At 36.5% G+C, this 1,095,971-nt stretch overlaps 7 protein-coding genes and 2 long non-coding RNA genes across 12 annotated transcripts; 5 read left to right on the forward strand and 4 right to left on the reverse strand.

Moving 5' to 3' along the window:
• The first annotated feature begins 8,633 nt into the window (after positions 1–8,633).
• On the forward strand, positions 8,634–78,486 carry Ssb-c31a (single stranded-binding protein c31A). The gene is made up of 4 exons (XM_081748550.1): positions 8,634–8,709; positions 37,655–37,737; positions 74,800–74,983; positions 77,844–78,486. Exons 2-4 carry the CDS (start codon positions 37,669–37,671, stop codon positions 77,921–77,923), a joined length of 333 nt encoding a protein of 110 aa, XP_081604676.1. The 5' UTR covers positions 8,634–8,709; positions 37,655–37,668; the 3' UTR covers positions 77,924–78,486.
• Positions 78,487–111,073: 32,587 nt separating this feature from the next.
• On the forward strand, positions 111,074–124,329 carry LOC145678432 (uncharacterized). The gene is made up of 4 exons (XM_081748551.1): positions 111,074–111,222; positions 118,544–118,785; positions 120,598–120,769; positions 124,176–124,329. Exons 2-4 carry the CDS (start codon positions 118,591–118,593, stop codon positions 124,235–124,237), a joined length of 429 nt encoding a protein of 142 aa, XP_081604677.1. The 5' UTR covers positions 111,074–111,222; positions 118,544–118,590; the 3' UTR covers positions 124,238–124,329.
• A 40,424-nt stretch (positions 124,330–164,753) lies between these two features.
• Positions 164,754–178,892, forward strand: LOC145678433 (uncharacterized). Its single transcript, XM_081748552.1, has 2 exons — positions 164,754–164,951; positions 174,818–178,892. The coding sequence occupies exons 1-2, from the start codon at positions 164,879–164,881 to the stop codon at positions 178,750–178,752; spliced, it is 4,008 nt and encodes a 1,335-aa protein (XP_081604678.1). The 5' UTR covers positions 164,754–164,878; the 3' UTR covers positions 178,753–178,892.
• Positions 178,893–235,205: 56,313 nt separating this feature from the next.
• Positions 235,206–386,117, reverse strand: LOC145678434 (uncharacterized). 4 transcript variants are annotated; one of them, XM_081748555.1, is made up of 5 exons: positions 386,099–386,117; positions 287,899–288,642; positions 274,181–274,355; positions 263,328–263,498; positions 235,206–245,533 (listed from the first exon to the last, which is right to left on the reverse strand). In XM_081748555.1, the coding sequence occupies exons 2-5, from the start codon at positions 288,525–288,527 to the stop codon at positions 245,423–245,425; spliced, it is 1,086 nt and encodes a 361-aa protein (XP_081604681.1). In that variant the 5' UTR covers positions 288,528–288,642; positions 386,099–386,117; the 3' UTR covers positions 235,206–245,422. The 4 variants fall into 4 exon arrangements, with proteins under 4 accessions (XP_081604681.1, XP_081604680.1, XP_081604679.1 ...); XM_081748554.1 differs by lacking the exon at positions 386,099–386,117 and adding an exon at positions 385,697–385,772; XM_081748553.1 differs by lacking the exon at positions 386,099–386,117 and adding an exon at positions 299,833–299,985.
• On the forward strand, positions 352,046–730,542 carry LOC145679387 (putative chitinase 10). Its single transcript, XM_081749970.1, has 13 exons — positions 352,046–352,099; positions 394,457–394,572; positions 401,693–401,863; positions 457,338–457,438; positions 521,020–521,151; positions 601,748–601,875; positions 606,680–606,969; positions 616,012–616,652; positions 618,833–618,960; positions 648,876–648,993; positions 709,908–710,030; positions 721,643–721,783; positions 730,133–730,542. Exons 2-13 carry the CDS (start codon positions 394,458–394,460, stop codon positions 730,436–730,438), a joined length of 2,394 nt encoding a protein of 797 aa, XP_081606096.1. The 5' UTR covers positions 352,046–352,099; position 394,457; the 3' UTR covers positions 730,439–730,542.
• On the forward strand, positions 474,586–483,237 carry LOC145678435 (uncharacterized). Its single transcript, XR_014130392.1, has 3 exons — positions 474,586–474,818; positions 478,365–478,498; positions 483,014–483,237. It is a non-coding gene; the product is annotated as an uncharacterized LOC145678435 (long non-coding RNA).
• Positions 569,269–582,310, reverse strand: LOC145678436 (uncharacterized). Its single transcript, XR_014130393.1, has 3 exons — positions 582,199–582,310; positions 574,137–574,275; positions 569,269–569,416 (listed from the first exon to the last, which is right to left on the reverse strand). It is a non-coding gene; the product is annotated as an uncharacterized LOC145678436 (long non-coding RNA).
• On the reverse strand, positions 713,309–713,923 carry LOC145678926 (uncharacterized). Its single transcript, XM_081749535.1, has one exon. The coding sequence runs from the start codon at positions 713,921–713,923 to the stop codon at positions 713,309–713,311; it is 615 nt and encodes a 204-aa protein (XP_081605661.1).
• A 4,206-nt stretch (positions 730,543–734,748) lies between the features above and the next one.
• Positions 734,749–868,751, reverse strand: PIG-K (Phosphatidylinositol glycan anchor biosynthesis class K). The gene is made up of 9 exons (XM_081748557.1): positions 868,689–868,751; positions 868,489–868,654; positions 851,986–852,122; positions 815,044–815,179; positions 769,700–769,908; positions 767,103–767,220; positions 754,641–754,751; positions 736,585–736,772; positions 734,749–735,294 (listed from the first exon to the last, which is right to left on the reverse strand). Exons 2-9 carry the CDS (start codon positions 868,552–868,554, stop codon positions 735,201–735,203), a joined length of 1,059 nt encoding a protein of 352 aa, XP_081604683.1. The 5' UTR covers positions 868,555–868,654; positions 868,689–868,751; the 3' UTR covers positions 734,749–735,200.
• Between the last annotated feature and the right edge of the window lie 227,220 nt (positions 868,752–1,095,971).

A 1,095,971-nucleotide genomic window follows, 5' to 3' on the forward strand; every position in this document is an offset into this window, starting at 1 on the left:
CTTTGGAGTAAAAGACCTTGTTTAATTTGGGCTGAGACTTCTACCCTATGAAGACTGAAAATATGTGAAAAAAAAAGAAATAGAACTCATTATTCTGAAGGACAGAGATTTTAAGAAACAGATAGTTAAATGTTACATGTCACTTTGTAAAAATTATTGTATTGCCACATACTGTTGGACTATTGACATAGGATTGCAGGGGAATTGTGCTCTCCTTTTGAGTAAAGGACCACTTTTTTAATTGGCGTGCGACTTGTTACGCATTTTATTAAGGACCTTGCCACATAGAAGGAGAGAAAGAGTGACCCTTTTTACCTGAGTTTCAAAGGGGAAAAAGACTGAATGAATTGTGTACGTAATGCAACTTTCCCTTTTTGCTTTTGGAAGAAGTCTTCAAACAAGATTTCTTTAAGGTATTTTATGCATAAATGATTTTATCCTTTTAAAAACTAGATTATTGAATTAATTATTTATGAATATTAATGAGATGGTAATGAATATTAATGAGGTGGTAAAGAAAGGGTTAGAAAGAATGATTTTTTGTGTTTTGCGTATATTTTAGAGGTATATTGGGATATATGTAATATAGAGCAGTACATATTGTACATAAATGTATCAGAAATTGGGGAGGAAATGGGCGCAACTCTAAGAAACGTATTTTATGTATTGATGTGGTATTTTTAGTAGCTAATATGGGATTTTAGCATAGAATATCATCTTTTGGATACTGTATGGGTCTAATGGTGTACGAAGCTTAGACGAATGACAAATTACATGTATATATGAATATATGATTAGTTTGTAAGTGGGTACATGTATGTGTAGCTGATATGGGATTTTAGCATAGAATATCATCTTTTGGATGTTGTATGGGTCTAATGGTGTACGAAGCTTAGACGAATGACAAATTACATGTATATATGAATATGAGATTAGTTTGTAAGTGGGTACATGTATGTGTAGCTGATATGGGATTTTAACATAGAATATCATCTTTTGGATACTGTATGGGTCTAATGGTGTACGAAGCTTAGACGAATGACAAATTACATGTATATATGAATATATGATTAGTTTGTAAGTGGGTACATGTATGTATGTATATTGGTTCTGATATCGGGACAGGAATATATGTATCATATTGTAGACATATTATCTTTTGTTTTCATGTAAGTGTTTTAAGCATGTGTTGTTGGTTGCGTGGCTTTAGGGGCTATGACAGTATGGATAGCTTGTACCTCTTGGTTGTATTGTATTAATATTGGATTGTAGCCTTATTTTATCGTAATGTAGAGTTGTATATCTTGTTAAGGTGATATGCTAGGTGAATGGAAACGCCTGAACTGATTGTATTATATTAATATTGGATTATATTGTAGGCTTATATTGTGACTCCTTATGTATATAAGTGTTTTAGATTACCTTGAATAGCATGTTAGGATGTATATATTGTGATTTTTACGTACGTAGATGCTTGTTAGACATGTCCTAGTGGTATTTGAAGCACAAAGGATATTACTAGGGTATAAGCCATTTACTTATAGACATATTTTCACTACAGTATTGTAATGACATTTATTGGTACCTTTACTTACTTCTAAGATGCTTGTTTACCTTGTAGAAGACATTTTAAAACGAATAGCAAATGATTGAGTTAAATTAACGAAAAGGAATAATTTGTTTGTTGAAAACAGTGGCGTACGCAGAATATGATGATTATGCGGGTGGCTTATTGAGAATAAATTGAGATTGTAAGTGAATATGTAAATGCTTTTGAGTGATTAGTTTTTTTAAACTATTTAGCGTTACTTTAAAGATATGTGTGCCATTTGAAAGGGGAAAAAATTAGGTTTGAGTATGATATACGCCTATGTAAAGCTACATTATACTGTTATGGTGACTACTGGAAAACACATGCAAATTATAGAAATTTTAAAACGTTGATACTTACCTAAGACAAGATGTCTTCTTTGATGTTTGAAGCACATATGGAAACTGTATAGAAATAACTAAAATATGGCGGGAAGAAAACACGGCAAGCGACAAAATATTTTTGTCGGTAAACGTATGAGGCATTGCCGTTTGTACAAATAACACTAGGGCGATAAGTTTTGATGTTAAGCGGAGAAATGCCTGTATAATACTGACATTTGTTGCTATATAGATGGCGCTGATGGAAAAAGACTAAGATTTTTGCGTATAATAACTTTGAATGCTCATAAATCGTAAACTATTGACCGTAGGACAAAATGGACTAGAGAAATCGATTTGTCAGGTCAAAAACTATATAGAAAGTCACCCTACATGATAAACTTGAACAATTTTTATTTTTTTCGAATTATTACAAGGGATCATCAAAAAGTATTTTTTTTATTTTTGGCTTTTTACGGCAAACTATTGGTCGTAGAAAGTAAAGAAAGATATTTTCTTGAAGCTTAGGACCTGAGGATCACTACGATATCAGTTAGAACATTGTAACTTTAAAATAATTTTAAATGATCATATTTCGTAAACTATTGATCGTATGACAAAATGGACAACAGAAATCGATTTATCAGGTCAAAATCTATATAGAAAGACACCCTACATGATAAACTTGAAAATTTTTATTTTTTTCGAATTAATACAAGGGGTGTTCAAAAAGTATTTTTTTTATTTTTGGCTTTTTACGGCAAACTATTGGTCGTAAAAAAACAAAAGAAAGATATTTTCTTGAAGCCTAGGACCTAAGGAACACTACGATATCAGTTAGAACGTTGTAACTTTAAAATAAATTTAAATGATCATAAATCGTAAACTAGTGATCGTAGGACAAAATGGACTACAGAAATGGATTTATCAGGTCAAAATCTATATTGAAAGACACCCTACATGATAAACTTGGACAATTTTTATTTTTTTCGAATTATTACAAGGTGTTCAAAAAGTATTTTTTATTTTCGGCTTTTTACGGCAAACTATTGGTCGTAGAAAGTAAAGAAAGATATTTTCTTGAAGCTTAGGACCTAAGGAACACTACGATATCAGTTAGAACAATGTAACTTTAAAATAAAAATTTAATGAAATTCCATAAACAATATGGCGTTGATTTTTTGAAACTTTGGAAATATGCTTATTAAAGGATATATTTTTAGATCAATAGATAAAATAATTGATATTACTAAAATAAACACCATTTTTGCGCCTTTTTACCGCTATAGGTGCGCACCACGTGGTATTTGCGTCCGGAAAAAGGTTCTTGCGACGCGGGACGCGTAAAATATTGCCGCCCGGAAACTGCGCGGGGTATTGCCGGTTATAAAAAGAAACAACACTCGGTAACTTGCTATGGTACATGTACACAAACGCACAGTGTTATACACACTAATGTTAATGTTGTGTGCACAGACGGCGCTGTTTAAAGAAACAAACATGGGAAAATCACTGAACATGGGTCGTTTGTTATAAAGAATAATAGAAGTATACAGTACATTGTAGGAAAAATTTTAAATAAAAGAAAGAGAATAATAAAAGAGAAACCTTGCAGCTGTATGCTTTAAAGAATAATAATAAAAGAGAAACCTTGGAAAAATCACTGAACAAGGATCGTTTGTTATAAAGAATAATAGAAGTATACAATACATTGTAGGAAAAATTTTAAATAAAAGAAAGAGAATAATAAAAGAGAAACCTTGCACCTGTATACTTTAAAATAATAAGAGAGAAACCTTTGGAAACTTGTTAAAGAATACTACATTGTTATAAAGAAAAGAAAAGAATAATAGTTTATGTAGATGTCATGGGAAGCTGTATTGTACAATAGATGAAATGTTTATGAGAAGACTTTTAACCGGTGGCCGATGCCGGAAACGCGAACGTGGCGCGGGAAGGGGCTGGCCGCGAATTTCTGGGCGCGAACGGTAAAAGAAATGTGGGGGCGGATGGTAATAAACTTGAAAATGAAGTAAAAGAGAGGATGATATAGAATTTTAAAAGAAGGCAATAGTATTTACCTTGAACGTATATATGAAATAATTTTGGGATTTTTTTGTTAGTGTAAAGAAAAGTTTTTATGTTTTTGTATTTTGTTATTGACATGTTTAAATATTGTTTGAAAAGGAATAGGTGACTTGTATGAACTTGATGGTATTGGTGGACGCCATCTTGTTTGTTTGAACTGCTTAAATACGGGAGTTTTGGAAAATGTTGTATGTATTTTAGCTATGGCTGCTATACAGAAAGAAGATTTTGTGTACGCGGATGAAGAGACGTTGTTTTCTCCGCCGTGTGTGGAGAATAACCCGAAGACCGAGAATAGCGATTTATCGGTAAACGGCAGAGCAGACTCTCCAGACAGTGTAAAAACTATTTATTTATCATCTTCAGATGATGATATTGATATTGAAGAAGATGAAGAATTTGTGCCAGGATCACCATCATTATTATCACGAACAGTACGATTTTGTAGATCACATTGTACGTGTGGAAATTTTAAAGTGGACAGGAAGTGCATTTTAAATGCTATAAAAACTGGGAAACAAATAAAATTTTAATTTGTAGTGGATGTTTTGAAAGTGTTGACAATCAAATGGCCGACGAATCTTTATTTATGACTGAAGAAGAACTGATGGAACGAGCCATATCAACTTTAATAGAAATAGAAATTGAAGAATTCTTTTATACATATGCCAAATCGCATATAATAGGCATATGTACCCAGGAGATGTTTTACGAATTGTATTATGATTTGATTGAAGAAAGGGATAAGACATTTTTAACTGAAGTGATTGATATTTTTAGAATGAAAGACAGAAAACATGTGTGAACTGATTTACAGATGTAAAGTGAACTTTGTGTTTGTGTTTGTGTAAATAGTGTAAAGACACACAAAAAGTGAAACAACAATTTATACTTGAAACTTTTGACTATGTATGTATGCATATTACGTATTTCGAAAATAATTTTTGTGTATCATGTAGTGAAGAACATATTAGTGAAGTTTGTGTTTTAAAAACTATAAGTGCATACTTACGTTTTAATAATATTTCTTGTGAAGAATGTTTGGTGCATCTTGAACATGAATGTTTATTTTGATCATGATATTGGAACTTTTGCTGTAGAACATTTATACAACAACATAAGTGTTATTGATTTATTTGAAGTGTTTGAAGAACATTATAGTGAAATTTGAAGTATAAACTTTATACGCAAAGCGTGTGGACACTGAATTTGTTGCTCCGTTTTTTTTTGTTAGAAGGTAAACAAAATTTTACCATGTGTTAATGAATACATTATTGACATAGAAGGTTTTAAGATTTTAAATCATGAATTTATTACACGTGAATTTTGTTTAACTGCGTGTGATGATACAGTAAATTTGCATTGTTTAATAAAATCACCAATAGAATACAATGTACTTCCGTTAGGTTGTGAAAAACAAATTGAATGGTTAACATTAAACTTACATGGATTAACTTGGAATGATAAATGTGGTTATACTGTATCACACATACGTTACCTTATATATCAACTTTGTAAATAACATGTAACATTGTATTGTAAAAGTGCAGAAAAAACAATTTGATTAAAAATATTTTTGTAATAACTAAAATTTTTATAACATTGAATGTATTGTATGCAAACAAGAAATAATAATAACTACACTAGTTAACAAATTTAAACTTTTTGTTTGTTACTTGAGAAAAATCACCTGATCTTAAAGGAACTTTTCAAATATGCACTCGGTTTCTCTCCATCACGTACAGTTTTCCCGTAACAGAGATTTTCGGGAAATTCCCTCAAAAATTTCCCTTTTTCAGATATTTTATTCTCCTATCTCCTGTCCCCTTACATATAGTAACATAGAAACTATACCTAAGTATACCTTGATTTATATTTATTAAACCCTAAAAGTGTCGTAAAAATCGCTTTGTTCTTTCTAGAGAAATAAATATATTTGTATGTATACTGTGTGCACTATTTATTGCACCTGATAGTAATGCTTTCAGATCTCCTGAGTTGGGGTAAAAACGATTTGCTTTATTACTACAAACACAGACATAAAAATGAATATTTACAATAGTCAACAACACACTTGTATTGCTCTCTGTAAATTAGAAACGTGTATAAAAATAGAATGTACTTCCAACGTATATTTTTTTAAACGTACAGTATATGTATATCTTAATATATATATATATACAATTCTCCAAGTTTTTTCGTTTTGTTCATGAAATGGTTATCAATATTTGTTATCAAATGTAACAGAATGCAAAAGAAAGAAAGAATGGAATACAGATTCATTGTTGACAACAATGAACTAATGCAGTCTGAATTTTCCACTACGGCATCGTTTCCCCCATCCCCCCGCGCATTTCTTTCTTTCTTGTGTTCTTGACACCTCGTGAGGGAGTTTTGTACATTTTTATATTGACGTGTGGTTTAACACTACTTCACTTTCAAAGTTGTCTTTGCTGCTAAGAGTGCTTTTATGTTTGATCTTAACGGCATTATACCCAACTAAGACCAAAAGTTTAGTTTGTGATCAGTACAATGGCGTCAAGAGGACGGCGTTCGTGTGTTAACTCACCAAATAGTTTTTGTTATGTGTGTGGCCAGTTTGTAGTTAAAGGACAGTGTAGATCCATTACGCCATCGGTGAAACTAGCATATTATATATATTTCGGATGTCATGTGGGAGATCAGGACAAAACTTGGGCACCCAACATAATTTGTGCGTCGTGCTACGTCACTTTACTTGCATGGGCCAAAGGGAAACGGAGGTTCATGAAATTTGCTGTACCAATGGTGTGGAGAGAACCCACCAACCATCTGGATGATTGTTATTTTTGTCTCACAGTAGTTAAGGGACATTCTAAAAAAAAAGCAAATACACAATAAGTTATCCCAACGTTAAATCCGCAATTAGACCTATTCCGCACGGGGATGAACTTCCACCTCCCGAGCCCCCTACCAACTCGGAAGAGATATGGCCAAAAGACTCTGATGATGATCATGACCTTGATGAACCATCGACATCAACATGTACATCCAAGGATCCAACGTTCATCCCTGACTGTGTTCGCGAGCTACATTTCATCCGGCAATGTGAACTTAATGACCTAGTCCGTGATTTGCACCTGACAAAACAAGAGGCGGAACTTCTGGGATCAAGGCTCCAGCAGTGGAACTTATTGGATGCAGAAACGAACATATCAGTGTACAGGAAAAGGCATGTTCAATTTTCAAGCTATTTCTCAATGCAAGATAATGTGTGCGTATGTACGGATATAAATGGGTTGATGGCGGAGCTAGGAATTCCTTACGTTCCAGAAGAATGGAGGTTATTTATCGACGCGTCAAAGGTCAGCCTTAAAGCTGTCCTTTTATATAATGGAAATAAAAAACCTTCTATACCACTTGCGCACTCAGTGAAGATTAAGAAATCCTATGACACCATGTCAACTTTGCTAAATCTTATAAATTACAAGGACCATTGTTGGCAAATATGTTGTGATCTCAAGGTAGTTGGTATTTTATTAGGACTGCAGTGCGGTTACACGAAGTACCAATGTTTTTTATGTTTATGGGATAGCCGAGCTGATGACAAACATTATGAAGTGAAGGAATGGGAACCTAGAGTGAATTACGTACCTGGAGAATGCAACGTCAAATACGCTCCTTTGGTAGATCCTAATAAGATATTACTACCGCCACTTCATATCAAGTTAGGACTTATGAAAAACTTTGTCAAATCCATGGACACATCTGGTGAAGGTTTCAAGTATTTGCGAGATAAGTTCCCTAACCTGAGTGATGCTAAGATTTCAGCGGGAGTGTTTATTGGTCCCCAAATTAGGAAATTAATGCTTGATGATAGCTTTGACAGCAAGTTAAACAGTGCTGAGCTAGCTACCTGGACAGCATTTAAGTGTGTTGTGCGCAACTTTCTGGGCAATAACAAAGCTGAGAGTTACACAGAAATCGTACAGGACATGATACAGAAATACAAAGAGTTGGGTTGTAGGATGTCTTTAAAAATCCACTTTTTGCACTCCCACCTAAGCTTCTTTCCTGCTAACCTAGGTGCTCTCAGCGACGAACAGGGGGAAAGATTCCACCAAGATATAATGGCAATGGAGAAAAGGTACCAGGGACGATGGGATCCTTCAATGATGGGGGACTATTGTTGGGGTCTTGTTAGAGAATGCAACATTTCTTACAAAAGAAGGAAGTAGTGTACGTTTTTGTAACCCAATGGAAGTTTCATATATTGTGATAGTTTTGATTGTCTTTTCATGACCTTTTGGTACATTTGTATTATTGTTTATTGTAAATTGTCACACTTGTAAATTATATTGTATTATATTTTATATATGTGTTTGTGGTAATAAAGCAAAATGTTTTATCTCAAAAGAGATCTAAAAGCATTACTGTAAGGTGCAATAAACAGTACACACAGTATACATACAAACATATTTATTTCTCTAGAAAGAATAAAGCGATAATTACGAAACTTGGAGGGTTTGTTAAATATGAATCAAAGTATACTTAGGTATAATTTCTATGTTAGTATATGCAAGGGGACAAGATCTTGGGGTATAAAATAAACGAAAAGGGAAATTTTTGAGGGATTTTCCCGAAAATCCCTCTGTTACGGGAAAATCGTACGTGATGGAGAAAAACCGAGTGCATATTCGAATTCAGCGCAAAAAGTTCCTTTAAGAACAGGTATTTCCTTTTATGTAACAAAACCTTTGTTAACTAGTGTAATCCATGTTGTCACAATTCATTGTTCCAACTTTTGCTCTGCTCTTTTCCGCGAATTTTTTTGAAGGCTGCTGCAGATAGTGGCCCAGTTTCTTAAGAATTGACAGCTGTGGTAAAATCCTGGTGTAAAATCCTGTATGTGTTGTAGAGTTTGGGTATCTGGCAATCCTGCTTGATAGGCATAATCTTGTATTACCGGTATTCAGTGGTTTAAATTGACAGACGATTTGTACAGGAAATTAATAGTGTGAGTATAAAATAAGAAATCATTAACTGGTTTTCATATTTATTTATGCTTACCGAATTATTTTCTTACAGAAATGCATTGTGCAGAAATTAGTTCCTTTTTCTTTCTTTTAAGGAGTTATATGTGGACAGTTTATTTTTTTGTTTTTTCATTTAATTTAGCCGGTATGGGCTCTGAGATTCGTTTCTGTTGCTTATAAACGAGAAAATTACAACTGACTTGATACACTAACAGTACAAGATGGATGTATTTAAATCAATTCTCAAGGTTTTTGTCTGGAAGAATAATGGTTAAACTCGCATTGTATCTCACAGAACACGCGATTACAATGATTTCACATTAACTTGGTAATTCTTAGATGCAGCTTAATGGTTAACTTTGTTGGCTTATTTTTAACAGTAAACAATTACGGTTTATGAAAAACTTAATTCCATTTTCGGCTTGTGCGTGCCTTTATGTGCACGTGGCTCTAGTTTTGACTCCGTACACAGCCTAGGTGCCGAAAAGACGCCGAATTTGGCTAATCTGCAGATGGCGCCCCTAAACTGGACCCACATGAACCTGTTTTCAGTGTTGTATTGCTGTTTATTTATTATTTTAGGCATATATTCCGAAGTTGGGCGTCCGCTTTCGTATCAAGCACACAAACGATCAAATTATCCATATATTTCCTGTAAATTTTAAAAATTTCGCTGGAAACGGACGCCCAACTTTGGAATTTTCCGAAGTTGGGCGTCCGCTTTCGTCAAGTTTTTTCACTGTTATCTCCTTTCCACACTTTCTGCAATTTGTTATTAGGTTCTTTAATCCGTGCTCTTCACAAACTTTTAAAAGATTTTGCTCGTTATCAATGTATTCCTTCACAAATGTTAAAACTGCTAGTTCATTGCCCTTGTACATTCGCTATGTTGGTAACATAAATGCTCGTTTCTTTCCCACAATGCAACTGTTCGGTTACCTTGCGCCAAGTAGTTCCCTCCGCTCGCCATATAGTCCCATGTTTATAACCGCTTATATATAACAAATTGACAGATTTTTCGAGAGACTTATATATTATCAAGCACACAAACGATCAAATTATCCATATATTTCCTGTAAATTTTAAAAATTTCGCTGGAAACGGACGCCCAACTTTGGAATTTAACCCTTATTTTAATATACCTTACGTAGAATCATTCCTCTTTCATTTCCGTCGTCCATTCATAACTGAAAATCGCAAATACTTCTTACTTTCATGCTTTCTTTGCTCTTTGCGAGATACGTATTCGTCTGTATTGTATTCGGAAAATCAGGGGAAGTTTCTAGAACACAGGCCCTCCTATATAGATTAGCAGCTACGTTAGTTCCTTTCTGCGCCAAAGTTGAATATTTAGTTCACATAGTATTGCTAGGGTGGCCAATTAAAAAAAAAGTACCCCTTCTAAGTTCCCAATGATACTGGTCTAAGGGCGAAGTCTCTTTGTTCGGAAATGTACTATCGTGAACAAAAGTGCATTACCACCTGTATTCTGCATATCGTTAATACATTCACTAAACTGAAATCGGCATTGGTCATTTTATTGTATTTACCAGTAACTACCACTTCTTTAACCCTTGGATGCATGACATGAATTGTACTATAATTTCCATATCATGGGTCTTTTTTGACCCATACACAATTTCAATTGTATAGGTTTATTTATTATGTTTAAAACATTTTATTCATATTTTCTCATTAATTCAATGCTTTTTAATAGAGTTCTTTATTTATAATACATTTTATTTTTTTATTTCAAGGCGTATTATTATATATTACAACATGAAAATGCGTTTGTTTGACTATACACTAACAAGTATTGTATCAAGTTACAGAGAAAAAATAAATATTGTTGACTAATGTAGTTATCAGCGCGAAGTTTTTTACATCCAGCATCTTACAATTCACAATTTTTTTTTTCTGAAATCAGTTTCAAAGTATTTATATTGAAAGCCCTTCTTTTCAATATTTGCAGTCTTCACAAACAACTAAAGCAAATGAATGTTCACTACATCCACATGTTTCAACTTTATGCAAATTTTGGAAGACTTCCTGTTTTTGTTTGTGGAACATTTCTAGCACCTCTTCCTTTTCTTACTGACCGTTCCATTCTACACAAGCAACAAATAAAACTGAATATTCACTACACACACACACTTTTCACACTTCATGCTTTCTGTTTTTGAAGATTTTCTGTCTTTGTGTGACATTTCTCGCACCTCTTCCCCTTCTTACTTGCCGTTGCAGTCTTCACAAACAACAAATGTAACTGAATGCTCAAAAAACACATACTTTTCACACTGCATGCAATGTCAGCCCTTCCTCTTCTTATTTACCGTTGTTGGTTGAGGTCCTTTTTTGACATTGCATATGACTGCAGTCTTTTCCATTGCATCCAAACCATGTTTCTGAATTGGAGGTGTATTCTTTCCGATTATAATGTATGGTTTGGCAAGTTCATCACACAAGTCTGTGAGAAATTATCTCTGATACGTCACGTTCTTGTAGGGTAGTGCAGCAAATAAAATATAGGCGTTCAGAGGTCCAACATCTAACATATTGAACCGAATAACCATAGGCCATCTACGAGTTTGTCGTTTGACAGTGTAGGTATTGACCATTTTGTCTATATTATCGACCCCTGATTTTGTGATATTATAATTAGTAGAGAATTATTTCGGGTTTCCGAATAGCATTGAAAGAATCGATCTGAGAATGGTGATGCATTGTACTTAGTACAATCACGCACTTGATCATCTTAGGTACGTAGCTTGGGAGTGTAATGATATTGAAGAATGCGAAAAGAGATTATCGCACTTCCCGATCTTTGTTAGGATTCAAAATTGGTGCACATTACTGGATGTAGTTCCTGTTTTGTCTGTCCAGTCTTTACGGTTGTGAACAATACCAGAATCTTCATCTTCTGATGTTTCTTCAGACGTCACGCTACTACGCATATTCCAACACTTTTGCCACTATGGTATTCAATATCTTCTGGATCATCTGAAACAGCTTTCTTCATCACTATCTAAAGCACAGTCACTTTTATAAGGAACAGCTTGAATCTCTTTCTCCCCCAAATAAGCCATTGTCTTACACTTCAATTTGATTCAATCCTAAAGCAGTATAACATCACACATGTTATTTTCACCACCACGACACAAGTTTCAGATTTATCTATCAGTTGCCGGCAAACGAATTGCACAATATATCAGCCTAAATTAGTTCATGTTGAGAGATGCTTATAGTTGCTAAGGAAAAAGTACAAAAAGAAAATACTTCATAGAACTTATTGAGAATGTATTGCAGATTGTAATTATTGGAGAAAATAGCTGAAAGTTTATTTTTCAAAGAACAAAGGGTAGGAAAACATTTAAAATGCAAACAAATCATTGTATTTTAGTACACTAAGTTTTTGTAGACAGTTTAGAAAACTCACAAGAAGCAATTGTAACTAAGCCATCAAAAAGATTAGTCTGTTCAGAATATATATTTCCATAAAGAAATCCAATTCAAAGTAGAAGACTAGTAATACTACTACTAATATTATTACATTTTAGTAAAACACTAATTTGTTATAGTAAAGGACTACTCTAATACTAATGTAAGGATTAGTGTCAGTATTATATACTAATACTAATATATAATACTAATCTAAACTAAAATATACCACGGGTCAGAAATGACCCATGATATGTATACTACGTATATAACTATATATAATAAAATGTAAAATATACATGCAAACCAAAAAACTCAAATACATTTTTTATGTAGTAAACAAACCAATAGAAGATGTCACGGAGAGAAACTACTGTGCAACAAATATTACAGGCAAAAAGTATACATAAATTACTGCTGGGTCATTTTCGACCCATGTTCTGCGTTCTAGGGCTAAAATTATCGGAATAGACGAAGAAAAGTATATTAATCATTACGTAAAAATTTTGGATTTGGAAAATTAAATTTATTCTTTAAACTTGTACTTCAACTACCGGTACAGGAAATTGCTTTAAGAAGTCCTTTTTCACTCTCAATAAATGTGTAAAATTCCTTATAAATAAATTTCAAATTTTCCCTGATACAGTCCCTGTCATCTTTTTAAAATTACCTAAACAGTATGATAGTGAAAGATGACAGTTTGGATTTACAGAATGAAAGCTACTTCGTAAATCTATACTTCGAACTAGATGAAATTGCTTCGAACTACATACAAATTTGAAAAAAGAACGGTCGTAAAGGGGCTGGTAAGAATTTTGTCCGGTCACCGGTTTTAATCAAAAGGGTTGGCAAAAACCATGGTTTTTATTTTTAAAAAAAAAAACTTTTTGTTTTAAACCTTTTTTTTTTTTTTGTTTTTGTTTAAACCAGTTTTTGTTTAAATAATTTGCTCTCTGTATTTATATCACATATGAACAGAAATAAGTTTCTTTCGCCTTGATGTTATTATGCCACAACCGGGTTATGCTGGAAAGGGTCACATAAGCTTGAAGCGGAATCCAAACCGCTTCTCGGCTTACATCCGAGAGGAATTGTCCTCCATTTGAACTCGAAACCGGGATTAATTGGCCACAAATGCGATACGTCTACCGATTCACTCACGAAGTACTCCTGATAAAAATACGTTGCACTGATCTTTACATGTTAATATAATTGTCAGGAATCATTTCAGAACGACAAAAAGATAAACAGCTGCACAAGTGAAACAATTACATATGGACAGTCCATACAGAGTTACATATGGACAGTTTCAAAATATTGCAGAGTACAGAACTAATTTAGTCGAAGTTAAAGGAATACGACGACTTAATTTGCGGATCACTAGGAAAAGTAAATAAAGATACGAATTATTTGAGTCCACTTTCGCTCTGACCCATTTATACATAAATATATACCAAAGATACTTCTGATTTCAATAAATGCCTTTCGCGGGTCCCCCCCCCCCCCCAAAAAAAAAACGTACGGCATTTCGGTGTATTTTATCAATAGTAAACATCAATAGAACTAAATAATATTTAGAATTTTTCTTTGATTGCACTTGCATAACCATATTAACAAACTACAAAAAAATCACACAAGAAACATTCATAAACTTATATAAAAGTTGCTTTTGTAGTATAATCTGTGAGTAATGAATGGGGAATTTAAGTCCGAATATAATACGAATAATATATGGGAGTGAAACGTGATAGCCCACAAATGTGTTCATCAAGATTTTACGAACACTTACACTTTTACGATTTTTTTTTTATTTTTATTTTATTTTATTTATTTATTTATTTTTTTTTTTTTGGATTGACTTAAACTAGTTGGTATTTTTGAAAAAGACACCTTGTTTAAACCACCTTTGTTTAAACAAGCCAACTCTGCTAAGTATTGCTGAGCGAGCGTTAGCGAGTAAAGGCGGGCTAGAGCCCTGCATGTCACGTTATTTTCTGTCTTTATTAAAGCTCAATGGAAAGGGGGACATATGTTCTAGAACCTTACCGAAAATTAGTACCTTCGCACTTTCAAATCTTGCAAACTACTCACTATTCAGAAATAACGAAAACAATGAATTCTTACCTTACGTTTCGAACGTTAAGAGTGCACTTTGAGCACAACTGATTTTGTCATAGGATACGGCATTGTTTTCATAAGGTAAGGTAGGGATAAGTAGAGTAGAGTTAGGGAAGTTTTGACCCATGTTATTAAAAAATAAGATTGTAATTTCTCTTATTGCTATTTATTGTGAATCGGTTCCTGTGAACATTATGCTCAAATTGCACTTTTGCCTTTCCAACTAGCACTATTAACACCCTACTATAGTATTACGTGAATAAAGTATTAGGAAGGGATTGGGGACGTAGTCCTATATCAAACACATGTTCCAAAACATTAAAAATTACAAAACGTGTGAAAATACTTCTTTTCTATACTAGGTTGCCACACAAGGGGATTTTTATGTTCATGAAATATGAACTTCTCTTAGCAGGAAATGTAGTCTTACTGCTTAAGAAACTATTTCTTCTTACATTATTGGTTGCAGATTGGCCTTAGGGAAACTGAGTACAACTACAGCATGTTCACACATGGCATAAATACCAGTGCATAAACCACGTATTAACTTAAAACATAACCAACTTGTGTTAGCTGATTATTGGAAAGTACGTATGTTATTAACCAACTTAAGGCAGGATTGCAGCAAGGGGGCCTGAGTGGTAGCAAGAGGGTGTGTCTGTAGGAAGCAGACGCGTCAGCGCCGTTGTGTATATGCATAAACAAGGAAAGTGGAAAAACACTTGATACGTATAACAAATCATATGACTTGCGTATGGCGCAGCTTTCTGTCACTTCTATGAATACTTTGTACACTGTCTGTATAGAGGTTGTTCAGTGTACATTTGGCCAATTTCGACTTACCTAAAAATTTAGAAGAATCCATGGCGCCAGGTCCGTAAGTGCTCGATGTGTTTCCCTCGGTTCCTAACAATAGCCCGACAGCGTAATTTCCACTGTAATAGGCTTCTCTGAAGAACTGGGAGGGGAATCTTGTCCCACTCCCTTTGCACAGGTTTCCAAAGTCCTTCCACAGTTGTCATACGCAGTTTTCCCAAAGCCCGCTTCAGCAATCCAAATAGGACTTACATCTGGAGATTTAACAGGTACCTCATTGAAAGGTATCACTTGTATACCACTTGCCTCCTCCATGTCCCTGTAGAATGCGAGGGACGATCGTGAGGTATGTGATGAGGCCTTGTCCATGTGAATGCGCACCTGATTGGTGTCATTTTCGTATATCGTTGGAATCTCATGCTCGTAGATCGACCGCATGATCTGCTCCTGAAAATGCTGCGAATTTATTTTACAGTTCTTCGCCACCCTACGAATCTTCAGTTTACCTCGGTAACAGTAGCCAGTAACGATCATAAACGCTTTTGGGAAGGATTCTTTACAGACACGGACCCACCTTCTGAAGTTCTTAGCGCCTTTCTCTCGGTACATGATGGCTCTCGGTTTGCCGCAGTCGAAAAGGTAAATCCATGCTTCATGGAGCGTTACGACGTACATCCACCTTTGTTTTGTCAGATGCCGTTCGTACAGCTTCCGGGCGTTACACTTTCGTTCCTTTGGGTGGGCATCTGTGAGAAGATGGCCGCGAGCTTTCATGACTTTTTCCAGCTTGAGTTGGTGGTGTAACGTCCGGCTCACAGTCCCCAAAGACACGTCAAGACGATTAGCCATACATCTTTCTGTTTGCATTGCCATTTTGCGAAGTTTCCTCTGCATAGTGGAGGTGGCCTTGGTGCATTCCCGCTTCCTAGGCAACTTCGTTGGTGATCCAAATGGTGGAGCTTCGTAGCCCTTGTACTTTTTAATAACATTTTTTATTCCACTTAAACTAATGTTGCAACCATTCTTCTTGCACTGTTTTCTGACAGAAACATTAAAGTGGGCGTCATAAAGAGCCGCAACATAGCCTTTCCAAAACCGGCTTAGTTTGGGCGGCATTTTGGTCACAGAGAGGAAACCCACACACTTGGAAACAAATTTAAGACAATACTCAACAATGGTCCTGTTTTGTGCGTTATTGTCGTCCGCGCGGAAAAACAACTCCGTTCCCAGAAAGCCACTGCACAACACTGCAGAACGCCACGAGCCAGGTCGGGTGAGTCCATTCTGCCCGGGAGGGGGAAGGAACGAAATCGGCCAAACGTAGGCTGAACAACCTCTGTACATAGCACTTCATTTCCTCTTGTCTTATGCAGTACTACACGGTTAAGAACACATTTTTCATATTGTATTTCTTAGACATGTACTGATACATCGATATCTGTATTGGCGAATGGACACGGATTTTTACTGATACATTTTCCGAACTATTTTCAATTTGTTTAGTATTAACAGTGACACTTATATTTCATCGGTTTCTTTTAGACTTAAAATTGATCTAACTTATTATGAATTGTACAATCGATTTCTTTATGCATGTGTACGCCTTTGATTTGCACTACCCGTAATCAACTGATATTTTTAGTCGCTCGATGCCAAAATAGTGAAGAAATGCCAAAGGTCCTCAGTCATGATCATGGGCGCCCGAATAAAATTTTCTAGGGAGGCCCATTCCATGGTTACTATATTACGTCTGGTATTTAATATACATGGTTTGCTATATTACGTATACATTTTCGTGAGTCAGGAGGGGTCCCATCCTGCCCTCTTCCTTTGGGCGCCCATGGTCAGGATAGCAGACCCGTAATTTTAATCCCAAACGAGAAAGAGATTTCGATTGAGAAGAAAATGCTGTGGTAGACACCCACAAGACGCTCACTTTGTCATTATTCTCTCCTACTTACTGGTTAAAAACAGTTAGTTTTAAAGTTAACAGTCCCTAAATAGTTTTATCGTTTTCGACTTCGCTTAAATGACCTTCTTATTTTTTTTATTTTATTATTATTTTTTTTTTTTTATGGTATACGGAGCAACACACCTGGTTCAGAATGCATAAATTTGTAAACAATAAAAATTTGTAACGGTAGTATCCATTTGCACTGGATGTCAGTAATAGAGACCAGTAAGTACAATATAACTATCAAAATAAATTATCATTCATTTTATGTGAGCTGGATTAAATTTAGAGGAAATATATATTTTGTGTAGAACCTAATATGAAAATCTTTCTTTTTTTATGTCTTTGTATGCCAAATTTTGGCCTTACATCTAATATACTCTATTACAATGTAGATCATTTCATTATTCTGAAAATTTCTAATAATATACCTAGGTATAAGAAATGTGTCTAAAAGTATCGGTATCGGTGAAAAAGTGGTATCGATACATCTCTAGTATTTCTACTTTATTATACATGTAGAGTTTAAGATCCCGATATAGGTCTATTATAATCACTTTACAATTCTATTAATAAGACAGTGGGTTTGAAACACTGCCATATTACGCTCTATTGCCTAATAAATGCTTCAATACGTAAATTCATATAGTCCAGCATTCAGCTTCGTTTTTTTCCTTAATCACCCTACGAACAAGTCAGTGTTCCGATTATGGATGATATAAATATTTGAACTGTCATGGAAAAGAACCACAGTGAACGGAAAAATGTTCCTATAGTTGCGTCTACTATCGATGCCATAAATAGAAATTCGGTGCAAATTTACAATAAAGTTCCATACCTATGTTCATTGCATAGAAACTTCACTGAGTGTTGTTCCTGTAAATGTGAGCCAGAACCATCCTAATCTAATCTACTAGATTCTTCAAATATTGTTCATGATAAAAGAAATTCAATATAAAGGTTAGTTTTGCAGTTATTCATTAATTTGTATTGGTTTCCTTACTCCTGAATATTTTTATTACAAGTTTACTCGTATTTCGAGATTTTGTTTTCTCTTAATTGACAGTGAGTTAACAATACTCTTCTGTGATGATTCATAGTTTTAAAGCATTCTAGTTGGTTGGTTGGTGATGTATTATCAGATGTGTCCATGTTTTCTGTGCGCGTTACCCGGTCGCTGGGTACGGTGGCACTTTATTTTTTTCTTTCTTTTTTTTTTTGTTTGTTTGTTTGTTTATTTATTTAAGGTCGGTGTTATAATTTTGTGAGTCATTTTTAAGTTCTTGTTATTTTGCTTATACATGAGTTGGAATTAGTTATTGGGATATCGAAATAGTGGTATTTTAATTGTATTTTTGGAAGAACAGTAGGAAAAATTACATCATTGCTATGCATTCCGCCTGTTTGGAATTAGTTTGTTTCTTTTTTATAGATATCTTTCCATTCTACTTTCAGAAATATAACTAAATCATCACTCTTTTACTATTCGGATAACCCTCTGAAATTTTATTTGTTTTAGTGACATACCAAATAACGAACTTTTCCCAATCTTCTTTTCGTACAGATCCCGCCAGAAATAGATACAAGACTTCGCCGTTGAAATTGCTACAACGAGTTGTTTTATCAGGTGCATGCAACCAGGTTACATCCTCGAGTGATTATTTACGTCTGGTTTTCAGTTACCCCATTTCCTTATGCCTTGTCCAAAGCAAGACTGTCAACTCATTGCTGCTGTAATGTAATATACTCCTTCCATTCGAAAAGAAATTCACCAATTGCAATTTTTGAATCGAGAGTTATGGTGAACTACATGAAAAATGATTTCGTCGCATTTAGAAAAACATTCTGAACGAAGTAGCTAGGTTTGTTTTCAAAAAGACTGTATTGCCCGGATTATAAAATCGAGAAAAAACATGTTTCAAACTATAGTACTAACAGGGTTGGGAAAAACCCAGTTAAAAAAAAACAGAAGTTCTGAGTTAATAGTACTAATGGAACTTGAAAATATTTAATTTTACGTGCATAACGGATTTCTAAAAAAATTTAATGAATATTTCTGTTACCACTATTACTGCCTTTACGATGGGGAATTGGGAAGTTCATGGCCTGACTGGGAAGGAAACAATTATTTTGTGTTTGTATACATTAGCTGCGTTGCTATATCCGTTGGTAGTCATTGCGTAAAATTCCATTTCTTGGTATCAGGTGAGGAGTTTTAGGGTGGAAGTGACGGAAATTTTTGGCATGGAGAAAATCGAGCCGTCATTACATACCTGCATAAAAAGGGCTTAACACCGCAGGAAATTCATATGAACATGGTAGAGATACTAGGAGACTTCACGCCCTCGTATTTCATGCTGAATAAGTGGGTAGCTGAATTTAAGTGTGGCAGAAACAGCATCGAAGATAACCCCCACAGTAACAGACCTTCTGCGTCGACACTACAGAAAATGTCAATAAAATTTGTGACGTGATTTTTGAATTATCACAGAATCAAAGTCCGAAAAATAGCCGAGACTAGGTATTTTCTATGAGCAAGTACTAGACATTATCGTAAACGAATTAGGATTTTCTAAGGTATCAATGACATGAGTACCCAAGTTGCATTCAGTTGAACACAAACGCCATCGACTGACTCTTTCCTGTGATTGTTTGAAACTGTTTGAAAGTGATCTGAAGGATTTTATTGGCAGATTTGTGACTATGGGCGAGACATGGGTAGACCATTATACACCGGAATCAAAACAATAATCGAAGCAATGGAAATGATCTTTTCTAAACGAAAGTCTTTTCTAAACTGACGAGGAGATTAACCTTGTAACAGAACAAACTCGGCATTATCCTTTTCATAATATATAGAAAAACAAGAGAAAATTCATAAAATAGTGATTAACATAATTTGTAACGCGTTTTAATAAATTTAAGACCCAGGCTAACACAGCGACAGAAGACAAATTATCATAGACAATGGTGATACAAGGTGTCTATCGGTTACGAAAGTCACGAAAAAGTCACGAAATAAGAAAACGGTCATGGAAGTCACGAAAAAGTCACGAAATTTAGCTTTTGGGTCACGATTTTTTAAACTGTACAAATGTAAGTACAGATTGGAAAATTTTGTTCTATAAAACGTCAAAATTCACCACCAAAAATGTCTATGATTGGGTTTAGACGCTACCAAATCGCAACCAAAGTACGTTTCTATCGCATGGATGAAAATTCGACCTAATTCGCACCCAAATTCGCTCTTCAAAATGTTAGAAAATTTTATGATTTGGTAAAGAAAAGGTCACGAAATTTCATTTTGGAATTTTAGTAGACACCCTGTGATAACATAATGAAATAGACGATGAGCTTTTAACAATTTAATGAAATAAATTAAAAGACAATTAATTTAGTTCATGTTTATATTTCGAGCACTGACAGTGAATATTCTAAATTTTATTGAAATAACATTTTTGTCATTATGAGTCATGCTGTCAATTTATTTGCTGGAACACTAGGTGGAGAAACAGCGAGAAGGAAAAGGGGAATCTGCAATCTGGGAATTTTGCGCTAAATATCGCGCGTATTTGAATACTGCTCATGCTGCTTCTCGTCGGAAAAGAGCTGTAGTGACATGTGCACAGCACGTGAAGAAATGGTTTGTGTATCGTGATATTTTCTCAGTTAATATTAAAACTGGAAGTGGTAGTAGATTTCTACCACTTCGGTTGTATTAGTGAGATTAGATTGAAGACAGAATATGTTCTTGGGACACCTCATTGATTCAGAAAATAGCTTCTTACTATCTGTGATCGCTTTTACTTTATAGCGATGACTGTTAAACCGGAAGTTGACAATTTTCTGCCACAGGAAATCGCTTTTTGCTCTCTATTACGGGTTTTAATTCTATAGCGAACAACGTTAAATCCGAAAGTGGTTTATATCTGAAACTTGTGGTTTCAATAGGCGTAAGACAGTCAGTTCCTATTCTTTGGATTCTAAATCGATTTTTAAATAAAACTCTTTTTGATAGTAAATAAATAAATAAATTTCTTATCATTTTTGGTCTTTGTAGATCAATACTGAAAACGAAAGTTGTAATGGACTTCACTGCTTCCGGTTTTGTATACTCTTTAAATGCTTAATCGATAGCAGAAAACCTCTTCTCCATATGCATATGTTACCGATTTTGGTTTATAGTGATCAACCTAAAAACCGGTAATTGTTCATGTTATTACTTAGGTAATCGAAAGCGATTCCTAACTTTTGACTCACTACTTATTGAACAAACTAAGTGGTGATCTATCAAGTAATCCTTAAGATGTTTTCGTCTTGCGGACGGACGGACATGCGGACTGTGTAAATATATAACGGAGTTTTGATAAACCAATCTCCTTAACAAAATTTGTTCCTAATTGTAATACTTTCGCGTACAAAATAAATTTGTTCCCTGTTCCTATCCTCCTGAAGATTCATAAAATTCTAGACGGGGGGAGGGAGGTGAGTTAACCGTGCAAGGGATGAAATTCATCATCTTAGAGCACACATTTTTGTCAAGGTGAAGTCCCTAGTATTCCCCCGTCAATACGCACACTGGGAAGAATAAATGCTTTAACCCATTTTAGTAATATGTTAGTAGCACCTTTGTAACTTTAAAAAATGAAAAGTTAGTTAGATTATCTACAGTATTTCCTTGTTTGTGAAATCCTCGGATACAAATGGTGATCCCGTTAGTGGCTTACTAAAGTATGACTTCTGTTGAAGAAAGAAGGAAGGAAATTAATCCGAAAGTAAGAAAGAGTAAACTAAGAAGAGCAGAAAAGTTAATTAAAACAATAAATAAAAGCACCTAGTGGAACTCAAACCCGGTTCAAAAGATTTGAATTCCAATAGAAAGGAGGAATTAAACATGTACGACTATTGAAACACATTGTAGAACTACCTTTCAGTTGTATTGATAGGGATGGAACTCCATAAAATGCTCTTTGGTTTTTCACGATTTTCTTTAGGTTAAAAAGCGTGGGTGTTTTCTTTAAACAAAGTTTTCTGCATTTGCCAAGGTACTATTTTGCTCTGAAACTAAATGACATTAAGTAATGAGAAAGGATCTAGATATTTCAAACAGCAAACAAGAAGATGTGTTCGGAAGGCTTCACTACTCATTCTTTCTTATGACTTCCCTTCTACAACCTCGAGCGTGCTGTTGCCAAACCCATAATTTTAAGAGATTTAGAAACAGGGTTGGTTGGTTTAAACCAAGGTGGTTTAAATCATTTTTTATACCTTGGTTTAAACCATCTGGTTTTTTCATAAAAACCAAATGGTTTAAACCAAAAACAAAAAATGTTCGTAAAAGTGTAAGGGTTCGTAAAATCTTGATGAACACAAATTTGTGGGTTATCACGTTTCACTCCCGTATATTATTCGTATTATATTCAGATCTAAATTCCCCATTCAGTACTCAAAGAGATTGATACAAGAGCAACTTTTGTTCTTTTTATAAGTTTATGAATGTTTCTTTTGTGTTTTTTTATAGTTATTATTGTTATGCAATTGCAGTCAAAGAAAAATTCTAAATATTGTTTCGTTTTGATAATGTTTGTTGGTAAAATACATCGAAGTGCCGTACTTTTGGGGGGGGGGGGGCACCACGACAAGCATTTAATCAGAAGTATCTTTATAATCTATTTATGTATAAATGGGTCAGAACCAAAATGGACTTAAATAATTCGTATTTTTATTCACTTTTCTTACTGATATTCAAATTAAGTAGTTGCATTTCTTTAATTTGGACTAATAAGAGTCGTAGTAAACTAACTTGGACTAAATTAGTTATTCTGTACTCTGCGGTATTTTGAAATTGTCCACATGTAATTCTGTATAATGGTTTCACTTGTGCAACTGTTTATCTTTTTGTCCTTCTGAAATGACTTGACGATTATATTAACAAGTATGTAAAAATTAGTACAACGTATTTTTACCAGGAGTCCTTCGTGAGTGACTCGGCAGACGTATCGCCGGTTAATCCCGGTTTCGAGTTCAGATGGAGGACAATTTCTCTTGGATGTAAGCCAAGAAGCGGTTTGGATTTCGCTTTAAGCTTATGTAACCCCTTCCAGCATAACCCGGTTGTTGTATAATAACACCAAGGCGAAACAAACTTATTTCTGTCCATATGTGATATAAACACATAGAGCAAATTATTTAAACCAAAAAAAAAAAAAAGGTTTAAACCAAAAAAAAAAAAATTTTTTTTCAATAAAAACCATGGTTTTTGCCAAACCCTGATTAGAAAAATTCAGACGTCCAATTATATATTGGAGAAATATGCATACACTACAAAACCAATCGCTCTCATGAAATTCTCGTGTGTATAAAAATCTACTCTGATGTCGCGCCAACCAGTCTGTATATTTTGCTGTAGCTTTGCATTAAAAAACATTCATTATTAAATTTGTTGATGGTTGAACTCCAGTGAGTCAGAAACTATAATAAATAGAGTTTGATTGTCTAGTATTCCTATGATTGGAAGGGCCTTATCTAAAAATCTTCGATTTATATATGAGAAAATAATGAAGTTTATTTTCTAAGAATAAAATATTTACAATGTGAAGCTAACATTAAGTTTTGAAAGGAAGCTGAATAGAAGAATTTATCATTTACATCAGTTCTTTCAGACGGGTACGTTTGTTATACTGTGAAATAGCAAGAAGTTAAACTTGGAAGCATTTTACTAGACTTCCACAAAAGGTGAAATATGTAAATATCGCAAGATTAAAATAAAGAACAAAAGTAGCACAAGTGTATTATGGAAACATTTAAAAGCACAGCATCTTACTATATCAGTGAATCCGGATAAAGTTTTTGACGAATTTTAGATATTCAGATTTATCACAATTTCAGGTGTAGGCTTGGATACGAATCAAGGTCTGCGATCTGGATTTCGGATCCAGATCCGAGATCCTGATCTAGGTCCGCAATTCGAGATCCGGCTCTCGTTGGATCTGGTATTTCCGGATCTGAAAATTTTTGGCCATTCCTAGTTTGAAACAATTTCCGTGATCGTGTATTATTATTATTATTATTATTATTATTATTATTATTATTATTATTATTATTATTATTATTATTATTTTATTGAGGTATAATCGTCCAAAAGCCTTACGAACGTAAAATGGAAAGCACATTTCGGTCAGAAATATGGTCAAGCTCTAAATATTACAGATATGCGGAGGCAGAAGGTGATAAAATAGAAATTGGAATAGCTGGCCTCTGGCGAACATAATATCTGTCGTTATTGAAGCGAGATTTAACAGTTCACTTACATTCAATTCTCCGAGGCGTAGTTTAAAATAACGACTTATCTACTGTTGTGACTCGATGTGTGTATTCGACTTCGCATATTTTGTTTCGATGATTGGAGTTGAGTATACCTTTTCAGCACGAAGTCTGTATTAGATGAAGACCTACAGTTTAGGTAGAACCCAAACCCCGTAATGGGTACAGATTTCAAGGCTATCATGCCAAGAATTAAACCCAGAACTTCGTACAACAAAGATGGATACCCTAGCTACTATGCCAGTGGGAAGGCGTGACTGAGATTACATTATTATTATTATTATTATTTAGTAACGTCTCACGATTATATCCCAAGAAAGAGTGAGCCTTCTACATAACATTTAAACGTATTTTGTATTCCTTCGCGTTTAAGATAAAATCCAAATCAATATGTATATGTACTGTATTTCATAATTGGGGCCGCGGTGGCTCAGTCGTAGAGCGTTCACCTCTGGTGCATGGGGTCCCGGGTTCAAACACTGCGTTCACCAAGTGAACTTTGTAGTGGACAAACACTGTGTGCGTGGGTTTCCTTGGGTTCTCCCGTTTCCTCCCACTTTCTTCATTCCGCCATTTCATTGATTCCTCATCATCACAATCTCCTTTAGCCTAGCCGGCATAACCGAGAGACGTAAAACTGAAAAATTTCATTTCATTTCATTTTTGCATTTCATAATTTAAAATGTTTAAAGTATATGTCATTTGCTTAATTTTTTTTCCATTATTATATTTCTAGAAAAACATGCTTTTATTTAATTACAGTTCTCACTCATAAGTTTCATAGTACACTTTCGGATCAAAGGATAGAAAAAAAAGTAACTTTTTTTGTGATAATAGACTTGGAAAGTTTTAAATTGGAATGTAAAACCATTCTTTTTTTTAAAAAAATTCCGTAGTTGTGGAAACACTAATATAGCACGTTTTTTCGTTCGTTAGCAACAAAATCGGCTATTTTTCATTTGGTGTATGGTTTTAGTTGTCTCAACAGTGACATCGAGAGAAAGTGCTAAGCGGGGTTGGCTGGTTTAAACCAGCTGGTTTTTTTCACAATAATAATAATAATAATAATAATAATAATAATAATAATAATAATAATAATAATAAATAATAAACCAGAAAACGAAAAATGTTCGTAAAAGTAATCGTTTGTAAAATCTTGATGAACACACATTTGTGGGTTAACAAGATTTTACACGTTATCACATTTCACTTCTGTATATTATTCGTATTATATTCAGACCTAAATTCCTTATTCATTACTCAGAAATATTATACTACAAAAGCAACTTTTTTTTTTATAAGTTTATGAATGTTTGTTTTGTGATTTCTTGTAGTTTATTATTATTTTTATGTAATTAGAATCAAAGAAAAATTCTAAATATTCTTTCGTTTCAATAATGTTTAATGATAAAATACATAGAAATGCCGTACTTTGTGTGTGTGTGGGGGGGGAGGTCATACAGACCCCACGAAAGGCATTTAGTGAAATGAGAAGTATCTTTGATATCTATTTATGTATAAATGAGTCTGAGCCAAAGTGGACTTAATTCGTATCTTTATTCACTTTTCTTACTGATATGCAAATTAAGTCGTTGTATTTCTTTAATTTGGACTAATAAAAGTCGTTGTTAACTAACTTGAACTAAATTAGTTATTCTGTACTCTGCGGTATTTTGAAATTGTCCATATGTAATTCTGTATAATGGTTTCACTTGTGCAACTGTTTATCTTTTTGTCCTGAAATGACTTGACGATTATATTAACAAATATGTAAAAATCAGTACAACGTATTTTTATCAGGATTCCTTCGTGAGTGAGTCGGCAAACGTATCGCATTTGTGGCCAATTAGTCCTGGTTCCGATTTCAAATGGAGGACAATTTTTCTCGGATGTAACTCGAGAAGCGGTTTTTATTCCACTTTAAGCTTATGTGACCCCTTCCAGCATAACCCGGTTGTTGCATAATAACATCAAGGCGAAACAAACTTTTTTCTGTCCATATATGATATTAATACATAGAGCAAATTATTTAAACCAAAAAACCTGGTTTAAACCAAATAAACCGTTTTTTTTTTACTAAAAACCATGGTTTTTGCCAACCCTTGTGCTAAGTAATTTGGTAGTCTTTGAGGTAGACGATTCCTTTGGCATGAAGCGTTTTTTTTTCTTCTTCTTTCTTCGGTGAATAACATCGTTCTGTGATAGTTCAAGTAGATATACTGTGAGTAAATCTTGCTATTTGTCAAAATCGGGTTCCATGTTTTCTTCATTTATTTTATATATAGTGCAGGAATTATGCGAAAAAATCATACAAGCAAGGAACTTCGCACAGTTGTAATACTTGACCTCCTTATCAACATACTGAAAGTTCCCTAAGATTGACCTTCGGCCGCCATATTGAAAAATGGCCACCTATTTTCAGTTTTTCGCTGATAACTCCATAATGAGCAGAGATAGCGTAAATTATAAAGAGTGATGATATGTAGAGAATGGAAAAACACACATTTTGGTGTATAACACACTTTATTCGTCTATCTTTATTCGTTCAGGAAATGTGAAGTTTTAAGTGATGGGAACTGTTATTTTGTGCAAATAGTATGGTTTCTCTGGCAGAATTCGATCACAATAGTTTGCGTACTTACTCAAATTGTACATTGAAATGATTTCAGTACTCTTAAACTGAAACGGAAGAACAAAGTTACCCCTTTGGCTTCAATGAATGCAGAAATAAAAATCTAAGACAATAATCTAGTTATCAATTTCCATAGATTTATCTATGTCGTAAAAGGAACTGGACAATTGAAAGATTACTTCCGATATGACTTTTCCCCAAAACCACCTTCATTATTTGATAATATCTCAATGAGAAAGGGCATTACTTACGAAAAGTAATTAGCAATTAAAAATGATTAACGAAAAGTAATTAGAAAACTTTTTGGAGTTATGTTGTTTCAGTTTGCGGCTCACACAAAACCAGAGTTCCTCAACTCTAGACTAATTCATAACTAAAGGGAAAGGCCAGACCAGTAGGGGCTCCCCGGTAAAAGTTAGGGGGGCCCGATCCAACCATATCATAGTTCATTTGCAAGCCTATCGTGAAAGTTTTAGGGGGCAGTAAAAATTTAGGAGTGCCGGCTCTCTTGGCCCCCTTGGATACGGGCCTGGGATAGGCCATCTAAGAGGAACTTAACGTAGAGCAAAACTCGTGCAACGATCTGACGGACAGCTATGTCTAATAAGTGCAATGGAAGAGTTCTCTAAAGAACATTCTTGCCACACGACTGGAACCAAGACATACTTATTTTGTAGGTTCTTAAGAGAATGTTTTGCATATATCTGTTTCAATTGTGTCATAATGCTTTTATGGATAATAGATTTAGCTGAGGACATTATTATTATTCTTATGTATAAAGTCATATGTAGGAAGGTGAGAAAACTTGCGATTGTTGGACATGTCATAACATCAAAATACCACTAGACTAGAGTTCACATTGTTCCCTTCGTTGGCATCTTGCAAGTATACTTTTATCTCAAGTCCAACTACCGGCTTACATTTTATGACAAAATGAGGAAGAAAGTGACTGGAGCTTTTGTAAGTGCCGGTCTCAGCATTTGTCTGATGTGAAAAAGGAAAACAGGAAGAGTTTGGGTATTTGGAGACCCGTATTTAGATAAGTGCTATTCTGTGTTCGAGCAAGGGATGGCAGAATTTAGGGGGCGGCAAAATTTTGGATTTTTTAAAAAAGATTCGCAATAAAGTAATATTTAAGACTAGCAAACCGCACAAGCGCGAGAAATATAGTAATGTGTTTAATTACGGTAGTTACTAATTAGCTAACTTATCTGTTCATTTTTTAAAAAATCATCCCCTTCTCCCCCCCCCCCCAACCCCAAGGGAGAACATGAACACTGATATCGTTAAACTCAGCGATCTCGAAAACTATGAATTCAACACTAATATCTGTCGTTTTGGATTACTTTTAAAATCTCGCCCCCCCCCCCTCCCTGGGGAGTGGAGTATGACCTTGAAGTTGAATTGGATTAAAACTGTCACTTATTAATCTCAGCGACTCTAAAAACTGTGAATTCAATTCTAATATTGGTCGGGTTTTTTTTTTTTTGGGGGGGGGGTTATTGAAAGCACAGGGGCGAACAACATATAAATTTGGGCCTGGGTATTTGGCATTCAACATAGAAGCGAGATCTCGGTCAAATGAAACGAAACGAAAACGTTGTAGTCAGTGCTCTTAATTTTTCTCTATCGTAGACGTACTTTCTGTATGAGCCGCAAATAAAAACGAACAAAAAATAAAAATAAATTTACTAGACTGTTTTGAGAAAAACTTTATCGGGATCTTGTCGGTTTATTTTATTGGAAAGAACTCACTAATCGATCGACTGAAAAAAAAAAAAATGATAGGCATGTAGGTCCCATAGGATATATCCGGCCTTTACAGAAATTTTGCTGTAGGTCCCGCAGCGGTTCTCTTATTGAAAAGAAGTACTCTACCAGGAACATACCTAGGGGTGGGTCCTCGAGTCTAAACTCCCTGAAATCTCGAATTTTCTGCAAATTTTGCCTAGGGCGATTTTACAAAGTTTAATACAATTTGTCCTTATATTGAATTTGGTCTCCCCTGGAGAAGATTTTGATCCCTTACCTCTGAAATTAATTCCTGTGTACGTCCCTGGATAGGATGAATCACATGGATGATGTTACCAGGAAAGAGCAGAAACTTCGAATATTCTTGCTTTTATCCTGCTGATTTCGATAAATTTTTCATAAATTGCTGTTTATTTTGGCTTCAGTGAGGCTAACTGGGCAAGCTCATACTTTCGGGAAGCTCGAATTGGCAGTGAAACGAGAAACAAATCACTTGAAATAGATGGTTAATCATTGTAGTCTACTTGTAGCTCTGATGTTGCCTCTACTTCTATGTCGGTCTTTTGAATAGTTCTAGATTAAAAATTAAATCGTATATTTGCGACTTAACATATGATAGATATTTTTGATCGACACGTGCAGGAAAACAAAATTGCATTATGCGTTCAGTAATAATGTCGTTTAAGAATTTCCACCCCTGTCTGCGACAGAAATCCAGTGAAAATGAGTCAGACATAAAGGGAATTCGTGAGGACCTAGGGCGGGCCGTCAGGTTTCTATGACCAGGGCTGTACAAGTAAAAGATAAAATCCGAAAGAAGCCGATATTTCCTACTACAAGCGGGGAGAGGGATATTAGAAGGCTAGGGCATAACTTTTGAAAACTATAATAAACGAGCAAATTAATGGCCTGTCTGTTGGTTTAAATAGTTGGCAGATCGTTATAAAAACTTGATATTCTAAAACGAAAAATACAAAAAAACTCGAAACTTCCCACTCAAGGGGATGAATACAGTGAAACCTCCGTTAACGGACCCCTCTCAATAACGGACACCTCTATAATACGGACAGATTTTTTTGACCCGGCAAAAATATATGTTCTCTTACGGACGCGGACAGTCCTTTTTTTACCCCCAAACGTTTCAATAACCTCTTCATAACGAACAGGAATTATTCTCGGTTCTGCGATATATGACAGTAGACAGAAAAGTCTTTTCCCCACAAGTGTATCTATCATCAAACAGAACAACCTCAAGCTAAACTTGAAATGCTTCTTTTTTTCTGCCCGCAATAAACTGCTTTCTGATGGAAATCCTAGAAAATCTTCAATAAGCACTAACACTCATGCAGTGTTAGTCGTATGGTCAAGAATTCTATGGGGATTTTCTCTTCCCTAATGAATTTAGTCCTTTTTCCTCTGGGCCTTGCATCTTTCTAGACAGTTTCACAGATAACAAAAGAAACCTTCATTATTTTGCAATTACATTTTTCAACGAGCAATGTTTTCTCTTACTTTTTGGAAAAGCAAATTTTTTCTTTTGTACAAATTGGTGTGCCAAACAGTTGAACAATTAAAGAAATTTGCCATTAATCGCGGTGAAACAGAAGTTCTCCAATTGATCCAACAGTTGCAAGCAAATTTCGAACAGAAACTAGTGTCCGTAGGATGTACACGGCAGACAATTACTGCAGACTTTTTCCCAAGAAATTTGGTGAGTTTCTTCTCCACACTTTCAGTATTTAATAACAGGATTGGCTGGTTTAAACCATGGTTTAAACAAAACAAAACAAAACAACAACAACAAAAAAAAAAAAAAAAAAAAAAAAAAACGAAAAGTGTCCGTAAAAGTGTAACTATTCGTAAAATCTTGATGAACACACATTTCTGGGTGATCACGTTTCGTCCCATATATTATTCGTACTATATTCAGACCTAAATTCCCCATTCTTTACTGAAAGAGATTATATTACTAAAGCAACTTTTTTATGTAGCTTTATGGATATTTCTTTTGTGATTTTTTTATAGTTTGTTAACACTAGAAGGACCAAGCCGTCATTTTGACGGCACCACGTAAAACAATTTTCTATATCTCATATATTTCTTTGAGTTATGCCACCATACTTTAGGACTTTTATTATTTTAAGGAAAGGTTTCATATAGCACATAAACATTGTATGTCTATTTTAAATAAATATATATTTTTGTTGTATACCCCTAGAAGGACCAAACCGTCAATTTGACTGCCTCATTTAAAAATCTATATTTTGTTGTTGATGTGGACTGTTTTATAGGTTGTACGCTATATGGTAATAATAAATGTAATATTTCTGTTAGAAACAATAAATTTTGAAATATTTTACATTATTTTTCCTTGAGTGAAAATGAATTTCGCTTGGAAGAACAACAGGGAGATCGCTTCGATGAAGTCAGCAGTAGTAGCTAAAATGCAGTGTCGGAAACTACTTTTTCGGATAAGAGGATGGAAACAGATACAGAAGTTTCCAGAATTGTTCAATCAAATGTCTTTATAGCAGGTCATGGGACACGTTGGAGTAAAATGGACAGACAGAACGATGCTGGGTGTACTGCCTCACACGATGTCCTTCGCGAGAAACCTGTTTGTTGTATTATGCGTTAAATCATATTGAAGATGGTGATTTTGGTAGTGCTTTTCGCTTGTTCATAGACAAGACAATGTTCAGAAACATTTTGAAATGAACCGTTATTGAAGCTCAGACAGCGTCAAGATTCTCTTTGGCCACTGTCAATTGCAGAACACTTTCCTTTTTAGCAATATTGATATTTCGTGCAGCTTCAGATATACCTGTAAAGGAACTATAGAACGTAAGCTGTGGACCAGTGTTTTACAGAAAGAATATGGAAAGAAAGATATTTCTTGAAATAATGAAGTATCTTCGATTTGATGAAAAGTGCCCTAGCTCTTCAAGGCTGAAAGCAAACAAGCTTGCTTTGGTATCGTCTGTGTAGAACTTATTCATTGAGAATTGTATCAGACACTATAAAACCCACGACAGTGTTTGTATGGATGAACAGTTATTCTCTAGTAAGATGGCATGCAAATACATATATTTGGTCTAGGAATTAATTCGTGCGGGTGGACAAGAGATGGCGCAACGAACGGAGCGTCCCACAGTTCCGTGTATCCACACGTGTTGCAAACCCCTGTCGTCGCGTATCGTTCGTAGTATAGGGCAGTGGATTAAAGCGTCAACAACACCAGTTTGTAGTTAAGTGAACATGGCGCAATTTGTGCCTGATAAAGTGTTTTTGCGGGGTGTCCTGCTGCATTACTTTAACATGCAGAAAAGTGCGACTGAAAGTCATCGTATTTTGGTGGAAGTGTATGGTGACCATGCTCTAGCTGAGCGAACGTGTCAGAAGTGGTTTGCACGGTTTAGAAGTGGTGATTTCGGCTTGGCAGACCAAGAGCGAGCTGGACAGCCAAAAAAATTTCAAGACGAAGAATTGACAGCATTGCTCGAGCAGGATTCGTGTCAAACGCAGGAACAACTTGCAGCAGCATTAGGCGTTGATCAAACAACAGTCTCCAAACGCTTGAAAGCCATGGGAATGATTCAAAAGATGTCACATTAGATTCCACATGAATTGAAAGACAGAGACGTTGAAAGACGAAAAACCATTTGGGAATTGCTGCTTCAACGACAGAGCAGAAAGGGGTTTCTGCATCGAATTATTATGGGTGATGAGAAGTGGACCCACTACGAGAACCCTAAACGAAAAAAGGCCTGGGTGAAACCAGGTGAACCAGGTCCATCACAACCAAAACGAGATATTCACTGTGCAAAGGTTATGCTGTGCATATGGTGGGATATGAAAGGTGTGGTGTACTATGAGCTGCTGCAACCGGGTGAAACTATGAATGGAGAACGTTATCGACGACAATTAATGCGTTTGAAGCAAGCTCTGGCCAGAACACGACCAGAATGGGAGAACAGACATGATAAACTTATTGTTCAACATGATAACGCTCGCCCACATGTCGCAAAACCGGTCAAAACCTATTTAGAAAATGTCGGATGGGAAGTTTTACCCCACCCGCCGTATTCACCAGACGTTGCTCCTTCGGACTACTACTTGTTCGATTGCATGAACGACGATTTGATTGGACAGCGGTTTACTTCTTCAGAAGATATCGAAACATGGGTCTCTGACTGGATCGCTTCCAAGGATGAGGACTTCTTTCGCCACGGAATCCGTACATTGCCTGACAGATGGGCGAAAGTGGTGGCTAGCGATGGACAATATTTTTCTTAAGGTATTTATGTATTTTGTGTTTGTACTACAGCTTCAATGTGTGCGTACCAACCGCACGAATTAATTCCTAGACCAAATAATATGACAAACAAGCCTGATAAATTTGGATTTAAATGTGGCTGCTTGCAGTTGTAAAGTCACGGTATCAACTAAAAGGCATTCCCTACCTGGGAACGACTAAGAACGACGTCGGGACTTACAGTTAGGCGAATATATTGTTCTGAAGATGATGGATTCTTTTCTCAACAGAGGACTAAATGTTACATGCGATAACTTTTCTTAGAAGTTAAAAATTAGTCGAATCTTTGAAAAAGAAACAGTTGACCTTGATTGGTAGTATCCGTCCAAGCAGAAGAGAACTTCCCAAAATGTGCTTGAATCAGAAATAAAATAATATGTTCACTACAAACGTTTATGGATATCAATCAGAAAATCCACTCACAGTACACAAGTGTAAACGCGAGAAAAGTGTTTCTCTTTTGAGTTAAGTGCATACAAGTTGAAATAAAAATGTATTGAAAATGTAAATTAACCTTCATGTAATAAAAAGTTTGAAATAAATATAATGATTTTGGTGTATTATACACTGGGTCTCTGCTAAAGAAAAATAGCCCAGCCAATGTCTACAGGGCAGGTAGTGTGATCACGTGATCAGTAGAAAAGGATTTCATACGTAGGAACGTAGGTATTATTCCTCTATTTTAATTTTTCATGTCACTGTCCTCTGAACAAACTTCTGATATTAATATTATATTTAATGTAGTGACGGGATTTAGTGGATCACCCTGTATTATATCACAAGAAAAACTTACATAAAACATAAGATAGTCGATTAAACTTATTAAATTAAAGCTAAAATAAGAGAAATATAGAGAAAAATGATATATATCTCTTACAATTAAATAGCCGTCAAAATGACGGCTCGGTACTTCTAGGGAGGTAAAAATGTTGGTCCTTCTAGTGTTAATATTGTTATGCAACCAAAGGAAAATTATAAACATTGTTTCGTTTTAATAATGTTTACTATTGATAAAATACATCGAAATGCCGTACTTTTTTGGGGAGGGGGTCATACAAACCCCACGAGAGGCAATTATTGAAATAACAAGAATCTTTTTGTAACTATTTATGTGTAAATGGGTCAGAGCCAAAGTGGACTCAAGTAATTTGTATCTTTATTCACTTTTCTTACTGATATGCAAAGTCGTTATACTTCTTTAACTTGGACTAATAAAAGTCGTAGTGAACTGACTTGGACTAAATTAGTTCTTCTGTACTCTGTAGTACTTGTCCATATGTAGAAATTTTCCATAGTAGAAATTGTCCATATGTAATTCTGTATAATGGATCCACTTATGCAATTGTTTGTCTTTTTGTCCTTCTGTACTAATGACTCTTGACGATTATATTAACAAATATGTACAGATCAGTCAACGTATTTCTACCAGGAGTCCTTCGTGAGTGAATCGGCAGACGTATCGCATTGGCCAATTAGTCCCGGTTTCGAGTTCAAATGGAGGACAATTTTTCTTGGATGTAAGCCGAGAAGCGGTTTGGATTCCGCTTAAGCTTATGTGACCCCTTTCAACATAAACCCGTTGTTGCATACTAACAGTAAGGCGAAACAAGCTTACTTTTGTCCATATGTGATATAAATACATAGAGCAAATTATTTAAACCAAAAAGACCTGGTTTAAAAAAAAAGTTTAAACCAAAAAAAAAAACTTTTTTTTTGTTTTTTTTTTTTTCAATAAAAACCATGGTTTTTGCCAACCCTGTTTAATAATAATAATGCATACTTTTTAAAGCTATTTTTTACTTTTAGTATAGGCGGTATGTGAATTAATGGATTTTTACAGGGTGATGACATGTTCTTAAGAAAACTACCATACACGCATTATCATTTGCAGTATACGAACATATTAACACATTCCCCAACAATAATAATAATTAACAGAAATGCATTTCTCCTTCATCCGTCCCAGTAATTCAAATACGTACTAAATAGAGTATTTTCATATTGAATTTTACGTATTTACGTTCATACATAATGTATTTACTCTATATTACTGCATACAATTACCGTTGAGAGAAATTAAATTTTTGTAACCTCTCTGTAACGGACATCTCGCAGTAACGGACAAAAATTCCCTTCCCCTTGGTTATTCAGAGGTTTCACTGTATTAGGGGGCAACGGTAAAACTACATATTAACATATTACTTAAGAAAATGATAATACACTCACAAACTGATGGTGCATTTGGCGGTTTAGATAGTAGGTAATCATCGTAAAGGCTTTTCAGAAAGGTTTGATATCCCTCCCAAAATAATATAAGAAATAGGACCAAGTTATTGTACATTTGTCACTTTATTCGGCAACACTAAGTTCTATTGAAATCCGAAAATCAAAAAGTGAAGTTTGCGACTTAGTGCAGAGAACAATTGGGCAAGTAATAGCCTCACGTGACGATACTTGATAGAACAGCTGTGAACAATTCCTACACAGTACCACCTCGTAAGGCTTTTACTTGCCACATTAGTCTCAGCTCGAAAGTTGCAAATTTCGTTTTCCGATGTTGAGATTTCAAGAGAACTTTGCATCGTTTTAGACCACTCTTCTTTTTCTGGGGTTACGAGGTGATAAATTTGCGAGAACATGGCTCTGTTTTTTACTTTTATGTTTTTGTGGGATTATAAGTACAAATACATTATAAAAATGCACTTAGAAATAGAGAAAGAGAGATAAATGTATTAAACTTTTGAATTAGACATATTCTCTCTGGCTGGAGCGTTTATTATTATTATTATTATTATCATCTTCACTAGTAGATGCTGAAATACCTCACTGCAGAATTAGGTTATGAGAAAGGAAGACACCTGACCAATTCAAGCTAAGACTCTTTCAGAAGTCAGTGCTTCTAAAACAGTCGCGAAAGAAAGACATCAGGGCAGGATTCACACTGACCTTGAAAATCAGGGAAATGCTTATCATATATTCCTAGTCATGGGAAATAGCTATATTTCACAGAAGAGTCAGGGAAAACACAATCAGATTTCACGAACGTATTCAGAGAATTCGTATTTGTATTATTGAAGTGATGTTACAAGCATTACAGCTGCTCACAGAAGATACGAAGAAACCTCAAAGAATCAATGTAGATTCTGAAAGAAGTTGATAAAAAGATTATAGGAATATTATCATTTTTAGAAATAAAAAAGCTGGAGGAACACTAAAAGGTGTCAAAGCTTCAGGCGCGTAGTAGTTAACGCATCGGCACAGTATGCCGGAGATCCCATAAAAAAATAAGGAAACAAACCCATAAGCTAGAATGTTATACTTGATCAATGCAGAGGTGTATACCTACTTTTGGGTCACTATATATATATATATATATATATGTGTGTGTGTGTGTGTGTGTGTGTGTTGTGTCTATGTTTGAGTGTATTGAGACTGCAGAGATATTGCGTTAGTGTATACAGTAGACTCACGAGTATTTGGCCTAATGTGGCGAAAGAGCAAGCCGGATAAAAGAAAAGGCGAATACGGCGGGATTCTATGAACTCATTTCTTTATGAACATTAAGCATACCCAAGAACAATTTACGAATACAGTACTGTACAGTTATAATCAGGAACAGCTGCAAGCGTAGTGTATTGAGGTCCGTTACACACTGACGAAACAAGGAACAGAACGCAGCTTTTTTCCTGTCACAACTTGTATTTTGCAGACGATACGTAACAGACGCCCGCTTCCAATGCCTTGGCAATGTTGCCAATGCAACGCGTTGCCTTCCTCAGTTAGTTACGATAAAAGAAACCTAGGCCGGATACTCGGGAGTCAACTGTAATTATTTTTTGGTACTAATTTTTTTATCTATTCTAAATATAGGAAGTTCGACTCATAATAAGTGTTTATTGTAAGGAATTAAACTTATATTAAAAATGTATATAAAGAAGAATGTTGGACAGCTATGGAAATGGCGGAAGAGGATTAAAAAAAACATCTAAACATAGCCATAAATGATAGTGTTCAGTGTTCGCAGTGTCACGATTAAGGGAAAATTTACTTAAGATTAGTCGTGGAAATGCAGTGAAATCAATATCAGAATTTCAATGTGAACCCTGTTTATCCGTCAAAACTTTATTATATTATAAGCTTGTAGTATCACCTTCGCTTCAGTAAAATGTGTACGTTGAGGCGTTGGATTAGAATTAAAAGGTTTCTTATATTATGAAAGCTATATATATAAAAGGTGGTGTGCAACGTGAAGTGCCTTGGTGTGTTCTGCAACTATCTCATTCTTATTTCAGATACTTTCGTTAAGATGCCAAAAAACAGAGGAAAGAAAGCTAGCTCTGATTCTGAATATACATCTGATTCCGGGCCAGAAGATGTAAGTTTAAATGTAAAATTATTTCTCAAACTCAGTACAGTAAAGTAAGTTTAGTTGTCATTTCTTTTTTCTATCATTTTAGAACGTTGTACAATGGCTAAAATTGAAAAATCTGCACAACTGATTGCATTTTTCTTGTACGTGATAGCCTAAAAAATTGTGTAAATACTTTATTACGCTGTACTTGTGTATAACTAAACTTATGATTTTTTTATCTATTGTGTTTCAAATAAACCTGTGACGTAGCATATCCCAAAATTCAGTATTTAAACTTGAACTTGGGCCGCAGTGGCTCAGTGGTAGAGCGTTCACCTCTGGTGCACGGGGTCCCGGGTTCAAACCCTGCTCCCGCCAAGTGAACTTTGAGGTGGACAAACACCGTGTGCGTGGGTTTCCTCGGGGTTCTCCCGTTTCCTCCCATTTCCTTCATTCCACCATTTCATTCATTTCTCATAATCACCGTCTCCTTTAGCCTAACCGGCATAACCGTGGGACGTAAAACTCAAAAATTTCATTTCATTTTTAAACTTGTGAATTAATTGATCGAATGTTTACAAATATTTCGATATTTATTGTAATGATCATGAGGATTTTTCTAAATAATATGCTCAAGTTCTCTATTATTTTAGAATGAGGCTATGGGGTCATTTCAAATTTCTAAATAAAAATAGTAACAAGTGATATCTCAAAAAATAGTAACAAGTGATATCTCACAGAAATTTTTTCAACCTTGATTCAGTCTTCACAAGAATGGAGCAACAGTATGTGTTCACCTATTAATTTTAAATCGTGATGACAGTTACATGTAACGAATGTGAGGTTGTTTACAAAGGTGACTAGGGGGAAAGAATATAGTTACTGGCTAATCACCAAAATAAAAAAATAACTACTTACAAAATGTATGTAATGGATGGAAAAAACTGAAAACCAATTTTACTACTACTGCAACGCAGAAACTTTTTGGTACTGTGATCAATATTAAATTCTGAAGAATATAATTTGTGTAGTTTCATATTTACAATAAGATTCGAAGAGAAGTAAATGTTTTGCTAGGCTAAGAGCCTCGTGTTTTACATGTTGCTGCATTATCACTCTACACAGTCTCTCTCATACCAGGATTTTCACGTGATAGCTGCTCTCGACACCTTTCGAGTTGTATATATATAATATAACTTAAAGTAACAAACGTCGGGAGGTGATTCCTGAAACCGAGATAAGCAAGAAACATCCTATGAAATATAGCATATTGGACATATTGACAGTTAGCGAGGGCCGAAAGAGTGGTTACAGTAAGTTCGAAGTGATAGATATTGACGTGCAGAGATACCAACGTACGTTCGTTCACCATGAACAGCAATGCATGCATGACAACGCCAGATCATGGATTAGCGAACCTGTTCTAAGATACCTGGGTCATGGCGAACAGTTGCACAGGCGTTATGGATACGCTGTTCCAAGTCGTTGAGAACATTGACAAAAGGAGCATACACCACACTTTTCATGTATCTCTACATAAAAATCCAGTGGATTCAGATCCGGAGACTGGGCATGCCAATACATTGGGGCCCCCATGTCCAACCCACTGGCGGATATTCTCACGAAAGTGAGCAGGAGCCCTATCATGCATGCACTGTATATTGCAGCAAACGATAGGGAAACATTTTCCAGTAATTCTGGCAGTGTATCCTGCAGGAAGGTCAAATACTGTGCTCCATTCACTCTTCGGGGTAGCGTAGCATGTATGGGTCGATCAGTTGATTGTGGACAATATCACACCATGTTTTAGTGTTGATGAGTGACAGCTGAGCCATGGGAATATTCATCTGCCCACGTGTGTGTGTGTTAAAAACTGTTAGCGCATGTTGATGATACCATCCCTTCCAAACGTGGGCTCGTCAGTGAACAGTACGATGCCTGAAACAGCATGATGGCCATGGCTAATTATCCACAGCTTTTAACACACGTTCGTCCATAATAGGTGTTCGTACATGATGGGGTCCACCATCGTCCACATGGGCAAGCACTACGGCGCCTGTTCCATATACGCGCCAATATTGCTGCAGACATCCTTATGATATTTGGCATCTGTCAGGAAAACGCTCCTGATAGAGTCGTTCTGCTTCACGCCTATTGCCATCTGTAGAACCGTACATGAATAGCATGTCGGCTTGTTCGCGGTTTGAATAACTACCCATATTTTAGCCGAGTACTTCAACTAGGCCTGTTCAACGCTCGCAGCACCATCACCACACGCCTGTACTGTAACCACCTGTGTGTGTATGTGAACCAAGTACCGACGTATTGAACATGAGCGCCACCTCTAGACTTTCTAGACCGCTATCGCTAAGTTTATTGGTTTACGAAATCTACCACGTCGAACTTACTACTCCCAGCAAATGCCTATTTTTTTTCAAAGTAAAGGCCTGTTTCTAGACAAGACAAGAATGCTGATAGGCGAGGGGAAGTGGATTCTTTACGACGCTCTGATGTGAAAGAACTTAACTAAAAATAACTATTCTGTTCTTCAGATATTAAATACACGATTGCACTTCGTCATGTATATATATATATATATATATATATATATATATATATACACACTACCGCTCAAAATTTTTCGAACACCCGGGAATTTTTTAAGCATTTAAATGTAATCCTATTATTTTGTCATGAAAACTTGACCACCTTGCATCAGATGTGCTTCTGCTAAAGCATAGGATTTGACGACAGTTTGAATTGAGGTATGAGAGGTACTGCAGATGATATGTCAATTTATAATTCTTAAAATTGAAACCAAAAGAGAGAGTTTGATGTATGTATGTATGTATGTACGTATTGCATAGTATAAACAACAATGTGGAAGGTGAGGCAAGATTATTTGAAAAGCGTAGACATAGGGGGTCAATGCAGTGACAAAAATTTGAAAGAGAAAGTAGTTTTCCAAATTTTGCAGTTATCTATGCCTTATAGATATGCTGGCCTTAAAAGAGCTAAAAACGCCATTCTTTGACAGATGTTTACGATGGTCAATATACATCCTTCTCTGCTCAATTGTCGCTCAGTAGAAGTGTTTATGTAATGCTCGTCGTTACTATTTCAACGAGCAACAGTGGAGCATACGAAACCATCGTAAGCACTTCTCAGAGTATGGTATTTGTGGTGTTTTAAACGTTAGCATATCAACAAGCTATAAAGAGCTGCAAAATTTGGAAAACTACTTTCTCTTTCAAATTTTTGTCGCTACTCTGACCCTCTGTGTCTACACTTTCCAAACAAAACTAATATCTTGCCTTACTTCCACACTTTTGTTTATACTATGCAATATCTATATCAAATTGTCTTTTTTGGTTTCAATTTTAAGAATTATGGTTTGACATATCATCTGCAGTATCTCTCAGACCTCGATTCAACTGTCGTCAAATTTCATGCTATAGGTAGGAGTACCTCTCATGCAGGGCGGTAAAGTTCTTGTGCCAAAGTAATAGAATCACAATAGATGCTTACAAAAATCTGGGGTGTTCGAAAACTTTCGAGTGGTAATATATATACAGTGTGACAGTTGCATCATTACCATTTTTATTTAATGTTTAAATAAATCTTTTAAATTCAATTTTGCGTATAATTATGGACATTAGTGAATATAATTTTTATTTTTATTTTTGTTTGTTTAAAGAGGAAAAGAACATTCTCTTTATTTTCCCTTACTATCCGAGAAGTAAGATGTTTTATTTTTTTTCTGTATACCTGTCCGTGCGGCGAGGACAGTTGAAAGACCCTTCCATTGTCTCTCAATACCACTGCCTAAGCCACATACGTAGACCACACACAGCAGAGTTCCCGGCGTGAACGCAAGAAAGAAGAACAAAACAGCTTTTAGCATCTTTTTGTGAAATTGAGAAAAATAATAAAGTCCTAACACGTTGAATAGAATCCAAGTAGAAATATAATCTCTGCGAATTTGTCAAAATCACAGCATAGACCATATGTCGCCACTCAGAACCAAGATAAAATTTTAACATAGAACTGTGAAATGGTCCAAAACCACGCACGAGACGACTAGGTGCCAAATCAACTCTCATAAAAATTTTCGATATAACATGTGAAATTTGAAGGAAGCACGTACGTTAGAGAAACGACGCCCGAACACCGTAACTAGGCGGAGACCAAGAGAATCAAAATTTAGGACACCAAAATAACTTAACGAATAAGAGAGCAGAGACGAAATCGAAGACACCGTTAGAGGCGTATCCAAAAAGTTCGGCAGGCTAAAAATTCAAAACTCCAAGTCAGTCGTAAAATAATTCTTCACCGGGAAACAGCGTACCACCGCAACACAAAAACATACCCGGAACTTACACACACACTACAGTCATAATCAAAAGTTAAGTTCACAATAACAATGTGCGGCTAAACTCACCGAAGCCGAGTGTACGAAATTACAATCTTTCCTTAGCATAGTAACCTACACATTTATCTTCTTCAAAATATATGTATATATATAAACATATATATATATAAACTTTGTAACGCTGCTAATATATATATATATATATATATATATATAGATCGCGAAACGCCTACAAACATTGTTTTTTTTGAGTGACAGAGTTTCGTACTTATAAACGTAATCACGAGCTATTACAGACAATTAGAATAACCTACATACGCACCGAAAGCACTTGAACTAGTTTTAATCATACATAATCAGTTTTGAAGTATTATACACAATGCTTAAAAACAATAAACACTGTTTATCCGTGTAACACTACACTTTTAACACCGAGAGTGATGTTGGTGCAGTGAGACGTCTGAAAGTGCTTTTAGTGAGAGTGCATCCTATCAGAAATGGACCAACAGAAGCCCCACCTTGATGGATCAGGAGACGCCCAAGAGCGACGCCCCTTCCAGTTTGAGAGGAGGACGCAGCGGGAATCGAAGAGAGGAACTCCGAATCCAGGACACTTCTCACGAAAGAAGGAAGCCAGTAAACGCAGGGACATCTGTATGTGTGTTGTGAGCTTGGTGGTGAGAGCAGTGTGTACGACGAAAGGTAGGACCCATCCAAATTATTTTTTGTTGATTCCAAAAGGGAAATTTTCGTCATTGAATAAAATGCAAGACGTTCGCGATATAAAGTCGGAACTATTTGAAAACTGTTAATGTGTTTACACCGCGTTTAGAAAAGATTTTCCAACTCGAACTGTAATTGCTAAACAATTAGATTTTTTTTTTTTTTGAGCAAGGCTTATTAAAAATAGAGATACTTTTTACAATGATACTTATATATATATATATATATTCTGTGACTTTAGTGAATATGTCGTTGTTTTTATTAAGGAGATAGTAGTTTAGGCCATCACTCTATTTGTCACTTAGATTTTTTTGATAACATATAAAGAAAGTTAATTTAAAAGTAGATCGAATGGCAGGTTGTAGACCTTTAACGATGAAAGAAGTATTTACTTTAACATATGGAAATTTGTATGAAGTAAAAATGCATCATCTGCGCTATGTACATGTAATATGAGAACTTTAAGATAATTTTGAACAAGACATAATAGATATTCCTAGAAAATATATTCAAGACATTGCTTTAATTGTCCAAAGATTATAGTGTTTGTAAAGTAATTTTGCATAGAAGTGAACGTACTAAATGAGTCTATTTCGATCTATATACTAGTAAAACTCTAATAAATAATATTGTAATGAGTCATCAAATATATGTTACGTAAGAGAACTAAAGGATTAATTAGTAACTATGATGTATATGCGACTAGTCTCGCAATTAATCATTTTCTTGGTTGGAGATACGTAATCCATAAATAAAGCGGAACCGACATTAGTACAGTCAGGTAGAATACGGATGAAAAATACGAAGTAGGCTAAGTAAAGCCGCAATTATTACGTCAGTCTGATCCTCTAACAATCGAGCGATCAGACGTTTATGCGCATAAACTAGACGAACAAACTAGAGGAATACATGAAAATGTCCGGCCGTATACCAATCCTATTAATGATAAAGAGAAAAATCACGAAAAACTCAATATATTCAGATTAAAAATCTCGAGAGACGTCTTGACATTTATTATTAATATTCATATGTTACTTGATTTTTATGTATGTATGCATGTATTTACTTATGATTTTATATATATATATATATATATCTATATATGTTTGTGTCTATTAATTTTCTACTTGTGTTAATATGAGTATATATATGTAGCCTTTATGCATAACGAAATGGTAATGCTACGCTCATTGATTTTATGTATTTGATAGTGTATGCTTGTTAGGTAAATCTCAAAGTGCATATTTAGTGCACTTATTCTCATTCTCAGTTATTAATTTAAATAATTAGAAATGGTTAGCAGTCAGGCAGTAGGTTTATTTAACTCCTTTGGATCATTCTATGTTTCTTTCATACTTCCCACAAATCTCAAATCAAAGTCATGACTTGTTTCTCAATTTATTTTATTTTAGTTCAAGTTACTTCAACTCATTTTCACTTACTTCAACTAGTTTAACTCATTTTAAATCATTTCAATACTTAGTTTTCACCCGAATAAAATATAGGTTATTATATTCAAAATTCCGTCTAGCTATGTAATATCTTAATCTCGTAAATATTAAAAAGGTTATAGTCAAAACAAATCAGCTAATCAACGTAAACTATATACTTAGCATGCGATGTCAAATAATTAGGTATTTTTCAAATGCAAAATTGTAATTTAACCAGTTTGGTATGATATCTATGTAAATCAGGAAAGCTATATATATATAAAATGTAAACAAGGTAAGATTGCATCTAGCACTGGTTATAAACATCAATTCCACAGATTGTTTATTATTATCAGGTTAATGATAACAATTCATTCACTACATAGTTCAATGTAATTTACTTAAATTGATTTTTTTTTTTTGTGTTAAGGCCTTATTCTGAACATTTGTTGTCAGAAAACCCAAAATTCAATATTAACCTTCAGCTTGCTTAATTTTTTTTTAGAAAACATTTTTTTGTTATTGTTTTCATTTGCTCATTAAAACTTTTATTACATTGTTAATCAAATTCGTAAGCTTTTTCTTTCATAAACAAGTTGTATCCCTAACCTTAAGCATAACATTGGTTTCCAAAGGATCTGTTAGGCAAATTAGGCAATATAAGCATTTCTCGATTCTAGTGGGGATTAGACTGATTTTCAGAATTTTCAACTAAATTCTAAATTCTAGATATTCGTTTATTTTCTGGTTTTATTCTTATTACTACTATTATTGTTCAGTCCACTTGGAAAGTGAGAGTCAGTCTAGTTCGTTCACACAAACCAAACATTAGAGCAAAATTCTCTTTCAGCGTTGCAGCATGTGAATTCAGGATACGTATGCGAATAAAATCAAGTTTCATTTGCTTACACGGTTTTAGAGGGATCTTGTTTCCCTAAAGCCCTGGGACACCGCGGGGAGATAGGATTTCCTAACCGTGAGATCAATCCTTATCGAGTCACAAACCATTTTAGTTCGGGGAACGAAGACTTTAACGGTGGTGCAAGGGAATAAATAGGGACAGACGGAATGTGAACCCAAAACCCGCTGTCTATTTTTTTTTATTTTTATCACTACAAAACCTGGCGCTACCAGCGATCACCACCGGGATCTTTCTCTTTTCATTTTTCAAATTTTACAAATATGGCGCATCCGAACAGGAACACGATAATAAATTTTCGAACTCGATAATTTACGGTCAGACCCGATAATTAATTTTTAAACCCGATAATTAACTTTCAGATTCGATAATTTATTTTTAGATGCGATAATTAATCGTCAGACACGATAATTACTCGATAATTACTTTACAGTCTCGACGAATACGCTTCAAAGAACTCCATTATTTTAAGAACTCGATTACATTGTTAACCTCAAAAAAAAAAAAAAAAAGTAACTACTTGCTAAGATTATCATCAGCTACATAATGAGCCTTGGAATCGAACTAAATTCAACGCAAGTTGAACAGTACTTCTAGGAACGATCAACGTTCTTTTCCCCTCCAATTTCATTTCTTTTTCAGCCAGAAGAATGTAAGTTACGTTTACGTTGAGCTAGCAATAGAGGATATTCAGTTTGCAGAATTTATTTGTATTGAAAATGGGTGATTGAACAAGGAAAAGAAGAAAAAGAAGAAAAATAAGGTAACCAGGTGAGGAAAATAGAAATAGGATAATAACTACAAGTTGCTAAAATCAACTCGAACCTGCTACCATTCATGTATTTGTAAGATATCCATTCATATATTTACATAGAAATAACTTTTCTTTTATTAGTTCATATTTAAGGTGTGCATATATTAGTTTATCATTTGAATTTTCAGTATGTATAGGATTAAGTTAGAAATGTATCAACACCAATGTAGGTTAAATATAGCATTTAGTAAATTTTAAGATAAGATGATTTAAGGTGTGAATTACTATGCTTTGGAATTATTGCAAAAGATCGTACACTCAGGCTTATTTTATGAATAATAAATAAATAAAATCAACTTGTTGTGTGTGTATAATTATAAACGACGAAACTTAACATTTCATTAGTATATTGCAAGAATACTGTTTTTAAAAATTAATTTAGTAATTAACAAATACTTTTTATTCGTTAATGTGTGTGCAAAAATAATTCGGCGCAAAAGCTGTGTATTTTTAGTTTCAGATGCCAAGACTGCGGGCACAGACAGAAGAAATAAGGACCAAGATGCTGACGGGAGAGCAACAGATTTGTCCAGATTGCGGCAGAGATGTCTGGGAGCAAGAAATAACCCCATCATCTTCCCATCTGGAATGTGTTACATGCGGCGTCCTAAACACAACAGTGGCGTCTACTGAGGAAAGGCGATCTCAGTCATCAGAAGAAACGCCAAGGAAAGTGCAGCCAGACGAGTCTACCAGAACTCCCGCAAACAACGATGTGTTAGCCATGTTCCGGACACTAATGGAAAAGTTCGAAGAACAAAAAGAACTAAAAGAAGAACTTAACAAGAAGTTAGATGAGCACAAAGAAGAAATAAAAGAAGTTAACAAGAAGTTAGACGGACAAAAAGAAGACCAAAAGGAAGAATCAAGAAAACTACGAGAAGAAATAAAAGAAGTAAACAAGAAGCTTGACGAAAACATCCAAGAAATGAGAAGAGAACGAGAAGAGCGCAGAGGGAAGCAGGAGACAGATGAGATTCGAGAAGAACCACTTCACGAGGAAAATATGCAAGACGCTGAGGTTATTCCAGAACGAGAACAGCACAGTCAAATAGTAGAAAGGAGCGAACCGGAAGAAGTGGTACTGGAGGAACCCCCATCAGAAGAAATTGTGCAAGATACACACCAGGAGGCCAAACAGACTGACCCACCTGCAGAGATAAGTACAAGTGTTTCCAACGCTGTGAACGCTCCGAAATCCAAGATTAAACGCAAACTGCGTGGAAGAATGGTCCCTGGGAAGACAAGGATACAGCCAATACGGCACAAGGATGCAAGAATGAAATGTTTCCACGACAAACGTCCAGGATGGCAACGCCGCCATACCTTTTGCAGGAGGAATAATCACCAGAAGCCATGGAGAAAATGGGCAGAAGACTCCAGAAATGTAGAAGGAAAAGGAATACTTGAAGTCGAAGACCAAGATTCATGGATAAATTACAACGGCCAGAGAAGTCCATGTGACCGACAAGAGATTCACAGTCAAGTCAGACCAAATGAAACACAAGAGATGAGCGATGATAACTGGGAGAACGAAGCAAATCCGCCATGTATTACCGCTCAGGATGAAGGTACCAGGAGAGGAGAACACAAGTTAGACGCACGATGTAAAGATGGCCGAGACGATACAATGATTGTCCCTATCAAAGTGGTGAGAACTCAAGAAGTGAGTAATGACAATTGGAGGTACCCAGGAGATAAAGAGGAAAACCCCGAAAATGACAAGAATGGTATCTGCATTGTTACCGTTCGCCCGGCTATGACATTTGTTTACTAAAAATTGACTTGCAACGGTCCAGGTTCGAGTCAAGGTCACGTGACAGCTTGCTAGAAAACAACCTCAAATACACAATGGCATGAAAACAAATGGAAGCCCAGAAATAGAATGATTGCATGCAAGAAGTAAAGAAGAAGAATTGCAAGAAGATCATGCAAGAAAAGAAGAATTGAAAACTGAAATATCAGCGCGGAGAAGAAAACTTAGCAGAAAACTGATTAAAGAAATATAAGTGAATTTTGTATATGGCACAGCGCATTTGAATGTAACTGCATCTCTTATCCAAGTGGCTAACCCTAGAACATAAACATAAAGAATAAGAAGATGAATTATATGGACGCATAATGCCCAGAAGTGAAATTGTTTACCAGCGTATTTACTTTAACTTTATTTCAGATACCGGATGTGAGACAAACCAAATTACAGAGGAAGATTGGAAAAAGATATTCGCCAATGTGCGCAACCCAGCATTAAAACCGGCCCAGGAGATATAATTTTTGTTATGCACGAGGAAGTGCCTATATACAGAGCAATCGGTAGAGAAGGATTCCCGATTTGAGCTCTCTGAAGTGGAGTTTTGCGTTTAGAGCAGAGACTCAACGCACCCCTTCCCCTTGGTGATGATACCTGCGAAAACGCGCCGAGCCAAAGAATAGTGAGCTACGAGCTGCGAGCAGATGACAATTCCACCAAGATGTTTGCAAGTTCCCACAATTGAATGGTTGCGACATGGAACTTTGCCTTAATCATTTTACTCTCCTTATATTTTAAAGTTGTGTTACTGAAGAAGAATCATGGCCGAAGAATAAAAGCAGAAGTGCGAGCAGTGGCTTTGCCCTCGCACATGGAGGAATTGAAGCTCCATGCCACCCTCTGTAACCAATGCTCTCTTTCCCGATGATATAAGACGCTGAAGATTATATAATACTGTTGTTTTGTTGTTTTGTTACCTAGGGCAGCCAGAACTTTGGAAGAAGAATAAGAAATCGTATCCCGCGCAGATAAAATAAAGAAGAACTCCAAGAGACAAGAATGATGTCATATGTTATTTAAAGCATGCCTCATAAGCTTGTGTCCAGCAGCTTGAACTGACCACAAACTCGACACCTGAGACCTATCATCCACTAGCAGATCAGAGCACACGAGGTAAAAACCATTCGGGTTCGGATTTTTATGTACTTCAACTTTTCTATGAACTTCAAAATTAGGGATAGAATTTTCATGTTCTTCAGAATATTTTTGTGAACTTTGAAATTTCTGATTAGGGTTCGGATTTTTATGTAATGTTCAATTTGCACCTAGAATTCATGATGCAATGTCAATCACAAAGTTTCTCTTAGGATGGAGATCTGCTTCAACTAAGTTGCATCATCTGCTCCATCTTAGGAGGGGGATAACTGTGACAGTTGCATCATTACCATTTTTATTTAATGTTTAAATAAATCTTTTAAATTCAATTTTGCGTATAATTATGGACATTAGTGAATATAATTTTTATTTTTATTTTTGTTTGTTTAAAGAGGAAAAGAACATTCTCTTTATTTTCCCTTACTATCCGAGAAGTAAGATGTTTTTTTTTTCTGTATACCTGTCCGTGCGGCGAGGACAGTTGAAAGACCCTTCCATTGTCTCTCAATACCACTGCCTAAGCCACATACGTAGACCACACACAGCAGAGTTCCCGGCGTGAACGCAAGAAAGAAGAACAAAACAGCTTTTAGCATCTTTTTGTGAAATTGAGAAAAATAATAAAGTCCTAACACGTTGAATAGAATCCAAGTAGAAATATAATCTCTGCGAATTTGTCAAAATCACAGCATAGACCATATGTCGCCACTCAGAACCAAGATAAAATTTTAACATAGAACTGTGAAATGGTCCAAAACCACGCACGAGACGACTAGGTGCCAAATCAACTCTCATAAAAATTTTCGATATAACATGTGAAATTTGAAGGAAGCACGTACGTTAGAGAAACGACGCCCGAACACCGTAACTAGGCGGAGACCAAGAGAATCAAAATTTAGGACACCAAAATAACTTAACGAATAAGAGAGCAGAGACGAAATCGAAGACACCGTTAGAGGCGTATCCAAAAAGTTCGGCAGGCTAAAAATTCAAAACTCCAAGTCAGTCGTAAAATAATTCTTCACCGGGAAACAGCGTACCACCGCAACACAAAAACATACCCGGAACTTACACACACACTACAGTCATAATCAAAAGTTAAGTTCACAATAACAATGTGCGGCTAAACTCACCGAAGCCGAGTGTACGAAATTACAATCTTTCCTTAGCATAGTAACCTACACATTTATCTTCTTCAAAATATATGTATATATATAAACATATATATATAAACTTTGTAACGCTGCTAATATATATATATATATATATATATATAGATCGCGAAACGCCTACAAACATTGTTTTTTTTGAGTGACAGAGTTTCGTACTTATAAACGTAATCACGAGCTATTACAGACAATTAGAATAACCTACATACGCACCGAAAGCACTTGAACTAGTTTTAATCATACATAATCAGTTTTGAAGTATTATACACAATGCTTAAAAACAATAAACACTGTTTATCCGTGTAACACTACACTTTTAACACCGAGAGTGATGTTGGTGCAGTGAGACGTCTGAAAGTGCTTTTAGTGAGAGTGCATCCTATCAGAAATGGACCAACAGAAGCCCCACCTTGATGGATCAGGAGACGCCCAAGAGCGACGCCCCTTCCAGTTTGAGAGGAGGACGCAGCGGGAATCGAAGAGAGGAACTCCGAATCCAGGACACTTCTCACGAAAGAAGGAAGCCAGTAAACGCAGGGACATCTGTATGTGTGTTGTGAGCTTGGTGGTGAGAGCAGTGTGTACGACGAAAGGTAGGACCCATCCAAATTATTTTTTGTTGATTCCAAAAGGGAAATTTTCGTCATTGAATAAAATGCAAGACGTTCGCGATATAAAGTCGGAACTATTTGAAAACTGTTAATGTGTTTACACCGCGTTTAGAAAAGATTTTCCAACTCGAACTGTAATTGCTAAACAATTAGATTTTTTTTTTGAGCAAGGCTTATTAAAAATAGAGATACTTTTTACAATGATACTTATATATATATATATATATTCTGTGACTTTAGTGAATATGTCGTTGTTTTTATTAAGGAGATAGTAGTTTAGGCCATCACTCTATTTGTCACTTAGATTTTTTTGATAACATATAAAGAAAGTTAATTTAAAAGTAGATCGAATGGCAGGTTGTAGACCTTTAACGATGAAAGAAGTATTTACTTTAACATATGGAAATTTGTATGAAGTAAAAATGCATCATCTGCGCTATGTACATGTAATATGAGAACTTTAAGATAATTTTGAACAAGACATAATAGATATTCCTAGAAAATATATTCAAGACATTGCTTTAATTGTCCAAAGATTATAGTGTTTGTAAAGTAATTTTGCATAGAAGTGAACGTACTAAATGAGTCTATTTCGATCTATATACTAGTAAAACTCTAATAAATAATATTGTAATGAGTCATCAAATATATGTTACGTAAGAGAACTAAAGGATTAATTAGTAACTATGATGTATATGCGACTAGTCTCGCAATTAATCATTTTCTTGGTTGGAGATACGTAATCCATAAATAAAGCGGAACCGACATTAGTACAGTCAGGTAGAATACGGATGAAAAATACGAAGTAGGCTAAGTAAAGCCGCAATTATTACGTCAGTCTGATCCTCTAACAATCGAGCGATCAGACGTTTATGCGCATAAACTAGACGAACAAACTAGAGGAATACATGAAAATGTCCGGCCGTATACCAATCCTATTAATGATAAAGAGAAAAATCACGAAAAACTCAATATATTCAGATTAAAAATCTCGAGAGACGTCTTGACATTTATTATTAATATTCATATGTTACTTGATTTTTATGTATGTATGCATGTATTTACTTATGATTTTATATATATATATATATCTATATATGTTTGTGTCTATTAATTTTCTACTTGTGTTAATATGAGTATATATATGTAGCCTTTATGCATAACGAAATGGTAATGCTACGCTCATTGATTTTATGTATTTGATAGTGTATGCTTGTTAGGTAAATCTCAAAGTGCATATTTAGTGCACTTATTCTCATTCTCAGTTATTAATTTAAATAATTAGAAATGGTTAGCAGTCAGGCAGTAGGTTTATTTAACTCCTTTGGATCATTCTATGTTTCTTTCATACTTCCCACAAATCTCAAATCAAAGTCATGACTTGTTTCTCAATTTATTTTATTTTAGTTCAAGTTACTTCAACTCATTTTCACTTACTTCAACTAGTTTAACTCATTTTAAATCATTTCAATACTTAGTTTTCACCCGAATAAAATATAGGTTATTATATTCAAAATTCCGTCTAGCTATGTAATATCTTAATCTCGTAAATATTAAAAAGGTTATAGTCAAAACAAATCAGCTAATCAACGTAAACTATATACTTAGCATGCGATGTCAAATAATTAGGTATTTTTCAAATGCAAAATTGTAATTTAACCAGTTTGGTATGATATCTATGTAAATCAGGAAAGCTATATATATATAAAATGTAAACAAGGTAAGATTGCATCTAGCACTGGTTATAAACATCAATTCCACAGATTGTTTATTATTATCAGGTTAATGATAACAATTCATTCACTACATAGTTCAATGTAATTTACTTAAATTGATTTTTTTTTTTGTGTTAAGGCCTTATTCTGAACATTTGTTGTCAGAAAACCCAAAATTCAATATTAACCTTCAGCTTGCTTAATTTTTTTTTAGAAAACATTTTTTTGTTATTGTTTTCATTTGCTCATTAAAACTTTTATTACATTGTTAATCAAATTCGTAAGCTTTTTCTTTCATAAACAAGTTGTATCCCTAACCTTAAGCATAACATTGGTTTCCAAAGGATCTGTTAGGCAAATTAGGCAATATAAGCATTTCTCGATTCTAGTGGGGATTAGACTGATTTTCAGAATTTTCAACTAAATTCTAAATTCTAGATATTCGTTTATTTTCTGGTTTTATTCTTATTACTACTATTATTGTTCAGTCTACTTGGAAAGTGAGAGTCAGTCTAGTTCGTTCACACAAACCAAACATTAGAGCAAAATTCTCTTTCAGCGTTGCAGCATGTGAATTCAGGATACGTATGCGAATAAAATCAAGTTTCATTTGCTTACACGGTTTTAGAGGGATCTTGTTTCCCTAAAGCCCTGGGACACCGCGGGGAGATAGGATTTCCTAACCGTGAGATCAATCCTTATCGAGTCACAAACCATTTTAGTTCGGGGAACGAAGACTTTAACGGTGGTGCAAGGGAATAAATAGGGACAGACGGAATGTGAACCCAAAACCCGCTGTCTATTTTTTTTATTTTTATCACTACAAAACCTGGCGCTACCAGCGATCACCACCGGGATCTTTCTCTTTTCATTTTTCAAATTTTACAACAGGGTGGTAAGAAACTATTTGAACAAACTTCAGGAGCTGATCCCTGACACCGAAACAAGCAAAAAAGTCCGGTGGAGCTTTGCTCAGTGAGGGATAGTTTCATTGATATAAGGTGCCGAAAGTAATCTCTACGTTCCTTTGGAGAATCTCTCACACATATCTTGCGGAGGTTTGAAGCATACAGTTTTCAATTGAGCAGGTATGACTTCGAGTATCATGTTCCAAACCGCACTCTCTACGTTGCGTTGTTTCTGAATTACAGCCCTCTGAAGTTCATTTTTCCCACGCTTTCGGCACCTTATATCGCTGAAACTATCCCTCAGTAACCAAAGTTCCAGAGAACTTTTTTGCTTGTTTCGGTGTCAGGAATCAGCTCCCGAAGTTTCTTACCATCCTGTATATATCAGGGTGGATTGATTTAAATCAAGATTTAAATCACTTGATTTTTTAAAATAAAAATCGTTGATTTAAATCAAAGACCGAAATAAATTAAGGAGAAAATAAGTAAAATCTAATTTCTGTTCTGTTATTTCGATTATGGAGGTTAATAATCATAATACAATGAGACTCAAATGTGTAGCATAGTATGAAAACAAGTGTCATGCAGAGGATGATGAGGGAAAAATCTCGTTTTGAACTTGTAACGGAGCAATCCTGCTTTCTTCTCGTTGTAACATTGGGTTTGGGTTTTTAAATAGTTAATTATTCCAACGGGGAAATGATCATCGACATTTAAGACAAAAATTCTTTTGTGAGCGTGTCTGTTCCCAGATAATAGGGCGTATTTAGAGGGGTCCTATTCCTTTCCGAAAATTTTTTAAGATTTTAAAATAGGCGAAATTGATGTATTTGATGCCGCAAGTTAGTTTCGATTTTTTAAATATAGGCCCTACCAAATATCAGTAACTTTTGTCAAAAAAAAAAAAAAAATGTCATTTTGATAAACGCTGCTGTACTTTTTCCTTAATGCTTAACCTTTTAAATTATATCATCTAATTTTAGGTGATAGGGTAGAATCATTATTGGATTAAAAAAGTACCAATAAAGCTTTTTACTTAGTTTCTCTTTTCAAGACTGGAGGCATTGTAGAACACGTTACATATGCTTTCACGTCTTTCTGCATCGAGACATAGTGTATGATGATGTAATAAATTTAAAAATATCTTTTGTTGTGCCTATTATTATTATTATTATTATTATTATTATTATTATTATTACTATTATTATTATTATTTGGCAGGCTTATATTTTGCATTCAGAAGACTGAAATTTTGAACATTCGTTGCCCTTAGTATTTTTCAGATTTCTGCGTGAAAACAGGGGAATCCAGAGGGGCAAAAAAGTTAAAAATAAAATATTATTTTTAACATAAAATTGCCCGCCCCAGATGGAAACATACAAATGATACCGTTTGAAAGGCTGTTCTATTTTGAAGAGAATGATGTACGTACTATGATCTAGAATAAAGAGGGATGTCTCAGGAAATTGTTACCTGAGATCCTGTTTTATACGGGAATCTGGGGTATTTGAGCGGGCTAATTTTTGCACCTAAAAGATTGAAATTTTGCACATTTATTCAGTGCACCCCTTAGTATTTTAAGATTTGTTTCAGATCTCTGCTTTAAAATAGAGAGGTCCAGAGGGGTGAAAAGTAAAAAAAAAAAATAAATAAATAAATAAATAAAATAAAAATAATAACAATAAAAGTATTTTTTAACAGAAAATCCTTTTTTGTGTGATTTTCCCGCCTCCAAATACACGATGAAGGCATTTGGATGATACCTTTTGAAAATCTGTTTATTCTGAAGAGAATAATGTACAAATCATGATCCTAGGATAAACAGGGATGCCTGAGGAAAGTTTTATATTACATTCGGGTCATCTGAGGCATTGTGGGGATGTTCTCAGCTCATTAAGTATCTTCCCCCCTCTAACTATTCAAGAAAGAAGCTTGAAGTTTTGTACACACATTTAGTACATCCCTTAGTATTTCCCAGTTGATTTTGAGATTGTGCGTTAACACAGGGAAGTCCAGAGGGGATCATTTAAAAAAAGAATCAGAAAAATCCCGATTTCTCTCAAAATTTCCCGCTTCAGGGACATGATAGAAAAATGTGAATATTACCATTTCAAAGGCTGTTCTATTCTGAAGAGAATGAGGTATGAACCATGATCCTAAGATAAATAGGGATGATGCTGTAGCTGCTTGACTGAAAGTCTATAATTTATCCCCGCCCCCCAAGAGAAAAAAAGGCATAATTTAAAAGGATTAAGAAACATTGTTTGAAATTGATACGAGTATCACTACGAAAGTTTTGAGATACGCATTGCTATGGCACAGTATTTGAATTCCAACAATTGCGTTCGGTAGTGGTATCCAGAGCGAAGAAGCGAAGCAAGTTTCAACTCGCCTCGCTTATCGGCATGGCCGTATCGCCTTCACTTGTTTGTTGATGTGAGCAGTATTCGGCTGTCTAGAATGGAGCTCGAAAGGGGACATTTTCGGGCAATGGTCCTTTACGATTTCAAAAGTGGTTTGAACGAGACACAAACTCTTGAACGTTTGCAGGGGACATTTCTGGACCTTGCTCCTTCCCGTGCTACAATTTTTCGGTGGTTTGGTGAATTCAGAAGAGGCCGGACATCGCTTAAAGATGAAGAGAGAGCTGGACGTCCGGCAACAGCTGTGTCAGATGAAAGCATTGCCGCTGTAGAACAAATGATTCGAGAAAATCCTCAAACAACTTTCAAGGACATTGAATCTGCAGTGAACATTGGATCGCCAGCAGTAACAAAAATTCTTCATGATCATCTTCGGCTCAGGAAGGTTTCATCTCGTTGGGTGCCTCACACTTTGACTGAACAGCAGAAGCGCACGCGTGTGGAATGGTGTGAAGAAATGCTTGCAAGGTTTGATGGAGGCAATTCTCGACGTGTCTCTGACATTGTTACTGCTGATGAGACTTGGATCTATCAATTTGACCCTGAAAATAAACGCCAGTCTACAGTTTGGATCTTTCCAAACGAAAATCCACTCACGAAAGTGAAGCGACCGCGAAGTGTGGAGAAGAAGATGGTCGCAACTTTCTTCTCCAAATCTGGCCATGTTGCAACTGTTCCACTTCAAGAACAAAGGATTGTTCTGCTCAGTGGTACACCACTGTTTGTCTAACAAAAGTGTTCCAGAAGCTTCGGGAACGGCGTCCAAGAACTGGATTGCATGGGATCCTGCTTCATGACAACGCGTCCGCACACACGGCCAACATCACAATTCAGTTTTTAGAATCTACGGAGGTCAAACTTATGACTCATCTCCCGTATAGCCCTGACTTGGCCCCGTGTGATTTTTTCTGTTCCCCAATATCAAATATCGTATGCGTAGGAAGAGATTTTGCAGCCCTGAAGAAGCTGTAGTGGCTTACGAGAATGAATTTTCAACACTTGAAGAAAAAGACTGGCAACACTGCTTCCAAAAGTGGTTTTCGAGGATGCAAAAGTGTGTACAGTGTAATGGTGAATACTTTGAGAAAATGTAAGTGTTAAATTGATTTTAAGTATGTAAGTTATTTCACATCTCAAAACTTTCGTAGTGACCCTCGTATAGGTTAACGATTGGGGATTAATTGAAAATTCAACCCCAATACTTTCACTTAAACCGCTAATTAGCATTTAATACTAATTCATAATGCGTTTTTTTCAGTTCGCGACTTGTAATATACGAGGAGAAAGATTTGATTTAAACTAAGAAAGAAACGATTTAAATAAAGAAAATCAACAAAAATTATTTTAAAAAAAATAGATTTTTGCACCCTGGTATATATATAAAGAGAGAGAGAGATGTCTTAATTCACTCTATATATTAATTCTCCTCATGGATATCCCACTGCGCTATTGTGGCGACTACACTCAATTTTCATTTATAAAATTTAAAAATAAAACCGTTCCAGGGGTAAAATTCACTCTCTTGTAAACAGCTCAAGTCTGATGTCAGCGAGACTGAAACTCAACCCTGTGTTGCGAATGAGGAAGGGACAAATATTGCGACTCTTGGAGTCCGATATCTTGTCATTAAAGAAAAGAATGCGAGTCCTTATTGTACGAGTGCTGAATTAGCAGTCCGAGTAATATTTACATCCTCTCCACTTTTGTTATGAACAAAGTTGTTATCTCCGCAGCTGGACAAATTAAAAACCGCCGAAAGCTGCGAAATGACACCCTATTAGTTGAAATGCTAGTTGAGAAACAAATTACAAATCATCTTAAAATTTGGTAACACTGGACCGTTTTCCGTATCAGTAGAACCTCACCGTCTACTGAATGTCAGTCGGGGATTGATTTCATATGGGGATCTCCTAAACTGAAAAGAAAAGAAAATCCGAGTTAGCTCACCAATATGTACACCTTAGCTTGCATTAAAGTTAAGAAGTCAAGTGAATTGGTTGCTGCTGAGTGTTTTTTTTTTTTTTTCTTTCAGCTTTCCTACTATTTTGAAATTGGTGTAAGCTGGATATGATCGCTTAAAAGTGCATCTCTATATTCTGATTCCTCAGCACTGCTTTAAATGTCAGCAGTTTGGACACATCAGTACTTCGTGTAATGCAACTGCCGCTATTTGTGCTAATTGTGTCCAGGAAAGCTATGTGTGGAGCCGAGTGTACCGACTTAGGCCCTGTTGCGTTAATTGTGTGGGTCATCACCTTGCTTGATCTAGGGACCTGAACTTTCCAAAAACACATATGAATCCGGTAACTCACGGTAGTTGAAAAGATTTCTACTATTGATGGAAAACGTAGCATTTGGGAAAGTGTTCCAACCCAGCTATCTATTGCGTTTGCATCGTGTTCAAGCTTTCAGGAGGTCTATTTCAACTCAGGCTTTGACATTTCCACCCAAACATTGTTTACTAAATGTAATAGTAGAACCAAAAATTCAGTCGCTGCCTCATATTGTTGCTCACAATCAATCTCCGTGCGTTATTCCTAGTAGTGCTCTAAAACGCCACCTCGTCACTCACCATTCATTGCAGGTATCATGTTAAGGCCGCGCATGCGTCGTCACCTAAACGACCCCTTTTTTTAAGGAAACCGAAATCTCTATCAGTTCGAAAGACACCTTCTTTGAAATCTGGTATGATCGAAGAGAAACCGATGGGTAGTGAGTGGGCGCTATTTGCATCGGGAGGCAATGTTCTCTCAAACGTTAATCTTGCCAGAAAGGGATATTCTTGAATGGAGTGGTAACAACTTTGGCAGCCACGTTAAGGAATTAAAGTAACTTATTTCTGATCATTACCTGCAGTTGTATGTTTCAAGAAACTCATTTTCGGCCTACACAGTCATTTCTTTAATTCGTTACGATATATAGATGCGATAAACACACTGATCGCGCTGCTATCGGCGTAGCCATCGCTGTACTCCGTGATTTTCATTTGTTCCCGTTATATTAACGTACTCAAGGTTGAAACAGTTGCGGTGTGCGCTTTCTTCCCTCTCCAAATCACCATCTATTCATATGTGTTTCTCGTGTTGAAGCCTTTTCAACAGCCGATATGATTCAGCTTTACACCTTTACAATCAACTTGAACCACTTGTGTTGATTTTCGCGGATCTGAATACGTACCAACGCTCATGGAGCTCTATTGCAGGCTTTCCAATGCTCCTATATTTTCTATTTTTCCTATATATTTGCGTCTCTTCCTATAAACGCATATATTTCCTATATTTTAACGAAACCACCTATATTTTTGTGGCGTTGCTACTTCTACTTGTAAAAGTAACAAGGAAATAAGGTGTGGGTGGTTAGAGGACCTTTTATCTCCACAGTAGAGTGGCTGAATGGAGACTCTTTTTTTTATTTCGTTCTTTCGTGCTTGTTGTCTAAAGATGATTACACCAAACAATATACAGTTAGCGAGTCTTGCCCAGTCAGTATTGGATTTAGAAACCCTTTTCTTTCTGCGTCATGTTCGAAGCCGATGTTAACTTTGTCTTCTGTGTGCAAACACATCGCGAAACAACTTCCAGGACTGCATAAGTACTTTCTGGAGAATCTGCCAGCACAAGATAAAGCATGTCATGAATATAATCGTTACAGAAGGATTAAACAATTTCTGAAAGACAAATTGTTTGAAGCCAAAAACTGCATTTCATCATACATCAGTTATGTTTTGATAAATTTTTGTGTTTCTTTCAACGCAAAGTCCCGCTAATTCATTTACGGCTCAGAGCTAGCTGCTCCTGCTATTGAGGTTTGTGAAGCCAGGTGTGTTGGGGGAGAAGGAGGGTACTGATTTATCTGCGCGGCAACCTGAAATTGGAGTGAAAGCGCAAACTGTATAGCTAACTGCTCAGAGCTACAAAAGAGGGAATTTAGGGAGGATGTGAGGCGATTCTACATTTGTGTGGTTTCGAAACTGCTTGAGAAATGACCAATATCGAAACAATTGATAAAGTTCTTCTCGGGCAATCAGCCAGGTGAAAACTGGTGGATAGGCCAACGTTTCGAGAGCTGTCATCGTTCTCATCATCAGGGCAATTATGTAGAGATCAGCGGATATAAGTAATATATACTCTGGGCTGGCGAAATGCTGGTTCCGGTTCCTGATTGGCTGAAAATGCTGGTTCCTGATTGGCTGATTCAATCTGAAAACTGGAGCAGCCTGATTGGCTGAGGGTTATCTGGATGTTTCTGTGTCGTTTTCTTTGCTGTGGTACTGATGACCGGGTTCCACAGGGGGCTGAGTTGAAATCCAGTGTCTCTATTAACGTTGTTCGGTTCATGAACTATGGCAAGAGATTCGGCTACTATCCTGGTCCAGTAATTGATGCTCTTGGTAATGATGGATGTGTCCTTAAATAAAACTTTATGGCCTTCTGTTAAACTGTGTTCAGCTAAACCTGATTTTTCTGGATGGAATAATCTAATGTAATTTTCATGTTCTCTGCAACGTTGTTCAATGGTGCGTCCTGTTTGTCCTATATAAGCCTTTCCGCATTCACAGGGTATACGATACACGCCTGGTGTCTTTAAGCCCAAGTCATGTTTGATCGGGCGAAGTAAGTTTCTGATTTTTGGTGGCGGCTTGTGTATGGTCTTAATGTTGTGTTTTTTCAGAATCCGGGAGATCTTTCCAGAAAGTTGTCCAGTGTATGGTAAAACTGCTATACTCAATGGTTCTTCAGTTTCTTCTTTGGATTTCCTAGAATTTCTTAATAAACAACATAGTAACATCAAGTTCACAATGGAGATTGAAAAGGACGGATGCTTGCCATTCCTGGACATTCTCATCGGCCGGAAGCCCGATGGTAGTCTCGGCCATAGCGTCTACAGGAAACCTACTCACACTGACCTCTATCTCAATGGCAACAGTTTTCATCATAAGTCACAGCGAAACACCGTCATCAGCACACTAGCACATAGAGCGAAAGATATCTCAGACGAAGAATCCCTCCTTCGGGAATTGGATCATCTCAAGAAGACGCTACTCAGAATAATTACAAGAAGCATGATATCAGTTTGGCCCTGAAAAGGACCTTTTCTGAACAGAGGAAATCCAAAGAAGAAACTGAAGAACCATTGAGTATAGCAGTTTTACCATACACTGGACAACTTTCTGGAAAGATCTCCCGGATTCTGAAAAAACACAACATTAAGACCATGCACAAGCCGCCACCAAAAATCAGAAACTTACTTCGCCCGATCAAAGATGACTTGGGCTTAAAGACACCAGGCGTGTATCGTATACCCTGTGAATGCGGAAAGGCTTATATAGGACAAACAGGACGCACCATTGAACAACGTTGCAGAGAACATGAAAATTACATTAGATTATTCCATCCAGAAAAATCAGGTTTAGCTGAACACAGTTTAACAGAAGGCCATAAAGTTTTATTTAAGGACACATCCATCATTACCAAGAGCATCAATTACTGGACCAGGATAGTAGCCGAATCTCTTGCCATAGTTCATGAACCGAACAACGTTAATAGAGACACTGGATTTCAACTCAGCCCCCTGTGGAACCCGGTCATCAGTACCACAGCAAAGAAAACGACACAGAAACATCCAGATAACCCTCAGCCAATCAGGCTGCTCCAGTTTTCAGATTGAATCAGCCAATCAGGAACCAGCATTTTCAGCCAATCAGGAACCGGAACCAGCATTTCGCCAGCCCAGAGTATATATTACTTATATCCGCTGATCTCTACATAATTGCCCTGATGATGAGAACGATGACAGCTCTCGAAACGTTGGCCTATCCACCAGTTTTCACCTGGCTGATTGCCCGAGAAGAACTTTATCATATACGCCGCCAGGAAAGCTTCAAATCTTACATCAAAACCATTGTTGAAGTACCTGTAGTGTCCCTCTACATCCACTATTCAGAAAGATTACTTGCACGGAATTTGGCAAAAGAAATGAAGCATGTATTTGCAAATTATAAGAACATCAATGTCTTCATGGACGAGTGGAAACTCTATTTTGTGGAGCTACTTATCTAAGATTCTTGGTTTATGCAAAAATCCTAAGTGTGGTGATGTCTGATACTTGTCCGTGGATCAATATTGGGCAAGAGTATGTGATAGAAGAAATTCATGTGGAACAATTAAATATCTAGTAATGTCTCAAGTGGTCAAAGCTTACCTGTCAGTATTTCATGATAGTGCTGATGTGGAACGTGGTCTCCCAGAGAACAGACATATTTTAGGAAGTGATCGATCCCATCTTATATAAAGACTCTGAGGACTGTAAAGGACAGTATTAGAATACAAAGCAGTGAATGGATGCTATGCAGATCACCTGGAGAAAGTATAAAGATTACTGAGAAGAGTACAGATGCAAAGAGGCCGCAGTGACAAAGATTTCCAGAGAAGAAAGTGCGTTAAGAAATGCGAAGCAAGAAGCTATATCAAAGGTAGTTTCAGAATGAATCATCTCTGAAGAAATTAAATGAAATGGACGAAACAGTACAGAAGGAAATGGAAGTAACTACTAGACTGATGATTGATGCTTAGACAAGATTATCTTCTGCGCTGTCGAAAAAGGACATGGCTGACGTTAGTATTGCCCAGAGAATGATCCAGACTGCATCCTTGAAGATGAAGAAGCACAGAAAATTCAAGACGAGCAGAACAAAGAGAATCGGAAAATGGCAAATAAGCATATTCAGGCACTGAAGAAAATGAAAGTGTAACTGATACTTTTGCTGATGGATATATTTCCATAGATGCACTAAGTTCTGTGTGCAATTGTGTATTTAGATACTTAACAAACCAACACTTTGTATCATATGTTTTGCGATTTTTTAAAATGAATTGTGTATTGATTTTTACAACTTACGTATATTGTTTGGAAAAAAAAAAAAGATAGAAATGATAAAATTTTGCCAGTGATGAACTTATTCACATCTTGGAGACGTATACTTACACTTATTTTTTGATGCAGATCCTTTTTATACTTTCCTTATAGTCGTTGCTTAGTACGGGTGAAGTACGTAAGAAAACACTAAGAAACTCGTATAAAATTTCGCAACGAGATAATTACCCATTTAGTTATATTTAGAGTGGAATGTATGTTCATATAACAATTGGTATAATTTTCATGTGATTTTTTTTTTTTTTTATTTCTACCTATTGAATAATTGAAATGTTCCTTTTTCACAGCTTCACAAAACCTCCTATATTTTTTCGTTGTGATTTCCTATATATTTTTCCATTAGCATTGGAAAACTATTGTAATTGAGGATCGTGGCCGTCAAATAACGAAATCCCTTGACTGAGTCCTACTCACCTTTCTACTGGATCAGGTAAATACTCGTCAAATAACCTCTCCCTGTGTGGTGCTACTCTTGCGGATTCCTTTACGTGGAGAGTGCTTTCAGATCTCTGGCAGTGATAATGAGCTTCTTACAAAAACGTCTCATATTCCATGCTTCAACCTGAAACGTGGTTATTGGCCAACATTTCTGGAGCTCTGAATTTCTTCGGTTTGATTTTCCTGTGTGTGTGTGGACCTATATGAGTAGACTTATCGACACTGCCCATGGTTTCATCCCAGAATGCGGAGTTGACCGTCGACGACGACGTGTTTTACGGTAGTTTGTGAAAATCTGTGTAGCTTTCTTGGCTCGTTGCCTTGCTGTTGCCGCTTTTGATCGGAGTCCGACTACTGAGAATCGTAAAATAGTTTCGCATCCTTCGTGCCTGTACTAGACACCAGATAAGATCTTCGAAGCACCGACGTTGGAAAGATTTACGTTACGTCTTTCAGTAGTCGAACTCCTGTGAATATTTTTTTAAGTCAAATTCTCTCCATTAACGGCCACTATTCTACTTCTAGTGTACGTACTTTATCAGCAAATGGGGTCCTGGGGACTAACCCCACAGAGATAGCTAACAATTTGGACCGACATTTTCTTCTATCTCTGACTCTGCGCCGCACTATTCGGTCGAGTTTAATCGCTTTCGTAATTATACAGAAAGGAATACTTTAAATTTCTGTAGCGCTAATTCAGACGATGATAATGTTCCATTCACAGATTTTGAGTTTGTCTTTTGCCTTACGTTAGTCATCCAATACTGCTCCAGGATTTATCATATATATTATGATATGATGTGCAGAGTCTCACATGATAGTTCACATTATTGTAGCTGTTCAATCGCATCTGGAAGGAAGAGATTTCTTCCTATTGGCCTGGGGCTCTGATTCCTTCAGCCTACTGCGCTCATGAGTTGTGTCTGTAAGCTGTTTGTGCGTATGGTGAACAAGTGACTGATCTGATATTTAAAGTCAGCCTTTCTCTTGAGTAAATTTCGGTGTGACTTTCGCTCTTTCCGATCCACTACCGACAGGCTTGATAATCTCAAAAGTCAGATTCAAGAAGCCTTCCATGGTCAGCATCTTGTTGCAATATTTTTCGATTTAGAAAGGACTTACGATACAACTTGGTGTATTTGTGGCCACATGGCATAAACAACTTCCTGGATGAACATTATTTTAAGGTGTGTATGGGTTCAAGTCAGCTGATATCTGCTGATAAACTGTGGCCCAAAAGGCAGATTTCTCAGTGTCTCACTGTTTTGTTGCGGATCCTGGTTCCTATCTCAGGTCTGTTCTATCTTGAGATCTTATTTGCTTCGGTTCAAGAAACCTTCACTGTATCACTCGACAATGTAATCTTGTTGTTCACAGGTACCGACTTAGGTTCTCTAACGTTGTGTGAGTGTGCAGTTTGCTTGATCTAGGGACTGTTGAACTTTGAAACAGGCTTCCGGTTTTCTTGCTTAAATACTGAGTGCACTGCGAAGCCTTCTTGCTTTGTTGATCCAGACTTGTATCTTAGTTTCCTCACGTTTCATTCGTTGACCCAGTCTGGTTTCTTGGTTTTACTTTCGATAGTCGATTAACATGGACCTCAAATTCGTAATCTACGCCCCTTCTTGCTGAAAGCACTTAACACTGTATACCACCTGGGATTTAGGCTAGCTATTGGTACTTTCCGGACTAACCCTGTTACTAGCCTTTATGTAGAAGGAAACTGACCATCTTATCCTATCGTTACGAGATTCTCCTAAACTATACATACCCTGTGCGTTGCATTTCCGACCACCCGTGTAGCTTTGTTGTGCAAGGTGGCAGATTTACTAGCGGTATACAGCACTCCTCAGCCCCGACGCCCATGATACGTTTATGCTTACGAGTGTCCCACCAGAGACGAATTTGTGACTGCATATTTGTGCTCTTTGCAGTTGTTGACTGCTAAGACTCGACCTTCGGATGTCTTCACATAGCTACGAATAACAGCACAGAAATACCCAGAAGTTTCAGCAAGAGTACAGAGCGTTACTAGAATAGTCCCTGATTTTAATATGTATACGGACGGATCCAAAGAAGATAATTCCGTTAACTGTGCCTTCGTCACGGGTGAGGACAGCTCGGAATTTAGTCTGCATCGCGTTGTCTTTAGTATTTACTGCTGAACTAACAGCAGTTAAGCTTACCCTCGATCATACGGTTCCGCTTTCGCTACTCGTGTCACGACTCACGAAGCGTTATTTAAAGCGTGCAAAATGTCTTTAGCAAGTACATTCTTGTGTAAGGCATTCTAGTGAGACCTGATCAACTACAGCAACAGGGCTGTTCCATCGTTTTCTGCTGGTGTGCCGGGACATGTCGGTATTCGAGGATACGAGCGTGCCGACAGCAGCCAATAACGCCGCTTTGGCAAACGTTGCAGTGGAGCACTCTCCCATTCTCCGATCTCAGCGGCAATTTCTTCCAACGGATGCGCTCTCACTGGCAAGTGGAATGGAACCTAACCAACGAAAATAGGCTCCACTCAGTAGAACCTTTTCTAGGCAATTGGCGTCGCGCGTGCTAGCCGCCGAGATAAAGTAATCCTGACGTTTGCGAATCGAACGTTCACACATTTTTGCTTAGTGCGTTCCCCTAACCGTCCGTATTGTGGAGACTATCGTCCCACTGAGTATTCGGCACATTGTAGTAGAATCTCCAGAATAGTCAGACCTCAGAAAACATTTAGGACCGTCTAAAATCTTAATTAGGTTTTGGGTGATAGTGTTGTTATTAGTGACCGTATTCTCACTTTTATTCGTAAGATTGAATAGGTAACGTTCTCTTAAGGTTTTCCTTTTATGTGTTATTCCTTTTAGAGTTATTTTCGTATTATATACCCTTTCAAGACCTTTGTTCTCATTATTAAAGTTCTTTAATCTCTTAATTTATAGAACTTCTGGAAGTTCTAAAGAAAGTTGGGTTGGAATGGAAAGATCGAAGACTCATAAAAACCTTATATATGAACCAACTAGTAAGTGTTAGAATAGAGGAGGTAATGACAGAGGAGAGTGCAACTGGAAGGGGAGTTCGACAGGGATGCTGTCTCCACCTACATTATTTAATATATATCTAGAAGAGATAGTTAAAAAGACTCTAAAAAATAAAGACGGAATTTCAGTAGGAGTTAGAATGATTAGGTGTATACGGTTTGCAGATGATATGGCGCTTATTGCAGAATCTGAAAAGAAAATCAATAGAATGTTAGAAAGACAAAAGCCATGATGATTGGAACGAAGGGATAGATGTCGAAGTAGGAGGGGAGAAGGGACGAAGTAGGAGGGGAGAAAATAGAACAGGTGACTAGTTTTCGATATCTGGGTAGTATTATTAGTAGTGATACGTAATGTGAACGTGAAATAAAAGCAAGGATAGGAATGACGAAAAAAGCCTTTAGGAGGAAGAAAGTATTATTTTGTGGGACCTTGAATAAAGAGCTGAGAAAAAGACAAATAAAATGCTTCGTGTCGAGCGCTGTACTGTATGGGTCAGAAACATAAACATTAAACGAAAATGATGAGAAACAACTGAAAGCTTTTGAAATGTGGATGTGGAGAAAAATGGAGCGACGCTAAAACGACCGGAACATCTCAAAATAATGGGCTATTTTTGGGCTAATTAGTTGCTTTAAACCCAATTTTTGGGCTCCTACTGTTTAGCGGGAAATCGGAATCAAAGTGGGCGAGTCTAGCTTGACATCAACCTAGAACCCCCGTACTGTTACAATGGTCCGATCGAAAGAACTCAAATGTCGGAATTATGGGTTATTTGTGTCTTAATTAGTTGCTCTAATGTCGATTTTTGTTCTTCTATCGTTAACAAGAAATCTCATGCAAAATTGGTATTGATTTTAGATAACGTGGAATGATAATTTCAAAGTTGCAGTGAGAAAACATCGGAGTTTATTAACTGAAAATTGATTTATTGGCATTCTCCGCAAATGTAAACACACACACACACACACACACATATATATATATATATATATATATATATATATATATGTCTATTACCAAATCCATGAATTCAATTTTCACATGTTTATGTTCGTTATGTTTGGAAGTAAGTAGTGTATATATAGAATTTATATAGTGAAATATCATATTATTATTTAAATAAATTTTTTTGTTTAAAGGAAATGCCTCTTCACCGTTGCTGGGGGAGGCAGTAGCACAGTGGTAGAGTGTTTACTTCTTGTGTATGTGATCCCTGGTTCGATCCCAGCTCGCGCTAAGTGGTCTTTGTGGTTGACAAATACCGTGTGTTTGGGTTTTATCGGGCTTCTCCCGTTTCATCCCGTTCCCTCCCACTATTGGTCCACCATGAGTCTGTAGTTAGCCTATCGAAATCGTAGTCCGATACGACCTCCTGAATTAAAGTTCTTTAAGTATATAATAACAATGTTCTTGCAAATCACTAATATATTGTTGAAAATGTTCTTTCCACTCAGAAATTCATTTACTGCATAAAAGTTATACGATTCAACAATACTTAATCGTTGGTGATTTATTGCGACCAGTTTTAATTTTTGTAAGAATAAAGTATCTCGTTGTGTATTATATTGCACTTATTTACTGATATACTTCTATGTATTTCTATGCAAATTACTTCTTAATACAATAGATACTAAGTTTACAGTTCATACTTTCAAATAATGAAATATACACAATCAAAGCTTTTTTGTATGTACAAAAATTATACAATACATGTAAAAAAAATTGTAAAAACAAGTTGTAAATAAAGGCAAAATGCAAGCTTTAAAACAGCCCACGTTTATAAATAGTTTATAAATTTTCTATATAACGTTGGTAATTTTTATAATGTATGTTAAATGGATGACTTATAATTATTTTTGTATATCTCTTTTATCAAACCAATGAAGAGGATATACGAGAATCAAAGGTTATTCGAATTTTATCCTAGCTCCTCATTACCACAATATAAGTACAGATTTACGTAATCAGTTTCAAAAAATGTACTTCTATTAGTCCATAAGTAGCCCATAATTCTGGCGTTTGATTTTTTTCGATCGGACCATTGTAACCGTGTGGGGGGGTTCTAGCTTGATGTCAAGCTAGACTCGCCCATTTTGATTCCGATTTTCCGCTAAACAACAGGAGCCCAAAAATTGGGATTAGAGCTACTAATAAGCCCATAAATAGCCCACTATTTTGAGATGTTCCGATCGTTTTAGTTTTGGTGGTTGGTCTAACTTGAAACGGTTAACAAAAGATCTTGGAGCATGGAAGCTTCTCAGTTGCAGCAAGTGACCTGAAAATAACGGCAGAATACCTATGATGATGATACACAAATACATACATACGGTATATGTATTTGATTTGATTGGTTTGATCACCCATGGTTTGATCACAAACAAGATCACTAATTTCTATATAATAGAATATGTTCCATCTCCTTATGGTGCAACTAAACATTATTCTTAGTTTAAAAAATATATAAATATACGTTTATATATAAATACATGAATGTAACAATGGAATATTGTATTGTCATCCGACTTCTGTCTCTGTGCTAAATTTCAGCATTATATGGCGTAGGAGAATGAGTTAAATTAACGTTGAAATATTTGATCTCTCGATTGAACAAGTGTGAGTTAGAAAAAAAAGACGTAAAACAATGTGAACATTTGTTCCTGGATAAGAATGAGGAACGATTGAAAAAAATATGTATTTTCTAAGTCTGTTCGATGTCTATGAGTGATTTGGCCAAATAGTGTAAGTCCCGATGCCTTATGTTACTCTCTCTTCACGTGTTCAAGCTTGGGTCTTTCTAGCACTTGCTTGTCTTATAGATCAGCTCTTTAAACGCCTGCCGAATCGTACAATGTAACCACACATTTTAATTCCTGACGAAACAAAAAATCCGTTTTGGTCGGCAAACAGGATCGCAGAAGAAGAGGGAAAGACAGACAGATCCTGAGTTCTGCTGCTCTGCTGATGTACTCAACGTGAGCGACATGGAACGAATTTCTTACGCTTCTCACCCATACATATATAAAAGAATGATATTGATATATCCTCAGTAGTTTCGAATCATTATTTGTTTACCTGCTCATATTCAAATTATTATGAGAAATAAAAATAAAAGCACTTTCTTAGTGAACTTAGAATTTCTGAATTTAATAACGCCTGTTGTGTTTACGTAGCGTTTTTTCTTTTTTGAAAGCATTTAGGGAACGAATAAATATGCTTGAACTTCATTTTAAATTGATTTACCGCTGAAATGTTCCTTTGAAAGCAAACATTCGAAGTAACGTGTTACACTTATAATTAAAATAATTATAGTCCATTCTAAACTAGAAGCAAATTGACGTTTGGAGAAGCACGTGGTACGTTCTTGCCACTTCGTGCGCATCCCGGTTAGTTCTCGGGCTAGAACTGTCTTGTGAGTCAACGAAAAAGGAAATCTCTAAATATTGATTTGTTTGGATGGATGAAAAGATATGTTTGTCGTCCCAGTTTCTGCATGTTGGGAAGGGGGAGGGCTGTGTGTGTGTGTGTGTGTTTATGTGACAGAGAGAGAGAGAGAAATTAAATCTTGCTTGTGATTGTAAAGAAAGTATTCTTTTTAATTTTTTTTTTTAACAGTAGAACATTTTTTAAATGCTTATGAGGAAAAAATAAATGAAAAATATAAACAAATCATGAGGATAAAAACAACTTACAAAACACTTCTGAATGTCCGGATTCATCTGAAATTTGGGGCTGGTAGAAATATGCATTTGTTAGAAATTTGTCAACAAATATTTACAAATAAATGATCTTTAGTTTTTTAGTTTTCTATGTTGTTTCTCTAGCAGATGCTAAAAGCTATAACTGCGTACTGTAGTCACACCAATATAACGGAAACAGGGTTCTACAATAATTACGTTTTTACCATTAAGCAAATTTGCACTATACACACAATCTGCATGCATCATACTCTAACTTTCTATGCTCACAGATCTCGTGTCTAATCACCCTTCTTTTCATGATATATTTCCTACACTCAATTTGAAACGATAGGTGACAGCACTCTTTCAATGTAGATGTGTGCTAGTGATCTGTTTCACCCCGTTCTACGGTACTATACTGACTAAACGTAAGAAACAAGTATTTCTGCAATGAGTATCCAAATTCGTCACACGTTTACTTACTTTTCTCTTCTTGCCTGGAGTTTCTAATTTTGAAGACCCGGATTGATTTTCTTCATTTTCGAATTTCTTGCCAATTTTCACGATGGTACATTTATTTACTTTTACAACAGCGGCAGTCCTGTCAAGCACCTTATTTACAGGGATAATCGGTCCTCCATTGTCCCTTTCCTGTTCGAAATAGTCTCGAACCGAGCAAATAATTTCCCTTGATTGTCCTTTAATAGGAATACCTTTCCCTAAAACGTTCTTTCTTTCAGAAGAATGTGTTCTCTGCCGTTTTGCAGGGAGAATGTCCTCCATTTCACTGGACATTATTTAAAATAGCCTATATATTCGTTATATACACAAATATAAATATATATACACAAACACACACCACCACACGATATATACAACAAAATATCTCACATATACAAATATATTTACAGAATTGTACACAAAGATAAAACTCGAATGCACAAGAATAATCTAGAAATCACTCCCACACACAAGGAAACGAAACACTAAAAATATCTTCTTTCTTTCTGAAAACACGTGTTTACTAGCGGCAACATTGGAATGTTTAAGGTCTGTTGCCAAGGAAACCCTCCACCCACTGTTGGTAAAAGGGCGTTTATGATTCGACCCTCGCTGAGTGACCGCAATAACTGTGTGACGTAGACTCCTTTCTTCAAAACAAACTTGCACGTGTTTTTGAGCTGTCAATTTGCTTCTTGTTTAGAATGGACTTTACGAAACACTAGTAAGTAGAGCATAGTAAACCAGAGATGTTCACCCTCGCGAGGGTGGCCCTCTCGAGGGCATCCTCACCCTCAAGTTCCCTCGCCCACAGTGACGCGAGGGCGAGGGTGCTCGAGGGCGAGGACAAGCTTCGATGGCGAGGGTGAGGGTGCGCGAGGGCGAGAACAAGCTTCGATGGCGAGGATGAGGGTGCGCGAGGGCGAGGACAAGTTTTGGCCGCGAGGGCGAGGACAAGCTTCGATGGCGAGAGTGAGGGTGCGCGAGGGCGAGGAAAAGCTTCGACGAAGAGGGCGAGGGTGCGCGAGGGCGAGGACAAGTTTCGGCAGCGAGGGCGATGGTGCGCGAGGGCGAGGACAAGCTTCGATGGCGAGGGTGAGGGTGCGCGAGGGCGAGGACAAGTTTCGGCAGCGACGGTGAGGATACGAGAGGGCGAGGACAAGCTTCGATGGCGGGAGTGAGGGTGCGCGAGGGCGAGGAAAAGCTTTCCTAAGTCAGAATTTTTAAACTATCCAATATCTTCAAGTCAATAATTGTCTGTTTTGCATTATTACTTTTCAACCACAGAGCAAAATAATTCAGTCACTCTACTCCTGTTTTCATGATGTATTTCAGCGTGTAACAAATTGTTGCGAGGTCCTGGGCAAAAAAAGTTTGTGATCGCCCTTTCAGTTTTTAATTGCTAATTATAATAAAATTTCTGGAAATTAATTAATCTACACATTTAATTATTTGTGCTAAAGAAAACAAAGGTTTATTCTCTTACGAGTACTTTCCCGTTCCACCATTTCTTTCATCATTCACTTGCAATTTCATCCATCTCCTTTAGCAGTTACATAACTCTGAGGCGCTAAACTAAAGATTTCATCTTTTCTTTCATTACTACAATCTTAAAGTTTGCACGTATTAAAGTTTGCACGACATTATTAATTGTTGAATTGGTGGATTTATAAAAGTCAGTGCTAAATCATTTTAGGCTCGATAATCTTTCCCAGGCCCCTGGAGGCGCTAAGCTCTGAGCGTGCCATTTAGGGAGAAACGGTGGCTCAGCGATAGAGAAATTACCTTTGTTCGAAGGGTCGCATGTTCGATTCCCGTCCAAGTAAGTTCGTGGTGGAGGACCTCGTGTTCGTGGGTTTTCTGGGGATTCTCCAGTTTCCTACCACATTCTCATTCAACTTTTTTTTTCATCATTCACTTCTGTTTCCTTTAGCATTTAGCTTGCATAATCGTGGGATCTTAAACTAAAGATTTCATTTTTCATTTGCCTGTACGTATTTGTAGTGTAAGGAATCCTTGAAACAACGTTTGAAAGATATCATTTCATAATTGTGGGAATTACTGAAAATAAAATTTCCAACAATGATAGCTGCCAAAAATGAACCAAGACCAAAGTGATAAAGTGCACAAATTGGCCCCTAGGGTAGTTTCTTAAGACAAAGTTTCATATTTATGGCAATTATTGAAAAAAATTAAAATTTTTAACATTCTTAAGGTAGGACAAATGTATCTCGATTAGTGGTAAATATTAACAATATTTGACCATCGAAATTAACCTTACAAGCACATTGACACATTCCAGTTTATATTTTAAAGTACCAATTAACTTAGATTCACATTCAAATCAATGAAGTCATTCATGTTATAGGTTAGAGTGGGTATATATTTCCGAGTGATAATTCAACAATAGTATTCTGAAGTATTATATTTGTTTCCTGACGGAGTTTCAAAATTAAGCTCTTTAGATCTTTCCCTTTGAATTTGTTCAAATTCCTCAGTTACGCTACATACTGTCAAATTCTGACAGATTGTCCGCGGCAGTCACTCTACCGCCACTCATCAAACCTTGATTTCACCCTCACCCTCATAAGAGCTGCCCTTGTGTGGCTGAATACTTATGCTTGCATCGTAGTTCAAGGAACATTTTGAAGTAAAGGCATTATATACTGTTGATAAATGATGTAAACGTCACTATCGACCGAGATCTCCATTGTAACAATTGTTCCATTTTAGGTGTTCCACAGTAAGTTATACAATGATATGTTTAGTTTCCTTTCTTTAGGACGTATGTTAAGCAAGGGCGGATCCAGGACGGACTTCTGGTGGGGGTGGTGGGTTGTAATACTGCTACTTAGAGCTACTTTTAAGAGCTCCAAACTCTGGGATGCGTTTTATTTGTATATATAAAATAAAGAAGTTTCATCTTCTGGGGGGAAGCGATCGCCCCGATCGCCCCCCTGGATCCGCCACTGACGATAAGGAAATAATTCAACAAATAGGTTGAATAATTGATGCTCTGATCCTCACGAAGGAGGCCCTCTCGAGGCCTCCTCACCCTCAATTACCCTCGCCCTCAATCATATGAGGGCGAGGGTGCGCGAGGACGAGGACAAGCTTCGATGGCGAGGGTGAGGGTGCAAGAGGGCGAGGAAAAGCTTCGACGGCGAGGGCGAGGGTGCGCGAGGGCGAGGACAAGCTTCAATGGCGAGGGTGAGGGTGCGCGAGGGCGAGGACAAGCTTCGATGGCGAGGGTGAAGGTGCGCGAGGACGAGGACAAGTTTTGACAGCGAGGGTGAGGGCGCGCGAGGGCGATGGACAATTCCATTCGCGAGGGCGAGGGCGAACGAGGGCGAGGGCCAACTGCTACTGCGAGGGCGAGGGTGAGTGAGGTCGAAGTAAAATGAACATCTATGTAGTAAACTATCAAATTATGAAGGGTAAGTTTAGTGCGGACAACACTCACGTAGATTCAGTAAATCCGGTCCCCACTATAGTTGCAGAATTGCCTGCATATTTTGAAGTTTTCTCGTTGATTATTGGATAGAAACACACGTGACTCAGACTATACTTTAAAGACTCGGTCTACTGTCTTGGTACTGAAAATGAAGAGTCTAGCGAATTTGCACATTTCCTTCACAAATGGTCGAAATTTGGTAAATTTTAGTGGGCAATCTTTGTTCTTCTCAAACACATTAGTATTCTGTGAAACTTCTTAAGTTCCCTTGCTGTTGGTGTCCTTAATATTACCAACGTATACCGGTGACTACTTCACCGTATGTACTACGTTAGTTTGGTGTCCAAAAAATCAATATTGGGATTTATTGGTGATTATCTTTTCTTGTTGTCAGGTAATTTGTGCCGTGTTTTTCCTTCTATAGTACTTGTTCGCTAACTTATATATTCCATCATATAGTTATTTTCTATATTCCTGTTTGTGTTTACCGTTGATTTTCTCGAGGTACTCACGTTTCCTCCCACAGTATTATTCCACTGATTCCTCCATCGTCAGTCACTTGCCTTAATGATCAGTCTCCTTTAGCTTAAAGAGCATATTCGTGAGGTGTTAAACTGAAAGATTTCATTTCGTTTTCTGAAGTTTTTCCAGTTTTCTTGTAAATTGTTTACTGTCCATTTCTTTCTTCTGTGTTGCTTTAGCCTTATCCTCTACCCTTTGCCTAAACCTTTAGTGAACATGTCCTCGTGCAAGATGTGGGCCGGAACATTATCAACGTTTGGGAAAATGAGGTGTTAATAAAGTAGTCAAGAATGCCATATTAATAGATATTACACCTGAGCACTGTTCGGTCAACATCCGTATTGTGAATTTATATTTGCTTGACAGTTGTTAAGAGTCTTATTTTCATCTACATTTTTATTTTGGCAATATTTTTAACAGGAATATGAGCCATTCGTTTTCTCTTGTCGGGGACAAATAGCCTCGCCTTTGACGTCTCCATTAAACACTTCAATCAATAATCAATTTGTGTTTCTAATTTGATATTATATGTTGCAGAGGAAACCTCCACCATCTAAAAAATCCAAACCATCATCAAGTTCCCGTTCAAAGGAGGATGATGAGCCCACATGGCAGTTGGAGAAAAAACGCTTTGTAAAAGTTAGAGAGTTTAAAGGAAAAATTTATGTTGATATCCGAGAATATTATGAAGCAGATGGAGATTTAAAACCTGGGAAAAAAGGTAAACCAACTTTTATTCATACTGACAAGCAGAGTTATAAAATTACATTCCTTTGTTGCTTAATATCGCTTAATTGCTTAATTAATTATATCCTCCATTTCATATATATATATATATATATATATATATATATATATATATATATAGGGCGATCAATTAGCGTGCATAGTATGATACTAAACGGCGTGACAAACATCTTGGCATTTGAAGGGAGCGCTCCAAATTCCCTTTAAATGCTGCTAGCAAATGAGAGGCCAGCGGTATTGCCACGTTTATTTTCTACACATCCACGTCTGTCCCCTGCCACTTGATCGCGCTGTAGTTTGTCTGCTTTGCATAGCCACACCCCTTTACGACTTGGCAACGTCGTGCCAGAGCTTGCGTTTCATTCGTTTAGCTGAAATGCCAAGATGTTTGTCACAGGCTTTATATACTTTAATTTCTCTATCGACTATAATATAGACATATTTTGGCGATACTTAAATTTTTTTATATTATTTTTGGTAATATATAAATTTATATTTTATAGTTTGTTTGAGAAAGAAGTAAAAGGCGGAAAACATTTCTCGTAGTAAAAATTTACACTATGTAAATGACATTGTAATAATTGTTGTAGTCATCAATTTATGTAGATGTTACGTATGCTAACTAAGGTTCTGAGTAATTTCTTACGTATGATGTGAAGTAGTCAAATTTCACATATTTTATCAATATTGCATATTTTTAGCAGTTTTCCATCTGTTAAATTTTCCGAAATCTTGGAGAAATTCAACGTCTTTCAGCGTCTCAAATTTTTCGGTGTCACCTCTAGTAAGCAGAATTTTACATATAAAATGTCCAAATTTTTCCGGTTTAATTAGTTGGAGCAGAGAGTGTAGAAAGAGACGATTTAGGTATGGCAGATAGAAAGTTGCTGGTGAAAACACTGTTATTCGTTTCCAAAACTCCAGGAAGCTGTTATCTTTAACTCATCGCAAGGTTCGTGAAATTTGGACTGTTTACTGTGCTTCTTCTCTCATACTCAGATAGTGAAAAATGTGTTAAAATTGTGACAGAATCCACTGGAAAAGTGTACGAACAGGACAACAGAAATGGCTATATTAGAGCAACATTGCAATCTTTCATGTCTAAATTAGACCGGAAACCCGATTTCAAGATGATACTCTTGACTGATAACGGTGAAACAGCATAATGTAACATGCTCCGAATGGTTAGGTAAATCATGAGTGGAACTCAAATTGCAGCCATATCCACGTAGTAAGAAGTGGGTGATTTAGCAAAAATCGATTTTGCGAAATTGATGCAAACTAATGTTTTCATATCATAGGGACAAAGGAGTAAAAATAAATATATAAAAAATAGCCTTGTGAATATTCATAATAGAAAAATGCGTCCACTTATAATGCGGTTAAAAATTAATTTTTCACTAATTTTAGGCCATATGGTGAAAATCTAAATATATCACTGTAATTTAAAGAAAATATTTTTACCATTAATAAGCAGCGAAAATAAAATGATTTCATGCTATTACAAGCCAAGAAACTTACTAACTTGAAATAATTGATTTTTTTAAACATTTTAATTAAACTTTAGGCCCTTTCCACGAACTCAGGATAAAAAAACAGGAATATTTTTCCCTTTATTAGATTGCAAATATGCAACATATCCGCACTATTAGAATTCGATATTCGAAAATTAACTTTTTTCGACCCAGTTTATATATATACAGGGTTTTCATAAGTCTGGACGGATTTAATTTGCTTATAATTTTCATAAAAATGCTCATAATGAAATCAAATAAAGTGCAAACCGTAGCGGAATGGGTTAAATTTTTAGTTGGCAACACTGTTAGATAAGCGGCAACTCTGAACACGTTGAGAGAGGGAGAGGGAGGGCAAGGGTCAGTTTCTTTTTTGAAGAGGAGACCGTGAATGGAGATTCGTACCTGGATATGTTGCAGAAATACCTCATTCCGGAACTGGAGGCACGTGGAATCCAGAACGACATCGTGTTCCAACAGGACGGGGCACCCCTTCACTATGCAATCAAGGTGAGACAGTTCCTTGACGAGAAATTCCCTAACCGATTGATTGGCCGCGGTGGCCCGACCGCTTGGCCGCCAAGATCACCCGACCTTACCCCCTGCGACTTCTGGCTTTGGGGTCATGTGAAAACGGAAGTTTATGCAAAGAAGCCAAGTGGTTTGGAGAACTTAAAGGACAAAATCAGGGCGTCTGTGGCTGGCATTTCGGATCAAACACGGCGGAACGCTGTGAGTGGATTCCAGCGCCGCCTACGCGAATGTGTGGACGTAAATGGCGCCCAGTTGGAGGTGTGGCGGTGAATGAACTGAGTTGGTGCAGATTACAGGTAAAAATTTAATCCTTCCGCTACCGTTTGCACTTTATTTGATTTCAATATGAGCATTTTTATGTAAATTATAAGCGAATTAAATCCGTCCATACTTTATGAAAACCCTGTATATATGTATATATATATATATATATATATATATATATATATATATATATATATATATAACGTTGTTTTAAGAACATCCTTACAAGTATGCTTGCGCTCTTCGTTGAATATGAATCCGTTCATTTTTAAGTGTAGAAACTTATTTGAAGACTAAATATGAGTAAATACGTTCTTTCCTTCTGCTTTGCGTACATAGCCTTCTCCAAATCACAAATTAGTACCTAATTCAGGAAAATTTTATGCATTTTCAAACAAAGATTTGTATTCTCCCTCCCACCCCCTTGGTATGTGTGTGGAGGGGAAATTAAGTGCTTTTTCTGTAGAAAATAATAATCTTTGTATTCTCTTACATACAACAAATTACTTTCTTCTGTTTTAGGAATAAGCTTATCAGCTCAGCAGTTCCACAAGTTGAAGGATATCATGCCTGAAATTGAACAAGCATTAAAGGAAAAGTGAAGTTCTTACATAAATGTTGATTCTTTTCTGTTTTTAAGTGTGTACGTGTGTAAAATGTGTAATAATTGTTAATTGAACCTTTTTTAATACCTTAAAAATAAGAAATAATAAAAGTAATAGAAAAGAGCATAATCATATCTTGAATTGCTATAAAAAAAGTAAGGTTTTGCCTCGTGGTTAAAAATATTTTTTACGTAGCCTTGATACAAAAAATAATCAGTCAGTGGAAATTTCCAAGGACATAATTAATAGTTCTTTTACAAGTTTGAAGAAGCAACAGAAACAGAAAAACCTTAGTTGTTCTTCCGTTAATTTTTTTATTGATCTTAAAAAATTAGGATGAAAAACGACATTGTGTACTGCAATTTGTAATTCAATATTGAAATGAGATATTTCTGTATACAGAGTAAGAATCCTTACTGCAATTTGTAATTCAATATTGAAATGAGATATTTCTATATACAGAGTAAGAATCCTTTGTGCCAGTAATTATTTGTGTGTGGCTATTTTGTATTGGTACTGGTGTTTTCTTGGAACGTGTAATAAAGCGTTTTGTATTATTATTACTGTTATCATTATTATTTCAAATCCTAAACTTGATCTTTGATGCACATTCGAAAACCAAAAACACTTTGTTTTCCTTTTTTATAATGTAATGATAAAAAATATAAATATTTTGTGTACGGCCAATGATAAGGTGTCTATATCAGTAATCCGCAAATATGCACCAAAACTTTGTCCAAGTGAGAAGTGGAAGCGTACTGGACGCTAGGCGTCAGTGAGGATGGCGTTGCCAATCAACTGAAAGAAAAGTATAAATTTACTATGAAAAATAACATTAGTCAACAGCATTTTTGTCTCAAGGAATGGGAATAGTGTTCTAAGCTGAGTAGTGTGTGTTAAATTCAAAAATAAAATCAGGTTTTGCCTATCGGGCTAGGCTTTCTTGTAAAATGCTACCACCTCCCTATTGAAATCTAAATTCTTCGAAAACGCTGCATGTAGGTTATTCTGCTGCGTCTCAGTTTAAGTAATTTGCAGTCGAAACAAAAGGAAGTAAGTCGATGTGTGTGCAAGGAATTCAGATACATGCCCCTGAGGCTACAAACACTTTCAAGGAAATGTGTGACGTTTGGCAACATTGCTGTTGAGTCATGCCCGAATATGAAGAATCGCATTGTGATTGCATCGCAGCATTGTGAATTCTGGTAGCGTGGAAACTGATTGCATGTTGTTCTAGGTTCGTTTGTGTGTTGTGTTCATTCAGAAGAAACGTCTCGTACATGTCTAAATTAGTCCTAATTCTTATTATATCTGTGGTAAGGTAACTTCGAAATCTCGAAAACAATTGACTCTTGTTGAGAAATGCTACGAACTTTGTCGGGTGTAAAGATGGCGTCCAAGACAAAAATTGCCCCCTCGTCCTCCTCTCTCATATGCTGTTTGACGTTGTGTTAGACTTCTGACGAACTGAATAAAAGGTTGAGAACACGCATCGTTCGCTTTTCCCATGATTTGGAGGGAACCGATGAATCACAAGATCGACTTATTTTTTTCTTTTTTTTTTAAACAAAAATACCTGGAATCACATCGAAAACAAAGAATAATTTGTAATATTCTAATGTATCATTTACTATGAGATCTCTATACCGCAGTGAGAAATTGTCGGTGCCAGAGCGTCCAGAAAATGTGACCGTGAATGAAAATAATGCAGAATGTGGAGGAGCTACTCATTCCGGCCCAACATTTGAAGTGTCCTCTGAACCAAAGATTTCACACATTTTGACACAAAAGGATCTCAGTGATCTTGTTCGCGATTGAAAGGATGGAAATGCTTTTTCCAGGTGAATGTTTTTTCGTGACCGCCAACTGCTGTTCTGAATATTTCTTGAAGGAATGTGACAGTTTTTTTCGTTACAATATCGAATCCGTTTTGGAGACTTGCGCATATGTACTGAGTAAATGGGTGGCGTATATTCATAGATTCCAGTAAAGTTAATCTCAAAGCCGTACTTCCCCATAATGGGAACAAATTTCCTGCTGTTCCGATTGCTCACGCAGGTAACGTTAGGGAAACTTAGGAGACCTTTAAACTTCTAGAACTTATCTACTATGAAAAATAGAAATTAAATTTATGTGGAGATCTAAAGGCAATTGCAACTCTGCTTGGAATGCAGTTGAGATATACAAAGTACTGCTGCTTTCTATGCGAATTGGGCAGCAGTGGCAGAAAAAAAAACTAAAAAAAAAGTCTGCTCGCAATGAACTGTTGCTTGGATATAAAAATGGGATGAACATTCCTTTTGTTGACACTAAAAATGTATATCTCCATTGCACACCAAATTGGGTCTTATCAAAAACTTAAAGCATAGATTAAACATCACATGTTCATGTATTTGCGACAGAAGTGTCCAAAAATTAGTGATGCTAAAATAAGTAATTAATGAATAATGACCTCAAGTTAAGTAATTAATGAATGATGAAAATTTCGTTGACTTGTTGGGTGATGCTGAAAAAAACGGCATGGAGGTCCTCTGCAAGAACTTTTTAGGCAAGTATAAAGCAGAGAATTACCACGATATTTTATATGAACTCTTGAGGTCCTACCATCGTATGGGATGTAACATGTTACTTAAACTGCGTTTTCTGAACGATCATTTGGACATTTGGTGCAATTAGTGACTAGCGTGGTGAACGCTTTCATCAGGATATTAAAATGAAGAAGCGTTTTCAAGGCAAGTGGACTGTAGCATGATTACGACCAGATGTTTCTGAGGCAAACTTCCGCAGGATATCGGGAAGAAAACGTTATGTTTTTTTAAAGTTTTATTTACTTCTACGTTGCTCATTGCTTTAATTTTGCAGTTTAACCTCCTGTCCAGCACCTAGGCTATACGAGATAAAACTTCTAAACCTGGGTTCCGAATTATGCGGTTTAGCAGTATTCAATAAATTCACATATTCCGAACGAGGATCATATCTGCGAGTTCCAACACCAGAAGTGAGCGTACTAACCAAGGACGTTACCACTTCCCCTTTGTGTACTAATACCGATTTTTATATATTTTACTTCAGGAACTACTGTTATGAGACCATGTCCAATAATAAATACATATATGTATTTATATGAGCTGTAATACCCGTAGACAAAAACTATTTTCACATGACAGCTGAGACCGATGGGAATTAGATCTGGATTCAGGGAGAAATTATCTTAGAAACAGTTTGTTTCGATCTCAACAAATTATTTATTTATTTATTTTTTATAGTGTAATGTGACCTGAATGAGGTTAGTAGCCATTCAACATATTTCCCTCGAAGTTAAATGTATTTGTGACACCGTTCGTGGGAACATATTTAGGCATTCCAGGAAAATCTTAATTACGCCTGAAACCACTGCCCTGAAATTGTTTCCTTCAAGTGTTCTTTAAGACTTGGAAATAGGTGGAAGTCATTGGTGTTATCCGGTGTATAAGGTGAATATTGCATAATTATAAAATTCAGATCACTCAGTTCTAGCATTGTGGTGGCGGTTTCATGTCTAGCTGCGTTGTCTTGAAACGACACTCCCTTCGGCAACTGTTTTTTGGACAGACTCCTGCTTCACTTTGTATGATGCCATGCCATCAGGATTTCTTATGCCATCACTTATGCCATCAGGATTTCTTCGGTGGCGGAGAATCGGAATGTTCCCATTCCCCCTACTGCTTTTTCGTATCGAATTCTTTATATATAAAAAAAATCAGGTCAGCCTTTGTGAATGGTCTTTCAAAAGAACTTTTATATCATATTCAGAATGGCCGTGGAAACAATTATACATTCATGTTTCTGGTCTGCATTGAGGCATTTAGGAACCAATTTGGCCAAAACCATTTTCATCTCCAATAAGATATGGATATGTAGCCTACCCGTTCTCGTGACATTTTCAGTCTCTCTGCCATGCTGTTAATTGATACCCTGTTTTCAAGTATATTATATTATGCACAGTGCCCACATTCTCAAAAAGTGTCACCCACAGGCCTGCCTAGACATTCCGTATTCTTGTTTAGATGTTTTGTCTGAGATTAAGACACCCGTCTCTTTACCATCGCATATGATGACCAGTGTCTTCTAGTATTTTTGCTTGAAATCCATGTTGGCTTCCACCTTCAATTTAGACCTAAGGAAAAAAAAAAAGAGCTTGAAATTTGTCATATACGCTACTGAAATATCCTAATAATAACAACATTAATTAAATTTGTTAAACATACCGAAGAAGTAAAGCTGAAAACTTATCACACTTTCCCTAGTAGCATCTCAGTTGCAATAGTACTTTATGTTCACCATATGTTGTGTTCTAGCGCGTTATTGCAAATTTTATGCATAAGCCAGCAATGTCTCAAATACAGTCCTCCACCGTATTGACGTATGGACAGTGGCTACCCACGGTATCCAGAAAAAAGTCAGTCTGGTAAAAATATCAACAGTTTGCCGCTTAGTGTATATAAGAGAACCCTGTATCTCTTGTGCAATGCATCCATCGTACCAAATTTGAGCGTCTCGAGGGAAGATAATGATACCACATTTTCTAACTTTCGAGTAAACTGGAGAAGAAAATTCAACATTCTCATGCAGTTTAATGGCATGTATTAATCAAGTTTTCTCTGTCATCTGCAGGTACATTTCCGAAATTTAACGACCTACATGATGTTCTGTGGTTTAATTCAAACTCATTCCACGTAATAATTCTATTTCACCGGAAGTGGCGCATACCAAAGTCTTCCCCTAGCCACTCTTATAGAGGGTGTTTCTGTGACTTGGACAGATTGTCTCAAAATAGTGATAAAGGATTACAAAAAGAGCAATTTGAGAATATAAATAGGTATCCAAAAGGGGGCCGCTGTGTGGTAGAGCTTTATCTATAGTGCATGGGACCTTGGTTCGATCCCAGCTCGCGCCAAATGAACTTTGTTGGGGACAAACACCGTGCACAGTGGGTCACATAAAATTCTTAAGGTATAAAATCTGAGATAGGCAACCCAACTAACGCCTGCTCTAATATTAATTACGTGTGGTAGTAACTAGCACAGCAGCGTGAAGTTGCCTCCAACTGGTAAAAGCACAAATCGAAAAGCGTGTTTTTGTGCAGAAGTGGAGCAAAACGCTGATTGACGGAATGACAAAAGGGAGTTTTTGGATACTTGTACTCACAGTAAACAGCACAATACCAGAAACAAATATACGGACACCAGAGGCGCCGATGGGAAGATAACAGTCAGGGGACTTAAATAATTTTATAATTAACTCAGATGAGGGATTCCGTGTGCGTGGGTTTTCTCGGGGTTCTCCCGTTTCCTCCCACTTTCTTCATTCCACTATTTCATTCATTTCTCATCTTCACCGTCTCCCTTAGCCTAACCGGCATAATCGTGGGACGTAAAACTCAAAGATTTCATTTTCAAATGAAGGATTATAAACAAGTTAACTTACTTCAAATGACTTGATGCGTATCAAATAATATACGGATAGATTATGGGGTATATATAGTAGGTTATTTTTTTTTAAGTAAACACAAAGCCTTGCGCTGAGTTTTGAAAATATTAACAGTAGTCCTACCTGCAAATCAATTGAACTATGGATCGGTCATTCGGGGAAAGAACCCAGCCTCCAATGAAAATTTGGGGGTCTATCTGGGCCTGAGCTCCTTAGTTCCGGCGCCACTGATTGATACGTAATAATATTTAGAAAGAAGAACTTGTCCGATTTCATTATTCGTTAAGTGACTGAAAATGCTAAATATTGGTACGCAGTAATTTATTTGTAAATATTAAAAATGCAAAATTCGATAAAACACAAACGAATTGGAGAATTTATCCGTACTAAGCGTATTTCACCTTAGGTTGCAAATATAACTCAAGAGTTCCTGATTTGTATAATATTTGTGAACATTTACACATTGAGACATAAGGAGAAAAGGGGAGAATATAGTGTCAGAAACAATTTTAAAATGCACGAAATTAGCGGATAATATCAAATATAGTACCATTAACAGAATTAACTCTGTAACTCGTTTTCTCCATTTTCCTTCCTTTAATTTCAGGATTACATCATCACTGAATTTCTCCACGGGAGATTATCTTCGTTTATCAGCATCCAACTGGAGCTCAACCTTGTAAATGAAACATTTTAAAAAGTGTAAAGGTCGAGGGGAAGAATCGAATTCGGGCCGGGAAATTGGTAAACCATAACGCTAAGCATTCACCTAAAGCGTTACTTACTCTGGCTCGCCTAAATAAAGAACCTTTTCTGTTCGCTCAAAACAGTAGCTTGCTTATAGTCAAATTGATTGGTAAAATATAGGAATATGTAATTGAGGATGGGGAGGACATTATATCATTGTATTCACTAAATTATCTACATTACAGATTTTGTAAAAACAAAATACAAAACTCATTTATTTTAAATCAAATACAACGCGTATATTATCCCTTTAATTGGCAAAACGTGAACAAGTTAAAAATTTCAAAGGGCCTGTGAACAATCCATCAAGTGGCTGGGACAACAACAACCGACAGTCGATTTATTGACATTTGTCGTGATACCTTGGGAACAGCTCCACCGAGAACAAGCAAACTTTGCAAGCCATAGTAGATACATGATAGCTTTAAAAGGAATTGTCTGCACCTGCTTAGAACTGAGCGTAATGCGCAAATAATTGTGCGCATACGCATATCTCGAAAACATGAAGACTGCGATATATTTTCCTCTTAGTTTGAACTACATGAACTGTCGGTTTTCGTGTCGTCTCGTAGAACATTACGAGACAACACTCGGGATACAATGAAGGGAAAAGCTGCTAAATGCGAGTCGAGACCCGAACAAGCCTTAGAAAGTACCTTTGCTTTATACAACTGGGTAGTATTGCTACGACACGAGACGGGATATTGGGGCTGTCGCATCTCGTCTCCTTACAACACTGTCGCGTGTTTCATTTCGTAAATAATACACCGGTCTCGTCGTGACGGTTTTGCTCGTTTTCGAGACAAAAGGTGCTCGTCTCGTAACAACACTGCTTAATGTGACTGCACATCTGTTTATAACGGAGATAGTCAACATCAATATCAGAAATGAAAGATTTAGTGAGTACACAACGCGACTTGAGGTGTGCTTGCGCGGTCACACTATCGAGTTATGTGCAATGATGCAAGTAGACGTTTACTTCAGTTATCGTTTGCAACTGAACGAGTTCGTTTCAATCATTTCTAGCGGAGCTTTGAGGAAGTGGTGGATTCAGATGTCGTCTGTGACCTTGACAGGACAAACCTTCACAATATTTGTGACGTTTGTGCTATGTGTAACAAACTATTTCGGAACATGACGATATAAAAAAACAAACTGTGAAACAGTTTAAAGTGACTGAAAGAGTACGTGAGAGACTGAAAATATTCAATGCAGATGCATTTTATGGCTGCGAGATGTGTTATAAGAATTACCGCGGAATCCACGAGTTAGTGACGGATGCTTCGACTTTGAAGTCAGCAAAGCACAATCTTCCACTGCTGTTCAGAACGCGACGTCTGAGCTGAGCAATGACAGAGGCAGTACAGGTTCGGAGTCAGTAGCCAATAACGTTGAAGAGTTTCACATTCCATCTTCATCGCCCTCAAAGATAGAGCCTTTGGTTACTTTTGATGTAATTAATGTGTTATGTCTACGGAACGATATTGCTTTATTTGCAAGTCGAAGACACAACGAAATCGCGTGACGTTTGCTGCACGGCAACATGCATTTTAAGAACTTCGAATTTATATTCCAAAGAATAACCGCTGCTGTTCAACTCATTATCTGAACAATCGAATTCACATCGACAGCTTGACATCGAATATTATATCGACCACAGTCACAATTCCAGTCTCTGATTATACATTGCTTAACAGTACACCACAGCAAGTAAATGTGTGGAGTTGTCAATTATGGCAAAGGTGGCTTAGAATCTGTTACGTGATAGCGAGTACTACCATCTCACAGGTGTATCGAAACAAAACTTTCATGAACTTCTAGGGAAACTGAACTCGTTGAAGCTGAGAAACATATTACGAGAAGCAGCACTATTCAGTTACCTCTGTAAAATGAGAACAGATCTTAGTTACCGTCAATTGGTGCATGTCCTTGGTCTTCCTACGTCAGTTCACCTTTCCCGTATTTTCACCTTAGTTCAAAAGGCATTGAATTCAGACATTGCCCCTAATTATCTTGGATGTGCAGTTTTGGATCGTGCGAAGATTTGCAATGAAATAACATCTGACGTGGCGAAGCAATTATTAGAAACAACTGATGAGATAATTTTAAATGCAGATGGAACTGCTTATCACCAAAAGAGTTAGAATTACAGTTATTTAAAAGATTGGTTTGCACTGCATAAGCACGCACATCTTTGCAAACCCTTTAATTTAACGACAACTACCGACTATATTGTTGATATGAATGATCCTTTCACAGCGAAGCAAAGTGCTGCAGATATTTTGAGAAATATTTTGTCCTCAGATGATGAGATCAACAACGATATGTTGACATGCAACGACAGTTTAGTTCTGGACAGAGGATTTCGAAATGTGAAGGAGACTCTTCAAACTCGCGGTATTCGAGTTTTAATGCCAGCCTTTAAGAACAGTCAGCTGTCTTGTAAAGATGCGAATTCATCGGAATTGTCACAAAGCTACGATGGACAGTGGAAGTCATTCACGGGGTGCTCAAAATAAATTTCAAGATATTGCAGACATCGTACGACAACAAAGGCGTACATAGAGTAAGAAATTACTTTCGACATACTGCTGTCATTCATAGCATGCTTGAAACACGCATACTTTCTGATCAAGGGAAATCAACCGCAATAGTTGAGACAATGAAGTCGGTCATGGTTGAGGAAAACCCATTATTTGAATACCTTAAAGAGAACAATCTATTGACAGCACGATCTAGTTACAGGATTTTACGTGACACAGACTTTCCGGTTTTCTCAATCGAAGGCCTTCAAATATTTACTACCGGTACCTCGCTCAGGCTATCTGCTATTTAGCTACACACATCCAAAATGGTGTCGTCCGTATAAATGGCTTCCAATTTCAACGTGGTCTCTTTCGTGTCAAGATACATTCTCGTTTCCGATCAAACAAAACATACACAGTTTTCATTAAGTACGGTGCCATAAAACCGGGTTTAAGCGATAGAAGGACCGTGTAATTGTGTAAATGGACTTCACACACTTGGATGTTGTTCGCATGTGGCTACTGTTATTTACTATTTCAGTCACGCTAGATATGAATCTGTATTAGCGAAGCCAGCAAAATCTCCTCATTGTTTACTTTAACGCCACCAATAGTAGCTGAAGATAGTGAGGGCGATGGTAATAAACAGTACGTATCCGTTTCCATTAACAAACATATTTCTCGCCTGCGACCAGGAAACATTCCATCCGGTTTCAACATTTCCAATGACCGTGAACGGAGGTTACCTTGGGTTACCGACCGCCTACGTCCACGACTGACACTTTGCAGTTACTTTCAATAGTGTTGCCACGAGATGAGCCCTTTTTATGTCTTGTCTCGTCTCGACAACGGGCAAACATTTTGAGACGAGACCAGTCTATTATTTACGAGACGAGACACGCGACAGTGTTGTAAAAAGACGAGATGCGACAGCCCCAACATCCCGTCTCGTCTCGTAGCAATACTACCCAGTTGTATAAAGCAAAGGCTAATTTAAGAAATCAGCGACGGTAGTTACTCAGGCTTGTTTGGATCTCGACTAGCATATAGTCGGTTTTTCCTTCATTTTATCACAAGTTTTGTCTCGTAATGTTCTACGAGACAACACGAAAACCGACACCAGGCACAGGCTTCAAGACCAAGACACGAGACTACACCAGCCTACACTTTTTGCGACGAGATGAGACAACCCCAAAGGTCTCGTCTCATGGTCACACTACCTATATATAGGTAACCGTATGGTCTACGATTTTGGCAAGTTTCTTTGAAGCATAGATGCCTACATTACACTGATGTGTTCCAATAGACCGCGACTGATAGTTTATCCTTACGCTCTCATAATACTATGTTACTGTTGTGCAACATTGATGACTTACAGTACTGGTAAGAATGGTTCTTGAGATCCTCTTTCCAGCTTACCCAACATACGACGAGCGCACTACGCTTGCGCGAGTACACAGGCACCCTTCTGTCAGCAATAGTACTAACTCAGGGATTGTAACACCATGTTCCATCGGGGAGGGATGAAAATGGTACTGATAAAATACTGATAACAGTCGTTAAGCACGGTCGGAGATATTCACCGAGGAAAATCTCATAGCTTCGTGATGGATAGGAATCACGTTCCCGGGCCTTGAAATCATCACTAGTTCGATCAACGCCGAAAATAAAAGTAGAGGATCTAATATCACAATAGTACCTGAACCATTGCTCACTGCTTTCCAGAGGTGTGTGTTCCACACTGGATTGAACCTGATATTACGTGTACTGGAACTATGTTCAGCATTCTGCTATAAAAAGAGAGCTTGATTGTTTAAATAAAGCTGTAGCAGGTTTTAAATTGTTTGCTGTGTATAAAGAAAGAATCTATTGCATATTTTAACATCGATTTTTTAAAATGTAAGTGTGTGCGTATACTTCTTGTATGATACTCCTTGAAAAATTCATAATCATAGTTCATTTTCGTTACCAGTACGTTATTTTCGTTTTTATATAATACTGTGCTCAGTTGGTGCGGATATGTTCCTTTTCGAAAAATGAAGAGAGTGTTCGCTTTCATTTTTATATGCAAAACGAGACACAACCGTAGGCGGCGCCACAGTGGGTGCAGGTGCACCCACATTAACTTCGATTTTCAGATTTCCTACAATAATCTTTTCTATTTTGTATATTTATTGTTACCTAGGTTTGGATATATTTTAGTGACTTCTTAAGTCTCTCATAAGTTACTTCCTATCATACAGTGTTTTTCTAATTTTTTAAAAGTAAAACTTAGGGATTATTTTTGAGATCTTAAGGCTCACTAGTGCAGAGCGTTCTGGCAACAATGTTAGGATGGGTTGTCTCTTCCCAGCCTGTACTCACATTACCAAAATCCTGGCGCCGCCTATGGACATAACTGAAAACCAGTGATATAATGCTAAAATTTTAGGTGAGTATATGCTCCATCCTTTGTTACACACTTATATATACACACAGCTAATATATATATATACAGATATATATAGGGTGCTTCATAATTCCTATTACAGCGCTTGAGGATTGAAACTAGACACGAAAACAAGCAAAAAAAAGTTTATTACACTGGAGTCGAAAGTGGCGCCCTTTTCGAATTATGAGTGCGGGAAAGTGCAGAAAATTCAACTTTGAACATTAGTAGCTCAAAGACTAATAGTGTTAGAAGAAGCTGTAGTATGGTGAATTTCAGGGAAGATCATACTTGTATTTTCGAAAAACGCCACATTCAAAATATTCGGGAAATTACGCAAGACTTAATTAAACCTTGCTCCATTTAATCCACAATTATCTATGAGACGACTTAATTTGTGAAATTCTGTATCTACTTTCTCCATACTCTTGAACTTTTTATTTCCTGACAACACAGGTGTGGTTTCCTCTGAAATTCACCACAACGCTTCCTCCAACACTTATTACTCTTTGCAATATTAAGGTTCGAACAAGCAGGATATGTATATGCAGTAACAAAAATAAAAATATGGCTAGAGAGCTACATTTTGGGGAATAGTTATTGAACCATTTAACCTATCAACCAGAGACTAAGAAAAAGATTACTTAGAGTATCATAGGTTAATTGGAGATCTTATTTAACCTCTGCGTTAAGCAGGTCAGGTTGTAGAAATGATTGTACTTCCAGTTCGAGGCCAAGTTATGGCTGAATTAAGCCCTGATGCCAACTCCGAAGTTAGTCTGGTAGTATCGATATACCCACCTAAAACTTTAGTCCAATAATTTCTTTCGAGTCGAGGCTCAAGTTTCCCGCAGGAGGAATTCAAAAAGAAAAAAAAAATCACAAACGACAATTTTACCGAGCGAAGTAGCTCAACTGCTAGAGCATTCGCCTCGTATTCTGGAGGTCGTGGATTCGATTCCCACTGTCGACTATCCTGACTGTGGTTTTCCACAGTCCTACGAGGCCAATTCCGGGATAGTACCTACTAAACAGGTCATGGCCAATACCTTCGTAGATCTTTCCATTGTTATTATTGTTTTTAGGTATTCAGTATAAAATGGCTTCTTAGCTGTATCTGGTGATTGTTAAATAAATGAAATGAAATAAAATAAAGCAAATACACAGCCTGGAAAAAAGAAAAATAGAAAAAGACAAAAAATGCTCTTCTTTCCTAAAAGAAATAAAGTTGTAAACTAAAAAATGGGAGCTTTTGCACCTTTCAAATTCAAATTTGAATTTTTAACTTTTTAGAAATTAAAACCGAGGAAGCAAATAAGAAAACCCACAAGTCTAGCTCTTCTAGGTAGATTACAATTTCCGTGATCAGACATTTTCTTAGATATTGAAAGGTGTTCCATCACTGCTTATTAAATTATTAAACTTTGAGCACACTGTCAGACAAAAGGATTTGTAAAGGACGCTCTCCGAACTTATAAGCTGATGTACTATTCCCGCATTCACTTAATCTGTCAAATAAAAGCTTGGAAAGAACATTGAAGATGACCGGCTATCATTTTTTTTAAATAGAATTACCGCACAGCTGTTTCCAGCTAAATTTAAACTTGGGCCGTTCACACAGGTGTAAATTTCTATAATAATAATAGTAATAAATCGGTGAAGATGGTGTGGAAACCCCTTTGTAGATCAGCCATCTTGACAGATTTTTCTTCATTCACACCATGCAAATATCAGAATAGTGCCTAACTTATAGGCCTCACTTAGTCTCTTTGCAATGTTTTTAGCGAAGGACCTTATCACTCTGACCTCTTCACCATCAAGCCGGAGATGCCACATCTTTTTCTGAAGTAAAGCTGGCAAATTAAGTTGTTCTTTGGATTTTTCTTCCCTACTTCTCAATATCTTAGCTTTTACATTTTCGTCAACGAAATTTACACAGCTATTGCGTCTTTTTCTTTTTAACCAATTTTCTAACACCTTGAACATCTTGCAAATTGCGAAGCAACTTTTAATTCGTCACCTCAAGAAGAAAGTTTAAACACTATAGCCCAGTAAATAAAGGGCGAAAACTGAGGCTGAACTCAAATAATTTATAAAAAGCTGAAAATTTCAGGAATGGTTTTTCAAGTTATATAGAATAACATACTTAAAAATCACGCAAAATTGTATGTGTGAGTCATCCTCAATATGGCGGACAAAGATGGCGTCAGTTGATATGATTATAGTTCGGAATTTTGAACGTAGTTCAGAAACAAAAAGTCGTAGATGATTTGTGTAAAATTATTTAAACTCCAAAAGCATCTAACGTCAATTATAAGTGTAAAATATTTGAATACAATCACCTTTAAGAAATTTACATAGACCTAATATTCAAAAATGTAGGAATTTTTGCCCTTATCCTGTCAAATTGTGCAAAAATTTCCTAATCGTTTGAAAAATAGATTTTATACGTTTCAGTTATTTTAGTCAGCTATTTACTATCTACAATATAAAAGAAAGCTCGTTCAAGCCGGATAAAAATTCACTGAGATGTTTAGTTTTGAAGCAGTTGAGTTTTAAACAATGTAATGAAGCTCTTGCAATGATGAAAGAATGGTCGATAGATTTCTATGCCACAAATTTTATATATTTATCCTTTCCAAAACATTAAGGAGGCTTATTACAAATATAAGTAAGAACTTTTCTGTTAATTTCTTAGTTGCAATTACTGGACTTTTCTGTTAATTTCTTAGTTGCAATTACTATCTTTCTTCTCAGATTCTGAGCTGAAACTGTGAATGTGCTTTATTTTCAAGTGTGCAACTCTTACAGTCATTGTTTGTTTCTAATATAATGGCATAACTGTATAGTGGTAGAAAAAAGTGTATCAATAGTGTATTATATTATGTGTGTGTGTTTGGTTGTGTTGAAATTTCCGTGAATGTGAATATTTTTCTGCGATCAAGTTCAGTTTTCTTGTGTTTCGGCTTGTCTCCTAGTCATTACAGAGATCCTAACGGGGTCATTAGGCGGAAACAGTGACGACGCCAGCTTTAAGTTCTTAGGGGGCAAAGGAGGGGCAGATACATTTTCAGGGGGCGGCTATTTGCCATGCCAAATATGACATATTTATTACGTTTGACTTATTTTACATTACATTGTGTAATTTCGTTGCTGTTTTTATATTAGACCTATGTGATTATAAATTAAACTTATTTCAGGTAAAATTTGTAACTAACAAATAAGTAACGTCTGCATATGAAATATTTTCAATGAAACTTTTGAAATCTAAACATAAATTGAATTACTTTCGCGTATGCAACGAGTAACGCATTCGTCCAGTACTATATGCTACGTATCTCTCTCTCTCTCTCTCTTTCTCTCTCTCTCTCTCTCTCTCTCTCTCTCTCTCTCTCTCTCTCTCTATATATATATATATATATATATATATATATATATATATATATATATATATATATATATATATACAGGGTGGGCCATTTTAATTAATCCACGGAAATATCTGAAAAATGATAAAACATAGAAGAAATTTTTGAACTACACGTTATATATTGCTAAGGGGGAAAACCAATTCCGCCAAAAGTTCCCCTCCACGCCCCCCCTAAATGGGGGTAACAGGGGGTAACTTTGAAATGTCAAATGGGAACATGGGTCGAGTAATACCTCGTTCGAAAGGTCTTGGAAAACTAAGTAACGCTGTGCCAAAAGATGTTTCATGTTGTGCACTAGTTTCAAAATGGCCGCCATGATATGGTTCGGAAACTCCAGTACCCGTAGTATGAAAACCATGGAAGGTAAATGAATGGAACAAAATTGAAATACGTAAATATCATAGGGCATATCGAATGATGTAATCCCTGAGATCCCAGTGGCCTCCCTGAAGGGGTCTTGTGGGCTAACTTCAAAATTTCAATGTCCGACCGGACAACGGTTCGGGCGTACGCTTGACCTCCCCAATGCTGTTTGGAAGGCAGACTTCATGCATAGAGAATTGGTGCACTAAGTTAACGCGGATGGCCACAGTTACATTTTGATTAACTATTAGCATTCATGTCATATTGTGAGTTTGAGGGACGAAACGGTGTGTGCGTATATCCCCGAAATGCTTTCTGAATAACCAGCACGCATTGCATAAAAGTTTCTCTTTTTTTAGTCACTACAGCGTCATCCTTACAAACAAATGTTTCAACCACACCATACCTATTTGTAAGGTTAGCCTTAATTTACGAATTAAAGTAGAGTTCTCGTTTGAACTTTCTCTTTACTTTCCACCCCACTCACATACAGAGCGCAGGGAGAGATTATTTTGCAGGACTTGGATTTCTCTCTATACATTATGGCAATTTTACTCTAATATTTTTATCTCTGTCGTATTATTCTCGAGCCTTGGAACGCCTCCGTGGTTTTCCTACTTAATTTTTGTTATTTTCATTTATGTCTCACCGTATTCATACTATGGGCACTAGACGTTTTCTTAGACACAGTCACCATGTCTTTGCGATCATTTTGAAAACGGCGTCTCATGTCGAAAATTTTCTTACAGAAGCTGTTTGATATTAATTTGTCTATGTAACGTGATGTTACTCGCTTCAAGCTGCTATTTGAAATTTTCAAGTTGGCTCCGGATACCTTTCAGTTGGCCCTTGGAGTCACCCCGACAACACCTCTCGATGTGCCTTACGTCAGTTAGCTACTCCAGTTTTTCTTTTGTTGATTTATCTCCAATCGCTTTCATACTACGGGTACTAAACCTTTTCTCTAACACGGATACTATGTTTCGGCGGCGTTTTGAGAACACTGCCATTTCACATCAATCGTTTTCTCCTGCAATATGTTAGGTTTTGCAAGATTTATCGAACGAGGTACCACTCGACTCATGTTACTATTTGAAATTTTGAAGGTAGCCCCCAAGACCCCTTTAGGGAGGCCACTGGGATCACAGGGACCACACCGTTCGATATGCCCTATGATATTTACGTATTTCAATTTTGTTCCATTCATTTACCTTCCATGGTTTTCACACTACGTGTACTGGAGTTTCCGAACCATATTATGGCGGCCATTTTGAAACCGGTGCACAATATGGAACATCTTTTGGTACAGCGTTACTTAGTTTTCAAAGACCTTTCGAACAAGGTATTACTCGACCCATGTTCCCATTTGACATTTCAAAGTTACCCCCCGTTACCCCCATTTAGGGGGGGCGAGGAGGGGTACTTTTGGCGGAATTGGGTTTCCCCCTTAGCAATATATAACGTGTACTTGAAACATTTCTTCTATGTTTTATCATTTTTCAGATATTTCCGTGGATTAATTAAAATGGCCCACCCTGTATATATATCGAGAGAGAGAGAGAGAATTTACAAGGAGTTGCTGAAAATGTCCTAGTCCAATCCAGAAGGAGTGTAGGTACTAGGTAGAAAAATGAAACCGTAGTTTAGAAAAAACATATCTCTGTATGTACAAATACAAATTTGCATATTAATAATGAAATTCTTATTGTTTCTCAGGCCTCTGAAGTGACATGTGTACCCAAGCAGCGAATTTCACGAACATCCAGATCCTAACTGTTATAACATTTTTGTTCCACCAAGGAAAGTCACCGATGTAAATTTTTTAGGAAATCAGTGAAACACCGCGGGACTCTACTCCGTTATATACAGTGGTGAAGAAGTAAGTGGCTTAGTATCAACGTGGCGATTTCTCAACAAACTATGCTTTACACCCAGGATGATTAAAAGCAATGACTCTTCCCGAAATCATGGATGCAATTTGTGACATTATTCTTGAAAATTGCAGCATTTCATCCAGTGGTGGATATAGCCCGGGGCCGGAGGGCCTAGGCCACCCCAGTTTTTGAGTGACAAAAATAATTTAAGCTATTGTTTATATAGTTTTTAAAGTGTATAGTAAACTCACGATATACATATTATAGTCTGAGGTCTGGCTGCACCCCGCTTTCTCAGTTTTTACCTACTCAGCAAAACTTGTGTCAGAGATTCTGGGCATTTCTTTGGAAATCATCGGTACCATAATTCAGAATGGCTTGGGTATGCTCAAGTTCTCGACATAATGGGTTCCCAAAATATCTGTCAGGAGAAGAAAAGAGTGACGGCATTAAGAGAAGTCTTCTTTCAATTTGACCGTAATGCTGATCAATTTCGCTCACGAATAGTAACCATAGATGAAATATGGTTGTACCGCTATGATCCTGAATCGAAACAACAGTCAATGGAGTAGTAGCGCTCATTTCTCCAAAGCCCCAAGCAGTTCAAGACACAGAAGTAGGTTGAGAAACTGTTTGCAACATTCTTCTGGGATAAGTATGGAGTCGTACTCATAGACTACCTCCGCAAATCGCAACAGTCAAATATTTAATCCAGAATCTCTACATTACTTACAAAACTGAAAGAAAAATTCAAAGTTCAACGCCGCGGAAAATGAAAAGAAAGGAATTCTGTTTTTTCAGGAGAATACATCTGTCCATCAAGCCCCTGCGAACACAACTGACATTGCATAATCTAGGATTTCAATGTCTAGATCATCATTATTATTCCTCAAATTTAGCTCCGTCTAACTATTACATGTACTTATTTCCCAAACTTAAATAACACTTGAAAGAATGTCATTTTAGATCTGATAGGGATAGCGCTACGAACAGTGGTGCGGGGAAATCTTCAGATTTTTAAACTTTTCTGCAAAAACTGGAGCACTGCACAAGGTAGTATATTGACTCTCGGGGAAAGTGTAGAAGAAGTAAAACTTTACCATTCCACGTGCACTCCTTCTGGGTTGGGCTACGAATTTTTCAGCAGTTCCTAGTCAATATGGTAGACGTCACGTCAGTACTTTGAAACAAAATAAGTAAGGGAGCAATAGTGCAAGCCAATTACTAACTAAAGATCAGCACTCTGACAATACGTTTTATTGGGAATCAATTTAATTCCATAAATTTATTATTATCATTTGCAGGAAGGGAAAACACAACTCTTTTTATCCCCTTCAAAAAATTAAGCCCTGGTAGTTGCAAACTAAGCTGTTATAAGCACATCCTCTGAATACTGAAAGCCGAGAATAATGTTTCAGAAAAAATAAGTGTAGAACCTTTAAATAAAACAAATATGAAACTGAAAACTTCAAACCTGGATAAATACAAACAAGTTACGTAACTGGTTATACCTTTCTTTTGTTTCCAATCGAAGTTGATCCAATGAGAAGAAAACAAGTCGACCAAATCTACTATTGCTCGCTAGGCACAATAATTAAAAATCATAAGAAGTATAACTAAAATTTACCTCAAAAGGCGCTAAATTAGAAAACAGAAATATGCGTGCATACCCAGACGCTCAAAGAAGAAAGCTTGAGGACTTATCTGCCACATAGTACAGTAAATGCATGGAAACTACAGTAGACTACAATTTGACAATGAGATTGGTTATGATACTGATATAAAATACTACATGTAGAATGTTTAAAGATTGTAGGAGTCTGGGGGGGAAGTCTAGGTGGCAGTCAGGGGGGCAGAAGTAGCTACTAGGGGGGCACTTGCCCCCTTGCCCCCCTCTGGCGTCGTCACTGAATAGGACCAAGGGACTAAATCGCTTATGCTCTTCGACTTTCCGGGAGGAGCAGAGGTGACGGGGTTCAAATAACTAGACAATATAAGACGAGAAAACATGTTTAATCTTGTTTCTACATCTGGTAGGCGTCCAAGACTATGAGCATAGTAACAGCGGGTTCCCACAACCAAAATTTTCCCACAGGGTCCTGGTGGTAGCCCTAAAAGGCTATGAGCATAACAACTGAAGGCCTGTTGAAACTTGCCTTCGAATTCTAGGAAAACAAGATAATTTTTAGCTGACCCAGCCGTTTATCCAGCCTCTATTCTAGTATGGGCACATTAATGAACCCCTTTAAATTTTTGGGAGGGATACCTTGGCCCACCTCTTAAATTTTAGAAATAGTCCAATTTAAACATTTGGTATCATAGTACTGGACCCTAATATATATCACTATAAATTTGGGTGGTCCATTTTGTTCCCTTTTAGGGGTACAAAATTGCCAAAATATAAACGTAAGGAATACGTAGTACCACGTGTTTGGTTTTGACCTAAGTTATCCCCTTTAATGAGGTCCTATTACCTTATATGGTTATATGGTCATGTATAGGGGTTCATTTCCTGTCATAAGACATGGGTATATTGATGCACCCTTCTTAAAATTTGGGAGAGGTTCATTGACCCACACCTTCAATTTTGGAAATTGTCCAATTTAAGCATTTACAGGACCTCAATATGTATCATGATAAATTTCGGTGGTCCTTTCAAGCGTACAAAATAACCAAATTTTAGTTCAACCACGTGTTAGGTTATTGACTCTATTCATCTTCTTTGATAAGGTTATAAGGTATGGACGGGTATCCCCTTTCAATTTGGTAGGACCCTTAGGGTGTCAAATGCTAGTACGGTCACGTAATCGATGATTTGGTTTTGATGAGCGAGTCTTTGATACGACGACGGGTCCCTGGTCAATATTCTCTGTGAGTTAGGTGGAAACTTTGAACAAGATTCATGGCATTTAAACTTTTTTCAACTTTCAAACTAAAAAAAAAATTCAAACCAAAATTTTCAAAACAAAAAATTGAAACGAAAACTTTTAAACAAAAATCTTCAAACTAAAAAATTCAAAATAAAAAGATTGAAACAAGATTTTGAAACGAAAAATTTTCAAACAAAAATTTTGAAACGAAAAATATTTCAAACTAAATAATTTTCAAAACAAAAAGGTTTTAAGCAATATTTTTGAAACAAAAAAAATTCAAACTAAAAATTTTAAACAAAATTTTGACCAAAAAATTTTCAAACAAAATTTTGAAACAAAAATTTCAAACAAATAAATTTCAAACGAAAACTTTTTCAAATAGAATTTAAAATCAATCTGTGATCAACTTTCACGGTTAACCGTTAAACTTTATTCGTTTTTTAACTATTCGATTAACAAATAAACGTTTTTCAACTATTTGATTAACAAATAAAGGGTTTTCAACTATTCGATTAACAAATAAACGGCTTTCAACTATTCGATAAACAGATAGTGAAAATGATGAATGGTCATGCCTACTCAAGATCATTGAGAGGTCACTTCTTGACTCTGCTTGCTCTTTACATGCAGTTAGAAAGACATTTACAAGCCACTGAGGAGATGACAAAATCTAAGATCTATGCAAAATCTAAGACAAAATCTAAGATCATTTCTATGCAAAATGTGCCCATTACTATATTCATCAGATGGAAGCCTTGGAGGCAACTATGGAACCAGAGGATTACAATAAATTAACAACCCAAGGATACTTCACAATTCGCAGAAAAGAGGCTTTCTGGAGCGGAGTTCCAACTGATATGATTATGGAACAATCCTTAATGAAGTCCATGAAAATTTCTGTTGGATTAACTCAAGGTCGGGGATTATCAGACTCTACGATAGCAAGATGGATCCTTCATTCCAAGATTTGCTGGTATGTGTCATTTTTAGTCCACACCATTGCGTGAAGAAACAATCTTTCATCTACAACATACGTAATATCTTCTGGTGTTCAAACACAAGACATCAGTGACTCGACGATATTTACCATAGTTGATTTGGCATTCTTGCGCATGGAGACGTTATCAAAGAAAGAAGGGGCATTGACGCTAATTCATAGTTCAAATACGAAGATTTTCACTTCGCTTAATTACAGCTGCGATTCTGCTGTAATTACAGGAGCGTCAAAAGCAAAGAAGAGCTGCAACGAGTTTATAACAATCGGCTCTTCTTTGCTTTTGACGCTCTTGTAGGTGGCCGAGATAAGGATAACTATTTTCTTTCTTTCTCGCTTTACAGATCCGTAGAATCATCCAATCATTCTCTGAACTAATGTTTCCCCAACACTCCTCGCTTGATCGCAATTTGTTTTCTTGTCTGCACCTAGGCATGTAGCAGTGTTCTTGAGTAATTCCTTTTGAGCTAAGTTTTCGAAAAGGTCGTGAACAGACAACCATTCTGAGAATTTCTTCAAGTCTTTATCATCACGATATGAACTGGAGGACCTTAGCTTAACGTGCCGCTCAGATAACACGTACTGTTTCCCACAAAAGTCCTCTAGAACTTTTGTTACGGTAACAGTACTTCCAGACACGAGTCGTTGACACATTGACATTTTGATCGGCATATTGGGTTCAATACGTCAACGTCCGCGAAATTTCAAACCAATAGATGTGTAGTGTTCATACACATATCAATCTGCAAAACATTAAGTCAATCTGCCCATGGGAAGTGGATGAGAGGTTGCTTGCAAAAGTCGATTGGCATGACCTTCGGGCGGCCATATTGGATTTATCCTTTGCTGTCGGCCCGGCATATTTAACCAGTATTCCTTCGTGGCCCTCCTCTATCTAAATATATGCGCAGTTTCCGGATCTCCGATTCTTGGGAACCTTTACTTGTAAGACATATCAGGTATAGCAAGAAAGTCGTTAGAAAGCTGTCTTCACATTTCAACTGGCCACTTTGCCCCCTACTAGCGCGGCAACTGCGCAGCATTCACTTCGAGTGTACCTCCAAGCCCAGGAGTAGAATGGTCGAAGCATGAACCCAACCGAATGGGGTTTATGTGTTAAAGAGGATGTGCGAATTCCAGTACCCACAGAACTACCACCAGCTCCAGCCAAAGTACTAAGCTTACTTACCTGAAGGTGCAAATGACTACAAGAAAGGATTGTGAACGAGTAACATGTGTGTATAAAAGCTTATCTCAAGTGTTCAAAGTTTTGTGCATTCTGGCAAGGAAGTTCCTGTGCCAATGGCCAATCGGAAGACGAATCTGATTAAATGATGACGAACATCAGCTCCAGAAAACCCATATATGTCAATGACAATGGCTTTGCTGATGCAATCGGTAATGTAATTAATGAACTCTTATAATTTCATCTTTTTTAATCTGTTTCAAAATTAAAAATCTCAGTTCATTTTTGTACGGTCTGAATGAGCTTTTCTTTAAATTATAGACAATGAATACGTTATTAAAAATATTAAAATCTTTAACGTCTATTTCTGTATCCATAAGAGTATAAAAGAGTATTTACATAAACTACCAGAGTAAGGGCTAAAATCCACACATTTTTGAAGTTTAAATGGATGTAAATTCTTTAAAAATTCTTGGATTCAATTTTTTTACACTTGCAATTGAAATTAAATATTTCTAGAGTTCAAATAATTTTACACAAGTGATCTGCGTCTTTTCGTTTCTGAACTACGCCCAAAATTGCGAACTATAATCATATCGACTGGCCGCCATCTTTGTCCGCTATTTTGAGTATGACGCACACATGCGATTTTCCGCGATTTTTAGTATGTTACTTCACATAACGTGAAAAACAAATCCTGAAAGTTTCAGCTTTTTATAAATTATTTGAGCTCACAACCCTTTATTTACTGGGCTACTACTAAGCAACTGAAGTTCGGCTAGTACAAGTAACGGCTCTACTGAAATATTCAAAGATTGCTGTGACACGCTCATATGCTAGGTCTTTCCTGACTTTTGTTTTCCACTTCCTGTTAACAAATTTTGTTCAAATATTTTTTATCTGAACTAAAACGAAACAACAAAGAAAAGTGTTTAGTTTTACCCCATCCTTTTTAGGATCAAAAGATCCAATTATTTCAGGCAAAAATTTTCTTGTAGGCCTTATATCTCGAAAACTACATATAGTGTAGCCAAACCAAAACCAACAGTTTACTCAGTATGATGTGCTTATTCCGTAAAAAAAAAAAAAAAAAAAAAAATGAAAACTCGATTTAGGGGCCGTTCAAAAATTTTGTGGCCCCTAATCCACAAAATTCAATATATTTCATTAAATCAAGCATTTTCTTGTGCGTCTTATTTGTGGAGAACTACATATAGTGTAGCCAAACCAATACTAATTTTCCTCAGTATGATGTGCTTATTCCGTAAAAACCGAAATACAGTACATGAAAAGTAGTTTTTTAAAAATTAAGTCAGTATACTATGAATCGAATGTAGCGTATACCCACGTACTTCCTAAATTTTTGGTGGCTATACGATAGTTTCCAAAACTTACAGGTGGGTATACGCCGTATACCTGCGTATATCCTCATTTACATCCCTGCTGAACACATAAACCAATGGTACGTAAATAGCATACCTAGGTGGCGATCACTAATGTTTCTTAAGAGACGAGAAAAAAAGGTTGCCTCGTCTCCATCCTCGGAAAGCTCTTCTCGTCTCGTCCCGCAGGCCTTCGTGTGACGGTTGTCATTGCTAAGGAAAAAATTGATTCTGCTACTTTTATGTTAATTGTTCGTCGAATGCTAAAACTGCGCTGGATCTGAAGCACAAAGAAAGGAGAAACAAACAGGGTCAGTGGAATTTACCTGAAAGTATTACTTCCTTGCTCACAACTGAGAAGTATTGAGGTATGGTACCTCCTTCAGGAAATGGGATCTGGGAACCAAAAATCCTGCCTTTATACAAAACACTTATTTTGTAATAGTAACAAAAACAAAATGTGAACAATGCTCTATGATAGTAGTTGATGTAATCGTGGCACTAAATGTTGGTGTTGGAATAGGCTTATCACGCAACTACAGTTGTAACTTTTAACGTATGAGTTCGAAACATTACTAAAACTCGGGGAGGGAAGGGAAGCTGTCTGCTGGGTCGGTTCTCAAGAATTCTTCTCTGTAATACTTGATATCACTACGACCCGAATATGGCGACTTTTAACGTTGACTATATGACTTCTACACAGATGTAATGGAAATGTATGACTGAGAAGCCAGACAGAGTGCCGGAACTAGAGCGGGGTATCCGGGGGCAGACCAACCCAACATCTTCTCACCTCAGTTGCTTGCAAACGCTCACCTTTGAGTCTAGTTTTTTCTTGCATTATCTTATACTCGTCATGTAGTTCAAACTAAGGAAGAGAAAAATATATGGCAGTCTTCACGTTTTCGAGATATGCGCATGCGCACAATTATTTGCGCATCATGCGCAGTTCTAAGCAGGTGCAGAAAATTCGCATTAACTTCGTTTTAAAGCTATCATGTATCTACTATGGCTTGCAAAGTTTGCTTGTTCTCGGTGGAGCTGTTCCCGAGATATCACGACAAATGTCGTGTTTAGTGAATCGACTGTATCTCACTGTCAGAAACTACAGCCTTTTTTCGACAAATTCGTGCTAGTTACGTTAGTTTTGCAAGGTGTCCTATTAATTTACCAAGTTTAATCAAAATCGGTTGTTGTGGCCCAGCCACTTCATGGATGTGTCACAGACTCTTTAAAATTTTTAACTTGTTCACGTTTTGCCAATTAAAGGGATAATATACGCGCTGTATTTGATTTAAAATAAAGGAGATTTGTATTTTGTTTTTAAAAAATCTGTAATGTGGATAATTTAGTGAATACAACGATATAATGCCCTCCGCGTCCTCAATTACATATTCCTATGTTTTACCAATCAATTTGACTATAAGCAAGCTACTGTTTTGAGCGAACAGAAAAGGTTGTTTATTTAGGCGAGCCAGAGTAAGTAACGCTTTAGGTGAATGCTTAGCGTTATGGTTTACCAATTTCCCGGCCCGAATTCTATTCTCCCCCTCGACCGTTACACCTTTCAAAATGTTTCGAGATACAGAGTGTTCACATGTCGAGTCCTTACAATGGCTCACTATGGGAAAGTAAATGGAAATGTCCAATAATACAGAAATAATTCAATCAAGTGGAATTATCTCTCTGCAAAATACATTTACACTTACATAAAGAATGAAACTAATCAACATTTGAGCTTATTGGGTTGACAATGTTGCCAAATTGATACAAGTGTTATGTCTCCAAATAACAGTAAACGTCCACACTTTAGCATATGATTGCTGAGATCAGAACGTTCCTAAATATGAGGCACTGTCTTCCGAAGTTTATGTGTGGCATAAATGAACGTTGCGTCCTCCATCGAATACCTTTCTCAGTTACTTATCTTTGAAAACAATCAGTAGTTGTGATCTATGAACCGTTGTGAGCCGTTAATTGACTTCACACTTGGATGCCTTGTCTTTCGAAAATGAAGCGGAAACTGTCCCATGTTTAGGAACATTTTTATATCAGCACTCATATGCTAACGCGTGGATGTCTAGTGCTATTTGAAAACATATCACTTTGTACGAGGTTGGCACCACTGACAACCCAATGACCGCAAATGCAGATTAGTGTCAATTTCTGTGTTAGTGTAAATGTATTTGCACAGGCATAATTCCATTTGATAGTATTGTTCCTGCAATATTGAACATTTCCATTCACTTTCCCATAGTGAGCCACTGTAGGGATGTAGTTTGTGATTATATATTTCTGATGCTACCACACAATTACACACTGATTGCGTTCGTACTTACAGAAAGATATACTGTATATGGAATACACACACCATATGAATACTGTATATATTTCTTGCTATATATCTGATAATACGAAACAACTGAACACTGATTACTTTCTTACATGCACAGGAGTAGTAAGCTCCCCACTTGGCCTAACTTTTGGCGTCCCCCTAGTGGCGCCGGCACTCCACCAAAATTTTGCGCTCGTGGCGCCCGGGCGCCCAGGTCAATAATGCAGGGGTACCTAGGATCACATCATGGCAGGGGTACCTTGGCCCACCCCTAAATTTTGACAGGGGTACATAGGACCACCCCCTTAAATTTTGAAAATTGCCAAATCTAAAAATTGGGTATTTTAGCTTAGGACTAAGGTATGTACCTCTATTAGTATTGGGGGTCCATCTCGTTCCCTTTCATGGGTAAAAAATTGCCAAAAAGTTAAAATTCGGAGATTTTTGACCTAATTTATCCCCTTTGATGAAGTTTAATTACCCTATATGATTATATGGGCGTATACAGGGCTCCATTTCCTTTTATAAGACAACGGTATATTGATGCATCCCTTTAAATTTTTGGGAGGGGTACCTTGGCCCACCCCTTCAATTTTGGAAATTGCCCAATTTAAACATTTCGTATTATAGTATAGGGCCCCTGTATTTTAGTGTAGTATAGTATAGCGTAGATCACTATAAATTTTGGGTGGTCCACCTCGTTCCCTTTTTGGGGTAGACAATTGCCAAAGATAAACGTAAGCCAAACGTTGTGTCACGTGTTTGGTTTTTGGCCCATTTTATTCCCTTTGATGAGGTCCTTTTACCTTATATGGTTATATGGGCGTATACAGGGGTCCATTCCGTATCATAAAACATAGGTATACTGATGCACCCCTTTAAATTTTTGAGAGGGGTACATTGACCCACCCCTTAAATTTTGGAAATTGTCCAATTTAAGCATTTGGTATCATAGAACAGGACCTCAATATGTATCATGATAAATTTGGATGGTCCACCTCGTTCCATTTCATGGGTAAAAAATTGCCAAATTTTAGTACAACCACGTGTTCGGTTATTGACTCAATTTATCCTCTTTGATGAGATCATATAGGGTTATAAGGTATGGACTGGTATTCCCTTTCAATTTGGTAGAACCCTTTGGGTGTCAAATGCTAGTACGGTCACGTGATCGATGATTTGGTTTTCATTCGCGAGTCTTTGATATGTCGACGGGTCCCTTGTCAATGTTCTCTGTGAGTTAGGTGGAAATTTTGAACAAGATTTGTGGCATTTAAAATGTTTTCAACTTCCAAACTAAAAATTCAAACCACAATTTTCAAAACAAAAAAATTGAAAACTTTTAAACAAAAATCTTCAAAGTAAAAATTCATAATAAAATTTTCAAAACAAAAAATTTCAAACAAAAATTTTGAACGGAAAATTTTTCAAACTAAATATTTCAAACAAAATTTCAAACAAAAAATTTTCAAGCTAAAAATTTTAAACAAAAAATTCAAAGAAAAATTTTGAAATAGAAATTTCAAAACAGAAAATTTGAAACGAAAATTTGAAAAAAATTTCAAAGAATTTTCAAAACAGAAAATTTGAAAATATTTTTAAAACGAATTTTTTCCAAAAAAATTTTGAAACAAAATTTTCAAATGGAAAAATTAAAACAAAATTTTGAAACAAAAAATTTTCAAACAAAATTTTGAAACAGAAATTTCAAAACAAAAAAAATCCAAACAAAATTTTCGTGGGAATTATTTCAAATAGAATTTAAGATCAAACAGTGATCAACTTTCACGGCTAACCGTTAAACTTTATCAGGTTTTTAACTATTCGATTACCAAATAAACTGTTTTCAACTACACGATTAACAAATAAACGGCTTTCAACTATTCGATAAACAGATAAACGATTTTCCGTTTCTCGCCATTATTTGTCAGTGAGTGCAAGAAGTTACAAATTAAAGCAAAAAATTTGAAGTCACTTTAAATACGCATCATATTTGAAACAAAGTGTTAGTGTTCATCATGGATACACAGTGGAAACATCCATTTACATGTATTCTCGCAGGACCTAGTGGGTATGGAAAAACGTATTTTGTGAAGAGGTTACTGTCACATCTCCCAACCATTATCAATACGAAATTTCGTAATATATATTGGTATTATGCAAAATGGCAAGACGTGTATGAACCAATGCTGGTTCCAGTAGAATTTCACGAAGGACTTCCACGAATGAAAGATTTTCAGCCTCAAGATGGACCACATTTGATTATTATTGATGACCACATGCGAGAAGTGAATAGTGATATTGTTGATATGTTCATGAAAGGATCGCATCATCGAAATATTAGTGTGATTTTTATAACAAAATGTATTTCATCAAAGTAAAGCAAATAGAAATATGAGTTTAAATTGTTCGTATTTGGTGTTGTTTAAAAATCCACGTGACAAGTCACAAATCAAGCATATGAGTTTTCAAATCATGCCTGAGCATCCACTGTTTGTACAAGAAAGTTATGCATACGCAACAAGAAATCCACATGGCTATATACTGATGGATCTTAAACAAGATACACCCGATGAAATGCGATTTCGTACAAATATTTTTCCCGACGATTTGCATTATTACGTTTACGTACCAACAAAACGTGTTTCAATTATTGTGCATGTGGAAAGGATGACTTAATCTGTCACGATATCTCCTACACTGAAACACGCTGATTTGCTACGTGCTCTGCGAGATTGCGTAAAGCTATTATTGCAAATGCAGAGGCTTCATTAATTCATAGTATTTGTGAATGTTGTTATAATGTCTTCGAAGGCAATGCTCCACTGACTAGTGCGCAGAAGGCAAGATTAAAGCGTTACAAGAACACGCTCCGCTATCTCGTGGACAATACAAAATCATTGGATAAAAAGAAGAAACATTTAGACGTACAACAAGGAGTATTCTCACCTGCACTACTTTCAACTATTGTAGGAAGTGTGTTATCCAGTATTTTGTTTAAACAATAAACATGGAACATAGCAAGAAGATGGTTTTAGTGCCACCAGAAATGCTTCAACGTGTGCATGCATCATCATCCCGTGTGAGTGAAAAACGAGAATTTAATCTCGATCGTGAAATCAATGTATATTGAATATATCGGATCCAAGTGATGAAGAAAAATAGAATCAGTCCAATAGAATATTACAGAAATATATTTATGTTATATGTAAATAAGAAGAACCAATATCACTTACAATTACATCAATGAAACCTGATGGTGACGTTCCGATGTTGATGATAGTACGAAGCAAGAAATTTTAGCCGCAATACCACAAATGTATCGAAAGCCGAACTACTATTCCGTCGTTTAAAACAAGATGACGCAATTACGTGGATCATAAAGAAACAGTGTTCCTTAACGATAATAAACTACATGGATCCAATATTGTAGATTTAATGTGCGATGTGACTCGACCGAGGAAACATACTAATCCTCAAGGTTGGGAATTGTTTTGCAACTACCTTGCATCGTCAAACACACCTCAAGAATTGATTGGTAATCCACGAAGATTAAACTATATTGTCAAGCATAATAGTACAACAGCATCTGAAGGATCTGCATCACCAAAACCTGCACCTGAATTATTTTCTTCCGGAGAAGAAGAAGATGATGATGATGATGTTTTAGAAGTCCGACCAAAAAGAAAACGTATCATTCCACAATGGTCAACGTACAAACCATGAACAAAAAGTTGAAATCCATTTATTATAATCCAGCACATCCTGCATCGTTTTCTACTGTAAAGAAATTATGGCAAGCCACAGGAAAATCTATACCTCCAGCCAAAATAAAACTTTGGTTAAACAAACAACCTACCTACACGTTACATCGTCCTGTACGTCGTCGTTCCGTAGAGATTTTTATCTTGTTAACAATATTGATGATCAATGGGAATGTGATTTAAATGATTTACAATCACTTCAAATCTATAATGACAATTACCGCTATATTCTTACAGTGATTGATGTGTTTAGTCGGTGCGGGTGGGCTGTACCACTAAAATCAAAAAGTGCCGAGGATATAGTGAATGCATTTGAAATGATTTCCCAAGACAAGAAACCAATTGTGCTACGAAGTGATCAAGGAACTGAATTTACCAACAAAAAGTACAAAAGTTTCTCAGGAAACACAACGAGCAAAATGTTACAACAAAGGATCCAGATATTAAAGCCAGCATTGCAGAAAGATTTAGTCAGACATTGAAACATCGTATGTGGAAATACTTTACCAAATATCAAACATACAATTACATCAAAGTATTGCCTTTACTTGTAAAAGCATACAATGAAAGTCGACATTCCAGTATTAAAATGGAACCTGCACAAGTTTCTCAGGACAATTTACTGGAGGTGTGGCATTACTTATACGACAAAAACTACAACGTTGAAAAGAAGATACGGATTTATCTGTTGGTGATACTGTTCGTATTAATAAAACAAAACGTATCTTTGACAAAGGTTACCTCGAGAAATGGATTTGGGAAATATTTAGAGTAAAGGCCATTGTACCAAGAAACCCACCAATATATCGACTAGATGATTTAAATCATCAACTCATCGATGATGTTTTCTACAGAGAAGAATTACAACCAGTACAACTCCCTACGACGTTCCTCATCGATAAAATATTACGTAGAAGAACAAAAGGTCACAGAAAGGATTATCTCGTCCAATGGAAAGGATATTCTACCTCATTCAATTCGTGGATCTCTGCAACTTCATTGAAGAAGAAGAAGAATGGAACCTGATCAAGATTTTCACGTTACACTCTCCAGTAATAGTTCCATGGATTATTTCCCAGAAAATACATTGACTTCATATATTACGAAATTACAACGACGTGTAGAGTTTCGCCAGAAATGGGATGTGCCAGATTTTGTTCCATTCATTTATCTTCCATGGTTTTCACACTACGGGTACTGAAGTTTCCGAACCATATTATGGCGGCCATTTTGAAACCGGTGCACAATATGGAACATCTTTTGGTACAGCGTTACTTAGTTTTCCAAGACCTTTCGAACGAGGTATTACTCGACCCATGTTCCCATTTGACATTTCAAAGTTACCCCCAGTTACCCCCATTTAGGGGGGCGGGGAGGGGTACTTTTGGCGGAATTTGGTTTCCCCCTTAGCAATATATAACCTGTACTTGAAACATTTCTTCTATGTTTTATCATTTTTCAGATATTTCCGTGGATTAATTAAAATGGCCCACCCTATATATATATATATATATATATATATACTACCGGTCAAAAGTATTGCATCACCCATGGAAATGCTGTAAATACGTACAAGGTATACTGATTTTCATGAAAATATGTTATACATAAATTTTCGTTAAGTCATTCTGAAACGTTTCTAAATTTGTCACCAGTAAACTAACTTCTCGCGATCAAAAATTAGTTCAAAATGTGGCGAGACCCCACCCTCACAGCAAAAAGAAAAGTTCTTGACAAGCAGGAAGATAATATGCTTTTAGCTGGTATAATTATTAACATGAATACTTGTTTACATACAACATAAAATGTCATTGTAAGTACGAAACCAGCTGCAATTGTGCCTAGTTTTCTTTTCTGTTTGCCTTTCAGGGACCAGTGGTCATCAAGAGTTGTCAGCTAAAATATACTAAATAAGTGATTGTTTGTCCGACACATATGAACAGTATGGCTCAAGTTCGTAAACTTAGTAAAGAACAAGGTGCTGTTATTGTGGAATTGTACACGTTAAAGTTTTCTACGTGACAGATCGCTAGAAGAGTGAACATACATCAATCTACAGTTGTTCGCACTATTCAACGTTTCAACGAAACTCTGTCAAATGTTAATCGTCAATGACCTGAAAGACCGCGAATATCGTCAAAGAATGAAGATCAGTTTATTGTGGTCACAAGCATACCTCAACGAACACTAACTGCCCCAGAAAGTCGAGAAAAACTTAATGCTACCCGAGAAACAGTCGTATCTGTTAAAATACTGAAACGCCGACTTCGAAAACACGGTTTATCAAGGGGATGCATTGCAACAACAACAACAAAAAAACTTTTGAGTAAACAAAACAAACGTAAACGATTGCAATGGGCTAAAGAATATAAGAATTGGTCAGTACAACAGTAGTATAAAGTGCTCTTTAGTGACGAAAGTAAATTCGAAATTTTTGGAACTAAACGCAGAAAGTTTGTTCGTCGACTTCGTGGAGAACGCATGCTCGAACAATGCATTACTCCAAGTGTCAAATATGGTGGTGGGTCTGTCATGGTATGGGTTCTATCGCGGGTGAAAATGTTGGTGATTTAGTTAAAATTGAGAGAACAATGAAAAAAGATTATCATCGCATTATGGAGAGACAGTGGCAAAAGGCTTGTTGGTCAGGGATTTATTTTTCAACAAGACAATGATCCCAAACACACGTTTCATTTGTGTAAGTCGTACTTAGGAAAGAAAGAAAGAAAGACGAAAAGAATTGATAAACATGCGATGGCCACCGGAAGGCACAGACTTAAATCTGATCGAGCTATTGTGGGATGAGTTAGACAGAAACGTTCGAAAACGTCGACCAGTTAATAAAACAAAGTTGTAGGTACATTCAGAAACGTGTTGAAATGGACTTAAAGCCCAAACATTACGGAAATTACTCGCGAGGATGCCTAAGTTGTGTGCTGCTGTATTGAGAGCTATTGGTGGATATTTTGATAAATCCCAAATTTGAATGATTTCGTTTCACATTCTGACTCTTCTGTTTTGGTTTTGTGTTATCCTTTGCTGTTTTGTTTCGCAAATATAAAATTGTTCTATTTGTGTTCATAATTATGTGCATTCATTTCGTTTTCTACTGATACCGGTGGTGATGCAAAACTTTTGGCCGGTAGTGTATATATATATATATATATATATATATATATATATATATATATATAGATAGATAGATAGATAGATAGATAGATAGATAGATAGATAGATAGATAGATAGAAAGAGAGAGAGAGAGACAAGAATAGATATGGTTGTATTTTCCATAGAGCCGCAGTGGCTTAGTGGTAGAGCGTTCACCTCTAGTGCATGAGGTCCTTGGTTCGATCCGAGTTTTCACAAAGTCAGATTTGTGGTGGAGAAACACTGTGTGTGCGTGAGTTTTCTCAGGGTTCCCCTGTTTCCTCCCACTTTCTTCGTTCCACAATTTTCATTCATTCCTCATCATCATCGTCTCCTCTACCAAACTGACACACAATGGGACGTTGCACTTTAAAAAATAATTTTATTTTATTGAAAAAATACAATAATTCATAATCTGCATCTTTATAAAGCATCTTGAACAATCATATAGATGTATACCCTAATAGCATGTTGGTTTGCAGCAAGTCTTTCATTATATTTGATTTTAACTTGCTAGACTTTCCGTGCACTGTACACCTGCTGCAGGCTTTTTGAAAGAGTTACCCGCAAATGTCGTAATTTGATTTTCACTTGCTAGATTTTACTTACCTCGGAGGCTTGCTGGAGATTTGTAGCAAGTGTATCAGTTCTAGTTTCTACCAACAGGTGGCACAAAAGTCTAATTTTAGAAATTTCGCGCCAGGTCGCCATTTGTACAGGTGCTAAGGTAGAAGCAAAGGTCGTATATAGGTAGAAGTGGATAATTAAGATAATTACGTAAGTATCCAGATGTAGAGATAATTTATATTTTAAACGTGTATTGTTTGACTAAGTTGTTGAGAAAAATATACTGAGTGTATGTTCGTATGCAGTAAATGTTTACTTGCATTATACCCTTGTGTACGGGAAGGTTCTAGATTACTGGTTTGTAAATGGCATTCAAAATTAATCAGTTTCTACAGCACAATATGTCTTTATATACGTAAAAACACACACACATATCTTAATTATCTGATATGAGCCGTAATTCCTACTGTCTATTTTCAGTTGTTACTATGAAGTGGACAATCAGGACAAAATAAAAAAATTCAAAATAACTTATCACTGGTCCATCTCTATCATTATTCGATGTTACTATATATTGGTTAATAAAACCAATGTAAAAATATATTTTGTAACATTGGCTATATTTTGTAACTTGTGTATTTAATATGTACTCGAACTCATGTTTAAATACTGTGCTACTGCAAGTGAAGATTTGCTGTGAAGTTTACTTGCATTATACCCTTGTGTACGGGAAGGTTCTAGATTACTGGTCCCCCATGTAGATTAGTAGCTGGGTAGGTTTTAAAGTTTATACATTTAGCTTATACAGTATTGCCGAGCGAGCGTTAGCGAGTGAAGGCGGGTTAGAGCCCCGCAGGGCACGTTGTTTTCTGTCTTTATTACTGCTCAATGGGAAGGGGGACCAGTAATCTAGAACCTTGCCCTTGTGTACATTGATAGTTAATTGAATACTTATGTAATTGTAGCTTTTTGATCCTGATTTCCACTTCATTAAAATCGAGAACGAGGGAAAGATACCGATGGTAATTGCAAATAATGGCTTAACTTTAATTATTCCCCTCCACTATCAAAAAATCGAAATACTTAATTCACAGGGCCTACTCAATTCACACAGTATTGCCGAGCGAACGAAGGTGGGTTAGTAGCCCCGCAACGCTCCTTGTGTTCTTGAAATTCATTACCGTGGTGGTAGTAGTAGTAGTAGTAAGAACTCGAAATTACCATTCCTTACCTCATTTCTCCTACAAATTTTGCAGATGTCTTGTCAAAATGGAGGGGAGTAACTAAAGTTAATGCAAAATAATGGAGAAGTCTAGGAACGCCCCTCCAGTTTCACTGTGCAAAAAGCTGCGGCATTACTCGAGCAGACGGCTCTACCAAATTTTCACACATTTATTGCGTTTTCCGATTTCTTCTTGCAGAGGATGCACTAAATGAGGAGCTAATGCATAAACCACGAACTAATTTGTGCTAGGTGGCCACTAAAAGCACGAATGCTATCTAACCGAGTCAGGGCAGGAACGGAGCAGGGGGCCCGAGCGGAGCGAGGGGTGCGTCCGTAGGGAGCAGGCGCGTCAGCGACGGGGGCATACGCATAAACAAGGATAGTGGAAAAATACATAAGACATCCGAAATAATTTTCACCTTCAAAAACACTTAAATAATTGTAATAACTCTTACTTTCAAAGTGGCTTCACTGGTTTCCCGGGTACAAATGGCCCGCTGCGAGGAGAAATTCGTTTGTTTTGAATTTTTACTTCTTTTCCACACGTCACATAGTTGATTTTACGTTTTAACACACCATGACGCTGCAAAAACTTTATAATATGACACTTCTTATCACCCAAACGACATAAGTGTATTAACCGCCTGCCCGGAACACCGACATATATTGCCACAAAAGTGCCGAAGCCACCCTTCCCCATCCTGCATGCTCTGGGGCGAGGAGCAAGGTTCTAGAACACTCTCCCTCTCCATTGAGTTGTAATAAACGTAGAAGCAGCGTGCCCTGCGGGGCTTCAAACGCGCTTTCATTCGCTCGGCAATAGTGCGTGTGGATTAAGTATTGATTTGTTGTACAGAAAGCAGCGAATCTGACTCACATGAGAGGACCAGTGTTCTAAAACCTTCCCCGAACTAAGCTAACTGAAGCTCGTAATTTGTTTGGGAACCATGGATCCGCTTCCAAATTACCCAATCGAGTCACCATAGGAAACCGGGAAAGGGGGCATGTGTTAATTTTAGTCAAAGTTTTGAGAAAATTACCGTGCGAAATGGAGAATTTGTCGTTTGTATGCTTGATAATACGTGAAGATGTATTTGTTTCATAAGTGATGATGGAATTACTTAGCGGAATGTTACAGCATCGTTGGATTGTGGGAAGTTTCCGAGCGGTACGTGCTAATATTTAAGAACGACACCGCGTTTGTTAAATCGAACAGATATTGAAGGAGGTCCAGCAAAAGGTGAACTATTTGTATTTTCCAAAATACAGGGTAAATAATCATAGTGAGTTTTTTTTAGCTACAATAACTCTTATCACATCTGTTTACACAGCACATTTAAATAAATAAATAATATGGTATGTATTAGCAGGGTTTGAAAAAACCCGGCCCGGGCTTTTTTGAAAAAGCCCAACCCACCTGGGCCCATATGGGTTTTTCGGGTTTAATTGGGGTTTTTCAGGTTTTTTCGAAATATTTCAATGTCTTTGGGCTAAAAGTGTTAAAATGTGATTTATATTTGAAGATTGTCATTGTCACAACTTGCAACAATTTTCTACTCACTGCTCTTTTGAAACAATTGCCGTCATTTTGAAATTTTACATTAGATTCCCGAGAAAATCTGTACAGCAAATTTAGCGTAACTCGTGCTTTTACTGTCGAAATTTCAACTTAAAAGACTGAAAATTGCGCTTTGTACCGTGGATACTCGCTGTTTTGAAAAAATGGCCGCCATTTTGATATTTTACGTTGGTATACCGCCAAATCTATGCAGGAAATTTAGTGTGTCTCGTGCTTGTACTCTGAAAATTTTAACTTAAAAGGCCGGAAGTTGTACCCTGTAGTGTGTGTGGTAGAGGCAGTGAAACGAGTTCAGTTGCTTTTGTTTAACGTCCCTTTCAGCAGCGAGGCTATATGAGACGGAACCTAGTGATTAACATGGAATCCGAACCACATGAGCTCCCTCCGGGAACCAAACCTGGGTCTCCCACGCCGAAGACGCGTACACTAACCGCTTAGTCATGAAGGAGCTCGGCAGACAAACGAACAAATATACATCAAGTCATCCAGAAGCCTGACTGACGTTTGCCAAATATGAATACCAAAAGGGGTCTATTAATTTAAAACAAAGATACAATTCATGTTATATGAAATAAATAAATGTTTCAAAATGTTTTATATGAAATTAACATCTTCCAGCGTAAATGAACTTCCCATGTTTTCTCCATGAGAATACTGACACCTCAGATCCCCCCTCAACTTTCCAACACAGTGCAATGAACTGTAGTCTGGTTATGAACAAAAGTATAATAGGCCGCCGTGGCTCAGTGGTAGAGCGTTCACCTCTGGTGCATGGGGTCCCTAGTTCGATCCCAGCTCGCGCCAAGTGAGCTTTGTGGTGGACAAACACCTTGTGCGTGGGTTTTTTAGGAATCTCACGTTTCCTCCCACTTTCTTCATTCCGTCATTTCATTCATTTCTCATCATCACCGTCACCTTGAGCATAGCAGGCATAACCGTGAGACTAAAACTAAAAGATTCAATTTAATTTTTTTTTTTGCAAGAATATAATAAGCGAAAGTTCACTAAGCACCAGCTGCTTTTCTCTCTTCGTACCCTGCAATTAATTGTGCGGACTGAAGATGCCTAAAAACTTAAGATGTGCTATAAAAATGCTTTATAGGAAAACAATATGCAAATTATTTAAATCAGTGGTACAATCTGCCTTCAATATTCTTCGCGCGTTTAGCAATATTTATTTACATGGCTGTATTTGCCAAAATTACGTTCGTCAATTTAATCTGATGAAAAGCTGATTTTTCTCCTTGTGTCGTGTGTAATTGTCAGGACCAGATTTACATTTTTCTAAGACCTGGACCAAAGCAGAATTCTGTACCCTAGCCTCTGAAAAAGATTATAATTCTTGTTAACTTATCTAATGTGTTGCCGGAGAAAAGGTTAGTCATCTTCCCTGTGTTTGTAAATGTAGAAACAGTCAAAGCCATCTTTTTTTTTCTTTTTCTTTTTTTTTAATGTTCCGGAAATTATCCGAGTTTCCATAAAATGCAATGGAAAAAGTAGCATTGCAAATTTCACTTGCTATCAAGTCGGATTTCGCTCGCTATCAGGGTGGTGTAATAACTTCCTCGAAACTGTTACCTGCAACAGCCCACTGTTCATTCACTAATTACAGGATTTCCAGCCAGTCAGATTTTTTAAAATTTTTTTTTAACTTTTCGAATAAGCTGATATTGATAGCAGAAATGGAACGGAGTTAAAATACGGAACATTTCCCTGTCACGACTAAATTTACGGGGACGCGGTACACTCGGGCCCAAAAACGGGACAACCCCGTTTTTTACGGGACGTATGGCAGGCTTAAGCGTAAAATAAACAGTTTTATTGTTGAAATATTCATTTCCGATCCTTCTGCGTTTAATTTCCCGAGCACTTCTTTCACGGCGTTGAACTCAGCACTTGAAATAGTAAGCGGTACATAGTCTTCGAAACCCCGAGCATTGAGCTTCTTAAATTTGACAAGAATTTTTACGCTATTGCTGGTGTTGATTCTACAGAATGATTATTTGAAGAGTAGCAACAAATGACTGAACTAAACTGTTATTGTTGGAGAACCAAATTTTAGTTGAAGAAACTTGTGTTTTACATCAAAAGTAAGAAATGTTTAAGTTTTAAGTAAAGAATAAGTTTTACTAATGTATTTACATGTGTACTAATAGTACCGGCACCTATGACCTTAAACCCGTCAAACGTATGAGTGATAATGTCCCTCGGGGTCGCCAAGTCGACGAGCATACTATTCACGGAAAATATTTTCGAAAGTACAAAATCGCTTATTTTACTTCAAATAGGCTATAAGCATAACCCATACATTAATTTGTTGTATAACTATCTCAAGCTAAGGTAAGTTTTAAAAAAAACCTTTAGTGCATTCAAAACTTTATAAAGGTCTTATGTTGAATGTTATTGTATACCTTAACATGAAAGCCTCTAATTCGCCCAAGGAAAGTCTAAAATCTGATGAAAATCACTTACAATGTGATCACCTTAGTTGTACCAACAATATACTAACAAATAGGTCAAAAACCCAGGTGGGTTTTAAAGTGGGTTTTTTCAGGTGGGCCCAACCCGAAAAAACCCACCGGGTTTTTTCGGGCTGCGCCCACTTGCGCAAACCCTGTGTATTAGTTACAAGTTTTCATCTATTTTGTCGCATAGGGTGACCCTGTCTTTCCGCCATCAATTCGATGGCATTCTTGATATGAACATACTGTTTGACAGTGACATAATCTGACGCGTTCAAGTAGTTCGGCAAGCATCGTATCGTTTGACACAGAATGGCATTCTAATATGCGCTTGTGGTTTTACAATTTATTAATATTTTATATATTTTTTTAAAAAAAAGCTTTACTTTCATTTGAAAAGAATTAAAGGAAGTCTGAAACAAATACCTTATAACCCTCTATACTAGCATCTATCCAGGACGCGGAGCCGCCTCCGCATAAACCCATCTTTTTTAAAGTTAATTTTGTGGACTGTCTCATCAGACCCTTACAGGCTTATGGGATATAATACTGCCATATTCTTCTCTGAGTACGGGGCCGCGGTGGCTCAGCGATAATGTTCACCTCTTGTGCGTGGGGTCTGGTTCTATTCCAGCTTGCGTTAAGTGGGCTTTGTGGTGAACAAACACCATGTGTAAGGGTTTTCTCTTGGTTCTCCCATTTCCTCCCACTTTCTTCATTTCACCATTTCATTCTTATCATCACCGTCTCCCTTAGCCTCGGAGAAAAGTTTTGGGACGTTAAACTCAATATTTAATTTCATTCTCTGAGTACAGGAGTCTTTGCTTAAATACTTCGGGTACTGAAGTACCATTTTTTTGTTGATATCTGAAAGTTAATAATCGAAACAACTTGCGCAACGTTATGCGAGAATTGGTACTATTGAACTGTAGCATTTTCTTCAATACTAGTGTCGACAGCTTTTTTTTTTTTTTTTTTTTTTTTTTTTTTTTTTTTTAAGGGAAACGGAACAGTAGAATACATTATCTGCCATTAATCGATTTGTTACTTTCATTCTTATTAAAAGTTCGTTTCATTCGCATTTAAAGTTATATAGCCTGATCTCTTTCATTATTACTACTACTCAGCTGATGATGTAGGGATAGTGTGTGTGGTTCCCAAGCATCGTTCGGTAGGTTGAGCGTGGGCACCAAGCTTGCTCCGGGCAGCCGTCTTGACTGAAGTTTTCCTAGTTTCTCAGTGCCACCAGGCGAATGCCGAAATAGTACCTTTTAGCCTATAAGGCCATGGCTGCTGCATTTCAAGATCCTTGTCCTTCCCCTTTCCCTAAGGAGTGTATGCGTAAAGGACTAGAGAAATTGTATTCAATTTATTATTACTATCTCAATTATTTATATATTGGAACCAGAGGGGACGTGGGAAAAAATTGTCGGAGCTGATCTTTGATTTGTAATCTTTAGTTGGGCCGAATGACTTCTTGATATGTCTTCAAGTTCCCAGGTGTGGCAAAACCAAGATGTCAACTAAATCTAATATGGCCGTCACTCTGTCACTCAGGTTTAGTGTTTCTCTCTGTAACTTGGAGATTTAAAGCACATACATTGGCTAAATCTCAACAGAACACATTACATATTATGCTGGGTCAACCAAAGAACGTTTGTTTGTTTTTCGTATAGTGTAAAAATTGAACTGTTAACATTGTGTTGGGGAATTCTGCTGGACTTCAGTTGGTCGAATTCTGAAGGGCCCTATTGTGTTTGCCTGGCTACAGTATCTTTATTAGCTATTGTCACTCGGATGGTTAAGCCATTTTCCTGTCAGTTCCATTAAAATAGGCGTGGTAAAAATGTGGGTGAATAAGAGCCATAATGTTTTTTTCTCGTAATAACGGTTAACCTTCCGATTTTGATATGCCAAATCCCTGTAGGTGCAAAGTATTTTTTTAAGGAGTGTAAGTTACGTGATGCGCAGCCAATCGATTCACTTCTCAACCACATAACTTCCACTCTATAAAAAGTTGTATACATTCTCTTTATTGTTAGTTCCCTTTTTTCTCTACGTAATTACATTCACCAAGCTTTTTGTTGCTGGTGTAACTTTTATTGTAAACTAAGATTATTCTATATATACAGTATATATATACCTTAGAAATCTAAAAAGGAACAGGGTATTGGTAGCTCATATAATTTCACGGAATGTATACGCTTTGTGAACGTTACAATTTATTCAACTTTACACTGACGTAAATGAAATTACCTGTTGCAGGACATGAATCGTTTTCGAATCGACAGTGGAGTATTCTACAACAGTGGATGATAGATTTATCAAACAGTGTAAACAATCTGGATAAAAAGGTGAATAATATTCTAGGCAGTAAGGCTGTATCAGAAGAAGACGAGAATGACGACCATTTTGCTTCTTTGGGCGTGCTACCGTTGAAAACATTGGAAGACTTCCATAAGTTTGAACAACAGTTGAAGGACAACTCTAAACTCAGATTGAAATTGGTAAGCAACATTTTTCTTTGAATGTAGCTGTGTATATTATATTGTAGTTGGAGTTTATTCTGAGATCCTAATTCTACAGGTATTCACCTGTTCATCGATATGTCAGGCGTTGCTTTTTATTTTATATTTATAGGTTATACCTTTCTAGCTTGTAGTGAATGCTACTTTCTTTGATCTATGTTTTTTTATTCACTGATAGAAGTCATGGGGAACCTCCCCGATATTTCGTTCTCTCATACAGTCTGGAACTACTTGGCACATACATTATGTGCTTCTCATCTAATGCTGTGTGGTAAACCGTATTCCTCAAAGTACTGTTTACGTGGGCCTGTTCGAACCAGTTGCCCATGGTGGCTCAGTAGTAGAGTGCTCACTTCTAGTTTCAAGGATCCGTGTTCCACCCCTGCCAACATCGTGCTCGTGGGATTTATCGGGGCTTTCCCATTTCCTTCTACTTTCTCATTCCACCATTTCTTTCATCCATCCTTTGTCGTCTCCTTCACCCTAAGCTCGCACAACCATGGGGAGCTAAACTAAATATTTTGTTTCATTTCGCTTAATTTCTTTTTGAAGCAATGTTAGCCTTAAACAGTCGACGGAATCGATTGAAAGTTAATTTTAAAAGGTGTGGAGCGTTGGGTAATCATTCGCTAGGTTGTGAGTTCTAATTACTTTTATTGTCATCCTGATTTTTTTAAAAGTTTTTTATAGTTCCACGTAGACATTTCCGAAGTGCATCACTGAGAAGAGACGGGGGCTTAGTAAACCCAAGATTTTTTTGAGTTCGACAGTTTCCACTATAGCTTGAAAAACAGAAGGGCAAAGATTGGCACGTGGGAATTGTCCAATCAAATTTATTAGTGCCTAATACATTATGGAATACTTCTATCTTTCTTTTGTAGATGCTAGTGATAACATGAGCAACAAGCACCATATTGTTGACATAAGTATTGTATATTATTATGATGATGATGATTGTTTGAAAGTTTGCTCATGTCATGTAAGCTGCGTACTAGATTTTTACGAATAGAATTGGATCATGCTTATTTTTAGGCAAATACGATATTTTATTTCTGTAAATACTTTTAGTTTACTAGAAAAGTGAAAAGATAACTAATAGTTGAAACCTCTGTATAGTCTTTCTTAAACAGGTTAATGATCTAGCTTCTTCTGTTGCATGCTTGCAAAACCTGCAGAAGCTTATTCGGAAATAATTTCTCTATTGAAAATTTTTATTACATTACCGAGCTCCAGTTCCTTTACTGTTGCTTGAAAAGGGCAAGGAACTATCTCCGATTTTCAGTTTCTGCTGATGGCCTTCACTCGTAGTGATTTTATTTGTGCACCGAAAAAGAGAGAGCTTATATACCAGATGGCTCTACGAATAGATGGCAGAAACCTCTCTGTTTTTTTTTTTTTTTTAACTTGGTTCAAAATTTCAGAGAAGGAAGCTCATAACCATGTAAAGGGTTCTATTTATTTTCCATATTCTCCATTGTTAAAATCAGTTGACTGATTCGTGATTAGCAAATAATTCAACAGTGAAATTGTTGCAGGAATGAACAAAATAGAAAATCACAATACGCCACGCATTAAATCCTTTATGTGGATAGGAACAGCCTTCTCTGCAAGCTTATACTCTCTAGGTTTAAATTTGTAATATCCACTTTTCTTTAATGTGAGTGGGAAAAACACGTTTTAGAGGAAAAAGATAGTTCTTAATAAGACAACTTTAGTCTCTTACATGTAATATGTAACCTTGTAATTGCTTATTGTGAAAAATAGAAGCATTAAATATCTGCATTTTTTCAGGTTCAAATGTTAATCAGTACTGGTGGTCGTGATGAGAAGACGCTCATCTATAATATGCTCCGACGCCTCTTACATGATGAATTGGCCCAGATGTCCACGTTAAGTGGGAGATCGACGAAGAAATTGGATAAGAAAGCTTTCATTGGGACACAAATTGGGAATATTGTATTACGTAAGTACTTTATATAAAATTTTCTTTATACTGATACCTATAAATCTCACTGCTCCGATCGGACTACCTGATGAGGTTTCCCTTTATGTCTTTAGTTCCAGCAGACGAATGATGGGATGGTAGATTCTGGTACTCTGCCTGTCCACATCCTTCCCTTCCCTTATCCCGGCCTGAGCCTTAGATACCCAAGAGGTATAAATACATTCTTTCAAGTTTAGTTTGTGAATATGTCTAAGATTTTAAAAGGTGAGGGCAGTAAGCTATAAATAATATGCATTTTAAAATTTTTGAAAGATTTTGCAACTTTGTTATGCTATCACCCACATCGTATATTGCACCAAGACACCAACATGGCAATTCTTCATTAAGATGTCAGGTAGGTGTTGCTGAAAGAAACTGAAATAATTGCTGGGAGTAAATTAACTTTGGAACATCGGTGATTCTTGACGCTACATTCGAATTATTGAATTAGGCAGCTGTTTAGCGTGATTTTATTTTAAATAAATATTGAAATAGTTGTCATGACTTATGACTTAACCCTCGTATTAAAAGAGGTTCCATAAAAATATTAAATGTAGTTTTAAAATATTTATATAGGATTGCGCTTTACTCACCAGAAGGAAGACATTTTTCAGTTTTACCTATATATTGTCTGTTTACCAGAAATGTGGAAATATCTGCAAATTTGTGTAGCTATCAATATCGGGCCTGATATTTTAGTCGTAATTTTTAACAAGTGACAAACCTGTAAGACGAGTCCGAGTTTCTTTCAACAAAATGTGTCGTTGGAAGTTTAAATTTTTCCTATTCCTTTTTGTTACTTTATACGTAGGACGACCTTTGGCTCTTAGAAGTTGTCTGTTGCCGTTTAAATAAGTTTTCGGGGCCAATTTACTGCTGAAATATTCGCTTGTCGCCTGCGGTGACGTTAGGGTTGGGAATTGCTTTCTCCCATGTACAACAATGATCCGGTAACTTACCTTGATTCGAGGCTTTGTTTGCCTTTAGAGGCGCGTCAATATTGTCACTAACGAAGACGTAAACACATCCGCTTCTAACTCGAAAATACGAATTTGAGAGAAAAATCTATATATATATATATAAAAAAGGTCCGATTATCGAAATTCAAGAAAAAACTTGCGAGTTTTTCTCGCTTTTAGAATTTCAAATTTGATCTTTCTTTGAAAGATAGAATCGTGGGAAGCGCTCTCATATAAATCAAATGATAAATCTTTATATACTAATGATAGTGCTCTCCATGCTTTTCCCTTCGAAAGTTTTTTTTAATTTTTATTTTATTTTTAAACTTGTTTTGCATAGTTGTTTGTAAGAATTTAGATTTTAATTCTCACAGCCAATAGAACTACATATTGTATGAATAAATTTTATATTTTTTTTTTCGCGCTATAGTTTACAGTTTGTAAACTGCAGCAATGTCCGTGGTGTTTACCTTGTATTTTTCATTTAAAATGAGAAAAACAAAGGGATGGAATTAACTCCATGTCCAAGCTGCTTTGTACAATATGAATAAATAATTCCAGATCTTTCTGTCCTTACGAAAAAATGTGAATATATTGATGTAGTCTTGTTCATAAAACTTCGTCCTTACCAGTGTCTTGCATTGCTGTGTATACTCAAATACAATTTTTTAAAATTAATTATTTCTGTTTTGAGATGCGTGTAAGAAAGTGTACATTAGTACTACTGATGAGAAAGTGAAAGAAAACAGGCGATTGGCTGCACCAAGCTAAAACTAGGTTGACTAGGCTGTAAGTAGTATGCAATTTTATAATTTATGGGTTTGTAAATGAAAACTAGATTTTGGGTTTCGTAAAAGGAAACTAGACTGGATATTTAATAGATTTCTTAATCGCGTCAGCGACTGATAGATCCCTGTATTATAACGCAAATGCCACCTATAATGCAGCCCTTTATTACACACTTAAAGAAATCTTTAATAATTGTCAAATATCATATAAGGGTAATACGTACTTCTGCTTTGTAGTAAAAGTTATGCGTTTCGCTTCTTTAAGCTGATTCGTTGAATGGCTCGAGGGCTGATTAGATACGCAGTAAATCTGTTTAAAATATTGTCGGTTTTGTCCTCGAGTGTACCAGCTAGATTCAGAAGGATGAAGTCGGAGTGTAGTACTGAAGTACAAGATGGTCATACAGGTGTCTTATTTAGAATTGAATTTAGAAACAAAAGTAACAAGCAGGACCTCTTTTATCAATTTGTAAGAATGAAACGGAAACACACTTGAGAATAGGTGATTGTTTGAAGACAAAGAATATAGTAAGCTGACTGGACATTCATGAAGTTACGTTTAGGTTTCTTAAACTGAACATTTCAAGAATACAAGACTCGGAGAAGAAACAATAGGTGACGAAGATAACACGCGACAGTGTTGTCCACCACAAAGAAATTATTAAAATCCCTGAAAAGGACACACAGGGGCTCATTCTGGTTCATTTTGCTCACTCTGACTCATTCTGTTCATTCGCGCTTATTTCCCTCAGTCGGATTCGGATTCTTAAGATCTCAGTCTCTACACCAAACTACAGTCTCTCCATATCCATTTATAACCTGTAGCAGTACAGTAAACAACTCTATTGAACCGAGTACCTCAAGGAGCGAATTCAACGTCTTTACCGCCGATGCAATGGAACAGCAGACGTAGAAGATACAAAAGATGACAGTGTTTATTAACCCTCAAGAAACCTAAACTGTGTACTGAATGTCTCATTCCTTTAAACAATTACACGTTCTAAGTCTCAGTTATTAGAAATAATAATCACAGTCTTTATCACTCACTTCTCAAACGAATCACCAGAATTTAGAGAAAAAATATCTAGCCAGAGAAAGAAAAAAGGTTTAGTTTGTATATAATATATTAGATTCGGGATAGCGTTGATAGATACTACTTATATAAGATTTAACCCTATAATACCCAGAGTGTGATATCATAGAATCAAAAAATATGCTTTCAAGTACTTCTGGGAGGACAAAATGACAAGAAGTTCAGCAATAATCCAGTAGGTGGTGTTGAGCGTACTGTTACAGATGTGTCACAGTGGGCATTAGCAGCAAAACACCATTGTATTCAATATAAAGAAGTAAAAATCCCAATGTTACATATATGTAACGCGGGGTATTATAGGGTTAAGGTAAAACGCTGAGATAGTGATGAAGATATTGCACAAGCTGCGTGGGTGGACAATATATCGTAGTAGGCAGTATTTCTAGTAGAACACTCGAAATATAAAAGTAAACTCCAGTGGACACCTTGATTACAGACATTGTGGAATTAATAAAGCGAAAACTACTTTAAAATTAATTTAATGAAATATGTAATGAATTTATAATATAAGAAATTGACGGTTTGCATTTCCTTTTATATTTCAGTAAGGAGAAGCAGCAAAAAGAGGAAGCAGCTGCAGTTGGTGGGGAACAAGTGGAAGAATTAACGTAGTACTTTGAAAAGCAAATTTTGTATTACATATTTAGCCCATGGACGAAAAAAAAAGTTAACTAACAAGGGCAAAATATAATTAATGAAACTAAATTAAGTGTTGTTCATTTATATTATTTAGAATACTTTCCTTATAATATTGAAGTATTAATTTCTTTTATGTTTTTATTTAATTTCCTTTAGAATATGAACACGAGCCTATAAAAGTCGAAATATTTTTAAATAGACATGAAAAGAGCTAAAATCACCGGGAAGCATTCCAGTTTTCACCCTCCGACGTGTGCTGTTAAGTTAAAAAAAGTATCTCTTGCTGTAACGTGTCTAGGGTGAGATTTTTCAACATCAAAGGTATAAAAAAAGGGGGGCATTCTAGAGTCTTATTGATGCATCCATTCTCAGAAGATCAAGGTTTATGCACTAGCGTTTAGTTGTAGTTTTGTCTAGGAATTCCATGTGGTTGGATTATAACTGCTATAATCAGGAAGCTAACACACATGTTAAAACTGTTTTAACGAACCACAATGCAGATACAAATAATAACTTGATTTTTCACGGTTACAGCAAAAGAATTTTTAGATTATTTTGTCACATTTTGCTGTTGCAGAATTTTAGGCCATACTGTCATTTTCTTTCATATCAATTGGATTCTTGTATGAGTGTAAGTTTGCATGCAGTATCTTCTGCAAGCGTTTCACTTCCATAAGTCATGTGTAAGTCAGCAGGCAGTGGCGAGATGAGCATTAATCTTCGCGGCCTAGACTTTCCATTGTAAAAGAAAAATGCATGTTTTATTATTTCTTTTACAAGTACATCACTTGGTCTCGCCAAGTGGTATATTTGTATTATAGCAAAATAATGCACTTTTCTTCTGCAATGAAAGTGCAAGCTGTACTCGCTAATGCATCCTTCAATGTGCTATCACTAGCAGAAGACTTGCAGAGGAAGTAAAGTGCTTGCTGCAGGCTTGCTATGCTAAGTTCCGCACACTTGCAGTAGACTTGCAATGTAAGTATATACCTGCAGAAGACTTACTACACTCACTTGATGAAAACCTGCTGTAGCCTTGCAATGTAAGTATATACTTGCAGAAGACTTACTACAAACTTGCTGTAGACTTGTTAGGGACTTGCAGTGCAAGTCGTATCCTTGCAGAGACTTGCTTATAACCTACACAAACTTGCTGCCAACTTGTTGTGCACTTGCAGTGCAAGTGACATACTTGCTGAGACTTGCGTCAAACCTGGACTAGCTTGCTGGCAACTTGCTGCGCACTTGCAGTGCAAGTAGAAACTTGCTTTCCAAACTTACCATACATTTGCACTGCAGGCGTGCTGCAAGTTCGAAGAGCGTCAACTAGGAAGTTTGCATTAAACTTGCATCAAACTTGCAGACTTGCATCACAAGTCTGCTGCAAGTTTGCCAGACTTGAATTGCAAATCTGCTGCAAGTTTGTTGCAAGTCATTTTTGCTATCTGGGTAATGGTTAAAATTGAATTAAATCGCAATTTCAGTAATCTGCAATATTTTAGATTTCTCATTTGTTTACTTCAAATGTTTAGTTATTTTATACTTTATAGCATTAATATTAGCTGCTATTATCTATAGCTTTGGCGTTGGAGACCCTGGTTCAATTACGGCGGGAGTTCATGTGGTTCGGATTCCATGTTAATCAGTCGGCCCCATCTCATATAGCCTCGCTGCTAAAAAGGATGCTAAACTCAAAATCAACTCAACTAAACAATTATTTATACATTGAATTTAGATAGGAAATCGGCATTGTTGTCATAAGAGCAAGTTTATGAAAATGAAATGTATAATAATGTTTTTTTATAAAATAGAGTTTGCGTAATGTTGTTATGCCCAACTAGGGTTGCAATAGTGGACAGTTCAAACTGTCAATCCCATCATTCTAATTATTTCGCTTCAATGTTTGTTTCATGTTCCAAAGTGGTGCCCGAAATGTATTGATATACCAGATGGAAGCAAGCAAATAGTAGCCGCTCAGACGGTAAAGTCATGGGCTACTAACGTGGGAGTCGGTGTACGAATCACGCTGCGGTCATAATTTTTCATAGTCGGGATTCAATTGCGGCGAAGCATATTTTCACTTTTGCTGGAGCATTTAAATCTCTTCTATTTCTAGTATTAGCTTCAATTTCTATCAGTTGTTCCAACAGCTCATAAAACAGTATTTTTTTATTTGTTAACAGCCAGGATCCACGTCTTATTTCGATATATGTTGTTTGACTTAAAGTGAGCACTGCACAACTGTTTAGTACTCTGTTCCACTTTTCTTCAGGCAATTTCTACACGTTAACAGACAATATTGTACTGATCTTGTAAGTGGCTATGGGCCTAAGACAAACTCAAGATGTTAAAAGAAATGTTTTTAACATAACATACTGTTCTGTGAGTACTAGTTCAGCAGAGGTTTCGATTTATGTTTACTTGCTATGTTTCTGCTCTCTTTAGAAATGACAGCTTTTTGTTTTAGCCCGTATAAAGAAATTAATTCGTTCCATTACTGTTTTTTTAACGTTCAATGTTCTTGACAAAAATACCATTTTCCAGTAAAGCTAACCAATCTTCTGTTTTACAGAAAATGCAAGTTTTACTTTCCTGTTGAAATTTTAATCCTTTTCCAGTGCTATATGTCCTAATCAGTGCTTCACTTGTAGAGTGGAAGGAGAATTTACGTAATTACTGTTTTCTCAGGGTGGGAAGAGTAGATCCACCCCTGTAGAAACTTAAGAATTCTCATAAGCATTATCAATTAGGCAATATTCCTTCTACAATATTGCAACTATAGTTTGCATCTCAAGTAATATGTAACATAATGATGATGATGATGATGATAATAATAATAATATTATTATTATTATTATTTTAGTATCATACTTGAAGAGATTTTTATATGATACATGTATTCATGAAAATAGTCACTACTTGTTACGTACTCAGTTGGTCTTCCATTCCCGGCGGGAGCTCATGTGGTTCGGATTCAACGTTAATCAGTAGGTTCTGTCTCATATAACCTCGCTGCTAAAAGGGACGTTAAACTCTAGAAAGAAATGAAATCTTTAAGTTTTACGTCACACGTTTATGTCAGCTAGGCTAAACGAAACAGTGATGTTGAGAAATAAATGAAAAGGAGGATTGAAGAGATTGGGAGAACCCCGAGAAAACCCACGCATAGGGTGTTTGTCAACCACAAGTTCACTTGGCGCGAGCTGAGATCGAATGCACCAGAGGTGATCGCTCTACCATTGAGCCACTGCGACCTGGTTTAAACTCTATAAGTCTAATATGTAAAATTACTTAAGTGTAACACTTCGATTTTGATAAAATTTAGCAAGTAGATACTACACATAAACGGGTACGTGTTTTTTTTATTTTCTGCGGAAAAACGGTTTTAGGGGCAGATGTCCCCACCCAAAATGTTGAAAGTTGACGTCCGAAAGGCAAGAAGAAATGGACTGAAGTGAATGAAATTGTTCAGAGATATTGTAGACGTAAAATAAGGGAAAACGTGCTTCGCATTTTCCTGGAAAAAACGGTTGGATCTCGCACGGGCCCCTCCAACCCTAACAGCACAACTACATAGCAGGCATATGCCTATCATATTCCCTCAGGTACATGGAAATGTGTCCAGTTTGTGCCTTATGTACCTAGGAGAGAAATCACATGGAAGGCAAGTGATAGTCGCAGTCTATGTCCGCTCCTAGGCATATGTCTGACATGTACCTGGGGAACTTACCTAGTACGTTTTAGGTATGTTCTTCCCCTACCGTAAGCGAAAATTACTCCCCCAAAATATGTTAAATGGCCTTTATGCGTAATTTGTTTACATTAAGGTGTCTAAAACACTTAAAAGAGGTAAAAAAAGTGCTCGGGGGGGCTTGAACAACCAACCCTTTGATCACTAGGCGCGTGCTCTTCCAATTTGGCCAAGGAGGCGATGAAGAAAACGTTTGTAGAGGAATAAATCCTTAAGGTCTTTTTAATTTGGCTAATCAGAGTGCTCTTGTAACCCTGTATATTCGACGATAACCGTTTGAAATCAAATAAAATATGTTCGCCATGTAATTTTATAACAAAATGACGCGCATGTCTTTACTTTATTTCACGGTTCTTCCATATTCACTTTCAGATGATCGGCGACAGTTGGCATCTAAAAAATACAATTCTTTATCCCTAACTACGTAAATAATTAACTGTTCACGTATGTATGAAAGATTCATCTTAATTTTTATTCATCAGTTATGTCATTTCTTTCTTCTAAATTCATCTCCCAAATTTGATGCATTGGTTGCATCCTTTTTCTAAGCGATTGTGTACTAGAAGGACAGAATGTGGAGCAGAAAGCGCCAGCGGTGCTTGAAGTCCCTGGTTCGATCCCAGCTCTCGCCGTGTGGACTTTGTGGTAGGCAAACACCGTGCTCGTGGGTTTTCTCGGGTTATCCAGTTTCCTCCCACTTTCGTCATTCCACCATTTCATTCATTTCTCATAATCACCGTCTCCTTTAGCTTAACCGGCATAGCCGTGGGACGTAAAACTGAAAGATTTCATTTTCAGAAAGCGCGAGAAACCGTTGCATGTTACTGTGCATGAACAAATGCAAACAACTGAACGTCATTCGTGCGTCGCTGCAGATATCAATTATGTGTCATAAGTATCTGAAAAAGTATGCACCTAAGGGAAGTACCTCGTACATGAATGTCCCAAGTACGACATAAAACAAATGACTATCATAGTGGGAAGCTGAGCCAAGTATATAAATGCTATATTTGTTGTACATAGTCTCAAATATCAATTAGGTGTAACAAGCACCTAAAACTTTAGGTAGCTGAAGTACATACTTCGCACATGAATACCATATATACCAAGTGTTGGGTACCTAAAAAGTAGCTGGGACACCTAAATGGCAAATGCGTAGCACATTTGGTGCTGTTAGGGAAACCTTTGATTACGAAGTATCAAGTACTAATAACAGTTTGTCAGAAGTGCTTAAAGAACATGAAGATTTTCAACGAAATTTTTTATAGGGAAAATACACAAAAAATAAACGGATACGGGTTTTTTATTCTCTGCGGAGAAACAGTTTTATGGGCAAAAGCACCCACTCAAAAGTTTGATATTTGACGCCCGAAAAGCAAGAGTGGACCAAAGTAAATGAAATTATGTACAGATATTATAGACGTATAGGTGATTCTAATTTTCCTGAAAATAATAATAATAATAATAATAATAATAATAATAATAATAATAATAAACAGTTAGGTGGACCGAAGAGTTGGGTGGCGGAAAGAGTGGACCGAAGCAAATGAAATTGTGTGCAGATACTATATATGTAAAATACGGCCTTTCGTGTTCAACATGTGTCCTCATCCGATTTCTTCAAATTTGGCACATCAGCAGTAAGCACAAACAGTATAGTGTATTTTATAGTATTTCGGGAGGCGCCTTTAACCCTTACAATGTTTTTCCGCATAAAGAGAAAGACGTGTCGATTTATTTCCTGTTTACTTTTGATGTGTCAAATTTGAAGCAAATCGGATGCGGACACTTGAGAAACACGAGAGGCCTTTCTTAACATATGCATTAGCTACACACAATTTCGTTTGCTTCGGTCCACTCCTTCCTCTGCTACTACGGTAAAATTTACTCTTTTCGGAGGGGGCCTTGGCTCCCAAAACAGTATTGAGGCCAAGACTCCCACTGAATTGCACTTTTGATATTTCGTAATCAACGGTTTAGAAGGTCTGTAACCCGCCCAACTTTTTTTTTCTTTTTTTTTTTTTAAAAAAAGGAAGAAACGAAACAGTATTCCCTCATTTCGCGTCTACAATATCTGTCCACAGTTTCATTGACTTTGGTCCACTTCTTCTTGCCTTTCAGCCGTCAACTTTCAAAATTTTGGGTGGGGGTTTTTGCCCCTAAAATTGTTTTCCGACATAAAATTAAAACAAACATATTCATTTACTTTTTGCGTATTGTCACTACACAAAATTTCGTTGCAATTGTTCATGTCCTTAAGGCATTTCCGACATACTGTTATTACCACATTTGATATTTCGTGATGAAAGGTTTGGAGGGGCCCATACTCAACCCAACCTTTTATTATTAGTGTTGCCACGAGACGAGACGAGACGAGACTTCAGGCTGTCTCGTCTCGTCTCGTGCAAAGCTTGTCTCGTCTCGAAAAAATGTGCTCGTCCCGTCTCGTGTCTCGTCTCGAGATGTTCTGTCCCGTCTCGTCTCGTCTCGTCTCGTTTTGTCTCGTTTTGTCTCGTCTTGTCTCGTAAAAATATAGCAGCATACCATGGGAACGAAAGTAAAATGTAGCAGGCTGCACCATGCTAATCAAGATACAACTAACAAGGGAAGAGAGGGAGATTATATATCGAAGTGGAAGATGGTTTATATACCAATCGAAAGCACTAATGACGCCTATTACAAAACTGTAATAAAAATTTTCCGAATGCATATACTGTGCGAGTTATATGAATATACAGGGTGTCCAGAAAATCCATTTCCACCCCTTGAAATCGCAAACGATGAGACAGATGCCAAAACTGGAAAACACGTTCTTGATCATTATAAAAGTACAATGTATCAAAGCAAACATTGTTGTCCCAGGGCCACCCGCAGAGTCCCAGGCGGGATCCAACTCAAAAATTACAAAAGGTAAGGGGGTCAAGTAGTATATCGTTCGAAACTTCTTGGGAAATGAAAGAAGACGAACAAGTCCCAACTCTCTAAAATTACCCTGTGCAAAATGGCGGCCGGTCAAACTGTCAGCAGAAACGTCATTGTAGAGTCTATGGCCACCCTCCAAAGAAAGAAAAAAACTGAAACGGTAAGACAGATGTCAAAAAAGAAAAAGATGTGTGTCATCTTTTCAAAAATACAATGATTGAAAGTAAAAATGTTTGTCCCAGGGTCCTCCACAAGGTTCCAGACGGGGTCCTACTCAAAATGTTCAAATGGCAAATATGGTCAAATAAAGCTGTTGAGAAATAAAAGAACACGGAACAAGTCTCGATCCTCTAAAATTACCCTGTGTAAAATGGCGGTCAAAATGTACATCTTCATTTCGATTTTCTGAGCACGTTCACTTTCCATTTTGCAATCGACACTTGTATTCATTCTGAGACATTTGTACGTATTTACTCTTCCTGGTGCAAGGAATTCTTTCGTTTGAATCATTGTATAATTGATAAACCAGATAACGAGCATAAGTACCACTGTTGTGCAGTCATAAACATAAATAAGTAGAGGTAAGGGTCTTTACTTCTGATGGCTCCAACCTCTACTTATTTATGTTTGTGGAAGTACATTATATGTTAACTAGTCAGTTCTATACTTAAAGATGTCAAATGTTGTCGTTTCTTTTCTTTATGTCTTAATTTGCTTTTATTTTATTATTTTTTTTCTTTATTTAGATATTATTGGGCTCAAAGAGCAGAATCTCACAGTAGGAGCATTTCCTTTCTTTCCGTTGAGTACAAGAATTAAAGTGAAAATAAACTAAAACCCGGTTACAGAAAGAACAACTAAAATGCAAGATGTTTGCACAGTATTATCGTAGAGCGTCCATACTTGTTCTATCTGCTTTCATTTAATAACAGCTTTAAACGATGTGCTACTTGACCTCCCTTGCCATTTGAACAATTTGAACATGACCCCCCTGGGACATTGTGGAGAACCCTGAGACAAATATTTTTACTTCCAATCATTGTACTTTTGAAATGATGACACACATGTTTCCCTCTTTTGACATCTGCCTCACCGTTTCAGGATTTTTTGGGGGGTGGCCATCGACTTTACAATTACGTTTTTGCTGACAGTTTGATCGGCCGCCATTTTGCACAAGGTAATTTTAGAGTATTGAGACTTGTTCCGTCTTCTTTCATTTCCCAAGAAGTTTCGAACGATATACTACTTGACCCCCTTACCTTTTGTAATTTTTGAGTTGGACCCCGCCCAGTACACTGCGGGTGGCCTTGTGACAAGAATTTTTGCTTTGATACGTTGTACTTTTAAAATGATCAAACACATGTTTTCCAGTTTTGGCATCTGTCTTATCGTTTGCGATTTCAAGGGGTGGTAACGGCTTATCTGGACACTCTATATATCCATATAACTCGCATAGTATATGCATTCGGAAAATTTTTATTACAGTTTTGTAATAGGCGTCATTAGTGCTTTCGATTGGTATATAAACCATCTTCCACTTCGATATATAATCTCCCTCTCTTCCCTTGTAAGTTACAAGTATTACCCAGAACACACAAGACAAGAAATGTCACGGTAGCTACACCGTGAAGCCTTCACCTCTGGTGTATGTGGTAGTCGGTTCGATCTCGGTTAATGCCATGTGAGCTTTGTGGTGGACAAACATTGAATGTGTGTGGGGACCGCGGTGGCTCAGTGGTAGAGCGTTCACCTCTGGTGCTTCGGGTCTCGGGTTCGATCCCAGCCCCGCCAAGTGAACTTTGTGGTGGACAAACACCGTGTGCGTGGGTTTTCTTGGGGTTCTCCCGTTTCCTCCCACTTTCTTCATTCCACCATTTAATTCATTACTCATCATCACTGTCTCCTTTAGCCTAACCGGCATAACCGTGGGACGTAAAACTCAAAGATTTCATTTCATTTCATTTCATTTTTTGAATGTGTGTGTTTTCTCGAAGTTGTCTAGTATCCTACCACTTTCTTCATTCCACTAATTTTCCCATTATCATCCATTCGGCCAAAGTTACCTAAAGGTCTTAAAAATAAATTCAAATAAGCTCACAAGGCAAGGATAAATAGTTTACAAGATAATATATCTCTGCTGTTAGTTGTCTGAGGCTTCTCGACCCTGGCTTCTTTTTATTACATTCTAAAACATTGAAATTTGTTTCGCCAGTTTCAATACACGAATATACAGTAAATTGCTCATAGGTACGTTGAAGATGAAGACACTAATGTTAAATAATGTTTACACGACAAGCAAAGTTCGATGTAAAGGTGTCATCATCCCCGACACTATCGTATACTATCAGCCCACTTGCTTTATAGTGTCTGTATATATATATATATATATATATATATATATATATATATATATATATATATATATATATATATATATATATATCGGGTGTTGCAAAATAAGTGTTACAACTCTTGGAAGGTGACTCCTGCCACTGAGACAAGAAAAAAAGTTCTCTTGAACTTTCGGCTATCGAACATAGTTTCAGATCTACAAGGTGCCGAAAGCGTGGGAAAATGACTTTCGGACGCCAATAGTTCGGAAACTATCCAACATAAAGAGGGCGGGTAAAAAATTTACTGAAGGAGTCAGACCTGTTCTATTAAATTTTGCATGTTTCACAATTCTACCATGCACGCGCAAGGGATTCCCCAAAGGAACGTAGGGAGTCCCGGATAATCTGCCAAGTGAAACTTGGTATAAATTGAGATGAATTGATAGGCTTTCTACCAGGTAACAATAATTCGTTAGTATTAAGTCGATATCTGGAACAAATGCAAAATGGCGGACACCTTCATGCCCGTTGTGTGTGGTTGCATAATCGCCAGGTACGGATTCCGGCCAACAGTGACGTTCTGAGTATTAAGTGTAATGAATTTGTACTCAAATGCTCTAGAAGAACTTCTGGAGTGTCGGTAGAGCATAACAGATGAAGCAGGGTGATTCACATGTGTGGAAACACTTAACGAAAAATGCCCAGAAATGCACTCATACTCAGTAAACGTGAGTTCAAATCGTCGGAAATGTAAGGATTAAGGTCAAGAACATGAAAGCCATTGCCAATTCACCAATAATATTCCCTCAAACCGATGCAATATGATGTGCACGGTTGCATACCAATAAGGATGCAACAACTGAAGCCAAGTTAAAATTGTGCAATTGGACTCACTAAGAAACTGGGTAAACTAAATGAATGTCACTAGTGGAATCGCATGATCGATATTGAAATGTGGCAAATGTGTGTGTTGATATCAACATGTAGCTAATGGACAAATGTCAACATGTCCCACTACTGCTGGGACACCGTTCCACGTGCGAAAAATAGGAAAATAACTACTCGGGTCTTGAATCTGAGGCCGTGGGCTACCAGTAGGATTGGAAACTGCGACCACGCGAGCAAAAGCGAGCGCTCTAGCCCTGAGGTTCGAAGGGGCCTCACTTTCTCTATATTCATTTCTTTTAGGAGTACCCACTTTGTTTGGCAAGCGCTCTTCTACACCCTCCCGACATGCTTGCGTGTTTCATTTTGTTACTCCTACCGCACAGTTGTAAACAATCACAGCTTTAAGACGTTTCTTCCTATTTCTCATGTCATTTTATTTTCCATATGTATGGTGTTCCAGCTGTAGTGTTAAATGTGCCAAATCGGTTCATTTTCGTCTTTGTCTTGGCATGTGCACGTGTGTAAAATACAAATTTCTGGAGGTATTTTCCTATATTTCGAGTACGTCATATGTTCCAGAAGACGTGGGACATGATACAAGTTTGTTATTTTCACGCTCTATCAGAATTTGAACCATGCATTAAGAGATTTCTTTTCATATGTGTCGACTGTGGGACAATGTCCGGAACAAAGAGGGACATTGATACAATCGTGTTCTAGTTACGTTCTACCAAAAGGTGCACCAGATGTAATAGCAGAATGTATAATGTTATTTTCCTAGTTTTCGCACGTGAGACGGTGTTCCAGCAGTAGTGCGACATGTTGACATTTGTTCATTAGCAACATGTTGATATCAACACACACATTTGCCACATTTCAATATTGATCATGCGATCCCACTAGTGACATTCATTTAGTTTACCCAGTTTCTTAGTGAGTTCAATTGTACAATTTTAACTTGGCCTCAGTTGTTGCATCCTTATTGGTATGCAACCGTGCACATCATATTGCATCGGTTTGAGGGAATATTATTGATGAATTGGCAATGGCTTTCATGTTCTTGACGCTAATCCTTACATTTCCGACGATTTGAACTCACGTTTACTGAGTACGAGTGCATTTCTGGGCATTTTTGGCGATTATGCAACCACACACAACGGGCATGAAGGTGTCCGCCATTTTGTATTTGTTCCAGATATCGACTTAATACTAACGAATTATTGTTACCTGGTAGAAAGCCTATCAATTCATCTCAATTTATACCAAGTTTCACTTGGCAGATTATCCGGGACTCCCTACGTTCCTTTGGGGAATCCCTTGCGCGTGCATGGTAGAATTGTGAAACATGCAAAATTTAATAGAGCAGGTCTGATTTCTTCAGTGAATTTTTTACCCGCTCTCTTTATGTTGGATAGTTTCCGAACTATTGAAGTCATTTTCCCACGCTTTCGGCACCCTGTAGATCTGAAGCTATGTCCCATAGCCGAAAGTTCAAGAGAACTTTTTTTCTTGCCTCAGTGGCAGGAGTCACCTCCCAAGAGTTGTAACACTTATTTTGCAACACCCGATATATATATACAGGGTGGGCCATTTTAATTAATCCACGGAAATATCTGAAAAATGATAAAACATAGAAGAAATGTTTCAAGTACACGTCATATATTTCTAAGGGGGAAAACCAATTCCGCCAAAAGTACCCCTCCCCACCCCCCCTAAATGGGGGTAACGGGGGGTAACTTTGAAATGTCAAATGGGAACATGGGTCGAGTAATACCTCGTTCGAAAGGTCTTGGAAAACTAAGTAACGCTGTACCAAAATATGTTCCATATTGTGCACCGGTTTCAAAATGGCCGCCATAATATAGTTCGGAAACTCCAGTACCCGTAGTGTGAAAACCATGGAAGGTAAATGAATGGAACAAAATTGAAATATGTAAATATCATAGGGCATATCAAATTATTTAATTCCTGTGATCCCAGTGGCCTCCATAAAGGGGTTTTGGGGACTAACTTCAAAATTTCAAATAGTAACATGAGTCGAGTGGTACCTCGTTCGATAAATCTTGCAAAATCTAACATATTGAAGGAGGAAACGATTGATGTGAAATGGCAGTGTTCTCAAAAGGCCGCCGAAACATAGTATCCGTGTCAGAGAAAAGGTTTAGTACCCGTAGTATGAAAGCGATTGGAGATAAATCAACAAAAGAAAAACTGGAGTAGCTAACTGACGTAAGGCACATCGAGAGGTGTTGTCGGGGTGACTCCAAGGGCCAACTGAAAGGTATCCGGGGCCAACTTGAAAATTTCAAATAGCAGCTTGAAGCGAGTAACATCACGTTACATAGACAAATTAATATCAAACAGCTTCTGTAAGAAAATTTTCGACATGAGACACCGTTTTCAAAATGATCGCAAAGACATGGTGACTGTGTCTAAGAAAACGTCTAGTGCCCATAGTATGAATACGGTTAGACATAAATGAAAATAACGAAAATTAAATAGGAAAACCACGGAGGCGTTCCAAGGCTCGAGAATAATACAACAGAGATAAGAATATTAGAGTAAAATTGCCATAATGTATAGAGAGAAATCCAAGTCCTGCAAAATAATCTCTCCCTGCGCTCTGTATGTGAGTGGGGTGGAAAGTAAAGTGAAAATTCAAACGAGAACTCTACTTTAATTCGTAAATTAAGGCTAACCTTACAAATAGGTATGGTGTGATTGAAACATTTGTTTGTAAGGATGACGCTGTAGTGACTAAAAAATTAGAAACTTTTATGCAATGCTTGCTGGTTATTCAGAAAGCATTTCGGGGATATACGTACACACCGTTTCGTCCCTCAAGCTTACAATATGACATGAATGCTAATAGTTAATCAAAATGTAACTGTGGCCATCCGCGTTAACTTAGTGCACCAATTCTCTATGCATGAAGTCTGCCTTCCAAACAGCATTGGGTAGGTCAAGCGTACGCCCGAACCGTTGTCCGGTCGGACATTGAAATTTTGAAGTTAGCCCACAAGACCGCTTCAGAGAGGCCACTGGGATCACAGGGATTAAATCATTTGATATGCCCTATGATATTTACGTATTTCAATTTTGTTCCATTCATTTACCTTCCATGGTTTTCATACTACGGGTACTGGAGTTTCCGAACCATATCATGGCGGCCATTTTGAAACTGGTGCACAATATCAAACATCTTTTGGTACAGCGTTACTTAGTTTTCCAAGACCTTTCGAACGAGGTATTACTCGACCCATGTTCCCATTTGACATTTCAAAGTTACCCCCCGTTACCCCCATTTAAGGGGGGCGAGGAGGGGTACTTTTGGCGGAATTGGTTTTCCCCCTTAGCAATATATAACGTGTACTTCAAAAATTTCTTCTATGTTTTATCATTTTTCATATATTTCCATGGATTAATTAAAATGGCCCACCCTGTATATATATATATATATATATATATATATATATATATATACAGAGAGAGAGAGAGAGAGAGAGAGATGGAAAGATATATAGATAAATAGAGAGATAGATATGTGTGTACACTTTGATTTCATATATTCCAGCCTTTAGGTTTCACAGTGTTAACCCATAACAATCCAAAAACTACTTTTCATTTTAGCATATATAGATTTGTTGCAATTATTTTTTTTTAAAAAAAGCTCGGAACCAAATAATTTTATTGAGTAATGGAAAGTATTTGATTTAAATTTTATATGTTACTGCACACTAAGCTCTACTTAAAGTGCCATAGTAATGGGAGCTGAACGACACATCGGACGAAAGAATGCTTGGGGCCAGTCTTCACCTCTATGGTTCAAATCTGTTACCATAACCGCGGGGTGTGTGCTACTATGTGATGCTTGCCCCGTTTGTGTAACAAACTCATGACAGTACACTCAGATTAGCTAATGTCTAAAAAAAAAAAAAAAAAAAAAAAGTTGATTTTTGGGTGGCAATTTTGGATTAAAGTTCCTTATATTGTCGGGATCTATTCTCAATCATACAACGAACATCTTCATACCAAGCCTAGCGGTCTGCGGCGATAGACCATCGGCTTGAAGGCCCCGGGTTGACTCCCGGAAGGGTCATGTGTATGGATTTTAACATTTGTTTTTTCGTACTGTGTCAGGGGGGGATCGTACTTGATAAAAGGATTTCAGTCTGAAAAAATGGAGAGAATATCCTCCCCGGGATACTTTCATGGGAGTAAGGAATTAGTAAAAATATAGGATATACATTTTATAGCAGGTTTAAAAATATGGTTTGGGCATCCTATTTCATTTCTGTTAATTATATTCTTCAATGGTCGAATTTTGATCATTCTTATGATATTTTCTGCTTTCAACGGAGTTCCATGAATATTATACCAAATGTTCTTTACACTTATCAAGTTCGAGAGGTTTTATGGGCCTGTAAGAAACAATTTCTGAAGATAATTCAGGTCCTAATGAATATTATTCACTAGGAAAGGGAAGTATTCCCCTCCTCTGAACATGGAAGCAGAGGGCAATTTCGCACTCTGGTCAGATCAAACATTTCCGCGTAACAAAACGAAGGTCCCCCTGTAAAACTTGTGTTATTATTAGTATCATAAATTTGCTGAAAGCAAACAATTTGAAGGGTTCGTCGATAATATCTTTGCTTCCTTTGTTGTCCGCCCGCCTTCCAAACGAAGAGGTGAATTTTACAACATGACTGCTGTATAATAAGCGAGCGATTGGTAAAATGGTAAAAGTGTGTTTTTATGTGTGTGTGTGTGTGAGAGAGAGAGAGAGAAGACAAAATTTTAGTTGCAAGATGACATACTTCAATTGCCGTTTTCGGTTCATATAGCAAAAGAATACCGCCACCAGAGAATAAAGACAAGTGTAGACCTTACCCAGTTTTCAAATTGAATAGATGGTAGTGGTAGTTCGGTTTCTTGACCTTGTAAAAATCTTCCCTGTCTTTGAGTTTGTTTGTCATCATTCCAGCCAGAAATAAAAAAAAAAGAGAATTCCTCAGTTTACAGCCAGGGGAATTGGGGACAAGACATTAAGGATTATATTTCTGGAAGCTCATGTATCACGATTGTTTCATTCAATAGACAGAGGACACTTTTCTATGAAGGCTTTTCAACATGTTATCTCACAAATGGGATTTTCCTTTTGCAATCTATATGACCACTGGCAATTTCAATCTTGGCCATTCCCGCCAGCGTTTTCATTTTCGAGACACGAGACAAGACGAGACATTTCACGAGATGTCCCGTCTCGTCTCGTGTCTCGTCTCGTTTTCTAGACGGGACAAGTAGTCTGTCTCGTCTCGTGTCTCGTCTAAGAGGGTTCTGTCCCGTCTCGTGTCTCGTCTCGTTTACGAGACGAGACGAGACGAAACACGAAAAATGTCTCGTCTCGTGGCAACACTATTTATTATTATTATTATTATTATTATTATTATTATTATTATTATTATTATTATTATTATTATTATATTTTTTTATTATTTATTTATTTTTTTTTTTTAGAAAATACGAAATACGTATTTCCTCATTTTACGTCTACAATATCTGTGCACAATTTCATTCACTTTGGTACACTTCTTGCCTTTCGGGCGTCAACTTTCAAAATGTAGGGTGAGGACTTTGCCCCCTAAAACTGTTGTTCCGTAGAAAGTAAAATCACGTGTTTGTTTATGTGTAGTTTCTACCTGCTAAATTTTATCAAAATCGGAGTTTTACACTTGAGAAGTGTTACCGTACATGAAAGTCAATTGGTCTTCCTCCTCTAGAAAATTTCCAGTAAAATATCTCCCTCTATAATAAACTATATGCGCTTTCACATCCTTAGACCGGATTTACTTCCAGATTCAAGCTCAGATGTCTGCCACCAAAGACGAGGATGCTAATAATTAAAAAAAAAAATCATTCGACATAGTTGCTCCTTGGCCTTATATTTGCTTTGAAACTTCTACACCTGTACGAGTATATTCTTTTATTACAACACATTAGAAAAATAATTTTAAAGATGCACTCCCGAAGCCCGATTCAAACAAACAACAGTCATAGCGCGTGTTTTTTATCCGAAATCTTGTATCGGTACGGTTATATGAGGATATCAGTTGAGTTGATTTTGAGTTTAACGTCCCTTTCCGCAGCGAGACTATTTTTAAGAAGTGAAAAAAATTAGAAAACCTATCACTGATTGTTAGTATTGCGATTTAAATCCATATTGAGAAGTAGGAATTTTGTATTTAGAAACATTTTGTAAATTGACAAAATTATGAATTACACTTGCAATTTTATATGAAAAACACTATATGTGTGTGTATCTTCATAGTCCCGGAACGATTAATTATTTCGCGAAATATACAGATCAGGAAAACAAAAACAACATGTTAAATAGTTTTGGAAAGGTTATCCAATGATACCAAACGCAAACTCTATCCCTACCTCCTTCGGGGATACGTGGGGTAACTTTAAAATTTTAAATATGAACCCACACTTCTTATTGCACATTTGGATTCTTCAGAAAAAATATCAATGATTTGACCCAGAATTGAAGACAGGCCGTTCACAGATGGCGCTTGAACCGATACACAGAAAGCGAGCAAGAAAACGTTATGAAAATAACAGTTATCAGTCCCGTAGTCTGTGGTCAGATGGTTAGCGTACTGGGGTTCGAGCTCAGAGGTCTTGAGTTCGATTACCCGCGCAAGGCAACTTCTTTATTTGTTTTCTCAAATAATAATTTTTTACATTTTAGCTTCAATTAGTACTTTATTCAAGTTACACACAATACCAATTTCGATAACTGTTTTGCAAACTAACTTTATGAAGTGGAACTTAGTAATAGGGTTATTATGATTAGAGGTCATAGGGTTATTTACAACAAAACAAACCATTTTTATTGCAATTTGTATTTTCTTGCAGATTAATAAATTATGGATAAACATTATTTTTATCGAAATTAAAATGAATGAACTGATTATTTGAGTACAAAAAAATACACATAAAAATGTTACTTTACGCAGGAATTGAAATTAGGATCTCTGATTTCGCAGGCCAGTACGCTAACCGTATGACCACACAGGCCTGCCAAACCACATTTTAATAACGTTTTGGTTCCCCTCCTTTGATTATGTAAGTGCTTATTCACGTGTTCCCCTTCCCGACACAAAATCCAAATACGCCGCTGTATATTGATGTCACTAGATATATTATGGTTACCACAGTCGTTGTGTAAAAATGTTCTTGGCGCTTCGTGTCTTTATCGGTGGACAGTGTGCGAATTACAAGGGGGATAAGGGAAAATCCCCTTTGGTAATGCTGGATGTATGCTATAACCAGGGGCGTCATTTCAGACCATAATAGCATGGGAAACTATAACAGTTGTAGCCAAAGGCGTCATTTAGGGGAGCAAGAGGGGACAATTACCTCTCAAGAGTTTAAGGAATACATATACTTTAATCGATTGTCTATTTATATACTAGTACAAAACAAGAAAGTCTTATGTCGGTGGTGCTCTTTCTCCCCTAAATGATGCCTCTGGTTGTAGTATATATATATCCAGAATTACCAAAGGGGATTTCCCCCTCATATCCCTTGTAATTCGCACTGTTCACGAAGCATCAAGAACATTTTTTTTGCACGACGACTGTGGTAACCATAATATATCTAGAGATATCAATATACAGTGGCGTATTTAGGATTTTGTTTTGGTTAGGGGCCATGCACAACACGTGAATAAGCACTTACTTTTTCCTTTTGGGTGCCTACAAATTTTAATGAAATTGTGCATATACGAAATTTATTTCGGAGGCTTGAGCCCGATAGCCACCCCCTAAATACGCCACCGTCAATATAATTACGGATACAACTGATTTGAACATTTTTATTGTTGTATGCATTATAAACATATGGTGAATTAATATTTTACTTGTAGTTACAAATGACTACTTTATTGGTTACAACAAGAAAAATGACATGAATGGGACATTTTGCGCGTGAGGTGTAGATACTCCTCACTCTGCCACTTAATAAGTTAACGCGTTCTATCATATATGCGGAGAGTCAGAAACTTTAAGATGGGTTTTCTGGCTATTGCAGTTTATAATCTTGACACATTAAATGTGCAGTCCTACCTCGCGAAAGGTAGCCCCAAAGTTCATTTACCAAAGTCTGCTTTCCCCTTTCAGTAACTTGGTTCTTACTTGGTTATACACGTTTTACAGTTATTTCCAGTAGCCTTGAACGATAGCGACACACGAACAGACACACTGAGAACATTTAAATTCCAAAATTTCTCACATTGGGAATCGAACCCGAGACCCCGTCCACCAGAGACGCACGTGCTAGCCACTAGATCACATAGGCAAGTTATAAAGCCAGCGTGTTTTAATAGTTCTACTAGAAATGCTCGAGATATGCACTTGAAATATATTGAGTGATTTATTGGAGGAGGCAAAAGACTTTATATTGAATCCTTTTTCTTGTTTCGCTTTTATTGTGTTTATTTGTATTTTTCTCACAGTACATGAAATAGCAATTACATTTTTGGCTACAGTATCCAGAAATACTATTTTAATTGATCATAAAACAGAAATCTGTCTGTGAAGTAATATGGGATAATGTGTGATATTCTATTTTCATGCCGAGTTTCTTTGTAGCTAAGCGGTTAGCGCATACACGCATACACGCATTACGGGAATTTGACGTAAGTGACCTGGTTCGATTCCCGATGTGAGCTCATGTCATTCAGATTCCACGCTAATCAGTAGGTAAACGTCTCATATAGCCTCACTGCAGAAAGGGACGTTAAACTCAAAATCAACTCAACGTTACTTTTATGCCATCAATAGAAGCAAGGGTAGACGATACTATCCTGCTAAAACATGTATTTATTTCTCCGGCAAATATTACAAAACATCGGACTATTTGCGGCATTAATTACTAAAGCTTTAAGAAGCTTTATGAACATTAAGTCGCTTCAAACGTTCAAATCGCTTTATAAAAATCCAGATTATGAACTACAATAACTTTTTACGTTGTAAGTAAAAATACAAGCATATATTGTTTTTTATTTCTCTCACATTCTCTTTCCCTCTCACACTCTCTCTCTTTCTCTACATATACACTATATATTGCAATAGGTATCAGGAACATGAATAATTTTCATTTTGGACGTGTGGTTTAAAGTTGGTATTCAAACCAGAAATATGTTCCCATTATAACAATGTTAACGTTTCTCATTTTAGCGTCTTCGTATATAAATTATGGACATTGTGAATAAATTGTGAATAAATTTGACTGAGCTTTGAAACGTGGCGAAACGAGTTGATTTTGTTTTTTCAAGCACTTCAAAACAAAACTTTGTGTTTAAAGAAAGGTTTCCATATATTGAAAAAAGCCTTCCTAGACATTCAGATTAATGGCCGAGCGCCTTGACCACTGAACCACGATTACTACGCGTTAATTGATTTGTCTTTTGTTTCTTTACGTGTATAATATACGCGCCGTATTTAATAAAAAATAAAGGAGTTTTTTAATCTGTAATGTTGAGAATTTAGTGAATACAATAATATAATGCCCTCCGCGTCCTCAATTACATATTCCTATGTTTTACCAATCAATTTGACTATAAACAAGCTACTGTTTTGAGCGAACAGAAAAGGTTCTTTATTTAGGTGAGCCAGACTAAGTAACGCTTTAGATGAATGATTAGCGTTATTGTTTGCCAATTTCCCGGCCCTGATTCGATTCTCCCCCTTGACCTTTACACTTTTTAAAATGTTTCATTTATAAGGCTGAGCTCCAGTTGGATGCTGCTAAACGAAGATAATATCCAGTTTAAATTCAGTCATGATATAATCCTGAAAATAAATCAAGGGAAATGAATGGAGAAATCGAGTTACAGAGTTAATTCTGTTAATGGTTCTATATTTGATATTATCCGTTAATTTCGTACATTTTTAAATTGTTTTTATTGACACTATATTCTCCCCTTTCCTCCTTGTGTCTCAATGTGTAAATTTTCACAAATATTATACAAATCAGGAACATTGAATTATATTTGCAACCTAAGGGGAAATACGCTTAATACGGATAAGTTCTCCAATTCGTTTGTGTGTTATCGAATTTTGCATTTTTAATATTTACAAATAAATTACTGTATACCAATATTTAGCATTTTCAAAAGTCATTTAACGAATAATGAAATCGGACAAGTTCTTCTTTCGAAGTAGTATTACATATCAATCAATGGCGCCGGAACCAAGGAGCTCAGGCCCAGTTAGAACCCCAAAATTTTCGTTGGAGGTTGGGCTTTCTCCCAAATGATCGATCCATAGTTTAATTAATTTGCAGGTAGGACTACTGTTAATATTTTCAAAACTCAACGGAAGGCTTTGTGTTTACTAAAAAAAATAACCTACTACATATACCGCATAATCTATCCGTATATTATTTGATATGCACATATATATAGTCATTTAAAGTAAGTTAACTTGTTTATAATCCCTCATTTGAATTAATTATAAGATTATTTAAGTCCCCTGACTGATACCTTCTCATCGGCGCCTCTGATGTCCGTATATTTTTTTCTGGTATTGTGCTGTTTACTATGAGTACACGTATCCAAAGACTCCCTTTTGTGATTTCATCAGCCAGCGTTTTGCCTCACTCCTGCACGAAAACACACTTTACGATTTGTTCTTTTAACAGTTGAAGGCAACTTCATGCTGCTGTTCTAGCTACTCTACCAGGCGTAATTAATCTTGGAGCGGACGTCAGTGGGGTTGCCTATCTAACGAATTTTGTACCTCAAGAATTTATGTGGTCCACTGTACATGGGTTTTCTCGGGGTTCTCCCATTTCCTCCTACTCTTCATTCCACGATTTCATTCATGTCATTTTTCAAGTATCCAAAAGTGCATCATTTCGGAGATATACACCACCGAAAATTTGTCGCAACGGGACAAAAGTGGCCATAACTCGAGAATGAAATGTGGTATTCCAGCCAAAGGATATATATGTATTATTTGTACCTGAGATTTCATTATTGTAGAAATTGATTTGAAGCAGTAGAAGCGCAAGGATAGACCCAAAAGGAAAGTATAATATTTCGTACATCTGAAACAAAAAATGAGAAATCATTAATTGTGCAAGTACGCAATGAAGTTGTTTGGGTTAGAAAGAAGTACAGTATCTGAATCAGATTAGGAAAAACAGTTCTGCGAAAGCATGTGCTAGGATTTGGAATTAAACTTTGTCCGTGGGAAATATTGATAAGGATGGGTGGGTAATAACGAAAGAACCAATCTGCGTTACAGGCCCTTGACTGGAAATATCTCATCTGAGCATGGCCCGCCGAAAAGTGACTTGAGTACACAATAATTGAATGTAAAATGTCGGAATCTGGTACAATCCGCAGCAAGAAACCTGCAAGCTGCAACATTATATGTAAGTTTATTGTGAAAGTACGACTGACGGCCCAGGGAATCAACATAACGTCTAAGTGGCACGAATCACGCCAGGAGAAACCTCGGCGTCCTCCCCTGCACACTTATTTTGGAGCAAAAGATTTCGTCGTTTCACAATAAACTTACATGCTCATGTTGCAGGTTTTTCGCTGCGGACTGTACAACCAAAGGAAATACGTATGAAGCTGTTGTAGCTCTCACGTAACCAAAAGTACGGTTCTCTTGTCTCGTCTCTAATACTCGTCTCTCAGGTTTCTTTGTAATCTTATCACGATTCACATAGCTGTTTCTCGTCTTAAGGAGGTTCCGAACCAAAGATGTGCACTTTTACGTACACGTAGCAGCATGTACGTAGCTCATAGTACTTCCACTAAGGGCATGATGCTTTGGTCGCACACTACGTAACTATCATCCCTTGTGTGCCAATTGTGAGTGGCTCGCAGAAGGCTGTCTTGCAGTTTTGTTGTGGAATGGCGTCAATTAGCGTGGCTGTGTTGCAATAGGCATCTACGCAACTTGAGTGATATACGCAGTCCGATGCTCTTGGTTTACGTATAGAATTGTTGTATAACAGGGTAGAAAGTGTTACGTTCAACAGAAGAGGGTTGTGTCCAGATATTCACGGTCGTGTAAAAGTGTAGACCTTGGTGTTTAAGTAAAATTGATTGTGTTAATCTGTACGTGCCTGCCCAATGGCAGGTCACCCTATCCATGAGCTGACAGATATGAACCTCATTTATGTACAGGCAAGGGAAAAGTACAGAGGCGAGACGTTTATATACTTACCGTCACCCTCAAAGGAAAATAACTTTTCCCGTATTTTTCCACGCCTCCATATTCGCCTTCGAGAGATAGGGTCTCGTCAATTTTCCCTACGTGAAATCGGAGGAAATCACACCATGTCGACAGTTAAATTTTAAGACAGCGTACTGGGAATGATCAGAGACTGTCTTGAAACTAGCAGTAGCAGTAGCCACGTGTAGGGCGTAAACCTCCACATGGGTCAATCCATCTGAAGTGGTCCAAAGATGGTGAAAACGGTTGCTCGACCGTCTCTGAAAATTATAAAAATTTGAGTGTAACGAACCTTGTGGATGAGAAGGTCAATAACATGATTCACGTTGTCGTATGTATAAGTGTTCCTGAATGGCGGCCATCTTTTTGGTGGAGTGCCAATTTTTGCATTTGCAAACGTTTACGAAAACTACAGTTGCTCAGGACCTACGAATCACACGAACACCAAACAAAAACGAATGTTTAGAGGAGAGACTGAGGTACACGAGGAATATAAACTCTTGCTTCAAATAAATATGCAGGGTTGCAAACAAATAGATGAAATCAGCAGAAAAACTACAGAAAATTACACTTTTAAAGGGACTATATTTTGAAATAGCATAAAGTGGGGGTTCATAAGTTTTGAGCAGAATAATATTGCATGTGGAAAGTCTGCAATAATATTCACAGGTATGATACTACTGGCACCGTAGATTTATGTGGGTCCGAAAAGTGACGTTCGTGATTTCGGTGCCATTTTTGGGGCGTAATATTTCAGGAGGGCAAGTGCTAAAACTTGCTGCTTACGCCACAAAGTAATTCTATATGTAAATAAACTATTGCAAAAAACTCATGACTGATATTACATAGAGAAAAAAGTGATGACATGGTAAAAACGCGAAGAAAGCACGTGGCCATGACCCGGAAATTTTAAATATTTGGATATGTTTCATGCTAGATCTCAAAAACTACGCATGGTGCAGCAATTATTCCCGTTTTTGTATGTGTTCAGTTGTGCAAAAGCTTGCGAGTGGAGTTGGGTTCACCTTTCTAGCTCCATCATCATTGCCACGTGTATATGGTGAGGGGATCAGCTCCCCCTTTCACCCACGACACCGATCGTCGAACTGGACCGCGGTATTAAGTGACTTAATGTATCAGCAAATTGTAATTAAAATGTAATACCAGTTACGGAAATTAATATGTTCACAAGGTTACGTTACATCTAATCTAAGTATATACAACATAAACTGACACAAAATAAAGAAATACTTCCGGTTGACGTGGAAAGTTGGATTTAGAATGATTGTAGCTTTCAAGTACTAACCCACAGAAAAATTGCCAAAGTTAATATTTTTAATTTTTAGGGGGTCTAAAGGGGAAAGAAGAAATTATCCATGTTATTTAAATGGTCTGTTTTTTTGGACTTATAATCTCATATTTTAGGTACTTGGAATAAAAATTTGAAATTCGATATGGTTGTGCGTTTTCGTTAGCGTTACCTAAGTAAATCACCCAAAATAAAAATTTTCAACCGTAGAGAGATTTTATGGGGAACTGAAAAATCTTCCCAATTTTATTTATGGGACATCTTCTACACCCCAAAATGTTTAGATACTTCCGGCGGAATTAGAATGATGAAATTTGGCGTGAATGTAGACTTCTGAGACTACTACAGGAAAATTGTCAAAAGTGAATATTTTTAGTTTTTAAGAGGTCTAAAGGGGGAGTGTGAAGTAATTCCGATGTTATTTAAATGGTTGTTCCCTTGTGATACAAAACCTTGTCTTTTAGATAGTTGAAATACGAAAACAAATTTGAAATTTGATAGAATTGTAGGTTTTAGAGATTCGAGGCCATAGGCCGAGCAAACGCTGGGATCTGGAGGCGGAGTTCCCAGCCATCTAAAGGCTAGTCTATCCTATATAACGCAACCTTGTGAACATATTAACTTCCGTAATTGAGATTGCATTTCAATGATACATTGACTTAATACCGCGGTTCAGTTCGACGATGGGTATCGTGGGTGCAAGGGGGAGCTAATTCCCTTACCATATAGACGTGGCAAAATGATGATAGAGCTAGAAATATGGAACAAACGCCACTCGCAAGCTTTTGCACAACTGAACACAAACAAAAGCGGGCCTAATTGCTGCACCATGCGTAGTTTTTGAGATCTAGCATGAAACATATCAAAATATTTATTTTTTTCCGGCCTACGACCATCGTCACGCACGTGCTTTCTTTGCGCTTTTACCATGTCATCACTTTTTTCTCCATGTAATATCAGTCATGAGTTTTTTGCAGTAGTTTATTCATATACAGAATTCCTTTGTGGCGTAAGCAGCAAGTTTTAGCACTTTGCCCTCCTGAGATATTACGCACCAAAAATGGCATCAAAATCACAAACTTCACTTTTCTGACCCCCATAAATCTACGGTGCCAATAGTACCATAGCTGTGGATATTTCTGCCACCTGTTTACATGCAACATTATTCAGCATAAAACTTATGAACCCCGCACTTTATGCCATTCCAATATAGCCCCTCTAAAAGTGTAATTGTCTCTAGTTTTCCTGGTGATTTCATATATTTGTTTGCAACCCTGCATATTTATTTAGAAGCAAGAGTTTATATTCTTCGTGTACCTCAGTCTCTCCTCTAAACATTCGTTTTTATTTGATGTTCGTGTGATTCGTAGGTCCTGAGCAACTGTAGTTTTCGTAAACGCTTGCAAATGCAAAAATTGGCACTCCACCAACAACAAAGATGGCCGCCATTCAGGAACACATACGACAACGTATCAAAAGAAACTGGAGCTTCTGTAAAAAAGAAAGAAAGAAAGAACTAAGTTCAATCAACGAAGCATTCGAAGCAATATTCTTTATTCCAGATTCGAACGCACAAAAGGCCGCATCATGCCAAAATTTAGCATACCGTTGAGCAGTAAATTACAAATATACGTCCGTGAATTTGGCGCAGATACGTTTACTACCGATGGCGCAGTTTTGTTGTGTAAAGTTTGTGGCAGAGCAATTAATCATGACAAGAAATACTTTGTATCTCAGCATCTGAGTATTGCTAAACATAAAGATGCTGCTTTGAAACTGACGGGAATTGTTCTTGATTTCAAAAGCTATGTGTTCATCCAATAGACAATCACAATTTTCTTTTGACCTATGCAAGGCTTTCATGGCAGCGGGAATACCTTTCTGGAGGCTGGAAAACAAAACACTAAAGAATTTCCTGAAAAAATACACGAAGGAAGTTGTACCGTCAGAATCTACTCTAAGGAAAACATATTTAAATGCTTGCTATGAACAGACTCTGCAAAAGATTCGTGACGAAGTTTGTGGGGATAAGATTTGGATTTCGATAGGTGAGACAACAGATGCTACAGGAAGATACCTAGCCAACGTCATCATTGGACCCATGGAAACATCCTCATCTTTGTCATTTCTTCTGACTGTAGAAGAGCTCGAAAAGACTAATGGCTCATCTATAGCTCAGTCATTCACAAATTCGCTTGTTCTGATCTGGCCAGAAGAAACACAACACAATGATGTCCTCCTTTTCATTACAGATGCTGCTCTGTACATGAAGAAAGCTGCGCGGGCATTGAAAGTGCTGTTTCCCAATATGATTCATATCACATGTTCACGGCATACATAGAATCGCTGAAGAGATAAGAATGTTGTACCCTAAAGTAGACAAGTTAATTTTAAACACCAAAAAATAATTCTGAAATCTCCTTCCCGATGTCTGATTTTTAAGGAAGTAGCGCTCGAGCTTCCTCTTCCTCCACAGCCGATTATCACGAGGTGGGGGACCTGAATTTCAGGTACAGTGTACTATGGAAACAACCTGGAAACGATCCGTGCTGTGATGGAACAATTATCAGAAGAGGATGCTGCTTCAATTTCCGAGGTGAAAAAACTTGTGTGCTGTTCGGATCTCAGCAGTGATCTTGCATTCATTTCAGTGCATTATGGTAATTTGCCAGAGACTATTAAGAAACTACAGAAAAGAGGTGAAACCCTTCCAACATCCTTACAGATCTTTCAGGAAAAAGTTAACCACCTAGGAAAAGTGCCAGGGGAAAAGGGACTGGCTGTTTATGAAAAGTGCAAACGTTGTGGCAGCTAACGAGAACTTTCAAAAAATGTTGAAATTTTGTGATGTTCTTAACGGTGAAAAGTGATCTTGAAATGAGTCCATCTACAATAGCTTAATTTATATACGCCCCAGTTACTTCAGCTGAAGTGGAAAGATCAAGAAAGGCGACCAACTTACAGAAAATAAGTGTGATTCGTGTATTTTTAGAATAAAATTCTAGTATTACTTGATTGTAAAATTTTAATAAGCAATGACACGACAACTACTTTTAACATTAGCAAATATTTTCTGTATCTACCTTTCGAAAAAAGCGAATCAGTTATTATAATCACAAATTTATTCAATTGGTTCATTCTAGACGTATATCTTTTATTCTTTTTGGCACATATGCGCATTCTAATTTTGTAGTTAACTACCTCTTGTTAATGAGCTACAAGTGTTTCCCTCGGAGCAAAAGATGATTTGAGAAAATCTTACGGGAATTTATATCTCAAAACCTCCGCTACTTTCGACAAGCCGTCAGGTGGCAATAATTGACAATTGAGATGGTTAGCTTTAACTTTGAGAATTTTCCGGAATTACTGAAGCTCCCCACTGATGATAGGAACCGATATAGCTAATGCCTTTACCAAAACAGACAAGGTAAACAAATACGTACAACCATTTCCTGAATTCCTGTAAGTGATTTTTCTTATTCACATCTTCCTTCACCACCCCTCTATCAGGGTAGTGTTCTGGTCATTAACCTTCAAGAACAAATCGTGGGAATCCATGCATCTTTGTCTCCAATCACAAATACAGAACATCTGCCTCATATGGGAATACGGAATAGTTAAGAAAAAATAACAAAACAGTATTTTGCGTGACCAACATACGCAGGTAAAGGTATCATTATCAACATAGGGTAAACATTGCTTCAATGGGCCAACTTCCAAGATAGACAAGGGGCCAACTTACAGAGTAGTAAGTAACGAATGTCTTTTGGAAAAATGCAGGTTCAAGACGAACCAGGCCAAGATAAGCAGGCGACTAACTTAGAGAGGTGACCAAGTTGACAGTTTTAATGTACTAGTAAACTACGCCTCTGTTGATTATAATCACGTGCGTAACTTTCTTGTATTGGATAGTGCATGCCAATTGGATAGTTAACCAATACTAGCAAAGAATACATGGAATAGAAAAATCATCACTTTTCTTCTTTCAATTTTATTCCTTTTTTTTTTTTTTTTTTTTTGAGACTTTTAAAAGATGCCAAAAGTGACCTATCTCTTGACTATATTCATTTTGGTAAGATGCAGGTCCACTTTAATTTCTGCGTGGGCCGTCCGTAATGGTTGATAGTAAAATGTTGGAAAATCATATACCTAGGTATTACCATATCAAATTACTCTTAGAAAATGGATTCTCTGCTATATCTACTATATCTCTTTTTCTTGATACAAACAATTAATAGTTTCCCTTGAGACATGCAGATCTAATGATAATAATCATGAAGTGGCTAGTATGTCGGTTCTAAGTAGTTTTAATGAACCTTACTAGCTTCGGACTAAAGTTGATGTTTCCAATTGATTAAACAGCTAGTTGGTGAAAGAATTTCGTCGCCAAGTAATTCGAACACATGCCAGTTGTGATCTGATTTCCGTTAAGAGTTAGCCAATCCATGATCAATGATTTTCGTTTTTAGTTAACTTGCGATTACTATGGAAATCTTATCTAGCCTTATCCAGCCTTATACCGAATTTTCTTACTACCATTTACTGCTTGTATTACACATAGATCTGTTCGTTTTGCTGCATGCATCATTAGTGTTTTTCCTTCGGGAAACTGTTGGGCTGTTAGTGAATTAAAGTACTGATCAAAAACTGTATTTGAGGATAGCCTAACAATCGAATTAATCTGGATTGGTTTCACCGTAACCAAGGGCGCAGATCCTGGGGGACCGGGCGGACCGGGCCCCCCAAAGCTCATGTGGCCCCCTATTGTATTTACGAATATACTATACTTGGCATAATTTGAATGCAATTTGTTTTAAAATCCTCATATATATACTTCTGCATCTGAATGCTCCCCCCTCCCAATTTACAGAGAAATCGGCGCCCTTGACCGTAACACATTCTAATAATCCTTATCAATATCTTTGTCAGGAATTTAGGGTTCACTTTCTGATTGCGTTTCCTATTCACTGAGCTATCTAGGAAGTCGGAAAATAAAAGTGCGGTTATGGGATTTGGAATATCAGGAGATTTAGTTTGGGCTTCCATCGAAGACAATTCTGTTGTCAAACGTTACTTAAGTCTGGTAAAATTAACTGCGGGTGACTTTTCCGGGATTGCCACTTTGTTTCAGTACCTGAGTTTGATCCTAATTTCTCCGGAGGAGATAGGTGTCTTTCTGTCGGTTCTGTATTCTTCTGATAGATCTTCAGAAGGAGCCGGAACTAATTTGCTGAAATAAAATCTTTCGGGCAAATATTCGCCCGTGGTTTGGAGCCTAATCCCGCAATGGGAATATGAACTTTCCCAGCAGGATTAATCACCATTAATGTGGGCAAAGGAACACTGGTATCACGCTTCAATCTAGAAGATAGGTAAGAGTCCCATGAATATATATATTGCAGAGGCATATCACATTGTAATAGTTTAGCATGTCCCACAAAAATGCCAACTCAGGAACAGAAAAAGAATCCGCGTGAACTGATTTGCCTTGGTTATTCCTTATGTCCAAGAATATCATCCCAACCGTAATCAGTGGGAGATTACGGGGTTTGGGACTTTCAGGCTGAAGCCCATCCAAATTTCATGATTTCTTTTTTTAAAAAAGAAAATCTAATGTTAGTCAATCATATGCGTATAAGCTTAAAGCTCCCTTCCCCCGAAAAAAAAACGAAGCCTCTGTGAGTGAAGCCCCTCTCAAACTATTTTTCTGGATCCATCACTGTTCATAATTTATTTTCCAACAAGAAATTCATTCCGCATATACCTAAATTTTGAATGCAGGAGGTTCCAGTAGTAATAATTGCTTATCTAAGGGGTATTTTGGACCGGTGCAAAGTAACCCCGAGTAGAGGCTGAATCCGCCTTCTCCCAGTTTTACGTTTTTCTTGACTTTAAAATGTCACATTTCAATTATTGCATCAAAGTCCCATTATACACAGTAGTATTCTATGAAACTGACTTAACTTGGACAGAAATTCTCGTAGATAATATCTTCTAAATTTTGGCGGCCTTTACAGTGACAGCTTTCCATACGTCTACAACAACAAACCCTTCGGTAATTAGAACTGTTAACCGCCAACATTATAGCTAAAATACAGTTAGGTGTTCTATCTTACGGTGATAGTTGAAACCTTCTTTACAGTTCATAGTTTTACCGACAGAGGACTGTGAAATTCTTTTCATATTACCCTGATATGCAAAGTAATCTCGTCTTACGGTACAGAAAAGGTTCAGTAACGTCTTTTTGTAACATGAACGCTTAAGAAGTTATAGCTGTGAAAACCTGGAAATAGGTAGTATACTGTTGAGCAAAACAGAAAAACACTCTCTAAAATGATTTTAACAGCACTTTCTGGACAACGTGTATTTATTTTTATGGATAATGAGTTTCTGCTGAACAAGAATTTGAATGTTTCCAAGTCGAATTTCTGCTTTTGGTCAAAATCGAACATGGCGGCCAACATTGTTGATGCATAAATTTGTTTTTGAAAATTGTCGCATGATATATTTCCTAAGTTTTCGGCATAATGAGACTCATTTGTGTCTCCTACTTACAAGCCCTAATGTCATACAAATCCAAAAGAAGTGAAATTGTTGTCGACCTAAATATGATAAATTGTACTTTATTTTGTAGCTGTGAGGCTCAATAAAGAGATTAAAAGTCAACCACTTAACGCATATTTCTTTCTTTCTGTTTTTCTTTATCCTTTTACTCCCTTTCAAATTGCTGCCGCAATAACTATCAAACAATTCGACTGACAAAATAATAAATTATATATTTTTTCTTTTAGTTTAATTTAATATCTTCAAATGGTATACGAAAACACTTTAATATTCCCCGTAGCTTTAGGGAAAATTTGGGGAATTTAGGCTAGGGATGTATCGGCTCCTGTTTAAGGGAAGAGAAATCAGAGGAGAATTAAATATACCGTCAAAGATGTATTCAGCTCATTCCCAGAATTATTGCCTTTATAATTTTTCGTAAATTAAGTCTTTTGGGAGCCATCTTGAGTTTCTGAGCACTTCTGATGTCAGAGTCAAAATTTAAGCTAAAGCAGTGGCGAAGCGTAATCCCACAAGTAGGATAGGCCGGACAAATTAATAATACAAGTAACATTTAATGTATCAAAATGTTTAAAATTACAGTCAGAATTCTAATTCCTTATTGAGTTAAAAAACCTACCAAATATATTTATTTTAAAGAACTTTCTTAGGTGTATTTCTAACACTGTTTAGAGTTGAATTTATGTGCATGTATGCATCGTTTTTGTTCTTGTTGTTGTTTAATTTAACAAGAAAGAATGAATATATAAGTGAACGGAAAGTAATTTATTTTATTATTATTATTATTTCCCATTTAGCTCCACTACAAATATTTTAAATTGCAGTTCATACTTTCTTCTGTCTGGGGGATCAAACCCTGCTGCCGCCAAGTGAACTTTGTGATGAACAAACACCGTGTGCGTGGGTTTCCTCGGGGTTCTCCTGTTTCCTCCCACTTTCTTCATTACACCATTTTCATTCATTTCTCATCATCACCGACTTCTTTAGCCTAGCCGGCATAACGTGGGACGTAAAACTCAAAAATTTCATTTCATTTTTTTCTTCTGTCTGGGATTTTCAGGGCGTTGACGGGAATTTCCTGCATATTTGAAAATCGAGGGAGAGACAAAGAAAGTATCAAATTTCTTGGATAAGCGTTTGCTACTTGCATCTCTCACTTTAAAGTAAGTTCAATACTGCATTTAATTAATGCATCACTTGATAACGACTTCACTAAGAATGTTAATGCTCAGAAGGAACTTTATTTGAATCAACGTAAGATATTTAATATTGTATTCTATGAAGTGGCATATTTATGGGGTTGGCTTACGGGCGTAAGCACCCATCGCAATTTTATCGCAACTTTTTATTGTTTATATATATATATATATATATATATATATATATATATATATATATATATATATATATAGGGGAAGGTGGGGCGGGACGGGGTATTTAACATAAATGGCTATGTAACGGTAACAAAAATGACAAGAGAATACTGAAAATGAAGTTAATATATTATTTGAAGTTTTAGGCATAAATAGCACCAGTAGTTGGTTGATATGTGTGCAAACCTAAGGATGCACACGTGTTTATCGAAAGTAATGTTTTTTCGCATGGACGTGAACACACGGGGCACAATGGGATACCCTGAATTATGGCTGGCAGTACTTCCAACCGTAAACTTCTTCGTCGTCGTCACTATCTACACTTGCACAGAATTATGTGACCAAAGTTTGCACAGCATACGCGCAATAAACCCCTCATTAGATTGGGAATACCACCCACCACAATAAAGGCATGTAGCGTCCTCTGATGAGCTAGCGCTCAATTTCTTCATCCTTGTTGCTACTGTTAGCACTCTTGCATACTCAAGTGCGTGATCTGACTTCTTCGCCAGCTTCTCCTTGCCCTGCTGCTTCCTTTTCTTTCTGCCATCTTTTGCTTCCTTTTCCTTGGCTCTTGTTTGTAATGCTGCTTTATACGGCGATGATGTCAAAATTGCTGTTTTTCATCGTCTTTTGATCAGTCTCCTGCCACCAGTGTTAACTCTGGGGAAAGGTAAAATATCCTTCAGTGACATGTGTAGTAATGTTGTCACGTGGGGAATGTCTGTTCCTGTGGTTGGCGTCGAAGGTCCTGGAATCGGTTCGTCAAGAGGTCTACTTTCTGAAACCGTAGTCACATCTGGGATTGTGATTCTGTGGATGACGACGAAGGCCCTAGTTTCGATGCTGCAAGGGAACAACTTCCTGGAACAGTTTGTTTGTAGACATTTCTCGCTGGTCTGGGTTTCTTCTTTTTGGTTGCAATGTGATATCAGTAGCCCCTTTCGTCCCTACCCCATTCCGGCCCGATACACATGTTGGTGCTTCATATGGTGTCAGCGGTAACTACGTGGGAAAGATTACATACTATAGTCACTAAAACATACAACTATGATAATCTGAAACTATAATTACGACTTCAGCATTCTATGCATTCTTATTTGACTTATCTTGAGCTTTGTTTCTGTTGATGTTGCTACAAGCGTAGAAAAACAGAGCGCAAACCCTTGAATGATTAGCAGGTGACACTCGCCTTCTCCAACGCTAACGCTACTTGCTTCACACACTGGTAGGGAGTCGACATTTAGTTTCCCGCTGTTTCCGCAAGGCTGCAGCACCATAGCGAGGAAATAGGAGGGGTACCCCAATCCACCCAGCTACCCCGTTCTGCCCCGCCTTTCCCTATATATATATATATATATATATATATATATATATATATATATATATATATATATATATATATATATATATATATATATATATATATAGTGTTTGAAGTGGAAAGAAAGCAGAGGCGGTATGTTTTATTACGATTTTGAGTCGACATACCGCGGCTATCTAAATGTTGAAATACAGTGAGGGTATGTCGTCTAGAAGATTGCATTTCTATTTACATAATGACTCAAAACCATGAGAGAACTTTCGTATTTACGGGTGGGTCATGGTGAGGCTTTGTCCCCGCCCCCAACTTTCTGTGAATAACAAAAAAATCCCCGTATGTTATATTATACAGAATTACACACAAAAATGCTGTGTGTAAATTTTTAAACAATTTCCCGCGGGTGAACTCCCGGACTCCTGACTCGACTGAGGTATTCCAGATGCCCGGAAGGATGTTATTAAATTATTAGAAAGACACAAAAATATGTTTTAATTGAAGTATATAAGCTCCATCAAATTCATATTCTTGACACACCACACTGAACAAACACTAAAGCAAAACAGATTTTCTTGATTGCATAAACTATATTAGTTTTTCTTGTAAATATCGAACTCAGTTATGTATTTATTTACCATCGTAGACACAAAAGAAGTCCCGACGAACTCACAACAATACTTTTCGATTTCAGTTTAAACATGTAGCCTCAATACACTGCCTTTTGTTTGGATTGGGCCTATGACTGATTTCTTTCTGTCATGTGATCCTTGTCGACAACCAACACGTAGTGATGCCAATTTGGCCTATTTTTTTGGCTAAAACTAGCATATTTGGAGAGGCACTTAGCCATACAAATCTACAAAATGCTTATAGCCTTAAATATAGCTTATTTTATGAAACTCTTTTGCCATTTTTGGCCCTTTTTTTATTAGCTGGTAAGTAAATTCCCAATATACTTTTCTTTCTTTGAAAATAAATTATAAACTTAGAAAATCAGACTATGTGTCATTATATATATTTGTATTAATTAATTTCTTAAGACAGAAGGCATTTTATTACGCAACAAACCCTTTCTTTAAAATTCTTCTTTAATCTCCCCACTTCACAAATTTACAGCTACTTAACAATACTTGTCAATTTAGAAAGAATTTTACGCTTTCGTAACGGCTCCGTTAGCTACTTTTTAATTATTTCAATTTCGCATTTCATTACAGGAATGAGAATTTTCTAACTTTGGTTCTTCAAGCCATATAGATTGTTTTAGTTTATTAAAGAAAACAATTGGGGGGACTAATAATAAATTTTAGTTTATGACTTCAAAGAATTCATGGTATCACACTTGGAAATGGAAATTAAACTTCCAAACTAGTTTATTTTCTGTAATTTGTGAACACAATAATGAAGTTTCATTATTCTTTGTTCTCTGCTTACGGGTAGTGAGTAACAGCCTGTTATATCTTCCAGTTTCTTTTGAATGTGTTGCAGGTGAGAATGTTTTTTTAAGTTTGTCTGTTTTTATTTAAAATCTTGTGAATCGTAAATAATAATTGTGCGTCTGAATGTTATAAACTTTTATTTCTAGTTAATTTGGATATTGTGGATTTCTTTGTGTAAATAAAAAAACGCCGCTTCATTATCAAGAGGTTTCGTAAACAGTGGCTCGTGAAAAATGAATTCAATGATTGATTGGATCCTGGAAATTCCTTCAGATCCAACAAAAGCCCGATGTAGGTTTTGCAAGTGCGACGCAAAGGCGACGATATTGATGACTTATCTCTCTAGCTGCGACGATATTGATGACTTATTTCAATCCGACTGATAATTATGGCCGTTGACTTTCACAAATCAGGTGAGTTGTTGATAAATTTTATTGTAATTTAAAGTCATATATGTTACTTGTAAGTCTTCAGTAAATAAAATTCAGCATTTCAAATTTTACTATAACTCGCTTATAATACTACGCACAAAAAAGGGGTTTAAAATCTACAAAATCTGGGTTATCGGTTATAAGTCCAAAATTGAGCTATTTTTCGCGTAAAAATGCTTATTTCTGAAGGTCATCTAGCCTTTTTTCTTGAGAGTTTGTTGGCAACACTGCCAACACGAGTTCTTGCATAGGAGCAAGGGGTGAATTGTTTGTAGACACCATTTTAAAAACGAAAGATAGGAAAAACATAACAAAAACGTTGGTGTTTCCAACTTCGAAATTATTTCTACATAAGAAATAAAATCTTTGACGTGCAAAGCAATTCATCAATTACTGTGTATAAAAATGGATTTATTAAAGGTATATTAGCATCTACTTTCCAGTGACGGTATGTCTTGATCACTGAAAAACCAGAGGCGGTGTCTTCATCAATGGGAAACCAGAGGCGGTATGTCTTCATCAATGGGGAACCAGAGGTGGTATGGCATACCACCGCATACCGTCTCACTTCGACCACTGTATATACACCCTGTTTCAAAAAGAATTTACGTATTTCGAACGTATACATTTATTAAACTTTAAGACATACGAATATGAAATTTTACACACATATTTACGAACCTCTGAAGTTCAAATTGCAGTTCAAAGTTCAAATTACAGATGTTCAATATGTGCTCCATCAGCGACACGAACAATATCACATCGAAACTCAAATTCCTCCCATACTTGGGCAAGCATGTCCTGCATCGCTGATGTTATGGCAGTACGGACCCGGTTCTTCAACTCTTCCAGGTTCTGTGGCAGTGGTGGTACATACCATGGTGGTAAACGTTGCCTTTAACAAAACCCCACAGCAAGAAGTAACAATCCGGTGACCGTGGAGGCCAGCTCCTTGACGACCAATCCAACAATTCAGTAGAGTTTCATTCAGAGATTCACACACTTGGCGACTATAGTGAGGGGGTGCCCCGTCTTGTTGAAAAATTGTCTTTGTGCAGCCTCGGAAACAACCAGTTTTGTAACATAGCGAGATACTGCTGACTGTTAACCGTGTTTCCATTAAAGAAGAATGGGCCGTAAACAGATGATCGGGATATGGCACAAAACACATTGACTTTGGGCGAATGTTCAATGACTGCATGTGGGTTCTGTAGGCCCCAAATTCGAACATTTTGTTTGTTTACCAAACCACTAACACGGAAAGTCGCTTCATCACTGAACAAAATGCGTTGTGCAAAAGTGTTATCATTGTCAATAGCATCCAGAATCTCGTTACAAAATGTCATTAGTTTGCGTTTGTCATCAGGACGCAGAGCTTGTAACAGCTGTAACTTGTACGGCTTCATAACCAAACGACGTCTCAAAACACGCCAAATTGTTATTGTCGGCACTTGCATCTTGACTGGCACGACGAGTTGAATTTGAAGGACTACGTTGGAAAGCAGTTTGAATTCGTGCAACATTTTCTTCAGGAACACGAGGGCGGCCAGGACTCTTTCCTTTACATACACATCCTGTATCTACAAACTCTCGATAGCATCTGCGAATATTCCACCCATTCGGAGGATCAATTTGATACCTCAACCTGAAACGTCTTTGCACTGTAATCACGGAATTGCACTTCGCAAACTCGACAACATAAAATGATTTCTGCTGCGGAGTAGCCATTTTAAAAATATAACGGTTACCAAGCAAAACAGAAGACAACTAACATCTAGCAGCTATTAATATAAACTAGAGTATGTATTCGTTTCTCCAATAGCTGAACCGAGGCGGAGCGATTGATAGTTTGGACAAAATAATTCTTCGTAATATGTATATTCTTTTTGAAACTGGGTGTATATATTCCTATTATAGAATATTCACATTTCCAGAAATAAAGTTAGCAAAACCACTTCCGAAATAAGCAAAGCCCCCCGAAACAAAATCCTATCTGCCCCACTGATTCTATGAAATGGTAAACAACTAAAATTACACACAAATAATATTATTTTATCCTGACCGTAGCGTTTGGTAAATTTATACATATGTTTAATGTATCAGACTTATATTCTACAAGCTATTATGAACCAGGCGCCATGTAGGAAAAATACAACTACTCTGAATAACTCCTGAGAGTATATGCCTAAATTAAACAAGTTATTACTAGTAGAAATGCATAATTCTACACAACAACTTCTTACTCCGTGTAAGATGCCTTCAATGCTAAAACTAAACTCCCAGAGGCGATCCTTCTCACCTTCCCAACAATGCGTGCAACCCCCAGCGATAACAGCTTCGCTTCCTGAACAGCATAGCCCGCAAACCTGTCTAATCTCTTTCCAGCCTTAGAAAAAAGTGGACGTAAACAAACCCACCTGACTACCAATGGATCGATGACCAGTGATTGGTTGTTGGCACTAATATCCTACGGCAATATAATTCCTATTAAAATAATAATTTCAAATGAAAATATCCGAATTTATCGTGTATTTTTGTGATAATAAACGCAATATATATATCACATTTAACAACAGATGTAGCTTTATTTCAACCTCACCCTTCTTGAACATATAGTATTTACTGCGCATGCGTATGCGTTCGCGCGCCGACCCCACTCATTTGAAATTGTAGAATGCAGAGTTTTCCATGGCGAAAAAGTGTTACAATAATCCACCTTCTTCTCGTGTTATAAAACACAAAAGAGAACAACAGGAACAGAGGCAATCTCATTTATATAACGATTTAAGAAAATATGTATTTCCAACATAACAGTAGTCAGTGTCAGTGCGTTAATTATATACCAACCAACAGAGCCTTACACTTTGGAAATTATGGGACGAAAATAAGCTAGCAGATCTTGCTGTTCACGTCTCTTGCTGCCGAAGCAAGTGTGAGCCGCGGAGTAATATATTTCGCTTTGTTTACATCTACTTTGTTCTAAGGCTGGAAAGACTTTAGAGAGCTGGTGAGGCTCAGACGAAAGGGACTCCAAGTGCTTCCAACCTACTATTTTGTTGCCGAAAAAAAAACGATTTTGAAGTATTTACTTATTTTATAAGAAACCAAAGATAAAGAAAATATACGGTAGAAAACAGGGTAGGCCTGGCCTCAGAGCCTCATAGTACGCTTCGCTACTGAGCTGAAGCAATGATATTCTTCACCCTGAAAACATGCGAAACGATATCTCACACTCTAATATACAGCGCTTTTATTTCCCGTCAGATTTGTTCACCATTTGGTTTTCGTGGTGTGTGAGCGACTTCCGGTAGCTAGATTGTAATTCGGAGGTCACACATAGATTTCTGAACTCATAAAACCTAGGAAGTCATTTATCACGTGCCAATATTCGTAGTAATTTTCGAAGACAAATTAATACAACCATCATGTTGTGCGCCATCTTGGATTCCAGCCACAAGAAAACGACATCCTACTTGGAAACATTCAAATTCATGTTCAACAGAACCTCATTATCCATTAAAAAAGAAAGAAAAACGTATTGCCCAAATGTCATTTAAAAAAAAATGTCGTTAAAATAATTTTAGAGTCCTCAAAGTTCACTAGTATACTATTCACTTCCAAATTTTTACCATTAAAATTCCTTAACCGTTCGTGGCACGAAAAACGTTACTGAGTCCTTTTTATACCCTAATTCAAGATATTTCAAATGGTGTATTAAAACATCACAGTTAATAATGGAGATATGATTATTTAAATGGACCTATCTCTGGATATAGAGGATATTTTGATAATGTTACTAAGGGATACATAATCTGCAATCAAGTGTTTTCCAAAATTTTATTGTTGTTTGACATACAGTGAGCAAAATAAGTATTCGTCCGGCCAGAACTTAAATGTTTGTACGCATATAATTTGCATTCAACTCAATAGTAACAGCAAGAACGAAACAGATATTTCATCACACTACATTTAAATATACCAAACATAGAAATGAAGTTATTTCATATTCAAAGCATACGAAAAAGTAGAAATAAAATGAACTAAACATATTCACGCCAAAAAGTATTCGTCTACTAAGAAATACTATTCATCTGCAATACCTTGGGTTGTTGTGCCCCAACTTTTAATGCTTTGTGGGTTCTTCTTTCCGCCGCATGACCTCCTGCAACCTCCTTGGCATTGATAACTAGATTTTCTGTTGTTACGCTGGTAATTTTCCTCCATTTTGTCAACACTGTGTTTTAAAGATCAGTCTTATTTTAAATATTGTGTTTTCGTATGATTGTTTCCAGAGAGTGCCATTGATACTCAATTAGATTTATGTCCGGTGATTTTGGAAGGGTTTCCATCCACTTCGAGGTATTGTATAAGAGCCACAGCTTCGTATTCAGCGCAGTGTGTTTAGGGTAGTTATCTTGGATCAATATGTAATCACCTGCTAGGCCCATTTGCTCAACGCTTGTGAGATGTGTTTTCAGGATGTTGATGTATGCTGTGTGATCCATTATTCTTACAATGAAACAATTTTCCAACCCCGTACGCACTTATGCACCCCACACAAGTACTGAGCCGCCCCTATACTTCACTGTAGCTGTAAAATTATTTTCCTTAAGTTCACAATTCTTCTTCCTTTATACCAGAACTCGTCCATCTGATTGAAACAAATGATATGTGCCTTCATCAGTGAAAAAAAAAAAAAAATCCTAGAAGTTGAATATCTCGTTCCAGTCTGACGTATACTCCTGGCCCTTCTTTCTGTTGTTTTTTTCTGATATATGGATTTCTGTGGCCTGTTTGGGCTCCATATCCAGCTTCATGGAGGACGTTTCTCACGGTTTGGACTGACACTTTCTTTGGAGACTCTAATTCGAGCTCCGCAGCTATGAGTGGTGCACTCACTTCGAATTCTCCTTAACTTTACGTGCGATAAGACGTCTATCTTGCTGCGTTAGTTTTGATGGACGCTCAGATCTCGACAGATTCTTGTATTTTTTTGTCTTTTTAAACTTATATATGAGGCCTTCAATGCTGGTAATAGGCCGACCAATCATAGGGGTCTAACACTGGTCTCACTAAACGATTTACTCTGACCAAACAATCGTATCATCATTCGTCTTTCCTCTTCACTTGTTTCTTTTGATTTCCGACCCATTTCGTCTTCACCTGGTTACTTTGTGTTTGTTGTTGACTCCAATAGCAGCACATATACACTCTTTGACTACAGTTCACCAATTGACACAAGCGTTTGCAGCTATAATACCCAAAGACACGCATTACGAAAAGTGTGTTGCTTCAGCTATAGATACAAGACGAATACTTTTTTGGCAATAAATGTGACGTCTCTCTTCTATATTGTAACCTGTAGAAAACGAAAGACAAAGTTTCACTTGTTTCTTCCTTTATTTTATGCTGGGAAATATAGACAAACCTATGAGCATATTATTGTGCGATAGAGTTTTCTTTCCTTTAATATATGAAACGATTTATATTGTGTGCGCTTTGAGACGAATACTTTTTTTGCTCACTGTATATCACCGTGCAAGATATACTGGTGTGGAAAGTGAAATATTCTTACGTTAACTCCACGAACTATAGTGATAAAATCGTATATCATTTACTTGTGCAAACGCGTTGAAGACTCTCATTCACTCTATGCGCCATTCACTAGTCGAAATCCACTGTATACGTGTCTTACACATAAATAGATAATAAATAAACTTTAATATTGTATCCCCCTTCTTCACTTCATTCATGTCATTCCATAATAGTCACCTTTTATTTTTTTGATATACTCACTTTTCCTTATACTCTAGACAGATTTTTTTAAAAAAAGTTTGATGTCAAGTAAGACGTGGAAACAAACCTACAACAATTGTGTTTAAACAATAATAACTCACCTGGAAACTGGTGAGAAAAGCGATCCTAGCAAAATGGTATAATTTTTATTTTTATTTATTTATTTTTTTTAAAGGAAGTAATATCAAGATTTCACAATAAGGGGGAAAATGGATAAATAACATGCGGTGCTTGGTTTTACTATTGGTTCTTACATTCAACCTTGTAATAGGAACTTCATATAGAAAATTATCAGGTATTTCTTAGTATGCTGTATTATTACTTACCATACGATAGTAGATATTGAAATGTAAAAATCAATATATATTAGCCGTAATTATTGTGGTTCCTAGTTTGTTTCTGGTTAGATTGGTTGCCTTGGACCAGTGACGACGCCAAAGGGAAGCAAGGGCTCTAGGTCCTCCTCGGAGATAAACTCTTCCCTTCAGACAGGTTTTATTCTACCTAGGTAATGTAAGTCAAGCAATAAAACGCTATCCTTTTCAGCATACAAGAAAGTTACTGCCCCTCTCCAAAAATATCTATGCCGCTACACTTGCCCCCAAAATATAAAGCTGGCACAGTAATTGTTTAGGATAAAAATGTACATAGTATTTTGAATTATATATACCGGTATATATATATATATATATATATATATATATATATATATATATATATATATATATATATATATATATATATATATATATATATAAATTCAAAATACTATGTAAATTTTTATCCTAAACATATATATATATATATATATATATATATATAGAGAGAGAGAGAGAGAGAGAGAGAAGGAGTGATACATATATCGCAGCTAATATTGCACGTAGAGCCTTCAAACAAAAAATTGCATTACCAAATCGTATGTGTAAGTTAGAATGCAATAAAAATAGTAGCGAGACCAGTGTTGTCTCGTGAATACCTCCAACGGGGAGCAACTTCAAAATGTGAAATAGAAAGTGGTATAACTGTTGAAATCGTTCGAAAGGACATTAAATGTCATGCAACTTTTAGAGGACAAACTTTGTCATATCCTTTCCCATTTAGCCGCTAGAGGTGTTGTTGCAGACTTTATCTGACTACCCGTTGCAGGCCTTTATCTCAGCTAATAATGCACATAGAGCCGTCAAACAAACAATTGAACTACCAAATCGTATGTGTAGAATTCAATAAACATAGTAGCGACACCAGTGGCGTATCGTGAATATCTCCAAGGGGGGCAGCTTCAAAATTTGACATGGAAACAGGGGTTGGTTGTGCCTGCATTGAAAGAAGCGCACAATGGGAGAAACGTCGAGAGAAAACATGTTGGCATATATCTGCCTCGTTGGCAGCAACACGGACGCATTACTAGGTGAAAGTCAGATGGTGCGAGGGTGTCCCCAGTCACACCAGGCGAATGCCGGGAGGGTACGTGCAAACCATGCCCTAGCATTTAGGCAAGGCGCAAAGATATTTTCTTCTCTGTGTACGACTTGGAGGAGCGGACCATAATATCCCTTCAGGCGAGAACTGTGTCAACCAATATTGCAGGGGGAAAGATGGTGGAGAATTTCCAGTTCCAAAGCGCTGTTTTGGAAAAGTCGCTTTTGTTGGTAGACTTGCTTGCAAAAGATCTGCAAACATATACTCGCTTTTTCACGTACCTTTGCACCTTTCAAAAACAAACCGCGTAACTCAATTTGTATCACTCCGCGCACGAGTATTCAGTGATTGGTGCAGGAGAAAATGCTTCGTCTGTTTCCCGCAATATTTCTGCTTCTGCACGTGCATGTAATCATTCACTGGTAACCTTCCTGCCTGCATGGCCATCATCAAATATAGCGCGCGCTCTGCGTATTTGTCAGTGGTTGTAGCTGTTTTCCTGTTAAATTTAAATTTTTGTGTAAGATGTCAATCCACATATAGAGATGTGCTTTTAATTGAAACTAAAATGTTCTTAGTGTGATTTAAAAATACAATAATTGCTACCTAGGTTGAACAAGTGGAATTTCTCGGGGATTATTTTCTTATGGAAGAATAATGGTCATTTGGCTCATTGTCAGTGTTGCTCACTTCTGATTATATTTCGTTTTTTTTTTAAATCGTAGTCAGACTGTTTAGTCAGTTTCAGTTAACTGGGCTGCGAATGTCCATTATGTTACCCAAAAGAAAAACTGAGCCCTTGTACTAAATGTCTATTTAATATATTAAATGCATTATACTTCGGATAATTGGATATAAGAATATGTAGGCCAATTATTTTAAAGATAAGTAAGAAAGAAAGATAAAAGCTATTTCACCAATTCGAAGTAGCGTAACGTCTGATGTTAATTCTGTATATTATAATCAGGGGTAAAAGTGGATCTGAAAAGGTAGGGGGACGGTAGCAAGCGGCATGACCGCCGTCCCCCGCCTATCCTTGCCCATTTTAAGTTTTTAGGAACTGGGGGACGCCGTACATATTTTTCCGAGGTCGGGGATGGCGTTCTTCCGCGTTCCCCCACACTTTTACCCCTGGTTATAATTCGCATATCGATTAAAAGAAACGATCGGGTTTAACTCTTAACATACCCTCTAGGGACCCCAGAGAGTGATATTTGGTGATACTGCTGCAACTATAAGAATCAATTTATTCTCGATTTTTATGTGTGTCCTGCATCCGTTTGGGATATACTATCTATTACATAATTAGATCAACGATGCGTTCGTTAAAAAAAATACAAAAAACAAAACATACTTGAAAATCTAAAAGCTCCATTGTTAAACTTGTATTTCAGATTTACGAACACAAAAGTATAAAATTGTACGAAAAACTGAATATTGTTAAAGTAAACATAATATTTGATGTCAACAATGCTCATTTAAATTAGGTAAGCTTTTAGACATAAAAAAACAATAATAATAATAATAATAATAATAATAATAATAATAATAATAATAATAATAATAATAATAATAATAATAATAATAATAATAATAATAATTTCAATACTATGTTGAGAAATTAAAATAATACTTGGGGTCGCCAGAAGACCCCCGCTTTGTAAACAACGTTGACGAGTTAAGCTTGGTACGGTAAGGATTAAATGAACATTTAAGAGTCGCAAGAATGATTGTTCGTTTTCAGGAGTAACAAAATATCTGAAAAAATCTTCAAGGGATACTAAAATTGTAATATATTCAATAAATAAACTCTTTCGCTTTTTTTTAATGAACAATTATTTGATCCACATGTTCTCTTGCCTCTACTTGAGAGTTACGTAGTGATCCGAAACAGTCTTGAAATGGACAGGAGTAAAGAGCATATGTTTTAGTAGATCTGCTAGTCAAGCTAATAAACATAGTAAGACAACAGAGACTAGAGAACATAGTAAGATCCAATAGCTGTGATTCTAATTTTCCATGTTATCCCTTGACGCTATGGGCAGGCTAAATAAAATTTAGTAGTGATAAATTGAATATTTTGAACCATTAATGCGAACTCCCTGATATCAAAGGACGAGGATTTATCGTCAACCACGATTAGCCATGATTTGCAGTTACAGGGAAAATTTAAGAGATTGTTCAGCCTGGCTTCCAGGCATGGACATCCGTAGGACTTTTTCAAGGGGGTAAAATACTGATTCCAGTGGAGGACAAAAGACCGACACACAAACTCAGTCGTGAATACACAATATTTTGATACACGAGGGCACATAATACATCAAGTAAAACAACAGTTATTTACGCGCGTATGCTTTTTAACTACAGTAAATAATCTATAATACCAGATACTATAGTATTTGATATGAATATATTAAGTGTTACAACATTTAAGTAAGCAAATTAGTATGTCTTGACATGCATTTCCAAAAACCTTTTAAAACAAAGGGAGGCAACATCCCCTTTCCCCCTTCCCCATTGCGGGTAGCCATGCTTCCTAGTGTTCTGTGTCTATATTTATATGCTACTTCAAAGATTCAGGAGAAAGAAAATGCATCTTGGTAATCTATCAGAAGTCTATGCCATTTCATTTTTAATCTCCCACTCTTCGGTTTGTTTCTTAACTTGTTAGCTCGAGCTTTTCTATAAACATTTTAGTCTGTTAGTTGGCAACATTTACACACTGTCGTCTGCATTGTTTACAAGGACTGCAAAGCTTCGTGAAAAAGCGATTAGATTCCTATGAGGCACTATAAGGATTCTCGCACCTCGTAACCCCCGCAGTAGCCCAGCTGGAGAGTTTGTCAAACTCCCAAGCAGAAAGCTGTTAGCCAGCCCCGTTTCAAACGCTTTAAGGAAAGACGATGTTGACAATAAAACGAAAAGTGAATTAGCATAAATAAAAAATAAAAATATCGGAAGGAGGTTTTTACAAACATGCAAACATTAAGAGAAACCGCCACTGATATATATATATAGGCCTATATATCGAGAGAGAGAGAGAGAGAGTAGATGAATAGGTAGATAGATAGATATAACCCTCTTAGGAAACAAACCATACAAGGTAGACGAAAACAAATTTTTTACTGGATACCATAAGTGACAAGTAGAGACCTATACAGGATCCTAATACAAGGTGGTGTTAGGAAATTAGGTAGCACTGCGAATATCTTGGAAACGAATTATCCACAGCAATGAATCGACACTTGAGCGGTATGTATGCGATTCCAATGATCCCAGTTCTCATTCTTGATATCTGAGCATTTGAAATTAAGAAATAAATGCTTTATACATTGCTCTGAGATATCATACGTTTAACACTGTAGCTACAAGACTTCTAAAACAAAGGTAGTTAAACTAAAATTTACTGTTATGTATGAGTATAACAAACAGTTTTGCGGACTTGAAATATTTTAAGAAGCGGTTCTAGCGAACCAGCTGAATAGCACCACTGTCTACAATACAATTTAGTCTGTGTTGAGAAAGTATTTAATCAACCAATGAAACGATATCAAGATTATTATTATTATTATTATTATTATTATTATTATTATTATTATTATTATTATTATTATTATTATTATTATTATTATTATTATTATTTTGTTAGTAGGTTCAGAATCCCATTCCATCTTCTTTAATCCTCAAGTCAAACCAGGAATAATAAAAATCACCGTTTTTGGTTTCAACAATGATCATCACAGAATGGAAACATTAATAGATAGTTAGAAGCTGATTTTTGAAGTAAATTGAGCGTCTCAAGAGAAGACAGTATCTTCACCCGTTACTCTGCTAAGGCTGGAAGTAGTCGAAATTACCACTATTTTGGCTTTAATGTTGATCCCTATAAAACAAAACTGGCAACAGCTAGCGATAAACTATTTGTTGCAATCGATTCAGGTTCTTCAGGAAAGATTCCATCTTACCCTGTAACTCTCTACTACGACTGAAAGGAATAGAAATTAACTCTTGTCTTTTCCTTGTCTTTCGGTGCAAATTGAGGGTTCCAATAAAACTAGGTATATTATTTCGACCTTTATTCCTGTGTGCCAAGCGGATGTACTGAAGATTTACGGCTTCCGGTTTCAAAACTGAACACAACAGCGCAAGAGGTTAAAAGATAAAGAGAAGCGCTTCTTCAACATCGAATCAGTACCTTGAGAATTTGTATTCTCTGACTTCCACTATTGCAAGCGGAAGTGGTTCAAATATAACACAATTGTGATTTCCGTATTGATCACGATAAAATATAATGAGTAATGACTTTCTGGTGTCAAGTCAGCGTCGGAAGAATACTGTAAATATCATTTCCACCTTTATCCCCCTTCTGAAACTGAAACTTGTGGAAACTATGATTTCCGATTTCATCGCCTACCAGCTTAGTGTAAGATGGTAATAGCGAGAATCAGGTTTATAATATGGATTCAGTAAAGCAAGGATAGTTTATTTTCTTTAAAGGGCATAGTAATTTTTTCTGTCATATTTACTGATTATATCTACCTCCGGTGCTTGGGGTCCCTGGTTCGATCCCAGCTCGCGCTGTGTGGACTTTGTGGTGGACAAACACCGTGCTCGTTGGTTTTCTTGGGGTTCTCCCGTTTCCTACCACTTTCTTCATTCCACCATTTCACTCATTTCTCATTATCACCGTCTCCTTTAGTCTAACCGGCATAACCGTGGAACGTTAAACTTAAAGATTTCATTTCATTTTGATTATATCTATTTCTTGAAGGTAAAATCGTCAAAGATGTGATTAAAGTAAGTTCCAGCATAGAAATTATTTCACAATACGTATTTGTAAAACAAAACTATTTACATCATGAAATTTAGACAATAAAGCTGTAAATACTAGGAAAAAGGAAACCTCGTATTCATTCGTCTACTGAGTATCTTGCCATTGGTAGATTAAAAGTATGAATATCTCTCTATATAAATACAGATTTTCTTGAACTTCTATTTCTTGGGTGTGTAAAGTGTGATTTCATTCACTTCGTACTATAATCAGGAGATAATCTGGAGATTGCCAGTTAGTTGACAGTCTAATATTTAAGTAATCTTCATTGAATAACAGTTGAAAGAAAGGTAAGAAGAAGAAGAAGCTGAAATAGTTCGGTTGATTTCAATAGACATTGCGTAGAAAGTACAAGTAATTAATATAATAACCAGCATAGAACTACACATGACAAGCCACGAAATAAGGGATTCGGAGCAACCACCAATCAGATAAACTATTCTGTAGTAAGGATCAATAATAATAATAATAATAATAATAATAATAATAATAATAATAATAATAATAATAATAATAATAATAATAATAATAATAATAATAGTTTCATTCAAAATTTCAAGCAAAGATCTTGTATAGTCTATTCCATATGGTTAATTATAAAGGTAATCAAGAAAGTTCTGTCGTTTTCTCACACACCACCTTCGAACATCGATGTCACCTAAGAACTACCTGGAACATCAAAAATAGTCCCCATCTGCATCTGCATCGACAACCTTCTGCCTATATTCTGGAAAGCCATGGATTCCATCGCGATAGAACTTGGAGGGCCGTAAAGCGAAGAAGGTATCAAGTGCATTTTGTACCTCTGCTAGGGATTTGAATGGCGTTCTCTAAGGTGATTGTCCAAGGAATGGAACAGGCAATAATCGAACAGTGCAATGTCCGGGGAGTATGGCGGATGCAATATTGTTTCCCATCCAAGGCGTAGAATGGTGTTCCGGGCAAGGGCGCCGATTTCTCTGTAAACTTGGGGGGACCCATTCAGATGCAGAAGGAATATATGAGGATTTTAAGACAATTTGCATTCAAAGTATGCCAAATATTGTATATTCTTAAATAGAATAAGGGGGCTCACATTAACTTTGGGGAGACCCGGGCCCCCTCGGCCCCCCAGAATCGGCACCCTTAGTTCCAGGTTATCCTAGCCACGTGGAGCTTAGTGTTGTTCTATAACAGGAAGACCCCTTTGCAATTCAGAAGTGCTTTTTTCTTGAACACGGATCAACTCTGAGAGTACACAGTTGCATTGATGCTCTAACCAGCTGGTAACAGTTCCCGATGCATGATGTCACGAGGAGTCCATCAAACACACAGGAGGACCTTCTTCTGGTGCAGTGCTGGTTTCGGCTGTTTTGGAACCGGTTCATGGGATGCTAATCAATAATGACGGCGCCGCACAGTGCGTCGACCAATGGACAAAAATTAGAAAAGAAACAATTTTCTTCGGACTTACAAATAGCACAGAATGAAGCACAAATGATTCAAAAGACAGAAATCCCTAGCCACGAAATGATGACAACCTGTCAGCCAACAGAGGGCGCGCGCAAAGTTATCACATTAGACCGACCCGAGTCGAGATGACACTCTTGCAGATAACTATTAGCATGCAAACTACTATATTAGACCGACCTGAGTCAATTTCTACATAGTGATCGCACTGGTGTTTCAGACCAAAGCGAAAGTTGAGACTTTTTGTCACTAGTGTGAAGTTATAGCACAAGTACGTTCTTTCCTTTACGACGAACGATTGGTAATCATTTTTTCACTGGTATATTTGGAATATCTCAAAAAAGCCTAAACATGTCTTGAGATCTCTGCAGAAATATCTTCCTTCAATGATTTCCTTTGGATTCAGCAATAGTGTATGTGCAAGTGTCCGCAATATTGCCAGTAATTAGTGAAATTGCGAAAGAAGACGCCATGAAAAACAAGGACATTTTTGAAAGATGGATAACAACCACCAGTGCTAGTCGGAAGAAAGCGGAATCTATGCAGGCTATTTGTAGTCGTTATAAACTTGAATACGCCACGGAAGGTGTTACAACAGTTTAGAGAAATTTAGTAAGTTATTAATATGACCTTGAGCAATAAAACTGGAGAATGTCACACAGAGTTTGGTCGGTTTTCCTAGCTAAAAATAAAGAGTGGTTTGATCGTGCATGTACACTTCCGGACTATGTCTCAACAGTGATAAGTGCTCGGTATCACACTAACGTGAAGACCGATGTAGCTTGATGTACTCACGGTAGAACCAGTAAACAGTCCGCAGAGTGTTCAGTAAAAACAAAGAAAAGGCGCTTAGATCCTCTTGTACCGACTAAATCGGCAGAGGAGCTTGCCTTTGCTGCCAAAGAAGCAGCAGCGAAATTAAATAAACCAAGAAATGACGAATAGTCCAAAGGATTGTCGGTTATGCGAAAGAAGCTTTAGAAGTCTCTATAAAGTCTTCCGTCACACTAGGCTACACTTTATACGGAAAACTTCTCCCTTCAATACTTATTTAGAACTGATGAAGCATATGCTTATTCTATCTGACTCTATTGTCCCCTCCAAGATACAGATTCACGCAAAGAAAAGGAGGACAGATACGGATCTGGAAAACTGATGCTGTCCAGCTTCATAATTCTGTCGCTATGGAATTTGATAACTTAGACAGTGATGGTACTGACTGATCTAAAAAAAGAAGAAAAAAAGAAAGAAAGAAAAAACTCTAGAACTGTTTCAGTCATTTCATGCACTGCTTTTCATTATATTTTAGTGTTGTGTAGTTTTGAGTTATATGGGTTGGTGTTTACGAGTGCCGTAAACAGTAAGGGCCTTATGCAGAGTCGTTGTGACGTATGTTTAGCGTCATACTAAAGGCTTTACTAGTGCAGGAAACATATGTTAGTCGAACTCTTTAGTATGACACTAATCACGCGTCAGAACTACTCTGCATAAAATCTTATATGTCTAACATAGTTTTTTGACGTCCCTGAACGGGATATTATTTTCTATATAAGTACAGTTGTCAAGTTCGATAACTTCAAGAACAACTTTGCTTCAGTCTAAGTGATCAAAGAACGCCTTGTGACACAATAAACATGTGATAAAAGCTTCAGTATTATTTGTTTTATTTTTGTCCATTACTCCCATATGCTCGACGCACTGTGCGCCGTGGAGCTTCACACAGGACCCACTTCTCATCATATGTCAACACCCTGTCCAGAAATGGCTGCTTGCTCAGACAAGACAGCAAAGAAACACAGGTGTCTGCTCGCGTTGCCTTCTGGCCCGAAGTCAAATCATGTGGGACCCATCGACCCAATTTGTAGTGCTTCCCAAGTTGATGGAGGTGCTGCCCAATGGTTTCCCCACTTACACTGAATTGTGATTCCAATTACTTACATGTCTGGCCATTGTTCGCCTCAATTTCTGCCTGAAAATCTTGATTTTGTATATGTGTTGGTCTTCTGATACGTAGTGCGTCTTCGAGTGTTCCGTCACCGTCCTTAAACTTGTTAAAACACGCCTTCACTGTCCGCGTAGGCACGACATCGTCACCAAAGGCCTGGCACATCTTCCGTCTCGCTGCAGCAGCGTTTGACCCCAGTTTGAACTCCTATAGCATACACGCCCGTATGACGCTCTGTTTAGGTCCCATGTTCACTCTGTCCTTACGCAAGTTCACGGTGTAACTGAACTGCTACAATCATGTAGTATGTTGGAAATACCCACACCTACAACTGACCTTCTCCTTATATCCATTCACATTCAAGTCACGATGTGAGGGTCAATTGAACACAGTCCTCCACAAAAAGCTACAGAACTTTCTTGGTTACTTTTATACCTAGGTATACCTGTACAAGTTTTGTACATCAGTGTAGTTTGTACACAATCGTATATCAGAATATTTTCTATTTTCATTACAGAAAAAGGCACAGAATTTTCTGGTACTAGCGGACAGGAGGAAACTTTTGATGATTCAAATGATATATATGTGTCCACTGACAGCATCAAGGAGTATGATGACGACGACGACGATAATTACAATGATAATGAATACAATGAGCCTCCTAACACTGTAGCTCCAATAACGGTAAGTTCTGTCCCCGGTGGAACCTTGTTAGTTGTAGTCGTTGTATTTGGCTATTTGGTATGGGAACAGTCTAGAAGCCAGAAGAAAATTTCCACTAAAATAAATCAATATGAAACAGAAATACATGAAACTAAAAAGAAAAGTAACCGAATGGTTCATGAATTACGTTGCTTGGAAGCTGAATTGTGGCAATATGAGACGAAGCTTGATGCTGTGCAGAAGGAACTTGACGAGAGCAAAATGCGAGAAAAAAGGTTAGTATCAATATTGAAACAAAGAGAAGATTCAGAGAACATGTTAAAGGAAAAACTAGAAATCCAAGATAAATCTTTTACTATGTTGCAGAACAAGGAAAGACAAAACAAAATAGAGCTTGAAGAAATGGAATCACGGTTGTCAGCAATTGAATCTGAACTGAAAGCTACAAAACGTGATTGTAGTCATCTACAGAATAACCTTGCGTCAGTAACATGGGAAAAAAGATTGCTCGAAGATAAATTGAAACATGAAGATGAATTAACAAAGAAAACACAAGAAACAATAAAAGAATTAGAGCAAAACTTGAAACTTATGAAGGAAAAAGTGGAAGAGCAAACGGAAAGCAAAGAATGTATAGAAAAAAGATATCGAGAAGTAATCGAAATGGAGCAAGAAAAAATAAAAGCACTTATGCAAAATTGTGAACAAGCAGAAAATACAATAAAGCAACTAAACGACAATATAGCAGAAATTACAAATTCTAAATTAGCTATTGAGAAACAGTTACTTGTTATACAGAAGGAAAGGGAACAAACCAAAAAAGAACTAGAGAAACGTCAAGAGGAACTCAGAAAAATGAATCAAAATTTACAATATAATCAAGAAAATATCAAAAAACTGAATGTATTAATTGAGCAAGGCAATAGGGAAAAGATAGATCTTACAAACAAGCTGGCAACTTCTAAAACAGAGAAATCATTATATTGTAAGAAGTTACAGGTTCTTGAGAAAGAAATGGACGAGCTCAGAAGAAAAAACTCAGAGACAAACATAGAAAGAAACAGAATTCAGAAACTTTTGGATACAGCTCTGAGGGAAAAGAGATGTGCTGAGACACGAATGAATTCACTGTTGAAATACTCAAAAATGCTCAAAGATGAACTAGAAAAGTACAAACGACTTCAGAAAGGAAAAAATCACGAAGGGAATAGAAAATTGAACGTTCAGTCAAAGAATCCAAGCACATCAGACAAAGAAACAAACATTTCTTTTGGAATTTCTCATAGCAGACCAGTTCCATTAAAATCTAAACACAAATTAAACTTATCTGATGTACCAAACAAGAAAACAAGGAAAATATGGCAGAAATCAAAAATATGCCGGAGTCCTCTTGGGGGATATAACAAAAGTTCCTCCAAAGGCAACGTAATGATGTCTCCTAAGAAAGCGAATTCGATTAAAACTCATGAACCAATGATGAACGTATCAGCCGATTGCAAATCCTTTTATGCAAACGACACAAGAAGTAACTTAACGAACACTTTGAATAAGCAGAGCGAAAAGGTTATTCTTCAAAAAACTGGTTCTACACTAATCTTGTACGAAAACAAAAACAGAGATGACTTTCAGCGTACTAACAGTAGATTACTTCTATCAGGTATACAGATGTCAGATTTTGAGCTTCACAAAATAAGAAATATGCGCTCTATGACTCAACAACATGCTTACAACTTGGATGAATATATTCAACAACAGACTATCAACACGGACATTAAGCATTGCCAGAGAGAAAACACGCTTACGAAGAAACAAAATCAATCAGCAATAAATACTTACACAACATCATATAAAACTTTTGAAACGAAACTAAATAAGACAGATACGAATATTGTCCAACAAGAAGTAAAGAAAATTTCTTCTGATAAAAACAATAGCTGTTTGGTCAAGAATCAAACAAAAGTACAACATAACTCAGAAAATGAAATACCAGTGAATAATCAGAAATGTTTAAAAATTGATAAATGTAAAAGTATGATATGCTTAAAGGAAACTGAAATTCAACAAACCGATTACTATCATATAACTGGTAGTTACAACACGATTACTCAGGGCAAACTACGCGAATCAATTTCAAGTAAGGATACCAAACAGGATGATTTAGACGGCCAAGATGTGACTAATGTAATTTCATTACTAACTAAACATATTAACCTGGGAACTTCGGCACCTAAAGATCCCAATACTCAATTAAATCTAGCTTCTACTCTCAAAGATTCACGAGAGGTTAATGACAAAGGCCGGAAAGATAGTACAAATTCATTCAATTCTTTAAATAAAGATATAAAAAGGAATGTCAGTTCAAATCAATGGAGCATATTTTCTTTCACATCAGAATCAATCTGTAATAACGAAAGTCGACTGATGGATAATTTCGAAACTTTAAAATTAGAAACACATCTTAGTGAAAGTGGAGTAACTGATACATCTTACGAGACTGCTACTTCAAATGAGGATATAGGTGAGGAGGAAGCCAAAATAAAAAATAGTTGTATTTGGAGTTCTCATCTAGGAGAATGTAGAAGTATCCCTATTATATGCACGGTCTGCAGTCAAAGATTTAATAATACAATCTCAAAACCTAGTTCTAATGTCCTTCAACAAGACTTTCGGGAATTGGGAGAAGAAAATAAAAGTGAAGAACCATCTGGTTCAAATGTATTTTGCAGAGGAAATAAAAACAAACAAGAGGATAAAAGTTCAAAGAAATCACGGAGCAGGTCAGGTTCTTCATCACAGCGAAAGATGTCCAAGTCGCCCAAAATACCCAATGCAGATAAAGACATCAGCGCATCTACTAACAGTAAATTTAATTCTACAAACCTAAACAAAACTTACTTGTCAGAAAAGAGAGGAATGTTCCCAATCGAGAAATACAGAAACTACATTTCTTCTCTTCCAGAAAGCAATCTTAAAAATAAAACTTTCAAAATTTACGACGAAAATTCGAGAGAATTTAACACGAATCAATGTGAATGTTTTAATATACACTATGGCCTAAACAAAAATTTTGCACTTCCCACCAAAATGGTAATAGTTGAGCTAAAATATATTCAAGAAGCACTATTGCACACCAGATTAAGACAAGAGGATTTCTTTAACTTAACTACTGTCAATATACATCATACTTTACAAAACGCTGTTGAGAATTATAGCAGTTATAATCAAAGTGAACAAGAAATGAGATATTTACATTATCTATTTCCATATTTTGGTAAGAGAAGATGGAATTCAGAATTGAATGAAATAGAAAATGTAGATTACGGGTGTTCTTATATCTTGCATCTTGACAAGCAGCTACCTTATTTCAAGCATGAAGTACCTTTCCTGAAAAAATCAATAAGCAAAAGAAATATGCTAGTAACTCATAATAGTGCTAATCATATAAATCAATTGCTGTTATTAGTATCTGGGGAATGGAAGATTACACTTCCATTTTCAAACTTCACATGTGACTGCAATACAAATATGATAATTTCGAAATTTCTTCAACTACTTAATAAGAAAGATGAAAATAACTCTTACCAAGAAGAGGAATACAATAATACTAAACCGGAGGCAACAAAATTTAGTATTCACAATTTACATGAATATGCGAATTATTATTTAACATTAGGAAATCACAATTGGAACACGAGATTAATTGCTGACTTCTTGACTTCACAATTAATGAAAATTTCGTTCGTTTGGTCACTTCTACCACGTCCTACCAACCTTCTGCATACAAATTAGGATTGCTTAAACATATAAATTTACATAATAGAAACTACAAGATTATTTTAAATAAAGATTGCTTATCATGTTAATACAGAATTGATTACAAACATTAAAACAAATCAATCAGTTATAATTTTATACTAAATGTATTTTCCTTTCTTAGAGACTGTTATATATTAGCCGTTGTAAATAAAAAATGTACTATTTTTAATTTTCAATGTAAAGAACAGAAACTTATTAGTGATAACGATGTTATAGTAGCTGCAGAACAGTTTTTTACAGACCGGGAGAAATACTCTTGGGGGAGGAGATGCAGAAGCTGGAACAACGGTGTGCCAAATGTGTTAACCTTCTGGGAGAGTACATTGAATAGCCTAAAACTTTCGTGTCTGTAGTCAGAAGCCTTCTGAGTGGGACCTAGAATTTATCAACTCCTTTCGTACGCATACCTACAAGTATTAGTAATTAATAATTAGTACTTCTTAAATTAAGAAATGACAATTATATCCTAAATAACCTTAGCTTAGAAAACATACAAACATTCTACAAAACAATATAAGTACAGTATTCTTATAATTAAATTCAATAATAAATAAAAAAATAAATAAGTTTTTCTTGGCTATTTCACCTTTAGCATTACGAACATTTTTATAAACATAATAGACCTGGCTTTTCACGTCAGTAGTGCAATATGTTGATCCTTTGGGTCTGTTTCGGTATCTCCTCCTCTTTATTCCGAACAATTGAAAGCTTGAGGTTAGAGAAATTTTGAATCTATGGATTTTCTTTTTAACATTTCCAAAACTGCAGAATTCCAAGTAATTGTCTTGGTTAAAAATGGCTTAAATACTTTTGATATTTTACCTTCTTTACAGTCGAAGGCAGGTAATGTATACGAATTGCTAACTGTTCCTTTACTTCTCGACCTGTCTGTTTCACTTCTTTCTTTTGTCTTCTGGTGGGAATGAACTCTACTTTAAAATACATATCCTTCATTGCAATGTCCAACAGTTACTTCGGCCATGAAAAGGAGTACTTGTAATATACTGTAGCTAAATAAGACAAAATAATTATCCCAGAGTTCGTTTCGATGCACTGCTCAGAGTTATTAAGGAGATATTGGGCTGTTCTCAAGATGTCCTTTCCTTTTCCTTTCCTGTGGTGGTATTCCAAACGAATGACATGTTTGCTTTTCTATTAAATCGTTCCCGATTTCCGCTTCCTTTGGAATTGGGTGGTGGTTGTAATGTGCTAAATGCTATGAGATGTGAAAAATGTTTGCATTTTTCGACATAAACTGTGTGGGATTGTCCGTTACCAAATAAGCGGGTTAAGTACAAGATGAAAATAATAATTTTCCAATATACTAATATTTTCTTGCGAATTAGCATTTCTTAATGCAATAAAAACAACGAAACGAGAGAAAACATTGCTATGATTCACTGCTAACCAATCATCCTATGACATCTCGAGTTTCTCATGAGAACACTCGGCCTCTAAGTAATAGGTGTGTTTAGTTATCGTTTTTAAGCTACATTTATTATGGTCACAAGCTAAATATTCTTTCATACATTTGACTACATGTTCCTTCTGTTTGGGCCATATGAATAACGATTTAATAAAAGTTAAATTCTTTTTAGTTCCGAAGTCCCCTGTACTGTGGATGTTATTTATTGAAGTAGAGCTAGATTTTTTTTCTTGGATTGCCAATATCCAATTTCGAAATTTAGGATGTCGAAAATAAAGATTTCTGTGTATGCTATCATCCTAGTTTCCATTATTATATTTTTCTCTCAATGATATGCAATAAGGATCGGGCACTTATTTTCTCGCAAATTCCTTTTCCTGAAGAATATGAACGTCGGCAGAACATAAAAAATTAATGTAATGATATTTTATGTCCTTAGGACTTGGCGAGGTGCATGTGCTAAGAGTATTCGCTATTATTTTAAGGAAGCTCGAAAATGAATTATTTCTATATCGAAGGTTACAGTTTATAACGATGCGGAAATTTTCCGTAGAGAAAGCATGGATAATTGCCATGCTATCACAATGCAGTGTAACGTTTCTGTCTAGTATAAAGCTTGAAAACTGCACGCAAAGAGGATGGATTGTAGCTCCAGTGAATAGATGTTCAATGAAAATTCATGGAACTTTATCCACCAGATCACGTGAGTTATGACGTTTGAGTAATCTTCATCAGAAGGAAACTGTGCCAGGAACCCAGCTAAATTCCATAACAAAGTTCACTGTGAATATAGAAGGGGTATTGGATATTGTGTTGTGACTTAGTGGAAAGTGGATGGATCATTGACAATTTTTCAAGTTGAGAAAAGCATTTGTGTCTTTTTTTAAATAAAAAATCATGAAGTAGAGAGTGAGGAAACCAAAGTCAGGACTGTGACGACGACAACATGATGATATACATATGTATTTTTTTTCTCAAATTTCGCTTGGATTTTGAGCTGGTAAAATACTTGGCTGCTTCATTGAGCTTACAAGGGACATCACCCAATTGTCCGGCTCCGATTTCAATGATTTTTTTCTTCTGATAGAGGACATGTATGCATTATTTGTGATGACAAAATTTTTTGCCGTCGTGCATGTTTTCTATTTTATATATATATATATAATTTTTAAAAGTTGTGATGTGGTATTTGAGATTACTACAGAAGTCCCTTACTACCCTTTGTAAACGGAGTGTTAATTAAAGAACAACCACATAGATACATATAAGTCCTAGGGGGAAGTCGTATGGTAGGTATGACCGTGACGGCAGCCATCTTGAATTAAAGTGAAGTTTTGAAAAATGAAAACCATAGCATGTGACACCTCATTTTAATAGCAAATTTTCCCAAAAAGCCAATGGTATGCTCATTTTTGTTCTATAGTTAACCAGTATTAATTTAGGACTGCTTCTAATGTGCACCAAAGTCCATTATTCGATCTTTCAAATTGGCAACACTCCTAATTTTCACCGCATGTTTTAAGATTCCAACGACCACTGGATATTTTAAGAGTTGTGATTTGTCAGTTCATGAATAGTGTTGGGATAAGCATACAGCAATCTTTCTGAATTTTGAAGACTTGTAATGTAATTATTTATTTCAAACCAGAATATATGAGAAGCATATAGATCTGTGTGACGTAAAGAACTACAAATGAAATTATAACAAATTGTTGTTATATGAACACAAAATTATCAGGAAATGTAGCCTACATGTTGCGCAAACGACGAACAATAAAATATTTTTAATAAATACAACTTTAAAGAAACAGCAGCAATGATAGAAAATATCAAAGAGGCATAATATGACTATTCCCAACACGCTGTTTGTACCCAGAACATAATATGAAAACTGGTAATTTGTTTATAAAGATGTGTTACTTAATCGAGTTCCCAATCAAAACGGATTATAAATTTTACAAATATGAACTTTCGACAACAATCGCTAGAAAACTAATGACATTTTTGCCTGACTAGCTACAAAATTGCCCTAGAAAATAAATAAATAAATAAATAAACAATAAAGGAATAAATATAAAACAAAACAAAAGACCATTGATTTACACAACAATCATATTTCGATTTCCTTTGTGAAATGAATTTTCATTTGATTTCTCGTCTCATATACTATCCATTACAAGCTACATATTCGGTATTACGTGAATGCAAAGTTGGAGTTGTTTCGTTCTGCGATGATTCATGTCAGTAAACGAGTTTCTGGAGGCAGGTATAGGAAATAAATAATTACATTGCAAGTCTTCATAATTCAGATAGATTGCTGGATGCTTATTCCAACACTATTCATGAACTGACAAATCACAACTCTTAAAAAATGTAATAAATTTAGAAAACATGAGCCCATGCAACAATTGCAAAGTGCCAGTTGGAATCTTAAAACATGCGGTGAAAATTATGAGTGTTGCCAATTTGAAAGATCGAATAATGGACGTTTGGCGCACTTTAGAAGCAGTCCTAAATTAATACTGGTTAAATATAGAACAAAAATAAGCATACCATTGCCTTTTTTGGGAAAATTTGCTATTAAAATGAAGTGTCACATGCTATGGTTTTCATTTTCAAAACTTTACTTTAATTCAAAATGGCGGATTTCAAGATGGCTGCCGTCAAGGTTACCCTTATCGTACCACTTTCCTCTAGGCATAACATGTATTACCAAAGCTTTTGTCCACTTATTATCATTAATATGTGGGTTAGAAGCGGAGGTAAGGGACTTGAGCACATAGTAAGTATAAACAATTAATATGCCTGTAACTTTTCCCTAAATGAGTGTATCTTAAAACTAACTTCCCTACTGTCTTCCTAATTAAATTCTAGCCCGAAATTATGTATCATATTACCCTATTCCCATTTAAAAAACTTGACCTTAATTCAAAATGGCAGATTTCGAGATGGCTGCCGTCAAGGTCATACCTACCATACGACTTCCCCTAGGCCTTATATGTATCTACGTGATTGTTCTTACATTAACACTCCGTTTACAAAGGATAGTAAGGGACTTCTGCAGTAATCTCTAATACCACATCAAAACTTCTAAAAATTATATATATATATAAAAATAGAAAACATGTACGATGGCAAAATTTTTTGTCATCACAAATAATATATACATGTCCTCTATCAGAAAAAAATTCATTGAAATCGGAGCCGGACAATTGGGTGATGTCCCTTGTTAGAATCTAGTTTAACTAAATCTCCTGAAACGATGTGGGATGTGGCGTAAAAAGGAAAGTATAAAACAACAAATGACACTTGTGAAATTTGAGTGTGAAGTTAATGGCTTCAAAAATTTTGAGAAATGGTCTCTGAGTCTATGAAATGGTCTGAAATATCTTAGAAAGATTATAAATGTCATCGAGATATGTTGTTACGAAGGAGTTAGTGCTAGAATTGACAAAGTGATCCATCACACTTTGGAACATCGCCCTGAACTTTACAGGCTCATAACAAGGCGCTTCAGACTATACCTTCTATTCGTATGTACGAAGTTAAGGGATTTATAGGAAGAAGGATGAATGATAATTCCATAATACGATTGTATTAAATCGACGAATGAAAAAAAAAAAAACGTTGGAGCCAGCAATTCTCATTATGTGGTCCTGTATTGGTTCCGCCTAAACCCTAGGGCCATGACTTTCATTGAGGACTCTGAGGTCTAGAATTTGCCTTGTACTCCATACGCAATGAATTGAATTATAATAAGAGATTGAATCTCGGCAGGGATCACCGGCATCAACCTGGTCTCCATCTCAGTTTCAAATTCACATTGCATTACTTGTGACACAGAATATAAAATTTCCATCACTATCTTGTTATCTGCCTAAGATAATCTTATAGGGCTCAGTCTTTATAAGATGTAGATATACAGAAAATTAATGTTTGCTTTTTTGCAAGTATTTGTTTCCCTTATCTCGGAAGAAAAGTCATTGCGGGAATTTATAGAATTTCGAATTTCGGGCTCAGAAACGGGATTAAGAGCCTCATCATTTTGATCAAGTCAGGAGAACTTTAAGCTACAGATTTAACGTACAATACGTCAGGTTGCCATTAATTAATTACTGTGTTTAATTCGTCGGTTAACCTATCTAGCTCACATCTTGGCTGCTTTTCAGCTCGCAGAACTATTTTTACTGGGCTAATATCCGTTGAACCGCAATTTGTAAATCGAAACATTTTTTTACTATATTCGTATGAATATTTTCTTAAAATATCAATACAACGCATAAAAATCCTAATTCTTTTACCCAAAGAGAGGATGTTTCTATGTATGTTCATGAAGGAAACAAATCCTACATATTTTATTATGAGCATGATTATAACCTTACTATCATCAGTGTTCTGCTACGTTGACAGGTCCTTACAGCAAACCCATCTTTCTCCATTTATTTCTATTTTCTGCGTTCGTTTTTGTTAAGGCATCAGAATTTTCGATCTTCACATCGTCCAGGAGCTGACACCTTCTTCTTGCTCCCTTTCTCCTTCCAGAAACTAATCCTTCCAAAGTATCTCTTATACAGTAAGGAAGTTCATCCTTAGGTAGTGTCCTTACCATTTTATTTTGCTATCAACTTCAGTATTCTTCTTTCTTCACTCTTCTCAGTACTTTTAATTTTTATTTTCTCTTTCCAGGTGATTTTTCAATCGTTATCCGTATTTACATCTCGAATCTTATTACAATTGATATAATTATAATTCTAGTAAAACATGTGTGGAAGAACAGTAATATGAGTATGAATATCCAGCATTACATTATAATACTAGTTGAAAGACTTAGAGTCCGTTTTCATAGCCACTTTTCCCAGAGTTGGCATTAAAGAAATGTGTCTGGACAATTATTTGTGTGATTAATCTGAACAAATCACATTCAAGTGTATCGCCTTGCGTTGCAGTGTACGTCAATGAAAAACAACAAAGATATTACTTAGATCGTCTTGTCATGGACATTCCAAAGATAAAAATAATTTTATCGAAAAATAGTAAAATATGTTTTACAAATAATCAATGTTATCAAAAGGAAGAATCCACGGTATGCGTTAATTTTTTATTTTATATTATTCGCAATCATCTGAAAAATGCTTAAAAATCTTTATCAAGAAAAATTTGAAAAAGAACGATAAAATTGTTTATAAACACGTAAACAAATCTAAAAAATCAATTTTTGATTAATTTTTTATTTACATTTTTATTTTATTATAATTTTGAATATTTTGTATTAGGAATTCATGCATTTTATTTACAATTCATACAAACAACCGAAAGAAAAATAATTATAATCTAGATAATACAGGTCGTTTATATTTTCAAAAATTATTTAATTGTTGAACATTACGATGTGCACATCCGGATTTCTTCACAATATTACTATGAAAAGATGAATATTCATTAAATGTATTTCCACATAATTCGTTTAATGGAGAACAATCTTTTGTTTCTAACTCAATAGCATTATCTAATGCGAATATTATCTGAATCAATAGGGACTTCTGTAACCCTTTCCCATAAAATGTTCAATTCTTTACACATAAATGACATACAAGGTTACGTATGTGCGATACATTATATCTGTTTTATTAACTCCAATTTATTCTATGTAAATGAAAAGTTAACCAAACAATTTGTTTTTGAGAATCTGATGATAATATATTTTATTTGTGATTTCACCGAAAATGGAAGTTTATTGTAGCATCGCATCAATTAAAATTCGCGAATTATAAAATCGTTATCGAAGATTTTAAAAATCCTGAATATCAATAATGTACTGATTTACATATTGTAAAATTTGATATGAACCTTGTATGAAAATAATATAATTTGTTCAACAAATTCTGTATTTTTACAAGATCACAAGTTTTACACATTAAGTTTATGAATGAGATTTCAGTATGTACTTGTCAAAACACTTCAAACAGTTCAACAAGAATTTTATCAATGAATAGATACTTTATTGTTCCAGCATTATGATGAGAACACTCATTTAGAATATTTAAACTTTCACATATCACAATGAATTGGATTATTACGTAAGGATACATTTATAGTTTTATTACGCAACTCACATTAATATATTCATCACTACATAGACCACATGAAACATACCACTAAGAAAGAAGTTAGACATACCATTTAAAATGCATTTTTAAAATGGTATATCTAACTTCTTTTTGTCTTTTCTTAATAAGATTTGCACTAATTCCGGGGAATAGTCCACATCACTTGGTAATTCTCAATAAGCTTAATAAAATTTCACAGATTTGCATGTATACAATCATGATAAGCACCTTGCCTACAACCATCACATATTAATGGTTTATCGAAATTCCGGTTTTCAATTGTTTTCTTCACACATTTCGGGTCCACATTAGTCGAGCAACAGTTACAACTTATCCGACAAAGTATTGTCGGGGATTCCGGCGGTGTTTCTGAACGTATATTATAATCCAAGGTTTCATCTTCCAAGGATGCGTATATTCATTTTTCATCTAATGCGATTCACGGTTAACAACAGTTTTATTAGCACCAACTTTCAGTTCATTCTCAAAACAACCCATGATGTGTCTATATATAAAATTTTGCTAAAATTTTTATTAAAACATTTTTGAACGAAACAACTTTCACACTCGCAAGGCATTTACGTGTATGGTATTCACCATCGACAATATCAAGTGAGATTATCATCCTATGAAAGTTATACTGTATAAGTTTCACCACTGCGAGACGGTTATATCCAGGATTTGGTTATTCCGGCCATACCAAGGTCGTTGTGATGCAGGTTGTAACACGTTTCACCACCGCAAGGTATCATTGCCAAGCTTGTTCCAAGCACGCAAAAACTCAGCCAGTTCAGTGAGTCAATAAGATGCAGACGTGCAATCACAACGCTCCTCCTCTTCGTGAAACCAAATATACAATATTTCAAGAGTGGGTCGGAAAATTATTCGAATTTAGGGTTAAGTGTTCACACTTTCTTTTCTACTCACTAGTATTCAAATTATACTGATATTATGTACGTAGGTACAAGGTGTATACCGAAATTACTTGCCATTTTCTTTACCAACTAATTACCTACGTCAGATAAATTGGTCTACTCATCCCAAGATAAGGTGATATATTATAGGTACCTTCTACTACTGTATTGTATTGTTTGTATTTAGTATGTTTGATGTACAGGTGTGAGCAAAGTGAATGACACGTCTCTTTAATTTCGGGTTTTTTGAAAGTTTCTTCGCTTTCTTTATATGTTCGAAGTTTTGGAAGGTTTCCACAGCAAGAAAGAAAAATGACAAACATGTTTTCAATATTTGTGTTCAATATTATTTTAATATAAGGAAATCACAAGCTAAAAACCTTAATTTGGCCGAAACTACGAAAATTACCAACTCTGTTGAAAAGGGTATTTTCCTAGACCGAGAAGGAATTCTGTAGTTCAACGTGGAACTGAGACTTCTACGTCACTGACAGTGAGAACAATGTGGATTCATATTCACAAACATAACATTTAACCAAATATTTCTAACACTTCTTATATCTATGCAGACATAAGAAATTCAGATATAACATACACACTCCATATAAATAAAGAAAATAGTGGAAAGTAGCTATCAAAAGAGACGAAGTGGAACACGATCATAATGAAAACTTTATCTCTTAGAAGAACAGACTTTTAACCTCTAAGAAGTCGGTAGAACAGTTAGTCCGCACGAGAACGTGAAATCAATTAAAAAAATTAGGTGAAGGCAGTTTGAGCTCTGCCCATAGAACTTTTTTTTAATATTATAATTGTTTTTTGCATGTGAAAAATAAACTATTACATGTGTTTAAAACTCATCACGATATCAAGGTAAGAAAAATGCCATTCTTCACCTGTATTGCTATTCTTCATTTCTGTTTGCAAAGGTTTTGTAATTTTTTTTCTGTATGATCATTGGTGCATAAAGAAAGCTTTCCAGTAAATTTTGTCACTTAAAAGCAATAATTTAGGGAATTTTATAATCAATTTTCACATTACTTATCGTCCCAAAAATTATAAGCTTGTCTCGTCTCGTGGCATCACTATTTAATTAAATGCATTATAGAACTTTCTTCTTTATCTACGCGTTTTATAACAGACTTCCTTAAAATGTTTAAGTTTCGATGTAAATAATGATCGAGGTGAAAGTTTTATAATGCATTCAATTAAATAGTGACTCTTCGAGACGAGACGGTCATAATTTTCGAGACGAGACAACATTTTTCATGAGACAAGTCGAGATTTTAAATTGCCTCGTCTCTTATCGTAGCAACACTAATGATACCACGGGACAAGATATATCTCTTGTATCTCTCGATAACGAGCGGAGACATCGAGACGAGGCAAACAAAAAATGTTCAATACGAGACGCCATTTTCACGACACCAGACGAGATAACCTACAATCTCATCACGTCTCGTGTAGTGGGAACACTATTAAATGAGTTAACTTTGCCTTAGAAAAAGTATCAGTAACCGTCGAAAACACATAATTAAATGAACAAGTAGTGGATTACTGATGCATATTACATTTCAAACACTTGAATGTAGTTATTCAGTATAACAATTACAGAAATTTTACTTTAAGGTAGAAACCTGTGTATTATTATTATTATTATTATTATTATTATTATTATTATTATTATTATTATTATTATTATTATTATTATTTGAATTCTATGAGCAACAGCAATGAAATATATTAAATTTAGTATATGATTTATATGAAGAAATTAACAAATATGTTTCTAATCTACAAAATGATATTCCTAAGAGTGTAAAAAAGTCTTCTTTTTTTATAAATAACAGTACTTGCCTACACTGTGCTTCAGTCGAATGTATTACTGATGTTCACGTTAATCAATGGAATGTGTTGTTTCGAAAGACTCCTTTGGTTCAAAATTGGCATCATGCAAGAACCATGTGTTTCGTTTTATCTACGTATTCTACTACCTCTGATTCTTAAGCTGATTTAGCGTTTGTCGATGAATATTTTCGTAAGTCGTGGGAAACTGAGCTATTATTATATAAAGAAAACGAAAATTTCTACCTTGATAGGGACTCAAACCTATGTCCGTGAGATTACAAGCGTCATGTCTTAGCCCCCTCCGCTATTCTGATCTATCAACGGTTCACACAAATTGTGAATAATTGGATAGTTCTTTTGCCTTGTGGGAAATCATTTGAAGGGCCAGGGGGAAGAACGCTTTCAGTCCAAAAAAATCGATATCTCCAACACCAATTTTCTAATTTGCTGTAAAAATAAGTTTTTCTTTACATATATACAATATTTACCATGATATAAACTCACAACTATTTTTCTAACAATGTAATTACAATGGTTATTTAATGAATACCTTGTTTTTTTTTCCTCTCCTGAAAAAAATCATTAAATGGACTGAAAGCGTTCTTCCCCCTGACCCTTCATTTGAAAATACAATTAGCTTTCGTTGATGTCAATACTTGGATTGAATGTGAAAGCTTTCATACACAATGAAGAGTTTCCTAACTGGTAAAGAATACTTTCATGTTTTAGTTGATGTCTCTTTCTTTTCTATTTTTATTTTCTTTCATTTTCCAAATACATTTATTTTTTAAATCTTTTTTAATTTATCGTATGACTTAAGAACATTAAATGTTCATCGTCACAGAACACATCTAGTGAAACGTATCTGACTTAAAAGCTACTCATTTTGGAATGATTATACAGGCTGGACCAAAAATAGGTAGACACCCCTGCATTGATCAAATATAACATTCTAGCTTACAGGTTTATTTGCTCCGGCTGTTCCGAGCTTAAGATATATAAGTCTACCTGATGCATAACAATAAGAAATTATATAAAAAGCAACGTGTTTATCAGTACGGGACTGTATACCTACTTTTGGGCCACCCTGTACTTTATCCCCTCATGAAATACAGTATCTGACGTATCTTTCTGTCAATATCTGCGAAGAAAGCGTATGGTCGGTTTCCGTATGAACCCAAAGTAAAATTTCACACATCATGACCCATCTCATACAGTTTCACTGTTGCAATGACATACTACTACATGAAAATAAAATAAATTTATTTATGTGTATGCCTCCCATACGAATAACGTCTGGAAAACAAAACATAACGGCGAATTCAAGGCAAGAGCCAATTCTTGCCCTTATTAATGTAGGCTACAGAATCTCAGAAGTAGCAATAAGTGTTGGGGTCAACCCAAGAAGAGCTCAACGGTGGATAAAGCGGTACCGAGAAACTGGAAAAAATGCTAAACGCCTCGACTGTAGGAGGAAACGTGTAACAAAAAAAAAAAAAAAAAAAAAAAAAAAAAAAAAAAAAAAAAAAAAAAAGATAATTCATTTCAAAATGAGTAACTTTTAAGTAGAATATGTTTCACTAGAGGTTCCAGGGGATTCTCAATTCAGCCTTTCTGTTCTCATTTTCCCAGGATACTTTGTGGTCGGTGACGTCACGTGGAGGTATCACCAAGGATGCTATAAAATAAAATAGACTGCCCATATCATAAAATTGTGAACTCATACGCCACGGCCATACTTATCCTATGATTGGTGATTTTCTTACCTGTGAAAGGTTATTTCGGGTAATTTCTTCTCACTTCTATTTGTACACCCATACGTGCAGCATGTAACCATTGTATAATATATTGAGCTCCCTCGTGGCTAAGCGGTTAGCGTACGCGCCTTTGGCGTAGGAAACCCGGGTTCAATTCCCGGCGGGAGCTCATGTGGTTCGGATTCCACGTTAATCAGTAGGTCCACGTCTCATATAGCCTCGCTGCTGAAAGGGACGCTAAACTAAATATCGACTCATTGTATAATATAAATCTGAGCAACGACTTAAAATAAACGACAGACACACTACATGTCTACATATGAAGATGGCAATGTTTTGAGCAAACGTATATGGCGGTCATTCAGTTACCTAATAGGATGAAGATACATATGGGCAGACCCTCTATTTTATTACGTCCTTGAGTATTACGAGGTATCGTTCAAGAGAACAAGTGAAATAGTGCATACACAAAAGTTCCTTCACAAGACGTCACGTCAGGGGGTCAATCAGAACGCTAAACGCGAACTGGGGCTACCTGTTATTTTATATATCTTGAGAGGTTCTGCTTCTGAGATGATGTTCTTAAGTCATACGGTAAATTCAAACAATATAAATTAACTGTATTTGGAAAAAGAAAGGAAATAAAAATACAAAGGAAAGAGACATTAATAAATACGAAAGAATTTTTGTTTTACTAGTTAGGAAACTGTTCATTGTGCATTAATACATTTCATAAAGTATTGAGAGCAACAAAAGTAAATTGTTTGTATTTTCAATGAACTGTTGACAGTGGCGGAGCCAAGGGAGGGCCTGGGGGGCCAGTCCCCCTTGCTCAAATTCTTGGTCCCCTAGTGGCACCCCTACACAGAGTGATACTGCTATAGGTCGACAAACGGTGAGTTGATAGTGGCCGCAAGTGTAACTACCAAACATCTCTCAACAACAGAGTTACCAACTGCAGAATACCGTGTGTTGCAACAGTCTGCGTTCCGAGTAAAAAGCTCCAGGTTCGTCTTTGTTTGTAGTACAGCAAGATCTAATTTATTGAAATCTGTAAGGTGCAAGCACAGCCCTCACCATCTGAATGCTCCTTTTAATATGTGTCTCTTACCTGGTTATCTTCTTTGTTTTCGACAAAGAACCAGAAAAAAAAGGCAAATTCAGTCGGCATTCTCATTCGCTTCGATTGTGAAAGTCATACTAAAATAAGAGATGCTTACTTACAAATAGCATGTAAGTAAAATATTACACTGCAGTAAAATATTACACTTGTGTTCGACGAAAGAATTCTTCGTACACTATCGTAAGTAATTAATTTCCATTGATTATGGCGACATAGAACAATCCACTAAATAATTTGGTATTATTATTATTATTATTAATATCGAGCCGTCTTGTTTAATATACAGTAAAAGAAGAGAGCAGAAGTTTTCATTATTTCTGTCATTCTCTCTGTTGTTCGTATCCCAATCGTTCCAGAAAATTAAGATACTGAATACTACCAACACCTACTATTTGCTACTGATACTGGTTCTCCTTCCCAACTACCTTCTGGTCTTGTCTCTAGTACGTCTAGGGCCGTTGGCAACTCTGTAGAAACCTTCTGCTGCGATGTTAACAAGCGATTCTAGCGATCTCCAAGGAAAACGAAGTCAGCGCTTGGTGGACCTATACTACTAACTAAAGCCTGGGGAAATAAGGCTAACAAAAATCAGTGATTTTTTTTAAATACATATGTCGTTGAGAAGTATTTTCTTTTAAACGGTTTTAACTGTAGCTTAATCCCAAAACTGCTACTACTATAGAAATTCCGAAGTATATCACAGGGCCAGTGTTACAATCTCCTGATGACTAACCATCAGGTAAGATACCAAGATGATACAACTTGGTCGCTGCAGTAATACTCCCGTAACCAGATTGTATCATCCCGTTATCGAATGTTTAGTAATAATCAGATATATATCAGGAGTAAGTGCGACTGGTCCACAGATATTCCATTCTGTAAGTTCAGTCAGTGAATACCCATTTTTATCACAGATTTATATTTGTTCTTCGTCTAAATATGCATTTCAGAGAAAATTAAGAATTTCTGAAAAAATTACATTGTATGAATTATGCAGAACAGTAAATCATTGGTGATTTGAATTTTCAACAGGACATACTAATTAATGCCCCTCCTTCAAATCTAATCTCAAAACTAACAATATTAATTTAGCATCGATGACAGGATAGTAGAATAAAGTTATTTCAATACATTTGAATTTATTTTAAGGCTTTGAAACATCCGAGACTCAGAGGGTAGAAATGAGGGAAATGAGTCAATAGGGCCATAAAAATTTCGCTAGTGACACTGAGGAAGAATCTTGGTAAACTCCTCAGTCGAAATGTTTATTCACGAGGGATCGATCACACCATCTTCCGAATCTTAAGCTAATGTTCTACCGCTGAGTTTGGCCATTAGGTGTGGGTGTGAAGTGTTTGTGTATTTCAATTCACGTCAAATTCTAAAAACTAGTGAAGGCAAACAAACGAAGGAAAAAAAAGGGCACTATATTTTTGCTGTAAGGAGTCCCAATTGTAATATCTGTTCTAACACTGATATTAGGGAAAGAAAACACGTTTCTTCCTTTTGCTTCAAAGAGAGTTCACTTCATCATTTTAACAAAGTAAAGGCAAATTCATTACTCAGTTTTAGAGCACAAGGGTAAAAGTAACCAAAAAATAATTGAACTACGGCCAGATCAAAACAAAATGCTGCAACCGGGGCAGTTGGGCTGTAGATGAAGGGAATGCTAATCGCAAAATTTGCCCTGGGCACCAAATGTCTATTTTCGTCACTGATTAAGCTACCATATCTTTAGAGCGTGAAATCGGAACATTTTACTGAAATATTAAGAATACATGATAATTATTGGCAGTTTACTTTAAAGTGAAACTTAAGCTTCAGGAGCAAGTCTTAAAATTTATAGTGGGCTGGGAAGGCAAATCAGTGTCCTGTTAGAGTTCAGTTCCTGTTTCTGCGCTACGTTTGTCTCTTAAAAGCATTTGTCGTCCTCCCATCACTTTTTACTTTATTATTATTAACAATAATACAGTTTATCTACAAAACAAGTATTTATATTATTATGCGAAACCAAATCTGGAACTTGTGATATTTATTCACTTCCATCAATCCATCCGGAAAATTAGTGTGATCTCTGTACGAAATAGTATGTTTTCGGGCTCCTAAGATTTGACATAACTGCTGCCATGCTCTAACCTTGAGTTTCACCTTATCTCAAGTAGATGCAGACATGTCGGAAGGTTTGATTCTTATAGATTCACTAGTTCAAACGCTGTCGAATTTGGGGTCTGGAGAATATGACTCTCAACGAACAGCATTCGAACAAATTTATGAAGAATGTTTGGAGAAGTAGTAAGCCCCCCGTATATTGAGCCGAATCAGCAAAATTTTTTGTGACGTCATAGGACAAAGGTCAATGACCTTGGCCCGGAGTTAATGACCTAGGGGTACTTAGGACCACCCCCTCTAAATTTTGGGAGGGGTACCTTGGCCCACCCCCTAACTTTTGGCAGGGACACCTAGGATCATCCCCCTTAAATTTTGGAAATTGCCAAATCTAAAAATTGGGTATGGTAGCCTAGAACCAGGATATGTACCTCTATTGGTATTGGGGTCCATCTCGTTCCCTTTCATGAGTGAAAATTGCCAAAAATTCAAATTTCGTTTTTTTTAAAACCTAATTTATCCCCTTTGATGAGGTTTAATTATCTTATATAGTTATATGGGCGTATACAGGGGTCCATTCCCTTTCATAAGACATGGGTACACTAATGCACCCCTTTAAAATTTTGGGAGGGGTACCTTGGCCCACCCCTTAAATTTTGGAAATTGCCAAATCTAAAAATTTGGTATGGTAGCCTAGAACCATAGTATGTACCTCTATTATCATTGGTGGGTCTACCTCGTTCTCTTTCATGGGTAAAAAATTGCTAAAAATTTAAATTTCGGATTGTTTTGACCTAATTTATCCCCTTTCATGAGGGGTTATTACCTTATATGGTTATATGGGAGTGAAGAGAGGTTTATTTCCTTTCATAAGACATGGGCACATTAATGCACCCCTTTAAATTTTTGGGAGGGGTACCTTGTCCCACCCTTTAAATTTTAGAAATTGTCCAATTTAAACATTTGGTATCATAGTATTGGACCCTAATATATATCACTATAAATTTGGGTGGTCCATTTTGTCCCCTTTTAGGGGTACAAAATTGCCAAAATATAAACGTAAGGAATACGTAGTACCACGTGTTTGGTTTTGACCTAAGTTATCCCCTTTGATGAGGTCCTATTACCTTATGTGGTTATATGGTAATGTATAGGGGTTTATTTCCTATCATAAGACATGGGTATATTGATGCACACTTCTTAAAATTTGGGAGGGGTACATTGACCCACACCTTCAATTTTGGAAATTGTTCAATTTAAGCATTTACAGGACCTCAATATGTATCATGATAAATTTCGGTGGTCCTTTCAAGCGTACAAAACAACCAAATTTTAGTTCAACCATGTGTTCGGTTATTGACTCAATTCATCCTCTTTGATAAGGTTATAAGATATGGACTGGTATCCCCTTTCAATTTGGTAGGACCCTTAGGGTGTCAAATGCTAGTACGGTCACGTAATCGATTATTTGGTTTTGATGAGCAAGTCTTTGATACGACGACGGGTCCCTGGTGAATATTCTCTGTGAGTTAGGTGGAAACTGAACAAGATTCATGGCATTTAAAGGTTTTTCAACTTTCAAACTAAAAAAATCAAACCAAAATTTTCAAAACAAAAAATTGAAACGAAAACTTTTAAACAAAAATCTTCAAACTAAAAAATTCAAAATAAAAAGAATTGAAACAAGATTTTGAAACGAAAATTTTGAAACGAAAAAATTTCAAACTAAAGAATTTTCAAAACAAAAAAGTTTGAAGCAATATTTTTGAAACGAAAAAAATTGCAAACTAAAAATTTTAAACAAAATTTTGACCAAAAAATTTTCAAACAAAATTTTGAAACAAAAATTTCAAACAAATAAATTTCAAACGAAAAATTTTTCAAATAGAATTTAAAATCAAACTGATCAGCTTTCACGGTTAACCGTTAAACTTGATCCGTTTTTTAACTATTCGATTAACAAATAAACGGTTTTCAACTATTCGATTAACAAATAAAGGGTTTTCAACTATTCGATTAACAAATAAACGGTTTTCAACTATTCGATTAACAAATAAAGGGTTTTCAACTATTCGATTAACAAATAAACGGTTTTGAAGAATTCGATAAACAGATAAACGATTTTTTCGTTTCTCATCAACATTTACCAGTGAGTGCAAGAATTTAAAAACAAACAAAAAATTGAAGTCACTTTAAATATGCATCATATTTGAAACAAAGTGTTAGTGTTCATCATGGATACACGGTGGAAACATCCATTTATCTGTATTGTCGCAGGACCTAGTGGGTGTGGAAAAACGTATTTTGTGAAGCGATTACTGTCACATCTCCCAACCATGATCAATACGAAATTTCGTAAGATATACTGGTATTGTGCAGAATGGCAAGACGTGTATGCAACAATGCCGGTTCCAGTAGAATTTCACGAAGGACTTCCACGAATGAAAGATTTTCAACCTCAAGATGGACCACATTTGATTATTATTGATGACCATATGCGAGAAGTGAATAGTGATATTGTTGATATGTTCACGAAAGGATCGCATCATCGAAATATTAGTGTGATTTTTATAACAAAATGTATTTCATCAAAGTAAAGCAAATAGAAATATTAGTTTAAATTGTTCGTATTTGGCGTTGTTTAAAAATCCACGTGACAAGTCACAAATCAAGCATATGAGATATCAAATCATGCCTGAGCATCCACTGTTACCACAAGAAAGTTATGCAGACGCAACATGAAAGCCACATTGCTATTTACTGATGGATCTTAAACAAGATACAACCGATGAAATGCGATTTCGTACAAATATTTTTCTCGACGATTTGCATCATTATGTTTACGTACCAACAAAACATGTTTAAATTATTGTGCATGTGAAAAGGATGACTTACACTGTCACGATGTCTCCTACACTGAAACACAATGATCTGCTACGTGCTCTGCACAAAGCTAAACCGAGATTCCGTAAAGATATTATTGCCAATGCAGACGCTTCATTAATTCATAGTATTTGTGAATGTTGTTATAATGTCTTGAAAGGCAATGTTCAACTGACAAGTGCGCAGAAGGCAAGATTAAAGTGTTACAAGAACACGCTCCGCTATCTCGTGGACAATACAAAATCATTGGATAAAAGGAAAAAAACATTTAGCCGTACAACAAGGAGTATTCTCAGCTGCACTACTTTCACCTATTGTAGGAAGTGTGTTATCCAGTATTTTGTTTAAACAATAAACATTATGGAACATAGCAAGAAGATGGTTTTAGTGCCACCAGAAATGCTTCAACGAATGCATGCATCATCATCCCGTGTGCGTGAAAATCGAGAATCTAATCTCGATCGTGAAATGCAATCTATATTGAATACATCGTATCCAAGTGATGAAGAAAAATAGAATCAGTCCAATAGAATATTACAGAAATATATTTACGTTATACGTAAACAAGAAGAACCAATACCACTTACAATTACATCAATGAAACCTGATGGTGACGTTCCTAATGTTGACGATAGCACCAAGCAAGAAATTTTAGACGCAATACCACAAATGTATCGTAAGAAAGCCGAATTACTATTCCGTCGTTTAAAACAATATGACGCAATTACGTGGCATCATAAAGGAACAGTGTACATTAACGATAATAAACTACATGGATCCAATATTGTAGATTTAATGTGTGATGTGACTCGACCGAGGAAACATTCTAATCCTCAAGGCTGGGAATTGTTTTGCAACTACCTTGCATCGTCAAACACACCTCAAGAATTGATTGGTTATCCAGGAAGATTAAACTATATTGTCAAGTATAATAGTACAACAGCATCTGCATCACCAAAACCTGTACCAGAATTATTTTCTTCCGGAGAAGAAGAAGAAGATGATGATGATGTTTTAGAAGTCCGACCAAAAAGAAAACGTATCATTCCACAATGGTCAACGTACAAACCATGAACTAAAAGTTGAAATCCATTTATTACAATCCAGCACATTTTGCATCGTTTTCTACTGCAAAGAAATTATGGCAAGCCACAGGAAAATCTATACCTCTAGCCAAAATAAAACTTTCGTTAAACAAACAACCTACCTACACGTTACATCGTCCTGTTTCCGTAGAGATTTTTATCTTGTCAACAATATTGATGATAAATGGGAATGTGATTTAAATGATTTACAATCACTTCAAAACTGTAATGGCAATTACCGCTATATTCTTACAGTGATTGATGTGTTTAGTCGGTACGGGTGGGCTGTACCACTAAAATCAAAAAGTGCCAAGGATATAGTGAATGCATTTGAAATGATTTTCCAGGACAGGAAACCAATTATGCTACGTAATGATCAAGGAACTGAATTTACCAACAAGACAGTACAAAAGTTTCTTAGGAGACACATCGTGCAACATGTTACAACAAAGGATCCAGATATTAAAGCCAGCATCGCAGAAAGATTTAATCAGACCAGTGTGCGAATTAGATAATCTATATTGGGGGGGATAAAATTAGGCCAAAGGACATAGTCTGAAGGTTCAAATTTCAAAACGAGACAATAAATGCCTTACCCCCATATATATATATATATATATATATATATATATATATATATATATATATATATATATATATATATATATATATATATGTGTGTGTGTGTGTGTGTGTGACATCTGTAATAAATAAGAGATTTATTAATTTAATAAATCTACCGACAATAACTATGCACATATATATTGTCTGACATACACACACCCCACTAAACCTTCCTGAACGTGTTTTAATGTTGTACTCACTCTTGTCCCCGTAGCTCTCTAAGGTTTATTAATTAATAATTTGGCTCGAGCGATAGCCATGATCACAAGCATATGTTAATTTTCCCACTCATATTGAAAGCTTCCACTTTGCATCAATACATACAGGTTGCGAAAAGAAACCTACTTCAGTCTTGTAAAAAACACTAAAATTATCAGTTAAACCGGACATTTTTTTAAAAAGAAAATCTAGATATTAGCCTATCAAATAAGAAATGGATTGTTGCTGGTCCCGATTTCTCACATCAAGGTCAAATCGAAGGCCAAATATTTAAAATCTCTCAATTCAAATTTCGAGCTTGTGCTTCTACTTCCCGCTAAAGCTGTGCTCATCACGACTTTTTTTCTCCAAATATCGATTCCGTGATGGGCACGGAAAGTCAACACTTAAAAATTACTTTACTGTTAGGTTGAAGATGAGTTGATTCACTATGGGCTACGTTATTCAAATAAAGTAAAACATTGCACTGAAGTTTTTCAGACAACATTAATTGCGTGGACAGCAAACTGTACAGCGTAAAGATGGAAAAATGAAGGGTTAACTTTTAAAAAAACCCGCTCCAGTTGAAATGCTTATACAGATACGGACAATGACACGGAGAACCAGTCGTATTAACAAATGCTGAAACAAATCTTGAATTATTCGCTTATTCACTTAAAAATCACCTTCATTAACATGTCTGCTCACTAGGAGCGTATCCCTCAGCGTGTACGTTAACATATACTTACGAGAGAATACCTATGTCTCAGATTTTGAGTACAGTTTCAAAAGTTTATTTCCGTAAACTGTAAAAGCAGTGATTACTATGCTAATTATCACAAATTAAATGCAACTTTTGAGTTTCATACACACAACCTACTAGGGAATGAAGACCATGTGCTAACAAAGAGTACACTGGAAAATGAAATAACATGTTATAACAAAAATTAAAATAAGATGATAATCGATACAAATATAGAGGATGAATATGACATATCCGAACTTCGCCAAGTATGGTAGAAGAAGCTATTTGTTTACTTCTTCTTGGCCAACCGCTAAGAACATTTATAAATCTATATGTGGCTTTGTTATACGCAATTAGTATATTCAAATTCACAAACGATGACGAACTGAAGGGTACGAAGGTACAGTTGCAAGTAACAACCGTAGTCATAATAACATAGTTCTACTAAACAACGTTGAAAATAGTGGGTAATTAGGTGGTAAGTAGAAATGACCAAAACTGAACAGTTTACATCGATCATTTCGAAATACAGCTAGAAGATTAAATTTACAAGAAATAACAAAAATCAGTGAAATTTGGAGTTATACTAAGCATAGTTTGAGGGGGAAAGCGAGCATCCCCGGTGGGGATACTTCAGCTGACTTCTTTGGGGGGGGGGCAGCAAAATGTGATTGAGGGGGCAAATCCCCCTCATCCCCCCGGTAATTCGCACCCTGAATCAGACATTGAAACATTGTATGTGGAAATACTTTACCAAATATCAAACATATAATTACATCAAAGTATTGCCTTTACTTGTAAAAGCATACGATGAAAGTCGACACTCCAGTATTAACCCTTAAGGGATCCGGGGTTTTGGGGGTATTTTTTAGACTTTCAGTCAAGCAGCTACTGCATCGTCACTATTTATCCTAGGATCATTGTTCATACATCATTCTCTTCAGAGTGAAGCTGGCTTTCAAATGGTACCACTTCCATGCCCATATCATATACCAGAAGAGGGAAAATTGATGTCAAAGGGAAAATTTTGGAGGGAATATTTTTCAAATTTTGGGCTCCTCTGGAGCGGCCCTGTGTCAACGTAGAGATCTCAAAAAATATCTGATAAATAGTACTTGGTATACTGAATGTGTGTGCCAAATTTCAAGATTCTAACTTGAATACTAAGGGCGGGAGAAATTTTATCAAGAATCCCCGCAATGCCCCAAATTACCGCAAAACACCATGATCTCAGGTAAAAAATTTCCTGAGACATCCCTAATTACCCTAGGGTCATGTTTCGCCCATCATTCTCTTCAGAATAGAATTGCCTTTCAGACGGTATGACTCACGTGTCTTCATCATGTATCTAAGGCGAGAAAATCCCAAAGATAGGGATTTTTTGGTTTAAATATCCCTTTTTTCAACTTTTGCTCCTCTGAACCCCCCTTTTTTAACGCAGAGATCTGAAAAATCTGATAAATACTACTAGGTGGACTGAATTTATGCACAATTTCAACCTTCTAGGTGCAAAAGTAAACCCGGCAAAAAAAAAAAAAAAAAAAAAATATACCAACAATGTTCCATATCCCCCTATACAGAAGTATATTTTGATAAAAATTCCCTGAGACATCCCTAATTATCCTCGGGTCATGTTTCGCCCATCATTCTCTTCAGAATACAACTGCCTTTCGGATGGTACAACTGTCGTGTCTCCATCATGTATCTAAGGCGAGAAAATCCCGAAGAAAGGGATTTTTTGGTCTAAATATCCTTTTTTCAACTTTTTGCCCCTCTGTACCCCCTGTTTTAATGCAGAGATCTGAAAAAAATCTGATAAATACTACTAGGTGGGCTGAATGTTTATGCACAATTTCAACCTTCTAGGTGCAAAAGTAAGCCCGCCAAAAAAATATACCGACAATGTTCCATATTCCCCTATACAGAAGTATATTTTGATAAAAATTCTCTGAGACATCTCTAATTATCCTCGGGTCATGTTTCGCCCATCATTCTCTTCAGAATAGAACTGCCTCTCAGACGGTACGACTCACGTGTCTCCATCATGTATCTAAGGCGTGAAAATCCCGAAGAAAGGCATTTTTTGGTAAAAATATCCCTTTTTTCAACTTTTGCCCCTCTGGATCCACCCCTGTTTTAACGCAGAAATCTGAAAAAATCTGGTAAATACTACTCGGTGGACTGAATGTTTGTGCAAAATTTCAATCTTCTACGTGCAAAAATAAGCCCGCCAGAAATAATGAACATAGGCTTAATAAGAGAAAAAATATTTTTTTTAAATTATGACGCCATCACCTCCTATGTCTGGACGCAGGAAGGTGTGAAACCATACGTTAGGTATTCTACAATGCCTCTGGACTTGAAAAAAAAAACCGGATGAAAAAGCTCAAATAGAAGAGTTGTAACGCAATGTACCATGAAACACCCGTATGGTACAAATTGTACCATCGGATCCCTTAAGGGTTAAAATGGTACCTGCAAACGTTTCTCAAGACAATTTTCTGGAGGTGTGGCATAACTTATACGACAAAAAACTACAACGTTCAAAACAAGATACGGATTTATCTGTTGGTGATACTGTTCGTATTAGTAAAACAAAACGTATCTTTGACAAGGGTTACCTCGAAAACTGGACTTGGGAAATATTTAGAGTAAAAGCCATTGTACAAAGAAATCCACCAATGTACCGACTAGAAGATTTAAATCATCAACTCATCGATGGTATTTTCTACAGAGAAGAATTACAACCAGTACGCTCCCTTTGACGTTCCTCATCGATAAAATATTACGTACAAGAACAAAGGTCGCAGAAAGGAGTATCTCGTCCAGTGTAAAGATATCCTACCTCATTCAATTCGTGGATCTCTGCAACTTCATTGAAGAAGAAGAAGAATGGAACCTGATCAAGATTTTCACGTTACACTTCCCAGTAATAGTTCCATGGATTATTTCCCAGAAAATACATTGACTTCATATATTACGAAATTACAATGACGTGTAGAGTTTCGCCAGAAATGGGATGTGGCAATTGTAGAGATTCATTATCCACATTCTTTACTGAACATTAACAGTGAAAACAATAAAATATATTACAAATCATCAAGCAGTAATGGTCAGGAACCGTGGAAGGTTGTAACGATCCCTGTACGCTATTATAACAATATACGGGGTCTTATTAATACACATCATTAAAAAACCAATTTATTTATATCTCATGATGCAACTAATAATGTATGCCTCATAAGACATCCCAATAAGGAAATCCATACTTCTGTACAATTCTCACCAATTGTTAGTTTAATGCTTGGATTTGAACCGAAAAGTGATTTAAAAGATATGCAAAAGGGACAATATACACCGGATGTACGATTAGGTTTACCATCACAAATGTACGTCTGCTGTGACATTATTGAATTTGTCATTGTTGGAGATACAATGGTACCTTTGCTACGAATTGTCAACATGGATCCTGTGAATCATACTTTTGGAAGTCATGCAGTACAAATCTCTAATCCTGCACATTATGTTCCGGTGGAAAAATGAATTTTGAGCAAATACAAATCGATATAAGGGATAGCACAGGTCATCGTATGCCATTCACCTTTGGAACGGTGTGTACAAAACTACATTTCCGTCGTCGTCGTCATGACTGATCCGCATTTCCAATGCTACCAAAAACAAGCGTTATCCGGTATCGGCAACGTCTATGTGGGAAGTCCCTATCAAGCAGGACATGGTATTGGAAGTTTCCTTGGTGTTTCTTTCGTTCAGTGTTACCACTTGTGAAGCAAGGATCTAAAACTGTAGGAAAAGAATTATTAAAATCAGGTGCCGATATGATTAGTGATGTTGTGATCTCGAATCAACCGCTGGAAAAATCGTTTCATCAACATATGCAAGAGGCAAAATCAAATTTACAAGAAAAAGCTAAAAATACAGATGGTGATCAGAAAAATGGAAACACCTGTAGTTGGCAACGCGTCAGATGTATGGGTTGGCAGTGGCGTCGTGGCGCCCGCAGCACCGGATCGCTGGTAGTGGTGTGTTAGGTCGGTCTCCATACTACGACAGGCGCAGTGGAACAGCAGTGTCCAGTGGCTGCAGCAGACAGAGGTAGTGTAAAATGGGAGACATATCAGATTTTCAAAGAGGGCAAATTGTTGGTGCGCGGTTATGTGGAGTGAGTGTGACGGCAGTGGCTACTGTGTTAGGTGTGTCGCGTGGGACAGTGTCGAAGGTGATGACGGCCTACACAACACACGGGAAAACCACATCGTGGAAGCGGAACAGTGGGCGGAAGAAAATCATGAGTGACAGGTCACGCCGGATATTAAAGCGCATTGTCACGCAGAACCGTCGTGCCACTGCAGAGCAAGTGACGGAGGAACTCAATCGGCATCTCCCGCACCTTGTTTCGACAATCACAGTCCGCCGCGAATTACATGACATGAACTTACGGGGTCGTGTTGCACGGGTCAAACCGCTCATCAGGGACCATAATGCTTTCGCACGCCGCAAATGGTGCTGTGACCATGCAACTTGGACCGTTGAGGACTGGAAACGCGTGATATGGTCGGATGAGTCATCCTTCACCCTATTCCCAACCACGGGCCGTGTTTATGTGTGCAGAACGCCCTAAGAAGCTTATGATCTTCAGTGTCTCCGCCCAACTGTGAAACATGGCGGCGGCTCGGTGATGCTGTGGGCCACCATATCATGGTTTTCATTGGGTCCTGTGGTCACACTTAGCGGACGAATCACTGCCAACGATTATGTCGCAATTTTAGGAGACCACTTGCATCCTATGGTCCGGATGTTGTTCCCAGACAATGACGCCATCTTCCAGGATGATAATGCACCCATTCACGCAGCTGGCGTTGTTGCAGCGTGGTTTGAGGAACATCAGGATGAAGTTCAACATCTCCCCTGGCCCGCCCAATCCCCAGATCTCAACATAATTGAACATCTGTGGTCCGTCTTGGAAACACGACTCCGGCGACGATTTCCACCTCCATCCTCTCTCACAGAACTGCCCGATGCCCTGTATGAGGAATGGTGTAAAATTCCACTTGCTACCATTCACCACCTCTATGCCTCCATCCCACGTCGCATCAAGGCTGTTCTGAAGGCGAAAGGTGGCCCGACACCGTATTAATCTGGTAAGTTGCAATTTCGTTCAGGTGTTTCCATTTTTCTGATCACCATCTGTAAGTTGAAAACTATGCTGGGAAGTGGATATCATAAAAGAAAATGGGACGACTGCTCTCAGTTTGAGGTTGACCTTCCAACGAACAACAACATCATCAATCCTACGAAGAGACGTAAATTATCACATAAGAAGAAGAAAAGATCATTGGTATCGTCACCAGATATTTTTGATTAATTCAACGATGGCTTTGTTGCATCATCAATCCTGTGAATGTGTAAAAAGTGAATTCGACATTTTTTCAACGTTACCCACGCAAACCAGTGTTCTGGACAATCGTATTATTGGCTACAAACCAATTGGTTCAATAGCTGAAAATTCACCAATAGAATTTGTAGTGAGTGGTAGCAGTGATGAATATATTGATTTGCCACAAACCTTATTGTACATCCAAGCACAAATTGTGAAATCAGATGGTTCCTCCTTCACCGAAACGGATAAACCAATTGCACCTGTCAATGATTTTCTAAATGCTATGTTTAGTGAAGTACAAATCTACTTGAACAATAAACTGATTTCATTTCCGTCACATAATCATCCATATGGTTCGTACCTGAAAAAACTGCTCAATTATAGTGATGAAGCTAAAAATACATATTTACAAACAGCAATGTGGTCATATGAACGCAACCACCAGTGAGAACAAAGGATTTCAACAACGCTATGAACTGACAAAACAAAGTATGAAATTCGATATGATTGGACATCTCCATTGTGACATTTTTAATCAACATAAATTTTTAATTCATGGAGTGGAATTACGTGTGAAACTTATTCCTGCGAAACCAAACTTTTGTCTCATGGCCAGTGAAAGTGGTGTCAATGCAAAAATATAATATTCTAGATGCATCGTTGCAGGGGAAAAAAGTCAGCATTAGCCCTAGTGTCAAATTGGCACACAATAAAATTTTACAATCTACACCGGCAAAGTATCCTCTGACAAGGGTTCAAATGAAATCATTTACCATCACGAAGGATATACAATCCAAAACTATTGATAACCTGTTTATGGGAACATTGCCAAATCATATTATTATAGAATTTACATCGAATAAAGCATCCAGTGGAACTATTACCAGCAATCCATTTGAAATTCAACATCTAAACATTAATTTCTTTACATTGTACGTGGATGGAAAAGCTGTACCTTCAAAACCATCGCAACCCAGCATTGAAGAGAATCTCTACATTTCATCGTACCACACATTATTCTCAGGCTTTGGCATACATTTTACCAATATTGGAAATACAATTTCAAGAACCGACTACAAGAATGGATATACACTGTTTGTATTTGACCTAACTCCCGATTCTTCTGCTGGAGATTGTCACTATTGGAACTTATAACGACATGGAGCCATCCGATTGGAAGTTCATTTCCAAGAGAAATTAGCAGCACCTGCAAACTGTATTGTGTATGGGGAGATTTCCTCACTACTAGAGATCGACCACCAGCGCAACATTATCCTGGACTTTTATATTACAAGGTACGTATATGTTATGTATCATTTCCATTCACGATGTTGAATACATTACAATTAACTAGTCCTTTAAACGGTAGTCCATTATTTAGAAATCATTTTACCGGGGTATTTGCAAGCGATGAGTAGCCCTCACGGATTTTTCTTCCTCTGGCAATCATTGTGAATACAGATCCATCCACAAAATTAGGAAGCCATTGGATTGCAATTTACATTGATAATCGCGGTGTTGGATAATATTTTGACAGCTATGACCTTCCTCCTTATGTGCCACAGCATGTTGCATTCTTAAAACTTCATTGTATGTATTATAAATATAATAATAGTCAAATGCAAAGTCTTGGTTCATCCGTATGTGGCTATTATGCTTATTTTTATTTGTGCTGTAAAGCCCCGGGAAAATCGCTGCGTGAAATTCAATACTTGTTCACAACAGTACCCTCGGTTAATAATCGTAGACTACTGCAATACACATTCCAGGTAATTTTATCAAATTTATCATTGAGAGTGTATTTCTTTTATCATCATCTATTTCTATACTAATCATATTTTTTTCCTCGTTCTTTTTACAGAATTCACAATACGAAGTTTTGCAAACCAGTGCTATGCTGCAAAACATGGAAACAAATCACAGTCAAGAAGAGGAGGAGGTCTAATGAAGAAACCCAACTCAATATAAAAACATTGTCAAACCCCAACATTTTTCGTTCCATCAATATGGTACATACAATGTTATCAGATTCAAAGTAATGTTCTCTGCGATATAAGACGAGAACTCTGGTCTTAAATCTTGTTCAAAGTTTCCACCTAACTCTCAGAGAATATTGACCAGGGACCCGTCGTCGTATCAAAGACTCGCGCATCAAAACTAAATCATCGATCACGTGACCGTACTAGCATTTGACACCCTAAGGTTACTACGAAATTGAAAGAGGATACCCGTCCATACCATATAACCTTATCAAAGAGGATAAATTGAGTCAATAACCGAACACGTGGTTGTACTAAAATTTGGTTATTTTGTACGCATGAAAGAACCACCGAAATTTATCATGATACATATTGAGGTTCTGTAAATGCTTAAATTGGGCAATTTCCAAAATTGAAGGTGTGGGTCAATGTACCCCTCCCAAAAATTTAAAGGGGTGCATTAATGTGCCCATGTCTTATGAAAGGAAATAGATACCCTGTACACTCCCATATAACCATATAAGGTAATAACCCCTCATGAAAGGGGATAAATTAGGTCAAAACCCTCCGAAATTTAAATTTTTGGCAATTTTTTACCCATGAAAGAGAACGAGGTAGACCCACCAATACTAATAGAGGCACATACTATTGTTCTAGGCTACCATACCAAATTTTTAGATTTGACAATTTCCAAAATTTAAGGGATGGGCCAAGGTACACCTCCCAAAATTTTAAAGGGGTGCATTAGTGTACCCATGTCTTATGAAAGGGAATGGACCCCTGTATACGCCCATATAACTATATAAGGTAATTAAACCTCATCAAAGGGGATAAATTAGGTTAAAAAAAAACGAAATTTGAATTTTTTTCAATTTTCACCCATGAAAGGGAACGAGATGGACCCCAATACCAATAGAGGTACATACCCTGGTTCTAAGCTACCATACCCAATTTTTAGATTTGGCAATTTCCAAAATTTAAGGGGGATGATCCTAGGTGCCCCTGCCAAAATTTAGGGGGCGGGCCAAGGTACCCCTCCCAAAATTTAGAGGGGGTGGTCCTAAGTACCCCTAGGTCATTGACCCCGGGCCAAGGTCATTGACCTTTGAACTATGACGTCACAAAAAATTTTGCTGACGGCTCAATATACGGGGGGTGGGGTTACTACTGGAGATATACAAAGACAATGGTCTTCAAATTCCAGAGCCGGAAACAGATAGAATATAGGGGTTCCTCGTGGAAACGAACTAGACATTCGCCATCAAAATATCACAAATTCATTTTGGATTAATCTTTTCCATCATTGCAGGCACAAAACGAATTGTCCAAAGATATATACTAAGAGACATTTTTCTGTCTAAAATTGATAAGGCCATCAAAGAGACCGAAAGACGCATTGGATAATATAGCAAAATCATTAGATCAATCATCACTCTACATCCAAAAAGTGAAATCTTTCTAAATTACAGCATTGTGGAGCCTACGACCCAGTATTACGGAAGTGATCTGGAAATATTCAAATGTGAACTCAAAATCCTCCCCAAAACAATTAGGTTGTATGAAGACGAGAGAGAGAGAGAAAAAAAGTTAATTCCTTGATGTATTTGGTTGATCTCTGCGTCTACAAAAATGCATTCCTAGAAACCTACAAGCTAGATATAATCTCTGTGACTATATCAGTTTCTAGTGCTGCATGCGAAACGCCATTTTCATGTTTGAAAACATTAAAGACATATATGCAATAAAAAGGAAGGTTGAAAACCTTAGGATTATTTTATATTGAAGAAAATTGCTAAATTGTTAAATCTTGAAGCAGTTGTTGATAAGTTTGCTGCTGCCCACAAGAATAGAAAAATTTTCTTTTAAGTAGAGGCATGAACCTATAAGTTCCTGTATCTGTAAAAGTGTATTTCTCTGCTTCAACTTAAATCAACCAGCCCCACATATTTTAAACGCAGTGATTAAATAACTACTTATATTAGAAATCAATTGTATTAATGTATCCTAGTTGTTTGAGACAGTTATGTATATAATGTATATACATATACATATATATATATATATATATATATATATATATATATATATATATATATATATATATATATATATATATATATATATATATATATATATATATATATATATATAGGGGAGAGGTGGGTAATGGCGATCACAGTACAAGCTTAATAAACACATAGTTCCATAGGCAGTTCTTTGTTTTCTTTTTCTTTTTTATTAATTATTATTATTATTATTATTATTATTATTATTAAGGTAAACGTGCCTGAATTCGACAGGCACCCGAATTCGACATACCTGTGCTTAAATGTTGTGAAATAAGCGTAAGATGTCATCCCTGTGATCGTGATGTAGAAGTGGCAACATTATGGGAGTGTCTTTTCTCGTGTCAAAAGTGCGGTTACAGTAGATGAATCATACGCATGGAGAAAAGAAGTACATTGTTGTGTGTATGATACACTCTTCGAGAGAAAACACATAATCTTAAGAAAATCATAAGACGGCAGGTTATTTTCGTAAGACTTTTATTAAAGTTAGGTTTGCTTCAAGCAAGTAGTGGTAGTTTAATGTTGTAAAGGAGTTTCAATCAGTGCGTTTTGTTTTCTTCTGTGAGGACAAAGGTTGTGATGTAACATGAACGGGAGGTTGTCGAAAACACAACCCTTTATTTGTAACGTGAACCGGATTTCGACAAGGTTGTCGAATTCATGCTCAGTAGTGCCAATATAATTTTAACTGAATATCTAAATGCACAAGTATGTTCAAAGTCTTTCATAAAGCTATTTGTTGCATAATTCTCCGATAGTTGTAACCTCAGTTCGACATGGAATGTCGAAATCAGGTTCCAGCATGTCGAATTGAGGATCATCGAAGTAACTACTCAGTTCAGAAAATTTAAGTTGTGTTCTTTTGCCCGTCTGATAATGTCTGCATAATAATAAAACAATATTTGAAGCTGAGAAGATATTACTACTAATAATAATGCCGACTTAATGTTTTACATGGATATAATTGAAGGTGTCGAATTCAGATATCGCAACTGTCGAAACCAGGTGAAGTGTGTCGAATTCGGGTTCCATTGGCGAGTTCCAGTTTCATAAAAAATTTTAACATTAGCATTTGAGCCTTGAAGTGACTTTTGGTATTAGTAGAGACTGTACAATTCAAGGAAAAAAATGAGCAAACACCGACCAATATTATGGCCACAATAGGCAATTGATTTTGAAAAAGGTCCTTAACCTGTCGAAATCCGGTGCGTTTACCATATTATTATTATTATTATTATTATTATTATTATTATTATTATTATTATTATTATTATTATTATTATTATTATTATTATTATTATTATTATTTTGCTAAACTGCGCCTTCGAAAGACTGAGAAACGTCAACTGAATGTTTTATTGACGTTTTTTAAAGACACGTCACAGATACACTGGATCAAAAAAGTTTCCGTACAGATGTTTTCATTTTATGTATTGTAATATAGCTTAAAAAGTACAGAAGGGAAACGACAATTTCTACAAGTTTTCTATAAAGAACTCCATAATAAACATATTCATAAGAAAATAAAACATTTGGAATATATAATTCAGAAGAAAATCAAATACACACGAAATACTGACCATATTACGAATCAGAAAGTTTCCATACACATAAAGAAATGCACATAAATAAGAACACCACGTTGCGTTTCGACTGCAGTTAATGATCAGTTGGTCCTCCTTTGGCCTTAAGTACTTCTCGCATTCGTTTCTGCATATAGTGACCAATTTTGATGTAGTTGCAGGGGAGATGTTCCTCTATTCTTCATATCATGCATTTTTCAATTGGTCCTTGTTTATAATATTGTGTTTCCTGATGCTTCTCTCTAATTCATTCCACAGATCCTCAATAGGATTACAGTCAGGAGATTGTGTAGGAGTATGAAGTTGTTTGGGCACTTATACAGCAACCACTCTTTCACTTTTCGTGCAGTATGTTTAGGGTCGTTATCTTGCTGGAATATAAAGGAGGCTCCCATATTCAGTCTCTTTGCACTGTCGTAGAGATTTTGTTTCAGAATGTTCAGGTAAACATGTTGGTCCATTGTACCTTCGACAAAATACCAATTTCCAACTCCAGCTCAACCCCTAAACGAGTACACAACACCTCCATCCTTCACAGTAAGACACAGATACTTCGGTTTCATGTGCGTGGTTGGGTTCCTCCGCACACTAACTCTTCCATCAGATCCATGAATGTTGAACTTGCTCTCATCACCAAATAAAACAGAGTTATTGCCTTGTCCACGTGAGCTTTTGCGAACTCTATACGTTTCTTGGCGTTTACTTTACTAACATATAGTTTCTTTCTGCCTACGCGAACGTTGTAGCTCGCTTTTCTGATGACAGTACGGACTGTTTCAAGAACCACTTGTACACCAATATCAATTTCAAGCATAGTAGCTAGTTTTGGAGCATTTGTTTTGGGTTCATTTCTAATAGTTCTTAAAATAACATGTTTATGATTATCCTTCAGCTTTGTTGGATGGCCACTACGGTCAATCTTCACAACTATTTGTTCCAATATGTCTATTTAGAATGCATTGTACTGTAGAATGTGATTTCTTTACTGTCTCTACTATGTTTCTAAGAGACTTGCCTTCTTGTCTTAATTTTACTATTAGCTCACGTATCGGAATTTACATTTCCGTTTTGACGCGTCGTTTTACTGTCTCTATAGATCTCCCTTGCCCAAAGTTAACTGCAGTAGTACTTTAACACTAGTACAGCACGCTACTGCCATTTGTAACCACTATAAACACTGTTTGATGTGTGTTTTGCTTCCTTCGTTTGTATATTTGTACTGTGTACGGAAACTTTTTTGATATCCATTTCCATCAACTTAACTTAAATCGTCAGTTATACTATTGATACAATCAGTGCCATCACTATAATGTGTACACATTACAAGTAGATACTAACAAATTCAGCTAATGTAATTGCGTTTTATTATTTATTTATTTTAAGATGATATAACATTTTGAAATTACTAATCACTGGAGTACGGAAACTTATTTGACCCACTGTATATCCACGTGGTGAGTCCACAGCAATTTAGTCAGCATGCACCCAGGATCCACAAAGGTTACACCGATACCAAAGTTTCAGTGTTTGACTCAAATAGGCGTATTACTTATCTTAGGTCTAACCTCATTTATAATTTGTGGCTGGAGAAGTATTCTAAAAGTTTGTTCAGAATGACGATCACCATGATGGTAAACCGATCACGTTGATCGGCATTCCCAACATTGCGCCATTTTGAAAATTGAGCTGGTTATACTGTAAAACGTAGTTTATTTGAAATATAACTATGTGTCGTGCATTAGACGTAAATATAACTTTTTATGAATCTTAGTAACTTTAAGATCTTACAAATTAAAATTGAGTTGAAATATGCAGATCCTTATAAGAAAATTAACAAAAACAAGTTTTAGCACGCTGTAGACTTCAGTCTTCTCTGACATCTTCCTCGACAATACACAAGAAACCTTGCTACAAGAGGCAGATGACAGCACTAGTTTGACTTCTCCTCGGGTCACGCAAGAGGGCTAAATAGGCTGATCGCCATTCCCTTCCTCTGCCCTATATATATATATATATATATATATATATATATATATATATATATATATATATATATATATATATATATATATATATATGTGTGTGTGTGTGTGTGTGTGTGTGTGCGAATAATATAAATTTTTCATTCATTGGAGATGGCCCCCTCAAAATTTTGTTGGGTCCTTCATAGCCCCCCCCCCTGAAAAAAATTCTAGCTAAACTACTGACTGTTGATAGGTGAAGAGAATACCAAAGGAGTTTAAGGCATAACGCTTGTAATCTCACGGACATAGGTTCGAGTCCCTATCAAAGTAGAAATTTTCGTTTTCTTTATATAATGGCTCAGTTTTCTACGACTATTCATCGACAAGCCCAAAATCAGCTAAAGTATCGGAGGTGATAAAATACGTAGATAAAACGAAACATGATTGTTTTATAACGTCAGTCTTTAACCAAACGAATCTTTGGAAACAACACTTTCCATTGCTTCTATGAACATCAGTAATACATTTGACTGATGCAGAGTGTGGGTAATTACTGTTTTCCTAAACAATTTATTTTCTTTACGCTCTTAGGAATATAATTTTGTTGAATAGAAACATATTTGTTAATTTTTTCATATAAACAATATAGCTACTAATTTTCATATCTTTCGCTGCTGGTGTTCATAGATTTGAAAGAAAACCAGTTGAGAATACTCGAAGAGCATTGCCAGAACGAACTTAAAAAAATGGATCAAAAAACGTATTTCATTAAATGGGTTCGGATTTGATCACTAACAATGTATTCTAATGCCTTTGAAAGAGCAAGTAAAATACTAATTGGCCGAAAATCATTAATACTTGTGATTTACTTGTTTTGGGAAACGCTAGGACTTCAGCTGTTTTCCAAGCAGATGGAAAAGTGCCGCTCATAAGAGAACGGTTGAAAATATTAGTGATGGGATTTAGTATAAAAGGCAAAAATTTTTTAGTAAATTTAATACTAATTTGGTCAGCTCCAGTAGCATTTGATTTTATTCTATTGATGGCCTTCATGACTATTAGAGGACTGACACATTCAAAGGAAAAAAGTTTTCAGTACATTCTGGACTCTCATCATATGTAATTTTAGAATCTGCATTACTTAAAAATTTAATGTCACAAAACTTATTAAGATCATCTGCAGTAAATTTATTGTTAGCCATATTTTGTTTCCTACTGCTCTTGATCCCTAATATATTTAACTTTTTCCACAAAATTTTCGAGTTAGAAGTGCTGTTCGCTAGGTTCGAGGCAAATTCCATTTTGGCTTTCCTAATTAAGTGTGTACATCTATTTCGTAAGATTTTATATTTTTTAAAACACTCGTCAGCTTGTACTGGATTATCTTTACGAGATTTCGTGTATTGTCTATAAGAGGAATCGCGTTTAGCAATTAAATTTAGAATTCCTTTAGTTATCCACGGGGAAGAAGGTCGCGATACTTTGTGTTTAATGAGTGGAGCAGGCTTATCAAGTAGTGTTAATATCGCGGTATTAAAGAAATTAAGTTGTTCGTCTATAGACGAAGAATTGTAGATTACGTGTCAAGGAATATTTGCCGCATCAAAGAAAAGGTCAGCTTCATTTATTTTATTTAAGTTTCTGTACGAAATAAGTTTTCACTGTCTCTTCGGAGTATGTATAGAGTAGCAGGCGAACACTAGATCGTGGTAAGATATACCTGGGATTGGTAATTGCCCATAGTGAGCAATTCTGCGGATTATTAGTTAAGATGAGATCGAGTAGTGAATGTGATGTAGCAGTATGGAAAGTAGGATTTAGAGCACACATTGTCAGGTTAAGGCCAGATAAAACATCACGAAATGTTTTACTCTCACTGTTCGATTTCAGCATGTTAAAATTAAAATCACCGAGAACTAGACAATTTTTATAAAAGGGCAAGTGTTGCAATATTTCATCTTCGAAATTTTTAAAATTTGCTTTTGGCGGTCTGTACACCGAACAGATGAGAACTTTTTTATTCCAGAAACTACATTCAATGATAATGTACTCAGTACAGAAGCTGTATTCCTGTGGTGACATAGCCATAATTTTCGTATCAACGTCATCCCTCACATAGACACCAACTCCACCAGCGCCTTTTTACGTTCTGTCATTTCTTATGAACTGATAACCCGGTAACTCATACAGGCTACTATTTAAATTTGGCTTTGCTCACGTTTCGGATACTAAAATCAGGTGCAGACTATTTTGCGGGAGAACAATAATTTGAAATTCATAGAAAGAGCTTAGAAGGGACTGTGCGTTTAGGTGAATGGACATTTAGAGTTGTCCCCGCTGCTGGTTTACCCAGTTCTGTTTGCAGTAAATGTGCCGTCGGGGCCGAAGGGGGAAGAAGGGAAGGGGAGAGAGAGGGTGGAAAGTGATCTTCAGTCCCGTTAGGGGAGGAATAGGTACGAAATATTTTTGTGGGAGTTGAAGTCGGTGTTGCTATCTCTGGTAGTTTTTCTATTTGAGGCATGCTAAAATTTAAGTCTGTTAACAGTCAAGGAAAAAGAAGATACATATAAAAAAAAACTCATTATGTAGGCTACATAAAAATGAAGAAACATATCAAAGAGACTTGCCAAGAACTGGATGGTCTTCGAAATGAGATATGGTTAAGGAATTCACTACTTATTTACTTAAAGTTTTCCTAAGGCAAAGTTCCATAATTTAATAGTGTTGCCATGAGATGAGACGAGACGAGAGTGTAGGCTGTCTCGTTTGGTCTTGCAAACATCGTCTCGTCTCGAAAATTATGTCTGTCTCGTCTCGAAGTCTCCGCTCGTTTTCAAGACGATACCCGAGAAATATATTGTCACGTAGCATCACTTGTGTTGTCATGAGACGAGACAAGTTTAAAGTCTCGTCTCGTCCCATGAAAATACTGTCTTGTCTCGAAAATTATGACTGTCTCGTGTCGAAGTATCACTACTTTATCAAATGCATTATAAGAACGTTCAGCTCAATAATGTTTACAGAAAAAATAAACATTTAATAGGGAAGTCTGATATGAAACAGTTAGGCCTAGATAGAGAGGAATATTCTGTAATGCATTTAATTAAATAGTGATGCCACGAGACGAGTCAATCATATAAGTTACGAGACGATAAGTAACGTGAAAATTAATTATCAAGTTCCCTAAATTACTACTTTTAACAAATATAATTTACTGAAAAGCATTCTTTATGCACCAATAAGCATACAGAAAGTAATTCCGAAATCTTTGCAAACAAAACTGAAGAATAGTAATACAAGTGCAACAATGGCATTTTTCTTACTTTGACATCGTGCTGAGTTTTAACCATATGTAGTAGTTTATTTTTTTCTCACATACAAAAAACAAAAAATAAACAATTACAAAAAAGTTTCGCCCACGGGGCTAGAACCACCTTCACTCGCATTCATTGATTGATTTCATGTTCGCGCACTAACCAACTGCGTTACTGATTTCTTACACATTGTACGCCTTTTCTACTAAAAGGCATAAATTTCATTATGATCATGTTCCACTTCGCCCCTTTTGATAGTTACTTTCCACTGTTTTCTTTATTTATATGGAATCTGCATGTTATATCTGTATTTCTTATATCTGCATGAATGTAAGAAATGCTGGGAATATTTGATTAAATGCTTTGTTTGTGGATATGAATCCACATTGGATGAAATGCATCAAGATGAGTAAGTACTAGTGAGTACGAGGGTCACTACAAAAGTTTTGAGATACGCATTGCTGTGGCACAGTATTTGAATTCCAACAATTGCGTTCGGTAGTGGTATCCAGAGCGAAGAAGCGAAGCAAGTTTCAACTCGTCTCGCTTATCGGCGTGGCCGTATAGCCTTCACTTGTTCGTTGATGTGAGCAGTATTCGGCTGTCTAGAATGGAGCTCGAAAGGGAACATTTTCGTGCAATGATCCTTTACGATTTCAAAAGTGATTTGAACGAGACACAAAGCCTTGACCGTTTACAGGGGACATTTCGGGACCTTGCTCCTTCCCGTGCTAGAATTTTTCGGTGGTTTGGTGAATTCAGAAGAGGCCGGACATCGCTTAAAGATGAGGAGAGAGCTGGACGTCTGGCAACAGTTGTGTCAGATGAAAACATTGCCGCTGTGGAACAAATGATTCGAGAAAATCCTCGAACAACTTTCAAAGACATTAAATTTACAGTGAACATTGGATCGCCAGCAGTATCAAAAATTCTTCATGATAATCTTCGGCTCAGGAAGGTTTAATCTCGTTGGGTGCCTCACACTTTGACTGAACAGCAGAAGCGCATGCGTGTGGAATGGTGTGAAGAAATGCTTCCAAGATTTGATGGAGGCAATTTTCGACGCGTCTCTGACATTGTTATTGGTGATGAGACTTGGATCTATCAATTTGACCCTGAAAATAAACGCCAGTCTACAGTTTGCATCTTTCCGGACGAAAATCCACCCACGAAAGTGAAGCGACCGCGAAGTGTGGGGAAGAAGATGGTCGCAACTTTCTTCTCCAAATCTGGCCATGTTGCATCTGTTCCACTTGAAGAACAAAGGGCTGTTACTGCTCAGTGGTACACCACAGTTTGCCTAACAAAAGTGTTCCAGAAGCTTCGGGAACGTCCAAGAACTGGATTGCGTGGGATCTTTCTTCATCATGACAACGCGTCCGCACACACGGCCAACATCACAATTCAGTTTTTAGAATCTACAGAGGTCAAACTTATGACTCATCCGCCGTATACCCTTGACCTGACGCCGTGTGATTTTTTCTGTTCCCCAGGATCAAAGATCGCATGCGTGGGAAGAGATTTTGCAGCCCCGAAGAAGCTGTAGTGGCTTACGAGAATGAACTTTCAACACTTGAAGAAAAAGACTGGCAACTGCTTCCAAAAGTGGTTTTCGAGGATGCAAAAGTGTGTACAGTGTAATGGTGAATACTTTGAGAAAATGTAAGTGTTAAATTGATTTTAAGCAGTGTTGGGTAAGTTACTTGTAAAAATGTAACGCGTTACAAGTTACTTTACTTTCTCTTAAAATGTAACGCGTTAGTAACGCGTTACTTGCCCCAAAAAAGTAACTGTTACTTTACTTCGAAAGTAACGCGTTACTTTTAGGTCCGAAATTTTAAAAATGTGAAAAAAATTATGACTTCAATTTTCCGTACTACCATTACTACCGCTATTATTATTATTATTATTATTATTGCACGTTCTGAATCGCTATATGTAAATGCAAGGACAAATTTTTACTTGATATATGAACATTTTCATATAATGTAACATTGATAAAATGCCATACTGCGTTACTCGTAGGGATGGACATGAGCGAGTTTTCTTTGACCCTCGATTCGACTAGAAACAAACATCTTTGAGCTCGATCCGAGAACTCGACTCGAAAAATTTCCTCCAACTCGAGAACTCGACTCGAGCAAAATCCGCTGTGTAGTTTCGAGTACATTCTTTAAGTATATTACATAGACAGTATAATTATTATCAATGACACTACTACTACTACAGCTTATATTATTTGTTGTAGACAAATGCAATTTGTTATTATTACTTAATACATAATACAACTTATATTATTATTATTATTATTATTATTATTATTATTATTATTATTATTATTACAACACTGTATATAAAGAGAAAGATAGGTGGTTTGTATTTGAATACTAAAAAACTAGTTGATTGCCAACCTCGGTAGTCGTGAAGTTTAGGAGTCAAGGACATTGTTCACGAGCTTCTGAGTTTGGGTTGAGGGTCTAGGTTGAGTATTCGGGCTCAAGCCAAACACTGTTAAAAGTAAAAGGGCACTGGCCAAATATCTTCAAAACTGCTCGGCCCGGATTTAGAATTGTCAACGACTCGAGCAGCTCGGCTCACAGCTCATTCACTACCGACCCGAACCAAAAAGTAAGCGGAGCCAACAGCTCACCCAACCGACTCGGCAAGAGCTCTCGGCTCAGTTGAGCCGAACCGACCACATGGCTCATCCTCACCAAGCCAACTCGAGCCGATGGTTCACCCCAAGTGAGCCGGCTCGAGCCATCTTCTCAGTTGAGCCGAGCAGAGCTGAGCTTGTTTTAAAAAATCTCTTGTGGTCTCGCTATCGAGACGATACGAGATGCGAGCCGTGTCCCCTCTCGTAAGCAACACTAAAAATATTCCATATTACTGTTTAGCTTACATTTCTCATGGCTTTCGTTTTCCAGTGTAATCAGACCATGATTTCAAGACGACTTAAAACGAACGAGCCATTTATCAAACTCGACTGGACTCGAAACTCGACGCGAAAAACTGGATCGGCTCGGAACTCGACTCGAGGATATTACCCTTGACTTGACTCGAAACTCGACTTCAATTCGAGTCAAATCGAGTTTTAGCTTGACTCGTGCTCATCCCTATACGTTAGAAAAAATGGTTGCTTATTATTATTCTGTTAAACTAATTATATAATAATAACAATGTTACTATGTAAAATTAAAAATAAAGAGTATACTGTAGAGAAACATTACACTACTCTATAATCAACGGGACTCTAGGACAAGCAAACTGATCTGAAAGAACTCGAATATTACATACCATCAGCAAACTATTTTCTAGTAATAAAGTAGGCCTGCTCATCAGAACACAGTTTATTCATATTAACACCTTACTGTAAATCGTTAATTATGCCACCCTAGTTGTTGATAAATATTTTCCGCGGGGTACTTCAGACACTTTACTTTTAAATTCTGTCCACCATCATTCTTAGCTCCTAAGAAAAAAGTATTCTTTCAAATGTTCGAACGGTAAGATACTTTAGTTTTCCATCTTTATAAAAAAACAACACCAATCAAAGTAAAATAGTTGCACTCCTAGTTCACTCACTGAATGTATTGATTTGGAGCTGTCAAAATCTACAACAAAATCTTCCAGGTGCTTGCAATCAGTACACGTGATTTCCCTAAGGTGTCTTCATCTTCAAAAAACAGCTAGTGGCACTACGAACTTATCTGTTTCTCTGTGTGTCTGTGACTGTCGGTCACTGACATACGTAGTTCATGCTCGATTGTTTCATTCTGAGAAATTCATTTACAGGAAAGAAACATTTGTTTCCGAAAAAAAAATACATATATTGTAGTTACTCATCCGAAATGTAACGCGAAAAAAGTAACGCAAAGTAGGTACGTTACTTAAAAATTTGTAACGCGTTACCGTTACAGTTACTTTTGAAAAAAGGTAACGCGTTACTAGGAAACGTTACTTAAAAAGTAACGCGTTACTTGCGTTACGTTACTTCCCAACACTGATTTTAAGTATGTAAGTTATTTCACATCTCAAAACTTTCGTAGTGATCCTCGTATAATCTCACCTCTCGAACGAGGTTAATCTACAAGTGAATTCTTTCTCATAATTCGTATGCATAAAAAGAAGGAATAGCAAATGAGGTTGTTCTCACTGTGGCATGCAGTTCTGTCCCATGTGAACTCGGCTTTGATGACGTTTCATACAGAAATGACGTAATGAAAGCGCGGATATTTATTTCCTTTCCTTCTCTAAATCTTGAATTCACAGGTATGCAGTGAGTGGAAATATATTACAAAATTAAAATCAGTACCGTTGTTTATCCAGCACAAAAGCAAGCAAGATGTTTGTTTTCTGTTGGAGTAGAGATTAAACTACGGCTACTTTAGTTTGAGTATTCCAGCGATATAAAATAGTTACAACCAACTCCTCAGCAGTATAGAGACGTAACTCTGCTTCAAGTTTGAGGAGCCAATTAACACTGGACTAGCGTCAAATACCCGCTTCACTGGGTTAAAATAATAATAATAATAAAAAAAAATAGTTATATGTTCCATTGGTCAGTTACTTTTAACTATTACTTAATCGCTGTCTGATATCGCTTATTTCCGATCATTTTTATCTATCTCCCCCTAACTGTCCTGCAAGTAGTGGATCTGAATTTGGATATAAACGGTATCAGAAGTGCCACTGTTCATCTCAGCGAACCCAAATCTATGGATCCGGTTCTAATGTCGGTCATTTTCGATTATTTTATATATCCCCCTCCTCTTCTTCTATGTTGCGGGGCATGGTATGGGAAGTGTCACTGTTCATCTCAGCGACCCCGAAAATGATGGATTCGACACTGATACTGGTTATTTTCAATTATTTTTATACATCTTCTTCCTCTCCCTCCCAAACGTTGTGAGTCTTAAGGTTGGTTTAAAGGGGCAAGTTTTGCCGATAGATTTCAATACAGTCTTCGTATCTCTCATGTATTTTTTACCTTTCACGAAAATTCACGATTTCTCTTACAAATTTCAACCTACTGACTTCAAAGGTTTAGAGAAGGAACTTCATAACCTATAGAAGGCAACAATCCGTGCCGATTTTTTATTTATAATTTTCTTCATTGTTGAAGTGACTTGTTCGTTGAAATGGATATCCAAACTTTTAACAATGGAACTGTTTCAACAATGATAAAAATTTGGTAAACAAACACCGTGCTCGTGGGTTTTCTCGGGGTTCTCCCGTTTCCTCCCACTTTCTTCATTCCACCATTTCACTTATCTCTCATCATCACCGTCTCCTTTAGCCTAACCGGCATAACTGTGGGACGTAAAACTTAAAGATTTCATTTCATTTTTTCAATGATAAAAATTCTCAATAAAAATTTGGCACGAGTTGGTGCCTTCGATAGGTTATGAAGTTCCTTCTCTAAAAATTTGAAATCTCTAGATTGAAATTTGTAAGAGAAATTGTACATTTTCGTAAAAGGTAAAAAATACATGAGAGAGATACGAAGACTGTAGTGACATCTATCGGCGAAACTTGTCCCTTTACACCAACCTTAATTTGGATTTAAACGGGATCGGAAGTGTCACTACTTATCTCAACGACACCGAAAACTTGGATTGGGCACTAATATTGGTCATTTTTTAATAATTTTTATGTATCTACCTCTCTCACAAGTTTCGGTGCTGAATTTGGATGTAAACGGGATCGCAAGTATCACTGTTCAACTCAGTGAGCCCGAAAGCTGCAGATTCGATACTAATGTCGGCCATTTTCGATCATTTTTAAATATCTCCTCCTTCCTTAAGTCACACCATCAAAGTGATATGATAAAACCATCTCAGCTCTGAATCTCATCTAAATTTAGAATTTGATCGAAATCGGTCGGGTGGTTCGAGAGATTAAGAGTATGAACATAGTTACTTTTAATGTTATATATACAAACATAAAAAGGGAATAGTTTTGCATTTGTGATGGGGAAACAAAACAGAAGTGCTAGCTCATGCAACGATGTTAGGGGTTTCTGTAGATTTAAAAAAATTGGCTGTCTCTGTTTCCCCAAAACATCTAAAATAGAAGAGGTTAAAGAACATGAGTCAAAGTTTTAAAATAAGCAGAAAAAAATTTGGGTTAGCTCCAAATCTAAAATGTTGAAATGTGGAAATCGGAAGTGCACGGGCCATCGGTGATCCTTAAATGGTGTCCTCTACGATTGCTAAAGAACAAGAAGTAGCTCTTCCCTACATCATCATGTATTCATTTATTATATTTATTTTTAGTATGTTTTATATTTATTGTATTTATTTATCGTTAAGAGTGCAATGTGATAAGTTTTGCCGTTCTAGGCACTGTGGTGTTTCTCCAGCTTTAATTATACTGCAACAAACGTTGTACAGTACTAACAAGGAAACTCATGAAGGTAAGAAATTTCTCATACATAGATAAAATTAAGAAAAGTAACAAGAACAGTAAGACAAGTTGCTCTTCTATTAATATATTCATTCCCATGTTCAGTTGGTTTCTTGATAAGAATGTGTGTGCAGTACATTACCCCTATAGCGTTGGGAAACGTATTTTTTTTTTACGCCATACATGAAGCGCTGCAGCGTTTGAGGAGAATTTTAGCCATTGTTCAGCTCTTCTTTTAAGGTTTGCCACATCTTCCCATTTAGTTCTTGATACTGTGGACAGATGAACGCCAACATCTTCTGCAACACCAGTTTAAAAGTCAGGGTCCCAACATAACGCAAGAAAACTCTTCTCATTATTCAGAGTCCCACCTCTGGTTTCCAATAAATCCTCAAGCAAATGCTGTGTTATCCACTGTACATTTTGGTTTTGAAATCTATATAGACGTTCATAGTCATACACATCAGAGTCTCTCCGAATTTTGTACACTTTTCTTCTTGGACAGGGGTGTAGCCAGCAGTTTTGTGTAGGAGGGGCCCGTCGTTTTTTAGGGGGGGCCAGCTACAATGTACAAAGCAAAAAAAAGTGTTGCTGCTAGTGTTTCTGAGGCCTTAAAAAAAAAGAAAATTTTGGTTTCCTTCTGGAAAACTAAAAACACTATTTTAGCTTATTATTATTATTATTAATATTATTATTATTATTATTATTATTATTATTATTAATAATAATAATAATAATAATAATAATAATAATATTAACCCACAAACGCCCAAGACCAGTTCTATTCGTTAGCAATTGCATTGAACAATACCGTGTTACATCGAAAACCTGAGAAGAAAACTAAACGAAATTCGTACAACAAGAGAACGGGTAGTGTGCCTGAAGTGGAACAACGGGGGTTTGGCTAAATGAATGATAAAGCCCATGTAACGTAGTGAAAAATAAACTGGGTCACTGGTGGCACAAGGGGCGTTTGTGGGTCAATATTCTCCATAAATTATATTCAAGATAGTTTTTATTATGATTAATCAAGAACTACTGCCCGGGACCAAACGCTATACTTTTGTGCATAACTATAAAGGTAACCAAGAAAGTTCTGTCACTTTCGTGGAGGTCTGTGTTCAATTGGACCTCACACCGTGAGTTGAATGCGAGTGGAGATAAGGCGAACGTCAGTTGTTGGTGTTGGTATATCGAACATATTACCTGGTTGTCGCAATTCAGATACACTGTGAACTTGCGTAAAGACAGAGGGAACATGGGAGATCCACACAGCGTCATAAGAGCATGTATGCTGAACGAGTTCAAATGGAGGTGAAACGCCGCTGTAGCGGAACAGAAGATATGCCAGGCCTTTGGTGAGGGTGTCGTGACGACGCGGACAGTGCAGCGATGGTTTAACAAGTTTAAGGACGATGACGAAACACCCGAAAACACCACATGCCAGAAGACCAACACATGTACAAAAAGGAACTGGAACTACAATTCAGTGTGTGGAGAAACCATTCAGCAGCACATCCATCAACTTGGGAAGCACTACAAGTTGGGTCGATGGGTCCCACGTGTTTTGACTCCGGGCCAGAAGGCAACGCGGCAGACGCCTGTGTTTATTTACTGTTTCGGAGCCATTTCTGGACAGGGCGTTGGCATGTGATAAAAAGTGGGTCCTATACGAAGCTCCACGGCGCCGTAGCCATTGGTTAGCATCCCATGAACCGATTTCAAAACAGCCGAAACCAGCACTGTACCAGAAGAAGGTCCTTCTGTGTGTTTGGTGCATCGTGCATTGGGAACTGCTACCAGCTGGTCAGAGTATCAGTGCAACTGTGTAGTGTCAGCAGTTGAGCTGTGCTCAAGAAAAAACTCAAAAGTCTGGAGTCTCAAAAGTCAAAACTCAAAATTCATCACTTCTGAATTGCAAATGGGTCCTCGTTTACGGGACAACGCTAAGTCCCGCGTGGCTAGGATGACTCAGGGCACCATTATCCGCCTTGGATGGGAAACAATATTGCAACCAGTATATTCTCCGGGTGTTACACCGTCTGATTATCACCTGTTCCATTCTTTGGACAGTCATCTTAGAGGATGCCAGTTCAAATCCCTAGTAAAAGTCCAAAATGCACCTGATACCTTTTTCGTTTCACGGCCCACCAAGTTCTGCCGCGATGGATTCCATGGCCTTCCAGAACGTTTTCAGAAGGTCGTCGATGCTGATGCGGACTATTTTTGATCTTCCAGGTTAGGTGACATATCGATGTTCGAAGGTGGTGGGTGAAAAAGCAACAAAACTTTTCTTGGTTACCTTTATATTTCAATTTAAGACCTTGTATACAGAGCCTATCTACACAAGAGTGATTTTCTTTGAAATTTCACTTAATTTCTTTACGGTTTCCTGACAAAAATATTTATTATTCGTGACTAAAAAAAAACATAAATATTTTATTATACTGAGTAGAAATAAAAGAGAGCGAATGAAATCCAAATTGAATAAAATCATTGTTTCTCACCAAATTTTCTATCCTCTATGTCTTTTAAAACACTTGTTAAAGCATATAAAAATAAACTGTACTTACAAATCAGTTTAGTACCTTTGTTTTATGGCTGTATTTATAGTACCTTGTTAAAACGTTTGTCTTCAAACTGTCCAATATAAATGGTAGTAAATTGTGTAATCTGCTGTCACAAAAAAGTATCCCATTTTTCGATCGTATAAGGAAGAGATACTATACTATTATTCTTCGATCGATATGGAAAAACAATATTTGTCCATACTATTTTACCGTAAATTATTAATTGTCAATAAACTTTGTTACTTTTAAATGAATGAAGTGAGATAATTTTACTATGATGTTTTAAAAGATGGTCATTTGGGGGGGGGCAGGAAACCATTTGGGGGGGCCTGGCCCCGATAGGCCCCCCCTTGGCTACACCCCTGTTCTTGACTCCACATGCATAAATTCAGCCATTTCGATCCACTCTCTCACACTGTGAGACAAGCGAAACAGGTACATAGGTAGTTCAAAAAATTTGTAGATTAATCTCAGCTAGTTGATATTATACTTTACTTTATGCATACGAAAAGTGAGAAATCACAGTTTGATTCATAAGTTCCGAGTATTTACTCAGGTACCTGAGATTAAACTGAAATGAAGTCACGTTGCCTCGTTTTTTATGCATACAACTTTGAGATTAATCTCAAAATCTTGAGCAAAGAGTAAGATCACACTTTTATGCATATGACCCATTGTTCTCATTCTCAGTGACGTAGAGGTCTCAGTTCTACATCGAACTACAGAATTCCCTCTCGGTCTAGGAAAATTACCCTTTTCAACAGAGTTGGTAATTTTCGTAATTTCGGCCAAAGTTTTTTTTTTGCATCTAATTGCTTTATTTTAAAATAAAGGTAATATTAAACACAAAGATTGAAAACATGTTTGTCATTAACCTTTCCCGCTGTGGAAACCTTCCGAAACTTCGAATATATAAAAAAAACGGAGGAAATATTTTCTTTAAAAAAAAAAAAAAAAAAAAAAAAAAAAAAAAAAAAAACGATAGATTAAAGAGACGTGTCATTAATTTTGCTCACACTTGTACCTAGGTATTCAATGTAAGTGATTACTGAACTTTTTTCCAAACAATCCCGTCGTATCGAAAAGTATTTTTATTTAGCATGATTGTGTGATCTACCGCAGTGCAAAAGCGAGAAACATTTATGTTTAATATAAACAAAATCCCCAATTATGTGAACCATTGGAACGGAACAGTCTCCATATGATTATTTGAGCTGCATTGTCTGGAACATTTCTGTTCGACTCATATTTCTTTGATGGTGCTGATTACCACGTAATGTAAGTTTGATGTTAAAAAGACTTGTTTCCCCATGAATTACAAGCTCCAAAACTTATCAGTCGAGTATGGTATCAGCAAGATGGAGCATTGGCATATAATTCGCTTTTCATGAGGGAATTATATTAATGAAGTGTTTCCCAACAGTTTCATTGGCCAGGGTTCTCCACAGATACCAACACCTCTCAGAAGCACGGATCTTCAATCGTGCGACAGCTTGTTGAGGTGAAAATTCGAACAGAAGGTTGCAAGTACTTGTTACCGCACAACTGACGAACTTAGAGAATCTGTTCGAAATGCATTCGCTATCAAATCAACAATACTGCGGAGAATTTCATACCGTACCTGGAGGCAAATAACTGTTAAGAAAATGATGTATAAACATACACTATAAGTATATACCTCCTCAGGTAATCTGTATCTTCTGTAACCATACGCTTAGTCATTTCAGATCCATCAATATCCATATTCGAAACATACATAGGGGCTAATAATATTTTTAGCTCTCTCTATACTTCCCAAATAAGTGTAAATAAAGAAATACAATTATATATGAATAAAGTTTATCATATAAATGTCACAAATTTGAAACTTCTAACTATAATAATATATATGTTTCGATGTGAAGGAAACTTTTTTTTTCTTTGACATTGCTCCGAGAAGATAGGGTGGAACAACTTGCTGTTATGTTTTCAGTTATATATGGATCAAAGATATTGATAACTACCGTCAGTTGAAGGAAGCTTGCCGATAGGACTCTTGTTGTCAGGCTTGTAATTAATCCATTAAAAAGTAACGATTAAATTAATCAGTTAGAAGTTCTGTTAATATTTAATAATCGTTAAAAAAATAGCAACGATTAAGAAATCAGTCATTTGTTTTTTCATCAGAATCCATATGAAATATTCTGAGTTTTATGGTATTTAATTGTATTCCTTATTAGATATCAGTTTGGTTGAAAACAGTAACTTTGCATAATACAGAGGTTGTTCAGTCTACATTTGGCCAATTTCGACTTACCTAAAAATTTAGAAGAATCCATGAAGCCAGGTCCGTAAGTGCTCGATGTGTTTCCCTTGGTTCCTAACAATAGCCCGACAGCGTAATTTCCACTGTAATAGGCTTCTCTGAAGAACTGGGAGGGGAATCTTGTCCCATTCCCTTTGCACATCTTTCCAAAGTTCTTCCACAGTTGTCACACGCCGTTTTCCCAAAGCCCGCTTCAGCAATCCAAATCCACAATAGTCCATAGGACTTGCATCTGGAGATTTAACAGGTACCTCATTGAAAGGTATCACCTGTATACTACTTGCCTCCTCCATCTCCCTGTAGAATGCGAGGGACGATCGTGAGGTATTTGATAAGGCCCTTGTCCATGTGAATGCGCACCAGATTGGCATCATTTCCGTACATTGTTGGAATCTCATGCTCGTAGATCGGCCGCATGATCTACTCCTGAAAATACTGCGAATTTATTTTGCAGTTCTTCGCCACCCTACGAATCTTCAGTTTACCTCGGTAACAGTAGCCAGTAACGACCATGAACCCTTTTGGGAAGGATTCTTTACAGACACGGACCCACCTTCTGAAGTTCTTGGCGCCTTTCTCTCGGTACATGATGGCTCTCGGTTTACCGCAGTCGGAAAGGTAAATCCATGCTTCATCGAGCGTTACGACGTACATCCACCTTTGTTTTGCCAGATGCCGTTCGTACAGCTTCCGGACGTTACACTTTCGTTCCTTTTGGTGAGAAGATGGCCGCGAGCTTTCATGACTTTTTCCAACTTGAGTTGATGGTGTAACGTCCAGTTCACAGTCCCCAAAGACACGTCAAGACGATTAGCCATACATCTTTCTGTTTGCATTGCCATTTTACGAAGTTTCCTCTGCATGGTGTGGAGGTGACCTTGGTGCATTCCCGCTTCCTAGGCAACTTCGTTGGTGATCCAAATGGTGGAGCTTCGTTGCCCTTGTACTTTTTAATAACATTTTTTATTCCACTTAAACTGATGTTGCAACCATTCTCCTTGCACTGTTTTTTAATTACAGAAACACTAAAGTGGGCGTCATAAAGCCGCAACATAGCCTTCCCAAACCCGGCTTAGCTTGGGCGGAATTTTGGCCACAGAGCGGAAACCCACACACTTGCAAACAAATTTAACACAACACTCACAACAATGGTCGTTTTGTGCCTTATTGTCGTCTACGCGGAAAAACAACTCCGTTCCCAGGAAGCCACTGCATAACACTGCAGGACGCCACGAGTCAGGTCGGGTGAGTCCATTCTGCCCGGGAGAGGAAAGGAACGAAATCGGCCAAACGTAGGCTGAACAACCTCTGTAGTAGACCAATGTTTTCGTGGCCCCGCGTAGTGTAGTCGCTAACGCTCTCGCCTTCGGTGCGAGCGGTCCCGGGTTCGATTCCGAGTGGGGCTACACGGTTGAAAAATGTAAAACGCTTTGTCAGGCCAGCCACCCGGAATGAGGTTTTTCTCATTCACACCAGGCAAATGCCGGGGTGGTACCAAACTTATAGGTCCCATGCCACTTCCTTCCTTCCCTTTCCCCGGATTGTGTGCTCGCCAAGGGACGTCATCCCTCAAAAACGTGAAAGGCTAAATGGCCTTAGATGCCGAAAGCCCAGAAATCTAATTCCTAAATTCTAGACCAATGTTTTCATGTTCTTAACTTTAACCATTAAATTTTACACATGGGGGCGTGTGGCTCAGTGGTAGAGCGTTCACCTCCGATGCTTGGGGTCCCTGGTTCGATCCCAGCTCGCGCCGTGTGGACTTTATGGTGGACAAACACCGTGCTCATTGGTTTTCTCGGGGTTCTCCCGTTTCCTTCCACTTTCTTCATTCCACCATTTCATTCATTACTCATCATCACCGTCTCCTTTAGCCTAACCGCCATATGCGTGGGACGTAAAACAAAGATTTCATTTCATTTTTATTTAAATTTTACATAAACTTTCACAACTCAAAGTGAATTTACTGGCCAGTGTGATACAACATGATATTTGTCAAGGTTTGGATGTCCATTTTATGTGCTACTACCGCAGAAAAATTTTTCCTGTTGAGGGTATCAGCAGCTTTGCCTTGTACTTTCATTGTATCATAGGTTCTGTTCTTCAACAACCGGGTGAGAAGACAACCCGCACGACAACTGCCACTGATCTTCTGATAAGGGATTCTGCAATCAATGGGCAATTGTTTAAGTCTTACTCCAATGAATGAAAGTGCTTTAACACCCACTCTACTAGGGCTGTTCCGATAATCGAGTAATCGATAACAATTCGATAAAATTTCAAAGCCGTTTCGTCGATAAAGAATTTTAATTTTATCGAATTATCGAACTTTCGAGACTCGAAATGTTCGATACTCCCGAAATATTCGAGACTCTCGAAATGTTCAAGAATTCCCGAAATATTCAAGACTTTCGAAATGTTGGAGGCTCCCGAAATGTTCGGGACTCTCGAAGTGTTCGAGGCACTCAAAATGTAAGAAACATTAGACAACTTCGAGACACTCGAACTGTTCGAGAGTCTCGAATTGTTTGAAAGCAGCAAATACAGAAATAATTATATCAATATGATCGCATTTGTCGAGTTGCTTGAATATTTTGAAAAGTTCAGATTATCGGAGTGTTCGGAAGAAACAATGTATTTGAGGTTATCGTAGTTGTATATAATATGTATTACATATATACAGGGTGTTCATTTTAAAACTTCTCTCAATTGGCAATGAAGTGAAGGAAAAGTTTTTTCCTCACAGATCTGTACAAGAGAAAGAGGAAGAGAAAACATGTATCACCCGAATGGAATTGGAATCCAAGACACCATAGTCTACTAATAGTCACTTTGCGGATTGCGCCAATAACGGGGCAGGCAGAAAAATAATTTTACATTTGCTTTCGAGGGTTTAATTTAAAAGTTCTGTATAGAGACAGCTACTGATATAGGTAGAGGTAAGGAAATTCGATAAGGCTGAAGACTTATCGAACTTCCATTTCGAAAATTTACTATCCGGCAGTCGAATGCCTTCGAGTATTTGAGATTGTCGTGAAACAAACCTTGAGAATTTTGGGTGCGAAGCTCCCTATTACAGGCCGCCCTTCCTGTCTGTTTGTATGTGGCATTCGACGATACCTTTCGAACGGATTATCCGATTTTGATGAAACTCATTTTAAAATGTTTTCGTTTGCTTTCACCAGACACCTATTGTTTTGTTTGCCATACGGCAAAGGGAATTTTTCCGAATTCAAGTATTTGTTCTTACTTTGACCGTAGGTGTGTGAAAGCTACGATAACTTTCGAATGAATTGTCTGATTTTAAAGAGGATTGGTCTAAATGCGTATGTCAGATATCTGTTGCTCTTGATTGTTACTTTACGACATTTGATTTTATACATAAGATGCTGTGCGGCTCTGGGGCATTACCAACAGGGGGGATGCGGCTCTGGGGCATCACATTCATCTACGACTGAGATCAAGAAAGTTTGGAGAATTAACTCCATACTCCCTATATGCCCTCATGGCACGGTGCTATGCACAAGGGAGAACATTACATATGACAGAACAGAGACTAAAGGAAAATGAAATCCTCCAGTTTAATGACCTACTATTATGTCTGTTAGGCTAAGGGAGAAGGATGATTAAGGCAAGTGAATGATGATGGTATAATTGGTGGAATAAGAATGTGGGAGTAAACGGGAGTACGCCGAGAAAACCCACGGACACGATGTTGTCCACCACAAACTTACTTGGTCGGGGATCGAACCAGGGAGGGACAAAAGGGATGAAGGGGAAAAAGGAGAAAAACATACATGCTCTGACACATTTCAATGGCTCTGATTCAATTTCCATATCAAATTAAAATAACTTCCGACCACTTCTTAAGGAAAAAAAGAAAAACATTATTTCCTCAAGAGTTCTCTCAGCTGCTTCGTATATTGTAGCAAACAGACTTTCAAAGAAAGATGGTCGTGCAGTTACTTGCTTTGCAGTTGTTGAAAGAAATATTATCTCTCCTGTCGTGTCCTGCATACAATAGACTACTTATCACTGTTTCTTTCTTTTGCGAAAAAGAAGCCAATGTCTTTGAAACCGATTGCGATTACATTGGACTTCGGTTGTAATCAAATTTTTCTATGGGAAACAAGGTTATATTGCTAATTCAAGCTGAAACGGTGCTGGAAAGTTACTATAGTGAAAATGTAAGCGAAAAGATCATATGACAGGGGCGGATCCAGGACCGACTTATGGGGGGGGGCAGTGGGTTGTCATAATGCTACTTTTAAGGGCTCCAAACTTTGGGATGGGTTTTATTTATATATATAAAATAAGAAAGTTTCCTCTTCTGAGGGGGGGAATTGCCCCGATCCCCCTCCCCCTGGATCCGCCCCTGTCATATAGGATATTTGGATCATTCTGAAACTTGAATATTTGAATAGGGCACATACTAGTTCCTAAATAAAATCTTGACCCGACTACGGTAGATCCTATAGTATTGAGGCTATGGACCTATAAAGTTCATTTATTCATGTTTTCGGCAGCCTAACTCCAAAAGGAAGCATTTGTGCACCCAGTTTGGTCTATACTTTTTGTTTTATCTTGGTCTCAGGATAGGGTTGCCATATTTTGAAATTAGAAAAGCGGGGGATTCTAAACCATAAGTACTGATGTGAACTTGTGTATTACAGATACTGACGATCCTTCTGACCATTCTTTTTAGTGATTTCTTTGTTAAGTGACACTTCCAATGCACTTTTTTAACAAAACTAAAGTAAAGCAAATTTAGTTTTTGCCTTTAATGTTTTATTAAGTTCAACAAATGTGACTCTCGAATTGTAAAGTATTAAGTAAGTATTACAGTAAGATATCTCTAATAAGGATATCTGTAAGACAAGTTTTCAAAAAAAAAAAAAAAAAAAAAAAAGGCAAACGATATATGGCAAATGTTCATACGGTTTTCTCTCTAAGAAATACAAAATAATTTCTAAACTTTTATCGTAAGAAAGCTAAAACATATTTAGGAGTCTTGATCCATCTCATAAAATTTTAAATCATTTTCAAAGATTGCTACTTGAAATCATACTAACATACGAAATTACCATAGTTTTACAATATATGAAATACAGTATACACATTTTAAAAGAAAAAAAAAATACTAATAATGAATCTAATCTAAACAAAATGCTAAGGATACCGTAGTTCAATTTGCAATCATTTCTGAATATATAAAGACTAGTTGAACATATAGATTACGTAACAACATAGACTTGTTCAGTTGAACTGGACAGAACGTTATCAAAGAAATACGCACCCATGAGCTCATACATTAGTATTCATGGGTTGAACCAAAATGTGTATGACTATGCCAATTTTTTTTTTTTTTTTTTTTACATTTTTCATTCCCTTTAACTTTCTTTAAAAAATCTCGAATGCATAAAATCTTATCATAAGATTCTACGCATGATACGTCTTTCATATTGTACAAAACCAACGTTCATCTAGTTTCTGTCATCTGTCCACTGATTGAGATTGACACAGAAATGTAGCGGTTTACGTTGAATATAACAACACTTTATCAACAAAGTCGTCTTAGATTTTTCTCCAATTCAAAAAAGGGGGTGTTTTTTGTAATTAAGAGATGATTACGCGGGGGACGAATATAAGACCTGAAAATCTGGTGGTATCCTCTAAAATCAGGTAATATGGCAACCCTATGTCAGGAATTGCCTCTAAAACGTTGGCGGTGTTGTTTTGAAATACTCTGTATAAATTAATGCACCACGTTATTCTGAATTGATGCAAAACTCTTACGTTTTTAAAGGCTACATTATTCGTCCAGGAAGCAATCTGCCTCCACCAAACGACGCTTCTGGATCCGCTAGTGTATGGATTCATCATAATGTACAAACCGACTGTATAGAACATATGCTACACTGTCGAAGAAATAGATTTATTTACATTTTTCATCTTCATTAAACTTAGTGATGATTTCAAGGTTTCCCCCGGGTAAGTTTACCATACGTCTTAGATTCAAGTCTGGTCCGGAAAATTGTCTGAGATTAACTAATGCCCGAAATTTTAGGGAAAATGGAAGACCGGAAAATTTCGCTGTTTGGTCAAGTGCTTGGCTTGCAATTCTGTCTTGTGTTGATATTTATGATAAAATCAATAGCGATAAGGTGTTCTTCGCAACAATACTTTACTCAGGAAAATAATTAAGACAATAATATAAAAATATATTTTAAGTATAGAAAATGAGCATAAGCATCTTTGGAACTTAAGGTTAGACTTTTCTTAATTTCTCAATAAACACACACTATTCTTAAAAATATCCAGAAATTATGGTAATCCTATCCCGGGGGATTTCGAATACACGGAGGGTGAAAGTAGCAAAAATACTGGTAAGCCATGGTGAACATGATTTTGAGATGTGTTTGTGGGGGGAATATTCCTCCTGAACAACCCCCTGAAATCACCACTGATTTGACTAACATTTATTTTACTGAAAGGCTAAAGGGGGAGTTTGAGCCCAAAGGATCATCATATCTGATTGCGGCAATGTGTGAACTAGTTGTCATTAAGAGAAAGCAAACACGACAGAAGATAACACATTTGGCTTAAAAATAAAATTTTGCTACATTTTAGCAACACCGTACGTGATTTAATATGGTTGAGGTGTTGGGCGTATACTATATCGTATGAAGAACAACTTACCCTATTTGTACGTTTAAGACCGTATGTCTGGCAACACTGATACTATAGCTGTCAGCAAATAACAAACAAGAGATAAAATTCAGGAAGAAATTGAACTTTCTCTCTCTCTGTGTGTGTGTGTGTTGGGGGGGGGGGGGGTCGAAAAAGCAATCCCTTTCTGTACGCTTTCCTTTCTCCTCACAAATACAACTTCGCAATAACTTATCACATGAAAAAAGTTGTTTGACTAGTTTGGCTGCAAGAAGGAATCATTGGAGAGGTGAAGGCACCGAACTTTTGATAATACCCGAAACTTCGATAATACTCGAAATGTCGATAATACCCGAAACTTCGATAATTTCAAATACTCGAACGGTTTCGAGTAACCGATGATAACTCGATAAATTTTCACTCCCGAAGTTCGATAGGTCCTCAGCCTTATCAAACACCCCTACACTCTATTAGTTTATGTTGAGAAATGACAAATGTCTCGTTCGAAAAATAAAATTTCCAGGAGATATGGGAAAATTGAGATAATTTTGGTATGGACTTCGTATTATTAAAAATGTTTAGTGCAGGAAGCATAAACTTGAGTAGGTTATATACCATTTCATGAGAATTCAGTCATTAAAAATCAGAATACTTTTAATTTGATATTTTATTACAAAATTATAAAAGTTACAATGTAATTAACATATTGCATCAACTTCACTTGCACATATTAAAAAAAAAAATATATGATCAAGGATCTCATACTGTATGTACGAATAAAAGTTGACACATTTCAGCTCCCTCAATCCTATTGTCTTAAAAAATTAAGGAATTTCATATTCTATATACCATTAAATCGAGAAGTAAAACCGAAACACATTCATAGAACCACACATTAGAACCAACTTCTGATTATCCATACTAATGATAGCAGGATAAGTGCATTAATAGTAAGTACACTGAATATACATTTTCCTTACATCATACAAAATAAGTACTGGTACATATTTGGAATCATTTTAATGCACTTAACCTACGAATCAGGAAAGTAGTCACTAGACGAGGATTTTAAATGTGAAAACTTGCAGAGCGAAGAACACGGAATAGAAATAGCTTTCTCATATTAGTTGAATCCACCCGGTAGATGGCATTAATGTCACGTGAGCTATTTACCCAACGACAATACAATTCTCTAGACAATAGATAAAAGCGTGTGCGAAAAGTGAGAATAGAAGTGCAACTGTGCTGTAGGCTGCAGCAAATGCACCTTTTTACTTTTCGTATATTTTATTCAATGGAAAAAACACATGGAATAAAATTGGCATAGAGGCCTTGAAACACTTTAGTGAAAAAAAAAAAAAAATATCAAAGCATCATTCTGATAATCAAATGAGTTTCGTTCTGTGCTGATATAAGAGCAAAGATATATGATGGTTATAGGATGCCTGTATGCAGATTTGAACAACTTGACAATTACAATATACTTATATTGTCATGTATTACTGATGCAATTAAGTTTTGTAGGAAATTTGAAAAAAAAAAGTTTCGGTTTTACGTCCTACTAATATGCCACTACGCTTAAAGAAACAGTGATGAGAATAAATGAAATGAAGGAAGTTGGAGAACCGTTACACACGATGTTTGTCCACCACAAAACCCATTTAGTGCGAACTAGAATCGAGTGAGGGACCTCACGCACCAGAGGTGAACATTTTACCGTTAGCCACCGCAGCCCCTATATTATGGAAATTTGAATTGGCTATGGGTGACGTGATGAGACAAATGACTTAAGGATTCTTTAATTACATTGCAGTCCTTGACAATGCTTAAAGACGATTGGAAAGAACAACCACCTATAAAGATACCAAATAAATAAATAAATAAAACTAACTTCTGAATGGGATTTTGCTTTATTGCATAAAGTATGTTGTATCCAAAATAGGTAAGGTGCTGAATCAACAGATAATTAATTCAAAACTTAGCAATCATTAATTTTGAGATATCAAATCCAGAAGAAAGTATTTGAAAGATTCTGAGGTTATTTCGAAGTGTCCAACAGCATGGTTGGTGGCTTAGCAACAACACTTCGAGAGCAATCAAATAAATGAGAGTAGACAAAACCCCAGAGAAACTGTATGCCAAGTATGCGACAGAGTATCAATAAGTACGAATAAGATAGTAGAGAACAGTGCCTGATAAAAATAAGGACCCCAATCTAAATTACATTCATTGTACGCACATCACGGAAACTTCATTCAAGTCAAGACTAAGTCTTACTCGTGCAATAGCTATTATTCAGCATTAACGAGACATAATGTTTTTTGATTTCCAAAACAATTATTTTACAAAATGTGCTAGATATTGTCCAACCTACAATAGGATACGGCCTTTAATCAAAGTGCTTATTGAAACCTACCTCGAGTTAGATACTAAGTACCGTAGAATGAGGTGATACCGATCATGCGGGGTGAAACTGATCATTTGCACGTACCTACATTGAGACAGTGCTGTCATCTATAGTTTCAAGTCGAGCGTAGGGCAGATATCATGAGAAGAAGGGTGATTAGATACAAGATCTGTGAGCATAGAAAGTCAGAGCATGATGCATGCAGATTGTGTGTATAGTGCAAATTTGTTTAGTGGTAAAAACGTAATTGTGGAACCCTGTTTTCGTTATATTGGTGTGACTACAGTACGTAGTTTATAGCTTTTGGTAGGAGACTTTATCGTAGCAAGGTAAAAGAACTTGCTTCGTGTAAGTTTGCATAAGAGTACCAAAACTAGTGTAGTGACGGTGGGTTGCTTTATAAATTTATGCCAAGTTTAGGGGTGAAACCGATCATGCCGAGAAAGTGTTTGAAACAAGTTGCTCAGCATGCTCGGCGTAATTATAATGTAAAACAACTTGAGGACAAAATGTGCGAGGTACAGAAGGGTGGAATAAGTATCCGAAAGGCAGCAGAAAAGTATAACGTCCCATATACAACGTTTTTGTGACAACGCTAAGTACAGCAAGAAATATGGTAGTTAAACAGTTCTCACTGAGGAGGAGGAGATGCATCTTGTTAAAGGGCTATTATGTGCTAAATGCCGTGTAAAATTCCCTGTGAGCAAAACCCACACACGTTACTTTATTCGACAAGCGACGCAAGTCCTTAAGTTCAACAGATAAGAGGTAAAGTTCCTTCGTAAAAAATAAAAAAAAGGTTATATTTGTGTACTCGGATATTCCTGATGTACCTGATTGATCTTCAACAGATTATCATGATTGAAACTGAAAAATAGGTGTATCGACGAGCTGTCGAATTTTTAGGTCTCCATGTTCAAGGTGTGGAATAACTGTGACATTGAGCGTTCTATTTTCCACCACTGTACGTCCCTATTTTTTGTAGTGTGTTCTGTACTCTGACATTTACTAATAATATATTTTTGAAATGTTTCTTCATGCTTTGTATCACCTCCCGCTCAGTCTTATACCGATCATCCGCAGCAATACATGAGTGATCGGAATCACCCCCGCCCCTCCTCTATGCGGGGTGATACCGATCAATAATTCGTATTTAATATCTCATGCCGTAACGTAATACCACACGTCATCTTTTAGCATCTGCTAGAGAAACAACATAGAAAATTAATACCTATTTTTCAATATTGTGATTGAATATTTTTGTTGGCTTTCCCACAAAAAAGTTCAAATATTGATCGGTATCACCCCATTCTACGGTATGTTCCAAAACTTATTTCAAAGTTTTCAGCCATTTTCCCGTGATGCGATCACAAACAACAGACATCACTTTCAATGCAGGGGGAAAATAACAGAAAATGCATTCTTCTTTTTAAAATGGGTATTATTAAAAACGCTGGGACATATATCCGCTCATTTTTAATTAGGAGTTTTATATACTAAGTTTCATCTCCCTAACTTCAGGGATTTATATGGTAATCAATTCTGGGCAATTTCTCTCTCTTAATATACGTATTCAGGAAATATCTCTATTAGTCACTGCTCTCATAACAAAAGGAGTTTTCCGTCCAAATCTCACTTTCCTATATATTAATAGGGCCTGAATTTCCAGTAATCACTTTCTCTCCTGCATTTCATCATACATGTTGCCCCCCACCCCTTTCCAGGAAAAGTTTCAAAAATGATGAAATACGCGTTTCCTTCATTTTTAACTAGGATTTTTTTAAATACCTCCGACTTGAGCGAATACTTACATTTTCTCAACAAATAATGGGAAATCTTAATATTATAGAAATTGCCTCCTTTGATCTTTTTAGAAGTGGGATTTTCGCTGTCGTTGAAACACATATTTATTTTTATTTAAAAGTTTATATACCGAATTTCAAATCTTCAACTTACGCGTATCCTTACAATGGAAAATTTAATAACCAAAGGGAATTTTGATTTTATAAAAAGTGCCGTAACTTTTCCATTAGAAGCCGATTTCAATATGATTGAAATTACTCTTTTTTCTAACTTCGTTCCGGAATTATCAGAAACGCTGAAGTACTTATATTTTTAGTTAAAAGTCTATATACACCGAGTTTCAGATCTCTAACTTAAGCTGGTCCTAACATTAGGCACCTTCTGATTAAAGAAGATTCTTTTTTATGAATGTCCTTTTTTCTCCTTTTTGAAGCGGAATTTCTTAAAACGCTTATACGGATTCATTAGATACACTATTCTCTCCAAATTTCATGTTTATGTTTATAATAGTTTGGCCTCGGAATGATGCGTCATCCACTTTTACCCTTTTATATTAGAGTATATACTGTCAAATTTTAAGTATGTAGTTACATTTCTTTATACTTCCGTATGAGTCATAGTGAGTATAGTTCCTCGCTCAATCACCAGTGGGAGCACAAAATTCTTTGTGTTGTTCTATCATTATAATGCAATTACAGACTACCTGGATCAGGAAAATAACTCAAAGAAAGCAAGAAATACTGGCGCTGGGAGTCAAAGAGCTGCTACTCGTTAACATAGGCCACTTGACCGGCAACAGCTCTTCGTGTGCTACAGCCACAAAGTTTAATTTAGATATTTTTCAATGAAGCTAATAATATATTCTCATCTTAAATTTTATAATTTTGGTAGGCAATTCTTCATAAAAGTTAACTTTTTAACGATACCTTATTAAGAAGTACATAACCATATTTTAACAGAAATATATAAAGTAATGGTTTCTTAAATATGTTTAAAATTTGAATTAAAGTTTCGTTTCAAAACTATTTATTTTGTCCGATAGATAAGCAAGTATCTCAATAAAGATTTATTCTATTTATGCAGTGTAAAACTTGTAACAGCAAGAATAAGAGAATTGTAATTCTTCTTCTTTACTTTTCCTAGCCCTTTACGTTTCCACAGCAACTTTTTTTTTTTTTTTTTTTTGTTTCTTCAGTAATGGTTTGCTTCGCTCTTTTTCCTATCTTTTAACGATGTAAACTGACATGATTTTGGATACTTTCTTTCTTAGGTTGGCAATATTGTATCCCCACTTTTGCGTTTCCACCGTTATACTTATTACTTATTACATGAGCCGCCTCGCAGTAGCGGCTCATATAACTTCCCTTAGGAACCGTAACTGCTTCATTGATTATGTAGCTAAGTTACCAGTTGTGTTTGTACCTAGCTGATTCATGTTCAATATAGTATTAAAAGTTAACTATTGGTTATTTTATTTTTTATTTCAGAAGCGGAAACTTGCCTGTGCAATCTGATTGTCGATCTGTAAAAGTGAAGTATATCTTGACTGTAGCTACTGCAGAATGTTTGTCAAACAGAAAGAGACGAATAGTTGTTACAGCATTATTAATAAAATTTCAAAGAATGTATTAATGACGTATTTCAAATCTTTCCGTCCTATATCATGAGACATACGCCAACATTATGAGGTCAAAAAATAAACAGAACTCTTATTGACTGACATATCGTAAAGCTTCTTCCATGTATACTGTACGAAAAACGACACATCCTCTCCTCTCTGGTCTAAATCTGAACGCATTACGACGGTTCGGATTTCACCTTAAACTGTAGGTCCAAGTCTTATATAGTTTCGGTGCTGAAAAGGAACGCTAAAATTAAATAAATAAACAACGGAATATCGCAATGAAATTGGCAAATAGTAAAAAATACCGTAGTAATACACGATCGCTGCAAAATGGAGCTTTCCCTTTTTATAAAACGTAAAAGCAAATGTGTAATAAACAACTATTCTGCTGAGGATGCTTTCTTACACGATATTTACCCAGATAAGATTGTTAAATGTCAATCTATTATGGAGCATTATTTTGAACTAAAACGTACGACAGAATAAATGTCTTCTTGCAATTATAAATTTACGACGAAATCAACCTATGTGATAACCAGACAAGCAACCTATGATAGAAAGAATCCGAAAATTTACTTAATTCATTGAAATCCCATTCCTTTGTTAGAGAAAGCAGCTATGGAGCAATGGACAGTGTGTTTCTATGGTATACAAGTCACAGTATTTGTAAGATGGCATAGGCGAGACTTGAAGAAAAAGTATAATCAAAACATGGATGGCTTAATTTACTATAGCGTTGAAAATAAATTTGACAACTGGTCTCTGCCATACTTCAAACCACTGGATTGTCAAAAATAAAGATCTCTCTTTATTTGACACTGCATGACATTCAAAGATGTGAGTGTACATTTATTGTAGCTCCTTAAATTTCTTCAGACTACTCGAAATTGAAGGGGAAATATTGTGATTGGGAGAGATGTGCAACTGCCACTACTTTTACAATTTATCCAATTGAAAGTAGTTTCGGAGTTACAGGAATTACAAATTAATGCAGAGACTGTTCTGTTCTCACTACTGTGAAAATTGACGTTCGCACCACAGGATAGAGTAAAAGCTTCGACGAAACCTTGCAACATACTCGCTGTTATTTTTTTTTTTTTAAACTAAAACGCTAACTTTAAGTAAATATGTCACTGACTAATCGATTTGTATATACATCCTTCGTAAGTAGCAAGGGTATTATATAGGACGAGACCTGCAGTTCGAAGTGGAATCTAAACCACTGTAGTGCACTCGATACTCTCACACTGGACATTGAACTCGGCGCCAAATGCACGCGCACTAAAACGATCGATTTTAAATTATCATCAGTATTAATCTTATGGTTCGTGATTCCACGTTAATAGACTCACAACAAAATAACATATTAAGTTCTAGGAGTCATCTTAATGCTAATTATTTAGCAGTTTTCAGATATCAGGACACTATTGATCAAAAAGTATACTAAAGTAGCATTAGGATAGTGAAAGGTTAACGCAAAAAGTATTCAGTCCAGATGTTTATCTTCATTTTGTAACGGCAAAAGAGTAGAGGAAAGAGATAAATTTATTTCCTACTAGGACACTCTGAAGATAACATAGACACAGATTCTAATAGTGAAGAAATATTTTTTTTTAAATAATTATATTCCAATGTTTACTTCTATATGTATGTGGTCTCTATACTTCTATAACAGATCATTCAGCTAATACGTAAATACTTTTCTGTCCGACATTACTGTGACTAACAGGCGAAACCAAATTATGCAAACGGATTGCTTCACTGAGAAATCATACTAATACCTGTTAATGTGTTATGTCAATATCCAAAGTTTTGCATTGCTTACATTTCTTGGTTATATAACATATTTTTTAAAGACTAAAAATTTCAGAATTCACCATGCAAGTTTGTGGTACTTACACAACTGACCAGGCTTCCTTCTGTGATTTAAGTTTTTTTTTTTTTTTCTATTTGGTAACTTACTTTCTAATATATTAAGTTAGAAACTAAACATTTCAACAAAAGAAAAAATATATATTTCACAGATACACTAACACTCTGGTAAGCATAAACGGAACGAGGACGAAATCGAATATAAAGTACTGCGCGCGTAGTCATAAAGAATTTTAAATACTTTGCTGAAATGCGTTAATAGATTGCTCCTCTAATATATATTCACTCCATTAACCCCTTCCTCTCTGCTTATCTCTTCTAACAACAAACATGTCAACAATAGGAAAATGAAGTCAAATCAACTATCTTTATTATGAGAAAGTAACAGACGACGGACGGACGGTATATATATTTGTTTCTCCTTGAAAGAAAGAAACCACCTATACCTAAATAATTACAAGAGATGTATCACACAAAAACAAATAGAACAAACACACATACAAATACTTAACCCAAATTAGCGCATTATAATTTGTTACAAGTGAATGAAATTTTAGAATTTCGATTATAATTACACAATTGACATGTAAAAGGTCAGGAGTACAAAGATTTTTTAAAAAATCTACTTTCATTGTTATTGCAATGAGCATACTTATTAACTAAAACTTATTTAGTTCTATACTCAATACTTCTATTTAGTTTCATCTATAAATAATACTTCTACTCTACATCTCTTCCTTGATTTATTCTTTTTTATATTTTTAGAGAGAAGAATTTATTGTTCTCTTTTAATTGTTAATGATTATCTTCTTCAAAAATCAGTTTATTTCAATTGGATTTCTGTGGTTACCAGTCATAACACAGTATAAGAACATAATCTTAAGTCAGGACACAATATTATTTTGGTTGATTCATTTATATCACTTTCATAATCAAAATCGGTTACATTTCAATAATGAACACTATATATAATTACAATAATAGATATAATTAAAATCCCATCATATTTCAAAGGAATCATGTCACTTAAGTGAAATTTAGCTACGCTTGCAGCTTTAGTTTCAGAAAAGTGCGATGTACCAAACATGCAACAAGCCTCGCACGTTTTATTGCATCAACAAAATCCCTCGAATTGTTAGTACTAATTCACTTATAGTCAATCCTATAGTATAAAAATGTATACACTTTACATACTAGATTTCGGGCACAATATACAAGACAATTTTTTAAGAACAAGGATAATAAACCATTGGTAATTTAAAAAAAATTAAAATCAGTGTAAATTTCAACACTTCGAAATATTACAATAAATTCAAAAGCATTATGACATTCGTATCGGAAGAAAAATATGTTGTAATATTAAATCGACTGAAAACCAAGCGATTACAAAACTCAAAATCAGCGATTACATTATACGCATTTGCGACTGTACGCTATTTCTCTTCCTCCCATTCTTATTTCAAAACTAGCATTATAATAATTGCTGTGAAAATTGACGTTCGAACCACAGGATAGAGTAAAAGCTTCGACGAAACTTTGCAACATGCTCGCTGTTAAATATCATTTTTTACAAATCAAAACGCACGATTCATTGCTGTTTCACGGTATAGTAATTTACGATGCAGTGCTGTTTCGACAAATAATTAACTTCTCTAACAAGAATTAACTATAAATGTTTGACTCTCGATTGAAGTAATTATTGTACTTCTTGAAACAGCTGTAGTTATTATTCCACAGTACATAAATATGTGGAATTCCGAACTTATTTACTATCAAGGTTCAAATCAACGGGTCCGGGATTTTTTCCCTCTCGTCAAAGAATTTATTCTTTGCCAGGGAAATATTTCCCCCATTTCATACACATTACTGTGTAAAATGTTCTTGGACATATGTCTGGAAAAGTCCCCCCACCCCTCGTAAAACAAGTTGACTCGAACCGTGTTTACTGCAACTTTAAAATATTCAAAAATATATAACCATAGCTGATTTAAAGTGACAAAACAATACTAATGCAGAGTAGAAAAATTTAATAGCGCAATATTTGTTTAATAACAAGTGCAAAAATTATTGGTTTTCGTAACTGAAGAGGCACTTTACTTACACGAATCATTTCGTTGGCAGTGAATGGTTTTCTTCCTTGTTTACAATATTTTCATGACCAGTGCTTACTAACACACATTCAGGATTTTCTGTTTTCTGTGTGTGTGATTTCCTATAACAATGAAGAAGTCGTACTTTCTATCTATAAATGTGGGCATTAGGAATGTTTTATCCAGTGGTGAATTCTATTTATATTTGTTTTTATTAGGAATTTAGCAATTCAAATAGCACGTATAAGTTCAAACAACAATGCACAAACTTATTTAACTGTAATTTCAACGCTAATGAAAGGAAGTTGGTTCATGCACCTTAAGCACATTTTTTTAACATTATATTGTAAAGAGAATTGAATTAAAATTAGGACTTCAATACAATTAGAAATGTACGAATTATGGTAGCTTTTCTTGCGAAATTTTTCTTTCGACGTACCTTATATGTCTACGCGCACTGAGCTTTTAAAATACAGCATCAATTGTTTCTCTAATGTTAGCGGCAGCAAAATGATGTTAACTTACAGCAGTCGTACAGTTGTATTCATATGTTTTCATGGATGATAATCTAAGCAATTTACAATCTACATCAACATAAATAATATCTAGCTCCCACACTAAATTATTATTTAAAATAATGCAGTCTTTATAGATGTTATAACCGGAGGAGTATGATATCACACAAAGTAATTATATATCACTTACGACTTAAAGAAAGAAAAATACAACACGATATATTATTTTTATGAAGGATATATGCAATTAGTAGCATTTAGTTCGAGTCTTCCACCAAATGACTAGTGAACAACAGAAAATTATATTTAACTAAGGAACACAAAAACTTATTTATCAACGTGACTACAAAACATGAAATAGATCAAACTTATTAGAAAATTATACATAATTCTCTTATATGTACACAAGTACTTGCTGATTGAATTATTAAAACATTGTTTCAGTATTATTTCTTCAACAAGCTTAGCACAAAAAACTTAAATATAAAACATATATCCACACAATACAAAAACATTTAATAACTAAAGTCAAATTTTCACTTCTATTTTACACTGCTGAGATATTTACGTACATATACATTTTTAAAAAATCCTAAATTAATATAGTTATACGTAAGATAAATATATCTATTATGTTCTCTGAAAACTGTTCTATGTACTGTACACACACGCACAGACACATGTCCATGAAACAAAACTTTTTTTTTATCACGATGTATAGCACCCTTTCCAAGGGCAAAATAGTATTATCAACTATCTATACGAAAAATACAAAAAAAGGGCTATATATATTACAAGAAAATTGGAAGGCATTACTGGATATAAAAGGCGGAAGACTGCGTAAATCGTAGATCTTCCGTTCTCACTCATTTCATTGAATAATGTCTCACTACTGACTCTCATGCTCGTAATTAACAGCCGGAAATTATCAGAAACGTCATCAATTTCAATGTGGAAGTTAACGTTACTATATCTTGAAGTTAACTTTCCTGTATCTTAGTAGCATGAAAGTTTCGTCGTGTGCCTTTATGTCAACATTTTTGTATATTATATTGAGTATTAAACTTCCATGGGAACTTCTCCAAACCTGTTCACAAAATTTAGTGATATAGCATATGTAAATGAGTTTGGTTTCGACATCGTCGTAAAGACGGGAAAATTATTTCTCAGTATGTGCTTAAGAAGAATGAACTTCAGGTAAAACCTTCACTGTTATTCAAACAATCGTCTCTAATGAGCCACTGCCACACATAAAATCTATCTGAGATTTTTTTTTATATACACAGTCATTGCTACTATTCCAATGATACAAAAACCTATTACAGCCACTTTGTACAATGTATTTATTGAATGGTTCAGCACAGCCCCCTGAAAATATTTAAGAAAAATACAATTAAAAACATGTCATATGTGAATGAATGAGTGAGAGTGAATGAGAGAAAAATAAGAATTGTGGACAGTTACCAACCCAACAGAGAGTTGTATTCTTTCAAATGGCATATTCCAAATCTACACATTACACGAAAACTTACATCATCCCATGTATCATTCATTGTTACAAACCAACAATGCTACAATATCACAAACATCTAATTTGGAAGTCTCTGTAATACTAATAAAGTAACTAAGATGGAGAGGACAATATACATTCACATTACTTTAGTATCCAATACTATGATCATAAAATTGTTAGTATTTTCTATGTATTGTCGCGTTGACGTATTGGCGGCGGGACGTTAGACTTGTGTTGATCGTGCTCCCAGGAAAATCACAGTATTTTATAGAAAGCAGAACGAGATTTTCATGTAAACCTACAACTCTTTGTGTATAGTATGTGGGTGATGTGCTTCCAAATTCGTGAGTTCTAAATATTATAAGTGAAGACATTTGTCTTGATAAATATATTTCGAAAGCATGGCTGCACAGAAGAAAGTCAGCAGTCCATCTTGTCTCCCGGAGAAGCCCTCTCACGGCGAACTGGCAAAACAAATTTGTGCGGAGGTAAAATCAGTGATACAATCCCCTGAAGTATTGAAAATCATGGTGGACAATATCATTGAAACTATGACAAGTCTTGTAGTTCAACGTATTGAAGACCTTTTGAAATTCAATACAGAAGTGGTGCATAACTTTGAAGAGAAGCTGAAGAAAAAGGAAGATACTATCAACGATCTTTCTGCAGAAATTTCTAATCTTCACGAGAGTAGTTCATCTAAAACAATATTCACTAACAAATAGTGTACGCATTTTTGGTGTACCACACAAGGCAGATGAACATACTACAGAATCAGTGATCTCACTGTTCAGGGAAAAAATGGGTGTTGAAGTTACACCAAGTGAAGTGTGTCGCAGCCATCGTGTTGGTCCCCATACCTCAGGCAAACTTAGATCTATCATAGTTAAATTCACGAATTATCAGACCAGGGCCAAGGTGTTTGCAAATAAGAACAAACTGAAAGGAACGAAAATAACAATTCGTGAAGACCTGTGTTCTCAGCGCTTGCAGCTCTACAAAGCAGCATCAGCTCGGTTTGGCTATAAGAACACTTGGACTTACGATGGACAACATACGGGTGCAATCCTGGTAGCACGTTTCTGTGAATAATTATGAACACTTTCTTGCAATATGTTTCTATTCAACTTACTTTTTTATTTGTTGCTAGTTTCGTGAATTATTTTTATAGTTCAGTGTATTTAACATATCTATCAATAACTATTTCAATTTGTATTTGTACTCCACTTCAAATTGCAAAGCTAGGGATGTCTAAGTTACATATATTTATCTTGTGCAGTGCCTACAACATTCTCCTCATGTGTCGGATATCTTGTGTGTGTAGTTGTGTTGTTTATGTATCCAATATCGGCAACAGACGCATTGTTCTGTCTGTGTGTGTGTGTGTGTGTGTTCATGCTATTATTTTGCTATTATGTCGGTTTTTCGTCTTGTTTTTGCTTTTGATGAACATTCTGGTAAGTAGAACTATTGTCTATCTTGTACGTATGTATAGGGAAGGGATTCTTGTAAACATTTCCGGTATATTACATTATATTGCATCTGGTTATCTTCTCAGGATAGGACAGTGAATGACACATTCGCAGACTCAAATATGACAACCTTGATTTCTAACTTTTTCAGTGGGCCTGACACTTCCACCTGCATAGAAAGTGACAATGACCTTCCTCCCTCCCCTTTGGAAACTACCTCCCATGACCAGAGACCAGAATTTCCCGAAGGGAACTTCAACGCTATTCATTTCAACGTGCAAAGCCTTCTTTCAACTTTCGTGGAAATTGAAAACATTGTATCCTCTTTTAAACATGTGCATGCAATACTTATTTCTGAATCTTGGCTACAGGATTCCCTCTCAAACAACCTCGTTCATTTATCAGGTTTCCATCTCTTTACAAATAGAAAGGGTAAATGCGGCGGGGATGTGGCAATATACTTACAAGACAACTTCCATGTCAAACTTCTGTCTCAGTCAGCTGGTGTATACGAGGATCACTACGAAAGTTTCGAGATACGCATTGTTGTGGCACAGTATTTGAATTCCAACAATTGCGTTCGGTAGTGGAATCCAGAGCAAAAAAGCGTAGCAAGTTTCAACTCGCCTCGATTATCGGCGTGGCCGTATCGCCTTCACTTGTTTGTTGATGTGTATTCGGCTGTCTAGAATGGAGCTCGAAAGTGAATATTTTCGGGCAATGATTCTTTACGATTTCAAAAGTAGTTTGAACGAGACACAAAGCCTTGACCGTATGTAGGGGGCATTTGGGGACCTTGCCCCTTCCCGTGCTACAATTTTTCGGTGGTTTGGTGAATTCAGAAGAGGCCGGGCATCGCTTAAAGATGAAGAGAGAGCTGGACGTCCGGCAACAGCTGTGTCAGATGAAAACATTGCCGCTGTGGAACAAATGATTCGCGAAAATCCTCGAACAACTTTCAAGTACACTGAATCTACAGTGAACACTGGATCGCCAGCAGTATCAAAAATTCTTCATGATCATCTTCGGCTCAGGAAGGTTTCATCTCGTTGGGTGCCTCACACTTTGACTGAACAGCAGAAGCGCATGCGTTTGGAATGGTGTGAAGAAATGCTTCCAAGATTTGATGGAGGCAATTTTCGACGCGTATCTAACATTGTTACTGGTGATGAGACTTGGCTCTATCAAACTGACCCTGAAAATAAACGCCAGTCTACAGTTTGCATCTTTCCAGACGAAAATCCACCCACGAAAGTGAAGCGACCGCGAAGTGTGGGGAAGAAGATGGTCGCAACTTTCTTCTCCAAATCTGGCCATGTTGCAACTGTTCCACTTGAAGGACTCTTTCTGCTCAGTGGTACACCACTGTTTGCCTAACAAGAGTGATCCAGAACTTTCGGGAACGGCGTCCAAGAATTGGATTGCGTGGGATCCTGCTTCATCATAACGCGTCCGTACACACGGCCTACATCACAATTCAGTTTTTAGAATCTACGGAGGTCAAACTTATGACTCTTCCACCGTATAGCCCTGACCTGGCCCCGTGTGATTTTTTCTGTTCCCCAGGATCAAAGATCGCATACATGGGAAAAGATTTTGCAGCCCTGAAGAAGCTGTAGTTGCTTACGAAAATGAACTTTCAACACTTGAAGAAAGACCGGCAACACTGTTTCCAAAAGTGGTTTTTGAGGATGCAAAAGTGTGTACAGTGTAATGGTGAATACTTTGAGAAAGTGTAAGTGTTAAATTAATTTTAAGTATGTAAGTTATTTCACATCTCAAAACTTTCGTAGTGACCCTCGTATAACAGTAGTTCAGAATATATTATACTCGAAGTCACTGTAGGTCACCAGACACTGCTTTTGAGTGCTGTGTATCGTCCCCCCGTACATCTTTCACAAACTTTGTTGACGATATTGCAGAACATTTATCCAATTACCAGTATTCCATAGTAATGGGTGATACAAATTGGGATCTTTTAACAACGAAGGACGAAGTCTTGCAATATCGGGATACGATCTCGGGCCTTAACCTTGCTATCTGTCTTCTTGGTCCAACCCATCACATAAGGAACTCACAATCATGGATAGATGTGATACTGGTATCCAAGGAAGATCATCTAATTAGCCACGGTCAAATCCACATGCCCGGCATCTCGTACCATGATATGTTATCGTATATATATATCGTACAAACTTCGAGTTCCGCAATATAAAGCTAAATTCACATCATACAGAGACTTTAGGTACATGAATGAAGTAGACCTGAACATCGACGCTGTCTACTTGCCGTGGCACTCAATAAACTGCCTCCCTACAGTTGACGAGCAGGTAAATACTCTAAATTTTTTAATAATAAATTTGTATGATAGACACACCCTTGTAGTTAAGAAACGCATTTCGCGACCTCCATCACCATGGTTAACCGATGAATTACGTTCGTTAATGGCGCGGAGAGATAAAGCTTATAGAGCATACAGGAGACATGTTAAAAATAGTGATAGTTAAAGATAGCACAATAAATCCCAATACAAAATTCGAGAACTATAGAATATTAAGAAACCATTGCACTCAAGAAGTAAGGAAGGCAAAACGGCGCTTTGCCTATGAAATACTTGAATTCGAAAATAATGGAGCAGTTCTTTGGAAACGGCTAAAAGTATTAGGTGTTGGGAGACACATAGCCAAGAACGCAGTTAACTATACGCCAGATGAATTGAATACTTTTTTATGTCAAAGCTGTATGATACCAGCCTCCATGAAACTTCAAACAATGAATAATATTGTAGCTTCGGAAATTAACTCTCTGTTCTCGTTTTCTCACGTACAGCCTGCACATGCATTAAAAGCGATCCAAAGAATTAAATCTCAAGCCACTGGTACAAATGAAATTTCAATAACCATGATCAGGAAAATCCTACCGCATGTACTTAATCCTATCACTGACATATTGAATTACTCTCTTGGCACAGGTACTTTTCCCGCAGTATGGAAACTCGCTAAGGTCCGCCCACTTCCAAAAAAGAACCACGCTGACAATATCGCAGACTGTCTTCCCGTGCTTTCAAAAGTTTTTGAATTATTGTAAATGATCAAATCCGGGAATACTTAACAACAAATAATTTATTGGATACCTTTCAATCTGGTTTTCGAAGTAATCATAGCACATGCACTGCACTAGTAAACGTAACGGATGATATAAGATGGGCTATTGATAACAGAAAACTGACGCTCCTGACTCTACTTGACTATAGTAAGGCATTTCAAATGATTGATTTTGACATATTACTTCAGAAATGATCATTATTGTTTAATTTTTCTGAATCAGTGATTAAATGGTTTCATTCTTACCTCCACGAACGTAAACAAAGGGTAGTGATAAATCAGGATCACATATCGACATGGCATTGTATCAACAGTGAAGTGCCGCAGGGTAGCGTACTAGGTCCCCTTCTCTTTGCCCTTTACATTAATGACCTCCCTAAAATTCTCACATATTGTAAATACCATATTTACGCTGATGATTTTCAGTTATATGCTTCTTTTTTCCAACAAGATATTAATAATGCGACTGAGAAAATAAATACCGAGTTAAACAAAATCAGCGACTGGTCTACGGCTCACGGGTTAAAAATAAGTGCAACCAAATCGCAGTGCATCTTAATTGGCTTCCCAAGAATTCTTTCTTTTATTAATATCTATTAGCTCCCAAATATGAAATTGTCCAATACTGTTATTCCATTCTCTACAACCAGGGTTGGCTGTTTAAATCAAAAAACGAAAAATGTTCGTAAAAGTGTAAGTATTCGTAAAAATCGTAATTAATACGAATACATATTTGTGGGTTATCATGTTTCACTCCCGTAAGTTATTCGTATTATATTCAGATCTACATTCCTCATTCGTTACTCAAAGAGATTATACTACAAAAGCAACTTTCGTTTTTTTTAATAAGTTTATGAATGTTTCTTTTGTGATTTGTTATAGTTTGTTATTATTGTTATGCAGTTGCAATCAAAGAAAAATTCTAAATATTGTTTTGTTTTACTATTGATAAAAAAAACCATCGAAATGCAGTACTTTTTTTTTTGGGGGGGGGGCATACAAACCCCACGAGAGAGATTTATTGAAATCAGAAGTATCTTTGGTATTTATCCATGTATAAATGGGTCAGAGCCAAAGTGGACTAAAATAATTCGTATCTTTATTCACTTTTCTTAGTAATATGCAAATTAAGTCGTCGTATTTCTTTAACTTGGACTAATAAAAGTCGTAGTGAACTTACTTGGACTAAATTAGTTCTTCTGTACTCTGCAGTATTTTGAAATTCACTATAATGGTTTCACTTGTGCAGCTGTTTTATCTTTTTGTCCTTCTCAAATGACTCTTGACAATTATATTAACAAGTATGTAAAGATGAGTACAACGTATTTTTATCAAGAGTCCTTCGTGAGTCGGCAGACATATCGCATTTGTGGCCAATTAGTTCCGGTTTCGAGTTCAAATGGAGGACAATTTCTCTCGGATGTAAGCCGAGAAGCGGTTTGGATTCCGCTTTAAGCGTATGTGGCCTCTTCCAGCATAACCCGGTTGTTGCATAATAACACCAAGACGAAACAAACTTATTTCTATCGATATGTGATATAAATACATAAAGCAAATTATTTAAACCAAAAAATCCTGGGTTAAACCAAAAAAACCGTTTTTTTTTGTTTGTTTTTTTCAATAAAAACCATGGCTTTTGCCAACCCTGTCTACAACTGTCAAAAATTTGGGAGTCATACTAAATTAAAATCTCTCCGGGTCAGATCAAATAAATGGAGTTTGTACGAGAGCATTTGGTGCCCTGCATACGTTAAATCGACTAAGAAATTTCTTACCAATGTCTCTGAAGATCAAATTTGTCAAGGCACTGGTGTTTCCACATCTTGACTATTGCGACTCAGTCTATTCTGATCTAACCGAAAATCAATCAAAGCGCTTGCAAAGAGTGCAAAATGCCTGCATTAGATTTATTTTCAATTTAACTTACAGGGAACATCTCACATCAATTTATAAAAAAACTATCATGGCTGACGTTAGTTGAAAGAAGAAATTTACATAATATTACCTTATTGTACAAAATACTTACTACGTCAGAACCATCGTACCTAGCACGTAGATTATCAGACTTTCATGCTAGAAGCACAAGATAATTTCTTGCTCTCCATACCCAGTCACAATTCTGATTCATACTCAAAATCCTTCACAGTAATTACTACACGCCTCTGGAACAGTTTACCTCAATTAATACACAACGTTTCCACAGTTCCCAAATTTAAAAAATCTCTAAATTCCCTTCTCTTAAGTAAAAATAAGGATACTGGTAGCACATGAGGCATCTTCGTTTTACCAGATTATTAATAACCCATATATGAACACACAACCAATAGGTAACCTATGTTAATTTGTACAGCTTATATATTCATACTTCTAGTACCGCTATATGCAATATGCAATTTCGGTTTCTCCATGTTATTTTGCTTTCTCTATTGTATATTATTTTCAATTTTTGTTTTGAAGTGTTTAACTATTTCTTCTACTTAAGTAGTATATTCTTTTTTATGTGGTTCAATACTTTTCTTTTGTAATTGTTAGTATTTTCTATGTATTGGTGCTTTTTTTTTTTTTTTTTTTTTTTAAAAAAAAAAAGTGTATGCACGTGGTTAAGTGCTCGGAGAAGGCTGCAAAGCCTTAACTTCGCCACGTAAAAGAAGTCATAAATAAATAAATAAACAATTAAATAAATAAATAAATAAATAAAATGACACATTTCAAATAAACAGGAACACAGTTACGTGAGACTGACAATTTAACTTTTTTTTGGAAGCTTTTATTTCGAGAAAGCGCTTAGAAAAATTTCACACCTAAGGACTTACATGGTTTGCAATCGACGAAAAAAAATCATAATACCACCTACACCAAGCTGATGTATCAAATCGTTCCGGAGGTATGTAAAACATGAGTTGGGATTACTTAATGGCATAATAGGATACAAATTAACAATAAATATATATACATACTTTTTGTTCTTTTCTACTAAGGTTAGAGCGCAGCTATGTCTCTCGTCGGCTATTATTACCATAGTATGTGGAACATACAAAGGTAACGCAGAGTAACATACCTTTTTATCTTTTGTTCTTTAAGAAGAGAATGCACGTAAAAAATAGTTTTAATGACACTGATTTTCCGTTGAAGTTTAGTAGGACAAATCATAATTGTTTTGGAGTGCGAAACAGCTAACAACTGCAAATTTGGAAATTACTGTTTTAGCTTGGAGTAAAGATGTTAAAATAAGATTGGAGCACAGATAAATTTTTTGTCCACTCAAAGTTTTATACGTTATATAAAAGAATAAAGCAGAAAAAGAAAAATTATTATAAAGTGTGTTAATACGATTTACGTATTTGTCGGTATTTCTGGAGTGAATGGAAGAAGTGAAACGTGGTTTTCAACAAGAAATATTAATAACATTGACTCAAGGAAACATTTAACAAAATATTCTGCGCAACTGAATAATACTGAAATATATATATAATTCTACTAGCAATGTAATTTCTTCCTTTAAAAAATCACTCACGATGATGGTTAAGGGGTCACTGCAACTCAGCATCGGAACGCTGTTTTAACATTCAGATATTTCAGTAAGTACAAAAGGAAGTTTACTTATGAGTAGAGACTTGTTCCCTGCTTACAATAATGTATTTATAGAAAGTGTTTAAAATGATTGTTGCATGCATTTCTTTGCTTCTATAACATTACAGCAACAGCTTGTAGTTGTAATTACAAGTTCTCGCAATTACCTAATTTTAAACAGTGTTGCAGTGATACCCATCTAATCTTTTTTCTTTTTCTTTTTTTCTTTTTAATATTAAATTTTCAATTGCTTGTAACTCAGTTTCTATTTATTTGCAATGCGTCTTTCGTAATCATAGAATTGGACACTAAAGTACTAAGCGCAAGACAAAAAGCAAGGAGCCATTTAAAAAAAAAAAAAAAAAAAAAGACAGAATTGGCAATAATGATGAAGCTCACGTGCGGAAAAGCATGCTCAAATATTCTGTACCTGCATCAGAGGTATAATTATCAGTGAGAAGTTGCGTACTTGCGAGTAGCAGTAAGTTGAAATGACTGCCGTTATATACATACATATATACATACATATATACATATATATATATATGTTAGGGATGGCCAATTCCGGAATTTTTACTTTCCGGAATCCGGAAAGTAAAATCGGAAAATTCCGGAATTCGGAAAAATACCGGATTTCAGAAAAATTCCGGAATTCAGAAAAATTCCGGAATTCGGAAAAAATCCGGAATTCGGGAAAATTCCGGATTTCGGAATAATTCCGGATTTCGGAAAAAATCCGGAATTCGGAAAAATTCCGTATTTCGGAAAGAATCCGGAATTCAGAAAAATTCCGGAATTCGGAAAAATTATTTTTTCTTTTTGTAATCCTAAGAATTTTGTTCAAATGCAAACGAACAAATTTCCTTTTTGTAATCCTAAGAATGTATGATGCAAGTTAAGCTGAAACTTACATCCTAAAGTATACACTACTCAATCTTCCCATGGTTAATGAGATGTAGTCCAAAAGTACGATGTATTCCTAATATTTAATTTTTGTTTTAGTGTGATATTGTCCAGAGGTAAGACATATATCACACTGAGATAAACAACTTGACATAATGAAGATGTTATCATACGTAGTTTTCCAGAAAATCGTGAGAAACGATTTTTTATGAAGTTAAAATATGCGTCGCTTGTTGCCAGTGTGATGCAATTGATAACTTTTATGCTGGAATAGTCTTATTATTATTATTATTATTATTAATCGTTTATGTACTGTAAAAGAAAAATATGAACCGTTAAGTAGTAGATTTTATCTGTTGTTTTTTGATATTTTCTAACAGTAATAACAAATTGTTTGTAAATACGCAATGATTATCAAGGACAATGGCATATTAATGTAAGGACTACTCTGCAGACTAGCAATAAACAATAAACAATAACAGATAAACAATAGTCCCAAAAAAAAAGTAACTAACTTGGGCACGTCAGAATGTTCGCGAGAATATAGGGACGCATTGAGACTAGCAAAAACCGTGGTATTATTATTACTCAAAGAGCCGTACGATGGAGGCATTAACGTTAATGTTAATGGCACCAATGAGCACTTACTTGCTCTAACGGTTAACCTCATTTTTGAGATGATTCTTAGAAGTGGGCGTGTTGGCATGCAGTTGGAGTACTAACGATTTGCGTCACTATCGAACACTAACGTAGCACTAGCGACGTTTAAAGTCGAAATTGGAGTCTGACATAAGTGGCTTGTCAACTTCACGGACATTATATTTTCCTTGAATGAAAGAATTTTGCGCCCGGGAAATTTGCGCCCTACCACAAAAAGAGGGGGAAATGCACCGGCTATACACCCTCCATTCCAAAAGAAACCGAACGTTTTAAAAAAACAAAAAAGCAATGTACATTTTGGAACAAATCATTTTTATTAATCAATGTATTCCCCTTCTGCATCGATATACATGTTTGCACGCTCCAACAAGTTGTCAAACGACTTCTCCATGTCCTTTATTGGAATGGTCTTTAGGACGGCGGTCGTCGCCTTCTCAATGGCATCAATCGATGCGTGCCACTTTCCTTTCATCGCCAAATGCAGTTTCGGGAACAGATAGAAATCGCACGGAGCGAGATCTGGTGAATAGGGCGGATGATACAACCGAATAATGTGATTTTTGACCAAAAATTCAGTTACAAGTCGCGAACGATGTGATGGTGCATTATCGTCCAAAAGAGTCCAACTGCCGATTTCGCGATATTCGGGCCGAATACGACGAATTCTTGCCAGCAAACGGTTCATGACGCCCAAGTAAAACTCTCCAGTGACTGTCTGGCCGGGCTGAACAAATTCTTTGTGGATAATTCCTTTTGAATCGTAAAAACAAATCAGCATCACCTTAACTTTTGACTTCACCAAGCGACTTTTTTTGGGTGTTCCTTCATCCGGCGCTCTCCATTCAGCACTTTGCCGCTTTGTTTCGGGCTCATATTTAAAACACCACGTCTCGTCACCAGTTACAATCGATTTCAAGAAGTTTCGATCCTGCCGAGCACTTTTAACGATGCCTTTGCAATGCGCAATTCGATCAACTTTTTGGTCTTTGGTGAGTTTGTGTGGTACAAACCGCGAATTAACCTTCTTAAGGCCCAAAACTTCGGTCAAAATGCGGTATGCGGTTGTTTGAGGAATGCCTAATTCCATTTCAATAACTTTCATCGACGATTTTTTGTTATGTTTGATGAATTCACGCACTTTCTCGATGTTTTCTTCCGATAATCCGATTCTGGGACGGCCTGATCTTTCGTCATCATCCAGCGTCTCTCTACCCGATTTGAATCGCCTGAACCATTCGTAAACTTGCGTACGGGATAGACACTCATCACCATATGCATTTTGTAGCATTTGGTGCGTTTCACTAAAAGTTTTACCCAGTTTAACACAAAACTCAATTGCAGCTCGTTGTTTGAAACTCATTTTCCGACCGATGTACACAACACACTGACAGTTGAAATGCAATAACTTTGTTGCCGTGAATCCAAATGTCATGACATTTATACCAGTTGTCAATGAGGGACTACGCCATCTACCGGTAAAATATTACAACAGATGGCACTAGTGGTACTATTTGTTTTCAAAAGTTCGGTTTCTTTTGGAATGAAGGGTGTATATTTGCACTGGGATGTTAGCGCCCTACAATTCAACTTATTATTGTATTGTGTAAAGTAACTTCTACTCGCACTTGAACTAGGCTTGCCTCTCATCGTCTCAGTGAGTTACTCCATCCGTTATAATATTCCGAACAAATGAAAAAAATACAATTTTAGTTCACTAAAGGGCAATCCATACAAATACAATTTTTCATTATACTACAAAATTTACAATAAAAGTATAAATGACTGATATATAATTATTTATTAATTTAATCAAAGAGTATAATTTAATCTACAAAAGGCTGTTTGGCTCTACCCAGATATCTCTGTTCACAATCCTTGCGAGTTGTTTGGCTTTTCAGGACACAAAATATAGAAAAGAAAATGTACAGTGAATGTAAAATCAGTTCAGTAATATTATCAAGAAAACTATGTACAGTGTGTTTACTTGCTGGAATTACACTTCAAACACACAATTGCGTTCAGTCGTTCTTTCAGGAAAAATGTTCCGGGGGGCACATTTAGTATTCCGGAGGGGGGTCACTGCTGGTACTATTCTATTTATTATTATATTATAGACGTATTATTTTGGTCTCCTCCGAGGGGGCACTCTGAGAGCTCTGGGGAGGCCAGTGTTCCCCCAAAATCATCTCTGGAAGAAGCAGTGATTGCGTTGATCCGTTGTGTTCTTTTGGCTTATATTGAAGTTTATTCTCCCCTTATATAGCCACAATGAAAATAAATCACAAATGGCATGGTTGTGGGGGGAGGATTGTTTATGCTGTAATGTCAGCCCCTCCGAGCAAATGCGTAAGCTCCAATAGGTTCTTTTATTTCGCAGGGCTCAAACTTCCCGGTGGAGGTACATCGCAGGCGCAATTTTCCCTGTTCTTGAGGTAGGGCGCAAATTTCCCAGACGCAAAATTCTCGACACCGTTCGAATGACCTCGGAAGACGATATCTTTTTCAATACTTTTTTTTATATTCTTTTGCTCGAGATTTCTTCATAGCTTCTTATTAAAATACTTACTAATATATCCTCATTTTATTGTCCTAACCAATCAATATGGGTATGTTGTCAGTAAAATATTTAGATTGATCGAGCCTCTGGTGTGTAACCACAGTATTTCATATCATGCCCCCATTAGAAATCTTGGATAAACGAACCAATATATGTTGCCAATAAAATAGTTTAGAATGATTGAGCCCCTGGTAAATAACCACAGTATTTCGTGACAGACCCCCCCCCTCCTTCCTATTACCATATTCTAGCTACGTGCCTGGCTCAGCTAATTCTCTACATTCTTTACCAAGCACACATTTTCTAAAGCGGAAAATGCTCTCTAAATACCTAAGCTCATTATTTTCAGCAGATGCACAAACTGGGTAACATTCTATCTACATGAATGTTATATATGTCGATTACTGGAAACCGCTTCTCGCTATCTATTACCATATTTACTATATAATGATTAACGTTAAAACCGGAAATGGTGGTTTGTACCGCTTCCGGTTTGAATATTACATTCATCAGGGAACTCGATTCTTAACTATTGACTCTGTACATCATGGCCAAAATTGATTGGTAATCCATCAGATAGTTCTTGAGACTGTTTGTTTCACTGACGGACAGAATGAATATATGGCTATAGAGTTTTGATAAACTAAATTCGTTAATGAGTGATGATGGAACAAATATAAGAAAGAGAACCAAGAGTACCACCGGGAAAATTTTCGAACACAAAATTAGCCATCGAAAACCCACATGTCCTGGGTTAGAATACCATAGATGAAAACTCTACCACTGAGTCATCAATCAACCGCTTATTAGTTTTGTTAATTATTATATTAATATAAATTAATGAATGCCTGCTTATGTTAATTATTGAACAATTACATAATGATAAAGGATTTAGTATTCTTCGGGATGAGTTTGAAAAGGCTATATCCGAGATTAGGAATGGAAAGGCAACAGGAATAGATAACATACCAATAGAATTCATTAAAAATATAGGAGACAAGGGAAAGAAAGAATTGTGGCGACTATGCAATGAAATATATGAAACAGGAGAATGGCCAAGAGACTTTCTAAAAACGATCATGATACCGATGGCTAAGAAATCGAACCCAAAGAGATGTGAGGATTATAGAACTATTAGTCTCATATCTCATGCAGCTAAAATTCTGCTCCGAATACTGAACAGAAGGTTATATGAAAGAACAAATAAAGAGGTTGAGGAGGAGCAGGTCGGGCTCAGAAGAGGCAAGGGCACAAGAGATGCAATTGGATTATTAAGGGCGATCGGTGAAAGATTTATAGAAAAAGGGAAAGAGGTGTATGTTATATTTATTGATCTTGAAAAGGCTTTTGACCGCGTGAATTGGGAATTGTTGTTGGGAGTTCTAACGAAGATAGGGTTGGAATGGAAAGATAGAAGACTAATAAGAAACTTATACATGAACCAACAAGTAAGTGTTAGGATAGGGGAAGAACTGACGGAAGAGAGTGCAATTGGAAGGGGAGTTCGACAAGGATGCTGCCTCTCGCCAACACTATTTAATGTCTATCTAGAAGAGATAGTGAAAAAGAGCCTACATGATGATGATGGCATTTCGGTAGGAGGTAGAATGATTAGATGTATAAGATTTGCAGACGATATGGCGCTTGTTGCAGAATCTGAAAAGAAAATCAATAAAATGTTACAAAAAATTAGAAAGGGCTTTGAAGAATATGGGATGAAAATAAATGTTAGAAAGACAAAAGCCATGGTGATTGGAACGAAGGGGTCTGTGTCAAATATAAAAGTAGGAGAGGAGAAAATAGAACAAGTGAATAGTTTTCGATACCTGGGTAGAATTCTTAGTAATGACATGAAATGCGAACGTGAAATAAAAGCAAGGGTAGGAATGGCGAAAGAAGCCTTTAAAAGAAAGAAAAGTCTGTTTTGTGGGACCTTGAACAAAGGGTTAAGAAAAAGACTCATAAAATGCTTCGTGTGGAGTGTTGTACTGTATGGGGCGGAAACGTGGACATTACGTAAAGGTGACGAAAATCGACTGGAAGCCTTCGAAATGTGGGTGTGGAGAAGAATGGAAAGAATTAGTTGGGTCGAGCGGAAAACGAATGAGAGAGTGTTAGAAATGGTGGGTGAGAAAAGAGCACTTCTAGATATTATTAGGAAGAGGAAGAGAAACTGGTTGGGACATTGCCTAAGAAGAGATTGTATCATGAGGGACATCCTAGAGGGTATGGTGGCGGGAAAGAGAGGGAGGGGGCGAAGGAGACTACAATTAATGGATGATATTAAAACAGAAAGATCATACGCGAAGACGAAAAGGTTAGCAGAGGACCGTGGAGCATGAAAGGTTCTCAGCTGCGGCAAGTGACCTGCCAATAAAGGCAGAATACCTATTATGATGATGATGATGAATATTTTGTATATTGTTATTTTATAATTTAATATGTTTATGTATTTTTTATGTATGTTTTTTAATATATTGGATATATCCTGCTACTTTTAAGAGCTCCAAACTTATTATGGATGGGTTTATTTATATATAAAATAAGAAAGTTTCTTCTTGGGGGGGACGATCGCCCCGATCGCCCCCCTCTGGATCCGCCCCTGACTCTATAATACCTTGAAACAGCTTCGCACACCTCCCCAATCCCCAGACATGAACCCCATAGAACATCTATGATCTGTTCTGGAGACAAGAATCAGAAGGCACAGCTTGTCTACTAAAGAAGGCCTAAGAAAAGCTATTCAAGAAGAATGGGACATAATCAGTCCCGAAACTACAGAACTACGAACTACTACAGGTGAAATCAATGCCACGAAGACTACAGACAATCATTAACGCACAGGGTAATCCCACAAAATATTAAATAACGTAATATACTTTATAAGCATTAATTCAAGCAGAAGTGTACGGTGACTTTTTGCGTTTACAAAAAAGGAATTCTCTCTTTCTTCTGAACAAAACAGTGATTGTGTTTGTTTGGCCTTTCTCTTGTATATAGAAATAAAATGTATGAATGTGTAGTCTTAATTCTGGTTATATATATATATTTTCCACCTCCCGTTCTCATGCTAGCTGTTTTCAATACAAAGTATGCACGGTGTACGAACACTTTCTGCGCTCACTGTAGGTATGTTGACAATAAGCGAATGTTATTAGAATATTTGTTGAGATTTATTTTCCTTCACTGCCTTTCGCCTGGTTAAAAAGTAGTTTGCAGTGCTTTGGAGCAGCTGCAGGTGGGAACGCGATAATGTTTGAGACATACTGGCGACTTTTTTGTGTGTGAAAATAAGACCTTTCTCATAAAGTAGTAAATAACTGCAGCAGCAATTGTCTACGTAAATGATAAAGACATATCCAACTACAAGAAATTAATACAGTATATATAGCCTATTCATTATTGTGTTTACTTTTAACAGCTACTAGCTAAGGATGGGCAATTCCAGAATTTTTACTTTCCGGAATCCGGAAAGTAAAATCGGAAAAATTCAGATTTTTTCTAAATTCCGGATTTTTTCCGAATGTCGGAATTTTTCCGAAATCCGGATTTTTTCTGAATTCCGGAATTTTTCCGAATTCCGGATTTTTTCTGAATTCCGGAATTTTTCCGAAATTCGGAATTTTTCTGAATTCCGGAATTTTTCCGAAATTCGGAATTTTTCTGAATTCCGGAATTTTTCCGAATTCCGGAATTTTTCTGAATTCCGGAAAGTAAATTTTCCGATTCCGGAAAACAAAATTTCCGGAATCCGGATTCCGGAAAATTTTGGCCATCCCTAATATATATATATATATATATATAATCCTGCCAAACGAAAGGTGAAGTCTGAGGTTCGATTTCTCAACACAAGACGACAGACTGTACCTGATATCACAACGAATATGTATTGCCAAATACTGCCTTATCTGCGACGCACCATCCAAAACAGGGGAAGAGGAATGTTACGGTTTGAAATTCTGATTGAAGACGTCTGTACATGCTCACAATTCGAAAATTCTGATGGGAAAGCTTGACTAACTTTTTTCTTTGTTTTTTAAATTGTTACTTCCCCTGAAAAAGTTGTTGACTTCGCAACATTTCAGTGGTAGTGAAGTTCTAAAGATACAATTCTTGACTGGCTGAAGTCGCACGTGACAACTTCCTACACAGAGGGTCTACAAAAGTTTATGCCACTCTACCAAAAATTCTTAAAGTTTCGTGGTGACTATGTAGAAAACTAGCCAAGGTATGTACTTGTACAGAACGAACAATATTTCTTTCTATGCAAGGGTAAGTCATAAATCTTGCATTATTCTCGTAAATATACAGCAAATGAAAGCAGGTTAACATTCAAGGGAAAGTATAACTGGACTGTCTGGAGCCACCTTCCTGCAGGTTCCTCGATGCGTCGACACCACGTCTTGTCCTTAGACAAAGTCAGTCACTGCTGTTTCTATCTCTTGTTGGCAGGATTTGAAAAAACCTGGGCTTGTTGCCGCAACGTTATACCTGAGTTCGAACATAAAAAGTGACGATCAACGTATCAGATGTTCTTGAGCACTCATCGTTATTGCTACTAAGAGCTGACTGAAGATACTAATGAAGTTCTGCCCAAAGTGTCAGTCTGCTTGTCACACTACCTTTTCGGATAATTTGACTTTGTATTTACGGTCGATCACAGCGTATACACGCGTCTGCTGTTTAGGTTCTGGATATTGTAATACTTACGAATAACCCTTTTAATTTCTTTGCAATAATCAAACAGACTCTTCTTTTGACATGAGCCTTGTACTTCGGATGTGTATTGTCCCATTCCTCTCAGTTACGTTATTACAGTTGCAGAGACCTCCAGAATTGGATGTTTGTGATATTGCAGGGTCCTTAGCTTGCATTATTTAACAATAAATGTGATATTTTAAGTTTTCATTTAACATGTACGTCTGAAATATGTAATAATCTGTTGTCAGTTGAGAAAACATAACTTTATGTTGGCTTGGCAACACTTAATCTGATTGTATTACAGACTATGTCAAACAACTGCATCGTACGAAATTTATTTTTATTTATTTATTTATTTTTTTTAAAGTTTAAAACTTTCAAGACGTTTCAGGATAAATGGTACACTTATATATTTACACAGACATCACATGCTCACCTAACATCAGCATTATGTCCTTCGGAAAATTTCCCGTATCACTCATGTCGTGTCACTGACAACTCTTCAAGCCTCGGCGGGTCACATGCATCAAAACAATATAATAATTATGCAAAATGTGTGAAGACTATTCTATTCACTACTTTAAACTGACTTACTTAATTCAAATTTCTTGGTGTCTACAATTCGCTTCACAATCTTTCTACATATTTTACTGAAACTACGAAACAAGCATTTCAAACTTACCCAACCTCCATTTTCTTGTACCCAAGCAGCGAGTTTACTCATGATAAAACTTAGACTCCACTCAATCAATTTATGAAAGACATCTCCTATTTTCTTCCTTAGGGCAATAATTGCTACATCACTGCAGAAAAAGAATAGGAGCACAACTCGCTCCCATGTTACACCTCCCTCCTGCAATATAAATATTATTAGTGAAGTATACTTCGTTTATCTTATCGAAGACAAATTACAGAAATGCATTAGTTACCTTTAAATATTTGAAGCAGATACAACAAAGCAATTCAATATTTAAGTAAGGAAGCAGAAATGATATAATAAACAGTATCAAATTTTACTTTACAGGTACATACAATATCCTGTTTTGTTGTGAACTGGAAAGGGAAGTTTTTAACCACTTAAACCAACTGAATTCTAGTGTGCACTAGTATTCTAATATCACTCTTTACTGTAATGAAATTATGGGGAAAAAGATAGAAAAAAAATTATAAATATAATGTTTGAAAGATTATATACAACGAGGAATTTCGAAGTTCAAGGAGACGTTCACATTTTCGTTTTATTTTGTATAATAGTACCTTATCCGGTAATGGGCAAGTGAATCCTGCATCAATGCAAACAACTTCTTGATTCAATTTTAATTTGTTATCTTATTCTGCTCAGCACCAAACTGTCTTAATATCAGCAGATGAATTCTGTTAATTTGTATTTTAATCTAATTTGTCTCCATTACAGAATCTGAATTCTGTCACGTATTCGGTGTAATTCTGTAAAGCAATCACTGCGGTCATTAAAAACCAGGGTGTATACAAATTCCAGCTAATTTAGGTTTCATATAAAAGACCTTATTCTGCTCAGCACCAAACTGTCTTAATATCAGCAGATGAATTATGTTAATTTGTATTTTAATCTAATTTGTCTCAATTACAGAATCTGAATTTTGTCACGTATTCGGTGTAATTCTGTAAAGTAATCACTGCGGTCATTAAAAACCAGGGAGTATACAAATTCCAGCTAATTTAGGTTTCATATAAAAGACCTTCAAAACATGTAGAAATGCAAATTGTTGCATATAAAAAGAACAGGCTTTCAATTGAAAGATCACAATCTTCCTCTCAGTTTTCAAGCAAATTTCACAGCTCCAGAGTAACGACGTATAAGTTTCTGCGAAGTAACCACCTGGATACAATATATAAGTATCGAAAGAAGGCCCGCTGCCTGCAAAGCATCTGCAACAGGTAAAGTATGACATTCAAAAGAAATAACTATCTCTTTGCAAACCACACGATTTTGGAAAGTTATCTACAGTGACATAGCCCTCCCGACAGAAGTCTCTAAATTGGCATGGCTCTTCCGACAAACGACTAATCATGTGGAACGCTAATGGATGAACTTTTGTGTCATTAAAACAATATCGAATTACTAACCTACTAGTTGAACCTGCGCTCTCTACACAGCGCATCATTCGCATATGAGCATAAACCTCCTACTCATTCCTCACAACATCTGTACATGTTCCTTTACAGAACAAGTGAAAGACGTCTTGATTTAAAAAAGGCAAGGGGTATTATAAAGGGGAGATTTTTTCGATTATTATTTCTCAATATCTCGCACCGTTTGCAAGATTTGAGCCTACTTCCGGTTGGAGTTTCTAATTCACGTATGACCAGTGTTTTCTTTCTTCTTGCATGCAATATGTAATAAGCAAATACATTACATACACAATTAATTATAATGTGATATATATATATATATATATATATATATATATATATATATATATATATATATATATATATATATATATATATGGTGTTCATTGTGCAAAACACTCCAAAAATAAAGATTAATCTTAGACTGGAGAAATGGTTATTCTTCCTTTTTCATTATTATTTGGCCATGAAGCAAACGCCTGAGATATATACATACCTCTATATACAACAATATGGTGTTGGAATGTATAATGCGTAGGATGTGGTGCTTTTTTCTTAAATTTCAACACTTCCAGTGTACCCGTAAAAATGTAATAAAGAAATAATGGTCATGTTTTTTTTAAATATTCAATTAGAACTGGACAATCTACACAAAATTTGCAATCGATCAGTGAAAAAGTCATCTTTCTAGAGCCTGTAGTTTCCGAGATCTCATTGTCGAAAGGATTGGCCCACAAACTTATAGTTTTAAAAAACCCCAAAGATAGCAGCATAATTCATTTGCATTGATTTTGGAGAAGAATTATTAAAATACAAAGGCTTTGAACAATAAACATTTTAAGAAATAAACCTTGTGAAAAAGTTCTATTTAAATAATTTATTAAAAGTATACATAGTTTAAAATATTTGTCTTTTTTAAACGTGAAATTACAAATAACCATAAATCAAAGATTTGAAATCAAAAGCTAGAGGTTGGAGCTGAGGCGCTTTAATTGAAATTGTAGCATTTTAATAGATAGATAATAATTTTCACGTTTCCTTTTATTTCGAACCAACACCATGACTGTCGTTCTCACTCACTATGAACTAACACATTTCTCTACATTATTTATCTCAAACTACCGCCTATCTCTGTCATTTTTATTTATTCTGTACTAATCGCATCCTTCATGTGTACTTTCAACGATCGTTTCCCATCCTAAAGAAAAAAATCTAAATCAGGTCAATACTCTGCATTTTCATAATAGATTTATCTTGCTAGAATCATAGTTTCGCTGCACACACACTTACAGAGCTTCATCTTACTTTCCACTTGACAAAACTGGGTTGAAATATACTCTATATTTGGCATGGGTAGGGATGTACTGATATATCGGTACCGATGATATCGGTTACTTTTGGGAGTATCGGTATCGGCAAATGGACACCGATATTTACCGACACATTTTCCGAACTATTTTCAATTAGTTTAACGAGACATTTATCTTGCAATGGAATGCATTCCAAGAAATAATGATCCTCTATCGTGGTGGAAACAACATGCAAATAGTTTTCCTTTACTTTTACAACTTGAGAAGTAATATTTCAGTGCCCCCCATCATCAGTTCAAAGTGGACGTCTCTTTAGTATTGGAGGACATATATACGAGAATTTAAGAAGTAGAATGAAATCTGAAACAGCTGAAGTACTTATGTTTCTTCATTGTGATTTGCGTTTACTGAATTTCAACTACTAGAAAATAGAGTTAGTGTAACAAGTGATGGCAAAGCAGTAAATCATGTTCAAATATTTCGAAACTATATTTAAGCGAAAGTATCGGTATCGGTATCGGTATTGGAAATCGGTGAAAAAGTGGTATCGGTACATTCCTAGTGTTGAACCAGGTGTTGCTGTCTATATCATTACCCTAGTGCTGAACCAGGTGTTGCTGTCTATATCATTAAAAAAGATAAGAGGGTTAATTTTAGAACTAATTGTTTTTAGCCAGTGAAAATTTTCTACAAGATATTTTCAACAGTTGATGTATTGTTATAAACTAATTCTTAACCTTCAGTTCGCTTTTCGGAATTCATATTTTTTACAAAAGGATTGTTAATCACATCAAGGAAATCTGTAATACATCCGTCTCGCATAAAAACTATATAATTCAAAAATGACATACGAAAAACCTGATGAGAACTTTCTTCCAATTCTGAAAGTAATGTTATTGTACAATTATATTTTTTTTTGTAAATGCAGTGTTACAAGCCACTGGATTGTAATTGTATGACTTTGAAAAATTAACGTAACAAAATAAAAAGAAGTAAATTCTATATTCTATTCAAATTTGGAAAAAGTTAGTAAAAATAAAAACTAAACAAGTCTACTTCAAAAGTTCCATTCATTTGCAGTAGTTTCGAAATATTTGAACACGATTTAGAACTTTGCCACCACTTGTTACACTAACTCTATTTTCTGGTAGTTGAAATTCAATAAACGCAAATCACAATGATGAAACATAATTGCTTCAGCTGTTTCAGGTTTCATTCTGCTTCTTAAATTATCGTATATATGTCCTCGAACGCTAAAGAGACGTTCACTTTCAACTGATGATAGTGGAGCACTGAAATATTTCTTCACAAGTTGTACAAGTAAAGGAAAACTTTTAAAATAAAATAAAAAACTAAGTTTTACGTCCCACGTTTATGCAGGTTAGGCTAAAGGAGATAGTGATGATGGAAAATGAATGAAATGGTGGAGTGAAGAAAGTGGGAGGAAACGGAAGAACTCCGAGAAAACCCATGAGCACGGTGTTTGTCCACCACAAAGTCCACACGGCGCGAGCTGGGATCGAACCAGGGACCCCAAGCACCAGAGGTGAACGCTCTACCACTGAGCCACCGCGCCCCCGGAAAACTATGCATGTTGTTTCTACCACGATAGATCATCATTTCTTGGAATGCACTGCATTGCAAGATAAATGTCTCGTTAAACTAATTGAAAATAGTTCGGAAAATGTATCGGTAAATATTGGTGTCCATTTGCCGATACCGATACTCCCAAAAGTGGCCGATATTACCGTTACCGATATATCAGTACATCCGTATTCAGCACGCATAACTTTGTAAATAATAGAAATTTGTAACGGTATTATCCGTTTGCATTATACGTATGTAGTAGAGACTAGTAAATACAATGTAACTATCGAAATACATTATCTCACTAAATATCAATCACAGACTCTTAGAATTAAGTTTACACTATGTAAGTATTTGCTGCTTTTTAGTTCATTTTATGTGAGATGGATTAAGTTTAGAGGAAATATATATTTTGTGTGAAATCTAATATGAAATTGTGCTTTTTGTCTTTGTATGTCAAATTTTAGCCTCACGCTATTACAATGTTGATCATTTTATTATTCTGAGAATTCCTGATAATATATAAGAAATGTGTCCAAAAGTATCGGTACATCCCTAGGCAAGGGTTGGCGTCGCGTAAGTTTGTATTTATCAACGAAGTAATGTCTTTTACAGTTTTAAGAGGGTGAAGTATTGCTGTAAGCGGAAACCGGAAATGTTTTACCTCCAATATCTAGATTATTTTCATCAAACACGATATATTAGCCTTCTTTTGAGGGAAGATTATATTCAATTTATATTTTAAGATAATCTAGCAAGGTCCGTTTTCGGCCATTTATCATAAATAGTACAACTATGATGACTTCTTAGAGCCAAGTGCAAAAGGCTCGTGAATAAGTTTCAGAGTAAAACACGTACGCTTTAAATAAAAAGGGAAAGATTTCACTAAAACTTCTGCTATTCACATTAAAACTTATCTGAGATATTTTCCTTAACTTCATTACACTAAATCTTAACGAAGTCACACACTAACACAACTATCACAACATATGGGTTACAGTATGATTACAAGGCCACTACATCACAGAACAGTTTCAATTTTCACTAACCAAAACGTTTCCGGTTACAATTCTTATTATAAGATTCCATCTAACAACGGCTGAAAAGTATCATTCCTTTCTTTCTGGGTCGTTAACCACTAAAAACAAAATAAACACAACAGTTATGAAGCAAAATAGTCTCTTTTCTTCTACCAAAAATTAATTTACGTTAAGTAGCTTTCAACAAAAAACACAGTAGTCCTAATAAATTTCAAGGAAATTGTTTTAGTCTACATGCATTTGATATTGTTTTCCTTATCTAATATTGAAAGACGGACAAATAAAATAAATAAAAATGAGGGGAAACACATTAAAACCTAATAAAATGTTTTGTAATCACACGATACAATAACATTACAATGTTATTTTCTCTTGTGAAATGTTACCTTACAGATCTCAGACACCTGCGGAACTGATATGCAGCCACAAAGCTCCAAGTCCTGTCGCATCAGGATGATGCCTTGTCATCTCAAGCGCCAGTTGCCATCCATAATCAGAGAGAGATACAATGCAATGTCGTCTGTTTCCCTGCAATCGTGCTCTAGCTTCTGTTCTTCCTATTCCAGTTCATGGAGACTGTATCTAGCGTCTGCTCCTCTGTTCTTATTTTCCATTACATCATCAACAACCATTCAAAAGTCCCGAGCTCGTGTCAGCACTGGATCATCATCTAACAGCAACATAGGTTGCTACAATCTTCCAGGAGTTCCCGGTTCCAGTTCTAGCTCTTCTGCTCAACTGCCTCAGTTGTCTATTTATCAAGAAGGTCACGGGTTCCTATCTAGAATTCAGACATTTCATCAGAGCTTCAGCCTTGTCTCCCGTTAACAAGATGTTCACTGAAGACTCCAAGCTGTTCTTCACAAACTATCAAAGATCCTTGGTATAACAAACAAGAATATCATTTCGTCACAGCTCCCAGTGTACATCATTCATCAAAATAGGTCTCAATCACGTATCCAGACGAAAGCACTCAACAGAAAGCAATACAAGTTAATACTATTAACAGCATCTCTGAGCCAAAGTGATAGCCAAGATGCTCAACAACACCAGTTGCACCTCACTGCAGATTCGCTTATATTCCTACGTACTCATCGTCTTACTGAGTCTTCATTTGTAGTCCTTTCAGACAAGAAGGGATATTGTTTATTCATTTAGTGTCTACAAAGATCAATACGATCAGTGAATGAAATTATAACACCCCTACATGCTACAGGCGAACTTAGCTTAGGGTAAATGAAATCCACAAATGGTGGATAGTGGGAAAGGCCTCCAGTATAGGGATCCATTGCGTATAACCAATAAACAGCCCTCGACCAGAACGACAGCGAAATCAGAGCGTGTCGAGGCTACGGTGACGCCGAAACCTCACCTAAAACACATAAACCCGTATTCACGCTGTGATATGGTAAGCATGTGCCACCATCAAATAAGCACAGCTCCTCAACATAAAAGGGTCGAAAACTCAGGCGCAACGGTACCCACAGAGAGCGGCACCCTAGTCGGCGTCTGTATCCTCATGTTAAGGGCAGCCATAAAACCCCTGGTAGTAGGTATAAAATGCAGCCAGCCACCTGTCAATAATGGAGACAATTTCAAGAAAAGCTAGCATTAAAAAGCCGCTACTTGAAGAGCGTCAGGGCACTTCTGGAGCCACCAATGGATATGACAATAAGCGAAACGGTGGTAGTCGGGCGCTGAACAGGCGGTCCTCAGCCGGCAAGATTCCGAACAGCCAAGATCTAGGAAGCACCAAACAGCAACAAGCTTCACTTACTGCAAGTGTTTTAACGGTTAATGAACCAAGAATGACCAAAGTGGGCAATGGAAAATAAGATCAAATGGTCTATAGATATGAATAAAGATGTCATATGTTGCTTTCCAAGTACAGAACTAGAAACCAACATGACAGACTACAGGAAACGTACGAACCAGCTATTCCTTGAAGTCTACAAAGAATTATTCACAGAAGTTAGCAAGTAAAACCTGGTAGAAAGAAACAGAACAATCTCAACAACAACCTGCTCACAGAAGTAGAAATAAACAAAATTCGAAAAGAAATCAATGGCGAAAATGATTAAGAAAATGGTCCACATAACGTAAGATTAACGACATCTGAGAACCCGACAACAGACGACACAGACTCATAGTTTAACGAAACAACAAAAAAGGATATACAAGACACCAAATTTATGAAGGATATTCACGCAGAATGCTGTGCTCTTTACAACAAATATATCCATATGAACACGAATGAAAAATCTCCACTAAGGGAATAATAATAAAAAAAAAAAATATTGACGAGAGATTCAATAAAGCTATTCACTAAGCACTCAGATTATACCAAACTATACCAATGAATGTGAAAATCCAAAACGATTTCACTATGTCACCTACTGTGATACAGTTACAGTGATGAACGTAACGCAGATAAAGAAATATAGAAAAACTGGAGAAGCCAGTTAGTACAAATACTACAAAAGAAGCCCACGCACACAAGACACCCAAATGATAAACTCGGCTTGAAAAACGAATAAACTCGTTAATGACAAAAATCGGCCAGCTGACAATACGAAAAAGGAAATAAATCAATCAACTTGAAGAAAAAAAGTTAACGCAATTAAATCATCACAAACAGGGACATAACTGATTCCACAATCACGTAAGTTATGGATAAACTCACACAGCAATTACCTGTATACACAAGAAGGTTACGCAGGTACAAGAAAATGACTACTCGAAAGAAACAGAATAATGATTTTCAACAAAACCCAAAATAGTTCCACCGGAAACTCAGGAACAAGAACCCGTGGTCATGGACTATCAAAACTTTAAGATACATCTTTTTATCCACTATAAACATACAAAATAACATATTCACAAGTATTCTGGAAATATTCAAAAGGTGAACTTCGACGGCTAAACTTTAGCAAGTGATTGACATTAAAGACACCGGTAAAACAACAGGTGGGTCTTTGGTCCTCCTATCAGCAGCAACTCAAGTAGTTCAGAATAATAACACTATGCAACACTTTAAAAAAAGAAAATTTTGTCCTTCGGTTGCTATTGTTGATTCCTTAGCCATATTCATTAAACATTTACGAAAATGTGCATAATTCTCATAAAACTTCGCTTTTGTAAGTTTAACATCGATTTGTTTGAAAAAACATAACGCTATGAAATATACTAGACATTGCATTTAAATTTGGTAGTAAGTTCCTCAACACCCCTATTATAACATCAAAAGAGTAGGCTACTTAAATACTTAACTTGGGTACATAGATATCAGGGGCGCCCGAAGAATTTTTTTAAGGGGGCCATCTCCATGGCTGTTATATTACATTTGATATTTCTGGTATTTAATATACATGGTTTGCTGTATTACGTATACATTGTCGTGAGTCAGGGGGACCCTCTCTGCCCCCTTCGTGCGACCATGATAGATATCCATGTGTACCTGTGTATACCTTAGAAATGTGTCCTTTTCCTGCATTTTCGTTTATGCGTATCATCATTTTCATGAATTAGCCCCCAGATGTAGTTCCTCATCATGTTCTCGTTATATTGTTCTTGGTAACCGCGTTCGAAAGTCATAATGTCTTGGTGAAATCGCTCACCGTGTTCCTCTGTACCCATATTTTCCTTAAAACTGTCCAGATGAGAGGCAAGAACATGTAACTTAAGTGACATCCTCCAACATGTTTCGCCATGGTTTGTCACCATGTTCATAATTTCCACATAATTTTCAGCTTTGTAATTTCCTAAGTAACACTGAACAAACTACCACACAGCTGCTCCAGGCTTCTTTTTCAATCTCAGTTAACAACGTGAAGACCTGAGTGGACTGGACTATCATAATCATTTGCGGTCCTACAAACACTCCAGCCTCCATCTTAGCATGAGATAGCTGCAGAAACATGTCTTGTAAAAACTTGAATGTGTCAGAATCTCTATCCAAAGCTTTCACAAATTGCTTGATAATGCCAAGTTTAATGTGTAGAGGTGGTAACAATGCCATTGCAGGATCCCACAAGTGGCTCGTATTTTACGTTATGTGTCCTCACAGTGTTTTATTCCCGTTGTGCCTCGGCATCACTACTGTCTCACAAACAAAGGTAACACGAGAATTTGGTAAAACCGCCCTGCAAACCCATGAGTAAGGCAATAATTTTGAAGTTCCTTATTACTTGCAACCCATATTTTGTATATTCTAAATTGTCCAATAAGGTCTTCAAGCTGTTAGTCTTCCTTCATAGAGACGGAATGAATCACAGGAATAGACAGGTGCTGATTCCCATTGTGCAAATGCACAACCTTGAGACTTCCATACGAACTGTCTATAAACGAACGCCACTCTTTCAGAATGCAGGGTATCTTTAAAGCATAAACACTTATAACCACAATCCAGCTTTCATACAAAAAATTTGGAAAACTGTTCGTGCCGTCTCCTTTCTGCTGTTGCGTTTACTGATTTATCAACTATGTTCCAACCTACCATCTTTACTCAGACTTAAATCTCGAATAAGATCATTTAAATCTGGTTAGGATAGTAGGGTTGTCTATTAGTAGTTCATATCTGCAATGTTTAATAAGAAAGGCATGCTATGACACAATTGCAGCATAATAGGATATTCTTTTGTTATAAATACACAAGGTGGCTCAAAAGTAGATATAAAGTACCGTAGTGATCAGCTCATTGCATTTTATATCATTTCTTATTGTTATCCAACAGGTAGACTTAGCTTCTTTATTTGTTCTTAATGTGTTTCTACTTACATCTTAAGTTCGGAAGAGCCGAAGCAAATACACCCGTAGACTAGAATGTTACACTTGATCATTGCAATACGTACTTTTGGGCCACCCTGTATATACACGTACCTTTAAATCCTTACAAATAGGCTTAAAACACACTGCCCAATGCATGTTGATTCTATCGCGAATCTCTCCGTGTTTGCAGGTTCTTCAATCGAATTTAAATGCAACTTAACGCAACAAACATTTTAAGATGCGCATATAAATTAATTAATATAGGACAAATTCCATATTTTCGATGCTACTACTTACATAAGCGAAGTTTCGTGGAAAAAATACACCATTTCTAGTCACTTTCAAAGTCACAATACAGGAAATCACTATTATAAGACAAGGACAAAATGAGTGTTGCATAGTGTAATAATAATAATAATAATAATAATAATAATAATAATAATAATAATAATAATAATAATAATAATAATAATAATAATAATAATAATAATAAAAGGCCCATCCATTCTTTTAGAACTAGCGGTCGTTGGTAGTCTCCTGGTGGAGTTTAGCCTTAAAACTTCACAAATATGAACAGATCATCCATAGCTTGAAGGATAAAGTAGAAAAATCGAACAGGAATATCACTGTTCGATTAAGAGAATATACACATCATTTATACTTCACTGATTTCTTTTTTTTTTTTTTTTTTTTTGAAACTAATACAAAAAAGAGCATACCTCAAATAAACCCACTAGTATATCCGTAAAGCTCGAAACATTTAAACTTTCCAACTGTAATATTTCTGCCCTTCGTCGCACTTGTTGCCGTTGCTCTGATTCAGCAAATGCATCCGCAAGATGACGGAGCTCACGACCAATCGTTCTCAGATCGTTATGCGAAGGCAAGATTCGTCTGAAGGAAAAAAAGTAATGAATGAATACGTCGGACTTAACTTTTCAGAATACACCCAAAATGCAACTATCTTTTAGTTATACAGAGGTTGTTCAGCCTACGTTTGGCCGATTTCGTTCCTTCCCCCTCCCGGGCAGAATGGACTCACCCGATCTGGCTTGCGGCGTCCTGCAGTGTTATGCAGTGGCTTCCTGGGAACTGAGTTGTTTTTCCGCGCGGACGACAATAACGCACAAAACAGGACCATTGTTGTGAGTGTTGTGTTAAATTTGTTTACAAGTGTGTGGGTTTCCGCTCTGTGGCCAAAATTCCGCCCAAGCTAAGCCAGGTTTGGGAAGGCTATGTTGCGGACTCCCACTTTAGTGTTTCTGTCATTAGAAAACAGTACAAGAAGAATGGTTGCAACATCAGTTTAAGTGGAATAAAAATTGTTATTAAAAAGTACAAGGGCAACGAAGCTCCACCATTTGGATCACCAACGAAGTTGCCTAGGAAGCGGGAATGCACCAAAGCCACCTTCACCATGCAGAGGAAACTTCGTAAAATGGTAATGCAAACAGAAAGGTGTATGGCTAATCGTCTTGACGTGTTTTTGGGGACTGTGAACTGGACGTTACACCATCAACTCAAGTTGGAAAAAGTCATGAAAGTTCGCGGCCATCTTCTCACCAAAAGGAACGAAAGTGTAACGCCCGGAAGCTGCACGAACAGCATCTGGCAAAACAAAGGTGGATGCACGTCGTAATGCTCGATGAAGCATGGATTTACCTTTCCGACTGCGGTAAACCGAGAGCCATCATGTACCGAGAGAAAGGCGCCAAGAACTTTAGAAGGTGGGTCCGTGTCTGTAAAGAATTTTTCCCTAAAGGGTTCAAGGTCGTTACTGGCTACTGTTACCGAGGTAAACTGAAGATTCGTAGGGTGGCGAAGAACTGCAAAATAAATTCGCAGTATTTTCAGGAGCAGATCATGCGGCCGATCTACGAGCATGAGATTCCAATAGTGTACGGAAATGATGCCAATCTGGTGCGCATTCACATGAACAAGGCCTCAGCACATACCTCACGATCGTCCCTCGCATTCTACAGGGATATGGAGGAGGCAAGTGGTATACAGGTGATACCTTTCAATGAGGTACCTGTTAAATCTCCAGATGCAAGTCCTATGGACTATTGTGGATGGACTTTGGAAAGCTGTGCAAAGGGAATGGGACAAGATTCCCCTCCCAGTTCTTCAGAGAAGCCTATTACAGTAGAAATTACGCTGTTGGGCTATTGTTAGGAACCAAGGGAAACACATCGAGCACTTACAGACCTGGCGCCATGGATTCTTCTAAATTTTTAGGTAAGTCGAAATTGACCAAATATAGACTGAACAACCTCTGTATATTAACAGAATACCCTTCTTTGCAGAGAATAAGGTTAATGAAATAAATATATACAGACATAAAATAGCGAATATTGTTACCTGTGTCGTGTGATTATTATTTTCCTGCTATATAATTTACTAACTACCTTATTTGCTTATTCATGTGGTCCTCAGAATTACTCCCTGAATTGGTGTTTACATCACTTTTGTTCTTCCTTTTTCTTCTTCTTCTTCTTCTTGTGTTCAGTATTCTTGTTTACCGGAAACAAGAAGAAGAAAGAAAAAATGATTTAAGCAGCAGCTCAAGAAGTAATCCAGAGGACTACATAAATAAACAAACCCTGGGGTTTGTTAAATATATAGTTAGAAAAGAATAAACCTTGACGCACCACACAGGCAAGAATACTAGATATATTACATAAATTAATGAGTTAACATACATACACTAGTATACAGCTAGTTATTAAAATTGTAGAAACACCTGAAAAAATGTAACTTACATTCATATGGCGTTGGGCCACCTTTCGCCCTCAGATCACCTCTGATGTAACGTGTAATGGAGTCATAGGGGTCGTGAATGGTAGCAAATGGGATATTACACTATTCCACGCGCAGTACCTCACGTAGTTCCGTGAGAGAAGATGAGGCGGAAATTTGCGCCAGATTTGTGTCTTCAAAACGGACTGCGGATGTTCAATTATATTCAAGTCCGGTGATTACACTGCACAACGGAAGTGTTCAACTTTATCCTGATGTTCCTCAAACCACGCCACAATAGCTCAATCTGTGTTAACAGGCACATCATCATCATCCTGGAGTAGGGCGGTTATTGCCCGGACACATCTGGACCATATATATTAATCGTCCTCCACCATTTCCCTGGCCATTCAACGCTCTTCTTTTCATTTTTTTGCAGCAGAGTACAAGCTTACTTATTGTAAATACAAGGGTTGTTGAAGGTTGATCAGGATTTTCGTACGCAATTAATCGATGAAGAGCCGGATCATGATGAAACTTGCGGGTGACGTAATGTATTCCTTCTCAAGTAACTAGCGCCCAGCATGACGTATTTGGAGTATGCGCAGCAGTTGCAGCGAACATGGCGGCAAGCAGTGTGCCTGTGGCTGTGGAGCAGCGGTGTGTAATGAAATTTCTTGTGAAGGAGAAAGTTAAACCAGCTGAAATTTTCAGAAGATTGCAAGCACAGTATGGTGATCAAACGATGTCACGGACAAGAGTGTACGAATGGTGTGAACAGTTTCGCGAAGGAAGGAAGCTGGTGACAAATGAAGCACATGGACACATTCGCCCGACTGCAATCACACCGGTGAATGTCGCACGTTTTGAGCAAATGATTCTTAAGAACCGGGGAGTAACAGTCCGGGATATTGCTGAAGAGGTGAATATCAGTGTCGGGGTATTGAGACAATCATTCACGACCACTTACGCTTCCACAAAATCTGGTTAAGGTGGATTCCTCGCCAGCTGACATTTGATCAGAAGTGAACACGCATGACGGTCTGTGAACAGCTTCTGAATCGGTTCCGAGCTGAAGGTGATGAATTGTTGCAATCTATCATCACGTGTGATGAAACATGGTTGCACAACTCAACCCCAGAGACCAAAAGCAGCATGGAGTGCCGGCATAAAGGTTCCTCGCCGCCCGAGAAAAGCAAAACGCAGCCGTCCGCTGGAAAGATCATGGCAAGTGTCTTCTGGGACATAAAGGGCGTTATCCATGTGGATTTTCTGGACAAAGGGAACACAACTAATGCTCAGTATTACTCCACATTGTTAAGTGGTGCTGTACGAAAGTCCACTCGCAAGAAAAGACCTGGAATGTTGTCTGGAAATGTCACTCTTCTCCATGACAATGCCCACCCTCACACGGCCAATGTGACAACAACTCTGGCCGAAATGCGCTGGGAAGTTCTGCCCCATCCCCGCTACAGTCTAGATTTAGCCCCCAGTGATTATCATTTGTTTGCACCCCTTAAAGACCATCTGGGAGGGAAGAAAATCACGACAGATGAAGCACTGCGGAACGATGTCCTCCAGTGGCTACAACAACAACCAAGCTCTTTCTACGCTAGAGGAATCAGGGAGCTGCCACAACGATGGCAACGGTGCCTCGACGTGCACGAAGAATACTTTGAAAAGCTGACATAGTTTGGAGCTTCTTGTGCTATCTGTTTCCTCTGAAGAAATAAAAGTCCCAGTCAACCTTGAATGACCCTTGTAATTTTTATGAGTCAAACTTCCTATATTTTTAATAAGATAAAATATTCAAACAATAATTATACAATTACCTAGTACCTCAGCATTCTAAATAGATTCAAACAATATGTATCATAATTCGACCTAAAGTTATTATCTTTTTACAGCTCTTTTATCTTCTTTTTGAATGTGAACTGATTCTTGGAAGTGTTCTTAATACCTTCTGTGAGCAACTCTAATGCTTGTTATACCACTTGAATAATAGGAACTCTCTCAGCACTTTCATGAAATCTGATTGAATTTTAGCTGATTTTTCTGTGAAATGTTGCAATTTTGTTGGTTCTGGGATATTTTGAAGCATTTCCATTACCTTCCCCTAACATTCAAGGTAAGTGTGAATCCCGTAATTGAAGTTTAACAACCCTTTTCACCTCAAAACTATATAAGGTAGGAACTACTGTTTAAAGTGAGATCCGAACCACTATTCGTGTTTTTATCCAAGGTACGTACTCCATAGAGGGAGCTGAACTCTGAATCACACGAAGAAAAGAATGTTATATGCTATTTAAGGTTCTTTTTCATAACCAAGGACATAGAAACAGGGATCTGCTGAAAACTTAGCGTAGGATCCACGACAGAAGAGTTCCCAATGGAAATCGAACATATTTCTCGTGAAATGGATGGAAACACTAACATGCAAACGTCCATTACCTGACTTCCAAGAACAAGCTACATATCAATATTAAATAAAGATCAAGAATAAAAGGAAAATAATACTTTTAGATACCGTATATTACGACAAATCTAGTGGACATTTGTGGTCCACTACATCTAAAAAGCTTTTAATACAGATTTTTATCTAAAGGCGGATTCCTATTAGCACCTGACCGAAAAAACGCGGTACTGCATAACATTATTACATAAGGCGAGAATGTTACCAGATTCTAATCACCTCTTATAAACAAAATCAGGGTTGGCAAAAACCGTGAAAAAAAAACCCGGGTTCTTTGTTTAAACAAGCTTTTTTTTGGGGGGGGGGGGGGTAAATAATTTTATCTATTTATATCACATATGGACAGAAATAAGTTTGTTTCGCCTTGGTGTTATGCAACAAACGGGTTATGCTGGAAGGGGTCACATAAGCTTAAAGCGGATTCCAAATTGTTTCTCGGCTTACATCCGAGAGAAACTGTCCTCTATTTTAACTCGAAACCGGAACTAATTGGCCAGAAACGCGATACGTCTACCGACTCACTCACGAAAAACTCCTGATAAAAATACGTTGTACTGATCTTCACATACTTGTTAATATAATTGTCAAGAGTCATTTCAGAAGGACAAAAAGATAAATAGTTGTACAAGTGAAACCATTATACAGAATTACATGGACAATTTCAAAATACTACACAGTACAGAAGAACTAATTTAGTCTAAGTTAGTTCACTACGACTTTTATTAGTCCAAACTTAATTTGCGTATCAGTAAGAAAAGTGAATAAAGATACGAATTGTTTGAGTCCACTTTTGCTCTGACCCATTTATACATAAAGAGATACCAAAGATACTTCTGATTTCAATAAATGTCTCTCGTGGGGTTTGTATGACCCCCTCTAAAAAAAGTACGGCATTTCGATGTATTTCATCAATAGTAAACATTATTAAAACGAAACAATATTTAGAATTTTTCTTTGATTGCAACTGCATAACAATAATAACAACCTGTAAAAATTCACAAAAAAAAAAAAAAAAAAAAAAAAATCATAAACTTATATAAAAAACAAAAGTTGCTGGTTGCTTTTGTAGTATAATCTACCTGAGTAATGAATGGGGAATTTAGGTCTGAATATAATACGAATAATATACAGGAGTGAAACGTGGTAACCCACAAATGTGTGTTCAAGATTTTGCGAACACATACACTTTTACAAACATTTTTCGTTTTTTGGTTTAAATCAAGGTTTAAACCAACCAACCCTGAACAAAATATAAGAAAAAGAAAAAGTAAGGACAATTTAAAATCTATTTTCCAGCAAAATGGTTTTAACCAAGCAGTTATCAATAAAGTAAAACTCAAACATAGCAATAATACACGAAATTTAAAAAAAAAAAAAAAAAAAAAAAAATCGAAAGAACAAGAATAAAAGCAATTCCTTATTGCCTTCATTTACAAGAACATTTATATTAGCATAGATTCCGTGCCGAATAAATCCGATTTACCTGCAGCTTCACAAAAATCTAATAAACGATGCTGGTAAAAACTCAAAAACCCCAGGTGTTTATTCAGTTCCATGTGGTGTTGGTGTTACAAATATTGGATAAAAGGAGCTTACAATTCAGATCGATTGAAGGCCACTATAAGTTATATGCGCTTGAATCAGACACAAATATTACTATAGAGTTCACTGGAACAAATCAGAATTATTTATATTACATGTATGCATCATAATCAAATACAGAATTATCCTTGCCCTTATCCCTTAAGAAAATAATAATAATAATAAGAAATTAAATTAAAAAAGACATCATTTCGAACATACATTCATCCTTGGGTTTTGAAAAAATTAAAGGGAACACCACAATGGATCCATCCCATAGGAAGATAATTCTACTGAATTTAATTTCCACAAAGACTTTGTCTTCACGTTTTTCTATGATATCGATATGTTATCTGGTTTCAGAATTGATAACACACCTTCTACATTCCAACAACAAATCAAATTGACCCCTGTCCAAGTTGAATACCAGATTCTTGAATTACCGTACAAAGGTGAGTCGTGCAACATTCCCACAACGCAAACAACAGGCGCATGTTACACGCCATGATCGACCGTAAGTGGCATAAGAGGTAGTGTGACAAACGGACTATTTAACAAGTAGGCCGACATCATCAGTCAGATTTTAGTGGGAATGACGATGAGTGACCAACAACGTCTGATACGTGAAGTATTACGTATGAGTTCGAATTCGGGTATAATAACGCTGCGGCAGCAACCCATAACATCATGAGAAAGGGGAAGGTGCAGTGAATCACAGCACAGCAACTCGTAGGTTCGAGAAATTTCGTGCAGGTAGTAAATATATCGAAAATCAGCAACGTCCAGCCGCCCAAGGGTAACAGATTCTGAGGTCATATGATGGCCATTGAAAATATATCCACCAGCACACGACGATTGTCAAACCAACTCGGCATGTCCCAGTCCACTGTAGTGTGTGACCTCCATTAAAGCTTCGCATTGCGACACCCCAGTTCAGGCCAAAAGGAGACTGGATGTGACGACAACTGCTGGGAAATTCACGTGAGGCACGTTTTCTGAAACAGACTGTAACATGTGACGAAATATGGTTGACTTTCCGAAATCTGGATGTGGAAAAACACTGGCTGAGCATTGTCCAATTTTCAGAACTGGTCGTCGAACAGGGCAGTTTCGAGCATAAAGTCATGCTTTGTGTGTGGTGGAACTACGAGAGGACAATTCACTTCAATTTCGTTCCTAACAGTCGTACCATCAATGTTGGCAATTCTTTCGAATAGTTAAAGCGGATAAATGCTAAACTACGTAAAAAATATCCTGCATTGGCCAACCAAAAGCACATTTCGTTGTAATAGGACAATGCACAACCACATTCGGTTTAAAAAACGTGGGAAAAAAAATTTAGAAACTTGATGGCATCAAACTGATGCCACATCCAGCACATAGTCCCTGCGGATTACTACCTGTTTCGGTCCTTAGCGCACTTCCTTAAATCAAGATGCTTCTTCAACCAGCAGAGGTGAAAATAGCAGTGATTGATTTTATGCCTCTCAGGACAAGACGTATCGACGTGGAATCGAGGAACTGGCAGGAAGTGGCTGCAGACAGTCCAACACGAGAAGTTTATATTTTAAATGTGTTTTAAAGGTTGCGATAATCCGAAGTCCATAAAATGACTTTTGTAATTCGTTAAAGGTTTGGCCTGGTTTTACGACCATATTTAAGCTGACTGATGAAATTACTGGAGATTATCAGTGCGAATTTAGACGAAATCGATCAACTATCGACCAAATAGTTACCATTCGACAAATACTCAAAAAAAAAAAAAAAAAAAAAAAAAATTACAATACCCCGGTACATCAACTATTTATTGATTTTAGAAAGGCTTACGACTCGGTTAGGAGAGAAGCATTATACAACATTCTTATAGAATTTGAATACGTAAAAAGCTAATTAGATTAATTAAGATATGTTTAAATGAATCCCAAAGTAAAGTCCGGGTAGGAAAATTTTTGTCCATGAGCTTTCACGTCGAGAATGGCCTGAAACAAGGAGATGCGTTGTCGTCATTATTGTTCAACTTTGTTCTGGAATACGCTATAAAGAAAATCAAAGATAGCAACCAGGGCCTAGAGTTGAATGGGGTTCACCAGGTTATGGCATATGCTGATGTAAATTTAATAGAGGATGATAGGAGAACAATAGAAAGAAATGCAGAGATCTTATTAAACGCTTGCAGGGACATGGGTTTAGAAGAAATTGCAGAGAAAACTAAATACATGCAAGTATTAGTCGGGACTGTAATACGGTAAATTATGGGTATGTTAAAATATCGAATAATACTTTTGATCAAGTGGATACTTTCAAATATTTAGGATCAATATTAACAGACGAAAACAACATTCATGAAGAAATTAAATGTCGACTAAAAGCAGGGAATTCGTGTTATTATTTAGTTCAAAACTCTTGTCGTCGCGAATTCTGTCGAGGAATTTGAAGCTTAAAATATATAAAACGATAATCATGCCTGCTGTTTTGTATGGGTGCGAAACGTGGTCGCTTACTCGGAAGGAAGAGCACAAACTGAAAGTATTTGAGAACAAGATCCTGAGACGAATATTCGAACCCAAGAGAAACGGGAATGGGGAATGGCGGAAACTTCATAACGAGGAACTACATAATTTATATGGTTTACCCATCATTGTTAGGTCCTCAAGTCTAGGAGGCTCAGGTGGGCAGGTCATACAGCCAGGATGAAGAAAGTAGGAACGCTTTCAAAATCTTAACTTGAAGACCAACCGGGAAACGACTATTAGGAAGACCTAGGCGCAGATGGGAGGACAATATTAAGCTGGATCTCGCAGAAATAGGAATACAAGGTAGAAACTGGATTGAATTGGATAAGGATAGAAGTCAGTGGAGAGCTTTTGTGCACGCGGCATTGAACCTTCGGGATCCATAGACCATAGAGTTAGTTTAAGCTATTTTGAATACATTTTTCCTTAATTACTCATGAGTTGAAAGTTCGGTAAACCAATCTAGATTCCATTTCTATTTGGTTTCTCTACTTTACGGGATATTACGGTTTCTAGTTTCCGCTAACTATTTCTTAAGAAACAATGGAGAAACCATTTTTGCTCTGATTTCAAAAAAGATACTTTATCTTTTATTTTGCATTTCTTTTTCACTGTGCTCTGATACATAGTAAATCCTGTAAGAAAATTTTAAGTGGGGTGAATTAAATAGATTTCCACTAATTTTATTTTCTTTCCTTTCCTCCTTCAAAAACTCAAAGACGAACCCCGTGTAAATTCGAAACGCGACAGTTTTCTGCAGAAATATACACTGATTAGTGCAAAAACTTTGTATTTGACAAAATTAGGCTATAACTGAAAATTCATTGGTTATCAGTGGATCCACAAATGTGTATAAATCATTAAGAAAAGAAACAGTAGAAATAACGCTAGTCGACAAAAAGAAGAAAAAAAGTATTTTTTCTCTGGTACACGGAAGAAAATACCTGATTATAATAGAACTTTTCACGTAGAATTCGAATCTGCAATCAGTTTTTCCCTATCACTCTCAGTTTTCCCGTGACAGATGAATTTTCGGGAAATTTCCCCTAATTTTTTTTTCCATTTTCATATCTGTAGCTCGGATACCCTTAGGTATATAAACACACAAATTATATTGTATGTTAGCTTGATTTATACTTAGTAAGCCCTCTAAGTTTCATAAGAATCGTATTATTCTTTCTAGAAAAATAAACAAATTTATATAAAAATTTGCTATGTGTACTGTTCATTTTACCATATTCATTAGTGCAGATAAAATCACATATAACTTCCACGAAAATTACAATATAAGCACGGTTTATACCTCATTGGATTTGAAATAAAACATATTTTCAATTATGTATACACCGTGTCATCATTTTTTGTATGAGGGAATTTCTAGATGGATTTTGTGGGGAATTCCCTCCAAAAAGTAGTTTATAAGATTTTTTTTTTTTTTTTAACTTGCTATTTGTATATAGTGATACAGAAACAGGAACTGCACTAAAACATAATTTTATGTCTACTTAATAAACAATACAAAAGAAGTGAGTGGTATCTTTTTAATAAATGAACTTACTTATCTTAACTAAAATATTTTAATTGTCGACTTTCTTCTGTGTTTGGCTTCTGGAACATCTCTTTTGAGTGTCCAAAAGTAATCAGCTAGCATTTGTGAACTCTACTGTCCCTGGTATCTCTTCTCCATGGAGGAAATGACCTGATGAAAACGTTCCCCATGCTCCTCACTAACAGCACCACTGTTTTCAGAAAAGAAATCCAGGTGGAAGTCTAGAAAGTGAACTTTAAGGGACATGTTGCAACCCATTTCTTTGAATGATTACAGGAAATCACTCACAATTTCACGGTAATTTGGGGCTATCTGGTTTCCTAAAAAAATCTCTGTTAAACATTTAAATGAACACCAAGCTGCTTTCTCAACCGGAGTTACGAGATCCTCAAATTTTTGGTCACGAATCAAACATCTTATTTGGGGGCCTACAAAAATCCCTTCCATGATTTTAGCGTCACTAACCCGAGGAAATTTTTCCTTGAGGTAACAAAATCCTTCATTACTTTTGTCCATTCCCTTAACAAAGTTTTTGAAGAGCCCAACTTTATGTGAAGAGGAGGTAGAATTATCTTATCAGGGATCACCAGTGAGGAATAAACAACGTTCTTCTGTCCAGGAGTAAATACACGCTTTGGCCACTCCTTCTTGACGTAATGTTCCGCTTTGTTCCTGCTGTCCCATTCGCAGAGGAAACAACAATATTTCGTATAACCAAGCTACAAACCCATTACCAAAGAAGTAACTTTTAAATCACAGCAAACGGTCCACTTGTATTTCTCATACTGAATTCTTTCTAACACTATTTTGATATTTTCATAGGTTTCCTTCATATTAGTTGCATAAGCCAAAGGTACTGAAGGAAATTTGTTGCCATTGTGCAAAAGGACAGCCTTCAAACTACTTTTGGAAGAGTCAATAAACAATCTCCACTCTGTACTTATATGTGCATGTCCGAGTGTATCCATCACAGCACAGACATTATTATAATATACTAAATCATTTTCTTGAGAATAGTAGTTTTGAAACTCTGTATGACGGTTTCGAAAAATACACCCTTTAGTGTCACGATGGAGCAGATTCCAGCCTTTAAGTCTAAAAGCAAGAAGTTCTGCCTGTATCTTGGAGAGTTTTAAATCCCGTACGAGGTCATTTAGTTCACCATGAGTTATCAGATGGGGATCCAATGTAGATGTGCTTCCTACATAAGTAGGATCATCTTCTTCATTTGGAACTTCAGTAGTTGCCTCAAGTACGTATTCCTCATTTACCGTAAGATGAGCAGAAGGTACTGGTACAGGTAATTCTACACTGTCTGGAACTGGCCTAATTGCTAATGGCAAATTAGGGTACTGTACTGTGTGCTTAGATTTACTGGTTATACCTTTTATCTGTGTCATACAAAAGTAGCAGTCTGAAGAATGATCTTTTGGTTACTTCCAGATCATCGGTACTGCGAAGTTCATGTTTCGTTCACCATTTGCCCACCCAGTTAGACGTTTCACGCAAGTACCAACAAATGTAGTGAGGAGCCCAATTCTTATCTTGGTTTCCTACACAGCAACCAAAATATAACTGACAACACTTCCTCACAAGTGGAGTAAAACACCGACGTTGCGATTTAAATATCAGTTCCCCACATACATAACAGAAATTGTCCGGGCGATTTACACACTTCCTCGGCATCTTGTATCCTGTAAGGTATCACACACAAATCTACACTCTCCATCAATCATGAAGCAGCACAAACGTAATCTAACTCAGTACATCACCACACAACACAATCTATTCAAACTCTACAATGCATAAACACTTCAACTTACACGCGGCCACATCTAAAACATGTCCAGCTTGGACCGTCACTCAACGCTACTAACAGTCATCAGGCTACGTGAGTCATCAATTTTTTTATGCATTGTTGCCAGATCAAAATATTAAAAAGTGACTTATTTTCCACAGAAAGCATGCGTGTATTTGAGTATCCATCTATGTGCCGAGAATAATACGTCAACGTTAGGTTTTTGTGTTTGGTAAGTCTTGCATAGTATATTCTTTATTACATATAAATAGACACAATAGTTTATATCTCTAGACAGAATAATGCAATTCACATGAAATTAACATTATTTATTAAGTAGTCATAAAACTATGTTTTAGTGCAATTCCTGTTTCTGTATCACTTTATACAAATAGCACGTTGAAACAAAAAAAAAATCTTAAGAACTACTTTTTGGAGGGAATTCCCCACAAAATCCCTCATACAAAAATGGCGACATGGTGTACACATCATTGAAAATATGTTTTATTGGAAATCCAATGAGGTATAAGCCGTGCTTATATTGTAATTTTCGTGAAAGTTATATGTGATTTTATCTGCACTAATGAATATAGTAAAATAAACAGTACACATAGCATATTTTTATATAAATATGTTTAGAGGGTTTAGTAAGTATAAATCAAGCTAACATACAATACAATTTGTGTGTTTATACACCTAAGAGTATCCGAGCTACAGGTAAAAAATTGTAAAAAACGAAAATCCCTCTGTCACGGGGAAACTGAGGGTGAGGAGGAAAACTGATTGCAGATTCGAATTCTACGTATAAAGTTCGGTTAGAATCAGGTATTTTCATTTCTGTGCCAAAATCTTGTTGACTAAGTAAAATTACTGAACAATAAAAATGAAGAAAAGTGCTCCAATTGAATGAGATTGGAAAGGTATAATATAATAAGTGGAATGTTAATTGTCATTAGCTATTTCACTTTTTGAATTAATCCTAAAGCTGAAACACTGTTAAAAATATAATTGTCACAATTTAAGCTTAAAATTGTAATGATACAGCAGTTGCTCAACAATATTTTACACCAGTTGATCTCTGAATATGAAGCACATGAATATACAAAAACAATTTCTTTCACTATAAATATCTTCGTAGATTTTACGTTGAATTTAACGAGAGTAAACTCAGCCCTCATTCATTATCGATTTCAACCCCAAAGTGAGGATGAATCGACGTTTCGAAGATAATAAAAGCATAATTTTGTTACTGAATATTTTTAGGAAGGATGTATTTTTTTTATGGCGAATTCACCATTTTCCCCACTAATTTCAATGCTAAACAATGGGCTTGTCTTAAATGACTCACATAAAACATATGCTGCTTTATAAAATTGCTTTTGTTCTATTTGACCAATTTAAACCTCAAGTAATGGCACTGATTACAGGGGGGTCTTCGAGAAAATACACAGCATACTGCATCAAAGTCGAATAACTTTTGCGAACTTACATTAGAAAATAGTTTTATTTTACATTATTTTTATGTGCAAATTTGCAACATGTGATTAACTTCATCTCCTTTTCAACTCTGTTATTTACAGATTTCAACCCCAAACAATAGGTTAGTTTCCTAAAGTTGACGAAGGCACAGCCAAGTTTGAACAAAATTGAATGAATTTAATGCGGACAAAAGAATGTCACCTGGGCCAAATATTACTTAGGCGAATCGAATCAATTAAGAAATTAGCTGTATGTAAAATATCTTGGTACACATTATAATACTCATGACTATCATAAATATTTACCTTAAAGGAGAGACCTCTCTCCTGGTAGAAACTGCGTCTGGTGTCAAACAGCTAGGTGTCTGCAACTGTCGACGCTGCATTTCATCCCTCAGGAAATTTAGAAACAGATCCCGACTTTCGGTCGCAACGTCTCCATCTACAAATGTTTGGTATTCACGAGGATAAAACTGGAAATGGTTATGATTACTTGAATCTGTCCAATCCAATCTTGGAGACTCGGGCATTTGCAAGTTACTTCTGGACCTACGTCGCTCAGCTAAAGTAGCTTCACCAGATGAATGTCGCCTACGCCGAACCACGCCTGTATCTGACGAAGAGAAACTCTGTCGTCTAATGGCATCGTTGGAAATAGAACTAGTGATGACTGTGCTTGGAATTGTATCCTGTAGTTGCTGTCCCTCAAGTGTTCCATTCGATAGCTGTGAAGTATCTCCACCTACGGGACCTTCCACGTACAAGTCTCTCTGCGTTGCCTCAGCTGAAGGCACTTGAATAACACCTGGGGATTCTGTACCATTCATACGCTGTGAAGATGAACTTGCTGTTTGTGGAAGTTGATAAGTTTCTGAGTTGGGAGATATGGCTCCCTCTATACTAGATGTGCATCCACCATTAATAACACGCACCATTTTTTTTTTTTTTATTACATAAACAGAAACTGCAAGAAGAATGTATCCACCTTCTTTACACTGCTGGTCAGGAAAAGCCTGTGTAACCACCTATGATGTTGTCGAATTGCTAAACCTAAAATAAAAGGAAAAAATGAATTTCAAAGCAATGTTCAAAAATTAATTCCCACATGCATCCAAGCATTACAAAAAAAAATGTAATAAATCCATTGTTAGGTTTTATAAAATATAAAACAGACCTGTAAAAGAATAGACAACATGAACGAACTGTTTTTAATTAAGAAGCCTATCTCGACGTAATAGAAATCTTCATAGAAAATACAGATTATACAAAAATGAACCGCACTACGACAGATGCCAAGTTAATAGGTTTAACTGTACATATCGAACCAATAAAAGTGTTACAAAAAGTTTAATTACTAACAACCTCTTGCGCCGTGTGCTTATGCATTTAGAAACATATGTCTCGATCAACTACTTCTCCTGCTATTTAATCCAGCTCGCCTCCCTCCTCCTCCTCTCCTTGTCTAAAGTAGTCTGTGTGACGTTTTATACTCTCCGTTCAGACGGAAAAAAACAGGAACAGTGTTTACAAGCTTTATAGCTCTAAAACAGTCTCTTTTATTCGTTTGTTCTGAAATGCCTCTTTAGAGCTTGAATATATATATATATATATATATATATATATATATATATAAATAAAGTCTCAAAATGTTTCCATGGCTTCATAAACATCTTTATTTACATTCCTTTCCTTCTTCGAAAACTGGATATTACATCAAGCTAGGAAGATGCTCCACGTGAAGTCTATGGAAATTGTCAATCATGGCAGTAGGTTTTGTGCTGCCCAAACTCTCTACTGCGGGTGCAGAGCTTTAGAAACTACTGACAGAAATGAGTGTTAGTCAATTATTAATTCCATTTTTTTTTTCCAGTAAATGCAAGCAAATATCCCAGAGGCGTCATGTGGGCAGGACAGGATGGTGTAATTCCCCCTTCTCTTGAGTGTGATAAACACATATTGTTAAAATGTATAGTAAAACACTAATATAAAAGTGAAGCTCTTATGTCGGTGGAGAATACCCCCCCCCCCCAACAAAATCTAAAATGACGCTGCTTTTAGCTATAAACCTATAGAGTTACGATAGCACATTGCTAGAACGCTTATATTTGACTTCAAGAGTCGAAGGTTTGATTCCAAGCCATATGGGTTCATAGTGATGATTTACGGATGCAAGTTTCGAACATCGATTGAACATTGGAACGTTTGAACATCGATGGGCAAAATGTGTTGACTTGTCAGGGAATTATGTTGAAAAGTAATATCATCTATAAACTCTGCACAATGGTAATCTAAACTAACCCAACCTAATTTAATCTTACGTGTGTTTTATAACCTGGCAGGGTTAACCGAATTCATGACCAAAAAAAATCTTGTAAAAGCGCAGCAAAGTTTCTCCAACCAAAATGTTTTGATTAACTACACAAATGTGTGCGTATCTATGTCATACTCCTAACTTACTCGCCTACTTCGCTTTTACCGGTTCCCACACTTCACAGTAGCTTACGCAACAAATCCCCTCTTTTACAGCATACGTACTCAAAAGCGAAGTCGCTAACAGGAAACGAGACTGTAAAATGTCAGGAAAATTTTTGCGGGAAAGTCTGCACTTGTAGCCATAATATGTATACAAAGTAATATTGCACTTTATATAGTAATAATCAAGTCAACATTAACCCCACTCATAGAAAATGAGTATTGAGGAACCAGATGATAATTAACTCCAGTTAACGGGTTAAGTGTTGTATCGCTGGACCAATTTTAGGAAATTTACTGGGTCAATTGGAGAATTTATTTTGGTTTGTGAGGAAGAGAGAATGAAAGTCAAGTAAGGGGAATAGTTAAAGTTAAGAAAGTGGTTGCTGTTGTTGGTTGTTTTTGATGTAAGTGGTACTGTATGTGAAGATGGAAGGGACTACCTGGCGGAAAAGTACACTCATGAGTCGGAGTGGTAGTCGCGGGAAACACAGTGTGGAAATGGCGCATATATTTCTACACGAGTGTACAGGATTTTCTACTCGGCACTGGAAAAGTTGAATTTGTTTTGAAACTCTAAGCTGACCTAATCCAATTTGGTACATTTTGGTACTTTATCTTGGATGGCATTTAGTATCTCCCCCAAATCTACACATAAGGTAAGTGTTTTATGCCATATACAACGTTTCGCGCTATCCTAGCGTGTGAGTATACCCACTGTTACTGATGCGCCTGCTTCCTATGGACGCACCCCTTTGCTACCACTCGGTCCCCCCTGCTGAGCTCCTGTCCTAATTGGTTAAATAGTATCCGTGCCTTTTAGTGGGCACCTAGCACAAGTTGGTTAGTGTCTTTTGTACAATAGTTCTTATCGCGTACGTACACTGAAGTTCTCTTAAAGTGAATCTGCAGAGACGATCGCAAGTCCATACCCTCATCGAGGCTCTGGAGCGGGTACTTGAGAGCCAGAGTCATTACTAATTGATTTGGGGGAGAAATTAAATAATACCCGTTTTTTTTCGACTTCCTAAAAGTTAGACCTCTCTGTTTCGAAAGTCTAACCTAATATAGTAAATTTCTTAATTATTTTTAATTTTTTCTTATTTTCTTTTTTAATTATTATTATTTTTCGAGTGGTTCGGCGATGCCCGGAAAGGTTCTAGAACACAAGTCCCCCTTTAAAAAACAAATGAAATATATTATACGTACCTTGTTTTGGTTCCGTTTCGTTTCTTATTCTTTTCATTCAGTTTTTTGGACTTTTTTCCGTTTAAATATATTACCCGTCTTAGGAAACTAAGAAACCTAAACGTCAATCTTTCAACAGTGCAGGGTCATGTTTGTTTACTTAAACCCACTAGTCCTATGTAGGTCCATTGTTTTATCATAATGTGATTATGTGTTAATTAATTACAATTTTAGATAAACGAAATTTTCTTGTTATTTCTTTGGGATTAACTGCTGTATCGCCGGAACAGTTTTAGAAAATTGACCAGATGAACTGGATAATTTATTTCGATTTGCGAGCAAAAGCTAGTAAAAGTCAGGTGAGAGGAATAGCTGAAATTAAGAAAGTATTTGTTGCTGTTAGTTGTTTTTGATGTTGTAAGCGGCACTATATATGGAAGCGGAAGGAAATATTTGGCGAAGAGGTAGAGCAGGTGAGTAAATGACAAGATTGTGACATATCGTGTTTGAGTTTTATCGAGTTATACAAAAATAAGGACTGTCAGTTGTTGAAATCGTGTGAAAGGCATGGTCTACTAAACAGGCAAATAGTCTATCGTAAGTGTGGAAATAAATGGAAACTACGGAAAATAAAAGATTCATCTAACCAAACCTAATCGAATCTAACCTAATTAGTACATTTTGATACTTTTTGGATGACATTTAATATCTCCTCCAAAGTTGTGCAACACATAAGCCATGCACTTTATGACATAGTTTCCTTTGTACTATGCTCGTTTATGCGCATACTCACTGCCGCTGAGGCGGCTGTTTCATAGGAACGTACCCTCTCGCTATCGCTTGGGCTTCCCTGCTGCGCTCCTGCCCTGACTCGGATAGGTAGCACTCGTGCCTTTCAGTGGCCACCTAGAACAAGCTGATTCGTGCTTTATGTACTAGTTTTTATGTCATATGTTTACACCGTATTTCGAACACCGTAGTGATCTTGTGTGTGTTGTGCTTCCCGTCACAACCTAGTATTTTGGGGTAGGAAATAAATAATATTCCTCTTTTCTTCAATTTTCGTGTGATCCGGCGATACAGCAGTAATGCCTTTCTTTGATTTTACGTGCATAAATAATATTTTAATTTGCTTTTTATATTACTTGAAATTCCATTCAGTTTCGTTTCAGTCTTCGGTGTCGATGTTGAATTGTTCATTGGCGCCAATGATGATAAGCTATATGATTGTATTGTGTGAATCTGTCAAAACTATTTATACATTGCGATATATTGCTTTATACCTCGAGCATTCTGTGTACATTTTATAGTTTCTTTTAGTGTTCTACTTCTTGATTTTACTGTGTTTATATGCGTGTTTAGGTCATGTGAATTTACATTTTTTTTTTTTGAGTATGTTTATTACAAGGGGTCCAGAAGCACGCAGAAAACAACAAATTTACAGGAGAAATGAATGATGCAAGTACTTAGACCTAACATAACGTAACCTAACCTAAGCTAACCTGAACTAACCTAATATTAGCAGAAATAAGCGAAATTCTATCATTTTTTGGAAAATTATGCGGGACCCCTACACTAATTTAACATAAACTAAACCAACCTAACCTACTTTAAACTAACCGACAGTGAACAGAAATTACCATTTTTTTTTTCCCACACAGTGTTTTTCAAGATTATCTGTTCCCAATGGGTAAATTGTTTTGCTTTGTCTGATGTTACTGAAGTTCCTGGTAACTTTAGTTTTTTAGGGTAAGTTGGCAAATTACGACAAAATAAATTATTTGCAAGTATTAATTCCTATACCAGAACATGCCGCAATCTGCGATGTGATCGCAGAAAATTTGCCACGCCTGTGCACAAAAATTGTCAGAGGAGAAAAACTAGCCAACAGAAAAGTATAAAAATGCTTGCTATGTGTAGATGTCTTAAATGGACGGACTGCTCGGAAAAAATATAGTTTGAACTGTTTTTTTACTCGCGTAAAGCGTATTTTTAAGAATCACAAGTGTTTCTTCTGCAGAAAATTTTTACAGAATTCGTGCAGAAAACTTTTGACTTACATCGCAGAAAGACAAAGTTCTGCTATCAGGGCCACAGGTTTGATCCCCGGTGGAAACACGCAGTTGAACAAGTGTAGCAGCTTATTTTAGATCAACCATCCTGAGTGAGGTTTTCTTTATTCACAGCAGGCAAATGCCAGAGTGTAATCTCAAACATAATGGTCTCAGGCCACTACCTTCATTCCCCATTACGTTCTTTCCAATTCCTTGGGCGTTGTGATCGCCGATGGATGTCATCTCTCTTACGTGACAGGCTAACATGGCTATAGATCCTGAAAACCCAGAAATCTAATCCTATGAAATGAAATGAAATTTTGAGTTTTACGTCCCACGGTTATGCCGGTTAAGCTAAAGGAGATGGTGATAATGAGTAATGAATGAAATGGTGGAATGAAGAAAGTGGGAGGAAACGGGAGAACCCCGAGAAAACCCACGCACACGCTGTTTGTCCACCACAAAGTTCACTTGGCGGGAGCAGGGTTTGAACCCGAGACCCCTAGCACCAGAGGTGAACGCTCTACCACTGAGCCACCGCGGCCCCTAAATCTAATCCTATTTCTTAAACTGCAGGTCCAAGTGTCATGTTTATTCATACAAAGATTAAAGTAGCTTCCTAATTACCTTAGTATTTTCTAATTTGTAATCCTGTATTAGAAGTTGTGCTAAATGGTTTGGGTTTTAGCGTCTCTTGCAGCACTGAGGTTATGAGACATGGGCCTGCAATTTAATGTGGGATCCAAACCAAATGAGCTCCCTTCGGAAATCGAACCCGGGCCTCCCGCGCCGAAGAAACATACGCTAACCATATAGTCACATGGAAACTCTTGTACGAAATTATTTAAAGGGTTATACCCACAAACAGGTGAATTACTCCGTTCTTGTTCCAGAGTTGATCAGGAGTTGCAATTGGTCCTTTAGAAGGTAAACCATTTAGTCACATGACTGCGCAGACACCTAGTGAAAAAATGTGAACTACCACCAATCTCTTTCAGCCAAAGATGTCGCACCAAAGGCACAAACAGTTCCAGCAAATGACTGAGGCACAAACAGTTCCAGAAAGTGACTGAACCTATAAGAACTCATTCAGGTCACTGTCCGAGTCAAAGTAAAGGCTTGGCGTCATATGTGTGTTGCAGTACGTAAGCTCTGAAAATGTCCTCGGCGTTTGTTAGAATATATGGGTTGAACTTAACCTTGTACTCAGAGACGTTTGGTGAAGTTGAATGTGGATTGTCTTTTGTAGTTGATGTTACGTGTGATTTGCTGAAGGATCGACTTCCAATCTTAACTCAAAAGTTTAAACTAAGATCGTAGAAAACAAAATATTAGCCTGATTTTTTTTTTTTTTTTTTTTTTTTTTTTTTTTAATATCTATATTTCAAGTGCTTCGTGGGAGAAATTTTCGTTAGGGCGTAGGAAAATTTTCCTCTTGGTATCATGACATCGTATTGAAAGACATAGCATGTATCATAGAAGATAAGATTCTTTAAAAAAATACTAGAAACAGGTTTAATTTAGGTGTTAGATCAATAACCAAATTATTCTGTTAAGAAACGCTATGGTAAAATATATATCACTGTTGTTACAAAACTTGACGAAAAGTTCCTGGGGTAATAAAAGCCCCTTACTACGCCATTAAGTAAACTGTAAAGTTGGGTTTCTTCTTGTTAATTGAGCATTTGCTTTAATGGTAATAGTCCCCATAGTAGAACATGCCGCGATCTGTGATATGATCGCAGAAAATTTGCCGCGCCTGTGTAGAAAATTGCCAGAGGAAAAAAATTGTAGCCAACAGAAAGGTGTAAAAACATACCTGCTATGTGTAGATGTCTTAAATGCACGGACGACTCACATAAGTATAGTTTGAACTGTTATTTACATCGCATAAAGCGTATTTTTAAGAATCACAAGTGTTTCTTCTGCAGAAAATTTTTTACTTATAAACAGGATGGATTGATTTAAATTAATCTGATTTAAATCACTTGATTTTCTTAATAAAAATCGTTGATTTACATCGAATTCCGAAATAAATTAATTTAAAATGGAAATAAGTAAAATCCCGTTTCTGTTCTGTTATTTCGATTATGGAAGTTAAAACCATAATACAATGAGACTCAAATGTACAGTATAATATGAAAACAGGTGTCATGCAAAGGATAATTAGGGAAAATCCCGTTTTGAACAGGTAAAGGAGCAATCCTGCTTTCTTCTTTTCGTAACATTGGGTTTGGGTTTTAAAATCGTTAACTATTCCAACGGGGAAATCACCATCGATTAAGACAAAAATTCTTTTTTGTGCGTGTCTCTTTGTTTGTTCCCAGATAATAGGGTGTATTTATAGGGGTCCTATTCCCTCTCCAATTTTTTTTTTTTTTTTTTTTTTCATTTTATAACTTTAGGAGAAATTTATGTATTTCATGCTGCAAGCTAGTTCTGAGTTTTTAAAAATAGCCCCCTGGCAAATATCAGCAACTTTTGTGAAAAAGGTGTCATTTTGATAAACGTTGCGGTACTTTTTCCTTAATGCTTAACCTTTTAAATTATATCACCTATTTTTAGGGGATAGGGCAGAATCTTCATTATTCGATTAAAAAAGTACCAATGCGGCTTTTTACTTCGTTTTCTTCAAGACTGGAGGCATTTTAGAACATGTTACATATGCTTTCACGCCTTTCTGCGTTGAGGCATAGTGTGTGATGACGTCATAAATTTAAAAAGATATTTTTTGTTATGCGTTATTATTTTCTGGCGGGTTACATTTTGCATTCAGAAGACTGAAATTTTGCACACTCGTTCAGTGCACCCCTTAATAATTTTCAGATGTTTTCAGATCTCTGCGTGGAAACAGCGGGATCCAGAGGGGTAAAAATGCTTTTAAAAAAGGATATTTTTAACAAAAAATTAGCTTTTCTCGTGATTTTCCCGCCTCAGTTGGAAACATATGAATGGTACCGTTTGAAAGGCTGTTCTATTCTGAAGAAAATGCTGTACGTACTATGCTCCTATGATAAATAGGAATGTCTGAGGAAACTTATCTGAGATCCTGTTTTATACGGGAATCTGGGGAATATTTTTCGCGGGCTTACTTTTTCACCCACAAGATCGAAATTTTGCACATTTACTCAGTGCACCCTTCGGTAATTTTTATATTTGTTTCAGATCTCTGCCTTAAAACGAGGAAAGGGGTCCACAGAGGTAAAAAAAAAAAAAAAAAAAAAAAAGAGAGAGACACTTCCAACAGAAAATTCCTTTTTTCGTGATTTACCCGCCCCAGATACATGATGGAGACATTTGAAGGGCATCTTTTGAAAATTTGTTTTATTCTGAAGAGAATAATGTACAAATCATGATCCTAGAATAAATAGGGATGTTTGAGGAAATTTTTATATTACATCCGGGTCATCTGCGACATTGTGGGAATGTTCTTAGCTCATTATTTAATAGTTTCCTCACCCTTACTACTCAAGATAGAAGCATGAAATTTTGTACACACATTTAGTACACCCCTTAGTATTTCCCAGCTGATTCTGATATGTGCGTTAACACAGGGCAATCCAGAGGGGATCAAAATCTATATATATAAAAGAGAACGTACAAATCCTTTGTGAACTCATCACGCTAATACGGCTGAACCGATTTCTTTCATTTTTGGGGGGTTGTTAGGATTTGGACCCTAGATGGTTTTTATCATATCACTTTAATTTTTAATTACCAGTGTCTTGAGATAATGGACCATTCAAGTCTCCATAGTTCATCATAGGTAAAAATAAACGTATGTATATGCAACCCGCATGACCACGTGACTCGGCGGGTTAACATAAATGACAGGCGATGCAATTTGAAAGCGAAAAAGTAAAAATTATCTAAGTAACAAAGTTTATTGCGTTCCGGGGTGACCGCAGCGAAGCGGGGTGAACGCTGCTAGTTAAAAAAAAAATAAATAAATAAATAAATAAATAAAATAAAATAAAAAAATGCCGATTACTCTTAAAATTCCCCGCTTCAGGGACATGATAGTAAAATGTGAATGTTACCGCTTCAAAAGCTGTTCTATTCTAAAAAGAGTGATGTATGTACCATGATCCTAAGATAAATAGGGATGATGATGTAGCTGCTTGACTGAAAGTCTATGATTAACCTTTAAAAAGAGCCATAATTTAAAAGGGTTAAGAAACATTGTTTGGGATAGATATAGGTTAACGATTGTTGATAATTCAAAATTCAACCCCAATACCTTCACTTAAATAGCACAATTAGCATTTAATACTAATTCCTAATGCTTTTTCTTCAGTTTGCGATTTGTATTATACGAGGACAAAGATTTGATTTAAATAAAAAAAATCGATTTAAATAAAAAGAAAATGAATTGTTTTTAAAAAATCATGATTTTTTTCCACCCTGCTTATAAAAGCTCATCGCAGAAAGACAAAGTTCTGCCATCGGGGTATTAATTAACAAAAACTCCACTTACATTGAAGGATTTCTTGTCCGGGGTAGTTTGGGGGCTCTTCAACCACTGTCATTTTATAATGTAGATAATTGCAAGAAATCATTTGGGCATTTATTCCGAAGTTGGGCGTCCGCTTTCGCCACGTTTTTTTGCTGTTATCTCCTTCGCACACTTTCTGCAATTTGTTATTAGGTTCATTAATCCGTGCTCTTCAGAAACTTTTAAAAGGTTTTGCTCGTTATCAACGTATTGCTTCATAAATGTTAAAATTGTTAGTTCATTGCCCTTGTACATTCGCCATGTTGATAACATAAATGCTCGTTTCTTTCCCACAATGCAACTGTTCGGTTACCTTGCGCCAAGTAGTTCCCTCCGCTCGCCGTATAGTCCCATGTTTATAACCGCTTATATATAACAAACCTTGGTTTGAACCAGCTGTCTTTTTTTTTTTTCAAAAAAACCAACTGGTTTAAACCAAAAAAAAACGAAAAACGTTCGTAAAAGTATAACTATTCCTAAAATCTTGATCAACACACACTTGTGGGTTACCACGTTTCTCTCCCATATATTATTCGTATTATATTCAGACCTACATTCCCCATTCATTACTCAAAGAGATTATATTACAAAAGCAACCTCCTTTTTATGTAACTTTATGGATGTTTCTGTTGTGATTTTTTTTAATAGTTTGTTATTATTGTTATGCAACCAAAGGAAAATTCTCAACATTGTTTCGTTTTGATAATGTTTACTATCGATAAAATACATCAAAATGCTGTACTGTTTTGGGAGGGGGTCATACAAACCCCACGAAAGGCAATTATTGAAATCACAAGAATCTTTGGTAACTATTTACGTATAAATGGGTGAGAGCCAAAGTAGACTCAAATAATTCGCATCTTTAATTATTTTTCTTACTGATATACAAAGTAAGTCGTCATATTTCTTTAACTTAGACTAATAAAAGTCGTAGTGTACTGACTTGGACTAAATTAGTTCTTCTGTACTCTGTAGTACTTTGAAGTTGTCTATATGTAATTCTGTATAATGGTTCCACTTGTGCAGTTGTTTACCTTTTGGTCCTGAAGTGACTGTTGACAATTATATTAACAAATATGTAAAGACCAGTCTAACATATTTTTATCAGGAATCCTTCGTGAGTGAGTCGGCACACGTATTGCATTTGTGGCCAATTAGTCCCGGTTTCGAGTTCAAATGGAGGACAATTTCTCTTGGATGTAAGCCGAGATGCTGTTTGGATTCCCCTTTAAGCTTATGTGACTCTTTCCATCATAACCCGGTTGTTGCATACTAACACCAAGGCGAAACAAGCTTATTTCTGTCTATATGTGATATAAATACATAGAGCAAATTAAGCCAAAAAAAAAAAAAAAGGTTTAAACAAAAAAAATGGGTTTAAACCAAAAAACCTGTTTTTTTTCGTTTTTTTCAATAAAAAACATGGTTTTTGCCAACCCTGTAACAAATAAACACATTTTTTTAGGCTCTTATATATTATCAATCACACAAACGATCAAATTATTCATATCTTTCCTGTAAATTTTAAACATTTCGCTGGAAACAGACGCCCAACTTTGGAACTTAACCCATCATTTGTTCCAAGTGGCATTTTGGTTAGTTGCTTGAAATAGTTTACTTTGTCGTAATTGACCTAACTTGGCCCCCTGGTGCTGGACTTGTGTTCTAAAAACCTAATGCTCCAGTTAACCTTAACGAATTTGTTTGTAGCTGTCATCTGTTCGCTGGGGTATTCTCAATCGGAAGGACTATTGCAAACCTTCGATCTCTTTATTTATTGACAATACTTCTATATTTTTGCCGATGTATTATAAGCGAACTCTTACCTATAAAACTTTCTTCACGTGCTTCAATCTCCAAAAGTTGCAATTTCTTTATCCTTTACTATAAAATAGTATCTTGACGACACTAAGTTCCTTCCTGTCATTTTCCTTGCACTAATAGAAATCTTTAACATAGTTACTTAAAGAAAAAAATACTCATCAAATTTCATATGAACAGAAATTACATTTTTAATTTAATAATACTTACTTTGGTGCTTTTTCCGATAAAATTTAATTCTCAACATTAATGATAATAATGCTTCAAAAAACAACTTTTGTCCTCGTCCTTCTCGTACCTCTGACTGTACACTGTTCAGTGTTGCCACAACGTTCGTAAGAGATTACTATCGTTTTACTCAGAAAATAATTGTACATTTGTTTCCAGTTGGAATATCGATTATCACATGTTTTTACAATAGCATTAATACTAATTTATTTTTTTGGGTATGGACTTTTGGGTCTCGGATAGAAGAAGGGTAGATTTCACAACAGTACTTAATGAGATTTAACAACAATTCAAGATGTATTACTACACAAAAGTAGGTAGGGACCCGAATCAGATTCGGGACTACAATGGGATATCTAATTTCATTTTTTTAAAATAAAAATTTTGAAATGAGTCCCTAAAATACTGTACAGAACGCTACAGATATCTGTTTACCGGAAACAGTTACTCGGTGCGTCTCACGCTTATCGAAATATGGGGAAATAAAGAAAAACACCACACAGGTATGGTGTTTGCGTACTAGATTGTAAAACCACCAGCGTATCTTCCCCTTGGGCAGGGGCGACATTTCAGACTTCGCTTGGGGGGGGGGGGGCAAGAGCACCACCGACATAAGACTTTCATGTTTTGTACTAGTATATTAGTATACAATTAATTAAAGTATATGTGTTCCTCAAACTCTTGGGGGGGAAATTGCCCCTCCTGCCCCCCCTAAATGACGCCTCTGCCCTTGAGTGCTCTACTTCAATTGCTTGGGGTCCAGTACATTTGTACTTGTGAAAACGCCTGGACTAATGTAACCCAACTTACATGAATGCTTTCTCGGCAATGACAGCAGTTGGTACCATTGAGCCAGGTGTTTATGCAGGTAAAAGTGTAGAATAGGTAACTCACGAAACAGTACTCCATTCAAAAACGAATCTTTATGTTCCGGATTATTTTGTCCAATGAACAACTGTTGCTGCAGTGTATTTTTTTTTTTTTTTTTTTTTTTTTTTTTTTTTTTTAAGAAATCGCTACTGGGTATCCAGGCACAAAAGGGCCTTTGACACAGCACAGAGATTTTTTAAAGTGAATTTTTGTATAATGTACACTTTTGAAATAATGACATACCAAATGACGTATTTGATAGTCTTTTGCTAACCGTTTCATTTCCTATTCAACACATCGCCATCAATGAAGGAGTGGACATTTTCTTTTTTACATTTTGGCTCACATCCACCTTTAAGCCGGTACTTAAAGATAAAACCGTACTGAACTATCATAATTGGATATTTTCCTTTATTTATTTATTTATTTATTTATTTTTATATCCTTATTTTTAAGTTGGACATAGACAGGACAAGGACAAAAAGAAACGCTATTGGTACAGATGGAGAGGATACAAAACACACGATACAAGACACATACTACTCAACAAGAAGATAACAATAAGTGAGCTTACACATTTCCCTAACGAAATCATTTTATGTGTATACGTGTGTGTGTATACAGAGCAATACTAAATATTACTACTAATACTTTATTTTTTTAAACCCGAGACAGCCCAAGGGGTGCCTCGGAGGCACTCTGGTCAACTTTTAATGTCATTATTCTTAAGATATTTCGTCCCGTGTCCTGCGCTCTAGAATTCTTCTATCTCTTTGAAATACACCCTCTGATTGCGTTTCCTAAGCATTTTTTTTACTTTACCTCAGGAAAAATGGGGTTATTTTTCATACTCACGTAAAGGCCCAAAGGGTGTCTCTGAGGCTGCTATTGAAGTATGTACTTTTCTAATTATTTGATACTGTTCATTTTTTATTACCATTGACAAATGATTTCATAGTAAAGTACTGACTAGCCTTTCCTATTAATGACGGAAAATACAAATGGTCGCGGTGGGTTCAGGTAGCTTGTATATCCAGCAGGGAGTCTCAGAGGCACCCTTTGGGCCTTTTAAGGGTAAAATTAGCATGGGCTTTCTCGGGTTGAGAAACAATGTAATCAAAAAATTATCTTAATGGTTTAAATCTAATCATGATTTAATTCATAGCATGTAAGCCTTTTTGTTAATGGTTCCACTTCTGCTATATTTTTTACTCTTTTAAATCTCAATCTGTTTCACATTGTTTGGTTCCTCTCCTCTCATTCCTAGTCTCTGTTATTCCACTTGAAACTGGTTAATTTCTAGTGTTATTTTTACACTGCAATTTTAACCTGTCCCATATTATTTGGTTTCTTACTTGTATTAAAGTATTTTAGGCTATTTGTTAGTGGTTATACTCTTGCTATTGTTTTCACACTTTAAAGCTGAACCTGTTTCACACTGTTTGGTTTCTCACGTGCTTTAAAGTGTGTTATCCCAGTTGTTATTAGTTACACTCCTGCTAATATTTTCACACTCTACATCTGAATGTGTTCTGCATTCTTTGGTTTCTTATATGTTTATAATGTAATTGAGTAAGTTGCTTATCTAGTTACCATAGTCTTAAAACCTGCACTACTGTCACGGCAATTGATACATGATCTACTATCACCGAATAAAGGGCACCGAATATATATATAGTCATGGAGAAGTTAATAGCAATTACGCGTTTATAACGATTTCAAAGAAGTTTCTATCTAAATATGAACAAACATGCAATGATATATTATCAAATTAAATGAAATTTTATGTAGAATCCAAATCTACTCACAGTAGTTACATATCTTTACAACAATTGATGATATTCTAAAAATGTGTGGGAAAGGAAACACAAATCCGTCATGGTAAATGTTCATTTAATGGATGACTCGATGTTGTTTTCAGTGAGGTCCGTGCTCCATAAGGTAATGCACGTACAAACGTGCAGTATAGTTTCTGCTTTCTTATTTGTTGTGTAGTTGCCCTGGGTTACGAATTGTGTTGTTCTAGTAGTGTTACTTTTACTGACAAATTTGAAAGTGATAGTTTTCCCATAAATATTGATTTACCGTTTATAAATTATTGATATCGGACATCGACAGGGGTAAAACGTGACATTACACCACAGAAAGTAACTAGAATTAAAACATTAGGTGAGTGTAGCAAAACTAATGCTGAAACAGCAACTGCATAAAAGTAGAGTGGGTATGCAGCTGAGCAAGATTTGGGAAGCAGGGTGCATAAAAAGTGGAAGAATTGGCAAATGTGGTAAAAAAAATTAAATCCTCGCCTAGACAGAACAGTGCACTGCGACAGTTGTGTCTTGCAAACAGGTTTGAGTCATCAGTAAATCTTGCTAGAAGTTGGATGGAAACATCTGGTGTGGACGTTTGTCCGCAAACAGTGATAAACAGGTTAGAACCAATGGGTTTGCGTTCACATAGAGCTGTCAGGAAGTCATATCTTATACCGGAACAATGTAGAAGGCACGTAGAGTGGGCGAAAATTCACAAGGATTTGACAAGTGACCGGTGGCCCAAAGTTCTGTTTAGTGATCAGACGAAAATAGACATTTATGGCAATAATTCACTTGCTAGAGTTTATCGCATGACTATTGAAGCACTTAATTTTGCGTGTACTGTAAAAACTTTCAGGTACTCTACCAGTGTAATGATTTGGGGATGTTTTTCTTTTAGTAGAATTCGTAAAATTCACATTTGTAATGATGTTGTTAATGCACAAACTTATATTCTTGAAACGACAATGACATCTAGAAATTTATTCCACGATGGTTCCTTTATTTTTCAAGATGATTCTGCCCCTGTCATCGTGCCAGAGTTATAAAAGACTATATGCTGTCCTTACGTCATGTTACCCAGCTTCCATGGCCTGTCAATTCTCACGACTTAAACCCACTTGAAAATTTATGGAGAGTTTTGAAGGATAAGGTTAGTGCAAGACATCCCAGAACGAAAGTGAGTTAATTCAAGCAATAAACGACGTCTGACAACACTGTATTTCAATAGAGAAACTACAAAACTCAGCAAACTCAATGCCACGACGATACAAAGACGTTATTACTAAGCGTGGAAATCCAATTAAGTATTAGCTTGAGCCAAATTCAATTGAGTACGCTTCATTTAACTTCACTTACTTTCACTTCACTTAACTGATGTCATATTTTGTTGAATATCATGAATTGTTGTAACGATATATAACTTCTGTGAGTAGATTTGGACTCTATATAAAATTTCCTTTAATTTGATGTAAAGGATGCGGCAGAAATAGTTAGACGATATAAATTGAACATAGAAAACATAGCCCGATAAATAACGTGCTCATTGTTGTTTTGTTTTGTAAAGTGGTTCAAAGCATTGTGTATACGACCCGCTCGGGAGAGTAATACTCCCGGAAGCACATTTTACCGCGCGCTACTCTAGGCAGCTGTTTTACGCGCTATCCTAGCCAGTTGTTTTAAGTTGGTCACAAAATTTATATTATGAAGTACAAGGGGAACAATACGAGCCCTATATCATGGAGTACAAGGGCATAAGTACTACAACTACTTGTCTGCACAAAAGTAATTAAATCACTTTTTAAAGTATTATTTTCATATTATTTTAGTTTAATAAGTGTTATAAAATGTAAAAAAAATGTAAAAAAACTTTCTTCGGGCCGGGTTTGAACTCACGCCAAAGCACTAGCTCACTCGGCCACGAAGGCCGACATCAGCAAGCGTTTGATTTATGCTATTTTAATGCAACGTGGCAAGAAGTGGATAACGCCAACCAATCAGAACTGTGTTTCTCGTTTCTACTTCCGGGAGCATTACTCTCCTGAGCTAGTCCTTTGTGTATGCATGTAGGTTTGTTCGACTGTTCGGTGCGCATGCGCAGTATTGGAAGAATTACGTAAGCCCATTGTATATAGACTGGAATAGTGGTGACGTCATTTCCACTCCGTTACCATGGCGATCGCCATTTTGTTTTCTATACAAACGTGAGTGTGTAAATGAGGTGTTGAATAAATAATGGCTGTGAAATTATTTAGAATTTTTAAATACTTTGAGAACAAAGTAAAGTTGGTGGAAAAAGGCGAAAATGCTCTTGAATCAAATCACGTGTCTTCCGTAATGTATGATGGTGAATTTATATATTTAAAAGGCAGAGTGGAGGCAAACATGAAGAACTGAAGTTGAGGTAAGTTTGTATCCATTATTTGTTAATATAAATGCCTCGATGTATTGCACAGAAGGGGAACAAACCTTGTGTAAAGATCGTGTTGATTTGTCTGTATCATGTAATATTACAATTGTGTGTTCTGATCGAATCATATTTGCTCATTTATTTTGCCTTAGTAATTTTACGTTTACGATTAAGAATTTTATGTTGCCTACAGAGTATCGAAAATCTTTAGTAAAGAATTCTAGGACATTGCTTGTTCCATTTCTGCTCAATTACATTAATGCTTACAATCAAATACATAACATATCACCATTTATGCGTTGTTTCTCAGCCTTCGCTTGTGTTTGTATAGAAAATAAAATGGCGATCACCATGGCAACGAAAAGGATGTGAGCACATTTTCTGCTATCGAGAGAAAAAATTACCCAGAATTCTTGCGCGACGTGACGTCATGTGGAAGAGAGCACGAAACAAACACATTGTAGGGAGGGAATACAGTAAGCGTTGTCGATGCGTGAAATTTATAAAGAATGGGTAATTATTGAGACAAAAATGAATAAAAATAACTTTGTTGTTGCTCAATGTCCGAATTGAGAAAGGAAGACTCCATGTATAACATAGTACTCCTTTCCTAAAATGTTGTTGGTACAACGACAGTGAGTTTCTCGGTGTAAACGCGCAGACAGAATCGATATAAACAAGGCTAATGTTTATTCTATTCATTTCTTACCGAAAGATTGAGTCACTTATAACATGAACTTCATAAGCTACCTGTAAGAAAAAAAAGTTCCACCCTCATGCAATTTCTTCTCTGCATATATTGAATTGGTATGGAATTGTTAAGAACGAACAGAAGTAAAAGGTTAAGAGAAAATAATTTATTTTTCAAACATATGAAGTTGAAGAACTTGAAAGAAATTTAAATAACTAGAGTCATGGATGCAGATCCTGTAGGACGAGCAAAAATGTTAGAAAAGAGGATTTGCCCATTTTGTCCCCACAACTCGGTGAAGCCCCCCCCCCCCAAAAAAAAATCGAGACAAACCTGATTGGCTGCTTGCTCTCTTTTCCGTCAGTAATACTCGCTCAAAACTAGGTTTTCCGTATGCCAACATGTAGTGTTCATTGCGTTTATTCTTATTTAAATATTCACTTTAACGTTTAAAATGGTTACATGTGCAGCTTATGGATTCGTGTTCGTTACCTTCAATGGGACTCGCGTTTTTATTTCCGTTGAAGCTCGTGGTCATTTGGGCTAGGACTCATCCTCCAATAAGGATCAGACTCAGGGTGGGATCCAGGATTTTCTGAGCGGGGGTGCACCAATAATTACCAAACTAACCAATCACACTGAAACTCTTCAACGTGACATGTGACAATATTCTTTACTCTTGACAACGCTGATACATAGAACGAAGGAGGGGAGTATTTTAAAGAAGGTCGCATGTTTTCTGTCCTACTTGACAAATGTTATATTGTTTTACTTGGTGAATCCTTTTCTTTCAACCTTTAGAAAATCGACTTAATGTATTGCTTTTGCAAAGCTCTGCTTTCTCTTAAGCTCCAAACGGAAAAATAATTGGCAGAAAGTTTCGGAAAGTGTTGCTATTTTCACTGCTAGCTTCAATTTTAGATAGTGTAGATAGTGTATATTTACAACGAAGGGGTGCACGTGCACCGGTGCACCCCCTAAATCCGGCCCTGATCACACTCACTAGACTGCTGGGAGCTCGTGCTTACTAATTTCATTGGGGTGGAGGCGCGGTGGCTCAGTGGTAGAGCGTTCACCTCCGGTGCTTGGGGTCCCTGGTTCGATCCCAGCTCGCGCCGTGTGGACTTTGTGATGGACAAACACCGTGCTCGTGGGCTTCTCCGGGTTCTTCCGGTTATTCCCACTTTCTTCATTCCACATTTCATTCATTTCTAATAATCACCGTCTCCTTTAGCCTAACCGGCATAACCGTAAGACGTAAAACTTACAATTTCATTTCATTTTCGTTTTCATTTCATTGGGGTACATGTTCATTGAGTTTGGGCTCACTACACTCAATAAAGCTCGGGTTACTAATCTGAATTAGAGTAAGGGTCACTACCATTAATGACCTCGTGCTCAATAAAGTCAGTGGGGCTTGCAATGAGTTCATTACTTTCAGTGGGGAAAGCGTTCACTATTCTCGTTAAGGCTCGCTCTTACTCAAACTCGGGCTCATGCCCTTCAATGAGGCTCGCGTTTACTCGGTCTCGGTCTCACATCTTTCAATAAGGCCCACTCTCACTAGGCTCCTTGGAGATCGCGAACCCTGATCTACTTCGAGCGAGCACGCGATTAGTTAGGTTCGGGGTCACTAATCTTAATTAGACTCTTGCTCAATCGCGCGCACTATCTTCCGTCAACTGGGCTCGAGCTCACTCATCAATGGGGCTCAAACTCACTGACACCAGTGTGTATTAATGTGGGCTCGGGTTCCGTATCTTCAGTGGGATTCGCGCTATTTATTCTCGTTGAGGTTTGAGTTTTCTTGGTCTAGGACTCATATTCTTTAATGAGGTTCGAACTCACTAGGCTCCTTGGAACTCGCGCTCTCTAGTCTCCTTCGGTCACGCACTTGCTTGGATTCTGGCACATTAATCTGGATTGGACTCGTGCTAACTTGTGTTGGCTCACTTCCGTTAGCTGAGCTCGATCTCAGTGCCATCAATATAACTCGAGCTCACTGATACCAGCGCGATTTTCACTAATGTGGACTCGGGTTCATTACCTTTAGTGTGCTCGTGCTCATTATTCTCGCTGAAGCTCGTGCTTATTTGGCCCCGGGCTCATCTTTCAATAAGGCTTGCACTAACTAGGTTCCTTGGAGCTCGTGCTCTTGATCTCTTTCGGGCAAGCGCTTACTTGGGCTCAAACTTCAACACTCAGTGGATTCGAGCTGACTGGTGTTAGTAGGGCTTGCACCCATTTTTGCTTGGGCTCACATCCTTCATTCAAACTCGTGCTTAGTCAGGTTCTGGCTCAGATCCTTTAATGAGACTTGCAGTTATTAGCCTCCTGGCACTCGTGCTTACGAATTTTGTTCGGGCACATTTTCCGCGATCTAAACCCAAAATATAGTAGAGACACGTAAAAACAAGAACATTTATTTGAGCAATCTCAACGTAAAAAAATAAAGCCCAAACAATGAAGAAACAGTGCAAGGAAAAACAATCAATGCGTTCCGGGTTCTGTGACTTCTGAGGGCTGCATTTAGAATTATCACTAACATTTCCTATCAATATTCATAAAACAACAACAATGAGTGGATAATAACATTAATATAAATTTATTATAATATAGCAATTTACCCTGCGTATTTGTAGTGTTAAAATTAGTAATATTTTTGTCTCTATGTAGTTTCAACAATCAAATGAAGGTAGAATATGCTCGGAGTATACAAAAAGTATATGCTAAAAGCAGAAGACGCGATTTCCTCTCTTCCGCGTGACGTCACACTTCCAGCGACCAATGCCAGTTCGAATCGCATATTTAGTAGCCCCTGACGTAAGCCTTCCGTCAGTAGCCATGGAGCATTGGTCGGACGAACATTGCGCTTTCGCAGTAGAGTGTTTCTTCAAGAACAAAGACTGCAACAATTTCGCAGCGGACAAGTTCCGACACGATAAACTATTCTTAATTGGGTGAAAAAGTTCCGAGCATCGGCTTCTGCAAGATCAAAGAAATCCCCAGGTCGTCGACGTTCAGTGAGAACACCAGGCAACATAGAGAGGGTTCGAGAAGCATTAATTAGAAGTCCAAGGCGTTCAGCTCGTTGGCATGCTGTGTCACTTGGCATGTCAGATAGGAGTGTGCGGCGAATATTACACCAGGACCTACACAACCACCCATTCGAAATTCAGATGATTTACAAGTTGCTCCCTGAGGATTTTAATGCTCGCATACAATTCTGGAATACGCTGTTGCAAATGATTAATGAGAACCCAAACTTTCTACAGAGGTTAATCATGTCCGACGAGGCGGCGCATTTTCACATTGATGGGTGTGTAAATAAGCAGGATTTCCGTTACTGGGCACTCAGAAATCCAAGATTCTTGCATGAAGTGCCCCTTCATAGCCCTAAAGTAACAGTATGGTGTGGTGTTTATTTTGATGGGATTATTGGAGCATACTTTCTCAACGACGAGGATGGTAACAGTGTAACTGTCACGTGTGCTCGATATGTGGACATGCTCGAAAACTTTTTACTCCCAGAACTGCGACGGCGTCGTTTTAGACAGATGTGATTCCAACAAGACGGGGCCACGTCACACACAGCAATTGCATCGATCAACATTCTTGGGAGGATGTTTCCAGGACGGGTTATCTCTCGTCGCGACAATGTTCCTTGGTCTGCACGCTCGCCCGACCTATCGACATGTGACTTCTTCCTATGGGATTACTTGAAGCAACAAGTGTATGCAATAAACCTGCAACATTGCAGGATTTGCGTGAATCCATTCAACATGCAATCCACCAAACTCCTCTGGACATGGTTCAACGAGCTGTGAGTGCTGTGAGGCGACGGGCAGAGATCTGTTTGAATAATCATGGTGTACACCTCACTGGCATAATTTTCAAGACGTAGTTACCATATGTAATGCTTTTGTACGTACATTCTGGACATATAAAACTCTTGTTCATGAAAGGTCATTAAAATATTTGATTTGCAAAAAACATCGTCTAACTATTTCTGCCGCACCCTATATATATCATTGTATGTTTGTGCACATTTAGGTAGAAACTTCTTTGAAATGCTTATAAATGCGTAAAATTCCAAAGGGTTGCTATTAATTTTTCCATGATTATACAGGGTGTCTACTGGTCATGAAAGTCATGAAAGTCATGAAAAAGTCATATATTTTGTTTAGTGGTCATGAAAGTCATGAAAAAGTCCTTTATTTACCCAACTGGTCATGAAAATCTGAAATCTCAGAGTATATTTTTATACTTCATACTTTTATACCTCATACTGCATGTACTGAAACAGTTGTATCAGGTCAGTAATTGTGAGAAATTCCCCCACCAGTTAGTGCTGGCTAACTGGTACTTTACTGTCTTCCTAGCTGCTCCCCATTTCATCTTCTAGTCTCTGTAATATAGTAACAACTTTTTACTGTCCAACTTTGTGATCTGCTATTTCTTTACTTCTAAGAAATGTAAATTGTGTACTTTTGGGCCTTTAGACTTATGCAAATAATATTATTCGTTTGAGTTTGCAGATTTTAAATTTGATTATCTATTTTTTTAAAACGAATTTCTTTTATAATTTGTTTTGTCTTTGGGCAGTTCTCTGAGTGCTTAATTTTAGACAAATTTCTGCTAGATGGATAATTATACTCAGAATTAAAACTTCAAATACAGTATAGAGTGATTAACTGGTAAGAGCAGTTTAGTTACTGGTAAGAGTATTTAGGTAAGTGCTATTCTGTGCTCGAGCACAAGGCGGCAGAATTTTAGATTTTTTCTTTAAGATTCACAATAAGTGATATTTAAGACTAGCAACCCGCATAGTTCCGATGCACCACTGATGGTAGGAGTTTATTATTACTAATGGTAAATTTTTATCGCCATGGTCATGAAAATTTGAACAAAAAGGTCATGAAAAGTCATGAAAAAGTCATGAATTTACTTTCTGGTATTCCAGTAGACACCCTGTTATATATATTATTGAAAAAGTAAGTAAGTATATTATTCACACTTCGTAACAAACCATTGGTTCAAGGATATTTTGTTGACATTGGTGGCAACACTACGGACGTTTATCTGCAGCTCGTGGCTTAATGATATCTACACGGCAGTTGTAGTTTGCTTGCTAATCAGTTGTGAACATGTCTCAGCACCTCCAGATGGCATTCAAATTAGAAGAGCGGATAGTGATTCATTTTTGTGGCAAAAAGCGTAACCGTATACAAATTTATTTACAGGTGCACGAAGTGAATGGTGAAAATGCAATATTAAGACAAGCCATCGCGAAGTAGTGCAATAAGCTTGAGAACAGAAATACAGATATTGACGGCGCTTACCGTAAGGCAAGACCATCATAAACTGACAAATACTGGCGTTGCTCGAGTGAATGAACTTGTTTTGAAAATTGTGATTTCCATGTGTGAAGGGCCTGCGTGCTTCACTCTGGGAAGCCTCTTTTGTAAATACTGAGAGAGTGATATGTACGGTTGAAGGCCGACACAATTTGCACAAGAAAATCATATGCAAATGGGAAAATATATTAAATTACTATGTAATAAAATAAAGAATTTAAATAAATACGGTAGAGCAAATGATACATTAATTAACTGCAACAAAATGAAGTTATCTTAAGTTAATAGTATGCTATGAGATTCTAGATTTCAGGCGCTATGTGGTTTTACTTCAGGTCTGGTGTACCAATAATTAGTGTTGTAAATAGAAAAAAACGGTTCGTATTTTTTCAGAAATTTACGTTTTTCTAGAAAAAAAACATTGCCTCTCGTTTTTTTCTAAATTTCGTTTTTTTAAATAGTCATTTGTAATGCATCTTACGTCTATTTAAGTATGAAATATTTTTGTGTAGGTGTAATTACCGTAAAATGCAACATAAATTATACGCTACATACTGATACGCTACAAATATTTTACAATTTACATGAATACTATACTTATTAACAATTCGGGTTTCAGCAGTTTTCATCAATATCAACTAAGAAATAAAAGTAGAAATGAAATTTTGTTTTTTCGTGAAAGCAGGCCTTTAATAAGTACAAAAATAATGTCACGAACAGTATCCAATAACTTGTCTAAAGGTAAAAACTAATACTAATTTGCCTAATAGTATTTTTCTAAATGTCATATATAAATAATTTGTCGACTAGATATAAATGATATGCAGAGCCGGCTCTACCATATATGCAGCACGTGCATTTGCGTGGAGCGGCAAGCTTGGATGGTCCGGCAAAATCTGTCATAAGTATATTATTTAAATTAAATATTTCTTGTTGGAAACAGACTTCATGATGATGGTAGTTACATTTACTAAGCTGACATTCTATTTGAATACTACATTCATAAATTATGTTTAGGTTGCATTAGTTTAAGGCCACATGGACAATGCTAAAGCAAATGGTCGAATAAATCCGAGCACAAATTGCTTGATTGTTGTTAAATGCAAGAATTCAATTCTCGAATAGTAGTGAATATCTGTTCCATTTAGTAAGTTATCAGTTTTGATATGAAACTAGTCTTATTTTTGTCAGAAACAAGTTCCTTATCATAGAAGAAAGAAACAAGTTTTTTTAAAAAAATGTTAGATGTAGAAGAAAAATTAAGAAATAAAGATAAAAGAGCTAGTTGCACAGGAATTGCAAACTGATACATTGAGATTAAAGCTCGATAGTGAATTCCATAAAAAGGATTACCATCTTTCCTCTGCAGGTGTGTTTGCTTTATCTTTCACTAACAAAATAGATTAATATTTAAAGAAAAAAACAGACACAACGGGATTGCATTTTTAGTAAGTGTTTAAGCCTTTCTGAGTGCAACTGCACTTACCCTCACCTTTGTTGTTCATGCTGGAGTAGCATACTTAAAATCATGACTTTTAAGATTTGTTCTTTCTGGAGAAAGGGGGAGGCGGCAAATTATGCCATTGCACGAGGCGACAAATTGACTAGGACCGGCCCTGATGATATGTATATAAAAGACATGAATATAGGATGACTCAATTTGAAGTAATGCAGGGTGTTTCAAAATTAATATTAGGGTTTTGAAACTTTGTAGTATCTATTACAATTAACTTACAATTATAAATATTATATCAAATGAAAGAGCAACTCAAACAGTTTTGTACGCACGCATGTACATGCATTGTTTCTTCTGTCTGCCGTTAGAAAGAGCAAGTGGCAAAGATGGAGACTAGACAGCAGAAAGCTTTTTGTGTTTTAATAAAGACTGAATCTGTACAGTACAACCGTCTGTGTGAAGAATATTAAGGAGAAGCTTGCAATTACGTCTTTATCGATTGCACTTGCTACAGGTCTAAAGCCTACAGACTACGGTTTACGTGCCAATTTCGCAAGTGAAATTTTCCTGCATAACAATGAAGATTTTGTGGATAGTGTCGCCTTCAGTAATAAATCGACCTTTCATCTAAGAGCTAATGTGAACACTCATAATGTTTGCATCTGGCCATCAGCAAATCCTCAGGAGATAATACAGTTAAAATGAGACTCCCCTAAATTGAATGTGTTTTCTGCCATATGGCGGAAAGTTTATGGGCCTTTCTCGCCTATCGACTATATGTGTGCCGTGTGGAGAATGAATCTCACATTGAACACTTGTAGCAAAGACTGTTTAAGGTGCTCTTTTACTTGATGCATTGCTTATAATTGTACGTAAAATGTAATAAATACTACGAAGACTTAAAACCCCGATATTCATTTTGAAACACCCTGCATTTCTCAGCAACAGTGTTGGAACTAAGATGTAAAAAGGAGAGAAAATTTTCAATATAAAGTTATTGTTTACAACAACGATATTATTATTAGTCCATACTATAACTACAACAACACGAGTTAGTAGTCAATAATGTAATCAAATGTATACTCCGTGGCCCAGGTGGCCAAAGTGGCACCCACGGTTGTGTCACTTGTTTAATCCGCTCCTGTGTGGACACTAATTAAGATATTGCGATATTATTCTTGCAAAATATGGCAGGATAATAGTTTGTCATATTAATTTCTTATCCTTTTTGTGTCGAATTTTCTTCTCAAATTTCACCACTGGCAAAAATTCGAGAATTTTGTAATTTCGAATTTCCTTTACTTTTTTCCCCTGTAGCTTCCTTCGTTGTAGAAAGACATCCTTAAGACTTGCCAGGTAGATACCTCGGATGGATACCTAACTGTTGACATCAATTGGACGTGCCTGCGTGCAGTGTTGCCAATTAGGGAAATTAAAATTCTCCTATATATGGGCAAAAAATAGAAATTTTTGTTTATAAATCCGTAACTATACGTCCGAGTGCAATTCAACTTACGCCAATCGAACATTTGTCCTTACTTAACAAACGCAAGTACAGATTGTTACAATGGGGTAATTAGGGGGCGCACGTAAAATTCGTATTTAGGTTCTAACCCTTGATTTTTCTAGTTTTTCCCTACTTTTCTGTTTACCGTAATATATTTTTGGTAATTAGAAACTTTATTTCTTAAATATCGTCATAATACTTGTAGGATATAATAGTGGTGTACGAATGTTTAATTTAAGATAGTTTGCGTATGTCTAGTAGCAGTGTTGCCAGCTACAGAAAATTTTAATTCCAGATTTTAGGGAGAAATTTTGGAAAAATTATGTTTTGTCTGTTACTTCCCTCTTGTTGGGTATATCGGAACAAACGTACCAGTTTCTAACAGCCTCATCCTTAGCCTACACAACGCACCACAAAAAGTTTCACTAGAATAATTAGGAGAAGTACAGTTGAGGTTTATAATACACCATTTTCTGGAAATTGTAAGAGATTGGTGAATTTCTGAGGTAGAATGAGATTTTTTTAAAATTTTATGCTTACTTTGTTATATATCGCCATGATACTTGTAGGATATATTCTTGGAGTACTACGGTTTATTTTCAGATAGTTTTTGTCTGTCTGATGGCAGCGTGTCCAGCCAAAACAATTAATTCCCGCTATTAGGTGAAAAATTTGGAAAATTTCCCTTTTTCCCTCTATTATTACCTTCTTACTGGCTACATTGGAACAAACGTATGACTACCTGAAAGCTTCCTCTTTGCCCTACAGAACGCACCATAAAAAGTTTCAATAGGATAATTAGAGAAGCTGTAGCCCCAGCATATTTAATTTTTGCTTTTGAGGCGTAAAAAGTGTCAAAATGTCATGTGTATGACAGAATTTTTTCTTTCCCTCTTTGAATCGAAGCCAGCGACTTTAGGATTTCACTGTACCTTGTCAACACACCAAAGATTTGTTTAGGTGACTTGAACCCATATAGCAGCAGTGGTGCTAGATACAAAAAAATTGAAACTGGGTTAGGGAATTTTTTGTAAATTTTCATCTCTAGATTTCCCTCAATAATTTCCCACCCGTTGGCAATAATGCAATGCAACTTACACCAAAAAATAGCCACTTCTATTTTCTAAAAAACAAGGCCTTCACCATATCAATCAAATTAATGGTTTTTGAGCAATAAGTCACTAACTGGAAATGTAGGTAAACGCCTAAAATGACCTGGGACCGAAAGGAAAAATCACACAATTTTGCTCGTATAGGTTCAAAGAAACAAACAATTTGTAAGTTACGAGGGCTTCGACTCAAGTTCTGTTGATTATTTCAATAATCTGCAACATAAATCAATAAATAATAGTTGCCAGAAAAAAAATACATTTGAAAAAAAACATGAAAAAGAACGATGTTTTTTATTAAAAAACTTCACAGAAAAAAACCGTTTTTTACAACACTACTAATAATACCACTCACATAACTATCACGTATGATAGCTGTAATCATGCCCAGATGGCTTCCTGCATCTCAAGGCATCTGGAAAGAAATAATATTGCATAAATCGTTGTCACATACCTGAGAGGAACTCCTGGTGAAGAATGTAACACAACTTCCATGGGAACAGAAGATTTTAATATTTTCACTTACGCAAAAATGTGATACACATGTATATACAAAAATATTAATTTTCACATCGCCATCGCAATCACGCTTGCATAACTGGCCATTAGAAAGCACGAATTGTTGGTTGCTACTTTCTACTTTCTCCGACCACTTTTTGTTAATTAACTTTGTCTTAATCTCTCCATACACTGGATCTGACGACTGCATCTCTGGCAGGATAGCAATCAATTTTCTCAATTCCCTAGGAATCTCAGTTAGGATGGTCATCAATGATTCGTTTAACAGTAACTTTTCTTCTCGTCAAATTCCTTTCCAGTGTTGGGCAGATACCCTGACAAGTAGTCACTTAAATTGTCCTTCGACTTCACGTACTCGAATTCGAATTCTAACATGCTCAACGCGAACACCCTCTCAGAAGCCTTTGTGAAGTAAGTCGACATAACAGCAAGAACCTAAAAGATTGATGGTCTGAACGAATTTTGAATCTGTTTGAATTTGTTCACGCCATCTATCAACGCTGCCAATTCCTTTTCTGTAATTCCGTAATGGCGCTCCGCTGAATTAAATATTCTCGGCGTCATAGCTATTATCCTAATATTGCATCATCGTCAATCTGATATAAATGTGATGAAAACATACATCGTATGCGTCACATTCTAAGACCAATTGTTTGTTAGGAACTGGTTTCTTCAGTACTAGTTTTTCCTAAAATACTTCGCGAATGCGATTTTATGCTTCTTCATGGCATGGAAGGCATTGAAATTTTACCCCCTTTTCAAAAGTTGGATAAGCGGAAAGGATATTTCTGAATATTGAGTGTAGAAAATCTTATAGAATTGACAATAGCCAATAAAATTACGTAACTCGTACGTTCCTCGGTCTTCTAAAGGTCATTACTTTCTTCATTTTCTCCAGACACTTCGCAATGCCTTCAGGAGAAAACTCATACCCTAGGATGCTTATGCGTTGTCTCACAAACTCTCACTTCTTCAATCTAAGTGTTAAACATCCTGCGCGCAATTTTTCCAAAAGTACATCATGTGCTCATCAAATATGTAACTAGCAATTTCGATATCTACGTAGTGGCCGCAGAACTCCCTACATTCATCGCCTAGCATGAATTCAATTGCTCTTACGCACGATGCAAGAGTGTTTTGTCCCTAACGGCAAGTTAACGAAAATGAAAGAAATGCCTTCGTGGAGAAATCCCAAGTACTGTTGTCTATCTTCATGCACTTTAATTTGAAGGAAACTTTCAACGCTGTCCACGGAGGAAAAGTAGCGTCTATCGCACAGATCTTTTAGCGTACTCGGCGCTGGGATTGGCTGATACATCTCACTCCTAGTAATCTCTCCCAATCTTCTCACGTCGAGACAAATGCGGACCTTCTCGTTTTCTTCAGTACCACGACCAGTGGAGTCGTGTAAGGGAACTTCTTCACTATCCCCCAAGCTAGCCATCTGTTTATGGTATTAGTCACCTGAACTTTGTGCTTCATTGCATAAGGAACATTTGTGTTTTATGAGTCTGTCATCTATGACCTCGATGGGTGTTCATAATTACATCCGGGCTTCAAATAAAAAAATTCCCTGTGTTTTTTAGGACATCAAAAAGCTGTTGTTTCTCATCCCTACTCAAATCGGTATACTCTTCTATATGTTCTCTTATTTCACCTGATGTAGCCTGGGTACAAATCTTTTTCCATTCTTAGGCGAATATACTACATTTGCCAGTTCAGCCGTGGTTGGGAATTTCGCATCATCCACCCGGATGCGCAGTGTTGTGTCTCTCTCACGACATTCTTCTGCATTCAACAACTTCAGCTGAACATTCATATGGAGTCCTCTATCCGACATGCACAAACTACTTATACTAGAAAACTCATTATTTCTATTAACTATTTCTTCCTCGAACTCCCAGGATAATTTTCTTATAATTAAGTCATTTTCTTCTATCTCAATGTCCCGAGAAGCAAACTCTATCTTATATGGATGATTCAATTGTAACACACCCTAGTTGTTGTTAAGGGCGGCTCTACTTTTCGCAAAGAATTGCGAACTAATTATCAAATCTCGGCTAAGCCCTTTTACTATGATCTCAACAGTATAAAATGATTTTCCATGTATTTCAACCTCCAACATCACCTGACCGAGAATCGAAGCGACAGATCTTCCAAATGCTGAACTAACTCTGATGTTGGTAGATTTTATGAATGCTGGTGGAGGGTCACAACACCGAATTTATTTCCATAACTCTGAGATGAAAGCGCTCATGGTCGCTCCGCTGTCAACAAGTGCCAAATTGAATTTCCAAACAACAATACTTCCACTTCCAGAAGGATAATCAAATTATTAGTGGGCATCTTATCTGTGCTCTCATCTAACAAGTCTCGAAATAGAAACTTTTCTTATCTAATTTTATTTCTTTTCGATTTCTCAACATTAAACAAATTTCTTGTTGACGAACGTCGGTGTTATCTCCACACAAAAAAATTTGTTTCGCTACAATTTCTCTACATTCACTACAGTTAAGTAGCTTTTTATTTCCTTCAATTTCTTTTACATTTGTTTCACAATTTTCATCATGATTATTATAACTAATTTCTAAATTACGCACGCTCCCAGGATTTAATTTCGCAGGCTCAGACAGAATATTCAGAAAACACTCTTTCATCTTGCCCCTGCAAGCATGCGAAAAATTTTCAGTTTCTTGAAGCGCTCGGACTATTTGGCCTTGATCTGTTTTGAGTTTGTTGTCCTCTTGGTATTTGGCCTGCCCTCTGTTCTTGTGCATCCAACACATTGATTTCCTGTGAGTAGCTGCCATTATCCCTGTGGCTACCCACGTTTCTTCTACCTCTTTGTCCACGCCTATTACCTGCGGTCGAGCCATGAGACCCCGCGTTTTCTCGAGACTCCCCAAACGTCTTCGAGCTGATTTTCTTGACCTATTTCGGTCCTGACTCGAATCAACTGCTCCCTCCAGTGGATTTCTGTCTGTCGTAGGTTGTTTTCTAACTGACCTACAGATCCTTCCACTCCATCAAACCGAGTTAATAATTCTCCCACACTATCCCTCACACTTTCTACTTGCGTTGTTACTTCTGTAATATTGTCACCTACCCTGACTACGTTGTCTCGTAAGTGACCGACTTCTTGATCTACCTTCGCTAAACCGGCACCTAAAGTGTCAGTAACTTCGACAAGTTTGTGGAACTAACCTCAAGCTGCCGAACTCGTTCATCAGTATCCTGAATCGAGTTCTTTACCTCCTGACACGTCATTATTAGTCTCTGGTTCAGGTTCTCTGCTATAGTATCTAACCTTGAATTGAGTTCCTGTATGTTATTGCTAAGCTTGTGACAAACGTTTACCGTGATCTCACGCTCTGTAATCTATAACCTTTCTAATAACACCTGGCTTGCCACTTTTTGTTTCTTTTCCTGTTCGTCTAGTTTCCCAGAAATTTCTTTCATTGCCTGCATCGACTTTTCTTGCCTTTCAGACATTTCTTTCAGCATAGAAGACAATGACGTAAGACACGGATCCATCGTTGTAACGCTGACTTGAGACAAGGGTCCGGGAACCGATTCAGTGACTCGCTCGCTTACTAGTTTATTACTTGTGACGTTACCTATACCCTCAGCTGGTACACTTTCTCCCGCATCTTCAGTGTCTTGAACAACAACTTCCGGTTCTATTATTTCATCTTGTGTATAATTTTCCATTTCGTTCCCTAATTCTTCTAATTGGTTAAAATTATCTTGATTAAAATCCTCCATTTTCCTATGTTGACTATGTGCAAACCATCTAATGTTCTAGATCTCTACTAATACTTAATTAAATATTATCCCTCTTCAATATTCAAATTCTGACATAAATACACATACAGAATAAATCAACATATGCAAATAGACACTTTAAATTTTCTTGAACTAACGCGAACATAAAATATTATATAATCGAAACACACGCACAGCCTTACTTCAAATGACACAATTGTTGTGTGTGATATTATTGGTACCTTGAGGCTCTTGTAAACACATTTCTAACTTAGATAAATCAAAAGGAACTCTGAATGTACTACTATGAGCAAAATAAATGACGCGTCTCTTTATTTTGAAGTTTTCCCAAAATATCTCCGTTTTCTTTATATGTTCGAAATTTTGGAAGGTTTCCCCAGCAGGAAATGTTAATAACAAACTCGTTTTTAATATTTGTGTTAGATATTAGCTTAAAATAAATAAATTAGAAGCGAAAAACATTAAATCGACCGAAATTACGGGAATTACCAACTCTGCTAAAGTGGGAATTTTTCAAGAACGCGAGGGAATTCTGCAGTTCAAAACGAAGCAACGACATCTATGTCATTGAGAGAAATGTGGATTAAATTTACAAACGAAACTTTTAAAGAAACATTTCTAATATGTCTTATTACGTGCATTATCTGCAAACTCCAAATATATGAATCTATACTAAGTATTAACGTATAGATAGAGCATATAGTGGAAATTGCCTATGGAAAAGGATGAATTGGTAGCACGATCGTAATGAAAAATCATCTTTACCGTAGAACATGTTCAATTTGCCTTAGAAAACAAATAGCTCAGTTAGTTAAAGTAACGAGTCTGTATGCCGGGGTAGCTGGTTCGAACTCCACAGAGGGGCAGTTGTCATTTTTATCACTGTGGTTATTTTATTTATTTTTTATGTGGGAAAGAATCAAATTGTAACATATGTGTAAAACTCATGACAATACCAAAAAAAGAAAAAAAATGTCGCACTTGCATTAGTGTCCCTAATTTTGTTTGCAAACAGTTTCGTGTTTATTTTCCCTGTGCTCACTGCTCACAATATGCTCGCTGGTGCTGGTGCATAATGAATGTTTCCCAGTAAACGCTAATTCTAATTTGGAGATTTTTATAAAGTTTCACAATGTTTATCATTAAATAATCTTCTATCTACTTGTTTGGACACTTTGATACCAGATTTCCCTATTAAATGTTTAATTTTCCGTAGATGTTTCATTACGGAAAAATTTTACAGTGTATTTGTCTTGAATTGAAGTTGTTTTGAATTTATCCCATGAGGTAATCAGTGGTGCCCACCCCCCCTCATGTCCATGACGCACCCCCCTCAATTGTCTATCCGTAGGTGTTCTTCCATGAAAAAAAATATTTTCGATTAATTTTTACACCTCCTCAAACATATTTATATAGATTTTTAACCCCCCCCCAAATATTTCAATGACGCAGTTTGCGTCATAGCCCCCCTTGTGGGCACCCCTGAGGTAATTAGCCCGAAGGAGGAGAACTGAAGTAACTGATATTCTACGTAAAAGCAACCAATTTTAGATTGATGACGCTTCTTACCTTCAGCACATAATCTTTACGTTAGAGAGTCAGAGAGAAAAATCCTTTTTTTCCTCCCCTTTGACCACTCATCTTAAAGCTCTACATGTAATGATTCGTGTCACATAATTTCGTCTCTCCAAAGACATTCATATAATCATAATAATAATAATAATAATAATAATAATAATAATAATAATAATAATAATAATAATAATAATAATAATAATAATAATAATAATAATAATAATAATAATATTCCTGAATATGCCACCCTTACATAATGTAGTAACCTTAGACATCTTAGTTTAAAGTGCTTTCTTTAGTAATAATTTGAGCAACCACGTAACAAAATTTAAACTGTCCAATTCCCGGTGGGTTACTGTTGAACGATAAACGTGGTTCGGATTTCACTATAATCAGTATCCACATCTCCTTTGGCCATTAAGGCATAATCGTGGAACGCTAAACTCAAGCAAAGATACAAACAATTCTTACTCCCCCTCCACTCTTTATTCTACATGCCATCTCTCCATTTGTCGATACAGTCCCCTTAGTGCTATGAAACTCTCTTCTTCCATGGTGAAATGGAAAAAGATTATGTAATTGTCGCTACTTTACAAGAATATAAACCAAAAAAGTCAGTAGGAAACACATTATAAAATTTACTTTTTGAGGCTCGTTTTGGCGTCCCTCTGACTCTGGCGCTTCGGGCAGTCGCCCGGGTTGCCCGGCCCAAGGTCCGACCTTGAAAGTATGGACGCACAACTAAGGGCTGCGGACGTGAGATTAACCTTCATGTTATGACACTGGTGTTTGAAATGTTCAGTAACTGATCGGTTAGTGAAATAATTTCGACGGTTACTGATATTTAAAGTTTAGCTAAGACAAAGTTACCTAACCAAATACATTTGATATCGCGATGTTACAATTTGATTTCTCCTCACATAAAAAAGAGAAAAAAAAACAATAGTAATAAAAACTCTTACTCCTATTAGGCTCGAACTAACAACCTAATTCGTACAGACTAGTTGCTCTGACCAACTGAGTTTCGATTTCTTACGCGAAAGAAGTCTGTTATATAACGAGGCATGCTTTTCATTATGATCGTGCTGTTAATTTATTCTTTCGGTAGGTAATTTCCACACTTTGCTTTACCTATATAAATAAATGTATGGATTCATATATTAAGTGTCTTTGGGTAATGTGTGTAATAATTTCACGACAAATATACTTGCTTAAATGTATTGTATGCTATGATTTGCCCTGATTGTGTGTTCATATGGTGGTTGGAAAACACACGTCAAAACTGTTCGAAGTAATACAAACACAGCTTAAGAACAGGGACTGAACTTAATCATCACTCAATTGACCTTGAGGGCAAAAACCACCAAAGGGTAGCTATAAACGAAAGTTCAGCATGCATTTCTGTGGAGCTCTGTTCAGTATCACGGTTCTCTGGCAAACACGTTTGTTCTTAGGAGTATATATTACAAACCTAACCTTTCGATAGAGCGCATTGGCAGAGAACCAAAGTAAAGACATTCTTGCCCTGGTTAAGTTGGGGTACCACCATGCGCACTAAAAAATATCGCGTCTCCTTGAAGTGATACTTTATCGAAAATAACTCGTTTTCCTTTATATATTCGAAGTTTCTGAGGGTTTCAAAATGAGGAAACATTACTGACAAACAAGGACGCATTTAGGGGTTGGTTCAGGGGGTCCGGACCCCCTCTGAAATCCCAACTTTTCTGTAAGTTTAACCTAATTTTGGGGGTTATTTTTTAAAAAAATATTATAATTTAACCTAATATTGAAGTCGGATCCCCCCAGATAATTTTGGACCCCTCTCGAAATAAATTCCTGCATACGTGCCTGCTGACAAATATATTTTCAATATATTCGTTAAATAATAAAGTAAAATAACTAAATTAGGAGCAAAAAGCTTCAACACTGTCCAACTTTTGTCCACTGCCAATATTGTTAGAAGGGATATTAATAGCAAACACTCCTAGCCAATGCTGAACCTTGGAACTTCATCCCGAACACAAGCATATTTTCGAAACACACTAAGGCCTAGCCAGAAAGCATTGTAAGCGAGTTACGTTTGGCAACATCGCACGGAAACAAATGAATGCTGAATTGCATTGTAACCCGTTCCTACTACTACTATTTTTACTACTAACTTTGCTATGGATCTGTATAGTACAAGGGCAAACTTATTTTAATGAAAGAAGTTTAATGAAAATTAAAAAAAAATAATTGTTAAATCACTTTTTGAAAATTATTTTAAATCTTTTTTTAACGAAATAAGTGTTATAAACTTTTTTAAAAATAATAAAAATAATTCTCCTTAGGAAGGATTTGAACCCACGCCAAAATCAATCTTTCTTACTAGCATGCTGCGCTAGCTCTCTCAGCTACGAGAGCCGACAGCATTTAAGCATTTAACGTTTACTTTGTGCTATATTCACGTCATGACTCGTGATGTCACCAACAGGATCACGATATAGACGTCATTATTTTTCCTACATTGCAGAGTCCCCCGAGATTTGATCATTGTCTACTCGGACTGGAATTGCCATTTGGAACAAACACTTGAATATGAAGCCAAAAATTGCTTTAAAATAGACGAAAACTTCGAAAGTTTTAAGAATTTTAATATTTTTGCCTTTTCCCATAAGGGGGTCATAGCCTATACACCGAAAAGCCCCCCGAGATTTGATCATTGACCACTCGGACTGAAATTCCCATTTGAAACCAAAACTTTAATATGAAGTAAAAAATTAAACTTTTACATCAATTTGAACTGACTGGGTTCCGGTTAACCACACTATTATGTTTAGTTTAGTTAAGTGGTAATTTGTGACAGCTTCACATCATCAAAAGAATCCTTCACTTCACCGCTTCCCCAGTGGTAGAGCGTTCACCTCTGATGCATGGGGTCCCGGGTTCAAACCCTGCTCCCGCCAAGTGAACTTTGTGGTGGACAAACACCATGTGCGTGGGTTTTCTCGGGGTTCTCCCGTTTCCTCCCACTTTCTTCATTCCACCATTTCATTCATTTCTCATAATCACCGTCTCCTTTAACCTAACCGGACTAACCGTGGGTCGTAAAACTCAAAGATTTCATTTTTTCATTTCACCGCTTCCCCCCCTCAGGAATCCGTGCTGGATCAGCCACTAGAGTCAATAGACACTTTTCCTATTCTTTTTGTCACCCTTGGTTGTGTAGGAGCTCCCTCGAACAAACAAAGAAGCGGTAATATTACAATCAAGTTGAGCTATGTATTAGGCATCTCTTTAGTTACCTACCCCTAACTGCACAGGGTTATCTTCGGTAGAATTAAAAATGCTACGTGATATTCCAATCATGAAGGGGGAGAGGGTGATATAAATATATATCTTATTCATTTTGTCTGCCGTGCTTATCAGAAATTACGTAACGTTGTCTCTGTTTGTCAGTAACGTTGTCCTTGTCTGTTGGGAGGGTACTGAAATGAGAGGGGCAAAAAAACGTCGTGCCGCCTCCCAAATGGTTGCTCAAGTTATTACAAAAGAAAGCATTTTAAACTAAGATGTCTAAGGTTACTAAATTAGGTAAGTATGGCATATTCAGGATGATTATTATTATTATTATTATTATTATTATTATTATTATTATTATTATTATTATTATTATTATTATTATTATTATTATTATTATTATTATATGAATGTCTTTGGAGCACCGAAATTGTGTAAGACGAACCATGGTATGTAGAGGTTTAAGATGGATGGTTATAGGGGAGGAAAAAAACAGGATTTTTCTCCATCTGACTCTAACGTAAAGATTATGTGCTGAAGGTAAGAAGCATCATCATTCTACAATAGGTTGCTTTTACGTAGAATATCAGCTACTTCAGTTCTCCTCCTTCGGGCTACTTACCTCATGTGCTAAATTCAAAACAATTTCAATTTAAAACAAATACATTGTAAAACTTTTCCGTAATTAAGCATCTAGGGAAAATTAAACATTTAATAGGGAAATCTGTTATCAAAATGTCCAAACAAGTAGATAGAAGATTATTTAATGATAAACATTGTGAAACTTTATAAAATTCTCCAAATTACAATTAACGTTTACTGGTAAACATTCGTTATACACCAGCGAGCATATTGTGAGCAGTGAGCACAGGGAAAATAATTACGAAACTGTTTGCAAACAAAAATTAGGGACACTAATGCAAGTGCGACATTTTTTCTTTTTTGGTATTGTCATGAGTTTTACACATATGTTACAATTTGATTCTTTCCCACATAAAAAATGAATAAAATAACCATAATAATAAAATTGACAATTGCACTTCTATGGGGTTCGAACCAACTACCTCCAGCATACAGACTCGTTACTTTAACTAACTGAGCTATTTGTTTTCTTACAACTGAATCTGTTCTACGGTAAAAGTGATTTTTCATTACGATCGTGCTACCAATTCGTCCTTTTCCATAGGTAATTTCAACTATTTGCTCTATCTATACGTTAATACTTGGCATAGATTCATATATTTGAAGTTTGCAGATAATGCACGTAATAGGACATATTAGAAATGTTTCTTTAAAAGTTTCGTTTGTAGATTTAATCCACATTTCTCTCAATGACATAGATGTCATTGCTTCGTGCTGAACTGCAGAATTCCCTCGCGTTCTTGAAAAATTCCCACTTTAGCAGAGTTGGTAATTCTCGTAATTTCAGTCGATTTAATGTTCTTTGCTTCTAATTTATTTATTTTAAGCTAATATCTAACACAAATATTTAAAACGGGCTTGTTATTAACGTTTCCTGCTGGGGAAACCTTCCGAAATTTCGAACATATAAAGAAAACGGAGACATTTTCAAAAAACTTCAAAATAAAGAGACGCGTCATTTATTTTGCTCATAGTAGTACTTTAAAATTTAGACTTAGCCTCAACTTTCACTCAACCCAGATCTCAAGCAAAACGAAACAAACTGGGATGACTCAACAAACTTTTGAAAAAGTAATTTTCTACACTAACTAGTTTTCTTTGCAGACTCTAATAATCTTATTCAAAATTTAGTACCTGAAGTGTTAGTAGCCCTACATAGGAAAGCCACATTTGTGAAGGGCCTGCGTCCTTCATTCTCGGAAACCTGTTTTGTAAATGGTGAGAGAGTGATATGTACGGTTGAAGGCCGACACAATTTGCGTAAGAAAATCATATGCAAATGAGAAATTATATTAAATTACTACGCAAATAAAATTAGGGATGCGCACGAGTCGAGATTTAAGCCTGTCTCACCTCGTCTCGAGAAAATGTCTCGACTCGAAAATGTTTCTGTCTCGACTCGACTCGAATTCGAGACGAGACGTCTCGAAATTCGAATCTAGACAAAATATACCAGTTAAAATATATGCACACATCAGTCAAAACATTATGACTACCTACCTAATTGTCAGTGACCTTTGGTACGGATAACAATGAGGACGCGTCTTGGCATGGACGCAATGATCCTTTAAAGGTCACTGGAGAGAGTTGGCACAACATGCGTACACACAGGTCACTTGATTCCCGTAAATTCAGGGGAGGGGGCGATGCGTTCTGATGTCATGTTCAATCACATCACATCTGTGTTCGATTGGGTTCAGATCCGGCGAGTTGGGCGGCCAGCACATCACTTGGAACTTGCCCCTGTGTTCCTCGAACCACTCCATCACAATTCGGCCTTGTGATATGGTGCATTATCTTTTCGAAAAATGCCACTACTGTTGGGAAACATGGTCGTCATGAGGGTGTGTGCGTAGTCTGCAAACAGTGTGCGATACGCCTCGGCCGTCATGGTGCCTTGCTCGAGCTCCACTACACACATGGATGCTCATGTGAATGTTAACCGGAGCATAATTAAGCCGCCACTCATCCAGCTCCGGTTGTCTCCGTCCCGCAGTACAGATGTCAAGGAGTTGTTCCCTTGGAACACGACGGATACGCACACTCCCATCCTTATAATGAAGAAGGTATCGGGATTCATCAGAAATTGCAACACTCTCCCACTGTGCCAAGGTTTAGTGACGATGGTCATGTGTTCACTTCAGTCGTAGTTGCCAATGTCATGGTGTTATCATTCGCACATGGATGGGACATAGGCTTCGGGTGCCCATCGTTAGGGATGTTCGTTGCACCGTGGATTCAGACACACTTGTACTTTGCCCAGTAATAAAGTCTGATGTTAGTTCTGTCTCAGTTCGCTGCCTGGCCTGTTTTACCAGTCTGCCCAGCCTATGACGTCCGACATCTGTAATAAGGTGGGACGCCTAACCCCTAGACGTTTGGATTTCGTTTCCCCTTGGTTTCGACACTTCTTGAAGACACTCACCACAGCACTTCTCTAACACCCGACAAGTCCAGCAGTTTCCGAAATTCTCCTGCCGAGTCTCCGGGCCGTTACAACCTGTCCTTGGTCAATCTCAGATAGATCAGGCGCCTTCCCCATTCTACACACGACCAGCACTCTGACTGATACTACATGCGCCACACGTATGTTTGACTAGCAGGCATTCCTCGGCAGATGACACAGATATCGCCTGGACAGGTTTATATCGATAGTAGGTAGGTAGTTAAAATGTTCTGGCTGATCAGTACATAATAAATAAATTTAAAATGTTGGAAATTTTGAACATTCTGATTAATTTGCAGGAAATTTCACAAATTATAACTAGAAGCAACTGACGTGGACAAGACAACGGTTAGTTGATGAGGCAATCTTTTTTTCTGGTTTTTGAGGTGTGAGCTTTGACCATACCCTGTGAAATTTTGCTGTTTGGTGTTCATCAGTCGCGCTTCCATTTTTGCCCTAATTGTTTCAGTTCATGATAATTAACAATACTTTGCGCAGTTCGAATGCATGTTCACGTTTTCATTCAATCCAATTCAAGTCGCTTCAGGTACTATATAGTTGTATTTGTTTACGAAGAATTAATTGCATATTAGAAATACACCCCAACAAAATTTCTGCTTGCTCATCTGCTCAGTATTCAAGGTTTTAATTACAACCTGAATTGTTAAAATGCGAACGTAACTTGCATTAGATATCTAAGCAGTACCTATGGATAATTCAAGCACATGCTAATTAAGGTCTTTCTAGCAAGCACTTCACCTGTACATAAACCTTACGCATAGAAGTAGGAAAAAAGATGGAAAGAAAAAAGTAAAAATGCTAATTTTGCCACCGTCACTCACTCAAGCTCATGCTCTCTATCCTCAATGGAGCTTGCGTTCGCTAATCTCAATGAGGATCACACTAGTAAAAATTCTCACTAATTCGAGCTTGAGCTTGATATTCACTGTGAAATTTCCTTTAGCTCGATCTCGTAATGCCACACGTCCTTTCCTGTTTTTACGTTTGTCTTACCATTTTCGATTTATATGGGTGGCCGTGGACTTTTCAATTTTTTTTTTTTTTTTTTTTTTTTTTTTTTTTTTTTTTACATTTTGACTCGCCGCCATTTTTCACAGGGTTGTCGTAGAGAGCAGAGACTTGCTCCATTTTCCTTCATTTTACAACAGCGTTCAAATCATGTGCTACATAACCCCCTTGCCATTTGAAACTTTTGAGTTGGACCCCGTCTGGGACCCTGCGGGGAACCCTGGTGGCAAACTTTTTTACCCCAAAAAAGTGTGTCCTTGAAAATGATGGGATACGTGTTCACCGAGTTTTCCATTTACCCAACCGTTTCCGAACAAATGACTCTGTTCAAACTATTCTACCTGGTAATTTTTTGTAGCTTTTACATTACAAACCAGAGTTCCTCCTTGGCTAAGCGGTTAGCGTACGCGCCCTTGGCGCGGGAGACCCGGATTCGATTCCCGGCGGGAGCTCATGTGTTTCGGATTCCACGTTAATCAGTAGGTCCACGTCTCATATAGCCTCGCTGCTGAAAGGGACGCTAAACTGAAATTCAACTCAACTCAACATTACAAACCAGTTGAGAATGCTCCAAAAGCATTGCCAGAACGAACTTAAAAAGAATGGAGATATTGAGCGGGAAGGATAACTGTCATTGTTCCTAGATGTAAAAGTAAATCTTTTTATCCGCACCTTCTTCTCTTTCTCGCAAAAATTAGCAAAATATCATCTCTCTATGACCCACAGTTCTCGAGATATGGCTGCTTAAATATCTAGAAATTCGAACTTTTTGGCCAATATCTGAGGAACGATGGCCAGTTGGCCAGTAGACAGTTAATCAATGATCACCGGTTACTATTTGGTACCAAAATATTTACCATTCCCTTAGGAATTGATCGACATCAATATCATCTCTCTACAACTTATGGTTCCCGAACTATGGCTCGGTTAATATGTAGAAATTGGCCATTCTTGGGCAATATCACGGGAATGGTAAGTCATAGAGAGATGATATTAGTTGTAATCAATCCCTAATAAAATGTTAAACGTTTTCGTACTGATATTAATTGGTGGCCACTGGTCAACTGGCCATTTTGGTACCAAAATGTTTACCATCCTTTTAGATATTGATCAACACCAATATGATCACTCTATGACTTACGGTTCCCGAGATATGGGTCCTTCAATTTCTGGAAATTGGCCATTTTTGGCCAATATCTCGGGAACGGTAAGAGTGACGCAAAAATATTTAATTACTTTCTCTGATAGCTTTTGATGCTCTATCGAATGAAGTGTTCAAAATTGAAAAAATCGGAAATAACAGACAGACGGACAGACAGACAGACACACATAGATAATTCAGTAACGAACTTTCTAAAGTTCGTTGAATATGTTGTAACTCACGATATCCCGCCCAATGGCACGTATAATTTCGGGATACGTCTAGTTATAACATCAAACACAATTGTCTCTCGAGTTGCAATATCTCGAATTGTTTTCTTGGTAGATATTTCTGGTAAACACGATAATATATTGTAATACACGGAAATTGTAGTCTAAGATACATGATAACGAAAATATGGCATTTTAGACAAACATACTAATATGCAAATGTTACACTGGAAAACAAAATCGTTGGAAAATCGCAAAGAACAACATGACATTCATGTTCAGAGTCATACCTCATTATTTAATTTTAATGATTACTTCATTATTTAATTCTGTGAAACTGTTAGCCATTATGAAACTTATGACGCAACTTGGTGACTCAACTGCTTGTGAAGCATTGCTTTAAATTGTTGCGTTCACACCAGGTAACTGCAGTTGCCGCCACTAAAACGATTGCCGTCACCGACCGCTCTCGCGCAACTGTCTCGAGCAGTGTTGCCAGACACGGCAAGCAAAATTACACACACCTTCCGTCCAAATTGCACAATTTTACACGCAAGCTGGAAGACAGTGCACACAACATTACACAATACATAACTATCTATCTATATGTATATTATGTGTGATGCAGGGGCTGATCCAGGCCCGACTTCTGGGGGGGCGGTGAGTTGTCATACTGCTACTTTTAAGGGCTCCAAACTTTGGGATAGGTTTTATTTATATATATAAAATAAAAAAGTTTTCTCTTCTGGGGGGGGGGGCGAACGCCCCGATCGCCCCTGGATCCGCCCCCGGGTGTGATGACGACCATACCTATACGTACACTCATGTCTAAAATGATTGTCGCATATCTATAACAGGCTTGTTGTGCAAATATACTGTATTTGGATAATGATATCGCAGGATACATTTAACACACTTACTATGTGTACAATCGGCAGAAACATGTATGTGGTAAATTACATGTCAAAAGATCTGTAAATAAGAACAATATAACGAAAAAAACTTTTCTTGTCCATTTAGCAACGTTTTGATGTACTCATTCTAATTTTCGAATTTATAATTTTTTTCTATGAAATTTAGCACAAATAAACATTTCCCGATTATACACATAGTAACAGTACTAGAAGTACCTTGCGAGTTTATTATCCAATTATATTCGCACCACACGACCGTTATAGATATGCGACAATCATTTTGGACATGAGTGTACATTGACAACCATTGTTCAAGGATTCAGCGTTTGATTTATTATTATTATTATTATTATTATTATTATTATTATTATTATTATTATTATTATTATTATTATTATTGTTGTTGTTGTTGTTGTTGTTGTAAAACCGCCACTTTCCCGCCCATTGTCACTTTCAATTTACTTTCAACCATGCACGCCGACTACGTGGGTGCTCCAGGGCTCCGGCACCCACATAAATAATCTTGTGGGTGCGCCGCACCCACAAGATTTTTTGCTTGAACCCGGGTTTGAACAAGTTTTTCTTGCATTTAAATCAGTCGTGTTACCGACTAAGCTAGGGCAGCCACAATTTATCATTATAGTACTGATATATTTTACTTTCTTACAGCACAGGCCTTTATAACAATGTTCATAAAATATTTTAACTAAAAGCAAATCAATCAAACATCGAGGCTTCCCTGAAAACATATAGGCTAGTATGACCCGCCATTGATATGGACCCACATAAATCTTGGAAAGTCTGCGCTATTGCTTTCAACGTACTTAATGCTTTTAATTGGACATCGGCCACTCTGTCGTTCATCTGTCTGCAAAATGGCATTTTCTTCACAAGTGGTGAGAAGACAAGATTTCTTACCATCTCCGTCTCATGTTTTGACCAACATCGAGGGTAAAGCGTCTTTGCTTGGGGATGTCATGACACCCGCCTCTGAAAAACAAGAAGTGAGGTACCAAGGAAGGAAGATAGGTTTTATCATACTGTAGAGAAAATAACAAGAGATTAACAATAATAACAAATAACTCGTTATTTTCTCTATGGTTTTATTGCGCTGGCCTGGAGTCAGGCGTTGGAGCTCGTAGTTTTTAGAAGGCAATTTTCAGGAAAAAAAATGGTGGAAATAATGAATATTTGAATGAAAGGAACTTCGTAAAAATCATCAATGATCAAAATTTTGAATTGTGCCAAATTACACACAAAATGCACATAGATTGGCATTACACACAAAATGCACAAACAGGTCAAAATTGCACACATCTTGTGCAATTGCACACACATTGGCAACGCTGGTCTCGAGCAACTCTGTGTCCGCCATTTGAGGAAAATTGGTCGTCGAAGCTAAATAGAATTTTAACGTTGTACTTGCACTAGGCAGTAGCGAAGAAGCGGGTAATTATGGTACACCGCACTTCCCTCACAACCCTCCTGTGCATGTGCTCCTCAACACATTGTCACAATATAAATCTAGATAAATTTCAACAATCCGATCATTTTATTCCTTTTAATGAAATTTTTAGTGTTGGAATATTCAAACTATTATGGACGAAAATTCAAAACTGATTTCTTTCATTATTGCGCCAACGCATGTTGTAAAACTCAAACTCATCATTCTCTGTAACAATTTCAAACAATAAGAAAAGATTGTGAATTTGTAGTAATTAAAGTCTTTCTTCACAGCATATGTAAAATGAAAATTTATTAAAATTTATACTAAAACGAAATAAAGGTATGCATAAAATAACTTTTTCATTATTATTTTCTATTGTGTTAAAAATTTACCCCATCGGGGAGGGGTAGAAAACCCACGATTAGGGCAGGTACGAAAAGATTAACTGTGCATGTTTCGTCCGGTCAGTACTTTTTTTTTTTTTTTTTTTTTTAGCATATACATACATTGGAATCAAGATACGCTGGCAACATTGTGCGATGACGGTCACTGCAGTGTTCCCGTACGAAGGCTACAGTTTAAAGCAATGCTTTTCCTCGAGTGACGGACACTGAGAGTTCCTCGAGATCTGTGACGGCAACCGTTTTAGTGTCGGCAACTGCAGTTACCTCGTATGAACGCAACAATTTAAAGCAATGCTTCACAAGCAGTTGAGTTACCAAGTTGCATCACTCAGTGACTGCATATGAAGGCTCAGTAACTTTTCTACCAAAAACCATTTGTCTGGAATGGTGTTTCGGAGACAATAAAATAAAGAAAATATACTAGGCAGAGAGAGAGAGAGAGAGAGAGAGCAGGGAAGAGGGAGTGTACCAATTATCCCTTCCTCTAAACTTTCCTTCGCCTTTTACAAGAAAATGACGGTGCATTTTTTAAGTTCCATTTTCTGCCTAGTCCTTCTAGAAAGCGAGGAAGGGCTGGGGGATGTGAGAAAAAAACCAGTAGGATTTCAGATCAAGTTTATCTCTTGTTTGCCTTGGTTGCTAAAAACATTGTTTCTCTGTAAACTAGGTATTCCTCATGCTCCAATGCAAAAAGCCATTCTGTTACATAGACATTTTTGCATGCTATAAGCATATATCTGAAATAAAACATAGAATATTCTGAATATGCTCTTAAGCACTAATATATGCATTAACCTTTGAAATATGCATTTATATGTACTATAAAACTTCAAATTCGAGCTGTATTATTGTTGTTAGAAACCCCTACCAAGTTTAACAGAGATGCATATAAACAAATAAAATGCATTTGCATAAAAATCTGATGTCTACTCATTACCAACCTTGTAAGTAGCATGGAAGCACAGTGCAGACCATGCATCATTTTCTGTGGTAATCACAGAACCTTGTAAGGGCCACTTAGTACCTTCTGTAATGTCTGAGGAGGCATCATGAATCGCAGTGGTTTCAGCGTTGACTTTGAATAAAAGTGTCATTTTTTTTCTAATCATGTGTTTCTTTGTATTGCTTCCTGTATTATACTTTCTATGTATTGTTCAAGTTCCACCAATCTATGCCACTTCGGGCATACGAAACTTACTTTCGCAAGTGACATAGCACGCGGAATTTACTTTTGTCCCAAGAGTTGCACAACAGTGTATACCTAGGTACACTTATGTCCAAAATGATTGTCGCATATCTATAACCGTCTTCTTATAAAAATATAATTTGATAATGATTTTGCAGGGTACTTTTAACACTGATACTATGTGTATACTCGGAAAATGTGTATTTGTGGTAAATTTCATAGGAAAAGAATTATAAATACGAAAATTAGAGTGAGTAAAACAAAATGTTAAACGGACAAGAAAATTTTATTTTCGTTTTATTGTTCTTATTTACTGCTCGTTTGACATGAAATTTCAATAACATATTTATAGACATGCGACAATAATGTTGGACACAAGTGTACATATACTAGCAGAAGTGTCCAAGTTACGTGAAGAAGAGTAAAGTTTAATGAATAAAATCCTAGAAATTTCAGTGTTATATGAAATAACTTCTTTCCTCCTTTAGAAACGGGAAAGCTAGAATACGTGTTTGCTCATTCTTATTGAGGATCTTATAATCAATAATTCACGTCTCTGACTTAAGTGAATCCTCACATTCAACATTATGTGCTTATAAGATCTGAAGTTAGAGCAGTATAGGAATTATTGTTTCTTACTTCATGAGCAAGGTATTTGCATCCTGAATTTCACACCTCCAACCATAACTTAAAACAGGGGACAGAAAGATAATTTTGGGCGGCTAACTCGAAATGAAATCTTTCAGTATTACTTCACGTCGCACGATTTTGCCCTGTAAGCTAAAGAAAACACTGACGTTGAGAATGAATGAAATGGTGGAATGAAGTAAGTGGGAGGAAACTAGAGAATCACGAGAAAGTCCACATACACGGTGTTTCTGTGCCACAAATCCCACTTGGCACCAGCTGGGATCGAATCAGAGTCCTCACACACCAAGGGTGAAAGCTGTGCTACTGAATCACAGCGGATCCAGGGCTAGGTTGAGTCCACTTTACGTTCATAGTTTCGTAGTACATAAATATTAGGTCTACGATTATGAAGCATTCGAAATGTCATAAACAATTAGCTCGATTTGATTGTGAACTTATATTAATAGTTTTTGTAAATTTAAAACTGATTACAAAATGAATCCATAATTTTATTAGGTGAATATAAAATATACTCCCAGCACAAAACAAAACTATCTGGAATTGTCATGAAAAGAAAAAAAAGGGAAATAGCGTTGCAACCAGAAGAGTAAAGTGAGGAGTGTATTTATCTGACAGTGAACTGCTTTAATGCCAAGTGGTCTAATTCAAAATTTAAATTTTCCAAGAGTAAAAGTTGAAGTTCAATATTTCATGAACAATCCACATTTCTTTTATGTTGTGAACCAAAACCATAACTGTTGTATGTAGTTTATTGTTTCATTGAGGTTTTAAAAAACTCCTTTTAAAAATTACCTATCTATAGAAGTGAAAGATACCTCTACTAGTTCTTGGCATCCAAGCAGTCCATTTATTGTAATATACTATGTAAAATAGTCTCGTATCATAATATGTGATGTACAATAAATGTTACATTATATACTATCCGTAACACGTGATTGGAGAAGTGAATAATAAAGAAGTTATGTAGCCCTATTGCGTTCGTGGAAATAAATACACAATAGTTATAACTATGCTAAATTACTATAGACTGCCAATTGCTCATTCAGAGAATTTATGATGTTCACTTTATTGCAATGGTTTTATACAAACTAGATATAGGCTACGGATAATAGTTTTATACAGTGATTTATTTGTGGATTTTGTAGAAGGGGGAATATTTGTGCAAGATCATGTTCTGTATAACAGAACAACTTTAAAGTGGGGTTGGGACAACATTATTTTTAAACCTACCTACTCTGAAATTATGATACTAGTTTGATAGGAGACCCCCAAGTTCATCATTTTTTAAACTTTTTCAAAAACAATTTTATGATGAATACGGATAGGTACGTTAGATAAGATTTAGTTAGATTACATGCGTTTGGATAGATTAGATTGCATGCGTTAGTTACTTTACTACTTTTTGTCCTAATGCTGAGGACAAGTGTAGAGCATCCAGTAAAAACCCTATAATTGCATTGCAATCTGCACACCTTGTCATAACAAGTGTCACATTCCGACGTAAAACGATTTTGCTATGACAAGTAATTCTTTAGTCTGTTTTAATTTGGTCCTTAAAGACCAAATTCCCCGCCCGAACAATAAATACAACAAAAGGTAAGAGTCTATTTTGGGCAGAACAGTGATAGGTGTACATATACTTGAGCCTAATTTTATTAAATAGAAGGGGAAAGACGCTACTAAATGTCATTCCTCATTATCATAAATAAGTTTTAGTACTATTTTGCTCCTTGTACTTAATAAAATTAGATTCAGGGGTGTGTGCACCTATTAATGTTCTGCTGAAAGTAAACTCCTGGCCAACAAAACATACTGGCATTAAAATATATCCAGAATTGAACAAAGACAGGGTTAAGGTGAAGCATGATTTACGGCATTATCTAAAACTGTCTTTAGAAATTAACAATACTTTCACACCGCACCTCACTTTAGAATAGTGTAGCAATACGAGGTTATTTTACATCGGATACCGCCTTTTTCCCAGTTGGTTTGTTGGTAGTAGCATGATGTCATGATGTTCATTTTTTTATCCAGCTGATGACATACTTTTCTGCATTGAACGAGGTAATATTTGGTCCACTAACGTTTATGAAAAGAATACATTCGAGGGTTTTTACAGATAAATGGTTTCTAGTATCAGTATGCTGGAAGTTAAAGCTGGAAGAGCCTCTCTCACACTCTGCAGAAGAAACTGGAAGAACACTGATTTTCATGTTAAGATTTCGTAGATTTGGGCCAATATTAGGTTTCATCTTATGCTCTCGAAATTCCTGCAGAATTTTGGCTGAATCATTAGAGGAAAATTTTAATTCTTTTATTTTATTTTCGAAATTTGCATTACTTCTTTGTCGCCGTTCAACTTTCCTGCAGACATTTCTTCTCGCCAATTGGATTGTAGCAAAACCTCGGCCCCACTGAATGTTTCGAGCGTATGTTATCTGCTAGACCCTTGCAATCTTATTTTCTGATACTTCACAAGAGAATTGTCTAAGTGTTTTGCCAGTGAGACTCCACAAAACTGACCAGTTTCTTCAAACTGACGTAATTGTTCCATGGATATGCATCCTTTTTCTTTCAACGCTTCCAGAAAATTTACAGTTTTTCAATTTTGCTTATTACCTGTACAAGGGATGCAGACCTTTCTTGTAGAAACAGGCTAAGGATATGTTGAGGTTCCAGCGCATCTCAGATCATGGATATTTCATAAACAAAATCCCGCTTAGTGAGTTTTATGTACAGATCTGAAAATATTGCACGCTGCTGAAAGCTTCTCTGCAAATTTGTAAAGCTTCTTGAAAGTGTTCAACTAGCGCAGAGTAGGACTTCCGCAATGCTTCTACTGAACGGTATGAAAAGCAGGGACGGCGCTAAGGGTGGGCGGGGGTGGGCAACCGCCCACCCGATGGATGGCCTCGCCCACCCAACCGCCCACCCCAACAGAACAGGGGTGTCATTAAAGGGGGACAGGAGGGGGCAATTGCCCCCCGCAAGATTTTGAGGAATACATATACTTTATCGATTGTCTACTAATATACTAGTGCAAACTGTGAAAGTCTTATGTTGTTGGTGTTCTTGCCCCTTCAAGCGAAGTCTGAAATGACACCCCTGCAACAGAAGAAGAAGAATAAAGGTGACCAGTGCCGGATTTCGGTTTGATGGGGCCCTAAGCTATTGAAGATAATGGGGCCAATTTATTTCTAGCATTCTTTTTCAGAGACAAAATTTCACCTTTTCTGTTTGAATATAGCTATGCTATATGGTAATTTATGGACCTAATACATATCTATTAAGTAAATACGTTTTCGTGTATATTTCGTTAACTTACTGTTTTGAATACATTACAGAAAAACTGTAAAATTTGTAAAATTAGCGGTACTTTAATTTGGTACCAATAAAGTCCCTTGCCGATCTTTTTGCACCAACTATGATCCACGCTCCACGCCATGCTTCTACAATATGTGGAGACCGCATCATTTCTCATTTCAAGTTGTTTCTATTCGGTTTGGTAAAGTTTGAAACGTTTCCAGGGATCCGTGTAAGTAAATACAGTCTAAATATCATCCAGTGTGAGCTTTTTCCAGGTCAGGTTACTGGAGTAACTCAAAATGGAATGCAACCCTCGAAGATTACACAAGGTGAAATACGACACAAATTCGCTGGAACCAGAGGCGAACTTAGAAGGTTTAAACTGGAGAAGGGGCAACTAAAACCCAGATTATGATAGATATATCGTGAGTTTACTCTAAACTTTCAAAAATATGTAAGTAATGGCTTCAATTATTTTTGTCACTCAAAAAACTGGGATCGTAGACCTCTCCGCACCTGGATCCGCCCCTGCCTTTAGTGATCCATTATCGCACTCTATAGATCATTATATGAGCTCCTCCGTGGCTAAGCGGTTAGCGTACGCACCTTTGGCGTGGGAGACCCGGGTTCGATTCCCGGTGGGAGCTCATGTGGTTTGGATTCCACGTTAATCAGTAGGTCCCGTCTCAGTAGCCTCGCTGCTGAAAGGGACGTTAAACTCAAAATCAACTCAACTCTATAGATCGCTATGAAAATCAGTGCCAAGTTCTGAAAGTTATGAAAATACTTCTGCAAACTACTTTTCATACTTACGTACAGCGAAATAAAATAGCTATAATTTCGCGATGTAAAGATTATTGCCGCTTAGGGCTGTAATTCCTTTATATTTTACTATTATTTCGCGAGCTTGTCGTTTTATGCCTTCTTCTTAAGCATTCACTGTTACCAGACTCAATTTCTTGTCGAATTCCAAATAGTACAAGAAAGGGTAGCACTAGAGTTCTATCCGCATACAAGATACTGTATCACTTATGCTGTGAAGTCTTATTAAAGTAGCTAAGTGTAATGGCTGGAAATCAGGGTCCCGATTACAAATGGGGCTCTGAAACAAAATCCCCATTACAAGCGGAGCTGGGAAACGAGGGTTCCATTATAAGCGGGACTGGGCAACAGAAATCCCATTGCAGGCGCGTTTGAAAAAAGGGCCCTATTACTTGCTTCATGAGAGCTTAATACATAACAGTACAGAACACCGTTGTTGTATGTGCGTTTTATCTTATTTGCTTTTTCTTATTATTTGGAAATGACATTACAGCCACTTTTTCTTTAAAATTTTTGGGGCCCCCAAGAGAGCTATAGCTTGTTTAGCTTATACGCAAATCCGGCACTGAAGGTGACATCCTGTACTTCACAAGCAATAGGTATTACTTTCGATTGTAATGTAATAGGTTCTATGACTCTGTTTAACTCTGCAATGGACAATGATTTTAAGACAGATACTTGTAGTAATATAATGGATGCCAAAAGTCGTGATTAATGAATTGAAGTTTAACACACACGCACAATCGTGCTATTGAAACGCCAGTGTTTGTATGTGCTGCACTGAAAAAAAAAAAAAGTGCTTTCTAAAAAGCCAACTAAATAATGGACAGAGCTGGCCAGTATTATCTATTGTCTCATTTTGAGAAAGAGAGGGAGGACAATAGTGCTTTGTGTCAAGGGCGCCGATCCTGGGGGTCCAAGGGGGCCCGGGCTCCCCCAAAGCCCATGTGCGCCCCCGCATTTTATTTATGAATATACAATATTTGGCATAATTTGAATTCAATTTGTCTTAAAATCCTCATGCATGCCTTCTGCATCTGAATGCCCCCCCCCCCCCAATTTACAGAGAAATCGGCGCCCTTGCTTTGTGTTGGCGCGATAGCTTCTCATAAGAGGGTTCCAACTTGCAATTGTTTACAGCAATGTACAGGGACGGCGCCAGGAACGCTTGATGGGGTGGGCGGAAAGAGGCGGACCTAGTTGCTGGGTGGGCGGACAACGAAAATGAGAACTGGGCAATGTAGACATTTTTTTTTTTTTACAATAATTAAATTTCAATTTTTATACTCTTTAGTTAGCTAAGGCTCAGACCGAAATAGGGGAGAAACAAGGATGTGGAAAACAGCTGTGTTGGCCTTATAGAAGATGCCATTCCAGCATTCACCTGGTAAGACTGAAGAAATGCAGGACTTAGGATGGGCTGCGGGAGTTCGTGGCAATATGCTCGACCTACCGAATTCCGCGTGGCACACACACTACCTCTACTTTCAGCTTTTTAAATAATAATAACGGTGTGTTCTGTGTAGTCGAAGAAGTTCAAGACTGCTTTAACTCCTCTCCCTCCAAGAATGCACATGAATGCATAGAAATAAAAGAAGGATCAAACAACGCAGACTAACAGATAATACTCTACTTTTCGTTAATAACATAAAATACACAATAAGTAGGTAAAGTAAAACAAGGATAAAATAGGCTGTTGCAAACATTTTTATCTTTGAAGTATTTATTACAAGAAAGCAAGAGACAAAAAATATAAATGAGTAACTTCAGAAGCAATGCTGTCGTCTTCGCTCTCTCCAACATCTAGTTCATTTTTACTTTCCTCGAAATCGAACACTTCAAATTGCGAATCCTGGTTGTCACATGTATTTGTATTTTTTTGTCTTTTTCCCCATTGAAGAAGAAGGATTATCACTAACATCAACGGATTGAAAATCGCGCTTCTTTGAACACGAGAAAGACACCCAGCCTGAGAAGAAATCGCTAATTTTTTTCGACATATTAGCTGAACAAGCACCGACCGCCAAGACTTCTGAATGCAACAGAGATCAACTCAACAATGCTATAATAAGGGTTTTTACAAATCTGTTTAATGCCACACGGGTAAGACATGTGGTACATTGCTGTAAACAATTGCAAGTTGGAACTCTCTTATAAGAAGCTATCGCGCCAACACAAAGCAAGGGCGCCGATTTCCCTGTAAATGGGGGGGGGGGGGGCATTCAGATGCAGAAGGCATGCATGAGGATTTGAAGACAAATTGAATTCAAATTATACCAAATATTGTATATTCATAAATAAAATGCGGGGACGGATTTGGGGGAGCCCGGGCCCCCTTGGGCCCCCAGGATCGCGCCCTTGACACAAAGCACTACTCTCCTCCCTCTCTTTCTCAAAATGAGACAATAGATAATACTGGCCAGCTCTGTCCATTATTTAGTTGGCTTTTTAGAAAGCACTTTTTTTTTTCAGTGCAGCACATACAAACACTGGCGTTTCAATAGCACGATTGTGCGTGTGTGTTAAACTTCAATTCATTAATCACGACTTTTGGCATCATTATATTACTACAAGTATCTGTCTTAAAATCATTGTCCATTGCAGAGTTAAACAGAGTCATAGAACCTATTACATTACAATCGAAAGTAATACCTATTGCTTGTGAAGTACAGGATGTCACCTTCAGTGCCGGATTTGCGTATAAGCTAAACAAGCTATAGCTCTCTTGGGGGCCCCAAAAATTTTAAAGAAAAAGTGGCTGTAATGTCATTTCCAAATAATAAGAAAAAGCAAATAAGATAAAACGCACATACAACAACGGTGTTCTGTACTGTTATGTATTAAGTTCTCATGAAGCAAGTAATAGGGCCTTGTTTTCCAACCCGCCTGCAATGGGATTTATGTTGCCCAGCCCCGCTTATAATGGAACCCTCGTTTCCCAGCTCTGCTTGTAATGGGTATTTTGTTTCAGAGTCCCATTTGTAATCGGGACCCTGATTTCCAGCCATTACACTTAGCTACTTTGATAAGACTTCACAACATAAGTGATACAGTATCTTGTATGCGGATAGAACTCTAGTGCTACCCTTTCTTGTACTATTTGGAATTCGACAAGAAATTGAGTCTGGTAACAGTGAATGCTTAAGAAGAAGGCATGAAACGACAAGCTCGCGAAATAATAGTAAAATATAAAGGAATTACAGCCCTAAGCGGCAATAATCTTTACATCGCGAAATTATAGCTATTTTATTTCGCTGTACGTAAGTATGAAAAGTAGTTTGCAGAAGTATTTTCATAACTTTCAGAACTTGGCACTGATTTTCATAGTGATCTATAGAGTTGAGTTGATTTTGAGTTTAACGTCTCTTTCAGCAGCGAGGCTACATGAGACGGGACCTACTGATTAACGTGGAATCCGAACCACATGAGCTCCCACCGGGAATCGAACCCGGGTCTCCCATGCCAAAGGTGCGTACGCTAACCGCTTAGCCACGGAGGAGCTCATATAGTGATCTATAGAGTGCAATAATGGATCACTAAAAGCAGGGGCGGATCCAGGGGGCGATCGCCTCCCAGAATTGAATGTTTTTATTTTAAAAATAAAACATCCTAAGAATTTTCACCTTTGTATTATAAACGTAAAATAAAACCTATTGACTTCGAACGACAGCCCCCCTAAACATTCAGAATGGATCCGCCCCTGACTAAAGGAAAGAATAGGAGCACGAATCGTAGTGATTTCATCCATTCGTTCTAGGCATATGAGTCGTTCGTTTGTATATATTAACAGTATTTTATGTATTGTTACGTTCAGAACTGCCCGAATTTACCTTGTGTAAGTTAGTATGCAAGGCTAAATCCATTAGGTTATCGGCACTAGTTACTACCAGTGGCGTATTTACGATTTTGTTTCGGGAGGGGCTTTGCTAACTTTCGGGGGGGGGCTTTGCCTGGAAATGTGAAAATTCTGCAAGATATTTCATTTACTTTATATACTAAGTGATTTCGGGGGGGCTTAAACCCGGAAGCCACCCCCTAAATACGCCACTGGTTACTACATAGCAAGGCAAGGTACCAACATCTTTTCACGTCGCAGTAAAAAGATGCTACCTACATTTATAGGTCTTATAATAATTTTAGTGCAACAGTTAGGTTTTTTAACGACTGTTTTATGATTTTCAGCCAGAGACGTATCTAGCCAGGGGCCGGAGAGGTCTACGATCCCAGTTTTTTAAGTGACAAAAATAATTGAAGCCATTACTTACATATTTTTGAAAGTTTAGAGTAAACTCACGATATATCTATCATAATCTGGGTTTTAGTTGCCCCTTCTCCAGTTTTAACCTTCTAAGTTCGCCTCTGGATCCAGCGAATTGGTGTCGTATTACACCTTGTGTAATCTTCGAGGGTTGCATTCTATTTTGAGTTACTCCAGTAACCTGACCTCGAAAAAGCTCACACGATTAGTTGAGCTTCCGGCAGTAATTACCAACACTGGATGATATTTAGACTGTATTTACTTACACGGATCCCTGGAAACGTTTCAAACATTACCCAACTGAATAGAAACAACTTGAAATGAGAAATGATGCGGTCTCCACATATTGTAGAAGCATGGCGTGGAGCGTGGATCATAGTTGGTGCAAAAAGATCGGCAAGGGACTTTATTGGTACCAAATTAAAGTACCGCTAATTTTACAAATTTTACAGTTTTTCTGTAATGTATTCAAAACAGTAAGTTAAGTTAACGAAATATACACGAAAACGTATTTACTTAATAGATATGTATTAGGTCCATAAAATACCATATAGCATATATTCAAACAGAAAAGGAGAAATTTTGTCGCTGAAAAAGAATGCTAGAAATAAATTAGCCCCATTATCTTCAATAGCTTAGGGCCCCATCAAACCTAAATCCAGCACTGGTCACCTTTATTATTCTCCTTCTGTTGCAGGGGTGTCATTTCAGACTTCGCTTGAAGGGGGAAGAACACCAACAACATAAGACTTTCACAGTTTGCATTAGTATATTAGTAGACAATCGATAAAGTATATGTATTCCTCAAAATCTTGCGGGGGGAAATTGCCCCCTCCTGCCCCCCTTAATGACACCCCTGTTCTGTTGGGGTGGGCGGATGGGTGGGCGAGGCCATCCATCGGGTGGGCGATTGCCCACCCCCGCCCACCCTTAGCGCCGTCCCTGGCAATGTACCACATGTCTTACCCGTGTGGCATTAAACAGATTTGTAAAAACCCTTATTATAGCATTGTTGAGTTGATCTCTGTTGCGTTCAGAAGTCTTGGCGGTCGGTGCTTGTTCAGCTAATATGTCGAAAAAATTTAGCGACTTCTTCTCAGGCTCGGTGTCTTTCTCGTGTTCAAAGAAGCGCGATTTTCAATCCGTTAATGTTAGTGATAATCCTTCTTCTTCAATGGGGAAAAAGACAAAAAATACAAATACATGTGAAAACCAGGATTCGCAATTTGAAGTGTTCGATTTCGAGGAAAGTGAAAATGAACTAGATTTTGGAGAGAGCGAAGACGACAGCATTGCTTCTGAAGTTACTCATTTATATTTTTTGCCTCTTGCTTTCTTGTAATAAATACTTCAAAGATAAAAATGTTGGCAACAGCCTATTTTATCCTTGTTTTACTTTACCTACTTATTGTGTATTTTATGTTATTAACGAAAAGTAGATTATTATCTGTTAGTCTGCGTTGTTTGAACCTTCTTTTATTTCTATGCATTCATGTGCATTCTTGGAGGGAGAGGAGTTAAAGCAGTCTTGAACTTCTTCGACCACACAGAACACACCGTTATTATTATTTAAAACGCTGAAAGTAGAGGTAGTGTGTGTGCCACGCGGAATTCGGTAGGTCGAGCATATTGCCACGAACTCCCGCAGCCCATCCTAAGTCCTGCATTTCTTCAGTCTTACCAGGTGAATGCTGGAATGGCACCTTCTATAAGGCCAACACAGATGTTCCACATCCTTGTTTCTCCCCTATTTCGGTCTGAGCCTTAGCTAACTAAAGAGTATAAAAATTGAAATTTAATTATTGTTAAAAAAAAAAAAAAAATGTCTACATTGCCCAGTTCTCATTTTCGTTGTCCGCCCACCCAGCAACTAGGTCCGCCTCTTTCCGCCCACCCCATCAAGCGTTCCTGGCGCCGTCCCTGATGAAAAGCCTAACCACCGTGCATCAAAAACTTCAGTAATATTATAGAACAGAATACTTAGTTCTCCTGATATTAATTCGATTTCTCTCCTGTTCTTCGGGGACATTGAGTAAACACTGTGCAATCGCTCTACAAGGCTTTGAAAATGAACCATACCTGAAATCGTATTTACAACGTTGTGAACAGCCAGTTCAAGCTTATGACTAAGCAGTGAAACATAATAAATTGGTGTCTAATTCTCACTGGAGTAAAGAAACAGCACCATTTGTTTCTCCTTGCTTGTTATTTGCGCCATCGATACAAACTGCTATAAGTCTTCCCCGTAATATCATTTTGCAAAGATTCATACTTTCACATATTTTAACTATGGAATCACAAACCTCTCTGCCTGTTGTTACCTACAACTCAAATGAACCTAAAAAACATTGCTACACACCTGATTAAGTACAATACGAATATACACAATGAGAACATATTTATGAGACACAGTGGAGAATTCGTCAATCATTAGCGCGAAGGGTTCATTGGAATTCGCAAGATACTGGGTCATTTTTCGTTCATTTCTGTAGCTACAAAGTCAATAATATTTGAACACGTAACATTAGAGTAGAGAACTTGTTCGAGGTTCATTCCATTTATTTCTTAGTATTTAATAAGAATGCACGGTAAACGACAGATGATTTTGCACAAGAACATAGGCAGTTCTAAATATCACAGTTGTCTTTTTAACATGAATTTCATTCACAATTAACACGAAAGCCTCTTACTTTGTGTACCGGAATTACTTGCCTTTTAGTCGTCAGGAGATTTTTCTTTATTAAAATATAGTCTAATATCCATTTCCTTGTTCTTTTCAAGGTGCTTGTCAACGAAGAAACTACCAATTCACAACTGCAGTGACTGCTCACTGATAACTGAAAATGTTTTATTATTATTATTATTATTATTATTATTATTATTATTATTATTATTATTATTATTATTATTATTATTATTATTATTATTATTGTGCTACTCAGATAAAGTATGATAATCAGTGGATCAGCTGCAAGATTTTTCTTCGGGAAACAATTCTATAAACAAGACCAGCATAGCTCGGGACAATAAATATACAAAAAAAGTAAAGAATTGTTGCTAAAATATGGAGTTGAATTATTGTACTTTAAAACAGATTGAATAGGGTAAGAAAGGTGTAAAATATCTTCCCAGGCTACGAAGATCGAATTAAACCTAGTGACAGGGAAACCAAAACTTAGAAGGGGGGAAATTCCCAGGCTTCCCTGGCTACAAATAAATCCCTGCTTTTATACAAACTAGATAATCAAATATTATTATTATATTTGAAGTACAATCAAATATCACGGCATTAATTATTAGTTTCAATTAACTGAATTGAGCTGAAAATTAAATCTTGATCTCGAAAGATTAACTATTAAATTTGTGCGTTCTGTACCTTTCTAAAGTAACAAATGCTGGAATTGGTTTCAAGGCTGTTTCTGAGTGAATACTTTCTTCAAAATAATATTAAAATTTATAGAAAAAATTTCAAGACATTCAACTCGAGTCGAGATTTTTATGAGCAGCCTCGACTGCACTCGTGTCTCGACTCAAAAATTCGAGTCGAGAAATACGTTTGTCTCGACTCGTCTCGAATTTTACAAAGAGTGTCTCGACTCGTGCGCATCCCTAAATAAAATAAAGAATTTAAATAAATGCGGTAGAGCAAATGATAAATTAATTAACTGGACAAAATGAAGTTACTTTAAGTTAATAGCATGCTATGAGACTCTAAATTTCAGGTACTATGTGGTTTTATTTCAGGTCTGGTGTACCAATAATACCACTCACACAACTATCACGTGTGATAGCGGTAATCATGCCCTGATGGCTTTCTGCATCTTCAGGCAGCTGGAAAGAAAATACATAAATCTTTGTCTCATACCTGAGAGGAACTCCTGGTGAAGAATGTAACACAACTTCCATGGGAACAGAAGATTTTAATATTTTCACACATGCAAAAGTGTGATACAGTTGTATATACAAAAAATATTAATTTTTACACATTTTCAATATTTATATAGTCCTTTCTGAGAATTTTAAAATGTTCGTGCACTCTTCTTTTAAATTTCAGTGACGCAATTTCCAGTCTCCCTCTGGCTTTCAAATCTTCACTGCAGTTGGTCCCAGCAAGTATGATGCTCCCCGAAGGTCTCATTTCTTCCCCATAATGAGACAACCGCCTGGTTGATTTAATTTCTAATAGACCCCGAAGTTCTAAAAGAAACTACTGCAACCTTGTCACCTTATTGCACATAATAAGTCCTTTTAGCAGTAAGAGACTTGTCCTTTAGTTTGGGAATGTGGTAACGATCCCAATTTTATGCTGCTGGGCATGTCTTCTCCTTGAATGAATTTCAGAAGCTCGCGAAATTCCGATCTATCGCGATCCAGCCAGGTGTACATTGGCTATATTTCGTCTAGCCTTTATAAGAGAGAGAAAGATGACACTGAGTACGATAACGAAACGGAATCACTGTCATGAATGTTCTCGGTGTTGACCACCTACACACAATGTTCCGTGACTATTTCGTTACGGTGAAAATTTTACTTTTATAATAAAATAAATGGTTTGTGTTTCACGAAATTTCTATATACTTTGTAAGTGTTACAGTTTTAGCACACCAGCTACTAACACTGACAAAATCTTATATCGAAGCAAAAGTTAATTTGTCACAGTGTTTTCCACCAATGCACAGTACATGCCGACTCTTTACTCGCAGATTTCGGTCTCGACCGCTTCATGACTAAGAACCAATTACCCTTCAATGCTGATTATCTTCTGATCCAGGGCTACTCTGGATCGTGATGAAGACAGTGGGAGGCCTGGTGAAACAGTAAGACTACTGTGCAGTAGATGGGAAAATGTAAGGTGAATCGAGATGAGTGAAAATCGGCAACGAGGGGAAGATCAATGCTGTCAGGTGGCAATGAGTAATGATACAGTGAGAAAAGCAGAGACAACGGTGTATGGCGAAGGAGTTCTTGTTTCGGGAAAGTGGCGTCGGCGTGCATGGTGTCAAAAAGTAAGGGGTCGTGGTTCTGAAAGCGTTGAGAAATATAGCGTAGGCGGAGTGTTTCAAGGTGGTATAGAATATGTGGAAACGGAGTACGGTCATACAGATCTCGAGTAGGGCTGGGAAGACGGATACGAAAGGCAAGTCGGAGTGCGTGGCGTTCTAGAATTTGGAGGCGTTTATAGAAAGAAGAGGGAGCATCGATCCAAGCTGTAAAGCCGTAGGTAAGGACTGGTCGGAGGAAAGATTTGTACGTATTAAGAAGAGTGACAGCAGAAAGACCCCAAGTAGTGCCTGGAAGGCGGCGAAGAAGGTTAAGGCGTGAGTAACCCTTGGCACAGATATACTTGAGGTATGGAGTCCATTTAAGATATTGGTCGAAAGTAATGCCTAAATAAGTGACTGTTTTGCTGATGGTGACAGGAGTATGGAATATACGGTTATGGAGATTGGTAGGATTGCGATGAACACGGGAGCGCTTTCCAGGTGGTAAGAAGATAATCGCGTGCGTTTTAGCGTCATTGATGGTAAGACGCCACTTCTGACACCAAGAAAGAAAGGAATCTATTGCAGGTTGGAGAAAAGAATTAATGCGTTGAATCGTATTTCCTGTGGCTAAAAAGGCAGTGTCGTCGGCATATTGAAAGAGGGTAGCGTTCGGAAAAGTGTAGGAAAGTCTGCGACATATAGAAGGTAGAGAAGAGGGGATAGGGCTGATCCTTGGGGGACTCCGGAATTAAGGAAGATAGGATAGGAAAGGTGATTATTAATTGATATATAGCTAAGTCTGCAGGAGAGAAATTGATAGATGAGGGGAATATAACAGTAGGGCAGGTGAAAAGAGAAAAGTTTATAGAGGAGGCCAAGATGCCAGACTTTATCAAAAGCTTTCTCGAGGTCAAATAAGATGAGGCAGGAAGGTTTGGATGTGTTAAACTGATTAGTGATGAAAGTAGTAAGGCGGAGGAGTTGATCGGAGATTCTAAAGGAAGGACGAAAACCTGCTTGATGGAGAGGGAGTAAATTATATCCTGAAAGATGGATGTGAAGGCGAGTCACGAGGGTACGTTCGAGAATCTTGCTAAACACAAGGATGAGTTGGATAGGGCGGTATGAAGAGACAGATTGTGGGGGTTTGCAAAGGTTTGAGAAACATTAAGGTAGTAGAAGTTTTCCAAAGTAGAGGATAGAAGCCAGTGCGAAGAATGAAAGTAAAAATGGCAGAGAGAAGATAAAGCAAGACATAGAGACCTTCCTTCAGCTGCCATCAGCTGGATAAAAAAATGAACATCATGACATCATGCTACTACCAACAAACCAACTGGGAAAAAGGTGGTATCCGATGTAAAACAACCTCGTATTGCTACACTATTCTAAAGTGAGGTACGGTGTGAAAGTATTCTAAAAACAGTGTTAGATAATTTCTAAAAACAGTGTTAGATAATGCCGTAAATCATGCTTCAGCTTAACCCTGTCTTTGTTCAATTCTGGATATATTTTAATGCCAGTATCGCTTTTGCGGGAACAAAATTATCGTAACTTTCAGAGTAGTGTCAAGTTGTTTCTTAACGTGCGGCAATGCCCCTAAATGCCCCTATTTTAAAAGAATCCAATCTTTCTTTCAGCCACAGATACTATTAATTTAAAATGCGTAAGGGTTATTTTAATGCGTAAGGGTAATGAAACATCTGCATTATTCCTCCATTTTAAATATTCAATTTACCTTAGCAAAAGGTAGAATTACAATGAAATTCAGCTTAAAATATTTTTTTAGTCTAATTTAGCAATAGAAGAACATTTTTGTTTAGTTCAACGGTTCACGTTTATGCACCGAGGCTAAAGGAGACGGGGAGATGAAAGATAATGGAAAAAATGAAGAAAGTAGGAAGAAACGAGAGAACATTGAGAAAACTCACGCTCATGGTGTTCGTCTACCATAAAGTCCAGGGACTTCACGCACCAGAGATAGAAGTAACAAACAAACCATTATATGTTTTGTAAAGATTCATAATTTTAAAGATTCTTTTCTTAGGGTTTGTGTGTTTATTTTGGTTACTAATTGCAGAGTTACTTGCTGAAGGACTTTACAAAAAAAAAAAAAAAAAAAAAAAAAGCCTTCACCAGTTTTCTTTACAAAAATATCATTTTAAGAGTCGAGTTTAAAAAACAAAGAAAAGTAAGTCGTTCTATGCGCAGCAAAATTTATTCAGATTTTGGTTTATTTTTTTACAGGTTGTATACTTGTAATACTGGCACTTAATGTAAATAATGTAATTTTACTTTGTTTCCTGACATATAGTTCAATCTTAACTTCCTATGCTGAGGTCCTTCGTGGCTAAACGATTAGCGTACGCGCCTTTGTCTGGTAGACCCGGGTTCGATTCCCGGCGGGAGCTCATGTGGCTCGAGTTCCATGTTAATCAGTAGGTCCACGTCTCATATAGCCTCGCTGCTGAAAGGGACGTTAAACTCAAAATCAACTGAACTTCCTATGCAAAAGACAGGTCGGGTGAATTACATGTTATACTAGAGAAGAAAAACAGAATGTTTCCAAATATTCTTGCTTTTTCACTGCGTAATTCACTTATATATATATATATATATATATATATATATATATATATATATATATATATATATATATATATCTGGATAGATAGATAGATAGTATAAATTACTCATTAGTTTTAGCTCCAAAGAAGGTAAGTGGACAAAGGTATATTTTGGGGACACTCAAATTGGCAGTGAAACAAGTAGCAAATCTCGTAAAGCAGATGGTGAATCATTGTAGTCTGTTTGTAGTTACGATATTTTCCCTCTTCCGTCACTTATTTAATAATTTAGATTAAACATATAAATAATGTATCACGTTTGCGACTTAAATGTACCGGAATATTCTGCATATTTTGTTTGTCTACAACGAACTTGTCATGTAACTGCAATATTATCATTTAATTTTCACCCCTGACTGTGGCAAAAATGCAGGGAAAATAGAGCCAGACCTAATGGGAATTCGTAAGGATCTAGGGTCATTTTTTCGGACTTAGTCTCTGGAAGGCGGTCCAAGTTTTTGTGGCCAGAACTGTACCGAGTTTCGTCTTCCTAAGTTGAGAGGATCGTGAAATTCTGAATTTACCGCTTAAATTTTGACTCCCTACTCCCCCAATAGGATACGCATTTCAATCAAAGTAACATAATAAAAACGTAAATTGGGCGATGTTAATGATATATACCAAAAATCATAAAAATGGGTGCAATGTTCTAGAAGTTCGCGGACAAATATACTTTCATTTATTTTTATATAAATAAAAGGAAGAAGATACCTGCTTGCTCCCATAAAACAGGAATTTTGAAAAACGTATGGGCACGGGTACGTTTATTTTGAAGAAAGAATTTATATACCAAGTCTCAGCTTTCCAAGTTGGCACTATCGTCAGATACTTAATTTTTCACATAAAATTTGACATCCGCTCAAACTTTCGATACGTATTTTACCTAATCAAAGTCAGATAATAAGATCAAAGCCAGACAGGGGTCAAGTGAGGTACCGGTACCAAAAGTCATCAAAATCGGCTCAGCAGTATAGGAAGAATTCGAGGTTAAAAATGGTTACACTCACTTTTATATAGATAGATAGATAATTAACAAAATCCTTTGAGCTAAATTCGAGAAAGTCGCAAATATTTTTTTTTTCATTCTTCAGACGCCTCTGGGAAAATCATATAAAAATTCTTAAGTTTAAAATTTGGTCTCGATACGTCGAACGATATGGCCTCTAGGCGAGTGAACATATTTACGTCGATACGAAGAACGAACAGACAGACAGATATGTCAAATATCCGTTTTTTGGTCTTGAATCGTGTAAATCCATTGAAATCTCGAAATCAATTGTTTCACTATGATTGTACACCGTCGCTCGAAAGTAATAAAAGAAATAATAATTTAAATTATTTTCCCATATAATATATATATATATATATATATATATATATATATATAAAGCGCATATCTCGCAAGTTGTGAAAGTACGGAATGAAGCAATGAAGCATAGTAAAATTAAAATATAAGAAACCTAATCTCTTGTTGATCCAGCATTTCTTATTGTATTTGCCAGTCAGCACTTCTTCTTTATTTCTACGTCATTATGTAGGCCGTGATTCTGAATTCAGAGAAATATGAAAATGAGAGATGACAATTGCAAATAACTCGTTGCTTAAAACAAATAATGAGAGGAATATCATGGATAAACTGCCATAAAATTTATTATTCTCTTGATGTTTTACACGCGTTTTGTTTGAAAAGTTGATAACTATAAAAGGATATACACCATGCTCCTCTTCCTATCTCGTCTTGTCTCAAGATCTTTGCAAGACAATCCATAGAAGGGTTCTTGTCATTATCTTCAGGTAAAGCTGTTTTTTTTTTTTTTTTTTTTTTGCTTTAATTATAAATGTTTAAAGAGTGGGACTCACTCTGAGTTCTCAACGTGAATAATGTTTATATCTTACCATAATGTTCACAGGCAATGCATATTATATAATATAGTACACATGTTTTAAATACATGTATACTGTGCAGTAATCAAAATAATGGAAACGGCTAAACAAAATACTATTTACTGATTATTACGGCTTTTGACCATTTTCAGCCTAATCAATTTCATATCTGTCTCGGAATTAAGACTTATAATTCATGAATTCTTTCAAGAGGAAAAATGGATCATTCTTTATGCACTTCAGCACTCCGTTGCGTCAGCAATGGAGAAAGGAATCTGTATCAGACTCGCTGTTCTAAAACTAACGATTATTGTTCAATAATACGAAAGTCGAGCTAAATGTTGAAGTTCATCCTGACTACACGGGGAAAAGAAAACGTATGTAGAGCACGTAAGAACGTATGTTATATGCTTAAATCTTGTAGTTTGTGGACTTAACATACAACCCTCTGTAATATACTGCAGCAAATGTACATTTGAAACGTATGTTCTATACGTACTTCCCGTATAAGTGTTCCAAATAAGTGTACTTTAGGTACGAAAGAAAGAACTATATATAGCCGGAAAGGAAGATGGTATATAACACATACCTGACTTATCTAACATACGCCCGCGGTGGCTCAGTGGTAGAGCGTTCACCTCTGGTGCATGGGTCCTTGAGTCGATCCTAGCTCACGCCCAGTGACCTTTGCGGTGGACAAAAATCGGGTGCGTAAGTTTTCTCGGGGTTCTCCCGTTTCCATCCACTTTCTTCATTCCACCATTTCCTTCATTTCTCATCATCACCATCTCCTTTAGTCTAACCGTCATAACCGTGGGACGAGAAACTGTAAAATTTCATTTCATTTTTATGTAACATACGTATACGTATGTAATATATGGAAGACTGTTAGATGTCAGACATCCTGCAGCGGCATGATTAGGGTTGGTACCGAGACCGAGACGGAATTTTATATACCGAGACGAGACCGAGACGGACTTTTACATACCATGACGAGAACGAGACCGAGACAGACCTCTATAAATCAAGACGTTAGTCAGTCTCGAAAGTCTCGGCCTCGTCTCGAATATTGATAGCTATTTTGCCTTTACTCAAAATTTGTTTCGGTGCCGTATGAGATAATATGGGAACGATTGACTGATGTACAGTGGCGTATTTAGGGGGTAGGTATCGGGCTCAAGCCCCTCCCGAAACAAAATCCACTGCTGTTGTATATAATCCTCTCTCTCTCTCTCTCTCTCTCTCTCTCTCTCTCTCTCTCTATATATATATATATATATATATATATATATATATATATATATATATATATATATATATATATATATATCTTCAGTGTATACCTGAGCGTTAAGAGGTGATATAGCTCCTACAGCCCTTCCCTTGGATTCGCGCATATATATATATATATATAATATTAAAAAATGTTGAAATTCTGTACCATGTTGTGGGAAATATTGAAGGGAAAATTCTTCTAGATAATCTTCAATACCACTAGATAAACAAGCAGTGTTGCCAACGCAAAATAAAATTGTATTTTCTCAAATTGCACTATGTAAGGTATTACCTATTTCTAATTTAGATATTAAATAAAACCACAATACGACATACGTTATTCAGTGTAATAAAGGACAATACAGTAGGGATGGTATCGAGACGAGACAAGACGAGACTTTGTATAGTCTCGGTCTCGTCTCGGTTGATAAGTAGCGATCTCGGTCTCGATCTCGTCTCGAGTCAAAAATCGCCGTCTCGGTCTCGGTCAACAGATGCTTGTCTCGATCTCAGTCTCGGTCTCGAAGGCCAAGTCTCGGTCTCATCTCGAGTCTCGTCTCGAAAGTCTCGAAATAAATAGTATGAATTAAAATTGTGAAAATATTATTATCGTACAGTCTGTCGTTTCCGCTTCTTACTTTTTGCCTTCATTCTTGGCTTAGAATTATGGTATGATGTACCTCTTCGTAGCTAATTTGCTAGCGCTAATGCTTTCCATGTGTGTGTTCCAGGTTCAATCATCAGTGGGTATAACATACTTGGGATAAAACCCTAAGTCTTACGTTAGACTATTTGAAAAAGCGTTACCCTCTGTAGCGAACGCGGCCAAGGTGGCTATTCAGTAATTTTACTTTCACCAGAGTTGTAAATTATATTGTCAGCCAGTCAGGGTTTCCAGGTCTTTTTGCCAGGTCCAGGTGTGTAATAGCAGAGTTCTAATACTCTGTACAAACCATCTTCCAAGCAGCTGTTTCTTGCTACAATCCCTTTCCCTGGCAACACGTCTTACCTTTTTTCCTTCCTTTTGAAATATTTTATTAAACAGCAGGCGGTCTCTTGTTCCGAAATGCACCAAATACGCTCGAGCTGACGTTTTCTCCGCGTTTTTATTGCTTTCGCGTTTGTGATTAGCCACCTACATTTAAATACATGGTCAACGTATTCTAAGCGTACCCATGAGCAATAAATACGCTTTGCGATCGCCTCAAATAGGCGGATACTAATAGTAACTCATATTTCACTTTCAGCAATAGACTTTGTCTCAAATAGTCTCTGTACTGCCTATACAATTAAACTCTATTAAATTAACTCCAGTACTATACAGTAGTTTATATCCTTCCTCTGAATCAGAATTGTTCAATACCTCTTAACGGATAACGCAACACATAACAGCACGAATGTATTTAATCGCACCGAAATTGGAATTTTACAATTTCTCAGTTATTATCAAAAACATTCTGCTTTGATTGCCATTTTAAAAACAGAATACAACGTTCATTATCTTAACAAATAGAGTAAATTATTACTACCATATATTTTGTTTCAAATTGATCAAATGCTTTATTACCGTTTCACATCTCAGTGTTTAATTGACACTTTAAAACAGGCACTTCCTTAACCTTATGGTGGGAGCTACGGCACTCATCTTTGCTATCTGTGGTCTCGAGTTGGATCACCAAACAAGTTAGATTCAAAGTCCGATGTTTCGTATAGTTCGCGTCTCACTTTAAGTACATTCTGTTTCTTATACAAGTTTATAAGGTCGTAATGTATTATATAAGGATATATCCAGTGCCATAACATAGATTAAGCTTATTCCTGAGTTCTCAGCGGTGCATGTGATCTTTATTCGAGAAAACTAATCATGCGTTCATTACGCTGAAATTTTATATCAAGGGAAGGGCTATAGGGGCTATATCCCCCCTTAATTCTTAGGTATACACTGAATAAAATGAGCTTCAATCCTGCTTTACATTGGATAAAGAGGCAAAGTATGGTTTAGCCCCTCCCTTGATCATATCCTGGATCATATATATATATCTATATCTATATCTATCTATCTATCTATCTATCTATATATATATATATATATATATATATATATATATATATATATATATATATATATAGAGAGAGAGAGAGAGAGAGAGCAACGAAAAAATGATTACAAATTTATTTCGGGAGGGGCTTGAGCCCGATACTTACCCCCTAAATACGCCACTGTACATCAGTCAACCGTTCCCATATTATCTCATACAGCAACGAAACAAATTTTGAGTAAAGGCAAAATAACTATCAATATTCGAGACGAGACCGAGACTTTCGAGACTGACCAAGGTCTCGTCTCGATTTATAGAGGTCTGTCTCGGTCTCGGTCTCGTCTCGGTATCTAAAAGTCTGTCTCGGTCTCGGTTCTAAAAGTCCGTCTCGGTCTCGGTACCATCCCTACAATATAGTATCACTAACATCAACAGTTTGGAGATCTCTAATAACTCAAATGGTATAAATGGTGCAATGGGCATCATTGGTATCTTAGCGTCAAATACTATGATCATAGTATAATTTTTTTCGAATGAATGAAGGAACAAAGTTACAAGAAGTGGAAAATTTAACTTTCTTTAAAAAGCTTTACTTCGAAAACGTGCTGACATATCACGTTTTACCATGTAAACGCTTCCAAAAGACTTAAGTGATCATAATATCATTTACAACAATTGTTATTTCAAATCGTTTCAGAGATACCATAACACATGGATAGTGATTAATATACTGCTTAAAATAATGTATTTGTCTTAAATTTTTATAATGATTGTTGCTTTAGTTTCCTTCTATAATATTACGACAATAGTTTTTGGTGGTTTTAATTACAAGTCAGTTCCATTATTTTAAGCAGTGTTGCCAACTTAAACAAATTGCTAAAATTTACTCTAAATATAGTAGTCTAGTAGCTTAGCAGCATAAAAGGGCCGAATTGTGCAAAATGTGATACCAACATGCCACTTTCAGGGATGATAGGCGTATTAATAAGAAGTAAATCCTGATATAGAACCACCTCGGCGGGGGTCTTGTTTTAGGTATATGACGTCATCAATATGGCCGCCAACGAACTTCGACTTAACTGAGTTTAAAAATGTATAACTCCATTACCATTCAAGGTAGAAACTTCGTTTCTCCTTTATTTTGCAGACAATCAATTGTACCTCTATTGTCATTATAAATACTTGCCTTATATTGCCACCATTTTTAAATATGGCGTCTCAAACTAGAAAAATGTTTATTTTCAAAATGATTTTCTATGTTTTATAGCAAATAACTTTGAAACTGCTATGATTATGGAAAAATACTTTGAAACAATCGTCAAAGGTTATTTCAATAGCTTTCGAACGCGACCAGAATCATTGATGTATCTCTACAAATAACTGAGATAGTCAATATTTTGTGGGACTAAATGTCGAACTTTCGTGAATAATGTTCGAATGTATCCGTAGATGTAGTTATATGGCATTTGTAGTTCCATTGGCCCTTTGATAATATGAACATAGTACCGCTACCAGTATGTTCCTTTAAACGTGGAGAATAGCAAATCACAAGTGTTTATCTTCTGTCGGTGTTAAAAACCCTTTATAACGTCATAAATCCAAGATGGCCGACGCGGTTTATCTCCAATACGAGAAGTGGAAATTTCTCGCCACAGAAAAATAATAGAAACATGCAATAACCACCAATCTCTTTCTTTTGATGTGAAGAATCTTGACATAACATGTGATTGGCTCCCCTTTGTGTTTAGATGCTAGTATATGACGTCATAAACACAGTATGGCGCCATGGCTTACATATGGATTATGAAAATTATTTATTTCTCGCATTAGAGACGTGCGATATAACGATAGAAACGTGCAACAACCACCAATAACTTTTTTCATATGTAGAATCATAAAGTAACATAAGTTATTGTCTTTTCTTTGAGGCGAAAGGCGAGTATATGACGTCATAAACCCAAGATTACCGTCGACTCTTAAATATGAATGAAGAAAACTATGCCTTTCTCACCTAAGAAAGGTGATAGAAACGTGCAAAACCACTGTTTTTACTCCTTAAATAAGTTGGATCATGAAGTAACACAAAGGTATATCGTGTCTCCGCCCAGAGCTCCTCCGTGGCTAAGCGGTTAGCGTACGCGCCTTTCGCGTGGGAGGCCCGGGTTCAATTCCCGGCGGGAGCTCATGTGGTTCGGATTCCACGTTAATCAGTAGGTCCACGTCTCATATAGCCTCGCTGCTGAACGGGACGTTAAACTCAAAATCAACTCAACTCATCGTGTCTCCGCCCAAAGGTTAGTATTTGTCTTGTTTAAGTGTGTGACATCGTTATAGAAAGTAGCCGCTGTAGGTATTTTGAATATTCTATTATGCATAAACTGAAAAACTAACAAAGCTGAAATTATTCATTATTCAAAAATAAATTTGAGATATATTCTCTTTAATACTAATTGTCCGAAAGTGAATAGTTTTCATGTTGTTAAACAAAGTATTATGCGCTATATGAAAGTATAAGGCTTGCACTAGTATTTGCGCTATGTGGAAATTCCAAGGAATACGGGAACTGTGCATTTCGAAAGACATATTTTACGTTTAAAACATTTTTAATCCGTCCATTGAGAATATAATTGTCTGAAAATTATGCTTTTCATATTATTTTACAAAATAGCTCGAGGCACAAGGTGTCATATTTTCAAACCATCGCCCAGCTGAGTTTGATATTTTTGGAGTTTGTATTAAAATGTTTATGAAACAGACTCAATGTATAAATTTAACAGTATATCAGCGAGAGAGAAATTTACAACACAATAAACAGTTATATAATTAAATATGTTAAGAATTTAAAAGATAAAATATTAGTGATATAGTATGACTATTAACTTAAAATCTGAAACGTACTTCAGAGAACTAGGGGAAGTAATTTTTGTTAATCACATTTCTAATTTAAACAAGATCAACTCACAACAAAATGATCTTCTTGATCACACTGTCCATCGCAGGTACACAGTAGAGTGCACACTAACCTCAAGTTTTGACACTTGCAAGAATGTTGACAAAGAGTCTTGCAACCACAGCGAATAAGTTCTCTACAGTGCGCAGAAACTTCTGGAAGTAAGGACCACAGAGGATAATAACCACGATCCACCTTCTTCCAACTCCTTTACAAATTTCGGGTATTATGGGTACTTTCTGGAGAGCTTGAGACCAGTAATACCCGGCCTGTAGGGCAGCTCGCAGTGTTGAAATAAGGCTGCCTCTGTAGGTGGGATTTCTTCGTAAGAACAATTCTTTTTCGTCATTAATCTTTGTCGACAGTCGTTAACATTTAGTAAAGAGCTAGAGCGATCGTACAGGTGTACGGTGAAGCATTGAAGAGCTGCAAAGTCCTGAGCTGAAATTTCAGCAGGAGTAACTGAAAGTTTGATAAATGTGTCCGTTATTTCAGGGAATGCTTGCCACACCTGTCAAGCTGTCTTCTTGCCATAACCACCAAAAGCGGACACTGTGTCACACCCTGTAAATGCGTGCCAAAAGAGCAGGGCTTTTGAGTGAGACTTTCCTAGGCTTGTTACAATTTCATGGACAGGAATATATCTCCTATTTTTACCAGTCCCATATTCAATCCAGAAGTGTGATACATTGAGTTCAAAGAATAAAGCAATGACAATAACAAAATCAGAATCGACAGTTTTAATTGAAATATTCTTATGTCCGTGGTTGCTGGTATGCAATGCATGCAAAAATATGCGTGTGTCTGGCTCTTCTTATTTGCAGGGCTTGTTACGTCCATATTAGAGTTTGCTGATACGGTATCATCACATGCACACACAATCTCTCTCTCTTACCATCAGAATCACTTATGCTCTGTAAGTATTTACACAGAAGTCGAAATAAATCAGTTTTGTTTTCAGAATTATTCAAAAACAATGCCCATTTTTGGGGAGTCAATGTGGAGTCTTTCACAAGTATTCTTAGTCCTTTTCCTCTTTGGTCTCGTTCTTCTTTTTTCAGACTGTCGGGATCATAATTGTCAAAGACTATGTCCATTCTGACGACATCACTCGCAAACTTTTCTAAAAATGGTTGAAATGTGTTAGTGTAATACATAGAAAACGTCTGTCCCGGACTAGGCTTCAGCATGTGAGCTAATACTGGCCCATCAAACATAATACACGATACATCGTATTGTAATGTTCCAAGTGGTTCTAAGCAAGAAATAACATCTAATTTTGTTCCCTTGCGCAATTGACTATTTGAAAAGAGTGACGGAGGATACGAAAGGTTTTCGTGAGCAAAGAGATCTTTGATGTTTTCACCTCGTCTTTGATAAGCTATGTATAAGCGAGAAAACAAGCTACAGTCACTCTTTAAAATTGGCTCCTTGAGTCCTTTCTTCGTTCCTTCTTTTTGTGATGTGTGAAAAAGCGAAAGTTTATTTCTTTCAATCGGTTCTCTTAAAGGCGTCTGGCATTCGATGAGCCGTTTCCGAATAAATGTTTTGTACTGTTGCTTTCCCAATTCTTCTGATTTGAAGACAGACTCATCTGCTTTCTCATCTATAACAACATATGTTGCAACGCATATTAGGGCACCATTTTCTTGAGCAAATGGATTTCTGTCATCATTTTCACATGCATTTATTAAAGCTTTCACATGTTTTTTGAACCTAGAGGAAAAAGCGTCTGTATCTTCATGATGACTGTGATAATCTGAATCGTCACTTATTCCTGCCTCTTTCTCAAATTCGGTTAGTAATCCTGCAATCTCTGGTCCCGAAACCATCCAACTCAGAAGAGCACTTTCATTATAAAATAAACCGATGGCACCTCCTTCACATTTTAGATCCTTATTATTTCGTTCATGTAACTGGTCATGGGACATGTACGAATATTTACTATTTGTCTTTCTTCCCACAAAAGTACCTTTCTGAAATTCATCATACACTTGTGGGTTTCGTACACTCAATTCTCCCAAAGACTTTACGAATACTGACATCCAACGGGAATTAATTGATATGATCCAGGGCAAACATCCAGGGACAAATCTGATCCAATGCACTACAATAGGAGAAAAATTTCGCCGATCGAATACTGTCCAGCAAATAAACAAGAAGTGATTCAAGATTCATGGCCGTGTACCAAAATTTGAATTGGGCCGAGAAAAGTAAATCATATAATATTATGCATAACACATATTTAAGAGTCGACGGTAATCTTGGGTTTATGACGTCATATACTCGCCTTTCGCCTCAAAGAAAAGACAATAACTTATGTTACTTTATGATTCTACATATGAAAAAAGTTATTGGTGGTTGTTGCACGTTTCTATCGTTATATCGCACGTCTCTAATGCGAGAAATAAATAATTTTCATAATCCGTATGTAAGCCATGGCGCCATACTGTGTTTATGACGTCATATACTAGCATCTAAACACAAAGGGGAGCCAATCACATGTTATGTCAAGATTCTTCACATCAAAAGAAAGAGATTGGTGGTTATTGCATGTTTCTATTATTTTTCTGTGGCGAGAAATTCCCACTTCTCGTATCGGAGATAAACCGCGGCGGCCATCTTGAATTTATGACGTTATAAAGGGTTTTTAACACCGACAAAAGATAAACACTTGTGATTTGCTATTCTCCACGTTTAAAGGAACATACTGGTAGCGGTACTATGTTCATATTAACAAAGGGCCAATGGAACTGCAAATGTCATATAACTACATCTACGGATACATTCGAACATTATTCACGAAAGTTCGACATTTAGTCCTACAAAATATTGATTATCTCAGTTATTTGTAGAGATACATCAATGATTCTGGTCGCGTTTGAAAGCTATTGAAATAACCTTTGACGATTGTTTCAAAGTATTTTTCCATAATCATAGCAGTTTCAAAGTTATTTGCTATAAAACATAGGAAATCGTTTTGAAAATAAACATTTTTCTAGTTTGAGACGCCATATTTAAAAATGGTGGCAATATAAGGCAAGTATTTATAATGACAATAGAGGTACAATTGATTGTCTGCAAAATAAAGGAGAAACGAAGTTTCTACCTTGAATGGTAATGGAGTTAAACATTTTAAAACTCAGTTAAGTCGAAGTTCGTTGGCGGCCATATTGATGACGTCATATACCTAAAACAAGACCCCCGCCGAGGTGGTTCTATATCAGGATTTACTTCTTATTAATAGGCCTATCATCCCTGAAAGTGGCATGTTGGTATCACATTTTGCATGATCCAGTCACTAAGCTACTACTACACTATAGTGCAAATAACGTAGCTAAAGTGCAAAATATTTTAAAATTACTCGTAATTTGTTTTATGGTGCAAGAATGTTTTTAAAAGACGACGCTTTTCATAGTCTTTATAATGTTAATGTCAAAATTTTGGTTCCAGCAATACATGTAAATGTAAATTGTAAATGAAATTAAACGTAACTGATAACTTTACAGTAACACTAGTTGTTCCCCTAAGCCTTAGGCCTGGTGTACACAAAACCATGCTTAATTAAAAGTTCTAATTACACCCTAGTTATATTTCACTTGTTTTAGTTTGACCACCGACCACCTGAAACTCGATCCATACCATATAGCTATACGCAATTATTCAAGGACTTACAGTTAGTAATACACATTGTATTGATTTTTGGTTTGGTTTGTTTTAGTTTAACGTCCCATGATTATGATAGGGCGTCTAAAGAAGACGTGGGGCTAATGATTATAATGGAATCCGAACCACTTCGGTCGTTCAACTGTATCCCCACCAGAAATCGAATTCGGAACTACGCGAATTGAAGTCAAGGATGCTAGCCGCTAAACCAAATGGAGGTCCTCATATTGTGTTGATTTAAATCATTGAGTCAGTGTTGTCAGATTCGAAGATCAAAAACTAGTGTGTCTGTGCTCCAAAAGTAGCGGATTTGAACTCTTTGTAGGCCAAATATATACAGAAGAAATGAATTATTTGGCAACTAATGACTGATACTAATGGGCTGGAAAATGTGCTGGACATATTGCACGAAATTATGATCGATGGACAATTCTAGACAGGATACCACGGGATAAAAGAAGCCTAGGAAACGTCCTTATACAAGAAGGTTTGACGAAATCAAGAACAACTGGGAAGTAATCTGAAAATGAATTGCTCAAGATAGTTGTGGAGAAGACTTGGAAAGACCTTTATCCAGCAGTGGATTGATAATGGTTGATTATGATTATGGCTATGATTTTATTATAACTGGACCTCAGAGGTAAACTAAACCAAGTCATAATTTCCTAATCTTACAGGAGAAGCGAAAAACCGGTTCCTTAAGTGAGACACATAATACTGTATTTCAAACTATACTAAGTAGTTACAAAGTAATAGAATGCTTTTAGACTTACATTATTACACTACTAGAAAGAACATAGTCTATTGAAAAAAAGTATTATTAACTCAATTTCGACCTAAAAATGACTTAGGATAGTCTACCTCTAAAGTTCATATATATAGTAGGGTAAAAGCGGATCTAAAATTAAACGAAATTCGTACGGCGAAAAAAAAAATATTTTTGATATTTCATATTGCAGCAAAACTACGAAAATTGATACGAAAGAAAATTAGAAAGTTAAGAATCACTTGTTTTGCCGGGACAGAGAAAATAGATACATACAGGGTTTGTCCGGAAAGTAATAGGACTGAGTCGATTTAAAAAATATATTGAGCCAATCGTTACAATTCTTTAAAAGCTTTCAAAATGGGCTCCTTCTGCGTCGATGCAGCGCTGCTAGCGCGATTTTCAAGCATTGAAGGCGTCACGGAAGTCATTCTCCGGAATAGCCCTGAGAGCCGCGGTGCAAGCTGCTTGGATCCCCTCTGTCGTCTCAAAATGCTTGCCTTTCATCGGGCGTTTCAGGCGAGGAAACAAAAAAGAAGTCCGGGGGGCCACATCTGGGCTGTAGGGCGGCTGCGGAAGCGTTGGGATGCCGCCCTTGGTCAGGTAGCTGTTCACAAGAAATGCGATGTGAGCCGGGGCGTTGTCGTGGTGCAGCTTCCAGTCGGCTCCGATGTCTGGTCGGACCCGATTGACCCTTCGTTTGAGTCTCTTGAGCACTTCCATGTAAAACTTGGCGTTGACGGTTTGTCCAGGAGGAACAAATTCATGGTGGACGATGCCTTTGATGTAAAAAAAAAAGACAATGAGCATCGTTTTCACTTTGGATTTGCTCATTCTTCCCTTTTTTGGGCGAGGAGACGCCGGCGTGTGCCACTCGGAAGATTGCCTCTTTGTCTCGGGATCATACTCAAAGATCCATGATTCGTCACCTGTGATTACGATATTCAAAATTTGGGGGTCACTTTCACACATGTTCAAATTTTCTTGGCACAATTCCACTCGCCGCAATTTCTGGTTTTCAGTGAGCACTTTTGGGACAATCTTCGCGCACACCTTGCGCATGTTCAAATGCTCCGTCACAATTTCATGAACCACAGTTTTTGGTAAATTTAACATCTGGGCAATTAAACGAATACTTAGTCGACGGTCTGAGTTCAAAACTTCGCGCACACGAGTCACAATGTCGGTGTTTGTCGAAGTCGAAGATCTTCCAGCACGGTCTTCATCGGCGACCTCTTCCCGGCCCTCCGAAAAGGCCTTGTGCCACCGAAACACACCATTTCTTGCTAAAGCATCATCTGGGTAAGCCTGCTTGATCATATCAAAAGTCTCTGTCGCAGATTTACCGAGTTTAACACAGAATTTAATCGCGTACCTCTGCTCTAACGAACGCTGCATTTTCGACTTGCACCACTCACAGAAACACGTCGCGCGAAAAAGCCTGTCCTGACTCTCCGTGTGCTCGGAGACAACTGACCAGCCGCTCGTTCGTTAGCTAGGAACGCCCTCTACTGGATCCAGTCGGTGCGCGCACGATCCGAAGTACAGTCATGGCGGAATAAAATCAGTCCTATTACTTCCCGGACAAACCCTGTATAGCTCGAATTACCTATATACTTATATAATATGTATGTCTATGTTTCACAAGTAATTTTCAATCAATAAAAAATTTCAACGTAATGAATGGACGATTAGTTTTCTCTAATAAAGATCACATGTACCGCTGAGAGCTCGGGAATAAGCTTAATCTATGTTACGCACTAGATATATGCTTATGTAATACATTACGATTTTATGAAGTTGCATAAGGAACAGAATGTACTTAAAGTGAGACGCGAACTATACGAAACATCGGACTTTGAATCTAACTTGTTTGGTGATCCAACCTGAGACCACAGATAGCAAAGATGGGTGCCGTAGCTTCCACCACAAGGTTAAGGAAGTGCCTGTTTTAAAGTGTTAATTAAACACTGAGATGTAAAACGGTAATAAATCAGTTGACCAATTTGAAACAAAATATATTGTAGTAATAATTTACTCTATTTGTTAAGATAATGAACGTTATATTCTGTTTTTAAAATCACAGTCAAAGTAGAATGTATTGGATAATAAGTGAGAAATTGTAAAATTTCAATTTCGGTACTATTAAATACATTCGTACTGTTATGTGTTGCGTTATCCGTTAGGAGGTTTTGAACAATTCTGATTCAAATGAAGGAAATAAACTACTGTATAGTACTGGAGTTAATTTAATAGAGTTTAATTGTATAGGCAGTACTGATGCTATTTGAGACAAAGTCTATTCCTGAAAGAGAAATGTGGGTCACTATTAGGGTTTTATCCCAGGTATGTTATACCCACTGATGATTGAACCTGGAACACACGCATGGAAAGCATTAGCGCTAGCAAATTAGCTTCGAAGAGGTACATCATACCATAATTCTAAGTCAAGAATGAAGGCAAAAGATAAGAAGCGGAAACGACAGACTATACGACAATAATACTTTCACAATTTTAATTTCACACTATTTATTTCGAGACTTTCGAGACGAAACCGAAACTTGGCCTTCGAGACCGAGATCGAGACAAGTACAGTGAAACCTCCCTTAACGGACACACCTCAATAACGGACACCTCTATAATATGGACATTTTTTTCTGTCTCGGCAAAAGTATATGTTCTGTTACGGAACAAAACCCTCCGTTTTACGGACACTCTCAGATACGGACGCGGACAGTCTTTTTTTCTCCCCAAACGTTTCAGTAACTTCTTCGTAACGGACAGGAATTATTCTCGGTTCTACAATATATTACAGTAGACAGAAAAATCTTTTCCTCTCAATGTATCTATCATGAGTCTAAACCTGGTGAACCATCAAACAGAACAGCTTCAAGCTGAACTAAAAATTCCTTTTTTCTGCCCGCAGTGAACTGCATTCAGGTGGAAATCCTAGAAAAAATTCAATAAACAATAACACTCGTTCCGGGTCAGTCGTATGACCAATAATTCTATGCGAAAGGTCTTCCCTTCCCTAACCAATTGTCCTTTTTCCTCTGGGCCTTTGTTTGTTTTACAATAACATTTTCAACGAGCAATGTTTCCTTTCTTACTTTTTTTTTTTTTGGGGGGGGGGTCAACATTTTATCTTTTACTTATGAACTGGAACAAGTCTGAGTTCGACCTTTCCCGGGTTCCTCTTTTACTTTCTCTAAGAGGATATTCTTTGTGATGTGGGCTGGGTCAATAAACATATGCAGTCCCAATAACTTTGCTTTTCATCCATTCCATCAACGAAGATACCGCACCAGATACCCGCACACACACACATTTAACATAGTTCTTCCGCAACCGTACTGAGGATTCTCAGAGGACACTTGCTAATCAGTTTTATTACACTAGTTAACAAATTTAAACTTTTTGTTTGTTACATGAGAAAAATCACCTGATCTTAAAGGAACTTTTTGCGCTGAATTCGAATATGCACTCGGTTTCTCTCCATCATGTACAGTTTTCCCGTAACAGAGGGATTTTCGGGAAATTCCCTCAAAAATTTCCCTTTTTCAGATATTTTATTCCCCTGGCTCCTGCCCCCTTACACATAGTAACATAGAAATTATACCTAAGTATACCTTGATTTATATTTAATAAACCCTAAAAGTTTCGTAAAAATCGCTTTGTTCTTTCTAGAGAAATAAATATATTTGTATGTATACTGTGTGCACTGTTTATTGCACCTGATAGTAATGCTTTCAGATCTCCTGAGTTGGGGTAAAAACGATTTGCTTTATTACTACAAACACAGACATAAAAATGAATATTTACAATAGTCAACAACACACTTGTATTGCTCTCTGTAAATACTTCCAACGTATATTTTTTTAAACGTACAGTATATGTATATCTTAATACATATATATACAATTCTCCAAGTTTTTCGTTTTGTTCATGAAATGGTTATCAATATTTGTTATCAAATGTAACAGAATGCAAAAGAAAGAAAGAATGGAATACAGACTCATTGTTGACAACAATGAACTAATGCAGTCTGAATTTTCCACTACGGTATCGTTTCCCCCCTCCCCCCGCGCATTTCTTTCTTTCTTGTGTTCTTGACACCTGGTGAGGGAGTTTTGTACATTTTTATATTGACGTGTGGTTTAACACTACTTCACTTTCAAAGTTGTCTTTGCTGCTAAGAGTGCTTTCATGTTTGATCTTAACGGCATTATACCCAACTAAGACCAGAAGTTTAGTTTGTGATCAGTACAATGGCGTCAAGAGGACGGCGTTCGTGTGTTAACTCACCAAATAGTTTTTGTTATGTGTGTGGCCAGTTTGTAGTTAAAGGACAGTGTAGATCCATTACGCCATCGGTGAAACTAGCATATTATATATATTTCGGATGTCGTGTGGGAGATCAGGACAAAACTTGGGCACCCAACATAATTTGTGCGTCGTGCTACGTCACTTTACTTGCATGGGCCAAAGGGAAACGGAGGTTCATGAAATTTGCTGTACCAATGGTGTGGAGAGAACCCACCAACCATCTGGATGATTCTTATTGTTGTCTCACAGTAGTTAAGGGACATTCTAAAAAAAGCAAATACACAATAAGTTATCCCAACGTTAAATCCGCAATTAGACCTATTCCGCACGGGGATGAACTTCCACTTCCCGAGCCCCCTAACAACTGGAAAGAGATATGGCCAAAAGACTCTGATGATGATCATGACCTTGATGAACCATCGACATCAACATGTACATCCAAGGATCCAACGTTCATCCCTGACTGTGTTCGCGAGCCACATTTCATCCGGCAATGTGAACTTAATGACCTAGTCCGTGATTTGCACCTGACAAAACAAGAGGCGGAACTTCTGGGATCAAGGCTCCAGCAGTGGAACTTATTGGATGCAGAAACGAACATATCAGTGTACAGGAAAAGGCATGTTCAATTTTCAAGCTATTTCTCAATGCAAGATAATGTGTGCGTATGTACGGATATAAATGGATTGATGGCGGAGCTAGGAATTCCTTACGTTCCAGAAAAATGGAGGTTATTTATCGACGCGTCAAAGGTCAGCCTTAAAGCTGTCCTTTTACATAATGGAAATAAAAAACCTTCTATACCACTTGCGCACTCAGTGAAGATTAAGGAATCCTATGACACCATGTCAACTTTGCTAAATCTTATAAATTACAAGGACCATTGTTGGCAAATATGTTGTGATCTCAAAGTAGTTGGTATTTTATTAGGACTGCAGTGCGGTTACACGAAGTACCAATGTTTTTTTATGTTTATGGGATAGCCGAGCTGATGACAAACATTATGAAGTGAAGGAATGGGAACCTAGAGTGAATTACGTACCTGGAGAATGCAACGTCAAATACGCTCCTTTGGTAGATCCTAATAAGATATTACTACCGCCACTTCATATCAAGTTAGGACTTATGAAAAACTTTGTCAAAGCCATGGACACATCTGGTGAAGGTTTCAAGTATTTGCGAGATAAGTTCCCTAACCTGAGTGATGCTAAGATTTCAGCGGGAGTGTTTATTGGTCCCCAAATTAGGAAATTAATGCTTGATGATAGCTTTGACAGCAAGTTAAACAGTGCTGAGCTAGCTGCCTGGACAGCATTTAAGTGTGTTGTGCGCAACTTTCTGGGCAATAACAAAGCTGAGAGTTACACAGACATCGTACAGGACATGATACAGAAATACAAAGAGTTGGGTTGTAGGATGTCTTTAAAAATCCACTTTTTGCACTCCCACCTCAGCTTCTTTCCTGCTAACCTAGGTGCTCTCAGCGACGAACAGGGGGAAAGATTCCACCAAGATATAATGGCAATGGAGAAAAGGTACCAGGGACGATGGGATCCTTCAATGATGGGGGACTATTGTTGGGGTCTTGTTAGAGAATGCAACATTTCTTACAAAAGAAGGAAGTAGTGTACGTTTTTGTAACCCAATGGAAGTTTCATATATTGTGATAGTTTTGATTGTCTTTTCATGACCTTTTGGTACATTTGTATTATTGTTTATTGTAAATTGTCACACTTGTAAATTATATTGTATTATATTTTATATATGTGTTTGTGGTAATAAAGCAAAACGTTTTACCTCAACTTAAGAGATCTGAAAGCATTACTATAAGGTGCAATAAACAGTACACACAGTATACATACAAACATATTTATTTCTCTAGAAAGAATAAAGCGATTATTACGAAACTTGGAGGGTTTGTTAAATATGAATCAAAGTATACTTAGGTATAATTTCTATGTTAGTATATGCAAGGGGACAAGATCTTGGGGTGTAAAATAAACGAAAAGGGAAATTTTTGAGGGATTTTCCCGAAAATCCCTCTGTTACGGGAAAATCGTACGTGATGGAGAAAAACCGAGTGCATATTCGAATTCAGCGCAAAACGTTCCTTTAAGAACAGGTATTTCCTTTTATGTAACAAAACCTTTGTTAACTAGTGTTATCCTTATGCATTTTTCGCTGAACAAACGAATTTAGCCGGTTAGTTGGTTCCCAACGCATCTTTTGAAAAGGTTCTGAGAATTTGAAATAAATGAAAAACGCTTTCCCTCCCGCTTTCCCCTCCCATGTATATTTTGCAATATATGACTATATTAACACATCCCCAGCAATAATAATATTTAACAGAAATGAATTTCTCCTTCATCCCTCCCAGTAATTCAAATACGTACTACATAGAGTATTTTCATATTGAATTTTACGTATTTACGCTCATATATAATATATTTACTGTATATTACTGCATACAATTATTGTTGTGAGAAGTTAAATTTCAGTAACTTCTCTGTAACGGACAAAAATTCTTGTCCTATTGGTGTCCGTCATTCAGAGGTTTCACTGTATATGTTAACCGAGACGAGACCGAGACTGTACAAAGCCTCGTTTCGTCTCGTCTCGATATCATCCCTTGGCATGATGTAACATCTAAGCGGGAAAAGGGCAGTATGTATATTGCATATGGATATATAAAGGTAACCAAGAAAGTTCTGTCGCTTTTTGTGGAGGTCTGTGTTCAATTGGCCCTCACGCCGTGAGTTAAATGCCAATGGAGGTAAGGCGAAGGTCAGTTGTTGGTGTGGGCATATCCAACATACTACCTGGTTGTGGGAGTTCAGTTACAGCGTGAATTTGTGTAAGGATAGAGTGAACATGGGACCTCCGCAGAGCGTCATAAGGGCGTGTATGCTACACGAGTTCAAACTGGGGTCAAATGCCACTGCAGTGGGGCGGAAAATATGTCAGGACTTTGGTAAGGATGTCGCGACTACGCGGACAGTGCAGTAGTGGTTTAACAAGTTTATGGACGGTGACGAAACACTCGAAGACGCGCCACACACGTGTCGGAAGACCAACACATGTACAAAATGAAGATCGTCAGGCAGCAATTGGGACGAACAGTGGCCAGACATATGATGAACTGGTACTACAATTCAGTGTGAGTGGAGAAACCATTCGGCAGCATCTCCATCAACTTGGGAAGCACTACAAGTTGAGTCGATGGGTCCCACATAATTTGACTGTGGGCCAGAAGGCAACGCGAGTAGACATCTGTGTTTCTTTGCTGTCTCGTCTGAAGAAGGAGCCATTTCTGGACAAGATATTGATATGTGATGAGAGGTGGGTCCTGTACAAAGCTCCACAGCGCCGTCATCATTGGTTAGCATCCCACGAACAGTTCCAAAACAATCAAAATCAGCATTGCACCAGAAGAAGGTCCACCTTGTGTGTTTGGTGGACTGCTTGCGGCATCGTGCATCGGGAACTGCTACCAGCTGGTCAGAGCATCAATGCAACTGCGTACTGTCAGTAGTTGAGCCGCATTCAAGAAAAACTTAAAACTCTGGAGCTGGCACTACGTGGCTAGGATGACCCGGGATACCATTCTAGGCCTTGGATGGGAAACACTATTGCATTCGCGGTACTCCCCTGATATTGCACCGTCCGATTATCACCTGTTCCATTCCTTGAACAATCACGTTAGAAGACGCCAGTTCAAATCCCTAGTAAAGGTGCAAAATGCACTTGATATATTCTTTGCTTCATGGTCCACCAAATTCTACCGCGATGAAATTCAAGGCTTTCGAGAACGTTGGAAGAATGTCGTCGATGCTGATGGGGGAATTTTTGATCTTCCAGGTACGTCTTAGGTAACATATCGATTGTCGAATGTGTGGGTGAAAAAGCGACAGAACTTTTTTGGTTACGTTTATAGTATGCTTCATACACATTTCCGTAGTAAACATAAAAATCCCGTATATTTGTACAGTATATCACTGTGAGATAGCGGATTTTTCTCAGTATAAAATTGCAAGGGTTCGATGAAAAATGCTCTATTTTTAAGAAAAATGAAGTTTTTCATGGCTTTTTTCTTTTCTCCTTTTTCTTCCTTTTTTGCATTTTTTAACATTTCAACTTTAATGAAGATAAGAGTAAGTTTCAACTTTCTTTCCCATTATGATACGAAAAATCATTTAATTATTAATAACGAAGAACAATTGAGAAATTCAATAATCAAGGATATAATCAATCATTAGATAGGAAAGAAAATCGCAAATCAGTGCACGGAATGACTTTTCTGGTTCGAATGAATTGTTTGTAGAGCAACAGGTACCTGAAAAAAAAAGTGAAAATTTAATATTGTTTGCAATAACTGTTCTGAAAATGTAGTAGTTAGACTTAGAGGAACAAAATTTTAATTTTATTTATGCCTCAACAAAAATTTCAGTTAGTAACAATTTTGGACCTAAAGATACATTTTATGTAGGAAGCTACGCGGATGATGAGTGTCGATTGAGGCTGTTCAAATTCCATGGGTAGAAGGCTAAAAACGCTATAAGCAAATTTCCTTCTTCATTTATATAGACACACGATATTACACTAAAGAACGAATAAGTTCTGTAAATAATGAACTTTTACTATTGTTAACCCTTAACATACCAAGTTGTTAACGTTACTTTCAAGATGGCGTCTTGGCAGGACCACATGGTTTTTATTCTTTCTCAATTCTTTATTGTGGTAGATTACTCAAATTGTATTTTTAGTGTTTCTGAAATTATATTTCAGCACATTAAACTTCCATTTTTCATTTTTTCATGTTTACGGCAGCCTATAACTCCGAAAGGAAGCATTTGTGCACCCAGTTGGTCTATACTTTTTGTCTTAACTTGGTGTCAGGAATCGGCTCCCAAACGTTGTCGGCGTTTTTTTGAAACACCCTATATATACCGGGTGATTTAATAAGAATGTACCAGGCCCATATCGCAGCTAATACTGCACGTAGAGCCTTCAAACAAAAAATAGTAGCGAGATCAGTAGCGTCTCGCGAATACTTCCAACGGGGGGCAATTTCAAAATTTGAAATGGAAAATGGTATAACTGTTGGAATCGTTCGAAAGGACATTAAATGTCATGCAACTTTTAGAGGACAAACTTTGTCATATCCTTTCCCATTTAGCCGCTAGAGGCGTTGTTGCAGACTTGTATCTGAATACCCGTAGCAGGCCCTTATCTCAGCTAATAATGCACTTTAAGCCGCCAAACAAACAATATGAACTACAGTATGTGTAGAATGCAATAGAAATAGTAGCGACACCAGTGGCGTATCGTGAATATCTCCAACGGGGGTCACCTGCAAAATTTGACATGGAAACAGAGGTTGGTCGTGCCTCCATTGAAACAAGCGCACAATGGGAGGAGAAACGGCGAGAGAAAACACCCTCGCACCATCTGACTTTCACCTAATAATGCGACCGTGTTGCTGCCAACGAGGAAGAAATATGCCAAGGTGTTTCCTCTCGACGTTTCTCCCATTGATAAAATGTACAGTAACATTGAGTATGCTGACATGCACTTTATGTACGGCAAAGCAAACGGGATATGCGGTAGAGGCCGCTAGGTTATATCGCGAGACTTTCCCTACGAGACAGCAACCAGAAAGAAGAACATTCATCAGAATACATCAGCGGCTAGTAGAACATGGAAACTTTACACATTGTCCCAGGCCGGGAAGGCCAAGGACAGTACGCACCCCTGAATTAGAAGATTGCGTGCTACAGGCAGTGGACGAAAACCCAGGAATGAGCACAAGAAATGTGGGACTTGCCGAACGCGTATCCAATGCTCTAGTATGGTACATTCTTCATGAACAGCAGTGTACCCATATCTTCTGCAATGTGTCCAACCTCTGACCCCCACAGACTTTCCGGCAAGAATGCAGTTTTGTAAGTGGCTTCGCTGACAAATTACTGGCAATTCTCATTTCACTGATGACGTCCTATTACTGATGAAGCACAATTCACTCGGGATGGCATTGTCAATTTTCACAATTCTCATGTATGGGCCCCTGCGAATCCACATACAATAGTGGAGGTAGGACATCAGTGTAGGTTTTCCCTTAATGTGTGGGTAGGACTCTTAGGTGATCAGCTCGTAGGACCATTCTTTCTTTCTAATGCATTAACTGGGATCTCATATTTGCGATTTCTCCAACACGATTTGCCACTTCTACTCGAAGATATACCTCTCGATAGGCGTCAGCGACTGTGGTTTATGCATGATGGAGCGCTAGCACATTTCCTTAACCGTGTCAGAACATTTACATGCCCAATTCGGACGGAAGTGGATAAGACGTGGGGGTCCTATTACTTGGCCACCGCGCTCCCCGGACTTAAATCCTTTAGGTTTCTTTCTCTGAGGCCATGTGAAATCGCAAGTTTATTCTGCTCCTGTTGCAACATTAGAAGACCTTCGAGAAAGGGTGGAACAATGTTGCGGACATATTCAACAGGATTCCGACATGTTATCACGAGTACGTGGATCTTTGTTAAGACGAGTACGAGCATGCATTCGCATGAATGGACGACACTTCCAACATTTACTTTAATGATAGAGGTAAGTTAATTTCTCATGCATCTCTTCTGTGGTTACACATCTGGGTATTTACTGTTTACCTTATGATTAATACCGTACACATTACGAACATGACGATTTCTGTTTGTTGATATGGTCAAACACGACATGTCCATAATTTTTTGCTTGTTGTAATACACTTACGCGTTCAACATGCGGAATATTTCAGATTCACCTCCCACATACTCGAATGTTGTCATGCATTTCCCATTGCAATCCAGTTTGCGGATATTCGTTACGTTAACTGGTTAGCGCATAATGCTTCATCAGTGCCTCGCATACCGTTTGATTTACCTAAGTGCTGCCACACTTATACGTATGCATTAGTTGTCGGAATTCTTCCTGGAGCCATTTACAACGTACATCACTACACTTCGATTGCCTCTTTTTTCCTGCTGGTTATGCAACCACACACGGCACGTAAACATTGGGTGATATCAATAAAACGGAGAAGTTACTCATTATTCCCAATTTTGTAGTAGTTACTCGCATTGGTATCAATAAAAAGAGAACTGAGCACTAGTCGTCTCGGCTGACCTCGGAGAAGCTCCGCCCTTTTGAAGTAACCACACCTCTATTCTCGAGCCGAGTAACTACTCCGCGTTTGATATCAATAAAATTCAAAGACTCCTCTGTGATGCTAGTAACTTCTCCAAATTTGTGGAGCAAGCTAAATAGGTGACTCCGTGCGAAATATGGCAGAGTATATGATTCTTTTGCTATGTAGAAAACCTTATAAACTGCACAGAAAAGTTGCAAATGGAGATTATAAAAAATATTGGGTGATATCAATAAAAATAAGTAACTACTCCTGAGAAGTCCTGCTCGAGAATCGGAGTAACTACGCCTGGAGTAATCTCCTCCCTCAATTTCGTATCAATAAAACAAGCCACTACTCAGGTCTAGTCTGCTCCAGATTTATGAACGTTTACTCGCGCTTCCTCTGCACGTAGCACTGAGTCGTATCAATAAAAGAAGTGATTATTCATTTCTCCCATTCATCGCGCAGTCATTTCGTTGTTTTTAACCTATGGCGTAGTATCTTAAAAGCCATGAAACGGGCAAGTAGCAACGATAGCTTCAACCAAAGTGCATTTGTGGATATTTTAAAAGAGTTTCCAATGGTACATTCAAAGTCACAGCTACCAGAAAGTAAACGAAGGAAAGCCGAAACTTTGAAGGTAATTACAGTGAAATGCAACGAAATATCAAATACATCTACGACTGAGACACAAATTCAAAAGAGAATCTTTAATATTCGAGCGAGAATAAAACAAAAATAAAAAAGAAGAAAAAATAAAAAAAAAGGAAAGAAGAAAGTAATACTGAAACCATGGGAATGAACCTATTTGAGCTGATGGATGTTGATTGGAATCCAGCAATATCAAGATTAACACAAGCACATATCACGTGTTGTCCAAGGTCTTTGTAGATTGTTTGGCTTTAAGAACGAAATCAGACACTTGGCTCCTTTGTTTTCTTTTTTAAAAAAGTCCAGCCACCCACGTCATAAATCACGTCCATCTGATTGCATTTTCCACACCATACGTGTCCCCTTTCGCCTTGACATAAACAAAATACATTCTTATGTATACACCCTTTCTATCAACGTTGAGTTGAGTTGATTATTAGTTTAACGTCCTTTTCAGTAGCGTGCCTATATGAGACAGAACCCACTGATTAACGTGGAATCCAAACCACATGAGCTCCTGCCGGGAATCGAACGCGGGTCTCCTATGCCAAAGGCATATACGCTAACCGCTTAGCCACGAAATAGCTCTTCCTATTAACGTATTACTCTCCAAAATACTAGGTTTCTTTAATGCCACTTGTATATAGTCAAGTGCTCCGATAGCACCCGGAAATGTATATTGTTCTTGCCACTCTGCCTTTGCTGTTTGTATATTACGCACACTTCCGAAAACAATCCATTTTCAGGTAGTCATAGATAGTACTTTGAGCCACACCAGAATCCCCTGACATTCCGACCTGGAATCCCGGATCGCTCACGTAACGCAAGAAAACCAAGGGCACCGATTTCTCTGTAAATTTGGGGGGAAAGGGCATTCAGATGCAGAAGGTATATATATCGGGATTTTAAGACAAATTGCACTCTAATTATGCCAAATATTGTATATTCATAAATACAATAGGGGCCCACATGAGCTTAGGGGGGCCCGGGCCCTCACAGGATCGGCGCCCTTGAAGAAAACCCTTTTCATCATTACGTAGTCCACCACCCCGAATTTCGGTTGATTCTCCTTAAAAAATGTTGTGCTAATCACTACATTTTCTTTCATAAACTTATAATGCTTTTTGTAATCTCCATTTCCAACATTTCTATGCAGTTTATAAATTTTTCTACGTAGTAAAACAATCATATACTCTGCCATATTTCGCACGGAGTCACCTATTTAGCTTGCTCCACAAATTTGGAGAAGTTACTAGCATCACAGAGGAGTCTTTGAATTTTATTGATATCAAACGCGGAGTAGTTACTCGGCTCGAGAATAGAGGTGTGGTTACTTCAAAAGGGCGAGGCTTCTCCGAGGTCAGCCGAGACGACTAGTGCTCAGTTCTCTTTTTATTGATACCAATGCGAGTAACTACTTCAAAATTGGGCGTAATGAGTAACTTCTCCGTTTTATTGATATCACCCATTATAGGTTCATGAAAGAAAATGTAGAGTGGTTAGCACTTTTTTCTTGTTACGAAAATCAACCGAAATTTGGAGTGGTGCACTACGTAATGACGAAAAAATGCGGGTTTTCCTGCGTTACGTCAGTGATCCGGGATTCGAGATCGGAATGTCAGGGGATTCTGGTGTGGCTCAAAGTACTGTATCTATGACTACTACAAGTGTAATGGATGCGATTATTGCGAAATCTGAAAATTGATTGTTTCCGAAAGTGCGAGTATATGCAAACAGCAAAGGCAGAGTGGCAAGAACAATATATATTTCCGGGTGCGATCGGAGCACTTGACTATACACACGTGGCAATAAAGAAACCTAGTATTTTGGAGACGAATACGATAATAGGAAGAGCTCATTTGTGGCTAAGCGGTCAGCGTACATACCTTTGGCATGAGAAACCATCGTTCGATTCCCGGCGGAAGCTCATGTGATTCAGATTCCACGTTAATCAGTGGGTCCCGTCTCATATAGCCTCGCTACTGAAAAGGACGTTAAACTCAAAATCAACTCAACTCAACGTTGATAGGAAGGGTGTATACATGAGAATGTATGTTGTTTATGTCAAGACGAAAGGGGACACGTATGGTGTGGAAAATGCAATTAGATGGACGTGCTTTATGACGTGAGTGACTGGACTTATTTTTTAAAAAAGAAGCAAAGGAGCCAAAAAATCTACAAAGACCTCGGATAACACGTGATATGCGCTTGTCGTGTTAATCTTGATATTGCTGGATTCGAATCAACATCCATCAGCTTCAATAGGTTCGTTCTCATGATTTCAGTGTTACTTTCTTGTTTCCCTTTTATTCTTTTTGTTTTATTCTCGCACGAATATTAGATTCTCTTTTGGATTTGTGTCAGTCGTATTTGATATTTCGTTGCATTTCACCGTAATTGCGTTCAAAGCTTCGGTTTTTCTTCGTTTACTTTCTGGTAGCTGTGACTTTGAAAGCACCACTGGAAACTCTTTTATAATCCATAAATGCACTTTGATTGAAATTGTCATTGCTACTCGCCTCTTTCATGGCGTTTAGGATACTACGCCATAGATTAAAAACAATGAAATGACCGCGCGACGGATGGGAGAAATGAGTAATCACTTCTTTTATTGATAAGACTCACTGCCACGGGCAGAGGAAACGATAGTGAACGTTCATTAATCTGGAGCAGTCTAGATCTGAGTAGTGGCTTATTTTATTGATACAAAATTAAGGGAGGAGATTACTCCAGGTGTAGTTACTCCGATTCTCGAGCAGGACTTCTCAGGAGTAGTTACTTATTTTTATTGATATCACCCATTGTCCGCCATTTTGTATATTTTCGAGCTTTCGACCTGGTACCACGACTTATGCATTACTGGTGGATAGACTCGCCCTCGATGTTCATCTCGAGCCCCCTTTCCTTGGACAATTTTCGGGAATCCCTCCGTTTCTTTGGGGAATCCCTTGCGCGCGCGTTGCAGAGTTATCAACCATGCATTTCTGCAAAGAGCAGGTCTGACTTCGATAGTCATTCATTGGACTCTGTCCGATTCATACTTTTTGAGATATTCGTCTCTAAACTTCATTTTCCCACACTTTCGACAGCCCCTATCTCCGTTGCGAAGCGTTCGCGGACACAGTTACTAAGACTTTTTGTTAGTTTTGGCGTGTACTATCTACGGTTTAATTTATGACCATTACTTATTAATATATATACAGTATCGTACTGGAACTGTCAGAGCTACGCGGAGATGGAAACTTAGAGGGGCACCTCATGTACAAATTTATGTAAATATTTTTTGGCTTTTAAAATGGCATATTAACTTATTCACAGCATTAAGCATACACAGTTACACACAAAACGACTAGGACGAACTACCGTAAATGTTGCATAGCACAGAATAATAATATAATTACAGCCAACAAAAATGTGTAGGATGGATAAATTAGCATACTCTATCTATTCCAATACAAACATAAGTAAAAAAAAAAAAAAATACCATCAGGTACAATTGCATGACTATATTAAATTTCACTGCATGAGTAATCGTTTAAGATCTCTTGAGGTTTTTGCTATTTCGCTTCCAATAACATCGTAATCTACATGAAAATTCTGACATATTCAGTAATTTTCCAGTAGACTTTGCCCCAAAAGGGATCTTAGTTTTGATTTAATGATCTTCAACTTAAAAAATAAACATTCACAAGTTACCAGGTTAGTTCGAAGAACCATATCATATTTGTACACACCAGTGTTGGGAAGTAACGTAACGCAAGTAACGCGTTACTTTTTAAGTAACGTTTCCTAGTAACGCGTTACATTTTTACCAAAGTAACTGTAACGGTAACGCGTTACAAATTTTTAAGTAACGTACCTAGTTTGCGTTACTTTTTTCGCGTTACATTTCGGATGAGTAACTACAATATCGGAAACAAACGTCTCTTTTCTGTAAGTGAATTTTTCGGAATGGAGCAATGGAGCATGAACGATGTCAATGACCGACAGTCAGTCACCGGCACTTGAAGAATCAGGTAAGATCATAGTACCACTTGCTGTTTTTGGAAGATGAGGACAGCCTCAGGGAAATCACGTGTTGATTGCAATCACCTGGAAAGTTTTGTCATAGAATTTGACAGCTCCAATCCATTCACTGAGTGAACTACGAGTGCAATTGTACCGATAGTCTATTTTACTTTGATTGGTGTTTTTATAAAGATAGAGAACGAAAATATTTTACCGTTCGAACATGTGCCCCGGCGGGAAATTTTGTCAATAACTAGGGTGCCATAATAACGATTTACAGTAAGGGGTTAATATGAATAAACTGTGTTCTGATGAGCAGGCCTACTTTATTACTAGAAAATAGTTTGTTGATAGTTTGTAATATTGGAGTTCTTTCAGATCAGTTTGCGGATCCTAGAGTCCCGTGGATTATAGAGTTTGGAACAACTAGATTTAAAAAGCATGTATCGATTTTAGAATTACTGACAAGTTTTGATTCACCTTCAGTTAATGTGTTCTCATTTTATTAGTTGTAGGGTAATGTTTCTCAATATTCTGTATTTTCAATATTACATAACAACATTGTTATTATTCTTTTACATACATAAATGTTGTTTCACACATGGAAATCCAAATGACAGAACAAGAATGTGAATACATAATTTCGAAATATTATATCATTAAGTTTTTTTTTTCAATATAATGTTTATATGAATGTAACAATCAGATCAATGTGAAAACATCAAATAATATAATTGTGGTATTTAGAAACAATGGATAACAATATAATATATATGTAAAATTTCTCTGAACGTTTATATATTATTTTTATTATTCTATTGTTCGCTTGTTTCTGTTGTGCTAGAGAAGAAACACCTCCTCCAGTTCCCTTCCAGGCGGCAACGTACCAAGAACTGACGAAACGTTGCCACGTTGGACCGCAATGGATATACGTTGGAATAAGAAGGGTGCTGAACGAACATCTCCAGAAACGATAGATATGCGTCTGCCTACCTCTCTGATAAAATCAAGGCTTCTAGAACCCCACGCTCCACTGGACTCGATAGCTATTGGAGCATATACAAATTTATCGAGGAGATTATTGTATTTCCTTTCCTTTTCTGCCTCTCTACGTCTAGCAACTTCTCCAGCATTCACAACGGTCAATGGCAGGCTTGAATAGGCGAATGTGTCTGAACATGTAAAATCCCACACTAGAGATTTGCCTCTCATCCAAGGTATTAATGTCATGCCATCAGGTCGTTTACCATCGGAACGACAACAGCCTAACGGTTCACGAATCGAAGGAATTCCTGCCGTCGTGAGGGCTCTCGAAATCACATTTCTTATTTAAACAAGATCAGCTCACAACAAAATGATCTTCTTGATCACACTGTCCATTGCAGGTACACAGTAGAGTGCACGATCTAACTTTTGAGCCGAAGCAGAAGTCCACCCAGGTAGTGATGTTGACTGGTTTAGTTCGGTTCACCTGAGGAGCAGCTCGAGCCGGTTCGGTTGAGATGAGGCACCGACTCGGTTCAGGTGAGCCATCGGCTCGAGCCGGCTCGGTTGGGTTGGCTGTTGGCTCGGTTCGATAGTGAAAGAGTTGTGAGCCGAGCCGTTGAGATCCCGAGCCGAGCAGGTTTGAACATGTTTAACCGACGCAGTCTAACTTTTAACGATTTTTAGTTCGAGCCTGGATATTTGCTCCTCCGGAACTGAAACCCAGAACCTCGAGAACCTCGTGAACGATGTCCTTTCCTCCTTGGCTTTACCTTTTCCGAGGTCAGCAGTCAACTAGTTTTTAGTATTCAGACACAAACCGCCTATCATTCATGTTTATACACGCTGGTGTTGTTATAATAATAATAATAATAATAATAATAATAATAATAATAATAATAATAATAATAATAATAATAATAATAATAATAATTACAATAGTAATAATAACAATTTCTAGTAATAGTAAGTATTATTGATAATAATTATATTGTCTATGTAGAATACTTGAAGAAAGTACTTGAAACTACACACAACTGGAAACTCGAGTGGAGTTGGAGGAAATTTTTCGAGCGGAGTTCTCGAGTCGAGCTCAATGATGTCTGTTTCGAGTCGAGTCGAGTTTCAATGAAAACTTGCTCGAACTCGCTCGTGCCCATCCCTGTAGGGGGTATTTATGTACGGCCGAGAGAGGGAGGATGAAATTCGTTTTAAATTTTTCATCAATTTTTTCATCAGATTTTGGAGGCCATTCCTCCCCGTTTGTGGTACATCCACAAAAATTAGTATGTGAAGCAATGAAGTAGTCCCCTGCATAATAGTAACCTGTATATGTACTTATGTTCATAGAGGAAGAGGGGGTCAAATTTCGCTAACATACATTTAGTTTCAGAACGGTTCCATGTAAGGCAAGATATATTTTACTGAAGTGGTCTAGAAGCATAATTCTCGTTCATACACATGATGTGTGCAGCAAAAATGATTTGCATATGGACGTGGTACTGTCGTGGGGGAGGGGAGAGAATGTCTAGTTCAATGAATGTTTTTCTGTGTATTTTTTAAAAATCCTTCCTACATAAAACTAATTAATTGCGCAATGGCCACCATTTCTTATATTATTGTCACAAGTACGTGGCCTACACATTAGCATCATTTTGTCAGCGCAGGTGACTGCAAGAGTTGCCAGGGCCCCGCAAAGTCAATATTTTCATATTTTTAAATGATTTTTATGTCTGTTCGTTTCTACAAATACGGCGGGAATTTCACGAATGTTACCTCGTAGTAATCTGTAGTCTATAAGCTATCCAACGGTGTATAAATCATGACTCTGTGATAATTAGGGGGGTCATCCAGGGCCGGCGAGAGGGGAGGGCAGGAGGGGCCAGAGCCCTGGGGCCCACGGCTCCAAAGGGGGCCCGGCGGCCGAGGATAAAGAATTACTAAATGTTGTATATTTTTTACTCAGTTTGCTTCCAATCAGTGCGCTCTTTGTGTAACAATTTTTGTGTACTGTGGTCTTGCAAAGAAATGACAGGTGACCAGATCCAAGAACAAGCAGCTGCACTAATTCAGCGATAGCCAAAAGATTTAGGAGATGATCTTTCTGATGAACTGCATAGCCTGAAATTGATATATTCGGCCAATTTTGGTGAGAAAACGCTTTCACCATGGGATCTCCTAAATAACATCACAACTTTGAATCTAGAAACTTTATTTCCAAATCTGACAGTGGCCCTTCGTATATTCGCCACAATCCCTGCTACCGTTGTTAGTGCAGAGCGTTCTTTCTCTCTGTTAAATAGAGTAAAAAATGTTTTACTCTCTACAATGTGTCAACACAGATTATCAAGCTTAGGCTTGTTGGCAGTGGAGACAGAACTTAAGTGATCAAACTGGATTCTATCATTGATGAATTCGCCCTTAAAAAAAAAAAAAAAAAAAAAAAAAAAAAAAAAAAAAGCCAGAAAGGGAATTTTGCTGTAACTATACGTAGAAAAGGATACATTGTAACTGTAACAGTTGTCTAGTAGTAATACATATAATAAATTTCTCCTACAGACAATTACTATTAATATCACATTATTAATCACACTATAGTTAATTTGAGCAATATTTCATTGAAGGAACTAAATTAGGCCTAATGCCTCATGTCTCTAGTTAAGGAAGACTAGCTGCATAGCTTACTTCTATATAATTATTTATAGCAACAATTTGTGCAAAGATATGCATAGTACAGGGTAGGTTGGATGGTTGGAACATTTACTTTCTCATCTTTTATTAACTATTTAATACTTTCTATTTGTATTTCCTTCACAATTAGTTTGTTTTGAGCATTTGATTGAGCATTAGGGGAGAACTTTTGCTATTACAAATATATAAGTTACTTTTTTTCCTATATTTTGATATCATTGTATATAAATATATATATATATATATATATATATATATATATATATATATATATATATATATATATATATATATATATATATTATTCAGTTTAGTTTTGAAGCCTTCAAAAATCTTAGAACCAACAAGTATACGGTCTAAACAAAATCATAAATAGTGAATTAATGAAGTTTTTTTTCCAGCGAACAGTGAACATAGGTTCAGAGTTCTTATATTCAGTTATTTGGAGATATAGCAATACTGTTTAACATGTAAATTAAACGCATTAATGGTCTAATAAAGAGTTCAAAATAAGTTTTAATGTTCATTTTAGACTCATTTCATACACGTGGAAGTGCGTAAAAAGTCATAAGGAAACATGTAAGGGGCCCGGGATTGCTCAGCCCCGGGGCCCGCGATCGCTCTCGCCGGCCCTGGGGTCATCAAAGCCCCGACCGTGAGAGTCTACCATTTTGTCAACCTGGCAGGCGTCTAAAGGTTAATTGTGTTATTATGCCGTAGACACTAATCATTGTTAGCCATCCATGTTGCAGATAGAGATGTATCTTGAGAACTGTTTAGTTAAAAAATGTCATTTGCTGCTTGTAGGCTAGTCACTGCTCTTTTCTATGAGTTGTATTGTATTTGTCGGAGTATTTCTTCTAGCTTATGATGTGAGAACTGTTCATTATTATAGAAATGATAGTGACCAAAAAATATTCAAGTTTTGAATTTGTGAATTTGGATCTTAGAATAGTATATAGTGTGTTTAACCTCATATATTCTTGGAAATCAAGAAATGTTCAAATACTTCACTTGAATTTCTGTTGGTTTAGTTCTACGCACATTGATGTACAGAATTTCGTTCAGTAATTGCTGTTATAATCAGAATATAACTCTGCTTGTAATTTACTTCGTGCACAAATCCTGCGGAGGATGGGTTTGTTTGTTAGAAAATTAAATTAGCTTCTTCAATCTGATATTTTAGTTGTTTTAAACATGTCCAACCACCATCGAAAAAAAAAAACACGTTTAAAACAATTTGTTTAAAACGTTTAAAACAAACTGAATAAAACAACAGCCCTCGTTTAAAAAATGTTTTAAACACTTGTTTTAAACATAACCCTGTTACACTGGAAAGTGAAAACCATGAGAAATGTAAGCTAGGCAGTAATATGGAATACTTTTAGTATTGCTCACGAGAGGGGACACTGCTCGCATCTCTTCTCGTCTCAATATAGAGACCACAAGAGATTTTTTTTATAACAAGCTCAGCTCGGTTCGGATCAACTGAGCCGATGGCTCGAGCCGTCTCGCTTCTGGTGAACCATTTGCTCGAGCTGGATTGGTTGGGATGAGCCATTTGCTCGGTTCGGCTCATCTGAGCCGAAGGCTCTAGCCGACTCGGTTGGGTGAACTGTTGACTCGGCTCACTTCTCGGTTCGGGTCGATAGTGAATGAGCTGCTCAAGTGGTTGACCATTCTAAACCTGGGCCGAGCAGTTTTGATGATATTTGGCCAGTGTCCTATAACTTTTAACAATGTGTGGCTCGAGCCCGAATACTCAACCTAGACCCTCAACCTAAATCCAGAAGCTCGTGAACAATGTCCTTGACTCCTAGACTTCACGACTACCGAGGTTGGCAATCAACTAGCTTTTTAGTATTCAAATACAAACCGCCTATCTTTCATGTTTATACACAGTGTTGTTATAATAATAATAATAATAATAATAATAATAATAATAATAATAATAATAATAATAATAATAATAATAATAATAATAATAGTTGTAGTTGTAGTAGTAGTAGTATCATTGATAACCTATATGGTCTATGTAGGATACTTGAAGAGAATACTTGAAACTACACACCAGATTTGGCTCGATTCCACTTGAAACTTGACCCGAATTCGAGTCAAGTTGGAGGAAATTTTTCGAACCGAGTTCTCGAGTCGAGCTCAAAGATGTCTGTTTCTTGTCGAATCGAGTTTCAAAGAAAACTCGCCCATCCTAGAGTGACCAGATTCTAACAAATGAAAAGTAGGACACAAGTATAATAGTATATGGTAGTTTACTGCGTCGGCAATACGCATATCCTTATTTCATTTAATGTTAACCTTAAGTTAATCAACATTTTTTAAAAAAGAAGAAGCACTGAATTAAAGTATTCCAGGAATTCAACACAACTCCAAATGCTTTGATGAATGACAAAATGGTTTATTTTATGAACATACAGTAAAACTTCGTGTTGAGCTAAAAAAAAAAAAAATCGAAGCGTGGTATTATTTTAAGAAATGAGAGAAAATTTAGACCGGCACAAGGGGACTTCTATAGGTACTTAACTTGATCATCAAAGTTGAAAAATGAACTTTTCCTACCTTACCGATATCTCAACAAGCCCTTCTCAGTAAAAGCAATGTATTGTAAAAAAAAAAAAAAAAAAAAAAAAAAAAAAAAACTCGTAAACTTTTGCTCTAGCTGCTTTGCTCTCTTTGTACCACATGTGCACTGCATATAACATTTTAAGGCAAGTCTTTACTTTAGGCACCCGCAGATAAATAACCGATTCATCTGAACCGGTTCCCGCAGTTACAGTTACAGTTTCCAAGAACGAAAGACAGAAAACAACGTGCCCTGCAAGGCTCTAACCCACCTTCACTCCCTGACGCTCGCTCGGCAATACTCTACTATGTAGTGACAGGTTATCACTGCCTTACCCAAAGTAAAGAGTTACCTATTTTAAATTAGAATATAAATAGATATTGGGGTATTGAGCATTACCTTCAATATAAAATCCAAATATCCTGTCCCTCTAGCAAAATTTTAAACGTTAAATTTACACACTGTTTTCCTTCTTTCAGTTCAGACGATACGCTGATCTAGTCAAAAGAGCGACTGTTAACATTTTAACTATAATAAACTTATAAATTCATAACTACTGAAAATTCAGCCAGACGGAATAGGAAGATGTTTTTAGATATGTTAAACGTAATTTACGCATAATTTGGATATTAAAATTTTGAAGAAAATTTTATCAAAAATATTTCCATTTTTATCTACACACCTATGACTACTAAAGTCAATTACATTAATGATAAGAAAAACACTATATATAAAGCACACACTATTCTTGCCATAACTAACATCTACTTTCCTACTGGAGAAGACGCAGGCGCCGCTTACATTGAGTATCGACGCTAACAACATTACAACAGTCAAATAATGCAACGAGAGAATGAGCCATACAGCAGTCACAATGCGGCTTGTGGTAGTACTAGATTAGACCGAGTCACCGAGTTGTTAAATATCATCTAGGATATCTGGCAGTGCTGCACTGGCACCCGCAGCAAAGAGAGAACGGTGACGACACCTTATAGCCTTTAAATAATCAACGCAGACCTGCAATAACTCTGTTATATGCTATTTATTATAAAGACAATAATGGAAATTTTAACTAAAATTGTCTTCACTTCAATACAACTATTTTATTGTGACATAAAGGGCGCTATAAGACGGTAGGCGTAGGCGGAGATCTCCGCCTCGCCACCCTGTCCAGTCCGACACTGTATCTATCTACCTATATATATATATATATATATATATATATATATATATATATATATATATATATATATATATATATATATATATATAAACCCGTTGTTAAAAAAATAGAATAACACCACTGGGGACGTTAAACTAAAAATAAATAAGTTAAATAAAAGTGAAAGCTTTAGGAAAAGTTTTGCTCTTTTAAAGACTTCGTTCTTCTCCTGCTTCTCTGATGCTGCTCTGATAGAATGTAGCTAGCTGAAAATGCAAGCTCTTCAAATTAACGGAATAAAATTTAGGCATTTTTAACAAACATCCAATATTTCCACTGGTGTTATTATATTTTTTAACAACCGGTTCTAACAACAACAATACACACATATATATATAGTGGCGGATCCAAGGGGAGGCTATAGGGGTTATAGACCCCCTTGACGCTCAGATATACACTGGATAAAATGGGCTTCAATCCTGCTTTACACTGGATAAAACGGCAAAATATGGTTCAGACCCTCCCTTGACCATATCCTGGATCCGCCCCTGTATATATATATATTAGTGGTGGACACAAAAAAGGTTTTTCAGGAAAACCGAAACTGCTTTAGGAAATAAAAAACGATTTTTCACCGAAACCGGTTTTTCACCGAAACCGGTTCGGTTTTCCACCGGATCCGGTTTCGTTTTTTTCCAAATCGTTTCCGTTTTTTTTTTTTCCAAAATTAATTCTATTTCTGACTAGAATAGTGTGTCGTCGTTCTCTGGGAAACGATTCCATTTGCACAGAAATAGTTTTATGTGCTTTCCAAAAATGGGGCACATAAACCACCAGGGGAAGGAGGAAACCGGAACCGGTTTCGATGAAAACCGAAACGGTTTTTGGAGAAAACCGCAATGTCGGTTTTTCGGTTTTTACGGAGCCCGGTTTTTATAAAAACGGCTTTTCCCATCCCTAATATATAGATGATATAGATAGATAGATAGATAGAGATAGATAGATAGATAGATAGATAGATAGATAGATAGATAGATAGATAGATAGATAGATAGATAGATAGATAGATAGATAACAGAGAGGGAGATAGTAGATAGTAGATAGACAAAAGCTAACTTTTTACTGGATACCACAAGTGACAAGTAGCAATATACAGAGCATGTTAATATTACAAGGTGATATGACGAATTGGAAACGAATTATCTAAGATAGATGGTTGTCAAAAAGTATTGGAAAGACCTTAATTCAGCACTTGATCAACAATTATTGATAAAGTATGTACCCGTTTCAAATATAAATAAACCTCACCACTACACTCATGTAATCCCAGTTCTCATTCTTGATATCTGAGCATTTGAGATTAAGAAATAAACGCTTATTCCTTAAACACAAACAAACTATTTGCTGAGCAAAACAATATATATGCACATTAAAAACTACATATATGTGACAGTTTCACCAACTAACACTTTCGCTTCATCAAAATATGTTGTTTTGCTCAGCAAATAGTTTGTTTGTGTTTAATTATATACAACGCAAAGCTTCTGTTTTTTCCTTATTCTTAAAAGATCGTATGTTTAACGTGTAGCTGTAAGAATTTGTAAAAACAAAGATAGTTAAACTAAAATTTACTGTTTCTGGGTATAAGTGGGTAAAATTACTGTTATGTCTGAGTATAATAAACGGTTCGAAATATTTTAACAACCGGTTCTACCGGTGTGAATCGGCTGAATAGCATCACTGAATACTTCCATTTCAGGTGTTTGCTTGGCGTAGTTGGAGAGGGGGCAATATTCCCCACCGACATTAACAGAATTTCAGGTTTTTGATTAGTAAAAAGGTATTATTATACGATTGATTAAAGTGTATCACAAACTCTGGGAAGAATGCCTTGCCTTTACAGCCCCTGGGGGCGCGGTGGCTCAGTGGTAGAGCGTTCACCTCTGGTGCTTGGGGTCCCGGGTTCGATCCCAGCCTCCGCCAAGTGAACTTTGTGGTGGACAAACACCGTGCTCGTGGGTTTTCTCGGGGTTCTCCCGTTTCCTCCCACTTTCTTCATTCCACCATTTCACTCATCTCTCATAATCACCGTCTCCTTTAGCCTAACCGGCATAGCCGTGGGACGTAAAACTTAAAGATTTCATTTCATTTTTTTTTTTACAGCCCCAAGTGAGGCATTTGCCAACACTGTTTTCTTTTAGAGCCGCGGAATTGTAGTCGACAAAACACCTACTTACCAATCATCGACCCGGGTTCGATATAGGTGGAGATGGAATTCTTTGTTCTGTTCTACCTTCGTCATAATGCAGCTCAGAGGTTATCCAGCCAGGGCAAACCTGGAAGGTATGCCTAAATGCTGCTGAAGTACGGTGCTCACTACATTACTTCCTGTAAGTGCTGACGTAACGAAAGTATGAAGCATTAGGTTTCTTCAATCCGCCGATGAGCCACATCGACCCGCTCCAAATGTTGACATATCTTTGCCGTCACCCGGTACACATATTTTATTGTTTCATGAGAAGCTTTCCCACGAAATATTAAAATATTTGTTCAAACTCATATTTTAAGCCCTTTTGTATCTTTTTCTAACCATTTTTATATTGGATTCCCATTATTGAATCTTTGCCATTCTCTCTCTCGTTCTCTCTCTCTCTCTGGTAAATATTTACAAAGATCCTGTCCGTATTTCACTTAAAGAAAAATATTTCAGTGCTAATATTTTATGATACAACCTGACTAATGGATCAAATTAACAATTTGAACTAGCAAGTTTTATGCGGTAGCCACTACTTCTTATCTAAGTATATTTTATACATTCTGTGTAGCATTGCATATCATTTTGTTTTTATTACTATTTTATCTTAGCAAGTTAATATTTTTTTATATATTTTACTAGCTGAAATGCCCGTTCTTCACACGAGAACATTTGGTTTAAGGATACTATTATATCGTTTCGCTTAGGATGCACATTTCAACGAAAGCGTAATGATAAAAATCCGTGAGATATTTTCTTTTGGTATAAATTGTGAAACATCGCACCCTTAGAATAATCCCTTTAATCAAAGTAACAAGATAAGAACTCGGCTTGAAGTGCGTACTATGTTCCAAAAATGATTTCAAACCGCTCAGCCGTTTTCCCATGAGTCCAAAAACTATGAATTCGACACTAATCGCGATGATTTTTGACACTTTGTTTATCATCCTTCTCACCCCCTTCCTCATGCGATGTTACTTAGATTTAAATGGAATCCGGGAAGTCACTATTCATCTCAGTTACCGAAAACTATGGATTCGACACTAATATCAGTCATTTTTTTTTATTATTTTTAAATGCCTTGTTTCTTATCCCACGCCTAGAGCTGCGATGTGTCTTACAGCAAATGCATCTGGACTTGCGTGAAACATCTTCAAAGTGTTGCATGCCGATTTCAACGAAATTTTACAGGTAGATACAAGACATAAGATAAAGTGACCCGTATTGTTTCATTTCTGTGGAAAAACGTTTTTTCAAAAAAGCTCGAAATCTCCAAAAAGACACGAACAATTTGCAGAAAAAGGTGTATATAGATACTAGATAGAAAATTAAGGAACATGAGTTTTATCTTTTGTGTGAGAAAACGGTTGCAGGGGAAGCAACGGCCCCCATTGAAATATATCCAAATAATAAGACAAAGGTCAAACTCGACAAAAGGACACAAGCGATTCCGGGAAGTTATGCATGCAGATACTAGAGGTGAAAGTAAGAAATACGTATTCCTTTGGTAAAATGGTTTGAAGGGGCCTATGATCCTTCCGAAGTATTTTCAAAAAAGCTCGAAATCTCCAAAAGGACACAAACAGTTTGCAGAAAAAGGCGTATACACATAGACCCACTACTAGATAAAAAATTAAGAAACACGTTATTTTTTTGTTTTGTGAGAAAATGGTTACAGGGGGAGCAACGGCTCCCATTCAAATATCTCCAAATAATCGACACAAAGGCCAAAATCGACAAAAGGGCGCAAGCGATTCCGGGAAGCTATGCATGCAGATACTAGATCTGAAAATAAGAAGTACTTTTCGCTCTGCGGAAAACCGGTTTGAAGGGGTCTAAACCCCTTCCGAAGTATTTTCGAAAAAGCTCGAAATCTCTAAAAGGACACAAACAATTGTAGAAAAAATGAGTATGTACATACTAGATATACAAGTAAGACACACGTATTTGTTATTTGCTGCGGAAAAACGGTTGCAGGGGAGCCACATCCTCACCAACTGGCTCCAAATACGTAGTTCAGAAAGGCCACAATCGACGAAAGATCACAAACAATTCCAATGAAAGTATGAATGTACATGTTAGACGTGAAATGAAGAAATACATATTGCAAGTACTATCCGCCACTTTATAACACAGACCAACAGTTTCATAAGCACAATATCTTACGCAACAAATGTGTCACAATAAAAGGTAATGATATTCTACAAAGAAATGTTGTAAACAAAGTGATCTCTTACACCAATCACAACGAATTACAGCAACCTCTCCACAAATGTCACATGTCGAGATGTGATTCGTGGCAAAGGAGAACTCTGCTGGAGTCTGAAATTGTGGCAGCTTGTCTGTTGTATAGCTAATGTGATACCACGCGTATTTGATGACATATTTGTATCTTGGAGAGGAGAACTGATTATGTGTCAAAGATTGTGTGGTAGTTTGATTATGTTATTTCGTAGATGCAAATTAATATCAGACTATTGCAAGATAATAGTGTCTGAAAAGCGTTGCACAAATGCCTCCCACAAGTGAGAAAGTACACATCTAGTGGTTGCAGCTTCGAAATTAAACCTTGAGGTATTGTAAGTAGCACAGTATGTTTTTCTTTCGGTTCAATGGCGCGTAGAGTATTTTCACAATGCCCACTGCAAGCGTCCAATAGACGAACTGTTTGACGCTGTGTTGTAGGAAAATACACGTGCTCTAATCATCGACGGAAATGTTCCTTTGTAAGTTTTTTCCTGATTTTGAGGCGACAAGATATACGTTAAGGGAGAGAAACACAGCGTCGTGCGCGCATGGGCCGAACTCAGCTGTTGGTTCCTTCAGAAAACGTGTAATGGTGCCAATAAGGCGCCATCGGCGAAGATGATTGGTTGTGTTGTATAACTGGCGTTCTCGCACTCACGGATTGGACCACTGTTTCCATTTTCTTTATTCCTTGAACAACCAAGGTTGCTGCTAGTATTTCTACTTGGAAATCACTTTGATCGGAGCTGTACACATTACCTAGGCTGAATTGGATAATATGGTGTTTTACATTGTCAATAAAGACAGTTACGATTCTCAATATGTCCTCTTTATCTCCAGATGCATGGGTCGTAGATATAAATTTCGTCACCTTCTGCGATACGATTTTGTGTATTGTTTTAAACTCCCACAGCCAGGTATGTGACACCTTAAATGATGGAAGGTGAAATCTATTGCTGGTCTGCAGAGCCCATCATCATAGATCGACATCGTACACTGGAAAGTATGCTTCGCGAGCGTTTTGGAATTACCGAAGAACGTATTGAGATACCTTCGACATCTTATCCTTTCGTGTTCCTCCATCAGTAACTTGGTTTTCCCAGCGTTCTAGCTGCTCCCTTGAGGTTACCATTCTGAACTTCGCTCGTACGCATCGAAGGGATAGCGGCCTCTTAATACCACTTCTCCAGTAGGTGACAGCCATTTGTTTGTACGAAAACGTGATGTCTGCTGGACCATGTACGGTTGTGACGCCACCGCACTCTTCTACGTCGTCATCCACAGAATATTGGGGGTATCCTTTTCCCTGTCCCTATCGTCCTTTGCAAATACTAATGTTAATGGTTTTTCTGTGTGCAACGTAGGCCTAATCATATCGTCCATTCAGTCTTCCAACAATCATTGCAATACTTGTGTTATTTCTCTTTCCTGTGCTGTTCACCCTGGGCGCTGTATTACTTCAAAAGCAACAAACAGTAAGTGCACAATGTTAGCTGGATTCATGGTGACTTTTTCTTCTTGAACACGCTGACGGGACTACGAATTTATATAATACATATGTGAATGTGTGTGTGTGTTGCAATGTATATACTGTGCACTTCACAATCATATATTGTGTACACATGATAGATATTGATATATTTTTTATACGTGCAACTCATTTACTTAAAGTGTTCTTTTGTAGCATTCATGTATCATTCTCACAAATAAGCAAGTTGTTGCTCACGCCAAGAGCAAGTTACAGATGATTGCACACATAGATATCGGTCAAATGTTTTGCAGTCATAGATAAAGTTACTATTGCTCGAACTTATCATATGCTGCGATGAGAAATACCACATGGTATGCTTGCTATTGCAAGATAACAATTATACACATTTCATAATAGGCCTACATTTTGATATCTTCTGATGTCGGCCACGTGACAATTACTTTGTAATTATATGCATTCAACTTTAGGAATGGTTCTTCAAAATACACATCTCTCGCATGGTTTGTTCAGTAAATGACACTTTAACAGCTTCCTGTCTGTCAGATGGAAGATACTCTTATGTTGTTTCAGAGGTTGCTTCTATTACGTGTAGTTTCTCTATGAGTAGGACATATACATTGGCCCGTAATACGGAGATAAACTCGTCCCCAGAAATATACGTATGTTGTGTATTCCAAGCCCGTTCGGGATAACATTTGCATTATCAAGGTAATAAGTATTTACAGTATAACGTGCATATAGTTAGCCCTACATTCATTTGCAAAAGTCATTGGAAGTTTGGGAGTGGTCAGTACCATAGGAACCTTCTTCCACGTATACTCCCTCTTTGCAAATATTCCCAAATATGTCGCACATTTTCGTAAAGCCTTAGGCCCTTCAACATGATTTTCCGCAGACTAGAAGGCATGCGTATTTCGTACTTTTACATCTAGTATCTGCATGCATATTTCCAATGAATTGCATATGCCCTTTTGTCGAACTTGGCTTTGCCATATTATTTAGAGATATTTGAATGAGTGATACCTCGCTCTATACATCTTGGAAAAGAAACAACATTCGTTAGAAACAAATGTTGATATGGGGAACCATTTTCAAAATGGATGCCAACAATGAGTGCTGTTTCATGTAAACTTCTACGTAGTGATAAAATGACATCGTATTCTACGAATGTAGTAAAGCCACTTGGTTCAAATGTCAACAAGGTCGCATTCAGAGGGGATGAGGAATGTTAAGTTGAACCCCTCCTCCTAAAATGTGAAAAGCAGTGACTTCAAATGAACATTTTATGTTTATCACTGTTGCCATATCTTGTAATCAGACTTTAGGTGCATTGTGTTTTGCTACGATTCATAAAATACTAGGAAATATTTCAATGAAAATTCCATGTCATATCACAAAGTAGTAAATGCAGCATGACTTTCAGTGGTTCATTCTCGTTGAGTGTCGTTCAAAGGATACCTCATCTTGGTTGTCCTATTGCCTAGCTTTTTCTAAGCATGATTTGAAATAGAAGTCGAAAAGAGGATGCATCTAGTGTAGTGATGTGTGAACTGAGAACCTCCTCATTTTGAAGTTGGTTATAATGATAAGTGTGTATTTTGTTAGTCATGCCAAATACCAGTACATATTCTTCAAGAAAGGTGATTTCATTATTACAAAGGTGACTTCATTTTGAGAAAAGAAAACTACATTAATCCTCTTCTGTAATCGAACCATCTGTAAAGTTTTTGAAATAAACCATTTGAAAGTTATCGCAGAATATATATTTCACATGGTTTTCGTGGAAAATAACTATTATTTTTTAGTCGTTACTTTCTAGCAACAATTATAAATTAAAATGAAATCCTCCAAATCTTAACAGATTAAGTTAAAATTTAACATATTTTTAACTGACTAATTTAATAGTTATTTTTAACGGATTAATTTCAATCCTGGTGTAATTGAATATGGGCATTTTCGAAACTGTTCAAGTGAATATTTCTTCTTTTCTAATTTTCATTTCAGAATGCTGTCCACAATGATAACCATTTCTTGTTACGTAATATGTTTGTCCATTCCCTCATTTGTGATGTCAAGTCTGCAAGTAAGAACTGGTCTCAGCAAAACTGCTGCACCTGCAAGTAAGTTTTAAATATAGAAAATACATCATTATGAAATGGAAATTACATTCTCAGACTATGTCGTATTCGCTTACGCGTTTTGAGAGTTCATGCGAAAAGAGAATATATTAAATATTACCGTACGTATTCGTTATCAAACAAACCTAATTTTCGTCGTCATAATTCTATCGTCAACAACAATAACACGTCTATCTTACTTTTAACGTAAACTATTAAAACCTGTGGTACCGCTTATCAAACACTACAAAATTATTCTTCTATGGAGTCGAACTGCTGCCCTTCGGATGGATAGTCTGTTGTCTTACAATTAGAAACCAACAACTTCATTCTTCTAAGGCGTTGGATCAAAATACTTTTACATCCTCTGCGTCGTCAAAATTATCAATTTCCTTATTGTCTTGCTGTCTCGCGTGTTTCTTTTGTTTAAGGCGACTGAAGATGTCTGGTGCATGATTTTGACTTTTTATATCGAAATGATAATTGGCCAGAAATATTTTGTAATGTGTAAATTTACTTACTTTGTCTGCTTGAGTAAGTCCAGATGTTAGACATTTTGTATCTATAAATAACTTAAATTTTCTATTGAGCCAAAAAATAGTGACATTTTCTTACAAGGCAGGACACCCAGGTGTAACACGCCCATTATGATAATATTGCATTGAAGAGCTCCTCGTGGCTAAGCGGTTAGCGTACGCGCCTTTGGCGTAGGAGACCCGGGTTCGATTCCCGGCGGGAGCTCATGTGGTTCGGATTCCACGTTAATCAGTAGGTCCACGTCTCATATAGCCTCGCTGCTGAAAGGGACGCTAAACTAAAATCAACTCAATATTGCATTGAAAGGGTCATAGGGGCATAAAAATGGGGTCAAAATGAGATTATGTGGAATATAGCGAGAACGAGAAGATATATCGGAAAAGGTAAGATGTACGAAATACTACCCATACTCGACGCAAGGCAATGAAGTAGAACACACGCATGCGAAGAAAGCAGAACATCCGGAAATGGACCAATCATGTGTACAACATTGTCGCAATGTGTTACGGAAATGAGCAAAAAGGGTGGTAAGGAGCCGGAAGAAAGAAGAGACGAAAACAGAAAATACATTTTTTTTTGCTTTGGATGCATATGTTGCCCGTATGCGAAAGAGACGCAGATTCATCTCAATGCACGAAGATGGGATGGATTAAGGATGCAAACGCCGTTCATAAAGACAGCCAGTGAGGTAGTACTGTGCAGTGGGTTGCATATATCTCGTAATGGAAACAACGATGATATGGATATTGGAAACGAAACTGTGTGGAAGCAGTAGTAACACAAAAACAAAAACGTTACTATTACTGTTATGTTGTACGCGGATTTTCGAAGTGATACAATGTTGATACTCATGCGTGGTACTGATGTTAGTGTTACTGTGTATCATAAGTGTGTGAACCACTTGCTATTACATTCTACTGTGCTATGCATTTTTGTTCCCATTACGCGATACATGCAACCCACTGCGCAGTACTGCATCCTTAATCCATCCCATCTTCGTGCATTGAGATGAATCAGCGTCTCTGTCACATACGGGCAACATATGCACTCAAAGCAAATAACACGTATTTTCTGTTTCTTCTTTCTTCCTGCTCCTTACCACACTTTTCGCTCATGTCCGTAACACATTGCAACAATGTTGTACACGTGATCGGTCCATTTCCGGGTGTCCTGCTTTCTTCGCATGAGTGTGTTCTACTTCATTGCCTTGCATCGACTATGGGTAGTATTTCGTACGTTTAACCTTTTTCGATATCTCTTCTCATTCTTGCTATATTTCATATAATCTCATTTTGACCCCATTTTTATGCCCCTATTTGACCCTCTCAATGCGCTTTTTGGCCGATATAAAAAAATACGTGTCGCTTCTTTTTCGATGTTTTCTTTGTCTGTGCAATCTTATCACAATCGGCGTGTTACACCGAGGTACCCTGCCTTGTTAATAAGTAAATGATTGCGTAAAGTTCACGTTGCCAAATTGAAGCTTTTCTTTCCGTTTTAGTTAGTGGACGGCTACAGTAGGAAGCTAACTTTTCCTGTTTGGATTTAGGGTCAAAATTGCCCTATTTGTATGCTTGATACATCACTATATGCGCGAATTTCTAGTCTAGGGTCAAAGTGACGGAACAATGGAGCATTAATTATTACTAGTTTTAGTTTTTTGAGGAGTTAATCATGATTTGAATATTATTGTTCAAGAAGTTGTTCAAGAAGTTGTTCAAATAATTCGATTTTTTCTCAGAAGTTTTTTTATGTGGTCGCACAAATATGAGCATAGATCCAGAAAGCTTTTCAAAGTACGTTTTGTAGTTGGTTTCTTGAACTCTAATTTTGTTAGCTATTATTGGTCAAATTTTGATGTTTTCCAGATAGCCTAAATCCAAGTACGTTCAATTCACTCTGTAATAAATGTGTTTCCTTAGGGTTTGCGCGAAATTCGAGTTTTTTTTAGTTTTTCAAAGAGAAGTTCTAAATCTGAAAGCTGTTCCTTCCAGTTTCTTCAGCCTACTTCCAAGTCATCAGCAAACGAAGTTATACGTGCTGGCATTTCTTCTAGAAGCATATGGGTCGCGATGGAAAGAATTTGTGCCGACGTCTTGTGATTCATAACAGCGTAGAAATTGGTACGATTCTCTGGAATGGTTTACTTCAAAGGTCATGTATATGTCGCTTTTGGAATGAAACAATGCCTGGAGGTATGATTGTTTGATATCGATACAGGAAATAAAAAAATCTCATTTAACCTCAGTGCATGTAGTTCAACCTCAGTGGATTGAAAAGAGGTGTTAAGGTACTTCGTAAATAAATTGCATGTCTGGGGGTTTAAGATCAAATGAAATACTGATGTTTGGCTTGTTAACTACAAGTAAAGAAAAAGAAAATGAACTATCCCTCGTCTCTTGAATGATATTTGCATCTAATACTTGTCTAATTTATTATCTATTTGTGGGCAGACAGTGAGTAGTATATGTGGTGACCTTTGGTATAAATTGGCCGCCTTGTCAATGCGTGTAGCCTCTAAAATAACGAATATCTTCAGGTGAATAAGAAAAATGAAATGAAATGAAATCTTTGAGTTTTACGTCCCACGGTTATGTCGGTTAGGCTAAAGGAGACGGTGATGATGAGTAATGAATGAAATGGTGGAATGAAGAAAGTGGGAGGAAACGGGAGAACCCCGAGAAAACCCACGCACACAGTGTTTGTCCACCACAAAGTTCACTTGGCGGGGGCTGGGATCGAACCCGGGACCCCAAGCACCAGAGGTGAACGCTCTACCACTGAGCTACGGCGGCCCCTTCAGGCGAATGAGAGAATACTACATCTCTATATTCATACAATAGGTTATGTACAGCAGTTTTTTGATGCTATGGCAAATCCAGGTTAATAACAAAGAGTATAATATCTAATGCTTTGGTTGTCTTTAATATATCCTGAATTTAGTGTTATGTCCTAAACGGAGTTTGGTGTACGTCGATTTTCGTCATCTGTTCCCACTCAGGTAGAGATTAATCTCTTGTAAGTTATATCCTACATAGACTATTGACATATTTTTCGCTAAGGTTACATGTCACGATGATTGATTTGAGACTAATTGAGTGATTGAGTCATTGCTTCGAATCCCTATTTGTCCGATAATGTTTGTAACGGTGATACAATAAAAAATGCGTTGCCAAGAAAGAAATGTGTTCTCGTAGGTATGCGATTTTACGATTCGTAAATACGTCCACTGATAGGTGATGACGTATGGAACTAACAGCTTTCTGTAATAATTCTTCCAGTCTAGCGTCTTTTATTGAAAAAAAAACTGGTTTCCGTGGTTTCCGACATACGGATACGGTATTACTTTGTAAGCCAAATTTGGTCTGACGGCCCTTGTGCAGCTCTTCTCCGAATAATGGTAGAAAGTCATTATGTTAATAAATTCTAACCCCTCTTCACCCTTCTTTTTTCTATATTGTGAGTCCTCATTGCATTTTGTGCAACTAACAGAAAGAGTTTGTTATTTGGTTGGTAATCCTGATAATATTTGATGAATTATTTGTTGTAGATTGGCTAGAGTTAAAAGGCTTGGGAGGAATTTGTGATGAATGTGCCTGCTGGGGGAAGGTTGGTGTTTGATTTTGAGGAACACCTAGCGGAGGTGCAGAGGGAAGCATTTGAGTATGTTGAATTTCCTAATAATTGTGTAGATTTTGGTAATTTTTAAATTAGGAAGTTAGTTATTGATGGTATGGTTTGGTTGTTATTTATACGTAGGTAAAGAGGACCTAGTAACTGCAAGTGAATGCAATTCACTAATAGGCAAGTGCTACAAGGTTGTCCATAAAGGAAATCACTTGTGACAACTCCACATAATCTCTTTTTCTTCTCTCTCTCTCTCTCATGAGATCTTGTGCAGCCTCTAATGAATAAAGCTGATTCTGTAGAGAATGGACGGTTTGAAAGGTCTCTAATGCGATTTTCTGCATAAAATTCGGCTTTAATCTTAAAAATAGATAATGAATTTTCTGTTTCTCGGTCTTTCCGGCATTAACCGTCTTATGCTTTTAATTTTCATAAAAAAATAAGCATCTATAGGTCCATTCTCGCCTTGTTTCATTTAATAAATTTCGAATTTCCCACTGTAAGTCGGTAATTTAGAACGACTAGGATTTATTAATTTTCTCCTTAGTTGTTCATATATAAGTTTATCCAATTGATTTTGAGTTTTTAATTGGAGAACTAAATCTGAAGCAACATCCTGTAAATACATGGAAAGCAATTATTTCTTTCTTTCTGCTGTCCAAGACCGAAATAACGCCAAGTCATCAAAGAACATAAAGAAACGACCAGGATCTTCCGGAATATTTAGTCAAATGCAGAATGTTAGTCTAGAACTCTCTTCGACCATATTTATTGTGTTTTCTGTATAAATGTTTTTGCCTGACCTAGGCTGTGGTACGTATTAAGTTTCTACAGTTAATTATTTAAGAGAAAAACACAGACTTTTGTACGTATCTAGTATTTCTAAATCCAGTTAATGAAAACAGTGTCCGGCAGGAAAGTGTCCAAATCAATCAGTCCGGATTGAGTCCGACGCTTCTCCCATGTAAATTTACCTTGTTAAGGTAAAAGGTAGAGCAATTTACACACAGCATTCGGTTTTCTCCCACAACCTTTTATTATAAAAGTTTCTGTTTTAAAACAATATAACATAGAATTACTGTAAGTGTGGCCCTAAGACCAATACAAAGTCCACTAAGTAGTAGGGTAAACCGGTGTCTCAAGACAGGCAGCCAAGGGAACGATTCCCACAAAGCTCCAGGCAAACTCTCAGTGCTCCAGGCAAGTAAAAAAGATTGGAACCAGGTAAGTTAGGCGGAAAGGAAAACCACAAACTTTCACGAAAGCTAGATGTTTGCGGTTACGAATCTCTAAGAGCTCCACGAAAGCTAAGAGAGGGATTGAGTTCCTTCAAAGCTTCAGGCAAGCTGAGTGGGCAGTATGCCTCAAAGCTCCAGGCAAGATAATAGGCTTGGGTTAGGTTAGATCTCTCAAAGCTCCAGGTAAGCTAAGAGAGGGAGTTAACCCGAAAAAGAATGATGTTGATTAAAGTGATGCATGTAGTCTTATTCCCTCCTCTTACCAACGATGGCACTGATATTCCTCTTCTATCACATGATCAAAGTGGTGACGAGGATTCCTGTTGTCTGCTTGATGTAGGAACTTGTAGTAGAAGAGCACGTGGTTTTGTTAACAAATAAATATGACATGTTGATGTTTACAAATATAAACCACGTATAACATAGTATAATATTTACATTGAACTTTAATAAAATCATACTTTACATTACCGCCTGCTGCTATGTTCCTTTTACAGAAGTAGTCATTTGAATCAGATTTAAATGATATTTTAAAAAGTCACTGCTGCACTGCAAAGAAACCGACAAAAATTAAGGAGAGAGTAAATCTCAAACAACTCTGTCGTCAATAACAGGCTATGAGCACTAGGAACCTTTCTTGCTATAGACCCTCCGACGAATCAAATGAAGAAATATTAAAGAAACGGTTTGCTGTTCTTTGTAGAAAGGGGACATAGACAAAGGACTCAGAACTCAGGACTAGAATTGGAGGCAAATCGAGATCAAAATGATCACTTTGGAAACTACTGCTTTGAAAACCCCCATGAAGAGTCTGAAATATGCTGCAAAATCTACTTGCAGAATAAACATACTTGAACATTTCATGTACATTTTGAGAAAAAATAAAAATAATAAAAAATATCTTTTTAACGGTTAACAAATTTTTCAACGATTATCAACTAAAAATTAACACCTGCAAAATTTAATTTATTAAATTAACAATTAATGAAATAACGCACAACTTTGTTCCGAGTCGAGACAGTCTCATTTTTGGATTACTCTATGGGCAACTTGGAAAAATGCTAAAAATTTGTCACGTTTCAAGTTAATAAGTTCATTTTTGCATAAATAAGATATGAAATAGGATTATGTAGGTCATCAGTTGAAGATTACACTTACTGTAAAGTATATAACTTTTATTCTCAAAAATTGCGGAAGTATATTTCACCATAATTGTGAATTAGTCATGGATTGCGTGATATAATGTACAAAATTCTATGAAAATAGGTAGTAAGTATGGAGAGTAAAGTGGTTGAGTGATAGGAAGGTCATATAATATATAGTGTAAAAAGCCAGGTTTGATCTCTGGAATGTAAGCTGGGATAAAAAATAACGTGTCAGTGGGTTTTCCCGAAGTTTTCACATTTTTATTATTATCTTAGTCCACAATCCTTCATTCATAATTTACTTACATTATTAATTTGTCTCTTTAACCTACAAGACAGTAAAGTTGAATGTTAAGGATTTATTGTAAATTCAAGATTGGACAATAAATATAATATATAACAATAGATAGGTCCAAAATTATTATTAGTTAGTACTAAAACTCGTTAGAAGTAATAATATGATATACAACGCATATTTTTATTAGTGCAATTTCTATTTCTTAAATTTAAGCTTTAAAGAAGAAATATTAAATTATTTTTAGAGAATAAAAGGGTTTTATGATTTCTTCATTTTAGAAAAAGTCGTTTGCTACCATGCAAGTTGGGCGACATACCGTAACGGGAATGGCAAGTTTCAAATTGAGAACATCGACCCAAACCTATGCACACATGTCATTTACAGTTTTGTTGGAATCAATGCTGATGGAACAATACGAATTCTAGATGAATATAATGAGATTACGCAAGGTAAGTCAGATAATTTTCCTTCACAGTAACCACAAAATGTGAGATAATCATTACGAAGTGAGCATTATCATGTTGTAATGCTTGAAATTAAGGGTATAATATGAGTTTAAAAAACTTAAGGAATTATTAATTTTAGAAACAATGGTACTGAATCCGGTTCCCTGCTGAATCAAACTCCCTCGTTCATATATTAAAATTACATCCCGCGGCTAAATTTAAATGAATTAACACATTTAAAATAAACAACATATTTAAGGATAATTTTTCATAATTACATAAATCAATTTTCTTTGAAAAAAATATGAATTTTGTTTGATAAAATATAAACTGAATGCAAAGGTACGGAAGTTGGCTGAATGACAAATATTAAATTATTAACATGACTTAATTACTATTATATTCAGGTAAAGTTAGCAAATTCTTCATTGTTTATGAAAATAAGATAATAGTATTTTCCTGCTTTTCTCTCCACTCATGTTTATTCACTAGTGGTGGAAAAGTTTTAGCGTTGAACAGCATAAATGTATATACGTATATTTATCTTACTCTACTGACAGCAACTACTCAGGCATTTGAAGTAGCTGTATCCTTGATAATAGTAGAGGTCCAAGTTTTAGTTTTCCGTGTCAACAAGACTTAACAATGCGAGTAAAACTGCTACACATAACCGTTTCAACAAAACCTAAGCTTAATCCAGCAATGAACAACTGCACTTTTTGGATGTTTCGCTATGAAAATTTGACAAAATTAATATGCACACATTGCTGCCAACTACTCTTTTAGAATATTTATTAACTTAAACAACCAACCGCCAACTTCAATGTATCAGAAATCAGTAACTCAAAACTATTGTTTTACTTTTCCCAATTATTTTCTGGGCTGTACACACCCTCTTTAATCACTTACATAGTATTGGTTTCTCACTATAGTAAAATCGTAACTATAATATTGAATAATCAGTTTCCTCTGCTTCCACCTGCCTATTTTGCTCATCCTACAACCCTTATTGGGTAGAGCCTTAAATTTAGTTAATATTTGGTAGGGTGGTTTTCTAAAGGGCAACGCCAATCTAACCTAGTGGCTGAAACCAGAACTTCAAGTTTTGTGCATGTATTTTTAGAGTTTTTGTGCATAATATTTCGTCGAATAGCCTCACGAACATGCCAAGCAAAGTAATCTGACATTTCAACCCCAATCAGACAGGAATTGTTACCTTCCAATACCTCCAATGAAATACAAACTTTAACTCACAGTGCTCCCTCCATCGGTCAGTGATTTGTTTCGAGAAAATCACCCGAAGAGTACTCACCGCCATGGATAAACTACCACTTTTAGATTTTACCCAGAAAAGTTAATTATACTACAGTATAATGTTATTAATGCAATATTGGTATATAACATAAAGAAAATCGTTAGAGCCGTTTCCGAGAAAATAGTGTTTTTTTTTTTTTTTTTATCTTTCAGTAAACTTTCCTTATTTTTGAGGTAGAAAGAATATTCTAGAAGCTCTTTTAGAAAACTTTAAGTTTACTGTAAACTTTCGTGTGGATTCGTTAAATGATATGATATCTAGAATGAAAGTATTAGATTGAGACGGACGAATGAATATTTAAACCCACTTTTTCGGTATATAGAGGCCATGAAGCATGTAACTCCGTTGAAATATCGAATTCGATATTTTTCCTTATCGAAGTCTTTTCTTCTGTTTTACAATAGGCACATCCTCTTTCAGTCTCGTCCTTGAAGGAAATTATGTTTATAATTGTGATCTTGCCTTGGTCAGAGAAACAACTGGAAGAAGCTCAATTAGGTATTTTTTTTAACTTCATCTCCATGTCCCTATCCCATATAGTGTTACGGTGCTCAGTCTTTTTTGAGTTAGTGTTTTCCAGTGTTTATTCAAGGAGCCGATCCTCCACATCAGCGCAATTTCTCCAGCTTATCTTTTTACATCCACCAAGGGCGTGTAATATCCTTTACACGTACCGAATATCTATGCGCTCAACAACAACAGTCAGTGTCATAATCTAATATGTGACCCGAAGGGAACTACGACACCATCACCTCCAAGGGACATCGCTGATTCACGAAGATTTGATGTGAAAGAAGCCGCACATCTTTGATGCTATTCGGTCCGATTGATCACTCCTTTTTTAGTGCATCAACTTCACAGCGAAAACCTTTTTCAGTGCTCTACAGGCTTACCAGGCCTATTTCGTCTTTTGGTTGAAATGTTAGGTATAAATTGGGTTACATCTGTCCATGCCGTTATAATAGCAGTTAAACTACTGGACCCGACCTAATGGAGTTATAGCAGTCGGGTGGAGATACTTTTACTGCTGACTATACAAAAATTTTCTGTCGCCTGAACAAGTCATATTTCGTAATTGTGAAATATGCGAGTAAAGTGAGTGTACGTGTCAATAATAAAATAGCTGTTTTTAGCTCCGTAAAAGTAAAATATGTTAGTGCAATTTAAAGTGTTAAAGAATATTTAAAGGCTAAGTAAGCAAGTGAAGTGTTCATTGAATTTGAAATATATATATATATATATATATATATATATATATATATATATATATATATATGTATAACGAAAGCCGTAACCTAGTGAAATTAAATAGTGCTAATTTCTTTAACAAAGTCAAAATTGTGATAATTTGTGTGTTTATAACACAGCGTAGTGTGTTTGACATAAATGTAATTGTGTTTAAGAATAACATTTGAAGTTTTTGTATGAATACTTCTGTAATTCTCAATTAATTCAAGGTAACAAATAACTTGTGTTAAAAAGTAAAAGCATTTTAAAGTCGCAAAAGTGAAACATAAATATAGCAGAAATTTTTGTCTTAAAAAGGATTGAGAATTATTGAGACACGGTTTATTTTGTTCATTTTAAATGATCAATTCCAAAACATTTATAAAAAGTAATTCAAGTGCTTAATTCTGCAATTTGTGAAAGTAATTACAATTGTTTACTTCTAAAAATGGGACCTTAAGTTGAAGATTTCCATTAATTTTGCACTTCATCTCTAATTTGTATAGTGTTCCCTTGTAATTCGTGCCCATTTGAATTAAATTTGAAGCGTAATTAATTGTTTAGCTGTGAATTTAAATAAGTTTAATAATAAAATAAATTAACTCCGAAGTTAGCAAAATTAAGTAGTGAAGGAGTAATATTTTTTTAGTATATTTTTAGTATATATATATATATATATATATATATATATATATATATATATATATATATATATATAAGCACCCCGGACAAAAAATTAGTCATCCCCGCGCGAGAGCAAGGCTGCGTCTGCAAACAGGTACAGATGGCGTATTGGTTTAATCACATGGCCAAACGTGCCTACACTGCCTCGAGGCGATCAGAGGGCGTTACTGTGGAGTAACACAGAACCGATCGAAACGGTGTGTGTGCGGCAAGATGGGGAAGAGCGCGGACGTAACGGATTGGCAAAAAGGAGCAATCGTGTTTGGCCGTGTCCATGGCCACTCAGTGATGGAAGTTGCCCGATTTGTTGGAGTTTCCAGGCGAACTGTTCAACGTGTCTACAAGCAGTGGTGTAACAAACGTGGCCATGAAACACGACGTCAGAACTGTGGTCGGAAAAAGATCCTCACAGATCGAGCCCGAAGACGGGTTGCCAGGTTTGTAAATCGAAATCGCTTCCAAACCCGCCAGGAATTACTGCAGTCCGTGAATGTAGGCCCAGTCCAACCTGGCAGCGAGAGAACATTACGACGGGAACTGTATGCAATGAACATATGGAGTCGGGTACTTCCCAAAAGGCTACTGCTCACACATGCACATTAAGTTGCTCGTCTGCCAATAATCATCAATCATGGACAGTAGCAGACTGGCGCCGTGTCATATGGTCTGACGAATCACGATTTTGCCTGTATTCGAATGACGCCCGGCGTCGCATCCACCGACGGCCACATGAAGCATTTCACCCGCAGTGTGCGGAAGGTCAGGTGCAGGCCGGGGCTGGGTGTGTCGTGTTCTGGGGGTATTTTTCATACTATGGGGTGGGCCCACTCATTGAGGTGTCCACGAACACGAACCAGCACGTTTATTTGAACATCCTGGGCGAGCAGGTGTTGCCCTTCAGTCACTTTCTTCGCGATAACTTTGCTATAGACACCCCTATTTTTCAAGACGACAACAGCAGGGTTCACAGAGCTGGACCCATATGTGACTGGTTTGAGGAACACACTTGTACCCTATCACACCTCGAATGGCCCGCAAAATCGACGGACCTCAACCCAATTGAGCATCTGTGGGACCCGTTGGAAGAGCGGGTGAGACGTCGACATCAGCATCCCGACGTTTGGTGGAATTGCGTGATTTTATCCTCCGAGAGTGGCTTCGACTGGATGTGATGGCCTTGCAGACCCTCGTGGAATCCCTTCCCGACTGCATCCAGGCGGTTATCCATGCCAGGGGCGGCGCTACAAGGTATTAACGTAAGTACTAAGGGGGTAATTAATTTTTTTGTCCGGGGTGCTTATATATATCTCACGAGTCTTGGTCAATTTGGGATTAGGAGAATTACCAGAGAAAGATTTTGTGGTAATAATTACTTCTCAAATTCTTGAAAATTTTCTCGGGCTATCACCCAGATGAAAGTACTGACTTTCGACGTTTCGAATAAAGACATTGAATTTGTATTCAGGGATTGTGAAGAAGAGACCGAAGATATCTGGACATGTATATACGGTATATATATATATATATATATATATATATATATATATATATATGTGTGTGTGTGTGTGTGTGTGTGTGTGTAGATAGATAGATACTGATTACGTACATTGGAGCTAGAAATGGGGACTTGTGATTGGCCTAGGGGAATCTTGGTTGGCTGTTATTGTGGATATAAGATGTGCCTTTGCTGAACGCCCGTTTTATTGTTTCGGAAAGGGTTTGAACACCCACGACTAAGTTAAAACCCATTGTCTCTATTAAGATCCTTGCTTTCAGGTGAGATGACTATGGTTCCTTTTATTACTCTGTCTCAAAAATATTATATTTGGCTACTATGGTAGTATTTGTAAAACTTACTGCCTCCCAGCTCTTCTGGTCCTGACGTTTCAACGATTTAGTGTTGACTGGAAGTTTGTGAATAACTCTTATATGACTGGCAAGTATTCTGTTGAGTTTGCTAGAGGTATTATCGATGAATATGATAGTAGAGAGAGAATCCTCACTCTTGACTTTTTTGATCACTTTGTGTTGGGAAGTGACAACCCTTTTTACGGTCATGTTGATATCTGTATTACAATAGCTATTATCTTGTAGCGTCGAATGAAGATGATTGAATTCCTTATATAAACTTTCCTGATGACTTACGGAGACTACTCTATGGACCTAGGTGTTGAGCACTGTAAGACGTTGTGACTTGCGACAAGAGCTGCTTGCATTGAGATAAAGATCCATGTATGTCGGCTTCCTCTATACGCTGTGTCTTAATGTTTCGTCAGTTTTACGGCGAACAAGAGTATCAAGATAAGGGAGGCATCTATCCCACTCCAATTCCATGGTGAATTTAATCTGAGGGTGATGACTGTTGGGAAATTACAGAAAATCCTATAGTGTTAAGGATCCAGATATCACAAGTATCAGTAACGTACCTGAAGAAGGCTTAAGAACTGCCACATTAAGAGCTTCAGTTCAAAGTATTCCATGTAGAGCTTGGCAATGGCTGGAGAGAGAGGAAACTCCATGGCTATTCCATCTGTTTGTTCATAGTAACGTCCATCATACGAAAAGCACGTGGAGGTCAGTGTATGGTGAAATAGAACAGTTAGTTCCGGGATGAAGTGATTTCGTATCAGCTGTGTCATATCCTTGACAGAAACTCTTGTGAATAGAGAAACTATGTCAAAACTGACCAGGAATTCGTTTGGATTCACTTTAAGGTTCTTAAGACTCTTAACAAAATCCGAGAAGTTTTTAATGTGAAGTTTACAGCTTCCAACTGACTGATTTAAAGTTGATGTGAGGTACTTTGCGAGGTGATATATTGGCCTCCCTAGGTGCTGACAATAGGCCTCAAGAGGTACACCATAGAGTCCAGGTGGTTGGCTTCCGTATGCAGACCTTAGGGAAGTTCAGACTTCCTCACAAATAGGTTGGTTTTCCTCTCCATGGTTAATGTCGAATCTTTGGTTAGTTTCTTGTAGGCTGGCTAGTAAGTGAGCTAATTTCTTTCTATAAACTTGCGTAGGCAGTAGGACGGTGGCATTACCTAGTCAGCAGGCGGTATAATTATGTCCGGGTTATCACGAAGCAACTTAAGAACAGCGCGTTCTGCTTTAGTTATGTTTGATTTTGGTATAATGGCCCTAGAAAAAGCCTGTTTGGTTTCCACTCGCATCTCGTCACTCAAAGTCGGTGGCAGGTGGCTGACGACTCATTCAACTTCGGCGGTGATATATTCGGTGGCGATGGACTTTGGTGTAGATGCGAAGTTAAGTCCTTTTCTAGTCACGGATTTAATTTAATTTGATTTTTAATTTAGCATCCCTTTCCGAATCGAGGCTATGTGAGACGCGGACCTGCAGCTTAACGTAGAATCCGAACCACATGAGCTCCTGCCGGAAATCGAACCCGGGTCTCTCACACCAAAGGCACGTGAACTAACCGCTTAACCACGAGAGAGCTCTCTTCAGCACGGAAGCAGTTGTGTTGTACACCCAGCCACAAAAGTTTCTCACCCATAAGCGCTCTAAGCCCATTACTTGGGATCCAGGTAATTTGCAGTTTTGAGAACGCCTAGACAGATGCAACCCAACTTACACTAACTTTACACGGCACTGACAGCAGTTGGTGGACCTGATCCAGGTGTTTATTAAGGTAAAATTGTAAAGTAGGTGACTAACGAAACAGTTCTCCATTCTAAGATAAATCTGTATGGTTCGGATCGTGTTTTTCAAAGAACACCATATATTAATTTCAATATTGCTGCGTATGTAATGTATTATTTCTTTATATACTGTATGTTTACAGAAATATAAATACTGACCATGCATTTATCAGGAAATGCTGGAAAGTAGCTGAAAATATCAAATCTAGAACAACTGCTGGAAATAACTTTGTAAATGATTACCTCCATTGAGAGATCTTCGCCAATTCTCCTCATTCCAATATCATTTTCTTTCTGGAGAAGAGATGATCTTTCTTGTCACACTGAGTATATATTGAAATTGAAACATTTAAAAAAGTTTCAACCTGGCCGGGATTCGAACCCGAGTCCGCCGCACAGAAGTTCAATACTCTAACCACTCACCTACCGCGTTACTTCAACTTTTATCTAAACTTTTAGCTAGTTAAAATCGTTGCATGTAAGACTATATAAGAAGACGTTCGTTATGAGTGTCACAATGACTTACTCGAGATTTTCTTGGGGGGCGCGGTGGCTCAGTGGTAGAGCGTTCACCTCTGGTGCTTGGGGTCCCGGGTTCGATCCCAGCCCCCGCCAAGTGAACTTTGTGGTGGACAAACACCGTGCTCGTGGGTTTTCTCGGGGTTCTCCCGTTTCCTCCCACTTTCTTCATTCCACCATTTCACTCATCTCTCATTATCACCGTCTCCTTTAGCCTAACCGGCATAACCGTGGGACGTAAAACTTAAAGATTTCATTTCATTTCATTTCGAGATTTTCTTCTTTAACGCAAAAACAAGTTATATAGAAATTCGTCAATGAGCAAAATATCACGAAACGTTCTTCAAGTTGAGACTACCTCATCGTTTTTAACTGCTCCCGATTTACATTACTACTATTCTTCCTCATCGTAACTTCTAATTTCCAAAGAGGAAAAGCCGACAGCATTTCCGCCGATCCAAGGAGGTTCAATATTCGCGCGCTACCGTAGCCAGCTGTTTCAAGTTGGTCATGTAAAATGTACAGAAAAAATTGAGGAAGAGAACAGAACCTAACCAAGCCCTGCGCGGCTTCTAACCCGTTCCTACTACTACTACTATTACTATTATTATTATTATTATTATTATTATTATTATTATTATTATTATTATTATTATTATTATTATTATTATTATTATTGTTATTAATATTATTATTAATATTATTATTACTTTTACTATGGATCCATATAGTAAAACTGCAAGCTTATTTTAATGAAAAAGTGTTATGAAAATGTAAAAAATCCTTGGAGTAGGGTTCAAACCCACGCCAAAAGCTATTTTGATTACTAGAGTGTTGCCCTGGTACGCTCGGCCACGAAAGCTGACAGCAGTTGCCTTCATTTCCACTATATGTAGGTCATGACTCTTGATGTCTTATCTGTATCGGCCAATAAGATCAGAAGATATCTGAAATTTTTGGAATCCGCGAAAATGCAAGCCGGCAGACAGGCACGTAGCCAGGATTTCGTAATAGCGGGGATCCGTGATGAAATATTGAGGTTATCACATCAGGGGCTGGGGCATTCTAAACTATTTTACTGGTAAAATATTTTGGTTCGTGTAGCCAGGATTTTGTAATGAGGGAACCTGACATGAAATATTGTGGTTACTCACAAAAGGCCCGATCAATCTAAACTGTTTTACTGACAACGTACCCATATTAGTTTCTTAGGACAATAAATTGAGGATATGTTAATAAGTGTTTTAGTAACAAACTATGAAGAAATCTCGAGTAAAAGGATATAAAAAAATGAAAAAGATATAGTCTTCCGAGGTCTTTCGAACTCGGTTCTTCTTGTCTTTTCTTCTTTTTCTTGTCTTCGTTTAATGCCCTTAAGGATAGCAACAAGATCTCTTTCGGCAGTGAAAACATCCTGTCGCGAAATGGATTAGTGTTGCCAAGAAATTGAAAATTTCTTTAACAAGTGTCACCGGAAGCTATATGGCAGGCTCATATTATTGGGGATTATTGGTATTTCTTAAGTTCTACCTGAGACTCTATCTGATCGTCATTTGCAGTCCATAGGATTAGCATGGAGCTAGATGCAATTCAGAATGCTCCGTTACAATAAAATCCATTTTTAACTTGATTCTCCCCTGTATCCCCCACAAAAAGCTCCTCATAAGAAAGAGTAACCAAACGCTTGCTGTACCTTTATATTTTTAACACTGGTTCTTCTTTTTCTCGTTTCTTTTTGTTTCATCTTTCCTTAATGTTTTTTCATTTCTGGTCTCGAAGGGGGTACGGACCCCGGGACCCACCCCTGGCTACGTGCCTGCAGCAGACATTATTTTCGCATTCTTTGAATTGCATCAGCACGTGTAGAAAAAGAAAGTTCTATTCTTAACTTCCGTAACTACAAGTTTATTCTTTTAACTTTGTATGAGGAATTTGTGGTAGATTGGCAAATTATGAAACACGTATGGCAGAGACACGGGTTTGAATCCCATCGTGGCAGCACCGTAACTTACGCCCCCTAGAAAAAGTCGTTTTCCTAATTCTTCGGCCCCCTCTTTCCACACTTCTCTTACTCTTTATGGGTCCCCGGAGGTCTGCTGGGTCGTTAGTTACGCTTTTGGACCAGTTCCATACACGACAAATTGATTAAGGGGACAATATTGACAAATCTGACAATATATATACGAGTATGTATTATTTAGGACTCCTAATAGTAGACATCTTTTACTGAAATGGGCCCGGTAATTGTATGAATTTAGATGACAACTGTCGTCGATCGTTAGAAAGTGAGTCTGGAAGAACTATGAAATAAAGTAAATAGACACGCGTCATTTTGTTATAAAATTACATGCCGAACGCATTTTATCTTATCCCAAACAGTTATCGTTTCATATATACGGTTAAAAGAGCACTCTCATTGACCAAATTAAAACGATCTCAACGATTTATCCCTTTACAAGCGACGTTTCTTTCATCACTTCCGTGGCGAAGTTGGAAGGACACCTGCCGAGTAATCAAAAGGTTGGTGGTTCGAGTCCCCTCTGGGATATTTTTTAGTGTTTTCAGACTTACCTTAATGTAAAAAAAAAATCACACATACATGTGATTTAACATATTTTGGGGGAATAATTTCATTGACGTTTTGTCGCGTCAGAAGATGCTGTCTAGAATGCAGTGAGCAAAGAGGGTCGGTAGGTCAGAATGCGTCATAGTGAGTGGTGGGCCACGTGGGTGGTGCGTCGCAGTAGGTCACGGTGGATGATGGGTCGTAATAAGTCGCATGCTGTTGATCCACTGACCCACGCCAGCTCAGGATTTGACACCACATAGAAAATGGGAGACCAAAAATTGCATTTCACCATATTTTATTGTTATACTTCAAGCAAGGGAAGAACGCGCGAATAGTGTTCGTGATTTTTACTGTCCTCCATGTTTCTGTGTTTTTGTCCCTCTTCTTAAAGAGTTAGTGGAAAAACTGTAAAAGTGAGTAAAACACTTAAAAATAGGAAAAAAGGTACTGAGGAAGATTCGTTAAATTAATTAACTTTAAAAAATAATCCAGTGAACAGAAACACCAGATTCCAATCAATATAAGTATCTGCCCAATGCCGTGCTGTGAAAAATCAGGGTCCGAGGCGAGAGCATACGGCAGCGCCTCCGTAGATATGAGTTGTCAATTTAAACTTCTCTGGACTATACTTTCTGCATAATACTTTACTACTTTATCACGACTGAAATCAGAATGTTTCAACATTATTACACTGGAATCGAAAAAATGTGTAATTACTGAATTCACCACAGCTTCACTTTTTCCTTCTCCCAGAAGTGATGTCTTAGAGCAGTGGCTTAAGCGTTAGTTTCGTAATGTTGTGGACGCGAGTTCGATTCCGGGTGTGGCAATTCAGTAAATGTTTTCAATCTACAAAACTGATACTACTGACGTATACTAACATGAAAAATATTCAATTTCTCTGGGTCTAAGAGTTGAGACAACTTCCTTTACACGTGAAATGCCAACAACACAAAATTACGTCATCTATATCAACCTTCGTAACTGTCTGGCAAGTAACGTGTTTGGACAAGAATTTATGAACACATAAGGGCTAAATACGTCCTTGCTGCTGTAGTATGGGCCAAAAATGAGTTCCAAGGAATCGTTCGTAGCTGAGCCCAAATTACAAATAGTGATCGAACTTACAATAGGGATCGCTAGTCACGAGAATGATCATATTTAAGATATCACCTCACCTTTCTACTTAGAAGAAGGGCGAAGCAAAATGCATTACTGTTATCAGATAACAAATCTTTAAATTCCATTTCTTGTTGTCATAAAATGATCTGTAAACCCATAAACGTATATTATTGCGTTCATGTGTAAATCTAAGATAAATCTGACATACTCTATATCTTTTCTGTTCCTATGAATACCTTCGACTATGTTACTTTTTCTTTCCGTTGTGGTAATAATAATAATAATAATAATAATAATAATAATAATAATAATAATAATAAATAAAGGAATAACATAATTACAATACCAAATACACAAACATTATCATCCCATTCAGAAAAAAATAGTAATTACCACGACGGGATTTGAACCCAAGTAGTTGAAATGGGAGTTTCCTGCTTTCACAATTTTATTAAACAAATCACCCCAACCGGAGTATTGCTCGCCACTGACATCTGATGTCCTTCCGACGTATTTCAAACACCACAGGAACACGAACACAGAAATACTGAGGACAATTAAAATTCGACCTTGCTCTTCAGAGGAATTCGAACCCCTAGTGGATTGCGCCCCAAGATCAGAAGTCGAACGCACAAGATCACTCGGCTAGTGCCACCGGTTCAATTTGCCACAAACTCCTCATATGAATATAAGAAAATAAACTAGTAGTTATGGAACATAAACATAGAATTGTATATTTCTACACGTGTTGATACAATTCAAAGAATGTGAAAACAATTTCTGTCGTCTTTTCTTCTTTGGAAATTAGAAGTTATGGTAAAGAGGAAATGTAATGTAAATCGGGACTATCCCTGCAACCGATGACCAGCGTCGTAACTTAGGTTCTTTTGTGGAGGGCAAGCATTAATAAGCTTATTTGGGCCCCCTAAGAAAGTTGATTTTCTAATTATTGGGCCCCCTCTCTCCAACTTTCTCTTAATCTTTATGGACCCCCGGAGCCTGTGGGCCCTCCCGCAAGGCAAGGTCTGCGGTTCCGTTAATTACTCTTTGGGCCCATTCCATACATGCCAAAATTATTAAGGGGAGAATATTGAGAATATAAGTCTCTCAATGGAGGCAATCATTTACAAAGTTATTTCCAGCAGTTGTTTAGATACTCAGCAATATTGAGATTAACATATGATGTTCATTGGACAACACACTCTGAACCAGAGAGATTGATCTCAGAATGGAGAAATGTTTCGTGCGTCATCTACTCACAATTTTACTTCCATACAGACTTGACTCAGTGGTACCAACTGCTGTCAGTGCCGAGAAAAGTTACGTGTAAGTTGGGTTGCATCTTTCTAGGCGTTTTCACAACTGCAAAAGACCTGGACCCCAAGTAATGGAATTAGAGCACTTAGGGGGAGATACTTTTGTGGCTGGGTGTACAGCTGTTTATCTGTTAGGTTATCGATATGCTTGTTATTTTTGGATATCGGTACTTTAGTTTTCTTGGTGTGCAGACGTGAGATTTTCTTTGCTTGATTGGAAGATAGCTTATGTTGGAATAGGTCGGTATTACTTATGGTAAGTGCACCCACCCATTTCCAATCAGATGGCGCCAGAATCGAAGTAACTTCCGGATGAGCAAGCAGGAGAGAGCTCTCAATCATCCAATTGCCGACGAGTGAATCAATCCTTTCCCTCGCTATAGCTGGCTGGCGATGTGTCGGGATCCACCAACTTCGTTTTTATCTACACTCTCCGGCAATCACACGGATCCTGTTGTTTGTCTTTCAATTTGTAGTTAGAAGTGTAGTATTTGCGAATTGAATGCACTTTGGAAACCTTGATATCAAATTAACAGGAATAAATGTTTCAACAAATTAAAAAGATGTGTGAATTAGAAAAAATACTAATAATAAAACTAAACTGAATCCTCTTGCGAATCTTTGTTCAGAATTTAGAATTTGTAATATGAATTTAGAGGAAGGCTGTCGGTTTAAAGTATTCAAGTTGTCAATATCTTAAAGGTTAGCAGTTTAATTCTATTTTATTTGAGATTTGGAATAACCATCCAGATAATATAATAAACTTGAACAAATTTGTTTTAAAATATATTTCAACTCTGAAATAGTAATTTCTCTTGTATCTAAATTTATGTATTATATGCTGTTTCATAGCCCATTAAAGAACTTGGAATTCATTTTTTTCAATTTTTACCTGAAAAGCATTCATCTAATTTTGGAATGTGTGAAGTAGAATATGAGTGATATCTTGTCGAACTTTGAAATATTTTTTGGAATGTTTTCGGGACAATTCTGGTTTTGTCACCGACCCATCCTCCCAAATTATAAGCTCAGTCTTCAGACACTATGTAGTCGCATTGGGAGTTATTTTGAGACACGATACTGAAGTCTGTGTGATAGGTTCAAAATTTTTATGAAAAATAAAATATCTCATGTTTTTTGTCATCATACTTCCATTCAAATGCATGTCCTAAGAATGATTCAAATATTTTCCATAAATCATTTCTCTCTGTGCGAATAACGAGTATTTCACCTACTCTATTGAATAAAAATGGAACTAATCTTGTTTGTGATCGAATCATAGTGGGCTGAACCGATTGAAATTACTTTTTGTATATATTTATTACCTACCTTGAACTATATTTTTATGATGTAACTTTGATTAAAATGGATCCAAAATGGGAGCAGACGGTCAGAATGTATGCGAGAATCTCACGAACTCCTCAAGCTAAAACATGAAAATAAATATATAAACTCGTTATTAAAAATAAGCGGATACTTGTCCCACCCTTTTTTAAAATATTCGTTTTAAGGTTGGCAAGGGAGCATTTTATGTGTTCATTATATAGAAAAGGATGTACGTATGTGTTTGAGTTCAAGCGAAAATCTGTAACGCCTGGAGCAATTTCCCAAATTTGGTACACATATGACTGACAATCTAGAAAGAAATGCTGTAAGAGTAAGGTACTTCTAGCACCATTCTTATTCCGAGGGTTAGGAAGGACAACATGGAAAGATATTTTTTAAAAAATGGCCGCTATTAGTGTCGAATAAATAGTTTTGGAGATTCTAGAGATGAATAGTGACATTCTTGATGCCGCTCTGAAGATAAGATATCTGTTTAACCCATACGGTGCACAGTGGTCCAGATACCCCTAAAACTGGCTAAAACCCATTTCTCTGAGAAGACTGGGTACATCATATATGTTTCGGTTTCTGATAGTTTTGAACAATACAAACGATATGTACAAAGCAAATTACTGCATTCTGTAATACACTGAGATGAAGAAACAAAAGAAATATAAAGAACACCAAAGTGAACATTTTAACATAATACGTGCACAATTAGCATAGTTCATTCTGACTAGCTTTCCGCTTGGGTTGCAGGTTGTGATGAGGTTTACAGTAAATTTGAAACGGCAGTGGGCAGAGCTTTCCTCAAACTCCAATCAAAATCCTCTAGACGAAGAGTTGACATGAGTAGGTCCGACCTGGTGAGAAGTCACAGCATCATGTCCATCATTGTGTTCTCTCTTGAACTCGCTCGTGCATGATGTTCCGGTACTGCCTGATATTTCTACGCCTGGCTCCTTTCGTCTCCTCTGGCGTTTGGCCAATGGGCAAAAGAGCCGACGAAATGATGCTTCGCCCGTGTATCAGAATTTTATGTAACGAAGTAAGCATATGGTACCAAGGGTAGAGATTGAGGTACAAGTCACGTATTTCAGTGGCCAACGTCTCAAATTTGTCGGGATCTATTTCCAGGACACATAAAAGGATTTAAACAAGAAGAACACATTTCTCGACTAAGTGTCTTTTGATTCCGGTTATTGCAGATATTAGTTCCGAATTTTGGAAAAAGAGGCTAGCGTGTTACCATCGTTGGAAGTTCCACTTCCACCTTGTCTCGGCTCTTCTACTCTTGGAAGTCCCAGTTTCGTCCTTAACTGTTCTGGCACAAATTTCCGCTTTGCGTCTGCTAATGGTTTGTTTTCTTTCCGGATCTGCCATTGTTAGAAGTCCAATCTGTATGATACATGTAAAAGCCACTCCATGAAACGTATCCATGCATGAAGGGTTGACAACCCAAACAGAAATGTTTCTGGATTCTCGTGTTTGACATTGCTGATACTTCTCATTTATATAGGTATGACTCCGCAGACATAGCACTTCTGTGCTGACGTATTAGGCCTACTAGGCCAGTACACACTTTAGCGTCAACCATAGTTAACTGCAACAAATGCTGGACATGACACTGTTTGCTGTTACTGTGAGATTCAAATTCTGCACTTGTTGCTGAATGTGGCGCACTTCCTGTGATACTAAGTCTGTTGTTTCTTCTTGAACTGGATTCTAATTAGTCTACATAATCTTACAGAAGATGATCGTAAATTTTGCCACACGATGACCTTCCTCTTGTCTGACACATAGTAGAGCTGTAGTGGTACCATAGAAGTAAAGATGATGTCCGTATCTTGAAATCCTGCTTCATGAGCTCTCTGTTTGTATTGTGCTTCGCAAGTAGTTCCATCAGACTCCCACTTCGATACTAACGTCAGCTAGTTCCAATATTTCTTCGGCACGTGTTCAAAGAGGGGTTATTGCACCTCGAAAATGCGGCTTGTATGATTTAGGAGATCTTGAAGTGATACCTCAGCAGCCGATTCGGTAATACTAGTGTTTGCCAGGTAACATCGTTTCTTTGCCCTAGAACACTGTTGTAAGAGGGGTGTATATCTTGCTGCAGCATCCTTGCTTCGTTTCGTAACAGGTGGTAGTGACGTTCAGTTAGGTCGGCTTCCAATAATAAGGCAAAAGCATCGTCAGGATGTACTTTGGCGTCAGAGGTTGCTTCTGGGCCATCTTCCAGGCCTGTCGGATCTTCTTTCCTCTCGTTGATGTCTTCCCCATTTCCTTCGTCAGATATGCCTTATAATGGCCTCCTTCTCCGAATTTCATGCCTGCGGCATAACTGAGTATTCAATCACTCCATGAAGCACGTAGATCATCTTTCTTCCTATGTTTTGAGTGTGTGCTGCTACTTGTAAATGTCGTCAACGGTCTCCCGCCTACCAAGGTCGAAGGTGTTGAGCTAGCTGACACCGACAAGTCGGTTTGGAAAACAATCTCATGATCGAGCCATTCCTGGTTTTCCTCCTCAATCCATTAATAATTCCGGTTACACTTGTGTAATCTGTCGAAAATTTGGTGGTATACATGAAGCAATTGGAGAATCCCTTCTTTTGTTAATGATGCTGATATTTCGCGCTCAAGTAATATAGTCAAACATAATTTATTTTTTTGCGTGATTGCTGCCTTTTATATGCTGAATCACCGAAAAAGGCTTCTTCTCATAGTTTGATATGACATCGTCTACGAGAAAGAGAAAATAAACCAACTAAGTGTGCAGCGGTACACATTGGTTTACACATAATTCTTACTCAACCAGCAACTTGTCTAGCTGTAACAAAATAGGGCAAAATCGGGAAAAATTTGCTTCTTGTCTCCTTACGAGGACGTATTGAGCTTTCGCTGAAAAGGAAATCCTAATTTGAAACTGCTTGAAGCGCACTAAAACTTTAATGGAACTAAAAGGAACCATAAAAATATGTGAAGTTCCAAATCTCTTCGATTTTACCATATTCTGTCACGTTTATGCAATAATCAACCACATCTAACATCATGTCTGGAAAGAACAATATACAAAGTTATACAAAATGCCACATAACTTTTTCTCGAGAACATAAGTCTGGTTCTACATAGCTATGAATATTATAAATGCTTTCGTATAAAGACAACTTATCACCACAGTCAGCAAAAGCTTTCTTCAGACTTCATTCTCGGACTTCCGTGGGTAGAACCCTCCTCATCCCACGTTGTTGTGAATAGAGTGATCCTCTATCTTTCAACCCATATCAGTTTGGACTGTGCTACAAACTTCATTTTCTCGGTTTTGGCCAGGTTTTAGGGATGTCTGGACCACTGTGTGGTGGTGGGAACGAGATGACATATATGAAAATAGTCGGAAACAACCGATATTAGTGTCGAATTCATAGTTTTTGGAGTTGCTTAAATGAATAGGAACAGTACCAATGCTTTCTGAAGTCCAAGTTCAGCCACCATTTGGTAAAACATCCCTAGGATCCCTACGAGAAGGAAGAGAGATGATATGTTAAGATAACTGTAAACGACCGACATTAGTGTCGACACCCCTAGAGGTTGAGCGGGAGTGACACGCAGAACTAACTAAAAAATGACATTAGTGTCAATCCATAGTTTTCAAGGTCGCCGAAATTAATGTGACATTCTAAATGCTGTTTAAGTTTGCTCCTCATTCTAATGGGATTGAGAAGGGGGGAAAATAAAATATCCAAAGGTTCGAAATTATTGAGAATCCCTAGTTTTCGGTATCGCAAAGCTGATTGATGACAGTGGCGATGATATTTAAGCCTAAGTTCAGGCAAGAGTAGAGATGTTAGATGGACCAGAAATTGACTAGGGCAACACTGAATGCGCTGCTCATACATATATGTATGGATATATGTTAGTCTATGTGTGTATTTTCCAGCATAATTCTGCAACATTGCAGCAATTTCAACCAAACTTGGTGCACACATGACTTAAAATCTAGAAAACATATTGTCGAGGTAAGAGACGTATATATCTAGTAAGGATAGTAGTGCGAAGGAATAATATGTAAAAATAATCAAAAATAACCAATATTAGTGTCGAATATATAGTTTTCGAGATCGGTGAAATGAATAATGACAACCCAGATGTCGTTTAAGTCCAAGTTCAACCACCAGTGTGTTAAAACACACCTTAGGGGTGGGAAGACGGTCACGTGTTTTGGGAACGCTGAGATGAATAGTGACACTGTCGTTTACGTTTAAGTCCAAGTTCAGCACCTATCGGCATGTAGATCGAGAAGAAGTTAAAATGTCCAGAATGACTGAGATTAGTGTCGAATTCATAGTTTCTGGGATCGGGAAAACGGCTGACCGTTTGAAGTGACTTTTGGAACACAGTACCCATCTCGCGCTGCAATTTTATTATGTCACTTTGGAAAAAGGGGTATTCTGGGGGATAAAGTATGCCAAAAGTAGACTATCTTATGTATTGTATTATTACAATTTCATTAAAATACTTATTCTAATGGAGAAGGGGATTTAAATATTTTCCATAATCTTATTCTTCCTGTGCGAAGAATGTCATTGCAGCTAGACAGAAATAAAAAGCGTACCTCATTAGGTTGTGATAAAACTGCATATCGACACATCAAGGAAGCTCCTTTCTTTATTGCACAAAAACAATCTCATTTATATACCACATAAGTTCGCTTCTAGAGTCGCACATTATCCCATAGTCCGGAAATTATCAAAAGTTCTTATGTATCTAAAACCGAATAAGAACTAAATACTGCCATAGTTATGGTAGTTCAAGTAATGCGTAGTAAAATAAAATATGGCTAGGAAAATATTGCACATAGGACAATGAAATACCTTTGTAATGGCTCGCTATGCCTAAAGAAGAGTAGAGACATAAAATACGAGAGAGTAATAATAGAGTAATAATGGTAGAGTTATAAAATAAAACATTATATCGTAATATTTTCTTATGTAGAGTAATGAATGCGAGATTTACGTTTTGGTTCCATCACCTTCTTATTACAAAATCACTATGATACAGAATTTCCTTTAACAAAATTAAGTCCGATGAAGTATTTTTGTTCCTTTCTGTAAATCTTCCTCATCATTCGAAAAGCAAGACAGGTTAGCAGTGAGTGTTTTGTGTAAAAGGACTCCAGGCTAACACACAGTGTGAGAAAGATAAGAGTTTCTAGTCCCAGGCAGCTTGTGAGAAGGATAGGAGTTTTCATGTCTATTCAGCTTGTGAGAATGTAACATCTATAGGGCCTATACAGTTCGTTATATTATAATTTCTGGAACTAATTAAAGCGTAGTTTACCCACTAAATGTTCAATGATAACATTCAAAATAAAATATATTTAAACTGATGTATTTTCCGAAGATTTTCTGCATTTACCTTTTTATTTTTCACAAAATTCCTTTTTAAAATTGAGAATACAACCATTATTAATGGCTTCTTTACATATTATATCAGAATTGTGTAGCAAAACATGTTTATGCATGTCTGGCCACAAAACTTAACAAGTTAAACGTTCAGGTCTGTCAATAAAGAAAAATGATATCATACGATACATACAGTTTTCCTTTGTCCATATGAACCTATACATATTTATAAATGTTATTGTTATATAAATTGGCTTCCGAACAAATGGGAATTGTTAATTTGATTGCTTTATAGAAATTAAGAAAGGATCTTGGATCATAATAAGATTGATAATACTATTGACATAACGTACGTTTACTTTACAAATGGCCTTCATACAAAAAAATATAATTATATAACATTCACGTTTCATTTATATTTTATAATTATTCCTCATTTTATATTATTCATATTCATATATTCATTATATATTTAATTATAAATAATCATATATTCATACACATGAAGACGTATTAAGAAATTGCGTTTAACACTGAAAAGCATTAATCGGTCCATTAATGTGTTTCCTATTTTAATCAATATATAGGGTGTTTCAAAACAACACCGACAACGTTTTGGAGGTGATTCCTGACACCAAGATAAGACGAAAAGTACAGACCAACCTGGGTGCACAAATGCTTCCTTTCGGAGTTATAGGCTGCCAAAAACGTGATAAAATGAACTTTAACTATTCATAGCTCCAAAACTATGAGATCTACCGTAGTCGGCCCAATACTTCACTTAGGAACTAATATGTAACCTATCCAATAATCCATGTTTCAGAATCCTAAGGTACTCATGCAACAATTTTTATAGAGGGGATTGGCTACGGGCATATAATTTGAAGTACTCACTAACTACTTCTGGGAAAACAGTTGAGGAAGTATCGCAGGATTATGAAACATGGATATTTGGATAGAGTACATACTAGTTCTTAAGTGAAGTCTCACCTGACTACGATAGGTCCCATAATTTTGGAGCTATGACTTTTAAAGTTCATTTTTTTATGTTTTTGGCAGCCTATAACTCCGAAAGTAAGCATTTGTGCACCCAGGTTGGTCTATACTTTTTGTATTATTTTAGTGTCAAGAATCATCTCCCAATTTGGTCGGTGTTGTTTTGAAACACCCTGTATATACAATAGCTCTACATTGTATCCAATTTATGTTAACAGATATTTTCGTCCGAGTGCATTGAGTATACAGCTTAATAACGATTTAAACTCATGAACTTTTCTCGTTAACAACAAACAATTTGATATTTCTTTAACACAAAAATGAAAAATTTAATTAACAAAAAATGCATATAACATACAATGATAACTATAAATTGAAACATACTATCGTACGTTTACACAAATAAAAACTTAAGAATACTTTCATTTTCGAATTAATTAATTAAATGATTAAACGTATTTTTATAAAAAAAATTATTATTATTTATTTGTAATGAACGAAGAACTTTATTTTGTTAGCAATAGATTTAATATTCAATAAAATCATGTAGCGTTTCAAAATAACTACGAATTAGAATACACTTACGTGTATCAACACAATTTTAATACTTTATATATAATCTCAATCAAGGGTTTAAAGTAACTTTCTGAGAATATATACATTTATTTTTGATTACTATGAAAATAGGTTATACACGCGCATTTTATACATTTTACGCCAACTACATCTAACATTTAATATTGGCATTAAATAATTGTACTATCAAGAATAAACAAAATTTGAAAGAAAACGAAAAAAAATAAAAAAATAAACGAAGAAGAGTGAGAGAGTAGAGGAGTAGCTAAAATTATTTTTTTTACGAGGGCGATTACGAAACATCAACTACTAATTGAAATTATGATTATTTTCCTATAAAGTAAATTTCAATAAACTTTTTTATTATTGTTCGTCCCTCAACGCATACTCATCTCATGGTTAATTATCCCATATAGGACTTCCGAAGAAACTCATCGAAACAACTTATTGACCGTGCCAATAGCGACTACTCTCAGTCATGACTCCGTTTTCTTTCATTCAGAAATAGGAAAAGAAAGAGAAGAAAGTAGAAGGGTAAAAGAAGGAGGTAGGAAAAGGGAGGGAAAAGAAAGAAGACAAGTAGGGTATTTTAATAAGAAACAGATTACTGGATAATTCCGGAAATATAGTAAGAAGTCGGGAAAGTCGTTGAAAGATGAATCATTTTAAGTGTTAATAACGACTAATCAATTTTTGAATGTTTCGGAATAGACACATGTTCCTACATACCACCCCGACCTAGCTCCAGGCACCACGCTCGTGAGGTTGCCCAGACCTAAACCAGGAAAGGAGAAAATCGAATTTATTCCTTGTAATGTTATTCCAAACGATGATTGATAACCATCCAGCATCTGGACTCTGTTCTCTGGGATCGACCACACATATGAATTAGCCAAAAAAAAAATCAAAGTTATAAACTCAATATAAATTTATGTATCGTATCAATAAGAGTTTCAACTTTCTGGAAGAAAGAGGTCGTATTTAGGCTCATCCTGCTATTTTCGTCTCACTCCTAGAGCCGGTTTAAACCGTTAATAGCGGTCCTTCATGACCTAGGTTATTTACCTTAACACATATATTAAAACATGACACATATATTATAAACGTTAATATGACAACTGATATTACTAAAATTACTTAAATTAAATCTATCATGCATTCACTCGCTCACTCACTCAGGACAGTGTATATATGTTTAAAGGAAACCAACTAGCTACAAAGGTACAAATAATTTATTACATTCATAGTGAAAAGGAAAAGACAAAAAAATAATTATAAAGAAAATATTAAAAGCACAAGTTCTTGGTTATATATCAATAGAATACATAGATTTATACTTTAGTAAGTCTTCATATATTTGATCATATTGACAAATGGAAAGAAGAAAAAATAATTACATATATTATATCTTAGGGATGCTAAAGCGAAATTATGATTTGCGACATACGCAAAAAAAAGACACTTATTTTACTTTTTTAAAAAAAATGGACAAAGAAGAAAAAAAGAAAAAAACTTTTGGGTGTAATAGAACTTATGAGTCTCTACCTCATATTGAGAAATAGAATAATAATTCTGAGCGTTCAAATCACAAATCACGCACTACTCGTAGTGTCCAAAACATTTTGCTCCATTTAACTTAGTTTCTGTTTATATATATATATATATATATATATATATATATATATATATATATATATATATATATATATATATATATATATATATATATATATATAACTATTGGTTTATAAAAACCATTCATCAACTACATTTAGTTTGTGACTCTATTAGCAGTTTATATCTGCACTCGCATACTGCAACGTTTATACCCATCTAGGGATTTTGAAAATCATATTCCGCCCGAGGATGTTTCTCCTCTTAGTCAGTCCATTTACAACTTTATTAATCGGATAGTTTCGAGTTACTTGTTCATCACTGGGACACGTCATGAGACCTTTCATTTATCCAGGATCCCTTTTGTATATATATATATATATATATATATATATATATATATATATATATATATATATATATATATATATATATATTGTTCGGATTTAAGATGATCTTCCACAGGTGTAAGGATTGTAATGATTTAAATTAAGGAATACACTGGTCAAGTCATAGGATACATATGCAGGTGAGAGGGATTTAAGGCACATTTTCCACAATAGTTTTAGGTTGGTCGCTCAGGGATAATATTCATTATGATGTGGATTACATTTAGACCTGCCATTACTTCTTAATACATGCCATTAAATAATGATTACATAGGTTATTATTTACATCTATTCAGAAGAAAGGAAAATTATTTGAGTGCACGGCGGTATTCTTGACAAAAAATCTATATTATTATATTCGTCGGAAACTTACTTGTAAACTATAGCAACCAATACACGTTTGGGGGGGCAGACACGAGCGCTCTTACATATATCCATATAATCCATTTAATATTATACTTTTACTTTAACATCATATTCACATACTAAGCACATGTACATTTCGACGTATTCATTTATCTATCTATCTATATATATATATTTAATAAATGCGCACACGTTTAAATTAATAACCCCAACAATAATTTCTGAAAAGGTTGCAAACATTGTACAGGAAAAACAAATGACTTCCGACATTACATATGAAAAAAAATTGATTTTTTTACCTGATACCACGCGTCTATAAATTTTAACTTTCATATAGTCAATTCGTGCATAAATAGTAAAAAAAAACTTTGTGAGGCAGGCACGTAACACAGAACATTCCTAAAGATATAAATAGATAAACCAAAATACAATTTCTGGGCCCAGGTTAACTATGAGATAAACGAAAACCAAAAACCAAAAGTGACCAATGGATTAAAAAAAACTTAGAGGGACGACGGTGAAAGAACGTAATTGAAGTGTCGTCAGATATGAAGTCGTTATTCATTTTGGCAATAGGTCAAAATGTGATGGAGGGTCCAATCACTATCTACTTTATCCATGAATCGTGTCTAGCAACGTCTCAGCTGGTAATTTTAGATCAGAGTTGTACGTGAAATAAATTGTAAGCGACAAGTTCAAAATCTGGGGGGGGGCAGGTTGAAAATTTAAAAAAAACTTGAAGAATGAAGACAGAGAGAGAGATAGAGAAGAAGGAAGACGAAGAATAGGGGCGCCAAAGACTTAAGTGAGAAATAACTAACACTATAAAGATAGAAGTCGAATTTCACTCTCAACAAATCCATAGCCAAAATATTCTTAATATGCCAAAAAGGTGGTCTACTCAAATACGTAGACTCAAGAGGGACACCTGGTGCCAAGAAGCAAGTCCGTGTCTTGTAAATAATAACTTCACAAGTTATTGCTTGTAAAATTATTATTTAGTAACCGTATCCGGCCCAAACCAACAGGCGAAAGGGAGAAAGGGGGGAGGGAAAGATGTCATTGCCCTAAATTTTGAAATTTCTAAAACAATAAAAAAAAATATCCGACTTCTCCGAAAACTGAGAAAGGATCTAGAGGAAAGTACGAAAATTAGACCGAAGGCAATGAAATAAGAGAGACCCTAATTATGGATTTGTCAAAAATAAAAAAAAAATTAAATAAACTGAATTTTGGATCGGTGATTTCTATTGCCAAACTTCACCGATAGCTCCCCTTCGCAGAATGCGCTAAATTCTGAGGCATCGATTAATTTCCATCACTATCTAGTTTGAAAACTGAGAAAAGAAAACGAAAATATTCAAGAGGGAGGGGTCGATGCCCGGGTACGGGAAATAAGTTTCAATAACTAATTGTTTTGATTCTGTAACCCTGTCAGAGCTGTCGCCTCCATGAATACTGTAAGCTAGCCCGAGTAGGTAACGTGAAGAAAAAAAAAATCTCACGGAGCAGGATATTCTATTTTAAAACCGACCAGAAAATATAATTCACTACAGCCCCGTTGTGTAACAACTATTGTCTTTCCATAATTGATTATTAAATATGTCCAGTCAGCGATTATATGATGCTACAAATATTATTAAACGAAATTATTATGAACGAATACGACTGCAATAACATATTAAGATATTAAGCACTAACATAGTCCGGCAATATCTCACCCACATGTTCGCAGGATGCTCCGGTGTAGGGGCCAGAACCCGAGATGTTGATAGCTACACATAATCCTTAAATGTATATATTTTCTTTTACCGAAACGTGACTAATCATAAACTGGGCTTATATATATATATATATATATATATATATATATATATATATATATATATATATATATATATATATATATATATATATATATATATGGGTGTCCTCTCATTCATTTCGTTTCACAATATATTCATACTATCATTTTATTCATTCATTACGACGTCGTATTTCATAAACACCCTATTTCTTTAACTACACCCAGACTATATGCACACTTCGTCATATACTTCTAAATCTATAAATCATTGCCAACATTTCATGTTCCGGCCACCACACAAAACATCCCTCGGACTCAAGACCCTTACCACGCAAACAATACTATGTTATACTTCGTAGCTTCATGTATATATATATATATATATATATATATATATATATATATATATATATATATATATATATATATATGTTCACAGAAAGTAGAGTTCTCCACGATATTATTTAATTTTTTATGAAATTCTGACAACAATGAAATTATTCTGCAGCCACGGAGGAAAAAAAAGATGAACATTTAATATAATTTCAAAGCAAAAAACTAGCATCATATCTCCCGACTTCTGTTAAGAATTTACGTATTGTTTATTTACTTAAATATTTCGATTTCTAGACTAAGTAGAATGTTGTAATTTTCGAAAAATATTAGTTTTGAATCACTTAACCTAACTGTATATGCATATGGGCTGGGAATTATATTTTCTAGGTTTTATTTCGAAAAGAAAGGTCAATTCCATGGGAACTAAATCACTAAAAGCATCGACATAAGAATGACGGTTAGTACTGAAATTTTGATACTAGGGGGCTAGCGACGATATGATCAACCCTTGAACCACTGAATGTGACCTTGTACACGGAATTTTGATACTATGACACTCTCATTTTCTAATATTACTATAGATCGATATATTGCGTTTAGCTATTGATCGAATACGAAAATGTGAATAGTAAATGATACACTGTCCGTACTTCATTATTTCACACACTCTTCCATCACTTAACTACAATTGCTACTAATGATACTACATTACAAACACATACATGCCACATCCATAACTACAAACTACATTAATACATGTTGTACTAATAAATATACACCAACAACATTCAGATTTTACCATTTTTTAAAATCGGCTCTATGAAAGGTAACGAAAGGAACGGAAACAGAGCCAGTTGGCCCTTGTATACGCCAGTAGTAGAAAATGGATCGATCTGGATCAGTTTTAATCAACTCACAAGCCCCTGGGAAAATGACCACCGTGCACCGTGAGCCCACGGCCTTTTACGACCTCCATTTTAGGGGTGAATTCGTTCCCTTTTACGAGCACTTTTAAGGGGGTGTATTCGTTCTCTTTTACGAGCACATTTTAGGGGGTGAACTCATTCCCTTTTATGAACACTTTATCAACCCTTATTTTAATATAGCAGAAATTACGAACACAAAGAAGAGAAGATAACACATAGCAGAACAGATAACAGATAAGAATATGAAACATAGAAGGGGTGTATTCGTTCTCTTTTCCAACCCCTATTTCAACATGACAGAGACTACGAAACATGGCGGACATAGCACAGGGGGTGTATTCATTTTCTCCACCCCTAATTGAACATAGCAGAACTAGTAAAAGAGTATGACTTATTTTTCAACCTTAATTGAAGACAGCAGAGAATAGATAATATTCAACCTCTAATGGAACATAGCAGTGAATACATAAAACATAGAAGAAGTTACATAAGACTACGGGGGTGTATTCCACCCGTATTTGACCATAATGAACATAGCAGAGAATGGGGGTGTATTCGTTTTGGATTCCACCCTTATTTGAACTTCGTTACCTCTTACGAGCATATTTTAGGGGTGTACTCGTTTTAATGTAACATAGCAGTGGGCCTATTTTTCCACCCTTCTTTGAGCATAGTCCATTTTTAGGGGTGAACTCGTTTTCAACCCCTATTTTGAACAGAAGTGACATACGAATACGTAACATAGCAGGGTGAACTCGTTCCCTTTTCAACATAGCAGAGAATAGAAGTGTACTCGTTTCCAACCGAACATTATTTTCTTTTACGGGGGTAGGAACACCCCCAACCCTCCTCCTTTCTCATCCAGGGCTTGGGACCGGCAATGGCGGAGTTTAAAAAAATAACATCATCATACTCTCATAAATGAATAAAGCATAATATCATTAGCATCAATATTAGTGAGTGAGAATTTGTTTAAAAAATCCTGCATCGAATAACCAGATGCACGACATGCTAGATATAGGAAACAGTAATGTCCACAAAATTGAGATAAATCACCTTGAATACGTCTATTATTCCATGTATAATACAGACAGTTTCGTTTTAAAAACCTTATATGATGTTGTATATAGGGAGGTATACCATAGCTATCGAAATACTCTCCCACACACATATTAGATATATAAACAGCAACCCAATGTTCACCAGGCTTATCACTAGAATCAGTGTTTATAATTATGGCGGCTGGAAATGTATGAATAAACAAAGGTAACTCATCAGCAGCATATACACCAATAAAATGATCTTTAGGTAAATTTTGTTGTAATGCTTCATAAAGCTCAATTGTATTTAACATTTTCTTCTTTAATTAATATATATTTTTCTCTGGAAATCAATTTCTAATTCTGAAGAGAATTCACCATAAATAATTGTTGTTACAGGAGATGGCAGTGCTTCTTTAAAATGAACCTCTAAACGTACACTTCCTTGCCGTTGCGGACTAGTATGAAATGCAGCACTTGCGCTTGAATCAGGAGTTAAATCAAACACCAGTAGAGTATAACCATTAGGATATTCAGCGAGTGAAATATTATTACCTTGATTAGAATAATAAATACCTGAACCTGTAAATAACGTAGAATATCCTTGTACATATAGCTTATTATCAAAATCTGGTTGTAAAGGTTTGAAGGGCATTGGATTTCCATCAACATACAATGTAAAAAATGACATACTAAAATGTTGAAAATTGAATGGATTTGTTTGATAATTACCATTAAAAGCAGTATTAGTAACAAAACCAATAATAATACGTTTAGGCACTAGGCCTGAAAATAGATCTGGAAGTGTACTATCCATAATTCCTTGTGGCAGAGTTTCTGTCTTCACCTGCACTTTTGTTATAGGATATTTTACTCTAAATTTAGGATTTTGTAATACTTTATTTTGTGCTATTTTAACTGCTGGTGATACATCAACCTTTTTCACAAGCAATGTTGCATCTGTAATTACAACTTTTCCATCAGCATCTGCGTCACCCATTAGACAAAATGTAGGTTTAGCTGGAATTAGTTTAATACGCAATTGTACACCATTCAGTAAAAATTTCTCCTGATTAAATATATCAGCATGAATATAGCCCAATAGTTCAAATGACTGACTTAAAGCAGTGAGAAGAAAACGTTGTTTAAATCCTACATTAGCATCGGCCACACTGTCCATATGCCCTGCAGTATCTTTAAACCACATTGATGTTTGAAGATGCGTTGATTTAGCTTCAGCATTATAGTTTAGTAGTTTTTCAATATACGATCGATATGGATATGTATGTGAAGAGTAGGAAATAAGTTGATTATTTAAATATAATTGCAATTCACTGAACATTGCATTGAGAAAATCATTTACAGGGCCGATTTTCTTATCGGCAGAAGTTAAATTAGAACCATCTGATTTAGTAATTTTACCTTTAACATATAACATTGTGTGCGGTAAGTCAATATAGTCATCCCCATGACCGGGGACTACAAATTCTATTGGTGCATTATCAGCTATTGAAGCCACAGGTTTATATGGAACTATTTTATTACCTATAATACTGGTTTGAGTGGGTAAACCAGCAAATAAATCTAATTCTGATTTCATACACTCACACTGCATTTTTGTCTTTTTCTTACTATTAATATCCACACATGGTAAAATTTATAATACCATATTACGTCTACGAAAATGTAATTTTACACATACACTGCCATATTGGAAAGGAAGTGGATTACCTGTACTATCTCTTAAATCAATAATAATTTGATCAAATTGTTTACGTTGCACGGTGACATAATGAGGATTATCAAAAATATGTACATTATTAATACCATGCTCTGTAATATTTGTATTTATAATACGTAACAATGGAGCTACGGTGTCACCCACCATTTGTGGTTCTACAATATCACTGTAAATATACATAAGTGTAGGTAGCGCTTTTTGTAAATCAGGTGGATAACGAGCATGATGAACAACTGCAATATCTTCTTGTTGAATATGATCAAAACCTAGTATTCTGGCTAGTTCAGGAGATAGGCGTACTTGTATATGCTTCTCTTGATCTTTTATTACTCTATTAACTTCAATTCGTTTCACTGATGCTTTGACTTTTAACTGTAAATTTAATATATCACTTTTATGATTAATTTGAGATAGAATATCATCAACATGATAATAGTGGCCTGGTAAGATTTGAGTTATGTTCCAGTTTTTTGTATTCATGAGACGGTAATAAATATTATTTGTATATTTGGAAACATTCTGAAATGAACTTGTATAATGCACTTCAACAACAGCTGTTTCCCACACTCCTTTCTCCAGTACAATAGGTTGATATAATTTAGTAGTATAACAAGCAAGAGTATTTTGAGGAAAATATTTCATAGAACTATTGCTAGGAAGTTTGAGATAAAAACTATCACTTTGCTCCATAATTAATCAATCAAAAATATCTTTAGATCTTTTTATCCGTTTCACACCAGCACCACTAAAATGAACTTTCTTTCTTTTTCTTCTTCCAGATCCTTCCAACACCTGATTTAATTTATTTTGAGCTTTATTTTTTAAATTTGTTTTAGCTTCTTGCCATCGATCATGCAAAGACTCTTCAATAGGTCTATTATTATCTAGTACATCTCCTGCTACATTAATTCCTGTACGTATCAATTCTTTACCAACAGTTTTTGCACCTTGTTTTAATAAAGGAAATACAGTACGAAATAAACCTCCTAGAAAACTACCAATGCCATACCCTTCTTGATATGGTGTACCTCTATACACGTTATAATTACCTCCTGCTTGATATATGTAGTAATTGAGGTAGGGCTCATTCATCTTTCTTTCTATATACTTAAAAATAACAATAGATTACAATAGAATATTATTATTATTATTGCTTATAAGTACACCATTTGCGTTTACGGGGTGGAGGACCATCTTCTTCTTCGTCTTCTTCGTCTTCTGTTAGTTTTCTAATATAATCTATTCGTTGAGGATTACCAATGTACTCTAAGGGTATATTGGCTTTTGCTAATAATGTAGCAAAAGGTTTCCAGCCAGCAACTGAAATATTTTTCTTACGACATCTAACAAAATCGGATATCAAATCCACTATATTTGCACCTGGAATTAATTTATTATTAATATTCACATTTCCATTATCGTCCCATTGAATATTTGGATTTTGTTTCAATTTACGTAATAAAGGTCTCGCTTTACGTTTACAAATTTCAGGGAGAGTAGATATTATTTCATCATCCTCCTCCTCGTCCTCCTCGTCCTCATCCTCTTCTTCCTCCGTAGTAGTGGTAGTTGCTGTTGTTGTAACTGCTGCCGGTTTTTGAATAATATTTAAATATTTTTGTAAGACTTCTCTATATTTTGTCCATTTTTCGTCTGCATTTAAACTTTTATTATTTAAAATTTCTTTCATTTCATCATCAAGATTAGATATCGTTTGATAATGATGTAATTTTTCTGGTGAGATTAAAATAAGTTTTTGTGCGTTTTGCATAATTATTTAATTAAACTAGATAGTATACCTCCAATAATAGGTGCAAGCAAAGCAGTAAGAAAACCACCTTTTTGTATAATTATTCGTTTTTTCTTTTGTTTTAATGACGGACCATTTTTCACCAAATATCTCAGTTCCTTTTTATATTTTTTTAGCTTATTTATCTCTGTTTTATTTAATGGAACATTTCCCTGTAATACGTTATAGGAACATTCACAAATAGAGCGAATTAAATCAGGATCTGCATTTTGTAAAATTGCCTTACGTGCTTTCGGTTTTGACTTTGCTAAAAGTTTTAACATGTGTGCACTTTCCTTACTAATCATTTTTTACGGCTATTAAAGCATAAATAGTTGTTAGAATATAAACCATATTACAATTATTATTTTTTTACAGGTACATAAACAAAATTAAAAGAATCTGTTGGAAAGATATTTGTTCGAACTCGCTGCTCATCAGGAGTATTTTGTTTTAAATCAAAGAGTAAATAACCATGTGCAATTCGAGTTGCATCTTGATATGCTTCTTGAATAAATTTTGTATTACCTGGATACAATTGTCGTGCGAGATAATTAATTTGAGCTTGGTCTCTAGGATTTTTAAAACAAACAATATAATGACAATTTAACGAAATATCCCGCATTCCTTTTTGTTGATGGAAGATATTCTGTGTGATAAATATTACACTTATATTTCTATGATGGCTACCCTTAGTAAATATATCTACAATCCGATGGTCACACTCACGCATTAAATCATCTATAATGACAAGATGTGGACCCTCGTGTGCTTGAAATTCATTATTTTGAGGTAAACCTTCTTTAAACGTACAGTTTGAAATAGTATCATACAACGGTTGCCATTCACCATAACACCATACAATATTTTTAAATAACTTACTATAATGATCAAGAAATGTTTTAACAAAATATGATTTTCCACAACCTGTAGGACCTGCTACCATACATGTAAAAGGAATTTTCCATTCCATCTCTATTACAGATATATTGCATTTATTTTAAATAGCGTTTTTAAATATTTTGCTTTCTTTTCTCCTTTACATAAAAAAACAGCGTTTGTGGAAGAACAAATTTGATTTAATATACTTTTTACTTGTGATACTGATAGACCTCGTGATGATGATGACAATTTAACTAAGCAACAAAAATTTACAGTGTTGCTAGAATTTAAAATACTTGTGACGACATGCTTCATCTATAAATTCTTGACTTCTCTTTTTTTACAATATAGTATGTTTTAAATCAATCCAAGAATTTTCACTTTTTGGCAGACCTAACCATTTCACATAGGCCTTATTATTTTTCTTTCGCAAAACTTTTTCAATTAAATATGTGTTTGGAAATTTCGTTAATTGTAATTCGTGTCCGTAAAATCTTCCTTCAATAGGTTTATTATTTGAGTCTACTAAGTGATATGTCGGAGGATTAGTGAAGAAAACTTTAGCAATTCGAAAAATTTCTGTACTCCAATTGCGTGTAAAACCTCTATCAAAACCAGGACGCTTAAGTTTACTAATTCTTACATATTCACCTATCTTAAATTTATTTTTTCTTTTTATCACAGAAAACTTTTTGCAATAGATGTTTGTCAATAGATGTTTTTCATTTTCTTTTTTAACAGCGTCGATAGGTTTCATTTTAATAGTGGAATGAATAGTATTATTATAATTATGTAGTAATTCCGGCAGAATGCCAATCCATTTATAATTTCCCTGCAGTGTAAATTGTCTCCACATTAAATTACGTAACGATCTATTAAATTTTTCAATAATACTTGCTTTCACATCACTGTACGTGGAATAATGTTTAATGTTATTTTGGGTCATCGTCGTCTGAAACTCTGAATTATAAAATTCTCGACCCCTGTCAGTTTGTAAAAATTTAGGGCTTTTGTTTGCTTCTCTCAGTACTGTTATAAATGCTTGTGTAATTTCTTTCCCAGTTTTATTTTTCACAGGAATAGCCCAAGCATATTTAGAGAATGTATCTATCACAGTTAATAAATATTTGTAATTTCGATTAATTTTTGCTAGACCTTTCAATTTTCCACTATTCATTTCAACTAAATCAGCTTGCCATAAATCATGAATCCCTTTCGTTATAACAGGTATTCGAGGATAGTTTCGTCTTGCACTTTTATGTAATTCTGCAACTATTTGTTCTCGAACTGATTGTGACATTTTTTTTAATACTAATATATCCAAAAAAAATTATATCGTATTTACAATATACAAATCGTACATTTTACATCTTTATTATTATTATACCCCCAAGCAACAGTGTGTATATTACAATTTAAAATTTTTCTTTTGTCATCATACGGATCTAATGCTAATTTTCTTACCTGATTTGTTGTTAAATTATGGTATTTACTTTTAATTTCAAATTGTGTTTTATAGATCGTTTCGTTTTTAAATATACATGATTTATAATCGTCAAACGTAATTTGTTCTTTAACTATATTTTTCTTGATCCCTTTACATTTTTTCAATTCTTTATTTTCACCAGTTTTTATAGCATAATTTTTTGCTCGTAACCCAACATATTCAATCATAGGAACTCCACCTAATTCGTCTTTCATTTTACCCAAAACGTGTTTATTTTTTGTGCTATATAAAGAATTATTTTCAGGATAATTTGAGGTGTCAAAATACTCATTCATATCTTTTATATCGTTATAAATATTGTTAGTTTTAATTTGGTAAATGAAAGAGTCAGTATCCATATATGCAATTCTAATTTTATCTCCATATCGCGGTTTCATTATATTATAATGGAATTCATACATTGCTAATTTTGATAATTCTAAAACTGTCGCTCCTACGTAAATTGGTTTATTTAGGGTTACCGATTTTTTTACCATATGAAACAATGCCAAATTATCAGCCAATTTTACCCAATTTTCAAACTGATTTTGCGCTACTAATTTTTTACACTTTTTTTCATTGTTAATTAATTTTATATCAATTCGTTTTCGTACATTCTCCATTGTCTTTCCGTATACAGAATTATTTAATAACTTATAGAAATCTTTTTCAAATTCAATTGTAGCATTTGCACGGCGTTGAGTATTTTCTTGAATATAAGATGCAAGCCATTTAGATTGACGAAACCATAATATTTTATGTACTTTTACCAATATTAAACCTTGTTTTAGATAAAATTGTAATACTCTATAATGCAAGATATAATTCGATTTCGATTTAAGTGTCAATAGTAATTTTGAGTATTTACCATTCGGTGGAACTTCATTAGTTGGAGCACACGGAAAATCAGAATGGTATTCGTGTAAATCAGTTGGATACTCTAAATCCACTTCTAGAAAAAATCCCCATTCACTATCCGTGGGCCAATTGATAATTTTATGTTTGTCTTGCCAATTGTCAATTTTATCCTCCCACCGAAAACCACCATATGGTAAATAGTCAATCATTGATAGTCCGTACAGATTGTTCATGTCAATATACAGTAAATAAGATTTTTCTTTTTCCGCATCAAAATCATGTACGTAAGGATTATTAGCTTTGGCATATCTTAACACAGCTTGAGTAATACCTCCGCGAATCGATTTTTCTACAAACATATACATATTGATATCTGATAAAAGTTCAAGTTCAATTTTTGTTCTATATAACATGGCTTGCCATGCCAACCCAGGTGCAGTAAAACAATTAATCGGATCAATACAAAAAGCATTTAAACATGTCTTTCTAAAATTCTCCAACACATCTGCTGTGAGAAGTACATCACATTTTAAATATAGATCGTGGTAGTCCCCTAAATTTTCACATTTAAACACACGCCAAATCAGTTTTGCATATTGATAATCAGTCTCGGAAATTTGTGTTCCATTCAATTTGCTACTAAACGCCTCTCTTCCAGGAAATTCAGTTTCTTTAAATGTATTTAAATTTATGTATTCATAAAAATAAATTCCCTTACGAAGAATTAAAGGAAACTTTTCATCAGAAAAATATTGCTTTGTATAGACAAATTGCTCAGGTTTTAATTTTGACACCAAATTTTCGAGACTATACGGTAGGAATTTAAATAAGTCTACAAAACGTAACTCGATAGGTCTACCATTAAAATTAAAGTGCTTAGAGAATGTTATGTATTTCTCAGTGCTTTCAGCAATTACAAAAATATTTCCAGGGGTGCAACCTAATTCTTTCACAAATAAATGTGCATCATACCCAGACAAATTATGGAAGAAGACAGGGATAAAATTACTTTGACGCTTAATTTGTAAATTACACTTGTTGCATACCGTGGCGATATATTGACCAGTTAAATGGTTATGATGTTTAACTTTTCTATTGTTACTCGTATATTTACTATCACAAACTGAGCATTCAGTGGATAGGTTAAACTCCTGTAACTGAGAACTATTTAATGGTATTAATGGTTTTTCTTGATCTAATATGTTTATGATTTTTCTTAATTCATTCTCCATAGCAGACATAAACTTCGTCGATACATTTTCTCCCCGATAAATAACTAAATCTGATTTCATATAGTTGTTACTCCAACATACAATATAACCAAAACTGCATGGTATATGTTGGTGAATTTGTATTGTATGAGATCCACTTTGTTTATTTATAGGTTTTAATAAACTTTCCATATCTGCAATTATTATCACATCATTCTGTAATAACAATTTCAATTTTCGAAATTTTAAAACTTCTCCTTGTTTCGGCATGTTACTTTTGGTTGGAGTGTGTTCTTTACATAATTTGTCATGTTCATCTAATTTTGATTTGTTATAAAAAGATACTAAACATCGTCTACAAATAAATGTTTGATGACTACCTAACTGATGTCTGACTAAACCATTTAAATTTGTAATTAAACAATAATGAGAGTTTAAATATAATAAATCAATATGTTTAAATACACCTGCATTTTCGCTTATACGTAACGGGAAAATAGTTTCATGATCATAGTTAATGCCATATATATTAATGGAAATTTGTTCCTTAGGAAATATGAAATTATACATATGTTCAAATTTGCTTATGTGTTCTACTTCGACGGGAAACTTTATATTGGTTTTTTCAAATAATGGTAATAAAGTATTACTATATTGTATGTAATTATTCACACGATTTGTATTTTCTTTTACTGGATATAAAGCAGCTAGAATACTATACATAAAACTTCTATTATCGTTATTTTGAATATTTAAAACACATTTTGTGGATAAAATCCATTGAGGCAATTTTACATAAGTTTTCTCTTTATGACTCTTCAATAACGCATTGATATTTTTTATTAGACAATAATGACTGTTGCAATTTTCTTCACAATACAGTAAATCAATATGTTTAAATACACCTGCATTTTCGCTTATACGTAACGGGAAAATAGTTTCATTATCATAGTTAATGCCATATATATTAATGGAAATTTGTTCCTTAGGAAATACAGAATTATACATATGTTCAAATTTGCTTATGTGTTCTACTTCGACGGGAAACTTTATATTGGTTTTTTCAAATAATGGTAATAAAGTATTACTATATTGTATGTAATTATTCACACGATTTGTATTTTCTTTTACTGGATATAAAGCAGCTAGAATGCAGTACATAAAACATCTATTATCATTATTTTGAATATTTAAAACACATTTCTTTTTGGATAAAATCCATTGAGGTAATTTTATAAAAGAAGAAGCGGAAAGCGGATCATATTTACTGATTTTAATTTCTAAGTGATGGTTTGGTTCAGAACATAAAGACCACCCTGATTTCTTAATTGCCCTATTTTCTTGTTCAACTAAAATTTTATTAAATAGTTTTTCAATTATAGAATTCAAATCTGTACTCGGCAAAATAATTTCGTTACCACTATTTACAAAGAATCTACATGTTTCTAAATCTACTGGTTTTACAAAAGTTGTAGCCAAAGAAAAATTTACTTTAAATGCAGAATTATCTTGTTCCTGTTTTAATATATCTAAACAGTCTTTTCTTTTATTCTTTAAAAAACATCCACTATCCTCATTTAAATCATTATCACATTTTAAAATAATTTTTTTTAAATTATTATTAAATAGAGTATCAGAATTGATAATATTTGATTTGACCTTTTTTGTTGCCATTTTTTTTAAACTAACTCTTCAAAGTTACTATAATAATTTTGAACTGAGTTTTTATAATATAATATTAATAGTATTATTATAAAATGTCTTACTTACAAAAGAAAACAAAACCACACTATTAATAAACCACACTAATAATATAAACGCACACACAAAAAATATCTGAACTTTACGCTTCACACGGTAAACATGAAGTGATTACAAAAAACATGTCGGTCAGTCTTTTATACCTGTCTGACAGGATTACGTCATATTGCGCAATAGTATGAGTCATCCTCGGGAATTCCCCTCTTTTTTTATACCTTTGTGATTGATTACATTACGTTCAGGGATTCCTATCGTTGAATGACAAGTTATTCTCTGTTAAAGAGAAAACTAGGTCAATGTTTTTTCAAATCCGGATAAATGACGTAATGAGAATTATCTACATATGGCGGAAGTTATTATGTAACTGATAACAAAACACGGAAGTTTCGCATTCTTTAAATAATCATCTCTGCTATGTTCAAATATAGGTTAAAACAAGTTCACTCCTTAAAAGAATCTTTGCTATAGGGTTCGAATGTATTATCTGTTATGTTCAAATAATGGTTGAAAAATGAGAACGAGTACACCCTCCCTCCGTAGCTATGTATTATCTGTTGTGCTGTGTGTTCATAGTCTCAGTGTATTCTCTGTTATGTTAAAATAAGGGTTGGAAAAGGGAACGAGTTCACCCCCTAAAAGACCATGGGCTCAAATAGGGTTGGAAGGGTGGAACAAGTCTTATGTATCTGCTGTGTGTTCACCTCTGCTATGTCATGTTGAAATAGGGGTTGAAAACGAGTTCACCCTAAAAATGGACTATGCTCAAATAAGGGTGGAAAAATAGGCCCCCTGCTATGTTACATTAAAACGAGTACACTTCTATTCTCTGCTATGTTAAAATAAGGGTTGGAAAAGGGAACGAGTTCACCCCTAAAAATGGAGGCCTGCTATGTTAAAATAAGCCATGCTCTTTTATTAGCTGTGCTATGTGCAATGTTAAAATAAGGGTTGAAAAAGGGAACGAGTTCAATTTGCTCTTCTGTATGTTCGTTATGTTACGTAGTCTGATGTACTGCTGTTTGTTCATAGGGGTTGGAAAATGGAATGAGTTCACCCCTTTAAATGTGCTCGTAAAAGAGAACGAATACACCCCTAGAATGGTATGATATTCGTACTCAGCATGGTCGAAAACCCCCATATGCCTAGTTTCATCCAAATCGGTTCAAAGAGCGTATCCAATCGCTATGTTACATAGGTATTCATTGTCTTAAAATAGGGGTTGGACAAGAGAACGAGTCCACCCTTAAAATGGAGGATGTTGTGTGTTACGTACTCTCAGTGTAATTTCTGCTATGTTCAATTAGAGGTGGAGAAAATGAATACACCCCCTGTGCTATGTCCGCCATGTTTCGTAGTCTCTGTCATGTTGAAATAGGGGTTGGAAAAGAGAACGAATACACCCTTGCTATGTTTCATATTCTTATCTGTTCTGCTGTGTGTTACGTAGTGTTATGTGTTATCTTCTCTTCTTTGTGTTCGTAATTTCTGCTTTATTAAAATAAGGGTTGATAAAGGGAATGAGTTCACCCCCTAAAAATGGGCTCGTAAAAGAGAACGAATACACCCCCTTAAAAGTGCTCGTAAAAGGGAACGAATTCACCCCTAAAATGGAGGTCGTAAAAGGCCGTGGGCTCACGGTGCACGGTGGTCATTTTCCCAGGGGCTTGTGAGTTGATTAAAACTGATCCAGATCGATCCATTTTCTACTACTTACGCCAATTCACATTCTTTAAACTGTTTAATCAATGCCCCCGAGGGGACATATCAAAGTATTGACTAACAATAGGACCCCTGCCCTGAAGGGGCAGGAACCCGGAGAAAACTATATGTTCAACTCATCCCGCTGGAAGCTGTACTCCCAAGTCAGGAGTAAAATAGGAGCCCTTACTGTAAATTTACACGAGCATTATTCTACCTATCTTAACAACGCCAAAATTGAATACCGCCATATATGTTTAAAGAAAAAAAAGAATCACTCGCTACCTACATAAGCAAATCTATATATGGACAGGTCTTATAACCCTAAATTAGCAGGAAAATTGGAAGGTGAAATTATCAGGGGAAACACTAATCTTCAGAACCGGTTTTAGGAAAACGGAAATCACACTACTTCTGAATCCTGTCCATAGCGATCGGTAGATGAAATCATGGCGTCACTAACTTGCACTTCCTATTTCAACCTTTTCAGTCCAGTTTTGTTCTGAAATTTAATAATTCATGGCTCCTTGAGACTTCCAGCGATTTTACACGTTAATAAAATCCAAATGTTACCTGAATTTTGATGTTTACTACTGCAGGAAACCAACTATTTTCGAAGCAAACAAACTGATGTCTTCGACAAAAATTCTAGGAAGGGAATGGAAATAATCGCGCTCTAACATCATAGCGTGGGTGAATCCTCCAATCAAAACAAAGCATTTTTGGCGGTGGGGCTTTGAAACGAATAAAATTTGGTAAAATCTGGATTAAACTAGATTTCAGAAGGACATAGGTATCTAAAAGAGAGGTGAAGGGTGGTCCAGAAAATTCTGCCGAATTTTAGATTGGTTATTTATTCCAAAATTTCCGTCCAATGGTGGACCTATATTTTCAGATAGCACTGACACCGTAAGACTTGTAATCATCCATTTACATATCCATATACAAGACTTATAACTAATTTAATATATAAATAAAGATATCGATTCCCAAAACTATAATTCCTAATGAAGTTTTACAGTTTTCCATGTTAATTTGAAATAAAATAACAGACAAAATTTACGAATTATATGAACAGCCAGAAATTTTTTGTTAAACGTCAAGTACAGTCGGTGCAAAAAATTTCGGGCACCCTCCTATTAAAAACATCATCACATTAGACTGTAATGGTATATTACAAATTTTACAGCAACCAGGTACTTTTGAAAAGACCTTTGTATGTTTATGAAGAATTTCTGTAAATTTTAAGGCAAATCTTTTGTGGTCATCATTCAAGGAATTTACAATTTCATTTACATTGTCAATAAATATTTTATTTTCATTTTCTGTTAATCCATGACTATTCGCCGATTTAATATTCTTTATCTCTAATAGCTGACATTGACAAGAGAAATTATCTGGCTGGTCGCAAGTCCAGACTATTAACAGATAAAGTTTTATTTTCAAAATCTAGAACAACACGGAGTTGCGTAAGAAAATCTAAGCCAATTAATAGATTCTCATTCAAATCCCTAATAACTAATAGGGCACAGATATATCATAATGTTGTAAGGTAATGACAACTCGGCTCTTACCCATTACTGTCTTTTTGTGTTTACCAGTATAATCTACTAAAATTAAATTATCAACTTTGTAAGATTGGGCTAGTTATATCTTTAATAAGTTTTTGCCAAAAAGAATACGACAATAAGAATACTGGAGCAGCAGTGTCAATCAAAGCTTGAATGGGAATGTATTCTAACGCTAAGACTGTTTTTAAAAACACCAAGTCAATATCAGGTACATAAGAGTCATTTATATCATCTAATACCCGATACTAGCATAATTTACAGTCCTAAAGATAGTTACGAGGGCTAGTCAAGAAAGACTTGGACTGATTTTTTTTCTAGGCAATTTATTATTACTCAGCAACAGGCACATGATCCTTTTCAAAGTAGTCCCCGCCCATTTGAATGCACTTTTTCATTCGAGTCTTCCAGTCCTCAAACACGTGTCGCAGGCAATTCTTTGAGAGGTCCTTCAAAACCGCCTCCGATTCCTTCAGAACCTCGGAATTATCGGAGAAGCGGCGTCCACGCAGTCTGGATTTTAGGGCAGGGAATAGAAAAAAGTCGCATGGTGCGGTAGGCGTCTCCACCATCCTCAAACCTTTGCAACAGCTCCCTGCAAGTCTCCACTCGAACGGCCTTCTGCTCTGGTGTCAGGAGTCGCGGAATCCATCGCGCACACACTCGGCTCATGTGGAGGTGGTCATGCAAAATTTTGAAGGCATTGCCATGAGATATGCGTAGTGCGGCTGCCAGATCGTCGATACTGATGCGGCGATCTTCTCTAACAATGACTGCTGCCGTGTTAATGTTCACCTCAGTAACAGCTGACGCTGATACACCTGGTCCACCAGCTTTCGTGATTGTCATTCGGCCCTCTTTAAACTCTTTGAACCACCAGAACACGGTACTTCGTGGCAGAGCGTCATCTTTGTAGGCTGCTCTCAACATTCCTAGAGTTTCTGTTGCACGATAGCAGAACCGTATAGCTGCAAATTGTTCATCTCGTAATGACTCATTTCTTCTACAGGTGACTTCTAGAGGCGGCGCAGAACATCACCTGCAATAAAAAGTCGTGGTTACCAAACATGCAATGATTCCTTAACAACATTTTATATATATGCACAGCAAGACCCACCCTACTTGTATGCCAAACTATGAAGCTCCAGCGTTAACAGAACTGCCGGGAAAAAAATCAGTCCAAGTCTTTCTTGACTTGCCCTCGTACCTTTCCAGAAATGTTAATACTATTTATTACCATTAATACTGTTATTGTCACAATAATACACGTGTATAAATTAGCAGCTGGCGTGGTTTCAACCATGCCACGCCAGCAACACTTAGTTCAAAGTATTACTGTTAAATAATTCAAGGACATTAGATTCAATAGCCATTTTTTGAGTACGTTCTTATGAAGTATTTCTCTCATTATTTGCTTTATTTTTACGTGCACTGTTTTGAAAATTTTCATTACCTGTAAAACTATTATGAAAATTGGCATTATGAGGGTAATTAGGCCTATTATACGTATTTTTTATTTGTAGTTTGGTTGTTCCTGTTATCATTCCGCACAAATCTAATTTATTTCTTGTATTGCAATCGGTATTCTTCTTGATGTTAACAGTGTGAATAGCCGTCTGATTAGGTCAGGATTTATTACTGTTATTCTGTATCATTATTTGAGTTTCGTAATTCTGTATTATCACAAGTAAATCACTAAAATTAACACATTGGAATGAAATTAAGATCTGTTGTAATCTCACACTCTTATCGATGTTTTTACCTGGTATGCACAGTTCTTGTTAAAAAGGATTTAGAATTTTTAAGTCATTATAAGCTGATATTACAAAATCAGTTACACTTTTGTCAACCTTTGGATAAAAAACCTATTTCTGAAAAGCGCATCTCGATTTGCTAACAATTGTAATTTGTTTCTTATACCTTTGTACCAAGCAGAACAAGGAGGCAATAAAATGATTCTAAGAAATTGTGACTTAGGTATTTCAATTAATTCACACTCTTCCTCAAAATTTTCCAAGAAAACGGTTGCTGCTCAATCATCTGACCTGACACTAAATTTAATCATGGATCTAGCATCGCTAAATTTTAAATGAAAGTTAGGAAACCTTACTTTACTATATTTCACGTGAGTTGGAATTTCCTTCTGCACATAGAGATGAGGATTCACATTTTCTATCAATCTTCCGTCCTCTCCCTCATTTTTCGAATTAGAAGCGGATTCATTAGTTGTATGTGTATAAACAGGGGGATGATCATCTTCATGTAGCTGACTCGCAGGTGCTTGAGGTGTCAAATCTGCTTTACTGATCATTGGGATGTTTCTACCTTCATACGTTTCAAGTTTTTCTTTGAGAGCTAGCACATCTTCTTGGAGCTCCCTTATTTGGCTTTAATTTTCGTTGGCTTGCATTTGCACTACATTGATTGAACCTTGAATAACCTCAAACCTTTGAAGTATCAATTCTATTTTAGTATCAGTTCGCTCTAAGTTCGTATTTAATTGTTCCGTTACTTGCTGGGTTATTTGTTCATTGCAGGCATCCGCTCGTTTTGTCACTTGCCGGGTTATGTGTTCAATCCGGGCATCCACTCATTCTGTCGCTTGCTGGGTCATGTGTTCAATCCGGGCATCCACTCGTTCTGTGACTTGCTGGGTCATGTATTAAATCCGGACATAATTTTGTTCCAAATTTTGGTTCACTGATTGCCCTAATTGACGAACCATTTCAGCCAAATTAGACATTGTCTCTGTTGATGACGTATTAATTTCTTCAATTCGTTTACAAAAATTATCACCATTATTTGGTACATTCATTATGACAGGTTTATACACCTTTTTTATTTCGAAGTAACATATATTACGTTTTCGATTATAAATATGAGACTGGTGCACTTAACATCCACCTAGTCTCAAAATTCCCGTGAGTTCGGTACCATTTAATATATAATATCTATATATTATCCCAAAGTTCCTTATATTATAATTTCTGGAACTAATTAAAGCGTAGTTTACTCACTAAATGTTCAATGATAACACTCAAGATAAAATATATTTAAACTGATGTATTTTCCACTAATTATCTGCATTTATCTCTTTATTTTTCATAAAATTCCTTCTTTACAATTGAGAATGCGTCCACTAGTAATGGCTTCTTAACATATTATACCACAACTGTGTAGAAGAATATGTTTATACATGCCTGCCCACTAAACTTAACAAGTTAAATGTTCAGGTCTGGCCAAAAAAGAAAAATGATATCATACAATAAGGACTGTTGTCCATATCAACATATACATATTTATAAATGTTATCATTATAAGAAAGATAAAGAGTCTGCAGGCCCAGACAGCCTGTGAGAAGGGTAAGAGTCACCATGCCCAAGCAGCCTGTGAATGAGGTGAGAAGTTTCTCAAGGTAAAACCAACCAAGAACGGTCAATCCTACGCATACTAACCTCGAGGTGTTTTTCTTTTAAATGCAAATTTATTCCCAAGTAACGCCTTCTCTGGGGTCATGAACATTCATTTACTTGTTCGAATTGAAAATGGGTATCAGGATTTATTATATTTATTTTCGTTAGGTTTACATGAGAAGGTGATTTAAGCATGGCATGTTACATAAATAATGAAGTGAAGTACAGGTTACAACACAAGGACGTAAGATGTTAGTTGCGACGAGGGTGTTTATCTTCTTCTCTGGGACTACTCAGAGCAAGTTCAGACAAATGGAACCTAGAGACCTGCACGGGCCGAATTTTTCGGCCCGAGCCCAATCCAGCCCGAACGTACCTAGGCCCGGCCCAGCCCGGGCCCGAAATGTTTTGGAGATTTTCGGCCCGAGCCCGGCCCGGCCCGATAAGTTTTTTAAAATTTTTGGCCCAAGCCCGGCCCGGGCCCGATAAATTTTAAAAGTTTTTGGCCTGACCCCGACCCGATATTTTTTAAAAAAAATTAGCTCGAGCCCCAAGCTTTCTCAAAATTTAGTACTAAATTTGACCTAACCTCAGAAACATTTTCTAAACTCTGGTTCACAACCTGACGCTTGCCTCCCGAATGGTACCATTGCCTCCTAGAACTTTGCATGTCATCGAGAGAACAAAAACTTCATTCCCTGTAACAAAAATCTAACTTAATTGATTTTTAGCATAAAGTGAAGATGGCAATATTGTTTAGCGACAGGCAAAACTTTCCCACCCCTTGTCATATTTTGAGTTCAGTGAAGGTCAAGGTCAGAGCTCAATTTACTGCGCAATACCTGCAATCCAACGTTTGGCTTTATTCCAATTATCATTTATCGAAAGTCAATAATTATTAAAGAATTGCAATTGATCGGCCCCAGCCCAGCCCGACCTGAAGAGAAATCAGTGTCGGCCAGCCCAAGCCCGGCCCGGCCCAAATAAATAACAGTGTCGGCCCGCCCAGGCCCGGCCCGACCCAAAGAAATAACACAGTCGGCCCGCCCAAGCCCGGCCCGCGGGCCGGTCCCGGCCCGTGCAGGTCTCTACTGGAACCCTGTCAGTTAAAGACAAAGCGGTGCATTAATGAAGCTACGTGCAATGGATTAACGGATGGCGACAATAAAGGCGACGATGGGAGTTATAGTGAGCAGTGGCCTGACCACTTTCGGGGATAGCTACATGTTCTATTTGTGAATACGCGTAACGTGATAGAGCTGGAGTCTGGTCTAAAAGTTCATGAAGATCCGGTTGAGAGTCTGATTTTCGACATTGCATGTAACGAGAGTGAAAACCGTAGAGATGAGGTAAGAGGGTTGGGATAGTTGTGCGACAGTAGACCTTTAGAGCTAGAGTGTTTGGTGATTTAATTCATGACATTCCAGGACCTGTAATTTGTCATAAAACTTTCGTCGAGTTGATAACCAGGCGTCATGTACATGTGTAAAAGCAGAACGAACAAAACTTTATATGCATGAAGAATAAGTTTAGTGATAAAACCCCAGTTAGTGCCTTTCAAACTGCACAGTAAGTTGATCCGACGGCGAATATTAGCTTGTAAATTGGAGAGGTGGGCGTTCCAAGAGAGATGTTTGTCGAAAGTGACATCAAGATACTTCAAACTAATGGCAGTGATGAGACCAGTAAGCTGAGACTCAAACGTTTTGGGTTTTGAGTTTGACAATATTTGTTACGTTTAAGTCCAAAGAAAGTCATTTGACTTTTAGCTAAATTTAATTCCATTTGAGATACCAACTGACGAATTTATCAATTGCTGGTTGCAATCCTGCATTTATTTGGTCCATTAAGGAATATAGAGCAAGGTATCGCCACCAAAACGATATCCACAAATGGGTGGTTGCGCTACTGACATATAGGCAATGTATAGCATGTAAACTAATAGTGATAAAGCAGAACCTTGCGGCACTCTCGTTCATAGGATAAAGTGGTATAATTGTGCCTAATTTATTTGTACGAAAGCTGAGAGGTTGTGAAGAAAATTTGCTATAAAGCGAACGTACGATAATGGTAGAATACCGAGTAGTATGAACGGAAGTCCTTGGTGCCAGACTGTGTAAAATGCACGCTCCATATCAAAGGAAATAAGGACAGACGGCAATCGTTTATTAAAATGGTTAACAAGATAGCTCGGTAATTTTAACTGTTGACTAGTAGTGAAAAATGACAGCCTAAAGCCTGCTTGTGTTGAGGGGAAATGAAACTGAACAAGGAGGTAAGAATGAAGCCGCTTTACCAGAATTCGTGCTGTTTACATTGGTAAGACTGATTGGCCGATAGGAGCCAATGTTAGTTAAATTTTTATGAGATTTTATGAAAACGATAATTTTGACAAGCTTCCATAAAGTAGGATAAAAGCCGGTAATGAGTCTAGCCGTATATAACATAACAAGAATAACATGAAAAGCTGTCGGCGCCTGGTGAAGTATAGTAAGTGATAGTATCGGTCTCAGGAAATGTATTTCGAGCATATGTTTGGCTTCGCCTTTAGATGAGTGAAAAATAATAGAAGAAAAATAAGACCACCCAGAAACTATTATGCAACAATATAGTAATAAAATCGCAACTGTGTGCATTCAGCTAGGTAAATGAGATTAACAAAATTAATGATTAATCAATCATTGGCATACACAGGGAGCTGACTCGGCTCAAGCCTTTCCACTTTAGTACAGTAATATTGAAATGGATTCTACTTTCATGCAGTATGTTCCATTTGTAATTTCCGTTGTTAAAACATATATATATTAGGGTGGTATTTATTTCTCGAATGGAGTCGCTTTACCAGAGTTCGCATCCAGAGTCTAATCCTCGTAAAATGGTTCCATATCAAACGAAAGTAACCCATGAGAAAAAATAGCCCACTTGAATAATATTAAATGATGTCCCAAGCGATCTGAAGTTTTTGATGTAATTACAGTATAAAATATTAGGCAAAAGTACGTATGTACCTTGTATGTTTGGAACGGCTAGAGGGAGTAATACCTGGATAGAGATAACGGAATTAGAAACGCATCTACTACTGTATAATACCACCGTGGCAGCCATCTTAGATTTAGATTCAAAATTTTTAATAGGAAGGTCATATAGGGGGTCATATGATACATTGTTTCATGGTAGCTTTTCATCACAAACTCAAATTTGACGTTATTTCCAACTTATCATTTAGCAGTTGTTATTTCCATATTTGTTTATTAACTAATAATATTGTATTTTCAAACTTTCAAGATACTTTTGCCTTAGGTTGCATACTGAAAATGCATTCAAAACTTGAGTCAATTGGAGCATCATTTAATATCGTTCAATTGAGCAAACCTTTCTCATGGGTTACTTTGGTCTGATGTGGAACGATTTTAAGGGGATATGACTCAAAGAAACTTGAAAGTCTAAAAATTAGGACCATTCTAATATGTATAAGTTGTAACATCGGGAATCACAAATGGAACACACTCATGAAAGCAAAACCATTTCGATATTACAGTACTAAAATGGAGAAGCTTGAGCCGAGTCAGTCCCCTGTTTTAGAACTGGAAAAACTTGATTGTGTTCATGTGAATCACTTGAACACGCTCAAATATTTCCAGTTCTATAAAACATACCGATCCGACAGTTCTCGGTTTTCCGGGATTTGCTGTAAATAGACACGAGCCTGTTAGGAACTGGAGGACTCGTTTAATTTGGTCAAACAAAATATAAATAGTTAATTTAAGAAAATATTGATACGTGGTGGACATGAAGGTTGCTGTAACAGTTCAGGTATGCTGGACATGCTAACAGTTCAGGTATGCACAATTTTTCGTGATTTCTGGTTTTATGCTGGTTCTAAATTCAGAATTGAACTCTATATAACTTCATACTGTATTTGATTCAGAAATAAAACATCATAAATATCACTTTGTGTGAGAGAAACATAGAGCATACACACATTAGATTAGAATGACAGATACACTAGGAGCATTAAAAGTTTTTAAACAATTTCTCGAAATCAAGAACTGCTTTAAAATAATTTTTCGCTGAAGCAGTTTGATATTTCTGCAACTGAAAAACTTTACCAATCTACAATAGAGCTTTCACAAGTTCAATATTTTCCAAAGCGACTTTGTTTCAGGGTCAGAAAACTGTTTGCCACACCGTTTAGGTCCACTTTGCGACACTTTTCATTTCTAATACTTAGCAATGCTAGCATTTAACCTACACTGGAATCATGACATTCCGTAAATATGTTTTGATTAATTTCAGTCTTGTAAACTACCTCGCTGCAGTAGCTAATGTTGCCGGTAAAGTTAAGTACAGCTGAAGGGAAGTACATAACCAGGTAGACTACTTGCTAAGAAGATATTTTCAACAAAGCAGAGTAGTTGCTGAAACAGTTCATAAATCTAATCTATAATGTCGGCAACAGTAATAATATTTAGTGTGTTACTTCAGGTGGTGATGGCATCCTCTACTAAATACATTATTAAAAACTTATTCAACTTAATTCACTTTTACGATTTAGGGCCCCCCTAATAGCTTGTCGCTCCCCGCATTGTGGGGTCTACGTGTCCGTTATTTACGCCACTGCACCTATGGACAGGAAAATCTGTCACTAAGCAATAACTACCTACGACAAAAATACTGAAGTAGAAGAATGCGATTTGAAAATATATTTGGAGATAGGAAAACTTGATATTAGAAACTCTCTTGTGGAATAATCCCCATTAGAGAATGAAAAAAGAAAGGGAATGAAAGAGGTTTCTAAAGTAAGCACAATACATAGACATACAGGGTCTCACAAAAAGATCGGGACGGTAGAATATTTCGAGAAACACACGTCGTATCATAAAATACAAAAACACGTGGCAAATATATTTTCAAATTCTATTTCAGGGTGGAACAATGAATTCACCCGGATGCCCCCTAAGGCGGGCAACTTGGAAAGTTTAAATGGGACCCCCAGTTTTTAGTACAGATTCAGATGCTATACACAAAAATACGTAATTTTTACTATAAAACATTTTTGTGTATTTTTGATAGATGGCACTGTAATCGCGAGAAATGTTTTATTGAGTAACGCAGCAGGAAAATATCTCGATATATATACGTCCGAGCATGAGAAAACAAAATACGTGTCAAATATTTGTTCGATTTCTATTTAGCTGTGTGCAAAGCAATACTTCTTGGCGCCCCTACGGGGCAGAGGGGTGCAACTTGAAAAGTGTAAATGGGACCCCCAGGTTTTAGTGCAGATTCAGATGCTACATACAAAAATGCGTAACTTTTATCTGCAAGATGTTTGTTTGTTTGCTCGATAGATGGCACTGTAATCGCAAAATCTCTGTTCTATGGAGCAAAGCAACAGATATTTCGGGACAGTGGAATATCTCAAGAAATACGCATCTGGGCATGAAATTAAACAAAAATATATGCGTCAAATATGTTTGATCCTTAAAGTGTGTGTGTGTGCAAGTGAAAACATCTGGATACACCTTAGTGAGACAGAAGGGGCAATTTGGAAATTTGAAATAGGACCCCGCAGTTGTGATTGCAGATTCTGATGCAAAGGACACAAATATACAACTTTTATTTGAAAAGTTCTTTTGTGTTCTTGAGAGATGACACTGTAGTAGCAAAACTGTGTTTCATCGCCGTAATCAACTAAATGCGCTTCCGATCAAAAAATACAAAAGGACATGCCGAACTGTTATCGAAAATATTTTATTCTAGTCACCTTAGCAGGAAATAATCAAAGAAACAACTAAAGTTTAAAATTAAACAGTCATATTGAAGTGGAAATTCCTAATGTGTACATCAGATATAGCAACAGGCGATAAGTTAACTACTTGTAGTGCTACACAGGAACAGCTACGTGAACATACCTGAGTAGTTGTATATTCCCTCCTGGGTCTATTCTGTCGGTGCATCACCTCGCCTCTCACCGTCGGAGTGCTTGTTGGTGCCTACGATATTCGCCAGTAACCAGTGTGTTATTGTAAGTGCTCAAATTGCGTACCTTGTTCGATTTGACAATGTCCTATTCGATGATAGAATCTATGTACAGAAGCCCTAATGACATTGCGTTCAATCAGTGCAATTTCGTCAATAATGCTTTGCCGAAGCTCATGTAAGTTGGTAGGCTTCCTTTAGTACACACGATTCTTCAAATGTCCCCAGAGAAAATAGTCCAGTGGCGATAAGTCAGGAGAATGAGCTGGTCACTCAATTTCACCTCTTCTGCCAATTCACCTTTGGTGGAATTGCTCATTCACAAATTGCCAAACAATTATTTACACCATAGTGCGGCCCGCTTCATCTTGCTGGAACCACTTCCGGCTAAGTTATCTGCTACAATGTCTCTAATTGCTGGAAGTACGTCGTTCCGCAGCATATCTGCATACTTCCCAGCATTCAAATTCCCGTCAATGAAAAATGGTCCAACTATGGAGGTGTTCATCACTCCCGCCCAGACGTTCAATTTTTGAGGGTATTGGGTATGTGCTTCAACCGACCAATGAGGATCGCTGTCAGCCAAAAATCTACAGTTATGTCTGTTAACGTGACCGGTTAATTCGAAAGTGGCTTCGTCTGAAAAAATAATTCTAGTGAGAAAGTTAGGATCGTCATCAATGCGCCTCATCATCTGTTCACAAAATTTCATACGACGGTCGAAGTCATCTTCATTTAACTCATGTATCAGATGCATTTTGTACGGGTGGAAGTTGGTTGCTTTCAAAGTTCTGCGGACAGCCATGCCACTGATATCATGTTGTTGAGCACCTTTGCGGATAATCAGGTGAGGATTTTCAACGAAGGATAATGGAACGTCAAGCTGTTTTTCGGCCGTAGTCGATGACTTTGGTCGCCCATGAATTAGACGATTCTTTACACTTCCCGTTTCCTCGAAGCGCTGCACGGTGCGCTCGAGAGTCGACTTTGAAATGAGATCGTTTGGACCGCGAAATGTTTCGTTAAATAGCGCCCGAACTTCAGCATACGATCTTTGGCGATCATCCCATCCGCGCATCATCAAAATAATTATTCTGTCGTGCTCAAAAAGAGTGGCCATGTCGTGAAGTAGTTAATATCTGTCCAGCACTTCGAGATCACCACAATTTTACTTTACCTTCGCCACTAAAGTGCACTTAATTTACAAGACATTCACTCACAATGAACACCTCGAATTGGATTCACAATAAGACATCGTGATGAGGAAGTCTCTGGCGGGATTTCGATTCTCACTCATTCCACACTACTCGCTACTGTCTCTCAGCTGTAACAGCCCACTACGGAGTAAATCACTAATTTTGCACTGATGAAAACTGTTGTGCAGTGTTTTCCATGCAAAACTAACTCGAAGCAGGCATGCCAAGGCTACTCCGCAAAGAACTAAACAGCAACTAGAAACACAATTACCAGCTCTACTTGGATGACTTATTTGACATACACGTCGATGACCAACGTTGCTTCGATATAAAAACAACTCTTTGAAATTAGGGTAGTTTCATGCTTGTTTGATTTGATTTTAATGCCTCCGTTTCGCGGAGAACTATTTTATCTTAATGCCTTCATTCTTGGGGGCACAACGTTCAATTTGAAATATTGCGTGCGTTTTAAACTACAACATTTCTGTGCACTTTGAAAGAAATATTTAGTTGTTGCGATTACAGTCATGGGCGTCCGCAGGATTTTTCCGAGGAGAGAGAAGCACGATGTTTCAGAAGACAAGAGCAGGTGGCGAAACTACCATTAAAATGGTAATTGTAAACAATGAATCTCACATGTAGGGATAATTTAACAAAATCAGGGGCAACTTAAATTCCAGAGGGAGCAAATGGCCCATAATTCCCTATTTGTCAACGCTCATGATTACATGATTACAGCTTGCAGTGACAGTAACTCCAATAAAACAATTCAAATGAACGTTCGGCAGGTATACAGTATTTCTATCTCTTGCTCCAAAGTACATTTCATGCGTTACTCGATAAAACAGCTTTTTGATATTACGTTGTCATCTGTCAAGAACACAAAACAACTTTTCCGATAAAAGTTACGTCGATTTTGTGTACAGCATCTGAATCTACAGTAAAAATTGGAGGTTCCCATGTCACATTGCCAAGTGCCGCCTCCACCTATCCCCTCTACGGGTTGACCAAGTTCATTCATTTCCAAACACACACTTTAGGGATCAAACATATTAGAGCCATATATTTGTGTTTAATTTCATGCCCAGATGCGTATTTCTCGAGATATTTCTGTTGCTTTGCTCCATAAAACTGAGATTTTGCGATTACAGTGCCATCTATCGAGCAAACAAACAAATATGTTGCAGATAAAAGTTACGTATTTTTGTATGTAGCATCTGAATCTGAACTACCAACTTTGGGGTCCCACTTAAACTTTTCAAGTTGCCCCCCTCTGCAACCTTAGGGGACGCCAAGGAGCATTGATTTGCACACAGTTAAATAGAAATTGAACAAATATTTGACACGTATTTTGTTTTCTCATGTGTATTTCTTGAGATATTTTCCTGTCCCGATCTTTCTGCTGCGTTACGCAATAAAACAGATTTCTCGCGATTACAGAGCCATCTATCAAGAATACACAAAAATGTTTGCAGTAAAAGTTAGGTATTTTTGTGTGTAGCATCTGAATCTGTACTAAAAACTGGGGGTCCCATTTAAACTTTCCAAGTTGCCCGCCTTAGGGGGCAACCGGGTGAATTCATTGTTCCACCCTGAAATAGAATTTGAAAATATATTTGCCACGTGTTTTTGTATTTCATGATACGACGTGTATTTCTCGAAATATTCTACCGTCCCGATCTTTTTGTGACACCCTGTATATTATTTTACTTGAATGAAAAAAAAATCATCATCCTTCTTCATACATTTAACAGCGTTTTGTCTGCTTGAAAAACCATTTGATTAAATTTTTAATTTTCTTCAACTGTGAAATTAGATTAACCCTTTTGGACTCAGGTTACCAAAGTGGCACACACACGTTTTTTTCTTTTTTAATTTTTTAATCCGCTCCTGTGTGGACATTTATTAAGATATCGGGATATTTGTTTGGCCAAATATGGTTGGGCCGTAGTTTATCATAGTAGTTTCTTTTTTTTTCCTGGGTGTCGAGTTTCCTTCTGAAATTTCAGCCCAAAGTAAAAAATTCGAGAATTTTGTAATTTCGAATTTTCTTTTTTCCTTTTCCCCTGTAACTTCCTTCGTTGTAGAGAGATCTCCTTAAGACTTGTCTAGTAGATACCTCGGATGGATACCTAATTGTTGACTTCAATTGGACCGGCTCGCGCGCATCATTGCCAACTAAGGAAATTAAAAAAATTCCTAAATTGGACAAAAAATTAGAAATTTTCGAAATTTTTGTTTATAAATCCGTACCTATACCTCCGATCGAATTTCAACTTACACCAGTCCGTTGGTCCTTATTGAACAAAAGCGGGTACAGATCGATACAATAGGGTAATTAGAGGCCGCACGAAAAATTCGTATTTAGGTTCTAACCCTTGATTTTTCTAGTTTCCCCTACTTTTATGTTTACCGTAATCTATTTTTTGTAATTAGAAGCTTTGTTTTTTTAAATATCGCCACGATACTTGTAGAATATATTAGTGGTGCACCGGTGTTTATTTTAAGATAGTTTGTGTCTGTCTGGTAGCAGTGTTTCCAGCTACAGGAAATTTCAATTCTGGATTTTAGGGGAAATTTTGGAAAAGTTCCCTTTTTGTCTCTATTTCCCTCTTGTTGGCTACATTCGATCAAATGTACCAGTGTCTGAAAGCCTCGTCCTTAGCCTACACAATGCACCATAAAAAATGTCAGTTGGATAATTAGGGAGGTACAGTTGAGGTTTATAATAAATCATTTTCTGTAAATGTTAAGAAAATTGTGAATTTCTGAGGTACAATGAGATTTTTTAAACTTTCATGCTTATTTTGTTAGATATCACCATGATACTTGTAGGATATATTAGTGAACTACCAAGGTTTGTTTTCAGAAAGTTTGCATATGTCTGGTGGCAGTGTTTCTAGCCAAGAAAATAATTCCCGATATTAGGTGAAAAATTCGGAAAATTTAACTTTTTCCCTCTCTATTATTTCTCTCCTGCTGGCTACATGGGAACAAACATACCAGTATCTGAAAGCCTCATTTTTTTGCCTGCAGAACGCACCATACAAAGTTTCAATCGGATAATTAAGGAAGTTGTAGCCCCGGCATATCAGTTGATTTTTGCCGGGAATGTGTAACTATAGGATAAATAATAACTGTATTTAATACTAGTAGGTATACATTAATTGCAAATTTAGAGCGAAGCGATCGACCTTTATTTATTATTCTTAGAATTTTTAGTGCATCAGTTGTTTTAATGAACGAACACGACATGAAAATGGTTGTATTTGGCATATCAGCGAAAAGACAGTAGCTTTGAAAAATTTGTTCGTAGAACGAAAACGAACAGGGCTTCATCCTATTTCAAATGCTGAAAATTCTACTTTCATTGCTTACAATGTTCATTCGCGCGCCAAATACTTTTCCAATGTTAAATCTATTGGTGCCTGTGTTTCAGTGATTATTCTTCAATGGTATGTCCAATTGGGACATGCAATTCCATATGACAGTCAGCGCACGCTCTCGAATCACCATGTCAAATTGTGTTAAGAGCGGTTCAGAGATCTCGCAGGAGTATCCGGACAAACGAACGCCTAAGTCAAGTAAAGAGGAACTTCGCTTTGAAAAATTGTTTCGCAGAACAAAACGAAAAGGGCTTCGCCCTATTTCTAATGCTGAAAATTCTATTTTCCATTGCTTACAATAAGAATTCGCACGCCAAATGCTTTTCCAAAGTTAAGTCTATAGGATCCCGTTTTTCGGTAGTTATTCCTCAACGGTATGCTCGATTGGGACATGCGACCCAGTATACGATCATCAGCGCGCGATCTTGATCATCATGTCAAATATTGTTCAGAACGATTCAGGCATCTCGGAGAAGCATCCGGATAAACGAACGCCTAAGTCGAGTAAAGAGAAGCTTCGCTCCCATAATTCTACAATATAATTTGTATTTAACGTATTTTTTTAATATGAGAGATTCGATAGATTTCATTAATTTGAATAAAATGATGTGGGTGAGTACTAAAGGTCATACGTAGTTTCCGAGAAAATGATTATGTCTACGTAAACCCAAAAATTCATACTGTTCGATCTTTTAAGGTGAAACTGATCCTGAAATATAATATTACATAACGTTTCAATGACACTAACAAGATGGCAGAAGACAGCTCACTTAGTGAGACATAGCCCAAAATTACGATTAACTCTAAAGCTTTAATTAATTTTGTTTAACTGTAAAATTGTCCAAAGATAACAAATATCAGACGATAGATTATATCAAGCTGAACAAAATGACAAGCTTGAGGCTAAATTTTCGTGACTACTTTCCAAGGAAAACATTTTTTTATGGCGCAAAAATTATGTCGTTCATTGCTCAAATAATTGATAATTTTTTATTACGGTGAAGCAGATTTTATCTACCTAAGTATTGTTGCTTGTCTTCTATCAGTGTCGCTCACATCTTTAAGCATTACACATATACTCCTCACAATTACCCACACTAGTACTTATTATATCATATATTAACTGTAAAAAGGATAAGTAGCTAAAATGTACGATAGCACATTATCATAGTGTAAGTTAAATGCAAACAAAATTATGTCTGTAAAAGATCTTTGCTTCACTGTTATGATCATTTTACCTATTGGGACTATCAGATTTTGAGAATGTTACGCAAAAAGATTGAAAACAATAATTTATTTTTTAACTTTTCAGGTGGATTTAGAAGATTCAATGAACTTAAACAAAAGAACTCAAATCTTAAAACTTCAGTAGCTATTGGCGGCTGGAACGAAGGATCGGAGAGATTTTCTATTGTAAGTAACTGATACTTCAAGTTTCAACACATATTCAGGTGAAAATTTTATGAGAAACATATTTATCACACCATGGAATAATACATGAGTGTTCAGAAAGAAGGAACAGATTTAAAATATTTATTTCTAATGAACGACAATATATAGAGATGCATACGAGAAATCATTGGATAGAGGAAAGTTCAGAGTTTTATTTTCTACATTCATCATGAGCAACACATTTGCAAGTTTTTATGCTTTCAACATTTGTTCTGAACAACATTTGCTATGCCACGAAAGTCCAATCAATAGTCCATTTCTTGCCACACACGAATTAATTGTCCATGGTTATTGAACTCATTGCTGTATAAGTCGATCTCTCAGATCGTGAAGAGTAGCAGGCATAGGTAGTATAACAAATGCAAATATATACTTACACTGTCTTGTACCCCCACAGATAAAAACTACAAGGGAAAAGATCTGGTTACCTTGAAGGCCACTTAAGATGGACAAGATCATGTTGCCACCTCTTGCAATCGATCGTCCTGAAATTGTGTCATTCAGACTCTCCTGTATCTTGTAGCGAAAGTGAGGTGGAGTGCAGTTTTGCATGAATTTGTGGAAACAATCAGTCTTGGAGCTTGCCCAAATATTTAATTCTAGTCACAGTTAAACAGAATTAATGTCGCAAAAGACACTCAGTTTTGGATATTCTCTTTCATGCTGGATTTTGAGTCCTCCAATTCTGATATTTCCTCATTTCACTTTACCAGAATTATGAAATGTTGATTCATTGGAAAAAAAAATAACCTTTAAGAAGAAGTGTTATCTTCGAAATCTTACAAAATTGTAAAAGTACTAATTCCAATCTTTTTTCATTACTGCCAGCATCGAATGCCTGGAATAACTATAGCTTATATGGGTTTAGATGTAGATATGCTATACCGTTGATTGTGGAAGTTGCTGCTTTTCCTGCCTGTAGATTTTCTATGGTTACATTCGAGGAATGCATGTAGAGCTCCACTGAATAGGCGTAATGTAAATTATGGGAGACATCTGAAAAGCCACCATATTGGAATTAGCGCAAGAAGAATATACGAGAAAGGGTTCATGTTGCATATGGCTCTTGACGCACACCGTCTATTGAAATCAATAATCGCCAATACATGCAGGGTTTGTCCGGAAAGTAGTAGAACTGAGTCGATTTAAAAAAAAAAAATTGTTGAGCCAATCGTTACAATTCTTTAAAAACTTTCAAAATAGGCTCCTTCTGCGTCGATGCAGCGCTGCCAGCGCGATTTCCAAGCATTGAAGGCATCACTGAAGTCGTTCTCCGGAATAGTCTTGAGAGCCGCGGTGCAAGCTGCTTGGATCCCCTATGTCGTCTCAAAATGCTTGTCTTTCATAGGGCGTTTCAGGCGAGGAAACAAAAAGAAGTCCGGGGGGTCACATCTGAGCTGTAGGGCGTCTGCGGAAGCGTTGGGATGCCGGCCTTGGTCAGGTAGCTGTTCACAAGAAAGGCGGTGTGAGCCGGGGAGTTGTCGTGGTGCAGCTTCCAGTCGGCTCCGATGTCTGGTCGGACCCGATTGACCCTTCGTTTGAGTCTCTTGAGCACTTCCACGTAAAACTTGGTGTTGACGGTTTGTCCAGGAGGAACTAATTCATGGTGGACGATGCCTTTGATGTCAAAAAAGACAATGAGCATCGTTTTCACTTTGGATTTGCTCATTCTTCCCTTTTTTGGGCGAGGAGACGCCGGCGTGTGCCACTCGGAAGATTGCCTCTTTGTCTCGGGATCATACTCAAAGATCCATGATTCGTCACCTGTGATTACGTTATTAAAAAATTGGGGGTCACTTTCACACATGTTCAAATTTTCTTGGCACAATTCCACTCGCCGCAATTTTTGGTCGTCAGTGAGTACTTTTGGGACAATCTTCGCGCACATCTTGCGCATGTTCAATTTTCTTGGCACAATTCCACTCGCCGCAATTTCTGGTCGTCAGTGAGCACTTTTGGGACAATCTTCGCGCACACCTTGCGCATGTTCAAATGCTCCGTCACAATTTCATGAACCACAGTTTTTGGTAAATTTAACATCTGGGCAATTAAACGAATACTTAGTCGACGGTCTGAGTTCAAAACTTCGCGCACACGAGTCACATTGTCGGTGTTTGTCGAAGTCGAAGGTCTTCCAGCACGGTCTTCATCGGCGACCTTTTCTCGGCCCTCCGAAAAGGCCTTGTGCCACCGAAACACACCACTTCTTGCTAAAGCATCATCTGGGTAAGCCTGCTTGATCATATCAAACGTCTCTGTCGCAGATTTGCCGAGTTTAACACAGAATTTAATCGCGTATCTCTGCTCTAACGAACACTGCATTTTCGGCTTGCACCACGCACAGAAACACGTCGCGCGAAAAAGCCTGTCCTGACTCTCCGTGTGCTCGGAGACAACTGACCAGCCGCTCGTTCGTTAGCTAGGAACGCCCTCTACCGGATCCAGTCGGTGCGCGCACGCTCCGAAGTACAGTCATGGCGGAATAAAATCAGTCATATTACTTCCCGGACAAACCCTGTATTGAGACCTCTGCAACAGAAAGCGTTCCACGCTATGGCAATGTAGCAATACTGTCGCAAAGATGACGTGAATGAGGCCACTTTCCAGGCAACAAACATCCCGATCCCACCAATATTGGTTCATATGCTGGTAAAAATGCAAATACGACAAAAGACAACTTGAAAGAATTCATGACTGACGTTTTCTGGTCTTCTATGGAGCAAATAAAATTGCTGCTCCTCTTTGATTCATGGAGAGCCAATGAAGATGAAGAGTTGGTGCAGCAACTGGACAATGTTGAACTTACAGATTCCTTATCCCTGATGGTTGCACGTCACTCATACAAACCGTTGGATATGTTCTTTTTCCGTCCGTATAACAATTTCGTAAAATATATAACAGACACCGTTTTCCAGTCATTCGACTTTAAAATATGAGAACGGGACTTCATTAACTTGCAATCACTCACCAACTTCCAGTTTACAACAGCAAGGTTCCAAGCTATTATGCTTTCTACAAAGCTGGATATTTCAAACAGCACCTGGCTCATTCATGACACTTGTCGATTACTGCTTCAATTTCAATACCGGCGACAGCTGTGACGAGCCCGATTGTCCATCTTTGTCCATCTTTATCGTTTTTCAAATGTTGCCCACTGTTGTCTCCATTTTTGTATCAACCACATAATCATTTTTAAGGTCCATAACAGTTGCAAGTAAACAGAGGTGTCAAATCGTACTGGCCACTATTGATTTCAATAGACGGTGTGCGTCAAGAGCCATATGTCACATGACCCCTTTCCCGTATATTCTTCTTGCGGTAATTTCAATATGGCGGCTTTTCAGATGTTCCCCATGATTCACATTACGCCTATTCAGTGGAGCTCTACATGCATTCCTCCTATCAAACATGTGACCTCAATCCCTCTACTCGTTTCAAAATTAACATGGCATTTCTAGACATTTTCTATGTTCTATTTTCGCACTTATCCCTCACTTATATCCTACCCTCACTTATATCCCGGTCTGCCACTAAACACCCTCTTTTTCTCGGTTTATTTTAGTGCTGAACTCTGGTAAACATGGACTCTGGTAAACATAATATTTCCCATACGCGAAATATTTCCATGTATGGGATGTGGATAACCATCGTTAAAGCCACCGCTACCAGTTACAATATTAACAGATTGACTCTAGTATCAAATTCTGAAAGAGTAATTCTCTATCTAGCTATTGCAAAATACAGAACTTAAAAAATTGCTCATATGTAAGGGTTATGAATTGTAGAGTAGCCATCGTTAAAGACAGTCATCAGTTACGATGCAGACGGACTGATTTCATTAACAAACTTGGTAGAAGGAATTACTCTAACTGTCCGTTGTAGAAAATGGAATTCAAAAGTTCGCACACATGAATGGAATATGAGCTACAGATAGCCACAGTTCAAAAATTCAAATATTCTCTTACATGCAGGGGTTGTTGTCTTTAAATTACCACTGTTAGTGTCGCCATTATGCGTTAATACGTTAGCAAATTGACTCCATTACCGGTCAGCCGAGTTGATCGCTCTAGCTATCTACTGAAAAAAAAAAAAAAAAAAAAAAAAGATTTCAAGAATTCGCATCCATTCAAGGAGTTACCGTGCCGAGTAACGGGCGGACGTACTAAAAACAATCTTATGAATCTCACTGCGGGATTCTAATAGAAGAAGAGGAAGATGAAGTACAAGATAATTATATAAAAAAAATACTTGAATACCTACAGGATGTATCAAGATCTGGATTTAAAAATGATGCTCGAAGTAACCCTTGTTATTCGTATACACACTAAGTTGATACAGTATTACGGTTCCAGTAACACATATGAATTATTTTAAAAGATTGTCTTCAGAGAGATTTCGAGTAAATCTGGGTCAAGATAGTGATAACCCAGATTGACCACGATCAAAGAGATGTCTCTCTTATTCGGGCCTTCCCTGAAACCATCACTAACACTATACTATGGTAAGTTAAAATTGTTTGCAGTCGTTCCAGATTATGTACGTCACATGCTGCAGACCAAAACTTTAGATAAAAATCAAAGCTTTTAAGCGCTTCCAAAAACAAAAGTTCATCGCCATCTTAATTAGTTAACTGGGTGGATCGAAGTTTAGCGTCCGTTTCAGCGCTAAGGCTATATAAGACCTCGACCTACAGCTTTAACGTGGGATATAAGCTACATTAGCTCCAGCGGGGAATCGAATCTGCGTTTCCCGCCCTGAAGGTGCATACGCTACCATATAGCTACTAGTAAGCTCGAAAAAAAATCACTGGTTTGATTACGGAGTAATTAGTTGTCTGTTAGGTTATAAACTGTTAAATTCCTTAGTCAATTCTCCAACTGTAGCCGCTAAGAAGCAGAATGGTATTGATGCATTTTTCCTTGGTCAGTTATCTTCATCTATCTTTAAACGTTTTTATAACATTTGTTTTGAATATTTCCTATAATTTGCATTTAAACTTAATTAATACAGGTTTCATTGTACTTTTTGATATAAAAGAAGTAAAATAAGTACTTTTTCAAATATTTAAAGATGCTGTTGAATGCTGAAAATCAGTCTGCACAAAATCACTTGCGGCAATCAATCATAGAGCAACGAATAAAGGACCCGGTTCTTCTGAGGATTGAATTTTTCAATAAACGCAAAGTTAAAATTTCACATTTCAAATATGCAATCAATTCTACGAAACTTCTGAAGGAAGTGGATTTAAATTCATGCACCTACTATATACACTCATATCCAAAATTATTGTCGGATATCTATAAATATGGTGGTGTAAGAATATAATTTGATAACGAATTCGCCGGGTATTTGTTATAATGTTAGTATGTGTATAATCGGCAAAGACATGTATGTGGAAAATTTCATGTCAAAAGAGCAGTAAATAAGAACAATAAAACAAAAATACAACTTTATAGATATGCGACAATTATTTTGGACATGAGTGTATTTCAATAGCGCCTCTATCGGAATAAAACGAAAACAGTAACTCCACATTAGGAACAGACAAAAATCCGGAATCCGAGAATTTATTTTCCGAAACCGGATTTTTTACTTTCCGGATTTCGGAGGAAATCTGGATTTTCGATTGGAACAGCTTTCGCTACTTCTTCTTCTTTTTTTAAAACACACCTATGTTGGTAGGAACAAATTATATTAAGCATATTAGGATGCGATTCCAAAACAATTAATTGTTTTAAAACAAACAATATACAAATTAATACACGTTTGAGATTGGTGTGGCATGTTATACATACTAAATCTTTGAATGTTCTTAGAATAAATAGTGGTGTATCCAGAGAAACATCATGGCGTGGCTAATGATTACTATGTCATAGAAGCATATATATATATATATATATATATATATATATATATATATATATATATATATATATATATATATGTGTGTGTGTGTGTGTGTGTGTGTGTGTGTGTGTATTTATTTAAAAATAAAGGTATTGCCTAGCAATTTCCGAAATACGTTTAAACTTTCAGTGCAAGTTACAATTTAAGTACTGACTTTTATTTACTGACTGCCTAAGATAGTAGTTGATTTTGAATATATCCACATAGTGCTTTCCATTAGGTGTAATATCCGTAGTGCCATCAAAATCAGGAAACAAGCTCGAAGAAAGCCTTTATTTCTATGACAAAAAGAGCTTATTTTCACACATACAGTATGTTCATTTCCTAGTCACATATTGTAGCCTAGCTAAATGCTGACACAATCCTCCGATTCGTTTCTATTTATTTATTTATTAATTTTTAGAATTTGTAAACCCAACATTACTTTTCTTTTACCACTAGAATGAAGAAGTATAGGAAGTCCCAAAACTATTATTTCTGTAACAATGCTATGAAATAACAATGCACAGCCAGTCACAAAAGTAATTTCCCCCATTTCCCCCCTAAGCGCTCTAATTCCATTACTTGGGGTCCAGGTCATTTGCGGTTGTGAGAACGCCTAGACAGATGCAGCCCAACTTACACGTAACTTTTCTCGTCAATGACAGCAGTTGGTAGCACTGAGTCAAGTCTGTATGGAAGTAAAATTGTGAGTAGATGACGCACGAAACATTTCTCCATTCTGAGATCAATCTCTCTGGTTTAGAGCGTGTTGTCCAATGAATATCATAAGTTAATCTCACTGTTGCTGTGTATGTAATGTATATTTTTCATTATATACTTATAATCAAGGAAATAAAAACACTGATCACACATGAATCAGAAAATGCTTGAAAGTAGCTGAAAATATAAAATCTAGAACAACTGCTGGAATTCACTTTTTAAATGATTGCCTCCATTAAGAGACCTTCTCCAATTTTCGTCATTCCAATATCTTCTTTCTGGAGGAGAGAAGATCTTGCTTATCACACTGAATATGCATTAAAATTGAAACTGAAACAATAAAACTTGAAAAAGCTTCTGCCGGGCAGCAACTCGAACCCGGGTCCCCCAAATAGAAATTCAATGCGCTAACCACTCACCCACCGCGCCATTTAAACTTCCACCCAAACCAATACCTAGTTAAAGTCGTTTCATGGAAAAATATAAACAAGATACTCAAATATAACAAAAACAAACAAATATGAACAAAATATAAATAAAAATATAAATAAGAAAATATAAGCAACTTGTGTAAGTGTCTTAATGACTTATTCGAGATTTCCTTGTTTAACTCAAAAACAAGTTATATAGACGTTCCTCAATGAGGAAAATATCACGAAATGTTCTTCAAGTTGAGGCTACGTCATTGCAGAGCCCTAACTTGTGGGGGCAGGGGCAACTGCCCCCCAAAGAAGCGCCCCACCGTTCGAGGGGGAGCATTTTGAGACAAAATTTCCAAAGAAGAAAAGAGGACGGAAATTATTTTCACATTCCTTAAATTGCATCAACACCTGTAGAAATAAACAGTTCTATGTTTATGTTCCATAACTACTAGTTTATTTTCTTATGTTCATATGAGGAATTTGTAGTAAATTGAGGCCACATGATCATGAGGCTACTGATCATGAGGCTACTGAGGCGCAATCCACTAGGTGTTCGAATTTCTCAATTTTAAGACCTATGGTGCATATGCTTATTGCGTCTTTCACATAATCCTTACCTCACGTCGTTTAAATCATTTAAGAATAAAAGTCCATTAAGAATGGAGTATAACCTACATCTACGACGTGGAAAATGTGAGGCAATACTTCAATGTAAAATTATATTTGATTTTCATCTATTTTAAAATTTTATTTATTTATTTATTTTATTTTACATTATATTATGTTTTGCCAATTATTTCAACTCCTAGGTTTAAAAGCACCAAAGAATGAGAGAATCACTGTAGCTCCAACTTTAAACTCCCAGTTTAGAAAAACATTCCACGATAACTCCTAAAAATTAACACAATTCATATAATATGGTACATACTTTATGCTCGTTGAGTATTTCCAACAATCCTCACTACTTGGACTTCACACTGGCCAATTGTATAGGAGTAAGTCTACTACTCGATTTAAACAAGATCTAGCAGAGTCACGTGTACAGCCTGTGGAGGAGTATGGTATTCATCGCTTGGTAGATTTCACAATTAATATTTAAACTGAAACTACTAGTTGATATTTCTCTCTTTCTTCTTTTTCAGTTTAACGTTTCATGGTTATGCCAAGCGGCTAATAGAAACGTGCACCTATTAATTGTAGTGGAATCTGAAACACTTTCTTCGTTCAAGTGTATCTTCACTGGGAATCGCACCCAGGACCACACGCACTAAAGGACATCGTGCTACCCACTAGGCCAAATGAGGGTCTAAGTTATTATCACTTCACGCTTTAGTAGATATATAAGAGTGAAAATCTATCGTATATACTTGAGATGCCTAATTGATTGCATGAAACCCCTTTCTTGATGGCTATTACCATTTTTCACTACAGCCCTTTCGAGACCACCTGATTTTCGGCGTTTTCGTCGACTTTCAGTTAATGCAATATACGGTAACTCAAAGACTATTAATATGATTGATATGGTTAGGACCTTGATTTTTAGAGCAAACATGTGGCATTTTTTGGCGTAAGTTTGATTTTAGTGTTGCCAACGGGAGGGAAATTATGGTGAGAAATGTAGGAGTGAAAATTAACAAAGAAAAATCCTTATCGAATTTTAAGATTTTTCGTAGCTGACAACACTGTTGCCACATGGGTTCAAGTCACTTCAAATAATACTTTTGTGTATTCACAACATACAGTGGAAACGTAAAGTCGCTGTCTGTCATACAAAGACAGAAAGAATAAAGTCTTTCTCATCATATACGCGAAATTTTGACACTTTTTTGATCTCAGAAGCTAAAATAAATACTTATGCAAGAGCTGCAGGGTCCCTTATTACGCAATCAACACTATCTATGGTGCGCTGTGATGGCTAAGTACAAGGCTTTTAGACCCTGGTACGTGTGTTCCAATGTACTCTATAAGAGGGAAGTTATAGAGGCAAAATGGGATATTTTCCGACTTTTATACCTAAAATCGGGAATTTTAATTTTCTGTGGCTGGCATCACTGCTAGAAGACAGACACAAACTATTTTAAAATAAACTTTGGTATGCCAATAATATATCCTACAAGTATCATGATGATATCTAATAAACTAAGGATGTCATTACCAAAAATATCTGATTCAACGTTTATAAAAGTCCTATTATCGTTCCACTTAGAGAGACAAGGTCTACTGTAAATCTCAACTGTACTTCCCCAAATTATCCAAGTGAAACTTTCTATGATGTGTTGTGTAGGCCAAAGACGAGGCTTTCAGAGAGCAGTGCATTTGTTCCAATGTAAACTATAAGAGGGAGTCAGTTATAGAGGTAGGAACTTAGGAGGGAAAAAAAAGGGAAATTTTCCGAATTTCTAAGATAAATCGGAAATTACTGCTGGAAACATTGCTACCAGATACTTGCAAATAATCTTAAAATTTGGTCTACCACTAATATATCCTGCAAGTATCATGTCAATATCTAAGAAACGAACCTTTAAAAAAAGAAAAGGAAAAGAAAAAGAAATTAGTATGGTAAACAGAAAACTGAAAAAATCAAGGTTTGGAACCTAAATTGGAATTTTGTGTGTACCCCCTAATTACTCAATAGTTACGGTCTCTATTTGCTTTTGTGCAGTAAGGACTGAGTAAATCGTGAGATAAATAGTAATAAGGGTGAGATGCAAATACAAAATTTGAAGTAGGGTTTCGGGATGATCTGGGTGACTCTTCCCTTGTCAGTTTCGTCTTGGTCGACAAATAACAGTCTTAGTCTTGGTCTCGTATCAAATCAAAACCCGTGTCTGAGTCTCCTATCATATCGATCTCTGTTTCAAGCGCCAAGTTTCGATCTCGTCTTCATAGTCTTGAAATTAATTGTGTAAAATTAAAAATGTATAAGTAATATCATTTTTTAGCATATCGTTCGTCTTTCTTTTTAAACTTCTTTCTAAGCAGTCCTCAGAGCTGATTCGTCCGAGAAGATCTTGCCCTCAAAAATTAAGCACTCATCGTAGATTTTTATCAGCTAAATGACTTATGTAACAGAATAAGGTTGTTAATGAAGTATTGATACCTCTCTATATAAAAACCAAAGTTCTGAGTGACTGAGTTAGTGAGTGAGTGACTGATCAGCTTACAGGCCAAACCCCTTAAGCTAGAAATTTGTAATTTGGACAATTCTTACGTATGTGACGTAGGGTTCCACTAAGGAAGAATTTTTGGAAATTCGACGGAGAAAGGGGATGGGGAGTATTTTTACAAATTTGGCATACTTTCGAATACCTTGAAGTTAGATACTTCAAATTTGGAATTTAAGTTTCTTATCCAAAATTATTTGACATGCGTTTCAGCGTTTTTCGAAACTTTAATTAGAAGGCGTGGGAAAGAGGTAGAAAGGGAAAAAAGGGGTGGAAATTGCAATTAGTATAATACTATCCCGATCTCTCGGAAACTATAAGAGTTAGAAACATGGAATTTGGTATTTAGACTTTTAATTTCAAATACTTAGAACGCGTTTCAGCGTTTTTTTATATATGACTTACAAGCAACGTACAGAACAAGGCAGGACCAGATCCGACTCAAACTTCGCCCAGAGGACACATAATAGAAAAGAGGGAAAATGTTAAATTTTAGCTGCCCCCATCCAGAAACACCGGAGATATGCTCCGCAACATAACGCACCACGCGACAATATGATATAAGGTAAACGTTGCAAGATACCCATTTATGTCGAAAACGGAAAGGATGAGCAGCACCAAAATGATATCAAGATATTTGATATGCTATAACACTGACTTGGCAGCCATCTTGAAAACCGCGATCTTGGATATAGCGTAAGGTATTGAGAAGCGGGATGTGTGATATATCAATATAAGGTAAAATGCAAAAGGAAAACCAATGATGTAACCGCGAAAAACATATGTGTAATGGTGTGGACGGGACAAAGTGTGGAAGACTAGGGCAAAACAAACGTATTCGAAGGACAGTATAATAGGGAAAGACCCCCACGACAATGATACGCGACAAGTAACTGCAACATGAAAGTGCATGAAAGTGTCTGTGCATGAAAGTGCATCCGTCTTGACAGATTATGCCTTTCGAGGATATTGGGATTCGGTTTGGAACAGTGGAAACCACAGTTGCAACCCGCGATACGAGCGCTCGTTTGGAGACTACATAAACTACAAAGGATTGTCTCTTATGGAACAGCAATTCGGCAGCTCGCTCCGGAGTGTAGGACATACATCTTGGATTGGTGATCAAAAGCACGACCTACCTGGGATTGAAGCTCACTCCTGAACAAGTTTTGTATGTTTCTTGTTCAATTTTCTTGCTGTTTCGTGTAAACAAAGGACATTTCGGCCCACGTTTGTTTAAACAACACTATCTGAAGCAAAATGTGTACGGATGAGAAAGCCCAGCCATGTTCTAGCTTACATTTCTTTACGAATGTTTCTTTTCTTTTGCGCGGTTTGCTACGCTATTTCGCGACGATCCCAAACAGTCACAATATCAGGGAAAGTCAGCGTTCTGCTTTGACTCGATGAGTTCCATGAGTTGTTGCAGTCTCCCACTAGAAGGCTAGTTTACCACAAAATGAAACGAGTCGAAAGAACGCTGACTTTCCCTGATATTGTGTATGTTTGGAACCATCGCAAAACAGTGTAGCAAACCGCGGAAAGGAAAAGAAATATTCGTAAAGAAATGTAAGCTAGAACATGGCTGGGCTTTCTCATTCGTACACACTTTGCTTCAGATAATGTTATTTAAACATATGTGGGCCGAAATGTCTTTTGTTTACACGAAACAGCAAGAAAATTGAACACGAAACGTACAAAATGTTGTCCAGGAGTGGGCTTCAATCACAGGTAGGTCGTGCTTTTGATCACCAATCCAAGATGATATCTTCTACACTCTGGAGAGAGCTGCCGAATTACTGTTCCATAAGAGATAGTTCTTTGTAGTTTATGTTGTCTCCAAACGAGCGCTTGTATCGGGGGTTGTAACTGTGGTTTTCACTGTCCCAAACGGAATCCCAATATCCTCGAAAGCCATAATCTGTCAAGGCGGATGCACTTCCATGCACAGACACTGTTGCAGTTACTTGTCGCGTATCATTGTCGTGGGGGTCTTGACCTATTATTCTGTCCTTCGAATACACGTTTGTTTTGCCCGAGGCTTCCACACTTCGTCCCGTCCACACCATTACACATATGTTTTTCGCGGTTACATCATTGGTTTTCCTTTTGCATTTTACCTTATGTTGTTATATCACACACTCCGCTTCTCATTTCAATACCTTACGCTATATCCAAGATCGCGGTTTTCAAGATGGCTGCCAAGTCAGTGTTATAGCATATCAAATATCTTGATATCATTTTGGTGCTGCCCATCCTTTCCGTTTTCGACATAAATGGGTATCTTGCGACGTTTACCTTATATTGTCGCGTGGTGTGTTATGTTGCGGAGAATATCTCCGGTGTTTCTGGATGGGGGCAGCTAAAATTTGGCATTTTTTCTTCTTTTCTATTGTGTCCTCTGGGCGAAGTTTGATTCGGATCTGATCCTGCCTTGTTCTGTACGTTGCTTGTAAGAAGGAAAGAAAAAGAACGAGAAGAAAAAGAATTGAAGATCACAATTATTATAGAAGATGTTCAACCTTAAGGTTATAGACTTGAAATTTAGTATTTGAATTATTTATTATTAAAAAGTAGATATGTAAGCTATCAAGCGGTTTTTTTGATATTTTAGTAAAAAGAAGAAGAAAAGAGGTGGAAAGAGAAAAAAAGAATGAGGTCTCCAATTATTAAAATAAAATGTCGATATGTAGGAATCTCTGAAGGTTAGGACATGGAATGTGGTAGTTGGACCTTTCATTTAAAATAATTAGATACGTATTTCAGCTCTTTTATATATGTAATAGAAGGGAAGAAAAAGAGCGGGAAGAGAAAAATGAAAATAAGATGAAAATAACATTCCTGGAATCCAAAAATGTTATGGAAATGAAACTTGGTATTTGAACTAAAACTCGGTACGGTTGGAATTTTAGGAGGTACGAGGCCGTAGACCGAGCAACTGGGATGTGTGTGTGGGGACTGGGGACAAAGGCCCCGGATATTTCAACTAAAATTCAGTATGCTTGCAGAGTCATGAGCTGTAAGGTCGTACGCCGTGCAGTCTCGTGGAGATGGGGGCGAAGCCCCTAGCTAACCGACAGCTAGTACTCAATATAAGCAAAATTATCTCAGTCATTTTGGGGAAAGAGACACGCAAAAAAAAAAAAAAAAAAAAAGGAAAGAAAATAAAAATAAACTTACCCTAGGAATGAACTATATCAGTCGTAGATTTCTTCATATCAAATGAGTTATAAATGAGTCTTTTTGTTTTATCTATACTTTTGGGGTAGGTAGAAATCCTAAGTCTATACGAGTTCTCTCTTTTAAAAACACCCTGTTCTTGATCTTGAATTTGCTTATCAGTAAAGACAACAGTATTCTCTATATTCTTAGAACGCTAACTAGATTCCAAAATAGCTTTACGCTATCTCTTAACATTTTGGCCCTAGGTAGATCAGAATTGAAATCGGAAGTTGTAGTATTCCTTCCATTTTCGATTTTGGTAGAGAGCTAACGATGGAGACAGGATATATTCTTGGGACGCTTAATTGATTGCAGAAAATCTCTTCTCACTATCTATTTCCGTTTTTAATCTAGAGGGATTAACGTTAAAACCATAAGTTGCTGATTTCTACTACCTCCAGTTTGAATATATGGCTAAAAGTAAAGATAGTGGCTATTCTTAAAAAGCTGAATCGATTGCGGGAGAACAGTCTCTCGTTATTTCATATTTTTTCTTAATGTAGATCAATATTGGAACATTAAGTTGTTGTGAATTTCTAGCATTTCCGGTTTTAGTAGAATATTAAGGATGGATATGAAATATGTTGTTAAGGTGGGTAATCAATTACAGAAAATCAATTCTCTGTACCTATTACCGTTTCAGTTCTATAGTGATAAATCTTAAACAGGAAAAAGGTTGATATCTATCCCTTCTGATGGATGGAATAGCTCTATTAACGAACTCGTCCGAGATAATTACGCTAGTTATCGATTGCGAAAAAAGGCCCTTGCTCATGAGTTGTACGGAGTAACGAACGTACTAACATTACCTTTTACCTGCTTTATTTTAATACAGTCCGACCTCATTAATTCGAATATATCTGTTTGCTCGAGCAATTCGGATTACCAAGGAATGCTAAGGAAAAGCATACACGCGTACATAAATTTATTTACAGTATGTACGTACGTACAATAAATTGAAAATGTACACGATAAAGACCTACTACAGAATGAAAATTTGTACGTTACTTTCTTTAAAGTTCTTTGTACGTTTCTTTCTAACGTAAAGCCAGCAGTACAGTCTTTACGTTAAAAAAAAAAAGTACTTTGAAAAAGTTTTTAATCGTTTTCTGACCTGCTTTTTTGCTGGACTCTCATCTCTTCCTACCAAGGCGGAAAGGTCAAGCATAAACCACTTTCCATCCCCAAATTTTTCAAATAGACTTCACCTTCCCTTCACTCTTTATCCCGTCAACCATCTGTATAATTTTTTTCTCTTTACGTGGAATCTTGAACTGATTAATCCCATTTTTTAATTAGTTTAGGTTGTATTGTTCTGACATGACAACCTAAAAATAAAGTATGTATGTAGAGATGACGACTAAAGGCCGTTCGGAGTAGCGCGGCGTTCGGATTGCCGAGGTTGGCCTGTAACAAGAAAGGTTAAAGGGACTGCGGTTTATCCATTAAAATGACGTCGTAGTGAATTTATATGCATATTCTGTTAAGAAACCTCTGGTAAGGACAATAAAGAAAAGCAATCAATATTTTCTCAAGCAATATTGAAACCGGAAATGATATTAAGATTTCCACTACTTCTTGTTTCAGTAAGGAGATCAGAGTGAAAATGAAACAATGCTTGAAACTCAATTATAGATACCGCTTCTCGCTATCTATTATCATTTGAACACCACAACGATCAACGTTAAAACCGGAAACAATTGATTTCTGCTACACTAGTTTAGATTGGAGGGTTAGGGGCCGCGGTGGCTCAGTGATAGAGCGTTCACCTCTGGTGTTTGGGGTCCCGGGTTCAATCCCAGCCCCCGCCAAGTGGACTTTGTGGTGGACAAACATCGTGTGCGTGAGTTTACTCGGGGTTTTCCCATTTCCTCCCACTATTTCATTCATTATTTCATAATTACTAGGGATGCGCACGAGTCGAGTCGAGTCGAGATTTAAGCCTGTCTCGACTCGACTCGAGAAAATGTTGTCTCGATTCGAAAATATGTTTCTGTCTCGACTCGAGTCTCGACTCGACAGTCTCTGTCTCGACTCGACTCGAATTCGAGTCGAGACAAAATGTACGAGTTAAAATATACGCACACATCAGCCAGACCATTATGACTACCTACCTAATTATCAGTATGTCGACCTTTGGAACTGATAACAACGGCGACGTGTCTTGGCATGGACGCAATGATCCTTGGTAGGTCGCCGGAGAGAGTTGACACCACATATGCACACACAGGTCACCAAATTCCCGTAAATTCCGGGGAGGGGGCGATGCGTCGTGACGTCACGTTCAATCACATTCCAGATGTGTTCGATTGGGTGCAGATCCTGCGAGTCGAGGGGCCAGCACATCACTAGGAACTCGCTCCTGTGTTCCTAGAACCACTCCATCATATTCCTGGCCTTGTGACATGGTGCATTAACTTGTCGAAAAATACTACTACCGTTGGGAAACATGATCGTCATGAGGGTGTGTGCGTAGTCTGCAAACAGTGTGCGATACGCCTCGGCCGTCATGGTGCCTTGCTCGAGCTCCACTACACACATGGATGCTCATGTGAATGTTAACCGTAGCATAATTAAGCCGCCGCCAGCTTGTCTCCGTCCCGCAGTACAGGTGTCAAGGAGTTGTTCCCTTGGAACACGACGGATACGCACACTCCCATCCTTATGAGAAGAAGGTATCGGGATTCATCAGAAATTGCAACACTCTCCCACTGTGCCAAGGTTTAGTCGCACAACTGAACGCATATTGGGTCATCGACTGCGGAGGTCCATCGGTGCAATGTGTGTTCAGACTAGTGTTTTGAAGGCCTGGGGAAAAAACCGGAAATTTTGGGTTTAAAAGAACATTTTTTTACGGTTCTCCCGAGCTTGGAAAAAAACGGAAAATTTGGGTAAAATTGAAATTTTCGAATATTTTATTATATTATGCTTTCAAAATTAAAAGTGTTTTGTATTTACTAGTTTAGAGTTAAGATAATAGAGTACTTATGTTTCTTGTATTAGAATAGGGAAATTTTGTGCACAACTCATCCAAACACTTCAAAGTTAGCACCGTGATAGAATGGAGTTATGGCTACAAAAGGAACTAAAATATAATCCTATTTAGCTTAATTAGTATAGACGCATTAAAATTATCTTGAGCAATCTTATGAAGTTCCCCCTTGATGGCAGGGAAGTGTTAAAATAACGGGGCCAGAATCATTTTAGTTAATATAAATCAAACATATATTTTATAGAGATATCTTCCTAGTTTTAAGTAAAATTTTCGGAAATTTTGAATCCATTAGAAAAAAAAAATGTTCGGAAATATTTGCAAAAACAGGAAAATATAGTTTAAACTATTTTTTCGCCTGATGCTAGTAATCTTACTTGCTATAACATGTCTGCAGCATATACAGTAGGAAGTCGAAAATCCGAACTAATTAGGACTACAGGTAGTTCGGATTTTCTAAACTGACAAAAAATCCCATTTACACTGTTAAAAATGATTTATTCAAAAATGAATACATTTTACTACTCAAAAAAAATTGAGTAAATTAGTCTCAATTTTGAGGAGAAAATAACTCAAAAAATGAGAATGAGGAAATTTAGTTGCATATTTGAGTCAGAGACTGGTTCTCAAAAACGAGTAATAATGTAGTCTTAAAAAATATTGTTTTATGATATAAATATATTATTGAATATCGTGAGATATAAAAGACAGTTTGCAAATGCAAGACTATGGAAAACAAGTACGAACAAGCTAACATAAGAGCACAAAAGTCCTTTATAATCCTGAACTATATGTTCTCATTCTGGCTGATGGAGGAACTACTTAGCGGATGGATAAAGAGAAAGTTAGAAGCCAACATGGAGATCATTCAAAACAGTGTTGTTTATTTATTAACAATATGTTATAAGACAAGAAGATAGAGGATTTCGCAGGTAAGTACCGCTAGCAACATGAATTTAGTTTTAAGTGTGAATGCAACATTGCTTGTGTGCGATAATCGATTGACGGTTAATCACGACAATCCATTATTTTCCTTCGAAAATCATGAGTAATGCTTCTAGGTACTGGTTCCCAGATAGAATGCCCGGAAGCCTCACTCTATGCTTCTGGGCATTCTATTTAATATATCTTAGACAAAGTTGTTGTGTTAATGATATGCGACTTTCCAATATATTCAGTAAATGGTTTCCTTTTTTTTTTTTTTTTTTTTTTGTTGAATTGGGGCGTGCAGGTTTACTTTTGGCGCTGCACTCTAAATAACTGTTGTTAAAATACAATTCTTTTAATAATTTCCTTCTTATTGTCCCCTAAAAGATTTGTGGCGGGTGACATGAAAAAACTCCCTTGCGGAAAGGTTCTAGATTACTGGTCCCCCATGTAGGTTAGTAGCTGGGTTGGTTTCTTTCTCTACTAAAGTTTATACATTTAATCTACACAGTATTGCCGAGCGAGCGTTAGCTAGTGAAGGCGGTTTAGAGCCCCGCACGGCACGTTGTTTTCTGTCTTTATTATTGCTCAATGGGAAGGGGGACCAGTAATCTAGAACCTTGCCCTCACTTGCAGGCCCGTATCCACGCGGGGGTCTAGGGGGTCGGGCTCCTAAATTTTTACTGCCTGCCTAAAATGTTCATGGTAGGTTTGCAAATGAACTATAATATGGTTGGATTCCCCCCCCCCTACATTTTTGGGCTGGCTACCTGCCTGCTCACTTGCACAGATAAAATTTCAAGGGACCACCAGAAGTATTAGTTGAAAAATTGCAATTCCTTTACGATTGCCATATAAATACGGATTCCGTATCTGTTGCATAAAAGCTACAATGTAAAAACAAACCACAGGCATTACTCGAGCAGACTGTTCTATCAAGTTTTGACACATTTCTTACATTCTCAGGTTGGGTTAAAGTTTTTTTTTTTTTTTTTTTTTTTTAGCAGCACTAAATAACAAGCTTCAGTACTACATACAGATTAACTTCAGATGTAAATACAGTGTGGACGTATGGCATAAACACGAACAAACTTGTGCTAGGTGGCAATAAAAGCATGAATGCTATCTAACCGAGTCAGTGCAGGACGAACCTGGTGGCACTGTTCGTAGGTTTCTTTAAGAAAATTTCCCTCGACTGACACAAACTTTTCACTTTATCAAATTTTCCGTTGTTTGTTGAGTGTCCAATACTTATGACAGAAGTTATGTAATAATTTTAATTTAGCTATTTTAATTTATTAAGGGAACTACCACCAGTGGCGTCATTTAGGGGGCAGGGAGGGGTAATTGCACCCCCTGAGATTGAGATTTATATAGATTTTTTGAGTAGAATAGTAGTCAGTGAAAAACGCAAAATTTTCTTATATCAAGGGGTCTTGCCCTCCCACAAGCAAAATCTGAAATGACGCTTCTGCTACCAACCACATTTGTTTTATTCATTTACTTTTTCCTTCTATTTTTACGTTTACTTTTTTTTTTTTTTTTTTTTTTGCAAAAGTATACACACAGCCAACAAAATGAAATATAGTGAAATCTTTCAGTTTAACATGCCATGATTATGCCTTTTGGTTAAGGGAGACGATGATTAAAGCAAGTGAATGATGATGGAAGAATGAGAAATTGGGAGGAAACGGGAGTACCTCGACAAAATCCACGAACACAATGTTGTTTATCACAAGCTTGCTTGGGTGAAAATCGTACCAAGGAAACCATGCACCTGAGGTAAGCGCTCCCCACTGAGCCACCGTGCACCCCACTAGCTAACAATGGGTGCAAATTATGCTACTTGCAGCACACACAAACTATTGCAATTGTATTGGTTTATTTCTGAATAACAAAGAACAATTTAAGTAGTGATGTTCGTTAATCAGTCAACTAGAGAATTCCCCTGAATTTTTCACGTTTTATCGAAAAATTCCCTTTTTTCCTTTTTGCTAAATTTACCTATGAAATTTCCCTAGACTAGGGAACTTTCCCTCAAACTACGAACACTACGGTGGCTGTTTCAACTGAATTACTTATTGTTTAACACGGGTGTTGGTTTCGTTACTCATTGGGAAGTGTGGGAGCCTGGGAAATGAAGGTATGCGAGTTGCACAGAAGGTTAGTTTTTTCGAGTTTCATGTCAATTCCTTCATTGTACCTATTTTTGTATTATTATTCATACGTCTCATCCATCACTGTCTCCCTTTACCGTCTGGTTAGATTCTTTGGCTTGGTGCAGTTCAACCTGGTTAATGTCTTGTCCGTACAATGCTGGGACTTTATACTGGTACATTTCAGTCAGGATATGAATCTGACAGTACAGTGCTTTTGAATCCGTCTTACCAAGCGCCGAGGTGGTGCATAGTGTTCTTCGTTCGATCCCAACTTCCGCCAAATGAACTTTGTAGTAGACAAACACCGTGTGCGTGGGTTTTCTCGGAGTTCTCCCGTTTCCTCCCACTTCTTCATTCCCCCATTTCCTTTATTTCTCAAGTGACAAATTCATCTCTCATTCCCCCTGCGTACACATGAAAGAAAAGCACGTTGTTTAAGGGATACAGCTTTTTTCAAGCTTTTTTTTTATATTCAACTACTACCTTCGTTTTCCCTGTAATGGAATCTACAATTAAAAATCTGCCTTGACAAGATTCAATACTTATGACTACTATGTACTATCCTACTCCTATTTCATATTTCAGGTTGCATGTATAAATATGTACACAAGAGTCTATTTGTCATCAACACAACCCTACTTCTGGCAAAGCACCCATTTGTTTTTTTTTTCTTTCTTTACATTATCTTTTTATAGTGTCTATTCACAAACATTGTTTTATTGTTATAATTCAATCGCAGCAAATAGTAGCTTTTATATGCTTTACTTTGAAAAGTAAAAATAAGTCAGTATTTTGAAACACGTAATACCTTTTAAATAAACGTACATGAACTCAAAATTGCACATCTTTGGCTTATTATCTTCACGTCTTAAGACAGTGATGGGCAAAGCATGACCCGTGGATTAGATGTAGCTCCTTAAACGTTTCCACCCAGCCCACGACGTGATTCATTACCTGACGAATATAACTTCACTTCTGAGAATCAGTGGATTATACTTCCAGCCAAATTATGAGAAATGTTTAAAAATGCATTCACAATACCATTTATCACATTCCCCTTCATGATCTTTCGAGTATTAATAGAGCTTGGTTTTACAAGTGATACAATCACTGTTTTTTTTAATTATATTGGCCCACCTATATTTTTTCGTTTTTCTTTAGCCTGCGGCCCAAAATGTTTCCCCATCATTGTGCTAAGGAATATAACAATTGTCTAGGGCTTTAGAAAGCAGTACACTTTAAGTAAAACCTTATTTCAACTCATGGAAGTAGTTTTTGAATAATTTAGTGTGATTTACATTGTACTTCAAAAAATATTTTGGCAGACAATAGCAATATCTACTAATTCCAAACATTATTATATACTGACTTAGTCATATTTTCTCTCTATAGCAATCAATTGCGCACTACATTTGCTTCCATTTCTACTACCACAAGGTGTAATCATACGTAAGAAAGGAGCTAAAATAGTAAGGAGAAGGCCGGCACCTTACAGGAGCCACGAATATGTCATTGCAGAGCTACAGGTAAGTCGTGTCAGGCGTTTCGTTGGACACATAATTTTTGTATACCTTCCTGATTAGGAATATGTCCATTATCGTTCAATTGTAGTCATAGTTTCATAATTACAGAGTTAATACATTTACTTTCCAGGTTATACGTTTTGGAAATATCTTAATAGAAGGATGGTTTTATAAATAATTTGATTTGCATACTAATGGATGGTTCTAACGTCATCTGTATATGTAGCAGGGTTGGCAAAAACCATGGCTTTTATTGAAAAAAAACGGGTTTTTTGGTTTAAACCAGGTTTTTTTTTTGTTTTAAACCAGGTTTATTTGGTTTAAATAATTTGCTCTATATATTCATATCATATATGGACAGAAATAAGTTTGTTTCGCCTTGATGTTATTATGCAACAGCCGGGTTATGCTGGAAGGGGTCACATAAGCTTAAAGCGGAATAAAAACTGCTTCTCGAGTTACATCCGAGAAAAATTGTCCTCCATTTGAATTCGGAACCAGGACTAATTGGCCACAAATGCGATACGTCTGCCGACTCACTCACGAAGGAATCCTGATAAAAATACGTTGTACTGATCTTTACATGCTTCTTAATATAGCTCTCAAGAGTCATTTCAGAAGGACAAAAAGATAAACAGTGCACAAGTGAAACCATTATACTGAATTACATATGGACAATTTCAAAATACTACGGAGTACAGACGAACTAATTTAATTCAAGTTAGTTAACAACGACTTTTATCGGTCCAAATTAAAGAAATACAACGACTTAATTTGCATATCACAAAGATACGAATTATTTGAGTCCACTTTGGCTCAGACTCATTTATACATAAATAGATATCGAAGATACTTCTCATATCACTAAATGCCTCTCGTGGGGTCTGTATGACCCTCCTTCTCCCCACACACACACAAAGTACGGCATTTCGATGTATTTTATCAATAGTAAACAAAACAATATTTAGAATGTTTCTTTGATTGCAATTACATAACAATAATAACTACAAAAAAAAAATCACAAAACAAACATTTATAAACTTACATAAAAAAAAAGTTGCTTTTGTAGTATAATCTTTTTGAGTAATGAATGGGGAATTTAGGTCTGAATATAATACGAATAATATACGGGAGTGAAACGTGATAACCCACAAATGTGTGTTCATCAAGATTTTACAAACACTTACACTTTTACGAACATTTTCGTTATTTGGTTTAAACCAGTTGGTTTTTTTGAAAAAAAAAACAGCTGCTTTAAACATTGGTTTAAACCATGGTTTAAACCAGCCAACCCTGATTTGTAGTCATTAAGTTTCCTTTCTATGAATAAAGAATCTGTATTCTCAAGCAGTGGCGTAACTAACAGGCTCACGGTACTTAAGTTTCGGAGTATAACTTTATAATGTTTGGATGTTAAAAGCACTTTGCAGAGTTCCTCCGTGGCTAAGCGGTTAGCGTACGCGCTCCTGGCGCGGGAGACCCGGGTTCGATTCCCGGCGGGAGCTAATGTCGTTCGGATTCCACGTTAATCAGTAGGTCCACGTCTCACATAGCCTCGCTGCTGAAAGGGACGCTAAACTGAAATTCAACTCCATTTAAAAGCACTTTGCAGGTTTCATATTACTGCAAGAGTACTCTACTTAGAGGAAAAAGAAATCACGGAACCAGCTATAATAGATTTAGTGAATTCTACTCGGAAAATGTATCGCCTTTTGTTGCAACAACTAACAAGTTTCCGATGAGTAGTGAAGAAACAATTTAGTGAAATTTTAACTTGGAATTAATTAGCCAATTATTTAGTCGTAGATAACTTCCTATGTTAGTAGTGTTCTGGATTTGTGTACTTCTTTGCAACTGTATCTCACTGTGCCTCTGACGAAGCCAATCCTGAGCGATCATTCAGTACACTAAAAGCCATCAAACTTTATATTCGTAGAACAAGGTCGAAGATGAAATTGAGCTCAGCCCCGTAACTTGGGCTTTTTCTTGGAAGACCAAACATTAATTAGACCTCCTAAAATATGTCAAGTTGAGGCCCCCTAGAATAATGATGGCATTTGAAGTGAAATCCTTACTAAACGTGTTTGATACTTCTTGGGGCGCCAGTTGATGGTTTACTAAACTAAGATCCAGATTACATATATGCTACATCTTAAAGGAATGTATTTCGTTCAGATAGTGGGGCAGCAGAAACATCTTAAATTATTTGCAATGCTTTTGAAAATAGTACGGTGCTTCACAAGTTAACTAAATGAGACAATATGTTGAAAGCCTTACTAAATATATATTTTGTCTGGGGCTCTAATAGGACACATTTTACTGAATGAGGCTCGGAACACATTTTCGTTATTTTTTTTTCCTGTTATGTGGTAAACCTATTCCAAGCTTTATTTATAAGTTCCTGTTCATATCACATCATACAAAGCAACAAAGTTTTAATCAAATGAATCCTATCAAACAATGGGGGCTTAATTGGGAGGGCAGTTTCCCCATTCCCCGCAAAAGTTACGGCATTGGTTGAGCCCTTTGCCAATCCTGAGCACTGAAAGCGAAGAATGGCACCACGTTGATATTGAGAAAGTAGTCAGCGAATTACTCTCCGGAAAAAAAAAATAAATACGCCGGTTTAGAAATATGTGAGCAAGTTCCACAAGTTTTGACGAGTTTTCATATGTTAGTTGTAATGTGAACGTTAGGAAGAAATTATTTCTGCTCTTGCCTTTGAGGTGAGCGGTCCCAGGTTCGACTCCTGGTGGGGACACTCGGCCGAAAGAGTGTAGCTTTTTCAGACCTGCCATCTTGAGTGAAGTCTTTCTTGGGTTTCGTTCATTCATACCATTCAAATGCCGGGATGGAGGTACCTAATATAATGGTCCCAGGCTGCTTCCTTCCTTTCCCAATCCTTTCTTCCTTCCCTTTCATCGTACAGTGGGCTCGCTGAGGGACGTCATCCTTCATACGGGATGGGCTAACGTGGCCTTAGATGCCGACAGCCCAGAAATCTAATTCCTAATTCCTAGAAATTATTTCTTTTAAGAAACTTTTTAGTCCCATGTAATTGCTTAATAATAATAATAATGTGCAATTTTTGTATATTAGCAAGTAGTGTCTGACTAGATGGAAAAATAACTCTACTACTGTATAAATTGTACGTGTGCCATGAACGTAGAAACAGGAAGAGCCCTTTTGACATTTTCGCGGATGGAGGGGGGCATGCATTCTTAGTTACGCTACTGTTCTCAAAGCATTCTAGTAATTTGTTTAACAATTGCTAAAAAAGTAGAAATCGAATAACGGTGAAATTTTATATAACTTAGAATTTGTGGTGTGATTCATTGTTTCTTTCTTTCCTTTTTTTTTCCTGATCAGAGGATTTTACTTATGTTGGTGACTCATAGCCTTTCTTAAAACTGTTCGATGTATTAAGTGTGGCAGAACAAGCATTGATTCAGGAAGCTCCGCTAAAAGACGCCACTTATGTTTTTTTTTCTTTCGTCACACATAAGCAGAAATGACTAATTTTCAGGTTTATTGTTTCCTTGTCTTGCATAGATGAAACAGATCGAAATGTTTTTGGTTACCTTTCAATTTCCTTATTTTTATAATCTTATTTCAATTGATATTAATCCTTCCAGAACGTGACAACCCTACTATTATTATAAAGATCGCCATAGACGAGTCAGGTCTTAAGTCTTTCATTTGATGTTTATTAGGATCACGCAAGTGGGATATATATAATATTGTAATGTTAGTACCATAGGTGTTCATTTTACTCCGACCTCACTCACCTTCATTCTCACAGTGAAATGGCCCTCGCCCTCACCTTCGAAGAGAGTTGACCATCGCTCTCGCCTTCGTGTTGGGAATTTGTCCTCGCTCTAGCCCTGACAGTGACAGTTGGCCCTCGCCCTCGCTGTCCAAGCTTGTCATCGCCCTCGCGTCATTATGGTTGAGAGAGAATTTGAGGGTGAGGATGCCCTCGAGAGGGCCATCCTCGCAAGGGTAAACACCTCTGGCTTAGTACGTCCGTTACACCGCTCAATAACTCTTCAACAAAAGATAATTTTAAAATTGTTTTCTGCAATCAACAGCTAGATAATTATCTCGGAGGAGTTCGTTAATGGATGTGATCCACCTACTTGTAGTGATAGAAATAAACCATTTCCGGTTAACGTTGATCACTATAGAGCATAGACAGTAATCTCACATTGTATATTTTTTAATCGATTAAGCGTCCCTAGTATATATTCCATTTCCACTCTAATCACTCTGCTAAAACACTAAATGGTAGATCTACTACAACTTCTGGTTTCAATATTAATTGAAGAAATATTGCGTAATTCTCTTTACTGTCTTTACCAGAGTCTATATTATCGTATTTCAATTGATACTAATTCAAATTAGAACGTAGCAACACTAATATTATTTGAGATATCGCCATACACGAATAAGATTTATAAGTATTTCATTTTATTTTTATTTCTATTGTCACTAATTACACAATCTCTTTGTTTCCAGGGAGATGAAGGCATAGACACATTTATAGCAAATGAAAAACTTCTGGGAGGATCTCGTGTCCATTGGCAGTCGACACAGACAGTCGACACAGCCAACGAATGCATACATCTGTCATAGTACTTTGTAGGCATATTCAGAGGGTTCATGTATCCTCATTGTCTTATCTAAGTTGTTATAAAAATTGTGCTCATGTATAGACTTAGTTTATTATTTGACAAATAAAAAATAGAATGTACAAACATATTTTCCTTTAATCAAAATGAAACTAATATATATACATTTAAGTTTGTGTGTGTGAATGTGTGTGTGTGTGTGTGTGTGTGTGTGTAACGTCGCATGATTATGTTTCAAGGCTAAAGGAGAAGGCAATGATAATGAAGTGATGCAATGAAGAAAGTAGGAGGAAACGAGAATACATCGAGAAAACCAGTGCACATAAAATTTGTCCACCATATCAGGCTTACTTGTTTAAAACTACGCAAACCAACATCACGAAAAGTTTAAGTTACAAGCAGCTTGTGTGTTGATTAAATTAAAATTCTCATCTATGCTATTTATGGAAACAACAGGTATCAGCATAAAAATGTAACCTTGCAGATTCAAAATTGAGTAAAAAAGTACTTTAACAATTACATTATATTAGTATTCAAAAATAGGAAGGGGAGTATTTATTCTGCTGCCTTGTTGGCACAGGGAAACTTCCCCAAAATTACAAAGGTAGATGAATTTCACACTGCACTAAACAATTTATAGTAAGTACGCCTTCTACACATTAATATTGATGTTAGACATTTTCATCTTCAAAGCTGGGAAATAGAAGTAATTTTTGAAGTACTCGTATTTTTTCAAAAACTGATTTCTATTTTCCAACTTTTAAGAGGAAAATGTTTTAACTTCAATATTAATGTGTAGAAGGCGTACTTACTATAAATTATCCAGTGCAGTGTGAGAGTAATCTACCTTTCTAGTCCCAGGAAACCTTCCCTGTGCCAGCAAGGCAGCAGAATAAGTACTTTTTTCTCATTTTTGAATACTAAAAAAATCTCATTTTTGAGTACTTTTTTACTCATTTTTTTTAAAAAAACCCTTCTCATTTTTGAGAAGAGTTTTTCTTAAATTTGAGAGGAAATATTCTCAATTTTTGAGAACGTGTGTTTCTCAATTTTGCGACTATCTGAGCATTTCGAATACTTTTCTACTCACTTTTGAGTATCCATGTTCTCAATTGTGAGGAGAGCATTACTAGTTTTTGAACAAAGAGTTTTTCAATGTTGATTACATTCATCTCATTTTACGGTTAACTTTCTCATTTTTTGAGAAAATATGTTCTCGTTATTTTTGAGAAATAGCAGTTTCTCATTTTATTTAAGAATATTTTATCTCGCTTTTAAGAGAATTTTTATTCACAAGTGAGTAAAATTTACTCAAATTTGAGTACATATTGTTCTTATGTTTTGAACACCCACACTTTCTCACTTTTGAGAACAATGTATTCGGAGCTATTCTGAGAACACAATGTTCTCAAATTTGAGTCAATTTTACTCATTTTTAAGTAAGTATTTTTAACAGTGTAGGCTTACATATACTGTATGGTATGTTCTTCAATCGATACAGTGGTTATTCAGTACATACAGTAATTACAATACCGAACGTAAGGCTACTTACATTTAATGTTTCTGAAGCAACTGCTCGTACACTAAATTACACTGATCTTGTAAGTCTCATTTAAAATTTATAGGCCTAAGAGAAAATAAAAATAAAAATATGTATGACAAACAATTACGTATGAATGAACTTTTGTAAAAACACTGACTTCACTCAACGTCGATGGACACACTATTGTTTGTTTATCGCTAGCGTTAAGACAAAATGTAAAAAGCTTCTAGGGACCGGGTTCGGATTTTTGACGTTCGGATTATCGACGTCATACTGTATATACAATGTATTTCGCTAACGGAAAAATACTTAAAGCAACAGGTTTTAATTCTACTTTTTAGTTCTCTGATTTCTGGTAAAATCCCTCTTTATTCTTTGTATATTTTTCAAAAAACTCAAAAAGAGAGATGATCTTATTTACACATACACACGTATACCGCACAAGTGAGTGAATTTGAGCGGCGAGAAAATATTAAAGGGTTGAGTATGTAAAACTTCCGTTGGTTATTATTACAGACTGGCAGAATACCCGTTCTTCGCACGGGGAGAATACGTTTCATTTTGGACACAAAGAGCACAAAACTGTCACCAATGAACTTATGGAGCCCCAAAACTATGAATTCGACATTAATGCCGGTAATTTTCAATTACCTTTACATGTCACCATCCCCCCTTAGAATACTAATGGGACTGAATTATTGTTTAAACGGCCGGAAGTGTCACTGTTCATCTCAGCGACCCCGAAAATTATGGATTCGACACTAATATCGTTCATTTTCAATAATTTTTATATATCTTCTCCCTCCTCCAAGTTGTTGGTCCGAATTTTGATTTTAAGGGCATCGGAAGTGTCATTGTTCATTTCAGCGACCCCGAAAATTATGGATTCGACACTAATATCTGTCATTTTCCCCTCTCCCCTTCCCTAAAGGTGCATCTTCAAAGTGAAATGATAAAAATCATCCCGATCCTCATCTATGTTGAAAATTTTATGGAGGTCGGTCTGATGATTCAGGAGTTATTAAGTTAGAAACATAGTCACTTTCATTTTGATTGTAATAGATAATCTGTCGCACTAGAAAACATGTGTTTGTTTACATACAGGATTTTGTACATGAAGTTTATATAAGTGTCTATATTAAAATATTAAATAATAGTAATTATATGTTTTAGTGCATGCGTACTAGTTAAATTTACCTACTGCTCTTTCTCTTAAGAAGTGATTTGGTTAAAGTAAAACTTCGCTGTTGCAACAGAAACACTTCATGTTGGTAGGCTTGTATGTAACTAAAAGTTCTGCAATTAATGCACATTCACGAATAAGTGCAGAATAGAAATAAGTGCAGACTATTAATTTTCAGCTAGCTGAACCTGCGCTCTCTACACAGCGCATCATTCACATATAAGCATGAATCTCCTTGTCATTCCTCATACAAGTGAAGGACGCCTTCATAAAAATCGGCAAGGGGTTTCATAAACGGGAAATTTTTTCGATTACTTTTTTTCAATATTTCGCACCGTTTGCAAGATTTGAGCCCATTTGTACTTGGAATTTCTAATTCAAATATGACCAATGTTTCCTTTCTTTTTGCATGCATTATGTAATAAGTAAATAAATTGCACACACAATTAATTATGTCAGAGATATACGGAGTTCATTGTGAAAAAACTTCCCAAACAATGAAGATTCATCTTAGACTGGAGAAATGGTTGTCCTTCGTTTTCTTATAATTTGGCCATGAAACAAACGCCTGAGAGATATACAGCTCCTATATACAACTATGCGATGTTGGAATATATAACTCATAGGGTATGATGCTTTACTTTTTCAAAAATTTCAGTACTTCCACCGTACTCCTAAAAATGTAATAAACAACTAATGGCCATGTTTTTTTTTAAAATATTCAATTAGAACTGGACAATTTACACAAAATTTGGAATCGACCAATGAAAATTTCACGTTTCTAGCACTTGTGGGTTCAAGATCTCATTGTCGAAAGGACTGGAGACAAACATATACGCTAAATCTAGTATTTTAATATATAGATAATGATTGTAATAGTTTTATTTTCGAGTGCTATTTTTTAATATTGGCAAATATTGAAATTTTTGAAATTACGCGTTTGAAAAAAAAGATATGATTACTAGTAAAATTAACCTAATACAAATATTTTTATTTTTTCAATTTTTCCAATTTTTCAAGCAAGAAATAAAAAAGACGGTTTTTTACCATGTTCAAAATTTTCGGAAATTTTACAACACTAGTTCAGACATACTTGTACTTTGCCCAGCATTAAACTCTGATGTTGGTTCCTACGCAGTTCGCTGCCTGTTCTGTTTTACCAGTCTGCACAGCCTACGACGTCGGACAAATGTAAGGAGGTGGAGGCGCCCAACCCCTCGACGTTTGGACGTCGTTTCCCCTTAGTTTCCCCACTTGTTGAAGACACTCACCACAACACTCCTCGAACATCTGACAAGTCCTGCAGTTTCCGAAATTCTCGTGCCGAGTGTTTCTGAATGAGTACTTTCTTCAAAATAATATTAAAAATTATAGAAAGATTTTCGAGACATTCGAGTCGAATCGAGATTTTTAGGAGCTGTCTCGACTCGAAAATTCGAGTCGAGAAATACGTTTGTCTCGAATTTTACTAAGTGTGTGTCGACTCGAATTCGAGTCGAGTCGAGTCGAGATTCGAGACATGTCTCGACTCGTGCGCATCCCTAATCATTACCGTATCCTTCGGCCTAACCGGCGTAACCGTAGGACGTTAAACGCAAAGATTTCATTTAGAATGAAGGGTTACTAGGGATAACTACTATTCTTAGATGCATAACCAGATTCCAAAACCTACTTCTCGCTAGTTCTTACCTTTTCTCAATAAGTATTCAATCCGCAAATTGTAATGTACTTCTATCATTTCCGATTTCGGTAGAAAGATAAGGAAGGTAACTAAAGGTATTCTTGGCATGTTTAATTAATTGCAAAAAAACGCTTATCTCTATTAGTTTTTACTTTATAGTGATCAACGTTAGAACCGGACGTGGTTGATTTCTGTCATTTCTATTTGAATAGAAGATTAAGAGTGAATGTGAGAACTTTTCTTAGAAAACTAAATCGATTCTTAAAAAATAACTCACTATCTTTTTTTTATAGTTCTTTATCTATGTAGATCAATACTGAGACTGGAAGTTGTAGTAAATTTATATCACTTTAGATTTTAGTACAATGTTAAAGATGGTCTTCTTGGGACGCTGGATCAATTGCAAGAAACCATGTCTCGCTATATGTTACTATGTTTGCTCTATAGTAATCAATGTTAAACCGAAAATGGCTAATTTCTACCTCTACCCATGGGTAAATCTTCATTAACGAACTTTACGAAAAAAAATATTTTAGCTATCGACCCCAGGAGACGGAATTCAATAATTCACTTGCATTTAGTAGTTCGCATGTGAAGCAAAAGTCGTACAGGCGTACGAACTAATATTAAATATTGTAAATTACACTTGGGTGATCCTGATAAATTAACGTGTGTTTGTTGTTTTGTTGTATTACGTAGTGATCCTGTGGAACAGACAACGTTGAAGTATTGAAAGTCTAGGTCGTGTTATATGAATAGTTTTCGTTATGTTGAGAAGTGGTATCGTTATACCTTGATATTGAAAACAAGAAAACCTCGAAAGCTATCCAAATGCTGAAAACTATCGAAAACTCGAGATCGAAAAATCCCGACATTTCAAACTATCGATCGATATATCGAAATATCGCAAGTCCTACGATAACCCTGTGCTCCAAATGTGCGCGTGCTAGCCGATAGGCTAGCGGGAAGAGCTGTGCCCAAACTCACGAACTCGACGCTCACGAGTTCGGAGCTCACACTCAATCGACCTCAACCTCACGAATGAGCGTGAGATTGAGTGAGTGTGAAGTCAGACTAGTGAGGTGAACGTCAGGTTGAGTGAACGTGAGGTTAGAATGATATGAGCTTGAGGTTGAGTGAGCGTGAGGTCAGACTGGTGATGTGAGCATGAGGTTAATTAAGCGTGAGGTCAGGCTGGTGATGTGAGCGTGAGGTTGAGTGAGTGTGAGATCAGACTGGTGATGTGAGCGTGAGGTCGAAATTAGTGTAAGCGTGAGGTTAGGTCAAAGTGGTCACTTCAGAGTGTAACACAATTAACCGGTCGTAGTTAAGCAATATTCCGTCTGTCTTTACTTTCTCGAGGGAAAGTATGACTTTTGTTGGTGTTTAAAATTAATTTATTTTCTTCTCTAACTGATTTCGCTACCATTTCTTCAAACGACGATTGAGCGCGACTCTTCACTAAGACCTTATCATTAACTTGTACCACAACTGGTCGCCTTCTCTTAAGCATAAGCTTCTTCCTTTTGTTCCACGCTTTCTCCATGTTAGACAAGGCAGTCTGCCATATCTCTTTAATTGATTTTACATCTAAATCAAGATCTGAAACGTGACAACAATTCTCCAAGGAGGTGTAATTTTGACGTCCATAAAATAATTCCATTGGGACACCTTTCAGTTCTGAATGTTCACAAATATTCATGGAATACTTAATTTCGGGAAGAAGCATCGACCACTGACCTTTTAATTAGAACATGCTCTCATCGCCGATTTCAACGTCTTGATAAATCTCTGCTGGATTCGCCTCGGGATGGTAAGGGCTTATCTTTGTGTGCTTAAAACCTAGTCCACAGAGAAATTTTGAAAAATATTCTGAAACAAAAACGAATGCGTTATCAGTAGCCAAGGTCTCCGGATAACCAAGGCGACTGAAAATGTTCAAAAAAACATTATCTAGTAAGGTAGAAGTTATCTTCTTCATCTTTTCAAGGACCATGAATCTACGAGAGTAATCCACTCCTATTAAGATAAATTTATGCTCTTGTGATGATGGAAGAGGAGCCACGACATCATAAACCCAACTGGAATTTATTCTGTTAACTATTTTTGATGCTAACGGTCCCGTCTTCCTTTCGTTGGACTCTTTTACTGTCTGACATATATCGCATTATCTCACATACTCTTTGACATCATTTACGATGTTATTACACGTGTAGCGTTTCATTATTTTCCTTAAAGTCCGAAATGATCCGGAATCATATCCTGCCAAACGATCGTCATGAAAATATTCTATAATTAAATGTTGAAGTCCCTTCGGAATAACAATTTTTTATGGGTTTACTATCGAGTTCGTTTTCTTCAACAATATTTCATTACTCAATGAATACCCTACTACATGATGTACTGATTCCAATTTCTGAATGATTTCTAATAAAGTAGGGTCTTCTCTTTGAAGTACATCTATTGGTTCTCTAACCAGTGATAATCGTCAAATATTAACTAATCTCATATTATTTTTAAATAAGGATAAACCAATAGGGCTATCACAGAGATTAAACTCAAAGGCATCATTCATACGTGTCAAAAAATCAACAAACAAGTTTTTTCCCAATCTAATATGATGGACTACAAAATTGAATTGTCATAACGTTTCCACAAATGGACCATATTTCAGAAGCCTTTTGATTTATTTAAAATTCAACTCAAAGCCTTGTTATCAGTCTATACATCGAATTCAGAGAACAGATAATATTTATATTTCGAGATAGTCTTTGCTACGCTGATAAACTACGCTGATAAACTCTTCTCGTAGATACTTCTATGCTTATCAGCTTCTGAGAGCCTTTTACTATAGAACGCAACCGGAAAGATGGCACCTTCTTTATTCTTTTGTGAAACCAGCCCTCCAATTGCTCTTCCTCCGCCATCGACGTGAATTATGAACGTTTTACTTAAATCTCGAGTTTTAGGAACTCCATTTTCTATTAATAGTTCCTTTAATCTATCTAAAATATTTTGTTGTTTGTCCAGACAAATTTTCTATGTTCAGACTTGAGTTCAGTCAGTGGAGCCATAATTTCTTATACTGAGAAAAATTTCGAATAATAACATCCTATTTCTTGGAGGATGTATATTTTTATAGCTGAAATTCTGGATGGGTCTGTTTCCATCGTATTACCATCAATAATGTACCCAAGATACTTAATTATCTTATATAAGAATAAATTCTTTCAGGAGAAATTGTTGTATTATATTTACAAAATCGTTCTAACACCTTAATCATTAATTTCTTATGTTCTTCAATTGTTTCGGTTGCGAGGAGCACATCGTCAAAATAAATACGTACATCTTCATCCACCAAATCTCCAAGAATTTTTCCATCGCTCTTGCGAGTATATTACCTCCAGTCTCTGTACCAACAGGTACACGCGTAAATTGATAACTACCTTTCGAAGTTACGATGGTAGTGATATCTCTTGACTCCTCATGGAGGTAGGTTTGTAAGTAGGCTTTCTTGAGATCTAGCCTTGAGCACACAGTCTTACCCGCCAGAGCCGTTAAACACTCTTCGAGATTAGGTGATGAATAAGCATCATTAACAATTAACCTTTTGACTTTACAGAAGTTACCAACTAACCGATGTGTACCATCCTTATTTTTAACCAAAAATCATGCACTAGCATAATTCGAATGATCTACATCGACTAGTATTTCCTATCAATTCTTTAATTTGGGATTCAAATATCTTTTCCTTTTAGCTCGAAATGGGAAATGAGTTTCCTTAAATGGTTTATGCTCTTGTAAGTATTAACGCCCTACAAAATACTTTATACAACCGACTCTTATTTATGACATCACTATAGGTTGATGTAACCTCAGACAAAATTATCTACCTCCGATCCCGAATAACGCTAAGCCATGTGGTTATCTTCCTTGACATTAGAAGTTTTATTCACCTGTACGACTGAATCAGGTTGGTTACTCTCGTTGTGAGTTAATTCAGGATTTCTATACTTTTTATTTTGATGTAGTAATTTATAAAAATTATCAGTCTGCTGAAGGTCAATGTCGGATGCTTCAGTCACTATTCACCTTCTTATTTGATGATGGTAAATAATCTTTTTTCAATTCTTCCGCAGTTGAAGTTTTCTCTTGAGAAACTAGTTAATTGCAGGCAAATTTTTCAATTTTCTTCTTTGATTTCTTCGTTTTCTTCCTTGACTTATTCTCCTGAATCACATGATGATTTTCAATAATATTTTCTTGATCATTTGAATTGACCATTCAAGATAATTTCTCTGAGTATCTATATCCTTATACTATTATCTTTAACACCTCTGAATTCAACCTCTTCTGTCTTCTCTCGAACTACTGAAGCAAACTCACGATCGAAGAAACCAGGTGAAGAATTTTGAATATTAGCTTCAATTCCAGAATAAGGTACTCTTCTTTCCGTTTCAATATCACTGTCCATTTCTCTCACAAGATCTCACAACTGTCTCAAATTATCATCACGAGGAGCACTAATTTGTAATAGCTTCCTCTCAACATCTCAACTTATCTCACATTGAACACCGACACTATTGAAACAATTAAATTTCTTCTTTGAACGAAGATACAAAGAAACCATTTGATCTTCGAAGCCATCAAAGCTACTCGGATGAATGGAGAAGAGATCATTGTTAACGTCTAAAGTCATCTATTCAATTTCACTTTATCACCATATTCCATTGATAATGAAACAGGTTCACCTAACTGTTGGCCGTTTTGAAAGTATTCTTCTGAAAATGTTCATAAAACTTGCCTGCATGACCACCAGATGTCATTCTGGATAAATTGCCTTTTAATTGTTTAGGTTTAACAGCACGTCCTTCAATTTGTGCTTCTGAATAATTCTGAGAAAAATGGCAACGGAATCTGCAGACTTAAATCTTGAAGGATGATTAAATGGTCATCTCGAACAACAGATCTAATTCCTGAAGAAGTCTTTGTTTGGTCACCTCGATTACTTGATTTAAATCCAGAAGACGTATGGTTAGACTTGTCAGCACAACCTCCTGATATAACCCCATATTATTTCCATGAAGCTGTTCAAATCTCGTAAAATTTAAGTGAACACGTTTAACTCCTCCGCTAAGTAATAAGCAATTAGCCATATAATCTATTGTTGAATGAGTCATTCGCAGAAACGGAGTACACAGAATACACTCACATGGTAAAGAGTCTACGATCTTAAATTTCACCTTTCCAAAGTCCGGCAAAATTTACTATCAACATAATTTCAGCATCGTTAGAAAATCGTAAACCCGAAGTTGAATCCACAGATCTTTCTTGAATCTTTCTCACATATGATTGTGCACCACACTCTTTGACCAGAATGTATGTTGTCAGGTTGAACGGGGATCCATTGTCCAAACTACAGTTAACTCTCTGACCATTTAAAATCCTATCACAAAAGATGCTACAATATCGTTCATTTCTGAAGGGATAACCTCACGTACTGGAAAATCCGATAGACCAGAAGCGAATTTTTGTTTCTGAGGTTTTACATTATTTTTATCAAACTCCGATACATTATTCACATATAACATACTATGTCCCGAAAACTTTCTAACATTTATATCCCTAGGTGATTTAACAATTTTATAATTTTGACTTTTATTATCTGAAATTCGCCTATTAAATTCCAATTGGCTACGTTGTCTTAAAACAAATCTTTCTGAAATGTCTAACAATTCAGTTCTAGTTCTAGGAACATAATTTTCAAGCATTCTATATCATATTGCAGGATTCATGCCACTAAAGATAAGGTCTAACAACTCAGATTCAGATCCACTAAATCCCAAAACCTTAATCGAATATATTATTGATTTTACGTAGTGATCAACTAACTCAGTAAGGCCCTGTCTACGATAAATTTTATTTGATATTAATGAATGTTTACTAACTGGAGTAATAAATTATGATACAAATCTATTACAAATCTGGTCGCAATCCATACGACTTTGTAGTGCGCTTTGAAGTGCTCTCAAATACCTCCACATTTTCAAATCGGAACCGTAAGGATCATCTGTACCGAATAGCTAGTCATATTCAACAGTTCTTCAACCCTATATAGAATCCCAAAGGTTTGATGACTATCCTCTCCAGAGAAATTCTTGATATCCCTAAATCTTTCCTCCAAAAATTCACTAGATTTATTAAATGTATACTTTTGCATTAAATTGTCTTCAACTCACGTTGCTATATCACTTCTAGGAGTAACAGCTCTATCACTTTTCAAATTATTCGCTTGTTCAGCTGAAAACTCATTATACTCAGAAAACCTGAGATTCAAAGGGTTAATCATCCCTGTACAATAACGAAGACCTTTGGGTGTTGAATTCCTAATATTAGCAACCCGTTGATAATAGTTGCGCATTCCTAAATACATGTTCTTGAGTTTGACTCATAGTACTACTCACATACCGACCAGTTTACTCAAACACTACTCGCCTAGAAAAAGGATTAACATTATTTATACTAGGGGCATTTACCTCTCTACTCACTCTCGATAAATTAGAATATCCCGTATTATTCACAGAATTTTGCGGCAAGATCTCCAATCTCGAAAAATTTTCAAAATATCTGACACTAGAAGCAGGGGTCAAACTCATAGACGCTTCACCAAAGGTGCTATTGTCAGGAAACCCTGTACGATCTACCGTTAAATATTCGGAAAAATCTTCCGAAATATCAATTACATCATTATCCTGCGAAGAACACATGATTAACACAATAGGTATAAACTTATACATATAAAGCCAAAAATTAAATACACTGAAATAACTACAAAAACCGATTATAATGCAATAATATAGAAATAGATCCACTACAGAGCCAATATGCCTATTATTAACTACACTACAATTCATAGGATACCATCCAATCCTCCAATACTATCATCCTAAAATATTCAATGTATTTTTCAAACATCCTGTAGAACGAATTCCGAATTCACACACCAAATTTCTATCAATTTTATTATTACACGTCTTAACCGGGATTGTAACTCTACTGTCTTATTAATCAATGAAAATAAAATAATATTTAATTAGAAAAAGTAATTTTAGAATTTTTTCTTTCCAAACATGCCAAAAATAATAAGCAAAACGCGAGACTGGGGATTTACAGGTTGATCATATTTGTAACGTGACCATAAAGACTCCGGAGAGAAAGAAAAAATATAAAGAAACTTACTTAACCTTCTTCAATAGGGCGCTTTGGGCAGAGGTCATTCCAAGTACTTGGTTCGCGATCAGCTCAGCTCAAACTTGTTAATCTCTTACCTTATCAATAGTAATTCAGCGGGACTCTCACACTCTCAATGGCTTAAGTAAATTATCATCTAGTTTAGTCGATAGGAGAAAACACACACACACATATATATATATTGTAAAAGACACCCCAAACAATAGAGATTAGTCTCAGAATGGAAAAATTTCTTCGTGCATCATTTCTCTAGTAAAAGTTTGTTTCACTGCTCCTAGGTTTCACTTCTTCGGCTGTTAAAATTGTTATAATGTGAGTTGCTTCTGTCCAGGTGCTCATGATATCAGTAAAAGTACTCGGCTGTACCTAATGGAGTTACAGCAGCGAGAAGGAATTACTTTTGCTATTGACTGTACCTGTTTACCTATGGCTTAAGTAAATTATCATCCAGTCTAGTCGATAGGAGTATATATATATATATATATATATATATATATATATATATATATATATATATATATATATATATATATATTATGGTTATGACTTCTTGTAAAATAATTGATTTCCTGTATCATGAATCGGTGAGCTTTTGTGAGATACTAATAAAAGGGGTTTAATTCTGTTTAGTTTTTTTTAAAAAAAGGTCTCCCCCAAAAGAAAATTTCTAAAACAAGTGCCAAAAGCAGAAGTCCTCTAAAGGTCTCTTCTGCTTTTGGCACTTGCTGGCAGACAAGCTAGAGACCTGTGAAAATAGTGTTAGAAGATTCCGGTAGACAACGCTGTCTTCTACTTTGGAGCGCGCCATCCAATAACCATCCAAACAGTTATTGTGAAACATTGTTTGTGTGCCGTGTTCAGGAACAAAAGAATATATACAACTGAAGGAGTGTGTGCGATTGACTGTAATTTTCTGAGTCGTATTGTGATGTGTTGTGTTTTATATAGCAAAACCATGCAAACTATTCTGCAATAATTACAACCTCCTAGTACCATTTGTAATCAAAATGTCTCATAAGAAGAGTGTTTCTACCACCGAAAGAAACAATAAAATCTTGACGCAGAATCTAGTGCAATTTCAAGAATCGCATAGGAAAAAAAGATATGTTCCACTAGAAGAAAAAAAGATATGTTCCACTGGAAAACAAGAACAGGATACCACTCAAAATCCAAATTGTTGGTCACTATTTGTTCCTTGGAGCATCCATCAAGGCAAGGAAAGAACGTGTAAATGTAATCGCAAAAGAATTAACAAGTTTATGTCAAAATAAGTTAAATTTACCCAGTATATCTATACAAGGTCGTAGAAGCAAAACTGAATAAGGTACTGCACACCTACGCCGAATGTGTAAAAGGAGGAAAATACGATCAAATGGATGAAATTTTTGACATCACAAAAGAAAATGGTGTATGGATGTGTAGTGAGGATAGCAGATTATGTATTCAGTTCGAAAGCAAAGGACATGTTGGTTATACAACTGGGAAGATTGCGAGTTCCAAAACTATCCATTCATTCAAACGAAAGAAAATACCATTGCAGTCTACTTCAACAGCAGCAGCAGCAACAACAAGTACGTCAACTTCCGAAATATCAGATACTGAGAGTGATTATGAAGATCCAAATTTCAGATGAAACCTCCATTAAAGACAAGGAAGAAGTATAACAAAACCAAAACTGCAATAAAATTAGTAACATTTTCCAAGTTATCAACCAGCAAAGTAGCAACTATTTGCCGGCAGTTATCTCAAGATGGAATGGAAATTGAGACGCTTTCACAATCTGGTATTTATAAGTCTACTATCAAGAAAACTGTTAAAGAAGAAATTAAGAAAACCCTACATTTAGAAAACTGGGCGTTGCATTTTGATGGTAAACGTATTGATGGCCAAGAATACAGTGCTAGTGTTGAAGAATGAACGAACAGAAGTTAAGTTAGTAGCGCTAGGTCTACCAAACGGAAAATCAAATGCTGTGATTAAAGGAATATCAGATGTTCTCGATGAATACAATTTATGGAATAGTATAAAGATGATTATTGCGGACACTACTAATGTGGATACTGGAAGTAGGAATGGGATTGTAATTCAATTACAAAAGCTGTTTGCTCAAAAGAAACTGGAAGTTCCAGAATTCATTGGTTGCCAACACCATGTCCTAGACCGAGTGCTTCGCGTTGTGATGGATGATGAATTTGTAGGAAGCAACACATAGCGCAATATGCATTTATTCTGGAGCTTGTAAAGAACTACGAACAGGTTAAGATTAATTTTGGAGAGTAGTGAAGAAGGAATAACAGAAACAGCTGGATGGCGTGATGATATGAAATTTCTATTTCATTTAACTAGAGTTATCCGGTCTTTTTTTTAAGCAACCTGAAGATTTCCTAAAGTGAAGTTTCAGAAAATACCGAAATTGAGTAATGCAAAATGGAATTTTCAAGCAATACTAGCTCTTCTGGTATTTATTATTCTACCAGAGAAAAGAGACTCTCTACTTGAAATTTAGAGATTCATCTCTTACAAATGGGCAGACCATTGGTTTACTGACCAAATCTACTGTGTGGGTGATTATCAGAAGTTATGTAGCAGCTTGCGGGTTCATGAAAAAGCATTAAACTGTGTGAAAATGTTTCGGAATCAAGAGCCATCGAGACTAAGAATTCCCAGAACAAATCAATGTGCAGAACGAGTTATCGTCTCTAAGATCTTAATGACGTCTGTAAAATGAAAGATAAACTTAAGCTTAGATTTGTTTTGTCTAACAAAACATAATTGTTCATTATGCTATAATTATGCTATTCGTACTTGTAGAATTGATATGTAAGGTTGTAATTTTCAATTATTTAAATGTTTTATGTTATGCCATAACAATAAATAATACATATGCAATAAACAATCCATATACAATACAATAAATAATTTAGAATGAATAATATACAGAATAAACAATACAATACAAATAAAAATTACTCTAAACTACATATACAAAATGCTCCCTCGTGGCGGAATGGTTAACACGCCCGCTTCTGGGTTTGATTCCCGGTGGGAGCACAGTGGTTCTTACCCCACGCTAAACTGTAGGTCCAGTCCTTAGGACGTCATCATCCCATGGAAGGCAATGGGAAACCATCATCGGTTCATCTTGCCCAGGGACCTTCAGGTCAAGGAACTGCCTTAGAGCGGAACACCAAATCACCATCATCACAATGTATGCGTATATTGTGAAATCGTGTTTTTGGTTTGGGGGTGACCTTTTTCGACAACAAAATTGAATTACTGCCTTTTTCATTAGTTTTGAACAAAAGCCTTCCTTTGAGCTTACGCAGAATTTGAACTTGATTTGTTGTTTAGGTATCTAAGGCATCGCGATAGAGGAGGGGAAAGGATATAGAAAGGTGTAGATCAGGACCTATGTTAAAGGTGCAATCTCTGCATTTGCCTGGTGTGACTGAGGAAAAACCCTATAAATACCTCGGTCAGGACGGACAACCTAAATAAATCATAAAAAATATAAAATAAATATTATATAAACTTAACTTTTATCCCAGATATCATGATAGATTTTAATATTAATATATCCTAAGATACAAAGAAAATATTAAGTATATATTTGGTATGTACTTACTTAAGAACTCCCATATTTACTGAAACGAATACAAACAGTTACAAAGAAAAATCTAGCTGCTACTGTCTTTAGCTGTACACGAAGAATTTTATCGACACGCAGATTTTCTTCTCTTATATCAATTAATCCTCTTCACAATGAATTTTCTGGTTGGGAAAAACATCCATTCTTCTATGCTCTGCTGTAACTTTGAAAGAGGAACAATCAATACCATTAGCTTCGAAAGAAGAATGTACTACGGCTACTGCGTTCATGACTTCAGAGCTTAGCTCGTTCCTTTTCTACATTTTACGTCTGTTACAATGGTGAACACACGCTCAGCTTCCGTATTTGAGTGAGACAATGTTAGTACTAATGATGCCAATTTTGCGAGGTTTGCAAATTGTAGATTGCCTTCAAAATTTTTGATTTGGGAAACATGAAACCACATTTCGTCTGTTGGTTTATCCTTTAGAGCGCTGTTTTCTTCATCGTTTAATTCATGCCGGAGATGCCTCCATTCTGCAATCAAATCGTTGACATCAAGGTATTCAGAAAAATGACTTACAAGATGCCCGATATCTATTTTTTTTAATCGAGAGCTACATCCTCGCTCAAAAATTCCGTTTCATTAAACAGTGGCGAGTCAAATGGAAGCCTGCTTGTATCTGTGTTGCAGCCTCAATATAAAAATCAAGACAGCAAAGCCTAATAGCTTTCACACCTTCTTTAGGTAATTCAAGCAAAAACTCTTCGCATTCTTGCCCAAGAAATACTCCATCTAACGGCAGAAGATTTCTTGGATTTATGTTATATTGGTGTACTAATTCAGCTTGCAAAACATTTTGGACTAGTGTTTGAAATAATTTCCTTGAGTTTTCTGCAAGAAATGGAAACAAAACCTTCCAGGATTGAAAAAGTGCATTGAGGGAGTTGAAAAAATTTAGAGCATATTTTAGAAAAAAGAAGTATGCTTTCGTATAAAAATTGTTCAGTTTATTTAAAATAAAGTCGGAACTCTTTAGTTTGTCCTTAAATACATCTAGTTGGAAGTAATTTTGAAGCACTGACCAATTTTCCAGTAGCCTTACAACGCACTGATGAAGGGATAACCACCTGGTTCCAGACACTTTCAAAATACTTTTTATCTTAACATTCACATGCTCCTGAAACTCAGCCAACACTGCGCATCGCTTCGAACTTCCTGATATATGTAGAAATAGCGCGAAGCAATTCCTCCGGAGCTCGCGGTAATTTTTCTTGCCTTGCTAGCAACTAGCGCAGCAGAATGACAAATGCACTTCATCATTATTAACTTCGGGCAGCCATTCTTTAACAATGAGGAAAACGAATTGTTCGTACCCACCAAGTTTGCACCATCGCACGCTAAGCCGATAATGTTCTTTAGTGGAATGTCTTTCTCCCGCAAACATTTACAGAAAGCGGAATAAATGGCATTTGCTGAACAATCTTAAGCGTCCAACTTCACTAACTCCAGTAACTGGGTTTGGACCCGACCATTAAATGGTGAAACGTATTGGGCCATAACAAACAACGTTTTTTGGCACGAAATATCAGTGCTTTCATCCACAAGAATAGAAAAGGGGACTTGCTTTAAGTTTTCAGCAATCCATTCTGTTTCGGCCCGGGCCAATACATTTTTTTCTATCGCAATACATTTTGACCATTATGGAGTCATGAAACACATCCTTCAGAAGTGGTACAAGATGGTCAACACCTGGAAGCAACGTTGTGCTCAGCGAAGAGTGCTGCAATTTTAATTTCCGCAGTTTTTACGGCTTCAGATGTATCGTTTGGCTTTGATGTTCGCACAAAATCTTTCAACAATTACACGGAGCGCAAAATTTTTAATATTAGGTGCATGTTTTTGTCCCCGAGAATGTTTTTCAAGATCACTTTCCCCACAATTTAGCACAACATTGCAAGCAACACATCGGCACTTTGGATCACAATCCCTCACTGGCTGCAGCCAATTTTGAAATTGCGGGTCTTGCAACCATTCAGGACTAAATTTTTAAAACTGCTTACGAGGAAATTTCCCCTCCACGGAGAGTTCATTTCTTTTTGCCCGTTTTTTCACTGGAGTTCCTGCAGATTCACGCGAACGACTGCCGTCTTCCATTCTGTTACCACTTAACAGTATGGTATGCTGGAGATATAACACTTCAGATCGTTTTAAAAGTTGCAAGAAACATAAGCCAGAGCTACGGACTAAACTGCAAACGCACCAACACAACACGTCCCGAACACGAATCCAAACCAAACTGTTATAATAGTTTGGAATGATAATTTAATTAAGAAATATTTCATCTTATTGCATTGCATTTAATTCAACAATGGGAAGATTAATTTTAATAAAAGATTTTAAATAAGCATTGTTGTAATGCTTCGAATTTAACTGAATATGTTGATCGATGTGTAGTGTTGATAAACATTAACGAACGCAAAGCAAGATAACTTGTGAGAATTTATGTGAAATATGTGCAACGGATTATGTTTGAAACAAATAGGAGTTTGAATTTATACTGAATTTTAATGAGATTAATCAGATACGTAAATACATTCAATCTATAAATGATTGAAGAGAGGTTCAAATTTCCCTGCAATATTGAGAGATTACAAGCAATTTCCCTTATTCCCTTTTCTCCAAAATTTACTCAAAATTTCCCTGCGCCAAGGGAAATTTCCCTTCAATTGGCATCACTGCTCACACGTTCCCTAAGAACAATCACGCTTTTTTACGAGTGATAAATTGCGCATAACACAGAAATGCGAAGTAGAGTAATCGAATTTACTTCGATTAATTGGCAAATAACCGATCAGTTCATTAAATTACTAATAATATCATTCATTTGCCGACAACATTTCTTTAACCAGACCGGCTAATTGAACTACCATTCGACTGCACAAATTTGTCACTTTTCACTCCACTTTTCTTCTCTTTTTCCTTTTTAAAAGAAAAGAACAAAAATATCGCATTCACTTTTCGTATGCACTTTTCTGTTAAACTATAACCTTTTGTTGTCTGCTTTAAGTACACAAACCAGAATTTAAAGCGAGGCATTCGAACACGTATCAGGGGCGAATCCAGGACCGACTTCTTGGGGCCGGTGGGTTGTCATACTGCTACTTAGAGCTACATTTAAGAGTTACAAAATCTGAGATGGGTTTTATTTATATATATAAAATAAGAAAGTTTTCTCTTCTGGGGGCGATCACCCCGATCGCCCCCCTGGATCCGCCACTGACACGTATAACCGACCACCTTGATCCATGAAGAGAGAAGACACGGTTACGTTACAGTCAGTACTCGAGGAGCAACCTTTGGCCTTCACAGTCAATAAGCTTCGGGGAATACGCGAGCTGGAATAGAGCAAAACAGTGTTGCCTGTTGAAAATATTAAAAACACAGCCTCAATCCTTTTCCTACCTGTCAACCATTTTTTTTAATCCATACATATTTTTACAAAATAATACGGAATTCAATATACGAGGGTCACTACGAAAGTTTTGAGATACGCATTGTTGTGGCACAGTATTTGAATTCCAACAATTGCGTTCGGTAGTGGTATTTAGAGCGAAGAAGCGAAGCAAGTTTCAACTCGCCTCGCTTATCGGCGTGGCCGTATCGCCTTCACTTGTTTGTTGATGTGAGCAATATTCGGCTTTCTAGAATGGAGCTCGAAAGGGAACATTTTCAGGCAATGATTCTTTACGATTTCAAAAGTGGTTTGAACGAGACACAAAGCCTTGACCGTTTGCAGGGGGCATTTGGGGACCTTGCTCCTTCCCGTGCTACAATTTTTCGGTGGTTTGGTGAATTCAGAAGAGGCCGGACATCGCTTGAAGATAAAGAGAGAGCTGGACGTCCGGCAACAGCTGTGTCAGATGAAAACATTGCCGCTGTGGAACAAATGATTCGAGAAAATCCTCGAACAACTTTCAAGGACATTGGATCGCCAGCAGTAACAAAAATTCTTCATGATCATCTTCGGCTCAAGAAGATTTCATCTCGTTGGGTGCCTCACACTTTGACTGAACAGCGGAAGTGCATGCGTGTGGAATGGTGTAAAGAAATGCTTGTAAGATTTGATGGAGGCAATTCTCGACGCGTCTCTGACATTGTTACTGGTGATGAGACTTGGATCTATCAATTTGACCCTGAAAATAAACACCAGTCTACAGTTTGGATATTTCCAGACGACAATCCACCCACGAAAGTGAAGCGACCACGAAGTGTGGGGAAAAAGATGGTCGTAACTTTCTTCTCCAAATCTGGCCATGTTGCAACTGTTCCACTTGAAGAACAAAGGACTGTTACTGCTCAGTGGTACACCACTGTGCCTAACAAGTGTTCCAGAAGCTTTGGGAACGGCGTCCAAGAACTGGATGCCGTGGGATCCTGCTTCATCATGACAACTCGTCCGCACACACGGCCAACATCACAATTCAGTTTTTAGAATCTACGGAGGTCAAACTTATGACTCATCTCCGTATCACCCTGACCTGGCCCCGTGTGATTTTTTCTGTTCCCCAGGATCAAAGATCGCATGCGTGGGAAGAGATTTTGCAGCCCTGAAGAAGCTGTAGTGGCTTACAAGAATGAACTTTCAACACTTGAAGAAAAAGATCGGCAATATTGCTTCCAAAAGTGGTTTTCGAGGATGCAAAAGTGTGTACAGTGTAATGGTGAATACTTTGAGAAAATGTAAGTGTTAAATTGATTTTAAGTATGTAAGTTATTTCACATCTCAAAACTTTCGTAGTGACCCTCGTATTCTTTACATTTAAAATACTTTATTATTTCTATATTGTTATGTTTCTTCCTTTTTGTAAAGAAAAACGACCTGACGTTCTTCAGCTATTCAGGGGCGGCTTTCGTTATACACATCACCGACCCTTAAGAGTAATAAAAGAAAGTCTACCATTAGCAAATTCAACCCATTTAAGTACTGGTATTAAACGAATCGAAATTAAAATATGGTCATGTACAGAATAAATTTGCAAAAGTGTACAATTTGCTAGGGTGCGAATTACCGGGGAGATGAGGGGGATTTCCCCCCTCAATCACATTTTGTTCCCTCGAAAGAACTCAATTGAAATATCTCCACCGGGGACGCTCACTTTCACCCCCAAGCTGTTCTTAGTATAGTGTCAAATTTCACTGATTTTTGTCATTCTTTTAAGTTTAATCTTGGAAATGAGCGATGTAAACTATTCAGTTTTGCTAATTTCTAATTTCCTCACAATTTTCACCGTTCAGTTTAGTCGAATTACATTATTATGACTACAGTTGTATCCTCGAACCCTTCAGTATGTCGTCATTCGTGCATATGAATGTATTAATTGTGCATAACAAAGTCACATGTGGATTTAGAAATGCTCTTAGCGATTGGCCAAGAAGAAGTAAACAAATAGCTTCTTCCGCCGTACTTGGCTAAGGTCGCACATGTCATATTCAGGGAGATCTTAGGTTGACAAAACCAGAGCACCACACAATATGTCGTCACTAAATGTGATAGTAAGTTGAGCAGTGTTTGCAACTGATTTGGTGTCAACTTATTAATTTTATACTAGAGTAACAGACCGGTAAAGAAACTATTTTTAAAAATGATTATCTGTTAATGAAGTAATATACTTAAAGAGATATTTGTATATTTGTATGAAAACATAGCATCTCCACACGTGAAATTTGATGATGTGCTCCGCGAAAGATTTGTTGCCAGAAAAAATTTGGAGATCCACAATATATAATTGACATAAAAATTAATGATAGGTTTACATCATGTTAGTATGTGACAGGCCCGTATCCATGGGGTCTAGGGGTGCGGGCCCCTTCTAAATTTTTACTGGTCCCCTAAAATTTTCACAGTACGCTTGCAAATGAACTATAACAGGGTGAAAAATTTCAAAGTCAGACGCACTCGCCAATCCAAAAATAATGGTCACCAGTGTCTCTCACGTACAAATTGAGATGTCCACCCCCCAAACGGCCTTTGGTTTGACAAAGAAAGACTTCACATTCCGTGTTTCCTCTCACTCAGTGACAATTATTTTCTTAGGAAACAGAAAATGCGCTGCCCTGTGAGTTCAGGCAGAAACCATTCTTACTGAACACTGGTCGCCAGCTCTAAATTTCTAGTCGCCAATGGCGACTTGGCGACCCGAAAATTTGTGCGCTGAGCTATAATACGATTATTAACTATAATATGTTTGGATCGGGACCCCCTTCCAAACTTCTACCGGGCTTCCCCTAGATTTATGTGCTGGCTACCAGCCTAGTATGTGATAAGTGACAGGGCCGTAACTTGAGGAGGGAGGGGGGAAATGCTTCCCCAAGGAAGCTCCCCGCCGTTCGAGGGGACCCATTTTAAGAGAAAATTTTCTTACTCCGTATACGATACGAACATGAAATTATAAATGAAGCATCGAATATGTCCACTATATTACATAAACAAAACAACACATAAAAGGTAAATAAAACAAAAATGAGTCGTGGGCCTATTTCAATAAAAAAAGTTTACTATTAGGGGCCCTAGAAATAATGCTTATTCGTATGGCTTTGATATTTGTCAATATTGTCTTCTTAATTCATTTGTCATGTATGGAACGGGCCCAAAGGTTTAACTAACGACCCGGACCCATAAAGAGTAAGAGAAAGACGGAAAGAGGGAGCCCAAGAATTAGAGAAACAACTTTTTTCTAGGAGCACCAAATACGCGTATTAATGCTTACCCCCCTCCCAAGAAAAAAATCTAAGTTACGGCGCTGGATAAATGGATGCAGGTGTAGAATACATAAACATAAAAACTAATTCATGATTAAAATGAATGACTGCGTCTGAAAGAGGACTGTACTACTAATTTTTAAAAATTGTATAACGTTTACTGTATGTAGAAAACGATGATGCTGTCCTATTTTATGAGTTTGAATTTGCAAAATTTACGAAAGAAGTATGTAATATATTTCTCGGGTTCTGTAGGATTACGGGGGACCAAAACTACGTAAAAACACAATGTTTATAGGTGGAATGAGTTCATGTTGCGGAAAGATAACTGATATTGATATGTGAGTAATTTGTGAGCTGAGTAGACTGGAAATGCCGTGTGCGGAATGGAAAATTTTGCAATTACTATTTGCTATTAATTAGACTGGACGAATACAACGTGCATTGCGGCGTTCTAACCCGACTTCGCTTGCTAGCGCTCGCTCTCGTCAATATTTATTTATTTATTTATTTATTGATACAAGTCTTGGCCATTACCGGCGTCTATGGCCTTAAGCACGTCACGTTGGAGGGATGACATCCTCGGCGAGCACACAATCACGGTACGGGGGAGGGATATAAGGAACGGATAAAGAAAGAAGCGGCCTGAGGCCTGTAAATTAGATACTATTCCGGCATTTACTTGGTGTGAACGAGGAAATCACAGGAAAAACCTCATTTAGGATAGCTAGCCTGAAAAAGCTGTTACACCTTTTCGACCGACTGACCCTGCCGGAAATCGAGCCCAGGACCAAAGGCGAGAGCATTAGCGACTACTCATGCTCAGCAATACTGTCTGAAACTCTTTAGTTAGCTGTATGTTTGGCTTTAGGTAGATTAACCTCAAAAACATTTAAGAAAACAGCAATGATTTTCAACAAAAAATGCTTTCTCCCCGTAATCCGACATATGGCTAGTTTTCAAAGCACATACTGAGGAAAAAAATTGTAGGTAGCGTACTTAAAACGGTAGGTTACATGAGTAATTCCTGTAGTTTTTGGACTTAACATACAGCAAACGTATAATTGAAAACGCATGTTTTATAATACTTTCCGTATAACTGTTCCATCTATACGTACTTTCCGTATGAAACAATATAGGCGGTCAGGATCTCACATACAAATCGACGCAGAATGTCCATAGGAGAATAGAATATAGCTACAGAATGTAACATAGGTGATATATGGAAAACTGTTAGATGTCAGACATCTTGCAATGGCATGATGTAACATCTAAGGGCAGTGCGTATGTAGCATATGCTCCATACTGATTTTTGTAGTAAGCAAGAGGATTTCGTATATTTGTACAATATACCGCTGTCCGGAGAACGGATTTTTCTTAGTGTGCAGTTCATAAGCAAGGGCGCCCATGTTGTGGTTTTCAAGGGGGGGCAAGTATAAGCGACGTTTCAAATATAGTTTCAAATTTTGCTGTAAGTAATGTAAAAATCCTATTGGGTTTTCAATAATCCCAAGTACAATTTCCTCTTAGGGGGCGAGCGCCCCACCTTGCGCCCCCTGATGGGCGCCCTCGTTCATAAGTAATGCATTTATGTAAGTGCTGAACCTGTGGGTTCAATATTTCTTGATAAATCCATTAAATGTTGTGCGTGTAATCAACAACGCTCACAGATATAGGCGGGAATTCATGTCACTTAATAACCTTCCCATTTTAAGGCAGTAATAAATGCGAAAATTGTCGATAAGTGATTCGCCTACTTTGATTTTGCGAATAGTTCATACTATGTGCGACTTTGTCCATGCGGCGTCTAGGGTATGGTCGACGTCGATAAGCTAATAAAACGAAATACTTCAAAAGTTGAGCCAGTGGGTGCGTAAACGTAAACCTCGTGTAGCTTAGGTATAGGCTGCATAATTACTTTATTACATCAGTGTTAATGTGCATCCTTAAATTGGGATAGAGCAGTTTCCGCAGTTCAAATCAACAATACGTGGACAAATTCATATTACTTTGAAACTCACATTTCTTGATGAAAATAGTGTCATCATGCCTTCTAGACTGTACATGTGTTGGCGCATGCCAGTGATCAACCAGGAACAGGTAAAATTCAGGGGCGCTACGAGAGATAATTGTTCAAAAATTACATTTTTTTTAAATTTATGGGTGCACACTTAGTAGTAGTGATAGTAGTAATGCTAGTATAGTAGTAGTAAGGCAGTAGTAGTATGGTAGTAGTTTAGTAGTAGCCAGGCCCGCAACCAGAGGGGGGCTAGGGGGCCAGGTCCCCCTAAACTTTTTGTGGCCCCTCCAGACTTCAATACAAAATTTTATTATTAATGCAAAAACACAATTTAGATATTTATAAGATAATTTGATTGACTTGGCCCCCCGTAACATATTCACAGCCCTCCCAAACCTTTGTAGCTGGTTTCGGCCCTGCTAGTAGCAATGATAGTACCGGTATAATAATAGACTAGTAGCAGGAGTAGTAGTAGTAGTATAGTAAGGAAGTAATGGTAGTAGTTGAGTAGTAGTAGTAATAATAGTATACTAGTAATAGTAGAGTAGCAGTAGTTCGGGTTAGGTTAGGGTAGGTTCAGGCAGCGAAATAGTCATATTTCAAGTCCCTTGTACATTAGTTTGCAGCCCTGGAATAACGCCCTTATGGAGAGTTTCATAGAAATGAAAGCAACATCTTATTGCTGTATCTATGTTCACAGATGACTTACGTATTCTGCGCCTTCATAAATAAATTCCCTAAACATTTGTCTTTTGTTCTGAATTAACACCTTTTATCTGTAAATTGTAATTTTAAAAATGTCCACGTGTTCTTAATCCCGTTTCTGCCACTCCAAAACACTTACTAAACCTACAAGAGTTCATTTGGTGCTAAAAGAAATTGATATATCATGAATGTCAGTACACATGAAATAGAACATAACTGAGGAAACCTGAAATTTTAATCTTGATATACGTATCAGTGCGCAGTACGAAATGAGATTTAAAAAAAAAAAAATCCGGCGTTCTTCCCGCCTTTGATGGGACAAGCCGCAATTATTTACGCATTATTCAGTGCATTGTTTGTGTATAATCTTGTTCGTTTGTTGAATGTAAAACGCAACTCACACAACCGCTGTAACAACATAATGTGTTTTTATTGTCCACCAGTACACGAACAAATTCCAGGTATGTCTTAAATTATAATCCACCTTGGCATATTATCTCAGCCGTAATTCTGTCAACAGAGCTGTCTTGTTTATGGATACACTGCGCATGAAGTGCTCCAGGGTAGTGACGACATTAAGTGACGTCATGTCCTGTTGCTCTGGTTATGTCAACTTAAGAACTCCCGTCATATTCATCCTCTACCTTTGTAACGTCATCTTGTTTTAATTTTTGTTATGTTTCATTTTTAGTATATTCCTTGTTGGCACATTTTCCTCATTCCCTAGTGGTTTGCGTGTACGCAACTGAAAAGTTGCATTTAATTTGTGGTAATTTGCATAGTGATTATCATGACTATCCGCAAGGTGCATTGCGTAGCGATACACTAATTTTACTACATGAAATGTACCTGTATATCACAATCATCTTGTTTAGGAAATTCGGAGTGATATGTCTGTGTCAATTTTTTTTTATTTGTTTAAAGAATCCAGTGAATATTTATTTCTAGAGGGACATTTCGACCCATATCTCCACAAACTTTGCGTACGACAAAGCAACACAAAAAATTCAAAAAGCCGTTATAATTTCTATGCGATTACCGTGAACTAAAGCGCAAATTTTGCGGTGTCGATGAAAAAAAATGAAATGAAATCTTTAAGTTTTACGTATCACGGTTATACCAGTTAGGCTAAGGAAGACGGTGATGATGAGAGATGAGTGAAATGGTGGAATGAAGAAAGTGGGAGGAAACGGGAGAACCCCGAGAAAACCCACGAGCACGGTGTTTCTCCACCACAAAGTCCACACGGCGCGAGCTGGGATCGAACCAGGGACCCCAGGCACCGGATGTGCATGCTCTACCACTGAGCCACCGAAAAATTAAAATAATAATGATTATAATCAAACATCTTGACATTTAAGAAAAGTTTCAGTGAAAATTGAAAACGACTCAACGGTCTATGTCTTTTGTGTCTTGCGGTCACATGCACTAAGTTTTTGTTAATGTCATGAAAATGTTATTTCGATATTAATTTTAAGAGTACAACGGATGCTTGAGCCTCGGAGCCATGTAGTCGGAACCTATGGTGTACTGAATTACCGATGTTCAATACTATATCTCTCTTCAGTTTTTGAAGAACACCACTCAGGGCCGTCGCGTGGGTTGTAAGTGCCCAGGGCGAAAAATTCCCAGGCGCCCCCCCCTTAAGAAAACAATCAGAATTTATTCTGTACTCCTAGATTTAATAATGGAATGTAAGATAAACTAAGTTGGTATTATACAATTTTTAAAAGTGAATGGCTTTTGTAGTTAAAACATAAAAGTTAATGAAAACATGCTTTTTGAATTGTTGAAATCGAGTGCTGTTCTTGTTTATTTTGAACTTGATACACATCAACATAGTAATAATATAGAATATACAAATAACGATACAAATACATATTAAAGCTCAATGGGTAAGTTATAACGAAAACTGTATTTTTTTTACTTTCGCTAAAAAGCCACCAAAATGAACTTTTCTTTCCTTGCGATTAATACATTTTTTTTTTTTCAGTAAATTTATCATAGCGTTGGAATACAAAAGTAACTTTTTCAGGTGACTTTTGTAATTATTTTCATTTGCTTCAATTCAATAGTACAATTACAATTTATGTTCAAAATCAAAATGTACGATTTGTTAATGTGCATTCTGAAAGATAATGCTATCGAAACGTTGTTCCAAAACATGCAGTGTAAAGATCGTATAATGATAACATAAAAATGCTAATAAAATAGAAGTGAGCGAAGTTAACTGCATAATAACATATACATACTTTATTCAAACACTAAATGGCATTCTCCTGACTTTTCTGTGAGCAAATATGGACAATATCTCTTTGAAATCTAACTTTCTGGCTTCATCATTTTCAGTAGCTACTATGGCCAGTGAATTAAGTCTTTCCTGAGTCATTATTGAGCGTAAATAGTAAATACGTCTTTATCAGCTTTAAATTACTAAAATGTCAATGGGACAGGCATTCTTACATAAGTATAAAAAATAGAAAATTATTTTAAAAAGTAGAAGTTTGCTGGACACGACAACGATTTGTGTTGTTGACATTGTAATAGCTGACAGGGACCCTCCCAGGATTTCGATTCGGGGGTACCGGAAAAGGGTGTCTAGGAATATCATACCCTGCTGAGTACACGAGGTCCGGCAGTACCCTTCGAAACTTTGTAAAACTTAAGCTTTAAAATTGCATTGTAGGGGTCTAATGCCTTTTTAAAAACTATTTTCAGTTTAAAGAATGTAGAATAGCTTAAATTTGAATTTCATTAAGATTTCTTTTTCCATTTTTGTGGGAGTACCCTTGAGCCCCCTCCATGGCTACGTCCCTGATAGTTAATAAACACAGTTGTTGTATGAGGTTAGTACAGAATTAAAGGACTGAAAAGATATTTATTGTGTTATTGGAACATTTCTTGGACTAAATAGGAATAAAGAAATGTTATTGAATTCTACTGAAGTTTCTTCAGTTTGTACCAAACTGTCATACGGATAAGAAGTAAGTAATAGCAGATCTTGGTCAGTTTTCCAAAATAAAATATCTTCCCATAGAGGGCTGGAGAGAGTTCCCGTTGAATAATCCTAGACGATGTTTTACATTACCGGTAATTTTACTTAGCCGTGGCCTGATCATTGTTAAACTATCTGAATTAACATTAAATTAAAAAAAAAAATATTTTCCAATATAATATGAATTTCTTGAATTTTGTTGACTTGTCATCCCGGCGCCCCCTTGGTCGCGGCGAACGGGGCAATCGCCCCGGTCGCCCCGCCCACGCGAGACAGCCCTGACACCACTATTATGTTTTGAAATGAAATTAAATATCTAGTTTAACGTCCCATGATATGCACCGAAGCTAAGGGAGACGGTGATGGTGAGAAATGAATAAAATATGGAATGAAGAACGCAGGAGAAAAATTGGAAAACCCGAGAATACCCCCACGCACACGGTGTTTGTCTAACAAAATACCTCACATGGAGTAAGATTGCATTTGTGTGTTGTTTGAAAACGAGTAATAACTACAGAAAACGTGAACCGATTCAGGAAACGACATACTGTTGTAAGGACGAGTCTTCGCCCTTACTGTATATATTAATATTAAATTAATAGTGAAGTACGGTATAATTATGCTGTTTAAATGTTTATAAAGGTAAGTCTGGCCAGACGTATATATTCTATAGTAAAATTAATAATTATATTCACATATATATACACATGTTGATAGGGTAAAATATTATTTAAATGCTTATTCTTGTAAATTGTATATATGCTGAGTTGTGTTTTCTTCTTGTTTTTTCTAGTTTCTTAAAGTTATTCGTTCAAGTTTTTTTTATATAGTTTTTCTAGCATGCAATGGAAAATTCCAGAGGGTAAAGACGGTTGGACAAGATTTTCAAACGATTTTTTGCGGATTCTTTTTAGCGAAAATAAGAAACAACATAAAAAAAGGACATGTTCGCTTGAGGATATATAAGCGAAGGGAGCCATTGCATTGTGCGGGAGTTGGGAATGAGACTTGGCTGTTAGAAGCCTCCCGTCGTTGTCTTGGATATTGCCTCGCCTGGAATTTTTTTAAAACTTTCCTATCTGTTAGGGATCGGTTTGAGTGATAACCGAATGACGGAGAATTAAGTTCTCTGTGGCCAGAGTGATGGCTGTAGATTTTTCTTGATTTTTTTTTTAAATAGGCTTTCTAGAGGGACTAACCTGAATGATGGTTAGAGCAAGGAAGAAATTCCTTGGGTCAGAGTGATGACCGTAGCTAGTATGAAAATTTAGTTCAGATAGAAATAAGCTTGAGTGATAGCTTATCGGGATGAATGATTCCCGTAATCTTCTAGCTAGGAGAAAGTAGGATTTTGGGAAATTAAAAAAAAACCTCTGAGGCAAGCTTCATTAAGGTACTTTTTAGATTTTTTTTTTTTTTTTGCTAGGCCAGAGAAACCTAAATGATGGTTTTCTCTTTGATACGAATAACCGTCTTTGGACTGAGTGATGTCCTTTGACACTTCTGGTTATTCTTGATATTTCTTTTATTGACGGAAGGTTGGAGTCAGGCCTTCCTGATAGAATTAGGGTAGGACTGAGCTGTGAGGAGATGACTGATCAGTGAAGTCTGAATAGAGACTGATAGGATTTTGATTTGCTTGAGCTTCAAATTTAAGAGACAGGGCTTCAATGCTAAAAAGCTCTGAAAGTTTTTTTTCGCTATTTGGAGAATTCATTTAATTATTTTTTTTTATTTAATTACTGAATAAAGATTGTTCTTTACCCTGAATCTTGTTACAAGTTTTATTGAGAGATATTCACCTGAGTGGGTTGGAATTTTTATAAAATTATTATTTATGTTAGTGTTCCTAATTGTTAATTTCTCCTAGAGGAGCCTGAAGAGACGTTTGCAAGAGACCAGCGATAGAAGTTAAAATTTAAAGGTTGGAAGGTAACACTACATAAATTGGGGGCTCGTGGCGTAATTTTTAGACATTTGACGAAAGAGATCGACCCACCTCATAATAGCAGAATTTTATGTTATTAAGATCAGGCAGAGTAAAGAAAGTAACCATGTCAAGTACAATAAGCTTAGAAGAGCTTAAGAGCGCTTTGGGGTTAGAAGAAAGTGAGGAGGCTAATGTGGTTAATATACTAGAAGAGATTAGGAAATTACGAAGTTCTAGAAGTGGCGAGGGAACAAATGAAACAATTTGTAATTGTAGAAAGCCAGAGGAAGTGATAGATATTAAACTTTCAACACCAACCTTTTCCGGTGAGAGAAATCAATGTCCCTTTGAATTTCTCGATCTTCTCGAAGAATGGGCGAAACAGAAGAACATGCCGGAGAAAGATATTTTGAACTTTGTACTTCCTAAAGTATTACTGGAAGAACCAGGGCGCTGGTTTAAGTTCAGAAGGCCATTTGAAAACTATGCCGAATTTAAACATAGTTTTCTACAGGAACACTTCAGTTTCGATTATAATTCGGAGATTGAAAGTATGATATCAAATAAGCTTCAAAACCCGGATGAATCGTTAGCAAGGTTCATTAGAAGTATGGCAACCCTGTTTTTGAGATTAAAAGACCCACCGACGGAAAAGGAACAGATCTCAAAAATAATAGCAAAGTCCCATCCAAAATTTAGGCAATTTTTACATGGGAAGAATTTTGAATCGTTGAAAGAATTTGAACAGGAATCATTAAGGATCCAGTCCTATCTTCTAGGACAGTATAACTATATGCAACAGGCGAGTTTTAAAAACTCAGATTATGGTCATACTATTGCAGCCATCAATACTAGGGAAAGAATAGAAAAGTCAGACGCGGCCCAGATAGCAATTTCTGCCTTAGACCCGGCTAAAGTAAATAGGTCGGGTAATGAGAGACGCCATGTTAGTCAAAAAGAGGAAAAAAAGAGAATTCAATGCTTCGCTTGCAAGAAATACGATCACAAAAGCTATGAATGTCCGGATAGGAAAAGAAAGACAGGAAAAAACGAAAACGTATCAGCCTCAGTTTTAGACAAAAATAGAATGAATAGGGAAAGAGTTGAGCCCTATTTATTTGGATTTTTCTACAGGAGAAAACATTATATGTATTTAGACAGCGGTTCTTGCATTAGTTTATGTAATACTAAGATAGCAAACCAATGGAAAGAAAGCGGTGCTCAGTACGAAGAGAAGGAATTTGAAATTTCGCTGGCTAGTGGCCATACAAAAAGCGTTGCCGTTATAACTCCAGTTTTTTGTATAAAGTCTAGAAAGATTAAGCATAAATTTTACGTTTTGGGAGATTTAAATATTCCTCTCATCTGTGGAGCAGATCTGATGCAAAAGATTGGCATATCTTTACACTTGAAAGATGGTGGGTGGAAATTCTCCAATGAGAATTACATAACTTCTTTTGCCAGACCAGACAGGACAGAGGATGAAAACAGGTCAACATACAGTTACCAACGTAAGCGATTTAGAAGCCGTAAAAACACTTCACGGGCGTGTTTACAAATAAAGGAACGTCAGGAGGGGAGAGAGAATTTTCAAGAAAAGAAAAGAAAAGAAAGTGGGAGAAAAATTCCGAAGCGAAAATTGTCACTTCACTAGGTCAGGCTGGCGGAAAGAAAAAAAACAAAAACACATATGGTTCTACTACAAGAGGGAGAAAAGAAAACGACCATAGAACGGTGGTTGGTACTCAGGTCAGTAACCCTGAAGAAGGAGGGGTGAGTTCGGCGGACAACAGCCCTAGAGTAGTAAAACGAGGTACACAGGAGAAAATTCACAATGGAAATACCGTTGCAAAAAACTTGAATATTTCTCGTCTTCAGCAGGGAAGACGAAAAAAGCAAGAAAAACGTTTGTAAGGGAACCTTTAGTTAAATGTACGGTTTTATCAATAAATGACGTAATGTACCTAGACATTGGTAGCTCTATATCTTGCATAAGCCAGGAAACTGCAGAAAAATGGGTAGAAGCGGGAGGAAAATTAAAAAAGGGTTCCATAGAAATTCTTTTAGCGTCAGGAACGGCCAGAACAAATGGCTCTATAACTGTTAATGTTAAATTTTGTGGTCATACCGTTCGTCAAACCTTCCACGTAATCTCCGGCTTGATTAAGTCAGTTTTGGTTGGACGAGATTTTATTAAGAAAGCCGGAATATCGATTCATTTAAAATCGGGTGGATGGTCTATAGATGATAATGAAACCCTAGTTTGCTTATTTGATAGGAGAGAAGCAAGTCCTGAGAGGAATGATAATGAATTGAATCTCGTGAATGAGGAGGAAACCAATGAGATTGACCGCATGATTAGTAATGTGAAATTAGACCCCCCGCCCATGGATCAGTTTTTAGAAATAATAAATGAATACAGAGGAGTTTTCTCGGAAAAGCCAGGTTTGACTGACGTCACAGAGCACACGATAAAATTGAAGGATAAAACCCCTTTCACTTCGCGTTTGAGGCCTTTGTCAGAAGAAAAAAGAAAAATTATGTCTGAACTTCTCGATGATATGGAGGCACAAGGGATTATAGAAAAAACTACATCTGATTATATAAGTTGCTCTATTTTGCATAAAAAACGCAACGGTTCGTTCAAACTCGTGCTCGACAGCAGAAAGTTAAATTTAGCTACAGAGAAAGAACAAACGAGTATACCGGGAATTTTTGAAGCTCTGAGTTATCTGGGGAACAAGAAATATTACCTCAAATTAGATCTCGCTTATGCATACGCAAACTTGAGAATTGCGAAGGAGTGTCAAAAATACACTGCTTTTATTACACATAAAGGAGTGTGTATGTACAGAAGAGGGGCATACGGCCTCTGTGGTCTTCCAAACACTCTAAATAGACTAATGCAGTTGGTTTTAGGGGAGTTATATTACACTAAAGTAATCGTTTATTATGATGATTTAGTGATATCCACTGAAACGAGAGAAGAAATGCTCGAACTTTTGAGAGAGGTCTTAAAAAGATTTAAAAAGGCCAATTTGACAGTCAGTCCTTCGAAGGCATTATTCTTCGCAGAAGAAATGAAATTTTTGGGATTCCAAATAAAGCAAGGAATGGTGTCCTGCACAGAGGAAAAAAAGCGGATGGCACAGCAGATTCGGAGACCAAGGACGAGAAAGCAATTGCAGTCGTTACTCGGTTATTTTTCATATTTTAGGCAGAATATACCAAATATGGCTAAGATAACTGCTTGTTTGACAGATCTCCTCAAGAAGACGGTGAAATTTAAGTGGGAGGAGATTCATGAAAATTCTCTGCAGAAATTAAAGGAAGCTTTAATTGCAGACAAAAAGCTCTTACTGCCAAGGCAGGGGAAAGATTTTTTTCTTGTTCGTAGATTCTTCAAATATAAGCACGGGCTACGTCTTATCGCAGAAGAATGAACAAGATAAGATGTGTGTCGTAGCATATGGTTCGAAAAAACTGACGGATGGACAAAGACAGTATAGCACGACAATGAAAGAATTACTAGGAATCTTATTAGCGGTAGAAAGATTCGAAGTCTATTTAATACATGCCCCGGTTGTGTATGTATACACAGACCATGAAGCTCTTCTTACCATGTTGAAGTCCCATAAGCTTTCGGCAATGCTAACTAGATGGACGGCTAGACTGGCTAGATTTCCAATAGTGCTTAAGTATAGGAAGGGAACTAAGCATTACGTAGATTATCTATCGAGAATAGAGAGTGGTTATACAGAGCCAATAGATTTTGAAGGCTCTGAATTAGCTAATGAACATTTTCCCTTGGAATCGGAAAATGATTCAGGATATTTTAAACTAGAAGAAAAGAATGGAACTCTGGTAAACTGTGACGATTTTCGAGGTGAAGAAAATTTATTGATAGATATCGAATTTAGTAAAGGAATGAAAGAGTTCAAGAAGGAGCTTAAAAGCAAGAAAAGGAAGAAAGAAGAAACCTATAGTGGGAAAAATGTAATTAGAGATAAAGAGAAAGCTGAGATGCTGCGTGAGTTACCTTTCTGCTTAGTCGTAGAAGATAATAGGAAGGAAGAAGAGGGAAAGGAAGAAGGGAAAAACGAGATTTTTACAGACAAGACCCTGGTGGATATGAAGGAGGTACAGAGATTACAAGAGGAAGATACTTTTTTATCTCCAATAATCCGATACTTAAAAAGCGATATAACTGGGTTTAGTAAAAGTAAGATCAAAAAGCTGAAACTGAGTACGAAAAGGGCCTCGATTGCGAGAAATGGAGTACTACTGAAAACTGTGAAAATTAGGGAGATCAGAGCAAGATGTGATTTGGCTACCGAATTCCTTAAGGGCAGCTGCGTGTGATGTAACACATAATAAGAAGTATTCGGGTCACCCTAGCTTTAAGGAAACTTTAATGAGGATAAGGAAAAAGTACTTTTGGTCTACGATGTACAAGGATGTAAAACAATTTTCGCAAGCATGTGTAGCTTGTGCTATTTTTAAGGACTCTGGGAAAGTGAAATATGGCTTTATGTCGAGTTCCTTAGTGGAGGCCCCAGGTCAATGTGCTTACATCGATTCCCTGGGCCCCCTCAGCAGATCAAGTACCGGTGGACATATGTACTGTATAATTATAGTGGATGCATTCACAAGACTAATAAGATTTTTTCCACTTCGAAAGGTCACATCTAAGACAGTAGCGAATTGTCTTATTAATTTTTTCTGTGACCAAGGGAGTTTTCCACGCATTATATCAGATAATCACGCAGTATTCCACAGTAAACTATGGAGTGAAACGCTTGAAATTTTAAACTCCAAGGCAATTTATATATCTGCATATAGAGCATGTGCCAACAAGAGCGAAGTTTGGGTAAAACAGTGCAAGACCAGTATTTCAATCTATAGTGAAAAGCATAGTGATTGGTCGAAGGATATTAAGTTGTTAGAATTCGCAGTAAATTCGAGAACTTGTTCTTCCACGGGCTACACGCCTATAGAATTGACCTATGCAAGGGAGATACAATTTCCGTACCACCCGACGGAAACAGCTGAAGGGTCCCATGCGGTGACCGAACACAATTTCACAAGATTCGTCACGGATCTAAAGATGAAGATGAAATCCGCCTACGAATGCGCTAAATTGACGCAAAGGAAGAGACACGACGAGTCTAAAAAGTTTTATGACCGGAGTAGGAAAGGGCATAATTTTATGGTAGGACAAAAAACGTGGGTGAAGGCAGTGAGATTGTCTTGTGCTCCCAAGAATATATCTGGTAGCTTATTGCCAAAATACCTCGGACCATTTTTGTTGTTTAAGAAACTGGCGGAAAATACATTCCTAGCTAGGAACATCTTTACAAACAAGACAATAAAAGTAAACGCATATCAAATGAAAGTATATAGGAAGCCCCCGGAGTTTAGTAAACATCTTTTAGAGCAGAAAGAAGACTTTGTTCTGAAAACTCCTGAAATGGTGGGGAGGGGGAAACATGGCCCCAAAATTAAGCTACCGTTTAGTGAGAAGAAAAAGTAGCTTGAAAGAAAGAAAAAAAAGATGAGGGCTAAAATTTTTTTTGTGGGATACTCTTGTTTATATTTCCTTTAGAACACTTAGAGAATTTAGTTTAAAATTAGACACCACTGCGAACAGAGGTTTAATAATTTTCCAGAGACATGGCTAGTAAGTTTAAGAAGCCATTCCCAAAGAAGTCGATTCCCAAGAAGAGAAATGTATTCACTTCTTGCAGACCGAGTTCAAAAGACCCTTTTGAACTAGAATTACTTTTTCGTCTCGACGAAAGTAAGACAGAAAGATACCATCCTAAAGAGGAACTTGGGATAAACCAAGTTAATAAAGATCCGAGGTTCTGTACGTTAGCAGAACTAAGAGCTCTTAAAAAGGCGAGATTGGACAACGAGGTGGACGAATCCAACCCAGGACCATCTACTTCCACAGGTCATATGCATCTTGACGGTGACAGTGACGAAGATGTACTCACTCTTTGTGCTGAGGACATAGAATTTCCAGATATTCCTCCAACGCCCGGTAAATTTCTGGAGGTGATGGAAAAGAATATAACGAAGGATTCAGTGACCCGGAAATTATCCTTCTATTAAAAAAGACTCATGGTGCAGTTGTGACAGGACAATAACTTCTTCAAAGAGCAGGCAGTACAATTTAGTGAAACAGTGATCAAGTGGAGTGGTTAAAAAAAACTGTTAGAGACAGTGAACTAGGCTCATAGAAGCCATTCTTAGTTTTTTTGTGTGTTGTGAAATCTGTGGTTATTTTTATAGTGTATTAAGAGAAAGAAAATATTTTTGAAGATTCCCAGTGAAAAGACAGTGAGAGACAAAAGTACTGTATGGGGAATCAATTTTTTTCTTTTCTTTTTCTTTTTAGATTTTGTTGAGTGCTATGTAAGGACGAGTCTTCGCCCTTACTGTATATATTAATATTAAATTAATAGTGAAGTATAATTATGCTGTTTAAATGTTTATAAAGGTAAGTCTGGCCAGACGTATATATTCTATAGTATAATTAATAATTATATTCACATATATATACACATGTTGATAGGGTAAAATATTATTTAAATGCTTATTCTTGTAAATTGTATATATGCTGAGTTGTGTTTTCTTCTTGTTTTTTCTAGTTTCTTAAAGTTATTCGTAAATTCCAGAGGGTAAAGACGGTTGGACAAGATTTTCAAACGATTTTTTGCGGATTCTTTTTAGCGAAAATAAGAAACAACATAAAAAAAGGACATGTTCGCTTGAGGATATATAAGCGAAGGGAGCCATTGCATTGTGCGGGAGTTGGGAATGAGACTTGGCTGTTAGAAGCCTCCCGTCGTTGTCTTGGATATTGCCTCGCCTGGAATTTTTTTTTAAACTTTCCTATCTGTTAGGGATCGGTTTGAGTGATAACCGAATGACGGAGAATTAAGTTCTCTGTGGCCAGAGTGATGGCTATAGATTTTTCTTGATTTTTTTTAAAATAGGCTTTCTAGAGGGACTAACCTGAATGATGGTTAGAGCAAGGAAGAAATTCCTTGGGTCAGAGTAATGACCGTAGCTAGTATGAAAATTTAGTTCAGATAGAAATAAGCTTGAGTGATAGCTTATCGGGATGAATGATTCCCGTAATCTTCTAGCTAGGAGAAAGTAGGATTTTGGGAAATTAAAAAAAAAACCTCTGAGGCAAGCTTCATTAAGGTACTTTTTAGATTTTTTTTTTTTGCTAGGCCAGAGAAACCTAAATGATGGTTTTTCTCTTTGATACGAATAACCGTCTTTGGACTGAGTGATGTCCTTTGACACTTCTGGTTATTCTTGATATTTCTTTTATTGACGGAAGGTTGGAGTCAGGCCTTCCTGATAGAATTAGGGCAGGACTGAGCTGTGAGGAGATGACTGATCAGTGAAGTCTGAATAGAGACTGATAGGATTTTGATTTGCTTGAGCTTCAAATTTAAGAGACAAGGCTTCAATGCTAAAAAGCCCTGAAAGTTTTTTTTCGCTATTTGGAGAATTCATTTAATTAATTTTTTTATTTAATTACTGAATAAAGATTGTTCTTTACCCTGAATCTTGTTACAAGTTTTATTGAGAGATATTCACCTGAGTGGGTTGGAATTTTTATAAAATTATTATTTATGTTAGTGTTCCTAATTGTTAATTTCTCCTAAAGGAGCCTGAAGAGACGTTTGCAAGAGACCAGCGATAGAAGTTAAAATTTAAAGGTTGGAAGGTAACACTACACTGTAGTTATATGCCATAAGTGCAGATCAACTCACACGGATTGCATAAACTACTGGGAACACATTTACTCCAGCGGTATTTTTAATGAAGCCAAGAAGTTCAAGTGAAAGATATAATGATTTTTCCCCTTCCCTTTTACATTCTATAAAAAATTCAAGTAGTATCAGTACTTGTGCAAGACTCTTCCGCAAGAGTCTTGATTTTGGTCTTGTTCTTGCATGTATGTCTGCTTGCATGTATGGTCTGCGTGTATGCTATGCATGCAAGACTCTAACAAAAACTGCAAGACCAAGACTCTTGCGCTCATCACTAGAAATAATGAAATAAATAAATTCCTTGTTAATTTCCTGATAGTAACATTTAACTTACTTGAGTTTTGTATCTACAAATTGTAAGTTGATGTTTGTCAATAATCTATTTCACAACACATAAGAAAAATAATTAAATAAAAGTATTGATTCTTTCACAGGTTGCAAATAACGCTGAACTACGGCAGAAGTTCGTTAACAACGCAGTGAATTTTGTAATGCAACATGGATTTGATGGATTTGATCTTGATTGGGAATATCCAGCTCAGCGAGGAGGTGCAAGTTCAGACAAGGTTCGACGCATCATTTTCTATTATCTTTATACAGTAAATGCTACAGTTTACAACATTCTTCTTAGAACACCTGAATTTTCGAGAAAAAATATAACACATGTGTACTTTACGTTTATTATTTTTTATATCTTCTATGTACATATGAGTAAAGGAGGTTTTGCTCACACATTTCAATTTAAAAACCAATCCAAAGTAGTTTTAGAAACTATCCAATAGTAATAATTGAAGAAAAACAGCACGTTTTTATGCAACATTTCTATTCGTACAGTAGTATGACGTGTCGTGTTAATCGTAAGTAATATTATCATTCACGACTGTTCTTGATTCTATAGTATTGAAGCAGTGTGGATGGTGTAGGCGACTCTTATTAGTGGCAGGTGCAGCGTATGCTTTCCTTCGAATACCAGAAATCAAAATGGTCAAGCAGAAGGTGCTGAGTTCCAACCTAAAAGAGGTAATTATGAACTTAGCACTCTGAGGAAATTTTTTACGACAAATAGCAAGTCCCATTAATGGTTTGCACTCCACTGTGCATTACATATTACAAAAATTCAGAGAGCAAAATTCAACGAGGAATTGACCGAGGAAACCAAAGGAACCTCAATTAAAAGCACGCGAAGAAAGTTTCATTCTTCAAAGAATTCGAGAAAATCCCAAATTAAGTCCCCAAACTACGCCCATTAGTGAACAATGTGTCCGGGAAGCAGATGTGTGACCAAACCGTCCGGCGTGTTTTGTAGAAATATGGGTATCATGTTCAAATAACGCGAAAAAGGCCGTATGTAAGTAAGAAGAATCGCAATAAGCGCTTTGCATTTGCAAAACAACACCGTGATTAGGATCAGGAATTTTTGGATAGTGTATGGTCCGATGAGACGAAAATAAGTCTTTTTGGGTCAGATGGGGTACGAAGGGTATGGAGAAAATGAAATACAAAGAATAATAGTATGAACACACTCCCCAGTTAAACATGGTGGTGAGTCACTAATGGTTTGGGCCTGTATATCATCGAAGGGAGTTGGCACCATCCAGTTTGTTGATGGCATTATGGGTGCTAATGCACATTGTGAAACATTAAAGAACAATGTCAAGCAGTGTGCGCAAAAATGGGTATGTCCCTGCCTACAGATTTCAACAGGACTATAAACACAAGGCTCGACTTAGTCACCTTATGCAGAGTCGTTTTGACGTATGATTAACGTCATACTAAAGGCCTGATTACTGCAGGAAACATATGTTAGTCAAACTCTTTAGTATGGCACTAATCACGCGTCATAACGACTCTGCATAAGACCCAGTATGTCTTGGTTGATTTGGAACGTGCCGAAATTCCTGCAAACTCCACTTCAAAGCCTAAATTAAAACCCTATTGAAGATTTGAAACGGCACGTTCGTAAACAGAATGGAATAAAATAAGACCCGAAAAGTGCAAAGATCTTGTAAGCTCCACGAAGAGACGGTGTCTAGCAGTAATTGAGGCAAGGGATATGTCACAAGATATTAGACTTACCAAGTGAGTGTTTTTCTGATGAGTTCTTTGTGGTATAATATTAATAAAGAGCTTGTCGCACTTTCATTAATAATCCAACCAGGGCCAACTTCCTCTATTATTGTTCAGAAAAAAGTTAAATCAAAAAAGTAATACAAAGCATTAGACGACAGAGTTGGCAGGAATTTTGAAACAAACTTTCTAATAGGACTTCACTTCAACAACTTTGGAGTTTTTGGAGAAAGTACACAAAGAATATGTCTAATACGGATACACCCTTATATCTCGCAAATTAAATTGGGTAGACTAATTTCATCAAAACTTATCACCACTTTTTGTTAATAATTAACGTCTTCTATTACAGAGACAAGTTTCCATATTCAAAACCCTATTTTAGATAAAGACGTTACGATAGGAGAATTAGAGATAGTACTTAAAAATATAAAAAAAATAACTTCTCCTGGGATAGATGGTCTAACATATTCCCACTTAAAAAATTTATCAATAACAGGTCTTAAAATACTCCTAAAATACTTTAATAACATATGGAATACCAGCGGTATACCATTGGAATGGAAAAAGGTACTGATTATCCCAATTCCGAAAGCAAAACAGACAATTTGCACAGCAGAGAATTACCGTACGATTTTGTCACTCCTCTGTGCGTTTGAAATCTGAAAATCTCATACTCAATAGTTTTTATAATAGAATCAAATTCTACATAACAATATCACTGGGTTCCGAAAACACACTTCCAATTATGATGCTTTAGCTCCAGTAATATTGGATATTAATTATGCATTCTACACAAGACAATATCTTTTAGCAATTAGCATTGACCTAAACAAGCATATGATTCTGTAATTTTGGATATACTTATAAATAAATTATATAAGTTTAATATACCGAGTAAAATTATTCGAATAATACATAATACATTAGTTAATAGAAAAATCTATACAAAAGTTGGCAATACTTATAATATGTCTCGTACTACATCATTAGGGCTACTTCAAGGTAGCAAATTAAGGGGGTGTCTACCCATCATCAGAGGCTTCAGAATCTCCATAAGGTAACATGTAAAATTTAATTCGTAAATATCTTACAAAATACTGCACTTAGAAACTTGTAGTTTTCAATACGGACACCAAAGAACAATACAAAGGAGGTGGTTAACTCAATTTTAAACTTAATGACTTAGATTAATTGTAATAATTACTTCCGTAATTAGTTAATCACTATTGCAGGTAAAGGATCAAAAGACCACTTTCATACTTCACAAATTACTACAGGTGAAATTCTTTGAAGAACACATGCTGGGAAAGGATGCATTGTGGCAATTTGAACAGCGAAACTCATGTCTATCCCTCCATTTTCATAATCATTTACGCCTTGAGCAGTTTCCCTTACCACTCCCCGCCCCAGATGGCAACTACCTGAATTTGCCTTTTCGATGGAAACAGGAGTGACTCAAGTGTCAACAAAATACTTGGTAGAACAAAGATAATGATCTTTGAAACCTCAGTATCGAACATATGTTTCCGATTGCTTTTCTACATCTTTTTTTTCTTTCTTTCTTGAAACGGATGGATTCTTCTTCCAAGCAGTAGCTTTCACTCAAAACTATACAACGAAGAAAAGTCTAAATGTTTCTTATTTACCTATCTTTTGTTTTCTGGAAGGATAGGTTTCATCTCATTATATATTGTTTATCATAGAAAACAGACAGTGCGACATTTCTGTGGTTAGAATGGATTAATTGTATGCAGTGGCGTAGCACACTTTTGCGGGCCCCCCCGCAAAGTATAGAGAAGGGGCCCCACTTGTAAAGCCGACACAAGTAAGGTGGAAGTTCTACTTCTTTAAAACTTTATTCATCGCAAGACTTCGGGGCCCCTATACATCGGGGCCCCCCCGCACTGCGGGGGTTGCGGGGGCAGCTGCTACGCCACTGATTGTATGCAGGGGTGGCAAAAACCAAATTTTCCTTGTTTGGTTTTTGAATAACTAGAATTTGGTTTACCTACTCCTTTATATATTTACCATACCCGTGTGTGCACCAGAGTTGGAGTGGGTCGGTGGGTCAGTGGGTCAAGTGGGTCAAGTTTTCTGAGTGGGTCAGTGGGTCGTGGGTCAACAGCATGTGACCCACTGTGACCCACCACCCACCGTGACCCACTGCGACCCACCACCCACCATGACCCACTGTGACCCACCACCCACCATGACCCACTGTGACCCACCACCCACCGTCACCCACTGCGACCCACCACCCACCATGACCCACTGTGACCCACCACCCACCGTCACCCACTGCGACCCACCACCCACCATGACCCACTGCGACCCACCACCCACCGTGACCCACTGCGACTCACCGACTCAGTATGATCTACCGACCCTCAATGCTCACTGCATTGTAGACAGTATCTTCTGAATACTGGTAAATTTGTCTCCGTTTTACTTTCAAGACCTTAATTTCCCTTCCTTTTCCACTTGTTTCTGTCTACTTACTTGAGGTGAGTATATCTAACCAAGTGAAAAAAGAACTTCAGGCACTTTTGGATATTGATATTTTTAATAGTAATACTAGCAATACGACTTACACTACAACTTGGCTTTCGAGACCTGTGAATTTTTAGAGCTAACTACTGGAAAAAATACATTTTTGAATCACTGTAATATATAAATTGTTATATAAAAAATTGAATGTAACTATGTGTACCTGATCATCACGGTTAAATTCCAAAGTCAAATGAAGTTACTTTTAGTATATAGTTAGACCTTAATCCAAACTGGGATGTTATATTGCTTTTATTATAATGTATAATATCCTAAGGGGATAGTGAGGATCCGAATTTTTGAAAAAAAAAAAAGAGTATCTCGCAAGCCGTTAAACTTACGGAGCTGAAATTCAGTGTATTAACTCTTTATTGAAAATAAACAGAATGTGTCCTAGCATTTTTTAAAATGCTCCTTTATGTGTGTGTGTGTGTGGGGGGGGGGCACTTTCTATATATGGAAAATTGGTAGTGAGTTGGTTTGTAAAAATGATCGAAAACGATCGATGTTATTTAAGAAAAAAAATCAGAAACAAAAAATATAGTGCTTGGCTTCATATATCCATTGCTTTCTGCTATAATAATTGCTGAAGCTTATGTTTATTATATGGAGCGCTTACAGCACAGGGCAATCAACCCATAAAGTTGTGAGAAAAATAGGCATAAAATTTGTACTGTAAGCTTAATTACACGGAAATTTGAAGTTTGGATTGTACGCATAATTGTATGAAAAATTTTACACTTTTTTTCCCTTTACGTTGGTCTACTTCCTTTGATTTGGAACTTTGAAATTTCATACTTTTTTCCACTGAAAAGTATTGATAATTCAACAAGGAAATAATTATACTATGATAATTTAATTGAAATTCATCGTAATTTGGCACATGGTAAACAGCAGTGTGGTAATTGAAGTTGAAGAAGGAGGGAAATTCCAATTCATCTCTGAACACTTTCCAAGAACCTCGATCCCTTTCGCTTTCTAGACGGGGAGGGAACTTGGTAATGGTATCAAACCTTCATGTGTAATTGCAAAAATTAAATTTATAAACAAATAAGAAAGCATCAGTTTATCAGGCTTTAATTGATAATTTATTCACAAGATTCCCTATCAAAAGCGTGGTAGATGAAGTTTCTGTTCTACATGGGTCGACATTGTCAACTGACATGGTCGATATGGGAAAGATGTTGTATGGTGATAGAGAGATGATACTACTTGCTGAGTATTTCAAACCTGACCAAGAAAAATCGTTATCAGACTTAAGTCTAACAAGTAGATTGTCGATGAGAAGTTGCAGAAATCGGGTAGAAGTATTATCAATTTCCACGACAGAATGCGAACGGGGATTTCCCCTTATGAATTTACAGATGACTGATATTAGAAATAGACTAAGTGCTCAAACATTGTCTAACTTGTTGCTCATCAATGTTAATTACCCATCGCTAGACAAGCTCAAAGTAGACGAGCTAGTTATTTCTTGGCTAAAGGATGGACATCATTTCACTGCGGATGATTTACCGCCAAAAAGTTACCAACAGGAAATAAATCTGATTTCAGATTTGTTTTAAGGCGGAAAATTACGAGTTACGGAAAATGTATACTTGTATTACTAATGGCTTATTTGTGTTATTCAACTTTGTACCTAATTTTTAGTAAGTCTCTTCTTTGCTTTAGTTAAACTACTTTGAATAAATATTCATAATAATTGCAATTATGCATATTTGTAACTTAAATTTAACGTGGTGTTTTAGTAATTACATAAATTACAATTATGAGCATGCTTTATGGAGATGCTCTCACATAGGGTACCCGAGCATCTTTATACCCTATGAACAACTGATTTTTCAAGTCTTTTGTGAGAAAAATACTGTGAACTGAGAAACCATAACCTTTTCCATATTGTACAGGGGTATTTTCCTGCGAATAGAAGTTTCTTGTGGAATGCGTTCAGAAATTAACACTTGCAAGAATACTCTCTTAGTACAAGTATATTTTAGACACACACTAATTTCCCCCACGTCGAACTGTTTCAATTTCCTCACTAACAAACACTTTACCATTTTATATCGTAAAGGTCAGATCCACCGCTATTGTAACAGAGTGGTGCTTGTGCGATTGACTAGAAATTCAAACTCCGATTAGTGACAATTTCACAGTCTTGTTTTATTACAAGTGTAAACTCTTTAGTCAGTTCAGAAGAGGCCGTGGATCGTGTTCAGAGTAGGTCACGGTGGGTGGTGGGTCAGAGTGGGTCACCGTGGGTGGTGGGTCAGAGTGGGTCACCGTGGGTGGTGGGTCATAGTGGATCTCCATGGGTGGTGGGTCAAAGTGGGTCACGGTGGGTGGTGGGTCATGGTGGGTCGTGGGTCAGAGTGGGTCATGGTGGGTGGTGGGTCAAGGTGGGTGGTGGGTCAGTGGGTCGTGGGTCAAGTTTTCATTGACCCACGCCAACTCTGAGTGTGCACGTGTGTGAAAAAAAGAAAGAAAAAGTAAAAGAAAAAACTAAAGAACTGCTTGATGGATCATTACCAAATTTGGTCAAAATATAGTCAAGAGTAAGGAATTTTATTTGTCATTAAAACCACCTACCCAAACCGGAAGTGATTTAAATAAACCATTTCTGGTTTGACCTTTGATCACCATAGATCGAAAACGGTAATATGTAGTGAGATCCGGTTTTCTGCTTCGTAAGAATATATTTAATCTCTATTATTAACTCTACTAAAACCTACAATGGTTCAAATCAACTATAATTTCTGCTTTCAATAAATATTGATCTATATATAGCAAAAACGGTAAAAAAAAAAAAAATAGATGAAAACGGTTTCTTCCAATCGAGCAGCTCTCAAGCGTCTCAGGTGTACCTTTCATCTCCTCTTGTGATTTTCAATTGAAAGCTCCGTTTCAATAGTGATCTCCATAGAACAGGAATGAAGCGGGTTTTTGCTTTCTATTCAGCTTTCTAAAAGTAACTACTATATTCTGTCTTCCAAAAGATGTGGAAATCAACTACTTCCGATTTTAACTTTGATAGCTATAGAATAAAAACTGTAATAGATAAGAAGCAGTTTTCTGCAATTAATTAGACGTTCCAAGAATATATTTCGTCTCTAGTCTAATCTCTCTACTAAAACCGGAAGTGGTAGAAATCTACTACAATTTCAAGTTTCAACATTAATTGTGAAAATATCGTACCACAGATACCAAACTCTTTTGCGTGATGTACACGTGGCACTGCTACTTGTTTTTGAACCATTTTCTTTATCTTGTGGATAATCGTGGCCTCTATTTTTTAAATGATAAAATAAGTCAAACTCGAGGTCATACGTAAATTAGTTTTACAAATGATTTACCAGTAGAGTACAAATTATTTACTAGTCTGCCCATTCATTATGTTCAAGATTGAATAAGCCAAACCGAGTAGCGTGTCTGAACAAAGGAGTGAGTTAGGGAAGCTAATACATAAGATTATTTGCATGAATAAAACCTACTTTAGATTTGTAATAAGGGATAAGAAATCTTAAACATCTGAGAGGTTATTTGGTTCACACAGTTACAGTTAAGAAATTGATAAGAGAATAAGATAGATTGGGCTAGAGCCTAAGTTAGGATAAAACGGGAAGTATAAAACACATTTTTGTAATGAAAGTCTTGATTCTGAGCGAAAACAGCTAGTTGACCTTTGACCTCGAGTTAGACCGGTTTGCGGTCACTTCTTAAGATTGAGATCGAGATCAGTCGAATTAGCACCCTAAAGTTGCAGTTATTCATTTTTTTTTAAAGAAGGAGCCATGGCTACAAAACGTTTAATTTATTTAGATTACATATGGATAAAAATAAGTTTTTTCTAGCCCGTTCTTATGTAACAGGGGGGTTATGAAGAACGGGGCCTACAGTTTAAAGTGGGTTACAACCATTACTCGGTTTGAATCGGAGAGAAATTGTCCTCTGGCTGGGCTCAAACCTGGGACCCTTGCCTGATTACAAAAGTGACAATTCTACAGACTCATCCACGGAGAACACCTCATAAAGATATATTGTACTGATCTTGCATGTACTGTACTTGTGAATATTTTAAGAATAGAAAAAAAAAAGAGAAGAGATGAGAAAAAAAAACTGCACAAGTGAAATCAGTACAAAGTACAGAAGATATACTTTATTCCTCAAAGTTTAATTCACAGAGTCAAAAAATTAGCGACCTAATTTAATTTGCATCTAAATCTAAGAAGTGAATAAAGATATGAATCAATTTAGTTCACTCTGGTTCTGAACCATTTATATTATTTTATTGGTTTAAATCAATTGTTTGTTTAACATACACATACAAATTCTATGAACTTCAATAGGAAAATAATTTTGGACCACACACAGCGGAACAGGGATGGGCACCAGTCGAGCTAAAACTCGACTCGACTCAAAACTCGAGTCAAGTTTAGAGTCGAGTGAAAGGTAATTTTCTCGAGTGGAGTTCCGAGCCGAGTCACAGTTTTTGACGTCGAGTTTCGAGTGAGTCGAGTTTGATAAATGGCTCGCTCGTTCAGCTCGTTTTAACTCGTTTTGAAATAATGGTCTGATTAGACTGGAAAGCGAAAACCATGAGAAATGTAAGTAGTAGTGTGGAATACTTTTAGTGTTGCTCACGACAAGGAACACTAGTCGCATCTCGTCTCCTCTCGATACCGAGACGACAATAATTTTTTATAACGAGACAGCCTCAAGTGTCATGAGCATCAATATAAGTATATACTGTAGCTCTTACTATCAAAGCTGAGATCTGCACGGTCGAATTTTTGAGCTCAAGCAGAAGCCCAACCCGAGTGGTGATGTCAATCGGCTCGGCACTTGGTTCAACTGAGCGAACAACTCGAGCTGTTTCATGTTTTCGTCCGAGGATTCACATCCCGAAGTTATTTCCTGACAACATGTGTATATATTATATTTGCTTATTTTCGAGTAACAAGATCTAGAAATGTTCGAGGCCCTAGTTCCACTTATATTTATTACCATAATGAAAACTTTAAAAAATCGTTCACGTAGTTTAAATTATAGTGACATTACTATGTCCGTTTTTCATTAGCTTGGTTAGTTTGGTGGGTTTAGAGTTTAGTGTCCCTTTCTGTACCGATGTTATAAGAGACGTGAGCCTTCAGTGGAATCCGAGTCCTTAGTGATCTGTTGATATTTCAAGGCTCTTCCGCCGGATATCGAACCCGAGATCTGTGATCCAAAGGTGCGCGAGCTAGCCACTAGACAGACGAACGGGAAGGGCTATTTTTTTTTTTTTAGAATGTTACATATGTATGTTTATTCACGGGAAAGTTGGTTCATCGGGTTCAATCCATCGTTTCAATCTGTTGAATTTAGCTTGAAGTAAAGTTGATTTTTTTTATTACATCCAGAAAAATATGTTGAATAGCTAATGTTGCCAGAAAGTAGAAGTAACTACCTGTCACGAATTTCAAATCCCAGTTACTAGAGGCAATTCTGTAGTTTGTATCCATGCAAACGTCTCATACAAACTTAGTGCTGCAAAGGAAAGCTAAATTTCAACCATGATCTGTATCAAATTGTTGATCCTCCTCTTCAAAGTATATACTCTCCCCTATTTTCTACTGTTGAGGCAGTGTTATTACAAAGAGTTGGAACGTACTAATATGAAATTAGTAATTAGCAATAATTATCTAACTAGAGTTACTAGTAATGAAGAAATTGGCGTTCTCTACCTCATGTTTGCTTTCTCAGTATACATCATACAGCATGAAATCGCAAGAAGCAAATATTTCAAATTGTCTTGGAAGCAAATATTCTTTCTTTGTAACATTTACAGAAAATCTATCCGCTCTGCAGAAACGGAGGAAAGAAATGGGATGAGGGTGGCACCCCGCGGCGTTCTACCACACCCATTGGAAAAGAACTTAAGAGGGGGAGGGAAATACCTGCCTGTCAGCAGGACATCTGTTCGCGAAGATCACATTGGAACCCACAACCTTCAATATATAGTCCATTACCATGGGCGGCGATTAGGGGGGGAAAAGGGGGCAGTTGCCCCCGCACTTTTTTGAAGTAACCCATTAATGTATATAGTTTCATTTGGAAATGTAAAAATTTTGTAAGTGTTACTGGTTGGTAGAAAAAATGGTGCAATATAATATTTGCCGTTGCGTGAATACGTATTGGTTGTCTTCCCGTGGAGTAAAGAAAGCTACAGAAATTGCGTTTTAATTGCCACAGAAAATACCCCCCCCAAATAACCTATTGGAGCACAATTCCAGCATACTTTAATTTCTTCTTACAAGGGCTCGATATGTTAGTGAGCCGCTTTGAAACTAATTGAGAGAACATTATGTAAAAAAATAAAAATATTTCACAAGTTATTCTTTAATTGCACAAAAATTGACAGTTCCTAAAATGTCTTTTCCTCTTTCTAAAGTAAGGAATATTGATTAAAAAGAGCTTGATAAGAAACAACTACCTTTTCCATTGTTTTGTAGTGTAATATACGAGCGAAATGTTGTGTTTAAGGGTGTACGAGTGTATATACAATTAAATTTAGTATATTGAACATAATTCTAGGTTTTAAGGTTATTTTGTATAACTGAAGTGTGGATTGATTCTAAGTATTTTTGTGTTTTGATGTGTTCCAAGCAAGTGAAAACTGCACCTAATGGCAACGAACATGTTTCGAGAAGTTGCAAAAGCAAATATTTCTTTAAATGTCGTAGCATATGCTTGTAGTATTTACTGCCTTTCATTTTCTAATAGTAATAACATATACTTAATAGCATGTGTGGAATTAAATATTAAGTTTTTCATTAATTCTCAGTTTCAAAATAACTTTTGCAAAACAAGCATCATTATTCATGACTATGATTAATATTATCCTTCCTATTTATTTGTTTTGCAAATTCATTATTAAATAATCTGATCACACAATTTTCCAGACAGAATTTTAAGATATTCATGAGCAAGTTACACTTTCGTTGTTTAAGAATAAAAAGGGCAAGTGCCAACTGCGTTGCTCTTGTCAATTTTACTTAATAAAATATAAAATACAATATACGGTATTTTAACTGAAAAAGATAGTATCCTATTAGTTATACAACCTTTCGTCAAACAAAGTGTTAGAAACAACCAGAAAACTAACATTTATATACAAATATTCAGATCATGTCTTGTCCCCTCACTTTTAACGTCCAACCGCCGCCACTGTCCATTACAATGTTATTTTAAAAAGTTCATTACTCTTGATCTACATCATTAAGCGTGAAATTGAAACAACCATTTCATTTCTATTGCTTTTCTCTATACATATGAAAAATTTTAAGTTGTTACGTACCATATTTCGTTAGATATTCACGAAGTAAAATTTACAAGTTATCTTATGGGGACTCAGAAACCAGTGGCAAAAGGTATAACATCCCCTTAAGTCAAAGATTTATTTAAGTTAATACTGAATCAATTCAATTAGTTTTGTTTGCAGATGATATATTAATTAATACGCTGGCAACAAACTTGGAGATTGGGAGAAATAAGATAGAAAGCTTCTTTCAGTCACTAACTTATTGGACAAAGCAAAATGGATTACAAATAAATTGGAAGAGAACAAAGTTTATAATTTTTTCACGACGGAAATCTAAACCTATAACCACGATTAATATACAAAATAATCAATTATCGAACGAACCTCATATCAAATATTTAGATAATTATTAGATAAAAAAATTAAACTGGAATCAACATTCACGTTATCTTTCACAGGAAGTGATTAAATTTTCAAGACTTTCTCAGTGCATAGCATAAAAGAAATGTGGTATTAACCCTTTGGAGATCTTGTGTTTTTGGGCTATTTTTGAGACTTTCAGTCAAGCAGCTACTGCATCGTCACTATTTATCCTAGGATTATGGTTCATACCTCATTCTCTTCAGAATAGAGCTGGCTTTCAAATGGTACCACTTGCATGCTCATACCATATACCAGAAGCGGGAAAAAATGTCAAAGTGAAAATTTCGGAGGGAAATTTTTTTTCTCGAACTTTGACCCCCCCTGGACCCCCTGTGTGATCGTAGCCATCTAAAAAAAATATGATAAATTGTACTTGGTATACTGAATGTGCCAAATTTCAAGATTCTATCTTGAATAGTAAGGGCGGGAGAATTTTTATCAAAAATTCCCACAATGCCCCAAATCACCATAAAACACTATGATCTCAGGGGGAGACATCCCTAATTACCCTAGGATCATGTGTCGCCCATATTATCTTCTGAATAGAACTGCCTTTCAGGCGGTATCATTCACATGTCTCCATCATGTATCTAAGGCGGGAAATTCCTGAAAAAAGGGAGTTTTTGAGGCAAAATTTCCCTTTTTCAACTTTTGCCCCTCTGGACCCCCCTGTTTTTACGCAGAAATCGGAAAAAAAATTCTGGTAAATACTACTCGGTGGACTGAATGTTTGTGCAAAATTTCAATCTTCTAAGTGAAAAAATAGGCCCGCCAGAAAAAATTTCCCTACCATGCCCCACTTTTACCCTATACAGAAGTATATTTGGATAAAAATTCACTGAGACGGCCCTAGTTACCCTAGAATAATAATTCGACCGTCGTTCTTTTCAGAATGGAACGGCCTTTCAGACGGTATGACTCACGTGGTCCTATCATGTTTTTTGGTGGGAAAATGACGAAATGCGGGATTTTTGGGGTAAAAAATCCCTATTTTTACCCCTTTGCCCCTCTGGTTCCCCCCGGTTTTAGCACTGACATCGGAACAAAAAATCTGGTAAATAGTACTCGGTGGACTGAATGTTTGTGCAAAATTTCAATCTTCTACGTGAAAAAATAGGCCCGCCAGAAAAAATTTCCCTACCATGCCCCATTTTTACCCTATACAGAAGTATATTTGGATAAAAATTCACTGAGACGGCCCTAGTTACCCTAGAATAATAATTCGACCGTCGTTCTTTTCAGAATGGAACGGCCTTTCAGACGGTATGACTCACGTGGTCCTATCATGTATGTCAGGCGGGAAAATGACGAAATACGGGATTTTGGGGGTTCAAAAATCCCTTTTGTTACCCCTTTTCCCCTCTGGTTCCCCCCCTGTTTTAGCACTGACATCGGAACAAAAAATATGGTAAATATTACTCGGTGGACTGAATGTTTGTGCAAAATGCCAATCTTCTACGTAGAAAAATAAGCCCGCCAAAAAATATTGAACATAGGCTTAGAAAATGAGAAAATAAATTTTTGACTTATGACGTCATCACCTCCCATGTCTGGACGCAGGACGGTCTGAAACCATACGTAATGTCTTCTACAATGTCTCTGGACTTGAAAAAGAAAAAAAGCCGGACGAAAAAGATCAAATAGAAGAGAAATAACGCAATGTACCATGAAAAACGCGTATGGTACAAAATGTACCATAAGATCCCCAAAGGGTTAATCCTTTCAGTTTATTAACTATCCTAAAACAAACAGTAGTGGCTAAGTTTATGTATGGAGGAGTGTTTTATTCTAACAATACCAAACAATTTTACAAACAATTAGAAAACATCATTTATAATTTACTTAAAATAATTTTCTCACAACCAAGATTTTGTCCAAAACAACACTTTTAGAATAAAACAATTCACCACCAGTAAGTATCTTATTACAACGATCGGCAGAAAGATTCATTATATCAAGATGTAGTCGTACTACTTCATTATAACGCCATTCTTGTTAATGATATAAACTTATAAAAAAAAAAAAAAAACAATTCATCTAGTTGAAATTTAAGAAGGAATATTTTTAAAAAAAATCTTGTTATATTTAATAATGACTAACAACCTGGTATTGAGCAAGAAACTCTGAAGAAGATGACTAAATGTGTTACCCGAAGTATTCTTTCAACTGAAGAAAACTGAATCCTAAGTAGAAACTAACAGACTTAGCACTTATAGCCTATTAAAACTACATTTAAGAAAGTAGCCCCTGTACGAATAGAAAAGTTGCACAAAAAAAGGGTTCTTGCATTGTTTGTTTTCTTAATTAATATTTAATTTTCCTGTTTTTCAGTTTCCCTAATGTTTCCAAATGTGACAATTAGCTAGCACAATATTGTAGTTTAATGCAGAAATTAAATATTTTGTATGTAAAAAAATGTGTACGAATAAGAATGTTATAAACTGTATTAAATTGGCTCCTTCCCAAATTTTTTCCATTTTCCTGCATTTTTCTCAGAGCGCATGCATTATTTAATACTTTTTAAGTTGGCCATCTTTCTTCGAACTTAATTTCATTGAAGTAACGTTACTTGTATATCGGTACCCTTAAAGTTGAACTCGCCTCTATGTTGCACACAAACATGATCTTTATTTGACAGAAACTCTTTCAGAACATCTACTGTTGTGTGCTTCGCAAATCAATAAACCTAATAAAAAATTAAAAACTTCGTGGTAAGTAACATTTCAAACCAGGACGTCCTTGTGCTGTGTGGGTAGTGTATTTTCGTCACTGTAATGCTAGATTATTTCTAATATTTCTAAGCAACCAGATATGATAATTTGCTTTGTTTATATTTTTCAAATTAGATTTTGTTTGCCTAATGTAGATTGTCTTATTATAGCCATTTATGACAACGGAGTTTATTTATTTATTTAAAGTAAAATCGCTCAAACCGTCCCCAGGCTTCTTCAAAGGAAGCGGAACGCCATTGAAGAAAACCACATGCTTCTTTGTTACATGGTAGGGATAATTCAACAAAGTCCTTCCAGTTGACTTGCCGAAAAGGAAAGCGATGTTGCAATTTTCACCCTCTTGCTTACTGATTCATCAGTAATTTTCGCAGAAAGACAGTGCGTGTGTCCTTTTTGCTTTCCAAGTTCTATTAATATCTAGTTTTTTCGTTACTTTTGTTTTCGTTGCATCCTCCTCCTTCCGTCTCCCTTAGCTTGAAGGGCATAGGTATGGGACGTTAAACTGAAATATTTCATTTAATTTGAATTCAATTTGGATAAGTTGTAATGTAGAGAAAAAAGAAATCAATTATTAGTTTCGTGATATGTGCTTATTCTATTCTTAAATGTAGCATGTTGTTAATACTGTGTAACTTCCATAACGATAACGCTTGTACAGCGGGGGGCACTTCTAAATGGTACACCTTAGCCGTAAATCTCCATATGGCTGTACCATTTAGAAGTGTCCCCCGCTGTACAAACCAAACATGTTAAGTAGTTCGCCCCTTTCCTTCCTCCCCCCACGTAAGGCATCAGTGCTGCAAAAGCCCTATAAGAAAAAATACAATCTTTCTTTGTCATCCCCAGAAATCCGTCCTTGACCGCCCCTGTCCATACTATTATATTGAAATCCTTTAATGATTGTTGTGATTTATTATTATTATTATTATTATTATTATTATTATTATTATTATTATTATTATTATTATTATTATTATTATTATTATTATTATTATTATTATTATTATTACATAATGTATCCATCGATAATATAAGTTTAGCGACCGCAACAACGTATCACTTCGACACCAAACACGTGCCGTTTATGGCTTATTTGGAATGTTAATTATGAGGGCGGTTAGGGTAATTTTCTGCTTGAGTACAAAGGAAGCCGGTTGGGGACCAATAGAACGTCTCGACTATATTTATTTTTGATAATTAATGGACTGATGAAACTGAAATATACAAATTGGTCTATGTAGAACAACATAGAGGAAAGAAAGCAAATAAACGTTGATGCAAGTTATAATGATCGTGAACTCTTGTGAGCTGCGCTCTTTCGGAATTCCTTTTTCCTTACTGATAATACAATTAGGCTACCAAATTTTTCTGCTTATTTAATCATTCAGTTTTATCGTAAATTGAAGTAATTGAATTCAAAAAGATTGCTATTGGCACGTACTAGTTCTAGAGAATAACGCTGCCCGAAATGCAAGATTTATGGAGAACAATTTGGGTAACACGTCTTGAAATCGTGTGGTATACCTGAAGTGATATTTAGTAATGTGTAGTTGTCAGGAAAAATTGTTTAGGTGTGCTACACAAATATAACTTTTACTATTAAAAATAACTACTTCCAAACTAAGCTACTCTTTATTTACGGATACGGGTACACGCCAGGCCCGTGCTGGCCCACCAGGATACCGGAACATGTCCCGGTGCGCCCTCCGAAACATCATATAAGTAAAGGTACAAATGTTTTTAATAAAAAATTCTTATAGTTGTTATTGGTATTAAAAAATGATAAGTACAGTGTGCTATTTACATAAGGCGCCCTTGTGAAACCACATCAAATATAAACACTTTTATTTGTTTTTCTGTATAGCACAGTTCTGTACAATGAATACATACCGTTATGTTGGTAAAGAATACGTGAAGGGTACAGTGCGCCCTTTACGTAAGGCGCCCTAGTAATCACACAAAGATAATCGGTTTTATTTATTGTTCCGTATAGCACAGTTCTGTACTATAAATACGTACTGTTACTGTTGATAAAGAATCCGTGAATGGTACAGTTGTGCCCTGCGAAACACTACATTATTGATAACAGGTTTTAGCTGTTCTTTTGTATTCCAGTTCTGTATAGTAAATTCATATAATTACGTAATTGCTGTTGGTAAAGAACCTGCAAAGGGTACAATGCGCCCTTATAAAAGGCGGCCTGCGAAATATCATATTATAAATAGTTTTTAAAAATTCTTCTGTATACCAATTTTGTATTATACATTCATACAGTTGCTATGGAAACAGAACAGGTAAAGAGTAGAATCACTTTTCAAAAAATATGTATAAAACCAGAAAGCAATTAACATGCAGATCTATTTGGAAAGATAATATAGAAGTTTTTCGTGCTGCTACTCATTTATTGCACACACACACACACACACACACACACACACACACACACACACACACACACACACACACACACACACACCAAAAAAAAAAAAAACTTTCAGAAAATAAGTTCAATCGATATATCACAGTTTAAACAACTCAAGTTCTGTAGGCTCTTTATTTAAAAATTATATTGTTCCTGTGTTTTAATCAGTGTCTATTATATTTCTAAAATATAGCTATATTGATGGTATATATTTAGCTCCATTTTGTTTGGCAAAAAAAATATTACAAGAACTAAAAAGCGTTTGTACAGTAAAGACCTTTTCACAGTTTAGCTATTTACATCACTAAACAAATTTGTTGCTTTTAATACATAAAATGGCGTCCGTATATATACAGGGAATAACTTAATTAATATAACGAATGTCGGATGGTGATTCCTAACACGGAGATAAAACGAAAAGTATGCACCAACCTGGGTATAAAAACGCCTCCTTTCGGCGCCTTGATCACCCAAAAATTTGTCAGATAAATGTGAAAACAGCCATAACTCAAGAACAAAACGTCGGACCGAAGTCGGGTAAAGGAGAACGTCCATTACCTTTAGATTTCATTAGTATACAATCGAAGAACACTTCGAGTTCGTAAGAAAGAGAGATACACATGTGTGATTGATCTATTTTCTCTCAGTACAGATAAACTCTCGGAAGAACTTAAATGAAAATAAGTCTTTGACGTATCACAGTTATATCTTTATAGGTTAATGGTGATGGATGGTAAATAAATGGCTTCGTGTCCAAGTTAAGAGTGTGTGAAAATGAAGAAAAAAACTTTGATCAGATTAGGTTTAAAACGACTGTGCATAGGACAGTCAGGCGGCATATAAAGAAATATAACATGTAGTATCTAAAAATGCAAAGATCATATGTGATGAACGAGTGTATAAGGAAATCTCCACATAATATTGATTTGCAAATATTGTTTGAATACATATTGGGCAAAAGTAAACTGCATTAAAAGGTTTCATCCTCATAATATGTAATTCCGTGCAATATATTTCCGTGGGCAGAAGCAACAAGAATAGACGAAACAGGAGATGTAACCATTGCAGCGTACTTGATTTATCCGTTAGGTGAACCTTCTTCCAGGGATTCTTTTGAGAGGCCTTTCTCCTTCCTTGGAGTTGGCAAACCGTCCCTTCCCTCTGAGCTATGAAAAACTACATTGCTATCCTAAATATACCAAAATAGCGTATTCGTGTGGCACACTTACATTTTTATTTTGTCACTACTGGAGAAATGTTCTAGAAGAAAGCTCGTTGGAATTACATCCAAAAAAGGAGAAAATCGTTTTTCGGCGTTCTAATGTACGTTGGAGATGGATGGAATATCTATACGGAGGAAAGAGAATGTGAAACGTTTGCGTACACTTAGCAGCACATACGTAGCCCATAGTGCTTTCACTAAGGGCATGAAACTGGTCGCACACTACGGAACTATCGTCCGTTGTGTGTCAATTGCGAGTGGCTCGCAGAAGGCTGTCTTGCACTTTTGTTGTTGATTGGCGCCAATTAGTGTGGCAGTATTGTAGTAGCATCTACGCATCTTGTGAGTGATATATACCTTTCTACATAGTTCTATACTCTGGTGTTACGTGTGGTATTGCTGTATAACAGGACAGGAAGTGTTGCGTTCAACGATAGAGGATTATGTTCAAGTATTCAAGGTCGTAGTAAAAGTGTAGACGTTGGTGTTTAAGTAAATTTGATTGTTTTAAAATCTACACGTGCCTGGGCAATGGTAGATTACCCTGTCCACGAGCTGGCAAATACGTACCTCATTTATGGAGAGGCAAGGGGAAATAGCTCACTGAAAAGGCTTTTATATCGTGACAGTCGCCCTCGAAAGAGAGTAACTTTCTGTGTATTTTTTCCACGCCTCCATATTCGCCTTAAGAGATACGATCTCTTCAATTTTCCCTACGTGAAATAGGTGAAAGTCTCACCACGTGAATAGTTGAAATTGAAGATAGTGTACTGTGAATGATCAGAGACCGTCCTGAAGCTAGCAGTAGCCATATGTAGGGCGTAAAAATCCACATACAACTCTAGTGAACGACCAGCAGTAGAGATTTAGAGTGAGCGTGCGGTGCGGTATGGTGAATTACGTATGGAAGTACATATCTTTTACTTTTATGTAATGTTCTCCCAAAATTGTTAGAACATGTTCCCTTGAATATAACACAGCAGATTAATACCAATATGACAGTGTCTGCACATTTTGACAGGAATATGCAGACCTACTAAATGAAACACTCCCAGATCGTTGAATTGGGAGAGAGAGACCTGTGTTATGATCACCTCTTTCACCCTACCTCACGTTCCTTGATTTATTTTCTTTTGGGGGGGAGGGGGAAGGTATGAAACGCCTTTTATATGCAACACCAGCCACGGCAGCTGAGGAACTTGTTGCTCGAGTTAATAAAGCTGCAACAGTCAACTCCGAAATTTCATTTGCGTTTACCTCAAGCGGAAAAATTTGATTCCCCGATGTCATCTTTGCAACTCGGTCAACGGTCGACAATATACGACTGTGAACTGTTATTCTTCATAGTTGTCTCGTGTACACATATTGCATTGCACAAATACTGTACAAGGTACCCCTGAGTATTTCACAGTTATCCTACTTTGCACGAAACAGAATTAATCGGTAATTTGAAATTTCTTTGTACTGGGTATCATTGTTAACACGCACAAAAACTTGCGTTTTATCGAGTTTCATTATTTCTGTGCTCAGAATTATTTTCCACGGAATTACGTATTACAAGGAGGAAATCCTTTTAATGCAGCTTACTTTCACCCACATTGTATTCACACAATTTGTGGGAATCACTGTTGTCATGTAAAGAATTTCTTGTTCTCTTATTCTTTATACATGATTTTTGTCTGTTGACTGCCTTATGCATAGTCATTATACAAACTGTATCTGGATCCAAGTTATTTTTTCATTTTCACGCACTCCTATCCGTTCATTTATCATCCGTTACCATTAGCCTAGAAGATATAACTGTGATATGTAAAAGACTTCTTTTCACTTAAATTCTTCTTTCGAGACTTTATTCTGTGCTGAGACAAAATAGATCCATCATACAAATGTTGGGTGTCTCTCTTTCTTTCGAATTCTTAGTGTTCTAATTCGAACGATGTACTATTACTTTTGATTGAAATCGTGTACTTCATTGTTGTTCATTTCCCTCATTCAACGTTTGATAAAATACTCGAAGAAATCACTTTTTTCTGAGAGTCACCCTTACACCGCCACTGCACTACATGCGATTGTACACTAATGCAATCTACTACTAAAAATAATCGATATTCCATTTAACCGAATTTCGATCCGAACATTTCTTCTCGAGGATTACTGTTTTCGCATTTTTCCGAAAAATTTTTGGATGGTGATAGGGGCCATAGCTCGCCCCTTGACGCTCAGGTATACACTAGATAAAATTTGTTTCAATCCTGTTTTACAGTGGATAAAGCGTGAAACTATAGTCTAGCCCCTTCCTTGATCCTATCCTGGATGCACCACTGTATACAGTGAGCAAAAAAAGTATTCGTCTCAAAGCGCACACAATATAAATCGTCTCATATATTAAAAGAAAGAAAACTCTATCGCACAATAATATGCTCATAGGTTTGTCTATATTTCCCAGCATAAAATAAAGGAAGAAACAAGTGAAACTTTGTCTTTCGTTTTCTACAGGTTACAATAAAGAAGAGAGACGTCACATTTATTGCCAAAAAAGTATTCGTCTTGTATCAATACCAGAAAAAACACACTCTTCGTAACGCGTGTCTTTGGGTGTCATAGCTGCAAACGTTTTGTTAATTGGTGAACTGTAGTCAAAGAGTGTGTATGTGCTGCTACTGGAGTCAACAACAAACAGAAAGCAACCAGGTGAAGACGAAATGGGCCGGAAATCAAAAGAAACAAGTGAAGAGGAAAGACGAATGATGATACGATTGTTTGGTAAGAGTAAATCGTTTAGTGAGACCAGTGTTAGACCCCTATGATTGGTCGACCTATTACCAGCATTGAAGGCCTCATATATAAGTTTAAAAAGACAAAAACTTATAAGGATCTGTCGAGATCTGGGCGTCCATCACAACTAACGCAGCTAAATAGACGTCTCATCGCACGCAAAGTTAAGGAGAATTCGAAGTGAGTGCACCACTCATAGCTGCGGAGCTCGAACAGGAGTCTCCAAAGAAAGTGTTAGTCCAAACCGTGAGAAACGTCCTCCATTAAGCTGGATATGGAGCCCAAACAGGCCACAGAAATCCATATATCAGAAAAAGTAACAGAAAGAAGGGCCAGGAGTATACAATGTCACACAGGAACGAGATATTCGACTTCTAGATTTTTTTTCACTGATGAAGGCACATTTCATTTGTTTCAATCAGATGGACGAGTTCTGGTATAAAGAAGAATTGTGAACTTAAGGAAAATAATCTTACAGCTACAGTGAAGTACGAGAGGGGCGGCTCAGTACTTGTGTGGGGTGCATGAGTGCGTACGGGGTTGGAAAATTGTTTCATTGCAAGAATAATGGATCACACAGCATATATCAACATCCTGAAAACACATCTTCTCACGAGCGTTGAGCAAATGGGCCTAGCAGGTGATTACATATTCATCCAAGATAACTATCCGAAACACACTGCGCTGAATACGAAGCTGTGGCTCTTATACAATACTCCGAAGTGGATGGAAACCCTTCCACAATCACCGGACATAAATCTAATTGAGCATCTATGGCACTCTCTGGAAACAAACATACGAAAACACAATATTTCAAATAAGACTGATCTTTAAAACACAGTGTTGACAAAATGGAGGAAAACCCACAAAGTATTAAAAGTTGGGGCACAACGACCCAAGCTATTGCAGATGAATAGTATTTCTTAGTAGACGAATACTTTTTTTGGCGTGAAATATGTTTAGTTCATTTTATTTGTACGTTTTCGTATGCTTTGAATATGAAATAACTTCATTTCTATGTTTGGTATATATAAATGTAGTGTAATGAAATATCTGTGTTTCGTTCTTCCTTTTACTATTGGGGGGCGCGGTGGCTCAGTGGTAGAGCGTTCACCTCTGGTGCTTGGGGTCCCGGGTTCGATCCCAGCCCCCGCCAAGTGAACTTTGTGGTGGACAAACACCGTGCTCGTGGGTTTTCTCGGGGTTCTCCCGTTTCCTCCCACTTTCTTCATTCCACCATTTCACTCATCTCTCATCCTCACCGTCTCCTTTAGCCTAACCGGCATAACCGTGGGACGTAAAACTTAAAGATTTCATTTCATTTTTTTCCTTTTACTATTGAGTTGAATGCAAATTATATGCGTACAAACATTTCAGTTCAGGCCGGACGAATACTTATTTTGCTCACTGTATATATATATATATATATATATATATGTGTGTGTGTGTGTGTGTGTGTGTGTGTAGAGGGTGATAATGAACTATACCTACAAACTGTAAAAGGTGATTCCTTACATCAAAACAAAAGAAAAAAATTATATGGACCTATGGCGAAAAGTGCATAGTTTCAGAACTAGGAATGTTCAAAATTGCGAAAAAGCCAAATTTCAAGAGGCCCTAATTCGAATTTCAGAGACATACGCAATCCAAAAATGCATATTTCATTAATGTTCAATGTGTGTACAGAGTATTTCTTGGAGGGTGATATTCTCAGACATGCCATCAACCGAGTTTTGAGATATGTTCTGACTTTATGATTGGTCCAAAGTAGGCAAACGATAAGCCTTGACAGCAGTGAACACATAATCCTTTGGCGCGATGTCGGAAGTGTTAATGATCGTCAGCAGCACGGTATCTCATACTCGGGAAAACGCATGCTGCGATGTTTTCTTTCACGCTTACAAGTGAAGAAAACGTGAAATATACCTTTTCGAGATACATCGCATAATAGGGCATACGTTATTCCGAACACGAAAGAACATGGAGCTGGCGGTTCCTAATACTTCCAATTTCCCTCCTAAGCATTGGATGCTCATTGTTGTCAACGCTTACCTCCTGCCTACTTTGAACCCTTCTTGAAATCAGGGTATATCTGTAAACTGTATTGAGAGCGTATCTAAGAATTACACCCTGTAGGGAATATGCTCTACACCTATTGACAATTAATGAAATATGCACATTTAGATTGTGTATGCGTGGCTTCCATTACGCTGATAAGAATCACCATCCATAGTTTTTGGAATTCGAAATAGGGCCTATTGAAATTTTGTTTTTTCGCCATTTTCGACAGCCCTAGCTCTGAAACTATGCGCTCTTCGTCATAGGTCCATGTGAACTGTTTCTCTTATTTTGATGTGAGGAATCATGAGGAATCAGCTCTTAAAATTTCTCGGTATAGTTCACCCTACGTACATATATATATGATGCGGGAAATTAAAAGGGACAATTTGATGTGCGTGAACCTGGCAGAACCCATTTTCGGATATTGAAAATAAACCATGCAGATCGTTTGTTCATCGTTTGTTCACGATTGTTCACATAAAATTTTCGTTTGTTCACGATTTATAAACAATTTATACCTACGAAAAACAAAATGGGCGGTGCCAACTTCACGTACCTGAAACTTACTGGAAATCGAAAATCAATCATGCAGATTGCTTGTTCAACGTTTGTTCACGATTGTTCACATAAAATTTTCGTTTGTTCACGATTTATAAACAATTTATACGAAAAACAAAATGAGCGGTGCCAACTTCACGTACCTGAAAATTATTCGAAATCGAAAATCAATCATGCAGATCGTTTGTTCATTGTTTGTTCACGATTGTTCATGTAAAATTTTCGTTTGTTCACGATTTATAAACAATTTATACAAAAAACAAAATGGGCGGTGCCAACTTCACGCAGCAGAACCCATTTTCAAAAATCAAAAATAAACCATTCAGATCGTTTGTTCATCGTTTGTTCACGATTGTTCACATAAAATTTTCGTATGTTCACGATGTATAAAAAATTTATACGAAAAACAAAATGGGCGATGCCAACTTCACGCAGCAGAACCCATTTTCAGATATCGAAACTAAACCATGCAGATCGTTTGTTCATCGTTTGTTCACCATTGTTCACATAAAATTTTCGTTTGTTCACGATTTATAAACAATTTATACGAAAAACAAAATCGGCGGTGCCAACTTCACGTAGCAGAACCCATTTTCAGAAATCGAAAAACAACTATGCAGATCGTTTGTTCATTGTTTGTTCACGACTGTTCACATAAAATTTTCGTTTGTTCACGATTTATAAACAATTTATACGAACAACAAAATGGGCGGTGCCAACCTGACGTACCTGAAAATTTTTCGAAATCGAAAATCAATCATGCAGATCGTTTGCTCATCGTTTGTTCACGATTGTTCACTTAAAATTTTCGTTTGTTCACGATTTATAAACAATTTATACGAAAAACGAAATTGGCAGTGCCAGCTTCACGCAACTAAAAATTATTGGAAATGGAAAATCAACCATGCAGATCGTTTGTTCATCGTTTGTTCACGATTGTTCACAGAAAGATTCCGTTTGTTCACGATTTATAAACAATTTATACGAAAAACAAAATGGGCGGTGCCAACTTCACGCAGCAGAACCCATTTTCAGAAATGGAAAATAAACCATGCAGATCGTTTGTTCGTCGTTTGTTCACGATTGTTCACATAAAATTTTCGTTTGATCACGATTTATAAACAATTTATACGAAAAACAAAATGGGCGGTGCCAACTTCACACAACAGAACCCATTTTCAGAAATCGAAAATAAACCATGCAGATCGTTTGTTCATCGTTTGTTCACGATTATTCACATAAAATTTTCGTTTGTTCACGATTTATAAACAATTTATACGAAAAACAAAATGGGCGGTGCCAATTTCACGCAACAGAACCCATTTTCAGAAATCGAAAATCAACTATGCAGATCGTTTGTTCATTGTTTGTTCACGACTGTTCACAAAATTTTCGTTTGTTCACGATTTATAAACAATTTATACGAACAACAAAATGGGCGGTGCCAACCTGACGTACCTGAAAATTTTTCGAAATCGAAAATCAATCATGCAGATCGTTTGCTCATCGTTTGTTCACGATTGTTCACTTAAAATTTTCGTTTGTTCACGATTTATAAACAATTTATACGAAAAACGAAATTGGCAGTGCCAGCTTCACGCAACTAAAAATTATTGGAAATGGAAAATCAACCATGCAGATCGTTTGTTCATCGTTTGTTCACGATTGTTCACAGAAAGTTTCCGTTTGTTCACGATTTATAAACAATTTATACGAAAAACAAAATGGGCGGTGCCAACTTCACGCAGCAAAACCCATTTTCAGAAATGGAAAATAAACCATGCAGATCGTTTGTTCGTCGTTTGTTCACGATTGTTAACATAAAATTTTCGCTTGTTCACGATTTATAAACAATTTATACGAAAAACACAATGGGCGGTGCAAACTTCACGTACCTGAAAATTCCTGGAAATCGAAAATCAATCATGGAGATCGTTTGTTCATCGTGTGTTCACGATTATTCACATAAAATTTTCGTTTGTTCACGACTTATAAACAATTTATACGAAAAAACAAAATGGGCGGTGCCAACTTGACGTACCTGAAAATTATTCGAAGTCGAAAATCAATCATGCAGATCGTTTGCTCATCGTTTGTTCACGATTGTTCAAAAAAATTTTCGTTTGTTCACGATTTATAAACAATTTATACGAAAAACGAAATTGGCGGTGCCAACTTCACGTACCTAAAAATTATTGGAAATGGAAAATCAACCTTGCAGATCGTTTGTTCATCGTTTGTTCACGATTGTTCACATAAAGTTTCCGTTTGTTCACGATTTATAAACAATTTATACGAAAAACAAAATGGGCGGTGCCAACTTCACGCAGCAGAACCCATTTTCAGAAATGGAAAATAAACCATGTAGATCGTTTGTTCATCGTTTGTTCACGATTGTTCACATAAAATTTTCGTATGTTCACGATTTATAAACAATTTATACGAAAAACAAAATGGGCGATGCCAACTCCACGCAGCAGAACCCATTTTCAGAAATCGAAACTAAACCATGCAGATCGTTTGTTCATTGTTTGTTCACCATTGTTCACATAAAATTTTCGTTTGTTCAGGATTTATAAACAATTTATACGAAAAACAAAATGGGCGGTGCCAACTTCACGTAGCAGAACCCATTTTCAGAAATCGAAAATAAACCATTCAGATCGTTTGTTCACGATTGTTCACATAAAATTTTCGTTTGTTCACGATATATAAACAATTTATACGAAAAACGAAATTGGCAGTGCCAGCTTCATGTATCTAAAAATTATTGAAAATGGAAAATCAACCATGCAGATCGTTTGTTCATCGTTTGTTTACGATTGTTCACATAAAATTTTCGTTTGTTCACGATATATAAACAATTTATACGAAAAAGAAAGTGGGCAGTGCTAACTTCACGTACCTAAAAATTATTGGAAATCAAAAATCAACCATGCAGATCGTTTGTTCATCGTTTGTTCACGATTGTTCACATAAAATTTTCGTTTGTTCACGATTTATAAACAATTTATACGAACAACAAAATGGGCGGTGCCAACCTGACGTACCTGAAAATTTTTCGAAATCGAAAATCAATCATGCAGATCGTTTGCTCATCGTTTGTTCACGATTGTTCACTTAAAATTTTCGTTTGTTCACGATTTATAAACAATTTATACGAAAAACGAAATTGGCAGTGCCAGCTTCACGTAACTAAAAATTATTGAAAATGGAAAATCAACCCTGCAGATCGTTTGTTCATCGTTTGTTCACGATTGTTCACAGAAAGTTTCCGTTTGTTCACGATTTATAAACAATTTATACGAAAAACAAAATGGGCGGTGCCAACTTCACGCAGCAGAACCGATTTTCAGAAATGGAAAATAAACCATGCAGATCGTTTGTTCGTCGTTTGTTCACGATTGTTCACATAAAATTTTCGCTTGTTCACGATTTATAAACAATTTATACGAAAAACAAAATGGGCGGTGCCAACTTCACGTACCTGAAAATTACTGGAAATCGAAAATCAATCATGGAGATCGTTTGTTCATCGTTTGTTCACGATTGTTCACATAAAATTTTCGTTTGTTCACGACTTATAAACAATTTATACGAAAAAACAAAATGGGCGGTGAAAACTTGACGTACCTGAAAATTATTCGATGTCGAAAATCAATCATGCAGATCGTTTGCTCATCGTTTGTTCACGATTGTTCAAATAAAATTTTCGTTTGTTCACGATTTATAAAAAATTTATACGAAAAACGAAATGGGCGGTGCCAATTTCACGTACCTAAAAATTATTGGAAATGGAAAATCAACCTTGCAGATCGTTTGTTCATCGTGTGTTCACGATTGTTCACATAAAGTTTCCGTTTGTTCACGATTTATAAACAATTTATACGAAAAACAAAATGGGCGGTGCCAACTTCACGCAGCAGAACCCATTTTCAGAAATGGAAAATAAACCATGTAGATCGTTTGTTCATCGTTTGTTCACGATTGTTCACATAAAATTTTCGTTTGTTCACGATTTATAAACAATTTATATGAAAAACAAAATGGGCGGTGCCAACTTCACGTAGCAGAACCCATTTTCAGAAATCGAAAATAAAGCATTCAGATCGTTTGATCATCGTTTGTTCACGATTGTTCACTTAAAATTTTCGTTTCTTCACGATTTATAAACAATTTATACGGAAAACAAAATGGGCGGTGCGAACTTCACCTACCTAAAAAATTATTGGAAATGGAAAATCAAGCATGCAGATCGTTTGTTCATCGTTTGTTCATGATTGTTCACATAAAGTTTCTGTTTGTTCACGATTTATAAACAATTTATACGAAAAACAAAATGGGCGGTGCCAACTTCACACAGCGGGACCCATTTTCAGAAATCGAAAATAAACCATGCAGATCGTTTGTTCATCGTTTGTTCACGATTGTTCACATAAAGTTTCCGTTTGTTCACGATTTATAAACAATTTATACGAAAAACAAAATGGGCGGTGCCAACCTGACGTACCTGAAAATTTTTCGAAATCGAAAATCAATCATGCAGATCGTTTGCTCATCGTTTGTTCACGATTGTTCACTTAAAATTTTCGTTTGTTCACGATTTATAAACAATTTATACGAAAAACGAAATTGGCAGTGCCAGCTTCACGTAACTAAAAATTATTGAAAATGGAAAATCAACCCTGCAGATCGTTTGTTCATCGTTTGTTCACGATTGTTCACAGAAAGTTTCCGTTTGTTCACGATTTATAAACAATTTATACGAAAAACAAAATGGGCGGTGCCAACTTCACGCAGCAGAACCGATTTTCAGAAATGGAAAATAAACCATGCAGATCGTTTGTTCGTCGTTTGTTCACGATTGTTCACATAAAATTTTCGCTTGTTCACGATTTATAAACAATTTATACGAAAAACAAAATGGGCGGTGCCAACTTCACGTACCTGAAAATTACTGGAAATCGAAAATCAATCATGGAGATCGTTTGTTCATCGTTTGTTCACGATTGTTCACATAAAATTTTCGTTTGTTCACGACTTATAAACAATTTATACGAAAAAACAAAATGGGCGGTGAAAACTTGACGTACCTGAAAATTATTCGATGTCGAAAATCAATCATGCAGATCGTTTGCTCATCGTTTGTTCACGGTTGTTCAAATAAAATTTTCGTTTGTTCACGATTTATAAAAAATTTATACGAAAAACGAAATGGGCGGTGCCAATTTCACGTACCTAAAAATTATTGGAAATGGAAAATCAACCTTGCAGATCGTTTGTTCATCGTTTGTTCACGATTGTTCACATAAAGTTTCCGTTTGTTCACGATTTATAAACAATTTATACGAAAAACAAAATGGGCGGTGCCAACTTCACGCAGCAGAACCCATTTTCAGAAATGGAAAATAAACCATGTAGATCGTTTGTTCATCGTTTGTTCACGATTGTTCACATAAAATTTTCGTTTGTTCACGATTTATAAACAATTTATATGAAAAACAAAATGGGCGGTGCCAACTTCACGTAGCAGAACCCATTTTCAGAAATCGAAAATAAAGCATTCAGATCGTTTGATCATCGTTTGTTCACGATTGTTCACTTAAAATTTTCGTTTCTTCACGATTTATAAACAATTTATACGGAAAACAAAATGGGCGGTGCGAACTTCACCTACCTAAAAAATTATTGGAAATGGAAAATCAAGCATGCAGATCGTTTGTTCATCGTTTGTTCATGATTGTTCACATAAAGTTTCTGTTTGTTCACGATTTATAAACAATTTATACGAAAAACAAAATGGGCGGTGCCAACTTCACACAGCGGGACCCATTTTCAGAAATCGAAAATAAACCATGCAGATCGTTTGTTCATCGTTTGTTCACGATTGTTCACATAAAGTTTCCGTTTGTTCACGATTTATAAACAATTTATACGAAAAACAAAATGGGCGGTGCCAACTTCACGTACCTGAAAATTATTGGAAATCGAAAATCAACCATGCAGATCGTTTGTTCATCGTGTGTTCACGATTGTTCACATAAAATTTTCGTTTGTTCAGGATTTATAAACAATTTATACGAAAAACAAAATGGGCGGTGCCAACTTCACGTAATAAAATGAAATGCTTTATGACAAAATAGCTAAAATAAGGCCTGAATTTAAACCAGGGGAAAATTGTTTTTTGCAAAAGGATAAGATATGGGTACCAGGTCAAGTAATTAATGTTGAAAACACTCCGAGATCATATTTAGTAAAAGATACAAACAATCAGGTGTATCGCAGGAATAAAATACATTTAAGAAAGTCTCTAAACAAATTTGAATTTCAAAACTTGTGTGAGTATGATGATGTAACTAACAATAATGTACAGGGTGTGCAAGAAAATCAAGAACCCATAGTACAAGACAATGTAACGAGAAATCAAAATGTGACAGAAACTAGTTGTGATGTCAATCTAAGGGTGTAGTTGGTGATAAGCCACGTAGGTTCGAAAGAAAAGTAAAGAAGTCTTACTGGTTCAAAGATTATGTGTAAATGGGGGAGGTGTAATGGATGCAATAGTTGTCAAGTGGTTCTGGCCACATTGACAGTGTGCATTACGATATAGTCTGTGACAGCACAGCGCATGTGATGTAATGTGTGTTCGCAGTAAAGTGAATTCATACATCAACACACACACATGTGCATAAAAGAAAAAACTACATTCCAAATCATCCGTCTTGGTTGTTGCGCAATGCTGGAACACAATATACTTCCACATGAGGCGAAATAGTTGTTACGCAATGCTGAAACACAATATACTTCCTCATGAGGCGAAACAATGCTTACCAATGTGATATGTTCTGGAAAGGAAACCTCGAAACCCGCCAGATGAAGGATCAGCATGTAACAGAAGCCAAAAATCAAAGAACATCAAAACAAACAGCACTGTCAGTTCTACACCCAGAAATGTTAACTGGGAGGGGTCGAAAGTATTTGAGGGAGGTCCAATACGTCTACATAATATGGAACCTGTCTTATACTGCACCCGAAAAGACGATAAGTAATTCTTACTTACTGTCATCTACATGATGAGGCGTAAAATAAAATATTTAGCCTTCATCAATCGTTTCTATGATAAACAAGTATAGTTCGTTAAGAAAGTCTACAAATGTTAGTCAAGTTTCGAAATTTTTGGGAGGTCCGAACCCGGTGGACCCTAGTTCCAAATTCAATGTGGTGTTCCCCCATCATACAGTTTTATATGGAAATTATCAAGAGTATATAATATACTTATTTTACAAAAGAAATATGTTTATACTAAAATACTACCCACAGAGGGGGAGGGAGCGATTCTACATACTGACTTATTAATATTTGATTCACAAATTACTGTAGAAGAAGCCTTCATTATCAATATAAGCTAAGAATTAACTTTTAAATGCGGGTCTACTTTCATTTGTTTTCTCCTCTACTAGATATTTTCTTTCTTATTTTGTAATTCTGCAATCACTTTTTTAATTGTCATTATATTGATTTGCTTCAGTATGGTCCCGTAATTTAAAAATATGAATGCATAAAAACAAATTCCATTTGTTAATTGATAGTGAAAAAAAATTCAGAAATCTTATTTAGCATGAAAAACCTCGTTCACTGGAAACCGTGCTGTGCTGCAGAAGCACTGCAACGACCAGTCCCTTTAACTTCTGAGATAGGGGAAAGGAGATTTAACATTTGCTCCAATTGCCGCGCTGAAGAAATCTGGTTGTTGTATGCTCGCTGCAACACAATATAAATTAGAGATTCTGTGACGGATTATTTTTCGCTTTTTGAAACGGATTAAGGGAACGAACAGTTACAGAAGTAAAAAAATATGTTATCTAAAGTGTATATATGCAAGTATTAAAAAGTATATTTTTTGTTCTTCACTACTATTGATAATAATATTTTTTTCTTGAAATACTTTGGTCGTTGCGCAACGCTGCAACACTAACATTAGATGCCACTGCTGATAGTTAATAAACACAGTTGCTGTATGAGGTTAGTACAAAATTGAAGGAATGAAAATATATTTATTTTGTTATTGATTGGAAAGTACATACAAAGTTGTATTTGTGATGCTAACCGGTTATTATCAAGTGGTATAAATATAAGCAGATAATTGTAGTATTGCAGTTATTCTGGTATTAATTGAGCATTTCTTGGACAGAATAGGAATAAAGAAATGTTATTGAATTCTACATACTGAAGTTTCTTCAGTTTGCACCAAACTGTCATACGGGTAAGTAGCAGATCTCGGTCAGTTTTCCACGATAAAATCTGTTCTCACTGAGGGCTGAAGAGAGTTCCCGTTCAATAATCCTAGACGATGTTTTACATTACCGACAATTTTACTTAGCCGTGGCCTGATCATTATTAAAATATCTGAATTAACATTAAATTTAAAAAATCATTTACCAACATAATCTGAATTCTTTGAATTTTGTTGATTTGTCGTCCCAGCGCCCCCCTGCTCGCGGCGCTCGGGGCAATCGCCCCGGTCGCCCCGCCCACGCGACGGCCCTGATTATCGTTATAGTTCCGTCGAATGCACGGAAGAAGTCGTTTTTGAATACATTCTTTCAGATAAATATCGGCATTAATGGCACCATGAGTCTTTGATGAAGGTCGCACTCATTCCGTTTGGACCAAATGCAATCTACACCAGAATTGAATCACTGATTGGAAAAAGGGAATAAGTGCATCAGACCTAAGTTTTCAATAACGCTAAAAAACCTTCTAGAGGCGTTGTTTGTATTTGTTGCAAAAAGTGTATAATTGATTACTTGTAGCAAAACAACTAACAAACACTAAGACAACAAGAAGAATCTTGTATTGCAGCCCTGGAATTGGTTAGAAAAGCTTAAAAATGGAAAAAATATTCCCTTTTTCCAATCAATTAAAGTTGGGTGCAATTGTAATTGTGTGTAGGGTATGTAATGTGAAGTTTGATAGAAAGCTATGAAAATGTACATATTGAATGCAATGTTGTATGTTAATCTTGGATATATGTATTCGAACTATCACGCATATTAGGCTTCTAACACTTTTATTGTCACCGTTCGTTTTTCTGTACAGCACATGTTATTCGTACAGCAAGAAAAGTAATACAATAGACAACTGAACAAAATACGTAGCAAAATACCTTGTCACAGTAGAATGGGTTTACATAGGGTCCTATCCGTCTGCATCTTCTTCTTCTACAGTTTCTTGGTCAGTGGTTTTCCATGAACAAATCATCCTATAAAACTGTTTGTATTGGTCAGGTATGTATTTGATGATTTATGAAGAATCGTTGATCTTTTTCTGATTGATCGAGACTTGCCAATCGTATGCCTTTGACGTTGGCAGTGCAACGTTTGTGACATTACTTTTGAATAATCAAAAAATATCAGTTCTTAGTCCATTGATAAACTTATGAGCTTGGACATAACCTGGAGATTCTGCTTTGTAAACAGTGTCTCTATTTACTTACTTGGAATTTTTCTGTTTTGTCCACAATGGTACCTGAAGATTTCTAAAGCGGTTACCACCAATGTTTAAAATCTAAGATTTCTTCATTGACAACTTTGTAAACCTGAAATGGAGGATCAGTATTTGTTGCATTCGTAATCATGTGGTTATACTGTGCTGGTAAATAAATGCGATTGTGTCGTTTGAGTTCTGGTTTGATTACAGCAAAATTTCGGTCACATGGTAAAAACTGTGACCTCTGACAGGCAAATATTGGTGTATAGTGGGAACCGTTATGATACGGTCAAGCTGAAAAGCATTCATGTCATTGAATGATTGCAGTTTTGACCACCACTTGTATCACTGAAAACATGTAAATCTGTAACTGATTGGGGCAGAAAGTTCTCCATAGATTGTGCAATGCAAAAAGAAGGCAAAGTATCGTAACGAAAGCAGAGGGCTCTGGTGGTTGTCTACTTACACACAGTCTCACAGTTGTGGTCGTGTCCTGTAGTGACTGTAAGAAGGAAATAAGAAACGTAGTTATTCCCTTTTTCTAATCAGCAAGAGATTTTGCCTTCTACATTGGTCACATAGAGTTGCCCAAACATTCCAATTTTCTACTCAACGATGCAACTATCTTAAAGGAACACATCTGCTATCTCAGGTTAAAATCGCAAAAAATTGTACTTATTCCCTTTTTCCAATCAGTGGTTCAATTTTCTTTTCAAGCTTCTGTTCGATTGAAAATTTAACTGTAGGCGGCGTAGAGGACACATTGGATGCATAAACATTTCTATTGCTGTGGATAGAGGAGTTAGATAGGGTAATATATGATTCGTCATCTAAGATCCACGAAGTTTGGAACATTTTCGGTAAAGTCTATCGCACAACTTTTCCGCTGCACTTTTTGTCTTTCATTGCGGCCAGGAATAGTCCTTTTTGCGACATTACAACGTTCAGTTTGTTTAATGTCATATTAATTGTCGCAGGAGAACAGTGGAACAATTTTGCAGCTTGACGTTGCGAAATTCCGTCCTTATGGTCAAATTTTCGTCGTAAATCCTCGACCTTTCTTGGAGTCATTAGTTTTGAGGTTCTGCCAGATCCAGACTTGCGTGAAGTGCAGAGCCGTAGCTAAGGGGGGGCCAGCGGGGCGCCCGCCCCGGGCGCTGACAGCAAGGGGGCGCCGCACGAGCAAGGAAAAAGAAAAAGTGGTGTTGAACATGAGTAAAAGACGAGTCGCCCCCAGAAAGTATTGGCGCCCTATTAGATAAGTATTGCTGTAGGTTATCAATGAAATACATAGATTTCTTAAAAATTTTCTTGCTCGCTTCGCTCGCAATGCAAGAGTTTAAATAAGTCACAACAAGTTTTTACTTATTACTTGAAGATTTATCATACATGATTTATTAATGACATGTGGTATACAAGGTGCCGAGTAATGACTTATAGTGTACGCATGAGCATTTTCAAAATCAAAAACGAGCAAAGTCGTGTTCGGCGTTTTGACAGTGATGAATTTGCTGACTTCAAAACGTTTTTCTACCCAATCGGATTAATCACGACGCACAGTGGGGCCAAAGCACTGAATTCTTGGCAAAAATAAGAATTCGCAATATGAAGCGGAAAGTTGAAATCAATTAGTTCGGCGTATGCAGTGGCTATAATAATGTTATTTCGACATTATTTAATCAAAAACATAGAGTTTTGCATCATAAAAGGAAATATTCCTTATATTCGCGCCTAAATTATATAACAGATTATATGATTGGCATAAAGAAACGCGTGGGCAATATGCTTTGATTTGGCAATTTACGATTGGCTTATATTCTTATGTATGAAAGGAAAAGGTGTACTTATTTATTTTACAACTGAAGAGTAATAAAATTGCAGAAAAGTTCTTCCTTCTCAAAATTATTTCAAAGTTGTGGAGGATTCGTTATGACAATGAAGATGCAAGGACCTTCAATATATAAAAATTATGTCATCACAAGTTCTCTATATGAATATATTATCAGATACATTAAACATATTATGATTTACAAGCATCAGTAACCTGTTCAGGTTGTTTCATATATTGCATCGTGCATTACGTGAGCTCATTTCATAGCTTGATTGGAACACTCTGAGCTGGAGCGAGCGGAGGCTCATTACAGTTGATTCCAATGTCACTTCTGTGCATGCATCACAAAAACACAGTACTGAATTGATCAACACCATTTTAATATGGTTCATAGATTGTTTAGCATTGGCGTTTCAAAATGTCGCCACCATTAATCAAATATGTTTGACTAGAGTTTAGTTCTGTTGGTGAATGACAGAGAAGTATGACTAGATGTTGGAAACAAGATGGGTCTGGGGGCAAAATTCCCAGAATCGACCTTTATTCAACTTTGTCACTGCGTGCATGTCTAATAACCTAACACTTGTTCTCACATTCATCCCAGCTCAATTCAAAAGCAGCATTGCATCCAGAATGCGGTTTTCCTCAAACATTTTCATGTGCTATATTTTCCAAACGTGCAAATATGTGCAGGTTTTCTCTTTGCATACAGTAAGAACAATGTTTCTGTTACGACATATTAAAAAATCACAGACATATTATGCCATATTTTCTAGTAAAATGCCATTCTATCGTTTGACCATACTTTATATGCTTTCAGTACCACAGCATTTTCTAAATATGAGATTAAGTAGGGGATTATCATAAGGATATGATAATGATATTAGCATCATTGCTAATATGATTATTGACTAAATATCACATCAATATTCTAAATATACAAAACGATACATACATGTCGGTCGTGTCACCATGTTTACCAGTCACTGAATATCTACACGCAATGTAGAAATAGTCGCATTCAAAATCAATTTCCTATCTTCTCTCCGGCTTCAGCGGATAACCAAATTTACACGTCCCATGAGTTCATTGTAAGTTGCTATCACTTATTTTCCTGCACACTATCTTACGTGTACACTATTAAGGCTTCATTATAACAAATTATTCAAGTCAATCTTTTACTTCATTCTTCGAGTTTTTGCTAAGAATTGCCTGGTTCGGCCCCACTGTGCGACGGTGAGAATGAAGGTATGAAAGTGGGAAGAGTGAAGAGACACATTCAAGCTGCTGTTTGTGCGATAATATTAAAAATAAAGGTAAACGAGGGGAACAATAACATTTTCGAACTTCAAGCAGTTGTAGAATAGGGACTTGAGGGATCAGAACTTTGCCCAAAGAAGTTCAACTTTTTTAGATACTAATCACTACCAATGATTTATTTTTAAATTCCATTAACATATGAAATTCTTCCAGTTTGAAGGAATTTATTGGGGTCATTTTTTCATCAACTTTTTGTATTGTCAGCATATTATTTTGTGCATACGTGTCTAGTTGTGTGATGTTTTTATCTATCTACATACATACAAAACATAAGTAGGCACACTCTTAATATAAGTACGTGTTAGTGTATTTTAATATGTTAATTAATAATAAGTAGCTTAAATTCGAAACTTTCATTCATTAAGAAATTAAGTAATTACTATAATTTCAGACATATGTAGTAGCAAAAGTTTATTTTGGATTTTAAGTACAAACATTGAACATATTCTTCACCTCCATCGATCAATATTTAGAAATTCAGAAAGAAGGCTCCTTCTGAATTTCCATTACATTTCACAAAATATTTTTTACCGTAAAAAGATCGAAATTAAAATGCTATTGATGTGGTCACATACAGAATAAAATTAAAATGTTTACAATTATTATTGGAAATTAATACTGTCACCCATTTCGAACACTTCAGAAGCACATAGTTTTTAATGTATTGAAATTTAATTTCTTATCGATAGTATTAAACGTTGTAAATAGTAGTAATTTTCCTGAACTGTTCTCCTAGTGAATTTGTATACAACCAAACGTAGTTTTGTCAATCTTAACAAAAAGTCCAAAATAAGGCTCTTGAAAACAGCTCTTATTTGAAAAAGAATACATAATGATCGTTTTTAGTTGTTGCAATGGTCTTTCCAAGAAGATTTATAAAAATTCAGCGTAGCATAACAAAAAAGCTGCTTTTCATATATATATATAATGATTGGTAAGATTAGTAAGATGAGTGTAGGGGCGCCGAATTCTACTTCGCCCCGGGCGCTGAAATCTCTAGCTACGGCTCTGGTGAAGTGGGCAAATCTTTTTCAAAATACCTGAAAATATGATAAACAGTACTCTTAGATACTCCTTTGCGAAAATGTTTTACTGAATGACTTTTGCCAGCTTCTTTGTTCTCTAAATAGAACGTGTTCACCCTTTCTCGAATATATTCTTTTGACATCATTTTTCACCCTTGTTAGCAATAAGAAGAAAAGACTAAAATTAATAGCAGAAACTAGATACCCAGACCACGGCCTTATCAATCACAAGGCCATGGGCCTACATTTAGGTTCAGCCGTGACGTCACAACAAGTAGGTATTAATACAAACAAAGACGACATATTCCTGCGCATGGGTGAAAGACACGTGTCTGGTTAGTTAAACAGTAAGCGTAAGCGCGTCTTTTAAAAGTGTATGTGATGGTGTTAAGTGAATTCTTATTTTAAGTGTTTATTTGTATTTATTCTAAGTGTTTTAAGTGTTTAGAATTCGGAAGCAATAGTGCCTTTTATGTGTCATGTCCGAATTGTAAATATAATTATGAAAACGCTCTAAAAGTTTCTATGAGTTTCCAGTCGAAAACAATATACGACAAAAATGACTCCGTAAAATGTACAAGAAAAAGAAAACTTCATAGTCACCCAATCCAGTAGGATAAGGTTGTATTTTTTCAAGATATTTATTTACTTATTTACTTAATTTTTAAGTGATATTGAATTACTTCTTTGCAGCAGTATTCACATACAAATACAGAACTTTCAGATTCTTTGTATGTTTAAAATAGATAGGATTTGAACAAATTGTCGGTTCAAATTCAATAATTCAGGAACTAGCCTATATATAGTAATATCATATAGTTTTCTCTGGAAGTAGGCAACAGTATGATGTATTTCATATTCCTCAGATTCAATGATCACAATAATTATAATATTTAAGAACCAGATCTATAAATCAGTACTTTTTTAAAAATAGATTGATATATTCCAGTTTCACCATAGAGGTCCTATGCCATATGTATTTAAAGTTTAATTTACGAATTTGTCTATTGCATCAGTAGCAAAAACGCCAACCATGCAGCTGTGAGGTGCTCACATGCAGGCCCGTAGTCAGGGGGGGATAGGGCGGGCTTAGCCCCCCCCCCAATTTTTTGTAGTCCCCTAACTAAAATCATAGTTCGAATTAACGGGGGATGGCCGATGAAATTCCCCTTCGGTAAAAATTTATGTTCGGCTTGTATCACAGAAGTAACATAACATCCCTGTCTGGGATAAATTTTCGCCTTCTACATTTACAGCAACAATACATAAGCATCCCCCTCTCGTTCGAAAGTTTAATTCGAGCACTGACTGAAATGTTGGAGGAAATTGTATTTCCAAATGTACTTTAGAGTGCTAAATTAAAATTTACTTTTATTATCATCATTTAAAGTATTGGCCTATTTATGTGCTGCGCTTCTTTGAATCGCTAATATTTCTTTGAGCGTTTTTTTTTTTTTAATGCTTTATGTTCAAACGACCCTCGCTGCAGGAGAAAAATAATTTATGGTATTCTATCGGCAAACATGCATTTGTGTTCAGAAACGACATACTTTTACCTTAATCTGCGGACGAAGAGTTTACTTCTTCCTGTCCTTTTTGGAATTTGCAACTGAAAACATCCTTTTGCTGTGAGTCATTGGCTTTCGGTTAATATGCGAGAGATTGAAAAGACAGCATCCCACAACAGGGGATCGCAACTGCTTCGCTCTAATAATCACACAGGTGTATGGGTTTGTTTTGCGTATATTGGACATGGAGAGAGAGGGTGGGAAATTTTGACTAAATTTTATGTCACGTGATAACGAAGTAAGTTTCCTTTTCTGAATTGTATTTACTCTTGTTGTGTTGTGAGTTGAACATGGTTGTAATTGAAAGTTGATCGATGCTGGTTTCTCAAGATGCACCGAAGTTGACTTGAAGAATAACAATTGAACCACTGATTGGAAAAAGGGAATAAGTACAATTGTTTGCGATTTTAACCTGAGATAGCAGATGTGTTCCTTTAAGATAGTTGCATCGTTGAGTAGAAAATTGGAATGTTTGGGCAACTCTATGTGACCAATGTAGAAGGCAAAATCTCTTGCTGATTAGAAAAAGGGAATAACTACGTTTCTTATTTCCTTCTTACAGTCACTACAGGACACGACCACAACTGTGAGACTGTGTGTAAGTAGACAACCACCAGAGCCCTCTGCTTTCGTTACGATACTTTGCCTTCTTTTTGCATTGCACAATCTATGGAGAACTTTCTGCCCCAATCAGTTACAGATTTACATGTTTTCAGTGATACAAGTGGTGGTCAAAACTGCAATCATTCAATGACATGAATGCTTTTCAGCTTGACCGTATCATAACGGTTCCCACTATACACCAATATTTGCCTGTCAGAGGTCACAGTTTTTACCATGTGACCGAAATTTTGCTGTAATCAAACCAGAACTCAAACGACACAATCGCATTTATTTACCAGCACAGTATAACCACATGATTACGAATGCAACAAATACTGATCCTCCATTTCAGGTTTACAAAGTTGTCAATGAAGAAATCTTAGATTTTAAACATTGGTGGTAACCGCTTTAGAAATCTTCAGGTACCATTGTGGACAAAACAGAAAAATTCCAAGTAAGTAAATAGAGACACTGTTTACAAAGCAGAATCTCCAGGTTATGTCCAAGCTCATAAGTTTATCAATGGACTAAGAACTGATATTTTTTGATTATTCAAAAGTAATGTCACAAACGTTGCACTGCCAACGTCAAAGGCATACGATTGGCAAGTCTCGATCAATCAGAAAAAGATCAACGATTCTTCATAAATCATCAAATACATACCTGACCAATAGTGATGAGCGCAAGAGTCTTGGTCTTGCAGTTTTTGCAAGAGTCTTGCATGCAAGACCAAGACCAAGACCAAGACCAAGACCAGGAATCTTGATGCAAGACCAAGACCAAGACCAAGGGGTGCAAGAACAAGACCAAGACCAAGACCATACCTGCAAGACCAAGACCAAGACCAAGACTCTTGCGCAAGAGTCTTGCACAAGTACCGGTTCTACTTGAATTATTTTATAGAATGTAAAAAAGGGGAGAAGTCATTTGAAGTCATCTTTTCACTTGAAGTTCTCGGCTTCAGTAAAAATACCGCTGGAGTGAATGTGTTCCCAGTAGTTTATGCAATCCGTGTGAGTCGATCTGCCCCTGTAGCATATAGCTACAGTATGTCGTTTTCTAAATTGGTTGTTCGCATTTTCTGTAGATATTGCTCTTATTCAAACTACACAGGTCTCATCTTGCGCCATGTAAGCTTTCTTGGTAGACAAACACTGTGTGCTTGGATTTTCTCGGCCTTTTCCCGTTTCCTCCTACTTTCTTCATTTCACCGTTTCAGTCATTTCTCATCAGCACCGTCTCCCTTAGCCTTGGTGCATAATCGTGGGATGTTAAACTAGATACTTCATTTCATTTCAAAGTATATTAGTGGTGTTCTTCTTCCAAAGCTAAAAACAAATGAGTATTGAACATCGGTAATACCGTACACCATAGGGTCGACTACATATCTGGCTCCGAGACTCAAGCATTCGTTGGAAATTTTTAACGTGTCCTCATAAAATTAATATCGAAAAAACATTTTCATGAAATTGACGAAAACTTAGTACATGTGATCGCAACTTTGATTTCATGGACGGATGCTTGTACGTTGAATAATTGTTTATTAATATAACTTTTAGCCTCCTCAGGTATACGGCCCATCGAGGATTGAGTGATATAATATTATACTACAATAAATCTATATTATAAAATTGAAAGTGACTATTTTTGTGACTACTAATCTCTTGAACCACCCGACCAATCTCGATCAAATTTTCAACATAGATAAGGTTTGGGCCTGGGAGTGTTTTCATCATTTCACTTTCACGGTAAAACTTAGGGACCGGGAGAAGGGGGAGTTATAAAATAATAAATAAAACTTAACAACCTTTGAACCAAACGACCTATCTCGATCATTTTTTTTAACATAGGTGAGGTTCAAGCCTGGAATGTTATCCGTCAGGTCACTTTGACGGAGCAACGAAGGGGAGGCGGGGGAGATGTATAAAAATCAATATGAACAAAAATAAACGTGACTAAGTTTGTGACTTAATAACTCTTGAACTGATCTCAATCAAATTTTTAACATGCATGAGGTTCGGTCCTGGAAAGTTTTTTACAGTTTGTTTCATTTTGATTGTAGAATGTAGGGGAGGAGGATGTGAGGGGGATATATATGAAAGGCCCGATCGATCTTGATCAAATGTTTAATATAGATGAAGTTGAAGCCTGGAGCGATTTTTATAATTTTACTTTGATGGTGCAACGTAGGGGAAGGGAAGGAGGGAGATATATGTAAAAAACTAAAAATATAAGTGACTGTCATTGTGACTTCATCACTCTTGGACCAGCCGATCGATCTCAATAAAATTTTCAACATAGATGAGGTTGTGGTTTTTATCAAATCACTTTGACAATGCAGCTTAGGGTCGGGGAGAAGAGAGATATTTAAAAATGATCGAAAATGACCGATATTAGAGTGGAGTTTATAGTTTTGGGGGTCGCTGAGCTAAACAGTGACAATTCCGATGCTGTTTAAATTCAAATTGAGCCCCGTAGCTTAGCGGGGGGAAGGGAAGAGATATAAAATGATCGAAAATCACTAATATTAGTGTCGAATCCATAGTTTTCGAGGTCGCTGAATTGAATACTGACCTTCCGATACCGTTTACGACCAAATTCAGCCTTGTAACTTGGGGGAGAGGGAGATACATAATAATGATAAAAAATGATCAAATATTATTGTCGAATACATAGTTTTTGGCGTCGCTAAGGTGAACAGTGATACTTCCTATCCCGTTTAAATGCCAATTCAGCACCGCAACTTGGGGAAAGAAGGAGATATATAAATATTATCGAAAATGACCATTATCAATGTCAAACCGATGGTTATCGAGGTCATTGGGATGAACAATGACACTTCCGATGCCGTGCCTCGCAACATGGGGGAGGAGGAGATATATAAGTTTATTGAAAATGACCGATATTAGTGCCGAATCCACAGTTTTCGGCGTGTCTGAGACGAACAGTGACACTTCTGATGCCGTTTAAATCCAAATTCAGCCCCGCAACTTGGGGAGAAGGAGGGGAGAGAAATATAAAAATCGAAAATGATCGATATAAGAGAGCGCTTTACTAATAGTAAACTAACGAAATATATTACTTTTTTTTTTTAGTTTAACCCACGAAGTGGATAATTGATGCTAGTAATTCATATTCACCAGTGAGACTTCAAATAACTTCGAGTTTGATGCTGTTATTTCGTATTTCTAATACAGGTTGAAAGTATTCACATAAATTGAGTTTATACAAGACATAGACACAGGCACGTAGCCAAGGGGTGGGTCCGGGGGGTCCGGATCCCCTCTTCGAGACAAGAAATTAAAAAAAATTAAGGAAGGACGAAACAAAAAGAGACAAGAAGTAGGAAGAATCAGCGTTAAAAATAAAGATAAAATATAAAGATAAAAATAAAGATAAAGATAAAAATAAAGCTAAAAATAAAAATACTTTTTTATCATCGCTTCCCTGTAGTATCTAACATGTTATTTCAGAAACTGTTTTCTATTGCTCCTTTAACTTGTCATTTAAAACAGACAGTAATTGACGGAATAACAAAAACAAAAAGTTATGTGGAAAGCAACTCCTGATTCAGCAGAGAAAGGAACGCAGATATAAAATATTTTACAAGACATTATTGGATACGTACTTTTTTTTCTTAAATAGTTGTCATAATGAAAGGAAACTTTATATTTGGATAAACAGAAGAAGGAACGTATATACTGTAATTTTTTAAATTTTTTTAAATAAATATTCTTTTATTCGAGATTTCTTCATAGTTTGTTACTAAAATACTTACTAACATGCATGGGCACCGATCCTGGGGGGCCAAGGGGGCCCGACCCCCCAAAGGTCATGTAGGCCCCCTTGTTGTATTTATGAATATACAATATATTGACATAATTTGAATGCAATTTGTCTTAAAATCCTCATATATGCCTTCTGCATCTGAATGGACCCCCCCACCAAATTTACAGGAAATCGGCGCCCTTGCAAAAATGTCCTAATTTTAAATTCTTAACAAACCAATATATGTTGCTAGTAAAATAGTTTAAATTGATCAAGCCCCTGGTATGATAACCACAATATTCCATATCAAACTCCCCCTCCCCACCCAACACGAAATCCTGATTAAACGAACCAATATATGTTACCAGTAAAATAGTTTAGAATAATCGAACTCTGGTGTGATAACCACAGTACTTCATGTCTCGGACCCCCCCTATTACGAAATCCTGGCTACGTGTCTGATAGACAGTGGAGTCATTTTCAGTTTTCACTCAAATTATTCTAAAATATTAGGTTTGATTATAATAATTATTATTCTAATTTTCTCTCTTTGCTTTGGTCAGTGTTGCTAAACATGTCATCATCATCATCATAGCTATTCTGCCATTATTGGCAGGTTACTTGCTGCAACTGAGAAGGTTGGATGTTCGGTGCTCCTCACCTAGTCTCTTCGTCTTGCCGTAGCAATTTTCTATTTTAATACCTTCCTTCAACTACAGTTTCCTTCGCTCCCTCCCTCTCTTTCCTTCCGCAATACCCTTTAGCACGTCCCTCATAATACAGTTCCTCTTTCTCCTCTTAACAATATCTAAAATTCTTCTTTTTATCCCCTACTGCTAATACGTATTTCTAAAACCTTCTCATTCGTTTTACGTTCAACACAGCTAATTCTCTCTTTTTTTTCTCCATGCCCAAATTTCGAATGCCTGCAATTTTTTAAATCGATTTTGCGTAATGTCAATGTTTATGCTCCATAGAGTACATATTGGAATCAGTAAAACAAAATCTCAATATTTAATTGCAAGTTTGTTTAATACAAGGATTAGCTAATCGTGGTTAAAAAGAAAAATCTGATGCCTTTAGAGCAGCGTTTCCCAACCGGTGTGCCGCGGCACACTGGTGTGCCGCGAATGGGCCGCTGGTGTGCCGCGAAAAAATCGAAACAAATTATTAATTCTATACGAACCAAATTGCAAGACAGGGGAAAATTTATATTTATATTTCACATTACTATGAACCTCTACTATAAATCTACAATTTTAAATTTCATACTGTGTTACTTTTCTGTACATTTTTAATGTTGAAAAACGTATTTATCATTGTCATGACCATTATTACTTCTTTATTGTTGCAGACTATTTCGTAACTTGAAATTTTAACATATCATTCAATAAATTCAACAAAGCAAGCATGCATACACTGAGAAAAAAAAATGTAGGTGGCATACTTAAAAACGTAGGTTACATTCGTAATTCCTGTAGTTTCTAGACTTAACGTACAACCGTATATAGCATCCTGCAGCAAACGTATAGCTGAAAAAGTATGTATTATACGTACTGTCTACATAAGTGCAATGACGTCATTCATGTGACGTCATCTACAGTAACAAGTATATACGGAGGTAATATCTAGCTTTGTGACGTCAGGATCGTATGTAGCATGTGGGTTAATAATGACGACACTCACTGACTATCAGGACGGAGCGTAATTTCAAGAAGTATGCAATATACGTTCTGTACGTGTGTTTCTTGCGTTCAATCCCGAGACAGCATCTATATTGTACTTGTGCCCCGTACGTACGACTAGATACAGTGTACGTATTGTACCTATGTATTATACAGATTTTCCTTATGTCGCACACAGCTTGTCCCGATACAGCATACAGAATATCCGTATGCACCATACAGAGTGCACATATGCAGCTTACAGACTGTCTGCATGCGGCATATAGATTACACGTATGTCGCGTACAGGCTGGCCATATGTAATGTATGGACTGGATGTATGTAGCTTGTAGATTGTCCATATGAAATATACGGATTTTACCTGTATCGCATACGTATTGCCTTGTTGTAATATATGAATTGGACATATTCAGGATCTAGATTGTACGTATAGTGCACCATTATTGAAGTGCTGCAACATACTGAGAAATGCATGATACATTCTTACTGTAATGTTGCCACATATTGTTTTTCTCTGTATGGAAACAAAAATAGCTTAAAATATGTCTCCTTTGTGCCAATAATAATAAAATTAAAAATACTACACTTTTCAAATTTTAGTTTGGAGCAGTGAAACTGTCCAGAGAAATGTATTTATCTGCAGGGTGTAAGTTTGGACTTCCTGCTAATTCTTTGGAAAGCTACTGCAAAGCCAAGTGTTGAAAAGTGGCACAAGAGTTAATTTTAAAATTATTGGCACAAAGGAGGGTAACCATATGTTAAACTATTTTAGTTTTCATACAGAGTAAATCAATATGTGACAATATTACTGTAAGAATTTATCATACCTTTTGCAATAACTTAGTTGCAGCACTTCAATAATAATGCAAAATTCACAGCCATGTACAATCCTATGTTCAAACTCAAAAAAAGACTTACGTACAGTCATTTATTAAGCCGTTATCATCCATTGCTTGTACAGTCACGAAAGAAAATATTCTTCAGTTGACAAAATTTGTTTTCCTAAAAACTCAACAATAAATTAACCTATCAGAGTACCGACTTTGGCAGGTTGTCAAGTTATAACTATTCGAAGAATAACAACAAAAAGATCCAAATTAATTAATTTGTTGCCGACCTATTGGCAAAAGAAAATTTGTCAACTGTCAAATACTTTCTTTTCCGTGTGTACTATATACAGACGACTTTACCTCATTCTTTTCCTTAATAATATCCTCTTCCAAAATGCAGTTGTTACCACAAGAGGCGTGAATAGGATTTTCCAGAAATAACTTCTATGAACATTTTAATTAACAGATAAGTTATTTTTTAAATGAAGCTATAATTAAAAACATGGTGTCAGCTGAAAACGTTTTCCCTCACAAGATGATTCCTAAACAGTACTCCCCATTAAAAATGCAACTTCAAGGAGACAGGGTAGCTACGCCAAAGTTCCCAAGCCGATATCTAATAGTAAGTGTCGAATATGTTTAACCCTTAACATACCAAGCGGGGTACTCTAGGGACCCCAGAGAGTGATATTTGGTGATACTGCCGCAATTATAAGAATCAATTTATTCTCGATTTTTATATGTATCCTGCAACCCTTTGAGATATCAATTACATGATTAGATCAACGATGCGTTTCTTTAAAAAATACAAAAAATAAAAACACACTTCAAAATGTAAAAACTTCATTGTTAAACCTGTGTTTCAGATTTACGAACACACAAGTATGAAATTGTATGAAGAACTGAATAGTGTTCAAATATACATAATATTTGACGTCAACAATGTTCATTTAACTTAAGTATGCTTCTAGACATCCAAAAAATAATAGTTGGAGTAACCCTCTGCAATACTATGTTGAGAAATTAAAATAATACTTGGGGTCCCCAGAAGACTCCAGCTTGGTAAACAACTTTGACGACTTAGGCTTGCTACGTTAAGGGTTAAACTTACCGCTGTATTCGCTGTGTGACAACGTGGTGATAGCAGAGCAGAACTGACCCAACATTGACAACCAGAACGACTGTAACACAGCGAGACATCGAGAGGATGTTCTCTTCTGGTATGGTAAGCCATGCGTCTTACGATCCAATGCCACAGCTCATCAACTGTAGCTGGCGGAGTTCACAGGTATGAGAAGCTGTGCAGCCATCGACCAAACATATTTATCCTTCCCTGCTCTACACATTCTGCAAATTTGGACTTTCCTGGATGTATCCTTCTTAGTTCAACATTTTAAGTAACGAGCAGTGTAATAGTCTCATACATTATTTAAAGAAAGAGCGATGATTCTCAGAATTACTCGGAAGTTTCTAGTTTACAATTATATACATATATATATATATATATATATATATATATATATATATATATATATATATATATATATATATATATATATATATATATATAGATAGATAGATAGATATAGATATAGCTATATAGATAGATAGATGTACAATAATTTAAAACGGTTATATCAAAGTTTGCATTCAGAGCACAAAAAGAAGTATAGCTCTCGGAACATTGATTTTAGCCAGATAATACCACTAGTAAACTCAACCACACTCAGTACCGTTAGTTGCTTGGTATTGTCTATGAGGCAGAGATCATCGTATCTCATTGCGTGTAGATTTTTGTATTTGTTTAACACTAAAAATTGTTTGTCGCTAACCGAACCCAGTAACATATATATACCGACAGGACGTACGTTAGTCACAAGGTTACATGAGTGAAACACTAAATTATTCGATTGACACTTGCGGCCTTGTCAACACTAGAGAAAGGTACAAAGTGATTAAATAAATACGAAACATAGTACATACAAAATATAGCGATGTATGAAGTCTCCTTTTCATACGATTTGGAGAAAGGATACATCTGTAGAGAGCAACATAAATGATTTCTCTGGATAATTTGGATTAGTCCAGAATTCGAACAAAAATAATTTTGAAATTCGTTAAGTCCAACATTTTTTCTTTCTTTCTTCGGATTCTCAATAAAGTTGACTACTGAAAAGCTGAGTTACAGATTTTATGTTAAAACATATTCACTATACCATTGCCTTATTCACAGAACAATACATTAGTTATTAATGTATGACTGAAATAATAGTGCTTCGTGCAGATTTACTTTATCCAATCGGAATTGCACAATGATAAAAAAAAATGTTGCAAGGTATAATGTTCTTATTTACAGAGAAAAAGAGTTGAAAAGACCTTTAACTAACAAACATTTTCTTTAAACAGACATACATTTATTCTAATTTATGGAAGAAAGAAATAATTTGCGGAGCAGTATATTTATTAAGGTTACATATTTGTACAAAAGAATGTAAATACAATCGGGTCTGTCTTCAGAAAGGACGTGCTTTTAGCCACAAATTACACTGCTTCTTTTCGCTGTCTTTCATGCAGAATCCTGGTTTTGTTTTGATACATGAAATACCTGAAAAAAAATCCAAAAATATTTAAAATGTTACATTTTAAAATATTTAACATTTTTTAGATTAAATGGACAAAATCTGTTCGGTCAGGTATGGACTTTTGGGTTTCTGGTAGAAAAATGATGAATTAAAAAAAAAAGTGTTTGTTGATGCTGAACAACTCGAAATGTATTACTATGCAAAAGTAAGTGGGTACCCACTGGCGTTCGAGGTACCATGGGGTACCTAATATGTCTGCATTTTTAGATATGTGGAAATATATGTCTCTAAAATGTAAAGAACTGATATCTGTTTAGTACAGAAAACCGCAACTCGGTAAGCCTTATGGATACCGAGGTATGGGAAAATAAAGGACAACACCATAGAAGTGTGAGTTTTGCGTACTAGATTGTGCAGTTTCGAAAACGTAATTACTGAGGGCTATCAACAACCTCAAAAGTAGTTTCAATTCAATACACTACACACACGTCCTTATGGGGGTTTTCGGGTACTATGGCATTCGCAGACCTCCCATTTCTAAACATTCTAAAATATATCTTAATAAACTTATAAAGAACGTTACAGGTGTGTGAGTGAGAGGTTTACCGAAACCGCAAGTCGGTATGTTTAACAGTTACCGAAATATGGTGAAATAAATAGGAACACCATAGGTATGTGGGGCTTCCATACTTGACAGTAGTTTAGAAAATTAATGAAAATATGACTAATGGCTATCAAGATATTGTCAAATAAAGGGAGGACCCACACAGTTATGGGGTTTTCGTGTTAGGTGGTGAAATTTCCGAAATCGATCATGAAATCTGAATAAGCACCAGTAGCAATTTCATCCTAAAGTAACTGGGTATTTCCATGGGGTTTTAGAACATCATGGGTCTAAAAAGATTAAGTTTTAAAAGCTTTGGAAAATATAATTTGACATTTGTAAAGAGTATTAGAAAAGAGAATAGAGTTACCCAAAACTTCCAGCCAGTACATCTTACAGCTAGAGAGACACCGTGAAATAAAAGAGTATTAGATCTTGAAATTTCATAAAACAACTTTTGATCTTAATAAAAGTTAAATAAGATGGTACTTATATGGGTTAAGTGAGTACCTCACACTCGTCAGGGCAATTCCGATCGAAAGATTAATTCAGCTCGAAGTTTTCTTCGGGTAAATCCAAGCGTGATAATTCCTAGCGTACAAAAAGAATGAAAATTCTTTGTCAATATCTAATATAGCAACCGAGATATAAGTAATTATGTATTTTACGAGGTCGTAAAAATGGAGACCCACATGGATTTGTACTGTTGAGTCTTTGCTGTAAGAAGAAGAAATTTCAGAAAACTACCGTATACACCTTAATAGACAATTAAATGGGTGGAGGCACGGTGGCTTAGTGGTAGAGTGCGTACCTTTGGTGTATTGGGTCCCTGGTTTGATCCGTGTCCAAGTCAGTTGGTAGTCGACATTGTATTCGTGGGTATTCTCGGTGTACTCCTTTCCTCCCACCTTTACACTCCATCAATTCTATCATCAACATTCACTTGCCTTAATTTCATTTTAAAATTAAATGGGCAGTTAAGTGTGATCGTATCTCTGTGGATTAAGAGAATACTCCAGTGTAGTTTCTGCAAAACATACTAGGTACACACCCCACCACTAAGTTACTGTGTCCTCACTGATTTAATTGCATATTAAGGTATATACAGTAGGTTTTTGAATTTCTTTCTTATAGCAAAGACCCAGAAGTACAAATCCTTAAAGATCTCTATTTTTACGTCATAAAATAAATGACTCGTTATATTTTGGTTACTATATTAGATATTCACAGGGAATTTTCACTCTTTTACACAGCTCGATGAACCTTTGGAACTGCCTGAAGAAAACCTAGAACTAATCTTTCCATCGAAATTGTACTGAGGTACTTACTTAACCCATAGAAATACCATCTTATTTTAATTTTGTTGGGACCAATAATTTTTCCGAAGTTTCAACATCTCATACTCTTTTATTTCACGGTGTTTCTCTATATGTTAGATGTACTAGCTGCAAGTTTTAGGTAAATACATATTTCTAATACTCTTTACAAATGTCAAGTTATATTTTCAAAAGCTTTTAAAATTTAATCTTGGTAGACTGTAAGATGTTCTAACACCCCATGGAAATATCTAATTACTTGAAGATGGAATTGCTACTGGTGTTTATTAACTTTCCATGACCGGTTTCGGAAATTTTATCATCTAATACGAAAATCCCATACCTGTATTGGTCCTCTCTTTATTTGACAATATCTTGATAGCCGTTAGTCATATTTGAATTCATTTTCCAAATTGTACCTTCAAGTATGCAAGCCCCACATACATATCGTGTCGCTCTTTATTTTCCCATGTCTCGGTATCCGTAAGGCTTACCGAGTTGCAGTTTTCGGTAAACAAATATCAGTTCTTTACATTTTAGACACATGTATTTCCATATATCTAAAATGCAGAAATTAGGTACCGCATAGTACCCCTCTACCCCATTGGGGTACCCACTTACTTTTGCATACCAGGGTAAAAACACCAGTGGTCGTTACTTTAAGGTTGAAAACATACTCTTTTGTCTCTTCTGTGAGCACCGTGAATCGGTCGGAGCTGTACCATAGTTGGAAAGAGACACTGATCCTTCCTATATATGACCATGTAGTCAGAATTCAAAATCGAATAGCCGTTGAAGGAAAAACAATATTTTAAAATCCCTTGTATTGCACCGGTAGTAGTCATCTCAAAATCGAAATGTTCCAGTGGTAGTTAGGGTTTTATACCAGTGTTCGTCACTCAAATAACTTGACATAATTTATTCAGAAACGCACTGTTTATCAGTTTAAAATTAAGAATAGAGTATAAAGTACTAATCTTAATAACTGTGCATCACTTTTGGCACTCAAGAAAGAAAATAAAAAAGTTTTTACATACTTTTTAAAGCAATTTCAGTAAGAAAAATGTTAACTGAATTCAAAAGTTAACTGTATATTATTTTAACGTTAAGAGTACAATATTAATTACTATGTTTAATAACTATAGTGACTTTAAGCACTCAAGAATGAAAATAAACATGTTTGTACATACATTTTTAATACAATTTGAGAAACAAAATAAGTTAACCGAATTCAAAACTTAATTATATATCACCTTAAGATTAAGAATGGACAATAAAATACTGAGGTTAATAATAATGCATTAGTGAAGAATGAAAACAAAAATGTTTTTAACTACCTATATTGTATTTACATGTTGTTATTTCTCATTAACATGCTTTTTGATAACGCACGATATGGGCTAGGGGTACGCACGAGAAATGATTTGAGACTGTCACCTCTCGCAAAGGTGTCGCGAAAGTTGTCTCGTCTCGAAAACTGTATCTGTTTCTATTGGAAGAGCTATGTCTCGTCTCGAATTTCGTAACAAAAATTCGTTACACATGCAGTTTTGTGTAAAAAGTGAAATGTATAAATACAGGAGAGAAAACATTGCAGACAAACATTATGTTAGTATATTGAACATACTTTTTTGTATGTGGTGCAAAATATCTTCATCTATGGGGTTACTTTGCACCAAAGTTTATATGAAATGAAATCTTTGAGTTTTACGTTCCACGATTTTGCCGGGTATGCTAAAGGAGACTATAATCATGAGAATGAATGAAATAGTAGAAGGAAAACTGTGAGAGAAAACGGGAAAACCCCGAGAAAACCACACACAGTGTTTGTCCAACACAAAGCCCATTTGGCACGTGCTGGGATCGATCCAGGAACTCCACGCAGGAGAGGTGAACGCTCCATCACTGAGCTACCACGTCCCCAAAAACACAACTTCAGAATATACTTCATATAGAGTAGAAATGAAATGAAATCTTTGAGTTTTACGTCCCACGATTATGCCGGTTAGGCTAAAGGAGACGGTGATGATGAGTAATGAATGAAATGGTGGAATGAAGAAAGTGGGAGGAAACGGGACAACCTCGAGAAAACCCACGCACACGGTGTTTGTCCACCACAAAGTTCACTTGGCGGGGATTGGGATCGAACTCAGGACCCCAAGCACCAGAGGTGAACGCTCCACCACTGAGCTACCGCGACCCCTCATATAGAGTAGAAGTAACAAGATGTAAAAAAAAAAAAAAAAAAAAAAATGGCCCGTCTGGAGGACATGTAAGCTAAACACCAATACAATTGTTACAGATTTATTTACTTGCACTGTTTAGGCTGAACATCGCAACACCAATATCATTATGTCACATCCTTTCAAAAGTATGCTAACTGCAACGTAGACCTGCTTTGCTTCGTAATGTCCAAATAGTTGATTACTGTGCTCGAAAGCAGGCAAGTAGCATACAAATTTATGATGTTGAAGTCGTTATTTTTCACAGCTATGGAGAAAAGACATGAAAACGAAAAATAAAAATAAATCTTTGTTTTACTTCCTACGGTTATGCTATGTATGCTGACAGTCACAAATGAGTATTGAAAATTGATGATCTTGGAATACGATTTGGTGGAATAATGAGGGGGGGGGGGAAATAGACATTGATTAAATATAAAATTGAAAAGAAATAAGGGCCTGACGCTCAAATATTTATCTATCTGGCAGCCATCTTGATCCCTCTAAAATATCATGAAGTACTTGATTGATTCTAAACCCAATATTAGTAATAGTAATTATAACAATAAACACAGAATATACCTAGATATAATTTACGCACCTTGAAGTGTAGAAATTAATGATTGCAATCCTCAGAATTCCAATAGTTCTTTGGTTTCTCCAAATGAAGATTCGGACATCGGTTTTCTTCTCAAGCAATAATGGGGTACAATAATCAGTTGCAGTCCAAAGCCAAGTCACTAAGTTAAGCATGAATATAAAAGATTTTGTGTTAAATATTTCAATGTAAATTTCATGAAATAGAATTCATTAGTTAGTTACATACAAACTCTTACGCATGTAAGTCAGAATCTACTTGTAATAACTTGTAAATTTAAACAAACTAAATTATACTACAGTTATAGGGACATCAAACATATATTCCATAAGATATATAGGGTGTCTCAAAAGTCCCCTGACATTAAGTAACTCGATTATTATCAGAGTTACAACAAAATGTAATTGGGAAACCGTCTCCAAATATGATGTTTCCAATGTAAGTTGAAGGAATTTTCAAAATCGGATGAGCCGTTTGGCTGTACACTCTTTATGCGTCCAATGTTAAATGAAAATGCAACGTTGCCATTTACCTGGACCCACAACATAAGTGAATGAAGTTACTGATTTTTACGCTAACATGTCGATGGCTAGCCCCCATTTCAAACAGTAACTTCATTCACATATGTTGTGGGTCCAGGTAAATGGTAACATTGCATTTTCATTCCACATTGGGCGCATAAAGAGTACAGCCCAAACGGCTCCTCCGATTTAAAAAGTGTTCACTTTAGAATGAAAACAACATATTTAGAAATGGTTTTTCCTCTTACGTTTTGTTGTAACGTCAGAGGACTTTCGAAACACCCTGTATACATCATACGAAGTTCCTTTCTAAATTCTACACGGGTGTAGTTTAATTGAATGTGAGATGGGTGATATACATTAGGCCGTTTGGAAATACTCTCACAGACGGCCGCCATTTTGGATTAAATTTGTTTGTTATAAACTGGTGGGTAATGTGATATATATATGGCCACAGGCTAGAATTTTCTCAGTATGTCAAATATGCAATCAGATTCCATGGAGCTTAATTTGGTGAAAAGTTATTGCCAATTGAACGTTGTATTTACCTCTTTCTTCTAGATGTAGAACCATACCGTTAGCACGTGAGGAATGCATCGAAATATTCAAACTGTGGAGCGGGAGGAGTGCCTGTACAGTGGTTACCGATTGCAAACAGAATCATCCACAATGTGACTGTGTTACATATTGCAGTGTCACAGTAATTAACTAAATTTGAGGAGACGGGCACATTCGTGAACATACGTCGTAGCGGACGATCGTAGAGAGCTACAGATGAAGCAACGCCTACGGCAGTGCTGACTTCTTTCTGGATGTGGCCCCAGAGGAGCACACGTCATTTATTAATGCAATGTGGGTTGAGTCATAGGGTCTGCGCGTGTATAAGTGTATCCGTACAAGGTGCAAATGAAGCAACATCTCCACGAGAACGATGTTGATCGCCAAGTGCAGTGAGTAATTATGGTTAACATTTTTATGCAAATACTCTTTTCAGATGAAGCTGACCTCTACGTAAATGGGAAGGTTAATAGGCAGAACATGCACAATTGGTCACCTGACAACCCCGTGTGCAAGACCCCTCCAACATGACCAGCGCAAAGAAAATTAATTATGTTGTTGGCAGACAAATGAGGAATACGTCTAATCAGTCACTTTTTCATTCCATAAAATTAACTGCGGAATAATACCTCACGCTCGTACAGGGATAGATATTGCGAGCTGCGATGCCCGAGGATGGTACATTCTCGCAGTTTTTTCAACACCATGGCGCTTTCTTCATTATGGATTCGTATTGCGTCACTACTTGAACAATTTTCTAGAACATGGGTTGATCGACGAGAGGCAGTTGAATGGCTGCTCGATCACCGGACCTAACGCTGTTCAATTTCTAGCTAAGTGGAAAAGTTAAGGCTATGGTTTGTGCAGTAAATATTCATAATTTTTATCATCTAGAACAAAGTATCGCCATCGTCTGTGCACAAATTTGACCCTATATCCTACTTTGTGTCCACAGCAATTGGAAGAAGCTTCTGCAAATGTTTATTGCTCAGTAGGAACATGTAGAACATATACTATAACCAGGGGTAAAAGTGGACCTGAAAAGGTGGGGGGACGGTAGGTAGCGGCATCACTCCACGCCGTTCCTCCTGCCTATCTCTGCCCATTGTACCATTTTAGGATCTGGGGGACGTCCTACATATTTTTCGAGGTGGGGAACTGCGTCCCCCGCGTTCCCCCTCGCTTTTACCCCTGACTATAACAGGGAAATGTGTTCGAAGTGGGAAAAATCAGAGGCGGTGTGTTTTATTACGATTTTGACTCGACATATCGGCTATCTAAATGTTCAAATGCAGTGAGGTGTGAAGCCTACAAGATTGCATTTCTATTTACATAATGTCTGAAAACCACTGGAAAGCTTCTTTTAGTTACGGAGAAAAAACGGAGAGACTGATCCATCCATCGTGAACAACTTTCTGGAAAAAAATAAATAAAAATAGCCCTTACCTTGTATCAGAGAATTATACACGAAAGTGCTCAAAAACCGACTTTCAATATTAACAATTTCCAGCTGGAAAACTCCTGGACCACACACTCGAATGAGGGGTATTTCAAACTCCCGTAAGATCTGCCCCCACAGCAATCCCCTAAATCCGCCCATGCTCAAAATACGACGCTTATAAGAATTCAGACAAGACGACACATACATACATACGAAAGAAACAATTCAATACGGCACATCAAAATATAAACTAGATGAACTTCTTTGAAAACACCTCATTTTACAAACAAAAGGTAGAAAAAGGTAAAAATGTCAGTATTGTCAACTTAGAATCTACATAAGAAATAAAATCTTTTTATGTGCAAAGCTATTCGTCAATACGTATAAAAAAGGGATTTATTAATGGTATTTAGCATTTATTCTTCCGTGAAGGTTTATCTTGATCACTAAAAAAACAGAAACGGTATGTCTCTATCACTGGAAAAAAAAAAGAAGGGTATGACATACCACTACATATAGTCTCACTTGGTTCACTGCCAATAACATTTCACCAGAATAAGTTACATGATATCTGATTGCATATTTGACATCCTCAGAACATTTTAGTGCATGGCCATGTATCACACTACCCACTTATCGTCCGTATTACAATTTCGAATCTAAGATGGCGACCGTCCGCGTGATGTAATCCGAAAGTATCCCTCTGGGCCTAATGTGTATCTCTTATCTCGCAATCAATGTAACTACATCCCTGTAGTTTTCAGAAAGGATGACAAGGGACTTCTGATGCATCCTGTATATAATAGTTGTATCAATAATGACGGGTATACCGGCTAGGCTAAAGGAGACGCTGATGATGATATAATGAATGAAATGGTGGAATGAAGAAAGTGGGAGGAAACGGGAGAACCCCGAGAAAACCCACTCACACGGTGTTTGTCCACCACAAAGTTTACTTGGCGCGAGCTGGGATCAAACCAAAGACCCCAAACACCAGAGGTGAACGCTCTACCACTGAGCCATCGAGGCCCGACAGGAATATTTGTTGAAGTCTACTGTCTTCTTCAGTACCAAGGTTACACAAAAATGAGCCTATGGTTTTGATGGAATTCGAACCAACATTATATGTATACTCTCTCAGCGAGAATCAAAGCTGGCACCAAGTTTACATATGCGCGCGCATTGTATTTTACTTATATAGCTCACAGAGCTATGGGCGAGCAAGCAAGGCACGTGCCCCGGGCGTGTGGTTGGAGGGGCTACTAAAAGAGAGGTTATATATTAGTACTTTTCCATTTTGGTGTTTAATACTTTTCATCAGAGTGCGAAATCATGAAATCAAAGTGGGGGAGACTGAAGGACTGAAGAGAGCGAGAGAGAGGGGGAAAAAAAGCTGCGCAGTCTTACACTTCAAAGAATTGTAGTGAAATGAGGTCAGAATTCAAGATGACATTCGGATGCTTGGCACGAAGAAAAACATTGCAAGCAATTTTGAAAAAAAAAAAAGAAAGAAAAAAACTTAAATAATGTGATATATTTTGTAGGCTTTGGATATGTATGTTTTAGTTGGCATCAACAATTATTGGTGTGTTTTGTCACAATTGACAGTTTAGCGAGAGACTAGGCTAACTGACAATTTTAACTTTCTGAAAGAAAAGGAAACAAATGAAAACAGCACGTTTCAAAGGATACGACTGATATTCATAGTTTGGTTTAGTATACAACAGGGGTGGATCCAGGATGGACTACTGGGGGGCGGTGGGTTGTAATGCCACTACTTACAAGATAGAGCTACTTTTAAGAGATTCAACTCTGGGTGGGTTTTATTTTATATTAAAATACACAAAGTTTCCTCTTCTTGGGGGAGATAGACCCTCCCTGGATCCGCCCCTGTCTCAGGACAAGCCACACAGACAAGTGGTTGAGGCAAAGGTCAATTAATGACATTAGTATGCTGTTCCGTCAAAATCTCAATCTTGACCTGGATGTAAGTTAGCCTGGTCTCTCACTGAACCCCTCAATTGAATGTTTAATATGTAAATTAGGCACTTCTACATCACAAACAGTAAATATAACCTACCTTATTCTACGTTTTTAAATGCATTTCTACAACTGATTGTAACTTTAAAGGTTCTCGTGAAGATTAGCTGGCGGAGGTTACCTAACATAGCCATGAGTTATCAAATTAACAGTTGTGCTTCGTGGGTGATGATAATGATCCTGAGGTTAGATGTTAAATTGGACTCGAGAGCGGAACAAGGGCTGATCTTATTCGTGTCTCAGACGGGGGGCATGGAATGGAACGAATATGAAAATAAGGTTGCTGTAATAGTTTTTCATAGGGTTTGTAAGATTTTCGAAACACTTGGCATTTTTTTTTTTTATCAAGACTTGACATTTTTTTAAGATAAAAATCAAGACTTGGCAATTTCAAGTTTCATCCCCCTCCCAATCTTCTAATGCTCGCTACGCCGCTGTAAGCAATGCATATTTTCGACAATATTCGTTGTTCATCTGTTTCCGCTGGGTTCCAACGTGGTGAGCTGCATATGGGACTTTTAATAGTGTTATTATAATGAGACAGAATTGTAAATTATGTTGATGTTCCTAAAAGAGGGAAATTGAAAGAGAAATTAAATTAAAAATAAATAAGGGAGAGAAAAGTAATTACTTGAAAATAAAAATAAAGTCTTTGAGTTTAATGTCCCACTATTATGCTGTTAGGCTAAGGGAGTCGGTGATTAAAGCAAGTTAATGATTATGGAATATTTGGTGAAATGAGAAAGTGGGAGGAAACCAAGTCCCCGAGAAAACCTACGAGCACGTATATGAAAATGAAGTAAAACATACACTGGACTATGCTTTCTTTGTCTAGCAGAGTCATAGTTTGGAATCGAAAATGTGTTTTGAATCCTTGTATTTAGAGATTAAGAGTGTAAGTAACGAAATCACTTAATACATCCATTAAGATTTCGGAAAGCGAAATCTAAATTTAGGTAAGCTAACTCCATGTACTAACTGCTTGCATCCGCTTCGTACATTGTTCGAAGGGTCACGAAGCAAATCACCTCATTTAGTCTACACATACCTAGTACTAGCGTTAATTACCTGCTTCGTTGGGTGAAAATAAGAAAACCAGTAATACATGTATGTTACGTTAGTCAGTCACTTTTTTTACTATTACGAAACGCTCTCTCATATCGGTTATTTTCGATCATTTGTAAGATCCGTCTCCCCTCTTTCCCTCCCCAAGTTGCTTGGCTGAATTTTGATTTAAATAGTATCGGAAGTGTCACTGTCCATTTCTGCGCCCCCGAAAACAATGGATTTAGATTAGGATCAGTTCACTTAACTTAGTAAGCCTACAGCTTTGGCGCGGCTCGACTTGTTGGAAAGCAATCCAAAATCTAAACAAATATATCGATGTCATTGGGGTTTACTAAAGTGTGTCGTAAGTCAAGAAGATTGAGAATCACTGCCTCGATTATTCACTTCAATTAATCATCAAACTCCTTTAACCTGAAGTATATAATCGTGGAATGTTCAATTAAAATTATAAATTTATGGCATCTAGAAAATGCACATATCGTACATTACGTTACATTACCATTCAATCGCAATAGGTTATTACAGACATGTGGTTGGCTTGAAGCTTAGCGTCCTATTCAGCGCCAAGACTGTGTACTACCTACACCTACAGCATAATATGGAATCCTACTCGCATGATCTTCGATCAAGATTTGAATCAACGAGAGGATGAAGATTTTCCCTCTCGTCAAGTAATTTCCCCAACTCGCCAAAGAATTTCTCCCTTGCCGGGAAAATATGTTCCCTCATTTCATATTTTACATATTATATACTATATATTATATCTTGCATCACTGAGAAATAAAAGGCTTGGATTGTATATCTGAAAAGTCGCCCCCTCCCCGCAGGCACGTAGCCACGATTTCGCAATACGGGAGGTCTGTGACGAAATACTGTGGTTATCACACCAGGGGTTCGATCAATCTAAACTATTTTACTGACAACATATCCATATTGATTTGTTAGGACAATAAAATGAGGATATGTTAGTAAGTATTTTAATTAAAGAATTATGAAGAAATCTTGCGTAAAAGAATAGAAAAAAGTATTGACAAAGACATAGTCTTCCAAGGTCATTCGAACTCGGTTCTTCTCGTCTTCTTTCTATTTCTCTTATCTTAGTTCAATGCCGTCAAGGATAGCAACGAGATCTCTTTCTGGAGTAAAGACATCCTATAAAATGGATTAGTGTTGCCGCGAAATTCAAAATGGTTCATATTATTGGTAATTCTGGGCATTGCTTAAGTTCTGACAGGCTATCTGAAAGAACCGGTTTATCGATCGTCATTTGTAGTCCATAGGGTTACTGGCGCAAGTCCCGGGGGGATGAGGACATGTCCCCTCCAATCTTAGAACTGGGGGGGGACTTTCCCCTCAATAATCCGATTTGAAATGCGTTTTTTGGAGAGAAATGTGATGATTTGTGTCCGATTGCCACAAAGGAAAGTAAGATGAAATTGATGTCCCCACCCCAGAATAAGCCTTAAATCTGCCCACCTCACAATTTTGAAGGCAACTCTGCTCCCCTGATCCTCCGCAGCATTGTTTTTCAACTTCATAATTTGAACATCCTTAAAAAAAATTATGAGAACTGTCTTACCCGTCCCTCCCAATGTTGAAGACAGATTTGCGCCGCTGCATACGGTTAACATGGAGCTAGATGGAATTCGGAATGTTCCGTTATAATAATATCCAATTTCAACTTGATCCGCCCCCCCCCCTCCCGTTTCCTCCACACAAAGCTCCTCGTAAGAAAGAGTAACCAAAACGCTTATTGTAGCTTTATATTTTTGAGGCTGATTCATCTGTTTCTTTCTGTTTCATCTTTCCTTAATATTTTTCATTTCTGGATCCGAAGGGGGGGGGGGTCTGGACCCACCCCTTGGCTACGTGCCTGCTTTCCGTAAAAAGCTTCATTCGAACCCTGAATCAAACAACTCCATCTGTAAAGCAGTGCTGAGTTGATTTTAATATCCTTTTCTGCAACGAGGCTGTATGAGACGTGGACTTACTGATTAACATGGACTCCGAACCACTCCCGCCGGGAATCGAACGCGGGTTTCCCACACCAAAGGCGCGTACGCTAACCGCTTAGCCATGAAGGAGCTCATATCTATAGCAGTGTAAGCAACAACAACAACAACAAAAAGAAACACACATACATACTAGAACAACAACAACAACAACAACAAAAAGAAACACACATACATATTAGAAGTTTGCGCAATTGGGGATCAAAACATTCTCAATGAAGTATGAGAAATAGTAAACGTCAAAGTGGGCTTCTGCTTATTCTTTACTTCGTTAATACTTAATTCCTTCTAGAAATAGTGAAACAATACTATGAAGACACAGTACTTAAACATAATCGAAAGAATAAGACAAGGAAACAGAGTAATTTCCGACTAATTAAACTAGTCATATATACTATACCTAACTGTTACATTGTATTTCTTACCATATTACGAAAGCGATATAACTTTTTTACCAGCCATAGAAGCTGGACGCAATCCAATACTGCAATTTAGACGCTGTAACGAAACCTGCAAGTCAAACGCCTGACACTCAACTGTGTAATAGCTGTTTCAAGCGGCCTACAACTTATGACCTTGAAACTATGTGCTAGTAACCAAATTAATGCCAAGGTACGATACAAACACCCCAACTTGCCACAATGACGTCAACACAAGGAAAAAAAGAAAAACATCTAATTTTTGGTTCGAAAATTATGAAACAATAATAATAATAATGTAATTCTCAGGAACTCAAACATTAGTTAACTAGAGAACATAACAAGCAAAACAAAACAAAACAAAACAAAACAAAAAGAATCTTAAACGTGAGCTCTCCCTGACTGCTGTTTTTAAATTTCAGTGAGGCTGTAAAATATGTTTTGTTTTATTGTTAAAAAACAAAAAGAAAAAGAAAAATAAAGAAAGAAAGGAAATAAATTTTGTTGCAAATATCCTAGTAAAAATAGGTTTCCTAGACACAAGTGGCTCCGCGTAGCGTAGTTGCTAACGCTCTCGCCTTCGGTACGAGCGGACCCAGGTTCGATTCCGGTAGGGGCACTCGGTCGAAAAAGTATCAAAAGCTTTTAAGTCCAGACATCCTGAATGAGGCTTTCTTGGGTTTTCCTCATTTCATACCAGGCAAATGCCGGGTAGTACCCAACATATAGGTCCCAGGCCGTTTGCTTCCTTCCCTTTCCCCGGATAGTGTGCTCACCGAGGGACGTCATAACTCACATGTGACGGGCTAACAAGGTCATTGATGCCGAAAGCCCAGAAATCTAAATCCTAAATCTTCACTACACAAGAAAATGTTCGCGCTGAAAACGGTTTCTTAGCAATTATGTTAAGCAGTCCTGTAGTAAATCTCCATCAAGTAATAAACCGTCACATATAAAAAGGAAAGAATAAACACATAACATTCATTTTGCGTACCTTGAAATGTAAAAAGTTACAGAACATTAATATTCAAAGATTTCTCAAAATTCAGATTAACCTATTTCTTTCTCCTCAACCATTAACGAGTTACAATAGTAAGAATTGTGGTCATAAATCACATTACTTGTTTAGTACTATATTAAAGCAAGTTATACTAAAGGAATATATAATTAATGGAATATTTAACTAAAGTGATAATTTACTATTGCACTTACCCAGGCTTTTCTTTCCTTCCGCTATTCTTTTCCGTTTGTAAACAACCTCGTTTATAAACCAGCTCGCAAGCATACGACAGTTGTTTCATGACGTCATCTATGGTGCAAGAAAGAGGTGTCTATAGGCGGTCAGGACCTCACACACAGATGGACGTATATAACATATAGCTGAAGTATTTAACATACGTATACGTATATAAAATACGGAAGATTGTTAGATATCAGACATCCTGCAGCGACATGATATAACATCCAAGCGCGTTAAAGGCAGTAGCTGTGTAGCATATGGATAAAGTACGCTCCGTACAGATTTCCTTAGTAAACATAACGAATCCTTGTATTTGTACAATATACCGCTGTCCGGATAATGGATTTTTCTCAGTGTACAAATTACCTGCATTTGTGTTTTAAAAGTGTAGGAGATTTGTTTATTTGTTCGTTATTTAGTGATCTTCCCTTTTAGTTAGAGGTTAGATACAGTTTTCGAAAGAGAAAGTGGATTTTTAAAAACCCGAGTCCTATATTTCATTGCTATTGTTTTCTATTTTAAAATTAGAATGAAAAATAAGTATAATGATTTAGCACGGGGGAAAATCAGTGATCGAGCTTTCTTCCCTGTAAGAAGGAAATTAGTAATCACATTTAAATACCACGGTAATTATATATATATATATATATATATATATATATATATATATATATATATATATATATATATATATATATATATATATATATATATATGGGTGTGCCGCGAGAATTCAAGTTACACCTGTAGTGTGCCGCAAGTTGAAAAAGGTTGGGAAACGCTGCTTTAGAGTGTAAAAATAATTTCGCAATTCATGGTATTTCAATAATATGTGCCGTCTTGATTTTCTTTCATGCGTTTCAGGGGTAGCCTCCTCAGTTTGGGAACCAGTGGAGTGTTGGATCTGTTAAAAAATATAAACAGATTACGAAACGTTGTGATTTAGGCATATCTTATAAGTAGTGAATCGTGGGCACCCATTAAAAATAAAAGGACATCACCTATGTTGTACACTATCATCATACTTACACCAACCATCATACCTACACGAAGTTAAACTATATTACATTTAGAAACATGCATTGTATTTCCGTTGCTATTGGCGCATTGTAGAGTTTATTATCCCTTATATCCATAGTAAAGTTTACCTATGAAAAGCTTGAGATTTCTTAAATGCAAGACTTGCAAGACTCTTGCATGCAAGACCAAGACCAAGACCAAGACTGGGTGTGCAAGACCAAGACCAAGACCAAGACCGAGGATTCCAGTGCAAGACCAAGACCAAGACTGGATGTGCAAGACCAAGACCAAGACCAAGACCACCCCGGTCTTGGTCTTGGTCTTGCATTTGCTCATCACTACTGACCAATACAAACAGTTTTATAGGATGATTTGTTCATGGAAAACCACTGACCAAGAAACTGTAGAAGAAGAAGATGCAGACGGATAGGACCCTATGTAAACCCATTCTACTGTGACAAGGTATTTTGCTACGTATTTTGTTCAGTTGTCTATTGTATTACTTTTCTTGCTGTACGAATAACATGTGCTGTACAGAAAAACGAACGGTGACAATAAAAGTGTTAGAAGCCTAATATGCGTGATAGTTCGAATACATATATCCAAGATTAACATACAACATTGCATTCAATATGTACATTTTCATAGCTTTCTATCAAACTTCACATTACATACCCTACACACAATTACAATTGCACCCAACTTTAATTGATTGGAAAAAGGGAATATTTTTTCCATTTTTAAGCTTTTCTAACCAATTCCAGGGCTGCAATACAAGATTCTTCTTGTTGTCTTAGTGTTTGTTAGTTGTTTTGCTACAAGTAATCAATTATACACTTTTTGCAACAAATACAAACAACGCCTCTAGAAGGTTTTTTAGCGTTATTGAAAACTTAGGTCTGATGCACTTATTCCCTTTTTCCAATCAGTGATTCAATTGTAGTGTAGCAGCAACTTGACTATTTGTTAAATAACTTGGAATAGGTAAGTAATATTTTTAATATATCTTTAAACTAAAGATAAGTTCGATTCACTTAATCTTTATCGGGGATGAATTATTAGATACTTATATTAAAATAATTTAATAATTGTTGCCAATCTTTGGTGTCAGAATCAAATGTTCATGCAGATCATAAGACGTAAGCCTAATCATCCAAAGTTACTATTTTGTAAAAGAATACCTTGCAATCTTCTGGTATGTAAACAAAAAATGCAGCGGACTAAACGGAGGTAGTAGTTGCACTTGTAGGAAGAACAGAATTTTCAATTAAAAATTGAACCTTATTGGATGATAATACGTATAATGCTTTATAAATTTGAAATTTGACCTTCGACTTAAAACAAGGTGCGTTGGGGAGTTTAGCGTCCCTTTTCAGGAGGGAGGCTATATAGACACAGGACCTATAGCTTAAAGTAATATCCAAATCACTATCGGTTTGAACCCGAAACCAGACACGCCGAAGGCGAGCGCTGTACCCATGAGGATACGGGGTAGCCCACAAAAGTAACAATTTGTTAATGTAGTTTCATTTTGAAGAAGAGACATCTTCAATAGAAATAAGTAAATAGCTGTTTAAATCATTAGTTCTTAACTCAAACTTTTTTAGTACCTACGAAAGCAACTGATCTCGAATTCTTATTTGTACAATGTAAAGAAGAATTTAATGTATACTTTGATATGAATTGTGCTATACAAAGAAAATTTATTGAACTGTTACTTCTCTTATCAATTTCATTTCGAGGAAGAAGGTAACTGTGCTAGAACAGGGAACTTTTTGGAGTTATTTCTTATTTGAATGCTCGAGTACCAAAACATAAATTATTTTTACTTAAACATGACTTTAATAGCAATCGTCCTAAATGATTGTTGGTAGTATGTTCCAAAGAGACTTCAGCAGTGTCTCTCAAACTGGAGTCCGCGGACCCCGGGGGTCCGCGACGTCTAAAAATTGAAATGTGTTGTGATAAAATGGAACTCACAGCTGTTATGCAAAAAGTATTTTTTTCTGTTACTGAAAAGAAGAAAGCAATTAGAAATTATACCTACGTTTGTAAATTTGAATATTTTCTTTACTAAATTTCTGCCCTGAAGCCGATCAACCGTTATATAGGACTACTTCAGGTGAGAGGAATTCCTTCTTTGTTAGGGCATTTTTTCAAAAGGAGTTGTACATTAACTGCACGACGCCACGAAATTTCCTGGATTTCATCTTCCAGTGGCGGAAAGCTCCCACCACTACCACCAATTTCAGATTTCTTTTAAATTATCTTGGAAGATCGATCGCAACAGAGAAACAAGAACGTTGCTTTGATTCAATCAATTTGTGAAAAAATAGGGAAATAAAGTATCAAAATGACATATACACACAACATTGGTTTATAACCGCTTCCTTTCCAGCAAAGATAAGAACAACTCTGAAACAATAATATAGAACTGTGGTTTTATTGTTGAAGCAAGTTTTTTCCTCCTTTAATTTTCCATGAGTGATCAATTAAAAAAAAAAAAACAATTAAACTTGGGACTTGCTGTATTGTTAAGCAACAAAGAGAAACTACACTCGATGTTGTTCTTTTTCTTCAATAGCAAGATCATGTGATTAGATCATAAAAGCACGGTTTAACTATCCCTAACATTTTCAAGTTTTTATTTTCAAGGATTTAAGTACGTCACCACACACACTTCCACCTATAATAAAATCTTCTTGCATTATTTTCTTGATCTTTTTCTTGATCCTTTTCTTGTCAGAGGTAATTCTAATCAGTATATATTTTTAATACCATGTGAAATTTCAGATAACATTGCCAGGTGGTCCGCAGATCACTTTCCGAATGAACAGAGGGTCCGCGTTATCGGAAAGTTTGAGAACCACTGGTCTAGTAGACTAAGCTGGTTGTTGTTTGGCGTGATACTAACAGATGGAACCAAATTTGACAAATAAAAAATGATATTTTTGTTGCCTTAGATAACATGTTTCACCTAACATGATTTGATTAAAAATTTCAACAATACGTGTATTTCGTAGGTTCCACAACGTCTTTTGTGAATACGATAACTCAGTAATTATTAAAGGTTTACATCTAAATTTGGTTTTAAAATGACGGCTCTTTGAATAAATGTTTAAAAATCATATTCTCATGCATAAATATATCGAACTTTCTCAGCATGCAAAAAAAAAGAAAAGAAAAGAAAAAAGAAAACAGAAAAAAGAAAAAGAAAAAAAGAAAAAGAAAAAAGAAAAAGAAAAAAAGAAAAAGAAAGGAACTAACTTTAAAATTGGTCTGATAGTAGAATGTGACCGAAAATTCCTAAGAATTAAAGTAATCTACCTGTCTCTTTAGGCCTAGTGCCGAAAATACACGGTGTATTTTAAAACTATGCTTAGTAATGTTTTGTTTTATTTCTTTCAGATTCATTCCAAGGAGCTGGTGACTATGACTTCTAAGCAAGCTTCGATTTAAAAAAAATAAATCTTTTCTGCAACCGGTAGTAAGCATGGTGTAATTTCAGCAAGTTCTTTAAATGAAAAATCTGTTCCAAACAACTCTTCTGCGAGTGGCGCATCTAGCAATGAGAAAGACACCTTATCTATAGTAACAAATAGCAGCGAAAAATTAGATTATACCTCAAAAGCATCCTCTGTACCTTCAGACCTCGGTATCGACAAAGCTGCATAGACTTACTTGATATCCAGAAACTAGAACAGGAGGGCAGAAGCGAAGATTTCAATATTCCTGGTTCAAATCAAGGGAATGGTTAGAATACTCCGTTATTGAGAATTCAGCCTTTTGTTTCCCGTGTAGGAAATTTCCAACAAGTAATTCGGATCCAGCATTTGTAACTTCTGGATACAGTGATTGGAAGCACGCAACAGAAAAAGGCAAAAGCTTTCAAAAACATTGCAGCTCCCAGTCGCACAAGCTTGCAATGAGTATATATTTAGAACAGAAACAAAGAGAAGAAACGGGAGAAACTATTGCGAAAATTATGGGCAGTGACTTAGTAGAAAAAAAATAGGTATTACGTAAAATCGATAGCTGAAGTGATTCAGTTTTTGGTTATTAATGAACTACTTTTAAGAGGGAACTCTGGATGTAAAGATGTAGATCCCAGTGTACTTTTTCTGCAATTGTTTGACTTTTCCATGAGGAAGGATAAAAAGCTTGCGGAAATATGTAAGACCATTCCAGTGAACGCAAAATATAGGTCTACTAGCCCCGAAATTCAAAATGATATATACATGTTATGGCTAATACCGTCATAGAAAACATTATGAATCAAATTGAAGAAAGTAAATGCATTTTTCTGTTGGCAGATGAAACCCGAGATAAGCAAGGCATTGAAGATTTAGCAATCGCCTTTCGATATACCGTTAATATGAAACCAACAGAAAGATGTGTTTCTATCTTGAATCTTCGTTCCCAAGATGCTAAAAATATTACGTCCGAAATTATGTCCGTGTTAAGTGAGCTTACGCTTAATTCTAGTAAACTCATTGCCCAATCACAATGGTGCTTCTGTCATGAAAGGTGCAATTGGTGGTGTTCAAAGTTTGATATTAAAAGAACTGAACAGAGAAACATTGTTTGTCCATTGTTTTAACCACCAACTGCACTTGGTTGTAATGCGTTCTATTGAAAATATACCGGAAGTTAAGGACTATTTTGATTTGTGTGAACAATTGTATGTGTTTTTCAGAAAAGGACGTGTTCCACAGATTTATGAGGGAAATGCTCTAAAACGATTGCTAAGCCAAAGATGGACAGGACATTTGGAATCAGTTAGCGTTGTTCATTCACAAAAGGAGTTAATTCTAGAAACACTTGGTTCAATCGCGGATTCCTCATCTGGAAGTAAAGTTGGGCAACTTAAGACGGAAGCTATTGGGTTGTTGTGGCAAATGAAACAGACAATGTTTCATTTCCTCACAAAAGTTATGGTTAAAGTATTGGGATATCTGAAACCAGCTACTGTACTACTACAACAGAAGAAGTTAGATATTGAGGCAGCACTGAAATTAATCGAAAGTGTACATACAGTCAACTGCAAGAAACTAGAAAACCTACTGTATTCAAAAATATTTTAGATACAGTAAAAGAAGAATGTGATGCTTTCGGATGTGACCCTCTATTGAAACGAAAACGTTAGCTTTCAAGTGTGTTTTCTGACAGTATTGTTGATGCTAGTGGTGTTAACTTTGAAGGTAAAAGTGATGAAGCAGAATATTTGCGAATATATTACGAAATAATTGATCATTGTTGCAGTGAAATTGCAAATCGGTTTCAAGAAAAGAACAATGAAGTTATAACAGTTGTTTGCAAGTGCTTGCTTCAGTTAGGACCAGTGGAAAAATTGAATCCGTGAAAGGGACTGTTGATTCACAACCCACAATACCGAGAAGCATTGAAAAATTTAACTGCTGAACTTGAATTAGCTAAAACACTTATTCAGAATGTAACTTCTCTTGCAGAATTGGGTAATAAATTGCAAACATATGGGGCAGCCTTTCCCCGAATTAATCTTTTGGTAGAAGCAGCTCTAGCCATACCAAGTAGTACTGCTACCGTAGAAAACTGCTTCTCCCGCTTGACATCAGTTTTACGACCTCAAAGGTTATCGATGTCTCACGACCGCAAAGCCGATCTTGTTTTGTTGAGTTACAACAAGGACATCACCAGAAACCTCTCTGGACACAATTGTTCTAAGATTGGCAGCATCCAAAACAAGGAGATTTATACTGTGATTGTGTTGTTAGTGATTGTTCAAATGTTCAACTTGGTTCTACTATAGTGTACCAATATGAGGAGTGTATATATGCGTGTTGTGTTTGTGTTTCTTAATCTTATGAAATTTATAAATTTGTAGATAGCAAAAATCCATCATTATTTCTTTCGAACATCACCATAAAAAACTGATCAAAAATGTTTAGAGGTACAAGTGTAAAATAAAGCATGTGATATTTGAAGAAATATAAAGTTTCATATCTAAGGAGATGTAAATAATAATACAGGTAAGATGTTAATTTCATTTTTCCAATATGCATATATTTGTTTAGGCCACATGTATTTCAAAATATTGATATAAGATTTGGAGACCCTTCTCTGTAGAATCTCTTTGAAGATACAGTAGAGCGTCGATTATCCGAAGTAATTGGGGGACATGGGTGTTCGGAAAACTGGTTTGTTCGGATAATCGAACTGTACATGTTTATTTGCCATGCGCGAAGCGGCACGCCTCAACTCTAAGCTGGCGCAGCTGTCGCTGTGAACAGCTTTGATACTGCCGCTACTTCTACAGCCAGTGCCAAACCGACAGAAGTGTACTGATTGTTGAAACACAGCGACTGGCGGCTTGGCCGGTCAGCAGCGCCTTATGAAGGTCCCATTAAAAGCAATGTTCCGCCAACGGTGGCTCAGTGCGGCGACTACTGTGGGAAACTTGGTTTGGGAGTGAGGGGAATGATGGACGGTAGGGTGGGAGAGTAATAGGTGCGAGCGAGTACACAGTTCGGTTAAGCGGTCGTTCGGTTGACCGACGTTCGGATAATCGACGCTCTACTGTAGTATGAAATCTCATTACTCTCTAGATGTTTTCAAGTTTCACAAATATTTTTTCAGTCGATCAAAAATTAAAAAACGTATTTCCTGTACTAATTCTTTGGAAATTTTAATGATTGGTTCGTTCGGCCAACTATTTTTTTGAAAAATATTTCTTTTATTTCCTTGAAGATGAGAAAATGGAAGAAATATTTTGTTGCCATAACAAATAAATAAAAAGGAAACACATAGTATTCTAGCTTTCAGGCACAGTTGTACTAACGCTATAGGGGAAAATTTTAATAATAATTCCTTCACGCTGTAGTTTTAGTTTTAAGAGCATAAGAAAACATTAATCATCACACACAGAGACAGATATTATATATATATATATATATATATATATATATATATATATATATATATATATATATATACAGGCCCGTATCCAGGGGGGTATAGGGGGGCCGGGCGCCCCTAAATTTTTGCGGGCCCCTCCTAAAATTTTCATGGTAGGCTTGCAAATGAACTATAATATGGTTGGATCGGGCCCCCCTTATATTTTTGGGCTGGCTATATATATATATATATATAATATAGGGGAATTGTACCTAAAATGGCATACCACTTTTTGGTATTGATATTTCTGAGAGGCCGTTATTCAATGGAGCTCGAATTTAAAACAAAATTATGTGTTGGTCTTTGAACTTTTTACAGGCCACGTTTGAAGACATAAAAGTAAACATAAATAAAGGTGTGGACAAATAACTGATTTTGTACGCAGTGTGCCATTTTAGGAATGTACTTGGCTAAAATGGCATAATTGTTACGGTTACAGATATAAAATGTTCTTTAATGTGAAATACAAAACTTAGTGAACAATATGTGCAACATACGATACTCTACTGAACATCACTCCTGAGCAATATAAGCTCTAAATGTATATTAAGAAGTACAATGTTGTATTTAACGTAGATAAAGATTTTATGATCATAAACATAATAACAATGAACCTTGACTAATTAAATAAACTGCTTGAATGGAGTTTTACATATTGGACACATAAAAATTACACATTGGACTAAACCTAATTACATACAGAGTTCACAAACATAAATCTTTGTCTTTTTTGATATTCCTGCACATTCTACGTGAGCCTATCTCCGACAGGTCATACACTGCAACCACTCTTCTCCTGAACAAGACAATGAATAAAGTTCATTACAATAGAGGCAGGAACAGTCATCATCATCATCATCATCATCATCACTAGGTATAATTACTTCAGATTCATTTACCGTATCAAAATTTATATTCTTTTTCACTTTCCTGGCAGACGTTTTCCGGAGATTTAACTTCCTTTGGACGGCTTTCTTCTTTTTTCATTTACATATGAGCTTGCGGTAAGAACTGAGCACTTGTCTGTTCCTCTTCTCTTCCTTTTGGTTGAGTCATGAGAAACGACTGGAAGTGGTGAGATTTGTTCTACACTGACGCACTTAGGAGGTAGCAAAGTTTGTGTTTCCGTAGAAGAAAAGTTGGTTTTTCCTGCACTTCCTTGAACTGCATTAGGTAATCCTTGAGAAGAGGTTCCCTCGTGGTTCCTGGACGTAGATTCTACAGCGATTTCAGCTTCTCCATTTGAAGCGGGAATAGATTCCATAGTTTCAGAAGGGATAAATAGATGTTCTTGAAATACTCCAGGATTAATAGGCCACAAACCAGTGTCGCGGAAACCATTTTGAGCATTTTGTGCAGTAGCTGATTTTCCATATGCCGAACAAAATATTGGTGCCAACTGATAGTGTGTTAGAGGCCTTCCAGGATGAGACTTAAGCCAGTAGTTGATTTCTTGATGGTAGAAAGTTTTCAAGGGACCGAAGAAACACACATCAAGCGGCTGCATACGATGGGTACAATGAGGAGGTAGACACACCATTATAATTCCATTTTCTTTTTGCGAAAGTAAGAACGTCCAGTGATTTATGACTAGGATGTCCGTCAACAACTAGAAGCACATTTTCATCAGCGCTAGGTTTCACGAACGAAGCAAAATGTTTTAGGACTTTGAGAAATCCCTCACTTGTCATCCACCCGCTTTCTTCTGCTAGTTCTAAAGTCCCCGGAGGAGCACCATCAATCAATTTATTCTTCCAATTCTTTCGTGGGAAAATAATGACTGGAGGAAAAAAACCATGTGGACTCATGATGGCTACCACAGTGACATTTTTTCCACGCTCTGCACTTGTTATAGATCCCACTTGCTTTTTTCCCTTGGTGGCTAAAACTTTCGGCGGTTTCTATACTGTAGACAGACCAGATTCATCAATGCTCCATAATCTCCCTGGAGTTATGTTATTGTCCTCAACAATTTTCAGGTACACATCAAAAATTGATTTAACAGCCTCCTTGTTAAAACCTTCAGCTCGTGCGATGGAAGTCGGTTCTGGACACCTCGACGCTATATCAGGGTTTCGCTTCCTAAAACCTTTCAGCCAATCCCATCCAGCAATTCTGTCCTCCCTGTTGAATCGATGACTTATACCATTCCTTTCAGCTAGTTCAAAGGCAAGCTTTCTTACCTCTGTAGTTGTCATGCCAAATAACCTTGACTCAAGGAGCTTCAAATGAGCGACTAATTCACGCTCCATTTCCCGACTGAAAGTTGTCTGATAATGTCCTAGTCCTCTCATAATACCTGTAAATATTCTTGTTCTTACCTTGAGCTCTCCGTCTTAAAGTTTGTAGCAGGTACATTAAAAGTCTGGGATGCTTTCAACCAACCCATTGATCCTGATGTGACAGCTTTAATTGCTTCTGACATGTTTGTAGGATCCCACTTCTGTCTATCAGTTGACCTTACGTATTTTCCGACCATCTGAAAAGATACAAAACAATAAATATTGATTAGTAAATGCAAATTTAAGATTCAATCACAAAATTAGATACAGTAGGGCATTTCATGTGGGCTACCTTTAAAACTTAGGTCCAGGTATTGCATAATTAGATATTAAAAAAAGCCTTCTGCCGCAACAGCCCGAAAGGGCCAGGGCCTGCTTCGCAAGTAGCAAGATACCATGATTTAATTAAAATACACTACAAAATACTCCTATCAAAGTTACCTCAACAATAAACATATATTTAGCAATCACATTGTTTAATTTCACCTACAAATATTATAGGCTCGTATATTAAATTCGAAGCTAATTTTAATAATTTTGCAAATATTAGGGCACAACGGCCCGGAGCAAAGATGTGCCGTTTTACCCTTGACGCCATATTTGCTTTCAATTGATTGACAATAGCTACCAAAAAATCCTTTGGAAGTTTGACCTTCACCAATCGTTTCTGTATATGTATCTTTATACGTAAAAAATATTGACATGTTCCTAAAACACGAGCTCTTCAATAAACAAGATACTTTATCAACAATAAAAAAAAGTTGCAACTACCTACCTTTCTGAAAATATTTTTTCTCTCTTCAATGAGGACTCCGTTCGCGCCACCATTCACGCTGTTTCACTGGCGCCTTACTGGCTTCCACCACAAATGTTCTCAACGTTGCCAGATCTACAGCTCGGCAAGAAACCATGCTATGCCGTTTTATCCGAGTATGCCATTATAGGCACAATTTCCCTATGTGTGTGTGTGTGTGTGTGTGTGTGTCCACCCTAATTTACATTTAGCCCCCCCCCCCAAATTTGGAGGCTAGCTACGGGCCTGCTCACATGTATCAACAGTGCCTACGGTTGTGAAAAAAACAGTATTTTAAAAAAGGATGGCAATTCATTTCATATATATGATTGGGCATTCACAATTGACACAGCAGCTATATTTGTTTATCATACATTAATTATAAAAAGAAGCAACAGCATCAAATATGAATAAGAAGAAGTATTTTCTTCGAAACAAGCTTCAATAATTTATATGGTTAAGAGGGTCAGTGAGTTGAAATGGGATTATTTAGATAGATATTTCAGTTGTAGAACGAATTCAGGGTGCGAAATCCTGAGAGGATGGAAGAAATTTACCTCCACTTAATATTTTTTAGTTTAATTTCCACACCCATTAACAAGTTATTGGAGTAAATAAAATGACACAATTCTCAGTAATTCATATGCAATTAACGGGTGAACTAGTGATATGGGAAGTCTGTGGCGTACGCAAAATTTAAAGAAGGAAAGGGTTCAAACATTTAATCTCATATTCTTTCATGACAAGTGTGATTTTTGTATATATATATTCTAATATAGTAAATATTTAATTTTTCCTTAATATCCTACTTACGGGAAGAGTTAAACCCAAAAACCCTTGCATAAAACAGTGTGGAAAGACAAACAACTAGAGTTATTATGATCTGACAACTTTGTATACATACTTCCACACTATTTAATAATCACGAATGTTCATATACCTTCTGTATAAGACCTTTGTCAAAGGATTCCAATGGGAAGAAGGTTTTTTTTTTTTTTTTTTTTTAAGCCCTATACACAATTCGATTGGGATGATTTGACACTGTCCGTGCTATGTTAAGTGTTGGTTACACAATGCAATTTTATTAACTTCTGCGATTTCAGTTATTATATTCCTAGTTGGTTCAGTGGCTAGCGCATGAGCCTTTCGTGATTCGAATTCCACTTTCAATTCTAGATATACTGCCTGCATCTCATATAGTGTCGGTGCTGAAAAAGTACGGTAAAACTTTAATTTGATTTGATATTTTGTTTGATTTGATTTCGTGTCTCTCCCAGTTACATAACAAATTACAGAGGGCTTATCTCAAAACAGATTTGAAGTCCTCTCACCAATTATCGTCAAGCAACAAAACTTAGAAGATTATTTCTTCTGTAACAAGACCACAAATTACTTTACGAGACGAGATGAGAAAATCCATTTTAGAGGATCAAGACGAGACGAGAAATAGTTCTTCGTAAATCGAGACGAGACGAGAATCCTACAAAAATTTAGAAAGGTTTTCTCTTGTGGTCCACGAAGATTGTAATATAACAACATTTAAATCATTATGATTATTGAAGTATATTATGTAATCACTTGCATATCTTCAAATGTTGATGAATGCTCTTCATTGTGTTCGTACAATCACTTTAATAATTTATGAATTTTTACTATGAATAGTGTAATACTAAAACACAGATCTAATACTTCGGTGAACCAGTGTTGTCCACGAGACTTGACAAATATCTTGTCTCGAAGATGAGACGAGAATTGTCATCTTTGTAGACTCGTCTCTAATTTGAACATACACTTTTCGTCTCGTTTCCCAGAAACTTCTGTATTCTGGATAACATTACTTTTCAGCTTCTCCAAGTACTTAGTTTCTCAGCCACCTTTGATGTCATTTGTTAAATTGAGCTTATCTTTTAAATATAGTTTCTTCCTAATCAGATTTTTTTTAAAGATTCGTCTCGCAAACGCGAGAACTGTATCTTGTAATATGCCGAAAACATTTTCTTAAATGCAAATAGCTAATCATAACAAGCAGAAGTGGTAAACGCATTTGATCACCGTACCTTCTGCGTGACGTGGAAAACGGTGAATAATAATAATAATAATAATAATAATAATAATAATAATAATAATAATAATAATAATAATAATAATAATAATAATAATAAAGGAAGAAAAATTAGTCGGAGTACTCGTGATTAACTATTTATTAATCGACTTTTATTTCCTTGGTATAACGACATTAATTTGCAACAGGTTCATGGTGCCTCAGTGGTAAAGCACTAAAGTCTGGTTCGATCCCAGCTCTCCTGAAGTTAGCTTTGTAGTGGACAAATATTGTATGGATGAGTTTCTTGGAGTTTTCACATTTTCTTTACTCCATCATTTCGTTCATTATCATCATCACCGCCTCAATTAGGCTAGGATCATAATTGTTACTTAAAAGAAATGGAACTAATCGCTAGCAAGCGCATACAACACCTAAAAAGTTAAAGAAAGCAACATATTCGTGCACACTTGTAATACATTTAAATGTATTTCTAATTGCCAAATATCCTTTTGAAAGATTTTCATGAACATTTCCTCTATGCGCTCTAACATGATACAAAGATTTTGGAAGAACTTGTAATTTTAAATGTTTCTAACATATTATTCTGTTGAAATTTCCATCTCAGAAAGACTGGAATGATTCAATTTAAGAATGATTTTCTTGATAAGACATTTCTTATTACCATTATCCTTTCCATAATAACATTCTTAATTTGATATGATCTAAGTTCTACGTTTCTCTCCCTTCGTAGCATTTCTTAGCACTCAATGCGTATCGTTTGAAATTACTTTATATATACAGGGTGATTCAATAAGAAGGTACCAGGCCTATATCACAGCTAATACTGCACGTAGAGCATTCAAACAAACAATTGCATTACCAAATCGTATGTGTAGAATGCATTAAAATAGTAGCGAAACCAGTGGCGTCTCGTGAATACCTCCAACGGGGGCAACTTCAAATTTGAAATGGAAAGTGGTATAACTGTTGGAATCGTTCGAAAGGACATTAAATGTCATGCAACTTTTAGAGGACGAACTTTGTCATATCCTTTCCCATTTAGCCGCTAGAGGCGTTGTTGTAGACTTGTATCTGACTACCCGTAGCAGGCCTTTATCTCAGCTAATAATGCACATAGAGCCGTCAAACACACAATTGAACTACCAAATCGTATGTGTAGAATGCAATAAAAATAGTAGCGACACCAGTGGCGTATCGTGAATATCTCCAACGGGGGTCATCTGCAAAATTTGACATAGAAACAGGGGTTGGTTGTGTCTCCATTGAAACAAGCGCACAATGAGAGAAACATCGAGAGGAAACACGTTGGCATATTTTTTCTTCTGTGGCAGCAACACGGTCGCATTACTAGGTGAAAGTCAGATGGTGCGAGGGTGTCCCCAGTCATACCAGGCGAATGCCGGGAGGGTCGTATCCTTGCACTATCAAACATGTTATTTCAAAAACAATTTTCTACTGCTCCTTTAACCTGTCATTTCAAACAGAGAGTAGTTGACAGAATTATATATATATATATAGATAGATAGATAGATAGATAGATAGATAGATAGATAGATAGATAGATAGATAGAAAGAAAGTTCTGTTAACATTTGATTCAACAGAGGAAGAAACGCAAATATTGTAAAGTATTTTACAAGACATTATTGGGTATGTACTTTTTATAATAGTTGAGGTCATAATGAAAGAAAAATTGTTATATTTGATTGTATAGAGGAAGGAAGAAAATATTGTAAAATCTTTTTCAATACTTTTTTTTATTATTTTATTCGAGTTATATGTTCGAGTAAAATAATTTTAGAATGATCGAGCCCCTGGTGTGATGACCACAGTACTTCATGTCACGCCCCCCCCCCTTCACGAAATCCTGGCTACGTGCCTGGTTAAAGTGGTCCGGGTACTGGACAAGGTGTCGTGCATTGAGTTCTACTACCCCTGTGCATTACAAGCTCGTGACGGGACGAATACGAAACTTCCACAAGCAGTGAAACCTCTTTGATTGTGTTGATGTTTGCGTGATTGTAGTAGGAAGTGTCGGTAGTAAATAACATTCATGCAGTATACGAATTTGGAGGCATTCCAAATACTCATGATTTTAGGGGAATGCCGGGAAAATTATAGGGCTGCAGCTCGATTATACGCTGAACGCTATCCGCAGCGACAAGCCATTCTCACAATCTGCTGCGGAGATTAGCAGCACGATTGCGGCAGACAGGCAACATGCGTGGACTCTATGGTGTCCGGAGAAGAGTCGTACAAAATGAAGACGTTGCCATTGATGTACTTCCCGCTATTGCAGTAAATACTCATGTATCTTCGCGGCAGATCGCACGAGATCGTGGTATCAGTCAAGGTAGTTGTGGAAATCACATTTTCAATCGTACCACCTCTCTCTGCATCAAGAACTAAATGATGCGGACTGTAACTTACGGCTTCTGTTCTGCAACTGGGTGGTCAATCGCGTGACAGAACATCCGAATTTCATTCACTTCATTTTATGGATTGGTGAAGTGGCATTCTGCAATGATGGCAACGTGAATCTCAACAATGCACATTACTGGGCAGCGAAGAACCCTCAGTGGATGAGAGAAGTCAATCGGCAACACCGATGGCGCATTAATGTGTGGGGTGGCACTGTAGGAACTCAGGTCATTGGGCCATGGTTTTTTGCTGGTCATTTAACAGGTAAAATGTTTCGTGATTTCTTGCCACGACACGATCTACAGCCGCTATTGGAAAACGTACAGCTCCATATACGTCAGACGCTATGGTTTCAATTAGATGGCTGTCCAGCCCATAATGCTGCCATGTGTAGAGCAGAGCTAAATGTTCTATTTCCGCAACGCTGGATCGGAAGAGGTTCCAATCCACAGTTTCCTCCGCGGTCGTCCGACCATACTTGTATGGAATATTTTTTCTGGGGTCGAATTATGGATCTTGTGTATGTCAACCGACCAACTACAATTCACAACATGCAAGACCGCATTACAACCACATTCCAGACCATCAACGTGGCCGAGTTGGAAGCTGTTGCTCACAATTACGTACAGCGAATAAATCATTGTATTGCTGTTCGGGGACATCACTTTGAACATTTGTGAAAGACAGGGGGCGTCGACTACACTCCGCAGAAGAAGCTGATTCTTTAGCCCTTTACTCATCTTTCCCCAATGGCTTGATTGCAACGCCTTAGCTTTCTGTCCCCATGTTTTGTTCCATGCTTTGGCAACAGCATATTCGGTTCGTCTTTCTTCGTTGCAACCAATAGTTTCTTCTTCTGTTTTGTTATAGCATCGTACATTGCCCCTAATCATAGTTCTCCCCATCCAATGCGCTTCTGTCGCAGCCATACGGAAACCACTCTCTTCAAATATTGCGTATGTCATTGGTTCCCTATTTAGAGCTTCATTCAACAGCAGCAAATATACCTCTGCTTACTGTTACAGTATGTACCCTCCCCCCGTCGTGGTCTCTTGCTGACGCCATTGTTGTCGCCACTTACACGGTGTGATTCTGCGTATGTACAGTTGTACGTCCCGTTCGTTTCAGACCAGTATTTACTCTTCCCTTTGGTTCCGCATGCAGAAACCCTCGCATCATTTGACTTTGACCTCGTAATGCGATCATGTTGCTGCCACAGAGGAAGAAATATGCCAACATGTTTCCTCTCGACGTTTCTCCCATTGTGCGCTTGTTTCAATGGAGGCACAACCAACCCCTATTTTTATGTCAAATTTTGCAGATGACCCCCGTTGGAGATATTCACGATACGCCACTGGTGTCGCTACTATTTTTATTGCATTCTACACATACGATTTGGTAGTTCGGTTGTTTGTTTGAGGGCTCTATGTGTATTGTTAGTTGAGATAAAGGCCTGCTACGGGTAGTCAGATACAAGTCTACAACAACGCCTCTAGTGGCTAAATGGGAAAGGATATGACAAAGTCCGTTCTCTAAAAGTTGCATGACATTTAATGTCCTTTCGAACGATTCCAACAGTTATACCACTTTTCATTTCAAATTTTGAAGTTGCCCCCGTTGGAGGTATTCACGAGACGCCACTGGTCTCGCTACTATTTTTATTGCATTCTACACATACGATTTGGTAATGCAATTTTTTGTTTGAAGGCTCTACGTGCAGTATTAGCTGCGATATAGGCCTGGTACGTTCTTATTAAATTACCCTATATATATATATATATATATATATATATATATATATATATATATAGATAGATAGATAGATAGATAGATAGATAGATAGATAGATATAGATATATCAAAAACATCATTTTTGTAAAAAAAAAAAAAAAAAAAAAAAACTTGCTTTTGGCTCTCATGTAGAGCTTCCCAACTCTATCCAACACACTGTGCCTGCGTGTCCCTACTTTGTGTAATGTCACTCGCTACGACGAAGGCCTTCTTGTCTTTCGAGGGTCTTGGCCAGACCCGTATTTATATATTGTGCGCCCCTGTGCTCTAAATAATTTGCCGCCACTCGCACCAAATTTGCTGCCCTTTTCCCCGAAAACGACCTATATTAGTTGAATTCCTATTTTTGGGGGTCGCTGAGATGAATAGTGACAGTTTTAACCCATTTCAACTTCAAGGTCATACTCCACTCCCCAGGGAGGGGGTGAGATTTTAAAAGTAATCAAAAACGATAGATATTAAGTGTTGAATTCATAGTTTTCGAGGTCGCTGAGTTTAACGGTATCAGTTTTCATGATGTTCAAGTTCATTCTCACACCTTGGAGCAGGGGTGGGAGAGGATGACTTTTTAAAAATAATCAGATAAGCTAGCTAATTAGTAAGTACTGTCACTAGAGTGAATTAAACATATAAACATATTTTCTCGCGTTTGGCCGGGACTCTGCGGGTTAGTAGTTTTAAATATTACTTTATTGTGAATTTTAAAAAATCCAAAATTTTGCCGCCCCCTAAATTCTGTCGCCCTGTGCTGGAGCTCAGAATAGTACTTACCTAAATACGGGCCTGGAGATAGCATACACTATAACACTATACTATTAGTTTGCGTCACAGTGCCACTTTGCATACTATTGGCATATGTTGAAATTTCTCCGGTTTTTTAGTAAATACCCTTAAGTATTATGATTTTGTAGGGCTCAAGAAAAACATATAGGCGAAAATATATTAAATTTGATTTCGTATGGCTACATTATTTTTCTTAATTTATTACATCAATTTTATATTTCTTTTCAAGGTGGCTTTTGGTTCGTTGGTGAAAGAACTCCATGAAAAACTTCAGGCACATGGTCTTCTTCTGTCTGCTGCAGTGTCTGCTGGCAAGTACTCCGTTGACATTTCCTACGACGTTCCAACACTCTCGAGGTATTTATTTTATCATATCCATACAGATAATTAATCTCTGTAAAAACTTTATCTTGAGCGTACCTGAGCATCTACTTTAAAGAACTTGTGTGGAATGTCAGCCAAGTTTTCCTTCTTTTCTTTTCTCACCTGAATAATAGAACTGACAATGTACACTTTTCCTGAATTTTCTTTGCTCAATAACATTCTTTTGCCTTCTGTGTGAAAAATATGTCCAAATTGATTAATATTAGTGTCGAATCTATAGTTCTCGGCATCGCTAAGCGGATTATGACAGTCCTGATGACATTTAAGTTAAGCCCTAGTTGCCTAGTTTATCCAAAATAGACCTGTCGAATTGTCCGGGAATTAACAGGAGCAGGCGTTGCTCTTCGTTATTTGTATATTTCACTAATATTGACAAGACGTAGCTCTACTTCATGTATTTATTTCACTCATTTCTTTGTCTTTATTATTATTATTGTTATTAATAATAATAATAATAATAATAATAATAATAATAATAATAATATTATTATTATTATTATTATTATTATTATTATTATTATTATTATTATTATTATTATTATTATTATTATTATTATTATTATTATTATTATTTCTTTTTTGGACTCGGAGATCAAAATGTATGCATAAAAAGAGAGGATAAGTACCCCGGACGATGGACATTAGAGTAAAATCCATGGTTTTCGAGGTCGCTGAGATGAATAGTGGCATTCTCGACGCCGTTCAAGTCCGAGTTTATCTCCCATAGTCATGCAAGTGGAATGAAATTTAACATGTCCAAAATGATCAATATTTGTGTCGAACCCCATAGTTTTCAGGAACGCTAAGCTGATTGATAACATGCCCAATGATATTTGAGCTCAAGTTTAAGTCAGCTGGCCCAGGAATTTATAGAGAAATTACAAAAGCGGTGTTCTTCCGTATTTATTTATTTTACTCGTTTTTTCACTTCCAAATATTTCATGTAAACCTTATATGAAGAGTGTTTTTCTCAGCTAGTTATGTAAAAAGAGTCCTCTATGAGTGACTGACTGACTGATTGGCTGATCAACGCCCAGGATAAATCGCTTAAGCTGGAAACATGAAACTTTGACAGTACGTACAGGAGTTATGACGTAAGACACCGTAGATGACGTACGTGACGTGGCTGAAATAACGCCTTTGCAAATTCGACGAGCTAGGGGGCCAACAGGTTTGGTGGCTTCTCTATGATACCTATACAGGACGTTGAAATTTTGTCATGCAAAGTCCAGAAGAAATAAGGCAAAATATTAACCACAGGAACATGTGGAAGCATTTGCTAATGTTCTTGACGTAAGATAAGATTTCAATTTAATGGAAATACCTGGAGTTGGAAGCACGTCAGACGCCTGGATTGGCAACCATCAGGCGGTAACCACAGCACCAGGCTTTGGTGGTATGCTAGAGCAAACTTCATATGAGGTGCATACAAGATATAACACCTGCTTTCCTTTCTCACTAAGTAATCACATGAAAACTATGAAACTTGAGTAACTTCTCGATGTAATCTCCCTACAGTCATAGACATTTTTCACAATATCGCGGCACGGGTAGTGAATGTGCGACCATAGAGAGTGTCTTTCATCGTCGGAAACAGCCAAAACTCACTAGGAGCTAGATCATGTGAGTAGGGAGCATGAGAAATCACTTCAAAGTTGATGTCACTAAGAAATTGCTGCGTCACGTTCACCCCATGCACTCGTGTGTTGTCTTGGTGGAAAAGCACACGCGCAGTCTTTTCCAGCTGCGGTAGTTCAGTGGTAGAGCGTTCACCTCTGGTGCATGGGGTCCCTGGTTCGATCCCAGCTCGCGCCAAGTGAACTTTGTGATGGACAAAACCGTGTGCGTGGGGTTCCTCGGGGCTCTCCCGTTTCCTCCCACTTTCTTCATTCCATCGTTTCATTCATTTCTCATCATCACAGTCTCCTTTAGTCTAGCTGACATAACCGTGGGACGTAAAACTCAAAATTTTCATTTCATTTTCCGGCCGTTTTTCACGTAATGCTGGAAAGAGCTTCTTTTTCGAAACAACATCGTAGAATGAACCCGCCACTGTAGTGTCCTTTGCAGAACAATGAATAACGATTATTTCACAGCTGTCCAGTACATGGCCACCATAAATTTTTCAGCAGTGGTGCTTACCTGAACTTTTATCTTTCTTGTTGGCGGTGAATCGGTATGCTTCCACTGAGCACGCATCCATGTCTCATCCATTGTAACAATCGCTGAAAAGAAAGTTCCATTTTAGTCCAGTCAAATTAAACAAAAAAAAAAAAAAAAAAAAAAGAGGGGGGACTAAACCCGAAAAAAAATCACAACAAGCTGAAATTCTGTACATACCTTTGGGAAGGTATATATAACAACATACTAAAAGTCCGGAAATATCCGGTGACGGGTTTGGCCGCCATATTAGAAAATGGCCGACCAAGTGTGGTTTTTGAACGTAATGGCTGATTCTCACTTTAATAGCTATAACTCATATTGTATTTCCACTATTTATGTTATTTTTACTTCATTCAAAAAACAAAGGACTAGGCTTATAGACCACGTATTACACTTACCAATTTACTCCACATGCGGGAAGTAACGGAGGGATTTCTTTTTTAAAATCCCCAAAACTTCCTTTCTTCCGATAGGGCGTAAGTTTTCTTCTATATTAACCGAGAGAAAAATCATAACAAGCACAAATTTTGCACATACCTTTGGAAAGGTGTATATAGCAACATACGAAAAGTCCTGAAATATCCGGTAACAGATTTGGCCGCCATATTGGAAAATTCCCGATAAAGTGTGATTTTTCAGCGTCTTATTTTAATAGCTATAACTCACGTTGTAGTTTCACTATTGATGTTATGTTTACTTCATTCGAATAACAAAGGACTATTCTTAGAGATAACGTATTACACTTACCAGTTTACTTCATATGCGGGAAGTAACGGAGGGATTTCCTTTTTAAAATCCCCAAAATTTCCCTTCTTCCAAATAATTTTCTTATACAGTGAAACCTCTCTAAAGCGGACAACCGTGGGGAATCAATAATTGTCCGCTATAGAGAGGTGTCCGCCTTAGAGAGGTCTTGATATTTTCTTACGTAAATTAGTAAAGAAGGTAATATGCAATTAGTAGAGGAAAGTACCTAAATATGGAATAGGGTTGAGAATATGGAATACCACCATATCTACCCTGGTAGGTAGTGCACTTTCGTGAAGGTGCCCGGAAACGCTTGATTATGTATCCTGTCATGCGATTCTGGTCAGTTTGTGGTGAAGTAAGCAGTTTGTTGCACGTAATACTTCAAGGAGTGGATGTTCGCAATTGTTGATTATCGAAAGTGAGTGTTTCAGAAGTAATTTTCTTAGTTACATTATAATTTGAAATTATTGATAATGAATCACGCGGAAAGTTGGTGTTTTCTAGCTATAGGCTATGCAAGTTAGATTATTTTGTACCTAGGCTAAGTACCATTTTTGTGGTTATGAAAACAAATATGGCGAGGCTTGCAATATGGAATACCCTAAGGTTTTAAATATGGAATAGTATTCCATATTTAGAGTCTTATGCACTCTTTTTGTTTCGTTTCCCAAATGAATAAACAGCGGAAGACTTGGGATCACAACGCAATGAGAAGTGCAATTCAGATGTGAGGAAGAAGAAAATCGGATTTTTGAAGGCGGCCAAAATATACAATGTACTTCGGACAACACTTTTTCGCTTGGCGTCGTCTAAATTGAGTCCTGAAGAAGCTGTTATGAAGAAGCTAGGAAGAAAACCAATTCTAACACCGAAAATGGAGGAGGAACTGGTCCAGTACCTGTTAGTTATGGAAGACAGATTTTTTGGTCTTACTCCGAGGGATGTGCGAACTATGGCATATCAATTAGCCAAACAAAATGAACTTGCATACTCATTTTCAAAGTGCCACGAGTTTGCAGGAAAGACTTGGCTGAAATTGTTTATGAAGAGAGACAAGGGAAAACTTTCTTTCAGAAAACCGACACAAACCTCATACAATCGAACCGTTGGCATTTGTAAAGATAAAGTGATCCACTTTGACTTTTTTGCAATCGGAGGTTGATGATAAGAACATTTCTGCTGATCGCATATTTAACTTTGATGAGACAGGCCTGACTGCCGTTCCGTCAAATATTCCTCAAGTTCTTGCACACAAAGGAAAACGTCAAATAGGCGCAGTTAGCTCTGCAGAACGAGGCTCTTTAGTGACCGTAATAACGTGTATGGGTGCCACGAGTATTTATGTTCCTCCCATGCTAATATTTCCAAGGAAAAAGTGGTCAAATCACCTCATGCGCGGTGCTCCTGAAGGATCTATTGTAGCGTGTCAACCTTCTGGGTGGGTACAGAGTAATCTCTTCACTGAATGGTTCAGACATTTTATTAAACACACAAGGTCATCTGAAAAATCTCCAGTGTTGCTCATTCTTGATGGCCATTATGCCCGCTCAAGGAATTTAGAAGTTTTATATTTGGCGAGAAGCAATAATGTTTCCATACTTTGTATTCCTCCAAATTCATCGCACAAACTGCAGCCTCTTGACAGAACTTTCATGAGTCCCTTAAAAACGTACTACAGTGAAGAGATCAGGGTTTGGATGAGAACTGTTAAGACAAAAGATGGTTGTGTGCGGCCTCTCTCTGCATTTGAGGTAGCAGAACTCTTTGGAAAAGCGTACGTGAAAGCACAAACTGCTTCAAACGCCATTAATGGTTTTAGAACGACGGGAATTTGACCCCTCAATCCCCACATTTTCAATGATAGTGACTTTCTTGAAGCAAAGCACGCACAACAACATGGATCAGTACCTGGCTTTGAACCTTCACGAGATCTCTGTTTCCCTCCTATACCACTACTAGACTCTGAACCTTCATCTGGACTCCCTCCTCCTTCTACATCAATCATACCAAACACTTCTCCCTCATGTATTTCAGACAACCTTTCTACTACCTCTGCTTGTCCAATCGCAATTCAAGCTTCAGGAAGTGGATCATCTGGCAGCAGTATAACTCCATGGCATATATCACCAGTGCCTGCAGTGAAGAAGAGGGAAGGCAGTCGAGGAAGAAAGGCTGGCTCTGCAGTCATAATTACTTCATCACATTACTAAAATCAGTTAGAGAAATCTGTGAAAGCTGTCGATAGTGAAAAAAATTAAAAATGAGGAACAGTGCAAAAAACAAAGGTAAGAAACAGAAGAATGAAACAGAAGAAAAGGTAAAATTAACTAAGAAAGGCACGAAAAGTACGTTACGAAACAAATGTGATGACAGTCGTCCCCAAAGTGAAATTTCAGATTCCGAAACATCTATGTCCATCAGCGCATATGATGATCACGTTTAGTAGCATTTCCGATAATGATCAACCAGAGACAGGAGAAGATGCTGAGTGCCTCTTCTGCTTATCAAAATTTTCTGAAGATAAAGGCGGTGAAAAGTGGGTGATGTGGATGATGTGCCAATCCTGGGTTCACAATAAATGTGCTGGATATGACGAAGGTGTTTATATCTGTGACTTCTGCAAATAGACATATATTTCTCACAGGTTTTTTGCAGCATATCTAACACTAGGCAGCGTATCTAATAATTTTTCTTTTACCTAACTTTACAACTCCTCTAAGATATAAATGTCTCTTTGCAAATTTTGCTTCTATGCTTCTTTTTGTAACTTTATAGCTCATTTACTACATTTTTTGCATTTTTCAAATGATTTTTGGAATTATTTGCATCTTTATATCATGTAATTAAAATATTTCTATTGTCAACTTCCTTTGTTTTACTTAGCATACCTATATTAGAAGCATGTAGAACACTCTGGTACATTTCATGAGAGTTGTCTATGAGTAGCGGCACGCCTCAACTCTAAGCTGGCGCAGCTGTCGCTGTGAACAGCTTTGATACTGCCGCTACTTCTACAGCCAGTGCCAAACCGACAGAAGTGTACTGATTGTTGAAACACAGCGACTGGCGGCTTGGCCGGTCAGCAGCGCCTTATGAAGGTCCCATTAAAAGCAATGTTCCGCCAACGGTGGCTCAGTGCGGCGACTACTGTGGGAAACTTGGTTTGGGAGTGAGGGGAATGATGGACGGTAGGGTGGGAGAGTAATAGGTGCGAGCGAGTACACAGTTCGGTTAAGCGGTCGTTCGGTTGACCGACGTTCGGATAATCGACGCTCTACTGTAGTATGAAATCTCATTACTCTCTAGATGTTTTCAAGTTTCACAAATATTTTTTCAGTCGATCAAAAATTAAAAAACGTATTTCCTGTACTAATTCTTTGGAAATTTTAATGATTGGTTCGTTCGGCCAACTATTTTTTTGAAAAATATTTCTTTTATTTCCTTGAAGATGAGAAAATGGAAGAAATATTTTGTTGCCATAACAAATAAATAAAAAGGAAACACATAGTATTCTAGCTTTCAGGCACAGTTGTACTAACGCTATAGGGGAAAATTTTAATAATAATTCCTTCACGCTGTAGTTTTAGTTTTAAGAGCATAAGAAAACATTAATCATCACACACAGAGACAGATATTATATATATATATATATATATATATATATATATATATATATATATATATATATATATACAGGCCCGTATCCAGGGGGGTATAGGGGGGCCGGGCGCCCCTAAATTTTTGCGGGCCCCTCCTAAAATTTTCATGGTAGGCTTGCAAATGAACTATAATATGGTTGGATCGGGCCCCCCTTATATTTTTGGGCTGGCTATATATATATATATATATAATATAGGGGAATTGTACCTAAAATGGCATACCACTTTTTGGTATTGATATTTCTGAGAGGCCGTTATTCAATGGAGCTCGAATTTAAAACAAAATTATGTGTTGGTCTTTGAACTTTTTACAGGCCACGTTTGAAGACATAAAAGTAAACATAAATAAAGGTGTGGACAAATAACTGATTTTGTACGCAGTGTGCCATTTTAGGAATGTACTTGGCTAAAATGGCATAATTGTTACGGTTACAGATATAAAATGTTCTTTAATGTGAAATACAAAACTTAGTGAACAATATGTGCAACATACGATACTCTACTGAACATCACTCCTGAGCAATATAAGCTCTAAATGTATATTAAGAAGTACAATGTTGTATTTAACGTAGATAAAGATTTTATGATCATAAACATAATAACAATGAACCTTGACTAATTAAATAAACTGCTTGAATGGAGTTTTACATATTGGACACATAAAAATTACACATTGGACTAAACCTAATTACATACAGAGTTCACAAACATAAATCTTTGTCTTTTTTGATATTCCTGCACATTCTACGTGAGCCTATCTCCGACAGGTCATACACTGCAACCACTCTTCTCCTGAACAAGACAATGAATAAAGTTCATTACAATAGAGGCAGGAACAGTCATCATCATCATCATCATCATCATCACTAGGTATAATTACTTCAGATTCATTTACCGTATCAAAATTTATATTCTTTTTCACTTTCCTGGCAGACGTTTTCCGGAGATTTAACTTCCTTTGGACGGCTTTCTTCTTTTTTCATTTACATATGAGCTTGCGGTAAGAACTGAGCACTTGTCTGTTCCTCTTCTCTTCCTTTTGGTTGAGTCATGAGAAACGACTGGAAGTGGTGAGATTTGTTCTACACTGACGCACTTAGGAGGTAGCAAAGTTTGTGTTTCCGTAGAAGAAAAGTTGGTTTTTCCTGCACTTCCTTGAACTGCATTAGGTAATCCTTGAGAAGAGGTTCCCTCGTGGTTCCTGGACGTAGATTCTACAGCGATTTCAGCTTCTCCATTTGAAGCGGGAATAGATTCCATAGTTTCAGAAGGGATAAATAGATGTTCTTGAAATACTCCAGGATTAATAGGCCACAAACCAGTGTCGCGGAAACCATTTTGAGCATTTTGTGCAGTAGCTGATTTTCCATATGCCGAACAAAATATTGGTGCCAACTGATAGTGTGTTAGAGGCCTTCCAGGATGAGACTTAAGCCAGTAGTTGATTTCTTGATGGTAGAAAGTTTTCAAGGGACCGAAGAAACACACATCAAGCGGCTGCATACGATGGGTACAATGAGGAGGTAGACACACCATTATAATTCCATTTTCTTTTTGCGAAAGTAAGAACGTCCAGTGATTTATGACTAGGATGTCCGTCAACAACTAGAAGCACATTTTCATCAGCGCTAGGTTTCACGAACGAAGCAAAATGTTTTAGGACTTTGAGAAATCCCTCACTTGTCATCCACCCGCTTTCTTCTGCTAGTTCTAAAGTCCCCGGAGGAGCACCATCAATCAATTTATTCTTCCAATTCTTTCGTGGGAAAATAATGACTGGAGGAAAAAAACCATGTGGACTCATGATGGCTACCACAGTGACATTTTTTCCACGCTCTGCACTTGTTATAGATCCCACTTGCTTTTTTCCCTTGGTGGCTAAAACTTTCGGCGGTTTCTATACTGTAGACAGACCAGATTCATCAATGCTCCATAATCTCCCTGGAGTTATGTTATTGTCCTCAACAATTTTCAGGTACACATCAAAAATTGATTTAACAGCCTCCTTGTTAAAACCTTCAGCTCGTGCGATGGAAGTCGGTTCTGGACACCTCGACGCTATATCAGGGTTTCGCTTCCTAAAACCTTTCAGCCAATCCCATCCAGCAATTCTGTCCTCCCTGTTGAATCGATGACTTATACCATTCCTTTCAGCTAGTTCAAAGGCAAGCTTTCTTACCTCTGTAGTTGTCATGCCAAATAACCTTGACTCAAGGAGCTTCAAATGAGCGACTAATTCACGCTCCATTTCCCGACTGAAAGTTGTCTGATAATGTCCTAGTCCTCTCATAATACCTGTAAATATTCTTGTTCTTACCTTGAGCTCTCCGTCTTAAAGTTTGTAGCAGGTACATTAAAAGTCTGGGATGCTTTCAACCAACCCATTGATCCTGATGTGACAGCTTTAATTGCTTCTGACATGTTTGTAGGATCCCACTTCTGTCTATCAGTTGACCTTACGTATTTTCCGACCATCTGAAAAGATACAAAACAATAAATATTGATTAGTAAATGCAAATTTAAGATTCAATCACAAAATTAGATACAGTAGGGCATTTCATGTGGGCTACCTTTAAAACTTAGGTCCAGGTATTGCATAATTAGATATTAAAAAAAGCCTTCTGCCGCAACAGCCCGAAAGGGCCAGGGCCTGCTTCGCAAGTAGCAAGATACCATGATTTAATTAAAATACACTACAAAATACTCCTATCAAAGTTACCTCAACAATAAACATATATTTAGCAATCACATTGTTTAATTTCACCTACAAATATTATAGGCTCGTATATTAAATTCGAAGCTAATTTTAATAATTTTGCAAATATTAGGGCACAACGGCCCGGAGCAAAGATGTGCCGTTTTACCCTTGACGCCATATTTGCTTTCAATTGATTGACAATAGCTACCAAAAAATCCTTTGGAAGTTTGACCTTCACCAATCGTTTCTGTATATGTATCTTTATACGTAAAAAATATTGACATGTTCCTAAAACACGAGCTCTTCAATAAACAAGATACTTTATCAACAATAAAAAAAAGTTGCAACTACCTACCTTTCTGAAAATATTTTTTCTCTCTTCAATGAGGACTCCGTTCGCGCCACCATTCACGCTGTTTCACTGGCGCCTTACTGGCTTCCACCACAAATGTTCTCAACGTTGCCAGATCTACAGCTCGGCAAGAAACCATGCTATGCCGTTTTATCCGAGTATGCCATTATAGGCACAATTTCCCTATGTGTGTGTGTGTGTGTGTGTGTGTGTCCACCCTAATTTACATTTAGCCCCCCCCCCCAAATTTGGAGGCTAGCTACGGGCCTGCTCACATGTATCAACAGTGCCTACGGTTGTGAAAAAAACAGTATTTTAAAAAAGGATGGCAATTCATTTCATATATATGATTGGGCATTCACAATTGACACAGCAGCTATATTTGTTTATCATACATTAATTATAAAAAGAAGCAACAGCATCAAATATGAATAAGAAGAAGTATTTTCTTCGAAACAAGCTTCAATAATTTATATGGTTAAGAGGGTCAGTGAGTTGAAATGGGATTATTTAGATAGATATTTCAGTTGTAGAACGAATTCAGGGTGCGAAATCCTGAGAGGATGGAAGAAATTTACCTCCACTTAATATTTTTTAGTTTAATTTCCACACCCATTAACAAGTTATTGGAGTAAATAAAATGACACAATTCTCAGTAATTCATATGCAATTAACGGGTGAACTAGTGATATGGGAAGTCTGTGGCGTACGCAAAATTTAAAGAAGGAAAGGGTTCAAACATTTAATCTCATATTCTTTCATGACAAGTGTGATTTTTGTATATATATATTCTAATATAGTAAATATTTAATTTTTCCTTAATATCCTACTTACGGGAAGAGTTAAACCCAAAAACCCTTGCATAAAACAGTGTGGAAAGACAAACAACTAGAGTTATTATGATCTGACAACTTTGTATACATACTTCCACACTATTTAATAATCACGAATGTTCATATACCTTCTGTATAAGACCTTTGTCAAAGGATTCCAATGGGAAGAAGGTTTTTTTTTTTTTTTTTTTTTAAGCCCTATACACAATTCGATTGGGATGATTTGACACTGTCCGTGCTATGTTAAGTGTTGGTTACACAATGCAATTTTATTAACTTCTGCGATTTCAGTTATTATATTCCTAGTTGGTTCAGTGGCTAGCGCATGAGCCTTTCGTGATTCGAATTCCACTTTCAATTCTAGATATACTGCCTGCATCTCATATAGTGTCGGTGCTGAAAAAGTACGGTAAAACTTTAATTTGATTTGATATTTTGTTTGATTTGATTTCGTGTCTCTCCCAGTTACATAACAAATTACAGAGGGCTTATCTCAAAACAGATTTGAAGTCCTCTCACCAATTATCGTCAAGCAACAAAACTTAGAAGATTATTTCTTCTGTAACAAGACCACAAATTACTTTACGAGACGAGATGAGAAAATCCATTTTAGAGGATCAAGACGAGACGAGAAATAGTTCTTCGTAAATCGAGACGAGACGAGAATCCTACAAAAATTTAGAAAGGTTTTCTCTTGTGGTCCACGAAGATTGTAATATAACAACATTTAAATCATTATGATTATTGAAGTATATTATGTAATCACTTGCATATCTTCAAATGTTGATGAATGCTCTTCATTGTGTTCGTACAATCACTTTAATAATTTATGAATTTTTACTATGAATAGTGTAATACTAAAACACAGATCTAATACTTCGGTGAACCAGTGTTGTCCACGAGACTTGACAAATATCTTGTCTCGAAGATGAGACGAGAATTGTCATCTTTGTAGACTCGTCTCTAATTTGAACATACACTTTTCGTCTCGTTTCCCAGAAACTTCTGTATTCTGGATAACATTACTTTTCAGCTTCTCCAAGTACTTAGTTTCTCAGCCACCTTTGATGTCATTTGTTAAATTGAGCTTATCTTTTAAATATAGTTTCTTCCTAATCAGATTTTTTTTAAAGATTCGTCTCGCAAACGCGAGAACTGTATCTTGTAATATGCCGAAAACATTTTCTTAAATGCAAATAGCTAATCATAACAAGCAGAAGTGGTAAACGCATTTGATCACCGTACCTTCTGCGTGACGTGGAAAACGGTGAATAATAATAATAATAATAATAATAATAATAATAATAATAATAATAATAATAATAATAATAATAATAATAATAATAATAAAGGAAGAAAAATTAGTCGGAGTACTCGTGATTAACTATTTATTAATCGACTTTTATTTCCTTGGTATAACGACATTAATTTGCAACAGGTTCATGGTGCCTCAGTGGTAAAGCACTAAAGTCTGGTTCGATCCCAGCTCTCCTGAAGTTAGCTTTGTAGTGGACAAATATTGTATGGATGAGTTTCTTGGAGTTTTCACATTTTCTTTACTCCATCATTTCGTTCATTATCATCATCACCGCCTCAATTAGGCTAGGATCATAATTGTTACTTAAAAGAAATGGAACTAATCGCTAGCAAGCGCATACAACACCTAAAAAGTTAAAGAAAGCAACATATTCGTGCACACTTGTAATACATTTAAATGTATTTCTAATTGCCAAATATCCTTTTGAAAGATTTTCATGAACATTTCCTCTATGCGCTCTAACATGATACAAAGATTTTGGAAGAACTTGTAATTTTAAATGTTTCTAACATATTATTCTGTTGAAATTTCCATCTCAGAAAGACTGGAATGATTCAATTTAAGAATGATTTTCTTGATAAGACATTTCTTATTACCATTATCCTTTCCATAATAACATTCTTAATTTGATATGATCTAAGTTCTACGTTTCTCTCCCTTCGTAGCATTTCTTAGCACTCAATGCGTATCGTTTGAAATTACTTTATATATACAGGGTGATTCAATAAGAAGGTACCAGGCCTATATCACAGCTAATACTGCACGTAGAGCATTCAAACAAACAATTGCATTACCAAATCGTATGTGTAGAATGCATTAAAATAGTAGCGAAACCAGTGGCGTCTCGTGAATACCTCCAACGGGGGCAACTTCAAATTTGAAATGGAAAGTGGTATAACTGTTGGAATCGTTCGAAAGGACATTAAATGTCATGCAACTTTTAGAGGACGAACTTTGTCATATCCTTTCCCATTTAGCCGCTAGAGGCGTTGTTGTAGACTTGTATCTGACTACCCGTAGCAGGCCTTTATCTCAGCTAATAATGCACATAGAGCCGTCAAACACACAATTGAACTACCAAATCGTATGTGTAGAATGCAATAAAAATAGTAGCGACACCAGTGGCGTATCGTGAATATCTCCAACGGGGGTCATCTGCAAAATTTGACATAGAAACAGGGGTTGGTTGTGTCTCCATTGAAACAAGCGCACAATGAGAGAAACATCGAGAGGAAACACGTTGGCATATTTTTTCTTCTGTGGCAGCAACACGGTCGCATTACTAGGTGAAAGTCAGATGGTGCGAGGGTGTCCCCAGTCATACCAGGCGAATGCCGGGAGGGTCGTATCCTTGCACTATCAAACATGTTATTTCAAAAACAATTTTCTACTGCTCCTTTAACCTGTCATTTCAAACAGAGAGTAGTTGACAGAATTATATATATATATATAGATAGATAGATAGATAGATAGATAGATAGATAGATAGATAGATAGATAGATAGAAAGAAAGTTCTGTTAACATTTGATTCAACAGAGGAAGAAACGCAAATATTGTAAAGTATTTTACAAGACATTATTGGGTATGTACTTTTTATAATAGTTGAGGTCATAATGAAAGAAAAATTGTTATATTTGATTGTATAGAGGAAGGAAGAAAATATTGTAAAATCTTTTTCAATACTTTTTTTTATTATTTTATTCGAGTTATATGTTCGAGTAAAATAATTTTAGAATGATCGAGCCCCTGGTGTGATGACCACAGTACTTCATGTCACGCCCCCCCCCCTTCACGAAATCCTGGCTACGTGCCTGGTTAAAGTGGTCCGGGTACTGGACAAGGTGTCGTGCATTGAGTTCTACTACCCCTGTGCATTACAAGCTCGTGACGGGACGAATACGAAACTTCCACAAGCAGTGAAACCTCTTTGATTGTGTTGATGTTTGCGTGATTGTAGTAGGAAGTGTCGGTAGTAAATAACATTCATGCAGTATACGAATTTGGAGGCATTCCAAATACTCATGATTTTAGGGGAATGCCGGGAAAATTATAGGGCTGCAGCTCGATTATACGCTGAACGCTATCCGCAGCGACAAGCCATTCTCACAATCTGCTGCGGAGATTAGCAGCACGATTGCGGCAGACAGGCAACATGCGTGGACTCTATGGTGTCCGGAGAAGAGTCGTACAAAATGAAGACGTTGCCATTGATGTACTTCCCGCTATTGCAGTAAATACTCATGTATCTTCGCGGCAGATCGCACGAGATCGTGGTATCAGTCAAGGTAGTTGTGGAAATCACATTTTCAATCGTACCACCTCTCTCTGCATCAAGAACTAAATGATGCGGACTGTAACTTACGGCTTCTGTTCTGCAACTGGGTGGTCAATCGCGTGACAGAACATCCGAATTTCATTCACTTCATTTTATGGATTGGTGAAGTGGCATTCTGCAATGATGGCAACGTGAATCTCAACAATGCACATTACTGGGCAGCGAAGAACCCTCAGTGGATGAGAGAAGTCAATCGGCAACACCGATGGCGCATTAATGTGTGGGGTGGCACTGTAGGAACTCAGGTCATTGGGCCATGGTTTTTTGCTGGTCATTTAACAGGTAAAATGTTTCGTGATTTCTTGCCACGACACGATCTACAGCCGCTATTGGAAAACGTACAGCTCCATATACGTCAGACGCTATGGTTTCAATTAGATGGCTGTCCAGCCCATAATGCTGCCATGTGTAGAGCAGAGCTAAATGTTCTATTTCCGCAACGCTGGATCGGAAGAGGTTCCAATCCACAGTTTCCTCCGCGGTCGTCCGACCATACTTGTATGGAATATTTTTTCTGGGGTCGAATTATGGATCTTGTGTATGTCAACCGACCAACTACAATTCACAACATGCAAGACCGCATTACAACCACATTCCAGACCATCAACGTGGCCGAGTTGGAAGCTGTTGCTCACAATTACGTACAGCGAATAAATCATTGTATTGCTGTTCGGGGACATCACTTTGAACATTTGTGAAAGACAGGGGGCGTCGACTACACTCCGCAGAAGAAGCTGATTCTTTAGCCCTTTACTCATCTTTCCCCAATGGCTTGATTGCAACGCCTTAGCTTTCTGTCCCCATGTTTTGTTCCATGCTTTGGCAACAGCATATTCGGTTCGTCTTTCTTCGTTGCAACCAATAGTTTCTTCTTCTGTTTTGTTATAGCATCGTACATTGCCCCTAATCATAGTTCTCCCCATCCAATGCGCTTCTGTCGCAGCCATACGGAAACCACTCTCTTCAAATATTGCGTATGTCATTGGTTCCCTATTTAGAGCTTCATTCAACAGCAGCAAATATACCTCTGCTTACTGTTACAGTATGTACCCTCCCCCCGTCGTGGTCTCTTGCTGACGCCATTGTTGTCGCCACTTACACGGTGTGATTCTGCGTATGTACAGTTGTACGTCCCGTTCGTTTCAGACCAGTATTTACTCTTCCCTTTGGTTCCGCATGCAGAAACCCTCGCATCATTTGACTTTGACCTCGTAATGCGATCATGTTGCTGCCACAGAGGAAGAAATATGCCAACATGTTTCCTCTCGACGTTTCTCCCATTGTGCGCTTGTTTCAATGGAGGCACAACCAACCCCTATTTTTATGTCAAATTTTGCAGATGACCCCCGTTGGAGATATTCACGATACGCCACTGGTGTCGCTACTATTTTTATTGCATTCTACACATACGATTTGGTAGTTCGGTTGTTTGTTTGAGGGCTCTATGTGTATTGTTAGTTGAGATAAAGGCCTGCTACGGGTAGTCAGATACAAGTCTACAACAACGCCTCTAGTGGCTAAATGGGAAAGGATATGACAAAGTCCGTTCTCTAAAAGTTGCATGACATTTAATGTCCTTTCGAACGATTCCAACAGTTATACCACTTTTCATTTCAAATTTTGAAGTTGCCCCCGTTGGAGGTATTCACGAGACGCCACTGGTCTCGCTACTATTTTTATTGCATTCTACACATACGATTTGGTAATGCAATTTTTTGTTTGAAGGCTCTACGTGCAGTATTAGCTGCGATATAGGCCTGGTACGTTCTTATTAAATTACCCTATATATATATATATATATATATATATATATATATATATATATATAGATAGATAGATAGATAGATAGATAGATAGATAGATAGATATAGATATATCAAAAACATCATTTTTGTAAAAAAAAAAAAAAAAAAAAAAAACTTGCTTTTGGCTCTCATGTAGAGCTTCCCAACTCTATCCAACACACTGTGCCTGCGTGTCCCTACTTTGTGTAATGTCACTCGCTACGACGAAGGCCTTCTTGTCTTTCGAGGGTCTTGGCCAGACCCGTATTTATATATTGTGCGCCCCTGTGCTCTAAATAATTTGCCGCCACTCGCACCAAATTTGCTGCCCTTTTCCCCGAAAACGACCTATATTAGTTGAATTCCTATTTTTGGGGGTCGCTGAGATGAATAGTGACAGTTTTAACCCATTTCAACTTCAAGGTCATACTCCACTCCCCAGGGAGGGGGTGAGATTTTAAAAGTAATCAAAAACGATAGATATTAAGTGTTGAATTCATAGTTTTCGAGGTCGCTGAGTTTAACGGTATCAGTTTTCATGATGTTCAAGTTCATTCTCACACCTTGGAGCAGGGGTGGGAGAGGATGACTTTTTAAAAATAATCAGATAAGCTAGCTAATTAGTAAGTACTGTCACTAGAGTGAATTAAACATATAAACATATTTTCTCGCGTTTGGCCGGGACTCTGCGGGTTAGTAGTTTTAAATATTACTTTATTGTGAATTTTAAAAAATCCAAAATTTTGCCGCCCCCTAAATTCTGTCGCCCTGTGCTGGAGCTCAGAATAGTACTTACCTAAATACGGGCCTGGAGATAGCATACACTATAACACTATACTATTAGTTTGCGTCACAGTGCCACTTTGCATACTATTGGCATATGTTGAAATTTCTCCGGTTTTTTAGTAAATACCCTTAAGTATTATGATTTTGTAGGGCTCAAGAAAAACATATAGGCGAAAATATATTAAATTTGATTTCGTATGGCTACATTATTTTTCTTAATTTATTACATCAATTTTATATTTCTTTTCAAGGTGGCTTTTGGTTCGTTGGTGAAAGAACTCCATGAAAAACTTCAGGCACATGGTCTTCTTCTGTCTGCTGCAGTGTCTGCTGGCAAGTACTCCGTTGACATTTCCTACGACGTTCCAACACTCTCGAGGTATTTATTTTATCATATCCATACAGATAATTAATCTCTGTAAAAACTTTATCTTGAGCGTACCTGAGCATCTACTTTAAAGAACTTGTGTGGAATGTCAGCCAAGTTTTCCTTCTTTTCTTTTCTCACCTGAATAATAGAACTGACAATGTACACTTTTCCTGAATTTTCTTTGCTCAATAACATTCTTTTGCCTTCTGTGTGAAAAATATGTCCAAATTGATTAATATTAGTGTCGAATCTATAGTTCTCGGCATCGCTAAGCGGATTATGACAGTCCTGATGACATTTAAGTTAAGCCCTAGTTGCCTAGTTTATCCAAAATAGACCTGTCGAATTGTCCGGGAATTAACAGGAGCAGGCGTTGCTCTTCGTTATTTGTATATTTCACTAATATTGACAAGACGTAGCTCTACTTCATGTATTTATTTCACTCATTTCTTTGTCTTTATTATTATTATTGTTATTAATAATAATAATAATAATAATAATAATAATAATAATAATAATATTATTATTATTATTATTATTATTATTATTATTATTATTATTATTATTATTATTATTATTATTATTATTATTATTATTATTATTATTATTTCTTTTTTGGACTCGGAGATCAAAATGTATGCATAAAAAGAGAGGATAAGTACCCCGGACGATGGACATTAGAGTAAAATCCATGGTTTTCGAGGTCGCTGAGATGAATAGTGGCATTCTCGACGCCGTTCAAGTCCGAGTTTATCTCCCATAGTCATGCAAGTGGAATGAAATTTAACATGTCCAAAATGATCAATATTTGTGTCGAACCCCATAGTTTTCAGGAACGCTAAGCTGATTGATAACATGCCCAATGATATTTGAGCTCAAGTTTAAGTCAGCTGGCCCAGGAATTTATAGAGAAATTACAAAAGCGGTGTTCTTCCGTATTTATTTATTTTACTCGTTTTTTCACTTCCAAATATTTCATGTAAACCTTATATGAAGAGTGTTTTTCTCAGCTAGTTATGTAAAAAGAGTCCTCTATGAGTGACTGACTGACTGATTGGCTGATCAACGCCCAGGATAAATCGCTTAAGCTGGAAACATGAAACTTTGACAGTACGTACAGGAGTTATGACGTAAGACACCGTAGATGACGTACGTGACGTGGCTGAAATAACGCCTTTGCAAATTCGACGAGCTAGGGGGCCAACAGGTTTGGTGGCTTCTCTATGATACCTATACAGGACGTTGAAATTTTGTCATGCAAAGTCCAGAAGAAATAAGGCAAAATATTAACCACAGGAACATGTGGAAGCATTTGCTAATGTTCTTGACGTAAGATAAGATTTCAATTTAATGGAAATACCTGGAGTTGGAAGCACGTCAGACGCCTGGATTGGCAACCATCAGGCGGTAACCACAGCACCAGGCTTTGGTGGTATGCTAGAGCAAACTTCATATGAGGTGCATACAAGATATAACACCTGCTTTCCTTTCTCACTAAGTAATCACATGAAAACTATGAAACTTGAGTAACTTCTCGATGTAATCTCCCTACAGTCATAGACATTTTTCACAATATCGCGGCACGGGTAGTGAATGTGCGACCATAGAGAGTGTCTTTCATCGTCGGAAACAGCCAAAACTCACTAGGAGCTAGATCATGTGAGTAGGGAGCATGAGAAATCACTTCAAAGTTGATGTCACTAAGAAATTGCTGCGTCACGTTCACCCCATGCACTCGTGTGTTGTCTTGGTGGAAAAGCACACGCGCAGTCTTTTCCAGCTGCGGTAGTTCAGTGGTAGAGCGTTCACCTCTGGTGCATGGGGTCCCTGGTTCGATCCCAGCTCGCGCCAAGTGAACTTTGTGATGGACAAAACCGTGTGCGTGGGGTTCCTCGGGGCTCTCCCGTTTCCTCCCACTTTCTTCATTCCATCGTTTCATTCATTTCTCATCATCACAGTCTCCTTTAGTCTAGCTGACATAACCGTGGGACGTAAAACTCAAAATTTTCATTTCATTTTCCGGCCGTTTTTCACGTAATGCTGGAAAGAGCTTCTTTTTCGAAACAACATCGTAGAATGAACCCGCCACTGTAGTGTCCTTTGCAGAACAATGAATAACGATTATTTCACAGCTGTCCAGTACATGGCCACCATAAATTTTTCAGCAGTGGTGCTTACCTGAACTTTTATCTTTCTTGTTGGCGGTGAATCGGTATGCTTCCACTGAGCACGCATCCATGTCTCATCCATTGTAACAATCGCTGAAAAGAAAGTTCCATTTTAGTCCAGTCAAATTAAACAAAAAAAAAAAAAAAAAAAAAAGAGGGGGGACTAAACCCGAAAAAAAATCACAACAAGCTGAAATTCTGTACATACCTTTGGGAAGGTATATATAACAACATACTAAAAGTCCGGAAATATCCGGTGACGGGTTTGGCCGCCATATTAGAAAATGGCCGACCAAGTGTGGTTTTTGAACGTAATGGCTGATTCTCACTTTAATAGCTATAACTCATATTGTATTTCCACTATTTATGTTATTTTTACTTCATTCAAAAAACAAAGGACTAGGCTTATAGACCACGTATTACACTTACCAATTTACTCCACATGCGGGAAGTAACGGAGGGATTTCTTTTTTAAAATCCCCAAAACTTCCTTTCTTCCGATAGGGCGTAAGTTTTCTTCTATATTAACCGAGAGAAAAATCATAACAAGCACAAATTTTGCACATACCTTTGGAAAGGTGTATATAGCAACATACGAAAAGTCCTGAAATATCCGGTAACAGATTTGGCCGCCATATTGGAAAATTCCCGATAAAGTGTGATTTTTCAGCGTCTTATTTTAATAGCTATAACTCACGTTGTAGTTTCACTATTGATGTTATGTTTACTTCATTCGAATAACAAAGGACTATTCTTAGAGATAACGTATTACACTTACCAGTTTACTTCATATGCGGGAAGTAACGGAGGGATTTCCTTTTTAAAATCCCCAAAATTTCCCTTCTTCCAAATAATTTTCTTATACAGTGAAACCTCTCTAAAGCGGACAACCGTGGGGAATCAATAATTGTCCGCTATAGAGAGGTGTCCGCCTTAGAGAGGTCTTGATATTTTCTTACGTAAATTAGTAAAGAAGGTAATATGCAATTAGTAGAGGAAAGTACCTAAATATGGAATAGGGTTGAGAATATGGAATACCACCATATCTACCCTGGTAGGTAGTGCACTTTCGTGAAGGTGCCCGGAAACGCTTGATTATGTATCCTGTCATGCGATTCTGGTCAGTTTGTGGTGAAGTAAGCAGTTTGTTGCACGTAATACTTCAAGGAGTGGATGTTCGCAATTGTTGATTATCGAAAGTGAGTGTTTCAGAAGTAATTTTCTTAGTTACATTATAATTTGAAATTATTGATAATGAATCACGCGGAAAGTTGGTGTTTTCTAGCTATAGGCTATGCAAGTTAGATTATTTTGTACCTAGGCTAAGTACCATTTTTGTGGTTATGAAAACAAATATGGCGAGGCTTGCAATATGGAATACCCTAAGGTTTTAAATATGGAATAGTATTCCATATTTAGAGTCTTATGCACTCTTTTTGTTTCGTTTCCCAAATGAATAAACAGCGGAAGACTTGGGATCACAACGCAATGAGAAGTGCAATTCAGATGTGAGGAAGAAGAAAATCGGATTTTTGAAGGCGGCCAAAATATACAATGTACTTCGGACAACACTTTTTCGCTTGGCGTCGTCTAAATTGAGTCCTGAAGAAGCTGTTATGAAGAAGCTAGGAAGAAAACCAATTCTAACACCGAAAATGGAGGAGGAACTGGTCCAGTACCTGTTAGTTATGGAAGACAGATTTTTTGGTCTTACTCCGAGGGATGTGCGAACTATGGCATATCAATTAGCCAAACAAAATGAACTTGCATACTCATTTTCAAAGTGCCACGAGTTTGCAGGAAAGACTTGGCTGAAATTGTTTATGAAGAGAGACAAGGGAAAACTTTCTTTCAGAAAACCGACACAAACCTCATACAATCGAACCGTTGGCATTTGTAAAGATAAAGTGATCCACTTTGACTTTTTTGCAATCGGAGGTTGATGATAAGAACATTTCTGCTGATCGCATATTTAACTTTGATGAGACAGGCCTGACTGCCGTTCCGTCAAATATTCCTCAAGTTCTTGCACACAAAGGAAAACGTCAAATAGGCGCAGTTAGCTCTGCAGAACGAGGCTCTTTAGTGACCGTAATAACGTGTATGGGTGCCACGAGTATTTATGTTCCTCCCATGCTAATATTTCCAAGGAAAAAGTGGTCAAATCACCTCATGCGCGGTGCTCCTGAAGGATCTATTGTAGCGTGTCAACCTTCTGGGTGGGTACAGAGTAATCTCTTCACTGAATGGTTCAGACATTTTATTAAACACACAAGGTCATCTGAAAAATCTCCAGTGTTGCTCATTCTTGATGGCCATTATGCCCGCTCAAGGAATTTAGAAGTTTTATATTTGGCGAGAAGCAATAATGTTTCCATACTTTGTATTCCTCCAAATTCATCGCACAAACTGCAGCCTCTTGACAGAACTTTCATGAGTCCCTTAAAAACGTACTACAGTGAAGAGATCAGGGTTTGGATGAGAACTGTTAAGACAAAAGATGGTTGTGTGCGGCCTCTCTCTGCATTTGAGGTAGCAGAACTCTTTGGAAAAGCGTACGTGAAAGCACAAACTGCTTCAAACGCCATTAATGGTTTTAGAACGACGGGAATTTGACCCCTCAATCCCCACATTTTCAATGATAGTGACTTTCTTGAAGCAAAGCACGCACAACAACATGGATCAGTACCTGGCTTTGAACCTTCACGAGATCTCTGTTTCCCTCCTATACCACTACTAGACTCTGAACCTTCATCTGGACTCCCTCCTCCTTCTACATCAATCATACCAAACACTTCTCCCTCATGTATTTCAGACAACCTTTCTACTACCTCTGCTTGTCCAATCGCAATTCAAGCTTCAGGAAGTGGATCATCTGGCAGCAGTATAACTCCATGGCATATATCACCAGTGCCTGCAGTGAAGAAGAGGGAAGGCAGTCGAGGAAGAAAGGCTGGCTCTGCAGTCATAATTACTTCATCACATTACTAAAATCAGTTAGAGAAATCTGTGAAAGCTGTCGATAGTGAAAAAAATTAAAAATGAGGAACAGTGCAAAAAACAAAGGTAAGAAACAGAAGAATGAAACAGAAGAAAAGGTAAAATTAACTAAGAAAGGCACGAAAAGTACGTTACGAAACAAATGTGATGACAGTCGTCCCCAAAGTGAAATTTCAGATTCCGAAACATCTATGTCCATCAGCGCATATGATGATCACGTTTAGTAGCATTTCCGATAATGATCAACCAGAGACAGGAGAAGATGCTGAGTGCCTCTTCTGCTTATCAAAATTTTCTGAAGATAAAGGCGGTGAAAAGTGGGTGATGTGGATGATGTGCCAATCCTGGGTTCACAATAAATGTGCTGGATATGACGAAGGTGTTTATATCTGTGACTTCTGCAAATAGACATATATTTCTCACAGGTTTTTTGCAGCATATCTAACACTAGGCAGCGTATCTAATAATTTTTCTTTTACCTAACTTTACAACTCCTCTAAGATATAAATGTCTCTTTGCAAATTTTGCTTCTATGCTTCTTTTTGTAACTTTATAGCTCATTTACTACATTTTTTGCATTTTTCAAATGATTTTTGGAATTATTTGCATCTTTATATCATGTAATTAAAATATTTCTATTGTCAACTTCCTTTGTTTTACTTAGCATACCTATATTAGAAGCATGTAGAACACTCTGGTACATTTCATGAGAGTTGTCTATGGTATTCCATATTTAGAGCACTTTTTTTCGAGTAACAATTTTGTACTATTTTGATTTTCATTTATTTTTGGGGTCTCTTTTTTATTATTGATTGAATTGAAATGGCAGAAGTTATTACCATATGTGTATAGAATGCACACAATTTTTTTCATATGTAGAAACGTGTAAGGTGAGCTACAGTTGCCAAAAAATGGATCGGTATTCCATATTTAGGTACTTTCCTCTAACAATATTTTTGAATGAATCATGTATTCACGAATATTACCAAAATGTTACTGTACCTGTGTTGTCCTCTGCTGTTCAATACTCTGTGTTCGAGGCACAAGATGGAAATAAGATGTTAAAATTCTCTCCACTTTACACTTACGTTTTCAGTATGTCGCTTTAATTTGTGAGTTAATTGCAGTCCAGTAGTGTCTTTTTTGTGAGAATACGCATACCCGCGGGCAAAAACTACCGAACTTGTCTTCTGCTTGGTTAGAGATTCCAGCAGGACAGTACAATAACGTGTTATTCCAAATGGCGGGCAACTGTCAATCACTTTTGTGTCTAAAACAGCTTGGGTGGGAGTGGAATGCAAGCAAAGGACATGAGAGTGGTGTTAAACACTCTTCGTCTGGATTGCTAAGTAGACAGTTGAGGAGACAAAATGTCACAATGCTTTCTTGATGACACATGTATGAATTACTAAAAATGTATTTTTACAATACTTTTCAACTTATTTATAGAGAAAGTGTCCGTAATACGGAGGTAAATAATACATATAAAGGACAGAAAAGACTGTCCGTGTCCGTACTAGAGAATGTCCGTTTTAGAGAGGTTTGCCAATATGTTTTATCCTATTACAGTGTTTGGGGATTACAAAATATGTCCGTTACGGGAGGTGTCCGCTTTATAGAGGTGTCCGTTAGTAGAGGTTTCACTGTATGTATATTAACCCAGAAAAATCATAACAAGCTGAAATTTTGCACATACCTTAGAGAACGTATATATAACCACATTCTAAAAGTCCTGAAGTATCTGATGACGGGTTTGGACGCCATATTGGAAAATGTCCGCCGAATAGTGGTTTTTAAAGGTAATAACAGTTTCTGACCTTGATAGCTATAACTCACGTAGTATTTGCATTTTTGATGTTATTTTCACTTCATTCGAATAACAAAGAGCTACGCTTACAGACCACGTATTACACTTACCAGTTTCGACACGCGGGAAGTAACGGAGGAGTTTCTTATAAAAATCACCAAAATTTCCCTTGTGAAAATTAATTTTCTTATACATTAAACCAAAAAAAAAAAAAAAAAAAATCATGAAAATGTGAAATTTTGCACATACCTTTGGGAAGGTGTGTATAACAATACACTTAAAGTTCTGAAATGTCCGATGATGGGTTTGGCCGCCATATTGGGAAAGGGCCGCCAAATAGTGTTTTAAAAGGTAATAACAGGTTCTCACTTTAATAGCTAACTCACATTGTATTTGCACTATTGATGTTACTGTTAGTTCATTCGAATAACAAAGGACTACGGTTACAGATACTTACCAGTCAACTACACACATGAAGGAAGTTAGGGAGGATTTTTTAAAAAATCCCTAAACTTTTGTTCTTCAGATTCCTTTTTCTTAATCAGTTAATAATCTCGTCCTCTGAGAGCAGCAATTAATATTACATTAAATACACCATGATACACACAATATAACATCCAAGTTTCATTCAAATCATAGGGATAGAATTGGAATAACAAATATAACTTCGTTAATTACTACTACTTAACTACGCATAGAGCGAATAAGGCATTCTGTCAAGCTACATTCCCCAACTGTTATGTTTATTTCTTCAACGCTAGTTGTCACATCTCCATAGAAGTTCTTTGTGAATCTGAAGAACAAATCTAGATTTATTGAAATACTTTCTAATCATCTCATGGCTGTTGGCACCAGTGTTCTTGAAGCCTCTGCCCAGATTTGCGTACAGCAATAGAACTCTCTCTCAAACAGCCACATCCAGTATCAATTATTGGGGAAGAAATTGATCTGATGAGCCTCACTAGCAAGTAAGGAAATATAAAAGTAACTAAGAAAGTTCTATCGCTTTTTCACCCACCATCTTCGAACATTGGTATGTCACCTAAAACGTATCTAGATCAAAAATACTCCCTATCAGCATTGACGATCTTCTGCCAACATTATGGAAGGCCATGGATTCCATCGCTTGGATAGAACTTGGTGGGTCGTGAAGCGAAGAAGGTATCCAGTGCATTTTGCACCTCTACTTGGGATTTGAACTGGCGTCCTCTAAGGTGGTTGTCAAGGGAGTGTGGCGGATGCAATAGTGTTTCGCACCTAAGGCGTAGAATGGTGTCCCGCGTCATCTTAGCGATGTGGGACTTAACGTTGTCCTGTAACAAGAGGACCCCTTTGCGATTCAGAATTGCTGGCTCCAGAGTTTGGAGTTTTTCATCAACACGGCTCAACTGCTGACAGTACACAGTTGCATTGATGCTCTGACCATCTGTTAGTACTTCGCGATGCACGATGCCGCGAGCAGTCCGCCAAACACACAGGAGAACCTTCTTATGGTGTAGTGTTGGCTTCGGCTGTTTTGGAATAGGTTCCTGGGGTGCTAACTAATGATGATGGTCCGTGGAGCTTCGTATAGGACTCACTTCTCATCACATGTCAACACCCTGTACAGAAATGTTCCTTCCTCAGACAAGACAGCAAAGAAACACAAGTGTCTGCTCGCGTTGCTTTCTGGCCAGCAGTCAAATAATGTGGGAACAATAGATTCAACTTGTAGTGGATCCCAAGTTGATGGCGGCTGTGCCGAATGGTTTCTCCACTCACACTGAATTGTAGTCTCAGTTCCTCACAAATCTGGCCACTGTTCTCCTCAATTGCTGCCTGAAGATCATTTTCTACATGTGTTGGTATTCTGGTACGTTGGCGTCTTCGCGTGTTTCTTTACCGCCATTAAACTTATTAAACCACCGCCGCACTGTTCGCGTAGTCACGACACACTCACCAATAGCCTAGCATATCTTCCGTTCCGTTGCAGCGACATTTGACCCCAGTTTCAACTTGAACAGCATACACGCCCTTATGACACTCTGTGGAGGTCTCATGTTCATTCTGTCCTTACGCAAGTTCACAGTGTAACTGAACATCCACAACTAGGTTGTATGTTGGATATACCCATCCCAACAACTGATCTTCACCTTATCTCCATTCGCATTCAACTCATGGCGTAAGGGCCAATTGAACACAGACCTCCACAAAAAGCGACAGAACTTTCTTGTTTATTTTTGTATTTCTTCATTTGCTAATGAGGCCAAAAGTACAAGCAGATTAATATCTTCCCCAATAATTGATACTGGATGTGACTGTTTGAGATAGAGTTGAGGCTTGAAGAACACTGGTGCCACCAGCCATGAGATGATTAGAAAGTATTCCAATAAATCTAGATTTGTTCTTCAGATTCACAAAGAACTTCTATGGAGATGTGACAGCTAGCGTTGAAGAAGTAAACATAACAATTGGAGAATGTAGCTTGACAGAATGCCTTATTCACTCTATGCGTAGTCAAGGAGTAGTACTTAACGAAGTTTTATTTGTTATCCGATTCTATCCCTATGATTTGAATGAAACTTGGATGTTATATTGTGTGTATCATGGTGTATTTAATGTAATATTAATTGCTACTCTCAGAGGACGAGATTGTTAACTGATTAAGAAAATGGAATCTGAAGAAGAAAAGTCTAGGGATTTTTTTTAAAAAAAATCCTCCCTAACTTAACTCATGTGTGTAATTGACTGGTAAGTGTCTGTTAAACCGTAGTCCTTTGTTATTTGAATGAACTATAAGTAACATCAATAGTGCAAATACAATGTGAATTATAGCTATTTAAGTGAGAACCTGTTATTACCTTTAAAAGCCACTATTCGGCGGACATTTTCCAATATGGCGTCCAAACCCGTCATCAGATACTTCAGGACTTTTAGTATGTGGTTATATATACGTTCTCTAAGGTATGTGCAAAATTTCAGCTTGTTATGATTTTTCTGGGTTAATATACATATAAGAAAATTATTTGGAAGAAGGGAAATTTTGGGGATTTTAAAAAGGAAATCCCTCCGTTACTTCCCGCATATGAAGTAAACTGGTAAGTGTAATACGTGATCTGTAAGAATAGTCCTTTGTTATTCGAATGAAGAAAAAATAGCATCAATAGTGCAAATACAACGTGAGTTACAGCTATTAAAGTGAGAATCAGTCATTACGTTGAAAAACCACACTTTATCGAGAATTTTCCAATATGGCGGCCAAACCCTTTACCGGATATTTCAGGACTTTTAGTATGTTGTTATATACACCTTTCCAAAGGTAGGCTATGTATTCTCGTCGCCAGAAGTGCCTTTACATCGCAGTGACGGATATGTGACCGCGCAGTACTCCAAGGAAGGGATGGTTGTATAAGAATTTTGATTAATTTTGAAGAGTTTTTATTTTGACTATTGAATTAACATAGGTATAGGGAGTAAAGACACAGATTTGAAGCATTAGTGCACGAAAAGATTCGTATTCTCAGTTTTCCTATTTATTGTTTTATATGTTAAGTTCAACACTACAATAGGTATCACTGATATCGTAGATCGTATTATTTTGTAAAATCGTGTCTGTAGTCTATTGTCAAAACATTCATCTCCAGACATGATGTAGAGAGAAGAGAAAGAGATAAGACATCTGTAATATATGTATATGTGACGCACTAAGTAATTGTAAAAATTAGTTAATGGACACGTAAGAGAGCGAAAAGGAGGTCTAGAAGTCTGAACATTTTATTAGAAACGTCCTAGATAGGTGAAAATATAGTTAAAAATTGCAAAAGGTATCGTGTAATTTATCTTTCTTTTCTTATATCCTAGTATACTTTCTCATCCAAACATCTCTATTCAGAATTACGAGATAAAGGTGAAGAGAGAAACATTTCCATCTCAAGAATTGTATCAGAAAAAAATCTTTTGACTTAGACTAGATTCGAACTCCCAACCCTTGAATCCATGAGGCTGCGCTCTACCGATTGAGCTAACAATTGCTGTTGCAAAAGCCTGATTTCTACAACTACCGATTGCTGAATGGTGTGTATTAACGAAATTGGCCGAGATAATTGCTTCATATAGCTTTTACAATAATAATAACGACAACAACAACAATAATAATAATAATAATAGTAGTAATAATAATAATAATAATAATAATAATAATAATAATAATAATAATAATAATAATAATAATAATAATAAAGAAGAAGAAGAAGAAGAAGAAGTGCAGAATTTAAAAAGTCGCATTGTTAAAAGTTTGGTGTGCGAAGTTAGTCCTAATATGAGATTTTATTTATTATATATAATAAATGTAAGCGTGGTTTATTCGTGCGTGCTACTCAAACTGCGCAACTCACTACCGTAGTCTCATAAGGGTTGTACGCGTATGGTACAGTAGCCTTGCGTCCTCCAACCGTAAAGAAAGATTCTGTTTGAACCTATGCGTGTCCTAAGAGGAAGGAGGAGATTCAAAGAAAGAAAAGTGGTTTAGAAATTATGCAAAAGTAGAATATCTCACGAGGTGAGGTGATATAGAGTTCAGCGTGTCTTTCAGCTGTGACTCTACACAAGATATGCATCTACGACTTAACGTGGAACCCGAACCACACGACTCCTGCCGGGAATCGAAACCCGTATCATCTCTAGCTCTATCATGAGAGACACACAAGGGCGCCCATATTGTGGTTTTCAAAGGGAGCAAGTATAAGTGACATTTCAAATATAGTTGCAAATTTTGGGGTAAATATTCAAACAATTTTATTGGGTTTTCGATCTTGCAAAGTATAATTTCCTCTAGAGGGGGCAAGCGCCCCCTCTTACCCCCTTAATGGGCGCCCCTGGAGACACAGGGACATGCAAAAATAATCGAAAATAAACGATATTAATGTTAAATCCATAGCTTTTGAGTACATGAATTATGAAACCTTGTATATCGTTCACATCAAAGTTTAGCAGTATCGGCATGGAGGTTTAATGGGAGGGGTGAAAATTTAATAATTCTTAATTGAAAGATATGAGTGTCTATTCAATAGTTTTCGGGGTTACTGAAATTAATAATTACACTCCCGATACCATTAAAGCCCAAAGCTTTACTCTTTCGTTAGCAGAAAGGTTATTCATTTACTTAACTCAGGAGACCTTAAAGTTAAGGATATGAAACTCTATGCATGTATTTCTAATTCAAAATTATTAGATACTTATTGTAGCTTAGACTTCTAAGGAGGGGAAGGGTCAATTTATGCAATGATTTCCTTCGCATTCGAATAAAATACTGTTCCATTATATTGCGAAAACTCATTTCGATTAGTGTCATTGCTAATAGTTTACCGTATTTGTTTAGACCCCTACTTATTTATAACAGAATGTCACTTTTCCTGTGACGAGAGTAACACCTAAGCAAGCACTCAGTAAAGTAAATGGCATTAAAATCTATATTCATAGGACAGTGGTGCAAATGCAGTTGAGCTCTTTGGCAATCTTTAGCATGGAAAGCGAAAAAAGCCACCGCATTGATATTGGAAAAGTAGCTAATGAATTCCTCCCCGAAAAAGATCACCCACACATTTATTTTACAGATGGTGGTTTATAGCTATACGTAACTTTGTTGAAATTGCTCCATAGTTGTGGGGGCGAGACACTGAAGCCATCCGTAATAAGATGGGAAGTGGCATGTAAAAGTACTCAATATGAACAATATTAATATCGAAATCGTTATGGTATTAGTTTTCGTGGTCGCAGATGAATACTGACGCTTTCGATGTTGCTTAAGTTCAAGTTAAGCCCTGGTTGGCATGGAGGTCAGAGTGGGAGGGTGACAGGCAAAATAAATAAATAAAATAAAATAAAATCGAAAACATCCTTTATTTGTGTCGAGTATATATTTTTCGGGATCTCTGACATAAACGGTAATATTCCAGATGTGGTATATGACCAAGGTTGGCCCCATTCGCATGCGGTTTCCGAGGAGAGAACCGGTGAAGATTTCAGAACAGTTCCTTTGACTTAAGTTTCAATACACTGAGAGTGAGGAGTGGTAATACACAAATACTGGTGTCACATCCGGACCTATCAGAGGTATGATTTCTGGGGAACTGTCGTTGCTCCAGGGAGGCATTACCCCATGATCAGTCCCTAAAATTCTTACTGCTTTACAGGAGCGTAGGCAGGAATTTATTTCAGTGATCGAAAGCATCTTTAGGGTTAAATTGTTCAGATGGTAATGTATACGTATACTAAATTCGTTTGAAATCCCTCCAGGAGCCCATGTTGCATCGTACGTTCAACTGTACTTTTTTCTAAGTCAAAACTTTCTCTCTCTCTCTCTCTCTCTGTATATATATATATATATATATATATATATATATATATATATATATATATATATATATATATATATATATATATATAAACAGTAACAGGATCGGTTGTAGACATTTTGTAAGTGTAAATAAACAATATTTAGTCGCCTCCGCCTAAATGATAATAAAAGAATAGAATGCTGTAATGAACGAAAATTCTTCAGATAATTGTTACAATTACAAATTTCTTCAATATATAACAATTCAATCTTCCTGTGAGTATTAAAGGAAAATGGCGAAACTAAACCTAATTAACTGTGGATGAATCATGACCAAAGTTCCAGTTTTAATAATTTATATATTTTTTTATTAAATAAGCACAGAAAACAACTAAAATGTATATCTAAGATGTATTTTGACAAATACGGTTGAAACATAAAAGTCGAAATAGAATAAAACTCATGAGCTTCAAGTCTAAGATTATCACAAGTTTGATTTTAACAAAGAGATATCCTCTTACACTTCATTAAAAGCATATTTAAATAGTGTTTTCTAGTGATACAAATATGGTAATTAGCTTAATTTCTCGTTTTCTTTGTTACTGAAAAGTTCATGTTATAAAGACACTTTTCTGGCTTTCAATTTGGCAAAATCTCTTATTATTGCATCAATATCAATTTCATTCAGAATGTCATTTTCAATGGCCATCAAAGCTAGTCCATTTTTCGTTCTTGAGATATACTTGATTTCAAATAATTCTTTATTAATTTTAGTTAAACTAGTTCAATACACAACAAATGACAAAAGTGTGTGTCTTAATTGATATTTAATTTCTCCTCGATCCAGTGGCAGAACTTTAAAATCAGGTTCCTTCGCAAAAATTCTTTTCAGGGCCCCTTAGTCCTATAGAACATTTCAATTCTTTCATGTTTCTTTCCAACATAGACGTACAAAATCAGACAGTAACACAATGTAAACACAAGCAAAGATGCACCCAAGATTTTTCTTTGGGGTCCGAAGATTTTTCGGAATAGCCTACAAATGCAAATAATTTTATGTATTTGCCCCTGACATTGTGCTAATTGGGGGATCCAGACTCTCAGACTACCTGTGTAGTGTTTCGTCCACATATATTTTTAGGGGGCCACTTTCCCCCGGGAGGAGATCAAAATAATACGTCTGTAATATAATAATAAATAAAAGAGTAGCAACAGTGGCCCTCTGAATACTAAGTGTACCCCCCCGGAAGATTTTTTTCTGAAAGGGACACTGCACCTATTAGGGATGCCCACGAGACAAGATGTGTAGCTGTCTCTTCTCGAAAATATGCTATAAAAGTGATGTCTCGACTCGGAAAATGTATATTTCTCTATTGGAAGAACCGTGTCTCGACTCGATTTTTGTCAGGAAAATCCTGTCTCGACTCGTCTCGTGCGCATCCCTAGCACCTATGTCGGTGCATCCCTGAACACAAGTAACTAATAATCAAAACTGTACTTTGCATTAGAATTATTACTAATTTAAAATATCGCTACGTCTACATTTAATACCAGAGAAGGGATTAATAATTATTGTTATACTGTTATAATAAAAAATGCATTGTATACGCTGCTATGATTGGAAGTGAGAGTACTGAAAAAAACTACTTGTCATCCAAATGACCTTTCATCGCTTTCAATTATATCCTTTCAAGTTATATACTTATATGCCGCGTGAAAACTAATTGTATTCAAATATATTTTGAAATACATGAAATTTAATTCAGACCCGTAACCGAAATGACCGTATCGTTCCCTTTTAATTCAACAATTATATTACTGCAATCAGGTAAAATAACCTTACAGTTTCAAAAGAATGTCGACCTGCAAATGCTTCGTTAACAGTGACTGGTATTGACAACTCCCCACCTCAACATTTGTATGATTTTGTCCAGAACTCGAAAGAAACTTTTTAGAGCCTTCGGTTGCCTCTTATCTTCTTTCATGTTTTGTAGCTTTCTTTTCCGGTAAAATGCTCACTTGGTTTTATATCGTTGCTCATTATTATTACATGAAAAACAAAGTACTATTTAAAAGTGAAAGCACACATCATTATAAATTTAAAAAAATAAAACAAAAACGAAACGACTTAGGATAGCAATGAAAATCTTGACGAATGACAAATGAACTAATAGATATTAATAAAGTGAGCATTAAGCAGTGGACAGCGATTTGAGCCATTAGGAACTTAAGTTAAAATTTCCCTCAGAAATGATTTTTAAAAAATCCATTTGTACCGCCCGTCTTTTCTTAGTATTCGCTCTACTCCCTGGGCGAATGGACAAGAAAAGCCTACTTGCTTGCATGGGGGCCCGAAGAATTTTTTAGGGGGGTCATCTCCCTGGTTGGTATATTACGTTGGTATTTTTATTTGTATTAAGAAAATCTTAAGAAATTATACATATGCATTAAAGTTGTCGTAAGCCAGGTGGGGCCCGGCCCCTTCATCCCCTTTTGGGCGCCCATGCTTGCTTCAACTTTGATAATGTGAATTTCATTTACGGTGATCTTTCTCAACCCTGAACTGTGGTCATTGAACCAAAGTACTATGCGAAGACACTGTTTAAGACAAGATGGAGGAGCACCCTTGAAGACATTTCTTTCTACTGTGATAATGCCACCCAATCCATAAACAATACGTGCAGTTGAATTCCTTTCGTTTGTTGATCCATTCGGATTTTAAAGACATATTTGGCAATGATATTCTCTAGCAAGGTGTCGGAAGGATTGTTGAGGGAGGAATGAAGAGTCTGTTATATTTGTATTTTATGCATATGGTGGGATCGTGGAAAGAATACCACTGTCGTTAGCTCTACGGTCATAGCGCTTAATACAACATCTATTGGAAAGCTAAATTTACCTTCATTTTATCTCATATTCATAAAATATCCCTTTTCCCTCTTTAAAAAGGTCTATCCTGTGCCGTGGAAATTTTCCTCAAACTAGCATAACTTGTGAGTGTGGCATTGGCATCAATTCATGTACGAGTCCATTTCATTTGTAAAGGGTGTTTTACAGCCAACCACGCAAAGATTCGACTTTATTGTCCTTTCGATGTATTTTATTTGTATCTCAGTCTGTACAATATTTATTTGAAGCTATATGAGAAAAATGTTTCATCATAACATTTTTTAAATAAATATTTACATTTAAAACAAAATTCATTTTTCTAATTTGGCTCCCTGTTCACCTGGCGCCTCCTGCGAAGACTTCAAGATCCGGCCCTTCAGTAACAATGGAATTCTGTATTACCGCCCGACTATCGTTGTTGTGAAAACATTTATCATGATATGGCGTAGGGAAATGAGTTACATTAGGGTTCTAAGATCTAATATCAAAGTTGAAGCATCGGAAGTAAAACAAAAACACGTAATAGCAAATAGTTTTGAAAATAATTTTAGTTTAAACTAGCTGCGACTACATTTAATTCAAAATTGAACTTCTGGAGTGCAACATATGAGCGTAGCTAAAAGAAAAAATCAGTAAGAACAGTCGGGATTTGAACCTAAGCCATACAAGTAGGAGTCCCTTACACTAACTATTCATCTACTATGTTTTGTTTACTAAAAATATTTACCATACAGCAAAATGCCATTTCACACTGAAACATTAACAACATAAGAACAAAGATTTCAAGAAAATTTGCCAAAGCTTATGTATTAAAAGTATCCCGGTATTCGCCCAGTGGCACTGCAAAATCACTAGTCAGGATGCCTCGTATCGAAATTTGAACCGGGAGACTCTCAATTACGAAGCGTCAACACTAACCAGTAACTTACGTTCGCTCAGTAAATGTCATCAAATTACTTTTCTGTAATTATTTTTCAAAAATGTTTATTATTTTCATGAAGCAAAGAGTGCATCTTCTACTTGGGTTGAGAACTATATCTACTATACTTCTAACAGTCAACTAATAGTTGATGTTCGTTATTTCTATCGATTTTCTATGTCTACTAAGTTATTTCAATTTTTTATAAATTTTCCCTTCCGGTTATGACAATGATTAGAAATGAAGGCTCCTCTTCTTATACAAATCTTGATCATTGTAACATTTTTCAGTCAAAATTCTGAATTATTGAAAATATTTAAGTTAGAATGAAGAGGATAATACTAAGAAACATGGTTAGAAAAAAAGAAACATTGTTATTTAACGAATTGATAAAATCAAGCTTTCTCAAAACATAAAAAAATACTGTATGGTATGGGATCATCATGGAAAAAGTAAAAAGAGCCATCGAGGACACACTAACCAACTATTGTACGCAGATAAGTGAAGGTTCGTTAACTTGGTAGACGTATATGAAGAAACCACTAACAGAAAATAGCTGATAGCTTTACGCCTAATCATCTCAGCGACCTCGAAACTATGAACTCTACATTAACATCGGTTGTCATTTTCGATCATTTTATATGTTACTCCCTTTCATTGCCCCAAAGTATGCACGGTGTCTTACCCCTTATCCCAATGCATAAAAAGCAAATAATATTTTCGCAAACACAGCCAGAGACAGGGGGGAGTAACAGAACGCACACAGCTCGCTGTATAGTTTTAGGGCAAATTCCTAAAGGCATAAGCAATAGGCCACTTGATCAAGAGCAATGTTGCCAAACGTAAGACAAGGTAAGCCCACGCGCAGCCTGTCTCTTCGCGTGACATTACCTTTGACACAAAATCACTGACCCTTCGAACAAGATAACATTGTTGCGCTTTCAGAGTCAGGTTTTAATTGCATTTGTGTTAAAGAAATGAAATGAAATCTTTAAGTTTTACGTCCCATGGTTATGCCGGTTAGGCTAAAGGAGACGGTGATGATGGGTAATGAATGAAATGAAGAGAGTGGGAGGAAATGGGAGAACCCCGAGGAAACCCACCCACACGGTGTTTGTCCGCCACAAAGTTCAATTGGCGGGGGCTGGGATCGAACCCGAGGTCCCAAGCACTAGAGGTGAAAGCTCTGCCACTGAGCCACCGCGGCCCTAAAGGAAAAGAAAAGCGCACCCAAGACAAAGGGTGATATCAATAAAACGGAGAAGTTACTCATTACGCCTAATTTTGAAGTAGTTACTCGCATTGGTATCAAAAAAAGAGAACTGAGTACTAGTCGTCTCGGCTGACCTCGAAGGAGCCCCGCCCTTTTGAAGTAACCACACCTCTATTCTCGAGCCGAGTAACTACTCCGCGTTTGTATCAATAAAAATCAAAGACTCTTCTGTGATGCTAGTAACTTCTCCAATTTGTGGAGCAAGCTAAATAGGTGACTCCGTGCGAAATATGGCAGAGTATATGATTGTTTTGGTATGTAGCAAAATTTATAAATTGCATAGAAATGTTGCAAATGGAGATTACAAAAACATAGGTTCATGAAAGAAAATGTAGAGTAGTTAGCACAACATTTTTTAGGAGAATCAACGGAAATTTGGGGTGATGCACTACGTAATGATGAAAAGATGCGGGTTTTCTTGCTTTACGTGAGTGATCCGGGATTCCAGGTCTGAATGTCAGGGGATTCTGTTGTGGCTCAAAGCACTGTGTCTATGACTACTACAAGTGTAATGGATGCGATTATTGCGAAATCTGAAAATTGATTGTTTCCGGAGGTGTGTGTAATATTCAAACAGCAAAGGCAGAGTGGCAAGAACAATACACATTTCCGGGTGCTATCGGAGCACTTGACTATAAACACGTGGCAATAAAGAAACTTAGTATTTTGGAGACGAATACGCTAATAGGAAGAGCTCCTTCGTGGCTAAGCGGATAGCGTACATGAGTTTGGCATGAGAGACCCGCGTTCGATTCCCGGCGGGAGTTCATATGGTTCGGATTCCAAGTTACTCAGTGGGTCCCGTCTCATATAGCCTCGCTACTGAAAAGGACATTAAACTCAAAATCAACTCAACTCAACGCTGATAGGAAGGGTGTATACATGAGAATGTATATTTTTTATGCCAAGGTGAAAAGGGACACGTATGGTGTGGAAAACGTAATCAAATGGACGTTCTTTTTCGACGTGACTGGCTGGACTATTTAAAAAAGGAAACATAGGGACCAAGTGTCTGATTTCGTTCTTAAAGCCAAACAATCTTGGACAACACGTGATATGCACTTGTCGTGCTAATCTTCATATTGCTGGATTCCAATCAACATCCATCAGTTCCAAGAGGTTCGTTCCCGTGGTTTCAGTATTTCTTTCTTGTTTCCCGTTTTCTTTTTCAAATTAGTTTTTTTAATGCTCGCTCAGATATTAAAGATTCTCTATTGGATTTGTGTCTCATTTGTAGATGTATTTGATATTTCGTTGCATTTCACTGTAATTGCCTTCAAAGCTTCGGCTTTCCTTCGTTTACTTTCTGGTAACTGTGACTTTGAAAGTACCACTGGAACTTTTATAATATCCACAAATGCACTTTAATTGAAACTGTCGTTGCTACTTGTCCCTTCCATGGCGTTTAGGATACTGCGCCAGAAGTTACCCACAACGAAATGACCGCCCAACAGGTGGGAGAAATGAGTAACTACTTCTTTTATTGATACGACTCAGTGCTATCTGCAGAGGAAGCGCGAGTAAACGTTCATAAATCTGGAGGAGACTAGATCTGCGTAGTGACTTGTTTTATTGATACGAAATTGAGGGAGGAGATTACTCCAGGTGTAGTTACTCCGATTCTCGAGCAGGACTTCTCAGGAGTAGTTACTTATTTTTATTGATATCACCCAATACCTCTAGAGTTGTGGAGAAACTTGTCCAAATAGACTTTTCTTTTTATTTACATTTAAAAAGAAATAAAATATATTTCCATGATGGAATAAAATTCCACTAATATAACTAAATTAGAAATAGCAAAGACAGCTGAAAGTAAGGAGAAAGCAGTAATTTCACATCAGGTTCCAAAGAGAATACACAGCAGCAAGCGAGTAAGCAAACAACAGCGTTACTCCTCCTGTGGTCATGTCCCGAGCATGTGTCAAAGGTGACGTCATTGCACGAGTATGACTGAAACGCGTTCAGTGATGAACTTACCAAGCCAGTAATTACTGTATTTACGCCACGGAGTCCGACACTCTATAAAGTGCCTTTTAGCTATACAGGATTATGCGCGATCAACATTATAACTGTTATATTTTTCATTCTCCGTTGCAAGAAAATAATTGACATAAGGATCGGACCTGTACTTAAACGCAAAATTACATAAACGGTCTGGTAGTTTTAGTTAGAACGATCCGTCAAGTGGAGGGGGGTAAGTTCTCAAACATTTAAATATACGACGTCTTATATACTGTAGGTGCACTACGCAACCAGTTACTAGAGAACAAACCCCGAAGTAGACTGGTATCAAAACGAGACAATACGAGACTATTTACAGTATTAGTCTCCTTTCAACCGACAAATAGCGGTCTCAGTAGCGTCTGGATAGTTTCGAAATAAACTGTGTGAAATTATTCCACACTAAATTCGACAGTAGATATATTAAAATATACCTTCAATAGTTCTCCCTATTGCTTCAGAATATATAATGGATGTACTATTTTCTACTAGATAAAGTATGAATTAGCAATTCATATACAACATTCAAAAATACATATGTCTGTTTCCATTAAATATACTCATTGTTCCTTAAATTATGTATTTACTAATTGAAATACCCGGCGTTGCACGGGAAGAATAGGTTTATATTTCAAAGATATATTCGAGATTAGTTTTCCCAGTAGAATACATATTTGAATCGGAATGGAATAGTACGAATCCATTTCCAGCAGGAGCAAAAGAATCAACTTGGCGCTAACGAAGAATAAAAACTTGGGCTTTTATGGTATCGGGCATGTCATTATTCACTTCAGCGACCCCGAAAACTATTGAATAAACACTCATATCTTTCAATTAGGAATTTTTAGGACCTGAAAAGCTATGGATTTAACATTAATATCGTTCATTTTCGATTATTTTTACATGTCCCTGTGTCTCCCATGATAGAGCTGGAGGTGATACGGGTTTCGATTCTCGGCAGGAGTCGTGTGGTTCGGGTTCCACGTTAACTCGTAGATGCACACCTTGTATAGAGTCACAGCTGAAAGACACGCTGAACTCTATATCACCTCACCTCGTGAGATATTCTACTTTTGCATAATTTCTAAACCACTTTTCTTTCTTTGAATCTCCTCCTTCCTCTTAGGACACGCATAGGTTCAAACAGAATCTTTCTTTACGGTTGGAGGACGCAAGGCTACTGTACCATACGCGTACAACCCTTATGAGACTACGGTAGTGAGTTGCGCAGTTTGAGTAGCACGCACGAATAAACCACGCTTACATTTATTATATATAATAAATAAAATCTCATATTAGGACTAACTTCGCACACCAAACTTTTAACAATGCGACTTTTTAAATTCTGCACTTCTTCTTCTTCTTCTTCTTTATTATTATTATTATTATTATTATTATTATTATTATTATTATTATTATTATTATTATTATTATTATTATTATTATTATTATTATTATTATTATTATTGCAATAGCTATATGAAGCAATTATCTCGGCCAATTTCGTTAATACACACCATTCAGCAATCGGTAGTTGTAGAAATCAGGCTTTTGCAACAGCAATTGTTAGCTCAATCGGTAGAGCGCAGCCTCATGGATTCAAGGGTTGGGAGTTCGAATCTAGTCTAAGTCAAAAGATTTTTTTCTGATACAATTCTTGAGATGGAAATGTTTCTCTCTTCACCTTTATCTCGTAATTCTGAATAGAGATGTTTGGATGTGAAAGAAAAAGTATACTAGGATATAAGAAAAGAAAGATAAATTACATGATACCTTTTGCAATTTTTAACTATATTTTCACCTATCTAGGACGTTTCTAATAAAATGTTCAGACTTCTAGACCTCCTTTTCGCTCTCTTACGTGTCCTTTAACTAATTTTTACAATTACTTAGTGCGTCACATATACATATATTACAGATGTCTTATCTCTTTCTCTTCTCTCTACATCATGTCTGGAGATGAATGTTTTGACAATAGACTACAGACACGATTTTACAAAATAATACGATCTACGATATCAGTGATACCTATTGTAGTGTTGAACTTAACATATAAAACAATAAATAGGAAAACTGAGAATACGAATCTTTTCGTGCACTAATGCTTCAAATCTGTGTCTTTACTCCCTATACCTATGTTAATTCCCTAGTCAAAATAAAAACTCTTCAAAATTAATCAAAATTCTTATACAACCATCCCTTCCTTGGAGTACTGCGCGGTCACATACCCGTCACTGCGATGTAAAGGCACTTCTGGCGACGAGGATACAAAGCTTTAGCTTGTTATGATTTTTTTCTGAGTCAATATATAAGAAAACTTATCGGAACAAGGGGAATTTTGGGGATTTTTTTACAAAGAAATTCCTCCATTACTTCCCGCATGTATAGTAAACTGGTAAGTGTGATGCATGGTATGTAAACGTAGTCCTTTGTTATTCGAAATAAGTAAAAATAACCAATAGTGGAAATACAACTTGAGTTATAGCTATTAAAGTGAGAACTAGTTTTTACTTTCAAAAAAAAAAAAAAAAAAAAAACACGGTTTGGCGGCGATTTTCCAATATGGCGGCCAAACCCGTCACCGGATATTTCCGGACTTTTAGTATGTTGTTATATATACCTTCCCAAAGGTATGTACAAAATATCAGCTTGTTATGATTTTTTTTCGGGTTAATGTATATTATATATTGACTGACTATTTATGTCATCATCACGCGTCAACGTTGCCTGACAACATGCCACGCGCACAGCCTTCTGGTCTTCCGTTAGCATTCGCAGCACCCACCTGGAGCACACTTTTCGCATTTTCAGGTCTTTATGCGGGATTGTGTGCACAGATCCCACGGAAATGCCAACTTTGGTGACAGCGTATTCCACATTCATTCGATCTTCCAAAACAAGTTTCTGCACTCTTTCGATCATGTCGTCAGACGGCGTGTGCGAGGCTGAGATTGTCTTGGTTGTCACACGACATTCGCATCCACAAACGCACATTAGACACATCCATGACACTATCATCATATGTCTCACTCAACTGACGATTAATTTCAAGCGGTATCATACCACGCAAATGGAGAAAAGGAATGATTATACGCTGTTCTTGCAGTTTTGCGAGTATCGTATCAAAAATAGTTATGACTCTCACCGCTGCCCCTAGAGTTCTGTGTGCGGTACGGTGTTGCCATCTCTATCACGCATTGACAGCTAGTGCTCGCGTGTTTTAAAACAAATAGCACATTTTCTATCTGTTGCCAGTCCTGAAAAAAAATTGAGATGTGGAAGACTTGAATGTACTTCGTATTACGGAGGAGCAGTAGAACGACCGTGTGCAGTGAATGGGTAGACGGCGATAACGTAAAATGGGCTACCTGACTGCCCCCCTGTGTGACAAAAGTAGTAAGTGTTTCGGATGTGTCGCGAGGAATAGTGTCCAAGACGATGATGGTCTACAACACTCACGGCATAACCACATCGACAAACAGGAGTAAAGCTCGGAAGAAAACTCTTAGTGACAGGTTGCTCCGAGCGTTAGAAGCGGATTGTCACGATACCAATGCTGCGATGAACATGGAACATGTATCGCTGATGACTGGAAAGGTGTTATATGGTCGGATAAGTCATTATTCACTTTATTCCAGATCATGGACCCTATTTATGTGTGGCGGATGGCCAAAGTATCGTGATCCGCAGTATCAAAGCCCAACATGAAGTGGCTGTTCTGTGCAAAAATGGAGTCGGTCAGTGGGTCGTGGGTCAAGTGGGTGAGCATTGTAGACAGCATCTTCTGAACACTGGTAAATTTGTCTAGTTTTACTTTCAAGTCCTTCATTTTTCTTTTTCCATTTGTTTCTACAGGGTGCGTCAGAAAAATGTATACATACTTTGAGCCGTCATAAAAAACATATTTCCCGTGCTACAAGGTTGAATTTCTGGGAGAAAGTAATGTTGTCATTTTTAAATAGGTGGCAGCAGAATTGTCGCTCTAGTTACTCAACCCAGTTAGTGGCAAGAAAGTAACTGCAAGATGGCGGATGTTCGTTTGAACTTTAAAGCGCGGAAGCAGGAAATTAAGTGATATTGGAAGTTTGAGAATGTTGCTGCGGTTCAAAGATGAGATGTACAAACGTAAACCACGTAACTTGGACACACTTTGGAATGAGATTCAAGTGCTTGCGCAGAAACCCCACTGGACACCTTGGTACGATGTACGGTATCAGTGGTGACTCGTACTCAGAAAGGTATTGATGCTGAAAACCGCCATTTTGAACAGTAATCACATTTGCGTGAGAAATTGCATTTGTGCTTCAATTGGACTTTAAGCTTTCCATTTCCAGCAACTGAACCTTCTAGAACGGAACAAAAATTATCTATGACGGTTCAAGGTGTGAATACATTTTTTGACGCATCCAGTATTTACTTACCTGAGATGAGTATATCTAACTGAAAAAAGAACTTCAGGCACTCTTTGGATATTGATATTTGTAATTGTAATAATAGCAATAGGACTTACTACCTGGCTTTCGAGACACAATCTAATTTTACACTTTTTTCCCCTTTACATTAGCCTACTTTACCGTGGTTTGAAACTTTCAAAGTTCATCCTATTTTCCAATGAAAATAAGTTTTCATTGACCCACAGCGTCTCTGATTCTGTGGTCCGCAATATCCTCCTTTTCAGCAGGTCCTAGGTTGCTCACTGGTTTTGTCACTGTTCGTGATTATGTTAGAGATCTGCACGGGCCGGGCTTGGGCGGGCCAACTCTGTTATTTCTTTGGGCCGGGCCGGGCTTGGGCTGGCAGACACTGATTTCTCTTCAGGTCGGGCCGGGCTGGGGCCGATCAATTGCAATTCTTTAATAATTATTGACTTTCGTTAAACGATAATTGGAATAAAGCCAAACGTTGAAGAAGTGTGTCCGTGAAAAATGTTACAAAGAATGCAATAGCTATTTACAGTTTGTGTTGCTTAGCGGCTCCCTATCACTATAGAGGATTGCAGGCATTATGCAGTAAATTGATTCTCTGACCTTGACCTTCACTGAACTCAAAATATAAAAAGAACGGGTGGGAATGTTTTGCCTGTCGCTAAACAATATTGCAATCTTCACTTTATGCTAAAAATCAATTAAGTTAGATTTTTGTTACAGGGAATGGTTTTCGTTCTCTCGATGACAGGCAAAGTTCTAGGAGGCAATGGTACCATTCGGGAGGCAAGCGTCAGGTTGTGAACCAAAGTTTAGAAAATGTTTCTGAGGGTTAGGTAAAATTTAGTACTAAATTTTGAAAAAGATTCGGGCTCGAGCTAATTTTTTTAAAATTTATCGGGCCGGGGTCGGGCCAAAAACTTTTAAAATTTATCGGGCCCGGGCCGGGCTTGGGCCAAGAATTTTTAAAAACTTATCGGGCCGGGCCGGGCTCGGGCCGAAAATCTCCAAAACTTTTCGGGCCCGGGCTGGGCCGGGCCTAGGTACGTTCGGGCTGGATTGGGCTCGGGCCGAAAAATTCGGTCCGTGCAGGTCTCTAGATTATGTCTCCATTGTAGGGGACCATGTGCATCCTACGATCCAGATAGTGTTTCCGGACAATGACACTGTATTCCAAGAAAATAATGTACTTATTTACACAACTAGACCTGTTGCCGTATAGCTTGAGAAACGTAAGGATGAAATTGAACAACTCCCCTGTCCCATCCAATCTTCGAACCTCAACATAATTAAGCATCTGTCGTCGGTTTTGGAGACATGAATCCGGCTCAGATATCAATCTTCATCCTCTCTCACCTGGGAAGGGTCCCAATAGGGCACACGAGTTGCGAAACAACATGTATCAGATATGAAAAAGGGCAACATGGAGAAGCATGAGAGGCGGAAGAAATATGGCCTGCCCTAGGGCCCAGGAACACAGAAAGCTAAGGAATCACAAGAAGGACGCACAGAAACTCTGTTCAAGTCTCACCAGTATGACGCAAAAGCTAGAGCTTCGAGAACTCTGGTTTGTATAGAGACCAAAGGAAAAATGTGTTCACATGCAGAATAGTTGCGAGTAAGGGAAGATGCTCATTGATGACAGAGAAAGAAGAGACCAAAGGTGAGTCCCTGCTACCTGCTGTGAGTGCTGTTTGGAGGAAGAAAATACGCGAGAAAGCTCATTAGCTAACATCTGCGTTTTCAATGAAGTAGTCGAGTAAGATAGAGTGGTTGGTAGGAAGGTTAATGTGCCCTTGATCGGTGAGCCACTGTTAAGGAAGTGCTAGAAAGTGACGAGGTATATTCTAATTCATCATTTGGAAGAGTTATTTTTTATTGTGTGCATGAATATGAATCCCTAGGTAGTTGTGTCATTATTAGTGCGTGAGTTTGGGACGTTCAACAATAATCCCTGTGCAGAAGATCAGAAATGTAGTTATTAGTGAATATTGATACAGTGACCGAAGAATAGCAAACGTTAAAGATAGATGATAGCGTGTCAGGTGAGGACGATTGAGACAATGACCGTGATAAGAGTAATCACAGTTACACTCGGGAAGAAACTGGTGTAACGAATGCATCAATACATGCTCGAAGATATAGTAATTCCGACCAGAGTAGTAGTTCGTCCAACGCTCCATCCTCATCTAATAAGGAGCCTACAAAATACGAAGCCAACAGTTAGAAAATATGTATTACTACTAGATGGAGAGAGAAAAAAACTTTAGGTAAAAGAAGAAAAGTGTTATATGTGTTTTCACGATACAAGTTTCTGCCCTTTCGTAACTTTGAATGAAACCGAAACAATGTGTCTGTGAGAAAAATAAACAAACAACACGTATTACAACGTTTTAAAAGAACTCGGACCATGAATGAAATAGTTCGTGATCGGACAGTCAAAATGTGGGCGATGCATTTAAAAAAGGAGATGGATCCAATGGGCACTCTTCAGTTCAAAGCATCTTGGTCTTGGGGGGTGGGGAGAATTAAAAACGTAACAGTATTGTGTCACGCAAAATTACTCATTCTGTGACCAAACTAACCAAAGATGAGCAAGAATTACATGAAACTGCAGAAAAATTTGTTGCTAAAACAAAGTCTATGTTGTAAGAGAAAACCTCAATTTAAGCCAAGTTTTTAACAGATCAAAGTAGATTCGACAAAGAATTGCATTCAGACAGGCAAATAAAGGTTTCAAACGAGTGTATCGCCATTGTTTCTTATATCCGCTGAACTTACGGGTAAATTCCCTTCAAAGATGCCTGACATCCCTTCGATATCAAGGCACTGGTTAGAAAATCAGCAAATATGTGCAAGAATGATTTGTAAATTTTCTTCAGAATTCTTGCCAAATGTGTATGAATAGAATAATCCCATCTTGCTGTTGATTGATTCGTGGTCTTGTAACAAAGATGATAAACTGATGCATTCCACTGTTCCAGATAATATTAAGTTTCACAAGACACTGATATCCCCTCAATGCACTGGACGTATTCAACCTCTCGACTTTGGATTCTTTCGCACGTACAAACAACACGTGAGGTTTATCAAGGATGCTGCATTATACTGATGGGTTTTATGTACGTCATCGCGACAACTTCGTCCGCTTCTAAGCATTTACGTACTTCGAATTTAGTGCTCCCCGGTTCACCAATTTCATTAAAGATGCCTTCTACATGGCTGGATATCTTGAAGAGCACCCGAGAAAATTCCAGATTCCAATGTCCTTTTGTTTTTATTATGAAACATAATCGGATTGTCAGTAGCATCAGTGTAATAATCCCTGTTTTATCAGGTGTGGACACTGAACAGTTCCTGTATTTTCATCACACTCTTATAGATACTCTTCACATCACCTTTTCTTCATAGATGGGTATGTATCTTTATCAGTATGTTTGCTTATTTGATGATATATGTTATTTTCTTTGATAAGAACCTGTAATTCCCAGCCCTCCTTTCTGTCGGGTGTTTTAGCGTGACGACAATTATCCTGCAATATTACCAGCTCTTTGCATGTGCAAATGCTCTTTGTAATCTTTTTCTAGATGCTCATCCTGTGCCAACATTGTTCCGACAGGTTATTCCGACATTTGTTCAAATATTCCCTCGCAACTTTCTTCCATGTTACTTCTCAACTCACAATAGAGTTACTACAGAATGGTTAAAACCAATGAATTCCTGGTAAAATTCCAGTGATATTTCATATGCTACATGACCCACTTTCTCTTTTACATTGTGAATCCGAATTCAAGATGACCACTCAATATGGCGACCATGATGTTCATTACATACAAATCTTATCATGCATCTACTATTAAACATTTAACCTGCATATCTGTGGCCATTCACGCGCGGAACGAGTGATTCTTTAGCTTTCTGTGTTGCTGGGCCCTAGGGTAGGCCATATTTCTTCCACCTCTCATGCTTCTCCATGTTGTCCTCAGCCGCTATAAAATTGCATATTTACATAGTTTCACACCCTCTTTCATATCTGATACATGTTGTTCGGCAACTCACGTGTCCCACTCGGAGCCTTCCCTGGTCATGGTCAGGGAACTGGCTCATTCGCTGCACTCGAAATGGTGTAGTATTTCACTTGCTACTATTCACGATCTCTATTACTCCATTCCAAGTACAAAGATCAGAGCTGTTCTGAAAGCGAAAGGTGGTCCAACGCCATATTAATCTGTTAACAATTTTTTTTAGGTGTTTCCATTAAATTAATAAGGATATGTATTCCTGAAATTCTATTTTACTTTATTTAGGAAAGAATAAAGTAAATAATGCAGTCAGCAGCAAAAGCAACATGTTTTTACATTAATAACTTAAGAGTTTAAATTTTGTTTTCCTTGGCTTATATAGAATGTAATTTTACAGTATTTAATTAATTTTACAGTATACAGTTCTTTATGCTCAAACTGTTTAATATATTTATGTCAGAAAAAGTTATTTGGGTTTCTAGGGACTGCAACTCGAAATAATAATAATAATAATAATAATAATAATAATAATAATAATAATAATAATAATAATAATAATAAATCATAATATGAAGAAGAAGAATGTGTGCTTTATGATAGGTGTTATTATGATTTGTTTGTAATTATTTTGTGCTCATTTCTACATTTTAATTTCCTTCCCGATAAATTCAGCATTAAGAAACTAGAAGAAATAGTTGTAGATAGGAGAATTATAGAAGATAAATATAGAATTTGTCATAAACATTTAGATTGTCATCTTATAGGTCAGTGTGATCCAACCATTTTAGTATAGATTGCGATTTATTTTGAAACCGAGGGTTAGCAGTACATTGAATGCTAGAACAGGTTTCCTTATAAATAAAACTAATATCAAGAGTAGTGAAGGTCAAAATTTTAATTAAGTTCAATCTGCTTATCTTTTATGCACGCCTAGAAATACGCATTATAATCTAGCGACGTAAGAAATCATTCACAAATTCAATGAACAATTAAAAATAAGCTTAAATTATTATTGCTGTGTTACGATCAATAGATACAAATTTAATTTTACTTAACCATGATATCGATACAATGAAATATAGAAATATTTTCTTTCTTTCCGTTCAAGGAATCTGGACTTCATTAATGTAATGACTTATGACTTCCATGCTTCATGGGAAGGTAAAACAGGACAAAACGCACCACTTTATGCAAGTTCTGTAGACACGGACTCTTATGCCAATGTTGTAAGTAAGATTTATGATATAAACCAAATATTTCAGTTATGTTAGAAGGACAAAATATAACTCTAAAACTATTAAAGACAATGGATCTTATGCAGAGTCGTTCTGATGCGTGATTAGCATCATACTAAAGAGTTCGACTAACATATGTTTCCTGCACTAGTCAGGCCTTTACTATGAAGCTAAATCGTCTCTGCATAAGGCCCAATAGGTCTTGTAAAGGAAATATTGAGGTCAATTTTCATCCATTATGAACCTGTCACAAGTTAAGAGTTTGGCATGTCTAATATTTTCAATAGTTTGCATAGTCAATAACAAACAAATTCCATACTAATGTACGGACTAAATAACACCCTCATTTCGACAAAAAACGATTAGAATATACTATTCTTGTTTGTAGTCTGAACGTACACTACAATTAAAAATATCTTTAATCATATTACAGAACATATCTCATTGATGATATTCTAACGTACGATCCAAGTACCGATACCACTAAACTTGCGACAAATTCGTGGTTCGCTCAGGGTGGAAATCAAAGCAGTCGAGATGGAAGAGGGGGGAGACAGGAGTGTAAGAATAGAAAAGAAAAGAAACCTCTTCGAACTAAAGTGTTTCGATGTAGAGCGTTAATATATATGAAAATCCATAATTATTAAAATATGAAAGATTAGGGACATCGCTAACCACTTAATAATAATATACGAGATATAAAATGTTAATTACGTACAAATTACTGTAATTAATTAGCTGTTCTGACGTAAGTGTCGTTTTGCATCCTCAGGAAGTTGTTAGTGGGAAAAATTTCTTTAAATAATATTAATTGAGGGAAATTCCCCCAGGCTTTTCTAGTCTGGATTCTATTGGACTTGACTTATGAGACTGGAAGGGTTTTGTAAGTGTATTGGAATTTTGCAGCAATTCAACAGCAGCTTGCTTTAGAAAATATTACATACTTTATTCATTAGACTATGTTATTCTTTTGCAATCATCAAAAGTACATGCTTTATGTACTCGGCACCATTCTTTTCGCGTTACTGCGTAGATGACGATGGTCAGAAGTTCCGAAATATATAGGCTGTTCATAGGGCCTATCATGAAGCTCTGGTGTTGGGATTATGTAAACAACTCGTTCGCGCTCCTGGTTAAGTTATGCACTCAAGTTGTGCAATACCAGCTCTATAGCTCTATAGTTCTGTGTGATAATCCTCTTCAATATTAGACGATTTCACTAAGTCTAATGTCTTACTACCAGTTCTATATCATCATCATGTTGCCGTCATCATGTTGAACAATGTTGCTCTCAATGTATTTAATGAAATGGCAGTCATGGATATCTTCGTTCAAGTAAGCGCGCCTCCAAATTTGCCCTCTGAAATTCGGAGAGGTCTCTCAATATATACTGATGATCTTTCTTTCAATATATACTGATGACACACGAATACATACCACTCTCCCTCGTTACTACTCATTACCTACCTAAACAGCACCAACACAAAACAGTCACACTCGTTCTGGTAACTGACAAAGATATGTACTGCATTAAATGAGTGTTTCCATTATTTTAGTTAACAGTCATTCTGTACTATTGTTTGAAGGAGTGAGGTGTTTAGCTCGTCAACGCCCAGGCCAAATTACTCTAGTGGAAACGTGAAAGTTGAACCTTTTGTCACGGAAGAAAGGTTTTTTTTTAAGGAATATTTTTTTTTAATTTGAAAGATAGTGGTAGGGAGGCTTTAAGAAAAGAAAGAAAAAGAAAGAACAGAGTACTGACGAATCCCTTAAGATAAAAAGATGAATTTAAGTATATAGACTCTTCATTAAAAATGAGCATGGGCTCCAGCATTTTCAAAAATTCCGGTGCTAAAAGGGCAATTTCAATAATACGAGTATTCAAATTTCCTATTTTACGAGCGTATATTCATAGAAGGCCGAATGTGAAGCTTTCCATAAATTGGAAGTGTTTAATTCAGTATATACACTTTTCATTAAAAACGTTTTCGATTTTTTTCTTTTAACGGGGCAATCTATAATATTCTACTTTCCGATTTTATATTTATGAACGGTTAAATATGAGAATTTGCTTAAATTGGAGGTAAGAAACTACAAATTCTTCATTAAAAATAAGCTTGACCTTCAGTATTTTCGAAAATTCCACTCCTAAAGGGAAAATTAGAGTAAATTCTAAAATCCTTATTTCCTATTATATTTCGTAAAATGTTGAATATGAGGATTCGCTTTACCTGGAAGTGTGAAACTCAGTACATGAACTATGGATTTAAAATAAGCGAATAGAAGTTATATAGCTGAACAGCCATTCATTTTACCACTTGAAATCGGTGCCTTACCACTTACACCACATGAAGTGTACCATAACTCTTGTATTTCACACTCACTATAAAAGATAGTGTTTTGTCTGTGTCGTGTCCAATATTCTCATTTGAATTATCTTCTGTTAATTTATATTTTAAATGTATCATATAGTGATCTTTTAGAAAATATATAATAATAATAATAATAATAATAATAATAATAATAATAATAATAATAATAATAATAATAATAATAATGGTTAAGATAGCCGACTGCGAATCTGAAGAACTATAGTTTGAACCCACTCAAAGTGTTCTTTAGTAATTTATTGAGTTTACGATTCTTTGTAAACCAAACTTTTAACTATTTTATTCTAAAGAGGGATACAATTATTCTAAAGATGGATACAAATAAAAGAATAGTTGCTTCTATAACATTACCCAGACGATTAGGTATACTAGCTACAAGATTCGAGCATATAGATGGATGTTGTTGGGAATTATTCCAGAGTTCTATTACATGTGCCTGAAGAATCTCTTTGTTACGGTCTTGTCGGCGTTCCTCCCATTGTTGAACCATTAACGACCAAAGATGTTCTATGGGGAGAAGGTCTCGGGATCGAGAAGCCCAATCTAAATTATCTCCGAACCATGAGTAAGTTTGCCTCGAGGTATGAACACCACTGCTGTTCTGCATAAGCACAAATTCCTCTTGTTCTGGAAACTTCGTGTAGAGACGAAAGCAATGTATTCTCCAGCACTTGGATATAAACTGCACTGGTCGTTTGTCCAGGAACAGGAACGATCTCGCCCGGACCTGCATCTGTCGTATAGCCCCGAAAATAAGCTGAAACTCATCCTGAATATTTGGTGCGAATGACATGTTGCGGAAGTAATCGTGTCCCGAGTAACCTGCATATTATCATTCTCCCTTGCTGATCAGAGATAAACACCTCATCAAACCAGATGACAAAATCCCAATAGGTTTGGAGAAGACCCACGTTCTTCTGAGCTCATTCTAAACGATTTTCCTTGTGGTAATCTGTAAGAACAGTTCTCATAGCTAGACGTAAGTGATGAAGTCTGGCTGCAATAAGCCGTCACCTTACTGTATCATGTGAACATGCTAATTCAACTGCTTTGTCTCTCAACACACATCGATGGCGCGAAGGATGATCCCCTACTTCTTCAACCAGAACATGATCTTGGGTCATTGATGGTGCCCGCGGTCTTCCACTTCTGAGTTCTGACTTACAAGGTACATTCGCGAAGTGTCCTCTCGGGATTCCTGTAAAATTGATTTAAATCCAAAGTTCTCAGCGGCCCAATGTGTATTGTACTAATTTTAGCGACCCATACGGGTAATTTGCATATTTATGGGCCTTCATATATCCGGAATTCATACACTACTATAACGCTCGGACACAAATTGCTTTTAGTTTCATTAGATGTAAATGGACATGAATGTGGGTATATGCAAAACAAATTGCATCAAGTACGGCTTCTCTGACACATGTTACTCACCCCGGCCGCCATCTTGGATCCGCCATATTGGATTTAATTTTTGGTTTTTCAAATGGGAATAGGTGCAAATGATATATCAAATTCATGTAGAATTTTATCGGAAATCCACTGGTGTAGTTAATTTTACCGTAGCTGGTACCGTTTGGAATATATTGCATATTAAATCCCTCCAGGCACTTCACGAATAGACATTTTAGAGTAATATCAGTTACGGTATCGATGCTGACAAATCAAAACAATTTCTAACTGCAAGAACACTGTAGGCAGTGGCGTACTTAAGAGGGGGCTACCGGGCTTAAGCCGCCCCCCAAAATTTTATTTACTATCTTAAAGTAAATGAAATATCTTGCAGAATTTTCACATTTCCAGAAAGTTGCAAAGCCCCCGAAACAAAATCGAAAATACGCCACTGACTGCCGGTATAAACAAACTCTTTACAACATTGGTGTTATAATCTTATTACATTTCTGTGAGTGATTGTTATTACTTTCATGTTGTACCATAACAAGGAACTATTCTATTACGGTCAAAATGCCTCATGTAAACGAAGATACGACCAGATTTGGGTGAAGACCTACCATTTCTGTATTTATGTCTGTGTGTATGTATGTATTTACGTTCAGGGAATATTTCGTCAACAATAAATCGTTTAAAAGATTACATTTACACATGGGGAACTGTACAATTATCTATTTTTTAAACATTCGTGAAGTGCCTGACATTTAACATGCAATACCTTGCAAACGGTACAAGCTACGTTAAAGTTAACTACACTAATGAATTTCCGAGAAAATTTTATATGAATTTGATAGTAAGACTATTCATGGCTTTGGATTAATTGTTTTAACAAATAGACACTGACCAAAGCTTAAAACTTTATTTTAAATTATAATTTGTAACTGTTTCGGATATCTAGCATATCCTACTTCAGACACGATCGAAATTAATGAAAATACAGACATATATATATAAATGTTGTTATAACAGAGTTTTTTAATTTCGATCGTGTCTGAAGAAGGATATGCTAGATATCCGAAACAGTTACAAATTATAATTTAAAATAAAGTTTTAAGCTTTGGTCAGTGTCTATTTGTTAAAATGAATTTGATGTATCACATGCACCTATTCCCATTTGAAAAAACGAAAGTTGAATCCAAGATGACGGCCGGGATGGATAACACGTGTCAAAGAAGAAGTACTTGATCCTATTTGTTTTGCATATACCCACATTCATGTCCAATTATATCTAAAAAACTAAAAGCAATATACTGACCGAGCTTTATAGTAGTGGTTGACTAAATTCCGGACATATGAAGGCCCATAAATATGCAAATTACCCATATGGGCCGCTAAAATTAGTACAATACACATTGGGCCGCGGAGAACTTTGCATTTGAATCAATTTTACACGAATCCCGAGAGGACACATCGCGAATGTACCTTGTTAGTCCATTCTCTGTTTCCCTGCTCCCTATGACAATCCAGGCATTTCCTCAAGTATTAGAACCGCATCCAAAATCTTCACCAATGATAGACAATTTCTCACATTAGCAGCATGACTAGTAACCTCGCCTTTTTAAGAGACAGTAAAAAACTAAGTGCATTTCTGCATTTCTGCTGACACTAAGTAAATCAGAGACGAAATACTCCACAGAGTGAATGAATGTAAACACGTGTTTTAAGGATCAGAGTAATATTATGTGTTGATTTATTTATTTACTCAAATTGATTCATATTGGGTGCTATTAATTTGATATTTGTAAAGAAGCAAGTTACTACCGCATATACAAATATAATCGAAACTGTAATCTATTTCTATTTTTCCACAAATATTATAGAAAATGTGGATATTTTATTACTGGATTTTATTTTTCCAGTGTAGACATTACTTCACTTCCGTAACACAGACAGACATTTAAAATCCATTTGTCCTCGACACAGATGTGAACACTTTTTTATTTATTTTTTTAAAATTATAACTACTTTAATACATTAATTTTGATACATTAATTGACATTTATAATTAAATATTATAACAATTATTTAAAGAGAAACAAATACAAGAACTATACAACATAACAGCTGAAAACACAAAAGCTAGAAACCTGACAAAGACAATGGCTAATTTTTGCAGGTTACAAATTTTTCAAAACTACGCTGCCCTCTTCGTCTCGCTCTCGCTCAGATCTGGCAAACATCTTTGCTTGAATTCCGCTGCACTCCCTGATGAGAATTGGAAAATTAGGATTGTTGTTCTCCAAGTCAACATAGTGATTCTCAAAGAATTTCTCCCTGTGTACATCTTATTTCCCTAGAAGTTATCTAGGAAATCGTGGGCTTCCCTCAATTTCTGCATGTTCGCGTCCAGATTTTTCTCTTTTCCAAAAAAGTTAAGATTGTTGATGTTCATAAAACTTTGGTAAAACTTTCCAGTTTTAAAGAACATCCATTGGGGCACCTTTCCTTTGTTCTTTGGTTTCTTTTGGTAGAAAGAATCGTCAGTCTTTCCCTACTAATTCACGATGTATTGATATATTGCGTGGTATGCCCTTCGTCGACTATAGAAGGGATCAGTGTTTTGTGTGTTTATTTTTAGGGGTTCAGGCTTGACGCGTGTTCTCCTTATGCCAGGTTATAGTGTTCTATCTGAGGTAAAAGATTCCTTGCCTTTTTGTATGGCTATGCTTATACGTTGTAGTAAAAATTGATAGCTTCTCGGGTCTCCTGTTTTTGCTGTCAGACTTGCTCCTAGTTCCTTCAAAAAATCAATTGTTTCTTTGCTGAAGACACCTGTTGTTTCAGTAGCAAAGGCTATAAAATGATGGTCTTCTTTGAGTTTAGAGTATTTTGAGTGTTTGCGTGAACTAGCCGCTTCCGCTGCACTCCCTGCTTTTATACTTGTGGATTGTAGATAAGATGGAGCAAACGTATCCACACATGTGACATCCCAGACTAATCCTAGACCCTTTTTCCACGGAATTAATGTTATTCCGTCTGGCCGTTTATCATCGTTCCTGAACATTCCTGGAGGTTCTAATATACTCGGAAAGTCGATGCTTGCAAGAGTTCTTTTGATTATGTTGTTTAATTTGCTATGACGTGCAAATCTTCTTCCACTTTTGTTGCAGCTCAAAGCATGAAAACCTTTCTTGTCCATCTTGTTGTTGCACATGCAAATAAATTCATGGCAAATATCCAGGCCTAAGCGCAATCCTATGCAGATTTTGAAAATGTTGTCATTCAAGAATGTCCCTATGTTTATAGATGGTGTTGACTGTAGCCATGCTCCTGATTCCTTCTCTCTTAAAGCTTTGATGCGTGCACTTTCAATGTTGTTTTCAGCGACTATTTCGCGTTCGATTACCTCATTTAGAATAATTTGATCCCATTGTTTCTGTGACTCTTTTAAAACCGGGGTTTTTCCATCGTAAATGCCTTTCCAAATTTCCAAAGCCTCTGCCAAATGGCTTATTCCCACTTCGTCAACTGGATACTTTATAATTTTGGAAACGAGTGGCTACGCTCCATGGCACGAGGAAATGAAGGCAGGAAGTCATAGGTCTGAAGCCTTTCTTATGCCTAAACCACCGACTCTGATGGGAAGGTTTGCTTGAGTCCATTGCGTTTCGTTGATATTGTAGTTTATTGTTGATTGTAACGCTTTCTTCAGTATGTGATCCATTTGTAGAAGTGTGGAGGGATTGACCCATGTTGGAACTGTTCGGAGAAAGTAGGTTTGTTTAGGAATGCCAAAGCAATTTTTGAGCAAAAAGAAAGCAATGTGGGCTGGTAAACTTTCTAATCGGAATGATATTCTTTTGAGATCATTCAGGTGTTTCTCGAAATTGTATTCGATTCCTTCGTGTAGTGGTGAACCCAGCAATGAGATCTCATTATTTTTCACTATTCGTATTCCGGGTAATATGTTTGAAAATTCAGATACAATTTTAGGGTCGCTTTTTTCCGAATTGAAGAAAAGTTCACATTTTTGTGGGTTTATTTGTAGACCTATTTTCTCTGAATTTGTAATTAACTTCTTCATATCTTCCAACACGGTTTGTGGTGATCCTCCAAGAGTTCCGTCATCAAGGTAGAAAACATTTAGCTCTGAAGATAGAGAAAGGGCAATTGGATGTATTGCTAGACTAAATAGCATCGGGCCTGCTGGATCGCCTTGCTAAAATCCTACACGTGAGGATATTTTCCTTTCTTTGTAAAATAACGTTGATGGATTTGCATAGCTTTGCCAAAAATATGAATAATATTGAGGTATGATTTGTTTAACTTCCTTTAAAATGATGTCTCGTTCAACTGAGTTAAAGGCATTTTTGTAATCGATTTTTTAGAATTACCTTGTTTGAATTTTTATTAGCATGTATAAATGTTCGAGTGGCGTGAATGATAGCTTCACTGCCTTTTGGAGTTGCAAATCCCAGTTGATAAGGCTGTAGATACTGAGAACATTGATTGTAGACTGAGGACACTACTAACTTTGATGCCAAACGTCTGAAAACACTGCCGATGGCAATAGGTCTGATTCCCCCGCCCTTCTTCATTAGGGCGCAGAGGTTAGCTCAAAACAGGTATGGACACACCTCTTGATTTACTCTTCCATTAAGGATGAGATTAATCAATTTCGTGATCTGACTCAAAAGAAAAGATCCTGCTTCACCGGCAAATCTCGAGATTAAGTCTTTAAGATGTTGAGGGGAAATCCTATCTATCCCAGACGCTGAGCCGGACGCAAAATTATTTATGGCTTTCTGAACCATTTCTTCATTTACGTATACAGATGAATCTTGATTAGATGGGGGTCCGGCATTTCAAGTGCTCTAGATGGATCCGGGTGCTTGTTCACCAGGCAGTGAAATGTTTCTTCATTGGAAGGTGCCAACGTATCATCAGAAGTTAATAATCTTAAGGCGCCTCTTGTATCAGTCTGATATTTTAGATATTATCCTTTCAGCCAAATCAAACTTAGGTTTCGGCCTTTTGGTTGTAACAGAAGGTGTTTCGGGCGCATGTGAATCATTGAGGTTATTTTTGATAATGTTTGTGTTTGAAGTTGCAGCACGCTTTTTTGGAATTTTAAGGTGGTAGAAAGCGAAAATGAAAAGTTTCTTCCAAGTGCTGAGATCGTTTTGGTCTACACAATCAACGATGGTTGAGGCAAGTTTGTTTGCTACAGCGCTTCTAGCTCCTCTAGGTATTCTCTTTATTATCCATGTATTAGATTTTAATAGTGTTAATTCTTCAGAGAAATCGTTCGAATTATTATTTAGCTCCTCTGTAGAATGCTTCCCCGATTTGTGTATACTTAAACCCTTTCTTGTAGGAAATGTTTTGTTACAGTGAGAGCAATCAAAATATTCGTAATCATTGGGATCCAGGCCTTTCTGAGATTGTAGAAGGATTTTCGTTGAAATATTTTTCTCCATTTGTTTGTTGAAGAAATATGAATTATGTTTGTTTTTAGTACGAGAGTGTTGACTCAATGAAATTTCCTTTAGTAGGAACTACTTAGTAAGTCACCGCTGAACGTTGTAGGGCGAGATAACAAAGCGATATTGCCTCAGGCGTTGTTTGAAATGCATGTCTTGCCTCTGTTTTACCTGTGAAGATACTTTGCTTTCAAAACGAAATTTTGATACGCATTATGTCAGTGAAATATTGTTCTGTCTGTAAAAGCATAAAGAGGAGAGGAAAGAAAAATATGAGCTATTCGCGTTACAACGGTACGTTGTATATTTGTGGGCCATGTTGTATATTTGTGGGTCATAAGGTATTTGAAATATGTACTATGCTGGCTGATTCGACTATTAGAAGAAGAGAAAGAAAAAGAAATAGTGTGTAGTTATCAAGGATCTTATAAAATAGAGGATCTGCCCTTACAACAAAAACTTGAGGCCATACGTCACAGTTTCGCCACCTCTACTCTGCCCACTCCGTCCAATAAGATCGCAATGTTCTGAGCCAACAATCATGGCGGAGACGAAAGTAGCCAATCAGACTTGCCGATGCTCGGTTGTTTTTTGGCTTCATTAATTTAATAGGATGAAGATACATATAGGCAGATCCTCTATTTTATAAGATCCTTGGTAGTTATAATGTTAATATATAAAGATATTTAAAAATGTTTTAAATAATGAGATTTTGGTAACGTCGTTGTCAAGACAACCAGAAAAAAAAAGCTATTCAGTTTGTATGAAAGTACACATCTTGAAGGATAAGTGTGTAACATAATATACACTTCTGAACTTTGATTATTAAATGAATTGTGAAAATAGATGTAGAGGCTCAATAATTGCTAAAAGAACCAGGTATTCGTTATATAAAATTTGGTGCCGGAACCCGGGAGTGAGAAAGTAAAAGTGCATCGTTCGAAGAATAGTAAAACGAGCACCATTGAGCCTCACGTTAATTTTACAATTTTAAGAAGTGGAAAAGCAATACCCAGAAATATAATGAGTACGACGAATAGTGAAGCGACCGATATCCCATCTATCCAGACCGAAAGGAATCCAGAGAACTTGATGGATATTTTAACACAGATATCACAACAAATTAAGGACCAAGCTCAGGAACAAGCTCGACATAGTGATCAACAGTTTAAGAAATTAGAAAAAAAAATGAATCTACAAGCTCAACAGTTTGACGAGAAGCTAGAGTAGTTGCTGAAACGTAACGAAGATAAATGGGACCAAATACAAGAACAATTAAATCAGGTGAACCAACGAATTGCTACCAAATTTGGACATTATGATGAAGAAATGGGCAAGATAGTACAAAGATTCAACGAAGTTCAGGACTCTGTAGACATTATAGAAACAACGGAGAAAGCAAATTTTGAATGTACATTAGTGAAATGCACAGAGTTTTCACAAAAGCATACTGCCGTATTGGGAGGATCAGACTATCCTAACTTCTTTCCTCATTCGAATGTTTTTGACTGCTTTACTAATACTGTGTGTAGTGACGATTCTGGTGTGTATCAGTATGCGAAAAGTTATGATCATCCTCATCTTGAGAATGCTATTGACTGTCTGTGTTCCCCTATATTCAACATGATATTAATCCTATGGTTCATGTAACATGAGGTAAGTTGATTCCAATATTCGTGAAATGCAGAAAGAAAACGTGTGTTCCTATTAGTGCTTGTGTTGATTGGTCGATTGAATTGAATCTGTTGAATTATTCATTCAACGAAAAGACCAAAATGACGTTGGTAAACAATCCGATGATGTTTTCACAGAACGTGATGCAGTGCATTAACTTCAACGAAAAGACCAAAATGATGTTAGTAAACAATCCGATGATGTTCTCACAGAATCTGATGCAATGCATTGACTTTAATAATCTAAGCATGATATTGCAAAGTTTTGAAAATCCATCAATAGTTCAATATAGTACTAGCTCGAATCAAACTAACTTTAATCGAAACCAAGTTCGGAGTGTCCATGTGATATTAAAGTGTGATCTCAATGTAAAAGGTTATGTTAAATCCATATGTACCGGTAATGTAACCGAGTCTAATTACAGAAGAAACAGAAACCATGGCAGGACAGACTACCGTGGATGTCATGTAAAGGACAAATACAGATCCATTAGGAGACGCGATATTTCACCTCCAGTGAAACCACAACTGAACCTAATTGGACCGGTAACATAACGCAATCTAATTACAGCAGAAATAATACGATTTTTAAGAAACGCTGTTTAGATGGCAGGAATTACGGTAATACGAGTAAGAAATTAAGAACTGTAGAAGTAAAGAACGCGGAAAACCGTATTCTGATTTATGATTTTCAATGCAATTTGAAGGAATTTGTTGGTCATGTAACTTAGATTGGAATTCCGATGTTCGAAAAGACCGTATTCAATTGATTTTGCTTTGAATAACGTCATGACTTTGTTTGTTATTCGTACCTTATTCGAATGCTGTAAAGTTAATGTAATGATACATAACAGATAGCATTTTGTTCCAAAAAGGAAAAACAAAGTATTTTATGGATATGTAATTTGAATATGTAATTTGGTTTAATGTATTTTATTTTATGTTATTTAATCTTCGAGTTCATGTCTATAATCGCAGTTACTCAACTTATGTCAACAAATGTCTTAATGTTGTGATTGTTATCGATATTTTAATCTTAATCTATATTTTGTTTAACTACATGTTATTCAAAGAACAACTATATGAATATCACATTCATCTTTTTCAAAACCTTCTTCATGATGAATAAGTAAATAATTATTAACTTGTTACAAGCATGGACTCGAAAAAGGACTTAAAATCAAATAATTTGCAAATCAAATTTCGAATGTGCCTTATCGTCGTTGAAACGTATAAATAAATGAAGATGATGATAAAGTTTAAAATAAATATGATAATAAATATGATAATAATATTGTTATAAAATTAAATATGATATATATGTATAATTATATGAATTGTAATTTTCAAGTATACGAGATGCATTCGAAAACTCGAATGATTAACATGTAACAGTAAACGGTCCATAATTATTTTTTCTTTTTATTGATTAAATAAATAAAAAGGAAAAGTCCGTAGAGCGCCATAATATACAACGGTACGTTGTATATTTGTGGGCCATGTTGTATATTTGTGGGTCATACGGTATTTGAAATATGTACTATGCTGGCTGATTCTACTATTAGAACAAGAGAAAGAAAAAGAAATAGTGTGTAGTTATAATGTTAATATATAAAGATATTAAAAAATGTTTTAAATAATGAGATTTTGGTAACGTCGTTCTGGTTGTTTTCAGGACAACCAGAAAAAAAAGCTATTCAGTTTGTATAAAAGTAGACATCTTGAAGGATAAGTGCGTAACATAATGTACACTTCTGAACTTTGATTATTAAATGAATTGTGAAAATAGATGTTGTAGAGGCTCAATAATTGCTAAAAGAACCAGTTATTCTTTATAGCGTCACGCTATTATCTTTTTATGCATATTAGAAAAATCAATCATGTTCAGTGTTCAATCAAAATATAGTTATAAACGTGTTATAACCGAGTGGAAAGACAGTATGTATTGTGGAACTTTATTACATCTGGAAAATTTCGTATCAAGTTCAAAACAGATATAATTTTTAATGTAACATTTTATGATTATGAAATTTTGGCTAAGGAAGATAATGACAAATTGATCGTGAACTTAAAAATAAATATTGCAACGATAAAGTGGGAAAAATTGAAGTACATTCTGTCTTATTGCTCGTGCGAAAGACCTGGGTCCAAATTCCAGTGCGAGTTTATTTGGTTTGGGATCCCACTTTAAGCTGTGAGTCTACATCTCGCATAATCTCGCTGAAGAGCGGGACACTAAACTCAAATCAACTACAACTAAAAAGGGATTTTCTAGAACGAGCTCTACACACCATTTTATTCATAGCGAAATTTTATTCGTATCAAACAGAACCAACCTCTATGTAAATTCTGTAAAACCTTCAAAAATATTCACTTTACCTTTAAAGAAGTTTGATGTGCAGAATTCCATCAAAAACAGATTATAACAGTGGCGTAGGGAAGGGGTGGGCCCAGGGGGCCGAGTCCCCCCAAAGGGTTCCGACAATTTACTTTGGTGCTTTGATGTTTGTAATTTTTTCTCCGAAGAAACAGCAATTGCCTTCCACGTACTCTATTTCACAACAAAACATGTCACTAAACAGTTTCTGGACAAGCTGAATGAAAGAAAGGAGGGTTCAAAATAAAGATTTTCCTTTGATATTTTGTTTCCATTCAAATGAAAAATATTTGAGAAAAGAATGTTAAGAGGAGAGGATAGAAAACAATAGTAAACACTGTAGCATGTGACTTTCTTACAGCAATCTCTGATGTTTGATCAATTGGAGCAATTCAGAAGATTTGCTAAAGTTAGACGAGTTCAGTGTGTCGAAATAAGAACTTCCTTTGCAATTGCAAAATTTCGCAAAACGTTTTACAAAAGTGGTTAAAGCGGAAAAAAAGCAATTATGTTAATTTCGGCGAGGAAAATGTGCGAAGAAACCAAAAGCAACGGAGAAAAATCTAAACAAGATATTAATTCAGAGGAAGACTCGCAAAACGTTTTAGAAAAACGGCTAGAACGAAAAAATGATAGTGGTGTGCAAAAACAGCAATTGAGAAGCAACGAAGAAAAGTCTAGAGAAGTCAGCACTTCAGAAAAATAGATTATTATTATTATTATTATTATTATTATTATTAAAAAGTAAACATTCTGATGCAACAAACGCATATATATATATATATATATATATATATATATATATATATATATATAGTGAAACTTCTATAAAGCGGAAAGGGACGGGTCCATTTTTTCCACATTTCTTTCAAGGTAAGTTGTTTTGTTCTTTGTGACAAGACTTTTTTTTGTAACACTTCCCTGGCAGAATAGAATGGTTCTAGAAGGTCTGAATAATTTGAGTCAGCCGCAATTTCAATGAGGTCTTCAACATAATGAAGAGCTTCTCTTAAAGAACCAATTTTTGGTTCTCTGATTTCTCCAACTTCGGTGACATCGTCGTCTTTTTCTTCTTCAGCTTCAGGTCCATGCAAGAGATCCGCAGCCGACTCAATCGTAGAATAAGTTGCTACATCTTGATCACTTGAAATGTAAGCTGTTCCGTCATCCGGTTGTCCATTTTGAGACAAGAGTTTAACGGCTTCAGCAGTCTCCGTTATTTCTGGTATGTCAGAACTTTCAGAAGAAGAATTTTCAGTAAACCCAGCTTTCATAAAACATTTAGCTATGGTTTCCTTTCTAATTCTTTCAGCAGAAACAGCAATCCAATTTACAGCATCAAGTACAAACACCGATTTCACTAACTGGCTTGCAGAATTGCTTGATGACATGTTACTTACTAGAGATTCCAGCACCAATCGCCTATAGTGACTTTTAAAGGTGAAAATTACACCTTGGTCCATACGTTGTGACACATCATAAAACATTTAGCTCTGGTTTCCTTTCTAATTTTTTAAAGCAGAAACAGCAATCCAATTTACAGCATCAAGTACAAACCCCGATTTCACTAACTGGCTTGCAGAATTGCTCGATGACATGTTACTTACTAGAGATTCCAGCACCAATCGCCTATAGTGACTTTTAAAGGTGAAAATTACACCTTGGTCCATACGTTGTGACACGCTTGTAGTATTCGCAGGAAACCAAGCTATAGTAACGTTGGACAATTTTATATGGGGATGGCATGGGGCATTGTCCAAGAATAGCAGAACATGACGATTTTCTTTCTTCATCTTCGCATTGAAAGAATTTAACCATTCTTCCATAATGGTACTTGTCATCCAAGCACTGTTGTTGTTTCGCCACACAACTGGCAGACATTCAACATTTAAATTTTTAAAGCAACGAGGTGTTGCAGATTTCCCAATCACAAGAGGCTTTTCCATTTCTCCTGTCATGTTCGCGCATAAAAACACAGTGAGTCTTTCTTTCGACATTTTCTCCCCTGTACATTTCTCCCCACAAAATGCCAATGACTTGCTCGGAAGTGCCCGAAAGAATAGACCAGTTTTATCAGCATTAAAAATGTTTTTTGGTTCATAGTTTTGTGTCAGTTTACGCACCTTGGGGATCCACTCTTCAATTGCTTTCGGATCGATATCTTTTGACTCACCACAAACTTCCCTCCATACAACATTATGCCTAGACTTAAAACTGTCCAACCACCCCGACGATGCTTTAAAATCAACTTTCCCCAAAGATTTGGCAATCGAAAGAGCTTGAGATTGTAAGATAGGATCAGAAATTGGCAAGTTTTTGGAGAGCCGCCAGCACAAAGACTTGTGGACTCCGGCATTATTTTAAGACCAGGTGAAGTTCACAGGTGGAGGATTGAAAGCAAATGAAGATAGAAAAATGGTACATGAACAATAACCTGTCAATCATCTGCTTCAGTGCTTCCGAACAGCAAAAGATCGTCATAGGAAAAACGAGGTCAAATCTCTAGCGGTATTTTGTGATGCATTATTTAAAGGCAAGAACTAATGGAAGAGGGTTCACTTGTTCTATTAAGTGGCATTCCATATTGATCTCTTCACCTCCAAATAAGACATGCACAAGAGAGATGAAAGGTAACCTGTTGCAGTCTTCCACTGCGAAAAAGAGATTCGGTTTTATGCAAGCTTCAAAGGTTCCCTGGGACTATTTTTGCTTTCCGTTTCTGCGTTACGGAAGATTCCGTTTTACAGAAACTATTTGTAAAGGAATTCCCATAAGAGCTGCTGGGGCTTTAAAAAGTGGCCGCTATAGACAGATTTCCGTCTTATTCAAGTTCCGGTTTAAGCAAGTTTCACTGTGTATATATATATATAACACTAAGGCCCCTTAAACAACAATCCTGGCTACACTAGTGGATTCTAACAAGCAAAGTAGGTCTTTTTGGGCATTATTTAATTTCATTACTTGCTTCATTTGCTAATAAAATAATGTAAGAGTGTAGGCACAGTTGTTATTTTTAAAATAAACGTTGCTTTGTTCAGTGATTTGTTTTCTAATCTGTGTAATTAGTTATGTTGATTTACAAACAAATTGGGAAACGGCGGGTGGTTCAATGAGCCACTCGCTGACTTTAACGCTACTTTAATCAGCTTGTAACGACAATATTATAGGAACGGAAGTGAAGGCTCGAAGTGAACAACATATTTCAGATTGTCGACAATCGAATTCAGGATATATATATATATATATATATATATATATATATATATATATATATATATATATATATATATATATTTCAAGGTGAAGTGTCACTTATCTATTCAACAAACTTGTGTTTCCGCATATAAAAAAGAATATTGGTAACTTCCAATACTTTGCACCTCATTGCAGTTTATTTTAGTATGAAGCTTTGCTCAATTTATCACAGAATATTTCACAATGTTTGTCACATTATCTTCGACGTTTTCAAGTATAAATGTACTTATTTTTTTCATTTATTTATGTAATGAAATTAATGGCATAATGACACTTTGAACTATGCTTCTATTTTGTTTAGAACTAAAGATGAGTATTTTATTTCTAAAGAAAAGTGATTATATATATATATATATATATATATATATATATATATATATATATATATATATATATATATATATATATATTAGTTCCAGATAGAAGCCAATGTGCTTACTAAACACAAAATAACTGAAATCCATCTTGTTGTTCATAGCTGTTTATGGCTATAATTGAAGAAAATTCAATTTACTTTTCAGCTCAAAACCTATTTATGGTTTTTATTAATAGAAAAATTTAGAACAGACTTTATGCTTGTAAAATTATACGTCAGTGTCTTCACTTGACCACAAAAAGTCTGCAGAATGTCAAACCACATCTAAAATTGTAATAACATTTTCCTTTTTGGCGTTCTCCTACCTGATCAATGAAAAAAGTAAGGCGCGACAAGGAACCGAACACCGGACGTGTGGATGGGAGTCCTGTACGAATCCAATGAGCCATGAAACAATATACAACAGAAGACTGTGTTTTGTAAATATGTGGCTAATATCTGTAAGTTTCAAGTTGTGAAAGAACGTACTTTTATTTTCTTCTTATTATTATTAAGTGCTATAATATTTTATAGTGGCTTGTACTGCAAAGAGAAAGATAATGTATTTGTCGACTTTGCTAGGGATTGGATCTTTAAAACCTCTAAAACAATTAATAAATCGCGAGGTGGTAGCAAGGAACACGTACCGATTTCATTCTTCTAGTAGAAGAGGCAAAAGCTACTATTCCGCGAAACACATGTATTTTTCTTTGTAACATGTAATATATAGTCTCTTTCAAGCCAGGGATGACATTAGGGTTGAGCGCTAAGGGCTGGAGCCCGCCCTAAAATCTTGTTCACCAGAACTCGGTAGGAAATAGCTTGATGAGCTTTCAAATTTACCAATGTCTCCATATTTCAGCGAGATATTAAAAAGAATATAATAGGTCAGAACTAAATCCCTACACGAAAAGGCTCTCCGTTTATAAGATCATAGTTTAGATCCGTTTGGCTTATCATTTCATAAATTACATTTATAATGCTTGCACTTATAACCTCAACGTTATCTTCCTCGAAAATTTTGGGTGAGGAAGGAACTGCGCTGATTTACTCAAGGTATGCATTCTTATCTCTTTTCACCCTGCTAACAACGCCTATGTGCGATTTGTATAGCTACAAATACGTTCATAACAGTTATATTGACAGAAACCTAGGGGAAAGTTTAGTATTTACGTATGCTTACTGACAAAATTGCAGCGTTAAATAAGCCGAAACTTGTTACAAGTAATTGGCTTGCTAGGTTAAATTTTACCTTGCCAAACTATCCGTTACTAATAACTGAGAACTACTTGGTAAAATTTACTTTGCTAATTTAACCGAGTGGATGACAAAATAATTTTTAAAAGAATCCAATAAAAATAGGGGCTTAACGCTTCATTCTTCTTCACTAAAGTAAGCGAGTAAGTTGGTGAAAACATTTTTGCCAATTTTCTCAGTAACCACTATCCCAAAAATAGGTTAAAAGAACAAAATATGATTTAACTGACTACTGCTCGGTTGCTATTACCCTGCAGGATTTCTTCAAAAGGGTTGCCCTAACCGAGACTTGGCTACTTTAACCTTCATTCGGCAAACTAAAACTTTCTGTGCCTTATGCAGAGTTGTTCTGACGCGTGATTAGTTACGTACTAAAGAATTCGACATACTAACATATATTTCCTACAGTAGTTAGGACTTTAGTAAGACGCTAATTATACATCAAAACGACTCTGCATGATGCCTTCTGTATTTATATATGTTTTTATTCGTTTTCTCCCATTCTTTCTTTCTCCAACCTCCCTTTTATGAAGACAACTAACAAGTTACGAGACTTCGCCAGTAGTGGAAGAATAGTCGAGGTACTATAGGCGCTGATCTAGTAATCGTTAGGTCTTCAGTTCAAATTTATTCTACTTCAAAATAATACCTCCCCGATAAACACCACCTTTACGAAGACACTTATGTGTCGGGTGGGGAGGATTGCGTGCTACAGTGAAATTTAGAGCTGTGTCGGTGGTAGTTCACTACCAGAAGGGCCACCCCTACCGAATTGGTCTAAATGGAGTAGCCAGACGAAGAGTGTTCTGGGAGAAGGCAGCAGTTCTCCTGTAGCCAAGTTGGCGGAAATCATAGTGATTGGTACGGCAACTTGGACATTAGTCCCAGGCGTGGTCAGAGTGACTTTAACGGCTGGGATACTGCGGGGTGGAAGGCAACGGGAAACCACCACTCTATTTTTCCTAGTTTGCTGGCAGCAAAAAGAGAACATATGAACAATGGTCTTTCGCAGGTCGAAATGTAGTTCCGGAGGTAAAATATCCTCCCATTCGGATCTCCGGGAGGGGGATGGCTTAGGAAGGACTAATGGACGAGAAAGTAATAATGGGGGAAGATAGACAGAGAAAGAAAGACAAGGAAGAGCAAAAGGTTTAGGATAGAGACATGGAACGTACGTACTATGTTACAGGGAGGAAAATTAGAAAATCTTAAAGAAAAAATGAAACAAAATAATTTAGATTTGGTACGCGTTTGTGAAGTTAGATGGGAAGGTAATGGGGTATTGAACACCGAAGAATATAGAATGTTTTATTCAGGTAATGAAAAGGGCGGTCATAATGGCGTAGGAATAATTCTTGGAAAGCGCTTAAAGGAGAAGGTAGTGAAAGTAGAATTTATTGATGGTAGAGTTATGATGTTAAGACTTAAAGGAAAAACGAAGGATCTAGTGGTGATACGGACATATGCACCTACGACTTCGCATGCAAATGAAGAAGGAGAGGAAAATTATGAAAAATAGAAGAAATTATAGATAGAGAGAAGAAAGGTGCATGCATAATTCTAATGAGAGATTTCAATGCAGTTGTGGGAGAAAAACAGGAAGGTGGTATCGTAGGCAAATATGGTTTAGGCGAAAGAAATGAAAAGGGAGAGGGACTGGTGAATTTCTGTAGACAGAATTTACTAGTAATTGGGAACACTTGGTTCAATCAGCACAAGAGAAAAAGATCTACATGGAAATCACCAACAGACGGCGGAAGATATCAGATAGACTATGTTATGATTCAGGACAGATATCGGAATAGCTTAAAGAACGCGAAGACCCTTCCCGCGGCTGATATTTTCTCTGATCATAATCTTGTGCTGGCCGAATTAGATATTCAACTGAAAAATGTAGGTAGAAGAAAAGTAGGTAACAAAGTGTTGAATACTCAAAAGTCGAAAAACGAGGAAGAAATCTTTTCGTTAAAAAATTCGAAGAAAAATGTTCAAACGAGGAAAGAATAGGTGCAGGTAGTAACGCACGATGGGAACATATTAAACGTTGCTTACAGCAAGCCGCAGAAGAAGCAGTAGATTACCGCGAACACAAAACTGGTAATATTTTCCATAAGTAGAAGCTTTGCTTTGTATATACTGAAACACAAAGAAACTATTTGCTGAACAAAACAATATATTCACATAAAAAACTACATGCGTGTTACAGTTTCGCCAACTAACATTTTGGCTTCATCAGACACTATGAGATACAGTTCACAGTTCACAGTTATCTTGACATTTTATCGAATATGAGTATCGAGCTCACGGTAGTGAGCTCCTTCCTCTTATTTGAAGTTGTGATGTTTGGCGTTTCTGATGACGGAGATGAAATTTTTTCGAATGCAACTGTCGCATCCTACAGTAAGTGAATTGTTTGGATGATGATGAGAGATGAGGATGATAACGGTGAGAGGCGATGAAATATTGCGGAGAAGAGGAAGTAGAAGAGGGTGCCATTGGTTAGTTTAAAGAGAGATCTGGAATTTGGCTGGCGCTCTAAGTAACCAATCAGAATTAAGTAAGTGGCCCTGATAAGGGTGTGGTCCTGTATGTAAGGTATCAGCTTTTAATCTTGAGTTGCAGTAATGACATCTAGTATGTCACTTAAGATGGAGAGTTTAGTAAGAACATCAGGAGCTGCTTTGAGGGCAGGAAGTTTTTTCCGCACTGCTGATAGAATTTTGGAGAGATGAAGTTCACGAAATATCTCTATAAGCTCTTTAAGAGTATCACTAGTAGTGGCTGCTTTTTCATCTTCAACAGGGTCAGTAGTCGCTGAACGGTTTGTAGCATCAGCTTTCTTGGCATACGTATCCTTGGAATTCACTGGTTTTAACACTGGTAAGGTTGAATCAGCTGATAAAGATGGAAAATCTTGAGGCTTAAATGACGGTGGTTGAGAACTCTTCCGTGAAAGGATTTTATGAATGACAGGACATCTTTTGAAGTTTGCGGGGTGCCACCCTCCACAGTTTCAACACTTTACTTTATCATCTTGAGTTTTTCGAGAACACTCGTAGGTGAAATGATTGTCAGCACATTTAACACATCTTGGAGTTGCAGCACAGGATGTCTGTGTGTGGCCCAAACGCTGGCAGCGATAGCATTGGATAAATGATGGTGGATGATAGTATTCAACTTTGATTTTATAGAATTCCAGATATTGTAAGTTCAATATGGATTTCACATCTGGCGTCTTTTTCAAGGTGACCAAGAACAGTGGAAGCAGCACACCCCCTCTGCCTTTCATTTGTTGAACAGAATATACTGGGTATTTTCGATTTAGTACATCAGTCTTGATATTATCAATGGAAGCATCTACTGGCAGTTGGCGGATGACCACCTTGACTATAGTCTCTTTCCTAGTCATATCCAATGAATATTGCAGTTTGAAATCTTTGCAATATGCGATTAACGCTTCATAGTCTGCTGCAGAGTGATATTTAAATTTTATGCGATCGGAATAGACCGCACAGTATGGAATTTCTTTACAAACCAAGGACGCACCATGCGTTAGTTTGTATCCTTTATTGATAGGATAGTCATAAATGGTAAGAGATTTGATTTGTCTCTTAGCTTCAGACTTATTTGCAGTAGCTGGAGAATCTTGTACCATATCTTCATCCCTTTGATCAGAGGGAGGTGTGTCAGCAAGCGTTTTATCGGAACTAGACTCCGGGTCATCTTCAATAGCAATAGGTGTAAAACTATTGTTTAAAGGAACTGGATCCTTTTCTTCTGGTTTAGGCTTAAACGTATGTTTGGCAGGTTGAAATGGGTTTTCTAATGGCCTTTTCCTTGATTCACTCGTGGCCGAAGGCGCTGGAGTAGAGGTCGTGGTAGTCTGATTTGGTTTGCCATAGATGTCTCTGTGATGAGCCGGAACATGCGGTCCTGAGCACTACATACAATTTTCATAGATATGATAGATATGACGAGTATCTAGTAATCGTGGATCCAGTGGTATGTCTACCTCAAATTTCTTGTGTAATCCCGATTTATCCTGGAGATATACAATTCGTTTGGTACTTGCCATATCGATAAAAATATAGATCTTTCCGCTATGACTTCCCAACGATGAATCTTGGGAGATACATGAGACACGTGCAGTCTTATATACACACAAGAGCTGAGACATCTTGCTTCTGATTGGCTCCTGGCAGCAGTCAATCTCCTTCAAGTATTCTAATTTGTATTGCCCTATACGGAGGCTTCCTATCTTTTGTAAATTACACATACATAGAAAGGACGATCTTAGCACAAATAATCTAAACTAACAAATAATTGACATAAATAACTAAATAATTATATAAAAATATAAATAAATAAATAAAAAATATACACAGAAATAAATAAATATATAAATAAACAGATAAACATACAATACGCTTAAAAAGACGACACACACATACAGTATATACACATACACTATACAACCAACTATATATCTATATATAAATAAACCATTACATATATACATATACACACACACGTATATAGAGATAACTAATATGGACTAATAAATACATAAACACGTGTGAGACAATCAATATGTATACAACAACCATAATAGATATGTGTATTCAGAATCTTATACTTTAAGCTTTTTTAACAACCTATTCCACTGTTGGTCGATGATCAGTCCTGAGTTCCAGTTCATAGCTGGTAAGAAACTGGTAAGAAACCATGGGTTACAGAGCAGATATTACAGAAAATTAGGGAGAGGAGATGTGGAAACAGGTTGATACAGAAGAGGGCAGAAAGATGTACAGAAAGTTAAATAATGAATTACGAAGAGAAACAGACAGAGCGAAGGAAGAGTTTTACAAAAAAAAAAAAAAAAAGAAAAGAAAAAAAAGAAAATGCGAGTACGTAGAAGCATTAGAAAGAGTTAGGAAATATGAGGAAATGTACAATCCGCGGCAAAAAACCTGCAACATAAGCATATAAGTTTATTGTGAAATGACGAAGTCTTTTGCTCCAAAATAAGTGTGCACGGGAGGAGTCCGAGGTCTATCCTGGCATGATTCGTTCCACTTAGACGTTATGTTCATTCCCTGTGCTGTTAGGCGTAGTTTCACAATAAACTTACATCCTCATGTTGCAGGTTTTTTTGCCGCGGATTGTACAAGGAGGTGAAATCTATGGAATTTCGAAGGAAACAAGGGGGTATTATGATGGCAGTAAAAAATAAGAATGGGAAGGTAGTCAGCGAGAGAAATGAGGTCATAGGAAGGTGGGAAGAATACATTGAAGACTTATATGAGAGTAGGGATAGACCGTGTAGCCTAAATGTTGAAGTAGAAAATGAAGTAGGCGAGGATGATAAAGGATTTAGTATTCTTAGGGATGAGTTTGAAAAGGCTATATTCGAGATTAGGGATGGAAAGGCAACCGGAATAGATAACATACCAATCGAATTCATTAAAAATATAGGAGACAAGGGAAAGAAAGAATTGTGGCGACTATGCAATGAAATATATGAAACAGGAGAATGGCCAAAAGACTTTCTGAAAACGATCATGATACCGATGGCTAAGAAATCGAACCCAAATAGATGTGAGGGTTATAGAACTATTAGTCTCATATCTCATGCAGCTAAAATTCTGCTCCGAATACTGAACAGAAGGTTATATGAAAGAACAAATAAAGAGGTTGAGGAGGAGCAGTTCGGGTTCAGAAGAGGCAAGGGCACAAGAGATGCAATTGGATTATTAAGGGCGATCGGTGAAAGATTTATAGAAAAAGGGAAATAGGCGTATGTTATATTTATTGATCTAGAAAAGGCTTTTGACCGCGTGAATTGGGAATTGTTGTTGGGAGTTCTAACGAAGATAGGGTTGGAATGGAAAGATAGAAGACTTATAAGAAACTTATACATGAAACAACAAGAAAGTGTTAGGATAGGGAAAGAACTAACGGAAGAGAGTCCAATTGGAAGGGGAGTTCGACAAGGATGCTGCCTATCGCCAACACTATTTAATGTCTATCTAGAAGAGATAGTGAAAAAGAGTTTACATGATGATGATAGTATTTCGGTAGGAGGTAGAATGATTAGATGCATAAGATTTGCAGACGGCATGGCGCTTGTTGCAGAATCGGAAAAGAAAATCAATAAAATGTTAAAAAATGAGAAAGGGCTTTGAAGAATATGGGATGAAAATAAATGTTAGAAAGACAAAAGCCATGGTGATTGGAACGAAGGGGTCTGTGTCAAATATAAAAGTAGGAGGGGAGAAAATAGAACAAGTGAATAGTTTTCGATATCTGGGTAGTATTCTTAGTAATAACATGAAGTGTGAACGTGAAATAAAAGCAAGGATAGGAATGGCGAAAGAAGCCTTTAGGAGGAAGAAAAGTCTGTTTTGTGGGACCCTGAAGAAAGAGTTGAGGAAAAGACTCATAAAATGCTTCATGTGGAGTGTTGTACTGTATGGGGCAGAAACATGGACATTACGTAAAGGTGATGAAAATCGACTGGAAGCCTTCAAAATGTGGGTGTGGAGAAGAATGGAAAGAATTAGTTGGGTCAAGCGGAAAACGAATGAGAGAGTGTTAGAAATGGTGGAGGAGAAAAGAACACTTTTATATCTTATTAGGAAGAGGAAGAGAAACTGGTTGGGACATTGCCTAAGAAGAGATTGTATCATGAGGGACGTCCTAGAGGGTATGGTGTCGGGAAAGAGAGGGAGGGGGCGAAGGAGACTACAATTAATGGATGATATAAAAATAGAAAGATCATACGCGAAGATGAAGAAGTTAGCGGAGACCGTGGAGCATGGAAGCTTCTCAGCTGCGGCAAGTGACCTGCCAATAAAGGCAGAATACCTATGATGATGATGATCAAAATAATACTTTTAAATTTAATTTGTTCTTACAAAGTGAATGCTAAATTTTCTTTGCTCAAAGTTCTCCATCTAGAGATAAAATTCCAAAAATCATGCACATAGTAACCAAGAGAGTTGAGATAAATATTATTGAAATATAATTAGGAACATTCATCCATATTCATATTTGTTTATGTTTTAGATCATTTCTGTTTATTCCCTTTTGTAAAATTACAGTTCTCTATTACTTAGAATATAATGAATGATGTGTTACAGCGTTCTACAAGAGAAGTTGTTTCTTCGATATCGTAAATGATGCTAATAGAGACACGCTTGTAATATTAAGTGGAGATTAAGGCCGTGTAGAAAAGATATAAGTGCGCAATCGAAGTACGCTTATTTCTGGAACTGACGTCACCTAGTGTGCGTCAAAAGGTCCAAGTTCACAAGTCTGCGAGTGCATAGTGTATAGTGCGCGAGGATGTACACTACGTTAGTATAGTTGTGTGCTTAACATGGCGATTTCTCGTATAATGACTTCATAAATTTTAAAAGGTATATGCTTAATATTTTTCTTGAGGGAAATTTATTTGTGAACTGATCTAATAATAAGTTAGTGTTAAATATACAAATTAGTGATTTTACAAGTGGAAAATAAAATTGTTACGGAAAGAACAAACGTATTTACGTTATGTTCTCTGAGTACGCAATGGAATTTAAAATAGTACTGGGAAAGCAACCACATAGTTTCTTTATAATGCTATAAAGACATTTGTGCTTAAATATTATATGGTTTATGTAGCTTAATTCAGATAATTAGACTGACTATCAGTAATGCAGCTATTTGCACGTAAATGACAAATTTTTAATGGTATGTATATTAAAATGTTAAGCTTTAGCATAGAATATTGAATATTTACAAGGGAACCTTCCGAAAATGATAGTTGCAGTGAAAGATGTTACCTATGCCAATTGAAAGAGCTGTAACAGAGATGTTCATTCTCAAAAAATTAGCTGCCCATAGCAATAGGTTCAAGAAATATAAGGGTTGGAAGTTCGGGAAACAAGAACGTTGGACAAGGAAGGAAAAGTGCAAATTCCGCAAAAAAAAGGGGGGGCACGGCAAAATACAATGCTGACAAGTGATGTATAGAAAGAGACTTGCCACAATAGGGAACAAATGAAAGCCACCAGTGGGGTTAACAGTGTTGCCAACTGCAATGAAAAGTACATGTTTTCAAAGAGCACTATATGAAGTGAGTGCAATATTCAGTGTCATGTAGAACATAATATATGACGTGTATAATCAGTGGTACAATCTAACAAAAGAGAATAGAAAAAACAGAAGTACGAAAAATATGGAAAAGACGAAGTTGGCCATAATGCGCCACATTTGATCACGAGCTGTGCATATTAGAATGAACAAAACAAGAAAGCACCAACTATGCAGGAAACCGACGTACCTAGAGTCGAAAAGAAAAACGAGTTCCAAACTTGGCAACACTGGCCATGAAAATCCAGACAATTCTAATATAGTTAGGTCACTCGCTTCACAAAAAGAAAATTTCGGCAAGAGGCATTAGCCTTCTTATCATTTGTACATGCTCGTCCACACTGTACGTGCAATTGTTCAATGAGACAATGGTCCAAACAGAAGATACATTTGGAGTGAGCACAGCGGAATACTGCCAATCCGTCGAACATGGTACAATGATCGCCTGTGAATGTCTCGAAAGAGTACTCTAGAGGTGTCGGAACCTTTGGTGGTCTTTCTATCACATATCCACACCTGTAGAAAGCAAACATAATCAAAGGCTTGATTTGCTGTGTGTTGCTGTCTGCAGTACTATCACCGCTTATATGATATATCCAGAGTGCCCCACCTAACTCTGCGACTGAAATAGTTTCAAAGCGAAACAAAAAATGTGACACATCCAGTTGTGCAGGAATGTACCCATGTCAGCGGGCGATAAACTTCTGTGAGACGCAAGTGCCTAGAAGTCCCCCATCATAGGATCCCAGGGGCGAACTTCAAAATTTCAAATAGCACCATTGGTTGAGTTATATTTCTTTCGATAAATCTTGGAATATGCAACAACGCATATCAGAAATATTTACTATATGGGATTTCAAAATGGCCGCCAAAAATATCTGCTCGGTGACAAGAACAACGTGCATTTTTGGAGGCCATTTTGAAACCCGTGCTTCATATAGCAAATGTTTCTTATAGGCGGTGTTGTATCTATCCAGAGAAATGCCATCTGCCCCCTGTTCCCATTTGAAATGTTGCAGTTGACCCCTCGAGCCTTATGATTGGGGCCCTGGGGGGACTTGCTTCTTACAAAGTTTTCTTGGCCCTCGACATGAGTACATTTCTGTACAATTGGATTTGCAACATATCTTTTCGCTTCGCAGTAATTTGAGATCACAATGTTCGATGCCATGTTAAGACACAACATATATTTGTGGCGGCCATTTTGAAAAACATGCTTCATATAGCAAATGTTCCCTATATATGTTGTTGCACATTCCATGATCTATCGAGAGGTACCACTCGGTTCCTGTTGCCATTTGAAAGTTTGAAGTTGGCTCCTGGGGCCCTATGATGGGGATCCTGGGGGCATATGCTTCTCACAGACTTTTATCACCTCCTGACATTGGAACATTCCTGCACAACTGGATCCGTCACATTTTTGTTCGTTTTGCAATTCTTTTAGGTCACAAAGTTTGGTGGGACACCCTGTATATTCCCACATACGACCCAACCATGACATAATGTTTACTTCTATTATAGGTTGTTGGCTCAACCCAACCATTTCATGTTCCCCGACTTGTCATTGCCTCAATCACTCTAGCATTGATGCATTCCGAGTGATGTCTGTTGCCGGAATTTTCTTTTTGTGAAGCGAGTGGCCTAACTATATTAGAATTGTCTGGATTTTCATGGCCAAAGTTGCCAACTTTGGAACTCGTTTTTCTTTTCGACTCTAGGTACGTCGGTTTCCTGCATAGTTGGTGCTTTCTGGTTTTGTTCATTCTAATATGCACAGCTCGTGATCAAATGTGGCGCATTATGGCCAACTTCGTCTTTTCCATATTTTTCGTACTTCTGTTTTTTCTATTCTCTTTTGTTAGATTGTACCACTGATTATACACGTCATATGTTATGTTCTACATGACACTGAATATTGCACTCACTTCATATAGTGCTTTTTGTAAAACATGTACTTTTCATTGCAGTTGGCAACACTGTTATCCCCACTGGTGGCCTTCATTTGTTCCCTATTGTGGCAAGTCTCTTTCTATACATCACTTGTCACCATTGTATTTTGCCGTGCCCCCCCCCCTTTTTTTTTTTTTGCGGAATTTGCACTTTTCCCCCCTTGTCCAACGTTGCCAACCCTTATATTTCTTGAAAATATTGCTATGGGCAGCTAATTTTTGGGGACTGCTCATCTCTGTTTCAGTTCTTTCAATTGGCATAGGCCACATCTTTCGCTGCAACTATCATTTTCGGAAGGTTCCCTTGTCAGTTAGGCATCCTCCGTGTAAAGAAATTGTTCGAAAAATGTCTGTTACTTTCGTCCTTTGGGTATTCACAGTCACTTAGCCTGATTGGACCCTTCTCCACTAAAATGTCACGCACTTCACTGTTAATATGTTTCCAATTACCTGGATCGTATATGTCCTCGAACAGTGTGCTCGTCGTTTGAAGAGTGTCAGAAGTATGCAGATGAATGGTCGCGCTTTCACAGGAGAGGTCACTTTCTGGGTCTGTTGCAACAACGTTGTCCCCAGAGAATTGCACCAAGTTTTCATTGTTGCTTGTGGGACAACAGGGCGTAGAAACAGTTTTGTTGCCGGCTAGTTTTTCTTCGTCGGACGCAAAACTTGGTATCACAACCTGGTCTGTCGCATCACACCGGTCGCTCACAGTCACAGATAAATCATCATCCGTGTTCTCAAGTTTTTGGTGTTGATCCTCTGATTTTACCGCTACAACAAACTTGTCCAAAGATCCCTTTTGCTTCTGAATGAAATCTTCTTTATATTTCCGTTTCTTGGCTTTCGCAGCCCCACTTTCGTATTTACGGAATTTGTCTCTGTCTCTGCCACTCATGATAGTCACTTATTCTTTGCCCAATAAACGAATAATCGGAAGACACTCACGCACTAACCATAATATTACGTATCCACATCTCACTACGACTGCGCGGTCCGAATTCCGAAGCCAAACTGAGGTGCTACACAAGGCGTGCAATAGGAGCTATTTCTTGGAAGCGATGACTCAGAGGTGTCCGTAGCAACAGGACCACTCTTCTGACCCAAAAGCAACAAACAACATGACTTCTCACTATATTTCGACAACAAAGAAAAGTTGAGATAAGGCCATTTAGAGTCACGTGCATGGTATTAGCGTCGCCTTGTTTGCTGACCCATTGTTAATCCGAAACTCAAGGGCGTAATTATTACGGTACTTTAAAACCAAAAATATCATGCTAAACACTTTCATAGTAATGGTGTAGATTTCGAGAATTTAAGGCTTCTAAAAGTAAAATATTGAGTAAGAAGTTCTGGTTTATGAAAACTGGTTTCCGAAGAAATCCACCACACCGTATTATTGGCCAAAGTATTCACTTAACTCTAAGCTACGGTACATTAGAATGTTGCAAAGGCCCCGCATATTTGAGCTGACTGTGACAAGAGAATATCCTATCGCGGGGCCTGGGGCGGATGCCCCAGTCGCCACCCCCAAAGGCCGCCTCTGCCAGTTCACCTGTAAGTGTCGTGTTGTGAATGTGGTGCGGTAAAATGGGCGAACTGACAAAGACTTCCAAAGAGGCATGATCGTTGGTACCCGTCTGGTTGGAGCTTCAATGGCAACAGTGGCAAAGATTGTGGGGGTATCGAAAGACACTGTGTCCAATGTCACGAGGGCATACACAATTTATGGGCAAACGACGTCTGCAAAGCACAACACTGGTCGAAAGACAATCCTGTCAAATAGGGACCGGAGGGCATTAAAAGGGATTGTAGCAGCTAAAAAGATCATTGCAATGAAAAGTATGTCTTTAACTCAATTCCGGCCTACAGAACCGGTTTAATCGAAAACAGTGAGACGGGAACTTCATAAAATGAAAATTCGTGGTAGGGCCGCTATCGCCAAACCCCTGGTCACAGCAGTAAATGCGAAGAGACGTATCCAGTGGTACAAGGACCACAAGGCGTGGACTCATGAGCAGTCGAAACACGTAATGTAGTCCGATGAATCGATCTTCACCTTGTTTCCAACAACCGGTCGTGTTTACGTATGGAGAACACTGTCGTAGGCCTATGATACAGACTGTCTGCTCCCAACTGTAAAGCATGGGGGTGGTTCTGTTACAGTATGGGCAGTGATATCGTGGTTTTCTGTAAGTCCCATCATAGCCCTGCATGGAATGATGAATGCTAAGGCGTATGAGGCCATTTTGGGGGACCAGGTTGTACCAATGGCCCAAGTATTGTTCCCTGATGGTGATGGCATCTACCAAGATGATTTGGCACCCTGTCACGCTGCAAAAACGGTGAAATCGTGGTTTGAGGAGGATGTACAGGAGCTATCACACCTCCCCTGGGTCCCACAATCACCAGATCTGAATATCATTGAGCCATTGTGGTCTGAGTTAGAAAGGCGTATTTGGTCTCATTACTTTCCACCAGCATCCTTTAAGAAACTGGAGCATGTTTTGGAGGAACAATTGTACAAAATTCGACACACCACGATTCAGGAGCTGTATACGTCCATTCCACGTTGGATCCAAGCTGTTTTGGACGCAAAAGGAGGCCCTACACCATACTAGATATGACTTTCACACTTTTGCAAACGTTTTAGATTTTTTAGTCCAACCCATATATATATATATATATATATATATATATATATATATATATATATATATATATATATATATATATCGGGTTTTGCAAAATAAGTGTTACAACTCTTAGGAGGTGACTCCTGCCGCTGAGACAAGAAAAAAAGTAATCTTGAACTTTCGGCTATCGGACATAGTTTCGGATCTACAAGGTGCCGTAAGCGTGGGAAAATGATTTTCGGACGCCAATAGTTCGGAAACTATCCAACGTAAAGAGGGCGGGTAAAAAATTCACTGAAGAAGTCACACCTGCTGTATTGAATTTTGCATGTTTCACAATCCTACCATGCACGCGCAAGGGATTCCTCAAAGGAAAGTAGGGAGTTCCGGATAATGTGCCAAATGAAAATTGGTCTAAATGGATATGAATTGATAGGGTTTGTACCAGGTAACAATAATTCGTTTGTATTAAGTCGATATCTGGAACAAATAAAAAATGGTGGACTCCTTCATGCCCGTTGTGTGTGGCTGCATAATCGCCTGGTACGGATGCTAGCCAACAGTGAAGTTCTGAGTATTAAGTGTAGCGAATTTGTACTCAAATGCTCTAGAACAGTGGTGTCCAATTGTAATGAGCCTGAGGGCCATAACCATTTTTACTAGTAAGTGGAGGGCCGCAGCTAATAATAATAATAATAATAATAATAATAATAATAATAATAATAATAATAATAATAATAATAATAATAATAATATTATTATTATTATTATTATTATTATTATAATTATTATTATTATTATTATTATTATTATTATTATTATTATTATTATTATTATTATTATTATTATTATTATTATTATTATTATTATTATTATTATTATTATACTACGAAAGAAAAGAATAAAAGTAAGTTTGAAATATTACATAGGTCTATCTATTAATTGTGACAAATGAGGGTGACTAGCAGTGTTTACAAAGGTCTACATCCATTCCTATTGTAGCGAGTCGAAGGAAATGTAAAGAAGAATAATCTACAAGGCAGCTTCTGAAGCGATTCTTCGCAATCTTGATGCTGGAAAATGCACTTTCACAGAAACAAATGCTACCAAACATTGACATTGTTTTCCGACCAAACTCAACAAAAGTAAGAGAAACGTGTTGCCATGGATATCCGCGCCTTTCTGTTGTACAGAAGCGCTAAATGAATGCCTTATTTCCAAAGAAGAGTGGAAACATTAAAAGAATGAATATATGAAAATAGTATCGGTAATAACAATCGTAAATCGCGAGAACTCCGTGGGCCGCAGAAAATGTTTTGGCGGGCCGCCATTTGGACAGCACTGCTCTAGAAAGACATCTGGTGTGTCGGTAGAGCACAACAGATGAAGCAGGGTGATTCACATGTGTGGAAACACGTAACGAAAAATGCCCAGAAAAAATGCACTCATACTCAGTAAACGTGAGTTCAAAGCGTCGGAATGTAAGGAATAGCATCAAGAACATGAAAGGCATTGCCAATTCACCAATAATATTCCATCAATCCGATGCAATATGATGTGGACGGTTGCATATCAATAAGGATGCAACAACTGAGGCCAAGTTGAAATTGTGCAAGGGGACTCACTAAGAAACTGGGTAAACTAAATGAATGGATCGCATGATCGATATTGAAATGTGGCCAATGTGTGTGTTGATATCAACATGTAGCTAATGGACAAATGTCAACATGTCCCACTACTGCTGGGACACCGTCTCACGTGCGAGAACTAGGAAAATAACTTTGTGCATTCTGCTATTACATCTGGAGCACTTTTTGGTAGAACGTAACTAGAACACGATTGTATCAATGTTCCTCTTTATTTGGGACATTGTCCCACAGTCGACACATATGAAAAGAAATCTCTTAATCTATGGTTCAAATTCTGATATAGCGTGAAACTAACAAACTTGTATCATGTCCCACGTCTTCTGGGACATATGGCGTACTCGAAATATAGGAAAATACCTCCGGAAATTCGTATCTTACACACAGTGCACATTCCAAGGCAAAAACGAAAATGAACCAATTTGGCACATGTAACACTACAGCTGGAACACCGTACATATGGAAAATAAAACGACATGAGAAATAGGAAGAAACGTCTTAAAGCTCTGAGTGTGTAAAACTGTACAGTAGGAGTAACAATATGAAACACACAAGCATGTCAGGAGGCTGTACAAGAGCGCTTGCCAAACAAAGTGGGTATCACTCAAAGAAATAAATACAGAGAAAGTGAGGTTCCCTCGAGCCTCAGGGCTAGAGCGCTCGCTTTCGCTCGCGTGGTCGCAGTTTTCAATTCTCCTGGGAGCCCACGCCCTCAAATTCAAGACCCGAGTAGTTATTCTCCTATTTTTCCCACGTGGGACGGTGTCCCAGCAGTAGTGGGACATGTTGACATTTGCCCATTTGCTACATGTCGATATCAAAACACCATTGGCCACATTTCAACATTGATCATGTGATCCCACTAGAGACATTCATTTAGTTTACCCAGTTTCTTAGTGAGTCCCCTTGCACAATTTCAGCTTGGCCTCAGTTGTTGCATCCTTATTGAAATGCAACCGTCCACATCATATTGCATCGGATTGATGGAATATTATTGGTGAATTGGCAATGCCTTTCATGTTCTTGATGTTATTCCTTACATTCCGACGCTTTGAACTCACGTTTACTGAGTATGAGTGCATTTTTTCTGGTCATTTTTCGTTACGTGTTTCCACACATGTGAATCACCCTGCTTCATCTGTTGTGCTCTACCGACACTCCAGATGTCTTTCTAGAGCATTTGAGTACCAATTCGCTACACTTAATACTCAGAACTTCACTGTTAGCCAGCATCCGTACCTGGCGATTATGCAACCACTCACAACGGGCATGAAGGAGTCAGCCATTTTTTATTTGTTTCAGATATCGACTTAATACAAACGAATTATTGTTACCTGGTACAAACCCTATCAATTCATATCCATTTAGACCAATTTTCATTTGGCACATTATCCGGAACTCCCTACTTTCCTTTGAGGAATCCCTTGCGCGTGCATGGTAGGATTGTGAAACATGCAAAATTCAATACAGCAGGTGTGACTTCTTCAGTGAATTTTTTACCCGCCCTCTTTACGTTGGATAGTTTCCGAACTATTGGCGTCCGAAAGTCATTTTCCCACGCTTTCGGCACCTTGTAGATCCGAAACTATGTCCGATAGCCGAAAGCTCAAGATAACTTTTTTTCTTGTCTCAGCGGCAGGAGTCACCACCCAAGAGTTGTAACACTTATTTTGCAACACCCGATATATATATATATATATATATATATATATATATATATATATATATATATATATATATATATATATATATATATATATATATAATGATATTACAATTCGTTGTATCATGTATTATTATTATTATTATTATTATTATTATTATTATTATTATTATTATTATTATTATTATTCCAACGTCCATTATTTGACAGATTCAAACTGTTTTACACGAGATATTTTGCTGTAAAAGAAAAAGTTACTTGTGCAAAAATACGTTTACATTGTAAAAGACGTAACTTTCAATTATTCACCGCAAACTTAGTTGTTTCTGACAATAAAAAAACGCAAAAATAACACTTGTGTGGCTTTTTAATGAAGGAGCGGAGCCTAATTAAAAGTTGATCTCCGGAGAGTATATAAGTAATGACTAACTCCCAAGCAGCCAGGAGTGGAAGTCTGATGAAGACACAGTTATTGTGTTGAAACTGTTACGTGATAGTGTTCTTTTACATATCACATAGCCTTGCTCAGCGTGTTATTCTGTATTAGAACAAAATGAATACAAGGGCTGATAGAATAGTTATAAATCTAATTATATATGGGAAACCACGCATAGATTCCAATATCGTGCGTTGAAAGCAGAAAATCTTTATTAAACAGATGAAATACATAACTAAAATTTTATATAAATTATATTAATATGATTCATTATAGATATGTGTAATACAATCTTCAAACGGAATATAGATTATCCATGATTTTGTTATTGATTTGCTGATTAATTTCGTTATGTTATAAGCTGCATCATGCACCTGAAAACAATAAATACCAAAAATTGATAGATGTTAAAGAAATGTTTTATTTCCATTTAAATAAAGAATAATATAATCTAGATAGAATTTTCTCTCTCTCTCTCTCTCTCTCTCTCTCTCTCTCTCTCTATATATATATATATATATATATATATATATATATATATATATATATATATATATATATATATATATATATATATATATATATATATATATATATATATGTTTCCTTAATCTTATAGTAAGTAGGATAAGCTGAGGTTTCTTGTTCAGAGTGGCACTGTCGCAAATTCCTGGAATATTCACTCATAAATCTGAATAAATATCCGTTGCGCTTAGAAAAACAATTCGGGTTTCTAAATAGTAAATCAAAATTTGAGTAGTTTCAAAATGGCTACATTAACCATGATCTAGTTATTTGGTTGAGTAATTGTTCGGATAGAAGAGAGCGTTTTAAAATGGCTATCATAGCCAAGATTAATTCATTCTATCTAGTGCTGAGCAGTTGAAATAACTGTTGCAAAATGCAGCCGTTTTAAAGTGGCTTTTTCAAGCCATGATTGGTTCCATGGAGATAAGACTAAATCAGCATACATGATGATTATTTATCAGCATTTCTTATAGTGAAGATTTGAATGCGCTTTACAGTAAATTTGAAAACAAATGAGTTAGGTACACACAGTGATAACGCTCATGTGAGCAGAACGGTGGAAAGAGTTCAAGTTTGAAACAACAGTATATTCAGCATGCTAGTGTTTCTAACTTGAATTATTTTTACAGTTTAGCTCACATTAGTGTTATAATTGTTTCTCTGTACTCAACTCACTCGCTTGTAAAGTGTTCCCCCATGTCCTTCAATTACAAATTAGTCTGCATAAATGCTGAAGGAGTTTGACTACAATTTCGTCATAGTTTAACAAATACAAATTTAAATTATACTCAGATCTTTATCTATTGTGAAATGCCGATGGGACTAAAGTGTAACTAAAGAGAAAAGCACGTTGAATTCCCTTTCGAAAGCTGTTTTTTAGCTAAGTGACGTTATACTTTCAGACAAAACCACAGCCAATTAGGGTTTGAGGGTTTTACTTATGTGTACTGTAAAGAAAGAAAAAGTATAACATATTTATTTCACGACAAGAAAACCAGATGTTTCTCTGTCAAACAATGATTCGGAATATATTGTTTTTAATTTCCGAAAGGAAATAAAAGGAATCGTGTAATGTTCATTTCACAAACAAAACAAAATATTTAACTCCGTCTTGACAGTGGAGACGTTTAGAAGGTAAAGTTTTTTTTTTTTTTTTTTTTTTTTGATCTGCACATACAAGTCATATTTTCAAATTAATCTTAGTTATGAACCAAACACAAAGGTAATCGTTTCGAATTACAACCAAACATTTCAGATTATATAAAAATGTTATATTTTAGGACCTAAACGGCGTGATAAACATCTTGGCATTTCAAGGCGGCGCTCCAAGTTCCCTTTAAATGCTGCTAGCAAATGAGAGGCCAACGGTAGTGCCACGTTTGTTTTCTACACATCCACGTCTATCCCCTGCCACCTGATCGCGCTGTAGTTTGTCTGCTTATCCATAGCCACGCCCCTTAGCACTCGACAACGTTGCAACAGAGATTGCGTTTTATTCGTTTAGCTGAAATGCCAAGATGTTTGTCACAGGCTTTAATACCATGTTCACTTGTTATGATTTGCCGAGGTTTGAGGGTAGACAGAGTAGATAGCATCTACCCTTTAGAATTTTATATGTATTAAGCCATTAAGCCTAAATTACTAACTTAAAATTTTGTAATTTAAAGATTCTGAACTTAAAATCTCCTATAATTTACTCTGGGCTTTTTTTAATGTTTCCATATGAAAGACAGAAAGCAGTGTCTCGCGAAACCTTGAACATTATTCCTCTGCTGCATTCATTTAACTTGCATCAACCTATAGAAGCGTAGGAGAAAAGCCACGTGAGAAGTTCAAGTCCAAAGACTCGCGCTGTGTAGTAGTACCTGCGAAAAGACATTTGCTGTTCTGTCAACGTTTAGAGGGCAGTCTATCTTGTTTATTTTAAGCTGGATTTGTGACAGAAACAGACCGTCATTCCTTCTTATTTGTTTTTATTTTAAATCATCTTTCGAGCTCCCTCTATAAAATGTTAAATTGTTATAACGTACCCTTGAAAAACATTAGTATATACACTATGTGATCAAAAGTATCCGGAAACCCCCAAAACATACGTTTTTCATATTAGGTGCATTGTGCTGCCACCTACTGCCAGGTAGTCATTGTCAGCGACCTCAGTAGTCATTGGACATCGTGAAAAAGCAGAATGGGGCGCTCCGCGGAATTCACGGACTTCGAACGTGGTGAGGTGATTGGGTGTCACTTGTGTCAGAAGTCTGTACGCGAGATTTCCATACTCCTAAACATCCCTAGGTCCACTGTGTCTGATATGATAGTGAAGTGAAAACATAAAGGGACACGTACAGCTCAAAAGCGTACAGGCCGACCTCGTCTGTTGACTGACAGAGACCGCTGACAGTTGAAGAGGGTCGTAAAGTGTAATATGCAGACATCTATCTAGACCATCACACAGGAATTCCAAACTGCATCAGGATCCACTCCATGTTTTATGACAGTTAGGCGTGAGATGAGAAAACTTGGATTTCATGGTCGAGCGGCTGCTCATAAGCCACACATCACGCAGGTAAATGCCAAACGACGCCTCGCTTGGTGTAAGGAGCGTAAACATTGGACGATTGAACAGTGGAAAAACATTGTGTGGAGTGACGAATCACGGTACACAATCTGGCGATCCGATGGTAGGGTGTGGGTGTGGCGAATGCTCGGTGAACGCCATCTGTTAGCGTGTGTAGTGCCAACAGTAAAATTCGGAGGTGGTGGTGTTATGGTGTGGTCGTGTTTTTCTTGGAGGGGGCTTGCACCCCTTGTTGTTTTGCGTGGCATTCTCACAGCGCAGGCCTACATTGATGTTTTAAGCACCTTCTTGCTTCCCACTGTTGAAGAGCAATTCGGGGATGGCGATTGCATCTTTCAAAACGATCGAGCACCTGTTTATACTGCACGGCCTGTGACGGAGTGGTTACACGATAATAACATCCCTGTAATGGACTGGCCTGCACAGAGTCCTAACTTGAATCCTATAGAACACTTTTGGGATGTTTTGGAACGCCGACTTCGTGCCAGGCCTCACCGACCTACATCGATACCTCTCCTCAGTTCAGCACTCCGTGAAGAATGGGCTGCCATTCCCCAAGAAACCTTCCAGCATCTAATTGAAAGTATGCTTGCGAGAGTGGAAGCTATCATCAAGGCTATGGGTGGACCAACACGATATTGAATTCCAGCAGTACCGATGGAGGACGCCACGAATTTGTAAGTCATTTTCAGCCAGGTGTCCGGATACTTTTGATCACATAGTGCATACAGTATATTGTCCCTATGTGTCTCCAACATCAGAATAAAAAAAAACCCTCCCTAACAAAAAGTTTAGATGTATTGGCAATTCTATCACTTTTTTGTTTTTCGCGAGAGTGACAAGTACTTTTACATGTTCTAGTACACCCCCCATGAGATCCCCTGGTTCGAATTAAAAAAAAAAAAGCTTCGTCTTGGTCTGGGGCCTAGACCAAGGTACCCTTGACCAAATGTTGGTAACTCGGTCCACTCGTCTGATCCCCAGGCCGCACACATACACAAAGACAAACAAACACACAACAAACTATTTTATTTATATTAGATTCTTCGCTCAATAATCGTGCAGATGAAAGATTTAAAAAATACAAAAATTTATACGGCAAACTGAATGACTTGATATCCACCTTTCCTAATAGCCTACTTTTTGCTCAAATCAGCTTAAGAATGAACTTATCAACTTATGTTCCGATAGTAACCAACATATTTCTCTTCCCGAATACATGAAATATATTCTCAGTAATAAACTTCAAGCATATATGAGGGAGACAACAAAGCTCCTAAATATAGTTTTGAGCATTCCATGCAGTTTTTTGAAAATATTCATTGAGTGCCCTGAAAACTTACTTAACAAACAGCATGACAAATTACGAACACTTCCTGAATTACGGCCACTCTCTAAATTACGGCCACTCTCTAAATTACGGACACTTACAATAAAGAACTTGGTGTGGAAGCTTTGTAGGATACCTGAATCCAAAGAAAGAGCTATTAATATTTTCGCCGAAATGTACACCTTGTCTCAAAAAGGTTGAGCGCATTCTTTATTGCTGTTTCGAGGCAAAAATTTTCTAAGTCCAACTTCGGGTATCTTCGGGAAAAAGTAAACCAGGTTCGAACCTCGAAGCCAACCTTTGCAATCGGGAAAAATCTTGCAGATGTGTTTTTCTTCTTTTAAATATAATAAGACTTGTTACCAATTATATATAAAAAGCAACATTGATTGAAATACTTAATGATACAATATTTCGAAACTGTATTAATGCCAGCACATGCTTGTTTGTCATTTTGCTCTCCATACTTAATGGAATATTTAGATACGTAAACGAATCTTTCCATATGTAAAAGAATGGTGAAAGTTAAGACATAGAACATTATTTACTCTCTCCGGAGTACTAAAATAAAAGTCAAAGTAGAACAAAAACAGCGTTTGCAGTGGATATGAATGTAATTATTATCCTAAATACCGCTATATATCGCTAGAAGTATTATTCAAGGAGCGCTTGTGTTAGCTCAGTGGTACGCCGTTGGATTTCAAATCGTAAGGTCGAGGGTTCGATTCCCATCTGAGTCAATGCTTTTTTTATGAAATTCTATTTTCCGCAATGCATGAAAAATTATATAAAATAATTACATTAAAATACGTCAGTTGTATATATATAACATACAATCATTGCAGAACATAGTGATTATTATGTTTAAAATATAACAGGTGTTCACAGTACGTTGGTATTCTATGATATATGTGAATGTTAAATACAAATTAAGAAAATAATATCATCGCAATAAATAAATTATGTAGTGTATTTATTTGCAGCTATTTGTCATATAGGGGTTACTTCTGAACATTCGTATTACAGCATGTCATTGATATTCTTGAAAAATCATCCGAGGCATAAAAAGAGGGTATAAACAGAGAATCCAAAGTCGGAACGCTCGCAAGAAATTCATGAACCCCAAAGGTCACGTGAGCAGACTGGAATTGTTCTTATGAAGCATTCCACAGCAGAAGGTCTTTACATAGATTTTCAATTCAATACCTGATATATGCTTTTGCAATGTGGAAATGGTGATGCCTTTGGTCGCTCTCTCTCACTGTCTCGCTCGCTCACTCTGTATTTATGTATATGAAAGTGGATGTATGTGTGTGTTTCGACATAATTCTGATATGTCTAGAGCAATTTTAACCATATTTCTTACAATCTGGAAAAGAGTACTGTCGGGATATATATCAAAAATGATAGAAAAGGATCGATATTAGTATCGAATCCATAGTTTCGTGGTCGCTTAGGTAAACAGTTCTACTTTCAATTCAAGTCAATTAAGCTCCCATTAGCACCCAGGGTGGTTACGTAGCGACAAAAAAATATCGAAATCAACCAATATTAGAGTCGAAGCGTAAGTTTTCAGTGCCGCATTTCCCATTAGTCCAACTAGGCCCGTGCCTAGAGGGCAACATATTTGAAGAGCGCAAAGTTTAAAATTTTAATTTTTTTCGTATGAAAAAGTTAAAAAAATCGAGAGCAAATATACTATTTCATGAGCAATCCTCTTTTACTATTCTAATATATTTAATGATAGCGTAAGAAATCTGAAAATAATTCAGAACATGTTTCCCATTTATTTTTTGTTACGTAATTGTAGCTGTAGCATCTACTGAGTGGTATTTAACTGCAATAATTTCACTAATTAAGCATATTCGAATTAAGTTTTATTTGTAAGTTAGGGATCAAGGGACGGAGAAATGTGTAGTTATTGGGGGCGCCGAGAGCAAAAGTGCGTAGGGACGCCGAGTTTCTAAATGCAGCACTGTTCGCTAAATTAATTGGTAGAAATTTTAATGCCATTTAAGACCAAATTTAGTCCTAGCAGTGGCAGTATCCGTTTGCTGTCCTAGGAGGAATGAAAGGGACTAACATCAAAATTATAAAAAAAGACCTACATTAGTATCGAATCTATAATTTTGGGGGTCTCTTAGGTAAAGATTGGAACTTCAGATGCCATGCAAGTTAAGCCCTCATTAACACAATGGAGTTTGTGAAATTTGTGACATGTAGAAATAATTGAAAATAACCAATGTTAGCATATAACCCATATCTTTCGTGGTCGCCAAGTTCATTGGGAGCAGTTCTGATGACCTTTAAGTTTAAGTTCAACTTTCAGTAAGAGTAAGATCCCCCCAGCACATCTAATAAGGAGAGCGTAGTTCTGGAATGTCTGGGACAACCTTTACCAAACTTGGGGGACATATTACTTTCAATCTAAGAAGAAAATATTGTAGTAGTATGAAGTTATGGAAGTTAGGAGGTGTAGTGTTTTATCCATAATTTTCTCGGTCGTTGAGATGGATAGTGATGCTCCCAATGGAGGTTACATCCAAATTCATCCCCATCTTCATAGGATGATGGCCTGGGAGAGCTAAAAATAAAATCTCAAAAATTACTTAAATATTTGTCAAATTCGTAGTTTTCGGGGTGAGAAAGCGTTTCTAATAACTTTGGAAGGTAATTTGTACTCACGTCAAGATGGGCTTTTTAATCATATCAATTTCTCACCTTAAGAAGAAATTACCATTACAATTATGATATTAAGCCAACCTTCGCAATCGATGAAAAAATTATGTGGATGTATGTTTCGTCTTTTAAATGAAACAAGACATGTTAAAATCAAATATGGAGTGGGTCAGTGGGTCGGTTGGTAAGTGGGTGAAATGGGTCAAGATTTGTGAGTGGATCAGTGGATCGTGGGTCAAAAGGACGTGACCTACTGCGAAACACCACTCACCGTGACTCACACTGGCCCACCCGGTGGCCATCCTTTTAGTCCAAAGATATTTCGTCCAAAGAACATTTCGTCCAGAGACATTTAATCCAAAGACATTTGGTCCAAAGGACAATTCGTCCAAATGACATTTCGTCCAAAATACAATTGGTCCAAAGGACATTTCGTCCAAAGGAGAATTGGTCAAAAGGACATTTCGTCCAGGGATGTTTAGTTCAAAGCACATTTCGTCCAAAGAACATTTGGTCCGGTAACGCTTGGGGGTCAAGGGTTTGTTTCTATTAGAAGAGTAAAAGTGATTCATATAACATTATGACTCAGTAGCTTCTTATTTCTAAAGGAAATTTGAAATAGAGATTTATTCCGCACTTCTCATTTTGATAGAACAAATAATGCTGAGATATTCAGAAAAACGTAAACGCCTGAAAACAACATGGCCGAACAACAGGAGTGAGGGAAAGGTTGTAGTGTAAAGTATGTTGCTGTAATAACTGCTAACATGACATCTAAAATTTTCATGTTGTGAATGAAATAGTTCTAAAATAAGTACCGGTAACTAAAATTAATGGAGTTTAAATTTGAGTAAGTTAAATATTAGGTATTCAAACCCTTGAGTTAGAAAAGTGAAAAATTATGTGTCAAGTATCTTTGAAGAAATACTGAGAATAGAAAAATACACATGTGTGAAATGTATTCTTAGTGTCCAAAGATAATACTCTTAAACAGTCACATTCTTGGCTGCAACATTGTGAAAAGTGATTGACAAATATAAGATGAAAGTTGGAACATTTCGTGTAGAATATACGTATCTTTTCAGGTTAACCACAAGTCTGGTTTCTATTTGTAGACTATTGATAGTGTGTAACTTCGGCAGACGTTTCTACATAATTAGTGAGTTATATGACAAACCAGAATTGTTAACTTCTCTTCTATTTTTATTTCAGTGTTACTCCTTATGCAAATATAGTATATACTTTTGCTTTCATATTAAGCAAAAGCACGTCGTAAGCGTCAGTGGACCACCGATGCGCAACTGGCGACATTTCGCCAAAAGTTGGTGAACCCCGCAGCTACGATAAGTGGTGGCCTCACTTCGGTTTTGAAAATTATACCACCAGCGGCAGAGACTCAACGAAACGCCAACGAACCACAAAATTTCTCCCCCAAAATATGTTAAATCGCCCATATGCTTGATTTGTTTATATTCAGGTGAGTGTAAAAAACACTAGGGGAAAAAAGCAAGTATCCCAAGGTGGGCGCGAACCTTCAACCTTAAGTTTACTTGCCGCATATTCTTCTGACTTCGCCACGGAAACGATGAAGGAAATCTCGCTTGTAGAAGGATAAATTATTGAGGTATTAATTTAGCCAATCAAACAAATCCCTCTATCTCGAGTTCTGTGAGATGGTACTGTGAACCGTTTCGAGATTTATTGCTTTCTGGTGGGGTACTATCTATGTGCAAAATTTGAGAAAATCGCCGACGCGCCTACGACCCACTCATAAATCTTGATCCATTTGACCCACCGACCAACTCAATCTCTGATTTTACATTTAGTATATCATTTAAAAGACGAAACATACATCTACACAATTTTTTCTCGATTGCGAAGGCTAGCTTGATACATATACTAGTTGAGATGGTAATTTCTTCTTAAGGTGAGAAATTGATATGATTAAAGCCCATCTTGAAGTGGTTACAAACTACATTCCAAAGTTATTAGAAACGCTTTCGCGACCCCAGAAAACTTACTTCGACAAATATTTAAGTAAGTTTTTACATTTTATTAACTATATCTCCAAGCCCCTCATCCTGTAAAGATGGGGATGAATTTGGATATAACGCCATTGAGTGCCTCACTACTCATCTCAACGACCGAGAAAACAATGGATAACACTCTACAATCAGTCATTTTACACTATTTTTACATGCCACTCTTCCCAACTTCAATCCTTTGAGGTATCTGAATTCCACAATATTATTTTCCTTAGATTGAAAGTAATATGTCTCCCATGTTAGGTAAAAGTTGCTCCAGACATTCCGGAGTTTCGCTGGAATATACACGTATACATACATCAAAACATTTAGAGCTGTGTGAGCAATGCTTTTGATGTTGCTCCTGTAAATTCAAAATCCAGGAGGCATAGTCGCTCATACCAAAACGTGGCATTAAATGACATTGTGTTTGTAACAGTGTCACGAACTCAAACTATGGATTTGACACTAATCTCAGTCACTTGAGACATTTTATTTTTCATCCTTTATCGCCCACCATAATAATGGGTTTTGAATCAATTGAATTGATTTTGAGTTTAACGTCCCGTCAGCTGTGAGGCTATATGAGACGTAGACCTACTAATTAACGCGAACTACATGAGCTCTCGCTGGGGGCCGAATCTGGGTCTCCCACGCCGAAAGCGTGTACGCTATACGCTTAACCACAAAGGAGCTTTACGATGAGAGTTTAATTTGGACTTTAACGCTTTCGGAGTTGTAATTATTTCTGCAACAACGAGAACTATGGATTCGACACTAATATCGATCGCTTTTACTTTATATATATTGGCGGAGAGAAAGGGACCACATCCATATACAAAAGCCTTGCAGATTATTGAACTGAAATCCTTTGGAAAGAAATCCTATTCTGCCTTCTTTCTCGAGTATAAATAAGTCTCTTAGACATGACTTCGTGTTCGTAAATTTCCTGTTTACATAGTTTTGGTGATCGGGAGTTTTGTGTTTGTAACGAAGATTTGAGTTTGTATAATAATTTCTGTTTATACCCGAATAGTCTCTTTACCTTTCAGAAAGCGTAAATCACTTGCTGTAATGAGAAAATTCAGAAGTAACTTCCGATGACAAATAGCTCCAAATAAATACACTACATAATTTATTCATTGCGATGATATTATTTCTTAATTTGTATTTAACATTCACATATATCATAGAATACCAACGTACTGTGAACACCTGTTATATTTTAAACATAATAATCACTATGTTCTGCAATGATTGTATGTTATATATATACAACTGACGTATTTTAATGTAATTATTTTATATAATTTTTCATGCATTGCGGAAAATAGAATTTCATAAAAAAAGCAATGACTCAGATGGGAATCGAACCCTCGACCTTACGATTTGAAATCCAACGGCGTACCACTGAGCTAACACAAGCGCTCCTCGAATAATACTTCTAGCGATATATAGCGGTATTTAGGATAATAATTACATTCATATCCACTGCAAACGCTGTTTTTGTTCTACTTTGACTTTAATTTTAGTACTCCGGAGAGAATAAATAATGTTCTATGTCTTAACTTTCACCATTCTTTTACATATGGAAAGATTCGTTTACGTATCTAAATATTCCATTAAGTATGGAGAGCAAAATGACAAACAAGCATGTGCTGGCATTAATACAGTTTCGAAATATTGTATCATTAAGTATTTCAATCAATGTTGCTTTTTTATATATAATTGGTAACAAGTCTTATTATATTTAAAAGAAGAAAAACACATCTGCAAGATTATTCCCGATTGCAAAGGTTGGCTTCGAGGTTCGAACCTGGTTTACTTTTTCCCGAAGATACCCGAAGTTGGACTTAGAAAATTTTTGCCTCGAAACAGCAATAAAGAATGCGCTCAACCTTTTTGAGACAAGGTGTACAACAGGGTATGGAGCTCATTTACAAGACTGAAAGGTATTAGGTAAGGTAGGCTCTGTTTGGTATTAGGTTAGGTGTTGTAAGGTGTTTTATTTCTATCTTTTTTTTTTTTACTTTACAGCTAAGGTATTTAGAAATAACTATCCCTAAAGAGGGTATGGGGAACTAATGCCCCATTTCTAGCAAATGTGGTACAATTCAAAAATCTATACTTCGGAAAAAGAAATACTACTTCTGTATGCACCAAATTTCATTAATTATAAAATTTTATACTTACAGGAACAGAATGAACATCTATTGCAAAAAGTATTGAAAACAAACATTAATACTATATTTATGAATTATCAGGAGTCATCTTACTTGGAATAGTGATTAGTGTATATCAGCATCCTTTATACAGTACGAAATATCAAAACTAAAAATAGAAGTAAAAAGCAGGTGTGTGTGTGTGTGTGTTTGTGTCTGTCTACCAGTTTTTTACAGCACGCTTCGCCACTGATAATAATATAACGGAGACTAGTTAGAAGAATGTATGCTCCTTGAGACTCCATTGTATAGGAGGCACACATATAGCTATTTTCTATTTAAAATTTTTATGTTAATTTCACCCGAAATTTTTGCATAATATTAGAATAATTTACATATCTATAGGTTAATTAAGAATATATAAGTTAGTTAGGTTAATTAGTATATAAAATAGGTGAATTAAACATTGTCATTTGGAATATAAAAATGTATGTAGGAAAGAAAACTTAACTTGGAAAAGCACCACTGAGTTTAAAAAAAAAAACAGAAAATGTTCCGTAGCAGTTAAAAGCTGTGTACGTGCACCCAGGATTGCTATCTAAAGTTAAAGAAGAATTGTGATATGAGAGAAATTTTATCTAGGTCATATATTTAAATCATACTTCTAACTTAGTTAGGTAGAAGTGAGCAGAGTTGCTAACGTTGCTGCAGATAGTGTCCTGGCGACATAGATCCTAATACATTAGCTTTGTGTATTTCTGCTCAGATATTTTAGCAAGTGGGTTAGAAGTCTTGGGAACAATAAGGTGTTAGATTTTCTTCAAGTGACCATTTTTGACACTAGAAACTTCGAAAGCGTCGGTTGGATCCCGCCAGAAAAAAAGCCTATATTTTTTTTCTTCAAAGCGCGGTTTCGACAAGGAAGAGCTTCTGCTCTTCCTGCGAGTGGGTTTTCCCCCCATTGAAAATTATGAATGCAGTCATATCTTAGCATTATTACATATTTAGAATTGTAGAAATGTAAGATAAGATGTAATTTTGGTCAGAAAAGATTTTTCGTTGTTACCTTAACTTTAAAACAAAAGCTTATTACTTTACTGTGCTTGGTGTTGACATTGCTGTAATTGAGACGACAGCGATACGCAGTACCGTGAATGTCATAGCAGCCGATATGTGTATATTTATTGATTATTAATTCTAAATTGAATGTCACTGCTGGAATCCTATGTAAATATAATCAGAGGAATATTAGGTACAATGTAATATAGAATATATTGTTGATTCATGATAATTATTGTAAAAAAAAGTGAAAAACCAATAACAAATGTGTGTGTGGAGGTTGCGAGAGATGACCGCTAGAGTACTCTGGCGAGGTAAACAAAAGCACATGGACTGGTTCGGCAAGGAATGTTGTTTACAAAGAAAATGTACAGTGACGCCGGGGAAAACAATACAAAAACAAGTATTTAACATTTGAGTAACAAAGTGTATGATACACCGTTTTAAAGCTTAGTATTTCCTCTATTCGGTGGTCAAATTCAATATAGATGACAAGCAATAATAATCTAAGAATGAATGAAAGATTACATGAAAGTGTACTACCCAGACATTTTGGCGACAAAACCATTAGGGTCCGCGAAAAGGGTCAATACATTGAATTTTGGGTAGGTCAGGAGCGAGCCTTGCAAAATCATGTTCTTTTCTCAAAAAGAAAACTGTTTGACAGGGAAGGAGCGAGTTAGTTGGTGTTAAGACGCGATATACAGAGGTCATCCTCTGTGACAGTTAGTGCAAGACTCATCGTGACAATGGTCTGTTTTGTGAGATAGGCACATTTTAAATAGCCGAATTGCGACGTTACTCGAGATTGAGTTTTTTTTTCTTTCGTCTCGATCTGAAATATCAACTCTAGTAAGTCTTTCTCAGAATTTAACGTCATCTCAGAACTTAACTGTGCTTTACGGGCAACACATGTTGCGAGACGAGATGTTAAAAAAAAGGAAAGTTAGAATATTTTTTTTTATAGATGCAGAGACTGAGTTTTGAATCTGCAGCTAGGACAATGAATACTAGCATATAACTCTCGTATGTAGTTTGCCGTGTGATATATATATAAAATTCGAAAAATAAAATTAAGTGCGTCCTATGTGGCCAGTGTAGTGAGAACTTTGAAACTGGACCGTGGAATCAGTACATTTCCAGAGACTTTTGAGGCAATACAGATGAGAATTATCCAGTAGCACTGCATAAACCAGATGTCTTCAAATGGATCCAGAGATACTAAGAGAGAGACACCAGTGCAGCAGAGAAACAACCAGAGCAGCGCCCAGTAGCAGCAATTTATACCTTCTAGGAGGTTCCAGGATGCCGAGCGAACTTCAGTGAGAAGAGAAAGGACTGAAGGAAGAAGACAATGAAGAACGCGTCAAAACAATATGTGCACGAACTATGAACAGAAATATATAATGGCCAAATTTTCATAAAAAATAATAATTTTTTTTATCGACCGGTCACTTCGATTTAATATGCGTGTGAATATAAAATATTTTTTTATATGTATGTGTGAATATCAGTTTTTAAAATCTGTATGATTTCTGTGGAGGAGTGGAGTGTTTACTTTATCACCATTAAAATTTCAACATAATAACACGGAAGTCTTTCTTGTTCGGATTCCAGACATCAATTAAGGTATGTGCATAATTTCGCATATGTTTTTCTTTTACAGCATGGCAAGAACATGTACAGAGAAGGGTGTATGGTTGTAATCTGACCATTTCAATGGAGCATCTGAGTTGAAGTAAAGCCACTGATTACCTGAGTTAAAGAGTATTTTGTATATTTCAAATCACTTAATTTTTTTTTAAAGCTCTAGCGAATATTTCTTTTATATCTTATATATAAAAGAGAACGTACAAATCCTTTGTTCCCTCATCACGCTAATACGGCTGAACCAATTTCTTTCATTTTTGGGGGGTTATTAGGATTTGGACCCTAGATGGTTTTTATCATATCACTTTAATTTTTAATTACCAGTGTCTTGAGATAATTGACCATTCAAGTGTCCATAACGTACAAATCCTTTGTTAGTTCATCATAGGTAAAAATAAACGTATTTATATGCAACCCGCATGACCGTGTCACTCGGCGGGTTAACATAAATGACAGGCGATATAATGTTAACATTAGTGCAATCTACTATGGTTTTTATCATATCACTTGAAAGCGAAAAAGTAAAAATTATCTAAGTAACAAAGTTTATTGCGTTCCGGGGTGACCGCAGCGAATCGGGGCGGGTTAACATAAATGACAGGCGATATAATGTTAACATTTACTGCAATCTTCTATGGTTTTTATCATATCACTTGAAAGCGAAAAAGTAAAAATTATCTAAGTAACAAAGTTTATTGCGTTCCGGGGTGACCGCAGCGAAGCGGGGTGAACGCTGCTAGTCTTAAATATTTTAAGTAATCACAAGTAATTCATATAACTCATTTACATAACTTCTGTTAATTACTTAATTTAAATACTTCTTGGGACTGTCCATTCAGGGCACTCCACCTTTATGGTGCGAATATTTAAGTATTTTAATTTTGAAATCTGGCTATGCCCAACACGTTCATTTTAGCCCACCACAAAATCTGGTGTGACTTTAGTTTGTACTTTATTCCATTCATTCGGGCTGTACACTACATTGGCGAGTTCAGTAGCTGTCGGATATTTTCCATCATCCAGATGGGTTCTGAGAGAAGTCATCTCCTTACTATGCCCTTCTCTGTTTCTTACATCATCCATCTGAAATGCATAGATGGATTCTATACCCGTTTCGCCCATTTCACCTATTTCGCACATTTCGCCTATGGGAAAAGAATATAAAAATCTCTCTTCATCTTCAAACTCTAAAGTCAAACTCCTGACCACTAACTCACTTTCTTCGATTTCTACATCTCGAAAACTAACCTGAACCTCAGTTGGTGAATTTAGTCTCAAAACTCCCACATTATAATCTAGCACAGCCTTGCTCTCAGCAAAGAACTGTGACCCAATAATCAAGGGACGATTTAATCCTTGTACAATTAATCCCACAGTATAGAATTCTTGATTGCTGAATGTCATTACTAGCATCACTTGTCCAAGGATTTTGGCTATAGATTTTCCAAAAGCCGAACTAACCTTTATATTGTTTGCTTTTAGGAATGCAGGGGGTGGGGTGGTATTCTTTACCTGTGCCCATAGATCGCTACTAATTGCACTAATTGATGATCCGCTGTCAAGAAGACCACATACTTTTTTACCAAATAAACAAGTTTCTACTTCTGGTACATTGTTGGTAGGTACATTCTCCCTTTCATCTGTTTCCAATAAATCTCGAAAAATGGCATTTGATTCATCAAAAAGACCTTTATTTAATTTAATCTCTTTTCCACTTCTCAAAAGCAAGCATAATTCTTTATCTTTACCTTTGGCACCTTTATCATCCGAAAAATATTGTTTATTAATAATTTTGTCACATTGTATGCAATCTCGACTATTATTTTCTAATCCCATAATTTCTAACTGTTTGACAAGAGTTTCGCATTCTCCCTTACTATGTTCAGCATGATAAGAACTATCCTCATTACGCACACTACTAGGTAAAAATTTAGCACTATCAGATAGAGAACAGTTATCTGTAGCTCCTAGACAGCGTGCGTACATTTCTCACTGTCTAGAAACTGTTTGTCTCATATTCCGGGGGCTCTGTGACCTAGATCTTTGGTTTTCACTTTCATTAGAAGAACCGTTACCCCTACTGAATTCCAGATTATTAACCTGCTCTTCACCAGAGTATGATCTCCTTCGACCTCTGGGATTATTCCTGCCCCTGAAGGAACCTCGGTTGTTTGAACGACCCTGAGACCTTTCATTGTTATTATTCTCACCATTTCTATCCCTTAGTGGCCATGTCGTTCCATGGTTGCCAAATTGCCTACTCGTGTTCCCTCTACCTCTCTGTGTATTTCCACCACGATTCTGATTATTGTGATTCTTTCGTGGGGAATATGGGCGATGTCTATACGATGTACCGCTAGACCTTTCATTATCGCTTTCTTCTATTGACATCATATTAATCCCCCTTCTAATGTTATTGTTTCCGCTATTATTTTGATACGTCACTTGCAATTCTGCCACCAGACCAACCAATTCTTCAATTGTTTTAGGTTTGGATGATATCAGAGACCTGTAAATCCAAGATGGCAGTTGTCTTGGCAGAATCTTTAAAAGTACTTGAGGTTCTAATGGCGGCGATAAAATACTATTCTTATGCAGCAAGTCTAAAAGGTACTCCGTGGGAAGCCTATTTGAGCGGCTATCAAACCGAGCCGTTAGAATGGTCGCACGTAAGTTCGCCAACTTCTCTTCGCTCAGATAGGTCCGTTTGAAATGCATGATAAAATCGTGATACGTCTTGCACTTAATTAAGGTTACTTGAGCCCATTGCAGTGATGTATTTCTAAAGCATTTCGAGACAAACTGTAGCTTTCGATCTTCCGGTACTCCCGTGAGATCAAAATAATTATTGAGCTCGACAAGAAAATTATGAGACTGCACTTCACTTTCCAAACCAGAGAATAAAGGAAGAGACAGATCACGATGCATCAGTCCCACAGCTGATGCTAGCTGGCACGTAGAGACAGGCGGCTGAGCGTTTGACGATACGCGGTATTCTGTCTCGTCTCGAAAGACAAAACATGGAGCGTCTCGAGAGGTACCGGGTTGGTTATTGTTTATTCTTTCACCTCTGTCATCAATTTCTCGAACCGATTTCTTTAAAGAAGCAAGTTCTTTCTCTAATTTGGTGCAAACAGAAGTAATATTCTGTTGTATCTCTTGCATACCATCCCGATATTCGCTCCGCACCTCTTCAAGCTGGTTTTCGTGACCAATTTCTTCGCGTAATCGACCCATTTCTTCTCTCCACTGTATTTCTACACGCTGCATATTATTCTCCGCTTGAGCAATTGAACCCTCAACGCTTTCCAACCTACTTGTCACCTGTTCTACACAAGTCCTGACGCTTTCTACCTGGTTGTCTACTCTCACAATGTCTTGTCCTAAAGTTAATTGTATCTCATCTAATTTTCTATTGTTACTCGCCTCGAGCTGCTGTACCCTCTCATCATTCGCTTTTATTGAACCTCGTAACTCGTTGCATGCTCCAGCTAACCGCTCATTGAATGATTCAGCTGTTGCATCCAGCAGAGTACTCAGTTCAGCTATACTGCTCATTAATCTACTGCTATTTACTTCCTGCCTTTTCACTAATTGCTGTACTGACTTTTCCTGCTGTTGTGCAATTTTTTCCTGCTTATCAACTAGTTCCTTCACAGTGCTCTTTACCAGCTGTTGTAACATTACAAACAGTGGATTCATAGATGGATCCATTGTCTCCATGTTCACAACACTGGATGGTCCAGGGATCGATTCCTTTTCGTTTTCCTGACTTCCCTGATTTCCGTTTCCGTTACTAACTTCTCCCTGACTTTCTATATTCGCCATTCTCTCTTCTAACTCTAACTCGCCGAGCTGATTCTGCGGAAAGTTAACCAGGTCTTCTTCCATTTTCTTTTTCTGTAGTCTAGTGACCACCATCAACTTAATAGAAATACTCTAACTTTCTAAGATATGCTAATTTCTGTATCTTATAAAAATAACACGCAAAATAAATCTTATCCCCCTCTTAAATTTTCCGACAGGCACACATGGAAAAACTCTAATCAAAATAACTCTAAATTCTTACAAATAAAACATGTAATTTTGGCTGTTTTTTTTTCGAAATAAACAAGAAAACAAAGAAACAAAATTCGTAAATAAAATGTTGCCGGACACAAAGCTTATTACTTCATTGTTGGTGTATGGCCCTGAACATTTCATTGACAGCATCCACTTTTTTCTTTTTTTTTTAATATTACAACCCGTGACACTGAAGTGATCTCGCCCCACGCTGGGCGCCAGATTTTGTGGTGGGCTAAAGTGAAGGTGTTGGGCATAGCCAGATTTCAAAATTAAAATACTTAAATATTCGCACCACAAAGGTGGAGTGCCCTGAATGGACAGTCCCAAGAAGTATTTAAATTAAGTAATTAACAGAAGTTATGTAAATGAGTTATATGAATTACTTGTGATTACTTAAAATATTTAAGATATAAAAGAAATATTCGGTAGAGCTTTAAAAAAAATTAAGTGATTTGAAATATACAAAATACTCTTTAACTCAGGTAATCAGTGGCTTTACTTCAACTCAGATGCTCCATTCAAATGGTCAGATTACAACCATACACCCTTCTCTGTACATGTTCTTGCCATGCTGTAAAAGAAAAACATATGCGAAATTATGCACATACCTTAATTGATGTCTGGAATCCGAACAAGAAAGACTTCCGTGTTATTATGTTGAAATTTTAATGGTGATAAAGTAAACACTCCACTCCTCCACAGAAATCATACAGATTTTAAACACTGATATTCACACATACATATAAAAAAATATTTTATATTCACACGCATATTAAATCGAAGTGACCGGTCGATAAAAAAAAATTATTATTTTTTATGAAAATTTGGCCATTATATATTTCTGTTCATAGTTCGTGCACATATTGTTTTGACGCGTTCTTCATTGTCTTCTTCCTTCAGTCCTTTCTCTTCTCACTGAAGTTCGCTCGGCATCCTGGAACCTCCTAGAAGGTATAAATTGCTGCTACTGGGCGCTGCTCTGGTTGTTTCTCTGCTGCACTGGTGTCTCTCTCTTAGTATCTCTGGATCCATTTGAAGACATCTGGTTTATGCAGTGCTACTGGATAATTCTCATCTGTATTGCCTCAAAAGTCTCTGGAAATGTACTGATTCCACGGTCCAGTTTCAAAGTTCTCACTACACTGGCCACATAGGACGCACTTAATTTTATTTTTCGAATTTTATATATATATCACACGGCAAACTACATACGAGAGTTATATGCTAGTATTCATTGTCCTAGCTGCAGATTCAAAACTCAGTCTCTGCATCTATAAAAAAAAATTCTAACTTTCCTTTTTTTTTTAACATCTCGTCTCGTAACATGTGTTGCCCGTAAAGCACAGTTAAGTTCTGAGATGACGTTAAATTCTGAGAAAGACTTACTAGAGTTGATATTTCAGATCGAGACGAAAGAAAAAAAACTCAATCTCGAGTAACGTCGCAATTCGGCTATTTAAAATGTGCCTATCTCACAAAACAGACCATTGTCACGATGAGTCTTGCACTAACTGTCACAGAGGATGACCTCTGTATATCGCGTCTTAACACCAACTAACTCGCTCCTTCCCTGTCAAACAGTTTTCTTTTTGAGAAAAGAACATGATTTTGCAAGGCTCGCTCCTGACCTACCCAAAATTCAATGTATTGACCCTTTTCGCGGACCCTAATGGTTTTGTCGCCAAAATGTCTGGGTAGTACACTTTCATGTAATCTTTCATTCATTCTTAGATTATTATTGCTTGTCATCTATATTGAATTTGACCACCGAATAGAGGAAATACTAAGCTTTAAAACGGTGTATCATACACTTTGTTACTCAAATGTTAAATACTTGTTTTTGTATTGTTTTCCCCGGTGTCACTGTACATTTTCTTTGTAAACAACATTCCTTGCCGAACCAGTCCATGTGCTTTTGTTTACCTCGCCAGAGTACTCTAGCGGTCATCTCTCGCAACCTCCACACACACATTTGTTATTGGTTTTTCACTTTTTTTTACAATAATTATCATGAATCAACAATATATTCTATATTACATTGTACCTAATATTCTTCTGATTATATTTACATAGGATTCCAGCAGTGACATTCAATTTAGAATTAATAATCAATAAATATACACATATCGGCTGCTATGACATTCACGGTACTGCGTATCGCTGTCGTCTCAATTACAGCAATGTCAACACCAAGCACAGTAAAGTAATAAGCTTTTGTTTTAAAGTTAAGGTAACAACGAAAAATCTTTTCTGACCAAAATTACATCTTATCTTACATTTCTACAATTCTAAATATGTAATAATGCTAAGATATGACTGCATTCATAATTTTCAATGGGGGGAAAACCCACTCGCAGGAAGAGCAGAAGCTCTTCCTTGTCGAAACCGCGCTTTGAAGAAAAAAAATATAGGCTTTTTTTCTGGCGGGATCCAACCGACGCTTTCGAAGTTTCTAGTGTCAAAAATGGTCACTTGAAGAAAATCTAACACCTTATTGTTCCCAAGACTTCTAACCCACTTGCTAAAATATCTGAGCAGAAATACACAAAGCTAATGTATTAGGATCTATGTCGCCAGGACACTATCTGCAGCAACGTTAGCAACTCTGCTCACTTCTACCTAACTAAGTTAGAAGTATGATTTAAATATATGACCTAGATAAAATTTCTCTCATATCACAATTCTTCTTTAACTTTAGATAGCAATCCTGGGTGCACGTACACAGCTTTTAACTGCTACGGAACATTTTCTGTTTTTTTTTTAAACTCAGTGGTGCTTTTCCAAGTTAAGTTTTCTTTCCTACATACATTTTTATATTCCAAATGACAATGTTTAATTCACCTATTCTATATACTAATTAACCTAACTAACTTATATATTCTTAATTAACCTATAGATATGTAAATTATTCTAATATTATGCAAAAATTTCGGGTGAAATTAACATAAAAATTTTAAATAGAAAATAGCTATATGTGTGCCTCCTATAATTGGGAATCAAACCTGGAGCTTTCTGTATCAAACACAGGTATATATTATCCACGTATTCACAAAAGGTTTGCGTAAAAAGGAAAGAATGAATGGATATAAAAATTATCTGGACATAAGTCTTCAAGGTTTGACGCAATTCAATTATGTATGTAGTATATATAATTTTCACCAGTGTCTTATTCATAGATTAGTTTACCTTGTATAACCATTGCAATTGAAAAGTTAGTGCTTTATACAGTTTATTAAGACAGTAATTGTTCTCCAGTAAAATAAATTTAGGGAATCAAAGCTGATAACTAAATACACAAAATTAGCGCTGTAAAAAAAATTAAGATTCACAAAATCCGGATTTAGAATTTCAACTGAAACCGAAATCCGGATTTCCGATAATGAAATGTCAAAAACCGAAAGCAGAATTTCGGATAATGAAATGTCAAGAACCGAAAACGGACTTCGGATAATGAAATACTAAAATCTGGATATCTGAATATTGGGCAGCATTAGACAAAATCTTATGGAAAAAAAAAATCCAAATTGAATTACATGAAGACGAAGACGACATCGTATATTTGTTTATAGTAACTAATTTAATCAATCTCATAAATTAGTTGGCACATGTATTGTCTCAATTATAAATAACATTCAAAGAACTAAAAAAAAAAAGTACTAATTAGTAAAAGTACTTGTCGCAAATATCATATTACTAAAGTTGGTCCCGACAAAAGAAGCAGAAAAATTACTTTTCAAAAAGTTTAATAGCCCATTTTTCGCAAACTATAATAGCCCAAACTAGGGTTGCCAGACGTCCCAGTTTTCCGGGACAATCCCGGTTTTCAATGAAAGAATTAACTGTACCGAAAAAGGCTTTCGGGATGCCTGTTTGTCCCGGTTTTCGTTCTCCAGATTGAAAAAATCAACGTGCAAGAAATACGGTGCTATGTCTCACCTAAAAACGGAAGGTTTTGTCGGAAGATTTGTGTAGCCAATTAATTTTACTAAACAAACTACAGAGTTTGAAAATCACATCCATTTTTTCGCCCTATGGGTTGTTTAGTTTCCAGAGGGTCAGGAAAAAAAAAGGATTTTAAAAATATTCAAGAGGGGGCGATGTTATGGCAATAATTTCTTGAGTATCAGTTTCAATAGAAAAGAATGTCTTTTCCGGTGACGGGCTTTAAGTACTAGCTATTTAATACTTCAATCGGAGCGAAGAACTGCTTCATTTTTTGAACAAGGAGATACTGCTCTCAGTCGCTGCATATTAACCACGTTTAAACTGTTTATTTCCTCCTATCTGCCGTCTTCTGAGGCACGATTTTACAACAGTGACGACGCTAATTTCAATTTCTTAGGGGGTAAAGGACGGACAGAGACTTTTCGGGTGGTGGTGACTATTTTTGCATACGGTACCAAAAATGATAGTTTTATGATGTTTGACTTAAATTACAGTACAACGTGTATTATGTTTAGGGATGGGCACGAGCGAGTTCGAGCGAGTTTTCTTTGAAACTCGACTCGACTCGAAACAGACATCTTTTAGCTCGACTCGAGAACTCGGCTCGAAAAATTTCCTTCAACTCGACTCGACTTTTGCTCGAGTTTCGAGTCGAGTCAAGCCAAATTTAGCTAAATCTTGTATGTAGTTTCAAGTGCTCTCTTAAATTATTCCACATAGACAATATAATTATTACCAATGTTACTCCTTCTACCACAAATTATTATTATTATAACTATAATTATTATTATTATTATTATTATTATTATTATTATTATTAGAACACTGTGTATAAACATGAAAGATAGGCGGTATGTATCTGAATACTAAGAACTAGTTGACTGCGACCTAGGTAGTAGTGGTCTAGAAAACAAGAACGTTGTTCATGAGGTTGGAATTTGAATTCCGGAGGATCAAGTATTCAGGCTCGAGCCAAAATTTGTTAAAAGTTATAGGGCGCCGGCCAAACATGTTCAAAACTACTCGGCCGGGGTTTAGGGTTGTCAACGGCTCGAGCGGCTCTGCTCACAGCTTATTCACTATGGAGCCGAACCGAGAAGTAGGGATGCGCACGAGTCGAGACATGTCTCGAATTTCGACTCGAATTCGAGTCGAGACCGCTCGTCAAAATATTTATTCGACTCGAATATCTCGAAAATCTTTGCTTATTTTTTAAAATTATTTCGAAGTAACTAATCACACAGAAACAACTATTTGCCTTGAAACCAATACCGTACGGTACCAGCGTTTATTACTTTGAAAAGGTACAGGCATTTTAAAACTTAATAGTTAACCTTTTGCCAGCGGGCTTTGGTTTTCATCTCATTTCAGTTAATTAAAACTAATAATTATATGTCATGATATTTGATAGTACTTTAAATATGCTAACAATACTTAAGTATCCATCCAGATATCTAATTTGTATAAAACTGTTTCGTTAAAGTGAACTTCATAAATCGTCTAAGTGAGCAGTTGGTCGACTCTAATAATTTATTGGACTTAGTAAGAAGTTAGTCAAGTGATATATCTGGAGCATTGGATTAATTCTTATTTAATCTGGAGCATTGGATTAATTCTTATTTAATCTGAAGCATTGGATTAATTCTGATAAATCATTCTGATTTAAATGTAGATTTAAATCACTGAGGTATTAAAATACTTTCCCGCAATATACCCATATGTTCACCAGTGTTACGCTCAACCCAGTAACCTATTCTTAGGCCAAGACAGTATTTCATCCCAGAGAGGAGTACAACAAGGTGATCCCTTGAGCCCAGCACTTTTTGCCATAACAATACATTCTTTAGTACATTCGATTAATACTGAGCTAAACATCTGGTATTTGGATGATGGGACTATTGCTGACAAACCTGAGGCAGTCCTTTCAACGTTAACACATATAAATAAGAAAGCATCAGCTCTTGGCTTACATTTGAATTTCTCAAAATGCGAAGTTGGTTTTCTTGGATCAGATGAAGTCACATCCGACCAATTATTCAGAAGATTTGGAGAAGTTTCCCCAGAAATACGTCTCCTAAGCAAACAGGATGCTTGTCTTCTGGGTTCTGCTCTCACAAAGGAAGCATTTACAACTGTGCTATCAAACAAAATATCCAAATTAGAATATTTTCTTTCTCGTCTTGACTCGATTTCAGCACACGGACCTTTCTTTTCTTCTACGTGCTTCATTGTCAATCCCTCGCCTAAACTACTTTCTACGGTGCTTTCCATCTTGGAATGAGACTCTACTGCTGAAGAAATATGATCATATCCTCAAAATGGGTCTGGAGTCAATTTTGAACTGCTCCTTGAGTGACGAATCTTGGATGCAATCATCCTTACCTGTTGGATTAGGAGGCCTTGGTATTCGACGAACCGTTGATATGGCGATTCCTACCTTTTTAGCGTCCTACCACGGATCCCTTCGTTTAATCGAGGCTCTCCTTCCTCAAGGCTACCATCTGGATCCAGATGGGATAGTTGAAGAAGGCTCTACCAAATGGATAAATATAGCAGATACGGACCTTCCAGAAATCAGCAAAAGAGGTTCACAGGCATCTTGGTACACACCAATAGCGGTACATTTCCATAAACTTCTTTTACAATCCGTTGCTGTTCCAGAGGATAAAGCTAGACTTCTTGCTGCGTCATCTCCCCATGCTGGTGCATGGTTAAATGCGTTACCTTCTCCCCAATTAGGTCTTCACATGTCTAATGAAACCTTTCGAATCGCAGTAGCCCTAAGACTAGGTTCAGCTGTTTGTGAGCCACATCGCTGTCCAGCTTGCGGGGATCAAGTTACGCAACGCGGCCTGCATGGCCTCTCATGCATGAAGAGCATAGGCAGAAACACCAGACATTCATCTGTTAATCACATCATTTTGCGAGCTCTCACGACGGCAGGAATTCCTTCGATTCGTGAACCGTCAGGCTGTTGTCGTTCCGATGGTAAACGACCTGATGGCATGACATTAATACCTTGGATGAGAGGAAAATCTCTAGTATGGGATTTTACATGTTCAGACACATTCGCCCATTCAAGCCTCCCATTGACCGTTGTGAATGCTGGAGAAGTTGCTAAACGTAGAGAGGCAGAAAAGGAAAGGAAATATAATAATCTCGATAAATTTATATTTGCTCCAATAGCTATCGAGACCAGTGGAGCTTGGGGTTCTAGAAGCCTTGATTTTAGGGAGGTAGACAGACGCATATCTATCGTTTCTGGAGATGTTCGTTCAGCATCCTTCTTATTCCAACGTATATCTATTGCGGTCCAACGTGGCAACGTTTCGTCAGCGTCAGTTCTTGGTACGTTGCCGCCTGGAAGGGAACTGGAGGAGGTGTTTCTTCTCTAGTACAACAGATACAAGCGAACAATAGAATAATAAAAATAATAGAATGTATATATTTTGATTAACTAAATTGATTTCCTTTTTCTTTTGAGCATGTCTATTAATATAAATATATTAATATAGGTGTATATACTACTACATTACTATTATGCAATTTCGTATATGAATTGACCCATGTAAATGTATACTTATTGAATGTTTATGAAATTCTGTATTATTTTATTAGTAAACGTAAAAATATGATTATTCTTTTATAATGTTCACAATGTTTTCTATTACTGTCAACTGAAATCTGTGTGTGTGAAATCTGGAATGTTTCTGTCCTTTTTCAATTTACAACTTGAGAGGGTAGGGGGATGAACGTCAGGGGACAGCCAGTAATACACCGCTAAAAGAAATGCTTCAGGGCTATCGTCGGAAGTGGCATGTTTTGTATATACTTCTTAAAATGTTATCCATGCATAAAATATGAATTCGCCCTTCCCTCTTTCCAATACAGAGAACCGATTCTTTTGCTGAAGAAAGATGTTCAGAGAAAAATGAAACGCTTGTTTCAAGCACGAAGTTCTTTATCAGACACAATGAACGTAATTTTTTTAGTTTCTGAATGTGTTCAGCTTACAGGTTGTGACTAGTTCGAACCCTCCACGAAAATGCTAAAACCAATGACAAGTGCAAATATATATGACAAATCTGTGGGTGAATCAAATAATGCAGACAAATGGGAAGATGACTGAGCTCTTTCGAGGTTGAGTGGTTAGCGTAAGCGCCTTTGGTGTAGGAGACCCAGAATATTTGAAATGGAAATTATTGAAGATTTATTTAACTTTTTAAAATTGTTTCAGATTTGCGAAGCATTACAATCTGGTCAGTGGAAAGTTGTTTGGGATGATCAGCAAAAAGTTCCTTATGCAGTTAATGGCAATCAATGGGTTGGATACGATAATGAAGAATCCATTAAATACAAGGTAATATACATACATAATAGTATCTAAAATGTAGATAGTCCAACATGTTATTGTGTCGATCTAAAATGTAAAACGCATGCTTTTCCCAAGCTATCAATAACTATCAATATAGCATGAGTTGGCCGACTTCCTTTCTTATTGTTTTTAAATCGTTATTATTACTAATTACCAGCAGTGACGGTTTTGCGAAGGTTAGGGGGTCGGTCTTTCGGACTGAAGCCTGTTCCCTAAAGTTACGGAATGTCTAAAACAAACGAAATATCTATTAGTTATGCCTTTACTCATAAACTTTAAGCTCCCGTCAAATAAAAATTACGAATGTTTAGAAAAATCAAACATTAGTAAGAAAAACCCCTCCCAAAATACTTTTCAAAATCCGCTACTGATACTCAGTATAAAATGATCTTCAAGGTTGTATCTGGAAGATTATTGCTAAACATATAAAGAAACGAAATATTAGTTACGCCTGTACTCATAAACTTCAAGCACCTCCCAAATAAAATTAGGACATTTTAGAAAACGAAACAATCAGAGAAACGCCTCCCAAAGTACTTTTCTAGATCCGCTACTGACTATTCGTGTAAATTGGTATTCAAAATTGTATCCGGAAAATTATTGCTAAATCATTGCACAGCTACAGTATAACAGAAATGTGGAAGTACGGTTTGACGGATATATTGAAAAACGTACGCTTTGACGAATATATAGGTAAACATAAATTTAACTTTTGCGCTAGAAGCTAGAGTACTAAGCTCTTAGAAATGAAACACGGATGACAAACTAAAACGATCTAGAGAAGATAAAAAAGGTCGATAACTCAAAACTTAAAATAAAGTTAAATAGCCTCTAAAATTGTCCTCAAATATTACATTCTTCATCTTAGCTTGAATTCGTAAAACATGCGCTCCATCCATCTTGATGGTGAATTTCAGAGCGAAATGTGGCATTTAGGTCATGGAATTCTTATCTAATATAAAACTTACTATAAGAAAACTATTTATATAGAAAAATCATGAAAATTTCCAAAATTCTCGTTTTTTTTCCAAAAAAGCCGGCTTTTTATGTAAAAAAAACCATCGATTCAAAAAAGCCGGCTTTTTTGTATCTCTACTCTTAATCATCCATCTTCCAGAAATAAGTCATTTTTGTTCTCACAGTCAGCCGCGCTCGGTACTTCACGACAATAAGAAACATACACGTATCATATCAATAATAGAATAAAGTACAATACTTCATTTAGTATTATAGTTTTTTAATTTTTTTTTCAGTTTTTTTTTCAATTAATGCACATACACTGTAAATAAGTGTGTGGTTTGTGTGATAGTCTATTGTACTTTGTTCAGTATACAGTATTTCGTTCAACCAAGTGTTGCTAGAGCAGGTTGTTGTCGAAATTTTTGATTTTCGTAAGTTAAGTTTATTGAATTATAATACTGTAAGGCTGTTTTTTTTAATCATATATAAAAATGATACACAATTTAGGCTAGCACTATGAAATACGCTTTTCGCTTTAACCGATTGTTTCGTTATCTAACCAGAACACAATCCCGTGATGATGGGTTAACGAGTCTACTGTACTTGTATACAGGGTGGGCCATGTTAACCGATCCACGGAAATATCTGAAAAATGATAAAACATAGAAGAAATATTTGAAGTACACGTTATATATTGCTAAGGGGGAAAACCAATTCCGCCAAAAGTACCCCTCCCCGCCCGCCGCAAATGGGGGCAACGGGGGGTAACTTTGAAATGTCAAATGGGTCGAGTAATACCTCATGGGAAGCTAAGTAACGCTGTATCAAAAGATGTTCCATATGGAGCACCAGTTTCAAAATGGCCGCCATGATATGGTTCGGAAACTCCAGTACCCGTAGTATGAAAACCATGGAAGGCAAACGAATGGGAAAAAAATGAAATACGTAAATATCATAAGGCATAGCGAATGGTGTGGTCCCTGTGATCCCAGTGGCCTCCCTGAATGGGTCTTGGGGGCTAACTTCAAAATTTCAAATAGCAACATGAGTCGAGTGGTACCTCGTTCGATAAATCTTGCAAAATCAAACATCTTGCAGGAGAAAACCATTGAGGTGAAATGGCACTGTTCTCAAAAGGCCGCCGAAACATAGTATCCGTGTCGGAAAAAAGGTTTAGTACCCGTAGTATGATAGCGATTGGAAATAAATCAACAGAAGAAAAACTGGAGTAGATTACTGATGTAAGGCACATCGAGAGGTATTGTCGGGGTGACTCCTGGAGCAGCCTGAAAGGTATCCGGGGCGAAAATAAAAGTTTTAAATAGCAAATTTGGGCGAGTAATTCCACGTTCGTTAAAAACTGAATATTTAACAGCTTTCGTAGGAATGTTTTCGCCATGGAACACCGTTTTCAAAATGACCGCCAAGATGATGACTGTGTCTAAGAAAGCGCCAAATGTTCATAGTATGAATACGGTTAGAGAGGACAACAACCTCGTGAGTCCGGTAAGTAATCATCGATCCCGCTAACGAACTTAAAACCAAAGTATGTGTGAATCACCAACTGTGCATTCTACATTTAACCAGCACACAACACGGGAAATCTGATCACGCACTCTACTTTCCTGTTCTTCGGCAATTTCATTATGGAGAGAATATGATGTTAAAGGGTTACAGGAAGGTACAAGTAAGGACAAAGGGATAGGATACAAGGAAAAGGTATATGGGGTATTATTGCTCTTTTAGCCCTCCAAGGAGCTTATACCTTTAGCGTCACCCGAGACCACAGTGGAATCAGCCTAACTGATCACACAGTGTTCCCTGGGATCTACAAGGAATTATTACCTTGGATAGTGGACAATCCCAACCACAAGGAGGTAAGAGCACTGATCACCCTGACGGGACAACCCGGGAAATCTAATTTGGACTCTGAAGCCATCTGAGGGGATCATCCGCCCCTGATTTCACGAAGAGTCCCCAAATCGTGACACACTAACTTTGCGTCCAAGCTGGGAGCACCTCTTGGTTACACCTATAGCGGAAGCGGATAACTCTATCGGCGTAGCAGATATCACCGGTATGTGGTTGGATATGGCTCTGTTCGCCAATGCCAGGGGCTCAACTTCGCGCTTGAGTTACGTAGCAAGAGTGATCAGTTCGGGACCCGCCTCGTGAGTTTCCACGCCTCTCACGTCCGGGGTGCTTTTCATTCGTGAGTCCCCTCGCCTCTCACGTCCGGGGTGCTTTTTCTTCGTGAGTCCTCTCACATCCAGCGTAGTTTTCTTCGTCAGTCCACACACCATTCACGCGCGAACTAAATTGTGTTCAACGACATTTCTATGTGCTTGAATACATAAAGTAATCCTTCTGTGAAAATGTCTTACAGTATTCAATAAAACGTTCCGTGCGATTTGTGCACAAGCTAATCGAATTCGCTCTATCATATCTTCTCTGGTTGTTGGTTGGCGTTCATACACAACGGTCTTCAAATATCCCCACAGATAAAAGTCTGGTGAGGTTAAATCCGGGGATCGTGTAGGCCATACTACTGGTCCGTTCCTCCCAATCCATTTCCTATTGAAACATGTGTTCAAATACTGCACCACTCTTCGCTCACAAGCGGGTGGCGCTCCATCTAACTGCAGCCACATTCTTTGTCGTATCTCTAAGTCCACATCCTCAAGCAAAAATGGCAAATCGTGTCTGAGGAAGTCCAGAAAAATGTTACCAGTTACGTTTCGATCGAAGAAGTGTGGACCAATTAGATATTCATTGACAATGCCACACCAGACATTAATAGTCCAACGGTGTTGAGCATCTACTACCCTATGCCAACGAGGATTGACATCTGACCAATAGTGACAGTTATGCCTACTGAGTTCACCAGTACTGCGAAATGTAGCTTCGTCCGAAAACATGACATATCTTTTTAAAAAAAATCTACGCGTTTCCCGTGCCCACTGACAAAACTCCATACGGTGTAACTTGTCGTTTGCAGGCATGATATTTTACCGTTTTCAAGAGCCTAAGGGAGTTCTTCTAGGTATCCCTATTTCCCTCTCCCTCTCCATCTGTCTACTACTAATATGGGGATTGATGTGAATTGCTGCTAAAATAGTTATCATTCGTGCATCATCGTCGTAGTTGCGAGCTGACCTTACACGCATCAGGTGACCCTCACGGGCTCTTACTTCAATATGTCTGATCACTGTATGGTTTGGTGGCCGTCGATCTGGATAACGGGTTTGATATAAAGCAGCAGCTTGATGATAATTTTTGCGACATTCACCCAAAATAAGTAGCATGTCAACAATTTCGTTTGGAGTATAATCAGTCATATTCTTATGAACGACAATATTTCAGTCAATAAAAAGAAAGTAAGAAGTACAACAACTACTATTAATACTAATTCGTAGAGATAATAAGAATACGTACGAAAAAGTGTTTGTCCGACAGTTACATAAGTAGTCACTCTAAGCCTTTGCTTTTGGCAGATTTGCTACTAACAGTGTCTCTCATTTAACTCATTTAAGAGGCTTCGTCTGTAAAATCTTGGTTCGAAGCTTGGAGGCAGCATGTACTGTACTGGTGTGTGTGTATTGGGCACAAGTGTCTGTTGAACCGATGCGCATGAGGCAACGAGGGTGCGTCTGCTCTATGACGGCGTTCTACACGAGGATTCAGGAACAACACTAATAACCGAAATTACTACGAACGTTTTTGTGTACAAAGTACTGGCACTTCGTTATTTCATAAGTCAAACAATATTGTTTTAGTTATTTTGATTTCTGAAAAGAATATTTTTCAGATGGTTTGAGTTTTGCTTGGAGCTTTAGAACTCATGCGCAATGTGCTGTAGCAAGAGACTTGAATTTAGTTTATCACGTTCAGTCACCTAAAGCCCAGGCTGGATTAGAGAAGCACGGATGAGGGAAGTTAGCGCCCGTGGCATTTTACAGACGGTTCCATCCGGACATTCGTCTAGTGGGACTGGAAAAACAGGTACTCGCACTCAGAATGTCCGACCGGACAACGGTTCGGGCGTACGCTTGACCTACCCAATGCTGTTTGGAAGGCAGACTTCAGGAATAGAGAATTAGTGCACTAAGTTAATGCGGATGGCCACAGTTACATTTTGATTAACTATTAGCACTCATGTCATATTGTGAGTTTCAGGGATGAAATGGTGCGTACGTATATCCCCGAAATGTTTTCCGAATAACCAGCACGCATTGCATTAAAGATTCTGTGGCGACCTAGATTGGCAAATTCATACGTTTGTAAGTTCTAGCAACTGCATTATTTGACAACTTCTTTCGTATAACGTTCCTTCTGTTTTCGCATCAAATCATACTCAGCCATACAGATATGCGTTACCATTTACATACCTTTTTTTTAGTTACTACAGCGTCATCCTCACAAACAAATGTTTCAACCACACCATACCTATTTGTAGCGTAGGCTTAATTTGCGAATTAAAGTAGCGTTCTCATGTGAACTTTCACAGTTATTTTCCACCCCACTCACAGAGCGCAGGGAGAGATTATTTTGCAGGACTTGGATTTCTCTCTGTACATTATGGGTGGCAATTTTACTCTAACATTTTTATCTCTGTTGTATCATTCTCGAGCCATGGAATGCCGTCCGTGGTTTTCCTATTTAATTTTCGTTATTTTTATTTATCTCTAACCGTATTTATACTATGGGCACTATACGTTTTCTTAGACACAGTCACCATATCTTGGCGATCATTTTGAAAACGATATCTCATGTCCAAAATACGAGGGGGAGTCAAATGAAAACCATAATTATTTTTTAAAATATTATTTATTGGTCACACAGGGTACAGAAGTAAATCACTTTTCAACATAGTCCCCTCCAAGTTCAATGCAAGTCCGCCAGCGCTTCGGAAGAGCCTGAATACCTGCAGAAAAAAGTATTTTGGGCGACGGCGCAACCACTCGTGCACCGCGTTGCGTACCTCTTCATCGGAGTACAACTTCCTGCCGCCCATTGCTTCTTTGAGCCTTTGTTTCAGGCTGATGGTAATGCACCCATGTTTCGTCACCAGTGGCGATTCGTGACAGGAAGGCATTACCGTCACGTTCAGCACGCCACAAAAGGTCTTCGCACGCATCAACACGTCGCTGTTTCAGTTCAGACGTCAGTTGTCGGGGCACCCATCTTGCAGACACCTTATGAAACTGGAGAACATCATTCACAATATGATGTGCCGATCCATGACTCATGTGTACACATGCTGCAATTTCGTCTATTGTCACACGGCGGTTTTCCAAAACGATGGCTTCAACGGCTGCAATGGTCTCTGGAGTCATTACGCGCCGAGCCTGGCCGGGGCGTGGAACATCGGCCACAGGCGTAACACCATTTGCAAATTTCCGGCACCATTCATAGATTTGTGGCTGTGACAAACACGCATCTCCATACTGAACCTTCATTCGCCTAAAAATGTCAATCGGTTTCACACCTTCACTTCGCAAAAACCGAATCACAGAACGCTGCTCCTCGCTGGTGCATGTGGCTAGTGGGGCTGCCATTTTGGAACTATTGTTGCGCCGGTGTTTGTGCATCTGCCGGCTGCTGCCACCTAGGAGACATCCGGCATACTATCGTAAACAGGCATGCCAACTTACAGCTCACTGGCGCCATATGCGGATTTTTATTTCTACTTTTATGGTTTTCAGTTGATTTACCCTCGTATTATTACAGAATCTGTTTAATATTCCTTTGTGTATCTAATGTGATGTTACTCGCTACAAAAAAATGAAATGAAATTTTTGAGTTTTACGTCCCACACTTATGCCGGTAAGGCTAAAGGAGACGGTGATGATGAGAGATGAATGAAATGGTGGAATAAAGAAAGTGGAAGAACACCGCGAAAACCCATGCACACGGTGTTTGTCCACCATTTAGTTCACTTGGCGGGAGCAGGGTTTGAACCCAGGAACCCAAGCACCAGAGGTGAACGCTCTATCACTGAGCCACCGCGGCTCCTATCTCGCTTCAAGTTGCTATTTGAAATTTTCAAGTTGGCCTCGGATACCCTTCAGACGGCTCCGGGAGTCACCCCGACAACACTTCTCGATGTGCCTTAAGTCAGTTACCTACTTCAGTTTTCCTTCTGTTGATTTATCTCCAATCGCTTTCATCCTACAGGTACTAAACCTTTTCTCTGACACGGATACTATGTTTCGACGACCTTTTGAGAACAGTGCCATTTCACCTCAATCGTTTTCTCCTGCAAGATGATTGATTTTGCAAGATTTATCGAACGAGGTACCACTCGACTCATGTTGCTATTTAAAATTTTGAAGTTAGCCCCCAAGACCCATTCAGGGAGGCCACTGGGATCACAGGGACCACACCATTCGCTATGCCCTATGATATTTACGTATTTCAATTTTTTTTTTCATTTATTTACCTTCCATGGTTTTCATACTACGGGTACTGGAGTTTCCGAACCATATTATGGCGGCCATTTTGAAACTGGTGCTCCATATGGAACATGTTTTGATACAGCGTTACTTAGTTTTCCAAGACCTTTCAAACGAGGTATTACTCGACACATGTTTCCATTTGATATTTCAAAGTTATCCCGTTGCCCCCATTTACGGGGGGTGGGGAGTACTTTTGGCGGAATTGGTTTTCCCCCTTAGCAATATATAACGTGTACTTCAAATATTTCTTCTATGTTTTATCATTTTTCAGATATTTCCGTGAATCGATTAAAATGTATATACACATATCACTCTGTATATACACATATTAATAAGATTCAGATTCCAAAGAAAGCATCAGAGACGTTATTGATGAAGGCGATGATATATCGCCAGTGTTTTTAATAGATTTAGTACTTTGGTCAGCGTGAGTTTATGTAGAGGTCATATAGAGTGTATCCAAACCTACAATGAACAGTACACATTTTTCAAGTGGAAATTCAAGTAGTGCTGGCCAGTGGCGTATGCAAGGGATGGTTTCGGATTTTAAACTCTCTCTTTTGAGCAAAATATGAAAAAATAAAAATGTACTGAATTTTTAATAGTAAATTTGGTGTATATGTGTATACAACACTCGTGATTGTCCTAAAAGGATAAGAGATTGAGTACTTGAAATTCTGCATACGGTACTATTATCTAGAATAAAGAACCGCAAATAAAATTCACCTCCTTTCTGGTGATTGCTATGGACAGGTGCTAAACCTCCATATTTGGAACCAAACTGAAAATTTAAAAACAAAATGAACCTTTACCTAAGCATGAAAAGAATAAATATTGCTTGCGAAAAGTTACATGATTGATCTAAAATACGAGAAAAAGTTGTATTTTAACGAAAATATATAGTTTTGCTCAGCAAATAATTAGTTTATATTTAATTATAACGAGAAAAAGTTGTATATATTAATAATGAAAGAATACAAACGAAAAGTTTCTTTCACCCAACATTCTTCTTCATTTGCATTCAACAACCCTTGTAGTTCTTGTGTTGCTGTTCTGGTAGTATTCGTCGTCTCGTTGTCCTTAAACGTTATCTGAACATCGCCAATAAAAATGTTAAAACGTAAGTTATTACATTCTTTTAAAAACAAACATAAAGGCGACAATAAAAGCCATTTTATGTTCAAACCTTTTCGTACTGGGAAAAATATATGTAATATTACTAGATAGAATCTTCCCTTTTCCAGACACTCAGACACCGACGCGAGCAGTCTTCTATCCGTCTCCCAGAACGTTTCTGTAATCTCTTCAGAACGGATACGAGTTATTTTCTGTTCATACGTATTTAAGACAAAAATACTTTTCACAATTTGAAAATAGACTTGTGATGCACTACAGTAGACAGAAAACCCCTTCCGTACAGAGACAATGACGTGGAGAACCACCATAGAGAATAGTTGCAATCAGAACCTGAAATTATACAGCCAAACACACAAAAAATAGAAGTTCGTGCTGCGGACCCCAGGGTATGGATTCGATATATTTTGTTACACAGAATCCAAATTTCAAATCTCTAGAAAGATTGGTTGTGTCACAGGGGTGTAGCCAAGGGGGGCCCATCGGGGCTAGGGCCCCCCAAATAGTTTCCTGGCCCCCCAAATGACCAGCTTTTAAAACATCATAGTAAAATTATCTCGCTTCATTCATTTAAAAGTAACAAAGTTTATTGACAATTAATAATTTACGGTAAAATAGTACGAAGAAATATTGTTTTTCCATACTGATCGAAAAATAGTATAGTATCTCTTCCTTATACTGATCGAAAAATAAGATACATTTTTGTGACAGCAGATTACACAATTTACTGCGATTTATATTTGACTGTTTGAAGACAAACGTTTTAACAAGGTACTACAAATACATCCATAAAACAAAGGTACTAAATTGATTTGTAAGTACAGTATATTTTTATATGCTTTAACAAGTGTTTTAAAAGACATAGAGGATGGAAAATTTGTTGAGAAACAATGTTTTTATTCAATTTGGATTTCATTCGCTCTCTCTTTTATTTCTACTCAGTGTAACAAAATAATATATATATATATATATATATATATATATATATATATATATATATATATATTCAGTCACGAATAATAAATAAATATTTTTGTCTGGAAACCGTAAAGAAATTAAGTGAAATTTCAAAGAAAATCAATCGTGTGTAGATAGCTTCTGTATACGAAGAAGGTATCAGGTGCATTTTGGACTTTTACTAGGGATTTGAACTGACGTCCTCTAAGGTGATTGTTCAAAGAATGGAACAGGTGATAATCGGACGGTGCAATACACGGGGAATATAGTGGTTGCAATATTGTTTCCCATCCAAGGCGGAGAATGGTGTCTGTCCTGAGTCATGCTAGCCACGTGGGTCTTAGCGTTGTCCCGTAAACGAGAACCCATTTGCAATTCAGAAGTGATGACTCCAGAGTTTTGAGTTTTTGTTGAGCACAGCTCAACTGCTGACACTACACAGTTGCATTGATACTCTGACCAGCTGGTAGCAGTTCCCGATGCACCAAACACACAGAAGGACCTTCTTCTGGTACAGTGCTGGTTTCGGTTTTGAAATCGGTTCATGGGATGCTAACCAATGACGGCGCCATGGAGCTTCGTATAGGACCCACTTTTTATCACACGCCAACGCCCTGTCCGGAAATGGCTCCGCAATAGTAAATAAACACAGGCGATTGCCGCGTTGCCTTCTGGCCCGGAGTCAAAACATGTGAGACCCATCGACCCAAAGTTGTAGTGCTTCCCAAGTTGGTGGATGTGCTGCCGAATGGTTTCTCCACACACTGAATTGTAGTTCCAGTTCCTCTTTGTACATGTGTTGGTGTTTGGCACGTGGTGTTTTCGAGTGTTTCGTCATCGTCCTTAAACTTGTTAAACCATCGCTGCACTGTCCGCGTCGTCACGACACCCTCACCAAAGGCCTGGCATATCTTTCGCCCCCGCTACAGCGGCGTTTAACCTCCATTTGAACTCGTTCAGCATACATGCTCTTATGACGCTCTGTGGATGTCCCATGTTCCCTCTGTCTTTACGCAAGTTCACGGTGTATCTGAATTGCCACAACCAGGTAGTATGTTGGATATAGCCATACCAACAACTGACGTTCGCCTATCTCCACTCGATTTTAACTCACGGTGTGAGGTCCAATTGAACACAGACCTCCACGAAAAGGGACAGAACTTCCTTGGTTACCTTTATAGTTATACACAAAGGTATAGCGTTTGGTCCCGGGCAGAAGTTCTTGACTAAGCGTAATAAAAACTATCTTGAGTATAATTTATGGATAATAATAATAATAATAAGAAGAAGAAGAAGAAGAAGAAGAAGAAGCAAAAATAGTGTTTTTAGTTTTCCAGAAGGAAACCAAAATTTTCCATTCTTTCAGGCCTCAAAAACACTAGCAGCAACACATTTTTTTTTTATCTTTGTACATTGTAGCTGCCTTTCCTAAAAAACGACGGGCCCCTCCTACACAAACCTGCTAGCTACACCCCTGTCGTGTCATATTTTTTATGGGCGTAAAACTTGAATGATTTTGGAAAGCGAAGATCAACGTAACAGTCATTTAAAAAAATAAATAAATAAATAAATAAATCTGTGCAACAGACCAAAGAGTATGGATTCGATATATTTTGTTACGTTGAATCCAAATTTCAAAACCTCATGACGATTGACCGTGTTAGTTATTTTATGGGTGAAAAACGTGTCCTCACACACTGTTCTTTTACATTAAAATAAACAAAAAGAATGGAAATAGCCACTGTGAATTACTGAACTCTGCGACTGAAAGTATGAACATTATCTTTTTCCCTAACATGATCCGATATTTCGTTCTTCAGTGTTTTCTCCTGGTCGTAGTACAGAGAACATGCATTTTTATACCCAGGTTGGTGTATACTTTTTGTATTATTTTGGTGTCAGAAATCACCTATGATCACAGTCGTTCTGTGTTGTTTTGAAGCACTTCCTTTTATCAAAAATCTTTTTACCACATTATATATAATTAAATTACTCGCATAAAATTCTCGTCCTTTTACACACAGATGCACCCACTATTTTAAATTTTTAAATTGTGCTTTTATGTGTTTCTTTTTCATTTTTTTAAAGGCTGAATTTGCTAAAAGTCTTAATTTAGCCGGGGGAATGGTATGGAGTATGGAAACAGATGATTTTCGAGGATTCTGCCATGGAAGGAAATTTCCACTCCTAAGTGTTATCAATGAGGTACTCAATGGCGGACCTCTAGGAGTAAGTATACATTATCTTTATACAGCGATTCATGAATTCATGTGAAGATATCCCTTAAAAAAAAAAATAAATAAATAAATAAAAAAAAATAAAAAAAAAAATAAAAAAAAAGATTCAGAGTAAAATGCATCATTTTACCAGTAATTCAAGATAATGTATCCACAGTGGAAGATCTCTTCTTAAGGTATATATTCAAGTCAAGAACGCCACTACTGTGAGCTACAAGAATAAATCCTCTGAAAATGTTCAGGCAACAATAGCTCTGTTTACACCAAGATCATTTTTGGATTAAGCTATTTTATATGCTAATTTGCACTAATTTTAAGCGCCAACATTCTCTTTTTACATTTCAATGATTCCATAATGCATGAACTTTCAAAAATTAAACGATCAACTCAAATTCTCAACTTGAAGTATTTCAAATTTTTATTTGATAAGAAGGGGCACGTTATTATGTGCCGAGATTTTCGCTGATCTCACAAGAAAAAAGAAAGTAAAAATAGAGAGAGAATTGCATGTATGTATTGTAACGGCTATTGCTATAGCTACAATTAATTAGTTCGCGTATTTAATGCTAGAGTGAGCCGGTACTAGTTCAGACTTACAATGTGACTGACTTGCCTGTCCTCTAGCGTGTGGCCCGTGAAAGTCAAAAAAGGGGGGGTGAGTCAGTTCAATGCTTGGGTAAGTATGAGGAAGAATGGCATAAACGTGTTTTCCCGTTTTTCCATATACGTAAAACATGCAGTGGTTGGATTGAGTCCCAAGCGGCTAAGCTTTTAGGCAAACTTATACAAATTTAAACCTGTTATTTTTCCCTTTTAAAGTAATGTCAATTCTTCCTTTTGTAGTATTAAATGAACATTATAAATCTATTTTGTAATTGACTAACTACGAAGTTTGACAAGTTGAGACACGTCTGGATCAAAATTGAACGTAAAGCGTTGGCTTTAACCTATTTGATAAATAAATCGGTCTTTGTTACTTATTACAGTTTTGTAAATTTTGTTTCATTTCCTGAAATTAGAATTGAAACTTATTAATCACAGCCGAGCAAAACCTGAAATCATTAAATTTGAAGTGACTCAAACTAAACTATTTGCTTCTCATGTTAAGTTATTCAACTATTTCGAGTTACATTTATTGTTTGTTAGTGTTTTATTGAGAAATCTAGTTGTTGAAATTGTTGTTTATATATATGCTTCTAAATTTTCACTCAGAGAAAAAAACAAAAAAGTCACTCAGTGGATAAAAGTTTAACTATTCTCAACCATGAAAGTCTCATTGAACAAACCGAGGTTTTCCTATGCTAGCATTAAATTTTACGCTACAAGTTGTATAGTGTAAACTGCACTTGAAAATCAAACTAGAAAAAAGAACACTTACAGGACAGGAACGAGTAGAAAATATTCTCCAAGACAACGTAATGGTATTTACTGAAAACCCGTTTTGCAGCACTTGAATAGGATATGAAGATTTCAGAAACACACACACAAATCACAAAAATTGTCATGGATACAGTCACGAATAACGAAATATTACAAGAAGAAGAATGAGACGACAATCTGTGAAGAGGGACGCCCTCTGATGAATAGGAGAAAAATGACGATCAATGCAACATCTAAAATAGAATCTGTGAAATGTCACAAGATAACACGAAAATGTTATAAAAGATATACGAAAGTTCAACAGGATACGAAACGAGAAGACACTAGAAAATGGAACTGTAATTGTACAAGGATAAGCCATAAGCCTTGCAGTATTCTAGTACACAATATATATCATCGCATGAGAACCAGAGGAACGTAACTCCAAAAATGCTGTTTTCGTTTTCTTCATGTTTGGACATAATTTTGAAAGCCCCACTTGGTGTAAATGGAATGTAACGCCATCTATTCTCCTTGTCGATCATCTGTTACCATCTTATTAAAAGCACATCTTTCTAAGAAAAAAATATTTTTGTCCTCTTGCCTTTAAACCTACGAAAATGGAGTTACGTTCCTCTGGTTCTCATGCGACGATATGTATTTACTGTACTACTATAAAAGCAGATTAACATTCAAAACATGTCCACTCATGTTACTGTCTGCAGACATCTTGCCAGTTCCTCGATTGTACGTCTTATCCTTAGAGGTACAGATGTCAGTCACTGCTGTTTCCATTTCCTGCTGGTTGGTGAAGCATCGTGATTTCAGGAAGTAAGCCATGGGCCAAATTAAGTAGTAATCCGAAAGGGCAAGTTCAGAACTATATGCCAGATGTTGCATCAGCTCGATGCCATCATGTTCCTGCACTTTTTGTTGCGTTTTTCGAGCCAAGCGTGGTTTTGCGTTATCCTCTTACGGCAGGGAGCATTTTCAGTTCAACATTGCAGCATGCACCCGCTTCAGCTGTTCGGAATAGAGGTCGGCATAGATAGTACGACCGTTAGGAACGAACTCAAAGTAAATTACCCCTTCGTAGTTCCAACACACACCCTGCATGACTTCATGCTTGAAACGGTCCGATTTGACAACTGATTCTGGGAATTGCCGCTTGCTCAACCGCTGTTTTTGTACATTTGGGTTTCGGAAAACCACTCGCTTTTCGTCGCATGTGACAATTCGTTTCAGGAAACACACATCACACTGATTTTGCAGCAGTGGTTGGCACATATCCACTTTCCTCTGGCTTGAGCTGAGGTCAATTCATGTGGCGCAATGCAGGACCTCCTGGTGTTCCAGGTGACGCACTATAGTGGACTGGGGCATGCAAACTTGGTTTGACAATCGTCGCGTCCTGGTGGATGGATCAATAGCGTGATGTGCGATCTCAGAATCTGTTACCCTTAGGCGACCGGACCTTGGCTGATCTTCGACATTTGTACATGCACGAAATTTATGGAATCAATGAGTTGCTGTGCTATGGCTCACTGCACCATCCCCTTTCGCATGACAAATGCTTTACGTTGCTGCCGTAGCATTATGCCTGAGTTCGAATTCATACAATAACAGTTCACGTATCAGACGTTGTTGAGTGCTCATCGCCACTTCTATTTTTAAAATCTGACGGAATGGCGGCCTCCATGTTAAATAGTCACATTGTCATACTATCTCTTGGACCAGTTTGACCTTATATTTACGATCGATCACGGCGTATACACGTGCGTACTGTTTGAGTTGTGAAAATTTTGCAAGATTTATGACTTATCCTTGTGTTAGGTAGACTAAAGAAAACTGCCGAAGAAACAGAGAAGTCCCAGCGCAGTATTGTACTTATTGTCGAAGTATCATTTGGGTTTCCAAAAAATGAAAAAGTACTATGATTATACTGCTATATAAGACACGACAGAAAGAAGACCTACCTAATTATAGACCTAGATCATCATCTTGCGATTTACAGTGTTTACAAAAGTACTGACGCTCCGATTAGAAAATTAGTTACATCTCACCCAACCGAATAGGTTAAATTTAGAAATGGTCATGGTACAGTAGATCATATAGTAGTAAGATAAATGAAGTCAAAGAATATGAATTGCCCTTCTGTGTTAAGTTCATTGACAACGCAGAAGTTCTCGATTCTGTGGTGACCTTGATGGTTATTAACGCTCCTAAATCAACTGCGGTGAAGCCGTTTATATATTGTCTGCTCTATAAAAGGTGTTAAGTCAAAAAGCCGTACATCGTAATCTTTTCAGAAAAGTAAGATTGAAAGCTTTCAATTTTTGTAGTCAGTTTTGTTTAAGTTCTTAAGAGATTTACGCTGTTGGTAAACACTTGAATGTTTTAAATTATGCATCAAATGTTCCCTACGAAATTTTATAATAAGGTTTTTAACATTCAAACATATAGATCATTTTGGACTTAATAATCTTTGGGCAGCAAACACAGACATAAAAGATACATATAACATATATAAACAAGGAACTGCAATATTCAATTGATTGGCTCTAAAGAGACTATGCATACAGAAAGTGGAAAAACAGGGTGATCCTGTTTCTCCGAAGTTTTTTTTATAAATGTACCTGAGTATGTGTTTCTTTCTCTCAATATGGAAGAATGAAGCCCTAAGTGTAAATCTGAGAACACCTGAATCATCTTTAATTCACTGGTGACGCTCTCTTCGCAAACAACATGGATCTGCAAGACAGGACAGAAGAGCAAAAAGTTGGGTTAAAAATTATATGGAAAAATTGAAAGTGATGTTCAACAACTTCAACAACCAATAATTGAAGTTAAAATACGGAATTAGAAGTAAATACTACGTCTTTCTGAAACAGAAGTTACTCTTGGATGGCAATATTAAAGAATCAATTAACAGACGTATTAAGCTAGGCTGGAGTTCATTCGGAAAGAACAGCTTTGCTTCGACATATGAATAAAGAGACATGAAGATTAACAAAATCACACAATCACCTACGTACAGACCACACATCGAAGCATGGAGAGATGTATGTGAAGAATCATACCAGCAAAAACAGGAAAAGAATCTCATTAATCTGGTGCTTTTATGAAAATAAAATAATTGAATTCGTAGTAGGGTGAACATATTGCTAGTAGAAATGATACCAAGAGACAAGAAGAGACCTAGAAAACACTCTCTCACGGTGGTGTGACAAAATTAAAAACCATTGTAAAGTAACTTGGAAAACAACTGCCCAGGTAACTTGGAAGGTTAAGAAGAGGAGTTGGAGGAATATTCATCCACCAGTAGACTGACAATGGTTGACTATGATCATGACTACATAGGTCTATAGTGAAGAACGAATATGGTTATGTGGAAGCGTAGCTTGTAGAAAATTGACATCTTTCACTTTGTAAATATTAATTAACATTTGTATTTAACATATTCATACAAACACAGCGTTGCAGAAACTCAATATTTTTGGATTAGCAAATGAATTTTAATAGTTAATTTCTGCATTCTTAAAATAATTAAATTTTATACTACATTTATAAAAGTTACGAGAACCCCAACATTTCTTCAAGCAAATAATACATTGTAAACAATATTTTCTGATTTTTCGCAGAAATGCAACAGATTTGAAGGCATTAGCTTATATACCTGTATAATTAGCTACTTCCAAACTGTATCTTAACAATTCCAGTCCTCCAACTTATATTAGACTGATGCCGTCATTAATTAAGCTTCAGTTCTTCGAAACTTACTCTATTTTGGATCTCTCTAGGTCAGGGGCTCCTAACCAGGGAAGAGCGACAAGCCAACAAAGAGGCGCAGGCTTCTGAAAGATTGTACTGTACAAGCTTTAAAATAATAATAATAATTTGTCACAATCTGAAATCGAATACGGAATAGGTGTACGAAAGCCGTTTTGTACTGGATCAAATGAGGAAAGGCGCATCAGGTTTGAAGTATATATAAAGGGAAACGTAAGGCCATCTTTAGACTCGGTCGTGTTGTCCCTGTTCATTATTCACTTTCTTTTGTTTTTCTTCTCTCTATTTCATTATCTATATAGGTAATAGTTCCAAAATGACGGAAACGAGAAATAAATTCGAAATAATATTTTAAAATTATAAACACCACGGTCGAGTATTTTATGAGGATTGGAACTTAAATAGTGGCAACACTGCTGTGGAGAGACTATGCAATGAAATTTACTAGTGGCGCTGACAGCGCACGTTGGTGACATACCTACCTAACCTCCGAGCAAATAGACTCGCCCGTCCCACTTCACCGGCAGGCGCACAAACGAGGGAAGCACAGTCACTTGCGAGGGAGCGGTCTAATGCAAAGGTGTCACTTTGTTTTCGAAACAGGAACAACGGAATTGGATCAAGATGGAATGTGCCAGAGGTCGTACAGCACGTCAGTGTAATCAAGGGCTTCAAGAGGCGTGTGGAGAATCGGCATTGCCGTACAGAACAGTGGCACGGTGGGTAAAAGCGTTCAACGATGGTCGGCAAACTGTGGCAGACATGTATCGGGCAGGTCGTCCTAGCGTCTCTGAAGAAGTGCAAGCTGTTGCCGCGTTAGTGGACAGTGATCGACGTCTGACGATTCGTGAGCTCGCCCACGAAACCGGATTAGGGCATAGACGGTCTGCCATGGAGGAACGTAATGTGTTAGGATAACACCATCACAGTCGTACACGAGAATCACCATAACTTTCACCACACTGGGACTCTGACGCACTTTCGACTTTCGCGGTGACCCATAATGACGCCATTCATTGGATTGGCGTTTCAGTGTTGGCTTGTAAGATCTGGCCCATGTCTCATCCAGTGTTACGATACGGCGTAAGAAATCCTCGCCTTCGCGCTCATAGCGCTCTAAGTGCGTCTGCGCAGCGTCGTAACGCATCCATTTCTGCATTTCCGTCAACTCATGCGTAACCCATCGTGATGCAATTTTGCGTATGCCCAGGCGTTTCTTCAGGATGCGAAGCACAGTCGTATGCGCTAATCCGGTTTCGTGGGCGAGCTCGCGAATCGTCAGGTGTCGATCACTGTCTACTAACGCGGCAACAGCTTGCACCTCTTCTTCAGGGACGCAAGGACGACCCGCCCGATGCATTTCTGCCAAAGTTTGCCGACTTTCGTTGAACGTTTTTACCCACCGTGCCACTGTTCTGTACGGCAATGCCGATTCCCCACACGCCTCTTGAAGCCCTTGATGACACTGTCGTGCTGTACGACCTCTGGCACATTTAATCTTGATCCAATTCCGTTGTTCCTGTTTCGAAAACAAAGTGACACCTTTACGTTAGACCGCTCGCTCACAAATGACTGTGCTTCCCTTGCTTGTGCGCTTGCCAGTGACGTGGGACGGGCGAGTCTATTTGCTCAGAGGTTAGGTAGGTATGTCAACAACGTGCGCTATCAGCGCCACTAGTAAATTTCATTGCATAGTGTCTCCACAGCAGTGTTGCCACTATTTAAGTTCCAACCCTCGTATCTTCAGACTAGCCTTTGGTTAGCTGGGCGCTACGCCCCCAGACCCCCGCATTTGCTCGGCCTACGGCCTCTCGTCGTTTATACAAGGGTGTATATCATCCTTTGCATCAGGAGTGAATTTCGTGCATTTGCTCTTAACATTTCCTGAAATTGCCCCAGCTGGGAGCTTCGCTCCATGACCCCACGTTTACTCGGCCTACGGCTTCGCACCTCTTAAATCCACAATTCTACCAAATTTCAAGTTTCTTTTCGTATTTCAACTATTCAAAAGATAAGACTCTGTAACTCAAGGAAACGCGCATTTAAATAACATGGGAGTTTCTTCATCCCTCCCTTAAAAACTAAAAATATTCATTTTTGGCAATTTTCCTGTGAGTTAGTCCCGAAAAGCTAAATCATGCCAAATTTTATCACTGTAGCCCTACAGAAAGTGCCCAATAATTTTGGGGTGTAAAAAGCGTCCCATAAATAACGGGGAAGATTTTTCAGTTCCTCATAAAACCACTCTAAAGTTGGAAATGTTGTTTTAGTGATTTACTTAGGTAACGCTAACAAAATCGTACAAGCATACCGAATTTCAAGTTTTTTGTTCCAATTCCAAGTGCTTAAAATATGAGATTATACGTATAAAAAAAGGCCCGTATAAATAACATGGGGAATTACTTCTTCTGCCCCGTTTAAATCCTCTAAAAATTAAGAATATTCACTTTTAGCAATTTTCCTGTGGGTTAGTCCCAGAAAGCTACAATCATACCAAATTTCAACTTTCCACGTCAATGGGAAGTAATCGTTATTTTATGTTCACGTAGTTTTATATATAGTTAGGATACTTATTTGACTTGATTCTGTCGATTTGGCACACCTTATCATCGTATATAATATATATGAAGTATTTGGAGTTGCATAAAGTAACTTCGGCTAATGACAACTTGACATTTCTATTTGTTCCTCCAAAGTTGCAGCTCAAAGACAGAAGAAACGTATTAATGTAATTTCTGTGGTAATGTTAGTGTTACAATTCTATCCTCGGAAAAAATTCTAATTATCGATATATTTGCTACAATCTATTCAACATGATGATTAGATACACATATTGAAAAGTAATACAATGGAACTCGCAAGTTTCGATAGCAATATTTTAATTAAAGTGACATGGATTTTAACAGTCATGAAGCACAGAATAAGCAGTTCATTTCAGTTCTTTTTGTAGAGAAGGTAATTAACAAAAGAGTAAGGTTAGAACTTCCTGAATTTAACATACACTTCCTAGTTTGGTTAGTAGTCTATTAAGTTGTGACTGAAAGTGAAAAAGGTAGCCAAAATCTGTACTCATACATTTCAGATGTTTAAGAACTTTAATTTATTAAATATAGACGATCATACTTAAGCTACTAAACAAAATAAGAGAATATTCTGGTAAATAGAAATTACAATGTTTACTTCTATATTACAGGAAGAAACTTCCGAAAAATCACCTGTTGATAACGGAGGCAATTCGGTTGACGACACAAACAACAACGGAAATACTAATGATGGAAGTGAGACAACTAATAATGAAGATAGTGGAAAAAATAATGACACATCAGGACTATGTACAACAGATGGCGCTTATGTCAGAGATCCGACTGATTGTTCAGTGTTTTACTACTGCCGCTTAGTAGGAGGAATTTTTTACCCAGCCAAGTACCAATGTTCAGGGGATTTGGTGTTTGATCCGCTTTCTAATGTATGTAATTATAGATTCCTTGTCAACTGTTGATTTGGTGTAATAATGTGCTACACTCAATTGTGACGGACGATGACTATTACACGGATTCTTTGTCCTTATAGAAAATTAAGCTGTAAATAAATATGGTACAGAAGTTTGAACTCTTTCTTTTTCTTTGTTTTATATCACATCCCACAATAAAGTTTTGCAACACTTCTTGGGCCCACGTAGGGAAAGTATCATGTTTAATAATAATAATAATAATAATAATAATAATAATAATAATAATAATAATAATAATAATAATAATAATAATAATAATAATAATAATAATATATTATTATTATTATTATTATTATTATTATTATTATTATTATTATTATTATTATTATTATTATTATTATGAGTGATTAGAACTTACGATTACTAATCAAGAATGTTAGCAGTTTACCTAAGCAACTCTGAATTAAAAGATATATCAAGCGAAAATATTACAATTTAAGAGTAACAACTCTTGATTTTTTGTGATCGGAGAGCCTACGAAATATATTACCATACACGTTACTTATGATAATATTCTTAATTCAACATATTTTGATTCATTATGATGGTTTTCCAGTTTACAAAGTGGCATGGTTCAGATTACCAACACAAAAACACAAAGTAGAAAGTGAATCATATTCATGTGTCGTAAAGCTATTTCGTATTAAACAAACAAAAAAAAATTATGGTATACAATTTGTTACTGTAATATACTTTTTCGGTATTAAATCATCAGCTAATATTAGCAGCATATACTATTAATTAAGAATAATATTTATTCCCCCAAAATAACTATTGATCTTAAACAGGCAATTTATACATCACAAATTTTAAAAGTAAAAATCGCGTTAGTACAGATTATTCAATATGCCCATGTTTGAAATTTCTCCGAGTCACAACATTAGGCCTTGCTATTTGTTTCTCAGTCTTCCTCGTATTACAACGTTCATATTAAGGTTTCCTCTCAATTCTCAGCAAATCAGTGGCTAAAATATGCGTTATCTTTGAAAATGTGCTGCATTTTCCTTTGTAATTTAGTGATTCGAATCGTACTTGAAAGGTGGTATAATGTGCAGTATCTGTGCATGTCTTTATACTTCCAAACCGCTATGCCTAAGTATTGGAACTCCTCTAGAATGGCTATGTTATTTTAGTGACATACTTTTAGCGCCATAAAGATTCATTTTTCTCGAAATATATGTATGAGAATTTAGCCTCAACCATCTCGTTTTGCTTTGCTCCGTGACACTTATCGATTGGTATATGTTTCATCTTTGGATTCTCTCTGTGAGGTTTCGTAGTTCCCAGAGTATATGATCAGCCTTAAAATTCACAATGTTCTTTAATCATGCGTCCGTGGCTAGAAACCCTTTCTTTTCTCTTTCAATTGGGACTTCATTCTCTCTTTTAATAGAGAGACCGCCTTTAATGCAGACGATCCAGATTCAACTGGTGGTGGTAGTACATGCAACGTCTATCTATAAATGTATATTTACATCTAATGTAGTGCTGAGGCAAGACAATATAGAAACCCTGTCTTCCTAAATAATAACAAAACACGTAATATTTCAATATATTTCACCTAATATTTTAGACTTACAACCCATGCTATACATAAGTGTCGGAAGTCTTGTAGAATGACTTCGTCCGTCCGTTCGTTTGACAACAGGGTTCCCACCAAAAAATAAAGATCGATTTCCCCGACACAAATTCTTGTTTTCCCTGACATAAATTTTGGAATATAAATGGGAAGATATGGAATAAGTTCTATCATACACTTTTTTAACGGCCTCCTCCATCCTCATACCCGTCCAACACACTCCTTTGCTATTTACATATTTGTTATATTCAATATGAGTAATTGTTATTTATACAAAATTTATCATATAAGTATATAATAATATATGTATGATACAGTACTACATACCCTAACATTGCCAATTAGACATTTTTTACTTGAAGAAACAATAAAAAGCAATACAACATGCAGTCAAGAATATATTTCCAACTTTCCCTGAGACCTATTACTATCAGTCCTAAAATGAAATGAAATGAAAATTTAGTTTTACGTTTCACGGTTATGCCGGCTAGGCTAAAGGAGATGGTAATGATGAGAAATAAATGAATGGTGGAATGAAGAAAGTGGGAGGAAACGGGAGAACCCCGAGAAAACCCATGCACATAGTGTTTGTTTACCACAAGGTTCACCTGGCGCGAACTAGGTTCGAACCCAGGACCCCATGAACCAGAGGTGAACGCTCTACCACTGAGCCACCGTGGCTCACTGTCAGTCCTAATATATCCAACTCTGAGAAATGTTAATTCTCCCATTTACACTTTTTAAACAGAATTTTGCTTTGCTTTCAGTTGTTGAATTTGTTCTACGAGAGCGTCTTGTTCTTGTTCGTAACATAATTCCATTTATTTCTTCTTTGCTTCCAATTTCTTAACTTCAGCACTCAGTTTTCTTTTTTCACCTTTGATTTTACTTTCCTATGCACTTTTGATTCGTTTCTGTTTAAGGTATTCAACATAGCGTCTCCGAGCTGAACGAACTGAGAGAAGCATTTTCTCGCTCAACAGGAACAGATTCTACATCTCCATAGTACATAAACTGCATCATGCACCCGCCTCTGTGCTACCAGAGAATCTTCGATTTGGTTTTCTACAATAAGTGTCTTGTTGACTAAGAACCCGCCCTCCACTGAGACATTGCCGTGACATGAAATTAAATATCTTCACAACATTCGACAAATCAGAACATTCCTGTTTCTTGGACATTACCTTTGCAAAGAAGTCATTTAACCTGATGCTTCCCAATTCAATACAGAAAGACATAAATTGACACTTTGCTTGCTCAGCTACAGAATCAGATATTCTGTTATGCTCATGCAGAGTTTGTAGGATGTGTTTCATCCTAGTCTGATCAAATTCTGCATTGTTCTTTTGTAGCCTGGGGTCCCAAGCTGACAGAGCACGTACTAGTTTGTACTTCAGAGGCCTCTTTCCAAGATCATTTTGATTGTGCCCAGCAAAAAGTTTCGAAAGTCAAGCCTGAAAGCTTTATTTGATGCTTTCATTTCTTTCAGTAGTTTTTCTGTCTTAAAACCGATGTCCACGAAGAGGACAAGTCATACTTTAGTTTCTGCTTTTGCATGATCAATTATCTCTCTCTCTCTCTCTCTCTTACACATAGTACCTCACTCCTTCAGCACGAAATAGCAACACTGCATCACTGTCATCATGTGAAAACTGTATCATTGTAGTCGTCTTCACATGTCAATCTGTATAACCGATAGAGAGGAAATGTTAAATTGAAAAAAAGGAATGTTACACTTGCACATTTACGTTTCCTGACTTTATATGACATTTTACTTAAAATGCATAATTTCCCTGACATTCCCTAACTTTCTCTGATTTTCCAGAATGTGGGAACCCTGGACAAGTACCAAAGCAAAAACTGTAAGAGATACTGAAATGCTTTTTTTTTTTTTTTTTTTTTTTTTTTTTATCGATTCGGCGTTCCAAGAATAGGTTTCATCTTCTCCGTTAACTCTCTATTCAAACCGGAAGTGATTCAAATTAGTTCCAGTTTCAATGTTTATTGCCATAGAACAAGAATTGTAACAGATAGCGAGAAGTGGTTTTCTGCAAACGATTTAACTTCTCAAGTCAACGTACAATGACTATCCCAAGCACTCTACCAAAACCAAAAGTGGTTCAATTTAATACTAGGTATTACTTACGATTTCAATACTGATTTTCAGACCAAAAATGGTAAGAGATATCGAGATGCTGTTCTCTACAATCAATTCAGTGTCTCAAGAATAGGAACCATTTTCTTGATTAACTCTATTCAAACCAGAAGTGGTTCAAATTAGTCATTTCCAGTTTCAACTCAAATTAGCCATTTTCTGTTTCAACATTTATCGCCACAGAACAAACATGGAAATATACAACGACCAGTGGATTTCTGCAATCGATTCAGGGGTCAAGAGAACATACAATCACAACTCGCAACACTCAACCAAAGACGGAAATGGCTGAAATTTACTACTACTTCCGGTTTCAACTCTAATTTTCGTAGAGCAAAAACTATACGAGATATAGAGATGCAGTTTGTTGCGATCGATTCAGCTTTTCAAGAGTAGGCTCTACTTCCTCCCTTCACCATATATTTAATCAGGAAGTAGTTCAAATTAACGATTTCCGGTTTCAACCTTTATCGCCATAGAACAAAAACAAAAAGGCTTAGCGAGTACTGGTAGAACTCAAGATTAATACTCGAATGATCAATATTCAGAAAGTCAAACAAACAGTTATATTTGGGAAACTAATATTTGTTTATTACCAAACAATAATAATAATAAATCACTACAGATGAAGATTGGATTGACACTCTTAATGGTTAAAGACTGTTTTTTCTTTTATCACTTTACAAAAGTGTGAAAACGTAACGATTACTCCTAGCAACACTTTGTACAATTGACTAGAAATTTGTTTACACCACATGACACATATTCACACACATCATTGACAACAGAATATTCCTAATTCATCTTACAAACAAACGGGAAACCCTTCTGTCAGAGCGTGTTCTGGTAGGTTCCCACGTATATTTTACATTAGAATATTCTTACATTATTTTAATGTATTCGTTACGAACTCCGTATTTGTTATCACATACTTCGGTAATACAAGCTTGGTTTAACCCATGAACTCAATCATATCATTACACTGTGCTAATACTCGTCACCATAATTATGTTGTTTCAGATGTTGATCTGGGAACTTCTCTGAAACATATAACCTGGAAACTGTTCGGCATATTTATACTTCCTTGTCGAATTCTTTTCTCGCACTTCTCTGAAAAAAACATTACAGACATTTTAGAATGATAATATATAATAAAAAGATAATGTATCTTTAATTAAATATATAAAATAGTTATATTTTGCAAATCTAAATTATAATGTTACAGAGTATCATATATAGAATATATGCTTTACAATTATAGAGACACATCAGGTTAACAGCTTAATGTTTTGCAATTTCTGATATTATGAATAAGCAGAGTCTGTTACTGAGAGCTACAGTCGATTTACAATATCTTATATGCTCTGCAAATACTTTATATCCTTTATTATTATAGTACATATAGTCTGAGTTCGAGTTTCGGTTTTTCGTCCTTTTGCAACACTTACAAAGGACGGGACTTGCTATTAACGTTGATTCAAATCACGACTGAGGACTGAATCCGGTGAGTTGCCGAGCGCACAGTATAGCCCTTTTTCCACACACTATCTCGCCTGCAAAAGAACTAAATGCCAGAGCCTCGCCACCTGCCCCAGCACATATGAATGGTGTTTCGTGATTGAATGAATAATTATTTTAACACTCATGAATTTCTGTAACCAACACTAAGGCTACGAAATACACGGGTTCTTTGTACAGTTTCTGAAAGAATTAACAAGAAAATGGACAATTAAAATCAAAATTTAAAAGGAAAACCTCCACGGATTCGTCTTACGTGTAGGCATTTTACAGAAATAAATTCCCAGGGAGATTTCATCATATTCTTCTAATATATCGCTGTTATCTGGCTTCAGAATTGCCAAATTCAAAGCTGGTAACGTTTCTAACATTCCTAAAATATTCAAAATCATGGTTCAGTTGGCTCTTGTCCACATTTCACCAGATATAAAATTTTTGTTTTATTAATGTAATGTAAATCATTATATTTTATACCAGAAATTGAATGTTTTTTGTTTATACCCTCTCTTAAGTGTTCTTTAACGCTGGTTGGTATGTTCCCTTTTGTGGTCCCTATATCTGTTTTCTCACAGGAGCATCAAACTTCATAAACCTCAAAGGTTTGTAAATTATCAGCAAGGTAAATTGATAAATAAACAAAGCGAATTCTATGATCAACTGGTCTTAACTGTTATGGATAAATACACTGCTGCACCAGGAAATAAATATGTTTTTTTTTTACCATATCTGTTGTTAATCCCGTTCTAATTCACCTTACTCCATTCTGTGGCTCAATTATGGTTTGCAAAATAGGCTCATGCCTGACATATAGTTGATTTCTTGTTTTCCAATTTGCAACACGTAGGAATCATTGAAAGTATAATACTACTACTACACACGTACCTTGTGCCTTTGATAGATGAAGCATTCACTCCTACGAACTTCGAGAGTTGCAAAGTGTCTAGAAAAAGTTCTACAGGTCGAACAGAACCGAAGAAATCAGTGATTGGAACTTTATTAGGGTCTCGAGGATATAAATCACGCCTTACTCCAACTGTAGATATACACACTCGCTTTGGACAAACATTCAGCTGGAACGAAGGAGAGGGAAAAATAATAATAATAATTTCTAGCAATATTCAAGAAAATTTTATTTTAATATATATATATATATATATATATATATATATTTATTTATTTATTTATTTCTTGCACTATACATGAATTATCATATTGATAATGTTCAAGCCATTTCTTCCATACATAATTCCTAATTATAAAGAGTTCACAATTCACCGGTACTGTCTTCTTATTAGTCTTGTTACTCGAACTATACTAAGTAGTATCATACGAAATTATAATTTTAAAAAAATAACTTTGATGTTTCATCCCTTTGTTATAAACTTCAGCTCTAAAATGTAGAATCTGATAAATTTGGATACTAAAACTACGAAGTAATCATCACCTAACACGGTTCGATTAAGGTTTTTCATGCTAAGAGACGAAATGAAAGAAGAAAAAGTGCTGAAGAAAATGGTGTTTGTTGCAGTGTTTTTGAACAATCCAGTTCTAAGATATACAAGTTTACGCTAGTCTACAAAGTCAATATCTGCCACGCACTACCCAACATTAATGGCCCCCATTCACAAATGAGCTCAGTCTAAAATTTTTAAAAATCAGTTAATACAGTATAAATAAACGTATAAATATAAAAAATAAAATTAAAAATGATAAAGCAACCAAAGAAATTTTATTGGATAGCTTAATATTTATTAACCCATCATTCCTTCTTGGTGTTGCAAATTTTACAAACAGCAGTGTATCTACATGTGCTGTAAATAAAGAGCTAGCAAACTGTCGGGACGAAAATACGAGTATGTGAATGCTTGTGCGCAAAACAATCTGCACTAACACAATGGTAGTTTCAAGCACTGTTGAAATGGGCAGTGCCGAAAGCAGTCACTAAATCGATTAGCTTTGGTGTTCCATATTGTTTAAGTGGCAGGATTTACGAAACAGTTACATGTCGGTATCCTGAAGGAATGCATGAAACGTATAAAAACAATGGGATCTAAAATCAGTCAACTGTGTCATTGGCAATGGAGGTTAAGAAGTCGCAGATTGGACCAATCGCCCATCATTTACAGGCAAGCAGGTGGAGTTAGTGCGAGGTTCTCCTTGAAATTCATCATCAATGGACTGTGAGGGAGGTATCAATAGAATATACTTAGTCACCAAACTGTGTAAAGCCTCTTGAGAAATAAACTGCAGATATGGTAGATTCGGCCGTGGTTATTGGGGAGTCAGTAATAAAGTTCACTGTTCCCATGACAAAAAGCTCATTGACCAACACATGCTGTTCACAAAAGTAACGTCAACATAAAAAACGTCAGAAGTAAGGTATATATTACTTCAACATCCCACGATTGTCCTCTTTTCGAACATAAGAAATCGACGCAGAGTGGCGGTCTACGTCAACGTAAAGTAAGTCACACAAACACCATTCAAAAATGGATATTTCATCAATGTGCAACGGGTGTTGAAAGGATTTCCTACAGGGCATATTTTTCAGACATACTCCCACCAGAATTCTCAGACTAACAAAGCAAGGAATAACGCGTGCTGCCATGTATTGTTTCTCGACATATTTCACGTTTTTTACACGTATAAGCGTGAAAAAGTACATTGAAGCACGCGTTATTCCGAACAAAAGAATTGTGAAGCTGTTAATCTCTGTAACATTTCCAATTTCTCGCCGACACACCTACCTTTAATTCAGAGCAAATATGAACATTCTGTCTGGGAAGTGCCCTGTAGGGAATTCTTGCGCACCCCTTGGACATTGCTAAAATATGCATTTTTAGATGGCGTTTGTGTGACTTCCTTTACGTAAATATCCACTCAGTCCCTGGAACAATATTGGAAGACTCAAGAGAGCGGTGAACGAAATGTTATAATGTTTAGTATTAGCACGAAGCAAATTTAATCGATCCGCTCGAGAAAGAGAGAGACAGAGAGAGAGAGAAAAAAAACATTCGACGTGCAGTCAACGATAGAAGAGGCGGGTCAATGGTAAATGAAGATTTATGGTAAATAATGGTTAATGGTAAATGAAGAAAGTGTGAGGAACGGAAGAACCTCAAGAAAACCCATGCAAATGATATTCGTCCATCACAAAGGCCACTTAGTGGGAGATGGGATCGAACAAGGAACCTGCACGCACAATACGTGAGCGCTCTACTACTCAGCCATCACGTATTGTTTACTGATACAGCAGATAAACTAAGTAGTATTTCCTCCACTTTAAGAATTGACTGAGTAAAAAATTTCGTTCACGCCAAAGCACTCCTTTATAGTGCGTGGAGTTAGCGTAAAAATATTTCACTTCCGGCTACCAGTCTGCAATTTTACACAGTTCTTATATGTATACCAAAGGAAAAGAATCCGCCGGGAGACACTTGATCTGACATCCGGAACTCATGTGATGACGTCATCAAAATGGCGGACAGCTCGATTCAAAAAATAAGCCATATCTCCGTTATTTATGGACCGATTTTCTTCAAACTTGGCTCATTTTAAAGGAAATTAAAGTTGCAATAAAACATGTCACCAAAATATTTCCTCTAAAATTAACCGTTTCGAAGTTATTTAAGAATTTAATAAATTAATGAGTATTTATTGAAGAAAAATACTTAATAACTCCGAAACCCTTAGTTTTAGACGAAACACTTAGGTAACGTGTTATATTGTTAATTTCATTACCTTTAAAATGAGCTATTAATGAAGAAAATCGATCCATAAAAAACTGAGATATCACATATAACGTGTTAATTACATTATTAAAATTGCGGTCACAACTTCTAACACATAGAGACAAATTCAGCCAAAATACTTCACTTCCATATACCAGTTCCAAATTTTGCACAGTGTTTATATACATAATAAATAATTTTAAAATACCTGGGAGACACTTGATTTAACACGCTGAACTCCTATGTTGACGTCATCAAAATGGCCGCCGGGATTAAAAGCACAGGTTTGCTTAAATACACTTAACTCCGTTACCAATCATTTTATTGAGTCTTCCAATTGTTCCATTTGAAAGAGCATGAAATAAGCTACAAAAATTTTATTCGATTTTAAATGGTTTATGACGATGACAACGTGGAAGGAGGTAAAAAAACAATGTTTTAAAATGGTTCCTGTTGGCTTAATATATTTTGCAATTACATTTCTGTTATTATAAGAGGCATTAACTCAAGTAAACACATTACATCCATTGCAATGTTGCATGCTTGTATAATTTTTTAAAGAGTGATTCATCTTTATAAATTATACCACAAAAGAGTGAGCATGAAAATAAAAATAGTTATTTACATCTTTTAGTGGATCCAATGCCCTCTTTTTACTGATTGGCAAAAATAAAAAAAAAATCTTTTTTAGGAACAGTAACATATATTTACAACAGTTTCTCACAATGAAAACATGTACAGTCCATATGGATTATTAACGCGGAAACCACAACTATTGAAAACAATGTAAACTTTAAACAAATTGACAAATTTGTAAGATTAAACTTAATTTCTGCATTGACCCTCACAACTACAAAGTAAAGTGCGAAGTTCGTGTATTTTTACACATCGATAGCGCGTGCAAATCTGTTTGCACTTGCATGCTATCAACTCTTTTAGCTTTTCCATGGTGAAGTTTGGGCTTGTCGTCCAGAGGGGCTCGTAGTCATCTGCGGTCTTCTTCCATTCCCACTCACAACTATCCAAGCGTTGACTGTTCCGTTGAAGACAGTTGTCCACAAAGAACATTGTACAATGGCTCTCTTCAATTGTTGCAACAGAGCGTTGCTGGTTGGTGGAATATTTTCAATGGGTCTGTTTTGCTGGGTAAAGAGAATCCGCCTGGCCTCATTGACCGTCTCTGCAGAACTTGATGAATGGTACATAAGAACTACAAAGCGTTGAATGAGTAAAAACGTGTCGTCATCTTCAGAGATGTTGTCCAGAACTTGAGAATATGCCGAAAAAGCTTTGTCTACATCTCGGAAAGTCATCCACGTTTTCCATGCAGTGGTTTTACCAATACTTACAAAACTTCACACAGTGTCAGCCCCCGTAAATGCATGGAAGAAAGGCTAAAGATCTGGAACTCCTCGTGGAACTTTGTTGTGCAACTCGTGGATCGGAAGGTATTGGAGGTGCTTTCCACTGCCGTATTCAATCCAAAATTCTTTCAGTGTATTGAGTCTAGAAAAGGCATATATAGCAATTACTACCACGACACTATCAACAGTCTTCACTATGACCTAAGAACAGCCCGACTATTCCATGGCATGCCATACATGAAGTAGGAGACGGGCATCGGCTTCTTCATGGAATTCGGAAGATATAGCTTCAAATGTTGCCTCCATTTGCGATCCAATTACTGTAGGTGCAAATGACTTTTTTCCCGGCGGGGAGATCCATTTTGACCAGGTTTTCAGCTAAAAATTCAGAGTTCTTCTTTGTTTTTACTCTGATCAAGGAACTTACTGAAGATTTGGGGATGACAACATTAGATTTTACATTTATTCTGAGTCCAAACCCTCTCGACTGTCTTACGTCACTTTCTAGGCTTCCTTCTAGGTAGCGGTCAAAAACTAGGTCAACTCTTTCCACAGATCTTAATCTCATTAGAATGTATGGTTTAACAATCTGGTTGCAGTACTCTTGAAATGTCCAGCTAGATTTAGGGACAAGCATATGGATCAAGGTTGCTGCATCCATTATGAGCGAAGAAACTTCGGGCTCATCAAGGGAAGGTTGTTTCTTTTGATGACTTCATGGATGGAAACTTTTCTAAGGATCAACCGATCTTCGACAAACGTATCAAATTGACTTTTTCCTGTAGCATTTGCCATGACGCTCATCGCATTTTCTTCTCGGAGAATGATTCTACTGCTGTTGACTGTAGTTAACTCATCATCTTCGAATGGGTTGCCGTGTGATTCAAACACTTCAACAAGGGCAGAAACATGGTTTTCGAATTTCTTATGAAAACTTGGAGTATTTTCATGATGCTCCTCGGAAGTGATGTTACGATGTCAGGTTCCGATCCTTTTCGAACTCTCCAATCATGCGGACAACTTAGGGTCCTGCAACCATCCATTGCAATAGCCCCTCCCCTTGACTTAGACGGGATAGGTTAATTGAAGAATTTTTAATTAGTTTGTTGTTCTGCTCATGTAACTGGTCATGTGCCATCCTGGAAAATTTTCTTTTAGTTTTGCAGCCAGAAATATTTCCGTTTTGGAACTCATGGAACATTGTTGGATGCATCTCTGGCAGTTGCTTTAAGTTGTACAAAAATACTGGCACCCATCGCGCATAGTATGATCAAGAGCAAAAATCCATGGACAAATTTTTTCCAGAGTAGAAATAAAGTCTATCAAACTGCCCTGTCGAATGCTGCGGACCTAATCTAAAAAGAAACATTCTAGCACCATGGTGGTCTTCCCGTACATTGTATGATAGAATATTTGTTTCTTTTCTAAAAATTCGGTAAGTATCAGAAATCACCACTAACAAAAACAAAAGAAATGTTTTTGCGTTAACTTCTGCCATCTACTAGAAGAAAATGTACGGATGTTCTTTTCATCCACTTCCAAGTTGTCATCGCAATATATACGGTAATTCATAAACCATTTACCTATAAACTAAATCGAATAACATTTTTGTAGCTTATTTCATGCTATTTCAAATTTAACAATTGGAAGACTCAAAAAAATGATAGGTAACGGAGATAGTTGTATTTAAGCAAACCTGTGTTTTTAATCCCGGCGGCCATTTTGATGACGTCAACATAGGAGTTCAGCGTCTTAAATCAAGTGTCTCCCAGGTATTTTAAAATTATTTATTATGTATATAAATACTGTGTAAAATTTTGGGACTGGTATATGGAAATGAATTACTTTGGCTGAATTTGTCGCTATCTGTAAGAAGTCGTGACCGCCATTTTAATAATGTAATTAACACGTTATATGTGATATCTCAGTTATTTATGGATCGATTTTCTTCATTAATATCTCATTTTAAAGGTAATGAAATTAACAATATAACACGTTACCTAAGTGTTTCGTCTAAAACTAAGGGTTTCGGAGTTATTATGTATTTTTCTTCAATAAATACTCATTAATTTGTTAAATTCTTAAATAACTTCGAAACGGTTAATTTTAGAGGAAATAATTTGGTGACATGTTTTATTGCAACTTTAATTTCCTTTAAAATGAGCCAAGTTTGAAGAAAATCGGTCTATAAATAACGGAGATATGGCTTATTTTTTGAATCGAGCTGTCCGCCATTTTGATGACATCATCACATGAGTTCCGGATGTCAGATCAAGTGTCTCCCGGCGGATTCTTTTCCTTTGGTATACATAAAAGAACTGTGTAAAATTGCAGACTGGTAGCCGGAAGTGAAATATTTTGGTGATTTCTGACACTAACTCCATGCACTATTTAGTTTGGAGGAGATCGAAAGTTGAAGATCAAATTTTGATAGTCTATAACTGTATTTCAACTCTTGTCCAAATCATCCTAGTTCAAATTTAATTTGGGTGATTTTGTGATGTAATGGGATGATAATAGATCCATGTATTATTGCTCTTTCCGTCTTGCTTTCCGATTTTAGGGAAACTGACTTTCCTCTGTAATGTTGGTCATTACTTTTTAAATATTTGGTGAGTTCTGAGACTGGGAATTCTCTACTGGTATCTTTATGTGTTCTTTCATCTGTTCATATATTCGTCTTATTGATATTTGTCTTTATTACTGAGTGTAAAAATCATTATACAATGCAAATGGTTTAGTATACTCTAGTCGTTTATAAGCGGTCTGTAAAATAACTCATATATTGGGTTAAATGCTTTTCTGTATTTTTACTTGTTTTATTTCTATATTTATTCCACATTTATAGGGGTGCCCAACAGAGGGGTTCATAGCGCAAGTTGCGCACTAGAATTTTTGGGAAGGGGGATTTTTTGTATTTTAAGACACTTTTAGGATTTTGGGGGAATTTTCAAGAATAACACTTTAACAATGTAGTTTACTGAATATAATTTAGAAATTTCGTTGTCTTGTTAACAAAAGCACTGCCTATAGCAGGAAATACTATCAACTTCCATAGATGAAATTTTGGAACGGCATCATTTTTTTATCCAGACTCCTTGATTTTGAGGAAACCTAAAGATCTATGAGAGGGAAATCTAAAGCTTTAGGGGGAGACCATATTCATTACCTATACTTAACTATATCACAATGTTTCCAGGGGAATTCAAAATTTGGGGGGCGGGATTTAAAACATTGGTGAGGGGATTTTCCCTCTCTAAGAAGTCTGATCGATCACTGCATTTTGTGACTCGAAGCTGCTTATTTGATTTGTACAATGCAAAATCAATGGGGAGGGGAAGGAAAAGGATATACAACACACATGACACAGCAAACAGGAGAGTAGCTAGGGAGATGCAAAAATAAAATTGCGCGTTCTCAACAATGCAAACGTGACAGATGATCTGCAACGCAATGAATTATTCTTTTAACTGTCGATAAAAACTTTTGATCGTCTCCATAGATGTATTTTCAATTGATAAACAATCATTTTTTACCATGATTGATGCTTTGTTAATTGCTGGGTTGCTGAGCTCTTTCATATTACGCAGTACAAGAGCAAAATATATTATTTTCACTTTGTTTATATATTAAAAAAAATAGGAATAGCATTTTTTTTCTTTTTTTAGAGGTGTGTATCTGCATCCTCTCACAACGCCCATGACAGTAAAATACGAATAAATTACCTACTTTTAATTATTTTAACTTTTAACTTGTTGTTATGAATTCTGAAATCTCATTTCAAACTGGCAAATGCAATAATTCTTCTTTAACTTAAATTTGTAATTTTCTTCTGTGACTTGCTACATTATGCCGATTATAGTAGGAGTGTGTATGTTGTTTGCATTGTTAATTGACCGTCAAGCAAAGCTAGGTGGTTAAATTGTGCTAGCGGAAGTAATAATTTAAATATTACCTGCCCAATTGCCATTCAGGGAGTCAGTTACACTTGAACACAGAACACTGAGAATGATTGATGACTTCTTATTTAATTAGTGACAATATTGTTTGGTATAATGTTGTTTTCAGTTTCATAATGTGATTTGAAAAAGAGCTGCTCAAAAGTTTCTGTGAGTGGTTGATGATTGATTAAAATATTTATAATACATTTAACATTAGCGCATTGAGTGAGTATAATGCCTCGACCTTTGAAGAAACATTTTAAATTTAAATGTTTGGAAACCATGTGTAATACCGTGAATAGGAAAGATAAATGGACAGATTACTGTAAGAAAAAGCATTCTCACAAGATAAAAAACAATATTCCCATAAAATACAAGGTTATTGAATTTAGAGAAGAACCAGGACCGTGTAAACCAAGTCTTAAGATGAAGACGCAAGAAGTACCTCATATTGATACTCAAGTAAAGGACATCACAACACCCGAAAGGTAAGTAAAGTCATAGAATATTATAGTGGTATAAAGCCTTGTTCCCATGTCGTGTGACTTGGCGAAGTTTGTCATGCGTCTTCCGTTACTGCGTGGATCTTTTATTGCTGAAGGTGGCTCAGGGATACACTTGCCAGGAGTCCCAGTTTTGAGGGGTCGTCCCGGCGTCATGGCCAGTTTCGTGTTCAGTTCCGATCAGACGGAGAAATTGATTTTTATATGTAGGCTATATTATTTCAGTAGAAGTGAGTATTGACAGGATTGTGCTTAGCGAGATAATTGTGTCTATCACCAACTTTATATTTTTTTAAAAGGAAAGACACAGATATGGCTGCTTCGAAAACGTGTCTTTCGGTGAATATTCCTCGATGGTACATTATATCAGGATGCTATATACTTCTTGGCACTCAGTGATGTCTACTTTATCACCTTGACACTCAGTAGTGTATACTTCGTCACCACAGAGTATGGATAAATAAATGATTTTTGTTAAAATTCAGTTTGCAGTTTGCACAGGTCAATAAATAATTAATATTTTCGCTCCCTTTCTATTTTTACGTATTTACTATTGCCTGCTACTGAATTATAATGATCTATGTCTAAAAATATGTTAATTTTTCAATCATTGCATTGCGTATGATATTGTGTATGGTATGCTATTATATGCGGCAAAGGCACTTCTTTGATGCAGAACTCCTCTGCCCATACTGAACTGATCTTGACCAAGCTTGCAAGGTGATGAAGTAGACATTACTGAGTGCCAAGAAGTATATATAGTGAAACCTCTACTAACGCACACCTCTATAAAGCGGACATCTCCCATAACGGACATATTTTATAATCCTTAAACACTGTAATAGGAAGAAACATATTGGCAAACTTCTCTAAAGTGGACACTCTCTAGTACGGACATGGACAGTCTTTCCTGTCTTTTATAGGTATTATTTACCTGCGTATTAGGACATTTTCTCTAGAAACAAGTTGAAAAGTACAATAAAAGTACCTTTTTAGTAATTCAAATATGTGTCACCAAAGAAGCATTATGATAACATTTTGCCTCCTCAATTGGCTGCTCAGCAACCCAGACGAGCAGCCAGTTGAGGAGGCAAACTGTTATCATAATGCTTCTTTGGTGACACATATTTGAATTACTAAAAAGGTACTTTTATTGTACTTTTCAACTTGTTTTTAGAGAAAATGTCCGTAATACGCAGCTAAATAATATCTATAAAAGACAGGAAAAACTGTCAGTGTCCGTACTAGAGAGTGGCTCAGTGGTAGAGGGTTCATCTCTGGTACATGGGATTCCTGGTTTGATCGCAGCTCGCGTCAAGTTAACTTTGTGGTGAACAAACAACGTGCGCGTGGGTTTCCTCGGGATTCTCCCGTTTCCTCCCACTTTCTTCATTCCAGCATTTCATTCATTTCTCATCATTGCAGTCTCCTTTAGACTACCTGGCATAACTGTGGGACGTAAAACTCAAAGATTTCATTTCTCTGAACCCCTCATGTCCTTTGCGTTATCTAAGTAACAAAATAAATAAATAAATAAATAAATAAATAAATAAAGTAATTTTAGGTGGGTTTTATGGGAAACTAAAAAATCTTTCCCATGTTATTTAAGTGGCACATATTCTGCACCCCAAAATGTTGGTACTTCCGGTAGGGCCATAATGACGAAATTTGGCATGCTTGTAGGTTTATGAGGTGCGAAACCGCAGCCCGAGCTAGCGCGAGGGTCTTGGGGCGAAGCCCCAGCTAGCCTTAGGCTAGTTCCCATCATGGAGGTCCTGAGAAAGATTTTTCCCTGATACATAATTAAATTCCCTGACCCTACAAATTCCCCGACTTTCCCTGACTGGTAGACACCCTGTATAAATTTCACTAACACCTATTCAGTTATCGTGGACTCAACCCAAGACGTTAGCAAAAAAGAGTGCACAGAGATTTTAATCAGATACATTGGACATTTAGATGAACAAGGAACGCCGAAAAATTCTGTAAGATCGGGAGAACGGCTAATTAAAGTGTTTACAAGTGGTGACACGTCAGGAGAACACCTAGCCAAAGAGCTAATTAACACTTTGAAATCAGCAGGAATCAATCCAAGACAAAGCATGGACGGCCGGGGAACATGAGAGGTAAATATTAGGGGTTAAAATCTGTAGTGCTGGCAGTGTCCTAGAGCATTTTGTGTGATGTTGTTTACAACGATTTGCCTTCGTAGTAGAAAAATCTCCCGATGTTTGTCTGTTTTCCCTTCTAGAAGAAATGTATAATTTTATGACCAGTCATCATATGTTCAACAATTTAAAACGAGGTTTGAAAAAAAAAAAGAAAAAGAAAAAAGAAACGTGTGCACAATATGGGGTGGTCGAGTCGGAGTGATGCACTGAAAACTGTGCTAGCATGCTACAGCACTATAAAAGAGACCCTCGAACAAATTTGCAAAGACAATAAATTTGACAGACACTAAAGCCTTGGCAATCGAGCTAATCAAGAGTATGGAGACTGCGAAAATATATGTACTATGCACATTGCTTCAGCTATGTGTGATGTTCTTTTCTCAATCACCATTTGCTTGCAGTCCACATCAATTGATTATGGTATTATATTATCAATTATCACGGGAATGAGAAGAAAGCTGGAATCACTGCGAAGTGGAAAGGAGTGGGATAAAGTCAACTCTGATCAAATCTTTATCACAGAATTTTTAGATGAACAGAACATCTCACACACCACAACTCAGCGAAATAGGAAATGAAAGCACTTCATGGACGAACTTACGTTAGATGAAAAAATTGATGGTCCTGTGAAGAAAATGAAGGTTGAAGTTTATTTCATGGTTGTAGATTCATTATTGTCACAACTGAGGGATCGTTTCTTGGACAGCTCACTTGCACTGTTTAAGCAAATGTCCTTTTTTACTCACGGAGGTATCATAAATAAGGCAAAAGAGATGGAATCTGGGAAAAACTTTAATCCCAGTAAGATAAATGACCTTTGTGAATACTACAATCCCGATAGTGAACTTGTTGCTTCAAAATTAGACTTTCGATAATATTTACAAAATCATCCATACAAACATTGACATTTTTGACTTGCTACCTTCCCCTGAACCTGAAGTTGAAACGATAGATGGAGAGGATGAGGTGAAAACACGAGGAGCAAATATAGGCAGCAATGAAGATGAGGGAATAGAGGAAGGAAATGTAAAAAGTGAAAAATTAAGGATGATGGTACAGTGGGTAACTAGAGGTTTCATCAACCTGTACAGATGTGTGTTAAACCTTTCGGTCCTACCTAACCTAACAGTGTTGTACCGAATACTGGTATTTCTGCCAGCTACCAGCTGTTCCGCAGAAAGAACAATGAGTAGAATACAAAATCATTAAAAGCCGTCTGCGTAGCAGTATGAGTGACTCTTAGCTGTCAAGTCTGCTGTTATTGTCAACTGAAAAGAGTATAATAAGCCAGATCTGGAATGAGGAAATCATAAACAAGTTAGCAACAACAGGTCTTCAAATAATAATAATAATAATAATAATAATAATAATAATAAAAAAAAAAACTGCTTCTAAGTAAGATATTCAGGCAAACGAAAAACGATTAAGTATGTAGACCACTTTCACATGTGTTTTCCTAGAATTATTTTAGAAAATGGTTTTGCATTATGTATTGTTATTTTGTATGTCTTGACACTTTCACACTTTCATAAGCTAATTTAGATTGTTATTTTAATATTTTTCTTGTAAGATGGAAGTTTATTGTACACATATTTAAATACAATTTTTCTTGTACAACAAAAACTTAGATTTTAATCGCTCGGATTCCAATATCTTGTTAACTTAGTCTGTTTCAATCAATGAAATTGGTCCACAAATAATAAATAAATAAATAAATAAATAAATAAACAAAGACATGATTTCCCTTTTAAAGAGTCGTATACTTTCATGTCAGAACATCGACGTCACCACATTCACACAAAATTTGAGAAGTTTTCGTTTTATTTTAGCAATTATTACTAAATATATATAATATTACATATACATATTTATTACATATTATATATTATATGAAATGAAATCTTTAAGTTTTACGTCCCACGGTTATGCCCGCTAGGCTAAAGGAGACGGTGATTATGAGAGATGAGTTGAAATGGTGGAATGAAGAAAGTGGGAGGAAACGGAAGAACCCTGAGAAAACCCACGAGCACGGTGTTTGTCCACCACAAAGTCCACACGGCGCGAGCTGGGATCGAACCAGGGACCCCAAGCACCGGAGGTGAACGCTCTACCATTATATATTAGTATATATAATTATTACTAATAACAAACAAGTTGCCAGTGATATTTATGAATTACAGCTCAAAAAGGTTAGAGTTGAAAATGTTTATAAACTAAAAGATATAAACTTTTATAGGTATACAAGCTGTAAAGAATTAAAAGTACATCATTTGCTCTTGAATGTTTCAGATGGAGTTCAATTTTAAAAAATAAATATAAAAGTAGAATCCGTAAAATTCATAATTTCAACCACAATTCATAATTTCAACGTATAAAATGACCTCCGGCCCCCAGTCTATAAAATATGTTTTGGTCAATTACATTTTATTTGTTTTCCAGGAATGATCTCTGGAAGTACTGTATTCAATACTTCTAACCAAGTAAGTCACGGTAAAGTAAACTTTACAGCGGTGAATTCTGGCTACCCTATTGCATAATGTGCGGGGGAACTTTGTTGGAGGTTGCGTGAATTCTGGGGAAATTTCTGTGAATTTTGAGGGTGATTTGCGCTGGATTTTGAAGCGGAAGATGGGCAACCCTGCATATTTACAAAGGGGAAGATAGGCAACCCTGCACTTTTAAAACATAATATCTTTTAGATGTATCTTTAGGTTGTGTGAAATCGGTAAACTAAGTCGTTTTTATTTGTTTATAGTCTTATGAGGGAAAATACTTATTCGGTCTCTCAACTTTTTTCCTAAATTTGGTAGGAGTATTATTTTTTTTCTAATCTCAACACTTAAATGCAATAATCGTCATGATGTAGAGACGTCACGGTTTTACTAAAATGAGATAGAAACAATACCTGTCATGGAAAAAACACACTAAATAGATGGATTTTATATTTAACCCTTTAGGAGGTTTTCTTCTTTCTTGAGTAAGAAAGAGAGCCCTAAAAGCCTATGATTAGATACTGAATGATTTATTTGACAAATTAAATGCAAATGAGGCTTATAAACCACACTCGTCATTTCTGTCCAAATGTGTTTATACACCATATCAGGCCACAATGGAACGATCGGCTGGCTGTATGTTTAAAATGCTACGCCCGTCTCTGAAAGTAAAATATTAATTAAGTTAAAGAATTAAATTTAAATTTAGATCTAGAAGACTTGGAATACTGTTATAAATCTTTACAGAAATGTGGTGCTCAATTCCAATTTCAACTTCTGGTTAGTGAGTATGATATTTTTCTTTATATATATATTTTCAATTAAACAGTAAATAGCCATTCTTGCATTTAATTTCAATATGACACTAACATACATTACATATATTTCAGTGAGCATCTACTGTGGATTTATTTCGGAACGAGAACTTTGCTTTCGTGTTTCCTTATCCTGCTGTAAAAACCTTAGTAAGTAACTTAGCAAACAAAACAAGAGTGGAAATAATAAAGTACATAATAATAATAATAATAATAATAATAATAATAATAATAATAATAATAATAATAATAATAATAATAATAATAATAATAAGAAGAAGAAGAAGAAGAAGAAGAAGAAGAATGAGGGTTGGGGCAAAAGTCATGGCAACTATTTTTTTTTGCTTGCAGATATGTGAACGGATCACAAACTTCTGTGTTGTGTGGAAGTTCTGCAGGCATAGTGTATGCAGAACAACAGATGGCTCTGTGATAGCTGGTAGTAGAACAGCGAGGGCTGTGAAATTAGTCAGTTGGTAAGTGTGCGAGATGGAAGTAACCCGCGTTGAGCAGCGCGCTTACATCCAAATAGCCGTTCTCCGAGGGAGAAATGCGATGGAATGTCACAGTTAATTAGTGAAACCTCTTGGGAATAATGCCCTACCATACCAGACAGTAGCACGGTGGGTAGGAAAGTTTCAGCAAGGACGTGTGTCAACCAGTGATGAGCAACATTCGGGACGACTTGTCAGTGTGCGGACCGACGTGGTACGTGCCGTCATCGAGCAGCTCCTGGATGAAGACAGACGATGGAGTTGATGGAAGCAAGTGGCATCGAGAAACGCGCCGTCCACAGGAAAAGTGCAAGTACCAACTTCATGTCTCTAAACTTAAGGAATTCCAATATATGGACATCTTTTTATAATAATCGCAAGATCCATTTCACACCCTTTTAAGTCGAATTTTCAATAAATTGTCCAACAAATGAAAGTAGAACATTTCGCGTGTCTTCTACAAAAGCAAAACGAGGAAACATACATTGTAATCACTGTAATTGTTTCAAGTAGAGACGTGTACACTATCACGGGTAAAAATGATAAAAATGTGTGACTGAAAAAGAAAGGACATATGAAGATTCATGACATTGAGTAATACTTTCAGGAATGATGAACAATGATATAAGAATCAGTTTCAAATGAGAAGCCACTGTCCAAAAATGCGTCAGTTCCGAGTTATACCCCGTCGTCGGAATGATACAAAAATAGAAATAACTAAAAAACGAATTGTCGGATGAGGGTCTGGTAAAAGGCAATATTGCACAATGCCTACTCAAGCCTGCAGCGGGACATGGGTAGCCCACAAGAAAGTAGACTATTTCTGGACTTGCAAACCACGACGTTTCTTCTTCAGTTCCTTTCGTAACTTAAACAAGAAACAGAAATAGGTACTAGTAATAGTTTGCAACTACGTAGGTAATCTGTTATAATGACTCCTTCAGTCTCAAAAGACGGAAAGCATCACCTTGAAGGCAGATTTCTGTACTCGTGCCTTTTTAGGGGTGGAGAGGAGGGATGTTTCCATTGTTCGTTTATTTCCTTTGTTTCTAGGTCATAAAGATAAACCCAACTTTCATCCATTCTCACTCGTCTGCCAAAAATGTTCTCCTTATCCAGCTTACAGCGATGCAATATTTCTCTTGCAGCGTCCTCACGACTTCTCTTCTGGAAAGGTGTGAGCAGTCGTGCATCCATTGTGCTGACACTTTCTGAAGATGCAGCTGGTTGTGAATGATATTCCAGGCAGATCTATAACTCATACCTATTGCACACGTAACATTTTCAATGGTTATTCTCCTGTCTTCTATTATGACCTTCTTAACTTTCCCCGTCAAAGCGGCATCATCAGAGGAAGATTGTCTTCTAGATCTAGAGGCGTCCGCGGTGGTCATGTGTTCAGTTTGGAATTGTCCTTTTCATTTGGATACCATTTCATAGGATGGGCTTTCATCCCCACAGACTTCTTTCATCTCTTCGTGGATCTGTTTTGCTGATTCCCCTAAAGATAGAGAAATTTAATGACGCTCCGTGTCTCAAGCTTGTTAATCATCGCAACTCCAGTGATTTACCTTTAAAAAATAAATAAATAAATAAATAAATCTAACGAGTCCAGAATTTGCATGGTTAATATACAGGGACCTAACTATAAAATGCATGCCCGAGGTGTTCGTAATTCGTCACCTTCTACATGATTGCACAAACTTTTTGGTACCCCCTTGTAAACGGCTGCTGTGATTATGTGTGAACCTCAGATATAAATCTTTGTGAACACACCTCTTTAGTCGAAGACCACAACCAACATCGTCTTCACGTGACTTCTGAAGCGTGTTTTCTTGACTGTGATCCAACCTATTGATTGGCGCTTTGTGGAAGGCTCCTTGCGTGAAACAGTGACTCGTCATCATTATGATGTGAGACACTGTGTGCCATTCCTACCAATTCACGACTCAGAGAAACTCGCCACTCCTTTTACTCACCAGTCAGTATGTTTGGCACAAATCATGCACGAGCTTTTCTTTTCAGAAGATCTTGTTCCACGACTTTTCTAATAGTATCTTGTACAATGTTTAGGTCTTTAGTTAAGAGACTGGTAACGATTTTCAAGCAACTTCTGTTTCATCAATTCGATTTGTTCCACAGTTCGAAAATTTGTCGGTCTCTCCCCATATGGTCATCCGTGTCATCCTTGCGACCGTCACAGAACCAAGTATGCTACTTGAAAACATGGCTCGAGAAACAGCTTCATCCCCGTATGCACTATTGATCATTCCACCATTTCTGGGGCGTGTTTACAAAGTTTAAAGCAACATTTGATTGTTATCCTCTGTTCTATTTTCGTATTCATAACCATCACACAATATCTTACTTGAAGCACTATAACTCGCATTTGATGCAGTAAAACAACGAACTCTTTACAGCATGTTCGTCAGTTGTTAAACTAACTAATTTGCGTTTATCCGCCAGATCCCTCCACCGGTTACGTAACACTGATGCCGGTGTCACAACTTAGTAGATGAACTGGTATAAAGTAACAAAAATGAATATAAGTAATTAATTCGTTGTCTTTAGTATAGCGTACGAAATTTAGACTTTAATGGCCTTATTTAACATATATAAATAATCCTCATTACTAGAGCAACCAAGGCACAACAAGCATAATAATATCTTAGATTGTTGATACCCTCAACATGATTTTGGTTGTCTAAGGGTCCAAATAAAACCATTATTAAAAGCATAATTTAAAAAATAGAGCACAAAGGCATATTATACGAAGTGCAGCATAATTCTTAGAAAATTAACTGAGTGTTTGATTGTTAGTCTAATTATCGTAATCAAACTTAAATTTATTTTAATTTTAATTTTTGCAGCTCTGCGAGGGGCAGGACATCAATTAAAATCACATTTCAGTATGTAAAGTTTGAGAAATTCATTATCTATGTCTTGTCTCAATCTTTCAAGTGAAGGTTTTCTATGCTCAACTAGATTTTGAATTTCAAAAAGTTGTGTTCGATAAGAAAGTCTTGAGGCTCACATAAACCTTGCAATTAGTCAACTCTTCACGGTAATGCAGATAAAAGAGACTGAGACAGTCCGAATGACATAGGTCACTAGATTGTCATTCAGAAGCATTGTATTGTTTTTATTGCAGTATGTACCTATAACTTTATACTATCTTACAAATTTACTTAATTATCATAATAATAATAATATTGGTAAACATAATTTAATTTCAGTTTACTAGTATGAAAGAAATTACAGTACATACGAGAATATTGTTAATAGATAGAAAATACGGCATTCAGAATAAATTTGCGTTCCATTATTTGATGTAAACAAATTTAATATCAAGCATAATATGAGCTGCTCTACTCATCACATATATATTATTTTTCTTCCTGTAGAGAAGTGTGATTAAATTACTTACAAATTCTCCCATTGTCCTCTCGCTATCTGGAGTCACTCTTTCGAGAAAATCCAAAGCATAATAGGTGTACCTGTCTATGATATATACGCCAATCGCTGGATCTACGTGATGCTCGAAAAGGAAAAAGAAAAATATACAATTATTAATATATTACAAACTAAACTACTAATAAAGACAATGTCAAGTTTGTTTTTTCTCTTCTTATAAACTGATTTTTAAATTTTAAATATATATATATATATATATATATATATATATTTCAGTTTGTGGATTATATTGTGTCATTTTAAAGCAGCTAACACGTTTCCTGAAAATAAACGGAGAGTAAACACTATCATTGCAATTGTAAACTCGGTGAAGGAAAATATCTGCAAAGTGAAGGAAAATATCTACGTCGTAAGATGTAAAGACATAAAAACATGAGTCGGAATTCCAAGCCAAGCAAACAATTTTTGATTCATTTACGAGGATCAGATTTCAAGTACAGGCAACTCTAGCGGTATTGCTAACATATTAAGTTCGATTTACGAAAACAGCAAAACGTGTGTGCAAACGAAGAGTTATCACTCGCAAGAGCTTGCAGACCATTCCGATCGTCCAGTGAAAGCTAACACATAATTATAAAATAGAAGAAGATTTTTTATTTTGAATTTGGATCAAAATCAAAACAGCTCACGATCGAAATACCATTCGCTCCTCTTGAGAATTCAGCTTTGAGGCATATAACAACATACCAGATCAGTGTGAAACTGTTCTCCATATAATATTACAGTGGCATACCCGCACCTGAAGTCTTACCAACTGGCACTGAAAGATACAGGAACATTTCTTGTATATATATATATATATATTTGACGTAAGTTTCTTCAGTTCTGACTTGCTCGTGAAAATAAAAGAACATGCATTCCAAGTAAGATGGAAGACAATCCTTGTTGTAGGGGCTTGGATCCAAACCATTAAAACAAATGATCGTGCAGACTGCGTTCAATGTCGTCCACGAGGGCGGATGTGATGTGATTTTGAGTTTAACGTCCCGTTCAGCAGCGAGGCTATATGAGACGTGGACCTACTGATTAACATGGAATCCGAACCACATGAGCTCCCGCCGCCCACGAGGGCGGAGTAAGATGATAAATTAGTAAGAGACCAAACAAATTCTAGTCTTAGTTCCAAACAAATTATAAAAGAAATACAGTTTGTGATCTTGTGCATCACTATCTTGATATTTAGTAAGACCAATATTTTGACTAATATACATTGTATCTTAATTTAGTTAGTCTGATTTTCACTGGTGTCCCGTTGTGGTTAAGTAGTTTACGCGTATTGTCCCACGTTCGATTCCTGGCAGGGAACTCACCTCCGATAAAACTTTAAGCAGTAAGTACCATTTTACATGCTTTCGTTGTTTTGGTCCGATTTTAACAAAATTTATATTTCAGTAAGAATCAAGTACAAACATTACGCTTTGTGATCCATTCAATTATATTTGCGTAAAACAAAACAAACAGAAAAGAACCCAATGTTTATAATGCTATTATCTGAACAATACTACGCAAGTTTTTATTTTAAATAAAACTTCACAACTGAATGTGAAGAGCTCGAAGAGCAATCTTATCAATAAACTCAAAAGTACTCACTTTTGCTTCTCCAAATTCTTACAGAACGATTTAAACATGAAATGGAATATTTCAGTTTAACGTCCCACGTTATGTTCTTTAGGTTAAGAGACGATGGTTAGGGCAAGTGAATGATAATAGAATGAGAAAGTGGGAGGAAACACGAGTAACCCGAGAAAACCTACGGACATGATGTTGTCCACTATAAACTTACTTCGTCAGGGATCAAACCAGCGAGCCCAGATACTAAAGGTAAGCTCCCTACCACTGAGCCATCGTGCCCCCCGAGAAGTTATATTAAATAGCTATTAGCATTATCAGGCCTTAGGTAAGGAACAATGTTTGGAAGGAGTAGATGTATAGAAATCAAATGTTTTAAACTAATTCGACAAGTTATTTTACTTTCCCTGCTTTCCCCCCAAAAGTAACTGTTACCCTACTTCGAAAGAAACGCGTTACTTTAAGGTCCGAAACTTTGAATATGTTGAGTTGATTTAGAGTTTAACGTCCCGTTCAGCAGCGGGGCTATATCACACCAAAAATAAAACAAATATTTCAATTCAATCTTCCGTACTACAACACCAACTACTACTACCATTATTATTATTATTATTATTGTACATTTTGATTTTCCTCAATCATCGTAAATGTTTAGAACTGTAGGTTGATAACATTAGCGCTGCTATATCCTTTCAAGCGGACAGTTACTTTATTGGAAATTTGATGTACTTCGCTAACTTTATAAACGCAATATTGCACGTTCTGAATCGCTTTATGTAGATCCAAGAACAAATTCTTACTTGACAGCTATATGAATATTTTCATATAATGTAACACTGACAAAATGGCATACTGTGTTAGAAAAAATGGCTGCTTATTACTATTCCGCTAAACTAATTATATAATAATAGCAATGTTGTTATATAAAATTAAAAATACAGAATGTAGAGAAGTATTACACTACAACTAATAAAATGAGAACACATGAACTGGACGTGAATCAAAACTTGCCAGAAACTAAAATCGATACATGTTTTTTACAGCTATGTTCCAAATTCTATAATCAACGGGACTCTAGGATACGCAAACTGATCTGAAAGAACTCCAATATTACATACAATCAATAAACTATTTTTTAGTAATAATGTAGGCCTGTTCATCAAAACACAGTTTATTCATATTAACCTATTAATGTATATCATTAAGTATGGCACTCTAGCTGTTGATAAATACTGTATATTTCCCGCCGGGGTACTTCAGACAGTTTACTTTTAAATTCTGTCCACCATCATTTTCAGGTTTCAAGAAAAAAGTATTCTTTCGAATGTTCGAGCGGTAAAATATTTTCGTTCTCCATCTTTATGCACACTGAATGTATTGATTTGAAACTGTCAAAATCTGTGACAAATGTTCCAGGTGCTTCCAATCAGTACATGTGATTTCCTTGATGCTGTACCCATCTTCCAAAAACAGTAAATGGCGCTAAGATCTCATCTGTTTCTCTGTATATCGGTGACTGACTGTCGGTCACTGACATACGTAGTTTATGCTCCATTGTTCCATTCTGAGAAATTCACTTACAGGAAAGAAACACTTGTTTCCGAAAAATATATGCATATACTGTAGTTATCACTGTATTGCGAGCAGTGATAATAATTAGAAATAACGTAAGTGAAAGGCTAATAGTAACCGCAAGAAACAAACCACATCAGTAGGAAGTATTTCCGAAGAACATCATCATCTTCAGCCTACGTACACTTCGAAAAGGGTTTAAACCATAGGGAAAAAATTATGGATAGTTAAAAATGCTTTAAAAGAATTTTAAAAATATGCGAAGCAAAAATTTTCTTGTCACTAGAAATAGACATATGTTAATAGTAATTCACTTGTCACTGTTCACTCTTGTTTACTGTTTTTCTTTTTTCTTCATTACCTTTCAGACGGCGGAAGTGAGTAGTAAAAACACTGCTCCAAATGGCATTTATGTCACCTTTATCTAAATTGAGTGTCGGTTTCTCCTTACGAATGTAATAAGCTTCTTTAATTTTCCGTTCAGTTGCTGTTTTTGCTTTCTCGATCAAACATGAATTAGCTATGTTGTGATTATTTTCTTTGAGATGTGATGCCAATCCAGATAACTGTTGTAAGCTACGAGATTTGGATGTACGAATGTGCTCAGCGATTCTGGTACAAATATTCCTTTTTGTTTGGCCTATATGTATTTGGTTAAATTGACAAAATGACCAAACATGTCTATTTCTAGTGACAAGAAGATTTATGCTTTGCATATTTTTAAAATTCTTTTTAAGCATTTTTACCTAGCCATAATTTCTTTTCTATGGTTTAAATCCTTTTCGAAGTGTACTCAGGCTGAAGATGAAGACGATGTTCTTTGAAAATACTTCCTAGTGATATGGTTTGTTTCTTGCGGTGACTACTAGCCTTTTACTTACATTATTTCTAACATATTGTAGTTACTCATCCGAAATGAAACGCAAACTTGGTACGTTATTTAAAAATTTGTGACGCGTTACCGTTACAGTTACTTTGGAAAAATGTAACGTGTTATTAGGAAACGTTACTTAAAACATAACGAGTTACTTACGTTACGTTAATTCCCAAGACTGATATTAACTCCAGCTGCCTTCCCATTTCGCTCAGCGTCTTCTCCGTACTTCATTGCACACACTTTTTTTCTTGAAACGATTACAATGATATCAGTGTATACTTTCTCCTCATACTTCATATATATATATAAGACACGCAAAATATCCTACTTTTTAAGAGCTATCCTTACAGTGCCCATGTTCCTCACCCATTTTTACATTAATGGAATATACAGGTCCAACAACGAAATATTTCTTTTGGCTAGACTTTAACCTGACAATTCCTTCTCCATTTATGGTCATTTCTGGGTTATTACGACAAATTTTCGGCAGGTTATAGTGTGGAACCTACCATATTAGAACAATGGTTTCGTATCTCAAAATGCTTCTTTTGTCATTATCCATCATCCCTAAATGTTGTGTTCAAGATCATGGAGTCTTCAATTGAAGTATTCTTTCTCTGTCCTATATTTTCGTCATTTCTCTCCTTGACGAAATTACAGTGATTACAGTTTGTTTTCTCGTTGTAGCTTTGTATAAGACAGGCGGAATACCATACTTTGGGGCTTCTCTAGCACCGTCCATGTACTCACTCATTATTACATTAATGGAATTTACAGTTCTTAACAACGAAATATTATCTTTGGCTGTACCTTGATCCGACAATTCGTTCTCCAGGTGATATTTTTCTATCATTCGAACCAATTTTTTTGCGCGCCATACCTCGGAAACGACGTACTTGAGGACACTTATTCCTATTCTCAAACTGCTTTTTTTTAGTAATCGCCTATCGTCACTCTGTTTGTCCGCAGTTCACGGAAACACCATACCTATCTATCTTATATATACAGGGTGTTTCAAACAACATCGACAACGTCTGAGAGGTGATTCCTTACACCAAGATAAGACGAAAAGTATAGACCAACTTGGGTGCACAAATGCTTCCTTTCGGAGTTATACCTGTCGAAAATATGAAAAAATGAAATTTAAAGGTCCATAGCTCCAAACTACGGAACCTACTGTAGTCGGGTCAAGACTTCACTTAGGAACTAATATGTGCGCTATCCAAAAATACATGTTTCAGAACCCTAAGGTACTCACGCAGCAATTTTTATAGAGGGAGTTTGGCTACGGTCATATAATTTGAAGTACTCACCAACTACCCCTACAAAAATTGTTACGGAAGTACTGCAGGATTCTGAAACAGGATATTTGGATAGTGTACACACTACAGGGTGTCCAATATACAGTGCAACCCTAAGTTTGGGATAGCAGAATTTTTGAACCGGAAGCGGTACACAAATAATTGGTTATACCAAAATGAAGCCTTGTTCATGCATATATTTTTAAACTAGGAAGCAACGATTGAAGTACATTAGGAACCACTTAGTGTTGCCAGGTGTAACCGAAGGTGTAAATCAATTTTATTTACTAATCACGTAAATTGACTCATAACTCATACGCATGGATGTTCTGTCGTTAATTTTCAGTTTGCTTAGTTGGAGTAGCTTGGAAACTATGGATCAGAAAAACATAATTTTTCATTTCCACCGATAACTAATCGGATGAGGCCTCTGTAAGGAGAAAGTTGCAAAATTGTAGTTTTCATAAATTAACATTCTGAATTGGAGACAGTGTTGATGTTTCACTGCATCAAAAGGTGCATTAAGGATCTGTCTACATTATGGAATTCTTGAAAACAATGAAAAAGAAACTTTGAAATTATCATGATAAAACTTTTATTTACATGCACCCGGTAACACTACTATTTATTTCTATGGGGCTGCTTAATTTGCAGTGGCACTGAGAACATTAACACTTCTACTCTTCCTAAAGTTGCTACCAACATGGTGAAACGTGTAAACCTGTGTTTGAATCAAAACATGGGACACTTCCAGCATCTGCTGTAGAACTGATAATTTCAAAGTTTCTTTTTCATTGTTTTCAGGAATTGTATAAAGTAGACAGATCTTTAACACACATTTTGGTGCACTGCACATCAGCAGTGTTGCCAATTCAGAGCGTTAATTATGAAAACTACGATTTTCCTAGTTATTCCTTACAGAGGCCACATCCGATTTGTTATCGGTGGAAATAAAAAATTCTTTTTTCTGCATCATAGTTTCGAAGCTACTCCAACAATACAAATTGAAAATTAACGACAGAACATCCATACGTATGAGTCAATTTACGTGATCTGTAAAAAAAATTAATTTACATTTTCGGTTACATCTGGCAACACTGTGTGGTTCCTAATATACTTCAATCGTTGCTTTATAGTTTAAAATTATTTGCACGAACAAAGCTTCATTTTGGTATAACCAATTATTTGTGCACCGCTTCCGGTTCAAAAGTTCTATCCTAAACTCCAGCTTGCGTTGTATATTGGACACCCTGTAGTTCCTGAATAAAATCTTGACCCGACTATGGTAGGTTCCATAGTATTGGAGCTATGGACCTTTAAAGTTCATTTTTTTCATGTTTTCGGCAACCTATAACTCCGAAAGGAAGCATTTGTGCACCCAGGTTGGTCTATACTTTACGTCTTGTCAGGAATCACCTACCAAATATTGTCAGTGTTGTTTTGAAACACCCTGTATATATGCATGTGTGTGTTGTCTATATGAGTACGTAAGCCCTGAAGTCATGAAATCCTGGTACATGCACCTGTTTAAACATCTTCACAAATGGTCCAGGAAAAATACCGGGACATTTTTTTGCACCAACAAAGAAAACTGCTACGAAATCCTTATTTTGAAACGTTTGGTTTCCAAACCAAACTTAATGGTACATTTCTTTTCTAAGGGCAATATTGGTTTTGTATTCATTTTCCTCCTCTAGTCTCAATAAATATGTCCTTTTTAAAAAGCGTGAGTAAAAATGCGTGAAACTTTAGATTGTTATGCCATCTACTGGTCCCACACATGAACTGAAAAACAGTGTAAATTTAGAATCTCAATAGTACATTTTGAGACCAGATTACGAGAGAAGTAAGGAAACGTGAGAGGGAAAATAAAACGGCACAGAGACGAGAAGGGAAAATCTTATGTTCATGAATGATTAAGACTATGTATGTATTGTTGGTACCAGGCCAGTAACTCAATTTATATTGTACATTAAGTGTTGAAACAAAAGCAGGATGTATTAAGTGATCTGCCAAATTTAATGATGGTACATTGTATTTGCGAAACCAACAGGTCCCGAATTAACCTAAAGATAATTTTGTAAATTGAAACTGTTCCTTTCCCATACAGATTCAGAAAAGAATAAAGTTCTGTCTCAATTTTAGACCTTCAAACTATTCTATGCATAAGAATCAAAAGACTTATTATACAGGCTGTCCAATATACAATGCAGCCCGGAGTTTGGGGATAGTAGAACTTCTGAACCGGAAGCGGTACACAAATAATGGTTATACCAAAATAAAGACTTGTTCATGTATATATTTTTAAACTAGGAAGCAACGATTGAAGTACACTAGGAAGTACACAGTGTTGCTCAAATGTAACCGAAGGCGTAAATCAAGTTTTTTGCAAAACCTACAAATTGATTCATAACTCATACGTATGGATATTCTGTCATTAATTTTCAGTTTGTTTAGTTGGAGTAGCTTGGAAACTATGGATCAGAAAAAAAGAATTTTTCATTTCCACCGATAACTAATTGGATGAGGCCTCTGTAAGGTGGAAGTAGCGAAATCATAGTTTTCATAAATTAACACTTTGAATTGGCAATCTTGTTGATGTTTCAGTGCATCAAAAGGTGTATTAAGGATCTGTCTACATTATGCAATTTCTGAAAACAATGAAAAAGAAATTTTGAAATTATCATGATAAAACTTGTACTTACATACATCCGGCAACACTGCTGTTCATTGAATCAAAACGGGGGCACTTCCAGAATCTGCCGTAGAACTGACAATTCAGTTCGTGATGAATAGCAATGTTGCCGGGTGCATGTAAGTAAAAGTTTTATCATGATAATTTCAAAGTTTCTTTTTCATTGTTTTCAGGAATTCCACAATGTAGACAGATCCTTAACACACCTTTGGATGCAGTGAAACATTGCCAATTCAGAGCGTTAATTTATGAAAACCACGTTTTCCCTAGTAACCCCTTACAGAGGATCCGATTAGTTATCGGCGGAAATGAAAAATTCTTTTTTCCATTCCATAGTTTCCAAGCTACTACAACTATACAAACTGAAAATTAACGACAGAACATCTATACGTATGAGTTATGAGTCAATTTATGTGACTTGTAAAAAAATTGATTTACACCTTCGGCTACATCTGGCAACATTGTGTGGTTTCTAGTGTATTTCAATCATTGCTCTCTAGTTTAAAAATATATGCATGAACAAGGTTTCATTTTGGTATAACCATTATTTGTGTACCGCTCCTAGTTCAAAAGTTCTACTATTCCAAACTCCGGGTTAAATGTATATTGGACACCCTGTAGAATAGCTATGTTGAGCTGTCTGTTGACAAGAATCAGAGAAAATACGGTAAGTGACATCGAGAAGCGGCTTTCTGGACTAGAGTCAGCATCTCAACAATAGATATTATCTTCTCCATTAACCAATATTCAAACCGGAAGTAGCAGGAATCAATAATTTCCTATTGCAACGTTTACCGTTACAGATCAAAAATGATATAGACAGCGAAAAGCAGTTAGCGCCTTAAATTAAATTCCATCTTCACTGTTCTCTCTCTACTGAAACCAGAAGTGGTAGAAAGATACTACTACTACTTCCGAATTCAATACTTCTCTTTAAGAAGCAAAAAAATAAAAGTAAAATATAGCGTGAATCATTTTTTAAAATTGATTTAGCGATCCAAAACTAGGTTTCATCTCCACCATTAATTCAAGAAGTAATCCAGTAGACTGTGGGTCCCGAGGCCTGTTATCTTTTGCCTCACTTGCACGTTCTATATGGTTCTCAGATCCAGATTGGCTCATAAACCTGTTCTTTCAGAGTGTAATGAATATACAGTCTATTCAAAGTTAATCAATCAAGAAGAAACAAACCACATAGTTTCTATGTATATTCATGTTGATATCATCATTAGCAAGTATTTATCGTTGGTGAAACTTCAGCGAACCCTAACATATTATAAGCACTTTATTAATAATTGTTGTGCGTCACAAGGGAACAGCATACAGGTTCTCTTACAGGAACAGAACTGCAGAGTACCTCAATGCCTTAATGTGTCTGATAGAGATTGTTCAGCAAAAGTCATTTGCATCAGATACTGAATACCTTAACAACGGAAAATCATTACCTTCCAAAAATCGATTATTTTGCTTGAATCTGTTCCTGGATGACAACGATATACTACATGTGGGAGATCAACTTGAAAATGCCAATACTTCAGGTGATCGAAAGAATCCCTTATTGTTTCAAAAGAATATTCATCTAACAGTTAACTGTGTGAAATAGACATAAATTGCGTTTAGATGGTGGATTAAGATTAGTACTAGCCTCTTTATAATAGAAATTTTGGATTACAAATGAGAAATATTTTGCTCATAAATTACTTCGAATATGTGTGACATGTCATCGTTATAAAGGCTATCAGTAGAACAGCTAATGGGAGGTTTGCCTACTTTATCCATTCCATCGTTCAGGAATAGACTATTGTGGACCAATTTAATATAATCAATGGAAGAGGCCGAATAACCTATAAAGTATACATTGCACTGTATATTCTACTACCCACAAAATTCCTCTAGAAGTTGTGAGTGACTGTGCAATTGAAGTTTTCTTAGCTACAATTAGAAGTTTTGTTTCTCGTACGGGAAATTCAACGGATATTTCCAGTGACTATTCCACAACTTTTAAAGGCAAATAAAGCGCTAAAAGATTTTGTTATGTTGCTGAAAACTGTGCACCACAATATTACAATCACGGATTATTTTAGTATGGAATGCATATAGTGGCATTTTAATGTACTTCATAAACATTTCGGCGGGTTGTGGAAATACACAATTAAATCAGTGAAATATCATCTGAAAAGAACAACACACAATGTTGTGTTAAATTCTGAAGGAATGTCAACTATGTTGTGTCAAATTTAAGCGTGCCTGAATTTAATTTAAGGCCAATTACCCCATTGCCTTCAGATTATAATGATTTGTGTTGCCTAACTCCACGACATTTTCTTATTAGTATGCCAATGTTAGCAGCTGATTATATGGAAAGGAAACTTAATCGACTATCAAAGTGCAATTAATACAACGACTGGAGCAACAATTCAGGAAGAGGTGGAGTGTGAAATGCATTTCAATGTTACAGCAACGACGAAAGTAGTCGAAAAAGAACAACAATGTGAAAGAAAGTGAATTAGTTTTACTTGTAAAAAAATGAAATGAAATCTTTAAGTTTTACGTCCCACGGTTATGCCGGTTAGACTAAAGGAGACGGTGATGATGAGAGATGAGTGAAATGGTGGAATGAAGAAAGTGGGAGGAAACGGGAGAACCCCGAGAAAACCCACGAGCACGGTGTTTGTCCACCACAAAGTTCACTTGGCGGAGGCTGGGATCGAACCCGGGACCCCAAGCACCAGAGGTGAACGCTCTACCACTGAGCCACCGCGCCCCCCTAGTTTTACTTGTGGAAGATACAACTTACAACCTTTAAAACTAGTTCGAACTATTGTGTGTTCATCATAGAAGTGATAACATTGTACGTGAATATCTGTAAAAACTTTACGTGGACGTTACAAATGACTAGTTGTGGAAGTATCTCCATTGCCATTTGACTGAGAAGGGGCATTTTTCATTTATAATTTTGTTTTAGTTTATACTAGCAGCGTTCACCCCGCTTCGCTGCGGTCACCCCGGAACGCAATAAACTTTGTTACTTAGATAATTTTTACTTTTTCGCTTTCAAGTGATATGATAAAAACCATAGAAGATTGCAGTAAATGTTAACATTATATCGCCTGTCATTTATGTTAACCCGCCCCGCTTCGCTGCGGTCACCCCGGAACGCAATAAACGTTGTTACTTAGATAATTTTTACTTTTTCGCTTTCAAGTGATATGATAAAAACCATAGTAGATTGCAGTAAATGTTAACATTATATCGCCTGTCATTTATGTTAACCCGCCGAGTGACACGGTCATGCGGGTTGCATATAAATACGTTTATTTTTACCTATGATGAACTAACAAAGGATTTGTACGTTATGGACACTTGAATGGTCAATTATCTCAAGACACTGGTAATTAAAAATTAAAGTGATATGATAAAAACCATCTAGGGTCCAAATCCTAATAACCCCCCAAAAATGAAAGAAATTGGTTCAGCCGTATTAGCGTGATGAGGGAACAAAGGATTTGTGCGTTCTCTTTTATATATAAGATTACTTAGTTCAAGTATTGCTGTAGTAAATTAATTTTTGTGTGCACCTTGAATTGGAGCGTTCAGGGTGGAGGCTATGTTCAGTTTTAATTAAATTATTCGAATTCTTTTATTTATTTATTTATTTTATTTTATTTTTTATTTTTATTTTTATTTATTTATTTTTTGTTTTGTTTTGTTAAGAGATGGCAATTAAGTATTCTGTCATTTGTAAAAGAGAAAAAACTCTTGTAGGTACTTGAAACTGTGTAGATGTACGTATCTGTGGGTGAGTGTAGTATGTATGAAATCATAGTGTCGTGTCGATGTGTATTTTTAGTTGTACAACTCGTAACAAACATTTATAATAATATTAAATCGAACTATGGTAGAGTGAACCAGCGTTTTGTTTATACAGTTCATCAATATTAGCGGTTATTTTATCAATTAAAAGCTTGAATATTTATCATACATCGACAGTCCAGCGTCCGAACTGTATAACCGGACAAACCTTTTTCCCAGACGTGTATCCGTGAAAAGCACAGCTTCGGTTAGTGTATAATAGAAGTTTATATCTTCATACATATAAATAAAACTTATTTCACGATAGGCATGTATTTTAGTTATTTTGTATCCATATTTCAATATATTCAGATCATTAAAAAATAGATGATATAATTATCCTTCTCTAAGCTTTTTTTAAGCTAAAAAACTTTTAAAAAAGAACTGAAAATTAACGACTACAAATTCCGATGAGGAAAAACATAGAATTTCAAACAGCAAATTGCATATTATTGGAATTAAGTTTACAATGAATTTAATTAACTACCAAAAGTGCCCACTTTTATGGATTAATGTCAGACAAATAGATTAGCAATTTATTTCACTTACAGACAGAGAGTCCTCTCCTGCTAAACTGCTAGCTACAGCTAAGATGTTCGGAGAATAAAATTTTTCGTACATCGAAGCAGCTTGGCAAGTATCGACCATGAAAAATATTTCATGGTACCTGAAATAACAGAAAATATAATTTATAATTATCAATGTTCAGAATTAATATATTAAGGGAAATATAGCCTCAAATCCAGAACCTTGATCATTATGCGAAAAGAACTGAAGTGAGATAAAATTAAGTGTTAAAATTACGTAATAGAAATATGTATATAAAGAGTGGTCAAATGAAACTCAATGAAATCTGGTAAAATTACGTTATTATTCAACCACTGTGAATCTACTGTAACGGAATATCTGAACTGAGGTTTGGCCATTCATTATTGCCGATCAATACATTAAGTTTTGATCAATGGGCCAGGAGTTAAAGATTAAGAAATGTTTCCAAACGAGAACAATATAGGATATAAGTTCAGAATGTGAATATTTTTCTATATGAGATAACCGATAGAAATATAAGTAAATCCTTTATTTTCAAAATTTGTGTTTCCGAAAAAAAGTGAATATATTGGTTCTTTCAAATATTAATGACTTGTTTTTATTTGGCAAACGCAAATATCCAATACAAAAATACTGAATAAATATAGCAAGGATGGGTTATACTCTTCGCTCTCCTTCCTTACGCTACTCATTTGAAGAGCTCCTTGTGGCTATATATAGACAGCTTATCGTGCCAAAAGACCCGGGAGGAATTTCCAGTTGGAGCTCTTGTTGTTTGGATCCCACGATATGCTATTAATTCCAGGTCTTACATAACTTATGTCCTGAAAAGGGATGATAAACTCCAAACCACCTATTTATTCACTTCCGCTATCTATGAAAGTATTGAGGAAGCATACCGGACAAAAAGTTAATCACGTTCCTATTAAATTACGCATAACATTAGCTCGTTTCTATTATTATATTGTTTCAATAGTATTATATGACTAACTAAAAATCATCATCATTAATGCATGTCCACTGTAGTTAACTGGAATGAATGTACCAATCAGTTGTATGGAAACAGCTTGTCAAGAGGGATCGAAGGAAAGATTGAAGGGCAAAAACAAGGTATTGTGTTTGAATATGCTCTTGGACATACAATAAAAGAAGTTGCCGAATTTGTTGGTATATCAAAGCAAAATGTACAATGTGTCTACAAGAACTGATCTAACTCATATGTTAATGCAGAAGGGCGTCAGAACTGTGATTGAAAAAGAATCTCCTAACCCAGAGGGACAGTCGACAAGTTTCACGCCTGGTCAAGTAAATTCATATTTGCACTCAACAGGAATTATTGCGGCTTTTAAATACAGATCAATCTCAACCGATTCTCATAAAATGTACTAATACTGTGATATGGCAAGTGATAATTATGTATATTAAATGCATTAATTGTAATTTTACAAGATATTTTAATTACTACTATTCAGAGTTGGCAAAAACGCAAAAAGCAAAAACGCAAAAAACCCGTTTTTTTGGTTTAAACCAGGATTTTTTTTTTTTTTTTTGGTTTAAATAATTTGCACTATGTATTTATATCACATATGAAAAGAATAAGTTTGTTTTGCCTTAGTGTTATTATACAACAACACAGTTATGCTGGAAGGGGTCACATAAGCTTAAAGCGGAATCCAAACAGCTTCTCGTCTTACATCCGAGAGAAATTGTCCTGAATTTGATCTGGAAACCGGGACTAATGCGGTACGTCTGCCGACTCACTCACGAAGGACTCCTGATAAAAATACGTTGTACAGATCTTTACATACAAGTTCGTCTAATTGTCAAGAATCATTTCAGACGGACAAAAAGATAAACAGTTGTACAAGTGAAACCATTATACAGAAATACTCCAAGTTAGTTCATTACGACTTTTATTAGCTCAAGTTAAAAAAAAACTACAGCGACTTAGCTTGCATATCAGTAAGAAAAGTGAATAAAGATACGAATTATTTGAGTCCACTTTGGCTCTGACCCATTTATACATAAAAAGATGCCAAAAAATACTTTTGATCTCAATAAATGCCTCTCGAGGAGTTTGTATGACCCCCCCTCCCCCAAAAAACAGTATGGCATTTTGATGTATTTTATCAATTATAAACATTATTAAAATGAAATATTATTAATACTTAAAATTTTTCTTTGATTGCAATTATATAACAATAACAATAAACTATTAAAAAAGTCACAAAAGAAACATTCATAAACTTATAAAAAAAAGTTGCTTTTGTAGTATATCTTTTTGAGTAATGAATGGAGAATTTAGGTCTGAATATAATACGATTATATACGGCAGTGAAACGTGATAATCCACAAATGTGTGTTCATCAAGATATTACGAACACTTACACTTTTACGAACATTTTCCAACTAACTCAAAATATATTAGGAACTAACTTGTAAGTATATTTTTAAAAAACTATGTATTAGGATTTTACACAAAACAGCAGAAAACTAATATACATTCTCAGCTGTACCTTTCTGAATACCGAAGTACTAAGCAATAGGAAACAACACACATGTACAGACACAAATAAAATACTTACTATGAAACATACCTCCTCTTTTGCCACATCTGTTCCAGAGCATCAGCTAACTCTTGGCTAGTTATCTCTTCAGAATCCTGAAATTTTAAAAAGCCATCCCCTCCATGGCCAGTAAGATATACCAAGATATTGCTGCCATCGTCCGTCAATAACTGTTTCGACCTTGGAGTTCCTGGAGGTAATCGTCCGGTTAGTAGACGAACAAAATTTTCTACAGTAACCTGTAAATAAAGAATTACTTTTAAGGATATGAATACTTACTTGTCAAAAGCTATCCTGCTCAGTCGCAAAAATACATCTAATAGAAATTTTGCTAGCTTGCCGGATATCCTTAATCAAAATGGTTGCAAAAAATAAATAAATAATTGGAGAAAGTTATAGATCAAGTTATTATACACGAATTCACATTTGCACCTGCTGTAGCAGTTCAAAAGCTCAAAAGCTCAATATCGATACAGCTAAACTTAACTAATCTTTTAGTGGTATGTACTTCATTTTTCACTTTAGTATAATTAGTGTACAAGTACGAACAACACAGATCAGGACAACTATACACTCGCGAACAAATGACAGCACACTTCTACACCACTCAATATACGAACAGTCAGTGCTTACGTATTTTCAGATTCATCAATTTCAAACTGTTCACTTCTATTCTTTTCCTGTTCACTGATGACATAACCAATGAACGGAAAATACGGCGAAAAAAAATTAAAATACATTTAATTGTATTATTTATAGTAGAGAGGAATTTTACCAGGTCATTTTTACAAAGGAATAACCTATTCTTTTACACGCACAGTTTTATGTATAGAATCAATTTAACAAATTTGTGTTTTAATTTGACACATGTTCGGGACAAATGTTCGGAACCGCTGTTCTGTCGACTTAATAAGAGCTGAGCTGCTCATTACTTTAAACTTGGACATGTCTTGTCCTGACTTTATCTCAACTTATAAGAGCAACAAGAAACTGATCACGGCTACTAGGAGTACCGAAAAGTACATTTAAAAAAAAATCCTAAATTCTGCAGGAAGAACACGAAGTCTCTCTTTTGCATTTTTTAAATTTGATTTCACCAAAGGGAATAGCCAAAGAAAAGATTTGTTTAGTTGATAGTCTGTTTCAATCATTCTTTAAAGGAACTCATTTGTTTGTGGTAAAAACCAAACATTCTATATTGTGATGAAAACCAAATCATAGTTTTCTTTTTAAACGCTGTTTATGTTAAATAAATTACAGTTGTTTTGGTTTGAATTTGTTGTATGACGATAGCCAAAATATAAGACTTGATTTTACTAATACTTATTGTCAGTAATTCCTTAACAATGTTATGTACTCATTTGTGATGAAACATTTTATATAGTTTTCTCTCTGAACTTTGTTTATATTAAATAAATTGCAGTTGTTTTGGTTTGAGTTTATTGCATATATTGCTTATATTTAGTGATGAGCAGTGGGTTGGAAAATAAAAAAAAATATTAAAAAAAAAACTGGTGCCGCATTCACTCAGGTTCGTGTTATTCAGCTAATTATTTACATTGTTTTCAAAGAGTCGCCGCACGTATACTTGTCTCCGGGGGGAAAGGGGGCTCCAACACCGGTTGTCCCGTCCCGAATTTTTCTTAAGAAAAGTTGGTAACCCTGGTTACAACTTTGATTATTCAAGCACAAAAATGTAAGTTTGTTACAGAGAAATGAAACCACATTCACAAGAAACTTTTTTTTTTCTTCTTCTAAATTCATTTCGTGGTTGATATAAGTAAACTCACCTTTGGTAGCAGTTTACTACAGGAGAGAAACATAAGTGAACCACGACTGTGTGAAGGTTGTTAATTTTCGTCTTGTGTTACTGTGTTGTTCGCTCCTGGCAAGTTAAATCACGAAGACAGTTCGAGAACGACTCTACAGCGATAATAGGAAGCTTTCAGAGGAAAAAGTTGTCCGAATAGCCTTGCTCCTAAAAGTGAGAACTGCTCCAAGAACTTCTTCGCGTAGCTATAGTAAATTTAGTTCTAACTAAATTGAATTAGTTAAATCTCAATATTATACATTTCACACACAGAATCACAAAATATTTCTTTAAGTTAATCTGTTTTAAACTTAGAAAATATGTTAGCATAATATTCCGATTTTTATCATCGTTACAATATAAGATTTATGGTAAAGTGTTTTTATATAATTTATTGCGGAATTTGAGTATCCATTTGTTATTATATGTAGCTATGCGTATAGTAGTGTTACTATGAGTAAGATATCGTGTTTTTGTCAAGATGTGAGAGATTACTGAAGTCGAATACATGTGATCTTTATACAGTGTTTCTGAAGAACATCGACAAAGTTTGAGAGGGTGGGAGGGCTGATTCCTGACACCAAAATAAGGCAAAATGTATAGACCAATTTGGGTGTAGAAATTCTTCCTCTCAGCACTACGACCAGCCGAAAGTTTTTCGGGAAAATGCCCATAACTAGGAAACAGAATGTTGGATTGAAGTCGGCTAAAAGGAAGAGTTCATTGTGTTTAGTCGCAGATTCCACTAATGCTCAATAGGATAAGGTGCAAGGGTGATTCCCAAAGAAACTGGATAACTCCTGGTGTATTATATTAAAACTTGAATGAAGAAAATAAACAACAACCTAATACAATATTTCAACGAATAAAAATCATAGTACCTTGTTCAAGTAAGAATAATAAGTTAGAATTCCTGTTTCCTTGATCTACTTTCTCTAGGCACAGAATGAATTCTCGGAGGAAGAACTGTTATTCCGATGGACACATCTTTTACGAACGTCGAAAATATGTATGCTGTGTGGAAGTTCGCAGCTTATGTTAAGCGTTATTATTAGAAAATACTGTGTTATACAAACAATCCAACACTTCTTCTGAGATTTCTCTGTTCTCACATTCTTATTGTACAACCTATTTTTAGTGTCTTTACATTCCTGAACTAATGCGCTTTTGAACTTCTATTATAAGACATTTCTGTCTTCTGTATTGTAATTATTTCCTGATTATCTTCTTCACTCTTACTAGTTCTTACCCTAAATTAGTTCCATGGCGCGTTTCCTTCGCGGAGCCCTTCTACTTTTTATTTTCTAATACGTTTGTGACGCTCCGAATTATGTAAAGGAATCATTCAGTGAGTTCCTATATTAATTTCTTCCTAATTTAACACTTTCGCTCTTGGCTTAAGCAGTAAAATCCGGTTTCCTGTCAGTTTAGTGCATTTTTAACAGACGTGTATCAGGTAGTAGAAAGAAGATAGGCGTGCGAAATACACGCAACAAAGTACGGTGATCGTGAAAAAATTGAATTCGAGATTTCAACGAATTTACATGTTTCATGGCCCTTCAAGCCGAAAAAATTATTTTTGGATGTCCATCTGTTCGTTCTGACATAAATGTATTCACACGTCTAGAGACCAAATCACTAAATTTTAAACTTAACGTTTCTCTAAGATTTTTCAGGGAGGAGAAGTTGAACTTTCTTCCTACCCCCAAAATTAAGGCTAGTTTACTAACACATGGAAAGGAAAAACTGCATTTACTCAAAAACGACTCTAGCAATTTTCTTTATATTTCATTAGCAGCCCCACAGTGCGGTATAAATCACTTCTGTGGGAAAAATTCAGAAGGGGTAGCTTACACCTTCTAGTGATGAGTTTTTCTCGGACAATTTTCTCTGAAACGACTCAGGTGATTCTGTTCATATCTTATAAATAACCATTTATATTATATGAATAACCTACGAATGTGCCATAACTTGTTTGTCCTGAAAAACTCCACATGGAATAATTTATTCTTGCGGGTGAGCTTTTCGGGCGATTGTCTCAGAAACGACTCACGCTAAACTTATTGTGTTCATATTTCATAAATAAATATTTCATTAACAATCTGCAATGTGCTATAACTCATTTGTTCAGAAAAAAATCCGTAACGGGTAATTTACTCTTGGGAGTGACTTTCTCTGAGCGATTTTCTCAAAAACACCACAATTTGTCATTAATAATCTAACAACACTGCATAATTTATTTGTCCTTTAAAAATTTACAAGAGAGAGTTTACTCTTCAGATGATGTTTTCGGGCGGTTTTGTTTAAAAGACGACTCAGGGTATTTTCTTCATACTTCATAACTAAATATTTCATTAATAGCCTATATCGCTCCGTAAATTATTTCTTATGGAAATATCCACAAGAGTAATTTACTTTTTCGGATGAAGTTTCCCGAAAAAGCTTTATAACGTTTATATATATGCAATAATAATTGCAGCAATAAATTTGTCTAAAGCATTACTTACCAAAGTTCTCATTTGAAGCATGTATTTTCAGGAGGATCACGAGCCCTCAGGCCCCACCTATTCTAGCTTGAAAGATCGAGCAACTCAGTTGATTCATATTAGTGTCTGAATTTAGTTAATGTTATATTAGTATTCATGCAATGCTTACGTAACACTCAATTTCAAGCACCTTGGGATAAGAATTTGCTACAGGAGAAAATTTTTTGTCGACAGAAAAAGTTATAATATCGGTTAACTGTTTTCTGCATGTTTTAAGCTCTTATTTGAGATATTACTCACCTCGCGTTCTCATTTCAAATTTCTGAGTTCAGGTAGGTTCCTAGGCCACCGGAGCTCCAACACATATTATTAGAATCTTGAAAGGTAAAACATTTTTATTAATTCATTTTGACGTTAAAATGAATTTCTTATCAACTTTAACTAAGTTTAACTTTCTTTGAAGGATTTCTGTGCAGCAAATATGTTTCGCGCCGCCAGTTCCAACAGAAAATAAAACAATCAATGAAAACGCTAAATATTTTCTCTGTGAGTAACATGCTTTTGTTTGAGACATCACTCGCGTAGTGGTCTTATTTGACGTTTTTGGATTTATGTAAGTCCCTGGAAACTGAAGGTCTTGGATCCTGTCTGTTTTACAGAAGTATATACAGTACTTCGATTAAATGCATTGCTTTACATCAAACATGTTTTGGGCCTCCAGTTCCAACTGGGATAAAGCAATCATCGATAATATAAATTCTTCCTCTGCATGTCGCAAGCTTTCGTATGAAGTATCACTCGCCTCGTGTACTCGTTTGAAGTTATTCAGTTCCTGTGGGTCTCTGAGACACCAGGTCTCTGAGTCTACCTTTATTGGTTTAGACGGTAGAGCATTTTAATTAATTGAGTTTGGTGCTCGAGTGGCTTTCCTATCGCTTTTCTCCCAAGCATATACTTTGATGGAATATATTGCTCTACATCAAATATGTTTCGGGCCCACGATCCAACTGGATCCCAAACAATCAATGACAATGTTAAATTCTTAGTCCGCGTATCACAACTTTCGTTTGAGATAGTGATACTGGTATTGTTATTTACAGCTTTTGAGTTTATGTGAGCTCCTGAAACTACGGAGACCTATTTTTAGTAGTTCGAAGGAAAATAATTTTAAATAATTGATTTTGGTGCTAAAGTGAAGTTAGTTTCTGTTTTCCCCAAGCGTGTACTTTGTGTGGAGGTATTGTTCTATGTCTAATATGTTTTGGGCCGCCAGCCCCAACTGGGACCCAAAGAATTAATGATAATTAGTGTTGTAAATAGAAAAGAACCGTTCGTATTTTTTCAGAAATGTACGTTTTTTTTAGAAAAAAAAAAAAACATTGACTCTCGTTTTTTTCTAAATTTAGTTTTTTTTTTTCAAATAGTCATTTGTAATGCATCTTACGTCTATTTAAGTATTAAATATTTTTATGTAGGTATAATCACCACAAAATGCAACATAAATTAAACGCTAGATACTGATACGCTACAAATATTTTACAATTTACATGAATACCATACCTATTAACAATTCGGGTTTCAGCAGTTTTCATCAAAATCAACTAAGAAATAAAAGTAGAAATGAAATTTTGTTTTATCGTGAATGTAGGCCTTTAATAAGTACGAAAATATTGTCACGAACAGTATAAAATTCAAATAACTTGTGTAAAGGTAAAAACTAATACTAATTTGCCTAATAGTACTTTTCTAAATGTCATATATAAATAATTTGTCGACTAGATATATATGATATGCAGAGCCGGCTCTACCATATATGCAACACGTGTATTTGCGTGGAGCGGCAATTTGGATGGTCTGGCAAAATCTGTCATAAGTATATTATTTAAATTAAATATTTCTTGTTGGAAACAGACTTCATGATGATGGTAGTTACATTTACTAAGCTGACCTTCTATTTGAATACTACATTCATAAATTATGTTTAGGTTGCATTAGTTTAATGCCACATGGACAATGCTAAAGCAAATGGTCGAATAAATCCGAGCACAAATTGCTTGATTGTTGCCAAAGGCAAGAATTCAATTCTCGAATAGTAGTGAATATCTGTTCCATTTAGTAAGTTATCTCAGTTTTGATATGACAACTAGTCTTGTTTTTGTCAGTAACAAGTTCCTTATCATTGAAGATAGAAACAAGTTTTTTAAAAATGTTAACAGATATAGAAGAGAAATCAAGGAATAAAGATAAAAGAGCTAGTTGCACTGGAATTGCAAACTGATACATTGAAATTGAAACTCGATAGTGAATTCTATAAAAAGGATTACCATCTTTCCTCTGCAGGTGTGTTTGTTTTATCTTTCACTAACATAATAGATTAATATTAAAAAAAAAAAAAAAAAACAGACACAACGGGATTGCATTTTTAGTAAGTATTTAAGCCTTTCTGAGTGCAACTGCACTTACCCTCACCTTTGTTGTTCATGCTGGAGTAACATACTTAAAATCATGACTTTTAAGATTTGTTCTTTCTGGAGAAAGGGGGAGGCGGCAAATTATGCCATTGCATGGGGCGACAAATTGACTAGGACCGGCCCTGATGATATGTATATATAAGACATGAATATAGAATGACACAATTTGAAGTAATGCAGGGTGTTTCAAAATTAATAATAGGGTTTTGAAACTTTGTAGTATCTATTACAATTAACTTACAATTATAAATATTATATCAAATGAAAGAGCAACTCAAACAGTTTTGTACGCACGCATGTACATGCATTGTTTCTTCTGTCTGCCGTTAGAAAGAGGAAGCAGCAAAGATGGAGACTAGAGAGCAGAAAGTTTTTTGTGTTTTAATAAAAACTGAATCTGTACAGCGCAACGGTCTGTGTGAAGAATATTAAGGAGACGCTTGCAACTACGTCCTTATCGTTTGCAGTTGCTACAGGTCTAAAGCCTACAGACTGCGGTTTACGTGCCAATTTCGCAATGAAATATTGTTGCATAACAATGAAGATTTTCTGGATAGTGTCGTCTTCAGTGATAAATCGACGTTTCACCTAAAAGCTAATGTGAACACTCATAATGTTTGTATCTGGCCGTCAGCAAATCCTCAGGAGGTGGTACACTTGAAACGAGACTCCCCTACATTGAATGTGTTTTGTGCCATATGGCGGAAAGTTTATGGACCTTTCTCGCCTATCGACTAGAAGTGTGCCGTGTGACGAATGAATCTCACATTGAACACTTGTAGCAAAGACTGTTTGAGGTGCTCTTTTAGTTGATGGATTGCTTGTAATTGTACGTAAAATATAATAAGTACTACAAAGACTTAAAACCCCAAAATTCATTTTGAAACACCCTGCATTTCTCACCAACAGTGTTGGAACTAAGATGTAAAAAGGAGAGAAAATTTTCCTTATAAAGTTATTGTTTACAACAACGATATTATTATTAGACGAGACTATAACTACAACAACACGAGTTAGTAGTAAAAAAAATGTAATCAAATGTATACCCGGTGGCCCAGGTGGCCAAAGTGGCACACACGGGTGTGTCATTTGTTTAATCCGCTTCTGTGTGGACACTAATTAAGATATCGGGATATTATTCTTGCAAAATATGGTTGGATTATAGCTTATCATATTATTTTTTTTCTTCTGGTGTCGAATTTCCTTCTCAAATTTCACCCCAGTCAAAAAATCGAGAATTTTCTAATTTCGAATTTCCTTTACTTCTTTTCCCCTGTAGCTTCCTTCGTTGTAGAAAGACTTCCTTAAGACTTGCCAGGTAGATACCTCGGATGGATACCTAACTGTTATAATATTATCTTAAATATCGTCATAATATTTGTAGGATATATTAGTGGTGTACCAACATTTAATTTAAGATAGTTTGCGTCTGTCTGGTAGCAGTGTTACCAGCTATGGAAAATTTTAATTCCAGATTTTAGGGGGAAATTTTGGAAAAATTATCTGTTTTGTCTCTATTATTTCCCTCTTGTTGGCTATATCGGACCAAACGTACCAGTATTTGGATGTCTCGTCTTTGCTCTACAAAACGCACTATAGAAAGTTTCAATAGGATAATTAGGGGATGTACAGTTGACGTTTACAGTAGACCTTGTTCTCTAATTGGGAAGATAACTGTGATTTTTTTAAAGGTAAAATGAGATATTTTTTATTGACATGCTTACTTTATTAGATATCGTCACAATACTTGTAGGATATATTAGAGGGATACCAAAGCTTATTTTAAGATAGTTTGTGTGTGTCTGATGGTAGTGTTGCCAGCTACAGAAAATTTTGATTCCAGATTTTAGGGGCAAATTTTGGAAAAAATCCCTTTTTATTTCTATTATTTCCTTCTTGTTGGCCACATTCGAACAAACGTACCAGTGTCTAACGGCCTCATTCTTAGCCTATACAGCGCACCATAAAAAGTTTCACTAGAATAATTAGGGAAAGTACAGTTGAGATTTATAATAAACCATGTTCTGGAAATGGTAAGAAAATGGTGAATTTCTGAAGTAGAATGAGATTTTTTTAAAAAATTTCATGCTTACTTTGTTATATATCACCATGATACTTGTAGGATATATTCTTGGAGTACTAAGGTTTATTTTTAAATAGTTTTCGTCTGAAGACAGTGTTTTCAGCCAAAACAATTAATTCCCGCTTTTAGGTGAAAAATTCGGAAAATTTCCCTTTGCCCCTCTATTATTACCCTCTTACTGGCTACGTTGAAACAAACGTACCACTACCTGAAAGCTTCCTCTTTGCCCTACAGAACGCACCATAAAAAGTTTCAACAGGATAATTAGAGAACTGTAGCCCCGGCATATTTAATTTTTGCTTATGAGGCTTAAAAAGTGTCAAAATTTCATGTGTATGACAGAATTTTTTCTTTCCCTCTTTGAATGGAAGCCAGCGACTTCAGGATTTCACTGTACCTTTTCAACACACCAAAGATTTTTTTTAGGTGACTTGAACCAGTATAGCAGCAGTGGTACTAGATACAAAAAATTTTGAAATTCGGTTAGGGAATTTTTTGTAAATTTTAACCCCTACATTTCCCTCAATAATTTCCCATCCATTGGCAACACTGCCATGCAACTTACACCAAAAAATAGCCACATCCAATTTCTAAAAAACAAGGCCTTAACCATATCAATCGAATGAATGGTTTTTGAGCAATAAGTCACTAACTGGAAATGCAGGAAAACGCCAAAAACGACCTGGGGCCGAAAGGAATAATCACACAATTTTGCTAGTATATAGGTACAAAGAAACAAAAGATATGTAAGTTACGAGGGCTTCGACTCAAGTTCTGTTGATTATTTCAATAATCTGCAACGTAAATCAATAAATAATAGTTGCCAGAAAAAAAAAGAGAAATTTGAAAAAAAACATGAAAAAGAACTCTTTTTTTTATTGAAAAAAAAATTCACAGAAAAAAACTTTTTTTACAACACTAATGATAATGTTAAATCCTTTCTCTGCGTGTGACAAGACCTCGTTTGAGATATCAGTCGCCTAGTATTGTCATTTAAAGGTTTTGATTCATGTGGGCCCCTTGGGCCCTACTTTTAATGCCTGCACAGTAATTCCTTTGCGTTAATGTATATTAGCGCATAAATTGTGTATTGTTCTGACTGTTTTACTTGTCAAAAAATGTGTATTGTTCTGACTGTTTTACTTATAAGTGAAATCGCTTAGTAAGCCTTAAACTGACCCACCATGGGTGTGTGGTGAAGAAGTGCCCTATTTCGAGAAATTATTGTACATGCCACTGTATGCAATATATATATATATATATATATATATATATATATATATAATGTTATATATATAAGCCATTGGTCGCTGAGGTTTGGTTTTACACATATCGATATTATTGCTGATATCTTTTAGTGAAGGGCCGCGGCGGCTCAGTGGTAGAGCGTTCACCTCTGGTGCTTGGGGTCCCGGGTTCGACCCCGACCCCTGCCAAGTGAACTTTGTGGTGGACAAACACCATGTGTGGGGGTTTTCTCGGGGTTCTCCCGTTTCCTCCCACTTTCTTCATTCCACCATTTCATTCATTTCTCATAATCACCGTCTACTTTAGCCTAACCGGCATAACTGTGGCACGTAAAATTCTAAGATTTCATTTTTTCTTTTAGTGAAGTAACATATTTCCCAAAAATATTAGCATCATTTGAAACCAGGTACAAGGGAACAAAACAAGCTTTTGACAGGTATCATCACAGTCTTACTCAGTTATTGCTTTATTACTGAAATAAGAAAGTTGAAACTTGAATATTTTTCATACAAAACTCTGGTAACGAAATGTGTGTGACACCATCCACCCACCCACCTACCCAACCAACCCCCCCCCCTTCAAAAAAAAGCTCTGAGTTGGGAAACCGACTTGTTGGAACCAAATGTGCATAGAAAAACTGAGAAAGATACAAAAACGAGAGTCAGATCAAAATGCATGAATTTTATTCATATTTGCGGTGGGAAAATACTTATTTCGTTATTTCTGGCAGCTCCTTGGGAAATACGTGTGGTGCCGTACTATATTTATTGGATCTTGGTGCCAACAACACCTGGAAGATATAAATCGTACTGGTACCAATAACATATCTTGATGATCTAATGTTACACACACACACACACACAATATTAACATTCTTCTACAGAATTGCGGGCGTTATGAGGACCTCTACAGTGTTGCAATATTTCAGTTACCTATAGTGTAAAATAACAGCACAAAGTAGAAAAGTACAAGCAGTTTTTGGAAAATAAGTCTACAAGAATTTGAAAGAACGTGGAAAGAAACTACAGAGTTACTTATATTTTAATTCCAGATATTCGTCCATTGAACTTCCTACACTACTCCTTAAATTTGGCAACAACGTTAAACCGGGAGACACTCTGTATGTTTGGTCTCCACTTCGCTTTATCGGAGTGGAAGTGGGTATTTCAAACAAGTTCAACCGGGAAAGAAACAACTCGTTCATAAACGAGGCGAGAAGCAGTTCGAGGTTTCGATAACCACAACTGCTCGCTGTATTTGTTAATAAGCCCTATGAAGGGTGCTTTCACCTATTCGATTTCCTCTCCCGCTATTCAAACAGTCCCTCTACCTTACGCATGACGATGACGTAGAAGCATTCTCACGACAGCAAGATTCCTTTTATATCAGATTCGTCGATAAAAAGGAAAAGCATAAAGTCTCAACTGTTTCGAAGGAAAAATGTTAACATAGAAACATAAATAGGATGTGCTGAGAATTTTAACGCGTAGCTATTTTCTGTATTTTCTGCAAAGTAGTTAGACGTTCAATTTGGGGCATTTGAAATTGCTTTTCGGATAGATGAACCGACTTTTGATCGAGCTCTTGTACTGACCAGATCCAACATATGAATTTAAATGTATGTCACATTCCACACTTTAAGGAACAACTTAATTACATTGAAACATGAGCACTCAGTACAAAAATTGCACATTAGAAAATGACTGTTACAACTTGGTTTCCACAGTTTGTAAATTATAGAATTAGAAAATATTCTTATAATAATCCTAGTCACTGTGTATGATAATTCTTATAGCCATAGTTCTTATATTACTGAATGTGTGTGTCTCTGACAAGGAGACTTACAGAAGTGTAACTCACCAATTTGAATGAGACTTTGCAGATTTGTAGAACATCGAAAAGTAATTGAACTTTTTTTTCCAATGGTGTGGGTTTAAGGGTAGAAACAACCCTGTAAACGTTAGGGATGGTCTCCAAGCATAGACAGAAAACAACCATTCAATGTAAAAGAAAACATACTTCCAGGGGTTTTAGGACAGCTGATTCAGAATCTGATGTCAAATTTACAAAATTCAAAATAGCGGATCCAATATGCTGATTACAATTACAAAAAGTCTTCTGGTTTGAAATTTTCTAGTTAACCAAGAACAATCACAGTTGGCAGGGGTTACTGCGAGAAGGTTGCAGATCGATTTGAAACACACTTCTATACTTACTTTAACAGTATGCTTGATTAAACTCTGCATCTCTCACTATTTAGGGTGCTTAATTAAAGTGAGTTCCCTCACCTCTAACTATTTGGAGTGCTTATTTAAAGTGAATCCTCTTACTTCTCACTATTTGGGGTGCTTATTAAAAGTGAGCCCTCGCCTCTGACTATTCGGGGTGCTTATTTAAAGTGAGTCCTTATGACAGTCGTCACCTTCCACAATTATCTATATATTATTAAATAAAAAATTTGTATTTTTGTTTTCTTTAATTTTTGTTTCACTTTGGATGTATTTTTTTGCCTGCGTTTTCTTTCGCGAGACTAAGCAGTGCTCATCGCGTTCAGCATCCAACAGGACACACTTGCTTGTCACTAGGGTAATTTATTGTTCTCGGGTGGCGAAGAAATCCCAGCCATCTTAATGAACTACACACAAATTTCAAAATTAACAGAAGAGAGAGAAAGAAAAAAAAAATTAAAAACTAGGTCAGTTGTCTATACTGAAGCATTGGAACAGACACCACGGTGGATAGCGCCTTCTATTCGTTCGTAGTGCACTTTTTTTTCTGTATATCTTAAATATCATCATGCATAAATTTACCGACGATAGTGTCGTCGTCGTCAATGTGCCGAATGTCCTTTATTATCTAGATTCTCTCTCATTTCGAAGATGTGTGTATTGGACAGTGTATTTGTGTGTAGTATCATGGTTTGGCGAGTAAGCTTCAACGAGACGTCAGTACCAGAGCTTACTTCTTGCTTGTGGCAGAGGGAAGGAAAGGATTCAGCCCCCAGCCTCTCAATGCAACCTCGAGTGTGTATCAGTGAGGTAAAAGATCGAGGATTTTCACACACGGAAACTGAGGTAGGTTGTTTAAAGCTTTTGATAATCAGACTGTTGGATGTACGATGGATCACGGTTCCATGGTCACTGTGGTTATCATCCATTTCATTACTTTTTGCCGCACCTATTTATGGTTTCTGTGTTGGGGGAAATCCCAACGAACTTTAATTTCAACGTTCGTCATTTTGGAATCTTACCGACAATGTATATTTAGTTCCTGAAAGGAGATGTGACTCATATTTTTGTTGTGTGCGAAATTAAAACTTTATTTTCTCCAGCAATAAAAACTATCCTTATGATCAAATTTGAATAATAACAACAATAACTCTTTTTTGTTGGATTGAATTAAGCTGTTACTTACATCGGTCTTCTAATGATTTAGGGTTGCTTGTGGCTATAATTTAAATACTAGATATGTATTCCGTAAATTGAGACCATTTGTAAATTAATATTCACAAATATTACAAAATCGCTTCCTTATTTATCACCCATGTCATTGATGACATAAAATTAATACTATAGTCAGTTCATAGTCAGACTGTTATAATCAGAGTAGCAATTAATATCGTATGATTATATCATTATCACACATCAAGTCAGATATATTCATAACAATTAAATTTTTACTGTTAGGAAAATACAACGTTAAGCCTATTACCAGGACTAAGTTCGCGAAAGGCTGTGCACGAATCAATTTTCATTAAATAAATGTCGATATTATAAATATCACCAAGTAATAAATAAACTTCAATATTTTTATTTACAAGTATGAATATTTCTATGTGTATTATTAGACGCAGTTTTGTGTATCAAGTACTTTGCATACATATATTATTGTGAAGATGAGAATTATTTGGTATTAAGAATATATGTATACATGTGTAATTAATGATTATTTCGTATGTTTAATTTGTGTAGATGTATTAACTCATATGCTCATATACAAACTTAACGTTATCTATTCTAAACTTCGTAAGTGCACTTCTATTCTATCCATCCCTCATATATTTTCGAGCTTTCGCTCATTTAGCAAGTCATGACTGCATAGAAATTCAGAAGTATCCACAACCTCTAAATTACTCAAGTATTTTTCTCCTTTCATCATTTTTCTCTTTTTTAATATATTTCTTTTTTTTAAATAAATGGTATTCGTGTCAAATAAATCATTTTACGTGTAACTCGATTACCTGTGTATCAATGTGCTATCTCGTAAAAGGTAGATCAAAGTAAATTCAATTCAATAAGGTGTCAGTAAAAAGAATTTTAAGTGTGATATTGTGAATGTAGTTTGGATGATATTCATGTATTGAAAAAAGATAACAGATTCATTTTTACTTTGCAAATTAAGCAATAAGATTACAAGGTAATTGTTATTAGCCATTTTCAAAGTCACGGTAATTATTTCTATAACAAAATTCCTGTTACGTACCCATTTTTTTATTTCTTTGTTTTATTGTTGTTTCAAGGAAAAGAAAATCAAAATTATTGTTAACTCATTTAATATTCACATTCAAATTTTTCTTTAGTCATTAAAAGTTTATTTCCGTTATCAAGTTCCTAACTGTTGTCATTTATGTAAAATAACTTTAACTTCTTTACTTTTGCAAACTGAGTAATCCTTTTATTATTATTATTATTATTATTATTATTATTTTGACTGTGCTATTAGTGTTTTTGTCGACAGTTGAGCTGACTATCACTAACGCCATTCACCCTAATTACTCATTTAAATACTGGGTTTTATTTTATTTTTTAAAAATAATTTTAGTAAAGTCTACAAATTGCATCAGGCAGCAACGGAATTCTTAAATTCTCAGAATTCACTTGCTTCTTGAGAGATGGTCAGCTAGGTTATCCCAATCGAATTGCATTAGCGTGATTATATTTCAGCCATACAGCATGTGAAAGAAGACGGAGCAAAACATTTTATTTAGCGTTTACGACATTCCACTTTTAAGACTTGCCTTTCTCCAAAGCCCTGGAATCCGTTCGGAGAGGGGTTGGTCTAGGAGTGAAGTAGGAGGGGAGTAATATTCAGGTAGTCCAGCGGACAAATCCTCGCGTCTGTAACGTTTTGAGCTGAACCGAGCTTTGACTCCGGTCGGACTTAAACCCCGGTAAAGTTAACCGTGAAATCCTCTTGCCTCTCACTATTTGGGATGCTTATTGAAAGTGAGTACCCTCGCTTCTCACTGTTCGGGAGTGTTTATTAAAAGTGAGCTCCCTCGCCTCACTAGTCGGGGTGCTTATTTATAGTAATTTATAGTATATTTGAGTCCCGAGTTAAACCTCAAAAGAGTATCTCAAAATAGAAACCATTCCTGCAGGAACAACTGGTAGGATTCAGCATCTTGATGTATTCTTCTTTGGGCCGTGAGAAAACTTCTTGGAACATTTTTCTGACATTGTCCTTCTCTATAACATAAATTTACATCTCCGTAATAATAAAATTAAGATCCAATCACTGATTCATAATCAGTTTTCTTCTCCCAGATTTGCAAATATTGTTGGGTATCTGTGGTACGAAAGCGGTTATTTGGAAGAAAAACCACTTGCGTTTGACAATCCCGTAACATTTTCTTTCAAAGATTGAGCAGCATTTTGCAATTTGTGCGCAGTTATTGCCGTAATAAGGTGTGCGTTGTGTAAACTCCGTTTATGTATCACACATCTTTTTACGGAATATCATTACTGTAAAACGTTTTCTCAATAAATTCGTAAGTATAACAACTGAGGATATATGAAACTCTAACATACTGGCAAGCGAGGGGACTCTCTATAAACTAGTACTCTGAATAGTGAGAGGTGCAGAGGCGCACTTTAATCAAGCATCCAGTTAAAATACGTACAGAAAATCCATCTGCAACCTTCTCGCAGTAACCCCTGGCAACTATAATTGTTCTTAGCTAACTGCAGACCATTTCAAACCAGAAGACTTTTTGTAATTGTAATCACCATATTGGATCCGCTATTTTGAATTTTGCAATTTTGACGTCAGATTCTGAATCAGCTGTCCTAAAACCCCCTAGGGAATATGTTTTTCCTAAATGTTTTCCCTAAATCTTATCCATAAATGTTTAATTTGTCTCTGAAATTAACTTTTTAGATTACAATTTATCCGAAACATGCATTTTATACGTTTCAATATTCACAGTCGCACCCATACCCTAGAAAAAATAATCTTTTGTCGTGCGAAGCTTAATGGACATCTCATGTGCTTTTGCAACTGCAGCTTGATTATTTGGTTGGTTTGGATTTTAACATGCCTTTTGAACACTGAATCTTAATGAGACTAAATTCAGCCTTAACGTCATGTCCGAACTCTTCAGTTCCCACTGGGTTTGTTGATTTCAGTTTAGTGTCCCTTTCAACCTACTATACCTATACCTACTGACGCTGACCTACTGATTAACGTGAAATCCTAACCATATGAGCTCTCGCCGGGAAACAAACCCGCGTCTTGCCTTGAATATGCATTTGTCTACTATATAACAATAAGAGAAGTGTGTGTGTATGTGCAGCGTTTCTCTTGGAAAATTGGCAACCAATGAGGGGGAAGTGGCCGGATCAGAATCACAATCTAAATCGTTTTTTTTAAATTTGTATATGAGATCCGGAACTGATTCTAAATTGAAGATACAGTTCTTTTGATTCAGCATGTTAGTAGACAAGTAGTTACTCATTTCTTCCCGGCATTTGAATCATATCACGATATTGGTCAATGAAGAGTATAGGTAAAATAGCGAAATAGAACATCTATATTTCGCCACAGGTTATTTTCAGTGAAATAAGGGTTGTCATTCTTTCGGCTTTAGCCGAGCATGTCTGGCATCTTGTGATTTTTTACTATGTTCAGACGTCATTTCACTTATTTTTGAATAGTCTGATATTTAACCACATTTCTATTGTTCAATATTTTGCTTTACAAACTAATATGTTTTTTCAATTGCGTTAGAAAGCAAGGTTTCAATGGTTTTTAATCAAATTTTCATTAAAATTGATTCTCGAAAATGTATCGGAGTCCTAACTTCAAATTTGATCTCCTCTAACTTGGGCACACTAAAAGCCTGCACATCATAGTATTTCATATGAGTACAACTTTGTCAAGATTTACAACCATGCCAAGCTTGATACAGATCGACGAGTTTGGTTGAATTCGTACTGTATATCTTCCGTTGATCTTTGACCAAAAAAAAGTCAATGAAGGACGAAACTTACATAATAGGAATTTTTAAACCGTTTGCGTTATGGGGATAGTTAAGCATATAGCCTAGGCCTAGAAACTCATTAAATGTCCTTTATCTTGCATGAATTCTTAGCAGGGGCGGATCCAGGACGTACTTCTGGGGGGGGGGGTTGTAATACTGCTACTTAGAGCTACTTTTAAGAGCTCCAAAGTCTGGGATGGGTTTTATTTATATATAAAATAAGAAAGCTTCCTCTTCTGGGGGGCAATCGCCCCGATTCGCCTTTCCCCCCTGTATCCAGCCCTGGTTCTTAGTCTAGAATGAAAATTGAACTCTTGCTGAAGATTAGTAATATGCATTTTTCAGAAGTAACAATAGCATTGAAATATCCAGTGAACCTGTTCAAGTTTATGAACTTTTATTTTCCAATTTTAGCAGTACGGTAATGCAGCGAGTAAAGAGTGTTTTCTCTAATCAATGCTTAGTGAAGAGAAAAAAAAAAACGCACATTAATACATGCAGTTACGGGATCGATCATTGTACTAAAATGTACGTAGTTTCATGCACATGAATTATGAAGAATTTTACAAATACTTATTGCAACAACATAATGCATTACTTCGGTCAAAAAATGTTGGCTGCGGGCAAGTTCAATTCTGATCCAGGAACCAATACAGATTCAGCCTCATCCACACAATTATAAGGTAAAATGTTTTCAAATTTACATGTAAAAGATCCAGCTTTTTAATGAAAAGTGATATATTTTCTGGAAGAATGTCTACTGTTCGACAATTTTGATTTAATAATCTTACAAAATCGAAGAAGAAAGAAATGAAATGAGAACAAATTTGACCAGTTGGTAAGTGTATTTATATCCTATAGTCCTATTAAAACACCAAATATGTACTTCCCACCCTGCACCAGTAAAAAGAAAAAGAAAAAAGATTATAATAATAAATCACAGCATGAGAGCGGATAAAAAATAATTAATATGAATTTCCGTAACTCTTGGAAAGAACCTAAATAGACGATATATTTCTGAGGATCGGATACGTAACTTTTCAACCTCTCTAGTTTCAAACCAGAGAACGTGACAGTATCGGGATAGCAGCTTAAGCAATGGACACGAAAGCATATGCACTAACATCTTACGTACTACGGAAAAGCATCAGAAAAAAGAAAGTAATTATATTTTTTTTTCACAGTTAATTGATCTTAAAGCAGATTCTCAATGTGTTATCTTGAAACAAGGAAACAGAAGTGACGTTCTATTAAAACAAAGATCCTTATTCTCTTGTAAACTTGAAAAATCGTGTCATATAGCAGGAGTGTGGAAAAATCCAAAGAGTGGAGAGAGTGCATTAAATCTTTTTTCGGAAGGGGGGGGGGAGTAAGGGCGTACTGTTCATTAATTATTTCCAGGGCCCAAAGACAATTACAAGTGACTATTATTCACAATTGATTCCAAAAATTGGGCAGACAATCAAGGGGAAACGCTGAGGGGTGCTATACATGAAAGTGCTGCTGCTGCTGCAGGACAATGCTTCTACTCCCAAAAGTCACCTTCCCGCCGTCGCTATTCCCGACACCGGGTTTGAATACTTGAGCACCCTCCCTACTTTCCAGATCTTGTCTCAAGTGACTTTTACCTGTTCCCCAAACAATAGGAGTGCAGAGGTGCCAACATCTTACACAAATAAAACAAAAGATTCCAGTGCATCACTAAGTTGTGGCGCTGATATTAATTATGCAGCAACTCGGCACAGTGGTGACGGAACCGGCTTTGTCTTCTCCATTTGTAGACTACAACAGTGATGGGCAAACTACAGCCCTCGGACCAGATTCCGCCCACTGAATCGTTCTATCAGGTCCGCAACATGATTCCTGATCTACACAATTTAACTTCACTTCTGAAAATCCGTGAATCCCATTTTAATCAATATTGTGAGAAACGTGTAGAAATGGTGTACCAATTTCATTTACCACTTCCACTTTATAGTCTCTCAATCATAGGGTTTAGTTTTGCAAAAAGTTTTTCAAGAAAATGTAGATTTTTTATTTTTTATTTTTAATATTGGCGCGCCAATGTGTTTTTCTTTTTTCTTTTGGCCTTTCCTAAAATAAGTTTGTCCATCACTGGAATAAAACCCAAGCCCTGTGCAAAACAGTTTCGGGGCTTACCCCTCCTCCAGGGATCTGCGGGATCGTTGCTACCACCTGCTTGCTTGATAGTATTATTAGCACTGTGGACTTACCTAATAGTATGCATGCTTGCGATAGAAGAACACAAATTTATAGAACAAAGAAGTTGGCGATTTAAAAAAAAAAAAAAGTTGGATCATTGTATAACTGTTAAGAGGCAGTTCTTAATGAACAAACAGAATAGAGAACCATTATGGCAGCCAAGTTTTGCTTCTCGTCGTTCTCTCTAACATGACCCGATACAAAGAATGTATTGATTTTATTATACTTAGGTCAGACATACGACAGGTTTTCAAATGAAAAGATAAAAAATGACATTGTGGGTATAATCGAAGTCTTTCTTCAGAAGGAATTATCAGACATCTGAGCACAACTATCCCACTGTATTACCAACAGAAGGATTCCCTGTTCCCAGAATTTCTGTGGTTGTGATAGCAACCAGTCCTCCACTGTGTCCTTCAGTTCGTCGTCCGAGTTCAAGCGCTTGCCTTTGAAAGTCTTTTTAGCGGGCCAAACAGATGGAAGTCGCAGTGAGACATGTCCCAACTGTAGGGCGGATGCTCAAGATACTCCCATTTCAGCATGTTCAGTACACTTCGTATGACCTGGGAGACGTGTGGACAAGCGTAATCGTGGAGCATCACTCCACTTTCTCACTTACTTGTTGGACACACAGTCTCTCCCGTATACAGCCACCATCCGACGATGAATATCAACCTATTTAACCCCTTCTCCAGTCAGAAATTGGATAATACCTCGTTGCTCCTCAATCGTCGGATTTTTTAATGTGAACGCCATTTCCTCACACGCACTGCCGCGTCAATTGGGCTTGGACGGAACACAATTGCCTGATTCTCTCCTGCATCACATGAGGGGTACCCGTGCATGCGCACAACCAGGCTGGACACTACACTATCTCCTTAGATGTCGCAGTACTTTATTCCAAAGCGCCATGTTCCTATTTCAACTGGTTTGGTTTCTACAACGTTTCGTACGTTTTCATTACGGGACTTAACGATGAGACCGCGAATGCACCTTTGGTATACGTGGTCCCAGACACATTGTCAATAATTGCACAGAATTACCACCATTGTATGTCCTTCGTGACAGATTGTATGTGATTATGGGTTCAAGTCAGTTATACTAACCTCAAACGTTATAAAATCCCATTTCGTGATCCCCATTTTGCTCTTGACTTCCCGATATGCTAATTATCAATTTACAAAACGTGCAAAGTACAAAAAACAGAACTACTGAAAGTTACTTTCTGCAAGATATAGTCTAATGAGTTATCCGCAAATATCGATTCTCTACGTTTATCAAATAGTTTTTAAAGAACAATTTTCCTTGAAAGAAGCAATGTAATATGTTGACAAAAACAAGTATATTTTGTTTTCAAAACTTACTGTTTCTGCCACTCCTTTGTACCATCATCTTCTACTGGATGTAACGACAAAATTAATATGAAATAACAAGAAAAGGAAATAGAAAAAAGAAAAATAATCATCATTTCCTAGTATATATATATATATATATTAATGCCAGAGCACAACCTACGTTTGTTGACGGCCGACGGCATTTTGTTTTTAAAAGACATTTCCGTAGAGAAGAACGGAAAGAATTAGTTGGGTCGAGCGGAAAACGAATGAGGAATGAGAAGATATTAGAAATGGTGGGGGAGAAAAGAACACTTCCAGATATTATTGAGAAGAGGAACTGGTTGGGACATTGCCTAAAAAGAAATTGTATCCTGAGGGACGTCCTAGAGAGTATGGTGGCGGGAAAGAGATGGAGGGGCGAAGGAGACCACAATTAAAGAATGATATAAAAACAGAAAGATCATAGTTAAGACGTAGAGGTTAGCGGAGGACCGTGGAGCATAGAAGCTTCTCAGCTGCGGCATATGACCTGCCAATAAGGGCTGAATACCTATAATGATGATGATTATTGTTATTACAGTATCATTATTCCAGTTACTGTGCTTTATATGCTTGTACAGTATTTCGTTCTCTGTCGTATTTTATTCTCTATACATTAATTTTTTCAGTTGTTGGAACAAAAAAACGTTCATGACAGCCCTACGCAGTGACGACACTAGAGGGGAGCAAGGGGAATGGGCGTTTTCCGAACACATCATCCCTCTCCCATCCTCCCGACAACTCCCCAGGCATGCTCTTTGTCACACAGCAGTATTTCGGTACACAAAAATATAACTGAGCTTCCAAAAATATATCTGCCTATTCATATACCCTCTTCAACCAAGAAAGTAAAGCTGGTGTCGCCACTGCGCGTATGATACGTGTTTCGCAAAAAAGTACAGGAAGCTAGTTATGAGACATCGGAACTTATCGTTAAGACCAATCGATCACACACAACAGCTGAAACGCTATTAATGCTACTTGAAAAGAGATTGTGAAAAAAGTCCTAGGCTCAGCTAATAGTGAAATTTCAAACTTCCTCTCTCAGCTGACAGTCTCCAAGTTCATGTTCAGCTAGGGAAAAGCACAAAAGATGCAATTGGGTTATTAAGCGGTGAATGGTTTATTGAAGAAAGAAAAGAGGTGTATGTTGTTTTCATTGATCTAGAAAAGGTTTCTCATCGGGTGAACTGGGAATTGTTGATGGGAATTTTCTGAAGAAAGTAGGGCGGAAAGATCGAAGACAGGTAAAAAATCTGTATATGAATCAACAAATATTAGAATTGGGGAAGAAATGACAGAGGAGAGCGAATTTCAAGGGAAATTCGACAGGAATATTGTCTTTTACCAACGTTATTTAATATACATTTAGAAGAACTAATAAAGAAAGGACGGTAGCATATCTGGCGTGAGTCTGGTATACGGTACCGCCAAGAAATCACTGTGAAAACGACGAAATTAGTAAGTGGAATCATGATCTGGGCCGGCATAATGATGGACGGACTTAGTGAGCTGCAGTTTGTAGAAGGAGGGACTATAACAGAGGCCAGATGTTGCATTAATATTATCCGTTATGGTCGTTTGTTTCATCGAGATATCGGTCCAAAGTTTCGTTTTATGAGTGACAATGCTTGTCCACATTGTAAAGCTGCCGTGGCTGCCCTCCTTGAGGAAGAGGATATTCACTAAATCTGATGGCCAGCGTATTCCTCGGAGCTCAACCCCATAAAGCATGCTTGAGATGCTCTAGGGAGACATGTTGCCGAGCGTATACCTTTACCAACTACTCTTCCAGACTTTCAACAAACCCTCACGGAGGAGTGGCAGGTCCTGCCGCAAAAACTGCTCGCCGATCGTTTCCAGTATGCCACGTCGATGTCAGTAGTGCGTTTTTGTTCGAGGAGAGCATATTCTCTACTGAGTCCTGTATGTGAATGCTCTACTGTCTTCGTCTTTTCTGCATTCTGAACATGAGGTTCGACATAAGATACGGCTACATTTCATATTGGCAATATTTGACGCACTGTTTTAGAATAGACGCTCCATGAATAAAGTGACTATAGTGTTATCTCATGTATTGTATTGCTGACCCAAACTGACATTCATGAAACATGGTATATGCGGGCCTAAGGTCCTTTCGTAGTTCACACAACTTTAAGTTTGGGACACGAGTGTATTATTTTCCTTACAACTTTTTAAAAGGTTATAAATTTGGTGTGTATATGAACTTAAAATTTTTAAAAAATGGAAGCATGCATTAAAAACATACTTACGCATAAAGGTAAACACAACTGTTAAAATAGTATCCCATACAAAAGGATTTGGACGCAAGATTTGACCTTACAGAAATAAAACACTAAAGAATGTCTTGTAAACACGCTACGATTGTTTTTAATCCAAGTGTTATGGTTATTGTAACCTACGTCAAATGCTTCATATTGTAATATATTTTATGAATGGCATGTTTCAGTGGTGAGCAGGGGCGTCATTTCAGATCATGTTAGATTTTAACATGGAGGGGGAATGCAGCAAGGTCGTTCACCGGCAGAAGAATTTCACGTTTTTTATAGTATACAATTTATTAAAAGGTATGCATTTGTAAAAATTATTAGTGAGAATTACCCCCTCTGCCCCCCCTAAAATGTCGTTCCTGGTGGTGAGGACTTTTGCTTTCTATATCCAAGATTTTTTTTTTTTTTTTGACAAAGCTTAATTTTAATCAAGTAATTTAAAAATTTAGCATTCTTAATAGATACTATTTTTTTTTTACATGTTATTAATGACCTGAGTAGCGTTAGTCTCCTCTTAAAAATATAGGACAGAGCAGCACGAGGAATATTTATAGAATACTCGTATTCATGATAAGCTGACACCTCAGTTGATAAAGTTATGATAGAAAGTTTATCCAAACCGAAATGATCAACACAACTATTACATACATTTTTCTTCAGTATTCTTGTGGCTGAAAATAATTGAATTATCCAATGCTTCAGAATGGACTAACATTTTATGATAAAGGGAAACATTCCTGTAAACACTAAAATAAGGAAACGTGTAAGCGCGTCGTGACACGTTGCGATTCTCAGCTGAAGCTGTACTCAATCGAGAGAAAACGTGTAAAAAAGTAAAAGAACATTAGCTCCTTATAACGGACAAAAGATTTCCGGATGACCACAGAATAACTCCATACAAGCATGGGCGTCTCTTGAATGTACGTACAATAAATGCATTATAATGCTTGTAATGGTAATCTTGTAGTGAAACCGGAAATGGCAAAAAATTACTATCTCTTCTAGTGTCAGTAATGATCCCCATTGAGATAAAACTGAAAGATATATATAAGAATCGGTTTTCTGTGATCGATTCAAGGTCCCAAGGATCCATCCCATCTTTGACCAATTTAAATAGGACGTGGTCAAAGTAAACAATTTCTGGTTTTAATGTTAATCTCTAAACAGCAAAAACCGAAATAGATAGCAATATGCAGTTTTCTGCATTCCATTCATAGTTCCAAGACTATATTTTATTTTCACTCTTATCTCGGCACTAAAAGCGAAACTGGTGGAATCCAATACTACTTCCAGTTTCAATGTTGATCTCCATTGAGCAAAAACGATAATATATCTGATTATCTGCTTATTGGTTTGCAACACCCAGTACAGAGAATAGTTTCAGCCTTCATTGCTTACCCTGGCGACAGGGAGAACGGCTAAGCTTTTGTAATATCGGCAACATCATACTGGTTGACAAACCGCACGTGGCTGCTAATAACTATTTGACAGTTTTACTGCTGATAAGAAAACTTGGTTTAGCTTTGGAAACAACTATATACTGTATAGTGAACTTTTTGTTGTGAATTCAGCATCTGAAAAACATATTGTCTGTAACCTTATTCCTCTATTGCAATCGAAAGTTATAGATCTCCTGCTGCCGGTTTTAATATTAAATGTTCATGGTTTCGAAGTCTACCGTATTCACATTGTGAAACGAGATACAATTGTTGTCTCTACTACAGTATTATACAATTAATTATAGCTCTTTGCCATCACTTGAAACGAATTTCCATCGTTCCGATTCTCAGCAAATTTATCGCCCTGATATACGAATTATCAGCTTTAATACCACCATAAATTGTAGTATTTGTCCCTTTTCCTCCCCCATGTCTTACCACCTCTCCCACAATACAATTTGTTCAGCAGTGATGGCCTAACCGATTTTTGTCTCAAGTTATTTCTTTTCTTCTCTATTATTATCTATGAGCTGTGTGTGGGCTCCCTGGTTCAATTACGCCAAATGAACTTTGTGGTGGACAAACACTGTGTGCGTGGGTTTTCACGGGGTTCTTCAGTTTCTTCCCATTTCCTTCATTCCACCATTTCATTCGTTACTCACCATTACATTCTCCTTTAACCAAGCCAACATAACCGTGGCACATAAAACTGAAAGATTTAGTTTCATTCCCTATGGGCTCTTTGGTTTTACGTTTTGCACAGCTACAGTCGCATTTTTTCCAACACAAACATTTTGGATAATTTTAGTTTTCTTCTTTAGTTCTGTTGTAGCTAAGTCCTGTAGTTGCTGTCTTCGATGCGGAAGACTGGATTCTAAAAACATAAACTGAATTAAACAACGCTACTATTACGTATAAGCGTTAATTACAAATAGCTTTATAGCACCACCATACGAAGACAAATGTGAGACGGCAAGGCTATTTGAGATGGAATACTGTCACTCATGATGCAAACATAGGTCGAATACCTGCACGTCCCATGTATGCTTATCGCTTGCGTGAGCTTGTATAAGGCTACCGAATAGTCCCCTCTTAAATTGTTACAAATGTTAATTAAACCGTAGCTATCTTTTCTTTAAATCGAGGTTTTCCTATAAATAACATTTTTCTTACAGTTTCTTAATTTCTCAGCCTTGAACAAATAGTTTCGAAAAAAAATCATGAATTTGCTTGGTAGTCGAGAATTGGAATACTTGGTTTATAATTTTGGTATTTTCAACGAAATTACTCATTCTCCCCTTATTTTTCATGTAAAGATTTGTAACAGCGTGTTAATGACACTTTGCTCTGTCTGCAGGATGCTAGGTGGGTTGAGCTTTTGCATTGCCCACTCATACCAGAGGTGCGGGAAAACTCCTTTGTATTCAATGGGTTTTCTCTGTGTTCTTCAGTTTCCACCCACTGTTTTCATTCCACCATTTCATTCATTTCTCATCATCACCGTCTCTTTAGCCTAGCCGGCATATCCGCGGGACTTAAAACTTAAAAGATTTCATTTCATTTTTTCCCTTTGTATTCAAGCGTTTTAAGGTTCTATACTTCGTCTTTAATGTTCTGTCATGCCTTTTCGTAGCCAAATTGTTAGCACATCTGTGAGTGGTACGCGTGGTTCCAGTTATTTTCTTGTGTAAAATAATAAGGTTAGAATGTGATTATTACAGATCTACGATACTTCAGGAAGTATACCATCTCATCCGACCTCTATTATGTACGAACATGACACAGATTGGATTGCACGAACCAAACCTATTTCAGAAATCAAGGAGCCAACTGCCCCTTTGCTCACCGTTGCAGGTTATTGCGGTGTAGTGTTTCAGTCTACAAATAGTATTTGAAGGAAGCTTAATTATTTTGGAAGACGATATTAAATGGCTTTGTTATCGTTAACCTATACCATTTAGCGTAGGGGGCCCGCAATTTTTGGATTGACTCTTGTACTACTTAACAAGACGAACACGATATAGTTTTCTTTTTAATACGAACTTGAGAAATAGGGAATACGTGTTGAATGTGGAGAGGACGGAAAGGAAATCCATAGGATCAGCGATGTTCTGGTTGATTCTTGTAGTACTCGACGGGACAAACACAACAGTACCAAAATTTTTGAAATCCGAGTCCGGGAACATAAGGAAAATCGATGTTGAATGTGGGATAAAAAGCAATACATCATTTGGAATTGTATTATTGATTTATCAGATAATTTTGTAGCATTCTTACGCGGTCTATAATTGTACAGAAATACATTAACTAAAGCTGCACTTCTCAAGATCGTAATCTCCGCAAGAAAGCTGAAAACAGTCATCAGCAGTCCAGTGCGGCATGTTAGTGGCACGGTTGGCGTTGTGCTAAAGTATAATGGCTCCTGATCAGCAGTTTCACATGTGTAAAACGTCTGTGTATGTCCATGTCATTTAACACGCGGTGGACTGTAATTGTCGATACAGGCTGCGGGAAGTCCTGCTTGAGTTCGTCCGTCAGAAAACAAGTGCTGACGGTTCTCACTGTCATTGACAATCCGCTTTAATGCTCGGTGGGATTATTGCTGTGCGATATCGGGATTCTGATATCGAAAATCAACATAAAAAAATATTGATAGTTGGGATCAATACATCGAAATATCCAAAAATATTGAAATATCAAAAATATCGGAATATTGAAGAAATAGGAAGTCATTCATTGTTATATTAATATTGATCATTTCACTTTTTTAGTTTCAATGCAATAATATTTGCTTATAAGGACAGACTAGCACTGTTTTTCGAGTTATCATATCAAGTTGAACCATAACAATATTAACACTCTGACACTTTACCTCTAACGTGGAAGCAATATGCTTCTTTTATTTTGTTGAGAGAATACTTTTCATTTTCTGCATTTCATAATACATAGAATGCGAGTTCATATTCAAAAATAGATACTCCATAAAAGCACAGAACTGACAACAATACACTTAGCAAGAAATCTCATAATACCTGTTTCCTTACTCCAAAATGTAATAAACAAACGGTACAAGTCCCTGCATTCAAGTTCCTAACTCTCATTCCTTAGATCAAATCGAGTTATACTGCAGTTGTTACTTAAACTTTTATTTATGAAGTATGAAAAAATATGCCTTTTTGGAAAAGTTCAAAGAGAACACTCCAAACACTATACTAGCAGTATTTTTTGAGAAATATATTATGTTGTGGGGCTGTTGCTGAAATATTTATTTAAAAATACAAACAGTGCCTGAGAAACTTGAAAAAATCGTCTGAAAAACATCCTCAAGAATAAATTATTCCTTGTGGATTTTTAAAGGAGAAACAGCTTACCCAACATTATGTAGATTTATTTATGAAACATAAACAAAATAGCCTGAGCAGTTCTTTCGTCCAAACCAAATTCACCTCCAAGGATAATCCATCCCCATATTTTTTTTTTTTTTTTTTTTTTTTTTAAATAAAAGAAGGAATATTTCATATCACACTATAGTGTTGTTACTGAAATATTACTTTATAAAATATGAATAAAAATTACCTGAGTATCTTTTAAAAGATATCCGAAAAAAATAACTCATGAACAAACTATTCTTTTATTTATTTATTTATTTTATTTTTTTAATTTTTTTAACGAGAAATAGGTTACGCCATATTATAGAGTTGTTAATGAAATATTTGTTTCCTATAAAATATGAGCAAAACCAGCTAACCGAATTTTCAGAAACTCATCTAAAAACTTACTTCTGAGAATAAACTACCACTTATAAGGTCCTCCAAGGAACTACACCTTGTTTATGTCTTCAGGAGGGGCGACTTTTGCCATATTATAGAGTTATTAACGAAATATTCATTTACGAAATATAAACCAAATTGCCTATCGTATTCGATATAATTGTTCATATAAGAATTCACCCCAAGAGTAAACTGCCCCTTCTGGATCTTTTAATAAGAAATCGTTTATGCCACTTCATAATTTTATCAATACACTAGCGTATATTACCCGCTTCGCTGGGTTGAAATAAATAATTTAAATGCACATCTTTGTATGTCACCGTTCATCTCAGCGACCCCAAAAAATGTGGATTCAGCACTAATATCGGTCATTTTTGATGATTTGTAATTATCTCTTCTTACCCCAAGTTGCAGGTTTGAATTTGAATTTAAACGGGATCTAAAGTATCACTGTTATTCTAAGGGACCCAGAAAACTATAAATTCGACACTGATAGTGGCCATTTTTGATCATTATTACATATATCTTTCTCCTTCTCCCCCAAGTACCGGGGCTGATTTTGGATTTAAACAGGATCGGAAATGTCACTGTTCATCTGAATGACACCGAAAACTATGGATTAGACACTAATATTGGCCATTTTCGATCATTATTATATATAGCTCCCCCTCCCTCTCCTCCGTGCTGCGGCACACGGCTTCAGAATTGTCACTGTTAATCTCAGCTACTCCTTAAACTATGGATTCGACACTAATATTAGTCATTTTCGATCATTTTTAAATGTTTATCCCCCTCCCCTACGTTGTACCCTCCCCCTCCCCAACGATCAGGGCTGAACTTGGTTTGAAACGGCATCAGAAGTGTTACTGTTTCTCTCATCGACCCCGAAAACTATGCATTCAACACTAATATCAGTCATTTTTGATCATTTAAAAATTTCTCTCCCCCTCCCCATCCTTACGTTGCATCATCAAAGTGAATAGCCTGAAGTAATCCCTGCCCCTAAACTCATGCATGTTGAAAATTTGATTGAGATAGGTCCGGTGATTCAAGAATGATGAAGTCACAAAGGCAGTCATTTTTTTTACATATATCTCCTCCTCCCCCTCCCCTACATTGGCTCGTCAAAATGAAACGATAAAAAACACCCAAGGTCCAACCCTTACATATATTGAAAGTTTGATCGAGATTGGTTGGGTAGTTCAAAAGTTATTAGGTTTTATTAGTTTTTATTTATACGTCCCCCTCCCCTCCCCCTACGAAGGATCTACCGTTAAGGTGAAATTACAAAAATGTTTTCAGATCCGGACCTCGTGTATCTTGAAAATTTGATTGGGATCAGTCGGATAGTTCAAGAGTTATTGAGTTACAAAGATAGTCACTTTCAGTCTTATATAAATTGATTTTTATATATCTTTCCCTCCTTCTTCTCCCCGACGTTGCTCCGTCAAATTTAAATCATAAAAACGATCCCAGGCCTGAACCTCATCTATGTTGAAAATTTGATCAAGATCAGTCGAGTGGTTCAGGACTTAAGTTTTATTTATTTTCTATACCCTCTCCCCCAACCCTCAGTTCTACCATCAAAATGAATACCCTAAAACCAGCCCAGCCTCGAACCTCATCCATGTTACAAATTTGATCGAGATCGGGCGTTGGGTTCAGAAGATTTAGAGTCACAAACATAGTGATTTTCAATTTTATATATATAGATTATGTATTTTTCAAATATGAACGAAATTGCTTGAGAAGGTTTTGAGAGAATTATCCGAGAAAAATACATCTTCAAAATCTACTTTTGGATTTTTTCCTAGAAAAATAACTTTGTAGTAGGGTTGCTAACTACACTTTATTAGAAAATACAAAATAAAATGTCTTGTGCATTTTCCGACAAAATAGCAAATTTTTATTTTCACCATTCAGTACACTACCTTTATTTTCGGTGGTTGGAAGAAAATTCTAATCTATTCTCTAGATAATCTTATTAAAAAAATTTGGTATGAATAAATTGGACGATCTGGTCTCTAGGTGAGAATATAAATCAGGACGAACGAATGATGGGAAGATATCTAAGAGTCACTTGTTCGAAATTTACAGACACACACAAAGATAGATAGATAGAAAGAAAGAACAAAAGAAAAGCGGACTGTGGCTGTATTATTAAAAATTAACACGTGATGTGTACTGCCTTCGCAGGATAAACTATGATACCTGCCGTCCCTTGCACCGTGGACTGGACTCATTCTGCCCAGCAAGTCGCGAGCCCTGTATGAACATGTGTGTCAGCGCGTTGCCGAAAAATCACGAACGTGAAAGTAGAACAAAGAGTAAACATCGAGTTTCTTGTGAAACTTTGAAACTCTGCTACTGAAAGTTCCAGGGGATAGGGAGATTTGTGATGATGATGAACGACCAGGTCGCCCACTTTCTTCTGTGACTGACACAAACATCGAAAATACATATAAGGCGACAAATACGAAGTAAGGAAAAAAGAATGTAAGAAAATAGTAAAAGAAGAAAATGAATGCACTTGCTCAGAATTCTATATTATAGTAAAAGGGTTGTGAGGGAAACAAAACAAAACAAAAAAAGTTGTAAAGACTAATAAAGAATACAGCGAATTGAAAGCGATAGTGGAATATGATGCTGCAAACAAAATATATAAAAGGGAATGAAGAAAATATTGTGTGAAATTGCTGAACAGAAATTTGCGAAACAAACTGAGAAGACAGAAATACCTACCATCAAATATTTACTGATATTGGTAGTCATTAAAAGAAAGATCAAAGTTTCTGTACTAAACAAATAACAATATAAATTACAATGGCGAGTCCAGTAAGTATACTGGATTTGCAAGATTATGGTATGTTTCTGAAGTTACAGGAAGATAGAAAAGGAGTCGAATATTCATGGAGGGAAATAGATTTCTTTTTAATAGATTACCTCTACAACATATCCACGACAAAACCTAACAAAGCATGTAAGAGAACAGTACGGTTTTCAGAAAGGAAAATCAACAAGAAGTTTCATATTTGCAATAAGATAACTAATTCAAAAGGATTGCGAGTACTGTAAACAGTTATTCGTAGATCTAGAGAAAGCACTTGACAACGTACTAGTAGCATATATGGAAAAAAATTTAGCAGCTTGGAACGAAAGGAAAAACAATATAACGGACCAAATATAATGAAAACTACCAGTGCAGAATGCGAAAAAGCTACGAAAAAATATGTTTTAAAAATCAAATGGAAGCTATCAGTGCAGAATGAGGAAGAACTGAGAAAAAAATGTTTCAAAATGCAGTGTGGTTTAAGGAGACAGTGTGTCGCCGTCTCCTACGGTATTCAACATCATTATGGAAGACAAATGTAGAACAAAAAAAAAGAGCAATTATTTATTTATTTGATTTTAGTTTAGCGTCCCTTCAATAGCGGAGCTATAGGGACGTGAACCTACAACTTAATATAGGATCCGAACCACATGAACTGCCGGAAATCGAACCCAGGTTTCTCGTGGACGTAATCCACATACCTACGATGGAGCTCAACTGAGTACCTGAAACAAACATACAAAAGAATACTGCTGCCGCATAAATTAAGAGAAAACTGAAGCTACGAGAGAAATCATTAAGATAACAGAAACATTTAAAAACGTAAATTCAGAAATGATGGTAGATGGTCGAATGAGACCAGAAGTTACTACGAGATTACAGCGAGGAGGAATAGTTTAATAAAACGCAAAATATCTGAACTGAGATCAAAACGTTCTTCGGAAAATTAAAATGCTTTCTATTCATAACCTATGAGTGGAAATATGGATAATAATGACGGAGAGAGATTGGAGCAGAAGCCAGCCAAAGGAGATAAGATTTCTAAGAAGTATTCTTGGAATGACTACGAAAACATTGAATACGAAACGAATTCAAGAAGACACTCAATGAACAATATCCACATACAAGATGAGTTATTTATACTGAAACATCCTTGTAATTTTTAAACTTATACAAAATAAATGCTGAAAATTTGTAAGCAAATACCAACAAGAGGACATTGTTGACATAATTTGCAATACTGCCATACTAATAGTGTTGCAAACTAGACATGAAGTTATATTTTTCTACATAATACTTAACGAAAATCTGCAATATCATATTTTAATACTCAGTGTTACGAACTAAGGATGCTAAAATATCACAAACATTCAAATTTTGGAGGTTTCAACAACAGCAGTAACACAAGTACACCTGTAAGATGGAAGAGGCAAACCACAGAGCAGAATATTACGATCATGTCTGTTTCTCTGTTCAAGGTTATAGTCTCTTCTCAGCATCGAGGTTATACGAGATGTGGACCTACAGTTTAAGATGGAACCCAAGCAACCTTAATGCGTTCAAAATTTAATGGTCTCCCACAGGAATCGAACCATGGACCTCGTGCACGCGATAATCACTAGATCAGCGGGTAGAGCTATGATCAAGATACAACGTATATGGAACAAGTAAGAACGAAGTTAGAAGGTATTGAAATCTTGCTTTTTTTCTTTCTTTTTCAAAAAGTTTTTATTTCGAACTCCTAAACTACAGGGAATCCATAAAGTCTGCAGGAAAGTAAAACTCTATAACTTGGAAACTACGTAATGTATTAACAAATACTTTTTGATGTACTTACAGAAAGGTTCAAAGTTTTGTTTCAGCTAGTTAAGGTTCATCGCCAAACCTCTAATTGAGGACTATTCCGGAAGAAGGGCACATGTGCCCTTTTTCCGGAAATCATTTAAAACGAACTGCCATGTTATACTGTAGGTGCTGTGAAAAGTTCATCTCGATATCTTTATTTTTGGCCGCCTGACAATATTGTTTTTGTAAGCCTTTGCACCACTGTTTTGGCGCACAGCTTACATTCAGGCTTTAGCAGCGGTTATTAATGTGATCCTTGCAATGTGATTAATGTAATTCTTGATGTGATTATTAACCCAAAAATGTGGCAGTAATTTAAAATGGATACTGAAAGTAAACCTTGTATAAGACGCGTGTAGTTTATAGTAACATGAATTTGAAACGTGAAGAATCAAAAACTAAAAGGGTTCGTGGTGAAAAATACTTCAACTCGAGTAAGAATGAAGTACCGGCTGAAGTGTTCTTGGTTACTCAGTGTTGTAAAAACAAGTGCTATGCGAAATATTCCCTTCAAACTCAGTCTAATTTGTATGATTACTTTTATAGTTCCAAAGAAAAGTCTTTTCAAGATCATAAAAGGAAAGATGATAGACGCAAAACTTTGAAGGACGAGTTTATTTCCAAATCACAGACAACTAATAGTGAAGGTAAACTAAGTCCATCTCCTTTAGTGTTGGAGTTTGACTACGGTCAGAACTATCGAAGCCATGGTTAGAAGCCATCATTACCTGTCGACAGAATCCATCTCGTTTTGAACTGACAAAAATTTTATTAAGGATTTGGACACAGCTCTTGCCCCTTCCTTTCGTTAAAACCCAACACCAAAATCTCCAAAGTATACCATTATTCAGTATGTAATGATGAAGTACACTCTATCAGGCGTTCTGCTGTGTCCTAACACGTACATGCCAACATATATCCCATTTTCTTATCTTTCAAAAAGTACCCTTTTGTTGGAGTGAGCGAACATAAACAAAAAGATGTTCGATCCTTAATGAAGTTTTTACCAGCTGAAGACAGCGACCTGATTCAATGTATACTGAATGAGTACGAACAGGACTAAATTCATAACACATTTATTACCATGTGTAATATCTTATACTTGATTTATTTAGAATAAAGTCATTAATGTGATGAATTAATAGTGTGCGGTTTCTTCAACCAACCAGGATTTTCGAAAAAAAGGGCACATAACACTTTATACAAATACGTTTATAAATAGATAAAATATTATATATTTTTCATTTAATACAACCTATTTATTAGTCGAATATGTTTTTATATTAAAAAAACCTGTTATAGGTCTTTGCAAGCGTATGCTATTGTTATATACTCTGATAAAATCTTTAAGGCTCTTTTTCTCCATTCACGGAAACGGTCTATGTGCCCTTCTTCCGGAATAAGCCCCAATTGTGCACCATTCACGTCCAAACACACTTGCAGTCTTTTTGGGAAACCAAGAATTGCGTGTTGGCGGTGATCGTCTGGAATGTTCAAAGTCACGTCAGTCATTTTGTTCTTGAGATCGTGCAGATTAGCTGGCTTCTGCGAATACACCTTGGTCTTCACGTGTCCCCACAGCCAGTAATCACAAGGCGATAAATCTGGTGATCTTGCAGGCCAAAGTGTGGGTCCTCTTCGGCCAATCCATCTCTTCTTAAATTCTTCGTTAAGAAACTGTCGAACTTGAAGGGTATAGTGCGGCGGTATCCCATCCTGTTGCATGTGGACCTATTAAGGATGCCCAACCTAGTAAGTTCTGGCAAATGGAATGTCTGTAGCGCGTTCAGATAATTGTTACCATTTACCGTCTCTTCCTCGAAGAAAAAAGGGCCGATAATGTGGTCCATTGAAACAGCACACCACACATTGACTTTGGGACTATCCCGCTTGTGCTCCTCGAATTCGCGTGAGTTTTCCACCCCCCAAATCGGTAGTTGTGCCTGTTCACTTTTCCCGACACATGAAATGTGGCTTCATCTGAAAACAGAAATCGAGACAGTAGGCCACCATCTTCTTGTAAGCGGGTAAGCATTGACTCACAGAATTCCATTCTCATGTCACAGTCTTCCTCTATCAGCTCGCGCACAAATTTTAACTTATAGGGCCGGACCTTCAAATTCTTGCGTACGATCTTGTGTAACGTTGACTTCGGTATTCCCAGCTCCAATTACCTACGTTTAAGCGACTTCATTGGACTCCTGGCTACGCTGTCCTGCAACGTGTGAATCACATCGTCACTCCTTCCTGACCTTCCACTGCGTGGTAAATCTGACACACTTCCCGTTTCTTTGAACTTCTCGTACCACCTCTTGATACTTGTTTCTGCTGGGAGTGTTTTTCCATACGTTGTTTGGAACTTTCTCCGCACTGAAACGCAAGATTTTAATTCCGCAAACCACAAAACACATTGTGCCTTTTCTTTAATAGACACCATCTTAAGTCACGTGATTACCAGCGCAAACGTCATCGAGCATTGTGGCCAGAACAAAACTTTAAACTTCTCTTTTTCCAACCCCAAAAATTTATACACTTAAACGTAACGGTCTCCAAGTTATAGAGTTTTACTTTCCTGCAGGACTTTATGGACTCCCTGTAAGTATCGTTTCAATTGTGTGGGTGTTTTTCAATAGATAAGAATCATAACGACGTTTACAGCAATTTGATATCTCAAACTGACCCAGAGATATGATAAATATTAGTAAAATTTGCAGCGCTGCTTAAATTTATATAACTGGAAGATATTATAGTAATTACAACTACTGAAAACTGCTGCTGTGATGTTATAGGAAATCAACAATCATCATACAAATTTTTCCAAGAATACATCATTTTCAGCAGGACAGATTTTCCAACCATGTTTACATATTTTCGGAACGGTCTGCTGTAAATGGCATTTATGATTTTTACGTCTATTGAAAATCTATGTAATTGGACATTATATTTATCTAAGATGTTTTTCGAAGTAAGACCTATTATACTATTACATAAAAAGTAGAAGTGAGTCACTTATTATCGCCCAGAACAAATAATAATAATAATAATAATAATAATAATAATAATAATAATAATAATAATAATAATAATAATAATAATAATAATAATAATAATAATAATAATAATAATAATAATAATATTATTATTATTATTATTATTATTATTATTATTATTATTATTATTATTATTATTATTATTATTATTATTATTATTTTGTTACGAAAGCACGAGATAAAGTATTTTTCAAAAATGTATTCTAAGGGGAGGGGAGGATCATTTTCATACCAACAATAGTGTAACTCACAAATCTCTGAATTTAGGAAGATGAAACTCAGCACATAAACTTTAAATTAAAAGTAACTGAACACATGTTTCAGCGTTTTTGAAAATTTCGCACCTGAAGGGGACAGGGGCAATTGATATAATATTCAAATTTCCCACTATTTATTTAGAAAATTTCCAATGTGTATGAAACTAAAACTGGTAGTTGTTTAAATTCTTAACCAAAATAAGGAAATACGTGTTCCAGTGTTTCCGAAAATTCCTATAATATTAAAATTTCCTAGAAATAAATCAAAAATTTCAGCGTTTTCGAAATTCTCATTCCTAAAGGAGGAAAAATGGGCGGGCAATTTATATAATATTCAAATCTCGCATTATTTGTTCAGAAAATGGGTGAGCATTCGCTTAAATTGGAGTAGTGAAACTCAGTATTTGAACTCTAATACGGGAAATAAGTTGCGAAACTTCTTCTCCTAGAGAGAAAAAGAGAATAATTCCTATAATATTCATATTTTCGGTTTTATTTTTATACTTGACTTTTTATTGATCTTTATTTTTATTTTTTTTTATCAAACTCTACCTAAAGATATGTTCGAAATTATCAATTAAGATTTTTTTAAGTGGAACTCCCCTATCAAAAGGCCGGATAAGACCAAAAATGAAGAGTTATTTTTTAGCAAGAGAGGTAGATGTGCTTTGTCTATCAATATGTAAAAGCTAATGCTTCCTACTTCATTCTGAATGGGGAATCGCCACTCACTTCAACATGTTTACAAAACTTCATATATACATAAATCTGAACCACAACTTAATACAAATGCCTAACACTTTTAGTTTTTACTTCAATGGCATTAATTCTGACTCAATAGTTTCAATAGCTTCATTTATTCCAACCATTAGTGCACTTTTCCTTCTTCATAAGATCTTTAGATCACACTGCCATATTTTGTTCATTCTGCTTCTCAACTTTGTAGTATTTTTCTTCTTCTTCTTCTTTGAAGAACAGGGTGGAGTTAGTTTTGGTAATGAATTCCCAGGTGCCTGTATCATAGTTTCTGAGATGTTTAATTTTGCAAGATTACAAGATAGTCCAACAGTCACATGACCTTTCAGCAATTAAATTGTTTTCTAAGATATTTTCTATCAAATATTCTTTATTTACTGAAAATTCTTGTTTAACAGAAGTATATCCATAGAACATTGTAAAGTTAAGATTGTCTTTCTTTATAATGGTCATTAAGAAATAATCAAGTTTCACTGTATTACAGCCAAACCACTTTAAGGACTCTTTTACTGATGGTGTTTCACAAAGACGCAGATAGTCTTACTTAATACAATCTGCTGATAATGGTATCACATACTTTCTGGGTATAAATTATTCAAGAGTTGTAGTAAACCCATAACTTTTGGTGAGAGGCATGAAGCATCATGGACAATTTTGTATTTTAAACAACTCCTTTGTGACAAATTTGTGAACAGTATAACAAGAAATGTTTTCGTTCATCCTGTAGTTTTTTTAAGACCTTTTAACAATTCAGCTTCATCACTGTAATTGGACATTGGACTGGTTCAGAAATATTCTGAACCACCGAGTTAATTTATTGACTTCTTAATTTCTTTGAGCTACCTATCATTTTCTTGACTTTTTTTTTTTTTTTTTTTTTTTTTTTTTTTTGACAGGTAGACAATCTGCAAGCATGAAAAACAATGCCTCTCTGCTGAAATTTACATCGCTCAGAATTTCAGCAATGTTATTTATTATTTTAAAAGTTACAAGAGAGTTTCAAGATAAATAGTTTACAATGCGAGTATATGTATATGCTACGATGGTATGGATATAGACATCTAAAAAACGGTACGCATATAGACATCTAAAGATCATGAAAAATGAATGCTTATTTAAAAAGGTTTTATACATGGAAATGAAAGAATAGCGGTCACGTGGAACACCAAAAACAGATGACAACATGACGTACGAAAAGATAAGGGAGAAGGGGAATAAAATGAGGGGGAAAAGTCCAAAATGAGGAACTGTGGAGTACGAATGGGAATTTATGATGACTGTTGCAGAATATTTGAAGGATATCTATGTGAAGAATATCTGATAACAAATGAATGTAACTTCATGTATAAAATGCAATTATGATACTGTCCTGAGTGAGGTTTTCCTTTCACGCCAAGCAAATGCCGGGATGGTACCTAATATAATAGTTCCAGGACGCTTCTTTCCTTCTCCATTCCTTTCTTCCTCTCAAGTTCCCGGATATCGTGATGGCCGAAGGACGTTACCCCTCACGACTGACGGGATGATATGGCCATAGGTGCCGGAAGCAGAGAAATCAAGTTCCTAATCCTAATCCCAACCTAAAGTTCTAATTTATCAAATAACACTACGTCAGATTATTGCACATTTCAAATCTACATATTAAGCGAAAACTTATAATATCACATTAATTATTCAGTGTTACAAACTAAGAGTGTTGCAGTATAACAAACATCCACAACTTTGGAGGCTTCTGGAACAGCAACAGCGCAAGGTGGACAACGAAATGCACATCCGAACTACATTAGAGTCGAAAAATGCTCATGAAATGAAATGAAATGAAATGTTTCAGTTTTACGTCCCACGGTTATGCCGGGTAGGCTAAAGGAGACGGTGATGAGAAATGAGTGAAATCATGGAATGAAGGAAGTCGGAGGAAACTGAAGGACGCCGAGAAAACCCACGCACACGGTGTTTGTCTACCACAAAGTCCACTTAGCATGAGCTGGGATCGAACCAGCGACCTCATGCACCAGAGGTGAACGCTCTACCACTAAGCCACCACGGCCCCATGAAAAATGCTCATGGTATGATGTATTTCAAATAAATAAGAATAAAGTTAGAGGGAACTAAAAAATTTCATTTTTTTGAAAGGCTTTATTTCGAGCAAGTGTTTGGATAAGTATGACACTCAATCACACAGATGGTTTAAATAGGCGAAATATCTCAAACCACTCCGGAGATATGAACAACATGGGAAAAGATTGCACATACTGGTTAAAATGGTCTATTTGTGGGAACTTTTAAAATGAATGTTGTTTTCCTTTTCTTCTGTAAATAATATTTCTATAGTTATAATTACAAGCTATTGCAATTACATAATTTTAAGAAATGTTGCAAACTTTAACAATGTTCATAGTATCTTGGTTGGAGGTAAAATTGCAGTAAACGGTTGTGGTCTTCATGTTTATTAAAAACCACCTATGTGATTGGATGTGTGTACTCTGTGATTCATTATCTCAAGGTCACAGTATTTCACGATAAAGTATTTTCGATGTCTATTGGTACACCCGTCTCGTTTGTACCATTACTGTTGTAGAAGCCTCCAAAATTCGGATGTTTGTGATGATATAGCTTCCTTAGTTAGCAACATTGAACAATAAGTTTGGTGTTTGTAAGTTATCGTTTTAAATGTAGATTTAATTGATTGAGATTTAACACTAACGCTATCTGTCCCCGACACGATCAAAAAAACATGCTGTAAATAAAAGTTAACAATCCAGCATTTCAAAATAGAACAAAAATACTGCTGAAAAAGAGAGATGAAATTTTAAAAGAAGAGATAAAATATTAAATATAAGAATAACATATATATATATATATATATATATATATATATATATATATATATACAATAACAATAAATAGTTAATACATAAAAACAATAAAGGCAGAACAATACCAACAAATAGTAAAAATAGATCAATAACGGTAACAATACAGAAAACACATAACAATAACACCAAATAGCGAAAAAACAATAAAAAGTCAGCATAAAAATTAAAATCTGACAATATTAAATACATGAGGAGTAGATTTGAAAAACTCAGAGAGCGTGAGCAATGTTAGAAAAGTGCACAAAAGAGAGGACGCTCAACAATAGTAATATTATTGCCCAATGCATGAGCAAGTGTAAATGGCCGTCCGTAACGCTCCCAGAGGTGGAGTGTTCAGAACATTCGACAAGAATGTGCCGAATACTCAATGGGGCAATGCATTCCTTATAATACGGACGATTCAAACAACGCAGCAAATAACTATTAATCGGATGAGAGTGTCCGATACGCAAACGCATCAGGAGCACTTCATCTTGACGACAACATCGAGCTGATGTATGCCATTCTCCAAGACTGCTTAGCTGTGAAGTTTATTTTCATTTGTCTAGTCCCATTCTGCTTGCCAACGAGTGCGGATCAGAGTTGGAAATAGCTAGAGATCAGAGCGAGGAAGACTATGCTCCAATGCAACTCCCACCAAGGTGGCGTGTTTGGCAGCTATGTCAGCACGTTCGTTTCCCTGAATGCCAACACGACTAGGCACCCAGCAGATAACGACGACACCGTCCTGTTGATGTAGTTGATGGCATCTCACAAAAATGTCTTGAACGAAGTCGTGCTTACTCAAGACATTAAGTAGGCTCAGAAGTACGCTCTGTGAGTCAGCGCAAACCACCACGCAACGTAACGAAAGCGTAAGCACATGGCTTAATTGCAGTTAATTCAGCAGCATATAATGAACACAGGCGATGCAAACTGAATTCTGAGCTGCCCTCTTCGGTGACAAAGAAATAGCCAACAGAATTCCCATCCTTAGAACCGTCCGTGTAAAACGTAAAAACATTAAAATCAGGGTACTGCTCTAATAATGCTGCAAATTCCTGTTGGCATATAGATGGACAGAGCGGTACGCGAGTCGTGGCCGCAAGTAAAACTAACAACCAAAACATCCCTTGGCAGCAGAGTTACAAACTACATAATGTGTTGCAACAATTTGCATCCCAAGATAATCATTCGTGTAGTTTCACGCTCTGTCATTAGTATGATAATTGTGCGAACCGATTGATCGTAGTGGAATTTCGAATGTTTCCACGAAACGTATGACAAGGAGCTCGAAGTGTGCGAGATGCATGCACTGACTTCACCACCTGAACATTCCTTTTAAACTCTGCTTCGTAGATATACCGAAGATATCTCCTTTGTTTCCGGCAAAGAACCAGAAAGAAACACAAAATCAGTCGGCAATCAGGTTTACAAAAATGATACACTGCAGTATAACATTACACTTGCGTTGGCAGAAGCATTTTTCGAACACTGCTTATTATAAAGAATTCCAATTCATTATGACAACATACAGCTAGCGGCGTAGTAAATTCTTATGATGCCCTCGGCGAGAAATGTTCACGGATCCCTGGGCAAGAAAAGTTTGTAACGCCTCCGTTTTTTCTTAATAGCTAGTAATAATAATAATAAATTCTCAAGATCAATTAATCTCAACGATGTTATTAGTGCTAAACAAATTAAAGATTTGTTTGCTTTCATCATTGCAATGTTAAAGTAAGCTTACTGCCTGCCACCTATGTTAGTAGCCTAATATTACAAGTAGATGATAAGTTTGTTTCAAGCCACCATTACGTAAAGTGTTATGTAAACAAATCCGAATTCATAATTGTTTGTATTTACATTATTAATTATTTAATCGATGGTGTTTATAAAAGTCAGTGTCAAATTGTATTTAGGCTCTTGGTCTTTGTGAGGCCTCTGAATGCGCGAGGCTCTGGGTCATCGCCCACTGCTTGCGACGACACTGATACAATAAATCTATCGTAACTAATAATAATAATAATAATAATAATAATAAATATAAATTATTTTGAAATGGTCACGCCATCTTGTTCAATATTGCAATCATTCTTTCTGTTGTTCGTATGCCGATCGTTTAAGATGACATAAGATACCGCGCACTAACAACATGTATTATATGCTATCGATACTACCTCTTCTTCTCGATTACTTTCTGGTTTTGTCTCTAGCACGTTTAGTTTCCTAATGCTTTAAGCCGTTCGCAACTATGCAGAAACACCATCTGCTACCATGTAAACATGCAATACTAGCGGCCTCAGGAAAAGGGAGCCAGCGCTTGATGGGATTATACATGGGAACTGATGTGCTGTTTCGAATGCAAAGATGAAATCAAGTCTTGGTGCACAAAGCAACCATGGCAGTACAGCACAAAACCAAAGCAACAAGAGAGGGAGCCACACAAATTCGTCGGAGAGAAAACCCTCACACGCACGAATGTACAATGGGCGTGTGGCACGAAGACGTACAGCATAGCGCTCATAAATCCGTCTACCACGGAGATAAGGTCTACAGGGGTGGTCACGAATACAACGCGCATGCGCAAAATAATTGAGGAAGTCTCACGACGTAACGCTAATGATGGTTCATTGGCCTCCACATAAAGACTTGCAACAGGACTAGTATGAACAGTGCCAGTAGCTAGCCGAATACCCAAGTGATGGACTGTGTCAAGTTGTCTCAATAGAGAGGAACGAGCAGATGCGTAAGCAACACAACCATAATCTAACTTGGACTACGGTATAAGCAGAGCAGAACAATACGATTAGCACCCCAAGTGCAGCGAGACAGGACACGAAGGAGATTCAGAGCGCGGAGAGAAGAGTAATTAAGAGAAAGAATGTGTGGTGCCCACGTTAATCGACGGTCAAAGATTAAACCCAGAAAACGGACTGTATCAACGAACGACAACCGAATGGTATCCAAATACAAGTCCGGGTTAATAAGGCAAGTGCGTTTGCGACAGAAGTGGATACATTGAGATTTTTCAGTGGAGAAGCGAAATTCTGTCTTGTTCGACCAGCGAATGAGACGATGTAGAGCCAGTTGAAGTTATCGAGTAATGCCGCGAACGTATCGGGAGTGACAATTAATTACAAGATCGTCAACATAAGCAGACCACAAACAGGAGACTTAAGCTGCGATAGAAAACTGTTGACGGCGATAGCAAACTATATGACACTAACATGTAAGTACACTACCTCGTGGAACATCATTTTTTGGGGCAAAGTGTTCTGAAAAGACTAAATCCCACACGCACTCGAAAATGTCGCTCATGAAGAAAATTCACAATGAAATGAGCCATATGCCCACGAAGACCTCAGTCATATAATAGTTTCAATATCCCGTAACGCCAAGTGGTCTCACACGCCTTCTCTAAGTCGAAAAAAAATAGCAACAAGAGTTCTTCGTTGCGAAAAGCGTCGTGAATCTGCCCTTCGAGATGAACAAGATTGTCAGTAGTACTTCGGAAAGATCGAAATCCACTCTGATAGTTGTTGAAGAGCGAATTAGATTCCAAATCCACACCAGGCGTGTATTTACTAAGCGTTCAAACAAGTTACAGATGCAGCTCTTAAGACCAATACGTCAGTAGCTCATGAGACTGGTTGCGACTTTCCGTGGTTTCAAGATGGAAGAACCAGAGCCTCACGCCAACAGGGTGGGAAAAATTCCTCTAATTAGATGCTATTATACAATTGTAATAATGCAAGCTGTATGTCGCGAGAGAGGTTGCCCAACATCTCATAGGAGATGCGGCTAGGTCCTAGGGCAGTATTAGACGATTCGCAGAGAGCAGGATCAAACTCGACAAGCGTGATCAAACTCGACAAGGCATTATAGTGCTCACGTTTGGCGATGCGGAAGTTTAACAGGTTCCGCTCTAACTTTGGCCGAAAATGAGCAAACGCTACCGGGTAGTGTGCAGACCCAGAGAAAGACGCAAAGTGGTGGCTGAAAGTGGTAGCTATCTCTGAAGGGTTAATTTCTAACACACCATTTACAGATAAAGAAGGTACAGTAACAGACGAATTATTACCAGTAATAGAGTGAACCCGACGCCACACTGTAGACACGGACGTTCAACAACTGAGGGACTAAACATAATTTTGCCAGCTTTGGCAAATGCAGATTTGAAATGGGTAACAAACTGACATAACGCCATTTAGAAAAAAAAATACAACTTTACGTTAGCTTTGCTATACTGTTAATCTACTGGCATTGCAAAGTCTGTCACACAATGTCTCCCTGCCCATATTTAGATCCTGCAAAATTCCGACTTTTTCATTCTATTATTTTAAAAGTTACAAAAGCACTTTAAGATAAATGGTCCTCTCTGTATGTATACATATTATATATATATGGAGGGACGGTGGCTCAGTGGTAGAAAGCTTACCTCTGGTGCCTGGTCCCTGGTTCGATCCTCGGCGAAGTAAGTTTGTGGTGGACAACATAGTGTCAGTGTGTTTTTTCGGGGGTACTCCCGTTTATTTCCGCTTTCTAATTTCACCAATTTTTCCATCATCATTCACTTGTCTAAATCATCGTCTCCCTTAGCCTAATAGGCATAATAGCGAGACATTAAACTCAAAGATTTAATTTGATTTTATATATTATAATTAATATTGAAACATTTGAAATAAGCAAGGAAGCTTTACTGGTGTTGTGATGAATATATTTAATAGTTATTCTCGGGCAATCAGCCAGGTAAATTCTACATCGTCCAACGCTTTGAGAACAATATTGTCAGTTCTCGAAACGTTGGACGACGTGGAATTCACCTCGTTGATTGCCCGAGAATAACTATATTGAAGCATATAGTTTACAAAACATTACAAATGACGAATATTAACCCTAGACGGCGGTGAACTTACTTTAACGAGCAATTCGCAGGAAAACACCGGATACAGTTAATGAGAAAAAATTTAGTTTCCAAAAATGTGTTATTTGGTTCTTAGATACTCAAAGAAGCAACATGGTTTAGCTGCACGCAGCTCACACTTTGCATCATGCAAAATCTGGATTCTAACGCCTTTAACATACAACTACGAAGACAATAGTTAACACAAATGAAAAAGTAGATTTACAATATATATAATTTTAACATAAAAGTTTAAAACGTGCTTCGTAACTACTGTAAAAGGAGTGCAAAGTAGGAAAGACGCCATTTGGAAGAGAGAATGAAACTCATACTCGAAGTAACATTCAATTAACGTATTATCCCAAAAAATCACGTAATAAAATATGAAGTAACTGTGAATAGCTACAGTTTACTTGTTACCTCGTATCCTCTATAATCAACTTCTACATCATCACCATACACGTTGATATGTTGATTTGCATTGTTGAATACAGTAGCAGGCCTTGGATTTCTTGGATTGCATGCCATATCATCAGCAACCATTAAAATTATTTGACTGAAACAAAACCAACAGATACAATTACTTTTAAAAATTAACACCTCCAATGTACACAAACTATACTCACAGATTACTCACAAATATATTATTTTCACCTCTCTCATTTCCAATTACAAAGAACTATAAATTATGTATATTAGTGACTGGTATAACAAAGGCGGATAAACCAAAATACAATAAGAACACGCACTTGCTGGGAATAGAAATTATTTAAAATAAACTCATGTTAAAAAAAAAAAAAGTTGCATACACTGAAACTGACATTTTGTTGGCACTACCTCCGTTTCATTCAAATATTCGAAATATTTGAAGGTTTCAACAAAAGAACATATTACTGACAAACATATTTTCAACATTTTGTTCAATATTAGTGTAAAATATTTAAATTAGAAGCAAGACACTTAAATATGAAAAAAAAAAAAAACTATCCTGTGCTACCAACGCTGTAAACGGGTTGTCTTACTAGAGGTGAGGAAATTTTACTACTCGACGCTGAACTTGAGACTTTATTCCGAAAAATACGGCACGGCCAGCGTGGATTCAGATCGATGTACAAACCATTTTATCGTTTTTTTTTTTTTTTTTTTATTGAAATTATTATAGATATTACCTACAGTACCCTAATATGGCTGAATTGGAGTTTAGCATCCCTGTCAGGACCGAGGCTATTATGAAACATAGACCTACAGCTTTACGTGGAATCCGAACTGCATGATTTCCCACTGGAAATCGAACCCGGGTTTCCCGCAACTAAGATGCATATGCTAACCATACAGTCACACAGAAGCTCTATCCTAATATTTGTACCTATACAATGATTCAAGAGACCAATGGAAATTATTTATTGAAATACGAGAATTTCTAACCTTCGCTCAATATCCTTATAGATATATCAATATGCAAACCTTATCATAAATGAAAGTGACTACGTTTCTGACTTAGCTCTTGAAACACCCGACCAATCTCAATCAAATTTTCAACATAGATGAAGTACGGGCCTGGGATGCTTTTTATCATTTCACTTTGACGGTGCAACTTAGAGGAGGGGAGGGGATAATATATATATATATATATATATATATATATATATATATATATATATAGAGAGAGAGAGAGAGAGAGAGAGAGAGAGGTTGAACAAAAAAATCTACAACGTTTGCAAAACTGTGAAAATCATACCTAGTATGGTGTGGGGCCTCCTTTTGCGTCCAAAACAGCTTGGATCCGACGGACAATGGACGTATACAGCTCCTGAATCGTGGTGTGTGGAATTTTGTACCATTGTTCCTCCAAAACATGCTCCAGTTCCTTAAGGGATGCTGGTGGAGTGTAATGAGACCGGAGACCCTTTCTAACTCAGACCACAATGGCTCAATGATGTTCAGATCTGGTAATTGGGGAACCTTGGGGAGGTGTGATAGCTCCTGGTCATGCTCCTCAAACCATGAATTCACCGTTTTTGCAGCGTGAGGGTGTTAAATCATCTTGGTAGATACCATCACCATCAGGAAACAATACTTGGGCAATGGGTAGAACCTGGTCCTCCAAAATGGCCTCATACGCCTTACCATTTATCATTCCATGCAGGGCTATGATGGGACCTGCAGAAAACCACGATATCACTGCCCATACTTAACAGAACCACCCCCATGCTTTACAGTTGGGAGCAGACAGTCTGTATCATAGGCCTGCGACGGTGTTCTCCGTACGTAAACACGACCGGTTGTTGGAAACAAGGTGAAGGTCGATTCATCAGACCATATTACGTGTTTCGACTGCTCATGAGTCCACGCCTTGTGGTCCTTACACCACTGGATACGCCTCTTCGCATTTACTGCTGTGACTAGGGGTTCGGTGAAAGCGGCCCTGCCATGAATTTTCATTTTATGAAGTTCCCGTCGCACTGTTTTTGACGAAACCGGGTTCTGTAGGCCGAAATTGAGTTCAGACATAATTTTCATTGGAGTGGTCTTCTTTTTAGCTGCTACAATCCGTTTTAATGTCCTCCTTTCCCTATCTGACTGGACTGTCTTTCGACCACTGTTGTGCTTTGCAGACGTCGTTTGCCCATGAATTGTGTATGCCCTCGTGACATTGGACACAGTGCCTTTCGATACCCCCACAATGTTTGCCACTGTTGCCACTGAAGCTCCAACCAGACGGGCACCAACGATCATGCCTGTTGAAAGTGTGTCAGGTCGCACATTTTACCGCACCACTTTCACACCACGATACTCACGGGTGAACTGGTTACTGTTGACGGAAGAGGGAGGTCCACATGACACATTGAAAACATAAAACGATCGGCAACCGCGACACGTATTGTACAGTGAAGGGCCAAACTTACGTGTCCTGTATGAAGTGTTTTTAGATTTTTTGTCAACCCCTATATATATATAAAAGTGACTACGTTTGTGACTTAGTAACTCTTGAACTACACGACCGATCTCGATCGAGTTTTCAACATAGATGACGTTCGGGCCTGGAATGGTTCTTATCATTTCACTCTGACGGTGGAACTTAGGAGAGGGGGAGGGCAGTAAATATATAAAAATGATTGAAAATGACCGATATTAATGCCGAATCCATAGTTTTCGGGGTCACTGAAATGAACAGTGACACTTCCGATGTCATTTAAATCCAAATTCAGCCTTTTACGTCTACAATGAAATGTATTCTCCCCGTGCGAAGAACGGATATTGTGCTGGTATGTGTATATATAGGTACACTCATGTCCAAAATGATTGTTGCATATCTATAACTGTCTTCTTGTAAGAATATAATTTGATAATGATTTTGCAAGGTACTTTTAATACTACGTGTATAATCGGGAAATGTATATTTGTGGTAAATTTCATAGGAAAAGTATTATAAATACGAAAATTAGAATGAGTAAAACAAAACGTTGCTAAATGGACAAGAAAGTTTTATTTTGTTTTATTGTTCTTATTTACTGCTCTTTTGACATGAAATTTACCACATACATGTCTTTTCCGATTATACATGTTAACATTATAAGAAATACCGGGCGAATTCGTTATCAAATTACATTCCTACAACAACATATTTATAGACATCCAACAATAATTTTGGACATGAGTGTACATATAGATAGATATAGATGGATATAGATAGATAAATGAAAAGAAACTTGTGATCGTATCACAGAGAAACAACTTAGCAATTTGAAATGTTCTTTTAAACATATTTCGTACCTACCTTGAGCTAGGATTTAACCATTCACGTGCTCGTGACGTGAAGTTAGGAAGATAAAACTCGGTATATAAAATCCTCATTAAAGGTAAATAGACAGGTGTCCCAAAGTTTTTGAAAATTTTCAATTTAATGGGGAAGGGACTTTTTTAAAATTCCTTTCTTCACATTAAAATGTTTGTGATCGCATCACGGGTAAACAGTTGACCAGTTTGAAACGAATTTTGGAGCATAGTTAGTCTTTACCTTGATCTAAGGTTTTGTCTTATTTTGATTAAAGGGCGTGTCCTAAAAGTAGTAGAAGGGTTCTAAATTTCAGCCAAAAATACAGTATCTTATATGCCCGTCAAATTAAGAAAAGTAAATTTGGTACCTCATCATTAAAAATTAAAGGGCATGTCTCTCTGTGTTCGCTTAAATATTTCCGTTTTAAGGGAAAAGGATTCTTCATACTGAAATCGACAATGCCTGTTGTTTGTGATCGCGTCATAGTTCAATGGTTTGAAACGAATTTTTGAACAAATCGTAATGCAAATTCTTACAATTTATCATTTATTATCGATTACATTCTTTATTCACTGTTGTATAGTCTTAACTAACTTATTTAAATTGTTTAGTTTTCGTTAAAAGATGGCAATTCAATGTAACTTCTCAATGTAGAAGAAGAAGAAGAAGCAAGTCGAGTATATACTTGAAACTGTGCAGAATAGTTGTATGTGTGAATGTGTGCGCAGGTACAACTATTTTATGACGAGTCACTGATTTTATGACGAGTGTCAGGTAGTTGTGTTCGTAACAGTTCGTGTTTTGTCATTGTACGTGTGCGGAGGTACTCTGAAACGTACTATTGCCAGCTGACATTGTCCAGATAGGTGAACAATATTCCATTTTAGGAGAAATTATTGTCTTGTAGAATGTTGCTAAGGAAGGGAGGTTCCGTATTTCTGTTAATGTACAAAAGTCCTAGATTCCACAAGTAGTTCCACAATTACGAGACAATCTTTATTTTAACACATTTGAAAATGGACTTAAATACATCGCAAAATTTGAACTAATTAGTCGTATATTACAGAAAAAAAGAATATTTTACTTTACGCAGATAAGAATGCAAAGCTAATTAACGTGAACGGAAAGTAAAATTTGAGTATAAATACCTAAGTTAATCAAAGTGAATACAGTATTCTAAGATTCAAATTTGATATTATTTTTCTTTATTCTGCATGATCTGTGTTTACTCCACGACTACATATAAAATTATATTACTAAATTAAACACTTTTATTGGTTAGAGAAGAGATGTTTAGAAATGTCAATATACAGTTTGTTAAACGCTTTTAACATCTTGATTGTTATAACCAATTCTCTGGTTTAATGTGATGCTTTTCATCTCACCATGATCTTGCCCTATCTTATTCTAGAATTGCAGGCTATAATTTCTTTCGACCTGAAGACTTTCCCCTCGATTTCAAAGAAGAATCGGTACCATTACTTATAGAATGGCTGCAGTAAAATAGTAAGAAATATTTAAACGCCTTTCCCTAGAGAATTCCTAACCTGTGTGTAAAACAGTTTTGGGAAGTTGAGACCATACGCCTTTGTTTTACAAAATTAACTTTCGGAATATACCGGCAACATGCTCCTCGAGTAATTAAATTGACGAAAGAGAATTAATATATATAGAACCTCCAACACAAAATTGTATGCTATTTGAAACATTTCCGATATTCCAAGTGATCGGAGGTGGCATTTGCCGTCTTTCTTCCGTGCATAACCGATGACTACGATCATGCGACGACAGTCATTTTATTATCTAACATATAACTTAACAACACAATGAATTTTCAGTGAAGATATTTTTTTTCAATACTCAAGACGAGACCAAGACTTTCGAGACTGGACTTTGCCGATTTCTTCCACAAGTAGTAGAAATTTACTATCAGTTACTGTTTCAGTATTGATTAGTATACTGCAAAACCGGTATGAGTTGGAGATACAGGCTTTAATGCCCTAAGAATAAGTTACATCTTGAATTTCATTCCTCTCCTCAAACCAGAAGTGCTACAAATCAATTACTTCCGGAGTCAACACCAATCACTATAGACGAAAAAATTTGTACTGAGTGTCTAGAAGTTTCAAGAGTCCAAATTTCTGGACCTTTTCTTGACGATTTTATAAATTTTCTTGGCCAAGTACTACAGTATTTTAGGTTTTTTTTTTTTTAATCCCCTATAAATGACCGGTTAAGATGAAAGCTAACAGTATTTTACACTTTTCTCTTAGCAACTGTAATTAGTAAAGACTGCACACCTAAGTTATCATCATTATAAGTTATCAAGTTATAATTTTATCATCTTAATATTACCTCTTAGAATACACTTTAACTTTCATCCTGGATAGGGTATGGTTTAATTTATTGTTGTGTCATAGGTAACACTTTTTCTGTGAATACACTAGTAAATGACAGAAAATACATGCGATTACAGTGATTTATGACATTCTAATAAATACTCACTACCGTGGCAAGAAAGTCAGCAGGGTGGATTGATTTAAATCAGTTTGATTTAAATCACGATTTAAATCACTTGATTTTTTAATAAAAATCGTTGATTTAAATCGAATTCCGAAATAAATTAATTTAAAATGAAAATAAGTAAAATCCCGTTTCTGTTGTTATTTCGATTATGGAAGTTAATAATCACAATACAATGAGACTCAAATGTACAGTATAGTATGAAAACAAGTGTCATGCAGAGGATGATTAGGGAAAATCCCGTTTTGAACAGGTAACGGAGCAATCCTGCTTTCTTCTTTTCGTAACATTGGGATTGGGTTTTAAAATCGTTGACTATTCCCACGGGGAAATCACCATCGACATTTAAGACGAAAATTCTTTTTTGTGCGTGTCTCTTTGTTTGTTCCCAGATAATAGGGCGTATTTAGAGGGGTCCTATCCCGTCTCTGATTTTTTTTTTTTTTTTTTTTTTTTTTGTTAATTTTATAACTTTAGGCGAAATTTATGTATTTCCTGCCGCAAGCTAGTTCTGAGTTTTTAAAAATAGGCCCCTGCCAAATATCAGTAACTTTTGTGAAAAAGAAAGTGTCATTTTGATAAACGTTGCTGTACTTTTTCCTTAATGCTTAACCTTTTAAATTATATCACCTATTTTTAGGTGATAGGATAGAATCTTCATTATTCGATTAAAAAAGTACTAACAAGGCATTTTACTTCGTTTTCTTCAAGACTGGAGGCATTTTAGAACACGTTACATATGCTTTCACGCCTTTCTGCGTTGAGGCATAGTGTGTGATGACGTCATAAATTTAAAAGGTATTTTTTTGTTATGCGTATTATTATTATTATTATTTTGGCGGGTTACATTTTGCATTCAGAAGACTGAAATTTTGCACACTCGTTCAGTGCACCCCTTAATAATTTTCAGATCTCTGCGTTGAAACAGCGGAGTCCAGAGGGGCAAAAATATTTAAGAAAAGGATATTTTTAACAAAAAAAAGAGCTTTTTTCGTGATTTTCCAGCCTCAGATGGAGACATATGAATGGTACCGTTTGAAAGGCTGTTCTATTCTGAAGAAAATGATGTACGTACTATGCTCCTAGGATAAATAGGGATATCTCAGGAAACTGTTAACTGAGATCCTGTTTTATACGGGAATCTGGGGTATTTGGGGAATATTATTTTTCGCGGGCTTACATTTGCACCTACAAGATAGAAATTTTGCACATTTACTCAGTGCACCCCTCAGTATTTTTCAGATTTGTTTCAGATCTCTGCCTTAAAACACGGGGAGGGTTCCACAGAGGTAAAAATTAAAAAAAAAAAAAAAAAAAAGATATTTTTAACAGAAAATTCCCTTTTTCTTGATTTACCTGCCTCAGATACATGATGGAGACATTTGAAGGGCACCTTTTGAAAATTTGTTTTATTCTGAAGAGAATAATGTACAAATCATGATCCTAGGATAAATAGGGATGTCTGAGGAAATTTTTATATTACATCCGGGTCGTCTGGGGCATTATGGGAATGTTCTTAGCTTATTGTTAAATAGTTTCCTCACCTTTACTACTCAAGATAGAAGCTTGAAATTTTGTACACACATTTAGTACACCCTTAGTATTTCCTAGTTGATTTTGAGATCTGTGCGTTAACACAGGGGAATCCAGACGGGATCATTTTTTTTTTTTTTTTTTTTTTTAATGCCGATTACTCTCAAAATTTCCCACTTCAGGGACATGATAGGGAAACGTGAATGTACCGTTTCAAAAGCTGTTTTATTCTAAAGAGTGTGATGTATGTACCATGATCCTAGGATTAATAGAGATGATGCTGTAGCTGCTTGACTGAAAGTCTATAATTCACCTTTAAAAAGAGCCATAATTTAAAAGGGTTAAGAAACACTGTTTGGGATTGATATAGGTTAACGATTAGGGATATTCAAAATTCAACCCCAAAACTTTTACTTAAATGGCATAATTAGCATTTAATACTAATTCCTAATGCTTTTTCTTCAGTTCGCGACTTGTATTATACGAGGAGAAAGATTTGATTTAAATCAAAAAAATCGATTTAAATAAAAAAATCAACAAAAATGATTTTTAAAAAAAATCATGATTTTTTTCCACCCTGAAAGTCAGTCACTACAACACATATGGTAACTTGTACACTTGTACTCGCACAAAACAATTATCTTTACTCATCTCATAAATAGTTTTCTAAGTAATGAAAAAAACATATTACTAACAAGGAGAAGGCAGACTTTGGTAATTGAACTTCGGGGCCATGTTTTGCGAGGAGATAGTGCACATTTAAAGAGTTAATATTACAAACTAGGAGAGCGCAGTGGGCAAAAATAAGGGAGAAAAACTATCTTCAAAAGTTTTCTACTCGCCACATATTCTGTTCGACGCACAAATTTATCAAGTGACGACGTGGCAGAGTGAGTAAACTGTGCAACTCATATGCAAAGGGTCCCGTGTTGATTCCCGTTCGAGTCAATCCTTGTTTTGTTTTTTGCTTCAACTAATAAAGTAACCATTTGTAACTATAAATAAAATATTAATTCACCATATGTTTATAATGAATAAAACAATATAAATTTTAAAATCACTTGTAAAATCTTCCAATGTTCCATGTTAACTAGCAAGAAAATTTAATCTATTCCGTAAATATACTGATATGACAAGTTGAATTATAATTACGTCAGTCAACGGCGCCGATTTCTCTGTAAATTTGGGGGGGGGGCATTCATAAAAAATACATACAACAATATATGTAAAAATAAAACTACATATTCATAAAAATACATAGGGCCCACATGAGCTTGGGGGGACGGACCCCCATGATCAGCGCCCTTGACAGTCGTTGTGTAATAAATGTTCTTGACGCTTCATGTCTACATCTGTTGACAGTGTGCGATTTACAAAGGAGTTGAGGGGGAAAATCCCCTTTGCTAATACTGGATGTTGCTATAACGAAAGCAGATTTCCCCGTCATTCCCCTTGTAATTCTCACACTGTTAACAGATGTAGACACGAAGCTTCAAGAACATTTTTTACACAACGACTGCAGTAACAATAATATTTACGGAAGAGATTAAATTTTGTTCCTAGTTAACATGGAACACCAAAAGAATTTACAAGTGATTGAAAATTTCTATTGTTTTATTCATTATAAACATATGGTGAATTAATATTTTACTTATAGTTACAAATGCATACTTTATTGGTTGAAGCAAAAAACAAGAAAAAAGGTTTGACTCGAACGAGAATCGAACCCGGGACCCTTTGCACTTGAGTCGCTGATTCTTCTCACTCTGCCACGCTGTCACGTGATAATTTTGCGCGTCGTACGATATATGCGTTGAGTAGAAAACTTTAAGACTGTTTTTCTCCGTCATTTTTGCCCATTGCGCTCTCCCAGTTTGTAATATTAACTCTTTAAATGTGCACTACCACCTCGCAAAAAATGGCCCTGAAGTTCACTTACCAAAGTGTGCCTTCTCCTTGTAAGTTAAAATGTCTGCAGTATCGAATACCTTTTAACAGAACATCTATGCTAAACTAAGCCATGTTGGGCAAGTTCAACTGAATTAACAATTAATCTGTAAATTTAATTGTTAATTGCAATTAACAAGTGAAGTAATGGTCAATTGTTAATTGCAGTTGGCCATTAATAAAGGAAAATTGATTGCAATTAATCAATCGATAGAAAGTAATTGCAATGGAAACAAAATTGCAATCGAATTCAGTCATTCAATTGCAATTGAAATTAATTGGCAATTAATTCAATTGCAATTGATTTCCACAGCAATTACTTTCAACTGATTGATCAATTGCAATTTATTTTCACTGATTAATTTTCAACACTATTGCTCACAGAGGACGTGGGACAATGAAAACTTTAGCCACGACCAACTGACCCACCACCCATCGTGACACACAACCCACCGTGACCCACTTTGACCCACTACCCACCACGAACCACTCACCCACTGTAATTTACAGATCCACCAAAACCCATTGTCATAAACTCTGACCCATAATTCACGCCCTCTTCTCTAATGACTAAAGAGTTTAAACTTGTAATAAAACAAAGCTATGAAATTATCACTCATCGGAGTTTGAATTTCTACGAGCAATCGCTCAAGCACCCCTCTATTACAATAACGGTGGATCTGACATTTCAAATATAAAATAATAATAATAATAATAAATAGTTTGTTAGTGTGTCTGTCTGTCTGTCTGTGTGCGGCCTGTGAACCAGACGAGTGGACCGAAAGTTTTCAAAATTTGGTCACGGGTACCTTGGTCTAGGCCCCAGATCAAGACGAAGTTTTTTTTTCTTTTTTTTTTTTTAATTTCGAACTAGGTGGGTCTCAGGGGGACGTTTATCGGGACCGGCCTGGGGACCAGACAAGTTAACCGAGAGTTGCCAAATTTTGGTCACGGATACCTTAGTCCAGGCCCCAGACCAAGGCGAACGTTTTCACAAAATTCAAACCAGGGGGATCTCAGGGAGGTGTTTACCGGGACATGTAAAAGTAGTAGAAAATGATCGTTATTAGTGTCGATTTCATAGTTTTCGCGGTCGCTGAGATCAATGGTGAAACTGCGATCGCATTAACTTCCAAATTCACCCTATTCGGCTGTGGGCCGGGAGTCATCCGGGGGAGGGATACCGAAACTTAAAAGTAATGAAAAATGACCGACATTAGTGTCAAATCCATAGTTCTCGCGGTCGCTGAGATCAATGGTGACACTACAATTAGCGATAACTTTTAAATTCATCCACCATTGTATGCGGGCTTTGGGTAACCAGAGGGGGAATTCCGAGACACGTAAAAATAATCGAAAATGACCGATATTAATGTCAAATCCATAGTTTTCGGGGTCGCTGAGCTCAATGGTGAAACTCAAGACTGAGTTTAGTTCCACATTTAGTCCCCATCAGCTAAGGAACGGGGGCATTATAAAGGGGATCACGAGAAAATGAAATGAAATTTTTGAGTTTTAAGTCCCACGGTTATGCCGGTTAGGCTAAAGGAGACGGTGGAGATGAGAGATGAATGAAATGGTGGAATGAAGAAAGTGGGAGGAAACGGGAGAACCCCGAGAAAACCCACGCACACGGTGTAGGGGATCACGAGACATGTAAAAATAATTCACAATGACCGATATTAGTGTCAAATCCATAGCTTTCGCGGTCGCTGAGATCAATGGTGATAATTTCATTAGCGATGATTTCCAAGTTCAGTCACCATTGTATGAGGGCCGGGAGTCACCGGGGATGAGAATTGCGAGACATGTAAAAATAATCGAAAATGACCGATATTAGTGCCAAATCCATAGTTTTCGCTGTCACTCAGATGAATGGTGATACTCCCACAGGCGTTGATTTCCAAATACAGCCCCCATCAGCTGGGGGCCAGAGGCGTTGTTTTTTTCAAAATTGGAACCAGATGATAATAGGGGCGTTTACCGGGATATACAAGTAGTAGAAAATGACAGATGTTAGTGTCACATTCATAGTTTTCGCGGTATCGGCTGGGGGCCAAAGGCGATTTTTTCACAATTCGAAGCAGCAAAGGGTTCTCAGGGGGCGTTTACCGGGACATTTAAGAGTAGTAGAAAATGACCAATATTTGTGTCGAATCCATATTTATCGGGGTTGCTCAGCTGTACAGTGACACTGCTGATAGTGTTTACGTTCAAATTCAGCCCCCATCGGCCTTCCCAATGAAAACATATGACACACGGAAAAGAAAGTATTTGACAGTTCACAAATTTTCTTTTGCCAATAACTCGGGAACAAATGAATTAAGTTTGATTTTTTTCTTATCTTAGAATAGGTATAACTTGAGAACTTGCCGAAGTCGGTACTCTAATAGGTTAATTTATTGTTGAGTTATTAGGAAAACAAAATTTGTCAACTGAAGAATACTTTCTTTCGTGACTGTACGTTGTTGGATATATATTCACACAAAATATATCCAATTTTAGAAAAGTTTCGTAATTGTTCTTCCGTTCTTCAGTTTGTTTACATTGATATTTTATCTGGTCCGTGCAAAGAATGGGCATAACAGCCAGTACGAAATGGTAAAATGTTTGTCATGGACCAAATTACAATGAATTGAATTATCTAAAATAATTATTATAATTATCATTGATAATTATTTCTTTGTTGAATTATAGATGCTTTTCTGTGGAAAAAAGAATAAAATTTGAACGTCCCAAATCAAGGTAAAGTAGACCAACGTAAAGGAAAAAAAGTATAAAATTTTCCATATAATTAAGCGTGCCGTACAGACTTAAAATTTACATGTAATTAAGCTTACAGTACAAATTTTTTGTCTCTTTTTCTCACAACTTGATTTCCTTGTGCTCTGAACGCTAAACACAAGCTTCAGCAATTATTATAATAGAAAGCAGTGGATATATAATGCGAAGCACTGTATTTTTTGTTTCTCAACTAATATCAATCATTTTCAATTATTTTTTTTTCACAAATAACCCTGCTAGATATTGCAAATATAATGTTTAGTTTTGTGTCTGGCAACAGTGGAGTTTTTTGTGTGTATTCGCAAGAAGAAGAAGAAGAAGAGAGACAGACTGCCTCGTGAAAAGAGATGTGTGCTAAAATGGTAAAATAATTGAAAACGTTATTGTTTGTACTATTAATATTTAGATTAAATAAAACCATTAAATAATCAAGTTCCTGTGCATCATACTCTCAATTTTTAAGAGGTTATGGGCCCAGGCACGAAAGCATTGTAGTAAATGAAACGTGCAACTAGCGATTGTGACTGTTCTCACTTGAAATTTGTTGAAGTTGGTTGTCGGCGATAATAAAGTACTGTTGTTGTGAAAAAGTATTGTGTCGCTGGGACAATGGAAAGTCAAAAATTAATGTTAAAAGGGCAGTCTAACTGGAGTGTGTGGAAGTTTCAGACTACAGTAGTGCTGAAATCTAGAGGGTTGTATGATGCAGTTACAGGAACAGAACCTAAGCAAGAAGATGGTAAAAGCGCGGCAGTATTTGAAAGAGAACTTAAAGAATTCAAGATAAGGGATAGCAAAGCACAGGAGTTGTTAGTGACGTTTGTAGAAGAGCAAGTGTTGTCACATTTACTAACGTGTAATAGTGCAAGGGATATGTGGGAAAAGCTTCTGTCAGTGTACGAAAAAAAATCTGAAGTGTCTCTTCATCTGCTGCAGCAGCAATTTTTTCAATCTTAAATTTGACGGTGAAAGTGTAGCTGCCTTTATTTCAAAGATCCAGGACATTTGTTCTAGGCTGAAATCTATGGGTGAAAACGTTTCAGATAATATACAGATTACGAAGATACTAATGTCTCTGCCGGAGGAGTATAAATTTCTAGCCACTGCGTGGGAGTCGGTACCAGCAGAGAAACAGTCTGTGAATGAACTCATTTCAAGATTAATGGTGGAAGAAGAAAGATTGAAGAATTCAAGATCTATAGATTGCAGTGAGGAAAATGGAACTCGTGCTTTTGCAGCCAAAGCTGGATACGAAAGAAAAATCACCGGTACCAGAGAGAAAGTCAGAGATAGTGATTCGGCAACCGGTAGTACTTCAAAAAGTGCAAGGTCAAATATAAAGTGTTTTTTGTGTGGTGGTGCCCATTTTAAGCGTCATTGTCCACTGCAGCAAAGTGAAAAGGATAAACCTGTGTGTAATTTTTGCAAAAAACCTGGTCACATATTTAAAAATTGCTTTGTAAGGTTGGGAAAAGAGAAGGCAGGTCGCAAAAACAAAACGTCATCAAATGCATTCGTGTCCGCTTATGTCAGTGGAGAAGTAAACAGTGCAGATTGGTTTGTAGATAGTGGTGCAACAGAGCACATGTGTTGTAAGAAAGAAATGTTTGCCACTTACAAAAGTTTAGATGTACAAAGGTCAGTCAAAATTGGTGATGGATCAGAAATATATGCGTTGGGTGTTGGTACAGTAAAAGTAAAAGCTTTTGACGGTATACAATGGGTAGATTCAGTAATTGAAAATGTTTTGTATGTACCAGTCTTAAATTGAATTTATTTTCAGTGTGTGCAGTGACAGATAAAGGTTACGATCTAGTATCAAACAATAAAGAATGTAAGTTGGAGAAGGATAATGAAGTAAAATGTATAGGCATAAGGGTAGGAAAGTTATATAAAATGATGTTCAGGGTGGATTGCCAGTTTGAAAATTCTGCGCATGTTAGTGTAGTAGCAACAAAAGTAAAACTAACGTTAAAGGAATGGCATGAAAGATTGGCTCATCAAAATGCGGCACAGGTCCGTAACATTCTTGTGAAGTATGACATTGATTTTGTAGACGAATTTTTTTTTCTGTGAGTCGTGCATGAAGGGTAAGCAACATAGGTTACCTTTTCAAAGTAGTCAAATAAATCTAAAAGACCTTGTGAGTTAATACATGCAGATTTAGCAGGGCCAATGGAAGTTGAATCTCTTGGGGGGTCAAGATATTTTTTGCTGTTGAAAGATGATGTCTCTCATTACAGAGCTGTTTATTTTTTGAAGAACAAAAGTCAGGTACAAGGGCATTTAGAAAATTTTTTGAATAAGGTGGAAAATGAAACAGGGTATAAGGTAAAAACTTTAAGAACTGACAATGGGTTAGAGTTCGTAAATAGCGAAATAAAGAAACTTTTGGAACGTAGAGGAATCACTCATCAAAGAACAGTAAGTTACACGCCAGAACAAAATGGAAAAGCTGAACGTGAAATGCGCATAATCGTAGAGGCAGCAAGAACTGTTTTACAAGCTGAAGATCTGGATAAAGAAATGTGGGCTCAAGCCGTGCATCACGTAACCTACATTTTAAACCATTCAGGTACAAGCGAGGTGCAAGGAAAAGTTCCAGTTGAAGTATGGTCAGGTAAGAATGTTTCGAAGGAAGAAATTGAAAATTTTCATGTTTTCGGTTCAAAAGTGTGGGTATACATTCCCAAACAAAAAAGATTACAGTGGGATTCTAAAAGCGAATGTGGTATTTTTGTGGGCTACGATTTGAACAGTAAAGGGTACAGAATTTTTTATCCTGGAAGTAAGAAAATCGATGTGGCTCGGGATGTTGTTTTTCAGCCGAACCAGGAAGTAAGTCAACACAAACCAAAATCCAGTAAAAATAACAATTCTCACATCCTAACCGAAACAGAAGATTTGGAAGCTCTAGAAGAAAGTCAACAGGGTCAAGAATGGGAAGAATCATCGGTACTGCAACCAGAAAGTGAGAATGAAGCCCAGCTTCCTCAGCTCAGAAAAAGGGAAAAAATGAAGGCTCCAACTTGGCTTAAGGACTACGAAACAGTTTTTGTTTGTGAAACAGATGAACCTACAACGGTTGAAGAAGCCATGCGGAGCAAAGAAGCAAATGCATGGAAAAAGGCAATGCAGGAGGAACTGAAAACACTTGAAGATAATAGTACATGGACAGTAGTTGAAAAACCCAAAGAAGGTGACATTGTGGATTCCAGGTGGGTATTTAAGAAAAAGAGAGATGAAAATGGACATGTGACATACAAAGCAAGATTGGTAGCAAGAGGGTTTCAACAGAAGAGTGAAAGTGATTCAGCAGACATTTATGCACCGGTTGTTAAATTAAGCACTGTAAGAATTTTATTAGCTGTAGCTAACAAGTTAAGGTTACCAATTTTTCAAATGGACGTTAAAGGAGCTTTCTTAAATGGTGAAATGGAGGAAGAAGTTTTTATGATACCACCAAAAGGGTTTGAATGTAAACAAAATTATGTATTGAAGTTGAACAAGTCCATATATGGTTTGAAAAAATCTCCTCGAATATGGAATGATACATTCAGTAGTTTCTTGGTGAAACAAGGTTTTGTTAGGTCCAAAAATGATTATTGTTTGTATGTCAAAACCGTGAATAAGGAACGAGTATATTTGTTAGTTTTTGTTGATGATGTACTTATATTAGGGAATGAAGAAAATCTTGTTAGGGAGTTAAAAGAGAAGTTTACAAAAAACTTTCAAATGAAAGATCTGGGAAGGGCGTCCAATTACTTAGGGATAAACATCCATCAAGATTTAGAACGAGGTGTTACAACCTTAAAATAAACAAACTATTTAAAACATGTATTGAAACGATTCAATATGGAAAATTGCAAGCCAGTAAGTACACCAATGGAACCTAATTTTGTCATAAAAGCAAGCGAAAAATCTGAAAGTCAAGAGTTAGAAAATAAATGCAGACAAATTATAGGTAGTCTGATGTATGCAATGGTAGCTACTAGGCCAGATTTTTAAGTATACCATTAAGCATTTTGAGTAGATATCAAAATTGTGCAAATAAAGAGTTGCTAAATGCTTTGAAAAGAGTTTTGCGATATGTGAAAGGTACTTTGAACTTGAATCTTGTATTTTGCGCTGAAAAAGAATCACATGTTCTACAAGGATTTGTTGATGCTGATTGGGGAGGTGATCTAAATGATCGAAAATCAACTTGTGGTTACATGTTTCAAATATTTGGAAGTACAGTAGTTTGGTGTAGTAGAAAACAAAATTGTGTTACTCTTTCATCAACCGAAGCTGAGCATATAGCATTAGCCGAAGCAACAGCAGAGGCAACTTGGATTTATAATTTGTTACAGGATCTAAAACTGCCTGATATTTTTAATAAAGAAATTCTTTTACTCGAAGATAATCAGGGAGCAATAAAAGCAGCTAAAACTTCCGAAACAAGTAAAAGGTTAAAGCACGTAGACATAAAGTATCATTATGTAAGAGACGAAGTAGAAAAGGGTAAAGTTAAAATTGAGTACGTTAGTTCTGAGAATCAGATTGCTGATGGTTTAACTAAGCCTTTGAATAAAACAAAATTTGAAAAATTTAAGTCTGGGTTAAAGCTTTCAGCTGCTTCAGATAAGTAAATGTACTGTGTATAACATGTAGGTTGTTCATTTATCTAGTAGATTTTTATTATAAAAAAAATATAAAAATAAAATGAAAATTAGTTTCTGTGTTTAAACATTACATTTGAGGAGGGGTGTTAGATATTGCAAATATAATGTTTAGTTTTGTGTCTGGCAACAGTGGAGTTTTTTTTCGCAAGAAGAAGAAGAAGAGAGACAGACTGCCTCGTGCAAAGAGATGTGTGCTAAAATGGTAAAATAATTGAAAACGTTATTGTTTGTACTATTAATATTTAGATTAAATAAAACCATTAAATAATCAAGTTCCTGTGCATCATACTCTCAATTTTTAAGAAACCCACTACCAATTTCCCATACGTAGAAAGTCCCCCCGCCTAGAAAATAGTTTTTAAAGAAGCTAGGACACGTTATGTTTATTTTTAGCTCCATAAATTGACGTCGAGTTTCGTGTCGAACCGAGTTTGACAAATAGCTCCTTCGTTCAGCTCGTTTTAACTTATTTTGAAATCATGATCTGATTATACTGGAAAGCGAAAGCAATGAGAAATGTAAGCAGTAATGTGGAATACTTTTAGTAGTGCTCACGACAGGGTTGCATTTTGTCTCGTACCTTAAGTGCATCTCGAGGGATACTTTTAGTGCACCTCGTCTTGTCTCGATAGCGAAACGACGATAGATTTTTATAACGAGACAGCGTCAAATGCCGTGAGCATCGGCATCATTAACTTGTTCCACCACCAATGAATTTCGAGGTCGTTTCCTTCACTCGTTTTGTGCCGTTTTCTGCGCCTACTTCCACTTGTGCGTCATGGGAAGTGGGTTAAAATGGATCTATAAGGTGAGACGAAAATGACCGACTGTTCCGCCACCAACGAATTACGAGATCGTTTCTTTCGCATCGTTTAGTGCCAGTTTCTTGCCGTTTTGAGCGCGTATTTTTGTGTTTTGTGAATCACTGGAAGTGGGTCAAAAATGGGCTTCCAAGACAGGAGAGAAATGACCAAGAGTTCCGCCACTATCGAATTTCGAGTCATTTCTTTCGCATCGTTTAGTGCCTATTTTTAAAAAGTTTTCTGCGCCTATTTCCCCGTCTTGTGCGTCACCGGAAGTAAGTTAAATGAGTGGAAGTGGGAGTTAAATGACTCACTGTTCCACCACTATCGAATTTCGAGGTCTTCGCATCGTTTAGTGCCTGTTTTGTAAGTTTTGTGCGTCACCGGAAGTGGGTCAAAAGGAACCTACGAATATAACGAAACAAGTTATTGGTGTTCCTCCTCCAACGAATTTCGAGATCGTTTCTTTCATATCGTTTTGTGCGCCTATTTCCACGTTTTGTGTGTCATCGGAAGTGGATCAAAATGGGCCACCATGGTGGAACAATAATGACCTGCTGTTCTGCCACCAACGAATTTCGACGTGCACTCTTTCGCATCGTTTAGTGTGTGCTTTCTGCTGTTTTGTGCACCTATTTCCACGTTTTGTGCGTCACTGGAAATGAGTCAAAATGGGCCTACAAATATTTCGGAATAAGTTAATGCTGTTCCGTCCCCAACGAATTTCGAGGTCTTTTCCTTCAAATCGCCTAGTGCCTGTTTCGTGAGGTTTCGTGCGCCTATTTCCACGTTTTATGTATCACCGAAAGTGGGCCAAAATGGGCTTCCAAGATAGGACGAAAATGACCAAGAGTTCCGCCACTATCGAAATTCGCGGTCGTTAATTTCACATCTTTTAATGCTTGTTTCGTGCCGTTTTGTGCACCAATTTCGACGTTTTGTGAGTCACTGGAAGAAGGTCAAAATGGGCCTCCAAGGTGGGACGAAAATGACCCACTGTTGCGCCACTATCGAATTTCGAGGTCGTTTCTTCCGCAACGTTTAGTGCCATATTTGTGTCGTTTTGTGCGCCTATTTTCACGTTTTGTGCGTCAACGGAAATGGGTCAATGTTATCCTACAACTATGGCGGAACAAGTTAAAGCTGTTACGTCAGGAACGATTTCGAGGTCGTTTCCTTCACATCTGCATCTTTTCTACCGTTTTGTAACTCTATTTCCATGTTTTGTGAATCAATGGTAGTGGGTCAAAATAGGCATCCAATGTGGGAAGAAAAATGGCCCACTGTCCCGTCAGTATCGAATTTCGAGGTCGCTTCTTTCGCATTGTTTAGTGCCTGATTTGTACCGTTTCTGCGCATATTTTCACGTTTTGTGCACCACCGAAAGTGGATCAAAGAGGACCTACAAATATGGCAGAAAAAGACATATTCATCCCACTTTCAAGGCCTATTTTAACCCATTTCCAGTGACGCACAAAAAAACGTGAAGGAAATGACCTGAACATTCGATTGTGACGGAACAGCATGAACTTATTCCGCTATACTTGTAGGCCATTTTTGACCCGTTTTCGTTGTCGCACTAAAGTGGAAATAGGCGCACAAAACGGTACAAAACAGACACTATACGATGCGAAAGAAACGACCTCCAAATTCGATAGTGGCGGAACAATGGCTCTTTTTCCTCACACCTTAATGGACCATTTTGACGGATTTCTGGTAATGCTCAAAACGTGGAAGTAGGCGAACAGAACGGTACAAAACACACACTAAACGATGTGAAGGAAACGTCTTCCAAATTCGTTGGTGGTGGAACAGCATTAACTTGTTTCGTTATATTCGTAGGTCCATTCTGACCCACTTCCGGTGACGCACAAAACTTACAAAACAGGCACTAAACGATGCGAAAGAAACGACGTCGAAATTCGATAGTGGCGGAACATAGAGTCATTTAACTCCCACTTTGAAGGCCCGGTTAACTCAGTTCCGATGATACACAAGACGAGGAAGTAGGTGCAGAAAACTTTTAAAAAATGGGCACTAAACGACGCAAAAGAAATGACCTAGAAATTCAATAGTGGCGGAACAGTGGGTCATTTTCGTCACACATTGGAGGCCCATTTTGACACACCTCTGATGACGCAGAAAACTTGGAAATAGGAGCACGAAACGGTATAAAACAATCAGTAGTCGATGCGAAAGGAAGGATCTCGAAATTCGGTAGTGGCGGGGCAGTGGGTCATTTTCGTCCCACCTTCGAGGCTCATTTTGACCCTCTTCCAGTAACGCACAAAACGTCGACATAGGCGCACAAAAGGGACGCGATGTGAAATTAACGATCTCGAAATTCGATAGTGCCGGAACTCTCGGTCATTTTCGTCCCATCTTGAAAGCCCATTTTGACCCACTTCCGGTGACGCACATAACATGAAAATATGTGCTCAAAACGGCAAGAAACTGCCTCTAAACGATGCAAAAGGAGCAACCTCGAAATTCGTTGGTGGCGGAACAATGGGTCATTTTCGTTTCACCTTGAAGACTCATTTTAACCCACTTCCCATGATGCACAAAACGTGGAAGTAGCCGCACTAAACGGTACAAAACGATGTGAAGGAAACGACCTTGAAATTCGGTGGTGGCGGAACAGTAACAACTTGCTTCGCCATATTTGTAGGTCCATTTTGACCCACTTCCGGTGACGCAGTTAGTGGGAATAGGACACAAAGCGACACAAAACACGCACAAAAGATGCAAAACAAAGCAGCTCGAAATTCGTTGGTGGCGGAACAAGTTGATGACGCCGTAAGTACCAATGTAGTTCTTCGCATCAAGGCTGAGAACTGCACGGTTCAATTTTTTTAGCCAAAGCAGAAGCCCAACCGGGACAGTGATGTAAACTGGTTCAATTGAGTTGGCTTGGTTGGGGTGACCCATCGACTGGGCTCAATTGAGCCGATGGCTTGAACCGGCTCGATAGGAACGAGTCATCGACTCGGCTGGATTGGAGCCAATGGCTCGAACCAGCTCTGTTGAAACGAGTCCATATGCTGGGTTCGAGTCAGCTCAACTGAGCCGATGGCTCGAACCGGCTCGGTTGGGGTGAGCAATCAGCTCGGTTCGGTTCGGCTCGGGTGAGTCATCGGCTCGAGCTGGTTCGGCTCGATAGTGAATGAGCTGTGAGCGAGCCGCTTGAGTCGTTGACAACCCTAAACCCGGGTGGAGCAGTTTTGAACATGTTTGGTAGGAGTCCTATAACTTTTAACAATTTTTAGCTCGAGCCCGAATACTTGCTCCTCCTGAACTCAAACCTAGAATCTCGTAACCGATGTCCTTGCCTCCTGAAGATTTCTTGACGACCGAGATCGACAGTCAGCTAATTTTTAGTATTCAGATACAAACCGCTTATATTTCGTGTGTATACACTGTGTTATAATAATAATTAGTTATAGTAGTAGTAGTTGTATCATTGATAATTATATTGTCTATGTAGGCTACTTGAAGAGAGTAGTACTTCGAACTACACAAAGGATTTAGCTCGAATTGGCGTTTTGGCTTGACTCGACTCGAAACTCGATCCGAATTCGAGTCGAGTTGGGGGAAATTTTTCGAGTCGAGTTTTCAAGTCCAAAGAATCAACTTTCGACGTATGCTTCGGGTCGAGTCGAGTTTTAAAGAAAACTCGCTCGTGCCCATCCCTATATGGGAAGTAGTTGACCAGAACAGACCTTTTCCGGTACCGACCGCTTTCATTCGTCAAGACGAGTTGACATATATATATATATACTGTATGTGTGTAAACGCTTGAACCCCCCCCCCCCTGAAATCTGTATTAGGTAGCATGTACCGGAACCGGCTGACCGAAATTGACCAATTTCAATACTGGCCGTTTTCTTTCGTCAAGGCAAAGTGATTGATATATATGTTGCATGTGTGCAATCGTTTGAAATACCTCACCCCCGGAAAATGTATTAGGTACTATGTACCGGAAGTGAGTAATACAGGTACTGACCGCTTGTGTTCGTCAACCACGAGTTGATTGATATATACGTTCCATGTGTTCAAAAGCTTGAAATACCAAAATCCTGGAAACTGTATTAGGTGCCATGTTCCGGAAGTGGCCGACCAGAAGTAACCAATTTCGATACCGATCGCTTTCTTTCGCCAAGGTAAATTGATTAATAATTATGTTGCACGTGTGCAGTCGTTGAAAATACCTCACTTCCAGAAAATGTGTTAGGTACTGTGTACCGGAAGTAGTTACCTGGAAGTGAGCAGCTCAGGTACCGACCGCTTTTCTTCGTCAGCACAGGTTAATTGATATAAACATATACGTTGCGCGTGTGCGAAAGCTAGAAACACCCCAACCCTTGGAAACTGCATTAGGTACCGTGTACCGGAAGTGGTTGACCACAAGTGACCTATTCCGGTACTGATCTCTTTCTTTCGCCAAGTCAAGTTCATTGATATATATGTTTCATGTCTGTAATGATTGGAAATACTCCACGCCCGGAAACTGTATTATTCCCAATTACTCTCTAATTTTGAGGCTTTTCTAATGATAGGATCTGTTTTCCTAATCGCTGATTTTGTCGGCAGTCACTGTTTTTCTCGGCTCTTGTTTTAGCAGTATATGTTTTGTCCGTAAATTGTATGCATGACGGGCATATACAGTTCTTTCGAGGGGGATGGAACCATAAACATAATAATTTTTAAAAATTACTGAGTTTAAAGGCTTTCTTCCCAGGGGAACGAAGGGATGGTCGCTATCCAGCATTTCTTATAAGTACCTTATTTGAAATAGGTAAAACAGTAACAAGTGGACAACACGATATAAACACATCTTCTTATCTTCAGTTTTAATTGCTGATTTCAATTGCAATTAACAATTACAAGTTTCAATTGCATGGTGACCAATTAACAATTGACGAAAATTTAATTTCAAATTTTATGATTGAATTCAATTGCAATTGAAATTAATTGTAAATTACAAATTGAAATCAATTGCAATTAATTTTCAGAGCAATTACTTTCAATTGATTGATCAATTGCAATTGATTTTGCCCAACACTGGCCTAAGCACACTTAGGCTAGTTTTAGACGAAAGCATTTATCGTAGCATTTCTCGTAGCAGATGTGCTGCCAAAAATCTCGTATAATATTCTATGGCATCAAAAGTATATTGTGCTTTTACACGGTAGCATTTTGATAAGCATTTTGTCGTGACGTAGCAAACAAATCACTGGAGAGGAGCACAATTATGGCTTTAAAACTAAAAACAGATATTTCAGTCACTATTTCTTCTAAAGCCGTTCGCATATGCTTATTATGATTCAAAGGACTTTTAATGATGCAGTTATACTATACAGATCCATATATTTTAAAATTTACAGAAGAAATTTCTAATATTTTAATAGAGTAGTGTATAAGTAATGGAAATATAGTGTGCACTTACATCTGAAATACGTATTTACGTGGAAATATAGAAATTAAAGTCGAACCTGAAATGCACGTAATCTTCAATAAGCTGCCATAAAATTTTGGCAAGTCTGTAATTTCCCCATTTTGTATCGAAAACACAACCCAACCAACCCCTTCGGGGCTTCTAACCCGTTCCCACTACTGCTACTACTACTACTACTACCACTACCACTACTACTACTACTACTATTCCAACTACTACTACTACCCGTTCCTACTCCTACTCCTATTCCTACTACTCTTACTATTACTACACCTACTGCTACTGTTACTATTACTAAGTACTCCTACTCTTACTACTACTTACTCCTCCTCCTCGTACTACTACTACTTCTACTACTATTACCCTTACTACTACTACTACTACTACTACTACTACTCCTTCTCCTTACTTCTCCTCCTACTACTACCACTACTACTTATACTATGGATCCGTATAGTAAAACTAAACGTTGCCACCTGTTAAAGTGAATCTGCTCCAGGGAATGCAAGAGCACACCTCAGAAATGATTGCTGAAGGTACAATAAATTAAACGAGTTTTTTTAAAAAAATGAATTTCTGTGTGGATCCGTATAGTGAAACTGCACGCTTTTAACTTTGTACAAACAAGGATGTTCCTCATATTTTTTAATTAACATAATAATAGTATCCCTATTCCAACTCATTTTTCTTTACTACAATTCAATTTCCCACATAAAACAAAGAGCATGGATATTTGACTCAGTATCTTTCGCTTCTTTTTAACACACTACGGCGCTGCAATCGGAGCAGAAATGCTAGGGAAAATGCTACGAAATAGAGCAGGTTCTATCGACAAGAAATGCCATAGGATATGCCATGGCATAGAATATGCTATAGCATTTGCTACTTTACACGGTATAATATCGATGATACGATTTTTGCTACAATAAATGCTACGATAAATGCTTCCGTCTACAACTAGCCTAACATACTAATTTTCTTCTTTAGATTACTCATGTCTCTGTCCAAAGAATCAACTTTTACATGTATTTGCTGTGTCTTTTCTTCTTCATCTCCAACAAACTTAATTCTTGTGAGGCCTTTCTCTTACTGTTAGCCACTTCCTTCTCTTTGCTCTTCTTATCCTTTATAGCTTCCTATTTTCTAGATGAATTTCTTGTCGCCAAAATCATTGCTTTAGTTATCTGAACGTTAGAAATCATTCCTGCAGCTGTAACAGCGACTTCTCTGGTAAGTTTTCTACCAAAAACTCTTTATTAACTGAGACACCTCTTTCCACAGCAGCACTGCCGTGAAACAAGATCAGGAGCTGGGGAAGAACTCAGTGTTCACACCTATGTCACGGAGAACGATAGAAATAAACACATTCAGTTTGTCTGTCTTCCAATCAAATGATTTAATTCCTTCCTTAAAACACGGGGAATCTCAAAGTTGAAGGTAATCCCGTTTCACACAATCGGCCATCGATGGTGATAAATGATTTTTAGACACAAACTATTCAAGGGCAAGGGTTATACGAGACACTCGCAATGAGCTATTCGCCATTACATCTGGTGAAACTCAAAATGCCCCTTTAACAATTCTGCAAGCCAATGAGCACTTCCCAATCAGTTTATTGAAAAAGTTATCAAAAATTCTCTGCACTGGTCCCTAAATGACAGTATCTCCAGAACTTTTAAACCTTTGCAAGCAACAGCACCACCACAACCAACAACTACATCCTGAGCTATCTTGATATTGGACGAGTTTGTCACGTCAATGGTAGTGAGCTTTCTAGCGTTGTTTATTCCATTCATGACATTTTTGCGAATGAATCTGGTTGCAGTACTGTATCGCAGACTGTACAGTTCCCTGTACATGAACGACAGAAGCGAATCATTAGACTGAAATGTGGCAAGAAAAGCTCCAAATCAAGTGCAATTAACTGAAGAAACTCAAGCTTTGCAACTGGAAGCTGATCCCGCAGAAATTCTTGTACCATTTTAAAGGGATATAAAACAAAAATTTTTGACCTACTGTGCAATATCTTGACTTTTCTTGACATTCTTGACCTACTGATCGATTTCTTGACTTTTCTTTGATTTTATTGATCTGTAAACACTCTGCTGTAATATACAGTGGAAAGTTTTTCGCTACGAATTTTGACCTGTACGGATAGGTTCCATCTCTGAATTTATTCATCTACTCGAATCAGAAATGATAGGAATGAACTATCCCTTTCAGTTTCAATATTGATTCCTACAAAATAAGAATGGTAATAGGAGGAGACAACCTTCTTTTATATACCGCATACATGGATTCAGGATCTCAAGAATTGATTTTATCTCAGCTATTATTCTTCTACTGCAGCAAGAAGTAGTAAAAACTAGTACAATATCCGGTTGTAATAGTGGTTCCATATATTAATAGTTCTAAGAGATAGGGGACCGCGGTGGATCACTGGTAGGGTGCTCACCTCTGACGTGTGGGGTCTCTGTTCCAATCCCATCTCATGTCAAGTGAACTTTGTGAGGGATAAACCCGTTTGCGTGGGTTTTCTCGGGGTTCTTCCGTTTCCTTCCACTATCTTTATTACACCATTTCATTTATTATCATCATCGCTCTCCCTTACCCTCGGAGTATAATCGTGGGACATTAAACTAGAAATTTCATTTAATCTTATTTTTGCAAGAGATAGCGAGAAACTTTTATATTATTATTATTATTATTATTATTATTATTATTATTATTATTATTATTATTATTGAGTCGGTGTCTAAAAAAAAGATTCCGTCTGTGACTTTTACCCTTTACTGCAATCGGAAATTGCATAATCCTCAGACGTTAAACTAAAATGAAACACCATAGTTTTGAAATGTCAAACGGAACTCATTTTAGTGGGAGCAGATATGAGTCTGGGTGGAAAGTGTATTTGAAGTTAGCTTATAATAGGTAAATGAAAAGTTCTCAGACAGTTAGCCATAAAATTAAACACAAAAAAGAAAGAAAAATAGTACAGTGAAACCTCTACTAACGGACACGTCCCGTAACGAACATATTTTGTAATCCCCAAACACTATAATAGGAAAAAACATATTGGCAAACCTCTCTAGTATGGACACGGACAGTCTTTTCTGTCTTTTATATGTATTATTTACCTCCGTGTTACAGACACTTTCTCTAGAAACAAGTTGAAAAGTACAGTAAAAATACATTTTAAGTAATTCATACATGTGTCACCAAGAAAACATTGTGACAGCATTTTGCCTCCTCAACTGTCTGCTCAGCAACTCAGACGAAGCTTCTCTGTTCAATAAGACTCTCATGTCCTTTGCTAGCATTTCACTCCCACTCAAGCGGTTTTAGACACAAAAGTGATTGACAGTTGCCCGCCGTTTGGGATGACACGTTATTCTACTGTCCAGCTGGAGTCTCTAACCAAGCAGAAGACAAATTTGGTATTTTTTGCCCACGGGTATACATATTGTCTCAAAAACGTAGTAAATAGTAATAACTGTAAAGTGTAGATAATTATAACATATTATTTCCATGTTGTGCCTCGAGCATGGAGTATTAGATGGCGCAAGATAATGGTAACATTTTGGTACAGTAACATTTTGGTAATATTCGTAAATATATGATTCATGCAAAAATATATATTTTTTATTGCATATTACTTTATTTACTAATTTACGGAGGGAAATATTGAAACCTCTCTAAGACGAACACCTTTCTACAGCGGACAATTTTTGATTCCCCACGGCTATCCGCTTTAGAGAGGTTTCACTGTAATTTCAATTATGTATATTCATGTTACAGTTTCAATCTGGAACTGTCACTAAATTATTCACACGCAAATACACTTTTCAGTTTTGAATTCTTCAAAATTGTATTTTCCTCTTGACTGTAGATTCTTCACTCAATGGACTCGGCTGAGTCTAGATTCTTTCTCGCAGTCTTGGCAGTGACTCAAGTCGATATAATCACCTGTCTCAATCGGGTCTCGAACTCTGGAGCAAGAAGGATTATTAAAATCGACTTTTAGTGCCTCCTCTCTAATTTTTTGAATATCTCGAACTTGCTCGAGTATTAGTTCTCTGTCGTCTATTCGCAATCTTTTCTCTGCAGACGAATTTTCACTGTCTATTATGAGCTTTTCACGCCTCTTATTATTTCTGTATGAATCGATGTGGAATAATAACTGTGAAGATAATGGATTGTCTGGATGCAGCCTAACTGCCGCATCACACGGCGACTAGAATGAGGAACTTTAAATTTGAACGCTATTATTACTTAAGTGGATCAACATTCAAGTATTCAGAACTAAACTGCTTACAACGCGACTGGCTAAGCGTCTAAAACACAAGCAACTAGAATGGCTTAACAAGAAAAGCTAAAAAGATTTTTTTCTCTATATTTAAAATATTAACGCTATAGAAAAAAGAATAAGACTACACACAAAATAAACAAAGCAATATATATTATCAAATAAATATTATTTATTCATATACAAAAAAGACCATTATGCATATATTATTATTATTACACATAAATAAAATTTACCTTAATATTAGGAACAAGTGTCACAAAAATGACCTCATTTTACTTTGTTTTTTGAGATGTTCAACTCTTTTATATATACATACACAAGATTTCCTCTTATCTCCTATGCAACAGATGGATATGATGAGTCACCTATTTCCAGTAAAGAGCAGAATATTGTAAAATTTGTTGTTTGCATACTGCTTATTTCGATACGTTTTTGATAAAGTATTCCTTGGTTTTGGCTCCAAGGAAGCTCACCGCACAATGCCAAGTTGTGAGGACATTCGAATTGTCGATAACAAAAGAAAACAAAACAAAGAAAAAAAAACGCAAAACACATGATTAGTCATCATAGATTATTTGTAGTTAATACTACAACTATTTCGATCTCCCTCCCTTTTAAACCGTTCTAGATTTGAAATACAGCTCATGTACACACCTATTCACAAAAAGCTGGAAACTCGTTCAGAAACAAAGTCCGAAAAAGTGAGCCTAGATCCGTCACAATTCCTGCAGATCTATACACAGGGAATTGCATGTTCCCGCCGTTCTTTATATAGACACTAGCTGCAAACCGTACTGTCATCCGAGCGATGTGAAAATGTAAAAACAAAATCAAACTACTTATTTCTGAGATTAATATTGATTTCGTGCACAGTTCCAATATGCAAAAACAATCAATATCTTAAGTAGAAATTGCTGGAAACGACAGAAAATGGATATTTAAACCTCCAAGTAGGAACCTGTGCTTGGAGCAATTCTATTATCAATATTATAACACAATCTCTTCTAAGTTGCGTCTGTGGTCAAGCGGGTTTATTACTGCTACTGACATTTCTGAAACGAAGGGCGACGGTTTGAGCCTCCGTGCGGAAAGTTAAAGTTTTTCTTCCTTTTTGTTTAAATATATGAGAACTTCTTTATAAATATAAATTTCTACTGTGAAGTGATTGGAAACACATTATCCGACGGACTGTCACTTTTCACATTTACTAGCCCGCCATGTCCATAATTCATATACGAAAACGCTAAAATGAGAAATGTGAACACAGTTGAATACCTAAAACCACACGTCCAAAATGAAAATTATTCATATATATATTTCGGGGAATTTTGCTAACTTCATTCTTGAAAATGTGAACATTCTACAAGATGTTTAATTCACTTTACAATATTTTATTTGAATAAACATAAAATTTCGGATGGGTGGGAACAAGCCCAGAAGTCCCGTAAAATACCCACACACACATATTATATATATATATATTATGCCTTTTTTTTGCATTACAAAAACTTAGGGTACCTCATAATATGGATTCTTATAAAGCAATTTGAATAATTATTTAGAAAATATGTACTGCTAAAAATCGGGTTAAATCGCAGTGCCAGTAATCTGTAATATCTTACATTTGTATTTATTTACCTTCAATGTGTACTTGTTTTATACTGTATAGCATGAATATTAGCTGCTACATAAGAAACAATTATCTATAATTGAATTTAAGTAGGAAATCGATATAGTTAGACCTATTATAAGAAGCAGCTTGCGAAAATGAAGTGTAAAATAATGGTTGTATCTGAAATAGATGTTGCGTAATGGTGTAATTTTACCCCGCCAGCTTTGGAATACTGGGCTCTTCAAACTGTCCATCCTTAAGGATGCGCAGAGTCAAGTCAAGACAGAATTTTTCTGACAAAATTCGAGTCGAGACACAGCTCTTCCAATAGAAAAAAATATACATTTGTAGAGTCGAGACATCACTTTTACAGCATATTGTCGAGACGAGACGGCCTCAAATCTTGTCTCGTGCGCATCCCTATCCATCCTACCTAGATAAAATCAATTTTGGATGCGAATATTCAATTTCTTTTAACGATAATTGTAATCTACGATACAGATTGAAGTAAGATATTGGCTTGAACTGCTTTATTACCCACTTAACCTTCGTATACTGCAATTATATTTAATTGTGGCATAAATATTTATTATTATTAGAAGGTAAACACTGAAGAATATTAACACACAATGAGAAAGAACTCAATGCTCGTAGTAATTAACAAATTGGTTGCAAGTTTATTTAAAATTAACTCTCTTGAATCTAAATCATCATTATTAGAAAGAAAGCAAGAGAACCGTTTTGTTAATTTGGACATATTATAAGAGATTCAGGAATGTGTATTTAATCGAACAGAATATATGAAACTAAATGGAATTGCATGTGGAACCGAACTTGAAACAGGATAGGATGTGTAAATGAAAAATTAAAGAAAGGTTAACAGCAGCAGTCACTACTAGCAATGGTTAACAGCAGATGAGTAAAACCTCCCCTCCCCCCCCCCCAAAGAAAAAAAAGGTCAACAATTCTGAAAAATAAGAGCGTCACATTTTCTTAGTTTCCTGACAAAATTGAAAAATGGATTTTGCATATTGTTCGTCTATATCCCTTCAATATAGTCAGCTAGCAAACCCAGTAGGGTCGACTGACAAGACGTCAAGTGAGTGAAATTTATATAGGAAGTTTCGATACAGCGTTCACCGAAGTGACTCCGACGTGGTGTTAAAGCTTCTGGTAGGTCCTATTTCGTAATGGATTTTAGGTCAGTGAGATTTCTTTATACGTATCAGAAAGCTCTTTAATTCCATACTAAAGGCTTGTCGTATGACTTATTCAAATCGTCAGGTATTCGGACAACCATGAGCCCAATTCGTTTTGCTTCACTGCTCACAAGTTGAACTTGAAATACATTCTTACTTTTCCACGGAATCACAAACTGTTTTAATGCTCATTTTATTATGGGTGAAATGTATAATTCTGCAAGTAATAAAAATTTACATGTCCATCTCCGAGATTCGATCCCTCGTCCTTTGGCTCAGCAGTTCGACACGTAGACAACTAGACTAATTGTCGTTGTGTAACAGCTTGGAGGAAAATCGGTTTCAACTGCACGAAGGAAATTGAGGGCATTGGTTATAGCTGGATGGAGGCAAATACCATGTGCTCCCATGTATACATAATTTTGAAATACTTTATCCTTAAGTATTACAATGATGAATTGTTTCCACAGTACAGTTAATAACGGATCAACATATCTTATTACACTTAAAAGAGGAAAATACAGATTTACAGAATGTTTTCGATTGTGAACGTTGGATTGTGGTTTCGAAACTATCATCTTTGGTTTATTGTTTTCCGAAGATACTCGAAGTTGAACTTAGGAAATATTTGCCTCAAAAGACCAATATTACACAGTCCAAGTTCAAAAACTAGTTCTTATAGCAACTATAGTGATTTCCTAATTAAATTTAATTTAGAGTTACCCGTGCCGTAAGCGTCGGTGGACCATCGATGGGTAACTAGCGACCTCTCGCCAAAAATCGATGGCCCCACTGCAACGATCCGCGGTGGTCCCACTTCCGTTTTGAAAATTATACCGCCAGTGGGCCACCGGTGGCAGAGACGCGAAGGAATGCCAATGAATTACAAAATTACTCCACCAAAATATGTTAAATAGCGTATATGCATGATTCATTTACATTGAGATGAGTCTAAAAGCACTTACAAAATATTTATAAAGTTCTCCCGGAATGGCGCGAAACAGCAACCTTGTGATGTAGAAGCATGGGTTACTCTTGACCCCGGAGCTCACTTTAGGAACATTCGTCAGATGTCTGTTTCGACTCGACGAAACCCTGCCGCCAGGGACACACTAGCGGCAATCTTTCGATGCGTCGCTATATCGACGATCGACATTTACCGGCAAGTGGGCCACTAGATATTGGAGACGTTAACGGCATGGAGTCAAGTTTCATCTTACTAATGTGATATATTCTATTTTTGGCATAAATTTTAACTCCTCTCCTCTGTTAGTATACGCATCTTAATAAAAATGGCGTGACAACAAGCCAGTCCGCGCATGACACCCTAAAATGTTCTAGGAGGGGCTATCTTCATGGTTGCTATATATTATGTTTTGTATTTCTGTTTGTTTACATTTCGTGAGTCAGAGGGCGGCCCACCCTGCCCCCTTCGGGTGCCCATGAGTCAGAGGTAGGTGAAAGTGTTAACTAATAAAAATCATTTCAAACGGTTAAGCCATTTTTTGTTCTGATAGACGACGTCTTTTTCATTTATATCCTATGTAGATAGATACAGATTAATAACATTATTACTGTCTTATTATTTATTTCATTTCTTCCATATACTTTTCTCAACGTTTAAGTCCTTTCGGCTAAAGAAGACGGGTGATTCATACAAATAAATTCTAGTTCAAGTAAAATTTTAATGACCCTTAACGGGAATTGAACCCGCGACTATAAGACCCAACAACGAATGCGCTAGGCATTAGATATTAAAACAAAACCGACTTACCGAACGTTCCTCAGTAACTGATTTTTTTAAATTTGTAATTGTTTTACTCGGTTTTATAGTTTTAGCAGTACCTCTTTAACAACAGGAGCACGAACACAAAATTATCACAGATAGGTAAAAACACAAGCCTCTCCCAGCGGGAATAGAACCCGGTACCCCCTACACCAAAGACACACGTGCTAACCACTGGACTATCTGTGTAACGTAAACAAACAAGCAGATATAAATATATATTGCATTCCGACGAAACGCAAACGTCCCAATAAAAGCAATATTAAAGGAAAAATGGAAAAACTTAGTGAGCTCTTGAAAGAGCTCGAAGGTCACCTGGGTATGAAGACAAATCTTTATTCAGGTATTAATATCTCGTATAATCGCCGTTAGCTTCAATGACGCATCTTAATCTTCTTGGTAATGAGTTAACCAAACTAGCGACATATTGATGTCTCTGTGCTATTTCTTCCCACGCGTCAGAAACTAGCTCCCAAAGTGCGTCAGCTGTCCTTGGTGGGGGATCAGGCCAATTTTCGTGTAGAGTTCTTGTAACTTCCGCCCGTGGATTTTCCATTGGGTTCAAGTCAGATCCTCTTGGAACCCAAACGACTAGCTCAACATTGGGTTCCTCTTGAAACCAGGCTTGAATTAGATGGGAATTATGTATTAGTTATGATCTTGTTGAACTTCTACAATGCCGTCTTCAAATGAATTTCTCGCAGCGGGGAGCAAGCCATACTGCACAATATCCAGATACTTCTGGTTGTTCAATCGGCCTTCTATACGGTGTAATTCACCAACTGTATCCTTACACAGCCATCCCCAGCAGTGAATAGTAACATGTCCCAATCGATGCGTTCTGTGAATGTACTGTGGATCGTAATGTTTTCCTGTGGGTCTATACACAAGTCGAGGACCATCGTTTGCTGAAGAGAATATCCTTTCGTCCGTGAAGATTACATGATCCCAGTTACGACCAATATCTGCCTCAGCAAATGCTAGTCTATCAACTTTATGACTATCCGTCAATTGCTCCTTACACGCGGCTCGATATGCGTGAAGCCCTACATCTTTAAGGCGTCGCCGAGCGGTGAGGAAGGAGCCAGGAAAACGAGACGCTATCACTAACTGCCGGGATGATATGAAAGGACTGCGACGGCTTACATCAACTAGGACCCAATCTTGTTGTGGGGTTGAAACCCTTTGAATGCCAGTGCCAGGTTTTCTAGACACGTTACCTGTTTCTGAGTATTTCTTCAACCAAGTATATGCTGTAGAACAGGGAACACCAAGACGTTCGCTAGCTTGTCTCACACTCATACCACAGTATTCAACAAGAGCAGTAAGCTCATCGCGACCATTCTGATCACGATGAGCCATGACTAATGAATGAATTGCAGCTGTTTGGCTGTAGGTGATTTCGTTACTCGGAGGCTTAAGTGGAGAAACTCGTCTGCTGCGACAAGGTATACATCATGTTTTCGTAATTCAGCATTTTTCACGAAAAAAAGTGTTACAGAGATGTGTGACACACAACACACACACACACATATATATCAGGAACATGTGAATAATTTACATTTTTGACGTCTGTGTTAACGTTTTCATACATAAATTCTGGAAATGGCGGGCTAGTAAATGTAACTGAGATTTGAAAAGTGACAGTTCCTCTGATTGTTTTTCCAAGCACTTCAAAGTTCCCATATATTTAAAAAAAAGAAGAAGAAGAAATAAAAACGAACTCTCCGCACGGAGGCTCAAACCGTCGCCCTTTGCTTCAGAAATTTCAATCAGCATTACTAAACCCGCTTGGCTACGGAAGCACTTAAAAGGAAATGAGTTATAATATTGATAATTGTATTGCTCCAAGCGCAGGTTGACACTTGAAGTTTTAAATAAGTTATTTTCGGTCTTTTTCAGTAATTTCTACTTAAGATATTGATTGTTTTTGCATATTGGAACTGTGCACGAAATCAATATTAATCTCAGAAATAAGTAGTTTGATTTTGTTTTTACATTTTCACATCGCTCGGATGACAGTACGGTTTGCAGCTAGTGTCTATATAAAGAAGGGAGGGAAAATGCAATTCCCTGTGTATAGATCTGCGGGAATTGTGACGGATCTAGGCTCACTTTTTCGGACTTTGTTTCTGAACGAGTTTCCAGCTTTTTGTGAAAAGGTGTGTACCAAATTTGAGATTTAAAATTGCAGTATTTGCCTCTATAATAGCTGTTTTTGATCGTGCACTGTAGTTAAGCAAATTACAGTATGCATACAGTAATATTATCGATTTCCAACCTTGTATGTGATAAAAATGCAAGGAAAATGAGTCAGACATAAGGGAATTCGTACGGATCTAGGGTTGTTTTTTCAGACTTCGTCTCTAAAAGAGAGTCTAGATCTTTGTCTCCAGAAATTTAGAAGCCGTTAATTGTGTTGTTCTGTTTTCGTTTCGTCCCAACTCCATTTTATTTATTGACTCGAACATTTTTTTTGGGACATAATTTATGGCAGTACTAAGTATGATAAGGTGTTCGACTTGTTTGTTATGAAACCAAAATGTTTAGTGCTTTCTACAGCAGTGAAATGGTTTCTACAAATTACAAGATAGATTATTTTGGTGGGTACAATTGTGTACATTAAGTTTTTTTTTTTTTTTTTTTTTTTTCATTTATTCCGTTAGGCCCCGCCAGCTATTCAATATGGCAATAATGACTTATGAATAGGCTAGGTAAGTTTAAGTTAGGTTACGTTTGCTTCACTGATCTTAATACATTGGATTGGCGCGAGGGTGTTTATCGGAACTTAATCCTAATTTATATCAATAGGTTATGTTGGTATGTTTAGAACAAAATATTTATGTTAAATAATACATTATTATTGATTGAATGTTTATTATTTTGAATTCTTTTCTTATTCGCATTTTCTGAATGCAAATTATAAATGGAAACTAGTATTATAGGGAGATATTAAAAGTAAAGTCTATTTGAGACAGCCAACGCGGCTCACAAACCGTGGTAAAGATTCGCACTTCAATAATATAGGCATAATATTACGTAATTTAAAAATCAGTAAGCGTTTTGCGCATGAGATAGCACTAGTAACACAAATCTCGGAATATATATATGAGTTGCAGCAGATCAGGCCGAACGTCATTTTGCAGCTGACAGTTGAAGCTAGCAGATATGGAAAAAATGTGGAATTCTTGTAATTAGATGTAAAGTATTGCATATAAGTGAAGATGAGTGATTTTTTTTTTTAAACAGCACTACATTTTACAATTTTATTTCGATAAAGACGCAGATGCTGCGCAGGCGCATTAAGAAATCTGTGCTGTTTATGGGCAAGGTATGTTATCATAGGAACAGCCAAAAGATGGTTTAGTGGCTTTAGTTCTGGAAATTTCGATGTTCAAGATTTTTCATGCAGTGGGCGACAAATCACAGTAAAAGCGGATGACATTCTAGCAGATGACATCAACATTCTTGCCAATGCCATGATCGCCTAAACATCAATCACCAAATAGTGTTAGACAATTTGGAGAAAGCTTGATGCATAAAGCCCGACGTTTGGGTTCCGCTTACTTTGACTTAAAAACATTTACTCGCTCGTGCGAATCCCTACTGAGACATAATGAGCTCGAGCCATTTCTGAAGCGGTTGATCACGAGTGATAAAGTGGATAACCTACGATAACAATGTGTGAAAAAGATTAAGATCGAAGCGAGAAGATGCTCCACAGTCTATGGCAAAGCCCACACTAACGCCCAGGGAAGTCATCCTGTAAGTTTGGTGAGACTGGAAAGGGATCGTGCATCACGAGCTGCTACCTCTGGAAATAACGATACACTCGGACCTGTCCTATCGAGAATTAGTGCGAATCACCTAGCAATTCAAAGGAAACGGGCGGAACTGGACAACAGAGAGGGTGTTGTATATATCTTAAACGACTTATCAGAAATTTAGAGATCTTGGCTGGGAAGTTCCAATGCATCACCGTATAGCCCGGAAGTGACACGATCAGAGTATCATTCGTCTCTGAAGAACTGCCTAAATAGTATTAAGTTATATTAAAAAGCAGCCTGTGAAAACGTGTCACAATTTGCTGACCACGCATCCCAATGTTCTACAGCGACGGGATTATGGTGTGCCCGAAAACCGGCAGGTCGTCGAATAAAATGGTGCATATATGGCTTAGTACTGTTATATCCAAATCACAATAGATATATTTCCAATTCTGAACTTCGAAGGCTCAATGTTTCTTAGACCACCTAATTGAAGGTGATGTGGTCAGCATGACATTCCGGCAGCATTTACCCTAAGATTTCCTCAAGCACTAATTTTTCAGAAGCTGAGAATCTTCGGAGACATATTTGGATGACAATAGAACGAGAGGATACATATCGCCGGCACCGCCCACCCAGTTGTTACGTAGACGCCATACCAACTACGCCACCGCAGAGTTAATACGAAGATCTCATTTAATAAAAGAAATGATAAACTACCAATATGTTAATCAACAGTTTATTATTAATATAAAATCAATTCAAACTTTAACGCATCTGATCTGTAGCCAAGTTATTTTTTTTTAATGTGGCTACAGGGGAAAATGGGGACGGTATATTACTGGTTACACTTGGTGAAGAAGCCACTGATCCTTTCCCTTCAATATCAATCAATTGGTGAAAAATCGTGTTGCTTGTCACATATGTAACTCAGGCATGCATTACTATGAAAAATATCATACATATGATGCAAACAAAATCATCTACAATACTTTAAATAAAAAGTAACTACAGAACAAGAATGGACCCATGGATCAAAAACGAGTATGAAATACCATAGGTGAAAATTGTCTTCCAAATTTAAACTAGCTACGGGAAGGACAGAAGCTTTTCCGCCTGACTTTGAAACAATATTTCCTCTCAACGATTTTCAGACATTAAGTAACATATATCATTATTCAAAAGAAGATAACACGTACCTGTCTGGTATTCCAAGTCTTTTCACACTTCTATATATAGATAGCACATTAGCAACATGCCTATAATTAAACCAAAATCTTGAAGTATCAACTAATACAGCCCAATTGTTGGTATGACCAGCTTGACCATTTGGAATCTATGATGAGGAAAATTAACCATTACAACTCACCCTTAAAAGTACCAAGGAACCTATTTATTTAAAGAGAAATTTTCACACTTCTTTTTTTTTAATATTGAGAAAATTATATAAGTATTTAAATGAAATTTACATTAAATGTGTCACAAGAAATTATTCCTATACTGTCTCGACCAGGGTGGATTGATTTAAATCACGATTTTAATCAAGATTTAAATCACCTAATTTTTTCAATAAAAATCGTTGATTTAAATCAAATTCCAAAATAAATTAATTTGAAGTGAAAATAAGTGAATTCCCTTACTGTTCTAGTGTCCACCTCCTGAGTTGCATAGAAAGTTACGTAAGTTAAGGTGTGTGTATGAAGTAACGGTGTTTGAGCCCCCTTGAACCTTATTAGTGCTCCAATTATTATAAAGTCTGAATTCATCTTTGCTAGGGACCTATAATTTAATGCAGAATTCTAACTACTTTAGTACCCACCAGGGTTCGAACTCGGAACACTCTTGATACAAGGCGATGAGCTTAAGCATTGTCCCACTGGGGAAATCGACATTCGACGAAAATTCTTGTATGTGTAAGTTTATTTCGATTATGGAAAGTCATAATCGTATGGAACAAAAATATACAGCCAGGTTGTATAACTATAAAGTATCAAATTTTAGAGCAGTTGAATCATACCGGACTGAAGTCTACGTTAACTTATATGCTAGGCTTTATCTGGCCTAAGTCCTTAAGTGCAATATGTTTTGTTTTTAATCCAAAATATATGTATAAAAGAAATGCTCTATAAACTTTCGTAGATATTTAATTTTAATTAAGTTTTATTCATGTTACAGAGTACAGACAAATTTCTGTTTCGGCTTTCGGGTGGCATGTAGCAACTTAATGCACTGATACTTTTATCTTGTTACATCAGTTCTATTATTGCCTAATATTAAGAACATTAGTACCAAGGTAATCCTGCTTTCTTCTCTTCGTAACATAAGAGTTTGTAAACCGATAACTATTCCATCGGGGAAATCACCATTCGGGATCTACGACGAAATTCATTTTGTGTGAGCGTCTGTTTGTTAGTTCTCAGATATGACGTATTTAGAGAAGTTCGATCCCCTCCCTGAAAATTGAAAATTTTGCATATTTTACATAGCTTGGGGCGAAATTTATATTTTATACGTATTAAATCACTGAAGAAAATAAATAACTTTGGGCTTACTTCTAACTTGTTTTATGTTCAGTTGTCTTAGTTTTAGGGTTTTTGAACAATTAAGTTTCTCTCATTTCTACATAATTACGATTGGTGTACGGTCCAAAGCCCCTACGCAAGGAGAAGCTTGGTAGTTTGTCTTTGCCACTGCTTTCCATCGGGTGAAGATGTCTTAATGTAGGGACTAGGGATCATAGTTGAATTCAGCCGTATCTTACAGGAGCAAAGCAACCTTCTTCCCCCAGGTTTTGGTGTCACCAGTTGCATAAAAAGTTACGTAAGTTAAGGCGTGTGTATAAAGTACCGGTGTTCAAGACCCCCTTGAATTATTAGTGTCCCACTGACTATAAAGTTTGAATTCAACTCTGCCAGGAACCTATAGTTTAATGTAGGTTTCTAACCACTTTAGTATCCACCAAGGTTCGAACTCGGAACCTTTTTGGTGCAAGGCGATGAGTTTAACCATTGCTCCACCGGGGAAATCGCCATTCGGAATATTCTTGTGTGTGCGGCATATTTAGGGGGGTCCGATCCCCTCTCCGAAACTTAAAATTTTTGTACATTTTACATAACTTTTGACGAAATTTATGTATTTTATACATATTTCGTGCCGCAAGCTAGTTTTGGACCGCCTGATTTTTAGAAAATATATCCCTGCCAAATATTAATAACTTTTGTGAAAAATAAGTGCTATGTTGATAAATGTTGTTGTACTTTTTCTTTAATGCTTAAAAACATTGAGACTGAAATGGATTTCAATTAAATGGTATAATTAAATTTAAAACTAAATCCTAATGTTTTTTTCTTCAATTTGCGACTTATACGAGGAGAAAGATGTGATTTAAATAAAAAAATCAACAAAATGGTTTTTTTTTTTTTTTTTAATCATGATTTTTTCCACCCTGGTCTCGACAGTTCTTGTTACTGATTTTGTTAACACAATTATGTCACTCATAAGTTCATAACTCATTTCATATAAACAGGTCTTGCAGTCTTGCACTTTTTCAATGAAATGAAAAGTAATTTCTAGTTTTACGTCCCATGGCATACTCCATAGACTAAAGAAATGGATAATTAAAGAAAGTGGATGATTACAAAAGATTTACTGAAATGGGAATGATGAAGGAAACAGAATTTCTTTTCCTACTTACATATTAGAAAAGACTAATGGCGCATGGGGAATATGGAGCTGCTTTATACATTCTCGATCTATGAGGGGTTGGGGGTTATAAGATGAAATGGTCAGTCTTACGCTCGGTCGCTTTTCTCTTCCAAACTGCCCACAAGTACCAAGGCCACTTTGATTATAGGCTGAGCACCAGAGAAGAGACCAGTGAAGAAAATTATCAAGTGTCCTGAGCGGGATTTTATCACACGAAGTTTTATAAGCATTAAGATAAGCTCCCTGAGTTTCTTTTGCTATCGCGAAGCTTTAAGCGTATAAGGGACTTCCCCGAATTTCTTGTTATCGGAGCAGCCTCGACTCAACTTGAGTTGTTCTTTGCGTAAGTCAGCTCAGTTTTGTTTCAGCATCAAGCGTCAGAGTAAGACAAGTTAGTAGTTACCTTATTTTGTAAATACGGTACGATTTTTTTAATGATATAGTTTTTATGTGAGTCGGGTGTGTTACAAATTTCTTTGAAGAGATGAACAATCCCTTTGCAAAAACTACGAATTCCGAAAAGCGAACTGGAGGTTAAGAATTAGTTCATAACAATGCATATAACTGTTGAAATGATCTTGCAGAAAATTTCTACTGGTTAAAAACAATTAGGTCTAAACTTAATAAATAGGTTTAGCGTTTGCACTTCGCTTAAATAACCTTTTTTTTTTTCTTTCTTTCTTTCTTTAATATCATATACACAGCAACATCTGGTTCAGCATGTATATTTTTGTAAACAATAAAAATTTGTAACGGTAGTATCCGTTTGCATTATATGTGTGTAATAGAGACTAGCAAATACAATGCAAGTGTCACTCTAAAATACAAATCAATCACTAACTCTTAGAATTAAGTTTACACTATGTAAGTATTTGCTGCTTTTTATATGAACTGGATTAAATTTAGAGGAAATACATTTTTTGTGTTGTACCTAATATAAAATTCTGCTTTTTGTCTTTGTATGTCAAATTTTGGTCTTACAACGTTGATCATTTCATTATTCTGAAAATTAAGAAATGTGTCCAAAGAAATCGGTATTGATACATCCCTAATATGCACGCATTTCCCTTCTAACATTACTAAATGTATAAGTTCTATGTATTTTAACATAGTACCGAGTTAACTCTGAAGTGCTGTTTGTACGTTATTATATGAAAACATACGTACATAAACAAGTTCTTTAAATATCATTCTACCTTTGTGAATTGACACATTTTACCTGTAAATTACCCCAAAAGTGGCATGTATATTCTCTATCTGCACCCTTTTTCAAGTATTTCAATAGGTGTCATTGTGCTACCAAAATGAATTATGGCAAATTCACTCTTGTCGCACCATTTAACTTGTTCAATAAAACGTATTATTTGACAAATGATATTGTCGAAAGGTACCACAACTAGAAAAATTTCCTCAGTAGGCCTATTGATGTAAAATAGTCCAGCATAAAGATGGTAATTTTAGAGTAAATAGCTATGATCACTAAGGTGACTACATATGATAGAGGATCATATAGAATATTAAATCCCATTGTTGGAGGAGTTTTTCACATCGTTCAGAACTAGTACTTCATGTTCACCAGGCACTACGAGTGACTTTTATGATGATTCCGCCATGAAGAATCAAAAGAGAGCCCGCACAGAAAAGTATGAGACTTCACCTCTCATTTTTAAATTTTCCATTTCTTAGACATCTTTATAGTTTCATACAATCTTAAAGCTACTTAGAACAATTTATACATGTCTGACGCCACTACTTCGTTAATTTTCAGGAGTTTTATGTTAGCTATTCGGCCGCATGGCAGACTAATTATGGTTACAGCCAAGGTTGGCTGGTTTAAACCAAAAAACGAAAAATGTCCGTAAATGTGTACCGTAAGTGTTAGTAAAATCTTGATGCACACACATTTGTGGTTATCACATTTCACTCCCGTATATTATTCGTATTATATTCAGATCTAAATTCCCCATTCATCACTCAAAGAGATTCAAAAGCAACTTTTCTGTGTAAGTTTATAAATGTTTCTTTTCTGATTTTTTATAGCTTGTTATTATTGTTATGCAATTGCAATCAAAAGAAAATTTTAAATATTGTTTCTTTTTAATAATGTTTACTATTGATAAACATCGAAATGCCGTACTCTTTTTCGAGAGGGGGGTCAAACAAACCCCAGGAGAGGCATTTACTGAAATCAGAAGTATATTTGGTATTCTTTAATGTATAAATGGGTTAGAGCCAAAGTGGACTCAAATACTTCGTACCTTTATTCATTTTTCTTACTGATATACAAAGTAAGTCGTATTTCTTTAACTTGAAATAATAAAAGTCGTAGTGAACTAACTAGGACTAAATTAGTTCTTCTTTCTCTGCAGTGCTTTGAAATTGTCCATATGTAATTCTGTATAATGGTTTCAATTAAAAGTGCAATTGTTTATCTGTTTGTCTTTCTGAAATGACTCTTAACAATTATATTAACAAGTATGTAAAGATCAGTGCAACGTATTTTATCACGAGTCCTTCGCGAGTAAGTCAGCAGACAAACCGTATTTGTTCTCCAATTAGTCCCAGTTTCGAGTTCAAATGGAGGACAATTTCTCTCAGATGTAAGACGAGAAGAGGTTTGGATTCCGCTTTAAGCTTATGTGACCCTTTCCAGCATAACCGGGTTGTTGCATAATAACACCAAAGCGAAACAAACTTATTTCTGTTTATATTTGATATAAATACATAGAGCAAATCATTTAAACCCAAAAAACCTGGTTTAAACTTTTTTTTTTCTTTGCTTCAATAAAAACCATGGTTTTCGCCAACCCTAGTTACAGGTCATGCTGTCGGCCTGGGAAGGGGGGGGGGGGCAGTATTTTTTACAAAACCAAAAAAAGTTACTTTTTTTTAAATACAGCCTGATTTTCGTTAGGTACGATTAGTTTAGATTACGTTAGGTTACGTCAGGTTAGCTTTCTTATTTCAATGTAAATTATGTCTGTACTTATCTTGCTCCCCTCTATCCGACATAATCCGAAAGTACCATTCCATATCAATTTTAATATTTTAGCAATCTTAGCAACAAAGTACACCTGACTTTATAGCACCGACTGCAAGGGCATATAAATAAATGCAAAGGCAGAACAGAGTAGAATGAAGTGATGAAATAATTACATATAAGAAAGGGAGTATGTTTAGCAGAAGATGCCCAGAACTACGTAAAAAAAAAAATACAAAATTTACAGCAGAAATGGAGATGCAGGTTTAGTTTTGGCGCACATTTTGGAAGAACTGCAAATATAGTGGTTTTCAAAGCTAAACCAACTTGTCTTATTAGCAGTAAAACTGTCATATGGTTTTTAGCGGCCACGTACGGTTCGTCAACCAGTTGGATGTTGCCGGTATTACAAAAGCTTAGCCGCTCTGCCCCGTCACCAGGGTAAACAATGAAGTCTCGAACTATTCTTACTGAGTGTTACAAACCAATAAACAGATAAATAAAACAAGAATAACCACTTAAAATAGGAATAAAATATATACAGGTCATTCGACAAGTAATTTCCTCTCCTTTTAATATAGGGGAAGGCGTTGTTCCTTTGAAACAATGTACCTTTGAACACTTTTGCTTTTCTCGAATTCAGAGCTATGTAGGTGCAGTGATTAAAATTCGTTTGAAAGAGTAAATAAAAAAAAAAGCACTACAAATGTATTTGGCTGTTGTTGAATGAATATTGTCCGAGTAATGTTCCTTTGAATTTTTTCACCCCCAAAACAAAGATGTTTTGTAGTTACCTTTTGAGTTTTGTGCTCTTTGATTTTCCCAACTTGTGATATTTATTTGTCCAAACTTGGGGTAGAATCATTGGTGAATACAGTAATATTTTTAGTTTTAACTTCTGTTCAATATTTAAGCTAGTGGAGAACTTTTTCTCGTAATGGTGACCCTCTTGTACCTATGAACATTAATGCATCTTGTACCTTTGAATGACAAATAATACTCTTTAAAGCTACACAATGTAAGTAGTTAAAACAATTTATATATTTTATATAGGTTATGTTAGGATATAAAGTTATTAATCATGATTTTAAGTAGTTTCTAAATATTCGCTTATTGTATTTGGTCTAGGAATTAATTCGTGCGGGTGGACAAGAGATGGCGCAACGAACGGAGCGTCCCACAGTTCCGTCTATCCACACATGTGTTGCAAACCCCTGTCATCGCGTATCGTTCGTAGTATAGGGCAGTGGATTAAAGCGTCAACAACACCAGTTTGTAGTTAAGTGAACATGGCGCAATTTGTGCCTGATAAAGTGTTTTTGCGGGGTGTCCTGCTGCATTACTTTAACATGCAGAAAAGTGCGACTGAAAGTCATCGTATTTTGGTGGAAGTGTATGGTGACCATGCTCTAGCTGAGCGAACGTGTCAGAAGTGGTTTGCACGGTTTAGAAGTGGTGATTTCGGCTTGGCAGACCAAGAGCGAGTTGGACAGCCAAAAAAATTTCAAGACGAAGAATTGACAGCATTGCTCGAGCAGGATTCGTGTCAAACGCAGGAACAACTTGCAGCAGCATTAGGCGTTGATCAAACAACAGTCTCCAAACGCTTGAAAGCCATGGGAATGATTCAAAAGATGTCACATTGGGTTCCACATGAATTGAAAGACAGAGACGTTGAAAGACGAAAAACCATTTGCGAATTGCTGCTTCAACGACAGAACAGAAAGGGGTTTCTGCATCGAATTATTACGGGTGATGAGAAGTGGATCCATTACGAGAACCCTAAACGAAAAAAAGGCCTGGGTGAAACCAGGTGAACCAGGTCCATCACAACCAAAACGAGATATTCACTGTGCAAAGGTTATGCTGTGCATATGGTGGGATATGAAAGGTGTGGTGTACTATGAGCTGCTGCAACCGGGTGAAACTATGAATGGAGAACGTTATCGACGACAATTAATGCGTTTGAAGCAAGCTCTGGCCAGAACACGACCAGAATGGGAGAACAGACATGATAAACTTATTGTTCAACATGATAACGCTCGCCCACATGTCGCAAAACCGGTCAAAACCTATTTAGAAAATGTCGGATGGGAAGTTTTACCCCACCCGCCGTATTCACCAGACGTTGCTCCTTCGGACTACTACTTGTTCGATTGCATGAACAACGATTTGATTGGACAGCGGTTTACTTCTTCAGAAGATATCGAAACATGGGTCTCTGACTGGATCGCTTCCAAGGATGAGGACTTCTTTCGCCACGGAATCCGTACATTGCCTGACAGATGGGCGAAAGTGGTGGCTAGCGATGGACAATATTTTTATTAAGGTATTTATGTATTTTGTGTTTGTACTACAGCTTCAATGTGTGCGTACCAACCGCACGAATTAATTCCTAGACCAAATACAACATATAAGGTTATGTTGTATATGCTAAACATTATCGTTCACAAGTTTATGTTAGAACTTCTCTTCAATTTTTAATCTAATTAATAAAATTTCAATTCTGGGGAACTTTTTATAGCTAAACCTTTTATTGCAATTTATAACTAGTAAACTTTGTGACTTCTTTTTATATTACTGCCACGGAAACGTTGTGATTATCACTTTGTTCAAAGGTACAAGAGGGTCTGTTTAATGGTACATGACCATAATGTACCTGTGAACAAAACGGATATGTTCTTATTATATCCTATAAATGCTACTGTAATTATGTAACACCTTTAAAAATCATCCTATCTGGTAGCAAAGAGATGGCACTTCAAATATACGACAAAAATTGGGAGAAAAGTGCTGAATATTAGTACCAAAATTTCGAAAATTCTAAAAGTGTTCACAGGTACAACGCCTTCCCCTAATAATAATAATAATAATAATAATAATAATAATAATAATAATAATAATAATAATAATAATAATAATTTTTTTTTGTTTTGTCGAAAAAAAAAATCCCGCCAAGTAATGGGCCATCAAAGACGGGGAGTACAATTTATGAATTGTAGAAGACATGGAAAATGGTCAACTTCGGAGCCCCACCATTCAGTTATCGAGACAGGTAGACTTATAATTCTTGTTGTGGTATGTACATAGGTATAAATAAACTATAATTTAATATAGTTTAGTTTGCGCACGCGCATCTTTCTGTACATAAATTAAGAAAAGAACGTCAGTTTATCTGAAAAGTCGAAGTTTGCGAAATTTTTTCGAGCTCTTCCGGATCGAATTTTAAAATTCTGTTTTCACGGTTGGTAAGACCTAGTTACCCACTTTCCGAAAAAAAAAAAAAAAAAAAAAAAGTTGTGTCGCTTCTGTGTGCAACAGTTTTGTCACAAAAAATTCGAGAAATTGCAAATTTTCAAAAATCGTCACTTTTGGGCGCCATTTTCTCGAAAACACCATCTTTTAAAATTCTGACATTTTGTCAGATGGTTCAACCTTACATGAATAATAAACACACCAAATACCATTCTCGACCAATGCTTCATGAATTAACTACAGCCTTTTGAAGTTAGCGAAGTTTCGTTAACTTTGATGTCACAGTTAGAAACACTGGAAACAATAAAAGTGCAATGATTTGATGATGTTTGTGGTTTGCATTCATTAAATGAAGAATAAAAGATTTTCTTGACTGGTTTTTATTATTTAGATCAAAAAGGCTCTCTGAAATAGTATAATGATCCTCCCTCTACTCCGCTGTTTTCTAAAACCGTAGTAATCTGAGATAGAAATTACGATTACGAAACACACAAATTTTAAGTTTACTTGAAATGGCTATCCAGTAAATTCTGATATGTAAAAAGCGTGAACTATTACCTCAGTGATGATTTGGAATGCTCCAGACAAAGTCTTAATGAAGTGCGAAATGTCACTACAGTGGTCGAAAAAGGACAAAAAGTTAAAAAAAATCGAAAAGTTTTCTTACGCGTACCATCAAAGAAATTTACGGACTTTTTAAACTGAACAATCCCAGCACATGGGTCACACGGAATTTTATAGTATTCGACTAAAGTGGGTCAGTCCGCAACCTGCGAGGGAAGTGTGTGTGTATATTGTGCAAATTTTAAGTTAGCTGCTACTGCGTTGCAACAAATCAAAGGTGCAGCCTGTATTGAAGCTGTCATGAGTGACCTATTTCCTTTAGTAGTGTTTCGTAGAAAATGACAGTTCTTCAGGACAGTTGTCTTCTTCAGAAATGTGGTCCAGGCCCGCAACCAGAGGGGGTCTAGGGGGTAGCTGGCCCCCCTAAACTTTTCGTGTCCCCTTCAGACTTTAACACAAAATGCTATTAATAATACAAAAAACACAATTTAGCTATTTGTAAGAGAATTTTTAATGATTTGCCCCCTAACAATTCATGCCCCTCTCCCAAACCTCTGTGGTTGGTTGCGGGCCTGATGTGGTGAATGTCCTGGAGTGGAAGGAATAAGTGTGGAGTCTTTAATTATTGATCCTGATGAAAATGAAAGTGTTACGTATGCCATATGGGAAAACAATGATCTCGTTAAAAAACTGTGCCACTTTCTGTTTTCGTATCGTACAATGTTAGTTTAATTGTAAGAGTTGTAATTCATGACTACTTCAAGAAAATCCAAAGAGAATTAATTCCTACCAAAAGCATCGTATAAAACTTGAAGATACGAATTCTATTTTACTTCATGTGGACTTCGTTGAAAACTGGACTGTTATTCTGCAAAATGAAATTCAGTTATCACCGGAATATGAAACAACTGATAGTTTTGTTGTAATAAGCGACGACAAAACACACGATTAGGCTAATGTACTCATAGCCATAGACAAGATTCTAAACATACTCGAAGAAAAGCGAAAATATAGGTTATAGAAAAAAGATTCAAATACGTGAAAATAAGTGTCTACAATTTCCCAAGCCGTGTCAAGTGATTTCTTATGGTGTTGCATCACACTTTAAAAATCACTTTCAGATGATCGAGATGTAAACAGGTCCGATAAAGCAGTTTTTTTCAGTGAAACTGGCCATGCAATGGTCTTTGCGACGGTATTGGGGAGAAAGGGAGTGGCTGTAAAGAATGAGGCAACGCGGCATAACTTTAGGCAAAAATAGATACACAGTATTAAAACCGCAGAAGAATTCGTGAGTATAGTGCAAGTACAAACTCCGGGTATTACTCTCGTTTTCTTTCCTGGAACTGAATTCGACAACTTCCGGAAGAAGAAAAAAGAAGCAAGAATGGCAAAAGTGTGCGATCGGTAACTGGTATTCAACAAAGTCACCTTTGGCTGTCGGAAAATGGCGAAGTTTTTATGACAGCAACGGGTCACCACGAACTAACTTCATGATTCCCCAAAAATTGAGCTTCTGCAATTCAAAATGTAGATTTAAGAAGTTTGAAAAAAGGATCTTTTGTTACATACATATACGTATAACCAGTGATGCGTATTAGAAATATTACGAATAAATCATGAATTACGTGAAGTTGAAGTGCTGTTTAGCCTTCCACATGGACCTTCAGCAGGGTAGAGGTTTCCAGAAGAGCATAAGAGAAGTGAAAATAAGTGTTTTGTGACTATGGACAATGTGCTACGCAGGGGTGGATCCAGGACGGACTTCTGGGGGCGGGGTTGTAATACTGCTACTTAGAACTACTTTTAAGAGCTCCAAACTCTTGGATGGGTTTTATTTATATATAAAATAAGAAAGTTTCTTCTTCTGGGGTGGGGGGGATCGTCGCCCTATATACAACCCTGGACGAGTTGTGAGTGCACCAACACCTATTGGGCATCTGCACGGTTAGATGCTATTAGCGAAGAAGACACCAAGCAAGCACATGATTGGTCCATGTGGGGAAAAAAAAATCAGTGAAATTTTGTTTCCGGAGACCATTTTAAGTAAGTTAACTTCAAATTTGTGTGTTTCGTAATCGTAATTTCCATCTCAGATTACTTCGGTTTAAGAAAACAGCGGAGTAGGGGGAGAATCATTTTACTATTTCAGAGAGCCTTTTTGATCAAAATAATAAAAACCAGTCAAGAAAATCTTTTATTCTTCATTTAATGAATGTAAACCACAAACATCATCAAATCATTGCACTTTTATTGTTTCCAGTGTTTCTAACTGTGACATCAAAGTTAACGAAACTTCGCTAACTTCAAAAGGCTGTAGTTAATTCATGAAGCATTGGTCGAGAATGGTATTTGATGTGTTTATTATTCAAGTAAGGTTGAACCATCTGACAAAATGTCAGAATTTTAAAAGATGGTGTTTTCGAGAAAATGGCGCCCAAAAATGACGATTTTTGAAAATTTGCAATTTCTCGAATTTTTTGTGACAAAACGGTTGCACACAGTAGCGACACAACTTTTTTTTTTTCGGAAAGTGGGTAACTAGGTCTTACCAACCGTGAAAACAGAATTTTAAAATTCGAACCGGAAGTGCTCGAAAAAAATTCGCAAACTTCGACTTTTCAGATAAACTGATGTTCATTTGATAATTTATGTACAAAAAGATGCGCATGCGCAAAAGAAACTATATTAAAGTATAGTTTATTTATATACCTATGTACATACTACAACAAGAATTATAACTCTACCTGTCTCCATAGCTGAATGGTGGGGCTCCGAAGTTGACCATTTTCCATGTCTTCTACAACTCATAAATTGTACTCCCCGTCTTTGATGGCCCATTACTTGGCGGGAAAATTTTTTTCGACAAAACAAAAAAATATGGGTCTCTTAAAAACATGTCTAGTTCCTATAAAAAAAAGTTTCAACAATATCTGAGATTGTGATGGTACAATTTATTTATTTATTTTTTGCCTGAGTTGAAATGGACGGCGCCTGATATGTTAAATTCTATCTTAAGAGCTCTAATTGTTTACATACTTTTAAGTTAGCCGACCAACAAACTTGCGGATACATAAATATAAATGCTCAAATCTAAATTATTGCGTTATATTATTGCAATGAGCATGAACGTGATTTACTATTAGGAGTTCGCGTGATGCACTAATGTTAGTCTTTTATAAATAGCATTATTATTGTTATTATTATTATTATTATTATTATTGTTTCTTGTTTATGCCCTTCATGCAACTTAGAATCAATCTCACATAAAGAACTATATCAGACCTGATTGAAAATTCTCACATAAATAGATAAAATAAGCAATTGGAACTTGACACTTCAAAAGTTTAAACGCCCTCGTTTCCGTTATCCTCACTTTCTGAAGACGATTGATCTACCTCCATGACATGATCCTTGTCTTCATCAAATACATTTTGCAAGACACGATAACTTTGTTCAATGTCCAGGGAAAACTATTATTATTATTCGACAGGCCATCTGTCTATAATGAAAATTTAAAACTTCTGTCTTTAAAAAAGAAATGATTAAAAAGCATTCTATTAAGTACCTAGATCCTCATATTTATTAATGTGTGCAGATTAATATCTGAATAATAAAACTATCATTATTAATTTCTTGTGTATAGTATCCTAATTTGTGGCTTGTCCAGTTTTTATCGTCCAGTAACGTGACGAATCACATTAGAAAGAAACTGATCAATTATTGGCCTGTCTAACTACATCATAAAGTTAGAAATAATGTACTTACGAGCAGAGCAGACAAATAGACAGTATCTTTATTAAACCTATTACTAATATTATTATTATTAGAAATACTAATAGGTCTAATGATAACTAAATTCCTAGCGCAACAGCCCTTAGAAGGCCTGCACTTATGGCACTTCCTGTGGGGTGATGTGTTGTCAGCAGATCGGCTACCCTCGCCATTAATGCTTGCTTTCTGGACTGCAGTTCGCTACTTTTTTCTTTCAAGTAGCTTTCAATTGTCCTCACGACGCTGGGTGGACGCCGCAGCGCCAACACCATCTAGTGATTACAAATAGTCACACCTATCTTTCCTCTGACCAGACCCAGGACTGCTTGACTTCGCTGATCTCATGGGGAGTGATATTCCAGTGTGGCTAGGACGTTGGTAATAAAATAATAAATGCTTATTGAAATAGTGAGAATATTAGCTAGGAAATATACTAAACTGACTCCCTGGAGCTACGGTCCATGAGGGGAAGTGCCTACCCAATGTCACAATACAACAAGCATCAGCTACGCACTGAAAATATTCAAGATAGCAAGATCTCGGTTTTTAAACTGTGTTGCTATTCCTTTATGCAGTGCCCGAAGTGGAAGACCTAAGAAAGTATACCCCGCATACTCCCCCTCTTCTATTTAGAGCATTGCCTTTACGTCATTTATGGAAAAAGCATAATGCAAAGGCTTGGATTGGGAGTAAAATTTAAAGAAGATTTGCTCTATTCGATAACATTTACATACTTCCCGACATAATAAACATCAAAGTAATTTGTGTTTTAAACTGTACAAAGTAGAATAAAATAGCTTTCATATATTGTCACATGACGTGAGCTGATTGCAAAGCCTAGCTACCGAAATATACGTTCTTCAATCACGATGTAAAAGCTACAGATGCCAGACGGAACAAACGCAGTACGATACTACTATGATAACCGTAATGGGGTTAGCCATACTGAGAGCTTGATACAGTTCTACCTGAGTTGGATCGGCAACGCCGAAATCTAGTTACAATGAAGGATTTATGGTAGGGACAAGTAAACCTTTAGATCCTGACCTTCGAGGAAAAAATTGGTTATGTTTTGTCGCGTACTATAAAATTTAAGGCCTATGTTTAGCAGAAGGGGTCCAGCTTTTTTCTCAAAAAAATGATACAATTTTGGTAGTTTCTGTTCACATTCGGTTAGTTTAGGGTAGGGTTGGTTAGTTTAAGTTAGGTTAGGCTAGTTTAGGTTACGTTAGGTTACTTTAGGTTATGTTATATTAGTGTAGGGATCCCGCATAATTTTCCAAAAAATGATAGAATTTCGCTTATTTCTACTAATATTACGTTAGTTTAGGTTAGTTCAGGTTAGCTTACGTTATTTTATGTTAGGTTAGGTTAGATTTGGTTACGTTATGTTACGTCTAAGTACTTGCATCATTCATTTCTCCTGTAAATTTTGTGTTGTTTACGAGCTTCTGGACCCCTTGTACTAAACATACTCCAAATTCAATACTTTGCATGAAAAGACATGTTTATAAGGAACAAATTTCTGCAGTCGACAGAACTAAATAAAAATACAGCTGTATTTTACTTGAGTTGATTTAGAGTTTAACGTCCCTTTCAGCAGCGAGACTATATGAGACGGGGGTTTACAAGTGTAGGGTTACTAGTGTAAAATCATTACAAGTCCTTCACGATGGATAAAATACATGAATGCATATGAAAGATGTCTCTATTAGATGCTATTTTCCACGGCCAGCATATTTCTGCAGTGTACAGGACCTATGTATTTTATGTTTATAAATGTAGCGTTTCTAGTTCGAAGCAATGACAAGTGCTACTGAAATTCGGGCATTTGTACCGTATCGCCGGACCACTTTGAAAACTGAAAAAAAGCACCAAAGTGTATTGCATTCGGTTATATTTTTTTGGATTGCATTAAGTTACGTTAGATTACGTTACATTAGGCGTGCAGTATTACTTTAATACGGATCCACAGTAGAAGTATTAGTACTTGTAAGAGCAGGAGTCGGTTGGGTTCTGTTCTCGACATGAAATGGGCAAATTAAAAACTTGTCAATTTTTTCCTGTACATTTTACAATTTCTGAATCCGTATAGTAGAACGAGTGCACCACTCCGCGAAATAGTCCATCCGCATCCACATACAGTGCTGCTAACATCAAAAACAATCAACAAATACAACCACTTTCTTAACTTTTACTATTCCCTTTATCTCCCTTGTACTCATTCTTTCTCATAAACATAAATAAATTCTCCAATTGACCCGATAAATTTCCTGAAATTGGTCCAATACAGCACTTAACCCGAAATTCGTATCACTGCCAAAATCCATATCTTTCCACCACCTTCACGTGAGAGCATAACCATTATCGCTGACGCGCCTGCTCCCTTCGGATGCACTCCCGCGCGGGCTCACCATGTCCGCTCTGTCATAACTCGGTTAGATAGCAATCGCGCTTTCGCGATTTTTACGCTACACATCCGGAAGCCGTATTTATACGCAATTCGTAAAAGTAATGTAATTTTTCAACAATTATTTCTGGAGGCTCCCTTGAATTTTATCTATGCCAAATGAGATATTGGTAACTTTACTTTGGGTAAGGCAGTGATATTGTCAGCACATAGTATTGCCGAGCGAGCGTCAGCGAGCGAAGGCGGGTTAGAGCCCCGCAGGGCACGTTGTTTTCTGTCTTTCCTTCTTGGGAACTGTAACTATAACTACAGGAACCGGTTCAGATGAATTGGTTATAGTCACTGCCTTGCCTAAAGTAAAGACGGGTTAAGTTCCAAAGTTGGGCATCCGTTTCCAGCAAAATTTTAAAATTTACAGGAAAGATACAGATAATTCGATCGTTTGTGTGCTTGATAATATATAAGAGTGTCGAAAAATCTGTTTATTTGTTATATATAAGCGGTTATAAACCTGGGACCATAGGACGAGCGGAGGGAACTACTTGGCGCAAGGTAACCGAACAGCTGCATTGTGGGAAAGAAACGAGCATTTATGTTACCAACATGGCGAATGTACAAGGGCAATGAACTACAAACATTTGTGAAGCAATACGTTGATAACGAGCAAAATCTTTTAAAAGTTTGTGAAGAGCACGGATTAATGAATCTAATAACAAATTGCAGAAAGTGTGCAAAGAGATAACAGCGAAAAAATGTGGCGAAAGAGAACACCCAACTTCGGAATAAATGCCGTAAAGACTTGCCAATCTTTCTAATAGTGCGTCTGAAGTAAACCTGCACGCTAAACAAATCTAACGTGAACCCATATTATCAATCTGTACGTAACTATTTGGGTATGCACCGAGGTAATGATACTCTAGAGCGTCTTAGAAAATTATTTAACGCAAGGAAAATGAATTTTTCAAAAAAATTGAGGGGATTCTTAATCTGCATCTAATACGGAAGTTCTCTTACCTCCACGCTAACAGTTAATACAATACATGGAGACAGTATTGCTATTAACACATTATACGTCAGCATGTTGACTAGCAGAACTCAGAGGGAAAAATTTCTTTTTGCAAAAAAAAAATTACAGAACATTAAGCTCAAGCTTAACCGCCTAACTCCGTTACCAGTCTGTGCCAGCAAGCGTAGAGTGAGTATTATCGCTCTACGCCAGCAAGGATCTTAGTTACCAGAATGTTTTTGTTTCTTCTTCTTCTTCTTTGCATACTTTATTATTGGACACATACGCGCGCACACATTGTTTTGATGCTCCAGGTGCACGTCGTGTGAGCAATCCAAGGTGTAAAATGGGGATCTATACATTAGAAATGAATTGTCCCAGATGAATCCGGGAGTGAAATGAGAAGACACAATAGAATCAATCACTTCAGGAGTAACACTAAGGATGGCAGCGACACTATATAACACAAGCTGCTGTGAATTAAGAGCACACTACACTCACTCACCACGAGTTGTTCACTTTGACCACAATCCGGAATATGTTTCAAGGCCGCCCTCTAACGGGTATAACGTGTGACCTTGAGGATTCCAGTTTCCTAGTGTAGTGCCTGCCCATAGGAGTCAGTGAGATATAAGCACGTGGCAAGTTGTGCAAACATGAGCCGGGAGCAGGGCAGAAGAGCTGCGATACTTGAGTAACTTCGCGTCGGAAAATCACCCAAGGAGATAATCGAGTGGTTCGGATACAAGAAAACGCAAGTGTATGCAATTGTCAAATTGACAGGTGGCTTTGTCAAGATTCTTTAGAAGTGCCTACCGTCATGCACACCAAATTTCCAGCATCAGTCATGGTTTTAGGAGTCATAAGCGGCGAAGGGGATGTTATGCCACCGCATTTCTTCAAAGAAGGCCTCAAACTCAACACCGACGTTCACATTGACGTTCTGACGACTGTTGTGAAGCCGTGGATGGACAAATTGGCTGCTGGAAGGGATTACGTGTTTCAGCAGAACTCAGCACCCGCGCACAAAGCAAGGAAAACTCAGACGTGGCTCCACACCAATGTGCCCTACCACTGGTCACCCAATCTTTGGCCACCGTCTAGCCCAGACTGCAACCCCCTTGATTATTATTTTTGGTGCGCCGTCGAAGAAAAGATCAACGCACAGCCCCACAACACGAAAGACGCACTGCGAGGCCGAGGTGATTACCAACATGGACGAGGACTTAAAACGTGCGTGTAGTCGGTTCCGAGGCAGACTTGAGCGAGTTGTATAAGCAGACGGCGGTTACATCGAGTAGATTTCTTTCTGAACAAGTGTCTTACATTTTTGTGCCACGTTGTGCAGAAATAAATCATTATTTTCTCAGTTATAAGGGTTTTCGTACTTGCGTTTCATTTTCCGGATTTACCTCGACACCCCTAAATTATAGTTGTTCACTATGTAATATCGTATCCGATGATAAAGATCAAGGTTGTTTTTGTTAGCCAGTAAGAAGGCCACTGTTATGGGGCTAATGAAATAAACAAAATGAATGATTATGTTGAGTATTGGACGGTAAACAGGCATTAAAGAACACTGAAAGATCATGTGATCAATAGAATCTTCATCCTCTCCACAATAACACAATAGTGAGGAGCGCTGCTGTTGTTCATATTGCTGGATGGGAGTTTGAGCAGTATGAAGACGGAGACGAGAATATAAAAATTATGTTTCCTTGTCCAATGATGAGGTGCTTCCCATTTTCTCGTGGTGAAAAGACGTATTTGCTAATAATAAATCCCTGGTTCTAATCGTTGTTGTTGTTGGTAGGATCGCCATTCGGTTTGTCGTTTCTGTGATAACTGATCGTAGAAAGCGGATGCTGGGAGACGGAGATCAACAAGTTCTATTTGCCAATACATGCCATGCCATGTTGAGTTGCATATCCGCTAAGGACATCACTGACTTCATTACCTGAAGTAGTAGGGGTCCGCGTTCGCCCGAATGACTCATCCTCACTCTCTTTTATGACCGGGGTCAAAGGTCAATGACCTGGCCCGGGGTCAATGACCTAGGGGTACATAGGACCACCCCCTCTAAAATTTGGCAGGGGTACCATGGCCCACCCCCTAAATTTTGGCAGGGGTACATAGGACCACCCCCTTAAATTTTGGAAATTGCCAAATCTAAAAATTTGGTATGGTAGCCTAGGACCATAGTATGTACCTCTATCAGTATTGGGTGTCTATGTCGTTCCCTTTCATGGGTAAAAAATTGCCAAAAAGTCAAATTTCGGGGTTTTTGACCTAATTTATCCCCTTTGATGAGGTATTATTATCCTATATAGTTATATGGGCGTATACAGTGGTCCATTACTTTTCATAAGACATGGGTATATTAATGCACCCCTTGAAAAATTTGGGAGGGGTACCTTGGCCCACCCCTTAAATTTTGGAAGTTGACCAATTTAAACATTTGGTATTATAGTACAGGACCCTAATATGTATTATGATAAATTTGGGTGGTCCACCTCGTTCCCTTCTAGGGGTACAAAATTGCCAAAATATAAACGTAAGCAATACGTAGTACCACGTGTTTGGTTTTTGGTCGATTTTATCCCCTTTGATGACGTGTTATTATCCTATATAGTTATATGGTCATGTATAGGGGTCCATTACCTTTCATAAGATATGGGTATATTTGTGCACTCCTTTAAAAATTTGGGAGGGGTACTTTGGCCACCCCTTAAATTTTGGAAATTGCCAAATTTAAACATTTGGTATTATAGTACCGGACCCTAACATGTATTATGATAAATTTGGTTGGTCCACCTCGTTCCCTTTTAGGGGTACAAAATTGTCAAAATATAAACGTAAGCAATACGTTGTACCACGTGTTTGGTCTTTTGGCCCAATTTATCCTCTTGGATGAGGTTCTATTACCTTATATGATTATATGGTTATGTATAGGGGTCTATTCCCTATCATAAGACATAGGTACATTTGTGCACCCCCGGGAGGGGTACTTTGGCCCACCCCTTAAATTTTAGAAATTGCTCATTTTATATATTTGGTATTATAGTACTGGACCCTAACATGTATTATGATAAATTTGGGTGGTCCACCTCGTTCCCTTTTAGGGGTACAAAATTGCCAAAATATAAACGTAAGCAATACGTTGTACCACGTGTTTGGTTTTGACCTAAGTTATCCCCTTGGATGAGGTCCTATTACCTTATATGGTTATATGGTTATGTATAGGGGTTTATTCCCTATCATAAGACATAGGTACATTTGTGCACTCCTTTTAAAATTTGTGAGGGGTACCTTGGCCCACCCCTTAAATTTTAGAAATTGCTCATTTTATATATTTGGTATTATAGTACTGGACCCTAACATGTATTATGATAAATTTGGGTGGTTCACCTCGTTCCCTTTTAGGGGTACGAAATTGCCAAATTTTAGTACAACCACGTGTTTGTTTTGGCTCAATTTATCCCCTTGGATGAGGTCCTATTACCTTATATGATTATATGGTTATGTATATTGGTCCATTCCCTATTATAAGACATGGGTATATTGATGCACCTTTAAAAATTTGGGAGGGGTACCTTGGCCCACCTCTTTATTTTGGAAATTGTCCAATTTAAACATTTGGTATAATAGTATAAGACCCTAATATATATATATATTACTATAAATTTGGGTGGTCCATCTCGTTCCCTTTCATGGGTACGAAATTGCCAAATTTTAGTACAACCACGTGTTTCGTTTTTGACCTAATTTATTCACTTGGATGAGGTCCTATTACTTAATATGATTATATGGTCATGTATAGGGGTCCATTTTCTATCATAACACATAGGTACATTGATGCACCCCGGGATGGGTACCATAGCCAATCCCTTAAATTTTGGAAATTTTTTAATTTAAGCATTCGCTATCATAGTACATGACCTCAATATGTATCATGATAAATTTGGGTGGTCCACCTTGTTAACTTTCATGAGTAAAAAAAAATGCCAAAATATAAACATAAGCAATATGTTGTATCACGTGTTTGGTTTTTGGCCCAATTTATCCCGTTTGAAGCGGTCTTATACCGTATATGGTCATATGGTCATGTATATAGGTTCATTTCCTATCATAAGACATGAGTACATTGATGCACCCTTTAAAAAATTTGGGAGGGGTATCTTGACTCATCCACTCAGTTTTAGAAATTGTTTAATATAAGCATTTGGTATCTTCGTACAGGTCTTCAATATGTACCACTATAAATGTGGATGGTCCACATCGTTCCCTTTCATGGGTAAAGAACTACCAAAAATCAAATTTCGGAGGTTATTGACCCTTTGATAAGTATTTAGCACGTTATATGGTTTATTACCTTTATATATTTATGTTCTCTTTTAAATTTGGGAATTATAAAATAACATAATTTGGTAAACGTTTTCTAGGACCCATTGTAGATGTTGGTGTTCCTCTTATGGCCAAATATTCAAAACTTAAAGGTTATTGACCGGCTTTATTATTGAATAACTACAGGATTTATTACTTTTTCATAAGACACGGGTGTATTTGTGTACCAATCTTAAATTTTGGGAGGGGTACATTTCTTATTGTCATATCAATAATTGGTAATTGTTCTTAAAATTGGATAGTATCTCATTCATTGGGTAAATCATTATGATCACGTGATCAGTTATTGACCTATGATGGAATTAGGAGTCCAGGACATTGGTACATTTAAACTTTGTAGGATAATTTGAGAATTGTCAAATGAAATTGAGTCATTGGTATTGATTATTACAGCCAAATATAAACGTAAGCAATACGATGTACCACGTGATTGACCTTGATGAGGTAGTGTACAGGGATACATAGCTAACCTTATTGAATCTTATGACTCATAGTCTTAAGGGAATACATGCTACAACACTGGCAAACTTAATGTTGATGCAATTTGATTGGTTGATCACTATCTTTCGTGCAATCTGATTGGCTGATCACTATCTTTCGTGCATTCTGATTGGTTGCTGATTTTCAAATCTATTCTGAATTCAGTTTTAAGTTTTGTTTAACATTTAAAAATCTTGGTTTCGTTCAACATTTTGCACTCACTGATAAATATGATCAAAACCGTTTATTTGTTAATCGAATAGTTAAAAACCGGATAAAGTTTGACGGTTAACCGTGAAACGTGAATTTTTTTAGTTTAAAAATTTTTTGTTTGAAAGTTTTTGTTTGAAAACTCTTGTTTCAAATTTGTGTTTCAATTTTTTTGTTTCAGAATTTTGTTTGAAATTTATGTTTCAAAATTTTTTGTTTGAAATTTTTTGTTTGAAAATTTTTAATTTTTTTGTTGCAAAATTTTGTTTGAAATTTTTTTTTAATTTTTTGTTCGAAATTTTTGTTTTGAAATTTTTCGTTTCCAAATTTTTAATTTTGTGCACTCATTAGTGAAGAACCGGAACTGCTTAGAAGAAAATTTGGTTTTTAAATTTTTTTCGTTTTAAAATTTTGTTTGAATTTTTCGTTTCCAAATTTTTTCGTTTCAAAAATTTTGTTTCAAAGTTTGGTTTGACATTTTTAAAAGTTTGTGCACTCATTAGTAAAGAACCGGAACTGTTTAGAACTAAAACCTCTGGCAACATTGTGGTGCAATAGTACACATCAGAATATGGTGTTGTACTTGAAATGAAAAAAACACAATTCATTGAAATGGCTCATTTTATTACACTCCACATACATCCATACCAGGCAGTGGTTCTGGATATTGTCGATACAATGTATTTTGAACTTCTTGCACTAGTTTGTCTTTAGCGTATAATTTTAATTCCAATTGAAGTCTTTTAAGGTCTATTGTGATATCAATTGGTGGAAACTCAATGTCCATTTGATCACAAATAAACTGTTTATCAATACAGGTATGCACCCACGAACGATGTTGACAACCATCACAATATCTAGATACATGTTGTACAATATGCATGACACATTTTTCAAAATAGTACTTTTTTAGAAATATACTTGTTTTGTTGCACACTTCCACTGCATGTTTAACACACTGAAATACGCTGATGAATTTGTTCCATTCCGTTTGTGTTAGATACACCATGTTGCGAGGGACATGGAATGTACTCTTTTTACGTAACAGCACCATCTTCTCTTCGAGGACTGTACGCAGCACCACTTCATGATTTGAGCCTAATGATTTGACTATGGTCACATTTAGCTCATCATGAAAATAATCGTTCATTTGGTCGATTCGTGAACATAATATTTGCCATTCTTCACAGGTCAGTTGTACACCCTCCATTCCAAAAGAAACTGAACGTTTTAAAAAAACAAAAAAGCAATGTACCTTTTGGAACAATTCATTTTTATTAATCAATGTATTCCCCTTCTGCATCGATACACATATTTGCACGCTCCAACAAGTTGTCAAACGACTTCTCCATGTCCTTTATTGAAATGGTCTTTAGGACGGCGGTCGTCGCCTTCTCAATGGCATCAATCGATGCGTGCCACTTTCCTTTCATCGCCAAATGCAGTTTCGGGAACAGATAGAAATCGCACGGAGCGAGATCTGGTGAATAGGGCGGATGATGCAACCGAATAATGTGATTTTTGACCAAAAATTCAGTTACAAGTCGCGAACGGTGTGATGGTGCATTATCGTCCAAAAGAGTTCAACTGCCGATTTCGCGATATTCGGGCCGAATACGACGAACTCTTGCCAGCAAACGCTTCATGACGCCCAAGTAAAACTCTCCAGTGACTGTCTGGCCGGGCTGAACAAATTCTTTGTGGATAATTCCTTTTGAATCGTAAAAACAAATCAGCATCACCTTAACTTTTGACTTCACCAAGCGACTTTTTTTTTGGGTGTTCCTTCATCCGGCGCTCTCCATTCAGCACTTTGCCGCTTTGTTTCGGGCTCATATTCAAAACACCACGTCTCGTCACCAGTTACAATCGATTTCAAGAAGTTTCGATCCTGCCGAGCACTTTTAACGATGTCTTTGCAATGCGCAATTCGATCAACTTTTTGGTCTTCGGTGAGTTTGTGTGGTACAAACCGCGAATTAACCTTCTTAAGGCCCAAAACTTCGGTCAAAATACGGTATGCGGTTGTTTGGGGAATGCCTAATTCCATTTCAATAACTTTCACCGACGATTTTTTGTTATGTTTGATGAATTCACGCACTTTTTCGATGTTTTCTTCCGATAATCCGGTTCTGGGACGGCCTGATCTTTCGTCATCATCCAGCGTCTCTCTACCCGATTTGAATCGCCTGAACCACTCGTAAACTTGCGTACGGGATAAACACTCATCACCATATGCATTTTGTAGCATTTGGTGCGTTTCACTAAAAGTTTTACCCAGTTTAACACAAAACTCAATTGCAGCTCGTTGTTTGAAACTCATTTTCCGACCGATGTACACAACACACTGACAGTTGAAACGCAATAACTTTGTTGCCGTGCATCCAAATGTCATGACATTTATACCAGTTGTCAATGAGGGACTACGCCACCAACCGGTAAAATATTACAACAGATGGCACTAGTGGTACTATTTGTTTTCAAAAGTTCGGTTTCTTTTGGAATGGAGGGTGTACACCAAATTGTTCTGCTTTGCCCAATCGAATTACTGGTTCAAATGTTCTAGCACTGGTACCAATCATCACATGTTTTGTTTGAAATATATTTATTGGATAATAGCTTGCGAAGATGAACTCTTTATCGTTAGAAGTACACATCTTTCCTCCTGAAAAGCACTTGCTCAAATGATTTCGTGGGATGACAGTGTATTGGTTGATTTATAGAACTACGGCTGACATCATTGGAAAGGAATGTGCTGACGTTTGAATTCATGGTTTCACCACAGTTGCTGACGTCATGCTGACCAACCAAATTCATACAACTATGTCTGACGTCAAAGGAATGTGCTGACGTTTGAATTCATGATTTCATCACAATTGCTGACGAATCTGGCTGTGTACTAAATTCAAATTGATGACTTCGACCCAAGAATCCTTTGTAACATAAAGATACAGATCCAGTATTTAAGAAACGCAGCAGTTCTTCTTGTTTTGATGCTTCCATGGGTAAATATCTTGCTGGTAAAATTATATTCTTATCATTTTCAAGCTTCACTACGATTCTTAATCCAAACTTTGTAGGGATCATTTGGCTAGCTAAGATTCTATAAGGTACATTCTGTTGTAAATCTGTAATCTTGGTAAATGATTTCATCACATCACGTGTGTTTAGAAACTGCAGACAAGTAGCCATGATGATGTTATTATGAATACTAACTCGAACGATACTTATATATGATGCAAAACTGATGACGTTGCATTATCATGTTCTGACGTGTACTATTGCACCACAATGTTGCCAGAGGTTTTGTTCTAAACAGTTTAGGTTCTTTACTAATGAGTGCACAAACTTTTAAAAATGTCCAACCAAAATTTTAAAACAAACATTTCAAAAAAAAATTCAAACGAAAAAATTGCAAACCAAATTTTCTTCTAAGCAGTTCCGGTTCTTCACTAATGAGTGCACAAAATTAAAAATTTGGAAACGAAAAATTTCAAAACAAAAATTTCGAACAAAAAAATTTTAAACAAAAAATTTTCAAACAAAATTTTGAAACGAAAAAATTTAAAAATTTTCAAACGAAAAAAATTTCAAACAAAATTTTGAAAACAAAAATTTCAAAAAAAATTTCAAACAAAATTTTCAAACAAAAATTTTGAAAAAAAATTTTTAAACAAAATTTCGAAACAAATTTTTCAAACTAAAAATTTCAAACGAAAAAATTTCAAACAAACAATTTTGAAAAAAAATTTCAAACAAAAATTTCGAAACAAAAATTTTCAAACTAAAAATATCAAACGAAAACCAATGTCAAACCAAAGTTTCAAACAAAAAAAAACATTTCAAAAACTTTTTTAAATGTTAAACGAAACAAAACTGATTGCAGCAAAGATTTGAAAATCAGCAACCAATCAGATTGCACGAAAGATAGTGATCAACCAATCAAATTGCATCAACAATAAGTTTGCCAGTGTTGTAGCATGTATTCCCTTAAGACTATGAGTCATAAGATTCAATAAGGTTAGCTATGTATCCCTGTACACTACCTCATCAAGGTCAATCACGTGGTACATCGTATTGCTTACGTTTATATTTGGCTGTAATAATCAATACCAATGACTCAATTTCATTTGACAATTCTCAAATTATCCTACAAAGTTTAAATGTACCAATGTCCTGGACTCCTAATTCCATCATAGGTCAATAACTGATCACGTGATCATAATGATTTACCCAATGAATGAGATACTATCCAATTTTAAGAACAATTACCAATTATTGATATGACAATAAGAAATGTACCCCTCCCAAAATTTAAGATTGGTACACAAATACACCTGTGTCTTATGAAAAAGTAATAAATCCTGTAGTTATTCAATAATAAAGCCGGTCAATAACCTTTAAGTTTTGAATATTTGGCCATAAGAGGAACACCAACATCTACAATGGGTCCTAGAAAACGTTTACCAAATTATGTTATTTTATAATTCCCAAATTTAAAAGAGAACATAAATATATAAAGGTAATAAACCATATAACGTGCTAAATACTTATCAAAGGGTCAATAACCTCCGAAATTTGATTTTTGGTAGTTCTTTACCCATGAAAGGGAACGATGTGGACCATCCACATTTATAGTGGTACATATTGAAGACCTGTACGAAGATACCAAATGCTTATATTAAACAATTTCTAAAACTGAGTGGATGAGTCAAGATACCCCTCCCAAATTTTTTAAAGGGTGCATCAATGTACTCATGTCTTATGATAGGAAATGAACCTATATACATGACCATATGACCATATACGGTATAAGACCGCTTCAAACGGGATAAATTGGGCCAAAAACCAAACACGTGATACAACATATTGCTTATGTTTATATTTTGGCATTTTTTTTACTCATGAAAGTTAACAAGGTGGACCACCCAAATTTATCATGATACATATTGAGGTCATGTACTATGATAGCGAATGCTTAAATTGAAAAAAATCCAAAATTTAAGGGATTGGCTATGGTACCCATCCCGGGGTGCATCAATGTACCTATGTGTTATGATAGAAAATGGACCCTTATACATGACCATATAATCATATTAAGTAATAGGACCTCATTCAATGAATAAATTAGGTCAAAAACGAAACACGTGGTTGTACTAAAATTTGGCAATTTCGTACCCATGAAAGGGAACGAGATGGACCACCCAAATTTATAGTAATATATATATATATTAGGGTCTTATACTATTATACCAAATGTTTAAATTGGACAATTTCCAAAATAAAGAGGTGGGCCAAGGTACCCCTCCCAAATTTTTAAAGGTGCATCAATATACCCATGTCTTATAATAGGGAATGGACCAATATACATAACCATATAATCATATAAGGTAATAGGACCTCATCCAAGGGGATAAATTGAGCCAAAACAAACACGTGGTTGTACTAAAATTTGGCAATTTCGTACCCCTAAAAGGGAACGAGGTGAACCACCCAAATTTATCATAATACATGTTAGAGTCCAGTACTATAATACCAAATATATAAAATGAGCAATTTCTAAAATTTAAGGGGTGGGCCAAGGTACCCCTCACAAATTTTAAAAGGAGTGCACAAATGTACCTATGTCTTATGATAGGGAATAAACCCCTATACATAACCATATAACCATATAAGGTAATAGGACCTCATCCAAGGGGATAACTTAGGTCAAAACCAAACACGTGGTACAACGTATTGCTTACGTTTATATTTTGGCAATTTTGTACCCCTAAAAGGGAACGAGGTGGACCACCCAAATTTATCATAATACATGTTAGGGTCCAGTACTATAATACCAAATATATAAAATGAGCAATTTCTAAAATTTAAGGGGTGGGCCAAAGTACCCCTCCCGGGGGTGCACAAATGTACCTATGTCTTATGATAGGGAATAGACCCCTATACATAACCATATAATCATATAAGGTAATAGAACCTCATCCAAGAGGATAAATTGGGCCAAAAGACCAAACACGTGGTACAACGTATTGCTTACGTTTATATTTTGACAATTTTGTACCCCTAAAAGGGAACGAGGTGGACCAACCAAATTTATCATAATACATGTTAGGGTCCGGTACTATAATACCAAATGTTTAAATTTGGCAATTTCCAAAATTTAAGGGGTGGCCAAAGTACCCCTACCAAATTTTTAAAGGAGTGCACAAATATACCCATATCTTATGAAAGGTAATGGACCCCTATACATGACCATATAACTATATAGGATAATAACACGTCATCAAAGGGGATAAAATCGACCAAAAACCAAACACGTGGTACTACGTATTGCTTACGTTTATATTTTGGCAATTTTGTACCCCTAGAAGGGAACGAGGTGGACCACCCAAATTTATCATAATACATATTAGGGTCCTGTACTATAATACCAAATGTTTAAATTGGTCAACTTCCAAAATTTAAGGGGTGGGCCAAGGTACCCCTCCCAAATTTTTCAAGGGGTGCATTAATATACCCATGTCTTATGAAAAGTAATGGACCACTGTATACGCCCATATAACTATATAGGATAATAATACCTCATCAAAGGGGATAAATTAGGTCAAAAACCCCGAAATTTGACTTTTTGGCAATTTTTTACCCATGAAAGGGAACGACATAGACACCCAATACTGATAGAGGTACATACTATGGTCCTAGGCTACCATACCAAATTTTTAGATTTGGCAATTTCCAAAATTTAAGGGGGTGGTCCTATGTACCCCTGCCAAAATTTAGGGGGTGGGCCATGGTACCCCTGCCAAATTTTAGAGGGGGTGGTCCTATGTACCCCTAGGTCATTGACCCCGGGCCAGGTCATTGACCTTTGACCCCGGTCATAAAAGAGAGTGAGGATGAGTCATTCGGGCGAACGCGGACCCCTACTACTCCTGAGGTGTCGCAGTTGGCAGGCGTATGAATTAGCGTATAAACACTTGATCATTGTTGTTTCGTATTCGAAGCTGTTGACGAATATTGATGTATAGCCATATATTGCAGACATCCATGAGGTTCTACACATTCCTCGTAGATCACTAAGGCTATCTTCCTTTGTATGAAATGTTATTTTCGGCTGATAAAGAAGGGATACTAATAAAATACACCATCTGTTGCCAGTTAGGCATTATACAGTAAATTTCTATTTGTGGTAGCTAGTCAATGTTTCAAGTAAAATAGGTCAAGTTAGATCAGTTGAGTTCTTAACCGTATGGAAACCGCTTGTAGATATTTGTTTCCAATTTATTTTAAATTGTGCGTGTAATTAAACTAATAGTAGCCTTTTTCTCTGCTCCGACAATAGACAAGGAAAGAAAAAAAACAAACCAAGGTTGATACATTCTCAAAAGAAACTATCTTTCCTAAAGATACTTTTTCTGCAGTAAGTGTTGGTGCAAAAGTGGAGTTATGTGATAATGGAGAAGTAGAGTTATCCAATGGCAGCGAAGTAAGTGTATTTTCCTCCAAATGTCCCAAATTTGATTTCACATTTTCTGACACTACTTTAAGTGACGTGATCAGCTACGATCCCAAAGATATTGGGAATTATGTTGATTTAAATTCCCAGGCATGTTTGTCGGACACTGACAGGTATTTCCATGGTAGTATAATTTTAAACAAGATGCTGTGACTGGAAAGCGTCCTTTTCTATACAAATGGTTTAGTCAGTTTCCTTGGCTTTCATACTCTAGAAAGCTACAGGGAGGGCTATGTAGGCATTGTGTTTTATTTCGGCCATCTATAAAAAGGGGATTTCAGAGGTCTTTTATTGTAACTCCATTCCAAAAGTACAATAACTTTTTTGCTTGTTTTCGTTCACACGAAAAATCTGAATGGCACATCGCATGCACAGAACATGTTCAAGCTTTTTCAAACCTTATGATTTACAAAACTTTACCTGTTGAATAGAAAGTAAACGAAGCAGCTCAGAAATAAGTTGAGAACAGGAAAAAGCTATCATCTATTATTGAGTCAATTGTATTTTGTGCAACACATGACTTATCTTTGAGAGAGATGGATTTCAATTCCGGTAATTTCTATGATCTTCTCCAATTTAGAGTGGATTCTGGCGATGGTTTCTTAAAACAGCACTTTGAGACTGCCGCTGAAAACGCCCAGTATGTGTCAGTACGTATTCAGAATGAGTTTATATCAGTTGCCGGTAATGTTTTATTCCGAAATTATATAAAACCTAAGATTATGTCTTCCAAGTACTACAGCGTGCTGGCAGACGAGACAGCCGATATTGTGGGTATAGAACAATTATCGATAGGAATTCGATTTTATGACCCCAGTGAAAACAAGGTACATGAAGACTTCATCGGATTCATTACATTAGATGAGTTCAATGTCGAACACATTGCTAAGACAATTCTAAAGGTTTTAGAGAAGACCGGTTTATCTGAATGTGAACTTGTTGGACAAGGCTTTGATGGCTGTTCTACCATGGCAGGGTGTTGTAATGGAGTGCAAAGTATTATTACGAAAATGTCCAAAAGCATTTTTTACCACTGCACTTCACATAAGCTAAATCTTGTTAACAAATTGTGTTCCGTTTCCGACATACGCAACACCGTCGACACTGTTAAAGAAATCATTACTTTCTTTCGTGAAAGTCCATTGAGAAGGAAACTTATTCCTAGCACCCCACTCCTTTCAGATACTAGATGGCCTTCTAAATACAATAGCATAAGAATATTTTCTGAACACTTCTTTTAAATAATGCGTACATTAGAAGACTTATCTATAAATTCTCCTGTTTCACATATAAGAAGCAATGCTTATCGCCTTCTCTGTACAGGATCTACAGGTAGTTTCATAGTTTGTTTGGTAATTATCAGTAATTATTCTTCCTATCTTGATTCAGTGGCGAAAATTTTACAAGGAATCCAATTGAACTTAATGGCAGCAAAGTCTCATATCAATGAGTTAGTTGGTATATTTAGAAGTCACAGAGTAAACGCAGAAGAAACTTGATATTCACTTAACAGTTCCAAGAACTTCGTCTCGACAAGTTCATCGTGCTAATCCTTCTTCTACTTGCACAGAAGAATATTATCGCATAGCAGTTTTTGTCTCGTACATCGATTCTCTTTTAGTCACTAAATAACAGATTTTCTGAGGATAATAGTCCAGGTTTCTCTCAGTTTGCATTACATCCATCCGAGATGAGAAATCTTTCTAAGTCTCAGTTCTTGCAGAAGATGGAAGAAGTAAGCCGAACGTACAAGATAGAAAATTTCATTTTTCAGACAGAATGCTGGTTTAATTTGTGGAGACATAGAAATCTGGATTCTGCCAATTTAGAAAAACTCACTCTTTTCAGCTTGATGGACCAATCTACATTTTACCCGGCAATAAAAGAGGCAATTCAAATTTCTATTATACTTCCTGTTACAACTTGTACCGTTGAAAGAAGTTTTAGTACATTAAGGCGTGTTAAAACTTGGTTAAGATGTACCATGTCTGAAGAACGATTAACAGGATTATGCATGATGAGTCTCCGTCGAGAAACTGTACAAAAGAACAAAACAGAATTTATATCTACTGTGTTGGATGCCTTCGAAAAAGAGCCAAGATGTGTACAATTTTCGTTCAAAAAGTAACGCATATAAAGTATTGATTGGTTATTATTCGTGTGCTATGTGAATCTTGTTTTAATATTTATTAGAGTAATTTAGATGAAGCAAATTAAGTGTTTTTTTAATTAACCACGTGACTTTGAAAAGAACCATTTTCAAAGAAACTTCCCAGATATGCAAAATTTCTGCATTAGTAGTACTTCATTAACTTTGATTTGCATAATGAATAATAAAAGATAGAAATTCGTACTTCAAATCAAACTTAGTAAACAATTTAGTTGTGTGAATGAAATTTGAAATGGTTTTAGTTACCAGAAATATGAGGACGTTGGCAGACTGATAGTGATCTTTATTGTGATAATCCTGAATGTGGTCTCTCCTGCTATTGCTAAGTAATATATACTTTTTTCTTTTAAATTTTATGTTCAGCGTTGATAAAAGTTCATGTTGCTCTTATATGAATAAAACCTATTTCCATTTGACTCGAAGTGCATATGTCATATTGACTTGTTAAATAAGAGAAAGAAAGAAATATTTTAAAAGAGGACTCTGGGAAAGGTTGTGCTACAAACATTTTGAAGTAGTCTGTACAATCTTGGTGCACAATGTATGTAGATTAATTTTCTGTAACCCATTTTGTCATCAAATTTCATTTCGTATTTGTTGTTATAACCGCTACCAGGTTATAGAAGGATTTTTTGTGGACACACTGTATATTTCGTAAAGACAGTGATTATTATTTTCGATTTATACTTTATTCTACAACGCACATAAGTTCTTTATTTGGTGGGAATTGCTTCTTTCCCACACAATTCCTTGGACAAAGAAGTCTTTCATCGTTTTTTCATATATATATTTAAAACGTTGCTTTTGCTGAGAACATTTCAGTTAGTGACTAACCATTTCAGTGTTTCTCCCTGACTTATTATATGCACAGTATATATTCTATAGTTATTTGGAACTGAATTAAGTGCTTTCTTTAATCGCTTATGGAAACATTATAATAGATTAGAGAAATACGGGCTGACCAGGTGTTCAGCAACCAAAGTGGCACCAGCCTCACAGTTTTTGCAGTTCGTTATCTGTACTTTCTCACGCCAGTGTTATCGCCGTGTCTAGTGCATTATAGGCAGTTGACTAAAATTAACATAAATTGTTTTCTATATTCTGTTTGTATGTGCATACAGGTGAGCTAACTGAGTGATTTTTGAAATGAACTGCCAACACTTTCAGTTGATCATTGCAACCCGTAGCTTGAGCTTGAATGCTCGAGGAGTTTGACTCCAGGTCTGGAAGCCGTAACCCACGCATGTCGTGTCGAGCTTCAGATACGACTTATTGTGAAGAGGCACAAGCTATTTAGCCGGTGAAGTACGATTTCTTACGGCTAGCCCCAACTAGTGAAGTCCCAGGTTCATAAACCTAGTGCGCTAAAAAGTTATATACGCGCCCTCCAATATCAGTATTCCACTGTGGAGACCTTCTTTTTGTTTATTTGCTGAAGATTCACCTTTACGCTGCAGGACTGTTCAGCGTAACAACTGCATTCATCGTGGGACGATCCAGACAACTTTCCCCCAGTGCTAACCCCCCAAGTGTGTCTATGGTGTGAGAGAAGCATTTACAGTGAAATCCGAATCATAATTTTATATATTTAAAGGGCTATCGCGCACTGAAAAGTTAAAGCGTGATTTCAGCGACGAAAATTATTATATTTATCTAGTGTTCAGTGTTGTGTCCATTCCTCTACGCTATTTTTTTAAAATAGTGTTCTAATAAATAAGTATAGTGTTATTTAATCCAGTGTGTTTTCGTTGTTTGTATGAGTGATGTTTGTGTGCGTTATGGTCTGGATGACCATCTGATCGTCCGTGAGGTTTTCGAGACGAGACACCCGAACCTCTCGGCGCCTAATGCTCATATTATTGAGACCGACGAGCGATTTGAAAACAGTTTGTAACCTTTCTTGGAGAGGTCCTTCATCGTCCTGTCCAGGTAAGTCAAAGTATCAGGAAGACACTTATTGGTAGTACCACGAGCCACGGACGGCGACCAGATTACACGGAGTGGTTACAAATAAAAAGCCGCCCGAACAGCGACACCAACACCGGGCGATTACAAGTAAATGGCTGCCTGAACAGTGACTTGACATCCAGGCGATTACAAATAAATGGCGCCCGAACAGGGACCCGAATCGAGACCGTTGGTGCTCGAATATAATTATGAGATCAATATTTTAATATACGATTTTTCTTTCAGCTTAGTACCAGGAAGTTAAAAAAATCTTTTTCAGGTGATTTTAATCATATGTTTTTGTGATAATATATTTTATTCTAATCATACGTTTTAAGTTTTACTCTTGTCCAAAATGGAACATCAGGAAGTAGATATTATAACTAGAATGAGTTCACTTCTCGAAGAATCGATGAGAGACAATAAAGAGAATTTCGCTAGGTTAGAACAGGGAAATAAAGAGAATATTGAAGATTTAAAAAAGGAAAATAAAGAAAACCTAGCTAGATTAGAAAAAGAACTAAAGAGTGAATTAGGTCAAAAGATAGACGCTTTACGGGATGTGTTTCGTGAAAATAACCAAGGAACAGAAAGCGCCGAAAACAAAACACCGGAATGTGAACCCCAGTTACAGTCAGATGTTCCTACTGGATACAAAACACCGGAATTTGGACCTCAGTTAGTGACTGATATTCCTAGTGAAAACAAAATATTGGAATTGAAACCTGAGCTAGAAACTAATACTCCGAATGAAAAGGAAACGCAGGAATCTGAACTCGAACCAGAGACAGGTAGTCTAAACCAACCTCGTAAGAAATCTGACAATGATTTTATTCATTCAGAATCTAGTGAAAATTACGAACATATGATTGTAGACGACAGAAGTCGTAAACGCACAACAACAGCTGTCACAAACCACAGAGTAAAAAAGCACAAACGAGGTTATAGTTATAGTAATAGGCAAAGATACGCAAACCGGAGCGTAAATAATACAAAATTTAAAGGGAATCAGAACCAAGACCGCACTCGAAAAGGCAGTAATAGAAACAGAAGGAGTCGTAAATCACGGCCACGTAACCCGAGTTATCACATACAAAACAGGAACCGCAACTTGTGTGACATCATTAAGAGTATTTTGGTACGTAGTTGTAATCATTGTAGGAAGAGACGAACAAACCGTAATTATCAAAGCAGAAATAGTAATCATAGGAAAAGAAAAAAAGGGGGGCAACCAAAACTTTGTATGCTGATACGAATTTTCTTTCAGAAAAGCAACGCATTTCTTTTAATCTTTCTTTCAACTTTTAAGCGATAGACATTCATTCATTTTTCTTCCTTTTTGCTTTAGTTTTTGATAGAACACCTAGATACGAAAAGAAGAATTACGCATTTCTTTTAATACTCCTTTTTGCTTCCAGCTTTTAACTGTTCAGCAGAGCAGATAACACGTTTTTCTTTCTTTATTTTGATAAGATAGTCGCTGTATTTCCGACCATCTGCTTACGTCGGCGAATAACGGATGGTACACAGCTGATCGATCCCTTTCTTTTTTCTGTCTTTGCTCAACGTAGTACTTCATACTTCAACCAGCTGTGTATTAGTGTTGCAAACCTTATTAATGACTTACTATTAGTTTAATGTTATTAATTTTTCTTGTTTTCATTTCAGATGTTTGAATTTAGATTTTTTAATAAATAATTAACGTATCATATACGTAGGGAGATTGCATTTACCCAAAAGCAATTTTGAACTAGTGGCGCAGTTCCGTACCCCCAGCTAGTGGGAAGATATTTTGGCGTTATAATATATATTTTTATTGTGTTTTAAAATTTTAAAAATTCTTTTAGGATCCCTTCCCACTTTCGAAATTCTTAAATATGTTATTACATGTTTATTTAGAATTAATGTTCAATTTTCTTATTATATGCACAGTATATATTCTATAGTTATTTGGAACTGAATTAAGTGCTTTCTTTAATCGCTTATGGAAACATTATAATAGATTAGAGAAATACGGGCTGACCAGATGTATTGGTCGAGATGCTCAGGATGAGAAAATTTTTAGTTAGCTATGTATATATTTCTGTATATGTAAATGAAACTTAGTACGTAATCTCATGCGTAGAACATGGAATTTTACAATTATCAATGTTATTTTTTTAGTGTTAATCTTAGATTTTCGTTTTCATTTTGAAGTGTTTACTGTAATTTTGTTGAACCTCATTTACGTCATTTACCCGATTTTGACTTTATTTGAATTTCCAGGATGTGACATGATATATTTTGTTCGAAGAGAAAAGTTTAGAACGGAAAGTAGGCTAAGCCTTAAACGAGTGAAACAGGCATTTCCTTGTTGGCTAATAGTATGTGCAGGAATGTCATGTGAATAGTATATCTTCCGAACGAAAGCAGTAATCTTTTTATTTTAGAAGGAACTATATGAACAGATATTCTGATGGTGAACGGTCGTTTTTCCCCTTATATTAATATGTATGCGGAAATATGTTTAACTTCTATAGTTTCTTGTAATTTCTAATTAACATTTTTTTGTCTTCTCTAGACCACTGAACGACCGTAGGGAAACTTCTTCGGGTAGGATATTTTATGGGGATAAATATTTTTTTAGGGAGGCAATATTTCCTGGAATTGCAGATCTCTTGCAAAAAATGGATGTGGCTAATCCATTGGATATTCCATAGCTAACTGTATTTTCGCCATCAATCGCAAAATATAGTTTTTCATTTCTCTTCTTCTTTATGGTACCCGTAACTAACCATGTGTATTCTTAGGTTATATTTTTTTAGTGTATGTTATTGTCTAGTAACATTTCAGTGAATATTTTAACGTTTATGAATCGTAACTATATTGTGTACTTGTATGCTAATGTGTTGTAATGTTTATTTTTCATGTTAATTTTGAGAAAATTGTATTTTAGTTCCAGTATGTCCTAGAAACTATTCCAATTCGATATAGATCCCGAAAAATAAACTTATTTTCTTTCTTTCCAACAGCATGAAGCCATAATGTTTTATGAAAATTACTTTGTCGATTATTTCGTATGCTCGATGACTGAATTTTAATGCGTTAATAAGACCATTTTGAATATTTGTAGCGAAGATGCCTAAGGAAGCTTGTTACAGCTGTTTTGTAGGGAATTTTATCTTGATGTTTCAGACCGACCAGAGAGTTGTAATGTCGTTGACTATATTCTTGTTTGTATCTCATGTTTTTCTTTTAATAGGTCTCATGTATTTTGTCTTGTAGAGACATTTTACGGTGCTATGAGAGCATTTGTATTTTGTGTGTTTACACATCTTTTTCCAGGTGGATGATGTACGTTATGTTCCAGGGAAGTTACATGTATTTTACTGAATATTAGTGTTGATATTTCAGTTATGTATAGAAACATTTTCTAAGTGCCTATGGTTGCAGGCCTTTCCTCGTTTCTAATTTTGCCTCGCAGGTGTCGATGGCATATTTCGTGTGTAAGTACGTGTAGTATTACACATTTTTCCCACCTATGGTTTTGGTCAATTCATGACGTAATGACCATTTATTTTCAGGAATGTTTGGACTGGTGAGTCAACTTCCTTGATTCAGACCTTTGAAAAACTTGGATCAACATTGAATAGTTTTCAATGCTTTATTAATAAATTTCTTGCAGATAATACCCACATATTCTGGTAACCCTACAATGTTTACGTTTTTGGAAGTGAACAACGACCATTATTCTAGGCCTACGCTAATAATAACTTTGTTTCAGAACGAAACAATTTGTTGTATTGAGCATTATTGAATTAAAGTCTCGATTTTCACGACAAGCAGATGGCATTTGATCTTATGGCGTGCCAAATTTTCTTCATACATGTCAACGAAATCACAATCTTTTTTTATATGCAGAATCATGCTTATTTCTTGGAATCACTATGAACGTCATCTTTGACACTTAAGTTTTTTTTTATTTTTGAAAAACGATTTTTCGTTCTTTCTGCTAAACAACACGAGGCACAGTTAAAAAAAAAGACATACAGGCGAAAATCTTATTTAGTTTACATATTGTCAGTTTATCATGTGTTTACATTTCCATTCATTTTATTTTTTCAATGATTTTCATATTTTTCAAATATATTGTAGTAACATCGAAACTTTGATAATAATTTTAGTATTTTAATACGTTTAACATGTTTGCTATTTACATATTCATTCATATTCTAATATTTTAAATACAGATATCAGTATATTTACTAATTTTTATTGAGATATTTGATAATTCTTTAAGTCATGTTTTCATGAATAGTTATTGAGTGTGTATATTTATTTCATATTATACAAAATAAAGTGATCGAAACGGAACACTTAAACATTTTACGAAAAGAATTTATTAGTGTTTAAAAAAACATTTAAATAGCCCTATAACGTATTTACTTCATATTATATCAAATAAAGTGATCGAAACGGAACACTTAAACATTTTACGAAAAGTATTTGTGTGCGTGTTTTTTTAAGTAAGAATTTAAATAGCCCTACAAACGCTTTCTGCGAACTTTAAAAAAAAATATCATACAGGTGTTTCAACCATACCTCGTTTCTCACACCAGTGTTAAAAACAAATCTCCCCTTCTCCCCTCATCAACTCATCGTTGGAGAACCATGGAGGATACTCACACAGGAAGACAGTATGGTTTCAACATGTGAAGAAACGGAAGATAAGGAAACCCAACTGCACCAATTGTTCAAGAGGATCTTATTACCTTATGGGACACTTGGATTGGACATTGCTCATGCAGGAACTTCATCATGTTGTAGTGAGTGAACAAGTTATTTAACTATTTTAAATAGCCCTTTTTCAGGTGAAAAACCATTCAACGTTCATACACGTAAGTCTCACACCATATCACAGTGTTGTCAACTAACTAATTTTAATTTTTTGGTGAAAAACCTAATTTTATTCATGCTTCGTCATACGGCCAAGGGTTCTCAACCTGTCTACGTGTGCACTTGACAGGTCGTTCCACTTTCAGACACCATATATAACCGCTACCAGGTTATAGAAGGATTTTTTGTGGACACGCTGTATATTTCGTAAAGACAGTGATTATTATTTTCGATTTATACTTTATTCTACAACGCACATAAGTTCTTTATTTGGTGGGAATTGCTTTTTTCCCACACAATTCCTTGGACAAAGAAGTCTTTCATCGTTTTTTCATATATATATTTAAAACGTTGCTTTTGCTGAGAACATTTCAGTTAGTGACTAACCATTTCAGTGTTTCTCCCTGACTTATTATATGCACAGTATATATTCTATAGTTATTTGGAACTGAATTAAGTGCTTTCTTTAATCGCTTATGGAAACATTATAATAGATTAGAGAAATACGGGCTGACCAGATGTTCAGCAACCAAAGTGGCACCAGCCTCACAGTTTTTGCAGTTCGTTATCTGTATTTTCTCACGCCAGTGTTATCGCCGTGTCTAGTGCATTATAGGCAGTTGACTAAAATTAACATAAATTGTTTTCTATATTCTGTTTGTATGTGCATACAGATGAGCTAACTGAGTGATTTTTGAAATGAACTGCCAACACTTTCAGTTGATCATTGCAACCCGTAGCTTGAGCTTGGATGCTCGAGGAGTTTGACTCCAGGTCTGGAAGCCGTAACCCACGCATGTCGTGTCGAGCTTCAGATACGATTTATTGTGAAGGGGCACAAGCTATTTAGCCGGTGAAGGACGATTTCTTACGGCTAGCCCCAACTAGTGAAGTCCCAGGTTCATAAACCTAGTGCGCTAAAAAGTTATATACGCGCCCTCCAATATCAGTATTCCACTGTGGAGACCTTCTTTTTGTTTATTTGCTGAAGATTCACCTTTACGCTGCAGGACTGTTCAGCGTAACAACTGCATTCATCGTGGGACGATCCAGACAACTTTCCCCCAGTGCTAACCCCCCAAGTGTGTCTATGGTGTGAGAGAAGCATTTACAGTGAAATCCGAATCATAATTTTATATATTTAAAGGGCTATCGCGCACTGAAAAGTTAAAGCGTGATTTCAGCGACGAAAATTATTATATTTATCTAGTGTTCAGTGTTGTGTCCATTCCTCTACGCTATTTTTTTAAAATAGTGTTCTAATAAATAAGTATAGTGTTATTTAATCCAGTGTGTTTTCGTTGTTTGTATGAGTGATGTTTGTGTGCGTTATGGTCTGGATGACCATCTGATCGTCCGTGAGGTTTTCGAGACGAGACACCCGAACCTCTCGGCGCCCAATGCTCATATTATTGAGACCGACGAGCGATTTGAAAACAGTTTGTAACCTTTCTTGGAGAGGTCCTTCATCGTCCTGTCCAGGTAAGTCAAAGTATCAGGAAGACACTTATTGGTAGTACCACGAGCCACGGACAGCGACCAGATTACACGGAGTGGTTACAAATAAAAAGCCGCCCGAACAGCGACACCAACACCGGGCGATTACAAGTAAATGGCTGCCTGAACAGTGACTTGACATCCAGGCGATTACAAATAAATGGCACCCGAACAGGGACCCGAATCGAGACCGTTGGTGCTCGAATGTAATTATGAGATCAATATTTTAATATACGATTTTTCTTTCAGCTTAGTACCAGGAAGTTAAAAAAATCTTTTTCAGGTGATTTTAATCATATGTTTTTGTGATAATATATTTTATTCTAATCATACGTTTTAAGTTTTACTCTTGTCCAAAATGGAACATCAGGAAGTAGATATTATAACTAGAATGAGTTCACTTCTCGAAGAATCGATGAGAGAGAATAAAGAGAATTTCGCTAGGTTAGAACAGGGAAATAAAGAGAATATTGAAGATTTAAAAAAGGAAAATAAAGAAAACCTAGCTAGATTAGAAAAAGAACTAAAGAGTGAATTAGGTCAAAAGATAGACGCTTTACGGGATGTGTTTCGTGAAAATAACCAAGGAACAGAAAGCGCCGAAAACAAAACACCGGAATGTGAACCCCAGTTACAGTCAGATGTTCCTACTGGATACAAAACACCGGAATTTGGACCTCAGTTAGTGACTGATATTCCTAGTGAAAACAAAATATTGGAATTGAAACCTGAGCTAGAAACTAATACTCCGAATGAAAAGGAAACGCAGGAATCTGAACTCGAACCAGAGACAGGTAGTCTAAACCAACCTCGTAAGAAATCTGACAATGATTTTATTCATTCAGAATCTAGTGAAAATTACGAACATATGATTGTAGACGACAGAAGTCGTAAACGCACAACAGCTGTCACAAACCACAGAGTAAAAAAGCACAAACGAGGTTATAGTTATAGTAATAGGCAAAGATACGCAAACCGGAGCGTAAATAATACAAAATTTAAAGGGAATCAGAACCAAGACCGCACTCGAAAAGGCAGTAATAGAAACAGAAGGAGTCGTAAATCACGGCCACGTAACCCGAGTTATCACATACAAAACAGGAACCGCAACTTGTGTGACATCATTAAGAGTATTTTGGTACGTAGTTGTAATCATTGTAGGAAGAGACGAACAAACCGTAATTATCAAAGCAGAAATAGTAATCATAGGAAAAGAAAAAAAAGGGGGGCAACCAAAACTTTGTATGCTGATACGAATTTTCTTTCAGAAAAGCAACGCATTTCTTTTAATCTTTCTTTCAACTTTTAAGCGATAGACATTCATTCATTTTTCTTCCTTTTTGCTTTTAGTTTTTGATAGAACACCTAGATACGAAAAGAAGAATTACGCATTTCTTTTAATACTCCTTTTTGCTTCCAGCTTTTAACTGTTCAGCAGAGCAGATAACACGTTTTTCTTTCTTTATTTTGATAAGATAGTCGCTGTATTTCCGACCATCTGCTTACGTCGGCGAATAACGGATGGTACACAGCTGATCGATCCCTTTCTTTTTTCTGTCTTTGCTCAACGTAGTACTTCATACTTCAACCAGCTGTGTATTAGTGTTGCAAACCTTATTAATGACTTACTATTAGTTTAATGTTATTAATTTTTCTTGTTTTCATTTCAGATGTTTGAATTTAGATTTTTTAATAAATAATTAACGTATCATATACGTAGGGAGATTGCATTTACCCAAAAGCAATTTTGAACTAGTGGCGCAGTTCCGTACCCCCAGCTAGTGGGAAGATATTTTGGCGTTATAATATATATTTTTATTGTGTTTTAAAATTTTAAAAATTCTTTTAGGATCCCTTCCCACTTTCGAAATTCTTAAATATGTTATTACATGTTTATTTAGAATTAATGTTCAATTTTCTTATTATATGCACAGTATATATTCTATAGTTATTTGGAACTGAATTAAGTGCTTTCTTTAATCGCTTATGGAAACATTATAATAGATTAGAGAAATACGGGCTGACCAGATGTATTGGTCGAGATGCTCAGGATGAGAAAATTTTTAGTTGTTAGCTATGTATATATTTCTGTATATGTAAATGAAACTTAGTACGTAATCTCATGCGTAGAACATGGAATTTTACAATTATCAATGTTATTTTTTTAGTGTTAATCTTAGATTTTCGTTTTCATTTTGAAGTGTTTACTGTAATTTTGTTGAACCTCATTTACGTCATTTACCCGATTTTGACTTTATTTGAATTTCCAGGATGTGACATGATATATTTTGTTCGAAGAGAAAAGTTTAGAACGGAAAGTAGGCTAAGCCTTAAACGAGTGAAACAGGCATTTCCTTGTTGGCTAATAGTATGTGCAGGAATGTCATGTGAATAGTATATCTTCCGAACGAAAGCAGTAATCTTTTTATTTTAGAAGGAACTATATGAACAGATATTCTGATGGTGAACGGTCGTTTTTCCCCTTATATTAATATGTATGCGGAAATATGTTTAACTTCTATAGTTTCTTGTAATTTCTAATTAACATTTTTTTGTCTTCTCTAGACCACTGAACGACCGTAGGGAAACTTCTTCGGGTAGGATATTTTATGGGGATAAATATTTTTTAGGGAGGCAATATTTCCTGGAATTGCAGATCTCTTGCAAAAAATGGATGTGGCTAATCCATTGGATATTCCATAGCTAACTGTATTTTCGCCATCAATCGCAAAATATAGTTTTTCATTTCTCTTCTTCTTTATGGTACCCGTAACTAACCATGTGTATTCTTAGGTTATATTTTTTTAGTGTATGTTATTGTCTAGTAACATTTCAGTGAATATTTTAACGTTTATGAATCGTAACTATATTGTGTACTTGTATGCTAATGTGTTGTAATGTTTATTTTTCATGTTAATTTTGAGAAAATTGTATTTTAGTTCCAGTATGTCCTAGAAACTATTCCAATTCGATATAGATCCCGAAAAATAAACTTATTTTCTTTCTTTCCAACAGCATGAAGCCATAATGTTTTATGAAAATTACTTTGTCGATTATTTCGTATGCTCGATGACTGAATTTTAATGCGTTAATAAGACCATTTTGAATATTTGTAGCGAAGATGCCTAAGGAAGCTTGTTACAGCTGTTTTGTAGGGAATTTTATCTTGATGTTTCAGACCGACCAGAGAGTTGTAATGTCGTTGACTATATTCTTGTTTGTATCTCATGTTTTTCTTTTAATAGGTCTCATGTATTTTGTCTTGTAGAGACATTTTACGGTGCTATGAGAGCATTTGTATTTTGTGTGTTTACACATCTTTTTCCAGGTGGATGATGTACGTTATGTTCCAGGGAAGTTACATGTATTTTACTGAATATTAGTGTTGATATTTCAGTTATGTATAGAAACATTTTCTAAGTGCCTATGGTTGCAGGCCTTTCCTCGTTTCTAATTTTGCCTCGCAGGTGTCGATGGCATATTTCGTGTGTAAGTACGTGTAGTATTACACATTTTTCCCACCTATGGTTTTGGTCAATTCATGACGTAATGACCATTTATTTTCAGGAATGTTTGGACTGGTGAGTCAACTTCCTTGATTCAGACCTTTGAAAAACTTGGATCAACATTGAATAGTTTTCAACGCTTTATTAATAAATTTCTTGCAGATAATACCCACATATTCTGGTAACCCTACAATGTTTACGTTTTTGGAAGTGAACAACGACCATTATTCTAGGCCTACGCTAATAATAACTTTGTTTCAGAACGAAACAATTTGTTGTATTGAGCATTATTGAATTAAAGTCTCGATTTTCACGACGAGCAGATGGCATTTGATCTTATGGCGTGCCAAATTTTCTTCATACATGTCAACGAAATCACAATCTTTTTTTATATGCAGAATCATGCTTATTTCTTGGAATCACTATGAACGTCATCTTTGACACTTAAGTTTTTTTTATTTTTGAAAAACGATTTTTCGTTCTTTCTGCTAAACAACACGAGGCACAGTTAAAAAAAAAGACATACAGGCGAAAATCTTATTTAGTTTACATATTGTCAGTTTATCATGTGTTTACATTTCCATTCATTTTATTTTTTCAATGATTTTCATATTTTTCAAATATATTGTAGTAACATCGAAACTTTGATAATAATTTTAGTATTTTAATACGTTTAACATGTTTGCTATTTACATATTCATTCATATTCTAATATTTTAAATACAGATATCAGTATATTTACTAATTTTTATTGAGATATTTGATAATTCTTTAAGTCATGTTTTCATGAATAGTTATTGAGTGTGTATATTTATTTCATATTATACAAAATAAAGTGATCGAAACGGAACACTTAAACATTTTACGAAAAGAATTTATTAGTGTTTAAAAAAAACATTTAAATAGCCCTATAACGTATTTACTTCATATTATATCAAATAAAGTGATCGAAACGGAACACTTAAACATTTTACGAAAAGTATTTGTGTGCGTGTTTTTTTTTAAGTAAGAATTTAAATAGCCCTACAAACGCTTTCTGCGAACTTTAAAAAAAATTATCATACAGGTGTTTCAACCATACCTCGTTTCTCACACCAGTGTTAAAAACAAATCTCCCCTTCTCCCCTCATCAACTCATCGTTGGAGAACCATGGAGGATACTCACACAGGAAGACAGTATGGTTTCAACATGTGAAGAAACGGAAGATAAGGAAACCCAACTGCACCAATTGTTCAAGAGGATCTTATTACCTTATGGGACACTTGGATTGGACATTGCTCATGCAGGAACTTCATCATGTTGTAGTGAGTGAACAAGTTATTTAACTATTTTAAATAGCCCTTTTTCAGGTGAAAAACCATTTAACGTTCATACACGTAAGTCTCACACCATATCACAGTGTTGTCAACTAACTAATTTTAATTTTTTGGTGAAAAACCTAATTTTATTCATGCTTCGTCATACGGCCAAGGGTTCTCAACCTGTCTACGTGTGCACTTGACAGGTCGTTCCACTTTCAGACACCATATATAACCGCTACCAGGTTATAGAAGGATTTTTTGTGGACACGCTGTATATTTCGTAAAGACAGTGATTATTATTTTCGATTTATACTTTATTCTACAACGCACATAAGTTCTTTATTTGGTGGGAATTGCTTCTTTCCCACACAATTCCTTGGACAAAGAAGTCTTTCATCGTTTTTTCATATATATATTTAAAACGTTGCTTTTGCTGAGAACATTTCAGTTAGTGACTAACCATTTCAGTGTTTCTCCCTGACTTATTATATGCACAGTATATATTCTATAGTTATTTGGAACTGAATTAAGTGCTTTCTTTAATCGCTTATGGAAACATTATAATAGATTAGAGAAATACGGGCTGACCAGATGTTCAGCAACCAAAGTGGCACCAGCCTCACAGTTTTTGCAGTTCGTTATCTGTATTTTCTCACGCCAGTGTTATCGCCGTGTCTAGTGCATTATAGGCAGTTGACTAAAATTAACATAAATTGTTTTCTATATTCTGTTTGTATGTGCATACAGATGAGCTAACTGAGTGATTTTTGAAATGAACTGCCAACACTTTCAGTTGATCATTGCAACCCGTAGCTTGAGCTTGGATGCTCGAGGAGTTTGACTCCAGGTCTGGAAGCCGTAACCCACGCATGTCGTGTCGAGCTTCAGATACGATTTATTGTGAAGGGGCACAAGCTATTTAGCCGGTGAAGGACGATTTCTTACGGCTAGCCCCAACTAGTGAAGTCCCAGGTTCATAAACCTAGTGCGCTAAAAAGTTATATACGCGCCCTCCAATATCAGTATTCCACTGTGGAGACCTTCTTTTTGTTTATTTGCTGAAGATTCACCTTTACGCTGCAGGACTGTTCAGCGTAACAACTGCATTCATCGTGGGACGATCCAGACAACTTTCCCCCAGTGCTAACCCCCCAAGTGTGTCTATGGTGTGAGAGAAGCATTTACAGTGAAATCCGAATCATAATTTTATATATTTAAAGGGCTATCGCGCACTGAAAAGTTAAAGCGTGATTTCAGCGACGAAAATTATTATATTTATCTAGTGTTCAGTGTTGTGTCCATTCCTCTTCGCTATTTTTTTTAAAATAGTGTTCTAATAAATAAGTATAGTGTTATTTAATCCAGTGTGTTTTCGTTGTTTGTATGAGTGATGTTTGTGTGCGTTATGGTCTGGATGACCATCTGATCGTCCGTGAGGTTTTCGAGACGAGACACCCGAACCTCTCGGCGCCTAATGCTCATATTATTGAGACCGACGAGCGATTTGAAAACAGTTTGTAACCTTTCTTGGAGAGGTCCTTCATCGTCCTGTCCAGGTAAGTCAAAGTATCAGGAAGACACTTATTGGTAGTACCACGAGCCACGGACAGCGACCAGATTACACGGAGTGGTTACAAATAAAAAGCCGCCCGAACAGCGACACCAACACCGGGCGATTACAAGTAAATGGCTGCCTGAACAGTGACTTGACATTCAGGTGATTACATTGTCTTTGGTAGTTTTACAATAATAATACTGTAAAATTTCTTGGGTATGAACAAAATAAATGATATGTTCATGTTTTGTAGTAATAGAAAAGGGAAAATGCTACTAAAAGGAAGCAGGGGTGTCATTTTAGATCATTTCAGATTTGGCTTGGGGAGAGGAGAAGGCCCTCACAGACATAAGATTTTCACGGGTTTTACTAGTATATTAGTAGACAGTTGAGTAAAGTATATTGTTTCTCAAACTCAGGGAGGGGAAATTGTCCTCTGGCCCGTAAACGACGCCCTTGAAAGGAGGTCGTGACTTCTTTTCCGAAAATATGGGCGCACATTAAATGGTTAAATATCTTTCTCAATCTCCAGACCACAATTACTTCGATTTTTATCTTTATAATAATAATAATAATAATAATAATAATAATAATAATAATATCTCTTGGAATGTATGCAACATATTAATCTTTATAGGGCTTGGCGTTTGTGTAATCTAAATTCCAACAAGACAAAAATCATATAATAGCAAGCTAATCTTTTTGAACCCTCCTGCGAAATTTTCTACGGACGCCTCTGTGGGTGGCGTAAGTTGGAATGCATGCTTTCCATCCGTTCTCTCTTAGTATTGGATTGGTAATAGTCATTAGCTTGCTGGGCGGTATAAAAGAGTACTTTGATAAGATTTCGTCCCATGTGTTGAAAAGATTTCATGTCTGGAACCTTATTGTGAAATAATAGTCTATGAAGACTTAAGGGGTATTTGCGTCCAATATTTGGATTGGTGTTAGAAGAAGGATCAGCCGTTACGTGCATCATGAAATCAAGAAAATGATGATCTTGTTAAACATTGACCGGTGGTATACACTCGATAGTGATCTCCGACGCTATCAGGATTGCAGAGTCAGAAAATGTATTTTCTGTGGGAGGGTCCGTGACCATGAAATATGCAGGAGAAGAGTCTGCTCCCGATTGTTCAGCCATGATTACCACACTTCATTATAGCATGTAAATCGTATTAGTAATTAGAAGAAGCACTATCACAGGTAAATCAAATAAAGGAAACAGATCAAGTAAGAACACTTATCAATTCACTAAGCGATATATGTAAGCAGTAAGCACTCGTGTACACAGTGAACCGCAGATCGCTATTCCGGCCAATATAAATGGTAACTTCAGAAGAGAAGATAAATGAACGAGATAAGTATTTTGAGATGCTTCTAAAATGCGAAATATAGTGTTATAAAAATATGTAATAAGCTTTAAGAGTAGGTGGAAAATTTGAAATAAAATCAGAAAATCCACATTAAAAGGACTAAAAACCAAAATATTTATGGAAAATTGAGAAAAATGGAGGCGATGTTGCTGTTGTTGGTAGAGACTAAAGAGGATAGGATAATATGAATCAGTGATGCCAACCCGTGGGGAAAATCCTATTTTGTGGGATTTTTGTCGTTAATTATTCGGAATAGGATAAAGGAAATTTTCGTCAAAATTGGTAATATATGAGATTTTTTTAAATATATAGATAATCCACGCCAACAAAATTCTCTACAAGCAGGAAGTAGACATAGTGTTATCAACAAACGTATCAATGTTTCAGCTTTTAGTGTGGGTTTTTTTGTTTCTTATCGGCAAATTCCGTTCTAGTGAGGAGTGGCTACGTAATTTGTGATTCTTAAAAATGAAATACCAAGATTTGTGTTCTGACATTTAAAGAAAAAAGAACAAAAGAATAAACGAATGAAAGAATGTAAAATATCAAATGATCAACAATCACTTTCCGAACGTTGCACAAAATATATGTGTGTAGAACATACACTGAGAAAAATCCATTATCCGGACAGCGGTATATTGTACAAATACAAGGATTCGTTATGTTTACTAAGGAAATCTGTACGGAATGTACTTTATCCATATACTACACAGGTACTGCCTTTTACCCGCTTAGATGTTATATCATGTCGCTGCAGGATGTCTGACATCTAACAATCTTCTGTATTTTACATACATATACGTATGTTAAATACTTCAGCTATATGTTATATACGTCCATCTGTGTGTGAGATCCAGGCCGCCTATAGACACCTCTTTCTTTCGCCATGGCTGACGTCATTGAACTACCGTCTTTTGCTTGCGAAACGAGGTTGTTTACAAACGGAAAAGAAGAGAGGAAGGAAACAAAAGCCTGGATAAGTACAATAGTTAACTATTACTTTAGTTAAATATTCCATTAATTATATATTCTTTTAGTGTAACTTGCTTTAATATAGTATTAACTAAGTATGGTAGTTTTTTATGACTACAATTCTTATTATTGTAACTCGTTAGTGATTGAGGAGAATGCAATGGGTGAATCTGAATTTTGAGAAATCTTTGAATATTAATGTTTTGAAACATTTTACGTTTCAAGGTAGCAAAATGAATGTTATGTGTTTATTCATTCCGTTTTATATGTGAAAATTTATTACTTGGTGCAGAGTTACTATAGGACTGCTTATCATAATTCCTAAGAAACCGTTTTCAGCGCGAAAATTTCCTTGTGTAGTGAAGATTTAGGATTTAGATATCTGGGCTTTCGGCATCAGTGGCCTTGTTAGCCCATCACATATGAGGGATGACGTCCCTCGGTGAGCACACTGTCCGGGGAAAGGAAGGGAAGAAAGGATTGGGGAAGGTAGAAAACGGCTTGGGACCTATATGTTAGGTACCACTCCGGCATTAACCTGGTGTAAATGAGGGCTCCCTCCGAATAGAAAACCTGGATACGTGTCTGCACTGAATGATAGACATATGAGTCAAGGTGTAGACGGGCGCGCTAGCATGAAAAATAGATTAAGATCACAACTTGCTGTTCTTGCCGATTGGTGCTATCTGCAATGATATATCGGATCATACGGTATGTGGAACAAAGGAAGGTCGGATAAGTGAGACCATGGTGTATTGGTGTTTCACGTACCTAAACCTGTAATATGTTTGTATAAACAATTATCTATTACTCCCTAGCTAAATTTGGGGTATGATCACACACCTTGCCTTATAAAGTATAGTCTTATAAAGAAAAAAATATTTTTTTAAGCTAAAAGCTAAAAAGAAGCCAACTTCAATACTTTCCTTTAGTTTTCCTCTATAAAGATGGCGTCCAGTAGCAACGATGTGAGTACTTGTGCTCCTGTAAAAGTTAAGTTGAAATACGATGAATATTGTGCAAAGTGCAAAAGAATTGTGAAAAATGGAATTTTGTGTGACTCCTGTGACAGATGGCTGCATTTTAAGTGTGGTAGAATAGAAAATGAACATAGAATTGATATAAAAAAATTAGAGTGGTTCTGTCCAACATGTGAACAAGATGGCGGCCCAATGAACATGAATTCGTCTGACGATTATTCCGGTAACTTGCTAGAAATCATAAACATTCTACAGGAAGATATGAGGTCATTGAAATCAGAAAATGAAGATTTAATAAAAAGAGTGAAGATATTAGAATCAAATGTTGATGCAAACAAATCAATGGACAAGAGTATGTTATAATAGACATAGGCCGAGATATAATCAATCTGAGCCAGTACTAGCTAGCCCAGTAGAGTGTGCGAATAAATTCAGTGTTTTAGCGAATATTGAAAGTGAAGCTCTGGACAATCCAAAATCAGTGAATATTAGTAGCAAAACTGTAGATAGTTTGAGAACAATGAGCAAGAAGAAAGGGAATTTCATAAACGCGAAGGGTAGTGCAAGGACAACTCCTAAGACACAGCCTAAGGTGCTCATATATGGTGACAGTCATGGTAGGGGATTGGCTGAAAAAGTGAACCAAGATTTGAAACACGATATACTAGTAGAAGGATTTGTTAAGCCTCGAGCTAAAAGCGTGGATATATTATCCAGTGTTAATAGTCAAACAGTAAACAAGGAGGGTAATTATATTGTGATATTAAGTGGAGCTAACGATGTGGCTTGTAATGAGGGAAGTGAAGTCGTGAAGAGAATTAAGTGTCAGCTTTCTCAACTAAACCATTGTAAGGTAATTGTACGCAACATTCCACACAGGTATGATCTTACTGAAGAATCGTGTGTGAACAAAGCAATTCAAAATAGTAATGTAAAATTAAAGAATTTGTGTAACCACTTCCAAAATGTCGAAATTATGTATGTAAATAAATTAAGTAGGGAGATGTACACGATACATGGTATGCATTTCAACCAACGAAGGAAAAGAATATTGAGCAACATGATTTGTGAAATAATTGATAGGGATCTTTATGGCAAATCTAAATTTAAGGTAGCAATAAGAATGCCATGGTTAGTTCAGGGAAACTGAATACACCCGACTCCATGAATACACTGAATACTATGTGGGGCCGGGTAAAAACCTCAAGTCTAACGAAGAGTGTTGAACTGAATGATGTAAATGACTTAATAGGTGTGAAAAACAATCGCAACTTTTTTCAAAATTGTAATAATCATATAGATAGCCAAAATTTATTAATATTTCATTTAAATTTGCAATCAATAAGGAACAAACTAGCCGAACTTGAGTTATTTTAGGTATTCTTCCTTGTGATATTTTATGTGTCAACGAACATTGGCTAACAAGTGATGAAATTTACATGTATACGCCGACAGGCTACACGTTAGCTACCATTTTCTGTAGGGATAAAACATTACACGGTGGCGTAGGCATTTATGTAAAAAATGGTATAGGTATTGAATACTCTGTTCTTGACTTAACTTGTTTTTGCATAGAACAACATTTTGAGGTAGCTGGTGTGTTACTTAAGCATAACAGAGTAATAATTATTACGTTGTATCGGACACCGAATTCAGATATGCATATTTTTCTTAGTGGTTGGGAGAAATTAAACAGCTATCTTTATAAATACAAAAATCATACAACATTCTATATTGGCGATATAAATGTTAACGTCCTTATGAGTACACCCATTAAAGCACTACTGTGATGTTCTTAGGTCCCATAACTTGTATTAATTAATGATCAGCCCACAAGAAACTTGGCATGTTTAGATAATGTTTTTACTAATGAAAACAAAACTAGCCTGTTATGTGGTACTGTACAACCTTTGTTGTCTGACCATGAAGGTGTATGGCTATTGTTCCCTGTGATGTCACATATGAACGCTACCTATCCAGTAACTAAACGATTCAGATTGTTAGGTGAACTTAACATACACAATCTGAGATATACATTAGGGAATCTTAGTTGGGAAAATTTATTTTCTGAATGTGCCAATGTTTCCGAAGCTTTCCATAAGTTTATCAATACTTTGATTCTATATTTAAATGAATGTTGTCCAGAAAAGATTAAGAGGTATACCACCTACGGAAGTAAACATTCTCAAACAGTTCCTAATTGGTACACGCCACATCTTAGATCTCAGCGGGATAGACTAATCACATTGTATAATATTGCTAATATAACAGGGTTATCTAGAGTTAAAGAGAGATTTAAAATTGCTAAAAAGATATACAGAAAAGAGATTAAAGCAGCAAAAATTACTGCAAACGAAGATTGGATAAATAATTAAAAAACAAGTGTGCAGCGGCTTGGTCTATAATCAATAAGGAAATCGGAAAATGCAATATTAAAGACCCCATACCAATATCCGCCAATGAATTCAATGAACATTTTGTAAATAACATAAGGAAATTAAGTGATAAGTCAAAAAGTGAAGACTTTTCTTCTGAAAATCAAATCTATAATTTTAGTAGTTTATTAGCACAGCAAAACCTAAATAACGTTATCTCGAATTTTCAGTGGACTAGAATAAATACCAGGACTGTTTTACAAATTGTTAACAAATTAAAATCTTCAAACAGTGAAGATCTTTATAGGTTTTCTAATAATTTGTTTCGAAAAATAATTGATCCTTTGGTATACTTATTCAATTGGATACGTTTAGATGGAATTTTTCCTGACTGCCTTAAGATGACAGTTACAGTATCTATACATAAGAAAAATGATAAAAGTGATCCTAATAACTACCGTCCTATATCATTAGTCCCAATTATTTCAAAAGTTTTTGAACAATGCATCAAAAGTCAATTATGAATGTACTTTGAACAAAATAAAATATTCCACAGCTCGCAGTTTGGATTCAGATCTGGCCTTTCCACGATTAAGGCCGTAGAAAATGTAGTATCACACATATTAGATAACTTCGAAAATAATTTAAATACTTGTGCAACATTGATAGATCTAAGTAAAGCATTCGATACAGTGTCATATCATATATTGGTTGAAAAATTATATTATTATGGTATTCGGGGAACTGAGTTGTCATTGATTAAGTCCTATCTTAGTAATAGACGTCAATCTGTCCGTATCATTAACGAAAGATCAACATTTTTGGATGTAACAGCAGGGGTACCTCAGGGTAGTGTGTTAGGACCTTTACTTTTTCTTATCTATATAAATGATTTCCCGAGTTTTCTACCTTGTAAATCTATATTATATGCTGACGACACAACTCTTCTAAATACGGGTAAAAATTTAGTAAGTGTTAAAACTAAAAGCAATGAAATGCTTGAAATATCATCTATATGGTTAAAGCATAATAAACTTTATATAAATGAATCTAAAAGAGAGACTATATATTTTTCTCTTAGTAATCATATGATGAGGTAGATATGCACCATTCTGTAAAACTACTGGGAATCCATCTAGATCCGAAATTAAACTGGAGTGAACATACTGAAAATTTATGCAGGAAATTATCTAGAGTGCTATTTTTATTACGTAAACTGAAAACAACAGTTACAGAAACAATGCTTCTTGCAGCATACTATGCCTTTTATTTATTCTCATCTACAGTATGGCATAATATTGTGGGGAAATTCACCAGGTGCCCAGACTGTCTTTAAAAGGCAGAAAAAAGCCATAAGAGCAATGAAAGGTTTAACTGATAGTGTATCGTGTAGACAATATTTTACGGATTTACAAATTATGACAGTTCCCTCTCTATATATTTATAGTTGTCTTATGTACGTTAAAGAAAATGAGAGCAGTTTAGGTTATCGTAACAATATCCATTCATATAATACTAGACATAAAGATGACTTAAGCACGCCTTATATTAGGCTAAGTGTAACACAATGAAGTTATAAATATACAGGAATGAAACTATATAATACATTGCCAGTGCATATACGAATGATGTGTGATAATGATTTCAAAAAACATTGTAAATCTTTTCTTGTAAGTAATTTTATTTATAGTATCAACGAATTTGAAAGCAAGTGTAAATTGTAACTTTCTTCTTTCTTTCTTTCTTTGTATATATTTATTTATATACTGACAATGTATATTGCAACAAATGTTGTTTAATGACAATAAATATTCTATTCTATTCTATTCTTTTTTTTAAATAATGGTAAACTAGTCCATTTCATCACGATAAATCACGTTTGGTACTAAGGTGTCTTTTTCTGTCCGTATATATCCTTCACACTTTGTTGGAGATAAAATTGTTCTTTTCCCAAGAAAACAGGATGAGAGAAGCTGTACAACAGCATGAACTGAAAACAATAGCTATTACCAATAGTACTCGAATCCTGGATAAATACGTCATTACAGCAAAATATTAATAAATTATGTCCTTATTATATTGCTTCGGTTCTTATTAACATGAAAATTATAATGTTTTGTAAAAAAAAAAAAAGAATGGGATTCGATCTAGTGTCAAAATAGTGTAAGAACTACTAATCCATCACGCTACCCACCTAACCACGGAAACTACTCTTTGCTTGGTCTCTTTTTCTTAACAAATAAATGCTAATATCCATAGCGCATGTCACTTCCAACCTCAAGACAGGAGTTTTCCTCTTTATTTCTATATTTCCGTATTACATCTTGGTTACAGAAGCTAATTTATATTTGGCAGACAATCTCCACACTAGGTTTTAACCAATAAATGACACATTTTACTCCACTGTCCAGTTTCTTGATCCAACTCCTCGACTCCCCTACTGAATTCCCTCCGTAATCATGCTCTGCTACTGAAAAAATCCCTAGAAATCATTGTTGCCAGTATACACAGAACCGAGCATAATTTTGTTTTTTGCTTATATTTTTATTTTATTATATTTTTTGGAAATATCTCCTTAGATGGATAGCTTTCTATTATCTCCACATACTAATAACTGAATTTTATCCATAAACGTAAGGAAAATAGAATAAATGCGAAAAATCGTGAGTTACAGTATACGCGCAATTTTTATTGCGCATGGGAGTACAATAGTGTTTCGACTGAGAAATGCAGGTTTTTACCAGAAAATACCGAAAACTACATAGTTGTGTATTGTAGCACGCATCATAGTTATACACCAAGTATATGTGGTTCAAGTATGCAGAGAGTCTTCTTTAAAGATAATAAAATTTCTCATTAACGTAAGGTTTTGATTGGTGCATATTCACCCTTTCTAGTGCATATTTGCATATTTTCGTGATTTTTAGCGTATATTTGCATGCATATTTTGCCGTTTTTAGTGCATATCAACAGAAGTCTAGATATTACAGATTATTGGAATTGCGATTTAATTCAATTTCAGCAGGATACATTTTCTATATAATTGTTCAAATCGCTTTATAAGAATCCAGGTTATGAATTACACTAATTTTTAATGAAAAATACCAACCATATATTTTTTATCTAGCTGCTTTTCAGTCTCTGTTCAAGCTCACCAAAATAGAACATTATATATTTAAAAAATGGTTCCCCTATATTGAAAAAAACTCCGTAGACTGCCAGCGTTTGTTAATACAGGTGTCTACTAAAATTCCAAAATGAAATTTCGTGACTTTTTCGTGACCTTTTCTTTCCCAAACCATAAACTTTAGTAACCTTCTCAAGAGCGAATTTGGGTCCGAAATGGGCCGAATTTTCATGCATGCGATAGAAGCGTGCTTTGGTTGCGATATGGTAGAGTCTAAAGCCGTCCATAGATATTTTTGATGGTGAATTTTGACGCTTTATAGAACAAAAATTTTCCAGTCTATACTTATATTTGTACAGATAAAAAGAATCGTGGCTCAAAAGTTAAATTTCGTGACTTTTTCATGACTTTCATGACCGTTTTCTAATTTCGTGACTTTTTCATGACTTTCATGACCGTTTTCTAATTTCGTGACTTTTTCATGACTTTCGTGACCGATAGACACCCTGTAATAGAATTTCATTAGCATTAATATACCCACTTGACCACGGACGCAACTTATACGAGAATCCGTTGTTAATATTACTAATAGAATTGTTCCAAACGCAGGTTCACACTTGAAGTTTTAAATAGTTATTTTCTGTCTTCTTCAATAATTTCAACAGAAGATATTCAAACTGAGCATGTTGTGTGAACTGTATGCTCATCATAGAAATGCATAGTTTGCTGCTGTTTAAACTTCACGTAACATCTTCGTGAATTTTTCTAATACTTATACACTGTGTATTTCTGTCATCTCTCAAATTTCTCCCGGAATATTGTTCGCGTAATTATTTGACCGACTAACGTTTCTTCACAATAAAGGATTTTGCTTTATTTTTTCTCACAAACCATAAATAATTATTCATTACTATAAAGGTAGGGATGTGATGGAGGGTATACGCGGGTATGCGGCATATACCCACCTCTAATCGTTGGAAACAATCGTATAGCTACCTAAAATTTAGAAAGTACGCGGGTATACGCTACATTCGAGCCACGGAATACCCACTTCATTGGAACAAACATCAACTGCTTTTCATGTACTGTTTACCTCACTAAACAGCTGGTAGTCAGGCTGTTGCCGCGAATGATTTGTAAATTCTTTTAAAATGTTTGCGTTTTCGGGATATGGACTAGAGTTTTCCAAGAATTTCTTACATAATGGAGAACAGCATTCTGAGCTGCAATGGTTTTTCCTCAAGATGTCAGGAGCGCTGTCCTTACCTTCTGAAAGCTGACCTCTGATATTACAATATAAAGCCAATCTGTTTCCGAATGTTTCTTGGAAACTCTTTTTTCCAAAGATCAGTGTGAGATAGAGGAGTAGGGCCTATATTAATGTGGTGTCATTAAAATTTTTCTGTTTTGACATAGAAATGACCACAGTTTTCACGCCCTCTTTGACCCAAAATTCAAAGTTTGCCAATGTGATACAATTTGAGCGAGGCAATATGGGATGGAACCAACTCCTTTCTAATCGCCGAAGGAGGTTCTGAAAAAATGTGGACTTTACTTTAGTCCAAGGGTTAAGAAGAAATTAAATGAATATATTTGCGCCAAAAAAATCGTTGACTTTCACAAAAATAACAAAACATGTGACCTATCGTCGGTCTAGTTTGAAACATTCACCGTCGTTCCCAATACCATCAACTACAACAGCGAATCTTGGATTAGTACTGTTCATTTGTAGCCGCAATTGACATCAAAGAAAGCGGCAATTTATTTCTGTAAAAAGTCGGCAGCTTGTACGTAATAGTATTTTTCTCACAACCTACTGGGCAAAAAAAGGAGCGGGTAAAATAAATATTTTTTTGTTGTTTCAGTTTCATGAGATAAAAAAAATATTTGAAGAAAATTTGTTAACAGGAGAGGGTAGAAAACAAAAGTCAGGAAAGACTTGTAGCGTATGAGCATGTCACAGCAATCTTCAATCATCTCAGTACAACCCTCACTTCGAAAAATATTCGATTAGTAGTGTTTAAACTATCTTTGTGGGTTGACAAACAAAGAGCTGCTTTGTAATTTGCAAGATGTCCAAGAAGGTGCTAGAAAATTGGTTAAAAAAAGGAAAAGAGACAATAGTTTTGTAAATTCTGTTGATGAAAAATGTAAAAACGAAGCCATCAAGAAATTGCGAAAAAATCCAAAGAACGTTAATTTGCCAGCTACTACTTCAGAGAAAGACGTAAGAATATTTATTTAATTATTTCATATAACGTACATACGAAGTCGACACATACGGATCTTTATCCCAACACAACCAGCTTCCACTACAAGTCACAACGTCTTACAATGCTAAACACCTTAATCTACAGAGCAGCCTCCGTAAATCCGTAAATGACCAGGAAAGTTAACATGAGGACAACCATCTTCGTTCAACGCTACAAGAGAATGGCATCCTTACAGAATCAACATGGCCATAAAAAGGGCCGTTACTTCCTAACAGAGTGATCAAGAAAGTTAAGAGTGAGGATTATTTCTCTTCTACTGTATTGCCTTTTATGGGCCGCACCTTTGGCAAACTCAGCAGAATACTTGCCTTACCTGACATAGTATGAGAGTTATTCATAAATCTCCAGCCAATATCAGATCATTACTCAAATCAGTGAAATACGACTTCCTCATGTATATCGTATATCTTGTGAATGTGGCTGATCGTGCAATAAAACAACGATGCAAAGAACACAGAATTAATTTTACAAATATCACCATAGTAGTCGAGGGCAGCAATTTTTGGACAAAATAATAAAGAAAGCCATAGCCGTCTCACGTGAAAGAAATATTCTCAATACAGACAATGTGTTTCAACTCAGCATAATCTGGTCGACTCTTTCAGAGACAAAAAGAGATATTCAACAAAGCCATTTCTCGTAACCACAATAGCCAATCAGGAGCCAGCATTTCTCTCAGCTAATTACAAGCCCTCATTCATAGCTTCGCCCCTAAGTAGTCACCATATATGTATGCCCACACGCAACTCTACGAATTAAGAGAGACAAGCACAGTTCGCTAGAAACTTAACAGTGCACAGTACCAAAATTACTTTTTTTGGAACAGGCAGTGAACGGATAATTCGCGCTGAGTACGGCGTCAATTACCAACGTCCCGTTAGGCTACTAATAGCCAGTGTTAATTTCGAATGATCAGTTGGGTCATATAACTCAGACTACAGGCTTTGCCGGTCTTGAGAGAGTTTGACTCGTGCAAAGGATCGTTCTGGTCTCGTAAGAACAGTACTTATCCGGCTTTTTAGAGCCAGGAGTTAACGTATTTTCTCCCTCCTCGACAGTGTCGACGTTTGACGAACCGAAAGGAGGAGTTTAAGCTATTTGCACTCCTGTTCAAGTTATTTCCTGATATAGCCAGAAAAGTCAACGCCAATCACTCTTGAAGGGGGGCAACTTCTCTCTAGCTACGGGATCACCTAACTCTGTCCATAGCTATTCTGATGCCAGCAAATCACCTACGCTACGGGGTCGAAGCAACTGCTCAGTTACTAGTAGACAAAGAAATTCTCAAAAAATGGTTGAGAACAACTGCTGCTACACAGATACTGTATGCTCATAAAGCCACACTCACGAAGATCGGATAATAAAGAAAAAATCCAAGAAAAGGACAGATGTAAATATGAACATGGAGAAAACAGACAGAAAGGGGAAAAAAACATGCTATAGAGAAAAACGGAGTGCTATCCAGGGAAACAACTACACATCATATTCAAAAGAAAACTCAACAATCGACAGACAATAATGGTCACGAAGAGAAATACATTTTTTTCAGTGGCCATTTTTAATGCAGGCCCACAGAAGGCAGAACCACTGGTCCTAAAAAGAGCGACTACGCAACGACTTCCCAACACAAAAGTGGCTATGTATATCCTAAACCGCAATAATAGAGTGAAAATAATCTTTGCAATCAAAAACAAGAGAAAATTTCTAGACGGCTTCCAAGAAACAGATTTTGGAAAACATGCACAATGGAACACAAAATACTATGTGAAAATCAACAACTCCGACAAACAGCCACAACAAGCAATCTTCAAGTGCGTTGTTAGGGGCGTCCTGGTATATGAAGAGACTGCTGGAATCAAAAAGGACCTCATTGAGCGCCTGCACAACTAATAATCACAAAACCGGAGGTAGCCGATACCCAAACAGACTATTCCAGAACACTGACAATCAGATCAAAAAGGTCAACACACTACCTAACGCTGCAATATAGAAAAGATGAAGAACATGGGAACCACAATAGTGAGAAGCCTAAGGATGATGGATTACTTAAACCCAGTCTACTGAACGACTAAGTCAAACAGATTAGAACTGAATTACAAACATTACAGGACAACATCCTAACATGGGTGAGTAGCACTCTCACACTACTGCACAAAGACGAACCGGTTTGGGTCCAAAACCTCGCGGTCCAAAACCTAGCTTGCCCAAAACCTCGTCTGGCTAAAACTTCGCCGCCCAAAAGCTTGCGGGTCAAATCTCGCCGGGCCAAAACCTCGCCTCCCAAAACCTCCAAAACCTCGCCATACCCAAAATCTCGCTTGGCCTAAACGACGTGGGACGCAATCTCGCCTGGGAAGAAATGTCGTTACTATAAAATCTCGTCACAACGATTTCTTCGATATAGAATGGTCTATATATTGCTATATGTATATGTTTAGTAATAAACAATTGCATTAAAATAATGAGAAGAAAAATTCTAACGCGTGCTTTGGAAATCTATATGTATAAAAATGAGAATGAGTATGTTTGTGACATCATAGCTCTTGAGCCACCCGACCGATCACGATTAACTTTTCAACATACGAGGTGTGGCAATTAATTAACGAGACTGATGTCACAAATGTGATGTATTGCAAAGAAAGTTACAATTGACTGTTATTACCTTCAATATACTCCCCTCCTCTATCTATACACCGCTGCATGCGTGCCTTCCATTGTTCAAAGCAATGCTGTAGGTCATCAGATGTCAACCTTTTCAACAACTCCGCTGTTTTTCGCTTCACCTCTTCCACAGACTGAAAATGTGTTCCCTTCAATGCACTTTTCACTTTTGGGAACAAATAAAAGTCACAGGGAACCAGATCTGGGGAATACGGAGGATGGTCGAGCACAGAAATGCGCTTGGCTGCTAAAAACTACTTCACAGAAAGAGCATTATGCGCAGGCGCATTGTCTTGGTGGAGGATCCATGCATCGTTCTTTCACTTCCTTTTTCTTTTCCTCAGCTTGATTAGGACTTCTTTGTAGTAGGTCTGATTCACCGTTTGACCCTGAGGCACCAATTCAGTCATGATGATATCCCTGATATCGAAAAAAACGATTAGCATTGCCTTCACTTTCTTCTTACTCATTCGTGCTTTTTTTCATTTTTGGCGATGTGGGAGTCTTCCAGTGCATGGATTGACGCTTAGTCTCGAGGTCATACTGGAAAATCCATGTTTCACCACATGACACGTGTTAGCAAGTCGGGTTCTGCTTTGAGTCGTTCCATGACGTCACAGCAAACGGTCTTTCGAATGTCTTTTTGTTCCTGAGAGAGCTTTTCGGGACAATTTTTGCACAAACTTTTGTCATGTTTAAATTGTCATGCAAAATTTGTCTTACTGTCTCTTTGTTAATGTTCGTCATGTCTGTCTTACTGTCTCTTTGTTAATGTTCGTCATGTCTGCGATCATCCGAATGCTCAGACGTCTGTCTTTCCGCACAAGTTCATTCACAAGAAACTTATACATGAACCAACAAGTAAGTGTTAGGATAGGGGGAAGAACTGACGGAAGAGAGTGCAATTGGAAGGGGAGTTCGACAAGGCTGCTGCCTCTCGCCAACACTATTTAATGTCTATCTACAAGAGATAGTGAAAAAGAGTTTACATGATGATGATGGCATTTCGGTAGGAGGTAGAATGATTAGATGCATAAAATTTGCAGACGATATGGCGCTTGTTGCAGAATCTGAAAAGAAAATCAATAAAATGTTAGAAAAATGAGAAAGGGCTTTGAAGGATATGAGGTGAAAATAAATGTTAAAAAGACAAAAGCCATGGCGATTGGAACGAACGGGTCTGTGTCAAATATAAAAGTGGGAGGGGAGAAAATAGAACAAGTGAATAGTTTGAATAGTTTTCGATATCTGGGTAGTATTCTTAGTAATAACATGAAGTGCGAACGTGGAATAAAAGCAAGGATAGGAATGGCAAAAGAAGCCTTTAGGAGGAAGAAAAGTCTGTTTTGTGGGACTTTGAATAAAGAGTTGAGAAAAAGACTCATAAAATGCTTCGTGTGGAGTGTTGTACTGTATGTTTTGTCTCTTTTTCTTCTTCTTCTTCTTCTTCTTCTTCTTCTTCTTCTTATTATTATTATTATTATTATTATTATTATTATTATTATTATTATTACTTGTAGTATGGAATTGCATATTAAGAAACTCATTGGGTAAATTTTAAGGAGATGTTTTATCCCGCAAAGTTTTCACTAAGCGAGATTTTGGTCCGTGAGGTTTCGACCAGGCGAGATTTTGGCCTGCGAGGTTTTGGGCGGCGAAGTTTCTGCCGCGAGATTTTGTCCATGTCTCAGACGAACCACAGGACGTAATAAAGAACGGAGGATGTCTTAAATGAAATAATCAATATTATGTTGTTGTTATTATATCAATATCAACAAAAATGTTTCAACCAACATAAATAGCAGGGTACGGTATACAAGACAGTAATAGGAGCAAACTTAACACATGGCTAGTTATTCTTTAAACTTCAGGATATACAACAACTACAAAGCACAGAAAGTTTTTGGGTCAGAACGTTCAGAGAAGATACAGATATGTAGGAAGCTTCTTGTATATGCAACATTACAGAGCTAGAAGACTTGAAAAGACACTTCAACAAAAATTTCGCAAACATTATATTTCTAAAATAGGATTTGATAAAACAAAGATCACAGAAAACTTGGTAACAATAATCGAAACAATAACCAACCTCGCAGTGGCGTAACAAGACGGGGGGGGGGGCAAGGGGGCATTGCCCCCACCCAAAGTTCTGGTAAAAGTTATTGGGGGCGCCGAAGGCGCCTTATGATTACTTTGCCTTTTTAAAGCCGATTGAAGAATGAAAAGTGTATGTATCCTCGTCGCCAAAAGTGCCTTTACATCGCCGTGACGGGTATGTGACACCGCAGTACCCTAAGGAAGGGATGGTTGCATAAGAAATTTTGATTAATTTTGAAGAGTTTTTATTTTGACTAGGGAAATAACGTAGGTATAGGGAGTAAGGGCATAGATTTAAAGCGTCAGTGCACTGTCATCTCTGAAAAGATTTGTATTCTCAGTTTTTCAAATTATTGTCTTATATGTTAAGTTAAAAACTGCTAACAACTGCTACTAGCGCTTTTCACTCTTCAGGAATTTACTACGACATGTTCGGGCTTGAATTATTTCATTCGCCTCACTGTAATTATTTGTGAATGGAAACTGATTACGCTGAACATGAATATGTTTCGTAGTCGTAAAGCAAGGGCCGTAATAAATGTAGATCAGGTTCTTATTATTATATAAAACACATAAGTATTTATTCCGCGTATAGAATAATATAATACAGTAACTAAGCAACATCATAATCACTAACGCCCGCAGGATTTTTTTCTAACGGGGGGGGGGAGACCGATATAGAGTTTTTCGTTTTATTCCCTATATATATTACGTTAACAGTCATAACACTGATAACGTATATCGTCTTTCGCCGCTGTAGGCTATTAGTCAGAACACTGATCTCCAGATATGTCGAAAGAAAAAATAAATTGATATGAACAGTGATGTGATTAATTTTACTGCGCCCTGGATCGATCTACCTTCTATTTACTCATACTCCCCCAGGCCCCCTGCCCCAGGTATTTCAGCTGCTGCGTTATATATACGGTTCCATGTCAAAAGGGCCTGACAAAAGGGAAAAGACCGAAAGGCCAGAGTCAATATGGCCCGCAACAAAAGGACCCGAGTCAAAACGGCCCTGCTTCAAACGGACCCGGGTTGAAAGAGGCCCCGCTACAAAGAGGCCCGAGTCAAAATGGCCCATGTGAAAAGGACCCAGGTCGAAACGTCTCCGCAACAAAAGGGCCCAAGTCAAAAGGGCCCGAGTGAAAATGGACCATGTTACAAAAGAGCCAGACCACAATGACCCCGCAACAAAAGTGCTCGAGTCAAAAGGTTTCCGCAACAAAAGGGCAGGAGTCAAAATTGCCCGCATCAAAACGACCCTCATCAAAAGGGTCCATGAGAAAAGGGCCCGAGTAAAAAGGGACTTGCCTCTAACGAGCCCGGCTGAAAAAGAGCCCTGCTACAAAAGAATCCGAGTCAAACGGCCCGGGCTAAAAGGCCTCCGCAACAAAAGGGCCCGAGTCAAAAGGGGCCGAATCAAAACGGCCCTCATAAAAAGAGCCCGGGTCAAAAGTGACCCACGACAAAATAACCCGAGTCAAAAGGCCCCGGGTCAAAAGATCTCCGCAAAAATGTGCACGAGATAACGCCTTTTATTAAAAGGACCCGAGTCAAAAGGGTCCCACGACAAAAGGGCTTGAGTCCCAAGCGACCTGCGTCAAACGGGCCCGGTTCAAAAGGTCTCCGCAACAAAAGGGCCCGAGTCAAAAAGGGCCGAAACGAAACGCCCCTCATGAAAATGGCAGGATCAAAAGAGTCCCGCTACAAAAGAGCCCGAGTCAAAACTTTCCCACGTAAAATGGGCCCGGGTCAAAAGGTCTTCACAAGAAAAGAGCAGAAGTCAAAAGTGGCCCCTCTACAAAGGGCACGAGTCAAAACGGACCCGCGAAAAAAGGGCTTGGGTCAAACTTCTCCGCAAGAAAAGGGTAGGAGTCAAAAGGGCAAAACTCAAAAGGGCCGCGTCAAAAGGGTTTTACGACAAAAGAGCCCGAGTCAAAAGAGACCTGCCTGAAATGAACCCGTGTCAAAAGGTGTCGCGCTACAAGGGGGCCCGAGTCAAAATGGCCCTAGTCTAAATTGCCCGGGTCAAAACCTCTCCGCAATAAAAGGGTTTGAGTCAAAAAGACCCGAATCAAAACGCCCTTCATTTAAAGAGCCCGTGTCAAAAGGGTCCCACGACAAAATGACCCGAGTCAGAATGCCCCACGTCAAAGGGACCCGAATCAAAACACCCCTCATCAATAGGGCCCGAGTCAAGAGAGTACCACGACGAAAGGATCCGAGTCAAAAGCGCCCTGCGTCAAACGGTTCCCAGTACAAAGGGGCTCGAGTCGCAAGAGCTCTGCCTCGAACGGGCCCGAGTGAAAAAAAGCCCCGCTACAAAAGGAACCGAGTGAAATGGCCCCCTATCAAAAGGGCCTGGGTCTAAAGGTCTACGCAACAAAAGGACGCGAGTCAAAAGGGGCCGAATCAAAACGATCCTCATGAAAAGGGCCTGAGTCAAAAGAGTACCACGACAAAAGGATCCGAGTTAAAAGGGCCCTGCGTCAAATGGATCCGAGTCAAAAGGGGGCCCGAAACAAAATGCCCGAGTCAAAACAGCCCCGCGTCGAAAGGGCCTAGGTAAAAAGGTCTCCGCGACAAAATGGCTCTGCGTTAAAAGGACCCGGGTCAAAAAGGATCTGCAACAAAAGAAGCCGAGTTATAAGGACGCTGCGACAAAAGGGTCCGGGTCCAAAGGGTTCTGCGACAAAAGGGCCAGAGTCAACAAGAAACTTCGTCAAACGGGCCCTGATCAAAAGGAGCACCATTACAATAGGGCACGGGTCAAAACGGCCAGGCGTCAACTGGGTGCGAGTCAAAAGAGCCCTGCGTCAAAAAGGCACAAGTCAGAAAGACCCCGCGTCCAAAGGGCGCGGTAAATACGGTTCCACGTGTAAAAAGCTTGAGATCAAAGCAAGAGTGGAGATCAATCATGCAAAAGAGGATTGTGTCCCCTTAGTAAGTTGAAGTGTTTATGCAAATGAAGGAAATATATCTGTGGTTATTAATAACAAATAGGAAATTTGAATGATAATATTAGTTTTGTTTGCTTGTTGATTGTTTTGGAACAATCGCCATCGCTTAAGTCGTTCTCCATGAAAGTTTGCTTGCACTCTCGTCATAGGCGGAATGGGTGTATTAGGACCTAGGCCGCGGTTACTATGGAGGGAGCTCAGACTATAACACCAATTTCTAAAATAACGTACAATCAGTGGCGCAACGAGCTATGAACTCGGGGGCCCATGCCCTCTCCGAAGCAAACCTGATCTATCTTATACAGCAGCGTTGCAGACAAATTTTGGTGAAATTTCAAAATAGATCAAAGCATAAATGAATATTAAATTAAGTCAAAGCACTGTACGAAAGGAGAAATACCCAGTGAAAACCCCTACATTAATTTCTTAGAGTAACAAATGTTAGTAAAGAGTGCGTCATTTTATGCAAAAATAAAGACGTTCAAAATATTTATTATAGCGCAAATTTTAAAACTTGTAACCGTTAATAATAGGGAATTTGTGAATTGGAATTTTCATTTTAAGGTTTTTTAGCATGTTAATAATAAGGATAACTAAATTGCTTGTAATGAGGAGAATTCAAAATTTAAATTTTGTCCACATCAAATGGTGCAGCACGTCGTTTGCAGACTACTGTACTGGATATTCTTGGCCCCTCCCGAAATAAAATCCTGGTTGCGCCACTGCGTACAATGAACATCTGCGATGAGCCATCGCGTTGTGCAGTTGTAAATTCGTTGTTACTTGATAGTTTTTGCAAGCTATAATTTATCATTGGTCGTTGAAAATTTGATGTCACAGCAAACACAGAATTTCCAGAAACAAACTTTCAAGAGAATATTTTATAATTATTATTGCATTGCCACATGGGGTGTCTAAAAAGTCCCCTGACATGGATAACTCTGTTGTTATCAGAGTTACAACAAAATGTAAGAGGGGAAACCGCCTACAAATATAATGTTTTTAATAGACAGTAACTTCATTCATTTATGTTGTGGGTCCGGGTAAATGGTAACGTTGCATTTTCATGTAACATTGGGCGCATATAGAGTGTACAGCCCAAACGGCTTGTCCGTTTTTAAAAATTCTTTCACTTTAGATTGAAAACATCATATTTGGAGACCGTTTCCCCGCCTATATTTTGTTGTAACTCTGATAATAAGAGAGTTACCGTATGTCACGGGACTTTTGAGACACTCTGTATAGTAGCTGAAACACTAAAAAAAATAATAGCGAATAACTTTTACTATGGAATGAACAGGGCAGCTTACTAAAAATTGTAACACTAAACAACTAATAATAACTTTTGACTGTGGAATGAACACGACAGTTTTACTGAAAATGATAAACACTGCTGAACCACGAAACAACTAATAATTTTAAAAGTTAAGATTCTTTGCAGTTCAGCTTATGAATCGCGGAGTTTCTGAATAACTTCGTTCACAGACACTAAATTTAACATGTCTCTTTCCATATTCATTAGCAAAAATGTGTCCAAATGTCTTCACACAAACTAGCTCTGAGATTTGTTTACTGTAACTTTAACTTTGAGAAGCACCTTCCACATGTCACTTGTGTGCATGGTAGAGACAACGCATGTTTGTATACAATGTATAAATTATTAAAGCAACTAGACTGACGGAAATTGGTGCAAAATTTTCCCTGCACATGACAAACAATTTTTATACAAGGTATTTGCAGCATCATTATCACTCTTACCGTGAATCCCGTCCAAAGATGTTCCATCTTCCATAGCATGCTCAGATGCATAATCATCATCATCTTCTACGGATTCAGGGGCATCATTCTCTTCAGGATCATCAAAAACGAGAACGTTTTGTGACAGTGAAATACACGACAGAGAACTGCTGGAGCTCTTTGTATATTTTCTCCTGTTTTATATTTAGTTTTTTTTCGGAAGAACTCTGAAAGCTCTTGCAGATACACCATTCTTCTTGATTTCTGAAATGTCCTTAGGTTCCAGTATTTGGAGTTCTTTCGGCTGCTGAAATCTATCACTGACACATGTAACAGCTGTATTCAGAATTTTCGTTGAAGTTTTTTTATTCTGAATAAATCATTTTCACTTATATTTAAGTTCTTTTCCAGTTCATCTGCTCTCCGGCATTTTCTTTTTCTTTAAGATTCTTCTGTGCAAAAAGTTTTTTTTTCCATTGCTATTTCTACACCAGATTGCGCAAGCTGTTGATTTATTTTCACACAAAATATGTTTGTGTTTTCGTAAAGCATTAAACAGACATCTTTTGCCTCTATTTTCTTCTGAAGCTGCTGCTGCAAATTGTCTAGAAATCTCCAGGTAGTAAGATAGTCCAATCCGTGAGACTGCAGGTATTTTGAAACAGGCTTCGTTTCCGTAAATAAGTCCTGAAACATAGAAGTCCTCATTACAGTGTTAAATTCTGTCCATTTATTCAGCAAAGTTTAGCTTAAAATTTTCATTTCGCATTAAAACCCCTGTTCTATACATCATCACTGAGGAACAATAAAAATGAAAGAAATCTTGATGATAGACAGTCATCCTCGTCTTGGTTTCATGTTTCGTAGCGAAACTCATTAGTGTCCACTACTGCATTCAGTGCCTTGTTTCTGCTCCATCATCGTGTTGTACCAACTTGTTGAACTTTTCGTAGTCTGTAATGTCCCTCGTGGCTTGCATCAATCATTTTCTTACAAACATCCTTTCTTTTTTAGTATTCAGACAGAACATGGCACTGGTTTCAAATAAATTTGCAGCTTCAGGGATCTACTCAGTCGAATTTGTCATAACGAAATTAAGAGCATAAGCCATGCATTGGGTGTAAATGATTTCAGGATTATCCTTCTCCAGTAATGCTTTAACTCCTTAATAGCATCCACTGAAGTTAGCAGCTCCATCAAAAAAGCAACTTACAATATCATCACAAGCATCAAAACATTTTTGTCACAAAGTACTCTTTTGATTTCATTATAAGTTACTTGTCTTGTAGTGTCATTGTTTACCACTGGCGTCTCTGGCATATACAATTTGGGGAGGACATCAAAGAAAAATTTATTTAAATGGTACTATCTAGCCCAACCTGTTTATTATCTTTAATTCCATTTGTTACATTTCTGCTTACCTTCACGGACCCCGTGAGGCATATCAAGAACTCTGTTACACAGCCTGAATATTATATGACAAATAAATATAATTATTATCATTTATATGTTATTCTGCCGTTAGTAAATAAATTAAATTAGAACAAAATATTGAATATTTTGTACTTCAAAATATTGGAGGGACGCGTCCCCATCGTCCCCCCGCCAGAGACGCCCAAGCTGTTTACGACAACTACTAACAGCCGCTCAAATACTTGACCGTTTATAACGCAGAGAATTACTATAGCCAGCTGATTAAGCCCTGAAACAGCTTGGATAGAATCAACCATTATGTTGAAATGCCCGCTTTCTTGGCGTCTTCCACTGTTTTCTCATGTTATTTTGTAAACTTTTTGATAGAAAATAAGTTTTTAAAAATGCGTTGTTTTCCCATTTTTGAATTATCAAATATAGACCTACAAGGTGTATTAACATCCATAAAGAACCAATCAGCCTGTGGTTAAATATGAACCCAGCTACAAACCAGGCACCAGTCTTCAACCTTGAAAGGGATGCAACTACCCTACATTATGAAAAAAGGTCCCAGGTCCCAACAGCTCAACATGATGAGAAACATGCCTAGGACCGCAACTGCTCAATGAAATGAAAGAAGGGCCCCAACTGCCCAATATAATGAATAAAGGGCGCAGGGCCCCAACTTCTCAATGTAATGAAAGAAGGACCCAACTGTCCAATATATTGAAAGAAGGGCCCAAGACCCCAGGTACAAACTAAATCACAGTTTCTGATAATAAAAGACCATAGTGAAAGATGGACCTAGCCACAAATCTAGTAACGAAAGGACCCTATTAAAAAGATAACTTACTGATTGATGGAAGGGTGGAAGAGGAGTGTGTGTTGGTAGCATAATAACACTAAGCTACCGAATTATTTAGCTCTCTTTTGTTTTAGCTTTTCTTTCTCTTTATTTCTTTATTCTTTCATCATTGTTTTCTTAGAGGGCCTAGTAGAGCGTTCACCTCCGGTGCTTGGGATCCCTGGTTCGATCCCAGCTCGCGCCGTGTGGACTTTGTGGTGGACAAACACCGTGCTCGTGGGTTCTCTCGGGGTTCTCCCGTTTCCTCCCACTTTCTTCATTCCACCATCTTCACTCATTTCTCATTATCACCGTCTCCTTTAGCCTAACCGGCATAACCGTGGGGCGTAAAACTCAAAAATTTCATTTCATTTCTTAGAGGGCCTAGGCCGCGATTGCGACCTAAGGGTCCTGGCCAGTCCGCCCCTAACTACCGTCCTTCTGAGTTTGCATTCTCGTGACATAGCTCAATCAGACTTTATCTATTGCTGACTTTTCCCTTACTTCTAGAATTCCATTTCTACTCCTGGATCAAAGTATAAAAATTCATATTAGTATGAAAAATATTCTGTGGAAAACATTAGTTTAATTTTGCTATGAGAAGACATGTGGATCTGTATACAGGGTTACTGAAAAGTATTGGGACAGAACAATAATAACGACATGTCAATTGCATTGATTTGGAGTGTGGTCACCATGGAAGGCATCTTGAATTCCGCCATATTGCATATCACACAATATTGTTTTAAATGTAAAAGGTTGTGATTTTACACTTCAACTTAGACTTGAATATTCCCATAAATGAGAATGTGAATTCATTTTTGACACTTCATCTGTTTGAGACAGGGTGTGCTATGTTTTACATATGTATCAAATAGGGAAATTATTATGATAGGGCTGTAACAAAGAGGCACATAGACGGAGTAAAAGCAAATGTTACAATTTGGCATTGGTGTATAAACTGCGTTAAATGATTTAGTGCACATCATGGCAGCCATCTTGAATTCCGAATATTGTATACCACACAATATTTTTAAATAGAAAGAGGTATGTGTTGAGTTTTGATTTAGAGTTTAACGTCCCGTTCAACAGCGATGTTATATGAAAAGAGGTATGTGTGTCACATAAATTGATGCTAGAATCTTCGTACAAACTACATTCATCGTCCGTTTCAAAAGCATCGGAGTCTACATTATTTATTATTTCCATAATTTCTTCGGACGAAAATACGCCACTATCATAAGAACCACGACTTGTCGCGGTGGTATTCATTAGGGATGGCCTTTTTAAAAAATCTGTTTTTCGATTTTCGGAAATTTCATTTCTCGTTTTTTCGTTTTTCGGAAATTTTTTCGTCTTTCATTTTTCGAAAAAATTTGTTTTCCGTTTTTTCGAAAGATTTTTCGTTTTTCGAAAAAAATCGTTTTTCGTTTTTTCGGAAAGATCTTTTTTCGAAAAATTCGTTTTCCCTTTTTTGATGATTTTTCGTTTCTCGAAAAGTTTTCGGAATTCGTGGAATGATAATGTGGGAGGAAATGGGAGTACCCCGGGAAAATACACGGACACGATGTTGTCTGCCACGAACTTACTTGGTCTGGGATCAAATGCACAAGAGGTAAGCGTTCTAACATTGAGCTACCGTGCTCCTTGGATTTGGATCTAATGAAAGGTTGAATTGATTTTGAGTTTAATGTCCCGTTCAGCAGCGAGGCTATATGAGACGTGGACCTACTGATTAACGTGGACGTTCACCTCTGGTGCTTGGGGTCCCGGGTTCGATCCCAGCCCCCGCCAAGTGAACTTTGTGGTGGACAAACACCGTGCTCGTGGGTTTTCTCGGGGTTCTCCCGTTTCCTCCCACTTTCTTCGTTCCACCATTTTCATTCATCTCTCATCATCACCGTCTCCTTTAGCCTAACCGGCATAACCGTGGGACGTAAAACTCAAAGATTTCATTTCATTTCATTGATTAACGTGGAATCCGAACCACATGAGCTCCCGCCGGGAATCGAACGCGGGTCTAACACGCCAAAGGCGCGTACGCTAACCGCTAAGCCACGGAAGAGCTCGATCTAATGAAAGGATAGTGTGTAGTGCTACTATTGACGAAACTCATCCAATCACGACCAAAATTAGTATGGTTACGGACTGCAATGTATTTAGTACACATGTTAAATATTATGGTGTTTTGGACTTTGGTTCCAGAGTTATTGCTAATCAAATTTGTGTTTTAAGTTAGTGATATCAAGAAATTTCACTAAGTCGCATTTGATTAAACTCAAATGATCTTGACGAAAGTTGGTAGGATCGTAAATATTGACAAGCTTGGTATGCATGGAAGCTCATATAAAATATTATGATGTGCAGACTTTTTGTTCCTGAGTTATTAGCTATCAATGTTAGGTTTGGAATCACTGAAATCAAGAAATTTCATTAAAGCGCGAAAGATGGAACTCATCCAATTTTTACCAAACTTGGTAAGGTGGTAGATCTTGACGAGCTTAGTAACTATAAAGGTAACCAAGAAAGATCTGTCGCTTTTTCATCCAACACCTTCAAACATCGATATTTAACCTAAGACATACCTGGAAGATCAAAAATAGTCTCCTTCTGCCAACGTTTTGGAAGGCCATGTATTCCATCGCGGTAGAACTTGGTGGGCCGTGAATCGAAAAAGGTATCAAGTGCATTTTGCACCTCTACTAGGGATTTCAACTGGTGTCCTCTAAGCTGATTGTCCAAGGAATGGAACAGGTGGTAATCGGACGGTGCAATGTCCGGGGAGTATGGCGGATGCAATAGTGTTTCCCATCCAAAGTGTAGAATGGTGTCCCGGGTTATCCTAGCCACGTGGGGCTTAGCTTTGTCCTGTAAGAGGAGGACCCCTTTGCGATTCAGAAGTGCTGGCTCCAGAGTCTTGAGTTTTTTTTTTTTTTTTTTTTTTTTTTTTTTGAACACGGCTCAATTGCTGACAGTACACAGTTGCATTGATGCTCTGACTAGCCTGTAGCAGTATTTTTTTTCTCAAAATACTGTTCAGAAAATTTGGACTTGAACTTAGTTAAATGAATAAATTTCATTAAAACGCGTTAATCTCATCCGATATTGGCCAAAGTTGATATGGTCATAGACTTTAACAAGACTAGTACGTGTGCGAGCTCAGCATGAAATACTGTGATCCACAGACCCTTGGTTCTCGGTTCTTGAGGGATATAAATTAGAAATAATAATTCACAAAGGTAAACAGTGTAAAATTTATATTTTACAGAATATTAAAAAATAATTATTTACTAGTGATTATTAATGTGTTATCGACAATATGGCATTACTGCTGAATCGCCGGATCAATTTGAAAATCGAAAAAATTGAACAAAATATACTGCATTCGGTTATATTTAGTTGGATTACATTAAATTACGTTAGATTATGTTATTAGGTGCGCAGTTTTACTATACGGATCCATAGTATAAGTAGGAGTAGCAGTAGTAGTAGGAGGAAGAGTAGGAGTAGGGGTAGTGATAGTAGTAGGAACGGATTAGAAGCCCCACAGGGGTTTGTTGGTTTCTGTTCTCGACATGAAATGGGCAAATTAAAGATTTGCTCAAATTTATCTATACATTTTACAATCTATGGATCCGCATAGTAAAACAAGTGTACCTCTCCGCGAAATAGTCCATCCGTCTCCACATACAGTGCCGCTTACAACATCAAAAACAACCAGCAAATACAATCACTATCTGAGCTTTTACTATTCCCCTTACCTGACTTTCAATCACTCTTCCTCATAAACTTAAATAAATTCTCCAATTGACCCGGTAAATTTCCTAAAATTAGTCCGGCGATACAGCAATTAGCCCGACATTATATTTTATAATGTAAAAAAAGACTAACAAATTACCAAATAGAAGGATGCTGTATAAACTGATCGTGGTAGTATCAGGCAACTCTGTAATAAATTGACTTTTAACAATTGATTTTAACAAAATATGAAACATGAAGTGATTATATGTACTGATACTAAAGACTTCTCACTAAGATCCCCCATTCATTTCTCTTATTTTCTATAACTAATTAAGTCAGTATCAAAAACAATTTGATTGCTTTCAAAAATAGGCAATTTAATACTAACAAAATACTATTGAATGGTTTATTTGTTCTAAAGATGTTTTATATACGGTAAGACAAAGAACTAAGTATCTGACTATAATAATCTCATCAAACGAGAATTCAAATTTTAAATAGGTGGGTCTTCGTTTTCGTATTAGTTTTTACTGCTACTAACTTCAGTAGAAGAATACTACTAAGATGAAATATTTTTTATTTGGTTGTTTGTTGAAGTTCAGCGTCCCTTTTCAGAATCGAGCAAGACTATACAAGACGTGGACCTACATTATAAAGTGGAATCCGAACCACCATAACACGTTCAATGTTTTCCCACTCGGGACCCTGTGCATCAAAGGAATACGCGCTAGCCACTAGACCAGTTGCAGGGCTTGAAATCTTTTCTTGGAATTATGAAATTATATATTGAAAAGAAACGTTTGTCGCTTCCTAGTACTTCTCTCGTTCTATGAGAAAGAAAGATTGTAACCAGAGATATAGTAAGTATTTATCACTTTCGGTTGCATTAAACTTAGAGATGGAAACTACCATTGTGGCACAGAATCCATATCAAAAACTGCTTCCGGTTATCGCCTTTTCTTTACTATGAAATCGGAAATGGTAGTTTCTCACTATTGCCGGTTTACATAGAGGGATAGCGATCGATATGACAATCTTCGAATCCTGGATTCATATATATAAACATATTTCATTATCTCTTATTAGTTTTGCTCTATGGTGATCACTATTGAAATTAGAAGTGGTAGTAAATTTCTACCACAGGATAAAACTTGGACATAGTCTATTGCGAAGGTACTGAATTCATGCTTCTCGCTTGCTCTATGGTGATCAATACTGAAACCGGGAGTTGTGATCAGGGGCGGATCCAGGACGGACTTCTGGGGGGGGGTTGTAATACTGCTACTTAGAGCTATTTTTACGAGCTCCAACTCTGGGATGGGTTTTATTTATATATAAAATAGGAGTGTTCTCTTCTGGGGGGCGATCGACCCCTGGATCCCCCCTGATTGTGATACATTTTTCCTGTTTTTGTAGAGAAACAAATGAGTTTCGTTTCACTGTAAAACTGAGGCAGACTTGCAATCCATGCGAATTGAATATTCAAAACTTCAGTACAACAAGTAGCACAACTAAAACTCTTGGTTGGAATAGATTAATAAAATCAAAGATATAATCTGTTCCTCGGATGCTGAATCCATATCAAAAAGCCATTATTAGCTATCACTTATCGTTTTTGTTCTATGGCGATAAAGATTGAAAGCAGGAATGGCTAATTTGAACAAGCAGGAATGGCTAATTTGAATCACTTCCGGCTTGAATAGAGGGTTAAGGGAGGAGACGGAATCTATTTTTAGGACGCTGAATCGATTTCAGAAAACTTCTCGATATCTTTTATAGTTATTGTTCTATGTATATAAGTATTGGAACCGAAAGTAGTAGTAAATATCAAGCATTTCCGTTTCAGAAGAGTGGTGCAGGTTATGAAGATATGTTCTCTTAAAACCCTGAATTGATTCCAGAAAATTGCTTGTCGCTATCTATTACAATTTTGTTTTATCGCGACAAGTGTTAACACCGGAAATGGTTAATTTGAACACTTTCGGTTCAAATAAAGTGTTAACGAAGAAGGTGGAATCTATTCTTGGGATGCTGGATTGATTTTTTAAAAAATGCATCTCGATATCTCTGACCGATTTTGCTCTATGGAAATTATTATTACCTATAAAATCAAAAATAGTAATAACCTTCAACCATTTCTGCCTTTGTGGAGTGTTGTGGATTGTAATTGTATTTCCTCTTGAGAACCTGAATCGATTGTAGATGAACCACTTGTCGCTATCTATTACCAATTTTGTTCTGTGGCGATTAATGTTGAAACTTGTAATCGTTAATTTGAACCACTTCTGGTGTGAATAGAGATCAAGGGAGAAGGTAGAGCCTATTCTTAGAACGCTTAGTCGATCGCAAAAAACCGCATCACTATTTCTTCAATCTTTTGCTTTATAAAAATCCGTATTGAATCCCTATTGAATATACTAGTAAATTCAGCCACTTTCAATTTCGATAGTACCGGTATTGTGCGTTGAGATGATATATAGCTTATATACTCTTGAGACGCTGTATAGATTTGTTTTTGTTTTTTTTTAAAAAAAACACTTGTGGCTATCTATTACTATTTTTGTTCTATATCGATCAATGTTAAACCGAAAATGATTATTTTAAACAACTTCCGATCTGAATAGAGGATTAATGGAAAAGATGCAGCTATTTCTAGGTATTTGAATCTATTGCCAAAATCTACATCTCGATATCTCGTAATTCAGTATTAAAACCGGAAATAATAGTAAATATAAACAATTTCTGGTTTTGATTAAATGTTGTGGATAGTTGTATGTTGTCTAAGACGCTAAATTGTTTGCAACAGATCGCTTCTCGCTATCTATTACGATTTTCGTTCTGTAGCGATACAAATTGAAACCAAAAATGGTATTAGAACCACTTACGGTTTTAAATGGAGGGTTAATTTAGGAGATCGAACATATTTTAGGGGCTCTAAATCGACCGCAAGAAACGACTTCTCAATATTTGTTACTGTTTTGCTCTGACACCTCTTGACAGACAGACGGACAAAGCCATTCTCAAGACTTCCGACACTTATGCATAGCTTAAGCTGCAAGTGTAACAAGGGCGAGCATTGAATATATTCTTGGGACACTGAATTGGTTCTGGAAAACTGCGTCTTTCTATATGTTACCGTTTGTGTTCTGTGTTGATCAACAATGTAGCAGAAAGCGATAGATCTCTACCACTTCTGGATTATTAAATAAAAGTCAAATGCATTAGATGAATCTATTCGCGTTGCAAACTTACATGTATGCTTCTCGCTATTTCTTGCCGCTCTTGCTCTGATACCAGCTGACAGACGAACGGATGGATAGGCAGACAGATGAACATGGCCCTTCTATAAGACTTCCTATACGTATGCATAGTATACTATAGTTTGGAAGTACTAACAAATGAAATAAACTCAGTTTGTTTTACAAAAATTATCTGTTTTCCGTTTCTCGGTAGTTTTCGTTTTCCGGTTTTCGAAAAAAAATCGTTTTTCGTTTCTCGAAAAAAATTTCGTATTTTCGAAAAAAAAATTCGTTTTTGAAAAATTCATTTTTCGAAAAAGTATTTTTCGAAAAAATGTGGCCATCCCTAGTATTCATAGCCGAAAGCTCAACTAAAAAGCCGAATGCTAAGCAAGCTACAAGAAGGATGTTGAAACAACGCTTCCACTAGCTAATAGAAAAAGGAAAACAAAAGTAACTACAGGTTTTTGCCTTTTGAGTACTCATATCTTTTTGGGAATATATACTTGACACAGCATGCCTTTTAAATGTACGCCAGACGTGACCTGTACACATGAAGGTGAAAAATATTCGTGAAAAGTAAACAGATGAGACTAGTTATATGCTTCTGTTTTCTAACAGTCAACTTCGTGTTCAACTGCAGGAACTGACCTTGATACCTACTCAACACCTTGTAACAAGAGGGCAACTATAGTTACCCATAGGTCTCTTGCAGCTACACAGCGAGCTGTGTGTTCTGTGTGTGTCTCTCTCTCTGCCCCTGGCTGTGTTTGCTTTTCATGCTTTGGGGGAAGGGGTAAGACACCCTTGCACACCTTCGAACATAAAATGATCAAAAGACGACCTACGTTAATGTAGAGTTCATAGTTTCAAACAGTGGCGTATACTGGTTTGAAGGCATGGGCTACCACTGACCTTGCATATTATTATTAATAAAAATGGTAATAATAATAAAAGTAATATAATAATAATAATAATAATAATAATAATAATAATAATAATAATCACAATATGCATAACAATGAACAAAAAGTGATTGATGTGTTTTGTTTAGTGATGAGCAAATGCAAGGTCTTGGTCTGAGCTCCTCCGTGGCTAAGCGGTTAGCGTACGCGCCTTTGGCGTGGGAGACCCGGGTTCGATTCCCGGCGGGAGCTCATGTGGTTCGGATTCCACGTTAATCAGTAGGTCCACGTCTCATATAGCCTCGCTGCTGAAAGGGACGCTAAACTAAAATCAACTCAACTCAACGCAAGGTCTTGGTCTTGGTCTTGCACATCGACCCTTGGTCTTGATCTTGCACATCGAGTCTTGGTCTTGGTCTTGCACTGGAACCCTTGGTCTTGGTCTTGGTCTTGCATGCAAGAGTCTTGCAAGTCTTGCAATTAAAAAATCCCAAGCTTTTCATAGGTAAATTTTACTATGGATATAAGGGATAATAAACTCTACAAAGCACCAGTAGTAACGGAAATACAATGTATGTTTCTAAATGTAATATAATTTAACGTCGTGTAAGTATGATAGCGTACAACATAGGTTATGACCTTTATTTTTTTTAATGGGTGCCCATGCTTCACTACTTATAAGATATGCCTAAATCACAGGGTTTCGTAATCTGTTTATATATATATATTTTTTTAACAGATCCAACATTCCACTGGTTCCCAAACTGAGGAGGCTTCCCCTGTTTCGCATGAAAGAAAATCAGACAGCACAGATTATTGAAATACCATGAATTGCAAAATTATTTTTACACTCTAAAGGCGTCAGGTTTTTCTTTCCAACCACGATTAGCTAATTCTTGTATTAAACAAACTTCCAATTAAATATTGAATTTTTGTTTTACTGATTCCAATATGTACTCTATGGGGCAGAGACATTCACATTACGCAAAAGCGATGAAAAAATTGCAGACTTTCGAAAAATGGGCATGGAGAAAAAAGGAGAGAATTAACCGTGTTGAACGAAAACGAATGAGGTGTTAGAAATATTAGCAGTAGGAGAAAAAAAGAAGAATTTTAGATATTGTTAAGAGGGGGAAAGAGTAGTATAGCACGTACTTCTCACGAACTTGTTCCGAAAATCTCACGAAAAACGCCCTAAAATCCGCCATTTTGTACCAAAATTTACCCATGTTCCCAAAATCTCACGAAAAACGCCCTAAAATCCGCCATTTTCTACCAAAATTTATCCATGTTCCCAAAATCTCACGAAAATGAGGTTAAAATCCGCCATTTTGTACCAAAAAATTTACCCATGTTCCCAAAATCTCACGAAAATGGATGCAAATTTCCTCTTGAGTGTTTTATTATATATTTTAATACAATTTTATATTAATTTATACAATTTATGCTGATTACTTACTGTTTTTCCCCAAGCCTTTAAGAAACGTGTTTTTCCTTCCTTATTTCTTGGTCAAGTGACGAGAAATAGCTAAAGGAACTTCAGAACATGTCCACACAAGTCTTTTTTGTTAATCTTGAACGCAGTTGGTCTTGGTATTCAAGAAACTAATTCTAAAGAAAGAAAGGGATGTCGTAAGGTGAGGTAACCAGTGGGGGAAAGTATCAGGAAGTGGGGGAGGCTGTAGTCTAGGTGGGATATGTGCTCAAAACTGGGGGAGGTATTAGAACAATGGATTGCCGACAAACACCATTGTAATCGTAGCAGATGCTTCTTTTCAAGCTGTTTCGTAATTTGAACCCCTGTCAATTAAGGAAGTAACAAAGTGTCAATTTAATGTGAGATATGGATGTTGCACAATACTTGAACCGTAGGAGGTGAGAAAGACATGTTAAATAAGTTAGTTTCATGTATTTAGAAACATGGGAAACTCTGGATAAAGAACAATAGTTAAAAGATATTGACTGTCTAAGATGGAATGTGTAGGAGAAAGAGAGCCCTTTGACGGGTGAAGAGTAACGAACGTAACATAGACACCTGCTTGTATGTGTGTGTTCCAATGTGATGGAGGTGGGGAGCGAAGTGTGCTCTTTTATGGAGTAAAAGACCTTGCTTAATGGGAGAGTGGGACTTCTACAGCATGGAAACTGAAAAATATACGAAAAAAGAAATAAAAAATCATTATTTTAAGAACAGAGAATTGAAGAATGAGATAGTTAAATGTCACTTTTTAAAAGTTAATGTATTGCTTCCCCATACTCAGAGACCGCACGTAGGATTACATATGGGAACTGTGTTGTTGTTTGAGCAAAAGACCAGTTTAAATAGGCGTAGCAATTGTTACGCATTTTGTTAAGACCTTGCCACATACGTAGAGGGGAGAGAAAGGGCGGCCCTTCCTACCTGACTTGCAAAGAGGAAAAAGACTGAATGAATCGTGTTCGTAAGGGAACTTTCACTATTGTGCTTTTTGGGAGAAGTGTTGAAACAAGATTTCTTTAAATTTTTCTACATAAATGATTTTATCCTTTTAAAACTAGAGTAATGAATTAATTATTTATGAATATTAATGAGATGATAATGAATATTAATGAGATGCTAAAGAAAAGGATTACAAAGAATGGATTTTACTGTTTTTCGTATATTTAGAGGCATTTTGCGAATATATGTAATATACAGCACTGCGTATTGTACATAAATGTATGAGATAATGTGGAAGGAAATGCGTGCAACTCTAAGAAACATATTTTATGTAATGATATTGTATTTTCAGTAGCTGATATAGGATTTTAGCATAGAATATCATCTTTTGGATACTGCATGGGTCTAATGGAGTACGAAGCTTAGACGAATGACAAATTGCATGTATTTGTGATTAGTTTGTAAGTAGGGTACATGTATATAGCTGATATAGGATTTTAGCATAGAATATTATCTTTTGGATACTGTATGGGTCTAATGGGGTACGAAGCTTAGACGAATAAGAAATTGCATGTATATATGATTAGTTTGTAAGTGGGTAGATGTATGTGTTGCTGATATAGGATTTTAGCATAGAATATCATGTTTTGGATACTGTATGGGTCTAATGGGGTACGAAGCTTAGACGAATAAGAAATTGCATGTATATATGATTAGTTTGTAAGTGGGTAGATGTATGTGTTGCTGATATAGGATTTTAGCATAGAATATCATGTTTTGGATACTGTATGGGTCTAATGGGGTACGAAGCTTAGACGAATAAGAAATTGCATGTATATATGATTAGTTTGTAAGTGGGTAGATGTATGTGTTGCTGATATAGGATTTTAGCATAGAATATCATGTTTGGATACTGTATGGGTCTAAGGGGGTACGAAGCTTAGACGAATGACAAATTGCATGTATTTGTGATTAGTTTGTAAGTGGGTAGATGTATGTGTTGCTGATATAGGATTTTAGCATAGAATATCATGTTTTGGATACTGTATGGGTCTAATGGGGTACGAAGCTTAGACGAATAAGAAATTGCATGTATATATGATTAGTTTGTAAGTGGGTTTATGTATGTATGTATGTATATTGGTTTTTGATATTGGACAGGAATATATGTATCATATTGTAGACATATTATCTTTCGTTTGCATGTAAGTGTTTTAAGCATGTGTTGTTGGTTGCGTAGCTTTAGGGGCTATACTATGGGGGATGCAAACACCTGAAGTGTTTCTATTGTAGGGTTATATATATTGTAGAGCTGTATATGTTGTTGTGGTGATACGCTATGTGAATGCAAACAGATGAATTGATTCCTTATGTATATAGATTACCTTGAATACCATGTTAGAATGTATATATTGTGATTTTACGTATTTAACCTCTCGTAATATTCATTGGATTGTTTGTTACTCAAACTGTGAGGCTGAACACATCATGTTACCTCAAAATGTGAGCATGCCATAGATGTTGTACGGATATTTTAAACATAAAGGATATCACTATGTTATAACCCATTTACATATAGATATCTTTTCAGTATAGTATTCTAATGTCTTATATTGATACCTTTACTTACTTCTAAGATGCTTGTTCACCTTATAGAAGACATTATGCCGACAATATGGTTTTGAACTTACCATCATTTATTGTAGGAGCATAAAATATGATAAATAATCTTATATGAAGCATAGGTATTCTTCCTTTATCTTATATAGAATACAGATACTTCGTATGATATGAATATTTGTTGCAGAAATAAAACATATTATTATAAATTGTAACGCTTTATTGTATTTATATACTCTACAATATTATATTTTGCAATATTGGCATATTGATATACATATATAGATATATTTAAATAAGATATATTTAAATAAGATATTTACATGATATATACGTACAAGTACCAACAGATAGGAAAACTTATGAACATATTTGATGATATTATGACCATGTTACTCCATGATGCTACCTTTAGACAGTTTACTATTTACATATATACAGAATACCATTCATTTCACGCACTTAATACTTTGATAACCATATGGCAATGTTCTATAGTCAGTAATACTGTTATGATTTAATCGTCGTCTTTTATTTTGAACTTTTTGATGTGTTTTAGTTTCAGACTTGGATACGATGACAAACCCAGGCTTACGAACAATTCTTCCTGGATTGTGTAACTGTTTTTTGTCAGCTTTATCTTGAACTAGTTGATAAAAATGATCAAAGTTAATTTCTTGTCGTGTACGATGATTTAAAGTTATTCCTCTAATTTTAAATACATAATCTACTTTCCCTGTTTGAACTTCTTTCATTCTATAGGCATAATTTTTTGGCCCTAAGCCTATAAATGCATCAATTTCCCAGCCATCAGGAACTTCATTAGTTAACTGACCTAAATAGGAACCCAAAGAAAGTGGAGGCTTTTCATTACGTGGTTGCACAAACATAATACTATCAGTGTCGCAGTACAATACACGCTCAGGATCAATAGCTGTCAATAATTCATAAAGTTTTAGACGTGCCCAAGAGGTGATAAAGGCTGCAAGGACAACATTGGAAAATTTCCATGGCTTGTTTTTGTTTTCAATGTTTTTATATGATACAATGAGATGGCGCTCTCCAATAGGCAATACAGTTTGTACCTCATATTGTGGTGCCCATAGATAACTTAAAAATTTTTCTGGAGTATCTACAATTACAGATTGAGATAAATCTGTTCTTTGTCCCCATTTCCCATACAAGGAATTGAGAAATATTTTGGAAATATATCTTAGACCAGGATTTGATTGAATGTTATTTTCCGTTAACTGAATGCATTCATGTTCATAATAGTCTGTAATATATTTTTCTTGATCTTGTTTAGTTTTGCACCAGCTAGGAAATCCTGAAGACTCCTGCTTCATTTTTAAGAAGGAATTGACATAATCTTTAAACAGATTATTTTCTGATCCAGATAATTTGAATTCCCAAATTTCAATAATTTGTAGAATTTTGTATCCGAGATCTAAAGCCACATGAAGTTCAGGAGTACAGTATGTACCAGTAAGGACACGCGCGGCATCATTATGGATGCAAATGTTGTCACTTTGTTCCATACACGTACGACATAACCCAAACAAAAGGCGATCATTACATGTATATGGTAAAATTGGAAAATATAAGTCTTTGGGAGGCAAGATACTACATTTCACTAATCCATGAATACTTTGCACTTGTGGAAAGTCAGGCCCCTTGTATATTATAGGTTTTCCTATAGGCAATGGCTTACGTGCCATTACCCACGGATAAAGACTGGTAATATCATAATATGCCACAAACTCTTCGCTGGTACATTCGTACAAGGCATTAAAACATTCTGTACGCCCACCATGAAAACTATCTTTAGGTACCAGATGATCAACAAGATCATGACACTGTGTTTGAATAAACTGTTGTAATTTCTTATCGTTTTTTACCATGTGGTCCCATTCACATTCCCACATTTCAATGACATTAAGATTTAATTTTTTAAGAAATGCTATTTTTGTGACGGTGTTTTCATACCGATCTTGTACTGATGTACCTTGCTTAGAGGATGAATCTAGGGATACGTGTCGTAGTGTAGGATAACAGTTTAAACATCCGTGATAGTAACATCCATGAAATTCGTAAACTGTATTTGTTTTAGTTTCAAATCCATCAACCTTATACCTTCCAAATCGTTTTTCCAAACCATTTCCAGAATGAAGAATTTTATTACCAGTAGTACGTTCTAAGTATCGTAACCAATACATTGCCTTCAGACTTTGACGATCACGATGGTCAAACCCATAAGGTGGAATAATTGGAATAATTTCTTTGGGTAAATATAAGGTACGATATGTTAGTATTGCCAAACTAGCAATAGTTGGTGCAGCGATAAAACATTGGATACCATTTGTTTTGTCTTCAATTAAGTTTGAAAATTTAATGACAGCCTCTGCTAAAATTTTAACATCATTCCGACAATATTCAATCATTTCCTTTTGGAGATTATACTCCTCATTACTTGCAACACGTTCTTTGTGCCATATGATAAGTTGCTCTCGATCTTCAGTGCTCCTTGAATCAGCATCAAAATATTTTAGATCAGGAATTTGGCCTATATAATTTTGGTTTTCTAATGTATTAAACAAGTACGGAAAATCTCCCTTTCGTAAATTTGCAGAAAGCCCTAACGTCTTAGGTAATTTAGATAATTTAACTCCCATATACAAATATGTGTCACGAAAGTAAATCTTTTGTCCTAAACGCATTTCAATAATTTTTTGCCCTGACATTATTACTTCAGGTGTAAAATGATGGTTTATGATCAAAGTTTTAGCACAGAATTGCATATCATAATTACTGCCATTATGGGAAAGCACAATGATTTTTTTAAACATTGGTCGAGTTATTAATACATGATTAACAAATTCTTCAATGTTGTGAAAATCAAACGAACGGAATCCATTTTTATCGCCGCATACAAAGCATGTATCATCAAGCTTCATGTCCTTACACTTGTAACAAGCATGAATACAATTTACAAAATTTACATGATGTTCTTGTTCTCCTTGTTCATTTTTAGGAAGCAACATTGTTTCTACATCAAATATAATGTACAAAAAGGTATCTATATGTTGCATCATAGCCGTTTGAACAAAACAAATATGATCATCGCTTACATATGAGTAACATGTTTTACAATAACGTTCACCACATTCATGTTCAGACTTGCGTGAACGCATGTCAATCATAGTACCACAATGGACACAAATTTTCTTTGTTTCGCATAAACTCTTTCCGGAAACATTTATTGTTTTATGATTAGCAAAACATTCTTCTGAAGAAAACAGTCTATGACAATTAATGCATGCGCGTTTAATATTATTATCATTATTACAAACATTGTGATACTTTTCACACATTGGGCATTTGAAGTTACACTTATGATTTTCTGTACGATGATAACCTTCCAAACAATACTGACAATAATTTTTCTTGTTTAATAGTGTTGTAATACTAGTAATTAATTCATAGTGTCCGTCCGTATACAAAATTAAAATTTTCTTTGATGCATATATTCCAGGATAAATTACATTGTAGTTTCGAGTTAAACGATTTTTTTCGTAAACAACAATTTGATAATGAGGTGCTAACTTATTTTGAAACTTTTTTACATCATCAATAGTACATCCATCATGGATTTCAATGTCAACTTTAGCACTGACACACAAATCCTTTGCTTGTTTCATCAATCGTTCAGAATGATTTTTTAATTCATATACGTAATTATAACGATGATCAGCCCTACCCATTCCAAGAATAATACTCTTGGGAAGACAATACACATTCTTTTGTACAGGAATAGTACATTGATGCATATGTGTTACAAGATCAACATATTTTGATGAACCCATAGTTCGTCCCCTACCTTTACGTGAATCAACAATATGAATTTTGAAATTTACTTTATCACCTAATAAATAATTTTCATTACTATTTAAAACATTTTCAATTTTACGAAATAAAATGTCGGAGCTTAAATTTGACTTTTGACGCCACGAAATGTATATTGGTTTATTAATTGTGGAAGCAGAACTTTCTATTGTTATACCAACATACATATCATCATCAGCATCATTTAAAACATGATCCTTTACAAATTCAAATAACAACTGAATATATTTTTCAGGATCATCTATTCCACTAGTGTGCATACGTTCAATTGTAACTTCCTTTCCCGTAAGTCCAAAATAAGTATAATGTTTGGTTCTATTATTAACAATACGAAAATATTCATTTGTTTTACCACTCCCATACATGGTAGGTTGTGATACATTATTAGTATTAGGACTTGGAAAGTTTATAAAATTTTCCATGAAAACGCTAAAATCATTTGTAGTTAAACTATTAGCTTTTCCTTCAGACACAAGTTCCATAAACTTCTCACGAGCTAAATTCTTTATATTATCTTGACGAAAGAAGCCTACATGATATAAATCAATAATATCTTTTGCAGATTTACATTTTTTCAAAACAACATGAGAATCACAACCAAAATGCATAAACAATGCCTGCAATAACTTGGAATAAGCTTCATTGCTTACCCTTGCACCCGTAGCATGACATTGTGTTATCACTTCCCATGTAAATAAAACTTCGTTTGGATTTTCATATCCACGTGCTTCTTGTGCCGACAACATGGTACAGATGACAGATTGTCCTTCCATTGTGTGATTGACACACTAAATATGTAATTGCAATATGAATTTTTTGTCTTATACAGTAAATATTTTACACAATAATGTACACAGAACTTTGATATTTCTTTTCACAGTTTTTAAATGATAAGGTTTCGTAAGTAGACTTTTATGATATGATTCACAATGTGTTGACCAAAGATACACTTTTTAAAAATTTTACACTTACCAGTAAGTATAATAATAAAACTTTCCTGAACTTGTTTCAGTTCACAACAAATTTAGTTGTAAGTTTACCGACAGCACACTTGAAAGCTTGTCGGGAATTGCACTAACACTTCCCGTTAACTACAATGATAAAACTTCCCGTAACTTTTTTCAGTTTAGTATCGATGCACTACCACTTGTCACTCACTAACTATATTTTTAGTTCACCGAAGATATATTTTTAAGTTTATCGGTTAATCCTTTAGCACTTTCCGATAATTGTAATTTACAAAGCGCCGTAATAAAATTGTTTTAGACTAATTACAGCACTCAAAGTACAAACAGGAAGTGTGTTTACTTTTTTATTGATTGTTTATTATCAACACTAATAAATGGAAATTCCAAGAACTCCACACGAAGATTCCCGAAGATTGCCGAAGGTTCCCGAACTTTCCCGAAGTTTTCCGAACAATGCCAAACCTAACCGAAGATGAACATAAGAGTTTATCCACAATTCATGTACATGTTGGTTAATGTACCACACGAATGGTTCCGAAAATTGCCGAACTTAACCGAAGATGGACATAAGAATGTATGAACAATTCCTGTACACGTTTAGTAAATGTAAATTGCAAAAGTCTTGTAACTTTAAGATATATTTCAAAGTTTATTATTAGATGTAACTTTGTAACAAAATTGGTATTTAAAATAAATGATTTAACAACAAAGAGTATACCAATGATTGGCTTTACTTTAAGAGTAGTAATTCTATAGTGCGCGGCGCGGCTTGCTGCGCGGGATTTATAGTTTAAAATTTAATCTCGTACCCAAATGCATTTCGTTTTGTAGTCTCGTACGCAGGTGCTTTAACATATTTTAAATTAGTAACAGTAATATTACACAATATGATGTAATTTGTAAATGCACTATTAAAGTTTGCAACACTTCAAATAATTATAACTACTTGTTTTGTATGCTTTTCCACTGTGTTATTGGCCTAAAAAAAAAATTCCTTTGTTAGTAGTGCTAAAATTTGTTTTGTCTACATTGCTACAAATGTTTAAACTGTTTTAAACCGGTTTAAACTAGTTTATTGTTTTTTTATGCAATTATTCAGTTCTGCAAGAACTTCGTTGTTAAAATAGAGTGTGATCGTATTTAAATTGCTGTGCAATCTCCTTATTTATTTAACCTTTCATAATAAATTAACCGAACACTACGTGTCAGCATATGAAAGATAATTTGAAAATATTAAAAAATGAAGTAAACTTAGAATTAATTCCAATAGAAACACAAAGTAACATAGTTACAAATATTTTATTCGTTCGCTTCATTAGCAGCTCAGAGGAATTACATTCCGAAAATATTAAAATTAACAAAACATAAATATAAGAAAGTTATTTTAGCATGACACAAGAAGATTAAACTTAAAATTTATTACATGAAGCTCTTTGATTGTTAAATGGAGAAGTAAAATTTAAGTCAGTGTTGAAATTGAATACAGAAACTATCAGTAAAAGTACAAGTTCCCAAAAGTAAAGTGTAGAAACAAAACTTAAAACACAATGTTGCAATCTAAATTGCAAAAGAAAATTAAAAATACAACTTACAAACAAAATATAGAAACCGAAAATAAAAAGTGCAGAAACAAAATTTAAAAAAAACAATGTTGCAATCTAACATACAAAATGGAAAATAAAAATATAAAAGCAAAACTTAAAACACAATGTTGCAATTAAAAATGCAAAGCTAAAAAATACAGAACCAAAACTTAAAACAGTGTTGCAATCAAAAATACAAGAGCAAAAGTTTAAAATACAATGTTGCAATCCAAATTGCAAAAGAAAAAATTAAAAGTACAAGTTTAAAAATTGAAACATTCAAAACTAAAAATACAAAATCAAAACACAATGTTGCAATCCAAATTGCAAAAGAAAATTAAAAGTACAACTTTAAAACACAATGTTACATTACAAATTCCAAAACAAAATAAAAATTACAAGTGAAGAATTAAAAAATGCAGGAATAAAAAATTTTAAAGTACACAATGTTGCAATCGAAAATACAGAAAGAAAATAAAAATACAAACATAAAACATATACGAAACATTATGTAGTAGTATAGCACGTAGATCTCACCAACTTTGTCCGCAAATCTCACCAAAGCTGGTGCCAACTCATGTTATTAAAATAATAACGTGCTATACTACTACATAATGTTTCGTATATGTTTTATGTTTGTATTTTTATTTTCTTTCTGTATTTTCGATTGCAACATTGTGTACTTTAAAATTTTTTATTCCTGCATTTTTTAATTCTTCACTTGTAATTTTTATTTTGTTTTGGAATTTGTAATGTAACATTGTGTTTTAAAGTTGTACTTTTAATTTTCTTTTGCAATTTGGATTGCAACATTGTGTTTTGATTTTGTATTTTTAGTTTTGAATGTTTCAATTTTTAAACTTGTACTTTTAATTTTTTCTTTTGCAATTTGGATTGCAACATTGTATTTTAAACTTTTGCTCTTGTATTTTTGATTGCAACACTGTTTTAAGTTTTGGTTCTGTATTTTTTAGCTTTGCATTTTTAATTGCAACATTGTGTTTTAAGTTTTGCTTTTATATTTTTATTTTCCGTTTTGTATGTTAGATTGCAACATTGTTTTTTTTAAATTTTGTTTCTGCACTTTTTATTTTCGGTTTCTATATTTTGTTTGTAAGTTGTATTTTTAATTTTCTTTTGCAATTTAGATTGCAACATTGTGTTTTAAGTTTTGTTTCTACACTTTACTTTTGGGAACTTGTACTTTTACTGATAGTTTCTGTATTCAATTTCAACACTGACTTAAATTTTACTTCTCCATTTAACAATCAAAGAGCTTCATGTAATAAATTTTAAGTTTAATCTTCTTGTGTCATGCTAAAATAACTTTCTTATATTTATGTTTTGTTAATTTTAATATTTTCGGAATGTAATTCCTCTGAGCTGCTAATGAAGCGAACGAATAAAATATTTGTAACTATGTTACTTTGTGTTTCTATTGGAATTAATTCTAAGTTTACTTCATTTTTTAATATTTTCAAATTATCTTTCATATGCTGACACGTAGTGTTCGGTTAATTTATTATGAAAGGTTAAATAAATAAGGAGATTGCACAGCAATTTAAATACGATCACACTCTATTTTAACAACGAAGTTCTTGCAGAACTGAATAATTGCATAAAAAAACAATAAACTAGTTTAAACCGGTTTAAAACAGTTTAAACATTTGTAGCAATGTAGACAAAACAAATTTTAGCACTACTAACAAAGGAATTTTTTTTAGGCCAATAACACAGTGGAAAAGCATACAAAACAAGTAGTTATAATTATTTGAAGTGTTGCAAACTTTAATAGTGCATTTACAAATTACATCATATTGTGTAATATTACTGTTACTAATTTAAAATATGTTAAAGCACCTGCGTACGAGACTACAAAACGAAATGCATTTGGGTACGAGATTAAATTTTAAACTATAAATCCCGCGCAGCAAGCCGCGCCGCGCACTATAGAATTACTACTCTTAAAGTAAAGCCAATCATTGGTATACTCTTTGTTGTTAAATCATTTATTTTAAATACCAATTTTGTTACAAAGTTACATCTAATAATAAACTTTGAAATATATCTTAAAGTTACAAGACTTTTGCAATTTACATTTACTAAACGTGTACAGGAATTGTTCATACATTCTTATGTCCATCTTCGGTTAAGTTCGGCAATTTTCGGAACCATTCGTGTGGTACATTAACCAACATGTACATGAATTGTGGATACACTCTTATGTTCATCTTCGGTTAGGTTTGGCATTGTTCGGAAAACTTCGGGAAAGTTCGGGAACCTTCGGCAATCTTCGGGAATCTTCGTGTGGAGTTCTTGGAATTTCCATTTATTAGTGTTGATAATAAACAATCAATAAAAAAGTAAACACACTTCCTGTTTGTACTTTGAGTGCTGTAATTAGTCTAAAACAATTTTATTACGGCGCTTTGTAAATTACAATTATCGGAAAGTGCTAAAGGATTAACCGATAAACTTAAAAATATATCTTCGGTGAACTAAAAATATAGTTAGTGAGTGACAAGTGGTAGTGCATCGATACTAAACTGAAAAAAGTTACGGGAAGTTTTATCATTGTAGTTAACGGGAAGTGTTAGTGCAATTCCCGACAAGCTTTCAAGTGTGCTGTCGGTAAACTTACAACTAAATTTGTTGTGAACTGAAACAAGTTCAGGAAAGTTTTATTATTATACTTACTGGTAAGTGTAAAATTTTTAAAAAGTGTATCTTTGGTCAACACATTGTGAATCATATCATAAAAGTCTACTTACGAAACCTTATCATTTAAAAACTGTGAAAAGAAATATCAAAGTTCTGTGTACATTATTGTGTAAAATATTTACTGTATAAGACAAAAAATTCATATTGCAATTACATATTTAGTGTGTCAATCACACAATGGAAGAACAATCTGTCATCTGTACCATGTTGTCGGCACAAGAAGCACGTGGATATGAAAATCCAAACGAAGTTTTATTTACATGGGAAGTGATAACACAATGTCATGCTACGGGTGCAAGGGTAAGCAATGAAGCTTATTCCAAGTTATTGCAGGCATTGTTTATGCATTTTGGTTGTGATTCTCATGTTGTTTTGAAAAAATGTAAATCTGCAAAAGATATTATTGATTTATATCATGTAGGCTTCTTTCGTCAAGATAATATAAAGAATTTAGCTCGTGAGAAGTTTATGGAACTTGTGTCTGAAGGAAAAGCTAATAGTTTAACTACAAATGATTTTAGCGTTTTCATGGAAAATTTTATAAACTTTCCAAGTCCTAATACTAATAATGTATCACAACCTACCATGTATGGGAGTGGTAAAACAAATGAATATTTTCGTATTGTTAATAATAGAACCAAACATTATACTTATTTTGGACTTACGGGAAAGGAAGTTACAATTGAACGTATGCACACTAGTGGAATAGATGATCCTGAAAAATATATTCAGTTGTTATTTGAATTTGTAAAGGATCATGTTTTAAATGATGCTGATGATGATATGTATGTTGGTATAACAATAGAAAGTTCTGCTTCCACAATTAATAAACCAATATACATTTCGTGGCGTCAAAAGTCAAATTTAAGCTCCGACATTTTATTTCGTAAAATTGAAAATGTTTTAAATAGTAATGAAAATTATTTATTAGGTGATAAAGTAAATTTCAAAATTCATATTGTTGATTCACGTAAAGGTAGGGGACGAACTATGGGTTCATCAAAATATGTTGATCTTGTAACACATATGCATCAATGTACTATTCCTGTACAAAAGAATGTGTATTGTCTTCCCAAGAGTATTATTCTTGGAATGGGTAGGGCTGATCATCGTTATAATTACGTATATGAATTAAAAAATCATTCTGAACGATTGATGAAACAAGCAAAGGATTTGTGTGTCAGTGCTAAAGTTGACATTGAAATCCATGATGGATGTACTATTGATGATGTAAAAAAGTTTCAAAATAAGTTAGCACCTCATTATCAAATTGTTGTTTACGAAAAAAATCGTTTAACTCGAAACTACAATGTAATTTATCCTGGAATATATGCATCAAAGAAAATTTTAATTTTGTATACGGACGGACACTATGAATTAATTACTAGTATTACAACACTATTAAACAAGAAAAATTATTGTCAGTATTGTTTGGAAGGTTATCATCGTACAGAAAATCATAAGTGTAACTTCAAATGCCCAATGTGTGAAAAGTATCACAATGTTTGTAATAATGATAATAATATTAAACGCGCATGCATTAATTGTCATAGACTGTTTTCTTCAGAAGAATGTTTTGCTAATCATAAAACAATAAATGTTTCCGGAAAGAGTTTATGCGAAACAAAGAAAATTTGTGTCCATTGTGGTACTATGATTGACATGCGTTCACGCAAGTCTGAACATGAATGTGGTGAACGTTATTGTAAAACATGTTACTCATATGTAAGCGATGATCATATTTGTTTTGTTCAAACGGCTATGATGCAACATATAGATACCTTTTTGTACATTATATTTGATGTAGAAACAATGTTGCTTCCTAAAAATGAACAAGGAGAACAAGAACATCATGTAAATTTTGTAAATTGTATTCATGCTTGTTACAAGTGTAAGGACATGAAGCTTGATGATACATGCTTTGTATGCGGCGATAAAAATGGATTCCGTTCGTTTGATTTTCACAACATTGAAGAATTTGTTAATCATGTATTAATAACTCGACCAATGTTTAAAAAAATCATTGTGCTTTCCCATAATGGCAGTAATTATGATATGCAATTCTGTGCTAAAACTTTGATCATAAACCATCATTTTACACCTGAAGTAATAATGTCAGGGCAAAAAATTATTGAAATGCGTTTAGGACAAAAGATTTACTTTCGTGACACATATTTGTATATGGGAGTTAAATTATCTAAATTACCTAAGACGTTAGGGCTTTCTGCAAATTTACGAAAGGGAGATTTTCCGTACTTGTTTAATACATTAGAAAACCAAAATTATATAGGCCAAATTCCTGATCTAAAATATTTTGATGCTGATTCAAGGAGCACTGAAGATCGAGAGCAACTTATCATATGGCACAAAGAACGTGTTGCAAGTAATGAGGAGTATAATCTCCAAAAGGAAATGATTGAATATTGTCGGAATGATGTTAAAATTTTAGCAGAGGCTGTCATTAAATTTTCAAACTTAATTGAAGACAAAACAAATGGTATCCAATGTTTTATCGCTGCACCAACTATTGCTAGTTTGGCAATACTAACATATCGTACCTTATATTTACCCAAAGAAATTATTCCAATTATTCCACCTTATGGGTTTGACCATCGTGATCGTCAAAGTCTGAAGGCAATGTATTGGTTACGATACTTAGAACGTACTACTGGTAATAAAATTCTTCATTCTGGAAATGGTTTGGAAAAACGATTTGGAAGGTATAAGGTTGATGGATTTGAAACTAAAACAAATACAGTTTACGAATTTCATGGATGTTACTATCACGGATGTTTAAACTGTTATCCTACACTACGACACGTATCCCTAGATTCATCCTCTAAGCAAGGTACATCAGTACAAGATCGGTATGAAAACACCGTCACAAAAATAGCATTTCTTAAAAAATTAAATCTTAATGTCATTGAAATGTGGGAATGTGAATGGGACCACATGGTAAAAAACGATAAGAAATTACAACAGTTTATTCAAACACAGTGTCATGATCTTGTTGATCATCTGGTACCTAAAGATAGTTTTCATGGTGGGCGTACAGAATGTTTTAATGCCTTGTACGAATGTACCAGCGAAGAGTTTGTGGCATATTATGATATTACCAGTCTTTATCCGTGGGTAATGGCACGTAAGCCATTGCCTATAGGAAAACCTATAATATACAAGGGGCCTGACTTTCCACAAGTGCAAAGTATTCATGGATTAGTGAAATGTAGTATCTTGCCTCCCAAAGACTTATATTTTCCAATTTTACCATATACATGTAATGATCGCCTTTTGTTTGGGTTATGTCGTACGTGTATGGAACAAAGTGACAACATTTGCATCCATAATGATGCCGCGCGTGTCCTTACTGGTACATACTGTACTCCTGAACTTCATGTGGCTTTAGATCTCGGATACAAAATTCTACAAATTATTGAAATTTGGGAATTCAAATTATCTGGATCAGAAAATAATCTGTTTAAAGATTATGTCAATTCCTTCTTAAAAATGAAGCAGGAGTCTTCAGGATTTCCTAGCTGGTGCAAAACTAAACAAGATCAAGAAAAATATATTACAGACTATTATGAACATGAATGCATTCAGTTAACGGAAAATAACATTCAATCAAATCCTGGTCTAAGATATATTTCCAAAATATTTCTCAATTCCTTGTATGGGAAATGGGGACAAAGAACAGATTTATCTCAATCTGTAATTGTAGATACTCCAGAAAAATTTTTAAGTTATCTATGGGCACCACAATATGAGGTACAAACTGTATTGCCTATTGGAGAGCGCCATCTCATTGTATCATATAAAAACATTGAAAACAAAAACAAGCCATGGAAATTTTCCAATGTTGTCCTTGCAGCCTTTATCACCTCTTGGGCACGTCTAAAACTTTATGAATTATTGACAGCTATTGATCCTGAGCGTGTATTGTACTGCGACACTGATAGTATTATGTTTGTGCAACCACGTAATGAAAAGCCTCCACTTTCTTTGGGTTCCTATTTAGGTCAGTTAACTAATGAAGTTCCTGATGGCTGGGAAATTGATGCATTTATAGGCTTAGGGCCAAAAAATTATGCCTATAGAATGAAAGAAGTTCAAACAGGGAAAGTAGATTATGTATTTAAAATTAGAGGAATAACTTTAAATCATCGTACACGACAAGAAATTAACTTTGATCATTTTTATCAACTAGTTCAAGATAAAGCTGACAAAAAACAGTTACACAATCCAGGAAGAATTGTTCGTAAGCCTGGGTTTGTCATCGTATCCAAGTCTGAAACTAAAACACATCAAAAAGTTCAAAATAAAAGACGACGATTAAATCATAACAGTATTACTGACTATAGAACATTGCCATATGGTTATCAAAGTATTAAGTGCGTGAAATGAATGGTATTCTGTATATATGTAAATAGTAAACTGTCTAAAGGTAGCATCATGGAGTAACATGGTCATAATATCATCAAATATGTTCATAAGTTTTCCTATCTGTTGGTACTTGTACGTATATATCATGTAAATATCTTATTTAAATATATCTTATTTAAATATATCTATATATGTATATCAATATGCCAATATTGCAAAATATAATATTGTAGAGTATATAAATACAATAAAGCGTTACAATTTATAATAATATGTTTTATTTCTGCAACAAATATTCATATCATACGAAGTATCTGTATTCTATATAAGATAAAGGAAGAATACCTATGCTTCATATAAGATTATTTATCATATTTTATGCTCCTACAATAAATGATGGTAAGTTCAAAACCATATTGTCGGCATAATGTCTTCTATAAGGTGAACAAGCATCTTAGAAGTAAGTAAAGGTATCAATATAAGACATTAGAATACTATACTGAAAAGATATCTATATGTAAATGGGTTATAACATAGTGATATCCTTTATGTTTAAAATATCCGTACAACATCTATGGCATGCTCACATTTTGAGGTAACATGATGTGTTCAGCCTCACAGTTTGAGTAACAAACAATCCAATGAATATTACGAGAGGTTAAATACGTAAAATCACAATATATACATTCTAACATGGTATTCAAGGTAATCTATATACATAAGGAATCAATTCATCTGTTTGCATTCACATAGCGTATCACCACAACAACATATACAGCTCTACAATATATATAACCTTACAATAGAAACACTTCAGGTGTTTGCATCCCCCATAGTATAGCCCCTAAAGCTACGCAACCAACAACACATGCTTAAAACACTTACATGCAAACGAAAGATAATATGTCTACAATATGATACATATATTCCTGTCCAATATCAAAAACCAATATACATACATACATACATAAACCCACTTACAAACTAATCATATATACATGCAATTTCTTATTCGTCTAAGCTTCGTACCCCATTAGACCCATACAGTATCCAAAACATGATATTCTATGCTAAAATCCTATATCAGCAACACATACATCTACCCACTTACAAACTAATCACAAATACATGCAATTTGTCATTCGTCTAAGCTTCGTACCCCCTTAGACCCATACAGTATCCAAACATGATATTCTATGCTAAAATCCTATATCAGCAACACATACATCTACCCACTTACAAACTAATCATATATACATGCAATTTCTTATTCGTCTAAGCTTCGTACCCCATTAGACCCATACAGTATCCAAAACATGATATTCTATGCTAAAATCCTATATCAGCAACACATACATCTACCCACTTACAAACTAATCATATATACATGCAATTTCTTATTCGTCTAAGCTTCGTACCCCATTAGACCCATACAGTATCCAAAACATGATATTCTATGCTAAAATCCTATATCAGCAACACATACATCTACCCACTTACAAACTAATCATATATACATGCAATTTCTTATTCGTCTAAGCTTCGTACCCCATTAGACCCATACAGTATCCAAAAGATAATATTCTATGCTAAAATCCTATATCAGCTATATACATGTACCCTACTTACAAACTAATCACACATACATGCAATTTGTCATTCGTCTAAGCTTCGTACTCCATTAGACCCATGCAGTATCCAAAAGATGATATTCTATGCTAAAATCCTATATCAGCTACTGAAAATACAATATCATTACATAAAATATGTTTCTTAGAGTTGCACGCATTTCCTTCCACATTATCTCATACATTTATGTACAATACGCAGTGCTGTATATTACATATATTCGCAAAATGCCTCTAAATATACGAAAAACAGTAAAATCCATTCTTTGTAATCCTTTTCTTTAGCATCTCATTAATATTCATTATCATCTCATTAATATTCATAAATAATTAATTCATTACTCTAGTTTTAAAAGGATAAAATCATTTATGTAGAAAAATTTAAAGAAATCTTGTTTCAACACTTCTTCCAAAAAGCACAATAGTGAAAGTTCCCTTACGAACACGATTCATTCAGTCTTTTTCCTCTTTGCAAGTCAGGTAGGAAGGGCCGCCCTTTCTCTCCCCTCTACGTATGTGGCAAGGTCTTAACAAAATGCGTAACAATTGCTACGCCTATTTAAACTGGTCTTTTGCTCAAACAACAACACAGTTCCCATATGTAATCCTACGTGCGGTCTCTGAGTATGGGGAAGCAATACATTAACTTTTAAAAAGTGACATTTAACTATCTCATTCTTCAATTCTCTGTTCTTAAAATAATGATTTTTTATTTCTTTTTTCGTATATTTTTCAGTTTCCATGCTGTAGAAGTCCCACTCTCCCATTAAGCAAGGTCTTTTACTCCATAAAAGAGCACACTTCGCTCCCCACCTCCATCACATTGGAACACACACATACAAGCAGGTGTCTATGTTACGTTCGTTACTCTTCACCCGTCAAAGGGCTCTCTTTCTCCTACACATTCCATCTTAGACAGTCAATATCTTTTAACTATTGTTCTTTATCCAGAGTTTCCCATGTTTCTAAATACATGAAACTAACTTATTTAACATGTCTTTCTCACCTCCTACGGTTCAAGTATTGTGCAACATCCATATCTCACATTAAATTGACACTTTGTTACTTCCTTAATTGACAGGGGTTCAAATTACGAAACAGCTTGAAAAGAAGCATCTGCTACGATTACAATGGTGTTTGTCGGCAATCCATTGTTCTAATACCTCCCCCAGTTTTGAGCACATATCCCACCTAGACTACAGCCTCCCCCACTTCCTGATACTTTCCCCCACTGGTTACCTCACCTTACGACATCCCCTTCTTTCTTTAGAATTAGTTTCTTGAATACCAAGACCAACTGCGTTCAAGATTAACAAAAAAGACTTGTGTGGACATGTTCTGAAGTTCCTTTAGCTATTTCTCGTCACTTGACCAAGAAATAAGGAAGGAAAAACACGTTTCTTAAAGGCTTGGGGAAAAACAGTAAGTAATCAGCATAAATTGTATAAATTAATATAAAATTGTATTAAAATATATAATAAAACACTCAAGAGGAAATTTGCATCCATTTTCGTGAGATTTTGGGAACATGGGTAAATTTTTTGGTACAAAATGGCGGATTTTAACCTCATTTTCGTGAGATTTTGGGAACATGGATAAATTTTGGTAGAAAATGGCGGATTTTAGGGCGTTTTTCGTGAGATTTTGGGAACATGGGTAAATTTTGGTACAAAATGGCGGATTTTAGGGCGTTTTTCGTGAGATTTTCGGAACAAGTTCGTGAGAAGTACGTGCTATACTACTGGAAAGGGAACTGTTTAGGATATTGGCTGACGAGGAACTGTATTACAAGGGACGTGCTAGAGAGTATTGTGGAAGGAAAAAGAAAATCTTTAAGTTTTACGTCCCACGGTTATGCCGGTTAGGCTAAAGGAGACGGTGATGATGAGAGATGAGTGAAATGGTGGAATGAAGAAAGTGGGAGGAAACGGGAGAACCAAGAGAAAACCCACGAGCACGGTGTTTGTCCACCACAAAGTTCACTTGGCGGGGACTGGGATCGAACCCGGGACCCCAAGCACCAGAGGTGAACGCTCTACCACTGAGCCACCGAGCCCCCTCGGAAGGAAAAAGAGGGAGGGAGCGAAGCAGACTAGTTGAAGGAAGGTATTGAAACAGAAAATTGCCACGTCAAGACGAAGAGACCAGCTGAGGACCACCGAACGTCAAACCTTGTCTGTTGAAGCAAATAACCTGCCAATAATAGCAGAATAGCTATTATGATGATGATATGTTTAGCAATATTGACAAAAAAAAAAAAAAAAAGAGGGAAAGAAAATTAAAATAATAATTATTATCATCAAACCTCTTAATATTTTAGAATAATTTGAGGGAAAACTGAAAACGACTCAACTGTCTATGTCTTTTGTGTAGACTCAATTTATATAAATACTGTTGACCTGTATTAGAAATACAAAATAAGGGCATCAAACTCCAAGTTATTTGAAGTCTCACTTGTGAATATGGATTACTAGCTTCAAGTATCTACTTTGTTGGGTTAAACTAAAATAATAATAATAATAATATATATATATATATATATATATATATATATATATATATATATATATATATATATATATCGTTAGTCAATCACTTTTTTACTATTAGTAAAGCCCTCTCTAATATCGGTCATCTTCGTTTATTTTTATGTTTCCCTCTCTTCCTCCTCCCCAAGTTGCCGGGCTGAATTTAGATTTAAACGGCATCACAAGTGTCACTGTTCGTGTCAGAGACCACGAAACTATAGATTCGGCACTAACATTTGGTCATTTTTAATCATTATTATGCATCTCCCTCTTCCCCAAATTACGAGGCTGAATTTGGTCGTAAATGGTATAGGAAGTCTCAGTATTCAACTCAGCGACCTCGAAAACTATGGATTCGACACTAATATTCGCCATTTTCGATCATTTTTATATATCTCCCCTCCCCTCCGCCAAGCTACGGGGCTGAATTTTGATTTAAACAGCACCGAAAGTATCATTGTTTACCTTAGCGGTTCCCAAAACTATAGATTCCATTTCAATGTCGGTCATTTTCCATCATTTTTAAATATCTTTCCTCTCCCTCTCCCCTAAACTTCAAGATCAAAGTGATAAGACAGAAACCATCTCAGGCCCGATCCTCATCTATCTTAAAATAAGATCGAGTTCGGTCAGGTGGTTCAAGAGTTATTAAGTTTTATATATATATATATATATATATATATATATATATATATATATATATATATATATATATATATATACCATTTCGCGCTTCTCCCCCTAGGTTCTACCATCAAAGTGAACTGACATATAACATTCCAGGCTTGAACCTCATCTATGTTAAAAATTTGATCGAGATTACTCGTTTGGTTGAAGTTGTTAAGTTTTATTTATTATTATATAACTCCCCCTTCTCCCCTCTCCTAAGCTTACCGTCAAAGTGAAATGATGAAAACACTCCCAGGCTCAAACTCCATCTGTGTTGAAAATTTGATCGAGATCGGTTGGGTGGTTCAAGAGATTAGGAGTCACAAAAATAGTCACTTTCAATTTTATGACATAGATTTATTGTTGTAGGATAATGTTATATCGCTCAACCCTCGATGTGTCGTATACCTAAGGATGCTAAAAGTTATATTGATAAACAATTATTCAACGTATAAATATCCGCCCATGAAATCAAACTTGCAGTTACATGTATTAAGTTTTTTCAATGTCATGAAAATGTTATTTCGATATTAATTTTATGAGCACACATTAAAAATTCCCAACGGATGCTTGAGTCTGGGAGCAAGGCCATACCCATGTAGTCGACACCTATGGTGTATGGTATCACCAATGTTCAATACTACATTTCACTTTAGTTTTGGAAGAAAAACACCACTAATATGTTTTAGAACGAAACGAAATATCTAGTTTAACGTCCCACGATTATGCATCGGGGCTAAGGGAGACGGTATTCATGAGAAATGAATGAAATAGTGGATTGAAGAAAGTAGGAGGGAACATCAAAACACCGAGAAATAGAGAGCTGTACGGGCCGAAGTTTTCGGCCCGAGCCCAATCCAGCCCGAATGTACGTAGGCGCGGACCAGCCCGGACCCGAAACGTTTTGGAGACTTTCGGCCCGAGCCCGGCCCGGCCCTATAAGTTTTTTAAAATTCTTGGACCAAGTCCGGCCCGGGCCCGATAAATTTTCGAAGTTTCATTTTACAACATTTTTCATGGGCACACTTCTTCAACGTTTGCCTTTATTCTAATTATCGTTTAACGAATGTCAATAATTATTAACCCTCGAGTAGTCGCGCCGCGGTCAAAAGCACCACAGGGAAATTATTTTCGATCGTGTGTCTATTCTGTTTGTCCGACAGACTTCTCCGTCTAGCTAATCTTGCCCCTCACCTTCCCAAACATTCCTGCTCAATCACTCCGTTATCCGTTGTTTAGTTTAAGTACTAGTGATTGTTTAGTGATTCTGGGGTGCTTTCCACCGCGCGCGACTAACCATGTAATGTTTTTTCTCAGTGTTTCGCTCTGCACGTGACCTTTGCTTTGGAGATGTTTTAAACTTTATAAACATAAATATTATTTTAATGGACGGAAGAGAGGTCGACAGAGTTAACAAACTGATACCAAGTATGAGAAAAGAGAAAATTAGAACTGAACAGCTTAAAACAACGGAGGGAAATGTTAGGGATTGACTATTTGGATAAATCAGCCGACATGATCTCGTGGAAGCTTTGTCTGAGGAAGATCATAACAAATATTTTTATATATATGAGTGAACACGAAAGATCAAGTGAGGAGTCTGCGAGCGAATCTGAAGACCTTAAACCCAGAAATGACCAGCGATTCCCCGAATGTAGTCAGAGCAAGAGGGGACGAAATAAGCGACGACGAAGTGTAGAACAGTGTAAATTTGAAGATAACCTAAAATAATTCAATGTAGTGCTGTATAGGTGAAGGTTCAAAATAACAGGACCTTAAAATAATTCAATGTAAATTTGATTTGATTTCAATTTAGCGCTCTTTTCAGCATCAAGGCTATGTAAGACGTGGACCTACTGCTTAACGAAGGATCCGAACTACATGAGGTCCCACCGGGAATCGAGCCGGCAGTCCCACGCCAAAGGCGTGTATGCTAACCGCTTAGCTACGACTGAGCTCTAATTCAATGTAAAATGCGCTGTGAAGCTTTGTTTTACTGTTATGTTTATATAGTATATTTTTAACTAATTTACTATTACATTTCTAATTTTAGACGAACCAAAGTTGACAAAAAAAAAAAAGGATCATCATCAGGTTTAGAATTTTCAATAAAACCAGTGCGTAGCTATCTATCTAAAGAAATATGTAACGACAAAAACATTTTATTCCAAATGAGAAATAAAAAATAACATGTCTAGTTGTAGGTTTCTCTAATAGTTATTACTGTAAAACTTATTATAATAATAAAAATGTTATTCCCTCTTAATCAGAAAATATACAAAATTACGTTTCTAATACAAGAAAACTGTTTAAAACGATTTTTGCAACACATTATGTTCGTTCGTTCCATTTGACCGCGCGCGACTACTCGCGTTACTTTTTCAGCGCGACTTCTCAAGGGTTAAAGAATTGCAATTAATCGGCCCAGCCCGGCCCGATCTGAAAAGAAATCAGTGTCGGACCGCCAAGCCCGGCCCGACCCAAAGAAATAATAGAATCGGCCCGCGGGCAGGGCCGGGCTTCGGGTCTCGGCAAGGCCCGGCCCATGCAGGTCTCTACCGAGAAAACCCACGCACACGGTGCTTGCCCACTAAAAAGTTTCCATGGCGCATGCTAGAATCCAACCAGGGACCCGTATAACCACATGTGACTGCTCTACCACCGAAACGGTACTTGTGCAAGACTCTTGCGCAAGAGTCTTGGTCTTGGTCTTGGTCTTGGTCTTGCACCACTTGGTCTTGGTCTTGGTCTTGCATCGGGATTCCTGGTCTTGGTCTTGCATGCAAGACTTGCAAAAACTGCAAGACCAAGACTCTTGCGCTCATCACTAGTTTTGTTTGATCTTTTGTTTTGAGACCGTTAATGTTTTCCACCGTAAATTAAATTCCATCATACATTTGTGCAGTTAACTTCTTGTGGATTGCGTTCGTAAAATGTTAATTTTTACCAATGTCACTTCCCTCAAGAGTCGCCTCTGTTATTGACGTTGGTTGTCATTCCGTACCAGTATACACAAAAATTCTGCAGACATCATTATAATTGTTATGTTTATTATCGCTATCTAAATCTCAAATTTTTGCGTTGTGTTAACAAACGATTCTCAGGCCCTTTTGTTGCGGAGACATTCCGACCCGGGCCCTTTTGATGAGGGGCGTTTTGATTCGGGCCTTCTGTCTCGGGCCCGTTTGTTGAGGAAATATTTCCACCCGGGCCCTTTCGACGCGGGCCCGTTTGACTCCGGCTTTATTTGACCCGGGTCCATTTGAAGCAGGGCCTTTTGACTCGGGTCCCTTTGTCGTGGAACACTTTTGACTTGGGTTCTTTTTATGAGGGGCGTTTTGAGTCGGCCCCTTTTGACTCCAGCAATTTAAACCAGCACCCTTTTGACGCACGGCCGTTTGACTCGGGCACTTTAGTAGGGGGACCCCTTTGGACTCGGCTCCTTTTTATGAGGGGCAATATGATTCGGGCCCTTTTGTTGTGGAACCTTTTGAACAGGTCCCTTTTGATGTGGGGCCGATTTCACTCGGGCCCTTTTGTAGCGGGGCCCATTTCGACGCAGGCGCGTTTAATGCAGGTCCTTTTGACTCGGGTCTTTTGTCGTGAGACTCTTTTGACTATGGCCCTTTTGATGAGGGGCGTTTTGATTCGGGCCTTCTGGCTCGGGCCCTTTTGTTGAGGAGACCTTTCGATCCGGGCCCTTTAGACGCGGGGCCGTTTGTCTCCGGCTTTATTTGAACCGGGTCCGTTTGACGCAGGATCTTTTGACTCAGGTAACTTTGTCGTGGAACCCTTTTGACCCGGGCTCTTTTTATGAGGTGCATTTTGATTTGGCCTCTTTTGACTAGGGCCTTTTTAATCCGCGACCTTTTGACTTACGGCCGTTTGACTCGGGCCCTTTCGTAGCGGGGCCCCTTTTGACTCTGCTCCTTTTTATGACGGGCGTTTTGATTCGGGCCCTTTTGACTCGGGACTTATGTTGTGGAGAACTGTTGACCCGGGCCCTTTTGATGTGGGGTCGTTTTCACACGGACCCTTTTGTGGCAGAGCCCCTTTGACCCGGGCTCATTTGAAGGACCTTTGACTCGGATCCTTTTCTCGTGGGCTCCTTTTGACTATGGCTCTTTTTATGAGGGGCGTTTTGATTCGGCTACTTTTGACTCGGTCCGTTTTGACGTAGGGTCGTTTGACTCTGGCTCTTTTGTAGCGGAGTCCCTTTTGACTCGGGCTTTTTTTATGAGGGTCGTTTTGATTCGAGGTCTTTTGACTCGGACCCTTTTGTTGCGGAGACCTTTCGACCCGGGTCCTTTTTATGAGGGGCGTTTTGATTCGAGCCCTTTTGACCCGAGCCCGTTTGACGCAGAGTCTTTTGACTCGTGCCCTTTTGTTGCGGAGATCTTTTGACTCGGGCCCTTTTGTAGCGAGGGGGGCATCTCGACCCGGGCCCATTTGACGCAGGGCCCTTTTGACTCGGGTCTTTCTGTCTTTGCCCTTTTGTTTGGCCCTTCTGACATGGAACCATATATATAACGCAGCAGCTGAAATTCCTGTGGCAGAGGCCCTGGGGGAGTATGAGTAAATCGATGATCGATCGATCCAGGGCGCAGTAAAATTAGTTACACCACTGTTCATGTCTATTTCTTTCTATTCTCTCGACATCATGTCTGGAGATGAATGTTCTGACTAATAGGCTACAGTGGCGAAAGACGATATACGCTATCAATGATAAATGTTATGACTGTTAATATATATAGGGAATAAAACGAAACATTCTATATCGGACTTCCCCTCCACCCATTGAAAAAAATCCTGCGGGCGTTAGTGATTATGATGTTGCTTAGTTACTGTATTATATTGTTCTATACACGGAATAAATACTTATGTGTTTTATATAATAATGAGAACCTTATTTACATTTATTACGGACCTTGCTTTACGAGAAACATTTTCACGTTCAGCGTAATCAGTTTCCATTCTAAAATAATTACAGTGAGGCGAATGAAATAATTCACACACAGATTTAGGACTTAGAATAATGATTTGCGAACATGTAGTAAATCCCTGAAGATTAAAAAGCGCTAGTAGCAGTAATTAGCTTAGTCGTTTCCTATAGTCCCTTAGTGAATTACATAAATCTTACAGATATTGTATATCTTTCTTTCTCCTCTCTATACATCATGTCTGGAGATTAATGTATGGACAAATAGGCTACAGAGGCAATTTTAAAAAGTAAGATGATCTACGCTATCAGTGACAGATGTTGTGGTGTTTAACTTAACATATAAGGCAATAATACGAATCTTTTCAGAGATGACAGTGCACTGATGCTTCAAATCTGTGTCTTTACTAGCTATACCTACTTTATGTTCCTAGTCAAAATAAAAACTCTTCAAAATTAATCACAAATTCTTATGCAACCATCCCTTCTTTAGAGTACTGCGCTGTCACATACCCGTCACGGCGATGTAAAGGCACTTTTGGCGACGAGGATACAAAAGCAGTGTTTTGTATGCACTGCCAAATCTTCGACAAAATATAGAGTGCAGTGCTTTTTATTATTATAACTAATGGACACTTTTTATGTTCCTTTTGTGAAGATTGTCTAGGGCAACTTTGATACAGTAAAGTAGAAAATAAAAAATATCTATATGACAGTCAAGCAGCGATATAAACTTTTACTTAATCCTTTCTTGTCCCTCATTATGTACGGGCGACTTAACGCTTCAATAGAATAAAAAAGAAAATAATGTTACAATGACGGAGCATTGTAAATATATTAATTATTGCTTTCGTCGCCCCTGATTGTATAGGGGTCCTTCGATAAAATAAAAAAGAAATAATATTGCACCAAGGGGCGCTGTAAATATATTAATTATTCCTTTTGTCGCCCCTGATTGTATAGGGGCGCCTTCGATAGAACAAACAAGTTTATAACATTGCCCCAAAGGGCGCCGTAGATATATTAATTATTCCTTTTGTCGCCCTTGATTGTACAGGGGCGCCTTCGATAGAACAAAGAAGGATGTAATATTGCACCAAGGGCACTGTAGATATATTAATTATTCCTTTTGTCGCGCCTGATTGTATAAGGGCGCCTTCGATAGAACAAACAAGTTTATAATATTGCACCAAAGGGCGCCGTAGATATATTAATTATTCCTTTTGTCGCCCTTGATTGTAAGGGCACCTTCGATAGAACAAAAGGGGATATAATATTGCACCAAGGGCGCTGTAGATATATTAATTAACCATTTTGTCACCCCTGATTCTATAGGGGCGCCTCCGACAAAACAAAGATGTAATACGGTATTTCATCAAGGGCGCTATAGATATATTAATTATTCCTTTTGCCGACCCTAATTGTATAGGTGCTGTAGTTTGTTTGATAAAAGTAAAGAATATATAATGAGGCAGTGAGGACTTTTTTGACATGGTAGCACTTGGTAATACACGGCCGGTTGACAGTTTGAAGAATGGATACACCTTTTTTCCGCATACTAATGACACATAATGTATGCAAGTGCGGCCGGAGGTTGTATAAAGAACATGACACATAATAAATGTTTCCGGTGAAAAAGAAATGTTAATTGAACGAGCAGAATACAGAAAAGACCTTTCGGAAATAAAATATGCAGATCACACACGTAGAACAAGGTAATTCATTAATATGCAGCACATGTAACGCGGCAGCCGCTGCTGGAGAATATTCTAGAAATTTGGATCGTTGGAATGGGATATCACGTGATGGACGAAGCATATTAAATACCCAGTGTTTTTAGTGAAAAGGAGTTATAGATTGGTTTTAAAGCATGGATTCAATGAAACCGTTGAATTTTAGTACAAGAGGTGAAAGTGATCTCGCAGAATCATCATCTTTGCCGGGGACAGAGGTTTTATCCCAACCGCTGGTGATTCCGCACTTTTCGCCATTGGAAACAGAAGTTACCCCGGTCAACTTGGATGTATTACCGGGAACAGAATTTTCACCCCAACCGCTGGTGAGCCCGCACTTTCCGCCATTGGAAACAGAAGTTACCCCGGCCAACTTGGATGTATTACCGGGAACAGAATTTTCACCCCAACCGCTGGTGAGCCCGCACTTTCCGCCATTGGAAACAGAAGTTACCCCGGCCAACTTGGATGTATTACCGGGAACAGAAGTTTCATCCCAACCGGTGGTGAGCCCACAATCTCCGCCACTGGAAACAGAAGTTTTCCCGTTACTTGATGTTGAAAACGAAATAGAAGAATATTCCCCTACACCTTCACCAACAGTGAGTAATTCCCCGGTGGAGAATTGGGAGTTGGAAGAATTTTTGAATTTGCCATGTGAGTGTACTGTGGAACGTACATCATTGGATTGTATAAAAGACTGTATAATATACTGGAAACCAGACGATATATGTATTTGTTTTGCTTGCGGGTTCGGAGACGGCAGTCAATGGACACACGATTGTTTGGTGTTGGATACGGAATCTCTTGAACGGAAAGCTATAGATGCTGTAACGAAATTTGAAGTTCGTGAAGAATTATTATCAATTTACAGAAAAAAGCATGGACAGCCTTTTGCGATGATATGGAATTTCATTGAACGTTTCCGAGATCTTGTGTGGGACTTTGAATACAGACCCATTCTATTAAAAATTTTACTGGAAAAAGATTATGGGAAATACGTGGACATATGTTAAATTGTGTATTGTTTGATTTCCTTTTATTAGTAATCATGTATTGTGATAGTGAGAATTGTGGACAAAACATTAGTGAAAATTGTGTGTTAGAAACGATAACTGTATACTTACGCTCAAATGGAATAAGTGGTATGCAGCATAATCCTGGAACTCTTCTTGAAAAGCACTTGTTGAATGATAAGACTTTAGTAGAACTCTTTGAAATTTTTCATGAACGGCATCGTGAAATTTCAATCACAAACTTTATGTTAAAAACTGGTGAATGTTTAAAAAATACTGAATTTATTGAATTTACTGAACTTATTCCAGTTGTCATGGAACGTTCGTGTGAAATTTCAGTTTGCCATAAAATGTATATTGTAGACATACAGGGATTTAAGATTTTCCCGAATGAATTTGTGATACGTGAATTTTGTCTTACTGCGTGTGATGATACTATAAATTTTCATTGTTTAGTAAAAGTACCATGCGAATTTAACGATTTACCAATAGGTTGCCAAAAACAAATCGATTGGCTTACAAACCACTTGCATGGCTTGTCATGGTCTAGTAAGACTGGCTATCTCGTATCACATATTCGGAATATTATGTATGATTTTTGTGCATCAGATGCAACTTTCCTTTGTAAAGGTGGGGAAAAATCCATTTGGATAAAGAAAATCTTTGCGTTAGCAAACGTTGTGGATCTGGAAAGAAAAGGTTGTCCACCATTAACAGAATTACAAGGTACCGTTTGTAATGAAATTTGTTCATTTCATAAGCAAGTAGAATCAAAATCGGCATGTGCATATCGAAATGCACAACAATTGAATTATTGGTGGAAAAATGAGCGATCCACAACCCTTACTAAGGGCATAGCAAGTTTAATGTTTTCATTGTAATCTTAAAATTATTGTAAGGAAGATATATTTTATGGAGAAATAAAAATATAAAAGTTTAAAAATTGGTATTTATTTATTTCTAAAAATCTACAAACATCTACTTTTATTCTTTTTTCATTATGTTTTCTACATGTTTTTTGACAAGCTTATCATTATTTTTTAATTTTTTATGATTAAACATTGCAATACATTTGTCAAATGAAACACCACGTATCATATAATACAGAAAATATACAAAATATCCACACATGATAGAATGATTATCTTGAACTTGTACAGTATTTACAAAATAGAGTTTACAATTCCTTTGTAGGAACTGTTGAATTAGTGTAGGCACACCCTGTGCCAGAGAATCAAAATAGTATCCATGTTTATTGTTATTGATATAGATCGCTACCCAATGGCTACCAGGTAAATCAGACTTGTTCAAATTAATAATCAGTCCTACAACGTGTTGAACAAGTATAGGTAAACGATCAATGGGATAAATTCCAGTCACATTTGCACCGGTAATACAGTCCTTTAGTAACACTTGTAATAATTGATCACTATACATGTTTATTAGTCTATTTCATTATTACTTTCCTCCTCTTGTTTTATTTTTGATGGAACATACGTTGCACTATTTGGATTTACGTATAAAACATAACCATAGACTTTTAAGTATTCGGCATATAATAAAGCTTCACGCACACAACACTTAAATTGTCCAAATCTATGTAATGTACAATGAGTAATCTACATCGCCATTGTACCAGTCAATACCATAATCATATTGTACTAGATGTTTATTCGAAAGTATGAGCGGCACACGTAATTCATGTAATGGATATGGTGGTTTAAAAATCCAGCTTTGTACAAAGGGGATATCAGGATTTACAATTGCAAATTCCTTAATAATAATATGATCATCATTATCGTTGAACGCGGAGAAGTGAACAATAACCCTCATGACACTCAAATGACGAAATTTTACATTGTATGATCAGTATATACATTCCTGTCTTTATTGATTTGAATGAGAGAGTCAAATTGAGCGTACACAATACATGTAATGGAATTTTTAGAGGTTGAGAAAATGATAATTTTAAATTGACAGGGGAATCACGTATGACATCCCACGTAGAATCGTCTAATGTTCCTGTTGGAGATAGAATGAACGGGTACAAAGTGTACCCATGTCGAAATTCTTCACGGGAAATTGTATGTGAATGATCTTGATAATATATACCGGTACCGGAAAACAGAGTGGAATATGTTTGAACATATAATCCATTTTCAAAATTAGGAGTGAGGGGTGTCGGTGGAAATGATTTTGAACCAACTTGTAATTGCAGTTTGTTAACGTTAAAATGTTGAAATTCAAAAGGATTTACATGTGGTTGACCATTAAATGCAGCGTTTGATACAAAACCTATAACAACACCTTTTGGTACTTTACCCAAAAATAAATTATCGAGATTATATGAACTTACTTCTGCGGGAATGGTATAGGTACGAGTTTCAACACGAGTAAGAGGTATGCTGGCCGGAATGTGTTCCATGCCAGCATTGATTTGCATAGCTAAGTCGGCAGCAATATCTAGACGCCGCACGTGAAGTGTTACGTCTTCAAGTTTGACTTTATATGCTGTATTTTCAGCAGACATTAAACAAAACGTATCTTTTGTACGATGTAATTTTACACGTAAGCTTACTTTATTAGGAAGCATACATCCCACACCGGCAATATCAGCATGGATACGGCCATACATATCGAATGATGCACTATTCTCATAGCTGGCCCTTCCCGTGCTGGTAAAACTCACTTTGTGAATCGATTAATCAAAGAAAGAAATGATATGTTTAATGTTTCCTTTAAAGAAATTGTATGGTGTTATGGCGCAGTTATACCAAACTTGGACGTTGATGCAAAAATACGTTTTCTGGAAGGAATCCCCGATATAAATACTTTTGATATAAGTGAAAATTCATTACTCATATTAGATGATTTAATGTCAGAAACAAATGACGATGTGGCCAAATTATTTACCAAGTACGCTCACCACAAGAAATTAACCGTAATATTTATTGTTCAAAATTTATTTCCAAAAAACCGGCATGCTCGAGATATTAGTTTAAATGCACGTTATATAGTGGTATTTAAGAATCCACGTGATAAGTTACAAATTGAATATTTAGCAAGACAAATTATGCCTCGTGAAAGCAAACAACTCGTAAATGTCTTTGAGGAAATTACACAAAAACCACACACGTATTTATTGTTTGATCTTACACAACAAACACATGATGCCCTACGACTGAGAACAAATATATTTCCCGGAGAAATAATGCATGTGTACAGTAGTGTTAAAAACGCGGCCACACCGTTTTATGTTTAGTTAGCATCAAGATGTTGAAGGTAAAACATCATTATAATACGCTCTGCACGCTTGCGAAATGCAAGCCATCCGATCGGAAAGTTATTCTTCAAAACACACCGGGTGATTTGATTCGTACCATATCACAAGTAGCAAAAAATACTATAAAAGGAAATATCCCCATATCATTAATTCAGAAGCAAAGGCTCCGTAGATATAAGAAGATCTTACGTGCTCTCTCCTCAAAACTTTCTCTTAAAAAGAAAAAGAAAGTATTACTACAGAAAGGTGGTGCATTACTTCCATTAATTCTCGGGCCACTCATTGGTGCCTTAGCCTCAACATTTTTTGGAAGATAACATGTCGGAATTACGTAAAATGCTATTAGTTCCAGAAAATGCACTTCATAGAATACAATCTATATTAAAGACGCATGAAGCACATTAATCAAGACTAGATAAAGATATGAGCGAAATCTTACATCGTACAGATTTGAGTAGAGAACAAAAATGGAAATTGTATCAGCAAGTATTACATCAATATTTACATTATAAATCGGGTCCCACACCGGAAAATCCTATTGCCTTACCCATTGTTGACTCAGAAAATGCAAGTAGTCGTACAGATAGTGGTATTTTAACTCTTGTACCCGATATATTACAATCAGTACCAAAAACACTTCGAAGGAAAACGGATTTATTACTTAAACAACTCATTAATTCACAGAAAATTTCGTGGGATCAAACAGGTACAGTAGCTATCAATGGAAATATCATTCCCGGTTCCAATATTATCGATTTAGTAAATGATGTCGTTTGTACACGGAAATATTCAACACAACCAGTAGGATTACAGCCATTTAAAACGTTATTGGATGATATTAATGTTCCTCGGGAATTTATTAGTTCACGTACACCAGGACCACCTTCACCTCCTTTTACAACCCCGAAAGTGACTGGCAGTAAAATTCGAAAACGGCATTCTTCTTCGACTGCAGTATCTCCCGCAATTGCAGCTAACGTATTTCGGTATTGGAAAGAATATAAAATGTAAATAAGAAATGACAAAATTATCAAAAATCTATTACAAATATTCAGATCCTGCATCTTTATCCAGTGTTAGTACATTAGAACGTAAAACAAAATTATCCCGAGAGAAAATTAAAAAATGGTTAGCATCACAAGTTGCATATACAATGCACGCTCCAATACGAAAAACATTTCCACGGAAACAATATTATGTTAGTGGTCCTAATGAAACATTACAATGCGATTTGGCGGACATGCATCGCTATCGCTATATTTTATGTGCAACTGACATTTTTTCACGGTACTTGTATTGCATTCCTGTGAAAATAAAGAAAGGGCCTGAAATGGCTAATGCAATAACTTCAATTTTAAACCAAGTGCCATTACTGGTTCACGTTCAAACTGATTTAGGGTCAGAATTTTATAATCGCCATGTAAAGAAAGTGTTTAAAGATTTTGGGATTAATCATTATAGTGTACATTCGGAAATGAAATGTGCGTTAGTAGAAAGAGTAATTCGTACCATTAAAAGTAAAATATATCGTTATTTTACTGCAGAAAATACGTATCGGTACATTGATGTGTTGGATCAAATTGTACACAATTATAATCATAGTTATCATTCAACTATTAAAATGGCACCCGCAGAAGTAAATGATTCAAATATCAATCAAGTGTGGAATACGCTGTACGGAAAGACTGTACATAAGAAGAAATTAACTTGTAAATTTCAAGCAGGAGATTATGTTCGAATTACTAAATATAAACATAAGCTTGAAAAAGGATATTTGCCAAATTGGTCTCAAGAAATATTTCTCGTTGATAAATGTATAAAATCAAATCCTGTAACTTATAAATTAAAAGACTGGAATGGTGATGAAATTAAAGGAATATTTTATGCTGAAGAATTACAAAAAATATTTCTAAGCTCAAACAAAACCTATTTAATTGAAAAAGTTCTTCAACGTAAGAAGGGGTGGGTTTTCGTAAAATGGTTAGGCTACCCAGAAAGTATGAATTCGTGGATTCGAGTATCTAGTATTCAGTCTGCATAATGAATTCGTCATTGAAACACGGTTTTTACGTGACGTTACCTTCCAATGCAAGTAGTACACTTTTTGATAATACAACATCCTCATTTCGAGTAAAACTTGCAAGGGCCATAGATTTAACGGACGGAGAGTGGGTTGTGGGCTTAACACAAATTAATATACTGTGGAGTTTTTATAATGTTGGTCCGGGTGAACAAATTACAATCGATACATTTATTGATGGTGAATATATTCGATATCCTGTTAAAGTAACGGAGGGATATTATGCATCCATTAAAGCCATCTTAAATCTAATTCCCGAGAAAGTACGCATAATAAAATATAATTATTTTAAGAATCAAGTGTATATTCAACATTCCTTCCGGTCACGTGATCGGTGTATTCTAGACATAACAAAAGGTTTACAACATATACTCGGTTTTATGAATGAAAATTCAAAATTTTATAATTCAGTGGTGTATATAAAAGATCAACATAGGGAACAATTTCTGGCTCCTCAGGGAAAATATCCCTGTAACCTTGATTATAATATTCCAACAGAAGTTAACGTATGTGTGGATATTGTAAAACAACAAGAAGAAATTGGACCTTTACTTCGTAAAATTAGTATATTTTACGAGCGGTATGGACGAATCAAAAATATTTTATTTCATAACCCGCAGTACGTGAAAGTTGAAAAGAAATATTTTGATACGATAGAAGTAAACTTAAAAGATGAACTCGGTATAAACTTACCGTTTCGTTTTGGAACTTCGAACTTGACACTTCACTTTAAACGAAAATGATTTCTGAAAGCATCGAAGACAGTTTCTACATTACACTGGTTTCAAATGCAAGTACAGACGTTTATCCTAAAAATAGTTCAACCCATTTCATTAATAATTTGAAAAATACTGTACGTTTAACAGATACGGATTGGTGTGTCGGATTAAGTGAAATACATATTCCTTTAACGTGTCATAATGTCATCGAAGATGAAAATATCGTTTGGTACAAATTAGAAGGTCATGAAATTATGAAAAGTAAAATTACTTCTGGATATTATGCAAACATTGAACACATACTGGAAGAATTAAATAAAGTTTCAGAATTTATATGATTTAACGCTTCCAATATTATTCATGTTACTTCTGAACCAAACGTTGAATTTATAACTTTCACCTACTTTGGCTATACAACTAGGTTTTCATGAAAAAAATGATCTCATTATTCAAAAACAGGGATTTAAACAACCATACTTAGATATTGGATATCCTTTTCAAATTTTTGTGTATACTGATCTTATTGAATATCAATTGGTGGGAGATACGCAAGCTCTCTTACTACGTATTGCAACTGTTGGCAATATGACTTATGGAAAAGTTCAAACGTTACGATATCAAGATATTCACTATATACCACTCTCTAAATTTTGCTTTAACAGTGTTGAAATACTACTAAAGGACCATGCAGGACGAAATTTACCATTTCGTTCCGGGACATTGACAGTGACATTTCATTTTAAACGTTCTCCTGGAAAATGAAAAGCAACATACGTATTATCAGCGGGGACGTGGCCTTCCCTTCTTTTCAGGTCCAGTTTATCAACGGGGTCATGGGATTGGTAGTTTCTTTAAAGGTTTATTTCGTTTTGCATTGCCTTTATTAAAACAAGGTGCCAAAGCTGTAGGCCGGCAAGCGTTACAAACAGGAATACAAGTTGCAGGTGATGTACTAGAAGACCGTCCATTTAAAGAATCCGTTCGTGCTCGCGTAGAAGAAGCTGGAGAAACATTAAAAACTAAAGCTGCAAATAAACTTAGTCAGTTGTTAACCGGTAGTGGTAAGAGACGTCCACGAAAACGTAAGGCTCCTGCTATTGTACAATTCGGTCCTCCGGTCAAACGTAATCGAAAATATTCCGGTGATATATTTAGTTAATCATGGCTTTACTCAGTGGAAGTAGTCCTGAATGTTGTACAACTTGATTTGTTTACTATTCCAATGACTCAAACTGCTATTGAGTCATCTTCCACTGTTGAATATCGTCCGGTTTCTACTTTCCGTCAGAAGGACCAATTGAATTTGTTGTACCTGGTGAAACAGGTGATTTTATTCACACTGCATACTGTATCTCTATGTAAAATGTAAAATTACAAAAAACGATAATACAAATTTAGTTGCGGCGGATATTGTTGCACCTGTAAATAATTTTCTTCATTCGTTATTTAGTCAAGTTGATGTTTTATTAAACGATAAATTAATTAGTTCTCAATCAGGTTCATATCCGTACCGGGCTTATATCGAAACATTATTAAATTATGGTAGTGATGCCGCTCGAACCCATTTAACTGGGGGATTATGGTATAAAGATACTGCAAACCAATTTAATATATTAGGTAATGCAAATACTGGATTTACAAATCGTGCCCAGTATGTTAGAAATAGTGCATCATTCGATATGTATGGCCGTATCCATGCTGATATTGCCGGTGTGGGATGTATGCTTCCTAATAAAGTAAGCTTACGTGTAAAATTACATCGTACAAAAGATACGTTTTGTTTAATGTCTGCTGAAAATACAGCATATAAAGTCAAACTTGAAGACGTAACACTTCACGTGCGGCGTCTAGATATTGCTGCCGACTTAGCTATGCAAATCAATGCTGGCATGGAACACATTCCGGCCAGCATACCTCTTACTCGTGTTGAAACTCGTACCTATACCATTCCCGCAGAAGTAAGTTCATATAATCTCGATAATTTATTTTTGGGTAAAGTACCAAAAGGTGTTGTTATAGGTTTTGTATCAAACGCTGCATTTAATGGTCAACCACATGTAAATCCTTTTGAATTTCAACATTTTAACGTTAACAAACTGCAATTACAAGTTGGTTCAAAATCATTTCCACCGACACCCCTCACTCCTAATTTTGAAAATGGATTATATGTTCAAACATATTCCACTCTGTTTTCCGGTACCGGTATATATTATCAAGATCATTCACATACAATTTCCCGTGAAGAATTTCGACATGGGTACACTTTGTACCCGTTCATTCTATCTCCAACAGGAACATTAGACGATTCTACGTGGGATGTCATACGTGATTCCCCTGTCAATTTAAAATTATCATTTTCTCAACCTCTAAAAATTCCATTACATGTATTGTGTACGCTCAATTTGACTCTCTCATTCAAATCGATAAAGACAGGAATGTATATACTGATCATACAATGTAAAATTTCGTCATTTGAGTGTCATGAGGGTTATTGTTCACTTCTCCGCGTTCAACGATAATGATGATCATATTATTATTAAGGAACTTGCAATTGTAAATCCTGATATCCCCTTTGTACAAAGCTGGATTTTTAAACCACCATATCCATTACATGAATTACGTGTGCCGCTCATACTTTCGAATAAACATCTAGTACAATATGATTATGGTATTGACTGGTACAATGGCGATGTAGATTACTCATTGTTACCTACTATATTGAAACAATATTGTGCTAATACCTGTACCTTGTATACTTATGGTAAAACACGTCAGGACTATCTGCAGCAACTATTGGAACGGACTGTTGTGAATTTAGAAGATTTACAGTGCCCAAAAGCGTCTTCCTTGGGATTTCATGTTTACTCTTGTGCTTATTTAAAACATAGATTTGGACAATTTAAGTGTTGTGTGCGTGAAGCTTTATTATATGCCGAATACTTAAAAGTCTATGGTTATGTTTTATACGTAAATCCAAATAGTGCAACGTATGTTCCATCAAAAATAAAACAAGAGGAGGAAAGTAAGGATGAAATAGACTAATAAACATGTATAGTGATCAATTATTACAAGTGTTACTAAAGGACTGTATTACCGGTGCAAATGTGACTGGAATTTATCCCATTGATCGTTTACCTATACTTGTTCAACACGTTGTAGGACTGATTATTAATTTGAACAAGTCTGATTTACCTGGTAGCCATTGGGTAGCGATCTATATCAATAACAATAAACATGGATACTATTTTGATTCTCTGGCACAGGGTGTGCCTACACTAATTCAACAGTTCCTACAAAGGAATTGTAAACTCTATTTTGTAAATACTGTACAAGTTCAAGATAATCATTCTATCATGTGTGGATATTTTGTATATTTTCTGTATTATATGATACGTGGTGTTTCATTTGACAAATGTATTGCAATGTTTAATCATAAAAAATTAAAAAATAATGATAAGCTTGTCAAAAAACATGTAGAAAACATAATGAAAAAAGAAAAAAGTAGATGTTTGTAGATTTTTAGAAATAAATAAATACCAATTTTTAAACTTTTATATTTTTATTTCTCCATAAAATATATCTTCCTTACAATAATTTTAAGATTACAATGAAAACATTAAACTTGCTATGCCCTTAGTAAGGGTTGTGGATCGCTCATTTTTCCACCAATAATTCAATTGTTGTGCATTTCGATATGCACATGCCGATTTTGATTCTACTTGCTTATGAAATGAACAAATTTCATTACAAACGGTACCTTGTAATTCTGTTAATGGTGGACAACCTTTTCTTTCCAGATCCACAACGTTTGCTAACGCAAAGATTTTCTTTATCCAAATGGATTTTTCCCCACCTTTACAAAGGAAAGTTGCATCTGATGCACAAAAATCATACATAATATTCCGAATATGTGATACGAGATAGCCAGTCTTACTAGACCATGACAAGCCATGCAAGTGGTTTGTAAGCCAATCGATTTGTTTTTGGCAACCTATTGGTAAATCGTTAAATTCGCATGGTACTTTTACTAAACAATGAAAATTTATAGTATCATCACACGCAGTAAGACAAAATTCACGTATCACAAATTCATTCGGGAAAATCTTAAATCCCTGTATGTCTACAATATACATTTTATGGCAAACTGAAATTTCACACGAACGTTCCATGACAACTGGAATAAGTTCAGTAAATTCAATAAATTCAGTATTTTTTAAACATTCACCAGTTTTTAACATAAAGTTTGTGATTGAAATTTCACGATGCCGTTCATGAAAAATTTCAAAGAGTTCTACTAAAGTCTTATCATTCAACAAGTGCTTTTCAAGAAGAGTTCCAGGATTATGCTGCATACCACTTATTCCATTTGAGCGTAAGTATACAGTTATCGTTTCTAACACACAATTTTCACTAATGTTTTGTCCACAATTCTCACTATCACAATACATGATTACTAATAAAAGGAAATCAAACAATACACAATTTAACATATGTCCACGTATTTCCCATAATCTTTTTCCAGTAAAATTTTTAATAGAATGGGTCTGTATTCAAAGTCCCACACAAGATCTCGGAAACGTTCAATGAAATTCCATATCATCGCAAAAGGCTGTCCATGCTTTTTTCTGTAAATTGATAATAATTCTTCACGAACTTCAAATTTCGTTACAGCATCTATAGCTTTCCGTTCAAGAGATTCCGTATCCAACACCAAACAATCGTGTGTCCATTGACTGCCGTCTCCGAACCCGCAAGCAAAACAAATACATATATCGTCTGGTTTCCAGTATATTATACAGTCTTTTATACAATCCAATGATGTACGTTCCACAGTACACTCACATGGCAAATTCAAAAATTCTTCCAACTCCCAATTCTCCACCGGGGAATTACTCACTGTTGGTGAAGGTGTAGGGGAATATTCTTCTATTTCGTTTTCAACATCAAGTAACGGGAAAACTTCTGTTTCCAGTGGCGGAGATTGTGGGCTCACCACCGGTTGGGATGAAACTTCTGTTCCCGGTAATACATCCAAGTTGGCCGGGGTAACTTCTGTTTCCAATGGCGGAGAGTGCGGGCTCACCAGCGGTTGGGGTGAAAATTCTGTTCCCGGTAATACATCCAAGTTGGCCGGGGTAACTTCTGTTTCCAATGGCGGAAAGTGCGGGCTCACCAGCGGTTGGGGTGAAAATTCTGTTCCCGGTAATACATCCAAGTTGGCCGGGGTAACTTCTGTTTCCAATGGCGGAAAGTGCGGGCTCACCAGCGGTTGGGGTGAAAATTCTGTTCCCGGTAATACATCCAAGTTGGCCGGGGTAACTTCTGTTTCCAATGGCGAAAAGTGCGGAATCACCAGCGGTTGGGATAAAACCTCTGTCCCCGGCAAAGATGATGATTCTGCGAGATCACTTTCACCTCTTGTACTAAAATTCAACGGTTTCATTGAATCCATGCTTTAAAACCAATCTATAACTCCTTTTCACTAAAAACACTTGGTATTTAATATGCTTCGTCCATCACGTGATATCCCATTCCAACGATCCAAATTTCTAGAATATTCTCCAGCAGCGGCTGCCGCGTTACATGTGCTGCATATTAATGAATTACCTTGTTCTACGTGTGTGATCTGCATATTTTATTTCCGAAAGGTCTTTTCTGTATTCTGCTTGTTCAATTAACATTTCTTTTTCACCGGAAACATTTATTATGTGTCATGTTCTTTATACAAGCTCCGGCCTCACTTGCATACATTATGTGTCATTAGTATGCGGAAAAAAGGTGTATCCATTCTTCAAACTGTCAACCGGCCGTGTATTACCAAGTGCTACCATGTCAAAAAAGTCCTCACTGCCTCATTATATATTCTTTACTTTTATCAAACAAACTACTAGGTGCACCTTCGACAGAACATCAAAGGATATAATATTGCACCAAGGGCGCTGTAGATATATTAATTATTCTTTTCTTCGCCCCTCATTGTATAGGGGCGCGTTCGATAGAACAAAAAAGGATGTAATATTGCACCAAGGGTGCTATTAATTATTTCTTTTGTCGCCCCTGATTGTATAGGGGCGTCTTCAGTAGAACAAAAAAGGATTTAGTATTGTGCCACGGGCGCTGTAGATATATTAATTATTCCTACTGTGGCTCTTGATTGTATAGGGGCGCCTTCGATAGAACAAGGAAGGATGTAATATTCACCAAGGGCGCTGTAGATATATTAATTATTCCTTTGTCGCCCCTGATTGCATAGGGGCGCCTTCGATAGAACAAACAAGTTTATAATATTGCACCAAAGGGCGCCGTAGATATATTAATTATTCCTTTTGTCGCCCTTGATTGTAAAGGCGCCTTCGATAGAACAAAAGGGGATACAATATTGCACCAAGGGCGCTGTAGATATATTAATTATTCTTTTTGTCGCCCCTCATTGTATAAGGGCGCCTTCGATAGAACAAAAAAGGATGTAATATTGCACCAAGGGTGCTATTTTTTATTCCTTTTGTCGCACCTGATTGTATAGGGGCGTCTTCAATAGAACAAAAATGGATGTAATATTGCGCCACGGGCGCTGTAGATATATTAATTATTCCTTCTATGGCTCTTGATTGTATAGGGGTGCCTTCGATAGAACAAAGAAGGATGTAATATTGCACCAAGGGCGCTGTAGATATATTAATTATTTCTTTTGTCGCCCCTGATTGTATAGGGGCGCCTTCGATAGAACAAACAAGTTTATAATATTGCACCAAAGGGCGCCGTAGATATATTAATTATTCCTTTTGTCGCCCTTGATTGTAAAGGCGCCTTCGATAGAACAAAAGGGGATACAATATTGCACCAAGGGCGCTGTAGATATATTAATTATTCTTTTTGTCGCCCCTCATTGTATAAGGGCGCCTTCGATAGAACAAAAAAGGATGTAATATTGCACCAAGGGTGCTATTTTTTATTCCTTTTGTCGCCCCTGATTGTATAGGGGCGTCTTCAATAGAACAAAAATGGATGTAATATTGCGCCACGGGCGCTGTAGATATATTAATTATTCCTTCTATGGCTCTTGATTGTATAGGGGTGCCTTCGATAGAACAAAGAAGGATGTAATATTGCACCAAGGGCGCTGTAGATATATTAATTATTTCTTTTGTCGCCCCTGATTGTATAGGGGCACCTTCGATAGAACAAACAAGTTTATAATATTGCACCAAAGGGCGCCGTAGATATATTAATTATTCCTTTTGTCGCCCTTGATTGTAAAGGCGCCTTCGATAGAACAAAAGGGGATACAATATTGCACCAAGGGCGCTGTAGATATATTAATTATTCTTTTTGTCGCCCCTCATTGTATAAGGGCGCCTTCGATAGAACAAAAAAGGATGTAATATTGCACCAAGGGTGCTATTTTTTATTCCTTTTGTCGCCCCTGATTGTATAGGGGCGTCTTCAATAGAACAAAAATGGATGTAATATTGCGCCACGGGCGCTGTAGATATATTGATTATTCCTTCTATGGCTCTTGATTGTATAGGGGTGCCTTCGATAGAACAAACAAGGATGTAATAATGTACCAAGGGCGCTGTAGATATATTAGTTATTCCTTTTGTTGCCATGATTGTATAGAGGTGCCTTCGATAGAACAAAGAAGGATGTAATATTGTACCAAGGGCACTGTAGATATATTAATTATTCCTTTTGTCGCCCCTGATTGTATAGGGGCGCCTTCGATAGAACAAACAAGTTTATAATATTGCACCAAAGGGCGCCGTAGATATATTAATTATTCCTTTTGTCGCCCTTGATTGTAAAGGCGCCTTCGATAGAACAAAAGGGGATACAATATTGCACCAAGGGCGCTGTAGATATATTAATTATTCTTTTTGTCGCCCCTCATTGTATAAGGGCGCCTTCGATAGAACAAAAAAGGATGTAATATTGCACCAAGGGTGCTATTTTTTATTCCTTTTGTCGCCCCTGATTGTATAGGGGCGTCTTCAATAGAACAAAAATGGATGTAATATTGCGCCACGGGCGCTGTAGATATATTAATTATTCCTTCTATGGCTCTTGATTGTATAGGGGTGCCTTCGATAGAACAAAGAAGGATGTAATATTGCACCAAGGGCGCTGTAGATATATTAATTATTTCTTTTGTCGCCCCTGATTGTATAGGGGCACCTTCGATAGAACAAACAAGTTTATAATATTGCGCCAAAGGGCGCCGTAGATATATTAATTATTCCATATATATACAGATGGTGATTAAAAAATGGAAACACCTGAACGAAATTGCAACTTACCAGATTAATAGGGTGTCGTGCCAACTTTTGCCTTCAGAACAGCCTTGATGCGACGTGGGATGGAGGCATAGAGGTCGTGAATGGTAGCAAGTGGAATTTTACACCATTCCTCGTGCAGGGCATCGACCAGTTCTGTGAGAGAGGATGGAGGGGGAAATCGTCGGTGGAGTCGTGTTTCCAAGACGGACCATAGATGTTCAATTATGTTGAGATCTGAGGATTGGGCGGGCCAAGGGAGGTGTTGAACTTCATCCCGATGTTCCTCAAACCACGCTGCAACAACGCTAGCTGTGTGAATAGGTGCATTATCATCCTGGAAGATGGCGTCATTGTCCGGGAACAACATCCGGACCATAGGATGCAAGTGGTCTCCTAAAATTGCGACATAATCGTTGGCAGTGATTCGTCCGCTAAGTGTGACCACAGGACCCAATGAAAAGCATGGTATGGCGGCCCACAGCATCACCGAGCCGCCGCCATGTTTCACAGTTGGGCGGAAACGCTGCAGATCATAAGCTTCTTTGGGCCTTCTCCACACATAAACACGGCCCGTGGTTGGGAATAGGGTGAAGGATGACTCATCCAACCATATCGCACGTTTCCAGTCCTCAACGGTCCAAGTTGCATGGTCGCGGTACCATTTGCGGCGTGCGAAAGCGTTATGGTCCCTGATGAGCGGTTTGGCCCGTGCAACACGACCCCGTAAGTTCATGTTATGTAATTCGCGGCGGACTGTAATTGTCGAAACAGGGTGGGGGAGGTGCTGATTGAGTTCCTCCATCACTTGCTCCGCAGTGGCACGACGGTTCTGCGTGACAATGCGCTTAAATACCCGGTGTGACCTGTCACTCATGATTTTTTTCCGCCCACTGTTCCGCTTTCCCGATGTGGTTTTCTCGTGTGTTGTGTAGGCCGTCACCACCTTCGACACTGTCCCACGCGACACACCTAACACAGTAGCCACTGCCGTCATACTCACTCCACATAACCGCGCACGAACAATTTGCCCTTTTTGAAAATCTGAGAGGTTTCCCATTTTACACCACCTCCGTCTGCTGCAGCCACTGAATACTTCTGTTCCACTGCGCCTGACGTAGTATGGAGACCGACCTAACACACCACCACCAGCGGTACGGCGCTGCGGGCGCCACGACACCACTGCCAACCCATACATCTGACGTGTTGCCAACTACAGGTGTTTCCATTTTTCTGATCACCATATATATATATATATATATATATATATATATATATATATATATATATATATATATATATATATATATATATATATATATATATATATATATTTCAACTTTAATGAAGAAAGCACTTTCCACCTTTGTTTCCCATTATAAGAAGTAAAAGAGACTTAATTACTGCATTCTGAAGAAAAATAAATATGAGAAGTTCAACAATCAAGAATAATCGATCACTCATAAGATAAAAAATGAGCAAATATATTAACCCTTTGGGGACTTTTGGTACAGATCTGAACCATGGCGTCGACCTTCGGAATTTGCTTTATAAATCTCTAGTAAAGCTTTACCCCAATATCATAGTTCATACCTCGTTTTGTTTGGAGTGAAGCAAAGTTTTTTTTTTTTTTTTTTTAACATTCGCATGTCCATGTGTACCGGAGGGAAGAAATTCGCAGGAAATGGGGACTTTTAAAAAAAAAATCCTTTTTTCCCAATTTGGACAGGAATTTTATTGCTTTAAGTACATATTAGGGAAATTTACAAATTAGGAAAAAACTGTTTCATTCCGAACAAAACGGGGTATGAACCATGATTCTACGATAAATAGTCTCGACGTAATAGCTGCTTGACTGAAAGTCTAAAATTCACCTAAAAAAGTGGAAATCTCAAAAGGGTTAATATATAGGGTGTTCTAGTTTGAACGAATTGTTTGTACAGTTCTTCGAATAATGTTTAACGACAAAAAAGTTTTAGTGAAAAGTTAGTGGTGGGAACAATAACTGTTTTAAATAGTGGTTTAAGGTCTCGAAAAAAAACTTTAAAAAAAACGAATATCTTTTCCATGTTTTTTGGCTTGGATTTTTTCTTTTAATATTTCATATTTAGTGAAGAAACAACAGTGTGTTCCAGCTTTCTTTTCCCATCATAGTCTAACTATTTAAAAAAAATACTGTATTCTGAAGAAAAATAAAAGGTAAGAGCCACCACACTAAGCTTTGTTGCTCCAGTTCCTTAAACTAAATCATATTATGCTGCTGCTATTAGTGAAACATTTTCTTCTGGAATATGAACAAAATTATGAAGCCTTTTCAGCTCTGATATTAGGTATTGAAGAGTATCTGAAACAATAGTGTTTCTGGAACGGCGGTGATACTTTTTTCTTGTCTGCCAGTTTGACTTTGGGCAACCCAAACAATACATTTCAAGACGTATAAATTTCAAGAACTTGATATCATGGTTAGACAACCAACATGGGACTTATGAGATGCTAATAGTTGTGTCAAAAGTTTTAGTTGTGTCAAAAGAGCGAAAATTTTCGTTTTGTTTCCAAAAGGCGGTTTTAAAAAAATGAAAATAAAGCACGTCTCAAAAATCCGGCTATTTTGCTTCTCTAGCCCGGTATATCAATTCAAAATGAAATTCAACCTATGTACTGAAACATTTGAAGATTAATGTGGTGTGAAAGTAAAATTAAAAAAAGTGTGCATGTAGGTGTATTGTGAGAATCTGTTGATCACTTTAGAAAGCAAATTTGTGGTTGTGATATGTCTTCAGCCTATGAGTTCTGGAGAGTGAGAATGTGACTTTAGTGCCGAACGTATACGGAACAATCATGTCGTACTAGTGATTAATTAATAGTAAACTGTACTTTATACGTATCCCGACGCAAATCAAATGAGGTTTACTAGTTTTATTAATGTACGATTCTTGTGTTGAATGAATACATTGGGTAGGTGAAGAAACTGTCTTTACTTCAAGTAAATCTAATATTTTAATTTTTCAAATATATAGCTGTTTTCGTAAATTAGAATTATTTTTCCACACACACGAAAAAAATACATAACAGTAATACTGTAAAGATTAGTGGAAATTACACACTGTGATGGGGGGTGGGGGGCGCTGTTGAGAGAGGGGCGCAACAAAAAGACTTGCCCCCTCCTATATTTGAAACGTTGTTACGCGGATGCAACCTCGCAAAACATTAAAATAGTAATAATATAAACTTTTTCAATTGAATTCCATGTTGTGGGTTTTGCCTGTTCTTCGTGTGTATGGGCGTTTAATCTGGATGAACTTCAGAACTAAGAATGATTCAGAATTAAGTAAGGTGATTAATCCTGCTTCCAGTACAAAATCCTATCTACACAAAATATAATATACTTTAACTTCCAGAGCATTCTGTCCGCAATAAACACATTAACAGAAAATATACACACTAGACAAAGTAGCCGCTTTAAAGCTGGATGTCCTTCCTCTGTTTGGGGTGAAAACAGACTTGAGTTGACTTGGCTTGACTTCGGTCTCTTCACCACAAGCCTTGTAGATGAATGGAATGACTGCATTCAAAACGGCGGATGTCAATACCTTCACCTGGCTGATAGCCCGAGAAGCCTTTCTAAAATTATAAAGGTTGTTATGGCATCTCCGGCTTGATGACGATGTCAGAGGAATAACGTCTTTCGTTAAAGGCAATGGAAAGAAAACTATTTCGAGCCTTCAAGTTAGCTACCATTCCGACATTTGCCTGGTGCGAATGAAGAAAAAAACTTCTCTTAGGATAGCTGATCTGCAAGGTTTTTTCACACCTTCTTGACCGATTTATTATTATTATTATTATTGGAATTTACATCTGTGCAGAGCCGGATTAAGGAAGGGGCTTAGGGGGCTATAGCCCCGGGCGAACAGGTGGACAGGAGCTTTCACTATAATCAAAATCTCAACTGGCTATCTAAAAAAAATCATGAAGATATAATCATCATCATGAAACAAAATATGATCAAAAATATGAAACATATTCCCTTAACTTTCCTACTGCACTTTCACGGAAATGTATTAGGTGAAATGAGCAGGGGCCTCATATTTTTTCCTAGCCCCGGGCTCCAGATGGGTTAATCTAGACCTGCATCTGTGTAAACGGCCTCACTAGATTCAGAATTTTACAAATTAAGTCAAGGTCTCACACATAATTGTGGATTGAACGAGGCAAGGATAAATGAAATTTTGTGTAATTTCCTGAACATTTTGAATGTGTCATTTTTTGGAAAATACAGGTAACGTTTCCTCTGAAATTGACCATACTGCTTTTTCTAACACTATTAGTCTTTGCGCTATTAATGCTCAAAGTTCAATTATCAGCAAATTCCCGCGCTTCCATAAGCATCGATGACAGATAAGCTTTATTCCAATTTCATAAATGTCTTGTAGTTAATAATATAGTCTTTCCGCTGGATCTACGACAGGTTTTGGAATGATTTTGGGTATAATATGTGATGATGCGTAGAATGATTTGGTGATACTTTGTTCACATGCACATATAGCGCAGGGTTGCCAACTAAAAATAAACAAATGTTTGCTTTTCAAGAAAGGGATTTTTTAATATATTTTCGGTCCCTAATTTCCCTTCTGATATTGGGTACCAGGATGATTGTAATATTGTATGGAGTGATGGTGTTAGAGGAATAAGTTGATATACAATTTATCCCTCTGCTGCAATTAAATAGGGCATAAGAAATTTCTAAATTAATTAGGATGAACTGGGAAAATTTTAGGAGGAAATAGGTACAAAATATATTTTTCCCCACTTCAATTTCATCCGATCCTGACCAAACTTGCAGATTATGTTACCAGTATTTGATAGTTATTTTTCGAAAATAAGTTGTAGTTTTACCATGCAGGGTTGCTAACTCAAAAAATTCTTATATTTTTTAAGAAAAGGACATTTTCTCCCAGTTTTAAGTTCATAATTTCCCACTGGTGCATTTAACTAAAAGTATTAGTACATTTTTTAAAGGTGTGGTCTCGCACGATTAAAAAAAGGTATGGTTCATTCCTCTACGATAATCAGGGGTTGGGTAATACGTCCCTAAGTAAAAATTTACATAAAACACAAAAAATTGACGGATTTTAAAGGGAATTTTTCATTTACCTAAAACCTGATGTGATGCAGGGCAATGGAGGTCATTTTCGCTTACAGCACGTCGAAATCAATAAGATAAACATATCCAGGGCATCAGAAAAATGTTTAATTTTGCAGACCTGTGTTATGCATACTGGACGTAAATTAATTAAAATTAAACAAAATATCAATTTATTACAGTGTATTGTTTCCGCCTATTTTGTAGTTATTCAGGTCAAATTCAAATTCGCTCTTTGTGTAATTCACAAGAACACTTTACTCAAGAATGCTCCCGCAAAACAAGTCCGTTCTACTTCAAAGTAAATCCTCGAATAGAAGCTCTTATCCACCACCGCTTCCTAACCCTCATCATCTTTCACATGAAAAGAAATCTCCGAATATTCGTAACTACAAGGAGTTTACTTGCTTCTGATCAACCTGGTACATCTTCCCGTAATGATGTTTCAGCCCTTGACACATCCCAAGATCCCGCCATTCGCCCGAACCACCTATGGAAGAGTTCGTTCTACTGAGCCGCAAGTCGTTCCCATCTGGATACCACTGTAGTACTCCCGTCTACTCCTCACGACAAGGCATCTAGGAAGGACAATTCACTCAGGTAAAGGACCAAATATCAGCAAAGGATTCAATAGTTGATCCCAGTACTCATATGGAACACGTTAATATGTTTGACGTGAACTTTGAAGCAGACTCAAACACACTTGACTAGCATGTGCAGTCACTTACTAGTGATTCTGATCTCAGTACTTCTATATATGAAAAATGTACTTTCCAAATTAAAGGCAACTGTTACAGAAGTGTCGAAAACTACTAAGGAATTCCGTACTTCTGATGTCACGCAATTACAGGCACGAACACATGCCACCTCGAAAAACTTAAAATGTGATACTGCCCCTGCGAACGATTCATAATTATGTTTTTAGTCATATTGTGGCCTCATTTTCATATATTTATGCAGTGTTTACCGTTTCGCTCATAACTCCTTTTTTTTTTAAAAAAAAAAAATAATAATTGTTGTGTTTGTCTTTATGTATAGTTTTAATTTTGTCACTATTAACCTTAACGGACTTATTTCTTCTGTTAAACAAACAAGCATTAAGGGATTTCATATACAAAGCAGATATCAATGTGCTGCTTGTTGTTCGTTCAAAAAATGGCCCTTCCAGAGTACGATAGTCTTTCAAATCATACATGGTATTCCCGTTTTACGGAAAATGGGCTAGATTCAGCTAGAGTTTTGAGGAAGTTAACGATCATCCAAATGAACGAATGTCTGTTGGAATGCTTCAACACATTAAATAATGTACAGTAAATGCCTCATCTGGTTCCCGTAAAACGAAAGGCCAGATTTCTTCAACACTGACCTTGCATAGACTCTATTTAATGGTTCCAGCCCCTGTGTCTTAACCAAAGATTTTAATTTAATTTTACATGTTATTGACCAGACTAGGTACTTTAACTTTTCTCTTGAACTTCAGCGCACAGTAGACATACAATTTAGTGGATGTGAGGCACCATTTTCTACCGGCTGCCCGGGCCATTAATTTTACACGTTTCCACTCTTCGAGTAGATTGGACTGTATTTATGTTGGTAGCTCTCTTAATCAAGTACAATAAGTTAAGTTGGAACCTGTCTGTTCTGAGCAATCACTACGTTCTTATTATGTAACCCTGCTAATGTTCAAATTTTTAGAAGTACTTCACTTCCGTATTTTAACACCTTCATACTTATGGACTCTGACTATCAGCATTTAATTATTTCCGTTAACACCATGCTATCAGGCAAATATATATTTTTGAGATAAGCGAGTCAAACTGAGATTTCGATAAGTAAATAATATTGTGTTCAACGGAACCAGGCATACAATATTCAATATAACTATTATTCGAGCCTTATAAAAGAATACATGAAAGAACGATTCAGGAGCGTCATTTCAGATTTTGCTTGGGGAGCACGACCCCTTGATATTAGTAAAATTTCGCGTTTCTCACTGATTTACTACATTGATAAAATCTTTATACATCTCAAACTCATGGGGGAGGCAAATGCCCCTCCCTGCCCCCCTAAATGACGCCCCTGGAAAAATTGCAAGGCCGTTTGGTCCGACCTCAAATTCCAAAAGCCGAAACCCACTTGTCGCTGTATAAACAATGAATGAGAGAATATTTTGTCCGAGCAAACTTGTTCCTACTGTCGACACGGAACAGGCAACCATCGTACAAATTCAAACGAACGATTCAGGTGTAAACAGAAGTTGATTTCATCTATTAACGGTCATGATTAAATTTATGAAGGTTTACAAGTACTACCCCAATTTGTTAAGTATAATAAAAAAAACTGTGCAACAACTAAGGTTACGAATGTGGATGAATTTCTTGTAGATTTTATTTCTGCAATCCTAGATGTAAATGCTTAGTCCCTTTACAATCGATGAAGTTGAGCACTCAATTCGATTGGGGTAACATGGCAAATCTACTGATATTGATTCTTTACAATTAGAATTCTATCATAGTTTCACTGATTTCCTTGCTCCTTTCTTACAAATCCCTTCAATGAATATTGAGAAATATGTACCTTAGGAGAATCTCTCTCACACATGTATTACTGTTTTAATCCCCAAACAGCCTAACTCTATCTTCATCAACAATTATCGCCCGATCAGTGTCTTATGTGCGGACTTAAAAATGTTAACACCATGTCTAGCGCTTCGTATGAACCATTATGTGGTGAGTCACTTAGTTTGTCAAGGCGGTTATTAAGAACATACTTCAATTCGTGAAACCTTAACTAAAGTAAGAGATTTTATATAATATGTTGGGACTATATCTTCTGCTCCTATTGCTATTTTATCAACTGATTTCTTAAAAGTTTTTGATAGGGTGTCACATGGTTATCTCTAAATTAGTTTTCACAAATTTGGAATAAATGCTACTTTTCTGTCCATGCTTCAAGCAATATATCAAACAGGAGAACTAAGTTAAAATCAATGCTGGCGTAAGCTCAGTCATCCCATTTTACACTGGAATTTTTCAAAGTGACAACATGCCAGTATATTGCCCCTCAGTTGTACAGTAAGGGACACTTCTGGATGGTACAGCCATATGGAGGTTTACGGCTAAAGTGCTCCACCAGTTGAATCCGAAGCATTTGCCGGGAAGTATTGCAACCGAATTAACTTTAAAAGAAGGCGAGTGGCATAATCGCCAGGCACTGAAAATTCCCGTACACTTCGGCCAAATTCCCAGTATCGCCTACAGCATCGTTTCTCCAAAATGAAATGAATCTCAGACGTAGTCCTTAGGGCAAACATATTACTTGATATTTGTCCTACTCGTGAAGATAAATTAAAACAAAAAATTAAAGTCCAATCCTGTTGCTGTTGGAATAAACATTCTTTCAGTCGTTTGATCTGAAATGACTTTGCAGAGCCTGAATAAATTTTCTGTCACTTTAGGAGGATAGGAACAGCGAATCACCCACTTTTGTAACCATATGGTCCAGCCCATCGAATATTTATAAAAAAAATTAATTTCTTTTGAGTGAACCTCGTATAAAAGTGCTCACAAGAATTTTTCTCTCAGCAAACAGACGAATAAGCAAATATGTGTGTGCGTCGCGTCTGCGATGGAGATCTTGGTGATCCTCTTGTCTTCCCAAATAAGGTGCTAAAATTCAGAGCAGGAAGCAAATGTCGTCTCTAAAAATTCCTGCCTATGGGTTGTCATAGCTACTTTTAGCTTCGACATCACCAGGCTGCGTCGAGAGCTTGTCCACGGCGTAGAAACGCAAGGTGACGGGGAGAAAAACTAAGTGATCTGACAAGTGTTCTGGGTGCAACAACAGCGAGTTACCATGGAAGCTGTGTTGGGGCGAGTAAACACATAACATTTTGTTAAACACAGCACATTAATACGTTAAAAGTTCGTTGATAATATTGAAAATGTAGTCTAAAGACGAAAACTCGAAATCTCAAATCATTTGCACATGATTGTTAACTTTAAAGTCGTCTTAGCGACGAGGAGCAGCAGAGCAGCGTAAAGTATCCTGTTCGTCGCAAAGAAGATAGAATGACAACAAGGGATTCAATCCGTAACCCTCAGGACTTCCCCCCTGGAACCACCAAAAATGATCTTTCTTCAGCATCAAACCGAGTGAACAGTGACAGTGCGACATTGTGGAAAATAACGATGTAACAAAACACAATCGGTAACCCGCGACAACCGCGTCTTCCGCGCTTACAACAATAATAAATGGGCCGAATATTAAATTTTATCATCGTATTCAGTTATCCAAATCAAAGTGCCTAAATGTAATGTAATATGTGTTCGTGAAGTTTTAGTGTTGTTAATTAAAGTGAAAAGTGAAATCTTGAGTATCCTTTACCATACCAATTATCATGATCTAAATTTATATTTTTAGTTTTAAGAAATAATCTAATTTACTTTTCTTTTCAGCACAAGTAACCAATGCCTATGCGACGTAATAATTTTCACATTATTAAATCGCATCAGCATTGAGAATACAATTAGAGTCAACTTTTATGTCGATTTCCCAGAACGTTCTGACCCGAACTCTGAACTGTGTTGTTCACTGGCTATATGGTCGGCTTTGGCTAAAGATCCAAATCGTTATCAAAGTCTAAATGAGACGTATAAATTGTAGAGGATCGAATCCCGGACCATAGCAAATGCACGAGCCCACCTTGCGAACCGCAGGACACGAACCACATACACTTATAAAATGTCTTCCCGAGCAGGGAAGAACATGGGAAATCGAACCCTGATACTGTTATAAAAATGGCGCCCGAACAGAGACGAACATGGGAAATCGAACTCTGATACTGTTATAAAAATGGCGCCCGAACAGGGACAGAATTCCTGCACCGTTAAATTGAAAGTAGTGATTTATGTTCAGGAACGTTTGGTAAAATTGGATAAAGGCGACGCTAATTGTATTTCTTTTATCAAGGTAAATCGTAGTGCCTTTAAAGTGTTATTTAATTTTGTTGTTTTGACAGTAAATTAATCATCATGCCCGTAAATAGAGAGATGATACCTGTTGTGCATGAAATGCGGAAAATATGGAAAGAAACAGAGTATTTAATAGTAGAAACTCAGTTCGAATATAGAAAAGAACCGTTTACATTGTTAGAAGTTGAGAATGCTTTAAAAATAGATAAGGAAATATGTGAAATTCGTAAAAGAGTTAAGCAGGAAATTGCAAAATATCTTTTAGAAAGAAACATACAATATAGGGCTGAAATTGAAGATAAAATTGTTTCTAAAATGCGTGAATTACGTAAATCTGATCTCTATCGAAAAGTCAAAGATGAATGTGTTTTTGAATTAAAATCTGTTTCTTTGTCAGACATTGAATATAAATTGGAAGTTCATTACAAAAATTCAGACATAGTATGCACTGCAAAAAAAAAGGGTTAGCTGAAAGGATATACAAAAGGCATTTAAAATATCACAATGTTAGTAGTAATAAGGATTCCAGTGATGACCGGAAGGCAAATTGTAAAACAGTACCACCAAAACGGGTCAGTTTTTCTGATTCTCGTGAAAATCTAACATTTGCGCATCCTTCTGTAAAAGTTAGTAATTTAGAAAATATTCAAAATCGCAAGAATTGTAAAAGGAAAACAGTACCATTGGAAATAAAATTCGCTAAAAATAATTTAGAATTTGTTAGACCTGAGCTTGAAGGTATTTTATGGGACGTTGCCCCCGTAGCTCAAAATTATACGTACGAACAGTGAAAAATGAATGTGTTGAAAGTTGTACTATTTTGCCATGTGTTAGTTCTCAGCGATCAGCTGTTGTTGTAAATCAAGCCAACATTGAATTTCTTGACAATAAATTTGAACAGATTGAAGAAATATCTGATTGTGAATTAAAGGTAGTAAAAGAAACAATTCCTGTAATCAATCACGTTAATATTGAGTTAAACAAGGCCAAAGAATTCGTTCTCTCCCTTTCGAATAGTGTTATTATAGATAAGAGCGAAGCAAGAAAAGAAAAAAGTAACGAACTCAGCCCAGCTGTTAAAAAGGTTTCTCGATCGCAACCCCCAACCATCGAGTTGGTCACGTCTACCGCAGCTGTATGTGTGAGTCAGCGGTCAGCTGCTTCCGTTATTGTTTGTTTGTTTTGTAAAGGAACGAAAAGCATTCATGGGTGCAATGCGTGCTTCACTACGAAAAGGTTTACGAGAATAGTAATAAATTGCGTTGAAACTGAAGGCAAGAATAGCCCATTCACGCATCCTTGTAGTGTATTATGTTTGTTAAAGCAAAATTGCTTCTACTGCACCTTGCTAACCAGTAAATTAGAATGCGTTCCATTTCACAAAACTTGTTTATTTTTTGTGTCTGTCAAGGTTGTTGAGATCCATCAAGAGAAGAGTAGTTTTTAAGCTGTGAGTTGAAAGTTAAAGAAATACAGATGAAACAAATGAGATGCGTTACTTTCTGCGTAGTCACTTGTACTCAAATTGTCAATTTAGAAGATAGTAAAAATGGCTTTATGCCTTGTAGGCCTAATGATAGTAACCATAACTCAGTAATGTGGGAGAAGAAATTGAAAACCTGTCAAGAAAATTTTAATAGGTTACAAAATGTTGTTTGTCAAATTGTAAGGAAATATAATTTACAAGCTCGCTATGACAAAAAGCACCGGCAACATAAAAAGAAAGTACACAAAGTCAGACGGAAATTAAAAAGAGTTGAACGGATGTTGTATTGTTTTTCTAAATTTTCCAAGTTTGTTCGTAAATGTTCATTGAGAAATAAATGTCAGTGACACCAATGCTCAGACAAGTAGTCGTAAACGTAAAGTTGTTTGTCATACCATGGTAACCAATACTCTGCATATATTTTGAAAGTGATCAAAATTTTAAATCAAATCATATTAGCAGTTTAGCAATTATGATTTAGTAAAGGGGTCAGGTGCTGACCAAGTATCACCTGAAGTTAACAAAAATCACAAACCTTTTCAGGAAGAATGTGGTAATTGGGTGAATAAACCCCTTATGTCTAAGCGATTTAAAAGTGAACGTAATAGCAAAATTAAATGTCAACCACCAACTACTATCAGTGATGTGCTATCAGCTGATCGTCACGTAGTAACAAAGGTCAAACATACAGGTAAACGGAAAAACCGAGTGAAACAAAAAAGGCAAATTAGTGTTCAATCTAAATACAGTGAAATTGGTGTGCATAGAAAAACATCACGAAAGAAAAGTAATGGCAACTCAAGCAGTAAAAAAATTAGTCAATTTCTTGTGTAATGCACGCTTTCTAAAGCAATCAGAATTAGTGAAAACCACATAGTAGATTATACATTCACGTTAGTCGTTCATTGGCAAATGAAGCCTTTCAAAATTGTTTTTGTGTTGAAGAAGCCTCGAGTAGGTGAAGGATAAACAAAAAGCTTCGTTATGCCGGCTTGCTTGTATTTTATGAAATTGACACTTGCAATGAGTTTGGTAATTCAAAAAAAAGAAAATGTGTAAAAATACTTTGATGTGTCTATCAGGTTGGCTTAGTAGGCGTTCGTGACCTTATGTAATTTCCGGACGGCCAAAGCCTTGTTTTGAAGTAGGAAATATATGCCAAGTGGCTTGCAAGGGCATGAGATGAGGTTCCCTCCCACTTTTGGGTAATATTATATTTATGTAACGCTCAGCGTAGGCAATTTTCGCATTATACCCTTCTATATTCTTTTTAATATCAACCTTTTTACTCTATCAATAACCCTCATCTCTGGGTTGGAAATAATAATAATAACTTTAATATGGGTGGTATCTTCCAAATTTAGGAGGGCAGACACTTTAAGAAGTGTAATGGTCTTACAAACCATCCACTGCTTAGTCCATTCTTGGTCAATTCTTAACCAGAATGTAATAAATGTAAAGTATCATGATTAATTAGAGTTGTTGTAGATTTAAGTAAAATTTTTGATATCGTAACTAATATTTTGAAAATATTTACGTGTATTCTTACTTGAATTTAATTTGTGTGCCATATCTTTATTCGTAGTAGTAATGATAATTAAAATAATACTACTAATAATAAAAAATGAAAAAAAGTATACATTTATTGTTCGTTTTCAAATGTGTTGGAAGTTATTTTTAATGAAAGTAAATATTGAATATGAATGCTTTCTTAGGATAGTAAGATAATTAATTCATGTCAAACTTAAGAGTACAAGGCACTACATTAGTAAATGTTTTATGTTATAATAACTATTTAGTATATTTACAAGCATAATATATTTGTGTTTAGTATTAAATAATGGCAATAATTAGTTACTCAATTAATCAAATACACAATTTGGAAGAAATAATAACTTTGTTTATATTTTTATGTTTGAAATTGTGGCACTTAAGTATTTTAAAACGACAAATATTAATATAATGAAAGACATTAATAAACTTTATTAAAATTATGGCCCAATCGTAACCCGAAATTCGTCTTTTATAGCCCACGTGTTCGTTGCCGTACTTCCGAATGGACTTTAAAAAATTTTCGCCGTATCATCACAAGAAAACTTAATCGATGTTAACCCTTTGAGGACCAGTGGAAGAAATTTGCTGATAATAGTGATCCGTGTTGCAGAGTTCTGTTTGTTTTTCAGTTCCCTCAAAACAAACTTCCTGCCGAGCGCCTATGTAACCATAAGATCCAGTTCATCGAATATTTATAAAAAAAATAATTTCTTTTGAGTGAACCTCGTATAAAAGTGCTCACAAGAATTTTTCTCTCAGCAAACAGACGAATATGCAAATATGTGTGTGCGTCGCGTCTGCGATGGAGATCTTGGTGATCCTCTTGTCTTCCCAAATAAGGTGCTAAAATTCAGAGCAGGAAGCAAATGTCGTCTCTAAAAATTCCTGCCTATGGGTTGTCATAGCTACTTTTAGCTTTGACATCACCAGGCTGCGTCGAGAGCTTGTCCACGGCGTAGAAACGCAAGGTGACGGGGAGAAAAACTAAGTGAGTCTGACAAGTGTTCTGGGTGCAACAACAGCGAGTTACCATGGAAGCTGTGTTGGGGCGAGTAAACACATAACATTTTGTTAAACACAGCACATTAATACGTTAAAAGTTCGTTGATAATATTGAAAATGTAGTCTAAAGACGAAAACTCGAAATCTCAAATCATTTGCACATGATTGTTAACTTTAAAGTCGTCTTAGCGACGAGGAGCAGCAGAGCAGCGTAAAGTATCCTGTTCGTCGCAAAGAAGATAGAATGACAACAAGGGATTCAACCCGTAACCCTCAGGACTTCCCCCCTGGAACCACCAAAAATGATCTTTCTTCAGCATCAAACCGAGTGAACAGTGACAGTGCGACATTGTGGAAAATAACGATGTAACAAAACACAATCGGTAACCCGCGACAACCGCGTCTTCCGCGCTTACAACAATAATAAATGGGCCGAATATTAAATTTTATCATCGTATTCAGTTATCCAAATCAAAGTGCCTAAATGTAATGTAATATGTGTTCGTGAAGTTTTAGTGTTGTTAATTAAAGTGAAAAGTGAAATCTTGAGTATCCTTTACCATACCAATTATCATGATCTAAATTTATATTTTTAGTTTTAAGAAATAATCTAATTTACTTTTCTTTTCAGCACAAGTAACCAATGCCTATGCGACGTAATAATTTTCACATTATTAAATCGCATCAGCATTGAGAATACAATTAGAGTCAACTTTTATGTCGATTTCCCAGAACGTTCTGACCCGAACTCTGAACTGTGTTGTTCACTGGCTATATGGTCGGCTTTGGCTAAAGATCCAAATCGTTATCAAAGTCTAAAGGAGACGTATAAATTGTAGAGGATCGAATCCCGGACCATAGTAAAATGCACAAGCCCACCTTGCGAACCGCAGGACACGAACCACATACACTTATAAAATGTCTTCCCGAGCAGGGACGAACATGGGAAATCGAACCCTGATACTGTTATACTTTCAGTATGAAAACATATACATTTAATCAAATTCTCAGTGAGAGCGATCCTATTGGTACGGCACTTTTATGATTTCACGTTTTGCTTCCAAGCCATCTCATGCCATAGCTGATGACATTGGAGAACGAGAGATGCAAATATGATGAAAGAGAGATACAGTCACATGCGCAAATTTAGAATTTGAGACAAAATGATCGGATAACATCCATATTTTGTCGAAAATTTTGATTTGGTGAGTAGACATGTAAAAGCTTACCCAAACCTGAGAGCATACCACTACCAATTCTTGAATTCAAGTCAGGAACTCAGTTGAGAGCATCAGATGATTACGGAGGGGGACAAACATCTTCAGATATGGGAAACAAATAATGAAAAAACTGGACTGCTCTGAGCAGGACGAGCCATGAAACTTATGATTACTAAGCAACGACTCTACTCACTCATCCACGGAGCCACACTGAAAGCTAGGCAGTCATACGTCAGACACAGAACGTTTGTCACTTGCAAAACGTTTTTGTAAGGGGGAAAGCTAAGGAAATTTCCCGTCTCTAGTTTTTCTTTCCCTGCCACTAACTTAATTACTATTGTTCCAGCCTGGGAAGAATATTTTCCACTCCTTCTTCAACTTTACTAACAATTTTCATACATTTATATATAGCAGCACAAAACATTTATCCATGGCTGTTCTGCACAATTATACTTAACCAAAACAATTACTTCCAATTCTATTAATTTCAGTATCAAGTAAACAGAAATACTGGATATGAAATTCTATATCTCGACAATAGTCTTGCAGAAAATAAAGTGAAAAAAAAACAATTTTTCTATTTGGAACAGGGGGACTATACACGCAAGTTGCGTCCATGAGATTTGGTTTGCGGAGGAGGGGACAGACATTTACATTGAAAATGGCAAAATCGCACGTCTAATTATAACATAATTTTAATTTTAAGAACGTCAAATGCGAAGGAGAACGAATGTATTCTCTTTGGCTTGAAAGAATAAAATTATGGTTGAACGTGGAAGTGAACAAAGACTGATAATGTTTAGGAAGAATGCATGCTACCAACCAGTAGCGTAGCCAGGAGATCTGGAACCTCCGGACATTTGAACAAGTTGTTAAAATAAGGCTCAAGGGTAGAAAGATACGGATGAGACCTCGCGATCGAGGTCGAGGTGTCACTCTCGATACTGGCACAAACACATTGATTCAAATGGGTATACACATGCGGGTACAGTACATTGCGACCTAGATGTCGAACGCGAGGGTGAATCAGTGGTCGCGATGATAAACAACCGAGTTTGTTTTTACATCTATGTTCAGCGGAAGCACCGCTGTGGCTCATGTTCTCTTTGTTTCTCCTTGAAGCTGCAAGACGACCCGCTCGGAAGAGTAATACTCCCGCAATTACGTTTTTTCGCGCGCTACTCTAGCCAGCTGTTTTACGCGCTATCCTAGTCAGTTGTTTTCAGTTGGTCACAAAATCTATATCATTTAGTACAAGGGGAACAAAACGAGCCTTATATCATGGAGTACAAGGGCGACAAGACGAGCCCAGCGGGGCTTCTAACCCGTTCCTACTACTACCACTACCTATCTGCACAAAAGTAAGTAAGTCACATTTTTGAGTATTATTTTCGTATTATTTTAATTTAAAGTGTTATAAAAATGTAAAAAATTGAGAAAAGCTTTCCTCGGGCCGGGTGTGAACTCACGCCAAAGAAAATTTTCGTTCCTAGCATATAGCGCTAGCCCACTCTGCCACGAGGACTAACAACAATCGTCTGAATTCTGCTATTTTAATGCAACGTGGGAAGACATAGATAACGCCAACCAATCAGAACTGTGTTTTTCGTTCCTACTTCCGGGAGCATTACTCTTCTGAGCTAGTCCTGCTGCAAGGAATAAAGTCTTCATTTGTTCAAAATTTCGTCTGCAGAGGATTCTGTATGTCTATACTCGAGAGGTTTTGCTGCACTGTTAAATGGGATTATGAAAGACATATTAATAGAACTAGTGAGGAATGTTCCAGCAATATGGGATAAGAAACACAAAAACATCATAATAGTCACGTTTTAAATAGAGAATGGAAGAAAATTGCAACTGAAATGTGAATGTCGGAAAAGTTATTCATATTTATTTGAGAATTACACTTTAGCTTATTAGAAAAAAAGCTACTGTTAATTATATACATGCTTAAAAATTCCACTCCTTTCCCCCAATTCCGAGATTAATAAAAAAGGGTTTCTTGTAAATTCGTTACTGATATAAGGTAAAGAAATACCTGTAAAGACAGGCACATATCCATAGGGAGAAAATGTCGTATAATGGAATTGCAGTGACGAAACTTCATTTGCTACAGTTAATACCGCCTCCAAACCGAAACCTGAAGACATACCTGTTTTTTTTGAAGCACCTGGAGGAATGGCCACCCCTGGCCCAGGAAGGAAGCCGCAATTTTTAAGTTGCCAAGAGCTAGCGAAGAGTATGTTCTTTCCCCTCCAGAAAATCAGTAAACAAAACATTGGTTACTACTATGTTAGTTAAGATTTATTTGGAAGAACCGTCTGCTAAAAACTACTAGCAAATAATCAAACAAAACATAGCTAATATTCAAAAATGTCCGAAACATGTAATATTTGTGAAACATGAGAGAGAGAGAGAAAGAGAGAGAATTAGTCCTGCACATAATACTGTCCTTCGGTTATAATTGTAAACAAAGGAACACTTTCCATCTCATCTTCCTGCTCTTCCAACAACAGCAAGTGGCACTACGAACTTGTATGTTTCTCTATGTGTTTGTGACTGTCGGTTCATGCTCGATTGTTTCATTCTGAGAAATTCACTTAAAGGAAAGAAACATTTGTTTCCAAAAAATATATACATATATTGTAGTTACTCATCCAAATAATCATTATTAGAAAGAAAGCAAGAGAACCGTATTGTTAATTTGGACATATTATAAGAGATTGAGGAATGTGTATGTAGTCGAACAGAATATATGAAACTAAATGGAATGGCATGTGGAACTGAACTTGAAAGAGGATAGGATATGTAAATGAAAAATAAAAGAAAGCAATGGTTAACAGCAGTAGTCACTACTTACAGCAGATGAGTGAAATCTACCCCCCCCCCCCCAAATGCATCAATTCTGAAACATAAGGACTAGGGTGGAGCGAAATTTTTTTTCGAAATTCGAATTTGGATAGGGGGCAAAAGTTGCATCATATCGTAGTACTTTACCATAGAAAATTTCAATTCTCTAAAATAATTTTAGCCGGGGCGCAAGGGGCTTTAAATTTGAAATTTTGCAAATCAAATTCCGTTTACTATGTAACCATTTAGCAAATGTTCGCTGAAAGTAGACTTTAATTTATATTGTGGATAGAGGGCAAAAGATGCATCCTTTGTCAATAGATAACAACATGAATCTTTAATTCTCTAAAATTATTTTTAGCCGGGGCGCAATGGTCCTGAAATTTGGGAATAATAAGACGAAAAGTGATCAACTATAAGCATTTTGCGAGTCTGTCATAAAGAAGCTTTTTGCTATTTAATGACTTCTGATATCCTACAATGAACTTTTTGCAGTATTGTTAATAGTACAATAATTTGGTTGGCGGTGACAGTGACGTAACTAGGAAGGAACGGGGCTTGTGGCCCGGGCGTCGAATTGGGGTCCGCAAAACTGGGCATATAATTATTTTCACTATAAAGCAAGGTAAGGAGTTTTAGCAAACTAAATATCATAAAAAAAAATACCTCAGAAACTTAACAGGATAACAACGAATCACAAACCTTCTTATCATATCCATAGAGCTTATGTTAGTTTCAAAGCTATCTTTTGAGGACATTGTAAAATTTTTGCATCCAGAAGAGGCCGTAAGGTAAAATGTTAGTTCCAGCTTTTTGTGTTTTCATTTAACTTATATCGACTTAAGAGATTTGTAAAATGTCCGAGTATAATACTCGAGACAACAGCTTCATTGTTTTTCATAATTAAATATTCTATTCAAAAGCAAAAGATGTTGATTCATTCTACACATATCCACATCCCAATATAATTCCGAAAACATTGCGATTTGCAGTTACTTCGTTAAGACTGTAAGAATGTGTCAAGCATGCTACTCTCAGATTACTTGTCAATCAGTTACAAAGTAGTTTAGTGTTTTATCTTGTACTAAAAAGTAAAATATGTACTACAAGTTTGAAATCAAGCTTTATCACTTGAAGAAAGAATGGAATAGGAGAACCACTGTCTGATGCCAATATGAGATTTAATTGCGGAGCCTTTTGGTTTGGTTGGTCGGGGGCGCTAAGGCGAGTTCTTGCCCCGGACGACAACTATATTAGTTGTGTCGCTGGGTGGTGAGTAAAAAATTATATTCGGTAGTATTTATATTACTTGGACAAAGAAATTCAAGAAAAGAGAAGGAAGGAAAGTCAATAAGCGATCTTATGGTGAAGTTTTCAACCAGAGTATTATACTCTATTAATTACACTATCGAATCTTCAGACTACTTGTCATCTTCGGAAACAAGATATGAAAACAATAAAGAACACTCTGAAGCTGGACGAGATCATATTTTAGTTGGAAATATTCTCTGAAGAAGACAAGAGAGCAAGCACAGATTGGATGCACGCAAATGAGAAAATTCATCCCAACATTAGCAAACGTGAAGGAGAAAACCCGCGTGACTCGAAGAAAAATTGCAACAATTGCTACTGCGGTTTTGGAAGATTTTTAATATGTGAGTGTAGAGCAGGTGCAAAACATAATTGACAGAAGTAAAGTTCAAAGAGAGGTTGTGAAAAATTGTATAAGTGTAAGAGCTAAGAGACTGTTAATAAAGTGGAACCTCGTGCCATCTATTTTGATTGGAAGAAAGACCCAACGCTCACGATGTCCGGAAGATGAAGATGGAAGAACATTATTCTATCCGTGTAGAAACGGGTAACAAATTTCTCGGCTATGCCGGAAATGCTTTGACAGGATCAGCATCAGCATCAGCAAGGAATATTGCTGGTTTCATCTGCTGCGAATTACAAGAAAATAATGTGGACCTATCAGATGTGGTAGCTATCGGCTGCGATGGCACTAATATTAATGTTAGGTCAAAAGGAGGAGTGATTAAAATGCTCGAAAACCATTTAGGAAGGCCCTTGCAGTGGTGCATATGCTTATTGCATTTCATTGAACTACCACTTCGTCATTTACTAAAAGAAATCGACGGTATAAGTACTGGCCCTTACAATTTCTCTGGCTCTATTGGTAGATCATTAGTGAATTGTGAAACAAATTCAATGTACGGCTTCGAAAAGATTTTTTCAGAACCTCCTACACTCCTAAATGTGCGTGATCTCGGTTATGATCAGAGGTACTTGTGTGAAATACTCCAATCTGTCATAAGATTAGACTGATAAAAGCCAAGCAGATTAAGAAACTGGGAAACTTGGGCATGTTCACCGGTTAACAGTGGCTTACAGACTTTTGCGTCTATAGGTGTATATATCAATGCCAAAGCCTTCAGAGGAGCTCAAAACTCTATCAAAGATCGTGGTAAAAGTGTGGTTAAACATCAAACTGAAATCTCTAGTCAAATACGGAGCTAAACATTTGTTCCTGGCCATAAAACTTTCGCGATGTTTGCAAGAACCATACAAGATTTCAGTCAATAAAGTAATTTCCAGAAATGCATTCTATGCGAATCCTTAAGATATTCTCATTGCCATGATTGGTGTCGACAGATCAACTACACGAATCCTTGCTGCTGATAAAATTACAATCCAAAAAGCAGTGTAAACCCTTCTGAAATTCGTTCCTTCGAAGTGCCAGTATTAAACTTCGAGACTAATAATTACACAGAAATGATAACTGGAATGAGCGTAATGTAACAGAACGCTAATACTGACTCATGGGACACACGAAAAATTGCAAGAAATTCGCGCTTCAGAAAATACATGTGTTGATATCCCTGAATTCAAATGTTATACGCAAGTAGTGGAAAGATTAGTGAAATTAATTAGTGAAACTTCTTTCAGTATGTGGGGCACGAGAGAACGATTTCTATATTCGTTCCAAAATTGACTCGAGAAAATACATGCCTACTTTTGAGACGGTCGCAGTATTTTGCAGGAAGACGTGAACGCAACTTATGAAAAATTCAATCTAATGTTGGCGGGTGGGTGGGATTGAACTCGACAGCAGCCACCTCTTAGTGGTGAATTTTGGGTTGATGTAGCCTGTAACATGGAATATGAACTTCGGTAGCTTTAGAAATTCATCTCGTCGCGACAACGAATCTTAACACCCTCAAATTACAGTCTACTTCAAGCGAAGAGCTGTCTAATAATTACACAAATACACAACAAACATGCATTTGTTTACAAAATCTACGAAACTTAAGGCCATGGAGCCCGGCTAAAAATATTTTAGAGAATTGTAATTTTCCATGGTAAAGTAGTACGATATGATGCATCTTTTGCAACATATCCAAATTTGAACTTATTTTTTAAAAAAAAAAATTGGCCTCTTTTCACTTATTTGCATAATCTTTCAAACTTAAGGCCCATTGCGCCCCAGCTAAAAATTATTTTAGAGAATTAAAATTTTCCATGGTAAAGTACTATAGTATGATGCAACTTTTGCCCCGTATCCAAAATCGAATTTCGAAAAAAAAATTTTGGCCTCTTTTCACTCCACCCTAATAAGGGCGTCACATTTTCCTCGTTTCCTGACAAAATTGAAAAATGAATTTTGCATATTGTTCGTCTATACACCTTCAATATAATTAGCTAACAAACCAAGAACGATCGACTGACTGAATGTGACATCACATGAGTGAAATTTATATAGGAAGTTGTTTCGATACAGCGTTCACCGAAGTGACGCAGACGTGCTGTTGAAGCTTCTGGTAGGTCCTATTTCGTAATGGATTTTAGGTCAGTGAAATTTGTTTATGCGTATCAGAAAGCTCTTTAAATCCATACTAAAGGCGTGTCGTATGATTTATTCAAATCGTCAGGTATTCGGACAACCATGAGCCCAATTCGTTTTGCTTTACTGCTCACAAGTTTAACTTGAAATATATTCATATTTTTCCACGGAAACACAAACTGTTTGAAGGCTCATTTTATTATGGGTGAAATGTATAATTCTGCAAGTAATAAAAGTTTTGATGTCTTTCTCCGAGATTCGATCCCTCGTCCGTTGGCTCAGCAGTTCGACACGTAGACAACTAGACTAATTGTCGTTGTGTAACAACTTGGAGGAAAATCGGATTCAACTGCAAGAAGGAAATTGAGGGCATTGGTTATGGCTGGATGGAGGCAAATACCATGTGCTCCCAAGTTCGTAGTGCCACCTGCTGTTTTTGGAAGATGAGGACAGCCTTAGGGAAATCACGTGCACTGATTGCAAGCACCTGGAAGATTTTGTCGTAGATTTTGACAGCTCCAAATCAATACATTCAGTGAGTGAACTAGAGTGCAATGATACCGGTACTCTATTTTACTTTGATTGGTGGTGTTTTTATAAAGATGGAGAACGAAAATATTTTACCGTTCGAACATTTGAAAGACTACATTTTTCTTAAGAGCTGAGGATGATGGTGGACAGAATTTAAAAGTAAACAGTCTGAACTGCTCCGGTGGAAAATATTTATCAACAGCTAGGGTACCATATTTAACGATTTATAGTAAGGGGTAAATATGAATAAACTGTGTTCTGATGAGCAGGCCTACTTTATTACTAGAAAATAGTTTGCTGATGGTATGTAATATTGCAGTTCTTTCACATCAGTTTGCTTCTCCTAGAGTCCCGTTGATTATAAATTTTGAAACTAGCTTTAAAAAGCATGTATCGATTTTAGAGTTACTGACAAGTTTTGATTCACTCCCAGTTCATGTGTACTCATTTTATTAGTTGTAGTGTAATGTTTCTCTATATTCTGTGTTTTTAATTTTACATAACATTCTTATTATTATATAATTAGTTTAGCAGAATAATAAGAAGCAACAATTTTTTCTAACGCATAGGGACGAGCACGAGTCAAGCTAAAACTCTACTCGACTCGAATTCAAATAGAATTTCGAGTCAAGTCAAAGGTAATAATCTCCAGTCGAGTTCCGAGCCGATTCAGTTTTTCACGTCGAGTTCAGTCGAGTTTGATAAATGGTTCGTTCGTTTTAACACGTCTTGAAATCATGGCCTGTTCTCGAAATTTCTCTTTGTATTTCTATCTGATTCGAATAAATAGAACTTTGAATAGAGACCACGTTGAATTCGTTTATTGAGTAAGAGAAGTAGTGGCAGACGTTCGCCCGAATAACTCATAGTGACGTCTAGGTCAAAGGTCAATGACCTTGGCCCGGAGCCAATGACCTAGGGGTGCCTAGGACCACCCCTCTTAAATTTTGGAAATTGCCAAATCTAAACATTTGGTATGGTAGCCTAGGACCATAGTATGTACCTCCATTAGTGTTGGGGGTCTATGTCGTTCCCATTCATGGGTAAAAAATTCCCCAAAAATTCAAATTTCGGGGGTTTTTCACCTAATTTATCCCCTTTGATGAGGTGTTATTATCCTATATAGTTATATGGACGTATACAGGAGTCCATTCCCTTTCATAAGATATGGGTATATTTGTGCACCCCTTTAAAAATTTGGGAGAGGTACCTTAGCCCACCCCTTAAATTTTGGAAATTGTCCAATTTAAACATGTGGTATTATAGTACTGGACCCTAACATGTATTATGATAAATTTGGGGGTCCACCTCGTTCCCTTTTAGGGGTACAAAATTGCCAAAATATAAACGTAAGCAATACGTTGTACCACGTGTTTGGTCTTTTGGCCCAATTTATCCTCTTGGATGAGGTCCTATTACCATATATGGTTATGTATAGGGCTCTATTCCCTATCATAAGACATAGGTACTCCCATGCGCAAAAAATATTGCGCGTATACTGTAACTCACGATTTTTCGCAATTATTTTATTTTCCATGTGTTTATTGGTAAAATTCAGTTATTAGTAAGTGGAGATAATAGAAAGCAATCCATCTAAGGAGATATTTCCAAAAAATATAATAAAATAATAAAAATATAAGCAAAAAACAAAATTATGTTCTGTTTTGTGTATACTGGCAATAATGTTTTCGAGGGAATTTTTGGAGTAGCACAGCACGATTGCAGAGGGAATAACAAGATTGGTAGGAGAAGAGCTGAATCAAGGAACTGGAAATTGGAGTAAAATATTGCATTTATTGGCTTAAATCTAGGGTGTAAATTGTCTGCCAAATATAAATTACTTCTGTAAGCAAGATGTTATAGGGAAATATATAAACAAAGAGAAAAACTGTTGTCTTAAGTTTGGAAGTGACATGCTCTATAGCCATGAGCATTTATTTCTTAAGAAAAAGATAGGCAACAAAAGAAAATCTGTGTGGGCAAGTGCGTAGAGTGACGGACTAATAATTCTTATACTGTTTTGACCCCAGATCGAATCCCATCCGATCCTGGTCAATTTTTTTTCTTTACAAAACATTGTAGAAAGTGTATAATTTTTATGTTAATAAGAAACGAAATAATATAATAATGAAATAACTTTTTGTTTTTCTGATGACGTATTTATTCAGAATTAGCTTACTATTTATTACTAATAGCGATTGTTTTTAGTTTATGGTATGGTATGCTTAACCGTTCCCTCTCCGTTTTTACACAGCTTCAACTCACTGCGAGTGTCTGTGAGTCAGGAACAGGAAAAAACAAAACAAGCGCAACCTGCAGCTTTACACACAGCGTGACGAACACAGTCACAGCGATAGCTCGTTGTCATGAAGAAAAAAAACTGTTCTAGTGTTTCTGTGTGTGTTTCTTTTTAAAGTATTGACTCTCTCTCTCTCTCCTTTTGTTTCATATCCACAAGTGCAACAAATGCAAGTCTGTGTAAAAAAAAGAAAAATCAAGAGTGCTTTCTTTAAACAAAACTAAATTTTACAGCTCTCTTTGTGAGGAACGCGAATGCTTCCAAAAGATGCCATGAATATTAACTATAATCATACCGAATTATACAGTAGCGTGAAAAACTGATAATAAAATGATGTATTATGCATAAGCTTTTTTTTCTAGAGTAACCACACATTAAACATAACAAATTAAAATTTTGCGATTACAAATTATCACATTACGTGTCAGTGTAGGCCTATTCGTTTTCACATTCGAGCGACGAAAGAAGAAAGTGTGGTGATAGTTATAAAAACCGAATACCAGATTTCATTAAATTCAAGTTACATGGATCCTACATATCGAAAAAAATGATTTTTCGATGTCCGTCCATCTATTTGTCTCTCGGTTCGTCATGCTTTTACACGCATTCAAATAGAGGCCATACTGTTCAACGTATCTGCACCGAATTCTAGACATAACGTTCTAATAACATAATATCTTTCGAATTTTATGTCCTTCGACACCTAAAAGCAAGGGTAATTTACTGAAGGATTAAAATTTAAAATAATTCAGTTTTCTCAAATAAAAAAAAAAGCTGTGACGATTTTATTTACTTTTGATAAATATATATTTTATTAACAAATCTCCACCACATATGAATAATTTTTCTGAAAAAATATATATGGTGTAATTTACTGTATGGTATGCGTTCTTTTTGCACAATTTTCTCAACCACATTTCATAAATAAACGTATCATTAATTACCTAACAATATGACAACTCGTTCGAAGGAGTAGCTTAATCATAGGGTGAGCTTTCCCCCGATGGTTTTCCCATTAACGCCTCAGGCAATTTTGTTCATATTTCGTAAAGAAATATTTCATTAATAAACTAACATAGAGCATAAATAGTTTATTCCGATAACATACAGAAGAAGTGGTTTTCTCAAGGGTTGATTTTTTTTGGACAATTGTCTCAGTAATAATGAGACAAATTTGTTCTAATTTCAGTAAAAATATTTTCTGTAACAATCCTACAATATGGTATAACTCGCTTGTTCCGAAAAGAAAAATCCAAAAGAGATAGTTTACTTTGACAGTGAAATTTTTCCCGACGATTTGCTTAAAAATTACTCAATATACTGTCAAAATTACAGATAGAAGAGTTTACCTTTGGTGGTAAGCTTTTCCCGATGACCTTCCTAAAAACAACTTAGGAGATGTTTGTTGTTCATATTTTATAAATACGTGTTACATAAATAACCTAGCTATATGGTATAATTCCCTCATCCGGAAAATCTAGAAATGGTATATTACCTGCGATTTTCTCAAGAACGACTCAGGCGATTGTGTTCGTATTTCATAAATAAATGTTTTATGAAAACACTAACAATATAGCATAGCTCGTTTGTCCTGAAAAGATCCACAAGGGATAATTTATTCTTGGGGGTGACTTTTTGCATAATTTTCTCAGAAATTACTCAGACGCTTTTGCTTATAGTTCACATACAATTATATCCTTTATAATTCTAATATATGGATCAAGTTATTTCTAACGGAAATATGGCCAATGGGTACTTTACTTTTGGGCCTGAAGTTTCTTCTAGCAAAGTTTTCCAAAACATTATTTTATTCGCAATTTCCCAAATAAATGTTTCAATAACAGTTGCAGCCTAACATAAGTCAGTGTAAAAAATTCGAGCGAGAAAGTACAGTGCGTTTGCTCCGTACCCTTTCTTAAAATTAATTTTTAAATGTTACACCTAATCACAATTTTCCGAACAAAATCGAAACTTCTTTTTAAATGTGCCTTGTTGTGGTCAAATGGTTCAAGTGCATTGGTTCTGGATTAGATTTCCAGTGAGAGCTAGTGTATCTTCATCCAAGAGATGTGACACGTCGGCGCAAAGAAGAAAGTGTTTAAATAAGCCTAACCAAGCTAATCAACAAAAGAAATAATACAATGTCACGAAATTATCGTAGAAACGTTGTTAATACAGTGGACTCTTTTTAATTCGAAGTCCAAGGGGACAAGAAAAAACTTCGAATTATCCAAAATTCGAATTATCCAACAACATTCATCTTCACTTATATAACAACAAACAAACCAAAGTACTGTGCATCTAAAACATATTCATATGATGTAGACTTTACCTTTAAAGCAGTTTATTATTTGCGTGATCGATTACCTCAAACTAACAAACGACATTGACTCCACATAATTCAAACTACGTGTACAATGGAAAATATATTTACGTACAACACTACAACATACATTGAATAGCCCAAACGGTGGCTCAGTGGTAGAGCGTTCACCTCTGGTGCTTGGGGTTCGATCCCAGCCCCCGCCAAGTGAACTTTGTGGTGGACAAACACTGTGTGCGTGGGTTGTCTCGGGGTTCTCCCGTTTCCTCCCACTTTCTTCATTCCACCATTTCATTAATTACTCATCATCACCGTCTCCTTTAGCCTAACCGGCATAACCGTGGGACGTAAAACTCAAAGATTTCATTTCATTTCATTTTGAATAGCCCAAACAATTAAACACCAGTAAAAAATTGAATATTCTGTTCTCACTTTTAAGAAGTCGTAAGTCTCATTTGCTTAAATTTGATTGTTTTTGTACGGTCAATAAATCTTGAATTTTATGTATTGCGTGGAATACGATGTTAATAACATTTGGTTGACTTTATCAATAATTTATCTTAAATTTTTAACCAATTCTGAAACAAGATGAGATTGACACACGCTCTCTATCTTTATTTCTTCCCCAACTCACCTTCATCTTTATCATTACATAGATTTCCTATTACTTTTTTGTGTTACTCTTCCCTATGGCTGCATCTGGATAACTGGAAACACGTTAAAACTGTATTCCTCTGTTTACATCTGCCCAATATTAAAAATTTTCAACTGTATTTACTTCGAATTATAAAAAACATAGGTTCAAAAGTTCGATTTATCCACGATTTTTTACTATCGTTTTCAATACAGTTTTCAAGGGGAATGGCCTTTGTTCGAATTATCGAATATTTCGAATTATCCAACTTCGAATTAACGAAACTCCACTGTATTAGGTAGGTTCGACTGGAATGTCCAAACAATTGTCAATTCCAAAGGTCTTTGTTTTCGTCCGGCGGGAGCTCATGTGGTTCGGATTTCACGTTAATCAGTAGGTCCACGTCTCATATAGCCTCGCTGCTGAAAGGGACTATAAACTCAAAATCACATCACACATCTTTGTTTTCGCCTTTGTTTTAGCTCATAAATGTCTCTGTTCATAAGCTCCTTAGTGATTAGCGTACGCGCCTTTGGCGTGGAAGACCCGGCTTCGATTCCCGGCGAGAGCTCACGTGGTTCGGAGTCCACGTTAATCAGTAGGCCGACGTCTCATATAGCTTCGTTGCTGAACGAGACGTTAAACTCAAACTCAATGTCTTTGTTCATAAATGTCTTTGTGTATGGTTTTGCATATACGCGGCATGGACATTAAATTTTGATTTCTACGCCATATGTATCTAATTACATACACACCTATAGAACGAACACAACAAACTTGGAATATCTACATTGTTTGCGTATGGAAAATAATCACGCTCTACTGTACAGGACAGCCGTGTGTATGGAATTCCATACACATGGCAATCAACGTATTAAGAAATGTATAATAATAAGAATTATTATTATTATTATTAATATTATTATTATTATTAATAATAATAATAATAATAATAATAATAATAATAATAATAATAATAATAATAATAATAAACAGAAAACGATACGATCACTTACATAATTTATAAATATCAGTTAACATTTAATAAGCATATAACTGCAATGGAATTAAGTTGTTTCTCTCTCTCCCTGAACGCAACAGCCCTTATTGTTCTAAGGCGTAGAAGAGAACTTGTGGCACCCACGATTTGGGGCGGTGTGTGGTCACAACTTCGTATCCCTTTGTTGTTAGTCCTAGCTTTCTAGACGGATGCAGTTATTACCGGTAGAATATACAAGCAAATAGACTTTTGTATTACTATTAAAGTAAATAATTACACTCATTCCTTCAATGTGATACTTGTGGTTGCTTAACTGTATACAGACAGCTGATCCATGGAAAAATCGTTAATAATAATAATAATAATAATAATAATAATAATAATAATAATAATAATAATAATAATAATAATAATAATAATAATAATAATAATAATAATAAATAACAGAAACTCGACAAATATTCTTGCAAATAATAGGAAAAAGTTTGCGTCACACTGTTCACTTTGCTGGACACCCCAGTGTGGCGCGTTATACCGATTGTGGCACACTGGAATATAGGGTATATATATATTTTTTTTCAACTATTCCAACTGCTTCAATTGAAATGGATCTATAATAATAAGAGAATGAATTTAGTCTTTTTACCCTTCAATTCAGAAATAAGGTTCGCGAGAATTTCATAAAAGAATAATATACTCAGAATTGTATATAGTAGTTTGTTTTATTCGAAATTACATACTTCCTGCAACTGTTTTTTGATTGAAATGATTTGAAATGAAATTTTTAAGTTTTACGTCCCACGATTATGCCGGATAGGCTAAAGGAGACAGTGATGATAAGAAATGAATGAAATGGTGGAATGAAGAAAGTGGGATAAAACGGGAGAACCTCGAGAAAACCCACGCACACAGTGTTTGTCCAGCACAAGGTTCACTTGGCGCGAGCATAGATCGAACCAAGGACTCCATGCACCAAAGGTGAACGCTCTACCACTGAAACACCATGGTCTCTGAAATTACTTAAAGGAGAAAGGGACTACTTTATGAAAACTTGATGACGAACACATTTGTTAAAAAATACCAGCTTTTCGTGAAATATTGCTTATAGACAGGGGCGGAATAAGGCTTTTGGGGACCTAGAGCCGACTATTTTAAGGGGGCCCTACGTTAAGAATAGTTCCAGTGCATAAATTTTCTTTGCTGCCTTCCACGGCCTCATAGGCTTATGGAACTACCGAGAACTATGCTGTAATATTTGAATGTGCTCCAAGTTTACAATAATTAGTTTAGTTAAATTCATTATTAACAATTAAATAATTGCATTCATTATTAACAGTTAAATGCTGCTGATGCAAAGACTTAAATCTAGCGATACCGCGAGCGTAAGTATTAAACAGAGGGATTTTAAAGAGCCCCCTGAGCTGGGGGCCCTGGGCTCCATTGGCTCCGCCCCTAATCCGCTAATGCCTATAGATTATAAATTAAAGGGGACGGGCCGGGTCCGTTCTAAAAATTCCGGCCCGTGCAGACCTCTAGCCCCTGTGTATATGCTATCTGAATATACAGTAGAGTTTCGCTTATCCGACATAAAACAGGCAGGCAGAACGCCTGATAATATGGATGTGTTAAGGAAAGACCTATAAAAAGTCAAACTATGATATAATTTTACACATTACGCATCTAATTATCATCTTTGCAAGAAACAAATATAATGCATTGACTCAGTGACGTATCCAGCGTGAGGTCCTGGAAGCTGTCCCTTACCAAACCTCAAGCACTTTTTAATAAACCTACTTTTTTCCCTTTTGAGGTTTTTTTTTTATGTCAGATTACTTTGAGTCAGTGTCCAAACTGTGGACAATGCGTTGTTGTTATAATTCTAACAAGTAACACTTCCCAAGTGTAACACTCCGATTTTGATAAAATTTGGCAGGTAGATACTATACATAAAATAAACAAATAAGTGCTTTTTTATTTTTTTTATTATTATTATTATTTTTGCTGAAAAACGGTTTTAGGGGGCAAAACCCCTCACCCAAAATTTGAAAGTTGACGCTCGAAAGGCAAAAACAAGTGGACCAAAGTGAACGAAATTGTGAACAGATATTGCGGACATAAAATTAGGGAATACGTGTTTTGTATTTTCCTGGAAAAAACGGTTAGGTGGGGCATAGACCCCTCCAAACCTTTGATCATGAAATATCAAAAGTGCTAATAACAGTATGTCAGAAGTGCCTAAATTTACATGAAGAATTGGAACAAAACTTTGTGTTAGGACAATAAGCCAAAAATAAAAAAAATCGGCTTTTTTATTTCCTGCAAAAAAACGGTTTTATGGGGCAAAAGGTCCCACCCAGAATTTTGAAATTTGACGGAAGAAAGGCAAGAAAAAATGTACCGAACTGAATGAAATTGTTCACAAATGTTGTAGAGGTAAGATGAAGGAATACGTGCTTCGTATTTTCCTGAAAAGAGAAAAAAACCTTTTGAGTGGACCGAGGCGTTGAGTGTCGGAAGGATTGGACCGAAGCGAATGAAATTGTCTGTAGATATTGGATATGAAAAATAAAGCCTCTCGTGTTTCACAAGTGTCTCCATCAGATTTCTTCAAATTTGGCAGATCAACAACAAGCACAAACAGTATATCGTATTTTGTAGTATTTCACGAGGCAACTTTAACCCTAACAATGTTTCTCCGCATAAACAAAAAATTAATTTCCTGTTTGCTGTTGATGTGCCAAAATTGATAGGGACATCTTTAAAACACGAAAGTCCTTATTTTACATACAGTCTATACAATATCTACACACAATTTCATTTGCTTCGGTCTACTCCTTCCTGCTCTTTTACGGTAATATTTACTTTTTTTTTTTTTTTTTTTTTTTTGAAGGGGCTCTAGGCCCCAACACTGTTTTTTCATACAAATTAAAATGCATTTCATTTATTGTTTTGCAAATTGTCCCTATACGAAGTTTCGTTGCAATTCTCCATACTCTTTAGGAACTTCTGACGTATACTGTCTACTTATTTGCACTTTTGATATTTCCTAATCAACAGCTTAGAAAATCCGTGCCCCACTCAATCGCTTTTTTCCAGGAAAATACGAAACACAATTACCTCAATTTACGTCTAGAATATCTGTGCACGATTTCAAAATTTTGGGTGAGGAATTCTGCCCCCTAAAACCAATTTTTCGCAGAAAATAAACCCGTTTTTTTTTTTTTTTTTTTTTTTGCGTATTGTCCCTACACAATGTGTCGTTCCAATTCTTCATGTCTTTTAAGCACTTCTGACATACTGTTATTAGCACTTTTGATATTTCACGATCAAAGTTTTGGAGGGATCTGCGTCCCACCGAAACGTTTTTCTTTTTTTCAGGAAAATACGGAACCCATATTCCCTCATTTTTCGTCTACAATATCTGTGCACAATTTCATTCATTTCGGTTCACTTCTTCTTGTCTTTCGGGCGTCAACTTTCAAAATTTTGGATGGGGCATTTGGTCCCCTTAAACCATTTTTCCGCAGAAAATAAAAAACAGGCATTCGTTTAGTTTTTGCGTATTGTCCATACACAAAGTGTTATCGGAATTCTTCGTCCTTTACACACATCAGACTTACAGATGGTGATCAGAAAAATGGAAACGCCTCTAGTTGGCAACACGTCAGATGTATGGGTTGGCAGTGGTGTCGTGGCGCCCGCAGCGCCGGACCGCTGGTGGTGGTGTGTTAGGTCGGTCTCCATACTACGTCAGGCGCAGTGGAACAGCAGTGTCCAGTGGCTGCAGCAGACGGAGGTAGTGTAAAATGGGAGACCTCTCAGATTTTCAAAGAGGGCAAATTGTTGGTGCGCGGTTATGTGGAGTGAGTGTGACGGCAGTGGCTACTGTGTTAGGTGTGTCGCGTGGGACAGTGTCGAAGGTGATAACGGCCTACATAACACACGGGAAAACGACATCGGGGAAGCGGAACAGTGGGCGGAAGAAAATCATGAGTGACAGGTCACGCCGGGTATTTAAGCGCATTGTCACGCAGAACCGTCGTGCTACTGCGGAACAAGTGACGGAGGAACTCAATCCGCTCCTCCCACACCCTGTTTCTACAATCACAGTCCTCCGCATATTACATGACATGAACTTACGGGGTCGTGTTGCACGGGCCAAACCGCTCATCAGGGACCATAACGCTTTCGCACGCCGCAAATGGTGCCGCGACCATACAACTTGGACCGTTGAGGACTGGAAACGTGTGATGTGGTCGGATAAGTCATCCTTCACCCTATTCCCAACCACGGGCAGTGTTTATGTGTGCCGAACGCCCAAAGAAGCTTATGATCTGCAGTGTCTCCGCCCAACTGTGAAACATGGCGGCGGCTCGGTGATGCTGTGCGCCGCCATATCATGGTTTTCATTGGGTCCTGTGGTCACACTTAGCGGACGAATCACTGCCAACGATTATGTCGCAATTTTAGGAGACCACTTGCATCCTATGGCCCGGATGTTGTTCCCGGACAATGACGCTATCTTCTAGGATGATAATGCACCCATTCACACCGCTGGTGTTGTTGCAACGTGGTTTGAGGAACATCGGGATGAAGTTCAACACCTCCCCTGGCCCGCCCAATCCCCAGATCTCAACATAATTGAACATCTGTGGTCCGGCTTGGAAACACGACTCCGGCGACGATTTCCACCTCCATCCTCTCTCACAGAACTGACCGATGCCCTGCACGAGGAATGGTGTAAAATTCCACTTGCTACCATTCACGACCTCTATGCCTCCATCCCACGTCGCGTCAAGGCTGTTCTGAAGGCGAAAGGTGGCCCGACACCATATTAATCTGGTAAGTTGCAATTTCGTTCAGGTGTTTCCATTTTTCTGATCACCATCTGTATTGTTACTAGCACTTTTGATATTTCATGATCAAAGGTTTGGAGGGGCCTGTGCCCCACCTAACCGTTTTTGCCAGGAAAATACAAAACACGTATTCCTTCATTTTACGTCTGCCATATCTGTGCACAATTTCGTTCACTTTGGTCCACTTGTTTTTGTCTTTCGGGCGTCAACTTTCAAAATTTTGGGTGAGTGCTTTTGCCCCCGTAAAACAGTTTTTCCGCAGAAAATAAAAAAAACATATATTCGTTTACTTTATGTGTAGTATCTGCCTGTCAAATTTTATCAAAATCGGAGTGTTACACTTGGGAAGTGTTACTTGTAAGAATATACCGTAATGCCATTGATACCAGGTGGAATTAAAGAACACTTTTAAATGGGATTACAATTTCGTTTCCGGTCTGTTTATAACATTACTGTTTTAGAACGATACATTCATTGCCATTTGCTATTTTTGTTATGTGATATACGTAGCAGACAGTTTTCCTTACATGTCTCTAGAAAATATTTTTTGATTTCGTGTGAGTTAGAATTCAGTTTGACCGGTTCATAAATGACAAGTAAGAAACGTTTAAGAGAAATACAGAACTGTTGCATTATTATTATTATTATTATTATTATTATTATTATTATTATTATCATTATTATTATTATTATTATTATTATTATTATTATTATTATTATTATTGATATTTTTGAAACATTAGAATTACGTGCTTACGAGGATTCGTGTCGGGTCCCCTTCGAAAAGAAAAGCTGGATATGTGCCTGCACTGAATGATAGACGTATGAGTCAAGGTATAGACGAGCGTGCTAGGCGATCGAGTCCGGAGCATCAAAAACAGACTAAGACCACAACTTGCAGTTCTTCTTGCCGATTTTTGCTGCTTTCTACCTGCTATGATATGTCGGATAATAATGTGAAATAAACGAAGGTCAAGACCAAGGTGTATTGGTGTTTCATGCACCTAAACCTGTAAAATATTTGTGCCGCAAACATCTTTCACTCACTAGCTAAATTTGAGGGTATGATCGCTCATCTTTCCTTATAAAGTATAGTCTTATAAAGAATATATATAGCATAATAAAAACCTTAAGACCAAATTCAATGATTTTCTATAGTTTTCTTTTTTAATAACGGGAAACTTGTTTATTTCATCACGATAAATCACGTTTGATACTAAGATGTCCGTTTCTGACTATATATATTTTTCATACTTTATTGGAGACAATTTTTTTTCAAGAAAAGAGGATGATAAAGGAAGCTATGCAACACCATAAACTGAAAGCAATCGGTATTACTAATAGTACACTAATTTTAAATAAATACGTCATCAGAGTAAACAAAAAGTTATTTCCTAATTGTATTGTTTCAGTTTTATTAACATAAAAATTATACACTTCTATAATGTTTTGTAAAAAAATGAACGGGATCGGATGAGATTCGATCTGGGGTCAAAACAGCATAAGAATTACCAGTTCGTCACTCTACCCACTTGCCCACACAGTTTTTCTTTTGTTGCCTATCTTTTTCTTAAGAAATAAATGCTCATGGCTATAGAGCATGTCACTTCCAAACTTAAGACAACAGTTTTTCTCTTTGTTTATATATTTCCGTACAACATCTTGGTTACAGAAGTAATTTATATTTGGCAGACAATTTACACCCTAGATTTAAGCCAATAAATGCAATATTTTACTCCAATTTCCAGTTCCTTGATTCAGCTCTTCTCCTACCAATCTTGTTATTCCCTCTGCAATCGTGCTGTGCTACTCCAAAAATTCCCTCGAAAACATTATTGCCAGTATACACAAAACAGAACATAATTTTGTTTTTTGCTTATATTTTTATTATTTTATTATATTTTTTGGAAATATCTCCTTAGATGGATTGCTTTCTATTATCTCCACTTACTAATAACTAAATTTTACCCATAAACATATGGAAAATAAAATAATTGCGAAAAATCGTGAGTTACAGTATACGCGCAATTTTTTTGCGCATGGGAGTACATTTGTGCACCCCTTTAAAAATTTGGGAGGGGTACATACGCCCACCCCTTAAATTTTAGAAATTGCCCATTTTACACATTTGGTATAATAGTATAGAACCTAAATATATATTACTATAAATTTGGGTGGTCCACCTCGTTCCCTTTCATGGGTACGAAATTGCCAAATTTTAGTACAACCACATGTTTCGTTTTTGACCTAATTTATTCCCTTGGATGAGGTCCTATTACCTTATATGGTTATATGGTTATGTATAGGGGTCCATTTCCTATTACAAGACATGCGTATATTGATGCACTCTTTTAATTTTTGGGAGGGGTACTTTGGCCAACCCCCCTTAAATTTTGGAAATTCCCCAATTTAAACATTTTTTATTATACGAGGGTCATTCGGAAAGTAAAGAACGTTTTTGTATAAACACTTTAATAACTGATATACAAAGGCGAAATTTGTGTTACATACTATGTGATACTTAAGTTACTTTTCGACATAGTCGCCGTCTAAATTTAAACACTTGTCATACCGTGGTAAAAGTTTTTCTATGCCTTCGGCATACACAGTTGCCGCAAACTGTTGAACCAATCACTAACAGCTTCCTTAAGTTCTTGAAATTTCAGGAAAGAATTCGTGCAGCCCATCAATAGTGAATCGCCTATCCTCTTGAATTTTCCGCTCAATTCTTCCTTTGAGTTCGTCAGTCAAAACAGAAGGCCGGCCCGAGCGTTCCTCATCGTGCACATTCGTCCGTCCGTCATTAAACATAATGCACCACTTACGAACTGATGCTTCATTCATTACATTTGCATACACCTCAGTGATTTGTCTATAAATTTCTATCGGACGCACTTTTCTTGCATTCAAAAATCTTATCACACTACGAACCTCACACTTGGCGGGATCAGTAATTGTATCGCACATTTTACAGTACAGTGAAGCAATAACGGACCGTAGCGGATCACAGCTGGTGCCAAACTGAGGCTAATCATGCCCAGGTCAATAACCCAGCGGCAGCGGGGGTGGGGGAACACGCGCACGCGCTAGCGCAAAACGTTCTTTACTTTCCGAATGACCCTCGTAGTATAGAACCCTGATATAGATCACTACAAATTTGGGTGGTCCATCTCGTTTCCTTTCATGGGTACAAAATTGCCAAATTTTAGTACAACCACGTGTTTGGTTTTGGCCCAATTTATCCCCTTGGATGAGGTCCTATTACCTTATATGGTTATATGATCATGTATAGGGTTCCATTCCATATCATATATCATAGGTACATTGATGCATCCCTTTAAATTTTTGGGAGGGGTACCATGGCCAACCCCTTAAATTTTAGAAATCTCCCAATTTAAGCATTCGCTATCATAGTACATGATCTCGACATGCATCATGATAAATTTGGGTGGTCCACTTTGTTCCCTTTCATGGGTAAAAAAATGCCAAAATGTAAACATAAGCAATATGTTGTACCACGTGTTTGGTTTTTGGCCCAATTTATTCCCTTTGACGCGGTCTTATTACCGTATATAGTTATATGGTCATGTATATAGGTTCATTTCCTATCATAAGACGTGGGTACATTGATGCACCCTTTAAAAATTGGGAGGAGGTATCTTTGCTCATCCATTCAGTTTTAGAAATTGTTTAATATAAGCATTTGGTATCATAGTACAGGTCTTCAATATGTACCACTATAAATTTGGATGGTCCACATCGTTCCCTTTCATGGGTAAAGAACTAAAAAAAATCAAATTTCGGAGGTCATTGACCCCTTTGATAAGTATTTAGCACGTTATATGGGTATGCAATTTAAGCATTCCCACTTTGTTCCCTTTCATGGGTAAAAAAATGCCATATAAAGCAAGTTTATTACCTCTATATGTTTATGTTTCCTTTTAAATTTGGGAATTATCAAATAACAAAAATCGGTAAACGTTTTCTAGGACCCTTTGTAGATGTTGGTGTTCCTCTTATGGTCAAATATTCCAAATTTAAAGGTTATTGACCTATTTTTTTGATACGGCTTTATTATTGAATAACTACAGTATTTATTACTTTTCCATAAGACACAGGTGTATTTGCGTACCAATCTGAAATCTTGTGAGGGGTACATTTCTTATTGTCATATCAATAATTGGTAATTGTTCTTAAAATTGGATAGTATCTCATTCATTGGGTAAATCATTGTCAAATATTAGTATGATCATGTGATCAGTTATTGACCTATGATGGGATTAGGAGTCCAGGACATTGGTACATTTAAACTTTGTAGGATACTTTAAGAATTCTCAAATGAATTTGCGTCATTGGTTTTGATTATTACAGCCTATGGACCAAATATAAACGTAAGCAATACGATGTACCATGTGATTGTCCTTGATGAGGTAGTGTACAGGGATTCATTTCCTTTGTTGTGTACTTCTTAAGTTTGAGTACACACTTGTAGAAAACAGTTGGTTTCTACTCAGGTAAACAATTGACGGACATTATTGACCTTATTGAACATATAATGATATGATTAATTCTAAGACTTAGGTATATCAAGAGAAGTATTCTTTAAATTTGGGAATTGTGATAAACAGAACTTTAACATAAGGCGCGAAATTTGAAACAATACTTTGAACTTTAGTCACAGCTCACAGTCTAAGATCATTTGTGGTGATTGATTTGACTTTGAGCTTTAGAAATCTGATAGCTAACCTTATTGAATCTTATGACTCATAGTCTTAAGGGAATACATGCTATAACACTGAAATTTAGTAACAAGGTGATGTAATCTGACTATGGCAAAATTATTGTTGATGCAATTTGATTGGTTGATCACTATCTTTCGTGCAATCTGATTGGCTGATCACTATCTTTCGTGCAATCTGGTTGGTTAATTATTTTCAAATCTTTGCTGCATTCAGTTTTGTTTTGTTTAACATTTAAAAAGTTTTTGAAATTTTTGTTTGAAAATTTTGTTTGAAACTTTGGTCTGACATATTTTCGCTTGATATTTTGTTTGAAAATTTTTGTTTCGAAATTTTTGTTTCAAAATTTTTTGTTTGAAACTTTCATTTGAAATTTTTGTTTCAATTTTTTTGTTTGAAAAACGTTTGTTTGAAACTTTTCGTTTGTAATATTTTTTTGTTTTGCAATTTTATTTTAAAAATTTTGTTTGAAATTTTTTCGTTTGAAATTATTTTTTTTCGTTTCAAAACTAAAAAATGTTTTTGTTTGAAATTTTAGTTTTAAAAAAATTGTTCGATTTTTCTGTTTAAAAATTTTTAATTTGAACATTTTTGTTTTGAAATTTTTGTTTGGAAAATTTTGATTTCAAATTTTTAAGTTTGTGCACTCATTAGTGAAGAACCGCAGCTGCTTAGAAGAAAATTTGGTTGGCAATTTTTTCGTTTGATTTTTTTGTTTGAAAATTTTTGTTTCGAAATTTTTGTTTGAAAAATTTTTGTTTCAAAGTTTGGTTTGACATTTCTAAAAGTTTGTGCACTCATTAGTAAAGAACCGGAACTGTTTAGAACAAAAACCTCTGGCAACGTTGTTTATCATGGAGCAATAGTACACGTCAGAACATGGGGTTGTACTTGAAATGAAAAAACACAAATCATTCAAATGGACCATTTTGTTACACTGCACTGGTTAATCACATACATCCATACCAGATAAAGGATCTGGATATTGTCAATACAATGTATTTTGAACTTCTTGCACTAGTTTGTCTTTAGCGTATAATTTTAATTCGAGTTGAGGACTTTTAACGTCTATTGCAATATCAATTGGTGGAAACTCAATTTCCATTTGATTACAAATAAACTATTTATCAATACAGGTATGAACCCACGAACGATGTTGACAACCATCACAACATCTAGATACATGTTGTACAATATGCATAACACATTTCTCAAAATAGTACTTTTTGAGGAATATACTTGTTTTGTTGCACACTTCCACTGCATGTTTTACACACAGGAATACGTTGATGAATTTGTTCCATTCCGTTTGCGGTAGATACACCATGTTGCGAGGGACATGCAATGTACTCTTTTTACGTAACAGCACCATCTTCTCTTCGAGGACTATACGCAGCACCACTTCATGATTTGAGCCTAATGGTTTGACTATGGTTACATTTAGCTAATCATGTAAATAATCATTCATTTGGTGGATTCGTGAACATAATATTTGCCATTCTTCAAAGTTCAGTTGTACACCAAATTGTTCTGCTTTGCCCAATCGAATCATTGGCTTAAATGTTCTAGCACATACCAATAATCACATGTTTTGTTTGAAATATATTTATTGGATAATAGCTTGCGAAGAAGAATTCTTTATCGTTAGAAGTACACATCTTTCCAGCTGAAACGCACTTGCTCAAATGATTTCATGGGATGACACTGTATTTGCTGATTTATAGAACTACGGCTGACGTCATTGGAAAGAAATGTGCTGATGTTTGAATTCATGATTTCATCACAGTTGCTGACGTCATGCTGACCAACAAAATTCAGAGATCGAATTCACCATACAACTACGTCTGATGTCAAAGGAATGTTCTGACGTTAGAATTCATGATTTCATCACAATTGCTGACGAAACCAAATTCACTGATCCGGCTGTGTACTAAATTCAAATTGTTGACTTCGACCCAAGAATCCTTTGTAATATAAAGATACAGATCCAGTATTTAAGAAACGTAATAGTTCTTCTTGTTTTGATGCTTACATGGGTAAATATCTTGCTGGTAAAATTATATTCTTATCATTTTCAAGCTTCACTACGATTCTTAATCTAAACTTTGTAGGGATTTTTTGGCTAGCTAAAATTCTATAAGGTACATTCTGTTGTAAATAAGTAATCTTGGTAAATGATTTCATCACATCACGTGTGTTTAGAAACTGTAGACAAGTAGCCATGATGACGTTATCATGAATACTAACTCGAACAATACTTATATATGATGCAAAACTGATGACGTTGCATTATCATGTTCTGACGTGTACTATTGCACCATGATAAACAACGTTGCAAGAGGTTTTTGTTCTAAACAGTTCCGATTCTTTACTTATGAGTGCACAAACTTTTAAAAATGTCAAACCAAACTTTGAAACAAAAATTTCAAACAAAAAGTTTTTCAAACAAAAATTTCGAAACAAAAATTTTCAAACCAAAAATTCTACAAAAATACCAAACCAAATTTTCTTCTAAGCAGTTCCGGTTCTTCACTAATGAGTGCACAAACTTAAAAATTTGAAATCAAAATTTTCCAAACAAAAATATCAAAACAAAAAATTTCAAATAAACGTTTTTCAAACAAAAAAAATTGAAACAAAAATTTCAAAAATTTTTCAAACAAAAATTTCGTAACAAAAATTTTCAAACTAAAAATATCAAGCGAAAAAATGTCAAACCAAAGTTTCAAACAAAAAATTTTCAAACAAGAATTTCAAAAACTTTTTAAACGTTAAACAAAACTTAAAACTGAAAGAGGCAAAGATTTGAAAATAATCAACCAACCAGATTGCACGAAAGATAGTGATCAGCCAATCAGATTGCACGAAATTCTCAAAGTATCCCACAAAGTTTAAATGTACCAATGTCCTGGACTCCTAATCCCATCATAGGTCAATAACTGATCACATGATCACACTAATATTTGACAATTATTTACCCAATGAATGAGATACTATCCAATTTTAAGAACAATTACCAATTATTGATATGACAATAAGAAATGTACCCCTCACAAGATTTCAGATTGGTACGCAAATACACCTGTGTCTTATGGAAAAGTAATAAATACTGTAGTTATTCAATAGTAAAGCCGTATCAAAAAATAGGTCAATAACCTTTAAATTTGGAATATTTGACCATAAGAGGAATACCAACATCTACAATGGGTCCTAGAAAACGTTTACCGAATTTTGTTATTTGATAATTCCCAAATTTAAAAGGAAACATAAACATATAGAGGTAATAAACTTCTGTGCATACCCATATAACGTGCTAAATACTTATCAAAGGGGTCAATGACCTCCGAAATTTGATTTTTTTTAGTTCTTTACCCATGAAAGGGAACGATGTGGACCATCCAAATTTATAGTGGTACATATTGAAGACCTGTACGAAGATACCAAATGCTTATATTAAACAATTTCTAAAACTGAATGGATGAGCAAAGATACCTCCTCCCAATTTTTAAAGGGTGCATCAATGTACCCACGTCTTATGATAGGAAATGAACCTATATACATGACCATATAACTATATACGGTAATAAGACCGCGTCAAAGGGAATAAATTGGGCCAAACACCAAACACATGGTACAACATATTGCTTATGTTTATATTTTGGCATTTTTTTACCCATGAAAGGGAACAAAGTGGACCACCCAAATTTATCATGATACATGTCGAGATCATGTACTATGATAGCGAATTCTTAAATTGGAAGATTTCTAAAATTTAAGGGGTTGGCCATGGTACCCCTCCCAAAAATTTAAAGGGGCGCATCAATGTACCTATGATATATGATATGGAATGGAACCCTATACATGATCATATAACCATATAAGGTAATAGGACCTCATCCAAGGGGATAAATTGGGCCAAAACCAAACACGTGGTTGTACTAAAATTTGGCAATTTTGTACCCATGAAAGGAAACGAGGTGGACAACCCAAATTTATAGTGATCTATATTAGGGTTCTATACTATAATACCAAATGTTTAAATTGGGGAATTTCCAAAATTTAAGGGAGGTTGGCCAAAGTACCCCTTCCAAAAATTTAAAGGGGTGCACAAATACACCTATGTCTTATGATAGGAAATGGACCCCTATACATAACCATATAACCATATAAGGTAATAGGACCTCATCTAAGGGGATAAATTGAGCCAAAACCAAACACGTGGTTGTACTAAAATTTGTCAATTTCGTACCCATGAAAGGGAACGAGGTGGACCACCCAAATGTATAGTAATCTATATTAGGGTCCTATACTATATACCAAATATATAAAATAGGCAATTTCCAAAATTAAAGGGGTGGGCCAAGGTACCTCTCCCAAATTTTCAAAGGGGTGCACAAATGTACCTATGTCTTATGATAGGGAATAGAGCCCTATACATAACCATATAACCATATAAGGTAATAGGACCTCATCCAAGAGGATAAATTGGACCAAAAGACCAAACACGTGGTACAACGTATTGCTTACGTTTATATTTTGGCAATTTTGTACCCCTAAAAGGGAACAAGGTGGACCACCCAAATTTATCATAATACATGTTAGGGTCCAGTACTATAATACCAAATGTTTAAATTGGACAATTTCCAAAATTTAAGGGGTGGGCTAAGGTACCCCTCCCAAATTTTTAAAGGAGTGCACAAATATACCCATATTCTATGAAAAGGAATGGACTCCTGTGTACGTCCATATAACTATATAGGATTATAACACCTCATCAAAGGGGATAAATTAGGTCAAAAACCCCCGAAATTTGAATTTTTTGGGAATTTTTTACCCATGAAAGGGAACGACATAGACCCCCAATACTAATAGAGGTACATACTATGGTCCTAGGGTACCACACCAAATTTTTAAATTTGGCAATTTCCAAAATTTAAGGGGGTCCTAGGTACCCTGCCAAAATTTAGGGGTGGGCCAAGGTACCCCTGCCAAAATTTAAAGGGGGTGGTCCTATGTATCCCTAGGTCATTGACCCCGGGCCAAGGTCATTGACCTTTGACCTGACCTATGACGTCACTATGAGACATTCGGACGAACGTCTCTCACTACTACTGTAAGCCTGAAATTCTTATAAGATATGGCTATGATTTTATTATTATTAGTTAAAGTACGAAGTTTCAGGTCAGGCGATGCAGTATTTACCTAATCTAAATGATAATTTATTTGATAATATTCACTAGCCCACTATACATTTGCGAGGTTTTGCTTTGGGAAATGAAGTGTATACGGCATTGAATAGTAAAAATATATTGATTAAGTAATTGGAGTTAAACATGCTTTCCAGTAAGAATTATATATAGAGAAAATTTACTTTAAAGTGCAATGCAAACGAATATTCTAGTTTAATCCGATTAGAAACCGATAACTTATACAATACTATTTACTTCATTAATTCTATAAACCTTTATGCTTACCGTATTATAATTATCTTTAAAATTATGATTTTGTCCTTTCAAAATGTAGAACGAGAAATAAATGTAATATTCTACCTAGGTATTTGTTAAGGAAACCTTTGAAACAGTGATGATTTCAGGGCATGACCTGTGGGAGAATTTGAGTCCCTGTCGACATAAATTCGTGGCCATATCTTCGATCATGCTCAAAGTGGACTAATAATGTTCTATCAATTTCCTCTCATTCATATATTGATCATTACCCGGGGAGAATCTTCTGAAATCATCAATGCTTATAATTAGTTTTTCATTACAAATCAAAGGATAATAATGAAATATTGAACATACTTAATATTTTGTTTTCAGTTTTGGATTTTAGAATTGCAATTCGTATAATGTTCCCTTCTAATCGAATTTGAGAGAAACGTAGTTGCCAAAGATTTATTCAAAGAAATGTTTTCAGTCTTCTGATGAAAATAGGAACACACTTTTAAGGGAAAAAAACGAAACCAATACCTCCTACAGGGTTCGAACACATAAACTCATAATTGATAGACTATTGACCCAAACCGCTCGACCAGTTCGTACGTCTTCAATAAGCTTCTTTAGACTTTTGTGTAAAGTAGTTTCCTGCTCCACACTTTTTTTGTGGTGAATATTTGGGCGTTACAGGTCTTGCAATGCATAAAGGTCTTTTTCGTATAAACTACATTCAATTTTACGTCCTAATATCTTATATGCAACAGGTTGAATCTGTATAATGACTGGGGTTGGAGTGATCGTAAATGTTTTCATAGTTAGGGGCCTGGATATGCAAACCCACGTAACGTGGGGATTTACTATTTTCAAATTTGGTACTCGAAACTACACACCGGATTTGGCTCGACTCGACTCGAAACTCGACCCCAATTCGAGTCGAATTGGAGGAAATTTTTCGAGCCTAGTTCTCGGTTCGAGCTCAAAGATGTCTGTTTCTAGTCAAATCGAGTTTCAAAGAAAACTCGCTCGAACTCACTTGTGTCCATCCCTTCCAGTAACAACACAGTATGGCATTTTATCAATGTTACATTATATGAAAATGTTCATATATCAAGTAAAAATTTGTCCTTGTATTTACATAAAGCGATTCAGAACGTGCAATAATAATAATAATAATAATAATAATAATAATAATAATAATAATAATAATAATAATAATAATAATAATAATAATAATAATAATAATAATAATAATAATAATAATAGCGGTTGTAATAGTAGTACGGAAAATTGAAGTCATAATTTTTTTCACATTTTTAAAGTTCCGGACCTAAAAGTAACGCGTTACTTTCGAAGTAAAGTAACAGTTACATTTTGTTGCAACTAACATTTAACTAACGCGTTACATTTTAAGAGAAAGTAAAGTAACTTGTAACGCGTTACATTTTTACAAGTAACTTACCCAACACTGCTTGAGACTGACAACATCGTGCTCATGGGTTTTCTCGGAACACTCCCACTTTCTCATTCCACCAACTCGTCTATTATAATTCACTTGCTTTAATCATAGTCTTCCTCAACCAAACAAGCATTATCGTTGGACATTAAACATAAAGATTTATTTTTCAAGCTGTTAACCCAAACCAATATGAATCGAAAAACAATTGTATTTTCTATTGCTCATTAACGTGTTTTCAAAAAAGAAATTATATAGAGAAAAAACATGGGGAAACGTAATTCCATTCAAAGGTGAAACAGCAGACTCAGAATTCCTTAACCTAAAACGAAACCATCAGATATCGTTAATTAATACGTCGTTAATTATATTAATCCTTTACGAGATAATTATTATTATTATTATTCCTGAAGATTTGATTTTTCAAATATTGAAACATCGGAGTATTCAAATATCTGAATATAATAAAACGTGTGTCATCGCTGATCAATCACCATCAAAATTCCTTAAGTAAACAAAAAAAATTGCCCGACGTGGATTCGATGCAAGAACCTCCAGATTACTCCAAGCGCCTTGACCACTGAACCACGATCAGTGTAAATGATTTGTCGTTAGTCTGGTTAAGTTAGGTTTCTTTGCCTCCGCTTGTAAAATTGTATGTTATTTTTCTTCGTTTCAAAAAGTATCTCGTATTTCTTTTATGATGATATAAGTTAATAATCTTTGGCAAAGTTTATATTAATAACATTAGTTGTTCTTAAACCTTTGGTTCACAAGTTTGTTTCTTCTCCACACGAAGCTACAGATAAAACAGATTTAATTCTCATACTCTGCATTTGTTTCAAAGCAATCGCCATTACCTGGTCAAAGACTTATGTCCGCAACGATACATTTGCCTTGTTTCAACACGAGGTACACTTGCAAACAAAATGAAAACAATATATGTTGTTAGGGACCATCTCAAGACAAAACTGGCAAAAAAAATTGTGGGTGTCCCAGTTAGTCTTCCACTATTTTTTCGAAAATTTTAAAAAATTCAATTTTGAACCCAAAAAAAAATTCAAAAAAATATTTTCCGACTTTCCTCTTGTTGAGTACACCTAACATATTTTTTCATGAAAATCGGTTGAGCAGTTCAAGAGAAAAAATAATTTCAATTTTCCCTCCCCCCTCCAAAAGCGCTTGGGGGGCTGAAAATTTTGGAAACTGAGTTTCTCATAAATGTTAATCGATACTGTAAATTTGGTACAGATATCCTTGTGGGCAGTTTTAACATGATTATTCCGCTAGGCCCTTTACTATAATGACGGAAATTATTTGAAACTATGTGAGTAATATTACAGCCAACTGTCCAACAATTTTTCTACACACACACACACACACAAAAAAAAAAAAAACATGGACAAATAAATGACGTGAAAGTACTGTTTGCCTCTGCTCATTTTATGTCATTTTCACTATCGTTGTTAATAGTGTTGTAAAAAAACGGTTTTTTTTCTGTGAAGTTTTTTTTTCAATAAAAAACATCGTTCTTTTTCATGTTTTTTTTTCAAATATCTGTTTTTTTTCTGTCAACTATTATTTATTGATTTACGTCGCAGATTATTGAAATAATCAACAGAACTTGAGTCGAAGCCCTCGTAACTTACTAATCTTTTGTTTATTTGCACCTATATACTAGCAAAATTGTGTGATTATTCCTTTCGGCCCCAGGTCATTTTTGGCGTTTTCCTACATTTCCAGTTAGTGACTTATTGCTCAAAAACCATTCATTCGATTAATATGGCTAAGGCCTTGTTTTTTAGAAAATGGATGTGGCTATCTTTTGGTGTAAGTTGCATTGCAGTGTTGTCAATGGGTGGGAAATTATTGAGGGAAATGTAGGGGTGAAAATTTATAAAAAATTCCCTAACCGAATTTCAAAATTTTTTGTATCTAGTACCACTGCTGCTATATGGGTTCAAGTCGCCTAAAAAAATCTTTGGTGTGTTGACAAGGTACAGTGAAATCCTGAAGTCGCTTGCTTCCATCCAAAGAGGGAAAGAAAAAATTCTGTCATACACATGAAATTTTGACCCTTTTTACGCCTCACAAGCAAAAATCAAATATGCCGGGGGTACAGCTTCTCTAATTATCATATTGAAACTGTTTATAGTGCGTTCTGTAGGAAAAAGAGGAAGCTTTCAGGTAGTGGTACGTTTGTTTCCATGTAGTCAGTAAGAGGTCAATAATAGAGGGGAAAAGGGAAATTTTCCGAATTTTTCACCTAAAAGCGGGAATTAATTGTTTTGGCTGGAAACACTGCCATCAGACAGACGAAAACTATCTGAAAATAGCCCTTAGTACTCCAAGAATATATCCTACAAGTATCATGGCGATATATAACAAAGTAAGCATGTTTTTTTTTTTTTTTAAATCTCATTCTACCTCAGAAATTCACCATTTTCTTACCACTTACAGAACATGGTTTATTATAAACCTCAACTGTACTTTCCCTAATTATTCTAGTGAAACTTTTTATGGTGCGCTGTGTAGGCTAAGGATGAGGCTGTTAGACACTGGTACGTTTGTTCGAATGTAGCCAACAAGAAGGATATAATAGAGACAAAACAGATATTTTTTTCAAAATTTCCCCCTAAAATCTGGAATTAAAATTTTCTGTAGCTGGTAACACTGCTACCAGACAGATGCAAACTATCTTAAATTAAATATTGGTACACGACGATATTTAAGGAACAAAACTTCTGATTACCAAAAATATATTACTGTAAACAGAAAAGTAGGGAAAAACTAGAAAAATCAAGGATTAGAACCTAAATACGAATTTTTCGTGCGTTCCCTAATTACCCCATTGTAACGATCTGTACTTGCGTTTGTTAAGTAAGGACAAATGTTCGATTGGCGTAAGTTGACTTGCACTCAGACGTATAGGTACGGATTTATAAACAAAGATTTCTAATTTTTCCCTCAAATTTAGGAAAATTTTAATTTCCCTAATTGGCAACACTGTGCGCAGGCCCGTCTAATTGATGTCAACAGTTAGGTATCCATCCGAGGTATCTACCTGGCAAGTATAAGGAGGTCTTTCTACAACGAAGGAAGCTACAGGGAAAAATGAAGTAAAGGAAATTAGAAATTAGAAAATTCTCGAATTTTTGACTGGGGTGAAATTTGAGAAGGAAATTCGACACCAGAAGAAAAAAATAATATGATAAACTATAGTCCAACCATATTTTGCAAGAATAATATCCCGATATCTTAATTAGTGTCCACACAGGAGCGGATTAAACAAATGACACACCCGTGTGTGCCACTTTGGCTACCTGGACGACTAATAATAATATAGTTGTTGTAAACAATAACTTTATAAGGAAAATTTTCTCTCCGTTTTACATCTTAGTTCCAACACTGAATTTTCGGGTTTTAAGTCTTCGTAGTACTTATTACATTTTACGCACAATTATAAGCAATGCATCAAGTAAAAGAGCACCTCAAACAGTCTTTGCTACAAGTGTTCAATGTGAGATTCATTTGTCACACGGCACACATCTAGTCGATAGGCGAGAAAGGCCCATAAACTTTCCGCCATATGGCACAAAACACATTCAATTTAGGGGTCTCATTTCAAGTGTACCATCTCCTGAGGATTTGCTGACGGCCAGATACAAACATTATGAGTGTTCACATTAGATCTTAGGTGAAATGTCGATTTATCACTGAAGAATACACGATCCAGAAAATCTTCATTGTTATGCAGCAATATTTCACTTGCGAAATTGGCACGTAAACCGTAGTCTGTAGGCAGACCTGTAGCAACTGCAAACGATAAGGACGTAGTTGCAAGCGTCTCCTTAATATTCTTCACACAGACCGTTGCACTGTACACATTCAGTCTTTATTAAAACACAAAAAAACTTTCTGCTCTCTAGTCTACATCTTTTCTGCTTGCTCTTTCTAACGGCAGACAGAAGAAACAATGCATGTACATGCGTGCGTACAACACTGTTTGAGTTGCTCTTTCATTTGATATAATATTTATAATTGTAAGTTAATTGTAATAGATACTACAAAGTTTCAAAACCCAAATATTAATCTTGAAACACCCTGCATTACTTCAAATTGTGTCATCCTATATTCATGTCTTTTATATACGTGTCATCAGGGCCGGTCCTAGTCAATTTGTCGCCCCATGCAATGGCATAATTTGCCGCCTCCCCCTTTCTCCAGAAAGAACAAATCTTAAAAGTCATGATTTTAAGTATGCTACTCCAGCATGAACAACAAAGGTGAGGGTAAGTGCAGTTGCACTCAGAAAGGCTTAAATACTTACTAAAAATGCAATCCCGTTGTGTCTTTTTTTTTAAAAAAAAATATATATATTAATCTATTACGTTAGTGAAAGATAAAGCAAACACACATGCAGAGGAAAAATGGTAATCCTTTTTATAGAATTCACTATCGAGCTTCAATCTCAATGTATCAGTTTGCAATTCCAGTGCAACTAGCTCTTTTATCTTTATTTCTTAATTTCCCTTCAATATCTGTTACATTTTAAAAAAAAACTTGTTTCTATCTTCAATGATAAGGAACTTGTTTCTGACAAAAACAAGACTAATTGTCATATCAAAAGTATGATAACTTACTAACTGGAACAGATATTCACTACTATTCGAGAACTGAATTCTTGCATTTGGCAACAATCAAGCAATTTGTGCTGGGATTTATTTAACCATTTGCTTTAGCATTGTCCATGTGGCCTTGACCAAATGCAAACTAAACATAATTTATGAATGTAGTATTCAAATAGAAGGTCAGCTTAGTAAATGTAACTACCATCATTATGAAATATGTTTCCAACAAGAAATATTTAATTTAAATAATATACTTATGGCAGATTTTGCCGGACCATCCAAATTTGCCGCTCCACGTAATTTGACGTAATTTGCATATATGGTAGAGCCGGCTCTACATATCATATATATCTAGTCGACAAATTATTTATATATGACATTTAGAAAAATACTATTAGGCAAATTAGTATTAGTTTTTACCTTTAGACAAGTTATTTGAATTTTATACTGTTCGTGACATTAGTTTCGTACTTATTAAAGGCCTGCTTTCACGAAAAAACAAAATTTCATTTCTACATTTATTTCTTAGTTAATATTGATGAAAACTGCTGAAACCCGAATTGTTAATAAGTATGGCATTCATGTAAATTGTAAAATATTTGTAGCGTATCAGTATCTAGCGTTTAATTTATGTTGCATTTTACGGTGATTATACCTACATAAAAATATTTAATACTTAAACAGACGTAAGATGCATTAGAAATGACTATTTGAAAAAAAAACGAAATTTAGAAAAAAACGAGAGGGAATGTTTTTTTTTTCTAAAAAAAACGTACATTTCTGAAAAAATACGAACGGTTTTTTTTCTATTTACAACACTAGTTGTTAACTAGAACACTTCTGAATCCTGCATTGTTATTTTTCTGCATGGAATTCACGGATTCCTACATTACGTTGCAGCTATTTTCAAGAATGATGTCTTTTTGTTGATGAAAAAATTCAAGCTATACTACTGTGGATTCGAAGCCGAGTGCGTCGAACAGGAGTCACTTGGTTTAACCGCTACACTACATACATGTTGTATTATGTTACGACAAGCTTCGTTGCTATAGTGTGAACTTAAGAAGCTTCTTCATCGTGATTAGTATATTGTGATTAATGATAATTCTATTTCTTTACTATTGTTTCGTATTTTTCTCTCGCAGCAGAATTCAGAGTATTCTAACAGAACGCGTGTATAGTATGATAAAATAGCTAACAAGGTGATTGTAAAATGATCCCTCGCTGTTTATGTGTAATAGATAATTTTGTGGATGGAAATAATTGAATAATGACGCTACGAAGTAAGTTATTTTGTAGTCGTGTGGTTAGAGAGGCTGTCTTAAGTTGCGAAGGTACTAGGTTCGATTCTGGATGTGTGCCTTTATTTTCTTTCAAATCATTGTTGACAATGTTCATGTTCGTGAGAAAAAAAATATACGTTTCCATGTGAATTGCAATGTGGAGGCAACAAGTCATGTGATTATGTTTGTGAGAAAGTGGTACGATATTTCTAACGATTATAAATTAAATGTGTCGCGGAGTGTCGTAATGGCGTATTGGAAAACTCCTTGCTTTCCACGCAGCAGTCTCACGTTCGAGTTTCTATTATTTTATCCTTTTTGCAATTGAGTGGTGATATTTCACTTGGTTTTACTGTGATGCACATTTCTCTCTCATGAAATTCAATGGAGACATGAGTTAGGAAGTACGGTCGCTGAAAGTGTTTTTCTGAGAAACGTGACGTAACCTAAGTTGCGAATACACAGACCTTGAATTACATAATACTTAATGTAAAATGAAATCTTGCAGGTTTACGCCCCACGATTATGCCAAGTAGGCCAAGGGAGACAGTGATGAAAATAATGAAATGATGGAATCAAAAGGGTGAGAGGAAACGGAAGAACCCCTTTGAATTTTGTGGATTTTTAATCCATTTGTCTCGGAACTATTCTCAAGACAGAAAGTGCAACAAAACCTTACCTCAATTCTTATAAATATTTTTACAAAGTTTGGGGTCCACACACACCGAACCCTTCCCCTGGTTATCCTTTGCTCTCAATGATTCTTTTAGTGTCTTACCACTTCAGTAAATTTCTCCTTGGTAATATATGCGTATGGAATTCCTCCAGGGCTCTGCGGTGTATAGTACGAGCTAACAAACTTGTTTTTCTTAGTTACATTTCCGCACTATATTTAAACGTATAACAGTAAGAATCAAATATTATACGCGTAGTACAAGCCGACTGGTGCAAAATTTCATCATAATCTGACGTAAGACAATGAGTGGAATTAACGTTGTAAGATTTGAAATCAAATTTGCAATATTGCAAGTAAAAGAAAAACATTTAAGAAGAAGTCTCATATTTCAAAATAAATTCAGCTCAAACTGCCTGAGACTACATATAAGTCTTAACAGAACTTGTGGAATGCTCACAATAAATGTTGCCACAAAAACAATGTCCTCTGCGTGGACCCGAACTTGTGACCCTCTATGTAGAAGTCCAGTACGCTAACCACTCATCTAAGAAACCCAACGGAAAGTGTTCCTTTGTTTAAAGTTATAAACAAAGTTTGTGTTACTTTTTTCGTGTTTGGAAACAAATGTTTCTTTCCTTTAAGTGAATTTGTCAGAATGAAACAATCGAGCATGAACTACGTACAGTGAATGTAAAAAGTATTCATACACCTTGGAAAATGGTAACATGTAACATATCACGGTGAACAAACACCAGTTGAATTCAAAATTTGTATTTAATTTTTTCAAGTGTAGGAAATATAACACAAAAAATATACTGATATGAAACAAATTGGGACTGTAAAAAACAAAGAAGCTACTATTCGTGCAGAAAATTTAAAAAGGTTGTGAAAAGAAAGAAATATCAATCAACAAAAAGTATTCATACACTTCACTTAGTGCCTTTGTTTTCGTCATATTGGGCTATTTTAGTAGTTTATAGGATATCCTTTTGCTGCTATAATAGCTTTAATACGTTTTGGCTTTGACGCTACCAAATCTTTGGTCTTTGATGAGGGATTTTTCTGCCATTCCTCTTGCAGAGCATTTTGCAAGTCTTGTTTATTGGAAATCGGTCGTTTTCTAATATGTTTTGTCAACTTGGTCCAATAGATACTCAATTGGATAAATGTTGAGGGATTGGGGAGGTGTTGGCATCTACTTTGGCGCATTGCACAAGATCCGAAGGCGTGTGTTTAAAGTGGAATGCTTTGGATCATTGTTCTGCATTAATATGAAGTTATGTCTAAAGCCCATTTGTTCAGCAGATAAATGGGGTTCGATTTTAAAATGTCAATGTAGTGATGATGGTTCATCGTACCATCTATAAAATACAAGGACCCTACACCTGAGGCACTCATACACCCCCAAACCATAATAGAACCACCACCACGTTTCACTGTGAGTTCCAGGTTTTGTTTTTAAAACTCTGGATTCTTTCGCCTCCACGCAATGGTTCGTCCATCCGATGCAAATATGTTGAATTTGCTTTCATCCGTAAATATCACACGGTTCCAGAATTCTTATGGTATATTTCAGTGCGCTTTGGCAAATGTTAACGTTTTTCTCCTATTGACTTCATTCACAAAATATTTTCTTTGAGCTACCCGACATGAAAGAAGCGCTTTCTCACGTAATTGCGAATGATAGAATGTGAGAAATGCACTTTAAGTTCATTATAAAGCTCACTTGTAAGCTCTGGCACACTCAAATGTGGATGCTTTTTTATTTTTCGAACCATCAATGACTGCCAATGCGTATTTAATTTCACTGACGACCTGTTCTAGGTGCGTTTTTCAACGTTTTTCTCTGTCCCGTTCTATTAGTAACACTTTGAATAGTTCCTCTAGGACTACCAACAATGCTTGCAATTTATGAAAGTAATTTACACTAATTATGCAGACGAATTATAATTCATCGTTCCTCTTCTGCAATTTTAGGACCTTTATGCCCCATACTGCCGCACTCTCAAACTCCGCGGTAACGTTGTAACCTGAATGCATTGCACGGGAATGTAGAGCAAACTAGAGTGCCTTCACATGCCCGTCATTCGTTTCTGTACACGGAGAGTGAAGTATTCATGTGAGAGTTCTGGTACTGTATGAATACTTTCTGCGCATGGATTATCATACCTTTTCCATTTTTGTCTCTGTAAACCAAGATCGGAATAGCATTTGTTGTTTATACTTCCCCCAAGTTTTCCTTTCGGAACACCTTTTCTTAATCACCCAGTGAGTTGGACCTACATATCATAGAAGCGGAATAAAACCTCATTCTTTAAAAAAATATTGCCTGTATGAGTACTTTTTACACTCACTGTATGTTAGTGACCGACAGTCACAAACACACAGAGAAACATATAACTTCGTAGTGCCACTTGCTGTTTTTGGAAGTGCAGGAAGATGAGATGGAAACTGATCCTTTGCTTAAAATTATAACCGAAGGACAGTATTATGTGCAGGACTAATTCTCTCTCTTTCTCTCTCTCTTATGTTTTACAAATATTACATGTTTCGGACATTTTTGAATATTAGCTATGTTTTGTCTGATTATTTGGTAGTAGTATTTAGCAGACGGTTCTTCCAAATAAATCTTAACTAACATAGTAGTAACCAATGTTTTGTTTACTTATTTTCTGGAGGGGAAAGAACATACTGTTGGCAACTTAAAAATTGCGGCTCCCCTCCTGGGCCAGGAGTGGCCATTCCTCCAGGTACTTAAAAAAAACAGGTATGTCTTCAGGTTTCGGTTTCGAGGCGGTATTAACTGTAGCAAATGAAGTTTCGTCACTGCAATTCCATTATACGACATTTTCTCCCTATGGATATGTGCCTGTCTTTACAGGTATTTCTTTACCTTATATCAGTAACGAATTTACAAGAAACCCTTTTTTATTAATCTCGGAATTGGGGGAAAGGAGTGGAGTTTTTAACCATATATATAATTAACAGTAGCTTCTTTTTTTCTAATAAGCTACAGTGTAATTCTCAAATAAATATGAATAACTTACCCGACATTCACATTTCAGTTGCAATTTTCTTCCATTCTCTATTTAAAACGTATCTATTACGATGTTTTTGTGTTTCTTATCCCATATTGCTGGAACATTCCTCACTAGTTCTATTAATATGTCTTTCATAATCCCATTTAACAGTGGAGCAAAACCTCTCGAGTATAGACATACAGAATCCTCTGCAGACGAAATTTTAAACAAATGAAGACTTTATTTCTTGCAGCGCTTCAAGGAGAACCAAAGAGAACATGAGCCACAGCGATGGTTCTGCTGAACATCGATGTAAAAACAAACTCGGTTGTTTATCATCGCGACCACAGATTCACCCTCACAGTCGACCTCTAGGTCGCAATGTAGCGTACCCGCATGTGCATACCTATTTGAATCTGTGTTCGTGCCAGTATCGAGAGTGACACCTCGACCTCCATCCCAAGGTCTCATCGGTATCTTTCTACCCTTGGGCCTTATTTTAACAACTTGTTCAAATGTCCGGAGGTTCCAGACCTCCTGCTAACGCCACTGATTGGTAGCATGCATTCTTCCTAAACATCATCAGTCTCTGTTCACTTCCACTTTCAGCCGTAATTTTATTCTTTCAAGCCAAAAAGAATACATTCGTTCTCCTTCGCATTTGGCGTTCTTAAAAATAAAATTATGTTATAATTAGACGTGCGATTTTGCCATTTTCAATGTAAATTTCTGTCCCCTCTTCCGCAAACCAAATATGGGCGCAACTTGCGTGTATAGTCCCCCTGTTCCAAATAGAAAAATTGTTTTTTTCACTTTATTTTCTGCAAGACTATTGTCGAGATATAGAATTTCATATCCAGTATTTGTTTACTTGGTACTGGAATTAATAGAATTGGAAGTAATTGTTTTGTGTAAGTATAATTTTGCAGAACAGCCATGGATAAATGTTTTGTGCTGCTATATATAAATGTATGAAAATTGTTAGTAAAGTTTAAGGAGGGGTGGAAAATATTCTTCCCAGGCTGGAACAACAGTAATTAAGTTAGTGGCAGGGAAAGAAAAACTAGAGACGGGGAATTTTCTTAGCTTTCCCCCTTACAAAAACGTTTTGCAAGTAACAAACGTTCTGTGTCTGACGTATGACTGCCTAGTGTTCAGTGTGGCTCCGTGGATGAGTGAGTAGAGTCGTTGCTTAGTAATCATAAGTTTCATGGCTCGTCCTGCTCAGAGCAGTCCAGTTTTTTCATTATTTGTTTCCCATATCTGAAGATGTTTCTCCCCCTCCGTAATCATCTGATGGTCTCAACTGAGTTCTTGACTTGAATTCAACAATTGGTAGTGGTATGCTCTCAGGTTTGGGTAAGCTTTTACATGTCTACTCACCAAATCAAAATTTTCAACAAAATATGGATGCTATCCGATCATTTTGTCTCAAATTCTAAATTTGCGCATGTGACTGTATCTCTTTCATCATATTTGCATCTCTTGTTCTTCAATGTCATCACCTATGGCATGAGATGGCTTGGAAGCAAAACTTGAAATCATAAAAGTGCCGTACCAATGGGATCACTCTCACTGAGAATTTGATTAAATGCATGTTTTCATACTGAAAGTGGGGGATTCGCTGTTTCTATCCTCCTAAAGTGACAGAATATTTATTCAGGCTCTGCAAAGTCATTTCAGATCAAACGACAGAAAGAGTATTTATTCCAACAGCAATAGGATTGGACTTCAATTTTTTGTTTCAATTTATCTCCACAAATAGAACAAATATCAAATAATATGTTTGCTATAAGAAGTAGATTCATTTCATTTGGAGAAATGATGCTGTAGACGATAGTGGGAATTTCGCCCAAGCGTACGGGAATTTTCAGAGCCTGGAGTTTATGCCACCCGCCTTCTTTTATAATTAATTCGGTTGCAATACTTCCAGGCAAATGCTTCGGACTCAACTGGTGGAGCACTTTAGCCGTAAACCTCCATATGGCTGTACCATCCAGAAGTGTCCCTCGCTGTACCACTCATACAAAAGGTGCAGACCAGACTCACTGGCATCAAAGTTCACCACGTTCCCATTTCTGTCGCGTTATATTGATGACGTCCATTTCTGTCAACGCATTTCTACCCTAGAAGGTATTTAAAATCTTTTAGACAAGTATCAACGAATTTCTGGAGCAATATTAAATAAACAAAAAGCAAAGTTGCTATGTATACATGCGGAATACCGGGCTACATACAGTACGTACTATATGGTTGCCAATTAAGACAAAATCTTAGGTATTGAATGGCTCAATAACATCAGAGAAACAATTACTTCAATTATTACATGATAGCATACAAAATACGTGGTGTTCTAATACGGCATAAACATCACAATGTTAACACGTTCAGTAGAAATTTATTTCTCAAACAAAATGCCTTTAGTCAATTGTGATTTTCCTGTCAAGTTTTTCCTTTCCCCAACAAAACATACAAATTCCTCAACAGTCAATCTGTTCTTTCAGTGGCATCAAAAACTGTTAAGTATTGCGCGCGATGAACTCGTGCTATTACCGAAACAGAATAGCAGGATCTACATCAACATTGCGCTGTAATCAAAGTCACTAATGCTGCAAAGAATTATTGATCTGTTTCCTCACGATAATAGTGTCTTTCTGTGTTATCTCTGCTTCTGACCTCGACCTCTGCACCAATTCATATTTTTCCTTGAGGACTAAAATTCCCACACTTGTTCGAACCTGCTTTGGATATTGCTTATGCGGTAATCGTCCGCAACCACCTTGATTTGTTGCCTGTCGAAGCCCTTTACAAACATTACATAAGGACACAATTCGTCACATCTCACATTAAATTCGAAGAACCACCCCATAATTGGCCTTATATTTGGCGAAATATTTATGTTCCTTCTTAAATTACTCAGCAGAGATCTCTTTGGTATTTTATAGTTAACAATAAATACGAAACGCTAAACAGATATCAACTCAGTATAGTGTCCCATAATATATGTGATCCTTGCCGATACTGTTGAATCGCTTACAATTTTATAGAGATTCAAATTATCTGACACTGTTTTTTTACAAACTCAGAAGTATGGTTTGTCACTCCTCTCCATCCCATATTACTGATACAAATGTTCTCATATATCCAGATTTTAATTTTTAACATTATAGATAATTATCATGAAAGCAATTACACATATAAGTTTTTCATTTATTCCTTTATTTTTAAAATTAAAACACTACACATTGAATTTATTTGTTGAGCCTTCATATGTAACTGTTTTTGAAAATTTGATGCAATTCTAATACTTCATTGGGGGCGCGGTGGCTCAGTGGTAGAGCGTTCACCTCCAGTGCTTGGGGTCCATTACAGCTCGCGCCGCGTGGACTTTGTGGTGGACAAACACCGTGCTCATGGGTTTTCTCGGGGTTCTCCCGTTTCCTCCCACTTTCATTCATGTCTCATCATCACAGTCTACTTTAGCCTAACCGACATATCCGTGGGACGTAAAACTTAAAAGATTTCATTTCATTTCATTTTTAATACTTCATTACCTTCAAAAATTTTATATTGTTTTTCACATTAATGGAAGTACTTCTGACGTTGCACAGTTTAAATTCCAGCTCTCGGTTGTTTAGAAGATATAATCAAACAGAGCAAACTGTATTAATTAATAAAAGTTGATTTAACATTAAATTATGAACGTCGTTTCACGACGTCTAAAAAAGAACTAAGTTCTTTATCATCATCTTCAATTTGTCTTTCAACAGCATTCCTTAGATTTTTATATTCAAGAATTTCTGTAATATCCTTACTTTTAAACCAAATATTCCAATTTTCATCAGTAATTGTAAGTACATCTTAATTTTGATTATTAAATAACTACTTTTCTATGGAAATTTTTCATTATCATTCATTTTCAGCTTTATTATATAAAAACTGTATTTTTTAAGAACAAAACCTTCTATGAACACTAATCACACAAATTACTTATAACTTTGTTTTTTATTAGTAGCAATCGCTAGTCTGAAAATATAAGAGAATTAAATAATTTAATTCAAATATTACCTTGAAAGTCGGGAATCTTTTCAAAATTTAAAATGGTAACAAATTACATCAACAAAAGCATCAGAAATGTGAAGAAAGTTTGGCTACATTTAAAATAATGAAAATTAAAAAAATCGATCATTATCTGTTTCTTCATTCGTTGTTTCTTTTCTTTAAAGTTTTTCCTCAACAAAAATGTAAGTCGTTTCGAAGCGTCTAAAGTTTTCGGCACTATTCTTGGTTCTGCTTTTGAAGAAACTCCTTTCTCATTTCATACAATATATTACCTTGATTTTCTATAACTATATTTTTCTTTTAAAACTGCTCATCTTTCAAATCTAATGTTTTTTAAAAGTTAGACATAAGTTGTAATAAATCGTTTTGCTCTTGTATCCAGTGTGCGAATTCGATAATTTATATTGAGGGGGGGTGATAAAATTAAAACAGCAGGACGTAGTCTGTAGGTGCAATAATTCAAAATGAGTCAATAATGCCTACCTCTCCCACACACACATAAATATGACATCTATAATAAATAAGAGATTTATTAATTCAATAAATCTGCCGACAATAACTATGTATATATTGTCTGTCATGGACAAACCACACCTAACTTTTCTAAATATGTTTAAATGTACTCGCTCTTATGCCCGTAGCTCTGTAAGGTTTATTTACTTAATAATTAAGCCGATCTCCTTCCCTAGCAGTTTGCGTCAGTTTCAACGCAAAATTTGCGTTTTAGTGTGCGGTAATCGGCATAGCAATTATGGCTTTTTGGATTATTATTTATTTATTGCGTTGCTTTGCTGTATGGAAAGTATGTGGAGAAATGGATCGGTATGTACCTCTAGAAATAGCTATTCACTGAATTCTTTAAACAAAGAATAAAATCTACACTTGGGGCATCTCGGCCTCATAACAAAGCAACTTGTAGTGATGGCTAATTGTTTTGTTATAGAATATGTTGTTGATTAAGTAAAAAAAACGAATTCTTTAGCTTTGGTTACTTTTTCCATCTTTTAGCTTAATTCGAAACATATTTTAATTCACTGTGCTCCGTAACGCTTCCACATAGAAGTAGTTAGGAAGATAGCCTCGTTCTATTCATTAGAACCTTTTGATATTGAAGTTGGTAAACCACGCTCGTACTTCCACTGGTACAGATCGATACAATTAAAGTATTATACAAAGTTTTAAGTCCAAATTATTAACACACTTGAGCCGTGTGCTTATGCATTCAGAAATACACGTCTCGATCGACTAGTTGCTCCTGGTATTCAGTGCAACTCGCCCTCGTAATCCTCCTCTCCTTGACTAAAGTAGTCTCTGTGACATAATATACTCTTTCCATTCACATGAAAAAAAAGTTACAATGTTTACAAGTTTTATAGCTCTAAAACCGTATATTCCATTCGTTTATTCTGAAATGCCTTTTAGGAGCCTGAATAAAAAGAGGTCACAAAATGTTCCCATACCGTCATAAACATCTTTATTTGCATTTTTTCCCTTCTTCAGACTACATATTGCATCTAGCTAGCAAGATGCTACTTGTGAAATCTATGGAAATTGTTAATAAGGCAGTAAGTTTTGTGCTTCCTAAAATCTGTAATGCGGGCGCAGAGCTCTAAAAACTATTGACAGAAATGATTGTTTTTCAATGATTTTTTTTCAGTAGTTGCAACCAAATGTTCCAGGAGCATCATTTGGGCAGGACAACAGGGTGTAATACCCCCTCCCTTGAGTTTGGTAAACACATAGGGCCTTATGGTTTCTGGGTCGGTAAAACCAGGTGCTAAGATAAAAGACGTTGTGTTTCCTTACATCCATAATCAAAATTATAATGAACATGACACAGTTGTAATAATAGGCGGTGCAAATGACGTTGCTTGTAATGAAGCTGAAAATGCACTAAACATACTAGAATTGGCTCTACAGAAACTTTCAGGCCCAAATGTAGTGGTAGTAAACTTGCCGTATCGCCATGATTTAAATGACTCATCGTGTGTAAACAATGAAATAAAAGAAACAAATAAAAAAATTGACGTGTTGTGTAAAAGTTTAAAAAATGTCAAACTTCTTGATGTAAGTTGTGTGCCTCGAAACTATCATACTAATCACGGCCTCCATTTAAATCGTCTAGGGAAATTGTTTTTACACAACGCACTGTATAATATCATTATGTCAAATAGGTTTAAAGCACAGTGCACAGCTTATAGGACGTTAATACCTATCAATTGTGGAAGTACATCAGCACTGGTGATAGACGGAAATGGAAACGATTGTGAAGGTGATCAAATTTCGTCTGAACAAAGGAGGCACAGTTCAACTTACAACGGAGCGAATCGGGATGAGGGTGGTGTTAAAATTGACAGGAAACTCACACGTAAGCCATGATAAGGAGCCAGGAGTACTTTTGGCTACTGAAAGTGAAGAAATTGATCGAATATCGTTAATACAAGGTCCACATAATACAAATCACGGTACGAAAGAACCTGGACTGGATATTAACAGATCGCAGCAAGTATCCACAAATGGTATAGAACAAAACGATCCATCTAGTACAACTCAGCGAAAATCAAATAGAATAAGAAAGGTTCCTACAAGGTATGATGATAATAGTTTTTTTAATGCAAGTTCCAATAAAAATTCCAAGAACTTAGCCAATAGAGGTAACAGTGACTACAATGTAATAAATGTATATTACCAGAATGTGCAAGATTTAGCTAGTAAACTTGATTTTTTTGATGTATTAGTTGAAGAGGATCTTAAAGGTATGCATATCATTTGCTTTAGTGAACATTGGTTATCTGCTAATCAGATGAATATGGTACACTTAAATAACTATCAGTTAGCTACAAACTATTCACGCGCTAGTAGGCAACATGGTGGGGTATGTATATTTGTAGGTGACCATTTACGTTTTAATGAAATAAATGTAAGTCAATTCGTTGTTGAATTGCATTTTGAAATAGTTGCTATTTCAATTGAAAACATGTGTATAATTTGCTTCTATAGGTCATCAGCAGGAAATATTAATGTATTCTTTAGGAATCTTGAAACTGCTCTTGAGTCTCTGTGTAAGAAATATAGTACGGTAATAATTTGTGGTGATACTAACATTGACTGGCTGGTTCAATCAAGAGAAAAAACAAAATGTCAAAATATATTGGATATGTTTTGCAGCCTCTTATCAGAGAACCAACTAGAGGGAAAACTGCGTTAGATCAAATAATAATAAGTAAACAATACACAGAGTCAGTTACCTCTTTGAATATCTTTAAGCCACCCTTCTCTGACCATAATGCAATAATAGGGCAAATACACACATCTCAAATATTCGTACCTACTCAATCAGAAGTAATAACAAAAAGATGTTTCTCAAAAACAAATATTAATTACTTTCTACACTTGCTAGCACAAGAAACCTGGCACAAAATATATGAAATTGGTGATACGGATGGTAAATTTAGCTTTTTTCTAGATACATTTCTCTTTCACTTCAATATTGCGTTTCCTAGAAAGAACTACAGTAAGGTTAGGTTGGGGAAACCATGGGTCACTATAGGAATTAGGACTTCTAAACTCAAACTACTTGAGTTATCAAAAAAACTAAAAACGTGTAAAGATGTAACACCTCAATTTATTGAATATGTAAAATAATATAGAAAGACATACAAGAGTCATGCGAACAGCAAAACTTTTACACAGTACAAATTACATCTTAGTAGCGAGAAACAAAAGTAAAGCTATGTGGAAGTTAATTAATGGTAAGATGAATAAGTTAAAAACAGGAATTGATGCAATAAAAATAAACTCTCAAGTAGTATGTAACCCAGATAAAATTGCAAATCATTTTAATAAATATTTCTTAACTTTAGAAACATTTAACCCAATCAAAATAGCTCATCAAGAAAATAACTCTAAGCTACAGAGCGGAATAACTAAGTCGCTTTTCCTGAAACCAGCTACACCAGAGGAAATCTTACAAATAATAAAAAGCTTAAAAAGCTCCAGCTCTCCAGGTTGGGATGAAGTGCCATCCATGATTGTAAAGGAAAGTTCTCTTCTTATTGTACATCAACTCTGTCATATAATAAATCATTCATTTTTGACAGGAATTTTTCCTACGCGGCTTAAGTTAGCTAGAGTTACACCTGTGTATAAAAAGGGAAGTAAATTGGAGTTAAATAATTATCGTCCTATTTCAGTTTTGTCATGCTTTTCTAAAATATTTGAGTTAGCAATGAAAGCGCGACTAAATAACTTTTTCCTTTTAAATAATATATCCACAAGTCAACACGGGTTTCAAAGCCAGAAGTCAACCAACACTGCAATCTTTAATTTCATCTCTGATGTAGCAATGAATATAAATAAAAGAAAGCATGTAATTGGTATTTTTGTTGATTTATCTAAGGCGTTCGATTCTATAGACCATGGTATTTTGCTAGAAAAATTGTATTCTTATGGCATCAGAGGTGTGGCAAACAATTGGATAAAGTCGTATTTATCTGAACGTAGTCAAACTGTTGGCATCTGTAAAGAGGTAAATGGCAGAAGAAAAATATTTAAATCATCTTTAATGAAAGTAACAAAAGGAGTATCACAAGGATCAATATTGGGACCTCTTTTGTTTGTTGTATATATTAATGATTTGGTTAACAGTCTAGGCTGTGTGAAGTCAACATTGTATGCTGATGACATAAATGTTCTTGTCAGTGGAGACTCAGTAAATGAAGCAGAAAGGCTCACTACAAAGACGTTAACAAAAATTACTAGTTGGTTAAACATAAATAAATTAACTATGAATTTAGGAAAAACTAACATTGTCAAATTTCGATTCCCGGGCCAAAGAAATGAACTTGTACCAATAACTGTAGACACTGTAGAATTATGTCAAACACCATCTATTAAATTTCTAGGAGTATATGTTAATGAAGATTTAACATGGAATACTCATGTTGAATACATTAATACTAAACTCAGCTCACTCCGCTTTGCATTCCGTAGGTTGCAAGGTAGTTTGTGCAAGGAAGCTGTCATGTCCTTATACTATAGCAAAGTTTTTTCAATAATAAACTATGGTGTTATATTTTGGGGGAATTCGAGAATAAGTGCTAGTACATTCCGAATACAGAAAAAAATTATTAGAATAATGTTTAGTATGCTTGAACGATCCTCATGTAAAAATATTTTTAAAAAATATAAATTATTGACATTACCTAGTTTATATATATATCGCACAATTATGTATGTAATCGAGCACAAGGATTTATTTAATTTAGCTAATACGATTCATTCATACAATACTAGGCAGAATTGTATTATCCAACAGAATTATGCAAATTTTAGCAAAACTGTGTATATGAATTGTATAAAATTATATAACAAATTACCAACAAAGTATAAGGACATTAACGAAAAACGGATATTCAGAAATACTCTGGTAGAATTATTGTTAGAAAAAAGCTATTACTCTGTGGAAACTTATCTTACTGATAATATATAGAGAATGTAAATCATATCTGACAACTGTAATGCTTAATTGAGGATTGTCCTCATTTGTAAGCTATGAACAGGCAAATAAATATGAATATGAATATGCAGAGTCGTTCTGACGTATGATTAGTGCCATACTAAAGAGTTTGACTAGCATATGATTCTTGCAGTAGTCAGACCTTTAGTATGAGGCTAATCATACGTCAAAACAACTCTGCATAAGACACATATTGTTTGATCAAATGTATAGTAAAACACTGGTATAAAAAGTGAAACTCTTATGGCGGCGGAGAATCCCAACCCGAATAAAATCTAAAATAACGTTACTTTTAGAAACAAATTTATAGAGTTACGACAGCATATTGCTAGAATGCTTACATTTGGTTTCAAGACTCGAAGGTTTGATCCCAAGCCATGAACGCTCATAGTGGAGGACATTGAGAGATATTCAAATAAGGAGACAGACGGGAATGATTTACATATGCAAGTTTAGAATTGGAGAAAAACATATTGGACACCATCCATATTAGGACGAAATTTGTGATTTTGTGAAAACAGAAGAGGGAAAGTTTCCGAACTGCGAGGATCATATAAGGCAGTTGTCGAATTAAGGTGGAGAACTCTTTTTAGAACAAAAGATGATTACGAAGAGAGAGAATGATCTTAAGATCCGCGGAATTAAGAATTTAAAAAAAAATTCAGAGTTTAAAAAATGAAAATTCTTCAAATTCTCATGGATGATGGTTTGCTTTTGCGTTTTTCAGCACAATCCTTGCCGTGTCTGAACCATAGGTGTCCAAACTCGCGAGCCCGACGCTCGTGAGCTCGGCACTCACGCTCAACCGGGCTCGGGCTCAATAATTGAGCGCGAGCCCGAGCCCCAATGTAATAAGTGGGCGCGAGCCCGAGCCCACTTGAGATTAGTGAGCGCGAGCTCAGTTAACAGAAGTGATCGCGAGCGCGTGCGAGCCCAGTCGAGAGACATGAGCGCGAGCCCGAGTGAGTGCGAGCCTAGTCGAGAGAGATGAGCGCGAGCCCGAGTGAGTGCGAGCCCAGATAAGATTAGTGAGTGCGAGCGCGAGCCCAGTTGGGAGAAGTGATCGCGAGTCCACACTGAGAAAAATCCATTATCCGGACAGCGGTATATTGTACAAATACAAGGATTCGTTATGTTTACTAAGGAAATCTGTACGGAGCGTACTTTATCCATATACTACAGAGGTACTGCCTTTTACCCGCTTAGATGTTACATCATGTCGCTGCAGGATGTCTGACATCTAACAATTTTCCGTATTTTACATACGTATACGTATGTTAAATACTTCAGCTATACGTTATATACGTCCATCTGTGTGTAAGATCCAGACCGCCTATAGACACTCTTTCTTTCGCCATGGCTGACGTCATTGAACTACCGTCTTTTGCTTGCGAAACGAGGTTGTTTACAAACGGAACAGAAGAGAGGAAGGAAACAAAAGCCTGGGTAAGTACAATAGTTAACTATTACTTTAGTTAAATATTCCATTAATTATATATTCTTTTAGTGTAACTTGCTTTAATATAGTACTAAGTAAGTAATATAGTTTATGACTACAATTCTTACTATTGTAACTCGTAAATGATTGAGGAGAATGGAATGGGTGAATCTGAATTTTGAAAAAACTTTGAATATTAATGTTTTGAAACATATTATGTTTCAAGGTAGCAAAATGAATGTTATGTGTTTATTCATTCCATTTTATATGTGACGATTTATTACTTGGTGCAGATTTACTACAGGACTGCTTAACATAATTGCTAATAAACCGTTTTCAGCGCGGAAATTTCCTTGTGTAGTGAAGATTTAGGATTTAGATTTCTGGGCTTTCGGCATCAATGGCCTTGTTACCCCATATGAGTGATGACTTTCCTCGGCGAGTACACTATCCGGGGAAAGGAAGGGAAGAAAGGATTGGGGAAGGAAGAAAACGGCCTGGGACCTATATGTTAGGTACCACTCCGGCATTTGCCTGCTGTGAATGAGGAAAACCCAAGGAAACCTCATTCAGGATGGCTGGACTTAAAATCTTTTGATACTTTTTCGACCGAGTTCTCCCCCGGGATCGAACCCGGAACCGTTCGCACCGAAGGCGAGAGCGCTAGCGACTACCCTACGCGGGGCCACTTGTGTAGTCTAGAAAACTCATTTTTACTAGGATATTTGCAATTTTTTTTTTTTTTTTTTTGCTTTTAGTTTAACGCCCCATGATTGTACATCAATGTAAGAGAGAAGGTGACAATGAGATACACGATAATGGTGGAATCAAGAAAATGTAAGGAAACTGGAAAGTCTTAAGAATAACCACACCTACAGTGTTCACCAAAAGGCTATTTGTCGGGAGCAGGAATCGAACCAGGGACCTAACTTGTCAGAGGTAAGCGCTCTACTACAAAGCTTTCTTTTGTTTAAAGAACTTGTTTACATTGAAATATATATATTTTACGAAGATACTGACATATTTTACAGCCTCACTGAAATTAAAAAAAAAAGTAGTCAGGGAGAGTTTACTTGTCAGATTTTTATTTTTTAATTTAATTTATTTTTATTTATTTTTGCTTTGTTATGTTCCCTAGTTAATTAATGTTTGGGTTACTGAAAATTAAAACCTTTTTAGTATTATTGTTATGTCATCACTTTGGAACCAAAAAAGTTAGATTTTTGTTCTTGTGTTTTCATATAGGAAGTTGGTAAGTTTGTGCCTTAGCATTGGTTTGGTTTCTAAAACGTAATTGAAGGTCATGTTGAGTTGAGTCTTGGCGGGTTTAGAGTTCGTGAAGTGTCAGGCACTGCTTGTGCCCCTGTCTTCTGTCTGTGATGTTTCCTGGCTTTGGGCTGTGAGGTATTTATGTTGAGGAGTACCAACGCAGGCCGCGTGATATACAGGTAGCTACAACACAGCTTCAACAGCTACGAGTGCCAGGTGTTTATCTTTCGTTACGGCGTGACTAATGCAGTATAGTACTAGGTTCAAATTCTATGGGTGGTAAAAATGGTCGTGGTGTGGTAAGAAATACAACGTAATTGTTATTAGTTTATTAGTGTTTCTTCATAGTATAGTTTCACTATTTCTAGAAGGAATTAAGTATTAACGAAGTAATAAATAAGCAAAAGCACACTTTGATTGGCGTTAACTATTTCTCATACTCCATTGAGAATGTTTTGATCCTCAGTTGCGCAAACATCCAGTGTGCGTTTTTTTGTTTGCTTACACTGCCTTATAGATGAGCTCCCTCGTGGCTAAGTGGTTAGTGAACACGCCTTTGGCGTGGGACACCCGGGTTCGATTCCCGGCCGGGGGCCGCGGTGGCTCAGTGGTAAAAGGTTCACCTCTGGTGCTTGGGGTCCCGGGTTCGATCCCAGCCCCGCCAAGTGAACCTTGTGGTGGACAAACACCGTGTGCGTGGGTTTTCTCGGGGTTCTCCCGTTTCCTCACACTTTCTTCATTCCACTATTTAATTCATTACTCATCACCGTCTCCATTAGCCTAACCGGCATAACCGTAGGACATAAAACTCAAAGATTTCATTTCATTTTTTCGATTCCCGGCCGGAGCTTATGTGGTTCGGATTCCACGTTAATTTGTAGGTCCACGTCTCATACAGCCTTGCTGCTGAAAGGAACGTTAAAAACAAATCAGCACTGTTTTACAGATGCAATTGTTCGATTCCGAGTTCGAATGAAGCTTTTTACGGGCAAGGGGCGACTTTTATATATACAATCCAAGGATTTTAGTTATTAGTCAGTGATGCAATATATAGACCTATATATATTACAAAATTGAAAGTGACTATGTTTGTGACTCTTAATCTCTTAAGAGCTGCGGTGGCTCAGTGGTAGAGCGTTCACCTCCGGTACTTGGGGTCCCGGGTTCGATCCCAGCCCCCGTCAAATGAACTTTGTGATGGACAAACACCTTGTGCGTGGGTTTCCTCGGGGTTCTCCCGTTTCCTTCCACTTTCTTCATTCCACCATTTCATTCATTGCTTATCATCAGCGTCTCCTTTAGCCTAACCGGCATAACTGTGGGACGTAAAACTCAAAGGTTTCATTTCATTTTTTCTTAATCTCTTTGGAATCTTGTACTTAGGTTCACAGCGGAAGCGACGAAATAACTCGACTCATCCATTGTAGCTCTCTTCGCAACCAGTTTCCAAAATGTTGGCAATAAGTTTGCGAAACGGGATATGACGACTCCAATTTTGGGTGAAAAGTCGCTATAAAAAATAATAGAGAAATTCATTGTCTATAAGCATTGTTTTAAAGTTGTAGATGTAAACTAAACAATATGTTCTACTTACTGGCGCAAATCCGTGGGGGGGATGACGGATACATGTCCCCTCCAATCTTGGAACTGAGGGGGACTTCTCCCCAATAATCCGATTTGAAATGTGTTTTTTGGGAGAAATTTGATTATTTTTGTCCGATTGCTACAAAGGAACGTGAGATAAAATAGATGTCCCCCAGAATAAGCCTCAAATCTGCAGCCTCCCAACGCTGAAGACAACTCTGATCCTCCACAACATTGTTTTTCAACTTCATAAGTATTTTGGACATCGCCAAAAAAAGTATGGTAACGGTCTTACCCCCCCCCCCCCCAATGTTGAAGACAGATTTGCGCCGCTGGTTCTACTCACATCTTTGTAAATTAAAGGCGCAACCAATCCTCTAATTCAGGGATCATTTCAGGTTGTTTCGGGTACTTTTGTTCATATTGTGGTCAAAATAGTTCCGAAATAATTAACACTACAGTACTTACGTTAAGCAATTTTTTTGTAAAAGAAAAAGTGCAGAATAATTAAAAAACCCCAAAGGACAAATATAACAAACATCTTCTCCGCCTTTATTCACGCAATCTATAGCTAATCTTGTTGCTATCGGTAATGATGTATTACGTGTGTTTCTCAACGGAAACTCTGCGAACTAAAGGACATCAAGTTTGTAGTTGTTCTTCGTTAGAGGGCAAGGGTAACATAACAATGCAGGATTGTGGGGCAGTGAGTATGCTGTATTTCCAAACTCTTCATCAGTTGCGCTGATTAAAACAAACAGAAAAAAAGAACGTAAAAACTGTTTTGAACTAATAATGCTTCTCTACAGATGAACATTTTGTTTGGAGCAAAGAGTCGCTAAATGTGTAAGTAGGTAAATCGTCATTTAAAAATCACCCAAAAAAGTCTCCAATCGGAAAAAAATATTTTTTGTCGCTATCGTAGGGCGACCATACGTCCCGTTTTGACCGGGACAGTCCCGTTTTAGTGGCGTGTCCCGGCCGTCCCGTCAGTAGATGGAAAAAGTAGTATTCGTCCCGTTCTATGTAAATGAAAGAAGTAAATAACAAACCCAGTATCTTTACTCCTTTTAAAAGTATTAATAATTAATAATAACAAAGAGGCAAAAATTGAACTGAAATTCCCTATATTAAACATACTCTATAGTTCGCAGTACTGCTCGAAAGGCAGCAGAGGTTTTAGCAGTTGGTTGTGTGTTGAACAAATTTCAACGTGTCTTTCCTTTTTCATAAGTACCCGCTCTGTAACAAAGAGAGAGAGGAGGAAATCTGATATCAAGGCACTGATAAGAACAAAGGTAGATCTAAAAGTCTAGGGTTGCAAGAACCTGTCCCGTTTTTAACTGAAAATTTTATGGTCAACCTACGCTATCGTTGAGGTCGAATTCCCCTTATTTAGCGACTTTACCCAAAATTGGCAACATTGACCCCCACCGAACAACCAGGGTTGAATTCAGGGGGTAGCCCGGGGGGGAATCTCCCCCCGAAGAAAATTCATTCCCCCCCGGAGAAACTCCCAAAATTTCAGTCACAAAATGTAGAAATTACTTCACCCAATTATTTGCTTTTCTGTCCGTGTACGTGCAGACGAAATCCGATCTCTCAATATACATATAAATGACGCAGACCCATTCTATATAAATGTTAACATGTAACATCTAAGATAGAATACCAAATAGTGAATAAAACTTGTATTTCTTAACGCTATGACTGAGTTTGGCAGAACATGAAATTGTTAACTGTTGAAGAAAGGTTTGTATTTTAGTAGGTACTATACTCTCGCCCTATATTATATATTAGTAGGTAGCACTAGCACAGGTTGAGATACGAAAGGAAAGATTGGGAAGATCTTTCGATCATTCCATATAATCTCTCATGTCAGCAGACTTCAGTTCTTGAAAATATACAGTTCCTACATTATTTGAAATAGGGCGCCTAAATCCCATTTCTCGCATCGGAAGTAACAGACGTAAATGTGTTTTACGATTGTTAAAGTAAACACATCTTTCTTTAATTAAAAATAATTCAGTTAAAGGGTGAGATTCAGTGGGCGTCATTTAGAGGGATCAGGGAGGAACAGTTATCCCTCCTTGATTAGAGACTTATATAGAATTTATCAATATGATAATAGTATATAAGTGAAAGATTGCTATTGAAGGTGGCCAAGATCCTGCTCAGTGCCGTTCCATGGGGGAGGGGCAAGCGGGGCGACAGCCCCGGGCGCCGAAGTAAGGGGTGAAAAATTCGGGAGGGAAAAAGAAAAGAAAAGAAGGAAAGAAAAACAGAGGAATGAAATACATGTGGACATATATAAAATGAAAGGAAAAAAGTAATGAAAAGTGCTCAAAATCAAGGAAAAGCAGGGTTTACTTTTTAAAATTTTCCCACCTTTGGCGGCTGGTCTGTCGACCTCACTCATATATACGGGGATGCCGTCGTATACTCTCGCGCCAAGCGCTGATTTTCCACGACACGGCACTAATCCTACTGAAGATTTCGTCAACTAAACTATTGATGTATATGCAATGAAGAAACCAAGGCTAATATGTTTGATTTAGAATCAGAAGTGTGAGAAAGAATGATAACTTTTTATTAAGATATTCCTAAGTATGTTTGTTTTAGGAGAAAAAATATTTCAGTTAATTTAAATCTTTTTAAAAATTTTTACATTAGTAACAAACAGTAATTACTGAATATAGGAAATAATAAAAATAGTTACTGTAAATAGCAGTTAAAGTTTAGTGTAAACTATTTTTGCCAGTCTTTATTTAATGTTTTAGATGAAATCAAACGATTGTTTTCTTAAAATTATAATCTCATTGAATATTTATCAGCAATTAGTCTCAATATTAGGTAAGATGTGTATGTGAATGGAATTGTTAAATATGCTGCTTTCTTGAAAAAAATACAGAAAAATAACCCTCCCCCGAGCAGTTGACATTTCCCCCCGGGTGTAAATGTCTGAATTCAACACTGCGAACAACACCCCGTTATCTTTAGCCTAGCCAGCATAATAGTGGGACGTAAAACTTAAAGATTTCATTTCGAACAACACTCCCAGAAACCTATTGTTATACCATTCCCAAAACACCCTTTTGTACAGTTCTCCCTATTCGAAAAAAACATTGTAAATAGCAGTGTTCATACATAAATATGGAACTCAATTTCCCTGAATTTTCCAGGTTTTCCAGGTATTAATTTTTCAATTTCCAGGTCTAGTGGAAGAAACTAATAGTACGAGAACACATAAATTTTAAGAATACTATATTTATATATTTGAGAATGGCCACCCTTCTCCCCAATGAACGATTGCAATTAAATATTGAGTCACAAGAAAATAAATAATTAAAATAAATAAAATTTAAGTTGAAAAATATGAAGTTGAGAAACCTACTAAGGGAATTATATAATACTTTTGTTCCATACTTGAATACATTCAAAATATACAAAAATATTGGCTTGGTGAAGAAAAAAAGGGCCCGCGAGATTTTAACTGATTCTTATAGTACTCGACAACAGAAATAAATTACTGAAAGAATTTTCAAAATCGGCGCAGGTAAACATGCAGAAAATCGCATTTTCATGTACCGGTTCAAAATGGGGAAGAAAAGACGACCGCGAGATTTTAATTGATACTTGTACACGACGAGAGAAATCGATTAGTGAAGGAATTTTCAAAATCGGCGCAGGCAAACATGGAGAAAATGGCATTTTCATGTACCGGTTCAAAATGGGGAAGGAAAAAGGTTCCGCGAGATTTTAACTGATTCTTGTAGTACTCGTCGAGAGAAATCGATTAGTGAAGGAATTTTCAAAATCGGCGCAGGCAAACATAGAGAAAATCTCATTTTCATGTTCCGGTTCAAAGTGGACAAGAAAAAAGGGCCGCAAGATTTTAACTGATTCTTGTAGTACTCGACGAGAGAAATCGACTAGTGAAGAATTGTCAAAATCGGCGCAGGCAAGCATGAAGAAAATCGCATTTTCATGTATCAGTTCAAAATGGGGAAGAAAAAAGGGCCCGCGAGATTTTAACTGTTTCTTGTAGTACTCGACGAGAGAAATCGATTAGTGAAGGAATTTTCAAAATCGGCGCAGGCAAACATGGAGAAAATGGCATTTTCATGTACCGGTTCAAAATGGGGAAGGAAAAAGGTTCCGCGAGATTTTAACTGATTCTTGTAGTACTCGTCGAGAGAAATCGATTAGTGAAGGAATTTTCAAAATCGGCGCAGGCAAACATAGAGAAAATCTCATTTTCATGTTCCGGTTCAAAGTGGAGAAGAAAAAAGGGCCGCGAGATTTTAACTGTTTCTTGTAGTACTCGACGAGAGAAATCGATTAGTGAAGGAATTTTCAAAATCGGCGCAGGCAAACATGGAGAAAATGGCATTTTCATGTACCGGTTCAAAATGGGGAAGGAAAAAGGTTCCGCGAGATTTTAACTGATTCTTGTAGTACTCGTCGAGAGAAATCGATTAGTGAAGGAATTTTCAAAATCGGCGCAGGCAAACATAGAGAAAATCTCGTTTTTATGTTCCGGTTCAAAATGGGGAATGAAAAAGAACCGCGAGATTTTAACTGATTCTTGTAGTACTCGACGAGAGAAATCGACTAGTGAAGAATTGTCAAAATCGGCGCAGGCAAGCATGAAGAAAATCGCATTTTCATGTATCAGTTCAAAATGGGGAAGAAAAAAGGGCCCGCGAGATTTTAACTGTTTCTTGTAGTACTCGACGAGAGAAATCGATTAGTGAAGGAATTTTCAAAATCGGCGCAGGCAAACATGGAGAAAATGGCATTTTCATGTACCGGTTCAAAATGGGGAAGGAAAAAGGTTCCGCGAGTTTGAACCGCTACGATGTATGTTCACGAATGTCCCCGTCTTCTCAAATTTAGTTAATTACTGTGACACTGAAACATGTGACACAAAGTCACATTGTGGATGACTGCAATCGGCAACCACTGCACATATACTCCTCCCGCCCCACAGTTTGATTATTTCGATCCATTCCTCACGTGCTAACGGCATGGTTCAACATCTGCAAGAAAGAGGTAAATGTAACGTTCAATTGGCAATAGCTTTTCACCAAATTAAGCTGCATGAAATCTGATTGCATATTTGACATACTGAGAAAATTCTAGTCCGTGGCCATATGTATCACATATCCCATCAATTCATAAAAATTTTGAACACAAAATTACGGTCGTCCGTGTGACGTACTCCCAAAAGGCCTAATGTGTATCACCCACCTCACATTCAATGAAACCACATCCGTGTAGAATTTAGAAAGGAACTTCTTATGATGTATACAGGATGTCTCAAACGTTCCCTGACATAGGATAACTCTGTTATTATCAGAGTTACAACAAAATGTAAGAGGAAAAACATCTCGAAATATGACGTTTCCAATCTAAAGTGAACACTTTTTAAAAAAAATCGGACGAGATGTTTGTGCTGTATACTCTTTATGCACCCAATTTTAAATGAAAATGCAACGTTGTCATTTACCTGGACCCACAACATAAGTGAATGAAGTTACTGTTTGAAACGGGGGCTGGCCATCGACATGTTAGCGTAAAAGACAGTAACTTCACTCACTTACGTTGTGGGTCCAGGTAAATGGCAATGTTGCATTTTCATTTCACATTGGACGCATAGCGAGTGTACAGCGCAAACGGGTCATCCGATTTTAAAAATTCCTTCACTTTAGAATGAAAACATTATATTTGGAGACGCTTTCCAAAGTAGTATAATTTAGTTTGTTTAAATTTACAATTTAATACAAGTAGATTCGGATTTATATGCGTAGGATTTTGTATGCATCTAACTAATGAATTCTTTATTTTCATGCTTAACTTAGTGACTTGGCTTTGGACTGCAACTGATTATTGTAACCCATTATTGCTTGAGAAGAAACAAGATATCCGAATCTTCATTTGGAGAAATCAAACGTCTATTGGAAAGCTGGGGATTACAATCATTAATTTCTACATTTCAAGGTGCGTAAATTATATATTCTGTGTTTGTTGTTAAATTACTATTACTATTATTGGGTTTAGAATCAATCAAGCACTTCATGATATTTTATGGGGATCAAGATGGGTGCCGGATAGATAAGTATTTGAGCGTCAGGCTCTTATTTCTTTTCAATTTAATATTTAATCAATGATTATTTTTCTCCCTCATTATTCCACCAAATCGTATTCCAAGATCATATATCCATTTTTGATCGATATATCCATATTTTTGATCTCTTTCATATTTCTATATTTTCGATTTTTGATATTGTTTATATTTCGATATTGCTGTATTTTTCGATATTTCGAACAAGTTTCAATAGTTTGTCAATATCGATTATCTATATCTAAATTCGGATATCCCAAAGCCCTATCGAACCCCCTCCGAAATGAAGTTTTTGGCTATGGACCTGATTAGGGATGCGCACGAGACAAGACGAGACAGAATTTTTGTTACGAAATTCGAGACGAGATAGAGCTCTTCCAATAGAAACGGATCCAGTTTTCGAGACGAGACATAACTTTCGCGGCACCTTTTCGAGAGGAGACAATCTCAAATCTTTTCTCTTGCGCATCCCTACACTTGATCATGAGGTATCAAAAAAAAAAAAAGTTAATGAGAAATACCGGTAACATGTAAATACAATATAGGTAGCTAAAACATTTTTGTTTTCATTCTTCAGTAATGCATTATTATTAATCTCAGGGGGGCGCGGTGGCTCAGTGGTAGAGTGTTAACCTCCGGTGTTTGGGGTCCCTGGTTCGATCCCAACTCGCGCCGTGTGGACTTTGTAGTGGACAAACACCGTGCTCGTGGGTTTTCTCGGGGTTCTCCCGTTTCCTCTCACTTTCTTCATTCCACCATTTCACTCATTTCTCATTATCTCCGTCTCCTGTAGCCTAACCGGCATAATCGTGGGACGTTAAAGTTAAAGATTTCATTTTTTATTAATCTCTGTATTTTATAGTGTATTCTCAAGCTTAAGGTGATGTATAATTAAATTTTGAATTCAGTTAACTTATTTTGTTTCTCAGATTGTTTTTAAAATGTATGTACAAACGTTTATTTTCATTCTTGAGAGTTTAAAGTGACGTATAGTTATTAAACATAGTATTTAATATTGTACTCTTAACGTGGAAGTGATATACAGTTAACTTTTGAATTCAGTTAACATTTTTCTCTCTGAAATTGCTTTAGAAAGTATGTAAAAACGTTTTTATTTTATTTCTTGAGTGCTAAAAGTGATGCAAAGTTATTAAGCTTACTACTTTATATTGTATTCTTAACCCTAAACTGATACACAGTGCGTTTTTGAATAAATTATGTCAAGTTATTTGAGCGACGAACACTGGTAGAAAATCCTGACTACTACTGGAACATTTTGATTTTAAGGTGACGACTACTGGTGCAAGGATTTTAAAATATTGTTTTTCCTCCAACGGCTACTCCTTTTTTAATTCTAACTACATGGTCATTATAGGAAGGATTAGTGAGTCTTTCCAACTATGGTACAGCTCCGACAGATTCACGATGCTCAGAGAAGAGACAAAATAGTATGTTTTCAACCTTAAAGTGAGAACCACTGGCGTTTTTACCCTGCTATGCAAAAGTAAGTGAGTACTCCAATGGAGTTCCAATGCGGTACTTAATTTCTGCGTTTTAGATATATGGAAATACATGTCTCTAAAATGTAAAGAACTGATTTTTTTTTATACTGAAAACTGCAACTCGGTAAGCCTTATGGATACCGAGGTATAGGAAAATAAACTATAGGTATGTGGAGCTTGCATACTTGACGCTACAATTCGGAAATTGAATTAAAATATGACTAACGGCTATCAAGATGTTGTCAAATAAAGGGAGGACCAACACAGTTAACGGGTTTTCGTGTTAGATGCTAAAATTTCCGAAATCGGTCATGGAAAGTTAATAAACACCAGTAGCAATTTCATCTTAAAGTAATTAGATATCTTCATGGAGTGTTAGAACATCATGGAGTCTACCAAAATTAAATTTTAAAAGCTTTTGAAAATATAATCTGACATTTGTAAACAGTATTTGAAATATGTGTTTACCCAAAACTTCCAGCTAGTACATCTAACATCTGGAGAAACACTGTGAAATAAAAGCGTACGAGATCTTGAAATTTCGGAAACAATTATTGGTGGCAACAAAATTAAATAAGATGGTACTTCTATGGGTTAAATGAGTACCTCAGTACAATTTCGATCGAAAGATTAGTTCAGTCCTAGGTTTTCTTCAGGCAATTCCAAGGGTTCATCGAGCTGTGCAAAAGAATGAAAATTCGCTGTCAATATCTAAGATAGTAACCAAGATATAAGGAATTATATATTTTATGACGTAAAAATAGAGATCTTTACGGATTTGTACTTTTGGCTCTTTCCTGTAAGAAAAAAATTCAGAAAACTACTGTATATACCTTAATAGACAATTCAGTGGGCGGGGACACAGTAGCTTAGTGGTAGGGTATTTAACTAATCTTTTTTGCAGAAACTATTGGAGTATTCACTTAACCTGTAGAGATACGATCATACTTAACTCCCTATTTAATTTTAAAATTAAATAAAAGGAAATATTTCAGTGTAGCGACCCACGATTATGCATTTTAGTCTCAGGGAGATTATGATTAAAGCAAGTGAATGTTGTTGACAGAATTGATGGAATGCAAAGGTGGGAGGAAAGAGAGTACCCCGAGAAAACCCACGAATACGATGTGCACTACAAACTGACTCGACCGTGGATCGAACCAAGAACCCAATACACTAGAGGTAAGCACTCTACCCCTAAGCCATCGTGCCCTCGCCCATTTAATTGTCTATTAAGGTATATACGGTTGTTTTCTGAAATTTCTTCTTCTTACAGCAAATACTCAAAAGTACAAATCCATGTGGGTCTCTATTTTTACGACGTCATAAAGTGCATAATTCCTTATATCTCGCTTGCTATATTAGATATTGACAAAAAATGTTCACTTTATTTCAGAGCCCGATGAACGCTTGGAATTGTCCAAAGAAAATTTAGAGCTGAATTAATCTTTCGATGGAAATTGTACTGACGAGTCTGAGGTACTCACTTAATCCATATAAGTACCATCTTATTTAACTTTTGTTAGGATCAATAATTGTTTTCTGAAATTTCAAGATCTAATACGCTTTTATTGTATGGTGTCTCTCTAGCTGCTAGATGTACTAGCTGGAACTTTTAGGTAAATACATATTTCTAATACTCTTTACAAATGTCAAAATATATTTTACAAAACTTTTAAAATTTAATCTTGGTAGACCCCATGATGTTCTTAAACTCCATGGAAATACCTAATTATTTTAAGATGAAATTGCTACTGATGCTTATTAACTTTACATGACCGGTTTCGGAAATTTTACCACCTAACACGAAAACCCCATAACTATATGGATCCTCCCTTTATTTGACAATATCTTGATAGTCATATTTTAATTAATTTTCTAAATTGTACTGTCTAATATGCAAGCTCCACGTACCTATGGTGTCGCTTTTTATTTCACCATATTTCGGTAACTGTTAGGCGTACCGACTTGCGGTTTCGGTAAACACACACCTCTAACGTTCTTTAAAACGTTATTAAGACATATTTTAGAATATTTAGAAATGAGAGTTCTGGGAATATCATGGTACCCGAAAACCCCCATCAGGGCGTGTGTGTAGTGTATTTAATTGAAACTACTTTTGAGGTTGTTGTAAGCCCTCGTAATTACGTTTCCGAAACTGCACCATCTAGTACGCAAACTCCACAGTTCTGTAGTGTCGCTCTTTATTTTCCCATATCTCGATATCCATAAGGCTTACCGAGTTGAGGTTTTCGGTAAACAGATGTCAGTTCCTTACATTTTAGAGACATATATTTTCATATATCTAAAAAATACAGACATTAGGTACCCCATGGTAGCCCGAACACCATTGAGGTACCCACTTACTTTTGAATGGTAATACATTTTGAGTTGTTGTTCAGCATCAATAAACACTTCATAGTTTTTCTACGTGCAACCCAAAAGTCCATACCTGACCGAACAGATTTTGTCCATTTAATCTCAAAAATGTTAAGATACTTTGTATTGTTAAGTACAACCAAATTAAGCACACTGAATATAACATTTTAAATATTTTCTGATTTTTGTTGCAGGTATTTCGTGCATCAAACCAGGATTCTGCTTGAAAGACAGTCAAAAGAAGCAGTGTAGGTTGTGGCTAAAAGTACGCCCTTTCTGAAGACAGACTCAGTTGTACTTACATTATTTTGTACGAATATATAACCCTAATAAAGATACTGTACTACAAATTATTTCTTTCTTCCATAAATTATAATAAAATATTATCTCTGTTTAAAGAAAATGATTGTTAATGTTAAGTCATTTTAATTCTTTTTCTCTGTAATAAGAACATTATCCCTAGCAATATTTTTTATCTTTGTGCTATTGCGATTGGATGAAGTAAAATTCTATACGAAGCACTATTATTTCAGACATGCATTAATAACTAATGTATTGTTCTGTATGTAAGACAATGTGTATACTAAACATGTCTAGCGAAGGTGTTGTTTTAATACAGAATCTATAACTCAGCTTTTCAGTAGTCAACTTTATTGGGAATCCGAAGAAAGAAGTTAAAAAAAAAATGTTGGACTTACCAGCGTGTGTGTGTTCGAATTCTGGACTAATCCAAATTATCCAGAGAAATCATTATATATTTCTTTGTTGCTATTTCAGATGTATCCTTTATCCAAGTCGTATGAAACGGAGACTTCATACATCGCTATACTTTGTATGAACTATGTTCCGTATTTACTTAATCACTTTGTAACTTTCTCTAGTGTTGACAAGGCCGCAGGTGTCAATCGAATAGTTTAGTGTTTCACTCATGTCACCTTGTGACTAAGGTACGTCCTGTCGGTATATATATGGTACTGGGTTCAATTAGCGATAAAATACATTTTTAGCGTTAAACAAATGCAAAAATCTACACGAAATGAGATACCGTGATCTCTGACTTACGGATAACACCAAGCAACTAATGGTACTGAGTGTGATTGAGTTTACTAATTACTATTTGGCTAAAATCGGTGTTCCTTTATCTATAGTTCTTTTCGTGCTTTGAATTGCAAAGTTTGAAATAACCGTTTTAAATTATTGTGTATATATATCTTCCGAGTAATTCTAAAAATCATTGCTCTTTCTTTAAGCAATGTATGAGACTGTTAAATTGCTCTTTCCTTAAAATGTTGCACTAAGAAGGATGCATCCAGGAAAGTCCAAATTTGCAGAATGTCTATAGCAGGGAAGAATAAATATGTTTAGTCGATGGCTGCACAACGCCTCCGCTGTCACCACGTTGTCACACAGCGAATACAGCGAACGTTTAAGAGTATTCTGCACTTACTATTAGGTATCGGCCTGGGAACTTTGGCGCATCTACCCAGTCTCCTTCTTGGTGTTTCATTTTTAATGGCGAGTACTGAGTAGGAATCATATTGTAAGCGAATACGTTTCCGGCTGACACCACACTTTTAATTATTGCGACATTTAAAAAAAAAAGACATACCTGTTAATTAAAATGTACAGAGAAGTTATTTCTGGAAAATTCTATTCAGGCCTCTTGTGGTAACAACTGCACTTTAGTAGAAGATACTATTAAGGAAAAGAATGAGGTAAAATAATCTTTATATCGTACAAGCAATGGATGATAACAGCTTAATAAATGATTGTACGTAAATCTTGTTTGAGTTTGAATATAGGATTGTATAAGGCTGTGCATTTTGCATTATTATTGAGGTGCTGCAACTAACTAACTGCAAACCATATGATAAATTCTTACAGTAATATATCACATATTGATTTACTCTGTATGGAAACGAAAATAGTTTAATATATGGTTAACCTCCTTTGTGCCAGGGGCGGATCCAGAGGGGGGCGATCGGGGCGATCGCCCCCCCCCACAAGAGGAAACTTTCTTATTTTATATATAAATAAACCCATCCATAACAAGTTTGGAGCTCTTAAAAGTAGCAGTATTACCGCCGACCGCCCCCCCCAGAAGTCCGTCCTGGATCCGCCCCTGCTTTGTGCCCATAATTTTAAAATTAACGCTTGTGTCACTTTTCAACACTTGACTTTGCAGTAGCTTTCCAACGAATTAGCAGGAAGCCCAAACTTATAGGACACCCTGCAGGTAAATACATTTCTTTGGACCGTTTCACTGCTCCAAACTAAGATTTGAAAAGTGTAGTATTGTTAATTTTATTATTATTGGCACAAAGGAGATCAACCATATTTTAAGCTATTTTTGTTTTCATACAGAGTAAAACAATATTTGACAACATTACAGTAAGAATGTATCATGCACTTTGCAGTATGTTGCAGCACTTTAATAATGGTGCACTATACGTACACTCTAGATCCTGCATATGTCCGATCCATACATTACAAGAAGGCAATACGTATTCGATACAGGTAAAATCTGTATATTTCATATGGACAACCTATTAGCTATATACATCCAATCTATACATTACATATGGCCAACCTGTACGCGACATACGTATAATCTATATGCTGCATGCAGACAGTCTGTAAGCTACATATATGCACTCTGTATGGTGCATACGGATATTCTGTATGCTGTATCTGGACAAGCTGTGTGCGACATAAGGAAAATCTGTATAATACATACGTACAATACGTATACTGTATCTAGTCGTACGTATGGGGCACAAGTACAATATAGATGCTGTCTCGGGGTTGAACGCAAGAAACATACGTACAGAACGTATATTGCATACTTCTTGAAATCATGCTCCGTCCTGATAGTCAGTGTATGTCGTAATTATTAACCCACATGCTACATACGACCCTGACGTCACAAAGCTAGATATTACCTCCGTATATACTTGTTACTGCAGATAACGTCACACGAATGACGTCATTGCACTTGTGCAGACAGTACGTATAATACATACTTTTTCAGCTATACGTTTGCTGCAGGATGTTATATACGGTTGTACGTTAAGTCCAGAAACTACAGGAATTACGAATGTAACCTACGTTTTTAAGTATGCCACCTACATTTTTTTTCTCAGTGCAGTTGAGACTGGTGAGCGCGAGCGCGAGTGAGTGTGAGCTCAGTTGAGTGCGAGCCCGCGCTCACTTCACACTCACGTGGACTAATTTGCTTTAGAGTAAAAAAAATAAATAAATAAATAAATAAAATAGGAAATTCATTCCATGTGCAGAATTGTAAAGAAAGAATTAAAAAACTTTACAAAATGAAAAATCACATTCTTGAGGTCTGAGCTGTCATTTTATTGTCCAGAGGACTTCAAACACCTTTCGATAGAGAACCGACTTTTTCATGGCTATTATGAGAGGATGGTATTTGAGGCAGGTATTTGTTTTTGTTGTTTTAGTAACAACTTCGATGACCCAAGCTTTTGTGTGTGTGTGTGTGTGCGAGATCATAGAATAAGGAAACTTCTTGACCTTCCGAAGTAGGAAATTTATTTACTAACAACTAATGAAGCTGTGCGTTCATAGAAAAGTCGAGCGAAATAATTATGTATTATTTAATTATAGCTTCTTTAAATCCCAATAAACAAGAGTAGCTCTTAGGAATGTTGATAACTTGCATCATAATGGTTATTCAGCCCATTAATTTATATGAGGAAACAAAGAATTTTAGCCAGTTAATTTTACTGACTACTTCTTCTTGAGATCTTTAAATGTATTCTATGCGAAATTTAACCACTGTATTATGTAATTTTAATATATATAAATAAAAACTAAAACAATATTACATTGAATATTTTTAAAGCAAGGAGCCCTTAAATAGGCCAGATGAAGAAATTAGTAAAATTGAATGAGTAAAATCTCGTCTATTTAAAAGAAAAATACTTCCTCATATAAGTCAATGGGCTATTTAAAAAAAAAAGAAAGATAACAATTCAACATCAATAATAATAATAATAATAATAATAATAATAATAATAATAACACACACACACACACCTCCTTTCATTAAAGTCTTTTTTCGAAAGCTACCCTGAAACGATGGCGTGTCGTTTGTTGCAACCAGAGTTAAAAGTGAAGGAAAACACGGGGGACGTCATCTCCCACTTCCAAAAATATCTATGGCGTCCCTCCACTCAGGCCGGTAGCCAGCCCAAAATTGTAGGGGGACCCGATCCAACCATATTATAGTTCATTTGCAAGCCTACCGTGAAAATTTTAGAGGGGGCCCGCAAAAATTTAGGGGGCGGCCCCCTAGACCCCCCTGGATACGGGCCTGCCTCCACTTCTTAAAAAATATAGTGGACAAAGATAGGCACAAGGGCTGACATGACGTCATGCGTTCCCCAACCTTTTCAGATCAATTTTTACCCCTGGTTACAACTCGATTTTGATGTTTGACAATATTTTCATTGCGGATTTATCAAATCTTATTACCGTGAAGATTAGCACATACCTGACGAAATATCTAAGGGTTGCCAGGCACTTATTCATATTGATTCACTGTGAATAAGTGGTAAGTATTCTCATCTTCCAGACGAGCGAGATCTCATATAACCTCACTGATGAAAAAGAATATTAAGCTCCAAACAAACAAACACAAAACATTCTAAATTTCACGATAGCTTCGTAAATTGACATAATTATATTTCCTCTTTTAACGCAGTTCTTAATGTTACCTTATTTTATATAAGTTATATTTTTCCGTTATGTTACGCCATTAAAGAACCGGCTTTTAATATACATAAGGAAATGTACAGATGAATTGAAAACTAGAACCACAATATGTTTACCATTTTCGAAAGTATTACACATAACTTCTTGACTCAAACTGATGTTATGACGTAAATTTCATTCATAAACATCTTTATTGAGCTTTCATTAACTTCTAATTTTCTTTGGTGTTGTTTTAACAAAATACAGGCTATAATCAACGCATACTTTCAAATTTTCAGTTTTAATACTCTTAAACTTGGCCTAAATTAAGAAATATTCATATTTAATGTATTTTAGCAGAACAATATGCTTTTAAATACATAATTAAAAGTAGTGGTTGCTCCAGAGGGAAGTCACAAAGTTAAAAAATTAAAGTTTTCTTGCTTCAAAATAAGGGGTAAAAGTAATCTAATGGACTTAGAAGATGCAGGCCCGAATGGGAACACTATTGTGGGACTCCCGGTTCCAGAAAAACAAGTAAAGAAATCGCATTAAGACTATATCATCCTGGTATTCATTGAGGTGTCATATCACTTACTAGGCCTATTTTTTCATCGGAAGTTGGAAACGTAAAGAAATAAAGAAACTACTGCAGAATTAACTTTAGAAAATATTGCTTTTAATACAAACTATTTACTCCCTTAAATTCTAGATAGAGGCCAGCAGACTATACGCTCACTTGTTTATATGTTCATGGATGTACAGTCAGCGACAGTAGAAACTGGAGGTTGGATACATAAGAAATGATAGCTTTTTCCAGTATCAGAATAGTTTCACTCGATGTCTGATAGTTGGACAACCAACATGACAGCAAACACGTGCCCGAAAACATAACATGCCAGGATATTCCTCCATTTGGAGGAAAAAGTATTACTATCTGAGAGCATCACTTAGAGAAACAACCACGAGATAAATCTGCAGAAAATCCATTCACTTTAAGATCAAAGAGATAGGAATTAATGCAAAGGAAACGAAAAGAATAATACGCATCATGCAGAGACCGAAAAAGTATGGAAAGCTAAACAAAATGAGAAAAGAAGGAAAGAGGGAAAGGAAAGAGCAAAAGACATGGGAATAAATTAAATTTTAAAATTTAAGGATAAACAGTGTCCGTCTTTCCTCCTGTCCCCTGTATCCGTCCTGGTTTTTCTCCCTTCATAGGATAAATCTCATTCAGCATCAAATGCGAACATCTTGAAAAAAAGTAACTCCATCCAGGCCGAGACTCGAACCCCGGACCCTTAGCATAACAGTCAGACGCTGTAACCACTTACCTACACACGCTATAGCAAATGTGTTTATAAACCAGCCATTACCCTTGCTATCAAACGTCTTAAACCAGCCATTGTCGGGAGTTACCCCACTTACACTTGAAGTTTGAATTTTATTTACGGCCTTTAGCTATCTACGGCAACAGGCCCCATGTTTTCATTAAAAGCATTTGTTCTGTAGATTAAAATCAAGAATAACTTAATCTATACTCTTACTTACTGTTGTCAATATACATATATATATATATATATATATATATATATATATATATATATATATATATATATATATATATAGAGAGAGAGAGAGAGAGAGAGAGAGAGAGAGAGAGAATTGTAGGTATATAAAAATCGGATTAATGGGGGTTAAAAGAGTGATTTCGTAACTGCGAAATGGGTGATCGCATCACTACTGACATCTGGTAGCGGTTTTACGTAACACACACATTAGAAATAAAGCTTCGAAACGACAAATTGCATGTTGTGCCGTGGATAAGTCGGTAAGGTGTCTGCTTATTGAGTAGGCAACTCGAGTTCGAGTCTTGAGTACACCAATACTTTTTCCTTCAAAATACATTTCTATATTTTTTTATATATGTTATTAATAATTGCTTTCCTGCATTTTTTGTAAATTATCTTAAATTAGTGAAGGTTCAGTAAAATCAAGAAGGTTAAAATACATATATATGATTGTTTTATCCGTATGTACAGTCCAGAGATGGAGCGGGTCCGGGGGCCGCGGGTCAACAGAACGTGACCCACTGCAACCCCCCACTCTGACTTAACAACGTATTACGACCCACAGACTCATTCTGCTCAGTGCATTGTAGACAGCTTCTGAACACTGGTGAATTTGTCTACTTTCAAGGCATCCTTTTTCTTTTCATTTGTTTCTATTGACAAAAGAACTTCAGGCAATTTTAGATATTGATATTTGCAACTGTAATAATAGCAATAGGACTTATTTGAGACGCAGCCTGTGATTTCTTAGAGGAGCTAACTACTGGGAAAAATGTTTCAATCATGTGTAATATATGAATTATTATATAAAAATTGAATGTAACTATGTGTGCATGATCATCATATCCAAATTGCAAAGTCAAATGAAATGATTTTTGGTATATACTTAGGCCTCAATCTCAACTAGGAAGTTATCATAAATTCGGTATCGATTTCATTATATTACATATTCTAAGAGGGTCCGAATTTTTGCGAAAAATTTATTATCTCACAAGCCGTTCAAGTTGGAGAGCTGATATTCAGTATATTAATTCTTTATCTAATATAAATAAAATAAAGAGTTTGTTTGTGTGTTTGTCTGTCTGTCTGTCCGTGTGCGGCCTGGGAACCAGACGAGTGGACCGAGAGTTACCAAAATTTGGTCAGGGGTACCTAGCCCAGGCCCCAGATCAAGACGAAGTCGTTTTTTTTAAATTTCGAACCAGGGGGTCTCAGGGGGCTTTTACCGGAACCGGCTTGGGAACCAAACAAATAGACCGAGAGTTACCAAATTTTAGTCTCAAATACCTTGGTTCACGCTCCAGATCAGAGTTAAACGTTTTTCTCAAAATTCGAACCACGGGGTCTCAGGGCGGCGTTTATCGGGACATGTAAAAGTAGTAGAAAATTTCCGATATTAGTGTCGAATTAATAGTTCTCGCGGTTGCTGAAATCAATGGTGAAACTCTGATCACATTAACTTCCAAATTCACCTTATTCAAGCCGGGAGTCAGCGGGGAGGGGGGGATACCGAAAAATTTAAAAGTAATCTAAAATGACCGATATTAGTGTCCCATCCATAGTTTTCGCGGTCATTGAGATCAATGGTGACACTTCCATTAGCGAAGATTTGCAAATTCAGCTACAATTGCATGCAAGCCGGGAGTCAGCGGGGAATACTGAGAAATGTAAAAATAATCCAAAATGACCGATTTTAGCGTCAGGTTCATAATTTTCGCAGTCGGTGAGATCAATGCTGACACTTTCATTAGCGATGATTTGCAAATTCAACTACCACTGTATGCGGGCCGGGAGTCAGCGGGGAGGGAGGGGACACGAAATGCCGAGACATGTAAAAATAATCCAAAATGACCGATATTAGAGTCAAATCCATAGTTTTCGCGGCCGCTGAGATCAATGGTGACACTTCCATTAGCGATGATTTGCAAATTCAGCTACATATGTATGCGGGCCGGAAGTCAGAGGGGGAATACTCAGGCATGTAAAAATAATCCAGAATGACCGATATTAGCGTCAATTCCATAATTTTCGCAGTCGGTGAGATCAATGGTGACACTTCCATTAGCGATGATTTGCAAATTCAGCTACAATTGTATGCGGCCGGGAGTCAGCGGGGAGGGGGGATACCGAGACATTTTAAAGTAATCCAAAATGACCGATATTAGTGTCGCATCCAAAGTTTTCGCGGTCGTCGAAATGAATAGTAATACTTCCACAAGCGTTGACTTCCAAGTACTGGCCCCATGCGAAGAACGGGTATATTCACCTGGTATATATATATATATATATATATATATATATATATATATATATATATATATATATATATATATATATACTTCTTTAGTTCTTTAATACCAATTATGTATGTATTATCTGTCAGGAAAGTAAATGTACACCTATTTTTCGAATCTGGCATTCCTGCGCTCCATCCGTGGAGAGTATGAGAATTAAATCAATCAAATGTTTACTGAGGGGCAAAAAGAAAAGTTTAATCTGAATAAGACATTGTAGAGGAGCACAAGCTGTGAATACGAATAGTGCATAGTGTGATGACACCGAAAGAGAAAGCCAGAAACAGCTGTTCAGCTGTTAAACAGCTGAAAAAAGAGTAAAAATTGTCGAAGTGGGAACATAAAACTCAAATAAAACAAATACGCCGACCACTAAACGTTCACCACGCCATGATTTTGGTGTAGTGGTTAAGGTGCTGGCTTACAAATGAAAAGAACGCGAGTTCGAATCCCATCAAGGACGTTTCTTAAACATTTTGTTAATAATACATACAGCTCATGAGAGATGGTAAAAGAGGTCGTACTTAGTCTTTCGTAGCAATTATTATTGGTAATGTTTAATACTGATAATACTTTTTGTCTTTGCGTATTGTTTTTATTCTCTTCTTAATTTTGAAAGAGAAGAATATCCGAACAAATGCCACCAAAATTCCTCATATTTTGAATGTAAACGCCATTTGCAATTAGTAAAGAATAAAAATTGAACGTTCCGATGTAGCTGCAAAAAGTAAAAAGAAAAACATGGAAGTGGAGTGTTCGAATCCATACTCATGGTTATTAAAAATACAATTTCTACATGCTTTACACCTCCCGACCACGTTTCTACGTTAGCAAGTAAGAGGTTTGTGTTTAGGTTAGGCTGGTCAATACGTTTTGCAAAGGGGCCCGGTTTAGCTCTGACGCACCACAGGTGCGAGCAGGGAGCAAAACACCTTTTCTCTCTCCCTCTGTGTGTCTATTTATCTATCTATCTGTATATATATATAACGCTATTTGTGAATGCCATAACCACCCTAATTTTCAGCGGATTGAGACGGAACTTGGCACAAACATTAATTATAGAAATATCTTGATGAGTTCGTTAACCAGAATAATCAGATGAAAATGTTCAAAATGGCGGCCCTTCAAACTCTTAAAAACTTCCAAGGGAACCAAATTTCGCCCATAAATAGGTATTCAGAAAGTTTGAATAACTTTTCCTCTTTTACTGAGATATTTGCATGCAGGAACTTATTGAAATATTGGACCCGATTAATCGCATAAAGAAGGTTCACGCTCTTTCGCTACGGTCAGGCTTTTTTTTGCAGGAGGGAGTTATTTTCGTATCGGAACAAGATGATTGTTAGTGATGATATGAAATTACACATTGAAAGTGAAGTAACTTGTGAAACGTGTTATTTGAAAGAATAATATAATAAATGTGCTTTCCCCTAACACAGAGGACTGTAAATCATGCATTTCGAGTTCGGGAGCGTGAATGGCGAGGAGTGTTATTTGATTCGCTTTTTAGTAACACATTGCATTGCAAATAAAGGTAGGCAACATTAGTGGTAAGTAAAATACTATTATTATTATTATTATTATTATTATTATTATTATTAAAATAATAATAATAATAATAATAATAATAATAATAATAATAATAATAATAATAATAATAGGTGTTGTTTGTGGCAAGGCAATATCTTCCTCAATTCTTCTTCAAACGTAATAATTGTAACGCCATATCTCCCTTACAAACAAAATATTAGCAATTTATATCGAGAGAACGGGAAATTGTAGAGTGATGGGAGCAACGTTGGACAGTATGCACTCATAGTAATCAGAAAAATAAGCGATTTCAATGCAAAATGAACGAAGAGTCATTGTCATGGGTAGTCATGGAGCCACGGCAGAGCCCTCTTTAGGCAAAATATCGATAACTTATATCGAGAGAACAGGAGGTGATAGTGAGATGGGAGCAACGTTCTGCCGTGTCATGACAAAACGCTGTAACTTTGGCGGAGCACTTTTGCGAAAATGAGCCGTAAAGTTTTCATCCAAAAATGTGATCTGTATCGTGTAGAAGAAGAGTAACTGGGCATAACCAATCAATTTTCACCAAATTTAATCACGCAACATGCATTTACGTAACATTACATGTAATCACGTGTTTCCAAAGTCAAGATACACTGGTTCTACACGATACAGATCACATTATCAGATGAAAACTTTACGGCTATTTTTCGCAAAACTGCTCCGCCAAAGTTACAGCATTTTGTAACAACACGGCAGCGTTGGACACTGTGAACCCATAAGGCGCATCAAAAAAAAATTAGTGGGGGGGAGAGCCAGTCAGCCTTACTTATTTCCACATAATAATATAAAATTATATTGTCGAAATACACACACGATATACATAGCTAGTAATCTTTGATATTATTATTATTATTATTATTATTATTATTATTATTATTATTATTATTATTATCGACAGCGTCTGTGCATGTTTGACATGAAGCCAAAGAGAAAATCCATCATTCGTACAAAGAATAAGAATAGTCAGTTACTTTAACTGTGAACGACAGCGAAAAATACGAAAAGAGTGATTAGCTGTAGCGAAAAGAAACAATACTTAACTCAAATGGATAAAAAACCAAGCCGAGATAGATTCGAACTCGCATGGACGGCGTGAAAAGTCAGTGCTTTGTCCACTTTTCTTTTTAACTGACTCACCGAACGTGTTTCAGTAACTTACTTAGATAAAATAATAGATGCTCTCCCGCCGGGAATCGAACCCGGGACAAGACACCAAAGTCGCACGCGCTAGCCACTAGACCAGAGGGGAGGGCACTGCTCACTCTCTGTGTCGTTAGGGATTACGACCACTGTATTGCCAGCTATCACTTCTGTGGGTTGTATACTATGATCACATGTTTCTTCTTTGCTGGAAGAGTTAAACCTACATTCTATGTAATACATGAGGTATTTAGACCTACATGCTCTTCATATAATGTAATAAAAGGGTCATGCTGGGAATAAGAAAAAGAACATTCCTTGGACAAAACGGAAACTATTGGCATCAGAAATATTTATCTACGAGGCATGCGCAGAAACATAATTCAGAATAGTTACTGTTTAGTTCAGTAAGCGAAGAAAGGGGTATAAAAAGCAAATATGTCGCGTCAACGAGATCGAGCGGAGTTGACAGAGGCGGAAGCAGATGTGTAGTAATACAACAACTTGGTTAAATTGATAATTGGTTCTTTATTCTGTAGTACATCATATCACAACTTTACGGGAGAGCAGAGAAAGACTTACTAACGCTGTCATATAATAAGCTTTAGTAACACGATCATATATACACAAATGGATGTAACTGTGAGTACTACAACTTGGATTTAACGAAAGCCGTTTAGATATTCAGTGGTTTGCAGGGTTGTATAAGACACAAAAAGATAAGACACAATACAATTCTTCATACCTCAGCTTCCAGTAACTAGATACATGCAATTTCTGGTTAGATACTGAAACTGCTGTCGGATTTTAATACATGACGTATTGCAGGATACAAAATGCTTTGCATTACTTGTTTGTTTGTAGACAGCTACTAGCTTAGTGTTCTGAAAGGTTGTGTATAAACTACGGACAGCCAATTCCGGAATTATTACTTTCCGGACTCCCGAAGGTAAAACCGGACAAATTCCGGAATTCGGAAAATTCCCATTTTGGAATAATTCCGGAATTCGGAAAAATACGGAATTTAGAAATTTCTGATTTCGTTAACATTCCGGAATTCGGAGCAATCCGGATTTCTTAGAAATCCGGAGTATTTCTCAATTCCGGAATTTTCTAAATTCCGGATTCTTCCCAAGTTCCGGAATTTTTCTGAATTAGGGAGTTTAACTTAATTCCATAATTTTCCGAAATCCGGAAAGTGAAAGTTCCGCTTCCAAAAAATGAATTTATTTTGGTTAATATGAATCGTGGCGGAAATAAGTCTTTGAGCAGGTAATGGCGACTGCTTTGAAAGAAATGGGTTATATGAGAATTCAATATTTCATATTTGTAGTTTTGTGTGGAGAAAAAACAAACTTGTGAACCAACGGTTTAAGAACAACTCAAGTTTTTTAATGTAAACTTTCCGACTTCATAAAAGAAATACGAAAGACATTATGAATCGAAGAAATATAACATACAAGTTTGCAAGCGGATACAAAGAAACCTAACGTAACCAGACTAAAAACGAATCTTTTACCGCGTAGCGATCGCGGTTCAGTGGTCAAGGTGCTTGTGCGAATGCACTTTTTTTTTTACTTTAGGATTTTTGATGGCGATTGATCGGCGATAACATACGTTTTATTATATGCAGATATTTGAATACTCGGATGTTTCAATACTTGAACTATCAAATCTTCAGGAATAATAATAGTAATAATAATAAACTAACAATAATTATTATTAATTATCTCGTAGAAGATTAAAAACTAGGAGCTAATTATCGCTCAGGTCATACCATTACAAGCGGAAACGTGACATTTGGAAAGAATATTTCGGTTTGGTTTAATATTGTTCACGAGAAGAGGAGTTTCTCATCTCGTTTCTAAAACAAATAAAATAACATGAGAATTAACATTTTACATTCGAGACGGGTCAAGGCTAACTGAAAATTTTCGTATCTTTTTGGAGATGTAAATCGAGACGAGACGAAAAGTATTGTAAACATTTCCCGTCTTGTCTCGATTCTCGAAATAATGTATGTCCATTCTTTAAGTAACAATCGCTCTGTAGACTGAATGTCATAGGCTATTCCGTTACATTATATTTCAGAGCTCATTGAATTATGCTCTGTGTAGGTATTTTGTAGCAAAGCTTTTATATTTACCTCTGCATATCTTAAAAATTAGTTTATTATATGCCTTACTGTTGCGTGATATTCAGTTATATTTATTACAGTTATTTTCCTTAAAACATACAGTAGAATACTTTCTACATGAAACTTCAACGGAACGTTGTAGTTTAAAATGTTGGTAGTTGGAGAGGTGTCTTGAAGGTACGGAATCCTTTCCCCGAAATCTCTACTTTTAAGTAAGTTTTGCCAAATTTCAATGGCAAGTTTAAACTTTTATTATTATTATTATTATTATTATTATTATTATTATTATTATTATTATTATTATTATATCAACACCGTGTATAATCTTTAAAAGATATACGGTTTGTATCTGAATAGTAAAAGGCAATTGACTGTCGATCTCAGTCGTCGAGAAGATTTCAGGAGGGAAGGACATCGGTCACGTTCTGGGTTTGAGTTCCGAAGGGGCAAGTATTCGGGCTCGAGCCAAAAATTGTTAAAAGTTTTTAGTGTTGCCACGAGACGAGACTTCAGGCTGTCTCGTCTCGTCTCGTGCAAAGCATGTCTCGTCTCTTTTCTCGTCTCAAAAAATGAGCTCTTCTCGTCTCGAGAGGTTCTGTCCGTCTCGTCTCGTCTCGTTTGTCTCGTCTTGTCTCGTACAAAATATAGCAGCATACCATGGGAACGAAAGTAAAATGTAGCAGGTTGCACCATGCTAATCAAGATACAACGAAGTTACAAGTATTACCAAGAACACACAAGACAAGAAATGTCACGTTAGCTACACTCTGAAGCCTTCACCTGTAGTGTATGTGGTAGTCGGTTCGATCTCGGTTAGTGCCATGTGAGCTTTGTGGTGGACATTGAATGTGTGTGGGGACCGCGGTGGCTCAGTGGTAGAGCGTTCACCTCTGGTGCTTGGGGTCTCGGGTTCGATCCCAGCCCCGCGAAGTGAACTTTGTGGTGGACAAACACCATGTGCGTGGGTTTTCTCGGGGTTTTCCCGTTTCCTCCCACTTTCTTTATTCCACCATTTCATTCATTACTCATCATCACTGTCTCCTTTAGCCTAACCGTGGGACGGAAAACTCAAAGATTTCATTTAATTTCATTTCATTTTTCGAATGTGTGTGTTTTCTCGAAGTTGTCTAGTATCCTACTACTTTCTTCATTCCACTAATTTCCCCATCATCATCCATTCGGCCAAAGTTGCCTAACGGTCTTAAAAATAAATTCAAATAAGCTCACAAGGCAAGAACAAATAGTTTACAAGATAATATATCTCTGCTGTTAGTTGTCTGAGGCTTCTCGACCCTGGCTTTTTTTTTTTTTTTTTACATTCTGAAACACTGAAATTTGTTTCACGAGTTTTAATACAGGAATATACAGTAAATTGCTCATAGGTACGTCGAAGATGAAGCCACTAATGTCAAATAATGTTTACACGACAAGCAAAGTTCGATGTAAAGGTGTCACCATCCCCGACACTACCGTATACTATCAACTCACTTGCTTTATAGTGTCTGTATATATATGGGAGAGAGAGAGAGAGAGAGAGATGGAAAGATATATAGATAAATAGAGAGATAGATATGTGTGTACACTTTGATTTTATATATTCCAGCCTTTAGGTTTCACAGTGTTAACCCATACCAATCAAAAATTACTTTCCATTTTAGCATGTTTAGATTTGTTGCAATTATTATTATTATTATTATTATTTTACAAAAAAGCTCGGAACCAAATAATTTTATTGAGTAATGAAAAGTATTTGATTGAAATTTTATGTTACTGCACAGTATGCTCTACTTAAAGTTTCATAGTAATGGGAGCTGAACGACACATCGGACGAAAGAATGCTGGCGGCCAGTCTTCACCTCCATGGTTCAAATCTGTTCCCATAACCGCGGGGTGTGTGATACTATGTGGTGGTTCCCGTTTGCCAAACGAACTCATGACAGTACACCCAGATTAGCTAGTGGTCTAAAAAAAAGTAGATTTTTTGGGTGGCCATTTTGGATTAAAGTTTCTTATATTGTCGTGATCTATTCGCAATCATACAACGTACATCTTCATACCAAGCCGAGCGGCCTGCGGCGATAGACCATCGGCTTGAAGGCCCCGAGTTAGTCCCGGAAGGGTCATCTGTATGGATTTTAACAGCATTTGTTTTTTCGTATTGTGTCAGGGGGAAAAATCGTACGAAATAAAAGGATTTCAGTCTGAAAAAATTGGAGAGAATATCCTCCCCAGGATACTTTCATGGGAGTAAGGAATTAGTAAAAATATAGGATATACATTTTATAGCAGGTTTAAAAATATGGTTTGGGTATCCTATTTCTTTTCTGTTAATTATGTTCTTCAATGTTCGAATTCTCATTCTCATGATATTTTCTGATCATTCTCATGATATTTTCTGCTTTCAACGGAGTTCCATGAATATTATACCAAATGTTCTTTACATTTATCAAGTTCGAAAGATTTTATGCGCCTGAAAGAAACCATTTTTGAAGATAATTCAGGTTCTAATGAATATTATTCACTAGGAAAGGGAAGTATTCCCCTCCTCTCAACATGGAAGCAGAGGGCAATTTCGCACTTTGGTCAGATCAAACGTTTCCGCGTAACAAAAGGGAGGCCCCCTGTAAAACCTCTTCAACTCCAGTGGTATTGTTAGTACCATAAATTTGCTAAAAGCAAACAATTTGAAGGGTTCGTCGACAATATTTTTGCTTTCTTTGTCCTTCGCCCGGCTTCCCAACGAAGAGGTGAATTTTACAACATGACTGCTGTATAATAAGCGAACGATTGGTAAAATGGTAAAAGTGTGTTTTTGTGTGTATGTGTGTGTGTGAGAGAGAGAGAGAGAGAAGACAAAATTTTAGTTGCAAGATAACATACTTCAATTGCCATTTTCGGTTCATATAGCAAAAAGAATACTGCCACCAGAGAATAAAGACAAGTGTAGTCTGTTCTGTTCTCTTCCGCCATCTCAGCCAGAACTTTCAACTACAGCCTGTAATGAATGTAGACCTTACCCAGTTTTCAAATTGAATAAATGGTGGTGGTAGTTGGGTTTCTTGACCTTGTAAAAATCTTTCCTGTTTTTGATTTTGTTTGGCATCATTCCAGCCAGAAATAAAAAAATGAGAATTCCTCAGTTTACAGCAAGAGGAATTGGGGACAAGAGATTAAGGATGATATTCTTGGAGGCTCATGTATCACGATTGTTTCATTTAATAGACAGAGGACACTTTTCTATGAAGGCTTTTCAACATGTTTTCTCACAAAGGGGATTTTCCTTTTGCAATCTATATGACCACTGGCAATTTCAATCTTGGCCATTCCAGCCAACGTTATCATTTTCGAGACGGGACAAGTAGTCTGTCTCGTCTCGTGTCTCGTGAAAAGGGTTCTGTCTCGTCTCGTGGCAACACTAAAAGTTATAGGCTTCAGCCAAACATGTTCAAAACAGCTGGGACCGGGTTTAGGCTTCTCAACGGCTCGAGCGGCTCAGCTTACAGCTCATTCACTATCAAACCGAACCGAGAAGTGAGCCGAGCCAACAGCTCACCCAACCAAGCCGATTTGAGCCATCGGCTTATTTCAGCTGAATCGAAACGTGCCGATGGACTAGTTTCAACTTAGCTGGCTTGAACCGGTTCACATGAGCCGAGTAGGGGACCCATCCCAACCGAGAAAGCTCGAGCCATCGACTCAGCTCAAATGTCGTTCTAACTGAGCCGGCTCGGGTCATTGGCTCATCCCAACCGAGCCGACTCGAGCTGTTCGCTCAGTTGATACGAGCCGAGCCGGTTGATATCACTACCCGAGTTGGTCTTCTGCTTGGGCTCAAGAATTCGACAGTGCAGGTCTCAGCCTTGATTTTAAGAACTACAGTATATACTTGTATTGGTGATTACGACATTTGAGGAGTCTCGTAAAAAAAAAAACTCTTGTCTTCTCATTATCTAGACGAGACGAGATACACTAAAATTGCACCACGAGATGCACTAAAATTACGAGACGAGACGCACCCCTGTCGTGAGCAACACTAAATGTATTCCACGTTACTGCTTACATTTCTCATGGCTTTCGCAATTCCAGTCTAATCAGGCCTTATTTCAAAACGAGTTAAAACGAACTGAACGCGCGAGCGAGCCATTAATCAAACTCGACTCAACTCGAAACTTGCCCTCGAAAACAGCTTGACCTTGATCGCTACGCGGTAAAAGATTCATCTTTAGTCTGGTTACGTTAGATTTCTTTGTATCCGCTTGCAAACTTGTATGTTATATTTCTTCGATTCAAAATGTCTTTCGTATTTCTTTTATGATGTCGGCAAAGTTTACATTTCAGTTTTTCTTAACCGTTGGTTCACAAGTTTGTTTTTTCTCCACACGAAACTACAAATATGAAAGATTGAATTCTCTCAAAGCAGTCGTCATTACCTGCTCAAAGACTTATTTCCGCCACGATTCATATTAACCAAAATAAATTCATTTTTTGGAAGCGGAACTTTCACTTTCCGGATTTCGGAAAATTATGGAATTCAGTTAAACTCCCTAATTCAGAAAAATTCCGGAACTCGGGAAGAATCCGGAATTTAGAAAATTCCGGAATTGAGAAAAACTCCGGATTTCTAAGAAATCCGGATTGCTCCGAATTCCGAAATGTTAACGAAATCGAAATTTCTAAATTCCGGATTTTTCCGAATTCCGGAATTATTCCAAAATGGGAATTTTCCGAATTCCGGAATTTGTCCGGTTTTACCTTCGGGAGTCCGGAAAGTAATAATTCCGGAATTGGCTGTCCGTAGTTTATACACAACCTTTCAGAACACTAAGCTAGTAGCTGTCTACAAACAAACAAGTAATGCAAAGCATTTTGTATCCTGCAATACGTCATGTATTAAAATCCGACAGCAGTTTCAGTATCTAACCAGAAATTGCATGTATCTAGTTACTGGAAGCTGAGGTATGAAGAATTGTATTGTGTCTTATCTTTTTGTGTCTTATACAACCCTGCAAACCACTGAATATCTAAACGGCTTTCGTTAAATCCAAGTTGTAGTACTCACAGTTACATCCATTTGTGTATATATGATCGTGTTACTAAAACTTATTATATGACAGCGTTAGTAAGTCTTTCTCTGCTCTCCCGTAAAGTTGTGATATGATGTACTACAGAATAAAGAACCAATTATCAATTTAACCAAGTTGTTGTATTACTACACATCTGCTTCCGCCTCTGTCAACTCCGCTCGATCTCGTTGACGCGACATATTTGCTTTTTATACCCCTTTCTTCGCTTACTGAACTAAACAGTAACTATTCTGAATTATGTTTCTGCGCATTCCTCGTAGATAAATATTTCTGATGCCAATAGCTTCCGCTTTGTCCAAGGAATGTTCTTTTTCTTATTCCCAGCATGACCCTTTTATTACATTATATGAAGAGCATGTAGGTCTAAATACCTCATGTATTACATAGAATGTAGGTTTAACTCTTCCAGCAAAGAAGAAACATGTGATCATAGTATACAACCCACAGAAGTGATAGCTGGCAATACAGTGGTCGTAATCCCTAACGACACAGAGAGTGAGCAGTGCCCTCCCCTCTGGTCTAGTGGCTAGCGCGTGCGACTTTGGTGTCTTGTCCCGGGTTCGATTCCCGGCGGGAGAGCATCTATGATTTTTAACTGTTCCTTATGTTTCTGTGTTCGTGTCTCTGTCGTTATAAGTTATTAGAAAAAGCAAGTTAAACGAGTGAAGCAAGTAAAATTAGCAATAAGTAAGTTACTGAAACACGTTCCGTGAGTCAGTTAAAAAAAGTGGACAAAGCACTGTCTTTTTACGCCGTCCATGCGAGTTCGAATCTATCTCGGCTTGGTTTTTTTATCCATTTGAGAGAAAGTATTGTTTCTTTTCGCTACAGCTAATCACTCTTTTCGTATTTTTCGCTGTCGTTCACAGTTAAAGTAACTGACTATTCTTATTCTTTCTACGAATGATGGATTTTCTCTTTGGCTTCATGTCAAACATGCACAGACGCTGTCGATAATAATAATAATAATAATAATAATAATGTCAAATATTACTAGCTATCTCGTGTGTGTGTTTCGACAATATAATTTTATATTATTATGTGGAAATAGGTAAGGCTGGCTGGCGCCCCCCTACTAATTTTTTTCGATGCGCCTTATGGGTCCACAGTGTCCAACGTTCGTCCTATCTCACTATCACCTCCTGTTCTCTCGATATAAGTTATCGACATTTTGCCTAAAGAGGGCTCTGCCGTGGCTCCATGACTACCCATGACAATGACTCTTCGTTCATTTTGCATTGAAATCGCTTATTTTTCTGATTACTATGAGTGCATACTGTCCAACGTTGCTACCATCACTCTACAATTTCCCGTTCTCTCGATATAAATTGCTAATATTTTGTTTGTAAGGGAGATATGGCATTACAATTATTACGTTTGAAGAAGAATTGAGGAAGATATTGCCTTGCCACAAACAACACCTATTATTATTATTATTATTATTAGTATTATTATTATTATTTTTAATAATAATAATAATAATAATAATATTTTACTTACCACTAATGTTGATTACCTTTATTTGCAATGCAATGTGTTACTAAAAAGCGAATCAAATAACACTCCTCGCCATTCACGCTCCCGAACTCGAAATGCATGATTTACAGTCCTCTGTGTTAGGGGAAAGCACATTTATTATATTCTTCTTTCAAATAACACGTTTCACAAGTTACTTCACTTTCAATGTGTAATTTCATATCATCACTAACAATCATCTTGTTCCGATACGAAAATAACTCCCTCCTGCAAAAAAAAAAAAAAAAAAAAAAATAGCCTGACCGTAGCGAAAGAGCGTGAACCTTCTTTATGCGATTAATCGGGTCCAATATTTCAATAAGTCCCTGCATGCAAATATCTCAGTAAAAGAGGAAAAGTTATTCAAACTTTCTGAATACCTATTTATGGGCGAAATTTGGTTTCCTTGGAAGTTTTTAAGAGTTTGAAGGGCCGCCATTTTGAACATTTTCATCTGATTATTCTGGTTAACGAACTCATCAAGATATTTCTATAATTAATGTTTGTGCCAAGTTCCGTCTCAATCCGCTGAAAATTAGGGTGGTTATGGCATTCACAAATAGCGTTATATATATATACAGATAGATAGATAAATAGACACACAGAGGGAGAGAGAAAAGGTGTTTTGCTCCCTGCTCGCACCTGTGGTGCGTCAGAGCTAAACCGGGCCCCTTTGCAAAACGTATTGACCAGCCTGATCTAAACACAAACCTCTTACTTGCTAACGTAGAAACGTGGTCGGGAGGTGTAAAGCTGTAGAAATTGTATTTTTAATAACCATGAGTATGGGTTCGAACACTCCACTTCCATGTTTTTCTTTTTACTTTTTGCAGCTACATCGGAACGTTCAATTTTTATTCTTTACTAATTGCAAATGGCGTTTACATTCAAAATATGAGGAATTTTGGTGGCATTTGTTCGGATATTCTTCTCTTTCAAAATTAAGAAGAGAATAAAAGCAATACGCAAAGACAAAAAGTATTATCAGTATTAAACATTACCAATATTATCAGTATTAAACATTACCATTACCATTACCAATATAAACATTGCTACGAAAGACTAAGTACGGCCTCTTTTACCATCTCTCATGAGCTGTATGTATTATTAACAAAATTTTTAAAAAACGTCCTTGATGGGGATTCGAACTCGCGTTCTTTTCATTTGTAAACCAGCACCTTAACCACTACACCAAGATCATGGCGTGGTGAACGTTTAGTTGTCGGTGTATTTGTTGTATTTGAGTTTTATGTTCCCACTTCGACAATTTTTACTCTTTTTTCTAAGTTTAACAGCTGTTTCTGGCTTTCTCTTTCGGTGTCATCCTTTATTTACACTATGCACTATTCGTATTCACAGCTTGTGCTCCTCTACAATGTCTTATTCAGATTAAACTTTTCTTTTTGCCCCTCAGTAAACATTTGATTGATTTAATTCTCATACTCTCCACGGATGGAGCGCAGGAATGCCAGATTCGAAAAATAGGTGTACATTTAGTTTTCTGACAGATGATACTTTGCCAGTACATGTTAGTTTAGTTTAGCGTTAGTTTTTGTTGAAATATTTTATTCCCCCCACTCAGTCTATGTTAACATAATCGTAGTCGTAATTATTCGTACTAACTAACAAGAAGTAACTATACAGTTATGTAGCTTCCTGTGTATTTATATAAAGTTATAAAGTTATCCTTTATATATAACCTTATATATAAATAGAAACCTTATATATAAAGTTTCCTCTTCTGGGGGGGGCAAACGCCCCGATCCCTCCTGGATCCGCCCCTGATTCTACCTAGGTATTTGTTAAGGAAACCTTTCAAACAGTGATGATTTCAGGGCATTACCTGTTCGAGAATTTGAGACCTTGTCGACATAAATTTCCTCCTTCGTGGCCATATTTTCGATCATGCTCAAAGTGGACTAATAATGTTTTATCAGTTTTCTCTCATTCATATTTTGACCATTACACGGGGAGAATCTTCTGAAATTATCAATGCTTATAATTAGTTTTTTATTACAAATCAAAGGATAATAATGAAATATTGAACATACTTAATATTTTGTTTTCAGCTTTGGATTTTAGATCTGCAATTCATATAATGTTCCTTTCTAATCGAATTTGAGAGAAAAGTAGTTGCCAAAGATTTATTCAAAGAAATGTTCTCAGTCCTCTGATGAAAATATGAACATACTTTTAAGAAAGAAAAAAAAACAAATTGAATAATACCTACAGGGTTTGAACACATACACTTATGATTGATAGACTATTCACCCAAACCGCTCCACCAGTTCGTACGTTTTCACTGAGCTTCTTTAGACTTTTGTGTAAAGTAGTTTCCTGCTCCACATTTTTTTTTGTTTATTTCGATACGACTATAAGTTTGTGGTGAATATTTGGGCGTTACAGGTGTTGCAATGCATAAAAATCTTTTTCATATAAACTACATTCAATTTTACGTCCTAATAACTTATATACAACAGGTTTAATCTGTGAAATGATTGGGGTTGGAGTGATCGTAAATGTTTTCATAGTTAGGAGCCTGGATATGAAAACCCGCTTAACGTGGGGATTTACTTTTGTGAATTTTTGTACATTTATTTATACACATCTATGGAAAATTTGATTTCTATAGTTATTTCAGGATTCTAGTTATTTATATGTTTGTTTATGAATGTATTTAGTACTTGGACTTTTAAGACTATAGATTACGTTTTGACCTTTAGACTTGGGACTTCTTGTTTGTATTTAGGTAGTTTATTTTGGGAATTTTTAGTTTTGGGGATTTTTATTTTGTAGTTAGAATATTATTATTACTTGGGTATAGATAATTAAATTATTAATTTTTGTTTTGACAGATGACTATTGTACTTTTACATTCATAATTAGGAAAAAATATACGTTGCATTTGTTTGTAAATATACTGCTGGATGTGTGTAACGATTTCATTGAAGTTAAAAAGGTGAGGAAATCGGCAGTCAATTTAAAGTATAAATAGCACTACTCATGTGATAGTGGATAGAATTGGAACTCGTGCGCTAGGCTGTGATTTGTCCGTAGCCGTCCGTATGTTCATAATTACGACTACGATAGAGAAGTGGACAGTCAAATTCTCAAGGTTCAGTATCTGACCCTGGGTCTTCATTTTAGTTTTCTACAAGTTATACATAGTCAGAAGTGAAAACATGGAAATGTATACAAATTCATGAGTATTATTTATCAAATATCGACGAAATGTTTTCTGTAACAATTTCATTCCGAAACTGGAAGAGAAACGTGAAAGGCAAGAATCTGTATGTTATTACGGGAAGTTAAGTTTTGTATGAAATTTTGTGATAACAACGCTCAAGTTATTGCTATATGGATAGTAGAGTTATATAGCAATTTCTTCCAATATCTCAAGATTTATTCTATATTCTGTGATTGATCCAAAAATATGTTGAAGTTTATTAGTGGCAAATGCTATTCTGCTTTTCATGAATTTTGTGAATACGGCTATAGTGTATGTATTAGTCAAATTCTTGTGAGTATTGAGTATAAATGAATTGTGTTTAAAGTTGTTTCGAAGGTTCCTTATTAGCTTGTTTTGGAACAAAACCATATATTTATTGTATAAAGTGTAATATTCGCTATGAAAGATGTTGTAGTGATATGCGAAAAATATTGGTAAATGTTAACTTTCCTAATTGAATACTCTTTTATCTCAAAGTTATCCTATTAAGTTGATTGAAGATTATTGAAGTTTATCAAATAAAATAACTTTAATAGAATATTGAATATATTTGTGCTAATAATCAATGAATACACAATTATTAATTTTTTATATTTGTTGTAGGATCTATTTTGGAGTGATCAAATTGTTTATAAAATTATTTAAGTCAAATTTTATGTCCTGTTTCCTTAATGAAATTTACATATTATATCCGACGAACTTTATGTATTATTTCATTGCATAATTCAAATAGCCTATTGAGCGATTTACTCAGTTCATAGTATTAATGCTTCTGTTTCAGCTTATTTATTACACACACACAGACACACACACACACACACACACACACATATATATATATATATATATATATATATATATATATATATATATATTTCTTTAGTTATTTAAAACCAATTGTTTATGTACTTTACCAGTACTTGTCCCATAGCATTAGTTTTTGTGGAAATATTTTATCTTCCACTCAGGCTACGTTACAAATCACAAATTCAGTTTTCCACAAAAACAGTATTGTTTTATTTTAATAATTACGAAAGATGGAAAGATTGGTCATTCATTCTACGTGCACAATTGTGTGGGTCAGGGCTGAATGGGCTATGACTTTTCCTATAGGTGCCGTGAGAATGCTTTCTTCAGGGAAGGTTTTTAAACTAGCTATTTTATAAACTGACAATAGAATTGAAATAATACATAATCATCTTGTCCATCACAAATAGTGATTTGTTTATATAAATTACTAAAGCTGTCTGAAGCAATGTCTACACTTACTTTATCTAAATTAGTATTAAAAGACATAAATGAATTCCCTACACGTGAATCACCAGACACCAGTCCCGATAAACGCCCCCCTGAGACCCCCTGGTTCGAATTTTGAGAAAAACGTTTAACTCTGATCTGGAGCGTGAACCAAGGTATTTGTGACTAAAATTTGGTAACTCTCGGTCTATTTGTCTGGTTCCCAAGCCGGTTCCGGTAAAAGCCCCCTGAGACCCCCTGGTTCCAAATTTAAAAAAACGACTTCGTCTTGATCTGGGGCCTGGGCTAGGTACCCCTGACCAAATTTTGGTAACTCTCGGTCCACTCGTCTGGTTCCCAGGCCGCACACGGACAGACAGACAGACAAACACACAAACAAACTCTTTATTTTATTTATATTAGATAAAGAATTAATATACTGAATATCAGCTCTCCAACTTGAACGGCTTGTGAGATAATAAATTTTTCGCAAAAATTCGGACCCTCTTAGAATATGTAATATAATGAAATCGATACCGAATTTATGATAACTTCCTAGTTGAGATTGAGGCCTAAGTATATACCAAAAATCATTTCATTTGACTTTGCAATTTGGATATGATGATCATGCACACATAGTTACATTCAATTTTTTATATAATAATTCATATATTACACATGATTGAAACATTTTTCCCAGTAGTTAGCTCCTCTAAGAAATCACAGGCTGCGTCTCAAATAAGTCCTATTGCTATTATTACAGTTGCAAATATCAATATCTAAAATTGCCTGAAGTTCTTTTGTCAATAGAAACAAATGAAAAGAAAAAGGATACCTTGAAAGTAGACAAATTCACCAGTGTTCAGAAGCTGTCTACAATGCACTGAGCAGAATGAGTCTGTGGGTCGTAATACGTTGTTAAGTCAGAGTGGGGGGTTGCAGTGGGTCACGTTCTGTTGACCCGCGGCCCTCCGACCCGCTCCATCTCTGGACTGTACATACGGATAAAACAATCATATATATGTATTTTAACCTTCTTGATTTTACTGAACCTTCACTAATTTAAGATAATTTACAAAAAATGCAGGAAAGCAATTATTAATAACATATATAAAAAATATAGAAATGTATTTTGAAGGAAAAAGTATTGGTGTACTCAAGACTCGAACTCGAGTTGCCTACTCAATAAGCAGACACCTTACCGACTTATCCACGGCACAACATGCAATTTGTCGTTTCGAAGCTTTATTTCTAATGTGTGTGTTACGTAAAACCGCTACCAGATGTCAGTAGTGATGCGATCACCCATTTCGCAGTTACGAAATCACTCTTTTAACCCCCATTAATCCGATTTTTATATACCTACAATTCTCTCTCTCTCTCTCTCTCTCTCTATATATATATATATATATATATATATATATATATATATATATATATATATATATTGACAACAGTAAGTAAGAGTATAGATTAAGTTATTCTTGATTTTAATCTACAGAACAAATGCTTTTAATGAAAACATGGGGCCTGTTGCCGTAGACAGCTAAAGGCCGTAAATAAAATTCAAACTTCAAGTTTAAGTGGGGTAACTCCCGACAATGGCTGATTTAAGACGTTTGATAGCGCGGGTAACGGCTGGTTTATAAACACACTTGGTTAGGGATGGGCACGAGCGAGTTCGAGAGAGTTTTTTTTGAAACTTGATTCGACTCGAAACAGACATCTTTTAGCTCGACTCGAAAAATTTCTTCCAACTCGACTCAAATTTGGATCGAGTTTCGAGTCGAGTTGAGCCAAGTCGAGCCAAATCTTGTGTGTAGTTTCAAGTTCGTTTTTCACTTATTCTGCATAAACAATATAATTATTATCAATGTTGCTACTTCCACTACAAGTTATTATTATTATTATTATTATTAAATTCTGTAATTAAGCTTGAAAGATAGGCGGTTTGAGTCTGAATACTAAAAACTAGTTGACTGCCGATTTCGGTAGTCGTGAAATCTAGGAAACAAGGACATCGTTCACGAGGTTCTGGGTTTGAGTTCCAGAGGAGCAAGTATTCGTGCTTGGGCCAAAATTTGTTAAAAGTTATAGCGTGCCAGGCAAATATGTTTAAAACTGTTCTGCCTGGGTCTACGGTTGTCAACGACTTGTGCGGCTTGGCTCACAGCTTATTCAATATCGAACCGAACTGAGAAGTAGGGATGCGCACGAGTCGAGACACAATTTGTAAAATTCGAGTCGAATCGAGACTGCTCGTAAAAATCTTGATTCGACTCGAATGTCTCAAAACTCTTCACATATTTTTAAAAATAGTTTTGAAGAAACTAATTACTCAGAAAGTTATATATATATATATATATATATATATATATATATATATATATGTATATTATTATTATTATTATACAGGTGCGGATCCAAGGGGAGCTACAGCCCTCTTGACACTCAGGTATACACTGGATAAAATAAGCTTCAATCCTGCTTTACATTGAATAAAGCGGCAAACTGTGATTTAGTCGCTCCCTTGATCATATCCTAGATCCGGGGCTTTAAGGGTTCATAGCTGTAAAACTATGGGATCTATCGTTAGGGATGCGCACGAGACGAGTCGAGACAGAATTTTCCTGACAAATTTCGAGTCGAGACACAGCTCTTGCAATAAAAAAGAATACATTTTTCGAGTCGAGACAGCACATTTTCGAGACGAGAAAGCCTCAAATCTTTTCTCGTGCGCATCCCTACCTATCGTAGTCGGGTTAAGACTTCACTTAGAAACTAATATGGGCGCTATCCAAATATACAAGGTTTCAGAATCTAAAGTACACATGCGACAATTTTTAGAGAGGGACTTTGGCTATGTGCATATAATTTGAAGTACTCACCAAATACCTGTATAAAAATTGTTGCAGAAGTATGGCAGAATTCTGAAACATGGATATTTGGATAGCTCACGTACTAGTTCCTAAATAAGGTCTTGCCCCTACTACGGTAGGTCGCCTAGTTTTGGAGCTATGGACCTTTAAAGTTCATTTCTTCATATTTTTGGCAGCCTATAACTCCGAAATTAAGCATTTGTGCGCCCAGGTTTGTTATTACCTTTTGTCTTATCTTGGTGTCAGGAACAGTATTTCTTCCAGATATGTTTTTGGGTCACTGCCCCCCTCCCGGAGGTCTGAGAGTGCCCCCCGGAGGAGACCAAAATATTACGTCTATAATACAATAATAAATAGAATAGTACCAGCAGTGCCCCTTCCCCCACCCTGAACATTTTTTTCTGAAAGAACAACTGGTCAGGAATCTCCTTGCATTTTTTAAATGGAGTATCGCATCGCAGTTTGCAGTGCAAATGGGAATGCAATGCAGTGCAAACATGGAAATGCAACATTGCATTTACATGTTTGCACTGCAAATTGAAAAATGTATTGCAAATTGCGATACATCTTTGTGTCTTAAATTACTACGTAAGCTAAAATAAGGAGCAAGTTAAAAATATATTATTATTATTTCAAGAAACTTCCCCCGACTTGAAGGGTCGGTTATTGCAAGAAAAAATGCCTCGACTTTGGATTACAATAGTTTTCCACTTTTGTCTTTCCTTCTCTTTGTCAGTTTATTGTTACTGGGTCATTCTTAAGATCTTCTCAGGTTTTGGGTGATTATCCTTGTTTCTGAGCGTGTAATAATAATAATAAAAAAATGTTCCTTGAAGAAAAGGCGCATTGGCATCAGATTGGACCTAGCCGATATATGGTATATATAGCATGATTGTGGCTTGGTTAGTAAAACGCAGAAGTGCGTACAGTAGATCAGTAAAACAGTAACGGTATTCTTCAATGCCAAAAAGACAGTATAGGAAATTACACTCATCTTTGTCTCTCTTTTCTTTTTGCTTTTCATTTGAAGTACTGATATACCCGATACCCATTTACGTTCCTTGTTAAAAAAACATATGTTTTAGCAAGATTTCTTCTTGGGAGACGCCGCGAACCTCAAAAAACATCCCGAACAAATGGACTCTGTCTTTCTGTGTGTGTTTGAACCAATGAGTTGTTTTTCCTAAACCTAATTGTTGAATTTGCCGCTGTGGTAAAACTATTTCGCTCAATTTGACAAATAATATAATAAAATATAATACTTATCCAGCAATGAGCGTGGATTGCAAGGAAAAGCAGTGAACCCTAAAGTACCCCTGTAGCAGGGGCGGATCCAGAACGGACTTCTGGGGGTGGGGGTGGATTGTAATACTACTACTTAGCTAGTTTTAAGAGCTCCAAATTTTGGGATGGGTTTTATTTACATATAAAATAAGAAAGCTTCCTCTTCCGTGGGAGGGGGCGATTGCCCCGATCGCTCCCTGGATCCGTGTCTGCCCTATAGCCTCTCCCCGAAATTAAATACATTGATCTATTCTATCCAATTCGAAGTCATTTTCGCTTCCATGTTATTGGTGACGGAGCTCTTGTTCTTTGTATCTCTGTACTCAAGAAAATAATAATAATAATAATAATAATAATCTTTATTTTAGTGCCGCGAACAGCTTTTGGCAAAAATACAGCACTTGGTATCAGAGTATGCAATGGAATGATGATACTACTAAAAATAAATAATAAGAAATAAAACAATAAAAAGAAGGGTACTAATATAAAACACAATGTAGATAAAAGTCAGCTAAGCAGAATAATTCCTTGTCAACGCAGTAAAAGTTATCAAGTTTTCCATCCATCTAAAACAACAAGAAGCTAAGAACAGCAGTCATAAAATTACATTTGGCTTAATGTTTCTAAACGTCATTGATTAAAAACTATTAGTCAGATCACATAAAACTTTCACATTGCTTAATACAATAAGTCTAAAATGAGCTTAAAGAATGTGTCAATCTTTTTAAAATTTCACATTTCCAATTCAGAGGAACTAAAATCATGGTATTTCTTATGCTATGATTTGGCACCTTAAAACCTATGTTTTGTAAACAATATTCACTGATATAAATGTTATCTAGTATTTTTTGCATGCATGCTCTGTCGAAATTTTTTCGTCTATTCATAAGGCTTTCTATACCCCAATAATCAATCCAATATTCATAACTATGTGAGTAATAGCTCATTTTCATTTTAAAACATAGCAGTCGCATAATAATAATAATAATAATAATAATAATAATAATAAAGCATCTGAATAATAAAGATATTTTTCACCCTTCTTTAAACTTTCTGTGTATTTCTCTGAATCTGGATATGTTGCTTTATAGTGTATAATGCAAAAAGACTTTAAACAGCAATCTGGCAAAAAGTATTTGTGTAAAAGACACAAACGTCTTATCGAGTTGTTCTACAAACAACTAAACAGCTGACCTTGTTTCTGTTTGCCTTTAAACACAATGTTACGATTTACAAAGCACAGACAAAAGTAGAGAGCAACATGATATTCGCCTAAGGGCAACTTCGTCGCTAAACTGAAGACTAGCACTCTGTCAATATATTGCATAGCTATCAATAAGTCAGACTCACAGGTTCTTTCCAAACGTTTTGTATAACAGGTTAATCAAACTACGTTGTTGTAGGTAAGGGATGAGACTCTGAAAGGCCGATGTGTTGGAAGTCAGAGCCGTAGCTAGAAATTTCGTTGCCCGGGGTAAAGTAGAATTCGGCGTCCCCCGACACTCACCTTACCAAGATTTGACTTTACTTTATGTGCTTTTATTTTTAACATATAAGAGAAACACCTTTTTGTTGTTATGCTACGCTGTTTTTTTTTCTTTTTTTTTACCAAGCCGCTTAGACAGCCAAAAGCGATCGTTATGTATTCTTTAACAAATAAGAGTCACTCTCAAGAGGCTTATTTTAAACCTGCTGCTAAACTTGCCAAACTACCTTGTATACAAATCCATTTGGAGAATAATTATGAAAAAAGCATGGAGTCGATTCTCCTACGTCAGGACGACCATGTTAGACATGGAGTTGCTGGACGCGAGTGGTAGCGTTGGAAAGGCCCGGGTCCCCTGAGTCGAGTCGAGTTCTCGAGTCGAGCTAAACGATGTCTGTTTCGAGTCGAATCAAGTTTCTAGGGATGCATTCGAGTCGAGTCGAGACAGAATATTCCTGACAAAATTCGAGTCGAGACACAGCTCTTCCAATAGAAAAGTATATATTTTTCGAGTCGAGACATCACTTTTACAGCACATTTTCGAGACGAGACAGTCTCAAATCTTGTCTCGTGCGCATCCCTACAAGTTTCAAAAAAAACTCGCTCGTGCCCATCCCTAACCACTGCCCCTGAGTGCAGTAGTAATGTCAAAAGTCTGGCCCAGGCCACGAAGCTCAAGGAATGGGGTCATGACGTCATGGATTCGGGTCCCTTCTATTCACCTATTAAGGGGATCTTCTACCTCTTCGCTTATGTTTCTAAGTTCCCATTTGAAAACATGTAAATTTTAATATGGTAATTTCTAACAAAGTATTGCAGGTAATGACTTGAAATGTTTAATACAAATACACTAGACCCATATAAATCCAACCACGGTTTCCATTTTACGTTACATGCGTTAGATTAATTGCAATATATTCTTCAGTAAGTTTGGCAACAGAGAATAAAAAGTATGCTGCAGAGGGGAGAGGGCTGACCATCTGTTCTAGCTGCTTTTAATGTGATTCTCACTTCTCAGTGGTTAGAATGGTCTGGACTGGAAGAGCCCAAAACCACTTCTTTCTTCCTTTCACGGTTTGTTTATTTCTTCCACCCCCTGCAGTCACAAGAAGACAACTTGTTTCGGAAAGCATTTTGAATTAGTAGCAAAAAGCAAAACTGAATGACACTACGGACGGATTAAAGGGAGGGGCGGTCACTCCCTCCGAGAACATTTGAATACTTTGAGTAATCGGAGTAAGAAACTAGAAATTGCGTAATCTAATAAGAAAAGTTTCTTGAAGTATACAGATCAAGACGCATTTCAAGTGTCACAGCATTGTACTCTCCTCCCCTCCCCTCCCAATTCCCTTCTGAAGAAGTTCTTTTGTTCCTCTGTTCCATATTAGCCTTTACACTTACACTTTCACTATCCAGTATTGATTTTGACCATACCATCTGCACAGCAAGGCGAGTAAGGTTTACGAGTCCTTCCTGCCCCCTTTTTTAAAAATTGCTAATTATAATAAAATTTATCGAAAACAATTCATCCCAACGATAAAGACTTATACACATTCATTATTGCAATCTTAAAATAAACTCGCCGCCTGTCGCGTATGCTAGCGATCTAATATATACAAATAGATGAAAAGTTAGTTTGAAGCCTTATGTATTGTTTTTCTGTAAGTAAGTCCGAATTCATACTTGTTTCTATTGTTGCATCGACAAAAGTGAGAGCCAAATCGATTTAGGCTCGTTGGTCTTTGCGAGGTCCCTAAAGATGCAAGGCCGTGGGCAGTCGCCCACCACTTGAAACGCCTCTGCACTAGAGGACTGCACGTGCTCGGGCCTACAAAGCATGTATCACTTCGGGCCCGGGAGGGGTTCGGGCAGTAGCGTCATTTCAGATTTGGCTTGGGGGGCAAGACCCCTTGATATATGTAAAATTTCGCGTTTCTCACTGACTTACTACTATTCTATTGATAAAATCTATATAAATCTCAAACTCAGGGGGGCAAATGCCCCTCCCTGCCCCCCTAAATGACGCCCCTGGGTTCGGGCTGTGAATTTTTAAATATACAACCATATTTCTTGGACTTTTTCGGGCCTAACTTTGTAAATATAGTGTAAAACACAAATTGCACCGTTCTTTCTGAAGGACTTTTAAAACACAACTGCAAAATCAAACCTCGAATTGCTGTAAATAAAAATACAATCTTGCATTAATAATTAAGTTTCTGTGATTCGGGCTCATTTGATTATCACGGAGCTCAGTCCGGGCTCGGGCCTAAATGCTAAGACACGGGCCGGGCCCAGGCTGAAAATTCCGACCCGTGCAGATCTCTGCTCTGTACCCGCACACATTCCTTCCTAGTCCAGAAAATCTCCTCCCCTCCGCATCGTCAATAATGGTAAATTTGTTCCTCGTATATTTGCTTATTATTGTAAGAGAAGTGCAAACGAGAACTCTAAACTTTGTTCGTTCTCTGGGGTAATGTGAGTAATGCAAATGAAGAAAGGTATGCGTAATATACAAATGTCAGAAAAACTTGATATCAATTTGAATAGACCTTTTACGTAATGTTTATTTTAAAAATAATAAACTTACGCAAATATATCGAGGCATCTGAAATTTAATGTTAAATAGTGGCGAGTGAGCCAGAAGGGGCGTGCACTATTCAGTTAGTCAAAGAACTCATATATGTAGCTTGAAAACTACTACTATTTAAACCAATATTGAATTAGACAAATTTGTAAAAAGTAGGATGACTATAGTTGGAAATAGTGTGTGTATTTTTTTAGGAGGAAACCCAGAAGTACATTCTCGATAAAATAATAATGATAATAATAATAATCTTCCTTACTTCAATCATAGGTTGAAGCGCAAGAAGGAAATTTTAAAACTTTTCTCTCCCCTGGGAAAGCTGTTTTATAATTTGATAAGGTCTCTTCTTCGTAACTGCATCTATCCTTGGTCGGGCCGCGGTGGCTCAGTGGTAGAGCGTTCACCTCTAATGCATGGCGTCCTTAGTTCGATCTCAGCTCGCACCAAGTGAACTTAGTGGTGGACAAACACCGTGTGCGTGGATTTTCTCGGGGTTCTCCCGTTTCCTCCCACTTTCTTCATTCCACCATTTCATTCATTTCTCATAATCACCGTCTCCTTTAGCCTAACCGGCATAACCGTGGGACGTAAAACTCAAAGATTTCATTTCAATTTTTCATTTACCTTCCATGGTTTTCATACTGCGGGCACTGGAGTTTCCGAACTATATCATGGCGGCCATTTTGAAACTGGTGCTCCATATGAAACATCTTTTAGTACAGCGTTACTTAGTTTTCCAAGACCTTTCGAACGAGGTATTACTCGACCCATGTTCCCATTTGACATTTCAGAGTTACCCTCCGTTACCCCCATTTACGGGCGGCGGAGAGGGGTACTTTTGACGGAATTGGTTTTCCCCCTTAGCAATATATAACGTGTACTTCAAACATTTCTTCTATGTTTTATCATTTTTCAGATATTTCCGTGGATTGATTAAAATGGCCCACCCTGTGTATATATATATATATATATATATATATATATATATATATATATATATATATATATATAGAGAGAGAGAGAGAGAGAGAGAGAGAGAGAGATATGTTGGTGCACCAGTAAGCTCACAAGAGTACAGATTAATTCATTCTTGATTTTAATCTACAGAACAAATGCTTTTTATGAAAGCAAGGGGACTGCTACACATAGATGGCTAAGTGAGGTAAATAAAATTTAAACTTCAAATGGAACTTGGGTGGCTCACCGACAATGGCTCATTTAAGACGTTTGATAACAGCGCGGGTAATAGCAGATTTATAAACGTAGTAGATAGAGCCTGTGTAGGTAAATGGGTACCGCGTGAGACTATCATTCTAAGGGTCTGGGGTTCGAGTCTCGGCCTAAACTGAGTTAATTTTTTTTTTCAAGAAATTCAACAATAAATGATGTTCGCGTTTGATACTGAAAGAGATTTATCCTATGAAGGAAGAAAACCCAAGATGGGGGCAGCGGGAAAGACGGAAACTGTTTATCCTTAAGTGTTAAAATTTAATTTATTCCCATATCTTTTGCTCTTTCCTTTCCCTCTTTCCTTCTTTTCTCATTTTGTTTAGCTATCCGTACTTTTTCGGTTTCTGCATGAAGCGTATTATTGTTTTCGTTTTCTTTGCATTAATTCTTATCTCTTTGAACTTAATGTGAATGGAATTTCTGCAGATTTATCTCGTGGTTGTTTCTCTAAATGATGCTCTCAGATAGTAATACTTTTTCCTCCGAGTGGAGGAATATCCTGGCATGTTATGTTTTCGGACACGTATTTGCTGTCATGTTGGTTGTCCAACTATCAGACATCGAGTGAAACTATTCTGATACTGGAAAAAGCTATCATTTCTTATGTATCCAACCTCCATTTTCTACTGTCGCTGACTGTACATGTATTACAGTATGTTATTGTGAGTATTTCACAAGCCACGAGTAACAGAGGCATCCAACAGTCTGATGATCACTTGGCCGAGGGACCCGCGAGCAGAATGTATTAATTGCATGTATTACTTGCAGAATTTAGTCATAGGAGCCACATTGGTTTCCACAGGGGAACATTATGCTGCTAAGACGGCACTGAATAGTAGATTACACTCTAGCGCAGGACCCGACTGGGAACAATCGGTCCAATCCGCTGAAGTCCGGCCCTGATTATTGTATACGACAATTAATATAGTAGGGAAGTTTTCTTCTTTTAGTTTGAAGCAACAAAAAGTCTTTTAATTTTTATCCGTGTTACTTCTCTTACAAGCCCCCTCCGATTAAAAGTACATTTTAAAAAATTTAGAAAATATTTTTCTACTTTTCCTTCTCTCTATATATAAAAGTTATTGCTCTGGAGGTATACACTACCAAAATTTCTAAAAAATCTCTAATTTTTAGTGCTTTGATTAGCACATCCCTGTAGGATAGGCCGGAACTCCTGCAAGTATTACTGGAGCCTATTAGACCATTGACACTGCAATACCCTCTAAAGTACTATTATTTCGTTGTGTTACATTCAAACCGATATAAAGGGATCAGAGAAAGTTCCCTTTTACCTTTTGGTTTGCTTTTAGCTTCCGCAGAGGTAGCTGTTTTATTATAAAATGGTTTTAACAAACACTTAGAGTCACTGATATCAGATCCTGTTACATCCTTTACCAAACGTTTTGCTCTTGTTATTGTAAGTTCTGTAATTTCACGAATGTTGAATACCTGTAATGTCTCCCTAAATTTCCACTTCTAATTTTACTTCTAAAGCTGTCTTCTCACAAAAATATAAATAAATAAAAAATTAAAACCTAAGAATCTGTGTGTTAGTTAAAAACAAGAGATATCTATGCGTAATGTGGGTGTTGGACATAAGCTCACCGATAGCAAACATAAGCTTCCTTGAAGGACTTGTAATAAAATTCACTGAATATTGAAATTCAGGTGTTAATTACTTCCTAAGCAGAAAATGGAGCTACTATCTTATATGACTTATCTATCAGGTATAAAAAAATAAATAAATAAGGACGTTGCGGAGTTGCGTTGTATTAAACGTGGCCAGACCTTGAGGAACTTGTAATAAAATGCCCTGGATATTAAAATCTAGCATTTGACTACAATTACAAATAGGCCAAATAACTCGGTAGAAAGTAGAGCTACTAATGCGTATAGCAGTTATCAGATATCAGAATAAAATAGGGATGTTGCAAGTTTAATGTGTGAAACATGGGCGACAGTAAGCCTAAATTTGGCCCTGGAAATTTTCGAACCAAATTTTTCTTATAAGCCTGACAATTCATCAACTGCATTAAAATAATTTCATGATAAAGCATGAGAACTTACATAATAGAATTTGTTTGCTAACAGGAATGGTGATTTTTTTTTTTTTTTTTTTAATTTTAGCAGAACAATCGAAATCATCATACTCAGATATATTTAGGCTTTGCTTCTTAGTGCTGCCGTCGTGCTTGCATTCAAACACTCAAACAAGTTTCTTTCTTATTTACTAACACTAAGCTTTTTTTTGTACATAAGTTGTTTTGATCTTAGTAAATAAGAAAAATATTCATTTAATTAGTATTGGTCTGCAAGTGTGATGACAGCCTTAAGACTTGAACTCTGCAACACTCTTAATATTTTATTCTGATCTCTGATAACTCCTATATGACGTTAGGCATACAGCCTATTTTCTATTGAGAAACTAGGCCTACTAGTAGTCAAAGCCCAGATTTAAATATCAGGAGCATTTTATTTCAAGTTCCTAAAAGTCCGCCCACGTTTAATACATTAAACCCTGCAACATGTTTATTATTTTATTTTTATATCTGACAACTGATATATAGCATTAATAGCTCTATTTTATACTGAATTAGGCCTACTGCTAGTTAAAGTCTAGATTTTAATACCTCTTTATACCCATCATATACCCGCGAGCCCAATTAAGGCAAGTGAGCGTGAGCCCGGGTGAGCGCAAGCCTATTGGAGAGAAGTGAGCGCGACCCGAGTGAGTGCGAGCCCAGTTGGGAGAAGTGAGCGCGAGCGCTAGTGATCGCAAGTCCAGTTGAGACAAGTGAGCGCGAGCCCGGGTGAATGCAAGCCCAGTGGACAGAAGTGAGCGCGAGCCCGAGTGAGTGCGAGCCCAGTTGGGAGAAGTGAGCGCGAGTGAGTGAGTGAGTGCGAGCCCAGTTGGGAGAAGTGATCGCGAGCGCGAGTGAGTGCCAGCCCAGTTGGGAGAAATGATCGCGAGCGCGAGTGAGTGCAAGCCCAGTCGAGAGACATGAGCGCGAGCCCGAGTGAATGCGAGCTCAGTCGAGAGAGATGAGCGCGAGCCTAGATAAGATTAGTGAGTGCGAGCGCGAGTGAGCGCGAGCCCAGTTGGGAGAAGTGATCGCGAGTCCAGCTGAGACTGGTGAGCGCGAGCGCGAGTGAGTGCGAGCTCAGTTGAGAGAGGTGAGCGCGAGCCCAGCTGAGACAGGTGAACGCGAGCCCGAACGAGCCCAGTGGAAAATGGTCTGAACTCTAATTTCCAACGAAACACGGATCTGCGATTTGGTACTAACCTCTTGTGGATGTCTGAACCAGTCTGTCCTTCCCTCCAGAGAAATCATACTATTCACCGTTGTCCATGCTTATCTGCTTCCATGTTGTCTTATTGCTGTCCACTGGCGTACTTGCAAGCCGGAACAAGTGCTGCTGCAATGTGCCACCTATGAGAAGCAACACCATTTGGTGGCGGTTGACAGTACTATAGTTTATTATTCCGCCCACATCGCCACACATTTCAAACTGCTACTTTGCAGGAGTTATTGGTGGAGTTTCTATCAATATTAAACGAACTAAATATGCAAATGAGCATTTCTTCGGCGAGTTAGAAACAAGTTTTTCACAATTAGAATAAGAGGGAAATAAACATGAGTGATTGCAATGCTAAATCTGAAAAACTAGATGACTGGACTAATATTATAACCGATAAATGTGACATTAAAACTGAATAATTGCGTACTATCAGTAAGAAGTATCAGTTAACTAAAATGGGTAAAAAATAACACGAGCCAACAAAATTTCACCTTTTTCTGTAACTGGCATGAAAGCATCTAATCTTTATGTTTTCGGGCATGTTAATGAAAATAAAGGATTAACTCTCGTTTTGAAGTTACGATAATTTTACGTTATTCCTATATAAGCTTATGCATGTATTTTCCTTGTTATTATCCCTCGGAGAAAGGTCACTGAAAGCGCAACCGCTTTGCCTGGCGTTTGTAGTTTTCTGTTGGTGATTCCCTGATTAGTGTCCAGCAGTGATCGGCTAACATTGATGCACTCCAGGTATCTCATTTTCACGTCCGAAATTTGCTGGTGGAAGAGTTCCTCGTGCTTGTCGCTTACAGCACCATAGTCGTTAGGAAAGAAGTCCTTTTGGGGATCTAAGAAATGTAACTTTGAGCATACATTGCACCCCAGTCTATCACAGTAGTACAGGAGATTTGCTACCAGATCCTTACAGTTTCCTACCTCTTATTTCCTAGAAAGCTTGTTAACATTTAAACAAAGGCAGATGGGACAGGAACAGGCAGTCCGTCTGCGTGAGGCACTGGTCGCATAGCTGATGGTATGTTAGCATATATCAAGAAAGATTTTTTCTTCTTGGAAATACCGTATGTTAATGAAGTTGCCATACAAAAATAACGATCATTCACATGGTTTGGTGCTTCTCGCCAGATCATGGGAATAGCAAAGCTCATGGAAGATCCCTTACGATACAACCACGAATAAAGACTCGAGACACAAAATTGCAACATACTTGAGGAGCCCAGAGCTTGTCGTGGTCCCTGATTTCACAACCAAAGTACGGTCTGTACGCGTTGTTAATATATGGCGTTATCAGCCTCCTTTGCGATTTTAATGTAGCCTGTCTGCTCGGTAGCTAAAATTTTTAGCACTGTTTACACATTTGCGAGGCGTAATGAATCACAGCAATTAATGACCACACGCACTAACTACACTTCAATAATACCCTTTTCCAGAACATAATTTGTAACAGACTGAAACTACGCTTAAAGAAAACACGCTCCGCTAATCTGTTCTTCTGTCCCTTCCCCTCCCCTAGCTGCTATGAGCCCGGGCTAAAAATAGCAACAAAATACACACAGCTATTGTTGCCTGTAAGAAACTTAATCACTCTGTCTATTATCAAGGAGATTTCGAAGCCTAATGGGAAGGGATTGACAATGAATGTTAATAAAATATAATACTTATAATTAAATGCACCCCCTCCCCATTTAACTTGGAAACGACAGCTAACTCGAGTTTTTCATTGTCGTTCTCGTTATTAGCGTGGCCCATATAGTTAACAAACATCTATTTCATTCCAGTTACATTTTCACTGTTGGCTAGTGTAATTAATCTTCGCAATAATCGTAGAGGATAACAAGGGAGGTAAATTCACATATCTAAGTGAGGAAGGGTAAAATACGATAGATTATTGTCTCAGTGCGCTACTCATTATGATCATATAGCACGCTTTTGATATTTAATTCTACGTGCCAACCTATAATAACAGAATTAAATAGCACAGAATACAATTACACAACCCAATTTAAGTTTTTCAATGAACAGAACACCCAATCAGATAAGGAGCAAACACTAACTAACTCTATGACCTATGGAAAAGGAGGCCCAATGTCACGTACACAAAAGCTCTCCATTGACTTCTATCGTATTCCTTGAGATCAATCGTAATATTGTTCTCCCATCTGTGCCTAGATCTTCCTAATGGTCGTTTTCTGGTTGGTCTCCCAGTTAAGACTTTGAAAGCGTTCCTACTTTCTTCATCCTGGCTGTATGACCTGCCCACCTGAGCCTCCTAGACTTGAGGACCTAACAATGATGGGTAAACCATATAAATTATGTAGTTCCTCGTTATGAAGTTTCCGCCATTCCCCATTCCCGTTTCTCTTGGGTTCGAATATTCGTCTCAGGATCTTGTTCTCAAATACTTTCAGTTTGTGCTCTTCCTTCCGAGTAAGCGACCACGTTTCGCACCCATACAGAACAGCAGGCATGATTATCGTTTTATATATTTTAAGCTTCAAATTCCTCAACAGAATTCGCGACAAGAAATTTTGAACTGAATAATAACACGAATTCCCTACTTTAAGTCGACATTTAATATCTTCCTGAATATGGTTTCTCGTCTGTTAATATTGATCCTGGATATTTGGAAGTATCCACTTTATCAAATGTATTATTCGATATTTTAACACATCCATAATTTGCGGTATTACGATCCCGACGTACTTCCATGTATTTAGTTTTCTCTGCATTTACTTCTAAACCTATGTCCCTGCAAGCGTTTAATAAGACCTCTGCATTTCTTTCTATTATTCTCCTATCATCCCCTATTAAATTTACATCATGAGCATATGCCATAACCTGGTGAACACCATTCAACTCTAGGCACTGGTAGTTATCTTTGATTTTCCTTATAGCGTATTCCAGAACAAAGTTGAATAATAATGGAGACAACGCATCTCCTTGTTTCAGGCCATTTTCGACGTGAAAGCTCGTGGACAAAAAGTTTCCTACCCGGACTTTACTTTGGGATTCATTTAAACATATCTTAATTAATCTAATTAGCTTTTTCCGTATTCCAAATTCTGTAAGAATGTTGTTCAATGTTTCTCTCCTAACGAGTCGTAAGCCTTTCTAAAATCAATAAATAGTTGATGTACCGTGGTACTGCATTCGCACTTCTTTTCGAGTAATTGTCGGGTGGTAAATATTTAGTCGATCGATTTCATGTAAATCCGCACTGATAACACTAGTCAACAAGATTTTGGCACAGAAATGAAAATACCTGATTCTAATAGAACTTTTTACGTAGAATTCGAATCTGCAATCAGTTTTTCTCCATCACGCTCAATTTCCCCGTGACAGAGGGATTTTCGGATTTTTTTTTTTTTTAAGAAGTTTTGTACCTGTAGCTCGGGTACGCTTAGATATATAAACACACAAATTGTATTGTATGTTAGCGTGATTTATATTTAGTAAGTTCTCTAAGTTTCATAAGAATCGCAGTATTCTTTCTCGAGAAATAAACATATTTATATAAGAATATGTTATGTGTACTGTTCATTTTACCATATTCATAAGTGCAGATAAAATCACATATAACTTCCACGAAAATTACAATATAAGCACGGTTTATACCTCATTGGACTTCCAATAAAACATATTTTCAATGATGTGTATACCATGTCGCCATTTTTTTATGAGGGAATCTCTAGAGGGATTTTGTGGGAAATTCCCTCCAAAAAGTAGTTTATAAGATTTTTTTTTGTCTCAACTTGCTATTTGTATATAGTAATACAGAAACAGGAATGCACTAAAACATAGTTTTATGTCTACTTAATAAATAATGTTAATTTCATGTGAATCGCATTATTCTGTCTAGAGATATAAACTATTTATAGGTGATAAAGAATATACTATGCAAGACTTTTACCAAACACAAAAACTTAACGTTGACGTATTACTGTCGGCACATAGATGGACACTCAAATACAAGCACAAATACACACATGCTTTCTGTGGAAAATAAGTCACTTTTTAATATTTTGATCTGGCAACAATACATAAAAAAAATGATAACTCACGTAGTCTGATGACTGTTAGTAGCGTTGAGTGACGGTCCAAGCTAGACGTGTTTTAGATGCGGCCGCGTGTAAGTTGAAGTGTTTGTGCATTATGGAGTTCGAATAGATTGTGTTGTGTGGTGATGCACTGAGTTAGATTATGTTTGTGCTGCTTCATGATTGATGGAGTGTAGATTTATGTGTGTGATACCTTACAGGATACAAGATGCCGAGGAAATGTGATATCACTCGAACAATTTCTGTTATGTATGTGGGGAGCTGACATTTAAATCGCAATGTCGATGTTTTACTCCACTTGTGAGGAAGTGTTATCAGTTATATTTTGGTTGCAGTGTAGGAGACCAAGATAAGAATTGGGCTCCTCACTACATTTGCTGTACTTGCGTGAAACGTCTGATTGGGTGGGGAAATGGTGAACGAAACATGAACTTCGCAGTACCGATGATCTAAAGGGAACCAAAAGATCATTCTTCAGACTGCTACTTTTGTATGACACAGATAAAAGGAATAACCAGTAAATCTAAGCACACAGTACAGTACCCTAATTTGCCATCAGCAATTAGGCCAGTTCCACACAGTGCAGAATTACCTCCTGCTCATCTTACGGTAAATGAGGATTACGTACTTGAGGCAACTACTTGAGTTCCAAATGAAGATGATGATCCTACTTATGTAGGAAGCACATCTACATTGGATCCCCATCTGATAACTCAGGGTGAACTAAATTACCTCGTACGGGATTTAAAACTCTCCAAGATACAGGCAGAATTTCTTGCTTCTAGACTTAAAGGCTGGAATCTGCTCCATCGTGACACTAAAGTGTGTATTTTTCAAAACCGTCATACAGAGTTTCAAAACTACTATTCTCAAGAAAATGATTGTAATGTAATAATGTCTGTGCTGTGATGGATACACTCGGGCATGCACATATAAGTACAGAGTGGAGATTGTTTATTGAATTTTCCAAAACTAGTTTGAAGGCTGTCCTTTTGCACATTGGCAACAAATTTCCTTCAGTACCTTTGGCTTATGCTAGATTGTCTTAGACAAATTCTTAGTAGTAGAGAAACATGGAAAATAGCACGGTCAATTCCACTTCAAGTGACAAGTACTGATTTCATCCTCTACAAAGAAATATCAATCCAGGAAATCAAGCATGCTAAAACAGTGATAAATAATAGATCATCAGGGATAGACGGCATTGTGTCAGAATTTTTAACACACTATATGCATAATGAAAAAATCATGAAATTGTTAGCCAGAATATTTAACAAATTGTTAGGGGGAACAGATTTACCTGATTTATGGAGAAGGCCAATACTCCCATTGTACAAGAGGGAACACAATGTTCGGGACCCTAACAATTACAGAGGAATCACACTTTCACCGATCATAAATAAAAAATTTACACAAGCATAGTACGCTGGTTGAAACTACAATAACGAAATATCACCATTACAAGCAGTTCCGAAAAGGCTTCAGAACCGCAAACAACACAATTGTCTTACACGCCATAATAAGGCGTTAATGCAGAAACGAGGCAAATTATACAGCTACTTCGTTGATTTTGAAAAAGCTTTTGACGACATCACAGAATCGCTTTACTGTACTAAGAACATGCGGAAACACTTCAAATAATCGAAAGAATACGCAATTTGGTCGACTTCTGTAAGCAGCAGACGAAATAAAATATCCGGACCTATACCATCTTCCATAAGCCTAAGGCAGGGGGTGATAACTTACTCCAATATTATTTTATTTATCAATAACGTAGTTGATACACTAAAGGAAACCGATTATTCAAAACAACAATTGCATACTGTAGTACACTGATGGCTTGACAATCGTGTCACAAAACAGTAGGATTACAGAGATCATTAAATACATTAGAGATATACTACCTGAATGGAATATTAAAGTGAATGTGAATAAAATCAAAATAATCGTACTTAAAAAGGGATACAAACTGGCACAAGGCGAGAGATTATTATATATGGGGAAAGATTTAGAAACAGTTAAAAGCTTTAAATATCTGGAAGTGAGCATATCACATAATGGAATTTGGGTTGACCACTAGAGAAAAGTGGAAGTTATCATAGAAATAATCATTTTCACAACACACAAAAGCTTGAACAGATGCAAGATTCCGCTGAAATTGGCCACACGTACAGTTAATACATTACTCCAACCCATAATTCTGTACGGCTGTGAAATCTGAGGCACAAACTGTGCTGGAAACGTAAATAAAAGATGCAGTTCACAAAACAAATATTGGAGGTACTCGACACACAACAGCCTACTTCTGCTCGAAGCAGAAAGGTATCCCACTAGCTGTCATAAAAATACGGACGCTGAAGTACTGACTAAACCTGTGCAAAACAAAAAATGTGAGGGAAATACAAAAACAATGCCTTGATTATTAAATAAGACAGAAAAGTAGTAACTCGCGGATAAAGAGAGTACTGAGACTCTTGTAAGAAATAAATATGATCGACCTGCTAGAAAAAAGAAACAGGAAGTCAAAAGCCATATGTGAAGTAATTATTAAAAAGGAATAAAAGCTTCAACTGAAAATTTGGAAGACGATTGCGAAACTTAACTATCTTTGTCAACTTACGTAAAAATTAAAACAAATGACGGGACAGAAAAATATCTGAAAGTTGGGAAGGGAACAAAGATATGTCA

This window comes from Thermobia domestica, chromosome 2 (genome assembly GCF_964235325.1).
Source record: "Thermobia domestica chromosome 2, izTheDome1.hap1.1, whole genome shotgun sequence".
In the NCBI taxonomy this organism is placed as follows: Eukaryota; Metazoa; Arthropoda; class Insecta; order Zygentoma; family Lepismatidae; genus Thermobia; species Thermobia domestica.

Excerpts from the sequence above, each read along its gene's own strand:
- LOC145678434 (XM_081748555.1), bottom strand. The coding sequence starts at position 288,527 with ATGGTGCGTGTTATTAATGGTGGATGCACATCTAGTATAGAGGGAGCC. Across the intron at positions 274,356-287,898 it reads AGAGAGGTCTCTCCTTTAAG|ACGAATCTTGCCTTCGCATA; the intron begins GTAAATATTTAT and ends TTTTTCCTTCAG. Across the intron at positions 263,499-274,180 it reads TACTAGTGGGTTTATTTGAG|GAGGGAGGTGTAACATGGGA; the intron begins GTATGCTCTTTT and ends TTTATATTGCAG.
- PIG-K (XM_081748557.1), bottom strand. The coding sequence starts at position 868,554 with ATGCTGACGTATAATGTGTTAATAGCAATACTGTCTCCATGTATTGTA. Across the intron at positions 852,123-868,488 it reads TATTAACTGTTAGCGTGGAG|ATTCCAAATGGTCAAGCTGG; the intron begins GTAAGAGAACTT and ends TCCTCATCATAG. Across the intron at positions 815,180-851,985 it reads AGACTTGGAATACCAGACAG|TCAAATAATTTTAATGGTTG; the intron begins GTACGTGTTATC and ends GTTTTGTTTCAG.
- Ssb-c31a (XM_081748550.1), top strand. The coding sequence starts at position 37,669 with ATGCCAAAAAACAGAGGAAAGAAAGCTAGCTCTGATTCTGAATATACA. Across the intron at positions 37,738-74,799 it reads CTGATTCCGGGCCAGAAGAT|AGGAAACCTCCACCATCTAA; the intron begins GTAAGTTTAAAT and ends TATATGTTGCAG. Across the intron at positions 74,984-77,843 it reads TTTAAAACCTGGGAAAAAAG|GAATAAGCTTATCAGCTCAG; the intron begins GTAAACCAACTT and ends CTTCTGTTTTAG.
- LOC145678926 (XM_081749535.1), bottom strand. The coding sequence starts at position 713,923 with ATGTTTTCGGACGAAGCTACATTTCGCAGTACTGGTGAACTCAGTAGG.
- LOC145678433 (XM_081748552.1), top strand. The coding sequence starts at position 164,879 with ATGCGGTGCTTGGTTTTACTATTGGTTCTTACATTCAACCTTGTAATA. Across the intron at positions 164,952-174,817 it reads TTCATATAGAAAATTATCAG|AAAAAGGCACAGAATTTTCT; the intron begins GTATTTCTTAGT and ends TTTTCATTACAG.
- LOC145679387 (XM_081749970.1), top strand. The coding sequence starts at position 394,458 with ATGCTGTCCACAATGATAACCATTTCTTGTTACGTAATATGTTTGTCC. Across the intron at positions 710,031-721,642 it reads AAGAATCCATTAAATACAAG|GCTGAATTTGCTAAAAGTCT; the intron begins GTAATATACATA and ends ATTTTTTTAAAG. Across the intron at positions 721,784-730,132 it reads TCAATGGCGGACCTCTAGGA|GAAGAAACTTCCGAAAAATC; the intron begins GTAAGTATACAT and ends TCTATATTACAG.
- LOC145678432 (XM_081748551.1), top strand. The coding sequence starts at position 118,591 with ATGATAGATTTATCAAACAGTGTAAACAATCTGGATAAAAAGGTGAAT. Across the intron at positions 118,786-120,597 it reads CTAAACTCAGATTGAAATTG|GTTCAAATGTTAATCAGTAC; the intron begins GTAAGCAACATT and ends GCATTTTTTCAG. Across the intron at positions 120,770-124,175 it reads AATTGGGAATATTGTATTAC|TAAGGAGAAGCAGCAAAAAG; the intron begins GTAAGTACTTTA and ends TTTATATTTCAG.